The 1,153,433-nt window shown below is 46.4% G+C and overlaps 2 protein-coding genes across 6 annotated transcripts in view; one reads left to right on the forward strand and one right to left on the reverse strand.

Moving 5' to 3' along the window:
* Window positions 1-190,064: 190,064 nt before the first annotated feature.
* On the reverse strand, window positions 190,065-764,835 carry LOC147732746 (ficolin-1-like). 2 transcript variants are annotated; one of them, XM_086957312.1, is made up of 8 exons: window positions 764,526-764,835; window positions 752,870-753,010; window positions 717,955-718,026; window positions 634,257-634,295; window positions 550,527-550,654; window positions 474,104-474,233; window positions 473,357-473,491; window positions 190,065-190,822 (listed from the first exon to the last, which is right to left on the reverse strand). In XM_086957312.1, the coding sequence occupies exons 1-8, from the start codon at window positions 764,614-764,616 to the stop codon at window positions 190,683-190,685; spliced, it is 876 nt and encodes a 291-aa protein (XP_086813438.1). In that variant the 5' UTR covers window positions 764,617-764,835; the 3' UTR covers window positions 190,065-190,682. The 2 variants fall into 2 exon arrangements, with proteins under 2 accessions (XP_086813438.1, XP_086813437.1); XM_086957311.1 differs by lacking the exon at window positions 190,065-190,822 and adding an exon at window positions 281,407-282,858.
* A 280,404-nt stretch (window positions 764,836-1,045,239) lies between these two features.
* Window positions 1,045,240-1,153,433, forward strand: part of LOC147732747 (ATP-dependent RNA helicase DDX25-like) — a 1,983,894-nt gene continuing 1,875,700 nt past the window's right edge. The window contains exon 1 of one of the 4 annotated variants that reach the window (XM_086957315.1): window positions 1,045,240-1,045,493. In XM_086957315.1, coding sequence (XP_086813441.1) covers window positions 1,045,419-1,045,493 — 75 coding nt within the window. In that variant the 5' untranslated portion in view covers window positions 1,045,240-1,045,418. The remainder of the gene's footprint in view (window positions 1,045,494-1,153,433) is intronic. The other 3 variants (XM_086957316.1, XM_086957313.1, XM_086957317.1) reach the window with 3 other exon arrangements.

The following is a 1,153,433-nucleotide window of genomic DNA, read 5'->3' on the forward strand; positions in this document are numbered from 1 at the left end:
TCAGGCAAATTTCACTTCTAGATGCAACTGGAAAACTATTTGCAAAAAGCATCTTGGTACACCTACAAGAGTGGGTTTTTGGAAATAATTTAATTCCTCTTGAACAATCAGGGTTCCGGAAGAACAGTGGTACGCTAGACAATATATCTGTCCTGCAGACCCTGATCGATAAATATCCTGTGGGTCGGAGGTCCCCATTGTATACTGCATTTATTGATTTCTCCACAGCGTTTGATAGGGTGGACCGAGGGACGCTGTGGAGGAAATTGCTTGCTATGGGAATACCCGGTAACTTGTTAAGAGTAATAATAGCACTCCACTCATCAACATGGACTCAAGTCTTGTTAGGAGGGACTCAGGGCCTTTCAAAGAAAATTCCCACTAATAATGGCCTGAAGCAAGGGTGCCTATTAGCCCCATTGCTTTTTTCAATTTATATAAATGATCTACCAAGCCGGTTAGGGGAATGTAAGGGGGATCCTCCACAAGTGGGTGATCTAAAAATAAGCTGTCTGCTATATGCGGATGACGCAATATTAATGGATCTAACCCCAATTGGACTCCAGAGGCGTTTAACGGAATTGGTCAGGTATACTAAGGATTATTTTTTAAAGATAAACATTTCGAAGAGCAAAGTGATGATTTTTAGTCATAGTGGCTGTAAGGTTAGACCAAACTTGAAATGGTTTTTAGGAGATGAAAGAATGGAAATAGTAAAATTTTATCAGTACTTAGGAATTTTTTTACAAATAGGTGCTCTGCTAAGAGACATTTGGACCATTGCAAAAGTAAAGCCATCTCGCAAGCATCTGGTATTAATCGCCTTTACTTGCAATGTGGAAAAAGACATTTTTCTCACACTATTGCAGTATATAAAATAAAGATTCCTCCGACTCTAAACTATGCAATTGAAACAATAGATGAAGGTGAGTGGGCAATGTTTGAGAAGGTGGAAGGAAAAATCTGGCGCCAAATATGTAATCTAAATTATTCCGCGCCCATTGCAGCTCTTAGACTTGAATTTGGCCTTCTTTCTACATATGTGCTTTCGATGGCAGCGTGTTTGCGGTGGTGTAAGGCTCTGCTGAATGGGCAGGAGAATCTATTAAGGGCTGCATTGTATAAGGAAATTTTTGTTAATCTGCTAAAGAAAAGTGTAATTTTTAGAAATTATTTAAAATCTTCAAGTATTTTTGATCTTGATTCTGAAGAAGTACTCCGTTTAGATAAATCAGCTCTAGAGCTTATTATTAAAAAATCTATATATATGATCTCAAGTAGAAGAGATCAGCAAACATGTAATGCGAATGGAAGGCTAGATTGCATTATGGGGAGCTTTATTGTCAAAAAACCTCAGCCATATATACTTTGGAACCTGCATCATGGAGCACGCCGAGTGCTCTTATTACTGAGATTGAACATGCTTCCTTTGAGGATTGTGACAGGTGCTTGGGAGGGTATCCCCAAAAATGAAAGACGCTGTAATCTATGCAATGGCGGTGTACAAGACCTTAATCACGTCCTGATAGTGTGTCCAGCACTCCATCTAATTTGCCGTAAATATTTAAGGCATGGTTTTTTACAGCATAACATTGCAAAGGCAGAACAGGCCCGCAATTTTCTTATGTTTCCCCCATCCGAACTGATGTGTTTTAAAATTTTCTGCTTTTTTAAAGAATTTTTAAATGTTTATTAAAAGAAAAATGAATGGGTTTGGGTGAATTGTAGATATTTAAAAAAATATTGTGTGTAATAATTTTTTGTATCAGTATTTTATTGAAGCACTATTGGCACTTTGATAGACCGTTAAAAATAATAATACCATTCAACACTTACTGCTTCAGATCATATTTGTAGGAATGTTAATTAACTATGTATGTTGCATTACAAAGTACTAGTAAAGCATTTGCACTTTAATTAATGCATTAGCACTTTAGTTAGTACTGTTGAAAATAATTGCTGCTATTTTCGATTTTCTTCTTGACAAGATCTCCTAACAATAAAAAAAAAAAAACTTTTTTAACACCCTTTGTCTCTAGAAATGTTTGTCTTTGCTGATAACCGATGATTTTTAGACTAAAAGCCGATTGAAATGATACTTTGCCCTGCAATGTGACGTTTTAGATTACTTACCCTCGCAGTTGAAATTTAGTGAAAATGAGGTATTAATCTTTGTATTTTAACAACTGATGTTTTTAGTAAACCAGATTTAAGAGGCTAACTATATTGTATCGATAGGTGTAATTGTGAAATTGTTTTTTATTTCTTTAATTTGTATGGAAAATCTGTTTTTATTCTGTATTTTATGTGGAATTCCATGGAATTCCAAATCATAATAAAAATAATTGACAATTGACAGAACCATTCCTGGTACACATTCGAAGACAGTTAACCTGCATTGGAAAGTAAAGCATGGTGCAGGTCCCCAGTTAACAGTGAAGATCAACATGCGGTTATGACACCAGTATCCAAACCAAACTAACTTCAGACAAAAGATAGTCATTGTTCTTGCTTATAAAGGAAAAGTGGTCCACGGCTTTCCCACATCATGATAGTGACGGGAGCCCAGGGAACAGGGGCATAAGGCGGTCCAAAGTTAAGTTCACGGGCAGAAGCAGGGTACTATCCGCCTCCACGGGTTGCCCCTAAAGATGCCTACTCAGCAGTAAATGTTCATGATTCTATGAAACCCAGGCCAGGAATAGATTAGAGACAGTGCAGTTCCCATGGTGCGATCTTTGGGATTTCATCTGCGGCCCCTATGAGAGCCTACAGACCAGGCAGAAGTTGACGGTGGGCCCCGGAGAGGCTCTCTATTTTTATGTTACGTGGGGCCATTTTCCTGACTGACTGAATTATTTTTAGAGCGCTCTTATGCCGAGGCGTCTTGGCGCTGTAAGACGGAGAGATATGAGTGGAAGTTAGGGCAGCACAAAGAGCCAGGTCTTCAGCGCCTTTCTAAACTTAGCTATGCTCTTTTCCGAACGTAGTGAGGATGGTAAACTGTTCCAGAGCTTTGGAACTTGATGGGAGAAGGATCTGCCGCCCCAATGGACTCTTAGTCCTAGGGATGTGCAGTAGATTTTGGGAACTGGATCTGAGTAAGCGCTCAGGTACATAGGGGGAGAGAAGATTGGAGAGCTGTTTAGAGGTCTGCCCATAGAGGGATTTGTGTGCCAGGCACATGACCTTGAATTGAATTCTTCTCCTGAGCCAATGGAGTTCGCTTATTGCTTTAGAGGTGGGATGTCGTTTGGGGAGATTAAGCAGTACTCTGGCGCTGCGTTTTGGATAGACTGAAGTTGGTTAAGTTGTTTTTCGCCGTCACCTATGTACAGGGCATTACGGTAGTCTACCCTAGACATAATCAGTGCTCCCACTACGGTTTTCCTCAAGGCGAAAGGGATGTAGGGCAGGACTTTTCGAAGGACCTTCAGTGTAAAGAAACAGGACAAAGTGACCTGGTTGATTTGGGCTGTACAGGAAAGGTCCTTGTCCATTATGAAACCTACGTTTCTGAACTTGTTGGCCGGGGTCGGGCAGACGCCGGCTTCTGAAGGCCACCAGAGATCGTTCCAAATGGAGGGTTTTTGGCCAAACTCGATCACCTCCGGTTTTTTGGTGTTAAGTTTGAGGAAGTGAGCGTTCATCCATAACTTTACGTCTGATAGACAGTTTCTGAAACTGGTGGCAGTGGCTTCTACTGTCTGTGCCAGTGAGACCACCAGTTGGGTGTTGTCGGCGTAAGAGACTAAATGCAGGCCGTGGGATTTTATCAGTGCAGCTAGGGGTGTAACATAAAGATTAAAAAGGGTTGGTGACAGAGCCGACCCCTGAGGGACTCCGCATGGTAGAAGGAACTCCTCTGAGAGGAGACCATCCCAGTGGATTTGGTGAATGCGTGTCTGCAGAAAGGACTGATGCAGTTTTAGGGCGGTGTGGGTGATGCCCAACGTTGTTAATCTACTTAAAGAGGACATCATGGTTAAGAGTGTCAAACGCCGTTGTCAAATCCAATAAGATCAGAGCGCTCTGCCTCCTTTGTCCATGGATTGACGAATGTCATCAGATGCAATGATCAGAGCAGTTTCCGTTGAGTGACAGGCCCTGAAGCCATGTTGCGTGGGATCTAATAGGTAGTTGTCCTCAAGGTGTTTGTTAGCTCCTTATTCATTGCACTTTCAAGAATTTTGGCAGGGAGGGGCAGACATGATATAGGGCGGTAATGCTTAGCTTCCTTGGGGTCGAGGGTCTCCTTTTTGAGGATGGGCCTGATACACGCCTTCCTCCAGCTGCTGGGGAATTGTCCGGAGTTAATTGCAGTATTAAGGAGGGGGGGTTAGGGCTTGACTGATGATTTCGGGGACCAGATGTAGGACATGAGGGGGGCATAGGTCCAGCGGCGAACCAGACTTAGTATGTAGGAGCAGCGTGGTGACCTGATCACAGCTAAGCTGGGAGAATCTGGGGAGCTCCGGAATTGGCACCTGTAGATGTGTTTCATGGGGGACCGCTTCACACGGGGGTAGCGATCGAAGGTCATTATAGACTGTCTGAACTTTCTGCTGAAAGAATTGTGCTATGTTTTCCACAAATTCTTGGTGAGGCTTGAATGTGGTTTCTCTGGGACTTTTAGCTAAATGAGTGATGGTCTTAAACAATTCCTTTGAGGAGTTTGAGGACTCTTGAATTTTCTTTGTATAGAATATGGTCTTGGCTTGCTCTATGGCGAGCTTGTATTCATGTAGGGCAGCCGTATACTCCTTTCTAGACTGGGGGCTGTAATCATTTCGCCAGAGCCTCTCGGCCCTCCTGCATTTCAATTTTATCAGTTTGACCTCAGGAGTGTACCATTGTGAGGTTGCTGAACGAATCTTGGATTTTTTTACTTCTTCCGGGGCTAACTTGTCCATTGCCTGTGAGAGCCAGGTGTTAAATTTGTGGGCTCCATCATTGCTGTCTGTACTGAAGACGGTAGGTACGTCCCTGCTAAGAATGTTTGCTAGGGAAGTTGCTTCTAGTTTTTTCCATGGGCGGGATTTGGTCGAGAGTACAAGGTCCTTTCTCCTTGCATTTGTCAACGTGATTGCAAGGGTGAAATTGATGGCAGCGTGATCGGACCAGGGGAGAGGCGTAGTGGAGGTGACCTTGATGTGGTGGTTATTAGTAAAAATGGAATCTAGAGTATGACCAGCTGTGGGAGTGGATCCAGTCCTTAGTTGGGTTAGTCCGTAACTACGGAAGTCATCTATTAGGGTGGTAGTATCATTCGAATTATTATCTTCGAGGTGGAAATTAAAATCTCCCAGTACCGTGAAGGTGGATGGTCAGAGGTAGACTCCAAGAAGGTTAAAAGGGCGTTGGTAAATTGACCTCTGGGTCCTGGGGGTCGATATAGCAGAAGGCCAGTGAATATTAGTTGGTTGTTATATTTGACCGAGAAGGATATGGCCTCTGATTCTAGTCCTGGCTGATGGAGATGTAATTTAAAAATAGATCGGTGAATGATAGCTACACCCCCACCAGTGGTTCCTTGTCTGTCCACATGTGCTACGGAGTAGTCTGTGGGTACTGTGGTGTTCCAGTCTGGCCCAGAAGAGTTAGTAGCCCACGTTTCAGTCAGAAAGGCCAGATCGACCTCGTTGTCCACAATGAAGGATTCGATTTCATGTTTGTGCTTAGGCATTGACCTGACATTTAGGAGTATGTTTTTTAGAGATTTGCTGTTAGGTTTAGAGCGGCAGTGCGCGGGCTGAACGTAGGGGTAAGGAGAGGTAGCCATGGGTAAAGAATTGAGCCCGCTGAGTGAGGGGTAAGGTATTGTGTAGCCGCAAGATCGACATTTGCTAATGTACGGCATACTTCTCTCTGAGGGTTGTGTCACGTGTTGGCATTCGTTGCATCTTGGGTTCAGAAGAGTTTCTCTAGAGTAACCATATTGCAGGTGAGCTGGTGGGAATTGGGCAGGGGTTGTGGCCCTGGGCGCTGGTCTTGCGCGGAAGGACGCAGACGGGCTTGCCTTAGGCGCGATGTCGCTGCGCTCGTCCGCTGCGCGTCCGGAAGAGCATAGGGCTGAATAGGCTCGTGGGGCTCGTAGGGCGGAAGTCGCGACAACTAGAGCGCGTTTCACCAGTCACGCCACACCTAAGATGGCGGCTAAGTGACCTGATCGAATATTGAGCAACTCTAATTATCCCTCCGCTTCAAACAGTACTTCTCTGAGGGGAGGCCCAGAAGTTCCAAGCCTTCCTGTAAATCAGTGATGTGACGTTGTTTGTTATTAAATTCAAAACTGAGTCCAAACGGGTAGGCCCAACGGTATCTGATATCATCTCGCAATATGGAAGTGACTGGTCTAAACCACTGTCTCCGTGCCAGGATAGTCTGCTCTAAATCTTGGAATATGGGGCAAGAGTGATCTTGGAAGTGATGGATCTCTTTGTCCTGGCCGCCTGGAGCACTGCCTCTTTAACGTTATAGGAGTGGAATTTTGCCAGTATGTCGCGGGGTCTCTTCTCGCCGTTCTGTAAACTCCCCACACGATGCACCCTGTCCAGTTTTATATTTGGGGGTTAGGGACCGAAGACCTTCTCCATGAAGGCTCCAGGTTTGGCCCCTCCGCGCTCTAGGTCCCTGACAAGTATGTTCTCCCTCCGTGCTCTATTTTCGAGGTCCTTTGCCTTGAGCTGTTTCCGGCGCAGTTGAACCTGGAGAGCGCCGACATCTTCACGCAGTTCAGTGGAAATTCGCACTTGTTCCTGTTGTTGCGCCTCCAGGTCCAACACTCTAGTGCCCACCGAGTCCACGTCGTGTTGGAGGGAGGTCAAACGTTCCGTTAAGTCTGCCTGCAATTGTTCCATGGAAGATTTGATGTCTTGTCTGAGATCGCTGCGTAGTTCACTTTTAAAGTCCTGAGGCATATTCAGTAAATCCGTGACATCAGGGCCATTGGCTAGCTCAATAAGGGCAAACTCCAGCAGCACGTTGGAAGCTCGAGGGGAAGAGAGCCCATGCTGGGTTATGCGAGCCTGATTTAGCGGGGTATTCGTATCGTTTTCTGGAGATTTGGAAGAGTAAAGAGCACCTGAAACTAATACTGCATCTCAACTTCAGGATGAAACTATGCTACTGATTGCTGCGGGCGAAACTTTTCTCCTTACTGCTCCGACTTCCACGCCAGCTGGGGCCCTTCCAGCAGCCTTTGTCTTTTTCTGGATCCTGCTGGTTCCTGTGCGGGGCAGAATGTGCTTGTGTTGCCCCTGCCTCTGCTGCCCCGGACGGGAATCAGAGCCACGGCTCTCCGCCCTCGCTGAAACTCGAGGGCTGCGCAGGACCAGAATAGCTCCCGAGTGTCCCAAACGCCCCGGACCAGCCCCTCCGCAGCGGCGACGGCCGCCATAAACTCCGCTGAACCTGCCACCGCCATAGCAGAGGGAGAACACCCCGAACACAGAGGAGTCCTCTCAATGTAAGCCTTTTCTATCGAGATTTGTTTTCTAACCTAACACGGCCCACGTACAACAACCATTTAGAGCATTTTCAGGCTTATTTAGAGCATATTTAGAGAGAGAAGACTCCTGGAGCCTCTGAGACCTGTAATTCACGGGACGCTCTCTCACTTTGTGCCTGCTTTACCTGCCATTGTTGGGGGCTCTGTGCTGGGGACTAATGTGCTGCTCCAAGCCCTGCTTTAGCCGCATCAACGCATTGCCAGTTCCGCCGAACACAGACTACAGTTGCCAGTGCGCCTGAGGGTCGCGCACACCACACGTCACTACTAAGCGCCCGGAGACGCTCAAAAGAACGCGGCGCTTCCTGTGCGCGGGAGAAGCCCGGGCAAAGGGCCGGAGGAGGCCAGGTTGGGCCAGGTCTCCTGGCTCCACTATTCGCTGCGGATCGGATCGAAATGAACACTTGAAACCCTGGTAATTGACATTACTGTGTACAATCTTTGCTGCATGTTACAACCCTCAACTGACTCGGGCCTGTATTTCTATATACTCTTCGGGTCTGCTAAACAATCAAGTGGGTCAATAATGGACTGTGAAAGAATGTTTGTGGCAATTATCAATTGCCTTGTAAAAAAACCCCATGCAGTTTGATCAATTCCTTGTAAACCCGGAATAATTTTCACACGAAGGCTGGGAGGGTGTGCTGGGTTTTTTGCATATTAATACCTATCTACAAAACCTCTTGTGAATTAAAGGCAAGGGCATAGTTCCATCAACTGATTAGGGTATAATTGCAACTAATTAGGCCCCTAATAAATGGGGAAAAGAAAGCTACGCACTAGCCTATCGGGCAAGAGAACGTCCAACGTTAAAGAGTCAAGTACGACCCTAATGAAATATCTGACGGGGGCAGTAGGAGCTATAGAGAAACAAATTTCTAACGTAAAGGAAAAACTTATTAAAGGGTCGTCTGGCTTGTCCGCCACTAGATTAACGACCCTGCTTGCAATGAATCGAATGATGTACCTGCCATTTTCACAGTAAATGTATCCCCCCTTGATCTATATAATGGGTGTGTGCAGTAGGGCAGTGATGAGATCTCCGCAATTGACCTAGAGGCCTCCGATCTTCTGCCCCAAAAAAGAGTATGTGTGTCTAAGAACCCCCCCCCCCCTTACTATTTTATTGCCCCAGATCCATGATGTTCCAGCAACCCCAAATGGCCTAAAGTCCAAATGTAAAATCCAGACAGGGAAAGAGGCAAAAAATGTAGCAAGGGGAAAAAAAAGTGTGTCCCAAACCCAACAGTGATCAATGTCTAAGCAAGGGTAATAATAACACAGAACATGGAGACATTATGAAATCAATTGCCGATCTCACTAGGTTCGTGGAAGAAGCCATAGCCTTGATTGGGAACAGATTGGGACAGATAGAGTCCACTCTGTCATCTCTTACAGCGCAAGTGAAAGATGTATATGGTAAACAGGATGTTCCTGGTAGGGATAGTAACATTCAACCTAGCCAGCCTAGCATCCGGCTTAAAGATAGCTTCACTGTACCTGCCATTCACAAAAATAGCGGGCAACGTATTTCCTCGCCCGCGGCACCTGGACCTAGAAAATCGGTTAGTAGAACACTTTCCCACCAAGATAAAGATAATATCTTGCCAAACCTGAATCTCCCCCTTACGGCAGTTCATTACACGTTGGTTTTGGCCAACGTTCCCACAGTGGTGGACGGTGAGAGGGAAGACTGGGTAACGCTGAGAAAAAAAGCTATACACTTCCTGGGACAGAAAACGGGACTAACACAAATGTTTCATTCATTTAAAATGGTGAGACGAGTAAGGTGGATTGGTCCAAGCAGAAAGTCCTTTGACGTAGATTGCATAGTTTTATCACTTGCCTCTCTACCCTTAGTACAAGAAATTTTGAACCGGGTTGGAGATTATAGAAGGAGGGTGGTGGGTATGAACGTGTTCCCACTTGGTTTCTTCTACCAACCCAAAATGATAAACAAGCTTAACATTCCCCCCTTTGGTCACCCTCTTAATAATCCACCGAGGTATAACCTGGAAGTTACAAATAGGTTTGGCCCTCTATTCTCGCTAGACTAATTGGACTGACCTACACTAGCCAGGGCCTACACTAGCCAGGGCTTCCTGGGAATGACAAACCCCATCCAGCTGCCCAGCCCCCCCCCCCCCCAATTTTAGATGACTCGGGACTTGAGGGCGAAATTAATCATAAGGATAGGAATGTTCTTGACCAAGTCCTAAAAATTGCCGCTCCCCATTTCTTACATCCTATGGATGTTAAAACGGGCAAGGCCACATTAGACCAGGCTCAAAAAGCACCTCCGAACGTACTCTCGCAATCGGACTCTAGAACACCTGGTTGTGACGTAGGTAACATCCTGGTCCCCAGAGAAACAAGCGGGGAGGAATATGGGATGGGGAGCATGGCTACTCATGGAACTCAAGAGTCGTTCATACAGGGATGGGCGAGGGTTGTATTTTGGAATATATCCGGGCTTCAATCCAAGATTAATAATGCAATCTGGGTAGATTTTATTAGAAACGTTGATATCCTATGCCTCCAGGAGACATGGTCCTTGGAGGAAATTAATCTTGATGGTTTTAAAATGTTCCATGTTCCAGCGGGTCACTCGAGTCATGGGAGGCATAAAGAGGGGGGATCTGCGTGTATGTTGCAAATCTTTTGGGGGCTGCAGGGATAAAAAGGGTGAAATTGTGCAGTTATTACCAAATTATTGCCATCACAGTGTCCTCACTAGTTGAGCTTATAATCATTAATATGTATAATAACTTGGACAAGGGCCTAGTTTGTGATCTGTTACATGACCTTAAGGAGGATCTTTAAAGTGCAAGCAATAACTCAGGGGAAGGACTCTATCCTCATATGAGGAGGCGATTTTAATCGCAACCTCTGCGACCGGTTCTTGTGCGGATGTGGCGATTGTGAGGCTGATGATAATGATCCCCAGCCCCACTTTGCTCACTCCAAGGGGGGTGACCGTTTCAACAACGTCATGGCAACACATAACCTAGGTTTAGTAAATTTGTTGTGCTCACCTACTCTTGATTTTAGTTCCACATTTGTAGGAAGAGGACACAGTACCCTGATTAATTTTATCGTTTCTTCTAACCGCTACGCAACCTGGGAAGCGGATTTCAGGGGTGTGGAATTTAATTAAATATCTGCTTGTCCATGGGGCAGGCTGCTTAATAATTCTACTTGTCCTGTAACAAAATCCACTTGTCCCCTTTGTGCCATGTAATGCGCAACAAATTACGCAGCAATCTCATTATATAAGAGTTTTGATATAGCCTCTCTGATTAGGTCAGGGTTCATACCATAGTAGTGTTTGAATACTAGAAATTCCCTTTCGCTGCTATGTTTCTGCAGGTCTACATACTGGGGCTGAAGGTAGTGGTAAACAATAGTTCCAGGGTTGGAATACCCTTTTTAGTCTGTGCAAACCTACTAACGTGCATGTTTTAAGGGATTTCACCAATTCTTCTCTAATCATTTCCCATACTGAGAATGGATGGAAATTTACTACTGACAGTGGCAGACTTAAAACTTCTTCCAGGGTTGGGAAAAAAGTAGTTGGAGGAAAAGTGAACTTGAAAACATTCAGATTTTCACATAAGCAAATCTACACCTGCATATTTGCTCATGCTAAAATGCAGTTCACAAATATTTGCTGGGAGTACTATTTCTTGGCCTATTTCTGTAAATTCTTGTGAATCCATGTAAACTGTACATATGCACTTAATGCAAGGATATATATATATATATACTTCCTTTAATAATTGGGCCTCTAATTAGGCCTGGTGTTAACCTTGACCTTTTTGTTTTGTTTTTTATTCTGTCTCTCTTAGTCTATCAGCTGGCACCCTTGTAAGTGACAGTATTTTGCTCTTTTAGAAGAAGCATATTGGCACACAAAGTAGTTTTGTTCAGTGCCCAGAACCGCTGTGGCTAAGTGTGCTGAGACCAACATTTTTTTTCTTTTGCTTTTTCCAATGCTTGTTAGAATGGTGAGGACCCAGCAGCTCCCACACTGTTAAGGTTTTACAAAAACCATGCCTAAAAAAGTCACGCCTTGACAAAACCAAAAGGCTGACCACCAATTTCAGACCCACTAGCTTTGCCATTGCTTGTTTGTTCTTGTTTTAGATATTCGTATTTAAACTGATTACACTGATTTTCCATTCTGAATATTTTTGGGAAATACTAACCTACATCAACATGTTACTAAATGATGCTGCAAAGATATGGTACCTAAAATCTTACAGTAGTTTAGCTAAATGTTTTCTTTTCTTACATGCATTTTTTTTTTTCACAACCAATTTTATTGAGCAGAAGAGTATCAAGAATGTGGTATCTTCACACACCAAGATCCCCACAACAGTATCAATGTAATGGTGACATACATAGTAATCCATGAAGCAAGTGTCAATGAAGCTCAGCTTTAAAAATGCCCTAACAGCCCACCCCAACCCCAACTACACCCCCACCCGTACCCAACACCCCCCCCCGCCACACACGTACAGAAGCAACACAAAGACGATATACATAGAAGAAGCAGGTATAATGCAACCAGGGTTTTGCCATTCGGGCCAGAAGAGTCACTGCGATCAAATGTCCTCCTCCTGCTCTGCCGGGGGTTCCAAGGACAGGCCACGGTAGTCGGCCCACCGCTTCCAGATCTTGAAATGTTTGCGTGGGCAGCCCCGCGCCTCAAAGACCGGTTTTTCAAGACCCATAAAGTAGTCCAGCCCAGCCTTCCATGCAGACAGGGGGGGGGCCCTCACAGATTTCCAGGCCCGAGCCAGGTCACGCTTAGCAACCACCAGGCCCAGGAGCAACAGATGGCGCTTATACATGTTGCCCCCAACCCCTTCCATAATATGCAGCAGGCCTAGCCGGTGGGTTCGAGGAAGATCCCAGCCCAGGACCTCAGCCAGGCAACTCCATACGCCCCTCCAGAATCCAGCCAGGCGACCACACGACCACACCGTATGTAGCAGGGAGCCAGGCACTTCCCCACAGCGCAGGCACTCCGATGATGCAATCAAACCAGCCTTCCACAGACGTTCACGTGTATAATAGGCACGATGCAGGTATTTGAATTGTATCAGGCGGAGCCGAACCGCAATAGCGGTGCCGCGCGGGGACTCCAGCGCCTCCCTCCAATCGTCTTCATCCAGGGCGCCCACGTCTATCTCCCACGCCTCCCGAAGGGAGCTGAGAGTGGATGAGCAGTGAGTAACAAGTGACTGATAGATCCTAGAGACCTTCTTGTCTCCCAAGTCTCCCATAAACACTTTCGCCTCAATCGGGCTGAACTCCGGCAGGGAGTCGAGGCCGGCAATGCTCGGGGCAAGGGCATGCCTCAGCTGAAGGTAACGGAAGAACTGGGACTGAGGCATCTGGAACTCCACACGGAGTTCCTCAAAGGACTTGAGGGTGGCGCCTGATACGACCTGGCCCAGTTGTGTAATTCCAATAGTCTCCCAACCCTCGAACCCGGCCAGGGCCGCCAGTTCCGGGAGCATGCCATTGTGCCACAGCGGCGTTTCAGCCGTTAATTTGCCCCACCAACCCATGCGGCGCAGAGACTGCCGCCATACTGCAAAGACCACTTTAGTTACCGACGGCAACCCACGGCGTATACGGGCCGAATAAAGAATGGTGTGGAGCGTACGATCTCCCATGAGATGTCTCTCCAGGGCATAGGCCGGGTCACTCCTATCCCCGTACCACCAGTCATTGAGGACAAGTAGGTGTGACGCCTGGTAGTAGGAGAGGAGGTCGGATGTGGCCAAACCACCACAGTATGTGGACAGAAAGCACGTCCTCAGGGCCACCCTGGCTGCACCGCCATCCCACAGGAAGCGGCTCAGCACAGAGTTCACTTGGCGGAACCACTCCATGCCAATAGGGTGCGGGAAGTGTTGGAGTTGGTACAACAGCCTCAGCAGCGCCACCATCTTAAAGATGGCCGACCTCCCAAAGATTGTAAGGGGCATCCTGGACCATGTTTTGACATCTGTCTGGACCCGTTCCCACACCGGCAAGACACTGCGTGTCCAGGCCACGGCTCGCGAGGTCGAGAGGAAGACACCCAGATACTTCAGGCCGTCCGTCGCCACGCGCAGGTCGGCGGCCCAAGGGTCGGCAACCACTCCGCCATGTAAAATCCACAGGGTCGATTTAGACAGATTAAGGTGAAGCCCCGAGACTTCGCCAAACCCCCGCATGATCTCCAAAACTCGAGGGCCCGAGCGCCGCAGATTGGTAAGGAACAGGAGGACGTCGTCCGCATAGAGTGCAATCCTATCTGTTAGGGTATCGTTCCAGACAAAGCCACGTAGATGGGCATCCACTCGTATCCGCGACGCCAGGGGCTCCATGGCCAGGGCGAACAGGTAGGGGGACAGCGGGCAACCCTGCCGAGTACCACGTCCGATTTGGAAGCGCCCAGAGACCGCACCGGCTACACGGACCGACGCCGTAACATTGGTGTATAGGAGACGGATATAGGACAAGAAGACAGGCCCTAGATTGAGGCGGGCCAACAAGGTGAACAAATACGCCCAACTCACCGAATCAAAGGCTCGGTCCATGTCCGCAAGGAGGAGTGCGGCCTGTTCATCCCTAGCACCCATGGCGTCGATCGCTGCCTGTGCCCGCCGGATATTATGCCGGGTGGCCCTGCGCGGCATGAACCCGGCCTGGTCGGGGTGGACCAGGTCGGCGATGTGGGGCAGAAGGCGGTTCGCCAGGGCTTTCGCCAAAATCTTGGCCTCGATGTTGAGAAGGGAGATCGGCCTGTAAGAGTCGTGCCGGTCCGGCGCCCTGCCTGGCTTCAAAAAGACTACAATCTCGGCATGACGCCAGTCAGGTGGCAGCTCGCCTCTAGTCCGCGCTGCCTCCAGGGCGTTGCGAAAGTGGGGTCCCAGCTGGACATGGAACTTTTTATAAAATTCGGCAGGATAACCGCTCGGGCCGGGCGCCTTCCCAGTATTCAACTGGCCAAGGGCCTCCCCAAGTTCCTCGGACGTAAGCGGGGCCTTCAAGGCCGTTCTAGTCTCATCCGGGACTGCCTGTGGGAGTAGGTCGTCCAAGTATGAGGCAATCTCGCCCTCCACCAAGGGGTCACGAGGACCGTATTGTGCCTCGTAGTAGCGGGCAAAGCTAGCCGCCAACAGACCCGGGTCGGTCATGACCGAGCCGTCCTCCGCCGTAAGGCCGGGCAGCTCTAGGGGCTGGAAAGTCGCCTGGCAAAGCCTATGCAACATGGTGCAGGACTTATCGCCCCACTGGTACACCCTGCTGCGCGTGGCGAGCCATGCCTGTCGGGCCTCCTCGTACAGGACCGAGGCATACGTCTGCTGGGCCTGCAGGAGCTGTCGCACGACGCCCTCGTCACCCCCGAGTCGACCACGCTGCTCCAGCTCCTCCACGCGGGCCGCGGCAGTCACAATGGCCTCCCGACGCTCCCGCCGAGCGGCCGCACACCAAGTTATATCAATGCCCCGGATCGTAGGCTTCAGCGCCTCCCACACAACAATGGCATCGACTCCCCCCACTAAGTTCTCGCGCCAGAAGTGATCGATCTCTTCGCGTAAATGCGTCACGTACTCCGGCCGCTGCAGCTGCCAGGCGGACATACGCCAGCGAAAGGGTTGCCGTTTAGAGGGGAGGGTCACGGTGGCCAGGACAGGGGAATGATCCGAGAGGCCCCTGGGGAGTATCGCGGCATCCCTGACACGGCTCAGACAGGCACCCGGTACAAACAGATAGTAGAGTCTCGAGAAGGACCCATGCACCGCCGATACATACGTGAAGGCCTGCACTGCGGGATGAAAATGCCGCCACACATCAATCCAGCCCAGACTACGCACAGTCGCACACAATCGGGTGGGAGCAGCCGCGGGGGGGGGGGGTCAGACACTACATGTGCTCGCCTCAGGCGGTCCAGGCCCACATCCATGACCTCATTCCAATCACCCCCCACCACGGTCAGAACCTCGGGGATTTCGTCCCACAGCGCAAACAGCCGCTCAGACAATGCCCATTGCAGGGGGGGAGGGGCGTAAACACTTCCAAAGACCACCGGCTCGGAACCCAGTAGGCCTTTAATAAAGACAAACCTGCCCTGAGGATCAATCCATTGCTTCTCATGAACATAGGCCACCCTACGATGTATCAATATGGCCACCCCCCGTGATCCCCTCGTAAAGCCAGCATGATAGACCTGTTGATAACCGAACCTCTGAAGGCTAAGGGCCTTGGAGCCCAGCATGTGAGTTTCCTGGAGCAGGAGTACATCCACCATCTCCCTCTTCCCCCACCGCAGCACAGCCCCACGCTTGATCTTATCCAGGATACCCCGCACATTCCATGTCACCACCCGCAGGGTCTTCGAAGGAGACATAAGCGCAGTATCAGCCATTGTCAATACACAGTCCAGAATCCGGCCCTCCCTCCCACCCTGGTGCAACCCGCAAATCGACAAGAATCAAAGCCTCAGACATGTGTGGACCCACCCCCCCAGCCCGCAAACTCAGCGCCCCCATCCCAACCCAGAACCCCCCCAACAAGCGCAACACCAGAACTCCCCCCCACGCCCCACACCCACCACCCCAATACCTCAGAAAACATTGAAGTATCTGTCGCGGCATGGAGAGACCCGGGTCCAAAACAGAGGACCCAGGGCCCGCCATACCAATGGATCCCAACAATCCCACAATGACACACACACACCACCCCCCCAACAACACTCACATCCGTGAGGGTCTGAGGCCCACAAACGGTACCCCCCGAGCCCCACTGCGTCCCCATGGCAATAACTGAAGTCTTCACACGTGAACCGACTGGCACATCAAGGACAGAATGAAACCGTCTCACCAGCCAAAGCAGAGCAGTTCAGTATGCAGCATACAAAGTGCGTGCAGGCCCAGCAATGTTCAGCTGCCCGCATCGGAGTGTTCCGAGTCCCTGGCACCACCCGATTGCGATGCACTGGCGGAAGCCGATCTTTTCTTGGAGCGAGACCTCCGATGGCGGCCCTTCCTGTTCGGGCGATCCGTCCGCTCCGGCGACGATCCCTGGGACCTGCCCGGGTCCAGCCCCGGCTGGGCATGGGGCCTGAGTCGCACCGCCTCATCGGTCCAGCGGAACACCTCCTCCGGCGAATCGAAGAAATGGGTCCGAGATTGATATATTACTCGCAGGCGAGCCGGATACAGGAGCGAGTATTGGAGCTTGAGGCCCCTAAGCTTAGCCTTAGCGTCCATGAAGGATTGCCTCTGTTGCTGCACCATCTTCGTGTAGTCCGGGAAAATCATGATAGTATGATTCTCGAAGGCGAGTGAGCCCTTGTTCCTCGCCTCCCGCAGGATAACATCCCGGTCATGATAGTTCAGCAGGCGAGCGATAACTGGCCGTGGGCGCTCACCCTCCGGCGGCCGCTGGGTCAGAGCCCTGTGGGCCCTCTCAATCACAAAGCACGTAGACAGTGCCCCTTCGGGGAGCCAGCTTTCCAGCCACCCGGTTAGGAACCGCTCCATGTTGTCCTTCTCGCACCGCTCTGGAAAGCCAATGAAGCGGAGGTTGTTGCGCCGCGCGCGCCCTTCTGCATCTTCCACGCGGGCCGCCAGTGTCTTTTGGATGCTCTCCACCTCCGCCAGTCGCTTCTTTAGGCCACCAATGTCCGCCTCAGTCTCCGTGATACGGGTCTCAGCCCCAGCAATCCGCTCCACCGCGTTGCGGAGGTCCTGGAGCAGGAGCGTGACATCCGCCCCAACCGCTCCAATCTTGGCATCGAGCATGTCTCGGGATTGGGTGATGGCCGCCAGTATAGCTGCATTGTCCGGCCCAGGGCCACCGCTGCCACCGGCCGCCCCGGCGCCACCACTAGGCCCGGTGAATTTATCGATGGGGCCATGTTTAGGCGGGCCACCTCCTCTGTCCCTGGTCATGGCAAACGCTGGGCAGGGCGGACACCACCCCCGAACCTTCGGGCACTGTCACAAGTCCTGAGCGGGACGGCCCAGATGAGGCCCCAGAGAGGAATGCGGGCCGGCCGCCGTGATCGGGTGTCGCGAAAATCGAGGTCCCGGCGTCACCCAGGCGGGACAGGCCGCACCCGCACTCGTCCCCACAAGCAGCCGTCCAAGGTACAAAAGGAAGAATCTATGGGTCCGTGGTCTGTGGGCAGCCGCATCCAGCGGGCCGGGCCAGGAGAGGCAGATCGGATGCCACTACCGTCCGCCAGTCCGTCACCGGCCGCCTCGGGGCTCAAGGAACCCCGTCTCCAGACTGTCGCGGGGCCACGCCTCACCGCCACCGCTCGTTGGTCACACAGGGGGTGAGCCGATGGGTAGGAGCTGTTGGCACCGTCCCGATCTCCAGACGATCGCGGCCAAAGAAATGAGCCAAGGCGGCGTAGCGGATGCCACCCGCACCCGCCAGATCGCGACTGCCACCAGGCGTCGCGAAACTCGAGGACCCCGGTCTCCGGCCGGCCACCAGGCCGCACTCCGCCGCCGCCTCCCTCCGATCGCAGGAAGGGAAGAAATGCAGGATCGACACACCAAAGTAGACAGGAGACTTCACTAGATCGAAAGCAATCACTGGGTACCAACAGTGGGCTCGGGGGTCAGGATAAATGATCGAATTAAGTCCGGGCCGGCGGGAGCTCTACAAGGCTGCGACCGCCATCTTCGCCCGCCAAGCCACGCCCCCCTTACATGCATTTTTTTTTGTGAACGTTTTATTTTGAAAGCAAAGAATCATCACTCTTGCATTATACAGAGCCTCATATTATTAAACTTTGAAAATGTGTGTACACTTTTATACTGGAACCACCGTCAGTAGTGCAGGCTGAGCTTAAACATTTACTTTTAGTGCTCACCCTAATAATAAAGGCTTTGCGTTAATGAACCATATATACAAGTTTGAACAGCATTAACACACACATTATCTTAATTGTAGAGAATGCCCTTCCCTGAGCCACATTGTGGTACTGTAAACTGGCAGCCAAAGGGTTTGTGCTGCAGGGGGCTGGGCCTACTTGTCCCAAGGACAAAATGCACATAAAAACTTGTTGCCCTTGACCCCAAACAATATGTCCCTGGCGTCAGGCTATAGTAATTCCACATCCCTGGGATTTTGTCACACACACAGTTGGGTTTAGTGATCACCTCCCTCTTAGTATTAACATCCTGTTCCCCCATAAAAAGGTAAGCTCGCTCGTAGAGAGCCTAGCATGGACTCAAGGGTGCGTTCTACACAGACAAAATTGGTATTCCCTTCGATGGACCAAGAATAACACTAATAAGAAAATAATTATGCAGGCAATAACTCCAATTTTAAAGTGCCTACAGGAAGAGGTATCATATACAGACATATTGGGTGCCTTTGCTGACATTACAAGGATAATCCAAGAAAATCTGCACCTCCGTAATAGAGATCTGAAACCCGACAAAAACGGTTGGTTTGACTCTAATTGTACAAAGGCAAAAGGCCCTACAAAGTTCGAGGAAGGATACTGAAGAAGTTAAAAGGTGCAGGAAGGAATACAACTTAGCTAGAAACAGACGTAAGCGGGAAATTAAAGATCAAGCCTGGACCAATTTATTTGAAGTCTCGCAAAAGAGGGACAGCTCACTCTTCTGGGGAGCTGTCAAGGCACCGTTTTTTAGCTCGGGGGATGGAGCAAGAATCGAGGTGGCTATATCAGAAGATTTATGGATTGACCTCTTTTCAGAAGTATATAATCCTGTGGGGACAGATAAAATAGCAGATACGGGGACCGAAATCCAGGAGGGACCAAAAAAAATTGTACAAATTAATATTAACATCATTAACGAAGAACTATTTGCAGCCATAAAACAAAGCAAGGGAGGCAAAGCGCCGGGCCCCAACAGTATCCCAATCGACTTATTTAAATACTCGTTCGAGCTTTGGTCCCCATTATTAACCCGAGTTCTTGAAGCCAGTTGCGAGAAGGGGTTTATTAAAACCTGGTCCGAATCGGTAATTATCCCTATATTTAAAAAAGGGGACCGGAATAACCCCTCCTGTTATCGTCCAATATCCCTGCTTGATTCGTTCATGAAAGTCACAGGCAGGGTTATTTTGAATCGGCTCCAACAATGTGCGGAAGATACTAATGTATTAAGCCCAGTACAATATGGGTTCACGGAGGGGCGGGGCACTGTAGAGCAGGTGCTAAATTTTTCCATCTTACATGGAAAATACACTCCGGTCAAGGGAGGTAAATTATATGCAGCGTTTGTCGACCTTAGCGCAGCTTTTGACTGCGTAATTCACACCCGGTTATGGCGGATTTTATCAGACTTAAAGATAGATGAGGTACTTATATCATTTTTAAGACAACTCTCCGCGGGTGCAAAAGCCAAGGTGAGATTCGGTCTAAAAAGTGAATGCACCAAGACTTTTCATGTAAGGAGAGGAGTCAGACAAGGCTGCGTCCTTGCCCCTTTTCTTTGTACTTTATATATACTAACGATCTGGAAAAGGAATTGGTGGCTAAAGTACGAGACTCACCCCAGGTTAATCATAATCCGATTGTATCGCTCCTGTACGCAGACGATGCCGTCTTAATGGCGAGAACACAAATTGGTCTTCAGACGGCACTTGCTACTTATATAAATTTTATGGACAACAGGGGCCTGAAACCTAATGTTAAGAAATCTTTCGTTATGACCTGTGGGAGAGGCAAAATTAGATCCTGTCCCCTGTTTGCTGGGAATGATAAAATTGCACCCACCAAATTATTCTCCTATTAGGCATTGTACTAGAAGAATCCGGATACTGGGGACCAGCTATAAAAAGTAGGATATTAATGTTCAAAAGAGCAACGGCAGCACTCATGATATCCGCTAAAGAAATGTGGAAAATGCCCCCAGAAATCCTGCTAAAGATTTATCAGGCCAAGTGTATGAGTACAGCTATTTACGGAGCAGGCGTTTGGGGAGCCTATGATACTTCATCTATTCAAAAGGTAGAAAATGCTTTTTTTTAATTTATTTTAGCCATTCCTCAAACTACTTCTGTTTTTAACTGTCACACTTAATTGGGTATTCGCTTTATTAGCGATCTGATAAGCATGCAACCCTTACTTTTATGGCACAAAGCCTGGACCTCGCCTGACTTAGTTCTAAATAGAGAAATAATCAAAGATTCTTTGGGATTGGATCAGGCCACTAAGATCCCATGGTTGAGTTATATACGCAATTTTACAAATGACTTGGGGAGACCAGAGTTGTATCATAAGCCAGACTCCCTACTTAACATAACAAGGAAAGACTTAAAGTCACTTTGTTGGAATCATCTCAAAACTCTAATAATAGGAGTGGAACTAAACAAAAGAAACGTATTACAACATCAACTCGCCCTGGTCTCGGCCTCAATTCAACCCTACTTGGTCTGGTGTCAGGAGGGGTACGATAGGTACATCCTGACAAGATTCAGATTTGACTATTTCTTTCGCCTAATTACCTTCCCTAAAGTAAACGATTGGTCCAGAATGCTCTGTAAATGCCCGTGCGACAATCTATCAGATCAATCTACATTGCACGTAATATTTTTTGGTAAATTTTATTCAGCAGAAAAGACCAGATGGATTAAACCATTTTTGAAACAAGGTTCTTGGCGCCGATGTCGCCCGGCTCTATTGTCCCTACAACTTTTAAATGATGTATATTGTGTTGGTATAATGATAGGCTTTTTAAAAAGTATCTTGAGGAAAAGGAAAAGTTTATTCTGTGCTTAGAAATTTTAATGGATGTATTCATTGTTCTCCTCTGTAATTCATTGGATTGTATGCTTTAATGGATGAACTGTTGCTTTTATGATTTTATATACTTGTGAAATCAAAGCTTTCCTACTACTACTACTACTTTTACTACAGTAAATCCGCCGTCGTGAGGGCCATAGCTTCAGGTCCGGCGTCTCCTCGCAGCGTCAGGCGTTTATCTGAGGGTGTGAAGAAGTCCGATACTTTACTTGGCGTCTTGCTCTTCGCCTTCTTCGGCGGCATATGGAGTGGACCAAGATAACCCCTGGAGAGCTGTCGAGAGAGGCGCAAGGCACAATGCGGAGAGATTCATGTGTGAAGAGTTTGTTTAAGGTAGAACGGCAGGACACCAAGCAGCGGCACAGTGAGACCAGCGGTGGTTCCACAGCAGTTGACTTACGCAGTCTGTTTCACAGTGTCCGGATAGAGGTGATGTCGCTATGCGAGAGCGTGATCGCCACTTGAGAGGTAATGAGCACATAGATAAATGGGGCTGCAATCCACACCCTGCACAGCCAGGAGCTGGGAAGGAAAGAGCTCTAGGGGCAGTAGATAGTTACCAGCACAAGGCCGCCAGTCGCTAATGCGGTCAGCAGGCGCGGGGTTCACAGGCAGTGATGTTCGCTGTGCGTGCCCTTCCCAGTGCGGGGGAAGGATGGGCACCATTTCATGTGGGCAGATACATAGCGAAGCGATCACATGGATCTCCAGTTCGGCTGTGTAATGTCGCCAGCCCCGTATCTGTGGCAGAAGGAGAAGCTGCGACCCCTGCCACCAGGCGCGGCGTCCGCTGTGGAGAACTTGTAAGGCTCCGGGCCCAGTAGATCAAGCGGTGGCGCCGACCGATGCTTGTGGGTAATATTAGGCTGCCATTTTGAAGTCAGGCAGGCGCATGGGGGAATACTTCAACTGGGGCCGCTCTCTGGATCATCCCGCTGCAAGTGCCTCCGGGGCTATCGTGCCTCAGGGACAAGCACTGCGCCCCAGAAAGTCTATCCGGTGACCATACCTCCGCCATTGACCTGAGATCCTCTCCGATCGCGGTAGGTTGCTGCCGCCATTTTAGCTGATGCTGACTTCCTCCTGCGAGGCTGGTTAAGGCCGTTTCAGCAGTGCCTGGAGCAAATGGAAGTGCTCCACTGATACCCTACATCTTCCGCTTAGTGTAGGGGTCGTTTGCGGCGATCAGGGCTTTGGTATAGCTGCCAGTAGCTGGTCCGGGACAGAGCGTGGACCGGAAGCCGAGACGGTCTACGTACGATTGGCCGTCTTGCCCGGCCACGCCCGATCCATTTTTTAAAATATTATTTTGTTCCACAGTGTGCAATACATTATGAAAGAAATACCATATTTAATGTACATAAACCTATTAAGTGCCCATCAAGGGGAGCCAGCTGAGAACTTTTAAATCCATATTGGTACCACCAAGACAGCAACACATTCTACGAAGTGCTAGGAGCAGGCATGCCAAAAATATTACAATGCCGTGTAATATTATAATCAAAGCGTATTTATCCTGAGAATAATCCAAAAGTAGAGAATCTCCTCATTACCTGCCTTTATTTGCTGCAGCAAACAAACAAACCAAAATCTTGGCCAAGCTATTCTAAAACCAGAGTGTCGCATTGCGACTTTACCAAACAAAAATCTCCAGCTTCCAACTGGCAAACTCTGAATCGACCTAATAGTCACTGTGAGACCAACGCCAAAGGGATCTCAGTCGGGGACCAGTCATCACCTGGAGGGTCAAATCGGGAAAACCGGAAAAGCACATTGGTCTGCATAGACCAGGGTCTCAGTGTACATCCTCAGCGAGATTCCAATCCTCCGAGACCACTCTTTTGGGCGACAGCGTCTCCGATGAGCCCCACAACTGGCGCCAATTTGTGGGGGCGAGCCTTTTCAGGTGCCCACTAGTGCAGGGGTTCGCCTGTCTTTGTATTTAAGTCCTTCGACTAACAAAATAGAGATCGGCATGGAAGCTGTAATATCAAGGAAAATAGATTTATTAACCTCTCATGAGGGAGACTGTTAACATGGTATCCTCGGGCCACTGTAGGAGGTAGTCCAAGGAGTACAGAAACCATGGACCTTTTATTGCCAGTTTATAGCTGAGTAAGCATGAAGACTGAAAAAGAGGCGGTACACGTGTACACAAGAATTGCTATTTCCCATATAAGGACAACTGGAAACTTAGTCAACAGAGTGGGAGGAGTAACAAAAACCCTTACATCGGTTGGAATAGCCTGACAGTTGTACACTAAGACAAATTAATTCTGGCAGCTACAGGCCTTTCTGAGCATGCACAAGGCTCTGTCTCAGTGCTGAAAGAGTTAACTGTAACTGATGACTCAAACGAAATATCAGGGCAGGCAACAGTGAAGACTGGAAAAGCACATGGCTAACTAAAATGGCTGTAGCAAAAAGGTTCCGTGGATGACTGATCAAAAGAACCTTGCCAAGGACATACGGGTGGTTCACCAATTGGGTGGAAACCAACCTCTGTTAGCCGAAAAGAAAAATGTATTTTCTTAAGTTCCCTCACACACCCAGGGTTGCCCCTAGGTGACCTGCTTCATCATTGGGGCCATCCCAAGCATCTACTGCTTGGGGCATGCTGTGACTTGCGGAGTTACGTAGGAGCACATATTTTGTGAGGATGTGTAGTGCAGTGTAGGGGTAGTGATGCAAGTGATTTTAAATATTTACCTAACTAGTGAGCCAGAGATTTATTCCTGCTCCCAATTGGCAAGGATAAAAAGGGGTTAATAAATAGGAAAATAACTTATGTAATTATAATCCCTAGTATTGTGTCGACCTGTTTCGAGGTATCCGCTAAACCTCTTCTTCAGGACAACAAAGGGACCAGCCCCTTGTGTACCACTCCGTGCAGGACCTATACTAAAGTGAAAATAAAGATAATGAACGCACACTTATTGTGGGAGCATTAAAAAAAATACATACAGTTGATTCTGAATATGTAATATTTATTTCATGGCCAAATGCGCCTCATGGTCTGTCCGGGTGGAGGGGCCTGTAGAACCTGTGCTCAGCAATCCTCCGCCAATACGACCTACTCATTCCCAGGGTGTTCCGCACCCTGGGAACAAGTAGGTCGTATTGACGGAGGGTCTCCCTACACTGTACTACAGTTTACTTTTAAAGTCCCCTTCAGACAGTTTTTAGCAGACAGCTCATGAAAGACCTTATGTAGGCCATAATAAAAACTAAGTGGGCTTGGAACCAGCTCACTGCTTACAGCTGGTTGGCTCCATCATTATTGGAGTACTTATTCAATGACTTGCTTCCTCTTCTTGTGTTTGTCCCTCACCTGAAGCTTGCTTGCTTTACCATCTGTTTGACTGACTCTCTTGTATCCTTCTACTGCTCACATTTCAGAAACGTTTTTTTCCTTTTCTTGAAAACCTCAATGAGGACATGCGAGCTCCTGTTCCCTTTCATGTACATGTATTTCTGCACCAAATACCTGCCTCTCATGCTTCCTATTTCTTGGCTTTAACTTTAAGTATTATTATTAAATAAATCTTCCACCCACCCAACCTCCCTCCATAGGAACATTATAGTTGTGTTCAGATTATACACACACAAAACCATAGACATTCAGCAGTTCTATTTGTCAAGTAACTATAACTCTTCACCTAATGTGAATATAACTAGTGCCCCTGCCATGCACAGATTTCTCGTCCATAATTTCACTGCAAATGTTGCAGTGATATTTTCAATGATGTCATAGAAGATGTCATGACTGATGTGATATAGGGTGCATGAGGTTATCAGTGCATGTCGATGGCACGAGTTGTACTTCCCTTAGTGCACAAGTTAGTTACTTGAGAACTAAAACTGCTGAATTTTATGAGTTTGTGCTTGTAAAATCTGAACCCAACTAGAATGTTCCTGTAACCTTATTTAAAAAAAAAATGTTAAGCATTTTTTCCGTTAAAATTGTTTTTTTTAAATTCTATTTCCTAAATGCTATGTCCCCGTAACCTCTGCGTTTTTCATTTAATCTCTGGCTTTTTACTACTAGTTCCCAACTATAACATTTCTGTAACCTTTGATTTGTTAATGAATTGAACCTTTTTATGAATTCAATTTACTAAACTACATTTTCACAAGTATATAAATACATTTTATTAGCATGTTATTCTTATTACATAGTCTAAAACCAAAAAATGAAGGTAAGGTAAATTACGTAGTCGTTCAATAGATCAATGCACCAAGTCTGTTTTTTTAAATTCATGTTATGGATCCATTGCGAATCCTCAGACAAATAAGGGCTGCAGGTTATATTGCACACATTCAATACTAAAACAGCAACACATTGAGTACAAACATAAGTTATTGCAATTTCGATAATTGCAGCACTGGTTGTGTTGGAGTGGCTGTCTAGGTGGGTGTGGGAGTGGCAGTGAGCAGTTTAGTGGGTCTGCGAGTGGGTTCTCGGTTCTCAGTTCTCTTTTTACGGTGTTCGGTTTCTTTGCGCCACATGCCGAGACTATCAAGCATAGTGGGCGTTGTCTTGTGTTTACCAAGGGCTGTTTCTAGCGCGCTTATTTTATCCTCATCGAAGGATCCTATCAGTGGCCACTGACTTTCTCGATCCTTTTTCGTATATTTATGCCACCGCTTGCTATAAGCTATAGCGATCAATCCATGCTTCATGAACATGTCCTTATTAGGGGTACCTTCCAGAGGAGCCGGGTGGTTCATCTCTAATAAGCGGTCCGGGCTAAACAGGCTACCAATCAGTGGGGAGAAGACAGGCATGACGGATTACAACGGGGTCAAAAGTCTGCACTACCTATCTTATCACTGCGTGCAAAGACTAGACACAATATTTCTATTCTTCGTTGTTTGCAGGCGGTGAATACCTCAAAAAGAACCAATATCGAACAGTCAATGTTCGGTCAATCAAACAATCAATGGGGAGAATAAGTAGGCACGACGGGTTACAACGGGGACAAAAGTCTGCGTTACCTACCCTTTCACTACCTGCAAAGAGAGAACCTGTTCTTCCCTGTTTGCAGACAGAGAATCTCCAGAGAACAATCCACGAACAGCAGTTCGGGCCAAACAATCAATCAGTGGGGGAGGAAGATAGGCACGACGGATTACAACGGGGACAAAAGTCTGCGTTACCTATCCTTTACTGCTTGCAAAGAGAGAGCCTGTTGTTTCTCCGTTTGCAGACAGCGAATCTCCAGACAAATCAACAAAAGAGTAATACTAGTATTTTCCAAACAATCAAACAATCATTTCGCAATTCGTCGTGTTTACACGACCTTACCCGGACCGCATGAACAGTTTCTTGTCTTCCGAATCCAGCGCCCGATCGTCCTCTATTCTTCGTGATCCTCGCGGCACTCCTGATGGTTCCCAGTCAGGACCGTAGATCACTCGAGAGAGGTCTGTTCGGAACCAGTGAAGTTCGGATGATCGGCTGTCAGACGAGGGTCTATCGGACAGGAGCTCTCCCGATCGTTGCAGTCGTTCACTCTGTCGTCAGGACCTCTCCCACTGGATCCACGAGTCGCTGATGGGCCCCACGTTTGGGACGCCAATTGTGGAAAAAGGTAGGGCCGATGACCTTTTTCTAAGTTGCCCTGCGTTAACCGCCTCTTTACCCACTCAAGTTACCAAACAAAGAGGCAGGCGCTGGAGACTGGAAGGCAGGAAACAGAAGTTTTTTTCCGACGGAGCAGAACACATCAAATCAGACAACAGGGTATCTTCTCGAGGTGCTCTAACCGCATCTCTGAGGCCTGGCCTCTTATACACGAGTTTATTGCTTTATTGTATGAAACACATCTCTGTCAATACTTTGATGTGCGGAAAGACATCCTCGGAATCCCTCCTTCAGGCCCGTTCCCACACACATTTACAGTTGGAGTCCCCACCCCGGTCACAACAGGTGATGATTATCGCGCAGCTGGATATTCCGCCGATTCACGGAATGTGTGTGGTTGATCGGATCTCATAGGGTGGGGGCTTTGATCAACTCGAGGGTCCTTTGATGGGGGAAGCTTCCTACTGTACAGGGGGGCAATAAACAGTATCCGCAGGGCCAGGTGGCGGCCTGGGAACGAGGAAGACAAACGGGCACACAGGAAAAGGGGTTTTTATCAAAGGACCCGGGACCATGAAAGGAATGAAGGGAGGTGTCGCGCTGGGAACAGGATGGGGTTCCGAGGCAGGGCTGCACTGAAGAGGGGTTTATGACCCAAGGCATGTGAGAGTGGGGGTTGTCAGCGTGCGGGGGATGCTTGCGAGGTTAGGAGGGAGAGAGAGAGACGCGCTGGCTATCAGCGAGGGGCAGAGAGGCCATGGTACTCAAAATGGCTGCCGCTTACGCGCACGAATGGGCTCGAAAGGGGGGCAAGATGGCGCCGATAATGTTGACGTTGCAGCCTAAGTTTTAACAGCGCTGCCGCGGCCCTCTTCATCGTGAAACCATCTTCGAAGCCTGCTGGCGCTGCCGCGGCCCTCCTCATCGTGAAACCATCTACGTAGCCTGCTGACGCTGCCGCGGCCCTCTTCACCGTGAACCTTCGTCGAAGCCTGCTGGCGCTGCCGCGGCCTATCCTTACGAACTCTCCAGCTCGAGGATTGTGAGCTCCACCTCCTACTGCTCCCGTACCGGACCGGAACTAAGACTGTCCCGCTACCCCTTTTCCTCAAAGAGACTAGAATTGGCAGGATCCTCGTATCCTGGTCCCGCTGTATCGTTTATCACCTTACCTCAAGATTTCTATATAAAGTGTGCAGAACTCATCTTTGTGTGGTGTCCATCTGTGGGGGGGAAGTTACTTGTCTGTACGATCACCAGAGAAGGTCCTCACCAGAGGCCTCTCCCCCCTGTACTCGGCCGACCCTCCAGGTCCCCGTCTAACACAGGGGCGAGGAGGTTCTAACTTCCTTTGAAGGTGTCTGTCGGACAGTGGCCATAAACTTAACAGCTAAAGGCCAGGGAGGTAAAAATAGACCGGTAATGGGCTGGTTTGATAGCAACTGCAGTAAAGCCCATAACCTCCTTAAAAAAGCACTTAATACCGGTCCGAGGGACAAAGCCCTAGTGGTGCAGCTTAGAAAGGATTATACCAGGGCAATTAAAACACGTAAAAATGAATTAAAGAGTGATGCCTGGGCCGAGCTCATGGATAAAGCCACCTTAAAAAACAGTGCTAAGTTTTGGTCAATTATTAATACCCCTTTGTTTTCTTGTGACCAAAATACCGTGTTGGAGCTTAACATCTCCGAGGAAGACTGGCTTAGCCATTTTGAAAAAATCTACGGTAGCAACATAGAGCAGGAATCCTTTGTAGTTCCTGTGTCCGAACTCCCCTTGGCGCCTGTTAGTTTTGATACAGTCGAAGTCATTAAAGCAATCGAGGGCACTGCGGGCCGAAAGGCCCCGGGCCCTGATGGGGTTCCAGCTGATATGTTTAAGGCAAATCCGTTGTATTGGGCTAATATTTTAACCAAAGTTTTTAATGCCTCAGCCACTGTGGGATTTCCTAATTCTTGGTCCTCAGCAGAGGGGAGACCCTAGATGCTATAGGCCTATATCACTGTTGGACTCCTCGGTTAAAATCTTAGGGAAGGTTGTCCTGGCGAGAATAGCATCTTGGGCCAAAGGGAATAACATTCTGACAGAGGTACAATACGGCTTTAGGTCGGGGAGGAGTACGGAGGATCAATGCCTCAATCTTCACCTCATAATTTCCAAATATACGAGGGCAAAAAGGGGATCGATATTTTTAGGCTTCATGGACCTATCCACAGCCTTTGATCTAGTCAATAGATCAAGGCTGTGGACTATGCTCCTGAAGTTGGGCCTTGACTGCTCCTTGGTACATTTCCTAGCGGAGCTCCATAAAGATCTGAAAGCCTGCATTAGGAAGACAACAGAGGGGAAATGTACGGCAAGTTTTAGATCAAGCAGAGGGGTGCGCCAAGGCTGCATCTTGACCCCAATGTTATTCACGTTACACGTGAATTTATTGGAGGCTGACCTAACAGCTGTGACTCAGGATATTCCGTGCATGGGGGGGGTACACCAATTCCGGTGCTCCTCTATGCCGATGATGCGGTGCTGATAGCCAGGACCCCAATTGCCCTGCAAAAGCTGCTTGATTCTTTTGGAAATTTTATGTCAAGTCTAGATCTGGTGATCAATAGCGGTAAATCCCACACAATGTCAGTAGGCTGCTCTAAAAATAAAGAAAAAACCTTCTTCTGTGACGGCGAGGTTATCTCTAGCGTTAAGGGTTTCACCTAATTGGGTGTAATTTTCGATCATAGGGGTACTTGGACACCACAGTTAACATCTAAAGTGAATGCGGTGAGAAGTTCAGCCTCCGCAGTCTTGTAGTTCGCTAAAAGACTAGGGGGGAAACCCACAGAGGCTATCTTGGCCATTTACAAAGCCAAGACAGCCGCTATTGCAAGATATGGGGCTGCAATTTGGGGCATTGCAAAACCTGACCGCATCCAAACAGAGGAAAACAAATTCCTGCGGTCATTGCTGGGCCTACCTCAGTCAACAGGAACTTACTCCCTACACCTTGAGCTAGATCTAGGTTATAGTATAGACACGTTAAAACTAGGCCCATTCCTGATGTGGATCAAGCTCTGGCTAAATCCGAACCTTAGCCTTAATCACAAGATCATAAAAGATTGTCTTAAACTAGACCACAGGAGGGATATCCAGTGGCTGTCCTATGTAAAGTCTCTGGCTGTGAAGCTAGGACGCCCTGAGATTTTTGATAGTCCAGAATCCCTGTGAAAAGCAGATCTAGTGTGGGTGAAGACTAATTTTATTAGGCTTTGTGTTGCCGAGCGTGAAACGGATGAGCTATGTAAACCATCTGTGAGGGCGCATGTAATGATAACTACATCCCTTGAGTTGGCTCCTTATTTGTCAGTGGTGACAAACTTCTTCCATAGATGGCTACCGACTTAATTCCGTTTCAATCAAATCCATATGGTCCTTTGGGATGAGAAAGATTGGTGTAGGCCTGAGGAGTCGACCCCATGCAAATGTGACAACCATTCCACCAAGGACACTGCGCACTTTCTGTTTTTTTGCTCCTTGTATTGTGAACCCCCGAATCGATTTTAAAACCAATACTGAAGGAGATGAGATTTACGCAGTATAAGCCCGCATTGTTATATTTGCAAATGATGGAATCTCCCGTAATTATGTATTGTATCGCCAGTTTCCTGGCTGCATCTGTAAGAAGTAGGAGATTAAGATTAAGATTGGATCTTTAATGCTGAAAGTTAACCATTTCTGTATTACGTATTTGATTAATGGACTGTTGGGCTCAAATGGAAATGAAATTGTGTAACTATCTTTTTAATATGCGTTTTAACTATTGCCATGTCTAATAATGTATTAATTGATTTTTAAAAATGTTTTAACAGTTTTATAAATGTCTAGAATACTTTTAGGATTTTAACTAATCGAATAAAGTGGTTTTGACTTGACTTGACTACCAGCAGAGGCCAGACATATGAGTGGTGGGTTGCACAGGTATCCCAGCAGAGGCCAGACATATGAGGGGTGGGTGCAGAGGACTCCCAGCAGAGGCCAACATTATGGGGGCGGGTGGATATGACTCCCAGCAGAGGCCAGACATATGAGGGGTGGGTGCAGAGGACTCTCAGCAGAGGGCAGACATATGAGGGGTGGATGCAGAGGACTCCCAGCAGAGGCCAGACATATGAGGGGTGGGTGCAGAGGACTCCCAGCACAGGCCAACAGTATGGGGGTGGTTAGATATGACTCCCAGCAGAGGCCAGACATATGAGGGGTGGGTGGATATGACTCCAAGCAGAGGCCAACAGTGTGAAGTGGGTGGCTATGACTTCCAGCATAGGCCAGCCATATGAGGGGTGGGTGCAGAGGACTCCCAGCGTAGGCAAACAGTATGGGGGTGGGTGGATATGACTCCCAGCAGAGGCCAGACTTATGAGGGGTGGGTGGATATGGCTCCCAGCAGAGGCCAACAGTATGGGGGTGGGTGGATATGACTCCCAGCAGAGGCCAGCCATACGAGGGGTGGGTGGATAGGACTCCCAGCAGGCGCTAGACATATGAGGGTTGGTGGATATGACTACCAGCAGTGCTCAGATATATGTGGGGTACATCATCATCAGCATACCACTACTACATGGGTGTATGTGCACATCCCTAACATGTGACTATAATGATAGTGCCAGAGCAACACATCTCTTACAGCAGTGTTCGACTCCCTGGAGGATGTATTACTGTCACACACTATGTGACACACCACATGTGGGTGTGAAGTCAAATTCCACATGCATACCCACCCCTGAAGGCTGTATGCGAAATACACACCCTACCATCATGACACAATATTGTATAGTGACTCCCAGTTTCGGCCAGACATATGAGGGGTGGGTGCAGAGAACTCCCTGCAGAGGCCAACAGTACGGGGGTGGGTGGATAGGACTCCCAGCAGAGGCCAGACATATGAGGGGTGGGTGGAATAGACTCCCAGCAGAGGCCAGACATATGAGGGGTGGTAACAGATGACTCCCAGTAGAGGCCAGACATAAGAGGGGTGGTTGCAGAGGACTCCCAGCAGAGGCCAGTCATATGAGGGGTGGATGCAGAGGACTCCCAGCAGAGGCCAGTCATATGAGGGGTGGGTGCAGAGGACTCCCAGCAGAGGCCAGACATATGAGGGGTGGGTGCAGAGGACTCCCAGAAGAGGCCAGACATATGAGGGGTGGGTGCAGAGGACTCCCAGCAGAGGCCAACATTATGGGGGCGGGTGGATATGACTCCCAGCAGAGGCCAGACATATGAGGGGTGGGTGGATATGACTCCCAGCAGAGGCCAGACATATGAGGGGTGGGTGCAGAGGACTCCCAGCAGATGCCAGACTTATGAGGGGTGGGTGCAGAGAACTCCCAGCAGAGGCCAGACATGTGAGGGGTGGGTGCCGAGGACTTCCAGCAGAGGCCAACAGTATGGGGGTGGGTGGATATGACTCCCAGCAGAGGCCAGACATATGAGGGTTGGGTGGATATTATTCCCAGCAGAGGCCTACAGCATTGGGGTGGGTGGATATGACTCCCAGCTGTGGCCAGACATATGAGGGTTGGGTGGATATGACTACCAGTAGAGGCCAGACATATGAGGGGTGGGTGCAGAGTAAGCATGGGCGGATTTTGTGGATCCACGATACGCGGATTTTGCGGACTTGCGGATCGTGGATCCGCAAAATCCGCGGATTTTGCGGATCCGCGGATTTGGGGCGGGGCTTCTATGCGAGTGCACATGCCTCTTGTGTGCATAAAAGGTCAGAGAAAGATCAGTTCAGCAGATGAAGAGAAAGACGCCCCTGGTCACAAGAACAGCACGGGTATTGTGCTCGTGAAAGTCAAGGATGCAAAGGCCTCTATACAGCATCACAGCTGATTTTCCACGGTAGAGTTGGGAAAAAAGGCACACCTGTCCAGCCTCAACGACGCTCATGATTGTTTTTGGGCTAATGAATGAGTCACTGAATTTGAGCATCAACTAGTTCGAGCGACCATGTGTGTGTTACCATGCAATCGCCCCGAAGGGCGCAGGGGTCCCTTGAGTGAGCTGTCCATCATAGTGGGTGAATGGCGGGAAGACGGTGCAAACCGCGAGTGTGTGCGCGGGGCCAAACGTGCGGGGCTTCCATGCGAGTTCACATGCCTCGTGTGTGCATAAAAGGTCAGAGAAAGATCAGTTCAGCAGATGAAGAGAAAAAGCTCCTGGTCACAGGAACAGCACGGGTATTGCGCTCGTGAAAGTCAAGGATGCAAAAGCCTCTATCCAGCATCACATCTGATTTTCCACGGTACATTTGGGAAAAAAAGCACACCAGCCTGGCCTGTTGTAACTATTTTACGATGGCGCCGGCAAGCTGCCAGCGCCATCCTAAAATAGTTACTAAATTAGCTTCAACAAGAAGCTCTAATAGATAAAATCGAGCACCTGCTTTATTTTATCTATTAGAGCTTCCTGTTGAAGCTAACTTAGTAACTATTTTAGGAAGGCGCTGGCAGCTTGCCGGCGCCATCGTAAAATAGTTACAACAGGCCAGGCTTCAACTTTTGCCCCCGGATCCGCCGCTCGCGGATTTGCGAATTCTTGGTAAATTTGCGGGAGTTCGCGGATCGCGAATTTACTGAAAATTCGCAAAATCCGCGAGCGGAACGGATTTTAAGCTCATACTTAGTGCAGAGGACTCCCAGCAGAGGCCAGACATATGAGGGGTGAGTGGATAAGACTACCAGCAGAGGCCAGACATATGAGGGGTGGGTGCAAAGGACTCCCAGCAGAGGCCAGACATATGAGGGGTGGGTGCAGAGGACTACCAGCTGAGGCCAGACATATGAGGGGTGGGCGCAGAGGACTCCCAACAGAGGCCAGACATATGAGGGGTGGTTGCAGAGGACTCCAAGCAGAGGCCAGACATATGAGGGGTGGGTGCAGAGGACTCCCAGCAGAGGCCAGACATATGAGGGGTGGGTGCAGAGGACTCCCAGCAGAGGCCAACAGTATATGGGTGGGTGGATATGACTCCCAGCAGAGGCCAACAGTATGGGGGTGGGTGCACAGGACTCCCAGCAGAGGCCAAAAGTATGGGAGTGGGTGGACAGGACTCCCAGCAGAGGCCAGACATATTAGGGGTTGGTGGATAAGACTACCAGTAGAGGCCAGACATATGAGGGGTGGGTGCAGAGAACTCCCAGCAGAGGCCAACAGTATGAGGGCTGGTGGATATGAGTCCCAGCAGAGGCCAGACATATGAGGGGTGGGGGGATATGACTCCCAGCAGAGGCCAGACATATGAGGGGTGGGTGCAGAGGACTCCAGCAGAGGCCAACAGTATGGGGGTGGGTGGATATGACTCCCAGCAGAGGCCAGACATATGAGGGGTGGGTGGATATGACTACCAGTAGAGGCCAGATATATGAGGGATGGGTGCAGAAACTTCCAGCAGAAGCCAACAGTATGGGGGCTGATGGATATGACTCCCAGCAGAGGCCAACAGTTTGGGGGTGGGTGGATATGACTCCCTGCAGACGCTAGACATATGAGGGTTGGGTGGATATGACTACCAGCAGAGGCCAGACATATGAGGGGTGGGTGCAGAGGACTCCCAGCATAGTCCAGACATATGAGGGGTGGGTGCAGAGGACTCCCAGCAGAGGCCAGACATATGAGGGGTGGGTGGATATGACTCCAAGCAGAGGCCAACAATGTGAGGTGGGTGGCTATGACTTCCAGCAGAGGCCAGACATATGAGGGGTGGGTGCAGAGGACTCCCAGCAGAGGCCAGACTTATGAGGGGTGGGTGGATATGACTCCCAGCAGATGCCAACAGTATGGGGGTGGGTGGATATAACTCCCAGCAGAGGCCAGACATATGAGGGGTGGGTGGGTATGACTCCCAGCAGGCGCTAGACATATGAGGGATGGTGGATATGACTACCAGCAGTGCTCAGATATATGTGGGGTACATCATCATCAGCATACCACAACTACATGGGTGTATGTGCACATCCCTAACATGTGACTATAATGATAGTGCCAGAGCAACACATCACTTACAGCAGTGTTCGACTCCCTGGAGGATATATTACTGTCACACACTATGTGACACACCACATGTGGGTGTGAAGTCAAATTCCACATGCATACCCACCCATGAAGGCTGTATGCGAAATACACACCCTACCATCATGACACAATATTGTATAGTGACTCCCAGTTTCGGCCAGACATATGAGGGGTGGGTGCAGAGAACTCCCTGCAGAGGCCAACAGTACGGGGGTGGGTGGATATGACTCCCAGCAGAGGCCATACGTATAAGAGGTGGGTGGAATGACTCCCAGCAGATGCCAGACATATGAGGGGTAGGTGGATATGACTCCTGGCAGAGGCCAGACATATGAGGGGTGGGTGGATTAGACTACCAGCAGAGGCCAGCCTTATGATGGGTGGGTGCACAGGAGTCCCAGCAGAGGGCAGACATATGAGGGGTGGTAACAGATGACTCCCAATAGAGGCCAGACATAGGAGGGTTGGTTGCAGAGGACTCCCAGCAGAGGCCAGTCATATGAGGGGTGGATGCAGAGGACTCTTAGCAGAGGCCAGACATTTTAGTGGTGGGTGGATATGCCTCCCAGCAGAGGCCAACAGTTTGGGTGTGGGTGGATATGACTCCCAGCAAAGGCCCAACATATGAGGGGTGGGTGGATATGACTCCCAGCAGAGGCCAGACTTATGAGGGGTGGGTGCAGAGGACTCCCAGCAGAGGCCAACATTATGGGGGTGGGTGGATATGACTCCCAGCAGAGGACAGACATATGAGGGGTGGGTGGATAGGACTCCCAGCAGAGGCCAGACTTATGAGGGGTGGGTGCAGAGAACTCCCAGCAGAGGCCAGACATGTGAGGGGTGGGTGCCGAGGACTTCCAGCAGAGGCCAACAGTATGGGGGTGGGTGGATATGACTCCCAGCAGAGGCCAGACATATGAGGGTTGGGTGGAAATTATTCCCAGCAGAGGCCTACAGCATTGGGGTGGGTGGATATGACTCCCAGCAGTGGCCAGACATATGAGGGTTGGGTGGATATGACTACCACTAGAGGCCAGACATATGAGGGGTGGGTGCAGAGGACTCCCAGCAGAGTCCAGACATATGAGGGGTGGGTGCAGAGGACTCCCAGCAGAGGCCAGATATATGAGGTGTGGGTGCAGAGGACTCCCAGCAGAGGCCAGACATATGAGGGGTGGGTGGATATGACTCCCACCAGAGGCCAGACATATGAGGGGTGAGTGGATAAGACTACCAGCAGAGGCCAGACCTATGAGGGGTGGGTGCAAAGGACTCCCAGCAGAGGCCAGACATATGAGGGGTGGGTGCAGAGGACTCCCAGCAGAGGCCAGACATATGAGGGGTGGGTGCAGAGGACTCCCAGCAGAGGCCAACGGTATGTGGGTGTGTGGATATGACTCCCAGCAGAGGCCAGACATATGAGAGGTGTGTGGATATGACTCCCAGCAGAGGCCAACAGTATGGTGGTGGGTGCACAGGACTCCCAGCAGAGGCCAAAAGTATGGGAGTGGGTGGACAGGACTCCCAGCAGAGGCCAGACATATTAGGGGTTGGTGGATAAGACTACCAGCAGAGGCCAGACATATTAGGGATGGGTGCAGAGAACTCCCAGCAGAGGCCAACAGTATGGGGGCTGGTGGATATGACTCCCAGCAGAGGCCAACAGTTTGAGGTGGGTGGATATGACTCCCAGCAGAGGCCAGACATATGAGGGTTGGGTGGATAGGACTCCCAGCTGAGGCCAGACATATGAGGGGTGGGCACAGAGGACTCCCAGCAGAGGCCAACAGTTTGGGTGTGGGTGGATATGACTCCCAGCAGAGGCCAGACATATGAGGGGTGGGTGGATATGACTCCCAGCAGAGGCCAACATTATGGGGGTGGGTGCACAGGACTCCCAGCAGAGGCCAACTTTATGGGGGTAGGTGGATATGACTCCCAGCAGAGGCCAGATATATGAGAGTTGGGTGGATATGACTACCAGCAGAGGCCAGACATATGAGGGGTGGGTGCAGAGGACTCCCAGCATAGTCCAGATATATGAGGGTGGGTGCAGAGGACTCCCAGCATAGGCCAACAGTATGGCGGTGGGTGGATATGACTTCCAGCAGAGGCCAGACCTATGAGGGGTGGGTGGATATGACTCCCAGCAGAGGCCAACAGTATGGGGGTGGGTGGATATGACTCCCAGCAGAGGCCAGACATATGAGGGGTGGGTGGATATGACTCCCAGCAGGCGCTAGACCTATGAGGGATGGTGGATATGACTACCAGCAGTGCTCAGATATATGTGGGGTACATCATCATCAGCATACCACAACTACATGGGTGTATGTGCACATCCCTAACATGTGACTATAATGATAGTGCCAGAGCAACACATCACTTACAGCAGTGTTCGACTCCCTGGAGGATGTATTACTGTCACACACTATGTGACACACCACATGTGGGTGTGAAGTCAAATTCCACATGCATACCCACCCATGAAGGCTGTATGCGAAATACACACCATACCATCATGACACAATATTGTATAGTGACTCCCAGTTTCGGCCAGACATATGAGGGGTGGGTGCAGAGAACTCCCTGCAGAGGCCAACAGTACGGGGGTGGGTGGATATGACTCCCAGCAGAGGCCATACGTATAAGGGGTGGGTGGAATGACTCCCAGCAGATGCCAGACATATGAGGGGTAGGTGGATATGACTCCTGGCAGAGGCCAGATATGAGAGTTGGGTGGGTATGACTACCAGCAGAGGCCAGCCTTATGAGGGGTGGGTGCACAGGAGTCCCAGCAGAGGGCAGACATATGAGGGGTGGTAACAGATGACTCCCAGTAGAGGCCAGACTTAGGAGGGTTGGTTGCAGAGGACTCCCAGCAGAGGCCAGTCATATGAGGGGTGGATGCAGAGGACTCTTAGCAGAGGCCAGACATTTTAGGGGTGGGTGGATATGATTCCCAGCAGAGGCCAACATTATGGGGGTGGGTGGATATGACTCCCAGCAAAGGCCCGACATATGAGGGGTGGGTGGATATGACTCCCAGCAGAGGCCAGACATATGAGGGGTGGGTGCAGAGGACTCCCAGCAGAGGCCAGACATGTGAGGTGTGGGTGCCGAGGACTTCCAGCAGAGGCCAACAGTATGGGGGTGGGTGGATATGACTCCAAGCAGAGGCCAGCCATATGAGGGTTGGGTGGAAATTATTCCCAGCAGAGGCCTACAGCATTGGGGTGGGTGGATATGACTCCCAGCAGTGGCCAGACATATGAGGGTTGGGTGGATATGACTACCAGTAGAGGCCAGACATATGAGGGGTGGGTGCAGAGGACTCCCAGCAGAGTCCAGACATATGAGGGGTGGGTGCAGAGGACTCCCAGCAGAGGCCAGATATATGAGGTGTGGGTGCAGAGGACTCCCAGCAGAGGCCAGACATATGAGGGGTGGGTGGATATGACTCCCACCAGAGGCCAGACATATGAGGGGTGAGTGGATAAGACTAGCAGCAGAGGCCAGACATATGAGGGGTGGGTGCAAAGGACTCCCAGCAGAGGCCAGACATATGAGGGGTGGGTGCAGAGGACTCCCAGCAGAGGCCAGACATATGAGGGGTGGGTGCAGAGGACTCCCAGCAGAGGCCAACGGTATGTGGGTGGGTGGATATGACTCCCAGCAGAGGCCAGACATATGAGAGGTGTGTGGATATGACTCCCAGCAGAGGCCAACAGTATGGTGGTGGGTGCACAGGACTCCCAGCAGAGGCCAAAAGTATGGGAGTGGGTGGACAGGACTCCCAGCAGAGGCCAGACATATTAGGGGTTGGTGGATAAGACTACCAGCAGAGGCCAGACATATTAGGGGTGGGTGCAGAGAACTCCCAGCAGAGGCCAACAGTATGGGGGCTGGTGGATATGACTCCCAGCAGAGGACAACAGTTTGAGGTGGGTGGATATGACTCCCAGCAGAGGCCAACAGTTTGAGGTGGGTGGATATGACTCCCAGCAGAGGCCAGACATATGAGGGGTGGGTGGATATGACTCCCAGCTGAGGCCAGACATATGAGGGGTGGGTGCAGAGGACTCCAGCAGAGGCCAACAGTATGGGGGTGGGTGGATATGACTCCCAGCAGAGGCCAGACATATGAGGGGTGGGTGGATATGACTCCCAGCAGAGGCCAGACATATGAGGGGTGGGTGGATATGACTCCCAGCAGAGGCCAACAGTATGGTGGTGGGCGGATATGACTCCCAGCAGAGGCCAGACATATGAGGGGTGGGTGGATATGACTACCAGTAGAGGCCAGATATATGAGGGATGGGTGCAGAAAACTTCCAGCAGAGGCCAACAGTATGGGGGCTGATGGATATGACTCCCAGCAGAGGCCAACAGTTTGGGGGTGGGTGGATATGACTCCCAGCAGAGGCCAGACATATGAGGGTTGGGTGGATAGGACTACCTGCAGAGGCCAGACATATGAGGGGAGGGTGCAGAGGACTCCCAGCATAGTCCAGACATATGAGGGGTGGGTGCAGAGGACTCCCAGCAGAGGCCAGACATATGAGGGGTGGGTGGATACGACTCCCACCAGAGGCCAAAAGTAAGGGGGTGGGTGCACAGGACTCCCAGCAGAGGCCAGACATATGAGGGGTGGGTGGATATGACTCACAGCAGAGGCCAGACATATGAGGGGTGGGTGGATATGACTCACAGCAGAGGCCAGACATATGAGGGGTGAGTGGATATGACTACCAGCAGAGGCCAGACATATGAGGGGTGGGTGCAAAGGACTCCCAGCAGAGGCCAGACATATGAGGGGTGGGTGTAGAGGACTACCAGCAGAGGCCAGACATATGAGGGGTGTGCGCAGAGGACTCCCAGCAGAGGCCTACAGTTTGGGTGTGGGTGGATATGACTCCCAGCAAAGGCCAGACATATGAGGGGTGGGTGGATATGACTCCCAGCAGAGGCCAGACATATGAGGGGTGGGGGCAGAGCACTCCCAGCAGAGGCCAACAGTATGGGGGTGGATGGATATGACTCCCAGAACAGGCCGAACATATGAGGGGTGGGGGGATATGACTCCCAGCAGAGGCCAACTTGTGTGGGGGTGGGTGGCTATGACTTCTAGCAGAGGCCAGACATATGAGGGGTGGGTGCAGAGGACTCCCATCAGAGGCCGGACATATTAGAGGTGGGTGCAGAGAACTCCCAGCAGAGGCAAACAGTATGGGGGCTGGAGGTTATGACTCCCGGCAGAGGCCAAACATTTGAGGGGTGGGTGGATATGACTTCCAGCAGAGGCGAACAGTATGGGGATGGGTGGATATGACTCCCAGCAGAGGCCAGACATATGAGGGGTGGGTGGATATGATTCCCAGCAGAGGCCAGACATATGAGGGGTGGGTGCAGAGGACTCCCAGCAGAGGCCAGGCTTATGAGGATGCAGAGGACTTCCAGCAGAGGCCAGACACATGAGGGGTGGGTGCAGAGAACTCCCAGCAGAGGCCAACAGTATGGGGTGGGTGGATATGACTCCCAGCAGAGGCTAGACATATGAGGGTTGGGTGGATATTATTCCCAGCAGAGGCCAGACATATGAGGGGTGGGTGCAGAGGACTCCCAGCAGAGGCCAGGCTTATGAGGATGCAGAGGACTTCCAGCAGAGGCCAGACACATGAGGGGTGGGTGCAGAGAACTCCCAGCAGAGGCCAACAGTATGGGGTGGGTGGATATGACTCCCAGCAAAGGTCAGACATATGAGGGGTGGGTGGATATGACTAAGCATGGGCGAATTTTGCGAATTTGCGATCCGCGAATTTGCGGATTTGCGAATTCGCGATCTGCAAAATTCGCGAATTTTTGCGAATTTGCGGATTTTTGTTTTTTTGCGTGTTCGCAGGGTTTTTTGAGTGTTCGCGGGTTTTTTTGCGTGTTCACGGGGCTTTTTGCGTCTTCGCGAGCCGCCTGCATAGCGAAGTTACCCATGCAGTCGTTTATGGGAGAGGGAGAGGGAGAGAGATAGATAGATAGATAGATAGTGAAAGAGAGGGAAAGAGAGAGGGAGAGAGAGAACGAGAGAAAGAAAGAGAGGCCGGATCCCTGAAGGGCCAGATTCCTGAGTTGCCCCTACAGAACATACAGCTTTTTATTTTTAGCAAAATGCATATGAAAATTGTGCTGTAAAGGTCTCTTTTAGTTTAACCGTTCCTGACAACTCAAAATGGGTGTATTTGCCATCCACTCCCTTCTTCCTGTTTTTTATATCTGTAAGTGCTTCCTGATGAGGTTTAATTCCTTGGACAGGTGCCTCGTTGCCTACTTGTAACTATTCTCTGACCGTGCTTCAAGGGTCAGAGCAGGGTCAGAGAATAGTTGCAAGTAGCAACGAGGCGCCAGGAAGCAATTGGCAGCAGGTGTCCAAGTTGAAGTTAATTTGTTTGTAACCCTTTTGTAAAAGGTTACAAAGAAATTAGGTTCAACTTTTGCACCTGCTGCTGTAACCCTTGCTTGAATTTCGTCCCTGCTGATTCGCGGATTTTACCGCGATTTCGCGAGATTTGCGGATCGCGAAATCGCAGAAAATCCGCAAATTCGCCAGCAAAACTGAGTTTACGCCCACTCTTAGATATGACTCCCAGAAGAGGCCAGACATAATAGGGGTAGGTGGATATGACTACCAATAGAGGCCGTACATATGAGGGGTGGGCGCAGAGGACTCCCAGCAGAGGCCAGACATATGAGGTGTGGGTGCAAAAGACTCTCAGCAGAGGCCAGACATATGAGGGGTGGATGCAGAGGACTCCCAGCACAGGCCAGACATATGAGGGGTGGGTGCATAGGACTCCCAGCACAGGCCAACAGTATGGGGGTGGGTGGATTTGACTCCCAGCAGAGGTCAGACATATGAGGGGTGGGTGGATATGACTCCCACCAGAGGCCAACAGTATGGGGGTGGGTGCACAGGACTCCCAGCAGAGGCCAGACATATGAGGGGTGGGTGGATATGACTCCCAGAAGAGGCCAGACATATGAGGGGTGGGTGGATATGACTACCAGCAGAGGCCAGACATATGAGTGGTGGGTTGCACAGGTATCCCAGCAGAGGCCAGACATATGAGGGGTGGGTGCAGAAGACTCTCAGCAGAGGCCAGACATATGAGAGGTAGATGCAGAGGACTCCCAGCAGAGGGCAGACATATGAGGGGTGGGTGCAGAGGACTCCCAGCACAGGCCAACAGTATGGGGGTGGTTGGATATGACTCCCAACAGAGGCCAGACATATGAGGGGTGAGTGGATATGACTCCCAGCAGATGCTAAACATATGAGGGGTGGGTGGATATGACTACCAGCAGTGCTCAGATATATGTGGGGTACATCATCATCAGCATACAACAACTACATGGGTGTATGTGCACATCCCTAACATGTGACTATAATGATAGTGCCAGAGCAACACATCACTTACAGCAGTGTTCGACTCCCTGGAGGATGTATTACTGTTACACACTATGTGACGCACCACATGTGGGTGTGAAGTCAAATTCCACATGCATACCCACCCATGAAGGCTGTATGCGAAATACACACCCTACCATCATGACACAATATTGTATAGTGACTCCCAGTTTCGGCCAGACATATGAGGGGTGGGTGCAGAGAACTCCCTGCAGAGGCCAACAGTACAGGGGTGGGTGGATATGACTCCCAGCAGAGGCCAGACATATAAGGGGTGGGTGGATATGACTCCCAGCAGAGGCCAACAGTATGGGGGTGGGTGGATATAACTCCCAGCAGAGGCCAGACATATGAGGGGTAGGTGGATATGACTCCCGGCAGAGGCCAGACATATGAGGGTTGGGTGGATATGACTACCAGTAGAGGCCAACTTGTGGGGGGGTGGGTGGCTATGACTTCTAGCAGAGGCCAGACATATGAGGGGTGGGTGCAGAGGACTCACATCAGAGGCCGGACATATGAGAGGTGGGTGCAGAGAACTCCCAGCAGAGGCAAACAGTATGGGGGCTGGAGGATATGACTCCCGGTGTGGTACTGGGTTCTCCAGGCCTACATACTCCGCAAAACCCGCTACACCATTAAAAGATGTTGGCACGGAAACTGGAAAATGCAAAAGACAAGTTTATTAAGACCCCATGAGGTGGTGGTACATTCCTACAGCACCCTTCGGTAATGCAAGAAGTATCACACCGAACATCGGTGCGAGCCTTCTTTTATACAGTTTTACAGTAATAAAAATGTAGGCGGAACACATTAACAGAGTTTTAGGTACATATCTGTTCATTTTTGGAACACAGCCAACTCATGGGAGGAGTTACAACACCACTGGTCAGTTCGGAGGGACATTCCTAAGTGATGACTGTCCACTAATACAGAGGGTTTAACTGCGCATGTGCGAGCTTGACCAGTACTAAAAATAGCCTGTTGCTGGGCAAATTCAAGTGGTCAGTGGTACAGAGGAAGGACAAAGAGTATGCTGGCCACGAGGCGACGCATTCATATAAAATGGCCTCCAGCGTATTCAAAATGGCTCCTGAACACCATAGTCAAGTTAAGGGTTAATACTAGTAGCAAAGCTTAATGCTAACCCGATCACTGCCAAATTACGACAGAAATCTCTTTTAGCGTTTAGCTGAAGCTACCTCATAGTGGACATAATCAGGATATTCGTCTTCAATATCAATGGACATAATTTTCGCTACTTCTCTATGAATCATTTGTTCATTCTTGACAATAGCTCGCCTGGATGGAATACAAGCAGAAAGGGACATGGAACATAGCATAGGGCCACATTGAATACAGAGACATAGAAAGAATAATATCACAATTATTACACATAGAATTGTCAGCAACTTCCAACCCCATGTACTAAGTAACGTCCAAAACCACCCCGAAAACGTCCAAGTACCATTATCAGGATGTATCTCAGCAGCAATTTTATGTAATTTAGATATTGCATCATATACAGAAGGTGAATTCTCTGGCACGTAAACACAACAACTACTTCCGATAATGCGACATGCACCTCTACGATCAGCTAATATTACATCTAACACCATACGATTTTGGAGCGTTACAATTCTAGCAATCTGAAGTTCCTCAGTTAAGTTTCCTAAGGCGAAAACTGTCTCATTAGCGACAGCTTCTACAACACGTGTCAGTCGTCTTATTTTCCGACTATTTAGAGCAGCCCCAACAAATGAGAAGAGGCCTAAATTAAAATCAACATACTGTTGCAGAGAAGTGTCAGTTTGATCTATCTACTCGAGAACTAATGTTCTCTTCACTCTATTAAATATAAAATCGTGGTACAACACGTAATCATTATGATACATAGGTGGAGCGATAAACACAGGAGGTAATACAAAAGATATATAACATGTTCCTAACCATCCTATAGGGAGACGGTGATAGCCTTTATTTCCACAAATAAAGTATGTGCTTCGTGAGGCCACAAATGTGATACCATTTGAAGTGTCAAAGGTCAGAGTGGTGTTGCATTCACTTCTTCCTACTGGGATTGTACCTTTATTACGAACACACAGATCGGCTTTTGTATCAATAACAGTAATCACATGCAAATTTGACATATTTATACTTCTTTGATTGCTATAAATTCGTGGCGAGGATACGTTGTCCGGTCTGTACTCTTCCCATTCAAACTTAGTTCCTTCAGCTTGTGGATAACCATCTCGATCATTAAAGCAAATTTTATTGAGTCGGAAGAGTAGTCCACCTTTTGTTGGCCATCGCAAAGTAAACAAGAGTGTATACCAGGCATTACAAGAACCATTATGAGAAAACGGAAGTGGAATAAGTGGTGTGCCTCCTTTCTTTTGATGTCCAGGCAACATCCCACATACCCAGCAGTTCGAAGTGTTTTTCATATTGTGGGTGTGATGCAGAATCTGGATGAAGCTGTTGTCCAAATAAGTCTGTCTGTGTCGTTCTTCATGATAAGGCAAAGTAAAATGAAAATGTTCAGCTGGAATTGGGGTAGTTGGCAATAAATGTTCTCTTGCCGGCACCAGAAGTTCTACTACCCAAGCTATCACTGCAATCGCCACAATTGTCATAACAAAAAATACTACACCAAGAATTCTCTTATTTCGCATTGTAGTGGATGCCATAGTTCAATGTTCAAAATGTCTTCAAAAGCAACTAAAAAATAAAAATATGAGTGCTGAGCTCCGAGGTAGCCATTGGTTTCTTCTCCGAGATTCAAGACGGGTGTCGCTACACTTGGCAGAACAGATCCCCCCCCTTGATATTCCCGGCTTCGGTTTCACAAACCTGGAGCGGTAACTCAACCAGTCTCACACAAAATAACTGCTTCTCTTGGCCGTAGGTTGTATCTCTCTCTTCCAGAGACGGTGTGGTCCGGGAAGGCTCCATCCGATTCCAGTAGACGTAACAGCTGGGCTCTTCTCTTCGTCCAAGATGTCTCGATAATCAGACAGCACAGTGGGGTTCACCAGATCCGGAGAGACACGACGACAATGAGTAGAATGCACCCAGCGCTTCTTGTTCGTTACTCGCACAGACGTTCGAGTCGCCAGCAACACCTGTTCGGGGCCACGCCACCTCGGCTCCAAGCTGCTTGTTCTCTCAAAGGACCGGATCATGACATGATCGCCAGGACGAAGATTGTGAGCCTCTCCAATGGAATTGTCAGGGAGCGCTTCTCGAACCTGTTGATGAATGGAAAGTAAATCATTTGTTAACCGTGCCAAATAATCGTTCATCATTATACAAGGCACATGATGTAACAACCGAGGCTTAGGAACTCCCCATATATTCATAGGCCTCCCAAACACCACTTCATAAGGTGTGAGGCCAGTTCGGGAATGGGGCACTGATCTGATAGATAGCAATGCCAGAGGCAGAGCATCCGGCCATTTCAAAGACGTAGATGCCACGATCTTTGCTAGCTTTAATTTCAGAGTAGCATTATATCTTTCAACAAGACCTGCTGACTGCGGATGAAATACAGCATGAAATTTCTGCTGAATTCCCAATCCCTTCATCAAGTATTCCACAATTTTCCCAACAAAATGAGGACCGTTATCGCTCCACAAAAATTTACAAACACCGTAGCGGGGGAAGTACTCCTTGAGCAAAACCTTAGCTGTTGTCAGCGCTGTATTATCCTTCGTGGGGAAGGCCTCAATCCATTTACTGAAAGCGCACACCACCACTAAGACATACTTAAGGTTATTGCAACGCTCAAGCTGGATGTAATCCATTTGTAGTACTTCGAATGGTGCAGTAGGTGGAACAAACCCTCCTTTCGGAGTATACGTCCCTTTTGCAGGATTGTGCTACAAGCATATCAGACAGGTCTGCACTACTCTTTTGGCCGTATTGGCAATCTCAGGATGCTCCCAAACTTGCGTTAGCAATCGAGTAATTGCAAGAGCTCCAACATGTGCCAATCCATGTGTCATTTGGACCATCGCTTGCAAGTAAGCTGCAGGCAATTTCCATCGTTCCATATCTTTGCTTCTCCAACAACCCTCGTCATCCAGCACTCCCTCCGCTGCCCAGGTTGCAAGTTCTGCTTCAGACGCTGATTTCTGAATGTCTAGTATCTCCCCTCTAGCATTATGCCATCTCTCAGCCTGTGATATCACTACATACATTGGCGAGGCATTTTCGTAACATAGCAGTCTCTCTCGCTATGCTATCCGCAAAAGCGTTTCCTTGTCCCACTTTGTCAGTCACTTTTTTATGTGCGCTGCATTTAATTATCGCCACTTTCTTTGGACAAAGTAACGCATTCAAAAGATCACGCACTAGTTCTCCGTGCATGATGTGTACTCCGTGTGAAGTCAAAAACCCTCTCTCTCTCTCCAGAGTAGGCCAAAATCATGCGCTACTCCAAAGGCGTACCGGCTATCAGTGTAGATGTTCACACATAAGCCAGCACTCAATTCACATGCTCTTGTTAAGGCTATCAGTTCCGCTGCTTGGGCCGATTTCTGTGGTATTCGTGCTGCTTCTACCACTGTCTTAAGTGTCGTGATCGCATATGCTGCAGAAGTTGTACCATCTGGCAGCCTCGAACACGATCCATCAACCCACAGTTCCCCATCCACATCTGGAAGTGGCGTATCCTGTAAGTCAACACGACCCTTTGTTTGTTCTTCAGTCAGGAAAACACAATCATGGTGTTCTTCCTCCTGGCCGTCAGCAACTGGATACAGTAATAAAGTAGTGGGGTTCAGGGTAGCACATCTCTTTAGTGTGATGTGTGGCGCCAACAGTGTGAGCTCATATCCTGTTAGACGTGCACTCGTAAGATACTGGGTCTTTGTTTGGTTTAACAGAGCATCTACCGCATGGGTAACTAACACCAGCAATTTGTGTGACAAAACTATTCCCTCACTCTGCTGTATAGCCACTGCTGTTGCTGCGACTGCTCGAAAGCACCCAGGTAACCCTCGTGCTACAGGGTCAAGTATTGCCGAAAAATACGCGCACGGTCTCTGCTTATCCCCGTGTGTCTGCACTAAAACAGACAATGCACACCCATCTTTCTCGTGTACATACAACATGAAAATCTTCGTGTAATCTGGTGTACCTAACACTGGTGCAGAACAAAGGGCTTGTCTCAATTGCTCAAAAGCATTCTGGCATTCATCTGTCCAATCAAGGGGCATTGGTGTAGTTTTGGACAGTAGCGCTAACAAAGGTTTTATAATGTGTGAAAACCCCATTATCCACTGCCTACAAAAAGTACTTAAGCCTATGAAAGCGCGCACATCTCTCTGAGTACGGGGGACTGGTGTATCTAAAATTGCTTGAATTCGATCAGATGTTAATGCACGCCCCTCCTTAGACAAAAGATGACCGAGGTAGGTCACCTTTGGTCTACAATATTGCAGTTTCTTCCTAGATACTTTGATTGTTCTGAGCAAGAAAGGGGAGCAAAGCAAGAGTACTCTCTTCACACTGTGCATGCGTGTCTGCAGCAAGCAAAATATCATCGACATACTGAATGAGAGCCACTCCTGACTGCAAATCAAAAGAATCGAGTTGTCTTTTTAAGGCCTGGCTATAGATGCTAGGACTTTCTGTACAGCCTTGAGGAACTCGACAAAATCTATACGATTTATTATTTAATGTGAAGCCAAATAGATATCTGCTATCGGGATGTATGGGAATGGAAAAGAAGGCATTTTTGAGGTCAATCATGGTAAACATGGTAGCAGTGGGCGGAATCAGAGTAAGTAAGGTGGTGATGTCAGACACCACCGGGTACTGGGGCACTACAATCTTGTTAATTACTCTCAAAACAATAATAAATCAATAGATCTTGTCATCAGTATCTTTCTTTAAAATCGGAAGAATCGGGCTGTTACAGACGTTATAGGGAACTTCCTCCACTACTCCTGCAATAATCAAATCGTGTACAATGTGAGTTAAGGCAATTTCACCTTCCTTCGAGATTTTGTATTGTGGTACACGTGGTAGAGACACACCCTCCTTAACAGTTATTCGAATAGGGGGAATAAGCATCTGTCCCACATCCGTGTCCGAAGTAGCCCATAACGTTTGTGGGAGAGAGGCTAACGCTTCAATTTCTTGCATAGTACACAGTCTCTCTACATCTGGGTAATTGTCATTCAAGATGACCCGCACTCCTTCAGGAGCGCAGCGTATTGTCGCTCGGAAGTATTTAAGCAAATCTATGCCCATAATATTGTCTGGAGTATTCGGTGGCAATAAAAATGGGCACGGACCAAAGAACCTGTCAATGTAAAATGTAAGGGGTTGTGACAATGGGCTAAGAGAGGGTGTTCCATCAAACCCTATAGATGTAATCGTTTCGCCAGACAGGGGAGCCCTTGGAACCAAGTTTTTAGATAGAGCACTACGAGTAGCTCCTGTATCAACCAGGAACTGATCAATAGAACCCAAAATGCCCGCTGATATATATGGACCTCTTTGATCCACTGGTACTTTAACCGATTCCACACCCCACCCTACGCAATCCTATGCATGCACATAGTCCTGAGACTCCACATTCTCACCCTCCAATATCTGATACTGATTCCGTCGATCAAAAGTATTATGATCATCCTGACCACAACCCCTCGCCTCAAACCTGCCACGATCACTTGCTCCGCCCCTCGCTCCTGAATAACTATTCCGTGTCCTTCCACCTCCTCGACCACGCTGATTACGTTGTTCACGCAGTACCGGACAATCTGAAGCCCAATGCCCAAACTCTTTACAGTATGCACACTGATCCTCAGCAATGCCGGTACGACCAGAAGACGCACCATACCCTCCACACCTGCCTCTATCGTTCCCTCTCGGCTGTGTAGCACGAACCTGAGCCAACATCACTTTCGTCTTTAATTCCTTCACTTTCTTATCCGTACTTTCTTTAGCCTCTAATTCCTGTCGCTCATAATACTGAGCCATAGTCAATAAGGACGCAGGGGTCGCCGTGGTCCAGGAACTTTCGCTAGTCTTTAAACGCTTTGCAATATCCGGCAGGAGATTAGCCACATACTTATCAACAAACAAATGCCTACCCGTATCATCTGTTAATAATTGCCCACTATAATCATGGAATGCTTCTTCGAAAAGTGAGAAGAAGTCAGACACCGACTCATCCGCCTTCTGTTTGCAAGACGCTAACATAGTCCAGTCAATCTTTTTAGGGGGGAAAAGCGTTTTTAATTTATTCAAAATAGCTGTTGGAAGATCTAAAATTAATTGACACGGCTTACATGCAGGCTCCCTATCTAAATCAGCTTGGACTAAAGCTTTCCAATCCGCTCCCAAAATCGCTTGATCATCGAACTTACGAATCGCTCTCCACATATCAGGGGGCAATATTAACCCAAAGAAAAGATCAATATCAACTAATGTCATAACACATGAGGAAATAGCCCCTTCCACTCCTTCATAGAAAGCTGCTTGATTTTTACGGGGGTCAGGCAGAGCATTTTTTAGTGCCATAACATCTGCTCTATTCCAAGGTGTATAAACCCAATTATATACAAAATAACCCTTTGCATCCCCAGACAATTTATCGTCACTTGTACCTTGCCCTTTAGGAGGGACATACAAAGGTGCAGCTTCACGCATAGGCATAACATGAACTGTAGAACGCTTATCTGCTCCAAAGATAGAACACTCTTTGGATATCTCCGTCGACCCCGGCACAGGCACGTCTGATGCTTTTCGTGCTTCCCGCAATCTCGACGCCTCATCCCGTAGCTGGACCAACCGTCGGAAAAACTCATCCGCATCTGCAATAACAAATAAACCTTTACGCATATTCTCACAATTAGCTGATATATCCTTAGGCTCTAGATCAGTCGAATGTTTCCTAAATCGATCTACAACTTCATCTCCAAACTGGTTCAAGAAATACAATTGTTCTCGTTTGGACCACTTACTCATTTCATCATTAATCTCTGACATAGTTATTTTGCTCAAATTAAGTTTATGGGCAAAACTGCGCAACTCCGCAATTACACTAGCACTTAGCCTGACACGACTACTCTCTTGATCATCTCTGTCCGATTCCTCGTCTGGGGCCGTAGGCAGAACATACGGAGGCGGGCACCGATCTAATAATGAAAAATCATCAACTTCATTAGTAAGGACAGGATAAAGCGGACGCCGAATAGGAAATTGACCATTCGTTTGCAAATTACGTTCCCGTGCCTCCCTCTCCTTCTTCTCCTGCAACTCTTTCTCCTCCAGCTGTAAAGCCTTATCCCGAGCAGCCTTTCGCTGTGCTTTGTCCGCCAAGGCTAATTCACGCTTCATTCGCTCACGCACTGCTTTCTCCCACATTCGTACACAATCAAACATATCTTGTCTAGACCTGCGCTGAAACAAACATTGCTCCACATACTGAACCTTTCGTAAATCAAACGACCCATGTAGTGGCCATTGCAATTCAGGATCATGTTTTGTGTATTTGTGCCATAATTTACTATATAAAATAGGGGGAAGGCCGAATTTGATATACATTTCCCGATTAGGAGCCGGCTGAGATTCATTTAATCGATAAGTGGTACCATTTCCAAAACAGCACATTCCTCGGAGTGTGCTTAAAACAGGCATGTCAAAATATCACAGAAACGCGATCTCACAAAAATGGCACTTAATATACTTCACACAAATGTGCCGTTCGATCAAAGACAAATTTAGAGAAATATCTCTACATGCCTGCCTATGTGAAGTGCACTGCACATATGACTCAAATCATAGACCCAATGTTAGCTAACTCCAAAACATATTCAAAGAGCCACAGTAAGCGTCCGTAGACTATCTTACCAATCACAAGCTTACCAAATTCTCAGATATCCAGGTTCCAACTGCCAAGGTCTTTGATCGAATCGGCCAAACCGGCACTGTACGACAACTCGAACGAGCAGAATCTCAGTCGAGGACCGGCGCCACCTGGAAGGTCAGATCAGAAGGAAAGGAAGAAAACACGGTGGGTGCCAAGACTCGGGTCACTCAGTGGCAGCGTACGCGTCCATGGCGAGTTTCCAATCCTTAGTCACGACCTCTCCTTCGGGCATCCGAGTCGCCGATGAGTCCCTTCGTGGTCGTCAATTTGTTGTACTGGGTTCTCCAGGCCTACATACTCCGCAAAACCCGCTACACCATTAAAAGATGTTGGCACGGAAACTGGAAAATGCAAAAGACAAGTTTATTAAGACTCCATGGGGTGGTGGTACATTCCTACAGCACCCTTCGGTAATGCAAGAAGTATCACACCGAACATCGGTGCGAGCCTTCTTTTATACAGTTTTACAGTAATAAAAATATAGGCGGAACACATTAACAGAGTTTTAGGGTCATATATGGTCATTTTTGGAACACAGCCAACTCATGGGAGGAGTTACAACACCACTGGTCAGTTCGGAGGGACATTCCTAAGTGATGACTGTCCACTAATACAGACGGTTTAACTGCGAATGTGCGAGCTTGACCAGTACTAAAAATAGCCTGTTGCTGGGCAAATTCAAGTGGTCAGTGGTACAGAGGAAGGACAAAGAGTATGCTGGCCACGAGGCGACGTATTCATATAAAATAGCCGCCAGCGTATTCAAAATGGCTCCTGAACACCACAGTCAAGTTAAGGGGGAATAGGTGTAGCAAAGCTTAATGCTAACCCGATCACTGCCAAAATACGACACCGGCAGAGGCCAAACATATGAGGGGTGGGTGGATATGACTCCCAGCAGAGGCCAACTGTTAGTCGGGAATCGTGAGGGTCGGCCGAGCAAGGGGGAGAGGCCTCCTGGTGAGGGTCCTCTCCTTAGATTGTACGGACGAGCAACCACCCCCCTACAGATGGACACTACACAAAGATAGGTTCTTAACTCTTTTATCAGTATTCTTTGGCAGGTTATCGTACGATACAGTGGAAACGGGATTCGAGGATCCCCTTGAACTTAGCCTCTGTGGGAAGAGGGTAGCGGGACAGTCTTGGTACCGGTTTGGTACAGGGATATCTTGCGGACAGCTCTCAATCCTCGAGCTGGAGGGTTCTTCGGTAGGGGCCGCGGCAGCTCCAGCAGGACTCCCAAGATGGTTCAAGAGGATGGGCCGCTGCAGCGCCAGCAGGAGCCCAAGATGGTTCACGAAGATGAGCCGCGGCAGCGCCAGCAGGACTCCAAGGATGGTTCACGAAGATGAGCCGCAGCAGCGCCAGCAGGCCTCCAAGGATGGTTCACGAAGATGAGCCGCGGCAGTGCCAGCAGGTCTCCAAGGATGGTTCACGAAGATGAGCCGCGGCAGCGCCAGCAGGACTCCAAGGATGGTTCACGAAGATGAGCCGCGGCAGCGCCAGCAGGACTCCAAGGATGAGTTTGTCTCGGTGTCTCTCGACTCCAGGATACAACTGCCTTCCTGCTCCGGAGCTGCCCCAGTTATAGGTCTGGTGCCCTTTGATGTCCGGACCCTCGCACTTGGAGGTCGGGGGGTCCGGGATGTGCGAGTCCAGACACCCAGCAGGGGGGTGGAGCCAGCGCCCAGGGAGGCTGTGGGCGATCGAAACTAGGCGGATGGGGGACCATCGAAACTCCTTCCCCCATTGACTCGCCAAGTAGTCTCTTTACCCCCTGGTCAGATCGTGGTGCCTCGATGTCGGGGCTTTGCTGGGCCTGCGGCTGGGGTCGGGCAGAGGCCACGAGGCCTGGTCGCGGAGGGTCCAAGATGGCGGCTGGGCCGGAGACGATGGTCCGGGAAATGGTCCGAGCCAGCCGGGAGAGTTGAGGAGATGAGGTCGAGTTCCGTCGGGGGAGAGCTGGGGGCGGCCCGGAGGGGCGGTACTTTTGAAAGGTGGAAGGTGCCGCTCTTGGTCGTAGAACAGGGGTCGAGGTAGTCCGGGACTCGCCATGCGGGAGGAGTGGGGCCACGCCACGAGGCCCTGTCCAACACCAACAGTATGGGGATGGGTGGATATGACTACCAACAGAGGCCAGACATATGAGGAGTGGGTGGATATGATTCCCAGCAGAGGCCAGACATATGAGGGGTGGGTGCAGAGGACTCCCAGCAGAAGTCAGACTTATGAGGGTGCAGAGGACTTCCAGCAGAGGCCAGACATATGAGGGGTGGATGCAGAGAACTCCCAGCAGAGGCCAACATTATGGGGTGGGTGGATTTGACTCCCAGCAGAGGCCAGACATATGAGGGTTGGGTGGATATTATTCCCAGCAGATGCCAACAGTATGGGTGTGAGTTGATATGACTCCCAGCAGAGGCCAGAAATTTGAGGGGTGGGTGGATATGTGTAGGAAATGGGACCCCCGGCCGGCCAGGGCTTGCGCCACAGCCAGTCAGAGACCGCCACCCCTATGTCAAGACAACCCCTGCTCACCCTCTAGGTAACGCGGCGCGAGCAGTCAGGCCTATCTCGGAGGTCATGTGTGAAGCATTTGCGCAAGCACCCACCAACAACAACGTCCAGGGCCTCCCACAAAAGGACTCCACACAAAGTATATATAAAAATAGTCTTTGTATTAAGAAGGACACATAGGAACACACACTTTACAAGGTGCCAAAGGTACGGGCAGGGTTTACAAGGGAAAAGGTACAGGGCAGGGCCAAGGGACCCCTGCCAGGGGTATGCACATGATGGAACTGGCATTGGAACATATATCAACTGGGAGCTTCCTAGAACTAGCAGTAGAACTCACTCTGACCAGGAATCACATACAGGGGACATTAGATATTCAGGAGGGACGGAAGGACAAGGTATATAACACCACAGAGGCCCCATCAGCAGGGCAACATGTAATAACTCTCAGAATCACAATAATGTTACTCAATAGCGTTCCACAGGCCAGCTGGCCTTTCTGGGGCTAGGACGCCAAATGTCACGATGTTCAGGGTAGGCTGCAGGTAGCCAGGGACAAATCTACACGTGGCAGCTGCCCACGAAGTGCTGGGCAGCTGAGGGGCATCGATGGAGCCTCACAGGCTCGGGGGAATGATTGCACCCTGAGGGAGCCTCTAGGACTCCAGAGAAAAGATGCTGGGCGGAGCCTTGCCGGCTCGAGAAGACCAGGGGCAATGGTGGAGCCTCTCGGGGCTCAGGGACACGTTGGAGCCTCTCGGGGCTCGGGTCAAATGGACCAAGGTGGAGCCTCTCCGGGCTCGAGGAGACAAGGGGCAATGGTGGAGCCTCTCGGGTCTCAGGGGCATGTTGGAGCCTCTCGGGGCTCAGGGACACGTTGGAGCCTCTCGGGGCTTGGGTCAAATGGACTGAGGTGGAGCCTCTCCGGGCTCGAGGAGACAAGGGGCAATGGTGGAGCCTCTCGGGTCTCAGGGGCATGTTGGAGCCTCTCGGGGCTCAGGGACACGTTGGAGCCTCTCGGGGCTTGGGTCAAATGGACTGAGGTGGAGCCTCTCCGGGCTCGAGGAGACAAGGGGTAATGGTGGAGCCTCTCGTGGGCTCAGGGGCATCGTTGGAGTCCATCCAGGGCTCAAGAACAAAGGGAGGGGCCCTCGGGAACTTCGCAGACACACGGCACTCCCCTGGCAGAGGAGCGACCCGGAGCCCGCCCGCACTCACCGGCTGTCAGAGGCGGCGGCTCCTCGTGGCATCAGCTCCTTTCGGCTGGGCTCCTCGGCATGACGGTGGTGGGGCTCTCTCCTCGTGGGGGAGCCTTGCCCAAGGACAGCACTCTTCCCTCGGTAGGCAGTGCCGGGTTCCCCGGCCAGGCGGTAGAGCTTCCAGGACTTCCGGGGCGCGTGGGGAAGCCCTCAGATTCGGGCCAATCCCTGCGCGGCCCAGCGATGACATCACAGGAGTTCCGGCGGCCCGGGACAATGGGCGTGCGGCAATGCTCTCTCCGTGGCCGCCAATGACAGCGCGGCCCTAGATGGGAAGGCGGGTGCAGCGCCTCACAGGCTAACTCCGGGCTGTGGCGGTGACGATCTCAGGCAATGCCGGGTGGGCACCGGTTTGTGGAATATAGCGCTTCCAGCGCTAGTACATGAATGAAGCGCCCCAAAGCGTTTAGAGGGCAGGAATCAGCGCTTCAAGGAGCTGGGCAGAAGGGACAGCGCTCCCCAAGCGCCGGGGGTCAAAAGAAAGCACTCCCAAGCGCTAGATGAAAAACAGCAAAGTCCATAGGTAGTCCAGGACCTCAGGTGGAGCACAGCAGCTCCTGGAAGGGAAAAGACCCTCAGCAGTCCAGGAGTAGGGCAGGGCCCAGGGAGGCAAGCCAACCCTGAGCCCAAGCAGCAGCAGCCCCTGTTAGGTTCAAGTTGAGAACAAGAACATTTCCAGAGTGTCACAGCACCCTTTTTATACACACATCCTTGGTCTGAAGGGGCAAGCAGGGAGAGAACCAGCTGGAACTGGTTATGGGGGATTCTTTTCACTGGCCAGGCTAGGGACATCAAACACACCCCAGGGGGTGGAGCCATCATTGTGTGGGGAAAACCCAGCCTCATTCAGGACACTCAAACCAGACAGTCAATCCACAAGCAGACCCAGGCTCACTCCTCCCCTCACATCAGCATGATAAACACTCCATTCACCACCGGGGCAGACCCTCCCAGATTCTGGGAAACAGGCTCAACAGCCAGCCTCAGCCAATCATATGCCAGGCACACATTCCACAAATATGCCGACTTCTAAAAGGGGGACTTCTACAATAGACACACTCATGCCGCATATACCGTTGCGCAGCATTCAATCTCACGAGTTCATACATACCAGACTTGACCCTGCACACCCTACGCATCGGGAACTACCAGCGACACATACATTCCCCATGCATTCCTATGGAAGGGCAGGTCTCTCTCTTCACATGCACTCAGAGTGGGAATCACCATCCCCAGGTTACATATAACAACAAAAACTTCAGGGGTGGACCTGCCAGAAGGGCCAAGTCCAACAATATGACTACCAGCAGAGGCCAGACATATGAGGGGTGGGTGCAGAGGACTCCCAGCAGAGGCCGGACATATGAGGGGTGGGCGCAGAGGACTCCCAGCAGAGGCCAGACATATGAGGGGTGGGTGCAGAAGACTCTCAGCAGAGGCCAGATATATGAGGGGTGGATGCAGAGGACTCCCAGCAGAGGCCAGACATATGAGGGGTGGGTGCAGAGGACTCCCAGCACAGGCCAACAGTATGGGGGTGGGTGGGTGGATATGACTCCCAGCAGAGGTCAGACATATGAGGGTTGGGTGGATATGACTCCCACCAGAGGCCAACAGTATGGGGGTGGGTGCACAGGACTCCCAGCAGAGGCCAGACATATGAGGGGTGGGTGGATATGACTCCCAGAAGAGGCCAGACATATGAGGGGTGGGTGGATATGACTACCAGCAGAGGCCAGACATATGAGTGGTGGGTTGCACAGGTATCCCAGCAGAGGCCAGACATATGAGGGGTGGGTGCAGAGGACTCCCAGCATAGGCCAACAGTATGGGGTGGGTGATATGACTCACAGCAGAGGCCAGACTTATGAGGGGTGGGTGGATATGACTCCCAGCAGAGGCCAACAGTATGGGGGTGGGTGGATATGACTCCCAGCAGAGGCCAGACATATGAGGGGTGGGTGGATATGACTCCCAGCAGGCGCTAGACATATGAGGGATGGGTGGATATGACTACCAGCAGTGCTCAGATATATGTGGGGTACATCATCATCAGCATAAAACAACTACATTGGTGTATGTGCACATCCGTAACATGTGACTATAATGATAGTGCCAGAGCAACACATCACTTACAGCAGTGTTCGACTCCCTGGAGGATGTATTACTGTCACACACTATGTGACACACCACATGTGGGTGTGAAGTCAAATTCCACATGCATACCCACCCATGAAGGCTGTATGCGAAATACACACCCTACCATCATGACACAATATTGTATAGTGACTCCCAGTTTCGGCCGGACATATGAGGGGTGGGTGCAGAGAACTCCCTGCAGAGGCCAACAGTACGGGGTGGGTGGACATGACTCCCAGCAGAGGCCAGACATATAAGGGGTGGGTGGATATGACTCCCAGCAGAGGCCAACAGTATGGGGGTGGGTGGATATGACTCCCAGCAGAGGCCAGACATATGAGGGGTAGGTGGATATGACTCCCGGCAGAGGCCAGACATATGAGGGGAGGGTGGATTAGACTCCCAGCAGAGGCCAGACATATGAGGGGTGGGTGGATATGACTACCAGCAGAGGCCAGCCTTATGATGTGTGGGTGCACAGGAGTCCCAGCAGAGGCCAGACATATGAGGGGTGGTAACAGATGACTCCCAGTAGAGGCCAGACATAAGAGGGGTGGTTGCAGGGGACTCCCAGCAGATGCCAGTCAAATGAGGGGTGGATGCAGAGGACTCCCAGCAGAGGCCAGACATTTGAGGGGTGGGTGGATATGACTCCCAGCAGAGGCCAGACATATGAGGGGTGGGTGGATATGACTCCCAGCAGAGGCCAGACATATGTTGGGTGGGTGCAGAGGACTCCCAGCAGAGGCCAGACTTATGAGGGGTGGGTGCAGAGGACTCCCAGAAGAGGCCAGACATATGAGGGGTGGGTGCAGAGGACTCCCAGCAGAGGCCAACATTATGGGGGTGGGTGGATATGACTCCCAGCAGAGGCCAGACATATGAGGGGTGGGTGGATATGACTCCTAGCAGAGGCCAGACATATGATGGGTGGGTGCAGAGGACTCCCAGCAGATGCCAGACTTATGAGGGGTGGGTGCAGAGGACTCCCAGCAGAGGCCAGACATGTGAGGGGTGGGTGCCGAGGACTTCCAGCAGAGGCCAACAGTATGGGGGTGGGTGGATATGACTCCCAGCAGAGGCCAGACATATGAGGGTTGGGTGGATATTATTCCCAGCAGAGGCCTACAGTATGGGGGTGGGTGGATATGACTCCTAGCAGAGGCCAGACATATGAGGGGTGGGTGCAGAGGACTCCCAGCAGATGCCAGACTTATGAGGGGTGGGTGCTGAGGACTCCCAGCAGAGGCCAGACATGTGAGGGGTGGGTGCCGAGGACTTCCAGCAGAGGCCAACAGTATGGGGGTGGGTGGATATGACTCCCAGCAGAGGCCAGACATATGAGGGGTGGGTGGATATGACTCTAAGCAGAGGCCAAAAGTGTGTTGGTGGGTGGCTAAGACTCCTAGCAGAGGCCAGACATATGAGGGGTGGGTGAATATGATTCCCAGCAGAGGCCAACAGTATGGGGGTGGGTGGATATGACTCCAAACAGAGGCCAGACATATGAGGGGTGGGTGGATATGACTCCCAGCAGAGGACAGACATATGAGGGGTGGGTGTATATGACTCCCAGCAGAGGCCAGACATATGAGGGGTGGGTGCAGAGGACTCCCAGCATAGGCCAGATGTTGGACAGGGCCTTGTGGTGTGGCCCCACTCCTCCCGCATGGCGAGTCCAGGACTACCTCAACCCCTGTTCTACGACCACGAGCGGCACCTTCCACCTTCCACGAGTGTCTCCTCTCCGGGCCGCCCCCAGCTCTCCCCCGACGGAACTCGACCTCATCTCCTCAACTCTCCCGGCTGGCCCGGACCATTTCCCGGACCACCGTCTCCGGCCCAGCCGCCATCTTGGACCCTCCATGACCAGGCCTTGTGGCCTCAGCCCGACCCCAGCCGCAGGCCCAGCAAAGCCCCGACATCGAGGCACCACGATCTGACCAGGGGGTAAAGAGACCACTTGGCGAGTCAATGGGGGAAGGAGTTTCGATGGTCCCCCATCCGCCTAGTTTCGATCACCCACAGCCTCCCTGGGCGCTGGCTCCACCCCCCTGCTGAGTGTCTGGACTCGTACATCCCGGACCCCCCGACCTCCAAGTGCGAGGGTCCGGACATCAAAGGGCACCAGACCTATAACTGGGGCAGCTCCAGAGCAGGAAGGCAGTTGTATCCTTGAGTCGAGAGACACCGAGACAAACTCATCCTTGGAGACTTGCTGGCGCTGGCGCGGCTCATCTTCACGAACCATCCTTGGAGTCCTGCTGGCGCTGCCGCGGCTCATCTTCGTGAACCATCCTTGGAGTCCTGCTGGTGTTGCCGCGGCTCATCTTCGTGAACCATCCTTGGAGTGCTGCTGGCGCTGCCGCGCCTCATCTTCGTGAACCATCCTTGGAGTCCTGCTGGCGCTGCCGCGGCTCATGTTCGTGAACCATCCTTGGAGTCCTGCTGGCGCTGCCGCGGCTCATGTTCGTGAACCATCCTTGGAGTCCTGCTGGTGCTGCCGCTGCTCATCTTCATGAACCATGTTGGGGTCCTGCTGGCGCTGCCGGGGCCCATCCTCTTGAACCATCTTGGGAGTCCTGCTGGCGCTGCCGCGGCCCCTACCGATGAACCCTCCAGCTCGAGGATTGAGAGCTGTCCGCCAGATATCCCTGTACCAAACCGGTACCAAGACTGTCCCGCTATCCCCTTCCCACAGAGACTAAATTCAAGGGGATCCTCGAATCCCGTTTCTATTGTATCATATGATAACCTGCCAAAGAATACTGATAAAAGAGTTAAGAACCTATCTTTGTGTGGTGTCCATCTGTAGGGGGGTGGTTGCTCGCCCGTACGATCTAAGGAGAGGACCCTCGCCAGGAGGCCTCTCCCCCTTACTCGGCCGACCCTCAGGTTTCCCGTCTAACATTAATGGCAGCGGTGGGATTCGAGCCGACGCAAATCGTACGGAGAGTAGCTCGCCCCACTACCAACGAAAAACACACAGCGACCATGACGACGAAAGAAACCGGAACAACCGCGAAATTCCAGATGGAACGACTGGAAGATTATAGTCACAAAGAATTGAAGCAATTCTGCATAGACTTGGGTATCGCTACCACGGGACTAAGCACCAAAGACGATCTCAAGCATGCCCTGCAGACTTGGGTGGAGACGGGAGCGTCGCCACCCCAAAACGAAAACATTGCAACCACGGAAACCATTGCAACCCCCGAGGAGGAGAGAAGCATGGGCCTCTCTCACGAGGAGGCCCGAGAACGAGAGAGGAGCCGGCTCCACGAGTTGGAACTGGCGAGACTCCGCTTAGATGGAGAACTGAAACTAGCGGAAAAAAAGATAGCCCTTGAACAACTACGATTACAGGGAGAACGGGAAGAGAAAAAAAGCCAGAGGGAGCTGGAGGAGAAGAAGCTCGCGTACGAACACGAGCGCGGCTTGAAGGAACTAGAAATTAGGAAACAAAACAGGGACCTCGGCGTCTCCGAGAACCAGAGCTCCACTCCCCCTGCGGACACCAAGGTCCACATCCCCAAAGATGTAGTCCGAGAGTACTACATGAATGACGACTTTCAGCAATGGTTTAAGGCCTACGAGGTAGCCATGACCTCCCGCCGGGTTCCGCGAAAAGACTGGGGGGCCGGGTTGTGGGGGAGATTCGTCAACGAAGGGAGAGATGAACTGCTACAGCTCCCCGACGCTGAGATGACCTCCTACGAGCATATGAAAGCCGCTCTCCTCACTCGCTATGGGCTCACCCCCGAGATGTACCGGCAGCGATTCCGAGACTGTAAAAGGATCCCCGGTACCACCTGGGTAGAATATGTGAACTTTTTTAGCCGAGCCCTAGAAGGATGGATCAAGGGCAGCCAGGTCACCACCTATGAGCAATTGTTCAATCTTATCGTATGGGAACACCTCTCCAATAACTGTTTCGTCGAACTAAGGCAGCATCTCCTCGACAGTAAACTGACCGAGCCCCAGAAACTCGCCATTGAAGCAGATCGATGGGAGAGCACCCGGGTCCCCGGGAACTGGGCGGGAGACCAAGGCCGAACCTCCCAGGGGTCCCACCGTCCTCGAGGAGGAGGAGGAGGCCGGGGCCGGGACACCGCCACGGTGCCTCTAACCAGCACTCCCCCGTCCCTGGCCGGGAGAGGAAGCCCTCCAGTACGGCCGGGACCCCGCCCCAACGTTATCTGCCACAAATGCCGGCGACCCGGTCATTACGCCAATGACCCAAACTGCCAGAGAAACCAACTATCCACCCCCACAGAACCGCTAAACCACCAGATCACCGCCGTCTCCCTAGGGGAGGAACAAGGCGAAGAAGAGGTCGAATACGATGAACAGTACCAGCCCGAGTGGGAACCTGCAGCCATGTCCCTGGTATGTCTGGGCGAAAGAGACATGGTCCCACGGGCCCCCATCCCGGCAAATACGCAGAAGTACAGCCAGTGGGTCACCATTAATGGACACCGGGCCGAAGCCCTCCGCGACATTGGAGCCAGCGTAACGGCCGTCCGTTGCCATCTGGTGACCCCGGATCAAATCCTGCCCAATGTGCTATGCCCAGTACGGTCAGCGGATAACTCCGAAAGCCTGTGCCAGATGGCCCGCGTCCCCTTTGAATGGGGGGGGGAGTGTCGGGCATGCTGAAAGTGACCATCCGAGACGATGCCCCCGTAGACTGCCTCCTGGGGAACGACCTCGAGAGCTCCCCCTGGACTGCCATTGAGAGGAGGGAGCACCTGGGGATGCTTGGCCTCCCTGAATGGGCCTGTGCGACAACCCGATCCATGGCCGCCCGCGCCATCCCCTCCACTGAAGAACCCGAATGGCCCGAACCTCCACCGCCCGTAGTCACTGAAGACACCGACCCTGATCCCGGTCCACCGGGGCCTAACGACGAAGAACCTGACCCACTCCGCGACCTTCCGGAGCTGGCCCAGTGGCGACAAGAAGGTGGCCCTACTCTAGAACAGTTCCGCCAAGAACAAAAAACGTGTCCCTCCCTCGAGGGGATCCGACTGCAAGCCGCAGCCCAGAGCGCAGGGAATGCCTCGGGGGCTCACTGGGTCTATTGGGACAATGAGCTCCTCTACAGTGAGCAGAAGATTGCCGAGCTCGGGGCAAGCCGGGTGCTGGTAGTCCCCCTCCGATTCAGAGATTTCCTCCTGAACCTGGCTCATGATGTACCTCTCGCCGGGCACCTGGGGCAGGACAAAACTTACAGCTGCCTGGTGACCCACTTCTACTGGCCCAAGATGAGGAACGACGTGATCAATCACTGCCGAACCTGCCCCACCTGCCAGGCCAGCGGGAAGAGCAGCAGAAAAATAAAAGTCCCTCTGCAGCCCTTCCCGGTCGTCAACACTCCCTTTGAGCGGGTAGGGATTGACATTGTGTGGCCCCTGGAGCCCCGGACATCACAAGGTCACCGGTTCATACTCGTCCTGGTGGACCATGCCACCCGCTATCCCGAAGCCATACCTCTCCGGACCGTGTCAGCACCCGTGGTGGGCCGAGCCCTGATGGGGATCTTCTCACGGGTGGGCTTCCCCCGAGAAGTCGTCAGTGATCGGGGCACGAACTTCATCTCCCGATACATGAAGTCCCTCTGGCAACAGTACGGGGTCACCTACAAATTCACGACCCCCTCCCACCCGCAAGGGAACGGACTGGTAGAACGTTTCAATCGCACCCTCAAGGGTATGATCATGGGCTTGGCGGAGCCCTTACGTCGCCAATGGGACGTGTTGCTGTCCTGCCTCCTATTTGCCTACTGGGAGGTCCCACAGAAGTCCCTGGGATTCAGCCCCTTCGAACTATTGTATGGGCACCCCGTCCGGGGTCCCCTGAGTCTTATCAAAGAAGGATGGGAGGTGACCACCCAGAACGCTCCTCCTGATGTGTACCGGTACCTCCTGACCCTCCAGAACCAGACTCGCGGTTCAGGGAACTTGCCAAGGCCAACCTCAAAGCCAGCCAAGAAGACATGAAGATGTGGTATGATCAAAACGCCTCGTCCATCGAGTTCGAGCCGGGACAACAGGTCTGGGTCATGTCCCCGGTCGAACCATGCGCCCTCCAGGACAAATGGACGGGGCCCTTAAAAGTGGTGGAGCGCAAGTGGCCTGTCACCTACCTGGTGGACATGGCGTCCCCCAGGAACCCCCTCCGGGTCCTCCATGCCAACCGACTCAAGCCTCACTTTGTTCGCTCAGAACTTAGCCTCCTAATGGCTACCGACAGCGGGGCTGAAGAAGACTCCGAGCCACTGCCCGACCTCCTGAAGACCCCCGAGAAAGACGGCTCCGTGGAAGGCGTCAACCTCTCTTCCACCCTGACCCCCGCACAACGCCAAAGCTGCCAAGACCTATTAGGACAATTTGCAGATCTATTCTCTCTCACCCCCGGGGTCACCCCATGGTGCCTCCACGATGTCGACACCGGGGATAGCCCACCTATACGGCACATGGCCTACTGCATTCATGATCGGGTACGCGCCTGCATCCAGTCGGAAGTATCCAAAATGCTGGCTCTTGGAGTGATCGAGCCCTCCGACAGCCCATGGGCCAGCCCAGTCGTGCTGGTCCCCAAGGCCGCCGCCCCTGGCGTCGCCCCCGAACTCAGATTTTGTGTGGACTACCGGGGTTTGAACGCCGTCACCCGAACCGACGCTCACCCCATCCCTCGGGCTGATGAACTGATCGACCGCCTGGGGGCCGCCCGCTACCTGAGCACCTTCGACCTAACTGCGGGCTACTGGCAGATCGGCCTCAATCCGGGCGCCCAGGAGCGATCCGCCTTCTCCACCCTGGACGGCCACTATCACTTCAAGGTGATGCCCTTCGGGATGAAAACCGCCCCGCCACGTTTATTTATTTTATTTATTTATTAGGAAGCTTATAGAGCGCACAGCTACCCCCGAAGGGGGTGTCCCGGCGCTACAGATTTTTCCAGAGACTAGAGAATAAGGTGCTGGCGGGGCTTGAGGAATTCAGCGCTGCCTACCTAGACGATATTGCGGTGTACAGTCTTCACTGGGCCGAACACCTCCAACACCTCCATGAGGTCTTGGCCTCCCTCCGACGGGCAGGACTGACAATAAAAGCCAGCAAGTGCCAAATCGGCCAAGGGTCCATGACCTACCTGGGGCACCAAGTGGGAAGTGGCCAGGTGGCCCCCCTCCAACCAAAGATCGCCGCCATCCGGGCCTGGGAACCCCCGGTCACCCAAACAGAGGTACGAGCCTTCCTGGGGCTCACAGGATATTACCGGCACTTCGTGAAGGACTACGGCAGCATTGTGGGCCCCCTTACAGAACTCACGTCCAAAAAACACCCACGAAGGTACACTGGACACCGGAGTGTCAGGCCGCCTTTGAGACCCTCAAGACAGCAATGTGCACCGCCCCGTGCTCCAAGCCCCCGACTACAGCCGGGAATTCATAGTACAGACCGATGCCTCCGATCACGGCCTCGGAGCAGTCCTCTCCCAAATCAACGCAGAGGGGATTGACCAGCCAGTAGCCTTCATTAGCCGACGTCTGCTGGCCCGAGAACCGCGCTGGAGCACCATTGAGCGGGAGACCTTCGCCGTGGTGTGGGCCCTCAAGAAGGTCCGTCCCTATCTCTTCGGCACCCACTTCTGGGTCCAAACCGACCACCGACCTCTGCAATGGCTGATGCAGATGCGAGGGGAGAATCCGAAACTGTTGCGTTGGTCCATCTCCCTGCAAGGGATGGACTTCACTGTGGAGCATCGCCCAGGCAACGACCACACCAAAGCAGACAGCCTGTCCCGCTTCTTCCGCCTCGGGGAGGAGAATACCCAAGAAGATAGATGACTCTCCCTGCCTTCAGCTGGGAGGACGCGTGTTGGACAGGGCCTCGTGGCGTGGCCCCACAACATAACATGTGTATTTGTAAAGCGCACGTTCACCACTACGGGTATCTTGGCGCTGAATAACAGATGTTTGTTGTTACCCAACTCAATGGTACTCATTTTATCGACCTCAAGTGGATGAAAGGCTGAGTGGACCCGCCGGGATTTGAACCTGTGACCATGAGGTCGAACACAGGCCCCTGCAGTAGATGCATTAGTCCACTGAGCCACCAGACCCCACTCCTCCCGCATGGCGAGTCCCGGACTACCTCGACCCCTGTTCTACGACCAAGAGCGGCACCTTCCACCTTTCACGAGTGCCGCCCCTCCGGGACGCCCCCAGCTCTCCCCCGACGGAACTCTACCTCATCTCCTCAACTCTCCCGGCTGGCCCGGACCATATACCGGACCATCGTCTCCGGCCCAGCCGCCATCTTGGACCCTCCACGACCAGGCCTCGTAGCCTCGGCCCGACCCCAGCCGCAGGCCCAGCAAAGCCCCGACATCGAGGCACCACGATCTGACCAGGGGGTAAAGAGACCACTTGGCGAGTCAATGGGGGAAGGAGTTTCGATGGTCCCCCATCCGCCTAGTTTCGATCGCCCACAGCCTCCCTGGGCGCTGGCTCCACCTCCCTGCTGGGTGTCTGGACTCGCACATCCCGGACCCCCCGACCTCCAAGTGCGAGGGTCCAGACATCAAAGGGCACCAGACCTATAACTGGGGCAGCTCCAGAGCAGGAAGGCAGTTGTATCCTGGAGTCGAGAGACACCGAGACAAACTCATCCTTGGAGACCTGCTGGCGCCACCGCGGCTCATCTTCGTGAACCATCTTGGGGTCCTGCTGGCGCTGCCGCGGCCCATCGTCTTGAACCATCTTGGGAGTCCTGCTGGCGCTGCCGCGGCCCCTACCGAAGAACCCTCCAGCTCGAGGATTGAGAGCTGTCCGCCAGATATCCCTGTACCAAACCGGTACCAAGACTGTCCCGCTACCCCCTTCCCACAGAGACTAAATTCAAGGGGATCCTCGAATCCCGTTTCTACTGTATCATACGATAACCTGCCAAAGAATACTGATAAGAGTTAAGAACCTATCTTTGTGTGGTGTCCATCTGTAGGGGGGTGGTTGCTCGCCCGTATGATATAAGGAGAGGACCCTCGCCAGGAGGCCTCTCCCCCTTACTCGGCCGACCCTCAGGTTTCCCTTCTAACACCAGATATATGAGGATTGGGTTCAGAGGACTCCCATCAGAGGGCAGACATATGAGGTGTGGGTTGATATGACTCGCACCCGAGGCCAACAGTATGGGGGTGGGTGCACAGGACTCCCAGCAGAGGCCAGACATATGAGGGGTGGGTGGATATGACTCCCAGCAGAGGCCAGACATATGAGGGGTGGATGCAGAGGACTCCCAGCAGAGGCCAGACATATGAGGGGTGGGTGCAGAGGACTCCCAGCACAGGCCAACAGTATGGGAGTGGGTGGATATGACTCCCAGCAGAGGCCAGACATATATGAGGGGTGGGTGGATATGATTCCAAGCAGAGACTAGACCTATGAGGGGTGGGTGCAGAGGACTCCCAGCAGAGGCCAACAGTGTGGGGGTGGGTGGCTATGACTCCCAGTTTCGGCCAGACATATGAGGGGTGTGTGCAGAGAACTCCCTGCAGAGGCCAACAGTATGGGGGTGGGTGGATATGACTCCCAGCAGAGGCCAGACATATGAGGGGTGGGTGGATATGATTCCAAGCAGAGACTAGACCTATGAGGGGTGGGTGCAGAGGACTCCCAGCAGAGGCCAACAGTATGGGGGTGGGTGGATATGACTCCCAGCAGAGGCCAGACATATGGGTGTCTGGCCTTATGTGGATATTATTCCCAGCAGAGGCCAAAGGTATGGGGGTGGGTGGATATGGCTCCCAGCAGAGGCCAGACATTTGAGGGTTAGGTGGATATGACTCCCAGCAGAGGCCAGACATATGAGGGTTGGGTGGATATTATTCCCAGAAGAGGCCTACAGTATGGGGGTGGGTGAATATGACTCCCAGCAGATGGCAGACATATGAGGGTTGGGTGGATATGACTACCAGCAGAGGCCAGACATATGAGGGGTGGGTGCAGAGGACTCCTAGCAGAGGCCAGACATATGAGGATGCAGAAGACTCCCAGGAGAGGCCAGACATATGAGGGGTGGGTGCAGGGAACTCCCAGCAGAGGCCAACAGTATGGGGGTGGGTGGATATGACTCCCAGCAGAGGCCAGACATATGAGGGGTGGGTGGATATGATTCCCCGCAGAGAAAAGACATATGAGGGGTGGGTGCAGAGGACTCCCAGCAGAGGCCAGACTTAGGAGGATGCAGAGGACACCCAGCAGAGGCCAGACATATGAGGGGTGGGTGAAGGGAACTCCCAGCAGAGGCCAACAGTATGGGGGTGGGAGGATATGACTCCCAGCAGAGGCCAGACATATGGGTGTCTGGCCTTATGTGGATATTATTCCCAGCAGAGGCCAACAGTATGGGGGTGGGTGGATATGGCTCCCGGCAGAGGCCAGACATTTGAGGGGTGGGTGGATATGACTCCCAGCAGAGGCCATACATATGAGGGGTGGGTGGATATGATTCTCAGCAGAGGCCAGACATATGAGGGTTGGGTGGTGGGTGGATATTATTCCCAGCAGAGGCCTACAGTATGGGGGTGGGTGGATATGGCTCCCGGGAGAGGCCAGACATATGAGGGGTGGGTGGATCTGACTCCCACCAGAGGCCAAAAGTATGGGGGTGGGTGCACAGGACTCCCATCAGAGGCCAGACATATATGGGGTGGGTGGATATGACTCCCAGCAGAGGCCAGACATATGAGGGGTGAGTGGATATGACTACCAGCAGAGGCCAGACATATGAGGGGTGGGTGCTAAGGACTCCCAGCAGAGGCCAGACATATGAGGGGTGGGTGCCAAGGACTACCAGCAGAGGCCAGACATATGAGGGGTGGGTGCAGAGGACTCCCAACAGAGGCCAGACATATGAGGGGTGGGTGCAGAGGACTCCAAGCAGAGGCCAGACATATGAAGGATGGGGGCAGAGGACTCCCAGCAGAGGCCAACAGTATGGGGGTGGGTGGATATGACTCCCAGCATAGGCCGGACATAGGAGGGGTGGGGGGATATGACTCCCAGCAGAGTCCAACTTGTGTGGGGGTGGGTGGCTATGACTCATAGCAGAGGCCAGACATATGAGGGGTGGGTGCAGAGGACTCCCAGCAGAGGCCAGACATATTGAGAGGTTGGTGCATAGAACTCCCAGCAGAGGCAAACAGTATGGGGGCTGGTGGATATGACTCCCAGCAGAGGCCAAACATAGGAGGGGTGGGTGGATATGACTCCCAGCAGAGGCCAACAGTATGGGGATGGGTGGATATGACTCCCAGCAGAGGCCAGACATAGGAGGGGTGGGTGGACATGATTCTCAGCAGAGGCCAGACATATGAGGACTGGGTGCAGAGGACTCCCAGCAGAGGCCAGACTTATGAGGGTGCAGAGGACTCCCAGCAGAGGCCAGACATATGAGGGGTGGGTGCAGAAAAAACCCAGCAGAGGCCAACAGTATCGGTGTGGGTGGATATGACTCCCAGCAGAGGCCAGACATATGAGGGTTGGGTGGATATTATTACCAGCAGAGGCCAACAGTATGGGGGTGGGTGGATATGACTCCCAGCAGAGGCCAGACATTTGAGGGGTGGGTGGATATGACTACCAGCAGAGGCCAGACATATGAGGGGTGAGTGTAGAGGACTCCCATCAAAGGCCAGACATATGAGGGGTGGGTGCAGAGAACTCCCAGCAGAGGCCAACAGTATGGGGGTGGGTGGATATGACTCCCAGCAGAGGTCAGACATATATGGGGTGGGTGGATATGACTCCCGCCAGATGCCAACAGTATGGGGATGGGTGCAAGGGACTCCCAGCAGAGGCCAGACATATGAGGGGTGGGTGGATATGACTCCCAGAAGAGGCCAGACATATGAGGGGTGGGTGGATATGACTCCCAGAAGAGGCCAGACATATGAGGGGTGGGTGGATATGACTGCCAGCAGAGGCCAGACATATGAGGGGTGAGTTGCACAGGACTCCCAGCAGAGGCCAGACATATGAGGGGTGGGTGCAGAGGACTCCCAGCAGAGGCCAGACATATGAGTGGTGGGCGCAGAGGACTCCCAGCAGAGGGCAGACATATGAGGGGTGGGTGCAGAAGATTCTCAGCAGAGGCCAGACATATGAGGGGTGGATGCAGAGGACTCCCAGCAGAGGCCAGACATATGAGGGGTGGGTGGATATGATTCTCAGCAGAGGCCAGACATATGAGGGTTGGGTGGATATTCTTCCCAGCAGAGGCCTACAGTATGGGGGTGGGTGGATATGGCTCCCGGCAGAGGCCAGACATATGAGGGGTGGGTGGATATGACTCCCACCAGAGGCCAAAAGTATGGGGGTGGGTGCACAGGACTCCCATCAGAGGCCAGACATATATGGGGTGGGTGGATATGACTCCCAGCCGAGGCCAGACATATGAGGGGTGAGTGGATATGACTACCAGCAGAGGCCAGACATATGAGTGGTGGGCGCAGAGGACTCCCAGCAGAGGGCAGACATATGAGGGGTGGGTGCAGAAGATTCTCAGCAGAGGCCAGACATATGAGGGGTGGATGCAGAGGACTCCCAGCAGAGGCCAGACATATGAGTGGTGGGCGCAGAGGACTCCCAGCAGAGGCCAGACATATGAGGGGTGGGTGCAGAGGACTCCCAGCAGAGGCCAGACATATGAGTGGTGGGCGCAGAGGACTCCCATCAGAGGCCAGACATATATGGGGTGGGTGGATATGACTCCCAGCAGAGGCCAGACATATGAGGGGTGGGTGCAGAGGACTCCCAGCACAAGCCAACAGTTTGGGGGTGGGTGGATATGACTCCCAGCAGAGGCCAGACAAATGAGGGGTGGGTGGATATGACTCCAAGCAGAGGCCAACAGTGTGGGGGTCGGTGCTATGACTCCTAGCAGAGGCAAGACATGTGAGGGGTGGGTGCAGAGGACTCCCAGCAAAGGCCAACAGTATGGGGGTGGGTGGATATGACTCCCAGCAGAGGCCAACCGTATGGGGGTGGGTGGATATGATTCCCAGCAGAGGGCAGACATATGAGGGGTGGGTGGATATGACTCCCAGCAGAGGCCAGACATATGAGGGGTAGGTGGATATGACTCCCAGCAGAGGCCAGACATATGAGGGGTGGGTGCAGAGGAGTACCAGCATAGGCCAGATATATGAGGATTGGGTTCAGAGGACTCCCATCAGAGGGCAGACATTTGAGGTGTGGGTGGATATGACTCCCACCAGAAGCCAACAGTATGGGGGTGGGTGCACAGGACTCCCATCAGAGGCCAGACATATATGGGGTGGGTGGATATGACTCCCAGCAGAGGCCAGACATATGAGGGGTGAGTGGATATGACTACCAGCAGAGGCCAGACATATGAGGGGTGGGTGCATAGGACTCCCAGCAGAGGCCAGACATATGAGGGGTGGGTGCCAAGGACTACCAGCAGAGGCCAGACATATGAGGGGTGGGTGCAGAGGACTCCCAACAGAGGCCAGACATATGAGGGGTGGGTGCAGAGGACTCCAAGCAGAGGCCAGAAATATGAAGGATGGGGGCAGAGGACTCCCAGCAGAGGCCAACAGTATGGGGGTGGGTGGATATGACTCCCAGCACAGGCCGGACATAGGAGGGGTGGGGAGATATGACTCCCAGCAGAGGCCAACTTGTGTCGGGGTGGGTGGCTATGACTCATAGCAGAGGCCAGACATATGAGGGGCGGGTGCAGAGGACTCCCAGCAGAGGCCAGACATATGAGAGGTTGGTGCATAGAACTCCCAGCAGAGGCAAACAGTATGGGGGCTGGTGGATAGGACTCCCAGCAGAGGCCAAACATAGGAGGGGTGGGTGGATATGACTCCCAGCAGAGGCCAACAGTATGGGGATGGGTGGATATGACTCCCAGCAGAGGCCAGACATAGGAGGGGTGGGTGGATATGATTCTCAGCAGAGGCCAGACATATGAGGGGTGGGTGCAGAGGACTCCCAGCAGAGGCCAGACTTATGAGGGTGCAGAGGACTCCCAGCAGAGGCCAGACATATGAGGGGTGGGTGCAGAAAAAACCCAGCAGAGGCCAACAGTATCGGTGTGGGTGGATATGACTCCCAGCAGAGGCCAGACATATGAGGGTTGGGTGGATATTATTCCCAGCAGAGGCCAACAGTATGGGGGTGAGTGGATATGACTCCCAGCAGAGGCCAGACATTTGAGGGGTGGGTGGATATGACTACCAGCAGAGGCCAGACATATGAGGGGTGGGTGTAGAGGACTCCCATCAAAGGCCAGACATATGAGGGGTGGGTGCAGAGAACTCCCAGCAGAGGCCAACAGTATGGGGGTGGGTGGATATGACTCCCAGCAGAGGTCAGACATATGAGGGGTGGGTGGATATGACTCCCGCCAGAGGCCAACAGTATGGGGATGGGTGCACGGGACTCCCAGCAGAGGCCAGACATATGAGGGGTGGGTGGATACGACTCCCAGAAGAGGCCAGACATATGAGGGGTGGGTGGATATGACACCCAGAAGAGGCCAGACATATGAGTGGTGGGCGCAGAGGACTCCCAGCAGAGGGCAGACATTTGAGGGGTGGGTGCAGAAGATTCTCAGCAGAGGCCAGACATATGAGGGGTGGGTGGATATGACTCCCAGAAGAGGCCAGACATATGAGGGGTGGGTGCAAAGGACTCCCAGCAGAGGCCAGACATATGAGGGGTGGGTGCCAAGGACTACCAGCAGAGGCCAGACATATGAAGGATGGGGGCAGAGGACTCCCACCAGAGGCCAACAGTATGGGGGTGGGTGGATATGACTCCCAGCAGAGGCCAGACATATGAGGGGTGGGTGGATATGACTCCAAGCAGAGGCCAACAGTGTGGGGGTCGGTGCTATGACTCCTAGCAGAGGCCAGACATGTGAGGGCTGGGTGCAGAGGACTCCCAGCAGAGGCCAGACATATGAGAGGTTGGTGCATAGAACTCCCAGCAGAGGCAAACAGTATGGGGGCTGGTGGATATGACTCCCAGCAGAGGCCAAACATAGGAGGGGTGGGTGGATATGACTCCCAGCAGAGGCCAACAGTATGGGGATGGGTGGATATGACTCCCAGCAGAGGCCAGACATAGGAGGGGTGGGTGGATATGATTCTCAGCAGAGGCCAGACATATGAGGGGTGGGTGCAGAGGATTCCCAGCAGAGGCCAGACATATGAGGGGTGGGTGGATATGACTCCCGCCAGAGGCCAACAGTATGGGGATGGGTGCACGGGACTCCCAGCAGAGGCCAGACATATGAGGGGTGGGTGGATATGACTCCCAGAAGAGGCCAGACATATGAGGGGTGGGTGGATATGACTCCCAGAAGAGGCCAGACATATGAGGGGTGGGTGCAAAGGACTCCCAGCAGAGGCTAGACATATGAGGGGTGGGTGCCAAGGACTACCAGCAGAGGCCAGACATATGAAGGATGGGGGCAGAGGACTCCCACCAGAGGCCAGACATATGAGTGGTGGGCGCAGAGGACTCCCAGCAGAGGGCAGACATATGAGGGGTGGGTGCAGAAGATTCTCCGCGGAGGCCAGACATATGAGGGGTGGCTGCAGAGGACTCCCAGCACAGGCCAACAGTATGGGGGTGGGTGGATATGACTCCCAGCAGAGGCCAGACATATGAGGGGTGGGTGGATATGACTCCAAGCAGAGGCCAACAGTGTGGGGGTCAGTGCTATGACTCCTAACAGAGGCCAGACATATGAGGGGTGGGTGCAGAGGACTCCCAGCATAGGGCAACAGTATGGGGGTGGGTGGATATGACTCCCAGCAGAGGCCAGACTTATGAGGGGTGGGTCGATATGACTCCCAGCAGAGGCCAACCGTATGGGGGGGGGGGGTGGATATGATTCCCAGCAGAGGCCAGACATATGAGGGGTGGGTGGATATGACTCCCAGCAGAGGCCAGACATATGAGGGGTAGGTGGATATGACTCCCAGCAGAGGCCAGACATATGAGGGGTGGGTGCAGAGGAGTTCCAGCATAGGCCAGATATATGAGGATTGGGTTCAGTGGACTCCCATCAGAGGGCAGACATTTGAGGTGTGGGTGGATATGACTCCCACCAGAAGCCAACAGTATGGGGGTGGGTGCACAGGACTCCCAGCAGAGTCCAGACATATGAGGGGTGGGTGGATATGACTCCCAGCAGAAGCCAGACATATGAGGGGTGGGTGGATACGACTCCCAGCAGAGGCCAGACATATGAGGGGTGGGTGGAAATGACTCCCAGCAGAGGCCAGACATATGAGGGGTGGGTGTACAGGACTCCCAGCAGAGGCCAGACATATGAGGAGTTGGTGCAGAGGACTCCCAGCAGAGGCCAGACATATGAGGGGTGGGTGCAGAGGACTCCCAGCAGAGGCCAGACATATGAGGGGTGGGTGCACAGGACTCCCAGCAGAGGCCAGACATATGAGGGGTTGGTGCAGAGGACGCCCAGGAGAGGCCAGACATATGAGGGGTAGGTGGATATGACTTCCAGCAGAGGCCAGACATATGAGGGGTGGGTGCAGAGGACTCCAAGCAGAGGCCAGAAATATGAAGGATGGGGGCAGAGGACTCCCAGAAGAGGCCAGGCATACACCTGCAATAAAAAGATCTTTTGCAGATGGCATGAGAGCCATTGCAGAATGGATGTCATCAAATTGTCTGCAGTGTAACATAGGGAAAACTGAGGTCATGCTGTTCGGGCAAGCGGCAACCCACTGGTCATCTGACTGGTGGCCCTTAGAGTTAGGCCCTGTCCCCATCCCCAAGAGTACGGTCAGGAACTTGGGAGTGCTACTTGATCAGCAACTTACATTTAAAGATCATGTAAATCAAGTTGCTGGTACCTGCTTTCGGGCTATTGGGATGTTAAGACGAGTCTTTCCCTACTTACCGGACCATCACTGGAAAACGCCTGTGCAGGCTCTTGTCATCAGCAGGGTGGATTACTGTAACGGTTTGCTCCTTGGAGCAAACGAGGGACAACTTAACAAACTACAGGTAATCCAGAATACAGCAGCAAGGATTGTCCTGAACGCTCCACCGAGGACTCCCTCCTGCCCCCTGCTGATTAGACTCCACTGGCTCCCAGTGAGGAAACGAGTCCAGTTTAAAACCCTATGCACCATCCACAAGAGTATGATAGGGGAAGGCCCTAAATATCTGACTGAAATCTTCCAGCCCTATATCCCCGGGCGTTCTTTACGCTCCAGTAACCAGCAGTTACTGCAGGTACCTAGAGTAAGGAAGACCAGACAAGGTGGCCATGCGCTGGCCCATGCTGGACCAGTACTCTGGAATTCTTTGCCCCCCGAACTAAGATCACTTACCAGTCACCTGATTTTTCGGAAAACCTTAAAAACATACCTGTATCCCAGTAATTAATGCCTCTCTTGCTTGCGTACCACCATCGTGACATATCTATCCAGAACACTCCCTTTGCAGCAACAGCGCGGAGATACCCCTTCGGGGGTCGATTCAGGCGCTTTACAAGAACATAAAATAAATAAATAAATAAATGAGGGGTGGGTGCAGAGGACTCCCAGCAGAGGCCAACAGTATTGGGGTGGGTGGATATGACTCCCAGCAGAGGCCAGACATATGAGGGGTGGGTGATTATGACTACCAGCAGTGCTCAGATATATGTGGGGTATATCATCATCAGCATACCACAACTACATGGGTGTATGTGCACATTCCTAACTTGTGACTATATTGATAGTGCCAGAGCAACACATCACTTACAGCAATGTCCGACTCCCTGGAGGATGTATTACTGTCACACACTGTGTGACACTCCACATGTGGGTGTGAAGTCAAATTCCACATGCATACCCACCCATGGAGGCTGCATGCGAAATACATACCCTACCATCATGACACAATATTGTATAGTGTTGTACCAGCCCACCAAACAAAGAGTAACCATTAATGAAATGGGGCAACCCAAAAGGTATGGACCTGGGTATATGGCGATATAAATAAACAGTGGTCCAGAACCTATTTCTTTATAATCTGATCCAATCAGTATATATTCATGTAGTCAATTATTCATGAGCATTCCTATTGAATCTGCTCCAACACACATATGTACTGAGTTACTTAAAAAAAAAAACTACCACTACCACAACAGTACATCCAAAACGAGTACAATATTTAATTCATTGTCTCTGGTCAAGCAATTGACAATCCACAGAGTTTCTCATTAATTTAGAATTGGAGGTTGCCCAAAGGAGCGTGCAAAAAGGAAATGATCAGAACGTGTGCAGTGAGTGAAAAGAAGGTAAAGAAATTCATAATAATAATCATAAAATATTCACATTGATATTATACAATAACTGTTTCACAGTTTTCCCTATCCAAGCTACCTGGCCACCCAAAATAATGATTAATGACCACTGGTATCAGAATATTATAGACAAGGACATCTATGTCAATTGTGTGCACTTTTTATATAACAACAATGGGTCCAAGGTAGGAGTAATAGCGTCGACGTTTCCACTTGACTTAAGGCCAGCCGGTGAGTTAGACATTGGCCATGCGGGTCTTCATCAGGACAAACATTAGCAGGGCAACCAAGGGTTGTAGATGACCCTTCAAAAGATAGAAGGGAATTACCCTGTTGTAGTGGTATATTGCAAACAGAATATTAAAAGCCCAAATGGGCAGTGTGCTTACCCTAGGGCGAAGGGCAAACAAGGTATATATCCTCAATAAGCCAAGTAGAATTCACTCCTGCAAAACATAATTATGCAGAATATGGACACGTTTCCTCTATTGACCCGTGTGTTAATCACCCTCACATGGGTTTGTCCATAATGTTTTTATCTTTTCAAAGATGATTGAATCATCTCCGGAAATAACAGTCACAATATTCGTCAGAACATCCTAAGCTGGAGTTACCTAAAAATCAACAACAAAGGGCATAAGACTGTTGCGATCAAAATTTATTAGGCATGGAGAAATATCTCAACCAATTTGACCATTTACCTCAAATTAGTCGTATGTAGGAATCAACTCAAGCTCCTGTCCCAATCGATCAGGAAGCTGTATATAGAAAGGGAATCTCCATTAAGAATTAACACTTAAAAATTACAGCTCTACGAGCAGTTACAATTACTCAGGCACAAAGAAATAGCTTTTTACCTCTAATTGGTTGTTTGTTTGATTCAAATCTCGCTCCTGGCCCAATCAATAAGGAGGCTGTGTAAAAGAGAGGGGGAGCTCTATTAAAAATATATATACCGCTCATGGAATCTAGCGGCTGCAAACTACACGGAAGAAATACATAAACCTCTTAAGAGGGAGGAGTTGCTTACCGTGCTGCCGTAGTTGCAGGCTTCTAAGTTCCCGAAGAGTTCTGAAAGTTTTCGCGGCTAACAGAGCATTGCGCCTGTACCCGTGCACTTTATCCCTATTCTCTCGATCAAAACAAACGAGCGACTATCTGAGCAATCGGAAGTTAAATCCAGAGGGCCCGATTCACAGAATGAACTTAAGACTCAATCCTAAACTTACTACTGTTTTGGCATTCACAGATTGCATTTACTACTTTTGGTATTCACAGAATGAACTTACTACTTTTGGCATTCACAGAATGCACTTACTACTTTTGGTATTCACAGAATGAACTTACTCATTTCGGGATTCACAGAAGTTAGGACTCCTAACTTTAGGACTCCTAAATGCCTTCGGGGAATACCGAAAGTCTTAAAATTACGATTTTTCTCAATTTAGTAGTAGTAAAGTTAGGACTACTAACTTTAGGACGCCTAAATGCCTTCTGTGAATTCCAAAAGTCTTAAAATTAGGATTTTTCTTAATTTAGTAGTAGTAAAGTTAGGAGTCCTAACTTTACTACTACTAAATTGAGAAAAATCCTAATTTTAAGACTTTCGGTATTCACAGAAGGCATTTAGGAGTCCTAAAGTTAGAAGTCCTAACTTCTGTGAATACCGAAATGAGTAAGTTCATTCTGTGAATACCAAAAGTAGTAAGTGCATTCTGTGAATGCCAAAAGTAGTAAGTTCATTCTGTGAATACCAAAAGTAGTAGGTGCTATCTGTGAATAGGAACACAGTAGTAAGTTTAGGATTGAGTCTTAAGTTCATTCTCTGAATCGGGCCCTGTGTCAGCCATGATAAGTATAAATGAATCAGGAAGCCGTGTAAAAGAGAGAGGGAGCTCTATTAAAAAATATATATACCGGATTAACCATTGCGCCCCAAATCGTATAATTATCGGATTCCAAATCCCATCGGCAAATCTATGGTTCAATTGCCGCAATTTTGGTTTGAGAACCCTCAGTGTAGAACAGCTAATGTAAGTTGGAGTTACTTCACAGTAAAATACTGACGACCCCAATAAAACAGATCGGTGTCTGATGACATATTGGTACTTCTTTTATCATTCGGAAGTAACTCCAACTTACATTAGCTGTTCTACACTGAGGGTTCCCAAACCAAAATTGGGGCATTTGAACCATAGATTTGCCGATGGGATTTGGAATCCGATAATTATACGATTTGGGGCGCAATGGTTAATCCTATTTCCACGTATTGTGCCTTAGTCAAATTAATAACCGGTCATTTATACATATAATGGCTGACTCTGTATTTAACTTCCGATTGCTCGGATAGTCCCTCGTTTGTTTTGATCATCGAGAGAATAGGGTTAAAGTGCACGGGTACAGGCGCAATTCTCTATTAGCCGCAAAAACTTTCAGAACTCTTCGGGAACTTAGAAGCCTGCAACTACGGCAGCACGGTAAGCAACTCCTCTCTCTTAAGAGGTTTATGTAGTTCTTCCATGTAGTTTGCAGCCGCAGGATTCCATGAGCGGTATATATATTTTTTAATAGAGCTCCCTCTCTCTTTTACACGGCTTCCTGATTGATTGGGTTAGGAGCGCAATTTGAATCAAACAATGACCGATTAGAAGTAAAAGGCTATTTCTTTGTGCCTGAGTAATTGTGACTGCTTCGAATTCAATAGCGTGGGGACTAAACACGTTGGAAAACCTAACAGGGTGGAGGACTACACAAAGTGAAAAAGAAAACGAACTCAGAGGGGCAGGAGCGGAGAAGCTAATTTTTGAACATAGGGAGAAAGTGGCAAAAGTGAAAGTGACGGATAACATCCTAAGTTTAAAAATTGAAAACATCAAAAATATTCAGATTTTTGATAAATTGTTTTACAAAGCTGGCAAACCACAGCAAGCCCAACAATCAAACACCCAACAAGTAAACACCTGTGATAAAACACGCTATAATCTTAAAAGTGTTAATTATCAGTCCTGTCAACCATTACAACATTTTTGGCTGGGCCAAACATACAAATATATACAACCTTGTCAGTTTACAAGGATTGAAGAGAAAACCTCTACAAACAATCAGCACATGAGTAGTACCACTGAAATTCCACAGGAGGTTTCAAAAGAGGTCTCAAAAAAGGCTTCAGAAGAGAAAAAACCTCAGGATTTAAATGATTTGAAAGATCTCCCAAAAAAACAAGTCGGGACTAATTTCGAAACAGGGTCTGAGCCTTGGCAACAAGGAGTTCAGCCCAGCACTGGGAGATCCTTTTACAGTCTACGCAATAGAAAATTTCTGAGTCAGGAGCAGTTTCCAAAAGGTATCACTCCGAGAGTAAGCAGAAAAAAACAGAAGACAATACTCAGAGATTTGTTACAAACCGACATAGAGAAAGAGGAAAGATCAAAAGTAAAAGTGAAGGTTACCCCCTCTCTCAGGTCCTACTTCAAAATACAGCAACAAGAGCTGAACTCGGGTTCTCCGAGCCACATAAAACCACAAAAACTACTAGTAGCTGGGGGAAGTGAGAAGGAGAAGGAAGGAAAAACCAAATTCACAGAAACTCACTTCCAAAGAAAAGATAACCAGCAAGGAATCCCCCTACTGGTTGGAAAACTGAGCCCCAGTAAGACAAAGAAGGGGAGAAAAACTAGAACAAAGAAAAAGAATTTGGTGGAAAACAAGAGTCTAGAGGAGCTTTGGAAAAAAAGAGAAATCAGCACATAAGAAGGAACGGAAATCTACATGGCTGAAGGAGGCGCTGATCCTGCTGCAACAGCAGCAGTAAACGAAATCGTAAATACGACGGAAGAGGTTGGAGAGGTTGGAGAGAAGGAAGACGATGATCCAAGGTTCACAGAGTATAACAAAAACCCAGCTAAAACTCAAACAGACGAATTACTTGAAAAAATATGGATAGAAATGAAAGAGAAATTCACCATCTCTGAATCAAAACAAAACAAAATACAAGAGGTCTGCGAGAAATTGGATACCAAGCTAAATACTCTAGCAGACAGAGTTACGGCAATCGAAAAGGAAGTCACTGGCTTGGATAAGAAGGTGGAGAAAAACAGAAAGGAAATAAATTCCCTTAGACTGGAGAGTAAAAATACAAATGATAAACTGGAATCTTTAGAAAATCAGGCCAGGAAAAACAACATAAGGATCTTAAATGTACCAGAGAACCAAGAGGGTAAAGACGTAAAAGCATTTGTAGTGGCACTCTTGGCGGAGCACTTCCCATGGGCGGACAAAGAGGTCTTAAACGAGGACATACAGAGGGTGCACAGAGATCCTTACGGAAAAAGCAAAGAAAGGAAAACCCCCAGGAAAATTCTAGTAAACTTTAAAACGTATATGCTGAAGGATAAAATCTTGGGGGAGGCATTGAAAAAAGGAACATTTAACAAAGATAGTTGGAACTTTAAAATAAGATCAGACATGTCAAAAGCCTCGCAGACCAGACAATGGGAATTGGGAAATTTGATGTCCGAATTGCAACAATTAGGTGCCACAGTGCAAATGAAATTTCCACCCTCACTACGCATTATGTGGAGAAACAAAATGCGTAATTTAAGAGAGCCGGAAGAAGTTAAGAACTTAATAGAACAAATCAAAGATCAAGTATTATCAGAGGAACCATTGAGTTAAAAGCTAAACGCTAAATGCTAAAATGCTCACTTAAAAAGGGAGAAAAGGAAGGAGGGAAAAAAAAAAAATAATAAATAAATAAATAAACACAATAGATAAAAGATAAAAAAAATAAAAAACTCATACTTAAGGATAGGAATATGTAGGAGCTATAATCCATCTAAAACTTTTTTTTTTTTTTTTTTCCCTCTTAAATGTATATAGATAAGAATCACGGGGGGGGGGACGGGAAGCCAAAAGGGTTACAAAGATAACCAAAGGAGAAGAAGATGGAGGCTTCCCCGGGGAGGGTAACTATAATACACAAATCAGAAAGTACGAAAATACACAAAAAAGGGTGGGGAGCAAAATAGGGAAAAAAAACCAAAAAATACCTCATTTGCGAAAATTCAGGAAATCAAAACATCAGGGAGTGAAATATAGAAAGAAAATCACAACAAATGAACATAATAAATGGGGAATGAAAGTAGAGAGGTGAAAATTTTATCCTGGAATGTGAATGGGTTAAGAACAAAAAGCAGGAGAAATAAAATCTTAGAATATATCAGAACAGAGGAAAGTGAGATAATAATATTACAAGAAACTCACTTGTTAAAGGAAGAATGGGATCAAATAATTAAGAACTTATGGTGGGTAGACTCTTTAATTTGTACAACACAACAAGTCAATATTAAGGGGATAGCAATAATATTTAAAAAGTCCCTAAATGCAACTATAATCAGCTCAGAAATAGATTGCAAAGGAAGATGGGCAATAGTCAATACAAAAATAGGAAATTCCCCCATTACAGTTGCTGGGTACTATGGTCCTAACCTAGATGATGCTGATCCGCTGCGAAATTTATACTCGCAGCTACTTTTAGTAACTTCTCCCATAATATTAGGGGGTGACTTTAATCTAGTAATCGATTTAAAACTTGATAGATTTCCTCCAGGTAGACATACTAATCTAAAAAAAAAGAGACAATGGATTGGGACTTACAAAAAAGATCTTAATCTGGTAGATATTTGGAAGGATAAAGGAGAAAAATCACAACCTTTCACTTTGCACAACAAAAAACTGGGTCATAAATCCAGGATTGACTTTTTTCTGATCAGTAATGAAATAGCAAGGAAAGTAAAAAAAAATATCTCACCTGCCAGCTCACCTGTCAGATCACTCGGCAGTAAAATTGGAATTACAAATTACAGAAAATAAAACCGAAAGGAGATTCACAGTTGAAAGAGCCCTGCTGGAAGACGAACAAGTCATAAAAGAACTAGAAATAGAAACAAACATCTTCTTCGAACTAAATGTGTCAGACACCACAGAACAAATAACGTGGGACACTTATAAAGCAGTCTTAAGGGGTAAACTCTTGAGCTTAGGGGCTCGCAAAAATAAACAAGGTAAGCGAGAGATATCAGATTTAGAAACAGAGATCAATACTCTTGATATCGCTATATCCGAAGAACATGATGAGGTCAAGAAGCAAGATCTTATTAACAAAAAACAAACGCATAAAGATAAAATTAATCAAATCCTGGAGGAAAGATTACAGAAAAAATGGGACTCCAGCAAACTGGCGAAACATGAATATGGTGAGGGATGCGGAAAATGGCTAGCATGGAAACTCAAAACAGATCTAGCTAAAAACAAGGTAAAAAGCATCATCCCGGATGGTCAGAATAATCCTATTTCCGATGAAATCACCATCAAGCAAGAATTTTGGAAATTTTTTAAAGACCTGTATACGGAAGACTTAAATCCCTCAGAGCAAAGGATTGACTCCTACCTAGAAGATGCAGAGCTCCTAAAACTGACAGAAAACGACAGAGAAACACTAGATAAAGAAGTCAGTGAAGAAGAAGTGGCAGATGCAATAAAAGGTCTGAAAAAAGGAAAGGCAGCAGGACCTGATGCTATTCCAAATGAACTATATATGAAACTAAAAAACTCCATACTTCCGCACATAACCAAACTGATCAATTTAATCCTAATACAACAGAAACCAATACCTAATTCATGGAATGATGCTATAATCTCAATTATTTTGAAACCCGGAAAAAACCCACTCAAGTGTGAATCATATCGTCCAATATCTTTATTGAACACTGATTACAAAATATTTACAAAAATAATGGCAGCCAGACTAGGGAGAGTACTGTTTAACTTACTACATCAAGATCAAAAAGGTTTTATTAAAGGGAGGTACTTACATGAAGTAACGCAAGAACTCCTAACTGCAGTAGACGTTGCTACAAGCGAGAAAACTCCGCTTACTATACTCGCTGTTGATGCCGCAAAGGCATTTGATCGAGTCAACTGGACTTTTCTCGAGAAAGTTATGATCAAAAACAATTTTGGACCACACTTTACAGGTATGATAAACCTGATTTATAAAGACCCAAAATCAAAGGTCCTAATAAATGGGAGTTTGACTGAAAACATAAAAATAACCAGAGGAACGAGACAGGGGTGTCCACTCTCCCCCTTACTTTTCAATTTATATATTGAACCTCTGGCAAACAAGTTAAGAAACAACAGCGAAATAACACCTTTCAAGGCTGGCAGTTGGGAGAAAAAAATTGCTCTTTATGCAGACGATTTAATGATCTTTACTGATGATTACCCAAAAGCTAAAGCAAGTATCGAGAAAACTCTAACTACATTCGGTAAACTTTCAGGATATTTGGTGAATCAATCAAAGACAGAAATTATGACATGGAACACGGCTTTTCAAAACAACTTCATAAAAAATGAAATCAGGTACTTAGGAATCTTAATAAACCATGACATAGAGAAGATCGCAAACAGGAATTTGAATAAAGTTGCCGGAGATGTAAGAAAGTTACTTGAGACATGGTCCTCTCTACCATTGAGTTTGATTGGGAGATCAAATATAATCAAGATGACCATTTTGCCAAAGTTTACTTTTTTATTTAACACAATTCCAATGGCGTTCGGGAAAGCAGAACTAGCTCGGGCACAAAGAGATATAACAAGCTTCATTTGGGCAGCAAAGGGCACGAGGATCGCATGGAAAAAAATCAGGAGGAGCAAGAAGGAGGGCGGGCTGGCTAGTCCAGACCTGGTGGAATATTGCAGAGCCTTTCAGTTTAAAAACATCAAACCTTTACTGAAAAACCATGAACATTACTCAGTATATTTACAAGTAATCGCAAATTCAGAGGATCATGCACTGTTCAAGTATGGACATCCCAAATATTTCAAAAAAATAAAGCTAAAGATACTGAGAGATGCAGCAAAGGTGTGGACACAAATTAGAAGCATACTACATATACCATACTACAGTAAGTGGGCTCCTATTTGGGAATCCCCCGGAACTCCTGAATGCTTAAAAGATACTCTTGCACTAGCATTAAAAAGAGCCGACATCAAATACTGAGGGCAAATACTAGATGGCCCAAATATAAAAACCTGGTTAGAACTTCAAGAACTGTCGAACAACACATTATCCAAATTTAAGTACTATCAAATGTCAAGTTGGTCCAAAACTTTACCTAACATACAAGGCAATGAAAACTTAGAGGATGACATGATTTCAACAACGCGATTACCAAAAGAAGTAGCCAAGTGGTATTGGGCACTGATAACGGCCAACGAAGACAGTGCTAATATGGAAGCCCAAATATGGAAAGACACTGTAATAACAGATCTAGATCTAATATGGGAAAAATCTGTAGCTAAATGCTGGTCAACCCTCAAATCCGCGGCCCTAAAGAGGAATCATCTGTATACAATTCACCGGGCATATTGGACCCCCAAAAAACTGTCCAAATTTAAAAACGCAGGAATACGAAAATGCCCTAAATGTGGAGAAGAGAAGTCAAATGATATCCATATGTTTAAAAGCTGTCCGCATTTGGAAGAATTTTGGAATCAAGTCGGTAAGACCTTGAGTACTATCCTGGCCAAACAACTTACTGTAAGTACAACTCTTACTCTTTTTGGGATTTTGAGCTCAGATAATGAAAGGGGTCTTACTAAAGAGCAGGAAAATCTCCTTTTTGTACTTATAGCTCTAGCAAGGAGAGAAATATGTATTAAATGGATAGGACCCTCTTGCCCAACCCACGCAGAATGGCTAAACTCGGCAATAAGAATTAACAAACTTGATAAGCTAGGAAGAGTAAACAAAAGATTTAAGTTTTGGGATATTTTTGAGTCGTATTTAAATCCCGAATAAGAACAAACTTAAGTCCTATGATTAAAGCGATCTATCTTCTGGTGGACAAGTAAAGTACTTGCCGAGTAGCCAAGCTGGCTAGCTCCCTCCCGATCCAACTTAAGCCAGAGGCATTGTGATATGTGACGAGCAAAGGAATCTCCTCAAATGGAAAATGGTCAAAACTCCCCAACCAAGAGAGAACAAGGGGCAGTGTCGGTTAAGAACAACGAGGCAGAACCCTGGTACTCCACATACATAAGGATAATCGCAAGATGAGGACAAAGAAAAAAAAAAAAAAATTTGAATCAAACAAATGACCGATTAGAAGTAAAAGGCTATTTCTTTGTGCCTGAGTAATTGTGACTGCTCGTAGAGCTGTCATATTTAAGTGTGAATTCTTAATGGAGATTCCCCTTCTATATACAGCTTCCTGATCGGTTGGGACAGGATCTTGAGTTGATTCCTACATACGACTAATTTGAGGTAAATTGTCAAATTGGTTGAGATATTTCTCCATGCCTAATAAATTTTGATTGCAACAGTCTTATGCCCTTTGTTGTTGATTTTTAGGTAACTCCAGCGTAGGATGTTCTGACGAATATTGTGACTGTTATGTACGGGGATGATTCAATCGTCTTTGAAAAGGTAAAAACATTATGGACAAACCCACGTGAGAGTGATTAACACACGGGTCAATAGAGGAAACGTGTCCATATTCTGCATAATTATGTTTTGCAAGAGTGAATTTTACTCGGCTTATTGAGGATATTTACCTTGTTTGCCCTTCGCCCTAGGGTAAGCACACTGCCCATTTGGGCTTTTAATATTCTGTTTGCAATATACCACTACAACAGGGTAATTCCCTTCTATCTTTTGTAGGGTCATCCACAACCCTTGGTTGCCCTGCTAATGTTTGTCCTGATGAAGACTCGCATGGCCCAGGTCTAACTCACAGGCTGGCCTTAAGGCGAGTCAAAACGTCGAAGCTATTACTCCTACCTTGGACCCATTGTTGTTATATAAAAAGTGCACACAATTGACATAGATGTCCTTGTCTATATTATTCTGATACCAGTGGTCATTAACACCTTCGACGCTCATGACAAGCTCAGCTCGTCATGAGGTACACCTCTCGTACACTCATGCCGAACTGAGCTCGTCATGGTTAATGGGATTTACAGATTTTCAGCGCAGGGGGGGAAAACCATAAGCGTTGATGGTGTTAATCATTATTTTGTGTGGCCAGGTAGCTTTGATACGGAAAACTGTGAAACCGTTATTGTATAATATCAATGTGAATATTTTATGATTATTCTGAATTTTTTTTCCTCCTTTTCACTCACTGTACACGTTCTGATCACTTCCTTTTTTCACGCTCCTTTGGGCAACCTCCAATTCTAAATTAATGAGAAACTCTGTGGATTGTCCATTGCTTTACCAGAGACAATGAATTAAATATTGTACTCATTTTGGATGTACTGTTGTGGTAGTTTTTTCTTTGAAGTAACTCAGTACATATGTGTGTTGGAGCAGATTCAATAGAAATGCTCATGAATAATTGACTACATGAATATATACTGATTGGATCAGATTATAAAGAAATAGGTTCTGGACCACTGTTTATTTATATCACCAAACAAAGAGAGCGAAAGGGAACACACACTGTCACGTACATCCCAGGGCTGATATGAATGTCCAGGTGATGGTCAGACCACCAAGATGTAGTCTCTCATGGAAGGAATATGATTGAAACCCATTAGATACAATGCACAAAATTGTGAGTCATGTGCCCAAATACCCTGCATAACAATTCCCAACCTAGGTGTAGGCTGTGATATCACACATGCATAGTGGTAAAAAGGGTGAATGTGTCCATGAAGGCATTTGTGCATACTCAAAACACAAGCACAGTGAGTTTTAAGCATGGCACAGACAAACGAGCAGTAGACATCTGTGAGCAGGCATGGCCATTGTTGCAGGGAACAGTCACCAAAAAAGGAAATGTGCACACATGTCAGCACAACAATTGTGCAACTGTCTGCAGTGAAGATCTCAGGTGTCACAGAGGAATGAACATTCCTTGGGACAATGTCTGTAGCCAAACTGAACCCACACAACCAATGATTAATTGCAGGGACATTGTGATGGCACACAGATACCATGGTCCACCTCATGACCATCAACCCAAAACATCTTTCAGAACCCCAAAACATTACCATGACACCAACTCCAGGGCCCTCATCACCAACATCAAGTACCTGAAATGCAATAGTGTTGAACGGAAAATAAAAGGCTTTATTCAGCTTTAAATGATCTGAAGTGCAAAAATGAGTCCCAGCTCAAATAAGGCCAATGGCCAGTGCACAAAAATGTCTTGTAGGGGGACGTTGGGTAGGCTGTCTACCCCAAACTTGCATGCACATGGAGTGTTTAATGGGATGGAGTCCCTTGGGGGGCATCATCCAGGGCAGGACCAGGCACCGCAGGGAGAGGAGTGGGAAGGGTAGGTGTGGTGGGTGCAAAGATGGACGTATCCTCCTCAGTGGCTTGTGCAGCACCAAAGGTGGACAGATACTCAGCGCTGCACACTGCTGCCAGTTCGTCCATACCAACACCTGCACCCGAGGACACTATGGGAGTGGAGGTAGAGGGCAGTGAGGGTTGCGGACTGTGCTTCCGGCTGCGTGTATGCTGTCTTACCCCAGTTCCTGTGGGTATACCTGCATCCCCCTGAGTGTGCTTGACAGGAGGTGTGCACTTTGCCTTATGTGAGGGTGTGCTGCTGGTGTCTGTTGGGGTGTGTGATGGTGTCTTCCTGCATGTGCGTCGGACAGGTTTGGTAGAGGGGAGTGTGGATGGGTCCAAAGTAGGGGGGCGGACCGCTGCAGGAGGAAAACTGCTGCCATCAGTCAGGAGTCAATGGACTGCATAATCCGATGTTGGTGACATGCCCTCCATGAACGACAACAACTGTGTCAGTATTCAAGTGTGGCCATGGAGGACATTCAGCATTGATGTCTGACCAACCTGAATCTGGCGGAGTAAGTCCACAGACTCTGCACTGAGGGCTGCAGGGGAGACAGGGGCAGGGGCTGCGGTGCCGAGGCCGAAGGAGATATGGAGGCTGCACAGACAGAAGGGACCGGAGCAACTGGGAGGGTGGAGATGGTTCTGGAGGAGGCGGGACAGACACAGTGATGCTGCCTGGTGTTGTCTCATATTCCACCTACTCCTTGGAGTCAGAAGAGAATCCATCTGTGTGGTAGGATGTGTCACCTTCCAAGAGGTCCGCAGGCTGACTCCCCTCACCTTCCATGCCACTGGCTCCCTCTGACTCCTCAGCGTTGGTGGCACTGTGTCTGGGTCTCTCCTCTTGGTCCGTGCAGCTGTCTCCTCTTGTCTCTGTTGATGATGATGTGGGCAAGGAGAAGAAACAGAAATGCATCAGTCACCTGTACACATCTGACACATGAATACAAAATCAGTAGGTCACACTGCAAATCATGGCTTGCATCATGAGTAAAAGCCAGATAACTGCACATATGTGAGCCTTATACTGCCCAGTTGGTATAGACACAATGCTACTTGGACACAATGATTCAAAGAACACACCAGGCCGCAACTTGAATGAGAATTACACAGAGAAGCTAGTGTTTGTTTACAGGAGAGCAGATCAATACAAAGAAGTGATGCCACCTCAAGTTTGCAAAGAAATAAACAGTAGTGGTGCCCCTCAGGGCAAACTAACGCACCTCATTCCCCAAGGTGACACCACACTCCGAACCGTGTAGTACATTGGGCAGAAAATAAATGTAAATAAATGTTGGCATCTTGAGACTCACCATACTTTACACACTCGACATGGATTGAATGCGGTAATTTGCCTCTTGTGAAGAGAACATGTATGTGCCTGTATGAAAGATGTCTCACAATGAAATTCACACAAAAACATTTACACATTCATTGAAACAGCTGGCACCCTTTAAGATAAAACACTGTTAGAAACAAATGGCGTTGCAGATTTCACATATACATGGTCCAACGGAGGTCTTGATGTCTTGACACTCATTAGTTTGTACAATTGACAACAAAGGAGTTTCAAGACCTTAAGACCACTGTGGGGACATGTATATGGAATCAAGGCACACCATTAATCACTAACACTGGCCTCTTTGAAAAGGTGCCAGCTTGTTTAAAAAAAAGTGGAAATGTCGTTTTGTGTGCACTACCTTTTGAGACAACTATCATGCAGGCACATAAGTGTCCTTTACACAATTTGTCAGATTAACATATTCAAAACATGAACAACTTTTAACAAGTGTTGTGAGTGCCAAGGTACAATCATTTATGTGACACAACTTGAAATATGTCAGTCTTCACATGGGCATCCATTCCCTGATGACACAGTTGTTTGAACACAAAACCTACTGGCTGTAATGTGGAGTGTAACACATGTCCCAACTCAGGACAACGCTGAAGCTAATGTGCCTGCAAGTGTGATGAACAACGTCATTGATGCATTGTGGACACACCCTAACCACTAGGCAAAATGTTAACACAGAAGTGTACACACTAAGACAAAACAGCGTTGCATCTGAACTGCATACATGTGGCAAAAATGTATGAGCCTGAATCATGTCTGGAACCAAATGACATAGACTGCCAAGCCACAACTGAAATCACTGGCCACCATCAGAGGGGCAGTGCATGGTGAATTAATTGTTCAGCCAATTCTCCCCCACATGTAGACATCTCCTGCACAACACCCCCATCCCTCAGTCAATGTGATTGATACAGCTCAAGAAGTGAGACCTCAGAATCAGCGTAACACAAACTGTGCAGCAACAATTCCAAAAGTAACCCAAGCTCACCGCGTGGGGCTGGCAATACATATTTGTGACAAACAACTAACAACAGATTGTTGTGAATAGGCACACAGGCACTGCCCAGTGTGGGTACGCACAAGCCAAATCTTGTATCCCTGTCCAGTGGACACATGTACCAGACACAGGAAAAATACAAACTAGGCCAGGGACCAATGCCACAGAGGCAGACCCATGCTGAACCCAAAAAGAATGGGCACAGTGTTGGATGACACACATGATTAGGAGGCCAGGGTGTCTCAGGGGACTGTAGTGGGCACACTGATCCGTGGTTCTGGAATGAGCTGACTGTACCATGAGTAACCATCATGGCACTATGCATATCTCCCACTGATGTACATCATGTCTAAGAACACAACATGGATCATGCATGCTGCAAGGGTGTGCAGTTGAAACCTCACACTCCTATGTTAAGACTCATCATCAGTGCAAACAAATATGAAGCCCAAACACAGTGCACAGGTCATGGCACAGGCAAGTGTCCAACACATGTCACAGACCACCCTCCCACATGATGCGGAAATCAATGTGCAGTCTTATTTTCTTGCACCCTAGATGAACATGTGCAAATGTGATTACACAAAGACCAGGGGATAAATGTTAAGGAGGGGAAGGGATGAAAATGAGCACCAGGTGACTCTGGGGACCGAAAAGACACTTCACATATAACCTGTCTGACCAGACACCCCAACTGTGGGAGTGTAGCCAGGCTTCAGAGCACCTCTAAAAGCAGGTGATACACAACACAACAAACAGCCATGTACCTACCCCCTCCTTGCTGCTGTCTCTCCTGCAACTGCCTATCAAGGTTTGGAAACACCACTGCCAGGACCCGGAGCATGTAGGGGGGCAGGTGACGGCCTCCATCCAGATGTCCCCCTTCTCGTAGGCAGTTACCTGTCAGGAAGACAAAGTGAAACAACATCACTACACCTGCTCCATGTCCCAGAGGCACACACTTGCACACCATTGATAATGTGAACAGGGCATAGGATGCTGACAGGACTTGCATCATTGTCCATGTGAATTAGGCCTATGGGCAAGCTCCAATGCACTACATGGCATTGAAAGGCAGCAGATGGTGTAACAGGTGCAACACACTCACTGATCATGGCACACACTGGGCAACACATGCAACTGCAGGGTGTGGGAGAGCACGTGCCAAGCGGACACATATCCCACTCCACTTAAGAACCCTCAGCAGACCAGACAGATACATCCTGGCATAGATCACTCGCCTGTCACTGACAACAGCGGATACAACCCTCACTTTGCACATGTGCTACTTTACAATGGGGTGTCACAGGTGTCATGCTAGCTTTGCAAGTCAGGTACACAGCACTGCTTACTTGTCACATCAGATGGCTAGAGCTGCTGCATACACCATGCAGCAGTGGTGCAACACATCATATACACACTCACCCAGATGACAAGGCACATTCACACACTTCAATGTCCATGAGGTTAAACACATCATTTTGACAATGTCACCACAGGTCCCCTCAAGTCATAAACATCTGTGAGTACAGTCACCTGTCACTCCGGGGGAACACTATTCGACCTAGGGACATTTGGGAATAAAGCCACCAAGGTCTGGTACGGCTGAATGTGTCTTTCACTATGCAGTGAATGTCACAGTAAGCACAATGAAAGTGAGGAGTAAACACACATGAATTACATCATGCTCTGTGTTGGACAGGGCCTCGTGGCGTGGCCCCACTCCTCCCGCATGGCGGGTCCCGGACTACCTCGACCCCTGTTCTACGACCAAGAGCGGCACATTCCACCCTCCACGAGTGCTGCCCCTCCGGGCCGCCCCCCATCTCTTCCCCGACGGAACGACCTCAACTCTCCCGGCTGGCCCGGACCATTTCCCGGACCATCGTCTCCGGCCCAGCCGCCATGTTGGACCCTCCACAACCAGGCCTCGTGGCCTCGGCCCGACCCCAGCCGCAGGCCCAGCAAAGCCCCGACATCGAGGCACCACGATCTGACCAGGGGGTAAAGAGACCACTTGGCGAGTCAATGGGGGAAGGAGTTTCGATGGTCCCCCATCCGCCTAGTTTCGATCGCCCACAGCCTCCCTGGGCGCTGGCTCCACCCCCCTGCTGGGTGTCTGGACTCGCACATCCCGGACCCCCGACCTCCAAGTGCGAGGGTCCGGACATCAAAGAGCTCCAGACCTATAACTGGGGCCGCTCCAGAGAAGGAAGGCAGTTGTATCCTGGAGTCCAGAGACACAGAGACTAACTCATCCTTGGAGTCCTGCTGGCGCTGCCGCGGCTCATCTTCGTGAACCATCCTTTGAGTCCTGCTGGCGCTGCCGCGGCTCATCTTCGTGAACCATCTTGGGGTCCTGCTGGCGCTGCCGCGGCCCATCCTCTTGAACCATCTTGGGAGTCCTGCTGGCGCTGCCGCGGCCCCTACCAAAGAACCCTCCAGCTCGAGGATTGAGAGCTGTCCGCCAGATATCCCTGTACCAAACCGGTACCAAGACTGTCCCGCTACCCCCTTCCCACAGAGACTAAATTCAAGGGGATCCTCAAATCCCGGTTCTACTGTATCGTACGATAACCTGCCAAAGAATACTGATAAAAGAGTTAAGAACCTATCTTTGTGTGGTGTCCATCTGTAGGGGGGTGGTTGCTCGTCCGTACGATCTAAGGAGAGGACCCTCGCCAGGAGGCCTCTCCCCCTTACTCGGCCGACCCTCAGGTTTCCCGTCTAACATTGGTGGCCAGCGGCGCGATTCGAGCCGACGTAAATCGTTTGAGAGTAACTCGCCCCACTGCCAACGAAAAACGCACAGCGACCATGACGACGAAAGAAACCGGAACAACTGCGAAATTCCAGATGGAACGAAAGGAAGATTACAGTCACAAAGAATTGAAGCAATTCTGCATAGACTTGGGTATCGCTACCACGGGACTAAGCACCAAAGACGATCTCAAGCATGCCCTGCAGACTTGGGTGGGGACGGGAGCGTCGCCACCCCAAAACGAAAACATAGCAACCACAGAAACCATTGCAACCCCCGAGGAGGAGAGAAGCACGGGCCTCTCTCACGAGGAGGCCCAAGAACGAGAAAGGAGCCGGCTCCACGAGTTGGAACTGGCTAGACTTCGCTTAGATGGAGAACTGAAACTATCGGAAAAAAGATAGCCCTTGAACACCTCCGATTACAGGGAGAACGGGAAGAGAAAAAAAGTCAGAGGGAGCTGGAGGAGAAGAAGCTCGCGTACGAACACGAGCGCGGTTTGAAGGAACTAGAAATTAGGAAACAGAACAGGGACCTCGGCGTATCCGAGAACCAGAGCTCCACTCCCCCTGCAGACACCAAGGTCCACATCCCCAAAGATGTCGTCCGAGAACGACGACATCCAGCAATGGTTTAAGGCCTACGAGGTAGCCATGACCTCCCACTGGGTCCCGCGAAAAGACTGGGGGGCCGGGTTGTGAGGGAGATTCGTCAACGAAGAGAGAGATGCCCTGCCACAGCTCCCCGACACTGAGATGACCTCCTACGAGCATATGAAAGCCGCCCTCCTCACTCGCTATGGGCTCACCCTCGAGATGTACCAGCAGCGATTCCGAGACTGTAAAAGGATCCCCGGTACCACCTGGGTAGAATATGTGAACTTTTTTAGCCGAGCCCTAGAAGGATGGATCAAGGGCAGCAGGTCACCACCTATGAGCAATTGGTCGATCTTATCGTATGGGAACACCTCTCCAATAACTGTTTCGTTGAACTAAGGCAACATCTCCTCGACAGTAAACTGACCGAGCCCCGGAAACTTGCCATTGAAGCAGATCGATGGGAGAGCACCCGGGTCCCCGGGAACTGGGCAGAGACCAAGGCCGAACCTCCCAGGGGTCCCACCGTCCTCGAGGAGGAGGAGGAGGCCAGGGCCGGGGCCGGGACACAGCCACGGTGCCTCTCACCAGCACGCCCCCGTCCCTGGCTGGGAGAGGAAGCCCTCCAGTCCGGCCGGGACCCCGCCCCAACATTATCTGCCACAAATGCCAGCGGCCCGGTCATTACGCCAATGACCCCAACTGCCCGAGAAACCAACCATCCACCCCCACAGGACTGCTAAACCGCCAGACCACCGCCGTCTCCCTAGGGGAGGAACAAGGCGAAGAAGAGGTCGAATATGATGAACAGTACCAGCACGAATGGGAACCCGCAGCCATGTCTTTGGTATGTTTGGGCGAAAGAGACATGGTCCCACGGGCCCCCATCCCGGCCAATACGCAGAAGTACAGCCAGTGGGTCACCATTAATGGACACCGGGCCAAAGCCCTCCGCGACACGGGAGCCAGCGTCACGGCCGTCCGTTGCCATCTGGGGACCCCAGATCAAATCCTGCCCAATGTGCTATGCCCAGTACGGTCAGCGAATAACTCCGAAAGCCTGTGCCAGATGGCCCGCGTCCCCTTTGAATAAGGGGGGAGTATCGGGCATGCTGAAAGTGACCATCCGAGACGATGCCCCCGTAGACTGCCTCCTGGGGAACGACCTCGAGAACTCCCCCTGGACTGCTGTTGAGCAGAGAGAGCACCTGGGGATGCTTGGCCTCCCTGAATGTGTCTGTGCAACGACCCGATCCATGGCCGCCTGCACCATCCCCTCCACGGAAGAACCCGAATGGCCCGAACCTCCACCGCCCATAGTCACTGAAGACACCGACCCTGAACCCGGTCCACCGGGGCCCAACGACGAAGAACCTGACCCACTCCGCGACCTCCCGGAGCTGGCCCAGTGGCGACAAGAAGGTGGCCCTGTAGGAGAGTAGGGTCTGCAATCCTATGATCACCCAGATTTTTTTGCTTGTGTTTTACTGGTTTACGACTTTCTCTGGCTGTGGGCCTGCCAATCAGACCCACAGCCTGGCTGTTCTCTTTCTAAATTACAAAGTGTACTATAGGTGCATTAACCAATTGGTACTGGGCCACCTTATCAGACCCTGTAACTCAGGGCATAGGTGTACCCAGGGCCTACCAGGGGCTGAAGCATGTATTATGCCACCCCTGGCTGGCCTCCTAAATTTGACAACTGGCTGCATGATAGCTGGGGCAAAGTCGTGTAATCACCCTTTGCTGTAGATATAGTATACCTATATCTAACCCTAAAAATGGACACACAGATTCCTATCAGTCACTCCTATGGCAGGCCTTGACAATCCTGAAGGCAGAGTGCTTGGAATCGTGTGAGATGGTGCTCTGGCATGAGCTGAGCCTGTCTGCAGCTTGCGGAACCAAGTCCTAATAGCTGTTCCATGATAACGCATACCATATACTCTTAAGTGCATTATAATCCTCGCGGTTAAATGCTATCTTTGGTATTGCTTTATCAAAACATGTCGAGTAAGGTGTCATACGAATTGGAATACTAACCCCTCGCCAATTCTGGCGACGGGGTTAGCATTCCACCCTTCTAGAGGGACACAACATGTATGTAACTGTGAACCCCGGTTAAAGTTAAACGAAGTCTCAGCTCCACAAAATGGATGCTGCCACCACAGACACGAGTCTGACCTCCTGCTGCTGGGAGTCCTTCCAGCGAGGAGAGCTTGGACAAAGGGATTCCTGTCCGGGGCGGTGCTAGCACCATCCCAGACAGGGTTTTGTGTATCCTGGGTAGGCAGGGCTTTACAGGAAGGTGACTGCTGAGTGGCACCCCGGTGCTCACTACGCATAGGCCGGCCAGAACCAGTTCCAGGGGCACACCAGCCCCTGGCCTGGGGAAAGTCCGGCAGGGGAGAGGGGTGTAACCACCCCCCTCCTAGTCCCACCCATAGGCAGGACCTAGTCACCGGGTCAGCCCCTTTTCTTAGTATAAAGATAGGAGCGGGCCCCCTGTTCAAATTAGATCATCTTTGGAATGAAGACACGACTTTCTGCGAAAGGACTTAAAGATTTCTTCTTCAAGATTCTCCCTTGTGACTAAGGAGTAGTCACCCTGCATCCGCAGGCACCATCCTAAGAACACTGCGGTCTGCTGCAAGTCCTTCATCCGGAATCCGACTGCCCAGCTCGACGAGAACCGGCTTCCCTGGCACCTCTGACCTCTACAGCAAAGCTGAGAACCGTGAGTGCGACGAGACCTCGAGGGACCGGCCATCTTCAAGACTGCACGACTTCTTTCCAGCACGACCGCCGAGGGATCCTCTGGTGAGTGCTTTGGGGTCCGAGAAGCCCCGACCCTGAGCAGCTCCAGCACCGAAGTTCAGCCTCCCAGCATCTCCACGATCTGCGTGGGGCCCTTCTGCTTTTTGCTGCTCACCGCGTTGTTTGGCTACTAGCCCGCTGGCTTGTGGCCTTCTTAACGACGCCCGACGACATCACAGCTGCTGGTCTGGTTGCTCCAGACTGGCCCTTGCTCCCTTCCAAAAGAGGACACCCCGGACCCTCCTGGTCCACTCAAGACGCCATTTTAGGTCCACCGCGTGGGCTTGAATTAGCCAAGGCTTTGTTGCCCAATCCTGGGTCCAGCGACGCCGACAGCTTCATCCATCGTGGGACAGCTCGCTCCTCCATCCTGGTCGCCGACAACGCCTCCTGGTCCGTGAGATCTGCAGAGCACAGCGTCGCCCACTCACCTAGTCGAGGTGACTACCATCCGGTGCCCTCCTGGTGCCACCTGACTACTGGCTAGTAGTCACGAACTTGGTCCCCTCTGCTTTCAGGTGTCATCTCTCTTCAAGATCCAGGCTTGGATCACTTCGAACTCTCTTCACTGGTCGCCTGCCAGCATCTTTCTTCCAGGCTCCTGGTCCGTCTACGAGGATTCCCGACGTCTTTTGAGACATATGCAGCTGCAGCCCCTGGGCTAGGTAACTTCGGCATTTCGGTGCCCCAGCATAGCCTCACTATCCAAGGGTCAGAATCCACTTTCGTTTTCCTCCAACCAGGTCGGGTTCGCCCGAGAACACTAACTTTGCATTTACTAGCTACCATAGACTTTGTCCCGCATCACGCGTGAGAGTGCACACTCTGCACCCGATTCCCCTGGGCCTCCTAAAAGTAATATCACGATTCTATAGTCAAGTCCTAGCGATTCCAAAGCCTATTAGTACTGTACTTACCTGCTAGTAATTTCGCATTCCACTTTCAGAGTATATGGTTTTCCGTGCCCCTCGGGCATTTGTATATACTGTGCGAACTTAAGTATTTTCGTAAGAGTTTTGTTTTGTGCTAAGTACCCTGTCCTCATAAAGAGTACAGGGCTGTTGTGATTCTAATAAATACACTGTTTATTTTCATAACACTTGTTTGGTGTCCTTTCACTTGGTGTTCAAGGGGTATATGTGTGGTATAACAGCTGGCTTAACACGCCCTCTCGAGTCTTTAGCCTTAGACTGCTCGTATCCACGCTACTAGGATAGCTGGTCTATAAGGTTGACTTACAACCAATCATCAATAAGGGTTGTCTGGACTGATACATAGTGTTCACTAGAATAGTGAGCACTGCATATCAGGCCAACTTCTCACATTGGTGAGCAGCGGTTGGGATTTGAGCTTGCTGTTGTTTTACCACACGTATCCTAAGAATATCTTGTTGAAAGATCACATAAGTACTTCAGGTACATATAACTTAGCTTAGAATACTCTGAGTTCTACTGAACCAGCTGTTGTAGCTCCTCAAGGCTTAGCACACCTTGGCTGCAACTCTTAGCAAGGGATCAGTAGGCAGACAAATAGTGTAGGTAGGTGCATCACTTACACCACACTAGAAGCATGTCTAACCACGGAGAGTCTTCAGAGACCCCTCTTGTGGTTGTGGACCTTCCACAGGCCACTTCCAGATATGCTGCTCTTAGCTTCCAGGAGATGAGGCAAATCTGCACATCCAGGAAGTTAAAACAGGGTTCTAACCCTACAATTCCCTTTCTGATTGGTCTCTTGGAGACCTATGATGCCAGGAGGGCTGGTAACCCAGACCCTTCTAATCCAGATGGGAACATGCCTCCCCTAGAGGGAACCCGAGGTGATCCTGACCTAATCCACCTCACAGTTGAGACTGATGAAGGGGATGAGGATGAGGATCTCTCAGGGGATGAGGCAGACAAGGGACAGGTAGAAGTCAGCAGACTAACCAGGTCCAACTTAAGCAGGCATGAGAATGGTACTAGGGGACCCCTGGGACCCCTCTCAGGCCAGCTTAACATTGGGAATGGACGAGTTAGGTCCCTATCCAGAGGCTCTAACAGATCCATTCGAACCAATGGCTCTCAACACTCTTCCCACAGAGGGATGACATCCCCTCAGAGGAGAGTGTATGAAGCTAAAGAAAGGGAAGTCAATCTGAGGATTGAAAGGGAAGAACTTGCCCTGGCCAAAGAAAGGCTTGCCTTTGCTAGAGAGCAAGAATTGAGTGGGACAGTTCCCACTGGTGGCAGCATTATACCTAGCAACAGGGAAAGGAGTTTTGATACAAGATACCTAAGTAAGATAGTGCCCCCCTTTAAACAAGGGGATGACATCCACAAATGGATTACTGCTTTGGAGAGAGCCTGCACTGTGCAGGGTGTTCCCCCAAGTCAGTGGGCAGCTATCTTGTGGCTCTCCTTTGAAGGTAAAGGTAGAGATAAGCTCCTCACCACAAGGGCTGAGGATGCTAACAATTACCAAATCCTGAAGAGCACACTAATTGATGGGTTTGGCCTAACCACTGAGCAGTACAGGGTGCTGTTCAGGGATACCCAGAAAACTCAGTCTCAGGATTGGTCTGATTTTGTAGATTGTGCCACGAAGGCTTTGGAGGGCTGGTTGCTGGGCAGTAAGGTTACTGATTATACAGGATTGTACAGTTTGATCATGAGAGAACAAATTTTAAACAATTGTCAGAACCAGTTGTTGCATCAGCATCTTGTTGACTCGGATCTGACCTCTCCCCAAGAATTGGGAAAGAAGGCAGACAGATGGGTCAGAACAAGAGTTAAGCAAAACCAGGGCCAGAACCAGGGTGGTCAGAAGAAAGCAGACCAGAAGGGTAAAGATTCTAAAGGTGAAAATGACCAGAAGTCTTCAACAGGTCCCCAACAACCCAAAGAGGGGGGAGGGGGGAGAGGGGGAGGTCAGGCTTCCCAGAAAAAGAAGAATCAAGAAGGCCAATCTAAAAGGTGGTGCCAATACTGCAAAAGTAAAACTCACTGGTTTAGTGAGTGCACCAAGAAAGGAGGAGGGCAGACTCCTGCCACTGCAGCCCCTAAGGCACCTGTGCCCCCTAGTACAGTCAGCAGTGGTAGTGCACCTCCCAAGGGTTTAGTTGGGTTAACCTTGGGTTCTGAGGGGTATGACAACTTAGTTGGCACACTCACTCAGGCTGTCCTTGTCTGTACAGGGGATGTGGATATATCCCCTGATGTCAGTCCCAATACTTTGGGCAAATACAGACAGACACCTTTCATTAATGGAAAAATGGCTCAGGCCTATAGGGACACTTGTGCCAGTGTCACAATGGTGACACCTAACTTTGTGGACCCTGGACAGATCATGCCAGGTACAGATTTCCTGGTGACCAATGCAAGCAATGTCACTACCAGTCATAGTATGGCAATTGTAGCTTTCTCCTGGGGAGGGGTAACTGGCCAAAAGAAGGTTGTAGTTAGTTCAGACCTCCCAGTGGATTGTTTGTTGGGCAATGATTTGGAGTCATCATAGTGGACAGAAGTGGAGCACAGGACTCACATGGAGATGTTAGGCTTGCTAGCACATGTCCTTGCTGTGACTAGGTCACAGGCCAGAAGATGCCCCACTGAACAGGTGCTGGATCCTGGAACAATGGACCAGACACCTTCCAAGAAGAAGAGCAGTAGGGTTAAGGCATTGCCTTCCCCCTTGCCCCAGGTTGTGGATCAAGTCTCAGAGGAGTCTGACCTACAGGAATTGAGGGAAACTGAGCCGAGAGAGTTCGAACTTGATCAAGTTGAATTTCTGGGTTCAGGTGGCCCCTCAAGGGAAGACCTGGGGAAGGACCAGTTAGACTGCCCTTCCCTTGAACCCCTCAGACAGCAGGCTGCTGCTGAGGCTGCTGGGAACGCCACAGGTACCCACAAGGTATACTGGGAAGATGGACTCCTGTACACTAAGGCAAGAGACCCCAAGCCTGGCATGACCAGGAGGCTGGTTATCCCCTTGTCTCAGAGAGGTTTCCTCCTTACCTTGGCCCATGAGATTCCCTTAGCAGGTCACTTAGGCCAGACAAAGACTTGGGACAGGCTTGTCTCACACTTTCACTGGCCTCACATGAATGAGGATACCAAGGAGTTTTGTCGCTCCTGTGTCACTTGCCAAGCCAGTGGTAAGTCAGGTGGCACAACAAAGGCCCCCCTTATACCAATGCCTGTGGTGGGGGTGCCCTTTGAAAGAGCTTGGATTGACATTGTTGGTCCAATGGAACCCCAGACAGCATCAGGGCACAAGTTTATACTGGTGGTAGTGGATCATGCCACCAGGTATCCTGAAGCTATTCCACTTAGCACCACTACAGCACCTGTAGTGGCAAGGGCCCTAGTTGGAGTGTTCTCCAGAGTGGGCTTCCCTAAGGAGGTTGTCTCTGACAGAGGTGCAAACTTCATGTCAAGCTACTTAACTGCTATGTGGAAGGAATGTGGTGTCAACTACAAGTTCACCACACCCTATCTCCCACAATGCAATGGGCTTGTTGAAAGGTTCAACAGGACCCTAAAAGGGATGATTCATGGACTACCTGAAAAGCTCAGGCGTAGATTCCTGATTCCCTGCCTTCTGTTTGCTTACAGAGAGGTCCCACAGAAGGGGGTTGGCTACAGCCCTTTTGAACTTTTGTATGGGCATCCTGTAAGAGGACCCCTGTGCTTGGTGAAGGAAGGATGGGAGAGACCTCTCAAAAAGCTTGCAACCAGCATAGTGGACTATGTACTTGGTCTCCGCTCCAGGATGGCTGAGTATATGGAGAAGGCATCTGAAAACCTTAAGGCAAGTCAAGAACTCCAAAAAGCTTGGCATGACCAAAAGGCTGTTCTGACTGTTTATCAGCCTGGGCAGAAGGTGTGGGTGTTGGAGCCAGTGGCCCCAGCAGCACTCAAAGACAAATGGTCTGGGCCCCACACAATACTTGAGCAGAAGGGAGAGGTCACCTACCTGGTGGACCTTGGAACTCCCAGGAGCCCCCACAGGGTGCTCCATGTCAACAGGCTCAAAGCATATGTCGACAGGAAGGACATGAACTTGCTCATGGCCATAGATGAGGGACAGGAGGAAGAGAGTGACCCTCTCCCAGACCTGCTCACTCAGAATCCTGACGATGGGTCAGTAGATGGTGTTGTCTTTTGTGGCAGCCTCTCTGAACATCAACAGAAAGACTGTAAACAGGTTCTTCAGTCTTTCAGACATATGTTCTCTCTGACACCCAGTCAGACCAATTGGTGCACCCATGAGGTTGACACTGGTGACAGCCTGCCAGTCAAGAGTAAAATCTACAGGCAGCCTGATCATGTTAGAGACTGCATCAAAACTGAAGTGCAGAAAATGTTGGAGTTGGGAGTCATTGAACCCTCAGATAGCCCTTTGGCTAGTCCAGTAGTTCTAGTGCCAAAACCTCACACCCAGGGTGGTAAGAAAGAGAGGAGGTTCTGCGTAGACTACAGGGGTCTCAATGCAGTCACTAAGACTGATGCCCACCCAATAGCAAGGGCAGATGAGCTTATAGATAGATTGGCTTCTGCCAACTACTTAAGCACATTTGACCTGACAGCTGGGTATTGGCAACGCAGGTTAGCTGAGGATGCCAAGCCCAAGACAGCATTTTCAACCCCTGGTGGGCATTATCAATTTGTGGTAATGCCCTTTGGTCTGAAAAATGCACCTGCCACCTTCCAAAGGTTGGTGAATCATGTCCTCACTGGGCTGGATGACTTCTGTGCAGCATATCTTGATGATATTGCTGTCTTTAGCTCCACCTGGGAGGATCACCTGGTCCACCTGAGGAAAGTGTTAGAGGCTCTGCAAGCAGCAGGCCTCACTATCAAGGCCACCAAGTGCCAGATAGGGCAGACACAGGTTGTATACCTGGGCCACCTTGTAGGTGGAGGCCAGGTTCAGCCACTGGAGAGCAAAATACAGTCAATCAGGGACTGGGCTCCTCCAACCACCCAGACTCAGGTTCGAGCTTTCTTGGGCCTGACTGGTTACTACAGAAAGTTTGTCAGGAACTATGGATCAATTGTGACTCCATTAAATGAACTGACAAGTAAGAAAATGCCAAAAAAGGTTCAGTGGACAGCAGGCTGTCAAAAAGCATTCGATGACCTAAAGCAGGCCATGTGCACAGCACCTATCCTCAAGAGTCCAGACTACTTCAAACCATTCATTGTCCAAACAGATGCTTCTGAGTTGGGTGTGGGAGCTGTTCTATCTCAACTGAATTTTGATGGTCAAGACCAGCCCATTGCTTTTATAAGCAGAAGGCTGACCCCCAGAGAGAAGAATTGGTCAGCTATTGAGAGGGAGGCCTTTGCTGTGGTTTGGGCCCTGAAGAAGCTGAGGCCATACTTGTTTGGCACTCACTTCAAGATTCAGACCGACCATAAGCCCCTCTTGTGGCTAAATCAGATGAAGGGTGAAAACCCCAAACTGCTTAGGTGGTCCATTTCCCTACAGGGGATGGACTTTACAGTGGAACATAGACCTAGTACTGATCATGGCAATGCCGATGGGCTAGTCCAGATATTTCCACTTAGAACAAGAAGACTCACCTGGTCAAGGTTAGCTTATTGTCCCAAAGTTTGGGGGGTGGGTCCATGTAGGAGAGTAGGGTCTGCAATCCTATGATCACCCAGATTTTTTTTGCTTGTGTTTCACTGGTTTACGACTTTCTCTGGCTGTGGGCCTGCCAATCAGACCCACAGCCTGGCTGTTCTCTTTCTAAATTACAACGTGTACCCTAGGTGCATTTACCAATTGGTACTGGGCCACCTTATCAGACCCTGTAACTCGGGGCATAGGTGTACCCAGGGCCTACCAGGGGCTGAAGCATGTATTATGCCACCCCTGGCTGGCCTCCTAAATTTGACAACTGGCTGCATGATAGCTGGGGCAAAGTCGTGTAATCACCCTTTGCTGTAGATATAGTATACCTATATCTAACCCTAAAAATGGACACACAGATTCCTATCAGTCACTCCTATGGCAGGCCTTGACAATCCTGAAGGCAGAGTGCTTGGAATCGTGTGAGATGGTGCTCTGGCATGAGCTGAGCCTGTCTGCAGCTTGCGGAACCAAGTCCTAATAGCTGTTCCATGATAACGCATACCATATACTCTTAAGTGCATTATAATCCTCGCGGTTAAATGCTATCTTTGGTATTGCTTTATCAAAACATGTCGAGTAAGGTGTCATACGAATTGGAATACTAACCCCTCGCCAATTCTGGCGACGGGGTTAGCATTCCACCCTTCTAGAGGGACACGACATGTATGTAACTGTGAACCCCGGTTAAAGTTAAACCAAGCCTCAGCTCCACAAAATGGATGCTGCCACCACAGACACGAGTCTGACCTCCTGCTGCTGGGAGTCCTTCCAGCGAGGAGAGCTTGGACAAAGGGTTTCCTGTCCGGGGCGGTGCTAGCACCATCCCAGACAGGGTTTTGTGTATCCTGGGTAGGCAGGGCTTTACAGGAAGGTGCTCACTACGCATAGGCCGGCCAGAACCAGTTCCAGGGGCACACCAGCCCCTGGCCTGGGGAAAGTCCGGCAGGGGAGAGGGGTGTAACCACCCCCCTCCTAGTCCCACCCATAGGCAGGACCTAGTCACCGGGTCAGCCCCTTTTCTTAGTATAAAGATAGGAGCGGGCCCCCTGTTCAAATTAGATCATCTTTGGAATCAAGACACGACTTTCTGCGAAAGGACTTCAAGATTTCTTCTTCAAGGTTCTCCCTTGTGACTAAGGAGTAGTCACCCTGCATCCGCAGGCACCATCTTAAGAACACTGCGGTCTGCTGCAAGTCCTTCCTCCGGAATCCGACTGCCCAGCTCGACGAGAACCCGCTTCCCTGGCACCTCTGACCTCTACTCACCTCTACAGCAAAGCTGAGAACCGTGAGTGCGACGAGACCTTGAGGGACCGGCCATCTTCAAGACTGCACGACTTCTTTCCAGCACGACCGCTGAGGGATCCTCTGGTGAGTGCTTTGGGGCCCGAGAAGCCCCGACCCTGAGCAGCTCCAGCACCAAAGTTCAGCATCCCAGCATCTCCACGATCTGCGTGGGGCCCTTCTGCTTTTTGCTGCTCACCGCGTTGTTTGGCTACTAGCCCGCTGGCTTGTGGCCTTCTTAACGACGCCCGACGACATCACAGCTGCTGGTCTTGTTGCTCCAGACTGGCCCTTGCTCCCTTCCAAAAGAGGAGCACCCCGGACCCTCCTGGTCCACTCAAGACGCCATTTTAGGTCCACCGCGTGGGCTTGAATTAGCCACGGCTTTGTTGCCCAATCCTGGGTCCAGCGACGCCGAAAGCTTCATCCATCGTGGGACAGCTCGCTCCTCCATCCTGGTCGCCGACAACGCCTCCTGGTCCGTGAGATCTGCAGAGCACAGCGTCGCCCACTCACCTAGCCGAGGTGACTACCATCCGGTGCCCTCCTGGTGCCACCTGACTACTGGCTAGTAGTCACGAACTTGGTCCCCTCTGCTTTCAGGTGTTATCTCTCTTCAAGATCCAGGCTTGGATCACTTCGAACTCTCTTCACTGGTCGCCTGCCAGCATCTTTCTTCCAGGCTCCTGGTCCGTCTACGAGGATTCCCGACGTCTTTTGAGACATATGCAGCTGCAGCCCCTGGGCTAGGTAACTTCGGCATTTCGGTGCCCCAGCATAGCCTCACTATCCAAGGGTCAGAATCCACTTTCGTTTTCCTCCTACCAGGTCGGGTTCGCCCGAGAACACTAACTTTGCATTTACTAGCTACCATAGACTTTGTGCCGCATCACGCGTGAGAGTGCACACTCTGCACCCGATTCCCCTGGGCCTCCTAGAAGTAATCTAACGATTCTATAGTCAAGTCCTAGCGATTCCAAAGCCTATTAGTACTGTACTTACCTGCTAGTAATTTTGCATTCCACTTTCAGAGTATATGGTTTTCCGTGCCCCTCTGGCATTTGTATATACTGTGCGAACTTAAGTATTTTCGTAAGAGTTTTGTTTTGTGCTAAGTACCCTGTCCTCATAAAGAGTACAGGGCTGTTGTGATTCTAATAAATACACTGTTTATTTTCATAACACTTGTTTGGTGTCCTTTCACTTGGTGTTCAAGGGGTATATGTGTGGTATAACAGCTGGCTTAACACGCCCTCTCGAGTCTTTAGCCTTAGACTGCTCGTATCCACGCTACTAGGATAGCTGGTCTATAAGGTTGACTTACAACCAATCATCAATAAGGGTTGTCTGGACTGATACACAGTGTTCACTAGAATAGTGAGCACTGCATATCAGGCCAACTTCTCACAGGCCCCACTCAAGAACAGTTCCGCCAAGAACAAAAAACGTGTCCCTCCCTCGAGGGGCTCCGACAGCAAGCCGCAGCCCAGAGCACAGGGGATGCCTCGGGGGCTCACTGGGTCTATTGGGACAATGAGCTTCTCTACAGTGAACAGAAGATTGCCGAGCTCGGGGCAAGCCGGGTGCTGGTAGTCCCCCTCCGATTCAGAGACTTCCTCCTGAACCTGGCTCATGATGTACCTCTCGCCGGGCACCTGGGGCAGGACAAAACTTACAGTTGCCTGGTGACCCACTTCTACAGGCCCAAGATGAGGAACGACGTGATCAATCACTGCCGAGCCTGCACCACCTGCCAGGCCAGCGGGAAGAGCGGCAGAAAAATAAAAGTCCCTCTGCAGCCCTTCCCAGTCGTCCACACTCCCTTTGAGCGGGTAGGGATTGACATTGTGGGGCCCCTGGAGCCCCGGACATCACAAGGTCACTGGTTCATACTCGTCCTGGCGGACCATGCCACCCTCTATCCCGAGGCCATACCTCTCCGGACTGTGACAGCGCCCGTGGTGGGCCGAGCCCTGATGGGGATCTTCTCACGGGTGGGCTTCCCCCGAGAAGTCGTCAGTGATCGGGGCACGAACTTTATCTCCCGATACATGAAGTCCCTCTGGCAACAGTGGGGGTCACCTACAAATTCACGACCCCCTACCACCCGCAAGGGAACGGACTGGTAGAACGTTTCAATCGCACCCTCAAGGGCATGATCATGGGCTTGGCGGAGCCCTTACGACGCCAATGGGACGTGTTGCTGCCCTGCCTCCTATTTGCCTACCGGGAGGTCCCACAGAAGTCCCTGGGATTCAGCCCCTTCAAACTATTGTATGGGCACCCCGTCCGGGGTCCCCTGAGTCTGATCAAAGAAGGATGGGAGGTAACCCCCCCAGAATGCTCCTCCTGATGTGTACAACCTCGAAGCCAGCCAAGAAGACATGAAGAGGTGGTATGATCAAAACGCCTCGTCCATCGAGTTCGAGCCGGGACAACAGGTCTGGGTCATGTCCCCAGTCGAACCATGCGCCCTCCAGGACAAATGGACGGGGCCCTTCAAAGTGGTGGAGCGCAAGGGGCCTGTCACCTACCTGGTGGACATGGAGTCCCTCAGGAACCCCCTCCGGGTCCTCCATGCCAACTGACTCAAGCCTCACTTTGTTCGCTCAGAACTTAGCCTCCTGATGACTACCGACAGCGGGGCTGAAGAGGACTCTGAGCCACTGCCCAACCTCCTGAAGACCCTCGAGAAAGACGGCTCCGTGGAATGCGTCAACCTCTCCTCCACCCTGACCCCAGCACAGCGCCAAAGCTGCCAAGACCTATTACAACAATTTGCCGATCTATTCTCTCACCCCCGGGGTCACCCCATGGTGCCTCCACGATGTCGACACCGGGGATAGCTCACCTATACGGCACCGGGCCTACCGCGTTCCAGATCGGGTATGCGCTTGCATCCAGTCGGAAGTATCCAAGATGCTGGCTCTGGGAGTGATCGAGCCCTCCGACAGCCCATGGGCCAGCCCGGTCGCGCTGGTCCCCAAGGCCGTCGCCCCCGAGCTCAGATTTTGTGTGGACTACCGGGGTTTGAACGCAGTCACCCGAACCGACGCTCACCCCATCCCTCGGGCTGATGAACTGATCGACCGCCTGGGGGCTGCCCGCTACCTGAGCACCTTCGACCTAACTGCAGGCTACTGGCAGATCGGCCTCACCCCGGGCACCCAGGAACGATCCGCCTTCTCCACCCCAGACGGCCACTATCACTTCAAGGTGATGCCCTTCGGGATGAAAAACGCCCCAGCCACGTTCCAGAGACTAGTGAATAAGGTGCTGGCGGGGCTCGAGGAATTCAGCGCTGCCTACCTAGACGATATTGCGGTGTACAGTCTCCACTGGGCCGAACACCTCCAACACCTCCATGAGGTCTTGGCCGCCCTCCAACGGGCAGGACTGACAATAAAAGCCAGCAAGTGCCAAATCGGCCAAGGGTCCGTGACCTACCTGGGGCACCAGGTGGGAAGTGGCCAGGTGGCCCCCCTCCAACCAAAGATCGCCGCCATCCGGGCCTGGGAACCCCCGGTCACCCAAACCGAGGTCCGAGCCTTCCTGGGGCTCACAGGATATTACCGGCGCTTCGTGAAGGACTACAGCAGCATTATGGGCCCCCTTACAGAACTCACGTCCAAAAAACACCCACCGAAGGTACACTGGACACAGGAGTGTCAGGCCGCCTTTGAGACCCTCAAGACAGCAATGTGCACCGCCCCCGTGCTCCAAGCCCCCGACTACAGCCGGGAATTCATAGTACAGACCGATGCCTCCGATCACGGCCTCGGAGCAGTCCTCTCCCAAATCAACGCAGAGGGGATTGACCAGCCAGTAGCCTTCATTAGCCGACGTCTGCTGGCCCGAGAACAGCGCTGGAGCACCATTGAGCGAGAGGCCTTCGCCATGGTGTGGGCCCTCAAGAAGCTCCGACCCTATCTCTTCGGCACCCACTTCCGGGTCCAATTCGACCACCGACCTCTGCAATGGCTGATGCAGATGCGAGGAGAGAATCCCAAGCTGTTGCGTTGGTCCATCTCCCTGCAAGGGATGGACTTCACTGTGGAGCATCGCCCAGGCAACGACCACGCCAACGCAGACGGCCTGTCCCGCTTCTTCCGCCTCGGCGAGGAGAATACCCAAGAAGATGGGTGACTCTCCCTGCCTTCAGCTGGGGGGACGCGTGTTGGACAGGGCCTCGTGGTGTGGCCCCACTCCTCCCGCATGGCGGGTCCCAGACTACCTCGACCCCTGTTCTACGACCAAGAGCGGCACCTTCCACCCTCCACGAGTACCGCCCCTCCGGGCCGCCCCCAGCTCTTCCCCGACGGAACGACCTCATCTCCTCAACTCTCCCGGCTGGCCCGGGCCATTTCCCGGACCATCGTCTCCGGCCCAGACGCCATCTTGGACCCTCCACAACCAGGCCTCGTGGCCTCGGCCCGACCCCAGCCGCAGGCCCAGCAAAGCCCCGACATCGAGGCACCACGATCTGACCAGGGGGTAAAGAGACCATGTTAGACGGGGAACCCGGAGGGTCGGCCGAGCAAGAGGGAGAGGCCTCCTGGCGAGGCCCTCTCCTCCAATCGTACGGACGAGCAACTACCCCCCCACAGATGGATGCCACACAAAGATAGGTTCTATACACTTTTATCGGTATTCTTAGGCAGGTTAAACTTGACGATACAGCAGGACCAGGATACGATGATCCCTTCAATTCTAGTCTCTTGGGAAAGGGGGTAGCGGGACAGTCTCAGTACCGGTCCGGTACAGGGGTAGCTGGTGTATAGCTCTCAATCCTCGAGCTGGAGGGTTCGCAAGTAGGGGCCGCGGCAGTGCCAGCAGGCCTTCAAGGATGGTTGCAAGGAGGGGCCGCGGCAGCGCCAGCAGGCTTACGAAGATGGTTCACGAGGATGGGCCGCAGCAGCTCCAGCAGGCTTACGAAGATGGTGCACGAGGATGAGCCGCGGCAGCGACAGCAGGCCTACGAAGATGGTTCACGAGGATGAGCCGCGGCAGGGCCAGCAGGCTTATGAAGATGGTTCACGAGGATGAGCCGTGGCAGCGCCAGCAGGCCTCCAAGGATGAGTTTGTCTCGGTGTCTCTCGACTCCAGGATAAAACTGGTTTCCTGCTCTGAAGCTACCCCAGTTATAGGTCTGGCGCCCTTTGATGTCCGGACCCTCGCACTTGGAGGTCGGGGGTTCCGGGATGAGGGAGTCCAGACACCCAGCAGGGGGGTGGAGCCAGCGCCCAGGGAGGCTGTGGGCGATCGAAACTAGGCGGATGGGGGACCATCGAAACAATCTTTACCCCCTGGGTGGATGGTGGTGCCTCAATGTCGGGGCTCGGCTGGGCCTGAGGCTGAGGTCGACCCTCGGCCACGAGGCCTGGTCATGGCGGGTCCAAGATGGCGGCTGGGCCGGGAACGGTGGTTCAGGAAGGGACCCGGGCCAGCCGAGAATGTTGTGGTTATGAGCCGGGGTTCCGTCGGGGAAGAGCTGGGGGTTGACCCGGCGGGCTGCAGGTGTGGTTCTTGTCCGGGGAACAGGGGTAGCAGTAGTCCGAGACCCGCCATGCGGGGAGGGGTCGGGCATGCCACGGGGCCTGTCCAACATGCGTCCCCCGCAGTTGAAGGCAGGGAGAGTCACCCACCCTCTTGGGTAATCTCCTCGCCGAGGCAGAAGAAGCGGGACAGGCCGTCTGCGTTGGCGTGGTCTTGGCCTGGGCGATGCTCCACAGTGAAATCCATCCCTTGCAGGGAGATGGACCAACGCAACAGCTTCGGATTCTCTCCCCGCATCTGCATCAGCCATTGCAGAGGACGGTGGTCTGTTTGTACCCCGAAGTGGGTACCGAAGAGATGGGGCCGGAGCTTCTTGAGGGCCCACACCACAGCGAAGGCCTCTCGCTCTATGGTGCTCCAGCGTTGTTCTCAGGCCAGCAGGCGTCGGCTGATGAAGGCCACTGGCTGGTCAATTCCCTCAGTGTTGATTTGGGAGAGGACGGCCCCCACGCTGTGATCGGAGGCATCTGTTTGTACTATAAATTCCCGGCTGTAGTCGGGGGCTTGGAGCACGGGGGCGGTGCACATGGCGGATTTGAGGTTCTCAAAGGCGGCCTGACACTCAGGAGTCCAGTGTACTTTCGGGGGGTTCTTCTTGGACGTGAGTTCTGTGAGGGGCCCCACAATGCTGCCATAGACTTTTACAAAGCGCCGGTAGTATCCGGTGAGCCCCAGGATGGCTCGGACCTCTGTTTGGGTGACCGGGGGCTCCCAAGTCTGAATGGCAGCGATATTGAGTTGGAGAGGGGCCACCTGGCCACTTCCCACCTGGTGCCCCAGGTAGGTCACGGACCCTTGGCCGATTTGGCATTTGCTGGCCTTGATTGTTAGTCCTGCCCGCCGGAGGGCGGTCAGGACCTCCCGGAGGTGTTGGGGGTGTTGTGCCCAGTGGCGACTGTACACGGCAATATCGTCCAGATAGGCGGCGCTGAACTCCTCTAGCCCCGCCAATACTTTGTTTACGAGCCTCTGGAAGGTGGCGGGGGCGTTTTTCATTCCGAAGGGCATCACTTTGAAGTGGTAGTGGCAATCCGGGGTGGAGAAGGCGGATCGCTCCTGGGCACCTGGGGTGAGGCCGATCTGCCAATAGCCCGCAGTCAGGTCAAAGATGCTCAGGTAGCGGGCGGCACCCAGGCGGTCGATCAGCTCATCAGCCCGAGGGATGGGGTGAGCGTCTGTTCGGGTGACGGCGTTCAAGCCCCGGTAGTCTACACAAAATCTGAGTTCTGGGGCGACGCCAGGGGCAGCGGCCTTGGGGACCAGCACGTTTGGGCTGGCCCAGGGACTGTCGGAGGGCACGATTACTCCTAGGGCCAGCATCTTGGATACTTCTGACTGGATGCAGGCGCGTACTCGATCAGGTACCCTGTAGGCCCTGTGCCGGATAGGGGGGCTATCCCCGGTGTCGACATCGTGGAGGCACCAGGGGGTGACCCCAGGGATGAGGGAGAACAGGTCGGCAAATTGCTGTAGCAAGTCTTGGCAGTCTTGGCGTTGTGCAGGGGACAGGGCAGCGGAGAGGTGGACTCCTTCCACGGAGCCGTCTTTTTCGAGGGTCCTGAGGAGGTCGGGGAGGGGCTCGAAGTCCTCTTCAGCCCCACTGTCGGTAGCCATCAGGAGGCTAAGTCCAGAGCGTACAAAGTGAGGCTTAAGTCTGTTGGCATGGAGGACCCGGAGAGGGTTCCGGGGGGACTCCAGGTCCACCAGGTAGGTGACGGGGCCCTTGCGTTCCACCACCTTGAAGGGTCCTGTCCATTTGTCCTGGAGGGCGCAAGGTTCGACCGGGGACATGACCCAGACCTGTTGTCCCGGCTCGAACTCAATGGATGAGGCATTTTGATCGTACCAACGTTTCATGTCTTATTGACTGGCTTCAAGGTTGGCCTTGGCGAGTTCCCTGAACCGCCGAGTCTGGTTCCGGAGGGTCAAGAGGTACTTGTACACATCAGGGGGAGTCTTCTGGGGGGTCACCTCCCACCCTTTCTTGACCAGGCTGAGGGGACCCCGGACGGGGTGCCCATACAGGAGCCCGAAGGGGCTGAATCCCAGGGACTTCTGTGGGACCTCCCGGTAGGCAAACAGGAGGCATGGTAGCAGCACGTCCCATTGGCAGCGTAGGGGCTCTTCCAGGCCCATGATCATACCCTTGAGGGTGCGATTGAATCGTTCCACTAGTCCGTTTCCTTGGGGGTGGTCGGGGGTTGTAAATTTGTAGGTGACCCCACACTGTTGCCATAGGGACTTCATGTATCTGGAGATAAAGTTTGTGCCCCGATCACTGACGACCTCTCGGGGGAAGCCCACCCGCGAGAAGATCCCCATCAGGGCTCGGCCCACCACGGGCGCTGTCACGGTCCGGAGTGGGATGGCCTCGGGATAGCGGGTGGCATGTCCCACCAGGACGAGTATGAACCGGTGACCTTGCGCTGTCCGGGGCTCCAGGGGCCCCACAATGTCGATCCCCACTCGCTCAAAGGGAGTGGTGACGATGGGAAAGGGTTGCAGTGGGACTTTTAGTTTCCGGCCGCTCTTCCCGCTGGCCTGGCAGGTGGGGCAGGCCCGGCAGTGGTTTATTATATCGTTCCACATTTTAGGCCAGTAGAAATGTAGTCTTGTCCTGCCCCAGGTGCTCGGCGAGAGGCACATCGTGTGCCAGGTTCAAGAGGAAGTCTCTGAATCGGAGGGGGACCACCAGCACCCGGCTGGCCCCTAGTTCAGCAATCTTTTGCTCACTGTAGAGGAGCCTGTTGTCCCAATAGATCCAGTAGGCCCCCGAGGCATCCCCTGCGCTCTGGGCTATGGCTTGCTGTCGGAGCCGCTGGAGGGAGGGACACGCTCTTTGTTCCTGGCGGAACTGTTCCTGAGTGGGGCCACCTTCTTGGCGCCACTGGGCCAGCTCCGGGAGGTCTTGGAGTGGGTCAGGGTCTTCGTTGTTGGGCCCCAGTGGACCCGGCTCAGGGGTGGTCTCTTCTGTGACGACCGGCGGTGGAGGTTCGGGCCACTCAGGTTCTTCCGTGGTGGGGATGGCGCGGGCGGCCATGGATCGGGTCGTGGCGCAGACCCATTCAGGGAGACCAAGCATCCCCAGGTGCTCTCTTCACTCAACGGCTGCCCAGGGGGAGCTCTCGAGATCGTTCCCCAGGAGGCAGTCCACGGGGGCATCGTCTCGGACGGTCACTTTCAGCATGCCCGACACCCCCCCCCACTCGAAGGGGACGCGGGCCATCTGGCACAGGCTTTCGGAGTTGTCCGCAGACCGTACTGGACAAAGTACGTTGGGCAGGATTTGATCGGGGGTCACCAGATGGCAACGGACTGCGGTCACACTGGCCCCTGTGTCGCGGAGGGCTTCAGCCCAGTGTCCATTAATGGTGACCCACTGGCTGTACTTCTGCGTGTTGGCTGGGATGGGGGCCCGCGGGACCATGTCCCTCTCCCCTAGACATACCAGGGACATGGCTGCGGGTTCCCACTCGGTCTGGTAGTGTTCGCACTCTTCGGCTTCTTCTTCGCCTTGCTCCTCTCCGAGGGCGACGGCGGTGATCTGGCGGGTCACTGGACCCGGGGTCTGGACTGACTGGTTCATCGGACAGTTTGGGTCATTGGCGTAATGGCCGGGCCATTGACATTTGTGGCAGACCAGGTTGGAGCGGAATCCCGGTCGCGTCGGAGGGCTTTCTCTTCCGGACGGAGACGGGGGGTTGCTAGTGGGGGGCATCGTGATGGTGTCCCTGCCCCAACCCTGGCCTCCTCCTCCCCCTCGTGGACGGTGGGACCCCTGGGAGGCTCTGTTTTGTTCGCCCGGCCAACTCCGGGGGACCCGGGTGCTCTCCCATCGATCCGCTCCGATGCTGCCTTAGTTCCACGAAACAATTATTGGAGAGATGCTCCCACACGATGAGATCAAATAATTGTTCATAGGTGGTGACCTGGCTGCCTTTGATCCATCCCTCTAAGGCTCGGCTAAAAAAGTTCACATATTCCACCCAGGTGGTACCGGGGATTCTTTTACAGTCTCGAAATCGCTGCCGGTACATCTCGGGGGTGAGCCCATAGCGAGTGAGAAGGGCGGCTTTCATGTGTTCGTAGGAGGTCATCTCTGCGTCGGGGAGTTGTAGCAGGGCATCTCTTCCTTCGTTGACGAATCTCCCCCACAACCCGGCTCCCCTGTCTTTTCGCTGAATCCGGTGGGAGATCATGGCTACCTCATAGGCCTTGAACCATTGCTGGATATCGTCGTTCCGATAGTACTCTCGGACGACGTCTTTGGGAATGTGGACCTTGGTGTCTGTAGGGGGAGTGGAGTTCTGACTCTCGGGGACGCCGAGGTCCTTGTTTTGTCGTCGAATTTCTAGCTCTTTTAAACTGCGCTCGTGTTCGTACGCTAGTTTCTTCTCTTCCAGCTCCCTCTGGATTTTTTTCTCTTCCCGTTCTTCCCGTAGCTCTAAGTGTTTGAGGGCTATCTTTTGTTCTGCTAGTTTTAGTTCTGCATCTAAGCGGAGTCGAGCCAGTTCCAACTCGTGGAGCCGGCTCCTTTCCCGTTCTCGGGCCTCCTCGGAAGAGAGGCCCGCTCTTCTTTCTTCTTCGGGGGTTGCAATGGTTTCTGTGGTCTCAATGCTTTCGTTTTGGTATCTCTCATGCAGAGTGTTAGACGGGAAACCTGAGGGTCGGCCGAGTAAGGGGGAGAGGCCTCGCACTTGGAGGTAGGGGGCGTCCGGGATGTGCGAGTCCAGTCACCCAGCAGGGGGGTGGAGCCAGCGCCCAGGGAGGCTGTGGGCGATCGAAACTAGGCGGATGGGGGACCATCGAAACTCCTTCCCCCATTGACTCGCCAAGTGGTCTGTTGGACAGGCCCCGTGGCATGCCCGACCCCTCCCCGCATGGCGGGTCTCGGACTACTGCTACCCCTGTTCCCCGGACAAGAACCACACCTGCAGCCCGCCGGGTCAACCCCTAGCTCTTCCCCGACTGAACCCCGGCTCATAACCACAACATTCTCGGCTGGCCCGGGTCCCTTCCCGAACCACCGTTCCCGGCCCAGCCGCCATCTTGGACCCGCCACGACCAGGCCTCGTGGCCGCTGGTCGACCTCAGCCTCAGGCCCAGCCAAGCCCCGACATTGAGGCACCACCATCCACCCAGGGGGTAAAGATTGTTTCGATGGTCCCCCATCCGCCTAGTTTCGATCGCCCACAGCCTCCCTGGGCGCTGGCTCCACCCCCCTGCTGGGTGTCTGGACTCGCACATCCCAGACCCCCCGACCTCCAAGTGCGAGGGTCCGGACATCAAAGAGCTCCAGACCTATAACTGGGGCAGCTCCAGAGCAGGAAGGCAGTTGTATCCTGGAGTCGAGAGACACCGAGACAAACTCATCCTTGGAGACCTGCTGGCGCTGCCGCGGCTCATCTTCGTGAACCATCCTTGGAGTCCTGCTGGCGCTGCCGTGGCTCATCTTCGTGAACCATCCTTGGAGTCCTGCTGGCGCTGCCGCGGCTCATCTTCGTGAACCATCCTTGGAGTCCTACTGGCGCTGCCGCGGCTCATCTTCGTGAACCATCTTGGGGTCCTGCTGGCGCTGCCGCGGCCCATCCTCTTGAACCATCTTGGGAGTCCTGCTGGCGCTGCCGCGGCCCCTACCGAAGAACCCTCCAGCTCGAGGATTGAGAGCTGTCCGCCAGATATCCTTGTACCAAACCGGTACCAAGACTGTCCCGCTACCCCCTTCCCACAGAGACTAAATTCAAGGGGATCCTCGAATCCCGGTTCTCCTGTATCGTATGATAACCTGCCAAAGAATACTGATAAAAGAGTTAAGAACCTATCTTTGTGTGGTGTCCATCTGTAGGGGGGTGGTTGCTCGTCCGTACGATCTAAGGAGAGGACCCTCGCCAGGAGGCCTCTCCCCCTTACTCGGCCGACCCTCAGGTTTCCCGTCTAACACTCTGCATGAGAGATACCACCATGTACACCCCCTGGGACTCACTCCAAACCCCATTGCATGTCTGTCCCACCAATACATAATGCCTGTTGTGACACTCACACAACAGGTGCACAGTCAATAGTAGTGGAGTCAGCACTCACCTGCTCCCCTGGTCTCCCAAACAGCTTGCTGTACTGTGGTAGGAGGCTATCCAGCAGGGCCTGGTTTTCCTCCTCAGTGAAGACTGGGGCCCTCTCCATAGTACGAGCCATGAAATGTCAGAGAATGCAGAGACAGCAGCAGTATGGTCCACTCCAATGTTGTGCAGGCAAGTGCCCTCTCAGGAGTTCTTGCTGCCTTAAATCAGTGCTGATGAGGGGCTTTTGGTTCGAGGAGTACAGAGTGATAGGTCAGATTCATTCATATCGTACGTTTCCTTCAATCCCTTTAAACATACAGCTCTGACACGCATTTGCATCGTACAAAATTTGAGCTTCAGCTCCACAATTATTTTGCAACATTGCATTTTTTTGCCCAACTGACTCTTGCAGGGCACCTGTAGCACATACTCAAATCTCAATATCCGTGACACCCAGGATGCATTCAGGCCCCACTTCTCGTCCCCTATGTGTCCCCTAACTGTTTTTGAGATCCACACATGTGTAAGGTCCGTTTCACGCGCTCGCGTATGGCACGATTTCAATAGTGAGACAATGCGCACACACGCCCGGAATGTAGGAGTACGGTGCGCTCACGTATGGCACGATTACAATAGTGAGATGATGCGCACTCACGCCCGGAATGTAGGGGTACGGTACGGTACGCTCGCGTATGGCACGATTTCAATAGTGAGACCATGCGCACACACGCCCGGAATCTAGGGGTACGATGCGCTCACATATGGCACGATTACAATAGCGAGACGATGGGCACACACGCCCGGAATGTAGGGGTACGGTGCGCTCGCATACGGCACGATTACAATAGTGAGACGATGCGCACACACGGCCGAAAAGTAGGGGTACGGTGCTTTCCAAATGCTGATGTGAATGTCGTGGTACGGTGCGTTTCACCCGCTGATGACAATGCAGGGGTACTGTGCATTTCACATGGTGCGTTTCACACGCTGATGCCAATGCAGGGGTACGTGCATTTCACACGCTGATGTGAATGCAGCCGTACGGTGTATTACACACGCTGATGACAATGCAGGGGTATGGTGTGTGAGAAGTTGGCCCGATATGCAGTGTTCACTATTCTAGTGACCACTATGTATCGTTCCAAACGACCCTTATGGTGATTGGTTGTAAGTCAACCTTGGACCAGCTATCCTAGTAGCGTGGATACGAGCAGTCTTCGGGCTAAACTCTAGAGGGCGTGTTAAGCCAGCTGTTATACCATCACAAACCCCTTGAACACCAAGTGAAAGGACACCACACAAGTGTTATGAAAATAAACAGTATATTTATTAGAATCACAACAGCCCTGTACTCTTTATGAGGACAAGGTACTAAGCACAGAACAAAACTCTTAGGAAAATACTTCAAGTGCACAATCAATACAAGTGCCCGAGGGCCCGGAAAGTTTAGTGGTCTCGGGCGGACCCGATAAGGCAAGTCGGAAGCGAGGGACTCAGGACCCTTAAGTAAGGAGGCTATGCGGGCACCGAAATGCCGGAGTTACCTAGCCACAAGGGCTGCGGCTGCACAAGTCTTACAGGCGTCGGGAGTCTTCGCTGAGGAGCCAGGAGCCGGAAGGAAGGAGTTGCTGGCCGGCGACCAGTGAAGAATAGTTCATAGAGATCCAAGCCTGGATCAGAGATCAATGATACCTGAAAGCAGAGGGGACCAAGTTCGTACTACTAGCCAGTAGTCAGAGGGTCCAGGAAGGCACCGGATGGCCGTCACCTCGACTAGGTGAGTGGGCGACGCTAGGCTCTGCAGTCTCACGGACCAGGAGGCGTTGTCGGTGACCAGGATGGAGGTGCGAGCGGTCCCACGAAGGTTGATGCTGTCGGCGTCGCTGAGCCCAGGATTGGGGCAACAGGCCTTGGCAGATTTCAGGGCCACGTGGTGGGCCTAAAATGGCGTCTTGAGTGGACCAGGAGGGTCCGGGGTGCTCCTCTCGGAAAAGGGGAGCAAAGGCCGGTCTGGAGAAACCAGACCAGAAGCGTTGGTTGTCGGATGTTGTCAAGGAGATCACAAGCCAGCGGCTAGTGATCGGACAACGTGCTGAGCGGCGAGCAGAAGGGCCCCACGCAGATCGTGGAGATGCTGGGAGGCTGCACTTCGGTGCTGGAGCTGCTCAGACTCGGGGCTTCTCGGACCCCAGAGCACTCACCAGAGGATTCCTTCGGTGGCCGTGCTGGATTAAGAAAGTTAGCAGGTTTTGATGATGGCCGGTCCCTCGAGGTCTCGTCGCACCCACAGATCTCAGCTGAGCTGACGATGTGGGTAGAGGTCAGAGGTGCCAGGGAAGCCGGTTCTCGTCGAGCTGGGTCGTCGGATTCCTGAGGAAGGACTTGCAGCAAACCGCAGAGTTCTTAGATGGTGCCTGCGGATGCAGGGTGACTACTCCTTAGCCACAAGGGAGAAATCTTGAAGAGTCTCGAATGTCCTTTCGTAGAAAGTAGTTCTTGATTCAAAGATCTAATTTGGAAGGGTCCCCGCTCCGGCCTTTATCCTAAAGAAAGGGGTGGGTACATGACTAGGTCCTGCCCTAGGGGTGGGACCAGGGAGGGGGGTAGTTACACCCCTCTCCCCCTGATGGACTTTCCCCAGGTCAGGGGCTGCGCGCCCCTGGAACTGGTTCTAGCCGGCAGATGCGTAGTGAGCACCGGGGTGCCACTCCGCAGTCACCTTCTTGCAAAGCCCTACCTACCCAGAATACACAAACCCTGTCTGGGACGGTGCAAACACCGCCCCTGACAGGAAACCCTTTGTCCAAGCTCTCCTCGCTGGAAGGACTCCCAGCAGCAGGAGGTCAGACTCGTGTCTGTGGTGGCAGCGTCCATTTTGTGGAGCTGAGGCTTCAGTTAACTTTAACCGGGGTTCACAGTTACGTACATGTCGTGTCCCTCTGGAAGGGCGGAATGCTAACCTCGTCGCCAGAATTGGTGAGGGGGCAGCATCCCGATTCGTATGACACCTTACTCGACATGTCTTGATAACGCGATACCGAAGTTACCGATATGATGCGCGTTATCATGGAACAGCCATTGGGTCTTGGTTCCGCAAGCTGCAACCGGGCTCGGCTCGTGCCAGAGCCCAATTCACACGGTTCCATGCACTCTGCCTTCAGGATTGTCAAGGCCTGCCATAGGAGTGACTGATAGGAACTCGGGTGTCCATTTTAAGGTTAGATATAGGGATACTATACCTACAGCAACGGGCGAGTACGCCACGTTGCCCCAGCTGTCGTGCAGCCAGTTGTGTCAGATTTAGATGGCCATCCAGGGGTGGCATAATACATGCTTCAGCACCTGGTAGGCCCTCGGTACACCGATGCCCTGAGTTACAGGGTCTGACAGGGTGGCCCAGTTCCAATTGGGTAATGCACCTAGGGTACACACAGCAATTTAGCGAGAGAACAGCTAGGCTGTGGGTCTGATTAGCAGGCCCACAGCCCGAGAAAGTCGTAAACCAGTGAAACAAAAGCAAAAAGTCCGGGTGATCATAGGATTGCAGACCCTACTCTCCTACATGACCCCCCCCCCCCCCCCCAAACGTTGGGACAATAAGCTAACCTTGACCAGGTGAGTCTTCTTGTTCTAAGTGGAAATACCTGGAGAGCCCATCTGCATTGCCATGATCAGTGCCAGGTCTATGCTCCACTGTGAAGTCCATCCCCTGTAGGGAAATGGACCACCTAAGCAGTTTGGGGTTTTCACCCTTCATCTGATTTAGCCATAGGAGGGGCTTATGGTCGGTCTGAATCTTGAAATGAGTGCCAAACAAGTATGGCCTCAGTTTCTTCAGGGCCCACACCACAGCGAAGGCCTCCCTCTCTATAGCTGACCAATTCTTCTCTCTGGGGGTCAGCCGCCTGCTTATAAAAGCAATGGGCTGGTCATTACCATCAAAATTCAGTTGAGATAGAACAGCTCCCACACCCAACTCAGAAGCATCTGTTTGGACAATGAATGGTTTGGAGTAGTCTGGACTCTTGAGGATAGGTGCCGTGCACATGGCCTGTTTTAGGTCATCGAATGCTTTTTGACAGCTCGCTGTCCACTGAACCTTTTTTGGCAGTTTCTTACTCGTCAGTTCATTGACAGTCACAATCGATCCGTACTTCCTGATGAACTTCCGGTAGTAACCAGTCAGGCCCAAGAAAGCTCGAACCTGAGTCTGGGTGGTTGGAGGAGCCCAGTCCCTGATTGACTGTATCTTGCTCTCCAGTGGTTGAACTTGGCCTCCACCGACAAGGTGGCCCAAGTACACAAGCTGTGTCTGCCCTATCTGGCACTTGGTAGCCTTGATAGTGAGACCTGCTGCTTGCAGAGCCTCTAACACTTTCCGCAGGTGGACCAGGTGATCCTCCCAGGTGGAGATAAAGACAGCGATATCGTCAAGATACGCCGCACAGAAGTCATCGAGCCCAGTGAGAACGTGATTCACCAACTGATGGAAGGTGGCAGGTGCATTTTTCAAACCAAAGGGCATCACCACGAACTGATAATGCCCACCAGGGGTAGAAAATGCGGTCTTAGGCTTGGCGTCCTCAGCTAACCTGATTTGCCAATACCCAGCTGTCAGGTCAAACGTACTTAAGTAGTTGGCCGAAGCCAATCTATCGATAAGCTCGTCTGCCCTTGGTATTGGATGGGCATCAGTCTTAGTGACTGCATTGAGACCCCGGTAGTCTACGCAGAACCTCATCTCTTTCTTACCGCCCGGGGTGTGAGGTTTCGGCACTAGAACTACGGGACTAGCCCAAGGGCTATCCGAGGGTTCAATGACTCCCAGCTCCCAACATTTTCTGCACTTCACTCTTGATGCAGTCTCTAACGTGATCGGGCTGCCTGTAGATTTTACTCTTGACGGGCAAGCTGTCACCAGTGTCAACCTCATGGGTGCACCAAGTGGTCTGACTGGGTGTTAGAGAGAACATATGCCGGAAGGATTGAAGAACTTGTTTGCAATCCTCCTGTTGATGTTCGGAGAGGCTCCCACAAAAGACAACACCGTCTACCGATCCATCGTCAGGATTCTGAGTGAGCAGGTCGGGGAGAGGGTCGCTCTCCTCCTCCTGTCCCTCATCTATGGCCATGAGCAAACTCATGTCCTTCCTGTCGACATATGCTTTGAGCCTGTTGACATGGAGCACCCTGTGGGGGCTCCGGGGAGTTCCAAGGTCTACCAGGTAGGTGACCTCTCCCTTTTTCTCCAGGATGGTGTAGGGCCCGGACCATTTGTCCTTGAGTACTGCTGGGGCCACTGGCTCCAACACCCACACCTTCTGTCCTGGCTGATACAGTCAAGACAGCCTTTTGGTCATGCCAAGCTTTTTGGAGTTCTTGGCTGGCCTTAAGGTTTTCGGATGCCTTCTCCATGTACTCAGCCATCCGCGAGCGGAGGCCAAGCACATAGTCCACTATGCTGGTTGCAGGCTTTTTGAGAGGTCTCTCCCATCCTTCCTTCACCAAACACAGGGGTCCTCTTACAGGATGCCCGTACAAAAATTCAAAAGGGCTATAGCCAACCCCCTTCTGTGGGACTTCTCTGTAAGCGAATAAAAGGCAGGGGATCAGGACGTCCCATCTACGCCGAAGCTTTTCAGGTAGTCCATGAATCATCCCTTTCAGGGTCCTGTTGAATCTCTCAACAAGCCCATTGCATTGTGGGTGATAGGGTGTAGTGAACTTGTAGTTAACACCACATTCCTTCCACATAGCAGTTAAGTAGCTCGACATGAAGTTTGCACCTCTGTCGGAGACGACCTCCTTAGGGAAGCCCACTCTGGAGAATACTCCAACTAGGGCTCTTGCCACCACAGGGGCTGTAGTGGTCCTCAGGGGAATAGCTTCAGGATACCTGGTGGCATGATCCACTACCACCAGTATAAACTTGTGCCCTGATGCTGTTGGTGGTTCCATGGGACCGACGATGTCAATCCCCACCCGTTCAAAGGGCACCCCCACCACAGGCATTGGTATAAGGGGGGCCTTTGTCGTGCCACCTGACTTACCACTGGCTTGGCAAGTGACACAGGAGCGGCAAAACTCCTTGGTATCTTCGTTCATGTGAGGCCAGTGAAAGTGTGAGACAAGCCTGTCCCACGCCTTAGTCTGGCCTAAGTGTCCTGCTAAGGGAATCTCGTGGGCCAAGGTAAGGAGGAAACCACGCTGAGACAAGGGGATAACCAGCCTCCTGGTCATGCCAGGCTTGGGGTCTCTTGCCTCAGTATACAGGAGTCCATCTTCCCAGTATACCTTGTGGGTACCTGTGGCGTTCCCAGCAGCCTCAGCAGCAGCCTGCTGTCTGAGGGGTTCAAGGGAAGGGCAGTCTAACTGGTCCTTCCCCAGGTCCTCTCGTGTGGGTCCCCCTGAGCCCAGAAACTCAACTTGATCAAGTTCGAGTTCTTTAGCTTCAGTTTCCCGCAATTCCTGGAGATCAGCCTCCTCTGAGACCTGATCCCCGACCTGGGGCAAGGGGGAAGGCGAGGCCTTAACCCGACTGCTCTTCTTCTTGGGAGGTGTCTGGTCCGTTGTTCCAGGATCCAGCACCTGTTCAGTGGGGCATCGTCTGACCTGTGACCTGGTCACAGCAAACACGTGTGCTGGCAAGCCTAACATCCCCATGTGAGTCCGTTGCTCCACTTCTGACCATTGCGATGACTCCAAATCATTGCCCAACAAACAATCCACTGGGAGGTCTGAACTAACAACAACCTTTTTCTGGCCATTTACCCCTCCCCAGGAGAAAGCAACAATCGCCATACTATGACTGGTAGTGACGTTGCTGGCATTGGTCACCAGGAAATCTGTACCTGGCATGATCTGTCCAGGGTCCACAAAGTTAGGCGTCACCATGGTGACGCTGGCACAAGTGTCCCTGTAGGCCTGAGCCATTCTTCCATTTATTAAAGGCGTCTGTCGGTATTTGCCCAAAGTATTGGGACTGACATCGGGGGATATATCCACATCCCCTGTACAGACAAGGACAGCCTGAGTGAGCGTACCAACTAAGTTGTCACACCCCTCAGAACCCAAGGTTAACCCAACTAGTCCCTTGGGAGGCGCACTACTACTGCTGGCTGTACTAGGGGGCACAGGTGCCTTAGGTGCTGCAGTAGCAGGAGTCTGCCCTCTTTTCTTGGTGCACTCACTAAACCAGTGAGTTTTACTTTTACAGTATTGGCACCACCTTTTCGATTGGCCTTCTTGATTCTTCTTTTTCTGGGAAGCCTGACCCCCCCCCCCCCCTCTTTGGGTTGTTGGGGACCTGTCGAAGACTTCTGGACAGTTTGTTCCCCTTTCGAATCTTTACCCTTCTGGTCTGCTTTCTTCTGACCACCCTGGTTCTGGCCCTGGTTTTGCTTAACCCTTGTCCTGACCCATCTGTCTGCCTTCTTTCCCAATTCTTGGGGAGAGGTCAGATCCGAGTCGACAAGGTGCTGATGCAACAACTGGTTCTGACAATTGTTTAAAATTTGTTCTCGCATGATCAAATTGTACAATCCTGTATAATCGGTAACCTTACCGCCCAGCAACCAGCCCTCCAAAGCCTTAGTGGCACAATCAACGAAATCAGACCAGTCCTGAGACTGAGTTTTCTGGGTATCCCTGAACAGCAACCTGTACTGCTCAGTGGTTAGGCCGAACCCATCAATCAGTGTGTTCTTCAGGACCTGGTAATTGTTAGCGTCCTCTACTCTAGTAGTGAGGAGCTTATCTCTACCTTTACCATCAAAGGAGAGCCACAAGATAGCTGCCCACTGACTCTGGGGGATGCACTGTACAGTGCAGGCCCGCTCCAAAGCAGTAATCCATTTGTGGATGTCGTCCCCTTGCTTAAAGGGGGGCACTATCTTATTCAGGTGCTTAGTGTCTAAACTCCTGGGTTCCCGTGGGGGAATGCTGCCACCAGTGGGAATTGTCCCACTCAATTCTTGCTCCCGAGCAAAGGCGAGTCTTTCTTTGGCTAGGGCAAGTTCTTCTCTTTCGATCCGCAGATTGACTTCCCGCTCCTTTGCTTCGTACACTCTCCTCTGAGGGGATGTCATCCCTCTTCGAGCAGAGCCTCGAGAGCCATTGGTTCGAACGGATCTATTAGAGCCTCTCGACAGAGACCTAACTCGTCCGTTCCCAATGTTAAGCTGACCCGAGAGAGGCCCCAGGGGTCTCCTAGTACCATTCTCGTGCCGGCTTAAGTTGTCCTGTGTTAGCTGACTAACTATGACTGGACCTTTGTCTGCCTCGTCCCCAGATGTCTCTGGCTCCTCGTCCTCCTCTTCACCTTCTGCGGAGAGATGGATAAGGTCAGGGTCACCTCCGGTTCCCTCGAGGGGGGGCATACTCTCTTCTGGATGAGAAGGGTCGGTGTTACCCGCCCTCCTAGCATCATAGGTCTCCAAGAGACCAATCAGAAATGGAGTTGTAGGGTTTGAACCCTGTTTTAGTTTCCGAGATGTACAGAGTTGTCGCATCTCTTGAAAGCTAAGCGCAGCATATCTGGAGGTGACCTGTGGAAGGTCGACTGACACAAGGGGAGACTCAGAGTTTCCTCCTTTGTCTGACATGCTGCTTCTAGTGTGGTGTAAGTGATGCACCTACCTACACTATATGTTTACCTACTGATCCCTTGCTAAGAGTTGTAGCCAAGGTGTGCTAAGCCTTGAGGAGCTACAACAGCTGGTTCAGTAGAACTCAGAGTATTCTAAGCTAAGTTATATGTACCTGGAGTACTTATGCGATCTTTCACAAGATATTCTTAGGATACGCATGGTAAAACAACAGCAAGCTCAAATCCCAACCGCTGCTCACCAATGTGAGAAGTTGGCCCGATATGCAGTGTTCACTATTCTAGTGACCACTATGTATCGTTCCAAACGACCCTTATGGTGATTGGTTGTAAGTCAACCTTGGACCGGCTATCCTAGTAGCGTGGATACGAGCAGTCTTCGGGCTAAACTCTAGAGGGCGTGTTAAGCAAGCTGTTATACCATCACATACCCCTTGAACACCAAGTGAAAGGACACCACACAAGTGTTATGAAAATAAACAGTATATTTATTAGAATCACAACAGCCCTGTACTCTTTATGAGGACAGGGTACTAAGCACAGAACAAAACTCTTAGGAAAATACTTCAAGTGCACAATCAATACAAGTGCCCGAGGGCACGGAAAGTTTAGTGGTCTCGGGCGGACCCGATAAGGCAAGTCTGAAGCGAGGGACTCAGGACCCTTAAGTAAGGAGGCTATGCGGGCACCGAAATGCCGGAGTTACCTAGCCACAAGGGCTGCGGCTGCACAAGTCTTACAGGCGTCGGGGGTCTTCGCTGACGAGCAAGGAGCCGGAAGGAAGGAGTTGCTGGCCGGCGACCAGTGAAGAATAGTTCGTAGAGATCCAAGCCTGGATCAGAGATCAATGATACCTGAAAGCAGAGGGGACCAAGTTCGTACTACTAGCCAGTAGTCAGAGGGTACCAGGAAGGCACCGGATGGCCGTCACCTCGACTAGGTGAGTGGGCGACACTAGGCTCTGCAGTCTAACGGACCAGGAGGCGTTGTCGGCGACCAGGATGGAGGTGTGAGCTGTCCCACGAAGGTTGATGCTGTCGGCGTCGCTGGGCCCAGGATTGGGGCAACAGGCCTTGGCAGATTTCAGGGCCACGTGGTGGGCCTAAAATGGCGTCTTGAGTGGACCAGGAGGGTCCGGGGTGCTCCTCTCGGAAAAGGGGAGCAAAGGCCGGTCTGGAGCAACCAGACCAGCAACGTTGGTTGTCGGATGTCGTCATGGAGATCACAAGCCAGCGGCTAGTGATCGGACAACGTGCTGAGCGGCGAGCAGAAGGGCCCCACGCAGATTGTGGAGATGCTGGGAGGCTGCACTTCGGTGCTGGAGCTGCTCAGGGTTGGGGCTTCTCGGACCCCAGAGCACTCACCAGAGGATTCCTTCGGTGGTCGTGCTGGATTAAGAAAGCGTGCAGGTTTTGATGATGGCCGGTCCCTCGAGGTCTCGTCGCACCCACAGATCTCAGCTGAGCTGACGATGTGGGTAGAGGTCAGAGGTGCCAGGGAAGCCGGTTCTCGTCGAGCTGGGTCGTCGGATTCCTGAGGAAGGACTTGCAGCAAACCGCAGAGTTCTTAGATGGTGCCTGCGGATGCAGAGTGACTACTCCTTAGCCACAAGGGAGAAATCTTGAGAAGAGTCTCGAACGTCCTTTCGTAGAAAGTAGTTCTTGATTCAAAGATGATCTAATTTGGAAGGGTCCCCGCTCCGGCCTTTATCCTAAAGAAAGGGGTGGGTACATGACTAGGTCCTGCCCTAGGGGTGGGACCAGGAAGGGGGGTAGTTACACCCCTCTCCCCCTGCTGGACTTTCCCCAGGTCAGGGGCTGCGCGCCCCTGGAACTGGTTCTAGCCGGCAGATGCGTAGTGAGCACCGGGGTGCCACTCCGCAGTCACCTTCTTGCAAAGCCCTACCTACCCAGAATACACAAACCCTGTCTGGGACGGTGCGAACACCGCCCCTGACAGGAAACCCTTTGTCCAAGCTCTCCTCGCTGGAAGGACTCCCAGCAGCAGGAGGTCAGACTCGTGTCTGTGGTGGCAGCGTCCATTTTGTGGAGCTGAGGCTTCAGTTAACTTTAACCGGGGCTTCAAGGTACCCCTTGCTATCCAGTCTACATTATAAGGGTTTAATCCATTTTAGGCGTGGGACACGATAGGCTGGGCAGGCAAAAAAAAAGTGATCAATGCTCTCTAGATGACCCGGAGACCAAGGACAGCAATTATTTGAATTCACATTCCACTTAGCGGTAAAAGAGTTGATAGGGAGCGTCCCGACACGGAATTGATGATATAATTTCCGGTCGAGGGTTTTACAAATCACGTCCCAATATGGCTCAATGGAAGGTGTCAGTTTATAAGTCAAAAAAAGACCTGTTAAATTAGTAACTTCCGATTGGATGACTGTAGTTAATTTAACAGATGCCCAAAACTGGTCTTTAAAATCTTGTTTGGAGGGAAAGATGGAACCCCCCGGATTGATCCAAAGCTGATGGAGACCCATTTCAAGCAAAACCTTTTTCACTTCCCTAAGCCATGGGATTCTAGAAGCTCCCCACAAAGATTTAACCTCGTCTAATTCTTTGGCAAAAAGGCTAAGCCCTGGAGTCGTCCAGATCCGTCGCCATAATGCCACCAAGCTGAACCAGGCCATCTCATTTAAGGGTTTACAACCTAAGTCTAGCAACAGCGGTTTTATGGGTGTAGACTGAGGAAGGCCTACTAAATTTCGCAAGAACTTATTCTGTGCTTTGACCAGGAGGGATAAATCTTTAAAACCCCAGATATCCGCACCGTACAAAGTGGCTGCGTTTATCTTAGCTTCATAGATTTTTAATACAGGGGTGATTCGTTTAGTCAGGGATTTCTTTTGTTCCAGAAGCAAACAACCCGTGAGTTGTACAAATTTGAGGTATAATGCCTCAATCTGGGGTTTCCAACTTAGATGATAATCCAGAGTCACACCCAGATAAGTCATTGTCTTCACCTGTTATATCAGAACACCATTCAAGCTAACAGAGCTAGTGATTGGATTTTTATTACTGAAGACCATAAATTTGGTTTTATCAACATTAATCTGTAGGTCATTTACCCTGCAAAACTCTGCAAACCTATTCAGGGCTGTTTGTAACCCACTGCGAGTTTTAGAGAGAAGCAGGGTGTCGTCAGCAAAAATTAACATCGGGTATTTAGACCCGCCCAGAGATGGTGCATCTGTCTGGGATGTGGATAAAAAATTGACTACCTGGTTGATGAACAGGAGAAAAAGAGTAGGGGCCAACACACATCCCTGGCGCACCCCACGTGTCACCGGGAAGCTGTCGGTCACCTGTCCTTGTTTACCCCACCTAACTCTGGCAAAGTTGTCCTCGTGTAATCTCATAACTATGTCCAGAAGTTCTACGGGTAGGCCCATAAGTCTCAGTGAGTCCCACAATTTAGCTCTTGGAACCAAGTCAAAAGCCGACTTAAGGTCCACAAAAGCGGCAGAAATCACCCCTCCACCCAACAGAACCACCTTCCAATATAACATTGTAAGTCTAAAGACCTGGTCTATGGTGCTAGTGCCCAGTCTGAACCCAGCGTGCATGGGGGACAATATGTTTTCCAACTCGATCCACCCCTGTATTCTTGCCAGTACCATCCTAGCAACTATTTTTTGAAGTGAGTCTATCAGACTTATAGGGCGGTAATTTCCTGGGATTGAACGGTCCCCTTTTTTAAAAACAGGTAAGATCTCCGCCCCTTTCCAGGAGTCGGGGATCCTAGCCCCTGTTGTAATGGCGTTGGCCAACTTGGTTATGTACGGGACCCATACATCAAAATTCAATTTAAAAAGATCAGCTGGGGGGCGTGGCCAAGATGGCGGGGTGAGCGGACGCTTCTTCCCGCAGCTCCTCTGACCCGACTAGGCCCGAGCCCTTTTTCGTCAGCTTCTCTCCCCCCGCTGAAGCTCAGCGGCTGAGGGACAGGCGGCGGAGACCCTGGGGCACACATTGATGCTACTTTGACCCCAATCGCTCCGGCAGAAGCACGCCAAGAGACCGATAGCCGGACGGTGGTGCGCCTTGGAGGCGGAGCGGAGCGGGGCGCTGTCCGGAAGCCTCGGCTGGGGCCTGGTGCTGATGTCTAGCGCTCTGGAGTAGAGTTCGCCCCGGTATTCGATGGGGATCATCAGAGGGACAACTGCCGTGCGACATCGCTGTGAGTGGGCCCTGCTGTGTGATCGTGGTGGTGCTTGGACTTGCGGTGGTGGCCTCTCACGTTGTGCGGGCCTCGGCCCCGTCGCCAGTTGGCGACTGTGCTTAGGATTGGAGCCAGGTCTACTGTTTCTCCTCTCTGGCTGGACGGCCCTGGGTAGAACTTTCCTCTGTATGCCTGACTCTTAGAGTGGCCCTGGTGGCATCGCCGGGCCTGGACGATCGGCCCGGCCCCGCCCAACCGCCATCTTGTCTTCACGGCGACTGTGACGCAGCCCTCCTCCAGTGTCGCCTGGGGTCGTCTCCTGCACCTCCACCCTTGCACAGCTCTTCTTTCCTGTGGGACGCGGCAGCCTGGGTTCCCCCTGCGGGGGCCTATGTTGGAATTTTGGCTGGGCCCCGAACGGCCCTCTGCGACTAGACTGGCCCGCCATTTTGTCATCTGTGGCGCAGGGCCCTGGTGTCCCTACCTTAGCGGGCGTTCCCCCTGGAGGTGCTCTGCCGAATGTTGGAGACTCATCGAGGGCCGAGCCTACTGCTAGTGGCCAGAGCCAGTGTTCCTGCCTCAGTTGAGTGCGGCAGCTTACGGGGCACGAATGTCCGGAAACCAGGGATCGAGGAAGGGGGACCGCACCCTGCCGGACATGCTTGGCAGGGCCCAGCAACAGCGAGACAGGGCGCAACCATCTCCGAGCTCTTCCCGGGCTGCTGTGGACCCGACCGGGGGTGAGCCCCCTGTCACGAGGTCCTTCATGGAGGAACTGTTCAGCTCGCTTAAGGCTGACTTCCAGACGCTGAAGCAGGAGGTGGCCAGTGAAGTACGCGAGGTCCGCAGGGAGGTGGAGGGCCTTCGGCGAACGGATGGAGACGGTGGAGGCGGCGGCCCAACGTCGGGACGACGAGATTGTCCATTTGCAACAGGACGTTCTCCGTCTCAGGGAGCAACATGTTGAACTCCAAGCCCATAACGAGGACCTGGAGAACAGGTCGAGGAGGAATAACATACGAGTACGGGGTGTGCCGTCCGCAGATGAGGGGACAGACCTGATGGGCTACCTACAGGACTTGTTCCGGGAGGTTCTGGGAGAGCCTGCGGACTTCCCGATCCGCATCGACAGGGCCCACAGAGTTGGCCGACAGCGACAGTCGGCGGCACCTCCGCCGGACATCTTGGCCTACCTCCCTGACTTCCCGGTGAAGGAGCGCATCATGTCCGAGGCCCGCAGAAAACAGCCATTGACATTCCGAGACCGACCTGTGGCGCTGTATCAGGACCTGTCTGCCATCACACTACAGAAGCGTAGGTCCTTCAAGATTGCAACCGATTTCCTGCGAGAGCACGAGACGCCGTACTCCTGGGGACATCCCTTTCGTTTGATATTCTGTTGGAATGGGGTACTGCACCAGCTGCGCTCCTTGCAGGATGTCTGCGGTGTCTTGGGTCTCACGGCTACTGAGGAGGATGGAGCAACACCGACCTGGAGGCGCTCGGATAGAGGAGGACGACGACGGCGGTCGGCGAGGAGGAGATCGGTGGCGAGCGCTGGGCGACCTGACTCGCCCAACATTAGAGCGGACATGGCCAGCGCTCTGCGAGAAGCGGCCAGGGACTCGGCCGCCACGAACGGTGTGGCCTTGACGGCGTAGACTCACTCCGGGGGGAGATGGACATAGCTTCTTCGGTGCCAGGTTTGGGGGTCGGAGGGAGGGCCGGGGGAGGGCGGGGAGAGCGAGTGGCCGGACGTCCACTTTTGGTACTTTCTGCAGACTTGTCCGTTTTGGGACTTGGCTGGGACAATGGGTTGTTTGTGTATGAGTAGGAATTTGGCTAGTTGCCACTGGTTAGTTAGGGGTGGGGTTGGGAGTTGTTCAGGGGTTGGGAAGGAACCGTCCAGTATTTCATTTGTTAACGCTTGGTCCTATTTTGCTTGTCCTGCGCTGCTGCCCTGCGCCCCTCCCCCGCTTGTTGCCTGCCCGCGGCATAGCGTCTTCGGACCCTGGGAGGTATGTCGTCCCTGAAGGTGGTGACCCTTAATGTTAAGGGTCTGAATAACCCTGTGAAGCGCAGGGCCATTTTATCTCTGCTGGAGGGGACACAAGCTGACATATGCCTCCTGCAAGAAACCCACTTATTGTCCCGTGATTGTCACAGAATGCGCTCTGCCAAATTTCCCACTCAGTTTTTCTCCTCTGCTACGTCCAAGACCGCGGGGGTGGCTATTCTGCTTTCGAGCTCCTTCAGGGGGGAGGTGTTGTACAAATTTGCCGAACAGAAGGGGAGGCTTTTGGCATACCGCATCCGCCTGGGGGACACGTCGTTTACCATTGGTTCCTTATATAGCCCGAATGACCATCAAGAACGCTTTCTAGATTCGGTGCTGGTGGACGTGACTGCCTCCCCTGATCGTCATGTCATACTAGGGGGTGACTTAAATACAGTCTTTGATTCTGCATTAGATAGATCAGCGCAGCGATTCCCGCAGACTGGGGAACTTTCCCAGGCCGGGAAGGCCCGAATCACTGACATGGATTTGCATGATCTTTGGCGCCCCCTCCACCCTACTGATAGGGACTATTCCTATTACTCGCATGCGCACCGGACCTACGCACGGTTGGACTACTTTTTGGTTAGTGGACCGATGCGCGCCGCTGCTACGGCAGCGGGCATTGGGGTCCTGACACTGTCTGATCATGCGCCGGTCGTGGGCACGTTTGCGTGGCCGACGGCCTCCCACTCTCGGGGGGTGTGGCGCCTTAGGGACACCCTTCTGCACCAAAAAACGGTTGTAAAGCATATTGAGGGGGCGATCCGGGAATACCAAGCACACAACGATAACTCGGACACTTCACTGGCGACACAGTGGGCGGCGCTGAAGGCGGTTCTCAGGGGGGAGTTCATCTCCATCTCCTCGGCAGAAAACAGAGAGCGGCAGCGCAAGAGGGAGGAGCTGACTTCCCAGGTCCAGGAACTGGAGCAGGTCCACCGCCGTATGGGAGCTCCGAGGGTGTGGAGGCAGTTGAAGGCTGCCAGGAAGCTCCTGTCGGCGCTGGACATGGACAGGGCGGAATACGCAGCGTTGCGTCTGAAACATGCATTCTACACAGGGGGGGATAGGTGTGGCAAACTCTTAGCAAATAGGCTTCGTGTCGTGCACCAGCGTAACGTGGTGAAGGAAATATTGGGTGCTGACGGGGTGGCGGTTTCTGGTGATGCTGAGGTTGCGGAAACTTTTTAGTTTCAAAAGTGTTTTTATTGAAATTCTTAACAGGCATATAGTAAGACATCTCTGTGAGAAAAGTAAACTCAGAGCATACATTGCGGGCGGGACAGACAAGCATGTCTTCCCTTGTGCAGCAGAATAAGCAATGAAGGTATGCCCAATGAGCGATGCGACGTCATGCTTGGAAGGGCAAAAGATTGACATAAGGAAAACAACACGAACCAAAAACCCCCACCCCTCCCCCACAAAATCCCCCCTCCCTCCACCCCGACCAGTGTGCCCAGGAAGGTCAGTGACACCTGCATTGTGTCGCGGGAGTGTGACGAGGCCATGAGTAGTAGAGTCACCGGGAGTCATCGGTGGTGCTAGTGAGACGCAAAACCCTAAGATACTTGGGGCAGGTGATTTCATTGAACTCCTTGGATAAGAGGGTCAGCAAAGGGAGCCATGTCTTGCGAAAGGCGTCTGTGGAGCTGGTGAGAGTGGCATGGATACGCTCCATCCCAAGGGTGAACCACAGTTTGTGGAGCCATCCCGTGTGTGTAGGTTTAGTCGTAGTGCCCCGTAGTGACAAGATGTGTTGTGTGGCTGCCTGCATAGCGATGCCCATCTGTCGGCCTCGTAGTGATTTGAGGGGAAACATTAAGGCATTGGGCAGGCCCAACACGGTGTACGCAGGGAATCTCGGGACTTCAGTTTCGAAAGTGGAGTCTATGTCATCCAGGACCTGTTTCCAAAAGTCTCCCAGCTCGGGGCACTCCCAGAGGATGTGAGTCAAGGTACCATGTTCCCCGCACCCTCTCCAGCAAAGGTCGCTGCGCTTCGGGTTTCCTTGGTGTAATCGGGCTGGAGTAAGGTGCCAATATATGGCGAGTTTGACTGCAGTTTCTCTCGCTTTGGTGTTTCGTGTAGTGTGTGAGGCTCTATGGTAGATGTATCCCCATTCTTTGGATGACAAGGTCCTCCCAAGTTCAGCCTCCCAGCGCCGTTGACCGGGTGATTTAGCCTGGGAGGGTGAAGGGGCAAGCATTTTATAGAGTTCGGAGATGAGGCGCTTGTCTGTGGTCTTAGTAAGCAGCCACTTCTCGAAGTCCGTCATGGGGCGGCCCACTAGGGTAATGACGTTCGGGTCAGTGAGCCAGTGTCGGAGCTGGAGGTATTGGAAGAAGTGGGGGTGTTCTATCCCGTATCCTTGTTTAATGTCGTCGAAGGAAAGAAATCCGTTCAGGTCAAAAAGATGACCCGCAGCTCGGCACGCCGAGCCCCGCCATTGAGAAAATGCACCTGGGCCCTCACCTGGGGGGAAGTCAGGGTTGTCCAGAAGGGGAGTGAAAGGGGAAGGGAAAGTAGTCAGTCCGCGTTTGAGCGCCACCCGATTCCACACCTGTAGGGTCGTGCGAGTGATTGGGGACCGTGACATATATTTGGGCCTGTGGTGTTTGGCCAGGAATGGAACCCGCCACAGCGGCGTCTGAGCCATAGCTCTATCTTGGAAGAGCCATCTCTTCTCCGATTCGAGTCTGTACCACTCCACCAGGTACCGGAGTTGGGATGCCTGGAAGTACCGCGCCAAGTCCGGGATTCCGAGACCGCCCTCATCCATGCTCCTGTATGCAAGCAGTTTGTGGAGTCGGGCTCTCTTCCCCTCCCAAATAAAGCCAGACAGTAAGTCTTGTAAGGTTTTCAACGTGCCCGCTGGGGGCACAATGGGAATTGTTTGAAACAAATATAAAATCCGCGGCAGGACTGACATTTTTATAGCCGCCACCCTCCCCAGCAGAGAAAGAGGTTGTTTGGACCATCTCGCCAGGTCTGAGCGTATCCGGGTGATGAGAGCTGCGTAATTAGTGGAGACCGTGAGGTCGGTTGAGGGAGTCAGGGTGATACCTAGGTATGGTATCCGGTCGGCCACCTGTAGGCCGCTGTGGTGACCCATTGCCGGGGCCTGCGGGCGCGCATTTTTGCCTAGAGGTAAGATGAGGGATTTTGCGATATTAATGCGGAAGCCTGAAACAGCCCCAAACGAGTCAAGTTCCTCCATGAAGGCAGGTATAGAAGTATCAGGGCTGTGTAGAGTGGCTATGACATCGTCCGCGTATAAACTGATAGGATGGGGTTCGCGCCCGAAGTCGATGCCCTCTATCCTCGGGTTGTCGTGGACTCTCTGTGCTAGAGGCTCGATATACATCGCGAATAGGAGGGGGGAGAGGGGGCACCCCTGCCTGGTACCTCGTTGGATCTCAAACGGGGGCGAGCGCAGGCTCCCCAGGCGAACCGTGGCCTGTGGGTGATGATAGCAGCCCGCTATGCGCGAGCAAAAACGGTCACTGAAGCGCAGAGTCCGAAGCTCGAGAATGTGTCTTGTCAATAAGGTGGAGCACCCGTTTAGTATTGTCTGCACACTGGCGGCCTGGAACAAAGCCAGATTGGTCTGGTTCCAAAAGACCAGGAAGGCACGGGCCAAGGCGGGCAGCAAGGATACCTGTAAAAAGCTTCAGGTCTAGGTTCAGTAACGAGATTGGGCGGAACGCAGAGCAGTGCGTGGGTTTTTTCCCGGGTTTAGGAAGCACCACCACTTCAGCGGCTAGCATGTCCGGAGGTATGGCTGCCGCCCCCTCGAAAGAGTTGAAGAGGCGAGCAAGCACCGGGGCCAAACGCCGATTGAAGAGCTTATAGAAGCCCGCTGAGAAGCCGTCTGGTCCTCGGGATTTAAGTGGGCGCAGTCGAGAGATGGCAGCTAAGACTTCTTCCTGGCTTATGGGGGCATCGAGAGCTTCTGCGGTAGATTCAGGGATCGCGGTGATAGCCACAGTATTTAGGTATGCCTCAATATCCCTGGATGGGACTTCCTCCCCCCGTACAGGGAAGTGTAGTATGAACGAAACGCCTCGGCCACTTGGGCATCGTCTGTGAGCACTTCACCGTTGGTGCCAACTAAAGTGGTGATTTTGGCCCGTTGGGTCTTGGCCCTTAGAGCACTGGCCAGTAGACGCCCCGTTTTGTTCCCTCCGACATAGTAAGTATGCCGTAGGCGGAGAGCTGCAAATTCCGCCCTGTCTGTATCCAGACTGGCGAGTTGGGCCCGAGCAGCTTTTAGCTGTTTCCACACTCGAGGGGCACACGTGCGACTGTGTACCCGTTCCAGCTCCGCCACCTGCGCCGTAAGTTCCTCTCTCTTGCTTTTGCGGTCTTTAGCTTCCGCAGCCGAAATAGCTATGAGTTCGCCCCGCACGACCGATTTCAGAGCCCCCCAAAGAGCCGTCGCTGAGATGCCCGGTGTATCGTTGGTAGATAGGTAAGTGTCTCTGCAGTCCCCAATACGTTTAGTGACATCAGGGCGCTGTAGCAAGGGTTCGCGGAGGCGCCATGGGCCTCGGGGGCGGCGGGGTGCGCGGAGAGCGAGGGAGAGTTCCACCGCGTCATGGTCAGAGAGGGCTGCGGGTGTGATGGTAATGTCCTCAAGGGTTGTAAGGAGGTCTGAAGAACCCAGGAAGTGGTCAAGCCTGGCGTAGGTGTGGTGCACATGCGAGTAAAACGTGAATTGTGAGGCAGTCGGATGACAGGCCCTCCAGAGGTCTACCAAGCCCCTTTCGGATAGCCAATCCTGTCCGGCAGATGACAAGGCCCCAGCGTCTCCGTAGCGGTGGCCAGACCGATCGGCATGTGTATCCATAACAATGTTAATGTCCCCGCCCAGGAGTAGGGGTGTGTGTGGGGTCTGGAGGGCTTCGGAAATGGCGCCTTTTAAGAAGGCTTCCTGACCTGTGTTTGGAGCGTACAGGGAGCCGATTGTGAGCGCTGTCACCCACGGTGAGAGTGTATGCCAGGAGGCGGCCTTTGATTTCCCCCACCTTGCTACCCACCCTCCCTCTAAAGGAGCTAGAGATTAGGATCCCAACCCCGACATTCTTTGTTGGAAGGGAGGAAAAGAATTGTTGTGGGCAGGCTCGCGAGCGCATTCTGTGCCAGTCCTTCTGGAGGAGATGCGTCTCCTGTAGCAGGCAAATAGCGGCTTCAGAGTTTTCCAAGTAAGAGAGAACAGGTCTCCTCTTGATCGGGTTGTTGAGCCACTTCACATTAAGCGTTATAATCTTAAGGGTGTCATCGCGCAAGGGGTGTGTGATGCAGCGCTGATTGGGCCATAGGCACGTCAAGGGAGCACGTGGCGGATCTTGGCGAATAGTGTATGGTATGGTCTCTATTTGTGTCTGGGTGTGAGCCATTTGTGTGAGTGAATACTCCAAGTCGGCATATGCATCTTGGTGAGGGGGGGGGGGGGATCGTTTGCGGATCGTTTGCGGTGTACCTTCTGCCAACCCCCTCTGGAGGAGCCCTGCGAGCTCCTGAAAACCGGTTCAGTATCCACTTGGTCAAGACCCAGGAGATCACAAGTGTCTTTAAGAGATCGTAGCTGCTGTAGCCGTCCGTTCCATTTGAATATGATTCGAAAGGGATGCCCCCAAGAATATGAGATTTATTTTCCCCGCAGGAAGTCTGTGACTGGCTTGAATTCCTTCCTTTTCTGGAGAGTCGTGGCGGAAAGATCTTGGTATAGGGCAATGGGACGGCCTTGAAACTGGATGGGCTGAGCTCTCCGGGCTTCCCGGAGGATTCGTTCTTTGAGCGGGAAGTCCGGAAGGAAGGCCAATATGTCCGGCGGTGGGGCTGTGGCTCTGCGAGGCAGTCCTACGCGATGTGCCCTGTCAATGCGGATGTGGAAGTCGTCTGTCTCTCCCAGAATGCTCCTGAAGAGGGTCTGCAGGTACGCGGTGACATCAGCCCCCTCGTCTTTCTGAGGGACCCCCCGGACCCGTATGTTGTTCCGTCTGGAACGGTTTTCCAGGTCCTCCGTATGGGCCTGTAGGTCAAGGTGCTGGTCCGTGAGTCGCAGGACTTCTTGCTGGAGCAGTTCGATCTCGGAGCTCCTGGCTTGATCAGCCTCCTCGACTGCGACCACCCGTTCGCCGAGGTCCTCCACATCCCGCCGGAGTTCCTTCACTTCCCCCGCCACCACCTGTTGCAGGGATTTGAAATCTTCCCGTAGTGAGTTGAAGAGCGTCTCCAGAAAGGCTTTGGTGATGGGCACTTGGTCATCCGTGGTCGCCGGTGATGCCTTCCCGGTCCCAGGGGACGGCGGGTCTTTGCCAAGCTTGGGCTGCGATTTAGCCAACAGTTCAGGGAGAGTTTGCGATCCCTTCTTGCCTCTTTGTCCCGTCATGGCGTGTGAGGGGATAGGGCCCCGACAGGCAGTTGGACAGTGGAGCGCGTGTCCTAAGAGGGACCAGTGAGGAGGCAGACAGGGAGTGGGGGGTATGGCCGTGTCCAGGCGGCTGTATACGTCTGTGCACGGGCAGGGACCGATGTCTTCAGATGACCGCAAGCCCAGGGGGGGGGGGGAGGGGGCAAGGTGGTGGCCTCCGCCCGACCGGCGAGAGACCGCAATGAGTGGAGTGCGGCTTACCCCCCCGGAGAGGTGCTCCAAAGGTATCAGTTAGGGTTCTGCGGTGGGGGCCCACAGGGATGTCCGTACGCCGGGGACTCGGTTGCGCCCCCCGAGCTCTCCCACTCCCTTCTCCACTCTCCTCACCTGTGGTAGGTCGGTGTGCTCAGGGACTCTGTTCGCCAGGCCAGGTCAGCTGTGTTGCCACGGGTTGCTGGGGGCCAACTGGAAATCCAGGGGGCAGTGTCCAGGGCCCCTCCGGTTGCGGGGCCTGTCGGGGCTCAGGTCGGTTCTCGGCAGGAATCCGAGGTAGGTGGGGGAGTGAGCTAGGCCCGAAGCCGGGGCCTCGATTTGCACGGCCGCCGGGCCCCTCGCCGGGTTGCTTGGGCGGCAGCCTCCGCCTCAGGTGACATGCGTGGCAGCCCGGAATGCAGTCTAGGAGGTCCGCTGCAGAAGGGGCGGGCCGGCGCCTTGCCGGACTCGCCGCCGGCCCGATGCACAGGCCCTCTCGCGGTACGCGAGTAGGCCAGAAGCCGGGCTCTTGCGTGTTCCGCCGCCGGATCAGGGCGGCCCGGGCAGAAGTGTTGGTGCAGCGGCAAGCCCCCAGGGCCCGAGCGGGCGGCAGCGGGGCTCAGCGAAGCCTCGCCGGGTGTCCAGGAGTGCCCCCACCTCACAGGGGGACAGCGGGCCGCTGGTGGCTGCCAAGGGGACCCCCTCCGGTCCGGCGGCGCAGCCGTTGCACGATGGCGCCAAGTCCGGGTCCCCGGCGGCTCCCTCGCAGCAGGCGCAATGGGCGTCCGTCTCTCGGTTGGTCGTGCACCGGCGGTTGATTCCTCTGACCTCCGGGTGCCGATGAACGGAGAATTGCGGCTATTTTAGGCGAAGTGGCGGGATCGGGCAGGGAGCTCCGGAGACCTGCGTCCGATCACGCCGCCATCCTAGACACGCCCCCCGCGGAAACTTTTTGTAGTTTCTATGAAGCGCTATACGCCGGGGAGCCCCCTTCGTCGCGGGATGCCACGGAATATCTGGAGTCCGTGACCCTTCCGGCGCTGGACCCCGCTCAGGCGGAATACCTTGAGCGTGACATCCACGTAGAGGAGGTGATTTCTGCGATAGCCAGACTTAAGCACGGGAAAGCTCCGGGCCCAGACGGTTACACGTCCCTGTTTTATAAAACCTTCTGCCCGGTTGTGGCCCCTATCCTCGCCCTGCTGTTTAACTCCTTCTCCGAATCAGGAGCCATCCCACCAGACCTCCTGAGAGCGACGGTCTCAGTGATCCCGAAGCCTGGGACGGACCGGGACTTATGCGGCTCATATAGGCCCATCTCTCTCCTGAATGTCGACCTCAAATTGTACACGGGGATTCTGGCGTCCAGGCTGGCCCTGCACCTCCCGGGTCTGGTTGAGGCCGACCAGGCTGGCTTTGTGCCTGGTAGACAAACTGTCGACAATACTAAACGAGTGGCGCACATTCTGGAGAAGGCTTCGCGGATCCAGGGCGAGCGGATGCTGTTGGCGGTGGATGCTGAGAAAGCTTTCGACAGGGTTCACTGGCCTTACCTAGAGCCGGTGCTCAGGAAACTGGGCATCGGTGACAAATTCTGCTTGATGGTCTTCAATTGCTACAAGTACCCTTCGGCGACGGTGAGAGTCAATGGGTGCAGCTCCCGTAGCTTTGCAATCGAACGGGGCACTAGGCAGGGGTGCACACTTTCCCCACTCCTCTTTGCTCTTTACATGGAGCCGTTTGCCCAGAGAATCCGCCAAAACCCGGATGAGATCGGGATCAAGATGGGGCAGTATGTCCACACGGTCAGTCTTTATGCGGATGATGTCCTGTTGACCCTGGACGATCCCAGGAGGTCCCTTCCCGCCTGTATTCATGAGCTGGACGCTTTTTCGCGAGTGGCCGGTTTTAAAATGAACATGGGCAAGTCAGTGGCTCTAGATGTGTCTCTGGCCGCGGATACTAGACGGGACCTCCAGCGGCTCATTCCCATGCAGTGGTCATCATCCCTGGTGCCATACCTGGGGATTCTACTGGCGCCGACGTTGCCAGAGATGGTAACGGCCAATTACGCCTCTCTTAGCAAGAAAATCAAGGAGGAGCTTGGCCGCTGGAGCAAAAGCCTGTTGTCCTGGCTCGGCAGGATTGCTGCGGTCAAGATGACGGTTCTGCCCCAGATTCTATACCTTTTCCGAGCCTTGCCGCTCCAGCCTCCAGTGGGTTGGATCAGGCAGACGCAAGCTGACATCGCACGCTTTGTCTGGCAAGGCCGCAAGCCGCGGATGAAGAGGGTTCTCTCCACGCTCGCCCCGGAGGCGGGGGGCCTTGGTATCCCGGACCTCTGGAAATATTTTCAGGCGGCGCAGTTGCGCTACCTTGTGGAGTGGAGCAGGTGGGAATCCGATAAGCACTGGCTCTTTCAAGACTAGGCGGTGGCGGAGCGTACCCTCCAGGAGGTTCCATTCTTGCGCCGGGTTCACCGCCCCCCAACCTCGATGCTTCCTTTGTCACGCGGGTCCCCCTGAGGGTGTGGGACACAGTTTGTGAGGTTCGGGAACTCACCACGTTCCCTTCGCCTTTTACACCGCTAACGGATAACCCTGATTTCTCCCCTGGGATGGAGCCAGGCGCTTTTTCCCGCTGGAGGTCGGCGGGCTGCCGAGCGCTCTTTCAGATTTACGGGTCGGAGGGGGTGGTCCCCTTTCAGCAACTTCGACAGGAGTTCCAACTGCCGGAGTCAGATAGACTGCGATATATGCAGGTCCGGCACTGGGCGCTTCAACCCCAGGTGCGGGACACCGCTGATCGTCAGATAACACCATATGAGCGGTGGTTGGTGACCCGCGCCTCCGATGCTAAACTGATCACCGATCTATATAAATTCTTGCAGCCCCCTCCGTTTCACTACTATAACCCAGGCAGGGAACGATGGAAGAGGGAATTGGGTAGGACGCTTAGCCATAAGGAATGGGACCAAATTGCACACCGTGCGAGACATTCGGCTTATCACACTGGCCTCACCGAAACATTCACCAAGGTGTCCACATATTGGTACTACACCCCGGAGAGACTGCACAAGATGAACAGGCATATCGAGAGGGAGTGCTGGAGAGGTTGTGGTCAGGTGGGGACCCTTTCGCATATTCTTTGGGATTGTCCCTTGCTGGCAGCTTATTGGAAGGAAGTTCTTGATGAGATTGATGTGCATTTTGAAATCGAATTGCCGCGCTTCCCGGCGTATGTATTGCTGGGCCTTCCTAATGGTCTGATGTACCCGCTGAAGTCCCGCAGGGGCAGGCAAATCGCGATAGCACTGGGCTCAGCGGTTCGGAACATCCTGATTCACTGGCGCACCACCACGGTCCCCTCCATCACAGGCTGGTTGCATAGGCTTTGGCATGTGCTGGGTATGGAAAAATTATCACTCATGGTGGCGGGGGATGTGGACCAATTTGATGAGCTATGGCAACCCTTTCACGCGCTTTTAACTACGGAATTTAGGGAACTCACCTGTCCGAGGTACCTCAGGCTTCTAAGATTGACATCGCCGGTGATTTCAGCTGACTAGGGGGACAGCAGGGCTGGGCTCATGGGGGGGGGGGGGGGCGTAGTGGGAGGGCAGGTAGTGTCCTTAGCGGAACATTGGACGGGGAGGGGTGGGGGGGAAGTTGGGGTGTTCGGGGGGGGTTCTAGGGGATGGTGGGTTGGTTTTCTTTGTGTTATTGCTTTTCTTTTTCTGCTCAGATTGATGGTGTTGCTTATATTTGGCCTTTCTCATTTGCCGTTGCTTCCTTTTCCACAGCGGACTACTCCACCATCGCACTCATAGTATCATGTTCAACTTCTTTCACTTGAATGTATGTACCCCTAACCTCCTGTTCCCTCCCCCTATGTTTTTTTGTCTTAATAAAATGCTTTAAACCTAAAAAGATCAGCTGGGATTGCATCCAGTCCAGGTGCTTTCCCTGACTGTACCGAACCAAGGGCATGCTCTGTCTCAGTACATGAAAAGGTAAGCACGGCCCCATCAAAGGGAGTCAGATCTGCTGTAAGCACCTGCTGTGTTTCATGTACTGCACTCATGTCTTTAAATTGGGCAGAATAGAAGACCACCCAATCTACTGCAGAAACATGGTTCACAGGTATTTGGGAATCCGGATTCCTGCCCCACTTTACAGTCTCCCAAAACTTTGTTTGGTTGGATGATTGGCACGCCACAAGGAGTTCTGCCCAATATTTATCATCCCACTCCCTCTTAGCTGCCCACAATATTTGTTTATATTATGACCTGGCAATTTTAATGTCATTAATGTCCCTGGTTTTAAGTGCAGAAAGTAATTTACTATGTGCTACCCTACAACTCTTATTATACCACCTTTTGCGAGCATTATCTTTCTTTAACCTTAGTGGCTTAGTGAGCAAAATTTTTAGTTCCCTAAAGCATTTCTCATGTAAATCGATTATTTGGGAGTTAACACCAGTATGAGATGACGCCCATTGTTTGCTTTGCTACCTCCTCTATGTCTTTGATAAGGGGTGGGTCTGCAATGACCTTAGTCCATTTTACCCGTCTTCTGTCACTACACAGGATGACATCAGATTTTAAAACTGCTGTTGCAGAGGGTCCAACCCCCGCACCGGGTATTCTGAGTCCCAATGAGAGAGGGTTATGATCACTCTCTGGCCGAACCACAACCTCCATATCAACCACGAAAGGCCAAAGATCTAGTTTGACTAGTACATAGTCTATCCGACTCATACTAACCCCATTATTAAAGGTAGATTGACCAGACTTATCAGAGGGTGTGCGCCCATTCGCTGCCCTCAACCCCCACTCCAAACAAAATCCTGTCCAGAGAAGTGCCGCCTCGGTTCCCCTGACACCCTTGCTTATGGTCAATGGCGGGATGTTCCAAACAGAATCCTCATCGACACCCACATTCTCCACTAAATTAAGGATAGGTTCGAATGAACAATTTAAATCCCCTGCCACTAGGATAAAATTGTCACTACCTAATTCCCTCAAAAGCAAATCGAGGTCATTCAAGACTGGCGGTTTAAGACCTCCTTGGCAGCCAGGGCATAAATATTTATCAACACTAGACTCCGATCATTTCCCCTGTTGAGTTTGATACATAAGAGGTCCGGGTTGTTCACCAGAATTTCGGATGGTCGGTATCCCAGAGAGTGTCTAATCCACACCACCAATCCTCCAGAGGCTCTTCCCTTTAGGCCCTGGATAGCAGGTTTATAGTAATTTAAGTATCCTGCTCTAAATAACGGGGCTGTTGCCCAGCTCTCCTGCAGCACAACAATGTCAAAGGTGTTGATGTATTCGGCCCAACCTTCATTATCCAAACGACCCCTTAACCCTGCTATGTTCCAGGAGACCACTTTGAGCAACCCCACTTGGTTACAGGCAGGGTTAGTCTCTAGTAAGTTAACATCCGCCGCCCTGGTTTCGGTAATCTTAAGGACAGGGCTCAAACTCAGGCTCTGACTGGGACCTTCGGACAGACGTACAGTGTCTTCACAATGTTCAGGTGAAATAGAGACAGAACTCACAGAAAGGGGAATATGTTCGGGGTCATAAGCAGGTGCCTTTATCCTCGTAAGTCAGTCGACCTCATCTAAACATCCATACCGATTGAAAGTTGGGGCCCCTTCCCAACAACCATTGCGACCTTGCCATCCATCCAGTCGCCCACCCCGCACTGGGTTTCAAGCTAATGACCAATTCCCATCTTGATTTAAACTTGGCTTCGGGGGGTAGAAGAAAGTAAGTGGTCTAACAACAATTGTTGAATTTTCACCTCGTGCATCCCAAGAGCATAAATGTTGTGCCGTGTGAGGATCTGCAAAGGAGACAACAATACAGTCACCAGGTATGGATTTAGAAGTTGGGCCTATCCAAGGGACCCTACGCACCATTAGGACATTACTTCCTAAATGATTAGGTAATTGTCTATTTGTATTAAGCCAGTGAATTACCTTATTTTTTAAAGACCAGAAGTTCTCCTGGGATTGTGTCTCCAATACAGGCACTCCAGCCAAGATCACGACATAGGGCCTAGCATCCGGGGGTAGATCTATAAAACCCCCGCGAAAATTATGTACATTTCGGGATCCCTGTGGGTATGTACGATGAGTCACAGTGTTATTTGGTCTAGGGGCAGCAACCTGCTTGGTAGGTGGCATACATTGAACGGGGCGGGGAGCGGGGTCAGTAGTTTGGGAAATAGTGGCTGTGGGATTATAAGCCTTTGTACGTGGTTTGGGTATTGGTTTGGGTGGGGACTGAACTGGTGGAGCTGCTACTGGTACCTGCGCAATATTCTCTTCTCCCAGTAAAATTTTTGGTTCCATTTGCTTAAGGCTAAGGCTAGCTAGTGTGACAATAGTCTTGTACATTTCTAGCAGATGATTTTCTATGCGTGAGAGTCTGAGTTCAAGGGGAGATGAAAGCTTTTTCAGGGTCTCCCATACTATTCTTAAAAAGTTTTCATCACTCCCCTCTAACTCGCACACGGGTCCTCCATTAATCCCTGCGACGAGATGTGAGTGAGCCTCATTGGCTAATATATCTAATTCAACTTTATCTGTGCTTGTACAGGGCTCTACATCACTGAGACTTAGGTCAGCTTGGGGCACATCTTCATCCACCCTGCTTAATACAGGGGGTCTTCTATTAATAAAGAATTGTGCCCTAGCGATTTTGGCCTTCTTTTTAGCATAGGATGATCTAGCAACGCGTTTTCTTTTTTGATTAGCAACCCTATGATGATTGGGACTCACAACCACATGATTCTTCTCAGAATTTCTGTTGGGGATATTTAAATCTAGTACAGGGGGAAGAGACTTTGGCTCAGGCTTGGGAGAAGTCGGGCCAGAGGTAATAGCTTGCACAGTTGGAAAAGTGACTGTAGGATGATGAATAACTGCCTCTGTTGTTAATAACGGGCGCTCAGGGGTTTTGGCGGAGGCAATTTTACCGAAGGATGACCTTTTTGACATGGCTAGATCCTGGGATAGTTTTCTAGCCGCGTCTAACTCGATAAAAACTCTATGTTGCATTTTAGTAATTTCATTATCAATGGCCATGTTGGTCTTTGTTAAAAAGTCATCAAGTATTCCGTTCACCATTTTCCCTCCCTTAGCGGTCTTACTGCGACTTCCTCGTGAACACATGGTATGTCTCTGACCCGATTGCAAGCAGGATATAATGGGCGACGAGAAAAGTTAAAAGGGAAAGGGCCCAGTCCAGTCTTTAACGTCCTCGAACGGCCTCAAACGGCCCGGTCTTCGCCCCGAGCTGTGTCCCGGGCTGCGGGAGACCAGCCCCAATATATGGGGGTGGTTACGGCCAGAGGGCGGAGCAACAGGGAGAGCGGACCGGAAGTTGGGTGTCAGTCAGGCAGGGACTCCTGGGTAATGGAGTCCCTGCAATGCTCGCAGCCCCGTTACCTGCCTCTGCCTGTGACCAATAGTTCAGAACACCCTCGATGACAGCCTCAATCTCCACGAGGCGAAGCGGCACCCGCGAAGCGGGTGCGGCATGGTCTGATGTGCAAAGCTGTGCGATGTGCAAAGAAAGCAAGCAAGTCCTCCTCCCCTCAGCAAACGCTGTCCTCAGGTAGGGTCCACAGAGACGCGCCCGCCAAATAGCATCAAGCAGGGGATTTTAAAGCTCCTCAGGTGGCAGAGCAACAGGGAGAGCAGACCGGAAGTTGGGTGTCGGTCAGGCAGGGACTCCTGGGTAATGGAGTCCCTGCAACGCTCGCAGCCCCGTTACCTGCCTCTGCCCGGGACCAATAGTTCAGAACACCCTCGATGACAGCCTCAATCTCCACGAGGCGAGGTCCGATGTGCAAAGCTGTGCGATGTGCAAAGAAAGCAAGCAAGTCCTCCTCCCCTCAGCAAACGCTCTCCTCAGGTAGGGTCCACAGAGACGCGCCCGCCAAATAGCAGCAAGCAGGGGATTTTAATGCTCCTCAGGTGGCCAGAGGGCGGAGCAACAGGGAGAGTGGACGGGAAGTTGGGTGTCGGTCAGGCAGGGACTCCTGGGTAATGGAGTCCCTGCAACGCTCGCAGCCCCGTTACCTGCCTCTGCCTGGGACCAATAGTTCAGAACACCCTCGATGACAGCTTCAATCTCCACGAGGCGAGGTCCGATGTGCAAAGCTGTGCAATGTGTAAAGAAAGCAAGCAAGTCCTCCTCCCCTCAGCAAACGCTCTCCTCAGGTAGGGTCCACAGAGACGCGCCAAAGACTGTGTGTTTCTCATACTGATGCAAATGCAGGAGTATGGTGCGTTTCACACGGTGCGTTTCACACGCTGATGTGAATGCAAGGCAACGGTGCGTTTCACACGCTGATGACAATGCAGGGGTACAGTGCATTTCACACGGTGCGTTTCACATGCTGATGCGAATGCAGGGGTACGGTGCATTTCACATGCTGATGACAATGCAGGGATACGGTGCGTTTCACACGGTGCGTTTAACACGCTGATGCCAATGCTGGGTTATGGTGCCTTTCACATACTGATGCCAATGCAGGTGTACGGTGCGTTTCACAAGCTGATGTGAATGCAAGGGTACTGTGCATTTCACATGGTGCGTTTTACATGCTGATGCCAATGCAGGGGTAAGGTCTGTTTCACACGCTGATGACAATACATGGGTATGGTGCATTTCACACGGTGCGTTTCACACCCTGATGCGAATGCAGGGGTATAGTGCATAATTTCACACGCTCACGTATGGCACCATTACAATAGTGATACGAGGCGCAAACATGGCAGGGATGTTGGGGTACGGTTCAAACAAGGATGTCTAACAAGTTCTTGTCATTGCATACTTTCATGTGCCGGCCCTAGGTGTGGCAGCCAGTGATATAGCACAGGGCATCTAATCTTGTTGCACAATGTGTGATGACCTGTTGACACATGTCATGTGTGATGAAGCACAATATGGCACACATCAACTTGACACTTGTCGCATGTGTACCATTATGCAGATTCTGTCATGCACAGCAACACTGGGATGGCACAGTCATCACTACCGGCACCTGTCTGCTGATGCCAGGGACCGGGGCACTTTGTCACTTGAAATTTCACGCTCAGCATGACCCTATGCGATTATGTCCGGTGTGTGTCATGTTTAACATTGAGCTTGCTGTTTGTGTTCCATAAACTTCATCTGCTGTTGGTGCATCTAACATGGGTCTGTGTTGAGATGGGAATGGTTTCACATCTACGCACATCATGCCACATGTGCATTCCCACGGCTTTTGGGTCTGATGGCATCAGACATCACTTTTCCCCAGGCATACATCGTGACATTGGCTGTGTTGTTTTGTTGTCAGATGCACACCTCAATCGAAATGTGTTTGCTATGTACATTTGACATTCCATGTGACCTGTGCGTGTGCCTTGCAGTCAGCTGTCTGGATAAGATGACAAGCTTCCACTGGAGGTATCGTGACATGTGTCACTCCAGTGATATCTCAGGCTGTTCACTCAGACTAGCCCAGCAGCTCATTTCAGGGCATGTCATGTTAATTTGTCGAACAACAGGTGTATCTGGGTTTTCGTAGCAGTGCCAGCAAGCTGGCATATGTGTCCTGGATTTATTGCACATGCCACACTCCATAGTGACCTGATGTGTAGTAGCAGTTTTTCATGTGCTATGTACATTGCCATTGATGTTTGCTTCCTGTTAATCTGTATAGAAACAAGGACCCCCTGATAAGGATAGAGTTCCTGGGTCAGGGCAATTAATGTGTGGAAAATAAAACACCCAGGCAACATGTAAATACTGGCATAGTTCAGGTAACAAATTAGTGATGAATGAAAAATAAAAATAACGTACTAAGTTAGCACAGAAAATTCAATTGAATAAATTGTATAAAAATATCACAAGATGAATCATTGATGTATTGATTAAAAAACAGTAAAAAAAGGTTTCTTTCAGTAAATAATTGACAAATGCATATTGTTTAAATAATACAATGAAGAGATGGTTTCCGTCTACGCATTTCGACACGTTCAAAGTGTCTTCCTCAGGACACTACCATCTTGTTACTGAAAATAGATAGACAATATTTTAAAAATCTGTCTCTGTGCTGGCCAGTGCATAAAAGTAAATACATTTTACTTGAACAAAGGAGACAGTAAATTGATAAAATATCATGATATACCGCATTACATCAGTTCATTATTTTTTCTTTTATAATACAAAGACAATTGTCAGGACACGGTCCAATTACAACAAACATTTATCATTTCATCACATAAAAAAACATAATAGGAAACAGAAGGATCAAAAAAGGTTGAAAGAGGGAAATTAAAGTAGTACCTGGGTACTTATCAGAAAGAAAAATAGTCTACGTTTTCTACAAAGAGAGAACTAGTGTATTACCGGTCGCTAAAATAAGCTGACATTTTTCTAAGATAAACAGGAAAACATTTATATTTTTTGTCTATATAGCTGTACCTAAATAAACCACTCTGAAACAGCTAAGGGGCTATGAAAGTTGAAATAGATTAGAATTATCATGAATGTTGGGAATATTATTTATTCTAACAAGTTATACAAAGTTACTGTTTACTATATATCTAAGGATAATGTTGGAGAAAATTAAATGGAGTAAGTCTGATCAAGATCCAAAAACAGGATTCCTATATTTATTTAGACCAAGAAGATAACCTGAGAAAACAGCTATAACAGTTAAGACTAAGTTGTTATAAGAGCTATTATTTAGGGCAAATACCTGAAATGCGACTGGTCCGTAATGTTAAACCTCCTTGTATTAGGACGTGACGTCAGCGGTGAGTCAAATAAACAAAGGAACGTCTTCAGAAACTAGAGAGTTAGAGACATGTATCACTTGGTTAGTTCCCTCGATAATGCCCAATATACATGTCGGGTAATTTAATAGAGATATAATTTGCGCATGACTGGGTTTAAATTGACTACGCAAATCTGTCTAATGTCCTGAAGGTAGGATAAATCAATGCATCTTTATTAATGTGGGCGTGTAAAGCAGAAAACCTATATCTAAGGATAGCTATTACTATTGGTTTAGTACTAATAAGTGAGGAGGGTCAAGCTAGCTAAGAGAGATCAGATTACCAGCTTGTCTAAAGATAAGGACAAAACAAATATAGGACATTATTACAAGCTAGTATTACGAGTTTCTGTTGTTATGTAATATGAAAGTAAGAATAAGCAGCTAATGCCTGTATTAAACGCCGCATAGTCTCAAGCATGGGCAAATTTTGCGAATGTGGCGTTCACGAATTTTGCGAATTTGCGAACTCGCAATCCGCAAAATCCGCGGATTGCCGCGGATTTGCAGATTTTTTTTTTTAGAACCTGTTCGCACCAGTTCGCGAGGATTTTTGTGCAATTTTGCAAACGCGAACTTACTTATCGGGTTGCACGTTTCGCGAACTTGTTGTTTGTACATGTCCAGCCTGTTTCTTCATCACTGCCACCCTCTGTCACCACTGCCACTCTCTGGTTCACCCATGCTACCCTCTGGCTCACCCATGGCACCCTCTGTTTCATCACAGCACCCTCTGGTTGACCAGTGTACATTATTGTGGCAAACCATAGCACACCTTCCCTGCCTCAAGTGACCTGAATGAATTTGGGGCTGATTAATGTGTCACATAATTTTAGCTGGCACCTGCTTCCTTAGTGCTTCCTGATTAATGATGTGCTTGAACTTTTGCACCTGCTAAGTGCTTTAAGCTTTGCAAAATTAGTAAACAACACCTGCCCTGCCCCAACTGACAATAATGAATTAGGGGCTAATTAATGTGTCACTGCATTTGAAGTTCCAGCCTGGCACCTGCTTGTCTGCTCCCTTAGCTGTAAATCAGGACCTTTGTGGCATACAGTAAGGGTCAGAGCAGGGTCACACAATAGTTGCAAGTAGGCAACCGAATTCTGGAGGGCCCCCTCAGGAAGCACTACAGGGAATTGTTACAAATCATGAGATTGACCTTTTGCACCTGCTCATTGGTTTTGCTTTTGCAAAAATCTTTTTTTGGTAATTTCGCGCTATTCGCGAGGCTCGGCGTCGTGCGAAACCGACCGCGGAAGCCGCCAATTCGTGCAAATGAGCTTTATATTTTTTTGCGGCGTTATTTCACGATGTTTTTTGCAGTATTCTCGAGCCGCTTGCAGCGCAACACGCGAATTTACCCCAAGGTCCAGTATGGGCGCGGCCATTTTGTTTGCGTGACGTATTTCCGTTTCCGCCCGCTATGTATAATCTCGCGAAGTAAGCGCATTGCGAGTACAAGTTCGCAAGGAAAATCGCGTGCGAACTTACTTTCGCGCTCGTGAACGGGCGGCCATCTTGTTTTTCATTCATTTCTTGTGTCTGGGCATGGTGTTTATCCTCTTGCTATCTTTGCCATCCTTTGCTTGTTTTCAGTTTTTTTTCAAACGATTTTGCTTCTTATCTATCCCTCTATTTTCCTAGCTGTATATTTTTGTCTTTTCTGTTATTTTTGTTTACTTTTAAACTACTTTTTTAAACTCTTTTCTTTTCTTCTTCCCTATCCTATTCTTTCTTAATTTTCTACTTCATACCTTACCTGCCCAGACCATGGTGAAGCCAGGCGCCGTGAAGCTGCCCAGGCACTTGAGGGCCGCAGCGGCGGCGGGGAGGACGGGAGATCTTCAGCCCGGAGGAAGTGGGCGCGCTGGTCTTCTTCGTCCAGCGCCGCCTGCCCAGGACCATTGCGGGAGGCTGCAGGATCGCGGCCGGCTACAACATCCGGGAGCGCCGGAAGCGGTGGCAGAAGGTGTGCTGGGCCATGTCCCAACCCTCCGGGGTCCAGCGCACCTACAGCCAGGCCACCCACCGCTGGACGGACCTCCTGGATCGGGAGCGCGACCTGCTGGACCAGCTCGGCTTGGAGATCCCCGGGCTTGGTGAGTAGTAGTAGCTATTTCATCACTCACTACTATGTTTTCTCCTGCTCTGTGTTGTTGTATTGCAAATATTTGTTTTTTACATGGAGCAAGCCAATAATGCTGCTGACGATTACATTGTAGTTAAATTATATTTCAAAATCTTCTGTGCATTTCAGGTGCACTGCTCTCCTTCTCAGTGGCGTTGCTACTATGCTTATTTGCTTTCTATTTTGTGGTCTCATTGGCCTGAGTAACTATTATGTATGAGTGTACTTTACAGAACTGCGTAATGCTAGACACTAGGGGGCAGATTACATTTACAAGCCCCTTGCGCCACGTTTACGTTGCCTTGCGTGACGCAACAGCGGCGTAAACGTGGCGCATCCCTGCGAGTCATTTACAGCGTGACGCATCTAGGGAGATGCGTCACGTTATAAAGCCATGGGCCTGCGCCACAATGGGTGCGTTCCTAGTACGCAGGGTGGGCGGTCCGGCGGCTGTGCGCCTCGCAAAAGTGCCTGCGTGAAATCTACAAGACACTTCTGCGACGCTGCTACGTCAATTCAATTCCTTATGCCTGCTTGAAGCAGGCGTAAGGACTGACACAGCATGTTAAGTATTGGGTGGCCCTGAGCATTACTGGAGTTGCATTGCGTTGGCAACGTGACTCCAGCGATGCGCCGCTCTTACGTGACGAGATGCGTCACGCAAGTGCCTACCCTTGCGCCAGGGCGCGCCGCATTGTAAATGAGGCACATCTGCCGTGTCGCAAGGGTAGTTTTGCATGACGCATTTGATCTGGCGCATCTCTGGAGAGGCGCCAGAACGCGTAAGTAAGTATGCCCCTAAGGGGCAGAATTGCAATTACCGTCGCATCACTGCAAAGTAGCAGGGATGCGCCAGTAATTGTGCGGCCCGCTACCACCACCAAACATGGTGCGCCGTATTTGCAATGCGGCGCACCATGGGCCCAAAACGTCACCGAAGCTTCACTGCTGGAGTTGCGTCGCAACGATGGCGCAGCTCCAGCAATGCTCTGGGGTACCCTATCTCCCCAATGCTGGGTCAAGCCGTACGTCTGCTTCAAGCAGGTGCAGGGTTTGTATGACGCATCATTGTCCTAAAGGTGACTGATTGAAATTTTGTAGATTTCCCTCCGCCACTTTTAGGATGTGTTCCAGCGCAGGAATGCCCTCCCTTGCGCCGGAACGCCCCCTGATGGCGCAGGGCTTTATAACGGGATGCATCTCTTAAATGTGTCACGTTGTTATAATATTATTCGCCGCACCATGGCGCCTCTTTTGTTCAGCTGCTGCGTCACAAAAGTCACGCAAGAACGGAGCAAAAGAGCCGCAAGGGGCTTAAATCTGCCCCTTCCTTTGTACCCCTGACAATAAGAAAAATAGTGGCGGTGGATTGATAGTTTGACTATTTAAATGACTGGTTATGTAGCAGGCAACTGTTAGTGTTGTCACTGATCTGAATGAAATCACAATGGAGTTTGTCTGTCACTTTGTGTCTTGCCTGCGGACTGCTGCCTGCCAGTCCTAGGTGAACCTTTCAGTACTTTGTTTAGTGAGTTACGTGACTTTCGAAGTCGCAGGTCCGCAAATCAATGAAAACTAACCCTAATCAATATAATTTCGCGGAAATATTTTGTTATTGTTGTTTTGAAATGTTTGATTTGGTTGACATTGACAAGCAACAATCATCCATGTTTTCTGCTCTTTCTTTCATGTTGTACGTCAGCTCCCCCCAGGGGCGAGGGGACACAGGAGCAGCAAGCGGCGGCGGATGCTGTTGAACAGGGCCAGGATCGGGCAGGCGAGGGCTCCTTTGCTGGCCCCAGTAAGTTTTCATTTTAGACTAGTACCTATTTTTCCTAGCGTTCCTAATTTGTTTTTTTCAAAATCGTCTTTGATCTTCTTGTAGACTGTATCTAAATTCTTATCCTGCCTCTACTATGACTCCCTGTGGTATTACTAGATTATTCTTATTAGTCTGTCTTTGTAGCTAACTAAGATTGCACGGTTGGCGAAACTCCCATTCTAGTCAGCAATAGCTCTATCAACTTAGTGCAGTCCTCTGGGATTGTCCATAATGTCTTTTGAAGTGTTCTATCTGCTTTGAAAATTCCCAACTATAAAATGTGAATGACCACCAAGAAAGAATAAGATACTACCTTTTGGTTTGGATAGGAGGACAATCCATACCACTACTGTTGCGGGGACAATTCTTCTGCAGAAACAGAACTATGGACAATAAATAGTGCATTGCTTATCAATTATAATAGGCGCTGTTAGAGTTTCCACATACCTCTGTGATAACAGACTTTGAACCCCCAATGTCCTTACTGACTGACTACATAGTGTGGCACAGTCATTTACCTCCTGAATTCATTGATGATTGATCCCCAATGATGATTATCCAACGCAGCTCAAGAGTACGGAGTCAGAGTCAAGAAGTGTCAGAGGCACGGACTCATGCTTGCAAAAATTGCAAAACCTTTCGCTCAGTCACTCTAGTCTGGACCAAAAAACACAGAGTTTATTTAAGTTTAAAAGCTTTATTAAAAGTAAACACATTTATTAAAATGAAGTCATAATAAAACTAAACGTTTAACTGATAATGGAAAAGTGGTTAGTGCTGACGATTGATTGAAGACATTTCTTGTGGTCGAGCCGAGCTCTCACCTGGTTTCAACTTGATCTTGTTGTTAGAAGTCCATCTTCTGTCTTTGTGGAGAAAAATGGTGCGTGTTAAAAAGCCAGCCTTCATCAGTTGTGCCAAAAAGTGCAGCAAGACAACACCCTTCCCTGGAAAAAGGGACATTTTTTTTAACTTTAGAGTAGACAGTCACAAATTACATTGTTTTCACATGTCTTCATTCCTAGACCAAATACTAGTGAGTGGTTTATTCTAACATTCTTAAATGTACTTTGTAGGTGGAACATCTGGTGGCAGGGCCAGCGCAGAGGTGGTGGTGCTCGACACGGAGGCGGAGGGCACTTCTTCAGGGGAGGAGGCGGCGGCTGTAGTGCCGGCTGTGAGAGTTGAGACGGTGGTGGTGGCGGGCAGAGGTAAGCTCTTATATATTCCTTACTTATCGAGATTGAAGACGTGGCTGGGAAGGAAAGAATATGAGATGCATGGCTGAATGATGAAGCAATGATGGGTGGAAGGACAACAGCCTGGGTGGGTGACACAGAAACTGTATGTGTCCATATACTTTGAATAGATGGATGCCTGGATCATGCTACTATCTGACTCTTAGATAGCATATGTGTATCTAGAGCAGGGGTACTCGTAGTACGGCCCGCGGGCCGGTGGCGGCCCGGCAAGCCTTCCTTGGTGGTGCGCAGACCTTGCAGACAATCACTGCTCCCCTGGCCCCCACAGAGCAGAGACTTTGTTGTATTTCACCTGTTAGCGCCCCTGCATCTCCACTCTGACAATCACTGCTCCCCTGGCCCCCACAGAGCAGAGTGGAGATGCAGGGCCACAAAGAGGTGAAATAGAACAAAGCCTCTGCTCTGTGGGGCCGGGCAAGCAGTGATTGTCAGGGTGGAGATGCAGGGGCGCTACAACAAACAAAGACTCAATAATATGTTAATGGTCTTTTAAAGACCTGTTAAGTACTTTGGTGTGGCTGTCTGTGTGTGCGCGTTGAGGAAGCTGTCTCAGCCCGGGCTGAAGGCTGACACAGACAGACACACACACAGTGAGATGACAGAGGGGGAGGGAGAGGGAGGGCAGGAGGGAGAGAGAGATGGAGAGGGAGGGCAGGAGGGAGAGCAGGAGGGAGAGAGATGTATGTAAATGCTGGGTCTGGTGGCTCAGTGGATGAAGGCATCTGCTGCAGGGACCTGTGTGCAACCTCATGGTCACAAGTTTTCGTTTTGCTTTAGCCCCGCCCCCTCTGACTCCGCCCCCACCAGTGCGGCCCTCGGCCACAAACTACACTGTAAATTTAGCCCATGAGAGAAAGTTTGTGAGTACCCATGATCTAGAGAGAGTAGACGGTCAGTGGATGAACTAAGTGTAACTTTGAAGAGCATGTAACACTGCACCCGCACGTCCGTTCCAGTGTACGAAAGGCAAGGAAAAGAAGTTGTAATTTTGTCCAAATACTACCATCAATAGTAGCAGTAGTTTGTATTGCAAGCACAGCATAGATCCGGTTATTACGGTGGCCACTCCCTACCTCTCTTAATAAGTTTAGTAGTACTCAGTCATTCATGTGTGGATGTATCACTGGTCACTCAATATAAAGCAAAGCACCTAAAGTCATCCCATATGTAAGCAAAAACATCCCATGTGAAGTGATAGATAATCAGATTATTTATCTTCTTCATTTTCCATTTCTAGTACTCATTTGCACTGTAGGGTGAAAGTTAAATTAATTAAGCAGTAGCCCTTGTAACACAGTATTCTCAGTGCCACCCGTAATAGAAAAGTAAGAGCTTCACCACCTGCATGTACTGGACCGGTACAGTAACGCAAGTCTAGGTCACTCATCATGGCGTGCGTCTCTTTTTCTCGGGTGCAAGTTCACTGCGCTGGCATTATGCCGGCTTGCAGAAGATAACGTACCAATTTTCCTAAACAAGAGACAAGAAGAAGAATAAGACTGGTGTACTTTCAAAGTCGACTCCAATGGAAGTCCATAGTGCTCGTAGAATTTGTTCCTTAAACTCCCACTAATGTTAGAGCAAGGATGAAGAAGTGGGAGGTTAGATAGATACTGGCCTCAATAGTTATGTAATGCGCTTGCAAGTTGCTAGTTGTACTGTAACACAAATTTCTGCTGAATGATTGAGTTAATCTTAAAGAGCATTGGTTACAGACTATGTCTTTCTTTCTTCATATTGATGCTCCTTCCAAACCAACAAGGAGGAAGGAGCTGGCTAGAGCGGCCCGGCAACGGAGGATCGATGCCACTGTTGCTGAATATCGGCGGCTGGTGGCCCTGGAGGACGACGAAAGTGCGCAGTCGACCACGACAACAACGTCGGCTGCATCGGCCTCCGTGCCCCCACGGGCTGCCACCCAGCACAGTGCTCCAGCCAGACCGAGCCGGGCTGCCAAAGCCAAACGCCGACGCCGAGCAGCAAGGACAACAGCTGCCTCTCACAGCCATTGCAACTGCAAGGCACGCCTGCGCCGCAGTACCCTGAGGGTGTCCCGCCTTCAGCAGGAGCTCCACCACTTTACCAACGTGTTGGAGGGGCTCCGCTTAGAGCACGCCTTGCTCCGCGAGGAGTTTGATGCCGTGGCCCAAAAAGTCAACAGCATCCACCCATAGTGTCCCTTGCCCCTTTTTTAGAGACTTTTGGGGGGTGGGAATCGGGAGTTGGGTTTGGGACTTTTAAAGGACGACCGTTGGGGTTAGGGAGGGTCTTGCGGGAGATTATTTTGTTAGGGATATAAATATACTTTTTCAAACTTTATCTGAGCATACCTGTTTTTTACTGCTTGCCTGGTGGGTGGGGGTTTAACAGTAACTTTGTTTTCCTGAAAGTTTAGTTCCATTTTCTTCCTTTAAGTGTAAATGCCCAAATGTTTTCAACACTAAGTGCCTCTCACAGAGTAAGTGAAGTGAATTCAAGTGTCCTAGGACTTTAGTAGTACTACCGTCAGTCTCTCGTCTCTCCTAATACTCCATTATACTCCCTCCCACCAAACGCTTATCTTACCTGTAATTTGTGTTTCAAAGTAGGGCTAGGCACAGGGCTGGCTCCACGGGAAATGGCGATTAAGGTTGGCAATCCTGGGCGGATGAAATGTCCTCATTGAGGTGGTACTAGTGGTGTGACACAGTGGCAGTTGCATGCCTATGAAAAAAAAGAAAATGAAATCTGGTTTGTCCTGAGCATTACAACGGTACAATAGAGAATATAGCAGGTGACAGTACACTAGAACAGTGCCACATTGTAGCCTAACAAATGGTGAAGTATAACTACTAATTCGGTTGAAGTTCTTTGACATTAGCCATGGGTCTTTGTCAAGCAGAGTAAGAATATATCCTCGGATTTCTTCACCAGCCTGTTGCTATCACCTTATCCTCCCCAGCAAGTGTGTGGATTTATTGCTGTTATTTAGTCACACATCAATCAAAACCACACAGCCCGGGGGAAGAGGGTTAGGGTTTGAAAAATGGATGGGTACGGGGTTTTTTGGGAAAGGTTTTGGGAGACAATAAAAAATAGCACAGCATGGACAAACAATTGAACATAAACAAATCTTTGGGTACAAACCTATCCATCAATCTTTGAAAGTGCATGCACTACTGCATGCATGTCAGTGAAAAGTAAGTAGTACTTTCGACAACTGTGGAAGAAAGAATGCGACAGTACAGGGCTGCATTAATTGTTATGCTTTTTAACTTGCATATCTCTGCAGTCTGAGAAACACTTTGTACATTAATTTAGCTTGGAAAATAGCAGAAGTAAAACCTATACAATGGCTGGAGGGATGAATTTAGAAGCAGAGATCAAAGAAATGCAGAGTCACACTCCTAGAAGTTCACGGTCATAACCATTACATAAAAATTAGAAAAGAAGCGATACTACTGTATGTATGTTGTTGTAGTTGTCCTGTTGAATTTGGGAAGTTGCATCCATCCAACCATTCCTCTTATTAGCGGGACTCCTCCATTCCATCTGACGCTCAGTCCATCAATGTTGGTGACCAGAAGACACCCTATCCACTGCCTGTCTGGCAAAAAAAGGCAGTGAGCAAAATCTCCCAGGGATTGTGAAAATCACTGAAAAATCAGAACAATCTCAAGCCATCCAGCCCCTCCATGATGTTTAAATTTAAGACACCCCACAGAAAGACTCAGTCCACCCACCACTGAGTACCCCTGGGCAAAAGGCCCCAAAACAGCCCAAAAATCGAAAGTCCCAAAACTGTAGTTGCAGCAACTGTAATGCCTCTAACAAACTTACTTGTGAAATTTCTAATCCAAAAGTGATCCAAAGAAAGTCAAAAAGGCCTCAAATCCAAATATCCAGCAGCATCCACAAAAAGTAATCCTTCCAGCTCCAGATCCAAATGAAAAGTGACCAGGAGATGGACAAAGCACTGGGAGGAGCCTGCTGGACAGGAACAGGAAGTTGAAGACTGTGGGGCACTTCCTCCCCCCCCCCCCTCCCCAAAATGGACTCCTCGCAAAAAAAAAGTGCAGGCAAATGTCAACCTGAGGAGTTATTCAGATAAAATCATAATTTCCAGAAGGTTTATGCTGCTTGCTGGTGGATTTCTTGTGCAGAATTGCAAATTTTGTATTTTCGCGAGTGCGAGATTGTTGCTGCTCGCTGCATCTAAAAGGTCGCAATTGCGAAGTGCCGCGATACGTGATCACGGCGTACTCGCATTGACAAACTCTCGCTGTGCAAGTTGGCAAACCGCGATGACATAATCGCGCACGCCAAATTCCCGCAGGATTTGCAAGGCACGCCGGCGCCGCTTAAACCTCAGAGTTTCGTACCTGGAGCAGGAGGTCCATAACTATAAGAATTTGGTGGAGGGCCTCCACTTCGAACATGCCACCCTCCGCATGGAGCATGATGCCCTGGCTGCTAAAGTCAACAGCACCCTGCCTTAGTGTCCCTTGCCCCTTTTTTAGAGACTTTTGGGGGGTGGGAATTGGGAGTTGGGTTTTTGGGGGACTTTTGAAGGATAATCGTTGGGGTTAGGGAGGGTCTTGCGGGAGATTATTTTGTTAGGGCTATAAAAATATACTTTTTTAAACTTTATCTGACCATACCTGTTTTTTACTGCTTTTGAGTCTGGTGGGTGGGGGTTTAACAGTAAGTTTGTTTTCCTGAATAGTCCTAGGACTTTAGTAGTACTACCGTCAATCTCTCGTCTCTCCTAATACTCCATTATACTACCTCCAACCAAACGCTTATCTTACCTGTAATTTGTGTTTGAAAGTAGGGCTAGGCCCAGTTCTTGCTCCACGGGAAACAGCGAATAAGGTTGGCAATCCAGGGCGGATGAAATTTCCTCCTCATTGCGGTGGTACTAGTGGTGTGACACAGTGGCAGTTGCATGCCTATGGCAAAAAAGAAAATGAAACCTGGTTTGTCCTTACTGTAGCATTACAACGGTACGATAGAGAATATAGCAGGTGACAGTACACTAGACTACAACAGTGCCACAATGTAGCCTAACAAATGATAAAGTATTTATAGTATAACTTGTACTTGCGTAGGATTTCTTTGACATTGGCTAATGCTACAAGAAATAATACTGAAGCTGAGTAAGTCTAGAATATATCCTCGGATTCCTTCACCAGCCTGTTGCTATGACCTTATCCTCCCCAGCAAGTGTGTGGAATTATTGATGTCAGTTAGTCACACATCAAGCAAAACCACACAACCCGGGGGAAGAGGGTTAGGGTTTGTAAAATGGATAGGAATGAGGGTTTCTTTTTGGGTAGGTTTTGGGGGGGAAACTTCAATCTTCACTTATGTATGAACAGTAAAAATACCAAATGTGGCAATACCGATGAGGAGGACATCCGCATAACCCATTTCTCACATTCCGTTGAAGGTGAGAAAATGAACGAGGTCATGGCTGAACTACAGCTAGGTTTTCTAAATGAAAAAAAAAATCCTCCTGCTCCCTTTTCACCAACGTTCAACGGAAGAGGATTAACAAGTCTGATAGATTACATACTAATTTCTCCCTTGAATGGGACAGCTATCTATTTGTTTGAAGTAGTAAAAAACCCACTGAGTGACCATTTTCCAATAGTTGCATCCTTTGCGGAAAATAGACCACACAAACCCATTAACATAATGACCGTTCTAGACCAACAAGAACTTGCAATTGGTTCCATGAACGGTTATACACTTAAATGGGGGAAAATTGATAAGGAAGCCACAACTAATAAAATAGTCAAAAATTGTAGTGCCGAAATTAGGAACTGTCTAGATCTGAATCTACAACCAAAGGTGGTCATTAACAGTTTTAACGCCGTTTTGAAAAATATACATAAAGAGTTAACTAGGACTTGTAAGCAAAAGTCAGAAATAAATCAAAATAACAGCTGGTTTAATTCGGCATGTACAAAGGCACACACAAAACTAAAAGAGGCCTTGAATAAGGATAAGAGGGACAGAGCTGAGATTGGCAGACTAAGGAAAGAGTACGCTGTCGCGATCAGGTTAAGAAAACAAGAGTTAAAAGTCGATCTATGGAATCGCCTCAGCAAAAGCACAGAGTTGAAGGATAGTGCAATGTTCTGGCACATAGTAAGGTCACCATTTTTAACAAATAAAAATGAAACACCCTCCATCGACGTCGCTATAAGCGAAGATGAATGGGTGGCTTATTTTTCAAAAGTTTTTAGTAAAGACACCTCGATAGACATTGACCACCCAGTCCCTCTAACGCAGGTTACATACCCAATAAACCTACAATTCTCCCACAAGGAGGTTCAACTGGCAATAAAAAACTCAAACTGGCAAAGCCCCTGGTCCAGATGGGGTCCCAGCTGATGCGTTTAAACATCTACCAGATCTCTGGTCCCCCATACTGACCAATGTTTTAAATGCAACACTAAAGGTAGGGCTATTAGATTCTTGGAAGTCATCAATATTGGTCCCGATCTATAAGAAAGGGGATCGAAATACTCCGTCCTGTTATAGGCCTATCTCCCTCCTGGACTCGCTTGGGAAGATGGCAGGGCGGATCCTTCTCAATCGACTTCAGGAGTGGGCAACTGACCCAGGAGTAATATCCGATATACAATACGGCTTCCGTGAAGGCCTAGGAACAGTCGACCAAGCACTTAACCTTTCCCTCCTAGCGGGTAAATACATGGAGGCTAAGGGGTCCACACTTTACATGGTCTACGTCTACCTATCAGCGGCGTTTGACTGTGTCGCTCATTCAGCATTATGGAATATAGTGCTGAAAATGGGCGTTGACCCAGCGATTGTTGATTTCCTGCGTGAAATGTACACAGGAATTACAGATAGGGTAAGATTTGGGACTAAGGGGGAACTTACAGGAAGCTTCAGGGTGGAAAAGGGGGTCAGACAGGGCTGCGTGCTGGCCCCCTTTCTATTTACTGTCTACACTAACGGACTGGAAGCCGCGATGCTTCAAGGCAGTAAAGATTTACCTACAATAGCTCGTCGGCAAATACCTGCATTATTATATGCCGACGATGCCGTCATTTTAGCAAGAACCCCAAATGAACTCCAATGTGCAGTAAACAGATATTGTGCGTTCATGGCCACCTTGAACTTAAAACTAAATGTTAAGAAAACTTACACTATGCAAGCCGGGAAGGGGTCCGGGAAGCACCGAAGGTTGTTTGTAAAAGGTGAATCACTAGATAGAACGGCAACCTACCCATACCTGGGGATAGTAATAGACGAGAAGTTCAAGTGGATCCCAGCGGTCAATGCCAGGAAAATTGCCTTCTTGAGGGAAACTGTCTCATTAAAAGCATTTTCACAAAAGCTGGGCCAACGTCCAATACAAGCAATGAGAAAAATATATAATGCAAAATGCATATCGACGGCAATATATGGGGCAGGAATATGGGGATATGTAAATGTGGAAGCCATTCAAAAAATTGAGAATTCCTTTTTACGATATTTACTTGCGGTCCCAAGGAATACCTCCACAAACGCATGTCACACAGAATTGGGACTAGACTATATAACAGACATCATAAAACTACAGCCAGTAATGCTGTGGCGTAGAATATGGGTTACAGATCTATGCCATTTAACGAGATCCATCATTGAAGACAATTTGAGTCTCGATCAGTGTAAAAAAATCAAATGGCTAACTTACGTCAAAGCAATTCTTGAGGACTTGGGCTACAAGAAATATTTTGATTATCCCTCTAGGATAAATGAAATTTCTAAGGCGGATCTAAAAAAAGAATGCCTTGCACATCTGAGGCAGATACGCCTAGTAACCGAGATCCACAAACAATCTGTTCAGAAAGCCATACTAGTGCAGACTGTCTTTGAATCGGAACCCTATTTGTCTTATAATCTAACCCAATACGAAAAAATGCTGCTAACTCGCTTAAGGTTTGACATGTTTCATTTGCTAGTTTCCTTTCCAACCCAAAACGACTGGGCGTCCACACGGACATGCTGTCCATGTGATTTGGTATCTACACAATCAACCATACATACTATCCTATTCTGCAAATTCTTTGTAGAACCCCGTAGACGTTGGTTACTCCCCATCCTAAAACTTTGGGGGCTTCGCCAATGCAGTCCTGCATTCTTGGCACTACAATATTTAGAAAATGAAAAATATGCTAAAGCAATTGTACGTTTTCTTAAATTTTGTATTCAACATCGTCGCAACCTATGAATTGATCTGATTAGGAGAGATACAATGAAGGCGCACAAATTTCTAGGTTCTAAGATGAATATAAATTGTATGATATATCTTGCTGCTTCCTTTTTATCTGACCTGCTTTTTTAAATGAATTCTATTTAAAAAAAAAATTGTTTTTAGCATTTTAAAATTGTGATCTTAAAACATGATCAACTTTGTAAATTGTATTTTATGAACTTTTATGGTGTTCTTATCAAATGAACTACCGAATAAAGTATTTTTGAATTGAATTGAATTGAATGGGTAGGTTTTGTTGAGAGAAAAAAAAAAAAGCACAGCATGGACAAACAATAATTGAACATAAAGAAATTTTTAGTTACAAAGCTAACCATAAATCTTTTACGTGACAAAGGAAATGCATGCACTACTGAATGCATTGTTACAGAAAAGTAAGTAGTACTTTCGACAACCGTGAATGCCAGAATGCGACAGTACAGGGCTACATTAAATTAGGTTAAAAAAATAGCCGAAGTAAAACATATAGAATGGCTGTAGGGATCAATTTAGAAGCAGAGAGAGATCCAAGAAATGCAGTCACACACACTCATTGAATAAAATAATGGATACTGTATCTGTATTGTTGTAGTTGTCCTGTTGAATTTGGTAAGTAAGTTGCATGCAGCAAACAATTCCTCTTATTAGCGGCACTCCTCCATTCAGCTGACGCTTCGTCCAACAATGTTGGTGACCAGAAGACACCCTGTACACTGCCTGCCTGGCGGATGCTGAATTGCGGCTCGCTAATGTGAAGCCTGACTCCATCCTTTTTTCCCCATTGCAGACTGAAACCCGGCCTGTAATTATTGAACGAAAAACAACACTGATAAATAAATATAAGGTATGAACGCTGTGTAGTGCAAAAAGTCACACTTTGATTTTCCTAATAGACAGTACAACATTTTTGAAAGTGCGTACTCTGTCTGAGTCACCTTTTCAAGGATAAATAAGTATGGGCGAATTAATTTAGCGGATCTTTCCCCTCAAGCTAGGTGTACTGTAAACTGTGTTTTAGAGCAAAATTAGACCTTACCAGCAGTGCTTCCACCCAGACCCTTACTAAAGCCAGTTGCAAAAATGTAGAAGGCCCCCAATCAGATCTCAAAAAACGAGGCCTAGCAGAAAACTGGTGACAAAACGTACTTCGAAAGTAAAAGTAGGCCAAAATACCCCCTTACCCACCGTGGATTGTATTCAAACCACTTGCAAGCAAGCAAAAGTATCCATAGCCAGCATCGCTCCAAGACTCGAAACCCCCCCCCACCCAAACACATGCAATAGAAATACTGCAAACCCTAACGAGCCCTAAGTTAAGAATAGTGGCAGAGGCTTTGTTTAACTATGCCAAATCCCCCCTTTCCTACCATGGATTTTCTTCAAATGACTTGCAACCAAAATTACACATTCTCATGAGTGCTCTAAGACCCCAGAACTCAGTTGCAAAAGTCTAGAACACCCCAAAACACATGCAATCCTGCTGCTAGGGCTAACCCTAACGAACTCTAAGTTACAAAAAGTGCCAAAAGGCTTTTCCTTATGGATTTTGTCCCAACCACTTCTATCCGGTATTAGACCTTCCCAGGAATGCCTCAAGACCCGCCAACCCACCCGCCAAAAAGCACAACACCCCCAAACAGCCCAAAAGTAAAATCTCATACTTACAATATTTCTCGGCCTTTGGTCCAAACGCGCTGTGTAGCTAGGCCATAACTCCAGTTTACCACCACGGATTTCCTGAAAAGCAAATGCAATCAAGATTAGAGCGTCCCAGCAGTGCTCCCAGACCCCGAAACCCACCCACAAACAGCCAGACCCCCCCAAAGAGCTCCTCAAAGGCAAGCAAGTCAGCAAAAACACCAAAAAATTTCCGCCTCAGATTTGGTCCAAACCGCTTTTATCCGGTATTAGAGCTTCCCAGCAATGGCCCCAGAGCCGTCAACCCAGGAGAAAACGAGCAGAAGACCCCCAAACAGCCAAAGAGCAAAAGTACAAAAATGGGGACTTAGTCATTTTTTTGTCAATTTCCCAAATCACTCCGCACGCGCTCTGCAGCTAGGCCCTAACTCCCCTCTGCCACCATGGATTTGTTCAAACCTCTTGCAAAGTAAAGTATCCATAGCCAGCAGTGCTCCCAGACCCCGAAACCCACCCACAAACACCAGGAAGCCCCTCAAACAGGCCCCCGAAAACGCTACATTGAGCAAAATGTCAGAAATAGCAACAAAAAAAATCAGCGTGGATTTTGTCCCAACCACTTCTATCCGGTATTAGACCTTACCAGGAATGCCCCAAGACCCGCCAAAAAGCACAACACCCCCAAACAGCCCAAAAGCAAAATCTCATACTTACAATATTTCTCTGCCTTCGGTCCAAACGCGCTGTGTAGCTAGGCCATAACTCCAGTTTACCACCACGGATTTCCTGAAAAGCAAATGCAATCAAGATTAGAGTGTCCCAGCAGTGCTCCCAGACCCCGAAACCCACCCACAAACAGCCGGAACCCCCCCAAAGAGCACCTCAAAGGCAAGCAAGTCAGCAAAAACACAAAAAAAATTCCGCCTCCGATTTGGTCCAAACCACTTTTATCCGGTATTGGAGCTTCCCAGCAATGGCCCCAGAGCCGTCAACTCACCGGCAAAGAAGTAGAACACCCCCACAAGTGCTGAGACTTTCTTCATTGGGCGTAATCCAGCCCTCTGCTTTGATGGAAATAGGAGTCTGGAGGAGGAGGATAGAGGAGCATGTTCTTCTGAACCTGAGGAATGCAGACTGCGGCACCTTCAAATCAATAAGCAAACAAGTGAAGACAGTTCTGCTGATGGGCTTGTTTTTGTGATTAGGTGATTAAAGTTTGAATTATATTAACTGTGTACAACAAAGAAAGACAGACACACAGGAATGAAAGTGAATAAGGACGAAAAAGAAAGTTATTGATTCATTGTCTCATTTTCAGGGCTCGGTGTTAAGGTCCAGGAATAAGAATAAGGCTTCGTCTTCATACTCTGCGAATTCAGGCAGGGTGAGCTCAGTGTCACCTGACAGAGCAGAAATTCCCTCTTCTACGTTGCCTTCCACCTCGTCTTCATCCGGCGTGCTTTCTCGTACTTTGTAATCTGGTGGTATGAGGTGCTGATTCATCTTGATCATTGTTAACCTCTCCACATTTTTGGACGAGAGGCGGCTCCGTTTGGGAGTTACAATGGCACCAGCAGCACTGAAAACACGTTCAGAAGACACGCTTGCGAGTGGGCAAGACAAGTAGTTTAAAGCCAGGTTGGAGAGCTGTGGCCACAATTCTTTTTTCCCATGCCAATACGCCAATGGGTCAGCATTAACATAGACCTCTGTTGAGTCATTCAGATAGTCCTTCACCATCGACTCAAGGTCCTCATCCAAGGTTCCTCCACTTTGCTTAGCTGTTGCTGTGCCTGTGACCTTTTGAGAACCAAACCCAAGCCGAGCCAGCCAATCCTCTTCAGCCTCCAATGTTTCTGTTTTGTCTGGTGCAGATGATCCGGTTGCCGGTGTCTTTAACGGCTGAGAGGTCACTTGTGCCACAGGTGCAGAAGTGGATTGTTTTGACTGGGGATGGCCTGCTGATGCTGATGTACTGCCTTTTCCTTCAATTTTCTGCCGTTCTCTTTCAAACCTCTTGGCTGACAAGGCTAGCCAACGTTTGTACTTTGGAACATGTTCATCATCAAAAGGAAAGAATGCTTTGCCTGCCAGCGCCTTTTTGTAGCGTGGATCCAGAATAGTAGCACAAATGTAATGCTGTTCTGAGTGGATCATTTTAAGACGTTCATCACCACGTAGGCGCTCTAATAATTTCTCCGCCAAAACAAAAGGGTCTTTGTTTTTTTCATCTTTTTGAAACGCAGAACACACCTCCTTCAGTTGGGCCTCCAGCATGTACAACAATGGGATAGCTTTTCCCAAATTACAGTCCTCCTTGCTGACTGCACGCGTGAAGACCTCAAAAGGACGAAGCATGCGTGTCAGGCTTTTAACTATGTGCCATTGCTCCGCACCCATCCTCGGGTCCTTCTGAGCTGTACCCTGTGTTAAGAAATATTGATCGAGTACCGTATACTGCTCATACAGACGCTCAAGCATGTAGAAGGTTGAGTTCCAACGTGTTACCACCTCCTGGATGAGTGCTTTCACTGGCATTCGACGGTCATGTAGCAGGCTCCTCAGATGCTTCCGGGCCTTAAAAGAATGGCTGAAATGGTTGCACATTTTTCGGCAGGTCTCCACTACCTCGTACGCTGGACTCTCTTTATCACTCAAGAATTTTTTGACTACCAGGTTTATACAGTGCGCCAAACACGGCACTCTGAAATAGTGACCCAGCTCCATGGCCTTAACTACATTGGCTCCATTATCCGTGGAAACATAACCAATCTGGCATTTTTTTGGGGACAGCCAGTCAAGGACCTTTGTGTTAAACTCATCCAAAATGTTTTGTGCTGTGTGACGTTTCTCCAAACCAAACATGGCTCGTGTTGCATGTTTCCGAGCAGCTTTGAAAACTTGGTCCGGGTCAACACCTGCGTTTAGCTTTGCTTTAACCCCTGAAAAAGAGACCCAGTGTGCAGTGATGCACATGTAATCAGCCCCTGCGCCACTGGTCCACGTGTCTGTTGTCAGATGTATAGTGTGAACAGCACTCTTCTGCAAAGCTGCCCCAATCACCTCCAGCACATCTTCATGTAGTGCTGGAACCGCAACTCTGGCAAAATAGAACCGGATAGGAACCTTCCATTTAGGGCAGAGCGCTGCCACTAATTCTAGAAAACCAACCCCTTCTACAAAAGAAAAAGGGAGAAGGTCCAGAGGTAGCATTTTAGCCAGCTTAGTGTTATACAGACGCGTCAGTTGGTGGTTGCGTTCATATTGCGCTTCTGTAAACAACATCTTTTTAATGTTGCCCTGGACCAAGCATTTACGGGATGATGATGATATCTTCGACCCAGTTACGCTCGCTGATGAACTTTTGCGCATTGGTGTCTCACTCTCTCCCACACTCTTAGTGTGGCTCACATGGGGTGTGCTGCTGACAGGGGTACTGGGTGTAAGTGAAGTGTTTGACACGTCTTCTTCCTCCTCGTCATCATCAGATGAAACAGCATTACATGCAATTCGGGCTTCCTTGATCGCCTGTAGGTGCGCAAACCATTGGACAGCGTGCTTTCTTTCAAGATGACCTCTCTGGCCTCCGGTACCATAGTTGGAACCAAACTTACCACGACTAACTGCAAACTTACAAATGCTACAAATGGCGAGGTTTTCCTTTTTTGTGGAAACACTAAAGAAGTCCCAAACTGCAGACTTGAAATGTCTTTGGGGGCCAGAGGAGGCGGCGATACTGGTGGTGGTGGTCCTGCTGCTAATGCCAGATGAAGTGGAGGATGTGGATTGCCGAACTTCAGTACGTTTTGCACTTTCACCACCACTAATTGAGGTCGAGGTGGATGGAGGTCCCTTCTGGCGACTAAGAAATATGGAAGCGGTAGGTGTTGGTGTACTAGTTAACTCCAATGATTGTGGTGTTTCTTCCATTGCCTCCTCGTCGACAACATCATCACGCGCCGCAGCTTCTCGGGCTAGGGTCAATATGTCTTTTTGCTGCATGCCCGCTGGGGCTGCAGTGACCTTTATGATGACTGGCTCGTCGTCGTGAGAGGCTTCATCAGCAGCAGTATCCGTCACTTCTTGTTGAGCCTCATCACACTCCATAGCTATGAGTTTTTCGACGACCTTCCTTTTACGCTTAGGTACCTTTGTCAGATCATGGTGTGCCTCACTCTCAGACCGCAGTGGTGGTTCCCAAGTTTGATCCATATCATCAGAAGGAGGTGGGCTTGAAGAAGATGTAGACACCCCCTTGATCTTTTCCTTGCTAGGGATGTGGAAGACAATGAATGATCATCAGGAGGAGTGGCTTCCTCAAATGATACCTCGGTTTGATTGTCGATTTCCTGATGTGCCCCTACTTCGGGAGGAACAACTATTGTGGGCACTTGTGACCCTCCATGCACCTCTACTTGCGCATCTCCTCGCGCTGCCTCTCCTTCCACATGTACTTGGGCTTGTACTTGCACATGTGGTTGTTGTTGCGGCTGTGGTTGTTCAACACTTGTCAGATGAGTTACAACAACCTGTGTTGATTCAGGGACATTGCTGCTACTTTCTTGCGATGAGCCAACATCACTGGTCGATGGTGATTGAAGAAGTACACTGACTGCCTGTGCAGCACTCAAGAGCTTTGACTTAAGTTGGCGGGGTGGTGGAGGCACTGAGCCAAATGGAGCGGGGGTGCTGCTCCCAGCTTGGTCCCCAGCAGATCCCGCTGCTGCTGCAGGCGTACTTTTTTTTTTACTCCTAAAAAACACAGCGGCCGGCACACCAGCCTCCTTGGTAACTTGCTTCTTCTGCTCCTTACTGGCAACTTTCTTGCTAGAGGAGCTACGGAGAAATTTTTTTGGGGCCATCTTCTTCAGAGCAGGTCAGAACAGCAGGCCGCAGTTGCACGAGTTGCAGAGTTGTCTGTGGCCAAACGTGACGTCGCGTGACGTTATGCTGCACACACACACCGCTGCAGGACTTCTTCCTGGCACTGGTGGTTCTCTTGAGTCTTGTGCACCTAAAAGCAATGGAAGACAGAGGAACATCAGTTCAGTTATACTCCCCCAAAAAATCGGAAAAAAACAGAAAAATCAGCACAATCCCATGCCCTCCATGATGTTTAAATTCAAGACACCCCACAGAAAGACTAGGCACATGCACCACTCACTACCCCTGGTGAAAAGGCCACAACAGGCCAAAGAAAACGAAAATCACAGAAAAATCAGCACAATCCCAAGCCATCCAGCCCCTCCATGATGTTTAAATTCAAGACAACCCACAGAAAGACTAGGCCCATGCACCACTCACTACCCCTGGGCATAATGGATGAAAGCTAGGCAAAATGGGTGCAGGCCTGAGAACACTGCCTGCATTCAAAATGACCCCCTCCCTCCCAGCACATGGCCAGGGCCTGTAGCAGTACTCAAAATGGCCCCCAACCACATGGCCTGTCCACAACAAGCCAAAAAAACGAAAATCACATAAAAATCAGCACAATCCCAAGCCATCCAGCCCCTCCATGATGTTTAAATTCAAGACAACCCACAGAAAGACTAGGCACATGCACCACTCACTACCTCTGGTGAAAAGGCCACAACAGGCCAAAAAAACGAAAATCACAGAAAAATCAGCACAATCCCAAGCCATCCAGCCCCTCCATGATGTTTAAATTCAAGACAACCCACAGAAAGACTAGGCCCATGCACCACTCACTACCCCGGGGCATAATGGATGAAAGCTAGGCAAAATGGGTGCAGGCCTGAGAACACTGCCTGCATTCAAAATGGCCCCCTCCCTCACAGCACATGGCCAGGGCCTGTAGCAGCACTCAAAATGGCCCCCAACCACATGGCCTGTCCACAACAGGCCAAAAACCCGAAAATCACAGAAAAATCAGCACAATCCCAAGCCATCCAGCCCCTCCATGATGTTTAAATTCAAGACAACCCACAGAAAGACTAGGCCCATGCACCACTCACTACCCCGGGGCATAATGGATGAAAGCTAGGCAAAATGGGTGCAGGCCTGAGAACACTGCCTGCATTCAAAATGGCCCCCTCCCTCACAGCACATGGCCAGGGCCTGAAGCATCACTCAAAATGGCCCCCAACCACATGGCCTGTCCACAACAGGCCAAAAAAACGAAAATCACAGAAAAATCAGCACAATCCCAAGCCATCCAGCCCCTCCATGATGTTTAAATTCAAGACAACCCACAGAAAGACTAGGCACATGCACCACTCACTACCCCTGGTGAAAAGGCCACAACAGGCCAAAAAAACGAAAATCACAGAAAAATCAGCACAATCCCAAGTCATCCAGCCCCTCCATGATGTTTAAATTCTAGACAACCCACAGAAAGACTAGGCCCATGCACCACTCACTACCCCTGGGCATAATGGATGAAAGCAAGGACAAATGGGTGCAGGCCTGAGAACACTGCCTGCATTCAAAATGGCCCTCTCCCTCACAGCACATGGCCAGGGCCTGAAGCAGCACTCAAAATGGCCCCCAACCACATGGCCTGTCCACAACAGGCCAAAAAAAACGAAAATCACAGAAAAATCAGCACAATCCAAAGCCATCCAGCCCCTCCATGATGTTTAAATTCAAGACAACCCACAGAAAGACTAGGCCCATGCACCACTCACTACCCCTGGGCATAATGGATGAAAGCTAGGCAAAATGGGTGCAGGCCTGAGAACACTGCCTGCATTCAAAATGGCCCCTCCCTCACAGCACATGGCCAGGGCCTGTAGCAGCACTCAAAATGGCCCCCAACCACATGGCCTGTCCACAACAGGCCAAAAAAACGAAAATCACAGAAAAATCAGCACAATCCCAAGCCATCCAGCCCCTCCATGATGTTTAAATTCAAGACAACCCGCAGAAAGACTAGGCCCATGCACCACTCACTACCCCTGGGCATAATGGATGAAAGATAGGCAAAATGGGTGCAGGCCCGAGAACACTGTCTGCATTCAAAATGGCCCCCTCCCTCACAGCACATGGCCAGGGCCTGTAGCAGCACTCAAAATGCCCCCCAACCACATGGCCTGACCACAACAGGCCAAAAAAACGAAAATCACAGAAAAATCAGCACAATCCTAAGCCATCCAGCCCCTCCATGATGTCTTAAATTCAAGACAACCCACAGAAAGACTAGGCACATGCACCACTCACTACCCCTGGTGAAAAGGCCACAACAGGCCAAAAAAAAGAAAATCACAGAAACATCAGCACAATCCCAAGCCATCCAGCCCCTTCATGATGCTTAAATTCTAGACAACCCACAGAAAGACTAGGCCCAAGCACCACTCACTACCCCTGGGCATAATGGATGAAAGCTAGGCAAAATGGTTGCAGGCCTGAGAACACTGCCTGCATTCAAAATGGCCCCCTCCCTCACAGCACATGGCCAGGGCCTGTAGCAGCACTCAAAATGGCCCCCAACCACGTGGCCTGTCCACAACAGGCCAAAAAAAACGAAAATCACAGAAAAATCAGCACAATCCCAAGCCATCCAGCCCCTCCATGATGTTTAAATTCAAGACAACCCACAGAAAGACTAGGCCCATGCACCACTCACTACCCCTGGGAATAATGGATGAAAGCTAGGCAAAATGGGTGCAGGCGGCCTGAGAACACTGTCTGCATTCAAAATGGCCCCCTCCCTCACAGCACATGGCCAGGGCCTGTAGCAGCACTCAAAATGGCCCCCAACTACATGGCCTGTCCACAACAGGCCAAAAAAAACCGAAAATCACAGAAAAATCAGCACAATCCCAAGCCATCCAGCCCCTCCATGATGTTTACATTCAAAACACCCCACAGAAAGACTCAGTGCACCCACCACTGAGTACCCCTGGGCGAAAGGCCCCTAAACAGCCCAAAAATCGAAAATTCCAAAATTGTAGTTGCAGCAACTGTAATGCCCCAAACAAACTTACTTGTGAAATTTCTAATCCAAAAGTGATCCAAAGAAAGTCAAAAAGGCCTCAAATCCAAATATCCAGCAGCATCCACAAAAAGTAATCCTTCCAGCTCCAGATCCAAATGAAAAGTGACCAGGATATGGACAAAGCACTGGGAGGAGCCTGCTGGACAGGAACAGGAAGTTGAAGACTGTGGGGCACTTCCTTCCTCCCACCCCCCCCCCTCCCCAAAATGGACTCCTCGCAAAAAAAGTGAAGGCAAATGTCAACCTGAGGAGTTATTCAGATAAAAATCATCATTTCTAGAAGGTTTATGCTGCTTGCTGGTGGATTTCTTGTGCAGAATTGCAAATTTTGTATTTTCGCGAGTGTGAGATTGTTGGTGCTCACCGCATCTCCAAGCTCGCAATTGCGAAGTACCGCGATACGTGATCACGGCGTACTCGCGTTGACAAACTCTCGCTGTACAAGTTGGCAAGCCGCGATTACGTAATCGCGCTTGCCAAATTCCCGCGGGATCCAGCAGCAAGATCCAAAATGGCGCAGCACTCGCAAAATATCAAGAAAAATAACTCGGCAAACGATGAATGACGGTAAGTAAACGCCGCGCGCCGCAAAATTGTATCACCAAGAAAAAAAAAATCCGCTGCGTGCGAATTTGCGGATTTTGCGGGAAATTCACGAATCTCGCGGATTGCGAATTTACCGAAAATCCGCAAAATCCGCGAGCGGAACGGATTTTACGCCCATGCTTAGTCTCAATCCTAATTGATGTCATGGAAAGGTTTAAATTACCCGCTATCAAAAGATAAGAATAAATGTTGTGGACTCGTATTACGGGATACTACAGTTTTAATATGCAGGAAAAAAACGGGGTGGGCGGCTTTTACCTGTATTGTATGCCACGTTATGAGCCAGAAAAGCAAAACTTGATGAGCGATATCTCATGAGATCCGTCAAGATAAATATAACTGATTTTCTTTAAATACTCCGCATTATGAGAGTTGCTGGGCCATTGCTCAAATGCTGTTGGCAAATGCTGTTGGTAAATACATATATTGTATAAGTATTAACAAACTATACTGGAGAGACGTTGGGGATGTTTTGATTCAAATGAGAAAAAACATCCTAATTGCCAAATGATAAAAAATACTACCATATCAATATGGACGCGCAAATGAAAAGAAATGTCCATTACCTGAAAGAAATGTGTGGCACTGCTCTGCTCTCGGTATAGAACTGATCGGTTAATGATGTCAAAATCCGTGAATATCACATCCGATTAGGGAGGGTGTAATTACTGGTTGTCTGCAGAAAAAAACATAACAAGTATGTGATAGTACTTCAGGCTAGTGCTATAAGCTACTAAACGTTGTAACAGTGGCGCTGAACGATTTATCAGGGGATGGAAAGGTTAAACGGTTATTACCGGTTTTAAAAAAACGTGCGGTTAACCAGAGCAGCGTAGTATGGCATCTACTGTCTAAAGGAAAGAGTCGAATTTGGTACAGACTTTCTGATTCGCTTATATAATCTGCATTCACATTGGCAGCAAAAGGCACCGGACACGCCTCTTAAAGATATATCCTTCAGTTACGTCCTAAAGAGTGAGGGCATTATGACGATTTTTCTAAAGGTGCATCGCTAAAAAGCACGTAAGGGAATGAAAATACTTTTATATATAGATCTTTAATATTAATATTTGTGACGGCCATATTTGACAAAAAGGTGTTTCATTTTAATTCAGTATCTATTGTTCATGAATATCTTTTAGGTGAACCAATCAAGGGCATAGTTGATCAATGCAGGGAGATAAGGGAAAGAAGCGATCGAGGGGGCACGTAAGGATTATAAATTTAATATCCATGGATGAAGGATATTTGTGTGGGACTGTAATACTGTAATACTGTATAGTGTATCTGTTAATAGTAGTTCTATATGATGTCGTTTTCCCAGGGCAACTCATTATTCAATCCCTGGGTAAAAGTACCTAATGAGGAAATCCAGAATACTTCCATTTTATACAATTTATTAAATTGAATTTTCTGTGCTAACTTAGTGCGTTATTTTTATTTTTCATTCATCACTAATTTGTTACCTGAACTATGCCAGTATTTACATGTTGCCTGGGTGTTTTTTTTCCACAAAGGCTGACTGTTAATCTCCATTATTACCAAATATGTTGGGCAGGGCACCGCCTCTACCAAGGCCATTCCCAGACTTGGCTAACATTAGGGAACGTGCCTGCATCCGACGTTACAGATTCACTCAACAGTTGATTCTGGACTTGACGAACAAGCTGGCACCACATCTCCAACCGTAACACAGGTGTCCTACTGCGCTGACCCCCAAGATAAAGTGATGGCAGCCCTCCATTTTTTTACTACAGGTACGTTTCAATTAACCATAGCTGATGTGGGTGGAATGTCACAGACGATGTTTAGCCGTGTCCTGTTTTGGCAGCCATGTTGGACCACATTGATGAATTCATCAAATTTCCAACTCCTGAAGAGTTGAGAGATGTCAAGGGTGATTTCTATGCGCTGGGAGGGATGCCACATGTCATTGAGTCCATTGATGGGACACATGTGGCTTTGGTGCCACCACAGGCTCAGAAGCAGGCTTACCACAACCGTAAACATTATCATTCAATAAATGCCCTGTTGGTGTGTCTTGCTAACATGCTGATTTTCCACGTTTGTGCAGGTTTTCCAGGATCAGCACAAGATGCATTTGCATTCATCATGAGGCGTAGCAGGGTGCCACAAATGATGCTGCAGCTGCGCAACGATCGGGCATGTCTTGTTGGTGGGTAAACTCTGTTTGTCCTGTGTGTTTCAGTATTGTTAACTCTGACGGCATCTCCTGACCCACTCATTTACATGATGTATCTTTGTAGGTGACTCGGGATATCCCAACATGACATGGCTAATGACACCTCTCCGCAACCCAAGAACAGCTGCAGATCAGCAATACAATAATGCACACGGGCAGACCAGGCGAGTGATTGAGAGGACGTTTGGCCTCCTGAAGAGCCGATTCCGGTGCCTTGATAAGACGGGCGGATCCCTCCCATATGCACCGGACAAGGTCTGTAAGATCTTCATTGTGTGCTGCATGCTGCACAACATGGCAGTTGAGAAGGCAGTGCCACTCATACTGGATCCTGAGGAGCAGGAACATCCACCTGTTGAGGATCAAGGGTTTGGTCACGATGCAAGTGATGAGGAGCAGGAGGATAATTGTGAGTCACTGGGAATGAGTGAGCAAGCTTGTAGCATTGAGTGGCATGTGTTGCAATGTGTGTGTCCAGCTGACTGTATGCAAAGTAACTTTGACGTGTGTTCTGATGTGACACGCCAGTGCTGATGTCATGCCATACAGTAATGCACAATGACTTAGCTTGAAATTTGCACGTGTCCTACATTGTTCCTGTTTCGTACATGCCCATGTCTTTTGCAAAGATATTTACCGGTGACCCCTTGTGTGTCTGTCATTCCCAGGTTGCTGTGCCTGTTGTCTGTTTGTGTCATCTTAGTCCTCCTGCTATTCCTCATGATGATTGCAACGTGGCCGAATCAGCGTTCCATGCACGGACATGTGTGAATGTCAGTTTGGGTAAGAGATCCAAACAGGCTGTTTGGGGTTGGTATGGTTTGTGAATGTGTGGGGACTGTTTCTGAGCATGTTGTAGTGCCATCCATACATGTCTCATCACCATGGATCAAATTACATGTTGCACCATTCCCATGACAGTACAGTCACCCTTCTTGACAGTCATGAATAGTGGAGTGTTGACTCTGGCTAAGGCATCAATGTTTGTAAACCTTGCCCCTGACACATTGCAGATACCACAGGGTTACATTGTGTGGCACATCACAACCACAGGCTCTATGGGGAATTGCAGCCTCGCTGTGTGCAGCAGAATGTGTTTGGCTCATCCACTTAATCTTGTGTGCCAGTACATTTGGATTTCCATCAACCATGTTGTGAAGGTGTGGGCCAGAGCATGTCCCACATGTTCTCTCAACTATCCTGCGCGTCTGTTCGTATGGATACATTACCCCTTGTGCCAGTATGTCATGTCATATCGCTTCCTCAGGGCCGGTGGAGAACACAGCTTTGCAAGGCTTCTTGGTAAGTTGATGTTAATTTTCTATTCGTCATCTATGGCATAGTTGTGCTGCAGCAAATGTAAACGCTTCCGTGGCACCTGTCGGGTGCCGTTAATCCCAGGATTCTCTTGTGGCATGCTGCATATCCTGGTCACGGTAGGGGTGGTTTTGTGTCATTGCTCCTCATTACTCCCTGTTGACTTCCGGCCCAGCAGCTTGTTCTGTTTGGCATTTCAAAGCCCAGTAGGCAAGCCAATGACTGGCTCTTGTGGGGCTTCCTTGTGTTTACCTAATTCCCTCCCTCGTTGGATGAGCTTTTAAGGCTCTTGCAGGGGATGTGCAATTACCCTTCTTCACCCTCACTGATTCCCAGAGGTAACTATGGATTGTTGGCTTTGTGTGAGTTGCACTGCAGTGCATTGGAATTTGTTTATTGGAGCCTTATTCATACACTGTAATTTTCTGGATTACCGCTTGGCTCTAATTGCATTGAAGCAGCCTGCAGAGCGTTATACCCCGTTCATATAGCTGCAATACTCTGCTACTTTTTATGTGTCTTCTGTGAACCCTGTGCTAGTTGCACACTCCTTGGAATAGGATCATAATATTGGGAAGTTCTTTAGCAACTGGTACAACATAATCTTTGGTGTGTTATGGTGTTTCATCACATTTCCACGTGCTATGAATCCATGAGGATTGTTCAACTCTGTTTTCACAGCAAGGGCTTCTAGAGCTCGTCCTGAAGTAAGCTCAAATTTCCCAGTTACGTGGCAGTTAAGCCTTTTTGGTGTATGTTGATACTGCTGGATAAATACATGTAAATGTATGGAACAGCCTTCTTTGTAACTGTGTAGTAATGTCCTCGTTCGATCCTCAGATCAAGAATCACTTTTATTACTGTGATCCCAACTAGGATACAGTGGCTGTTGCTTTCCTTTACAGGTGTAACTATTACAGTATAGGTCCTGAGGTATTCTGTGATTCTGTGACAAGAAGTGTTGAATCCTTATGCTTGTTTACCTTTGTTTCAGATCTCCCTCCCTGCTGTTCCCTTCCCTTCCTTCCCTCGCATGATCACCCTTTTGAGTCTGTCATTTCTACTCGGACCAAGGGGCTGTAAGAGATGGACCACTTTGAGCATCACACGTTTCTGAGTATTCAAGGATCTGACAGTCCCAGGCAGTCCTGTGCACATTGTTTCACCAGCAGTACAGGTAAACTCATTACATGACTGTTATTTTCTTCAGAGCAATGGCACCGGTCATTGACATTGGCTAAATCATATGGCCTCAACACATACTTGATCCGTTTGTGTAGAAAATATGTTCACCCCAGTACAATGTGCCTCATCACTGTCACCGCAGATCTCTTGCCACTTTGCATGCGTCGTCTATGGCATAACTGACAAAGATTGTGCATATTGGAGTATGTGTACTGTGGCAACATGTATGCAGTTTATCATGGCTAATGATCCCTATTGTGCATGAAGTACACGGTTGTGTATGTATTTGTGCAGGTTGCTACCCACAATGGGCAGGCAACACCTGCTGACGCTGTGTGTCCTGGGCGCAGCTTGGCCTTTTGATGCCTGATCCTGTGCCCCTCATTTTTGGTGATTGTTCCATTATCTTTCAGTGACCCATGAGTAACCAGACACTCCTTCCATTCCATACACCTGTTACATTGTGCCTTTTTAACCTCTTTGTCTTTGTCTGCTAGTTTTTGCATGGTGTCTCACCCTTTCCGCCATCAGGTGTTCACTCATTCCTGCTGCTGCCTCCGGTCCAGGGAAGGCATGGCTTGGCAGTTCGGGCTGGACTGTTTCCATGAGGCAAAGGGTCAGACTGATTTGCATATGGCCATGTCTGAACTGGGGTGGCAAAGTGGGCTAAAGAACGGTGATGGATTAAACCCAGATCTGTTGACTGGGTGTGAGTGTTTGATTGGTTCAGATGCTCCGTCCATCACCACCCCCTTTTTTACCGCTTTGTTCACCATAAGTTGGCAGGGTTTGCTCAGACGTGAGTCCCTTGCTCACTTTGCCACTGGATTCAAGCAAGCCTGGCTGAAGACGGATGTATTGCCAGAAACCGGTCCTAGGAAGCTTGTTTCCGGTCCAGGGAAGGCAGATCTGTTGACTGGGTGTGAATGTTTGATTGGTTCAGATGCTCTGTCCATCACCACCCTCTTTTGTACCGCCCTGCCTCCCCTGTGGCACCGCACCATTGAGCGCACTGATTCTGCAACCCACATGCCTCCCAGATGCTCCTCCCTCCCTCTACCCACTCTTAATGCAGGCAACAGCTTGTCTGTGCCACTGTTGTGCCACCTCCGTTCCAAAGGCAGGACCGTCAGCGGCTGCAACGTGCACAGTGCAAGACCCTCTGGTCCTTGCATGAACCACGTAACACAACAGACTCATGCTCCAGCCACCCTCCAAACAATGAACACTAGACATTCAACCACCTGCTATCAGGCAACCCCTAAGCACACACACAACCGCTTCGCATGCTGTGTGTGGAACTCCTACTGCCAACACCACGCTGCCCCGCCTAATAGACCATGTCCGTACAACCAGGTCATGTGCCTCCTACTGCACACCCGCTCCATCCACCAGCACGCCATTGGACCCTGTTACCTCTTCAAGCCTCACACATCACCTTCATTACAGTAACCTGGTTGAACGCATCCTCAGCACACTACTTCAACATTGCCATCACAGACTGATACGAGATCACCTGCAGGGACCGCTCCAACAATCCAGGAGGATGAATTGCAATTCCTTCTGAAGTACACCCTCAGGGTCACATACAACACCAAGGACACACTCAGCATTGTCAAGCATCTCCACTTCAGGTTTCACACCAACCCCCTGACCACCCTCAGTCTAAATATCATCTACAGATCTCCAGGCTTACACCCACAATTCTGCAAAGCCATCTAAAATAATAATAATAAGCATTTATTGAGCATACAGCTACCCCAACGGGGTGTCCCCGCGCTGTAGTGGGCAGAAAATGAGGCAGCATACGGAAAAGCAACTGATCAAGCCGGCTAAATAGCCAGGTCTTAAGGGCTTTGTGAAACTCAAATTCAGACTGAATCAGATGCAGCGGAAGAGGTAGCTTAGTCCAACATTGGGTGTTTCCTACCTGAAAGGTTTAATCTCCTGGTCTAGATTTTGCGAACCGAGGAGTAATGAGCAAGCGCTTGTCATTGGACCGTAGAGATCACGATTGACAATAGGGACGGAGTCTCCTCCTAAGGTAGACCGGACCACGGCCTTGTCCTGCCCTGAAGGCGGGTGTCAGCGCCTTGAATTCTATTTGTTTAGCCACGGGCAGCCAATGGAGTAGTCCAAGATACGGGGAGATATCTTGTCAAAGTGAGACTCCACATACCAGGCGTGAAGCCGAGTTTTGGACCATCTGCAGTATACGAGCAAGTCTAATGAGAGACCCACGTATGAGCCATTCGCGTAGTCTAAATGGGAGGTAATCAGTGCGTGAACCACCGTTTTCCGGTTTGCATTGGGCAGATAGTTAATAAATCTCTTGATGATTTTAATCTTGCCAAAACAAGCGGCAGCCACCGCTTGTACCTGTGTGGCAAGGGATAGCTGATTGTCCCATCTAATTCCCAAATTCCTGACCAAGTCCTTGGGTGCCGGAGCAATGCCCAGTTCCTCTGGCCACCACACATTGAAAGAGAGGGGAGAAGGTTGCTCGAAAGATAGGATCTCGGTCTTATCTGGATTAAGTTTCAAGAAATTGCGGTCCATCCAGGCCGCAATATTCTTGAGACAATTTTTCAGTGGGTCAAAAGTCGCGGCAGACACAGCGTTAAAGGTGAATAGAAGCTGACTATGATCAGCATATGAAATGATTTTGACTTCAGACATGGCAATCGATTCAGCCACCGGGGTTAAGTAAATATTAAACAGCAGAGGGCTCAGAGCAGAGCCCGGCGGTAGGCCCCACTTCAGTGGTTTGACTGGGGAGATGAACGGATAGGTCCGGACCAGCTGTGTGCGGTCAGATAGAAAGGACAATATCCAGTTCAGCAGTGTGCACCCCACGCCTATGGTCTTAAGGCGGTTCAGAAGAATGGGATGGCAGAGGGTGTCAAATGCTGCAGACAAATCTAACAGCACCAATACCGCCTTGGAACCTCCGTCGACTGCCCAGCGTATTTCAATGAAGGCCGACTCCGTACTATAGCCGGGACGGAAGCTGGATTGAGAGTTGTGAAGGAGGCTATTATCTTCAACAATGGCCATTAGTTGCTGACAGATACATTTGTCTAAAATCTTGGCAGGAGCTGGTAAAAGAGAGATAGGTCTATAATTGCACGGAGATTCAGGATCTGCATTGGCTTTCTTTAAGATGGGCAGGTGGAACACGTGTTTACACACATCCGGATAAGAGCCCAATCTGAGGGAAAGTTTCCAGATGGCGTTTAAATGGTGATTGAGGATTTTAGCAAGGATGTTGTATTGCTTGATGGGCAATGGGTCACTGGGGGAACCGGATTTACACTTCTGCAATTCGAGAAGAGAGGCTGCCTCAGAAATTGTGGCAAAATCTGAGAGCACAGAGCTGGGAACCGGCTTTACTGAATGGTCCTCAGACATTGGACAACTACATCAGCATGCAGGCCCTCAACTACACAGACTACATGGGGCAGAGGGACAGCAACTTCTGGCTGGAGGACAACCACACCACCATCTTTCATTGGTACATCAACATTTGCATCCAGTTGTCCGACAAGCAGCACACTGCACCAAACTCCTCTACAGATCCACCAAAGATGCTTGACCTAAGTCAACACAGGCAAGCTGTGTGGCACCCTCACCCAGGACACTCCAACCAACGCCACCGCCACACTCTGCAACCGCACACACTGGATCAGCGACTAATCCAACACTCTTGCCACATTGGCGGACTTTCCTGTGAAGCACAGCAACAGTTAAGCCACCTGGGACAAGGCAGACCTACTGGACTCATACAGGTGTAGTCGGACTCTTGTGCAAACCTTGTTAAAAAACAACCATTAGTTACCTTTCAGTCCTGGAATCCGCAATAACCAGATATCACCATATCATCAGCACGGACAAGAGGAAATCCTTCAGGCATGGCCTAGGCACCAACACACACAACATGAAGGACCTCATCGGCATCGTGAGTGAACTATCTGACCCTAGCTCTCTATCCAAAGGACATCCCACCCTTGCAAGGCCAAGGGGATACCTTGCAACATTCTACCACTGCAAGCTCATGGACATACACGCCACACAGAGGCAGACAGCGCTATTCTCCACAGCAGATACCCCCCTCAGGTCCTGGACTCCCGTCAGCAGCAAAGACACCTCCTGGCTCATGTTCACCATCCACTCTGGCTCTCCAACAGGACCCTTCCCACACAACATCTCAATCACCGCATACACCATCCTTGAAGTCCACCTCTGGCACGTCATGAATGTCTCCTTTGAGTATGCCACTTTCCATGGGAGCTGGAGGCATGAAGAGACCCAGGCCCTTCTTTAACAAAAGGACGGCAGTACCCCAGGATCTCCTATAACATCACCCTGCTTTCCTACCCGGCAAATGTCATCAAGAAGACAGTCAACAAGAAACTGACCATCTCCCTCTAAGCAAACCCCTCCAGGCAACCCGCCCCAGTCCATCTTTCACAGTAATCACCCCACTGCAACAGCCCTCATTGCCTCCAACAACATTTTGGACCCTGCTCAACAATGGTGAGACCACCACCCTCACCCCATCGGCCTCTCAACGGCCTACTACACCATGTGCTACCACACTATCAGATCAGACATCTCCAATACTGGGATCCAGGGGAAGGCCCAGGATGGAATCGCCAAGGACCTCACCAGCAAAGCCCAGGGAGTCCGCCTCCCCCTTCAGCACGTAGTACACTGGGGTCATCGGGCCCATGCCCCAGGGCTCATCTCTCAGCATGACAATCTACAATGTCTCTATGACCCCCCTCTCCACAATCACATGCGCAAATGACCTCATCATCATTAACTATGCCATTGACACCCAGCTGCTACTCACCCTCACCAAAGACCCTGCCACTCCCAGATCAAACCTTCAAGAAGGCATGAGGTGCATTAACAAATGGATTAACATCAGCCACCTGAGGCTGACTTAGACAAGATTCAGCTCATCATCTGAGAAATGTCCCCTTACGGCTGGGACAACTCCTTGTATCACACCGGCCTGGGCAGCGCACAGGCACACAGTGGCCATGCACGCAAGCAGGTGTTCATCGTACACTCCTTGCTCACAATAACCATGCAACTCAATACCATCTCTACCTCATGCTGCAGGTCCCTCCGCATGCTGCAAATGATCTTCAGATAGATCCAATCCTAGTCAAGACAGACAGTCATCCAGGTCCACAACACCAGCCAGCTCAACTACGGCAACACCCTCCACGCAGGAACAACAGCCAGACTCCAGGAGGACTTGTGCACATCCTGGGTGCATCTGCACACCTCATCCTCAACATTCCCTGCCACAGCCATATGACCATCCAACTGAGATACCTACAATAGGCTCACTATCAACTGCTGGATCTCCTTCAGACTCCTCAGCCACACTCAGGAGGCACTCCACAACCCCAGCCCCAAAGACTAGCATGGACGTCTCCCATCCAACACCCCATTGCCCCAACTCGTCCAGCCAACCTTGCCCTGGGCACCATTCATCACATCCACAGTACAACTGCATGCGGGAGATAGTTCTCCCACATCACCAAACAGACGTGGCACTCCCTCCCTGGGCACCTCCACATGACCCATAAACTCTACACCTTCATAAAAGTCTTCCAAAACTGTCTGTCCGAGCAGTATGGCAAGCACCCCCTCCTCAGCAGATTGAAACCATCACAGGTGAGTATTGTGCTCCATGCATGTATTTGATGATACTCCTTTGCCCTTGTTGTTGCCTGACACTGCCAAAGTTACATTTCTTTCACTGACCTTCTGTGCCTCCCGCGGACCTGCCCGCCTGCCTCCCGCTGCCCTGCCGCTCTTTGTCCATCTTGAGCGGGGCCGCCGAGCGGAGACCGGCAAGGGGCGGACCACAACACCCAGAAGCCCTAGCGGTGAGCCGCGTCATTCGCAAGTGCCAGGAGGCGCTTAAAAGCAACATCAGCACCATCAAGAGGGGGAACTCCTTTGCCCTTGTTGTTGCCTGACACTACCAAAGCTACAAATCTTTCACTGACCTTCTGTGCCTCCCGCGGACCTGCCCGCCTGCCTCCCGCTGCCCTCCCGCTCTCTGTCCATTTTGAGCGGGCCCGCTGAGCGGAAACCGGCGAGGGGCGGACCACAACACCCGGAAGCCCGAGCGGTGAGCCGCGTCATTCGCAAGCACCAGGAGGCGCTTAAAAGCAACACCAGTACCATCGAGAGGGGGAACTCCTTTGCCCTTGTTGTTGCCTGACACTGCCAAAGCTACAAATCTTTCACTGACCTTCTGTGCCTCCAGCGGACCTGCCCGCCTGCCTCCCGCTGCCCTCCCGCTCTCTGTCCATCTTGAGCGGGGCCGCCGAGCGGAGACCGGCGAGGGGCGGACCACAACACCCAGAAGCCCTAGCGGTGAGCCGTGTCATTCGCAAGCGCCTGGAGGCGTTTAAAAGCAACATCAACACCGTCTCACGGGATGCCAGGCGTAGCCCGGGCCAAGGGCCGGCCCGTCCTATCCCGTCACAGACCGGACAAGACTGGACTGGGCTCCCCCTCTAACGTTTCGTACAACATACTTCCCCTATGCTGGTCTGTATATTGATATTATATCCATCTTGTTTAGACCTGCTAACATAACATACTTAAGACTAAAACTGCTTATTTGCTGTCTTACTATTAAGGCTAGACCACCTTGCCACACAATAAATGTCGCCGAGAGGCAGCAGAAGCAAAACGCTCCAAAATTTGGCCAAAACCGTTGGTCCAATTGACCAATTTATCACCAAAGCCAACCAAGCTACTGATGAGGGCATAACATTACTAGATCGTCGAGTATCACACTATCTGGCACAAGCAAGACGCTCCTCGTTGGGATCCCTGATATTAGCGTAAACACCCCTAAGTCATCTGGAGAAGGTAGTTGCTCCGGAAATACGCGCTGATATCCATGGTATCCCAAATCTGGTTGATCTGTCTGCGTCCCTATCATTGCTGGACTCGCAATTGACTCAGGCGCTTGAAAAAACGCCCGACATTTTTTCTAGTCCCCCTCCACAGGACCCTGACCAGAACGAACAAAGGGGGATAAGGAAGGGAGCAATTCCGAAACAAAAAAGGTACAAGTAAAAAAAAAACAGAAAGACACTATAGCCTCAAAAACAAGCAAGTTACAACAAACGTTACGGCCTAAGAATCAGAGGGCGGGAAATAAAACAAAAGAGCAAAGGCAGAAAAATAATACTACTAATGAATCCAAAGCAGATAATAGTGCAAGTAATCTCCATCCCATTGTTGTGGATCTCAGCTTGAACGATAATAACGTTCACGATGAAGATCTAGGCCCAGATTTGGATGATGGCTGCAAAACATGCGAGACAGATCAGCATCTGATGGCTCGACTAGCTGAACTAATAAAACTCCAGTTACAGCCTATCCAAAGGAGCCTTGCAGTTATAGAGAAGCAAATAGCAGCACTAACCGCTACTCTGAAAAATCCAACTAATGCAAAGAGTCTAGGGCTGGTAAACACGGGGGGAGCAAAAAATAAAATTGCCAATATCACGTCAGGACAACCCTCCAAAAACATCACTACTACTAGTAACACTCCTACCGTTAAGACAGGAGAAATGGCCAAAAATCCAAGTAGGGGTCCCACAACCCCAAAAACTAAGTCCCTCCAAGAGCTGCCCAAGAAAGTTTCAGATTCACAGAAAAATCCACCCTCAATACACATTCTTCCGAAGACGTTCCCAATAAATGCTGCACAACATGAACATGTGCAGAGACACAACCCACAGGGAGAACGGACAAAGAGAGGGTGGACTCAGCCCATAAACCTCCCCCCGGAAGCAAGCTCGTTCGTAGTGATTTTGACAGGGGTGCTCGAGCTGAGTCACGACACAGAGGAACCAACTTGGTCCCTACTGATAAAGTTCGGCATTGGCTGAACGTTAATAGACCAATGCCACAAAATCATGTTACCAGGATCATTACAGCACGTAGGGTTTCATGGATAGGACACCAACAAAAAAGAATCCCATGTGATTATGTCATAGTTAACTTTGAAAACCCCCGTGCAGTGGATCACATCTGCTCTTGGGTCACCGCGGACAAGAATGGTGGTATAAACACCAAACGTTTATCCTTCTTCTATCCGCCGATATGTCACTATCCTGAAGGCCCAAATTGGTCCTGGCATCAGTCAGATAACTGGCAAAGGGGTTGGAATCAAGGAGGTTTGGGGCATGGAAGTAGGGATTGGGCTGATTGGAAAGGAAAAGACAGGAGAGTACAATCACGAAGGGAACTCTGGGGCGGAATACCAACTTTTAATAGATATAGCTGTCTAGAGATGGTCGAATGACCATCACTACAAAGGCAGCACGATATGATCAGCCCAATAAATAGTGGAGATGTAGTTATACAATCAATAGAAAGCTCCACAAGCAACTGTCCCCATGAGGCACGCTGTACATCAGCTCAAAGACCAATCGGATTAAATAATTCATTTACTCATTTAAATATGGCAGATCCAACGCATGAGCTCCTTGCCCCTTCTGAGGATCCCAGCGGTACTATTTTTCCCATAAAAAATAACTCAGAGGTGCTGGAAAATACCTTCAAACCGGGAAGCGAAGCACAGCCAAACTATCTCGGAGAAAACAGCACCCAGAGCAGCCCGCAGGATCAACACAGGGTATTAATTGCCACAAGTCCGAACTCTCAAGTAAGGTTACTGTTCTGGAATGTGGCGGGTTTAGCCTCCAAACATTCTGAAAACAGTTTCCTTCACTTGGCAAATTCAAGCAATTTAATTTGCCTCCAGGAAACCTGGCTTAATGATCCAATTCACCTCCTGGGCTATAAAACATACTTTTCCGCAGCTATAAGATCCAATGCAGGTAGGAGCAAGGGTGGGCTAGTAACATATGTCTCAAATCTCCGGCCCTGTTATGAAAAAATTCCCTTAAAGCTTGAGCAGAACTACCAGCTTATCACTTTCCGAAGAAATAGACAAGAGGTATACACGATTATCAATTTTTACAATAACTTGACTTTATTTGAGTTAACCCGGGTGATAAGTGAGATTTCCCACCTGGTGCAGGATCTTGTAATAAAGTATGTAAAGGAATCTCACACATTAGTCTGGGGTGGAGATTCTAACCTGCACTTATGCAATAAGAGCAATACCCCCAAATGTGGGATCATTGACGAAGATGAAAACTGTTTAACCCACTTCACACATACACCGGAGGGCAATAAAATGCAGATGACGATGGTCGAATTAGACACCTGTAGTTGAATTTATGCCAACTTTTCACGGCAGGGGCCTTAAAAGCCTGATTGACTATGTTTTAGTGTCCACAAATAAAGCTTCATGCATTAAGACCTTTGAAGTTATCAACAACGCACTTAGCGACCATTCCCCCATTAAACTGGCTCTCCAGGAACCCAAATCACAGAACAGAGGAGATACTGTGCAATTAAACTTGTTAGAACAACAGGCACTGACATTGCACAGGGTAAATGGTTTTACACTAAAATGGGGCACATTAGATCAGGAAGCCATAACTACTAAAATAGAAAAATCAAGTAGAAATGCGATGGAAAGATGTCTAGATCCTTCTACAACCTCAACTGAGGTCTTGGCCAGTTATAGTGACATCGTCGAAATTATTAGAAAAGAACTAACCAGGGATTGCAAACAAAATAAGAGCACTAGAAAGGGATGGTTTAGTACAGAATGCACGAAAGCATACACTAACTTAAAAAAGGCCCTAGCTAAAGTAGAGAGAGACAGAGAGGAGATCATAAGACTAAGGAAGGCTTATGCACTCGCACTACGAACTAGTAAAAAGGAACTACAATCCAACTTATGGGTCCAACTCCAGAGAAGCAGCACCCTAAAGGACAGCTCAGCCTTTTGGCAGATAGTGAAGTCTCCTTTTTTAGCAGATAAAGTAGATGTACTATCTCCAGACGTCGCTATCGACGCAGGAGAATGGGTGCAACACTTCTCTAAGGTTTTTAGCGAGAAAGAAGCCCCTGAACTAGAACATGCAGAACCTCTGACTCAAGTGCAATATACACTAGCCCTTCACTTCACATTAAACGAGGTAGAGAAGGCAATAAAAACTGCTAAACCCGGAAAGGCACCAGGACCGGATTCGGTCCCTGTGGACCTCTTTAAACGTAACTCAGACTTGTGGTCCCCGCTACTCACCAACGTACTGAACGCAGCTAAAGAGGTTGGCTTGATCGATTCCTGGTCGTCCTCGATATTGGTCCCCATCTTCAAAAAGGGAGACAGGAACAGTCCCGCCTGTTACCGACCCATCTCACTCCTGGATTCGCTCCGGAAGGTCGCTGGGCGCATTCTTCTTGACCGTCTCCAGGAGTGGACGAATGATCAAGAAGTAATCTCTGATCTGCAATACCGGTTCAGGGCTGGGTTGACTACGGTGGATCAGGCCCTAAACTTGACCTTACTGGCCGGAAAGTATGTGGAGGCGAAGGGCACTTCTCTACATATGGTGTATGTGGATTTAACAGCAGCATTCGACTGCGTTGTCCACTCAAGGTTGTGGTCAATCATGCTGCAAATGGGAATTAACCCCCCCAATAGTTAATTTTCTCCATGAACTTTATTCAAGGGCCATCGGGAAGAGTAAGATATGGGATTGGAGGTCAACTAACTGATGGCTTTGTGGTAGAGAAGGGGGTCAGACAAGGGTGTGTGCTGGCCCCTTTCCTATTTACCCTGTACACCAACGGGCTAGAGGTTGCTATGTTAGAGGGTGCAGAAGATCTCCCAACAGTCGGTCGTCGGCAGATACCAGCCTTACTATACGCCGACGACGTGGTGATCCTTGCCAGAACCCCAATCCAGCTTCAACGGGTTCGGAATATGTACTGCTCATTCATGGCCAGCTTGAATCTTAGAGTAAACATAAAAAAGACCTACGTGATGCATGCTGGCATAAAACGGAATAAACCAAAGAAAATTTATGTGGATAAATCCCCCCTTGAACGAACGGAAAAATATCCCTATTTAGGGATTTTAATTGATGAGGATTTTAAATGGAGGGAAGTCGTCAACTCGCGTAAATTGGCTCTTTTAAGGGCTGTTGCTGCATTGAAGGCCTTTGCACTTCAGCTGGGCAAGAGACCCCCGACTGAAATGCTTAAAATATATAATGCAAAATGTCTTAGCAATGCGATCTAGGGAGCAGGGATCTGGGGTGGGGCGAATGTAGACCAGCTCCAGAAAATCAAAAATTCATTCCTAAGGTTTTTGTTGGCAGTCCCAAAAAGCACCACAACATACGGTTGTCATCTTGAACTTGGTATGGACTATATATCGGATATCATTAAAATCCAACCAGTTATGTTGTGGCAGAGGATTTTGGCGACTGAACAATGTCACCTTACAAGATCAATTGTCCAAGACTGCATGAAGCTCGACAATATGGGGAAGATCAGGTGGCTGGTTTATGTTAAGTCATTCCTAACTGACATTGGACTCGCAAGATTTTTCTTTGATCCTCCATCAGTATTGAACCTCTCAAAAAAAGATTTAAAAACAGCCTGTTTGTCGCATTTGTCCCAAATGCGTCTGTTAAATGAGATAGGGAAACCTTCTGTACAACAATGCCTTCTAATGCAACTTGTTTCTACCATTCAGCAGTACCTACGGTACAATCGAAATCAGTATGGCAAATTTCTGTTGAACCGTTTTAGGTTCAATGTGTTCCATCGTATGATTTCCTTTCCTTCCCAAAACGACTGGTCTACAAATCTTTCCTCCTGTCCTTGTGATTCTATTTCTTTACAATCCACTATTCATGTACTCTTTTTTTATAAATTCTATGTTCCACCACGCAGGCGGTGGATAGTACCACTCTTGAAGGTTTTGAGGATGCGTCAGTGTCGTTCAGCCTATTTGGCCTTACAGTTTTTGGAAACTGAACCCATGACAAAATCCATAGTTAACTTTCTTAAATTTTGTATTAGACATCGCTCTAATCTCTGATAAATGGATTTCTAAGATGATAACATAGGCCCTAGACTAAGTTGGAGAAGTTACAAGTTATTCAGGCACAACTGACACTTTGCTGTTTATACGGTTTTTTAAATTGTTTAATGTCAATGTAAATACTGGCAAAATCAGTTTTTTAATATTTGGAATTCAAACTGCGAATTTTTATGCTCTTACTGGGTTCTAAAAATGACTATGAAATTGATGTATTTTTATGAACTTTTATGGTATTTAAAAACCAATGGAAAACCGAATAAAGACAATTTGATTTGATTTGATACATTGTGACCTACGTGTGTGCTCGACCGGACTCAAATCCCAGAGTATGGATGGCTTGAGTTTGTTCCACACTCTGGCATACTTTGACATAACCCCAAACATATGTTGTTGACTCATGGTAATTGACTGCAACATCAATTTCACTTGTGTTTGTTTTGTTTATTTATTTGTCTTGTGCGGGAAACGTGAGTAAGTGATAGGTGTTGTACAGAAATGACGGGAATCCAAAGTTCACAGAGGGAGATGTGATACCTTGCAGTTTGAGTCAACAGAGTCCAGGCCTCAGTGCTTGGCATCATTGTTCAGACTGCAACCAGCAAATCCATGTGGGAGAGTAGGACAGTCATGGAGGTGATTCTGTTGCACACAAAGTCACAATGCCAGACCAGGTGACCTGGGAGATGCGCATGGCCCACTGATTCTCACTTTCTTTTCTGTGGATGACCCACCTTCCTTGGGGGACCCTCATGTGCAGCCCTTGACGATGCATGGGACGCTCCATCGGACGATTCCTCCTCCTCCTCCCTCCCTGTGCCTGTTGGCGGTCTTCGCCTAGATGTTTCTTGCCTAGTGACAAAGGGAGGGTGCTCCATGTTGTCTGCGATCCGACGAAGTGAATGGCTTATGTCCTTTTGCACCGCCAGGAGCTCAACCAGTCTTGCCTTCATCCGTCCTTGGTGTTCTTGTTGACTGGCGTGTTGCTTGTCCTGCAGGTTTTTGATCTCAGTGAGGGCCCCCACTACCTGGCTGAAGTCCCTGGTGTCCCGCCGGTATGCCTCCATGATGTTTTGCAGTTCAGACATACCGGGCCCTGACGCTGGCTGGTCAGGTTCTCGCCTCCGCCTGGTGCCACTCCCATCACCCCTGCCCACACAAGCCTGGCCTGCCGTTGTGAGCACATCAGCTCGACAGGACCCCTGAGGAATGGCAGTGGTGGTGTTGTCTGCCACCTCCTGGGTGCCCGGCGAACCTTGTCCCTCATTGTCAGACTGGCTCAGTTGTTGAGTGTGAGCAGGGCTCCGAGATGTCTGCTGGGATGTGGCAGGAATGGTGGTGGTGGTTGGCGCAGATGTCCCTGATCCAGGTGCTGCAAGGGTTTGGGCACCAGAGGTGCCAGGTTGGTCGGGGTCATCCGTGGAGTGGTGGCCATGAGCTACACTTTGGATCGAAATAGTGGCCCAGTGAGACGCGGAGTGAAAACGCGCTTATATTTAACGGTGGGCGGCCAGCTACCCTCCGTGCACGGAGTGTGCGTAGTGCCGCCTACTCCGCATTTTGCGGAGCTGGTGTAGCCAGGCGGCACTACGCACGCTCCGCAGACGGAGCGTAGCTGGCCGCCACCCGCCTCCCTCCCGCCCTCCCTAAATACTTTCAAATAAAGGAATGAAATAATTTAAAAAGCACTTACCTTGCCCGCCGCTGCCTGCCGCGTCCCCGAGGCTCGCTATCTTCCGTCTTCGTTACTAATGCGCATGCGCGGGCGGCCGCGCATGCGCATTTTCTCGTGAAAATGCGCATGCGCGGCCGCCCGCGCATGCGCATTAGTAAAGAAGACGGAAGACGGAAGATAGCGAGCCCCGGGGACGCGGCGGGCAGCGGCGGGCAAGGTAAGTGCTTTTTAAATTATTTCATTCCTTTATTTGAAAGTATTTAGGGAGGGCGGAGGGAGGCGGGTGGCGGGGCTGGCGGCCAGTGGTGTTTGCGGAGTGGGGCTACGCGGAGTGCAGAGGTGGGCGTAGTTTCTCGCCCACTTCGCGTAGCTCCGCGAAGCCCCACTCCGCCAACTCCGCCCAGGGTTACTTATATTAAAGACGTAATTGAGGCATTTACGAGTAGCACTTGGATTTATAACAAAGGAGGCGATCTCTACGATATAGAAGCAGGCAGTAACGATTGGAGAGAGACTTGCTGAAAATAATACATAGACTTGGAGCTGAAGGAATTGCTGGAAGAGGTGTAGGACTCTATACGAAGATGGCGGAACCTTGATCTCCCTAGTCCTGATGAGGCCTGGAATTTAATAAGGCTGAAACGCGTCGACACTTTCATGGAAGGCACAATGTTTAAATTTGAATAAGTGAATTTTATTCAAAACGGAGCATAAGACTATTAGGACCTAACGATTGTACCTTCTATGCTTCTCTCCGTTTTCCGTATGGTGACCTGTGTCAAAGAAAGTCTTTTGGTTACATGTTTTAGAAGCATCCTTTAGTTAAAATAACAAGGGTGTTGAATCTAAAAAAGTTCAACAATATATTTGTTGTATGTGTCTGATATATTGTTTGTTTATTGTATGATATGTGTATGTATATCTGTACACTTGTTAAAAATCAGTACAAAAAACATTTTCAAAATTGAAAAAGAAAAGGAGGGTTTAATAAATAGAAAAGAAACCTCGACCCTTTTCCGTTGGTCACCATTTTTTGAAGAGACTCAAATAAATGTTAATTTGTTCTAGAAAAGTGTAAACTTATATAGATAGAGATAATTATTTGTACCTGTATGTTTTATACCTACACTATTTGTCCCTAGGCACCATTTTTTCAGTAATTTGTGCAGTTGTTGAGTGTGGGAAGGGCTCCGAGATGTCTGCTGGGATGTGGCAGGAATGGTGGTGGTGGTTGGTGCAAATGTCCCTGATCCAGGTGCTGTAGGGGTTAGGGCACCAGAGGTGCCAGGTTGGTCGGGGTCATCCGTGGAGTGGTGAGAGGCACCGCTGTCGGTGGGATCAGGGTCCTGCGTAGCCTGGGACTGTGATTCATCTCTCCATTGTTGGGGGTAGATTCTGCACGTTGCCCTGTGGGTGTGAGAGACAGACAATGTTAATGCCATATAATGCAACATTCATTTTTCATACATATTGTTGTTGGCACTGTTCCACCTGGTAGTTGTCTATGCTTTTGATTCTTCTCAATGTTCACTCGTGGATGGGTATGTTGTGGGCTCAGATTGATCTGTGCTCAGGAGTCATTGACATGTGGGTGTATATTTACAGTGATTGGCACAGCTCTGCATATCAGCAAGGATTCGCCAGTCATTGTGTACCACAGATATGCCAGCATGGATGCGACACATTTACAATGCGGAGCACCATGTTGGAAAAACGGCACAGCTGTGTCACGCATCTGTGCCGTAGAAGTGGCACATCGCTGGAGTTGTGTCGCCGGCGGGACGCAGCTCCATCAATGCTCTGTGGGGCCCTATCTGCACAATGCTGCGCCAATCCTTACGCCTGCTTCAAGCATACGCAGGGTTTTGACGCAGCATGTGCTTAAAAGTGACTGAGTGAAATCTTGAAGATTTCACTTAGCCACTTTTGGGAGGTGATGCCCACCCACCCCAACCCAGCCCCTGCTCCAGTACACCTACTACCGGTGCAAGGCTTTAGAACGTGACACATCTACCCAGATGAGTCACCTTGTAAATACCCAGCACCATGGCGCCACTTTTGTGCGGCCGCTGCGTCACAAAGGTGACGCAATGGCGTCATGAAAGAAGCGCAAAGGGCTTGTAAATCTTCACCGTGCATTTTCTGCTTGTATGCTTCAGCAGATCTGTATTGGTTTTGTTTTGTTACATGACGATTGAGACAGTGGGGCACACCATTGCCTGTCCCAGAAGGCTATGTTTGTGTAGGGTGTGTGTGTGACAGGCCGTGCTGGTAGTTGGAGTCTGATTTGAAACTGGGCCTCCCTCGTGGTGTGGATGTCCCTCCATGGAGCATGCTGCCATGACAGTGGTTGTGAATTCCTGTCCAAGATATCTGATTTTGTTCTCCTGGTGTTTGTGTTTGCACTAGTCACAGGAGAGCCTTGTGCTGCTACACCAGGGCCCAGTGTCTGCTATCTTGTCAATACATTATCACTCCCTGTGAATTGAGCATGGTGCATGGGTGTGTACCTGGGCCTTATGGGATGAGGGAGATAGGGCATGGGCGTCCACAGAAATGTTTTTGTGGTGGGCATATTTTTAGCTTCATCACCACCCCCCTTGCACCCTTCTTGCCCTCCCCTTTGCACCCTTCTCCCCACTGCCTTGGATCCTTCGCCCCTCTGCCTTGCACCCTTCTGGCCCTCTTCCTTGCACATTTATACCCGACTGCCTTGCACACTTCTCCCCACTGCCTTGCACCCTTCTCGCCCTCTGCCTTGCAGCCTTCTTGCACTCCCCCTTGCACCCTCCTAGCCCTCCCCCTTGCATCCTTTTCCCCACAGCCTTGCACCATTCTCCTCTCTGCTATCTACCCTTCTGGCCCTCTGTCTAGCACCCTGGTCCCCAACTGCCTTGCATACTTCTCCCCACTGCCTTGCACCCTTCTCGCCCTCCCCCTTGCACCCTCCTGGCCCTCCCCCTTGCACCCTTCTCCCCACTGCCCTGCACCTTTCTTGCCCTCTGCCTTGCACCCTTCTCGCACTCTACCTTGCACCCTTCTGGCCCTCCCCCTTGCATCCTTCTCCCCACTGCCTTGCACCCTTCTCCCCTCTCCCTTGCAAACTTCTTGGCAACCCCCATGCACCCTTCCCACCCAATGGAAGGTTCTGCCACCTGGAACAATGGCACCATTTCGAAAGCATGGTGGACTAGGGCCGGCCCTGACTGGGCCCACACCAGTCACTCTGGCGGTCCAGTGGGGCCAAAGTCTCCCTTGCCCCCCCTCTGCAGATGCCCATGCAATTGGGTCTGATTTGGAGTCTCACGATGCATTTTGTGACACACACCCTCCCAGCATACCGGACGTCCATTCTTGGGTCTGTGCTTCCTGTAGCATGGGACATAGCATGGCCTTGGTTTGTCAATGGGGAATACACATGTTAGTGGCATTAGCGTTGTTTTTGCCTGTAGTTGTGGGCGGCGGGCGCCTGGGGGTTGTTGCGGGCATTTTATCAGTACTTGGGGTGTGGATGCCATTATCCCCATGTTACATGAGTTGTTTGTGTACTCACCAGGCTCTATGGCTCCTTCTATGCCATGTATTCCCACCGGTAGTAACAGGGCCATCACCCTCTCCTCCCAGGGATGGTACTGTACTGGTCTGCGGGGACCACCACCTCCAGCGTGGTGGCTCTGTGCATAGTCTTCGTCCATCTTCTGCTTGATCATCCTCCGCAGATCGTAACACCTGGCCTGGTACTTCTTCCTTGTGCGTCTGATGGGTGCAACAGGATTCTCTCTATTGACTATCCTCTCCCACAGGCGGGTTTTCGCAGCTATGCTGGTCCGTCTGACCAATGCGCCAAACAGCTGTGGCTCGACTCTGATAACTTCATCTTCATGTAGAGTGGTGTGGCTCACTGGTTAGAGGCGGCAGACCCGGAAGCAGAGGTTGACCCGGGACCAGGGTACGATTCCCGATGCGGCAGGGTCTTGGGCCATGGTCAGCGGACTTGATAATTTTGGCCTCAGTGCCTACTCCAACCATGGGTCCCACTCAGCAACTCTGGGCAATAGCTTGCTTAATCTCTACTAACGGCCCCATCAGCGCCGGGGATGCTTGTCTTCACCTTGGAGATGCCCAGGAGGGACCATCTCACAGGGAAAGCCAGGATGGGTTCCTGTGCTGACATGGTTTTTGGCTCTATTTCTGAGTGATGGTGACTTTAAGCTTGCTACCATCTTGAATCTCTATTCTTGCCTTGTGTTGGTCCTTTTAAGGCCCTTTTCCAGACCTAGAAGCATAAACTAGAGGATAGCTGCTTTATATGATGATAGATCCCTTATTCTTGACTCTAATCCATCTATTGCCTATTGGCTTTGACGTAATTATGTGTCCTTTCATCATCCTACCTATAGTAGAGGGTGGATCCTGTAGTCCTGACTTTATATTACATATTGGTATGGTTTGTGTAGGTACTCTGACAGAGCTAAGTGATATTTCATCCTTCTTAGGCCTGCATGGCCCAGAACTAGAGAGACTCCATTTTGCTTTCTGTCCCTGCAGACTGAGATGCTTGCAGCGTAAAGGTAATGTTTTAGTTATAAGGTGTTGTTCGCTAGGGGAAAACCAGCCGAGACTGGTTCTTATCAGAAGAATGTGTTTGTCTCTTGGGCCCAGACGTAACATGCAGATGCGCACTGCGGTTGCGCGGGGAGCCCTGGAGCTGGCACAGGAATTCGGTGGGAGGCGGCCCTCTGTTGGAAATTTCCATGAGGGAAGTACATTCTATATTAGCGAAGTGCAGGAGAGGAGGTGTGTCAGTTTGGTTCTTGGAGAGAGAGAAGTAAGATGGTTTTTGGAGCTGAAGAGAACAGTTCAGTTCAATTGGTTTTCTGGAATGGAGAGAGAAGGCAGATAATTGATGAAGCTGGAGAGAGCAGTCAGATGAACGAAGTTGGAACTGTCAGCTGGAGCTGCCAGTTTATCAGAATGCATTAAAGCAGTTACCAGTCAGATGGAGGAGTTGAAGCTGCCAGCTGGAGCAGTTGAGCCAGAGGAGTGAAGCTGTGGTGACGGAGGGAGAGAGAGAGCCCTGATTCCACCAGAGAGAGAGAGAAACATTCCTTCTAATAGGGTGAGGTATTCTAAACTAGTTTGCTTTACACTTACACCTTAATCTTGTCTTTTATTTCCTAGGCTAAATTCCCCTACTGTATTGCTAATCCTTTTCCTTTCAGCGGTGTGCAGTCTATTTACAGTCCCTGTTAGTTACATGTGGGTGTGCAGTCTATTTACAGTCCCTGTTAGTTACATGTGGATGTGGTATAGTAATAAAGCTTTACAGAGACCCCGCAGATCTGTGTATGTGTCTATTCCCCTTTTACTCTTCAGGCTATGTGTTATAGTATTGTTATTGTTATTGTAATAAAGATACCCCAGTTCTTAGTGAACCAGCGTATGCCTTGTTCTTATATAGTGCAGGTAACCTTTTCTTCTAGTCAGGTGTCAGTGCACGACCGGAAGCGACCCCCGATCAGGTAAGTGACCTCTGAATAATTAGGGAGAGAGGAGCCCTTGAGCTAAGAGAATAAGTTATACACTGTGTAATTCGGCCATTCCATAATATTATTGTACCTCTTGTTCTTGTATAGGAAAGGTAACCTTGTCTTCTAGTCAGGTATTACTGCTGGAACAGATGCTACCCCTGATCAGGCAGGCAAGAACTGAATAATTAGGGAGAGAGGAGCCCTTGAACTGAAAGATAAGTTGTACACCGTGTAATTCGGCCATTCCATAATATTATTGTAGTAGTGATCCCCTAGTGAATAGTGAGAGAAACTTCCCAACATAGAGAGAGAGAGAGAGCGAGAGCTGAAGGTATTCATAGGAAACTGATCGTCGTTGGGATGCGGCGTTCTACCCACTGGATTGTGGCTTGTAAGTAAGAGAACACCAGGAGGGACACTGGTGCATATACCCGCAAGATTGTGGCTTGTAATGTAAGTAAGTGAGCACCAGGGGGGACACTGGTGTGTATATGAAATAGAGAGAGTACCAGGGAGGATACTGGTATCTATACCCACTAGATTGTGGCTTGAGTGAGCACTGGTTGTGGCCAGTGTGTAATGGTATATAATCAGAAATGCCCCAGGGTAGATTAGTCTGGGCCCATGTGGTCGTGAGACTATGAGGTATGAGTGTGGTGTAGGGCATGGACGTCCTTAGTAATCAGTGAGTATTCCTAGTAATCCCTATAGATTTAGTGGTGTTTCTGATGATATGAGCTTGTATATTGCGAGTTCCCCATCCTCAGGTAGGTACCCAGGTGCCTGGATAGATGGGTCCTGAGGAGGGAGGTGGTTGCGTTTCGGCTGGGTTGGTGGTGCTCTGGTTAGCTGATTCTATCTGGTCTGAAAATCCGGTCATCACAGTTCCCCAGCGGTATACTGCGCCGGGACGCCCCTTTGCTGGGGCAGCTGTGCACTTTACAAGTATACGACATTTGACATTTAACATCTACAAGGAACTCCATCTCCTCCTTTGTGAACTTTGGATTCTTCTGTGCGGACATGGTGTGGGGTCACGGGGTGTAGGGATGTGGGTGTGGGTCTGAATGTGATTGGGGGGTATGTGTGAAGGTGGATGTGTGAAGTTGTTGGTGTGTTGTCAGTGCCTGTTGCTAATTGTGTATATTGCAAAAGATCATGGTTTGTGTGTGAGGGTCCTTTTTATTGGTGCATTTGTGGGAGGGGCTTAGTTTGAATTTTTGGTGGGTGTGTTATAAGGGGTGGTTCTGAGTTAAGTCCTCTGTTTGCCTGTTTGGATCTGGCCAGGACATTCATTTCCATGGTTTGCACATAGGAGGCATGTTTAGTACTGTAGTGTGTCGTTTTCACTCTCCTTGTGCTGTTTTTCAGTGTCCGCGTGGTTTTTTACGGCTCGTTTACTGGTATTTGCTTCTGTTTATTTGTGTGCGCAATGCGAAGTTCACGCGGTACAAGTCGTTTTCTACCTCCTTGTGCTGTTTTTAGGGGTTCGCGTGCGCTTCGTTCAGGGGTGTTCATCTTGTATTTGATTTTGTGGCTCGCTCATACACGACGTGTTTACGGGGTTCGTGTGCGCTTCGTTCAGGGGGGGTTCGTCTCGTATTTGATTTTGTGGCTCGCTTATATGCAACATGTTTACGGGATTCGCTTGCGCTTTGTTCAGGGGGGTTCTTCTCGTATTTGATTTTGTGGTTCGCTCATACGCGAGGTTTTCCATACAACTCAAAAGCGACGTTTCCCTGTACGAATCGCATTCGGATTCACAGGTCTGGATCGTACTTGTCGGGTCGAACAGCATGTTTACGATTCGTACGGTTCACTTTCAGGTTCCGTATCGTACCGATTTTTTCTTAATTTTCGTACGGTTCGCAAAGATTCGGACGTATTTTTTAACTACTGATTGTACTACGCGATTCAGATGGATTTGTACGATTCGTACGAAAACGGCTACGAATCGTCATATGGATTTCTTTCTCGAATCGGAATCGACCCCTAGGTGTTTCTGTCAATGGTCTGTTATAGCCAGAGTAAATGGAATTCTGTGGCAGGGTTAAATAAATTATGCTGCCACAATAGGCCAATCAAGAATTGCTTAATTATTTGGTCATTTTTAAACTTGGTAGCACTCTCAGGGGCATTTGTTGCACCTCATTAATACAAATTTAATACTTCTATTGTGTTGCAACACTCATTGTCACATTTTTAGTAACTTTTGAACCATTTGAGCTAGAAACACATTTTCTGTTCAAATCTGCAGATTATGCGACAAATTATTGATTATATGGCAAATGCGGCAAATCTACAATTATGCAGAAATCTCAGCTGCCGCACAATCACATAATTTCAGTGGCCCTGGTTATAGCACAAATTGTGTGCTTGCATTCATGTTTGAAGAGAGGACACTTTGCTTGCTAATTACATGGTGCAAAAAACAGAAGGACTACAAACAGAAGCCACTAGAGTTCTGGTTGTTCATATTGTTCTCAGCTACACATTTGCTATGCATGATGCTTAATTATGCGACACAAGATATTACATTTATTCTGGAAAATTGCTTAACAAGCGAATTGTAAAAAATAGAGAAATTATGCAAGGTTACGTTCAAGTAATGGACATTTCATTAGGGCCTAAAGTTTACCTAGGTGATAATTTTTTGTACATTACATGGTGTTGTCAATTCCATCCAGTCCTTCCAAACTAGTAGGATCCATAATCTCCAACACTTTTAATTCAGTATTACTAAGGTTAGACTCTAAGGGACAATTGTCCCTTTAGTGTGCTGTTTTGCCTCGCAATAATCTTCACACACTCTCTTGCGCAGTTCATGCCACCTCTTTTTAATATCAGTTACATGGCGTTTGGTAGTGAAGATGGCATTTATCTTTTGGCAGGATACTGTCCCAGATACCATTAACTTTTAATGTGTAGAGATGTACGATGTGACTGTGCACCAAATAAAACATCATAGTTTCCAGGACAGAGTTAACAAGCAGTTCCAAAGATTGTTCAGAAAATGTAGCCTACTTTTTTCTGCATAGATTTGCATTGGCCATGTTTGCAAATAGATGACCTTCAGCGGAGTAGCCTGTATTTTGATGACTGATCCGCCCAACTATCCTCAGAACAGAAAAATATTTCTGTTATCTTCCTGAACTAGGCTGTATCTGTCAGCATACTAAAATCTGTGACACGCTTTGTTTTTAACTCCACAAATCTGACACATTTTCTGACTATTTCTAATGGTTGCTAGTCAAGCCTTTCTAAAATAGTGACAGAGCACCAAATCCCTACCCAGTACTTATTTGAAACCTTTAAAATAGGTTCATGAATACAATTACACTTCAGATGCTAAACTGTAGAAAGAGAAATGGAGATAATTAATTGCACTTCTCTTTGAACAAAATCGGTACCCAAGTGAGAGAAAATACTTGACACATTGTGCTGTGCACTACATGCCTTTAAACTCAAGTACTGTTCATACCTTCATCAAATGTTCTTTTAAAATGTTCCAGGTAAATATTGTGTTTTGCAATTTGTCCTATGCAATTCCTGGCTTCATTATTTACGAACTTGCGTGGTCCTTTTTAAAATGGAAGAGTGTTACGTTTGTCACCTTCTACTCAACATGGTGTACTTTTTTCGGAATAAGAAAGGTCTAGATCATTCCTGAGTTCTGATATTGTATCAAAGTATAAGTATCCAGCTTATGCTTAACTTCAAAATCTTTTATAGTGTCCTCCAGCCGGGTAGCGGTGCAGTATACCCGCGCTTGGAGGACGCTGTTTAGCGCCGGCGTGTGTCGTCACACGCCGGCTATAAAATAAAGAGGCGTGGTCCGGCCACGGCAGTCGGGACCACGCGAGTGAAAGCAAAATCTGTGTCCCTCGCCTAATTGCAGCTGTGGCGCTAATAATAATCACGCGCTGGCAGCCCCCATCACACTGGCGACGAGGCGGAAAAGAGCCTACGTGCACTGCTGCATGCACTCGAACCCCAGCAGTGGTGCAGAGCCCTTGATGAGGGCCATATCACCAGAGGGGTGCTAGTAAATCTACAGAGGCCTACCGTGGTGCTCCTGAGACCTGTCCCAGGCTGTTGGAGACCCCAACCCCGTGGGGTGCCTGGAGGAGAATGGAGGTGTCCCTAGTTGCCCTGCCTGGACCCTAACTTGAGCTTTTCACACTCCTCTGGAGGGAAGAACATCACGATGAAGCCTGCCACCCAGAGTGCAGAGGCGAGATTACTGAGCCAAGAAGGTAAGCCGAGCACGTGCCACGAAGAGTGTCTGCGACTGCGCGGAAATGGCGTTGATCCCGGCCATTGAGCCATTCAGTTGATGGCGCCCCATCTTCCCTTGCCCCTTGGTGGAAAGACTGGACTGACCGGCTCCAGATATGCTTTGAAGGGGCAGACATAGCCCGAGAAAGGCGCAGGGCCCTACTGCTCCATCTGGAAAGCAAGGACATCCACTGCATCTACAAAACCTTAGTGGAGGCCACACCCAAAACCTACATGACGCTGCTAAACGCCTTAAATGCACATTTTGAACCAATGGCGAACAGAGACTATGAGAAATTCATCTTTCGCCAGGCCAAACAAGAAGCGGAGGAGTCGTTAGACGCATTCCATGGGGGGTTAAAGGAACTGCCATGTACATGCAGATTTAGGGACAAACAGGAAGAAATCCGAGGGCAGATAATCCAAGGATGCTACTCATCTAAACTCAGGGTGAACATCCTACAGGAAGATGGGAAACCCTTGGCTGATATCCTCACCCTGGGCCAATCGAAGGAGCTATCACAGGCCAGGGCGTCCCACATGGAAGCAGCCCTCCACCGACCCATCAAGACAGAGCAGGTGAATGCGGTAGAAGCAATAAATGTAGGGAGGCCCAAGGCGCGCCAAGCCTCAGTGAGGAGACCACAGCAGAAGAAAAAGGAGTGCGGATACTGCGGAGGCACGCCCCACCACATGCAGCATTGCCCAGCGAGAGGGAAGAAGTGCAGCTCCTGCGGATGGATGAACTACTTCGTGGTGGTATGCCGATCCATGAAATCGCGGAAGGAAGCAGCACTAGCGGTAGCGGAAGCACAAGACAGTGAGGACATTGACGATGACACAGGGGACTACCCAGTCCACTACGTTTTTGCGATAGACCAGCCACGAAGGAAAGGGGGCGACTTCTAAAGTGCAGGATCAAAATCCACCAGCAGGACGTGAGAGCCACCATAGACACTGGAGCCTCCATTGAACTTATTGCTGCAAATGTATACAATCAGTTAAGCCCACGCCCACCATTGCAGGAAGCTCAGAGGATGCTTCAAGACTGAACTAAAGCACCGGGACCTCAAGATCCAAACCACAGTGTATGTGACCCAGGAGGGAAGCGGAATGCTGCTGAACGGGCAGTCAGCAGAGGAGCTGAAGCTAATTTTGTTCACCATGGCAGTATAGGAAAAAGAACTTGAGGTCATCATGGAGGAGTTTGAAGACATCTCCAAAGGCATTGGATGGTTAAAAGGGAAGGAAGTCTCTCTCCACATCGAAACGTCAGTTCAACCAGTGGTGCTGAGTCACCGGCGGATTGCGTTCCATCTGCGGAAAAAGGTGGAAGAAGTACTGGAGGTACTAGAGAGACAAGGGATTATCGACAAGGTCAGTGGGCCCACCCCCTGGGTGTCCCCGATCATAGTGGCATGGAAGCCGAAACAACCAGGAAAGGTCCGCATCTGCGTTGATATGCGCCTCCCGAACGCCGCGGTGAAGAGAGAACGTCACCTAACCCCCACCATCGATGACATCTTGGAGGAGCTGAACGGGGCAAAATGGTTTTCGAAGATGGACCTACGGTCTGGTTACCACCAACTGCCATTACACCCAGACTCTCGATACATCACCACTTTTTCGACGCACGTCGGTCTCCGAAGATACCGACGCTCGAACTTCGGAATATCAAGTGCCACGGAGGCGTTCCAAAACACCATCCGCGAAGATCTCAATGGAATTACGGGAGTCCTGAACGTGAGTGAAGACCTGTTAATATATGCTTTGTCGGTGAAAGAACACCACCGCCGACTTCGCAAATTCCTACAAAGGATCAAGGAATCCGGATTGACCCTGCACCGAGAAAAGTGTCAGTTCTTGAGGAACAAGATCAGTTTTTTCAGCTACACCTTCTCCGATAAAGGAGTAGCCCCGGACCGCGACAAGGTGAAGGATGTCCAAGAAGCCCCAGCACCGTCTCGGAAATAAGAAGCTTCCTAGGAATGGTGAACTTCTGCGGGCGGTTCGTCTCAGACTTGTCCAACCTTGCTAAGCCCTTCAGGGAACTGACAAAATCTACAACCACGTGGCAATGGGGCCGAGAACAGGAGCAAGCCTTCAGCTGGCAATACCCTATCGTATTTTGACACAGCCAGACTTTTGTTTCCCCCAACTGCTTAACAGTTGAGATCTCCTCTGAGACTGACGGGAAAACCATGTTAATAACCTTTTATAACTTAGGGGAGAGTGGCTACCGCAACGAACACTTGTGTTTTTTAGAACAATTTATTGCAAGCTATAAAGCTCAACAAACCACTTTAATCGTATCATCCTTATGGGAGATTTTAATATTCACCTTTGTAATTTTAATTGTCAACTTAATGAAGGATATAGCCCTTCCTTTGCGTCACCCCCACATTTTTAACATACTTAGAGGGGAGTGGCTCCTGGGGATCTTTTATCATGTGTCGATCTCTACGAGCCTTCTTTCTTTGATAGACGCGAGAGGGTAGCAACCTTCTAATCCAGAGAAAGCGAGTCGATTATTGACTACATATTTTTAACTCCTGCCCTGATGGGTCATGTAATTTTTTACGACGCAGTTAGCTCTTCATATAGTGACCATAACCCGGTCAAACTGCTGTTGAACGCAGGATTCTCCCGTTCTGTTAAACTAAATACCACCAGACCCCAAATAAGTGTGACTACTAGTGACCAAGGGCGAAGGTTGAAATGGTCAAAAATAGTACCAGACCAGTTCTTAGACACCCTCCGTGAAAAGAAGAGTGTTAAGTTTTGGAAATGTGTGGATGGTGCCACCCCGGCAGGGGAGAGCATCGTAGCTTTTGAAGCAATTTGTAGTAAATTGCTATTGATCTAACTGCCCCTGCTAAACCTATAAGGAAAATAATGAAAAGATGGTTCGACACCAAATGTTCCAGGGCTCATCGTAATTTAATGGAATCAGTGAAGGGTTTACCCAGAGACAGAATCCTGATAGCTAATTGTAGAAAGGAATACAAATCATGTATACAAACATGCACAAATGAAATTAAATCAGAGGCCTGGGACAGTCTCATGTTTGATGCAGTCTTAAAGAAAAGCTCTAAGTTCTGGGCCACTGTTAACAGTCCGCTGTTAACAATTGAGGATAATGAAAAGCTTGAAACAAATATTTCGGAGGAAAAATGGGTGAGACATTTTGAACTAATTTATGCAAGTAATGAAGTATTTGATTCCTTCATTCCACCTGCTGGTATCCCACCCATATCTAACCTCTTGTTCATAGAGGCGAATGTGGAAAAAGCAATAATTAACACCGCTACAAATAAGGCCCCTGGCCCAGACGGTGTCCCTGCAGATTTATATAAGGGAAATGTTAAACTTTGGCTGCAATTTTAACGAATGTTTTTAACTCAACTGTTACTCATGGTTTCCCTGCCTCATGGGCTCTTTCCACCATTATCCCTATTTTTAAAAAAGGTCAGAGAGGGAACCCGAGATGTTACAGGCCCATTTCCCTTATAGATTCCTCTGTTAAAATTCTAGGAAAAGTTATCTGTTCTAAAGTGTCTGAGTGGGTTACACAAAAAAGTATCCTAATAGAATCCCAATATGGTTTTAGTCAGGGCAGAAGCACTGTGGATCAGTGTCTCAACCTGTACTTATTAATTAATAAATACACAGTGGCCGGTAGGGGGGCTGTCTATCTGGGTTTTATGGACCTGTCCACAGCCTTCGATCTAGTCAATAGGCTGAAGATGTGGACAATTTTATTGGACTTGGGGATTGACCCCAGTTTGGTCTATTTTATAGCAGATCTTCACCAGGATTTATACACAACTGTTAGGATGAACCAATATGGTATTTGCACTAGGCACTTTAAATCAGGGAGAGGGGTTAGGCAAGGGTGCATCCTGGCCCCTCTTCTTTTTACATTATATATTAATGCACTAGATAAAACCCTGGAAATTGCTACCCTGGACGTCCCGCGTATAGGAGGAAGTTCCATCCCGGTTCTCCTATACGCGGATGATGCCATCCTAAAAGCACGCACCCCGATAGGACTACAGAGATTGCTGAACTCCTTCGGGGAATTCATGGCATCGCTGGACTTGGTGGTTAATTCTGCTAAGTCTCATGTTATGGCCATGGGCCCCCGAAGGAGTAAAGCAAAAACATTCTACTGTGGAGGGGTTGAGGTCCAAGGTGTGAGAGCTTTCACATATCTGGGGTTCCTGTTTGACAATTGTTGTACTTGGATGCCCCAGAGGTTAGCAAAAAAGAATGCTCTGGTGCGAGCAGGATCAGCCCTGTTAAATTTGATACAGCGCCTCTGGGGAAGGCCTTTTGAGGCAATCCTGGTGATTTATAAAGCTAAATGTCTTGCATTGACACTTTATGGTGCGGCAATATGGGGATATATCCCGATGGACGATGTGCAAAGGGCCGAAAACAAACTGTTTCGGTGTCTTTTATCTGTCCCCCAGTCGACTCCAACATTTGCTGTGCATCAGGAGTTGGGGATGGGGTTCGTTTGTGATTTGATTGGTATGGCCGCCCTTATTTGTTGGATGAAAACATGGCTTAACCCAGAGCTAAAGTTAAATCATCGTATTTTAAAAGACTGTATTAGTTTAGATCGGGGAGATGAAATACAGTGGCTCTCATACGTCAAAAGAATGTTTCTGAAACTAGGGCACCAAAAAATCTATGAATTCCCTGAAAACATTGTTAAAGGTGAGATATTGTGGGTTAAAAAGCATTTCTTGTCCTCAAGGCTTCAGGAGCGGGAGTCGGAGGAACTGCTAAAGCCCACGGTGAGATCTCACTTCCTATTAGTTACCTCTCCTTCTATTGAACCGTATTTAAAAGTGGTAACAAAGCCTTACCATCGCTGGCTGCTAACTAAATTTCGGTTCAATCAGATCCACCTTTTATTGGGAATATATCAGGGATGGTCTGTACCTGAAAAGGCAGCATTTTGTGACTGTGATAATTGTTCAATCCAAGATTCTACGCATTTTATGTTCTTTTGCAAACATTATTCTACCATCAGGAAAAGGTTTATTATCCCACTTCTAAGAGGCATAGGGTTCCATCAGGTTAAACCTGCCTTAATGTATTTGTAATTGCTAAACAATACTTGGAACATTTTTAATATTGCTAGTTACCTTGTTGCAGCCATTAGATGTAAGAAACTAAGAGGCCGGAGTATAAGTGAACCATGAATTTTATTGTAGCCCTTTGCATCTGTATATACATGAAATACATTAGCAACCACCACATGGATTCTTTATAACTATTTTACTGTTTTATATTGTACATATTGAATGTGATTTGTTTGTGTACTTTTATGATTTTAATTAATCGAAATAAAGTGATGATGATGATGATGATGACCCAGCCAGACCCACCAATGTTGCGGTGGACGCCAGCCCCTACGGGCTAGGAGCAGTGTTCACTCAACTGCGGAGTAATGGAGAATGGGCCCGATCGCCTATGCGAGCCGCTCACTGACGGACACAGAACAGAGATACTCGCAAATCGAGCAAGAGGCGATCGCCATCCATTGGGCCTGCAGGCATTTTCATGTATACGTGTATGGCCACCCATTCACCATATCCACAGACCACAAACCACTCATTCCCCTGTTCTAGGGGTCAGTATCCAAGCTTCCCCCGAGGATTGAAAAATGATCCTTCCAAGTGGAATACAAGTCAGGGTGCTCCAATCCAGCGGACTACTTATCACGACATCCCAGAGCCGCCACTAGAGCAGAAGAAGAGGATGCAGAGGACACGGAAGAGTATGTCCGGTTTGTGTCCGAGAGATCACGGCCGCTCCCCATGAGCCTGGAAACCATCATAGAAGCCACCCGGACAGACGAATGTCTGCAACTAGCCATTGGAGCAGTCCAATCAAACAACTGGTGCCACATTCAATCCACCATGACTAGGCAGACGCCACAATCGAAAACTGTCCTGGAAGCCGTCATGAGAGTGAGAGACGAACTGTCGATGGAAAGCACTTGTTGTCTACTCAGAGGCCCTCGACTGGTGATCCCCACAAGTCTTGCTCAACAAGCGGTGGATCTCGTGCATCGAGGACACCAAGGCATGGTGAAGACGAAGAGCAGGCTAAGGGCAAAAGTGTGGTTCCCTGGAATGGACTCCCTAGTGGAACTCGCAGTCAAGACGAGCACGTGGTGCCAAGCGTCAGGCCAGCCAGATTGACCCCACCCCATGTTCACGGAGGACAACCCGGAGCGGCCATGGGAATGTGTCAGCATAGACTTCAGACACCTCCCAGATGGACGTTCTGCCCTGGTGATCATTGATGACTATACGAAATATCCAGAAGTCGAGATCGTGGGGAGCCAGACAGCCATGGAGGTGATCACTAAATTGGAGAAAACCATAGCGACACATGGCATATTCAAAGTGGTAGAAACGGACAACGGCTCACCGTTCCATGGACAAGACTTTGCGGATTACCTGAATGCATGGGGTATACAACACCGAAAAGTGACCCCTAGCTGGCCCCAAGCGAATGGGGAAGTGGAAAGGTTTATGCGCACCCTTAACAAGGTAATACGCATTGCACATGCGGACGAAGCACCTCTGGAAAGAGCCATATACATTTTCCTGCGAGAGTATCGGCTGACAACCCATCTCACGACTGAAGCCGCTCCGGGGCCGGCAAGCATGGGCCGAGTAGTAGTAGATACTATCCCACATCACCCAAGCTGGACCCCATCTCGGATTGACGCCAGAAAAACATTAGCCAACATGACCAACTCCAATGACCAGGCCAGCTCCAGCCGACGAGCCAGAGTATCGGACATTCAAAGGGGGTACAGAGTCTGCGTTAAGGACAGGTACCCTGGGAGCAAGTTCCGGCTTCCATTCGAGCATCAACCTAGGACAGTCACCCGCCGCACTGGTACCTTAATATCAGCCCGAAGAGGAGCTGAAGAAATCACCGGCAACATCTCCTTCTTCAAGAGGGTGCATGCTGGAACTCGAGGGCCACCGTCAGTGGACGACCTGGAGGCCAGACCTAATCATCAACCGGAGGAAGTAGAGCTGAATGGTGACCAGGGGATGACCCTAGAAAGGACACTCGACGTGTCAGGCCAGAGTACTCCTGAGCTGTGGGGGACGCCAGACAGAACCCAGCCAAGATCTCCGGAGGGGGAAGACCCACAAGAAGTGACCCCATTGTTGCCCTCCTCCCGGGGTGAATACTCCGGGTATGACCTGAGACGCAACCCGGTACCATCCTCCCGCCTGGCAGGGTTCCTGGTCTGATGAACCACAGAATAGACTCTTCTAAGAACTGGTAACAGATCTACGCTGTCATTTCATTGTTAACTGTTTATTGTTTAATAAAGGTTGGAAGGAATGTAGTGTCCTCCGGCTAGGTAGCGGTGCAGTCTACCCGCGCTGGGAGGACGCTGTTTAGCGCCGACGTGTGTCGTCACACGCCGGCTATAAAATATAGAGGCGTGGCCCGGCTCCGGCAGTCGGTACCACGCGAGTGAAAGTAAAAGCTGTGTCCCTCGCCTAATTGCGGCTGCGGCACTAATAATAATCACGCGCTGGCAGCTCCCATCACAGTCTTTTGCAATCAACATTAATCGTGTTCTTTAAGATTCCAGTTTGTTATTCCTTGTTACTTGTGTTTTGTGGTAATTCCTTCACAACACTACACCTTTGCTAAAATAATACTCTGACCTGAAATCAAAAATTTTATTTGGTTTGCAAAGATACGAGAATAAAAACAAATCACTTATCTTTTTCTGTTTTCTTTTCTTGCAGGTTCCGTCTACGTTCTACATGGCCAAATAGGAGCGCAAGAAGAAGTGTTGCCACAGATCTCTGTGTCCGCCAGGTAAGTTCCAAATGTAGTCGGGTCTGTTGGTCAAACACTGTTTTGCCTAGCAAAGGTGTGGCATTGGGGGCACAGTATTGATATTTTCTGATTTAAGATGGTCGCAAAGATTCTAAGATCTCGAGTGAGCCATGCTAGAATGTTCTTTCCATTGAAAATTATTTCAGTGTAATGGCATGGGTGCACCACATATTTCCTTATAAAACATCCGAGTGGCTTCCCCTATCAGCGATTGTATTCACCATAATGTCTGGGAATGTGACAATATAACACATGATTTCTTGTCCTAAAATATGTTCAATATTTCCTCTGTTTTTGGACGTTTGGCCTACGTAACTTTATTATGGAGATATATTAGGAGTGTTTCGGAGAGCCAACCGATTTGTCCACTGGCCCACATTTTCTGTCCAAACATTGTGGAGGGTATATGAATGACAAAACTTGACTCACACAATGGACAGTCATGACAGTTCCTCCCCGTCATGGACCGCCATTCTGGCTGTCTCATGTGTTTTGAAAATATATTGCTAATGGATTTTTTTAAGTTTGTGAGCATGGAAATGATTTGCTAGTTCCAAAGACCGCTCCTCTGGTCTGAATCCTAGCCAATTAGTCAAGTAACAAACTTGCCCATGTACTAAATTACAGTCCAATATTTGCTTAATCTGATACTCTTTTTCACTATTGATTTCAATAGATGTAGCTAATCTTTCGAAATACATCTCCGGATGGCACAACTTGAGGAGTGAAACATAAAACACTGGGTGTATTTTTCTTATTGAGTGAACTTAGTTTCCCAGTTACTGGATTTATGATTTTACTTATTGAATATCGCTATAAACCTGAGTTTTAGTTTTCGGTCTCCTCATTAAGATAAATGGTTTGTAGCCAACCAAAGTTTGGGGCTGATTCATATTTGACCAGTAGACCCATCCTCTACCAGGGTGACTGAGGTAATTAAACTGACCCACTGATGTATGTGCTAACCAGCAAATGTTTAACTGTCCGTCTGCCCAGTAGACATTATAAGCATTGACAGGAACTGCCCTTAAGGCAGTTCCTGTCAATGCATTATAACTTTGCAGGATACTTCCATCAAATATGAAGAAGCTGTCCAGCAAACTTAATTTTGTTTTGTTATTTTCATAAAGAAAATCCCAAAGAAGGATTCTTATTTTGAAAATTAAAAATAAGTCCCACCTTACGTTGAGAGTTTCCTTCATTAAGGAACAGGGCAGGGGTCATTAACCAATTTTCAGTGCTCATTACCACCAGGTATTTCCTGGCAGTAACAGGCACTGCAAACCTGCTATATGTCTGCCCATCTAAATTAGGTGGGTGTACATATACCCAATTCTACAATGACCCATACTCCGTCAGGTCATTGAGAAGTTTGACCATGGAGGAGATGCAGTAGTCGTCGTCACGCTATGATCTGCCCACATTTAAATTGAGAGGGAAACAATAAGGGTTTTGGCTAAAGCGCAGTAGGCTGCGCCAATACTAGATTCAACAAACAAAATGCTAGTACTGCGTATTTAATTCAAACTAACAGTAATTGAGTTGAAATTCCTCAATTACAAAGACCACTCTTTCAGTCTGATTTATCAAACCTATTTCATTTATTTTGTATTTTCTTTTTCCTATTTTTTCTTTTTGATTTTTCAACTTTATCAAAATAGTTTAAGGGTTTTTTTTACCAAAAACCTAGCAACATACAGATGACTCCGACTGGGTCAAATATCTTTTCACAGTTCAAATACAATATGACCAAATTATTGCTCAAAACATTGGTGAGGGGACACATAACATTAAATGGACAACACGAAGTGCACTGTTTAGACATACACAAGACAAGACTACACAATTCATTGGGTAGTGAGCATAATCATAATACTCACATAGGTGCAATATAGTAGAAATATTCTTCAAAAGTCCTCAGTTGATATTATTCCAACCGGTGATGAACAGTTCTTTATACAATGTTTTTTGTTCTGCAAGAAAGCAATGAAGTAGGATGATCGGTATGAAAGTATACTATATGACTCATTGTGTTTAATCCACAAGTTTGGTCCCATAGATCTATAGATCTGAGAATTTGAAATTCGTCTAAAAAAAATTAGATCTAGATTACCTTCCCAAAACTAGCACTGTTATGGAACAGTACCATTTTGGTAAACGAGGGCAGAAGGAAGGGGAATCGATGGAAGACTTCGTCTCAGATCTACGTAAACTGGCTGCCACGTGCAAGTTTTGGGTTGCGTGTGAGGAAAGGATCAGAGATCAGTTTGTACTAGCATGCAGGAATGTACGTATGCGGGAGGAGTTGTGGTTAAAAGACGATCCACCACTAAGAGAGGTGCTCATAGTGGCCAAGCAAGTAGAACACATGATGCAGTGTGTTACTGAAATCAAACAAGACAACGAAAGCAAGGTCAGCGAGAGCAAGGTTAAAGTGAGTGAAGTGGCGGCTGAAGGAGAAGGATTGTTGGCTGTTAAAGAGCAGAAGAATGTGAAGAAATAGACGAAGGAGAACAAAGGGGGTTGGATTTTCAAGGGCAACTGCTATAGGTGCGGCAAGCAAGGACACATGGCGAGTGACAAAGATTGTCCTGCGTTGAAATACATGTGCAGTAAGTGTGGCAGGAAAGGTCATTTCAGACAGTACTGCAGGAGTGGTCAGGTCTACAAGAAGCAGGGGAAAGATACTGCAAGGGTGTGTGACGAAATAGTCTTGCATGTGCAAAGCGAACAGGTTAGCAATCCTAAAGACACGATAAAGGTTGAAGAGACGGGGTTGGAGGCTATGTTTGACTCTTGTTCTAAGATAACAATTATTAATGCTGAAGAATTTGAAAGGGTGGCCAAAGGTAAACTCAAATTGAGCAAAATAGATTTCAGGCCGGGGGCTATGGAGGTCAACCTAGCAACATGAAAGGTTATTTCTGGGGCACTGTTGGACAGGCCTCGTGGCAGGCCCGACCCCTCCCCGCATGGCGGGTCGCGGACTACTGCTACCCCTGTTCCCCGGACAAGAACCACACCTGCAACCCGCCGGGTCAACCCCCAGCTCTTCCCCGACGGAACCCCTGCTCATAATCATAACCTTCTCGGCTGGCCCGGGTCCCTTCCCGAACCACCGTCTCCGGCCCAGCCGCCATCTTGGACCCTCCACGACCAGGCCTCGTGGCCTAGGGTCGACCTCAGCCTCAGGCCCAGCCAAGCCCCGATATCGAGGCACCACCATCCACCCAGGGGGTAAAGAGACCACTTGGCGAGTCAATGGAAGAAGGAGTGTCGATGGCTCCCCTCCACCAGGTTTCGATCACCCCCAGCCTTCCTGGGCGCTGGCTCCACCCCCCTGCTGGGTGTCTGGACTCCCTCATCCCGGACCTCCCGATCTCCAAGTGCGAGGGTCCGGTTATCAAAGGGCGCCAGACCTATAACTGGGGAAGCTCCAGAGCAGGAAGGCAGTTGTATCCTGGAGTCGAGAGACACCGAGACAAACTCATCCTTGGAGGCCTGCTGGCGCAGGCGCGGCTCCTCTTCGTGAACTATCTTTGAAGGCCCGCTGGCGCTGCCGCGGCTCATCCTCTTCGTGAACCATCTTTGAAGGCCTGCTGGCGCTGCCGGGGCTCATCCTCTTCGTGAACTATCGTGAAAGCCTGCTGGCGCTGGCGCAGCTCATCCTCTTCGTGAACCATCGTGAAGCCCTGCTGGCGCTGCCGCGGCTCATCCTCTTCGTGAACTATCTTTGAAGGCCTGCTGGCGCTGCCGCGGCTCATCCTCTTCGTGAACCATTGTGAATGCCTGCTGGCGCTGCCGCGGCTCATCCTCTTCGTGAACCATCTTTGAAGGCCTGCTGGCGCTGCCGCGGCTCATCCTCTTCGTGAACCATCTTGAAGGCCTGCTGGCGCTGCTGCGGCCCCCACTTGCGAACCCTCTAGCTCGAGGATTGAGAGCTATACACCAGCTACCCCTGTACCAGACCGGTACCGAGACTGTCCCGCTACCCCCTTTCCTAAGAGACTAGAATTGAAGGGATCATCGTATCCCGGTCCTGCTGTATCGTCAAGTTAACCTGCCTAAGAATACCGATAAAAGTGTACAGAACCTATCTTTGTGTGGCGTCCATCTGTGGGGGGGTAGTTGCTCGTCCGTACGATTGAAGGAGAGTGCCCTCGCCAGGAGGCCTCTCCCCCTTGCTCGGCCGACCCTCCGGGTCCCTGTCTAACATTGGTGGCCAGCGGCGCGATCCGAGCCGACGCATAATTGTACGGAGAGTAACTCGCCCCACGACGCACAGCAACAATGACGATGAAAGAGAGTGGAACAATCGCAAAATTCCAGATGGAACGGCTGGAAGAATACAGCCACAAAGAATTGAAACAATTCTGCATAGACTTGGGCATCGCTACCACGGGACTGAGCACCAAAGATGACCTCAAGCACGCCTTGGAATCTTGGGTGGAGACGGGAGCGTCCCCACCCCAAAACAAAAGCATTGAGACCATAGAGACAATTATCACCCCCGTAGAAGAAAGAATAGCGGGCCTCTCGTCCGAGGAGGCCTGAGAACGGGAGAGGAGCCGGCTCCACGAGTTGGAGCTGGCTCGACTCCGCTTAGATGGAGAACTAAAACTGGCAGAACAAAAGATAACCTTTGAACACTTACGGCTCCGGGAAGAACGAGAAGAGAAAAAGAGCCAGAGGGAGCTGGAAGAAAAGAAACTAGCGTACGAGCACGAGCGCAATTTAAAAGAGCTAGAAATTTGACGTCAAAACAAAGACCTCGGCGTCCCCGAGAACCAGAGCTCCGCTCCCCCTACGGACACCAAGGTCCACATTCCCAAAGACGTTGTCCGAGAATACTACCGGAACGACGATATCCAGCAATGGTTCAAGGCCTACAAGGTAGCCATGATCTCCCACCGAATTCCGCGGAAAGACTGGGGAGCCGGGTTGTGGGGGAGATTCGTCAACGAAGGAAGAGATGCCCTGCTACAACTCCCCGACCACGAAATGACATCCTACGAACACATGAAAGCCGCCCTTCTCACTCGCTATGGGCTCACGCCCGAGATGTACCGGCAGCGATTTCGAGACTGTAAAAGAATCCCCGGTACCACCTGGGTGGAATACGTGAACTTTTTTAGACGAGCCTAAGAGGGATGGATCAAAGGCAGCCAGGTCACCACCTACGAACAATTATTCGACCTCATCGTGTGGGAGCACCTCTCCAATAATTGTTTCGTAAAACTAAGGCAGCATCTCCTCGATAGCAAGCTGACCGAACCCCGGAAACTCGCCATCGAAGCAGATCGATGGGAGAGCACCCGGGTCCCCCGGAGTTGGCCGGGCGAACAGAACAGAGCCTCCCAAGGGCCCCACCGTCCACGAGGGGGAGGAGGAGGCCAGGGTCGGGGCCGGGACACCGTCACGGTGCCCCCCACTAGCAACCCCCCGCCCCCGGCCGGAAGAGGAAGCCATCCGACGCGACCGGGATTCCGCTCCAACCTGGTCTGCCACAAATGCCAGCGACCCGGCCATTACGCCAATGATCCAAACTGTCCGAGAAACCAGAGTCCAGTGAACCGCCAGATCACCGGCATCGCCCTCTGAGAGGAGCAAGGCGAAGAAGAAGCCGAAGAGTGCGAACAATACCAGCCAGAGTGGGAACCCGCCGCCATGTCCTTGGTATGTCTAGGGGAAAGGGACATGGTCCCGCGGGCCCCCATCCCAGCCAACATGCAGAAGTACAGCCAGTGGGTCACCATTAATGGACACCGCAGTGTGACCGCAGTCCGCTGCCATCTAGTGACCCCCGATCAAATCCTACCCAACGTACTTTGTCCAGTGCGGTCTGCGGACAACTCCGAAAGCCTGTGCCAGATGGCCCGCGTCCCCTTCGAGTGAGGGGGAGTGTCGGGCATGCTGAAAGTGACCGTCCGAGACGATGCCCCCGTGGACTGCCTCCTGGGGAACGATCTCGAGAGCTCCCTCTGGGCAGCCCTTGAGCGAAGAGAGCACCTGGGGATGCTTGGCCTCCCTGAATGGGTCTGCGCCACAACCCGATCCATGGCCGCCCGCGCCATCCCCACCACGGAAGAACCTGAGTGGCCCGAACCTCCACCGCCGATCGTCACAGAAGAGACCACCCCTGAGCCTGGTCCACCGGGGCCCAACAACGAAGACCCTGACCCCCTCCAAGACCTCCCGGAGCTGGCCCAGTGGCGCCAAGAAGGTGGCCCCACTCAGGAACAGTTCCGCCAGGAACAAAGAGCGTGTCCCTCCCTCGAGGGGCTCCGACAGCAAGCCATAGCCCAGAGCGCAGGGTATGCCTCAGGGGCCCACTGGATCTATTGGGACAACGGGCTCCTCTACAGTGAGCAAAAGATTGCCGAACTGGGAGCCAGCCGGGTGCTGGTGGTCCCCCTCCGATTCAGAGACTTCCTCTTGAACCTGGCACACGATGTGCCTCTTGCCGGGTTTAGGAAGGTAGATACTTGACTATGGTTACCCCCGACTTTTTGCCTGGTGTTTGCTGGTTTTCCGACTTAGTTGACCTGGGGCCCTGCCAATCAGGACCCCATGCCTACCGCTCTCTCTCTAAAATGGATTCCATGTACCTTAGGTACATTTCCAATTGGAACTGGGCCACCTTGTCAGACCCTGTAACTCAGGGCATCGGTGTACCCAGGGCCTACCAGGGACTGAAGCATGTATTATGCCACCCCTGGATGGCCATCTAAATCTGACACAACTGGCTGCGCGACAGCTGGGGCAACGTGGCGTACTCGCCCCTTGCTATAGGTATAGTATCCCTATATCTAAACCTAAAATGGACACCCGAGTTCCTATCAGTCACTCCTATGGCAGGCCTTGACAATCCTGAAGGCAGAGTGCGTGGAATCGTGTGAATTGGGCTCTGGCACGAGCCAAGCCGGTTGCAGCTTGCGGAACCAAGACCCAATGGCTGTTCCATGATAACGCGTACCATATTGGTAACTTCGGTATCGCGTTATCAAGACATGTCGAGTAAGGTGTCATACGAATCGGGATGCGGCCCCTTCACCAATGCTGGCGACGAGGTTAGCATTCCGCCCTTCTAGAGGGACACGACATGTACGGAACTGTGAACCCCGGTTAAAGTTAACTGAAGCCTCAGCTCCACAAAATGGATGCTGCCACCACAGACACGAGTCTGACCTCCTGCTGCTGGGAGTCCTTCCAGCGGGGAGAGCTTGGACAAAGGGTTTCCTGTCCGGGGCAGTGTTCGCACCATCCCAGACAGGGTTTTGTGTATCCTGGGTAGGCAGGGCTTTACAAGAAGGTGACTGCGGAGTGGCACCCCGGTGCTCACTACGCATCTGCCGGTTAGAACCAGTTCCAGGGGCGCGCAGCCCCTGACCTGGGGAAAGTCCGGCAGGGGAGAGGGGTGTAACTACCCCCCTTCCTGGTCCCACCCCTAAGGCAGGACCTAGTCATGTACCCACCCCTTTCTTTAGGGTAAAGGCCAGAGCGGGGAGCCTTCCAAATTAGATCATCTTTGAATCAAGAATACTTTCTACGAAAGGACTTCGAGACTCTTCTTAAGATTTCTCCCTTGTGGCTAAGGAGTAGTCACCCTGCATCCGCAGGCACCATCTAAGAACTCTGCGGTTTGCTGCAAGTCCTTCCTCAGGAATCCGACTGCCCAGCTCGACGAGAACCAGCTTCCCTGGCACCTCTGACCTCTACCCACATCGTCAGCTCAGCTGAGATCCGTGGGTGCGACGAGACCTCGAGGGACCGGCCATCATCAAAACCTGCACGATTTCTTAACCAGCACGACTGCCGAGGGATCCTCTGGTGAGTGCTCTGGGGTCCGAGAAGTCCCGACCCTGAGCAGCTCCAGCACCGAAGTGCAGCCTCCCAGCATCTCCACGATCTGCGTGGGGCCCTTCTGCTTTTGCGCTCAGCACGTTGTCTGGTTACTAGCCGCTGGCTTGTGACCTTCTTGACGACGCCCGACAACCAACGCTGCTGGTCCGGTTGCTCCAGACCGGCATTTGCTCCCTTCTGCGAGAGGAGCACCCCGGACTCTCCTGGTCCACTCCAGACGCCATTTTAGGCCCACCACGTGGCCCTGAAATTTGCCAAGCCTTGTTGCCCCAATCCTGGGCCCAGCGACGCCGACAGCATCAACCTTCGTGGGACAGCTCGCACCTCCATCCTGGTCGCCAACAACGCCTCCTGGTCCGTGAGACTGCAGAGCCTAGCGTCGCCCACTCACCTAGTCGAGGTGACGATCATCCGGTGCCATCCTGGTACCCTCTGACTACTGGCTAGTAGTACGAACTTGGTCCCCTCTGCTTTCAGGTGTCATCCATCTCTGATCCAGGCTTGGATCTCTACGAACTATCTTCAACTGGTCGCCGGCCAGCAACTCCTTCCTTCCGGCTCCTGGCTCGTCAGCGAAGACTCCCGACGTCTGTAAAGACTTGTGCAGCAGCAGCCCTTGGGGCTAGGTAACTTCGGCATTTCAGTGCCCCAAGAACCTCCTTAATTAAGGGTCCCGAGTCCCTATCGCTTCAGACTTGCCTTATCGGATCCGCCCGAAACCTCCAAACTTTACGTGCCCTCGGGCACTTGTATTGATTGTGCACTTGAAGTATTTTCCTAAGAGTTTTGTTCTGTGCTTAGTACCCTGTCCTCATAAAGAGTCCAGGGCTGTTGTGATTCTAATAAATATACTGTTTATTTTCATAACACTTGTGTGGTGTCCTTTCACTTGGTGTTCAAGGGGTATGTGATGGTATAACAGCTGGCTTAACACGCCCTCTAGAGTTTAGCCCGAAGACTGCTCGTATCCACGCTACTAGGATAGCTGGTCTAAGGTTGACTTACAACCAATCACCATAAGGGTCGTTTGGACCGATGCATAGTGGTCGCTAGAATAGTGAACACTGCATATCGGGCCAACTTCTCACATTGGTGAGCAGCGGTTGGGATTTGAGCTTGCTGTTGTTTTACCACGCGTATCCTAAGAATATCTTGTGAAAGATCGCATAAGTACTCCAGGTACATATAACTTAGCTTAGAATACTCTGAGTTCTACTGAACCAGCTGTTGTAGCTCCTCAAGGCTTAGCACACCCTGGCTACAACTCTTAGCAAGGGATCAGTAGGTAAACATATAGTGTAGGTAGGTGCATCACTTACACCACACTAGAAGCAGCATGTCAGACAAAGGAGGAAACTCTGAGTCTCCCCTTGTGTCAGTCGACCTTCCACAGGTCACCTCCAGATATGCTGCGCTTAGCTTTCAAGAGATGCGACAACTCTGTACATCTCGGAAGCTAAAACAGGGTTCAAACCCTACAACTCCGTTTCTGATTGGTCTCTTGGAGACTTATGATGCTAGGAGGGCGGGTAACACCGACCCTTCTCATCCAGAAGAGAGTATGCCCCCCCTCGAGGGAACCGCAGGTGACCCTGACCTTATCCATCTCTCCGCAGAAGGTGAAGAGGAGGATGAGGATCTAGAGACATCTGGGGACGAGGCAGACAAAGGTCCAGTAGTGGTTAGCCAGCTAACTAGGGACAACTTAAGCCGGCACGAGAATGGTACTAGGAGACCCCTGGGGCCCCTCTCAGGCCAGCTTAACATTGGGAGTGGACGAGTTAGGTCTCTGTCGAGAGGCTCTAACAGATCCGCTCGAACCAATGGCTCTCGAGGCTCTGCTCGAAGAGGGATGACATCCCCTCAGAGGAGAGTGTACGAAGCGAAGGAGCGGGAAGTCAATCTGCGGATCGAAAGGGAAGAACTTGCCCTAGCCAAAGAAAGACTCGCCTTCGCTAGAGAGCAAGAATTGAGTGGGACAATTCCCACTGGTGGCAGCATTCCCCCACGGGAAAACAGGAGTTTAGACACTAGGCACCTGAGTAAGATAGTGCCCCCCTTTAAGCAAGGGGACGACATCCACAAATGGATTGCTGCTTTGGAGCGGGCCTGCACTGTACAGTGCGTCCCCCAGAGTCAGTGGGCAGCTATCTTGTGGCTCTCCTTTGAAGGTAAAGGGAGAGATAAGCTCCTCACTACTAGAACTGAGGATGCTAACAATTACCAGGTCCTGAAGAACACACTGATTGATGGGTTCGGCCTAACCACTGAGCAGTACAGGGTACTGGTCAGGGATACCCAGAAAACTCAGTCTCAGGACTGGTCTGACTTTGTCGATTGTGCCACTAAGGCTTTTGAAGGCTGGCTACTGGGAAGTAAGTTTACTGATTTCAAAGGATTGTATAATCTAATTATGAGAGAGCAACTCTTAAGTAATTGTCAGAACCAGTTATTACACCAGCACCTGGTAGACTCTGATCTGACCTCTCCACAAGAATTGGGTAAGAGGGCGGACAAATGGGTCAGAACTAGGGTCAGGCCTAAGAACCAGGGTGGTGACCAAAAGAAGGAATCGACCAAGCCTCAAGAGAAGGGTGGGAATAAATCTTCTGATCAAACCACAGGGCCCCAAAATTCCTCTGAAAAGGGTGGGTCCCCAACTTCTCCCAAAACCCAAAAGAAACCTTATTGTCACACCTGCAAGCAGGTGGGCCATTACAAAACTGACAGCAGTTGTCCCAAGGCCAAAAACAATAAGGAGAACATACCCCCAAATAAAGCTTCCCAGCCCCCTGTTACTACTAGTAGTAATCCCCCAGGTGGTGGGAGTGCCCCCAAGAATCTGGGTGCATTTTCTTTGGGAGCGCCTGGGGACTCTGGCCTAACCAGGTCCCCGGACTTAGATACTCTTGTCTGTGAGACTGGCATGGGGTTTGCCAACTTCACCGCCTGTCCCAACACTTTGGGCAGGTACAGACAGGAGCCCCTCATCAATGGTTCAAAAGTTGAGGCCTACCGAGACACAGGGGCTAGCATCACCATGGTGGCTGAGAGCCTAGTCCCCTCAAGGCAACTTATGCCTGATGCCACATACCAGGTAGTGAACATTGATGAAGTGCAGAGAGATCATCCCATAGCAGTGGTAAATCTCAGCTGGGGAGGTGTCACTGGCCACAAGAGAGTGGCAGTGTCCCCAAACTTGCCTGTAGATTGCCTACTGGGGAATGATTTAGAGACCTCAGCCTGGGCTGAGGTAGAACAAGAAACCCATTTTAGAATGGTAAACCTCCATGGTAAGGGTAGTGGGGCAGTGATAGCCACAGCCCCAGTCCCAGAAGTTCTCCCTGAACAGGTCAGGAGGGCTGTGCCAGTCACAGCCCTATCCCAGAAAGATGCCTTTCCTGAACAGGTTGGCAAGGCTGTGATGGTCACAGCCCAAACCCAAACTGAGTCCCTTCCTGAAAAGGTTGGTGGAGTTGTGATGGCCACAGCTCAAACTCAGACCGATAACAGTGTTGTGAAGCCTGAAACTATGGATCACTCCACTCAGACAGAGAGCGTTGAGGAGGAAGAAAAGTCTTCCCCCTCCCAGACACTAGGTGAGAGCCAGCCTCCTCAGGGAACTGACTCTACCCCTGGTGAAGGAACTGCCCCAGAGGTAGTTGGCCTAGCCTGGCAGAGCCCATGATGACAGTGGAACCTTCCCAGGCGGGACCCAGTCTGGAGCAGGTAACCTGCCCCTCTCTACCCTGCCTCCATCATCCCAGGGCTGTCGAGGTCAGGGAGGCCAGTGGTGGACCCCAAAGGGCCCCCTGTCCAAAAGAATTTCCCAATCAGCGGATTAGGATCACTGAAGCTAGTACCCCTAGCCAAGTGAAAATAAAACACACTCCTGAGGGATCCCCCTTAAACTTAGTTAGGGAACTCCCACAGCTGGACACTGTTGGGCACAGCCAAACCTGGGGCCTAAAAACCCCAAACCTGACCTGTCCCTCCAGTAAGCCAAACAGAGGGACTCAGCCTCCAGCTTTAGGTAGCCGGAGGTTAACCCTGAGAGCTCATAGCAACTCAGTACTGGAAAGAAAGGCACATATGGTGGATAGTGATTGGAGGAAATTGAGCCCAACAGTAGTGGAGTCTCACTTCAGTACCCTATTCCCACACCAGCCTTTTACTTTGCCAAAGCACGCCACAGGTAGCGATTCCCTATGGTGGAGACCCTCAGATACCCTTAGGGTGAGGAGTTGCTTAGTGGACCATGATACAGGGGGTAACCATGCCAGTGCATGTACCACCTCATATGGCCACTCAGGCAATATAGGCTTACCTGGACAAGGATAGCCTTATCTCCTTTCGTTTGGGGGGGGGGGGGTTGTGTAGAAAGGTAGATACCTGACTATGGTTACCCCCGACTTTTTGCCTGGTGTTTTGCTGGTTTTCCGACTTAGTTGACCTGGGGCCCTGCCAATCAGGACCCCATGCCTACCGCTCTCTCTCTAAAATGAATTCCATGTACCTTAGGTACATTTCCAATTGGAACTGGGCCACCTTGTCAGACCCTGTAACTCAGGGCATCGGTGTACCCAGGGCCTACCAGGGACTGAAGCATGTATTATGCCACCCCTGGATGGCCATCTAAATCTGACACAACTGGCTGCGCGACAGCTGGGGCAACGTGGCGTACTCGCCCGTTGCTATAGGTATAGTATCCCTATATCTAAACCTAAAATGGACACCCGAGTTCCTATCAGTCACTCCTATGGCAGGCCTTGACAATCCTGAAGGCAGAGTGCGTGGAATCGTGTGAATTGGGCTCTGGCACGAGCCGAGCCGGTTGCAGCTTGCGGAACCAAGACCCAATGGCTGTTCCATGATAACGCGTACCATATTGGTAACTTCGGTATCGCGTTATCAAGACATGTCGAGTAAGGTGTCATACGAATCGGGATGCGGCCCCCTCACCAATGCTGGCGACGAGGTTAGCATTCCGCCCTTCTAGAGGGACACGACATGTACGTAACTGTGAACCCCGGTTAAAGTTAACTGAAGCCTCAGCTCCACAAAATGGATGCTGCCACCACAGACACGAGTCTGACCTCCTGCTGCTGGGAGTCCTTCCAGCGGGGAGAGCTTGGACAAAGGGTTTCCTGTCCGGGGCAGTGTTCGCACCATCCCAGACAGGGTTTTGTGTATCCTGGGTAGGCAGGGCTTTACAAGAAGGTGACTGCGGAGTGGCACCCCGGTGCTCACTACGCATCTGCCGGTTAGAACCAGTTCCAGGGGCGCGCAGCCCCTGACCTGGGGAAAGTCCGGCAGGGGAGAGGGGTGTAACTACCCCCCTTCCTGGCCCCACCCCTAGGGCAGGACCTAGTCATGTACCCACCCCTTTCTTTAGGATAAAGGCCGAAGCGGGGAGCCTTCCAAATTAGATCATCTTTGAATCAAGAAGACTTTCTACGAAAGGACTTCGAGACTCTTCTTAAGATTTCTCCCTTGTGGCTAAGGAGTAGTCACCCTGCATCCGCAGGCACCATCTAAGAACTCTGCGGTTTGCTGCAAGTCCTTCCTCAGGAATCCGACTGCCCAGCTTGACGAGAACCGGCTTCCCTGGCACCTCTGACCTCTACCCACATCGTCAGCTCAGCTGAGATCCGTGGGTGCGACGAGACCTCGAGGGACCGGCCATCATCAAAACCTGCACAATTTCTTAACCAGCACGACCGCCGAGGGATCCTCTGGTGAGTGCTCTGGGGTCCGAGAAGCCCCGACCCTGAGCAGCTCCAGCACCGAAGTGCAGCCTCCCAGCATCTCCACGATCTACGTGGGGCCCTTCTGCTTTTGCCGCTCAGCACGTTGTCTGGTTACTAGCCGCTGGCTTGTGACCTTCTTGACGACGCCCGACAACCAACGCTGCTGGTCCGGTTGCTCCAGACAGGCCTTTGCTCCCTTCTGCGAGAGGAGCACCCCGGACCCTCCTGGTCCACTCCAGACGCCATTTTAGGCCCACCACGTGGCCCTGAAATTTGCCAAGGCTTGTTGCCCCAATCCTGGGCCCAGCAACGCCGACAGCATCAACCTTCGTGGGACAGCTCGCACCTCCATCCTGGTCGCCGACAACGCCTCCTGGTCCGTGAGACTGCAGAGCCTAGCGTCGCCCACTCACCTAGTCGAGGTGACGATCATCCGGTGCCATCCTGGTACCCTCTGACTACTGGCTAGTAGTACGAACTTGGTCCCCTCTGCTTTCAGGTGTCATCCATCTCTGATCCAGGCTTGGATCTCTACGAACTATCTTCAACTGGTCGCCGGCCAGCAACTCCTTCCTTCCGGCTCCTGGCTCGTCAGCGAAGACTCCCGACGTCTGTAAAGACTTGTGCAGCCGCAGCCCTTGGGGCTAGGTAACTTCGGCATTTCAGTGCCCCAAGAACCTCCTTATTTAAGGGTCCCGAGTCCCTATCGCTTCAGACTTGCCTTATCGGGTCCGCCCGAAACCTCCAAACTTTACGTGCCCTCGGGCACTTGTATTGATTGTGCACTTGAAGTATTTTCCTAAGAGTTTTGTTCTGTGCTTAGTACCCTGTCCTCATAAAGAGTCCAGGGCTGTTGTGATTCTAATAAATATACTGTTTATTTTCATAACACTTGTGTGGTGTCCTTTCACTTGGTGTTCAAGGGGTATGTGATGGTATAACAGCTGGCTTAACACGCCCTCTAGAGTTTAGCCCGAAGACTGCTCGTATCCACGCTACTAGGATAGCTGGTCTAAGGTTGACTTACAACCAATCACCATAAGGGTCGTTTGGACCGATGCATAGTGGTCGCTAGAATAGTGAACACTGCATATCGGGCCAACTTCTCACACCGGGCACCTGGGGCAGGACAAGACTTACAGCCGCCTGGTGACCCATTTCTACTGGCCGAAAATGCGGAACGATGTAATGAACCACTGCCGGGCCTGCCCCACCTGCCAGGCCAGCGGGAAGAGCGGCCGAAAACTAAAAGTCCCCCTGCAACCCTTTCCCATCGTCACCACCCCCTTTGAGCGGGTGGGAATCAACATTGTCTGGCCCCTGGAGCCCCGGACAGTTCATACTCATCCTGGTGGACCATGCCACCCGCTATCCCGAAGCCATCCCTCTCCGGACCGTGACAGCGCCCGTGGTGAGCCGAGCCCTGATGGGGATCTTCTCGCGGGTGGGCTTCCCCCGAGAGGTCGTCAGTGATCGGGGCACGAACTTTATCTCCAGATACATGAAGTCCCTATGGCAACAGTGTGGGGTCACCTACAAATTTACGACCCCCTATCACCCGCAAGGAAACGGACTAGTGGAACGATTCAATCGCACCCTCAAGGGTATGATCATGGGCCTGGAGGAGCCCCTACGCCGCCAATGGGACGTGCTGCTACCCTGCCCCCTGTTTGCCTACCGGGAGGTCCCCCAGAAGTCCCTGGGGTTCAGCCCCTTCGAGCTCCTGTATGGGCACCCCGTCCGGGCCCCCTCCGCCTGGTCAAAGAAGGGTGGGAGGTGACCCCCCAGAAAACTCCTCCTGATGTGTACAAGTACCTCTTGACCCTCCGGAACCAGACTCAGCGGTTCAGGGAACACGCCAATGCCAACCTCGAAGCCAGCCAAGAAGACATGAAACGTTGGTACGATCAAAATGCCTCATCCATTGAGTTCGAGCCGGGACAACAGGTCTGGGTCATGTCCCCGGTCGAACCTTGCGCCCTCCAGGACAAATGGACAGGACCCTTCAAGGTGGTGGAGCAAGGGCCCCGTCACCTACCTGGTGGACCTGGAGTCCCCCCGGAACCCTCTCCGTGTCCTCCATGCCAACAGACTTAAGCCTCACTTTGTACGCTCTGAACTTAGCCTCCTGATGGCTACCGACAGTGGGGCTGAAGAGGACTCCGAGCCCCTCCCCGACCTCCTGAGGACCCTCGAAAAAGACGGCTCCGTGGAAGGAGTCCACCTCTCCGATGCCTGTCCCCAGCACAACGCAAAGACTGCCAAGACTTGCTACAGCAATTTTCCGACCTATTCTCCCTCATCCCTGGGGTCACCCCCTGGTGCCTCCACGATGTCGACACCGGGGATAGCCCCCCTATCCGGCACAGGGCTTACAGAGTACCTGATCGAGTACGCGCCTGCATCCAGTCAGAAGTATCCAAGATGCTGGCCCTAAGAGCAATCGAGCCCTCCGACAGTCAATGGGCCAGCCCAGTCGTGCTGGTCCCCAAGGCCGCCGCCCCTGGAGTCGCCCCAGAGCTCAGATTTTGTGTGGACTACCGGGGCTTGAACGCCGTCACCCGGACAGACGCTCACCCCATCCCCCGAGCGGATGAACTGATCGACCGCATGGGGGCCGCCCGCCACCTGAGCATCTTTGATTTGAGCGCGGGCTATTGGCAGATCGGCCTCACCCCCGGTGCCCAGGAGCGATCCGCCTTCTCCACCCCGGATGGCCACTACCACTTCAAAGTAATGCCCTTCGGAATGAAAAACGCCCCCGCCACCTTCCAGAGGCTCGTAAACAAAGTATTGGCGGGACTGGAGGAGTTCAGCGCCGCCTATCTGGACGATATTGCCGTGTACAGCCGCCAATGGGCAGAACACCTCCAACACCTCCGGGAGGTACTGACCGCCCTCCGACGGGCAGGACTAACAATCAAGGCCAGCAAGTGCCAAATCGGCCAAGGGTCCGTGACCTACCTGGGGCACCAGGTGGGAAGTGGCCAGGTGGCCCCTCTCCAGCTCAAGATCGCTGCCATTCAGGCTTGGGAGCCCCCGGTAACCCAAACAGAGGTCCGCGCCTTCCTGGGGCTCACCGGATACTACCGGCGCTTCGTAAAAGACTATGGCAGCATTGTGGGGCCCCTCACAGAACTCACGTCCAAAAAGAACCCCCCGAAAGTACACTGGACACCTGAGTGTCAGGTTGCCTTTGAAAACCTCAAATCCGCCATGTGCACCGCCCCCGTGCTCCAAGCCCCCGACTACAGCCGGGAATTTATAGTACAAACAGATGCCTCCGATCATGGCAATGGGGCCGTCCTCTCCCAAATCAACACAGAGGGAGTTGACCAGCCAGTGGCCTTCATCAGCCACCGCCTGCTGGCCCGAGAGCAGCGCTGGAGCACCATAGAGCGAAAGGCCTTCGCCGTGGTGTGGGCCCTCAAGAAGCTCCGGCCTTATCTCTTCGGCACCCACTTCCGGGTACAAACAGACCACCGTCCTCTGCAATGGCTGGTGCAGATGCGGGGAGAGAAACTGAAGCTGTTGCGTTGGTTCATCTCCCTGCAAGGGATGGACTTCACTGTGGAGCATCGCCCAGGCCAAGATCACGCTAACGCAGGCGGCCTGTCCCGCTTCTTCCGCCTCGGCGAGGAGATTACCCAAGAGGATGGGTGACTCTCCCTGCCTTCAGCTGGGGGGGGGGACGCATGTTGGACAGGCCTCGTGGCAGGCCTGACCCCTCCCCGCATGGCGGGTCGCGGACTACTGCTACCCCTGTTCCCCGGACAAGAACCACACCTGCAACCCGCCGGGTCAACCCCCAGCTCTTCCCCGACGGAACCCCGGCTCATAATCATAACCTTCTCGGCTGGCCCGGGTCCCTTCCCGAACCACCGTCTCCGGCCCAGCCGCCATCTTGGACCCTCCACGACCAGGCCTCGTGGCCTAGGGTCGACCTCAGCCTCAGGCCCAGCCAAGCCCCGATATCGAGGCACCACCATCCACCCAGGGCGTAAAGAGACCACTTGGCGAGTCAATGGAAGAAGGAGTGTCGATGGCTCCCCTCAGCCAGGTTTCGATCACCCCCAGCCTCCCTAGGCGCTGGCTCCACCCCCCTGCTGGGTGTCTGGACTCCCTCATCCCGGACCTCCCGACCTCCAAGTGCGAGGGTCCGGACATCAAAGGGCGCCAGACCTATAACTGGGGAAGCTCCAGAGCAGGAAGGCAGTTGTATCCTGGAGTCGAGAGACACCGAGACGAACTCATCCTTGGAGGCCTGCTGGTGCTGCCGTGGCTCCTCTTCGTGAACTACCTTTAAAGGCCTGCTGGCGCTGCCGCGGCTCATCCTCTTCGTGAACCATCTTTGAAGGCCTGCTGGCGCTGCCGCGGCTCATCCTCTACGTGAACTATCGTGAAGGCCTGCTGGCGCTGCCGCGGCTCATCCTCTTCGTGAACCATCGTGAAGGCCTGCTGGCACTGCCGCGGCTCATCCTCTTCGTGAACTATCTTTGAAGGCCTGCTGGCGCTGCCGCGGCTCATCCTCTTCGTGAACCATCTTTGAAGGCCTGCTGGCGCTGCCGCGGCTCATCCTCTTCGTGAACCATCTTGAAGGCCTGCTGGCGCTGCCGCGGCCCCCACTTGCGAACCCTCCAGCTCGAGGATTGAGAGCTATACACCAGCTACCCCTGTACCGGACCGGTACCGAGACTGTCCCGCTACCCCCTTTCCTAAGAGACTAGCATTGAAAGGATCATCGTATCCCGGTCCTGCTGTATCGTCAAGTTAACCTGCCTAAGAATACCGATAAAAGTGTACAGAACCTATCTTTGTGTGGCGTCCATCTGTGGGGGGGTAGTTGCTCGTCCGTACGATTGAAGGAGAGGGCCCTCGCCAGGAGGCCTCTCCCCATTGCTCGGCGGACCCTCTGGGTCCCCGTCTAACAGGCACAATAGGCTACAAGGACAGATTGATGGTCTCCAAGATTTATGTATTGATTAAGGGGGACAACATACTGGGGTTGTAAGCAAAAAAAGAACTAGGTGTATACCTCAACCCCAACAAAACTCCACAGATTTTGGTGAAAGAGGTAGGTGAGGCTTTGGGAAGCATAGAAGAAGAGTTCAAGGAAGTGTTCAGTGGGGGGCTAGGGTGCCTAAAAAACTATTTCGACAAAATAAAGTTGAAGGAGAATGCAGTGCCAGTAGTAGCAAGAGTTGGAAACCTCCCCATAGCGATCCAAGAGTCAGTCAGAGCTGAACTAGAGAAACTGTGCAACCTAGGAGTAATAGAACCTGAGTGGCTGGCGCCGATCATCGCAGCAAGAAAGAAAGCTGGCTCGGTCTGTCTATGCATTGATCTCAGGGCACTGAACAAAGAGGTTGTGGTCGACAAATTCCCGCTGCCCAACATTACGCAGATGATGAGCATGTTGGAAGGAGCGAAAGTGTTCTTGACATTAGATCTAACCTCAGCCTACTTTCAAATAAGGCTTCATGAAGATTCGCAAGAACTCACGACGTTCGTTACACCAATGGGAGTTTTCAAATTCAAGAGAATGCCGTTCGGTCTAGTCTCGGCTGCAGCGGTATTTCAAAGAATTATGGGCAGTATTCTTAGAGGCATCTCTGGTGTATTATGTTATCAAGACGACGTGCTGGTCTTTGGCGCGGACAACAGGCAACACGATACAAGATTGAGGCAGGTGCTGGCGAGATTCAGAGAGCAGGGCCTCAGAGTGAAGAGAGAAAAATGCAGGATTGGATGTAGAGAGTTAGACTTCTTGGGTGACACCGAGCAGAATTCGTCCTAGAGCTGAACTCCAGAACACCATAGTCAGCTTGGTTTCGCCAAAGAACAAGGAGGAAATAAAATCGTTTATGGGAATGTTGGAGTTCGTGCAGAATTTCGCAGGCAGGACCTATGCCATACTCCAATTGCTCAAGAAGGACGTGATATTCGTTTGGGATGAGGAATGCCAAAAAGAATTCGAAGATGTGAAGTAAGCACTGGCGGAGGCCCCAAGCCTCAGAGCGTTCATACCCAACAGGAAGACGGTAGTGACAACAGATGCAAGTTCTAAAGGACTCGGGGCAGTTCTCACACAACTGGGAGAGAGGGGTGAGGAAACCATAGCTTTCGCATCGAGATCCCTTCCGAAGTCAGAGGTCAACTACTTGGTAATATAGGAGGCCTTGGCGGTACACTGGGCCATGAACATGTTCCGGGACTTCGTCTGGGGGACAAAGTTCAACCTGAGAACTGGTATAAAAAACCAATTCCCTTGAACAAAGTCATATACATAAACACGATAAATGAGAAAAAATAAATTTTAAGGAACTATGACAATTAGATCTGGAGTAAAAAATTTAGCAAAATTTATTGTATACAGTAAAGTTAAAAAAGCAGAAAATATAATAAACTGCTTGACACAGGTTAAAATAGGAATTATTTAAAAAAAGTACATAAACAATATTGACCCGCAATATTGCTAGAAACAGACAGAAAAACAGTAAGACATATGATTTGTACAATACAAGGCGTGTGTTCTGATGCTCTTTTGGGACAACGTAATGTACATATGTGGTAATACTGTATCAACAACGATGTTTGAGCCACGAATCACACTGTATTAAGGCGTCAACGCATTTCGGTGGTCTTTTGGAATTCTATCCACCTTTATCAAGACAAAAAATCAATTTCTGTCGTGGTGTACATATGGTCCTCTTTGGTATGAGAGACCGATCTGTATGGTTAGAATGATCTTCCTCTATGATGGCGTGGTTGATTGGGCCGAGAGTGTCTTAGAGCAACGTTCGGGCTTTGTCTTTGTAATTGTCCCTTATCCGTAACGTGTTGAAAGTTTATGGTAAGGTGATTCAGGTCTGGACACAAAAATGATTCCTTGTATAATAGCTTTTATTCTGGCCTTGTGGTTCAGAGTACCTGCGATCTGTTAGGTTGGATGGCAGTGTACCGTCAAATTAATTTTGTTGCACAGCGTTTTAATTTTCAAATGCGCTGCGTTAGTTCCTCACATTGGAGAACTAGGACCAGAGAAGCGTGCAGCCGCCAGCAGACGTAGAGGGAACAAAGACTCATGCTACTGGGGCAAGACTTATGCGCCTCTGGTCTAACGAATCATTTTTGTGTCCAGACCTGAATCACCTTACCATAAACTTTCAACACGCATTTATAGTGTTTATGAATATGACTTTGTTCAAGGGAATTGCTTTTTTATACTGGTTGGTGAACCCTATTTCCCTTGACTCTCGTTAAGGGGTACCTCTCCTATTTTAACCAACCTGAGAACTGACCATTAGCCTCTGGTTGAGGTATTCAACAAAAAAGGACTTGACGCGATCGCACGTAGAATCAGTCGTTGGGTCATAAACCTCCAGGAGTATACGTTCAGAGTTGAATATGTACCTGGGACAAGGAATCTTGCTGCAGACTGCCTCTCGTGCCTTGTGTGGGAAATGAAGGAAGATGAAACAGGCAAAGAGAACGATGATGATAAGAATGAGACGCTGGCAAAAAAGGTCTGTGTGATTACCCAAGGGGCCGTTGGAGAAGAAAGTTGGAAAGAAGCACTGAGAGGAGATAGCCAGTTGATGGAGGTGTGCGTGAGGGTAAAAGAGAAGTGGAAGCACAAAGACAAACAAGACGAGACCCTACGCCCGTTCTGGATGATAAGAAATGAACTGTCCCTCACCGACGACTGTCTGTTCCGTGGAACAAGGTTGATCCCGCTCAATACTTTAAGAGAATACCTAGTAGATCTGGCCCATGAAGGACACCTGGGTATCACCAAGACAAAACAGAGGATGCAGGAAGACTACTGGTGGCCCAGCATGGACAATATTGATTGAAAGGAAAGTAAGAGACTGCGTAACATGCACCATCAGTGACAAGGTTCGGAAACAGCACATGCCTCCCATGCAATGTAGATCACCCCCGTCGGGGCCTTGAGAAGAATTGGCATTGGACATAATAGGCCTACTGACGGGTGAAATTTGCACTCCTTACATCTTAGAGCTCGTGGATCTATACTCTATATGGCCAGAAGTGAAGATAGTATCTGAGATCACCACCAAAGTGGTCATCGAGTTCCTGCAAGAACTGTTGCTCAGGGAAGGGCTAGCCAGTAGCCTGTTGACGGACAATGGAGTGCAATTATGCTCAAAAGAAATGAAGGATTTTCTCAAGAGAAATGGAATCGAACACAAACGCTGCACATTGTACCATCCCGAGACTAACGGGATAGTCGAGCGGTTCAACAAAATGCTCAAGGAGAGCATCCAGCTAGCAAAAACAAATGGATTGAATTGGAAGGAAGAGATAGGGAAACGTCTAGAAGCCTACCACCTGACCCCCTTCAGACTACTGGGATCAGCCCCTTCGAACTGTTCCGAGCTAGGAGGCCCAACACGAAATTTTCACGGGGATGGATGGGGTGGCACAAGGGGTGGACGGGACACTCCAGGGAATCACAAGGGTTGGACAGGCAGCACAAAGCTGTGTTAGAGAGGAAAGACAGGTTTGACAAACTACACTCCGTAAAAGAGGTAGGGTTCAAAGTAGGTGACGCAGTAAAAATCAGAGCACCAACAGGCAGAGCGAGCTGGTTTGAGTTTACCAAACCCACAAGAATTGTCAAACTGTTTAAAAATGCTGTGAAAACCCAGGAGGGGAAGATCTGGAACCTGGGAAGACTTGTAAGATACCACTCCCCTCCTGAGAACGGTAACAATGAGACCAGGAGGGGAGGAGATCCCCAGATGTTGGGTGGCCTGCCCGCAAGGAAGCGTCTTAGGGAATCCCACGCTCCACGCAGATTTAGCTAAAGGGTGGTTAGTCGCCCTAAACACCTGGAGGAATATGTTACCATGTAGAGTGATTAATTGTTAATTTATCTCATGCTTCTCATATGTGTGTGTTCTTGAGTTTTGCAGGGAAGGGGGATGTGTAGTATCTTCCACTTTAGGGGGAGACTTAACAAACCTGTGACACCTCTGTCCCTACTATCCCTTGGTATGCGCCGCGGTGACATCACTTAGAATGTCACCGTCCTGAGCGTTCTAAGGCGAGCGCCCCTGAGCTACCTGGGGGGGCGTGTTTAGAGACAGTCAGCTGTGGCTGGGGTCTGCTGTTGACTTCTTTGAAACTGACTTAATAAAGCTGGTTTGTCAATTATTACATCAGCGTCTTCTTCGATTATCAAGATGTTACAACCGTAAATGTTGAGCTAAGACATTCGGTTATCCCATCTGTTTCTGGATAGTCGCAGTAAACATATGAGCATCTTTTTTCATGTTTTCACACATTTTTACCAACATTTAGAGGCGAATTGTGAAATTTGATCAGTGTGATAACTCTGGGAATGCTATGCAATCTGACAATGTGTTGTGTGAATATGTGTGCTAGCCCAGAAGCTGTTGGTAATTTAGTCAAAGCTATAAATTATCCTATCTAAGTGAGATGATCAATGACAACTATGATGACAGTGTTCTGTTTACTAGGGTACATTTTGAATACAAAGTCCATTGAAATATTATGTTAGTGAGTTGGTGTAATGGGATCATGGCTGAGCAAACCAACAGTTTTTTGTGTACAGATGTGACTTGTGCACAAACTATGCAAGTGATGACATATGTAACTATATCTTCACTTAAAGTTTGCCACCAGAACAACTGCTATGGTCTTTAGTATGCCCATATGGCGAGCCATGTCAAGGTTGTGTGCCCATTTTAGAACCTGTTGCTGAAAAGTGTTGAAAGAAAACCATGACTTTTGACCCAAAAATACAAGTCAATGACTTTCTATAACTGAGTGTACACTGACAGCAATATATTTTACAGAATAAAATGGAGGAGAGCGAGGTAGACGTTTCTTTAAATAGTTGAAAAGAAAACACTTGCCAATCAATAAGAATGAAGTCATCTTTGCTGGTCAGTGGAACTCTTTGCAATTGATCAGCCCATAGAAAAATCACATGGCCATTGATACATCCAGACTCAAAAACCTAACCATCAGAGGTAGCATCTATGCCTTAAGCATTAGTCCACAAGTGATTCTTTATTATGTCACCTCAAAAAACATCCCTGGGAAAAGTGGATAGTTAGTTTGGGTGGTTATGAGACCTCACCAAGTACTAATGTTACTAATCCATATCAGGTCCAGTTAGCGTTCTCTAAATTAAACCTTAGCTCAATCCTGGGTAGCTGTGACACAGAGCAGGCAGGCTTAACTCAAAGTAAAAAAAGTGTAAAGTATTTATCAGTACCAAAATATTCAGTAAGTAGGAAACATGACAAAACAAAAATGTAAACCATTGTTTTTTACTCTTAGCTGTAGTCTATGAGCCTCCTGCGTGAGGATCTGGGACAAAGTCAAAGTTTCAGGTCAACCACGATGGAAGTCGATGCTGTATGCAGCTGTTGGGTTGGTCACGGTAAACATTTTACCTTTGCACTTAGAAACCTTTCTGGCTCTTTTTCTCATAGACAGTGAAGGTGCAGCTTGCGGCTGGGGTGTGCTCGACATTGATGGATAGGCGTTTTTCAGCATTCCTGTGATGAGCCTTGGTTTATGAGCTTTGGACTCTATGGTCAAAAAACATTGGAGGTCATTACTATGGAACCATGATCACGGTGATTGGGACCAACCCCCTTTATGGTGCCGGTCCTGCAAGTGCAATTACAATGCTTAGTGCATGCTTACCATTGTCGTGGGTGCTGCTGGCTGCAGCACACGCCACTATGGTAAAAATGCACGTTTTGCATTTACCTGCACTACGTGGCAGGCACCACGCAGTACCTGCCACATGGTGTGGGGAAATGTTGGGGGGCACAACCAACATGCCCCTACTTAATAGGGGCCGCTATGGGCCCCCAAATTACATCCCTGCCAGCCTGTGAATGGCAGTTGAACAGCTATTTAAGCCTGGCAGGAATGCAGCATCCCAATGTGGAGGACGGTGCCTCCTAGACACAGCCACCATTCTGTGTATGCTTTCTGGATCCGACAGGCAATTGTAACCATTGCCTGTGGTGGACCCGTGGCGGACGGCATTTCTGTCCACCATTACTCCACCCATCATCGCAATCTGGCAGGCAGAATTTGGCTGCACGATCACAGTGAATTCGCCACCAGCAGGCTGGCGGTGGAGGAATAATCGCAATCATAATCAACCCCATAATCTTTTGGATTTGGCTTGCCAACTGCAGTTCTGTGGAGAGATAGTGTACACCCTAGCAGTGGCCAAGGGTTTAGGTTCCAGGAGGCACCACTTGAGTTTAGGTCTCAATTTCACAGGCTACACCTGCAGAGCACAGAAATAGTACTGTGGCTACTAGTCAGCTGGGCACTCTGAAGATTCAAGCTTCTTTATATTTTGTGTCCATAAAGCTTAGCAGAAGGCTAGCCGGCTAATTTTTGGAGCCGATCACCAGTCCTTGGTACAAGTGGGAGCAGGTCCTGCCCTTGGGGTCTTTCACCACATGTTCAACAGCCGTAGCAGCCCTTCATTTTCTGAAGTCCTGTCGTGGTTCAGTAGGTGCAGTCCTTGTTCTGTTCTGTCCGAGTCCAGCAGTGTTCTGAAGCTGGTAGTCAGGGGTGCCACTTTTAAGCCAATTTTTAAATTGGGGTTGTGGAGGAACTCTAGCCAGTGGGGCAGCAATTCCAATTGGGCAACCCTATCCACTCATACATCACTTCCTTGGTGTCATGATGTCCCTGGCCCCGAGGGGGATATTGTTATTATAACTGAGTAGTCGCATGTACCTTTACGAAGAAGGTCTCCTTTTTTCACAACAAAAGGATCCTTCAGATTGACGGGACTTCAAGATTGCACTCCTTCCCTCCATACTCCTTTCTTGCAATGTTACGACTTTAATGCAGAATCCTCTTGCAAAGGCCCCGCCCCAGGACCCTACGTCACTCCACTGGAGCCAATGGGTGAGACAGACGAAACAGCCTCCTGACGTGAAACGTCAAACCCAGGATGACGCGGAGTTTTGGCTGAAGCCAGTTAGAGACCAAATCCCAAGGAGGAAGCTGTGTTCCTGACGGTGACATTGGTCAAGACCAGTGCTTTAAATGGAAAACAAATAAGTGCAGGTACTCATCAATTTAAGCAGTGAATGGAGGTAGGGCATTTGTGGGCGGGGCTAGAGGCGGAGCTTGGAGGCAGGCATTTAATGGGAGCCACATTTTCTTAGTGCCAATTGTGCTTGATAATACAGAAATATTTCTGCTATCTGTAGAGTATTTGGTTTTTCCTCCCATGTGCAAAAGGATAAATTTATTATTGTGGGAATGTCATACCAATGCAGATTGTCTCTGAGCCTAGGCACATATGAAACATAAAAGTGATTTGCCCAGAATCACAGGATGTTGAGCTGAAGCTGGGACTCCAACCTATTTCCATAGTTCCTTATTAGGCAGCTCTGACCCTAACACTACATCCTCACAATTTTCCTATCTGGGAAAGATGCCTCACAGTCAATGCAAACATAACCCCCCCCCCCCCCCCCCACCTCCTCCCCCGCACCAAGGCCTGAAAGACACTGTAAACTTTGATTGCTTTAGGTTAATTAAAACCATTACAAAGACACTGGAGCGAAGGTGAAAACAACAGGCACACAGTAAAGCCAATTCACTAATTCTCCCCCTTTGCCGGCAAACTATAGCTTCAGGGCGCTAGCCTGGACAAGCAGGGAAGAAAAGCAAAGAGACCCTTAGGCACCATCTCATCGCCCAATGCCTGCCTTCCCAAACTGATGCTGGGTAGTGTGTGAAATCTACCCCACCCTCACCCCTCCTCCCAGACTTGTGCTGAGAGGTGCATTCATCTTGGGTGTCACGCTGTAATTAGAGTTAAGGGTCCAATCAGACGCTGCCGAGTCAATCACACTGTAGGTGTAGGACTAGGAGCGAGTTCTACACCTACAGTGTGATTGACTCGGCAGCGTCTGATTGGACCCTTAACTCTTATTCAGGGAGGGGCGATGGGCATCCACAGCCCTAAACGAGACCTTAATTGATGCAAATGAGCCGCTGCGGGAGGCTCAGCAGCGGCTCCATTCAGAGGTGTACACTGCCCCTCCCTCCATTCTGCCTTCTCTTTTTTCAGCAGCAGCTGAGCAGAGCACTTTCTGGGCAGCAGCACAGCCCCAATGCCATTGAGTCTCTTGCCTGACTTTCCCCTAAGAGTACCGGTACTGTCCTTGAGCGAAGGAAAAGTGCCGGTACTCAAAGGGAGAAAAATAAAAAGTGCCGGTACTCCGTGCCGGTGAGTACCGGCCCATTTAAAGCACTGGTCAAGACAGGACAACAGGGAGAGCCAGGAGGCTAACGTTTCCGTGCTGCATCCAGCTCTGCTCCTCGATGAGCGTGGCTACCAAGGTACATGAGCGTCTCACGGCTGGGTTGGGAGAAGGGAGGAAGCTGGCAAGTAGTTGGTCCTGCTTGTTATATTACCCCCCTCCCTTACCTCACGGCCTCACATCGCTAGAACCGAGATGGAGCATTTGGTGGTCCTTCTCTCCCTTTTCCCCGCACGATCGGATAGAACTCACCCACTGACCAATACACTCTTTCTCTTCTTTTATGTACATGAGAACATCCCAAGGAAGAAATCTGGAAAATGGAAGAGTAACCCGGAGGACGAGACCAGGGTTGTCGAAAACATAAGAGGCATTATTCGACAGAGGAACACTGGCTCATGTTAAAACGTTGTGTTAGCAAAGCAATACATTTTAACCCAAACACCTCCCTTGTGAACCTCTATCCGTTCCAAAAGATTACATTTGGTGGAGAATGCGGGCAAACTGCCAAAAGTACTGATAATAATGGATGCCCTAATACAGCACTTAATCAAAGGACAGGAAAAACTAGACTAGGCGGTGGAACACCAGATGGCCTCGGCCCAGGCTGACGGGACATATTTAAAAACACAATGACCGCCCAAATGGAAGGACTACAGAAATGTTATCTTATATATCCTTTTCTCCCGTAGCCCTGGAAATACCCTTGTGACGTATGGTCACACTCTGAAATAATTGCAATATCGCGCATACTGTCATTGAGGCTGAATTTAGCATTGGTCTCTTTACTTTGGACAATAGGTATAAATATAACATTGTATATCTGAATTGGAAGCATGATATAAACCTCACTAATTACAATTGCCCATCCATAATTCTTGCAAAGCTTAATTTCCAGTACATCCTTATTGATATTTTGCGATGATTCATACCTTATTTCTCTATTAATGACACCGCTTGTCCTTTGTGCATCTCTGGCACCTAAGGTAACTACCAGCCAGACATCTAATAACACACAAAATATATCTTATACGCCTTATGTAAAGAAATGTTTTCATATATGGTTTAGATATATTCCAGACTTGCAATAACTCAGATGACCAGTTGAACTGACTGGTCCTCATTCTTGCTACATATAGGTATATCCTAAAATCCACTTTTCTTTAGGAAGCATGCTAATAAGAACACAAGCATGGGTCACCCCTAAATGCACTGTTATATATATGCATAAATTGCAGGTGATTCTCTTCATTCTGTTTTATTCTTTTCTTCTATACCTCACGATTGGCTTATCTTCATCATCACCAGATTCTATATCTTTCTCATATGAAGTATATTCTTTAGTTAACGTTTCTCCTCTACCTTTATGATGTCTTTTCATTTTGTTCATTGCATACTATTGTATATCCCTTGTCCTAAATTAGTCAGTACAGAACCTTTTTCATTGATTAGACTAATTTTATTTTACAGATTCAACAACGTTATCCTCTGTGGCCCCTTTTTCCTGACGAAGGCACAGGTGTGCCAAACGCGTGTAGAACACCCCCTGTCAACATAATTTGTGCCACATTGCTTTTAATTGAAACTGTTCTACATATAAATTGTATACTTACCAACACTAAGAAATTTGTCATTATAACGAATTATGGGCCAGATGTATGTAGGCTGACCGGTAAAAGCCTTTTCCTACATCTAGCCCTATGTTTCTTTATATAGTCTTTAGTAAGCCTGTGAGTGTGCATGATGGATATGCAAGTGAATGAATCAGTGTTATGTTTTTCTCAACTATTCTATATTTAATAAAATGTTCATTTTGTACTTTTTGATAAATAAGTTGTTGTTATTGGTTCTTTCTGACAGTACATTATCCATTGATTAATATTACATCATTGTGCTTGTGTCTGGTTGCTTTAAATCTGTGCATTCAGGACTACAGAAAGTCGCAGAAGACCAAGCCAAAGTGTCTTCTAGAGGACCAGAATCCAAAAGCAGTCCCCAGGGCCTGCCAGGCATTCCTTTACAGAAGTACATGGTGGGAGAGGATCCGGACGTTTTCCTCCTCAATTTTAAGCATGCTGCCCGAGCCTGTGGCTGGCCTATTGCATAATGGCCCTTCTTTGTGGCACCTCTCTTTGCTGGTGAAGCCCAGGGCGCCTATCAGGTGGTGAACCCTAACAGTGACACCCCATATGAGGACATCAAAAACATTATCTTGGATCATTTGGGGTTGGACGCCAAAGCATACCGGGTGCGCTTCCGTATAGAAAAAGGAGCCCGCAGGGAGAATACCAAAACCTTTTTTTATTGCTTAAAAGCTGCTGTGGATAAGTGGCTGAAACCCACTGAAAGCAGTAAGGAGGAAATCATAGACCGCATCTATTTAGAGCAGTACTTGGAGGCCCTTCCTTACAACACCCAAAGGGGGTTACGCCAGCACTCCCACCTCACTACTGGAAAGGCGATAGAGATGGCCACCACATTTTCTCAGGGACAGCCTTGTAACCCTCTTTGGGAACCAGAAAGAAGAAATTGTCCTGTTCCAACGAGAGGTGAGAAGAAAGGCAACTCCTGGTCGGTACCAGACCCACCAAAGCACCGACCCCATCGGCCCGAATCCCCCATGCATCATACCCCTCAGTGTTTTGAGTGCGGTGACTGGGACCACATTGCCCGTGTATGTCCCAACAAAAAGACCACCGAGGAGCCCATGGAGGTCGGCTATATTCCAAAGTCGATCTTATATACTGCAGAGCTCGGGAGCAACTTTTGTGTAAGTGCCCGAGTGAGTGGACGATGTGTTAGCTCCTTGTTAGACTCGGGATGTCTGCAATCTGTCATTAATGGAGAACTAGTCAAGGCCTCTCAAATTATACCCAAGGCCTTGGTGCACATATGGTGCATACACAGGGACATAAAACCATAGTAAGTAGCTAAAGTGCTCCTTACCTCTATTAGTGGGTCTCCCTTTCTCATTAGGGTGGGGGTAATGGCCGATCTCCCTGAAGAGCTAATCATAGGGACCGATAAAGCTGGGTTTTGGGGATGTTTCTAAATACTTTACATATACAAGGGAGGAGGAAAGAACGGGACACCCTGGGTAAAACACCTCAACCAGCCCTTGTCTCCCTAGAATCCTGGCCCCCAGACAGGAATTTTAGGTTTGCCCAGAGTAACAATCTGACTCTCCAAAATGCTTGGCAGGATGCCCAAACCAACAATAATGACTCCCACACCACCTACCCAAAGTTTCGTACTAGAAACGGGTTGTTGTACTGAAAATGCTCAGGTGAAGACACCACTCAACTGATAGTACTGTTACCCTTTAGAGAGCAGATATTCTTCTTTGCACATACCCACCTACTGCTGGCCATACAGGTGCAAAGAAAACATTTTTACTGGCCTGGGGTGTATGGTGACATAAAAAAGCACTGTTGAGAGTGCGTAATCTGCCAGAATCGAAACCCTTGCAAACCTCACCCGATACCCTTGCAACTTTTACCTGTTATATGGAACCCCTTCAAACGGGTGGGGATGGACCTAATCGGTCCTCTACCAAAGATTAGAAAAGGGCATCAATATGCCCTGGTTGTCATAGATTATTCCACCCGAGGCTTTTCCCTTGAGAGATCCAACCACACAAAACATAGCTGATAGACTCATTCAGCTGCTCTCTAGAGTTGGGTTCCCCCAGGAGATTCTAACGGATCAGGGTACCCCTTTCGTTTCCCGACTTATGAAGGAAATATGCAAGACCTTAGGGCTCAGCCACATTAAAAGATCAGTCTACCACCCACAAACGGATGACCTTGTAGAAAGGTACACCGGTACACTGAAAGTGACCCTAAAGGAAATGCTACAAAGTGAAAGGAAGGAATGGGATTAGCTCCTGCCCCTCACTTTATTCATCATCCGTAGCCAGGTACAGAGCATCCTCGGTTGTTCCCCCTTTGAGATGCTGTATGGACGACAACCGAGGACTCTTCTGGAGATGACAAGGGAGGCCTGGGAAAAAGAAGAAGCCGACTAGGCCAGAGGATTTCTTGAATATACCCAGAACCTGAAATCCCAAATTGGGAAGCTATGAGACCTGGTTTATTCCAATTTCGAGACAGAAGAAAGAAAAACAGAAATACTTCTATGACAAGGGAAAGAAGTGGAAGCAGTTGGCTATTAACAACTGGGTTTTGGTCCTGCTACCCTCCTCTTCCAGTAAATTAAAGACAGAGTGGCTAGGACCCTACAAGGTAGTGTGTACTGGTGGGAAGGCCGCCTATAAGGTCCAATTAAAACCTTTGCGCACTCAAACATACCATATAAACCTGCTGAAGAAATGGCTAGGACCAGTACCTAAGACAAATCATCTAATACTACCACTTCCAACAGAGATGCCCAGCACACTTGAACAGTTAGTCATAATTGATACACTCACAACTCCCAAAAGGCAGGTCTTGGACTCTCTCTTAGACTCCTATTCTCCCCTGTTTTTGAATGCTCCAGGGAAAACGAACCTTGTGGAGCATACCATTGCAACAACTACGGGTAAGAGCATTAACCAACGGCAATATCGCATAGCAGCCGCTCGGAGACAGGCCATCCGAGCTGAGATCAAGTGCATGTTAGAGATGGGAGTAATCTGCCCTTCCTGAAGCGAGTGGTCATCCCCTATTGTCCTGGTCCCCAAACCGGATGGCTCCATCCGTTTCTGGATGGACTTCAGGGCCCGTAATACCATCTCTAAACTCACATCCTCTACCAAGAGTTGATGAATTGATGGAGAAACTAGGTGACGCACAGTATATCACAATAATAGACCTCAATAAAGATACTGGCAGGTCCCCCTTAAGGATACGGACCAACAGAAGACAGCCTTTTCGACTCCTGACGGTCTCTACAAATTCAACATCCTCCCGTTTGGTCTTCACAGAGCACCTGCCACATTCCAACGGTTGATGAACACAGTGCTGATTATCAGACTTTCTCGTCGGCCTATCTCGACGATATTGTGATCCTTAGTCCCACATGGAAGGACCATCTAAAACACTGTCAGACGAGGCTCCAGGCCCTTCAACAAGCAGATCTTCACATTAACTCAAATACATCTAGGGTGGGGTTTCAGAAGGTTCGTTATTTGTGCTATGTGTTAGGGAATGGGGTGATAGCTCCACAGGAGGAGAAAGTGAGGGCCATCGTACACACTCCTTTCCCCTCGTCGAAGAGAAAAGTAAGGGCCTTTATGGTTTTGTTAGGGTATTACAGGAGATTTATACCCCAGTATTCAGCAATAGCAGGACCCCTCACAGACCTCCTCCGCAAGGACGTGTAACCAAAAGATCTTCCAGCCCCCTCTGAGGCCTCAACCATGGCCTTTCGACAGCTAAAAGAAGCCATCACTAGCAGTCCAGTTCTGGTTTCCCCTGACTTGTCTAAACCCTTCATCTTACATACAGATGCTTCCGATTCTGGGCGGGGAGCCATTCTGTCTCAACTCTCTTCTGACGGCCTCGAACATCCCATCCTGTTTGTGAGCAGGAAGCTATTCCCCCGCGAAAAGTGATGCCCCACCATCGAGAAAGAGTGCCTCTCTCTGTAATGGGCTGTTGACAAGCTCCGCTATTTTATATGGAAGGAGCCCTCTTTACAAAACTTACTGATCATGCCCCCCTCCAATGTATGTGTAGAAACAAGGGTTATAACTCCCATGTCCTCAGATGTTTACTGTCCCTCCAGACATTCTCATTTGATGTAAAACATAGGAACGGGGTTGACAACGGGAATGCCTCAGATATTCTCTCTCTCCGATCAGGAGAACCCTAGGGGAGGGATGTGTCATGATGTCCCTGGCTCGAGGAGGATATTGAGAGTATGACTGAGTGGTGACAGTATGACTGGGGGGTGGTGTGTACATCACAAAGAAGGTCTCCTTTTTTCACAACAGGAGGAGCCTTTGTATTGGACAGGACTTCCAGATTGCACTCCTTCCCTCCATACTCCTTTCTTGCAACAATTCGACTTTAACGCAGAACCCTCTTGCAAAGGCCCCACCCAGGGACCCTATGTCATTCCTCTGGAGCCAATGGCTGAGATGGATGGAACAGCCTCCGGACATGAAACGTCGGACCCAGGAAGGCCCGGAGAGTTGGTTGAAGCCTTGGGAAGGGTCAAGAGACCCAATCCCGAGGAGTGTTCCTGACTGCGACATCGGTCGAGACGGGACAACAGGGAGGTTAACCTGTGTGCCGTTTGTTTTCGCGCTTGCACAACGTTAATGGACTGCTGTATTCTCTGACCTTTCAGGTACAGATTTGAAGAACCAAACCGTCTCGCCATACAGAATATTCCCCTTACGAAACACACAGCTTTTACCAGATTTCAATATTATGGATACACTTCTGAGGAGTACGTGATCAGCTTTCCTCGTTTCCCCTTTGTTGAACTGAAACACACGTTGTAGGCTGACCCGTCAACTCTGGAGTGGCTGACCCCCAACTGGCAGAGTTACCAGATTCTGATTTTGCCCTAGCTGGTTTCTGAGTGACGAGTCTAAAGGTGGTAAATGTCTGAAACCGACGGGGACTTATGACCCTGAACCCCGGCCCTGAGATAGCGACACCGGTCCTACTCGGTGGATTGTATGCGGTATCCTTCTCTTCCCCCTGCCCCTACTCTGATTGCCCTCATAAAGGTGTGGCCTTAGAACTGGCCTGGCACCGAAACGCGCGTTGGCGTTTTGCTGTCTGTCCTGCCTCCTGGCCATCTTGTTTCCTATTTCACGCCGGAGAAACCCTTCGGGACAGAGTAATAGTGCGACATCTGACTCTTGAAGTTTGATGAGTTTTGAATGTATTTAGATTGTTTGGGTATGATTGTGAGTACGAAACGTGTGATCCTCTTGAATGAGTGTGTTGGCTGTGTTTGTAGATTGAAGCTGTAGGCTGCCGGGGTTGTATGTATTTAATTATTGTTTGTGCCACTTTATCTATGTAATGGCATTATGTTTCTAATGAAATGATATATTTCCACTGAAGAAAATTAATAACATTATCTGTATATTTTTCTAACATGGTGTGGCCTTGATTATGTGATTTGTCTTTTCTGGTGACAGTGAGCGTATCTCTGTTTTTTTTCTGTATATTGGACTCTAGTTGAGCCATTTAAATTAATTTCCGGGGGCAGTCTCATTTTTGTGTTTTTAGTAACTGTTATTACCCCTGTGTATCTGCCCTGTATCAGTTCCTTCAGGGAGCCCTTTTGCGTATTGGGACAACAGGGAGAGCCAAGAGGCCAACATTTCTGTGCTGCACCCAGCCATGCTCCTGGAGGAGAGTGGCTTACCAAGGTACGGAGCCGCTCACGGGAGGGAGGTAGCTGACAAGTAGTGGGCAGATTCTAGTGCAGAGGTCTTCAAACTTTTTGATGCCGAGACCCCCTTGTAAAACCTTTTTAGTCGTAAGGACCCCCTTACGACAAAAGATTCTAGAAACTGGTACTCCTCATCATCAACAACTATCGATAACCATAAATGCGCCTGTTAGACCTCATCACATCCATCCATCCATCATTCATCCACCCACACTTTCACACATCCATCCACCCTTTCATCCTTCCATCCATACGTCCATCCTTTACCTATCCACCCATCTATTCATCCACCCACCTTTTCACACATCCATCCATCCATCATTCATCCATGCAACCTTTTACCCATCCATCCATCCATCCATCCTTCATCCATCCACCCTTTCATCCTTCCATCCATACATCCACCATTTCACCTATCCATCCTTCATCCATCCACCCTTTCATTATTCCATCCATACATCCATCCACCCTTTCATCCATACATCCATCCTTCATCCACCCACCCTTTCATCCATCCATCCACCCATCATTCATCCCCCCACCTTTTCACACATCCATCCATGCATCCATCATTCATCCATGCAACCTTTTATCCACCCATACATCCATCCTTCATCCATCTACCTTTTTGTCCTTCCATCCATACATACATCCTTCATCCATCCACCCTTTCATCCATCCATCCTTCATCCATCCACCTACCCTTTCATCCATCCATCCATCCATCCACCCATCATTCATCCCCCACCTTTTCACACATCCATCCATACATACATCCTTCATCCATCCATCCACCCACCTTTTCACACATCCATCCATCCTTCATCCATCCATCCACCCTTTCATCTTTACATCCATCCACTCATCATTCATCCACCCACCCTTTCATCCATCCATCCACCCACCTTTTCACACATCCATCCATCCTTCATCCATCCATCCACCCTTTCATCTTTACATCCATCCACTCATCATTCATCCACCCACCTTTTCACACATCCATCCATTCATCCTTCATCCATCCATCTACCCTTTCATCTTTACATCCATCCACTCATCATTCATCCACCCACCTTTTCACACATCCATCTATTCATCCTTACATCCACCCATCCATCCTTCATCCTTCCTTCCATCTATCCATCCATCCACCCACCCTTCATCCTTCCATCCACCCATACATCCATCCTTCATCCATCTACCTTTTTGTCCTTCCATCCATACATACATCCTTCATCCATCCACCCTTTCATCCATCCATCCTTCATCCATCCACCTACCCTTTCATCCATCCATCCACCCCATCCACCCATCATTCATCCCCCACCTTTTCACACATCCATCCATACATACATCCTTCATCCATCCACCCTTTCATCCATCCATCCACCCACCTTTTCACACATCCATCCATCCTTCATCCATCCATCCACCCTTTCATCTTTACATCCATCCACTCATCATTCATCCACCCACCTTTTCACACATCCATCCATTCATCCTTCATCCATCCATCTACCCTTTCATCTTTACATCCATCCACTCATCATTCATCCACCCACCTTTTCACACATCCATCTATTCATCCTTACATCCACCCATCCATCCTTCATCCTTCCTTCCATCCATCCATCCATCCACCCACCCTTCATCCTTCCATCCACACATACATTCATCCTTCATCCACCCACCTTTTCTGTGCCTCTCTCATGGGGGTGGGGTCAGTATCTCTCTGTGTCTTCTTCCTTCTTCCTCTCTCATGGGAGGGCATCTCTGTGCTTCCCTGCTTGGAGGGGGGGGGGGGGGCAGACAGGCTGTATAAACACCTCACGGTGAAAACCAGTTTCTTGCACATTTCTCCTGCACAGGCGCCAGGTATGTGGGACTTGAACCAATGACTGTAATGTCCTTCTGCTGTTTGCTATGTGTGTTTGTAAAGCGCTCTGATACCTACGGGTTAAGCTAGCGCTATATAAAACGTTAAAAATAAAAATAAACCCCACAGCTAAGTCCATTGATTGAACTCAAAGGGCTACAGCCTCCTCCCCCAGACACCCCCCCCCCCCCCACTCCCCAGCACGTGTAAGTGAGCCCGGCTGAAACAGCTTCGGGACACACAGAAAGGCACACCCGAGTACTTCACAGGTCGTCAGAAGACCTTTACTTGTTAATGAGGCGTGAATTAGGCCTCCACCGTGATCACCCGGCCTCAATCAGCCTGACGCCAGGAACTGCTGCACGCTCCAACAGAATCTGCGACCCCCTTCCCAGGACTCCACGACCCCCCTGGGGGTCGCGCCCCACAGATTGAAGACCTCTGTTCTAGTGTCTCCTGCTTGTTCAATTACCCCCTCCCTTAACTCACGGTCTCACGTTGCTAGGACCGGGATAGAGCACTTGGTGGTCCTTCACTCCCTTTTCCCCATGGGATCGTATAGAACTCACCCACTGACCAATACTCTCCTTCTCCTCTTTTATTTACATGAGAATATCCCAGGGAAAAAATCCGGAAAAGAGAAGAGGAACCCATAGGACAAGACCAAGGTTGTTGAAACCGGATAAGAGGCATTATTCAACAGAGGAACACTGGCTCATGTTAAAACGCCGTGTTAGCAAAGCAATAAAAGTTAACCCAAACACCTCCCTTATGGACCTCGATCCTTGCCAAAAGATTACACTTGGGCTTGCACTAAAGAATCTCACAGTGCATCTCACTGAGCTGTGGGCGCAACCCTGAGTGGAGACCAGTATAATAAGGCACCCCTTCTGGAACACTGGTGCTGCTATGGGTTTTCCCCTTCTGCATAAGATGCCAGTCTGTCTACCTCCACAAAGGAGCAAGCAAGCTAAGGTGTGACTTGCATTTGCCTATGAGAGGGAGCCTCTTTGAAGCTGTGCCATCTGTGGCCTCAGCCCTCTGCCCGTGACCATCCCTTCAGGGTGAAGTCACACCTCCTCCCTCCAGCAGACATTTTGTTCACCTTTTCTAAGAGGCATTCACACTTCGTAGCAGGAGGGTATCAGGTTGTCTCAGGTGGCAACTGCTGTAGGGAATCCAAAATGGCTACTAGAAGTTTGGAGCAAGAAAGTGGTGACTTTTCAAAGTCAACTTTATATTAAAATTTACTTTCAATCCAACTTCAGCATTAAGTTAGGTTTAATGTAGCAATTCATTTGATACCTTAAACTACTATATTTGGTGGCCCCAAATGGAAGGTAGCACTCAGTGGATGAGCTAGTGTAATCCAATGTTAGCACCATGCCATCCCCTGAGGGGGACTTAAAAATATTAAACAGGAAGGTCTTAAATTGGCAAAACGGTTTATTTTGCAATGTCACCTCAGCAGATTAAAAGCTGCCAGACTAGGCTGCAGTGGTAGACCTAGAGGTATGTTTTTACTTTGTCCCTGACATGCTGGCATAACTAAGTGGTGCAGTTCACTGGGGACACTTTGTACCATATTCTAGCAATTTACAAGTAAGTTAAATATGCTATCCGGTATTAGCCAATTGCACATCCACTTTGAGGGGTCAGAGCACATGCATTGGACCCTGCTCAGCTAGGCCCAGTACTTTTTGGAGTCGAAAAAACAGCAGCGCCAGTCCAAAAAGTTGGGGAGGATAATGCAAAAGGAGGCACATTATTTCAGGACCTTCCTCCATATAAAAGGTGATAAGCAACGGACCTACTGTATTGTTTTTCTCATCATCTAGATGTAAAATCCTGGAAATGCATCTGCATTTGCATACTCACTCCCTTCTCTCTGTTTCACTGTAGAGTCTGTACCATGTAGGGAGGGAGCACCTCTACAGTTGAGGGGTTTCCCCTCTCATGTTCATAGGCCACCTGAGAGGCCTGTGGTCGATTTGAACACTGAAGTGAGTCCTAACAGTTGGGGTCTCAGCTTCTTCAAGGACCATACCACAACAAATGTTATGTTATGTTAAAATATTTGTGGAGAACATGGCTGCCCCAGCAATGGGGCAACCCAGTGCTAGTCTTCGGGAGGTTGGCAAAGGAAAGACAAACGAATTAGGTGGAGAATATCCAGGTCTTCAAAGCTTTTCAAAAGGCTCAGTGACTCTGGGTGATCCTAATGGACAGAGGAAGTGCGCTCCAGAGGGCAGGTGCTCTGGAACAGAAAGAACATCCTGTGACTTTCACTCTTTGTACCCATGGGACACAGGCCAAATGCAGGTTGGCTGAGCGCTGTGCTCACACAGGAATATATGTGTGGAGCAAATTAGAAAGAATTGAAGGCCTCTGAAAACTCAGGATTTTGTATTCCGTGCATAGAACCTTAAAATGGATTCTCTTGTCCACAGTTAGCCAGTGTAGCCTGTTGATAAAGCTGGAAACCAAGAAAAACGTAGGGATGGCAAATAGTATCCATGCTGCAGCATTTCGGACCATATGCAGTCATTTGATTGCTGTCTTGTTGGATCCTAGATACAGCACATTGCACTAGTCCAGCCTAGAGAGTTGATAATAACCTGGCCAGTCTGGGAATCAAAGAATCCCTGCATGGGTTTTAGCAGTTGTAGGAGTCCAAAACATACAACTGCAACCCATTTTGCCTGTGCTTCATAAGTGAGAGCGCTATCAATCAAGATGCCCACTTTTGTTACCACTCCTATGAGCTGGGGGGCACCCTAAAGAGGAAGCCCCAGAATGGTCACCCCATACTTGAGTATCTCGCCCTCAGAGAAGAATTTCTGATTTGCCTGCATTTAACTGTAGGCAGTTGGCCATCATCCACTCAGCGATAGCCACAATATCATCTTGGAATTGGACCAATTTCTGAGTGGACTTGTTGGAAAAAGAGATCACCAGTGAGGTATCATCTGCAAAGGCTTCCCTCTCAATGGCAACCTATTGCTGCTCTCTGGGGCGTAGTTAACTACTAATAAAGGCAACTGGTTGATCCTAACGCTCATCATTTGCCTGACCAATGCTGCCCCAATCCCATTTTCAGAAGCAGTTGTCTGGACAATAAACTCTGCTCTATAGTCAGGTGCCTTTAGAAAAGATGCTGAGTACATCGCTTCTTTCAGGGTTTCAGAGGCCTCTTACACTCTGCAGTTCAAATACATTTCTTTTGTCTGTTTCATAGAGTTGAGTTCTGTCAAGGATACTACAATAGGGCCAAAGCCTTTTAGAAATGAAACCTCCTATAATACTCAGTCAGGCCAGGAAGCGCTCTGACCAGGGTTTGGGTTTTTGGACATTCTCTAGCCAGAATTGTGTGGATCATGGCCTGGATGGGTTGTACATCTCTCTACCTACAAGGTGACCCAGATACACAACAGTCCCTTGCTCTATTTGGCACTTGCTTTCCATAATATCCAGGCCTGCCTGCAGCAGTTCCAGAAGCTCTTACTTGAGATGGGGCAGGCAATCCTGTCTGGCTGTACTAAATACAGCCATATCATCCAGATATGCTGCACTAAGTGCTTCCAGTCCAGAAAGAACTATGTTCACCAGCATTTGGTATGTGACAGGGTCATTATTTAAATGCAGGGCATTGCCTTAAACCTAAAGTGGCCCTGTGAAGTGGATAATGCAGACATTCTCCTTGGCTCCCTCGTTTAGGGCAATCTGCCACTATCCTGAGATGAGGTCAAATGTACTCAGGTATTTCGGTGCCCCAAGGTTATCCATATGCCCAACCGCTCCTGGCATGGGTGAGCACAAGTCTTGGTTACTGGATTGAGTTCCCTGTAGTCGAAACAAAATCTTAGCTCTGATTTCCTGCCATTTGGGTTGGGTTGGACCATGGACTACTGGAGAGATCAATAATCATCAACTCCAGCATCATAGCAGCCTCAATCTTTATGCTGGCCTTTACCTGGTCAAATAGCCAGTAGATTTTTCTTTTGACAGGTAAACTGTTATCAGTATCCACATCATTAATACACCACTGGATTTTAACTGGTGTTGAAGGGAACACTCCAGCCAACTATTCTAACAAGTTCTGACTGTCCTTCTGCTGTTGCTCTGTCATTGTGGTGAAGAACACCACTGCATTCACTGAGCTATCCTTGGCATTGTGTGACAGGAGGTCTGGGAGAGGCTCACTTCCATCTTCCTCTCCATAAGCATTGTCATGTCAGCCCTGTCATTGTGGGGCTCTACCCTGTTTACACGGCTCACCTTATGTTGGTGCCTTGGGTGCTTACTAAGTAGGGGAACCCGCTTCTTTTCCAGGATTGGGTAGAGCCTAGTTCACATGTCCCGGAGGGCCTTGGGATCTATAGGCTCCACCACCCACAGCTTCTGATATGGCTGGTACTCAACCATGGTCCTAGACAAAGATTAATTGTATCAATGAATGAAAGAAACATTAAATATTCCTGTGCAATTAAATCCTGCAATAAAAAGGGGGAGAGAAAAGACAAGCCAAATGCATACACAATAAAACAGTACCCACTGATATGGTTCTACCAAAAGCACAGTAAGTCCACTTAATGGAAATTAATTCACATTTTACTTCAGAACAAGAACTCTCAATTGAAGTGTGGAGAGTAGGGGTTACTGCCAGGCGCACTGTGGGAAAGTGAAAAGATTGGCGCTCGTGCAGAAAGGCAAGAAGAGAAAATGAAAATAAAGAAATTATTCTGTTACGTTATATCGTGCTAAGGTCAACTATCCTTAGCGATGAGAAAAGAATGCTCCTAAAGTCATTCAAAACATATTCATTCTCGTTCTTTCTTCTTTTCACAGTGATACTGCATCTGTGAATATGGTCAAGGGGTGGGGGATCAAAAGGAAGCAAGCCCCAAAAAGGGGGGGAGGGGTTTGTCGATGTTTTGATGCAGACGCGATAAGGGTAGGTAAACTCCTCAGCTATGGGTGTTCCTCAGGACGGGGTGGGAGGGAACCCGGGGGATAACCATACGATCAAAATCTATTTTATAGACCATAGACTCATTAAAACTTCATTAAAAAAAAGGGGAGGGTACTGAACTAAGTAGAAGCATATAGAGCCCCCAGCGATACGGTGGGCAACCTAAAAAGGAAGAATGCATTAGGCTTAGTGTCTTCATGAGTCAGACCATGAAGAAAAAGAACCACATAGGTTCCATCAGAGATAGCACTCACCCGTCAGTGGTGTGCCATGTCACTCAAAAACCAATTCAAAAGAGGCCATAAATAAACAACGTCCATACGCAGAAGTGAATTCCTTTTCAAGTATAAAAGTAAACATGTAAGGACACAATGTTACATCTACTATCTAAAAAGTCACAACCGTTGAGACAAACACAGAAAATATAAACAACCAAAACAATGCCCGGATCCACTCACCCGCTGTGTGTGAAGTGGTGAGAAAAAGTAGGGGGATCTAAATTCACCACAGATCGGCATGGTTAAATTTTAGTTCGAAGGGGAAACAGAAAGCTGTCCAAGTACAGCGTCAGTCACAGTACGCTGATCACCAAGAAACAATAACTACGTGAATCGACCCTAATGTACGCATCCTAGCGTCCACATACCTGCATTTCAACTGATCACAGGACCTTCGGTGGGTTCCGTCGTTAAGACAGCCTGAGAGTCGAATGACTAGGTTGTTAAATACGAGGAGCGCCGCGTGCACGCAGCTCCCGGTTCAGTGTTACGGTGCCGATATGGCGGAACACCGAGCACAAATCTATTTGACATAGACAAAAGACTAAGGATTTTAACAGGCAAAACGTGTCGCATAGGCTGAAAGTATACTGGTTAACTAATCTATCCAAGAGTGACACAGGAAAAAAAGAAAATAGAAAATAAGCACATACAACCATATGTAGGTAGCTAAATACCGGTCAGTAACGGCAGAAAAACTGTACTTATCCCGTTACCGAACGGTATTTAGCCTTTTATGATGCATGAGGCAGGTTTTAAGGAATTAGTGACATGCAGAATCCTTATTTTAAGGAATCGGTAAATTACTGAATCCTTAAAAGCTATGTAGGTGGCCCTCAAGTGAGTGCATTTTTCCTATCAGGATTCGTTACTTACCACCAACTACAAGTTGGTGGTAAATACCAGGCCCATAGGAATGAATGGGAAGGTGATTCCTTATTACCGAATCGGTATTACCGGCTCAGTATTTTTTACCGAATTATTAGCTACATATGAAATACCGATTCCTAAATACCGAATCGGTAAAATTCAGTATTTAGGAATCAATATTTTCAAATAACCTACATCGGGCCCATAGTGAGGTGCTAAATCACATTACTCGGGAGATGGAGCATAGACAACAAAGTCACAGCATAATATGAAAAAAAATATGCATGTTTACCACGTATAAGATAATTAACACTTGGGGAAGAAAAACATGTACAGTAATCCACACAGTATCGACAGCGTGGAGCACAGCAAATTGTGATAGCAATACATGACAATAGAGGATCTGTCACTCGTGATGAAATGTTCTGAACATATTTACAATCAGATAGATAAAATATATACAGCATGTTAGTGACGGTTATATACATCTGTATGGTTTCTGTACATTATTTACATTAGTGTATTAGACTGAACACCAACGGTCACAGGCCTCATTCGTATTCGAGACAGCGGGTCTGATAACGAACAAGATAGACCTGGGCTCAGTACCACTACCCATCCAGACTACCAAACTAGTTTTTTAGAGGAAGTCCAATGGGTGGAATATCAAGGCAGGGGCAGTCCCTGCGGACGACCCAGTGGGCGGGGACAACCTATGTGGAATCAGGGCAGAGGCAGCTCAAAGAAACAGGTCCAGTTCTGCCAGGAAGTGCACAGGGATATTCAGACCCGGCATCAGCACTACAGGTGGTGAATCCCCAAAAGTCCATTAAGCCAGACAGCCCATTGTTTATTCTATTCTCCTATGTCCTGACACCTGAGGAAGTAGGAATTTTGGAGAAAGGTCTCTCATTTGTGCCCACCAACTTACCCAACACATTCAATCTAAAAATTGAACTACACAAGTTCTTCCACAGGTTCGGTTAAAACAGTATTTCAATAGAGTCCCGTACCAACCAACCTTCAGAAACACACAGCTCCGACCACCTTCGACCTTCACTCACCCACCCAAAATGATGTCACACAGGGTACTAGCATATGAACAGGTGGTGATGAGAGATGTTAATAAACTATTATCTAAAAGGAAGTACACCAAATACAATATCTTGAGGCAGGAACGGAGGGCCCTTGAATCACTTAAGCATAACACAGACATAGTGATAAAACCCGCAGATAAGGGGGGAGCCATTGTGATCCAAAACAGGGAGGATTACAAATCTGAGATCACCTCACCACTAGGGGTTGAAAAGAACTACAAGAAATTACAGGCAGACCCCACTAAGGAGATTGCCGCTACCATCAAATCCATTACTGAAGATGCATTACATGAAGGGTATATAACTAAACATGAATACGAATATCTGAATATTAGTCACCCTAGATTACCCACTATTTACACGCTGCCTAAGGTGCACAATCAACTCAACAATACCCCTGGAAGACCCATCATATCCGGGTGTGCGGATCAGTCCTTGAGCCTTTATGTGAATTCATCAACATATTCATCAAACCCTTTGCCGAAAGCATCATGAGCTACTTGAGGGACACCATGCAGGCTATACAACTGGTAGACGGGCAACCTTTCAATCAACAAGAAGATCGTTCGGTAACTATGGATATAACGTCCCATTATACCAATATCCCCCAGGTGGCTGCCCTTGAGGTTATCACAAAAGGGCTGGATGATAGACCTAGACTTCACCAGGTTCCTACCAGCTTCATAACAGAACTCCTTGAGATTGCAATGAAAAAGAACTTCTTCTATTTTGAGGGGGACTATTATTTCCAGACAAAAGGTGTGGCCATGAGGGCAATTTTTGCCCCAGATTTGGCCATAATCTTCATGGGCGCATATGAGTATGATTTCATCCTAAACCAGTGTAACCCACACAGAGAGTGTATCAAAATTTGGCGTTGATATATCGACGATGTGCTGTTGATATGGAATGGGACTGATCAACATCTCAAAAATTTCCATACGTGGCTTAATACTAGAACTGAGGACATTCAGTTCTCCCAAGATTTCATCATTAACAATACAATCAGCTTTCTAGGTATCACCATAAAAGAAGAGGAAGGCAAACTTCACACTACACTCTATAGGAATCCCAGTGAAAAAAACATGTTACTGCGGTATTCCAGCCATCATCCATGCAACCTCGGGGACAACCTCCCTTACGGGCAGTTTCTGAGGCTGCGGAAGAATTGCAGCCGTAGGGTGGACTTTTTTGAGGAATCAGCTGTATTGATGGAACGGCTTATTGATAGGGGGTACCCCAGGAGCCTCTTTAAGAAAGCACGTAAGAGAGCATGGTTCTGTCACAGAGAGCATCTCCTGGAAACCAAACTTGACAAAACCAAAGAAAAAGACAGGATAACATGTGTCACTACCTTTGACACCCGCAGTACTGACATTAAAAAGATTGTCAACAGTCATTGGCATTTAGGTGCTGATGAGATTGGTATAACTGAACTTCCGATGCATGCATTCAGAAAAGGAAGGAGTGTTAGCAACTATGTGGTCTAATTATTGCTCCCCAAAATGGCTAAGGACAGCCAGACTACACTTTGGAACATCCTGCCTGTGCTGGGTCATTTTAAGTGTGGTTAATGTAAGGCATGCTCTATGACCTTAGACCTTAAACAATGTACGAACAATGACGACACACACACTATGCATCAACACACAAATTGCAACTTGATGGGCGTCATTTACGCAAGCCTTTGCCCATGTGGGTTTATGTATGTGGGTCAAAATGTACAAAGAATAAAAGCCAGTATCCTACGGCATTGCAGTAGGATACGTTGCAAAGTCCAGGGGGCACCCCTGGTGGAACATTTTGAGAAATTTGGTCACCCCGGAAAGCCTGAGATGGTGGGTGATCCAAAAAGTCACTATGAACCCACGGGGAGGATATTTCCCGAGCATCCTTAGCACTAGGGAGTGCAAATGGATGCATATCTTTGATACTGTTAACAAGGGCCTCAACGAGTATGAAGAAATCACCAAACAAATGGCCACATTGAATAATGGTTAGCATAGGTGTTTTTTCCCAATCCGAATGAGGCCTGTGACCTTTGGTGTTCAGTCTATTACACTAATGTAAATAATGTACAGCAACCTTACAGATGTATCTAACTGTCACTAACATGCCGTATATATTTTAACTATCTGATTGTAAATATGTTCAGAACATTTCATCACGAGTGACAGATCTTCTATTGTCATGTATTGCTATCACAATTTACTGTGCTCCATGCTGTGTATATTGTGTGGATTACTGTACACGTTTTTCTTCCCTAAGTGTTAATCATCTTATACGTGGTAAACATGCATATTTGTTTTCACATTATGCTGTGACTTTGTTGTCTATGCTCCGTCTCCCGAGTAATGTGATTTAGCACCTCACTATGTGCTTAATTTAAATTTTCTTTTTTCCCTGTATCACTTTTGGATAGATTAGTTAACCAGTATACTTTCAGCCTATGCGACACATTTTGCCCATTAAAATCCTTAGTCTTTTGTCTATGTCAAATAGATTTGCGCTCACTGTTCCGCCACGTCGGCACGGTAACACCAGACCGAGAGCTGCGTGCACGTGGCGCTCCTCGTATTTAACAACCTACTCTCAGGCTGTCTCACCTACGGAATCCGCCGAAGGTCCTGTGATCAGTTGAAAAGCAGGTATGTGGACGCTAGGATGCCTACATTAGGGTCGATTCACGTAGTTATTGTTTCTTGGTGATCAGCGTACTGTGACTGACGCCGTACTTGGAGATCTTTCTGTTTCCCCTTAGAACTAAAGTTTAACCGTGCTGATCTGTGGCGCATTTAGATCCCCCTACATTTTCTCACCGCTTCACACACAGCGGGTGAGTGGATCCTGGCATTGTTTTGATTGTGTATATGTTCTGTGTTTGTCTCAAAGGTTGTGACTTTTCAGACCATGGATATAACGTTGTGTCCTTATATGTTTACTTTTGTACTTGAAAAGGAATTCACTTCTGCGTATGGACGTTGTTTATTTCGGTCTCTTTTGAGTTAATTTTTGAGTGACATGGCACACAATTGACAGGTGAGTGCTATCTATGATGGAACCTATGTGATTCTTTTTCTCCATTGTCTGACTCATGCGGACACTAAGACTTATGCATTCTTCTTTTTTAGGTTGCCCACCATATTGCTGGGGGCTCTACATGCTTCTTCTTGGGTCAGTACCCTCCCCTTTTAGTTTTTTAGTTTTTATTAGGTTTTAATGAGTCTATGTACTATACAAATTAGATTTTGATCGTATGGTTACCCCCCAGGTTCCCTCCCACCCTGTCCTGAGGAAGACCCGTAGCTGAGAGGTTTACCTACCCATATCGCGTCTGGATCGAAACATCGACCAACCCCCCCCCTTTTTGGGGCCTGCACCCTTTTGATCCCCCGCCTTTTGACCACATTCACAGATGAAGTATCACTGTGAAAAGAAGAAACAGCAAGAATGAATATCTTCTGAATGACTTTAGGGGCAGGCTTTCCTCATTTCTAAGGACAGTTGACCTTAGTACGATATAACCTAACAGAATCATTTCTTTATTTATATTTTCTCTTCTTGCCTTTCCACACGACCACCAATCTTTGCACTTTCCCACACTGTGCCTGGCAGTAATCCCTACTCTCCACACTTCAAGTGAGAGTTCTAATTCTGAAGTAAAATGGGAATAAATTGCCATTAAGTTAACTTACTGTGCTTTTTTGTAGAACCATATGTGGGTACTGTTTTATTATGTACGCATTTGGCTTTTCTTTTCTCTCGCCCTTTTTTTTGCAGGATTTAATCGCACGCGAATATTTAATGTTTCTTTCATTCATTGTTATAATTAATCTTTGTCTAGGACTATTTAGTCTCCTATACCAATTGATACCCAGTCCTTCAACTTGTTTTGGGTCACCCCATTATAATAATGGTACTCAACCATGGCAGCCTTCTGGTCATACCAGTGCTTCACAAGCTAAGGTCCTAGCTGGCCTCCAATTTCTTAAATGCCTTTTTCATGTACCTTGCCATTTGTGACCTCAGGCCCAGTACTTATTCCACAATGTCCTGCTTTGGTTCTCTGGGAGACTTCTCTCAATTCTATCCCTCCAGGGTACTGGGACCTCCAACTGGGTGCCCAAACAAAAGTTTAAAGGGGCTGAAGCCCACTCCTTTTTTTTGATGGGGGAGTTTTATATAGAGTGAACTAGACCCGGAGTTGTCAGAGCAGTTTACATGAGCACCAGTTATGTTACAGAAGGGCTCATTCATTTTTGTTAGGCACAGAGACTCTAAGTGATTGGCCCAGAATCACAGAATGTTGAGCGTCCCTGCCAAGACTCGAACCCCAATCCCCATTCCGAGGTCGACCGCCCTAGCCATTAGGCCACATTCTCTCTTTTGTTTTACCTACCTGTTTGCACACAACAGGCAAGTCAGTAGGACATACCACCTTCTTCGGAGTATGTCAGGCAAACAATCATTCTTTTCATGGTTTTGTTGAATCTCTCAACTAAACAATTTGTCTGGGGGTAAAAAGAGGTGATAAACATATAACTTGCCCCACATATCTCCCACGTAACCTTCAAGTACGCATACATGATGTTTGATACCCTGTCTGATACCACCGCCTTAGGAAACCCTACTCTGATGAAGACACCTGTCACTATCCTGAGGGATATTGCCACTGGATATCTTGTAGCATTGCCCACCACCACTAGGATGAAACTATTGCCTTGAGCAGTTGAACGGTCTAGGGGACAAACAACATTGATCCCCAACCTATTAAAAGGTGTCCCAACCACAGATAGTGGAACTTAGGGAGCTTTGAGTTTTCCCCCTATCTTGTCACTGACTTGGCAGGTTGGGCAGGAGTGATAGAAATCATTGATTTTTTCTTTTCTTTAAACCAGTAAAAATGGTTGATCAACCAACCCATCCCAGGTCTTGGGGGGGCTCCAGGTCTGCCTTGTTTTGCACTCTGCCTAGAAATTTCTTTCGGTGCACATCATTTTCTATTTTTAACTGTCATATGTAAGCCATGGATTTTCACAATCATTATAAAGTGGATCATGCAATTTTTGAACATGAGCAAACTGCCTGAATTTATTTGTTATCAATTCCAGTTTCCTCTCCTCCATGAAAATACTGCACACTTGAGCTGCTAAATCATTATCATATAATCAGAACTGCTAGTCTTCGAGTGATTTTCTTTATTTTTAGTTCTCGTAAAATGTATTTTGCCTTTTTCTTTATATTTGTAATTTGCCATGGGCTCTGTGATCATAAGAACTCCTCCTCTTGTTGTGGGTATGTGAGAATGGCAAAAAAATTGATATTTATAATAAACCCAGTTCTGAATATACATCATTTAATGACAGCCTGAGGAATTCTTACATGTGATTCTGCTACAATGAATGTCACATCTTTATATTAAGAAGATTTTTTGTCCTTGATAATCACCAAGTTTACAAGCCAACTATAAGTTCGGGTGCTACTAATAAAATACCAAAAATAGTCCACCTTTTCAGATACGACCCCCACATATATATCTATGTAGTTACTACTGAAACAAATAATTAGGGCCTTTACCTTTTATGGAGGAACGTAAGATATTACAAAATAAGGATGACAAATGGGCCTCTAAAGACAAAAAAGCTGCTGAGATACACTAGAGTGCTAGGTATACTGAAGACGCAAAGCAGATATTTTGAAAAAAATGGAAGGGCCCGATGTAGGTAATTTATTTTTACCGGTTCATAAATACCGAATGATACCGAATCGGTATTTATGAACAGGAAAACCACATGTAGGTAAATAATAAATCATCGGTAAAAAAAAACGATTCGGTAACAATCGGTATCCACACTCGGTGAATACCAATTCGGTAATCACCGAATCGGAAATCTCCGAATAGGTAACACCCATTCACCCCTATGGGCCTCAAGTCCCATAGGAATGAATGGGAGACACCGATTCGGAGATTACCGAATCGGTATTTACCGTATCGGTATTTACCGAATCGGAAAAATCCGATCTCGAAAATTCGAATACATGACATGTGACCCATTGAACCAATCAGGGAGACACACCACACCCCACAACAAAGCCTCAGAGAAACCAACCAATCAGATGCAAGTACCACACCCCAGTATCTGGAGGTGGCCACACCCATGCAGGTGCAGAGCAACAGAACTGCAGAGAGAGCTGGAGGTGAGACAGAGGAGCAGGCTGCACTGAGACCAGCATAGCTATACCATGGAGTCCCAGGAGGCACAAAAGGATGGAGGTGACAGAAAGAGGAAAGTAAAATTCAGCCCAACGGAGCCCCTGGTGCTGGTGGAGGAGGTTGTGCAGCACTACAGTCTGCTGTTTGGGAGACAGTCCCTGCAAGTAGCAGAGTCTGTAAAGAGGAACACCTGGCTGGCAATACAGAGCAAACTCAATGCCCTGGGAGTGACTCACCGTGAAATCGACGACATGAAGAAAAGGTGGTATGATCTGAGGATCACCACCAAAAAGAAACTTGCCACCCATAGGAAGGAATCAGCAGCCACAGGTGGGGGGGAAGAACCGTGCTCCAAGCCTCACAGAACTGGAGCAGCTTGTGGAATCCACCATGGAGCCTGAGAGCATACACGGGATTGGGGATGCTGATAGCTCAGCCAGAGCTGCAAGGAAGAAAGGTAAGATGCATGGACATGTACCCCACCCATTCCCTGGCCCCTTCCCCAATGTGGGTGACTCACTCACAATCCAGCACACATGACAGTGGTCACCAGCAATGCATCATGGTAGTCGTAGTCATAGGTACATACATCAAAGCTGCCAACACTGCATGCCATTCCACACTCCCCATACACAACCAGTTGATGCATATGAAAATGTGTAGTAGGATTATGTGATGAAAACTCACAGCTGATCATTGTCCACGTCTCTCCACAGGAGTCATCGCGCAGAGCAGCACAGGGAAGGGAGTCAAGTGCACCAACAACGGCACAGAGGGAGAAGCCAACAGACACAGCAGGACTTAGCACTGTCCCTGAGGACACAACCACAACCCACGCACCCGCAGCTACGGAGCAAGACACCACTGCACAGCCACTGTCGCCCCTGATGTTCGAGACACAGACTCCGGCAGCACCTGCAGGTGCAACAACACCAAGCTCTGGGTCCCCCGTGCATATGAGACCAAGGAGGCAGGACGTACCACCATTACGAATTTTGGAAAGCTCTGATGAGGAAGTGGTGGAGGCACCCAGACCGACCACACCACCACTGGCTGGCGACGCAGGCCAACAGAGGTCAATGGGATCTGGCCATGCAAGTGGCCGTAGGGCAAGTGAGCAGGATGAGAGGCATAATGTGCAGGGGGTATTTGCAGGGCTGGAAGCCACAATGGTGAGGGTGCAGCGCATGCAGGCCAAAGGAATCCTGGCAGTGCAAAGACAGGTGCGCATCCTGAACAGCAGGATGTTAGACATCGATCAGGGGATAAGTGGCATGGCAAAGGGAATGGAGTCCATGGCAGAGCCGGTGAGGGACATGGGTGTGCGCATGGGTTCCCTCTGTGACAGGCTGGAGAGTGACCCCCAAGAAAGGTGCAGGTATAGGCGCGAGTTACAGCAGCTGAATCAGTCAATCAACCATCTGGCTACTTCTACCACACTGCTATGCCGCCGATCAGTGACCATGCAGACTGAAATTGTGCACTGCTGCAGTGACTTGTCTAGGGAGATGGGGAGGGTGACCTCTGCTATGGAGGTAATTCTGACACAGCAGACAGCCACTGCTGGCAACACGTGTGTAGGGGACACGCCTGTACGGGACATTCGTCGGAGCAGCAGACTCCATGCAGATGACACCGCTTCCACTGCGCAGGTTGACCCCCAGCCCCGTGGCTCCCACAACATCACGCGTAAGCGCAAACATTAAGCGATCATAATGAACACAGGAGAGGTCAGAGTGATTTTAACTTTGCCCACCCAGTGTGCAAAGTGAATTTAATTTGATTTTTTTTGGTCTTGAATAGTGCAGTTGTGCAAATTAAAGTGAGTGTTTCAAGACATGAACATGCCTGTGTGTCATCACTCTATTAAAAGTATCTGTTGGTGATTTCTGTGCGTCGCAGTCTACCATCTGTTGCAGGTGCTGCTCCTGCTGCAGTGTGATCGCCTTGTACAGTCCCATCATCTATGTCCTGATGATATGTTAGTTCAATCTCTGTGCCCTCCTTGGTGGCAAGATTGTGCAGCATGGCGCAAGTAGCCATTATCTTGCAACAGATAATTGTTGTGTATTGCCGTGCACCTCCACTCTTATGGAGGCACCTAAATCTACTTTTCAGCAGTCCAAAAGTGCGTTCCACCATGCAACGTGTTGTTCTGTGTGCCATGTTATACCACCTTTCGCTCATGGTGGATGGGTTCAGGTAGGGGGTGAGCACAAATGACCGCAGGGCATATGCACTGTCACCTGGGTAGAAAATGGAATTTTGATTAGTCAAGTTCTCTTTATGTTTCCTTATGCATGGAATATCAGGGTGTCTCACACATACTTACCCAGCAGGTATCCATCCCCAAAATCACCAGCCACAAGGCGTCTGTATATCCCACTGTTGGTGAATTTGTAGGAGTTGTGGGTACTCCCTGGATATTTGGCTACAATGTCCGTAATTATGTTGCCAGCGTTGCAGATCACCTGCACATTTATAGAATATGTGGACTTCCCGGTTTCTATATATGTGTTCAGTTGCTGCAGGTGGGCATAGTGGGATGTGCGTCCCATCGATACAGCCTATTATGTGCGGAAACTGGGCAAGTTGATAGAAATCGGTTTTCGCCCTTGCAAGTTCTGCAGGTGTGTCAGGGAACTCGATGTAGTGTTCCATCCTCTGCATCATGGCGTCTGGGAATTTTCTGAAAAACCGTGACAGGCAGCTCTGAGACACCCCACCTACTGTGGCTATCAGGTGCTGGTAGCTACCTGAGGCAAGAAGGTGTAGGCAGCACAGCTCCTGCACATGGGGTGGGATGGCGTGTGCTCTTGGGGTTGGGTGTTATAGATATGGGTGGAGGTCCCCAACCAAGTCCAGGATGGTTCTGGGGTGGAGTCGGTACCTTTGCAGGATCTCAGCTTCAGTCAGTTGGAAGAGGGTGATCCTCTGCCTATACACCTGCTCCTCCCTTAGCCAGACCCTCTCTCCTGCTGCCTGTATCCGTAGCCACCTTGCAATAACGTAAAAAGCCGCCATTGTGGTTGCACTGTTGCATTTTGAGGCCTTCTTATATATCCTGTTCCTGGTTACCACCTGATCCCAATCCATGGTAAATACCGATTCTTAAATACGGATTTTCATGAAATTCGGTATTTTTAGAATTTGCTACATCTCAACAGGCCATTTTTACCATTTCTTATTTACCGACTCGGTAAATATGTATTCTGTATTTTCCGAATCGGAGATATACCATTTCTTAATTTCCGATTCGGTAAATATGATTTCGATAAATTCCGATTCGTTTAATACCGAATCGTTTTTTTACCGACTGGTATTTAACGAATCGGTACGTTTTTGGTCACACACATCTCGATTATCATATACCGGTCGGTAATGGCCGTAATTACTGAATTTCGGCCGTTACCGACCGGTATTTGGCTACCTACATCGGGCCCGAAATCTTTTAAAAAATGCTGGCAATTTAAAAAGTAAAAACAGACACAAAGAATTGAGAATTGATGGTCTACCAGATAAGGTGCAAAGGATGATGGATAACATTTTTCAAATCCCTTATCAATATACTATTAGAGATGCCAAATTATGGGCCTTAGTACGATGGTGGACTGACTTCTAATTTTCCACCATTGTCCCAGGAATGCGGATCGCATGCCTATAAGGCGGCAGTCCTACATATGGCATTGCAATGCAGCCGCCACCATGGCGGCCGCAAGTGACATGTTTTCCAATGCAGCAGGTGCTGCTGGCTGCAGCACCCGCCGCAATGGAAAAAAATGCACGTTTTGCATTTCCCTGCACTACATGGCAGGCACCACGCGGTGCCTGCCATATGGTGCAGTAAAAAGTATGGGGCACCCTAGATACACCCCAGGGCAAAAGCAAACTGCCCCAGGTTAAGGGGGGCCCGTAATGGGAACCCAAAGTCCATCCCCACCAACCTTTCCATGGCGGGTGAACCGCCATGGGAAGGCTGGCAGGGATCAGCATCATATTCACACTGGCGGTGCCTGCTAGGCACCCCTGTCATGCATTTTGTGCTGAGGGCCTCCCCTGCCCCGGTGGGCTCAAGTAGCCCATCAGATTTGTGGCAGTCTGAGTACCCGACCGCCACAAAACCACCTGCCATCAAAATATGGCAGGCGGGAAAAGGCTTCAAGATCGCAGTGAACCCGCCACCGGCAGCCAGTCGATGGCAGGTTCACCGCGATCATATTCAGGCCTTATGTTTCTATTAAATATCCAAAGGGAGCACACACTTGGTCAGAAAGAAAAATTTGCTTCCTCTCATGCCAAACCCAATAGAGTAATAATTTTCTTTTTAGAATTCAATGACTTACTCAAAATCATTAACGCAGCAAAAATAAAAAAATTCATATCCTGGTCAGGAAGTAAACTATATTTCTCAAAGAAATTGCCAAGGCTATAATATATAGATTAAAGATATGTGATGACATCTTAGAGCCCTTAATACAATACGTGGTTTGGTTCATCTGTGCTAGTTTATAGTGGCATATAACTTAAAGACAACCATTTATGATAATCCTGATAAACTTAGAAACGTATGTCTGACTGCCAGGAAAAGGATTTTGAAACCATCAGAAACTTTGGTTCTCTGAAATGTGTCCTCATTATGATTCCTGTTATTTGAGTTTTTTTGCTGTAATATTTGCTTAACAGTTATGTGCATTTTGACTAATTTTCTTTTGTTCCAGGTCTTCAATATGTGTCCTTTCCATCTTACGTATTGTTGCACCTTGTGAATTTAATTGCCTGATTTGCCTTTAGTGAGGATGTGTCATCTTCATTTTATGCTTTCTCCATTAAGATTTTAAATTTAGTCTCCAAGGTATGGTTCCCAGTCACCATATCTATGGCATGGACTGTCTGTGTTTATTTGTTTCTCTTATATTTGCTCTTTGTTTTATCCTCTTTTCCCTATTTCTTGAGTTATAACTTCATAATCTTACTATGTTCTTCCTTTAACCTGCTTATTCTGGTGTTGCATTAGTCTCTCCGGTGTTTGATATTAATGCGTGTACACATGCTCCTATATGTATATATATTAATCTAAATACAATTCAGAGTTCTGTTGTGGATAGTTAAATGTTTAAATAATCCGATCAAAAGACACAGAGATTTTTCACATTTTGCTTGGCTTACTAAAGGATTGGTTTTGTTACAAGAAATGAGTGTCCCAGAATCTGTGGCACTGAAACTTCATAAATGTTGAATGGGGGTAGCTTTTGTATCTCCTGCTTTGAATAAGAAAATGATACAATTATTCTTTGTAATAAACACTTGAATGTGCAAGTTATCCCTCATGAATCAGACAATGAACGTAGATGTATAGTCACTGGATTCATTATTAACAAAATCCATATTACAAATATAAACTTTTATGCACGCACTCAAGCAGATCACAAATTCTGAAGTTGCCAGAAAATCTTTAGAGTTCTATAGCCCATACTTTATTCTCAGTGTGAATTGCAATAAAATTATAGATCCTTTTATTGATAGCAATTTCAAAGTAAAGTTTATTTCTAGTAAGATGCAGAAGCAATTTAGATTTGCTGTTTCTCAGAAACCTTTGGTTGACTTCTAGAGATAATGTAATCCCACTTTGAAATAATATATTTTCTATTTAGCGCCATCACATTTCACTCAGTCCACAGTGGATCAGATATTTCTCTGTAAAACAATTATTTTAGAGTTTGATAAATTCTGAGACAACATCTATTTAAATCTCCAATCACACTCCAGTCATCACAGATATAGATATTATTCCTTCTCATAGACACCTCAATAGGTAAAGTTTCAACAAATCACTTCTAACTGATTTTTTAATAAAAATCTATCTGTAGTTTCATTTATATAAAACAATTGATATGTTATTTCAGATAGTCTGGAATACTATTAATATAGCAGATTGCGGGTTCATAATAAATTGTGTGTCCAATAAAACAAAAAAAGAAACTAGACCATCAATTTTATTCCTCAAAATCTAAGGGATCTTTGGGGAAAATTGGTCAAACCAAATTGTAATGCAACACAATTTCCACAGGCAGTACTTCAGAATATTAACAAAAATGTAGTACAGGGCATAACATAGTAATGAAGGAAAATGGTCTTACAATGACGAAAGAACAATCTAAGGTGGAAATGCTTGTCAATGAATATGAATTCATAAAAAGGTAGAATTCCAAAGACAATGATGTTTTACATACTGAAATTCATTCCATAAACCCACAGACTTTACAGATGATCTTCGGGCATTAGAAAAAGACATTACTCTTCATGAAATAATTAATGCTGTTAAGTTTCTAAAAACTGATGAAGTGCTGGGACCTGATGATTTTTTTACAGAATTGATTTTCACATTTCCAAGATGTTAATTCCCTTTGATCCTCCAAAGCAGCACAATATCCTTACCAAGAGGTTATAGTTTTCCTTATTCATAAAGACGAAAAGACCCGCAATCATATAAGACATGCACAGCCACATGCATCAAGCTAGGAATTTGCTAGTCCTTAATTGCGATTATTTCGGGAATCGCAATATTGGACTCGCAAAAGCTTATGCATGTAGGAATCGCTATAAAAATAGCGATTTCTACACATTCCTTATTTGTAAGTCGCAAATTGCCATGTGCAAATAAGGAATGGCTTCCCATTTATTCCTATGGGCCTACAGGCCCATAAGAATGAATGGGAAATTGCATGCACAATTTGCGAGTACCATTTGGTACTTTCAAATTGCGCATGCAATGTCAAGGGTGCAAGGGTGTCAAAAGGACACCCTGTTGCACCCCTGAAATTGATCTGTGCACAAATGTTGCGCACACACATGTCCCAAGGACATGTGTTTGTGTAACCTACAACTTTGAAAAATGCACTTTAGTGCATTTTTAAAAGTTCTTGTAAATTACCATGAAGTTCAACTTCATGGTAATTTGCGACCACTAGTAGCTAAATCGCTACTTCAAAGTGGTTCTGCATTACGTTTATTGAATCGCAAAATGCGATTCCTTAAATGCAATCGCAATTTGGGACCTCGCAATTAATTGCGAATTCTCAAATTGCGAGGGTCTTCACCCTTGATGCATTGCAAAAGCTAGTTTTGCAATTGCAAACGGACGATTTTAGCAAATCGCACTATTTCCAAACGCAAAAAGCTTTGACGCATGTGCCTGACAGTCTTATAACCTTGGATAAAATAAACTGCCATTTTTGCTACAATAGTAGCCTTATGTATAGACCTTTTTTGTCTAACATTACTCAATATGAGCAGTCCCATTTAGTTGAAGGTAGACTATCCTGAGATAATGTTAGAGCAGTTTAATCTGATAAGAAAGCCATGCAAATTTAATTATCCATTAGCAGATATCGCCAATAATAATTTTTATGAATGTAAAGGAAATGTATATTTAAGTCACTGGTGTGGCATGGTTTTGCCCCCATAATAATTAATTTGTTATCTCTGTTACAAGGTAGTAGACAGAAAATACAAAATACCCACACTTTGAACTGAGGTTCTGATGGCACCAAGCAAGTGAAGAAATTAACCTGTACCTCCGAGAAGAGTGATCTTGTCTCCTCCATACAAGCATCTGTCCAGTCATCCTTTCATTCATCCATCTGCCTGCTGAAATCTACCTTCACATTCTTCATTCTTTAATTATCAATCAATCTTTCACCATTCCAACCATCCAGTAGACATCTCATCCAACTATAATTCACACAATAATAATCTATGTATGCATCCACACCTATCTATCCATCCACCTTCCAGCCATCCATCCACACTCTCAGATTCACCTGTACAGTGCCACCATTTGATCTGTTTATCCACCTATCGATTCACTCATCCTTTCACCCATTCATCCATCCTTCCTATCACCTTTCCTACCTTGCTTTCATCCTTACTTGTTTTCACCTTTTTTTCTTTTCAACCTGTCATCCTCCTTTCTCTTTTCTATCATCTTTCTTCTATGAGCCTTTCCACAGTTATACAAACTGAAAAGGGTAACCCATCTACAGCTGTAGCTGCTTTATTATTGAGTTTCCTCAAATGATCTATTTTTGTTTAAAAATTGTCTTCAAACTATTTATCATTATCTCAAGGTATAAAACAAGAATGACGACTTTCACCACAGCTCTATATCTTGCATTAGATCCCTCTCTTGATAAAATCAAACAAAATATATGCGCATACAGTTTTAATTAGGGAGATAAACATTACAATAATTTCTTTATGTTGATGACATTCTCCTTTATATATCCAATGCAGAGATATATTTACCATCTTTCTCTAAGGAAGCATATTCCTTTTTGGCTCCCAGGTTTTCAAAATTAATCTGACTGAGATAGTAAACATATCTAAGAATGTTATCTCTAGATGGAAACCTATATTTCTTTCATGGCGGGGTCGCTTAAGCGTGATTAAAATAATGTTAGTCCTAATTGACAAGATTATGATTAATATACTGATTAACTTTTCCAAAAGGTTTTCCTCATTTTTATGGAATTAGAAAAGATCAAGATTATTATTTTATGTCTGTAGGTGTTAATGTTGCTAATCTTCTCTTCTCTAATAACTCCTTTTTCTCAAAAATCAAGTGGTCTTTTTTGGTACCTTTTGAACCAAAATGGAATAACTTGAATGCATAAAATTTTTGAAAAATTTAATTTAGTTTCCTTTTCTAAGATTCAATAATAATTAAATTGTCTTATGTACTTAGACAAGAAATATGAATGTTTAATAGAAACTCTATGTGAAGTTTACTTTAGTTGTCCTATTTATTGTGTTACAAAAAAATCACATTAGTCACATACTAAATATCCAATTCGAAAGCTTCATTTTAAAATAAATATTTAGATAGCAGGGAAATTACTAGGCCTAAATCTAAAACTGAGCTTCTCTTGGAAAAATATTTTAATATGTTTTGGTCTTTTGAGATATGGAACACAATCTGGTTGAAAATACACAAATCTTTTGACGCTAATAATATCATTCAAATGCAAAAAGAACGATCGAGAATGTTGAACAATGTCAAACATTCACCCTAATACAGTGATCTGGGACTAAATCCATTGATTTTTATGTTTCCCGTGCCATTCCTGTTTAAAACCAGACATATGCAAATCAGTCTTGACCCTGCTCCCCATGGGAACAGTCAAGCCCAAGCTGCCGGGCCAGGTCATCCTTGGACCGGATAAAGCATCCAGGGACAGGTTTCGGGTTTTTGCTACTCATCTGCAAGGCTAGCTTGACTCCAGTGGCATTTGGAGCTCTGAACCCACATCTAGGTATCTCTCGGGGTGAAAAAATCAAGAAGAACAATTGATGAACAGAATGTTGAACAATGCCAAACATTCACTCCATAACAGAGCTCTGCTCCGCCATACCATTCCAGTATAATATAATATATTATAATATAATATAATATAATATAATATCATTCAGACTGTCTTTTTTATCTACAAAAGGGGATCATTAGCTACTGCATCAATAGCAACATTTTCTAGTAATGGAAATACTAACTGTTATACTCAATCAGTTCGATATGCTCTATTTATGTCCACATATTTATATGTTTTGGCAATAAACATGGAAACAAATGAATGCCATTTTCCAGATATATCAGCCAGCTCTGGCTCATCCGAAGAGCCAGATCTTGAGGCTCTTCCTGAATGCTTGCATTGTGGGGGACTTCATTCCAGGTTTTGGCTACAATGTAGGAGAAGGGTGTCTCTCCCATTCTGGCTCTGTAAATGCAAGGGTTTTGGCCAGTGCAAGGTCGTCGGAGCGAAGTTCTTGCTTGGAGGCATGGAAGGAGATTCTTTCGTTGAGATATTGGGGTCCAATGTTGTGGAGTGCCTTGTTGGCATGGGTGAGTAGCTTGAAAGTTACTATATTTTTTTAAAGGGGAGCCAATGGAGGTCTTGTAGGTGCTGGGTGATGTGGTATTGTCTTGGGATGATTAGGACGAGTCTGGCTGCGGCGTTCTGGATGGTCTGGAATAGAGTCTTTCTGGATTCGGGGGGATCCATTTGAAGGTTTTGCAGAGTATGCAGAGGGTGATAAAGCATGTGGAGGATACAGCGTTGATCTGTTGGCTTATGGTGAGGGAGGAGTTGAGTATGATGCCAAGGTTGCAGGCATGGTCCATGGGTGTGGGAGGGTTGTTGAGGACGGGCGGCCACCACGTATCATCCCACTTGGAGGGTGTGGATCTAAGGACTTCTGTTTTCTCTGAGTTGAGCTTCAGGTAGCAGGATGTGACGTCCTTCATTCCTTATTAGAAACTGTGTCTGGTGATGTCAGGTTCCTTGGTAAGGGAGAGGATGAGCTGGGTGTCATCGGCATAGGATGCTGAGTCCATGTTTTCTAACGATGGTTGCGAGTGGGGCTATGTAGATGTTGAAGAGTTTGGAGCTGTAGAGGATCCTTGGGATAGTCCACATCTGTTGTCTGTGGTTTCAGAGAGGAAAGGCGAGAGTCTGATTGTTTGAGTTCAGCCGACGAGAAAGGAGCGAATCTAGGCTAGGTTAGTTCCCTGTACGCCGGCGTCAAGGAGTCTGGTGGCTACGGTGCGGTACGAGATGGTGTTGAAGGCTGCTGAGAGGTGTAGTATAATGAGGGCTGCCATATGGCCTTGGTCGAGGAAAGTGCAGATGTTTTCCATGGCAGCTAGGAGGGCGGTCTCTGTGCTGTGATTGCTGTGGAATACGAATTGAGAAGTGTCGAGGATCGAGCTAGTTGTTGATGATCTTCTCAGTGCCTTTGGTGGCGAAGGAGAGGAGAGAGATGGTTCTGTAGTTCTTGAGGTCTGTCAGGTCTGCAGAGGGCTTCTTGAGGAGGGGTTTGACTTCTGTATGTTTCCAGTCATCGGGGAAAGTGCCTGTTTTGAGAGTGCAGTTGATTGTACATCATAGTTCAGGTGCCATGGCGGAGGCGGCTCTGTGGAAGATGTGCAGTGGATAGTGGTCGGTGGGAGCTCCGGAGTGTTTGCTCCTCATGGTCTTTTGAGGTGTCTTCTGTGGTGCTAGAGGTCCAGGTGGTGATGGTCGGCTGGGTGGTGTTACTGGTGGCCAGTGTTGGGTCGGTGCATTGGTTCTGTTCGTCGAAGTTGTCGTAGAGAGTCCTGATCTTGTGATGGATGAAGGAGTTTGTTGCCGAGGTCCTGGGGCGGCAACAGTGGTTTCACAGAGGCTTTGATGACTTCTTGTATAATGCTAAAGAGTTGGAGAGGATTCTGTCCTGGATGAATTCTCTTCATGGATCTAATGAGTTGATGGTGTTCTGTCATTGCAGTCCTGTAGGCAGTGTGTGCTTCCGAGGTTTCGCTGTTCCTACATGCTTTCTCGAGTCATCAGCACATACTCTTGGATTCTTGGAGGTTCATGGTGAAGCAGGTGGCTTTTGTGATGCATTGTAGGTAGGAGTTCTGGAGGGATGCAAGCGTGTTTGGTAAGTCGGCGATCCATCTGTGGAGTTTGTTGGCTGCAAAGTTGGCGTATGTGCTGTAGGGTGGAGGAGAGGAGTGTGACTGGCTGAGGGCGGCTTTGTGGTGCTCCAGTTTCTGTGCCGTGGGGCGCGCTGTAGGCTTGTGTGCTGTGGTTTTCGAGAAGAAGAAGTGGACACAGTAGTGCTCTGACAAGAGGGGCTGCATGGTGTAACTGAAGCAATTGTTGTTTCCTCCTGCAAAGATGGGGTTGAGGGTGTGTCCTGCCTTGTGGGTGGGGGTGGTGATGAGCTGCTTCAGTACACTGTTGGTGAGGTTGTCCAGGAGGGCAGTAGAGTTGGGGTCGCTGAGGTTGTCGAGATATAAATTCAGGTCTACGAGCAGTGCGTAGTTCATGAAGGTGAGGGCGTGGGGCTAATGAGGTCTGCGATGGTGTTAGTGAACAGGCATGGGGTCCAGGAGGTCTGTAGGTGAGAATTCCACGTAGAGTCATCCTGGGGTTGATCTGGAAGTGGATTTGTCAGATGGGGGCAAGGGTTCATGCGAGATGGTGGTTGTGAGTCGGAGAGGGCTTTTCTGTATGATGGGGAGGCCGCCTCCAGGGTGATTGGGGCGGGCCTACCTTCTGGATCTTGTACCCATCGGTGATGGCGGTTGCAGTGGTGGGTGCGGAACTGGCATTGGTCCAAGTATATGTGAGGAAGGCGACATCGGGACCAAGGGTGTTAAGGAGGTTCAAGATTACTACTGCGTGTCAATGCAGGGAGCGTACGCTGAGGAGGATGCAGCTCAGGGGTTTGAGTGTGCCGGCGTCCGATGGGTTGGCGGTAGCTGTCGAGGTCCAGAGGTGGGTGAAGGTACAGCAGCAGTGTAGGCAGGAGAACTGGACTTGTGTGGTGTTTAGCATCGATAGCTGGCAGTTGTTTCTTCCAGGGTTTAGTGCGCGGAGGGTTGATGACTCATGTCAGTGGGGGGGTAGGAGGACCAGGGTCCCTGACGCTGGTCACAGTCGGGTCGCTGATGGGCACAGACAGGCATGCCTTTGGCACGCAAGCTGCATGGCCACTATAAAGTAGGGGGAGGGAGAGCAGCTGGGAGGCGGGAACACGCAGGGGGGGGCACGGGGGCAGCAGCATCAGGAATGGGGGCAATAACGGCTACCGAGCAACAGAGAAAACAGGCCAAAAAGGCACAGATACAAAAAGCCACAAAAAGACAATGAGACAAAAAGGCACAAAACTACACAAACAGTCAACAAGACACAGTCAGACAGACCAGGCACAGACAGACAAAAGTAGGGGAAATAAACAGAAGCTGGCAAAGCAGACCAGCAAAAGAGCAAGGCTCTCCCACTGGATCACCGGGAATGTGGCACAGGCAGGAGCCTGTGGGTGGAGAAGAGCCTGGAACACTTTACCTGGAGACGAGAAGGCACAGGGGGCAGAAGCATGACGACGGAGCTGTGCGAGGGGAGAGCAGTATCCCTGACCAAGAGGTCAGATGTCTTGCTCACCCTTTCCCTCGCATTACATGTATATAGTGCTTTCTACCCCAGACGACGTGTTGAAGTGCTTTTTCGGCGAGTAGCACGGAACTCCGGGACCCATAGAGGATTAGTATTGAATTATTATAGTGAAACATGCAAGTACATTCTAAGTGGTGGATAGGTTAGTCAGTTATTTGGATTTGAAGTGATAGCAGAAGGATAGAGGAGGAAAAAAGATTTGTATTTATATAGCGCTTGTTACCCCTGATGGGGTGTTGAAGCACGTTACTCCGGAAGCCCATAAAGGATTAGTGGTGAATTAGTATGGTGAAATATGAAAGTAATCTCAGTGGTGGATATTAGTCAGTTATTTGGAGTGAGAAGGATAGCGGAAGGATAAAAGGGGAAGAAAGGTTTGCATTCATATAGCACTTGTTAACCCTGATGGGGTGTTGAAGCACGCCACTCCGGAACCCATTAAGGATTAGTGGTGAATTAGTAAAGATGAATATAGAATTTGAGAAGTGAACATGTTAGTCTGTTAATTGTGATTGAAAAGGATAGTGGAGGGATAAAAGAGTGAAGGATTTTTTTGTTTTTTTGTTTTTAGGTCTTAGCAGTAGGTGGAGGCTTTTGGATGAGTAAACTGGAGTTTTGGAGGGAAAGAGTCAGAGGGAAGAGTTTAGAAAGGTTTGTTTTGGGGGATAGGTATAGTAGAATGATGTGTCAGATAATATAATACAAGGAGGGGTAGAGTAGGAGAGAGTCGAGAAAGGGTTATTTTGGGGATCATAGTAGCATGGGATTTGGGATAAATGAGTGGATCTAGAGGATATATTGATAGATGTATAGGCTGAGAAATAGGGTAATGCATTGGAAATGCTAAATTAGAAGAAAGTGATAGATATATAGATCCATAACTACCTTACGTTTGTGGATGTGGATGGTGTGTGCTGGGTTTTGCTAAATAGGAAAATGGGCAGCATTTCTGGCCCTGGCCCTGGACAGTCGCGAACAGGCTCAAACAGGCAGCAGCCCTTGTTCTCTCCGCCCTTAGCCATGACGCCCGGGCTGAGACGCCCTAACCCTGGCCTTTTATAGCCCTAGTAATCAGGTGACCCCTTCAGCCAAATGGAACCCTAGCCCTAACAGTATCCAAGCATACAACTAGCCCTAAAATCTAGAATCAAGGACCAGGACTTTATAGCCAATCTAAGCCCTAGTCAAGTCAAGTCAGTACTAAAGCCCTGATCTCTAGGCCCAATAGAGGTCCTAGCCCTACCAGTAGTCCCAACCCAAGTCCAAGCAACCAATGGTACAGAAGCCCTAGTCCCTACTTCTAATAGAAAGCCTAACCCTACTCTTAGTCCCACAACTAGTCCCGCAATCTACCACACCAGAAGCCCTAATCGCTACTTCCAATTAAAGGTCTAACCCTAGCCCTAGTCACACCCTACTCCCAACAACCAATAACATAGGAAGCCCTAGTCCCTACTTCCAATAGAAATCCTAACACTAGCCCTAATCCCAACCCTATATTGATTGAATCACAGACCTAGAAACCAATCAGAACCCTCAAATACCCAACCAATGAGGACACTAACCCTAATCAAATAGAAACACCAGATAAAACCACCAATCAGTGTACACATGTACCAATGACGAGCAGACCATATAACGTCCAGGCGACTTCAGACAAGGTTTGCTGGCCAGGGAGTTGGAAGCTGATTCTCCTATTCAGAATCTCCTAGGAGACAGACAGGCTCAATCCACACTTTGGACTTCTGCAAGTAAAGGCCTTACTAACTTGAAATCTAACAATACTGTTTGAATAAAACATTACTCCTTCACCTGGCCAAAAAACAAAGTGCCCAGTCCATAGTAAACACAGTTTAAACAGCTCACGTAAGCACCCTCCGATGTAGAATATCCTTCTTGCTATGGAGGGGCTGGTTTAATTGGCTTATGAACATAAAATGGTGGCTGGGGGGGGGCATTGTTTTATCATACAGGTCTCAGCACAGAGCAGAGAAGAAATTTGGAGGGAAAACTGAATTGTCAAAAGTAAAGAGAGGGATAAACTACAGCGTTTGGACTGCAAATCCCGCAATTCAACAAGTTAAATGGAAGCAATCATGGAAAGGGAAAACTACAAGTTTAAAACACAATACAGGTGATAAAATGTGTAATTGCAGGCAGGTTAACAACTTTTGTTTTTGTTTGCACTAGTCCGTCTCCTTACCACTTCCTGTACTCTGCTCACTGCAATCTGGGGAACAGGAAGGCTGCAACTCACAAGATGGAGGAGAATGATTTGGGGTGCACCTAGCAAAGCCTTAAGGGGACTGGGCAAGTGCGAGGGGAGGACTAAGATTTGCCTGATAGCCGAACAGCCAGTAGTCTGTTGGCCTGGGGGTGGGGGCTGGGGAGCTGCTTCTCCTGTTCAGAATCTGCTAAGTGACAGACAGGCTCAATCCATACTTTGTACTTCTGCAGGTAAAGGACTCACTAACTTGAAATCTAACAATACTGTTTGAATACAACTTTATCCCCTCTCCTGGCCAAAAAATAAAGTGCACAGTCCATAGTAAACACAGGTTAAACGGCTCACAGAAGCACCCTCTGATGTAGAATATCCCTGTTGCTGGGAGAGGGGGCTGGTTTCACTGGCTTGTGAATAAAAAATGGTGGCTGCAGGTGCACTGTTTTAACATGCAGGTCTCAGCACAGAGCAGAGGATAAATTTGGAGGGAAAACTGAATTGTCAACATGAATGAGAGGGACTACAAATCACACAATTCAACACGTTAAATGGAAGCAATCATGGGGAGGGAAAACCACAAGTTTAAAATACAAACCAGGGTATAAAATATGCAATCACGTTCAGGTTAAAACTACAATTTTGAACTGTAACAACCACAGGCAAAGACAGTACTCACAGAAAGGGAAAATTGTTTTTTAACAACTTTTGTTTCGGGGAAGAGACAGCACTAGTCTGTTTCCTTGCCACTTCCTGGACTCTGCTCACTACAATCTGGGGCACAGGAAGGCTGCAACTTACAAGATGGAGGAGAATGATTTGGGTTGTAACCAGCAAAGCCTTAAGGGGCCTGGGCAAGTGTGAGGGAAGGACTCAGAGTTGCCTGGTAGCTGAATAGCCAATAGTCTGCTGGCAAGGGGGTGCAGGCTGGGGAGCTGCTTCTCCTGTTCAGAATCTCCAAGGAGCACAACAGGCTCAATCCACACTTTGGACTTCTGCAGGTAAAGGCCTCACTAACTTGAAATCTAACAATATTGTTTGAATAAGACGTTACTCCCTCTCCTGGCCAAAAAACGAAGTGCACAGTCCCTAGTAAACAAAGTTTAAACATCTAACAGAAGCACCCTCTGATGTAGAATATCCCTGTTGCTGGGGGAGGGGGCTGGTTTCACTGGCTTGTGAACACAAAATGGTGGCTGGTGGTGCACTATTTTAACATAAAGGTCCCAGCACAAATCAGAGGAGACATTTCAAGGGAAAACTGAATTGTCAATGGGAATGATAGGGATAAATTACAAAGTTTGGACTGCAAATCCTATAATTCAACACGTTAAATGGAAGCAATAAAATATGCAATCAGAGGCAAGTTAAAACTAAGTATGAGTGAAATTTGCGAATTCGCATTCCGGGAATTCACGCGAAATCGAATTTGCAATCCGCAAAATCCGCGAATTCGTGCGAATTTGCGGATTTTTGTTTTTTTGTGTGGTCGCAGAGGGTTTTGCATGTTCGCAGGTTTTTTGCGTGTTCGCGGGGCTTTTTGCGTGTTCGCGGGCCGCTTACATGGCGTAGTTACCCATGCGGTCGTGTATGGGCACAGCACCCTCTGGTTCACCACTTCCACCCTCTGGTTCATCGCTGCCAACCTCTGGGTCACCACTGCCACCCTCTGGTTCACCCCTGCCACCCTCTGGTTCTCCACTGCCACCCTCTGGTTCAGCACTGCCACTCTCTGGTTCACCCCTGCCACCTTCTGGTTCACCACTGCCACCCTCTGGTTCACCACTGCCACCCTCTGGTTCACGACTGCCACCATCTGGTTCATCACAGCACCTCTGGTTCAGCACTGCAACCCTCTGGTTCACCCGTGCCACCCTCTGGTTCACCCGTGCCACCCTCTGGTTCACCACTGCCACCCTCTGGTTCATCACAGCACCCTCTGGTTCACCTCTGCCACCCTCTGGTACAGCACTGGCACCCTCCGGTTCACCACTACCATCCTCTGGTTCATGACTGCCACCCTCTAGTTCATCACAACACCTCTGGTTCACCCCTGCCACACTCTGGTACAGCACTGACACCCTCTAGTTCACCACTACCACCCTCTGGTTTATGACTGCCACCCTCTGGTTCATCACAGCACCTCTGGTTCACCACTGCCACCCTCTGGTTCAGCACTGGGTGGCGGAGCTGCGGCGCACAATAACTGGTGCATCCCTGGGGATGCGCCGGTTATTGTAAATCTGCCCCTATACATTTAGTCAACGTGGGAGCACTTACTGATTAGACTGTAGAAAGTACTCCAGTTGAGTAGAGGTATTGCACAAAATGGTGGCATCTTCGTGGACAAACACGCAGGGCGGGATTCATTCTGCCCCCTGTTAGACTCATTTTTTGTGCCCTTCTGCCCTCTGTTAGACTCATTTTTCCCTTGTTTTTCTGCCCTCCTGCCCTCTGTTAGACTCATTTTTCCCTTGTTTTTCTGCCCTTCTGCCCCCTGTTAGACTCGTTTTTTGTGCCCTTCTGCCCTCTGTTAGACTCATTTTTCCCTTGTTTTTATGTCCTTCTGCCCCCTGTTAGACTCGTTTTTTGTGCCCTTTTGCCCTCTGTTATTCCCTTGTTTTTGTGCCCTCGTGCCCTCTGTTAGACTCGTTTTTTGTGCCTTTCTGCCCTCTGTTGGACTCATTTTTGTGCCTTTCTGCTACGTTAGACTAGTTTTTTGTGCCCATCTGCCCTCTGTTTGACTCGTTTTTCCTTGTTTTTCTGACCTTCTGCCATTTGTTAGACTGCTTTTTCTGCCTTTCTGCCCTCTGCATCCCCACATCATCACTCAGCGCTACCCAGCATCACTCAGCACCACCACAGCATCACTCAGCACCACCACAGCACCACTCAGCGCCACCACAGCATCACTCAGCGCCACCACAGTATCACTCAGTGCCCCCACATTATCACTCAGCACCATCGCAGCATCACTCACCACCATCGCAGCATCACTCAGCACCACCACAGCACCACCACAGCATCACTCAGCACCATCACAGCACCAATCAGCACCACCACCACACCACTCAGCGCCACCACAGCATCACTCAGCACCACCACAGCATCACTCAGCACCACCACAGCATCCCTCAGCACCACCACATTATCACTCAGCACCACCACAGCACCACTCAGCACCACCTCAGCATCACTCAGCACCACCACACCATCACTCAGCATCACCACAGCACCACCACAGCATCACTCAGCACCATCCCAGTATCACTCAGCACCACCACAGCACCACTCAGCATCACAACAGCACCACTCAGCACCACCACAGCACCACTCAGCGCCACTCCAGCATCAATCTGCGCAACCATTCAACAACAACTGGTTCAAATATGTTCTCTCAATGTTTCAAACTTTATTACAAATGTCACAAAAAGATGTTAATATTTCAATTCTGTTCTTGGATTTTCGTCACAATAAAATACACTGAACATAATCTTCACAAAAGTTATTTACAAAAGTTTAAGCTATTGCCATTATAAATTAAAATCACTTTTATTTAAGTATTAATTATTTAAAAAAATAAAAGCCATTGTAATTTGTAATATCAATACAGCTAAGTCACGTAAATACAAAACATGTTGCATTACAAATGCTATAGGTGTCACATTTGCAAAAGTTATAACTATTGGCATTGTAAATGACAAAGCTATTAATTTAGCTATTTTCAAAACCAACACATAAATAAAAAAAATTGTCATTTACAAGACCAATAGCGCAAACTTTCCTAATGCGAGACCTATTGCATTGCAAATGCTTGTTTTTATATCTGTCAGTGCTTCCTGTTGAGGTTTAACTTTCGTGACAGGTGCCTTATTGCCTACTTGTAACTATTCTCTGACCCTGCTTCAAGGGTCAGAGCAGGGTCAGAGAATAGTTGCAAGTAGACAACGAGTCACCAGGAAGCACTTACAGGCTTACAGCAGCAGGTGCCCAAGTTGAAGTTAATTTCTTTGTAACCCTTTTGTAAAAGGTTACAAAAAAATAGCTTCAACTTTTGCACCTGCTGCTGTAACCCTGTAAGTGCTTGGCTGAAAATTCGTCCCCGCTGATTCGCGGATTTTACCGCGAGTTCGCGAGATTCGCGGATCGTGAAATCGTGGAAAATCCGCAAATTCCGCGAGTGGAACAAATTTTCAGCCCATGCTTAGTTAAAACTACAATTTTAAACTGTAACAACCACAGGCAAAGACAGTAATCACATAAAGGGAAAATTGTTTTTTTAACAACTTTTGTTATTTGGAAGAAACAGCACTAGTCTGTCTCCTTACCACTTCCTGGACTCTGCTCGCTGCAATCTGCGGCACAGGAAGGTTGCAACTCACAAGATGGAGGAAAATGGTTTGGGGTGCACCCAGCAAAGCCTTAAGGGGCCTAGGCAAGTGTGAGGGGAAGACTCAGAGTTGCCTGGTAACTGATTAGTCAATAGTCTGCTGGCCTGGGGGTGGGGGCTGGGGAGCTGCTTCACCTGTTCAGAATCTCCTAGGAGACAGACAGGCTCAATCCACACTTTGGACTTCTGCAGGTAAAGGCCTTACTAACTTGAAATCCAACATTGCTGTTTGAATACAACTTTAATCCCTCTCCTGGCCAAAAAACAAAGTGCACAGTCCCTAGTAAACGCTGTTTAAACAGCCCACAGAAGCACCCTCTGAAGTAGAATATCCCTGTTGCTAAGGGGGGGCTGGTTTCACTGACTTGTGAACACAAAATGGTGGCTGTTTTAACTTACAGGTCTCAGAGCAGAGGAGAAATTTGGAGGGAAAACTGAATTGTCAACAGGAATGAGGGGGATAAACTACAGAGTTTGGACTGCAAATCTCACAATTCAACATGTTAAATGGAAACAATCATGGGCAGGGAAACCACAAGTTTAAAACACACAACAGGTGATAACATATGCATTCACAGTCAGGTTAAAAATACAGTTTTAAACTGTAACAACCACAGGCAAAGACAGTAATCACAGAAAAGGAAACTCATTTTTAATAACTTTTTTGGGGGGGAAGAGACAGCACTAGTCTGTCTCCTTACCACTTCCTGGACTCTGCTCGCTGCAATCTGGGGCTCAGAGAGGCTGCAATGCACAAGATGGAGGAGAATGATTTGGGGTGCACCCATCAAAGCCTTAATGGGCCTGGGCAAGTTTGAAGGAAGTAGTCAGAGTTGCCTGGTAGGTGAATAGCCAATAGTCTGGTGGTCTGGGGTGGGGGCTTTGGCACTGCTTCTCCTTTTCAGAATCTCCTTTGAGACAGACAGGCTCAATCCACACTTTGGACTTCTGCAGGTAAAGGCCTCACTAACTTGAAATCTAACAATGCTGTTTGAATAAAACTTTACCCCATCTCCTGGCCAAAAAAATAAGTGCACAGTCCCCAGTAAACACAGTTTAATGAGCTCACAGAAGCACCCACTGATGTAGAATATCCCTGTTTCCGGTGGTAGTGGGCTGGTTTCACTGGATTGTGTACACAAAATGGTTGCTGGGGGAGAACTGTTTTAATCTACAGGTCTCAGCGCAGAGGAGAATTTGGAGGGAAACTGAATTGTAAACAGGAATGAGAGGGATAAACTACAGAGTTTGGACTGCAAATCCCACAATTCAACACGATAAATGCAAGCAATCATGGGCAGGGAAAACACAAATTTAAAACTTAAAACAGGTGATAAAATATGGAATCACAGGCAGATTAAAACTACAATTTTAAACTGTAACAACCACAGGCAAAAACAGTAATCGCAGAAAGGAAAAATCATTTTTTTAACAACTTTTGTTTTGGGGAAGAGACAGCACTAGTCTCTCTCCTTACCACTTCCTGGACTCTGCTCACTGCAATCTGGGGCACAGGAAGGTTGCAACTCACAAGATGGAGGACAATGATTTGAGGTGCACCCAGCAAAGCCTTAAGGGGCCTGAGCAAGTGTAAGGAGAGGAGTCAGAGTTGCGTGGTAGCTGAATAGTCAATAGCCTGTTGGGCTGGGGTGGAGGCTGTGGAGCTGCTTCTCCTGTTCAGAATCTCCTAGGAGACAGACCGGCTCAATCCACACTTTGGACTTCTGCAAGTAAAGGCCTCACTAACTTGAAATCTAACAATACTGTTTGAATAAAACATTACTCCTCCTGGCCAAAAAACAAAGTGCACAGTCCTTAGTAAACACAGTTTAAACAGCTCACTTAAGCACCCTCTGATGTAGAATATCCTTGTTGCTATGGAGGGGCTGGTTTAATTGGCATATGAACACAAAATGGTGGCTGGGGGGCACTGTTTCATCATACAGGTCTCAGCACAGAGCAGAGGAGAAATTTGGAGGGAAAACTGAATTTTCAAAAGGAAAGAGAGGGATAAACTACAGTGTTTGGACTGCAAATCCCACAATTCAACTAGTTAAATGGAAGCAATCATGGGCAGGGAAAACTACAAGCTTAAAACACAATACAGGTGTTAAAATATGTAATCAAAGGCAGGTTAAAACTACAATTTAAACTGTAACAACCACAGGAAAAGACAGTAATCACAGAAAGGTAACATTGCTTTTTTAACAAATTTTGTTTTTGTTTGCACTAGTCTGTCTCCTTACCACTTTCTGTACTCTGCTCACTACAATCAGGGAAACAGGAAGGCTGCAACTCACAAGATGGAGGAGAATGATTTGGGGTGCACCTAGCAAAGCCTTAAGGGGACTGGGCAAGTGTGAGGGGAGGACTAAGAATTGCCTGATAGGCGAACAGCCAGTAGTCTGTTGGCCTGGGGGTGGGGGCTGGGGAGCTGCTTCTCCTGTTCAGAATCTGCTAGGTGACAGACAGGCTCAATCCATACTTTGTACTTCTGCAGGTAAAGGACTCACTAACTTGAAATCTAACAATACTGTTTGAATACAACTTTATCCCCTCTCCTGGCCAAAAAATGAAGTGCACAGTCCCTAGTAAACACAGTGTAAACAGCTCACAGAAGCACCCTCTGATGTAGAATATCCGTGTTGCTGGATAGGAGGGGGCTGGTTTCACTGGCTTGTGAATACAAAATGGTGGCTGCTAGTGCACTGTTTTAACATACAGGTCTCAGCACAGAGCAGAGGAGAAATTTAGAGGGAAAACTGAATTGTCAACATGAATGAGAGGGACTACAAATCACACAATTCAACACGTTAAATGGAAGCAATCATGGGGACAGGTTTAAAACACAAACCAGGTGATAAAATATGCAATCACAGTCTGGTTAAAACTACAATTTTGAACTGTAACAACCGCAGGCAAAGACAGTACTTACAGAAAGGGAAAATAGTTTTTTTAACAACTTTTGTTTTGGGGAAGAGACAGCACTAGTCTGTCTCCTTGCCACTACCTGGACTCTGCTCACTGCAATCTGGGGCACAGGAAGGCTGCAACTTACAATGTGGAGGAGAATGATTTGGGGTGTAACCAGCAAAGCCTTAAGGGGCCTGGGCAAGTGTGAGGGAAGGACTCAGGGTTGCCTGGCAGGTGAATAGCCAATAGTCTGCTGGCGTGGGGGTGCAGGCTGGGGAGCTGCTTTTCCTGTTCAGAATCTCCAAGGAGCACGACAGGCTCAATCCACACTTTAGACTTCTGCAGATAAAGGCCTCACTAACTTGAAATCTAACAATACTGTTTGAATACAACTTTACTCCCTCTCCTCACCAAAACACGAAGTGCACAGAATCTAGTAAACACAGTGTAAACAGCTCACAGAAGCTTCTCTGCTGTAGAATATCCCTGTTGCTGGGAGGGGGGCTGGTTTCACTGATTGTGATCTCAAAAATTGTAGCTGGGGGTGCACTGTTCTAACATACAGGTCTCAGCACAGAGCAGAAGAGAAATTTTGGGGGAAACTGAATTGTCAACAGGAATGAGAGGGATAAACTACAGAGTTTGGACTGCAATTCCCACAATTCAACACAATACATGGAAGCAATCATGGGCAGGGAAAACCACAAATGTAAAACTTAAAACAGGTGATAAAATATGCAATCACAGGCAGGTTAAAACTACAATTTTAAACTGTAACAACCACAGGCAAAGACAGTAATCACAGAAAGGAAAAATCTTTTTTTAACAACTTTCGCTTTGGAAAAGAGACCGCACTAGTCTTTCCCCTTTTCACTTCCTGGACTCTGCTCCCTGCAATCTGGGGCACAGGAAGGTTGCAACTCACAAGTTAGAGGAGAATGATTTGAGGTGCACCCAGCAAAACCTTAAGAGGCCTGAGCAAGTGTGAGGGGAGGAGATAGAGTTGTGTGGTAGCTGAATAGCCAATAGACTGTTAGCCTGAGGTGGGGGCTGTGGAGCTGCTTCTCCTGTTTAGAATCTCCGAGGAGACAGACAGTCTCAATCCACACTTTACCTCACTAACTTGAAATCTAACAATACTGTTTGAATACAAGTTTACTCCCTCTCCTGGCCAAGAAATGAAGTGCACAATCCTTATTAAAGACAGTTTATCAGCTCGCAGAAACACCCTCTGATGTAGAATATCCCTGTTGCTGGAGGGACTGGTTTCACTGGCTGCAGAACACAAAATGGTGGCTGGAGGAGCACTGTTTTAACATACAGGTCTTAGAGCAGAGGAGAAATCTGGAGGGAAAACTGACTGGAAGGACAGGGATGAACTACAGAGTTTGGACTGCAAATCCCACAATTCAACATATTAAATGGAAGCAATCATGGGCAGAGAAAACCACAAGTTTAAAACACAAAACAGGTGATAAAATATGCAATTACATGTAGGTTCAAACTACAATTCTAAACTGTAGCAACCACAGACAAAGACAGTAATCAAAGAAAGGGAACATCGTCTTTTTTAACAACTTTTGTTATGGGGAAAGGACAGCACTAGTCTGTCTCCTTACCACTTCCTGGACTCTGCTCACTGCAATCTGGGGCACAGGAAGTCTGCAACTCACAAATTGGAGGAGAATGATTTGGGGTGCTCCCAGCAAAGCCTTCAGGGGTCTGGGCAAGTGTCAGGGGAGGACTCAGAGTTGCCTGGTAGCTGAATAGCCAATAGTCTGCTGGCCTGGGGTGGGGGCGGGGGAGCTGCTTCACTTGTTCAGAATCTCCTAGGAGACAGACAGGCTCAATCCACACTTTGGACTTCTGCAGGTAAAGGCCTCACTAACTTGAAATCTAACAATACTGTTTGAATAAAACTTTACTCCCTTTCCTGGCCCAAAAATGAAGAGCACAGTCCCAAGTAACACAATTTAAACAGCTCACAGAAGCACCCTCTGATGTAGCATATCCCTGTTGCTGGGGGGAGAGCAGCTGGGAGGCAAGATTGGTAACACACCGGGGGGAGGGGCCGTGGGAGCAACAACAGTGGAAAAGGGGGCAAAACGGCAACTGAGAAAAAGACACAGAGACAAAAAGGTACAAAAAGACAAAAAGACACAAAGAGACAAAAAGGGACAAAACTGCACAAATAACTCTGAATGGGAAGAATGCTTTATATGTTAATTTTAAACCATGGTGGTGCGGCATTTGTTATACCTAAAATTGGATACAGACTTTGTAACAACTGTACTGTTAGATGTTAAAGAACAAATAGTATGGTCTCCAATTACAACATATTTTTGGAAATCAAATCCCAACTTGATGTTTAAACAAGTAATCCTTTCACATTCCCGTGAATGCCTACACTCTCTTAATATTGATTGTGACAGTATATTATGAACCTGATTGATCTGTCCAATCTGTTTAATTTACATGATATTCTCCCTCTATCTTTCTCTCTTGCTATCCTTCTCATATCTTTTCACAGTTACCATCGGGTATTGATTTTGTTATTTGCATATTTGCCTTATCTCATATCCTAATTTGTTGATTATTATTTCTATTCTTTCCTTTATTGACATCTGTATTTTTTCTGGGAGTATTATATTTTACTGTGTCAAGCTAAAATATATTGATGATTAAAGTTAAAAAAGTTTTCAAATTTCAAAAAAGGTTTGTGCGGATGAGTAGGAGACTGCTACATTTCTGAGGTAGAGTTAGTTGAGCTGGTGATGTTCTGTATACAATCCTAGTAGGGCTGTGGCAGACTCCGCCTTACTATTTTTGGGAGGAACTGGCCGAGGAAACACCTCAGCCATCCCAGAAGCCATTCTACTGAAGGCCAGGAGTTCAGAATTATATAGTTTAATCCACCAATACCTCAAAATGAAACCAGTATAATCTCCTAGAAAGATAGGAGATGGGAAGACGTGTGGCCTAATAGCCAGAGCTGCTGACGTTGGAACTGGGTAAACAGGTGTGTGTCCCCGTGGCGCCTGAACATCCTATAATTCTTTTCATATCAATAAATCTCCCTGAGACTAAAAAATTATAATTTTGTCCTTGGCTAATGTAGAATCTGGTGGGCCTGTAAAATGCTCTAATGCACTGGACCGCATTTGTGCTATCAAAACATTTCAAACAATTTTTAAAAAATATCTTTTATTTTTCATACAAGGGGCAACCTTCTAACCCTCAGATCAGTTGATAATATTAGCTGAAGCAGCTTAAATGAGCAAGAGAGGTATTACATAAACTAAGTTGCTATCAGCTGTTTCCAGCGATTCACAATCTAGAAAGAAATGACATAGATATGATCAACAGATCCCGAAGTCTGTCAGCTTCCATTCTAGCGGAGCTTCATCTCTGTGCGCTTGTACGACTTGCCGATTCCATTGCCTGTGGACCAGTCAACACCGTATCGGTGGGCTTCTTTGCCATTGACCGCATAGCGAGCATTCAGATTGGAACTATAGCATCCGTGATACCACCAGGCACCCTGCACAACCCTGGCACAGTCTTTACTGTCACGGTCATATGTGGAAAAGGGTTTTCCACTGTGTGACGAAAGGGCGTCCCCTGTTAAAAAGAATCACAGAGAGTTAGACAATATCAGGTACCTTACAAAAAAACGTGTTACAGCAGATTCAGACAGTCAGAGGAAATGCATTAGTAGTGTGTTCAAGATTTCTCCTTCTCATGGATTTAAGAATTGCACGCATATCAAGACAACATCTGAACCCATTACCAAACCACCACTATTCTGTGTAGTGAAGCAGCAGGGAATGTAGATTAAAGCATGAAAATGGCTCTGAAAAAGGTCACTAAAATTAAGAAAATTGAGTACCAGAAAGAAGGGGGCACTGGAATGGTGCTTATACATCTGCCTACCAATGCGTGTATATACATATGTGTCTAGATATATATATATATGTGTGTGTCTGTTTGGAGCATACCAGGCATTTTGATGTATCAGGGTCTTAACAGATATCTTATGGATCTCCATGACATGCAGTAGGCATACCTGACATTTGCTGGGCTTATGGGAGAACACCATGACATATGAACACCATCCCTAGCATATGGCTCAATCATTGTTATATGGAGCTATCTATTGCATACAATGGGCATCCCTGAAAATTGTTGGTTACCACTTGTAAATGGTGGACACATTTAACATACAGTAGTCATAAAGGGCATATTAAGGACCTCCCAGTTGCATGGCAATCCTCCTGAGTGGCATATGGTGTCAACCTGTCATATTGTGGTCATCATCTATGTATGGTGGGCATTACAGTCATCTCGTTGACATCTCAGGTACCTTATCTGCGCACCTGGTGCACGTTGTGGGTAGCTCTCTACTTGGGAGTAGCTTTAAAAACATTTTGAGTATACGTCATGCACCTAAAATCAGCAAGATCTTAAGCCACTATTACATGTCTTAGAAACTGTAATCCTATCTTCAAATGGGCCTTGATCTACCTACATACATACATAACAGGAAAACTTTATTGCAACATCTTCAATTATTAAGTTATTCAGGTTAATGTAGGGACACATCCGACTCCTGCTTGTGCATGCTATGTGAGTTAAACAATAAACACAAATACGTGTGCATTCTAATGTTATGTCTGCGTCTCCTTCATTTGCAATTACTCTATTTGTGAGTATGAGGGAGGACAACCCTGGAATATGGAGGTAGGTGATGGTCAGGGGTGGAGGGGACAACTCTGACAAATGTTGGCCCTGAAAAACTAGAGAAAATTATGATTTAAAGGTCATGCACAGTATATTGATGGCTCTAATAGCAACATTTTATCACAGGCAAATTGTGCGTACTTTTTCCCTAAGGGGGCATAAAAAAAAATATCAACTTCTGGGGTGCATCATGTTTCCTTGGATTGGCACGCAGGAAAGGACTTGATTATTTAATCCGTGTCCTTTCAGAGTCAATGGCTTTTGAGCAAATTGATGTGAAAATTGTGCTTTAAAACACGCTTTTTTACTCAATTGTTTTCAAAATTTCCACTAGAGGAGAATCGCTTCAAAGTTTCCCCAGATGAGATTGTGCACAGTGTGGTGTCTTCCACTCAAATGAAATAATAAATCAGGAACAGATATACTTGAAGAGAAGGCTTTAATTAAAACCTCAGCCACAGGATCAATCATCAACTGACTGGTGGAACCTTCAAATATTCCAGAATCTCACATGAGACTAGAATACCAGGAGAAGGAAGTTCCAACAAATTAAAGATACATAACAAGTAAAGATAGCATCATCACACATCTCCCTTCTTAAGGAAAAACATTAAGCAATGAATTTTAACAAAAGAACAAGTAGAGAAAAGAACAATAAATGAATAATTTCACAAATAAACAGAAGATCAAGAAAAGACTTATAGAGAATAATCCCTCAAATAAATAGGAGGCCTACGTACTCTTTGACTCCTAAGGGAAGAAGAAGATAAATTAGCATCATTGAAAATTGGATGATGTAGCCCTACTCTTCCCCCCGAAACTTCTTGAGAAGGAAATCTTGACTTAATTACAACTACTCTACTCCTATTCCATATTCTTCCATCCTCTGTTTTAATTGCATTCTTAAAAACGTTCACCATTGCTCTCACATTGGTATACTTTGACCAGGTTCTGCAACCAACAGGAGCTTTTATCCGAACAAAATCACCCACAAAAATCTTCTGAGCAACCACACACTTTCTTTTATCGAAATACTGCTTTCTTTCATCTAATTTTCTTTCTTCCTTCGAACGCCACTCACCAATTCCATTATCAACCATCCACCCAGGACACAACCAAGTGTTGGGAGCCCTCCCTTTAAACAATTCAAAAGGTGATCTCCCAGTTGTTGAATGAGGTGCAAAACGGTAGGCATTAATTCTTTCTTGTAGAATAGTTTTCCAATTTAATCCTTATGATCTAGCTAGCTGTATAGCCTCTTTCAAAGTTTTATTGACTCTCTCAACTGCACCATTCGTTTCGGGATGATATAATGAACATCTCTTATGTATTATTCCACACTTACTCATATACTCCTCAAATTGCCTTGAACAAAATTGAGGCCCTTTATCTGAAAGAAGACTATTTGGAAAACTCTCCTTCTTAAAAATGGCATCTAGAAATTTGATTACCTCCTCCGAAGTAATCTCCCTAACAGCACATACCTCAATCCACCTAGAATATAAATCCATTAACACCAAAAGATAAAGCGTATCACTTACACCTGATAAGGGACCAACTATGTCCATAGCCAACTCGTCCCAAGGATGTTTTGGTAGTAATCTCTTCACCATAGGCATCTGTTTCGTCTTCAATATTTTATCACTAGCACAGCACTCAGGACAATCTCTCACCAGTCTCTCAATCTCCAGATCCATTCCTGGCCACCAAAACTGCATACGTAAAATCTCTTTAGTTTTGACAATACCAAGATGTCCTGAATGTGCATGGGATAATAACTTATTTCTAATACCTAAAGGTGGAACTAGCTTTGTACCACGAGTTAAAAATCCAGAATTCATTGAAAGCTCATCTGAAATTAACGCCCAAGGTTTGTCTAAGCGAGAGTTATTACTTAGAGAAAGCATAACTTTTTTAATTTCTTCAACTTTTTCCAACTCTTCTCTCCATTCTTTCTCTTAAACAGCTCCCTCTGTTATCTCACGAACACTTAAGGAATCATGAGACACACCAAAATCATCTTCATCGTCAAAATTTTCCTTACCCACCATTCTTGACAAACAATCAGCTGATTTGTTTGAACTTCCCAGAATGTAATCAACAACAAAGTTAAACTCCTGTAAAGAAACAATCCATCTCCTGATTCTCGAGGAAATAGAATCTAGGCCTTTTTTATCAAAAATTTCTTTCAAAGGTTTATGATCTGAATAAATAAGTACCTTCGTGCCCCAAATTAAATTTTTCAACTTCCTCAATGCCCAATATATAGCAAGAGATTCTTTTTCTATTACAGAATAATTGAATTCGGAACCTCTTAAACACCTTGAAGAACAACACATTAAAAAATCTTTTCCATTCCTCCTCTGAACCAGAACAGCACCAAGTCCTTTTTCACTCGCATCTGTAAATAAAATTGTAGGTAAACCTGGCACAAATGCTTGAAGAGAGGGTGCTTTATTCAACTCACTCTTAATACCATCATATTCCTTTTTACACTCATCGGTCCATTTATACTCAACACTTCTTGACGTCAACCTTCTCAAAGATTGGGTTTTATCTGCAAAATTACAAATAAATTGGCCATAAAACTCCACAATGCCAAGAAAGGAAATTAATTCCTCCTTGTTCTCTGGTTCTTTTACCTTGTTAATGGTGTCTACAAGTTCCTTTTTCGGAAAAATTCCTTGACCAGTTATTGTATGACCCAAGTAATTTACTTCTTTTACTCCAAACTTACACTTACCTTTCTTAAGTGTCATGCCTGCATCTTCCAAACGTTTCAAAACTGCACACACACGCATATAATGTTCTTGAACACTGTTCCCATAAATCATCCTGATAACATCTCACTCCAGATAACCCTTTCAGAATTTTTGCCATTATCCTTTGAAATACAGAAGCTGCAGACACAAGACCAAAAGGCATTCGCTAAAGAATGTGGTGTCTTCCACTCAAATGAAATAATAAATTAGGAACAGATATACTTGAAGATAAGGCTTTAATTAAAACCTTAGCCACAGGATCAATCATCAACTGACTGGTGGAACCATCAAATATTCCAGAATCTCGCATAAGACTAGAATACCAGGAGAAGGAAGTTCCAACAAATTAAAGATACATAACAAGTAAAGATAGCATCATCACACAGAGTGCTTCACTTGCTTGCTACAATTCAGGGCAAGTACTACCCTTTACCACTTACCGCGATTTGAAAGATCACCACTGCAAGAATAGAGGGAGAACAGTAATTTGATGACCACTTGTTACTTTGTATAGCATCCAAAGATGGTTGGCCATTAAGCTTTAGGGTTTTAAAAACAAATTTGAAAGTGCAATGCACACTCTCCTCTGTACTTTGTGTTGTATTCTTGATGCTCACAGTAGACTCAGACACCATGGAGATAGGTCAGCACATATTTAATTTTGTTTCTTAAAGAGACCATGTCTCCATGCTTCTACTTCCCTTCTCTCATAAACCCTATCCGTCTTAATCCCTCCCATTTCGGTTCCTAGCTTTCCTTGTTCTGTCCTCCCTTCTGTTTGTCTGCTGGGTCCTGGTGCCCCACACATTACCTGCTACCACAACATTACATCTTGTAAGAGTGATAGTACTTGGCAAATTATCATATATCATTTGTATAAACAATATAAAATAAAAAAAAGCAAGTATCTTAGTTCATATTCAAGATATTGTCCACATCAATACATACACATTGACATAACTACTAATTATTTTAACTCTCATTATTTCCTCTCCCTTTGATTTATCAATATATTTATTTTTATGTATACACTAAGGAAGCTATTAAACCATGACAGTTTGTGGTGTCAATCATCTAGGCTCCCACTGTTGTTCTGTGGATTGTGGTACTATATCCCCTTCAAACGAACATATCATTTACATACAATACAAATAGAAATGATTAATCTTCCAGTAGTCATGTTAGCTCCCTAATAAAGGTAGTATCTAAAATAAACAATCAGCTGTGTTGTTTTGTTATACTAATCATGCTGTAAATATGGAACTACAATGTGATGTTATCAGAGTGAGTTCATGTGAAATCCTTTCCTGAGAGATTCATTGTTAAAGGTCACATGATGTTACTTCCCATGATATCATTAATGTCAAACGATTTGTGATGTCACTTCTGCTCCCATGATATTTTGTTGAATCACCTATAGGAGGCTCTGTCCCTCCCAAGACCCAGGTGTACTAAATGAGGCGATACATTTGTATATGTGGGATTATGTAGGAAGGAGAGTCCAGCATCACCTACAAACAGGTTGTGAGGTCTTAACGTGATTCGAACTGAGAAAAAGTATACTGCGTGTGTTTGCTATTTAATGGTTTTTAAATGATTGAGCAGGTTTGGAAAATTTACTTCAAAGAAAAGGCACAGAAGTAGGATGCCTTACGGGTTTCCTAAATTACTGTCTCTTGTGAAGTATGGTTAGTAACTCTTTGCACTGAGGCTGAAGCTCAGAATGGACAGGTCCCAAGCCTTGTTGTCATCTTTGAGAGATCTAGGCGATTAAAATATGAAAGAGTGCCATTCATGAATAAGAAGGAGAAGGCTGGGGAACATCAAGACAATGCCCTGTCCCTTCTGCTGCAAACTGAACCCATACACCCATGTTGTAAGGGCTGTCACCAAATGAAAAAAGATTAAGGAATTACTATGAATGCTAACACCCATAAACATTATAAAAAAAACATGAACCCATCAATTATTGTCATTAGGGGCCTGATTTATTTTTGGACGGGTGACCCACCGATATCAGGGCGACAGAGGACATTATGTCTGCCAGCATGATGGACTACCACCTACCAAATTTGAAGATCACCAGCCTACCCAGTGGTGATCTCTGCGCCTTCAGACGAACTGCTGGCCCTGCAGATCCTCTGTAGGCACTACAAGTTTGGTGGGCATCTGGCATATTTAACGAGGTCGTTCACTAAATTAGTTTTTTTTTAAGAAAGATACTCCCAAAGCAGCAGTTTGTTTCTGAAAAAAAATTACACCAACAGCCTGGAAGACTTCTCACAGAGTGGGGTCATGTTTATTTTCTTTCCCTAAATGCAATATTTACCCAGACGATGATGGATAGAAAAACAAGGGGGAGTATTTATGAGAGGCTTGTGTCACGTTTGCACCACTCAGATTGATACATGAGTGACACAAGCCTCTAAGCCAGATATATGAAGCCACGCAAAGCCACTTTATATATCGTCTGAGATCAGTGATAGTATTTGGAAAACAGTTTCATTTTCCCTAATAACTACAAGTAGGCTTCACCATTCTCCTTGCTCTCTCTGAGTACTCATTCGAAGATATGTTTAAATGTCCAACTTACTAAACATTTGCCTTTGACATTAATTAACCTGCCAACAGTTGCTTCCTAATTTACTCACAATCCCCGTATGAGGTGGTCTTTGGCCGACCACCAAATATGTGGGGGACGCCCATGCCTAAGAAAATAACCGATGTTGATTGTAATATGCTGACAGATTACCTTGCCTCCTTGATGTCTGCACTCCAATCATGTCGTTCACAGGTTGCCGCAGCCTTTCCCGACAACACTGATGTGAAGCCACACGATGTCCGTCCTGGCGACACTGTGTTGATTCGCAACTTCGACAGGAAAAGCCCGCTGGAGCCCCGCTGGAAGGAGCCGAAGATCGTCCTTCTGACCACGAAGACGGCAATTAAAGTTGAAGGCCGAAAAGGGTGGATCCACACGAGTCATATTAAAAAATGTAATGAACTGTTGCCAGAGACTGACTCTTTCACCCCCTCAAAGGACTGCCTCGATACTAGTGACTTTAAAGTTCCCAAGAGAGAGAAAACTCCCCAAGAGGAGTATAAAGCGAAACTACGGTCTAGCAAGTCAGACAGTTTAATTGTTTAAGTCCTCCCCTAGGTGAATCGGTTGAATAGTTTCTGACATGTATCCCCTAGACCGAGATAGAGAGAGAGAGAGACAACTCAAGAAACGTGCATATTGTAAATCACTCCGTAGTCACTGCATAGTGACATTATTGGTTATGTTTTGTCTAAGTCTTTTGATTATTGTTACCAGTATATTGCTGCCTATATATTACCCTATCTTCAAGCGTGAACAATCTGCTTATAATATTACTGCCGAACATTCTTTTAGCGAATTACCCCCTCATGAATTATCTTACAGACTTGCGCTGCGCAACAACACATTCATTAGTATGTTACATCACTCCCATCAGACTAATAATGCTACAAACTGTTGGATATGTGGCCGACTCCCTCCCTATCAGAAATACAAGGGAGTTCTGCCCCTCTTTCCGTACCCGTTCACACACAATGGCTCATGTGGAGCATGGTTTAGAATAATTAATTCCTTAGATCCTGATATTGCTGTTTTCGAAGGAAATTGGGTTTGGGGAAACCTGAACTTAGTTCTGCTTAACGCCTGTTATCCCGACAAGAAGGGACTTCCCACTAGGATAGGAACTGATCTAGAAAATGAAGTATATGGATTAGGTAATTATACAATTAACCTTATGATTCTTACTGTCGAATCCGAAGCTGCACCAGTTTTGCCTGCTATGTCAGTATTACCAGTCACAGGTGACTTATGTGTCAGAAAGAAGGGTTCAGTACACTTAGGTCATAGTAAATGTACTACTGTGGTCGAATTCAGTGATCAAGGCAAGTCTTCATTTAGAGCTACTCGTCATTCCTACTTTGTTTGTGGCCATACCGCATACATACGTTTACCTCCAGATTGGGATGGTACCTGTTACATTGCATTCCTTCTACCACCTGTTTTCCTAGCCCCTCCTGATTATCACAGAAATACAAATCTAGTAACGAATAGACTCCGAAGAGATCTCCCGATTGTCGACTATACTGAAACGGCATGGGAGCAATACACAGACTTCAATAAAGGTTTCTTCCCCTACTTAGGTACTGTCTTTATTAGTAAACTGATACGAAGATTAACTAGAACCCTCGAAGCAGTAGTGAATGAAACTACCTCCGCTCTAGGCAACTTAACAGAGGAGCAATCTGCCACGCGGGTTGTTGTTCTCCAAAATCGTCTTGTTATTGACGTCATCCTAGCAGATAGGGGCGGAGCTTGTAAGGTCATCGGGTCGAGTTGCTGTGTTTTCATTCCAGAAAACGCGCCAACAGTATATAAAGCTATCACACGTCTTCATAAAATTGCAAGTTTGATACATCAGAATCCAGGCACCTGGACTTGGTCCGGTTGGTTCTGGACAACGTTGACCGCTTGGGGATGGAAGATCCTATCCTTCCTAGGCATTGCCCTTCTCATAGTATTCAGTTGCTGCCTGTGCCTACAGTGTGGGCCAGCGATTTGTGGTCTGTGCGCCACATCTTGTATTCCACATTCCAGTTTTCACTCAAAACGCGAAAAGAAGAAAGAAGAGCAAATGATGTTACAAGAACAGACTGATCGGTTCATGAGGATCGATATATCATGAAGGGTCCGTAGGGAACAAGGAGAGAATGAGGAAATATAAATTTTATGGTCAAGAAATGTTCCCTAACGTGTACCCCACCGTCTCCATGTACGAGCTTAAAGTGCATGTAACTTCCCTCCTGTGCCAGCTATGAAGACGCAAATACATTTGCGTCCAACGTAAACATGTCCTCTTTCAGATCCACCCTGAACGGGTTGAATATTCCGTTCCTAAGTATGCCATGCCAACGTCTTTTTGTGGTGTACTTTACACGTTTTTCAGCTCTGGCGAAGTAGGCCTCTGAATTCTGCCATCGAGCCTTTTCCTGCCTTCTGACTCTGAACGCCTCAGCCTGGGCTGCCTCTGTACCCGTGACCTCTGCCTTACTCCCTGCGCGGCTAACGGCGCTTAGCTCAGCCTGCTGCCTGCCAAGACTGTATTCAACCTTCGAATTATCTGCTCCGCTCCTCAAACATACATTCCTGCCTACTAGTTCAAGTAAACATCCTTCCAGCTGCAGAGCAAAGGGCCCGGCCTCACTGTCTCCGTGCAAGTAATTTATAGCTTCTGTTACCATGGTAGGCCCATGCCCCCTTGCATCTCATGCAGACACGTAGACGCTTATACACGCACTCACAGTCAGTATAGAATAGCCTCTGCCCAAGAGACCTTTCCCTCTAGATAATATGGTTCCCAAACATCAGATATCAGATATGATATAGGTACGAGTTGATCTGACATGCCAGACTTCTGTCTCTTTCCGCTAGTGTAAATGTCAAGTCCCCTGCACCCTCCAGCTCCACGTCAATCACACGTCATGCAGCTGCGCGCGCATCCAGGCTTCAGATTTCTGCTGACATTGCAAAATTCTGCTTTGTACCCACCTACTTGTGACACTTACATGTGACGTTTCTAGCACACACCTCTATGTTCACGCCTAGTTCACGCCTTTTGATTACGTATTGCTAACACGTGTGTGTTTTTATCTTGTTTCTCTCAGCTGTTACGCCTACTGTATTGGTATTCATTATATGGTTTAAGTATAAAAGTTATGTCTTGTCAATAAAGTACGCTCTATCCCTTCCTGCACCCCAGTGGTGTCAGGAACCCGATATCCGGTACCAGAACCATTCCTTTTTAAGGAATAAAACCCCTAAGAACTCTAACACCACGGACTCTGCGTCTTTCTTTCCGATTGAGTTATTTTTGTTTAAGTACTTACCTGCATAGAAATTAGGACGGTAAATCAAATATTTACCACAGGTGGACGTCTCTCCGTGAGGCTCTGGCTGCCGGCTGGCGACCGCGGCCTCTAGTGCCCATTTTAGGTGTCCTCACACATCACAGTGTCCACCATCGGATCCCAGAAGTGGCAGCGATTATGCCGGTGTGCCTCGATTGCGGATGTGTGGCACAGCTGGGTCGAAAACACTCCCCCTGAAGCCTTGGCGAGCGACCTCCCCAAAATGGGGGACCAGCGCCGGAGTATCGCGGATCTCTAACGGCCGGCTAACCCCAGTGTCGCCCGGGCAGGTTAAGCAAGGCTGAGTGGGAGGTGGCTGTTGGGATCGGCTGACCGGTCCTTGAGAAAACAAACCCCCTGGATTGTCGAGCTGCGCCACAGCAACAGTGCGGAGGTGGGCCCCTCCCCCCCATCCCCCTGTCTAGCCCACTCACGAAAAGGATCCCGAGCTAGCACCCTGGGATATAACGGGACAGCAGCGCATGAAAAGCGGAGCGGAGGGAGTCAGAGACCGGCACCACAGGGACGTGGGCCCTACAATCACCAGGTGAGGTGGCGGCCCGAGCCCAGCAGCCCAGAGACAGCGCGCAATTTACGGGGCAAGCAGCCACACCACGCCGCGCTCAGTGACTGCCATCGATGCCCCTACGAGGCCCCAGCGAGGACAGGCATGGGTAGCCCTTCAGGAGGAGGCATCCTGGAAAAGAACTGCCTAGGCGTCATGCCCGCAGCGCAATAGAAGATTACGAGCACGCTTGGGCTCGCCCTCCCTAACCGCCGGCAAAGCCGTGGTTGCGCAGGTCAGGCCGGGGGTGTGGGCCTGCTGCCCGGGTGCACCGAGAGCAGCTGGGCGACCCCGAACACCATCGCCGTCTGCAGCCGAGGCATCCACAAACCTGCTGGGGGGGCATAAACAGAGAACCCTGTTGACCAACATCACCATCCCCCCCGCTCACAGTTGGTGAGGTGCCAGACTACATCAGCGCAAAACACAGCGACCAGCACCCGGTGCCAAGCGGCCACCCTGGCACTCCCTGCAAGATAAGAGTCCCTTGTCGCCCCAATCGCATCCTCGGCACTGTGAGGGAGTGGGACCCTGTTACACCATCGGCCTGGACTGCCACTGGAGAGCGCACCAACACCTCTCTGCGAATACAGCTCCACGCCCGAGAGGCGGAGCCAACGAGCTGCCACTGGTGATCCTTCAAACGGCGAGACCAGGGTGGGCCGCCAGCTACCGCCGGCTCCAGAAAGACACACCGGGAAGTCGACCCCCTTCATCATGGGCCGCCCACAGAAGACGCCCGCCCAGACGCCAGCCATTACGAGGTCACGAGACAAACCATCCAGAGAGGACGCTATGTCTAGAAAACTGGACCAAGTCTTAGCGGCCATAGAACACTGCAGAGTGGCGATGGAAAACAATTTCGACACCCTGGCCACAGACCTCAACATCTTGCGGGACGACCACAGGAAGCTCGCTGACAGGGTGAACCAGGGCACAGCGACAATACAAACAATGGAGCCGCAGGTGCAACAACATCACCAAACTTTAAAAGACCTCCAAACCCAGATCCATATCTTTGAGCAAAAGACGGATGACTTAGAGGGGCACTCCCGTAGAAGCAACATCCGCGTCATGAATCTTTCAGAGGGGTGGAGGGGGCCGACCCTGTCAAGTACATCACGGACTGGATCACAACATTCACACCCGCTGAGGACCTGACCCCCACTTCTCCATCGAACGGGTGCACAGAGTAACAGCGTGGAAGCCCAAGCCGGGCCTCCCCCCCAGACCCTTACTGATGAAACTACTACACTTCCGGGATCAGGACACTATTCTCCGCGTGGCCAGAGTTCTAGGTCGTCTGCAGGTAGAAGACAAGCAAGTGATGTTGTGTCCCGATTACTCCCAAGCAGTACAGCGTCAAAGAGCCACCTTCCAAACAATCAAGCGTACCCTGCACCAACAGAATATTCAATATGCTCTTCTGTTCCCAGCTCACCTCAGGATTGTCAACGACGGGAGCACACAATTCTTCTCTGACCCGAAGGAAGCGAACACCTGGATGAAACAACATCTACCGTGCCGAGCTAACACCTCACCCACATGAAACAACTCTGGAGCGTGCAGGGGGGGATGACGACCTCGAAAACTCACCCTAACACAACTGGAGGCATGGTCCAGCCCCTTGGGAACAGTTCCCCGGATCTGACGCAAATTATCACTGAGCGGCAGAAGGCGCTGCGAGCGGTGGCCGCCCTGGACCCTGGGAGGGGAGGCGCGGACATAGAGGAGGGCCCCCACCTATTCAGCTCGGAGGATGAGGGCAGTGATGCGCCCGAGTCCCGGGAGGGCTCTGTGACACCTCCCATGGTGACTCCCCAAACAACGGACACTTTGATCTAACAAGGCAGCGGCAAGCACAGGATACTCAGCAAGATTAACGAATTCTGAAGCCGGACCATGGTCTGAGGCGAACCCTCCCCGCTCGTCAAGTTCAGAGACTTGCTGACTGTTGGCCTACATTGCGGAGACCATCATGACCAGAGGCTTCCCAACCCAGCTGACCCCGGAGATAGATTGCAACACCTCGCGAGAACACTCCACTGAAGCTTTCAATGACCGCGGAGCCGGGCCGGCGGTGGCCGGACAGATGTCCTTCCACGACCCCACGATAATGAACTAAAGCTTTATGCAAACCAGTTTGGACGCTTTGCTTTGTGCAACGGGTCCCCGATGTTGAAAATGTATCCCAAAGTTGCAGTTTTTTATTCCCTTTTACATCCTACTTTACTCAGTTATTCCCGAGCGAGCAAGGGACGCACAGAGTGAACAGCTTAGACTTCTGGACGGCAGGGGGTGGCGGGAGGTGGGCGGGAGCAGGCCGAGCAGGGGGCACACCCGAGACAGACACTCGGATCGCACGGACGCCGCATGACACACAAAATGTCAAACACAGACTTCACTATCCTCACGCTCAACGTCAGGGGCATGCACACGGCCAGCAATATAAAACTTCAACAAGACCAGGTGGCCCTCCTACAGGAGACACACTTGACGGCACACGAGGTAGACCGATTGGAGTAGCGTGGCTCACTGGTTAGAGGCGGCAGACCCGAGAGCAGAAGTCGGCCTGGGACCAGGGTTCAATTCCCGACGCCGCAGGGTTGTGGACTTTGGTCAGCGGACTCGATAATTCTCGCTTCGGTGCTTACTCTAATCAGGGGTTCCACTCGGCAACTCTGGGCATTAGCTTGCCTCATCTCCACAACAGCCCCATCAATTCCGGGGATGCCTGGCTCCACCTTGGGGACTCCCGGCAGGGACCATTCCACAGGGAAAGCCAGGACGGGTTCCCCAGAGTTACACAGCGCCAGGAGACCTATGGACGGGTAGAAGTGCGCTTTACAAGCTCAAATACATTTACATTTACATTGCATAAAAAATGGCGTGGCGTGATATGCACCACTGGGTATTCCGCTTTCGCCAGAGGCACACTCTTATGGATTAGGCCGGGGGTCCCCTTTAAAGAGCACACCAGAATCATCGACAGGGAGGGCCGTTATGCAATACTGATAGGCCTGATAGAAGGCCAATCTATCCTTGTGGGGTGTGTGTGTATGCCCCCAATACAGATAAGGAACAATACTGGAACACCCTTACTGGTGTCTTGGGCCACTATGCAGGCATACCTTGGCTCCTGGGAGGGGATTACAATTGTGCTCTAGACTTACACCTCGACAGATCACACCCCCACCACTCCACTCGCCAGCACAAAAACAAACGGAGCGCTTCCGCTGGTGGCTGGATCCCTGGTCCTTGGTAGATGCATGGAGAGCGCTGAACCCGACCGAGCAGCTCTACTCTTTCCATTCCATCCCACACAACCTGCGAGTGAGACTAGACAGGTTCCTATGTACCACAAACCGAATACCCAAGATAAGGCATGCAGATTACATTGGGCGAATACTATCAACCATAACGCACACATAGTGATCCTTCGCTGGCGGCCACCTCACCCCCCCGGTCCCAACATGGAAACTCCCCCAGGAGTGCCTCACTGATCAAGCCTTACGCCACACGCACGGTGAGTTCATCAGGGAACACTTTCTACACAACGCTGGCACAGCCACTTCCAGGGCAATAGAGTGGGACGCATACCAAGTTAGTGCCAGGGGTCATTGCATTCAGCAGGTTGTGGGAATGCGGCGCACACTAGAGCAGACACTGTGCAGCACAGAGAAATCGCTGGCGGATCTCTCCCGGGACACGGATCAAGGGAAAGCCACACTTATGCAACTCTCAGCAGCAAAATTCGGACACGCGGAGGCTATGAGGGACCTGCGCAAATATAACTTCCGCGCCTATGCAACTTGAGCACATAGGGAGGGCAATAGAACAGGCGCGCTCCTAGCTTGGCTGACCAAACAGGACACAATGGCTCACCCCATCATGGAACTTATGGATTCACACGGCCACCTTAAACACTCCCAACTTGACATCTTACACATATTCCACGACCACTACGCCGCGGTATACCGCACCCCGGTGCCGAAGACACTGCGCGAATTACCCCAATTCTTAAGCACGTCATGCATGCCTGTCATAACTCCGGCAGATAGGAAAGATCTAGACAGTACAATTACACCCCCGACATAAAGCGCGTCATAAATTTGTTAGCAAAGAAGAAAGCTCCTGGCCTGGATGGCTTCCCCCTGGAATACCTCAAAACATTTGCGGCTGACCTAGCACCCCACTTGGCGTCCATATACGGGGAAGCTCTGACTAAGGGCAAACTACCAGCCTCATTCAGCGAGTCGCTAGTCGTAACGTTCCCAAAACCGCACAGTAACCCCACCCTTCCGGCCTCTTATAGGCCAATTACACTACTAAACGCGGACTGTAAACTCCTGGGGAAGCTGTTAGCCTACCGCTACAGTCAAATCCTCCCAGCTCTGTTCCCCGCCGCAACACCTCCCACAATTTATGCCGGATATTCCACATACAACATGAAAGTACGGACTGTTTCCCGTGAGTAGCTGGATAAGGCGTGTGACACCCTGACCTGGCCCCACCTTTTCGCTGTCCTGCGGGCCATCCAGATAGGTTCCACTCTGATGGCATACACCCAACTTCTGTATAGAGGCCTAACCTCCAGGATTAGAGTCGGAAAATTAATTTCAACCCCGTTTCCAGTGGAGAAGGGAACCAGACAGGGGTGTCCCCTCTCCCCCCTTCTGTTCGCGCTGGCTGTGGAGCCCCTGGCCATTCAGTTGCGGCAGGAGGGAGAGGGTTGGGGCATCCCGTTTGCGGGCACGTTTCACTGCGTTTCCCTATACGCAGACGACCTGCTAGTATATGTTCGGGACGTAACAGGCGATCTCACCCCAATCTGGCGTACTCTGCAGGAGTTCGGGGATATGTCAGGCCTTAAAGTAAACTGGGACAAGTCAGCAATATACCCACTTAGTCCAGACCTGGCACCCCACGATCTGCAGATAGGCGCACAGACCTTAAAATGGAGTACAGAGGGCCCCAGATATCTGGGTGTGCGGTTATCCCAGTCTCCGGAAGACCTTTACGAGGGTAACCACCGCAGCGCACTAGCGGGCCTTCGTTCTGCAATAGGCTTCTGGAAGACACTGCCCCTGGCGCCTATAGGGAAGATAGCCATTGCTAAAATGATAATGGTACTTAGACTACTGTATCATTTCACTAACCTCCCGATGAATTCACCTATATCCTTCTTCCGCAAGCTGGACAGGCTCCTTACAACATTGATCTGGGGGGATGGGCGACGCAGAGTAGCCCTACGCACTGTGCAGCTACCCACTACGAGTGGAGGTCTGGGCGCCCCATCCTTCTAATCATATTTTCAAGCTGCGCAACTCCAGTGTCTGTCTCATTGGATAGCAGAGAGGCAGATGGGAGAGAAGGTCACCGAAAACGGGGGGCTGCCTCTACCCCTCATTCGGCGAATCTTGATGCCAGGATCCAAACCAGACCACACGTACCCGGTGCAAGTCGCCATAGCCCGCAAATGCATGATGCGCATCCACAGACTATCAAAAGAGCGACCGATATACTCCCCGCTGCTCCCCCTAGTAGGCTTCCCCCGGAATTAGGGATATTACACCGACAGGGACCTGCAGACGTGGAAAGATAGTGGGGTATCAGAGATGGAAGCTCTGTTCCAGGAGGGACAATTTAAGACATTCGAACAACTGATCGAGTGGTACGATCTCCCTCCAGGGCAATTTCTAACGCATAGACAAATGATAGACAGCAGCCGAGCATACTGGGACACCCAGTGTTGCACACAATACTGCGGATGGGAGCAGGCAGGCACCTGGGGACATGGCACTACAAGGCCATTCGGGAACTCACTGAGAATCCCCTAGACAGGCTGCTTCAATCCTGGGAGGATGACATAGGACGAGTCCTCTATGACACAGAGTGGACACGGGCACTAGAGTACCCCAAAAAAGTTTCCCGGAACGCCTGCTTCAAAAATATACAGTTCAACATTTTACACTGAGCTTATCTAACGCCCGACAAGCTGCATAAATATTATCCCGACACGGAATTCCGTTGCCCCCAATTCCAGTTACTGAACGCAACCTTCCAACATATGTTTTGGGACTAACCGTCCCTACAACCATATTGGAACAGAGTACACCGCACGCTGCACACGCTGGTACACTTACAACACATCACCACATGGGAGGCTTGCGCCCTAGGTATATATAAGAAGAAGAAGTCAGGGAAACTGCAGTGGCAAATCGCATCCTTAGCTGTCCTTAGCTGTCCTCCTGGCCAAACGGAATATAGCCATGCACTGGAGGGCCCCTACGGGACCGCCAGAAGCGGCCTGAGTCAGAGCCGTAAATAAGTGGGGAGCGGCGGAGGAAGAGAACCTGAGAGAGGAAGAGGTAAAAGGTACATGCAAACACCTTATCTCTATGGAGCGGGCACACCTGCTGATACAATTTAAGCATGAGACGACAGCTCAAGACACCCCAGAGCCAACGCAATCCCAAACTGGCAACCCCCCTAGGGACCCCAGCCCACGAGCCCCACCACTATTGCATACATAGCACCCCTGGAGGGAAGTCGATGCACCGCCATGGCCGACCATGAAAATATGGTCATTTGATACGGCCGCAGGTTTTTCCCCCCTCCCCCTGTTCTGCTTGCCCCCCATGACACGCATTGCCAGTTCCCACCGGGTGGTGTCTGCCAGGGCACCGCCCGGAAGCGCCACGCCCCCTCTGATCGCCGTTATCCCATCCTCACGCTACCTTCCTCCCCCTCCTACCCTCTCACCTCCTCGGGGGGTACTTCCCCCCACTGGATCCCAGTTTAGCTTCAGTCGGCAGGTTGAAGTCTGACACGTTTACATACAACATTACTGTTAGCACAAGTCAAGTAGGGTAGAAAACTGACAGAGGGGTAGCAGCTCCATTCGACCCCACAATCATATCGTCCAAGGGATCAGGTACACTAAGACATGGCATTCTGCAACAAGATAGCCCACTGATGAGTTCAGGGGACTTCAACCTGTTGCCCTTGAACCACGATTATAATCATCATGTAATGATGGCATCTATGTTGATTGTTATGTGACCTCTCTTGGAAATGCAAAAAACCCTAATAAAAAAATTCAAACCAAAAAAACATTGCGCACTGACGTTTTGGGAATGTACTATCATTTTGAGAACCAGCCTTTAAAGAAGTTGATCCAGGCAAAAAATGCCAAATTATAGGGCATAACAGAATGACCTGCCTGCTTAATATTATTTAGGCGAAACATTGCAAATGGTGGACCTCTATAATTGACTACAATCACAGAGATGGTGGCCTGCAAGGAACAGCTGACCACCATTTCAGTGATTATTTTCAAAAAAAGACCTGTTTTTAAAGCAGCCCAAGTTTCTTGAAGGAACCCGGACTGCTTTAAAAAAAAATGTTTTCCATTATGTGCTATCTTTAAAAAAAAGTCAATGAGAGCATGGCACTGGTTCCCTGAACAATTGCCTACTTCTCTTGAAGCTGCAGCATAAATTTCCTATGGGAAAAGGGTACAAGTGTCCCCTTTTTTCTATGTAAACAGTTACCAGAGCATTTGCGTAGCTAAGATGGTGCGGGGGCTGTTTATCCTTAGGGCAGCACTTTTTTGGGGACGGCAGGTAAAGTGAGCAAATTCGTCCTGCACTGGCCATCACTGGGCGGCAAACTCAGGGACCGTTCTGGGCATACCAGAGCAGCTTGGGAGTCGATAACAGATCAATGATTTGAAGCGCTAATTACAGTCTCAAACCATTGATACATACCTCATCAAATTACAATTTGGATAAAACGTCCTCAACAAGCCCACTGCAAATTGAAATTCAAAATGGATTTCTAAATCTATTTTGCAATTCGGAAAATATTTTCCAAATCACAAGACGGGGTTCTTAGAACTGAATACAGTGATTTGCTGATACACCAAGTTGTACATCAGGTCCAACCTTCCACATTTCAGACAAATTCACTGAGCCATTTCCTGGATTCATCCGAAGAGGTTGAACAACAATGTGTTGTCATAAGAGCACATTTTCCAGGATTATGTCAACTGACTAGCATTGAATGTTCGGATACCCTTCCCTTTAATAGCTTTATGTATAGGGTCCATCCTCAAGACTACAATAGCTCTCTTGAGAGTTCAAATAAGGAAGTCCATGAATGTTTCTTCCATTTTCCAAGTGCTTCCTAAACTGTTGGATGTAAACTTGTGAAATAATGTGATTTCTGCCAAATTCACAACAGAGCATTAAGATTCCTCCATTCACAGTTGAAAAATAATCCATGCCCTCAACTAAAGTCAGAAAGCACCTGCTGCCTGATGACCGGATGCTAGCAAGCAAGCCGGGCTGAAGACGGCTGAAATGCCAGAAACCGGTCCTCGGAAGCTTGTTTCCGGTCCAGGGAAGGCATGGCTTGGCAGTTCGGGCTGGACTGTTCCCATGAGGCACAGGGTCAGACTGATTTGCATATGGCCATGTCTGAACTGGGGTGGCAGAGTGGGCCAAAGAACAGTGATGGATTAAACCCGATCTGTTGACTGGGTGTTTGATTGGTTCAGATGCTCCGTCCATCACCACCCCCTTTTGTACCGCTTTGTTCGCCATAAGTTGGCAGGGTATGCTCAGACGTGAGTCCCTTGCTCACTTTGCCACTGGATTCAAGCAAGCCGGGCTGAAGACGGCTGAAATTCCAGAAACCTACCTTAGAAGCTTGTTTCCGGTCCAGGGAAGGCATGGCTTGGCAGTTCGGGCTGGACTGTTCCCATGAGGCACAGGGTCAGACTGATTTGCATATGGCCATCTCTGAACTGGGGTGGCAGAGTGGGCTAAAGAACGGTGATTGATTAAACACAGATCTGTTGAATGGGTGTGAGTGTTTGATTGGTTCAGATGCTCCGTCCATCACCACTCCCTTTTGTACCGCTTTGTTCGCCATAAGTTGGCAGGGTATGCTCAGACGTGAGTCCCTTGCTCACTTTGCCACTGGATTCAAGCAAGCCGGGCTGAAGACGGCTGAAATGCCAGACACCGGTCCTCAGAAGCTTGTTTCCGGTCCAGGGAAGGCATGGCTTGGCAGTTCGGGCTGGACTGTTCCCATGAGGCACAGGGTCAGACTGATTTGCATATGGCCATCTCTGAACTGGGGTGGCAGAGTGGGCTAAAGAACGGTGATTGATTAAACACAGATCTGTTGAATGGGTGTGAGTGTTTGATTGGTTCAGATGCTCCGTCCATCACCACTCCCTTTTGTACCGCTTTGTTCACCATAAGTTGGCAGGGTATGCTCAGACGTGAGTCCCTTGCTCACTTTGCCACTGGATTCAAGCAAGCCGGGCTGAAGACGGCTGAAATGCCAGAAACCAGTCCTCGGAAGCTTGTTTCTGGTCCAAGGAAGGCATGGCTTGGCAGTTCGGGCTTGACTGTTCCCATGAGGCACAGGGTCAGACTGATTTGCACATGGCCATGTCTGAGCTAGGGTGGCAGAGTGGGCCAAAGAACGGTGATGCATTAAACCCAGATCTGTTGACTAGGTGTGAGTGTTTGAGTGGTTCAGATGCTCAGTCCATTACCACCCCCTTTTGTACAGCTTTGTTCGCCATAAGTTGGCAGGGTATGCTCAGACGTGATTCGCTTGCTCACTTTGCCACTGGATTCAAGCAAGCCAGGCTGAAGATGGCTGAAATGCCAGAAACCGGTCCTCGGAAGCTTGTTTCCGGTCCAGCATGGCCTGGCAGTTCGGGCTGGACTGTTCCCATGAGGCACAGGGTCAGACTGATTTGCATATGGCCATGTCTAAACTGGGGTGGCAGAGTGGGCTAAAGAACGGCGATGGATTAAACCTATATCTGTTGACTGGGTGTGAGTGTTTGATTGGTTCAGATGCTCCGTCCATCACCACCCCCTTTTGTACAGCTTTGTTCGCCATAATTCGGCAGGGTATGCTCAGACGTGAGTCCCTTGCTCACTTTGGCGGCACTTGCAGGTGTGGTGGCAGCACTCCCGAAGGACCGCTGAGCGCTGGGGGCAGACTGCGAGCCAGAGTGGTCGTATTGAGCTCATCTGCTACCCGCTTTCTCCTTTGGCATTCTACTCTTAATTGCGCTTCCCGCCCGAATATTTTTAACACTCCTTCCCTTACCCTCCTGACCTGATTTTAATCTACCAGGCTGCGGGTGATTTGATACCCGTTCCTCCCGTAAGGTGTGCCTCCCTGCCCCGGTCCATGGCGGCTGACGTGCCGCTTGTTGTGGAGGGCAGGCGCCATCTTTGGTGAGGACCTGGACCTCGACGGTGATGTGTGCAGCGTTCTAGTTGGGGGTGGGGTTTCGCTTCAAATTGGCCATTGACGAGGGGCACATTGCGGCGACTGAAGGTGTGGTGGCAGCACTCCCGAAGGACCACTGAGCGCTGGGGGCAGACTGCGAGCCAGAGTGGTCATGTTGAGCTCTTCTGCTACCCGCTTTCTCCTATGGCATTCTACTTTTAATTGCGCTTCCCGCCCGAATATTTTTAACACTCCTTCCCTTACCCTCCTGACCTGATTTTAATCTGCCAGGCTGCGGGTGATTTGATACCCGTTCCTCCCGTAAGGTGTGCCTCCCTGCCCCGGTCCATCACGGCTGAGGTGCCGCTTGTTGTGGAGGGTAGGCGCCATCTTTGGTGAGGACTTGGACCTCGGTGGTGACGTGTGCAGCGTTCTAGTTGGGGGTGGGGTTTCGCTTCAAATTGCAATGCCCCCCCGGAAGCGCAGCGGGAGCGACAATTGCGCGCCGAAGGTGCGCCTAAGGTAAGCTCATCTGCGCCCGTCCTCGGCCGGCCAGGGCAAGGGGCATGTCCCCCTGTCCATCCCATTGGATATTCTTCCTCGTGTCTCACCCACGTACATGCTAATTGGCCTCTTTCGCCACCTATTTGCTCAAAACTTGAGTCACTGGGTTTATTTTACGCAAGGTACTTGTTCCCTGAGATTTCGCCGCTTCCCGCACAAGTCCCCACTGTTCCTCCCCTCCCGTCCTCCCTCTCAGGCACTAACATTCCCCCTTCCAAAGGGTCTTCACCATCGAAGCTTACAGTGAGCTATCTTAACACCCGCTCGCTGGTAAGACATCAGTTGGAGATTTTTATTTACTTAGACTCTGTAAAACCTGACATACTGCTGCTAACCGAGACTTGGCTCAATGTATGTACAAGTATTTATATAGCGCAAACCACCCACATCGCAGGCATCTAAGCGCTTGCTTAGGGAACCCGTCCTGGTATTCCCCTGTGAGATAACCCCGGCAGGGTATCCACAAGGTGAAAGCCAGGCATCCCGCCGCGAGGGGCCGTTGTGGAGATTAAGCAAGCTATTGCCCAGAGTCGCAGAGTGTGAACCTGTGAGTCGAGTAGGCACCGGAGCGAGAATTATCGAGTCCGTGGAATTATTGAGCCCAAGCCCCGTCAAGTTGATTGTGCCTCTGGCAGGCCGGGCGGAAGAGTGACAGCCATTATTGCGTCTTCTATCAGATTTTCTTCTTTAAGTATGGCCTGCATCCCATTGGTGGATTATCTTGTGCTAAGACTGGACTCTTCTACCACACCCCTTATCTGTGTGTTAGCTTATCGCCCCCCTCAACCAATGCCTAACTTCCCGACGCTGTTCGGCAATATGCTTTCCCAACTAATTATCAACAACTTCAACATTTTAATCTTAGGAGATTTTAATTACTGGCCCTCTGACGAGAAAGAGAGCGCTTGCTCCACTATGTTCTCGGATCTTCTATCCGGTATGAACTGCTGTCAACATATAAATGCCCCTACCCACACTAAAGGCCATATCCTGGACCAGGTCTGGACATCCAACATGGAGATCTCGGCTCCCCTCATCTCCCCCTGTTTATGGTCAGATCATTTTTTAATTTATTTTTCCCTTATAGTCCCCTCCCATTCCAGAAGAGTTTTGGAGAGTAACGTTCGAGCCCGGAATTGGAATAAGGCTGACATTGGTAAATTTGTTGATTTACTTAAAGCTTCCCCCCCCCCCCATAGCCAATTCCATTGATACCCAAGCCTCAGCTCTTACGTATTGGCTAGAAACAGCCAGTAACACTGTAGCCCCGCTTAAAGACATCAAGCTTAAGCGTCTCCACGACGCACAAAAGTGGTTTACCGAAGATCTTAAAGGCTTAAAGCTCGAACTTAGGCAGGCTGAGTGCCGTTGGCGACGAGGCTATACCGCGGACACAAAGTTGTGGTATACGTCTCTGCTTAAAGAATATAAGATAGCGATTTTATCTGCAAAAACTTTATATTTCCTACAAAAAATCGTTAACTCTACCACAAAATCTAAAGACATATTCTCCATTGTGGAGGAGCTGTCACATCCAGACAGAGTTACTATTAAGCCTCTACCTTCCCAAGTGCTTTGCGACTCCCTTAATCAGTTCTTTGTGGACAAGATTGTCAATATCAAAAAGAGTATTTCCCTCGCTGGCTCCTCTCCCCTTTTTAGCCCGATCCCTCCCTGTTCTCTCCTAATCCACAGCAAATCACCCAGATCCCCCCAATTTTGGAGGATGAGTTTTCAGCCTGCTTGCTCAAGGTTACCTCAGTGTCCCCCACTGATTGCTGCCCTCCCCTGATTCTTCGCAAGGTTTTTAGAGCCTGTCCGCTCCCACCTCTGGGACTCTTGAACGTGTCCCTGTCCTCTGGCTTGGTTCCTAGCTCTTTCAAGATTGCCGAGGTGGTGCCCATCTTAAAGAAACCCACGGCGGACCCCACGGTCATGAGCAATTTTTGCCCCATTTCCCTTCTCTCCTACCTCAGTAAGGTGCTGGAGTCTCATGTTACTAATACGTTGAGCTCTTTCATTGAACACTCCCAATATCTTGACTCCCAACAGGCCAGTTTTAGACCCGCTCACTCTACGGAGTCAGTTATACTTTCAGTTATGGAGGAACTGCGGAGAGGGGCGGACTCTAACATCAGCCAGGTTTTGGTGCTCTTGGATTTGTCGGCCGCCTTTGACACGGTCGGCCATGATATATTGGTCGGCCGTGTCAGGGATGCTGGCATCCGGTGCACCGCTCTGGATTGGGTTCGTTCCTTTTTGTCCAACCGTCATCAGGCGGTCCGGCTCTCTCAGTTTACCGCTGACAGGGTCGGCCTAACATGTGGCGTCCCGCAGAGCTCCTCCTTATCCCCCCTTCTTTTAAATGTATATTTGACCCCCCTCATTCGGTCTCTACGCGGCAACCATGTCACCGCGTTTAATTACGCGGATGACATTCAGTTGATTTTTAATATTGATGGTTCTGCAGAGTCCATTCTTAATTTCCAGACCACCCTCTGCCATATTAGCGACTGGATGGGGGTTAATCACCTCAAGCTCAACCCCGACAAGACAGAATTGGTGCTTTTTGGGGGAGCTATTAACCCATGGAAATCTACCTTTTGGCCTGCGAGCCTAGGCATTCCCCCGAGCCCCGTCGACTCAGCAAAAAGTCTGGGGGTCATCGTTAGCAACGATCTCACGATGAGGCCCCAGATCAATGCTGTAGTCTCGTCGAGCTTCTTCCAGCTTCGCAAAATTCGGAAGATTGCCCACTTTGTGACCACTGAGGCCCTCACCCTGGCCCTGTTAGCCATAGTCATTTCAAGGATTGACTATGCCAATTCTCTATACACTGGCATCCCGTCCTATTTATTGAAGAGGCTGTCGCTTTTTCAGAACCAGGCTGCACGCCTCATTTACCATCAACCTAGGCACCAACATGTGAGCCCTTTGTTAAAATCCCTCCATTGGCTCCCTGTGGCCGAGCGGTGTAAATTTAAGTTAGGCTGTATCATCTTTAAGTCTCTTGCCTGCACCAGCCCCCTCTTTATTTCTTCATTACTAAACTCTTATGTTCCCACCCGTAATCTTCGTTCTGCCCACCTGGCCCTACTTAAGGTCCCGGTTTTTAAACGCAAGAAACACGGTGGACTTAGATTTTCTTTTCTTGCTCCTTCCTTTTGGAACTCACTTCCTTTAAGTGTCAGAATCACCTCTCCCTTTGCACGTTTTAGGTCCCTCCTCAAAACTCACTTGTTCTGTATTGCTTACCACTAATACCCTTGCTTTGCGGTTGGTTTTTTCCCCTGTTGCTCGAGCGCCAAGAAACCGCTAGGTGTTAGTTGCGCTTTAAAAGTAATTTTTACATTACATTACATTACTTTGCCACTGGATTCAAGCAAGCCGGGCTGAAGACGGCTGAAATGCCAGAAACCGGTCATCGGAAGCTTGTTTGCGGTTCAGATAAGGCATCGCTTGGCAGTTCGAGCTGGACTGTTCCCATGAGGCACAGGGTCTGACTGATTTGCATGTGGCCATGTCTGAACTGGGGTGGCAGAGTGGGCTATAGAACGGTGATGGATTAAACCCAGATCTGTTGACTCGGTGTAAGTGTTTGATATGTTCAGATGCTCCGTCCATCACCACCCCCTTTTGTACCGCTTTGTTCGCCATAAGTTGGCAGGGTATGCTCAGACGTGAGTCCCTTGCTCACTTTGCCACTGGATTCAAGCAAGCCGGGCTGAAGACGGCTGCAATGCCTGAAACTGGTCCTCGGAAGTCTGTTTCCGGCCCAGGGAAGGCATGGCTTGGCAGTTCGGGCTGGACTGTTCCCATGAGGCACAGGGTCAGAGTGATTTGCATATGGCCATATCTGAACTGGGGTGGCAGAGTGGGCTAAAGAACGGTGATGGATTAAACCCAGATCTGTTGACTGGGTGTAAGTGTTTGATTGGTTCAGATGCTCCGTCCATCACCACCCCCTTTTGTACCGCTTTGTTCGCCATAAGTTGGCAGGGTATGCTCAGACGTGAGTCCCTTGCTCACTTTGCCACTGGATTCAAGCAAGCCGGGCTGAAGACGGCTGAAATGCCAGAAACCGGTCTTCGGAAGCCTGTTTCTGGCCCAGGGAAGGCATGGCTTGGCAGTTCGGGTTGGACTGTTCCCATGAGGCTCAGGGTCAGACTGATTTGCATATGGCCATGTCTAAACTGGGGTGGCAGAGTGGGCTAAAGAACAGTGATGGATTACAGCCAGATCTGTTGACTGGGTGTGAGTGTTTGATTGGTTCAGATCCTCCATCCATCACCACCCCCTTTTGTACCGCTAGGATGCTAGTAAAGCAGCAACAGTGGAAGTTACACGGCTATTCCCCTGCTATTCTGATTCTTGCAAAAGCTGTCAGTGGGCTCTGCCCAAGCAGGAACCCTCCTTCTGGATCAGTTACTGCAGGCAATGACTGCAGGGCCTGCTCCTTCCATTGTATAGTTTACAGCATGAGCTGGTTGGCTGAATATGTGGTTCTATGTATGCAGATGGGGTCGTTGGCATGCCAAATGGAGCACAAAGATACTGTGCCGGCTGCTCACTCCTAAGTCAATTATCCACTTGCAGTAACATTACTTACCTGGAGCTTTTTGGTAAATATAGGAGCCACTATAACTTCTCACACAAAAATTAATTACTATAACATTTCATGCTGTTATATGCTAGATACTGGTGTATTGCTCTGATTGTCAGGTGCCCCATCCTAATCAAACACTGATTCACCTCCTGTGCACATGGGTTCAAGTGGCCTCCTGGGCAAAGTGAATAACTACATAGTATCTGTTAGCATAATTCTACACCCTGCGAGAGATATAAACGTAGGGTGCACCTCTGGATGGCCAAGGACTGGACTGGCTATTGCTATGGTGGTATTGAATGTTTGTTTAGCATATCCCTTAACAAACCTCTTATGATATCCAGTTAGGCCCGGGAACGTCCTCACCTCAGTCTATGTTTTAGGGGGTTGACAGACCAGGATAGTTTAATTCTTGGCATGGAGGGGCTACACCATGCCCCCTCCCACCATGTAGCCCAGAATCACCCCGAACCACTGCCCTATCAGGCACTTACTGGCCTTAATAGTCAGGTCCACCTGCTACAGGGCCCCAAAGTACCTCCTGGAGGTGTTATGGTCTAGTAGTTCCTCCCAGCTGGAGCTGTAGACAGCTATGTTCTCCAGGTAGGCGGACATAGCTGTCCACTAGGACCCAGTTCATCAACCTCTGCAAGGTAGCTGGGGCATTCTTTAAGCCAAAAAGGCATCACCCTAAAATGGATGTGGTTCTCTGGGGTCAAGAATGCAGACTTCTTTTTTACCCCCTCAGCCAGAGCGATCTGCCAGTACCGTGATGTGAGATCAAAGGTAGTCAGGAACTTGGCAGCACCCAGCCTTTCAATGACCTCAACAGCGTCAGTCTCCATGACTGAATTGAGTCCTCTGCAGTACACGCAGAACTTAAGTTCTGGAGTGGCAACCAGTGGAGCCGCCTTAGGTACCATCTCCACGGGGCTGGGCCCAGGACTGTTGGAGGGCTCAATCACCCCTAACACCAGCATCCTGGAGACCTCCATCTTGAAACTGGCCCTCACTTTGTCTGACGGCTTGTAAATTTTATTTTTAACAGGTGCACTGTCTCCAGTGTCAATGTCATGGATGCACAGGTGTGTGAGTCAAAGGGATAGGGAGAACAGAGAGAAAAACTGCCTTAGCACCTGGCAAAAGTCACTCTGTTTTTATGGGTTCAGAGTAGGGGAGAGACTGACACCTTCCACTGACCCATCATGTTCTTGAGCAGACAGGAGGTAAGGGAGATGCTTGCTCCCCTTTTCTACTCCTTCATTTGTCACCAGGACCATGCTGACTTTACACCTCTCAAAGTGTGGTTTGGGGCAGTTCATGTGTAGCACCCTCAAGAGGTTTCTAGGGCCCTAGAGATCCGCCAGGTAGGTGGACTCCCTATTCTGCTCATCACCTTGTCTAAGGCCTGTCCAGCAATCTTGGAGAACTCTGGACTCCACAGGCTTCATAACCTACACCCTCTGGCCTAGTTGAAACTTTACCAGAGTGGCGTCTGTTCATACCAGAGTTCCATAACTTCCTGACTGTCCTCAAGATTGTTTCCCACCTTTTTCGAGAAGCAATGTATCTGGTTCTGAAGAACCAGCATGTAGCTGACCACATCCTGAGGAGTTTCCTGGGAGCTTGCTCCCGCCCCTCTCTGACAAGGGTAAGCGGTCCCCTAACAGGGTGGCAGGAGAGGAGTTTGAAGGGGCTGAACCCAATCCCATTCTGTGGCACTTCCCTGTAGGCAAAGAGAAAGCATGGCAGGATGATGTCCCACTTACTCCTCATGTGCTAAGGTAGGTCCATTATAATGCCTTTGGGGGTATTGCTGAATCTCTTCACAAGCCCATTTGTTTGAGGGTGATAGGGTATGGAAAGCTTATAAGTTCCTCCATACTCACCCAATTGAATTTCATGTACACCAATATAAAGTTTGTGCCTCTGTCAGACACTACAGCTTTGGGGAACCCCAAACGGGTAAAAATCCCCATCAGGGCCCTGGCCTTCACAGGTGTAATCCCTGACCTCTAAGGGATGGCCTCTGGGTGGCAAGTGGCGTTGCCCACCAATACCAGGATGACTCAGGTCAAATCAGGGCTCTACCTCCCTTCAGAAATTATGTTACAGGTCGTTTCCCAACAGACAATCTGCAGTAATGAAAGGGCTCCAATCTACTTTTACCAAACTGAAACCCCTCCACTCAAAGGGAACCAAAGCCACCGGTAGGTGGCTCTCACATTTGTCGGCAACTATGACTTGGTGGCATGTGTTAGGGAGGTCGTGCTCTGAGGAGACCAGCTGACACCCCACAGTAGTCATGCAGGCTCCTGTGTCTCTCAGAGCCTCCACCTGTTGCCCATTGACGGTGACCCACTACGTATACTTGGAATAAAAGATCTTTTTCTTCTCTTTTGCTAACATTGTACAAAGTTACTGAGGCGCTTACCTCTCTCACTCTCTCTCTTCAATCTGAGGGTCTTTTGGTGAATGTTGCAGTTGGTTGCTCTTTCTCTCTCTTTGTGCTTCCCTCTTTCATAAATATAACTATGAAAACACTCCATTGTCTATTGTAAGGAAATGCCTCTTTTAACACAATACCCAACAACGTTTTGGAATAATGTTGCAGTATTTTTACTCTGAGAGTGCACTGAGGCCTATTAATTAGACCTCAGTGCCAATGCCTTGACCCTTGCAAGTGCATGCTTAATTGGTCTCTACCCAATTGGCCTAAGTTAACTTCTTATATGTCCCTAGTAAGTCATAACGGGAACCCAGGGCCTCCAAATTAAGGTATCCCTCATGGTCTGTAGTAATTGTTGTGCCACCAATGACTGTAAGTAAAAGCAGGTTTCCCGGCCTGCCACTGTAGAACGGTAGAGCAAAGTCAAACTGCAACCTTGACTTTGTTTGTAATTTAAAGTTATAGAAAAGCAAAAAAAACTCTTTTTAATATGTCACTCCTAAGATAGGCCTATTGAGCCTTTAGACAGGGTGCTGTATATCAAAAAGTAGGGCATGTGTTTTTACCCTATTAGGGGTGGTCTGTAAACTCTGCTTCACCGGCAGAGTTCACTGAGTTTTGCAAAACTCAAGTTGAATAGAGTAGGGAGAGGTATTGAAAATAAAAGTCTTTCTTGTTTCCCCCTGGTGCATACTGGAGGTTCCTGGTGGGCTAGGTGGCCCCTAGGGACCAGCAGTATGCAAGGGGAATTAGTTCCCCCTCTGCAAACGCGCCAGGGGGCTGTGTTGCAGAGAGGTGTAAAAAGGGGTGTGCCCTCTTTACACGTCACTGTAAGGCAGCCCCCTGGCGCATTTGCATTTGGGGAACTAATTCCCCTTGAATACTGGGGGTCCCTGGTGGCCAACTAACCCACCAGGAACCTCCAGTATGCACCAGGGGGCTGTGTTGCAGAGAGGTGTAAAAAGGGGCGTGGCTTCTTTACAACACTCTGCAAATCCGCCCCCTGGCGCATCTGCAGAGAGGGAAATAATTCCCCTTGAATACTGGGGGTCCCTGGGGGCCAAGTAACTCACCACGAACCACCAGTATGCGCCAGGGGGCTGCCTTGCAGGGAGGTGTAAAGAGGCCACACCCATTTTTACACCTCTCTGCAAGTCAGCCCCCTGGCGCACACTGGAGGTTCCTGGGGGGCTAGTTGGCCGCCAGGGACCCCCAGTATTCAAGGGGAATTAGTTCCCCAAATGCAAATGTGCCAGGGGGCTGCCTTACAGTGACATGTAAAGAGGCCACACCCCTTTTTACACCTCTCTGCAACACAGCCCCCTGGCGCGTTTGCAGAGGGGGAACTAATTCCCCTTGCATACTGCTGGTCCCTAGGGGCCACCTAGCCCACCAGGAACCTCCAGTATGCGCCAGGGGGCTGCTTTGCTGAGAGGTGTAATGAGGCCCTGCCTCTTTTTACACCTCTCTGCAACGCAACCCCCTGGCGCATACTGGAGGTTCCAGGTGTGCTAGTTGGCCCCCTGGTACCCCCAGTATGCAAGGGGACTTAATCCCCCAACTTAGAACGCGTAACGGGGCATGTTTGCACAGTGGTGATGGTAGGGGGCAGGGCTTGAGATGACATGTGTGCAAACACGCCCTGTGGCGCGTTTTAATTTGGGAAATATATTCCTCTTCAATCCAGAGGTCCCTAGGGGCAAACTAGTCCAATGGGTACCTCTAGTAAGTGCCACGGAGCTGTGTTGCAGAGTGTTGTAAAAAGGGGGCGTGCCCTCTGAACACCCCTCTACAACGCAGCTCCCTGGTGCAAACTGGAGTTACGTGAGGGGCTAGTTGGCTCACGGGTGACCTCAGGATTGAAGAGGAATACATTCCCCAACCTAAAACTCGCCACAGGGCGTGTTTTTCACAAATGTGTCCTCAGGCCCACCCCCTTCCTTCACTATTGAGCGAAATATTCCTCTAAAATCAGCCGAAGTATGAAATCCAATTTACTCCCCTGTTATCACGAGAGACGTCAGTGCTGCATCTTTGAGCCCAGGACCGACCCTGAAAAGTAAATGTAACCATACTTACAGTAACTTGAATTTCCTTCCACAGGCAAACATTGAATGGTTTCACATGGAAATTTTTCTAAGCGTGGAGTTTTGGATCTTTAAAAAATTCCTCTAAAATCAGCCGAACTACGAATTCCGATTTACTCACCTGTTATCAAGAGAGACCTCAGTGCTGCATCTTTCAGCCCACTACTGATCCTTAAAAGTAATTCTAATCGTAGTTACAGTAACTTGAATTTCCTTCTATAGGCTAACATTGGAATATTTTACTTGGAAATTCTTCTAAATGTGGAGTTTTGGAACTTTAAAAAATTCCACTAAAATCAGTCGAACTACGAATTGCGATTTACTCACCTGTTATCAGGAGAGACCTCAGTGCTGCATCTTTCAGCCCACTACTGATCCTGAAAAAAGATTCTAATCGTAGTTACAGTAACTTTAATTTCCTTCCATAGGCTAACATTGACTGGTTTCGCATGGACATTTTTCTGAGTGTGGAGTTTTGGAAGGTTAAAAAATTCCTGTAAAATCAGCAAAACTGCGAATTCCGATTTACTCACCTGTTATTACGAGAGACGTCAGTGATGTATCTTTGAGCCCAGGACGGACCCTGAAAAGTAAATGTAACCATACTTACAGTAACTTGAATTTCCTTCCATAGGCTAACATTGACATGTTTTACTTGTAAATTCTTCTAATTTTGTAGTTTTGGAACTTAAAAAAATTCCTCAAAAATCAGCCGTACCGCAAATTCTGATTTACTCAGCTGTTTTCAGGAGAGACCTCAGTGCTGCATCTTTCAGCTCACTACTGTTCCTGAAAAGTAAATTTAACTGTACTTACCAGTAGCTTGAATTTTCTTCCATAGGATATTATTGCTTGCTATATAAAATATATATAAATTAAAACAATATAAAAAAAATAAAAATATTACTATTTCGATATTTTGAAAAACATGTATTTTTCAATTTATATAAAAAATATGTAATGTAATTTAAAAAATAAAATATCTAAAAATAAATAATTTAAAATAATGTAGTAAATCAGTATAAAAAAAATAACAATGAATACATTTAAAAATTATCATTTACAAAACTTTGAAATTCACTTAAAAAAACATAGGTTTCAGCCACGTTATAGTTCAAAATTAGCATTTAAAAAACCTTAGAAATTTACTGAAAAAACCATAGGTTTCACCCGCGGTATAGTTACAAATTACCATTTAAAAAACCTTATAAACTCACTGAAAAAAACATAGGTTTCACACAAGTTATAGTTAAAAATTAGCATTCAAAAAACCTTAGAAATTCACTGAAAAACCATAGGTTTCACACATTTTATAGTTAGCTGGACATTTCACTCATATAAAATCATTGAAATTTCCCTGTTATAGTTAACTATAACTCGCGCGCCCGCAATGCACTGTTGATGACGTCACATATTACATCACTCATGACATGGTCAGTGACATCACTCATGAGATCACTGATGACATCTCAAATGACATCACTGATGACATCACTGAAGACATCTTCCTTGTGAAAGAGTTCATGACCTCCTCTCAGCGTAATAGCGTAATATAACCCTTGATACACACATTCAAAAATAGAAACGAAAATAAAAAAAAATGGAAATACCAATTACAGTTAGAACAACCTATTCAGAAATTCTAAAATCTACATACACATACAGTCATTCACTAAAAGTTCTATATAGGCACTCATACATGTACTCACTCATCATATGTACTCATACACCTATACATCTTGTTACACAACAACACTCATCTATAGAGTTACTCACACACAAACTCACACATGCAAATAAACTATCAAACATCCATTTACTTGTATATACAGCTATACACCCACCACTACACTTACTTCTACAGAATAGTACACATACTTACTCTCTTGAACAACCACTTATAGAAACACATACTTATTTATACAGGAACTCTTACAATCTCTCGCTCTCACATATACTCACTTATATACATCCCTTATATACATCAATACTCACATATACTAGTTTAAAACATATGTAGTTACTCAGAAAGATACTATTGAGACAGTGATTCACTCACAAACACACCCATACACACACTCATCCACCCATACATTCCTGCACACATGCTGTCTTCAAAACACATACAAACAGTGAGTCACCCATTCATGCATCTATGCAGTAAGTAATACCCCCACCAAACCATACAGACACTTATAGTGATACTCTAAAAACCAACTAATAACCCATATCTACACTCATGTAGGTAGTCCCCAACCCATGCAGCCACTTATACACAAAGTGAGACACTGATACAGATATTTACATATTTAAACATTACTCGCTAATACATGTATTCACTAAGATACACTTAATAAGTGAGTTATACAATCATTTTTACAAAAAAAACATCCATTTAGACACTTATTTTCACATTTATTCTTCCATCGACCTTTAGATATACATATATAAAGCATATTTATTTTTCAGAAAGCCACTCTTCCACAAGAATTATGTCATCAGTGATGTCATTTGAGATGTCATCAGTGATGTCATGAGTGATGTCACTGACCATGTCATGAGTGATGTAATATGTGACGTCATCAGCAGTGCATTGCGGGCGCACAAGATAATTATAACGGGGGAATTTGAATGGTTTTGTATGAGTGAAATGTCCAGGTAACTATAACATGTGTGAAACCTATGGTTTTTCTGTGAATTTCTAAGGATTTTTAAATGCTAATTTTTAACTATAACGTACGTGAAACCTATGGTTTTTTCTGTGAAAAAACCTATATACATATATATATTCACTGAAAAAAACATAGGTTTCACACCAGTTATAGTTCGGAATTAGCATTTAAAAAACCAATTAAATTCACTGAAAAAACCATAGGTTTCACACCAGTTATAGTTAGGAATTAGCATTTAAAAAACCTATTAAATTCACTGAAAAAACCATAGGTTTCACACCAGTTCTAGTTACCTGGAAATTTTACTGACATAAAACCATTGAAATTCCACGTTATAGTTAGTTGGACTCACTATAACTTGCGCGTGTAATGCACTGCTGATGACGTCACATATTACATCACTCATGACATGGTCAGTGACATCACTCATGACATCACTGATGACACCATCCAGTGAATGTGTGTCTTTCTAAAAATAAATATGTTTTATATATGTATATGTAAAGGTCGATGGAAGAATAAATGTTTGGATGTTTTTAAAAAAAAAAAATGATTGGTTAACTGGCTTATTAAGTGTATCTTAGTGAATACATATATTAGCGAGTATTGTTTAAATATTTAAATGTTTGTATCAGTGTTTCACTTTGTGTATAAGTGGCTGCATGGGTTGGTGAGTAGCTACATGTGTGTGTATATGTGTTATTAGATGTTTTTTTTAGTATCAGTATGAGTGTCTGTATGGCTTGGTGGGAGTGTTACTTAGCACATAGATGCATCAATGACTAACTCACTGTTTGTATGTGTTTTGAAGACAGCATATGTGCAGGACTGTATGGGTGGAAGAGTGTGTATATGTGTGTGTTAGTGAGCGAATGACTGTCTCACTAGTGTCTTTATGAGTAACTACATATGTTTTAATCTAGTATTTGTGAGTATTGATGTATATAAGTGAGTATATATGAGAGTGAGAGATTGAAAGAGTTCCCGTTTAAAAAAGTATGTGTTTCTATAAGTGATTGTTTAAGAGAGTAAGTATGTATAAGTTTCCTTAGAAGTAATGTGCTAGTGTGTGTATAGCTGTATATGCAAATAAATGGATGTTCAATAGTTTATTTGCATGTGTGAGTATGTGTGTGAGTAACTTTTGGAAGACTGTCGGTGTGTTAACGGATGTAAAGGTGTCTCATTACATATGATAAGTGAGTATATGTAAGAATGACTATATAGAACTGTTAGTGAATGAGTGGATGTGTATATAAATGGTGGAATTACTGAATTGGTTGTTGTAACTGGTATAGGTATCTCCACTTTTTTGTAAATGTTAGTTTCTATTTTTGAATATGTGTTTCAAGGGTTACATTACACTGAAAGGAGGTCTGTCACTCTGTCACACGGACGGAGTCATCAGTGATGTCATGAGTGATGTCACTGACCATGTCATGAGTGATGTAATATGTGACGTCATCAGCAGTGCATTACACGTGCAAGTTATAGTGAGTCCAACTAACTATAACGTGGAATTTCAATGGTTTTATGTCAGTAAAATTTCCAGGTAACTATAACTGGTGTGAAACCTACGTTTTTTTCAGTGAATTTAATAGGTTTTTTAAATGCTAATTCCTAACTATAACTGGTGTGAAACCTATGTTTTTTTCAGTGAATTTCATAGGTTTTTTTAAATGCTAATTCCTAACTATAAGTCTCACTTTATAAGTAAGACTGTTAACGCTCTAGTTGTTCTTTAGAACACTCTGGTACATTCTATCATTGGGCTATAGTTGGGCTACATATGGCTGATATTTGGGCTACATTTGTATTTTTTTGTCTTTGGTGGCCATCTTTGGGCTACATTGGGCTACATTTGGCCACATTTGGGCTCTAACATATATATAGCCCAATGTAGCACAATATATATTTTTTTCAAAGTAAATTTTCGTAAAAACCACTTGAGTATAGCAAAGGCACATCGGGCTACCAGTCCCTACAATTTTTCCCATTTTTTTTTAAAAAAATTTTTTGCCTTGGAGCGCTCCCGGTGCGCGCCCCGGTGAGCGCCCCGGAGAGCGTACTCGTTTGAAGCGCCCCGGGGCGTGCACCGGGGAGTGTCCCGTAAGCGCCAATATCGCAAACGAAAACATGATCGTGACGTATTGCGTAGCCGCGTCCGCGTGATACGCACGGAATGAACGCACCCGGAAGCATTCGACGCGCTTACGCGACGCTCCCCTGGGCGCGCCCCGGGACGCGTAGCGTAAGCGCGTCGGGTTATGTGACCTGAAAATAACACTTTTGATTGGTTCACAACAGTTTTGTTTTCCAAATGATGAAAGACCCCACCTTTTTTCCTCATTTTCACTTTGTTGTTTGAGTGAAGAAGACCTGCATTCTGTAAGAAATGGCTTCACTGGTAGCAGCTGCAGGTGCATCTACACCACCACCACCTCTACCACCACCACAAGGACCATCACAAGACCACATTGGTGGTCATGAAGAAGAGGAGGACGAAGAGGAGCAGGAGGAGAGGCAATATCTGCCTGAGGACAATCCTCCATACAAACCCAAAGAACATTTTATTTGGGAGTTTTTCAAAATGCCAAGGGGTGCCAAAAAAGTAAATGCAGCAAAGGTCACTTGCCTCATCTGTGACCAAGAACTGTCAAGAGGGAACCCAAACAGGAAATATTAGTTTGGGAACCACACGATGATAAGACATATGCAGAGGAAGCACCCAAACAATTATTCAAGAGCAGAAGTCAGGCAAATGACCAAGAACCCTCCCCATCCTTCAACTTCAGGCACCTCCAACCAACCCACTCCATCGGGTGCAGAGGCTAGGGAGATGGTCCATAATGTCCAAACCAAATTTTCAAAATTTAAATTTGTTTGCATATATTGCAACAAAACTATATCATATGGTGAGCAGAGCATCACTTTACTTAATCGAGCTGCAGACAACCATCACTGCAGCAAGCAACCTTATTTTTTTTCTATTTTTTTGCTCCAGTTGAGCTGTTTGCAATTCCCTGTCTTTTGTTTCACCCCAGAAAAACTACAAAAAAATATAAAATTGTTCAGAAAATCCCCCCCAAAAAATGTTCCAAAAATCAAAAAAAAATATAAAACTACAAAAAGAAAAAAAAACAGTTCTTTTCAGAACTACCTCCCATTTATATAAAATGACTTACATTTTTAAACTCTGCCATTCTCTTTTCTCCCCGGTGCGCTCCCCGGTGCGTGTACCAGGCGCTCCCCCCGCGCAAATCGTTTTTTTTTCCCAGCGGGACCCTTTTATAGCCTCCACATCAAACCTAGGGGGTCAGGGGGGTCTACCCTGCCCCCTTATGGTCAATTCCCCCTTTGTTTTGGCCACCTCTTGTGTCTCGATCCTACCAAGACACAAGATGGCGGCCGCTCCGGACTGTTTCGAATGTTTACAGACACCCAAGAACCAATCGGCTTTCTGCGCGCAAGTCGCGTGGCGCGCCCGGAGCGCTCCCCGGAGCGCGTACCGGGGTGCGCTTATAGATATATATATTTTTTTTAACCTAAATTACTCAAAATCCACTGTAGCACATATCTTGAGACATAGCAAAGGCAGATCGGGCTACCAATCCCTACAATTTTGCCAAATTTGGTGTAAATCCATTCAGCCGTTCGGGCTGAGGTCGACCGCCCTATGGAAATTACCATGGGGAAAACGCGTTTTGGGACCCCCCTTTTATCTCGGCCCCCGCTTGATGCATCCCCCCCAAACTTTCAGAGAAGGACCGGAGCTCGACGAGGCCATTTTGAGAATATTTTCAGGCAAATTCGTCAACCGGCGCCAAAGTTATTCCAAATAGAATTTTGAGATTTAACATTGAAAAAAATCCTAACTATAACTACCTACTGGCGACCGCCAGTAGGTAATATATATATATATATATATATATATATATATATATATATATATATATTCACTGAAAAAAACATGTTTTACACACGTTATAGTTAGGAAGTAGCATTTAAAAAACCTATGAAATTCACTGAAAAAACCATAGGTTTGACACGTTATAGTTAGCTGGAAATTTTACTGACGCGCAAGTTATAGTGAGTCCAACTAACTATAATGTGGAATTTCATTGGTTTTATGTCAGTAAAATTTCCAGCTAACTATAACTGGTGTCAAACCTATGGTTTTTTTCAGTGAATTTCTTAGGTTTTTTGAATGCTAGTTCCTAAGTATGAAATCACGTTCGTAACTAGATAGTGTCACCGCCTACACGTCCTAAGAAGCGCATGTAAAGTCATGTGACTTGAAAACAACACTTGCAATTGGTTCTTAGTAGTTTCTGTTCTGGAATTTACACGAAGCACTCCACCCACTTTCCTCACAATCTTTTCTACTCTCAAGAGACAACAACGTCGAGCATCTTCCGGAAAACTTTGCTGAAATGGCTGCCCTTCCGCATTCATCTTCCGAATCTGAAGGAAATGAGCGACCACCGTTAAGAAGAAAAAAGGAATCTTTCATTTGGCAATTTTTTACTTATCCTGAAGATCAAAAGAAAGTGAATGCGCCAAAAGTAACCTACACGATATGCAATTCGGAGCTCTCAAGGGGAAATCCAAATAGAAAATATTCCTTTTCTATACACACCATGCAGCGGCATGTTAAACAAAGGCACCCTGAGCATTATGCAAAAGCATCGACAAGAGCCCTGGCCACGCTATTACCATCAGAGGTGGCCAGCACATCTTCTGGTGGACGACCTGTATCTCCATCGAGTGCTGAAATGGACTTGAGACCATATCTTGCGAAGGTGCATGTGAAATGCAACGAGTGTGGAGAAATTCTTTTGTATGGAGAGCAGAGCCTCGTTCTTATTAAACTCAAAATTGAAAGTCACAAATGCCCCAAGAAAAGATAAATTTCTTCACTTCATTTTCATAGTATTACATACTGAAAAATGTAGTAGCAACTTTAAGAAATCGAAAGCATCATAACACTTGTTTTAAAAAAAAAAAAGTTCTTTTCAGAACTAACTCTTTCTACCAAAACGTGCTCCAAGAGCATATTATGAGATGTTTTTTGCCACTTTATTTTAGTGCGAGACCGGGTGCGCGCACCCTCCTATCGCGTACAGGACCTGACACTTGCATGTGAAGTCATGTGACTTCAAAACAACACTTCTAATTGGTTCTTGGTAGTTTCTATTCTGGAATTTACACGCAGCACTCCACCCACTTCCATCACTTTCTTTTCTACTCTCAAGAGAGAACAACGTCGGACATCTTCCCGGAGACTTTGCTGCAATGGCTACCGTTCCGCATTCATCTTCCGAATCTGAAGGAAATGAGCGACCACCTTTGACAAGAAAAACGGAGGCCATGCTATTACCATCAGAAGTAATCAGCACATCTTCCGGTGGACGACCTGTATCTCCATCGAGTGCTGAAATGGACTTGAGACCATATCTTGCGAACGTGCACATGAAATGCCCGAACTGTGGAAAACTTCTTGTATACGGAGAGCAAAGCTTTACTCTAATTAAACACAAAATTGAGAGTCATAAATGCTCCAAGAAAAGTTCAATTTCTTCACTTTATTTGGATAGTATGACATACTGAAAAATGTCGTAGCAACTTTAAGAAATCAAAAGCTTCATAACACTTGTTTCCAAAAAAAAAAAAAAGTTCTTTTCAGAACTAACTCTTTCTACCAAAACGAGCTCCAAGAGCATATTATGAAATGTTTTTTCGCCCGCTTTCATTTAGTGCGCGACCGGGTGCGCGCACCCACATATCGCGTACAGGCTTTGAGACACGCATGTACAGTCATGTGACTTTAAAACAACACTTCCAGTTGGTTCTTACTAGTTTCTATTCTGCAATTTACACGGAACACTCCACCCACTTCCCTAGAAAACCAGTTTATCGAAAAACTTTTAAAGCCTCCTCTTATGAAATATTCAACATCAATCACATAACAGAGTACTAAATAGCACTATATACACTCCGTCCCTTAATTATAAGAGACTTATTGCTATGTAAGAGCAACTTTTGTTTTCACGCGATAATGTGAAATGCTGAGCCTGTTACAGAATTTGCTTTCACATATATGTTACTATTCTCCTTCGAGCACTAACACCGTAGAAAATACCACCAATAGCGGTGATATTTTTTACACCGAGAACGGGCGATTTGTATCGCTTAGAGCCCTTACAATTATAAAGTTTTATTTCCTAAGTCTCTGATCTCCAACTGTGCAACGTGGCTCCCCTGTGTGTCGTAATAAGGTCCATAAACAAAAACTACAGGGCCAGCATTATAAACATGCACAGAACCACAAAACGACAAGAGCCACCATGTTGATATATATCCTTAATATAATAAACCTCTGAGAATAAATACATATTTCCGTGGCACCCCATAACAGAAATGTGGCGTCCTCTGACTCTGCTCCATTACCAAACACCCTAACTCCCCGCCCCCCTCACTCTTCACTAAACTCCGCACTCCACCCCACCCGGACCCCCTATTACAAACCCCCAACCTACCCTCCCTGCCCAAACCCACCATGAACCTCAAACCGGCCCTGGAAAACTTATAAGACACAGGATTACTAAAACTCAAAGAATACGCAAGAGGCAGATAATGTAAATAGTACATAAAGGCACATATTTTTTCCATAATACTATTTAAAAACATGTTCTATTTTTTATAAATCTATCATGCATCTGACCCTCTAGAACTGCTTTCAAAACGTGAACTATAAACCTCTACTTTTCATTTTCAAACCATACACTTTCATCTGACCCTCTAGAACTGCTTTCAAAACGTGAACTATAAACCTCTACTTTTCATTTTCAAACCATACACTTTCAATTACATTATTTTTTTTCACAATTCATGTAATGTTACACACCTTTTCTAAAATACACCAGTCCCTATTATTTATAAGGATTTATTTTCAGTCTTCATCAGTGACACTTTCTTAACATATAATGGAAATCACTGTAACTTTTTAAACGATAATGCTAACGCGGTAAAAATAACCCTTCATTTGCTTTCCTTTAAGAATGCAGACTATGTACCCCACGCATGCGTTTCTTGATCTTTGTATTTGGCAGCGAATACCGACCTTGAATCGGAAGACATGAACAAGACCGCCATTGTCACATTTAAAACTGAACGTTGCATCTGCTCACACACATATCTTTCACTAAGCTAACATTCACAGAAAACAGCATTGATGTCAAAAAAAAATTGACCTTGCTTTACAACTCCCTCAGATCACTCCCTTATTTTTTAACGCATCCTCCAGTTCAAGAAAAGCTACTTTTTTGGTAACTACTAAGCAATATATAAGTGACTAGACTCCTAGAAAATTTATCAAGTCATTCTGCTCCTCTCCACTGCATAGCCGGCGACCTAATTCTGTGGAGTTGCTATACAACCAGCAGTGCTGCGCCGTTTCCTTTACCATCTTGGGAAATTCAAAATGGATGTCCCTCCTGCCTTCGCAAACGAGCCGGGCCACTTAGAACTATTTCGACAGAGAATGCTTCTGTACTACGGCACCTTACCACTCTCAACTTTGAATACTTCATATCGATTATCATTTCGATATTCGTATTTCACCTGTGTGCAGCCTGTATTTCATTGCCTGAGCTGTGATTTCACGTGGGCCCTGGATTTATGTCTCTGCAATTTGGTACCTCCTGAACCGAATTACAATCACCTCATGAATCCGTTACTTGATCATGAACAGCTTTGTTACAACGGAGGGTTTATGGCCTTTGCAGCGATACAAGGAGTTCTGGGTCATTGGAATATATTTGCAGCGGCGCAAGATTTCCTAACAGAGAGCTACATCGAAAACCCACCGAGCTGCCCTATGATGGTAAAAGACGCTCCAATAATGACAGATCATGAATGCTCCTTTCATCTTCTCAATTGGATGGCTGACATGTTTTCAGATGATAACAGTGATTTCATGTTAGAGGCACTTGCTGCATACTTTGCCTACACAATGGACGGTTAACTCTTTCCTAACAGCGAGCTACATCGAAAACCCACCGAGCTGCCCTCTGATGGTAAAAGAGGCTCCGATTATAACAGATCATCAGTACTGCTTTACTCTTTTCCATTGGATAGCTGACATACTTTCAAATGATAAAACTGATTTCCTGTTACAAGCAGAAGCTACCTATTTTGCCTAAACAATGCTTCAATAACTCTTATACAAGCCATTGACGTCCTCATTTCTTTTTTGGTTTTCTATATTCTTCACGTTCTTTTCCATATTTTCTTTTGAAGAACAGACCTATTGGCTTTACTAACAGTGGACATGATGATTTTGTGTTGTTTGACAGCTGATTCATAAAGTAATGATGTATAACCACTTGCATTTTCATATATCGTTCCTAAACTGAAAGGCCAGAGACCTTCTTCCATTTATTAAAATATAATATACTTCCTTATAAGAGTGTACAATCTTTTTTTCCAACTATATTCATTTTTCTTCAACTATAGCGTTTGTATTCCATGTACTACTGACAATACCAATTACTGTGTTTTTTGCAATTTCTGTACTCATATTACATAATGATTTGCCTTTAAAACAGTACATTTCTAAATAAACATTTCAAATATTCACGGTTTCTCTTTTAATCCATAATCTCAACTGAAATGATTTCATATTGAAAAACTATTCATGGGTTCCACATAACCTTAACTGTAGACACTGAGGACCTTATTTATAAAGACCTTCCGCCGCCAGTGCCTCATTTTTTAAAATGTGAAAAAGTGACGCACCGGTGGCGCAAGGCCTTCATAAATAAACTCCTGAATGTTTTCTTTTCTCGACCTCACTTACTGATACTAGAACCTGCAAGCCAATTACGGCCCGTGAACTCTTTCTTAGTAGGTCGCGCACCGTAAAGACAGTTATACCACTGTTAACATTTTTTTTTTACTGTTACCAAGCACCGACACAGTTCCGCTTCACTCAGAGTTAATCACTGCTCCCACGCTTCTACAGGCCAGACGCTATGTCGTATTTCTCTCCTTATCACCCTTTCATCTCCACAATAACAAACAGTTCTCCGCCTGCCACCACAGAACAGAGTCAGATGCAGAGGCACCAAAGAGTGAACCCATCACCAACTGCCATCTCCGGCTGTTTCCATGGTTACACCTCATTCTGCACCTTGCTGAAGGCACAGGTCAAAAGTTCATGTCTTAACGTTCTACAACAAACTAAGAACACTATTTTCCCTCCAGAAACACCTGCCAATACACAGCTCTGTTACATGTCTTGTTTTTTCACACCCAATAGTACTTTTCGTTTAACATAAACATTAACATGCAACGTACTGTTCAATCTCCACTTGTTACAATCAACCAATCATTTTTATTTTTTAAACCACACCCAGCCTCTTCCTTTTTCTTTATTTAGAATTTCAACTTCTAACTACCATTCCACTTCCAGAACCGATCGGAGGACGACTACAAATCCCTTGAAAATGAAGGTCTGGCTAATAGGACACAGTTATATTCACTGGAGTGAAAAATATGCAGTAAGCAGACGAATTTGCAACCTCCGCTTACCAAATGTACACATAACATGGATTGCCAAAAGAGGATTGAAATGTCACCAATTGATTCCATTGGTGAAAACTTTTATGCATCTCCCAGAACCAGACCTTATAATTGTGCACTGTGGTGGGAACGATCTAGGCACAATCACTGGGGTAGGTCTGGAAATGCTTCTAAAAGACACCTTTCGACAATTGATGACACTTTTTCCTCGATCTGCCTTGGTATATTCCAATATATGCCAAAGACAGAAATGGAATTGGTCCAATGAACATTGTGCACAATTTGAGAAAGCAAGGAGACATGTAAATAAATCTGTTTCTGCGTTCCTCAGAGATTATAGCATGGGTTCTATTTACCACAACAACTTGCGATACCACATGCAAGACGTCTATAGGAGAGACGGTGTTCATTTCACGAATGAGGGAAACAGAATCTTCCTCTGCAACATCAGGCTCTGCATCGGTACTTACTTATAAATGCAGAAAACACTCAATTAACACAAGGGCTCTTTTCAGAGCCACCTTATATCTAAGCACTCAAACTTCTGATTTATCTCCATTTTCACACTCTTGTGAATAGGTGTGCGCGACCGGGTGCGCGCACCCCGTTATTTTTTTTCCGAAAAAAAATATATCTTTTCGCGTTTAAGGGCCTTACTACACACCCCGAGAAAACCTACGCAGCAAGACAATCTCTACCTTCTCCCCTTTCCATGTTTCAACGCTTTGAAATGAACAATATATTTACTCGCAGTGACAAAATGGCGGACAAAACTTCCTGATTTCCTTCGAATCGAACGTTAACAGACGTCACGCAGCAAAAAAAAATTCCGCTCACGCGCAGCCGCTTGGGTGCGCGCACGTGTGCGCGCCTATAGATATATAATTGACTTTAACTTTAATTTTCTCAACAACTACTGAACGGATTTACACCATTCCAAAAAAAGCGTAATCTGCGAACAGGACTCTACAGTTTTGGCAAATTTCTTATAAATCCATTCAGCCGTTCGACCTGTAGCCGAGTCTAAAGGTCCTATGGAAAATAACATGGAGAAAACACGTTTTGGGACCCCCCTTATATCTCAGCCCCCACTTGACCAATCCCCCCCCAAACTTTCAGGGAAGGAGCGCAGCGGACCGAGCCATCTTCTTTGAGAAATTCGCAAAGACTCATCCACCAGGGCCAAAGTTATTCCAAATAGAATGTTGAGGATTTCCTATGGAAACTAGGTCCTAACTATAACTATAACTATAAATATATATATATTACCTACTGGCGGTCGCCAGTAGGTATATATAGTTAGGATTTTTTCCCTATGGGATTTCTGAAAATTCTATGTCTAATAACTTTGGCGTTTGTGGACGGAATTGGCTGAAATTTTCTGGAAAATGGCACATTTTGTTTCTGAGCAGCTCCTGGAAATATGGGGGGGTTTCGGCAAGGGGGGGCTGAGATAAAAGGGGGGTCCCAAAACGCGTTTTTCCCATGTTAATTTCCATAGGGCGGTTGGCCTCACTTTTAGCCCGAACGGCTGAATGGATTTCCACGAAACTTGGGAAAATTGTAGGGACTGTTAGCCCGATGTGCCTTTGCTAGGTCTCAATATATGTGCTTCAGTGGATTTTGAGAAATTAACGTTTAAAGCAAGATATATATCTGTAACAGCGCTCCGGGCAGCGATCCGGTTAACGAACTTTTCACGTATCGGAACTTTGCGAAGCGAAGCTGATTGGCTCTCCGGTGTCTGTCAACATTCTAAACAGTCCGGAGCGGCCGCCATCTTGTCTCTCGGTAGGATCGAGAGACAAGAGGAGGCCAAAACAAAGGGGGAAATTACCATAAGGGGGCATAGTAGATCCTCGTTGACCCCCTAGGTTTTATGTGGAGGTTTTAAAAGGGCCCAGGAGGGTCAAAAAAAATATATATTTTTTTTTTATCGTGGTGAGCGCCAGGTTCGCGAACCGGAAAGCGTTCTGGGCAGCGTACTATAAGGATAAAAGAATGATAGACTTTTCTAATACTGTATGTTAATTGTTTGTTGTTTTTGTTGTTTTTTTTTTGTTTTCTTTATTTTAAAAGTATTTTTTTTTAAATTTTGATTGTGTGTCATAATTCATTAAACTTTTAACATTCAATAAACATATAAAAATAAATAATGTGTCAAACAATTTTTGAATTAAGAAATTAAAATTTATTTTTCATTTTGTTTTTCAAAATTTAAAAGAAAATCTAAAAAATCGTGATCATTTTTTTCTTCATTTTTTAGTAGAAAATCTACTGCATCTACGCATTGCACAATTTCATTATTTATTGTGTCGTCGTAGAAATCCATGTCATCTTGTGTCTCAATTTTTTCTTCTGTTTCAGTTTTCATGTTGTTTTGTTGTTCTTCCATTTTCAATTCTGAAAAATGAATTTTTAAAAAATATATCAGTACAGAAAGGGCATTGTTGGGTTTCAGTACAGATTGGCAGTTTGGTTATTTATATAGTGTTTTTTTCACAAAGAAAGGTGTCGCCTGCAATTAAGGTCTATTGCAGGGGGCCCCCTCCTTGGGCCTCCCATGGATGGTGTCAGGAGGTATAGGGGAGGGAGAAGGAGACGCTCCCTCAATTGCAAGGAGACCATTCACAGGCACTGAGGGGGCCCATTGTCCAGCATTTTTGCGCCCCCACAGTTTTAACTTTTAGACCACAATCAATTCTCACACCTATGAAGGTGTGAGATATGCGTGTGGATTTAAAGTTAAAACTGTGGGGGCGTCAAAATGCTGGACAATGGGGCCCCCTCAGTGCCTGTGAATGGTCTCCTTGCAAGGGGCCACTTATGTAAATTGGAGGGGGCTTCGCGCACGTTCCTTTTTAGCCTATGGTCTTGCAAATTCTTGGAATGGCTCTGCCATAACTAAAACAGAGTAGTCTATTTTTTTCTATAAGTATTACAGAGTGATAGAATATAATTCTCAGAAAATGTTTTTCTAATTAGGTTTCAGTACAGAACATACTTAAGTTTTATAAATAATATCTTACCTTTTAAATATAAGTTGAAGTTATCAGTTGATTTTTTGTTGTGCACTTCACGAAGTAGCAGTCAAAATGGCTGTGTTTCCTTCTCTTCCTTTATATAGATTCATGTATATAACCAATCAAATGTCAGGTAATAAAAGTTGAAAATGAAAGTAACATTTTCATTGGTTGTCAATTCCAACACTTCAGATGTGTTATGTGAAGTAATTTACCTCACGGTACTTAGAGAGGTCTACAGGCTAAATGGCTAAATGAAATTTCAATCAAATTTGTGAAAATGAAAGGGATTGTTATGTAGTATGAGCTAATCTATATTTGGTGAGCGTGTCTCTAGTCGTTTTTCTGTAAATTACTTTCCAACCTTTTTTTAGGACCGCTTCCCGGAAAGCGGCTCGGTTCGCGAACCTTAAGCGTCACGGGAGTCCACCATTTTGTGTTTCGGTCGCATTAAGATACAAGATGGAGGGCAAATAATGTTTAGAATGGGTAGAAGGGGTCATGGTAGACTTATCTTGACCCCCTAGGTTTTCTGAGGGTGGCTGAGGAGGCTTATATGTGCGGAAAAAAAAACATTTTTTTAAAAAATTCCGCGAGGTTAGCTTTCGGTTCGCGAACCGGGTAGCGCCCCGGGGAGCGTATTTTGTGGAAAATTAGTGAAAAAAGTTAGAAAAAAATAATAATTGTGAGTGATCAGATGAAGGGTAGCTCTGAGAAGAGCTTTTGGGTTTATGGTACATTTAGGTACTTATAAGTAGGTACCAATGCACAGTCTTAAATTCAGAATGAAAATTCTGTTGCCCTCATCTGAGAAGTGAACTCCATCTCCTCTGTAGATATCTTGCATGTAGTAACGCAAGTTATTGTTGTACAAGGAGCCCATTCCATGGTCTCTCATGAAAGCTGAAACAGATTTGTTTACATGCTTCCTCGCTTTCTCAATTTGTGGACAAAATTGGTTGGACCACCTCCATTTCTGTCTTTGGCATATATTGGAATATACCAAGGCAGTTTGAGGAAAAAGTGCCATTAATTGCTCAAAGGTGTCCTTTAAAAGCATTTCCAGACCTACCCCAGTCAAAGTGCCCAAATCATTACCTCCACAGTGCACAATTAACAGGTCAGGTTTTGGCAAATGCATAAAGGTTTTCACCAATGGTATCAATTGGTGACATTTTAATCCTCTTTGGCCCAACCACTTAATTTCCACATCTTGTAAATTGAGGTTAGGTAAATTTCTGTTCTCAGCATACCTTTGAGCCCAGTGGATGTAACTATGTCCAACAATCCAGACATTAAACATGGTGGGAGAAGGTTGTGCTGCAGTCAGATGAAGTGTGGTAATGAAAGGGCAGTTGAAACAGTAGGAGTTTGTAAAGAAAAAAAACTGTGGATTTCCAATGCTAATGATTCATTAGCAGTGATTGGTGCATTTCCATTTCTGAAAACAGAAAGTTAGGGTGCATGGATGTGTTCTTTGAAAGATGTAATTTGAATGGTCAAGGAAGAAACATTTAATGAAAGATTGCACTGGATACACAGGTGCACTGAGAGTTCAGAGTTCAATTGAAACATTGTTGTGTGAATTTGCAAACATGAGAGGTCTTCCAGGAGGTGGTTGCTATGGGAAAAAGGCAGAGAGGGCAGAGGGGGGAAGGGTTTTGATTTGAAAAAAGTGAGTGAAGAGTTATGATTGGCTAATATGAGAGATATGTGAAATGAATATCTGTATTTCTGTGCTTTCAATAGCTGCAGCCTCTGGAGTGCATCCTTTTTCTTCTGCTGAAGACAATTTGGTGTATTTCTGAGACTGTTTTCAAAACTCAAAAAGTATTTGCTAAGGTGAGAAAAGATTTATTTAATTTAGATAGAGAATAGTATGATTTAAGGAGAAAATGATGAAGAAAGCTGTGTTTTTAAAATGTGGCTTTATCTCTAGTGATATACAAATAGATTTTGTTTCTTTGAGAAATTGTAATTGCATATTCGGTGTAGCATTCTGGCATGCAGTAACACAAGTTATTGTTGTACAAGGAGCCCATTCCATGGTCTCTTATGTAAGCTGAAACAGATATGTTGTTTTTAAAAACGATTTTTGAAATCAATTACATTTCTGGATATGTACTGCTAGAGCTTCATAGGTTGTTTTGGGTCATATTTATAAGGCATTTGAGTGTCTTTGATGTTATTTTTTCCTTTTTAAATGGAAAGCATTCCTCATGGGGCAAGTGTCTTGTAAATACGCTCCCACCTGTGCTTGGCAAATTTAGATTTTGATTATGGGAGTTACATAGCCATGTTAATAATGTCCAAAAAATGGTGCTAGGGCATTCCAGAAAACGCTTTCATGTGTCTCAAGGACATTTTCAGTCATTTCCTCTTGAATGCAGGTATACAATTGATTTATATGCTGTGTTTAAAAACGATTTTTTGAAATCAATTACATTTCTGGATATGTACTGCTAGAGCTTCATAGGTTGTTTTGGGTCATATTTATAAGGCATATGAGTGTCTATGATGTTATTTTTCCTTTTTAAATGGAAAGCGTTCTTCATGGTGCAAGTTTCTTGTAAATACGCTCCCACCTGTGCTTGGCAAATTTAGATTTTGATTATGGGAGTTACATAGCCATGTTAATAATGTCCAAAAAATGGTGCTAGGGCATTCCAGAAAACGCTTTCATGTGTCTCAGGGACATTTTCAGTCATTTCCTCTTGAATGCAGGTATACAATTGATTTATATGCTGTGTTTAAAAACGATTTTTTGAAATCAATTACATTTCTGGATATGTACTGCTAGAGCTTCATAGGTTGTTTTGGGTCATATTTATAAGGCATATGAGTGTCTATGATGTTATTTTTCCTTTTTAAATGGAAAGCGTTCTTCATGGTGCAAGTTTCTTGTAAATACGCTCCCACTTGCGGTTGGCAAATTTAGATTTTGATTATGGGAGTTACATAGCCATGTTAATAATGTCAAAAAAATGGTGTTAGGGCATTCCAAAAAACGCTTTCATGTGTCTCAAGGACATTTTCAGTCATTTCCTCTTGAATGCAGGTATACAATTGATTTATATGCTGTGTTTAAAAACGATTTTTTGAAATCAATTACATTTCTGGATATGTCCTGCTAGAGCTTCATAGGTTGTTTTGGGTCATATTTATAAGGCATTTGAGTGTCTATTATGTTATTTTACCCTTTTTAAATGGAAAGCGTACCTCATGGGGCAAGTTTCTTGTAAATACGCTCCCACTTGCGGTTGGCAAATTTAGATTTTGATTATGGGAGTTACATAGGCATGTTAATAATGTCCCAAAAATGGTGTAAGGGCATAATCAAAATCTAAATTTGCCAACCGCAGGTGGGAGCGTATTTACAAGAAACTTGCCCCATGAGGTACGCTTTCCATTTAAAAAGGGTAAAATAACATAATAGACACTCAAATGCCTTATAAATATGACCCAAAACAACCTATGAAGCTCTAGCAGTACATATCCAGAAATGTAATTGATTTCAAATAATCGTTTTTAAACACAGCATATAAATCAATTGTATACCTGCATTCAAGAGGAAATGACTGAAAATGTCCTTGAGACACATGAAAGCGTTTTTTGGAATGCCCTAACACCATTGTTTGGACATTATTAACATGGCTATGTAACTCCCATAATCAAAATCTAAATTTGCCAAACGCAAGTGGGAGCGTATTTACAAGAAACTTGCACCATGAAGAACGCTTTCCATTTAAAAAGGAAAAATAACATCATAGACACTCATATGCCTTATAAATATGACCCAAAACAACCTATGAAGCTCTAGCAGTACATATCCAGAAATGTAATTGATTTCAAAAAATCGTTTTTAAACACAGCATATAAATCAATTGTATACCTGCATTCAAGAGGAAATGACTGAAAATGTCCTTGAGACACATGAAAGCGTTTTTTGGAATGCCCTAGCACCATTGTTTGGACATTATTAACATGGCTATGTAACTCCCATAATCAAAATCTAAATTTGCCAAGCGCAAGTGGGAGCGTATTTACAAGAAACTTGCACCATGAAGAACGCTTTCCATTTAAAAAGGAAAAATAACATCATAGACACTCATATGCCTTATAAATATGACCCAAAACAACCTATGAAGCTCTAGCAGTACATATCCAGAAATGTAATTGATTTCAAATAATGACTTACTTCATTGGTAGGCCTTCACATGTATTATCTCCTTTGTTTTCTTCAGTGAAAATCTTATCTGCAACCATGTGTTGGCCTCACCTCAAACAAACAAAACAGGTGATGGACCGAATGTTGATCAATGACACACATTCACCCCAGTCCAAAGATCTGGGCCTAAACAAACCTTTAGATAGGCCACACCTTATCGTCATCCTAAATTAATCATTTAAAATATTAGGGAGAGATTTATGATTGTTGTATGCCTGTTTTGTACCACTGTGTGTCATTTTTGTGATGCAGTGCTGGTGCAAAAGATTTGCTATGTTAAATAATAAGTAGGGCATTAAGTTTTTGATGACTGTTATTCATTTACTGTTTGGTAATAGTGGTTAATAACATTTTTTATTATATTTTTCCACAGATTCAACTGCAGATCTTTTCTTAATTTGAAAAATGCCAACGAAAAATCGAATTAGAAAGGCTAGAAAACGTCAAAGACAGCAGGATGATCTTTTATTGCAGCAGTCCTCTTCCCCAAATACTTTTCAAAACACCAAGAAAGCTCCGGGTAAGAGCACAAAATCATTCTTAAGAAATATTTTGAGTAAAAAAAGTATTTATCCAAAAAATGTTTCAGTTCAGAAACAGAAAAGCAATTTAAATGGAAAGGAAAGACCCATCAAAAATGTTACTGGTAGAGGAAGAGATAACTCTGTGCATGATAGTAGAAGGAAACAACAGTTTAGGGACATTCGAAAACGAATGTTCCGTAACAGGATAATAGTTAATTTATTAAAAAATATTAAGAAAGGCCAACAGAAAGTGGCATTTTATAAGAAGAAGAAAAATGTAGAGAAAATTATTGATCATGCTTTTGAAATTAAGCGAAAGTTGTTTATTTTGGTAATCAATAGAATTAGGAAACTAAGCAAGGTAATTTCTGATTTCAAAACAAAAAGTAGATGGAAGAGAGTAGTAAATCGTAGTAACTTTTGTGAAGTTTTTTCCGGAGAATGGATAGATAGTTCAAGTTGTGAGGCATTTTTTAATGAGGAGAGTTATTTTCAGGATAATGATTTGGTGTTTGCAGTTGACACCAGTGGTCGAGCTTATGAAGTGAAGGATGGTTGTCCAATTGAAAAAGAAAAACTTGTGACAACAGAGACAGAAGAGGCGCTAAGTGATGAGGTTTTTGGAAGACGTCCTAAGGGTCCTGTGTACATTTGGAAGTGTAGTTCTATTTGCAGTGTGCGACAGGTTTCTATCAATTTGCTTTGTGATTTTATACGGACATTTAATAAGAAAAGTTTGAAGCAGAAAATGAAGTTGTTGCAAGATTTAGATCCTTGCAGAGTGAGACAAATGACAGGTTTGCGTGGTCATTCACTGGCTTGTCTTTCCAGGAGAGTATGCCAGAGTGTTTTTCATCATTTCAGGATGCTAGCAGTGCATCATAATAAAGTGAGAAAATTAGTGAGAATGTTGTATTATGCTAAGAGTCCAGCAATTATGCTTAAACAATTATGTGTTGCTCTTTTGCATGGTTCTGAAATAGATGTGAAGAATATTTGTGAAGAAATTGAGTTTTGTTACTTTGGTAGTAAAGATGAGAATGTTTAAATTGACCCAGAAGTAGAGGGTAATGTTGAAGATAATGTACAGGTTTCCAGTACAGATAATTTTCAGAAGGAAATTGCCATGTTTCAGATGAAATCAAGTGAGAGGCCGAATTTTACTTGTGTATGTTGTCGACGCACTTATTATAAGAATCAGACTAAGTTAGTGGATTTATATGCAAAAAGTGAAAGGGAAAATAATAGTGAATGGAAGGATTTTGCCACATACTTGATGGTAGAAAATTATTTTGATTTGGGATCGGATCAACGTGTGTGTACTTATTGTTGTAATAAATTAAACCAAAACCAGATGCCTGCTAGGGCAGTTCATAATAATCTGGAATTGGTTGAGATTCCTTCTGAATTGAAGGATTTAAATACTTATGAATCTATTTTGATTCAAAGTATCCATCCCTTTCAGGCTATTGTAAGAATGGAGCCAAAGACAGGGAAGTTGCCTCCAGCAGATTTACAGAGAGGATTAAAGGGAAGACTTGTTTATTTGCCTCTAGATTTGAACAAAAACATTAACACAATTGGAGTAGAAAAAGTGGAAGAGGAACCTCTGGTTATCTTGGTTAATGGGGTTCCGACAAAGAATAAGAAAATATGGCAAGATTTAGTGGATGTTAGGAAAGTCAAAAAGGCAACATTGTATTTGAAGAAAAATAATAAGTACTATAAGAATGTATATGTTGCAGAAGAGGAAGTAAGTGATGAAGAGGATAGCGATTTGTGTGCTGGCCAAATTGAGAAAGTAGAGGCCTCTAAAAGTGAAGAAATATATGAACATTATAGTGTTCATCCTTTGCATTCCAAGGAAGTCATGGGGAATGCTATTGAGTTGTTTCAAATGAAACAATCCAAAGGGAGTCCCATTAGTGTTTGGGAGGAAAGTTTGGAAGCTCGGTGTTTCCCACAGCTATTTCCCACAGGTCGAGGAGGAAGATATGATGAGCGACCTCATCAAATTCCTGCGTCTGAATACCGGACTTTACGATTGTATGCAGAAGATCCTAGGTTTCGTCAATGCATTCCCTATTTGTTTCATCTCCTGTTTGAAAGCGATCTGTCTGGACTGTCATATGCAGTGAACCACATCTTAAAAAGTGGTATACAAATGCGAAACATCTCGGCAAGTGATTTTATGCATAAAGTCAATGTCCAAGACAGTATTTTGGATTCTCACCTAATTAATCTCATGGCGTGTCAGCGTGGTACTAATGAGTACTGGTACCGTCGTCATGGTGATTTAAAATGTATGCTGAGGAACTTAGGAACTCCGACATGGTTCCTCACTCTGAGCTGTGCCGAGTATGGCTGGGAAGACTTACTTGAATTTCTACGAGAGGCAAATGGAAATATTGAAAACATTGAATTCAAGACACCTGGAGAACTGTGTTCTTTGGATCCAGTGAATGTATGCAGGTACTTCAATCATAGATTTGAAGCTATGATTTTTTTATCACAAATAAGAAGAATCCACCTCTTGGAGAGGTGTTGGATTTCTTCTGGAGAAAGAAGTACCAAGCAAGAGGTGCTCCTCATATACATATGTTGTTGTGGATCAAGGATGCACCTAAATTTGGAACAGATCCGGATGACTTAGTGATGAATTTCATAGAACAGTATTCTACGTGTGCTGTTCCAAACGCAACGGAGAAGAAAAGCCTAAGAGAACAAGTTCTACGTTTCCAAAGCCATCGTTGTGGAAAGTACTGTCGTCGTAAATTCAGAAACAAAGACAAGTTCTACACCAAATGTCGTTTCAACTTTCCACGACCGGTGATTTCTAAAGGAAGAGTGAACAGTTTGATGTCTTCACTGCGACATAATGTGACGAGGAAATCACCCAAAAATACATACAATTTGAAAAGGAACGAAGAGTCCAAGTACATCAACGACTACAACCCAGTGATTTTGTCCATGTGGAATGCTAACATGGATATACAGTTTGTGGCTGACAACTGTATGGCTGTTGCTCGGTATGTGACATCTTACATCACCAAAAAAGAAAAGACAGAACTGAAGGATATGTGGGAGGACATTTCCCATGAAAAGAGCCTCAGCAAGAAGTTGTACAGTTTCAGTCTGAAGATGTTGTCGCATCGAGAAATCGGAGCTTACGAATGTTCTGATCGATTGTCTTCAGCAAGTCTCTATGCCAAATCCAGGAGTATCGTTTGGGCGAGTCTTGGTCTTGCTGCAACGCGAAATCGAGTTCTAAAACCTGTCCGGGAAATTGAGTATTTGGCAGAAAAGGAACCAAACAGTACCGACATTTTGAAGACCAACATGTTGGATACATATTATCCAAATCGAAGCAGTCACCTTGAGAATGTTTGTCTATATGAGGTTCTACAAAATTATATATTCAAGAGGAACATCAAAGAAGATATTGAGAAAGGAGTGTATGCTGTAATTGGAAGTGAGGGATGCCTGGTCAAGCAAAGAAAATGCCAATTAGTAAACCATCGAAAATTGAGTGGCGAATCTCCAGAAAAAAAGGAGTTTTTCTATTTAGCACTTTTGCAACTTTTCAAGCCTTGGCGTGCAGAAGAGGAACTGCTTGGAGATTTCCTCTGTTACGAAGACTCTTTCACTGCTGCTAAGGGAGACCATAGAATGTCCTTCTTTTCCCAAATATCAAGAAATGCTAACTTTGGAAATTGAGCAGGAAGCAACGATTGCAGCCGAGATTGCCATAGACAGTTCTCAGGACAGTCAGAGTTCTGTTTCATTGAGTCAAGATCCACTTGGAGGACCTATTATCGAAAATGAAGCTGCCACTGCTATGAATGAAGTGGAAAGAGCCATGGCACATGCTCAGGAGGATTCAGTTAACTTAGAAGACTTGGAAAAACAACTCAACATTGAGCAGAGGAAAATATATGATGAAGTTACCAAGCAAATTGAGCATGGATTAAGTCATGAGAAGAAAGAGTGCTCATGTACATCGTTGAAGCCTGTCCGACTGTACGTGAGTGGAGAAGCGGGAACTGGAAAAAGTTTCCTCATTAAAGCAATTTCTTGTTATTTGCAGGAAAGGACTGAGTCATCGCTGTCTTGTGTTGTCACCGCTCCTACTGGACTGGCAGCACATAACATTAAACGTATTACTTTGCATCGTCTACTGATGCTGCCAGTGGAGCATGACAACAAATTACAATACCACAAGTTATCTGGGGATGCTTGCTGTGAAGTTTCAAGAGTCTTGAGGAAAATGAAACTACTTATCATTGACGAAGTAAGCATGGTTTCCAATGTCATGCTTGCCTTTGTGCATTTGAGAATGCAAGAAGTACTTAAAACTGAATATGATGTGTTATTTGGTGGCAAACACATCATTGTTTTCGGAGATCTTCTGCAGCTGACACCAGTAAAAGGTCAACCTGTGTTCAAAATACTCACGCATGAAGATACCAGGAAGTGCCTAGGGAGCATTGGCAACGTCAATATATGGTTAAACTTCAATTATGCTGAACTGCATGAAAATATGCGTCAGGCGAAGGATGAAGATTACAAGAATATTCTACAAGATATTAGAATTGGAAAAGTGACCGAGCATGGAAAAGAAGCTTTAAATGCACGATTACTTTCAAATTTATATCCCGAACAAGAGATTGTGCCTGAGAATATTTTTCAGAAAATTACTGAGAAGAAATCCGGAATATGTTTGATGCCAACTCTTGCAGAATGTGCCATCTTCAACAACAAAATGTTGAATTTAGAAAAGCAAGAGATTGTGAAACTTGAAGCTATTGACAAAATAGAGCATATGGGATCAACAATTATTTTGTCAGAGAATTTGAAATCAAAATTGGATTCATTAGAGAAGACTATATCTAAAACAGCGGGTTTTGAAAAGACTTTGAATGTGTGTTTAAATTGCCGAATCATTTTGAGAAGGAATTTACATGTTGAAAGAGGTCTGGTAAATGAATCAATGGGTAATGTTGTTGATTTTGAGAAATACAGAAATAGAGATGGAATAGAATTTTTAAAAATTAAATTTGATGGCATTGAGGAAGTACAGCTAATTGGTCGTTGTTCTGCTAGGTTTTTGCTTGTTAAAGACTTATATGTTCGCCGTAAACAGTTTCCTGTTTGCTTGGCATATGCGGTGACAATCCATAAATCGCAAGGTTTAAGTGTAGATAGTGCATTGGTGAATATTGGCAGTTCTGTGTTCAAGGAGGGTATGGCATATGTGGCATTGTCACGAGTTAGAACTTTATCGGGATTGTACTTGATTGACTGTGATGTCACAAACATTTGTGCGGATCTAGATTGTGTTAAGGAATACAATAGGTTAAGAAGAGAGTATGCGCCACATTTGCCTCCATATCCTTTGTTTGAGAAACGTGTGGTAGGCCGGAAACGTAGAAATATCAGTAATAGTAGGGAGGTTGTAGCAAAAAGACCAAAAGTCAATGAACCGAAAATTGTTAGCAGAAAGAAAGTGGATTCTGTTGAAGAGGTTGTCGGTTTTCAATTTGAAAACAGTTCTGGTGTCAACTGCTATGCAAATGTAGTGGTTAATGTTCTCTTTTCACTAGAGAGTTTAAAAGAACAGATTCTGTTGAATTCAGAACAAATTTTATGCTGTTTGTTGAATTCTGTGTTAGAGAAATGTAGCACTGATCGAACTAAAGTAGAAAGTGTGTCTGAAGTTTGTTATCTGTTAGATGAATGTTCAGGTCAAACAGACTTCTCTGAAAATAATCAGCAAGATTGTCAGGAGTTTTTAATGTATATGCTTGATGTATTGCAAGATGAGGGTGTAGATGTAGATCACCTGTTTGGGCTTTCTTATCAATGGCAGCATGACTGCGAGAACTGTATGGTATCAAGTACTACTAGTGTAGACTCAGAAAGATTTATATATTTAACTTGGCCAGACAGTAAATCAGTCTCCTTTAATAAGCTAGTAAATGCAGCGGATCACAACATGGAGTGTAGCCAATGTAAATCTGAAATGATGTCAACATTATTTATACGTAGATATGGCCAGTATGTCATTTTAATGATCCAACGATGTAGGCCTGATGGATCAAAATTGTCAACTTTAATAAAAAAATTTGTGGCTTCTCAGCTGTCAATATCAGGAAGGACTTTTGTAACTGTAGCAATTATCTATCACGATGGTCCTTCAACAACATCAGGACATTATACAGCTTATTTAAAGTCTCGAAACGGCTGGTCATTCTGCAATGATTCCGTTGTAACTTTCAAAAAAAAATTGCCGTTTGACCTTAAAAATTCTTACCTGGTGTTTTTAAAACCAAAATTTTAAAGAAAGAATCTCGGGATTTCCTGTGAGGAATTGCAAAAGGTTCATCAAGTAGAGGGAATTTAAGTCTGCATCGCTGTCTAGATTATTGGTCCAAAACTTTTAATTATAATGTCAATTTAAAAATCCAACTATATAAACCTGATGCAAGTAAGTCTGCTTCATAGTAAGCAGTATCAGTGTCATAGGAAAAGGAGAACATGAGTGACAAAGAAGGGTAAGATATTAGTAGTCCAGGATTGTGAAAATAATCTTAAATGTTTTCTTTTTGAAAGTTGCGAAAATAGAAAATGACGGGATTTGATTGGAAGAATTACAAGAGTTGTGAATCACTGCAACATGATTTGGCCTAGTGGAAACATGTGGTAGAATGTGAGAAGTCTTTTCTTGTATGTAACATATTTTTCAAAACGATGGAGGTTTTCTTTCAGAAAGTGGCGGGCTGAAAATATTTATAGCACAACAGAGTGGACGCTGTTCATAGGAGATCCTTCGACGTCATTGAAAGTAAGTTAATTTTAAGGAGTTTTGAATTCAGATTTCTTAGGTTGTATGGGTTTTTTAAACACAATCATTTTGATTGTGTTTTTTTTTCCCCGCTGTTACATGATGAATACCTTCAAGTCACTGATTTAAGTGAAATTTGATACATTCTGAGAACAGCAAAAATAAACTATTTAACATGTATAATTAATGTTCTGCTTTTTGTACTTATGATATACATTTAGAAATGTGAGGTAGATATGGAGAAACTGAGTCTTCTGTAAGTGTCAATTTTAATGCTTACAGTGCTGTACTTCTAGGTACTGTTTTTTTTTTTAAAAAAAGGAATAGGCCTCACCTCAAAGAAAGCTCTTGAAAGCACACATCTTATTTGCATCCTGAAACAATCATTTAAAATGTTAGACACAATTTTATGATGGCTTTACATCTTTTTTGCGCTGCTATTGCATCACTATTGTGAGACATCAGCAGTGCAAAAGAAGCACCATGTTCCAAAATAGGCCTCAGTTCATCAGCATGAAGATACTGTTTGTTTAAAATATATATCTTTAGGATTGTGTAGGGGACGTAGAGAAGCAGAGGCTTCTGTAAATGTCAAAGTTGTTGAAAAACTGTTTCTTCTTGAACCTTTTCCCTTTTCTTTTCTAATTTTTAAATACATGTTTTAATATTTTTGGAAATGTTTGTTCTCTCTTTTACAGATTGAAAGTATGAAAAAATATTTTAAAAAGTTAACAAGAATTATAAGGTAAATGTTTTCTACTCTTTTTACCCGCAATGCACTGCTGATGATGTCACTGACCATGTCATGAATGATATAATAAGAGGACATGACTTACTTCATTGGTAGGCCTTCACATGCATTATCTGCTCTGTATTCTTCAACAAGTGTAAAATTGATCTGTAACCCTGAGTAGGTCTCACCTTAAACAAACCTCAGGAGAGATCACACCTTATCGTCATCCTGAATTAATAAATAGATCTATTAAACAGTATCTCTGGTTTACTCCCTATAGCTGTCTTTCTTTTAACATTACTCTCTGTTTACTTCCCTTATACTAACTCTTCTTTTTTTTAAAAAAATATTTTTTTGGTTCGCTTCAAGTTCGCGAACCGGGCAGCGAACCGGAAAGTGAACCAAAAGAAATAGAGCTTGCCAGAGTGCTAAACATTCTAGCAATTTTATTTGAAAGGGGAGGTAGTTCTGAAAAGAACTTTTTTTTATGTTTTTGTTGTTTTATTTATTTTTTATTTTTTTCTGAACATTTTTTGTTTTTTTTGTATTTTTAGAACAGTTTTATGTTTTTTTTGTGTTTTTCATGGAGGGGAAACAACAAAAAACAGGCATTGAAAAGGGCTCAACAGGAGCAAAAAAAAAAATTACTGTTTGGGTGGGTTAGGGCAATTGTGGTTTTCGTACGCAATGTTGATTAATTTCACGCTCATGTTCCCACATGAGAGCAGAGCACCACAATATATGCAGATTAGCTTTATGTGTTTGAAGTTTTGCTGTATGTTTGGCACGGTTTCCTGTGCCTCTCTTCCTGTCAAAGAGATATTTGACGTTGACCTGGCCACAGGAGTTGTTGGGGGATTATCTTGCAGGTCACGCAACTCTGCCCGGCTGTAGTTTAGTGGATGCCACCTGGCCATATGGCGATGCATAGTATAGTTTCCCATACTATACTTTTTTTCAGTGCCTCTAGATAATCTGTATTTGCAAATGAGGCAGGTGGCATACTTCGCATTGACCTTCTTCTCCCCTCGAGGGATTGAAAAAAACTGCCATATGAAACTTGTTTTCCGTCGGGAAACACGGGGCAACTCCTGTATAAACTGTGGTTCATCTGTCTCCTCTTCCTCTAGGTCATCCTCTTCCTCCTCTCTGTTGGAGATGAATTGAGATGGTGGTTCTCTCTTCTCATGAGGAGGTGGAGGTGGTGGTGGGGGTCCACCAGCTGAAGCAAGGATAGAAGCCATTGCTGAACTACAGGAAAATGGTCTTTCTCTCACCAAGATGAAAGTCAGAGTGAGGAAAGAAGGAGGGGTTTTCATGATTTGGGAAAAGCAAAAGTTCTGAACCAATGAAAAGTGTTATTTTTAGGTCACATGACCTAGTCATACATCATTTGGAAACCAAAAGTGAAATGAACCAATGAAAAGTTTGATAAACAAGTCACATGACCTGTTCCGCTTACGTTACGCGGTGCGCGCCGCGTCCCGGATCGTTTCCGGTTCGCGGTCCGGAACACTTCCGGGAGCGCTAACGCGGCGCGTCATAAGACGCATTACGCGACAATGATACGTCGCGCTTCCGCGACGCGTCACAGTTGCGCTAACGAAACGTTTACCGGTTCGCGGACTAGGTCGCGGCATCAAGATGAGCTAACGGAAAGCTTCCCGGTACGCTTACCGGAAGCGAAGAAAAAAAATATTAAAAAAAAAATTATCAATAAACATCTAAAATATATTTTGGGATTTAAAGAAGAATACATTTTACAGCTACAGATGTTAGCTTTTAAAAAACCAATGAAATTCACAGAAAAAACCATAGGTTATAGACCATATATAGTTAGGAATTTGCATTTACAAAACCTTGAAAATTCACTGAAAAAACCATAGGTTATAGACCATATATAGTTAGGGATTAGCATTTACAAAACCTTATTTTACTCGCATAAAACCATTGAAATTTCATATATAGTTAGTTGCGCTAACTATATATCGCGCACCCGCAATCCACTGCTGATGATGTCACATATTACATCATTCATGACATGGTCAGTGACATCACTGATGACATCAGTGATGACATTATCCAGTGACTGTATGTTTCTGTAAAGTTAAAATATGTCTTACATATTGAAGAATGAGTGGATGTATAAGTGTCTGGATGAAGGATTTAGTAGGTGCATGACTGACTGTATGAGTGAGTGATTAAATGTGTCTCACTGAGTGCATGAGTTAGTGACTAAACTGTCTTAATTTGTGCATCATTATGTCTGTTGTTCTGTAAACTGCTGCATGTGTTGATCAGTAGCTATATGAGGAACTATATGGGTTATTGATTGGTTGCCCAAGTATTTGTATGGGACACTGAGTGTGTGTGTGGGTGGCTGGGAGGTGTATGACTCTGTGCATAGATGTGTGAGCAGTGGATTCACTAGATGTATGGGTTCAAAAGTGCATGTGGAAACAGCTGTATGGGCGGTTGACTGTGTGCATGAGTCTATTGGTGAGTGAATGGATATCTTAGTGCTACATGTCAAAGTAAGTACATATGTAAAACACAGTACATGTGAGAGTTGACATATATAAATAACTGTGCATGAGAGCCAGTGAATGTGTGAGTGGCTGTATGGATCATTGTGAACTTGTATCAGGGATTGTATAAGAGAGTAAATGTGTGTTAGTATATGTTTGAATAAGTAAGGTGTGTATAACTGTATAGTTGAGGAAATGGAGGTGTGATTGATTCTTTGCATGACTGACTAGGTGTGTGAGTAACTCCATGGATGAGTGACAGTCTGTGAGTGTCTGTTTACACTGATTGTATCTAAGGTTATATTAGAGTCTGAAGAGGTTCATCGTATTATCACATGAATGATATCATCAGTGATGTGATCAGTAATATCAAATGAGATGTCATCAGTGATGTCATTTGAGATGTCATCAGTGATGTCATTTGAGATGTCATCAGTGATGTCATCAGTGATGTCATTTGAGATGTCATCAGTGATGTCATCAGTGATGTCACTGACCATGTCATGAATGATGTAATATGTGACATCATCAGCAGTGGATTGCGGGTGCACGATATATAGTTAGCGCAACTAACTATATATGAAATTTCAATGGTTTTATGCGAGTAAAATAAGGTTTTGTAAATGCTAATCCCTAACTATATATGGTCTATAACCTATGGTTTTTTCAGTGAATATATATATATATATATATATATATATATATATATATATATATATATATATATATATATATATATATTTATTCACTGAAAAAACCATGGGTTATAGACCATATATAGTTAGGAATTAGCATTTACAAAACCTTATTTTACTCACACAAAACCATTGAAATTTCATATATAGTTAGTTGCACTAACTATATATCGCGCACCCGCAATCCACTGCTGATCATGTCACATATTACATCATTCATGACATGATCAGTGACATCACTGATGACATCTCAAATGACATCACTGATGACATCACTGATGACAACATCCAGTGACTGTGTGTTTCTGTAAAGTCAAAATATGTCTTACATATTGAGGAATGAGTGGATGTATAAGTGTCTGGATGAAGGATTTAGTAGGTGCATGACTGACTGTATGAGTGAGTGATTAAATGTGTCTCACTGAGTGCATGGGTTAGTGACTAAACTGTCTTAATTTGTGCATCATTATGTCTGTTGTACTGTAAACTGCTGCATGTGTTGATCAGTAGCTTTATGATTAAGTATATGGGTTATTGATTGGTTGCCCAAGTATTTGTATGGGAGACTGAGTGTGTGTGTGGGTGGCTGGGAGGTGTATGACTCTGTGCATAGATGTGTGAGCAGTTGATTCACTAGATGTATGGGTTCAAAAGTGCATGTGGAAACAGCTGTATGGGCGGTTGACTGTGTGCATGAGTGTATTGGTGAGTGAATGGATATCTCAGTGCTACATGTGAAAGTAAGTACATATGTAAAACACAGTACATGTGAGAGTTGACATATATAAATAACTGTGCATAAGAGCCTGTGAATTTGTGAGTGGCTGTATGGATCATTGTGAACTTGTATCAGGGATTGTATAAGAGAGTAAATATGTGTTAGTATATGTTTGAATAAGTAAGGTGTGTATAACTGTATAGTTGAGGAAATGGAAGTGTGATTGATTCTTTGCATGACTGACTAGGTGTGTGAGTAACTCCATGGATGAGTGACAGTCTGTGAGTGTCTATTTACTCTGGGTGTATCTAAGAATATATTAGAGTCTGAAGAGGTTCACCGTATTATCACATTAATGATGTCATCAGTGATGTGATCAGTAATGTCAAATGAGATGTCATCAGTGATGTCATCAGTGATGTCATTTGAGATGCCATCAGTGATGTCATCAGTGATGTCATCAGTGATGTCACTGATCATGTCATGAATGATGTAATATGTGACATGATCAGCAGTGGATTGCGGGTGCGCGATATATAGTTAGTGCAACTAACTATATATGAAATTTCAATGGTTTTGTGTGAGTAAAATAAAGTTTTGTAAATGCTAATTCCTAACTATATATGGTCTATAACCCATGGTTTTTTCAGTGAATTTTCAAGGTTTTGTAAATGCTAATTCCTAACTATATATGGTCTATAACCTATGGTTTTTTCAGTGAATTTCAATGTTTTTTTAATAGCAAATATCAAAAGCTGTAAAATGTCAAGTACGTGGTAGGTAAAAACATTTTCGTGTTTATGCACGCTGATGTGCTTTGAACGCTGCCCCCCCCCCCTCTTTTCTTTTAGGAGTATTCTCTCTTTGCAGATGGTGAAAGGTAGGTAACACAGGCCTTTGCCCCCGTTGTAATCCGTCGTGCCTGCTTCCCTCTCCATTTGATTGATTGTTATCCTAGCCTTTATTGTTTTGGAATTGGTTCTCTTTGGTTCATTCTCTATTTACAAACAAGCACAGAGTCGCAATACTCTGTTTAGTCTTTGCAGATAGTGAAAAATCGTTAAAAAAACAAAAGGAATCAAGCAAAATCAATAGGCCACTAATGGGATCTCTTTTTGACCTCGCTAAAATAGAAACATTATGAACAACCCCTCATGAGAAATACGAAACTAGTGAGAGGAACTGAGCTCGACACCATGATGGCTGTTAGATGACAACAGAGGGGACAGGCAACAAGAACCATCAGTCAAAAGAGGGGAGGGCAAGTTCTTCCCTACCGGGTCACGTTGGGGCTCCACCGGAAGTCATCGAATTGATAGTCTACAGTGTTTCTGGATGTTTCAGACTGAAGCTGGCGTCAGCATGAGAGCACCACCATCTCGTAGCTCCGTCGTGGCCATTCCGCAAGCAATCATGGCAGCCGCTCCCCACCGGAAGCCTGCGGGAGTCGGGGGCCCCGATGACTTTTGTAGAATCTTCAAGGCTGAGGGGACGCTTTCGAGAATGGGGCCCAAGCCCTAGCAGGCAAATGTCCGAGTTCAAATGTGTCCCAGGGCCATTTTAGTGGACCAGGCCCAAATCCGAAGAGCCGGCCGCCAGAGTCCTGTGGCAGCCGCCTATCGCTGCACCGCAAGAGTGGGCGCAATTCAACTGGATGGTGGGCGAGACGCTGTAGCCGCAAGAACGGGCGCAATTCAACTGGATGGTGGGTGAGACGCTGTAGCCGCAAGAGCGGGCGCAACTCAGCTGAATGGCGGATGAGGCACAGTGCAGCAAAAGCGGGCGGTAAACAGCTGAATGGCGACTGAAACGCTAAAGGGGCGCCCCACTGCAGCAGAGGAGCCTCCACCTGGGGTGGCGGGGGAGGCCCGTTCGCGCCACCTCAACCCCCCCCCGGGGCGCCCCACGCCGTTTTTCGGCGCAGCATTGTAGGATGCCAAGACCAGTGCGGCAACTTACTGGACATCACCTGGGTGCCGTGCGGACCTCGGCGCGTTGTGCTACCTTCGGCCTATTCGCACAACAGACCGCTACTGACGCCACCTCACGGGCAGACGGATTTTGCCGACTAAAAGACAGACCAATGCAGCCCATTGTTGCTTTGTTTAAAAACATTTTTTAACGTGTTTACTTTGTTGGAGCGTTGTATATATTTATAAGTTATTAAAGTGTTATAATCCTACTACTTTGTTGGAGTGCTATATATTTTTAATGTGACACATAATTGTGAAGACTTTGATGTACAAAAAGGCATCCCTGGAATCTTCCGCTTCAGGCTCGGAACCACACACCCTCACAGTGAGAATCCCCTCCCCAATCACAATACAGGATCGTTATCAGATAGTAGGAACGCGTGTGGTGTGACGAATCTCATGGGGTGGGGGCCTTGATCTACTGTAACTCCTTTGAAGAGGGGTGATTCTTTACAGTTGGGGCCATAAACTACATCCACAGGGCTAGGTGATAGCCTGGGACCGGCCTGGACAATCAGACACAGAGGAAGAGGAGTGTCAGAGGGTGCAGTAGTGAATAGGGTGAAAGGGAGGTGTCGGGCGGGCACAGGGTGTGATTCTCAGGGAAGAGCACCGCAGATGGGGGGAGGTTTATGGCCCATACATGAGAGAGAGAGCGGGGGTGACCAGTGCGTGGGGGAGATGCTTGCGAGGGTGGGGAGCCATGCTGAGGATCGGCGACGTGCAGAGAGTGGGTGTGGTCAAGGCATCTAAAATGGCTGCCGTGCATGACAAAAGTGTGGCATTGGAAAAAAGGCAAGATGGCGCAGACAATGTTTATCAATACGGATTAATTTATAACAATTATTTTTAACAATATATTTACTCGCAGTGTCAAAATGACGGTCAACACTTCCTGATTTCCTTCGAATCGAACGTTAACAGACGTCACGCAGCAAAAAAAAAAAACGCTCACCCGCAGCCGCTGGAAGACATGTATCAACATATATGAGCATCCTCAGCCACCCTCAGAAAACATAGGGGGTCAGGATACGTCTCCCGAACCCCCTTATACCCATTTCTCACATTGTTTTTCCTCCATCTTGTAATTTAATTAAAACGAAACACAAAATGGCGAATTCCCGTTTCGCTACCGGTTCGCGACCCGGTTCGCGAACCGGAAAGCGCTTCTACCGCGAAAAATCAAATTTTTTTTATTTGCCCCACGGGACCCTTTAATAACCCCAACATCATTCCTAGTGGGTCAAGAAGGGTCTACCTTGCCCCCTTTCATTATATTCCCCCTTCGTTTTTCTCCTCCTCTTGTCTCTCGATCCTACCGAGAGACAAGATGGCGGCCGTTCCGGACTGTTTAGAATGTTGACAGACACCGGAGAGCCAATCAGCTTCGTTTCGCAAAGTTCCGTAACGCGAAAAGTACGCGAACCGGAGCGCTACCCGTGACGCTGTCACAGATATATCTGTTGTTTAAAACGTTAATTTCTCAAAATCCACTGGAGCACATATATTGAGACCTAGCAAAGGCACATCGGGCTAACAGTCCCTACAATGTTGCCAAGTTTCGTGCAAATCCATTCAGCGGTTCGAGCTAAAAGTGAGGCCAAACGCCCTGAGGAAAAAATGAATGGGAAAATCGCGTTTTGGGACCCCCATTTTTTCTCGGCCCCCCCTTGATGAAACCCCCCCAAATTTTCAGGGGCTGCTCAGAAACAAAATGTGTCATTTTCCTGAAAATTACAGCTTATTCCGTCAACAAACGCCAAAGTTATTAGACATAGAATTTTCAAAAGTCCCATAGAGAAGAAATCCTAACTATATATACCTACTGGCGACCGCCAGTAGGTAATATATATATATATATATATATATTCACTGAAAAAAACATAGGCTCAGGCCTGATATAGTTAGGAATTAGCATTTAAAAAACCTTAGAAATTCACTGAAAAAACTATAGGTTTTAGGGGTGTTATAGTTAGCTGTACATTTCACTCATACAAAACCAATTGAAATTCCTCCGATATAGTTAGTTGTACTAACTATATCTCGCGCACCCACAATCCACTGCTGATGATGTCATATATTACATCATTTATGACATGGTCAGTGACATCACTGATGACATCTCAAATGACATCTCAAATGACATCACTGATGACATCATCCAGTGAATGTGGTTTGCTTCATTTTTTAAATATGTATTATATATATAGAAATTTGAATTGAAAAATGAGTAGATATATAAATATAAATATGTGGATGGAGGATTTAGTAGCAGTGTAATTGACTGTTTACTTGACTAATTTATAGTGTCTCACTAAATAGCGTGGATAGTGATTAAACTGTGAGAATATTTGTATCTCTTTGTCAGTTGTTGTGTAAACTGGTTGTCCAGTTGGTTACTAGCTATGTGAAAGTCTATATTAGTTATTTATTAGTTAGCTGAGTATTTGTATGGGAGAGTGAATGTGTGTGTAGTTCGGTGGGGGGTGTGTGACTGCCCAAAGATGTGTGAATAGTTGATTCAGTAGGTATATGAAGTTAAAACTACATGTTCTAACAGTTGTTTGGGTGAGTGAATATCTTTATGGGTGTGGTGATGAGCAAATATATTTCGCAATGGTACATGTCCAACAAACTAGAAAAATGAAAGGCAGTGCATGTGTCAGTTGTTGTATATAACTAAGTATACATGAGACTCAATGATTGTATGAGTGACTGTATGGATAACTGTATACTTGTAATAGTGATTTTATAATACACTAAGTATGAGTTACTATCTAAATGAATAGATGAAGTGGTGTTTGTATAAGTTTGTAGCTAAGTAAGTATGTAAGTATGATCCATTGTTTGCATAAGTGAGTAGAATGACTTCATAAGTGAATAGGATGTGTGCTGGTGTGTATTGTCAATATAGGTGTATAAGTATTTTTGATAGTGTTCTATTGTTCATTGACAGCATGTATGAGTGAATCTACAGGTAAGTGATTAAATGTGTGTATACATCTAGGAATCACTGAGTGGGTTTTTCGATACCTGTATTGCTGTGTCAATGGATTCAAATATGATACTCTGTATTTTACAATGAGTGATGAAAAATTTTACTAGTGTATGAAGAGGTGTATGTGATTGTCATGTGGATGATGTCATTAATGATGTCATCAATTATGTCATTTGAGATGTCATCAGTGATGCCACTGACCATGTCATGGATGATGTAATATGTGACATCATCAGCAGTGGATTACGGGTGGGCGAGATATAGTTAGTACAACTAACTATATCGGAGAAATTTCAATGGTTTTGTATGAGTGAAATGTCCAGCTAACTATAACACCCCTAAAACCTATAGTTTTTTCAGTGAATGTCTAAGGGTTTTTAAATGCTAATTTCTAACTATAACGTGCCTGAAACCTATGGCTTTTTCAGTGAAATTCTAAGGTTTTGTAAATGATAATTTTAAAATATACTAATTATTATATTTCTTTCTTTTTATAGTAATTTAATACATTTTTATTATAAATACTTATATCAGGCCTGAAACGTATGTTTTTTTAGTGAATTTCGAAGGTTTTTTAAATGCTAATTCCTAACTATATCAGGTCTGAAACCTATGGTTTTTTCAGTGAATTTCGAAGCTTTTGTAAATGACAATTTTTAAATGTATTCATTGTTATTTTTTTTAATACTGATTTGCTACATTTTTTAAACTATTTATTTTTAAATATTTTATTTTTTCAATTACATTACCTATTTTTAATATAAATTGAAAAAAAAATGGTTTTAAAAAATATTGAAATTGTAATATTTGTTTTTTATTTTATATATTTTTTAATTTATATATATTTTATATTGCAGGCAATGATATCCTATAGAAGGAAATTCAAGTTACTGTAACTACGAATAGAATTTCTTTTCAGGATCAGTAGTGGGCTAAAAGGTACAGCACTGAGATCTCTCATGATAACAGGTGAGTAAATCAGAATTCGTAGTTCGGCTGATTTTTGAGGAATTTTTTTAAGTTCCAAAACTCCACACTTACAAAAATTTCCAAGTGAAACCAGTCAATGTTAGCCTATGGAAGGAAATTCAAGTTACTTTAACTATGATTAGAATTACTTTTCAGGATCAGTAGTGGCTGAGAAATGCAGCACTGAGGTCTCTCCTGATAACAGGTGAGTGAATCGGAATTCGTAGTTCGGCTGATTATTGAGGAATTTTTTTAACTTCCAAAACTCTACACTTAGAAATATTTCTAAGTGAAACCAGTCAATGTTAGCCTATGAAAGGAAATTCAAGTTACTGTAAGTATGGTACATTTACTTTTCAGGGTTCGTTGGGGCTCAAAGATGCAGCACTGACATCTCTCGTGATAACAAGTGAGTAAATCGGAATTCGTACTTCGGCTGATTTTAGAGGAATATTTCGCTCAATTGTGAAAGAAGGGGGCGGGGCCTGAGGTGACATGTGTGCAAACACGCCCTGTGGCGCGTTTTAGGTTGGGGAATATATTTTCCTCTTCAATCCTGAGGTCACCTGTGAGCCAACTAGCCCACCAGGTACCTCCAGTATGCGCCAGCGAGCTGCGTTGCAGAGAGGTGTTCAGGGGGCACGCCCCCTTTTTACAACACTCTGCAACGTAGCTCCGTGGCACTTACTGGAGGTTCATGTTGGACTAGTTGGCCCTAGGGGACCTCTGTATTGAAGAGGAATATATTCCTCAACCTAAAATGCGCCACAGGGCGTGTTTGCACACATGTCACCTCAAGCCCCGCCCTCTACCTTCACCACTGTGCAAACATGCCCCGTAACGCGTTCTAATTTGTGAGATTAAGTCCCCTTGCATACTGGGGGTCCCTGGCGGCCAACTTGCTCACCAGGCTCCTCCAGTATGCGCCAGGGGGCTGCGTTCCAGAGAGGTGTAAAAAGGGCGTGGCCTCAGAACACCTCTCTGCAACACAACAGCCTGGTGCTTTTTCAGAGGGGGAACTAATTCCCCTTGCATACTGAGGGTCCCTGGGGTCAACTAGTCCAACAGCAACCTCCAGTATGCGCCAGGGGGCTGCGTTCCAGAGAGGTGTAAAAAGGGGCGTGGCATCATTACACCTCCCCGGAAAGGAGCCCCCTGGACCATACTGGAGGCTCCTGGTGGGCTAGTTAGCCCCCAGGGACCCCCAGTATGCAAGTGGAATTAGTTCCACCTCTGCAAACATGCCAGGGGGCGCGTTTGCAGAGAGGTGCAGGGAGGGGGCGTGGCCTCCACCCAATCCCGTTTTAAAACAAATACATATTTTTAAGAAGGGGGGCGGTGTAGCCCCCCTTCTTTTTCTTATTTTTGGCTCAGGGGACCCCATCCCCCAGGGCCTGCCGCCAATTTTTTTAAAAAAAATACATTTTTACGGAAGGGGCCTGCGTGGCCCCCCTCCCATGGCCAATTCTGGCCCCAGGGACCCCATCCCCCAGGGCATGGCCAACTTTTTTTTGTGGAGGGGGCTGCATTGCCCTCCTCCTATGCCCCTTAAGGCCCCTGGGACCCCATCCCCTGGGGCCTGCCTTTTTTTATGCTGGAGGGGGCCGCATGGCCCCCCTCCTGGTCACCTTATGGTCGTGGTGACCCCATCCCCCAGGGCCTGCTCTCTCCGTTGGGGACAGTGGGGGGGTCCCCAAGCACCCCACGGTCCCTGCTGGCTCCCCGCATCCTGCGGGAGCCGGCATTGCTTTTCTGCTCGGGGAGCAGCTAACATGCTGCTCCCCATGCAGAAAAGCAATACGCTTAGATTTTGAAAGAGAGAGCAGGTTTCCTGCTTTCTCTTTCAAAAATCAAAGCAGTTTGCTGTGTTAGGGCAGGAGCCGCGAAGCTCCCGCCCTACCATATCAAACAGCAGTGTCCCGGGGGTGGGTACCCCGGGACACTGCAGGAGCCGGCCCTGTTGGGTGGCAGTTCCCAGGGCCATCAAGGGCTCCTGGAGGGGAGCCGCGTGGCCCCCCTCCCACCTGTTAAATGCCCCAGGAGGTGGTGGTCCCTGGGGCTGAGGGCTCCGTCACAGACCCCCCTATATCACTTATTAGAGCCCCGGGGAGGTGGTGGTCCCCGGGGCATGTGGGGGGGGCTTGAGCCCCCCACACAGGATTTTATTTTAAAAAACAAAGTACTGGTGGGTGGCGGTCCCTGGGGCTGCAGGGGGCCTTGAGCCCCTGCATACTACATGATAAAGCCCTGGGGAGTGGCAGTCCCCGGGCCCAACATACATATAAAGGCCCTGGGGGGATGGTGGTCCATGCAGCTGCGGGGGGCCCGTAAGCCCCCGCTATTATAATTACTTTGCCCTGGGGGTGGCGGTCCCTGGGGCAGTGTGGGGGATTGGGCCCCCCCCACACTTTTTTTCACTATGCTCCCCGGATTTGGTCCCCACGGGGGTTAATTTGAAAAAAAGCAGACCGGGTATTTTTTTTGTTTTTCACGGGGTATGCATACCTACGTGTATCCTGTGATAAAAAAAAAACATTTTTCTGGGCCATGGGGGTCCTTGTGGGACCCCCTGAGCAGGCCTAGGGGGCCAGGGTGTTTCTACCCTGCCCCCTTTGCAAGTTTTGCACGTTTGTTTCACTGCTTTCTTGTGACTCGGATCTACAGAGGCACCAGATGGCTGCCAACACTTCCTGGTTTGAAGTGTTGACGGCCAATTAGCATGCAGCTCGTGCTCTGGAAGGTACAGAGTACACTACAAAGTACAGTACAGAGTACGGCACTTCATCTATAGATATATCTATGATTTTACTTTTGATTTTCTTAGGAACTACTGAACGGATTTACACCATTTAACCAAAAAGGGTAATCTGCGAACAGAACTCTACCTTTTTGCCAAATTTGGTGCAATTCCGTTCAGCCATTCGGGCTGCAGCTCTGGCTAAAGGTCCTATGGAAAATTGCATGGGGAAAACACGTTTTTTGACCCCCCCTTTTTTCTCAGCCCCCGCTTCATGAATCACCCCCAAACTTTCAGAATAGAATAGAATTTAGCGGATTGCCTATGGAAACTAGGTCCTAACTATATCTACCTACTGGCGACCACCAGTAGGTGATATATATATATATATATATATTCACTGAAAAAACCATAGGTTTCACACATGTTATAGTTAGCTGGACATTTCACTCATACAAAACCATTAAAATTCCCCCGTTATAGTTAACTATAACTCGCGCGCCCGCAATGCACTGCTGATGACGTCGCATATTACATCACTCATGGCATGGTCAGTGACATCACTCAAGACATCACTGATGACATCTCAAATGACATCACTGATGACATCAGCACATTGGCGCTACCACTTGACATCATTTTCGTACGACGCCCCGTGTGCATACCCCCGAAAGTTTTATAATGTCAAAAGCGATATATTTATGCATTTATTGTTAATTTTAAAGGTTTACATTATCTGGGATAATATAGAAAATGGTTTATTTTATCTTTTAAGAACCGTATATTACTTTTTAAAGTAATTACGAATCCTACGACCGTACCGTAAGCGCACCGTAAGAGTCTGTACAGTCATGTGACATGAAAAGAAGAGATTTCATTGGTTCATAATACTTCCTACTGCAATTGTCGAAGGACCCCTCCGATTTTGTTCATTCTACTTTTGGAGGAGTATGACCCTTTCTTTGTAGCTCCACTAATCTGAAAGTTTATTTGAGTATTATGGCTGCACAATCTCCACATTCTTCTGAAGATTCTTCAGATGACAACACCTTTCTGGAAGAACCTCCTCCCAAGAAAAAGAAGGAGGCATTTATTTGGAAATGTTTCACTTTTCCTGAACACCAAAAAAAAGTGAACGCACCAGTGGTGACCTGCAAAATTTGCAGTACAACTCTGTCTTGCGGGGAACCAAATAAAAAATATTCTTTTGGGATAGCCAGTATGGACCGACACGTAAAAAATCTACATCCTCACAACTACGCAAGAGAGAAGACTCGCAATCTGCAGCATTTTCCACCACCTGCAGTTCCGAGCACCTCAAGTGCACCGCCACCACCATCAGGAAGCACTCCTACTAAAATGATAGTTCCTCAATTTGCCAACATCATGTTCCTCTGCAAGTTTTGCAATGAACTTTTATGTTATGGGGCGTAGTCATTGGACCTTATTGTTAAGAGGAGCAGCACAAATGCCCCAAAAAATGATAATTTTTTTTAATTTTGTGTTCCAGGTCTACTGTTTTTTATGTTAAAAATTCAATTTTTCTAGTTTTTGTTGCTACAAAAAAACAAACAAAATTGTTTGAAAAACTAAAAAAAATACCAAAACAAAAAAGAAAAAAAACAGTTCTTTTCAGAACTACATCTACTGGTCAAAGAAAGAACTATATTTCTATGTTTGTGTGTAAAAGTTTCTCAGAGTGAATGTCTAATTCATAAATGAATGAATGAATATGAAAGTGCAAAACTATAAGGATCTGGTACAGCATAAATCTATACGGTGTTTACCTATAGTATACTGTACTACCCCCGAAGCACTGAAATGTAACATATGTATATAAATATATTACAAGTCTAAGCTTCAATTTGCACTATCAGTGAAACTGCGTGAATGTATTTGTATGTATTAGGGGGGTTATAAAACCCCCTTGTCTCTCTTTCACACAACCGTTGCGTCACATTTGTGATGCAGCAGTGGTGCAAAAGTTGCACCATGTTGTATGCTATTTACAATCTGAAGTACTTGGAAAGTGCATCATATTGTAAAGCTGTGGGCCAAAGGGAGGTTTTCCTGCATACATGGGGAATGTTCTGGTGCAGGAACGTCTCCTAAAAGTGACTAAGTAAAATTTATAATATTTCATTCAGTCACTTTTCGGTTTATACTGTGTCAAAACCCTGCACCTGTTTGAAACAGGTGTAAGGATTGACAGAGCATTATAAGTATAGGGCCCACATTTTTCTGTACTGTAAATGTAGGACAGTGTCAAAAGGCCATGGTTGTTGCTAGTAACACCCCCACCAACAACCATTGCACACCCCTTCAACGCATAACATCGTATTAAAGGGTCTCATATTTATCAGGCAACAGTACACCAAAAAATGTGCCATAGAGCTACCTTAAAAATAATATGCTGACAGCTGTGCCACAGAACATCACAAAAAGTGACGTTCTAATGGCGCAAGAAATCTCTTAAATGAGGCCGTGAATGATTACAATTCTGCAAGCAGACTGTCTAAAAGGGTTTGAAACAGTCGATGATCTAAGCCCACTTTACCTCATAAGTACTTTGGTACTGCCTCAATTATTAGAAACCTACAAGGAAACTATCTGGTTGAATGTATAGCAGCTTCACTTTTTGAGTATAACCTTATAGTCCACCATAGAGGGCTATACCGGCTATTAAAAGCTCTCTTCACCGTTGTAGGCCAAGAGCCGAAGGTGATGGCCTTTAACAAGGGAGAGAGACTTTAATGGTGGTATACCGATCTACGAAGGGCTATAAGGCTATTAGAACATTCTGTCACTAAAGGACAGAATGTTCTAACAAAAAAAAACAAAGCCTTTTGGGAGCGAGAAGGGAATTGGGATTGGATGCTGACTGGGGAATTGAAGGTGTGATATACAAGTGTGTAGGTGGTTAGATGACTGTATCCGTAGTGGATAGGAGTTTTAAGCAATCAATGTGCTAAGGCCTGGGTCACTGCATGAGTACTTGGGTACTGACTGTAGTATTAGAGTACTGCAAGGAGAGTGCCTGGGTGAATTTATAAGCGGTTGGGTTGTGGCACAGTGAATGGATTAGTGTACATGGTGCCGAATGGGTCACTAGAGGAGTGCAAGAGGAGTGACAGGTTGTTTGCTGGAGTGTTTGAATACTGACTGGGGAATTGAAGGCGTGAAAGACAAATGTGTAGCTGCTTAGAGGACTGCATGCGTATTGGAGAGGGGTTTGTAGCAGTCTATGTGTTAATGCCTGGGTCACCGCATGAGTACTTGGGTACTGACTGAATGATTAGAGTACTGCAAGTGCCTGGCTAAATTTATAAGTGAATGGGTTTTGGCGCAATGAATGGAATAGTACATGGTGCTGAATGGGTCACTTGAGGATTGCAAAGAGAGTAACAGGGTGTTTGCTGGAGTGTATGGATATTAATTGGGGAATTGAGAGTGTGAAATACAAGTGTGTAGGTGGTTAGAGGACTGCACGCATAGTGTATAGGGGTTTGAAGCAGTATATGTACTAAGGCCTGGGTCACTGCATGAGTACTTGGGTACTGACTGAATGATTAGAGTACTGCAAGAAGAGTACCTGGGTGAATTTATAAGTGGTTGGGTTTTGGCGCAGTGAATGGATTTGTACATGGTGCTGAATGGGTCACTAGAGGAGTGCAAGAGGAGTGACAGGTTGTTTGCTGGAGTGTTTGGATACTGACTGGGGAATTGAAAGTGTGAAAGACAAGTGTGTAGGTGGTTAGAGGACTGCATGCATATTGGAGAGGGGTTTGTACCAGTCTATGTGTTAAGTCCTGGGTCACTGCATGACTACTTGGGTACTGACTGAAAGATTAAAGTACTGCAAGGAGAGTGCCTCCCGAATTTTAAATAGCTTCATTTTTACCACAGTGCAAACAAAAAGACATTATGTTGAATAGCTCTGTACAATACAAAATCAGCAATCAGTTCAGTTCAGTTTCAATCTTTATTTCGACCATTTGGTCATAAAAGATACACAATACAAAGAAGGAAAAACACATATTCAAACAACATTACATTTAAAATATGGATACGCAGAAAGAGTTCAGTACAGGGATAAACAACTTTATAGTGAATTTAAAAAAAAGTTCAGTCACTACCCAACATTCTTTAAAAAACGGTTTCGTGTAAACCACACATTGGTAAAAAATTTAGAAAGTGCAAAAACAGTTGGGCCAGTAACATCAGTTTTTAAAACCCTGTACATTGGTGCGTATTCCCTGCCACCCATGTCCCTTATCAACGGAAGCAGCCAATACTTTCTAGCTGCCCTATAGGCTGGGCAAAAAAAGACCACATGCAGGTCGTTCTCCTCCCTATCCTCACACACAGGGCAATACTTGCTGGGGGCAGCCGGCGACCATCGACTAGTAAAAGACCGGAGGGGTAGTGTGCCATACCGCCACTGGAGATACAGTCTTCTTGCCAGTAAGGGAAAAATAGGGTCCAGAACCTTTTCAAACTTATAAGTGTCCTTGCTTTGCAGGAACACGGCTGACAAAGACCCGTCTGGTTGGGCAGCTATAGCCCCTGCCAATTTATGTTCGTGGTATAAATTCGACAGAGACTTCTTAGAAATATTGGGTGCTGCCGTGGCCGGGTCTGTCCATAGATCAGGAAGCCCCAAATCCATGCAGATGGCTTGGATATTTTTAACCCAGGGGACACTAAGCACCTTGGGGTGTTTCAGTATTTCGACCAATTCTGCCCTGTAATCCGTAAGATCGTTACTACTCCATAGCCTGCGCCAGAAGGCTATGGGTCTCAGGCCTATCTCATCCGCTAGAGGCCGTAATCCTAAATCAAGCCTCAGTGGAAGAAGCGGAGTGCTCGGGGGGAGAGCAGCCACCCTTCTTATAAACTTGTTTTCTGTTACAGAAAGGCTATGACAAGGCATGTGCCCCCACAGTTCAGCCCCATACATAATTGCTCCCCTCGCCTGGGCCTTATATATCTGAACTAAGGCGCCCAACGGCCGATACGTCGAGCCGGTCATAATTCGTGCAATGCCCCCAGTAGTTTGCACGAGTTTGAGATTTGCCCTGCTCTGGTGGGATCCCCAAGTCATAGTTTCATTGAGGGTTACACCCAGGTATTCGAAGGTGGCCACTCTCTCGAGCCGCGCAGTTCCCAGTAACGGGCTCTGGCGCAATTTGTGACTCGGGTTTAAAACCATATATTTGGTTTTAGTGGCGTTAATTTCTAACCCTCTATCCAGGCAGAATGCGGAAAAGGAGTCAAGTATCCTTTGAATACCCATAGGGGTTTTTGAAAGCAGCAGGGTGTCGTCCGCAAACATGATTGCGGGCACCCTGCGGCCATTTAGTTTAGGGGCGTCGGTATGCTCAGTGGCGTTGAGATGGGCGATTACCCCGTTGACAAAGAGGCAAAACAGGGTCGGCGCCAGCACACAGCCCTGTCTTACCCCTCGGTCAACGGGGAACCTATCAGTAAGCTCCCCAGACCTCCCGCACCTCACTCGGGCATAGTTCCCATGATGCAGCCTCTGTAAGATTGACAGGATGTCCGGGGGGACGCCCATCTCAGCAAGGACGCTCCATAATTTCCCCCTGGGGACCAGGTCGAAAGCGGCCCGTAAGTCCACAAAAATTGTGTACAAACTGCCGCCATCGAACTTTGCTGTCTTCCAGTATATCAGATTTAGTCTAAAAACCTGGTCCACTGTGGATACCCCCTTCCTAAACCCCGCCTGATAGGGACTAAGGGCATCCACCTCCTCTATCCAGTCCTGAAGCCTATTCAGCAAGACCCTGCCGAACAGCTTCTGCGGTACAGCGATCAGGCTGATTGGCCTGTAGTTGGCTGGGAGAAGAGGGGAGCCCTTTTTAAAGATAGGGACCACCTCTGCCCCCAGCCAAGTACCAGGGATTTCCATCCCACCGAGAACACTGTTAAAAAGGGCCGTGAGATAGGGTGCCCAGACAGTGGGCTCCTGTTTAAACAGGTCCCCCGGTAAGCTATCCAGACCTGGCGCCTTTGCGGAAGCCAGGCCCGAGATAGCGGCAGTGACCTCCCCCAACGTTATTGCCTCCCCTTGGTGGCCCGGCCCCTCCACCTCGATAGATTCAGGGACTTCACCTGGTTCAGAGCTATAGAGCGATTGGAAATGGTCCTTCCAAACCCCAGGTGCTATATTTGGCTCCAATGCCGATTGTAGATTCCCTGACCCCCCATTCACTATCCTCCAAAATAACCGTTGGTTTTGGAGTGCTAGGGCCTTTGTGAGATCTTCCCACTGATTTTCTTCCCATTCTATTTTGGCCTGCTCCAGTATTCTTTTATGGACTTGCCTGCTATGTTTCAGGTGTTCTCCTCCCACCCCTTCCTTTACTACTTTGAGCAGTTCTAATTTAGCCCGTCTACAAGTTTGATTATACCAGCGTGCTTTACCTCGGGGCCTCTCTCTGGTCTTACGTGCGCTACTAGTAAAATGTAGTGCCGCAATTTTTGTGAGATCCTCATGGGCATTGAATACTCTGGTCTGGGAGTCTATATTATTATTCCTCATGTCTTCACTCCCCACAGCTTCCAAAATGGGGACAATCTCAGCATACAGCAGAGGAAGTTTGTCCTTGGTTGCAACCATATTTTCCCACCTAATTCTTCTCCTGCTGTTATCTAGGAGGAGCGCGGGTTTATTCCCTTCCACTATAGTCCCCGAAACTGGCCTGGGTCACTGCATGAGTACTTGGGTACTGACTGAATGATTAGAGTACTGCAAGAAGAGTACCTGGGTGAATTTATAAGTGGTTGGGTTTTGGCGCAGTGAATGGATTTGTACATGGTGCTGAATGGGTCACTAGAGGAGTGCAAGAGGAGTGACAGGTTGTTTGCTGGAGTGTTTGGATACTGACTGGGGAATTGAAAGTGTGAAAGACAAGTGTGTAGGTGGTTAGAGGACTGCATGCATATTGGAGAGGGGTTTGTACCAGTCTATGTGTTAAGTCCTGGGTCACTGCATGACTACTTGGGTACTGACTGAAAGATTAAAGTACTGCAAGGAGAGTGCCTCCCGAATTTTAAATAGCTTCATTTTTACCACAGTGCAAACAAAAAGACATTATGTTGAATAGCTCTGTACAATACAAAATCAGCAATCACAGAGACTTTGCCAGAAGTCAAAGGATGTACACCTGGAAATAAAAACTATAAAACACACTTTTGAAGCACTCCATGCTGTAAGACTCAGTTTATACCATAATAACTTCGCTAGAAGCTGAGAGATTACAATTGTACTTGAAGACTCTCTCAAACCATTTTAAATTTTTAATCATAAATTTCTTCTTGTAACATTTCATAATGTAATAGAACATCTAGCATGATTTCATCAGGAATTTCATTTGCTTCTTTATCAATTTCAAAACTTGTGACATTAAAGTCAATATCATCTAATGCTTGTTATGTCATTGTCCAAACTTTCATCCAAAAAATCGCAGGTTATATCTTCTGCACCAATAGGTTGTTCTTCATTGCTACTGTCCACAAAAGGTACATTTAAGTCCTCTATCAGACTGTTAGAAATTTGAAAAGTGTCTTCGATGTTCTTCTCAAGTTGATCCATAGTAAATTTTATTATGTTGCTGTACCTTGCAGGAAAATATAAACATTTCATTTTAACATTTTCCCTAATAGATAATACAAAACTAGCTTTATCAACTATTTTGCCCTTTAAAAACTATTATGCAGAAACCTTTTCCCAAGTACTTTATATGATTATATCAATTACATTTGTTTATAAGAATTTGTACTTATAACATTTCCTTACATTTGTAAACCAATCATTGTTTATCATTTTAGAAATAAACTAAGGCTATTATAATAAAATGCAGTACTAAATAAAATAAAAAATATCTATTCAGCTTACCAATGCCAAAGCAGTTGATGTGCTGTAGTTAAATACAAAAACAAGTACACTCACTATATATGTTTTTTAAATCTCTTCAAATGTGTTTCAAAGATACAAACCATCTTTACAAACTTTTGTGCACCAAAGACGTCGTGTTACTTCTCTTTTGTTGAAGTACATCCCATCGATCATTTTTGAGAGTTAGTTATACTTACCTTCGAAATAATAAACAAAAGAAATTATGCAAATTTACCATCTGTAGAAGACAAAAAAATACAGTTACAATGTATCTTATACAACACAATATCATTTCTAAGGCATTTAATTTGCCTTTTTTGCCGTTCTCAGAATATATTGAATTTCACTACAAACAGTGAGTTCAATAGTACTCATCACATAACAGTGGGCAAAAAAAACGACAATCAAGAAGATTATCTTAAAAACAAACAAACAACAATCTCAATAAATATTTCAAAAATAGAAATAAAATATATCTTAAATGTTTTTTTCTAAGACCAATTTCTTACGTAACTATGAGGTATGTCAAACAGGCTAGAAATAACAAAACACCATCATTACTTTTATTCCATGATAAAATTTGAAGAAAAGTAGTTAAAGGTTTCACAAACTTTTCCTCATGGCCAAATAGAATGTCTGTAATTCTTACTTTGAAAGATGATCAAAGGTAACTCTGAACATTTGCCTTCCAGTATTCTGATCCAAAACCATTGATATAATTTGCACCGCCCACCAGTGCTGATCCATCAACCCAATTCTATTAAACATCTTCATAGCCACCGTTACAGAAGTGGCTCGCCATCTCAACCACAACATCATCTCTTACGTCGACGATACCCAGCTCATCCTGTTCCTCACCAAGGAACCACATAACGTAACAAAAAACCTCCACAACATAATTAAAGATGTCACCAAGTGGATAAGGAGCAGCTCTGTAAATCTGAATTTGCACAACATGAAGATACTCATCCTCAAACCCACCTATTCACCTTCAGATGACTTCTGCTGGCCAACTACACTGTGAACAGTACCAACACCTACTAAACATGTACACAACTTATGATTCATCCTTAACTCCTTGCTCTGCATGTGAAAGCAAGTCTACAGCATCTCCTCATATTGCTATAACACCATAAACATGCTCTGCAACATTTACAAATGAAGTCTAACCAAGAGAAGAAGAACAGTGACACAGGCCCTCATTAACAACAGACTACACACTTGAAATACTCTACACAGGAATTTCAAGCAAACACCTACAACGACTATTACAAATCCAAATCACCTCCAACTGACTGATCTTCAATATCCCCTGCTGCAGCCACATCACCTCGACCTCATACACCTACACTACTTCAATATCAACATAAGGAATATCCTTCAAATTCGTCACCCTCCCTTAGAAAATACTCTACAACACCAAATTAATGTACCTTAACAGCAGTAATCATGAAAGGCCAAAATGTAGCTCTTAACATTTAGGCTTTAAAAATAGTAGTGTCCAGATGTTGTAGAAGGTCCATCACGAAAAATAATTGTAACATCTACAAAAGTTCTTCTTGATATTGATACTTGAGTAGCTACAACATTTTTAAATTAAGTTTCCAATTTTCTTCCATCAGCTCTACAACGTTGCAGCATTAAAATTACTTACTGTCCATAGATTTGTATAAATAATGTTGATAACATTTCTAACTTACATTGCCTACACTGCCTTGAGTAGCTCCTTTAACTAATTTATTAAAGGACACTGATTCACAGTCTGGTAAAGTCAAATATATAAATCTTTCAGTGTTTATGTTAGTGGTACATGTAAACAAACAATTTTGACACTCATGTTCCCATTTATAAGAAAGGCCAAAAAGGGTTTCAATATCTCTACCTTCATCTTCCAATACACCAAGCATAAACATTAAAAATTCCTGACAATCTTGCTGTATATTTTGTGTAAATTGAGTAGAACCAGAACATATGTCCAAAACATTTCGAATATCAGAAACACTTTGTATTTTAGTTCTATCACTACTACATTTCTCATAAACAGAATACAACAATGATGAGAATCTTTTGTCCCTATTTTCAGCAATTTGCTGTTGCAAACTTTCAAGAAGAAAAACAACATTAACAACTACATTAGAATAACAGTTGACACCACAACTATTTTTAAACCGATATCCAACATTTTCTTCAACACTATCCTTTTCCTTTTTGCTTGCAGGTGCAACTTCATCTGTTTTTTTCCTTTCTCTACAGTACAGTACAGTTTCATTACAGATAGTCTCAAATCTTCTTTTTCTACCTCCTAAATTTGTTTCAAACACTGGATATTGATTTAAATTGGGTGTATATTTTTTTCTTAATCTATTATACTCTTTCACACAATTTACATCTGCACTTACCTTTGTCTCATCAAAATCAATCAAATACAATCCAGATAAAGTTCTCACTCGGGACAAAGCAACATATGCCATACCCTCTTTCAACAAGGTACTTCCAATATTAACTAAAGCACCATCTACACTTAAACCTTGAGATTTATGAATTGTCACCGCATATGCCTAACAAATTGGAAACTGTTTTCTGTGTTCATACAAGTCTTTTACAAGGAAAAAACGGGCTGGACAATGACTAAGTTGTTGTACTTCATCAATTTCATCAAATTTGATTTTCAAAAATTCAATTCCCTCACTATTTACATAATTAACAAAATCAACAATTTTACCCATTGCTCCATTTACTAAACCTTTTTCCACATTCAAATTATGGTGTAAAATGGTCCTACAGTTTTTACATGCATATAGATTCTTTTCTAACCCAGCAGTTTTACTTATCGATTTCTCTAAAGAATCCAATTTCCTCTTTACATTTTCAGTCAACATGATAGTGATCCTTTCATGTTCTATTTTATCAATTGCTTCCAATTTTATAAATTCTGCATTTTCTAACTTTAACATTTCTTCATTGAATATAGAACATTCACGAAGTGAGGCATTAAACAGATTACAGACTTATTTTTTGCAATTTCCATATATATTTTCTCAGGAACAATATTTTCATTTGGAAAGTAATTGTTTCTGTAATGCTTGTTTGCCATGTTCTGTCAGTTTTCCAATCCTTATATCTTGGAGAATGTTTCCATAATCTGCATCATTTTCCTGATGCATATTTGTAATAAGATCCTTATATTGAAAATATGACCAAATATTAACATTTCCAATACTCCCCAAGGACTTTTTGGTATCTTCATGTGTCAGTGTTTTAAACACTGGTTGTCCATTTACTGGAGTAAGTTGTAGTAGATCTCCAAAAACTATGACATGTTTTCCACCAAATAACACGTCATACTCTGTTTTAAGAACTTGCTGCATTCTTGAATGCACAAAGGCAAGCATTAAGTTTGATACCATGCTTACCTCATCAATAACAAGAAGTTTAATTTTCTTCAAGACTCTTTAAACTTCAAAACAAGCTTCCCAAGATAGCTTGTGGTATTCCAATTTGTTTTCATGCTCTACTGGTAGCATTAATAAACGATGTAAAGTAATTCCTTTAATATTGTGGGTCGCCAACCCAGTTGGATCAGTGACAACACAAGACAAATGCGACTCAGTTCTTTTGTGTAGATAAGTTGGAATTACTTTTATTAGAAAACTTTTTCCTCTTCCAGCTTGTCCACTCACGTACAATTGGATAGGTTCAAATGATGAGCAACAGCACTCTTTCTTCTCATGAAGTAAACCCTGGTTAATCTGCTCTCTCACTTGCTCATATATTTCTTTCTGCTCAACATTTAGTTGTTCTTCCAAGTTTCCTAAGTGTCTTATATCTTCTAGAGCTTGATACATTACTGTTTCCACCTCTTCCATAGCAGTGCTGCTTCATTTTGAATAATTGGTTCTCATAATGGATCCTGACTTAATGAAGCAGAAGTTTGACTATCCTGAGAACTGTCTCTAGCAATCTCGGCTGCAATTGCAGCTTCTTGCTCAATTTCATCATTCAACATCTTCACATAATTAGCAAAAACAGGATATTTTTATAGTGTCTTTAGTAGCATTGAAGGAATCTTCATAGCTCTCGAAATCTCCAAGTAATTCTAATTCTGAACGCCATGGCTTGAAAAGTTGCAAAAGAGCTAAATAGTAAAATTCCCTTTTGTCAGGTGTTTCACAACTCAGTTTACGGTGATTAATCAAATGTCCTTTTCTTTGTTTTACCAGACATCCTTCAGAACCAATCATGGCATACATACCATATTGATGTTTTCTGTAATATTCCGTTTAAAAATATAGTTTTGCAGCACTTCATACAGACAAATGTTCTCAAGATTTTGAATTCGATTTGGATAATATGTATCCAACATATTTGTTTTCACAATATCTGTACAGATTTAAGTACTCTGTTTCGTGTTGCAGCAAGACCTAGACTCACCCAAATGATTCTTCTAGATTTGGAGTAAAGACTTGCAGATGATAAGCGTCCGAGCATTCATACGCTCCAATTTCTCGATGACATAACATCTTCAAACTGTAAGTATATAATTCCTTACTTAGACTCCTCTCATGAGAAATCTCTTCCCACATTTCCTTCAATTCTGTCTTTTCTGATTTGGTTATGTAAGATGTTACATATCGAGCAGCAGCTATTGAATTGTCCGCAGCATATTGAATATCCATGTTAGCATTCCACATGGACAAAATTACTGGGTTGTAATCATTTATATATTTTGACTCTTCATTTCTTCTTAAGTTGTAGGTATTTTTTGTAGACTTTCTTCTGATACTATGTCATAGAGATGACATAAAATTGTTCACTCTTCCTTTCGATATTACAGGACATGGGAATGCAAAACGACATTTGGTATAGAATTTATCCTTTGATTTGTACTTTCGTCAACAGTATTTGCCGCAACGATGGCTTTGAAATCGTAAGACTTTTTCTCTTAAGTCCTTATCTTTTGTACTTTTTGGTATATCACATGTTGCATATTCTTCAATGAAAGACAATACAGTGTCATCTGAGTCTGTTCCAAATTTGGGAGCATCTTTAATCCATATTACATATGTATGTGAGGAGCCCTCTTGCTTGATACTCCTTTCTCCAAAAGAAATCCAAAACCTCTCCAAAAGGTGGATTTTTGTTATTGATGATACAAGACATCATAGCTTCAAATCTTTGATTTAAATACCTGCATACATTAACTTGATCCAAAGAACACAATTCTCCAGGTGTCTTGTATTCAATATTTTCTATATTTCCATTTGCTTCTTGAAGAAATCGAAGTAAATCATCCCAAGCATATTCAGCACAGCTTAGAGTAAGGAACCATGTAGGAGTTCCTAAGTTCCTTAGCATACATTTAAGTTCTCCATGACGATGGTACCAGTACTCATTAGTACCACGCTGACATGCCATGAGATTAATCAGATGAGATTCCAAAACATTATCTTTCAAGTGTACTTTATCCATAAATTCCTTTGCTGAAACATTTTGCAGATGTACACCTGTTTTCAATATATGATTTACTGCATAAGAAAGTCCAGACAAATCACTCTCAAACAACAGGTGAAACAAATATGGAATACATTGCCAAAATCTTGGATCTTTAGCATACAATCTTGATGTTCGGTATTCAAATGCAGGAATCTGCACAGGTCGGTCATCATATCGTCCACATTTTCCTGTGGGAAACAACTGAGGAAAGCAGCGACCTTCCAAGCTTTTTTACCATACACTAATGGGACTTCCCTTTGCTTCTTTCATTTGGAACAGTTCTATAGTATCCCCCATCACATCTTTAGAATGAAGTGGATAAACACTATAATGTTCATAGATTTCTTCTGTTCTGGACACATCCACTTTTTCAATTTGTCCAGATGGCAAGTCACTGTCTTCTTTTACAGTTATTTCTTCTTCTCTCAGAAACATATTTTCTTAATATTGAGTGTTTCTTATCAGATACAACGTTGCCTTTTTAACTTTCCTAACATCCACTAATTCCTGCCAGATTTTCTTACTCTTAGTAGGAACACCATTACCTAAAATAACTAAAGGTTCATCTTCAACATTTTCTACACCAATTGTTTCAATATTTTTCTTTAAATCTAGAGGCAAATATACAACGTTTCCCTTTAACCCTCTCTGTAAATCTGAAGGAGGCAATTTCCCCATCTTCGGCTCCATTCGAACAATAGCTTGAAATGGATGAACACATTGAACAAGAATAGACTCATAGGTATTTAAATCCATCAATTCAGAAGGAATATTTACCAACTCAAGATTATTATGCACAGCTCTAGCGGGCATTTTATTCTCATCTAATTTATTATAATAATATTTACAAATACACTGATCAGAACCCAAATTAAAATAATTCTCTACCAACAAATAAGTTGCAAAATCCTTCCACTAATTATTATTTTCCTTTTCACTTTTTAAAAACAGATCAACAGTCCTGGTCTGATTTTTATAATGAGTACGTCGACAACAGATACAAGAATAATTTGGCCTTCCACCAGAAATCACCTCAAACTTTGTAATTTCTTGCTCAAAATTTTCGGTACTACAATCTTGTACATTCTCTTCTACATTTCCTTCTAATTATGTATCAATTTCTACACTGTCTTCCTCAGGACCAAAGTAACTAACCTGAATTTCATCACAAACCTTTATTACATCTGATACAGATCCTTGCAAAAGAGCATGGTTCAACTTTTTTAACATTAGTGCTGGACTTTTTGCATAATACAATCTTCTCACTAATTTCCTCATTTGAGTATGATGAACTGCTAACATCCTGAAATGGTGAAAAATATTCTACATACTTCTTTAGTAAGACAATCCATAGAATTTCCTTGCATACCAGTATTTTCCCGAACTCTACAAGGGTCTAATCCTTGCAACACCTTAATCTTTTGTTTAACACTTTTCTTAGTATAGTTACGTAAGACATTGCGTAAAAAATCTATAGATTCCTACACTACAAATACTACTGCAATTCCAAGTGTACACTGGAGCTTTAGGACGTCTCCCTAAAACTTCATCAGCTAACAACTGTTCCTCATTTCTAGGAACAATTTTCTCTTTCTCAATAGGACAACCATTTTTAACCTCATAAGCACAACGTGTTGTGTCAACTGCATGCAAAAACTCATTACTCTAAAAATAACTTGCCTCATTAAAAAAAGGCTCAGAACTTGAACTATGTTTCCATTCACTCAAAAAAACCTCTGAAAAATTACTTTTGTTAATAACACTTTTCCACTTACTTTTGGGCTTCATTAAATGGATTGTCTTATCTAATGATCGAATTCTATTGATTACTAAAACAAAAACTTTTTTTTCAATTCAAAAGCTTTCTTAACAACATGTTCAATATATTTCTTCTTTTTGTAAAATGCTCTTTCTTTTACAATTCTTTACAATCTTAGTCAAATTTAAAACAACTCGATTATAATACATCTTCTTCAGTATCTCCTTGTATTGTTTTTTTCTCCTTGTACTGGAAATATCAGAATAGGGAGCACAGTATAATCATAGAGAGGTAAATAGTGAGTAGAGGCAGGTGAGATTATAGAAAAAGGTGCAAATATAATTCTTTAATTTACACAGACACTCAGTGTGATTCTGTACAGACATGTTAAAACTATACATTTCACCAAAACACATTTACCTCAGTAAAAGGTTCATGTGACAGAACACAGCCCATGTATATGAGCACTACAATACAGTGCAGAAACCTGACTCATTTTCAAAATACATTTCCAATTTGCAGCATTACTTTTTGCCAGCATTACATCCAAACATGAGACATAACACAACAAGAAAGAGGCCCAAGGTGCTTGTAAATCTCCCCAAGACTGTATGCTACACTCTATCTATATTGACTGGGGCATTGTTAAGAGGAGGTATGATAAAACTGAGAGGATTAAGAGGGCAGAAGCGGGAGTTAAAAACAAGGGGGAACATTAGGGGACAGGAAAGACAATGACGATAGAGGGAGACTAAAAAAACAGAAGGCAGTTTGAAAAGAAGCAGCACTATCAAGAAAGACAAGTGAAAATATGGTAAGAGTGGAAATATCAGAAGAGAGAGGACAGTATAAGCAGAGATAGGTAGACATTGAGGAGAGACAGATGAGATTATAGAAAAGGGTGCAAATATAATTCTTTAATTTACACAGACACTCAGTGTGAGTCTGGACAGAAATTATAAAAACATACATTTTACCAAAACACATTTACCTCAGTAAAAGGTTCAAGTAACATAACAAAGCCCATGTATATGATCACTACATTACAGTGCAGAAACCTGACTCATTTTCAAAATACATTTCCAAAGTGCAGCATTACTTTTTTGCCAGCATTACATCCAAACATGAGACAGAATACAACAAGAAAGAGGCCCAAGGAGCTTGTAAATCTCCCCAAGAGTGTATGCAGGACTCTATCTAAATTGACTGGGGCATTGTTAAGAGGAGGTATGATAAAAAAGAGAGGATTAAGAGGGCAGACGAGGGAGTATAAAAGGAAGGGGGAACATTAGGGGACAGGAAAGACAAAGACGATAGAGGGAGACTAAAAAACAGAAGGCAGTTTGAAAAGAAGCAGCACTATCAAGAAAGACAAGTGAAAATATGGAAAGAGTGGAAATATCAGAAGAGAGAGGACAGTATAAGCAGAGAGAGGTAGACAGTGAGGAGAGACAGGTGAAATTATAGAACAAGGTGCAACTATATTTTTTTTAATTTACGCAGACACTCAGTGTGATTCTGGACAGAAATTTTAAAACCATACATTTTACCAAAACACATTTACCTCAGTAAAAGTTTCAAGTGACAGATCACAGCCCATGTATATGAGCACTACATTACAGTGCAGAAACCTGACTCATTTTCAAAATACATTTCCAATTTGCAGCATTACTTTTTGCCAGCATTATATACAAACATGAGACAGAATACAACAAGAAAGAGGCCCAAGGTGCTTGTAAATCTCCCCAAGACTGTATGCTGCACTCTGTCTATATTGACTGGGGCATTGTTAAGAGGAGGTATGATAAAACAGAGAGGTTTAAGAGGGCAGAAGGGGGAGTATAAAAAGAAGGGGGAACATTAGGGGACAGGAATGACAATGACGATAGAGGGAGACTAAAAAAACAGAAGGCAGTTTCCAAGAAGCAGCACTATCAAGAAAGACAAGTGAAGATAAGGAAAGAGTGGAAATATCAGAAGAGAGAGGACAGTATAAGCAGAGAGACGTAGACAGTGAGGAGAGACAGGTGAGATTATAGAAAAAAGTGCAAATATAATTCTTTAACTTACAGAGACACCCAGTGTGATTCTGGACAGAAATTTTAAAACCATACATTTTACCAAAACACATTTACCTCAGTAAAAGGTTTAAGTGACAGAACACAGCCCATGTATATGAGCACTACATTACAGTGCAGAAACCTGAATCATTTTCAAAATACAATTCCAATTTGCCACATTACTTTTTTGCCAGCATTACATCCAAACAAGAGACACAATACAAGAAGAAAGAGGCCCAAAAAGGTTTTAAATCTGTCCAAGAGTGTAAGCAGCACTCTATCTATAGTACCTGCCGCTTTGTACAAGTGACTGTACATATTCTACATTTTGTAGTACTGCACTTTATTCAACAAAGCTAACTAACTAAATACATTAACTTACCAAATGATTTACCACAAAAGTTATCCCAAACCAAACAAACTGCAAATATGAATCAGCAAACTTTTTCAGATTAAACACTTTAAACACTTTAAACAGATTAAACAGATTAAACACTTTAAAAAAAAATAAAATGCACCATATACATTCCCTTACAACTTTTCAACTCAACTCTCAAACAGATTAGTAGATTACAAAGAATGCCACTCACACAGCAGATAGCCTTATACAGAATCTCTCTGCTCCAGTGCTTGCAGCAGAACCAAAGAAATTGCACATTTTCCCTCTCAATTTACACATATATAAACATTACTAACACATCAAATTCCTTTACACAATAATTGAAAACCAAACACACATTTCTATTGGTTCACTATTTCAAACCTTTCCAACTGACATATCTTTCCACCCTACCCCCAACACATCATGCAAAAGTCTACTGTAAACAGAGGTCAAAAGTTCAGCACACTGTAAAACACTAGTCCGCATCAAGTTTAGACTATGCATAAGTACTTTCTTATAATTGATTTTAAAATGATTTTTTTCATGCTAGGGTACGCTTCCCGGACGACTTGCGAAATTTGCACCGTACGCGTACGGTGCATCTATCTAAAATAAAAAAATAGCGTCTATTACAAATTTTCATAAGCCCCGGGGACCTCATCCCCGGGGCTAAAAAATAAACGTTGGGGACCATGGGGGGAGCCCCAATGCCCCCACGGTCCCAGCCGGCTCCCCACGTCCTTTGGGAGCCGGCATTGCTTTTCGTCAGAGAGAGCAGCTAACAAGCTGCTCTCTGACGAAAAGCAGTTTGCTGTGGTAGGGTGGGAGTCTTGAGGTTCTGCCCTACCACAGCAAACAGCAGTGTCCTTGGGGTAGGCACTCTGGGACCCTGCAGGAGCCGGCCCTTGGGAGGTGGTAGTCCCCAGGGCCATCAATGGCTCCAGGAGGGGGGCCGCGCGGCCCCCCTCCCAACAAAGAAAAGCCCCGGGGGGTCGTGGTCCCAGGGGCTAGGGGGTCCATCACGAACCCCCCTATTTTTAATATTACAGCCCCGGGGAGGAGGTGGTCCCCGGGGCTAGTGGGGGGCAAAGAGTCCCCCACACAAATATATATATATATTTTTTTTAAATGAAGCCCAGGGGGCTGGTGGTCCCCGGGGCTGTGGGGGGCAGAGAGCACCCTGCAAACAAATGACTTAAGCCCTGGGGGATGGGGTCCCCATGGATTATAAAAAATTAGTCATACAAACCCATTTTTATTACAATAGATGCACCGTACGTGTACTGTGCAAATTTCGTAAGTCGTTCCGGGAGCCCACCCTAGCATGAAAAAAATCATTTAAAAAATATATTTTACATATATCTTTAAAATGTATTTGTTTATGTGTTGGTTGGTTCATTGTAAAACCCCGTAATTAACCCAAGGCAGTCTAAAAATCCTATAGCAAATAGCAAACAATTCTTCTCAATCTACACATTCAAACCACACACATATACAAATAAATAACAAATCACATTTATTCACACATTAAGAATGAAACACACTTTCAAATGCTTGAACTTTTCAACCCTTTCCAACTCACACAACTTGAAACACTTCCCCCAACCACATTCTGCCTGTTACCATAGAAACACTTCAGGGAACACCTAACTGACAACACAAGTGAAAAATTCCTCATACATTGTTGCAAATCAAAACAGCAAGTGTGCTTGACTTGTCAATATACCAGCCTTTCTTAAGTTATGTTCCTTTCTAGCACTTTTTCTTAACCAATAAATAACAGGCTTTTAAAAAACTGAAAATTGCACCCTACGTTTGTAGCTAGTAACATTCCAAACAACCAATCACTTCTTTGCTTTTTCCAAAACTCCACTTATCCACCATTTAAAAAAAAAAACATCTTTTAACTAGCCTTTCATTTACAGACACCATCTCAGTGCATCCAGACTTCTCTTCATGATGTTTAAGGTGCGGATTGTGGGACACAGCTATATTTTCTGGAGTGAAAGGTATGCACAACAGAAAGTAACTCACAAAGACCTAGGTTTACAAAATGTGGACATTAAATGGATTGGACAGAGAGGGTTAAAGTGGCACCAATTGATGCCATTAGTGAAATCCTTTATGCATCTCAAACACCCTGACCTCATACTTGTGCACAGTGGTGGCAATGACCTAGGCACTTTGATTGGGGTAGGTCTGGAAATGTTTATGAAGGACACCTTTCAAAAACTGATGACACTTTCCCCCAAACTCTCTTTGTCTATTCTAATATATGCCAAAGGCAGAAATGGAACTGGTCCAACCAATATTGTCCACAGATTCAAAAAGCTTGGAAACATGTGAATACAACTGTTTCTGCCTTTCTCCAAGACTATAGAATGGGTTCCATTTACAATAACAATCTACGCTTTAATATGCATGACATCTATAGGAGAGATTATGTACATTTTACAGATGAGGGAAACAGAGTCTTTCTCATGAACTTAAGACTCTGCATCAGTACTTACTTGTAGGTACTAACATCTCACAATAAACACAAGGGCTCTTTTTAGAGCCACACACCACATAAATACATACACTTCATAAATATCTAAAAATATTCTTATTTTTCTTGCTTATGTACGCTTACGGGACAACTTACGTGATTTAAACAGTACGCGTACGGTGCATCTATCGTAAAAAAAATAGCGTCTACAACAAATTTTTTATAACCCCCGGCGATCCCATCCCCCGGGGTAAAAAAAACATGGGAGACCGTGGGGGAAGCCCCAATGCCCCCTCAGTCCCAACCGGCTCCCCAAGTCCTTGGGGAGCCGGCATTGCTTTTTATCAGAGAGAGCAGCTAACATGCTGCTCTCTCTGACGAAAAGCAGTTTGCTGTGGTAGGGTGGGAGCCACAAGGCTCTGCCCTACCACAGCAAACAGCAGTGTCCTGGGGGGTAGGCACCCCAGGACACTGCAGGAACCGGCCCTGGGGGGTGGCGGTCCCCAGGGCCATCAAGGGCTCAAAGGGAGGGGTGCCGCGCAGCACCCCTCCCAACATCAACAAGGCCCCGGGGTGGTGGTCCCCGGGGCTGGGGGGTCTGTCACAGACCCCCTTCTTTGCATATTAGTGCGCCGGGAAGGTGGTGGTCCCCGGGGCATGTGGGGGGGGCTTGAGCCCCCCTCACAGGTTTTTTTATTAAAAAGAAAGCCCCAGGGGGTGGCGGTCCCCGGGGCTGAGGGGGGCCGTGAGTCCCGCATATTTTTGAACAAAGCCCCAGGGGGTGGCAGTCCCCATGGTAGCCTGAGGGACATGTTCCCCCCGCTACCATAATAACTTTACCACGGGGGTGGCGGTCCCCGGGTTTTGGTCCCCCGGGGGCTAATAAAAAAAAATAACACCGTTTTTTTTTTTTCACGGGGTTCGCCTATGTACGCGTACCCCGTGAATGCCCTTTTGAATTCCCATAGAAGCCCAGGTTAACACCATAACCTGGGCTTCTATGGGAATTCACAAGGGCAAATTATCAAGCCCATTATCGCCGCTTTACCGGCAGTTTCCTGACGATAAAAGCGGCAATAATGTATCGCCGTTGCTTGATAATATGGCTCATGGGTTTTTTTTAGAACTAGGGGGCATATTATCAAGGACCAGTGATAAAATTATCGCCGTTTTATCGGCATGAAACTGCCGATAAAACGGCGATAATGGGCTTGATAACATGTCCTTGTTAATTCCCATAGAAGCTTGTATTCTGGTGTTAACATGGGCTTCTATGGGAAATAACAAGGCGGTAATATTAAGCTCAGTATCGCCATTTTATCAGCAGATTCCTGAAACTCCAGAAAATATAGCTGTGTCCCACAATCCACACTGTAAGCATTTTGAAGAGAGGTCTGGATGCACTCTGATGGTCTCTGTAAATAAAATGGCAGTTTGTAAAGTAACATTTTCTCTAAAATGGTGGACAACATGCAGTTTTCAAAAAAGAAAAGAAATGATTGGTTGTTTGACAACATTTTACAGAAAACTAGGGTGCATGTGAGGTTCCGTGACGATTGTAAGTGGTGTTTTCGACTCGCACGAATATGGTCGAGTCTGGTATCTATGAACCGCAAATGACGAGTTTAGTGGGTGTGCGCAGTTTCGCTGTGCTAACCTAAACCGTTCGTTTGTTTCGTGGGTTTATCTATCTGTACCCACGGGTTCCATCTTAGATATGGCATCCATTTTGTCTCTTGCCCTCAAGTAGCCAGCGAACGGACGCTGTCCGCTTCGCGACCCTGGGATTCCCAAGACTTTTGCGGAAGACACGTTTCCTTTGAAAGTGTCTTTATGATGAGGGGGATGATACTGTAAGGCAGATGTCCCCGCTCGAGGCACATCTTGCCGTGCCGGTCTATTGTCCCAGCCGTGCATCTCATTAGGCACGTCCCTTTGATGCCTGTAGCTCGTGTTTCCTGATACCACCCCTTTTACACCCTTTCCGATCTCCCCACTGTTTCTGCCTTCCTCTGCACCTGTCCTTGTTCCTTCTTCGATCTGTTTACTGCCGATTGGAATGTACTAATGGTGGGAAGATGGGTTTTTACAGTTGGGAACCACCGAATGTTTCTGTACTTATGTTCCGGACCTTGAATACATCAAGCGACCCCTCTTGGGGATAACGATGGGAACCAAGTTGTAAACCTTTGTGTATCATGTTAACGTATGGGAGAAAACTGTATAAAAAGGAGCGATCCACAGTAGCAAATTGAATCAGATCCCGCGAACTTACATGTTGTGTACTTCACGTGACTTCTGTGTTCCCTGCAGTAAATAAACCTCGAATCTTTGACGCCGAAGGAAGTGTCCCGTGTCTCTGTCATTTGTACGCCAGAACAGGTTACCCACGAAGGTTTCAGGTGTTGTCCCCTGGCACCGCTGGGTCTTAAATAACCCAGTCCTTCAGTTGGCGCCCCTCGTTGGGCTGCATCAGTGGTACCGGTCCAAGCCCGACGATCGTGAGGAACTTCGTGTGAAATCTCCGAGGGAAGGTGCACCCCGCTTCATCGATCCTGTTGTCGAAATAAGTGGCCCGGCGACTTTTCCCGCGAAGATTCCCGCCTCCTGACGGCTGCGACGGACTGCTGCCCTGACTGTAGACCTGTTTTGGCGCGAGACGATTGACGGGCCTTCCTGGTGACGCCATCGATCTTTGAGTTAAGTATTTGTGGGTCGCTCCCAGAGTCCTTGGTTGTGGTTGCTTAGTTGTTGCATGGTTCCATTGCATTTGTGGTTCTTCGTACTTGGTTCTTTGTTGTGATATTTGACGACTGCAGCCGCCAAAAACCGAGGGTTTTTGCTCTTTGCAGGGACTTGGTAAATCCCGTAACCCTTGAAGTTTGTGAAACTCGGCTAGTGTGCAAGATGCCTGGTCGTAGTACTTTGTTCAGTTGTTTCAGACGTTGTGGTACGGATTCCCGACTGGAGGACTCGTGTCCGATACCTCCGGTTGGAACTCCCACTTATGAGCTTTACAGCAAACATGGGTTAGGTCCGATTACCTTTAATGAATATTGGATTCGCTACACCAAAAAGGATGGTGTCCTTAGTTGGCCACCTCATGGTAGTTTTGAGACCCCGATTTTAGATAACCTCGAGGCTAAATTGTTTAAGAAAAAGTCAAGGCCGGCCATGTTTGATGCCTTTCGGTTATGGCGCAAAGAAGCCAGACAGAAAGAGATCAGACAGACAAAACGTAATCATAGAGATGGTGTTGCTACCATTGTAAAGAAAGCAGAGCAGTTTCAGCGTGATAAGGAGGAAAAGGAAAAGGAAGTTTTTGATAGGCTTCAACGTATGACTATAGATAAATGTTATCCCGCTTTGCCAACGGAGTCGGATAAGAAGGAGGAATTAGTTGAGGATCCTTTAATGTCCTATCTTATGAAGTCACCACCTCCGTATGCACAGGGTACCACAGCTCCCGTGGTTCCTCCTGTACCTGCTCCTCAACCTGCTCCTCCGACTGTTCCTATTCCTTTGCCTACTTCTGTTCCTACTGCCCCTCCGCTTGTACTTCCTCATACTCCTGCTCCCGCTACTGCTCCTGTTCTACTTACTCCTGTTGTTTCTTCTGTTCCTGATTCTTCTCTTGTTCCTACTCTATCGTATACTTCATCTACTCGACGTCGTACTCCTTTAGTTGCTGCTAATTTTGCTAATTCTCTTGGACCTATTCCTGAGTCCGCTGGTTCGGACGGTCCACAAAGACGTAGTCAGCTTCCTGGTAATAGGGAACGTGCTGCGCTGTACAATATGGCGATGGCATGGATGCTGCACCCCTATAGGAATCCTCCACGTTCAGTACTGAATACGTTTAGTCAATTCAACATACCGACACAAAGATATGTTTTTGAAGAAATGTGCAAGGTTTTGCGTGATCAAATATCGGCTGATGCATCGGACGATGTATTAACTGCCTTGACCAATCTACAGCTCCAGTTTTCGAGCGGAATGGTAGTGGGTACTAATGTTCGACGTGCTGTTGAGCAATTATTGGCTCTTCGCCCCTCTATGATGCCTCAAGCATTGTTCGTTGAGGATGTTGAGAGACAGTTAGATGCGTCTGCTCAGTACCCCATGCGCGAAGTTCCACCAGTGCGGATGCCAGGTGATGCCAATGCTAACCCCATTATTTTACCGTATTTCCAGAGAGTATGGATACATCTCCCATGGAAACGATCGGAGGTTTTGCAGGTGAAGCAATCTTTGCCTGACCCTCGCAAAAATCCTGCAGGGTATTATAAGGAATTGTCGCAGCTCGTAGATGCGACGATAATGAATCTTGCCGATATCGATATGCTGTTTGGCAATGTCGTACCGCAACCGGTATGGGCCAAGATTCGTCAGGAAGATCATGCAAATGAATTAGGTGGTGATTGGGCTGCTCTTACTGCAGCAGATGCACAGCAAACTGGTGGGGCTAAGCCTGAACAGATTATTGCCGCTCTCCCTCAGAGAATTATTACCTTGATGAAAACGCTTATGCCAGCTATGAGGGTGAACTGGGACAAATTGTCAGCTTGTAGACAGAAGAAGGACGAGAGTGTCTCTGATTTCTTTACGAGATTTGAGGAGGCATTCATCGATCACTGTGGTCAGGATATGAGTACTGAGGGTGGTCAGCGGTTGTTTGTGGATAAATTTGTCTCTAACCTATTGCCCGACTTGAGCACCAAATTGAAAAATTCTGAGAGTGCGTGGGCTGTCTCTACATCTGCTCAAATATTGGCTACGGCACAATATTATGAGAATAGGGAGAAAGAAGAGAATGACCGCGCTGATAAAAAGACGAAAGAGCTCAAAACTAAAGTGTTGTTGCAGCAGGCGTATCCTCCGCGTTCGAATCAGAATGATTCGCAACAACGTAATCGAACGCAGTCGCAATCTAATAGGTCGCAATCGCGAAATGACTCCTCTTCGCAGAGATCATCGTTAGGGTACAATCAGTGTGCCTATTGTAGACAGGAGGGTCATTTAAAATTCAACTGTCCAGTCCTAAATGAGCGTAACAGTGGTAACATATCTAGAGGAGGTGGTGGTGGTGCTCAGCAGACATCACGTGGTAGGGGTCGTGGTGCTCCAAATGATCGTTCAGACAATTCGTCAAATTCAATTAATTGTTTTGATCAACGTGGATCATCGCAAGGACGATCTGCGCAGTACAATGTTGATGACTATTACGTCGATCAGGGAACTGACGACGGTAATTACTAGGACAGCCATAGACAAGGAGAGGGAGTAGTATCAGTTCCGGTTGATCAGAGAGGGCCTTACGTCGCAGTTGCCACATCGGGCGTCGTTGAGCCTTTTCTGTTGGACACTGGTGCAGCGAAAAGTTCCATCATGCAGTCGAAACTCCCTGGCGCACCTTTGTCTGGCTTAACAAATGTTTCCGTTGGATTCTCTGGCGCCCCTGTTAGCAATCCGGTTTCGTGCCCTTTACCACTTACAATTGGGCCTCGCGAGCTGAAAGCTCGGTTGATTTTGACCACTGGTTGTGGTGAAAATCTTTTGGGCCTGGATTTGCTAAAACCTTTGTACGCGACTTTGTATTGTTCTCCTGCGGGAGTGAAGCTTACTTTAGGTGAGAGAGTTATCTCTCCAATGTACTTGTCTCTTGATAAGCTTCCACCGGAATTGAGTTCTCTCCCTGCATCTTTGTGGGCAACAGGTCCAAATGACGTGGGCCTGCTTGACATCTCCCCTTATGTTGTTCATTTGAAATCTAATGTGCGATTGCCACGTATTCCCCAGTATCGAATTTCTCTTGACGGTGAACGGGCGCTGTTGGCGATCATCTATGATTTGATCGAGAAAGATGTTATTGAGGAGACTCGGGGAAACGTGTGCAACAGCCATGTACTGCCTATTTTGAAACGTACTGATCCTTCCAAACCACCTGTTTATCGTTTTGTTATCGATTTACGGGAGGTAAACAAAATTGTGATTCCTCAGTTCCCTGTTGTGCCTGACATCACGGCGCTACTGACTCTGATTCTAGCCTCGGCGTCATGGTTTTCAGTGATCGATCTGAAGAATGCGTTCTTCAGTATTCCGATTGCTGAAGAAAGCAGAGACCTTTTCGGTTTCTCTCTTGGTGGTCGTAGCTTCCGGTTTAAACGTGCTCCTCAGGGCTACTGTGAGAGCCCATCGATATACAGTCAAGCCTTGAAGGGCCAACTAGATGCATTTGTGTTGCCGGCTGGTGCAGCCTTAATCCAATACGTCGATGACTTATTGGTGGCCGCAGACACTCAGGACATCTGTAAAATTGCTACGGTTTCATTGTTGCAACATCTTTGTGAATTGCATCACAAGGTGTCACCTTCTAAACTTCAATATTGTTGTCAAGAAGTAACCTATCTAGGTCACTTATTGTCAAAGGAGGGAAGAAGGTTGACCCCAGAGAGAATTGCAGTGATTGCCCGAATGACTGTGCCACCGACTCAGAGAGATGTGCGTGCCTTTCTAGGTATCACGTCATACTGCAGACAGTGGATTCCAAATTTTTCATTGTAAGCGAAACCCTTAGTAGCTCTTACGTGCAAGGATGTTCCAACTCCTTTACCATGGACGGAGGAATGTCAGAAAAGTTTTTCTGAACTGCGTGACGCATTGTGTTTGGCTCCTGTGTTAGGTACTCCTGACTACAGCAAGCCGTTTACATTATACGTTCACGAGAGGGAAGGTTGTGCATTGAGTGTTTTAACGCAACCCTTCGGTGATAAGCAGCGTCCATGTGCATATTTTTCCTCGACCTTGGACCCGGTAGCTAGAGCATTGCCGAGTTGTTTGAGAGCAACAGCGGCAGCTGCGGTGTCCATCCGACAATCAGCAGGATTGGTCATGGATAATATGCTTACGGTGATGGTTCCACATGCAGTTGACACTCTTTTAAATCGCACTAAAACCCAACACTTGACGAGTGCGAGGTTGTCTGGGTACGAGTTGACGCTGTTGGCAAGTCATATTCAGATAAAACGTTGTAATGTTCTAAACCCGGCGACCTTATTGCCAATTAGTGCAGAGTCAGACGAAGTAGCAGCGCATGACTGTTACTTAAGGAGTGAGGAGGAAACAAAAGGTCAAGTGGACCTTAAAAACACTCCTTTGGAAGATCCCGATGGAACTTTGTATGTGGATGGTTCATGTTTTTAATTGCCAAATGGTGATGTGACTACTGCGTATGCTGTGGTAACGTTGAATACTGTTGTGGAAGCTGCGAGATTGAATCAGAACTCTGCCCAGGCTGCAGAGCTGATCGCTTTAACTAGAGTGTGTGTGTTGGCGAAAGGGAAACGAGTGAATGTGTTTACCGACAGCCAACACGCTTTTGGCGTCGCGCATAGTTTCGGACGGTTGTGGAGAGAGAGAGGTTTTATGACGTCGCATGGTACAAAGATTCAGCATGGACAGCTTGTGAGTGATCTTTTGGATGCACTTACGTTGCCTAAGCAGGTAGCGATTGTTAAATGTAGTGCGCATCGTAAGGTGACGGATGATGTTGGTCGTGGTAATGCGTTTGCGGATGAGACTGCTAAGGAGACTGCCCGGAACCTTAGCACTAGAATGTATGTGACGAGTTCGGTTAGGTGGCCTACAGAGACTAGTATGTGTGAGGATACTATCCAACGTGTGAAAGCGATTCAGAATGAGGCCACTGATACTGAAAAGACGAAGTGGAAAGAGAGTACGGGAAAGTTGGATGCGAATGGTTGTTGGGTCGATTTGTCGGAGCACAAGAGATGGATGTTGCCAGATGCGTATGTACTGGCTGTTGTGACGATGGCACACGGGTTAGCACATATTAGTGCAAAAGGTATCTGTAAGTTGTTGTCTCCTGTGTGGAAGAATGATGGTATTACGAAATGTGCTGAGAGATTGGTCAAGAATTGCATGATATGTATGTTGTACAATCCTGGTAAGGGAACCCCTACACCTCCTGGCCATTTTGCCCCCCCTTCCTATCCCTTTGAAGTGATCCAGCTAGACTTCATCCATATGGAGAGATGCAACAACCTGAAATACGTCTTAGTTGTGGTTTGCGCATTCTCCCGATGGATTGAAGCCTACCCTCTCAAAGACAATACTGCCCTGTCTACTGCGAAAATCCTACTGAAGGAGTACTTTCCTCGGTATGGAATGCCCCGAATTGTATGGTCTGATAACGGAAGTGAGTTTGTGGGGAGTGTGATGAAGAGTGTGTGTAAGGGCCTTGGAATCAATCAAAAATTCCATAGCGCCAATCATCCCCAGTCAGCAGGTTTGGTTGAAGGGTATAATGGCACCCTTAAACTCAAACTAGCGAAGATTCAGGCTACGACTGGTCTTTCGTGGCCTGACGCTTTGCCCCTTGCCTTGTTGTCAACAAGGGCGACCGTACACTCCCGAGTAGGGCTCAGTCCCTATGAAATAGTGTTCGGCCGTCCTGCGAATGTTTGGGGGGTCCCTAGACCAAGTGTGTTTTCTAATCTTGAGTACCCAATGTTGATTGACTATCTTCATGATCTGACTGCTAAACTGAGGTTAATTCACCAACAGGTTTACGAAGCACTGCCGACGCAGACTGAGGGTCCAGGCCACCAGCTCCAACCAGGAGATTGGGTGGTTACTCGCAATTTTGCTCGCAAGAAGAATCTTGAACCTCGTTTTACTGGACCTTTTCAAGTCCTCCTTGCCACGAGAACCGCTGTCCGTTTGGAAGGACGCAAGAACTGGGTGCACGCCACCCATACGAAGAAGGTACCTATACCTTTACCGGCGGACTCGTGGGTGAGGAAAGGCATTGCTTCATCTGAAACGGAGAAATTCCAGACTTTTGTACCTTTTAGCGACGCTGAACCTGCTGGAGAATCCTCAGTGCAGCAGAAAGACATTATTGAACATTCGTCATTAAAAGACTCAAGATCTGAACAATCGACTGATCAACAGAACTCTGTTCCCTCATCGGATCCATTGTTTGATGAACAGACACGTCCTGGGAAAACTCGATACTTTTTGCGATCCAGCACCAAAGACTAATAAATTCTTGTTCTGTCCCTCGACATCTGCATTATCCTATTTGCCACGATCAGTCTAAACACCCGTATAATTGTGATTTTTTGTAAATATTGAGTTTCGTTCCATATATATGTGTTTTTACTTCCACAGCTAAGAGACTTTATAAATATTTGTGAATAAGATACCTTGCATCCAGGTGTACCGTAGGGCCGCGCGTGTACTTCCTTCTGGTTAGTAGGTCTTGACACTAGGTCAAAGACCGTCGGTTCCTGGGAACTCCTAGGAATTGACTACTGCTACACAGAACGAAGTCCGTCAAGAAACGTTGCGGACGGTCTTAGGGGATGGCGTTTTCGAAGCTGATGGATTTGGAAGAAGCTCAGGCGCAAAGATTCGAACTACAGCAGATCAATCGTACCAAATGCTTTATGTTTCAAGTGTTCCTTCTGTTTCTGGTTCTTTCTTCGTTATTGGCGGGTGGGGTGTATTACATGATACCGTACTTCCTACCCTCTGCCATACCTACTCCTACTTCTGAACCTAAATCTACCTCCACTGCATCCCGTCATTCTTTCCATATCTTACCCGAACACGAACAGGCTAGACGTGCGGAATTCAGAAATAATTCCTTTATTCAGCTCCTTCATCAGCATCAGTTAGTGGTTAATACTACAAATTGTTGGGTGTGCGGGTTAATGCCACATACCACGGATAAGGGAATTCCATATCTGGTTCTTCCTTATAGTTCCCAGGGTTCAGCTCGAGCATTCCAAACAATGTTTCGAAGCGCACTAGATTCCTACCCCAATCGAGAGCCACGTTCTTCCTACTCTGGTCCTGGTTCGTACCACAAGCCTTTGGCTATAGCAATAGATGATTTAGATAGGGATATCTATGACCCGTCGCTCATTCCAGAGGAAGAGGTACAAGCCTATAGGGTCCTGAGTAAGGTCGAGTATAGTGCGCTCACTGATGAAAAACAGCTTAGAAGCTCGCCTCCGATATGGGTCGTACCCCACCTTGGTAATTTCTGTTTATTGGGTCGTGGCCGAAGATCGAGAGCTCGTCTTGGGGAGAGTGCCTGCTCCGAGACTTACATCCTGCCGATGCTCTCTTCCCCTGTGTTTCTGGCTGCCAAGGGTACATACTTTGTCTGCCATGATCGTGCATATACATGGTTGCCCTCCAACTTTGTGGGCTCATGTTATATCGCAAATCTGTTGCCTCCAACGTTCACTGTTGATGCAGACTATCACAAGACTAGAGTTGTGAGAGGCGTGATTAGCCAAGAGGACACTGCCGGTCAAGAGGCAGGAGACTTTCAAGGGATTCCTCCCGTTTTGGGGACCTATGGTCAATAGTAGGAACTTGAGACAATTGACTCGAGTGGTGGAATCGACAGCTAACATCACTGCCAGTGCCCTTGGTAATATCACCACAGAACTTCAGGCGGATAGGCTTATGACGTTACAAAACCGTATGGTTTTAGACGTGGTCTTAGCAGATCGAGGTGGAGTATGTAAGGTGATCCATTCGAGCTGCTGCATTTTCATTCCAGATAACGCTCCGACTGTCTATCAAGCCATCTCAAAGTTGCATAAGATCTCTGCGTCCATACACGTGGACGTAGGGGATTGGACGCTACTTGGGTGGTTTTGGGGCCTGATGTCGACCTGGGGTTGGAAGATTCTGATGATCATCGGAGTTGTTGTGGCGTTTCTGTTCACGTGTTGCCTTTGTGTGCAGTGTGGTCCTGCCTTATGTGGCCTCTGTGCTACGACGTGTATAAGACAGCCACCTGTTACCAAAGGAGCTCAGTTGGACAGAGTTATGTTGCAGCAACATCTAGATGGTCTGATGAATATCGAATACGATTCTGACTAGTGCTTGCCTACATGAGGGCAAAAGGAGCGTCTGAGGTTCCGTGACGATTGTAAGTGGTGTTTTCGACTCGCACGAATATGGTCGAGTCTGGTATCTATGAACCGCAAATGATGAGTTTTGTGGGTGTGCGCAGTTTCACTGTGGTAACCTGAACCGTTCGTTTGTTTCGTGGGTTTATCTATCTGTACCCACGGGTTCCATCTTAGATATGGCATCCATTTTGTCTCTTGCCCTCAAGTAGCCAGCGAACGGACGCTGTCCGCTTCGCGACCCTGGGATTCCCAAGACTTTTGCGGAAGACACGTTTCCTTTGAAAGTGTCTTTATGATGAGGGGGATGATACTGTAAGGCAGATGTCCCCGCTCGAGGCACATCTTGCCGTGCCGGTCTATTGTCCCAGCCGTGCATCTCATTAGGCACGTCCCTTTGATGCCTGTAGCTCGTGTTTCCCGATACCACCCCTTTTACACCCTTTCCGATCTCCCCACTGTTTCTGCCTTCCTCTGCACCTGTCCTTGTTCCTTCTTTGATCTGTTTACTGCCGATTGGAATGTACTAATGGTGGGAAGATGGGTTTTTACAGTTGGGAACCACCGAATGTTTCTGTACTTATGTTCCGGACCTTGAATACATCAAGCGACCCCTCTTGGGGATAACGATGGGAACCAAGTTGTAAACCTTTGTGTATCATGTTAACGTATGGGAGAAAACTGTATAAAAAGGAGCGATCCACAGTAGCAAATTGAATCAGATCCCGCGAACTTACATGTTGTGTACTTCACGTGACTTATGTGTTCCCTGCAGTAAATAAACCTTGAATCTTTGACGCCGAAGGAAGTGTCCCGTGTCTCTGTCATTTGTACGCCGGAACAGGTTACCCACGAAGGTTTCAGGTGTTGTCCCCTGGCACCGCTGGGTGTTAACCCCTTCGAGGCTATTGACGAGCTGGGCTCGTCATCGCGCTTACCTGTCCTGCGCGGATGACAAGGCCAGCTCGTCACGTAACGCGGTAATTTCGAATCTGCCGCGCACAGCGGGAAAAGCCGCTGCAGCGATGCGGCTAAATAACCCAGTCCTTCACATGTTTCTGTTATTTAAAACCCTTATTTTAATTGGTTAAGAAAAACTGATAGAACAGATCATTACATAAGATAAGCTGGTATATTCTCAAGTCAAGCATACTTGCTGTTTTAATTTGCAACAATGTATGATGAACTTTTCACCTGTGTGCTGAGTTAGGTGTTCCCTGAAGTGTTTCTATGGTAACTGGCAGATTGTGGAATGGGGAAAGGGTTGAAAGTTGTGTCAGTTGGAAAGGGTGCAAAAGTTCAAGCAATATAAAAGTGTGTTTCTTTTTTAATTTAATGTGGGAATAAATGTGATTTTATATTTATTTGTATGTGTGTGTAGATTGAGTGTGTAGATTGATCGGAAAAGTTTGCTATTTGCTATAGGACTTCCTGATCCCGTAGGACTGCTTAGGGGGATTAACAATGATCCCCAAGGTCAAAATCTTTGATGGCCTTTGTTGAGCCTTTGATGCAGGGCACGGAACGAAATTAGTTGTATTAATTTAATTATTTACTTACCTGCAATCATCCAGATTCCGTTGTTTATCACCCCCCACCCTGCCCCTCCCCCGCCCCGCCTGCCTGCCCCACCGCAACTCCCTCCCCGGGCCGCGGCTGAAAGACGCGGTAGCGATCTAGTCATTTACTACAGACTTGTGGGGAATCCTTGGTGAGGCGCGTGCTCACTAACAAACCAAAATGTCCTGTCCAACTTCCGTCCCATCTCTCTTTTGCCAGCCTTTTCCAAGATTCTCGAGAGGCACATTCATTTCCACCTTGCCCAATTCATTGAGGCCAATTTGATTCTTCACCCTTCACAATCTGGATTCCGTCCTGGTTTCTCCACCGAAACAACGCTGTTGGGAGTTACGGAGAACTTACGCCAGCTCTTAGACGGGGGAGACACAGTGGCACTGATTTTACTTGACCTCAGTGCTGCATTTGATACAATCTCTCACACCATACTCATGGAGACACTAACCTCTATGGGTATAGGCGGCTCTGCTCTGAGTTGGTTGGCTTCCTTCCTCACTCACCGTACATTTCAAATCTTTTCCAACACAGCAACCTCCAAAATTCATGCATCTCCCTATGCAGTACCCCAGGGCTCTGTACTCAGTCCCCTTCTTTTTAATCTTTACGTCAAACCTTTGGCTTACATAGCAGAGCAAGAAGGTCTTACTCTTTTCACATATGCCGATAACTCCCAGATCGCATTCTCCCTCTGGAACCCTGACCAGGGCTCCACATCTCTCCTGCAGTCGGGTCTGAGGAAAATTGCCGACTGGATGAACCAAAATCTATTGAAATTGAACGGAGGCAAAACCAAAGTTTTAATTCTGGGTCAAAAACATGACCTCTGGTGCTCCAAGCACAGGCCTTCGGAGATGGGTCCCCTTCCTCTCCCATCGATCATGTCCGTAACCTTGGTTTTACCATTGACAATGCACCGACTAGGCAGCATCAGGTAAGCAAGGTTTCGGCCATCTGCTTTGCCATACTGCGATGGCATAAGAAAACTATCTGGATGCTGCCTTGTGACACCCAATAATCCATAGTCCATGCCCTCATAACCTCTCGGCTGGACTACGGAAATGTTCTCTACCTTGGGGCTAACAAGGCGGTGACAAGATGTCTACAACTAGTTCAAAATGCTGCCGCAAGACTGCTGTGTAAAATCCCCAGATCAAGCCACATTTCAGAACGCCCCTCCGTGACCTACACTGGCTCAGGGTTGAGAGTCGGATTAAATTCAAAACCCTGAGTTACATGTTCAAGATCAAAGCTGGCTCAGCTCCCCTATACCTGCAATCACTTGTCCATACTTACACTCCTTCATGCAACCTTCGATCCTCGACCCTAGCCTACTTTACAGTGCCCAGAATTAGGCTCGCTAGAATGGGAGGCAGGTCCTTTGCCTACTTAGGCTCTATTCTTTGGAACTCCGTGCCCCTGACTATCCGTACTGAAACCAACTACGTCCACTTTTGCAGAGCCATTAAGACCTGGCTTTTCAATCAATAATCCCCAGTAACTGCTGAAATGGTGGCTTCCATGCACCTCGCCTTTCTAGTCCCGGGAAACCCTTTTTGGTTAGCTGTTCGCGCTTAATAAGCTTAAATAATAAATAAATAAATAACGAGTGCGCACTTCACCGAAGACATTCCGGAGTTCAGACTCGTTTTCAATTGCTCCTTAGACATTCCTGAAGAGAAAGTGCAAATATTTCTGAGAGAGTTAAAGAACGCTGTATGACGAGTTAGTGAGTAAGTAAACTTACCTGACATTATAGACAATATTGAATGTATTCAGTCAATGTATTTTCTATAACTTAAAACAAGAAACGATAACATTCGTGTTAAGCAAGTTCTTAAGGGAAAAGAACACATTGAGTAAGGAATACTAGACAGACTTTTGAATTAAGAAGGAACATTAGTGAAAAAAACACAAGATATTCAAGGATTGATAGAAGAGATAACAAGCAACTGCATAAAGAAAGGTTAGTAGAATAACACAAGGAAATTAATAGTATAAAAATTAGACAATAAACTGAGAGGGCTAGGGTAATGAATGTTAGGTAATTATAGTTTATAAGCAGTGAGTAAAATAAGGAACCACAAGCTACAAGTTTGCACATAAATACTAGAGGGGAGGCTAGTTCGAAAGTCGAAGGGGTAGGTAATTAGTAGGGTTAGACTAAGTTATAGATGAGGAATAGAGATAGAGTAAACACATGAAGTATTCACAAAGTATTGTGATAATGAAGTCTAAATATACACAAACACACTGTGGTATTCTGGACAATGAATAGTATCTTTTGCATTTTAGTAAAACATATTTAGTATTTTGGAATGGGCAAGGTGAAAAGACATATTCTACATTTTTTAGCTGTGTGTTTTAATATAACAGCCTGAGTCTTTTCCTATAGTCATAAGGAGTGACTTGTTTCAAAATTTAAGAAAAGCTAAGAACAGGATATCCTTATAAGTAATTATATTTATATAACTTTGCAAAGGACTAAAACTCAACTAATGGAATGTTATTAGATAATAGTATTTATATAGTATTTTTTGGAGGCTAAAATAGGTGAAAACTGTAGTTTTGTATTATATATTACGAAAAGTGATAACATTAAATATTTATATTTTTATACAAGGAGCGAGAACATAAAGGAAAAATAATGGAAAGAGAACAGCCTCATACTGAGGACATTTTGGATATTTCCTTGAGTATAATTGAAGAACTAATCGTATCTGTCACAGACAATGAGAGTGAAGAAGGGGAAATTAGTGCTGGAGACATGAGGTGTGATTTCGAAGAGGAAAGCTTGGATGGAGAACTTCTGGAAGTATTAAATTATATTGAAAGTTTAGAACAAATTAATTCAGAAACTGCTAACGAGGGAATTGATCTGTATGACATATCTGATGAACTTCTATTGGAATGTGTGTTAAATTAATGAAATGGTAATAGAATACATTTATTGTTTAAAAATATTAAAGGTTTGAGCACTATCTATTTATGTATTTATTGTACTAAAAGTGAAGCACTTATAGATTCAGTTGTATATTCTTTAAATGTTTGTATTGATTTAAAATATGCAAAGTGGGTCTGAGGGTATGGATGGCTTAAAATCTGTATGGAGTATACATGCAGTCTTGTGTGCACCTGTAAACTTGTGTTTTATGCCTTCAATTCCCCGGTCTGTATCCTTAGAATTCCTCCAAACACTCTGACACTGCTGTTTTAGTATTGTAGTGAGCCAGTCAGCAGTATGTTCTTTTCCATTGTACTGTGGTAAAACTGAAGCTGTAATAAATTTAGTGAGGAACTTTCTTTGCAGAAGTGTAATGATCCAGTCAGTATCTAGATACTTGTGGATTAAAAGAGGCCTTAGTCCATGTTTCAAACCTCTATAGATTGTGCATGCACTGTTCTATGCACCAGCAAACTTATGTTTTATACGTTCAATTCCTCAATGTGTATCCTTATACTTCCAGCAAACATTCCCACACTAGTGTTTTAACATTGTAGTGAGCCATTCAGCAGTATGTGTTTATCTGTATACTGTCGTAAAACTAAGGCTGTTATAAATTCAATCAGGTTCTTTCCTTGCAGAACTGTAATCATCCAGTCACTACCTAAGAACTCATGCATTAAAATAGGCCTTAGGGCATAGACTGCTTCGAACGCTTATAGACGATGTATGCAGTCTTCTATGTACTTGAAAATTTGTCTTTTATGAGTTCAATTTACCAGTTTGTATCCTTACACTTCCACCAAACACTCTGTCACTGTTGTTTTAGTTTTGTAGAGACTCATTCATCGGTATGTAGTAATCCATTCACTACATTAAAACACTAATGGGCACATATACAATAACTGGCATATCCCCAGGAATATGTCAGTTATTGTGCTCCGTGACACCACCCCCATGGATGTGCAGTATTTACAATGCGGAGTACCATGGGGCAAAATGGCATATATATGTGATGTATCTGCGCTGTAAAGGTAGTGCTTTGTTTGAGTTATGTTGCAAGTGGAACGTATCTCCAGCAATGCTCTGGGGGCCCGATGCTCAGACTGCGGTGTCAATCCTTACACCTGCTTCAAGGTAGTGCAGGGTTTTGACACAGCATGAGCCCAAAAGTGACAAAGTGAAATCTTGAATATTTCAGTCAGCCACTTTTAGGAGGTGTTCCTGCGCCGGAACGCCCCCCCCCCCCCCCCACCCCCCCATGTAGGAATGTCTCCTTCTGGTACAGGGTTTTACAATGTGACGCACCTCCCAGATACGTCACATTCTAAATACCACATACCACGGCGCATCTTTTGCAGCACCGCTTCATCAGAAAAGTGATGCAACGGCGGTGTAAAAGAGGCACAAGGGTGTTGTAAATCTGCCTCTAACAAACACTTAAAATTCACTCAGGCAGTTTCAGTAGCACTGCATTCTTTTTTAATTTACTTTTGTTATTATTTTACATTAAAAATATTAAATGCAACTTTAAAAATAAAATAAATATAAGTATTTATAATAAAAATGTAGACAATTACTATAAAAAGAAAGAAATATAATAATTAGTATATTTTAAAATTATCATTTACAAAATCTTAGAAATTCATTGAAAAAACCATAGGTTTCAGGCATGTTATAGTTAGGAATTAGCATTTAAAAAACCTTAGAAATTCACTGAAAAAAATGTAGGTTTCAGGCACGTTATAGTTAGGAATTAGCATTTCAAAAACCTTAGAAATTCACAGAAAAAACCATAGGTTTCAGCCACGTTATAGTTAGGAATTAGCATTAAAAAAAACTTAGAAATTCACTGAAAAAAACATGGGTTTCACCCATGTTAACATTAGCTGGACATTTCTCTCATACAAAACCATTGAAATTCCTCCGTTATAGTTAGTTCAGCTAACTATAACTTGCGCGCCCGCAATGCACTGCTGATGACGTCACATATACATCCCTCATGACATGGTCAGTGACATCACTCATGACATCACCGATGACATCTCAAATGATATCACTGATGACATCACTGATGACATTATCCTTGTGAAAGAGTGGCAGATCTCCTCTCAGCGTAATATAACCTTTGATACACACATTGAAAAATAGAAACTAAAAATTTCAAAACAATGGAGATACCAATACCAGTTACAACAACCTGTTCAGTAATTATAACATCTACATACACATCCACTCATTCACCAACAGTTCTATATAGTCACACATACATGTACTCACTCATCATATGTACTCATACACCTATACATCCTGCTAAACACGATACTCATCCATGGAGTTACTCACACACATACTCACACATTAAAAACATCCATTTACTTGCATATCTAGCTATACACACACCACTACACTTACTTCTACAGAAACATACACATACTTATTCTCCTAAACAATCACATATAGAAACACATACTTATTTATATAGGAACTCTTCCAATCTCACACTCTCACACATACTCACTTATATAAATCAATACTCACATATACTAGTTTAAAACATATGTAGTTAATTACAAAGATACTATTGAGACAGCCGTTCACTCACTAACATACCCATACACACACTCATCTACCCATACAGTGCTGCACACATGCTGTCTTCAAAACATATACAAACAGTGAGTCAGTCATTCATGCATATGTGCGCAAGTAATACCCCCACCTAACCATACAGAAACTCATTCTCATACTCAAAAAAACAATAAATAACCCATATAGACACTCATATATCTACTCACCAACCCATGCAGCCACTTATACACAAAGTGAGACACTGATACAGATATTTACAGATTTAAACATTACTCGCTAATACATGTATTGACTAAAATATACTTATTAAGTCAGTTATACAATCAATTTTACAAAAAAACTTCCATTTAGACCCTTATTTGCCTATTCATTCTTCCCTTCACCTTTAGATATTCATATATATAAAACATATTTATTTTTCAGAAATACACACATTCACTGGATGATGTCCTCAGTGATGTCATCAGTGATGTCATGAATGATGTCACTGACCATCTCATGAGTGATGTAATATGTGTCATCATCAGCAGTGCATTGCGGGCGCACGAGTTATAGTTGGCTGAACTGACTATAACGGAGGAATTTCAATGGTTTTGTATGAGAAATGTTCAGCTATAACATGGGTGAAAGCTAAGGTTTTTTCTGTGAATTTCTAAGGTTTTTTAAATGCTAATTCCTTTGGCTGAAACCTATGTTTTTTTCAGTAAAGATATATATATATATATATATATATATATATATATATATATATATATATATATATATATATACAGAACATCCAACTTCAACAGGAAAATCCAATTGAAAAGGGCACGGACTTCAGGTTGATGGTATACGGCTTCTTTTATTGTATCAGGTCCCCCTCGACCCCAAGACCAAAGAGACGCGTTTCGGCTTCTGCGAAGCCTTTGTCAATCTGTTTGGCACCAGTTCATTTTCAAAATATATAGTCACTCCCACTTGTGGCACTAGTAAAAATAAACAACATACTACGTGCCTCACTTCTGACCCTCCCAATTATACAAGAACTATGTCTAACACTTTGCACAATTCTAATGCAAACAATATCGCATAAAACATATATAGTGGGGGTACAGAATCTTTAAAGAAAACCTTAATGTGGCCAAACTAAGTGGGAAATTTCGTAGATTCCAAATGGGCGCCAAATGCTCTAAATCTGTTGACTGTATATCTACCATTAAATTAAATATAAAATATATTTATACGTATAGGTGGGGGTAGTAATAGTCCCAACATTGGAAATTACCGCTCAATCCAAGAATATCAAGTATCAAAGTATTCCAGTCTTGTGTAAATCAATAAGTTATAACTATGTAATTTCATGGGGTGCTATTGCGGCTCATTTCACATACTACCAAAGGTGTTATTTACACATTAGATCCTAAGAGTATACATAAATGAAAACATAGAGCTACGTTCAGCACTGCCCTTAACAATTCTAATAATCCAAAGTATACTGGATAAATTTAACCAACATAAGTTTTATATTGCATCACAATTATTATCTTCAAACAATATTCCAGAAAAGGCCAATGATATGTTAATACAAAATACAAGAATCACAGAAGGTCCAAAGAATTGGTATTCCACTTGTTGGTTTATTCTTTTTGGTATTCCCAGCAAGGAATTTGACATTTACCAACACGTGTTTCATCTACTCATAGACTTTTTCATGGCTGGAAAAGTAAATACCATACATTGATGTTTGTTGTTCATACAAAAAAGTTTTTACAAACAAAGTTTCTCTGACCACATTTTGGCCCAAGAGTGTGCTAAAAGTTGAATAAGAATAAAGAAAGTGAAAAGATCCAAAGACAACCAATGTTACCAAAGTAGACCTTAAGTTGGTTGTGATATAGGTAAAGAAGCTAAAGTTATTAACCCTATTCGAGCATTAATATAATAGAATAGGATACAGTGATTACCACCTTATAGAGTGATGATTGAGGAAAAATATGAGTATAGAAATATACTATACCAAATGTGAATTGTGCCTGACCGATTTATAGCCCCTGTACTATCATATCAAACCCACCGATTCTATGTAAATGATCAAGATGTTCCTGGAATATACCTTCACATTGCAGGGTCCTGTAGAATCCCGAAAAGATAGAAATGTCCAGAGAAATCTGTTTTGGATAAATAGGGATTCAATTAATGGGCTTACCTATTCGCACATAGTGAGCCATGCCAATGATTAATGCTCATTCAATATTGAGCTTAAAAAATTGTGAACCCTGTTACAGTCCCCAGATCTACCGATATGCCTAGATGCAAATGCTAAGATATAAGCTAGACATACTTGTTATTTAATAAAGACTTGTCCAAGAAAGGGTATATCTTCCACGAGTAAGCTCCCAAATGATAATGCCTCGGTCCAATCAGCATAGTCCTATATTTATGAGGGAACATAGAAGCCGTAGATATAATAGTGGTTACAGCACAAATACTGTATAAAAGTGGAGTACATATGGCATGATTCCAAAAACTAGCATTACAAAAGCGAGTGAGGTAGGCTTTTCAATCAAATTATCTATAATTGCTGGAGTCCACGTACCCGCGTTGGTATATGCAGATGATGCGGTCCTACTGACGCATACAACTAAAGCTTTATGTGAGCTAGTAAACCGCTTCATACACTAATCTAGATCTCACAGATCTCGGTAAGTATTGGCCTATCTCTAGATTACCCCTCCCTGCCATATAATCGAAAAAGCCATCAACTTTCAGTTTACAGGGAGGCACTAGGGGGCATGCAACCAAGATGGCCTCACGGAGGTGAGGCTCTGGTAGCCTGGACCAAATATGGAGCAATAATCTGTGTCAATCGCTAACATGTGGGGAACAAAACTTATGTGATCGGCAGCTGAAATCACCGGAAGACTTACGGTGACGCGCAAGGGCTCTTAGGACCTCTGGAGAAGCGTGGCTGCCGGTCCTGAGCTGTGACGGCTGAGATGGAGGGAGGAGCAAAAAGGCGTCACAGGCACAGCTATAAATAGAGGTTGGTGCTACACATGAGGCATAGGCTGCATTTGCTGAGTGCTTACAAGCCCAGGCCTAGAGGATATGCCCGTGGACAGAGTTGGACTGAAATCACTCATCAGGCCTACTGGGCAGATCATAGGATGGAGGTGAGGGGTTAAATTAAAGCACTGGGGGAGATTTGTACAGGCTAGGCAAGCACCCTTTCCAGTGACGGTGGCAAGCAGGAAACAAAGGCTGTGCCCTTATCTCCCCCTGCCACCTGTGTAATTGCCTACACTGTGCAACGTTCCTATTGCTGGCAAAGCTAGAAACTGGCATCCACGGACCTCAAGCGCTGGTGTGGGGATGAAAAACCTGTTCTCGGTGCCGGCACTGCCTGCTGTGGGGCAAAGGTGGACCCTAGGATGTCCGGGGAGTGCAGGTTAGTGCTCCAAATCAAAACTTTGGCGTACAATATCTGAATTGTGCTGGTAGAAGGGGACAAGATAAGGACTGAACGCAGAAACATGAAGCTAGTCACAGAGGCCCAGAACTATGAGAAAATGCCCCAACCTCAAGTGCACACGCTACTGGTACTCTAAATCAAAGTTAACTACTATGGGGCACCCGCGTGTTTCTGGGCAAACTCGCTACAGGCCCGGAGATTTAAAAAAAGGTTCACTGAGGCCTAAGAGGGCCACTAAAACAGAAACAGACAGGCTTGAGGAGTAAGTGCTAGCCCCTGTTTCCATAAACGCACCTAGCTCCTGCAGCCGGGGCAAGACCCCCTGAATCTCCATGTTTATACTGCTCAACAGACCAGTGCGAATGGCCTACCACTGACAGAGGGCCCGGAACAGTTCCTAATGGAAATACAGAAGGAACACGACTCAATAACATTGGGTCAGACTATCACTCAGTGGAGAAGTGTGGCTCAGGGGTTAGAGGCGGCAGACCCGGAAGCTGAGATCGGTCCTGGACCAGGGTTCAATTCCCCGCCTCGGCGGGTCTTGGGCTCAAAAATTCCACGGACTCGATAATTCTCGTTCTGGTGCCTACTCGACTCACGGGTTCACACTCTGCATATCTGGGCAATAGCTTGCTTAATCTCCACTATGGCCCCTCGCGGTGGGATGCCTGGCTTTCACCTTGTGGATACCCTGCTGGGGTTATCTCACAGGGGAATACCAGGATGGGTTCCCAAGGCAAGCGCCTTGATGCCTTCGGGTGATACGTGCGCTATATAAATTGCAATACATTTACATTTACTCTACAAAATCAATAAAGGTGAGAACAAGTCATACAGAATTGGCGGTCAGGGCTGACCAACAGAAAGGATAAGATTGGAAGAACAGATGGAAAGCAGTCAGATTTGTCATTCGAGGCACGAAAATCAACCTGCATGCAGCCAGAAGAGCAAACTGATGCAGAGGCCCCCCTGAATAACCAGGAAGAGGATTGGAGCTCCCTGCTCCTGACCATAAAAAATAGGCTAACGTTCATCGAGTCAAAAACGGACACCATGTCTGCACGCATGGACACTATTAGTCATAAGATTGAAAAACACGACCACAGAGGTAGGTACAGAATCTCAGATCTGGAGGACAATGCAGCAGGTATTAAAGAACAACTTTCTCAAATAGATTGCCTGTTGAAGGTAATAGCAGCAAAAAATGAAGATTTAGAAGCTGGCTCATGCCGTAATATTGTGCGAGTACTTGGATTAGCCGAAATGACGAACACATGCCACATGGAGGATTTTATAGAATGCCTACTTTGCGAGGTGTTTGGTGCTGAAACCTTCTCAAAACACCTGGTGATCGAAAGGGCACACAGATCACTGGGAGCGCCACCACGACCTATCATCGATTTCTTAACTACCGTGATAGGGATACAGTGCTATGCCTAGCATGTGAGAAAAAAAATAGAACATGAAAACACTGTCCTCACATTTTATCCAGATTTCACGCTGACAGTGCAAGAAGCAAGGAGAAAGTTCATTGCTGTTAAACTGAAACTTTAGCAAGCCCATATGGACTATGCTATGTTATACCCAGTGCAACTCCGTGTTACCCACCAAGGGAAACATATTTCTTCCAGAATCCACAGCCAGTGGAGGACTTTTTGAAAAGGAACCAATGCGCAACGTCTAGGGTGAACTCCAGCAGGTCCAGATCTAGATCTTCCTCACTGGTGTCAAAACTGGATTGACAGCCCTACAGCTAATAAAATGAAAGATTGAAGACTCAGCAACATTGCACCCAAACTAAAATGACTCTCAGACTACAATGGGGAACCTGACGAGGCGGGACACCCCTGCCGGTGTGGCCCAGGAGATATAGCTGGGCTCAGAACTTTCAAGGCCACATGAGGAGCCCTTTCTGTTATTAAAACATGTTTTCCCATATGTGATAGCAAACTGTAAATATAGGTCTGGGTGCCCCCCTCCACATCGTTCCATTGGTTAGGAGTTCCCCTGCTAGCAAGTCACAATGGGGTGGAGTGGATGGCGCAAACCTCTTAGCAGCATCTCCATGGCAGAACCCCTTATTTACTTTTTTCTACATGTTATGATAGCCAGGATGTTTACAAGCAGGACGTTTTGTTTGTTGTTCTTTTATTTCAAATTTGTGGTGCGAGGGGAATGCACACATGACAAGTTGGGGAAGTCTGCGTGGGAGGTGGAGGGAATGCGGCATCAGTCACAGTATCATGTCTTTCTCCGGCAGCCTTTTATATTAGTGCATGTCAGCAAGTTTGAACATCGAAGTAAAAGTGTTAGACTCATCTTCATCAAGATCATTAGATAATGACAAGCTTGAAGCCGCAAGTTAAACTCCACTGTATGCTATGGAATATCCGAGGGTTAAATAGGCCATGTAACAGAAGGCACATTTTGGGATATTTGGATAGACACAAAATTCAAATTGCTCTGCTACAGGAGACGCACCTTGACCCATCCATACACCTACCTTTTCTGCCTGCTGGGCATCATACCACTATTTCTCATCTTACTCCACATATGCAATGGGCTAGGGATCCTTATCAAAAAGAATACGCCATTTGTGGTGAGAGGTACTCTTCCTGGCCCACAAGGACAGTATTGCATCATATGGGGCTGCCTGTGGTTCCATGTGGTTACTTTCACGAATTGTTATAGCCCCAGCACACATGATCCCCACTTCTTTTTTTACATTATGGGGAAAAATACTCGCTATAGGGTAGAAATGTGTCCTCTGGGGGGGGATGGGATTTCAATACAGTGTAACGCCTGCACTAGATCGATCTCATCCGTCAGCACAGCAATATACCACAGCACAGGGATAGCTTGCAGGGATCATCACAGATAACTATTTCCTAGAAGCATGGAGACAATTACACCCTACTGTCAAAGAGGGCACACATCACTCTGCAGTGCATTCAACTTGGTCCAGGCTTGACTACTGGATAATCTCAAGGGGAATAGGACACTGGATAGATCAAATTGAACACCTAGCAAGGACACATTCCAACCACTCCCCTGTGAAAACGATACTCTCCATTCCAGGCTGAGAGTTGCCATATAACAAATGGCAATTAAACACATGGCTCTGCTGGACACAGTCTTTAAGGATGAGATAGACAAGAAATCAAGACTCCTTTGAGCGTAATATTGATACTGTCCCAAATATCACCACGGTGTGTAAAGCATTTAAGGTCACCATGAGGGGATTTTACATTGCAAAAGGTGGGGGTATATTAAGGATATCTGAGCGCAGCTCAGCAAGCTAGATATTGAGATAAAAGGACTAGAACAGGAAGTGAGTAAGCCAACCACAGAGGGAAGCATAAAAGCTACCCTTCTGGATAAAATAACAGATTACGAAGACACAGCGGAAAGAGAATGCAAATTCAAAAGTAAATATTACAAAGTGAGGATTTATGGTGAGGGAGACAGCCCAGGGAAAGCCGTAGCTGATTACATCCGACAACCTAGGTACTCCAACTATGTAACGGAACCATATGATCCAGAGGGAACTATCTATAGAAATACCACCAACCTATTACATACCTTCAAAACATATAATTCTACCCTGTATACCTCACAGAGGAAAAAAACCCTAAACCTCCGACAATAGCTAAAAAACTCTGCACTAGCTTGGCTAGGAGACCCCGACAGAGAGTTTTAAGCAGTGGACCTCAAGGAGGACGAAATCACTGCAGCCATCATGCAAATGAAATCTGGACGTGCTCTGGGATCAGATGGGCTGCCAGTGAAGTTTTACTAAGCCTATGCCATACAACTAGTTCCCATTTTAAAAAAGGTGTTTGAAGAGGCAGGCGAAGATGGTATACTTCCATTGACAATGAGAGATGCCATGATAACCAATCTGGATAGACTGGGCACAAGCTCAATTGTATCAAAGGTGAAGGTTGTTGTGTGCCACGGAGGTATCACCTGGTCGAACAGTAGGTGTGATTCACAACTAAAAGAAAAGCATCCCCTATCTAGGGAACGACCCTCTGGGCACAGCTTAAAGGATCATCAGATCTTCTAGTTTATCAACATAATATTTAAATCATGAATTTTTAAACTGAATTTGTGAAGTTCATCAGGTTTGATTTTTAATGCTTCTTTAACATGAATCTTGATGTTTAATTTCACATCCAAGATATATCAGTATTCATAAATGTTATACATCCATAGAAACACTTGAAATGGCATATTCCCAATGCATTTCGTGCCCATAACAGGCACTTTGTCAGGGGAATTTGTTAATATACAAAGGAATCACAATGAGGGTCCATTAAATTACCTAACTGTTGTGCAACATTACAGTCTTTAACAAACAGTTCCATATCATTATCGTCATAAAGAAGATCTCAACAAAGAAATTTCACAAACCAAGGGTGAGCTACAGGAAATGTTAGATAATGAAGATTGGGAAAAGGTTATCACGGACATCAATCAACAACTTGACAAGTACACGGATGAAATTAATGAACGGAAGGTCCGCAAATATAAGAGAGACACTATAGACTACAAGTTGGGGGAGGTGTACTCCTGGGCTGAGGTCTACGCGCAAAGACGTCAAAATAAACCTCAAACTAATACCACTGAGACAGAAACGTCATCTTCAGAAGGAGATAATAGACCACCCCAACAAAGAGAGAGAGGGGTTCAACCTCGCAACAATTCACAACCTCCTTCCAATGCTCCTTTTTTAGAAAAGGGCCCAACAGACCACGGAGACCCCGGCGGGGTAAAAGAAAGCGGACATTCAACGTCGGCTCTGAAAGTTCCTATACAGAGCAGCAGAACCAACAAGGAAGAGGAAGTAAACAAACTACTGGTGATCAACATTTCTACTTATCAGCTCAACAAAAGTGAGATTAATGTGTTACAAAAGGGAACATTATATGTTCCGACACATCACACAGACAAATTGGAACTGAACATCAGCTTGTACAAGTTTATGCGTAATCTAAGGCTACGTCATTTTTTTGAGAATGTTGTTGTTGCAGATACGAACAAAGAACCTGATCCTCAATTGAAACATTTGAAATCAAAAAGTACATTCCAAGCACCAACTAGCCACAAATCCTTAGATACGTTTGAATCGCTGGTTTTACATGACATTAACAAAATGGAGTTTAGACATCGTTCTAAATTGCTAAACCTGTCCAAAAAGGAATTCAACATTTTGAAAAAATTATCAGAGAACTCAGAGATTACGATTCAGAAAGCGGACAAAGGGGGAGGCCTGGTGGTGATGGACACCAGCTTTTACATCGCCCAAGTGAACGCACATGTGAATGATACTGAAACTTATGCCCTTCTGGCTAACGATCCCACCAAAGAGTTTCAAAACAATCTCACAGAGATCTTACAAAGAGCATTAGATGAAGGCACGATTACTCTCAAAACCAAGAACTTTCTAACCAAACAATTTCCATCTATTCCATCCATACAAATGCTCCCCAAAATTCACAAAGATCTACACCGACCGCCAATGCGTCCTTTTTTTAAAAAAAAATATATTTTATTATTTTTCATACAGCACAAAATTTTAAACAAAAAGCCTACATTTCAGAAACCATAGATTGATAAGCGCAAACCTAAACATAGTCATGATAATCCTTCATCTCTGACACATACATAAAAAAAGGAGATAAAAAAAAGGAGAAATAGAGCAAGATATTCTATTTACAAACATTTTCCTACTCGTCCCCAGAATACTATCCCAACTCCGCTCTCCAATTACTAACCGGTTCCCAAATTCGAATTCCCAGCTGCCTTTTTTTCCTACCTTTCCTTGCATAGATAGGTTTTTCTAAGTTATATGCTGCTAGCAAATTAGACAACCATATTTGCAGCCCTGGGAGATTCTTATCCAACCAAGCCCTGGCAATGCATAGCCTATACACTGCCATGGCAACAAAAATAAATTCCCGCTGTGGGATACCATCCTCGGGAACAACTCCTAACAATATATGTACAGGTCTAAGACTTATCTTAATACTCAGAGAAGCCTCGAAGAAGGTCCTTTAAGAGTGTATGAAGCTGTGGGCATAGTGCAAACATATGTATTATATCTGCTTCTCCTGAGTTGCACCGCGGGCAGGTAGTGCCTGTAGTCCCACCCCATTTCGCTATCCTAGCCGGGGTATAGTAGAGTGAGTAAAGGGTTTTATAGTGTTGCGACTGCAGCGACGCAGAGCATAAAACTGTCTGTCCTAGCTCTAATGAGTCCTGAAACCACCCTAATTCGCCCTCCAGTTTCTCTGCCCATTTCTCGCTGTGCTTATCAACATCATCCTGCTTTGTATCCAAGAGGCTGGCATAGAAGTTTCGTATAGAACAATCCCCCCCTAGCCTTATTTTCTCAATGATCTCAATTGTGTTAAACCCCACCTGCCCCGTGCTTATTCCCTAGATAACTCCTTATCTGTAGGTACTTAAAAAAGTCCTGCCTATCCAATCCGTACCTATCCCTTAAGTCTGAGAATAATACAAATCCCTCCGAGTACCTAACATCTCCAATCTGAGCAATTCCCTTCGCCGCCCATCTTTCCATTGTTATATCTCCAAATATCTCTACCGGAAAAGATCTATTTTTAACCAACTTTGTATACCGGTTAAATCTCCCTATGCCCAATTTTTTCATAAAAGCACTCCATACCTTAATACCTGCCTTGACTGTCTTAAACCTGGTTCTTTTATAATATCCATACTCTGTATATTTAAAAAAAAAAAATTCCACATCCTCCCCCAGAACAGCTGCATAAATTCTAGAAGAGCAATCTACTATTCTTTGATCTAACCCCCCTCCTCCTATAAGTCCTTGCATATACTGGATTGCTGCAGCCCAATAATATAATCTGAAATCCGGTGCCCCCCATCCACCTCTTTCTCTCGGTAGTGTCATGAACCTATATGCCCTGCGGGTCTTGCCCTGTGCCCAAATAAATGTATTGAGGATACCTTCCAGGATGTTGAACCATTTTCCTTCGAAAAAGAGAAGGATTGCCCTAAAATGATACAAAAATGTAGGCAGTATAAGCATCTTAATTATATTCATGCACCCCATTAGAGAAAGATTGAGGTTATTTAGCCGTTCCAAATCCATTTTTACACTAGCCATCAATGGAGCCATATTGTTCTGTACGACAACTCCAACATCAGCCGATATTGCCACTCCCAAGTATACTGCTGAGGCTACAACTCTTGGATCCATCCCCCCTTGGACATGCTGATTACAAATTATCTGGGTCTTAGATTTATTCAGGCTGTAACCAGAAACCTGGCCAAAATTCTGAGCCTCTATCTCCACCTCCCTAATAGCACCCTCCGGACTAGATGTTAAAATGGCTACATCGTCTGCATAAGCCAGCGTTTTTACTTCGCAGCCATTCAAACACAATCTGGGGATCCCTTGGTTACCTTCCAATTTGCGCAAAAAGGGATCTAAATATAACGCAAATAGGAGAGGAGATGATGGACAGCCCTGTCTGGTTCCTCTTTCTATTTTGACCGCTGCTGAGTGCCCTCTATTGACCCTAATTCTAGCCGATGGATTTTTATATAAGGTTTTCATTGCTTTAATAAACCCTTCACCAATTCCGCTCCACCTTAGGGTACCCCATAAATATTCCCAGGAGACCCTATCGAATGCCTTCTCGGCGTCGAGAAATAGTGCCGCCATAGGGTCTCCCAGAATACCTGCTGCGTCAAACATTGTGATCACCTGTCTGGTGTGTTGTGTGGTCCCTTTACCCGGTATAAATCCATGTTGTGAACAGATTACCAAGCTCTCGATTATCCCTGCAAGTCTCTTGGCCAATATTTTCGAATAAACTTTAACATCTGCGTTCATGAGGGTGATTGGTCTATAAGAGCCAGGCTGCTTTGACGGTTTCCCTTTCTTAAGAATCACTACTATATCTGCTCCTCCCCATGAATCAGGAATTGCTTCTCCCAGTTGTGCTTGCCTCATCATATTGAACATATCCGCCCCTATTACTCCCTGAAATGTTTTATAGAATTCCGCCGGCAGTTGGTCGGGACTGGCGGCTTTACCTAGGGTAGGGTAGGGTAGGGTACTTAAAGCCCATAGAAATTCCTCCACCTTAAAGGGTGCTTCTAGTTCCCCCTTACATTCCACGGTAATGAGCGGCGGTGTGACACCCCTTAAGTACCCCTCAATCTCTGAGAGCCCTCCCACCCTATCAGCCCAGTATAGGGATGCGTAAAACTGCCTAAGGACTTCCCTCACTTCCTCCACCCCTACCACCCTATGCCCTTGAGCATCTGTGATCTCCGAGATATCTGTTGCTGCGAGCCTCTGCCTAGTTCGAACCACCAACAGATGTCCTACCTTTTCACTAAGCTCATATACCCCTTCCTTTCTAATTAAGTAATACTCTGCTGCCTTCTTGGATATATGCTCTGTGGCTGCTGCTTTAAGGGATACAATTCTAAGTAAGTGTGTTTCTAGCGATAACCGCTGTCTGATGGCTATCACCAACTCCTCTTCAGCTTCCATCAGTTTTTTATTTATTTCCTCTATCCTGGCTTTCTCTCTTTTTTGCGCTGAGAGTACATAGCTCATAGTTTCCCCCGGACACTGGCCTTAAACAAATCCCAGACCGCCCCTGGAGCAGCTGTTCCTCTGTTAATGTCCAGAAAACTCCTGATCCAACCTTCCATATACTCCCTATATCCCTCATCCTTAAGGAGAGCTCTTTCAAAGGTCCATTGTCTTTCCTTCCTCTGCTCTTGACCTATTACAATAGTTAAAACTAAAGGGCTATGATCAGATACCACACGGGGATGTTTTTCCATATTTGCTCCCTTCAGCAAGGACCCAGAAACCAAAATATAATATAATCTGACCAAAGCTCTGTGGGGGGCAGAATAAAATGTCCTACCATCTCTATTTGGATAGATCTTAACCCAAGGATCAATCAGAGAATTGCGGATAACCAGATCAGATAATGCTCTATACACTCTCCTTTTCCTACCTGGAAAATATCCGCCCACCTGTGAAAATGTACTTTTAGGATCGTGTAGATTAAAATCCCCACAAATAACAATTGGCTCTACCCAGTGTGCCAATTCCATATCCAAATACTGAAGCATCTCAGGATCATCCTCTGTTGATCCGTAAACCGTAGCGAGGGTGAATTTCTCCCTTTTCAAGGCTAATTCCAGAATCACCCATCGACCACCCTCGTCCTCCTTTTTCCTGATCACGACAACATCCCCAGTCCTCCCCAATATAGCCACTCCCTTATTCCTCTAGCCTTGCTTAGAGTTTGCAAAAAGAGCAAATCCCAATTGTCCCAGAAGATAGCTTTTTGATACCTCAGTATGCGTTTCTTGCAAGCATGCTAAATCCAAACAAAGAATTTTCAATAGTGCCGCCACCCTGAGTCTTTTATTTACATAATTTAAACCACAGATATTTATGGTAGCAATCCTACAACACATTAAGATTTTATGATCATTTCCCCATGGGCTGAAGTCCCTTCCATACCTGATAGTAACCAACCCCTCATGTATTTTCTCAAATTAAGACCGTCCCTTGTTTGCATATATTGTATTTCCATGACCAAATAGTGTGTTTGCTGTTTTACTTGTGAACTACTCTGTCCTCTCTTGTGCTGAACCAACCAGTGCCACCCAATTCTTATCAACAATTTCTTCCCCCCTTGACCCCCTAACCCCCCATGTCCTTCCCTACCCCCCCTTCCTGATCCTACCCCCTCCCCCCCTCTACGGGCAAATAGGTCAAATAGACCTATATGTGGTTGCTACAGTGTGTGGAAGTCGCTAACCTCCCTCTCTGACCCCCCCCACAAAAACCTTATAATCCCTGTGCTCCCCCCTTAGACAAAATACCCAAGCCTTGGCGTCCTATTTCATATCCTTAGGCACTTCAGCCAAGCGCCTCCTTTTTAGCCTCCTTTCTATGACTTTACTTGCTCCAAAAACTTTTGAGCTTTAATTTCTGACCAAAACATTTCTACATTCCCTCTTGTTACCACCTTTAGTCTTGCTGGAAATAACAGGTAAGCCTCAGAGCCCAGTGCTTGAAACGGCTTAATAAGCTGCCTCAACCTCCACCTCCTCTCTACGGTGACATGGCAAAAGTCCGGCCTGGCAAAAAAGGAGGTGCCCTCGAATGATCGTTTGCTATCTGGCCTTGCCTTATCCATAATCTCTTCTCTAAGGAGATAATTCCCGACATATATCAGAATTGCTCTGGGAAGAGGTGGTTTACCTGTCTAGCCCCCTCCCCGTCCTTTCCTGATTGCAAAGGGAAACCTGTGTGCTCGTTGTATCTGCCTTTCCCACTGCCAGTCTGATTCCGGGAAAGCCCCACGGAGCAAATTTACAACAAATTTCATAATGTTCTGACCCTCTGTCCCTTCTTCCACACCCAAGAGGCAAATGTTATTCCGCAGCTGGCGGTTTTCAAACTCCTCCATCTTCCAAAGCATATCATCGGTCACCTTTTCCTGGTTGACTTTAAACTCCTGCCAAGCTCCCATATTGTCCTCCAGTCTTCCAGTTCTCTCCTCAACCTCAGTACCCTGTTTGCCATACCCTCATACAATTTATTGACCTCCTTCAGAGTATTATGCAGTTTCTTCGTGGCATGTCTGGCCCTTCGAATTTCGGCCCTGGCCTCCCCTTGGATCTGTTTCAGTGTGTTAGTTATTGCATCCAAAGGGGCCTGAAGCTGTAATGAATTAGTCTCATCGTATGTCTGCGAGGTGGCCGAGTAGTCCCATACAAGCTTTTTACCCTCTCTGGTAGGAGACCCTGAACCCGAGGTCTGTTTTTTCCCTTTGGTCCATCTCTTTTTCTGTGTACTTTCTTTTCCTGATAAGCTGGAATCCGATAGTGAGCCATCATCCTCCCCCTCTGTCCCAGTCTCACTTGTAGCTGAGACATCCGTATCCTCGTTCACAGAGTAAAAGCGGTCCCCCTCTGCTGAGCCTCCTTCTGCGCCATCCACCACCTCCAAACTATTAGGTAACAAAGACTTCTTCCTAACCAGGCTGACGTTACTGCCCCACGAACCCCCTGCCTTCAGCTCAGCTTCAACCTGCATTAGGGCGTCCAGCCTATCAGTGTTCCCTGCTATAGCCTCATTCACGCCCTTATCAACAAGTGTCAAGGCTCCTCCAGTGTGGGTAGTCTTACCCGAGTTCCTGCCAGTCTCAGGGGTTGCGGGGAGCGCCATTGTCCTGCTTATCCTTCACGGGCTACCTGCGAGCTCACCGCCATCGCCGCCGCCGCCTCCTCCGCCTCCATGCAATTCTGGGGCCGAGTCTGTATGCGAGCGTTGCCTAGCAACGCCCATAGCCGCGCTCGTGTCCACAGTAGCGTCCTTTGCAGCGTCCTTGAGGACGCCTTCAGTACGGGAGAGACTTTCCTCTAGCCTCTGCCCGCTTTTCGGAGTAAATGCTTCCGTCAGAGTGGGCTGTCGGAGCGCGCCATCCTTGCCTCGTAACAGCGATCCCGCCTTCTGTTTCTCTGCGTCTGATGCAGCTGTGGGTGTCCCATCCTCGCGCTGCTCTCCCCTTGCCGGCGCTTTGCCTCGGACATCTGCTTTTTTCCCTTTGACTGCAGGGAACGGAACAGCAGTCTTCCGTGTTGCACCCGTTTTCAAGGTCACTGGTACTGGTGTAACCTCCTTTCTTCCAACATCTTGAGGTTGTTTACTTGTGTCCTTCCCCGATCGCTGTGGTCGCGGAGGCATCCTCCTAAGACACCTCGTCTCCTGAGCAACTCCAAGGATTCTGAGGATTCCAAAGCCCCTTTCCGCGTTCGGATGTAAGTCCCTGAATTTAAGTCTTTTGAAGATGGCTTTTTTCAGAGCCTCATAGCAACGAAGGCTTTCCTTGATCAAGCGTCCAAACATCAGTGGGGAGCACACATCCTCAGGTAAGAACCATCAGGGGGGATGCAGAAGAGAGAGGTCTAGCAGTGACTGCTCACCACAGCCTGTCGGCAGCCATCTTGCCTCCCCAAGACCTCGCCAATGCGTCCTATTGTCAACACAAGAGGCAGCATACATGAACCAGTGGGTCAATTATTTGACTTACACCTCATAGATTTTGTGTTCAACGCTCAAACATACATTAAGGATACCACAGACTTTTTGATCAAGTTGAAAGAAATTACTATTCAAGAGCCCCAGACGTCGCCTTCTTCACGGAAACCTGGATGAACGCCTCCTCAGCGCCCGACATCGCCATCGCCATCCCAGACGGCTACAAGATCATCCAAAGGGACCGCATCAACCACACCGGAGGAGGCATCGCCATCGTCCACAGGAACACCATCCGCATCACGACCAACACCGACGACACCCTCGCAACCGCCGAGCACCTGCACTTTCAGGTCCACATCAACCCCAAGACCACCCTCAGAGGCACCCTCATCTACAGACCCCCGGGACAACGCACACAATTCAGCGAAGACATTGCCGACTTCATCAGCCCGCACGCCCTCTGCTCTGCTGACTACATCCTCCTAGGGGACCTCAACTTCCACCTGGAGAACAACAACGACCGCAACACCACCACCCTGCTGGACAACCTCGCCAACCTGGGACTCAAGCAGCTGGTCACCACTCCCACCCACTACACCGGACACACACTCTACCCCGTCTTCTCATCCAGCAAGGACATCGCCTTCAGCCACGCCACCGGACTCCACTGGACGGACCACAGCTGCGTCCACTTCAGCTTCGGAAGGACCACGATCCACCACCACCAGCAACAGGTTGCACGCAGGAGCTGGAACAAGATCACAGCCGACCAGCTCGCGACCTCCCTGAGCATGAACCCTCCTACCAGCACAACGAACCCTAGCCAGGCGGCCACCAACCTCACAAAGTGGATCAGCGACTGCGCAGACGAGCTCGCCCCCCTGAGGACCCCGCCTCGCAGACCCGGTAGCAAGAAAGCCCCATGGTTCTCCGACGAACTCAAGAGCTCCAAGAAGAACTGCCAAGCCTTCGAGAGAACCTGGCGCAGAGACCCAACACCGGACAACATGACTGCCCTCAAGCTCGCCACCCGAAAACACCACCAACTCATCCACGCCACCAAGAAAACTGCATTCAAGGAACAACTGGACAACAACGCACACAACAGCAAGGAACTCTTCAACATTGTCAAAGAGCTCTCCAACCCCAACGCCGGAAACAACTACATCACCCCTTCGCAAGACCTCTGCAATTCCCTCGCCTCCTACTTCCACAACAAGATCGCGGACATACACAACAGCTTCCGCACTCAACCGACGAACGCCACGACCGAACCACCGCCCCCCACCACCACCCTCCGCGCCTGGACTCCGATCAGCACCGAAGACACCGTCCGCACGATGAACTCCATCCACTCCGGATCTCTGACCGACCCCTGCCCTCACCACGTCTTCAACAAGGCCGACGCTGTCATCGCACCCCACCTGCGGGACATCATCAACACCTCCTTCGACACCGCTACCTTCCCGGAGAGTGGAAGCACGCCGAACTCAGCGCCCTACTCAAGAAGCCATCGGCCGACCCCACCGACCTCAAGAACTACCGCCCCATCTCGCTGCTACCGTTTCCTGCAAAAGTCATCGAGAAGACCGTCAACAAGCAGCTGGCCGCCTTCCTTGAGACGAACGGATCCCTCGACCCCTCGCAGTCTGGCTTCCGGGCCAACCACAACACCGAGACCGCCCTGATCGCAGCCACCGATGACATCCGAGCGCTGCTCGACAATGGAGAAACAGCGGCCCTCATCCTCCTCGACCTCTCCGCGGCCTTCGACACTGTCTGCCACCGTACACTAGTACAACGCCTCAGCAACGTCGGAGTCCAGGAGAAGGCACTGGAGTGGATCATCTCCTTCCTCGCCGGAAGGACACAGAGAGTCCGCCTCCCTCCATTCAGATCTGAAGCCACCGAAGTCATCTGCAGCGTTCCTCAAGGCTCCTCGCTCAGTCCAACCCTCTTTAACGTCTACATGAGCCCCCTCGCAGACATCGCACGCCAGCAGAACCTCAACATCATCTCCTACGCCGACGACACCCAGCTGATCCTCTCCCTCACCAACGACCCCGCCACCGCCAGAGCCATCCTTCACGAAGGGATGAAAGAGGTAGCCGAATGGATAAAGAACAGCCGCCTGAAACTGAACTCGGACAAGACGGAAGTCCTCATCCTGGGATCCTCACCCGCCGCTTGGGACGACTCCTGGTGGCCCTAGGCAGCGCACCCAAACCAACAGACCACGCACGCAACCTGGGCTTCATCCTGGACTCCTCCCTCTCCATGACCAGACAAGTCAACGCCGTCTCCTCATCGTGCTTCAACATCCTGCGCATGCTACGTAAGATCTTCCGGTGGATCCCCACTGAGACCAGGAAGACGGTCACCCAGGCCCTCGTCACCAGCCGTCTGGACTACGGCAACTCCCTCTATGCCGGAACCACCGCCAAACTTCAGAAGAGACTCCAGCGGATCCAGAACGCCTCAGCACGACTCATCCTGGACATCCCCCGTCGCAGCCACATCTCCGGACACCTGAGAGACCTGCACTGGCTCCCGGTCAACAAGAGAATCACCTTCCGTCTCCTCACCCACGCACACAAAGCCCTACACAACCAAGGCCCAGGATACCTCAACAGCCGCCTCAACTTCTATGCTCCCAAACGCCAGCTTCGATCGACCAGCCACGCCCTCGCCGCCGTCCCCCGCATCCGAAGAGCCACCACAGGGGGACGGTCCTTCTCCTACCTCGCCGCCAAGACATGGAACTCCCTCCCCACCCACCTCTGCCTGACCCAGGACCACCTCGCCTTCAGGACGCAACTCAAGACCTGGCTGTTCGAGCAGTAGCGGACCCCCCCTCCCCCAGCGCCTTGAGACCCTCTGGGTGAGTAGTGCGCTATATAAATGCGATGATTGATTGAGACATGGCTATGTACCATTGACGGTCAGTCGTTATATACGTCCATTCCCCATAATCTTGGGATAGAAGCAGCGGAAACGATACTACTCCAATCATCGTTGGATCAAAAATTCCTAGTCTTTATAATGGAATTGCTGAATTTTACATTGTACCAAAGTTACTTCAAATGGCAAGAACACCACTATTTGCAACTCACAGGAACTAGCATGGGAAATTGCGCAGCACCGTGCTACGCGAATATCTTCATGATAAACATTGAAACAAACCATATTCTTAACAGAGAGCAATGGAAGAAACATGCTACAGCATTCTACAGATACATAGATGACATCTTTGTTCTGTGGCAGGATCCCAAACAAGTATTACTACAACAACTAGAGGATTTGAATAAAATCAATGACCGGATTCAATTCACATACCAGATAGACCAAAAGACTATTGCATTCCTTGATGTACTAATCCAAATTGATCAGAACGAAATCTGGACAACCTTGTACAAGAAATCCACTGATCGGAACAATCTGCTGCACTATGGTAGCTTCCATCAGAACTCTCTCAAGAATAACCTACCTACATCTCAACTTTATAGAGTGAAAAGGAATGTATCAGAACCTGAGGAATCTCAACTACAAATACATAACATGATTCAACGATTCAAAGAGAGAGGATATCCTCCCAAAGTCTTGGAGATTGCAGAAAATAAATGCAGGATGAAAACACGTTCAGAGCTACTTACAACTTCATCTAAATCCGCAGAGAAACGTTCAGTTGTAGTATCGACATTTTCCACCAAAAGTCATGCGTACAAACAATCTATTCTGAGACATTGGTTGATTCTATCAGGAGAACCTGATTTCAAGGGCATTTTTTGAAACAATCCAAGATTTGCATATACCCACAGCAGAAACATTCAAGATCTGATAAAGAAACGTACTATGACAGTTAATCAAGAAACTTTCAAGGGTACAATACCATGCCACAATTGTAACAATTGCCACGCTATTTTCAAAAGGACTACGATCAACCATCCTAGACGTGGAACTCCTATACGACTGAAAGTAACAGCCACTTGCGATTCTATGAACTTAATAAATTTGCTCAAATGCCCATGTGGATTGGTCTACGTGGGAAAAACTACAAGAAAGATAAAAACCCGAATAACTGAACATAAGAGTAATATAAGACGAGGAACGAAAAATCAACCGTTGCTGCACATTTCAATGACCAGAGACACAATGTTTCACAACTAAATTTTATGGTGCTTGAAACCATACATAACACTGATAACCAAGATGTAAATAGAAGACTATTGCAAAAAGAGACTCAATGGATTTATAGACTTGATTCTTTGAGGCCCCATGGGCTAAATGACGGTTTGGAACTCTCATGTTACCTGTGAACCCCACCAACGATAGTGATATACTGTGATATTACATATTGATTCAGATATGTTGATTATTATTTCAACGTTTTTTATGATTTTATCTATAAGTATAACGTGTTTCCTAATTTCATCGATTCTATCACCTTTTAATTCCATCACTTGATTTTAGATAACTTTGGAGCACTTTCTATAAAATCAACACTTTGGAGAGTAATTTTAACCCATTACAAAATGGCTGAACCTTTTTTCCATGCCGTTTTCCACAAGTCCGCCTACACTTTCCATTATACGTGGTCACCTGGTATACATCCGGTATATCCCTAGGTTCGACACATTGCACACGCTAACCTGTCCTGAAGACACTCGAGAGATCGAACAACTCGTTGAGCGGTAAGAAACGCATACCGTAGCTGGGTAGTTAACATTTAACTTCGTTCCGTTTGAAAGGGTAATTGACACACAAACCGGAACGCATTAACATGTAGCATGGGCTAAATCACTCATCGCGAACAGCGGGTTGCTTGTTTATGTTGTTCACGTCAGTTCACCATTGCAGGAACCAAGCACCTCAATAATCACGACACGCCACACTGCATGAAACTCCTTATGATTTTTCTAATTAGATGAGTAATACGCGGTAAAACTCGTTATACTTTACTTTATTTTTGGCATTGAGAGTAAAGAGTTACACGTGGTGTTTTTCACTTTATAGATCCTATAATTTTCCCTATTATCTCTATGTAGGAATATTCTTTATGACGATAATGATATGGAACTGTTTGTTAAAGACTGTAATGTTGCATAACAGTTAGGTAATTTAATGGACCCTCATTGTGATTCCTTTGTATATTAACAGATTCCCCTGACGAAGTGCCTGTTATGGGCACGAAATGTATTGGGAATATGCCATTTCAAGTGTTTCTATGGATGTATAACATTTATGAATACTGAAATATCGTGGATGTGACATTAAACATCAAGATTCATGTTAAAGAAGCATTAAAAATCAAACCTGATAAACTTCACAAATTCAGTTTGAAAATTCATAATTTAAATATGTTGATAAACTAGAAGATCTGATGATCCTTTAAGCTGTGCCCAGAGGGTCGTTCCCTAGATAGGGGACGCTTTTCTTTTAGATGCCATGATAACCTCATCGCTCAAACCTGGTAAGCCAGCGGAATATTGTGAGTCTTACAGACCACTTTTGCTGATAAATTGTGACACCAAAAGCCTCTGCAAGACCCTTTCGAATAGGTTAAACTTGTTAATGCATGGATTGGTACTGCCCGGTCAGTCTGGGTTCATAGCAGGTCGAGCTACATCACTTAACCTCTGTACGTTGTTCTCGGTTCTTATGGATATAGACCCAGACACAGCCGCGGTGGCAACGTTTCTTGATGCCACCAAGGCATTTGACTCCGTAGAATGGGATTACCTTAATGGAATCCTTCGACATATGGCAATGCCCCCTGGCTTCCATAAGTGGATAGAGCTTCTTTACCGGCTGCCTCTGGCTACTGTCTTCCTTAATGGATCCCGCTCCTCCCCGTTTGCAATCACAAGGGGAACGAGGCAGGGCTGCCCATTATCTCCGATAGTATTTGCTCTAGCAATCGAGCTGCTTGCGGCAAAATTGAGACAGCACCATAAAGAGCGGGCACTTGCGTATCCCACCAGGCACATCCTCATATCACTGTATGTGGATGATATAACCCTATATGTTAAAGACCCACAAGACAATTTAAATACTCTATTACGAGATATTACTAAGTATGAGGGCTACTAGGGCATTCATATTAATTGGAGTAAATCAAGCATATTTCCCCTCACTGATAAAGTTACAGACTATGCTGTGGATTACCCCCTAGAGTGGAGTGAGACGGAAACCAAATACCTAGGGATTAGGATTACAAGAGACAGAAGTGAACTGCTGCGCCAAAATGATGCTAAAACAGATTCTATAACTCGCTGGATAGCTATGCCACTGTCCATGTCAGGGAGGATATCATTAATAAAATTGGTCATATTGCTTAATGATTTATTCAATCATGAATATCCCATATAAGACAGGGAAAGCATATTTTAAGGCTCTGAAAACACAAATGATCCGATTGACATTGGGGCAACCAGCCAAGACTAAAGTGCGAGGTATTGACTCTCCCATTTTCGCAAGGTGTATTTGAGATACCTGATCTCGAGCTATATTATTACTTCGCACAAGCACACTATGCAACGTATTGGTTACACCCACCCCATTTCATGCCACATCTAGCAGTCGAGATGGGATATATGGAACCCACCCCCTTATCAGGGTTTATCTCCAAAGAGCCAAAAAAGAGAGATTCTAACCCCTCGACAGTTTCATGCACCAATACTGCGAGGAGGAAAATAGCCATCAGATTGGATATGCAGTTGCTGTAATCTTCCCGCCTGACTATAAAGAACCACCCAGACCTACAGGTCACTTATGAAGGGTTATGTAGACAATTCTCAGATAAAGTCCAGAGGAATTCTTAACAAAAGAACAGTTCTTTTATGACAATAGGCCTACCGCAATGGAGTTATTCATGTTCGTGAGACTTAGACAAAGTGTTTGAGCAATTACTCCGGAGTTCCCACCTGAACCACATACTCTCTCACCACTAAAGGCGGTACTGCAATCAGAACCACCCTACATGTGACCTCGCTTATCTACCACAGCACACAAAAAGCAATCAAAATGCCTAAGTTATCATCGCGAACAGCATGGGAGAAGGAGCTGGGCACGACAGTATCGGATAAGCAATGGGAATGTAATGTAATGTAATGTAAAATGTAATGTAAAAAGGATTTGTATAGCGCTGCGTTCACCGGACGGTTTCTTGGCGCTGCAAACAGATAGGGAACATCTCAGCTAACAGTAGACTAAGAATGATACATTATAAATTCCTACATCGCCTCTACTATACCCCGGCCAGACTGCACAAGATCAATAATGACAGCTGTATGCGGTGTGGAAGGGACAGGGCAGATTTTTACACCTGGCATTGGAGTGCCCTGTAATCTATGATTAGATGGCGTTCGCAGCAATGTCACAAATTGTGGGCTCCCCACTCCAGGTAACCCCGATTACAGCCATAGTGGGCTATCCTGAAGAAGTTGAAACCGCACACAAGAAATTCATGGGGCTGGGATGTTTGATAGCAAAACGCAAAGTTGTTGGCAAATGAGGAAGAGGAAGGGCCCCTACATTTAAAGATTGGCTGCAGGATATCATAATATGGCAAGAAAAAGCATTTACATAAGCAGAATTACTCCCATCTACTTCTAGGCCGAGAGATATATGGGACCCCCTGAAGACTTACTTCCTGTCCACATCAGATACTACACCAGCCACTGCGGAGGGGAGGGATGAATGGTACAATGAGGAAACGGGGGTAAGGATAGATGTACCGACCCACTGAAAAGCTAAGAGTAACTATGCTTCGTGCGGAGATAAATGTCGGCGAATATAGTTTTGTAGAATTCAGTTGGCAAATACCTTGTGTAAAATCACTAAGTTGTAATACGCTCGAAACATGTGTAAGAACCAATGTATAGGCTAACCAGAAAGGAATTTATCTGCAATGCCTACCACTAAAATATAACAAGGATGGGCGAAATTTGAATAGTCGCATTTCGCAAAATTCAGCGAAACAGTAAAAAAATCTCTGCGAGGTTCGCAGAATTCCGCAAGCATGCGGAATTGCTTGTTCTACCCATTCTCGATACGTTTTTCCTGTTTGGGGATGCTCTTTGCATACTCTGGGGAAATATCTTGTGAACTTACCCATCCGGTCGCCAATTGGCATGGCCATCTTGTTTCACTTGTCCCACCCGCTCACGATGCGTGTTTCCTGTTCACGAATGCGGATGTCCAGTGGCGCGTCTGAATGGCGTTTTCGCAATCGCACACTTTTGCAGCGCACGCAAACCGATAGGAAAACTCGTCGGCGGATGCAAGGATCCCGGTAAGTCATTTCTCCATGTGCGAACATGCATTTTGAAAGCGTGAACAAGGAAAAAATGCTGCTACGCCACGGATCGCAAAAGTTTCGTCAATCCCACGTTCTCCGCAGAACATGGAAATGCCTAAATTCCACAAATTTCACAGAGCGGAACGGAATTTACTGCCCCGGGCCAAGTCTGAACTGGGGTGGCGGAGTGAGCTAAAAAATGATGATGGATTAAACCCAGATCAGTTGACTGGGGGTCAGTGCTTGCATTGTTCAACACTCCGTCCATCATCCCCTTTGGTTTTGCTTTGTTCGCCCTAAGTTAGCAGGGTATGCCAAGACGTGGGTCCCTTGCTCACTTTGCAACTGGATTCAAGGTAGCTGGCTGATGATGGCTGATTAGACATAAACCTGTCTAAGGATGCTTGTTTCCGGTCCAGGGAAGACATGGCCTGGCAGTTCGGGCTGGACTGTTCCCATGAGGCACAGGGTCAGACTGATTTTCATTTGGCCATGTCTGAACTGGGGTGGCAGAGTGAGCTAAAGAATGATGAAGGATTAAAACCAGATAAGTTGACTGGGGGTGAGTGCTTGCATTGTTCATCACTCCGTCCATCCTGCCCTTTGGTTTTGCTTAATGTATAATGTAACACTAAGATGTAGGAATGTGATGACTGCTCTATAAAACACTGTAACTGATGTGTTTTTTTCTTTTTTTCTTTGCTCCCTGAAAAATGTTTAATAAAAACAAATTTCTTTTTTTAGAAACTATCAGTTGACAGCTTTTATAGAGAACCAAAGCCTTCTAGACCCCTACCAAGTCGGTTTCAGGAAACAAGGCACAGAAATTGGCTCTGGTAAGTGTGTCGGAACAGGTAAGACTCACTCTGGATGGCGGCGGAAGTGCAGTGCTGATCCTATTAGACCTATCAGCAGCATTCAACACTGTAAACCACAACATCCTATTAAACAGGCTTGCAGATATTGGGTTAAGGGACAAAGACCACACTTTTCTTAAATTCAGACAGAATACAGTGTGTCGCAGATGACAATAATTAAACAACAAGGGGTGGTGATCGACAGAGTTTCTGAATTAAGCAGAACACTCTCACCCAGTCAAGGGATCAGGGCTAGATCCAACACCGTTTTTTAGCTCACTGCACCATCCCAGCTCAGAATCTGGCTATATGCAAATCAGTCTGTTCCTGTCCCAGTGCATGATGGGAACAGGGCAAACCAAACTACCAAGCCAATTCTTTCACTGGGAAGGAAACAAGCTTCCGGGGACCGGTTTCTGGCATTACAGCCGTCTTCTTCCCGGCTTGCTTGTATCCTGATGGTGCAATGAGCAAGGGACTCGCATCTGAGTATACCCTTCCACGCTTATGGTGGACAAAATAATTAAACAACAAGGGGTGGTTATGGACAGAGTTTCTGAATTAAGCAGAATACTCTCACCCAGTCAAGGGATCATGGCTAGATCCAACACCGTTTTTTAGCTCACTGCACCATCCCAGCTCAGAACCTGGCTATATGCAAATCAATCTGTTCCTGTCCCAGTGCATGATGCAAAAGGGCAAACCAAACTACCAAGCCAATTCTTTCACTGGGAAGGAAACAAGCTTCCGGGGACTGGTTTCTGGCATTACAGCCGTCTTCGGCCCGGCTTGCTTGAATCCTGATGGTGCAATGAGCAAGGGACTCACATCTGAGTATAGACAATCTAAGCATTTTCATTGCTGCATGCAGGAGATTGGGAAATGGATGGCCCAAAACTGTCTAAAGTTGAAATCAGGTAAAAAAAAGGTACTGCTGGTTGGAAAAAATCTCTCCTTTTGGTCTCAAGACTGGTGGCCTCTTGAACTTGGCCACCTTCCTTCCACGGTTATGAAGATAAAAAATCTTGGAGTAATATTTGACCGGAAACTGACCTTTAAAGGGCATGTTAACTCAATGACCTCTGCCTCATTTTTCACCATGCAACTATTAAGAAAAATATTTCCCTTAATACCTAAAGATTTGCAAAAAACTGTAATCTCCACATTGGTACTTTCAAAAATTTACTACGCAAAAGCACTATTTGCGAATAATAGGAGAAAAAACCCTCAACAAGCTGCCGATTCTGCAAAACTCAGCTGCAAACCTACTGTTAGGCATACCAAAGGAATATTCAGTATCAGCCGCCATCCCGCTTCTCCACTGGTTACCTATCGAGAATCGCATACACTTTAAAGCTCTCTGTATTGCTTTCTGGGTTCTTCATGGGGAAGGTTCCTAATTTTTTAGGCTACGCTTATGCTGATACATTTCTCCCAGATCTCAGCATTTAATGTGATTGTTCGAAGAGCAAAGAGAGCACAGTGGGTGGGAGAAGGTTCCTAGGCACTACTTTCCATCTCTGGAACCATCTCCCTTTATTTTTAAAAAGGGAAACGGACCTCCTCTTTTTCAGATTTTTTTTATTACATGGCTTTTTAAACTATAAGGATCTTTCAGTTTCGGCCAGCCACCTCTTTGAGTCTCCGACCCCAGTGACCCTCGGGTAGTAGATTAGTATCTAGGTAAATCCTCATGCCAAGCAATGCTGGGATATTATTTTGGTACATATAAAGGGGTCCTAGTTGCAAAATTGGTTAGCACATAAATAAATCACAAAATCAAAATCAATGAAGCTATATTTCAAGAGTGATGTTATCTATTCACAAACTCGGTCATAAACATATTATGCATTTTTTGTAGAGAATAGCGTATAAATGCCCAAAGAGAGGCATTGGTGAGAAGGAAAGGGGGTAAGTGCTTGGTGCGGGTTTGAAGTGATAGATAAAAGTCACATGTGGTCACATCAGTACATTTACAGGGTTGACATCACATGAGCACACTGCTGTTGCCAAAGAGCACTTTCATACATATATGTTAAGACCTATCCCATTAGTGCAAAACAGTCAAGAATGTTGTGTTATGTTCAGGTAGGACAGGTGAAAGATAAGTCGAAGTTTCAACCCCTGTTGGTGAAGGTCCACTTGCACCTTACTGCGGGGTCTTTATCAGGACTGGTGAGGTGGGGGAGTCAAGGGAGCTGAGGAAGGGCACCAAAAAGAGCCACTGTCAATCGTGTGGCATGAATGGAAGAAAAGAGATAGACCACCTACTCTACAGACTATGCTGAAATTACTAGTGACCATGGGACACTATAAATGTGGGAACTGTAAGGCTTGCCTCACATGCAATCAAACCAAACAGTTTAGTTACAGACACCACATTTTAGACCTTAAAACATTTACTAATTGCAATACTAATTGCGTTATCTACTGTATCATCTGTCCATGTGGCCTGGCCTACATAGGCCAAACTCAACAAAAGATTAAAGCACGCATTCTGCAACACCAGAGCAGAATACGCTGTGAGGTCCTAGGAGCACCCCTAGTTGAACACTGGCAGAGCGCAAGTCATGGAATAGATGACTTGAAGTGTGTGGTCCCTGAAAGAGTATCCCTAGGCCCTAGGGGCGGGAATATTGGTTCAATCCTCAATTTACGCGAAAGCAAATGGATGACTCGCTTTGACTCTATTGTTAATGAACTTAATGAACAGGATACTAGCTATGCACAACTAGCATGCCTCCATTGAAATGTGTAGATTAGGTTATCAATCTACATTTGGTAAATACTGTTATTTGCTTTTGTTCTGAGGTTTTTTTGTTCTCCATCTCTCTCTCCAACCTACAGGTGAATCCCAGATGAACCAATAAGCTTCACCTAAGAGATGTCTCATGTATTTGGTTTGTGTAACCGTAATTCAAAATTGTCTGTAACTATACTATACTGTAAGTACCATTGTGGTCTGTAACACACTCGCCCATCCCATGTCACCCTGATTTATTCAACCAATACCCTATTTTGGCTTCAAATATCTGTCCCTTATCTCTAATAAATATTAGAATCGTTAATCACTTTTAATACTCTCAGTGTCATCAACGGGACTGAGATGGCCCCATCTAGACGCTTTCTGTAAATCAAGTCTTTTCTCTATGGTCTCCTTGCATCTATATTTACGTTATATAGATGATATTTTCATCTTGTGGAAAGGTACAGAAGATCACTTGAGAGAAAACATTATGGATCTTAATAAGGTGGATGAGCTAATACAATTCACCCATGAAATTCAACAAAATACCATAAAATTTCTGGATGTAACTATTCAAAAAACAAAAATGGGATTTGTAACAAACTTATTTACAAAAAAAACTGACCGCAACAACATGCTAGCATATCAGAGTTTTCATCCTCAGGCATTAAAACAGCACTTACCATATTCACAACTTTTACGATTTAAAAAAATTTGTCTTGGACCCCGAGGAATGCACAACCCAATCATTGAAACTACTTAAACACTCGCTCTATGGTTAAGCACCAAATTGATATTCTGCACCTCCTCATGTCTGAAAGCCCTGACGTCTTATTACTATCAGAGACCTGGCTTACCGATGACTCTCTCCCAGACATCTTGGCCACGCTACCCCCCGGCTACTTTCTGCTAAACAACAACCGAGCAGGGGGCCGTACTGGGGGAGGGGTGGCGGCTGTTATACGCAAGGACCTGAAGATCATTGCCTCTGCGCCCATGACCTTCCCGGATGTAGACACCCTGGTCCTCAGCCTAGGGACCGAGGTTGGTGCAGTTACTCTTGTGCTTCTATACCGTCCTCCCCATGCCATGCCATCTTTCCCCTCATCCTTTATCGATCAGCTCACCAACATCGCTACCTGCTCCCCCCGTATTATCATCATCGGGGACTTTAACTTCTCTCTCCAACCTACAGGTGAATCCCAGATGAACCAATAAGCTTCACCTAAGAGATGTCTCATGTATTTGGTTTGTGTAACCGTAATTCAAAATTGTCTGTAACTATACTATACTGTAAGTACCATTGTGGTCTGTAACACACTCGCCCATCCCATGTCACCCTGATTTATTCAACCAATACCCTATTTTGGCTTCAAATATCTGTCCCTTATCTCTAATAAATATTAGAATCGTTAATCACTTTTAATACTCTCAGTGTCATCAACGGGACTGAGATGGCCCCATCTAGACGCTTTCTGTAAATCAAGTCTTTTCTCTATGGTCTCCTTGCATCTATATTTACGTTATATAGATGATATTTTCATCTTGTGGAAAGGTACAGAAGATCACTTGAGAGAAAACATTATGGATCTTAATAAGGTGGATGAGCTAATACAATTCACCCATGAAATTCAACAAAATACCATAAAATTTCTGGATGTAACTATTCAAAAAACAAAAATGGGATTTGTAACAAACTTATTTACAAAAAAAACTGACCGCAACAACATGCTAGCATATCAGAGTTTTCATCCTCAGGCATTAAAACAGCACTTACCATATTCACAACTTTTACGATTTAAAAAAATTTGTCTTGGACCCCGAGGAATGCACAACCCAATCATTGAAACTACTTAAACACTCGCTCTATGGTTAAGCACCAAATTGATATTCTGCACCTCCTCATGTCTGAAAGCCCTGACGTCTTATTACTATCAGAGACCTGGCTTACCGATGACTCTCTCCCAGACATCTTGGCCACGCTACCCCCCGGCTACTTTCTGCTAAACAACAACCGAGCAGGGGGCCGTACTGGGGGAGGGGTGGCGGCTGTTATACGCAAGGACCTGAAGATCATTGCCTCTGCGCCCATGACCTTCCCGGATGTAGACACCCTGGTCCTCAGCCTAGGGACCGAGGTTGGTGCAGTTACTCTTGTGCTTCTATACCGTCCTCCCCATGCCATGCCATCTTTCCCCTCATCCTTTATCGATCAGCTCACCAACATCGCTACCTGCTCCCCCCGTATTATCATCATCGGGGACTTTAACTACTGGTTTCAACACGAGGACGCCGGCCCACATGCTTCCGAACTGTTCGAGGGTCTCTCAAGCCTTAACTTTACCCAACTAGTCAGGTCTGCCACCCATAAGGGCGGCCACATCCTCGACCATGTTTGGATCCACGGAGTCACGTCCTCCTGCCCTTTAATAACACCTTGTATGTGGTCGGACCATTGCCTGATTGATACCACCTTTTCAGCGGTCGGCCACATCAAGGCCCCCTTACGGGAGGGGGGCACGGCTCGCAAGTGGAAGGCTGTCGACCCCCCTAAATTTCTGGCTCATCTGTCCCAAACTTACTCCCCGGTACCCAACGACATTGGTACCGACGAGCTCCACGGTTGTGTGGCAGACTGGCTTACCACAGCCAGTGACATCTTTGCTCCCCTTACTAAGTTCCCTCAATCCCGGCACAATCACTCCCATAAATGGTTTACCCCCCACCTAAAAGTTCTCCATTTACAACTCCGCCAGTCTGAGCGGATGTGGAGGAGAGACTACAGCCCTGCAAGCAGAGACGCATACGTGGCTGCCCGCAATGGGTATAAACTCGCTATTCTGGCTGCCAAAAAAAGCTATGCCTCTGGGAAAATTCTATCTGCCCCTTGCCAGACTACGGAAATTTTTAAAATTCTTAATGAATTTACTTCCGACCCCAGGACGCTCCCTACCCAGGCCCCTACACAGGAAGCATGTAACACCCTCAGCACTTTCTTCATCGAAAAAATCGTATCGATCAAGAACACCATTCCTACTACACCTCCTGGCGCTGGACCTGTTTCCCCCCCTCACAACACTTCTTCTCTCACACAATTCCCTCTTCTTGATTCTTCCTCTCTGGCTATTCTTGCCACCCGTATTAAGTCGGGATCTCCAGATGACTGCTGCCCCCCGTCTATTCTTAGGGACATCTGTCACGCTTTACCCGACTGCATTCTTCCCCTGTTAAACTCTTCCCTTTCTTCTGGGACGGTGCCGGCCCCCTTCAAGGAGGCCGTGCTGGTACCTCTTCTGAAGAAACCGGGGGCTGACCCCGCCGTCCCGGCTAACTACCGCCCCATCTCTCTCTTACCTTTCTTCTCCAAAATCCTGGAAGCCCACGTCACCACCTGTCTCTCACAGTTTATCGAGAGTTCCAACTTTCTCGAGGGCAACCAAGCAGGCTTTAGACCCGGCCACTCTACGGAGACAGTGATCTTGGCCGTGCTGGATGCCCTGAGAGACGGTGTTGACAAAGGTACCCCCCAGGCCCTGGTATTATTAGATCTGTCAGCCGCCTTCGACACAGTGGATCACAACATCCTTCTCCGCCGTGTCGAGCAGGCTGGCATCCAGGGCCTGGCTTTGGCCTGGGTCAGATCCTTCCTGACGGGCAGGTCCCAGACCCTTAGCCTGGGTACCTTCAGGGCCCCTAAAGAGCAGTCGCTCTGTGGGGTCCCCCAGGGTTCTTCTCTGTCCCCTCTTCTCTTTAATCTTTATCTTCGCCCTCTTCTACTTTCTCTGAGGCTGTGGGACGTCACCGTGTTTAATTACGCGGACGACCTGCAGCTCATCTTCTCTCTCAATTCCCCTTCTGCTATTCCTAATTTTCAGTCAGCCATGTCCCACATCCTCCAGTGGATGGGCCATAACCAGCTAAAACTGAACCCCAGTAAGACGGAGCTCCTCCTTCCTGGCAGGAGCCCCACCTTCTGGGGGCCACACTTCTGGCCGGCGGAACTGGGTCCGTCTCCCACCCCCGTGGCCTCGGTGAAGAGCTTAGGGGTCACTATTGACTCCGCTCTATCCCTAGGGCCGCAGGTGGGGACAGTGGTCTCATCCTGCACTTACCAACTGCGCAGGATCAGGAAAGTGGCATACCTCCTTACACCTGAAGCCCTCTTGCAAGTCATCATGGCCCTTGTCCTCTCCCGCCTAGATTTTTCCAACTCGATCTACCATGGTCTGCCCAAAACATCGATGGGCAGACTACAGGTGGTCCAAAATCAGGCAGCGAGGCTGGCCCTAGGGATCCCGAAGTGGCAATCTGCCAGGCCCCTTCTCGCCAAACTCCACTGGCTCCCTGTTGCTTCTAGGGCAGCCTTTAAGATCGGCTGCCTCATCTTCAAATCCTTGGCTGGCTCTTGTCCCACCTTTGTAAAATCTCTTATCTTACCCTACTGCCCTTCCCGCTACTTGAGATCCTCCTATCTTCATCTCTTAACCGTCCCCTCTTACAAGCTCTGCAGATCTGGAGGCCGGAGATTTGCTTACCTGGCCCCCAAGTTCTGGAATTCTCTCCCTCTTTCTCTTAAAACTTCGAATTCTCTGATTCTTTTTCGTAAATCTCTGAAAACTTGGCTTTTCCCTCATTCTGGCTAGTCCTTCTGTCCTCTCTATTTCCAACCAGCGCCAGGAAACCCATGGTGTCAGTGCGCTATACAAGCACCCCTTACGATACGATACGATACGATACGAAAATGATACAGCGATTTCGTGATAGAGGATATCCGGAAGTCACAGTCCTGGAACGTGCTAATTCTAAAGATCGTAAGCAACTTCTATTAACTCAAAGCACTTCTCAAGAACCTAAAATAAAATGTGTCAGTACATTTTCTACTGTTAGCACTCAATACAAGAAAATCGTCAAAAAGCATTGGACTCTTCTCCAAACTGAACCGGATTTTAACAACATTTTTCGCGAGAATCCAGTTTTTGCATTCAGCAGGGCTGAAAATATTGGTGAAATCATTAAGCAACCGTCTACTGGTACAGTCATTCAAACCTATAAAGGAACAGTCCCATGTTGGAACTGTAATAACGGCAATAATATACTGCAGGATAACAGTATTACACACCCCATGAGGGGGCACAAGATACAGTTACATGTGAATGCCACCTGCGAAACCACCAACGCCATATATATGCTATAGTGCCCGTGTGGAATGGTATATATTGGTCAAACTGAACGAAAGTTTAAAGTATGTTTGAATGAGCACAAAAGTAATATCAGGACTAAGGCTCTTAAATCTGTTGTAGCAGCACATTTCATTGAAGCAAATCACCAAGTTAGCCAGAATAAAGCATGTATTTTAGAAATCATTGAAAGATCGTTGAAAGATCTGAAGGAAGAGACAATAAGAAAACACTTTTGAAGCGTGAAAACCATTGGATTTATCATCTCCAAATCTTAAAACCGAATTGGATGAATGAAAGGACTGAATTCACATGTTATCTGTAATAGACATTTTTCGGATATTTCATCAGCTTTTTACATGATTAACGCTGGTTTTGCTATTTAATGTGTTCATTGAATATTTGGGATTTTATTTTCTCAATTGTTAGTTTCATGCTTTTAGTTAGTTTGGCCAACCATCGTTATTATCGCACATACTATTTTTTTAACTTTATTTGTCACGAACACTGGTGTATTTTGGTACATATACCTTTAACCCGCTTATGGTAGGCACGTACTTATCCACACACTCCCCGCCCATACACGTCACACGTTCCAGTTACGGAACACGGAAGTATCTGTGTCGTCCTGGCCGACGATATCCCAGAAAGATCTCTGCAGCGTTTTCATATGCAGTAAGCTTATTTCCTTGTAGCAGCCCATATTTACTGCATGTTTAATGCACGTTATAACATCTCTAAACAAGTTTTACCACAAAGTGATCATTTATATGGCCGCACATATTCAGTCACCCAACTGCACGCCCCGAGCACGCCTTAACTAGCCACATCCAACTATTCAAAGTCGACGCGCACTTTTTTGAGTAATTTTTTGAACACCACTCGAAGCACGTTTTTTAAAGCTTATCTCTAATTTTGTTAGTTTCTATTGATTTTTTTCAAACCACTTGGTGGTCATCCCTTCTCATTGATCAGTTATTATATATACTAGCACTTTTATGGTGGTGGATACAATTTAGTGGCGTGTTCGCATCAGTGAATTAGTTTATGTTCATTTTTTCAATATATATTCCCCTGATGAAGGCAATGCCCAAATGCATTGGGAATAAGCAATTTTACGTTGTTATCGATTGATCAACATCAAACTGTATAATATACAATACAGAGAGTCAAGAAGTATTGTTACTCTTTTGGATGTATTAAATGAAGATTAAAAACATCTACTGAAACTTTTGTCACACATCTTATCATTGAAACAGAGCTGTAAAAACACAGCACCTATACATCTGTGCCCAAGGAGACACCCACATGTATGTGTTAGTGCTACCACTGTAACACACTTTCCCATCCCATGTCACATTGATTGATTCAACCAATACCGTATTTTGGCTTCAAATATCTTTCCCTTATCTTTAATAAATATTAAAATTGTTAATCACTTTTAATACTCTCAGTGTCATCATCGGGACTGAGACGGCCCCATCTAGACACTCTCTGTAAATCGAGTCTTTTCTCTATGGTCTCCTTTCCGAATTGACGTTACCATAGTAACAATGACCCGCGGGCATCTAGCTGCTGCCTGCACACGCACTGATGGCGCAGATGCTTCTCTACTTTAGAGGCCTAAATCTGCCCCGCTCTTACTCGCATTTACCGGAGCACTCGAGACAATGCTGAATGCTACTTCTGCGATTGATACATGGAGTAGGCCTGATTATTAGTGATTGACCGTACGATTCACCAAAGTTTTCCTTTAGCGCACTGAGGTTGCTGCTTTCTTAATGTCAGGAGCCTAAGGGCCCGGCTATCTCTTTTCTTCCATTCATGCCACACGATTGACAGTGGCTCTTTATGGTGCCCTTCCCCAGCTCCCTTGACTCCCTCACCTCACCAGTCCTGATGAAGACCCCACAGTAAGGTGCAAGTGGACCTACACTAACAGGGGTCGAAACGTCGACTTACCTTTCACCTGTCCTACCTGAACATAACAGAACATTTTTGACTGTTTTGCACTAATGGGATCGGATTTAACATATATGTATAAAAGTGCTCTTTGGCAACAGCAGTGTGCTCATGTGATGTCAACCCTGTAAATGTACTGATGTGACCACATGTGACTTTTATCTATCACTTCAAACCCTCACCAAGCACTTACCCTCTTTCTTTCTCACCCACGCCTCTGTTTGGGCATTAATACGCTTTTCTCTACAAAAAATGCATAATACGTTTATGACCGAGGATGTGAATAAATAACATCACTCTTGAAATATAGCTTCATTGATTTTGATTTTGTGATTTATTTATGTGCTAACCAATTTTGCAACTGGGACCCCTTTATAAGTACCATTGAACTACCCAGGTCCCAGTACCGTTGGGTGAACCCTTATTCTGTAACGGGATATTATTTTGGATTGTCTCGGTCTAGATAAAGGATGCGCTATACAGTGGCTGAGTTATATATCTAACTCTTTGAAGTCCTTTGGGTTGTTTTCTCTCTTTTCTCTACCTACAGCTATAAAGAAAAACGATAAATTAATGGCTACGCATTTATATCTTCAATTCTGTGAAGAAAGGAGATTTGCACTGGAGAGAACGAAAAGCACAATGTAACTTTATTATAGGCTGCTTGCTTCCCCTGAGCCAGTTTTTTTTATCTTGGACTTGAATTAACTCATTGGGAGAGATCCTTGCTTTTTCAGGTTAGATCTAACATTCTATAGCATTATTTGGTGTTTTGCTGGTTCTTATGCCAACTTGGGGAACTCTGCAACATTTATGCTCTTTTTCACAAGCGCTATCAGAGCAATGAAAGAAAGATGGTGGGTTAACACATCACTTAAGTTTGTGATTGACTTATTTTATGGGATTGGCACACTTGTTTCATGCGATTTTCCTATATTCTTTTTATTCTTGTTTTTAGCGGTTTCACTATTGACAATTTGCACATGTAATCACTTGTATGAGCACCTTATGTACTTACTTATTTTTGGTTGCTGAAATTCATTGATTGAGATATTTGTGGTTTCAAGGAATTTTATTCATTTGATGTTTCAATTATGGAACTATCTTTTAATGATGTTGTATTACTGTGCTGTGCTATGTTGTTTTTTGTCTTTTATGGCCTGCCTGGACGATGATTATTTTATTTGTTGATTAATTAAAACCATTACAAAAAGAAAACCATAGGTACAAACCAAACACAATAACTAATTGAACAAACAGGAGTACAGTGCAAAGATAAAAAATGACCATAATTGATTAACTGTTTCCAGTTAAGGATTATAGAGCTACCAATATTTTCACGGATTGGGTAGCAATCTACAGGTTCAAAAATAAAGTGCAACGTGCTTACAGAGCAGAAAATAAAATACAGTGTGCTAGCCAAAAATGGTCGGTGGCATTTTTACAAAATATCTATTACTGTCATATTGCTAAGACAATGCTAAAGTGACTTATGCTAACATCATAAAGTGAACAGTGCATTAAGTGCAATTAGTTAGCAGCAAAGGTTCAATTGTCAAAAACGTCAGTGCTTTAAGTACGATAGGCTAGCAGCAAATATTCGATAATAATTAGCCACAAAGCAAAAGAACAGTATCACAAATATCTAAAACTAAAACCAACTAAAATACACTTGTAAGACAGAGTCAATACTAAAATGGGGATAGAGTGCATATATGCCATTCAATAAAAATAGTAAACATAATAAGCGGAACATTCTTCAGAAAAGTAATCTAAAAACAGCTAATGTAACATGGATAAAAAGTGCCATAAAAATAATCCATCGACCCCTTAAAAACTACAACATCTCATTTCAAAGGCATAACAAAATGTAACATTTACTTTGGTTGTCAACCTTGCATAATTTCTTTTCCACTCTAAAAAGGAATTAAACAAATTGCTGAATAATATAAACGCCAACACCGCTCAGGCAGAATATTAGAGCTGATCTACAAGTTCTGAGTCCCATTTCTTTAAAAATAGGTTTTAAAATTGTTTTCCGTTCCTGCAATGTTTTTGGGCATAAGGTTACCATATGCAGCAAGGTTTCATCGTACTGCCCACAAAGCCTAAAAATATTTGATGCCCATTTGGACTCTCATTTAGGGGTTCCATCTTTTGTTGGATAAATTCGAAACCTTAATAACAAAAATTTCTTTTTAATTAGGGGTTTTTGATGAAAGAGTAAATAAGGTTGAGCCAACATTTTATCAAAAGAATTGGCAATAGACCAAAAGATTTTTTTTTTCCTCAACTCATCTTTATCCAACACTTCTGACAACAAAGCAACGGTTTAATTAATTAATTTTTTATAAACCTGTGTATTCCTTATTTCATCTTCCAATTTAGGGCATTCAACTTTTAAGAGGCATTCAGCTAAATAATCTTGCCACTTTCAAGAATATTCACCATTCGAAATTTCGCACCAGCACATGTGGGCCAACGTGTCCTCATCGGATCGAGATAATGCCAATAATGTTTTTTAAAAAGTTGCTTGACGCACCAAGAGCTGATTCCTTAAGCCGAATTCCAATCTTAAATTAGCACGTGGAATCTGTCTAGGAATCCTAGAAACTGATTTATATGTCCTTGCCACTATACCCTCCAGCACATTCACATCTTTACCCTTAAAAATTATGGACCCATAGTCCAGGGAGGGAATAAGTTTTGCTTTCATAACTTTAAGCAAGTGGTCATAATTAGGACATAATAACTTATCCCTCAGTTTTCGAAAAGCAAAGGCATAAGTTATTGAAATGCCGCCTAAATGACAGTCCGTCATCAAATGTAATTCCCAAATATTTATAAGCCTTTACACATTCAATAGACAAACCATTGATATTCAAGACCTTTACCCCTAGTTTAACTTTCCCTATTAACATAATTTTTTTTTTCATGTATTAATTGTTAATCCGTTTTGGGTTACATATATATTAAATGAATGTATTAATCTTTTTAATCCTATCATGGTTTGGCTAAGCAAAATGGTATCATCGGCATACTGTAGGTATTTAATTTCTTTACGCTTTATAGCAGGGGAATGTGAGTTTACATCAATAAAATGGGATGGGAGATCAGACATAAATAGATTAAAAAGACAAGGAGCGAGCACACATCCTTGTTTTAGGCCTACATTTGTTTCAAAGCGGCGGGTAGTATATCTACCCTCGCAAATTTTGACCTGCACCCAGATATTGGAGTACAATAACTTAATCATTTTTAAAAGAGTTTCTGATATACCCCAATTCATTAACTTAGTCCAAAAAATATTTCTGGGTACAGAGTCAAACGCGGCTTTTGAAGGATTATCCTGGGGCCCACTTTTGTAAATCGACTGTATAATACTTCTCTTCCATGAATCCGGGATACAACCTAAGTTAAGAATATCATTAAAAATAGCATTGGGAATTCCATTGGGGCCAGGTGATCCATTAGATTTAATTTTAAGTAAAACTTTTTTGATTTTGTCTACCGACCATAACTTAGTATTAATAGATCCTGGTGAATCCTTAGACCCGAAAGGGTCAGACCCTTCTACTGGATCCATTTTACATTGATGGGGATACCATTCAAACTCCTCGTTTTGTTGGCTTAGGTAATTTATTTTCATATTAAAAAAATGTATCCAGCCTAATTCATCAATATTGGCACTAGTACTTCTAAAATTTCCATTTTCTAAATTATTAATAAAACCCCAAAACAGTTGCAGATCCTTAGATTTACATGCATAATGGAGTTTGGCCCAAGTTTCTTCATAGTACAATTGTTTAGCCCTCCAAATTTCATTCTTGTAGCCCCTCTTTAAGTCTCTGATTTTAAGTAACCTTAGAAAATAAGAAGTCCCATTTGCTTTTCTATACAATGATCTTATTGTTTTGTTAAGAGACCATTTCAAGTATAATAAGCGATAGGAAAACCAACCTGGGTTCTTAGGATTCAAAATTACAGCCCCGGATGGTTCCCTATTAGGGAATTTATTCAATAAAGAGTCACATAAGGTGGGCCATAGAGCAACCATTGAGATTCCTTCAGAGTATGCGTCCCGAGCATCATGAATTAAAAGCGAGAGAAAATCAGTAAAATCTTTCTCTGTTTTCTCACTCCATACTAATCTTTTTAGACTAAAAGCTGTCGGAGCAGTTCTTAATATTTTAGTTTCTGAAAAATACTCGAAGGGTAAACTAATAGCAATGACTTGCAGATTATGGTCACTCTCGATCCTGGGAACAACCTCATAACTCTGAACTAAATCTGAGAGTTTATCTGACAAGATCGTATAGTCAATTATAGAGGGGCAGTCACTTTTATTAAAAGTTGGGGAATGCTCTCTATCATACAGAATCTTTAGATTGTATTTAATAAATTCACAATTTGACCATTGGACTAAAAGATCTGATTGGGTATCCCGCTTTTTTATACAATACAAGGTGAGAGTTAAAAACCTCAGAAATGATCATCTGTGCATCCCTATGATCATAATATAGCACCCTCACCATTTCCCATAACTGGATAAGTTGAGATGATCGAATCTTTTTTTTCGAACTCAAATAAACATTTAAAATGATCAACGATTGGCTGGCTACTAATTTAACGCACTGAATCCATTTAACTTGAAGGTCTATCTCGTAATGTTCACTATTAAGACTTAAAGAAACATATATTGAAAGTCCCCCGCTTGGACGGCCATAAGCGGCGTCCCTACATGCCACGTTCAAATATTCATAATAGCCGATCAGCGGTGTACTACCTAGATTCCATGTTTCTTGCAAAATTAACATATCAAACAATTTTAAAAAACCTACAACATTTGCATCTTCTATAAGTGTGTTAAAACCATTTGTATTCCAAGAACAGAATTTAAATGCTGTTTTACATTATATGAGGTACCCCAACTTCAATCAGACTTTACTGAATTTTTTCTAGATAGAATGGGCAGAAGCCAAGTCCAATCATCAGCCGCCTCGGCAAACCCTTTTAATTCCTCTGACACACGTGATCCGGGCTGACAGCATTTGATTTTAATGCCACCTAACCTTTTTAAGGCTAAAGATGTCTGGACGAATAAAGGATTATTGACTGATTGAATATGTACATAAAATATTTCCTTTGCATTTCTTTACAGTTTTGATTATTGCTAAACATTCATCAATGAACACATCAAACTAAATTGATGCAATTTAATTACTAGTTTGGTTTGTGCCTCAGAACATCAATCAAAACCTCTTTCTAGATGGCCATCTCCTGTGCTAGTGCAATGAAAATGTTTTGTCACCATTTTCTCTGTCTGTATTAACCAGAGTTCAGCACAAAGGTCAGCAATAATCAACTTGCTTCCAAAATGCCAGGATCACATTGGATGCTTCAGATTACAACCCGTAACTGATTAGCTGGCTGAACTGTGGGAACGAAAAATGGCAATGGCGGGTATTGACTTGGCAATTTCATTGTACAATATAAGATAAGGATCCGTCATGTGCTCTGCAGTGTTTTCTGTGCCGCAGCAGTCTCTTAGCCACCCTTCCAGTCGAGAACAGTTGACTTGGGGTCTTTTACACTGGTGTCATTATCTGAATGTACAGTTAGCGGTTGCACCATTCGTTTAGGCTGGGAGGGTTACCTGAATCCAGGTACTAAACATGATTTGCCCACTTTGCTTTAACATTGTAAATTGTAAATGTTTAGCTATTGTTACCACTTGCTTCTTGGGGTTAAATGACTGCTTGCAATTTTAGGTTTTTCAAATATAATTGCGTGAAATCTCTTTTTTTTATTGGACCGTGCCGATAAGAATGAAATGAAATTTTACCTAGTGCCAAAGTTCTTTTTTATTTCTGATCTCATAGCACAATTTATCCCAAAGAAATACCAGCTTAATTAAGTCCCTGTATGTTATGTACTGATGGTTGAAAATCCGTGACCGGTTTACTTGGATCATGCTAGGGGTGGACTGAACTCAGTGGAAACTCTAATATTTTATGTAACCCCGCAGAATTCCACAGAGTAAAAATTGGCGAGTTCTGCCCACCCCTAGTTTCTATATGTCCTAGCAAAACCCCAAATTTTCCTTTTTGCTGTAAAAAGGCTAGTAACAGGCTGACAACTCAGCTGTACTAAGTCCTGCATGGGCCTACTAAAGTTCATACTTCAAGGTATCAAAAAAATTATTACATTAAAATTGGTTTGATGCTCAAATAGAATTTAATGTAACTTTTGAACAAATGGAACTTTAGACAGCTGCCACTCTATTGCCCAAGTTTTCCAGTGGCCATTTACGGTTGCTGACCTGTGACAGCCTTATAAAGAGGTATGAACAACTCCAAGAAAAGGACGAAATAGGAACCTCTAGTTGGAAGAGATGTTACTTCTGCCTGGCATTACTCCAAGAGTTAGTTGACTGACTTCATATTAAATTCCGGGGCCATAAGCACTGAAGAAACCTGCCTTGATGAGTTATTAGGCCCAATCACTGACCACTGAAGCGCAGCCTTGGAGACCAAGTCCCAATGCTCAAAAGCTGAATCCGAGTGTGCTAGACCTGTGAGATTTGTGGGAGAGCAATTTGGTCACCCATGATGGACACCAACCTCAGTTAAAGGGTCCTGCTGGTTTCGTAGTAACCAGAAACCAGAGGCAACTATTTTTTCCTGCACTTAGACTTTGAGGGGCATTAACATTTGTGGCTAAAGTTGCCCCACAGTGTTCGTGAACAGAGGGTTGATCCCTCATCAACCCCCATCGACAAGATCAGCATCCACAAAATCCTTCAGCATCTTCCGCATCCTGTATCCCTTAGATCAGGATCACTACATTAATGTCCATGGCTTTTTGCCCATAAAGCCTGGAACAGGGCTGGAGACTACTTTGATCGCAAGGTTACTGCAAAGCGAAGCCCTATTTTATTCCTTAAATTGTCTTTCCTGAAAATTAGTTTTCCATGATTTGCTTTCCTCCGATGTGGCTTTCTGGTTTTCTTTTTCCATTAATTCTCACATATCATTATTGCCCTTGTGACTAACCCCTGCCGGAGTTGGTCTCCCAAAGCGGGCCGTAGTAATTAAACACAACTTTACAAACATTTTCAAAGTAACCAGTAACGGGTAGTTGCCAAGGCTCATTTGTGATTGGAGTGAAAAGCAGTGATTTAATATTTTTTAGATAATTTTTATCTCTGGAGCCCTCTGGTGAATTTTTTTATTGTGGTGTCTAGAAATGCATAAGATTATGATGTATTTTTTTTAATTAGTTTTGGATTTTCTGTGTATGGTGTTTCTTTCTTAATCAGCCGTTGTGGTACTTTTAAATGCTTTACACTTGTTCCTCAGACAAAGTTTGACTGCTTAAAGCCAGAATGACCCAGTGTTGAACAAAGGTCTTGAAAATTAATCTGACTGGACCCAAAACAAGTCTGAGATTTTTTTACAGGATGAGGTCACACAACCACACCACATAAGGAAACACATTTCCTCACGTCCACATACAGGAAAAGAATATTCATTCTCTCAAATGTGAACCAGAAGCCATCCTAAAATGTCCTTTAATTTGATTTTGTCTGGAAAATGCCACAGAGATTACCTAGCTCTACTGGTCAAATTTTCTTAAGAATGATAAAATCGTTGTAGCCAATAATCTCGTTGAATGCAGGAAATAATCCTTGTTATGGTACTTGCCTTTGAGGCTTATTTTCCAGCAGTGCTTCATAATGGGTAATAAAGAACAAGCATTGGCATAGCCAATTGGTCTTGCCTTTGGGAACTTGTAAGTGTTAAGCTAGAGCTACTGGCTATGCCAATGTTTTTAAGCTATGTTATAGAGCATTGTGACTGCTGTGCAGCATGTTGAAAAGTTAAAATAAAAAAGTGTCATAGTATTTTTGTTATCTTTTATATAACCAAGAAGACATTATGTACAACTGAACTACGATCCGCTCAGTTCCGTGTCCTCATTGTGGTCAAGGGAGAGCTACTTATTTACACATGGTATGGCTTTGCAACAAAGTACAGGTGTACTGGCTAGAAGTAGTTGAACAGATCCGTGGATAGACAGGGTTAAAGCAGGTTTCTACCTTAAAGCAGTGCCTGCTGGGTATCTTAGGGTGTACTAAACAATGGAAAATGCAACACATATTCATCCAACTGGCACTCCTCCTGGAGAAGCAGCATATCCGTTTGGAATGGTTGGGTGCACTGGGGCCCATAGAAGAATGATGGGTAAAGTACACCATTGAATGGTCACTGGCAGAGGAGACACACATTAGGCTCTCAGGTAGAGATGACAAGGTATCTGAAGATTTAGGGTTCTGGGGAGAGATATTGGAGACCCTTGAGGAGGTGGGGACACAACAAGGGGACCAGAGAACTGTCCCGGGTGCATCAGGGGAGGTTCCCCTGTCACCTCAAGATGCTGCAGAACTGGAGCAATAGGGCATGAATGGACGCAGGGGGATTACAAGGTATTTCTACTGTGCAACAAAATAATATGGTATGGAATATACAGTAGTTAAAGGGGTTGGAGGAAAAATTATATGATATAATCAAAAAGGGGGCATGTACAGGAAGACTGAGTTACTATAACAACTCTAAAATGTTGGCAGGATTGAAATGTAACTGTCACAGTCTTTATGTTTTGAGTTCATAATGCAATGTTTGAGCATAAATAAAGACAAAAAAAGACTGTGTGCACATTGAAGAGGCGTGAACATTGGGAAACATTGCAGTCTGCATCCAGCTAAATTACAAAACATTGTGATTTGAGGCACACATAAACCTGTCTGCCCCCGCAGGAGTGTGGTGGTGATTACATTCACCTGTGTCAATCCGTAATTTAACATCTCCTTTTAAGACGAGGAGGTAAGGCCCAAGTTTGGCAAACTGAAACCTGATTGCATACTTGAAATGTACAAATGATGGTTATTCAAGGGCAGTCGTAGTGTGCTTTTAAACCAATATAATAATCCGTTACAGTTCTCAGTTTACCAATAACGATCAAATCTGGCAGCAAAAAGCCAAACAAGAGACGATTGGATGAAATGCATGCTGCAAGCATTCCATTAACCTGGATCAAAACAACGGATCATTTAAGTGCCTAGAGGTGATTATCTTTTATTTATTTATGAACTGTGCGATTACTTAAAATCATTACAGTATAGAAAAATACAGTTTGGTTCAATAAAATACAGTAAAATGCAGTAAAATGCCCCCCCCGCTCGATATACACTGGTCTGGCCCCTTAGTACCGATATTTGTTCTCGGTGCGGACTATGTTCACTGGTGCTATACATTATTAAAAGAATTAAAAATTTAGAGTCTTCGTGAGACCTCGCTTACTAGAGTCTGGAAGGCGTATATAAGTTCGACATCCTCAGTTGCACTGTGGACTATATCGGACCCTGGGTCGGCCCCGGTTGGATACCTCTGACCGATGGAACCCTTTTCTTTTCGGCGGCTCCCTGTATTATCTATGGATTGCCAACTTTGGGACGGCGGGTCACAGGGCTCTTCGGGATGGTATCCTTTAATTGGTTTTCGAGTGCCATTTTAATTTGATGGATGACCTTGCCTATCCTAGCTAGTAAACATGTTGTGGTTTCAGAGAAACACCAATTCGAAGCCTCTTTGCAAGTTCTGTGGCCCAAGATGCGTAGTGCCGGACGTAGTAGACGCTGTCGGTCGCTGGCCAGCTTGGTGCAGCAACATAGCAAGTGTAGCCAGGATTCTCTGCGATAATTGCAAAGTCGGCAGGCAGTGGCTCCGTCCGAGCGTGCCCAGCGTGGATTGAATATGCAAACACAACAGGTGATGGACGGTATGTGGATAAATGTCACACACTCACCCCAGTCCAAAGGTCTGGGCCCAAATCCATCGTTTTTTTGCACTCCACACCACCCTCGGTTAGACAATGGCGATATGCAAATCAGCTCTGACCCTGTGCCCCATGGGAACAGTCCAGTCCGAACTACAAAAGCCATGTCCTTCCCAGAACGGAATCAAGCATCCGAGGACCGGACCGGTTTCGAGGTAACACCTCTCATCAGCCCGGCTAGCTTGACTCCAGTGGTGTGGAGTGCCTGGGACCCACGTCTGGGCATCCCCAGCGCACTTAGGGCGGAATATGCAAACACAACAGGTGATGGACCGAATGTGGATCAATGTCACACACTCACCCCAGTCCAAAGATCTGGGCCCAAATCCATCGTTTTTTTGCACTCCACACCACCCTGGGTTAGACAATGGCGATATGCAAATCAACTCTGACCCTGTGCCCCATGGGAACAGTCCAGTCCGAACTACAAAAGCCATGTCCTTCCCAGAACGGAATCAAGCATCCGAGGACCGGACCGGTTTCGAGGTAACACCTCTCATCAGCCCGGCTAGCTTGACTCCAGTGGTGTGGAGTGCATGGGACCCACGTCTGGGCATCCCCAGCGCACTTAGGGCGGAATATGCAAACACAACAGGTGATGGACCGAATGTGGATCAATGTCACACACTCACCCCAGTCCAAAGATCTGGGCCCAAATCCATCGTTTTGTTTCACTCCACACCACCCTGGGTTAGACAATGGCGATATGCAAATCAGCTCTAACCCTGTGCCCCATGGGAACAGTCCAGTCCGAACTACAAAAGCCATGTCCTTCCCAGAACGGAATCAAGCATCTGAGGACCGGACCGGTTTCGAGGTAACACCTCTCATCAGCCCGGCTAGCTTGACTCCAGTGGTGTGGAGTGCCTGGGACCCACGTCTGGGCATCCCCAGCGCACTTAGGGCGGAATATGCAAACACAACAGGTGATGGACCGAATGTGGATCAATGTCACACACTCACCCCAGTCCAAAGATCTGGGCCCAGATCCATCGTTTTTTTGCACTCCACACCACCCTGGGTTAGACAATGGCGATATGCAAATCAGCTCTGACCCTGTGCCCCATGGGAACAGTCCAGTCCGAACTACAAAAGCCATGTCCTTCCCAGAACGGAATCAAGCATCCGAGGACCGGACCGGTTTCGAGGTAACACCTCTCATCAGCCCGGCTAGCTTGACTCCAGTGGTGTGGAGTGCCTGGGACCCACGTCTGGGCATCCCCAGCGCACTTAGGGCGGAATATGCAAACACAACAGGTGATGGATTGAAGTCCGTTATCCTGAGGGCCAAGAGGCGCATAAACAGAATTTTCTGTCTTGCTTCGGTTGTTAGTGAGTCTTGTAAGTAAGTAAGGTTGAGGTTTACCGGGAGTGTAGGACTTGTCCAGGGCCAACGTTAGTGGGTTGGGCCGGAGCGAGGAAATAGACTGGACTTGGCGCTTGACGGCTTTTGCCCAGGCGGAATATGGGATTTCGTGTAAGTGCAGACTCCGCCCCTCGATCTTCAGAAGTTCAATGGCTAGTTCCACCTTGGCTTGCCATGGGGAGCCTGCTTCGCCAAAGATGGTTTTTAGCACGTGCTTTAAGGTGTTTTTCGGGCGACTTCAGAACTCTGATGTAGTATTTTAGCAATTCCCCCAATAGTATCAGTTCAGGACGTTTCAGGCCTATTTCCAGTCTCACCCTGTTATTCCTAGCCTGTTTGGGGGCCCGTAGCACCATCTTGTATGCTTTCACCTGTGCCGCTTGGACCACTTTCTCAAAAGCCCCTGGGTAGGCTATATGGCCGTATGTGATAGCGGGGATCAATTTGGCCCTGAGTACTGTCAGCATCGGATATGCAGAGGGACTGTCCAGGCTGTGGCTTAGACGTCTTAGAGATGTAATTATTTTGTCGATTTTTGGTTTAAGCGCCTTCAGATGTTTGACTGCGGTGGCCCTCTCTGATACCCATGTGCCCAGATAGTTGTAGGATGGGGCCGTGGTGATTCGGTGTTCCCCCAGAGACCATGAAAATTTAGTTTTGTGTGGATATTTACCAAAGATTATTATCTTGGTCTTGCTCACATTAATATGTAACTCGTTCTCCTTGTTGTACGTCGCAAGACTGTTTAAGGCTCTTTAGAGGCCTACCCTGGTGTGGTCCATAATTACTGTGTCATCTGCGTACTGGAGCGAACCCAGAACCAGCTTCCCCAGTCTGGGCGGTGCTAGGTTGGCATCTTTCAGGGCGTGCCCCATGTCTGCAGTGTACAGGTTGAAAAGCAGGGGGGCCAGAACACACCCCTGCTTTAATCCAGAGTCAGTGGCAATTCTTGTGGTTACAGATGTGGCGCTTAGTTTCACCTGAACCCAGGTCCCCTCGTAAAGTGCTTTTATGGCCTTTAGAAGATCTCTAGGGATCCCCCAAGACTCTAGTTTTGCCCAGATCCGGCATCTGTTCACACAGTCGAAGGCCGTTGAATAGTCTATAAAGCTACAGAACAGGGGCAGCTTATTCCGCATGTTGGCCTTCTTAGCGAGGTACGAGATCGCTATGATGTTGTCCAGCATGGAACAGTTAGCCCTGAAGCCGGTCTGTGAGGGCGGGAGTATGCCGTTCTTATCCACCTAAGTTTCCAGGTCCTTAAGTAGCAGGCGGGCATAGATCTTGGCTTCAATGTCAAGGAGGGCTATCAGTCTGTAATTAGCCGGATTCGAGTGGTCTCCTTTTTTGTGGATAGGAAAGAGAATTGAGCCTTTCCAGGAGAATGGCAGGGTTGCAGTTGCGAATGCGTGGTTAAATAGAGGAGTACGTTTGGAAGCGAAGAATGCAGGATCTTTCTTAAAAACCTGTACGGGGATTCCGTTAGGGCCTGGGGCACCGTCGGTTCGGATGGCTTTGATGTATTTTGCTATCTTCGCCTCTGAGAATTTTCCAGGTACGGGCGGACTTGAGACATCGTTCAAGGCACTTTCAGGGCTGATGGTAGCTGCCGCCGCCTTGGGCCACCCGGTTGTACCGTGAGACGTTCGATTTGACTCACAAGTATACAGCCCCTTTGCATATTGTTCCCATACTTTTCCTCCAACACTGTTAACCTTATGTACGCCACCTGATGACAGGCTGTTGATGTAGCGCCAGAGCTTGCTATTATCTTTGCCTTTAATTATGGAAAACACTGTCAGCCAATTCTGTTCGATCCGTTTTCTTTTCAGATCCCAGATGTTCTTTTTGTACTTGGCTCGCAAAACAGCAATGGGGAGCCCCCCTGGCAGGTAGAGACCTTTCTTTTTTGCTCTCACTGCCTTGTTGAGTGCATGCTTGGCAAGCTTAAGACTGTGGGTTTTTTGGTGACCTGGGATGATATTTTTTTGTTCGTTTCTTGATTGGTGGGTATTGCCCAGGCACTTCAGTAGGTCATTGGTCAGTGTTTCCCATAGGTGTAATATACATTCTCTTTCTTGTGGCCGTGGTACTGTCGCCCTATTAGCTATGAATGTATTAAGACTGTGGCTAAGATTGGTCGACCATTTTATTCTTTTAAGGACTAAATGGTGTTCTTCGCCTGTTGTCATACCAATTACGGCGTAGGAGTCCGCCTGTTCTCGTGTCAGGTTGAATGAGACACGAAGGGGTCTATGGTCGCTTTCGACTCTGTCGTCCACAGTGAAGTTGCAAAGTTTGTTAGCCAGTCCTGCATTGATGAAGATATAGTCTATAGTGGAGACATTTCTGAAGGTCGGATAGGCAGACCATGCGGGGTAGCGCATTTTTTGTATCCCGTGGGTGGATTGCAAGTTGTAATTTGCTAAAAGTTCAATCAGTTGGGCTGACTTCCTGCTAGGTGGTTTCATGGGTAGCAGATCCAGGCCTCTCAGGTTAAAGTCACCGACTATGATTACATCATGGTGATTCGGTCTTTGGTGCGCTTTGGCTAATTATATGTATCCAAAAACAGTATAATAATATGTAATCCTAAACCAAAACATGCCTTTTTGGAAACAGAGGAGGAACGTGAACTGACATGTGTCCTCCCTCTAACAGTCTCCTGAGTTCACTTTCAAATGATGCCTAGGCGGTGGGAAACAGAGTATTGTTGACAACAAGAGAGGGGCTGAGAAAGACGCTTCTGCTTGGGGAATAGCAGCAAACACAATGTGAGTTTAATGGCTCCGCCAGCAGCAGGCACTGACTCAGCACCTTGGAATCCAGTCTGGGTGCTTTCAATATTTCTGGGGCTCGTGGCTGCCGGTAGGGGTGGGGCTCTGTCAACTCATGCAGGAACCTACGCTATGCACAGGCAATCCTAATTAATTGGTTTACCCCTCGCTGGTTGGTAAATTAGGGGGAACAGCAGGCATGCTGGGATTTGCATCCTGTGCCACCTGGCATTTAATGAGTGCATTCCCCTGTACCTGGGGTCCAAGACTCTGACTTTTTACCTGGCCTAAAGGCTGACAGCCCTTTCCAGTCCCTCTGATGCCCCATATACCTATTGTTTTAGATTTTTGTGTGACCCCCAAGGCCCCTACCCTTTGGGATCTTGTCTGAGCTCAGCCCTGGTCACAGCCCCCGTGCCCGGACTCGCAGTAGACCTCAGGCTCACACCATCCTCTTGTGGCAGGCCACACTGCTTCTGACCCGAGTCTTGTGCCAGGCCCACGGCTCCTGCCTTGCGCCAGACTTGCGCCTTGTACAAGCTCAAAGGTGTCGGTTGATCTGCATCTCGTGCCAGCCCTCTGATCCGCGACTCGTGCCCACCCTCTGACCCGCTGTGACTGGTGGGAGTGGGGCTTCCGCCCCGCGCGGCCTCCTCTGAAGCAGGCAGTTCACATTTGAAAATCTCAGGGAAGTTGATGCTTTAGAGAAAGGCCGCGAAGAGTCCATGTCAATGGCCCCTGCTGAGGGAGAGTCCCAGTCCGTCCTGTCAATTGACCAGCACCAGTGAGGATTGGCGCGAGCGGGCAGGGTACGGTGGCGGGAGGGAGGGCGGGAGCCTTCTTATGTTACAGAATTGGGGAACTGAAGGAGCGATGACGGACATGATATTGGAGCAGGACACAGTGGAAGGAAGCGGAGAGCCACAGTTGAAAGGCGGCTTATCAGAGCAGGGAAGGGTAGAGCGTGTCTGTTTAATAGGGAGATCCTGTTACATAAATAGAAAAGTGTGCGCACCTCGCGCTAAGAGTTTCAAAAAAAGACGAGGAGAGGAGGAGGCAGCAGGGGGAGGGGAGAGAGGAGGGGGGCTGCGCCGGTTTCCCTTGTGGGAGTGAGCAGGAACCATCTGATAATTACAAACAGATGGTTTCAAAGCTCACTCACACAAGGGAATGGCCAAACCAATGCAACGCGTGCACGTTTTTGGCAGAAAAAGGGAATTGATTGCTAAAGGTCTTTTTCCTAAGCAGCGCATGAGCGTGCGTAGCAGAGACCTAAAAAGGAAGACTATGTAAAGGATCCTGTTCTGTTTGGATCTCACTTTGTTTAAGTAGAAGTATACGGTATGGCTTACATTCAGCAAATTTAGTATCTGCTTAGCTGAGGAAACGTTTGGATTAGGGAAGGACATATGTCATTATTTAAGTCACAGTCTGACCAGATCATGGTAAGGAGTAATGGGTTGGTGGCACATAATAAGCCTCCAGAATGTAGAGAGTTCTGAGCAGTCTTTAGATAGAGAAGTGGCACCAGATTCGACTTTACGCACATTTTCTTACATTGAATGAGTATGGGTGGAAGTTGTTCCAGGAGCTTCAAATTAAATATATGGCTTAACATCTGTGTTACTCCCCTAGAGTTGCATTCAGGGCAGGATGCCTAGGTGCTCTTAGCCCCCAGCCTGGAAGCAGCCCCTGCGTCCTCTCTACTAGGGAGTTCCCTTATTTTGTGTAGGACAAGAATGACCCTGGGTCTTGCTTGCTGCCTTGCCTGAAAGGGCCGGTGGTCTTTAAAGAATGTGAAAATCAGACCTGATTAGAAGGAACATAGAGGTGCAGCTACTGTTAACTGGATGACACGTTGCAGTTCATTTTATGGCTTTCAACTGCTGTGTGACTGTGTCCCTGCAACAGGGTGCACAGCTTCTTGCTATCAAAATATACTGCTTCAGATCAAAAGTTGGGAGATAAGACTGAGAGCTCGCTGAGTTATCAATTGCTATTATTGACCATGTTTGTCGTGTCCTTTACCCAAAAGCCTGCTTCCTTCCAAAGTTCACCATACCCATACACTCTTACCATAGCTCTTAGCATAGCATATTCACCACTGTTGAGCTAGGTATGGCAGCTTTAGGTAGCAACGCTTCTGCTCACATTTATCTGCCAGAAGGCAGGAAAGAGGATTGAATAAATGGCGTGTTGTGGGCTTCCAGGCATTTAAAATCTTTCCGCTTGCGAGAGGGAGGGGGTATTCCTCATGAAAAGGACAGGCCCATATGTGCGTGAGTTTTATTTCCCATTTACTACCTTTAAGAGGCAAAGGTACGGGGATGACTCTTTCTGTATTTCCCTAGCCTGCAGGTGATCAGGTTAATAATGGTGAAGTGAAGGCCTCAAAGAGATATCGAAAAGGTCCCTTCATTCTATGCCAGTGGGAACAATGTCTATACGTGGAGGGCCTCAAATGCCTTTGAGAACTTTCATGTACTTTTCGCTTGGTGCAGCTGGCTGTTTTAGTCAACATGACCATCTTTATCAGTATATATGTCTGTGTTACCAACATTCAGCCTTTTTCTCGAGTTGTAGTGCACGAAAATGATGCATGTGTTGATGGGTCTGCTGTCATTAGCATTGGCGCTCCTCGGGGGTTCCAAAGTCTCTCTGACAGAAACCAGCCGTGAGTGTGTACAAAGTACCGCCAAACTCATTAAGTCACTTATATTGCCCTTTCAGAAACTTATTTTAGATCAGAGAGTCAGAAGAAAGTGCTCTGAAGTGACCAATGGGAAGCATAGTGGTCAAAGTCTTCAAAATAGCCTTTCAATCATCAGATGATTATTACATAAGTTCAACAACAACTCAACAGTTGGTAAAATTTTCATTTGTGGCTCACAGTTTATGACGACTAGTGCTGCAGGAATGAAGCAGAATGGCTGTGTTCTTTGTTGACTCAAAGGCCCCCTGGCCTGTAATGTTATCTACTTTAGGAAAGCCTGTGTCATAATTCCATTCTTGATCCTCCATGTTCAAAGTTTGATTTGATTTGATTTGATGTGGATTTGTAAAGCGCGAATTGCTGCCCTGAAGCGTCCAAGCACTAGCAATAACCAAAACCTACCAGAGAGCCAGATGGGGAGGGGGAAGGGTCTAAAGCATTGAGTTAAAAAGGAAGGTTTTAAGCTGTTTGCGAAACGCAGTGAGATTGGAATTGGCCCTGAGGTGCAGTGGAAGGGTATTCCAAATTCTGGAGGCGTTATGGGCAAAGGACCTGCCGCCGGATCTGGATTTTTTTATTCTGGGAGTCACTGCTAGAAAGGTCTGGCTAGAGCGAAGACTTCTGTTGGGGATGTAGTGAGTGACTAGGTCACGAGTAATACTCGGACCAGTGTCCCAGAAGGCTTGATGGGCAATGCACATTGCCTTAAATAGAATTCTTTGGTGGACCGGTAGCCAATGAAGGCTAACTAGTCCGGCCCTCACTGATTGTCTGCGAGGGATCTCCAGCAGTAGATGGGCTGCGCAGGTCAGCACTCTTTGTAGCCTGCGTAGAGAGTACTCTGGGGCGCCGAGATAGAGCACATTATTAAAATCAAGGCGAGATTGTATAAGCCCTTGTATAGCCACCTGTTTGGCTTCCATGGGAAGGAGAGGGAAGATTTTCTTTAGCATCCTCATGATGCCAAAACAGGTGGCAGACAGTTTTGTGGCCTGCACGTTGAAGGAAAGGGAGCTGTCCAACCAAACTCCCAGGCTTTTGATATTATCTTTAGGAGTTGGTGGAGGGCCCAAACACGGGGCCATAGGGCGTCGGGGAGGCGAAGATCTGGGGGGCCTAGGAGCATCAGCTCCGTTTTGTCCCCGTTCAGCTTGAGGGATGAGGAGGACATCCAGGTCTTCACTTCTTCTAGGCATTCTCTGAGCCCACCTGACGCAGGTCGGTTGTCCTCCTGCGCCAGTGAGACCACCAGCTGTGTGTCGTCCGCATACGAGATGATCTTAATCCCGAAAGGGCGGACGACTTCAGCCAGTGGCTTCATGTACAGGTTGAAGAGTGGGGGGCTCAGGGAGGAGCCCTGGGGGACTCCACACTTCAGGGGTCTGCTGGAGGAGACAGACTCACCTTCAAAGACTCTGAAAGATCTGTCTTCTAAAAAGGATTTGAACCATAGCCAGGCTTTGTCCTTGATCCGGGCACAGGACATACGGTGTAGCAGGGTGTCATGGCTAACCGTATCGAACGCTGCGCTTAGGTCAAGGAGGATCACTGCCACTGACCCTCCTTGATCCAGGATTTTCCTAGCTTCCTCGGTGACCATGAGGAGGGCGGTCTCGGTCCCGTGTTTAAGTTTGAAACCCGTCTGCGTGGGATCTAGTAAGTTGAAGCTTTCCAGAAAGTTAACTAGATGATGATTTACATGTCTTTCTAGGATCTTGCTCACCCAGGGGAGCAGAGATATGGGTCGATAATTGCCCAGGTCAGTTGGATCTAGACTGGGCTTTTTTTAGGAGCGCTCTGACCATGGCCTGCTTCCAGACGACCGGAACGGTACCGGAGGTGATTGAGGTGTTTAATACCTCCTTAATTATAGGCAGGGTGATCTGTGAGGCGGCCATTATTATGTCTGGGGGGGCGGGGTCGTCAGGGGATCCAGATTTGACTCTCTTCGCTAAGGATTCAAGGGTAGTGAGGTCCAATAGGGGAAAGTGAGCCAAGATGGATTGGGGTAGTAGGAGGGGGTATGATGCTGGGGATTTATTCGGTTAGATAGACGAGGTGATATGTTTCGAGGGGGGGGAAGGCTGAATAGATGGTGTTTACTTTTTGGAAGAAGAATTCCGCAACATTATTGCAATGGGTGGTGGTTTTTCCGACCTGCAAGGTGGGGGGAGGCCTCGTTAGCTGTTTCACTATGTGAAAGATCTCCTTCGGTTTTGACTTGGCCATCACTATTCTATCAGAGAAATATGTGGCCTGAGCTGATTTAACTTGCGTTTTGTATTCGCTGATAGATTCTCTGTAGCGAGTTTTATTGACAGCCGAGTAATCTGAGCGCCAGTGCCTTTCCAGCCTCCTGCATAGACGTTTCTTGTCCCTGAGGGAGTCCGTGTACCAGGGGGCAGTTTTGTGGGGGCGTTTCAGCGTAGTCTTACTTGTTGGGAGAGTAGTGTCTTGAGTTTGTGTGATTCAGTTGACGTAGGCCTGGTTGGCTAGGCCAGGGTCCTCGTGAACACGGGGTTGAGTGCTGGCAAGTTTAGTGGACCAATTATCCACAGCGAGACGGGACCAGGCTCGCATGGGCTTGATAGTGAGTACAGTGGATGGGGGTTTATACGAGGTCCAGTTAATGGGAACCATGAAGTGGTCTGTCCACGGCCGGGGAATAGGTGCACCGACTAGGAGATCGGGGCAGTTGCTGAAGACAGGGTCCAGCAGGTGGCCCTTAACGTGGGTAGAGGTTGTGACACGTTGGGTGAGTTGTAGGGCAGCTAGGTCGTCTGCTAGGGAGGCGGCTATGTGGTCTAGTGAGGAGTCAAAATACAGGTTGAGGTCGCCCAGCAGGGTAAAGTTGGCTGTGGTACTGACTCGTTCGGCCACCCTTGAAGGTAGGTTTCCATGGAACTGCTTCGGGGAGCCCGGAGGGCGCGGTAGACAAGAGCGCCTGAGAAGCAGCTGTTGGGTGAGAGTTCGATATTAAAGGCAAGACTCTCATAGTCCGGGATGGTTTCAGGGACAGCTCTACAATGATACTGTTCTTTATAGACAATTGCCAGACCTCCTCCTCCTGGGTTTAGTTCCCAATTTGAAGGCCCTCTGCTCCAATGGGAACAGAACCTAGCTGACTCCTACTATTGGAGGACCTAAGGATCTTGAGGTGATACTCCATTAGTAGTTGTGTGGTTATGGGGCATGGGAGAATCTGCTTCACCAAAATACCTTGTAATGCATATGAATATTTTCAGAGTACAGGAAACTCAGGAATTGCTAGCACTGAAGCATTAAAGGGCAGCAGGGACTTTTGTGTGAGCATTTTCTTCTGCTTCTTTCGAGGAGAAGCTCTAGACTCTATCTTCTTGGATGTATTATGTATATGGCGCAATCAAGAAAAATGTGCCATATTAAGATGAATGCGCTGCCCCGGGGCAGCTGCACACTCATGCTGCCCCAAGGGCAGCGCATTCATGTGAAGAACGGAGCGGCTGCTTTGAAGCCTCCCAGGGTTTTCACAGTGCAGGTGGCAACCCGCCTGCACTTTTAAAGGGGATTAGAGATCCTCTCCCAGGCGGGTGCGGTAAGTGGCTACCATCAGGGGGAATACAGTCAGTGCACCTCCTGACAGCTTCTTGCCTCTTCGCCCGTTTCTGTAAAATGGCACGGACACAGAGGCAAACGGATTCCCTCATTTGCGTGGAAAAAGAAGGAACATCTTGAGAAAGCGCTGGCCCTGTTTGTGCACCAGTGCTTTCAGTATTACAGAAGGGGACGCACAAGCATTTGGGGCCACTTCTGTGATACCATAGTGCCCGAGGGGTGAGCAAAGAGGGCGCAAACGCCTGTTGCAGCCTCGGCGCACTTCTGTAATATGGCCCTTGCTCTCTTACTCCAGCCACAGTATAATTATAAGATACGCTTCTACCCAGTATAAATGGCTGTGAGCAATAGAACTCAGCTAAACAGAAGTCATATGCCCCTTGTCCCAATGAGTTCAATAACTCTCAGGAATATGAGGAGGCAACTGTTAGGCCTTGGTCCTAGAAATGGGGCTATGCTTGACACTTTCCTATGATTGTGCTAAAGAAAGCTTGCTAAACTTGTAAATGCCCCCCAATGCACCCGCACAAATCAACAATGATCATCGGATCAGGTTTTTGTTCATGCTTCTGCCATTTTTTAACGTTTCGTTCCCATGATTGAGACTCTTTTGCTGAAGGAGGGCCCACAAATCAGGTAGTGCTTTGAGCTACCCAGTGTTACTTTAGGGGTCCACTTACAAATATTCTTACCCTTTGATAAATACTTTTGGATAATGTTTCTAACCTAGGTTGAAACTGATTATTTTCTTTTTGGCAAGTCCAGCTGTTGGGTCAAAAATTTTGGGTGAAGTAGCTCTTTGTCAACCAGTTCTTTATGCCAACATTTCCAGCTCTGTAGATATTAATGCAGAGGAGGCCTGTGAGTCTATGTATCTTGTGAAACAAGTTACTGCCCAACAGGGTAATAAACTCTCCTGAGATTGGATTCACCAGTGTGAACCACTATTTTAAAACAACTGACTACTAGACCCATGACTAGGCAATGACACAGATTATGGTTGGTGGTTGCTGATTAAAAGTAGAGGGCATTTAACCTACACCCCTGTGCTGACATGGTTTTTGGCTCTATTTCTGAGTGATGATGACTTTAAGCTTGCTAACATCTTGAATCTCTATTCTTGCTTTGTGTTGGTCCTTTTAAGGCCTTTTTCCAGACCTAGAAGCATAAACTAGAGGATAGCTGCTTAATATGATGATAGATCCCTTATTCTTGACTCTAATCCATCTATTGCCTATTGGCTTTGACATAATTATGTGTCCTTTCATCATCCTACCTATAGTAGAGGGTGGATCCTGTAGTCCTGACTTTATATTACATATTGGTATGGTTTGTGTAGGTACTCTGACAGAGCTAAGTGTTATTTCATCCTTCTTAGGCCTACAAGGCCCAGAACTAGAGAGACTCCATTTTGCTTTCTGTCCCTGCAGAACTGAGATGCTTGCAGGGTAAAGGTAATGTTTTAGTTATAAGGTGTTGTTCGCCCTAAGCGAACTGGAGAGAACAGGCCAGAGCTGAATCTAATCAAGAAGTGTCCCTGGGCTCAGGTCTCTAGACGAAACAAGCAGCTGATCACTGCGGGAGCGTCTAGAGCAAGGAGCCTGGTGCATGGACCTGGTGGGAGGAGGCTACTGGCTGGAACTTTCCACTAGAGGAGAGGATTCCATATTAGCGAAGTGCAGGAGAGGAGGTGTGTCAGTTTTGGTTCTTGAAGAGAGAGAAGTAAGATGGTTTTTTGGAGCTGAAGAGTACAGTTCAGTTCAATTGGTTTTCTGGAATGGAGAGAGAAGCCAGATAATTGCTGAAGCTGGAGAGAGCAGTCATATGAACAAAGTTAGAACTGTCAGCTGGAGCTGCCAGTTTATCAGAATGCATTAAAGCAGTTAGCAGTCAGATGGAGGAGTTGAAGCTGCCAGCTGGAGCAGTTGAGCCAGAGGAGTGAAGCTGTGGTGACGGAGGGAGAGAGAGAGCCCTGATTCCACCAGAGAGAGAGAGAAACATTCATTCTAATAGGGTGAGGTATTCTTAACTAGTTTGCTTTACACTTACACCTTAATCTTGTCTTTTATTTCCTAGGCTAGTGCCCCCTATTGTATTGCTAATCCTTTTCTTTCAGCGGTGTGCAGTCTATTTACAGTCCCTGTTAGTTACATGTGGATGTGGTATAGCAATAGAGCTTTACAGAGACCCCCAGATCTGTGTATGTGTCTATTCCCATTTTACTTTTCAGGCTATGTGTTATAGTATAGTGTTATATTGTAATAAAGATACCCCAGTTCTTAGTGAACCAGTGTGCATGTGTTGTTCTTATGATACGGTAAACTTTCTTCTAACCAGATGCTGTATAGTAACTGATGGATCAAAAGGAAATAGGAGCGCTTAAATCAGGGAATAACTTTTGCATACAGTGTGTGCCTCTTGTTCTAATAGTGCAGGTAACCTTTTCTTCTAGTCAGGTGTCAGTGCACGAACGGAAGCGACCCCCGATCAGGTAAGTGACAACTGAATAATTAGGGAGAGAGGAGCCCTTGAGCTAAGAGAATAAGTTATACACTAAGTAATTCGGCCATTCCATAATATTATTGTACCCCTAGTGAATAGTGAGAGAAACTTCCCAACATAGAGAGAGAGAGAGCTGAAGGTATTCATAGGAAAGTGATCGTTGTTGGGATGCGGCGTTATACCCACCGGATTGTGGCTTGTAAGTAAGTGAGCACCAGGGGGGACACTGGGGTGTAATGAGATCGTCTCTAGAGAAAGAGGCGTTAATGAGAGCACTGACTGAGGTTAGTGCGTATACCCACAGGATTGTGGCTTGTGTCTTGAGCGAGCACTGGTTGTGGCCAGTGTGTAATGGTATATAATTAGGACTGCCCCAGGGTAGAATGGTCTGGGCCCATGTGGTCACGAGACTATATTGTGTGAGTGTGGTGTAGGGCATGGATGTCCTTAGTAATCAGTGAGTATTCCTAGTAATCCCTATAGATTTAGTGGTGTTTCTGATAATATGAGCTGGTATATTGCGAGTTCCCCATCCTCAGGTAGGTACCCAGGTGCCTGGATAGATGGGTCCTGAGGAGGGAGGTGGTTGCGTTTCGGCTGGGTTGGTGGTGCTCTGATGAGCTGATTCTATCTGGTCCGAAAATCCGGTCGTTACAACCCCAAGGTAGGGAGCCCACTTACAGGTCCTTTCTCAAAAGTCTACGCATCTTCTCATGAATGAGATCCCTCATTTTCATCTGAAAGTGAGATATATGTCTGTAGTAATCAGTGGCCTATGTGAGGATATGAGGAGTTGTGGTACTGAAGCTGGTGGGCGCGAAAGTATGTGCTGCCACAATAGGTTGGTAGGGCATGTTAGAGAGGCCCTGTAGCTGCTTTACATATGCCCCTGTATTTCTACGCAGTTTTCACTGGCACACCCCTAAACTACATCAAGTTGCACACATGTGCATTCCTTGTGCCTAGTATAAACTTCAATATCGATTGCTACCACATAGAAGAAGCCAGAGCATCCCGTGATTTTGTAGAATAGTTTTTAAAAAAATTTTTATGTACTATGCAACTTAGATAACACAAACAAATAAAAAGAAGCAATACGAATACAAATCCTAAATTTTACAAAAGAATTGCATACAGTCATATTAACATATCAAACATTCCATATACTTATTATAGACCTGCTAAGAGAAATTAATTACAATGAAAACTGATTTAATTCAAACATTCATAATAGACTCTCTCCATCTATCTATAGGGGACCAAATTCTAGCACCTGACTTCTAGCCCGCCTACCTCTAGAAGCATATATAGCTTTTTCCTGGTTGTACACACCTAGAAAACGGCATAATCACATTTGGAACGTGGGTCGATCAACCTCTTTCCACCTGGCTGCTAGTATAGTTCTATATACTGCTGTTCCTATAAATAAGCAAGATTCTTCTGCACTTAATTCTAGAGAGCTGTCCTGCCCTAGTAGATATAATGTGGAAGATTCTGCAAGTCTATGTCCAAACACTTCTTCCCAGAATTCAGACAGCATCCTCTTAAACGATGCTAGTTTGTTACATTCATAAAACATATGAATTAGTGTAGCCGGGCCTCTTCCACATCTAGGGCACTTATCATTCAATGTTTCGCCCCAGGCATAGAGTTTAGCGGGGGTATAATAAAGGTTCTAAATAGTCTTATAGATCTGAGCCCTGAGATTAGAGCCAAGTAGGAGCTGCAATGATAATAACAGACTCATATCTATATCTACATCAGAGTTGTCTAGTTTATCGACCCATGTGGCTTCAGTTTGGTCAAGATCGTCTTGAAGCTTCCCTAAAAGCATACTATTAAAAGCTCGAATACTAGTCGTGTCGAACGTAAGTATTTCTAGGAGAGGAATCTTATCTAACTTAATCGCAGGTCTTTTCAGAGTCAAAATTGTATTGAGTTGAATATATTTTAAAAAATCACAGTTAGAGATTTTAAAGTTTTTTTTAAGGTTCATAAGTCTAGTACTGGATTCCCCAATGAGAAAATCTCCAACTGTAATAATTCCCAGATTTTCCCATTTTTTTGCAACAACATCATTGACTTGTTTAGGTAAAAGTGAAGACCGCCATAAAGGCGTATATCTAGTGAATTTAGGGATTTCCATATATTTCGATATTCTTGCCCATATTTTACCTGCATTGTTGATCACTTTAAATTTCGTTTTTTTTAAATAGCTAGGTTCCAGTTGTCTAAGTAACAGTCCTCGGGCTTCCACCCCTATTGACAATTCATAAATCGATGGTATTCTTGTGCCTTCTAGATTCTTCTTCTAGGTGGAGCATGATATTTGAAGTGGCTAACCCTCCCCTTTCCTGAGGTAATGATAAATATCTCATTATTTATTTAATTTATTTTATTTAAAACATTTATATAGCGCATCTGTCACCTAGCAGGTATCCTGGCGCTGGGAGATTACTCCTAAGGTGGTAAGTAATGGGAAACTGAGAGCGGGTTGCCAGAGAAGTAGTTAAGGGAAAAGCCAGGTTTTAATCCGCTTTCTGAATGGAAGGAGTTGCATTGACCTCCTGATTTTACCATACTGCCACATAAATTTAGCCATTTGTGATTCGAAATTTCTTAATAATGTATCCTCAATAAGTAGGGGGATAGCACGAAAAAAATATAATATTTTGGGAAGTATGTTTATTTTAAGATATTTAGCTCTACCAATTATTGACAAGTGTTCGCCATTAACCCAAGTTAAATCTTGTTTTATTGTGGTTAGTAAAGGTTTGTAGTTTATTTTACATATATCATGAACCTTTGTGCTTATACAGACCCCAAGATAAACTGCTGTTTCTGCCTTTCTGGAATCATTAAAATCTATATTCTCGGTGCACAGTATGATGGTTTTATCTTTATTGAGAGAGTACCCTAGTACCGCCACATCATCCTCATATGCGAGTATTTTAGTATCAAAAGTGCCCAAGGTGATTGGTTTAATCAAGGGGGTCTGCATGAGTTTAACAATCAGAGGGTTGATGTATAATGCAAACATAACGGCGAGCATGGGCACCCTTACCTTGTGCCTCTTGTTATCCTAACTATCCCAGACTCAATACCCATGACCTGAATCTTAGCTACTGGTTCTTTAAACATAGTTTTAATAGCTTTAATGAACATAGGCCCACAGTTATTTCGACCCAATGTACTCCTAAGAAACCCCATTAAACACCCTATCAAAGGCTTTCTCGGCGTCGAGAAGGAATATCGACATCTGGCCTCCGGTCCCGGCCATGGCATCAAGGAGTGAAATCACTCTACGAGTGTGATCGGTAGTAGACCTGCCAGGAATAAAGCCATGCTGCCAGGGGGAGAACAGATGTTCAATGACCCCTCCCCGCCGATTAGCCAGAATCTTTGCATATAGTTTGGAGTCAGAGTTTATCAAGGAGATTAGGCGGTAGGATGATGGGAGGTCCGCTGGTTTAACTTTTTGGGGAAATACAATTATGTTGGTCTCTTTCCATGAATTTGGCGGACGGCCACTCCACAGTATACCCACAAAGAGGTCATGCAGGAGTGGAGCAATTATATTACCCAAAATCTTATATAGTTCTAAGGGGACTTTATCTGGGCCGGCTGCCTTTCCAGAGGGAAGATCAAAAAGGGCTCTCTGTACTTCTGCTAGGGTTATCTCTTTTTCCAAATCTTTCCTTGTTACATTATCTAAGATCTTATCCCATCCTGTATCAGCTAGGAATTCAGTAAGAAATAATCCTATTTCACCACTGTCAATTAGTTCGTCTTCATGATACAATTTTTGATAATATAATTGAAAAACCTCAGCTGTATCTGTTGGAATAGTATAAACCAGGCCCTCTGATTTTATAGCTTTAATAGTGTTATAGGAGATCTTTTGCCTAGTACGTAAGGCAAGCTGCCTCCCAGTCCTTTCTCCGTTCTCATACACATTTCTCCTATGGGCTTGATATGTTTCTGCTGCTCTCTGTGTAAGACCACTATTCAGCTCCGTTTTTAATAACAGCATCTGTCTCATTGTATCTGCCCCATCCTCTCCCCGAGCTATTGACACTACATGATCCTCCTCAATTTTGGCTAATTCTGTCATTAGCAATTGGTTTTTATTATCCAGTTGTTTTTTATCCTAGCCACATAACTAATTGTTTCCCCCCTCAATGCAGCTTTAAAACAATCCCACACCACCCCCCTTGAAGCGCTATATCGATTTATTTCAAAATACTCTTGCACCCATTTAATGATAAACATAATATAGTCATTATTGACCAAGAGTTTCCGGTCAAATGTCCAATTAGACCGGCGTTTATTAAACCCAGTTAGATTGACAGAGCAGATTAGTGCATTATGATCTGAAATTAATTTTGGGCATTTATAAATCTCCACTTGATTAGGTAAATCTCTAGTAGCTAATACATAGTCTAGTATGACATATTTATTGTGGGGATGTGAATAATATGTATACCCTGGGTCACCCTGATTTTTAAGATCCCATAGATCCAAAAGATCAAGGCTATCTCTGAGTTGGCTGACTGCTTTAAATACTCTTGGTTTTCGACCTGCATACCTTTGTTGTTTCCTAAAGGCAGGGCCCACTGAGATATTAAAATCACCACATATTACCAGTGCACCCGGCTAAGATGCAAGTTCTAATTTAAGTGTTTCAAAAACAGAGGGATCATCCTGGTTAGACCCACATACCGTGCATATAATTAACCCTATAGCCAACTTAGCAATTGCCCATCTCCCTTGTGTATCTGCTACTTTAAATTTAGGATCCCCCAGGGCTATCTTAGCTAATATAGCTACACCGCGGGTATTAGATGTTTGCGAGGAACAGACCAGTAACTTATAACCTGTAAAGTTAAGCAGATCTCTCTTGTCCCAGGGTAGATGGGTTTCTTGAAAGCAGATTATATCAACTTTATTCTGCTTAATTATTTCGCCTAGCCTAGCTCGTTTATAACTATCATGTAGTCCAGCCACATTCCAAGTACAGATTGTTAATTTCCCCATTTTGCTTTTGTAAAAGTTTTACTTAGAACATAAGAATCTGCCATGACCTTCTCACACCTTTGAATATGCTTTATAGATTTAACCATAATAATCACATTTTGTTGCAATCTTATTGTCAGATTAAAGTAGTTGCTTTTTTAATGTTTTCTCCCCCCCTGCCTTCCCCCCATCCTCCACCCCCCTCCCACACTATTCCCCCTAGTGTCCCTTTAAAAAACATACTGCCTCTTCCCCTTGGGCTATCCCACCCCTCACTACCCCTTACTGAGGCTATCTGGTTCAAATTGAACCAGGTTATGGGCACCAGTGTGATTGATAGCTTTAAGCGGCCACTCACCTAAAACCCCTGTCTACCTGAAAGAATAGGGTTATTCATCATAATCATGGTGTGTTTGGTTTTCATCAATCATTACTCAAGTTAGTGACAGTATGAATCAGTGCAACGATTTTATTTGTTACAATTACTAAATAATCTAATTATTATTCTTAGTTTTGTCTGATGTGGTGATTTCTTTTAAGTACACTTCTGCCTGTACTTCACTGGAGAAAATTCTCATAGTACCATTAAATATGATTTTTAACCGTGCCAGGTTTTGTAGATTAACGGTGGCACCCTTTAATTTAAATGGAGAAATTAGTTGTCTCAGCCTCCACCTTCTTTCCACCATTGCATGTGCAAAATCAGGTCTACAAAAAAAAGAGAAACATTTATATTCTCTTTTGCTAGTAGGGCGGGCTAATTCAAAAATTGATTCACGAAGTTGGAAGTTACCAAAATTGACCAAGAGCGCCCGAGGATACTATGCAGTTGTCTGAGATTTTTTAGAAAGGGACATGGGAAGCAAACGGGCCCTTTGTATTTCTTTAGCAAAGTCCCACATGTGTAAATCTGGAAATGATTCTTTCAAAAGTGCTATCATGTAACCCCTGGGATCATTCACCTCTGCATTCTACGGTATCCCCAAAAAACATAAATTATTCCGTCTCGCTCTGTTCTCCTAGTCTTCCACCTTCTGCATTAAGTCTTTAACAATACCATCCTGTCCTTTCCCCAATGTTTGTAGAGCCGATACATCTTGTTCAATATTTTCCATTCGTGTTTCAACTGAGGACATCCTATCCGAAATTTCAAGACATGTAGCTCCCACTTTTGTACTGCCCCTTGAAGTTTCTGAATGGCAGTATGAACGACAGTGTGTTTTTTTTTGTTATCTTGCTTCACGTCTTCTTTAAGATTCTTGATTGATTTTAAGATGTCACACAAAGAAGGTTCTGATTGTGACCTCCTACCATCCCATAGTTCGGGTTGTGAAATCATAAATGTTTTAGGTTCTCCAGAAGGAGATGGTTTCGAGGCCGAGCCAGTAACGTCTTGTAGTGGGATAGTCCTGGGTCTGTGTCTAGTCTGTTCAGTATTGCTCCCTTGATCCGTAGTATCCTCATAGGTTAGTTTCTCTTGTCTTTTTTGCCTTCTTTTTCTTCTTCCTGGTTCTTTCTAGACACACTATCCTTTGAAGCAGTATTCATTTTCTTTAATTCAGACTCTTGTATTTGTTCTAATTCTGGCTCTGAATCTAGTTCGGGCTCTGGTTCTGATAAATCAAGTTCATAATCTGCTGCTTCCGGGGTCCCACCACTTATCCCCTCTAGACCTTCTACCTGCTGCAATTCACTAGAGGTAGAGGCACCACTTTCGTAAATTTCAGAACCCGAATCGGATTCGGCAGATATTACAGGACCATCATTGTCCAGACCTTGTTTGTGCTTGACTTTCTTTTGGCCTAGGTTGACATATTCCCGAACACCAGTTAACTCCGGCAAGTCGTGTATTGTTTGTGTCAGTTGTACCTGAGGTGCCGCTCTTTAATCCTGACCCAAGATCTGGGTTGTTTCTACGCTTGGTATCACTGAGGCATGATCAGTATTAGAGTCTATTTTTGTAATCATCTTATACTCCACCATTCTATCCGTAACTGTGTTTTTCCCCACCCTAGCTGGTGTCTTTATATGTTCTAGTTCTGTTATTGAGTTAACCGTTTTGATGGGTTCGCTTGTTTTATTCGTCAAATTATTTGCGAGTTTTGTATTCATAACAGTGGGGTCTTCGTTTCCAACAGATCCCGGCAAAGCTTTGGCTACAGGATTAAATATACTTGAGATCAATGGTTGGGCTTCTACTGTTTGAGTTGCTTGACCTGTCGTTTTTGCAGCAGTTTTTAAAATCTTCTTGCATTTTTTGCCTGCAGGTCTGTCTTATCTGTGGCACTGTTCGAATTATCTACTTTATCTTCTCCATTTCCATCACGGTCAGTACTTCTGTCTCTCCCCCTTTCTCCAGTTATAGCTTTGCTTTTATCTCTGTTTTTATCTTTCATCTTCTCTTTATCTTTTTCTTTCTCCGCCTTGCTCTTTAAGCCTCTTGTCTCTGGTCGGTTCACAGTATTCATGATATTCATAGTACTCTGCACATTCTCCCCACCGGTAGAGCCTATAGAGCCTGCGACCTCTGGCTCCTCTAATTCCGTTAATGCTAATGCAGCAGCTGTATTAATTCCCGAGATGTGGGTTCCTGCAGACTTCTCCATATTACTCCTTCTATTTTTTGCCCAGACAATTTAAAAAAATAGATTACCTCTACACAACTCCCTAGATTTTGCCCTCCTGAGCAGGCCTAGAGACCCACTAAATAATCTGTATGGTTTAAGTGATCTTGATCTGAATCCCTTCTCAAAAATCAGCACGGGCAAAACATGCCCGAGTTGATTACAGAGATCAGGAATGGCGAGCATCAGTAAACATCACCTCTCACAGCATACACAATAAACATGAGTAAGCATCGATAAGCATCAACACCCAGCCCTCACGGTCCACAATCCCACAATCCCTCCGGAGCTTTCCTGGGAGTTGGAGTTTTTTTTTTTTTCAGGAGATGCAGCCCCCAGGTTCAAGTTCAGGAGCAATCCATACTCTGGTTGTGCGTCATGCAGTCCAATCCTATCATACTTGATGATTAATTCGATAATAGTTAGGAGTCACTCCCGCTGGTACCCAACCAGCATCAACCAGCATCAACGTAATGCGAGAGTTACACAAGCTCCATGCAACTCTTCAAGAACACTTCTAAGCCACTTCACAAACGTTAGCACAGCCGAAACACAGTTAAACACTAGGTCAATAGAGAGGTGAACCAGCACAACAGCTCATCAGCGTTTTTCACCAGCTAAAAAGGATTTTCTTGCTGTTGTCCTCAGTGTGAAAGTATTAGGTATTAAGTCACTGAAGTTACTGAGTGAACGTTACTGGGGAAAAAAGAGTTTTTCTTTTTTTTTATAACCCCCTCCCCAATTGCTGCACTCAGTCAGTCAGCCACCTCGCTTAGACCTAAACTTCGCCTGCTCTTTGCCCGCTGTTCGCCTGTTTCTCACTGCGTTTCCAGGGCCTTCTCCTTATCCTGCCGCTTGTCATCTGCAGACTTCAATGAAGCCGACAGCTCTCTTCAAGCTCTCCTGGCTTTGCGCTCCAGCTGTCTCCTGCGCGGCGGCCAATCCGAAGGCTCCAACCCCCTCAGGCTCTCGAGCCTTCTGGGAGTTGTAGTCCAGCCTTTTGGGGAGATGTGGCCCCTGAGTTCAAAAGCAATCCTCACTCGAGTGGTGTACTATCCTTGTAGAATAGTTTTTAACCTCAAAGCTATTGCACTGCTACTAAACCGTTGATCGCAAAGGAAAGTTAAAGTCATATTTCGTTTTCTAAATAACAGAACTGAATGAACCAGCAGTTTTTTTTACTATGTATAGATTTTCTATATCTGAGTTTCTGACACCTCAAGGATCAAACCTTGATTGCCTGCCTACTTACCATCTAAGAGTCAATGGCTATACAGGAGATGATGGTATTACCATAAGCTTGCAGCAGTTTCTGGTTCCTGATAAACCAATGAGTGCTGGCACTATTGGTAAAGATGATTGTTTAGTTCTGAAGGCCCTGTAGATCTAGCCTGACCATGCATCGTATATAAAGTAACAGCGTCATAAGTGACCTGTGAGCTATAAGCCATAAAGTGCAGGTATACATTGAACCAGTCAGGTGCAAACTACTAGTGGCAGAAGAAACTTTTCCTGCAGCATCCTAGCTTATGCTACTTCTAAAGAAGACAAGAAGGGAAGGATATCTAAAAATGCGTTAGAATAAGCAAGTTTCTCCCGAAGCTAGCAAAGCTGAGAAACAAAATCAAAGGCATAAGTGCTCCATTCTGCAGAAGAAGGTGCTCAGCTGCATAGAGGACAGATGCCACATAATTTAAAATTAATATGTGGGTTGTACCGAGTCAGGCACAGCTTGTTATGTCTCACCTAAAGAATCTCAGTGGCCAACTTAATTTACGTTTTGTTTTTTAGGGAGTGTTTATATAGCGCGAACTCGACCCGAAGATATCAAAGCGCTTTACCTGAACACCAGTTGCTTTACAGACAGATAAATTACAGGCTCTACAAAAGAAGTTAGCAAGGATAGAAGCACATAGGGAGTTAATGGTTAATTATCTAAAAGCAGGCATAATTCCACTAGGACTTAGAGTCCGCAATATTCCAGGCTTATTTGTAGATATTAAAGCCTCCCTTACCAAAAGGAGCATGTTAGAAAAAAGGGAAGAAATAGAAAACTTAGAAGTAAAAATCAAAAAAGCGACAACTCTAGAAGAAGCAGAGAGACAACTAGAAACAGTAAAGAAAGATGTCATGTCCTTCATAGATTATTAAAAAAAAGGAAGAATGATAAGTTTATAAAAGATAAAAGATTTTATACCTTAGAACGTGCATACCCCTATATCGGAGATAACTTTTACAAATCTGATTATCAGCAGGGAGAATCCAATTATATTTCCCATCAAAAAGTTAACACCTTTTCAGACTCCTCTGACCCTGACTCAGATGGAGATGGCGATATAGGTTATCAAGATGAGGGACCATATAATCCCCAAAATGGCCAAAGAAATATCCGCCAGCCTTTTTTAGGCCAGCGCGGTGCACGACGGGGACGTCAAAGAGTGAGATTCCAAAATCAATCGAGGGGCCACTATCAAAACCATCAATATCCTCAGGAACCTCATCAATACCTGGAGACTCGCAGCAAGCAGTATTGGAGGCAAGGGATGTAATACCTATTTTTAACCTGTCTTCACACAACTTGACAGCCAATGACGTCCATATTGACAAAGGGTCTTTCTTTTGTCCCCCACTCCAATGTTAATCTTTTCGAACTATATCAGGACATCCACTCTTTCTTTCGAAAGATTAGATTAAAAAAGTTTTTCGCAGAAAGTGATCAACCGGAAGTTGACAATAGAATAACAAATACAGTGTCCCTTCCTTCGACCTTTACTGCAACTTTGGACCAAATAGGCCCAGAAACTGCCATATTTGAGAAAGTTGTGATGAACCGTTTAGAACAAGCGCTTCGTTTCATTCCCAAACCAAGGTACAATATCACTAAAGAAGAACATACTTCTATGAATGAACTTAAAAACAACAAATCTATTGTTGTCAAGAGCAGCGATAAAGGGGATGGTATTGTCCTTTTGGACTCCACCAGGTATGGAACCAATATGATGAATATGCTAAACAATGTCTCTTTCTACAAGAAAATTAAATTAAATCCTACAGAAAGAATTGTTAAAACAATACAGAGGATAACTATGAAAGCCCATGAAACGGGCATTATCAACGAAAAAGAATATGCATTCCTGAACAAATCCGAAATGAAAGTATCTTGCATATATGGATTACCCAAGATCCACAAGAACGAGCATGACCCCCCTTATCGACCTATCGTTTCTACAATAGGAACTCCCCTTGAAGCTGTATCGAAATATCTAGATACAATCTTAAGCCCTTACATCCCCTTGACACCATCCTATATTAAGGATACAGGGGACATAATCTCTAAAGTAGAGAATCTCCCTTTTAACAAACATACAGATGTCTTATTCACCTTAGACATCGAATCCCTATATAGTAACATTCCACAAACTGAAGCCATTGATGCGACGATGTGGTTTATTGACAAATACAACATACCATGCTCGAAACCTTTTATTAAAGAATGTCTTTCACTAACCCTGAAAGAAAATTTCTTTGAAATTGGAGACAATATGTATTTACAAGTAAAGGGTGTAAGCATGGGGGCTTCCATGGCACCTTCGATAGCGAATATATATATGTCGCTATTCGAGTCCAAATTCATATATAACGAAATTGCCCCCTACTTTGAGTCTGTTTCCCATTGGTATCAATACATCGATGACATCTTTTTTGTATGGACCCATGGGGAACAGACTGGGAGATTTCCTAGCATGGCTAAATCTTACTGATGCTAATCTCCGTTTTACCGCCCACATAAACAAATGGAGAGTCGAATTTCTGGATATTTACATCAGACACAACAATGATGGGTGTCTAGAAGTTGATCTGTACACAAAACCAACTGCTAGAAATACTCTGTTACATTTCAAGAGTTACCACCCTAGATGCCAAAAAGATAGCATCCCCTTTTCCCAATTTCTCAGGGTGAGACTCAATTGTACAAATCTGAAAGATTACGACACTCAATCAATTGCAATGAAGCAGAAGTTTCTAGAGCGAGGTTATCCCCACCGTTTGGTGAGGGAAGCCTACAAAAGGGCGCGATTTTACGACCGTGACTCTTTATTTAACACCCAGAAACAAAAGCAAGATCAAAAACTAGTCTGTATCACCAGGCATTCCACTTTAGATGCCACTGTAAGGCAGGTGATTAATTCAAATTGGCACCTTTTCAATGTAAACCAGACTGAAAACAAACTCGCCAAACCCATGTTTGCCCACCGGCGGAATAAAAATTTGAAAGATCTCATAGTTCGATCACGTTTCACAAAATCTACAAATAATCATCCTTATGTGCAGAAATCTATTGATGGCACCAATGGAGTCAGAGGCACATCCCGCTGTGGCTCTTGCCAATCATGTGATTTGATTATTCCTGGTGAAACCATAACACTCAATGATGTTACCATCCATGCGAAGGAACTCTGCACATGCAACACGTGGAATGCAGTTTACCTCATTGTATGCCTGAGCAATTTGGGCTACGTGGGAGAGACTGCACGCGCAATAAAAACTTGCATGACAGAACACAGATCTGCAATTAAAACAGGAAAATACACGGCACAGCTGGTAAGCTATTTTGTGGAATATAAATATTCACCCATAGAGGCCAAATGGTGTGTTTTAGAGAAAATCCATAGAACCAATGACAGAGGTGGAGAAAAAATTAGAAAGAAAAAAGAAGTCTACTGGATATTCACTCTTGGCACCTTTAACCGAGGGTTAAATAATGAACTCCCGTGGGAGAATGCAATTACATAAACTACCCTATATAGGAAATCTTAATGACCCTGTGACCTTTCTATAACCTTGTTTGGTTTTTCTTTTACTTCCCTCTTTTCCCAGCTTTTTATCCTATAGCTCCTTAGTAGAATCTAAGATCACACAGTGACATTTACTGTGGTTTCAAATACAAATTCTTGCCGTCCCTCGCTGGATGACATGAAAATAATAAATTAGTAAGGAAGGTTCCACACGATGCAACCAATGTGACATCTTTCCCTTTTAAGTGGCGTCGAGTTTTTCTTTTCTTTTTTTGGGACCTCGCGTAAAATACAATGACCTCTCAATGATATGAGAACAATAAATTAACAAGAAATAACATGGTTCTCTGCGATGCAACCAATGCTGACACCTTCCCCTTTAAGTGACGCTGGGATTTCCCTATCCTAACCTCACGTAAAATATAATGATCTCTCACTTTAAGAGAGGGTGTTGCCATATTTCTTTGCCAATCAGGAGATCTCATATATATATGTGCTGGGTTTGAATATACAAACCTTTCCTTTCGGACGACGCATTAGACGCCATTGACGACGCCGGTTTAGAACTTTGAATAAAGGTACGTGTGCCGCATAAAGATTTCTCTGTCTCTATAAGAGATTCTAATAACTCCGTCAATACCGTCTGTTTAGATGGACCAAAATAAACAGATGCGGGCGAAATTCCGCTGTTTTTTCGGCATCGATATATTACAAAGCCATTTATCAACATTGTGTTTGTTTACTTTTGCACGTTAGAAAAGAAATATTGCCTGTCTCTTGTTAAATAGAAGCAGACTGTCTCTGAAAACACCTCATTTACGAAGCAACCATTAATATTTACATGAAATTTTTGTTGACAGTTCTCGTGCAATTCGAATAAGCGGCCGTTGATGCTGGTGGAATTTTCCTGTTTTCACGAATTAACAGGATATATACACGTGAACGGACAACGCACTCAATCTTGTCTTTGCTATCAGGTAAAATCCTGTTGACACATGCCAATATATAGAACGACACAATACATTAAACTCGCTATTAAATAACTGCTTATTCATTACCTGCAGAACAGCAAATTTGTGAATCCTGCTGTCCGATCTGCTTCCATGTGACCGTTTTAATTGAAAGTTGTGCCGTACCTTCACTGAATGAGCAAATTGTATTTTTTAACGGTAAGATTATTTGCTTCAAGGGTAAGTAAAATTGAATTTCGAGCCACTTTGATCGACATCTATACATATACGTTTTTCTAGAATCTTTTAAACAAGATGGGTGTCTTCTACCAGTAAAGTACTTTGTACTTGAAAACTAGGCATACGTCTTCACCGACTTAAAGGTAAATCCAATGATAATTAATAGATGCCTTAGTAGGAAACCTATGACATTACAAATAACTGATGGAATTATTATTATTATCCTTATGACAGGTTGCAAGATAGCAAGTTGTCCATATTTGAGGATACCGTGCACAACTAATTCACTTTCCGAATAAAGACAAATTTGTGAAGCACACGAAAGGCGACAGTAGGTATGCTCCAATGCTAGAAATCCTAGATTGAACTTTAGTAACCAGGAATTTTTTTAAAAAAAGCCTTTTGTGTCCAGATTTTATTGTAATTTAGCATTATTTCTGATAAATAAGTGGATGGTTGCCGAATAGAATCCCTGTATTCAATGTTCAATTCTAAATCTGCCATTACTGGTCTAGCACAAATAATAGACGGAATGAAAAACCTAATGGTAAGGCCCTACTAGTGGCATGGTTCAAATAGATGAATAGGTGTTTTTTGAAGGGATCTAGCAATATACAATTTTATATATAGCCATGTGGACTCAAAATTCTTGTAGCATTATCTGACCGTTAACTTTTTCTTTCCTCTTTTCCATTTTTATCTATCTTTAAATTCAATAGGTAACATCTAAACCCACGAATTTGAATTTCAAATAATCAATTCTTTCTTATATATATTTAAAGGTAAGTAACCTCATCTAAAAGTGGATATGAGATAGGTAGTCACAGTAGTCTAGGCTAACTATGACCTTATTGACAGCTAAACAAAAAGTTTCCAGTATGATCTAAAATAACTAGAATATGGAATAATATGAAGAATTTAAACTTTAAAATTAATTAGGATATTAGCACCAGGAACCTTCTATCTTCACTGTCTGTAATCATGATTCTATTTTTTCTGTATGAGTTTTTTACCTCATATGTTGATTCTGGTTTGTACAATGCTTAATATGTTTAAAAATTAGTGTAAATAGCTCCTGAGTTAGTAATTATGTGTCCTTATCTAGCGGTATATCATGGTGTTGTATCAATTATCTGGCAAAATGTTATAGTAGAATTATTATAATCTACTACAATTGTATTTTATTTAAACACAAGAATGAGTGATCTACAACAGTATTATATCAATTTTAGAATTATGCTGAAATTGTCCTGATGAAGACACATTGTATGTGTCGAAACGCGTTGACAGACATCAGCTTCTTCAATCAGCTCTGGGAATTATCAATGCTCTAATCTTCCCCCGAACATTATATATTATTGTGATTGAATATTTAATTTCTTTTAATGTATCTTAAACATAATTCTTCTGTAAGATTGAACATGTCCATATCATCTTTTATAAATATAATTACATTTTTTATGTCATCATAGCACATTGTTGTTCTATTTCCCTTCTTGTGTTTGCCTTATTTTATTGTATTGTATTTTTTGCCAGATATTTACGTTGTTTTTGCCTGGGTATTTACCTTTGTCATTAACAGACAGACACATTCATTTTTGTTATGCGCATGGAGATTACGTGATTTGCCCAGAATCACAGAACGTTGAGCGTTCCTACCGAGACTCGAACCCTGTTCCCAGGGTCGAGCTCGTTGTTTCCATCCAACATATTATCAGCCTGGGAAAATGTGCCAGCACCCTTCAGCAATTGCCTCTCCAGCACATAGGGCCTCATTTATGAAAAGTGACGCATCGCTGCGTGAAAACAGCGATGCGTCACTTTTCACTATGCTCTCCTTGCGACACTAGCGATGCGTCATATTTACAGTATGACGCATCATGTCGCAAGGAGTTACTGATATGTCAGTATTTCTGAAGTATCTGTATGGCACAAAAATGTACGCATTGCTGGAGTGTGTCACAAAAGTGACGCAACTCCAGCAATGTGTCCTTTCACATGGGGCAGGCCCCATGTGAAAGGGCCTGCATCAGTCTTACGCCTGCTGTGAGGCAGGCGTAAGAAATTGACGCATTTGCGTCCTAGAAGTGGCACAGTGAAATCTTATAGATTTCACTGCATCACTTCTATGACTTTTTCCTGCGTCAGAACACCCCCCTGCATACATTATACCTGGCGCAGGTATAATGTAGCGCAGGGGTTTACAAAGTGACGCATCTACCTAGATGTGTCACTTTGTAAATTTGGTGCAACAAGGCACATTTTTTACGCTGCTGGTGCGTCATAAAAAGTGACGCACCAGCTGCGTAAAAGTGCCGCACGGCCTCATAAATTAGGCCCTTTAGGTGCTGGTATTTTTTTTATTTGCATGTGCACATCCACCAAAAAAGAAGAACACTTCACTGCCAGAGCTAGTGGGCAAATACTTTACTTTACAAGTGATTTTCTTTCCATTCTTTATGCTTATGTCAATTTTGTGTGTTTAAATTATGTCTTCCATGAGCAGTAATTCGAAGCTGTATAAAAGTGCCCCTTTTTTGCAACGTCAACCCTAGTATTTGCTAGATTTCATTACTGGGTTTTGGACTTTGCACACTGAGACATTACTGTCCGTTGCCCATTGTATGTGCTGTAAATCTGCTAGTCTCCTGATTGGCATATTTAACTTACTTATAAGTGCTTAATATACAGTTTAAAATGTACCCCGGTCCTGGGAGTTAAACATCTCTAGTGAACTGCAGGAAACACTGTGCCACCACTAAATTGACAATGCAGCAGGCCTGCCGTCAGTACCCTGGCCTTGCCAGTTTAAACCAATTAATCTGACCTGTCAAAATAACCCCTATTGACATGTCTAAATGGCAGGTCGAAGCGTGATGGAACTTTGGGGTCACAGGCCCCCACAGTCCAAGGGCACACCAGGGGACTTCATCTCCCAAACAACCTGTGTCAGGAGGGGCGCTTGAAGAGGTTCCCCAGGAGGGGGTGGAGCCAACCACCAAAGCACTGAGAAGGGCAGGCAGCAATCCCACAGTGCGGGTCAAAGCTTGAAGGAACTTTGGGGTCACTGGCCCCCACAGCCCAAGAGCATACAAGGGAATTCATCCCCCACGTTAACTCCTGCCAGGAGGTTCACCAGGCATGGGTTTGGTGGGCCAATCGGACCAAGGGCGGGCTCGCCTGTGCCCCTCCACGGCTGGATGAGGCCGGGCTGTGACTACCCTCTTGGCTCCCGATCTCTTCTGCTTTACTGCCATATCTGTATTTGGGTCCTCTTATCATCTGAAGACTCAATCATCACCTAATTGAGGTTTCTCCAACAATGAAGTAAGTGGAATGTCCTCTAAACGTTATTTAACGCCCAGTGTTATTCCTCTTTTCCTCTTTTGTCTATTGTGGGTGATTTGGTGTATAATTTGGGCATTTTTACTGCCTAAGGTCTTAACTTCCTGCTCATTTTTAAGTTATTTTGGAGTCATTGGCCAACACAGGGAAAAGAAAGATTGGAGTACAAAAGTCAGCGATGGATATGAACTGTACCACTATTGACTCAATTCTTGCACGTTCTGTGGGTGTGAATTTGAAGGAGATTGACTTGGTGGAAAGATGGCTGTCCATGGATAAGGATGGGCTAATAGGACCAAAGGCTGGGGTAGTGGTTAATCTTGGTAGGGAGCAGGAAGTGCTCGAGAATCACAGTATTAGTGACACCCTGGGTGACTCTACCTACCTTCACCCCTCTCCTTCTGTGTAAGTGGCAGCCCCTTTTTCTACAATGGCCCTCCCTCTTTAATTAGTTCCCCATGAACATAGAATAAATGAAGATCCAAAGGGTCTGTTGTTACTTGTCCTCCAAATCTTTGTGTTCCTTCTGGCCTGGGCAGTAATGGAGCTATTAACCATTCTGCTCCTTTGGTGATGCCCTTTGGACCCCTAGGGCAAATTGGTGGATTCTGTAAAGGATTTGCCATCACCACTTCAGGAAAAACTAAATATGATGGGAAGGAAAATTAAAAAGTTAACCTCCCTTTGTCAGAATACTCTGCGCACACCAAATTTTGTTAAACAGAAGGGTGGGATGGATTGGGCCGCTGAAGAAAAATGTTAAGAGGGACTGTATTATTATTAACTTTCACCAACTGAGCTTTGCTGGAAAAACACTGACAAGGTCAATACCATCTTCTCCTTTCACTAGAAACATGACTTTTTTCCCCTTGGGTTTTTCCTATTGTGTTTTATGTAACTCTGAGTCTGGGTTTAAGGACAAGTGTAACCAGCGAAAGGAGACTGTGTGTGATCATCCTTTGTATTGCCCTTTGGTGATGTTCATTACGTTCCAGGTACTGAACTCACTACAAGATATTGACTGACTTAATTATGGGGGCTTGGATCATTGATGTATCATGATGAATACACTGGAGACAACTTTGTAGCTTCAGTTGTAGATCCACTTAATCAAGATCCATGGGTATTACCAGGTTGGAAATTGTCTATGTAAGTGTTAATCCTAGTTTTATTACTACCAACATTGAATATCTCTCCAGCCCAAATGATTTGCTTATTAATGCGCCAGGTCTGAGTATTATAAATCACAGACTAGACAGGTGTCATAATCTAGATACATGGAATATGAGTGGGCTACAGAATAATGGGCAATTCCTGATTGGGCAAAAACAATTTCTAGTTTTGATATTGTTTGTATCCAAGAAACTTGGTGTGTGAACCTGATACATATAGAAGGTTTTTCCTCACATTATTTAGGCTCTATACTATTCCCAAGCTGGGGGGGCTAAAGGAGGGCTTCAGGTATTATTATCCAACAAGCTCCTGGTAATAGTTAAACTGCTTTCATCTGTTGGACAATACATCAAGTTGATGTGGGTAAGTATTAACGGGGGTTCCCAATTTGGAATTATTTAATTTGTATACCATCTTTGACTCCTTCGTTGTAAGTTGGTCTATCCACTGATACAGGCCTGAAAGCCTTTCTACCTCCTATTCATAGTAATTCTGCATTAATATCGGCAGGCGATTTTAACATTCAGGCATGCCCCCTATCAGAGAAGTATGTGTGTGGTTTTGCCAATTTGGATGGGGTGGTGCTGGCACACTTCAGCCACAATGAGTATGGGGAAGCGCTAAATTCAATCATTTTTAAACACAATCTCTATATGTTGAAGTGCAACCGTGATACTAGGGGGGAACAACTTGTGTCTTTTACTGCCAGAAATGCCTCTACTGTCATTAACCACATTCTGGTGTCTGCTTTCATAAGTTGTATGATTTGAACACCTAGAATTGTACAATGTGTATTAAGTGACCATGATCCACTTGTCCTACCCTTTTTTTCTGGGGTAAAAGAAGAGAAGTCTTCCCTTTAGCTACTAATATTATCCCAGCTGGGTACTCCAGTGTATGAATGAAATGGTCAGCAATTAATCCGATAATATTCTCACAGAACTAGTAACCATATCTTTTAACGAAATGAAGAGGTGGCTCCTAATAAGTTACTATCTAATTTTAACTATATCATCTGTTCCAGTAATTCCTTTTTGACCCAGAATTTGAATCCCGGCTGAGCTAGAAATATGGAATGGTTTGATCAGGAATGTACCTAGACTTCATGACACCGGAAAGTGGCCTTCCATAGTTCCTCAAGAGATAACCTGAAAATTTAGACCCTTCGCTTTGATTATAGACAGACGCTTGCAGTAAGTAAGAAGACGCTCCAGAAGGAAGCATGGATAGAAATGCCCCGTGCAGCAGAAACAAACGAAAATAAATTGCTTCTGAGATACAGTTAATGCTGCTTTCCTTTAAAAAAAAAAATCAATTAATTCGTTTTCTGAGAAACAGGGGTGGCATAATTTTCTGAAATGTTGAAACAGAATCAGGATCTCAGTGGACAAGGTGTATATGAGGTGACTTGGAGGGGAAATATTCTCCCACTGGATATCTCTATTGATGAGGTTACCCTTGCTTTACAGGAAAGCATAGGGGGAAGGGCCCCTGGCCCAGATGATTTACCTGTAGATGCCTTTAAAGCAGTCAGGAATTATGGACCCCCATCCTGACTAGGGTGTTCAATGTGGCAGTAGTATGTACGATTTCGCTCTCTTGGGCTAGTTCAACAGTTACACCCATCTACACGAAGGGTGATAAGTCAGATCCCAAAAACTATCGCCCTATGTTGTTCATAAACTCCTCTATAAAACTAACAAGTAGGATTTTGCTGAAGAGGATACAGGAATCCTTTATTTTGCTTCAGCTCCTATGTTGTTCTATCTTTTTATCAAATGATAATGCCTTACAGTCTTTACAGGCTGATGCCCCCTGCATTGCCGGGCGTTCTATACCAATATTATTATATGCCACCGACACCATATTCCTATCCAGGACCCCTGCAGTTCTACAGAAATTGATGGACGCTTTTTGGGGATTTCATGGTAACTAAAAAATGTTTTCTATTGGTGATATCCCAATCACCAGAGTAAACTCCTTTTGTTACCTAGGAGTCCTATTTGCCAGTAATGGCTCCTGGGTGCAACAGATTTTAAATGCCAAAGCCAAATTGAGTAGGAACTCACATGGGACTTTTAGGTTCTCATCAAAATTGGGTAGCCAGCCAATCAAGGAAATGGTTGAAATATATAAGGGCAGAGGGGTGTCGACAACTACCTATGGAGTAGGTTTGTGAGGGTTTTACCTCCAGCACATATTTACAAGTTGAAGAAAATAGATTTTTTTAAATATTTGAACTGTTTACCTGCTTATGCTTCATCTTGGATTGTAAATCGGGAGGTTGGGCTGCAATATCTGGAGGACCTGCTTATGGTAAGACCCCTGCTATTATAGTCTTCTATATGGTCTAAAGAGGAAACTAGTTTCACTAAATCAATTATTTTAGATTGTTAAACTCTAGATAATGCCTCTCGCCTTCCTTGGTTAGTCTATAGAAATGAATCTTTTAGCACTATATGTAATTTGTCAGTGTGGTCAGATCTAGCCAGGTGTTAACACTTACCTAGAAATCTATTTATGATTTTTTTTATCAATATAGATCTGAATGACGAACAAGAATGGAAAGGAAGAGGTGGACTGTTGCTTTTTACATGACCTTTCCCCTTGAGGAGGGTTGTCAATACTATTTATCATGTACTAACAATACCTAACATCGATATGTTGAGAGTCAATTTAGATGTGATACAGTCGATCACCTGTTTGCCTTCCCCACTTTGAGATCTTGTCCCCAAGACACAACTCCTTGCCCTTGTGACAGTCTGAATAAACAAAGCATTTCACAATGTATGCTGCTGTGCAACTTATATATCAGCTATCTTAGACCCATTCTTGTTGCACAGAACATTAGGTCTCATAAGAATACTTTGAAATTCCTGATTGCATTAAATAAGCCTGCATTAAATAAGCCTATGTGCGTTTTAATGTTGCCCTTTTTATTACAAAGGCTATTAGCATAGGGAAAGTGCTATTTATTAGATATCATTGTGATGTGGAATGTTTTGATGACTGGAAGGTGCTTATGGTTTGTTTACTATGTGTTATATTGGATTTGTTTTTAGCACAGTGTATTTTATACTAGTCTATGTACTTTTATGGCTGTTTTAAACTTGCTGAATGAAGTAATGGGAGATAAAATACAAATTATATATTGTTATCCTCCTTAGGAACATACGTAAAAGTTTGCACTTGAAGTTTTGAAACAATTTGTTACAAAAACAATTAATTGGCAAAGTATAATTTGTACATAATATGTTAGAAAAGGTACTTTTAAAATGTCACCTTTTACCTGCCTAAAGTCTCTCGCTGAATAGCTCCTTGATGAGGTGTGAACTTACTCCCAGAGGTGAGCTAAAAATGTTGGGTGTGGAGAAGGGTTTCATTCCACTGACAGCATGACCACTCAGAACTAAACATGAAGCAAATCTTGTATTCCAAGGTAATCAATTATCTAAAGTAAAAATACATCCCTCGGATGAAGCCACAGACCTAAGATACCTTGACATCAACAGTCAACATGCCCTCAGATGTACGAATCTAATAGAATGTAAATGCACAAAGTGAAATGCTACAAATCAAAGTGTAAATCCCAATATATATACAACAGGTGCTCCAGTGAATGGCACAGTGAATGTGGCATATGTAAATGATAGTGTACTAAGTCTAGTTAAAAATCACACACTGATCTTCCTGACGGCGACTTTATCCTAGGAGATAGGAGCATTTCTCATACTGACTACTAAAAAGAGGAATTTAAAATTGATCAGTTTGGTGGAGGTCCCCATAGGACTCTTTGATTACCCTGAGCGGTACTAACACAAGTGCTCCTTACAAGGAGGAAACATTTCTATGATATGAAGACCGTACCACCATTACATGAAAAAAATGTTCGATTTTGTTTCATTGTGCTGCCATCTAGTCCTGATGAACATTTCCTTTGATACAGTCTATAGGGGTTGAAACGTCAATGCTATGACATGTACACTAACATTTATTGTTATTCACTCAAATTGTACTCTAAATAAGAACCAGGACTGAAACTTGTATTTTGAATGTGTTTACATTATTTCCTTTTTGCAAATGTTTTAACTACGCTTAGCACACTATCATTCACATACATCACAGTCACTGCACCATTCACTGGAGCACTTGTATAAATATGAGATCTAAATGTCACTATGTTTAATTATATTCTGATGGGTTCATAAATATGTGTGCATGTTGACTAAGGATGAACATTTGGGCAGTGGCCATGAATGTAATTCTCTTCAAAGAGTTTACCCTGTCACAGGCAGATGTAGTTAATATCAGGGCCTGCACCCTTCCTTTGTCCCCCTAGCCAGTCCCAGTGGGAGAGGATCTCCCCCCAGAACTGGTTTTGAGCGACCACAGAGGAGGGGTTGCATGCCCCAAGATTCAGAGAACGACTCAGGGCGGTGGCTGGTTGGATGACGTCCAACTGTCTCCAACTAAACGCCAAAAAAACGGAGGTGATGATCTTTGGGAAGCGGACGGACCTATGGGGAGATACTTTGTGGCCCTCTGAGCTGGGGCCGGCCCCCACTCCGGTTGCGGAGATCAAAAACCTTGGTGTTTGGCTGGACCCTTCCCTCAACTTCGTTGGCCACACCAAAAGGACGGCGGCTTGCTGCTTCGGCATCCTGCGCAATCTGCGCCCTGCCCTTAAATACTTCGATGCCGCAACTCGTCAATTGGTGGTGCAAGCAACGGTTTTGGCGCGGTTGGACTATGCCAGCTCCCTTTTTATAGGATTAAACCAGGCTGAGTTAACTCGACTTCAAAGAGTGCAGAACGCTGCGGCCAGAGCGATCGTAGGTCTTCCTAGGTTTTGCTCGGCCGGTCCATCTTTGCGAGCCTTGCATTGGTTACCCGTTAGGCAGCGGATCCACTTTAAAGTTTTGTGCCTTTCCTTCAAAATTCTGAAGGGCCTATCACCTCCCTTACTGCACCAACTCTTGCGCCCTTACATCCTGGGCCGCTCTCTGCGCTCGCTAGACCAAGAATTAGCGGTAGCCCCTCGGTTCAAACTCAGTCGGGTGGGGGGTCGCTCTTTTAAGGTGCGGGCAGCCGCACTCTGGAACGCTCTCCCTTTGAAACTCCGGACCTTTGGTGACCTGCTCTCCTTCCGCAAGGCAGCTAAAACTCATTTATTTTCTGAGCTTTGTTAAATCCTTCACTCCCCATTTTCTTAATAATTATTTCTGTTCCCAGTTGTGTTGTGTTCTCCACCTTGTCGGTGCGCCGGGACGCTCCTTCGCTGGAGCAGCCGTGCGCAATACAAATAGCACTAACATAACATAACATAACATTTTCTGACCAAAACAAATCCGACTTCTACATCTGACTCACACTCCATTATGGTTGGCCTTAAACGTTACCCTTGTCCTGAATATTGTGAATAGTTGGTTGGTGCTTTGTGTTTTGGCACTATTTTTATTTCAAAATAAACATTTGCATTCCTGGTTCCCCTTATTGGATATTTGTCATTTTGGTGGTGTCATTTTGTTCATGAACATATTCTTAATTTATAGAAATTAGAGTGGGGTTTATAGAGTGTAGCGTTTCTAACTTTTTAACAGTTTTGTTACTTCTAAAATCTTTGCACGGTTTCTTACTTTAAGCCTGTGTGCTCTGTACCACAGCTAGCAGAAACTGAGCTTAGGTTTAAATTACTTAAACCTTTTCTGGGGCTAATAAGAAATGTGCCCGTTATCACTTGTGGTGGACTAACATCTACCATAACTACTAATCCACTTTCTCTCAAAAGCCAGTGATACCATTTGTTTGCAGCAATCTAAATCCTATTTTCCTATATGTACATTAACACTAAAACGGTTTATATGCCTGTTATAAGTACCCTTGTATAGTGGCTAATTTTTCTTTTTAATATAGATTTTTGACAGAAAGCAAACGACTGCCATATTTAGACGCCTTATTGCATAAATAACTTTTAGGAGCAGTTTCTCCTCCCGCACAGAGTGGCAGGAAGACCATGGATTGAAATAAAATAGCCCGCTCATAGTAATAATATTACATTCTTCTTTTATGTTGCCGTGTCCTGCAATAAGGAGATCTTACTTGCAAAAAGTAGCTTTCACTGCTTTGTGCTCAGGAACTGACAGTCCAGAGGGATGTCCTCACCTGCTGTTCCTCCCATAAATGTCCCCAAGAGAAGCTGGTAATTGTCATCTTCACTTTGGAGTTTGAAAGTCTCGTACGTCGCAAAGGAAGAGATGCCTTTGAAGTCCTCCAGATCTACACGCAAGCGCATGCTTCCTATAACAAAAAAAACACCAGCTGCTACATAAATAATTAAAAGTAATCACATTTTTTGTGGGTTGTATGCCACTGTCACAAGAACATTCTCCAAAAATTCCAGCACAAAAACGTTCACCTTACTAAAACATAATTCATTTGAACATTGCTCTTCCAAGATCACCAAGCACCTGAGCATTCCGTTGTAAATGACTTACAGCAAAAGCACATTACATCACACATCTGAGTATTTCTATTCAAACAACTCACAGCATCAAAACAAACTCGCATTGTCAGAGCATTCCTGCTGAAAAAACCTATGTCAACAGAACATTCTCCCTCCAAATACTTCCACCTTCATAAAATTACACTTCCAACAAATCTGTCATTAGACCATTCCCTTGAAACAACACGTTAGGAGAAAATGCCATTTCCTGTAATTCCCATCCTGAGGAACATTTCAGTTTCATACAAAAACATTCACATGAGGTGAGGATGAAGATGTGATTCTTCAAATATTAGGAATGGCTGTGATGCACTGTGTTGCAAAAGGTGTAAAGGATGGTGTTAGAATGTGTGAGACACTGTTTGGCTTCTGGTTCCGGCCAAGAGAGTTGTAAAGAGATATCCTACCAGCTTTTGTGAGTTGGTGGATATTGTCATTGCCAAGCCAGAATTCGGACTCCTGTCTCCCGAAGCCTTTCTTGTAAGAGTTCCAATCAAGGTAGAACTCCACAGACCCATCCCTTCGTCTCTGGAACACCTAGTCAGATGAGAACAAAAACCTTTATTGCCGTCATATGCCCAACAGCAGAACCCACTATAAACAAATACGACTTTGCATTGGAAATAAGAAGGACATGAAAGCATGGGGATCTTGAATGCTCCACCTAATGCCGCCTGTCATTATAATCACAGATTGGAACCCACCAACATTCAAGACAAAGGAATCAGGGAACACCACAACTGCATGCTTTCTTTGGGCCTCACAAGTAGCTAGACTCAACACCAGTACAAATCTCAATATGACAACATTTAATAAGGAAATTGCTATATAGCTTTTATGTGGTCTCTATTTTAGGTTTTCCTTTTTAACTTAGCATCTCTTTTAGATGGTAGTTTTTCCATGTTTTTCATTAACACAAGAATGCGCTATGTATGCATTTACTTTTAGTAGACGTTGTTCTATAGTCTGCACTGTTAGTTTCAGGGCCACACATATCTGAACTTGATGTCCTTGCTTTATTATGTGCTCATAGGAGACAACTCTCCCCCCAAGACTAAGTAACGTTATTATTCTGCATCTCTAGCAGAACGTGATAAGACTGGTGTTTAATTATTTAAACCATATCTGTGTGGAAGTCGATGAGAGTCACTGCTCACCAGAGTAATCATGAATGCTGCAGAGAGCTGTGAATGAGATTCAGCCCCGCAGGCATCGACATTTATTAAGAAGGAAGTTAGCAATGCAAGCAGAGATATGTGCAGGCTTGCACATTCAGACAGTGTGCATTCTTTGTGCACTGAGACTGGCTTCCTGAGACATTACACCAAGGTATGGGGTAAGGTCATTCCACTGTGTCTGGCACAAGGTTACTTCCATTATGCTCTTGTTAGAGTAGACGTAATATTGATAGATAGGAATAATATTAGAAACAATACACCATTCTAGAAATGTTTATAACAAAGATGTTTTTCATCTGTCTAAAACTCACATTTCACATATTATTTACAAGGATTAGAGCCCTTAAATAAATATTTCAAAATGTATTGTTGGCTCTTTTCTTTGTAATACTTTGGGCATGTAAAAGTGATAAACAAAAGGGTTACATCAGTTTCTACGAATTCCTTGACAATCAGAGTGGCCATGTTCGAGATTACTGACAAGCATTTACAACACTGGAGGTTTAGGAGTTTAGATGTGGTACTATGAGCTAGTCAAACCAAGATTTACTGAGGATATGATTAGACTGAGGGCCTGATTACGAGTAGGCCTGGGAGGAGTTCGTGGAGTTTTACTCCGCGGAACAATGCAAAGTGCCGGATAAACTCCCCTGCAATCTGCGGAGTTCCGCCAGTGGCGGAGTATGTTAATTTGTGCTGCTTGCACTGGTGTTTAGCACCAGGAGTTTGTCCCGCACTGTAAAATCAGTGTGAACGGCACTATGTTTTGTGCCGCACGAGTAGACATTTACCTCGAGCTGCAGCTTCCTCAACACAAATGGCAGATTTCTCAATGCGAGGTCTAGCGCTTGCCAGTTTACAGATGGCGAGCCACTCGAGAGAAAAAAACTCTGCTCCGTGTCACTTAGCAGAGTTTTTCAGTGCTCCGTGCGGAGTAGGCAGAACTAATTACGAGTTTGGCTGTCCACGGACTACCAGACTCGCGGGGCACGGCCGTGGCGATCTTCTGACCACCCTATTACAATTATGGCAGTCAGACCGCCATTACACTGCCCCAACCACTAGGGATCAGATATCTGTGGCGGTGGTGCAGCGGTCTTTAGTACCTTAACTACTGCCCCAGCAAGGGCTTCTCAAGATAATTAGGTGGAGTTAGCTGTGCCTACAAATAGCCCAATTACTATTACTGCCATTATGGGTAGGATCCCAACCAAAGTGATGAAATTGCGTTTTGGACAGCACAAAAAACAAATCAGCTTCAGGTAGTGTTTCCCCATACGGGACATCAAGATAAAGTCAGAATTCTCACAGTGTGTCTTCCACATGGTATGGTTTCCTCAGTTAAGGAGCGTAATATGTAGGGAACTGTATTTTCTTCCCTCTACACCATTGCTCATGGTACTCCTTCAATTGCTGTTTTTCCATAAGTGTATTGAAACGGAACATGGAGCAGCCCCTGCCCTAGATCTAGGGATGAAACTAATTGGCAACTTTTGCAAAATGTCCTCAATTATTTTAAGCAATATCAAATGGAAGGCGGCTTCTGTGGTGATACGCCAACAGCTCGCTTTGGTTCCCACTGGGGATCATCAAACTGAGCTACGTAAAATAATAGTTGAGACCTATACTTCTATAGGTCGAGATAGTCTGGGAACCAGGCCTATTAAGCAACAAATTAAAAGCAAGGCAGAAGCTGACACTACCGAGCAGACACCTAAGTCTTCTAAAAAGCACTGGGATAAAATCAAAGGCAAAACTAGAACAAAAACTCAGCCTTGATCTCTGCAATTGGAGGCTCCTGGAAACTGTTATAATTCACATCACCGTTTAAAGTTAGGCAGCCTAATAGGTGCCAGTATTCTTATTCAACGCCTTCTCATTCCTAGCAGGACTCTCCATACAAGCTGCCAGAGAGAGAGGGGATCAAGGTGATTACAGGCAGGAGTAGTATGTGAAACCAAAGACAGACTCAGTGCTCTTTTGGCATCCTTATAAAAAAGGAAGAGGAACTTCCACAACAAAAAGCACAGTTTAAAAAGAAGAAAGTGGCAGGTATGTCAAAAAAATGCCACAAATGCTCACAACTCTTCTTGAGAACAAGACATGGGTGAGAACTCTTTTCTATGGCGCAACAAAGGTCACAATAGTTCACCATATACTTCAGGAGTTTCTGGTGGTAATACCGACTGATGCATATGTGCAGGTTGAAGCTCCATATCAGTAGCTCAGTCCTACAGATAGAATTTATGATTTGGACAGAAAAATTGAGGGTGAAATACTGCATTCTGGTAGAATTTGACCACTGAATACAACATTCTCTTGGTTGAGATTGATTGGCTGGTGGAGTTTGTTAGAAATGTTTTACAAGGGGAGGATGTAAATATACCTCCCTTTCTATTTTTTTCTCTGGAGCAGGTGAAAGCAGCATATGCTACAAAATGTGGTCCGGTGCAAGCCCCAGCTTTATATCGTAACCAAGCAGTTTGGGATAAAAACTCACCTTATCATGTCAGACCAGCAGCAGTTTAGGCATATTATCATATTTAACATGAAACTAAATGCGCAGTTAGGGACATTCTATCTCAATTAGAATATCAAGGTTTGATTGAGCCCTATGTACTCCTATGAATAATCCATTGTTTCTTGTGTTTAAACCTGATAATACGTATTGTGTAGTCTTAGACTATCACCATTTAAATAGTCACACAGCCCAAACTTTGGCCTCATTCTCAGCGCTAGTGGATCAACAATGATTTTGTAGGCTCCCACAAGGGTATAAGAACAGTCCAGGTCAGTTGGCAGCCAGAGTTATGTCAATTTTACAAGAAATAAACTCCGAAGCTTTGTCTTCCGTTAATGATATTTACATCAAAGATGATGATTTAAGCATATATTTGGACACAGTGGATTGTATTATTCTGGGATCAGATGATCATACCTATAAATGTAATTTTTCAAAATCTAAAATTCCCTAAGTGTTATATGCTTTTGGTATGAAATATTGATTGAAAGCAAAAATCTGGTACCACATTTCTTAGGTAAATGTGCTTTACTGCAACCAACAAATACCTTAAAAAACTATTTGCTTTTAGGATTTCAAAATGATGGTAGAACATACATATCAGATTATACACAACAGGTTAGACCGTTGTACAATTTAATTTGTTCAGATTTTTCTAAACATTGGACTTCTAAACACACTAATATTCTTATAAATTTACAGGTGGACATACTTCAATTTTTACACTTACATACTCGTGTTAACTCCACTGATTTAGTAACCCACACAATTGTGGGCTCTAATAGTTACACATATGTTTTATGTAATGAACTGGTAACAGTGCTGATTGCTTAAAATTCACATTTATATTACAACGCAGAAATTCCTTTTACATTGACAGAATTGTTTTTGATTGCAGTTCTTGTAAGAACGATTTTTGACACAAAGGGGAACGTATAATTACGGTGTCTCCTGTGCTGACCTTATAGGCCGGCACCAATGCCGGTGTCCCAAATGCGAAAGCCTTGCATCCTAGATAGATCTAATGGATCACTTCTTTAGCAGTTACTGATGTTGATTCATTTTTTAACCTAAATTGAGAACTCAGGAATATCTCCAGTATGAACAAGAACACCCGATTCTCCTGAAACATTGCCACTAGATCAGCAGGTTTTCATAATCTATATTAATGGTTCAGCCTAGCCACAAGTACTCGGCTGCATGTGCTACAGTCAAAGGTGTCATAAAAGAAGGTGCATTTTAGCCATACAAAACATATACAGAAACATCATGTGACTGTACCGCTTAGCTGGCTGAATTGAATGCTTTGGGTCTGGCTTTGCAGAATACAGATTCAGTGATGTAGCAAGGTGGGGGTGGGGGGGTGGACCGCCCCTGAAGATTTGAGTTTTGAGGCCTACCCCACTTACATGACACCATGGGCGGCCAAAGGTTTAGCTACACCACTGGAAGGGTAGGCAGGTGCAAATCGTCTCGAGCAAGTTAATGTTTGTGTTCTTGCAGTCCTGAATTTTGAAACTCAATCATGAATTTTAAAGAAGCAAAATCCAAGTTGCGCCCATGAGCCTGTGAAGAGGGCTGGAGTGTTTCTGTGATAACAAATTAAGGAGGGATTGATGGTGAATGACAGCCGTATCTCTTGTTTGTTTTCTTGTTACTGTGCTGAGCAGAAGCGATCCTTCGCACCGCAAGATGCCACGCTGACAAAAGTCAAACTGATCACACACATTCATTTGTCAATATCATTGCTACGGCAATTGCCACATAGTACAATGAAATGACAAAGCATTTATGGCTGATGCTTTCCTATTAGTCGCATTATAGCAAACATTAGTGAAGTCTGGTATGCGTCAACCACAGAGGAAATAGCTTTCTCTGCGACTGGCACAGCGGCGTGGCCCTGGTATTTAATCTGGTGGAACCACTTTTTATTTGATTTTAAAATAACTTAAGAAACAAACTTTAGAATGCAGCTCTATAACCCTGTGTTCGCCGGATGACCGCTCCCCCTTCCTGTCATCCTCCACCAACCCTGTTTAAAAGATAGTTACACATATTTTTGTCACCCCATTTAGTGACATTTTGTCACCCCCTCAGTGCTGACACTGGGGGCGGCCTGCACCCACTGCACCCCCCCTTCCTACGCCATTGTACGGGTTCTGAATTCCCCACACTTATAGTGGGTGATTCCTATTACTGCATCTAGGCCTTTAATGATAATTTGCCTTATTGATGTTTGAATGAATTCAGAGATTCTAAAGGAAATTCTATAAAGCATAAACTTCTTTAGGTAAAGGTGTCACCTCTAAAAGATGATTTATCATGGGCTCATTCATTGAGCCACCAATGTGTTGGTATACACTATGCAGGTATGTTCAGACTGTATATGTGGCTGCGATTACTCATTCACATACAAGGATAGATGGTGACATGAGGGATGCAGTCACTGCTTAGGCTAGTGGCAAAACCTTATCTAAAGACTATTCAGATAAAAACTCTTATCTAATGTTCCCTTAGCCGTCACACCCAGAGTGGGTTAACAATTGATGCCCAACAGGCCCCACAGGTTAGAGTTTATAATAGCAATTCATGAGGTTTTGGTATCTTCTCATGCAGATATGGCGGCTACAGTTTCTTTATTATAGAAATAATATTGGAAGCAAAGACTTTATCAGCAGACCAGGAAGTTTGTGAATTGTTGTGACATTTGGCAACAAGCTAAATGTTCCACCATTGCTCGCCCACTGCAGACACCATCTTAATAAAAAACTTTACAATATATAAATTTAGATCATTGCGGACCACTTCATATGGATGGTACCTTTACATATATCTCGGTGGCTTTTGATTCTTTTTCTCAATTTCTATTAGTGGCTCCACAGCGATCGGCTGATGCTCAAACTGCTATTAAAGATTTGCAAGTCCTTATTGGTACATATGCAGTGGTAGTGCAATGCAGTGGAGAGGTGTGGTGCAGGGGCCAGGGCAGCTGACTTCGGAGCACAAGGCTCACAGTTTGATCCCCAGCTCCGGCGGCAGATCAGCTCAGCACCATGTGACTCTGGGCAATAGCTCACTTAATTTCCATGATGGCCCCCAGTGCCTTGAGACCCGTAAGGGTGAGTAGTTTGTGCTTTACAACTACTGGAATTTACGATTTACTTAGACCAGGGTCCGCCTTTCACCTCTAAGGTATAATGGGACACTATGGGTTCCCTGGGTGTTGCTATGCAATATTCCACCCTCTGTCATCCTAAGGGAAATTCAATAGTGGAATGGAATAAGTGTAATTTAAAGAAGTTGTTAACAACTAGGATGTTAGGTTCAGGTTGTAGTTGGATTCATCACCTGTATGGTGTTCATAGAGCTTTAAATATTCTACTTAGACTAATGTTGGATGGACAAACTCCATATGAAATTCTTTTGGGGTTCTAATGTTTGCTCCAGATCTTGCTACCTCTGGCACAGTGGCAGAGGATACATGCTTTGACATCAATGAACATTTTACTGTCTTGTCGGAATCACTGGACTTCTGAGATGAACAATTGAATTTAAGTTCTAAACAATCCGTCACTGACAAACTGATTGTGCAACCAGCAGTTTCTGTCTGGATTCCTAAAGCTGAGGATCTAGTCCAAGAGAAGATTGCAGATAAAAAAATGTTTGGCCCGTCACATTGTGCACCGGTGCCTGTCCTTGCTGTCCAAGGTACTCAAACTAGGATTTTGCCACCTCTGGCTGGTTGGAAAAAAACACGACAAGCTTCAATTGATTTGATCAAGTTACACCATGTGGCTAGTGCTTGATAGTAGGCCACAAGGGTTTCTGGGTAGTTCCTTGCTACCTCCCTCTAACCTGTGAGAGATCCCCCTACAAGCAATATCTTGCTACTCCCCAGCTAGAGTCTTCAGATGCTGAAGTATTGATTCTTCCCATTGATGATGGAAACACAGACTGTGCTTCCGACTTGAGTTTGCTGTTTTCTGCTGCTGCTACTGACATGTTATAAATCGATTTTAGAGGCATCTGCCATATCTACTTCCAATGCTGATGTCCCAATTTTTTTCAGACTGCCTCTGGTTCTTTTGTCAACATTAATGATTTTCACATAACTCCTTGCATGGTGTCTGTAGACAATTTCCTTGGTTGAAAGCTACTTACCTGACTCTTCCTTGGTCCTATTGTTGAATTTTCTTTCACTATTTTTTCTGCTCCTTTGGATTGGATTTATTACGGTTTTCTTTCTACTATTGATGGTCAGTATGTCCCGAATCGTGCTTCTCCATGACTGGTAGCTGAGGTCCTTATTCCCCATTCCTCATTACATAAGGTCTGAATAGACTTGTCCCTTATGAACATTACTGCTTTTCCTGTCCTTGATAATATTGCATATGATTAGGTTTCCCATGAGATTTTTGGTCCTATAAAGACATTGCAAATGTTGTTTGTTTTTAAAGTTGTTATGGATGACATTCTTACCCCAGGTTCCATTTCTGATGAATGGGATGTTATGATTTTAACTAATATGTTAACTGAATTAGAATCATACACTGTATTTGAAAATGAGGAGTTATACTTGGGTTTTGGTGAAATGTTTTGTTGCAATCATTATGCATATTAGGCCTGGGTAGAGCTTGCGGAGTGCCAAAAAAACTCTGCAGAGCACCGTGGAGTTCATCAAGCAGCAGAGTGTGGTAAATAACGCTGCTTGTGCTGATTTTTAGCACAGGAAGTTTGTTCTGCTCTGTAAAATCAGCACGAACAGCACCATGCACATTGCCAGAGGGCTGTGCGTCTTTCTGTTGTCCGAGTATACAACTTCCTTAAAGCGAGCGGCAGGTTTCTCAACAGGTCTATGTACGACAGGGGAAACCCATTAAACCAAACGGTACCTGGGTAATATAGACTCAAATAAAAAAATTGGTACCTCGGTATACAATATGTATTCTATTTTGCAATCATAAGGAATAAAAATGAAGTACTCCCTATATTAGTGTTTGTATCACTATCACCACACTAAAGTTTATATTATCTCTTTGTGTTAGTCTCCTATCTCATCATGACCCATGGACACATTGACTGTTGTTACTGAATACTTTTTATTTTTTCTTTTCTTCTTTCTGTCAAATAAACAAGTTTATATATCTCTCATTTTTCATTTTCAAAACACATTTGTATATATACACATTTTTTACATATATACAATAGAATATAAGCCCTTCGTTTCCAATTAGGATGTCACATCAAATCGTTAAACAGACATTCCTATTGAGATCAAGCAGATTCAATTTAGTGTCGCCCAATTAAAGAGGGAGTCGCGAATCAACACTGCAGAGAGACGACCGGTTAGGAAAGTGAGAAAGTCGCCACAAAACACCTCGGAGTGAGAAGAGGCTTATATTCTATTGTATATATGTAAAAAATGTGTATATATACAAATGTGTTTTGAAAATGAAAAATGAGAGATATATAAACTTGTTTATTTGACAGAAAGAAGAAAAGAAAAAATAAAAAGTATTCAGTAACAACAGTCAATGTGTCCATGGGTCATGATGAGATAGGAGACTAACACAAAAGAGATAATATAAACTTTAGTGTGGTGATAGTGATACAAACACTAATATAGGGAGTACTTCATTTTTATTCCTTATGATTGCAAAATAGAATACATATTGTATACCGAGGTTTCTCAACAGGAGCACTAGTGATCTGCTGCAACCACCCGTATTGAGAGATCCCACCGGAAGGTGGTCTGGCGTATGATTTTCCTCGCTCACGCTCACCAACTTGACAAAAATGCAAAAAATAATGCCTAAAAAAGAAGCCACCTACATTGTGCTTCATATTGAATGTTTAAAAAAAAGTCCTGTTTTTGGTTGATTGAAACTCCAGCTGCCATTTGGTCGATCCATGGTTTAATTTCTCATCCAATTACCACATTTCATTTCACTTCATGTCTTTGGCATTTTCAAGTAGACAGATATGAAGGGATTGGTATACATTTTTTATACAAGGCTTGGTTTTTCCCTTTCCAGTACGGATGCATGCACGAGAACGAAGAGGACTTTGTTAGTCTACGTGATTGTGTAACTTCCTGAGGTTACTCATTGGTATGCAGAAAGATTACATTTCATGGATTGTGTAATGCTTCCATACCGAACTCTGCATGTTATTTGAAGGATATCCCCACAAAACTGATCAGTATTAATGTTTGTTGCTTTCTAATAGAATCTATCAAATTTCAAATGATCAAGGTTGTTGCAGGATGAAACCAGATGTAGTCACTGTTTCCAGGTTAGTCACATGCGTTATGCATGTTCTGTATCCTTCCACATATATTATCAGAAAAGTTACTTTGTGGCCCAAGGTCCCAGTAACTCAAATAAGCTTTGATCTGTTGAGCAGACTCAAAGCCTTGTTGTTTCAAACTGATGTGACTCTCACATCATATTTTAGATGCTTTTGATACAGTTAGAGTGACCCACCTTTTTTAAGTGAGTGGGACCGGACTGGTTTCCATGTTTCAGACTATAATTGAGGTTATTCTGTCCCTTTCATGCTCCTTGTTTTCAAGCATTTATGGAGGCACTCCAATTGTGCTGTTGCTCCTTGTTGCTATTTTGGCTCTATTTTGGTTGCTCCCCAATGGATTTCCTACAATGTGGCCAAATGAAAATGGAAGTAGCACACGTCCTTCTGTGTCATGAATGCATGATACAGTATTTTGGAGAGTTACTGTTACTGGAACTGAACGAGAATTGGTCTCTTGCATTCCAGGACATAAGGTTTCAGAGAGTGCAGCCTTTGTTTTGCTGTCTATATTGCTCATTGAACTGTGAGCTTTACTTATTTCTTGCTACGCAATTGTTGCAGTCTCTAGATATGGATCTGCATTTGCCTCCTTTGCAGTTACATTGGCTGTGTTGGCAAGTGAGGCTGCTTCCTTTGCTACTATATGCCTATTATGAGATGCCTTTGCCAATGCCTGCTGCTCCTTTAACTTCAGGTTTTCTGGCATCTGGGCACTTGTCTAACGCTGCACTCCTGGCTCTATCACCTTTGGCACCTGCTGAACGGGTTGGGTATGACTCCCTTTGTGACTTGAATCTTGCTTTACAGGCCTGTTTCCATGTGATCTCTGTGGACACTTCCTGGGCCCTATTGACACTTTGGACATGGAATTTGTGGCTGTTTAGATGCCTAAAAAATATACAATAAAGCCATAGGCTTGCATGGATGAATGTGATATCAGTTTAATAATATGCTTGAAGATCATAGTAATATATGTATATTAAGAATATGATTTCGATGAACAGTGCTTATATGTTACATGCATTTTTTTATTTTGTACCTACTTGCCTCACAATAGGTTTCTTCTTATCCTCCCATACAAACATCAGCAATTATTGATTTTCTTTATCTTAATTTTGTAATTTAAAAAAATAAAAATTACTTTTTTATGTATATTTTTTTACATGTTTTAAAAAGTTTAAATTGAAAAAAGTTGATTGATTTATTTACATTGTTTTGTATTTTACTTTGGTCCATCCATGCATCCATTCATCCATCCATCCACCATAGGTGCACAGCCGTGCAACAGCATTCATTTGTTTTTAGGTATAATTCCATTTCCTCCTGGACACCCTGGCTGTGGTGCACTGCAGATACATCAGTATCATTATTTTTTTGTAATTATTCCATTTCCCCATGAACCCCATTGCCTGCACACTAACCTTCAAAAAAGATTATTATTCCATTTACCCATGCAGTTCACTGAGTACCACAGGTGTCTCCTTTAGAATAGATATGGACATAATGGAAAGAGCTCTATCTGAATGTTATGCTATCCTGTTTTGAATTTAAATTGAATGGTACAATTGTGTGGTTTGAATTGAAAGTGGCTAATTTATTATTACCTAAGTAGCTAACCACACTAATATTGCCTTAGTCTGTACTAATTCAAACTGCAACAGTGCCATGTTTTACAAAAAGCATTTTTGCTTTTTGGTGCACAAGAGAAGAAGAGACATCTCTAGCAGTACTGCCAAACAGAAGGCTTGTACAGTGACGTCAACCCTCTATTCTTTTCAAGTTGTGCAGCTTAGTGCCACTGCAAACTTACAGCTTTAACATGGCCCCACAGAAAGTTTCTTCCAAGAAATTGGTCAGTGAGAAGAAGCAGTTTTCCACCAGTGGCGTGCAGATCACAACCTTTTTCGGAAGTGTGCATGCCAGACCGGCCTCTGGAGAGGCACCTTGGAGTAGCACTCCTGTATCAACAGCACCTCCCCACCTAAGCCAAGATCATGTCTGTCAGTGAGACAGTCACTGCAATCATGGCGCCGCCGATGACCAATGAGGCTGAATCGGATGTGTCCCTTTCACAAAGTAGTACCCAGTAATTTCTGGAAAAAGTTGACAGCAGCCTCAGTCAGCAATAGTACATCTTCCTGATATTGAAGCAGAACAGGAGGTTGTGCTTCCTGTGGAGCAAAAACTATCTCTTTGAGAATCTCTGGCGTCCAGATGTCCAGCAAGGAAAAGGAAGGCTTCCATCTTCTCCAAGCACCACTTTTGATGATGATTCTAGATGCATGGAGTAGACCCCGGCAGAGTCTGAGAGATGCCAGGAGAAGCAAAGGAAAATAAACGTTCCTGAAAGCCTTAGAATTATGGAAGGGTATGATGAGGAGGATGATATTGTGGAAGGTGGCACAGAGGAGTCTGACATTACTATTTAACCTGCTCCAAGGGATGTGGCACAAGTAGCACCGCCGGATCCCATATTTCCAAAGCCCCAGCTGAGATCTGCACCAACCCCTACATCAGTAGAAATATGCACCACAGAGAGGCAATCGACAACACGCCCACCTACCTCCATCTCTTCTTTAGGCATTGACCCAGGAAAAAAGTACTTCTCCCCAGTTTGAGAACATTTTACAGTTAGCACACAGGAGGACCACGTTGCAGTATGCACCATTTGCCACACGAAACTTCATCAAGGTAAGCCTGATTCACATTATGGTACTGGAGGCCAAACCACCCATCTGAAAAAACATCATGCAATCTATGTGAGGTGTACCTTTAAAAAAATTGATGAACGGGGTCATGGTGGGGAAGGTGAGGAGAGCTGGGGAACATCAGCTACAAGTCCAGTCATAGTGGGAGGTGATGATGAGGAAGAAGAGGGTGACATCCTCACCCGAAGCAGCCCTGTCTCCAACAGTGTGCCAACAGACTCACCCGCCTCAGCTACTTCACAATGACACAAGAAGACGCAGAGTCAGATGGAGACATCACAGCATTAAGTGACTACCCCACCATGACACACACTGAGTCTATCAACACCTACTTCTCAAAAGTAGCCTGCATCAGTGGCTCTAGAAAAGAAGATGATACAGGCTACTATTACGGGCATGTTTAGGCAGGAGGGGCCTTATGAACGCAACCACCCAATAGCACGTTTGCACAATGGGAAGATGGCAAAAATGTTAGCGCTGGACCTCCTCTCTTTTTCTATCGTGGATGGAGTGGGATTCCTAGATTTTGTGGCAACCATCTGCCCAAAATGGAAGGTTCCAAGTCAGACCTAGTTTGGCAAAATTGCTTTTACGGTGCTGCGCCACGATGTGCTGCAATTGGTTTGCAGCAAAGTTTTGTTCACACTGTCCACCTGACGACAGACATGTAGACTAGTTGTCAGGTAACTGATTACATGTGCATCACTGCACATTGGATCTCTATTACAGGGATAAAGCAAAAGCGATCTACAGGTCTTCACAATGAAAATGTAAGTTTTAAGAGCGTTCAGTGGTATGCAACAGTAGCCATGCTCGCCATGGAGAAATCACATACAGCTGCAAACTTCTTAAACAAACTTCATAAACAAATTTAACAACAAGATGTCTGAATGGTTGCAACACAGAGGTCTCAGAATTGGCCTTGTTGTAACAGACAATGGCAGTAACATAGTCAAGGCCATGGCAGATGTTGACTATTTCAGGGTCCCGTGTTTGGGCAATTGCTTCAACCTGGCGGTGCAAGACTTTCTAAAAAAAGAACACATAGTCAGCAACAAACTGACCACCTGCAGAAGAATCTGTACTCATTTCAGCCATTCTTTTAAAGCCTAGAAGCAGTTGTGGATCATTTTGTGTGCCGACACGTTGAAACTCAATGTATTGCATGTTGCAATGTCTGTTTGAGCGGTACAAACAGATTAATGACTATGTCATTCAAAGAGGGAATGCACTTGGGAAAGCTATGACCATGGATTCAGATAATAAAAAAGGCTTGGTTAAATGCCTTACACAGATTCTACTCCTTTTTCAGGTTTTCACACTGGAAGTTAGCAAGGAGGACAATACGATGGCTGAAGGTTTTGCACTCGCAGCTCTGAATGAAAACACAAAAACACATGCCTGGGTTGAGAACGTAATCCTTTTCTTGGCTTGTTAAACAAGGCTGCAACATGACATCATCTTTTCCACAGCGTCCAACTGTGCCACACTACTTGACCCATGATACAAAAAACTTCTTCCCACTTTCATTCCTTTTTCTGAATGGGATGTTTCAAAATACAAGAGGTGGATTGTAGAGCATGCCAGAGACCTGGAAGAATAACGGCTGTAACTTAGAGTCCCACTCTGCAGTTCAGGGGTGCCTCCTTCAACTTCCAGAGAGGGCAGTCTTGTCTCACAGCAGCCAACACCATCAGCCAGAATACCGGCAACAATAGCAACAGAAGTATCGGACCTAACCTCTGCATTGGATTGGTATCAAATGGCAGGGTTTAAGTTCAGTGCAGAGGTGATGGCAAAAGAGGTTGAACAAGTGGCAGCACCAATGACCATTCATATGATGTCTCTGGATGATACAAAAGACGTCTATATGGATCAAAGCTCATTGATGTATTGGTATGGGAAGCTCTGTTAATGGCCACAACTCAGCAGGCTGACAATAACTCATCTGGCTTGTCCTATGGCCAGTGCATCTGCTGAGCATGTTTTCCCTGCAGCTGGTGCAGTTCTTACAGTGAGAAGGACCAGTCTTTCTCCTCCAAACATGGAGAGATTGGCCATGATCAAAATGAACCACATTTCATTCCACACAAATACACCATCCCAGAAACAGTGCAAGAGGAGGAGGATGATTGGTCAGAATCATTTGTGTTAGCTGACCAACTTCTAGGTGAACTACTTGAGTTTGAGGACCAACTCTACTTCCTGGACTGAGTATGCCATTGTCAACAGAGAGCTTTTTAATTATTTTTTGTTGAATGTCTTTCTTTGCAAAAAACTAAAAAGAAAATAAGCAGCTAGTGGCATATTATTTTTGTGCCAGATTTATACTGCCCCACCTTTTTTAGTCACATAGATGGCAGAATAACAGTTAGATCAGTGTGCAGTGAAGAAGCCTTTACAATGCCTTCATGACTTTGGAGACAATGTCTGCCTTAATCAAATGCCTATCCTTTTTTGCATCACTTACCAGGGCTGTCCCAGGAAAGTGTTGATTTACAAGAGTGCCAATACCAAATTCTGATGTATTGCCTGTGTCAAAGATACAATTGTGTACCTACTACCTAACTTACCCCGGTTTGGATTTGAAGAAGTAACTACAACTATTGCAACAATGAGTGAGTGATGATTGATGATTGATGATTTATTGGGTGGCAGGCATTGATGAAGGGTTTTCACTTAATAGTAAACTTGATTTTGATGAATTGCAATATTTGATATCTGATGGGTGATCATTTTTTCAGAAGGTGATTGGCCATTACAAACTTACTAAGTAAAAAATGTACCTGTACGGTCCACTCTCCTTCTAGAAGGGCTGCCCCTGAAGATCAATGATTTACAGGACTGCCAAATTCCAATGTGTTGCTTGCATCACAGGTGAGATACAATTGTGTACCTACCACTCTGGTTGGACTGGAACAGGTAGCTATTGCACCAATGAATGATATATAATATTGAGTGATTGTGAGCGATGATTGATGAATCATGTAGTGGCAGACAGTGAGGGAGGGTGTTCAACTAATTTTTAAACATGATTTTATGATTTGCAATGTTTGGGGCCTGATGGGTGATCATTTTCCTGAAGGTGATTAACCTTTTCACACTTAGCGAGAATTACTTGCAGGGTCCACTCCTTTTTTCTGGTTCTTCAGAGACCAGACCAGTCACTTCAGTTACCAAACACAAACCTAAAGAAAATACTGAAATTCTGTTTCTCTACTTGTTCTTCAACAACAGTGCACTAAACGTCTATCTTACTCGGATCGGGACTGGATGGAGTTACAGAGAGTCAGGAAGAGGATGTAAGGACTAAGACCGGGGCTATCTCATCAACAGCTAGAAGGAAGAAGTTATCAACTTCAAAAGAAAACCATAACTCTGAGGCCTTGCACTCAGCTATGTGGAATGGAGAGAAGTGTGTTGATTTGGAAATGCTGCTGAGTGTTTATGTTGTACTGGTGGCAAAAGTGAAACTCCGAGCCCTCTTGCTTTTTGCTCTACCTCTGAGTCTTCTTTGTATATTCCCCATTAAGCTTACCTTCCTTATGTCTTTCTCCTTGACTCTACAATATAGTTTCTGCTTTACAATCCGCAGGCCTTCTTGTCTTCTGCATGAACAAAAGGCGAAAGCGGAGCTCAACACTCCTGCTTACTGACCGGACCGGTCTAGATAGACAGCCAAGAGTGACGGCGATTACCAAGGAGAACATAGATGCACCACCCAAGTTGGCAATACAGTATCAATTTTCTTTTAACAACCATATTTTTTTAAATGGGTGGGTTCACTTCTCCATAATTTGATTTTTCAAACCTAGAAGACAGAATATCTAGATATCTGATAACTTTCGCTTCTGGGGCAGAAGGGCTGTGTGCAATGCATTCAACTGTACTGTGTCATACTAATTCCTTTGTTTCCTTCTACAATAGATTGATGATGATGATGTGCTGCTCCTCTCCCAGATGAATATTGTCCTTGTGTAGTGTTTGTCTTTGTCACACCTTTCCCAAATCCCCCTTCCAATCCATTCATCAAATCCCTAAGCCTCTTCCCCCATGCTGTGTGATGTATTGCGTTGTGACTTAATTTACGCCATAAATGGATCACAGACTTGGTTGGGCAGTTGTGGTGAAAGCGACACCAACTCACTGTATGATCTTATTTTACATAAACAATAGCCCACAATGGCCTCATTTACCCACACACACATTAAAGTGTTCCATATTTTAGATGTAGAAGAACATCATTCGTCAGCATCATCATTCAGGCCTTGTGTTTCATAAATGACTAACCTTGCCCACTCCAGACTTTGAGTCCACTTTTTATGACACAATGATTTCATAACTTTAGTTTTAATTAAATGCTAGCTCCCCATTCATCAGAAGAAGTCACTATTGCTAATTTTTTATATCACCTCTATTAGGTATTCTTTGTGGTGTCATGTAGAAGTCTGGTCTAAATTATTTGTAAAGCTATGATATAACATATAACCCACTAAATCAGTGTTTAATCTCAAATTAGTTGCCTGCGATGGATACTCCTTACAATTAAACAGTTGGAGCTCACCTGGGTGGGAGTAGGACCTCGCTTGTGAACTTGTGATGCCTTTCTTGGTATTGCTTCATCTATATTCAGGTAACAGAACTATGGAGTGAAGTGAACTAGTTAAGTTAATATGTAAGCAACTAACTTCTACTGAAGATAAGTAACCATTTATCAAGGTTGTTGTAGGCAATATAGGTCATGGCTGCAAGATAGTTGCAGAGGGTAATAAGACAAGTGCTTATAACTAACTATAGCTAACCAGTATACACTTTTATAAACAGAATAAGAAAACAGGCTGCACAAAAACGCAGCAGTGTAAAGTAAAGGTAAAACACAAATAAACTACTTCAGGCATAAAGTGTGGTAACATAATTTTTTCCTTTACATTTTTACAAAAAAAAACCTCCTTCTCTGTCAACAATAACCTCACACCTCTCCTCAAACAAATTGACATATCCCCAACCAATGTTCAAGAAGAAGTCCAAGAAAAAACTCAGTCCCAACTCTCCACCTACACCATGTCCCTCCCACAAAACAAAAGAGGGCATTGCCCATTTGGGTCTGGACTCGGCTGATCCAGGCTCTGTTCTTTACTCCCTAGTTGGCTGTCAATGTGGTCGAGCCGCTGCAGGGGGCAACGCTGGAATTGCCTTTCCAAGCGGGAGGGGTTGCAGCAGTGGCAGTAAGGGCCCCCGACAGCTTGCGGGTGTGCCAACAATGTAAGAGCTGGGAAGCTGGAGGCTGGGGCTGGCTTGCTGAACTGGGGCCTGAGTCAGAGGCAGCTACTACCGCCTCTTTATCCTCAAGGGCCACAAGCCACAAGTTTTCGGACTGGATGGTCTCTAGTTTCTGCAGCCGCCACTGGGCTGCTGTCCCCTGCCTGGTGAGTGGTGCTGGTAAACCAGCAGGAGTAGCTATATCGAGAATAACAAAAAGAAAAAAGACACATTGTAAACAATGCTCTAGGCAAACACTTGTTTAAACTCAAGCAGTGGGTGACACAGTAGCTGAATATTGCTGATCTCCTAGGGCCATTGGAATTTGATGTGAAAATGGTTAGGTGAGTCATAAGGCCAATTTTATTTTTATCCACATCTGCCTCACATAAAAAGCACTGACTGTCTGGCAGAAAAGAATCAAGGCAGAATAACACCCAAAAACTGTGATTTCTTTTGAAGGCTTTTCTAGTGACTGAGCAGGCACTTTGAGTGGAAAAATACAAATAAATTACCTCTCATTATTGAGTAAGGCATTATGCACTATGGAGTACAATTTGTTGTGCTAAATTAATGGAGGCATGCCGGCCAGTGCATCAGGTACTTTTTTATTATCTGCAGCTGGAGCAGCTGTAGTTGACAATGATCTATCTTTAATTCCAATGGCCCTGTTCTTCTCCAAATGCCTTTCACTTTCTAACCTGACTCCAAAGAGGCTGTTGAATAATAAATAAGATACTATGTCACATATGTCACATATAAAAAACAGATATTATATCATGTCTGCCCTAAGTAGACAGGGGGGAAAATGATGCAACACACTACAGGGAAAGAATGGGCTATATAGATTGTATTTCGCATGTTCGTCACAGATTATCCCATATTTTTATATATTTTGGTAGACTAGGATCAAAGAAATTAGGAAAGAATAAAGGAATGAAGCACTAAGAGGCAACTGAATGGGCGAAGGGAAACATACCTTGTGTGTTCAGTTTGCAATGCATTGAAAAATGTGTAAATGCTGCATTAACTGAAGCAGACACACATTGCACAGCAACCGCTGCAGTCACGAATTGAAACATACTGCACTTCAGTCATGGGTGGCGAAATGCCATGGGCAGGGAGGGGGTGATGAATGATGATGGGTGGGATACATATCTGCCTCACTTAATAAATACACTGAGTCAAGGGATTAAAACAAAAATGTTCATATCCTCCATTTTGAACCATAGCTTTGATAACCATAAAACAAAGAAAAAAAAGAAGCGAGCAGCATGCACCTTTTTCAGAAGACTTCCTTTGTTTATTCATCCAAGTAAGTATTCATTCATATTTTCATTCTTCCATATTCACCCATAGCCATCACGATTTAAGCTTTACTTTCTCTCATCCAGTTTTTCATTAAAGATGTCCAATCCATTATCCATCCATTCAATATCCACCCTTTCTTTCAGCCATCCTTTCGCCCATCCATCCATTTGCCCAATACACATCCATGCATCCAGTCAGTCAATATTTTTTTATTGCATGATTAATTCAAATCATTACAATGTGTGTACAAAAGCTTAAATATAAATCTGGTTTTATCAAGTGTGAAGACTGTCAAAGTTGCTATCACTGGCATAAACAGGCTCAAGGACGTAGCACATGCTAAGCCACATTTAAATAGGTGCCATAAAAATTGCAAGTTTGTGGACTTTGTCGAGGCTAAAATCAGATCATTGGTGTGGAGAAGTGGCATGGCTCTGCAAACTGTACATTTAATGCATGTTGTGATAGTTGCAAGTGTGGATAAAATCAGTTTAAAATAATTCTCAAGGAAAGTTGGGAGTCATAAATAATACCTGAGGATAGATATCCACTCAATCCAGTGCAAGATAGTTTAAGTGTGCGAAACAATGCTTCAAGTGCATTCGATCTAAAAGCCATAAAGCAGATTGTTATCTAATCATGTGCTGGGAGAGCGGCTATTAAAAAGCATTTAAAAGATCTATCTTGAACGATATTAAAAGCCAATAATACAAAATTATCAAAATCAGTTGTTTTCAGTGATCTTAGTTAGAACGGAGATCAGTCTTGTTAGTATATTCAAATAATACTTGTAACAGCCTCATGTATTTGGCAATTTTTTTCAGGTCACATGGCTCCACTATGTTAAAAACCAATTTTGTAACCTCTTTGCAGGTCTGTGTCCCGTGTGTGAGGAACAAAGGTTTTAGCAAGGTGCAGTGGGCATGCAAGGGTGCAGGACAGCAGCACAAAAGGTGGTTAAACATTTCCTTTTGATATCTGCAGTCTCATGACTTGACTATCATGGAAAGGGAATACCATTTTGGGTTCATCTCTTTAGTCTGTAGGTGCATCAACCTTGCAGCCATGATTTGTTTTAAGCATGTCTTTCCAATCGAGCACCAGAGGTATAGCTGTGGTCTCAGATAAGGATGTTCGTGGGAGTCGTATCATGTGACCACTGCATTAAATACCAGAGAGCTCTTTCACTTTCATTTTGGCAAATCAGACAGCATTGACTGCATTTTTATCTGCCTTTTTAAAAAGAATTAAAGGCTGAATGTGAAAACAGTTTGTTGTTTAGCACTGACAAAAACTTTTGGGACTGTGTCTACTGATTTGTTTAATTAATTCGACCAAGGGTTCATCTTTAGGGTGAAAATCTGATGTAGGGTTGAGTTCAAGGTGATCTGTGGCACTTTAACAATCCCAGAGTAATATTTTAAGGAAGCACCAATGTTAGACCACATTTGCACCTTCAAACCCGATTTTAATGTGATCATGTAAACTCTTGTGTGGTTTGGGAGTCTAAAAATTCCCTTATATGCTTGGAGTTGAAACTTGTCAAGTGTTTTGTCAGGAAAGGCTTCGTGGCCTTAGCTGAGCGCTGGTAAAAGGGAGGCCTGGAGAACCCATCGAATTGGTGATATTGATGGGCTCTCTAAAATTGTATTGAATTGACCTATTCTCATGGTGATCAGTGCAGACTTGGTTTTAATGTGGCCCAAATGAGTTTTAGTTCCTCCATTTGCTGACAAACAAACGCCCAGATAGTTGTAGGTGGTTATCCTTTGGACTTTTAAAGAGTGCAGACTCGAAACAGTGTTTGCTTTCTTGTTTGTTCGTTCAATTTTTGTCTTTGCCTCGTTGACAATATTTATATTTGCTTCATTATAGTTATGAAGAGCGTACAGGGTTTTTTTTTGTAACCCCATTTGCGAATGGTCTAGTAAACCTTGTCATGGCATATTGTAGTAATGTGATCTTAGATGTCCAGATTTTTGCTGGAATCAAATTCGCTTGTTTTAAGGCCAAAACAAGAGGTGTCAGAACACATCCTTCCTTTAATCCTCTGTCTGTCGGTGTTTTCCCTGTTGTGTATGTTTCATAAATCCTAATCATCACCCCAGTCGAGGTGTATAATGACATTACTGCCTACAGCTGAATATTTGGAATGTCCCAATTCTATAGTTTCTGCCACAATTTGTTCTTGTCCACTAAATCAAAAGCAGATGAATAATCATTAAAACATGTGAATAAAGGATGAAAATTGTAGTTTAGGATTTTTTGAATTAAAAAGGATATGTCCACAATTGTGTCAGTAGTTAATGAGTTTGCCCTAAGCCAGTATGACAAAACGGGATCAGTTTGTTTTCTTCCGCCCAGATCTTCAGATCTTTCAGAAGGAGTGAGACATAACCCTTGGCTTTGATATCAAGAATAGCGATAAGGAGGTAGTTTCCTGGATTCATTCTGTCACCCTTCTTAAATATTGGGTGTAATATAGATCCTCTCCAACTTTCGGGAATGTGCCCAGTAACTAAACATGTGGTATAATGGGAGATGCATAGAAGTCCATTTATCTATGTCATTCTTAAAAAGTTGGGCTTGGATCCCATTTAGGCCTGGAGCTCCCCAGTTCAGATTTTTGTCAAGTTGTTAGAGGTTAGTTTTGCTGTAAAACATTGCTATAAACCTCAGGGTCCATACGAAGATGGCAGTAAAGTGGAGCACTAAGAATTTTAGCTACATACAATTTGTTTATGTGCTGTGTCCACTGCATATCTTCTATTGCGTTGGTACGTGAGCTGTCTTTGAATATTTTATTTTTGATGTAGGTCCACAATTCGGCATGGCAGTGTTTGCCTAGAGGAAAGTATACGTGTAGCCATTCTGTCACCCTTTTTCTTGCATATTGGACCAAACTAGCCGCTTGTGTGATTTTAGTTGTTCCTTCCATTTTTGATGCAAGTCCATTTTAAGGTGATAATTATGCATCTTGTTAATCTTCTGCTTGCTTACTATTGCAGAATACTTTTGATTAAGGTGTCTTGCCTTGCACCTGTGAAGCAGATTTGTCGGGTCTATTTTAAAATGGGTATTGTTAATGATGGTGTCCCAGTGTTCTAGTAGAATCTTTCATTTTGCGTCTTTAACGTTAAGCCACTGGTGGATTTTCAGGTTTTTAATTTTTCCAAGGGGGCTGAGCCCAATTTGATATGGTTAAATAATCATGTTTTTTCGTCTCCTTTTTAGGTGCCAATTATCTTTTGGTGGTCCTGCTTCACTGTCTTATATTGTTGCTCCAAGCAGAGTGGGAGATGGTCGCTTTCTTGAAGTAAGGGAATTTTGAAACTCTTCAACTGCTCCATGACATTGCCCATGGTGAACGCATAGTCCAGTGTGCTTACTCCTCTAAAAGTTTTGGGAAATTGTAAATTTGCTGTACTATGTTCTAGTGTATGTTGGATATATTTCAGAATGTATCAATTGAACAGGCTCTGTAACTGGTTTAGCAGCATACTCACTAGAGTGTGTTTGGGCATTGGAGCCCCAAGGTGATGGAAGTTAAAGTAACTACAGATTATTATCTTGAGGTTAGCATGGTGACAGAGAGCACCATCTAGTGAGCTGCATAGATATGTCAACTTTGTTGCCCGTTCTGAACCAAAGCTGTTAAAATGTAGGTTGATAAGAGTCTTGTCTTGTGATCTGTAATTTGTGTGCCTTCTAATGTGTTGGCTTGTATTAGGTCATTCTCGGCTGGGAGTTATTTTACTTTTAACTCTAAACTGATGTTAAGGTATATTGAGAGGCCACAGGATGGGCTTCCAAATATGTTACTTTTTGTTTGCTGGAGGATGGATTTCATGGAAGTCTGGTATAATTGTTGGACTTAATGACCAGGGGCTAGATGTAGGCAATAGGAAATTATTGATTCTAAAATAACGAATTTTAACCGATTCAGTATTTTAGAATCGGTAACTCCTATGTAGATAGAAATTTGGTAAAAAATACCGAATCAGTAAGATTCGGTATTTACCGATTCAGTATTTGCCATTGATTCCTATGGGCCTGGAGGCCCATAGGAATGAATGTCAATTACCAAATCGGTAATTACCGATTCGATAAATACCGAAAAAGTCAAGTTAGTGCTTGTGTGCCATGTAGCATACATACATGCCCTAAGGGCATGTATGTGTGCCACATGGCACAGGTGTCAATGCACATTTATGCATTTACAAAGGAATTCCTTCTTTACCACCAACTAATAGTTGGTGGTAAATAACGAATCCTTAAAGCCCTGTAGCACTGTTTACAGTGCTACCTAAATGTCAAAATACAGATTCGGTAATTTTACCAAATCGGTAATTTTACCGATTCGGTAAAATTACCGATTCGGTAAAATTACCGAATCTGTATTTTGAGATGCCCTACATCTCAGTATCCAAATACCGGTCGTTAACGGCCGAAAATCAGTATTTTCGGCCGTTACCGACCGGTATTTGGATACCTACTTCTAGCCCCAGGTTTCCTATAGACAGAGTAAGTTATAAGTTGCAACCAAAGGTCTTTTGATGGGTGATTTGAATATTCTAGACAATCCAGCTATGTTCCATGAAAGTATCTTTAGTTCAGTATTACAGTCAGCGGGGTGTTTGCTAATCCTAGGAGCAATTTTGTGCGTTGCTAGATAGAATAGGAGCTAGCTCCAGTCCAATTTGCTGTTTCCCTCTGCGTGTTCCATGGTGACTTTTCTAATTGGGCCCCATATGTTTATGTACTGTAGTGATATACTAGGTTTGGCCTGAGTTGGGTTAGATTGGGAGTGCCCTGCATCCCTTAAAATATTGTAAGTGGTTGTGTGTGAGTTTGGTAGCTCTTTTTGGAGTTCCAGAGGAAACGGATATTTGGGAGTCGTAAGTCTGAAAATCCCTAAACCCCAGTCTTCAAAGTTGGTTTTATTGCTCAGGATTTTTTACACCAGTGGGAGTGATTTCTATTGGGATTATTGTAGACTCTCTTCTCTTAGTGCACTCCAACAGCGTTTTGAATTCTATACTCAAATTGTCCTCTGGGATAACTTTAAATAGACCAAATAGGTTAGAGAGGTTTAATCTGTCATGATTACCCTCTGAACTGCATTGTGCTGTTAGTACCAGTTTGGTAGTACTGGGTACACTACCGGTTCCACTGCGATGTATATTGGTACATGTTTGGAATGCAGTTGCTTCTTCATTTAAGGGGATTCTAGGAGTGGGGGCACAACTGAGTTAACTGTCACTATCCTGTTTTAAACTGTTTTATTTAAAGGTCATATTGACTCTGATCGAAAGATGCTTTGTTTGCGGGCTCTTAATATTAGTTCCCTCACGATGCCTGTTGGCTCTATTAGGGTGGCCTCCAGCATGCTAGTGCCTGCTTTCCAATAATAAGTCATTATGGATTTGAGCAGTGGTTGTGAGTGACGGCTTCACGTGCATTAAGGAGTTAGATTGGTCTTGATGCTGTAAGGCTTTAACCTGTAATGCTTTAATACTAGCACCAGATGTGCTGCCTTCTAAATTTGATGTAAAGTTAAGTTTGGCGAGGATACTCTCTGATGGGCTTTGAAAGGAAATTTCAACTATGGAAGTGGCCTCTCTTTGAACCTTCAGGTTGGATTACTTTGAGGGGCTATTTTGACTGAGCATGGGTGATGTGTCAATCTCAAGCATCTTGTTTAGTGCATCTCTTGTAGCCCCACGGATTTGTGCTGGGGATACATTCGGGGGATGGTATGGTGGCATTCTTTTAATGAAGAAGTCATTGATCAGTGGCTTCTTGTTGGTTGTGTCTTTCCTGCAGTTCTGCTTGAAACTTGGACCAGGTGTGGCTATTGCCTTCGAGCCATCAGGGGGCTCTATATTAATGTCTCCTGGGGCTCATCCCAAGCTGGGCTAGACATTGGACCTGCGCAAACTAATTGATGAGCTGTGTAGGCCCGGAAATAATTTTGTAAATGATTATGTCTTTAGTTGAATTGGTGGTGAGGCTTGCTGTGCTAGTTGGGCCGGAACTTTCTTATTTTCCGTTTTGGGATATGGTAGAGTGACAGCAAGTGATTTTTAATGGCCCTTAAGCTGCCCTTAAGCTGCTGAATATATATATATTTGTGGCCAGGCTTCTGATTGCTCTGTCTATGGTAGAGTGATGGCAGATGATTTATGATATGCCACAAGATGGCCGCCTGGTAGGAGCTCCCGTGGGGAGCTCCCAGTGCTGGGGATCCCATACCGGGCTTTATCCCTGTTAGCACCCACCAGCTCGTCGGAAAGAAAGCAGAAAAAGTAACTGGAGTAAAAGTAACTGGAACAACAAGTAACTGGATTGCCCGGGCGGCCCGCTGACCTGATTCACGGAGGTTGGAGCCCGAAGCTGCGGGAGCCTGCTGAGCCGCCACTGGACGCTCGCCTTTATGCATCCACATCGCGCCGCCGAGACCGAGACTGAGCGGTACCACATGCAACCGATCGCCCGGATTGCCCACTGACCCGATTGAAGGAGGTTGGAGCCTGCTGAGCCGGCACTCTTGATCAGTGACTGACGCCTGCGGAGCCCGGAAACCTGCCACTGAATCCGTGTCTGTGGCTGGGCAGCTGAAGCTCCGGGAGCCTCCGCGGATCTTCCTGCGTGCGGCTAGCACCACGGCAGAGGAGTCACAGCGGCATCGGGGGCTGAGTGAGCCCCTCCCCTCCCCCCTGCGGGGTGCTGCACTGGCGGTGAATAGCAGAAGAGCAGATCAGCCGGCTCCACAGCGGTGAGTCACGGCAGCATCAGAGGGCAGAGAGAGCCCCCCCCGCCCGCTCCACGGCAGAGACGGGGGCTGCTGTCTACGGTTGCCGCGACCAGCCCACATCATGCCGCGGCCATGACAGCGGGCCCCTCCCCACCCCCTGCCGCTAGCTTTGCTGCAGTTTGTGGGGCACCGCTGCTCAGAGGTGTGAGAGCTGAGGCTAACGGGACCGGGAGGGTCAAGGAGGGTCGTCAGATCAGTGGAGGCTGGAGGTGACAGCGATATCTGAGGGCTGAAAGAGGCCCCCATCCAGACCTGTACACGCTTTGATTAAGGTCTACAACTGCAAAGCTTTGCTGGCACACTCAACATGCTCACAGTGCAGCTTGCACATAAGGTATTTATTTCACCCCACCCGCCTGCTCACATTTTCTAAGCTATCTCCTTTGTTCAAAATGGCTGGGGCCATAAAACTGTAGCAATAAATCCCCCTCATGCCTCTGATGTCCACGAGGCTCCCAGCTCAACGCCCCACACAAGTCTACCAGAAGTAGAGATAAGCCTCCTTCCCATCATGCTATGAACAGCTCTAATGGAAAGTGAAACTGCCATTCCCTGTGTCCAAAGCAATAGCAGCAGAGGACTAATTCCCCTATCTCCCATATTGGTTCAGCTGAGAGAGCGCAATTTGAATGTAAAGTATATCGTAGCCATATTTAGACGTATATGTTATAAACGTAGGAATGAAACGCATATCGTAATGTAAAGTTGACAATTATAGCATAAAGGCCAACTAACGTGATAATATGGTATAGGAAATGTAAATGTATTCACATGTTAAATATGCATTAGATTTAGAAGGCCCGTATACATGATGGGTAAATATAGGAATGTGTAGAAGTGTTTAAGAAATGTAGAACGTGCACAGTAGAATTCGTGTACGTGTGTAACTTTAAATGGAGAAGCGGCGAGAAATGTAACGTGGAAAGACATAAACGTGGAGGAATATAACGTGGAGTAATGTAGAGAACTTACATGACAATGTAACCAAGGAGAATGCATAAGTTATACTCTATGCAGTCGTATTCTATGTATTATATATTTGATGTAGAATGTATTCAAGTATAACTAGGGCTTTTGCTAAAGTACGAATATATAAATGTATGCCAAAGGTTATACTGTGTAGAGGGTTTCTGTAGGAATGCTGGAAGAGTTTAGGTCATTTGTGATTGTAACCTAACTGACCAAGAGTTCGCAGGAGCATAGTCAAATGTATGTAATTTAGAGGGCTTGTAAAAGTCGTAAATAGCTTGATGTGGACGTGAGAGCCAAGAAGTCTAGCACTTGTTAGATTTAAGGTGACAATGCCGGACGGAGCTTATTGCTCGAACGTGAGGAGAGACACTTTTGAGGTGGACTATGTTTTGACAAGACCATTCACAGGATCTAGAAGGTTAAAGAGTTGTAGAGATAAGTTAAAGCCTTGTCTAAGTTCATATGACATTCGATCTGAAAGAGCCAGTAAAAGTCGACGATGAGATGATGAAGATGACATCTAAGGAGAAGGGTCAACTTAACGAACGACGCAAGAAGTGGACCAATGGAAGAAGCAGGAAGTTGACATCATCGGGGAAAGTCCGTGGTGGGCGTCAAGGGGCGTTCCACCCACACTGTGATTGTGTATTTTAGGGACAGCACCCCGGGGATAAGATGGGCGAAGGCGAGCGAATAGCCCAGCAGGGAGCTCAGAGAGAGAAGGGCGAAGGGTAGATGCCTTGAGCAGATGCGCTGAGACATCAGAGCGCAAGGGAGCAGTAGGCCGAGGACCCTTAGAGAGAGCGGATGGGTAGGCAGATAGGGGACTGCTTCTGAAACTTAAGAATTCCTTTAGAGGCTAAGAGAGTTTGAACTTCTTTGGAAGTCAAACTGCTGACACCTTTTTAGGGAAGAAACTTGCGAAGTAGGGTTGTCACGTAGCATAGAGTAGGGACAGTTTTAACTTGATGATTTTTATCTTACTGCAGATGACGCAGGAGGAACCACTTCACACCGAAGCTTAAGCGGCTGATATTGTAACTGATTTTGTATTTTGTATACTTTGAGATTTTATCCTGAGTGGATTGTATCGCATTCGAATTAACTTTATATAAAACTCTTAAAACGTTATCAGTTGTAAGTGGTTCTTCAGAGTGGCGTCAGTTAATGGGGTTTGTCTAACCTATGTGGGGTTGTCTTTTACTCAATGACAGATATAAAAACGGTCCAAAAGTGACGAATGAGATAAATTATTAAATTGATCATAATCATAAATTGATATCAAAATCTCATTCCCCGCAGTTGGTAGCAGAGGATGGTTATCTTCTTGAGGAAGACGACCTAGGCCAGGTTAGCTTACCCCAAGGTCCCTAGTCATCGTCGACCAGAAGAAGAATTGCAGCCGAAGACGGTGCTGACGGTGCGTCGAGAGAAAAGCAGCAGAGTCGGTCGAGAGTGAGTATAAGGGTCATGCGTTGTAAGATTGCGGTGTTTCATGTTGTTCCTGTGTTGTAATGTCAAGCGGAGTTGAATGCCTGTAGTGTGATTGGGGGAAGGTTGTGAGCGCGCGCAACCGGATGAAATCTTATGTCCAGAGGACTTAAGTGGTTCGGGTGTATCGAACACCCAGAGTAATTTGTCTACCATTGAAAGGGGGTCATGAGGTACCATTGATTTCCCGACAGACCGATGATAGGGGGAGCGTATGTGTGAGTGAATGAGTAGCGGATGCTGGTCGTACGTTTACTGTGTGTAAGTAACCTATCAGTTGAGGCAAGTGTCCGACCGTAAGAGGAAAGACGCTGTGCCAGTTGAGGTAGCAATTACTGTTAGACTGTGGCCGTACAGTCAGAGAAAAGTGATCGCTTGGACGGAAGTAGTCATTTTTCGGTGTATGAATGAAAACGCATGTGAGATCGTGAAACGAGCTGAGAAACGAGGGAAGCTGCTGAAGAAAGGGACAAGTGACGTCAGCGTAGAGCCGCGCTGAGATTGGTCGGTCGGCGTAGAACCGTGCAGGGATAGGCTGATTAGCGAGAGTCGTACAGGGATTGGTGGTTGTTATCAAGACGCAAATAAGGAAAAGAATTAGCAAGGATCAAAATGAAGTGTTTCAAGGGTTTAGGAAAAATCTTTAAAAGAAAAAGGAGAAATTTATATGCCGGAGAAGAAGCTCCACCAGAAGGCACACCAGCATATCATATGGCAGCCAATGTAGGCTTACATTCGATATTATGGATCTCCGAGTGGCATAGGCTAACTGAAGGGCAAAAAGAACTGGCGTTTCCAAGATTTGGAACGTTTAAATTAGAAGTGTTGAACCAACTGAAGGCGACGATGCTTTCAATGAGACCTCTACCGAGGCCAACACAATTTGAAGCTCTTGGTGTGTGGTTTAGAACAGCACACGAAAGGGGCGTAAAGAGGCGCCAAGAAAGAGTGAGAAGATCGGTAAAGGCAGTGCAGGATGCTAAATGGGACGATGAAACTAAGAAATGGAGGGTGCAGAAGATAGAAGCGGACAAACTGTTCACCATGATAGAGGCCACGGGAGAGAGGAAACCTCTAGAACAAGAAGATGAGGAAAGCGAGCAGGAGGAGGATCTAATAGAAAGGTTGTTAACAGATAGACCACCTCCATACAGCGGTGAACTTGCGAGTCCCATATTACCGCAAACGGACGGAGCTAGGTGGGGGGAATATAAGTCGATCCCAGTAACAGAGTGGGACGCTACTAAGGCTGAGGAGATACCCCAAACTAGTCCTGAACAGAGAGTAGTGGGAAGATTTGTGGTCCAGAAGGTGCCAGAGACGCAATGCGCTAGGGCGTACCAAATGCCAGACGCTTTGCAAGTTCCGGTCACCATAGGCCCTATTGTGTCAATCTACAACCCGGAAGGGGTCCAGCAGGATGAACAGGCACGATGGGACAGTGAAAGAGCAGAAGTGGAGAATAGGAATGCCACAATGAATCCCCAAAGGCAAATACTAGCACCGATGAGAAGGAGTACCCCATTAGATTCTGCAACGGGTCCCAGAGTAGAACAGGGAGGTCGAAGAGGGCCAATGGATTTGAGGGGTCCTAAACCGAAAACCCATAAGGAATTAAGGGAATACCTGAGAGAATGGGACGCTGCCGAAGAGGCTCGGAATAGAAGTTTAGAAACGGGATCCGAGTGGAGAGAGCAGGATAACAGGATTCTCTCTCATTGTGGAGCTGGCGAAAGCAGCCCCGAGTGGGAGAGAGGAAGCCAAGAGAGCAGAAGAGATACTTATCCTACTGATAACAGCAATAGGCTAATGTGCGAAGACAGAAGTGCAGGGTGTGGCGAAGTGCCTCGCGTCACCTTCAGTGAAGGGGAACGTAGGACACAGGAGTACCGGAATACCTTTAGGTGCACACACCATGCCCCAGGTGAGGATGTGAGACATTGGAATCGCGGAAACGTGGAGAGTCGCGAAGCGTCTCGACATGCATCCGGTGATAGTGGAAAGAGTCATGAGAATCTAGGGAGTCGCGAAACGTCTCGCCATGCATCCAGTGATCACGAAAGAGATCACGGGAACACGGAAGACCGGCGAGGGCCTTACATTGTATTAAGCGACACCAGACAACAAGCAAGTTATAATGGGTTAGAACCGAACGGTGGATCCTATCTCCCATCTGGAGAAACCGAGCCGAAAAATCGGAACATAGGGTTGGGGGACGGAGCATTATTCCACCATACCCCACGCGAAGATGGAAAGGCTTGGGATCTAGAGGGGTGGGAACGAAGAGAAGAAAGGAAGACTCCTCATAACTCACCTGTGCTCAGGCGTAGGGCGCATAGTGGAGGTGAGAGGGATATGAGAGAAGAACACAGAGCTGAGATGCTGAAAGCGGAAATAAAAGCAAAACGACTTGACGTAATGAGTTTGAAGGCAGATTTGGATGAATTGATTGATGGTACAGTGTCACTAGAGAGATTAGCCTTGTATACACCAGATGAGATACTGTTCCTATCCAAGGATATTACTCGAAGAGCGAGGTCAGCTCATGAGAACTTATCTAATTTGGCAAACAGGTACATGGTAGACCTGTCACGAACTAAGGCTTTACAGAGTAACCATAGGCTAACTTGCACAGACCAGGATTTGGATGACCGTAGAACGATCGCGCTGAAGGTACACATAAGGGAATTGATCGTAAGTATCAGAATATGGAGAGATCTGGATAGATGGGAGGAAAGATGGTCCAGGAAGGGCTCCGTTAGACGGAGTGTGCTTGAGAAGTCCCAGGACGCAGACTTGATGCGAATGGAAGCCTTCCCTTTGCGAGAAATCGCGAATGGAAGCTACGTTCATGTGCCCTGGAGTAGGGGGGATTTGGCGGCATTCACCAATTCCTTCCCAAAGCTTAGAGATAATCCCGTCGAGTGGTATAAGCAGGTAGAAAGATTCGTGAAGATCTCGAAGGTACTGTGGATCGATTTGAACACACTGTTCGATATCGTAGTACCCGGAGATTTGTGGACGGCATGCAAGCTCAGTGTTGAATGGCCTACTTGCGAGCCACCGAGAGATATTCGGACAAATGGTCCATCAGTTAGAGTCATGGAAAAATACGAGAGGGTAATAACATGGCTAAAAGAGAAAGTGCCGGTGCAAGACATAGACTGGGTAAAGATAGATCGAACTACTCAGGAGCCGAAGGAAACAGTTCATGAGTTCTATGAGCGATTGCTGAAAGCATTCAAGCAGTACAGCGGGTTAGATGTGATGGATCCCAAGGACATAGGACAGTTTGTTTCAAAGTTTGTCCTCGGATTGAGACCAGAAATATGCCTAATGATCCAACAGCATCTGATCTGTTGGCAGAACAAACCTTTAGATGAGATTCTGAGGTACGCAAGGTACTGTAGTGACGAGATAGACTCTAAGGCAAAGAAGCTTAAAGAAAAGTTAATGCTAGTGCAAATGCAAGCTGCTGGAAAGGATAAACAGCGGCAACAGGGAACAGGAACGCAAGCAAGGAAACAGAACAATCAGAGCAGAGATGAGGAAGAAAGACCGAGACCGAGAATGGATATCGCGACACTGAAAAAGACGACGAGATGCCATCAGTGTAATGAGGTGGGACACTGGCGACGCGAGTGTCCTTACAATGTTGAGTCAGGGGAATTAGAGCAGGAGGAGGAGGAGGTTCAGAACAACGTGGTTAAGGGAGCCACAGTCCCGAAGGGCAAGTTTGTCAAAGGGGGGACTCAGACTCCGCGAGCCCCGTTTCCTCAACCACCTCGCATCTCAAACGGAGGGAAAACCTACAGACAGATGCCATTGTTTGTAGGAGGAGAGGAATGCTACTACGTTGATCCTCTTACAGGGCAGCGGGCGAGTAGGGAAGAAGATTGTACTCTAGGAGCCGCCTTGGAAGTAGATCAGAGAGGACCATACGTAGAGGCTGAAATAGCGGGATGTCCTACAACCTTTTTGGTGGATACGGGGGCCACTCGATCCACGTTGAGATCTGCGGTAGTCCCGGGTCTGCCAATATCAGGAGAAACGGTACAGGTGGTAGGAGTTGCGAACAAAAGGATGACAAATCCCTTGACCGAACCAGTGTCAGTAAGGATAGGGAATTACAGTGACGAACATCAGTTCGTGATCTGCGATTCTAGTCCTGTGTGCTTACTAGGGAGAGATTTGCTGTGCAAACTGAATTGCACGATACATTGCACACCAGAAGGAGTAGAAGTGCAGACCAATGATGAGGATGCAGATTTTAAAGTCGTAAACTCAAGGGAGTGTGTGGAACTATATCCTACCTTAACAGTGGAGGAGCTTCCGCAGGACTTGAGGGAGAAAGTCTCAGCTGAGGTATGGGATTTTACTGGAGAAGAAATAGGATTGATCAAAGGAGTAGAACCGGTAAAAATCTTGGTAAGACCCCATGCTGAGTATCCAAGAACACCACAGTATAAGCTAACGCCAGAGACGATTGCAGGAATAAAGCCTGTGATCGAATCCATGATTAAGCAGGGAATACTGAAGGAGATCGTGGGTAGTCCATGTAACTCCCCGATCATGGGTTTGCAGAAACCTAGTGGAAAATACAGGATAGTGCAGGATCTTCGAAAGATTAATAACATTGTTGTCTCATGTTGTCCAGTGGTACCGAATCCATCAGTGATATTATTTCAGATACCGTTCCAAGCTGAATGGTTTACCGTGATAGATTTGTGCCAGGCTTTCTTTTCGATACCTTTGGATGAAGAGAGCCAGTATCTTTTCGCTTTCAAACTGGAAGATCGCGTCTTAACATGGTGTCGTATCCCTCAGGGGTATACAGAAAGCCCGTCGATCTTTAACCAGTTATTGAAACGAAATCTTGAGAGTCTAGTACTGCCCAAGAAGTCAGTTCTGGTCCAGTACATAGACGACCTCCTAGTTGCGTCAGAAACTGAGGAAGCTTGCAGAGAAGACACCATCACCTTGTTAAATCACTTGGCAGAGAACGGACACAAGGTGTCTCCAAGTAAATTGCAATATCGCAAGACTGAGGTGCAATACTTGGGCCATAGGATTGAAAAGGGAAAGCGAAAGGTGTCTCCAGACAGAATAGAGGCGATTATGAAAATGAACGCGCCTACGACACAAAGAGAAGTCAGGATGTTTCTAGGCATGGTTGGTTATTGTCGACAGTGGATAGCAAACTTTTCACTGAAGGCCAAACCGTTATTGCAACTGACGCACAAAGGAGTAAGCGATCCGGTACCATGGGACAAAGAGTGTTTGATGGCATTTTTGCAGCTGAGGGAGGACTTGTGTCGCGCCCCGGCTTTAGGAATGCCTGATTATACGAAGCCATTTTTGCTTTACTGCTGCGAAAGAGAGGGATGCGCTTTAGCGGTATTAGCTCAGGTCCACGGAGATGCGCGCAGGCCAGTGGCGTACTTTTCGGCTACATTAGATCCAGTAGCCGCAGCGTTGCCCGGATGTCTCAAATCCGTAGCTGCAACGGGTGTCAGCATTGAACGATCTGAAAGCGTAGTTATGGGTCACCAGTTAGTGGTGTATGTACCACATTCTGTAGAATTGTTAATGACCAGGACGAAGACTCAGCATCTGACGAATAGCAGGCTCACACGCTACGAGCAAGTCATACTGGCTGCCGAGAATGTGACCCTAAAGAGATGCTCTGTCTTGAATCCTGCAACTTTGATGCCACTTCCGAATGAAGTGGACGATGAAAATTGTACAGATCATGACTGCCTCGATGTGACTGAACTATGTGCCAAACCAAGACCTGATATCGTAGATGAGCCATTGACAGACCCAGACGAAATTTTCTTCGTCGATGGTTCATGCGTAAGAAGCGATGTCGGTCAGCTGAGAGCAGCTTATGCAGTATGCACGATTACCAGAGTAATAGAAGCCGCTTGCCTGGAAGGAGTACACTCCGCACAGGTAGCTGAAATTGTGGCTTTGACTCGTGCTTGCTTAGCAGGCGACAGACTTCGAGTCACCATATACACCGATAGCCAGTATGGTTTTGGGGTAGTTCACGATTATGGGCAGTTATGGTCTCAAAGAGGTTACATGACCTCCTCGGGTTCTCCTATTAGGAATGGAGAATTCGTGAAACTACTGTTAGAGGCTTTGCAAAAACCTATGGCCATAGCCGTGGTCAAATGTGTAGCGCATACAAAAAATGTGGATTTTGTATCACTGGGAAACAGATACGCAGATGAAGTAGCGCGTTACTGCGCAGAGCAGGGATATTCTCACACTGATGTAAAAGTAGGGGGAATCCAGGAAAGAACTGAATTGACTATGTTACTAGATACTGTAGATACATGGGATGAATTGAGAGCAGTACAGGAAAATGCACCAGATGATGAGAAAAGGAGCTGGGAAACAGCAGGTTGCGGGAAAAGTGAGATGAACTTTTGGGTTTCTGCCGACGGAAGGGCAGTTTTACCAAATGAACTCATTAGTCCAATGGCAAGGAAATTGCATGGATCAGCACACATAGGAAGAGATGCTATGGTGAGAGTATTCAGACAAACGTGGTTCAATCCTAAGTTTAGAGTAGCGGCAGAAGCAGTGTGTCAGCGATGTACGATCTGTCAGCAACTAAATGTGGGAAAGAGAACACCAGTTACCTTGAGTCACATTGGGAGGTCTGGGGGGCCTTTCAATAGGATGCAGATTGACTTCATAGAAATGCCTCCATGCAACAGACTCAGATACGTTTTAGTGATTGTCTGCATATTTTCTAGATGGGCTGAGGCTTACCCTACACGTAGGTGCGATACACTTACAGTAGCAAAATTGTTGCTTAGAGAGTTGATACCGAGGTTTGGGGGGCCATCCTCTTTGGAATCGGACAGAGGAACTCATTTTAATAGCGAAGTGGTGAAGATGCTGTGTTCAGCTTTGAATATCGATCAGAAGTTACACTGCAGCTATCGACCAGAAGCTTCAGGGATTGTAGAACAAATTAACAGTACCATCAAGTCCAGACTGGCTAAAGTTTGTTCATCGACATCCCTGAGTTGGCCAGACGCACTTCCAGTAGTTCTTATGAGCATACGTAGCACACCTGATAGAAGAACAGGCCTCTCTCCACACGAAGTGCTAATGGGGAGAGCTATGAGATTGCCATCGGTTCCGACTGCAGCGCTAGTGAACATCACAGACGATTTGATCTTGGACTACTGCAAGGGACTATCTGATGCCGTTAATTCTGTGTCCCTCCAGGTCCAGGCTGCAGAGGTTCCGTCAGTACAAGACTTGTGCCATGACCTGAGTCCAGGAGACTGGGTCCTGGTGAAGAAGCATGTCAGGAAGAACTGCTTAGACGTGCGTTGGCGAGGACCGTTTCAAGTCATACTTGTAACGAATACTGCAGTGAAGTGTGGAGGTCTGCCAAACTGGATACATGCCTCACACACCCGAAGAGTGCCAACACCTCCAGAAGGAACAGCTCCTCTCTCGGATGAAAATCCGACGGGAAGCGGAGAAGCCATAGAGGGGGAAAGCCAAGCTGTAGAGGTGATCGAAGAAACTGAAACTGTGTTGGAACAGGACGACGAAGGTCAGGACACTAGTGGGACCGAAGTCGCCTCAGGAGAAGAAAGTAATTGGGAGTCCGACACAGATATCGAGCAAACTGAGAGTGACCAAGAGACGGGTCCTAGAACAAGGAGCGGAAAGACGAAGAGTAACGAAGCCAGTTGGCCGGAGAGAAGGAAAAGGCCAAGTTCGGAAAGGAAAAAGGAAAAAACTCTTGCCCCGATAGCTGAAGAATCGGATCAGGAGGAAGAGACGACAGATTCAGGAGCGGAGAGTCCACGAAGATCGAGAAGGGTACGTGTGCCCTGCAGAAGGTACGCCACCCCAGAGTGGACTTATCTAGCAGATGTATTGGGGACAGAAATCTGGGAGAGTGAAGAGTGTGAAAGTAATCGATCTCGATCCATTTGTGGCAGTGGAGATATGGATGTTGGCGCCTGGACTCGAGACTGAGGGGTTACTGACTTTCACGCTTCCCATACCCCCACGTTTGAGTAAAATTCAAGATCTAGTGCTAAAAAGATTACAATTTCCAACAGCTGGTCAGCAAATGTCAGAAGAAGAAGAAAAAGTTATTCGCTTTGAACTGTTAATAATTGTTGTGAAAGCTGCAGGTCCGAAAATAATTGTTGATGCATAAAAGACTTTTGTACGTATGTTATAAAGAAGAAGATAACCTAGCACCGAGTGGAAAGAAGAATAAAATTAGGGATTACATTTAGAGGACGGAGAAGGGCTAGGGTTGTCTGCTGCTAAGAAGAGAAAAGACATTGTAGTGAAAGAGATACCTGTTGATAAAAAGCACTTTAAAGACTGAGAAAGCAAACAAGCAACCAAAGACTGGAAAAGAGAATTTTCGCTGGAGAACGAGGTACGCTGTTTGATAACATGGAGAACGGCAACCCAAACAGAAAAGCTAGATGTATAGTAGGTACACTTATAGCAATAGTGATATTTCTCATAATCATAGTAGTAACGATATCTTACATGACAGGACATGAGAACGATAAAGGAATAGCGAATGTAAAAACTGTAACGACTTTGAAACCTGCTCTTGTGGGAAAGAAGGAGGAGAGCACTGTTATAAGTGAAAAGGCATTACTTACAGATGAAGCTCGTAGATTACACGTAGACGAGTCACAGGGAAACTTTAGGTCAAATGCATATGCTAAATTATTGTACGAATATATCGATGCCATGGAGGCCAAAGATTGTTACGTTTGTATGCAATTGCCGGCTTCTGTAGACGAAGGCATTAGATATCACCACCTCCCATTAACTTATGGGATAACATGTAGTTTACTGCTTAGTATATTTTATGGTAGAGAAGGATTTGAGTACTACTTTTCAAATTATGATTCGGTACTGCCTGAAGTTCCGAATTATAAGCAAATAAATAAGTGGGACTATTACAAAAAGGAGGATAGACTAGCTAAATTCTTTCTTCCTTGGGACACACTAGATACATCATATGCACGTAGAAATAATCTGACTTGCAAAGTATCAGAAGTAGAGAAAAGGTTTATAGCACAAGTAGATGACCGATGCAGACGGCAGAAGATTCTAAAAATGTCAGGACAATGGAAAATAGACTGGACAGAAGAAGAGAAGGCACATAAAAAGAAAGGTAGCAATGGTCCAATAGCATTGGATAGAACGCAGAAAGGAAAGCTATGTTTAGCTCGAAGCAAAACGTATTATGAGAGTGAATTTGTAGGTGAAGTTAGTTGCGAGCACTCTTTTAAACTAGAGTACTACACGAAAGATTTTATGAAAGGGATGCAAGCTATTCCGAATGTGTATTTTGTATGTGGGAGAAATGCCTATGTAAAACTGCCAGACAATTGGTATGGTTCGTGTTACTTGGCAATTGTCTTCCCCAAAATATATCATGCAAAGGATTTGGCGATAATAGAAGGAAAGGCTTCGAGGAGAACGAAAAGGGAAGTAGGAGATGCAGAAGTAGTAGGAGATGTATTTGGAGCGATGTTTCCATTGTTAGGTTTGATTCTTAACGATGTTAAGATTAGAAGGTTAGCGACAGTCGTGGATAGATTGTCTGCCAGTACTGCAAGATCATTAATGTTAGTAGAGGGTGAGATGCAGTCGATTAGAGCAATGGTTTTACAGAACAGACTTGCTTTAGATGTGATATTAGCAAAGGAAGGCGGAGTTTGTAAGGCTTTGAAAGTTCAGGAATGTTGTACTTATATTCCTGATAATTCAAAACCACTTGAGAAAGTCATACGGAACATTACACAGATTCATCAAGAAATTGAAGATTTATCAAAAGTAAATGTTTGGGAAAAAGTTGGAAATGGAGTAGGAAAGGTTGGAAGTTGGTTTGCTAATCTTGGCAAAAATATAATATGGTACATATTAAAGCCTGTATTAATAGTATTAATTTGCATAATTACATTATTAGGATTAGTAAAATTGTATAAATGGTATAGGTCGAACAAGTTACAAAGATCGATGAGAGACCAGGAAAGGACACTAGCTGTTCTACAAGATCAACAGTATAAAAGTTTGAGAACACTTGAAACGATGAAAAGAGGAGCTGATGTAACGAGTTCTGTATAAAAAGATGTATTCAAATTGCTTTTAGTGATGACTCCTAAAAGTCATCAAAGGGGGGAACTGAGAGAGCGCAATTTGAATGTAAAGTATATCGTAGCCATATTTAGACGTATATGTTATAAACGTAGGAATGAAACGCATATCGTAATGTAAAGTTGACAATTATAGCATAAAGGCCAACTAACGTGATAATATGGTATAGGAAATGTAAATGTATTCACATGTTAAATATGCATTAGATTTAGAAGGCCCGTATACATGATGGGTAAATATAGGAATGTGTAGAAGTGTTTAAGAAATGTAGAACGTGCACAGTAGAATTCGTGTACGTGTGTAACTTTAAATGGAGAAGCGGCGAGAAATGTAACGTGGAAAGACATAAACGTGGAGGAATATAACGTGGAGTAATGTAGAGAACTTACATGACAATGTAACCAAGGAGAATGCATAAGTTATACTCTATGCAGTCGTATTCTATGTATTATATATTTGATGTAGAATGTATTCAAGTATAACTAGGGCTTTTGCTAAAGTACGAATATATAAATGTATGCCAAAGGTTATACTGTGTAGAGGGTTTCTGTAGGAATGCTGGAAGAGTTTAGGTCATTTGTGATTGTAACCTAACTGACCAAGAGTTCGCAGGAGCATAGTCAAATGTATGTAATTTAGAGGGCTTGTAAAAGTCGTAAATAGCTTGATGTGGACGTGAGAGCCAAGAAGTCTAGCACTTGTTAGATTTAAGGTGACAATGCCGGACGGAGCTTATTGCTCGAACGTGAGGAGAGACACTTTTGAGGTGGACTATGTTTTGACAAGACCATTCACAGGATCTAGAAGGTTAAAGAGTTGTAGAGATAAGTTAAAGCCTTGTCTAAGTTCATATGACATTCGATCTGAAAGAGCCAGTAAAAGTCGACGATGAGATGATGAAGATGACATCTAAGGAGAAGGGTCAACTTAACGAACGACGCAAGAAGTGGACCAATGGAAGAAGCAGGAAGTTGACATCATCGGGGAAAGTCCGTGGTGGGCGTCAAGGGGCGTTCCACCCACACTGTGATTGTGTATTTTAGGGACAGCACCCCGGGGATAAGATGGGCGAAGGCGAGCGAATAGCCCAGCAGGGAGCTCAGAGAGAGAAGGGCGAAGGGTAGATGCCTTGAGCAGATGCGCTGAGACATCAGAGCGCAAGGGAGCAGTAGGCCGAGGACCCTTAGAGAGAGCGGATGGGTAGGCAGATAGGGGACTGCTTCTGAAACTTAAGAATTCCTTTAGAGGCTAAGAGAGTTTGAACTTCTTTGGAAGTCAAACTGCTGACACCTTTTTAGGGAAGAAACTTGCGAAGTAGGGTTGTCACGTAGCATAGAGTAGGGACAGTTTTAACTTGATGATTTTTATCTTACTGCAGATGACGCAGGAGGAACCACTTCACACCGAAGCTTAAGCGGCTGATATTGTAACTGATTTTGTATTTTGTATACTTTGAGATTTTATCCTGAGTGGATTGTATCGCATTCGAATTAACTTTATATAAAACTCTTAAAACGTTATCAGTTGTAAGTGGTTCTTCAGAGTGGCGTCAGTTAATGGGGTTTGTCTAACCTATGTGGGGTTGTCTTTTACTCAATGACAGATATAAAAACGGTCCAAAAGTGACGAATGAGATAAATTATTAAATTGATCATAATCATAAATTGATATCAAAATCTCATTCCCCGCAGTTCAGCCATCTTAGACTGTCTATCCGGAGCGACCATCATGGACTTGTCATTACTCAGGACTGAGTATCTGCCTCTCTACAGTGGTATTATATGTTACTATACAATATGTTATTATATTACATGTTTACAGTGGTATTTTATTTACGACCATCATGGTCTAGTCATTCCTCATGACTGAGTGTCTGCCTTTCTACAGTGGTTTGATATGTTACTATACTATATGCTATTATATTATATGTTTACAAGGGTATTTTATTTACAGGGGCATTATATTCCTAGTTGGATCTTGCACATCTCACTCTTTCCTCACCTATAAAATGCACCGATGTTACCTCATATATTTACATCATATATTTACACGCCAGACGAAGATTGGGTGTCTGCATTTTACAGCGGTATTTTTATATGTATATATTCCTAATTGTATCCTGCACATTCCACTTTTTCTTCACCTGTATGCACCGATTGCTACCTCATATATTTACACGCCAGACGAAGATAGGGTGTCTGCATTTTGCAGTGGTATTATTATACGTATATATTCCTAATTGTATCACTATTGATGTATCTGTCTGATCTGACTAAGCTGTTGAGTCTAACTATGCTCCCACATGTACCTTCCCCACCCCAATTGTTATGTACTCACATGCTATAACCTTCATCTGTAAAGCGCTCTGATATCTGCAAAGATCTTGTTCGCGCTATATAAAACTTTCAAAATAAATAAATAAATAAATGATGGTCCATAAGCTGCCCTTGAGCTGCTGAATTTGTGGTCTTGTGCCCTTGGCTTCAGGTTGCTGGGTCTCAGGACGGCAGGGGCAAGAGAGGCGCACAAGCGACCTCCCGCAAGCCGCATCCAGCTCTAGCCGGGCAATTTCTGCCGTGGATCGTGATACACACTTAGCCTCAGCCAACTACAGCTGTCGTGCTCGTCCCCTGGTGCAAGTGCAGTACAGGCTAGGTGGTTAGAGCTCACTGGGGGACCGCGGAGGTTGTTGTGGCCACAGTAACTGATTCAGGCAGCAGGGAATCACCGTCTATACAGAGACGGCAGGGGCAGTGAGGCATGAGTGAAGATCATCACAAGAGGCTCGTGAGAGAGGCAGTGGGGCGGGAGTGCGTCTCTGCCTCTGCAAAGCTGACGTACCTCCCCTCGATGTTCCGCCACACTACTCTGCTCAGCCATGGCCTCTCCACCTCCTCTACACCACCTCTACACCACGGCTCCTCACCGCTACCACCTTGTCACTTCCTTGCTGCTTTCTGCACTGCACCGAGGCAGCCAAACCAACACCCTACCAGTAAACTGGAATGCTAAGCCATATCGTTACTACGGCCTGCCTAAACATTTAATGATTGCACTGCTCTCCACATTCCATGCATCCTTTCACCCACTCATGCATCCTTTCACTCAAATGCGAAACAAAAGGGGATGATGGACGGAGCGTTTGAGCAAATCAAAAATTCACCCCCAGTCAACTGATCTGGGTTTAATCCATCACCATTCTTTAGCTCACTCAGCCACCCCAGTTCAAACATGGCCATATGCAAATCAGTCTGACCCTGTGCCTCATGGGAACAGTCCAGCCCGAACTGCCAGGCCATGTCTTTCCTGGACCGGAAACGGCTGATGAGGATTATGAATCCGAAACCGGTCCCAGGATGTTTGTTTCCGGTCCAGGGAAGACATGGCTTGGCAGTTCGGGCTGGACTATTCCCATGAGACACAGGGTCAGACTGATTTGCATATGGCCATGTCTGAACTGGGGTGGCTGAATGAGCTAAACAATGATGATGGATTAAACCCAGATCAGTTGACTGGGGGTGAGGTTTTGATTTGCTCAAACGCTCTGTCCATCATCCCCTTTTGTTTTGCTCCTTTCACTCATATACCATTTCACTCATCTTTTCTTTTAACCTTCCGTTCTTGCCTGTTTCTATCAAGCGATAATTTATAGCATTCATTATGTGATCTTTTGCTGAGTTCCAGATAGAAGGGTCCATGACTCACTCACCACTGTAGCTGGTAAAGTGGGGGTTCACTATCACGAGTCACAATGAAGCTCTTGTAGGTAGTGAGTATAATAGTAAGTGTCAATAAGCAAGCAATGAGACTTACAACTACCCATCCCTGTAGCTGCTTCTCCCCCTTTAACTGAATCTCATCCTGCTCTGCCTGCAGTGGCACTTGAGCCAGCGGCACTGGTTGTTTGTGTGGCTAGAACAAAACATTATACATTCATTAGATGTCAGATACGCCACCCCTTAATTTTTCTAATGGAAAAAAATACAACTGCAATACATCACTATAGTTCAGTTAGCACTTCAGTATCTTCTATCGAAAATATCACTCTGGGCATTTTGTTGGTTTACAATGTTAGAACAGGCCGGTAGTCAAGCCAATCAAAAATGTTTCGTAATGGATTAAGATGATGATGATTATTGAATTTGAGTTACTTGAAGTGGAGTTGCTGAAAAACTCTGTGGAATTCCGCCGAGTTCCACACGTGATGGAGTTTCACTTTTTGCAGAGACTCAGACCGCTATGAAGGGCAATGTCTTTTGCCCTTGTATAATTCCCTTAGTCTGTTTTATAATAGCTCGCCTAGCATTAGCTTGTTGAAGATTGGTTTTGCGGAACTCCAAACTGCAACCTTCCAGAGGGCATGCATACTTCAGCCCTATCAATTATCAGCTCATCCATCACTGTAACCTTCACACAGGTACACTAACCCGCTGAGCTATAATGCACGTTCGTACACTTTTGCGGCAAAGCCATTAACCCCTAGTGTGCTCCTTACCGACTTGAAATGACAGCTACATCATCCGGTCTCTGGTACTGGCTTACTTCACAGAGTTGGGTGCACACTGACCAGCCAACAGCAGGGCTACGCCACCATCACTAATTCCCTACAGGCTGAGAGAGCGTCATGATATTCTGAAATTTGTAGAGGTGCATCATAATCACAGATAGTCCACACCCACACATATTCTGCGTTAAACTCAGTATAATCATTACAAAATGTCAACGTAATAATGAAAATGTATGTGTAATGCTGGGAAATTGGTTCGTACTAGCTGAAGGGGTAAAACAACATTTAAATAACCATGTATTGCAAAATGCTTAATGAATTAGCTCATGTGCAAATTAGTGCATTAGATTTAAACGTGCACCATAAAAGACTGCACGTGTAGAGTCACCTAAATGTGCCTTAAAGGTGAAGAAATTGAATGCTTATAGATGTAATGTTTATTAATGTGTTTATTAATGTGTGACGGTAGAATCTCATGTAAATACCATCCTTTCTGAGTTTATTGAGAGAAATTATATTCTAGACTCCTCTCAAAACGGTTTTAGGTCCCGCCACAGTACCGAATCAGCTCTGCTGGCAGTAACGGAAGAAATTGGTGGTAACCTTGATGTCGGAAACCCTGCAGCCTTGGTTCTTTTGGACTTAAGTGCCGCCTTCCACACTGTCTCCCTCGTGATACTTTTAAATTGCCTCCAGGAAATAGGAATCAGGGGATCGTCCTTGGCCTGGTTGTGTTCCTTTTTGGAGGGTAGATCTTTCCAGGTCCTGGTGCCCCCCCTTTCGCTCTCGGGCTTATGCCTTGCAACAGTGGGTGCCACAAGGCTCAATTTCGAGCCCCTTACTTTTTAATATATATGTTCAACCCCTAGCTGGGGTGGCTAAAAGCAGAGGGCTGCCGTTGGTGTTGTACGCCGATGACACCCAATCGGTTATTGCCTTTTCAAAGAAATGTAAGCACAACCTTTTGATATTTAAGGAGGGCTTGATGGTGATTGCGGACTGGATAGCTTGAAATTATTTACAGCTGAATACCAGTAGGTCGGAAATTCTGCTGTTTGGGAGGGACCATGATATGTGGTCTGAGCAATATTGGCCAGATCAATTAAAACCAGCACCCTCGCCGAAAGAGGAAGTTAAGAATCTCGGTGTGTGGTTTGACAGTGGTCTCTCTTTTGATACACAATCAAAGTCAGTAGCAGGGACCTGATATAGGCTCCTGCGAGGACTAAAACCTCTACTTGGCTTCTTTGATTCTAAAATTTTTCAGACCATTGTGCAGGCTACAATCGTATCTAGATTGGACTACGGCAACTCTCTTTATTTAGGCGCCAATAATCCAGCACTCGACGTTTGCAGAGAATACAGAATGCAGCAGCCCGTATTCTCTTGGCACTCCCTAAATACTGTTCTGTGTCTAAATTTCTACACAAACTCCACTGTTTGCCAGTGGAGAAAATAGTTATGACACTATGCAGCCCATTAGGACGGTGAAAGGGACTGCCCGCTGTAAGGGCAGGGGTCCCGTGGCCAGCATTAGGATGTGCCCGCCACAGTGGCGGGCGCATCCAGCATTCCTACCATTGTAGCAGGTGGTGCACTCAGCACCGCCCGCCACAATGGCAGGAAGGCAGGCTGTGCACTTCCATGCACAGCATAGCAGGCACCGCGCGGTACCTACCATGTTGTGCATGGAACTGCTGATGGGTACCATAGGTACCCCCATATGCGCCCCCCAACCCACGGAGTCCATGGGGGCCCGCATCAGGCCCCCAAAGCAGACTCTGCATGCCTTTCCGTGGCGGCATTGCCGCCAAGGAAAGGCATCTGTCAAAGCCCATTGTAATATGGCTTGCAGCGTCTGATAGACACCGCCACCATTTGAACCCTTTTCCGCCCCGGTCGCAAGGCGACTGGGCGGAAAAGAGACGGACGGTCTATTCATCCGGCGTGGACCCCCCAGCCGTGCTAATATGATGGGGGTCATTCTGGCATGGATGGCGGGCAGATCGCTGCCTGGCTGGGGCGATCGGCACGCCATCCTAATGGGCCCCTGTGTGTGGCCCACAGGATTCTAACTCAGCATGCACCTCCGAGGTTGGCTGACCTATTGGCTGTCTATGTTCCTGGACGTTCTTTACACTCAGCTGATCAAGGGCTGGCGTGTGTTCCCCGATTTTTAAGAGCAAGAACTTGTAGCCGCTCTTTTAGAGTGCTTGCGACCAGACTATGGAATTCACTTCCTGCCTCAATCAAAGGGATTCAGAATCATCTTCCTTTCGCAAAGATATAAAGACTTGGCTTTTCCCGGCCTAAATCCCCTTCAACCTGTTACAGTCTTGGGTCTTTGGTTGCGCTGGGACGCCCCGTTGCTGGGGCAGCCATGCGCATTACAAATCCGACAATAATAATATTAATAATTCTTTGGCGAGCAAAGGCCTGAATGAGAATTCACGTTGTGCAATGGAAAGGCCTGTTCATGATTTCTTATGTTAACTAAATTGAGTAGGCCTGAAATTTATTTTCCATGGGAAGGCTCCCATTTGAAGGCAGTCAGCAGATTTGTTTGTGCAAGGTTAATTTGTTCACATCCTTGTCGTTGCAGGTGCAAGGTCATTTTTCTCGTTAGCTAGACTGATGTTCTTTGTTTTAGGAGTTAGGTATGGAGGAGACCTGTTATAGTGTTTCATGGAAGGCTGATAATTAGGAGCTCGCTGAAGAAGCCAGGGACTCAATGACATCTCAACTGTTCTTGGACTAAGTGTAAGTTTGTGGAAAATTACCTGTAAAAGAGGCCTAGCCAAAGGAGGTGTTTCGGGGCGTTATCTTTGAGTTGATGGTTTTGTATTAGGGACAGTGCCCCGAAGGAGGGAAGGCAGATGAGAGCAGAGAGCCATTAGGAAGGTAAGAAAAGGGATCGATTCTTAGAATGAAGGCTTAGCTTTGGCTTCTGACCCATGCAACTTGAGTGTACTTCTTAGGAAGTCTTCACAAGCTGACACCCTTGCTCAACTTGGCGTGGGAAATGCTAAGTAGGGATAGCACCTTAGTGTTAGTGTAGGGACAGAATTAACTGATTAATTTTCCTTTCTGCAACTGATGATGACTAATTTGGATATCGGAGCAATTGTTGCTTGTTTAATTTTTCTAGAACTGCTTAGTCTTTTCATGTTACACCGAATTAGGTTGAATCGTAGAATGAATTTTGTGTTACTGCTCATGTATCTTTTCAACCTCGCCATTAGGTGTTTGTATGTTCAGTTATTACTGGCTTTGTAATAAAACCCTTAAAATTGTAAGTCAGAGTTAGTGGTCCTTCCGAGTCTAAATTGGTTAGTTCATATTGATGGTAGTGAATGTATTGGTTTTCACCCCTTTGCACTTCCAGCAGATAAAAAGATCCAGTCGACCGAGGATTCGTAATAGATAGTAAGATAAGATAAGAATCTGTCGAAATCCAGAAACACCCCCCCCCAACCCCCCGCCCCCACCTTCATGTGTTAGAAACGCTCGGAGTTGTGGTGTGGGAGGAAACAGGAAAATGGTTGAGTGACGGGAAGCAATCCCAATCAAATCATGTCATCCACCTCCTGTAGTATGGCAGCTTCCTGTGGCAGAGGTTGCGCTCTGTCCATTCTTCACTGCCCAGTTCACTGCCCTTGGTTCCATGTGTTTAAGTTCAACACCCATCCCCAGAACCAACAGACGTCCCACCAACTCCCAGGCAGGATTTGGCATCCAGTTTCTGCCTTCATCTCCTCCCCAGGCACAGTGAGTCTCAGTGAGAAGCTACCTCCCCTTGATGCTCACACTCACATTCCCCTTCAGTACCTCTGCGAGTGCGAGCAAGGGTAACTAATTGACACATTTATAAATGCCCCTATGTGAGAAATGGAAATACATTAATTATCCCTGGCCTATAAACTATGCCAGTTTTTTGTTTCCAACACACAAAAATTCAATCACAACAATTTAGTACACATAAAAGACGACACCCTCGCAGGAATCCCTGCACAAGGAAACTGTTATAGAACAGGGGTAGACCCAATATAGTCCAAGGACCTGGGTATTCAGCAGTATAGACAACAATTGGTCCTCGACATAATTTTACTTGATGAGAATAATCATAATATTTGGTCAATTTTATTAACTCCACACCCAGACTGAATCTATAGTCTTGCTGACATGGATGATGCTAGCCCACAGCCTCAAAAAACATTTACAGTAGGTGCCAATAAACCAATGAAACCAAAAAAAGGGGGTCCAATTAGGATGATTAATTTAATATATCATATATTGACGTATGAAAATCAATGTATCTATATACATATATTTACACAAATCATAAGGCAAAATACATTTTTCTAAAAAAGAGAACGTGCACAGAGAAAGATAAAGTGTGTGCTCAAGTGAATGATCAAGAAGATCAGAAAAACAGTGTAGATCATTTATATACAAAGAAACATTGAGCCTGTCCTAGGTAATGCTTGTAAAAAATACTTCTTTTTTACTCGCTAAGTGCTATCTACAATTCCTTGGTCCTTAAATTGCACCGTTGGCAATAAGATTGCCAGGGAGAAGGGGATGGAGGGTGGACTGGGGACAGGGGTCAGTAGGTACAGGCTCCCAAAGGGGAATGTCGTCGACGTTTTGACCCAACCATATAGTGGGTGGTTCAAGTCCTCAACAACGGGTCTTCATCAGGACGGAGTAACAGGGGAATATCTCTCAAAATGTCCAACATGCATATCAGCATCCTATCTGTGTCACACTGAGTTAGTATGACACAAATAGGATGCTGCGATACATAGTCATGTGTGTCTTCTAGTTGTGGTGCATTGCCCACTTGGGAGGCAGACTATCCCAGGACAATTGCAAACTTAAGAGAAATACCCCTACTTCATTAAGTTGACAACTTGCTTTGGTGCCTGCTCCAGAAGACTAATTTTACATTGTCCCTTGTTACTAAAATGTTTCATACATAGATTCTAAAGCTGAGAACAAGGTCACAAAGCGTCAAAGATTGATGGAAAGACTTCACCTCAGTTACTCACACCACAGGCAGTAACCAAACAAAATTATGCACCACATTCAGGGTAGTACATTACGTTTTCACAAGCACCATAGTTTTACGAGAGCCAGTAGCATGATAATGTAATCTCTACCCCAAAAATAATGATATTACCCAAAATAACTTATCCATAAAAGTCCATACACTCTTTCGAGGATCTATGATCTTTCCTAGATCTCTAATAGATAATATAATAACTATCTTTAATGCCCCTGACAACACCAAGCTCAAAGGAGCACCACTTGTCTCTTTCATATCAATTAAGAACCAATGGGGACCTTAATTTGCCCCTTAATTAGCTACAACTGGTGAGTAGGATAGTAGTGGCTTTCCCGTGAAGTCAAATACACCTTCCTGTTAACATGACACATCAACATGTTTTTTGGTGAAAATGGCATTAAAAACTAGACAAAACAAAACCAACAACTTTTTTATGTGAAGACACACATCTAATAAAATGTAAATGTAAATGTGTTTGTATTTATATAGCGCACTTCTACCCTGAGGTCTTGTAGTGCTGTATTCATACCGCTGTGGAACCCTTTCTGGATTTCCTTTGAGATGTCCACTCCTGGGCACCCCCAAGGTGAAGCCAGGCATTCAAGCGCTGCTGGGGCCGTTGTGGAGATTATGCAAGCTATTGCCCAGAGTCACATTGTGGGACCCATGATTAGACTAGGCACCAAGGCGAGAATTATCAGGTCCGGGGAGATTGAGTCCCAGAGCCGCCGAGGTAGGAATTGAACCCTGGTCCCGGGCCAGACCTCTGCATCAGGGTCTGCCGCTCTAACCTTTGAGCCACGCTTCTCCACAAATATAATATCAATATAAAAATATTAAGGGGAGAAATCAAAACTGCACATTTTGGAGGTAGGCAATAACATCTCAAAGTAGAAACCCATCAGCAGAAAGCAAAAGACCCTTTTAGCCTCTTTGCTAACATCACAACACAACAATAAACACCCCGCTAACATGAGGAAATATGAATTATTAGCACCACAAACTTATGTGGCATACAAGCATCATTTAATTTCAAGTACCGCTTCTACCCATGACCAGTGTTCCCTGTAACGCGCGCACCTTGCTTACCCCCGAGTGCGCAGAGTCCCGAGGGAAGCGCGCACACATCCTGTGAGTGCTTTTACGCCACCGCTTTTAAAACGCAATTGGCGCGAAAACAATAATTCCGGCTGTGGCTGCGGGCTGTTTGTGGCCCTTTGTGAAAACATTTGTCAATTGAAGCCCCGTCATGCGCTGCAATTAACAAACATTTTCACAATGGCTCACAATCAGCCCCCGACCGTGCTCCCTTAAGAGAAGACATTTAACAAGTCCGTGATTTTGGACTTGCTAAATGTCTTCTCTTAAGGGAGCGCGGTTGGGGGCTTGTTGTGAGCCATTGTGAAAATGTTTGTTAATTGCAGCGCATGACGGGCTGCAATTGACAAATGTTTTCACAAAGGGCGACATGCCACATGGTTTTTGATGCGAGAGGGGAGGGTTGAGGATGAGGTCAGGAGACAGGTCCCAGTGAACTGTTCAGACATTATTCACATTTATTTAAACCAACAATAGCAAAAGAATTAAAGCAAACACACTGTAAATTAATCACAATGGGCATGGTCTACAATATATAAATGATAATAACAGTGCACCAAGAGAAAAGGAAAGAGTGAGGTAGCGTGATGCTGTGAAGAAGAAAAGGAATAGATAAGGAATGATAATAATTGTGACAAGCAGCTATATCAAATTCCTAAATTATTTACACACTAAATCGGCTTCAGATCCCTGAGCCAAAGAAAGGAATGACAAATTTTCCAAATATTTATCAAAAGAGCATCTATTTAACGCTGGTATGTTATATCCAAGGAAATGAGGGCGGCGTCAACTGAGAAGGAAGGGAGGTAGCCATCGACGTTTCGACCCTACGCTACAGCAGTAGGCGTACTTGAGGCCTTACATTGGGGTCTTCATCAGGACAAGGGTGTAACCAAGGGTGCACTACAATTTCTGGAAGAGTATAAATAAATAATGCGACATAAGTAAAAATTCCCCATAAAAATGGGAGGAATGGATATGGTATCATCCACAACGCAAAGGAATTAGGAAATTTACCATGGTACGTGGAGATATTAATTTAGTTTCACACGGTGATCAGTTGAGGTATTCAATTCTTTCACAATTCGTCAATATCTGAAAATATAGAACGGCTATATCATGCCACTTTATAATGAAACAAATTAGTACTTCTTTTTGCTGTGACTCTTATCAATTAATTCCAAAGGGTCGCTAGTCTATCTCTCAAAAACTCATAAAAACACTCCTAAAACAGACCAAAACAGACCAAACTCTCCGGATATGGATCTGCATTTGCCTCCTTTGCAGTTACATTGGCTGTGTTGGCAAGTGAGGTTGCTTCCTTTGCTACCATATGCCTATTATGAGATGCCTTTGCCAATGCCTGCTGCTCCTTTAACTTCAGGTTTTCTGGCATCTGGGCACTTGTCTAACGCTGCACTCCTGACTCTATCACCTTTGGCACCTGCTGAATGGGCTGGGTATGACTCCTTTGTGACTTGAATCTTGCTTTACAGGCCTTTTTCCATGTGATCTCTGTGGCTACTTTCTGGGCCCTATTGACACTTCGGACATGGAATTTGTGGCTGTTTAGATGCCTAAAAAAAATATAATAAAGCCATAGGTTTGCATGGATGAATGTTATATCAGTTTATTAATATGCTTGAAGATCATAGTAATATATGTATATTAAGAATATGATTTCGATGAACAATGCTTATATGTTACATGCATTTTTTAAATTTTGTACCTACTTGCCTCACAATAGGGTTCTTCTTATCCTCCCATACAAACATCAGCACTTATTGACTTTTTTTATCTTAATTAGTATCAAAAAAGGTTATATATTCTTCCTATATTTCATCTAGGTTTTAGGTATAATGATAAGGTCAGGATGGTCTTACTTACAAAAGCATATATCTTTAATTCTTCTAGTTATCCTTAAACTTGGACTGATTATTGCCTTTGGGTCCTTCTTTCAGAGTATTCAACGGGACATGGACCTGTATCGGGAGATGGTATAAATACTATTCTAAGTATAGATCTTTGCACTTATGCATACCAAAGATCTATACTTAGAATAGCATTTATACCATCCTGACCTTATCATTATACCTAAAACCTAGATGAAATATAGGAAGAATATATAACCTTTTTTGATACTAATTGTATGTATTTGTTTGCAGATTTGAAGTGTTTTTATATTTTATTTACCTGTCCTGAGAAAGGTGTTCACAAAATAAGATCAAGACACCGAAACGCGTCAACAAAAGGACTACTTTGCCATTGTTTGATATGTATATTTTATATTGTATGCAACAAGAAAAATCTTTTTAACATTGTATTTTGTACTATATGTGTATAAGGATCATGACATGTTGGCATCAAACTGCCAGTTTTTTATAAAATTGAAACAAATATTTTACAATTTTTGTGTTGAGGTATATATTTCAGGTTTCATTCCAACTGTATGATAAGGTTTAGAGTCTAACAGTAGTGGTTTGCACAGAAAGGAAAATCTTTTGTATACTGTCCAACAGTGTACCAACAGACTCACCCGCCTCAGCTACTTCACAATGGCACAAGAAGATGTAGAGTCAGATGAAGACATCACAGCATTAAGTGACTGCCCCACCACGACACACACTGAGTCTACCAACACCTACTTCTCAAAAGTAGCCTGCAGCAGTGGCTCTAGAAAAGAATATGACACAGGCTACTATTACGGGCATGTTTAGGCATAAGGGGCCTTATGAACGCAACCACCCAATAGCACGTTTGCACAATGGGAAGATGGCAAAAATGTTAGCGCTGGACCTCCTCTCTTTTTCTACAGTGGAAGGAGTGGGATTTCTAGATTTTGTGGCAACCATCTGCCCAAAATGGAAGGTTCCAAGTCAGACCTATTTTGCCAAAATTGCTTTTAAGGTGCTGCGCCACGATGTGCTGCAATTGGTTTGCAGCAAAGTTTTGTTTACACTGTCCACCTGACGACAGACATGTGGACCAGTTTTCAAGTAACTGATTACATGTGCATCACTGCTCATTGGATCTCTATTGCAGGGATAAAGCAAACGCTATCTACAGGTCTTCACAATGAAAAAGTAAGTTTTAAGAGCGTTCAGTGGTATGCAACAGTAGCCATCCTCGCCATGGAGAAATCACATACAGCTGCAAACGTCTTAAACAAATTTAACAACAAGGTGTCTGAATGGTTGCAGCCCAGAGGTCTCAGAATTGGCCTTGTTGTAACAGACAATGGCAGTGACATAGTCAAGGCCATGGCAGATGTTGACTATTTCAGGGTCCCGTGTTTGGGCAATTGCATCAACCTGGCGGTGCAAGACTTCCTCAAAAAAGAACACATAGTCAGCAACAAACTGACCACCTGCAGAAGAATCTGCACTCATTTCAGCCATTCTTTTAAAGCCCAGAAGCAGTTGTGGGTCATTTAGCATGCTAATAGAGTACCAGTTAAAGCCTTGATACAAGAGATGCCAACACGTTGAAACTCAACCTATTGCATGTTGCAATGTCTGTTTGAGCGGTACAAACATATTAATGACTATGTCATTCAAAGAGGGAATGCACTTGGGAAAACTATGACCATGGATTCAGATAATAAAAAAAGGCTTGCTTGAATGCCTGACACAGATTCTACTCCTTTTTCAGGTTTTCACGTGGGAAGTTAGCAAGGAGGACAATACGATGCCTGAAGGTTTTGCACTCGCAGCTCTGAATGAAAACACAGAAGCACATGCCTGGGTTGAGAACGTAATCCTTTTCTTGGCTTGTTAAACAAGGCTGCAACATGACATCATCTTTTCCACAGAGTCCAACTGTGCCACACTACTTGACCCATGATACAAAAAACTTCTTCCCACTTTCATTCCTTTTTCTGAATGGGATGTTTCAAAATACAAGAGGTTGATTGTAGAGCATGCCAGAGACCTAGAAGAAAAACGGCTATAACTTAGAGTCCCACTCTGCAGTTCTGGGGTGCCTCCTTTAACTTCTAGAGAGGGCAGTCTTGTCTCACAGCAGCCAACACCATCAGCCAGAATACCGGCAACAATAGCAACAGAAGTATCGGACCTAACCTCTGCATTTGATTGGTATCAAATGGCAGGGTTTAAGTTCAGTGCAGAGGTGATGGCAAAAGAGGTTGAACAAGTGGCAGCACCAATGACCATTCATATGATGTCTCTGGATGATACAAAAGACGTCTATGTGGATCAAAACTCATTGATGTATTGGTATGGGAAGTTCTGTCAATGGCCACAACTCAGCAGGCTGACAATAACTCATCTGGCTTGTCCTATTGCCAGTGCATCTGCTGAGCATGTTTTCCTTGCAGCTGGTGCAGTTCTTACAGTGGGAAGGACCAGTCTTTCTCCTCAAAACATGGAGAGATTGGCCATGAGCAAAATGAACCACATTTCATTCCACACAAATACCCCATCCCAGAAACAGCGCAAGAGGAGGAGGAGGATTGGTTAGAATCATTTGTGTTAGCTGACCAACTTCTGGGTGAACCACCTGAGTTTGAGGACCAACTCAACTTCCTGGACTGCGTATGCCATTGTCAACAGAGAGCTTTTTAATTATTTTTCGTTGAATGTCTTTCTTTGCAAAAAAGAAAACAGAAAAAAAGCAGCTAGTGGAACATTCTTTTTGTGCCAGATTTATACTGCCCCACCTTTTTTTGTCACATAGATGGCAGAATAGCAGTTAGATCAGTGTGCAGTGAAGAAGCCTCTACAATGCCTTCATGACTTTGGAGACAATGTCCGCCTTCCTCAAATGCCTATCCTTTTTTGCATCACTTTCCAGGGCTGCCCCAGGAAAGTGTTGATTTACAAGAGTGCCAATTCCAAATTCTGATGTATTGCCTGTGTCAAAGATACAATTCTGTACCTACTACCTAACTTACCCCGGTTTGGATTTGAAGAAGTAACTACAACTATTGCAACAAGGAGTGAGTGATGATTGATGATATATTGGGTGGCAGGCATTGATGAAGGGTGTTCACTTAATAGTAAACTTGATTTTGATGAATTGCAATATTTGATGTCTGATGGGTGATCATTTTTTCAGAAGGTGATTGGCCATTACAAACTTACTAAGTAAAAAATGTACCTGTACGGTCCACTCCCCTTCTAGAAGGGCTGCCCCTGAAGATCATTTGATTTACAGGACTGCCAAATTCCAATGTGTTGCTTGCATCACAGGTGAGATACAATAGTGTACCTACCACTGTGGTTAACTGGAACAGGTAGCTATTGCACCAATGAGTGATATATAATATTGAGTGATTGTGAGCGATGATTGATGAATCATGTCGTGGCAAACAGCAAGGGAGGGTGTTCAACTAATTTGTAAACATGATTTTAATGATTTGCAATGTTTGGGGCCTGATGGGTGATCATTTTCCTGAAGGTGATTAACCTTTTCACATTTAGCGAGAATTACTTGCAGGGCCACTCCTTTTTTCTGGTTCTTCATAGACCAGACCAGTCACTTCGGTTACCAAACACAAACCTAAACAAAATACTGCAATTCTGTTTCTCTACTTCTTCTTCAACAACAGTGCACTAAACGTCCATCTTACTCGGATCAGGACTGGATGGAGTTACAGAGAGTCAGGAAGAGGATGTAAGGACTAAGACTGGGGCTATCTCATCAACAGCTAGAAGAAGGAAGTTATCAAATTCAAAGGAAAACCATGACTCTGAGGCCTTGCACTCGGCTATGTGGAATGGAGAGAAGTGTGTTGATTTGGAAATGCTGCTGAGTGTTTGTGTTGTACTGGTGGCAAAGTGAAACTCCGAGCCCTCTTGCTTTTTGCTCTACCTCTGAGTCTTCTTGGTACATTCCTCATTAAGCTTACCTTCTTTCTGTCTTTCTCCTTGACTCTACAATATAGTTTCTGCTTTACAATCCGCAGGTCTTCTTGTCTTCTGCATGAACAAAAGGCGAAAACGGAGCTCAACTCTCCTGCTTACCTACCGGACCGGTCTAGATAGACAGCCTAGAGTGATGGCCATTACCAAGGAGAATACAGATGCACCCCCCAATTTGGCAATACAGTATCAATTTTCTTTTAACAACCATATTTTTTTAAATGGGTGGGTTCACTTCTCCATAATTTGATTTTTCAAACCTAGAAGACAGAATATCTAGATATCTGGGGCAGAAGGGCTGTGTGCAATGCATTCAACTGTACTGTGTCATACTAATTCCTTTGTTTCCTTCCACAATAGATTGATGATGATGATGTGCTGCTCCTCTCCCAGATGAATATTGTCCTTGTGTAGTGTTTGTCTTTGTCACACCTTTCCCAAATCCCCTTTCCAATCCATTTATCAAATCCCTAAGCCTCTTCCCCCATGCTGTGTCATTTATTGGGTTGTGACTTAATTTACGCCATAAATGGATCACATACTTGGTGGGGTAGATGTAATGTAATATAATGATGTCTTGTAAAGCGCCTGAATCCCCCCACATGGGGTATCTCCGCGCTGTGGACCGCTGGGGAACCCGTCCTGGCTTTCCCTGTGAGATGGTCCCTACTGGGTATCTCCAAGGTGAAACCAGGTATCCCCGGCGTATGTGGGGTCCGTTGTGGAGATGAGGCAAGCTAATGCCCAGAGTTGCCGAGTGTGATCCCTGGTTAGAGTAGGCACCGAGGCGAGAATTATCGAGTCTGCTGACCCTGGTCCATGACCCTGCCACGTCGGGAATTGAACCCTGGTCCCGGGCCGTCCTCTGCTTCCGGGTCTGCCGCCTCTAACCAGTGAGCCACACCACTCCATGTGTTGAAAGCGACACCAACTCACTGTATGATCTTCTTTTACATAAACAAAAGCCCACAATCGCCTCTTTTACCCACACACACATTAAAGTGTTCCATATTTTAGATGTAGAAGAACATCATTCGTCAGCATCATCATTCAGGCCTTGTGTTTCATAAATGAGTAACCTTGTCCACTCCAGACTTTGAGTCCACTTTTTATGACTTAAGGATTTCATAACTTTAGTTTTAATTAAATGCTAGCTCCCCATTCTTCAGAAGAAGTCACTATTGCAAATTTTTTATATCACCTCTGTCAGGTATTCTTTGTGGTGTCATGTAGAAGTCCGGTCTAAATTCTTTGTAAAGCTATGATATAACATATAACCCCCTAAATCAGTGTTTAATCTCAAATTAGTTGCCTGCGATGGATACTCCTTACAATTAAACATTTGGAGCTCACCTGGGTGGGAGTATGACCTCGCTTGTGAACTTGTGATGCCTTTTTTGTTATTGCTTCATCTATATTCAGGTAACATAACTATGGAGTGAAGTGAACTAGTTAAGTTAGTATGTAAGCAACTAACTTCTTCTGAAGATAAGTAACCATTTATCAAGGTTGTTGTAGGCAATATAGGTCATGGCTGCAATATAGTTGCAGAGGGTAATAAGACAAGTGCTTATAACTAACTGTAACTAACCAGTATACACTTTCATAAACAGAATAAGAAAACAGGCTGCACAAAAACGCAGCAGTGTAAAGTAAAGGTAAAACACAAATAAACTACTTCAGGCATAAAGTGTGGTAACATAATTTTTTCCTTTAATATTTTATTAAAAAAACCACCTTCTCTATCAACAATAACCCCACACCTCTCCTCAAACAAATTGACCTATCCCCAACCAAGGTTCAAGAAGAAGTCCAAGAAAAAAACCCAGTCCCAGCTCCCTTCCCAACTCTCCACCTACACCATGTCCCTCCCACAAAACAAATATAAAAAGGACTTAGAAGAGGGCATTGCCCATTTGGGTCTGGACTCGGCTGATCCAGGCTCTGTTCTTTACTCCCTAGCTGGCTGTCAATGTGGTCGAGCCGCTGCAGGGGGCAACGCTGGAATTGCCTTTCCAAGCGGGAGGGTTGGCAGCAGTGGCAGTAAGGGCCCCTGACAGCTTGCGGGTGTGCCATCAATGTAAAAGCCGGGAAGCTGGAGGCTGGGGCTGGCTTGCTGAACTGGGGCCTGAGTCAGAGGCGGCTACTTCCACCTCTTTATCCTCAAGGGCCACAAGCCACAAGTTTTCAAACTGGATGTCTCTAGCTTCTGCAGCCGCCACTGGGCTGCTGTCCCCTGCCTGGTGAGTGGTGCTGGTAAACCAGCAGGAGTAGCTATATCGAGAAAAACAAAAAGAAAAAAGACACATTGTAAACAATGCTCTATGCAAACACTTGTTTAAACTCAAGCAGTGGGTGACACAGTAGCAGAATATTGCTGATCCCCTAGGGCCATTGGAATTTGATGTGAAAATGGTTACGAGAGTGATAAGGCCAATTTTATTTTTATCCACACCTGCCTCACATAAAAAGCACTGACTGTCTGGCAGAAAAGAATTAAGGCAGAATAACACCCAAAAACTGTGATTTCCCTTATTTCTTTTAAAGGCTTTTCTAGTGACTGAGCAGGCACTTTGAGTGGAAAAATAAAAATAAAGGATCTCTCATTATTGAGTAAGGCATTATGCACTATGGAGTACAATTTGTTGTGCTAAATTAATGGAGGCATGCCGGCCAGTGCATCAGGTACTTTTCTATTATCTGCAGCTGGATCAGCTGTTATTGATAATGATCTATCTTTAATTCCAATGGCCCTGTTCTTCTCCAAATGCCTTTCGCTGTCTAACCTGACTCCAAAGAGGCTGTTGAATAATAAATAAGATACTATATCACATATGTCACATATAAAAAACAGATTCTATATCATGTCTGCCCTAAGTAGACAGTGGGGAAAATGATGCAACACACTATTGGGAAAGAATGAGCTATATAGATTGTATTTCACATGTTCGTCACAGATTATCCCATATTTTTATATTTTTTTGGTAGACTGGGATCGAAGAACTTAGGAAAGAATAAAGGAGTGAGACACTAAGAGGCAACTGAATGGGCGAAGGGAAACATACCTTGTGTGTTCAGTTTGCAATGCATTGAAAAATGTGTAAATGCTGCATTAACTGAAGCAGACACACATTGCACAGCAACCGCTGCAGTCACAAATTGAACTATACTTCGCTTCCGTCATGGGTGGTGAAATGCCATGGGCAGGGAGGGGGTGATGAATGATGATGGGTGGGATACATATCTGCCTCACTTAATAAATACACTGAGTCAAGGGATTAAAACAAAAATGTTCATATCCTCCATTTTGAACCATAGCTTTGATAACCATAAAACAAAGCAAACAAAGAAGCGAGCAGCATGCACCTTTTCAGAAGACCTCCTTTGTTTATTCATCCAAGTAAGTATTCATTCATATTTTCATTCTTCCATATTCACCCATAGCCATCATGATTTAAGCTTTACTTTCTCTCATCCAGTCTTTCATTAAAGATGTCCAATCCATTATCCATCCATTCAATATCCACCCTTTCTTGCAGCCATCCTTTCGCCCATCCATCCATTTGCCCAATACACATCCATGCATCCAGTCAGTCAATATTCTTTTATTGTACCCATTAATTCAAATAATTACAATGTGTGTACAAAAGCTTAAATATAAATCTGGTTTTATCAAGTGAGAAAACTGTCAAAGTTGCTATCACTGACATAAACAGGCTCAAGGATGTAGCACATGCTAAGCCACATTTAAATAGGTGCCATAAAAATTGCAAGTTTGTGGACATAGTCGAGGCTAAAATCAGATCATTGGTGTGGAAAAGTGGCATGGCTCTTCAAACTATACATGTAATGCATGTTCTGATAGTTGCAAGTGTGGATAAAATCAGTTTAAAATAATTCCCAAGGAAAGTTGGGAGTCATAAATAATACCTGAGGATAGATATAAATGTAAATTGATACTTGTATAGCGCACTACTCACCCGCAAGGGTCTCAAGGAGCTTGTACGAATACTGCTGTGGAACCTATCCTGGCGCTCCCTGTGAGGCGTCCACTCCTGGGCACCCCCAAGGTGGAGGCCAGGCATCCTTAGCGTTGTGGGGGCCGTTGTGGAGATTAAGCAAGCTATTTCCCAGAGTTGCAGAGTGGGACTCCATGATTGGAATAGGCACCGAGGCGAGAATTATCAGGTCCATAGAATTTTTTAGCCTGAGACCCGCCAAGGTGGAGAATTGAACCCTGGTCCCGGGCTAGACCTCTGCATCAGGGTCTGCCACTCTAATCATTGAGCCACACTTCTCCACTCAATCCAGTGCAAGATAGTTTAAGGTTGTGAAGACATGGCTTGGCTTGGCTTGTCAGTTCGGGCTGGACTATTCCCATGAGGCACAGGGTCAGACTGATTTGCATATGGCCATGTCTGAACAGGTGCCTTTTGGGTTTTTTAGAATCCAACTCCCTCCTGGGCGACTCCCAAACGGGTTTTCGCCCCGGCCAGGGGACGGACACTGCCCTGCTGGCAGTCATGGACAATGCCAGGAGCATTTTGGATTCAGGGGGATCGGTGGCAGTGATCCTCCTGGACCTTAGTGCGGCATTTCACACCGTAGACCACCAGGTGTTACTCCAGCGGCTGTCGGGGTGGGGGTCTCCGGGATGGCCCTGAAATGGCTCGCGTCCTTTCTGGAAGACCGGACGTTTGAGGTCTGGGAAGGCCATGAGAAATCAACATCGGTCCCTCTCCAGTGTGGTGTGCCACAGGGCTCATCGTTGAGCCCTACACTGTTCAACGTTTATATGGCCCCACTGGAGAGTGTGGTACTACCACTGGGTATCAAAATCATCAGCTACGCCGATGATACCCAGCTGGTGGTAGGGCTCCCCCAGTCGGTGAACAAACCCGACGTGCTGCACACATGCCTAGTTAAGATCTTCACTTGGATGTGTAACTCAGCACTTAAGCTCAACATCTCAAAAACTGAGCTGATGATGTTGGGGAACTCCCTGCCCTCCCTGTCCCCGAGCAGCTGGCCTAGTTGTCTTTGAGCGTCACCCACCCCAAAACAGGAGATTAAGAGCTTGGGGGTGTGGCTGGAGCAGGACCTTTCCTTTAAGTCACACGCTAGAAAGACTGCAGGCGTGTGCTTCGGCCTGCTCCGGTCATTCCGAAAGATCCTACCCCTCCTTCCGATGGCCACCAGGAGATTACTAATCCAGGGGCTCATCATTTCACGGCTTGATTACAGCAATGCGCTGTTTCTGGGGGCCCCAGAATCCACCTTAAACAAATTGCAGCAAGTGCAAAATGCGGCTGCAAGGCTGTTGACGGACATTCCCAGGCGACAATCAGCCCGTCCCGCGCTGAAGGTGCTCCACTGGCTCCCTGTCAGGGAGAGGGGGAAGTTTAAGTCACTCTGCATGGCCCATAAAATCTTACAGGGGAAAGGGCCACCTATCCTCCGGGATATGGTTCAACCTTACAAAGCTCCCCCCGCCCTTCGCTCGGACCACCAATATCTTCTGCAGGTCGCGAGAGTTAGAAAGGCAAGGTCCGGCGGGAGAAGGTTTTCCGTCAATGTGGCAACGCTATGGAATTCTCTCCCACTGGCCCTGTGCTCTGAAACTGGCACTCTGCGATTTCGCAAACTTTTAAAGACCCATCTGTTCCCTGCTTAATGCTCTCCCTGTTATGGTGCGCACTCTAGATGAGCGCTGGGATGCCCAAGGGTAACCACGCGCTATATAAAACTCAGTAATAATAATAATAATAATAATAACTGGGGTGGCTGAATGAGCTAAAGAATGATGATGGATTAAACCCAGATCAGTTGACTGGGGGTGAGTGTTTGATTTGCTCAAACGCTCTGTCCATCATCCCCCTTTTTTTTTGCTCCTTTCACTCATATACCATTTCACTCATCTTTTCTTTTAACCTTCCGTTCTTGCCTGTTTCTATCAAGCGATAATTTATAGCATTTATTATGTGATCTTTTGCTGAGTTCCAGATAGAAGGGTCCATGACTCACTCACCACTGTAGCTGGTAAAGTGGGGGGTTCACTATCACGAGTCACAATGAAGCTCTTGTAGGTAGTGAGTATAATAGTAAGTGTCAATAAGCAAGCAATGAGTCTTACAACTACCCATCCCTGTAGCTGCTTCTCCCCCTTTAACTGAATCTCATCCTGCTCTGCCTGCAGTGGCACTTGAGCCAGCGGCACTGGTTGTTTGTGTGGCTAGAACAAAACATTATACATTCATTAGATGTCAGATACGCCACCCCTTAATTTTTCTAATGGAAAAAAATACAACTGCAATACATCACTATAGTTCAGTTAGCACTTCAGTATCTTCTATCGAAAACATCACTCTGGGCATTTTGTTGGTTTACAATGTTAGAACAGGCCGGTAGTCAAGCCAATCAAAAATGTTTCGTAATGGATTAAGATGATGATGATTATTGAATTTGAGTTACTTGAAGTGGAGTTGCTGAAAAACTCTGTGGAATTCCGCGGAGTTCCACACGTGATGGAGTTTCACTTTTTGCAGAGACTCAGACCGCTATGAAGGGCAATGTCTTTTGCCCTTGTATAATTCCCTTAGTCTGTTTTATAATAGCTCGCCTAGCATTAGCTTGTTGAAGATTGGTTTGGCGGAACTCCAAACTGCAACCTTCCAGAGGGCATGCATACTTCAGCCCTATCAATTATCAGCTCATCCATCACTGTAACCTTCACACAGGTACACTAACCCGCTGAGCTATAATGCATGTTCGTACACTTTTGCGGCAAAGCCATTAACCCCTAGTGTGCTCCTTACCGACTTGAAATGACAGCTACATCATCCGGTCTCTGGTACTGGCTTACTTCACAGATTTGGGTGCACACTGACCAGCCAACAGCAGGGCTACGCCACCATCACTAATTCCCTACAGGCTGATAGAGCGTCATGATATTCTGAAAATTGTAGAGGTGCATCATAATCACAGATAGTCCGCACCCACACATATTCTGCGTTAAACTCAGTATAATCATTACAAAATGTCAACGTAATAATGAAAATTTATGTGTAATGCTGGGAAATTGGTTCGTACTAGCTGAAGGGGTAAAACGACATTTAAATAACCATGTATTGCAAAATGCTTAATGAATTAGCTCATGTGCAAATTAGTGCATTAGATTTAAACGTGCACCATAAAAGACGGCACGTGTAGAGTCGCCTAAATGTGCCTTAAAGGTGAAGAAATTTAATGCTTATAGATGTAATGTTTATTAATGTGTGTATTAATGTGTGATGGTAGAATCTCACGTAAATACCATCCTTTCTTAGTTTATTGAGAGAAATTATATTCTAGACTCCTCTCAAAACGGTTTTAGGTCCCGCCACAGTACCGAATCAGCTCTGCTGGCAGTAACGGAAGAAATTGGTGGTAACCTTGATGTCGGAAACCCTGCAGCCTTGGTTCTTTTGGACTTAAGTGCCGCCTTCCACACTGTCTCCCTCGTGATACTTTTAAATTGCCTACAGGAAATAGGAATCGGGGGATCTTCCTTGGCCTGGTTGTGTTCCTTTTTGGAGGGTAGATCTTTCCAGGTCCTGGTGTCCCCTCTTTCGCTCTCGGGTTTATGACTTGCAACAGTGGGTGCCACAAGGCTCAATTTTGAGCCCCTTACTTTTTAATATATAAGTTCAACCCCTAGCTGGGGTGGCTAAAAGCAGAGGGCTGCCGTTGGTGTTGTACGCCGATGACACCCAATTGGTTATCGCCTTTTCAAAGAAACGTAAGCACAACCTTTTGAAATTTAAGGAGGACTTGATGGTGATTGCGGACTGGATAGCTTCAAATTATTTACAGCTGAATGCCAGTAGGTCGTAAATTCTGCTGTTTGGGAGAGACCATGATATGTGGTCTGAGCAATATTGGCCAGATCAATTAAAACCAGCACCCTCGCCGAAAGAGGCAGTTAAGAATCTCGGTGTGTGGTTTGACAGTGGTCTCTCTTTTGATACCCAATCAAAGTCAGTAGCAGGGACCTGATTTGGGCTCCTGCGAGGACTAAAACCTCTACTTGGCTTCTTTGATTCTAAAATTTTTCAGACAATTGTGCAGGCTACAATCGTATCTAGATTGGACTACGGCAACTCTCTTTATTTAGGCGCCAATAATCCAGCACTCGACGTTTGCAGAGAATACAGAATGCAGCAGCCCGTATTCTCTTGGCACTCCCTAAATCCTGTTCTGTGTCTAAATTTCTACATAAACTCCACTGTTTGCCAATGGAGAAAATAGTTATGACACTATGCAGCCCATTAGGACGGTGAAAGGGACCGCCCGCTGTAAGGGTAGGGGTCCCGTGGCCAGCATTAGGATGTGCCCGCCACAGTGGCGGGCGCATCCAGCATTCCTACCATTGTAGCAGGTGGTGCACTCAGCATCGCCCGCCACAATGGCAGGAAGGCAGGCTGTGCACTTCCATGCACAGCATAGCAGGCACCGCGCTGTACCTACCATGTTGTGCATGGAACTGCTGATGGGTACCATAGGTACCCCCATATGCACCCCCCAACCCACGGAGTCCATGGGGGCCCGCATCAGGCCCCCAAAGCAGACTCTGCATGCCTTTCCGTGGCGGCATTGCCGCCAAGGAAAGGCATCTGTCAAAGCCCATTGTAATATGGCTTGCGGTGTCTGAAAGACACCGCCACCATTTGAACCCTTTTCCGCCCCGGTCGCAAGGCGACTGGGCGGAAAAGCGACGGACGGTCTATTCGTCCGGCGTGGACCCCCCAGCCGTACTAATATGGCGGGGGTCATTCTGGCATGGATGGCAGGCAGATCGCTGCCTGGCTGGGGCGATCGGCACGCCATCCTAATGGGCCCCTGTGTGTGGACCACATGATTCTAACTCAGCAAGCACCTCCGGGGCTGGCTGACCTATTGGCTCTCTATGTTCCTGGACGTTCTTTACGCTCAGCTGATCAAGGGCTGGCGTGTGTTCCCCGATTTTTAAGAGCCAGAACTTGTGGCCGCTCTTTTAGAGTGCTTGCGACCAGACTATGGAATTCACTTCCTGCCTCAATCAATGGGATTCAGAATCATCTTCCTTTCGCAAAGATATAAAGACATGGCTTTTCCCGGCCTAAATCCCCTTCAACCGTCTTGGGTCTTTGGTTGCGCTGGGACGCCCCGTTGCTGGGGCAGCCATGCGCATTACAAATCCGACAATAATAATATTAATAATTCTTTGGAGAGCAAAGGCCTGAATGAGAATTCACGTTTTGCAATGGAAAGGCCTGTTCATGATTTCTTATGTTAACTAAATTGAGTAGGCCTGAAATGTATTTTCCATGGGAAGGCTCCCATTTGAAGGCAGTCAGCAGATTTGTTTGTGCAAGGTTAATTCGTTCACATCCTTGTCGTTGCAGGTGCAAGGTCATTTTTCTCGTTAGCTAGACTGATGTTCTTTGTTTTAGGAGTTAGGTATGGAGGATACCTGTTATAGTGTTTCATGGAATGCTGATAATTAGGAGCTCGCTGAAGAAGCCAGGGACTCAATGACATCTCAACTGTTCTTGGACTAAGTGTAAGTTTGTAAAAAATTACCTGTAAAAGAGGCCTAGCCAAAGGAGGTGTTTCGGGGCGTGATCTTTGAGTTGATGGTTTTGTATTAGGGACAGTGCCCCGAAGGAGGGAAGGCAGATGAGAGCAGAGAGCCATTAGGAGGGTAAGAAAAGGGATCGATTCTTAGAATGAAGGCTTAGCTTTGGCTTCTGACCCATGCAACGTGAGTGTACTTCTTAGGAAGTCTTCACAAGCTGACACCTTTGCTCAACTTGGCGTGGGAAATGCTAAGTAGGGATAGCACCTTAGTGTTAGTGTAGGGACAGAATTAACTGATTAATTTTCCTTTCTGCAACTGATGGTGACTAATTTGGATATCGGAGCAATTGTTGCTTGTTTAATTTTTCTAGAACTGCTTATTCTTTTCATGTTACACCGAATTAGGTTGATCCGTAGAATGAATTTTGTGTTAGTGCTCATGTATCTTTTCAACCTCGCCATTAGGTGTTTGTATGTTCAGTTATTACTGGCTTTGTAATAAAACCCTTAAAATTGTAAGTCAGAGTTAGTGGTCCTTCCGAGTCTAAATTGGTTAGTTCATATTGATGGTAGTGAATGTATTGGTTTTCACCCCTTTGCACTTCCAGCAGATAAAAAGATCCAGTCGACCGAGGATTCGTAATAGATAGTAAGATAAGATAAGAATCTGGTGATATCCAGAAACACCCCCCCCCCCCACACCTTTATGTGTTAGAAACGCTGGGAGTTGTGGTGTGGGAGGAAACAGGAAAATGGTTGAGTGACAGGAAGCAATCCCAATCAAATCATGTCATCCACCTCCTGTAGTAAGGCAGCTTCCTGTGGCAGAGGATGCGCTCTGTCCATTCTTCACTGCCCAATTCACTGCCCCTGGTTCCATGTGTTTAAGTTCAACACCCATCCCCAGAACCAACAGACGTCCCACCAACTCCCAGGCAGGATTTGGCATCCAGTTTCTGCCTTCATCTCCTCCCCAGGCACAGTGAGTCTCAGTGAGAAGCTACCTCCCCTTGATGCTCACACTCACATTCCCCTTCAGTACCTCTGCGAGTGCGAGCAAGGGTAACTAATTGACACATTTATAAATGCCCCTATGTGAGAAATGGAAATACATTAATTATCCCTGGCCTATCAACTATGCCAAGCAGAGTAAGTGGAGTGTTTGCTGAACTCCATGCACCAAGTGGGGCTTAGAGTAGCAAAAACTCAACAAACTCCGCCAGCGGAGTGGAGTTTACCACCCAGGGCTAAAAATGGTAATGCAGGGATAGCAGGAACTAAATAAAAAATGGATAGGAGAGTTGGGAAAAAAAGGAGACAGTATGAAAAAGAAAACAAGGCAACATTTAAAATTGTATAATAGTGGGCAGAGGTAAAAATTTGAGAAATAATATTAATAAATATTAGGGCATACTGGGCTGAGCAGAGCCTTCAGCATTGGCCATGGTGGTCAGTGCCTCCTTCCCAGCTCTTCCCGGACCCACCTTTCTTCTTGTCCTTGGGTGCTGATTAAGAAAATAAAAAATAGATGAGTGGTTCAGTTCATCTCCACAAAATTATTATGACAGGCAAATGGAGTAACATTGTACTTATCTAAATAAGATTGCCTATAGTAATAGTATCGACTATCGTTGAGTTGGCCTTAGTAATCTTAAAATCCCAATTCCAAATTTTCTTAACAAAAACTACACTTGGAACTAATGCATTGCAATGAATGATCTTTTATTGTATTCTCATTTGTCAACCCCCTTGATGGACCAACTCAGTCTCCCTCTTTTTCAATGCATAGATGCATACTAGTACTATAAATCATTGTGAAATTACTTAGGGCTATATGAGTTACATAAAGAAAGTCACAGAGAACGCTAATTCAATGATTTTACTAATACAACTAGGTAGCACTGAACACCTGTCTAGCTCAAATTGGAACAATAAATAATATTCTTATTTTAAACTAAACATAACTTACCTCTGAGAGTGAGCAGCATGCTATTTAGATTTTTTTTAGCTACTAGAACACAACCATAACAAATAATTAATACTCACCATGCCCTGCAATCTCAACTACTAGCTGGTCGAGCAGGTCTTGCTCCCGTTCGAGGATATCCACCCAGCAGTGCGTCAGCTTCTGGGCAGTGCGGTGGATTTTGTTGGCACGCCACATACACCCTCCCCCAATGCAGCAGCCACTCCCACAGAGGGCACCCTCTGCCTGGCCTGCTGTCAGCATGGAAGAGAGGTGGCCCTGCACAATAAAACAATAGCTGCCACCCCCACCTCACAAAAGATTGCCCGGGTTTCACCACATGGTGGTGGTGCCATCTGCAGGATAGGCAGCTGCTTCCAGTTTGAGGGGGCTTGGTGCCCCCGCTCCACTGTTGGCCCAGCTCTGACATGGCACTGGGTGGGCAGAAAAAAAGAAAAACGAAGGAAAGAAGGAAGGAAGGGTAATACAAATAATAAGGAAGTAAATGAGAAATAGTACAAAAATTCATGAAAAAATTAAAACAAAACATAAAATACACAGACGAAAAAACACATACTAATACAATAAATGAAAATGAGGGGTAGATTATTTAGGAGGGTGGAGGATTGAGAAGATTAAAAAGGGATTCAAAAAAGGCCCATCACCATGAACAGAACTGAGAAAACAAGATACCGGCGCCCAAGCATGGTGCCATTCATGTGCGATTTCCAACACGAGGAGGCACTCCAAGTTGTGTATGACATAAAGAGGCATTGCGGACGGGTGGGCCTTGAAACTTCGCCCACCCACGGAACTCCACGTAGCATGGCGGAGTTGTTTAACCACTTAGCGGAGTTCCACGTAGCACAAATTTGTGAATTCTGCTCAGGAATTGTGTAAGGCGTTTCAAGCTTAGGAGTTGCTAATCCAAGAGCTTCACAAAGTGCCTCCCGTTGCTTGAATTCAGTGCTACTACATGATGCCCAGATTACCATCGACAGCTGGTACTTCCGTACTTCTTACAAATGTGCCACAAAGTTGCTGTTATCCTGAACAAAGTATCTTTATTTGCCTTTTCAGACTGGGACAGTAATTATTTTTGCCTGAGTCTTTGGGGGTCGCCAATTAAGAATTTCTTCCATTTTTATCTTTCAGTATCTTCAACTTTCTGTTGTCTGCAATATGTCCGATTGCCCATCGTGCCTGGACCAAACTGACATTCTGAACCCTATTAGTAAAACAAATCCTGAGGACCCTCAGGAGTCCCAGAGCATGTGCTCTTAATTTGAAAGCCATTCAGGGCCACCAATAACAACATCATAACCGTATAAATTGTTCAGCTCCCTGTAACAGAGCCTGATTTATCAGTCACTGGAAGCATGCTGGGCCCTTTTTCATGACAAAGTGAGTGACAATAAACTTGAATGAGTCCACATAGCAAACAAAGGTTAATATTTCCCTCACTCTAGACCGCAGGGTCACTTGCCACTACGAACCATAGTGTATAAATGAGGACTCTATTTAAGGGACAGAGACCAGCTCACTATGTCCAACATGCATCTCAGCATCCTATCTGTGTCACACTGAGTTAGTATGACACAAATAGGATGCTGCGATACTTAGTCATGTGTGTCTTCTAGTTGTGGTGCATTGCCCACTTGGGAGGCAGACTATCCCAGGACAATTGCAAACTTAAGAGAAATACCCCTACTTCATTAAGTTGACACCTTGCTTTGGTGCCTGCTCCAGAAGACTAATTTTACATTGTCCCTTGTTACTAAAATGTTTCATACATAGATTCTAAAGCTGAGAACAAGGTCACAAAGCATCAAAGATTGATGGAAAGACTTCACCTCAGTTACTCACACCACAGGCAGTAACCAAACAAAATTATGCACCACATTCAGGGTAGTACCTTACGTTTTCACAAGCACCATAGTTTTACGAGAGCCAGTAGCATGATAATGTAATCTCTACCCCAAAAATAATGATATTACCCAAAATAACTTATCAATAAAAGTCCATACACTCTTCCGAGGATCTAAGATCCTTCATAGAACTCTAATAGATAATATAATAACTATCTTTAATGTCCCTGACAACACCAAGCTCAAAGGAGCACCACTTGTCTCTTTCATATCAATTAAGAACCAATGGGGACCTTAATTTTCCCCTTAATTAGCTACAACTGGTGAGTAGGATAGTAGTGGCTTTCCCGTGAAGTCAAATACACCTTCCTGTTAACATGACACATCAACATGTTTTTTGGTGAAAATGGCATTAAAAACTAGACAAAACAAAACCAACAACTTTTTTATGTGAAGACACACATCTAATAAAATGTAAATGTAAATGTGTTTGTATTTATATAGCGCACTTCTACCCTGAGGTCTTGTAGTGCTGTATTCATACCGCTGTGGAACCCTTTCTGGCTTTCCTTTGAGATGTCCACTCCTGGGCACCCCCAAGGTGAAGCCAGGCATTCAAGCACTGCTGGGGCTGTTGTGGAGATTAGGCAAGCTATTGCACAGAGTCACAGAGTGGGACCCATGATTAGACTAGGCACCAAGGCGAGAATTATCAGGTCTGGGGAGATTGAGTCCCAGAGCCGCCGAGGCAGGAATTGAACCCTGGTCCCGGGCCAGACCTCTGCATCAGGGTCTGCCGCTCTATCCATTGAGCCACGCTTCTCCACAAATATAATATCAATATAAAAATATTAAGGGGAGAAATCAAAAAATTCTGTAGAGAACTCCAACTGCACATTTTGGAGGTAGGCAATAACATCTCAAAGTAGAAACCCATCAGCAGAAAGCAAAAGACCCTTTTAGCCTCTTTGCTAACATCACAACACAACAATAAACACCCCGCTAACATGAGGAAATATGAATTATTAGCACCACAAACTTATGTGGCATACAAGCATCATTTAATTTCAAGTACCGCTTCTACCCATGACCAGTGTTCCCTGTAACGCTCGCACCTTGCTTACCCCCGAGCGCGCAGAGTCCCGAGGGAAGCTTGCACTCATCCTGTGAGTGCTTTTACGCCGCCACTGTTAAAACGCAATTGGCGCGAAAAACGGTAATTCCGGCTGTGGCTGCGGGCTGTTTGTGGTCCTTTGTGAAAACATTTGTCAATTGCAGCCCCGTCATGCGCTGCAATTAACAAACATTTTCACAATGGCTCACAATCAGCCCCCAACTGTGCTCCCTTAAGAGAAGACATTTAACAAGTCCGTGATTTAGGACTGGCTAAATGTCTTCTCTTAAGCGAGCGTGGTTGGGGGCTTGTTGTGAGCCATTGTGAAAATGTTTGTTAATTGCAGCGCATGACAGGCTGCAATTGACAAATGTTTTCACAAAGGGCGACATGCCACATGGTTTTTGATGCGAGAGGGGAGGGTTGAGGATGAGGTCAGGAGACAGGTCCCAGTGAACTGTTCAGACATTATTCACATTTATTTAAACCAACAATAGCAAAAGAATAAAAGCAAACACACTGTAAATTAATCACAATGGGCAAGGTCTACAATATATAAATTATAATAACAGTGCCCCAAGAGAAAAGGAAAGAGTGAGGTAGCGTGATGCTGTGAAGAAGAAAAGGAATAGATAAGGAATGATAATAATTGTGACAAGCAGCTATATCAAATTCCTAAATTATTTACACACTAAATCGGCTTCAGATCCCTGAGCCAAAGAAAGGAATCACGAATTTTCCAAATATTTATCAAAAGAGCATCTATTTAACGCTGGTATGTTATATCCAAGGAAATGAGGGCGGCGTCAACTGAGAAGGTAGCCATCAACGTTTCGACCCCACGCTACAGCAGTAGGCGTACTTGAGGCCTTACATCGGGGTCTTCATCAGGACAAGGGTGTAACCAAGGGTGCACTACAATTTCTGTAAGAGTATAAATAAATAATGCGACATAAGTAAAAATTCCCCATAAAAATGGGAGGAATGGAGATGGTATCATCCACAACGCAAAGGAATTAGGAAAATTACCATGGTATGTGGAGATATTAATTTAGTTTCACACAGTGATCAGTTGAGGTATTCCCTTCTTTCGCAATTTGTCAATATCTGAAAAGATAGAACGGCTATATCATGCCACTTTATAATGAAACAAATTAGTACTTCTTTTTGCTGCGACTCTTATCAATTAATTCCAAAGGGTCGCTAGTCTATCTCTCAAAAACTCATAAAAACACTCCTAAAACAGACCAAAACAGACCAAACTCTACCTAGAGCTGTTATACTGACAGGTTATATCATTCTTTTAATATACTAGTCAATCAGAGACCAGTATGATAAAGTAATCTCTAGATACTCATACACACTGTGATATCAGACATAATTACAACATGGCCCATCAGCATAGTACTGATGAAGACCCCGATGTAAGGCCTCAAGTACGCCTACTGCTGTAGCGTGGGGTCGAAACGTCAATGGCTACCTTCTCAGTTGACGACGCCCTCATTTCCTTGGATATAACATACCAGCGTTAAATAGATGCTCTTTTGATAAATATTTGGAAAATTCGTGATTCCTTTCTTTGGCTCACGGATCTGAAGCTGATTTAGTGTGTAAATAATTTAGGAATTTGATATATCTGCTTGTCACAATTATTATCATTCCTTATCTATTATCTATCTATTATATATTGTAGACCTGGCCCATTGTGATTAATTTACAGTGTGTTTGCTTTAATTCTTTTGCTATTGTTGGTTTAAATAAATGTGAATAATGACTGAACAGTTCACTGGGACCCTCATTTCATATACCATATAGCACCCAGGTCCCTAGTGACTTATGTGGGTAACCCCCTCCCTTCCCTCACCCCCCAGAGGTCAGGAGACAGACATAGGCAGATAGCAAGAGGGAAACATACAAGCGATTTCGCAAGAACTGTGCAGGTGAAAACTAAAAAACAATAACAATGAGATGACATCTATTTCCAGTAGGTGGTGATTACGTACTGTTTAATGTTTTTAGCGGTTATTTTCCCAGTCTAAAAAAGTGTCGGACTACTTCGCTCAGTCAGGAAGCTAAAGAAAAATACAAATTAGGAAGTAGAGTAGGTAGTCTCCTGATTGCATTGCCAGCTCGTACACTGAATAAAAGCCCATGACTTGTCACAGCACATGGCAGCGGAGAAGCCCCTTTCTGGAGGTAAAGTTATAATACTTGTTGTTCGTGCCTTGCTTTTAGATAACTTGTATGGGGGCTTTCCAGGAGTTATTGTTTTCACAATTTAGATTGCGCTTCCAACCAAATGTTGCTCCTGCTAAGAGGTTCTAGGTGTAACAGGATGCATAAGATTACCTCAAGATATGCCTAAAGGTTATTCCTTTATTAGTGAGTAGCAGTACCACAGACACTCATGCATGCTCTGTGTACCACAGACACCTACGCATACATAGCATGCCACAGACACCTATTCATGCACTGTGTACCACAGACATTCGTGCATGCACTGCGTACCACAGATACTTATGCATGCACCGTGTACCACAGACACTTATGCATGCACTGCATGCCACAGACACTTATGCATGCACCATGTACCACAGACACTCATGCACACACTGTGTACCACAGACACTTGTGTTTGCACCGTGTACCACAGACACCTGTGCTTGCACCGCGCGCCAGAGACACTTATGCAGGCACCGTGTGCCACCGGCACCCATGCTTTCGGCTTCTGCTATTGTTTGATACTTATGCACCATCCTCGGCAGGCACAAGGCATCTGTCCCCAGGAGGAAGGAGAGCGCACTCTGGAAGCATTTTCCTTTTCTAATAAAGTGAGATTTTCTTGTCAACCAGAGGTAAACATCCAAAGCCACAGAGAAAAGATGTATGAAGGCTTGTATGCTTGTCGAAGAGTTCACGTTTCTGTTCCAACCTCTGGGGCTGATGTGTGCATCTGTTCTATGTCCGCGTGGACCAACGTGGGCCCCTTGCACCCTTGGCTGTTGCCAGCCAGGACTCTTCTGCAGGAGGGTGAGAGGGTGAACCATGCCCCCTGGCACTCTTGGCTGGTGCCAGCCAGGACTCTTCTGCAGTAGCGGGAGAGGGTGAACCATGCCCCTTGGCTGTTCTATGTCTGCTGTGCGGCCTGAGCCCACGTGGGCCCCTATCACCCTTGGCTGGTGCCAGCCAGGGCTCTCATGCAGGAGGGTGAGAGGGTGAACCATGCCTCCTGGCACACTTGGCTGGTGACAGCCAGGGCTCTTCTGCAGGAGGGTGAGAGGGTGACAGGCCTATGCCCCCTGGCTGTTCTATGTCTGCTGTGCGGCTAGTAGTCAGTTTCCAAACACAGTGTGTGCTAAAGTACACGCTGTGTTTGGAAACTGTCTCTACGCTTTTGTTAGTAAAGCACGGGCAGACTAGGGCCTTTTGTTTAAGTATTGCTGTTAATCGGAGCCTGTGAAGGGGCTCTGATTAACAGTGATACTTAAACAAAAGGCCACTGCGGCTGGGGAAACGAGCGGAACAGAAGGCAAAAAGGGCACAAAAACGAGTGGCACCGAGGGCAGAAAGGCACAAAAAACGAGGGAAAAACCAGTGGTACACAGGACAGAAAGGCACAAAAACGAGTGGGACAGAGGGCAGAAAGGCAGAAAAAAACGAGTGGGACAGAGGGCATATGGCCACAAAAAACGAGTGGGACAGAGGGCAGAAAGGCACAAAAAACGAGTGGAACAGCAGAAAGGCACAAAAAACAAGTTGAACAGAGGGCAGAAGGGCACAAAAAACGATTGTAACAGAGGGCAGAAAGGCACAAGAAACGAATGGAACAGAGGGCAGAAGGGCACAAAAAAACAATTGGAACAGAGAGTAGAAGGTCACAAAAAACAAGGGGAAAATGAAGTGGAACAGAGGGCAGAAAGGCACAAAAAATGAGTGGAACACAGGGCAGAAAGGCACAAAAAACGATTGGAACAGAAGGCAGAAAGGCACAAGAAACGAGTGGGACAGAGGGCAGAAGGGCGCAAAAAAACGAGTTGAGCAGAGGGCAGAAGGGCACAAAAAGCGAATGGAACAGAGGGCAGAAAGGCACCAGAAATGAGTGGAACAGAGGGCAGAAGGGCACAAAAAATGATTGGAACAGAGGGCAGAAGGGCACAAAAAACAAGGGGAAAACGAAGTGGAACAGAGGGCAGAAAGGCACAAAAACCGAGTGAAATATAGGGCAGAAAGGCACAAGAAACGAGTGGAACAGAGTGCAGAAAGGCACAAAAAACGATTGGAACAGAGGGCAGAAGGGCACAAACAACGAGGGGAAAACGAAGTGGAACAGAGGGCAGAAAGGCATAAAAAATGTGTGGAACATAGGGCAGATGGGCACAAAAAACAAGGGAAACCGAGTGGAACAGAGGGCAGAAAGGCACAAAAAACGAGTGGAACAGAGGGCAGAAAGGCATAAAAACTATTGGACCAGAGAGGGCAGAGGGGCACAAAAAACGAGGGGAAATGAAGTGGAACAGAGGGCAGAACAGCACAAAAAACAATTGGAACAGAGGGCAGAAGGACACAAAAAAGGAGGGAGAAACAAAGTGGAACAGAGGGCAGAAAGGCACAAAAAACGAGTGGAACAGAGGGCAGAAAGGCACAAAAAAGGAGGGAAAACGAGTGGAACAGAGGGCAGAAAGGCACAAAAAATGAGTGGAACAGAGGGCAGAAAGGTACAAAAAAGGAGGGAGAAACAAGTGGAACAGAAGGCAAAAGGGGCACAAAAACGAGGGAAAAACGAGTGGCATAGAGGGCAGACGGGCACAAAAAACCGAATGGCACAGAGGTAAAATACAGAATACAGCTAAGAACAGAAGGCAGAACGGGCAGAGAGGCACGGGGGCAGCGAGGGGAACAGAAGGGAAAACCGGGCAGAGACACAGGGCAGCGAGGGGTACAGAAGAAAAGACCGGGCAGAGAGAGCACAGGGACATTTCTCCACCCAATGAACTGTGCTCCAGTTAAGAATATTTATTAAAATCTTATGATGGTACCACCATTGAAGTATTGTGCTTTTCTAAACTTGAAGTGTACTTGCCAGTGTAACCAATCCATGTCATGACATGCTTATCCAATTTGCAAACTGCCCTTAAGACCCTTATTGTGGCGCTGTATGGGTGAAAATGCACCATCTTTTCACTATTCAAAGTAAACTTTTTGAGTGCCATTTGGCGCCGCAGACACGTGCGGTTTGGTTCCTGGGGCACATAGCCATGGTTGCAGCGCACAGAGACCCTCCACAGAGGGAACATTGCCCATGACCTGCCACAGAACCTTACTGCGACCATCACTTAGCACTCGAGAGACTCAAACTATCATCCTGACAACACTCAGACTCTGATACAGAGTACTTTTGCTCTCTGGCTGATTTCTGGATTTCTTTTTCTGAATATGTTGCATAACGTTATCTAGTCTAGGTTTAATGAAAAACTGTTGACCAACTATCCTCCTTGTATCATGACATCTGGTAAAGCTGTGAGTCATACATTGTGTTTATTACCCATGCTATAAAAATGCAGTGAAATTAAGAAAGAAATTCCTTATCAGAGTAGGACTCAACAACAGTGAGATTCCTCTGTATAATTCGGGACAACAAACTCATCATAAAATGACAAGTCAACGCCTTCTCCTCAGCCTGCTTCCACGCTCTCTGCATGCTCCACAGAACCTTCAAATGACTCCCCATCAGCACCAAAAAACCAGTGACGCAGGCCTTCATCACCATCCATCTGCACAACGGCAATGCACTCTATACAGGCACCACCAGCGATCTCATGAGACTTCAGACGATACAGAATGCAGCTGCCACACTGACCCTCAACCTGACCAAAAGGACCCACATCACCCAGCAGCTGAGAGACCTCCACCGGCACCCCATCCAGAAAAGATGCCTTTTCAAACTCCTGACCCCACGCCTACAAAGCCTGCATACATGAACCAAGGGTTGAACTTCCTCGAACCTCAGCTCCACCCATCTCGCTGTCACACAGAAAGCATGCATCTGCCACTGCTGCACTGGAGGACACTCCTTATCCCACCTCACAGTGAAGTCCTAGAACGCCCTCCCCCTACACCTTCAAATATCAACCTCGCTAACAGACTTCAGGAAAAAGCTCAGCACCTGGATCTTCGACTGAAAACCGTAGTCCAGCACTTGGATACCCTCATGGGTGATAAGATGCGCTCTACAAGTACAGCATGATTGATTGATTGATTAAAGAAGGCTCAGCAGCCACCCCCTCCACTCACTAAATACCCCCTTAAGCACTCATAAGCCTTCTCCAATACTTAGCCAGTCCTGTCAATTCTCAGCACCACTTAACTAAAGTCCTCTCCAGTACTTACCTACAACTCCAATACTCTCCAATCTCTCTCCAATCCTCCCCAGCCCTCCCTCCAGGTTTGTCCAGCACCATCCACTACTTATTAGCCTTACATTTTTGCACAACACCCAGCCCTCTTGTCTCCTGTACATACAAGCCTCACTCATTGGACCTCCCTTCAATACTCATCTATACTCAGTTGGTACTGACTAGCTTCCTTAAGGAGCGCAATAATCCTCCATTCCTCATCAGCTCTCCCTCCAGTGCTCCGCAACTCCCTCCATCATTCACCATCTCATTTTCTCCAGTACCATACCCTCTGTGCAGTACTCAAGAGTCACACTCCAGTGCTTGCCAGTTCTTCATCTCCATTACTCGCCACGCCTCTGATACTGTGAAGCCCGCACTGAGTAGTCAAGAGCCCACTCATTCAGCATTTACTAGCTCTCCCTCTAGTACTCAAAGCTCTCCCGCCATTTTTAACTGTATACTCCTCTGCAATTCTCCCCATTTACTCCTTCTGTATCCACTTACTCCTATCCCTCATGTACTCACTAATGCCCTCAGGTAATCGCCAGCCTCATTCCCTTTCTCACCACCCTCCTTCCAGTACTCACCAGCCAACCACCTCCGTCGGTCTCCATGTCACAGTAGACCTGCAGTGTTCGGCAATCAGGCAGGTAAATGGTGTACCATCCGCTTAGAGAGTCCCCTCTGTGTAGAACATCAACACAGCTTTGAGGGCCTGAAAACCAGAAAGAGAGTGTCATGATAAACACATGCATCACTCAACGTCCTTCCTGTCATGCTCAGCTCCTGCAAGATACCAGGTATCCTTCAACAACCTCTCCTCTAACACAAGTATTCCTCCAAGTACCCCTGTAATATCACACACCTGGCATACGAGGCATCACCCCACAATCTTTCCTTTTACAAATCTGACACATCAGGTATCACTCTGCAGATAACCCTTCACTCACCTCACATACCATGTATCATTTAACAACTCCTCTCACATACGTTCTACTGCATGTACCACCCATACTGTCCCTCAACGGGCACACCAAGTATCAACCAACTACTTCTATCGCTCACCTGGCACACCAGGTATCATCTTACTCATTATATTGCACACTTGGAATAACTGGAACTTTCCCAGAACCCTTTTTCTCACTCACCTAACATACAAGGCATCACAAACCCTCCACTCAGTCACTGATCACAGCCCCTTCTTTCACTGACCAGCCACACCATGTATGAGCCATTAGCTCCTCCTTCCATACACCAGAAAGACCAGATATCACCACACCTTATGTGTCCCCCAGAGACAATAAACTCAAAACACTATGAGAGATAAGTTTATTAAATAAATATTAGCCTAGTTTAGGATTGCTTTAGGTGGCATTGACTAGGCTGCATTAGATGAATTACAGAAGAGTGTGTACGTATTTTGTTGTGCATAAGCCACACATGTTCATGCTCTTGTTCTCTTTCAGTTAGTCTTTGAAATTCAGATGCAATGTATGGTCTGTGTTTGCTGAGCTTGTTAAATAACCATTTTTAGCTTCTTAGTTGCAGGAAAGAATAAGTAACATTAAATGTTCATGTCCGCAGTTATGATTGTGCAGAAGCAGCTTATTGGGCAGAAAAATAAATACATCCCATCACAGCTCAGGAAGACAGTGGTCCATTCTCTGCTCACCTCTCAACTAGATTATGGGAACTCACTATTCTTGGGGGCCCCTAAATATTTCTCACGCGCAGACTGCAGGTAACACGGAATATAGCCGCCATGTTGCTTTGTAAGATTCTCACAGGGGAATCAGTGAAAAAGCACCTATTGGACCTCCACTGATTGCCGATAGAAGCAAGAATAAAATTCAAAGTCATGATCATAATCCACGGAGCATGCCATAATAAAGGTCCATAAGAAATCAGGAAGTTAATATCTCCTTATATCCCAAACAGACGGCTACGGTCCAGCACAGAGTAACACCTAATACAATCAAGGGCCAGCGGGGAAAGATGGGGAGGAAGCTCTTTCTCCTATCTGGATCCCAAACTCTAGAACTCTCTGCCGTTGGAATACAGACTGATAGATAGAGAACTAGAGTTTTGAAAAGAGATCAAAACACGGCTGTTCAACCAATATCTCTAAGTCACAGGCAACCCACTCAATTCTCGATCTTACAACGCTGGGAAGCCTCAGGGCAACCATGCACTTTACAAATTCACTAATATTAATAATAATAATAATAATAATCATGCAATGAGTCTAACAGAAATTTTACATGAGCCTTTTCAACAAACCATAATGGAAAAAACAAATTAAGCAATGTACCCATCCAGTAAATGCTATGGCATTGTTGCATTCCCTATCCAAGCAATGGCAAGCCTTGAAAAACACATAAATAGCAATGGCTGAAGTTGCAGAAGGGGCTGACTCTAAGCCTTCTCTCTCAAGATGTCTTTGTACTTCTTTCTTCCTTTTTATGAAGACTCAATGACACAAGGTATTCCAGACACCTAAAGCTATATGTAGTCCAATCCAATGATAATAAGGGTATTTTACTTCCAAGGGGCTTATTCTGCGAGTTGGAAATGCTCCCCGACCGAATCGGGTTGTAAATGGTTTCCGACCCACTGGGATCGGGAGAGTCCGACCGACCAAGTACGATGCATCCGAATGCTTCCAGATACTATTTGGTTGGACTCCCATTGACTTAAATGGGAGCACATGTTCCTAATCGCATCATAATTGGGCACTGGGTTGCTCCGGATCCTATTTGGAAGGAGCAAATTCCATTAGGAGGCCTTCCTAACCGGATCAGAATCAGGCCCTGGGTGGGAATGCCCGCCATAAGGGCGGGGGTCCCGTGGGGGGTATTAGGATGCGCCCACCACAGTGGCGGGCGCATCCTGAATTTTTAACATTGTGGCCGGCGGTGCTCTCAGCACCGTCCGCCACAATGCTAAAAATGCATTTTGTGCATGTGCATGCACAACGTGACAGGCACCTCGCGGTGCCTGTCATGTTGTTCATGCACATGTAGGGGGGTACCATAGGTACCCCTCATGTGCCTCCCCCACCCCCCATCATCCTGAGGGCCCACAACGGGCCCCCAAACTGAAAGACCGCATGTCTTTCAAGGCACCCTCCCGGCAGCATCCTAATATGGATGGCGGTGTCTAGCAGACACCGCCACCATATAAACCCTTTTCCGCCCTGGCCACAAGGCGACCGGGCGGAAAAGCAGTGGAGGTGTTTCCGTCCGCCGCGTTCCCCCCACCATATTACTATGGCGGGGGAAATGGGTGGCAGGCGGGCAAGGATGTTGGGCGGATCGCCACTGCCCGCATGGCGGTGGCGATTCACCCAACATCCTAATGTGCCCCTTGGTGCCTGACTTTAAGCGGGGTTTTATGTAGAAAGGTTATTTCTGCCATAAAAAGTTGTTTAAGTTTACAGAGCATGTCTGAGAACGATCATAGAGGTGCCTTTGGAATCATACTCATGGAGATGGGAGGAATAACATACTAGCTACAGAGAAAGGGTACATGTTGAGCTATCCCACTACAAAGGAGGTCTTTGTCAGTAAGAATGAATTAACCCCAGAGGAGTGCAGAATAAAGTTCAGGATTAGTCAGAAACTGTCTCAATACTGCTGGGAGGATTTTGTGGGGTAGTTTTGAAATTATTGTGAAAATTACTATTGTTTTTTAAGAAGGTGTTTCTAAGAATTTTATACTTTTTCTTTTTTTTCAAAGAGAACTGAGAAGAAGCAACTCGAAAAAACTTTCCTTCAGACACACATTGCAGTTCTTTTAGCTTGTATTATCTGATACAATTAAATGGCATTTCCCAAAACATTTTTTGAATGTAGGGGGTGAATACTGTAATGCTCATATATTTCTTCAAACGTACTTCTATTAACTTTTTGAAACTGTCTACTCGAATGCAACATTTCTTCCTCCATGCAACTTCAATGTTAGACAATATCTACATCTTTACAGTGCACATTGTTGTATTTAAGATATAGGGGTCGATTCTGAATGGGGAAACAAATCCTTACGACGATTCGTATTTGTAGCCGTTTCCGTATGAATCGTACGAATCTGTCCGAATCAAGTAGTACGATCGGTTGAGAGAAAATACGTCCGAATCATTGTGAACCATACAAAAATGAAGGGTAAATCCGCTCGACATCGACCCGCACAGTGAACCATACAATTCGTAAAAATGCCGTACGACCCACCAAGTATGATCCGGACTGGGGGAATCAGTACGCGATTCGTACGGTAAAAGTCGCGTATGAGCAATTCGTACGGAGGGCAAGACTATCACATACGCAAGACTATCACATACGCACGTATCAGAATCAGGCCCTGGGTGGGAATGCCCGCCATAAGGGCGGGGGTCCCGTGGGGGGTATTAGGATGCGCCCACCACAGTGGCGGGCGCATCCTGAATTTTTAACATTGTGGCCGGCGGTGCTCTCAGAACCGTCCGCCACAATGCTAAAAATGCATTTTGTACATGTGCATGCACAACGTGGCAGGCACCTCGCGGTGCCTGTCATGTTGTTCATGCACATGTAGGGGGGTACCATAGGTACCCCTCATGTGCCTCCCCCACCCCCCATCATCCTGAGGGCCCACAACGGGCCCCCAAACTGAAAGACCGCATGTCTTTCAAGGCACCCTCCCGGCAGCATCCTAATATGGATGGCGGTGTCTAGCAGACACCGCCACCATATAAACCCTTTTCCGCCCTGGCCACAAGGCGACCGGGCGGAAAAGCAGTGGAGGTGTTTCCGTCCGCCGCGTTCCCCCCACCATATTACTATGGCGGGGGAAATGGGTGGCAGGCGGGCAAGGATGTTGGGCGGATCGCCACTGCCCGCATGGCGGTGGCGATTCACCCAACATCCTAATGTGCCCCTTGGTGCCTGACTTTAAGCGGGGTTTTATGTAGAAAGGTTATTTCTGCCATAAAAAGTTGTTTAAGTTTACAGAGCATGTCTGAGAACGATCATAGAGGTGCCTTTGGAATCATACTCATGGGGATGGGAGGAATAACATACTAGCTACAGAGAAAGGGTACATGTTGAGCTATCCCACTACAAAGGAGGTCTTTGTCAGTAAGAATGAATTAACCCCAGAGGAGTGCAGAATAAAATTCAGGATTAGTCAGAAACTGTCTCAATACTGCTGGGAGGATTTTGTGGGGTAGTTTTGAAATTATTGTGAAAATTACTATTGTTTTTTAAGAAGGTGTTTCTAAGAATTTTATACTTTTTCTTTTTTTTCAAAGAGAACTGAGAAGAAGCAACTCGAAAAAACTTTCCTTCAGACACACATTGCAGTTCTTTTAGCTTGTATTATCTGATACAATTAAATGGCATTTCCCAAAACATTTTTTGAATGTAGGGGGTGAATACTGTAATGCTCATATATTTCTTCAAACGTACTTCTATTAACTTTTTGAAACTGTCTACTCGAATGCAACATTTCTTCCACCATGCAACTTCAATGTTAGACAATATCTACATCTTTACAGTGCACATTGTTGTATTTAAGATATAGGGGTCGATTCTGAATGGGGAAACAAATCCTTACGACGATTCGTATTTGTAGCCGTTTCCGTATGAATCGTACGAATCTGTCCGAATCAAGTAGTACGATCGGTTGAGAGAAAATACGTCCGAATCATTGTGAACCATACAAAAATGAAGGGTAAATCCGCTCGACATCGACCCGCACAGTGAACCATACAATTCGTAAAAATGCCGTACGACCCACCAAGTATGATCCGGACTGGGGGAATCAGTACGCGATTCGTACGGTAAAAGTCGCGTATGAGCAATTCGTACGGAGGGCAAGACTATCACATACGCACGTACCCCTAAAATCAAGGGGTGTACGCATGGGGTGTACGCACCGTACACCTACGACCTTGGGGTGTACGAACTGTACCCCTACGGTCTGTATACCTACGATCATGGGGTGTACGCACAGGGACATACGCACCTGAAATCCAGGGGTGTGCGCTCTGTACCCCGATGTACCATACCCCCTGCAGTCATGGAGTGTTCGCACCGTACCAGGGAGGTCCGTTTCGTATGCATTTAGAGGTGAAACCTGCTTTTACTGACTTTTTCAGCTCCCGTAGAAAGAGAGTCATACGGAGTGTTGTTGATACGATTCGTACTTGCTGGGTCAGAAAATGCAGCTTTGATCCTTGAGGACATTGCGTACTGCACGTGCCGAATGCGATTCGTACGGATTAGTGAGTTTTACGGTCTTCGGTACGATTCCTATGGAGAACTGCTTTGGGTACACATCTTACTACATGGTACTTCCGGGTACAGTTCTGCATATGATTCGTACAGGAAAAAAACTCCGTACGGCTATTCGGAGGGCATTTTACCGAATCGGAATCGACCCCATAATGTAGCTTTCATCACATTTTTTGCATCCACTAGTTCCTGCCGGATATTTTCTTTCTTCGTGGGAACATCATTCACTAGGATAACAAATGTTTCTGCCCAATCACTCTCTACACCTACAATTTCAATATTATGTTTGACATCTAAAGGAAAATACACAACTGTACCTTTAAGACCTTTCTGAAGCTCAGTGGATGGCACCTTTAATGTTAGAGTTTGCTTCTCTCAGAAAGTAATGTAAGTGATCCAATGGATGTTCTGCACAACTCAAGGTTGAAAACCAAGGGGCCCATAAGGATGGCGGGCGGATCTCCCCCCAGGCCGGCGGTAGCCACTGCCGGCCTGGCAGGGGCTGCCCGCCATCCGTGCCGGAATGACCCTCGACATATTAGTATGACTGGGGTGTCCGCAGCAGATGGAAAGGCTGCCTGCCGCTTTTCCACCGTGGTCGCCTTGTGACCGGGGCAGGAAAGGGTTCATATGGTGGCGGTGTCTATCAGACACGGCCAGCCATATTACAATGGGCTTTGACAGATGCCTTTCCACCACGGAAAGGCATGCAGAGTCTGCTTTGGGGGCCCGTTGCGGGCCCCATGGACTCCGGGGGGGGTCGGGGTGCACATGGGGGGTACCTATGGTACCCCCAGCAGTTCCATGCACAGAATGGCAGGCACTGCGTGGGGCCTGCCATGCTGTGCATGGAAGTAAACAGCATGCCTTCCTGCCATTGTGGCGGGAGGTGCTGAGTGCACTGCCCGCCATAATGGTAGGAATACTGGATGCGCCCACCACTGTGGTGGGCGTATCCTAATGCTGGCCACGAGACCCTCTCCCTTATGGTGGGTGGTCCCTTTCACTGGCAGGATGACTGGCGGATAAAGTCCGCCCGTCATCCTAATGGGCCCCCAAGTTAGTGTTCCTAAATTTCACAACATGGACTTCAGCTCAACATGACTATGATACCAGTACTCATTCAGCCCAATATTTGCAAAGGTAAAGTAAATAGACAGCAACACTGCAAGTTCATGGGTGGGCTTCTACTGTATAAAGTTATTCCTAACAAACAATACAAATACTACGGTGAATGGACTTAATATAGAATTCATAATATCGTAATGACATAATATCGAATTTTAAATATCAATAGGTCCAAAATATCTAATGCTAGAATATAATAAACCAAAATATCTACTTTTTTAAATACTGAATGTGAAAATATTGAGTACAATATATCGTAATGACAAAATATAGTTATTTTGTAAAGGTAAGTTATATTGAAAATTGTAATATAGAATGTTCAAAATATCGAATATTATAAATATTGAAATTTAATGAGTGTAAAAATTATAAATGTAAAAATGTCATAATTAGTAGTTGTAAAAAATGTATAAATCAAAATATTTGTAATATAAATTTTAGGAGTGGGATGTTGGCTTATTAGGGGATAAGGGTAGGGAGTGTTTTAAAAATGTTGTAATCATTTGTATTTATATTCTAAATACATTTTGTTGAGAGTAAAAATATTTTTATGAGATTTTAATAATTTTAAAATTTATAAAAATAAATATTTGTAATATAAATTTTCGGAGTGGGATGTTGGGTTATTAGGGGATAAGGGTGGGGAGTGTTTTAACCCCTTGGGCGTGGCTGCGATTCTGCGCCTGTGCGGTAGGATCGCGAGTGGGCGGGTTTATGACGGCCCCCAGCCGTCATGAGCACACGCTCACTGTAGTGCATGATGGCTGGGGCCCGTCATCAGCATCAAAGGGGTTAAAAATGTAATAATTTTTATTTATATTCTAAATAAATTTTGTTGAGAGTAAAAATTATTTAATGAGATTTTAATAATTTTAAACTTTATAAAAATAAATCTTTGTAATCTAAATTTTAGGAGCGGGATGTTGGGTTATTAGAAGAAAAGGTGGGGAGTGTTTTAAAAACGTTGTAATAAATTTTATTTATATGGTACAAAAAATTGTTGAGAGTAAAAATATTTTAATGACATAATATTATTTTTAAAATGTATAGAAATAAATATTTCTTACATGAATTTCAGGAGTGGGATGTTGGTTTGTTAGGGGATAAGGGTGGGGAGTGTTTTAAAAATGTTGAAATATAATTAATGTTATTCAAATAATATTTTGGTGAGAGTGAATATATTGTTATGAGAAATTCAATTTTTTAAATTGTATAAAATACATTTTTTTAATGTAATATTTTAATAAGTTTCTTTAATATCTGGCACCTTCCCAGATTTAATACGGACTGGAGTTGGAGTAGTAAATTATATTTATTTACTATCCAGCACCTTCCCTGATTTAATACTGACTAGAGTTGAAATAGTAAATTATATTTATTTACTATCCAGCACCTTCCCTGATTTAATCTTGACTGGAGTTGGAATAGTAAATTATATTTATTTACTATCCAGCACCTTCCCTTATTTAATGCTCACTGGAGTTGGAATAGTGAATTATGTTTATTTATTAGCCAGAACTTTCCACATTAAGGGGCTGATTCTTATGTGGGTTTGAAATGCTTCCTGCCCCAGCTGGGTTGGAAATTGTTTCCGACCCACTTGGATCAGGAGAGTCCGACCGACCAAGTACGATGCATCCAGATGCTTCCAGATACAATTTGGAACTCCCATTAACTTCAATGGGAGCACATGTTCCTAACCGCATCATAATTGGGCACTGGCTCGCTCCCGATCCTATTTGGAAGGAGCAAATGCCATTAGGAGACCTTCCTAACCGCATCGGAATCAGGCCCTGGGTTGGAATGTTTTTCAACCCTCATCAGAATCGGGCCTTATATATTGACTGGAGTTGGAGTTCTGAATGTATTTGATTTATATATTATTTAGAGGAATAGTAGTTTTAAGGGTGTATTTGTTTTTGATGTGTGATAGTATTTGTGTTAAAAGTTTGTGTTTTTATTAACAGTTAATAAAAGTACAAGTATTGTGAAATAATCAGAAATAGAAGTTTGATGAACAAAGTTTTTATTTTTCTTACAATATAGTTAGTTGAAGTAGTTGTTTTAAATTACATTTGTGAGACATATTACAATGTTTACAATATATATTTTTATTCATATATCATTTATACATTTTGAGAGTTTTAAATAGTGCTGGCTAGACCCGGAGATATCAGAGCGCTTTACATAAGGTTCCAGAGGAATTACAAAATTACATCATACCCCTGCAGTAATCACCGCATGCCTTTCCGTGGCGGCATTGCCGCCGTGGAAAGGCCTCTGCTTTTTGCCATTGTAATATGGCTGGCGGTGTCCATTGGACACCGCCACCATATTAATCTATTACCGCCGCGGTCGCAAGCCGACCGCGACGGTAAAGTGGCGGACGGTCTTTCCGCCCGCCGCTGTCCCCTCCGCCATCCTAATCAGACGGAGGGGAACACAAGAGTGGTTGTCGGGCGGATTGCCTCCGCCTGGGTGGCGGTGGCCACCGCCACCCTGGCGGAGGCAATCCGCCCGATATCGTAATGGGGCCCATAAATATTTAGTACTACAATATTGCATTATTATATTTTTGTAATTTCCAAAGCATACTCATATTGTTACATAACTTTTTAACATATTTACAGTATTAAATGTTTTATTAATATTATTAATATGTGTATTGTTACTAATATTAATAATTATATTGTTGGTATTTTCATTATTATTGTAAAAGGAATATAGCATTTTAAGACATGTACATGTAACAAAACATAATAATTCTTTAAAAGTACATTTTTTATACATACATGACATATTTACAATGTTGATTTTTTAATAAAATTATTAATATGTGTATTATTAATAATATTAATAATTACATTGTTGGTATTTTTATTATAATTGTAAAAGGTATATTGCATTTTAAGACATGTACATTTAACAAAACATAGTACATTTTTTATATATACACAACATATTTATTATTAATATTATCAATATATTTTTTTATTAATAATATTAATAATTCCCTTATTTAACTTACAATGTTTTATCTGTAAATGTAGGTATTTATTTAACATTTTGTTATATTCTATTCTTATTTTTGGGATGTTGAGGTAGTAATGTAATTATTTTTTAATTATAATAAATAATATATGTGGTATATTATTTATTATTATTAATAAACAATGTTGTACAAATCTTACAGTATTTTTTGAATATTTATAAATATATTTGTTCACATTTTTGGTAAGTTTACTGCATGATTTATTATATTTAATGTTTACAAATATATTTATTCAGCCATTTTTGTTTAGGGGGACTACTTTTCTTACCGCTTACTGTTGTTTTAGGTTATTTCTCAGGATATCTGATCGCGGTTGAAAGCTGTGTCCCTTAGAGCCAGGTAAGAGTTATTTATTTTATTTTAAACTAAGGGCCCCAATAGGATAGCGGGCAGAAAATCACCTCGACCGCCATGGAGGCGGAAAACAACCGTCGCCGGGTCCACGGATAAACCGGCAGTCAAATTAGGATCAACTGCCAAAAAAGACTGACCGCGGCGGTACGGGCTAACAAAAACCGCCCGACACGGGCGGTGCCGTCCAACCACTGACCGTGGCGGACAGAAACGCAGCGGAAAAGCTACACCCCGCCGCAAGCAAAGCGGAGACACCGCACGGGAAATTAGGATTTCCCCGATGGTCCCGCGGTACGAACCGCTGTTTCCGACCGCTGTTGTCGCACACTGGAGTGAATGGGAGAGTTAGCAGAAGAGCTGCAGCATAGCCACCGCAGCGGACGGTACATGAAAAACATGCAATACACAGTGTTCCTTAATTGTAATGACATAGTGTGTTGTTTTCTTCAACAATCTTTAGTATTTTTTCTCACTGTTCAATGATGACTGCTTAAAAAGTATCTTTTACAGTGCATGAGAAAAGAAGCCGAGAACAGTAAAAAGGTTAGCATGAAAGGTTTATTTATATTAATACATACCTTTACAGTATGAGAATTGTCTAGTTATTTCTTAGAATTATGTCTTTATGAATTGTTGAAATTGTAAATTACTTTTGTAATTATATTAACTGTAATAATAAGTTCAATGTTCTTCTTTTTATGCAGATCATTGGGGTAATGTACTTTACTAATTCGTTCTTGCAGTGTTGTCCCTAACATTTGATGTTGAGGATGCACACCCAAGGACAGATTGCTACAGTTACTAACATGCCTCTGTACACATTAGTACAGCAACTCACATGCCCAGCTACATACCGATAGAGGCACTCACACACACAGGCTCATGCTGATACAGCCACTGACAAACCTAGATACACATGGATACAGTTACTGACACACCCAACTGCACACTCATAAAGTCACTGACATTTGCAGACAAACACTAATGCATCCAATAACACACCCGGGTACACTGTGATATGCCTAGGGACTTACCAATGCAGACACTCACACACCCAGGCATATAGCAATGCAGACACTGACACAGCCAGTCAAACACTAATGAATATAATACCACACCCAGGCACAAACTGATGCACACATCAAGACACTCCAATACTTACCAATGGAGGCACTGACAAACCCAGCCAAACAGTAATCCATATAATAACACAGCCAGGCGCACACTGATGCATACACTGACATATCCAGTCTCACACTAGTGCATATGCTGACACATCCAGGCACATACTGATGTGTACACCAACACACTCAGACACACACTGATGCATACACTGACATACCCTGAGGCTTACAATGCAGACACTGACATACCCGGCCAAACACTGATGCATCCAATAACATATCCAGGCACTCACTGAGACACCCAGAGACTTTTCAATGCATCCAATAACAAATCCAGGCATATACTGACACACAAACTGGGACACCCAGAGACTTATCAGTGCAGACACTGACACACCCAGGCGTATATCAATGCAGACACTGACAATCCCAGCCAAACATCAATGCATCTAATAATACATCCAGGCACACACTGATGCACAAACTGACACACCCAGGGACTTATTAATACAGACACTGACACAACCAGGCATACAGCAATGCAGACATAGACACACCCATTCAAACACTAATGCATCTCTTAGGACCCAGGCAAACAGCGACACGTACGTGGACACACCAAGGCATACACCAAAGCAGACTTTGATATACCCAGGCATACACCAATACAGACACTGACACATATAACCTAACTCCAATGCAGCCAATAAAACATGCAGACACTCACTCATGCACACACTGACCCACCCAATCTCACACAGATATAGTGACAGTTGGGCATAGATTAATGCAGATACAGATACACCAGGAGTACACCAAAGCAGACACTAACACATCCAGCTGAACATGAATGCATCCAATAACACATCCAGGCATACACTCATGCACACACTGACTACCCCACTCTTACACCAAAACAGTCACTGGCACATTAAAAAACACAGAGTTAGCTCTTGGAGTAGATGGTGGTTATAACAAAAACTTTTTTTATCCATAAATGATTTTGAACAAAACTAATTTTTTTTAACAAAAAGGGTAAGGATGGGGAAATGCAAAGAAGCAACTGGCTTCAGTCTTTAAAAATCATTATGTAGCCACTGGAAGCACTGGGTGCAAACAAAAACAAAAACTAACTGCGATGATTCTTAATTGTACCCAAGAATGCACCCACAGAAGACATTTTTATGGCGGAAAGCATGTGGCATTTCACGCACAGTGAATACCCATTTCATTCAATTCCTCACAGGCAGCTGGTTTTGTAATTACTGCAGCTGATGATGGTTGTCCCAAGGCTCCTGTAGAGTTCAACTCTCTTGCTGCACCTGCTTTCTCTTACAACATCTGATTGTAGAGCCTTCCATGAATTGTTTTTAGGTGCTTTAACATGGAACAGGTCCCATGTGAATCCTTCTTTGCAGTTCCTCTGTGTAACTGCTTGCTGCAAATATTTCGCTGTTCACTATACCTTCTAGGGAAAAAAATTAAGTGCTTCCACATGTGAATGCTCATTTGGGATGGACAATGTAGCTTCAGTAGCCTTGTAAAAGCAGAGCAGCACTGGTTCTCAACCTCTTTCTAGAGACTTCACTGAATAAGCAACTGCTATTTGGGTGCGATTTTCTATGTACGAGGGTGGGGGGTCTTAATGTATTCAATCAGAAGTCAAGGTTTTTGTATCTTGCAAGTAAATTCGTGAATTCAGCCCATAAATTGGTGGATTCGCTTAACAGGTACAATGGGTAACTTTTTTGAAAAACAGATAAAAGGTAGTTTACATATACTTGTAAATATGTTCACACTGATATCATAATAACAATGGAGGGGTGTACATACATGCAGTAATTGATCAATTTGCAGAAAATCTGTAAATTCAGTGTCTCAGATTCACTGCGATTATGTGATCGAGAGAAAAAACCATTGAGTAGTAGTCCATCTGTGTTTGCTGACCTGCGGAGGTAAAGCGGTACCCCAAAAACATATATTTATATAAAAGGCATATTTATAAAATAGAATGTCTACAGCACAAAAAAAACTAAATTAAAAATAGAAATAAACTATAATACACTTAAGGTGTCAGGAACCGCTCCGGTGATCACGCTAGCTGCGTGAGAAACAGAAGGGAGAAACAAGGGAAAGACTACATTTCCCATGATTCTCGGCGGTGGCGCGTTGCGTGAGAGCAACTCTGCTGGTGTACTTGAACCTGTACCATCGGCGGCTGGAAAAGGATGGAGTTTGTCTTCCTACCGCATCATAACAGAGACCACAGGTATCGTGGGGCAATACCCCGTCTCCTCTGTTGGATGAGACGCATTTTCAGCGTTCTTGTGCAGAGAAGATGGTGCACACTTAGAGGCGCTTGGGCAGCGTGATCTCCCTGTTGGAGACACCTCTAGCAGGTTTCGTGCAGGGAGGTAGTGGCGCCCACGATTGACCACATAGAAACACATTGGCATTTCTTTCATGGCCACGAGACTTTGCTTATGATTAAATGCGTGTGCTTAAGAGGCCATTAAGCAGCACTTCTTTGTTTACCTATTGGAACATTGCATGCTTTGGAGTGATTAAGCAGCAGAATCATGCCTAAATAATTGGAATTTATTACATGCTTCATACTCTTGTGGTACTTGATTTGTACTGTAATTTTGTTTGCTCTGCTGATTTCAAGGAAAGCTACACATTTTTTTTTTATATTAACATTGTGTGGAAGGGGAAAAGAGAGCAAGTCAGAATCGAATGGACTTTCTCATCTCTCTTCTATTAGGATTAAGGAGCAGTTATTTTCCTTTACAGGTATGAGCAATATTCATAGGAAAGAGAGAGAATAATAGAGGGAAAGAAAGAGAATCTAAAAGTCTTGATTTTTATTGTATGTTCTTGTCACCCTTACAGGTCTCCCTCCCCGCAGTTCCCTTCCTTTCCTTTCCCCCGCTCAATTGCTCCAAAAAGTCTGTGCTTGATTTCAAACCAGACTTGTGTCGATTCAGAGGTGGGCCCCCATTGAACAGCACACAGCCCTGAGGAACTGGGATTCGGACGGCCTTGACAGAATTATCGGCCTAAGAATTGATTCCCTCCTGGTTGTGTGGTTCAAACATGGCTACGATAGAGGATGTGGTGGCAGCCCTGGCGCTTGTACAAGTGGAGTTAACCGCCTCGCGTCAGGAAACAGCAGCCCTACATGCCCGTGTAGATCAGTTACAAAGAAACCCCTTTGATTTTGGAGGCTCAACCCGACGCACCCCAGTTGTAGTAGAAATGCCAACACAGGTCCCATTAGCTCCTCCTGAAAGGTTTCACAGGCATATAAAGAAGGTACAGGTCTTCCTAACACAAGTGCTCTTACACTTCACATGCAAGCCTAAGTTGTTCACCACCAACCAGGCTAGGGTAGCATTTCTTATCTCTTATCTGGGTGGAGAAGCGGCGCAATGGGCTGTTCCCATAGTCCGCAACGATGATCAGTTATTATACGATTGGGATGAGTTTAGAGCAAGCTTCGAAAGCATGTTCGACAGAAGAGAAGACACTTTTTCATCCAATAGGGACCTCCTGGAGCTGCGTCAAGGAACGACGGACTTAGTGACGTATTTGAACAATTTACGAAGGCCAGAGGTGGGCCCCCATTGAGCATCACACAGCCCTGAGGAACTGGGATTCGGACGGCCTTGACATAGGGGCCAATTCTGATGCGGTCGGAAAAAAGCTCTCACCTTCGGTCTGAGCCGTTCAAACCGCATCGGAATTGCCAGTTCGGATTCCTTTCGGATTTACCCATTTTGATGGGGTCGGTTGGAAAGGAAACAAAGCTAAATTGTGAATGGGCTCTGATGGGCCCTGAGAGCCTGGCTCTCATTCGGAAATCAGCCATCAATCCGTCGGGCAGCTTTTTCCAGTCCAGTGATTCCGATGGACGATTCCCACAGACTTTCTGAGCTGGCCTTTCCGACATAGAAAGGCTGTGGGAATCATACTTTAGGGGACCTAGCAGGGTCCCATCAGTGCTAGCCCTCTGAATGGCAGCCTAGTGCACACCTATGGTGCCCCCCTGTTGATCCCTGCACCCAGTGGCAGGCAGCTTGAATTGCCTGCCACTGGGTGCAGGGATGAACTGCACCTCTGCTCTTTGCAATGAGAGCATGCATTCCATTCAGAATGTATGCTCCCATTGTGAAGAATAGGGTTGTTGGGCTGGAACCGACGACAGGAGGTCGTTCGGTTCCAGTTCCCAACCGATGTCAGACATACTCCAACCCGTCCAACATCAGAATCAGGCCCTTAGTATTACAAATAAACCCCACAAATTAACTAACAAAACTAAACATTAGAAGGATATAAAATTTTAGGAATTGAATTTGAAAAACCATAGACATTTACTGAGAAAAACAAAGGTTACATGGAGGTTATAACTAGGAAATAGAATTGAAAAAAACGTAGAAACTCCAACAGAGTCTATTGAAGCACTTACAGAGATTCAAATTCCAGCCTAGGACTGCAACTCCCTTAATGCTCACCACAGAATCACACAGATCAGCCCATCAGAGGGCACGCTATCGTACATCAATGGAGACCTTACCTGGGCTGTGCTGACTTCCTGCCATCAACTGAGATGTTTCACTCAGGTCGAGTACTGCTTGAAAGCTGCTGATCCATTAAAGATGACATGAACTTCACTTTGCTTCCTGTGGCCTCTCTCTGCCTGGTGCTACCTGTTGTGTGGTTATTCTACGGCCTGGCACGGCCGTTGAGAGGGGCTTACTGCTGGGTTTGCAGGCTCGTTCCAGCCTCAATTGGGAGCTGGAGACAACGAGAGGAAGAGATGCAAGGTCACAGTTCAGGGCGGTGATTTGCATCAAGTTCGATCTTCGGCTATAAAGCAGGGCAGTTACATCGCCTTGAAAGAAGCATCTACCCAAATGGGATTAATAATTTTGCAAGATTGGGGAAATGAGCAGCGCACCCACTGTGGGACATTGAATGGAACTACAAACACCAGGAGGCTGTGTTGACAGCCACACCTACCAGGGCGGGTGTTTGGATTAATTAGAAATGCGTGAGCAGCGCAGCTGAACAATTTTCTCTGCTGAGCCACTGATAAAAGGATAGGAATCCTGAAACGCGTCTGGCCATTAACTGAGATGCTTCACTCAGGTCGAGTACTGCTTGTAAGCTGCTGATCCATTAAAGATGACATGAACTTCACTTTGCTTCCTTGCTTCCTGTGGCCTCTCTCTGCCTGGTGATACCTGTTGTGTGGATATTTTATGGCCTGGCACGGCCCTTGAGAGGGGCTCACTGCTGGGTTTGCAGGCTCGTTCCAGCCTCAATTGGGAGCAGGAGCCACAGAGAGGAAGAGATGCAAGGTCACAGTTCAGGGCTGTGATTTGCATCAAGTTCGTCTTCGGCTGTAAAGCAGGGCAGTTACAGCGCCTTGAAAGAAGCATCTACCCACATGGGATTCATAATTTTGCAAGATTGGGGAAATGAGCAGCGCACCCACTGTGGGACATTGAATGGAACTACAAACACCAGGAGGCTGTGTTGACAGCCACGCCTACCAGGGCGGGTGTTTGGACTAATTAGAAATGCGTGAGCAGCGCGGCTGAACATTTTCTCTGCTGAGCCACTGATGAAAGGATAGGAATCCTGAAACGCGTCTGGCCATGAACTGAGATGCTTCACTCAGGTCGAGTACTGCTTGTAAGCTGCTGATCCATTAAAGATGACATGAACTTCACTTTGCTTCCTGTGGCCTCTCTCTGCCTGGTGCTAACTGTTGTGTGGATATTTTACGGCCTGGCACGGCCGTTGAGAAGGGCTCACTGCTGGGTTTGCAGGCTCGTACCAGCCTCAATTGGGAGCTGGAGCCACAGAGAGGAGGAGATGCAAGGTCACAGTTCAGGGCTGTGATTTGCATCAAGTTCGATCTTCGGCTGTAAAGCAGGGCAGTTACAGCGCCTTGAAAGAAGCATCTACCCACATGGGATTCATAATTTTGCAAGATTGGGGAAATGAGCAGCGCACCCACTGTAGGACATTGAATGGAACTACAAACACCAGGAGGCTGTGTTGACAGCCACGCCTACCAGGGCGGGTGTTTGGATTAATTAGAAATGCGTGAGCAGCGCGGCTGAACATTTTCTCTGCTGAGCCACTGATGAAAGGATAGGAATCCTGAAACGCGTCTGGCCATGAACTGAGATGCTTCACTCAGGTCGAGTACTGCTTGTAAGCTGCTGATCCATTAAAGATGACATGAACTTCACTTTGCTTCCTGTGGCCTCTCTCTGCCTTCTGCTACCTGTTGTGTGGATATTTTACGGCCTGGCACGGCCATTGAGAGGGGCTCACTGCTATGTTTGCAGGCTCGTTCCAGCCTCAACTGGGAGCTGGAGTCACCGAGAGGAAGAGATGCAAGGTCACAGTTCAGGGCTGTGATTTGCATCAAGTTCGATCTTCGGCTGTAAAGCAGGGCAGTTACATCGCCTTGAAAGAAGCATCTACCCACATGGGATTAATAATTTTGCAAGATTGGGGAAATGAGCAGCGCACCCACTGTGGGACATTGAATGGAACTACAAACACCAGGAGGCTGTGTTGACAGCCACGCCTACCAGGGCGGATGTTTGGATTAATTACAAATGCGTGAGCAGCGCGGCTGAACAATTTTCTCTGCTGAGCCACTGATAAAAGGATAGGAATCCTGAAACGCGTCTGGCCATGAACTGAGATGCTTCACTCAGGTCGAGTACTGCTTGTAAGCTGCTGATCCATTAAAGATGACATGAACTTCACTTTGCTTCCTGTGGCCTCTCTCTGCCTGGTGCTTCCTGTTGTGTGGATATTTTACGGCCTGGCACGGCCGTTGAGAAGGGCTCACTGCTGGGTTTGCAGGCTCGTTCCAGCCTCAATTGGGAGCTGGAGCCACCGAGAGGAAGAGATGCAAGGTCACAGTTCAGGGCTGTGATTTGCATTAAGTTCGATCTTCGGCTGTAAAGCAGGGCAGTTACAGCGCCTTGAAAGAAGCATCTACCCACATGGGATTCATAATTTTGCAAGATTGGGGAAATAAGCAGCGCACCCACTGTGGGACATTGAATTGAACTACAAACACCAGGAGGCTGTGTTGACAGCCACACCTACCAGGGCGGGTGTTTGGATTAATTAGAAATGCGTGAGCAGTGCGGCTGAACATTTTCTCTGCCGAGCCACTGATGAAAGGATAGGAATCCTGAAACGCGTCTGGCCATGAACTGAGATGCTTCACTCAGGTCGAGTACTGCTTGTAAGCTGCTGATCCGTTAAAGATGACATGAACTTCACTTTGCATCCTGTGGCCTCTCTCTGCCTGGTGCTACCTGTTGTGTGGATATTTTACGGCCTGGCACGGCCGTTGAGAGGGGCTCACTGCTGGGTTTGCAGGCTCGTTCCAGCCTCAATTGGGAGCTGGAGCCACCGAGAGGAAGAGATGCAAGGTCACAGTTCAGGGCTGTGATTTGCATCAAGTTCGATCTTCGGCTGGAAAGCAGGGCAGTTACAGCGCCTTGAAAGAAGCATCTACCCAGATGGGATTCATAATTTTGCAAGATTGGGGAAATGAGCAGCGCACCCACTGCGGGACATTGAATGGAACTACAAACACCAGGAGGCTGTGTTGACAGCCACGCCTACCAGGGCGGGTATTTGGATTAATTAGAAATGCGTGAGCAGCGCGGCTGATCATTTTCTCTGCTGAGCCACTGATGAAAGGATAGGAATCCTGAAACGCGTCTGGCCATGAACTGAGATGCTTCACTCAGGTCGAGTACTGCTTGTAAGCTGCTGATCCATTAAAGATGACATGAACTTCACTTTGCTTCCTGTGGCCTCTCTCTGCCTGGTGTTACCTGTTGTGTGGATATTTTACGGCCTGGCACGGCCGTTGAGAGGGGCTCACTGCTGGGTTTGCAGGCTCGTTCCAGCCTCATTTGGGAGCTGGAGCCACAGAGAAGAAGAGATGCAAGGTCACAGTTCAGGGCTGTGATTTGCATCAAGTTCGATCTTCGGCTGTAAAGCAGGGCAGTTACAGCGCCTTGAAAGAAGCATCTACCCACATGGGATTCATAATTTTGCAAGATTGGGGAAATGAGCAGCGCACCCACTGTGGGACATTGAATGGAACTACAAACACTAGGAGGCTGTGTTGACAGCCACGCCTACCAGGGCGGGTGTTTGGATTAATTAGAAATGCGTGAGCAGCGCGGCTGAACATTTTCTCTGCTGAGCCACTGATGAAAGGATAGGAATCCTGAAACGCGTCTGGCCATGAACTGAGATGCTTCACTCAGGTCGAGTACTGCTTGTAAGCTGCTGATCCATTAAAGATGACATGAACTTCACTTTGCTTCCTGTGGTCTCTCTATGCCTGGTGCTACCTGTTGTGGTGATATTTTACGGCCTGGCATGGCCGTTGAGAGGGGCTCACTGCTGGGTTTGCAGGCTCGTACTAGCTTCAATTGGGAGCTGGAGCCACCGAGAGGAGGAGATGCAAGGTCACAGTTCAGGGCTATATATATATATATTCACTGAAAAAACCATAGGTTTCACACCAGTTATAGTTAGCTGGAAATTTTACTGATATAAAACCATTGAAATTCCCACGTTATAGTTAGTCGGACTCACTATAACTTGCGCGTGCAATGCACTGCTGATGACATCACATATTACATCACTCATGACATGGTCAGTGACATCACTCATGACACCATCCTTGTGACATAGTGACAGACCTCCTTTCACTATAATGTAACCCTTGAGACACATATTCAAAAATAGAAACTGAAATTTTTTAAAAAATGGAGATACCTATATCAGTTACAACAAGCAATTCAGTAATTCCACTATCTATATACACATCCACTCATTCACCAATAGTTCTATATAGTCACTCATACATATACTCACTCATCATATGAAGTGATACACCTATACATCCTGTTACACACCGACATTCATCCAAAAGTTACTCACACACATATTCACACGTGCAAATAAACTATTGGACATCCATTTATTTGAATATAGAGTTATACACACACTTCCACCTTACTTCTATTTAAAATTACACATATTTATTCTCTTAAACAATCACTTATAGAAACACATACTTATTTAAACAGGAACTCTTACAATCTCTTACTCTCACATATACTCACTTATATACATCAATATTCATATATACTAGATTAAAACATATGTAGTTACTGATAAAGACACTAGTGAGACAGTCATTCACTCACTAACAAACACATATAGACACTCATCCACCCATACAGTCCTGTACATATGTTGTCTTCAAAACACATACAAACAAAGAGTCAGTCACTCATGCATCTATGTGCTAAGTAATACCCCCACCAAACCATATAGACACTCATACTGATACTAATAAAAATATCTAATAACCCATATACATACACATGAGTGGATGTGTATTAGATGGTGATATTACTGAATTGGTTGTTGTAACTGGTATGGGTATATCCACTTTTTTGAAAATATTAGTTTCTATTTTTGAATATGTGTTTCATGGGTTACATTACACTGAAAGGAGGTCTGTCACTGTGTCACAAGGATGGTGTCATCAGTGATGTCATGAGTGATGTCACTGACCATGTCATGAGTGATGTAATATGTGATGTCATCAGCAGTGCATTGCACGCGCAAGTTATAGTGAGTCCGACTAACTATAACGTGGGAATTTCAATGGTTTTATATCAGTAAAATTTCCAGCTAACTATAACTGGTGTGAAACCTATGGTTTTTTCAGTGAATTTAATAGGTTTTTTAAATGCTAATTCCTAACTATAACTGGTGTGAAACCTATGGTTTTTTCAGTGAATTTCATAGGTTTTTTAAATGCTAATTCCTAACTATAACTGGTGTGAAACCTATGGTTTTTTCAGTGAATTTCATAGGTTTTTTAAATGCTAATTCCTTTGTATATCGAGTTTCTAACCTTTTTTTTTTTTACAATTTGCTGTTTTTTTTTAAGTATTCATTTTTTCTTATAATTTTTTTCTTTTGCGCTCTGGGTGCGCGCTCCGGGAAGCTTTCAGCTAAGCTCTCCTGTAAGCTTCTCCGAGAGCTCATCTGAAAGCGCACCCAGAGCGCAACTGTCGTTCGTGAAAAAAAAATATGAATGAAAAGTTAATAATAATGCAAAACATTTCGTACCATACAAATAAAATTAGTTTTTTTTAATATGGAAAATGATTATGCATTTCTATAAAAGATTGATGACGTCACTTCGGCGCGCAACGTAAGTGCCCTCGGAAGCGCATACGTGCGCGGCGCATAAACGCACGGAAAAGCGCCTACGATCGCGCCACGTTTGCGCCCCGGAAGCGCCTACGATCGCGCTGCGTAAACGCACCCGGAAGTGCTCCGGAGCGCGCAGCGTAAACGCATCGGGTCATGTGACCCTCAAATAACACTTTTCATTGGTTGCTAACAGTTTTTTTTTACAATGAATGAAATCCCCACCCATTTCCTTCACTTCTTCTTTCACTTTTGTGACTGAAAGACCTGCCTTTTTTGCTGCTCCATATTCCTGGATTCATCATGGCTGCCAGACCATCCAGCAGTGAAGATGACTTCATTGATGAAGAGCCTCCTACCCCAAAGGTGAAGGAACATTTCATTTGGAAATTTTTTAAGTTTCCAGAAGGCCAGAAGAAGGTGAATGCACCAAAAGTAGAGTGCAGGATCTGCAAACAGGTCCTGTCACGGGGTAACCCCCAAAAAAAATACTCTTTTGGGAACTTTACGATGATCCGACATGTGGAGAGGAGGCACCCCCAGAATTTTGCCCGGGAAAGTGTCAGGGCTCTGGCACAGGAGGTTCCCAGAGATGGGGCCTCTACATCAACAGGAGGAGCAACTTCTTCTGGAAGAGAACAATCTCAGGGGCAGGTAGCAAACATTCAACCTGCATTCAACCATGGGGTCGTCAAATGCAGATACTGCAATCAACTCCTCACCTATGGGGAGCAAAGTGTCCTGCTCATGGTTCGGGCATTGGAGAACCATCACTGCCCTTCCCACCCCTAATTTTTTTCTTTTCTTTTTGCTCCTGTTGAGCAGTTTCTATTCCCTGTTTTTGTTCCTCTTCAGTTAAAAGAAGAAAACCAAAAGTTCTTTTCAGAACTACCTCCAATTCTCATCAAAGAGCTATAATCTTAAAAAATGAAGAGTAAGTGAAATATAGTGCATTGATAATTGAAAGGAGAATGAGTAAGAAAGAACAGAAAGGTATGAGAGGTGAAAGGAAGTGAAGTAGGAGGAATGAAAGAAGGTGAGTGTTAGAAAAGAAAGTTATGACACAGTGAATAAACTGGAGTATTTCTGACATATCTGTAAACACAAAAGTAACGCATTGCAGGAGTGCGTCACAAAAGTGACGCAACTCCAGTAATGTGTCCTTTCACATGGAAAAAGCACCATGTGAAAGGTTTGCTGTGAAGCAGGCGCAAGATTTTGGCGCAACTGCATCCTAAAAGTGACGCACTGCGTCATTATTACCAAGCTTTTTGCAAGGAACACCCCCTCTGCATGCATTATACCTGACACTATTTTTTAAAAAGTGACGCATCTAGGTACATGGGTCACTTTTTAAAACTCTGCGCCATATTGTATCTGCATCAGGTATATTGTATGCAGAGGGGCAATCCCGCGCAAAAAGCTTGGTAATAACAACGTACTGAAATCTATGAGATTTCCCTGCGTCACTTTTAGGATGCTATTGCGTCAAAATTTTGCGCCGGCCTCGCATCACTTTTATGTTTACACATATGTCAGAAATACTGACGTATCTGTAGCTCCTTGCAACATGATTCGTCATACATTAAATATGACACATCTGGAATGTCATAAGGACTGTGGACAGAAAAGTGACGCATCACACCAGCAGTGTAATAAAATGTGCCTCGTTGCACTATATTTAAAGGATGCAACAGCATCCTAAAAGTGACGCAGTGAAATCTCAAACATTTCACTGCGTCGCTATTACAAAGCTTTTAGTGGGAGAACACCCCCTCTGCATGCATTATACCTCACGCAGATATAATGTGGCGCTTGATTTTAAAAAGTGACCCATCTACCTAGATACCTCACTTTTTAAATATAACGCAACGCGGCACATTTTTTTACACTACTGGTGCAATGCGTCACTTTTCTGTGCGCACTCCTTATGACATTCCAAGTAACGCATTGCTGGAGTGCGTCACAAAAGTGACGCAACTCCAGTAATGTGTCCTTTCAAATGGGGAAAGCAGCATATGAAAGGTCTTGCCTCAGTCTAACACCTGCTGTAAAGCAGGCACAAGATTTTGACGCAACAGCATCCTAAAACTGACGCAGTGAAATCTGAAAGATTTCACTGCGTCGCTATTACAAAGCTTTTTGCGGGAGAACACCCCCTCTGCATGCATTATACCTGACGCTATTTTTAAAAAGTGACGCATCTAGGTACATGGGTCACTTTTTAAAACTCTGCGCCATATTGTATCTGCAACATGATTCGTCATACATTAAATATGACACATCTGGAATGTCATAAGGAGTGCGCACAGAAAAGTGACGCATAACACCAGCAGTGTAATAAAATGTACCTCGTTGCACTATATTTAAAAAGTGACGCATCTAGATAGATGCGTCACTTTTTAAATATTGCATAACAATGCGCATTTTTTTACACCGCTGGTGCGTCACAAAAATTGACGCACAGGAAGCGCAAAACTAACAGCGCAAGGCCTTCATAAATATAATCCTGGATTTTCCCCGTGCTTCGCCGGTGCGCGTACCATGCGCTTCCCCCGCGCAAAACGAAAAAAAAATTTTAATGCCCTGCAGGACCCTATTTTAGTCCCTACATCAAACCTAGGGGGTCAGAGGGGGTCTACTCTTCCCCCTTATGGTCATTTGCCCCTTTTTTTTTCAAACCCCTTGTGTCTCGATTTTACCGAGACACAAGATGGCGGCCGCTCCGGACTGTTTAGAATGTTTACAGACAACTGAGAGCCAATCAGCTTCCTGCGCGCAAGTCGCGTGCCGCGCCTGGAGCGCACTCGGGTGCGCGCACGGGAGAGCGCCTATAGATATATATATTTTTTTGAACCTAAATTACTCAAAATCCACTGGAGCACATATCTTGAGACATAGCAAAGGCACATCGGGCTACCAGTCCCTACAATTTTGCCAAGTTTGGTGGAAATCCATTCAGCCGTTCGGGCTAAAAGTGAAATCGACCGCCCTATGGAAATTAACATGGGGAAAACGCGTTTTGGGACCCCCCTTTTATCTCGGCCCCCGCTTGACGAATCCCCCCCAAACTTTCAGGGAAGGACCGGACCGCCATGAGACCATTTTCCTGAAAATTTCAGGCAGATTCGTCAACCGGCGCCAAAGTTATTCAAAATAGAATGTTGAGATTTAACATTGAAAATTATCCTAACTATAACTACCTACTGGCGACCGCCAGTAGGTAATATATATATATATATATATATATATATATATATATATATATATATATATATATATATATATATTACCTACTGGCGGTCGCCAGTAGGTAGTTATAGTTAGGATTTTTTTCAATGTTAAATCTCAAAATTCTATTTGGAATAACTTTGGCACCGGTTGACGAATCTGCCTGAAAATTTCCTGAAAATGGCCTCGTCGAGCTCCGGTCCTTCCTTGAAAGTTTGGGGGGGATACGTCAAGCGGGGGCCGAGATAAAAGGGGGGTCCCAAAACGCGTTTTCCCCATGTTAATTTCCATAGGGCGGTCGATTTCACTTTTAACCCGAACGGCTGAATGGATTTCCACCAAATTTGGCAAAATTGTAGGGATTGGTAGCCTGATGTGCCTTTGCTATGTCTCAAGATATGTGCTGCAGTGGATTTTGAGTAATTTAGGTTACAAAAAATATATATATCTATAGCAGCGCAGCGGTGCGCGCACCAGGGAGCGCTCCGGGCGCGTGACGCGAGGTGCGCATGGAAAGCTGATTGGCTCTCGGGTGTCTGCAAACATTCGAAACAGTCCAGAGCGGCCGCCATCTTGTGTCTCGGTAAAATCGAGACATAAGAGGTGGCTAAAACAAAGGGGGAACTGACCATAAGGCGTCAGGGATAGACCCCTTTGACCCCCTAGGTTTGATGTGGGGGCTATAAAAGGGCCCCGCAGGGCATTTAAAATATTTTTATTTTTTTTCGTTTTGCGCGGGGGAAGCGCCCGGTGCGCGCACCAGGTAGCGCACCGGGGAGCGTAAAATGAGGGAAAAAGATGACAGAGTTTTTAAAAAAATGAAGTTTTTTTTTAGAAATTGGAGGTAGTTCTAAAAAGAACTTTCTTTTTTCTTCTTTTTGTTGTTTTATATTTTTTTTGTGTTTTTTGAACTTTTTGAACTTTTTTTGGCTTTTCAAAACAGTTTTATATTTTTTTTGTATTTTTTTAGGGGGAGAAACAAAAAAAGGGAATTGAAACTGGCTCAACTGGAGCAAAAAAACAAAAAACCCAAAAAATTACTTCTTTTTGGGGCACTTGTGATTATCACCTGCAAGGACGATGAGCTTAACGCTTTTTTCGCCATAGGCGATAAGCTTGCCACATGCAGAACAAGTGATTTTAAAATCAGCAAATCTCGGCTGAATGCAAGGCATCACCTCGGATGTTTCTGGTTCTGATGAGGTGGGTTGGTTTCTTTGGGAGGGGGTCCTTGATGACTGGGGGAGGTTACTGGCCAGTTCCCTGAACTCTGCTCGAGAGTAGTTGTTTGGGTGCTTTCTGGTCATGTGCCGAATCATGGTATAGTTACCAAAAGAATATTTTTTGTTTGGGTTGCCCCGTGAAAGTTCATCATTGCAGATGAGGCAAGTCACCTTGGGCGCATTCACCTTTTTTTGCCCCTCTGGGATTGAAAAAAACTGCCATACAATGTGTGGTTTGGGTTTGTAAGGTGTATTTTCTTCTGGCAGCCATCTTCTTCTCCCCTCCTCCTCTTCCTCTTCCTCCTCCTCCTGTTCTTGACCACCAATATAATTTGGAGCTGGTCCTCTTGGTGGTTGTGGTGGTGGTGGTGGGGCAGATGCACCAGCTGATGCTACTACTGAAGCCATTATTTGGAGCAAAAAAGTAGAGAGCAACAAACAGGTCTTCCTCAGTCAAAGGACAAAGTCAGAATAAGGAAAAAAGGTGGGGTCTTTCATCATTTAGAAAAAAAAACTGTCCTGAACCAATGAGAAGTGTTATTTTCAGGTCACAAGACCAGGGGCTTCATCATTATGAAACTAAAACTGTTATGAACCAATGAAAAGTGTTATTTTCTGCTCACATGACCCGACGCGCTTACGCTACGCGCACGGGGGCGCGCAGCGTAAGCGCGTCGGAAGTTTACGTTGTGCGATCGTATTCGCTCGAGTACTTCCGGGTGCGCTTACGCCGTGCGTATCACGCGGTCGCGGCTACGCGATACGTCACGATCATGTTTTCGTTTGCGATATTGGCGCTCACGAGACGCTCCCCGGAGCGCGCCCGGGGGCGCTTTTCAGAAATACGCTTTTCGGGGCGCACTCCGGGGCGCGCTCTGGGAGCGCTCCCCCCAAAAATTAAAAAAAAAAAATGGGATAATTGTAGGGACAGGTAGCCCTATTCTGAAGTGGTTTGTAAAAAAATTTACTTTATAAAAATATGTATTGTGCTACATTGGGCTTAATATATGTTAGAGCCAAAATGTAGCCCAAATGTAGCCCAAAGTAGCCCAATGTAGCCCAAAGATGGCCACCAGAGACCAAAAATTGTAAATGTAGCCCAAATTTCAACTAGATGTAGCCCAACTGTAGCCCAATGACAGAATGTACCAGAGTGTTAAAAAGAACAACTAGAGTGCTAACAGTCTTATTTATAAAGTGAAACTTATAGTTAGGAATTAGCATTAACAAAACCTATGAAATTCACTGAAAAAACCATAGGTTTCACACCAGTTATAGTTAGGAATTAGCATTTAAAAAACCTATGAAATTCACTGAAAAAACCATAGGTTTCACACCGGTTATAGTTAGGAATTATCATTTAAAAAACCTATTAAATTCACTGAAAAAACCATAGGTTTCACACCAGTTATAGTTAGCTGGAAATTTTACTGATATAAAACCATTGAAATTCCCACGTTATAGTTAGTCGGACTCACTATAACTTGCGCGTGCAATGCACTGCTGATGACATCACATATTACATCACTCATGACATGGTGAGTGACATCACTCATGACATCACTGATGACACCATCCAGTGAATATGTGTCTTTCTGAAAAATAAATATTAGTGAGTTATGTTTAAATATTTAAATACATATATTAGTGTTTCACTTTGTGTATAAGTGGCTACATGTGTTGATAAGTAGCTACATGCGTATGTATATGGGTTATTTGATATTTTTATTAGTATCAGTTTGAGTGTCTATATGGTTTGGTGGGGTATTACTTAGCACATAGATGCATGAGTGACTGACTCTTTGTTTGTATGTGTTTTGAAGACAGCATATGTACAGGACTGTATGGGTGGATGAGTGTCTATATGTGTTTGTTAGTGAGTGAATGACTGTCTCACTAGTGTCTTTATCAGTAACTACATATGTTTTAATCTAGTATATATGAATATTGATGTATATAAGTGAGTATATGTGAGAGTAAGAGATTGTAAGAGTTCCTGTTTAAATAAGTATGTGTTTCTATAAGTGATTGTTTAAGAGAATAAATATGTGTAATTTTCAATAGAAGTAAGGTGGAAGTGTGTGTATAACTCTATATTCAAATAAATGGTTGTTCAATAGTTTATTTGCACGTGTGAATATGTGTGTGAATAACTTTTGGATGAATGTCGGTGTGTAACAGGATGTATAGGTGTATCTCTTCATATGATGAGTGAGTATATGTATGAGTGACTATATAGAACTGTTGGTGAATGAGTGGATGTGTATATAGATAGTGGAAGTACAGAATTGCTTGTTGTAACTGATATAGGTATGTCCATTTTTTAAAAATTTCAGTTTCTATTTTTGAATATGTGTCTCAAGGGTTACTTTACACTGAGAGGAGGTCTGTCACTGTGTCACAAGGATGGTGTCATCAGTGATGTCATGAGTGATGTCACTCACCATGTCATGAGTGATGTAATATGTGATGTCATCAGCAGTGCATTGCACGCGCAAGTTATAGTGAGTCCGACTAACTATAACGTGGGAATTTCAATGGTTTTATATCAGTAAAATTTCCAGCTAACTATAACTGGTGTGAAACCTATGGTTTTTTCAGTGAATATATATATATATATATATATATATATATATATATATATATATATATATATATATATATATATATATATATATATATATATATATATATTACCTACTGGCGTTCGCCAGTAGGTATATATAGTTAGGATAAATTCCCTATGGGACTTTTGAAAATTCTATGTCTAATAACTTTGGCGTTTGTGGACGGAATCGGCTGAAATTTTCAGGAAAATGGCACATTTTGTTTCTGAGCAGTTCCTGAAAATTTGGTGGGGTTTCGTCAAGGGGGGGCTGAGAAAAAAGGGGGGTCCCAAAACGCGTTTTTTGCATTGAGTTTTCCATAGGGCGGTTGGACTCACTTTTAGCTCGAACGGCTGAATGGATTTGCACGAAACTTGGCAAAATTGTAGGGACTGTTAGCCCGATGTGCCTTTGCTAGGTCTCAATATATGTGCTCCAGTAGTTTTTGAGAAATTAACGTTTAAATCAAGATATATATCTGTAACAGCGCTCCGGGCAGCGATCCGGTCCGCTTACTTTTCGCTTATCGGAACTTTGCGCGCAGAAAGCTGATTGGCTCTCCGGTGTCTGTCAACATTCTAAACAGTCCGGAGCGGCCGCCATCTTGTCTCTCGGTAGGATCGAGAGAGAAGAAGAGGTGAAAAACGAAGGGTGAATTTAATGAAAGGGGGCAAGGTATCCCCCTCTTGACCCCCTAGGAATGTTGTTGGGGTTATTAAAGGGACCCGTGGGGAAAAGAAAAAAAAAAAGATTTTTCACGGTAGAAGCGCTTCACGGGCCGCGAACTGGGCCGCAAACTGGTAGCGAAACGGGAATTCGCCATTTTGTGCTTCGTAAATTAAATTACTAGTTATAAGTGGGTACGGGAGACGTATCCTAATCCCCTATGTTTCCTGAGGGTGGGTGAGGAGGCTGATATATGTTGATACATCTCTTCCAGCGGCTGTGCGTGAGCTTTTTTTTTTTTTTTGCTGCGTGACAGTCCGGAGCGGCCGCCATCTTGTCTCTCGGTAGGATCGAGAGAGAAGAAAAGGTGAAAAACTAAGGGGGAATTTAATGAAAGGGGGCAAGGTATCCCCCTCTTGACCCCCTAGGAATGTTGTTGGGGTTATTAAAGGGTCCCGTGGGGAAAATAAAAAAAAAATGATTTTTCACGGTAGAAGCGCTTCACGGGCCGCGAACTGGGCCGCAAACTGGTAGCGAAACGGGAATTCGCCATTTTGTGCTTCGTTAATTAAAGTACTAGGTATAAGGGGGTGCGGGAGACATATCCTAATCCCCTATGTTTCCTGAGGGTGGCTGAGGAGGCTGATATATGTTGATATATCTCTTCCAGCGGCTGCGCCATCTTGCCTTTTTTCGAATGCCACAATTTTGTCGTGCACGGCAGCCATTTTAGATGCCAGGCTGGTCCCAGGCTATCACCTACCCCTGCGGATGTAGTTTATGGCCCCAGCTGTAGAGAATTCAGACATGCCAATCCTCCTGATTCAGGCGTGTGAGTACTGATTTCAGTGCTAGTCTCCCGCCTCCCGATTTCTGCAAGCAAAAACCCGGGGGCATATTACTAACAACTAGCGATAATTTTTGTCTATAACTTGTTTAGAGACAAAAATTATCGCCGCACATCGGCGATTTTTATCGCAGATAAACCTTGCTATTATCGCAGAAAAGTCAGCGATATTCATGTATTATCGACCTAATGCTCTTAGCCATGTTATCCACCTCCCATTGGATAACATGGCTAAAACCTGCTCAGGGCAGGTGTTAGCTTTTGGAGATATTCGCGCTTAGTGCGAATATCTCCAAAAGTTGGTAATAGAAGGTAGCGATGTTAGGGACTGTTTCCAGTCGTTAACATCTTGGCACGCCACTTTGCATGTCATTAGTGATAAGTATCACTGACATGCAAAGCCGGGCCCAAGATGGTCGCTATCTCCTTTTAGGTGTCACTAACTGGTGTTAGCGACAGCTTGATAATAGGGAAATAATTTTATCTCCGCTTTCATGGTTTTTAAAGCCAAAAAAGCGGAGATAAACCCCCTTGCTAATATGCCCCACGATTCCTTGGGGGTTTCAGCTGATAGGGCTTGGTATTGTGTTACATGGTAATTTTTCCATGAAACGTCAGAGGGTCGATGTAGGGGTTCTAGAAGAGGTGATAAACCATTTAAGCCTCATGAACAAGCGCATGGTCTTTTAAAGATTTCTGAAGTACTCGGGGCGGCGGTGTGTGTGTGCCCTCTTTCAGGAGCGGGCGGGGGGGCACTGCCAGCAACTTGCCAGGTCAGGTAGTGTTCAACACGTGCATCACCCTTTCTCTGCTTGCTATTGCGCTCCATGCTTCGGAAAGGTAAGAAAAAGAACGTGCATTTGAGTTTGAAATGTCCGATCCTGCAGCAGCACACTTCCAAAGCCCACACATGACAATAACCCGATTCAAGGCCCCATTCACCCGTTTTTCAAAAAATAGATAACACTCCAACAAAGTAAGGTTATAAAACTTTATTAACTTTTAACGATAATGAACAGAACAAAAACTAAAAACATTTAAACATTTATTAACACAAAAAGCAACAATGGTTAGAAGCTGTCTTTTGTGCGAATAGTCCCAAGGCAGCACAACGTGCAGAGTTCTGGACGGCACCCAGGTGATGTCGCCTGGGTGCCGCACTGGTTTAGGGATCCTACAATGCTGCTCCGAAAATTGGCGTGGGGCGTCCCGGGTGGGGCGGGGGGAGGCCTCGTCAGTAGCGGTCTGTTGTGCGAATAGTCCCAAGGCAGCACAACGTGCAGAGTTCTGGACGGCACCCAGGTGATGTCGCCTGGGTGCCGCACTGGTTTAGGGATCCTACAATGCAGCACAGAAAAACAGCGTGGGGCGTCCCGGGTGGTGCGGGGGGAGGCCTCGTCAGTAGCGGTCTGTGTCCAGTGTCACATGGCTGACACAACATGTACGACAGGCACCCAGGTGATGTCCAGTAAACTGCCGCACTGGTTTTGGTATCCTACAATGCTGCTCCAAAAATTGGCGTGCGGCGGCCCGGGGGGGGGGGGGGAGGCGGCGTGAACGGGCCTCCCCAGGTGGCGGCCATTCAGCTGTTTACCGCCCGCTCTTGCGACTACAGCGTCTCGCTCACCATGTAGTTGAGTTGTTCCCACTCTTGCGGTGCAGCGATAGGCGGCTGCCACATGACTCTTAAAATGGCGGACGGCTCTTCGGTTTTGGGCCTGGTCCACTGAAATGGCCCTGGGACACCTTGGAAGTCGGATGCTTGCCTGCTAGGGCTTGGGCTCCATTCTCGAAAAGCGTCCCCTCAGCCGTGAAGATTGTATAAAAGTCTTGGGGGCCCCCGACTCCCGCAGGCTTTCGGTGGGGAGCGGCTGCCATGATTGCTCGCGGAATGACCACGACGGAGCCACGAGATGGTGGTGCTCTCATGCTGACGCCAGCTTCAGTCTGAATGATCCAGAAACAAGGTGGGGCTTTCATCGTTTGGGAAAAAAAAATGTTCTAAACCAATGAAAAGTGTTATTTTTAGGTCATATGACCAAGCCTTCCATCTTTAGGAAACCAAAAGTAAAATGAACCAATGAAAAGTTTTATAAACAAGTCACATGACCTGTTATGCGACATAGGGCTACAAAAAGCGTAGAAAATCCGTTGGCACGTGAGGCGGCGTCAGTAGCGGACCGATGTGCGAATAGGCCGAAGGCAGCACAACGCGCCGAGATCCGGATGGCACCGAGGTGGTGTCCAGCAAATTGCCGCACTGGTGTGGCCATCCTACAATGCTGCGCCGAAAGACGGCGTGTCCAGCTGAATTGCGGTCACTGTTGCGGTACAGTGACTCGAACGCGCCGAGATCCGGATGGCGCCGAGGTGGTGTCCAGCAAATTGCCGTACTGGTGTGGCCATCCTACAATGCTGCGCCGAAAGACGGCGTGTTTAGCTGAGTTCCGGTCACTCTTCCGGCACAGTGACTCGAACGCGCTGAGATCCGGATGGCACCGAGGTGGTGTCCAGCAAGTGGCTGCACTGGTGTGGCCATCCTACAATGCTGCGCCGGAAGTCGGCGTGGGGTGCCCCGTTGGCTTATGAGGTGATGTCAGTAGTGGACTGATGTGTGAATAGGTCGGAACCAGCACAAGGCGCCAAGATCCGAATGGCAAGTCCTGGATGTTGAGTGCCTCAGTTGAGATTTCTGAGCAGTGCTTGTAGAACTGTCTGAAGCTTATTTGCACCTGCTGCAGCTTCACTAGGTCCGGCGGAACTTTTTGCCTTTTCCTTTCTGCTTCTTTTCCTACAATGCGTTTCATCTGAAGACACGACCAGGTCCCTGAATGTGTGCAGGGGGACGCTATTGATTGAATGAACGCGCCGAGATCTGGATGGCACCGAGGTGGTGTCCATCAAATTGCCGCACTGGTGTGTCCATCCTACAATGCTGCGCCGAAAGTCGGCGTGGGGTGCCTCGTTGGTTTATGAGGTGATGTCAGTAGCGGACCGATGTGTGAATAGGTCGGAACCAGCACAAGGCGCCCTGCACTGTTGAGCCTTTTTCAATGTCTGTTTTTTGTTCTTTCCCTTCCATCAAAAACAAAACAAAAATACAAGGCGCCAAGATCCGAATGGCAAGTCCTGGATGTTGAGTGCCTCAGTTGAGAGTTCTGAGCAGTGCTTGTAAGACTGTCTGAAGCTTATTTGCACCTGCTGCAGCTTCACTAGGTCCGGCGGAACTTTTTTCCTTTTCCTTTCTGCTTCTTTTCCTACAATGCGTTTCATCTGAAGACACGACCAGGTCCCTGAATGTGTGCAGGGGGACGCTATTGATTGAATGAAAATGGCGGCTTGACACAAAGCTGACTCAAGCGTTACTGTTGGTGCTATACAGACAAAAATTGGTTTTCAGTTTGTACATTCTTCAGGTTTTTTTTTCCATCCAAGTCTGATTGAGAGTTTGTAGAAAAATGGCTTCAGATTTTCCACATACTACTCTTCAACATTCTTCCTAAATGTAACAATGTGAAACTCACTAGGAGAACGGCTGTTTCTGTTTCCTTTCAAAATGCTGCCAGCAATATTTTCTGAATGGAAGACATCATCTTGTAACATAAAGGGCCGAAAGGGGTTCTGGTCTGGCCGATGGTTGGTGGAGACATTTTGACTATATCTTGGACCTGCCCGGCCTCGCCCAAAATGGCGCCGGTATAAATGGGACTCGTAACTCTTTGCCCGCAAATGTATATCTAGAAAATGTTATTGTAAGTGGCCCTGTCGTATTTTAATTACAAAATGTACGTCCACCGATACCGCAACTGATAGACACCTTTGTTCTTGTCACCTAATGGCCCGCTCGTTACGTTCTTCTACAGTGTAAATGTCTCCTCATCATATACGATTTGAGTTTGCTCCGTGGCCGGCCCACGTGGTTATAGGCCCGTATTTGTATACTGACATTTTCACAATAAAGGTTTTTAAAACAAAACACGGTAGTAGTATTTTCATTTGTTAAGTTTTTACTTTTAGTGACTGTTTTCGAATCAGTAAAAGGCAAGTGAAATAAAGCAGTCCAATTACATGACGGATAAAAGGTATAATATGTAGGAACGCAGTAAAGATAAATGGTCAAGGGCAGTTGTGTTTTTCATGTCTGCAACATAAAGTGATCGATAAGAATCTGATAATCAGGCGCATCGGCGACTAAGACAGCAGGCCGAATCTCTTTTACTCAACGGCTCCGTCATGGAAGGAAGAAACGCCCTTTTTCTCGAAAAAGGAATATATTTTACTTGCCAGACAGTTGTAAATTTTCCGGGAAAGTACATTAGCCTGGAATATTATAACATATGTTTGAAAAAAAAATATTGTTCGAAAATAATAAAAAGCGTAATTTTTAGGTCATATGACCAAGCTTTTCATCATTAAATTAACAAAAGTAAAATGAACCAATGAAAAGTTTTATTAACAAGTCACATGACCTGTTATGCTTACGTTACGCGCTGCGCGCCGCGCCTCGGATCACTTCCGGGTGCGCTAACGCGGCGTGTCATAAAACGCATTACGCGACAACGTAGGTCAAGAATATAGTCTAAATGTCTCCACCAACCAGCGTTCAGAACACAACCCCTTTCAGCAGTCCAAAAAGTTCTGTTAAATGACAACAGAGGGGACAGGCAACAAGAACCATCAGTCAAAGAGGGGAGGGCAAGTTCTTCTCTTCCGGGTCATGTTGGGGCGCTACCGGAACTGATCGAATTGGTAGTCTACAGTGTTTCTGGATGTTTCAGACTAAAGCTGGCGTCAGCATGAGACCACTACCATCTCGTAGCTCCGTCGTGGCCATTCCACGAGCAATCATGGCAGCCGCTCCCCACCAGAAGCCTGCGGGAGTCGGAGGCCCCCATGACTTTTGTAGAATCTTCACGGCTGAGGGGACGCTTTTCGAGAATGGGATCCAAGCCCTAGCAGACAAGCGTCCGAGTTCCAAGGTGTCCCAGGGCCATTTTAGTGGACCAGGCCCAAAACCGAAGAGCCGGCCGCCATTTTGAGAGTCCTGTGGCAGCCGCCTATCGCTGCACCGCTAGAGCGGGCGCATCTCAACTACATGGTGAGCGAGACACTGTAGTCGCAAGAGCGGGCGGAAAACAGCTGAATGGCGGAAGAGGCACAGTGTAGCAAAAGCGGGCGGAATGGCAACTAAAACGATAAAGGGGCGCCTCACTACAGCTTGTCTTCAGGTCAAACGGATTGTGGGACAAGGTCCAGAATTGAAGAGTCATCAAAAGGCAAAAAGTACCGCCGGACCCCGGGAGCCGGCCGCCTATGTCGGGGGCGATCTCAGGCTACACCAGTGCTATAAGACTTGGGGAGGGTGTCGGAGCCAAGCGTCTTCTCCGAGTCCATGGCCATCACAGCGCCCCTCAGGGGCCTCCGTCAAGCTGTTTAGGAAGGTAACATATCATATTGTTTTCTAATGCAGTCAGGTCCACAAACGACACTCACTTACTTTGAGAATAGTGAAGCTGCAGTAGGAGGAAATAAGCTTCAGACAGTGTTACAAGCGCTGCTCAGAACTCTTAACTATGGCACCCAACATCCAGAACTTATGCTATTTGAGAATGGTAGTGACATTGAAGCATCTCGGGGACCAAAACCATTAACGTACTTTCACGTATGAAAATCTTACTTGGGGAGGGGGCAGGAGCGAAGCGCCCCCTCCCAGTCAGCGCCACCACACCGTATGTTGAAAATCTGAAGCCATCGTTCTACAAAGTCAACCAAACTTGGATTGAAAAATCTAGAAAAATGTACAAACTGAAAACCAGTTTTGGTCTGCATAGCATCAGTAACAACGCTTGAGTCAGCTTTGTGTCAAGCCGCCATTTTGATTCAACAAAGCACAGGCATTGAAAAAGGCTGAAATTCAGAACTCTAAACTATGGCACCCAACATCCAGGAGCTTGCTATCCGGATCTTGGAGCCTTGTGCTGTTTTCGATCTATTCACACATCGGTCCACTACTGACATCATCTTATAAACCAACGTTATGTAAATAGTTTTTTAATAAAATGTTTTACCCTATTTCTTTGCTGGTGTGTTGTCTATATTTTTAATATTTGCATAGGGTTTGTCATTATTTTGTGCGGGATGGGTGATGGAGCCGAGCTGTCTTGCAGCCCTCATGGTGTGGAGCTCAGTTCATCTCACTATTTTCGTATTTCTCAAGAAGGGTTGTTCCTAATATTTCTATTTTAGCGAGGTCAAAAAGAGATCCAATTAGTGGCCTACTGATTTTGCTCGATTACTTTTATTTTTTTACACGATTTTTCACTATCTGCAAAGACTAAACAGAGTATTGCGACTTTGTGCTTGTTTGTAAATAGAGAATGATCCAAAGAGAACCAATTCTAAAACAGTAAATGCTTGGACAACAATCAATCAAATGGAGAGACAAGGAGGTACGACGGATTACAACGGGGGTAAAGGCCTGCGTTAACTACCCTTCTGTATCTGCAAAGAGAGAGTACTAACAAAGGCAAAAGAGGGGAGGGGGGGGGCAGCGTTCAAAGCACATCAGCGTGCATAAATATGAAAATGTTTTTATCTATCACGTACTTGACATTTTAAAGCTTTTCATATTTGCTATTAAAAAACCAATGAAATTCACAGAAAAAACCATAGGTTATAGTGGATATATAGTTAGGAATTTGCATTTACAAAACCTTGAAAATTCAATGAAAAAACCATAGGTTATAGGCCATATATAGTTAGGAATTAGCATTTACAAAACCTTATTTTACTCGCATAAAACCATTGAAATTCCATATATAGTTAGCTAACTATAAGCGCTAACTATATATCGCGCACCCGCAATCCACTGCTGATGATGTCACATATTACATCATTCATGACATGGTCAGTGACATCACTGATGACATCACTGATGACATCTCAAATGACATCACTGATGACAACTCAAATGATATCAATGATGACATCTCAAATGACATCACTGATGACAACTCAAATGACATCACTGATGACATCTCATTTGTTATCACTGATCACATCACTCATGTGATAATACAATGAACCTCTTCAGACTCTAATATAACCTTACATACACTCAGTATAAACAGACACTCACAGACTGTCACTCATCCATGGACTTACTCACACACCTAGTCAGTCATGCAAAGAATCAATCACACCTCCATTTCCTCAACTATACAGTTATACACATCTTACTTATTCAAACATATAATAACACATATTTACTCTCTTATATAATCCCTGATACAAGCTCACAGTGATCGATACAGCCACTCACACATTCACTGGCTCTTATGTTCAGTTATTTATATATCTCAACTCTCACATGTATTGTGTTTTACATACGTACTTACTTGCACATGTAGCAATGAGAAATCCATTCACTCACCAACACACCCATGCACAGTCAACCGCTCATATAGCTGTTTCCACATGCACTCTTGAACTCATACTCCTAGTGAATCAACTGCTTACACATCTATGCACAGAGTCACGCACCTCCCAGCCACCCACACACACACTCAGCCTCCCATTCAAATATTTGGGCAACCAATCAATAACCCATATGGCTACTCTTATAGCTACTGATCAACACATGCAGCAGCTTACACAACAACAAACATACTGATGCACGAATTAAGACAGTTTAGTCACTAACCCATGTACTCAGTGAGACACATTTAATCACTCACTCATACAGTCAGTCATGCACCTACTAAATTCTTCATCCAGACACTTATACATCCACTCATTCTTCAATATGTGAAACATATTTTAACTTTACAGAAACATACAGTCACTGGATGTTGTAATCAGTGATGTCATCAGTGATGTCACTGACCATGTCATGAATGATGTAATATGTGACATCATCAGCAGTGGATTGCGGGTGCGCGATATATAGTTAGCGCTTATAGTTAGCTAACTATATATGGAATTTCAATGGTTTTATGCGAGTAAAATAAGGTTTTGTAAATGCTAATTCCTAACTATATATGGCCTATAACCTATGGTTTTTTCATTGAATATATATATATATGTATTTTTATTCATAGTAATATATTATAAGTATTTTAAAAAATCATATAATGGAAAATAAATATTTGTATTAATTATGTTACACTATGTATATGTGTGTGTATATCTAATTAGAGCAAAACACTGTGTCAGGGGTTGCTTTTATACATTTCAGGTTGGCTTGGTTGGTATTTTACCAAATCAAAGCTGTAATATTGTGCCTGGAGTGATAAATGGCTTTTGTCATTTTACAGCTCGGCCCACACAGCACTGTGCTAGTCCTATGCTTAAAAACTTTGCTGTAGAAATGGCAAAAGACTTTGTCCATTTCTATCTCGGCGTGGATAGCACTGTGCTAATCCTATGCTTAAAGACCTTGATAGAAAAGCAGACATTTGAGGTTAGCAGATCTAGGGGACTATTAGGATGTCAGGCAGATCGCCACCGCCATGCAGGCAGTGGTAATCCGCTCGACATCCATGTCCGCCTGCCACCCATTTCCCCCCGCCATATTACTATGGCAGGGGGGCCGGGGCGGGCGGAAACACCATCCACCGCTTTTTCGCACTGGTCGCCTTGCGGCCGGGGCAGAAAAGGTTGTATATGGTGGCGGTGTCGATTAGACACCGCCAACCATATTAGCCTGGGCTTTGGGAGGGTTGTATGACGCGATATGGTGGACATCGATATCGCGCGCATCTCCATCGTGGCTTTTAAATCGCAACGGCGATGACATCGGCAATTTAAACATCGCGTGTTGTTGCGCCGCTAATGCGGCCTTTTAATTGGATCGCGTGTTACATCGCCGACATTACATCGTGCGACATAACAACGCGATGTTTGTGCCCTACAGCTGTCCCAGATAGACACATCTTTGGATCATGCATGCAAATTACAGAGCAGCGTTTGCAGAGAAGTAGGAACATTCTTTTCCCTGTGACCTGAAAGTATGATTTTCTTTTTCTTTTAGATGGCTAAATAAGCAGAATGAATTTAAATGATCCAAGAAGTATGTACTCAACTTTTGTAAATAATCAAAACAGCCTCTGTATTTCTCGCATCATTTAAATTTATTCTGATAGTTTAGTCATTTAAAAGAAAAACAAAATCATACTTTCACACGTCACCGAGAGGCTGTTTTGATTATGAGCAAAAGCTGCATAGGCAATCTGGGTGGTTTGTATGTGACATGAGTTTGCATTAACACCTAAAATTGATGCACCGTTTTAATTTAGTCAAGGCTGCTTGAGCCTTTATTTTGTTGACCTCACTGGGCGATGTGTTTACATCGATGTCATTGGTGTTCCCCGTGTGGCCGGGTAAATGCAGCACATTTCGGCTGGGGCGGAGTGTGGTTCCAGGGCCGTGACGCAGCGTAAGATCAGCACTGCAGTGCGGAGTGAGGGCCCGGAGCTGTAACATTGCAGGAACAGCAAGACGTGTAATGGCACAGTGGTGCAGCATATCATAAGCGGAAGGTCGGTGGGGAAACCGGGACGTTCTGTCTGGGCAGACTTGAATGATGAACATAGAATGGCACCGGCAGTGAACAGTTAGGAAAGTTGAACTCTGATGTCCACAGCAGGGCAGAAAAGTGGATTGCTTATGTAATATATTAAAAAAGAGGCATATCTACAAGACGGCTCAGAGTGTAACACAGCCGGATTTGTCAGGAAACACATGTTCCGACTTTAGAGAGAGATCAGGTTTATAGTCAATGTGCATTTTTTGTTCTGCTGACGTAAATAATTAATTTACTCTCTTAATTTCTATGCAGGTAAGTACTTAATCAATAATAACTCAATCAGAATGAAAAAAAGACAGAGTCCGTGGTGTTAGAGTTTCTAAGGGTTTTATTCCTCATAAAGGAATGGTCTTGATCAGGATATCATGTTCTGACCACCACAGGGGTGTCAGAAGGGATAGAGCGCTATATTTTATTGACAGTACATAGCTTATATACTTAATTCATATCATAAAGAATAATGCAAGAGGCGTAACAGCTGAGAGAAGACAAGATAACAGTATACACGTGATACTAATACGTAATCAAGAGGCGTGAACTAGAGGTGTGTGCTAGAAACGTCACTGATAGGTGACGCAAGTGGGTGGCACCAAGGGGTGGTGCTAACAGAATTGTTGCGATGTCAGCAAAAATCGGAAGCTTGGATGCGCGCGCAGCTGCATGACGTGTGATTGACGGGGTGCAGGGGACTTGACATTTACACTGACGGAAAGAGACAGAAGTCTGGCATGTCAGATCAACTTGTACTTCTATCATATCTGATATCTGATGTTTAGGAACTATACTATCTGGGCGAAAAGGTCTCTAGGGCAGAAGCTATTCTATGCTAACTGTGGATGCGTGTATAAGCGCCTAAGTGTCTACATGTGAAGCGTGGGGCACGGGGCCTTCCATGGAAGCATGGCAACAGAGGCTATGAATTACTTGCATTGAGACAGGTCGGCCCTTTGGCTCTGCAGCTGGGGAGGATGTTTACAGAATCTAGTAGGCAGGAATGTATTCTCGGGGAGCGGAACAGATAACTCGAAGGTTATAGTCAGTCTTGGCAGAAAGCAGGCTTGAGCTGAGCGCGAGGGGCCGCGCTGAAAGTAAGTCAGAGTTCACGGGTACAGAGGTAGCCTGGGCAGAGGCTGCCAGAGTCAGGAGCCACAAAAGAGGTTCGATGGCAGAAATTCAGGGCCTACTCTGCTAGAGCAGGAAAACATGTAAAGTGTACTACAAAAAGACGGTGGCATAGCATACTTAGGAACGGACTATATAATCCATTCAGGGTGGATCTGAAAGAGGACAAGTTAACGGTGGACGCAAATGTATTTGCGTCTTCATAGCTGGCAAAGGAGGGAAGTTACATGCACTTTAAGCCGGTACATGGAGTCGGTGGGGTACGCGCTAGGGAACATAACATGACCAAAAATTTAATTTTCCTCATTCCCTCCTTGTTCCCTACGGACCCTTCATGAAATATCGATCCTCATGAATCGATCAGTTTGTTCATGTAGCATCATTTGTTCTTCTTTCTTTCGTTTACGTTTTGAGAGAAAACTGGAGTGTTCAATACAAGAAGTGGCACACAGTCCACAAATCGCTGGCCCACACTGCAGGCACAGGCAGCAACTGAATACTAGGACTAGGCCAATGCCTAGGAAGGATAGGATCTTCCATCCCCAAGCTGTTAATGTTGTCCAGAACCAACCGGACCAAGTCCAGGTGCCTGGATTCTGATGTATCTGATTTGCAATTTTATGAAGACGGGTGATAGCTTGATATACAGATGGTGCGTTTTGTGGTATGAAAACACAGCAACTTGACCCGATGACCTTACAGGCTCCACCTCTATCTGCCAAGATGACGTCAATTACAAGACGATTCTGAAGGACAACAACCCGCATGGCGGACTGCTCTTCTGTTAGGTTACCTAAGGCGGAGGCAGTTTCATTCACTACTGCTTCAAGTGTTCTAGTTAATCTGCGTATTAATTTACTATTCTGGACAGGGCCTAAAAAGAAAAAGAATCCTTTATTAAAATCGGTGTACTGTTCCCATGCCGTTTCTGTGTAGTCGACAAGTGCGATATCTCTTCTGGGTCTATTCTTTACTATATTGGTATTTCTATGGTAATCAGGAGGAGCTAGAAAAACAGGTGGCAGAAGGAATGCAATATAACAGGTACCATCCCAATCTGGAGGTAGACGAATGTATGCGGTATGACCACAAACAAAGTAAGAGTGACTGATAGCTTTAAAGGACGATTTTCCATGATCACTGAATTCTACCACAGTAGTGCATTTACTATGACCTAAGTGTACTGAACCTTTCTTCTTGATACATAATTCACCAGTGACTGGCAGTACTGACATAATGGGTAGAACTGGGGTGGCTTCGGATTCGACAGTGAGAATCATAAGGCTAATTGTATAATTACCTAATCCATATACTTCATTTTCTAGATCAGTTTCTATTCTAGTGGGGAGTCCCTCCTTATCTGGGTAACAGGCGTCGAGCAGGACTAAGTTCAGGTTTCCCCAAACCCAACCTCCATCGAAAACAGCAATGTCGGGATCTAAAGAATTAATTATTTTAAACCATGCTCCGCAGGAGCCATTGTGAGTGAACGGGTACGGAAAGAGAGGCAGAGCTCCCTTGTAATTCTGGTAGGGAGGGAGTCGGCCACATATCCAGCAATTTGTAGCATTGTTAGTTTGATGAGAATGATGTAACATACTAATGAATGTGTTGTTGCGCAGCGCAAGTCTGTAGGAAAGCTCGTGAGGAGGTAACTCACTAAAAGTGTGTTCAGCAGATACATTGTAAGCCGATTGTTCACGCTTGAAAATAGGGTAATAGATAGGCAATAGGATGCTAGTGATGATAATTAAAACACTGAGAATAAACATGATTATTAGTGTCACTATGCAGTGACTACGAAGTGATTTACAATATGTACGTTTCTTTGCTTCTCTCTCTCTATCTCGATCTAGGGGATACATGTCAGAAACTATTTAACCGATTCACCTAGGGGAGGACTTAAACAATTAAACTGTCTGACTTGCTAGATCGTAATTTCATGCGATAATTTTCTTGAGGAGTTTTGTCTCGTTCAGATTCTGTAAAGTCTTTTTGTTCGACACAGTCTTTGGTGGGGGTGGACGAGTCTCGGTCAGATTTCAGTCCAGAAAATTTTTTTATATGACTCGTGTGGACCCACCCCTTTCTTCCTTCGATTTTCACGGGCGTCCTTGTTGTAAGCAGTACGGTCTTCGGAGACTTCCAGCGGGGCTCCAGCGGACTTTTTCTGTCGAAATTTCGGACGAGCACCGTATCACCAGGACGGCGTCGTGTGGCTTTACATCAGTGTTGTCAGGGAAGGCTGCGGCAACCTGTGAACGACATGATTGGAGTGCAGACATCAAGGAGGCAAGGTAATCTGTCAACATGTTAGAATCAACATCAGTAATCTTTTTTGGAATGGGCGTCCCCCACATATTCGGTGGTCTTCCAAAGACCACCTCGTACGGGGATAGCCCTGATCTCGAATGGGCAACCATTCTCATGTAGAATAGTGCCACTGGCAGGGCGACTATCCAGTCGACCCCTTTCTCCTGACATATTTTGGCAAGGCGGATCTTTAGTGTCTGGTTATGCCTCTCAACAAGGCCTGCGGCTTCTGGATGTCGGACACAATGGAACTTCCACTGGTATCCCAGTAATAAAGAAACTTCTTTCATTAAGGCAGATGAGAATGGCTGGCCGTTATCTGAGTACACGACACGAGGCAGGCCGTATCGTGGGAAGAATTCACGAACCAACTGCTTGGCAGTGGTCGGAGCAGTGTAATCTGAGACTGGGTATGCTTCGGTCCAGCGGGACAGAGCACAGACAACTACGAGAACATATTTAAATCCTCGACAACGGTCCATCTGGATATAATCCATCTGGAGGACTTCAAAAGGGTGATCGGGAGGATGAAATCCACCTTGCTCTACAGGGACGCTTTTACCTGGATTGAACTGACAACAGATCATGCAAGTACGCACTTTCTGTTTTGCGGCTGCTCGTAAGTGTTTATTGTTCCAGAGATTTTGCAAACTGTCTAACATTGCTTTCTCTCCTAGATGTGCAGGACTATGTGCTGTATTTATCATGACTTGAACCATAGAGTCAGGGAGAAACCATGTAGATTTTCCCTTCGTCATCCAACCTTGATCTGTCTGGATCCCTCCTAGTTCAATCCATTTCTTTATTTCTTCTGGAGTAGCATGTGTCTGAATGTCAATAACATCTAGTGTGGGATCCCTGACTGTCATACAGTTTGTCGGATCTGTTGTCTTTGTCGTATCATTTGTCTGAGTGTGAGTCAGTGCTGTATGTTTTGCTGTCTGATCTGCCAGGTCGTTACCCTGGGAAACAGAATCTGTGACTTTAGTATGTGCTTTACACTTCATGACGGATATGGCTGAAGGCAGATGTATTGCTTCTAACAGTGCTTGAATGAGAGGACCGTGTTGTATCTTGGCACCATGAGAGGTCAAAAAACCTCGTTCTTGCCACAGCACTCCGAAGTCGTGAACAACTCCGAATGCATAACGGAAATCAGTGTATATGTTGACATTCCTGTTCTTGGCTAGAATACAGGCTCGGGTCAGAGCGATGAGCTCTGCCGCTTGAGCAGACAGTGTATCAATACGATGTGTTTCTTTAACTTCAGTTTCAGTGGTCACTGCATACGCGGCCACTAACTCTCCTGTATTTGTTCTCATGCATGAACCATCTACATAAAGTGTCAGGTCTGGGTTTGTCAATGGAACATCTGTTAAATCTCGTCGGGGCTTTGTTACTGCATTAATGATCTCTATGCAATCATGCGGAGCTGGATCTGTCATAACTGTAGGTAACAGTGTTGCTGGGTTCAGGATACTGCAGCGTCTGATTTCTATGTGTGGCTGGAATAATGTCAACTCGTAACCTGTCAGTCGTGCTATAGTCAAGTGTTGAGTCTGGGTTCTGTTTAACAGAACCTCTACAGAATGTGGGACTTGTACTGTTAACTGATGACCTAGAACAATTGAATCGCTTTGTCTGATTGCTAACGCTGTTGCTGCTACTGACTTTAAGCACGCAGGGAGTGCCTGGGCTACTGAATCCAATGTACTTGAAAAATAAGCGCAAGGCTTATGTGAACCTGCTTGATCTTGAGTGAGGACAGACAATGCTGTACCATCACGTTCTGAAACAAAAAGTGTAAACGGTTTGCTGTAACATGGTGTCGCTAAAACTGGTGCTTGGCATAAAGCTTTCTTTAATTCCTCAAAGGCTTGTGTGTGTTCCTGAGTCCAAGGGAGGGCAATGGAAGTTGCTACCTCCTGCGTCGTTAACTGGATGAGTGGTTTAGCTAGAAATGCATATTGAGGAATCCATTGTCTGCAGTACGAGGTGAGGCCTATGAAGGCCCGCACTTCCTTTTGTGTCTGGGGTCGTGGCATATTTACAATTAACTGAATGCGATCGGGAGTGAGCTGTCTCCCCTCTTTGGACAGCAAGTGACCCAAGTACACAACTTGCTGAACACAGAATTGTAGCTTCGAAGGAGACACCTTGTGTCCCTTGTCGGCCAGGAAATGCAAAACTGTTAACGATGCTTGTTCACATTCGGGCTCACTTCGTGCGGTGATCAGCAGATCATCGACGTATTGCAGTAAAGCGGTATTAACTGGCATTTGAATACAATCTAGTTGTCTTTTCAGTGCTTGACTATAGATGCTGGGGCTTTCTGTAAATCCTTGAGGTGCGCGGGAAAATTTGAAACTTCGTCCATTTAAACTGAATCCGAAGAGATATTGGCTCTCCGGATCAATAGGTACACTGAAGAAAGCGTTCTTGAGGTCAATTACAGTAAAGAACGTTGCTTCTGAATCAATAGCCGTCAATAGGGAAGAGATATCGGGGACCACAGGATACTGTGGTACAATGCATTTGTTCAGCTCTCGAAGATCAATCACCAGCCGATATACTGGCGGTGCATTGCGGTCTGTACGTTTAAGAATTGGAATGATGGGTGAATTACAGATATTGGAGTCGGTCTCTACGACCACCCCCTGGGCAATAAGCTCTTCAATGATTTTCAGTAAAGCCACTACAGCATCGGGTGGTAACTTGTATTGTCTGATTCTGGGTAGGACAACTCCTGTCTTGAGTATAACACGATATGGAGTGATATGCATACAACCTACATCAGCTGGGCCTTTTGCCCATAAGTGATCTGGTACATTTTTCAATCTGACATCAAAATCACGTAAAACATAATGACCCTTGAAATCCCGTAGAAAGAGTCTAACTCCCTCTGGGGAACAGCATATTATAGCTCCTAGAGCCTTCAGTGTTTTAATTCCTAACAGATTTTCTGGACATGATTTCGTAAGTAACAAATCTGTAACTCGGGATAATGGACCCACAGCTAATGGTACTGGTTCTGATACTTCATTTACAATAGGCTGTCCTGAAAAACCAAGGGAAACATTCTGTGAGCCTGAGAGGGGTGCCCCTGGGACTTCATTGTGACTGATTGTAGTGCGACTTGCCCCTGTGTCAATTAAACACTTTCTGTCTTTTCCCAATACGTGACTGTGTACATAAGGACCTTCTTGATCTACAGGAATTTCAATAAGAGGCAAACCACCTTCCCTCTCTAGGCTGTTTCATGTGTATCGGGGGTAATCTGGATATGCAGATTGGGCATACTGGTACATCTGTTGTGAGACTTGCTGAGTCGCGGCAATGGGCTGTGGCTGCGGTACCGCTACTGTCTGTGCTGGGTGGGGTGGAGCATGCATAGGCTGTGTATTCTGCATTGGCTGTTCGTTCTGTGAGGTCTGTTGATGACCATGTTCATGTCTAGGCGGATGCGGTCTTTCTTTAGTTTTACCTGTCGCGATGTTGTGTTTCAGGACTGGACATTCATGTACGTAATGACCTGGCTGCTTGCAGTAATTACATGTCCCTTTAACGGGAGCTGCAGAATGATTAGTCTGGGCCCCACCTTTTCTTTGACCGTCGGCTGGGACTGTCTGAGCTACTAGCATTTTCATTTTCGTGTCTTTCATACGTTTCTGTTCCTGATCTTGTTCTTCCCTAATTCTGTTCTGGTGATATTGTAACATTTGTAACATCTGGGATGGCGTATTTGCCTGCCAAGTACTTTCAACTTTGTACACTCTATTTTTGACTAATGGTAGGGAATTCTCTACTAATTTTGATACAAAAAGGTGTGGATATGACTCGCTACTAGGTTGTAGGCCACTATTTATAATGAAACATTTCTCGAATCTGGAATAGAAGTCACTAGTATCTTCATCTTGTTTCTGTTTACAGGACGAGATTGCGTCCCAGTCTTCCTTTCTAGTTGTCAATAATCTTGGCAAAACCTGTACTATCAAACCTGGTAATGCTTTAGTCTTATCCCCAAGGCCTAACCCTGGGATTCGTTTGCTTTCTTCGTCTTCTATTTCTGCCCATGCTATCTTTGACTCTCCCACCTCCCAATCCTTTTCCTTTAATTTCTCGTAAATGCCCGTGGGCAACAGTACTTTTAACATTTTTATAATATCATCATACGTGTAATCTCCCATCAGTAACATGTCCTTGAGCTCTCTGTGAAAACCTGCAGGGTCTTTATCATGACACGGGACCAATTTCTTCATTTCTAACAGTTCTAACTTAGTCAGTGGTGTGTGAACATACACACGCTTCAAGACTTGATCCGCACCCATAACTGGGTGTACTTCTCGTAAGGGGTTCTGACTTTCAATGCCACTACCGCATTGCATGTGATACGTTTTCCTTTCTGGAGGCGGCGGGGGTACATATTCAGAGCTTATGAAGGTGTTATACTTAAGTCGTTGTTCTAGAATTATTTGTATTAATTTGGTACTGAAACCTCTCCATCTATCCATGAGTAGTGCTTCTAAAGTTTCGTGTAAGGGCCCTGGATCGGAATGATTATTTCTGAACTTGATGAGGAGGTGCTGAATCATGTATACACCTGCTATTTTCTGCTCTTCTGGGGAAAGGTTCAAGAATGTCTGCACTAATGTATCATCATTATATATGTCTGGGTTTTCGGCCCATAACACGGCTGACCGGGCTAGTTCCTGTTCATCCATAGAATTGAGTACATGGTACCCCATTCGGTCTCGAAGCCTTTTATCAGTTTCCTGGAACTGATGTTCAGAAGAATTCGGATTTGTTAAAGCAGAGAAAAGAACTCTCTTGCTTTCCGGACGAATACCTTTCCTAAGGTAGTTTCCCTTACCTACATACGCTATAGTATCTGTAGACCTTCCTGGTGCTTCATGTTCTTCTTCCTCCTCGGAGGAAGCTTTATCATTCTCTTCCCGGTGTGCAGTTAATACTGCCTTTCTAATTTTCTGGGACATACTGGCTATGCAAGCCCCCCTATCATGTTTTCCTTCGGCTATATTTTGACCCCACTTGTTTAGTCCGTCTAATTCACTTTGATCTGTCTCGGGCCTGTCTCGTTCTCTTATTAGACAATTTATGAAAAATCGTAATATCTGGGCTTGAATGTCAACTTTCTGTTTATGCATGGCATCTTTGACACTGTCAGGGTCTTTCCCTGTCTGTATAAACTCATATAGTCTGTCGAGACGTTCCTTCATTCCTACATAGCATAGCAAGCTATCGGTGGCAGATCTTAATCGTAGTGATGCCAATATCATTAGATCGTTTTTTCCGGGGACTGGATCATATCTGCAAACTGACATGTTTTCCTTTAATGCGTCAAGACGCGACAAGTGGGGAGACTGTACTAAATGGGGAGACTGGAAAGGATTCTGTGTGTCCCTTAAATTGAATCTGTGTATCAATGGCGGGGTCTGAGGACCCGCAGTCGCACCTCCTGAGGCGGATGCTTGGGCATTATCTCTCCGCGGAGTCTGTATCTGAACTTGAATTTGTCGTTTAGTAGGATCAGGTAGGACTTGTTTTGGTAGGTCAATCTTGAGTGCGGGAAGTGGCGGAGCTGGCGGAACAGGGGAGGTCTGTCGCGGTACCGGCGGAACATGATCTGGGGGCGTAATGCCACCCCCATCCCTGTCAGTAGGCGGGGCACGAACAGGCAGATTGGTGTAAGCTGGTGCTACATCCTCTAAATATGAATTTAGGAATATGTCTTTAGTAGTTTTATGCATTACTTTAGTTGGAACTAATGGTGTCGGTAAGTTTTTCGGTATTTCTGATAGGGCTTCAGATGTGCCATCTGCTGCAAGATACATACCGTTTACAAGATTATTTCGGGCACGGTCTATTTGTTCTGTTTTTACTCGGATCCCTTCAGTAACTAATTCATTTTCTTGGTCTTTCTCTGATTCTTTAAGTCTGTCTTCTCTACGGAGTGCTTTGTCAGCACGCTTACGTGATTCCTTACGCCAAAATTCTATGGCGTCCTTCTGAGATTTTCTAGCTTTCTTTTTCCATAATGCTTCTTCTACCCTCATGATGCACTCGGCATCCCATGTTCCGGTAACAGGCCATCTGTGTCTTTCGTCTAGGTGTTTGGTGTAATCGGCCCATAAATCTAGATATAATATGGCATCTATGCCATGCTTGTTGTACATAAAATTTCCGGGAGTGTCCCTAGGGGGAATAGGAATTTCTTCCTCCAGTATCCCTTTCCTAGTTCCTATCTGCTTTAACTTGTTGAAAAACGGCATTTTGCTTACTTATTACTGAATGTTCAATCCCTATTCCTTTAATACTCTTGACAGCTAGGTTATACGAGAAACACAATAATACACATTTAAACAGTCACATTCATACCACAACATTAATCACATAAGGACATTGAAGACATAGATGACTACCCCCCTATACTGGATGTACTGCTCAACAGTACAGATACACTGGTGTAACAGTGCAGAAATTCGGAATACTAGATATACTGCTAAACAGTACAGATACACTGCCTAAAAACAGTGCAGACCGGACTTGCGTACCCAAACCCGTCTAGATACGACCCAGCAATGGTACTCACCGGGAAGCACGGAAACAGAAGGCCTCGGAAAACTCGACTGGACTCGACTCGGTACTTCGGAAAACTTCGGAAAACTTCGGAAAACTTCGGAAAACTTCGGAAACCTGGTGGGCCTCTTGACACCTCGGACCTTGCTTCTTTCGGCTAGGCTCTGGTCGGGATCCTCTGCACTCCTCACCGCCTCGTCTGGGCACTGATCGCAGTCTTCGTCACCTCCGTGGGTCAGAGGGAGATGCAGGAAATCCTGCCAGTACGCGTATGTTCCATCTAACTGATGGCAGGGGACATAGCTTGCAACGCACCAACCGGCGCGTGAGGTGGGGGAGGAGTCCCTGTTCGGGCGCCAAAATGACGTAAATAATTAATTTACTCTCTTAATTTCTATGCAGGTAAGTACTTAATCAATAATAACTCAATCAGAATGAAAAAAAGACAGAGTCCGTGGTGTTAGAGTTTCTAAGGGTTTTATTCCTCATAAAGGAATGGTCTTGATCAGGATATCATGTTCTGACCACCACAGGGGTGTCAGAAGGGATAGAGCGCTATATTTTATTGACAGTACATAGCTTATATACTTAATTCATATCATAAAGAATAATGCAAGAGGCGTAACAGCTGAGAGAAGACAAGATAACAGTATACACGTGATACTAATACGTAATCAAGAGGCGTGAACTAGAGGTGTGTGCTAGAAACGTCACTGATAGGTGACGCAAGTGGGTGGCACCAAGGGGTGGTGCTAACAGAATTGTTGCGATGTCAGCAAAAATCGGAAGCTTGGATGCGCGCGCAGCTGCATGACGTGTGATTGACGGGGTGCAGGGGACTTGACATTTACACTGACGGAAAGAGACAGAAGTCTGGCATGTCAGATCAACTTGTACTTCTATCATATCTGATATCTGATGTTTAGGAACTATACTATCTGGGCGAAAAGGTCTCTAGGGCAGAAGCTATTCTATGCTAACTGTGGATGCGTGTATAAGCGCCTAAGTGTCTACATGTGAAGCGTGGGGCACGGGGCCTTCCATGGAAGCATGGCAACAGAGGCTATGAATTACTTGCATTGAGACAGGTCGGCCCTTTGGCTCTGCAGCTGGGGAGGATGTTTACAGAATCTAGTAGGCAGGAATGTATTCTCGGGGAGCGGAACAGATAACTCGAAGGTTATAGTCAGTCTTGGCAGAAAGCAGGCTTGAGCTGAGCGCGAGGGGCCACGCTGAAAGTAAGTCAGAGTTCACGGGTACAGAGGTAGCCTGGGCAGAGGCTGCCAGAGTCAGGAGCCACAAAAGAGGTTCGATGGCAGAAATTCAGGGCCTACTCTGCTAGAGCAGGAAAACATGTAAAGTGTACTACAAAAAGACGGTGGCATAGCATACTTAGGAACGGACTATATAATCCATTCAGGGTGGATCTGAAAGAGGACAAGTTAACGGTGGACGCAAATGTATTTGCGTCTTCATAGCTGGCAAAGGAGGGAAGTTACATGCACTTTAAGCCGGTACATGGAGTCGGTGGGGTACGCGCTAGGGAACATAACATGACCAAAAATTTAATTTTCCTCACTGCAGGTGACCTCTACCCCGTGTTATAGTGGGCAGACAGGGGTACGGAATCAGGCCCTGACCATAATATATCGCGGATTCACTGGAGTCATTGAGGTCAAGCACTATGGTGAAGGATAAAGGAAATTGTTCAGCCCAAATCAACAAAATACCTAATTATGCACAGCCCCTGCCTGTGAACCAGGACATGGTGGAAGAGAGTGCCAGTTTGTGTGCTGATGGGCCACAACAGCAGACGGACCAAACCCCCCTCAAAAGCAGATGTATTAGCAGCTATAGACACCACCTGGGATAACATTATCCATAAAATTAAGTCTAAACTATTGATGTGAATCTGCTCTGTTGTGATTTGGGCATGATCTCTGACAGAGTAACAACTACTGAGCAAATGACGAACAGTCTGCAAGCAGAGGTGCGAACTCTACAAGATATGGACATGTCCCTCCAAAAACGGGTGCTTCCCTTGAACATACGGAAGATGCTGAAGGGAGATTTAGGGGAAAGAGGAAAATACACTAAGGGTTAAATAAATATTGGAAATGTTTCCAAAAACAGAACGTGTGTTTTTGTATGTGGCCTATTTTTTTCATATGTCAAGGGTATTTCTCAAAATGCATGTTATAAAGCCATGCGCGCACGCTCACACCACATATGCCTGCTCCCCCTCCCCGTTCCCATCTGCGAGGCTGAGCATTCATTCATCCATCCATCCATTCATCCATCCATCCATCCGCCAGCACCTATCCACGCATCCATCCATACACCCATACACATATGATTTGGCACCTGCTTCTTACATATTTAGATCTGCGAGGCTGAGCAATTTCTTGTCGACACATCTCATGTCGACACTTCTCATTAATATTAATTAATTTTCACCTGTCTCTTATAAATACTTACATCTGCGCCATTCTAACATATCTTTTAATATCACTGTAAATACATAAAAAGTAAATATAGCGCTGAACTTGTAAGTGTGGTGACTAGATAGGAGGCTCGAACCTTGGTTAACAGCACTAAAGTCGGCAGAGCTAGCAGTCAGACCACACGTCCTGCTTTCATGAAATCATTGTTTCTTAAGTATTGGCATGTGCTTCTTGGCACCTGTTTCTTCTTAAATCTTGCACACCTTTCATGAAATCATTGTTTCTTAAATATTGTCATGTCCTTCTGCCCTCTGTTTCATGCTTTCATGAAATCTTCGTCGTCCTTATATGTTATATGTTATGCATGTTATATGACATGGTCAACCCCCCCCCCCCAAAAAAACGCTCACAAAAAAGCTCACGAGGTAATAAAAATAAATTGGAAACAGACAAAAAAAGCCGATTACAAAACGGGCTAACAAAGTAACAAAAATAAAGGGAAAGGAGTTGACAGAAACGCTCACATTTTCCGTGCGTTGTAATGGCATTTTAACATCGCATGCCTTGTAATTGCATGCGATGTTAATGCCATCGCGCCGTTGTTGCATGCGCACTAAAAGACTCCGATGTGAACGACCATGCGATGTAAACATCGCGGTGCAACAGCACCGCGATGTATTTACATCGATGTAATTGGTGTTTCCCCTTTGGGAGATGCTTTTCCATGGCGGCAATGTCGCCACAGAAAGAGAGGCGGTCTTCACTTTGGGGGCCCCCTGTGGGCCCCCATGGTGAAGGCGAGGTCGGGATGCACATGGGGGGTACCTGTGGTGCCCCCCTGCATTTGCATACACAATGCAGCAGGCACCACTCGGTGCCTGCCGCTTTGTGTATGCAAATGCATGCCATGCATTTATAGCATTGCCGCGGGTGCTGGTGTAAACACCGCCCGCAGCAATGTTATAAATGCATGATGCGCCCGCCACTGTGGCGAGCTCATCATAATATGCAAGGTGGGACTGCCGCACAGCTTGCGGGCGGTCCCTTTTTCCGTGCGGATGGCGGGCTGGCAAAGTCCGACCGCCATCCTAATGGGGGCCCTAGAGTGTCGCTGGTGTTGAGAGTGCTCTAAACAGAACCTGCTTTCCACCTAAACTGTAGAACTACCCAGAGTTATCTGCTTCTTTTTTGCATATATATACATTATAAATAGTTGAACATTTCACTAGTACAAAACCTGAGAAATTCTGCCGTTATTGTTAGATGAGCTAACTATAACTCTTCCCCCCGCAATGCACTGCTGATGACGTCACATATTACATCACTCATGAAATGGTCAGTGACATCACTGATGAAATCTCAAATTAGTTACATCACTGATGATATCACTGATGACATCATCCAGTGACTGTGTGTTTCAGTAAAGTTTATATATATATATATATTCAATGAAAAAACCATAGGTTATAGACCATATATAGTTAGGAATTAGCATTTCCACTGCTGATGATGTCACATATTACATCATTCATGACATGGTCAGTGACATCACTGATGACATCACTGATGACATCTCAAATGACATCACTGATGACATCACTGATGACATCTCAAATGACATCACTGATGACATCTCAAATTACATCACTGATGACATCTCATTTGACATTACTGATCACATCACTGATGATATCATTCATGTGATAATACGATGAACCTCTTCAGACTCTAATATAACCTTAGATACAATCAGTGTAAACAGACACTCACAGACTGTCACTCATCCATGGAGTTACTCACACACCTAGTCAGTCATGCAAAGAATCAATCACACCTCCATTTCCTCAACTATACAGTTATAGAAACTTTACTTATTCAAACATATACTAACACATATTTACTCTCTTATACAATCCCTGATACAAGTTCACAATGATCCATACAGCCACTCACACATTCACTGGCTCTTATGCACAGTTATTTATATATGTCAACTCTCACATGTACTGTGTTTTAAATATGTACTTACTTTGACATGTAGCACTGAGATATCCATTCACTCACCAATACACTCATGCACACAGTCAACCGCCCATACAGCTGTTTCCACATGCACTTTTGAACCCATACATCTAGTGAATCAACTGCTCACACATCTATGCACAGAGTCATACACCTCCCAGCCACCCACACACACACTCAGTCTCCCATACAAATACTTGGGCAACCAATCAATAACCCATATAGTTACTCATATAGCTACTTATCAACACATGCAACAGTTTACAGAACAACAGACATAATGATGCACAAATTAAGACAGTTTAGTCACTAACCCATGCACTCAGTGAGACACATTTAATCACTCACTCATACAGTCAGTCATGCACCTACTAAATCCTTCATCCAGACACTTATACATCCACTCATTCTTCAATATGTAAGACATATTTTAACTTTACAGAAACATACAGTCACTGGATGTTGTCATCAGTGATGTCATCAGTGATGTCATTTGAGATGTCATCAGTGATGTCATCAGTGATGTCACTGACCATGTCATGAATGATGTAATATGTGACATCATCAGCAGTGGATTGCGGGTGCGCGATATATAGTTAGGGCAACTAACTATATATGGAATTTCAATGGTTTTATGCGAGTAAAATATGGTTTTGAAAATGCTAATTCCTAACTATATATGGTCTATAACCTATGGTTTTTTCATTGAATTTCAATGGTTTTTTAAAGCTAATATCTGTAGCTGTATAATGTCTTTTTCTTTATATCCCAAATTATATTTTATATGTTTATGATTATTTTTTTTAAAAATATTTTTCGGGTTCGCTCCTTTTTCGCGTACCGGAAAGCTTTCCGTTAGCTCAATTTGATGCCCCGACCCGGTCCGCTAACCGGTAAACGTTCCGTTCACGCAACTACCGCATCAGAAATCAACATCGTGACGCGTCGCGGAAACGCGACATATCACGTTGTCGCGTAATACGTCTTATGACGCGCCGCGTTAGCGCTCCCGGAAGTGCTCCGGAACGCGAACCGGAAGCGATTCGAAGCGCGGCGCGCTCCGCGTAACGTGAGCGGAACAGGTCATGTGACTTATTCATTAAAGTTTTCATTGGTTCATTTCACTTTTGGTTTCCTAATGATGTAACACTAGGTCATGTGACCTAAAAATAACACTTTTCATTGGTTTAGAACTATTTCTTTTCCCAAATGATGAAAGCCCCCACCTTTTTTCTCACTCTGACTTTCAACTTTGAGAAAGGAAGACCTGAAAATTTTCTCTGATGGCTTCAATAGTAGCTTCAGCTTCTCACCCCCACCACCACCACCCCCATCTCCTAATAGGAAAAGAGGACCCCCTCCTCAATTTATTGGAAACATAGAGGAGGAAGAGGAAGAAGAAGACGGAGAGGAAGAAGAGGGACCACAATTTCTCCAAGAGTTACCCCGGGTATCTCACCGGAAAGAAAGCTTCATCTGGCAATTTTTTAGCATTCCTTCTGGAGAAAAAAAAGTCAATGCACGGTATGCTACGTGCCTTATCTGCAAAGAGAAGTTATCCAGGGGAACAAATAAAAAATACAGTTTTGGAAATCACACAATGCACCGACATATGCAGAGGTGGCATCCAATTAACTATAGTCGTGCAGAGATGCGCGAACTACAACAAAACCCCCCAACTTCAGTGGCTAGAACATCTTCTGATCTCTCTTTGACAGTGGCAGAGGCGAACGAAACAGTGCCAAACATACAAAAAAATGTTGTGCATATGAAGCTGACATGCTTGTATTGTGGAACACTAATTTCATGCGCTAACATGAGTGTGAAATTGATTAATCTGGCTTTTGAGAAACACCAATGTTCCAAACGCAAGAAGTTTAAATTTTTTTTTTTGCTCCTGTTGAGCCATTTTCAATGCCTCTTTCTGTTCTTTCCCTTTAAAAAAACAACAAAAAAACAAAAAAGTGTTCAAAAAATACAAAAAAATGAAATAATGTTCAAAAAAGTAAAAAAAAATATAAAAGAAAAAAAAAAAAGTTCTTTTCAGAACTACCTCCCCTTTTTACAAAAAATGCTAGAAAGTGTAACACTCTGGCAAGCTGTTTTTTTTTAGTTCGCTTTCCGGTTAGCTCGCCGGTACGCGAACCGGGAGCTAACCCCAAATTTTCTTCTCAGAGCTACCCTTCATCTGATCACTCACAATTATTATTTTTTTCTAACTTTTTTCTGTAATTTTCAACAAACTACGCTCAAAGAGCGCTACCCGGTACGCGAACTGGAAGCTAATCGCGCAAAATTTCTAAAAAAAAGTTTTTTCTTTGCACATATGGTCCTCCTCAGCCACCCTCAGAAAACATAGGGGGTCAAAATACTTGTACCGTGCCCCCTTCTACCCATTCAGAACATTATTTACCCTCCATTTTATATCTTAATTCGACCGAAACACAAAATGGTGGACTCCCGTTACGCTCCTAGTTCGCGGACCGGACCGCTTCCCGGGAAGCGGTCCAAAAAAAAGGTGGGAAAGTAATTTACAGAAAAACGACTAGAGACACTCTCACCAAATATAGATTAGCTCATACTACATAACAATCCCTTTCATTTTCACAAATTTGATTGAAATTCCATTTAGCCATTTAGCCTGTAGACCTCTCTAAATACCGTGAGGTAAATTACTTCACAAAACACATCTGAAGTGTTGGAATTGACAACCAATGAAAATGTTACTTTCATTTTCTACTTTTATTACCTGACATTTGATTGGTTATATACCTGAATATATATAAAGGAAGAGAAGGAAACACAGCCATTTTGACTACTACTTCTTGTTGTATATGTCATTTGGAATATCACTAATCACTTCAACTTGTTTCTAAAGGTAAGTTGTTATTTTTAAAACTGAAGTATATTGTGCACTATAAGTAAATATGGTAAACTTTTACAAATAGTTATATACTATCCCTCTGTAGTAGTTATACATTTAGATAGACTTCTCTGTTATAGTTATGGATGGACTTAGACTTCTCTTGTATAATTATACATTTTCTTACATTAAATCACATACACTTTTTTATATTCCTACTTCCACTCTGATACTATACACTGCCCAAAGATAAATTCACTGATAAAAAATGCCTATCTAAAATTAATCCCAACAGTGCCCTATCTCTACTAATATATATTTTTTAAATCCAAATTTCAGGCAAAATGGAAGGCGAAAACCAAGTTTCTTTTGAAATGGACCTGCAAGAGAGCAGCCAAGAATTGATTGATCCAATTGATCAAATTGACATTGAATTTATGGACGAAACTTTGGACAAAGAACTACTGCAATGTGTCCAAGCAGTAGATGACCTCCTTGAAAATGAGGACATTTTACAACCTCACAGATTGCAAACAATATTCCAAGAAAATAATGACATTTCAGACACTGAAATGTTAGAAAGTTTAATAAATTATGAAACACAAACAAAATAAAAAAAAGCTTTAAAAATAAAGAAAACAAAAAAAACAACAAACAATTAACATACAGTATTTGAAAAGTCTATCATTCTATTATCCTTATATTACGCTGCCCAGAACGCTTTCCGGTTTGCGTACTAGGCGCTCACCACGCAAAAAAAAAATATATTTTTTTTTTTGACCCTGCTGGGCCCTTTTAAAACCTCCACATAAAACCTAGGGGGTCAACGAGGATCTACTATGCCCCCTTATGGTAATTTCCCCCTTTGTTTTGGCCTCCTCTTGTCTCTCGATCCTACCGAGAGACAAGATGGCGGCCGCTCCGGACTATTTAGAATGTTGACAGACACTGGAGAGCCAATCAGCTTCTCATCGCAAAGTTCCGTTACGCGAAAAGTACGCGAACCGGATCGCTGCCCGGAGCGCTGTTACAGATATATATCTTACTTTGAACGTTAATTTCTCAAAATCCACTGAAGCACATATATTGAGACCTAGCAAAGGCACATCGGGCTAACAGTCCCTACAATTTTGCCAAGTTTCGTGCAAATCCATTCAGCCGATCGAGCTAAAAGTGAGTCCAACCGTCCTATGGAAATTAACATAGGAAAAATGCGTTTTGGGACCCCCCTTTTTTCTCGGCCCCCCCTCGACGAACACCCCCCAAATTTCCAGGAGCTGCTCAGAAACAAAATGTGCCATTTTCCTGAAAATTTCAGCCGATTCCGTCCTCAAACGCCAAAGTTTTTAGACATAGAATTTTCAAAAATCCCATAGGGAAAAAATCCTAACTATATATACCTACTGGCGACCGCCAGTAGGTAATATATATATATATATATGCCAAGGCGTATTGAATAATGAGTGGGCATATGAGTGTCTAAATGGACTATTTAGTAGGTGTGTGACTGACTGTATAAGTGAGTGATTAAACGTGTCTTACTGAATGCAAGGGTTAGTGACTAAACTGTGTGAGTATCTGTATCCGTCTGTCTGTTGGTGTGTAAGCGGTTGCATGGGTTGGTGAGTAGCAACATGAGTGTTTATATGGGTTATTGATTGCTTGTCTGAGTATCTGTATGGGTGCCTGAGTGTCTGTGTGGGTGTGTGGGGTGTGTGTGACTCACTGCATGGATGTGTGAGTGGTTGATTCACTGGGTATATGGGTTCAAGAGTGTGTCTCTGAGGGACTGTATGGGTGGGTGAGTAAGTGTATGGGTGTGTTGGTGAGTGAATGTATATGTTAGTGATACATGTGTGAATAACTACATATGTGAAAGGCAGTATATGTGAGTGTTGGGGTATATAAATGACTATACGTGAGAGTGAGTGATTGTGAGAGTGGCTGTATGGATGAGTGTATGCTTGTATCAGTGATTGTAAAAGAGAATAAGTATGTGTTAGTATCTATATGAATAAGTGAGGTGTTGTGTGTATAACTGTAAAGGTGAGTAAATGGGAGTGTGAATGATTCTTGGCATGATTGACTAGGTGTGTGAGTAACTCTATGCATCAATGGTGATGTGTGAGTGTCTGTATAGGCGTATGAGTGCAAATGAAAGTGCTGTATTGATAAGTGTCTGAATGTATGAATGACTGTATGGGTGAATGAGTTGCCATATGCGTAGACCTAGGAATTAGTGAGTGGGTATGTAGTAACTGGTATTGGTGTGTTTATGGTTTCAAAAATGGCAGTCTATATTTTAGAATGGGCGTATCAACGGTTATATTAGGGTATGAGGAGGTACATCAGATTATCATGTGGATAATGTCATCAGTGATGTCATCAGTGATGTCATTTGAGATGTCATCAGTGCATCGCGGAGGCGCGAGTCATAGTTAGCTCAACTAACTATAACGGCCGAATATCTCAGGATTTGTACGAGTGAAATGTCCAACTAACTATAACATCCCTGAAACCTATGTTTTTTTCAGTGAATTTCTATGTTTTTTTAAAATGCTAATTTCTAACTATAATGCCCCTAAAACCTATGGTTTTCTCAGTCAATTTAAAAGGTTTTTTAAATGATAATTTCTAACTATAAAGTCCATGAAACCTATGGATTTTTCAGTGAATTTGAAAGGTTTTTTAAATGATAATTTCTAACCTATGGTTTTTTCAGTGAATTTGAAAGGTTTTTTTTAAATGATCATTTCTAACTATGCCTACAGAGGTAGAACATGTGAAGAAAGAAGATGAAGGCACAGAAAGAAGCAAGAGAAATGCAGAAAGAGGCAACAGAAGTCCAGAAAGATGAAGAAAAGTGCAGGAAAAAGCAAGAGATATGCAGAAAGAACCAACAGAGGCCTTGTTACAATGTCATCCTGTGCCCCAAACTTTTTACTGACTGCTACTGGAGGTAACTGACTCTGACTAACCAGGCCCAGAGCCAGTGCTATGCTGAAAGACACTTAGAATACAGTGAAAACGGGGGGCATGGCTTGGACGCCGGGAAGAATGGCGGCGTGAGATTTTGCTCCTCCGTAGCGAACAACGTTTTATGAAGCTGGGAAGAGTTTGAAAAGCCGAAAACCCAGTTTTTAGAAGATATTCGGAAATCAGAAAACTGTCTCTCTCTGAGGAGACCTTCTAAGCGCATACAAGCCCGGGACGAGTGAAAATTTGACCCTGTCCTATACTCCTGTGCACGGGTGCGAGAAACCCGACGCTGCACACATCATCGGTTCGGGGTTCTGGATTGTGCCATCTACTATTGCGCTTCACTCCCTGGAGGTTCCCATAACTGTGGGGTGAGTACACGTATCGTAACGGATCCCTGATAAGCAGACACCCCTGCTGGGACTCTATTGTCATTAGGCGCGGCGCTAACAAAATGGCGGGACACCCGATGTGAAATGAAATTCATCACGGATAGGCACACATTGAAAGCGGCACCCCGCACATCGGCACCATACTGCTCTTAATGACTGTGTACATGTGATTATCATAAGCGGCACCGCGGACATCGGCATCAAACTACTTTATTGACTGTATACTTCTGACTACCGTAAGCCTGGTCACATCTGATTCTACTGGCCTTAGACACGGCGAAAACAAAATGGCGGGTTTCCTGATATGAAATGAAATCCTCCACGAGCAGGCACACAGTAAAAGCGGCACCCCACACTTCAGCAGCATACTACTTTTAATGCTTGTGTACTTATGATTACCGAAAGCCTGGTCACATCTGAAGCCCTATATTCAGTGCTGTCGCAACACATACGCTCTCGCGCTGATAAGATGGCGGATGAGCGCGCAAGGGCGAATGCCGAGATGGCCTGATCAAACTCAAACCTAATGATCCTGCTAATGCGAATACCCACAGATTCACTGCGCACAGGGTCCCTGCTGTGGTCTGAAGATAATAATTGATTAAAAAGTTGAATGCGATGGAAAGCTGTGGGATGCTATACATTAAAGGTGCAAAAAGGTGGTGCTAAAAGTGGAAAATAAAGCTGTGAATTGCGAAGAAACGTAGGTTCTAAAGTGCGATGGAAAGCTGTGAAAATGCAGTACATCAAAGGTGCAAGTTGTGAAAAGTGGTGCTAAACAGTAGAAAACAGCGCTGTGGTCTGCTATGGAAAGTAGGTGCTAAAAATGTAGAAGCGCTGAGGGGCTGCCACGATCACTTGTGGGAGGAATAGGAGGAGGAGCACAATCCTGACGGTCAGGCTCAATCAACTCTGATATGATCTGATGTTTATAATATGTAAATGATCCCAGGATCCCTGAGTGAACTAACACTGTGCTAACCAACCTCACAAGAAACCTCTAACCACATTGGCACCAATAAAAATAAGATTTTTCAAGTCTTGAAAGAGCGAACCGGAGCATGTTTGCTGCCACAGGGTGCTGATGCACTGGAATACTGAAACGCTGATGCTGGTGCTGATGCGCTGAAGTGCTGCTGTGATTTTTACAGCCTCTGGTTAAAATTCTATCTTAAGTATACCCTGCAGTTGATGGCGACAATCAATTGATGATAATTTCAGGCCTACCCACAAGCTCTAGGTGTAAACCTTGGTGATACCCGGGTTTAATTTATAACAAATCATAATAACGCCTGACTGTGCCTTGGTTGCGTCAGTACCATTTAAACTAGGCCTAGCCAGATTTAACTATACCCACCAACGCAGAACCTAATCCCACAGCAGAACAAGTCCTTTCTTCTCCTTCCTGTCCAGGACGGAATCAACATGGGGGATAAAGAGACTGCTAAGGCCTTCAAACGTCTAAAGGCTGAACCACCAAACCCGATATCGCCCCTCAAAGGCAAGAAAAACTTCAATGAGGCTATGGATATCATTTTGAGTAGGCTGGAAGAAGTACGGGATTTAGCTAAGTCTACAAAAGAGGAAGTAGTAGCTGTCCAGCAAGATATAAAAGATATTAACTCCAGGCTTAACGAAACCGAAACAAGGATTAGTCACCTTAAAGATTCAGACACCAAGACCTGTGGGTCCCTCAGAAATCTCACTATAAGCTCTGACCACATCACGAGGAGACTCTCCGAGTTAGAGGACAGAAACCGGAGAGGAAATCTCAGAATCTTTGGCAAATTCCGAAGAATCCCATGGTTCATGTATTGCCTTCTTAGAGTCATGGTTCTCGCAAGCTACCAACCTCACTTTTGCCCAGCCATTGGAATTTGACAGAGCGCACAGAGTCTCAGGCAGAATAACAAAAAATCAGAGAGGCCCAAGGCCTATCATCTGCAAACCCCTGAGGTTTCAACATGTGGAACAGATTCTTGCCTTCGTACGTAAAAACAACCATATCTTGTGGAAAAGCAATAAGATTTACATATCTCAGGACTATAGTAAAGAAACTGTGGACATAAGGAAAGCTTTTCTCGCACTATGCCCACAGTTGCGGTCACTGGATCACCAATATGGGTTTGTCGGCCTGACTAAATTTAAAGTGACCATACAAGGATTTTCACGCATATTTACAGACCCACAAAGCCTCAAGCGTCTACTACATAACCCACAAGAATCGTCCATGGATATAACATCGCCTGAACTGGCGGGGGCGTATCCCACCGGTTATAAATGAGTATCTTTTATCTGTACTACAGATTCATTTTCAGTCCCATTAAGTTGTAATCTTTGCGGTATCACACTGTGGCCTACACAGTTCTAAGCTTATACGGTGACATAATGAGTACCATCACATAGTCGAGATGATATACCTGCTCACTGGTGTACTACATGTATATTGCACTTGGAATGTTGAATGTTGATGCATATCCCTGTTTTCAACTTTTGTTCTAATTGTTCATCAATTTACACCTAAAACCTCAGACTGGCTTTATAGGCGCTGTTATATCTTATGTCCACAAGCAACGAAATGAGACAAGATGCATAACGCCAGGTATCGCTAGTCTTTAATATGGATGTCTGTTCAATGCTGGACGAGGTTTCTATTTGATACGTAAAGTTGATATAGTTCCCAACCTGTGTTAAGTTACGCATGTTGCTATGGAGGCGATTACGCTGTTATTTTCCCTAATCGCCATGCCCTGTACCTACTTTTGGGGAGGGAGGGGAGGGTTGAGGGAGAGGGAGGGGGGAGGTGGGAGGGGATGGGATAAGGGTTTGGAACTGGGTTTTTTCTTTCTGTTGTTGTTTTTGCTGATCCTTGCTATTATTTTTGTCCTCATTGGTACACAAGCTCACAACTCATATTGGGTATTTATATTACCTAGAGAATACATGTCGTTACTAAAATGCTCGCAATACGTAGCCTTCAGTGTTAAAATCAGCTACTCCACACTCATTATAGCTTTCAAAATAGGAAAGGCTCATTCGGGGCTAGTAGAGGTACTAATCAAGAAACCTGTTACGAACTTGCACAGGGACGCTCCAGTGCCAAACATATTCATGCACTTATGTTAATTTTCTGAGCTTAGATGTTTTAATGCACGGACATGAGGATGCCAACAATTGATACACCCATGGGGACGGCGAGAATAGGCAACTTAAAAATCCTCTCGCTTAATGTGAAAGGCCTCAACCAACCTGTTCAGCGCCAGAAAATCCTAGACTATTTACGTAGGCAGAAAGGGGATATTGCCTTGTTGCAGGAGTCGAAATTAGAAGCCAAACAATTCCATACGCTCAGGAATACATTTTTTACAGAGGTTGTAGGGTCCGAAGCGATCGCTAAAAAGAATGGGGTGGTATTACTGATTGCTAGGAAGGCCAACGTAGACTTAATTTTATCCACAACAGACTCTAAAGGGAGATGGGTCACAGCTAAATTGCTTAAAGATGACACTGAATTCCATATTACAAATGTTTATGCCCCCAACACATGAGAAATGTCATTCAGGGCAGATCTTACAAAGCAGCTGGACACTATCCACGACACAGCTGTGCACATTCTGGCGGGTGACTTTAACTTACCAGCTGACCCCACCCTTGACAGGGATTCTAAGTGCCCCTTCCGTAGTAACAAAGCGCATAAGGCCTTCACTAAACTCTGTAACAGATTTCATATGACAGACTCATGGCGTCTACAAAACCCGGATGGTAGGGACTATACGTTCTACTGCCCTCCACATGACTCATTCTCCCGAATTGATTATTTATTTATCACAAAAAATGCCATAGCCAGAATTGAAGATACGAGCATAGAACCAAGGGTCATTTCAGATCATTCCTGCATTTCACTCACTGTCTCCAATATAAAGCCGACACTCCGCCAATCATTATGACGCCTCAACAAGGAAATACTTGGAGATGAGAAACACAGGAGTACTATTGATACTGCAATAAAAGACTATCTAACAGATAACAAAAGGGGTGACACCACTGATTCTACTCGCTGGGAGGCTTTAAAGAGCACTATACGGGGGGTCATTATTAAACTTAAATCCGCCATAAACAAAAACTACAACGCGGCCTTAGAGAAACTAGAGGGTGAAATTTCCGCCTTGGAGACTAGTTATTTAAGGGATAGGGCAGAAGAGACTCTGTATAAACTAAATAACCAAAAATACGCATACAATAAAATAATAAGTGAGAGAGCTGGGGTGTGGTTGGACAGGAGGAAGCGCTTTAAAATATGTGAATCAAATAAAGCGGGGAAGAGCCTAGTGGCCTATCTTAAATTCAAGATACAGAAAAGCACAATCAGTTCAATATTAGACAAAACAGGAGTGGCTTGGTCTGATTCCCTCAAAATTGCGGAAATATTTAAAGAGTTTTATGAGCGTTTATATGCCAAGAACCAAAATGTAACAGAAGATAAGGTTAAAAATTACTTAGACAAATGTGCTTTACCAATCCTCCCGATGGAGGACCGTGAAATGCTAAACAACCCGATATCACAATCCGAAATTGTAGAAGCCATTAAATCGCTTGAAAGCGGGAAAGCCCCTGGACCTGATGGGTTTACTGCTAGATTTTACACATGCTTTTCCTCCACACTGTCCTCACCGCTACTTTACATGTTCCGTGAATTTAATGAGACGGTCGGGGTAAAAGGCACATTGGCGGAAGCTGTTATAGCAGTCTTACCAAAGGAAGGTAATGATCCAAAGCTTCCAAAAAACTACAGGCCTATTTCGCTCATCAACTTAGATTCCAAGCTTTTAGCCTCAATCCTGGCAAAACGCATACAGAAAGTCCTACCGAAACTAATCCACCCCTCCCAAGCTGGCTTCCTGAAACATAGACTGTACAGCGACAACACCAGAATCCTAGCTCACGTCCTTGAGAAAGCTAAACTCCTCTCCACCCCCACTGCAGTGATAACACTTGATTCAGAAAAAGCCTTCGATAAAGTAGATTGGACATATTTGGAGGCTGTTTTACATAAATTCAATCTAGGACCGTCTTTCATAAAACTGGTCATTCCCTTTATTCCTGTCCCTCAGCCAAGGTTAGAGCTGGAGGGGCCTTCTCCTCTTCTTTCAAATTACAACAGGGGACCAGACAGGGGTGCCCCCTCTCTCCCTCGCTATTCCTGCTAGCCATAGAACCCTTTCTGTATCAAATCCGTAATCATAACAAAATTCCTGGAATCGCTTTTAAAGACTGCGTCATAAAGCTTACAGCGTACGCAGCTGATGTTCTAGTCATGTCAGAAAGAGCAGATGAGGCAATACCAGCTCTTATGTCCACTATAGAGGAGTTTTCAGAAGTATCCGGATATTCAATAAATAAAGACAAAACTGAGGTGAAGCTACTGAATAATAAAGGCAATAAGGAGATTTTAGGGGAATCAGGCTGAACTTGGCAACCGGAATGCTTTAAATATCTAGGATTAGATTTCGACAAAGACCTCATTACTACCCTATGAACCAATGAAGAACAACTCTTAAAGAAAATAACAAAATTACTGGAGGGTTGGTCTCCTAAGTTGTTATCATTGTGGGGGAGAGCTGAAACCCTAAAAATGATGGTAACACCCCTGGTAAACTATCTGGCGAGTATGCTCCCTATGACGTTTTCGGAGGACTTCCTACACAAGGTGGATAAACTGTCGGTACATTTTTATGGCAGGGGAAGAAGCCCAGGGTATCAATGAAAAAGCTGCAGCTAGCTAAGGAAAAAGGCGGGCTGGGGCTTCCCAATTTTAGGAATTACCAGACAGCATTCTTGTGCAAACAGGGGGCATACTGGTTTGTCGAAGACCCACTGTATGTTCCACTGTGGATAGAGATAGAGAAATCCATCATTGGTGATGCTCCCTCACTGCACTAGACGAGCACTTCTAAGGTTGGATCAAGCACACACGACCGGGCTAAAGATAAAAAACACCACCTCAATAGCCTTGTGGCATAATCCTGCTATTCGAATTAATGGGGTATCCCTTCACTGGGAACACTGGTCGGCGAAGGGTATCAATACGGTGAGTGACCTATATGACGGGCGCCTTCCACTTCCTTATTCTGCGGTCCAGGCAGCACACTGCCTTACACCAATGGACTTTTATGCCTTCCTGAAATTGAAAACAATCCTATCTACACGCTCTCTCAAACTCCTAGAACCATGGCTTAAACCACAACTAACACGTCTCCAAGCAACAGGTCATTTCGTGTCGAAAGTTTACAAACTACTACTACCAATGGCCGGGAAAGCACAAAAACGCAATGAGCTAAGATGGGAGGGGGAACCCAACAATACGGGAATTGAACTCGATTGGAGCAGAATCCACGCTACAGCTCTTGTGAACAAAGTATCTCTGATTATATCACAAACTAAGTATATGTTGCTTAATAGGGGGTTCTGGACGCCCCAAATACTGTTTAAACTCAACTTAAGGGATAGCCCTAATTGCTGGAATTGTAATCAGGCTGAAGTTGACTTGTCACATATGTTTTTCCATTGCCCATCACTAGACAACTATTGGGATAGAATCTTTAATTGCATAGAACATATTTTTAAGATCAAACCGCTGAGAGAATTTATTTATGTCATTTTGGGTGCTATAGATCCAACTGTGATTAACGATAATGTCCGACAGTTGCTAGACCTACTACCCAACCTTAGCATGTAAGGTGATTTTGTGTAAATGGAAGAACACCTCGGAAGTCTCCTTTACGATGTGGCGGAATGGGTGTCTTGCATCAGAGGGGTAGATAAAAGTGTCTTACATTCCTCCCCCTGGCGTGCTTCCACCAAGAAACTTCAGAAAATCCCTTGATGCTTCCTCCTTTTCATTCGACCCCCCGTAGAGGCAGTGCTAAGTTTTCTTACTTGCATGTATATTGAACGGTGCATGTACTAGGAAGTATAATTGAAGGCTTATTACCTCCTACATTGTATTATCGCGACATTACCAAGATTTTGGATGTGGACTGTAATCGACATTTTGGCGTTAGGTACCATAATATGTGTTTTACACTTGTATTTCTCCATCTTATCTTCTTTTATTCATCCATGTATTTTATGTATTTTATTTAGTCTTTGTATATTTTATTTGAATTTAAAAAAAGAATACAGTGAAAACACCTACATACACTAGGGTATAATATGAGTTGGGGTACCCCTGTGATTGGCATGACCTCCCCTGTAAGGCCCTAGTACATAATAGGGCAGGGGGATTCTAACTACCTCTAACTCAGAGGTGCAGAAAGAGGCAAGAGAAGTGCATAAACAGACAGGAAAGGTGCAGAAACAGGGAACAGGGGTGCAGAAAGAAGTAAGAGCATTGTAGAAAGAACCAAAAGAGGTGCAAAAAGAGGCAAGAGGGTTGCAGAAAAAGGTGAGAGGGGTGCACAAAGAGGCAGCGGGGGTACAGCAAGAGGAAGGAGGGGTACAGAAATAAAGGAGAGAAGTGCAGAAAGAGACAACAAAAATGCTGAAAGAAGCAACAAAGGTTTAAAAAGAAGCAAGATACTTGCAGAAAGAGGCAAACGAGGTACAGAATGAAGCAAGAGCAGTGCAGAAAGAAGCAAGAGGGGTAAAGAAAGAGGTAGGAGAGGTACACAAAAAGGTAAAAGAGGTACAGAAAAAGGCAGGAGGGGTGAAAAAAGAAGGAAGAGAAGAACAGAAATAGGAAAGAGAATTGCAGAAAGAAACAACAGATCTGTAGTAAGAAGCAAGAGAAGTGCAGAAATGGGCAAGTGAGGTGGTGCAAGAACCAAGAGCAGTGTAGAAAGAACCAAAAGAGGTACAGAAGGAGTCACAAGGGGTGCAGGAAGAAGGAAGAACAGTGCAGAAAGAAGCAACAGTGGAGCAGAAGGAGTCATGAGGGATGCAGAAAGAAGGAAGGGGAGTGCAGAAAGAAGCAACAGCGGTGCTGAAAGAGGCATGAGGGATACAGAAAGAAGGAAGAGAAGTGCAGAAAGAAGTAACAGGTGCTGACAGAGGCACAAAGGGTGCAGAAGAGCAAGAGAAGTGCAGAAAGAGGCAACAAAGGTGCAGAAAGAGTCAAGAGATCTGCAGAAAAAAGCAACAGAGGGGCTGAAAGATGCAAGTCAGCTGCAGAAAGAAGGAATAGAAGTGCAGAAAGATGCATCAGAGGTGCACAAAGTGGCAAGAGGTATGCAGAAAAAGGAGAGAGAAGTGAAGAAAGAAGCAAAAGTGGTGCTCTAAGAGGTAAGAAGAAGACAGAAAAAGGCAAAAGCAATGTAAAAAGAACCAAGAGAAGTACAGAAAGAAGCAACAGAGGTGCAGAAGGGGGCATGAGCAGTGCAGAAAGAAGGACGAGAAGTGCAGAAAGAAGCAACAGAGGTGCTGAAAGAGGCAAAAAGGGTGCAGAAAGAGGCAAGAGAAATGAAGAAGCAACAGAGGTACAAAAAAGAGGCAAGAGTGGTGCAGAAAGAAGGAAGAGAAGTATAGAAAGAGGCTAGAGAGTTGCACAAAGAGGGAAGAGACGGGTCAGGAAGAGGCCAGAGGGGTGCTGAAACAGGCAAGATAACTTCAGAAAGAGGCAAGAGAATTGCTGAAAGAAGCCACAGAGGTGTAGGAAGAAGCAAGAAAAGTGTAGAAAGAGGCAATTGAGATGCAGAAACAGGCAAGAAAGGTACAGAAAGAGGGAAGACGAGTGTATAAAGAGCAACAGGGGTGCAGAAAGAAGCAAAACAAGTGTAGCAGGAGGCAAGAGAACTCCAGAAAGAGGCAAGAGTGTTGCAGAAACACACAAAAGAGGTACCGAAAGAGGGAACAGAGATGCAGAAGGAGGCAAGAGAACTCAAGAAAGAGGCAGGAGAGTTGCAGAAACAGGCAAGATAGGTACAGAAAGAGGCAACAGAGGTGCAGACAGAGGTAAGAGAGGCAAAGAAGCAGGTAAAAGGGATGCAGAACGAGGCAAGAGGGCTGCAGAAAGAGGCAAGAAAAGTGCAAAAAGAAGTGACAGAGGTGCAAAAGGAGGCAAGAGAACTCCAGAAAGAGGCAAGAGAATTTAAGAAACAGGCAAAAGAGATACAGAAAGAGGGAACAGAGGTGCCGACAGAGGCAAGAGAGGTGCAGAAACAGGTTAAAGGGGTGCAGAATGAGGCAAGAGGGGTGCTGAAATTTGTAAAACAGGTGCAGAAAGAACTAGAGCAGTGCAAAAGAACCAACAGAGGTGCAAAAAGAGGTAAGTGAGGTACAGCAAGAGCAAGGAAGTGCAGAAAAAGGCAAGAGAGTTGTAGAAACAGGCAAAAGAGGTACAGGAAGAGGGAACAGGTGGGCAGACTTAGGTAAGAGAGGTGCAGAAAGAAGGAAGAGGGGTGCAGAAAGGCAAGAGGGATAAATACATTTGGGACAGAGGTGAAAGTACCAACTTAGGTGCCGAAATAGGCAAGAGGGGTACAGAAAGAGGCAAGTAAATTGCACAACAAAGCAAAAGAGGCACAGAAAGAACCAACAGAGGTAGAAAAAGCGGCAAGAGGGGTGCAGAAACGGGTAAGAGAGGTGTACAAGGAGGCAGGAGGGATACCGAAAGAGGCACGAATGGTGCAGAAAGAGAGAAGACAGGTGAAGAAAAAAGAAACAGAGGTACAGAAAAAGGGAAGAGAGGTGCAGAAAGAGGGAAGAGAGGTGTAGAAAGAGGCAAGAGAGTTGCATAAAGAGGGAAGAGGGGTGCAGAAACAGGCAAAAGGGCTACAGAAAGAATCTAGTGAGGTGCAGAAAGAGGCAAGAGAGTTACAGAAAGAGGCAAGTGAAGTGCAGAAGAAGGCAAGAGAACTTCAGAAAGGCAATAGAGGTGTAGAAAGAGACAAGTGAGGTGCAGAAAGAAGCACGAGAAGTGCAGAAAAAAGCAACAGAAGTGCAGAAAGAGGGGTGGAGAGAGAGAAAAGAGGGGTGCAGAAAGAAGCAAGACAGGAGCAGAAATAAACAAAAGAAGTGCAGAAAGAAGGAATCGAGGTGCAGAAAGAGGCAAAAAGGGTGCAGAAAGACATAAGCCGGGTACAGAAAGAAGTAAATGAAGTGCATAAAGAGGCAACAGACTGCAGAAAGAGGGAAAAGAGGTGCAGAAAGTACAAGAGATTTGGAGAATGAGGTCAAGAGACGTGCAGAAAAAGAAAGAAACCTGCAGAAAGAAGCAACAGCAATGCAGAAAGAGGCAAGAGAGGCACAGAGGGAAGCAAGAGTGGCGTGCACACCATTAGTACCAATTTAACACCCACATTTAGCAATAAGTAAAAGGTGACCATTCTAGGTTTGCAAAGGGCCTTCCACCACGCTGTAACACTTGTCGCTGCTTTTTTGGTAAAGTTTGAGCTGTTTGAGCTAAAAACAAGGCTTTTCTTGTTCAAATCTGCCGATTAGGGTGCCGATGATGAATTATGTAGCTAATGCAGAAAATTTATAATTTTGCAAACGACGGTGCAGCCAAACAGTCACATAATTCCAGTGGCCCTGCTCATACCTCTGACTAGGTCCACAAGTGCTCCTCTGTGATTCCATCTTTTTTTGTCTCACTAAGTTCATAGTTGAGCTTCTATGGAAATGAGGAAGACTAAACCTGAGGTTATCACTACACAACACAGACTACCATACCACATAATTACTCTCCATAACACATAATCCCACTCTACATAATTCCTATACACTGAATACCACATACTTTCTATCCACATTATTTCACTGCGCAACATACCACATAATTCCGCTACACACAATGTACATCCACCCCACTCCAAAAAACATTAGTAAAAACTTTTGAATTTACTACAGCAATAGCTCTAATTCTTGCAAATGCGAAACCTATTACATTGCAAACACTTCTTTAACTAGTAGTCACGTTTGCAGAGTGGTGTAGAAAGGGTGCTGGGTCTTTGACCAGCGCTCAGGAATTCCACTGCGCAGGGTTTACAGGAGGTACCAGTACGGCTTCTTGGCCCCCAAAGTCCCTCAGTAGTCAATTGGGCTTCATCCCCCTTCCCGTAGTCTGCCAGGAGGTATATTTGCAGAGTGGTGGAGAAAGGGGAGCATGGCTTCCGAAGACGTTTTAGCAATCCCACTTCGTGGGACTTACTGGATGTAAAAAGCGGAGTAGTTGGCCCCCAAGGACAACCTTGGGGGCCAACTACCCCTCCTATTACCTCCAATAAGTCCCACACAGCAGGGTTGCTAAGTTCTCATAGCAGGCCATGCCCCCTTTGCCCACCACACTGCAAAACCACTCCCTGGTACGCTCATGGATAGGGATTGAAGTCCCCTTTGCTGCTGGGGGTCCTTTAGGGGCCAACTAGCCTACCTCTTACCTCCAGTAAGCCCCACACAGTGGGATAGCTTAGAGGTGGACAAAGGCCATGCACCCTTTCCACACCACTCTGCAAACACACCTCCTGGCACATTCTAAGTTGGGGTATTAAGTCCCCTTCATTCCTTAGGGTCCCTGGGGGCCAACTAGCTCTTCAGGGACCTCCAGTATGCAACACAGAGCTGCGCTGCAGAGAGGTGGTCCGAGCCCACACCTCTTTTTACACCACTCTGCAAACGCAGTTCCTGGCAAAATGGTGCTCGGGGTATGAAGTCCACTTGTGTCCTGAGATCCTCAGGACACAAAAGGACCTTATGGCCCCACCAACAGTGTACCAAGAGGCACGTTTGCAGAGTGGTGTAAAAAGGGGCATGGCCTTGGACCCACTCTTTGTATCACAGCTCTGTGGTGCACACTGGATGTACCTGGTGGGCTAGTTGGCTCCCAGCGACCCTCAGTATTCAGGGGGAATACATTCCCCAACTTACAAGGCACCACAGGGCACATTTGCAGAGTGGTGCAGGGAGGGGGCATGCCTCCAGCCAGATGCTAGCTTTTTTTTCATCTTTTTTTAAGGGGGTCTGTGTGGCCCCTCCTTCTTTAACCATTTTTGGGGCCCTGGGGACCTCACACCCATGGCCTGACCCCTATTCATAATTTTTCTTTTTACAGGAAGGGGGCCGCGTGGCCCCCTCCCAAGGTTAATTTCGGCCCCGGGGACCCCATCACCCGGGGCATGGCCAGTCTTTTTATTCATTTTTTATTTAATTCTTTAGAGGGGGATCCGGTGGCCCCCCTCCCCAGGCCAATTATGGCCCCAGGTACCCCATCCCCTGGGCCCGGGCCTCATTGGTGGGGACAGTGGGGGGAGCCCCAATGCCCACACGGTCCCGCAGGCTCCCCGTGTCCTGCGGGAGCTGGCATTGATTTTGCTCAAGGGGAGCTGCTGACAAGCAGCTCCCCTTGTGCAAAAGCAATTCTACTTTGGTTTTAGGAAGCAATAGCAGGGTTTCTTCTCTCGCTTCCAAAAACCAAAGCAGAGTTTGCTATGGCAGGGCGGGAGGCGTACTCCCGCCCTGCCATAGCAAACAGCAATGTCCCGGGTGTGGGCACCCTTTGGCCATCTAGGGCACCTGGAGGGGGGCCTCACGGCCCCTTTCCCAACATTTGCAAAGCCCTGAGGAGGTCTTTTTCCCCAGAGCCAGGGAGTCCATAATGGACCTCAGTATTCACAGACAGAGTGCCCCAGGGAGGTGGTGGTCCCCGGGGCAGTGTAGGGGGATTAAGCCCCTCACACAATTATTTATTACAGCCCGGGGAGGTTGCAGTCCCCGGGGCTTGGAGGGCCTGTGAGACCCCGCCCTCATTTAAATGAAGCCCCGGGAAGGAGGCTGTCCCTGGGGCTGTGGGAGGGCCATGTACCCCCTGCGAACAAATTATAAATCCCTGGGAAGGTGGCAGTCTCTGGTGTTGTGGGGGCCCCAACGGGACCCTGCAAATCAATTTGGCATTGACCCCGGGACCTGGCTCACCCGGGGGCTTTCAGAAACAAAGCACGGAAACCTGCGCTTCATTTAAATGAGCAGATCTAGGGGGTCAGGGTGTTTCTACCCTGCTCCTTTTTCTTGTTTTTATCATTGTTTTACTGTTTTCTTGTGTTTCAGTTAGCGAGTCACAAGATGGCTGCCAACACTTCCTGGTTTGGAGCGTTGGCAGCAATTTAGAATAAAGCTCGTGCTTGGGAGGAGTCACAACTTCGCCTCGGTGCTAAGACATATTGAACGTTTTCTTTTTTAATTTCTCAGGAACCACCAAACAAATTTACACCATTTTTAAAAGGTCACTTTCTGAACCAAGTGCAACCTTATTGCCAAATTTGGTGTAGTTCCGTTCAGCAGTTTGGGCTGTGGATGTGTCTAAAGTTCCTATGGAAATTAACATGGGAAAAACGGGTTTTGAGACCCCCCTTTTTTCCCGGCCAATGCTTGACGATTCACCCCGCAACTTTTAAGACAGGAGCTGACCATAGCGGGCCATTAGTTTTGAGAATTTATCAAATGTTGCCAAAAATATTGGCAAAAGAAAAAACACGTTTTGAATAGAAACAAGGTCCTAACTATAACTACCTACAGGCGACCACCAGTAGGTGATATATATGTATATCACAAACAAATATATATGGGTTTTTGTGTTTATATAACTGTATGTTTAATTATAATGGTGAGTTTATTTCATTAAAATATATTAAATGTATATGTATATAATAAAATATTCTATATTTATTACTTAAAAAATCTATTTATATTAAAAGTCAATCATTTTGTACATTTATGGATGATATTATTGTCAACAATATTTTTTACACTATCTTGGTCCTCACCATTATAAGATATAAGATATACGCACACAATAGTGTGTTAAACACTATTTTTGACACTATATTATTGTCAACAATATTTCTTATCACAATATTGTGTCAGTGATCCCTCAGGCTTTATACACCAGCTATTAATTAATACTAATATTAATACTGTAATTTGTAAAGAGCGAACAGCTACCTCCTAGGAGGTGTCCCGGCGCTACAACAACATGTGGCATGCAGTATGACCTACTAGCAGCAGAAAGTACAGCAGGTTAATCCAAATTAAAAAGCCAAGTATTAATTGATTTCCTGAAAATAGTTTCAGAGGTGATTTGTAGCATGGCATTGGGAAGAGAATTCCAAAACATGACTGACCGTAAAGGATCTGCTACCCAGTCGAGCTTTCCTAACTCGGGGGATGCATAGCAGATTCTGGGAGCTAGATCTAGGGAAGCGAGGCTGTTTGCACGCACCAAGCCTCTGCTTCAGATAATTGGGGCAGGCTCCATGGAATGCCCGAAAGGCTAAGGTAAGGGCCTTGAACATTATTCTGTTGGTGACCGGCAACCAATGCAATTCTTTGAGGTGCGGAAAGATATGTTGCTTGAATGGGACATGTTTGAGCAATCTAGCGGCCGCATTTTGGACCAGCTGCAGTTTCTTTATCTGGTAGGCTCGAAGTCCTAGATAAAGGGCATTTGCGTAATCCAGGCGAGAGGTCATTGTGGCATGAACTATGGAGCGACTGCAGTTTTCTGGGAAAAGGTGAAAGACTTTGCGCAGATTCTTCATACTACCAAAGCAAGCACCTGTCACCTGCTGAATTTGTTCAGAGAGAGATAGATCCACCTGCCATTTTAAGCCCAGGTTTTTTGCGCATCCTGTGGGGGCAGGGGGACAACCCATTTCCTCCGGCCACCAAAGATCCGCAGAGGGAGGTTGGTTGTTGCCGAAGAACAAAACCTCAGTTTTTTTCAGCATTTAACTTGAGTTTGTTGTTATTCTTCCATTGTGCTATGTCTTTTAAGCAACTCTTAAAATTCAGGAAAGAGGCACTTGAAAAATCTTTAAAAGGAAATACCAGCTGGGTGTCGTCGGTGTACGAGATCGCCTTCACTCCCCAGTTGGTATTCACTGAAAATAAAGGTGCCAAATAAATGTTAAAAGCAGTGGGCTCAGGGCTGACTCTTGAGGGACCCCATACCATAGGGGTTTGTGTTTGGACTGATGGGGTTGAAGCGCCACCCTCTGCATACGTCCAGAGAGGAAAGATTTAAGCAACCTCAGGGCTGTGCTCTCAATCCCCAGATCCTGAAGGCGCTGGGCCAGGATGGAGTGGTCCACCATATCAAATGCTGTAGAGAGGATGCTTGATTCCGGTCCAGGGAAGTCATGGCTTGGCAGTTCGGGCTGGACTGTTCCCATGAGGCACAGGGTCAAGACAGATTTGCATATGGCCATGTCTGAACTGGGGTGGTGTGGTGAGCAAAATAACAATGGATTAAACCCAGATCTGTGACTGGGTGTGAATGTTTTGCCATTGTGCAACATTCCGTCCATCAATTGTTGTTTTTGCAGAGAGATCCAGGAGCACCAGCATAGCTGATGCCCCTGAATCCAACTCCATCCTGACTGAATCCGCCACCTCTATTAGTGCGGTTTCCGTGCTGAATCCTGTGCGGACCCATGATTGTGTTATGTATCATGCAGGATGTTGTGGCTCTCAATAATGCTAGCCAGCTGTTTCTGCACTATTTTTTCCGGCATTTTTGCAGGTGCCGCCAATAGAGAAATTGGTCTATAACTATTGAGCTCACTCGAGTCAACATTAGATTTCTTCTTGAGGGATAGTAGCGTTGCATGCTTCCATAAATCTGGAAAAATGCCTTCGGACAAGGAGGTGTTCCAAATTTCTGAACTAGCCTGAGAGGATGAGTTAGCTAGCTCCTTCCACAATTTTGGAGGGCATGGGTCCTCCGGTGATCCTGACTTACAGTTCTGAATGGCTGCCAGGGCTTCCTTCTGCGTTGTCAGAGTGAAATTAGAGAGGAGAGTTCTGGGATTTTTCCTTATCAGTAAATCAGGTTTAACCTTTTCAACTGCGGCCGAAAATAAGTTGTAAATCTTCCGGATTTTATTATCGAAGAACTCTGATAATTCCTCACATAGTTCAGCTGAGGGTTGAATTGTTGTTTCATCCCTTTGCCTACAAAGCCTGCAAATACTTGATGACTATTCGATGATTTAAATGATATGCCAAATAGGGTTGAGGCGACAGCCTACCAAAGGAATTAGCAATTGTCCAGATATGATTTCTTTTCCTTAATTCCTCCTTGTCAGCTATAATTGTTAGCAGTGCGGCCATTTGATTCATTTCTTTTTTAAAAACTACTTTACTCCTCATTTCATCTTCTAAATTAGAGCAATCAAAATTACATAAGCATTCATTTAGGTACAGCTGCCAGTTTTTTAAGTATTCCCCCTCTGAAATTTCTAGCCAACATAGCTTTGCTAAAGATCCTTCCTCCGAGCGGGCTAATGATATTAAGGACTTCAAAAATGCTGATTGACGCGCCACAAATTGGTTTTTCAGTCCAAATTCCAGTCTTATGTTTGCTCGACTGATATATTTAGGGATTTTAAAAACAGCTTTATAAGTTCTAATTTCTATTTCGTTGAGCACATTCACGTCTTTGCCCCGAAAGATGATTGAGCAATAGTCCAAAGATGGGATTAACTTTGCTCTCATCACCTTCATTAAATGATCATAATTAGGGCATATTAATTTGTCTCTTAATTTCCTAAAAGCAAATGCAAGAGAGAAAACCCTGGCTTCAAGATTGTTAAAATGTTGTCTAAATATCAGTGCATCATCGAACATGATCCCAAGGTATTTATATGATTTCACATTTTCGATTACCAGGCCGTTGATATTCCACTCTTTAATCCTTGGTCACCCTTTTCCTATAGTCATTATTTTTGTCTTTTTTATATTAATTGTTAGTCCATTTTGTGTGACATAGCCATTAAAAGAGTCAAGTAACTTCTTTAACCCTATTTCTGTTTGGCTCAATAAAATGGTGTCATCTACATATTGCAGGTATTTAATTTCTTGACCATGAATCAAAGGCGAATGTGAATTAATATTTTTAAAATGAGCTGGCAAATGAGCCATAAAAAGATTAAAAAGGCAAGGAGCCAAATCACAGCCTTATTTCAATCCCACATTCGTATCCAAACGACGGGTCATAGGTTTTCCATCGCCAATTTTGATCTGCACCCAGGTATAGGATTATAAAAGTATAATCATCTTTAATAGTAATTCCGGAATACCCCAATTCCTTAACTTACCCCAGAGAGTATTTCGTGGCACAGAATCAAAAGCGGCTTTTAGATCAATAAAACAAACATATAATCTTTGCATCCTGGTTTTGTCTCTCTCTCCTAATAATGTTAATAAAATCAAATTGGTATGGGTAAATTCTCCCTTTCTAAACCCTGTTTGAAAATTAGGGATCAGCTCTTCCTTTGAGGCCCAAGCCTCTAGCTCTTCCAACAGGCAACTAGCGAACATTTTTGCCTCTACATCAGTAAGCGTAATTAAACAATAATTAGCCGGATTATCCTGCGGGCTACACTTATATATTGGTTGTATAATACTCCCTTGCCAAGATAACGGTATAAGACCTGATTTAAGGACTTCATTAAAGAGAAGCATTAGTAACTCCAGCCAGTTACTTAATTCAGCTTTGAATATTTCGTTCGGGATACCCTTTTGACCTGGTGCTCCGTTGGATCTAATCCTATTTATCGCTTTTTTTACTTTATCAAGCAACCAGGGCTCCATATCCACTCTACATTGAGGAGGGGCAATACAACCCTCACTCCCTCTATCTATTACTTTATGCATATCAATTAGACTTTTATTAAAACATGTATCATTATCTAGATTTTGGGAATCGATTTTTTTATTGAAAAAGCTCACCCAACTCACTTCATCAACATTAGCACTATTGCTTCTATTATTACCATTCTCAATGTCATTAATAATGCACCAGAATAACCGTAGATCTTTCGATTTACAAGCATGATGGACTTTTGCCCATATTGATTCATAATATGCTTGCTTAGCCATCCAGATTTCCCTCTTGTATCTCTGTTTTAACTCTCTGATTTTAAGCGATGCAATTTGAAGCGATAGCCTGTTTTTATTCTGGTGCAATAATCTTATTTCTTTATTAAGCTTTCTTTTTTGATAAAGTAGGTGGGAAGAATACCATCCTGATTTCCTAGGATTTAACATTATACCTTTGGAGGGCTCATTTCTAACAGATTTAGCCAATAGTTCGTCACACAAGTGTGCCCACAGGTCAACCATAGGTTTCCCTTCCCCATAAGCAGCATGCGCATCCTGAATTAAACAGTCAAGCACTATCAAAATGTTATCCTCAATTTTTTCATTCCATGTTAACCTTTTAAGATTAAAGGATGTTGGAGCTTTTACCAGAGTCCTGGTTTCTGGTAGATAGTCCAGATCTATATCAAAATTAATCACTTGTGGGTTGTGATCGCTTTCAATCCTTGGGGCAATCACGTAGCTTTTTACTAACTTATATAATTTCTCAGACATTATAGTATAGTCTATTACAGAGGAGCTATCTGCTTTGTTATAGGTCAGGATGTTATCAGGGTCATGCATAATCTTTAAATTGTATTTTTTAAACTCACAATCTGTCCATTGAGCTAACCATTTTAGGTCAAGTGTCTGCTTTTTAGACGAAACAAAGTGCATATTAAAGTCACCCGAAATAATAAATACTGAATCCAAATGCTCATAATATAAGGTTTTTACCATCCCCCATAGCTGAGTAATTTGGGTGGATCTAACCTTCTTTTTTCAGCTTAAATACACATTTATTAAAATAATCGAATGACTTGCTATTAGTTTAACACACTGTAGCCACTTTACATGAAGGTCAATTTCAAAATGGGAAGCTTTTAGATTTAAAGAAATATATATAGAAAGATCACCCCATGGGCGACCTGAGTAGGCTTCTCGTGTTGTGACATTACAGTATTCAATATAACCTATAAAAGGTTCTTTTAACGTGGTCCAAGTTTCCTGAAACATTATTATACTGAAAGCCTTCAAAAATCAATTACATATTGGTCTTCAATTAGTGATTTTAAGTCATTGGAGTTCCAGGAACAAAGAGTCAAAGGATTTGATCGACATCAATCCTTCTTTTCAAGATTTCGATTTGTTAATATTCCTGGAAGCCAACTCCAATCATCTACTAACTCTGGGACTTTCTTCAACGCCTCACAAGTTCGCAAACCAGACTGGCTGCTCCTTATCTTGATGCCGTATGCTAAGTTTAATTCCTTAGATGCGCCTGGCGCATTTTTTAAAACTCTAACCTGTTCTACTATGGCTCTTTTTTTGTCATCAATTTTTGGAGTAGCCGTAGCTAACTTTTTATCATCCCCTTTCGGTTCATTTGGAATCAGCAGCATTGGATAGCAAGATGCTTGAGCTCGCCAAACTTTAATGCCCCATTTCTCAAATACGCTACCATTCACCATTAGTTTATCAACAATTTCCATATTTAACCAAGTTGTAATTGTTATCTCCTTGTCAAGATATTCACTTTCTTTCTTAAACTCCCCGGCTTCCAAATCCGTGGTTACCACATCTTTAAGATCTGTAATAGCATGTAGTAATTTTAGGATGTTACCGCGGTTTAAAATATCGTGTGGGCCTCTGGCAACGTATTGGGGACTGAAGGCTACTTTCCTAATATCAGTCGACAAATTTAAATGCTCAATATTATCTTTCTCAATAATAACAGGCGGGCATAAATTATCCTTAACAGACACAACAACCTTTTCAGTTGGCAAATTGACCTTTTTAACTTGCTTTATTAATCGCTCTTGTGTCCCACAGTGGACCAGTTGATTGGCTCTATTAACACCTTGCTGATGACTGTGATTTACTAAATTCTGATTTCCAATATTATTTTGTGCACCTTGGTCGACCACTACTTCATTACATTGTTTCCGGCCTAATTCAGTCCCCAATTCATTACTCATACTGCCCTCTTGACCATTAGAGTCAACTAATTTCTCAGTATGACTACATTGCGCACTATGGACTTCTGCCCTTACATTAATCGATTGATCAGATGCTTTTTCTTTTATTATTATTGGAACTTCACCTATGAGGCCAGAACTAAATTTGGGATCGACGTCCCCTAGGTTTTTTAATGTCACACTCCATTATTTGATTTACCTTTACCTTAAATCCTGATTTCCTATTGGGCCCAAAAACTCGGGAAATATGATTTCATTTCAGATTCCTTTATTTTCAAGAATTTAGGATCTTCACTCACTTTCTTACCAATAGATTTTAATTCATATGCTTTCTTGTTGTGAGTTTTCCTTAACCTTTTCCTAGCCCTTTTCGAAAGATTTGTTGATTTTTAATGGGGCGCTTGAATCTTGGCGTTGTTTTGAGCATGAATTTTTTCATACCACTTGAATCATCGGTTAGCCTTGAAAAATCACTACTCACACCTTCTATTACCAAGCTATCATTAATTATGTCGCATTCGGATTTCGAATAAAGGATCTCAGTAACTTGTGTATTGCTATCATCAGACAAGGAGACAAATCACACACTCGAGCCGACCCTTTATAATCCAACACTTGACTGGTAATTTGGAGATCATCAACCGGACAAATCACCACCTGAGTTGCAGGGTCACAGACGTGAATTTGCGCCTGAGCCTGTAGCAGCCCTGCTACAATTAAAGGATGGGGTGAGGGTGTTGGAACAAGTTCCAATACTTTATCTGTTACAACTTCTTTGCCTATTGCCCTCCTGTCCTGATTAACCACTACAGCATCCGATTTTTCAGGCAACTTAGGTTGGGTCAGATCACTAACAGAGCAACTTTTTTTCTCTTTTTTACACAGTGGGGAAAGCAAAGGAGAGAGTAATGAACATTCACTAACACTCCCACTAGGTTTTTCTTTTTTGGAGGACTTTCTTTTATGATTATCTTTATGATTATCTTTGTCAGACTGAATTTGGTGATACTTAAAAAAGTAGCTCTTTATAGACGACTGCGCCACACATGGAGACTTCATATGACCACAGTCTTTACTAACAGAAACGGAAAAAGCTTTTTCCTCGGCTGGGGTACAGAGTTTCTCCTATGAACAGGCCCTTCTTCTATTAATTAGCCTGTTTCCCTCCTGTTCTCCATTTCCCTTGTCCCTGCTCAGTCGGGTTGGAGTTTTTTTAGGAGCTTCTGTTATCTTTGTTATCTCTTCTGACTTCTGGTTTTGCTTAATGTTTTGTGGAGCCCCACTCTGGTGACCAGACCTTATCATTAGACACACCAAATCCACCTCGCACAAAATCCACTTCGCACAAACACCTCCTCCTCCTCTCTCTTGAGATCGTGAGCTTAGTATCTTAGACTCGTTCGTCTAAGTTTGACAAATTCACCACCAATTACAGGGAGGGTGAGATAGATCAAGTTTCCCAATAATCGGTCCCACGGAAACACCACTACCATTCCACAGGTGCTTCCTTACTGATCTGGTGACGGGGGGTCAGAGCACCTCTCAGAGCACTCACACCGCCAACCCCGGGACATGGGCGTTTCGGCAGCACGCCGACCCCCGTCTGGCCACCAGGACTTCACGGTGCACTGCTCTGACAGCTCCTATTTTCAGCTCCTGGTAGACCGCTGCTGGGGCTAAGGCAGCGGAGCTCAAGAGCCACGAGCTTTCATGAACCTTCACCCTCACCTGCTGGCTTCCGCAGTGCTTCAACGGGCAGCAGGGGGTATGGCAGCACGGGATAAGGCAGGGGGCAGAGGGTACTGGATATTATGGCAACGGAACTCAAGGGCCACGTATCTCCACCCTCACCTTGTCTGCCTGCCTGCTTTCCGTGGTTGTTCAAACGGACATCAGCGTTTTTTTCCAACATTTCTTTTTTGAGGCTTATGAGGGCTTCCATGGCTAGCCGGGGCTGGAGCTTGTTCCTGCCCAGCTCAGCTCAGTTCAGTTCAGCTCCACTGCCTCCACAGCCGCAGCCGCTGATAGCTGGTAGCCGGTAACCGGTAGCTAGTTCCTGCTAGTTCCTGCTTCCGCAGCAGCCTCCGCAGCCTCCACAGCAGCAACCGCACAGCTCGGCGTTCTGGTTTTTTCTGATGTCCTGGTGCTTGCAGCTCTCTGACAGCTCTCTAGCACCCTCTAGATCGCAATAGGGAACACCAAAATGCACTCGCCAACTAGCCCTTCTGGAGTCGCGTGTGAGGAAAGATTGGCAGAATTTGGCCAGAACTCTGCATTACAAGAGCAATGCAGATTGGCTAAAATTCCACCAGTGGAACGGAATATTTCGCTAACCCCTATATTCCTAGTCATTTGGTTGGTCAAAAATTGCAGCTTACTTTTGATTGCCAAAATCACAGGGATGGTGGCCTGCAAGGGTCAGCAGACCACTATCCCTGGGATTGCTTTTAAAAAATTAAACTCCTTAAGGAAATAGAACATTTTTTTAAAGTTTTCTTTTTTTTTAAGCTTTAGTGAGAATTGGCAGTGGTCCCATGGAGTGTCTTTCATTAGGGGTTTGCCTGCTTGTATGACGGAGCATTTAAACAGCCCATGCAAACTCCCTCTAAGAGTTCTAAGTAGGTTATACCATGCCATGGCCTCCCACTATGATGCTTCATTAAGGCCACCATGGAATAGTATTATGTAAAGTGTATGATTGCTTTACTGTGCTAAGAAGGCCGGCAGTTTGCTATAACCATGTCCGTCATATTGGAACTTTAAAACTATGATATACTATGGAAAATACTATTCCAAGATGGCCAGCCGCAGCCGTGTTGAATTATTTTGTTATTTTTTTATTTGATGCATATGCTCGCCAAATTGAGATGGCAGAATCTTTTCTTTGTATTGTTTTACTGTATCTTGCATGAGCTTGTTGACTTTGTTTGGGTTTTGTTGTATATGGGTATGTAAATGAATGCAAGAATGAGTCAAGGGGTGGATATATAGATGTATGTGTGGGGGCAAACTTGATAAATAGAGCGCGTGTAAGATGCTTTATTGTAAGTCCAAATCCACCAGTAACTGAAGAGGTACTTACAGTTATAAGACACAGTTACCAGTGTCAGTTCTCATCTTGTGAGCTAATTTTGAATTTTGAAACACTCTTCTCCTTTTTATTCACAACACTTCTAACCAAAGCTACTGAAAATCTGACAATTCACTCATAAACATCTTGTCTTTTTTGGTACCCTCTCTTGTTCCTAGCGCCAAGACTTGCTAACGGGTATTTGCACACTTTACCCATTACTATTTTACATGTATATGTATATGTATAGCCACATATTTGTAAAATACATATTGTTGAAGGTAAAAAGGTAAATGCTTACCCATCTGACACAGGATGGATGCCACATCAGGGGTGTCACCTGAGGAGGAAATAAAAAATAGGTTTCATTCTGAATAAAAGAACAAAAGACATCTTTGGGAACAGAAACCCCATTTGTGTATGTTTGCAATGGCCCTCCAGCAATGAAAAACCAAAAAATGGAGACTGTTTGAGTCATGTGTGTGTGTGGGTGTGTGTTTGTGTGTGCCTGTGTGTGTATGGGGGTGTGTTTGTGCAGTATGTGTGCTTCCCTCTTTGCATGTGTTTAACTAGCTTTGTATTTACAGGTGTGTGAATGGGTCAATTTATTTGTGTTTGTTTTGGTTGTACTACTGAAAATAGAGCGCATGGAAGCATTGGTTTTCCATTCCTAACTCCACATCTACATACCTTGAAAGTACATGCACACACACACACACACACATATATATATTTATTTATTTTTTCCAACAATGGCCCAAAAGCGCACTCAACAGCCGATGATAATTAAAAGTGGAAACCAGCGTCTGCATTCGGTTGTCTTTCTGCATTTTGCCTGACACGTTCGAGGCTTGACCCCTCTTATTCTTAGGCAGCTTTAATGCAAGTGTTCACTGAAGGGCTTTAATTACTGATTTGCTGCATGCAATTTCAATTTGTCTTGACCCCCAGTGGGTCACACTGAGTGGATATACTGTATACATGCTGGGACTTGTAGTCCTTAAAGCCATAGTTATACTTATATACATAGCAAATGATGACATGTGGTGTGGACGTCTCACCTCACAAGTCAGGGCTGGTTCAGTGGTCGCCACCGCTCAATATGGCAACAATAAACCTTTTCCACCATGAAAAGAGAAATCCACAAGCCCAAGACCGAAGCAGGTCGAAACACGTATGTTTGCATTTGCCTAATAAATATCGATTTTCAAAAATACAAGCCTGCTGGTGAGGCTGGATTTCTCTTTTCATGGTGGATATGGATTATAGTTGATATATATATATATATATATATATATATATATATATATATATATATATATATATATATATATATATATATATATATATATATATATATATATATTACCTACTGGCAATAGCCAGTAGGTATATATAGTTAGGATTAATTCCCTATGGGATTTCTGAAAATTCTATGCCTAATAACTTTGGCGTTTGAGGACGGAATCGGCTGAAATTTTCAGGAAAATGGCACATTTTGTTTCTGAGCAGCCCCTGAAAATTTGGTGGAGTTTCGTCAAGGGGGGGCTGAGAAAAAAGGGGGGTCCCAAAACGCGTTTTTTCCATTCATTTTTCCATAGGGCGGTTGGACTCACTTTTAGCTCGAACGGCTGAATGGATTTGCACGAAACTTGGCAAAATTGTAGGGACTGTTAGCCCGATGTGCCTTTGCTAGGTCTCAATATATGTGCTCCAGTAGTTTTTGAGAAATTAACGTTCAAACCAAGATATATATCTGTAACAGCGCTCCGGGCAGCGATCCGGTCCGCTTACTTTTCGCGAAACGGAACTTTGCGCGCAGAAAGCTGATTGGCTCTCCGGTGTCTGTCAACATTCTAAACAGTCCGGAGCGGCCGCCATCTTATCTCTCGGTAGGATCGAGAGAGAAGAGGTGAAAAACGAAGGGGGAATTTATTGAAAGGGTGCAAGGTATACCCCTCTTGACCCCCTAGGATTGTTGTTGGGGTTATTAAAGGGTCCCGTGGGGAAAATAAAAAAGAATGATTTTTCACGGTAGAAGCGTTTCCCGGGCCGCGAACTGGGCCGCAAACTGGTAGCGAAACGGGAATTCGCCATTTTGTGCTTCGTTTTAATTGTTTAGAGACAAAAATTATCGCCGCACATCGGCCACAATGCATGAATATCGTTGAAAAGTCAGCGATATTCATGCATTATCGAGCAAATGCTCTTAGCCATGTTATCCACCTTCCATTGGATAACAGAAAGCTGATTGGCTCTCCGGTGTCTGTCAACATTCTAAATAGTCCGGAGCGGCCGCCATCTTATCTCTCGGTAGGATCGAGAGAGAAGAAGAGGTGAAAAACGAAGGGGGAATTTATTGAAAGGGGGCAAGGTATACCCCTCTTGACCCCCTAGGAATGTTGTTGAGGTTATTAAAGGGTCCCGTGGGGAAAATAAAAAAAAAATTATTTTTCACGGTAGAAGCGCTTCTCGGGCCGCGAACTGGGCCGCAAACTGGTAGCGAAACGGGAATTCGCCATTTTGTGCTTCGTTTTAATTGTTTAGAGTCAAAAATTATCGCCGCACATCGGCCACAATGCATGAATATCGCTGAAAAGTCAGCGATATTCATGCATTATCCAGCAAATGCTCTTAGCCATGTTATCCACCTTCCATTGGATAACATGGCTAAAAACCGCTCTGTGCGTGGTTTTTTTTTTTTTTTTTTTTTTTTTTGCTGCGTGACGTTTGTTAACGTTCGATTCGATGGAAATCAGGAAGTGTTGAACACCATTTTGTCACTGCGAGTAAATATTTTGTTATAAATGAATCCTTATTGATAAACATTGTCTGCGCCATCTTGCGTTTTTGTCCAATGCCACAATTTTGTCGTGCACGGCAGCTATTTTAGATGCCTTGACCAGACCCACTCTCTGCACGCCGTCGATTCTCAGCATGGCTCCCCACCCTCGCACGCATCTCCCCCACGCAATGGTCACCCCCGCTCTCTCTCTCTCATGCATGGGCCATATACTTCCCCCATCTGCGCTGCTCTTCTCTGAGAATCACACCCTGTGCCCGTTCGACACCTCCCTTTCACCCTATTCACTACCGCACCCTCTGACACTTCTCTTCCTCTGTGTCCGATTGTCCAGGCCGGACCTAGGCTATCACCTAGCCCTGCGGATGTAGTGTATGGCTCCAGCTGTAGAGTATCCAGACATGCCAACCCTCCCGATTCAGGTGTGAGACTACTGATTTCAGTGCTAGTCTTTCGCTTCTCGATTCCTGCAAGGAAAAATGCGGGGGCATATTACCAACAACTAGCGGTAATTTTTGTCTCTAACTTGTTTAGAGACAATAATTATCGCCGCACTTCGGCGAATTTTATCGCACATAAACCTTGCTATTAGCAAGGTTTATCGCAAATGCGATAAAAAACGGCCGCAATGCATGAATATCGCTGAGAAGTCAGCGATATTCATGCATTAGTCAGCAAATGCTCTTAGCCATGTTATCCACTTCCCATTGAACAAGCGCATGGTCTTTTAAAGATTTGTGAAGTACTCGGGGCGGGGGGGGGCACTGGCACAATTTGCAGGCCAGGCAGTGTTCAACACGTGCATCACCCTTTCTCTGCCTGCTATTGCGCTCCATGTTTCGGAAAGGTAAGAAAATGAACGTGCATTTGAGTTTGAAATGTCCGATCTTGTAGCAGTACACTTGCAAAGCCCACACATGACAATAACCCGATTCAAGGCCCCATTCACCCGATTTTTAAAAAAAATATAGTACTCCAAGACAGTTACATTTTAAAACTTTATTAATATTTAAATATAACGAACGCAACAAAAACTGTAAATATATTTAACCATTTTTTTAAATTAACCAGAACTATAACGATAACAACAACAACAACAATAATATAACTTTTATGTCTAAATTACGCAAACATTTAGCTAATCTGCTAAAGGGGGGAGTCGCCATTTCTTTACAATAATCAATAATGAAAAATCCACATCAATAGGGTTGCCCGTTTTGTCGATGCAGCACTATAGTGCAATATACACAGCACCTGGGGTGTCAAGAGTGAACAGGTCTTTCTTTGTTCCTTAAGATGTTATCTCCGAGAATGCTGATGCATTGGTGTCTGTACACTTCTTTGTCAATTCTGTCAAGATGATAACTGCTTTATAAACAGACGATATCTTTGTTTCGTCATTAGTGTTAAGTGTGTCTGAAACTACAGTGCCCTTCTGGTTTTTTTTCTTCAGGCTCTACAGAGTTTTGTGTGTTGTTCTTTTGAGCGACAATTATTCCAGAGGTTTCAGGTTCACTTGTTTTGTTCTGCAGTGAGTTAACAGCTTTAGAGAGTTCATGTTTATTTGCTATGTCCTGCTGTTCGTGAACTGCTTCAGAGACGTCAGCCTCATTTTTTATGTTTCAGTAGATCCTGGACCTGCCCGGCCGCGCCCAAAATGGCGCCGGTGTAAATGGGACTCGTAACTGCTTGTTGTGTACTGGTTGCCCAACCTTGATATCACGAGATACATATGCAGTTTTGAAGCACATGGCGGAGGCTTGTCTGCTGTAGTGGGGCGCCCCTTTATCGTTTCAGTCGCCATTCCGCCCGCTTTTGCTACACTGTGCCTCATCCGCCATTCAGCTGTTTACCGCCCGCTCTTACGGCTACAGCGTCTCGCTCACCATGTAGTTGAGTTGCTCCCACTCTTGCGGTGCAGCGGTAGGCGGCTTCCACAGGACTCTTAAAATGGCGGCCGGCTCTTCGGATTTGGGCCTGGTCCAGTAAAATGGCCCTGGGACACCTTGGAACTCGGACGCTTGTCTGCCAGGGCTTGGGTTCCATTCTCGAAAGCGTCCCCTCAGCCTTGAAGATTGTACAAAAGTCTTGGGGGCCCTCGACTCCCGCAGGCTTCCGGTGGGGAGCGGCTGCCATGATTGCTTGCGGAATGGCCACGACGGAGCTACGAGATGGTGGTGCTCTCATGGTGACGCCAGCTTCAGTCTGAAACATCCAGAAACAAGGTGGGGCTTTTATCGTTTGGGGAAAAAAAATGTTTTAATCCAATGAAAAGTGTTATTTTTAGGTCACATGACCTAGTCTTACATAATTAGGAAAAGAAAAGTAAAATGAACCAATGAAAAGTTTTATTAACAAGTCACATGACCTGTTATGCTTGTTACGCGCTGCGCGGCGCGCTCTGGATCGTTTCCGGGAAGCTGCGCCTTGCGCACCGGAGCACATCCGGGTGCGCTAACGCGTCGCGTCATATGACGCATTACGCGACAATGCAGGTGCAGAATATAGTCAAAATGTCTCCACCAACCAGCGGTCGGAATTCCACCGCTTTCAGCAGTCCAAAAAGTTCGGTCAAATCTTAAGAGCGGGAGCACCTCAACTACATGGTGAGCGAGACGTTGTAGTCGCAAGAGCGAGCGGTAAACAGCTGAATGGCGGAAGAGGCACAGAGTACCAAAAGCGGGCGGAATGGCAACTAAAACGGTAAAGGGGCGCCCTGCGACAGCGTGTCTTCAGGTGAAACGGATTGTGGGACAAGGTCCAGAATGAAAGATTCTTCAAAAGGGAAAAAATTCCGCCGGACCCCGGGAGCCGGCCACCTATGCCGGGGGCGATCTCAGGCCTCACCAGGGCAACACGACTTGGGGAGGGGGCAGGAGCCAAGCGCCCCCTCTCAGTCCGCGCCATCTCACCGCCCCTCGGGAGCCTCCGTCAAGCGGTTTAGGGAGGCACCGTATCACATTGTTTTCCAATGCAGTCAGGTCCACAAATGGACCCCACTACTTTGAATAGTGAAGCTGCAGCAGGTGCAAATAAGGTTTAAACAGTGTTACAAGAACTGCTTAGAACTCTGAAGTATGGCACTCAATAACCAGGACTTATGCCATTTATGTAAGGCAGTGACATGGAAGCAACTCTGGGACAAAAAGCATGAACGAACATTCACGTATGAAAATCTTATTTGGAGAAGGGGTAGAATCCAAACGCCCCCTGCCAGTTCGCGCCACTACACTGTATGTGGAAAATCTGAAGACATCATTCTACAAACTCTCAACGCTTGTTATCAGTGCATGACTTTCATGCTCGATCGATTGAGCTAGCCGGATCGGGCAATAAAAAGTATAAAATAGTTATGTAAATAGTTATTTAATAAAATGTTTTATTCTGTTTCTTTGGTGGTGTGTTGTGTATATTTATAATATTTGCATAGGGTTTGCCGTTATTTTTGGCGGTGTGGGTGGCGGAGTCGAGCTGTTTTGCAGCCCTCATGGTGTGGAGCTCAATTCATTTCACTATTTTCGTATTTCTCATGAAGGGTTATTCCTAATGTTTGTATTTTACCGAGGTTAAAAAGAGATCGAATTAGTGGTCTACTGATTTTGCTCGATTACTTTTATTTTTTTACACGATTTTTCACTATCTGCAAAGACTAAACAGAGTATTGCGACTTTGTGCTTGTTTGTAAATAGAGAATGATCCAAAGAGAACCAATTGTAAAACAGTAAATGCTTGGATAATAATCAATCAAATGGAGAGACAAGCAGGTACGACGGATTACAACAGGGGTAAAGGTCTGCGTTAACTACCGTTCACTATCTGCAAAGAGAGAGTACTACTAAGAGAAAAGAGGGGAGTGGGGGGAGGGGCAGCGTTCAAAGCACATCAGCGTGCATAAACACGAAAACGTTTTTACCTATCACGTACTTGACATTTGACAGCTTTTGATGTTTGCTATTAAAAAACCATTGAAATTCACAGAAAAAACCATAGGTTATACTCCATATATAGTTAGGAATTTGCATTTACAAAACCTTGAATATTCAATGAAAAAACCATTGGTTTTAGGCCATATATAGTTAGGGATTTGCATTTAGAAAACCTTATTTTACTCGCATAAAACCATTGAAATTCCATATATAGTTATAAGCGCTAACTATATATCGCGCACCCGCAATCCACTGCTGATGATGTCACATATTACATCATTCATGACATGGTTAGTGACATCACTGATGACATCACTGATGACATCTCAAATGACATCACTGATGACATCACTGATAACATCTCATTTGACATGACTGATCACATCACTGATGATATCATTCATGTGATAATACCATGAACCTCTTCAGACTCTAATATAACCTTAGATACAATCAGTGTAAACAGACAGTCACTCATCCATGGAGTTACTCACACACCTAGTCAGTTATGCCAAAATCAATCACACCTCCATTTTCTCAACTATACAGTTATACACACCTTACTTATTCAAACATATACTAACACATATTTACTTTACTCTCTTATACAATCTCTGATACATGTTCACAATGATCCATACAGCCACTCACACATTCACTAGCTCTTATGCACAGTTATTTATAGATGTCAACTCTCACATGTACTGTGTTTTACATATGTACTTAATTTGACATGTAGCACTGAGATATCCATTCACTCACTAATACACTCATGCACAGTCAACCGCCCATACAGCTGTTTCCACATGCAGTTTTGAATCTATACATATAGTGAATCAACTACTCACACATCTATGTACAGAGTCACACACCTTCCAGCCACCCATACACACACACTCAGTTTCCCATACAAATACTTGGGCAACCAATCAACCCATACAGTTACTCATATAGCTACTGATCAACATATGCAGCAGTTTGTAGAACAACAGATATAATGATGCACAAATTAAAACAGTTTAGTCACTAACCCATGCACTCAGTGAGACACATTTAATCACTCACTCAATCAGTCAGTCATGCACCTAGTAAATCCTTCATCCAGACACTTATATATCCACACATTCATCAATATGTAAAACATATTTTAACTTTACAGAAACATACAGTCACTGGATGTTGTAATCAGTGATGTCATCAGTGATGTCATTTGAGATGTCATCAGTGATGTCATCAGTGATGTCACTAACCATGTCATGAATGATGTAATATGTGACATCATCAGCAGTGGATTGCGGGTGCGCGATATATAGTTAGCGCTTATAACTATATATGGAATTTCAATGGTTTTATGCGAGTAAAATAAGGTTTTCTAAATGCAAATCCCTAACTATATATGGCCTAAAACCAATGGTTTTTTCATTGAATATTCAAGGTTTTGTAAATGCAAATTCCTAACTATATATGGAGTATAACCTATGTTTTTTTCTGTGATATATATATATATATATATATATATATATATATATATATATATATATATATATATATGTACGCTCATGGGGAGGTCCAACTAGAGAACTGCAGCCGAACACAGGTGAGCTGTTCCCCAAACAGATTTTTATTAAAGGTACAGGCAGTCACGCTCTCCGGTACATTAAAAGCATATGTCCACAGTCCCAACGCGTTTCGAGTTTGCCTCTTCTTCCTGGGGCACTGCAGTCATCACACGCATATTTCGCTCCATCTCCAAATTAAAGCCATGATGAATGCCATGAATTAGCGAATCTGCTGCTTTCTGGGAGATGAAGTTTCAGTTTATATCCTGGATGGATGCGTGCTGAAATAAATGCCAGATAAAGCCCCTCTTGGGCCCCAGAGTGCCGGCTGCCTTTATCCAACACCTGTGCTCCACAACGTGGCCCCCTATTCTTTGTGGGGTGGTGCTAGTTCGGCGGCAGGACAACCGCCAAATGTGTACGCTCATGGGGAGGTCCAACTAGAGAACTGCAGCCGAACACAGGTAAGCTGTTCCCCAAACAGATTTTTATTAAAGGTACAGGCAGTCACGCTCTCCGGTACATTAAAAGCATATGTCCACAGTCCCAACGCGTTTCGAGTTTGCCTCTTCTTCCTGGGGCACTGCAGTCATCACACGCATATTTCGCTCCATCTCCAAATTAAAGCCATGATGAATGCCATGAATTAGCGAATCTGCTGCTTTCTGGGAGATGAAGTTTCAGTTTATATCCTGGATGGATGCGTGCTGAAATAAATGCCAGATAAAGCCCCTCTTGGGCCCCAGAGTGCCGGCTGCCTTTATCCAACACCTGTGCTCCACAACGTGGCCCCCTATTCTTTGTGGGGTGGTGCTAGTTCGGCGGCAGGACAACCGCCAAATGTGTACGCTCATGGGGAGGTCCAACTAGAGAACTGCAGCCGAACACAGGTGAGCTGTTCCCCAAAAAGATTTTTATTAAAGGTACAGGCAGTCACGCTCTCCGGTACATTAAAAGCATATGTCCACAGTCCCAACGCGTTTCGAGTTTGCCTCTTCTTCCTGGGGCACTGCAGTCATCACACGCATATTTCGCTCCATCTCCAAATTAAAGCCATGATGAATGCCATGAATTAGCGAATCTGCTGCTTTCTGGGAGATGAAGTTTCAGTTTATATCCTGGATGGATGTGTGCTGAAATAAATGCCAGATAAAGCCCCTCTTGGGCCCCAGAGTGCCGGCTGCCTTTATCCAACACCTGTGCTCCACAACGTGGCCCCCTATTCTTTGTGGGGTGGTGCTAGTTCGGCGGCAGGACAACCGCCAAATGTGTACGCTCATGGGGAGGTCCAACTAGAGAACTGCAGCCGAACACAGGTGAGCTGTTCCCCAAACAGATTTTTATTAAAGGTACAGGCAGTCACGCTCTCCGGTACATTAAAAGCATATGTCCACAGTCCCAACGCGTTTCGAGTTTGCCTCTTCTTCCTGGGGCACTGCAGTCATCACACGCATATTTCGCTCCATCTCCAAATTAAAGCCATGATGAATGCCATGAATTAGCGAATCTGCTGCTTTCTGGGAGATGAAGTTTCAGTTTATATCCTGGATGGATGCGTGCTGAAATAAATGCCAGATAAAGCCCCTCTTGGGCCCCAGAGTGCCGGCTGCCTTTATCCAACACCTGTGCTCCACAACGTGGCCCCCTATTCTTTGTGGGGTGGTGCTAGTTCGGCGGCAGGACAACCGCCAAATGTGTACGCTCATGGGGAGGTCCAACTAGAGAACTGCAGCCGAACACAGGTGAGCAGCCGGCACTCTGGGGCCCAAGAGGGGCTTTATCTGGCATTTATTTCAGCACGCATCCATCCAGGATATAAACTGAAACTTAATCTCCCAGAAAGCAGCAGATTCGCTAATTCATGGCATTCATCATGGCTTTAATTTGGAGATGGAGCGAAATATGCGTGCGATGACTGCAGTGCCCCAGGAAGAAGAGGCAAACTCGAAACGCGTTGGGACTGTGGACATATGCTTTTAATGTACCGGAGAGCGTGACTGCCTGTACCTTTAATAAAAATCTGTTTGGGGAACAGCTCACCTGTGTTCGGCTGCAGTTCTCTAGTTGGACCTCCCCATGAGCGTACACATTTGGCGGTTGTCCTGCCGCCGAACTAGCACCACCCCACAAAGAATAGGGGGCCACGTTGTGGAGCACAGGTGTTGGATAAAGGCAGCCGGCACTCTGGGGCCCAAGAGGGGCTTTATCTGGCATTTATTTCAGCACGCATCCATCCAGGATATAAACTGAAACTTCATCTCCCAGAAAGCAGCAGATTCGCTAATTCATGGCATTCATCATGGCTTTAATTTGGAGATGGAGCGAAATATGCGTGTGATGACTGCAGTGCCCCAGGAAGAAGAGGCAAACTCGAAACGCGTTGGGACTGTGGACATATGCTTTTAATGTACCGGAGAGCGTGACTGCCTGTACCTTTAATAAAAATCTGTTTGGGGAACAGCTCACCTGTGTTCGGCTGCAGTTCTCTAGTTGGACCTCCCCATGAGCGTACACATTTGGCGGTTGTCCTGCCGCCGAACTAGCACCACCCCACAAAGAATAGGGGGCCACGTTGTGGAGCACAGGTGTTGGATAAAGGCAGCCGGCACTCTGGGGCCCAAGAGGGGCTTTATCTGGCATTTATTTCAGCACGCATCCATCCAGGATATAAACTGAAACTTCATCTCCCAGAAAGCAGCAGATTCGCTAATTCATGGCATTCATCATGGCTTTAATTTGGAGATGGAGCGAAATATGCGTGTGATGACTGCAGTGCCCCAGGAAGAAGAGGCAAACTCGAAACGCGTTGGGACTGTGGACATATGCTTTTAATGTACCGGAGAGCGTGACTGCCTGTACCTTTAATAAAAATCTGTTTGGGGAACAGCTCACCTGTGTTCGGCTGCAGTTCTCTAGTTGGACCTCCCCATGAGCGTACACATTTGGCGGTTGTCCTGCCGCCGAACTAGCACCACCCCACAAAGAATAGGGGGCCACGTTGTGGAGCACAGGTGTTGGATAAAGGCAGCCGGCACTCTGGGGCCCAAGAGGGGCTTTATCTGGCATTTATTTCAGCACGCATCCATCCAGGATATAAACTGAAACTTCATCTCCCAGAAAGCAGCAGATTCGCTAATTCATGGCATTCATCATGGCTTTAATTTGGAGATGGAGCGAAATATGCGTGTGATGACTGCAGTGCCCCAGGAAGAAGAGGCAAACTCGAAACGCGTTGGGACTGTGGACATATGCTTTTAATGTACCGGAGAGCGTGACTGCCTGTACCTTTAATAAAAATCTGTTTGGGGAACAGCTCACCTGTGTTCGGCTGCAGTTCTCTAGTTGGACCTCCCCATGAGCGTACACATTTGGCGGTTGTCCTGCCGCCGAACTAGCACCACCCCACAAAGAATAGGGGGCCACGTTGTGGAGCACAGGTGTTGGATAAAGGCAGCCGGCACTCTGGGGCCCAAGAGGGGCTTTATCTGGCATTTATTTCAGCACGCATCCATCCAGGATATAAACTGAAACTTCATCTCCCAGAAAGCAGCAGATTCGCTAATTCATGGCATTCATCATGGCTTTAATTTGGAGATGGAGCGAAATATGCGTGTGATGACTGCAGTGCCCCAGGAAGAAGAGGCAAACTCGAAACGCGTTGGGACTGTGGACATATGCTTTTAATGTACCGGAGAGCGTGACTGTCTGTACCTTTAATAAAAATCTGTTTGGGGAACAGCTCACCTGTGTTCGGCTGCAGTTCTCTAGTTGGACCTCCCCATGAGCGTACACATTTGGCGGTTGTCCTGCCGCTGAACTAGCACCACCCCACAAAGAATAGGGGGCCACGTTGTGGAGCACAGGTGTTGGATAAAGGCAGCCGGCACTCTGGGGCCCAAGAGGGGCTTTATCTGGCATTTATTTCAGCACGCATCCATCCAGGATATAAACTGAAACTTCATCTCCCAGAAAGCAGCAGATTCGCTAATTCATGGCATTCATCATGGCTTTAATTTGGAGATGGAGCGAAATATGCGTGTGATGACTGCAGTGCCCCAGGAAGAAGAGGCAAACTCGAAACGCGTTGGGACTGTGGACATATGCTTTTAATGTACCGGAGAGCGTGACTGCCTGTACCTTTAATAAAAATCTGTTTGGGGAACAGCTCACCTGTGTTCGGCTGCAGTTCTCTAGTTGGACCTCCCCATGAGCGTACACATTTGGCGGTTGTCCTGCCGCCGAACTAGCACCACCCCACAAAGAATAGGGGGCCACGTTGTGGAGCACAGGTGTTGGATAAAGGCAGCCGGCACTCTGGGGCCCAAGAGGGGCTTTATCTGGCATTTATTTCAGCACGCATCCATCCAGGATATAAACTGAAACTTCATCTCCCAGAAAGCAGCAGATTCGCTAATTCATGGCATTCATCATGGCTTTAATTTGGAGATGGAGCGAAATATGCGTGTGATGACTGCAGTGCCCCAGGAAGAAGAGGCAAACTGGAAACGCGTTGGGACTGTGGACATATGCTTTTAATGTACCGGAGAGCGTGACTGCCTGTACCTTTAATAAAAATCTGTTTGGGGAACAGCTCACCTGTGTTTGGCTGCAGTTCTCTAGTTGGACCTCCCCATGAGCGTACACATTTGGCGGTTGTCCTGCCGCCGAACTAGCACCACCCCACAAAGAATAGGGGGCCACGTTGTGGAGCACAGGTGTTGGATAAAGGCAGCCGGCACTCTGGGGCCCAAGAGGGGCTTTATCTGGCATTTATTTCAGCACGCATCCATCCAGGATATAAACTGAAACTTCATCTCCCAGAAAGCAGCAGATTCGCTAATTCATGGCATTCATCATGGCTTTAATTTGGAGATGGAGCGAAATATGCGTGTGATGACTGCAGTGCCCCAGGAAGAAGAGGCAAACTCGAAACGCGTTGGGACTGTGGACATATGCTTTTAATGTACCGGAGAGCGTGACTGCCTGTACCTTTAATAAAAATCTGTTTGGGGAACAGCTCACCTGTGTTCGGCTGCAGTTCTCTAGTTGGACCTCCCCATGAGCGTACATATATATATATATATATATATATATATATATATATATATATATATATATATATATATATATATATATATATTTGCAGCAGCAGCAAAGAGCCCGGTATGCAGTGAGCACACCCACTTGGGATTTTAATGCACACTTTTGTTGAATTGGAATCTGGCAACTCACTTGAGTAATAAAGCAAGGACTTCATTTACCATCAGGCCATAGGCGGTGGCCACACCCATTGGGGTGGAGACATTTGGTTCAAATGCAGTAAGCAGACTTTGCCGGTTTCAATAAGCAGTATCCCAGCACCCCATGATGAAGTGCTATTTCAAACACGAAACGCGTTGGGAGGGATTTGAACTTTTTGCCGCGATGCCTGTTCTCTTTGACTGCTTTCGCTGAATAAAGGGTGCTTAATATCGAACTCACCTGTGAGGAGTCCTCTTTCAGCAGGCAAACTTCTGTGTGGATTTGTTGCGGCTTCGCCGCAGTCGCGAGAGTGACCCCGCTGCGCTCGACGCAGTCCTGTTGAGATGCCACATGACATCTCAGCGTGAAGGTCGGGAGAGAGCGTTTCAACGAACTGAGCAGCAGCAAAGAGCCCGGTATGCAGTGAGCACACCCACTTGGGATTTTAATGCGCACTTTTGTTGAATTGGAATCTGGCAACTCACTTGAGTAATAAAGCAAGGACTTCATTTACCATCAGGCCATAGGCGGTGGCCACACCCATTAGGGTGGAGACATTTGGTTCAAATGCAGTAAGCAGACTTTGCCGGTTTCAATCAGCAGTATCCCAGCACCCTATGATGAAGTGCTATTTCGAGCACGAAACGGGTTGAGAGGGATTTGAACTTTTTGCCGCGATGCCTGTTCTCTTTGACTGCTTTCGCTGAATAAAGGGTGCTTAATATCGAACTCACCTGTGAGGAGTCCTCTTTCAGCAGGCAAACTTCTGTGTGGATTTGTTGCGGCTTCGCCTGAGTCGCGAGAGTGACCCCGCTGTGCTCAATGCTGTCCTGTTGAGATGCCACATGACATCTCAGCGTGAAGGTCGGGTGAGAGCGTTTCAACGAACTGAGCAGCAGCAAAGAGCCCGGTATGCAGTGAGCACACCCACTTGGGATTTTAATGCACACTTTTGTTGAATTGGAATCTGGCAACTCACTTGAGTAATAAAGCAAGGACTTCATTTACCATCAGGCCATAGGCGGTGGCCACACCCATTGGGGTGGAGACATTTGGTTCAAATGCAGTAAGCAGACTTTGCCGGTTTCAATCAGCAGTATCCCAGCACCCCATGATGAAGTGCTATTTCGAGCACGAAACAAGTTGGGAGGGATTTGAAATTTTTGCCGCGATGTCTGTTCTCTTTGACTGCTTTCGCTGAATAAAGGGTGCTTAATATCGAACTCACCTGTGAGGAGTCCTCTTTCAGCAGGCAAACTTCTGTTTGTATATATATATATACATCACCCAGATCCTTCGTCCGTTCGCAGCGCCAGTCCACATCGCTTCAGCTACAAAGGAGTCACGAACCACCGAAACTGCAGGCAAATCAAAATTGTATTCTTGTTTCCTGGTTACGCTTTTCGGCCACCACTTGCCCTTGTTCACTCAATCAGAAAGTTAGAAACGCCATTTTTTTATGTGCAGTGCTAACACCACGTGATAGAACAACATGAATAGAAATAGAAAAAATATATATATGTGAGTATACATCTAAAAAAACACCCAGTCTTTCTTTTTTATCAAGCACCTTCACTTCCTTTTTTTCTTTTCATGTTATTTTCATATCCTTTTCAAGCTATTGTTTTTTCCTGTTTTTTTGGTTGCTGCTGTGTCCATTTTTAGATTAGTGCTGTGGTACTCATGAATTTCATAATCCATATTTCGGTGATAGATCCCAGATAAAATCCCATCTTTCCGTGTAAATACATCGGTTATTTAATTTCTTATAAAGTGCCAGAAGGTCTAAATACAATATAAATACATAGATAAATAAATATATAAATATATTAAAATATCATATTTAATTCATTATAACATGTGCAAAATATTGCTACTGCACTATTGATTCAGACCTTCCACTTGCTAAAGAATTCCTGCTTAAATGCATTATTCAATATAGTCTCTCCTGGTTTCTACTCCACCATTCTTTTCTAAGTATTGGAGGACCCCACAGCATCTTACATTAAAGTATATCTCACAACAATACCAAGGTGCCAAATGCATAATAAAGTGCAATAAATACTAAAGTGCTAATGCCAAAGTGTTATAACCTACTCAGAATTTTAAAAAAATTTAAAAAACGTTTACATTATATAGGTCACCAGTAATAGAGTGTACACAAGCATGAATAAAATCCAAACCTGACTGTACCTCCATACTGAAGGCCACTTCTCAGACAAATTCCTATTTACATATGGGTACAACATTTTTAGCACCAGGGGGGTCATCATATCTATCATATCTTGGAATAAGAAGAGATGGGTCAACTATAAAAATGTGTGCAAATCTTCGGTGTTATTCAACCCATGTGATATCAAGCTCTAAAATCATTCTTGATTCCAACTGCCTAAGGGCTTTTTCACGATCCCTCTGCATCTAGGTTTAGGAATGGCAGCTGCCACAAAGTAACTCAAACAACTTAATTCAATGTTATATGCGTGTTTGAAATGGCTGGCTATGGGACACATGGGGTCGTTGTTAACTATGGCATGCAGGTGTTGCAATATCCTGACATGCACCTGCAGCTTAGTGCTGCCCACATATTGGAGTCTGCAGGTGCGTGTCAGGATATATACTGCAAATTCTGTTCTACAGGAGAAGTTGCCCTTGATGGCTATTTCATTTGGACTAAATGGTGATGTGTAATGTGTGGTGTTTTTGCCAAACTTGCAGGCTCTGCAAGTATTACACTTCAGTTAATAATAATTTATTTATTTAGATATATAAAAACATATCTTTAAAAGATTCTTCCAACACATTAAGTACAGTTTTACAGATTAAAAGAATAGAAAACACAAAATAAAATTCGGCCTTTCTTATCAGTGCTTACTGCAACGTGTCAATTTAAAAATTAACACTCCCGGACAATGCAGATGAAGTTAAAGTACATATCATTCTACACAGTTATCAGCGAAGCCTTTGCCGTTTCCAATTTTTCTAAAATACTGTAAACTTGCTGAACGAATTTGGCCAATTTTAAATTTAAAACAGTGTTCTCTAAAGACAGAGCAGCAATAAGGGCATGCCTACAAGTCCGAACTCCCAGCCTATTCCATTCTGGCCTGAGAAGGCGTCTGCATTGAAGAATAAAGAAATGGCATGTACAAAGCACGTGCAGAATAGTTTCATTTGCTGCCGCACACCCTCTGCATATTAGATCGTCCCTTTTTCGACGCCATACTGGGAGATTTTGAAGGAAACGCCAGTTTTCCAATCTAAGGGCGATAAGGCATTGCTTTAGATAATGAGAAAATGTTGTCGAAAGGTAATTGGCCGGGGATAATCGTTTATAAGAGTTGGCTACTGCCCAAGCATGACTGCGTTTCGCAAGAAGAGCTTTGTCCATGATCAGGGATTTCAATCTTATACCTTTTTCAATTGTGTTTTTAAAGACAGTCTGGCTTTGATTAAGAGCCCAGAGATCCGCAGCAGACATTTGTTGAATGTGGTCATTTAGGAGGCGGCCAAATGATCCCCCCGGGTTGTTCACACTGATTTCCTTCCAGACTAGGAATTCCAGGGTTCCTGCTTCTGCCTGTCTTAATTTGTGGATCAGCTTAAGATATGAGCCAACGTTGGAGGCTTCATAATTAATTAAGCCCAGCTCTAGTCTGACCTGTGCTGGCGAGGAAGAACTCGGCAAGTGAAGCAATTTCTTGTAGAGTTTAGTTGTAAGTTTATTTAAGGTATTATTCATTTTACCCTTAAAAATCTCTATGCCATACGAAAGTGTGGGCCCGATCTTTGCTCTATTATAGTGAACAAGTGGTCCTTGACATAGATTCAACATATAACAAAATTCATGAATTCTAATTCAATTATTTTTTGCTCAGCTGTAGAATCAATCTATATAGTTGGAGGAATAAGTACATTAGCCCAAAATAACAAGCTTATACATAAAGAGTTACCCGACACTCAACAATTCAATTGAATCCAACTGGATTCTCTGGTTTAATATATAATTTTTGAAAAAGAGAATACAAATATTTACATGTTATAATCAACAAAGATCTTATTTAGTATAAAAAATGACCGTGCACAGAGAAAGATAAAGATTGGTGCTCAAGTGATTGATCAAAGAGATCAGGAAAACAAAGTGTGAAATTTGCTATATACAGAGTAATGAGCCTGCCCTAATTCACGCTTGTAAAAAATAGATTCTTTTTACTCGCTTCTAATTATCAAACATAACCTCCATTGTCCTTAATTTGCACTCTTGGCAAGGGGATTCGGAGGAAGAAGGGAAGGGGGGGGGCAAAAAATATTAGATGCAGGCTCCAAAGGGAGAAGTGTCGACGTTTCGACCCACGTATATTCCGGGTGATTAGATTCCTCAACTTAGGGTCTTCATCAGGACGGGATCTGGGAGGGATAGGGAATGTTTCCAAGTGCACGTCGGTTAAAAACCAATGTCAATGGGCACCTGTAATAGCAAGTGGAAGAAGGGCTAAGTATCATTCAAACATAATTAAGTTTCAATATGTACCATGGATGGCACCAAGTTGCACTCACCCTTTTGTGGTGAAATACCATGAGTGCGACGATTAGTCCGCACCAGAGGTTTGTTTTAAATTGGGCGCTGAAACAAATGAAGAAATTGAAAGGTAGCCATTAGTGCTACTCATATTCACAGTGCAATTAAGGATATATACATAGAGAGCATTCTACTATATTTCCTTTTATAAATGACTCCTGCAGATCTTGTTCCAGACATTCTGTAAATGATCTTAGGGCAGCATATCAAGCCCTTTACTTAATTAACCATTGTCTTAGGCTCGAATCCATGGTTGAGCCACACTTAGTCATATCGGTCCATGAGTAACAATTAATCATACTCACCACCGAAGCTTTCGGGGCGATGTTGTTCGAGAAATGAATTGGTAACCTCTCTAAAGAAAATCAATAAAACGGTATCTCAATTAAAAACTGAAACGTACTAAATGTGGCTTCAGTTTAGGTATGCCATAGTCAGACCTTCAAAATAAGCCTACCTCTACTTTTTCTTGAAAGCGCGATGTATTCAATGTCCGCTTTCTTTCTCATTCCGTCGTCTTCACAAAGTGGAAGCGAGCGTGATTGCCGTGTATACCTGGTTGCTAAGTAACCGGCGTCACTGAGTCACGGGGTTATAATCTATACAAAAAAAAATACAAAGTCGTCTCAATTAAAAAACTCCAGCATGCTGGATTGAACCTAGGTCTAAGTGTCGCATGGCCGGACCTTCAAGGGTAAACCTACCTCTAATTGTTTTCGAAAGAAAAACGCGGAGAGGTCCAAACGCTGCCTTTCTCCTTCCTCACGTCTGCAGAATGCGGAAGTGAGCGTGAACGCCGTGTGAGATCGGTTGCTAAGTAACCGGGGTCACTACGTCACGTTTCAGTTTTTAATTGAGATACCGTTTTATTGATTTTCTTTAGAGAGGTTACCAATTCATTTCTCGAACAACATCGCCCCGAAAGCTTCGGTGGTGAGTATGATTAATTGTTACTCATGGACCGATATGACTAAGTGTGGCTCAACCATTGATTCGAGCCTAAGACAATGGTTAATTAAGTAAAGGGCTTGATATGCTGCCCTAAGATCATTTACAGAATGTCTGGAACAAGATCTGCAGGAGTCATTTATAAAAGGAAATATAGTAGAATGCTCTCTATGTATATATCCTTAATTGCACTGTGAATATGAGTAGCACTAATGGCTACCTTTCAATTTCTTCATTTGTTTCAGCGCCCAATTTAAAACAAACCTCTGGTGCGGACTAATCGTCGCACTCATGGTATTTCACCACAAAAGGGTGAGTGCAACTTGGTGCCATCCATGGTACATATTGAAACTTAATTATGTTTGAATGATACTTAGCCCTTCTTCCACTTGCTATTACAGGTGCCCATTGACATTGGTTTTTAACCGACGTGCACTTGGAAACATTCCCTATCCCTCCCAGATCCCGTCCTGATGAAGACCCTAAGTTGAGGAATCTAATCACCCGGAATATACGTGGGTCGAAACGTCGACACTTCTCCCCTTGGAGCCTGCATCTAATATTTTTTGCCCCCCACCCCCTTCCCTTCTTCCTCCGAATCCCCTTGCCAAGAGTGCAAATTAAGGTCAATGGAGGTTATGTTTGATAATTAGAAGCGAGTAAAAAGAATCTATTTTTTACAAGCGTGAATTAGGGCAGGCTCATTACTCTGTATATAGCAAATTTCACACTTTGTTTTCCTGATCTCTTTGATCAATCACTTGAGCACCAATCTTTATCTTTCTCTGTGCACGGTCATTTTTTATACTAAATAAGATCTTTGTTGATTATAACATGTAAATATTTGTATTCTCTTTTTCAAAAATTATATATTAAACCAGAGAATCCAGTTGGATTCAATTGAATTGTTGAGTGTCGGGTAACTCTTTATGTATAAGCTTGTTATTTTGGGCTAATGTACTTATTCCTCCAACTATATAGATTGATTCTACAGCTGAACAAAAAATAATTGAATTAGAATTCATGAATTTTGTTATATGTTGAATCTATGTCAAGGACCACTTGTTCACTATAATAGAGCAAAGATCGGGCCCACACTTTCGTATGTGTGGGCCCAGGTACCCAGGTCCTTTGACTTAATTGGGTCACCCCCTGTTTTATAACAACGATCTTTGCTCTAAGCACTTCCAGTAAGGGTAAGACAGTGGGGCCTGAGAGTCTCCTCGATAGCTTAGCCAAGGATACCAATAAAGCTGTAGCCTTGGCTGCAATCACAGTGTTCTGTTTGGTGAAACTGCCCCTGGAGTCCAAATGGACCCCTAAGTATTTGTATTGACCAGCCTCCACCGCCGTAGCGTTTTTTGCCAAACGGGACAATCATGTTTTTTTTCATGTTAATTTCTAACTGGTTGTTGGCCGTGTATTGCATTAAGGCATCAAGGAGTCTTTGTAGCCCCACTCTGGTGAGACTGAACAGTGCCAGGTCGTCGGCATATAAGAGATTGCATAATGCCGTACCTCCTACTTTGGGTGGATGGCTGATTACCTTCTCTAGAGTGCTTGACAAGTCAGCAATGAATAGGTTGAAGAGGAGGGGGGCCAGCACGCATCCCTGTTTGACACCATGAAAGGTGGAGATTTTCCGGGAGAAATGCGAGCCAGACCCTAACTTCACTCGAACCCATGTGTTGGAATACAGCAGGATGATTGGATTCAGGATGTTGTCTGGAATTCCCCACTGCCTCAGTTTTTGCCAGAGTGCAGCCCTGGGCACCCTGTCAAATGCTGCTTTGAAGTCGACAAAGCAGAAAAAAATCGACCTGGAGTTTGAAAGAGCTTTGGCAATGATGGTAGTGATTGTCAATAGATTTGTCATTGTACCTGATTTGGCAACAAACCTTGTTTGATTCAGGGGAATCAGATTGTTGTCCTTTGCCCATTGTCTAAGATCCTCCAAAATGAGGCCTGCAAAGTGCTTTGCCTCTATATCCAGCAGGGCGATTAATCTGTAAATGTTCGGGTTGCCTCGTGCTCCAGCTTTATAAATGGGATGAATGATAGCACCTCTCCAAGAATCCTGAATTATTTGAGAGCTCAGGGTGTAGTTATTCGGGCCCGGTGCTCCGTCTTGTCTCCCTTTTGTCAGTGCTTTAGCTACTCTTTCTTCAGACAATTCATCAAGTGAGGTAAGCCCCTGCATTGAATCGGGTGGGGTATTCGGTGCTACGCCCGTGCCAGTGTCAAAAACCCATGTTAATCCAGGGTGGTCACGGTGGTCTTGTACCTGGAAATGCTCTGTTAAGTATGAGATCCAGTCTGCTTCCTGAATGTTCGCTGATCCAAACAATGTTATGTTTGGATCGGTGCAGTTGACAAGTGACCAGAATTTCCTTGAGTTCTTTTGCTTGCTTTCCCATACCAGTTTGACCCAGAATTGAGATTCCTGGGCCTTTTTCTCTTGGGTGACTGCCCTCCTAAGTGTCGTGACGGTATGTAACGAAAAAGCTGCTGTTCCCTGGAAATTTTGATAGCAACCTCAGTGCATTGTTTCTCGTTCTTTTTAGTGTTTTTATGATGGGGAGGGCTGTTGCTCATACTAGTGGGGTGTGATTTGGGCCCTGCCTTGTCACTGGGTAAGTACTGATCAGATGTGTGCATAACTGCGACCATATTACTGTTGGGGAAGCCGCTTGGTCTGGAACACACATGATAAAATCCATTACTTGTTCTTAAGATGCTCTGACAATTGGACTCACTCCATTTCAGGTGTTTTAAATTATCGGAATGTATTCCTTTGTAGGTAAATGGTGCCTTTTTATGGAGAACTAAATTTGTGGTGAAGGAGATAACCAACGGCCTGTGGTCGCTTTCGGACCTTGGCAGGACGGAGAAGCTATCCTGATTAAACAGGAATTCCGAATTGCAAATAGTAAAGTCCAGGTAGGACTTTGTTCTTCCATTTGACCAGGTCCAGTTTGGAGGGGAGTCGCTGGCCGATCTTCCATTCACCACCAGGGAACCTGCGTTGTAGAGTCTCATCACGGTGACCTCGCCTAATATATTGGAAACTTGCACAGGAGGTTTGGATTGGGGGACAGCCTCAATAATGCTGGTCATGTTGGGTCCTTCTGAGTGTGCTGTGTTTACCTGAAATAGGTTTGTGTTAAAGTCCCCTGTGATAATGCGGTCCGAGTTAGGATATTCTGTAGCTATATCATTCATAATTTCGCAGAGTCTGTCCAGGTGGTCTTTTTTTGTGCGGGTGTTGGGGTTAATGTACACATTTATAAGTAAGAGCAATCGCTGACTGCTCCGCAGATTATTTTGACCCCCAGTAGCCAGTCGTCTTTCAAGTAAAATTGACTGAATTCGCCTTTTAGGTTATTGGATATGTATGTGGACAGCCCGCCTTTGGGGTGGCCGAAGCGGCTGTCCCTAAGTGCCGGTTTCCGATTTTCGATAAATCCTTCTATAGGGCGGCCCTCTGGTTCCCAGGTTTCCTGTAGGGCAATTGCCACGTGTTCCCCCAGGAAAGCCATGGTGTCTTCGTTTAAGGTTTTTTGATGTGGGCTGCTGATATTCCATGAGCACAGTGAAAAGAGTAGCCCCCCTTTGCTATTATCCTCATTGTGCTGTGGTGCCCCTGCCGGGAGGAGTGATTTGGATGCATTGTGTGTTTCTGTGGGTGTCCCAGCCGCCGATGGTCAGTTTGGGTGTTTTGAGGCCAATACTGCTGGCAGCCATCCCCAGACATGGTCTAGTTCTTCGTTTCTCGCCGCTATTTTGGGACATTTAAGTTCTGTATCCGACCCTGAGGCATTTTTTAAAACAGAGAACGGCCTCCCATGGTCTGTGTTGTGGTGGGGGCCGACTTGCTGGGTGTGGTCGCTCTGAATAGCAGCGTGATTGGATACCCTGGCGTTGAGTAAGGGTACACTCTAATTCCCCAGTTCCGCAGTATGGCCTTGTGTTCGAGAAAGGCTCCTGCCCAGCCTACCTGTACAAAAGTTACAACGGTGACCTCGGAGGGTTGGTTACCTCGTGGGGGGAGGATTTCAATGGATTCGATGCTGTTCGTGTCCAGACCTGCTAGCCCCGGTATGCCTTCCACTAATTTCAACAGATTTGATCTGTTAAGAATATCGTGCCGCCCCTTGGATTTGTATTCAGGGGCTAGTAAAATCCGATGACACGATAGGTCATCGCTTCGCGGCTCTGGTGCACTTGTGGGTCTGAAGACCAGTTTTTCGATTTTTGCATCTGATCTGTTTTTATGTAACTGCTGTGGTGGTCGGAGGGGGGGCCCGTTTTAATTGTGAGGTGTGACTAATCCGGGTAGCTGTGTCATTACAGATAGTTTTAGTAAAACTTAGTTTTAGCGTTGTGTTTTCGTTCCCAGAAAGGGGGAGAGCCGTTATAGGCTGAAATTTTCCTGCCGCTGTCTCGTGCCCGGTGTTACTTGACCTGGCTGGGCTCACCCTTGTGCTTATTGCGGGATTGCTGCCCTCTACTATCGCTGCCGGGGCAATTGTTAGTGTTCTTTGACTCTGAGGACTCCTCGCCAGTTCTTGAGTGGGTAAATCCGGTGCGGCTCCATTCGGGGTTATTGTTAGATTTTTTTCGTTGGTTCTACTGTGCTGGTTTCTATAGAAGATTTTTTATTTTCGGCTATCGAAAAAATGGGAAAGAAATCCTGATGGGCCAAGTTGGAATTAGCCCTGAGTTTGTTTCTGGCTTTGCGTGAAGTTTGCGCTCTCTCTTGCTGCAAGGAGGAATTGGCCCCGGGGGGGCCGGGACTGATGGAGCGGGCGAAGAAGCAGAGCTGTTGTTTCGCCCATCCTCAAATTGGGCATGCTGGATTGTTAGCCCAGTTGGTGACGGGAGGGGGCCGTTTTCAACCGTCAGAGTTGATTTTAATGAAGCGCTCTGAGGAGGACCGTTCATCGATGGAGGGCGGTTAATTGTTCCTGTAATGTCCACTTCTTCTTCCTTTGTTTTTGTACTTTTGTTTCCAAAGTCCTCCGGGGGTTTGTCCAGTTCTTGATGTTTGGGGAGTTGCGGTTTGGCTAACACGTTTCCTCCCCTCAGCTGCTTAACTTCCCTGATGACGGTGGAAAGGCAATCTGGAAGCAGGGAGAGGGAGTCAATGATTGGGGAGCAGCAGCACGTTGGTTGGACAAAGTTTGAGGATGCTTGCGCCCTTTAAATTAGCGAGTTCAGTTTCTCTAATTTGCCGTCAATCCCTGACGTGAAAAGTGCCAGGGTATTCAGTAAGTCTACCTGCACCTCTAGTTTTACTGAATGGTAGTTGAGTGCGGTCACAGTTTGTTGGAGAGTCTGTAATAATTGTGGCCAGACACTAGTCAAAGTGTCCTCTTCTGTATTAGGTTTTTCATTCGGAGTGAGGCTCGGGCTTGGGGAACTTGGGGTGGTCTTAAAGAAGAGGGACAAATCCGACATGGGTTGGTCGTTTGCTGCCAGCTGCGCTGATTGACTCTGACATGGAGTCCTTGTTTGGCCAGGAGGCGAGAATAACTTGTGTAGAGGACTCAAGTCTGTTGATGCTATTGGTATTTTTGTTATAGGTGGGGTTAACGAGGTTGAAAGTGGGTGACTACCATTGGGTTGCACAGGCCCAGCTTGCCCGTGGATTTGCACCATCGTTATTTGCTGGGGAAGGCCCGTAGATGGCTTAGACGGGGTCAAGGACACCGGTCCAGTGACGGAAAGTTGTGAGAGTTGTAGCGCCACAGGGGAAGCCTCTGTTGAGCACATGTCTTCCAGCTGTAATTGCGGTAGGTGGGCGAGCCCATTGTCATCTGCCAGAGACGTGAAGGGCCTGCCTGATTGAAAAGGAACAATTTGGGTGTTTTCCCGGTTATGGTTAGTCCAAGTAGACCCAAAGATATAGACCTCTGGCGGCTCTTTTGCTGGCATCGTCTCAAATACCCAATTTTGCGCTGGTACTAGGCGGTCGAACCCTGAATGGTCCGAGATTGTAGAAATGGTTACCTCCAATGTTTGCGGGTGTTGCTCTAATGATTGTATTAGTTCCGCGGTTTTTGATGGAGTCTTTCTAAAAAAGTCCTATAGGGTTAGGCTTTTGGGTTTTTGAGGTTTTAGTCTATGCTTGGCGTGGACTTGTACCCCAGCTGCGTCTGGTTGCTTGGACTTCCTTTGCTTGGGTGCAGTGTAATTTCTTTCTTTTCCAGATCTCATTGCACCGGAGTGGTCTTGGCTTAGGGCTATTTTGACTGATCGCAGATCCGGCTCCGCTGATGCTTTGGTACAGGAACAGGATTGTTGGAGGACGGTTTTCTAGGTTCACACTTCAGGGGTGACTGCGATGGCATACACTACGTGGTTGCAGTCTGTGTGGCTATGTCAATCTGTAGCAGATGGCACCCCCCTGCTCACTTTATCCTGCCCAACCAAACCACCACCCTCTCCTGCCCGTGCCCATAGACACCACTCCGATCCACCACTCCTCTCTAGGTCGCTCAGGCCCTGGGACACTGGAGGTTGCGTGCAGTGCGGCCCCCTGAGAGAGGGCACGCACACCTCGAGACCTAGAGACGGGGTAGACCGGCAGCGGTAAGCAGGCGAGCGCCGGGCAAGGGGGTCGTGGGGAAGCCGGCTCAGGACAAGTGCAAGGGGAGCAAGTCAAATAAGCGGCCGGCAGATGGAGGGGCGGCTGCGGGCAGAGGTTGCGGGACAGACAAGGCACCGCCGGCACCAGACCGGAGGTCAGGGAGCACCCAAAAAGCCAAAAGCCAAAAGCACGGAATGCCTCGAGGACCAAGGGAGCACAGCCGGCGGAGCTAGCAAGCTAGAGAACTCAGTGAGCTCTCAGCATAAGGCGACTGCATCAACGCTGTCTCGGGGGGGAGGGACAGGAGGGAAGCCGCCCGCATACCCGATCGAAAGGAGGGCGGCGGTGCGCGAGACTGCCTCCTCCCGGTTGACCCGGTCGACCCCTACACCCCTAAGCCCCCTTGCGTGAGCTTGTGCCGCCCTAGCGGCCGTACCGGAATCCACCGCTCTCCGTTCGATGCTCCACTCGGCTCCTGCCTCACCCTGGTTGACTCGGGCTCCGGCACTGGCACTGGCACTGGATCGAACCTCTCGCCGCACGACCTCGGCAGCCTGCCTGCTCCTCGTGTAGCCTCTGCACACAAGCTGCGCCTCACTCCTCCACTGACACGCCCACTGATGAGCTTTGTGAGTCACACTGGTGGGGCGCGGCCAAAAGTATTACACTTCATAAAGCCATTCTTAGGTTGCAACCACATTTTAGCTGGTGCTAATTCTGGGCAAGCCTTCCCTATCTGTGTGCGCATTGAAATGCCCTTTCAGTAAGTGACCATGGGTTGAGGTGGTAACCTTGTGGACAGGACACCATCTGTCAGAATGATTGGCCAATGACGTTTGACAATGGCACGCACTTTCCTCTCTTGTTTACTGAAGGCAGTAATCAATCTCGGGGAAGAATCATCACTACTAGTTTTATCTGTGTTGTTAATAAGCAATGATTCCCTTGATCTCTCATTGGTCTTATTTATAGCTGACTTGAGGATCTTTTTACTATAGCCTCTTTGTCTAAATCTGTGATACACCTCCTCTGTGCATCTGTTCAGATCCTCATTGTTGTTACATATCCTTTTCAGACGTAAGAATTCTCCATACGGGATATTGTCAATCATATGTTTAGGATGAGCACTGATGGCATGTAAAGTTAGATTGCCAGCAGTGTCCTTTCTATATAAGGTGGTACACAATTTCCCTTCCTTTTGGTACACCTTGAGGTCCAAAAAATCAATACTGCTTTTACTGATGTTAGAAGTAAATCTAAGATTAGCAGTATTGGTATTGATCTGTTTGATAAATTCAGATGTGCTTGATTCATTGCCTTACCACACAATAAAAATGTCATCAATGTACCTTCACCAATACAAAACATGTTCATTAAAAGCGGTAGCATATATCACCTTGAGGACCTGCTCCTCCCACCAGTCAACATGCAACCATGCATACCTGGGGGAGAAGCAAGCCCACATGGCAACACCATGTTTCGGCAAATAAATATTGCCAAATAAAAAATAATTGTTGTGCAGACACCATGAGATTAAACTTAAAAGCATCTTATTATGCTGATAAAATCCCATCGGTCTAAAATCGAAAAAGGACTGTATGGCCTTTATGCCAGTGGAATGCTCAATACTGGTGTATAAGGATTCAGTGTACAACCTAGTAAAAAGTAAATTGTCCGACCATTCAATCCCTTGAACCTTTCTTAAAAAATCACTAGTGTCTCTCACATAACTAGGCAATCCTTTGACAAAATCTTGAAGGAAAAAGTCCACATATTGTGTAATGGTTTCACCTACACTGTTTATGGTCGATATGATGGGCCTACCTGGAACCGGTGTAGTCTTTTTATGAACTTTAGGGATGAAATATAATTTGGCTACCACCCGGATATTCTATGTTCATAAATTTGAATTCTTCCATTGAAATCACCCTTTCTCTCTTCCAGGCCATCAACTCCTTTTTTAGATTCTGTCTTGTCATGTTGTATTTGGTATGTGTGGACTTCTCATAGCATTCTGTTATAATCTACTGTTGCATTTCCCCTTGGCTATGTTTCTCTTCTCTACTGCTCAGCCAGTTTGAGTGTTGGTGTGCCTGAAGATGTCTAGAATGTTGGATGAATGATGATGTCATGGAATGATGGGTGCTTGGTGAGCTGTGGAGTGTCAGTTGGAGTGTGCAGGCTGAGCAGGATAGAGGCTGCTCCTGGTGGGGCATCACTTGGACTTACCATCTTCCAGTGACTTACTGATGTTATTATCTTATCAATAAATCTATAATATTTATCTACTCATCATTTGGCTACTGAGGACTACTTATTTACAATACATTCACTATCTTGCAAATGTCTATTAGCTTCCACAATGTAATCCTTTTGGGGCCAGATGACCATATTTCCCCCTTTATCTGATTTTGTTACAATAATCTCATGTTTGGTGCCCAATCTTTTAATCAACTTGGCATATTCAATCTTTCTTCTTACTCTTATACCGCTTTTTATGCCTAGTACCGTGGTACAATTTTTTAATATCTTCAATAACAACCTCACTATAAATGTCTATTGCGTCTTTTGGCATAATGGGTATGAATTTGGATTTGGATTTGAAAGGACTGACCCCAGCTCCCAACTCGGTGATATTTTCAGTCCGCAGCCCTTCCTGCGTGGAGCAAAGCTCTCTTTCCAACTCCATCCTCATAGTGGTTTCCTTATTCATGTGTTGTAGGTCACGCGAAAGTGTTGCATCTGAAGGGTCCAATTGGATGGTAGTCCCCCTTCCCCTGACTCCACTTTCCTCATTTGTCGTTTCCATCTCTTTCAGCCCCTCTTTAATAACAAAAAACCTTTTTAGTTTTAACTCTGATAAAAAAGAAGACGTCCACCCTGGTTTGAGAATAATTAAAATTGCTTACCGGGCAAAATGAAAGTCCCAAGCTGAGTAGTTGTTCCTCCGCTTGTGATAATGTAAAATTGGACATGTTGATAATGGTATTGTCTGTATTGTTCATTTATTCCGCCAATACGTTTTTTTTCAATGGCGCTCTTTTGTTTCTTGCGCCGCTCCCTTCTCCTTGCCTTTTTAACCCTGCTCTGGTCTGTAGTGTTGATTCCACGGCCTCAGGGTTGTGCCGCAGGTCGAATGCTAAAAAATCGACCTCTTCTCCTCAACTCAATACTTTCTTTTTCTGACCGGTGATTCCCATGCTGGCTATGCTGTCGCAATCAGATGACACCTCACTGGTTAGGGAGTCACTGTCTGCTGACAGGTTTCCTATCATTGTTCCCCCTGACGTTTGAGGTAAACTTGTGCCCTAGGAGCCCTGGGAACTCTTTTCAAATATAGCTTTTTTGCGGTTTCATGTTAGAGGACGAAAGTAAAAATGCGACCCTCTTACTAGTCGCATTTGTCCCTTGAAAATGTATACGCTTTTTGAGTTTTAATTTTCTCCTCTTGTTTAGCCAGTTTGTCTTGAATATCTTGCTTAGTTTTAGTGTTGAAATCACTCGGTTCCAGTTTGTTTAAAGATTCATTAATTTGTGCAATCTCTTCAAGCAAGGCTTGCACGTCTATCTCAGCATATTTCACTAAAATATGCACTAAATTCATCGATGCGGCCAGATTACTCCCTCCCCATTATCGTAACATACTCAGATTAGGGCTCTCAAAACTCTGGGCTAAAAGGATTCGTAAGCCCCTCGAAATACGGCTCACTTCAGTGTATTTTGACAGCGATTTATGTGCCTATCATTTAGTGGTTTCCGACTTCATACCTTTTTCCAGCCTCTTTAGTAAGTTTCTTGCATCCATTTCATTGTTGGTGCCTGTGCTCTTTGTACCTTCCCGTTCAGTTGTTTTTACGGGCAAATCATTAAATAATTCTTCTGCAGCAGCCTCTCTATTCCGCACCACCTCTGCTGTCATTTTACAAGGAAACAGTCGTGTTGTTATTCCAATCCAGCGGCGCAAGCCAAATCCACCCACTTAGATCGGATCCTCCCCAAAGCATCTGTTGTATTATTTAAAATCTTTCTATAAATCAAAGAGATTACTTTTTCTTTCAAATACTCATCGAGGCGTCTGTCTTCCAGTGGCGAAGTGGCCGGGAGATCCGTACCCTTGGGCACAGCTTTATACAACGCATTCCGGACTTGGAGGAATTTGAAAGGCTCCCCATGCTTAGTTCGTAGTCTCATTGCAGGTCACTGAACGGGGCCACTGTACCTCCCGTCCACATATCTCCGACCTTCAAAAGCCCAATGAGGTCCCATTTATGAAATCCAGGACTAAGTGCTAGGAGCCCAAAGTGAACAGTCACAAAAAGGGCGGTGGCCAGCAGGGCCGGACTGGGAACCAGAACCGGCCCTGGCAAAGTGCTCGGCCGGCCCCCTCTCCCCCTCCGGAGGAGAGGGGAGGGGGGGGGGGGGGGGGAGAGGTGCGACCGCGCACTGTGACAGGGCCGGTTTTCGGCCGTTTTTGTTACAGGGCCGTTTTTGCAGCATAACGGCCCTGTAACAAAAACGGCCCCAGGGGCCCAAAACCGGCCCCCAACCATGCGGCCCACCGGGGAATTGCCCGGTGCCCTCAACGGCCAGTCCGGGCCTGGTGGCCAGTGTAATCTTGTGCTTCCAACCAGGGCCGGACTGGCTACCGGGCAGTTTGGAATGCTGCCGAGCTGCTGCCTGTTTTTACTGCAGTGGGGGCTGATTTCGTCCATGGGGAACTGCATGTGCTTCGAAATACTAAAAGCAAAACTAATTTCGTTTAGCTCACACAGGTCCCCATTAACAAAATCAGCCCCCAGCTCAGTAGCATTCCAAACTGCCCGTTAGCCAGTCCGGCCTTGCTTCCAACCCAAGGCGGATGTTGCTGTGTGCCTTAATGTAAACGTGATACAAAAGGGGATGATGGACTGAGCGTTTCAGCCAATCAAACACTCACCCCCAGTCAACTGATCTGGGTTTAATCCATCACCTTTCTTTAGCTCACTCAGCCACCCCAGTTCAGACATGGCCATATGCAAATCAGTCTGACCCTGTGCCTCATGGGAACAGTCCAGCCCGAACTGCCAAGCCATGTCTTCCCTGGACCGGAAACAAGCATCCTGGGACCGGTTTCGGATTCATAATCCTCATCAGCCAGGCTATCTTGAATCCAGTGGCCAAGTGAACAAGGGACTCACGTCTGAGCATACCCTGCCAAATTAGGGCGAACAAAGCGATACAAAAGGGCATGATGGACGAGCGTTTGAGCCAATCAAACACTCACCCCCAGTCAACTGATCTGGGTTTAATCCATCACCTTTCTTTAGCTCACTCAGCCACCCCAGTTCAGACATGGCCATATGCAAATCAGTCTGACCCCGTGCCTCATGGGAACAGTCCAGCCCAAACTCCCAAGCCATGTCTTCCCTGGACCGGAAACAAGCATCCTTCGACCGGTTTCGGATTCATGACCCTCATCAGCCAGGCTATCATGAATCCAGTGGCCAAGTGAGCAAGGGACTCACGTCTGAGCATACCCTGCCAATTTAGGGCGAACAAAGCGTTACAAAAGGGGATGATGGATGGAGCGTTTGAGCCAATAAATCACTCACCCCCAGTCAACTGATCTGGATTTAATCCATCACCTTCCTTTAACTCACTCAGCCACCCCAGTTCAGACATGGCCATATGCAAATCAGTCTGACCCTGTGCCTCATGGGAACAGTCCAGCCCGAACTGCCAAGCCATGTCTTCCCTGGACCGGAAACAAGCATCCTGGGACCGGTTTCGGATTCATAATCCTCATCAGCCAGGCTATCTTGAATCCAGTGGCCAAGTGAGCAAGGGACTCACGTCTGAGCATACCCTGCCAACTTAGGGCGAACAAAGCGATACAAAAGGGGATGATGGACGAAGCGTTTGAGCCAATCAAACACTCACGCCCAGTCAACTGATCTGGGTTTAATCCATCACCTTTCTTTAGCTCAATCGGCCACCCCAGTTCAGACATGGCCATATGCAAATCAGTCTGACCCTGTGCCTCATGGGAACAGTCCAGCCTGAACTGCCAAGCCATGTCTTCCCCGGAAGAAACCGGTCCCAGGATGCTTGTTTCACGTCAATGGAAAAAATGGCTTGGCAGTTCGGGCTGTACTGTTCCCATGAGGCACAGGGTCAGACTGATTTGCATATGGCCATGTCTAAACTGGGGTGGTTGAGTGAGCTAAAGAATGGTGATGGATTAAACCCAGATCAGTTGACTGGGGGTGAGTGTTTGATTTGCTCAAACGCTCCATCCATCATCCCCTTTTGTATCGCATTGTAAACGTGGTCGCAGTTGGAGTAAATATCAGGACATTTTTATATCCTCCATATAATGGCCGTTGATAAGACCCTGCTATCATATTCATTCTGTAAGTAGGTTCGGCTACTGGCCAGTGTGCCCAGTGGTTTATGAAAGCTAACTGGGAGGCTCAGTAGTAATTTTTAATTGCTGGAAGAGCAATTCCACCATCATACCAGCCTTTTGTGAGCTTTGTCATTGAGATGTGGGGGATTCCATTGCTCCAGAGAATGGTCCTGACTTCTGACTCCACAGCTTGGAAACTTGGGTGGAACAGGAAAGGGTGTATTTTGTAGGGCGTAAACGAATCGAAGCAGAGCCATCATTTTTGATAATGCTGCTCTACCCAGTAATGTGAGTGGCAAAGACTTCGAATGCTGTACGTCGTTCAGTAATTGACAGAGTGGGGGGGCCTAATTGTTTTCATAGAATGCCACTGGATCCGTCGTGACATAGATCCCCAGGTAGCAAAAGCCTTCAGTGACAAATCTAGCTCTGCAGCGTAGAGGAAACCTAGGATCCCTCCCAGAAAGTATGTAAATAAGAGAATTATCCCAATTTATAGTATAACTGGAGTGTTTTTCAAAAAGGATAAATATATGTAGTATTCTGTGAATAGAAAAATACGGTTTGGCCAAATAAAGTAAAATACCATCAGCATAAAGGGAAATAATGTCCTCCCATTCGATCGTCCAATTTAATCCTCTAATAAGGGGGTCTCCTCTAATCCAGATTACCAATGATTTGAGGACTAAAGCAAATATCAGTGGGGAAAGTGGGGATCCCTGCCGCGTCCTCTTCTTTAAGGAGAAGGTTACCGATCGGCCCCCATTCACCGTTACTCTTGCCAAGGACTCTGAGTAAAGGAGCCGCACCCATGAGAGGAATTTCAGGCCAAAGCCATAACGTTCTAATGTCATAAACAGGTAGGGCCCTTCTAACAAATCATAAGCCATTTTGGCATCTAGGGACATTATCATTGCATCTTCCTATATAGTCCTTGCCCAAGACCCCATTAAGCCGTCGAAGATTGAGCGCCGTATTTCTGTCCGGCATGAAGCCGGACTGATCAGGATGAATCAATTTATGGAGCAGGGACGATAGTCTTGTGGCCAAGATTTGTGCAAGGATCTTTACCTCTGCATTTAACAACGAAATTAGCCGATACGATCCGCATCACTCAGGAGATTTCCCTTCTTATGGATCACTATCACATTGGCCAGTCTTTGTGTTTCAGGGAGGATACCCTTCACAACACTTTCTTCATACATATCTATGAAGTAAGGGGCTATAGTTGATGCATTCGTTTAAATGGCTCGAGGAGGACCACTCGGTCCTATTGCTTTTCCCGATTGTAAAGCACTAATCGCCTTGGTCACTTCTTCTTTGGATAGGTTGAGATCAAGTTCCTCCACCTCTGTGTCATCCAACACAGGGAGCCAAAGGGTAGACAACAAATCTTTTGCCTCGTCCCCAGTAGCAGTACAGGAGGGCTCGTAGATCAATTTAAAGTGTTCTGGAAAGGCATCCGCTGTACTTTTCCGTTCTTTAAGTCAGTCCCCACCCTCTGTCACACTCTCAAATACCCACCTGGAGGCATGCTCACGTTTGTCCAGACATGTCAGCAGCTTGCTCGCTTTGTCCACTATCTCATATATCCAACATTGTGTAGCCCAGTAGTGAGCCTTAGCCGCCTCTTTTATAATATCCCTATATTCTTTCTGTTTTAGGAGGAATCTGTGTTTAACTTCAGGGGATGCTGATTTCGCTTGTTAGCTTTCCAATTGAGATATTTCTTCTTCTAATTTAAGTAGCTATTTTTGCTTTTCTTTTTTATATTCCGCAACCATTGATACTCCCTGCCCCCTTATCACTATTTTATACGCCTCTGACAACGTGGAGGCTGGATCGACTGACCCATTCATTTCTTTAAAGTAATTTCCTGTCGTTTCAATAAGCCTCTTCCATATCGTCAGTAATCATAAGTTCCAGGGGTTGAGTGTCATCTCGTATCTTTTGGCAGAGGGGTTACCTGCATATGTAACTACAACTGGAGAATGGTCTGAAATACCTCTAGATAGATGTGCCACTTTTTCAAACAGGGTGAGCTGCTCTACTCTACCAAATACATAATCTATTCTTGACAAACTCCCATGTACACTTAAGTGAAAGGTACACTGGAGGGATGACGAATTATACGCTCTCCAAACATCCAGCAAACTCTTGCTTTTAAAAATCTCTCAAAACTCTCCCAGCCGGCTCTCCTGGTTTTGGTAGCCTCCTATCGAAATCCCCACTCAAGGCTGCGTTACAATACCCCCCAAGTGGCAACTCCCCCTCAGGCAAGTTAAGCAGATGTGTTCCTAGTTCAGCCAGGTTAGGGGAGTGGAGTCGGGGTGGAATGTAAATAGATGTAATATTGAGTAATCTGCCCTACCATGTGCCTGACAAGATGACGAATCTTCCCATCTTGTCATGTGTCATTGATTGGATGTGAAAGAGGAATGAATTATAAAGAAGAATCCCCACCCCTCTCGGAGCTTTGGTGTATCCTGCATGTGCCACCAGCTTATACCCCCATCTGTCCAGAGCACAGTAAGAGGAACCTGTGTGTGAGTTTCCTGCAGTAACACCACGTCAGGGGCCTGTCTCTTTAAATATTGCAGAACAATTCCCTCTTTTTTCTATCCCCCAACCCATTGACATTCCACAAAAGGAGTTTATTGCAGCCCGGTGGTGGAGTCTGTCTGGGGTTTTTGATCAATGGTGAAGTGTATTAAACGCCGTGGGTCCCAGCAAGAGCACACATCCGGGCCCTCTTTGTCCCTCACTCCATGTGAAAATATCAGCCAAGCAGTCGAATATCTGGGCTGACCACAAATTGGTTGTTCTACTGTTGGGTAGTGTAGTCCCCATGCACTGTTAATTATCATTATTTCACACCATATTAAACATTCAACAATACTACAACAATCCCCTAGGGATCTACCCAGACCTGCCCCGCCTCCCTTCCTCCCTGCAACATGGACTCCAAACTGCCCACCCCCCACTTTGCAGAGTGCCTGTATGCCAAGCCCTATCAAACCTGGCATAGGGGAACGTGGCCCAGTCAAACCCAAACGAAGGATGCTTTTTCACCGCAGTTCAAAGCCATTATGTTTGTGTCTGCGATAATACCAGTAATATCCAGCATTCCTCTCATGATTTACCTGGTAGTCAGCTGCACGTTAATAACAAAAAGCCCACGAGTCTGGCAGTCCACGTTTTACCCTCCCCCCAACAATCATGTTACTTAACAATGTACGACTTCTCCAATGAATCTCAGGAGGTTTCTTACATCTCTCGGCAATGCACTCAACGATCAGCAACTTTCAAGGGACCCTCCTCTCTGTCTGTTGACTTTAATTGACAAGTGTCTCACCGAGGCCTGTCCCGAAGTTCGCGGGCATCTTGTCGACTGTCTTGCCCCTGCGCCCGCCGTTGTGAGTTGTTTTTTTGGGTTCCATGCGGTTGCCACCCCTCCAAACTGTCCTATGTTTCTTCTGGAGTCAAAAAGAACCAAACTTTCTCATCCGTTGTTATTCGCAGTTTTGCAGGAAAGAGCATTGCATATTTAATATTTTTTCCACGAAGCGCCTCTTTTCCTCCAAGAAGGAACTTCTCATATTCTGGACCTTAATGGTAAAGTCCATACAGAATATGATCGTGTGGTTCTCAAGCCTTGTTGGAGGGGCAGTGCTTATGTTTTGTAGAATTATGTCTCTATCCCTATAGTTGAATGTTCTGGCTAGAATAGAACATGGGGGTGCGCCGGGTTTTGGGGGACCCCCCTGGCACTCTATGGGTATGTTTCACAGAGAAGTATTGGGAGAGAGCGGGTTGCAGGTGTTTTGTATTAGCTCTTCCACAAATAGATTCATGGTTTGGCCCTCCGCCTGCTCCGGAACTCCCAAAAATCGAATGTTGTTCCTGCACGCCCTTCCCTCATAATCTTCAAGCTTGGCTTCCAGGTCCGTTGTTGCAGCTTAGAGTTTCTGCACCGTCCGTTCTAATGTTTCAGTGGAGGATTGAAGCTTGACGGCAGAGTCTTTGACTGTCTTCATCCTCTCCCCCAGCGTACGTAGGTCTGCATAAATTAAAGTAATTTCTGTTGTGTCCGAGTTGATATTCTGTTCCAGAGTTGTGCAGACCCCATGTATAGCCTCCATAATGTCTTGGAGTGCAGGGGCACCTTCATCCGACTGTTTCTTCACTCCTTGTGTTTCATTTTCCTCATCCATGGTTTCAGATTTAATAAGTGCATATTTGTCAAGCTTGGTCTGATATGTTTGTTTGGATCCCTTTATTGTCACCATGGTATAGTTCTCCCGATTGGGCCTCACTTCCACTTTTGTTGGACCTCCTTCGTCAGGCCGGTGTAAGTTGTGGGTGTTGAAAATGCAACAATAGTGCTCAACAAACAGGGAAGGGGAAATCTATATAGCGACCACCCATACAGCCACCTCCGATCAACCTCAATGTTTTTTCTAACCTCGCACCTCAGATTGTGTCTTGGGCATTGGGGGACTTAAGTTTGAATGTGGCAAGGCCAGTGACCCTCGCTGCCTCACCAGTCTCCTTCTTCCAATGCAGCCAGACTGTTAATATACCTTAATCTATCACATTTTGTCACAAACCATCCTTATGACCCTCTGTGTGGCCTATGATGGTCTCTTAACACCAGCCTGCCACACCTTTTCAAACCCGGCCTGGGATCTGCCCCGTGATACAGGGCTTAATAGGACTGGCGAGAAGGAGGAAAGAGGGGAAATGTCACATTTTCCAACAAAGATGCTGCTGTCTTTACCTTTGTCTTTAAGTAGGATTCAGTCTCTCAATAACAGAATTACCAACTGGGAATAACTCAATGCACACCTTATCTCCTGGAAAAAAATCCACATCGCAGCAGCCCCCGTGTGTCTGGCCGGGCAGTCTTGATATCAAATATGAGCCCAAGCTGTTGACTCATCAAAATGGACAGATTAATGTATGCAGACAGGCTACCTTAAATAGGTAAAGTCACTGCTCTCTTCCATGCCCCAACTTCTGTGAGATGCCGATTCTCCTAGCATTGCAGTCAGCAGCTTTGTGTCTGATCTGCATTCCCCCATGCCTGTTCAGCACCTTCGTTAGAGTCCTTCAGTTTCGTTTGTCTGCTGCACAGCTGCTGAATTGAATTCCATCTCGATAAGACAGCCTATCCCCTCTCTGCCCAGATTCCGGCCGCCAGCTCCTCACTATATCTGGGGGGGAGGCAAAGGGGGGGGGCAGACAGATGCAGCACCTGGGATCTCATTGCCCCAGCTGTCCATCTTGTGGGAGCTGCTGAGAACATCGGCTGCTCCTGGAAAGGCCAGGGGAAGCTGCATGGAGGACGTCTCCGCTGTTCGTCGTCCATCCCGGCGTCACTGCTACCCAGGGTTCTGCCGCAACAAGAACTCATGCGATCCCCGGGCTTAGCAGGCCTCTGTAGTCAATCACAGTCCCCAGGTCACCTCACCACTCAAAGGGGTCACAGGAGCACTGCATCATGATCGAATCTGTCAAAGGTGCTGGGAATCACCAGAGCGTTTTTAGTTTGGGGCTTAAGCGGATATATTTGACAGATTTAATGGGTTTTTGGATAGTGTGTTGCGGAGCTCCACTCCAACACGTCCATCTTGGTTGCCAGCAGGCCACGTCCCCCATCAGTTTCAGTTATTTAAGTTTAAAAAATATAGATATCTGGGGCACGAGTCCTTGCACTAGACTCACACATCCTACTGAAATTTGATTGGCTGTCAGAACTGCAACAAGGAAGTATTGGCAGCCATCTTGGGACTGGGCTTGAAGCTGAGTCCCACAAAAAAGTAAAAAAATAAAGAAAAGGGGGCAGGGTAGGAATACCCAGATCCCCCAGATATGGTGGGGGGATCCCCAGGGGGACCCCGCCATGCATTAAAAAGAAACAAGTATAATGTGGTGACAGGTAAAGAACAGGTGCTCAACAAGAATATGGCAATAGGTAAATCTTCCCCATACAAAATTTGTACTACAAAGAAAAGGAAGGTCACCTCACTTCCTTCCAACTCCAGAGTAAATACTCCGGTTACAACATACAAGAGATTCTTTGCTGAGCAATAAATAGTCAATATAATACAATCTATCACAGTCAAGAATTAGTGTCGCAAGGATCAACAGTATTATCAATTAATGAAAAGTCCAACTGTGTTTCCAAAGTAATGTATCCGCCTTATTAACAACCAAGGTATGTTGTTACAACATCGTGTCCATTTTTTTCAATTCTTGATCAAAGAAAGCAGCCAAGCAGCCAAGCAGCCAACACGTGTTTCGTCGGGCATTCAAATCATGCCTTTCGACTTCTTCAGGGTGCAAGCCAAGAAGATAGTAGTGTTTACAATCAAAATATAACATACTATATGTAATCACTACAGTAATATAGAAAGGAATACACCCATATGTAAGATCAAATTCATAGAAATCCATGTGAATAGTTATTTGCTTAATAAAAAGTCACCTAAATATAAAAGTGCATACCCTGGTGAGATGAAAAACAAGAAAAAGTCCCACAGATACCAAACTAGTCAGAATATGAATAAAGAAATCTATTACCAAAATGAAATTTCTCCAAGTTAAGTTTCCACAGCTACAACCATAAGTAACACCCTAAAAAACGACATAGGACAATCCTCAGCTCCACATTTGAAAAAGATAAACCTCTATTGTACAGAGTAAAGGTGAACTGATACTTACTCTATTAATCATACAATCCACTGAAAAAATTCCTTAATTTTGGTATTCCACATATAAATTTTTACATAAGTTCAACCTTCATAGACTACCTGTAACATCAAATAAAAAGAAAGCTCTCACTAATGCATCCCGGTTTTACATATTAAATAAGTAACGGACCACTGTCATGTCACTCACCTCAACTCAGAGGGATTCTTTCCAAAGTAAATAACACCATGTATTTTGCAAAGTATGCGTTTGTCCTGTTATCTCCAAGTTTGAGTCATAGAAACACCATATGCATTAATATTCTGTTCTAAAGAGGAGAAATTATAAAACATACAAGTCTTAATGTAAATCTACAACCACTAGTAATATACCTTTGTTCTCGTATACAGATCACCATTCAAACACTCACCTCAGTTATAAATGAATGCCTCCAAAATTATAATCAATCCTTCTTATTTTGCGCAAAGTCACAAAATGCCGTATATTATCCACAATCTCAGCAACACGGGTACGTGGCGAGCAGGCATTCTGTTGCGTAAAATAAAAGAACATAAAGTTCTTGATTATCCGGTTAAACCGTATACTATTAACAGGGCAACATATTCCAAAAGTAACAGAGCTGCTGTTTAAGGTCGCGATACCATAATTATACGGTGAACAAAGTATGAAAAGTAAACACGGGTACTTGGCGGGCAGGCAATCTGTCGCGTCAAATAAAGGAACATAAGTTATTAGTATCTAGCTAAGACGTATACTGTCTGCAGGGCAACTTATTCCCAAAAGTTACAAGGCTGTCTTTAAAAATCACGGCACCATAATTATGAAAGTAAACGGACATCGAATTATGCAGTGAACAACTAAAACGTGCACTGAAAAGATAACTGGTGTTCAAAATTCACGATGGGCAAAACCGGGCTGCAAGAGTTCTGATTAGTAAAATATACGAACAAGAGGTTCAAAAAAATATATCCCTAAGAAATTAACTAACTTGTTTAAAAATAATGAGCTGTTTACCTTCAGTCACCAACGAGTACGCCTATCCCGAATCACAGTAGGCAGCGGGCGTTCTACACCAGCGCCATTTTATAAGTATAGTATAAGTGAAACAAACTCAGTCGTCATCTTGTAATGGGAAATTTCACTATAAATACATTTGCAACTATAATTATTAGTATCTAAACCTCCAAATGTCTAGTAGAAACATATCAAAATTAGAATAAACAACAGGTACTTGTAGTCTAACACTATTGAAAGTAATTAATTGAAATAAATGCGTAATATATACAATTTCAGTTACCCTTGTATGAACTGAGAAAACGCTGATTATTTAATCTGTTGTCCGCGTAATAGTCTCTTAAATCAAACCTAAGGTATTCCGGCAATACTATCAGTATAAACATCAGCTAAATGTAAAAACTAATCACACCGGCATAAGCGGTATTCGAACCCCTTGTTGCAAAAGATTCCAATGCGCTCAAAAGGTCAGAGTTAAATAAATGGTGGGATGCAGCAACCCTTAAACAATACTTGACTTTGAAACGTATCCCTCGTGGCCTTAGGTCTCAGATTATTCGGACCTATGAGGATTTAGAACCGGACCTCTTAGATAGATGGGAACAAGAACTTACCAATAGTTCTAGCAATTTAATTAGAATTCTGATTGATAATGCAGAGAGGAAAATTGCTAAACTGCTTATTGAAATCCAAACCTGTGAGGATGAGATTAAATTACTGAACCTACCAGAAGCTACAATGAAAAATTATAATTTACTGGATGAGATACTCACAAATTTACAAATAGACATCAAGCGTAGGAAGGCTCGTAAACTTAAGAGAGACGAACAGGATTACAGAATGGGACGAGTATTCACTTTTGCACGAAAATTTGACCACTTAATCGCCAAAGGGCAGACTACCAAAAGGGGATTAACACCAACAAGCCCGGAACTTAATACATCCTCTAGTAATGTTTCTACTAGTGATAATGAGGACAACACTGATCCTGGCGCAGCGCCCGGTCCAATCCAAACTCCTTTTTTAGAAGGGGTCTGGCAAATCAGAATGGGAAACCGAGATCCTGGGGGCAGATATGGCAACAACCAGGGAGAAAGACAAGGAGAGGGAGCAGAGGCAAAGGCAGAAGAAACAAGACCAGGAATGAGACTACGATCCTGGAGGAAGTGAATACAGATACTAAGGAAATTGAGATTGTGAACCTCTCATCAGCTGTACTATCAGAAAATATGATGTCAATATTAAAGAGAGGTTTCGGATACTGTCCAACTGTATGTATTGATTGGTATTCAGTTAAAATTGATTTGTACAAATTTGCCAGACTTTTGAAATTGAAAAAACATTTTTCCAAACACAGTAGTAGTGAGGCCAAAGTGGCTAATAAACCAATATTTAGCAATATCACTATACAAGAAGTTTATGATACAAAACTATTACTGGATCCCCGACGAGGAGCAACGCCGATGATGAAGCATGACACTCGCAAGGGTGTGTGAGGCAAATATTTCCAACAAAATGGATACCCAAAGGTATCACATCCTCACCTCCGGTCACGCCAGATACACACACTCTCTTATCTAAGGAACAGTTCCGCAACCCATTTTTGTTGATCCATACTTGAGGGCACAAGCTGACACTGGACCTTCCACTTTCCTCAGTGGTAAATGGTGCCTAATTGATCTACCGATCGCTCTCCCTCCTCTTGATAAACAACAAAACTATTACTATCATTGACTGAAAATGAAGAGGATCCGGTGACTGTGAGTTCACTATTGGGGGGCCTAGAGATTAACTCTGGTTACGCCTCCTCTAGAGGACTTAAAATTAGATCAAAATGGACACCAAAATTGTCGGCTGGCAATGTGGTTGATGTATTTTATAAATCTGTGACTGCTGATATAGACGAATTGATTAAAAGAGAACGGAATAATAAGAAGAAACACATTGTTGTCAATCTGAAGCAAGATGAGAGGTTAGCGCTCAAAGATCTAGCATTACAACCAGATATTATAATACGTAAGGCTGACAAGGGTGGCAATATCGTGGTTATGGATAAAAAAGAATATGACTCTGAAATTTTATTGCAACTAGGTGATTCTAGGTATTATGAGAAAATCAGTACTAATCCTTTACCTATGACTATGAATATGATTAACAAGAAATTGAAGCAATGGTATGAATGTACATTACTTGATCATGAGGAATACCTTTACTTGAGAGTTGAATGTCCAAAGGCCCCATGCCTATATACTCTACCAAAAATTCATAAGGATCAACAGAAACCACCAGGTAGGCCCATCATATCTTGAATAGGTGGGCCGACTGAAAGACTATCACAATTTGTAGATGTGTATTTGATACCTTTTGTACACAATCTTCCCTCACATATTGAGGATACCAAACATGTTCTCAATATTATGAGTGATGTTAATTGGGGATCAGATATGATTTTAGCAACCTTAGATGTTGTTTCCCTGTATTCCAATATTGACCATGCATTGGGCATACAGGCTCTTGAGTATTTTCTAAACCGTAGACCTGCTGAATACCTAGATCACACAATGATGATTCTGGAAATGACTAAGATGGTACTGGAAAACAACTTTTTCCTTTATGAGGAAACTTGGTATAGACAGAAACTTGGAACTGCTATGGGTTCCAGATTCGCTCCGTCCTTCGCGAACCTTTTCATGGGTCGCTTAGAGGCGGAGTGGATCTGGGGCCCAAAAGGGCAGAATTGGATTGATCACATTTATTTTTGGGGGAGATTTATTGATGACTGTTTGTTGATTTGGAGAGGTACCCCTGATGAATTGAATTCATTCTTTTCCTACCTTAATTCTAATGATTTAAATATGACATTTACTACACATTTTGATTATGAACACATTACTTTTTTGGACATCGAATTATTCGTGAAGGATAATAAATTGTGTAGTAAAATGTTTCGAAAGGAAACCAGTTGTAATGCACTTTTACGTGCAGATAGTTGCCATCATAGAAGTCAAATAGAAGCAATTCCCTTTGGTGAGATGTTGAGAGCCAGTAGGAATTGTTCTGATGATGGTGACTTTAGGAAGAATCTTACTGATATGACTGGCAGATTCAGAAACAGAGGTTATAAGGAGAAAGTTATTCAAAAAGCCTATGATAGAGCATTAAAACTCAAGAGAGAAGATACACTGAAACCTAGAAACAAAAGTGGATTGTCTCAGGATTCTCAGAAGGTGAGGATGATTACCAATTTTGGAACAGGGAGCAACAAATTGTATACCATATTAAATAAATACTGGCATTTACTAAAGACAGATGGCGATATAGCACCATATCCATCAGAAAGGCCAAGTATAACCTTTCGTAAGGGTACAACCATTGCTAATATGGTGAGTCCAAGCTATCCCAGAATTAATAAACCTACACAGCCAGGTCAATGGTTGCGTTCTAAACTGACAGGTTTTCATTGCTGCGGCCTATGTAGTTGTTGTAGATGGGCCACTAAGAAGATTGTTTCTTTTGAATATAATAACACTGGTACCTTCAAAATTCAAACATTTATCAACTGTGAGACTACCTACGTTATTTACGTAATAGCATGTACATGTGGAAAAATTTACGTTGGGAGCACAGTGACACGACTGAAAGATCGAATGATGGAACATTTCCGTGCTCTCAAGAATGGGGATACACGTTACCCAATTGCTTCCCATGCTATCCAAAATCAGAATGATGCCAATAAACATTCATTCACATATCATGGAATAGAACATGTGAATCTTGATAAAAGAGGTGGGAATAGAACGCTAAAATTAAGACGTAGAGAAGCTAGATGGATTATGATTTTGAGAGCTGTAGAGGAAGGATTAAATTTGGATTCTGAATTCCAATTTTTTCTAGGAGACTGATACTATAACAATTTGGTAGTAATAATGTTATACTAAACCTGAATGATATACTTTATGGAAGATTGTTTATCATGTATTATTGTGAACATTAGTTGTCATTTTTCTTGTCCTCTGTTTTTGAATTGAGAAAGAACTATGCTCGGATAAGAGAGATTAGTAATACAAACTAATCAATGAACCTAATGTGATAACATTATGTACAATTCTTAATGCTGTTTGATGAACTATAAGTGTATGAATATTGTTGAATGTTTTACTCTCACTGCCAATCATCTGCACCCTCGACTTGCCATTTACTTTTTTCTTTTCTTGCCTCCTTGCTTTTCTAATTTACCACTTACTATATGAATATTCCCAGATATGCTCGGGGTTGCCACTCGGGAGCGGTAGTGGACAATCCAAAGCTCCTACAACTAAATTACGATATTAATATTTACGGTTGGTTACTTTGTATTGGGTACCTCGTATATTGCGATTATACTCGACTGCAGTGGCACTATTCATTGGAGCGCATTGGAATCTTTTGCAACAAGGGGTTCGAATACCGCTTATGCCGGTGTGATTAGTTTTTACATTTAGCAGATGTTTATACTGATAGTGTTGCCGGAATACCTTAGGTTTGATTTAAGAGACTATTACGCGGACAAGAGATTAAATAATCAGCGTTTTCTCAGTTCATACAAGGGTAACTGAAATTGTATATATTACGCATTTATTTTAATTAATTACTTTCAATAGTGTTAGACTACAAGTACCTGTTGTTTATTCTAATTTTGATATGTTTCTACTAGACATTTGGAGGTTTAGATACTAATAATTATAGTTGCAGATACATTTATAGTGAAATTTCCCATTACAAGATGGCGACTGAGTTTGTTTCACTTATACTATACTTATAAAATGGCGCTTGTGTAGAACGCCCGCTGCCTACTGTGATTCGGGATAGGCGTACTCGCTGGTGACTGAAGGTAAACAGCTCGTTATTTTTAAACAAGTTAGTTCATTTCTTAGGGATATATTTTTTTGAACCTCTTGTTCGTATATTTTACTAATCAGAACTCTTGCAGCCCGGTTTTGCCCATCGTGAATTATGAACACCAGTTATCTTTTCAGTGCACGTTTTAGTTGTTCACTGCATAATTCGATGTCCGTTTACTTTCATAATTATGGTGCCGTGATTTTTAAAGACAGCCTTGTAACTTTTGGGAATAAGTTGCCCTGTAGACAGTATACGTCTTAGCTAGATACTAATAACTTATGTTCCTTTATTTGACGCGACAGAATGCCTGCTCGCCAAGTACCCGTGTTTACTTTTCATACTTTGTTCACTGTATAATTATGGTATCGCGACCTTAAACGGCAGCTCTGTTACTTTTGGAATATGTTGCCCTGTTAATAGTATACGGTTTAACCGGATAATCAAGAACTTTGTTCTTTTATTTTACGCAACAGAAAGTCTGCTCGCCACGTACCCGTGTTGCTGAGATTGTGGATAATATACGGCACTTTGTGACTTTGCGCAAAATAAGAAGGATTGATTATAATTTTGGAGGCATTCATTTATAACTGAGGTGAGTGTTTGAATGGTGATCTGTATACGAGAACAAAGGTATATTACTAGTGGTTGTAGATTGACATTAAGACTTGTATGTTTTATAATTTCTCCTCTTTAGAACAGAATATTAAAGCATATGGTGTTTCTATGACTCAAACTTGGAGATAACAGGACAAACGCATACTTTGCAAAATACATGGTGTTATTTACTTTGGAAAAAATCCCTCTGAGTTGAGGTGAGTGACATGACAGTGGTCCGTTACTTATTTAATATGTGAAACCGGGATGCATTAGTGAGAACTTTCTTTTTATTTGATGTTACTGGTAGTCTATGAAGGTTGAACTTATGTAAAAATGTATTATTTGGAATACCAAAATTAAGGAATTTTTTCAGTGGATTGTATGATTAATAGAGTAAGTATCAGTTCACCTTTACTCTGTACAATACAGGTTTATCTTTTTCAAATGTGGAGCTGAATATTGTCCTCTGTCGTTTTTTAGGGTGTGACTTACGGTTGTAGCTGTGGAAACTTAACTTGGAGAAATTTCATTTTGGTAATAGATTTCTTTATTCATATTCTGACTAGTTTGGTATCTGTGGGACTTTTTCTTGTTTTTCATCTCACCAGGGTATGCACTTTTATATTTAGGTGACTTTTTATTAGGCAAATAACTAATCACATGGATTTCTATGAATTTGATCTTACATATGGGTGTATTCCTTTCTATATTACTCTAGTGATTATATATAGTATGTTATATTTTGATTGTAAACACTACTATCTTCTTGGCTTGCAGCCCTGAAGAAGTCGAAAGGCATGATTTGAATGCCAGACGAAACACGTGTTGGCTGCTTGGCTGCTTTCTTTGATCAAGAACTGAAATAAATGGACACAATGTTATAACAACATACCTTGGTTGTTAATAAGGCGGATACATTACTTTGGAAACAAAGTTGGACTTTTCATTAATTGATAATACTGTTGATCCTTGCGACACTAATCTTGACTGGTGATAGATTGTATTATATTGACTATTTATTGCTCAGCAAAGAATCTCTTGTGTGCATTAAAAAGAGATTTTGTTTTCAATTTTTGCAGCACATTCGCTAGTGGAACCGGGGAATTGAAGCAAAAATTGAAAAAAGTAATAGTGTGTGCCCATGTGCTACTTTTAAAAGGAAGCCCTTGTGGGGTTGGCCAAGATGGCGGAGTAGGAAGACGCTTCTGCCCGGAGCTCCCGAACCCGTCCAGGCCCCGGGCCTTAAAAATAGCTTGTTCTCCCCCCACTGGCGCTAGATAGTGTCAAGAGAGGTGACGGAAACTGCTGGGCGGAACCCCGACCTGGGGTCGGCCCTGAAAACTCCCCGGACGCAACGGACCAGGTGCGGTGCGGGAAGGGCTCCGGAGTCGGTGGCGGCGGCGGCCTGCGGCCGAGACACGGCCTAGAGTGAAGCTGGTCCCGGAGACTGAGGGATCCTCCGGCTGCAACGCACTGCTTGGTGAAGTGGTCCGGGAGCCGCGGCTATAGCTGAAGGTACCTGCGGGACACTGGTCGACCCTTCGGGAGGCCCTCCTCCTGAAGGTCGGCCACATCCCAACTCGAGGCCGCGGCTGAGGCCTGCATCGGAGGAACCTCTGCGGAACAGCAAGGAGGCAACGCCAGTGGTAGAGGCAAGACCGGGGGCCGTTGCCGCCGGGAACCGGATCCGGTGCTGCCTCAGGACTCACGCCGGATACGTCTATCCGGGTGCGGTGTATGGCGGGCCCCGAAGTCAGGAGTGGAGAAGGCCCAGAACCGAGAGGAGGCCGAGAGCAACGAGGGAGCTTGCAGTGGTGTCGACCTCTGCCAGGGGTGCCCCGAGAGGTGAGGAGGAGGCCATCGAGAGACGGAGGAGCACCGGGACCCCGGGAGACGCTTTGCAGGCCAGCGGGACGTGCTACACAAGGGGACGGGCAGCTGGCTAAATCGAGGCCGCGGCTGCGGCCTGCAGCAGGAGTTCGGCGGGGGAGCAGGGATTTGACGGAGGGGGGCCGAGTCGCACAGCCTGTAGAGAGCATCTAGAACTCCCTTAAGAGCTGCAGCGGTGCCGGAGGGGGGTGAGGGCACCTAGGCAACGGACAGCACTGCCCGGAGACTTGGGGGCCCGCTGGGGGGAGCACTACCCGCGGAGCCCGGGAGAGGACTTTGCACCGGAGGGCCGCTACTGCCTACCCCCCGCAGTGGACAGAGCCTGAAAGTTCGGCAGCAGCCCCCCTGAGAGCGGAGACCGGGGGTGGTCGAAGGGGCCTGTGAGCGATGCTGCCTGGGTGGGCCGCCTGAGACAGGAAGGGTACACTTGGTGATTTAGCACAGGGGACCACGCAGTTCGTCCTGAGGAATAACTCCAGTGGACCCACGCACTGAAAGGGCCCGGGGGAACAAGAAACTGGAAAGACCCCTACCGGACGTAGCGAGGGGGTGGAGGATACCCGGCGACCCTTCCGCGCCCGGGGCTCACGGCGCAGATGGTCAGGCACTCTCGGGGCACTGAACCAGCCAGAGCAATTGGTGACAACGGCAAAGACTGAAGTGCGACCGCAGCTGCGGCCTGGCTGAGTGGAGAATAAACCGGATCTGCACATTGGGAGCACGCCGGCCTCCGCCGAGACGTGGGGTGTAGAGTAGGCACCTTCGGGGGAGCATCTGCCCTGTGAACTGACTCAATAAGTGGCACAAGAGAGGAGTGGTAGCCCCGCAGTCGTGATGGCGGGTCAAAAAGGCAGTAAGAGGATGCTTGGCAGGACCCAAGCCAGAGGGGAAAGGAATCTGCCTTCGCCGGGCTCTGCGGGAGGCTCCCAATCAGCGGGTAGCGGGCAACCTCCGGTCACCAGGTCCTTTTTGGAATCCCTTTTTGGCACACTGCGGGACGATTTTCAGGCGCTGAAACAGGAGGTGGCAGGAGAAGTATGCGAAGTGCGGAGAGAGGTGGACGGCCTGAGGGAGAGAGTGGCCACTGTGGAAAGCTCTACGCAGCGGCAGGACGAGGAAATTGTGCAATTACAGCAAGAAGTGCTGCGCCTCAGGGACCAGCAACTGGACCTTCAAGCACACAATGAGGACTTGGAAATAGGTCTCGACGGAACAACATAAGGGTTCGAGGAATACCATCAACGGAAGAGGGCACAGATGTGGCGGGCTATCTGCGGGAACTCTTCAGAGACATACTGGGAGAAGCTGCGGACTTTCCCATACGTATAGACAGGGCGCACAGAGTGGGGCCCGAGGCGCGCATCGGCCCCACCACCGGACGTTTTAGCCTTTCTCCCGGACTTCCCGTTGAAGGAACGGATCATGGCTGAGGCACGAAAGAAGCAACCGCTGACTTTTCATGGTCATCCTGTGGCCCTATATCAGGACCTGTCCGCTATCACTCTACAGAAACGTAAAGCATTTAAAATAGCGACGGATTTTCTGAGACAGCACGAGACGACCTACTCATGGGGCCATCCTTTCCGCCTCATCTTCAAATGGAACGGCGAGATGCACCAACTGCGGTCCCTGCAGGACGCGTGTGAAGTATTGGGGATCACCGTGGAGGAGGAGGAGTCCGCCACACCGCGACGGAGGCGCGCCACCGGCGACGGCTGGCACAGGGTGTCGAGGCGCAGGCTGTCAGCTGCATTCCGGAGGCCGGGCTCGCCCACCATCAGAGCCGTCATGGGGAGCGCCATTCAGGCAGCATCCAGAGACTCAGCTGCTAATGGTGACATCGCATTGACAGCGTAAGATTGCTCCGAGGGGGGAACACATAGCATTGCTGTTGTTGCAGGCCTTGGGACATGAGGGGGGGGGAGGGAGCTGAGGGGGGGAAAGTACGTGGCCGGACGTCCACCTAGGTACTATACCACAGACTTGCCCGCCTGGGACATGACTGGGACAATACATTCAGAAGTTCTGGGGGGTTGGGAGAGGGGGTGGGAAGGGGTAGTTGGGAGGGGTGGTTGGGAGTGAGGAGAGGGGGAGTTGAGGAGTTGCGGGATGGTGGGGTTGGAAGTTGGTTGCGGGAAGGGGAGGGGGGGTCCATCCAGTGCTCTTGGTGCATTCGACCCGAGGGGTCACCCTTGTCCGCTTGGCCCATGGCCTGTCACTCATTGACTCTGATCCACTGCTTTTACCACACTGCTTTAATCACCCATGGCGACCCTTAAAGTAGTCACCCTGAATGTCAAGGGGCTCAACAACCCCATTAAGAGGAGAGCGGTCCTGTCTCTATTGGAGGATACGCAAGCAGACATCTGTCTTCTACAGGAGACTCACTTGCTGACGCGGGATTGCCATAGGCTGCGTTCACGCAAGTTCCCCACACAGTTCTTTTCCTTGAACACTACCAAAACAGCTGGAGTGGCAATACTGGTATCTAGGTCCTTCAAGGGAGAGATTCTACACAAATTCGCAGAGCAAAAAGGGAGGCTTTTGGCGTATAGGCTCAAGCTGGGGGCCCTGGCGTTTACGATTGGGACGATATATAGCCCGAACGAGCATCAGGAACGCTTTCTTCACTCTGCACTGGTGGATATAACAGCGTCCCCAGACAGACACATCATACTGGGGTGGGATCTGAACATGGTGTTCGACTCATCCGTAGATAGGTCGACTCAGCATTCTCCGCAGACTGGGGAACTGCCGCAGGCAGGAAAGCCCAACTGGCAGACCTGGATCTTCACGATCTTTGGCGCCGACTTCACTCCACAGATAGGGACTACTCTTACTATTCACATGCACACAAGACATACGCAAGACTAGACCATATTATAGTTACCGGACCGGTCCGCGACCTAGCCACGGCGTCTGAGATTGGGGTCCTTTCTCTGTCGGACCATGCGCCGGTCTCAGGGATCTTCGCCCTGCCGTCGGATCGGGCTCCTCGCGGAGTATGACACCTCAGGGACACTCTCCTGCACAAGAAAACAGTGGTGAAACACATTATAGAGTCGATCGGGGAATACCAGTCTCGCAATGATAATGCTGACACCTCGCTGGCGACTCAGTGGGCAGCACTCAAGGCGGTACTGAGGGGAGAATTCATTGCAATTTCCTCGGCAGAGAACAGGGAACGGCGTCAAAAACGAGATGAACTCACGCAAAAAGTCCGGGAACTTGAACAGGTGCATCGCGACACTGGGGCCCCCAGGATCTGGAGGCAGCTGAAGGCAGCGAGGAAACTCCTGTCGGCCTTGGACATGGACAGGGCGGAATATGCGGCGCTGCGTCTGAAGCATGCGTATTACACAGGAGGTGATAGATGTGGTCGTTTCTTAGCGAACAAACTCAGGGTGGCGCACCAGTGTCACCGGGTAAAGGAGATTGTGGTTGACGACGGCTTGACAGTTACCGACGATGCCCAGATAGCTGAGGCCTTCCGTCGATTCTATGCTGAGCTATTGTAGCGATCGCTACCATCGACAAGGTACAAGGTAAAGGATTTCGTATATCCAGTCCGTGGCGGAAGCACTACAAGTCCCAGAAGGCCATCCGGCGCTGGGGGTTGGCTCAGTGGGAGGACATTATATAAGCTCCACCTCCGGAACAAAACGGGGCTTGTCAATCGTGTTCTGTATTCGCTCATAGTGGATGAGCCTTCCCTCGCTTCAAGTAAGGATTCTGGAGGACGACGCCGATCAAAAGCCAGCGTGGTCATTGGAAATCCTATCTGCACGATGCCGACCAACAGCCAGCGTGGTCAGATATCCTGTTTTGCACGACGCCGAGCAACAGCCAGCGTGGTCAGATATCCTGGTGGAGAATCTCTGTTCCACAGTCATATCCAGTCGTGCAAGTACCCAGAGGAGTGCGGGCTCGCCTCCTCTTCTTTGTATATCTTTGCTGTTTAAAGCGGTATCTCAGCCGCCGCCATTTCTTGTTTACTTTCCGGGGAAAACCTTTGTGCTCGTTGTCAGTGGCTACTGACGTTATCTGATAACTGTTATACTTGTAACCACAAGGAGAAAAGTGGGTCTATTACGTGGTGTTTCCATGTTTTGGTAGTTCGTAATTCAAAGGAGCATTTGAGATTACGAACTGATAGATAGCGGAGTGACGTTAACTCCTCTGTACTTCTGGTTTACCTATTACTATGGTTCTTTGTTGAGAATTCCTTTAAGGATACATGGGGTGGAGAAACTGGTGAGTAGAGAGAAGAGGGAAGGGGATACTGGATTCCTGTAAGTCTTACTGCAGAAATAATCCTTTGTTCTCTGTCTCCCCTGCCTGCAGTGTCCCTGTACCAGTCACCTCATGGTAACAAGACCAGACGATACTTGACGTGCCATTCCCCGATGTCAATCTACCTCCCGGCCCCTATTCCTACAGGCTCAAACAGTGGGTATATTCCATTGTAGGGGTTTGTGCGGAGCGGAGTTGGAAGGACTATCGTCTATCGTCTCTGCTGGCCTTCAGGGTAAGGTTAGTGGCGCTTGCGTACTCTTGCGCTACTCTCAATCCTGACAGATTGACAAGCCCAAGAATACAGCCCAGCCTAGACGATGGATACTAATGCCACTCTCACAGCCCTGTTGGAGAGCTTTACAGGTCTTCAGCAGGAGGTCCAGAATTCCCGGATAGAGAACCAGGCATTATATAAAGAGATCTCTGATTTACGTAAAGACGTATCAGATCTGGCCATGAGAGAGCCGGTGGTAAAACCATTGATTCGACCGGCCACTCTGCAGCCGCCTCCTTCCTTTCAAACCGGGGGTTCACTAGCAGCCCCTTCCACTTCTGCTGAGGCCACACCGACTGTACATATCATCCAAAATCATGGTATACCCCTGGCTCCTCCCGAAAGGTTTTATGGGGATCCACGAAAATTTGAAACCTTTTTGAACCAATGCCGTCTGCATTTTTTATGCAAACCTATGGTCTTCCAGGACGAAGCATCCAAAACGGCTTTTCTGATGTCCTATATGGGGGGGAACGCGTCCAGCTGGACTATCCCTTTATTGGAAAAAGATGATCCTGTTTTACATGATTTCGCTGCCTTTTGCATAGAACTCAGGAAATTGTTTGACAGGAAGTCTCACATGTTGTCCTTGGATCATGAATTAATGACCTTGAGACAAGGGTCCCAAGATCTGTTGTCCTACATCACGACATTTAACTGTCTCATCATGGAAACAGACTGGCCGGCCCAGAAACGGATCTCCTTGTTTTACCAAGGACTCAGGGGTGAACTAAAAGATGTCTTAGCTCAGGTGGTGCAATTACCTACTACCTGTGAGGAGTTAATAGATCTGACAGTCCAACTAGATCACCGGCTGCTGGAAGGAAAGGGGGATAGAAGAGGGGGGGATTATCGATACTCTTATCCCTTATTTAAATCCCGACAGGGGGTAGAAGAAAAAGCTAAAACACCAGAAGGACCGGAACCCATGCAAATAGGGGGAATACGTGGGCCCCTTACCCGGGAAGAAAGAGACAGGAGACGGAGGCTGAAACTCTGCCTCTACTGTGGTAAAGGAGGGCATTTCATCAATGACTGTCGAGCTAGGAATTACGTCCCAGGAAAAAAAAACCTTCCCCGAGGGCAGGCTGTTCTTAGTTCTAGTGAACCAGCGGAAAACTGTCGGTCTTGAATCAGATCGAGACCTCTGATTTGAGACGACCTCATGATCCGGTCTCTCCTTTTGTAGCCAATACCTTACACCCTGCAGTCACCCATATGAATGTGAATGTTGCTCTATGGGTTACCAATCAGAAACCTGTAAAGGTAGATGCTTTGTTAGATTCGGGGGCGACAGGAAATTACATAGACCAGACCTATGCCTTTCGTATGGGTATCCCCTGTGAAAAGAAATCGATACCTGAAACAGTTAAAACAGTGGATGGTACAGTACTAACGTCAGGCCCAGTCACTTACCATACGTTGGCCCTATTAATGAGATTCGGTGAGGATCACTGTGAATACATTCAGTTTGACTTGATCGATGCCCCTCAGTTCCGGCTCATTCTAGGCATGCCCTGGTTGACACTACATAATCCGTTGGTGAGTTGGGCTTCCCGTACCGTGAGCATGACCTCCGAGTATTGTAAGGAACATTGTCGAGAAGGCATGCATCAAGACTTTCCCCTTGTTCCTTCGATCGCGACCTTCTTGGCTCACGAATGTGTGGTAGATGCCTATTGTTGTGCCATCACTCTTCCTGAAGAATACATATCCTTTCAGGCTTTGTTCGATAAACAGACCGCTCCCCAATTACCTCCGCATCGTACATACGATTGTCGGATTGACCTCGTTCCAGGCGCGGATATCCCCTGTAGTAGGGTGTATGCCCTAACTGAGAAAGAAACATTGTACCTCAAAACCTATCTAGAGGACAATATAGCATCTGGGTTCATCAGACACTCCACCTCCCCGGCCTCGTCGCCCATGTTCTTCATACCAAAGAAGGATTGCGAGGAATTGAGACCATGTATAGACTACCGCGCCATTAACAGGGTGACCATAAAGAATCGCTATCCTCTCCCCTTAATTCCGGTGTTGATGGATCAGCTGAAAGGTGCACGCTATTTTACGAAACTTGATCTCCGCGGGGCTTATCATCTGGTCCGCGTGATGAAAGGAGACAAGTGGAAGACTGCTTTTCGAACAAAGTTCGGTCTCTACGAATACCGAGTGATGCCCTTTGGCCTCTGCAACGCCCCAGCCGCCTTCCAGTTTTTTATGGATGAAGTGTTAAGGGGGTGTTTGGAGACATTTTGTGTGGTCTATATTGACGACATTTTGATCTATTCCGTGTCTCTAGCTGATCACATCACCCATGTGAAAATCGTACTGGAAAGGCTCCAACAGAACTCCCTGTACGCCAAACTGGAGAAATGCCTTTTTCATGTCCAGCAGGTAGCCTTCTTGGGGTATGTTATTGACGCTCACGGATTTCGTATGGACATGAGTAAGGTGGAGGCCATCATTACCTGGAAAACGCCACGGAACGTTAAATCTGTGCAAAGCTTTCTCGGATTTGCCAATTACTATCGGCGTTTTATACAGGATTTCTCCAGAATCATCCATCCCATCACAGCCCTCTTGCGAAAGAATGTTCCTTTCAAATGGGGAGAGGAGGCTGAATCCTCCTTCCAACTCCTAAAAGAGAAATTCACACAAGCCCCCATCCTTCGACATCCAGACCCCAAGATTCCGTTTGTGCTGGAAACTGATGCTTCTCAGTTTGCTCTAGGGGGAGTCCTGTCTCAACGCCATCCTACCTCTGGTCAACTCCACCCGGTGGCTTACTACTCTAAGAAGCTCTCTCCGTGTGAAATAAACTACTCAATCACCGACAAAGAGCTTTTGGCCATCAAAAGAGCATGCGAAGAATGGAGGCATTACCTTTTGGGAGCGTTACATACTGTGGAAATCATCACAGACCACCGCAATCTACTGTTCTTAAAGACGGCGAAGACCTTGACTCCTCGACAATTGAGGTGGACACTCTTCTTTTCAGACTTTGATTTTGTGATCAAATATAGACCGGGAACTCGTAACGGAAAAGCAGATGCGCTCTCCAGGTTGGGTGAGGAAGAAGCAACAACCTCTACGGATCCCCCTTTTATTTTAAAAGGAGCCGAACCAACGGAAAGAGCTATCGCCTTGATCACCTCTGAAGATTTTCTGGACGACGTTCGGGTTGCCCTAACGGATCAGGATATTACTGCTTGGGTACAGAAAGAGCCCGATAATCGATGTGAAAAAGATCAATTGGCCTATCATTTCCATGCCTTATATGTCCCCAACCCTGCATTGCAACGCAAAGTCCTGGAATGGTCTCACGATTCTGTTCTAGGGGGACACATGGGCATCTACAAGACTATCGCTAACGTGGAACGCTCCTTCTGGTGGCCTGGGGTCAGAATGGATACCAAGGAATACGTGAAGAACTGTGCGGTCTGTGCCCAGGGGAAAGCCAGTCACATCAAACCACCGGGACTGTTACAACCTTTGCCAATTCCACCCAAACCGTGGCACACGTTGTCCATGGACTTTATCGTAGAGATGCCCCCGTGTGAGAAACAAACTGTGGTACTGGTGGTAGTGGACCATCTCACGAAAATGGGACACTTCATTTCCTTGCCTGGACTGCCTTCCTCCAGTGAATTAGCCAAAGTCTTCCTCCAACACATCGTCCGTCCACATGGATTACCGAGGGTGGTGATCACAGATAGGGGGACACAATTCACCTCCCGTTTCTGGAAGGCTCTATGTGCCATATTACAGATTGATGCGCGACTCTCTACAAGCTATCATCCGCAAACGGATGGTAAAACGGAACGTCTGAATCAGACGTTGGAGCAATACCTGCGTTGTTTTTCGCTACAGAACGCCACGGATTGGACCATTCTCTTGTGGTTGGCAGAGTTCGCCTACAATAACACGGTACATACCACCTTGGGATGTTCCCCATTCTTTTGCCTCTATGGATTCCATCCTAACATGTTCCCTTTTGAATGGCCTGCTGAATCCTTGGTCCCTGCCATTCATGAACACCATGCTCATCTTCAAGCTATTCTGATTGAGGCTCGGAACAATCTCGAACATGCCCAAGAAACCCAGAAAACCTACGCTGATAGGAGGCGTACTCCTGAGCCTGAATATAAGGTGGGGGACAAGGTATGGCTTTCTACGCGTAATCTACATATTAAAGGACTTACGAAACTGAAACCGAAGTATGTGGGTCCCTATGGCATTAGTGAGAGGATAAACGCTGTGGCCATGAAGCTCTCATTGCCTGTATCTTGGACGATTCATCCTGTTTTTCATGTGTCACTCCTGCGTCCGTGCCTTCCGAGTGTGAGATTGCCCGATCGTCCCCTTCCAGTGGAAATTGAGGGCCACGAAGAGTATGAAGTGAGTTCTGTTCTGGACTCTTGTTTGGTCCGAGGTCGCATACAGTACCTGGTGGATTGGAAAGGGTTTGGTCCCGAGGACAGAACCTGGGAACCCTTGGACCATCTGCATTGTCCCGAGTTGGTGGAACAATTCCATGAGCGATATCCAGGGAAGCCGGGACGTCCGCCGGGACGGCGGTCCACGAGAGGGGGTTCTGTAGCGATCGCTACCATCGACAAGGTACAAGGTAAAGGATTTCGTATATCCAGTCCGTGGCGGAAGCACTACAAGTCCCAGAAGGCCATCCGGCGCTGGGGGTTGGCTCAGTGGGAGGACATTATATAAGCTCCACCTCCGGAACACAACGGGGCTTGTCAATCGTGTTCTGTATTCGCTCATAGTGGATGAGCCTTCCCTCGCTTCAAGTAAGGATTCTGGAGGACGCCGCCGATCAAAAGCCAGCGTGGTCATTGGAAATCCTATCTGCACGACGCCGATCAACAGCCAGCGTGGTCAGATATCCTGTTTTGCACGACGCCGAGCAACAGCCAGCGTGGTCAGATATCCTGGTGGAGAATCTCTGTTCCACAGTCATATCCAGTCGTGCAAGTACCCGGAGGAGTGCGGGCTCGCCTCCTCTTCTTTGTATATCTTTGCTGTTTAAAGCGGTATCTCAGCCGCCGCCATTTCTTGTTTACTTTCCGGGGAAAACCTTTGTGCTCGTTGTCAGTGGCTACTGACATTATCTGATAACTGTTATACTTGTAACCACAAGGAGAAAAGTGGGTCTATTACGTGGTGTTTCCATGTTTTGGTAGTTCGTAATGCAAAGGAGCATTTGAGATTACGAACTGATAGATAGCGGAGTGACGTTAACTCCTCTGTACTTCTGGTTTACCTATTACTATGGTTCTTTGTTGAGAATTCCTTTAAGGATACATGGGGTGGAGAAACTGGTGAGTAGAGAGAAGAGGGAAGGGGATACTGGATTCCTGTAAGTCTTACTTCAGAAATAATCCTTTGTTCTCTGTCTCCCCTGCCTGCAGTGTCCCTGTACCAGTCACCTCATGGTAACAAGACCAGACGATACTTGACGTGGCATTCCCTGATGTCAATCTACCTCCCGGCCCCTATTCGTACAGGCTCAAACAATGGGTATATTCCATTGTAGGGGTTTGTGCGGAGCGGAGTTGGAAGGACTATCGTCTATCGTCTCTGCTGGCCTTCAGAGTAAGGTTAGTGGTGCTTGCGTACTCTTGCGCTACTCTCAATCCTGACAGCTATACACAGGGGACCGTCCGACGACACGGGAATCGGAGGACTATTTGAATACGATACCCTCTCATCTCTAGCACCGCCGCAAGCAGAGTATCTAGAACTAGAGATTCGGGTCGAAGAGGTGATTGCGGCCATCTCCAGACTCAAACATGGGAAGGCCCCAGGCCCTGATGGCTATACCGCACTTTTTTATAGAACGTTCAGTACCACGCTGGCACCCATCCTTGCTAGAATTTTTAACTCATTTTCCACCCCGGGGGCAATCCCACCTGATCTCTTACAAGCCACGGTGTCGGTCATACCCAAGCCCGGAAAAGACCGGACCCAATGCAGTTCGTACCGACCGATCTCCCTCCTAAATGTTGACCTCAAACTGTACACAGGGATTCTTGCGGCTAGACTGGCGCTTCATCTGCCGGGACTGGTGGAGCCGGACCAGGCCGGCTTTGTGCCCAGGAGACAGACAGTAGATAACACCAAGAGAGTGGTACATATCTTGGAAAAGGCCTCCCAAATCCCTGGGGAAAGAATGCTGCTGTCGGTCGATGCTGAGAAAGCGTTCGATCGGGTGCACTGGCCTTATTTAGAATGGGTAATGGAGAAAATGGGCATAGGCGAGAAGTATTGTTCCTTAGTGTTCAACTGCTACAGGTTCCCATCAGCGGTGATGCGGGTGAACGGTTGTAGCTCCCAGAGGTTCACTATTGAGAGAGGCACAAGACAGGGCTGCCCACTGTCCCCACTGCTCTTCGCTCTGTATATGGAGCCGTTCGCCCAGAGAATACGCCAGAATCAGAGAGCGACCGGTGTAAAGATTGGAGGGTATATCCACACGGTCAGCCTTTATGCGGACGATGTGATACTGACCCTAGAAGACCCGAGACGTGCTCTTCCTGCGTGCATTGGCAAATTAGAGGCCTTTTCGAAGGTGGCGGGATTTAGAATGAATATGGGAAAGTCAGTTGCACTGGACATCTCCCTGACGGCTGCCACGAGATCGGCATTACAGGGACTCTTCCCCATGCCCTGGTCGACGCGCCAAGTACAGTACCTGGGTATCCTGCTGGCACCCACACTGCCGGCAATGGTGACCGCTAATTACGCGGCTCTGGGTAAGAAGATCACAGAGGAATTGGGGAGATGGGGTAAGGGCATGATATCCTGGCTTGGCAGAGTGGCGGCGGTCAAGATGACAATCCTACCCCAGATTCTGTATCTGTTCCGGGCACTGCCGCTCCAGCCACCCAAGGGATGGATCCAGCAGACACAGGCGGAATTATCTCGCTTCGTCTGGCAGGGCCGCAAACCAAGGATGAAGAGGGTTCTCTCCACGTTGGCTCCTGAGTCGGGGGGACTGGGTATTCCGGATTTACGCAAATATTTCCAAGCAGCGCAGCTGCGGTACCTGGTGGAGTGGAGCAGGTGGGAGTCAGACAAACACTGGCTATTCCAGGACCAGGCGGTTGCGGGCCGTCCATTACAGGAGGTACCCTTCCTGCGTAGGGCGCACCGCCCTCCTAATCTCTACGCGTCCTTTGTCACAAGGGTCCCGTTGAGGGTATGTGATGCTACCAACAAGGTCCATGACCTCACCACGTTCCCCTCACCGTTCATGCCAATTGTGGACAACCTGGACTTTACACCAGGTACAGAACCGGGAGCCTTCACGCACTGGCGAACAGCCGGATGCAGGGCGCTCTTCCAATTGTATGATGCGGATGGGGTCCATCCCTTTCAGAGTCTCAAAGAGGACTATCGGCTGTCCGAGACGGACAGGATGCGCTACTGGCAGGTGCGACACTGGGCTCTACAGCCACAGGTGAGAGAGTCGGCGGACAGGAAGTTGCTGCCATACGAGAAATGGTTGGTAACTCGCACTTCAGACGCGAAACTCATCACGGATCTCTATAGACTGTTACAGCCTCCCCCCTTCCACTTTCATAACCCTGGCAGAGAACGATGGAACAGGGAGCTGGGCAGGACACTAAGCCATAAAGAGTGGGACCAGATTTTGTATCGAGCAAGGCATTCTGCATATCATGTAGGACTCACCGAAACATTTACCTCGGTGTCCACATATTGGTATTATACCCCAGAACGGCTGCACAAGATGAATCGACATGTCGAGAACACCTGCTGGTGGGAGTGTGGGGAAATAGGCACACTTACACATGTTTTATGGGACTGCCCGTTGCTACACTCTTACTGGAAAGAGGTGATTGACGAGATCGACACTCACTTCGAAATAGAGATGCCCCGCCTCCCAGCATACGTCCTGTTGGGTCTTCCTAACAGTTTAATGTACCCACTGAAATCCCGTAGAGGTAGGCAAATTGCCATAGCACTCGGCTCAGCAGTCCAAAACATCCTAATACACTGGCGAACAACCACTACCCCCTCCACTACGGGTTGGCTACACAGATTGTGGCATGTCTGGGCATGGAAAAATTATCACTCACGGTGGCCGGGGAGGTGGAACAATTTGAGGAGCTGTGGCAGCCATTCCACGCACTACTAGCCACGGAATTCAAAGAACTTACCTGTCCAAGGTACCTGAGATTACTGAGACTTACACCACTGATAGATCACACTGCTTAACGGCCAACTGACCGGACAGGGTTGGTGAAGATGAGCGGGGGCAGGGACACGAGCAACGAGACGAGCAAGGCACTGGATGGGGAAGGGAGGGGGTTGGGGGGGGTTGGGGTGGGTGTGGGAGTTGGGGGGTAGTTTTATTAAAATAGAAGGGGTACAGAGGGTTAGCTCCTATTGTTATGTTTTGATATCTGACTGAGCGTACAGGAGCGAAGCCGAAGGGGCCCCTGTTACAAGAACTGGGGATATTATGCACTACTTTAGGATGGGCCCCACGGCACATAGCACTGACACCATTGCATGTATGTTTTCTCTTTCTTTGTACTCTTTCAATAAAATACTTTAAACATAAAAGGAAGCCCTTGGCTAGCCAAATCCTGGGGGCATATGAAAAATAAAGGAGGGGCATTGGGACCCCCTTCTATGTTTGAATCAAACCCTGAGGACCACCACCTCCCCGGGGTTGTTGATTGAAATTATACGGGGGTGCCGTATGTGCTTCTTTAATTATTAAATGGGGAAGGGCTCTTGGACCCTCCCACACTGGAGACCGCCTCCTTCTCGTGGCTTTACAAGTAAAAATGAAGGAGGATGCACGGACCTCCACACAGCCCAGGTGGGACGCAACCTCCCAAGAGGTTTAACTTTAATTAATGGGAGATCACACAGACCCCCCAGTCCCGGGGACTGTCATTTGCACAAGGCTTTTGTGGGGGGCAGGGCAGATGGCCTGCCAGTACCCGGGGCTTTAAACTTAATGAATGTGGGGGGCCTCTAGACCCCCAGCAGCCACATCCCCGGGGCATTTGACAAATTGAATGCAGGGAGCAATTCAGCCCTCCCACAGCCCTGGGGACCACCACCTCACCTGGGTAAATTCAAAGAAAGGAGGGGGCCGCCTCATCTTGGAGCCCTAGATGACCATGGGAACCGCCATTCCCCAGGGCGGGAATCAGCTATGTCGCAGGATAACCACCACAGGACACTTTTTGCTATGGCTTGGCAGGAGCTTTACCGCTCCCACTATGCCATAGCATACGGTGAGCAGCTTTGAGCAAGCGAGAGCATTGAAAATGCTCTCACCTGCTCAAAGCTGGGCACAATTGCTTTGACACAAATGGAGCTGCATGTTAGCAGGGGGAGAGCTGGCAGGGAATGTGGGGGATCCCCCGTGGCCCCCAACACAGCTAAGTGGGCACCCTGGGTGGGACCAGGGAACCCACAACAAAGGCAGGGCACTGGGGGAAGGGGTCCCCAGGGCCGAAACTGGCCCATGGTGGGGGCTGCTTGGCCTGCCTCTCCACTGAAAATGGGCTGGCCCTGGGGGATTGGGTCCCCGGGGCCGAAAACTGCCTAGGGAAGTATGACCACACGGCCCCCCTCCCTAAAAAATAAATAAATAACTGGAAAATCACCAGAGGCCCTGCCACCTTTTCCCACCACTCTGAAAATGCACCTCCTGGCACACTGCTGGTGGAGGGATGAAGTTCCCTTAGCTCCTTGTGACTGGTTGTATTAGTAGTTGTATTGGTGAGTGAATGGTTGTGTGAGTGGCTGTATAAGTGAATGAGTGGGTGTATGATTGCCTCTGTGGAGGAGTGGGTGGTTATGTAAGTAGAGGTATGGGTCTGTGAGTGGGTATGCAAGTGGTTGTAAGGGTGTGTGAGTAGGGGTACGAGATTTTGTATGGGGGTATGAGTCGGTGCATCAGATATTTTGTGAATGCACACATGCAAGTGCAAAAAGAGCTGCTGGCCTCTAAACTGCCATGCCATAGGGAACTAGGGACTTGTAGGTAGTTACACTCCCACTGCCCTATTATAGGGGTCTATAGGGTAGGTCATGCCACTCACAGGGGTACCCCACCATACCATTGTGTACACTTGTGTATGTAGGTGTTTTAACTGTATTCTAATGTGTCTCTTCCAGAATAGCACTGGCCCTGGGCCTGGTCAGGCTGAGCCCAGGGTCAGTCAGAGTCAGTTACCACCAGTGTCAACCTGTCAACCCGTAAAATGTTGGGGGGTACCCAGGGCCCAGGATGACTTTGCAACATAGCCACCCCATCAAACGAAAGGTGATGGGTTACTAACCTACATCCTGGTAGTCCTCATCAGCTAAGTGAAAAAACCAGGAAAGTCCATCTGCATTTGCATTGGCAACCTCAGGTCTGTGTTCCAGTGTAAAGTCCATTCTCTGAAGGGAAATGGACCACCTTAACAGCTTGGAATTCTTCCCTCCCATTTGCATTAGCCACCTGAGAGGTATGTGGTCAGTTTGAACATGAAAGCGAGTCACAAACAAATATGGTCCCAACTTTTTCAAGGACAATACCACAGCAAAAGCCTCTCTCTCAATGGAAGTCCACCTCTGCTCTCTGGGAAGAAGCCTCCTACTAATAAAGGCAACTGGCTGATCAAGAACCTCTTCATTTAGCTGTAACAATACTGCCCCAGTCCCTTGCTCTAAAGCATGTATGAACCACAAATTTGTTTGTGTAGTCAGGGGCCAGCAGTACTGGTGCTGAACACATAGCAACTTTCTAAGTGGCAAAAGCCTTCTGACACTCTGGGGTCAAAATCACCTATTTGTGCCTCTTTTTAGAAGTGAGTTCTGTTATGGGCCACACAATGTTCCCATAATTTTGAACAAACATTCTATAGAACCCTGTAGGTCCAAGGAATGCCCTGACCTAAGTCTGGGTAACAGGAACTGTCCAATCCAAAATAGGTTTGGATTTTCACTTGGAGAGGCTGTACATGACCCCCACCTACCAGGTGGCCCAGGTATACCACAAAACTCTGCCCTATTTGGCACTTACTTGCCTTAATAGTCAGGCCTGCTTGCTGCATGACCTGAAGCACTTCCCTTAGGTGGCTTAAGTGATCCCCCCAGGTAGAACAGTATTCAGCTATATTATCTAGGTAAGCTGCACTGAACTGTTCCAACCCAGACAAGAACCTGTTCACCAACATTTGGAAGGTGGCAGCGGCATTCTTTAATCCAAAGGGCATTACCTTGAACTGATAATGTCCCTCTGGTGTGGAGAATGCTGACCTCTCCTTTGCTCCATCAGTGAAGGCAATCTACCAGTAACCTGAAGTCAAATCAAATGTACTCAGGTACTTAGAAACCCCTAACCTATCAATAAGCTCATCAGCTCTAGGTATAGGGTAAACGTCAGTCTTTGTGACTGCATTCAATCCTCTGTAGTCCACACAGAACCTTTTCTCCTTGGGTCCCCCTGAGTATTAGGTTTAGGTACCAGCACCACTGGACTGGCACATGGACTCTTAGAAGGTTCAATTATCCCCAGTTCTAGGATCTTAGCAACCTCAACTTAAATGCTGGCTCTGACATGTTCAAACAACCTGTAACGTTTATTTTTGACAGGTAGGCCTTCACCAGTGTCAATATGGTGCACATCCCACTCAGGGATGCCTGGGGTAAAAGAGAACAAGCCAGAAAACTGATCCAGCACTTGCTTACAGTCTCTGTGCTGCTGGTCTGTCAATTTGGGAGAGAGTACAACTCCCTCCACTGACCCATATTTTACATTAGTGGAGAGGAGGTTGGGCACAGACTCTGTTTCCTCATCTACATCCTCATCAGTGACCAGTAACATGGTCATGTCTGCCCTGTCATGGTGGGGTTTCAATCTATTCACATGCAGAACCCTATGAGGGTTCCTGAGGGTGCAAAGGTCAACCAAATAGGTAACCTCACATTTATTTTCTAAGATTGGATAGGGCCCACTCCACTTGTCATGCAGGGCCCTGGATGCAACAGGCTCCAACACCCACACCAATTGTCCTCCTGGGATATACTCAGGTATAGTAGCCTTTTGATCATAATAGTGCTTCATGAGCTCCTGGCTGGCCTCATGTTTCCTGTATGCCTTGTACATGTATTCTTCCATTCTAGATCTCAGGCCTAAAACATAGTCAATCACATTGTCCTTTGCTTCTTTAAGAGGCTTCTCTAACGACTCCCTCAGCAGGCTCAATGGCCCCCTCACAGGGTGTCCAAACACCAACTCAAATGGACTGAAACCAACCCCTTTCTGTGGCACCTCCCTGTAGGCAAACAGTAAGCATGGGAGGAGAACAACCCATCTCTTCCTGAGTTTCTCTGATAACCCATTTATCATGACATTCAGGGTTTTGTTGAATCTCTCAACAAGACCATTAGGTTGTGGGTGATAGAGGGTGGTGAACTTGTAGGTAACACCACACTCATCCCACATAGTAGTCAGATAGCTGGACAGGAAGTTCGTGCCCCTATCCGACACCACCCTTTTTGGAAAACCCCACTCTGGTGAACACCCCAAGCAGCGCTCTAGCTACAGCAGGAGCATCAATGGTTCTAAGAGGTATGGCTTCAGGGTACCTAGTGTTTTTTAGAAACAAGGGGAACCCAGAGGATAGCTAAGGACCATGGGTATAACTGCGTTATAGAAAACAAAGGTTCCTAGCTCATTCAAAGTCATCACAATACAGTATAGGACACAATGGAATACTATACGTTACGGCTTCCTTGCCCAGCCGGGCAAGGAATTTATTTCCAAGAAACAATGTCAAATATACATTATATTATTACAAAGAATAGCATGACACAAGCCTGTGCCGTACCAAAAAGGATCCCATTTATTTAATTGAGCAATAGGGATCGAAACGTCGACACCCATGAGTGGGGATACATTCACGATATTGTTAATAAGATTATGTATGTTCTACTCCAGGCGATACTGTCATTACTCTCTAATTTGCTCACAGTGCCCTGTTTTGCTCCTTTCTTTTGCCTGAAGAACACCCCTTTCACTCTACTATCATTCTTCCTTCTCCTTTTTGGTACGGCACAGCCTTGTGTCATGCTATTCTTTGTAATAATATAATGTATATTTGACATTGTTTCTTGGAAATAAATTCCTTGCCCGGCTGGGCAAGGAAACCGTAACGTATAGTATTCCATTGTGTCCTATACTGTATTGTGATGACTTTGAATGAGCTAGGAACCTTTGTTTTCTATAATTCAGGGTACCTAGTGGCATGGTCAACTACTACTAAGATATACCTATTCCCTCATGCAGTAGGAGGGTCCAGGGGACCAACAATGTCTATCCCCACCCTTTTAAAAGGAACCCCAACCACTGGCAGTGCTTTTAGGGGAGCCTTTGTCTTTCCCCCTGCCTTGCCACTGGCCTGACAGGTGACACAGGAGCTGCAAAACTCCTTTACCTTTTCAGACATATGGGGCCAGTAAAAATGGTTCCCCAACTGGTTCCAGGTCTTTGTCTGTCTCAAATGTCCTGCCAAGGGGATATCATGACCCAAAATCAGGGTGAACTCTCTGTACTTGTGGGGTACCGCCAACCTCCCGTTGGACCCCTCCTTGAGGTTTCTGGCCTCAGTATAAAGCAGTTCACCTTCCCAGTAGAGTTTGTGAAACCCACTGTCATCCCCCTCCTCTTGCTTGGAAGCAATCCGCCTCAAGCCCTCATGGGTGGGGCAGTCACGCTGTCCCTGACTGAACTCGTCTCTGAAGGGTCCACCTGCTCTTGTCAGTTCTGCCAAATCTGACAGCTCTGGCAAGGAAGTCGTCCTTCCCTCAGAGGCCAGATCCACCCCATCAGGGTTAGATTCTTCCTGCACCTCTGGAGTTCCCTGGGCTGTCTCACCAGACAAAGTCTTTGAATATTTGGCTTTGCTCCTGGATCCAAGTGTCCAGCCCCTCCCTTCTGGCTAGTCTGTGACCTAGTCACAGCACATACCCACTTAGGAAGCTCCAATATTTTCATATGGAGTCCTCTTTCCACCTCTGACCACACAGAGGCTTCAAGATCATTTCCCAGTAAACACTGGACTGGGAGCACCTTTGACACACCTACCTTCATAGGGCCTGTCACACCCCCCCATTCCAAATCCACTACAGCCATAGGATGGAGTTTGGTAGTGCTGTCTGCATAAGTCAGCTGGTGAAACACACCAGATAACAACCACTCTGGAGGCACCAGCTCATCCAGGGCCATAGTTACACTAGTCTCTGTGTCTCTGATAGTCTCAAACTCAGTCCCATTCACTTTAGGCCTCTGCCTGCACTTGTCCATGTTTGGACTTAAGGCAGTAAGGGTGGCAATATTCACCCCACCCAGGGACACTATGGTCGCTTCCACCACCTGACTAGCCATCTCTGGGGCACCACTCTCCACCCCTGCACTGACACTGGCAATCCCTGTGGATGGCCCCTTAGGGGGGAGCTTCTTGGCGCAGACAGCACCTCCCTGCTTATGCCCTGGCTGGTTACAGTCAAAGCACTTACGCACCTTTGAGGGATCAAAGAACCTACCAGGCTTTCCCTGAAACCTCCTTCCTTTGAATTTGGGTTGGCTCAGGCCCCCCCTCCTTGTGTGGGTCTTTGCAGGAATCCTTAGGTTTTTGACCTTCATTTTCCTGGGCTTTCTTGAGAAGGGACCTGTCCTCCAATATATGACCAGATCCTGTAGAGTGTGGCATTATTTTGTCCCAGAGTGCATCAAATCTTCCAAATCCATAATGGCTGATTTTCCAGCAAGGAGGTAAGAGCTGGCTAATTACACCCCTAGGATGGCTAATTTACTTAGACTGTCCCCCTGCATCTGCTCATAACTTCCTTAATCCTACCATCTGCCTAATGTGGGAAGTTCAGAGCTGTAGATGACACTGGTCTCCACTATCCTCTTTGAAGAACTTAGTTTACGACTCCTCCCCCAGGCCTGGCATTCCAATGGAACAGCACACTGCCCTGCCAGCAGAGCTGGTTCAATCAATCAATCAATCAATCAATCAATCAATCAATCAATCAATCACAGGCATTTATATAGCGCACTACTTACCCGGAGGGTCTCAAGGCGCTAGGGGGGGGGAGTGCTGCTACTGCTCGAATAGCCAGGTCTTGAGCTTTTTCCTGAAGGAGAGGTGGTCTTGGGTCAGGCGCAGGTCGGTCGGTAGGGAGTTCCAGGTCTTGGCGGCCAGGTAGGAGAAGGACCTTCCTCCTGTTGTCGTTCTTCGGATGCGGGGGACGGCGGCGAGGGCGTGGCTGGCTGATCGGAGATGTCGTTTGGGAGCGTAGAAGTTGATGCGGTTGTTGAGGTAGCTCGGGCCTTGATCGTGTAGGGCTTTGTGTGTGTGGGTGAGGAGGCGGAAGGTGATTCTTTTGTTGACGGGGAGCCAATGCAGGTCTCTCAGATGTCCGGAGATGTGGCTGTGTCGTGGGATGTCGAGGATGAGTCTGGCTGAGGCGTTCTGGATCCGCTGGAGTCTTTTCTGGAGCTTGGCGGTGGTTCCGGCGTAGAGGGCGTTGCCGTAGTCCAGTCGGCTGGTGACGAGGGCCTGGGTGACCATCTTCCTGGTCTCGGTGGGGATCCACGGAAGATCTTCCGTAGCATGCGCAGGATGTTGAAGCATGATGAGGAGACAGCGTTGACTTGACTAACCCCAGGGGCTCTTTATCACCTCATCAAGGTAGCCTGGCTAATCCACTTAACCCTGACCGATCAGGGCAGACTACTGGAAGGCTGAATTTTGATTTACAAACACGAAAGTCTTATAACTTCTTGTATGTACACTTTAGGAAAAATTCAACAATATGATATTGTTGGATTTATTAATACCATACTGGGAAGTCTTTGAATGGCATTTCTGGCCCTCTCCTATCAATAGTTATAAATCAAAAACTTCCTACCATGTTACCCTATGTAACAGGGCATTTGCAATGGGAAAAATGACTTGAGCTATTTTTCCAGCACCACGACTTACAAAAACATGTTTTATAAGTACTTGTCTTATATCTACAGGAACCCCATCTCATGTGCAACTAGGGGAGACTTTAGGGATTCTGAATCTGTAGAAATATTGCAGATTCACCCTCACACAGTGCTCCTAGCATCAAAGTCAAATTTGAGCAGCACTTTACCACAATATGGAGAGTGAAATGTGATATTTCACTTTACCAAGGCATATAAAAACTCATTTTATAAGGGTATACCTTATAAATACCTGACCCCCCCCCCCCACCCTGAGAAACCTAGGGAAGACCCTGGGGCTCCCTAATATGCAAAAGCCTTGTAGGTTATCCATTTTTAAGTGTCCCAAACACCAAAGTTTGGGCACAGTTTACTTTTTAAAAGCAGTCACGGCACCCACGGCTGTCTTTAAACTGACCTCAGGCTTCACAAGTGCACACATGCAAGTGCAAAAAGAGCTGCTGGCCTCTACTCTGCCATGCCCTAGGGTACTATGGACTTCTAGGTAGTTTCAATCCCCCTGCCCTATTATATACTAGGGACCTATAGTGTACGTTATACCAATCACAAGGGTACCCACCAGACCATTGTGTATCCTAGTGTATGTAGGTGTTTTAACTGTATTCTAATGTGTCTCTTTCAACATAGCACTGGTCCTGGGCTTGGTTAGGCAGAGCCCAGGGCCAGTCAGAGTCAGTTACCACCAGTATCAGTCAATAAAAAGTTGGGTGGTGCCCTGGGCACAGGATGACTTTGCAACAGATGTCATGAGTGATTTCATTTGAGTTGTGATCAGTGATGTCATGAGTGATGTCACTGACCATGTCATGATTGATGTAATATGTGAGGTCATAAGCAGTGCTTGCAGGGGTGTAAGTTATAGTTAGCTCAGTTAACTATAACTGTTGAATTTTACTGGTTTTGTATGATGGAAATCTAAGCCGAACCATAGTTTCCCTGTAACCTTTGTTTTTTTCAGTGATTTTCTAAGGCTTTTTTAATTCTATTTCCAAACTATAATGCCCCTCGTGTAACCTTTAGTGGAAGTACCTTGTGGCACTACAAGACCCAAAAGGCTACGGGAGTGGCCACGCCTACATAGGAGGGACATGATTGTTAAAATGTGGACAAGAAATGCGGCTTTGACACTAATTGCCTGACAGCCACTGACGAAGGGATGAGGTTTTTTGAAACGCGTTTGGCCAAGCAATATGATGGAGTTTGTTTGCTCGTGGGAGCCTGTTTGCAAGCTGCTGTAATAAATTGAATTACTGTAATGCCCGTGGCTTCTCTCTTTTCGGGGCTAAACTTTGATGGTTATATTTTGTAACCTCGATTAATGACAATGCCATGAATCTACAGTTTACTGCTACTATTAGTTCTCAGAGGGATGAATTTTTGGATGTGGAGGTGTACATTCTAGACAATCAAAACTAAACTCCTTCCAAAGTCCACTGCGGGCAACTCAATGTTCCATGCGAGCAGTGCCCATCCTCCTCATCTGATTCGCAGTATACCGTATGGCGAATTCCTTCGTTTACGGCGCATTTGCAGCCGTGAACAGGATTTAGAAAATTGTCAAAATGAATCTTTAAATCGTTTACTAGCCCGTGGTTACAAACTGTCCGATTCAGAGAAAGCCTTAAAAAGAGCCAATGCCCGTTCCCGTGAGTTATGCCTAGTGACTAAACAGCAACTCAATTTAGCGAACTCTAGTGAGATCACAACAGAAGATTCACAACCTATTACATTCATCACTACCTATTGCAGACAGGACAAAATTATTTGCAAGATGATTTATAAATATTGGCCTATTATCCTAACTGATGTTACTTTAACATTTTTGTTACCTGCTCTTCCAACCATATCCTTTAGGAGAGCACCCTCCAGGAGGGACGCCCTAGTGAAATCTAGCCCAGAGCTTACCTTTAAGCCTACTAGGTTATCCAGATCTGGCTTGTTTAAATGCTCATCCTGTTGAGCTTGTAAATTTGGGATGAATGTATCTGAGTACTGTACTGCGTTTTGTGACATTCCAGTTCCTATCAAAAGTCACTTCACATGTCGCACAGATTTTGCAGTGTACGTTCTTGAGTGCACTTGCCATCTCAAATACATCAGCAGCACTAAGTTGCCAGTTTTTAATCGCAACTTGCAACACCTGCTTGCGATCATAAATTCTGATTCAAACTACCCAGTCGCCCGGCACTTTAAAGCCATCCATTCCAACAGAGTCTGTGACTCAAAATACTTTGTAATAGGGGCAGTTCCTCCTTCTGTTCGAAGGGGTAACTGTGAAAGACAGTTACGTCAGTTGGAGTCCTCTTTCATTATTTTACTTGACACCAGAATACAGAATGGACTCACCACCAGTGAGTATCTCCACAACTTTTTATGAATATCTTTTTAGTGAAAGTTATCAGACTTCCTCCTTTTTGTGAAAGTATCCTCTGCAATTCGTAGTATGATAACTACCAATGAACAACAATGGTATAGATTTTTCCACAATGTGACTATCATTGGATGTAATTTTTGTCAAATTACTACAATTTGCCCATTTGATATCAATCATGTTATAGTACTTTGGACACTTTTTTGCACTTCATATTGGCAACTTCATTATAAATATTGGCACTTTATTGCAAATTGTTTACACAATTCAGCTACTTTTTTCACTAGCCCCACCACTTGTATGCATTTTTTATCTCTATTTATTGGGGTGTTTTTATGTATCGCTATTTGCACAGTACTTGACACTTGTCTTTTAGGAGCATTTTTTGAACTTATTTATTTATTAGCTGCCCTATATATTTCTATGTTTAAATGTTTTTGTAGTTGGCCATTATTGGTATCAGTTTATACTATTGCTTAATCTAAATATTTATATTTATACAAGCCAAGGGTGAACCGTCATATGGTTTAATTAGGCACTTGCCATTATTGTTAGCCATGACTAACTAATATACATTAGTCTTGTAACATCTTTACTGTTACCAACCTGCCAATTGAGAGGGAGGACAAAAAAAACCATACCCATATTGATCTATTTGCCTACTTTCTCAAAACTAAATTTAGGGGCTGCTTTTTAGACAAACATTCAATTTTGTTTGTTTTATATAAGTCTGTTTTATAACTAAGTGCTCTCTTGATGATATGTGTTTATTTTATGTCTATTGTACACAATTAGCAGAACATACCGATGAGGGAAGGGTCTGAGGGAATTTTTAAGACCAAGCCTAGGTTAACACCCCCTAAACAGTATATAAACAACAAAGAAACCTAGGGGTCTAGAAAAGGAGATAAACAAATGATCTCAAGGCGTCAACATTAGTATACAATACATTGATGATAACAATAAGTTGTAGTGACAATTACAGGACAATATTTACCAAACACTATGTCTACAGTAATTTCTGAATAGAACACAAGAGGCATTCGTAGGATTCCCATCAAAGGACTTGCGATGATCAATGTTATCATTTGGTCATCCAACCAAGGCAATTAAGTTTCTTGATCATTGAGACCATGATCTTGCCTTATACCACGGTAGGGTCACTGCCCACAAATACTTCTTAGGCCAAGTGATAACCAGATGATGGGAAAAAAATGCAGTGCAAAAATTATAAAAGTGGTGAATTAAAAAAGGATAGAGGATTAGAAAAGTGTCGCTGGTGTTGAGAGTGCTCTAACAGGAGCTGCTTTCCACCTAAACTAGAGAACTACCCAAAGTTCTCCCCTTCTTTTTTGCATAATGTATGCATCACTCTATGCCTGAAAGGGTTTTGTTTTGACTTATACTGGGTGCTCCCTTGTGTCAGGGCAAAGCTATACCTCTCTGAAGAGCTCTAATTAGAGCGAAACACTGTGTCAGGGTTGCTTTTACTCATTTCAGGTTGGCTTGAGTTGGTATTTCACCAATTCAAAGCTGTAATACTGTGCCTGGAGTGATAAATGGCTTTTGTCATTTTACAGCTAGTCAAGGACAGCACTGTTCTAGTCCTATGCTTAAAGACTTTGCTGTAGAAATGGCAAAAGACTTTGTCCTTTTCTATCTCAGCGTGGATGGCACTTTGCTAATCCTATGCTTAAGGACTTTGATAGAAAAACAGACATTTGAGGTGAGCAGATGTAGAGTGCCGCTGGTGTTGAGAGTGCTCTAACAGGAGCTGCTTTCCACCTAAACTAGAGAACTACCCAAGGTTCTCTCCTTCTTTTTTGCATAATTTATGCATCACTCTATGCCTGAAAGGGTTTTGTTTTGACTTACACTTGGTGCTCCCTTGTGTCTGGACAAAGCTATACCGCTCTGAAGAGCTCTAATTAGAGCGAAACACTGTGTCAGGGGTTGCTGTTACTCATTACAGGTTGGCTTGAGTTGGTATTTCATCAATTCAAAGCTGTAATACTGTGCCTGCAGTGATAAATGGCTTTTGTCATTGAATAGCTGGGCAAGGACAGCACTGTGCTAGTCCTATGCTTAAAGACTATGCTGTTGGAATGGCAAAAGACGTTGTCCTTTTCTATTTCGGTGTGGATGGCACTTTGCAAATCCTAAGTTTAAAGACTTTGATAGAAAAACAGACATTTGAGGTGAGCAGATGTAAAGTGTCGTTGGTGTTGAGAGTGCTCTAACAGGAGCTGCTTTCCACCTAAACTAGAGAACTACCCAGAGCCCAGAGCTCTATCCTTCTTCTTTGCACATATATATATATATATATATATATATATATATATATATATATATATATATATATATATATATATATATATATATATATATATATATATATATATATATATATATTTATATATGTATATATATATATATATATATATATATATATATATATATATATATATATATATATATATATATATATATATATATATATATATATATATATATATATATATATATATATATATATATATATATATATATATGGTTCCAATCCTGGTTCTGCAATATTCAAAACAGGCACCGACTCCGTGGGTTAAAGATCAAAGATTAATTTATTCCAAAATGACCAGACGCGTTTCGGCGGAAAAGTCCACCTTGTTCACTACATATATATCTCTCTATATATATCTATATATATAACAAATCTTTTTTGAAGCATGTTTGGTGTGGCCCGTGCTGCGTTTTTGAAGGAACGCTTTTGTTTGTTTGGATTACATGGAAGTGTCTGACACACTTCCGGATGGGCCCTGATTCGCGGGTAAGTGGCATTCTGTTTGTCAGGAGGATGTAACGGAAGCTTGGAGCTTGTGTAAAGAGTGCCCCCCCGGCTGCAATACTTTTCAGGACGAAGATTTCGATGGAAGTGGCCCCAAGAAAGAACTATCTGCATTAAGAATTGATTTAGATAAAATAAAAACTAAAAAAACTGTGATCGAATTTTTAAAATCATTACCAGCAAAGCTTAGAGAATAAGAGGAGACAATTAAATTAAAGAAACAGCTAAAGTTTTCACGAGATAAACTTGATTACGCTAAAGCGTGTATTCTTACTTACACCAAATTTTTTGATTTGGCGCAAAGAAACTTAAGGTCGACTCTAAATCAACGACAGGAACAGGAAGTTTCAACTGGATCCAGTTCTGATCTTACCTCCAACTCAGAGGCATGCAATTCAGTAGTCCCTTTAGGGGTGCGCCCCCTGACCTTTCTGCACAACATGATTGGAGTGTCCTCATGATTTTTCTGCCAATCTATATGGGGCTACATATCTGTGTTATCAAGGTTGTGCATGTGTGTGTGTAAAACTCTCTACTCTACTTTCTGTTGTGGGAGTGGTCTGTCTATGTCTCTAGTGAAGGCTATCTGAAGCTGCCTGACTGCTTGTGAGTGAAAAAGAAGGTGCATCTTTGTGCATCAGGCTACATTGCTGGGTAACTGAGGTGTGCGCTTGCAAGCAACATTCTGTAAACTGTGCTTACGGTGGTGTGTTTGTGGATATTGTAACTGCAGGGACTGCGCCTCCGTTAAGGCAGAGGAATTTCGCCCCACTAAACAAAATGCCCTGAGCTATGGAAAAATAAAATGGTAATAAACTACATTTATTGCCATTTACTTTTCCAAACATCGTCCTGAGTTGATCGTCAGGCAGCAGCAGAAAGCAGTGATTGGTAGGGCACTTAGGTTTAAACTGTGCATGTCTTTTTGGCCAGTCATCTTGCAATGGCCAGCCAGACATGAGCAGTTTAAACCTCTCTAAACCAGCTGGCTTAAGACAGACGATTTAGACATAGCATGGGGCTCCAGCGCCCTGTGGAGCAGCAAAAGAGGCCACTCCCTCTAATCTTGGCTCTGCATGAAAGCAGCGTCAAGATTGGTTACTCCAGCTTCCTGGTTCCGCTGCATTCAAGCCTGCCTGCCTGGACCCAAGCGAGGAGGACATGGCACCAGGATCAAAGGTAAGTGTTTTTTTTATTAATAACTGTTATTTTTTCCCTCTCGCCCCACTACCCTCCTTACATGCCAGCCGCCACTGGGTAACTGTGACTGTACAAGTGTGTGCGTGCCTTTAAGGCAGCTTCCATCTGTGTGTCTGGGCACCCAAGCCAGCAGTTGCTCGACAGAGACTTATAAGAGATTAGAGACAAACCAAGCAAGAACCTCAATGCCTTCAGACACATAGAGTGAGTCAAAACTGTAGAGAGAGATGACGAGAGGGATTGCTGAGGTAAAGAGAGAGATGAATCTGAAAGTAAGGTCACCTTCCAGAGTGTCTCTTCCATTTATGCCACTGAGCGTTCATCCTCATCTTGCTCTTTACCTCACCAATCCCTCTCTTCATTTCTCTCTATCTCACCTTTCTAAAACTCTCAGTCCTCGCTCTGCTTCATATCTCTCTACCTCACTTCTCTCCCACTACCTCATCTTTCCTATCCCACTTTTTTCTCTCTGACTGCATAAACTCTCAACTTACCTCACCTTTCATTTGGTACCTCACATTTCCACCCCCTCTCTTTCTTCTCAAGTCTCTCTCAACACTATTCACTTCTCACTGCTGTATTTCTCATTTTTAGTCTCTTTTCTCTATCTTCTTTGCACCTCCTTCCCATATTTCAAGTCATTGTTTCAACTTCCCCTTTCTGCATTGAGCTCTGTCTCTCTACATGACAATTCTCTGCACCTCACACTACCTGGTGGAACCTCTGCATCAACTTCTCCTCTATTTTCCTAACTCAATTTGTGTTTCATTCTACCCATCAGCATTATCCTCCTTTCTCTCTGCCTCACTACTCTCTTTACCCGACCTGCCTTTCTACACCTCTTCTCAGTTTACTACTCTCCCTACCATACCACTTTCTCTCTATCTTGCAACTTTCTATACTTCTCTCACTAGCTTTACCCCTCTACCTCTAAATCTCTCCGATCTACCTCTCTCTTAAAAAACTCTCCTTCTACCTTACCCTCTCTCTACCCCACCACTTGGTGTACCCCACCCCTCTTGCATTATCTACATTCCTTTTTACCTATCGCTCCCTACCCCTTTAACTCACTACAAACCCATATCTATTTCTTTACTGCTGTTTTCTACGCAATTCTCCTGTTCTTTAACTTTCTGCCTAGCTCTCTCACCTTTCTCTTTTTACTTTATGTCTCTCCCTTCCTCACCCACCTCTCAGCCTCAGCGTTAGGCCTACCTCCCTTCTCCCTTTACTTCACCTCTCTCACTGTACCATTCCTTTTTATTCTGTTCTTCTACTGTCTCCCTCCCCCTCAAATTCCTCGTAGGAGAATTGGAGATTACTCCACATCCAGAGTAGTATACATGCAGAAAGATAAGAGGAGGAACAAGCCAAGGGGAGAGAATTAAGAAGAACATTGTCAGTTTTCACCTAATGGAGTAGCATAGTGTTTTGATTTTCCCTAACACAATAAAAATTCTTGTGCAGGGAGATTTATTTACAATTACCAATCTCTGGCAATTGGGTGCTGTGTGCACGTGTGCAGCTGTCGTATTTTAATATTATAAACAAATACACTAAACATCCACCAAGCCATCATTGATGTTGCAAGTTGAAAAATGGCTCTAGATCAAAGCGCAAAAAATTGGCTTTATCAATTCTTAGCCAAGCTTTCTATTGGTATTATTTGGCTTGCAGCTTGAGATTTCATCTATTTATGCATGCTCATTTTAAAAAAATGTTTCCTGTTTAATGTAATGTTGACATCTCAAGAGCTTGAATTGGCTGAAATGCATAATAAATTCATTTCTTTCTAAAAAGTGGGCCCCAAATTGTATAGAGCAGAGAGGCAACAATTTAGAATACAGTACACAGATCAAGTTAATGTTAAAAAAAGTTTTCATATGTGTTCAAAGAAGATTAGCGGTCCTTCAGGTTGTTCTTCAAATATATTTTTATTGCAGTCTTCAAATATTATCTGGACAGAAATGACAGCCAACGCGTTTCGCCCAGAATTGGGCTTCCTCAGGGCAAAAATATATTTGAACGTCAAAGGCACTGATAAAATTCAAGTGTGCATGGAACGCGGAAACGGTCCTGACGCTGGAATATGAATTCCAATGGATCTTTCTCAAAAACGTATAATGGTCAAGTCTCAGTGAGTCATGCGCTAAATTTGGGTAGACACTATGATAGGTGTCACAGGATGTCACAAATTATGAGGCAGAACGAGGTAACGCCATCCAGCACCCGGTCCGAAGTCTCCGTTCGTTTCAGTTTTTCAAAAACGCTGCAGCGTTTTTGAAAAACGGACACACTTGAATTGTATATATCTAAATAGAAAGCGGGCGGACTGCACCACTTATAGACAGCTTTAATTCTTTTATCAACGATTCTGAGTCCTCCATTTTTGGGACATCACATTGCAGTGCCGTTGACGTTCAAATATATTTTTGCCCTGAGGAAGCCCAATTCTGGGCGAAACGCGTTGGCTGTCATTTCTGTCAAGCTATTATTTGAAGACTGCAATAAAAATATATTTGAAGAACAACCTGAAGGACCGCTACTCTTTTGGTGAACACAAATGAATACTTTTTTTTAAAACTAACTTGATCTGTGTACTGTATTCTAAATTGTTGCCTCTCTGCTCTCTATTTTTGTTTGTATAATTAGGGTTCTTTAGCAGTGGACCTAAGAGGTGGGCAACTATGGTAAATAAGGTTTTGCCTTTACTAATTGTGTATATACCAGAGTGGTGCAACTGTCGATTCCTACTGCTATTTGCTGTTTGTTTGGGCACCAAATTGTATCTTGCTACGGGTGGCAAACATCCTTAGGATGCTTGTGTCCTTTTAGGTATTGAAGTTGATCTTACAGGCTGCAATTTGGGATCCCTGGAGCACCAGATAGAGGGGAGTCAAGGGTCACTGATGCACTAGCAAGTGACAGGCACAGTTTAGTCTCAGAATTCAACCATACAATGCAGTTCAGTCTAACTTTGATGCAACATGCCTTGGGGCTTCAACAGTACCAAAATATGTGATAGGTGGGTTATAAACACAAGGCTTCGTGCAGTTCACACCCACCAATCACCCATAGGCTAAGGATGAAGCCTGGGGCAATCTCAAAGCCAAGAGGGAAGCCAGACTGGCTGTTGACTCATTAGCAGCTAGTGTAAAGAAAATGTGGTAAGGCAGCGTAACGGTGGGGCAGCATGAGGAAACAACGAAAGGGGGCTGAAACAATAAAAAAAATGCCTGCTGGTGTTCTGCTCGCCACTCTGCTTGTCAATCTTCTTCTCTGAGCACAGGCTCAAGCTCCCAACTTCCCCTGCAGCCAATCCCGAGGCTTCACTCACGATGAGTGCAGTGTTGGGACTGGGTGGAGCGGGCTTGTTTTGCGCTCCATTTAGAGTTGGGAGCCTGTGCTTGCTGGTCTCTCCATCCAGCAACACAGCTGGGTTGGAGAGATGTCATTGCGCATAACGGTTTGGCCGTCCTAAGATGGTCTGCCAAACCATCATGGGCACTGACAGCCGGGATCACCACTCCTCCTCCCCCTGCTGCAGTGCGGTGTCCCCGCCCAAAGACTCGGCCACAGGGCAAAAAATAAAATAATCTGCATTAAGATCTCTGTGGGCTATAGCGGAGGAGCAGTCCCTGTGTTGAATATTGGACAGGGGTGCAGGACTCCCCACACTGTCTGGCAGCTCCTCCCCTCCCCAAGACACCACAGTCTGGTCAGTGTCACTGGCTGTCTTATTTAGTGTTCTTCCTTCTGGGCATCTCCACCACCAGAGCTAACGCTGGGCTCTCCTATGGGAAGACTACTTTAGCAGAAACACCTCCACAGCACCTCTCAGCCAGCAGGATGACTCCTCATCCAAGGTAAGACTCCAGAAGCATGTTGCAGACATTTCAGGTGATGTCCCATCACCAGCAGGGTATTTGGCTAACAAGGACACTCAGAGAGTCCCCCAGCACAATTTAGGTAGTGCCTCCAATAGCCAAGGAGAAAGCCTGGAACCATAACTGCATGATTCAGTCTTTCTCTTATTTTGTATTAAACATCTGGACTTTGGAACTAGATCAGGCCAGATCTGCCATTTTATTTATCCATTTTTACCTAAGCCAGACACTTTCTTTGTCTTCAAGTAATGGGCATCAGAAGGGGTGTTGCTAGGAGCCATCTACTACCAGAAACCAAAACAAGCCATATAGAAGAGAAACATTTTCACTGATTGCATCTGTCAAACATTTCAGGGCGACACCTTAGAAGGAACAAAAGAGAATCCCTGGGACAAGGATGGCCTTGTACTTCTGAAGAGGCTGCTGCCTCTAAGTCTCACACACATTACCCATATCTAATGAGAGGGTTGACAAGGAAGGACAAAACACAGGCCATGACCAAGGAATATCCCTGCATTTCTAATGAATTTAGGGACCGATTTATCAAAGAGTCATGCAATTCAGCAAGACAACTTGCTGTTCTCATTGCATGACAGGGAGAGAGCAGAAATGTACTAAGATATGATGCATTCCTGCTCTCTGCCTGCACTGGTGCGCTGAGTTGTACCTAGCGCCAATGCAGACACCCTTCTGCCATGATACAAGGATGCCTGCATTCCAGGCAGGATTGTTGTTGTATAGGAAGGGGCACAATCCTTTGTGCAGAATACAGCACACATACAAAGAAGAAATAAAAAGGAGAAATAAAGATATTTCTCCTTGTTACTCCTATGTTTGGAAGGCGTACTATTTTACCTTAATACCAGGTTTACTAACCTCATCAATCTGGGATTCTGTCAAAATCCATAGAGGGATACATTGATTGCCCATGCTCCACCTATGGAACGCCTTCCCAACGCAGAGTAATACAAGGCAGCGATTTTCCCTACCTTCCATTACTTTGGATTTACTAAGCCATGCAGAGCCACACAAGGTGGCTTTGCATGACTTAGTAAACCCCACGGAAGGGCTTGCGTTGCTTTGTGTCACCTCTCGTGATTCAAGGGCAATGCAAACCCCTTGTAAATCTGGGCCCTACTGTCTCTATAGCTCTATAGGTATGCAATAATTTCACTAAAAGGGTCTGACAGGCTCCTTCATTTTGTACAGCGTTTCTAGTGGCAATCACAAATAGATCTCACCATTTCTACAGTCAAATAGGTCCTACATGATCCTGTAAACACTATCACACATAAAAATTAATAATCCTTATTTGTAAAGCGCAAACATAACACCCCTTAAGATTTCCAGGAATTGGGGGTCGTCGGGGAGATTATGAGAGCTATTGCCCAAAGACACATGATGTTGAGCTGCCGCCAGCAATCGAACCATGAGCCCCGCGTTCTGGAGTCTGGCTGCTGCGCCACACCTTTCCCCAAATCCCAGTACTACATACACATACTGCATAAACACTGAAGGCAGCCAATGCCTGGGTACATGAAATGTGGCAGATCTTTACCATGGCAAAGCCAGTAGGCTGGTCAGCCATCAGAAGGCACAGGTAAAAAGGCATGGGTGCACACTTACGGATCTTTCAGGGGACCACCCTGTTATAACAAGGAGTGATCCACTTGAAATGGAACTTGAATTTCACCCCAGCATCAACAGTGTAACAAAATCATTAAGTGATAAGTGCAAGAGGCTTTTATATCTCCCACTTTGCACAGATGTCGTCACTCCACCGTTGTGTGCTTGTGGGTCTTGAAATCTCTCAACTAGTGTAATCTGATTTACTTATTTACAAAATATCAAGCTGCACAGAGCAATACACTATGCGGCCATTCTCACTTTTGCCTGAATAGATCTGGGGTCAGATGTATGAACGTAATTTTTAGTCGCAAACGCTGAGATTCACAAAATAGCAACGTTTGCGACTAAAAATTCGCTAAACGGTATGTATGGAGGAAATTGCATAGCAAAATTAAGGAATCGCAAAATTTGCGATTCCTTAATTTTGCGTAAGTATTTAAGGAATCGCAAATTGAGAATAACTTCACATTCATTCCTATGGGCCTCCTGGCCCGTAGAAATGAATGGGACATTATTCCTTAATTGCGATTAGCAATTTGCTAATCGCAATTAAGGAATTGTAAGAAATTGCTAAAAAATTGCGATTTTTTATATACATACCATTTTGCAATTCTCAAATAACGATTCTCAAAAAATCGCTATTTGAGAATCGCAAATAGGTATTTTGATACATCTGCCCCATGGTCACATCACCAAAGGCATGATTGCTTTGTATAGGCTTCCAATTAAGGAACAGTCGAACTTCACAGCTCTCTGCAGAGTACAGACTACAGAGCATACTTCATAGATGTGCCAAGGGTTACTTGGCCACACTGCTTTCAACCTACCAACACACCAGAGACCCTAGGTTGGCCTCCAAAAGCAAACTATGAATGCACCCAGTGAGGTACAAATGTTTGGGGAAGAAGTTTGCATACAAGTGAATTCGTCTGCTAGAAAAGCCCCCGTCACCTCCACTTGGAACAAGACTTCATGGCAGGCCGAGATGACCCCATACTCACTGTCATACAGAGCAGAAATGTTTGTGCACTCCTGCATGATCTCTCGATGTACCCACCCCTTCCTGCAAAAAAGTGATTAGAAATGGCTTTATGGTGGTATGTGGGACACATAAATAATAAAATAAAGAAAAAACACATGCTTCAGTCTTTCTGTCTTTCAACCTCTATCATCCCATTTAACTTTAGTCATCCAGTAGCAGCCCACATGTGCGTGTGATATGTGGTGCCTTTAAGTATGTTCTCTGGTGAGGCCTCCATGCTGACTACATGTGACTATCTTTCTTCTGGGTGACCAACCTTCCATAAATTTCACGGACTGCCCATTATTTGGGCCTCTTGCCCTTTGTCTGTGAGGAATTCTTTCACGGACGCATTTTGACCGTAATTTCGACCATTAGAGCGAGCTGTAGCCGTGTAATAGGCCTGAGAGTGCTTTAACTCTCACTGCAGGGGCCAGCTCGCGCACCTGCTGTGAACTTAAGGGCCTGCAGTAGCCCCACATCCAATCAGTGCAACCAAATCTCACCCCTTACAGCAGGGTCAGAATGGCACCAATCACCATAAAGACATTTTATTAAAGTCTCACTCTCGTTTAACTATATGTTCTTTAGGTAGTACGGTGTCACATTTCAGATAATGTGGTAGACAGTGCATTTTATGGCAAACTGTGACAGCAGAAATGGGGAAAATTGAATATAATTTTTAAAGGGACCTTTACATGAATATGCAGGTTTTTTACGATGATTTTGTGACATGAGTGGCAAATCGCTCATTTTAAAACACATTCGGCCTATATATCATTGGTGAATACAAGGGAATACATTGGTGATAAATAGTGCATTTGAAAATACACACGACTGCTAATTAATAGCCAAAACTTGATAGGATTTACCAAGATAATTTTACAGAGGGTTGGGGAGGGCTAGGGGTTCACTTCCTGTTAGAAATAAGGTAAGCGTGTAATGAGTGGTCCATTTAATTGGATGAATTTTTGTCCAGAATTTTGACCTTCTTCCTGAATTTTTGTCCTGAATTTTGACCCTTTGTCCTGAATTTGTACACTCACCATCCTGAATTTGCATCCAGGCCAGCTGGCCACTCTACATCTGTCTCCGACTTTGTGCACCTGAACTGCAGCATTACAGAGGCAGGTAAAGTAGTTAGGGTTTCATTACGAGGAGGATGGTAACTGGGAGAGGGGCTACAGGGCTGAAATTACTAATATTAGCAACTCTTGCCCCCTCCTCCCCCCAGTTCCCACACCTGTTAAAACTTGTAATCAGATGAAGCGGTATCCCCCAGTAATACCATACTGCCTGCAGCGCTAACTTTGTAAAATTAGTAGTGTTGGTGCCCATAGCACCACTCAGAAGCTCAGCAGGTGCTAATAAATTTCATAGCTGCGAGTACCAAGGTTCCGTAGTCCTGAATCCACCTCAGGCTTCTTTAGTCCACTGCAAGACACTCCCTGTCCCAGGTGACAGGGCTTTATCTTTCACTTTCTCTTTCTTCCCGTTTGTATGCATTTTCCCCTCTCACTCTGCAAAATGTCCCATCAGAAAAAGTATATGCCAATCCCCAAAAGTGAGTGTTGATCACCTTCATCGGTACATATTAAGCACTGACTGGCTGACTCCAATTCAGAGCCAAAGACAGATGGTTAAGAGTGCCACCCGGCCTCTACATTACAATGTATCAAGCACTCAGTTGGAGGTCCAGGTGCCGCCGGAATGTATAAATAAAACACAGAGTGACTGGGTACACTCTGCCGCTGCACTGCCAAACCCACGGTGAAGCCGCCCACCCGATTAAGATTTTCCTCCTATCTGGCAGGCTTTTTTGGGGTGTTCCACCACAGTAAGAATGCCAAAAACTGCTCCTGCTTGGCATTTCATTTCATTCACTTCATTTCATTTCATGGACTAAAACGTCCATGCTTTGCAGGAATTGATATGCATGCTCACAGGGGAAACATGTTGTGCCCCCCCCCCCCCCCTGGGTGCATCGACAGGGTGCAGATGCACCAGGGGGCCCTATAGGGCTCCCTTTGTTTCCTCTCTGCCGGAGTTTAGATGGAGGAGCACCGCCATATAATCCTTGGGGGAGAGGAAACTCCTAATATGTTTGGCGGGACCGCAGCGGGCCTGCAAAGCATATAGATGCCCCCTGAATGTGGCAACACCACAGGGAACGATGGTTAACTGGTGGCTGCCACTGGGTTGTGGTGGTCCCACTGCCCATCTCATAATAGGGTAGTGGGGAGACCACCGTGCCTCACCAATCTGGTGGCCCTAGGACTGCCAGACTTGTAATCAACCCCTAGTGTCCTGTCGTCCCATTACCGCGCTGCATTGTGCAGTTATAGTAGGCCCTACCAAGTTCCCGTATTACTAATTTACAGATGACGTGTTGAAGTAATGTCAAAGCGCTTCACAGTCACTCACAGGGTCCTGCAAATTGATATATGTTTCAGCACTACGTAACAATGATAAATCCTATAATGACGAAGTTGTCTTTAGCAATTTTTTCCAAGTAATTTATTGAAAATGACTAAGGCCCCGATTACGTTACTGGTCAGACATAAGTCCAACCAACATTGTTTCGGAATGGAAACCGACTGATTAGTAGCCGGCGGTTCCATCCGACAAATTAGGATGCAACCACCCATGAGGAAGTCAGAAACATCCATTTTTCCATTGCAGCTTGTGCTGTGGCCGGAACAGGGCTGCAACATAAGCCGCATTGGAAAAATGGATGTTTGCAAACATTTATGCACTGTGTGCCAGGCACCACAAAGTGCCTGGCACACGGGGTATGGATGTTTGAGGGGCACCACAGGTGCCCCCCAAGCCTCATAGAGGAAGCCGCACTGGGACGGGGCCCTGCTAGGGACCCCAAAGTCCATTTCCAACAACCTTTCAATGGCGATTGGACCACCATTGAAAGGCTGTATGAAACCGACATCGTAATCCCTACGGCAGTGCCTGAGCAGGCACTACCCGATTGCAGAGGATTACATTCCGACTGACAGTCAGACTGGCTTCTTGAACCCGTCAGAAGCATTGATTAGTCCCTCCACCCGCTCCCTCTGACTGCCGTGCATATAATGCTGCAGTCGGACTGCGACCCCAGATGTTGGTCTGAGTGCAACCGACGGCCTGTCGGTTGCGATCTGACTGACATCATAATGAGGCCCTAAATATTTTCTCTTAAATACATTTATATTACTGTGTTTGAGGTACTGTGTTTTTTCGATCTGAATTCAACAGGATAGTTTTGTCTCTTAGCAATTTTCCTATGGCTCTCTCACCCTTGGGACCTGCTGCTCCTGGATCTCCCTTGGGTCCTGCTTTACCGGTATTTCCAGGATCCCCCTTCAGCCCTGAAAGGCGAAACAGACAAGAAAGAATCTTAGATCTGTGAGCAAATTGGAATTATGGGATACAAGACATAGAAATCATGATATAAAAATTAACAAGTGCAGAATTCCCTACAGAAACAAATAAATTAGGCATGGGCAAAATGTTGCCAAGTTTGTGAATGTTTTTTTCGATTTGTGCCAACTCAATGAAGCTAGCAACGTTTAAACACAATTGACTGTTCATAACTGTAGTAGCGCGCACTAGTGTACGCACGTCACGTAAGCCACGTGACGTGCCGCGCCCGCGCAGGGCTATGCGGCTGCGTAGTGGGTTGGCGCAGAAGACCGTTACATCAGTTGAGGCGCGGCGCTCTTCAGAGGTAGACGTGTTTAAATAAAGACTGTTAACTCTACCTGATTGCAGCGTCATCATTGCTGGGTACAACACAACATTACAATGGCGACGAGGGTGGAATAACTATCCCTACCCCGCAGTGAACCGACGACAACCAAGCAACCACCCTGAAGAGCGCGGCAGGGCCGAACAACCACAACCTCCTCCAGAGCCCAGAACAGGGGAACGAGGAAGACACGTGGAGCAGCTAGCCACGAGGTATCGTCCATCAATCAAGGAACGAGCTGAATACCTTGGTAAAGATCGAGGGGGCTCACACAGGTGGTCCCCAGAACCACGCGAACAAAGCAGAAAGTGATAGTGCCCCGGGAAGACCCAAAGGACAAATAAGCCATCAGCCCATGATCAAGAGTGAAAGAATGAGCATCCAAACTGGATACGCGATGGTGCCGGTGCAATTCCTGCCCAGGCCAGGAGAGCCGCTAATGAAGTGGGACGACTGGAGGGAGTACATCGATAACTTCATTGGCGTGCTAGAAGACGAGAGCGAAGAGACGTTCAAACCATCAAGAAAAAAACGTATCCTGCTGTTGAACCTAGGCCCGGAAGGATTGAGAGTGTACAAAAGTCTGGTGCCGAAGCAAAGGGACGACACGGATGACGATGTATACGCCCAGGCAATCGAGGACCTGAATGAACATTTCAAACCGGCGGTGTGTGTATCGGTGGACAGGTTCAACTTTCAGCAAAGAAAACAGTGGCCAGGAGAGACGGTAGAGGAGTACGTGGCGGCGCTGAAACGGCTGGCAGCCGCATGCAAGTACAACAACTGGGAGGAGGAATTCATAAAGGACCAAGTGATAATGCACACCACGTGCGTTTCCGTGCAGGACAAGTTGTGGGCCAGCGGAGAAACCACCCTGAAGGATGTAATGGTCATTGTCAAAAGAGCTGAGCTGGCGAGGAGATGTGCGGATGCAACTAAGGAGACGGCAACCAGCACTATGGTGAACAAGATTGACGAAGACATAACCCGTAAGGACCAATCGACGAAAAAGTCCACGAAAAGGAATGGCGCCAAATGGAACAGCAATGGCGGGCCTTCAGGAAGGCACGCGGGCGCCAACCGGAAACCATGCTACAGGTGCGGTAACTGGACGCACGAGGCGCATGATAGGAAATGTCCGGCGTTCCGGGCCAAGTGCATGTACTGTGGTATAATTGGACACTTCGAGAAGGTGTGCAGAAAGAAAGCCTCCAAGAACACGGTGAGACTCGTCGGCCAGGACAGTGACACGCAGAAAGACACACCGGAAGAGGAAGTAACCACGGTACTGGGCATATACGATCAGGTACTGGGAGCGGATGTACAAGTCATGAGTGTGGATGGGAAAAGGTCTACGAAGCCGGAGCTGGAGATGGCCATGGGAGGAGTCACGATCAGTGTAATAGCGGACACCGGTTCGCCGTATACTATCGTCCAGAGGGCTGTGTGGGAGGAGAAGTTTGCACCACGACTAGGCCCGGAACTGGAGAAGCTAGATATCCGTCCGGTCACCTACAACGGGCACCGCATACCCATGGTGGGGTTCCGACCACTGAAGTTTGAATTCCGAGGCCGATCGGCCCACTGCAAGCTCTACATAGCGGAAAAGGGACCATCGGTGTTGGGATGGCTGGACCAGGGTGACCTGGGCATCAAGTTGGATCCAGGGGGAGTGGAACAGATCTTATTAACGGAACATGAAGAGTGGCCTGACCAAGACAGGTGGAGGAAGACATTCCCCAAAGTGTTCGGAGGCACAGTGGGGAAGCTGGAGAAGTTCGCACATAGGATCATCTTAAAGGACAGGGCAGTACCTGTGGCCCACCGAGTCAGAAACATCCCCATAGCAGTACGTGAGGCCGTGCGAGAGGAGCTCCAAGAGCTGGAGAGGAAGGGGATCATTCAACCCATCACATGTGCGGAATGGCTATCGCCATTGGTGGTGGTCAAGAAGCCCAACGGGAAGGTCCGGCTGTGCGTGGACCTCGGGGAGCTGAACAAGAATATAGTTGTGGAAAGATTCCCCCTGCCAAGGATAGAAGAGATGCTGGCCAACACCCGAGGCATCAAATGGTATTCCACCATCGACCTGACTTCCGCCTACCACCAAATTGCCCTGCATCCGGAAAGCCGCCGGCTCACATCCTTTATCACCCCGTTCGGGTGTTACCAGTTTCTCCGCATGCCATTCGGACTGGCGTCTGCAGCAGCAGTCTTCCAAAAACTGATGCACCAGCTATTCCATAAGAGCACCGACGTTCAGTACTTTCAAGACGACATCTTGATAATGGGCCGAGACAAGCTGGATCATGATGCAAAACTAGGAAACGTGCTGCGGATTTTGGAAGGAAAGGGTCTCACCGCGGAATGGTCAAAGTGCCGCATCGGAATGTCGTCAGTGACATATCTGGGACATGAAATAGGCGTGGATGGAGTGACCCCCAAGACGGAAAATGTCAAGGCGATCCGTGAAGCACCTCCTCCAATCAGCTAGGAGGAAATAAGATCATTTCTCGGCATGGCCGAGTACTATGGAAAATTCGTGCAAAATTTTGCCTCCAGAACCCATCACATGAGGCAACTCACGAAGGAAAACACTGAGTTCCGGTGGTCAGCAGAGACACAAAGTGAGTTCGATGACATCAAGAAGGCGATCACGGAAGCCGTTCCCCTTCAAGGGTATGACCCCCAAGGCAGAACTGTCCTAACTACGGATGCCAGCGATAAGGGCTTGGGGGCAGTCCTGATGTAGGACAAAGGGCAAGAACAGATGGAAACTATAAGCTTTGCCTCGCGCACGCTGTCGGACACAGAGAAACGATACAGCGTAATAGAGAAGGAGATGCTGGCAGTAGTGTGGGCCACCGCGAGGTTCCGGCAATTTCTGTGGGGCATACGGTTCCTATTGAGAACAGACCATAAACCTCTGCTCAAGGTGCTGACGTCAATTGGGCACGCTGAAGCCACACCAAGAATATCAAATATGTCATTGAAACTACTAGAGTTCCGGTACGACGTGGAACATGTACGCGGGAACAGGAATCGTGTAGCCGACTACCTAAGCAGAGCTGCTGCGATGGAATCCAGTGATGGAGATACGGCAGGAACAGAGGAATGGGTGGCACTCACAGAGGACCAAGAAAATTCTATCAGCCTCACGGAATGGAGAAAGGCATACGACGAGGACGCAGTGCTACGGTAAGTGAAGCAGTTTGTGACACAAGGCTGGCCTGAGAAGAGAGCGCTGGTGAGGGAACTCAGACCCTACTATGAAGTTAGAGAGGAACTATCGATAGGAGACAAAGGAACATTTGTGCACAGGGGGAAGAGAGTGATACCACCCGCCGACCTCATAGACCGGTTACTGGACACACTCCACGAGGGACACCTCGGGATTTGCAAATTGAGGCTGAGGACCAGGCAAAATTACTGGTGGCCGGGAATGGACCTGAAAGCAGAAAGACACGTCAGGAACTGCACCAGGTGTCAAGGAGCAGATAAAACCTTAAAACTTCTCCGACCTGAGATGGGGAAGTTTGAGATACTAAAGAACCCTTGGGAAGAACTGAGCGTGGACATACTGGGCCCGGTTCTGGACATACAAGGAGTGCAAAAGTACGTGTGTGTCATGGTGGACAGGTATTCGAAATGGCCAGAGATTATGATAAGAGAGACCATGGACACAGATGCAATTATCAAGTTCCTAGCAGACACGTTTGTGAGAGAAGGCATCCCCAAGGTGGTGCTTAGCGACAATGGGCCCCAGTTTAAATCAGAGAAGTGGAACAGATTCATGGAAAGGAATGGCATAGGTGCCAGGCACACGGCTATTTACCACCCAGCCGGCAACGGTTTAGTGGAACGCTTTAACAGAGTGGTGATGGGGTCAATCCAAGCTGCCATAGCCGATGACAAAGACTGGGAGGCGGAGATTTGGCACATGATCTGGGCGTACAGGATAACACCTACCAGTACAGGATACCGCCCGTTGCAAATACTCCGAGGCAGAGAACCCTTCACACAGGACAATCGAGTGTGGAAAGAAAAGACAATCACCAGTGAATGGTCGCCCGCGGTGGTGCGAGCCAATCTTGAGAAAGCCCAAGCAACCTACACTGAACACTATGATCGCAGACGGAATGTACGAGACACTGGATTAGAGAAAGGAGAGTGGGAGCAAGTGAAGTTGGCTAATGTACAGAGGAAGGGTGCGAGTAAATACAGCAAGCCTATACAAGTGAGAGAAGTAAGAGGCAGAGCGGCCCTACTTAGTGATGGCAACGTCTGGTCACAAGACCGCATGGCAAGATGTAACAAGGTTTTGAACTGGAATCAGAGAACCACGGACTGGGAGGATGAAGGAACAGAGTTGGCAGAGCAGGAGGCTCCGGAAGGAGTGCCCGAGGAGGAAGGAGAAGACGCACAGGATCTAGAGACAAGAGAGCACGAGTTGGAGTGGATGGCCCGAGGAAGTAGGAGAGAAGGAGAAGCAGGCGCGGCTGCGCAGGAGTCGGAAGGAAGTAACGAATGTGAGAACACCAGCACCCCGGTAAGACTGACCCGAAGTGGCAGGGTGGTGGTTAAACCAGCAAGATACAAAGACTATGAGTTGAACAGTGGACAATGAGGAACTATCTCCATGTTGGGTAAAAGGGGGAGATATGTAGTAGCGCGCACTAGTGTACGCACGTCACGTAAGCCACGTGACGTGCCGCGCCCGTACAGGGCTACGCGGCTGCGTAGTGGGTTGGCGCGGAAGACCGTTAGATCAGTTGAGGCGCGGCGCTCTTCAGAGGTAGACGTGTTTAAATAAAGACTGTTAACTCAACCTGATTGCAGCGTCATCATTGCTGGGTACAACACAACATTACAATGGCGACGAGGGTGGGATAACTATCCCTACCCCGCAGTGAACCGACGACAACCAAGCAACCACCCTGAAGAGCGCGGCAGGGCCGAACAACCACAACCTCCTCCAGAGCCCAGAACAGGGGAACGAGGAAGACACGTGGAGCAGCTAGCCACGAGGTATCGTCCATCAATCAAGGAACGAGCTGAATACCTTGGTAAAGATCGAGGGGGCTGACACAGGTGGTCCCCAGAACCACGCGAACAAAGCAGAAAGTGATAGTGCCCCGGGGAGACCCAAAGGACAAATAAGCCATCAGCCCACGATCAAGAGTGAAAGAATGAGCATCCAAACTGGACATTACAATAACCCCTGAATTTAGAAAGAAAAAATCCAGCCAAATCTATTTATCTGCAGAAAAGTTGTCCAGCTGAAACGATTGACAAATTCGCACACATGCTAAATGTGTTCCCCGTACCATACAAAACGTGGCTAATAAAATTATAGTTCAACCTGAAAAGAAATCATTGGTCAATTATCTGAAGCATTAGAACACAGCAGTACCCAAATTAAACAATAACAATGCTTACCTTTCCATGTTTACCTCTTTCCCCCCCCTTTCCAGTTTTAATCTGAGTAGCACAGTTTTTCAGCCAAGTCCTGCTAAATTTGATTTGTTGCAGTTCCATGCAGATTCACGGCCAAAGGTGAGACCCTTCGTTGTCACACAACCGTCACCTGGAAATGCAGTGAACAATACCACTAATCCAGCAAGTTTTATCAGCTCTAAAATTGACTTTTGTATCTAAAAAGTAATCTGTTCATAGTGTGTGCCAAACAAAATGAATCACCCCGTTTTTACTGGAGCAGTCTTTAATCTGTGGAAATGTGAATAAATCTATTTGAAACTCCCTTCTGTGGACGATCCGCCATCTTGGTTCACTGGCCAAGTCCCCCTCCCTGGGAGCTATGTCTGGAGCTGGTGAACGGTGGGTGGGGCTTCTATCCCACTGTGACCTGTGAGTCACAAAAACAGATTTACTATAGAAAAACATGCAGACAATGTTAAATGGGAGAGGATCTGTTATTTAATGTCTTTAATCTACCACACTGCAAATATTTAGACATTAATCTCTTCTGCCTAGCTGGGAACACTGGCTTAAATCAAAAATATTCATCCATTTTTGTTTTTCAAAGACAAAACGGATTTTCATGAATCAGAGCATTTGTTTTGTTCCTGCAGTTCAGTGGAGCTGAACGGTAGACCGCGGCTTCCATGTCCTAACTCCTTTTCGTTGGAATGGGGTGTCCAAGGCTCTTTGAAATAAACTTTCCTTTGCTATTTATTGAAAATATCTGCGCACCCGCCCATATTCCTGGTTAGAGTGGGCTATCCTTAGATGTTCTCCTAATGTTGTTATGCCTGCAGCGAGAGTGCTCTATGTAAGTTATGCAATGTAATACCATAATTGTCACCTGTTGAGTGGGCATTTAATCCATTCACTACTATGTGAATCCTTGTAATGCCTGGTTGGATCCTGCGACCAAACAAACCATAAAATGTCATTTATGAAATCATCTACTAGGCTGTTTGCATACAGCATTCCATAACGGCTGCATACAAATTAAAATCCCTTAAAGAAACGATTTACTTCAATGCATAGAAAATTGAAACGTGGCTTTCCATATCTGTTGTATACTTTCAAAAAATTAACTCATTTTGAAGTTTAAGATTCCAGTGGCCTCATTTATGAAAAGTGACGCATCGCTGCGTGAAAGCAGCGATGCATCACTTCTCAGTGCGCACTCCTTGCGACATACCTGATGCGTCATATTTAATGTATAATGCATCATGTCGCAAGGAGTTACAGATACGTCAGTATTTCTCACGCATCTGTAAGCGCAAAAGTGACGCATTGCTGGAGTGTGTTACAAAAGTGACGTAAATCCAGCAATGCGTCCTTTCACATGGGGCAAGCCCCATGTTAAAGGACCTGCGTCAGTCTTACGCATGCCGTGAGGCAGCCGCAAGATTTTGACGCAACGGCGTCCTAGAAGTGACGTCACTTCTACGAGGCTTTTTGCGGGGGAAGGCCCCGCCTGCATACATTATATATGACGCAGGTATAATGTAGCGCAGGGGTTTACAAAGTGACGCATCTGCTTAGATGCGTCACTTTGTAAATAGTGCGCAACAGGAGGCATGTTTTACGCCGCCGATGCGTCACAAAAAGTGATGCATCGGAAGCACAAAACTGACGCAAGGCCTCATAAATGAGGCCCCAGTTGCTATCTTTGCGAATAAGCCACTTGAATAGCATAAGTTACTGCCTTTCCTTATGCCAAGCTAGGAAAATCAAACCAGAGGAGGTTGCAGCAGCGCAAATGTGGGTAGGAGTTTCACGATCCAAGCACACAACTGCCATTGTGATGGGACCTGTTTCGTGAGAGAGCTCATTTTCAGACCAAGGTCGTCTTTAAAGTAAAGCCTTGGTTCGTGGAGCCCAAACACTGATTGATTGAAATGTGAGGAATGTGGTTGCATAGCTGCCGAGGTTTCAGATTGGTTAGGTGTGACATTTTGTGAATTTCACTGCAATGATGAGTGACAGTCAATGACTATGAGTGACACTTTCGTGCGAGAAAAATCAAGCAATGAACACGAGAAAAACATATAAATACAAACAATTACACCCAGCTGTCAAGTTTTCAGATTGATAAATGTGACATTTCTAAGGAATAATTGCATTTATGAGTGACATTGTAGTTCAACATTTGTGACACCTTGAGTAACAGTCACAAATGTAACCGAGGAATAAAGTCCATGTAAATAAATAAATATTTAAACTACCCATTTCTGAGCCGCGAGAGGGCTTACAAAAGACGGTTGTGATGTCCTCCAAGAATAACTGCCCTCTCAAACCCTGGGTATACTAGTCAATACTGGATAGACAAGCTTTTATAAATGGACCACCGTATGTCCCAAATGCATTCCTTCTGGACTTTAGACAATCAGCTTGCAATTTCTGGAGTTTTGTTTTGGTTATTTTCTCCAATTTTCATGGTAATGCTGCATCTCCACTCAGTACAAAGTTAACTGAATCCCCCAAACCTTCCTGCTAGTAGCCAATGCAGCCAGTGGTCCAGGTCAATCTCAGTATCAGTGGGCAGAGAAACAATGGAGGTGTGAAGAGGAAGACAGGACTCAGAGTAAAGCACATTATCAGTAATTAAATGGGCTTCTACCAACTCCCCATCTCCATTCTTGCTGACTATGATCAATGAGGATACATGAAGCATGATCCACCCTTACTTCAAACGTGTGCCCTAAGTGGAGACCAGTCAACAGGAGTGGTTTTCAGAACAGCACATATGACACAAACTTACAAAGCAACCGTGCCAGAATGCTGGGGCTAGAAAAGCATAGACCGTGAGACATCCGAACAGCAGCTCATATTGACGGATAAAAGTACCCATGGAAGCGTAAGTCGCTGTCTATAAACTACACTCTTTCTAACACTACCCATGAGGCTTTTATACCTGCAGTGAGAGGGCCTGGCTATGCCATGGATACCACAACCCGTCGCCTCCTTATTTATCGTGCTAATAGCAAGATGAGTCTCTCGGCCCAATGTGGATTAAGAGGCTTTTTTTTCAAAAGCGGAAGTAAACTTTAGACCTTTAATTCTTTAATCCGTTTTCTTTGTTCATTGTTCCGTATTTCTTGTTCCTTGTTCCTTGTTCCTTATTCCTTGTTCCTTAATCCTGGTTCCTTAATCCTTTCATGCATTTTATTTCCTGAAAGCTTACACATCACAGAGAGTGTGCAGGAATCGTTAAATATGACACAGACTTTGGGCGCTCTACCATATTCCCTTCCTTTAGACAAACATATTATATCCACCTTAGTTACCGGTGCCAGCATGTTCCTCTTCCCAAAGGACTGTACAGACACTGCACGTTTAGTGAAAAGGCCTTAGTTCTCTGAGCCACTCGGGGAGAGAAGGGAGAGCTACCATAGGACGTCTCACCACTTTTGAAGCTAAATATCCACGTACAGCCGGAATGTGAAAGACAGTGCTGCTGTTAGAGAGAGAGCCTTTCTTCACAAGGAGCCCACCCATTATCCAGGCCAGAACAGTCTCTCCAGAATTCATTCCAACACTGACTCAGTTTTCCCAGAGCTCAGTGCATGCATGAGTGACTCTTTCTGGAGGTCACTCAGCACGTGGTGAGCTTGTCCAGTGTTCAGCTTGGTACCTGGTGACTCAGCCACGAGCCATATCCAGGGCTGGCTGCTAGGGAGGAGTTTAGGCCGTAAAGTAAAATCAAGGGAACCCTACTCACAAGGGAGCCTGGGTGATTAAGTATTATAAGAAACAACAGTGGCTCCAGTGGGAAGATACTTAAATGCTGATTCAAGAATTGGCGAAAGGTTCGCGTATATATGCAGGGATTGGGATGAGATGTCAGATAAAGAAAGACAGAAAAAAACACTGATTCCGTTCTTCAATGTTCGCATTGAAAATACATTTTTCAGTGAAAAACAAGTTTTAACGATTTACAAGAAATATTTACAGATGTGTAGTGTGTCCCAAGTGAAATTATGAACCCCAAAAAACATTAATATAACAATATGTGTGAGGTTTCAGATACACTTAGTTTACATAAAGCGACCACTATCTTTTTTCATTTTTCAAGTACATAACATCTATATGATGATAGAAAGCCAGTTGCAATGGTTCGCTTTTTCTCAATTGTTGACGGCGTTTCAACCCTAGTATGGATGTAGGGTCTCTTCAGGACCTACCGTGTGGGGGTGTCAAGACCACTCTAGCTGCTGTTTACATGGACCGATATTTCAAGAAGAAAAGCCTTCTAAAACACAACCCTTCAAAACGTAGACATTGGAAGAAACGTCATGTGGTGTCAGGTTCTTTCCTGCGGCGGTGCTTACTCAGCATCAGAGCACTGGGTCGGGAAATGGCGAGTGCGTGGCGCCGTGGTAAACACTAGGGTTGCCGCTCTAGCGTTTGTGGTCACGCGACTCGCAGCTGCATGAAGCGCGCGTTCTGATTTTTATCTGCGCACTTCAACTGTACCTTGACCGGAGTAACAGCGTTTCCTGAGTTCAGCGTTCATCAGCGTTTCCAGAGTTCTACGTTCAAAGAAATTCTTCAGCAAGCCAAGTAATTGAAAACTATCGCATGCGCAACGAGGGATTCAAGTAAGGACAGCGTGTAAATTAAAAGACTGAGAACTTTAGTCAGGAATATTTCCTCACGGAACGGAAAGCCTAGGCAGCATCTGTTTTTGTCAATACCTTTGAAAACCCAGAGACAGTTATTTATTGAACAATTAGTGGTTCTTTTTCTCTTCCTCAAGAACGACTACTTTATCCTTCCCATTTATTTTCGAGTGAACAGAACTCTTTAACCCTACTTTCCCGGTTGTTTAAACAAGGAACTTCTTATACTCCTTAGTGAAGTCTAACTAGGAGAGGTCATAGAAGTCTAACAGTAGAAGATAATTATAAGAGGCGTCTGAATCTGTGACAGGTAATTGGAAGCCAACACTCTTGTTATAAACCCTAATTATAAAACGCATGAAAAGGTTCTAATGTATGATATCGTTTAATTGCAGTACTACAGATTCAGAGAGGCAAACCCATTCTGAGAGAACTGCAATAATCTATGGTTCTGGGGTAAGATTAGTTCACGAGTGATAATAGAGTATTATAAGTTGACATGCAGTATACAGTTTAGTACATATATTTCTTTCCCTGCAGGACACAACTCGAGATCCAAACCGAATCAGAAGAGGTGTCATATTCATTGTCATAGATTGTCTCTCTCTCTCAATTTTTTGTTTTATCCACTTCCCCTTTCCCTTCTACGTCAGGGGTTGCTACAATTTTTAATGTTGAGCGACAACTGAGGTGGAGGGGCGTTGGGATCAGCGTCGACTCCTGTGGACCTTGGACTTCTTGACAGATTGAAGTGCCAGTACGTCCACCTGGGTCGATATGGCTGAGGGGTTGGATTTAAAATCCTTAGCAGGAATATTAGAGGGGTTGCAAAATCAATTATCCCAGTCAGCTGAAGAGAATAGAGCCCTTAGAGATGAAATAAAACGTTCTCAACAGGAAACCCATCAGGTAAAATTACAAATGGAAAGATTCATGGCGGAAGCTACCCCTCTGCCTAGATTAAGTTCTGCTAACACTTCTGCGGCAGAAGCTACTACACAGGTTATACATTCAGTGGCTCCGGTAGTTCCCTTAGCCAATCCAGAAAGGTTCAGTGGGGATCCCAATAAGGCCCAAATCTTCCTTACTCAGTGCTCACTGCATTTCTTATGCAGGTCGGTGGTGTTTAAGGAGGATCATGTTAGGGTAGCCTTCATGTTGTCATATATGAGTGGTGATGCCGCAGCCTGGTCCATGCCCTTGATCACTCGCAACGATCCTGCCTTGTATGATTTTGAGCGATTTAAGAAGGAGTTATATTTTATCGTGGCCTCAAGGATGACTTAAAAGACGCTCTCGCGCAAATTCCCAAAAGACCACAAGAGATTTCTGAGCTAATTGATCTGGTTCTCCAAATTGATCATCGGCTGTATGAAAGACGATCTGAGAAAAGAAAAGATTTCAAGCCATTCATACCCCGATTAGATCGCATGAAACCTGAAGGTAACAAAACTGATGCAACCTCAAGTGAAGAACCTATGCAAATTGGGTCTATAAGGGGGCCCTTGTCCAAAGAGGAGAAAGAAAAGCGGAGGAATAATCAATTATGTCTTTATTGTGGAGCTTCCGGGCATTTTGTGAAGGAATGTCCTAAAAAACCAAAATTCAACCAAGGGTTAAAAGACAGATCCCATCAGTAGAGGGAGTTGCCCTGGTGGGATGTAGCAGTGAGTCAACTCAGGAACCTCAACAGTTGATCAACACTTTGCAGTCGTCAGCCCCACATCTTACAGTCTCTTTCACAGTGAAATTCGGCGTGCATGAGATTAGAGGAGTATCTGTGATGATAGATTCGGGAGCTACGGGCAATTTTTGTGATTTGAATTACGCCAAGGAAATGGGCATTAACTCTATTAAGAAGAAAAACCCTAAAGTCGTGAAAGCAGTTGATGGTACCAACCTCACCTCAGGACCTATCGTGGAAGAAACTGAGACATTGGAGTTGGTGGGATTGCAGGGCCATCGGGAATTTATAAGATTTAATCTTATTGACGCTCCCCAATTTCAATTAATTCTGGGGTTACCATGGTTGTCTGAGCACAACCCCACCATCGATTGGGAATGTCGTACTGTGAAAATGAATTCTGAACATTGTCGGTTGAACTGTTCCTCTGGAGTTAGACCGAAAGTAGTGGAATCCCCAGCTTCCACACTGGCAGAGCTCAGCGCCAGCGCATGTACTATAGGAACCCAGTCAATACCTAAAGAATATCATGATTTAATTGCTGTGTTCGACAAAAGTAATGCCGAGAAGTTACCTCCTCATAGAGAGTACGACTGCAAAATTGAACTGGAGCCGGGGGCGATCCTACCCTGCAGTCGCATCTATGCGTTAACTGAAAATGAGAACCTCTACCTCAAAGAATATTTGGATGAATATTTAAAATTAGGATTCATCAGACCATCTCAGTCACCGGTGTCTTCGCCTTTGTTTTTCCGGCCTAAAAAGGATGGGACTCTTCGAACGTGTATCGATTATAGAGCCTTGAATCAAGTCACGGTGAAGAACAGATATCCCCTGCCTCTAATTTCTCAACTATTAGATCAAGTGAAAGGAGCTAAGATCTATACCAAGTTAGACCTGAGAGGAGCTTATCATCTGGTAAGAGTTGCAGAAGGTGATGAATGGAAGACTGCGTTCAGGACGAAGTATGGATTATACGAATACCAGGTGATGCCTTATGGTTTGAGCAATGCTCCCGCAGCTTTTCAGCACTTGGTCAACGATGTCCTACGAGAATTCTTGGATCGTGTGGCAGTTGTATACATTGATGACATCTTGATTTTTTCCAACTGTATTGAGGAACATGTGATACATGTACGAGCAGTCCTGCAAAGATTGTTGGAAAATCAATTATACGTGAAGCTGGAAAAGTGCTTGTTTCATGCAGAACGTGTGGAATTTTTGGGATTTGTCCTATCGGCAGATGGCGTGGAGATGGACGATTCCAAGGTTCAAGCCATTCAAGATTGGGCTTCGCCTAAAAGTGTGAAAGAAATACAAAGCTTCATTGGGTTCGCTAATTTCTATCGAAGGTTCATTCCCAACTTCTCAGATAAGGTTTCACCAATAACTCAATTGCTGAAAAAAGGGAAGAAATTTGAATGGTCCGATGAAGCGGAAGTGGCTTTTCGAACTTTAAAAAAGGCTTTTGTGACCGCCCCGGTCTTAATGCATCCAGATCCTGATCAAGAGTATTATGTAGAAACGGATGCTTCGGATTTCGCTACAGGCGGTATTTTGTCACAAAGAGATAAATGCACCGGACAACTTCATCCAGTGGCATATCGCTCCAGGAAGTTATCAGAGCCAGAAAGCAATTACTCTATTGCAGACAAAGAGTTGTTGGCAGTCAAAGAGGCGTTTCAGGATTGGCGACACTATTTACTAGGAGCCAAACATCGTGTGACAGTGTTCACTGACCACAGAAACTTACAATTCCTCAAATCTGCAAAAACTCTCACCCCTCGTCAACTAAGGTGGTCCTTGTACTTTTCAGAGTTTGATTTCGTGATCACGTACAAGCCTGGAGCTCAAAATGGTAAAGCCGATGCTCTATCTAGAATGAATGTTGCGGCGGAAACCAAACCTTCACTTCCAGAACCCATCATTCCAATGAGCAAGATTATTGGAGCGATCCATTTACAAGAATTCACTGAGGATATCTTAAAAAATCACTCTGATGAACTAAACAACTGGGCAGATTCCGATGTCAAGAAATCGGTGGATGGTGGTCTACCATTTTATGAAAATAAGTTGTACTTGCCTACTGAGGAAATGCAAGAAAAGGCCATGAAAAGCTGTCATGATGATCGTCTAGCAGGGCATCGTGGTGTTAAGAAAACGTTGGAGTTGGTCAAGAGGCATTTTTGGTGGCCAGGCATGGCAGCTCAGATAGGACAGTATGTATCAACTTGTGAGTTATGCATTAAGGGTAAACCAAGTAGAAGAGCTCCTCAGGGTCTATTACAGCCCTTGCCCAATGCACCATATCCCTGGCACACAGTGACATTAGATCTAATTGTAGACCTTCCAGCTAGCCAAGGTTACACAGTCATTTTAGTGCTGGTCGATTCATTTTCCAAAATGGGACATTTCATTCCTTTAAAATCTGTACCCACAGCCCCGCAGTTAGTGCAGATCTTTAACCAACACATAGTCAGAGTTCATGGAATTCCAAAGATTATTATTTCTGACAGAGGGTCACAGTTTATATCAAAATTTTGGAAAAAATGTATGCACAATCTGGGAGTAGACACACGATATTCCACCAGCTTCCATCCTGAAACTGATGGCCAAACAGAGAGAGTAAACCAGGAATTGGAACAATATCTTAGACTCTACCTGTTAGAACAGGAAGGCAACTGGTCAGAATTGCTGTGGACCGCAGAATTTGCTTACAATAATGCGGTTCATGATTCTACTGGTTATTCACCCTTCTACCTTAACTCAGGCAGACATCCTAATCTGATTGTAGGTAAAACTGATGAGGATGTACCCGAACTCACTAAAGTTATGGCAGATTTAAAGACATCTTACGCTAGGGCTCAAAAGAATCTGAGTAAGGCCAAGGCGTCATATAAAAAGCAAGCTGACAAGAAAAGAAGAGTAGGGCCTAGTTTTGAGGTGGGTGATCAGGTGTGGTTATCCACTAAGCATTTAAGGCTAAAAGGGAATAGGAAGTTTCAGCCAAGGTTTATAGGTCCTTTTAAAGTGTCCAAAGTCATAAATCCTGTGGTAGTGAAACTTATGCTTCCAAAAACCTTAAGAGTTCATTCAACCTTCCATGTGTCCCTCTTGAAGAAGAACCCAGAAAATGCTAGACTCAAAGAAACTCCTTCTCCCATAAGATTGGAGTCTGGTGAAGAATTTGAAGTTAGTAGGATTTTGGACTCTAAAATAGTTAAAAAGAGACTGTATTACTTGGTGGAATGGAAGGGTTTCGGACCAGAGGAAAGATCTTGGGAGCCCTCCACTAATGTACATGCTCCAAGATTAGTAAAAAATTATCACAGGGCATATCCACAGAAACCCAATTTGGGGGAACCCATTTTGGAGGGAGGTACTGTCAAGACCACTCTAGCTGCTGTTTACATGGACCGATATTTCAAGAAGAAAAGCCTTCTAAAACACAACCCTTCAAAACGTAGACATTGGAAGAAACGTCATGTGGTGTCAGGTTCTTTCCTGCGGCGGTGCTTACTCAGCATCAGAGCACTGGGTCGGGAAATGGCGAGTGCGTGGCGCCGTGGTAAACACTAGGGTTGCCGCTCTAGCGTTTGTGGTCACGCGACTCGCAGCTGCATGAAGCGCGCGTTCTGATTTTTATCTGCGCACTTCAACTGTACCTTGACCGGAGTAACAGCGTTTCCTGAGTTCAGCATTCATCAGCGTTTCCAGAGTTCTACGTTCAAAGAAATTCTTCAGCAAGCCAAGTAATTGAAAACTATCGCATGCGCAACGAGGGATTCAAGTAAGGACAGCGTGTAAATTAAAAGACTGAGAACTTTAGTCAGGAATATTTCCTCACGGAACGGAAAGCCTAGGCAGCATCTGTTTTTGTCAATACCTTTGAAAACCCAGAGACAGTTATTTATTGAACAATTAGTGGTTCTTTTTCTCTTCCTCAAGAACGACTACTTTATCCTTCCCATTTATTTTCGAGTGAACAGAACTCTTTAACCCTACTTTCCCGGTTGTTTAAACAAGGAACTTCTTATACTCCTTAGTGAAGTCTAACTAGGAGAGGTCATAGAAGTCTAACAGTAGAAGATAATTATAAGAGGCGTCTGAATCTGTGACAGGTAATTGGAAGCCAACACTCTTGTTATAAACCCTAATTATAAAACGCATGAAAAGGTTCTAATGTATGATATCGTTTAATTGCAGTACTACAGATTCAGAGAGGCAAACCCATTCTGAGAGAACTGCAATAATCTATGGTTCTGGGGTAAGATTAGTTCACGAGTGATAATAGAGTATTATAAGTTGACATGCAGTATACAGTTTAGTACATATATTTCTTTCCCTGCAGGACACAACTCGAGATCCAAACCGAATCAGAAGAGGTGTCATATTCATTGTCATAGATTGTCTCTCTCTCTCAATTTTTTGTTTTATCCACTTCCCCTTTCCCTTCTACGTCAGGGGTTGCTACAATTTTTAATGTTGAGCGACAACTGAGGTGGAGGGGCGTTGGGATCAGCGTCGACTCCTGTGGACCTTGGACTTCTTGACAGGGGGACATCTGATTTCGAATTGACTAGAGTATATGTTGTGCATGTGATCAACCGTGTGCAGGTGAAGTAAATTACTTACTAGGGAAGAAGGGAGAGCTACCATAGGACGTTTCACCACTTTTTAAGCTAAATATCCACGTACAGCCGTAATGTGAGAAACAGTGCTGCTGTTAGAGAGGGACCCTTTCGTGAGGCGTGGATTAAGACAGAAAATTCAGCTGTTATTTTAATACAAGAAACCCCTATACCAGCAGGGAAGCTGCCAGATTTCTCTATGTTTCGGTCCTGGGCAGCCTATAGGGGATTTTCCCCATCTTCGCCATCCCATCAGGGCATGGCGATTTTTTTTTGTAAAAGACTACAGGCTGAAGTTGTTAATTTTGTAAATGATCAGAGTGAAAGGTGGTGTTGGGCCACCTGCAACTTAGGGCACAGACATTTAACTTTCGCCAGTATATGTGCCCCAGTCGAGGGCAATCCAACGCGGTATGAGGAATTCTTTCAATCTCTAATTCAAATACCTGGCAAATTGATCATAGGGGGGGGATTTAAATTTTTGGATGAATCCTAAAATGGACTCCTCTGCTCTGCCAAAAAACAGCTGAAACCTAAAACTTTAAGAGTTATACAAAACTATGGCTCCACTCTGGACATATTGGATCCTTGGAGGGCGGTATTTCCAACTAAGATTCAGTGGCGGCTGGTGACATTTGAAAGTGGGGAGGTGAAAATTTCAGTCAGAGGGCACCGTGGTGAGTGAGCGTAGCGAGCGAGCTTGACCATCTTAAGGAGGGTTCGGGGGGGATATTCCCCCGAGAATTTTTTAAAAATAAGAGTGGGTAAATGGTGCATTTTCAAGCGAATTTGAGAAGCAAGAAGTGCAGTTATTACATAAAGAAAAGGGATGTCATATTTCCTGCTGCCTTTACACTAAGTCTGTAAAGAATTATCACTGAGGTGAGTTTGAGTCCTTCCCTTTTTTACTTTTATCAGTCTCCTACTACAAAGGCAGCGATTTACATTTTACTAAATATTAAAACTTTCCATCCCTAAACTCCCTCCTTTTCATTCCTACCCTATTTGCATAAATCCTCGGAAAGGGGAATTTCTATTAGTGCAACAGTCTACTGTCAAGCAAGCTTTCAAACCACAAGCAATTTAAAGATATATGAAAGGTCTGGATCTAGCAAAACCAGAATACAGTTGTCAGGAAACAATGCACCAAAGAGCAGGAAGCCTTGTGGAGCAAACAAGTGTGAGGTGTGCTTGAATAGGAAATGAGTAACTTCCTGCCATGCTGTGAATAGATTTCAAATATATGTGCCTTTTAGAAATGTAGTTGACCACTGCGAAGGCCTAAGTTCCTGTAATGCTCATTATATCTGCACATGATTGGAAAAGGTGCTTTGGCAAATCTGGAGACCCAATAGTTTCATTGTACTGAAACCTCTCCAACAAATGTCTCTTTTACAGTGAAGGAAAACATTATGATACATTGGTGCCAAAGCAACAAACACCATCAAATCAGGCAAAGCTATAGAAATGCAGAGATTAAAGTGCGCTGGTGAAAATTATGCTTGCAAGCAGTGACTGTGAGCTATAATCCCACCTTCAAAAGCTTGTTTGCGCTTCCTGCCACTGGGATAGAACACAAACTGGCATGAACTGCAAAGGTTCAAAAACTGTTGTAGGTGGACGTTATCTGAACAGTGTACTGGAATAGAAGGCCCTCCTATGCATGTTGCTATATAGTCCTTTGCTTTTTCAGAGGAATACCTACAAATGAAGTGGGATACATCTGATTATCAGAGGCTATTAGAAAGGAAGGATCTGGCCAGAGACCGTGGGGGGGAGATGTGGTGAACAGCAAAAACTGCCAACTTTGAAACTAAGACCCCAGTTTCGAGTGTCAGGTCAGATTCTGGGTGAGTCACTTGAAATATGTCATGTAACTGGTTCTCATGTTCAGCGCTCTAATGCTTTTGGACCAAGTTTGCTTAATGACAGTGTGTGAAGTCTAAAACACTTTTCTTAAACCTATAATTTGTGCTGCAGGCCCGCAGGTTTGTGGGCACAGCTGCAGTTGAGTGTGTATCCTTTCGGGGTATATACTGGTCACTTTCCCCCAGCACAGCAGTGGCACAAACAGATTTGGAAAATGCTTGGGCGAGAATAAGGGAATATATTTGGATAAAGTGTAGTTAAATATTGTGGTGATGTGAGAAGAAAACAAATAAACTACTATTTAAAGAATAGAATACTGCAGGAACCCCAGTAGGACCAACACAAGGTTGACCTCTGCATTTCTCTGACAAATACTATTAAAAGTAGAGCAAAGCCTGTGATTGGATTTGTAGTCAAACCCCAAAAGTAAACAAATAGTTATTTCTTTCCCACAAGATTTTGTCAAAGAAAATGCAAGTGCACATGTTATTTGTCATGCACCGAGCTGAAAATAATTGATATGAAAGAGTAACTTAATCCAGTTAACTCATACAGCGAGAAACAAAAGCCTGTTCACCTTTGTAGAGACAAGAAACCCCAGAGCAGGTTCAAGTGTGTATTGCTTCCATGAAAGCAGTGCTTTGAGAAGTTGTGGAATGTGTGTTAGGCAGTGGCTTGAGTAACCAACTCCAAACAAATCTCGAGGGCCCGAAGGAGGGCGACAGCGTCCATGAAAAAAAAATAAAACGTACCTCCTGCCTCGACGTCTCAGTGCTCTGCTCCTCTGCCGTGCACACGCTCCCAGACAACTCCTGACCCGTAGGCCAATCCATACGCTACTCTGCCAGACTCGAATCCTCGGCTTTCGGCCTGCCACACCCCTTTCCCAATTCGTCACAGGGGCCACGCCCTGTAATGAGTTGGGAAAGGGTTGGGTGACAGTCTCCACTCCCTGACTGATGTGGAGGGTTAGCGATTCCGGGCTTGGATTTAAAACACCATGGGCTAACTTCACCTCCACACCATCAGGGGGTGGAGACTGGGCCCTGAAGCTAGGTCTTTGCCAAGCTGATGACATCACAGCCTTCAGGGCTGTGAGGTTCTCAGCCAGCAAACACTTAGGCTTCTTTGCGCCCGCAAGGGGTCAGTCACGTCACTTGACATGCCTGCGTCTAGTCACGGCGGCAGTATCAGTGATTGGGGCTGCTCGGGCAGACAGTGCCTGGCTGTTTTCACTAATGGTCATGAAGACAAAATTGTTATATTATTTAGAAGGAAAAAAAGGGATATTTTTTTTTAATAAATAAAATATGATCGAGCACTTTTGTCAACGGGGGCGGAGCCCCGATGCCCACAGGCAGAAACCGCCACTGCTAAGATTGCCTATACATGTTTGTCAGGCAGATTTCATAATTCATCATGCATTGATTGTTTTCTTATTTCTAGGAGACTGAGTTTCAGCCAGCAGAGAATCCTTCAGAATGGAATGGAATGGAATGGAATGAGATTTTTAAAGCGCATGGCTGCCCAAGAGCGTCCCAGCGCTGACAGAAAATCCAGGAAGTCAGGTCAGGCGGAAACGAGAAGAAGGTCAAGGGAACAGCCACGTCTTCAAGGATTTACGGAAGGACAGAAGGTTGGGTTGGGCACGGTGGTCCAGTGGGAGAACATTCCACATCTTGGACTCCTGATAGGAAAACAGCCGGCCTCCGGAGCGTGCTTTCTTAATCCTGGGTATTTGAGTGAGGTGTACATTAGAGGATCGGAGGGTTCTGGATGTGATATAAGGAATCACGAGATCTTTAAGGATAGGCGGGGCGTTTCCATGGAGGATTTTATGAGTTAGGCACATGGCCTTAAACTGCACCCTTTACTCCACAGGAAGCCACTGGATTGCTCTGATCGCCGGTTTGGCAGAGCAACGATTTTTTGTGCCCGTGAGAATCCGGGCGGCCGCATTTTGCACCACCTGCAGCCTGGTTATAACTTTTTTAGGTGAACCGAGATATAGGGCATTGCCGTAATCCAGTCTAGACAGGATGAGGCCCTGTTGGAGTAGTTTTTTTGACTGGAAAGGAAGCAGGGGAGGATCTTGCGGGTGGTACGTAGTAGGCCAAAGCATGTTCCAGCTGTTTTTCTGGCCTGGGTGTTAAGGGTTAGGTTATGATCCAACCAGATCCCCAAACTTTTGATGTCAGTTTTGGGGATTGGGGGGGAGCCCATACTCGGGGGCCATAGAGACTCCGGACGATAATGGGACTGATTGCCCATTACCATTATCTCCGTTTTATACCCATTGAGTTTTAAATGGGAGGCGTTCATCCAACTGACTATGTCCCCCAGGCAGGAGTGCAGATCAATGGTGGGGTTATCTGGCTGGCTGAGGGAAACAACCAGCTGAGTGTCGTCCGCGTAGGTCATAAGTTTAATACCATACGGAACAACAATTTTTCCAGGGGCGGCATATACACGTTGAAGAGCGTTGGGCTCAACGACGAGCCCTGGGGCACTCTGCAACGTATAGGGATCTCCCTGGAGATGAAATCACCCTCCGCTACCTGGAAAGAGCGGTTGTGGAGATAGGATTTGAGCCAAGAGAGGGCAGATCCTGAAATACCAAGATTTTCAAGCTGCTGCGCCAGGATGCTGTGGTTGACGGTGTTGAATGCCGCGCTAAGATCCAGGAGGATCACTGCCACTGATCCTCCTGCATCAATGATCTTCCTAGCCTCTTCGACAACTGCCACCATCGCTGTTTCTGTGCCCTGGCCCGGGCGGAAACCGGTCTGTGATGTTTTGAGCAGATCACTGGATACCAAATAATTTGATAGCTGCAAATTGATGTATTTTTCCGCCATCTTGCTGATGCCAGGGAGGAGGGAGATTGGCCTGAAGTTAGCCAGATTGCCAGGGTCAAGGTTGGGCTTTTTGATTAGGGCTTTCACCACCGCCTTCTTCCAGCTAGTGGGAACTGTTCCATTTTCAATGGAGGCATTTATTAGGTTCACCATTGGTGCTAGGATAGTAGGGGCGACCTGTTTTAGATGTCTGACTGGTGCTGGGTCATGCGGAGATCCGATTTTGAGGGACTGAAGAATGGGCCCTAGAGTTTCCGCGCTGATTGAGGAAAACACGATTAATTCTATATCCCTGTTCTGGCACTGCAGAGAATAAGAGGGAGAGGTGTCCACAGGGAGAAGAGGGGGGAGGTGTTGGAGAATGTTTTGTATTTTCAGATCGAAGAATGTAGCTAGCTCGTTACAATGATCGTCCGAGAGATTGTGCGTAACTGAAGGTACTGGAGTCTTTAAAAGTTTTTTCGCAATTAAAAACGTTTCTCTGGACGAACAGGCTGCCTCGCTAATTTTTTCATTGAAAAAGGATATTTGAGCATTATTTAGAGCCTTTTTATAATTGAGGATAGTCCGCCTGTAATCATTTTTGCTATTAAGATCGAAGTCTTTCCTCCATACTCTTTCCCCTCTCTTACAGATTTTTTTTAAGAGGGGTACCTCATGGGTAAACCATGGGGATGTGGCTTTTTTCCTCGGCTTCCGATGAGGTTTTTTGGGGAGAACTGGATCTAAAGATTTAGTGACCCAGAATGAAAACTCCACGTCTGCCAGATAAGGGTTCGAACTGGGATGTCGTCTGGTGTCCTCAAGAGCTTTTTTCCATTTGTCATAATCTAGTTTCGCCCACGGACGGGATGGTCTACCAGATGCTTGGGTGGGAGGAGAAGTGGACTGAATACGCCAACTAAAGGGGATGAGCAGATGGTCAGACCATGGCACAGGGATTGGCGTTCCCACCACAAGGTCAGGAAAGTTGCAAAAGATGGGATCAAGCAAATGTCCACGATTGTGTGTGGGCAGGGTGTTCTGTAAGTGCAGTTGATGGGCTGCTAGGTCTAGAATCAGTTCTGTAGCTAGTTAGTCTTTACTATTTTCCATATGGACATTGAAGTCCCCTAAGATAAGGATATTAGGCCGTGTACTGGCCAAGGCCAAGGAGCATTCCAGAAGAGAGTTATGGAATTGCCCCATGGCTCCTGGTTGACGGTAAATAAGGACTCCTGAAAGGGAGATGCAAGGGGACATTTGAATAGTGAAATGAACATTTTCACAGTCCGACAGGGGGCTGTCAAGGAATCTACACGGGAACAATTCTTTAAAAATGACGGCAATTCTTCCTACCCTGCCCTTGGGACGGTTCAGATGTTGAATAAGGAATCCGTGGGAAAGAGCCTGAACTATGTCGGCGTCTGAATCAGGCGCTAGCCATGCTTCTGTAAGAAACAAGATTTCTAGATGGTGTTCCTCGATAAGTAAGTGTATTTCAAGGGCATGTTTGGGCAGAGACCTGCAATTGATCAGGGCCATATTAACACCTTGGCTGCTATGGGTTTTCCCCTCCTGTGCTTCTTTGTGAGCTTTCCCATTATACATGACGAGCTCAGCTCGTCATAAGCACAGCTCAACCGTGCCTCATGACGAGCTGAGCTCGTCATGAGCATCGAAGGGGTTAATAATCGTCTGAGTAGGGTCCTTGTTAATAGAGGGGGTGCATTTGAAAGAACAGTGGGGGCAATGGGTGAAACAAGAATCTCCTCTCAATACCTGGGAACATGGCGGTGGAACAGGCCGGTTAAGGTGGAATAAGGCATCCCTTGGGTATAGTGTCCTCATCTCAGCCCCCGTGCCTGGCTCCTGGCTTGTACTGGCGCGGACGGGCGCAGACGGGCTTGCCTTAGGCATACCTTTGGCGCGCCATCGTCGCGCCTGCTGCGCTCGTCCGCTGCGCGTCCTAGGAATGCACATGTTTTGTAGGAGTGAACTGCTGGCTGGGGGCGTGGCCTCGCGATAGTGGGCGTGTCCCAGTATGCTCGGCAATGGCGGCAATCTTACACGGAGCCCGTGACAGTGCTAGAATCCGCTGTTAGGGGAGCTCAAGTGAGTCTGCTTTCCAAACTGAAATGCTCAGGGGAGAACGTGCCAAATAAAAACACAGTGAATTTACGATTTTTAAATCTATGGATGGATTCTCAGATCCTGCGATGTTGATTCTTGAGTTACAGTTAGGGGATTACATCAGGACCCCTAAATGATGGATGCTAAATAGGCAAATCTATCAGAAGAGAATTGGGTGCTCTTTATTGAAACTGAGATTAAAGAATTTCTCACACAAAACCATAGCTCTGCATCTTTACATGTGGTTTGGGACTCTCTCAAGGCATTTATTAGGGGACTGGCCATCGGAAAAGATGCTGATAATCTTAGGAAAGCCAAGGAAGAAAAGTGATCCCTAGAGTAGATAGTAAAAGGGTCTCTTGACACATTTCTTAGCAGCCCCTCAGTTTTTAACCAACAGCAGCTTGGTCAGGCTAATCTGGATCTTAGCTAAAGATATTATCTTAAGAGTGAATTCTTTTACCAGCCCCATAGACAAAATATGTATGAAGAAAGTAATTATACTGGTAAGTTCCTTGCTTGGCAGGCAAGGGAACAGGCTGATACTAACCAGATAACTGCATAATGTCCTTCAACTGCTTCCTGTACTGATGACCCAGTAAAAATAGGGAATAAATTGTTACTACATTATAGGTCCATATGCGGCAAATAACAAACTATTGATATCGCATCCCTGAGAGTTTTCCTCCAGAGAAATGAATTGCCGGTACTCTCGGATATGGAGAAAATGAGCAAGGCAAGGCCTTTTACAAAAGATGAGCTGGAGGGTGTCATAAAAAATCTTCAGAGCGGCAAAGCCTGCGACCCGGAGGGCTTCCCGGCAGAATTTTTTTAAATCTTCCATAGTGCCATCTCGGTTTATTTTTTATAGTTAGCTAACTCAATCTTAGAAGGTGAGGAAATACCATTGTTATTCCGAGATTGGAATATAGTCAATTTTTTGGAAAAGGGAAAGCATAGCGAAGATCCTAATTCTTACCGCCCCATCACGTTATTAAATTCTGACTATAAAATAATCACTAAACTTTTAGCTAATATTTTTGATCAAAATGCTTCGCATTTGATACACCCTGACCAAAATGGTTTTATTGCTGTTAGGCAGCTCAGCACAAATACACACTATTTAACGGAAGCATTGGACTACTTTGAGATTCGGAGGATACCTGCTCTAGTCCTCCTTTAGACACCAAAATGGCATTTGACCTAGTTGTCTGGGAGACACTATTTTTTATTCTGCATAATTTTGGCATACCTCCTAAAATTATGGGGTTGGTTCAGAATCTATACCTGAATGCAGGAGCCAAACGTAATCATTAACAACTCGGAGGCTGACCAGGTTAAGGTTAAGGTTAAACGGGGGACCAGACAAGGATGCCCTCTGCCTCTGGTACTATTCTCTTTTTTTATTGAGCCATTAGCGATTGCAATTAGGAACAGTATTGATATCTGCCCTCCACTGCCAACTATGGTGAAATTGAAACTATACGGCAATGATATCATGCTTATTATGAAGCCTGAGAAGGTGGTACAAGCAAAAACTTTTGAGATCTTCGAGGAATTTGAGGCACTAGGTGGATATAAAATACATTTAAAAAAAGACAGAAATCATGCAGTATAGCGGAGCATGTTTGGATTTACACCCCAATATCCTTTCCTGTTTAAATACAAAACTAAAGAGGTATCTTGGTGTTTATTTTTCGGTACAAATAGTTGATTTATACGATTTGAATTTTGCTCTACTTCTACGAAAAGTTCAGGATTTATTCCTCCGATGAAGCTCTCTTCCATTAACCATCTTGGGTAGGGTCGCTTTTATTAAAATGTCTGTCCTTCCGCTATTCAATTTCCTCTTCGCAGTGATTCCTTGTATTTTGCCGTTTACAGTGGTGTCAGCTTCTGCCTTCCCTTACCGTGCCTGACTCGTGGAGGACATCTGAGGGACTTTGAAAGAACTTTTCGCTGCCCCCAGGGGTTACAGCTTTCCCGGTTGCCTGGAGTGTTTCCTGAGGGACTGCAAGGACCAGCAGGCCTTACTATACACAGCTGTAGCCTCTTCCCTCAGTGTCCACGCCCCTTGCCTGACAGGTTATTACTGTCTTCACTCTCCCGTGACGAGGGACCTGCGCGGGTGGGCGCCTGGCAAAACCCGGGCAAAGGGCGGGCCGTCTGAGGCCGTCCGAGGACTTCTGAGACTGGGCTGGGCCCCCCCCCTTAATCCTGGGTTTGTACTGAGCACTTATGATTATATCTTTGGCTTTTAATTTATTCATATCGCTGTATTCTTTCTTGTGTTAAAGCTCTTGGAATCCTGTTATTATGGCACTATGATCTGGGAAAGATAGAAAAATACATCTTTCAACTACGAGCGGGGTGGTAACTGGAATCCTGGACCAATTCTTTAATCGGGCAACAGTAATCTTAGAAAAAGAAATAGCCCTCACTGAGAAGCGCCTGTCCCTAGATGTTATAAGGGGGAAGCGCTCGTCTCCAGGTCAAATGGGGTCAGCAGTTTCCCCCGATCCACCAAGATTAATAGACCCCTTAGTTAATCGGGGTTCTTGTCCTAGCCCCACGTTGGTGGTACCTGATGACAAAGTGGTTTGTTCTACTCTAAACTCATCTACAATTAGCACGGTTTCTAGTGGTTCAAATTGCAGAGCTTATAATTCTCCCCTGCCACATAGACCCCCTTTAAAAGTTCAAAATATGGGTCCATCGACTAATACTAAATCCAGTAAAAGGAAAAGAGGGGGTGGTTCCCAGAAGGGCGGCTCAGCCAAAATTCCCACGAAAAATAGCAAAATCCCGACTTCACATGTTGCCATCCATCCCCCCAGCCCACATATGGCCCCCTCTGACTTTATCCAACAATCTCCCATATGTAGTACAGATGATGGGTTTTTGGGTAAAATCGAAATTTTAGTTAAATCTCTCATGTTACCCTTATTGGAGAGAACGAGGATGATTAATTCTAAATTAGATCAGTTGGAGAAGCTAGTTATAGCAAATTCTAGTACGTTGGATAAATTAGCAAACGGTATGGAAAACCCAAAGGACCTAGCCATTATTCCCCAATCCTTAGGGACTGGTGGTGGAAAAAGGGTGGCTCATCCAGTTACTATTGACAAACTTAATATCCAGCCAGAACGACCATTCACAGAGAAGCTCCCTGTATGTAAGAACCCCTTAGGTATCACCAGGGCCAGGGACTCGGTGGCAGGCTCGGTGCCTAGAACACAGACCGCACTGTGTGTACCAGCTGCAGGCAGCCAGTTAAATGGGCACTGCTCACTTGGGAAGGAGGTAATCAAACAGCGACTCCCTCGTGTTAACCTTCCCCCAGAGTCTGCACCCTATCCGATCATATTGGTGGGAGTTCCAGCAATTGGGGAGGAGAAATTGGAATCATATAGGGAGCTGAAAAACAAAGTAATTTTTTGGCTTAATAAGAATCAAACTCTCCCTCCCTCTTCCAATACTGAGATACTAGGTGTCAGAAGGGTGAGCTGGGTGGGCCATTGCCCTAAAGATTTAGAGGGAGACTGCATCATTGTAAACTTCAGGGATTTTTGGGTGGTTGACTTCATTTGCAGAGAACCAAGGTTTGGGAGCGTGGGAGATGTTCAATCACTAGGCCTCAATTATTTTTATCCACACAATTGTGGTCCTCTCTATCCCCCACCTAATCCCAGAAGGAGAAGATCTTATGGTGGAAACCCCTTAGATCGGGTGATGCATTACCCTCCTTTGTTAAATTGGTTTGCGCCTCTCACAGGTCTTGAGGGGGTTGATTGACTCTCGAATATGTCTGGTGGTAATATCTTGTCCAAGCGATCTGGAAGGGATTCTCAGGGGGTATGCATACCGGATGTTGAAGTGGTTGTTGGTATTGATTCAGCACTTTGTAGATCTAGAGGGGTGGCCAGGGTGTGCCAGGAGGTCGGCCATGGAGTGAGATGGTTCCCCCGGGTTCCCCAGTCAAAGAGCCCCCAGTCAGAGAACTCCCGATAGAGGGTGGGTGGTCATTAGGATCTAATCTGGGGGTGCTAGAACAAAGACAATCAACCACCCAGGACACTTTGCTCAAAATAGTTTTGTGGAATATTTCAGGGCTAAAAAGTAAAATAGTCATAGGAGAGTGGGCGGACTTTGTGGATGACCACGACATCCTAATATTTCAAGAAAGTTGGGCCCCCGACCCCATTTACCGTTTTGGGTACCTCAATTTCCATAAACCCGCTATTAGGGGTAGAATGGGCAGAGCGTCTGGTGGCTTAACCATTTGGGTGAGGCAGTCTCTTAGCTATAGGCCCTCAGAAGTGATAGTGTACAACTCAGATATTCTTGGGATTAAGCTCACTAGCCCAAATCATCAGGAGATTTTTATTGTTAATATTTATGCACGTGGCCTCCCTGGAGGGCGGAGTCTGAAGATTATTAACGAATTAGATCTCTTTCTTAATTTTATTGGGAGGGACAAGTTTGTAGTCGTGGCAGGAGACCTCAACTGCACTTTTGAACCCCTTTTACGTGAGGGAGAGGACATCTATGCAGAAGAAGATGCGCTATGGAAAGTCCCACACCTTGATTTAAAACCAATCCAGAAGGGGACTGAGGCAGCACTTCACTGGTTGGGATTGTGCCTCGAGTGGGGGCTAAGAGTGGTTAATGGTCGATCGCATTCTGTTAACATAGGCCGGGCAACTTTCAACAATGGTATTAGAATGATTCAAATTGATTATATTCTAATTAAAGTTGAGTATTGGTCGCTACTTAATTTCCGCCCGTCCGGATAGTGACCACAATCCGTTGGTTCTTAGTTTAAATCTTGAGGATAGCCTGTGGAGCATTAGAGCCTCCGAGCGTGTTACAGCAGAGGCTATCCTAACCAATGATAGACGTAGGGTTCGGTGGGGTAGGGTAGTAGAAGACCCCGCTACTCTAGATAGGATCTCCCATGAAGTTTCATGTACCTTGCGTGCCTTGGACCAATTGGCGCATGTAAGTGCACTCCATGAGCAGCTTTTTGGTACCCTGAAAGCCCTTTTCTCTAAAAGCTTCAAACCCAGGAAAGTTCCGGTAATAAAACAAGGGAACAAATGGTATACCAAATCATGCCGACAGGCTCATAGTTTCCTGGTTAAAGCCTTAAAATCTCGAGTGATTGTAGATATTATGACAGCATGGTTAGAGTACAAAAAGGTCCCAAAGGGAGGATAGGAGAGAATGGGACAATCAACACTGGCAGGACTTATATGAGGCAAGTAGGTCTACAAACCAGATTAAGTTCTGGCAGGTTGTTAAATGGGGTAGAACCCGGATTTGTAAGTCCAGGTGAACCATGTTTCTGCGGAGGATTGGGTTGAACATTTCGAGTCTCAGTTTAGGGGCTTGAATTAGAAACTGCGTATGCTTCAGTTATTTCCCCTCCAATGTTACCGATGCCGTGTTCTCCCCTAGTGTTTGAGAACAAAGATGCATAGATTGTCCTGGGTTTGGTACAAGCCGGTAAAGCTCCAGGTATGGACTGCATCCCGGCCGACTTATTCAAGTATGATTTGTTGAACTGGGTGCCTTACATTACCTTACTAGCCAATGCCATCGCGATTGGGGCTCCGATCCCGAACTCTTGGAGGGGGGCCAAAATATTACCTATATTTAAAAAGGGGGACCGTTCGGCCCCGGGGAACTATCGCCCCATTAGCTTAATAGACGTAATATAGAAAATAGTAGCTAGGATGGTGTTAGCCAAAATCCAGGTTTGGATGGATTATGAGAACATTCTATCCCCCTTGCAGGCTGGTTTTAGATCCTGTGTCAGTACAATTGACCAAGTGTTCAGATTCATGCTTATTTATTTGAAGGTGGTGTCCTTGGGTGGAGGAATTATTTATGCAGCGTTTGTAGATCTAAAGTCTGCTTTTGATCTCGTCCCAAGAGACAAGTTATGGGTTGCTCTAGGAAATATGGGAATGCCGCGCAAACCTTTGGATTTAGTAATAAGATTACATGAGGCAAACTATGCGCAGGTTAGATGGGGTAGGCAGGGGGAGGTTACTGAGAGATTCCCTGTTACCCGTGGGGTCCATCAGGGGTGTGTTCTTGCACCAACTCTGTTTTTGTTATTTATCAACAGAGTTGTGCAGTATTTTGCAGATACACCAACAGACGCCCTTGCCCTAGGTGACACAAAGTTTCCACTCCTTATCTTCGCAGATGACACCCTTATTTTATCTAAAACACAGAAGGGACTTCAAATAGCATTAAACAAGTTTGAGGAATTCTGCAAACACAATGACCTTCAGGTCAATGTGAGCAAGACCAAGTTCATGGTACTAACTAAAAACAGGCCGTTGATGGGTCATGTTAGTATGAATGGCATCGAGCTAGAGCAGGTGGAAGTCATGACCTATTTGGGGGTCGTTTGAGAAAACAGGCTTAGATGGAAATCGCAGCTTGATGTACTTTCCTTGAAATTTGCCCAACTGACTGGGTGCCTAATCAAGGAACAAAGAACATCACTAACAAAAAGGATAGCTCCCACATTAAAAATATATAAGGCTAAAATAAGTTCAGCAATCCTGTACGGTGCGACTTATGGGGCTTTTCGGACCTATCCTCGTTGGTTAGAGTTCAAAATAAATTCCTTTGCAACCTGGTTGGCCTTCCCCAATCTAGCCCGATGAAACCCCTGTTGCTTGATTTGGGTTGTCATTCCATTGATGATGTTGCAGGGTTTAGGACGGTAGCACTGTGGAGGAGGATATGGTCAACCCCGGAACTGGCACCCTTTGCCAATGAAATTTTAGATCTTAGATAAATTGTGGGATCAGGTAATCTCCCCCGGTTCAGAAATGTAAAATCTATATTGGGAAAAATGGGCCTTAGTCAGCTGTGGTTGGCCCCTGGAGATAACGCTCTTCCTTCTAAAAATGATTTTAAAGCACTTTATTGGGCAACTGTTAGACACCAACTCATTGTCCAGTCAGATTCCACTTCTCTGACTGGTAGGTTTTTGGACCACAAGCTCGACCCCTTACTGGAGGATTATTGGGATGTCATCACTATGAGTAGCAATAGAAAGCTATATCACCAGTTTAGGGGTGGGACGCTACCATTGAGATCTTTTACAAATTAATTGGGTGGTCAGTCTTCAGAGTATTGCCCTTGGTGTAGGTACCAAAAGGAGTCAATAGGCCATGTCTTCTTTGCCTGCCCAGTTTACCTAGCCCCCCGGAGAAAATGGTTAAAACCAATTTGTAGCATTCTGAGAACACGGGTAGGTCTGGAGGCTTTATGACTTCTGAGGACTAATACATCAGATCCTGTGGCCATAGCGGTAGCAACCTTTTTGGGGTGGGCGTGGATAATTAGAGCCAAGCTCCCACACAATAGTTGACAAATTGATTGTTTTTATTGGTAATATATATTTAGTACGTCTTTCATTGTAAATTTAATCATGTTTTATGTATTTTATCCATTTAGCTTTTACGATCTGTTTAACACATTACCTAATGGATAATTGTGTGTTGAATTCAATATATGTATACAAGGTTTTACTAACCAAGCTTTAATGCTTTTATTATCATTACTATTATGTAGGGTATATGTTGTATATAGTTAAGAGTAGAGTGTTTTTATTAATGTCTTTTATGATGGAATATCTCGAAATAAAGACGTATGAACTGAACTGATTCCTTGTATTTTAATGAACTCATTTTTTTATCAAAATAGAGTCTATGTTTACAGCCTTCCTCTGGGCAAAGAAGGTCCCCTGAATTGCACTCAGCACTTTATATGAAGAACTTGAAAATGGAGGATTAGCTCTCCCTAATTTGAGGGATTAATATTTTGCATATTTTGCACAGTATATGTCCAGATTTAAGCTGGAACTACAATCAAGTCTTTTATTAACTAGTTTATGAATTTAATTTGCAAGGAAAATCAGATCCATTGCCCATTAACAATTGTTAAATCACCTAAATTAGTATGGTATAAGTGTGTACAATGGTTTTTCCATAAACTGCAGGCTTTTTATAGAAGATATTCTATCCCAGCAATCAACTCCTCAACCCTGTTATCTGGCCCTATCTTACTATCTGGGATCAGTGAATCTTCAATTATAACACAAAAATGGGCCAATGCTGGATTCCAGAACATTTCAGATTTTTTAAGGAATGATAGATGGCCGAACATAGCTGAAATGTCTCATTTAATCGTAAACTACTTCCTTCTTCTTGGGTCATATAATATTTTTAGCAAGTTCCTGAGTAAACTTGATTTGGTCCAGATCAGTGAACGGAAATGCTTAGTATAAGAATTATTAGAAGATACAGCATTTAAGAAACCTGGGGAATGGAAAAAGTGTTTAGCCTCCATCAAGGGTATTGATCTGGAGGGGAAGGTAATTACAAAATGGGATAAACATGAGGAGATGGAAATTATAGTGAGTATGTGGTCAGCAGTTAACAATCTCAATTTCAGCACTTTAAGGGGAGCTAATTGGAGAAGGAAGTCATTTTTCAGTAAATGGCTACTTTATAGAACTCCACTTTTTCATCTAAGATTTATACCAACCAATCAGCGCAGTGTTTCCATTGCCTTCCATTGCCTTAACCATCCTTCAGCCAATTGGGCACACATTATACTATAATGCCCCTTAATTCAGAGTTTCTGGATTGATATTTTTTATTATCTGGAAAGTGAATGTGGTATTTCAATAGGATTGAATACTTGGCTAATTATACTTGGCATTGACCCAGACCTTCTTCTTTCAGACAAGCTTATCAAACTATTATATATTGCAATGGCTGTAGCTAGATCACTTCTGCTTCAGAGATGGCGTTCAGATCTTATACCATCTAAGTAAGTTAAAAAGAGTGAACAAATCTATACATTGCAAATTGGGGGACTTAAGAAGTTTGAGAGGGTCTGGGCAGCTTATTTTGATTAAGATTTCAAAATTTAGTTTATCTTTTAGAAGGTAGTCCCACTTTGTCCGACATCTATGCCTGGCAATACCAGGATCTCAATGTATTTTGCAACATTTGATATTCTCTTGTAAATCAGTCACATCATTGAATATAGGATGATTTAGTATTTTCCACATATTCACACATTTTAGGTATATGCTTAGGTACCCATGGTTTAATCAATTGTCAATTGCTTAGTTTATATTCATGACAGGCAGTGGATACTGTTTTCTTTGTCTTTTGTACACTGGCTTAAATGTTTATATTGTTTTTCTCTATGCATTTCAGGATTTACTCCCTCTCGGTAAATCGATGCAATTTAAGAACTCTGTATTACTATTGACATATTTAATTAATTTTACGGATGTATTTATGGATATAAAAATTGTTATATTGATTTCATTAAAAAATATATTTTTTTAAAAAGACAATGTTTTAGATGAATTATTTTCAGGTGAATTTACGACAATGAAATTGGGACACAAACTTTGGCAGCTGATTAAAAGGCAATATTTCATATTGCGCCTAAGTTGTATAATATATGAAATGTTATAAAACAAAGCCTCTTGCTTGCAGGTGGTTGATCATAACTGGCTTTTTCTCTTCATAGTTGTTAACAACCACATGAATGTTAAACAATCTGTGTCAAATCTAATTGGCCATAAATGATAACAAATATATATAAATGTTGTCTCAGTAAATGGTACCCAATTTAAATAAATAAAGAAATTATAATTATGGTGGAACATATGTTTCTCACATTGAAGCAACAGACAAAGAAATTATTATCAACACTAAATGGAAACTAAAATCAAGTAGAAATGTGCACAATTGCATTGGTGAGAGGAATAAAAAACAATGAGATTTGGACATGTATATTCAACTAGCAGCAAATATAGGTGCTTCAGAAGTATTATTTATATATGTTATTTGAAGACTAGGTAATCATTAAATTGGAGACAATGAAAGAGAAAGGATGTAATAGAGAATTAATGTGCTTAATGGGTGGGTGCTTTCTCCTCCCTTGTTCTAGTTATGAATGTTACTCAAAGTACGGCCTGAGGGCTGCATGTGGTCCGCTCAGTGGGGTTACATGGGCCCGTGGTGCAGGGGTCCCTCAAACCTCCAGGGGGCCCACTCAGCACAGTACTCTGGCCGGATAGCCCTTGATTATGTCCGAAGGGAGGCCCTCCAGATACCTTGCAGGGATATTCATTATGCCACTTGGTCTGCCTGACCTTTACATGGACCCCCGGTGAACAGCAGTACTGGGCTACTGTTTACAGTGTACTAACAGTCATAAAGATGTTCAATAAACAGCAAGCATTTATTTTATTTGCAGGCAAACTGAAGTAAAAAAAAAAGAAGCACAGAAGGTGTCCTGCACAACTTAGAGAACATTTTCATTTTTAAAGACATCTTGCAACAAACGTGTAAATAGATGACAAGTCCCTTCAAAACTCAAAAAAGTGTATTTCATTAACATGCAGAAGCGTTTCACCACAGTACATCAGATTATATCAGTGCATTGAGAAGTTTTGTTTAAAAAAAATAAATGTTTTCAAACATGAATTTAGAAACATTTATGCTTCACCCACCCTGCCAAAAACGGGAATAGTGAAGTAAGAGGCAAGTCAGTTTTGAACACCCTCTGGCTGGCCTGAGTTGCTGTTATACATGGATAACATTATAGTCTATAGAGAAGATTTTGAACAGTGCATGTCTTGAAGTCATGTATTTTGAGGCCCTCTTATATGCGATAATGAAGAAAAAGGAGGCAACGTGAAATAAAACAATTGCTTAGGATCACTCAATTTGCTCAAGTGGGGAAGCTGGGATTGATGCCAGGTGTTCTGGTTTCACATTGTGGAATTGAGCCACTAAATGTATATGTGTTGCTTCTTCTACTTCCACCTTACATCACCCATCGGCACCGACCGGCACCCTGTGGCTTCAATGCGGCCCTCAGTCACACAACAGACCAAAGTTTTGGCCCAAGGGAAAATCTTTGTAAGTACCCATGATTTAGATCATCTTTATGCAGTGATCATGTGAGGCGGAAAGGGTGACACACTACATTTTCACTTTAAGAGAGAGTCCAGAACCCCAGATTGTTAGAAAATACAGTTCAGTTCATTTTACACTTATTTCTGCAGACCCTGCCGTAATTTACTCGCTGGAGAGGAGGTTCTACCCTGGAATGCTGTGGCATACAAGAGACCCCAATTCCTGCTTCTTACCTCTCAGGCCTGGTTCTCCAGCAGGTCCTCTCTCTCCAGGGACTCCTGCTGCCCCAGGGGGTCCAACGGGCCCTTGCGCCCCAGGGCACCCCTGCAGGATGGCAAGGCGATCAGAGCCAGTGAGACCCACCAGCTGCACCCCTGTAATGAGAGGAAAGGTGGACAGAATGAGTTTAGAGTGACAAAGGGAAGAGTGAGGAGAAGGCAAAAGGGGAAAGTGGGCAAGGGGAAGCATTGATAAAGGTGAGTGGGAAGAGTGAAGTAAAGGTGAGGAGGGTCAACTATAATGATTTAGAAAGGGGTGACGTAAGAGAGCTACAGGAAGGAAAGGGATACAAAGAGGTACATAAGGAAAGAAGGGATGCAGTGGGCATTTAAAGAAAGAAGGGATGGGGTCGGAGAGTGGAAAAGGTCGCACAAGAGAAAAAGATACTGCTAGGGAGAGGTTCAGGAGACACGGGTGCAAGGAGAGAAAAGTAGATATTGGATTCAGTAAGAGATGGTACAAAGCAGAATAGGCACTTGGGACAGTCGAGGCTTTTAGAGATGGGGTGCATGAAGTGTGGGCTCAGAAAAATGTATAGAGGAGGAACATAGGTAGACGGCCTCTGAAGGAAAGAGACCTACATCAAAACCAAACAACTGTCGAGATCAGATCTGAAGACTCTGTCAATCATGCTCAAAAGTCTCAGGAACCCAATGATTTGATGCTACCAAAGCCCGCTGAAATCAGTGCAGGCCAATGTCAATCCTTGACCATCCTGATAAGATACCTCTAACCCAGTTGGCTATTGAGATGGCAGGGTAGGACTACCTCTTACTGCCAGAGATGCACCATCAATCTATCTAAGCTAGGCCACTCTACACCAGAGGACATGCATTAGCACCCAAAGCATGCAGAGACCTGCTGCATACGGCTGGTATCCTAGAGGACTTTGATATGACTCATGCCTACAGTTTCCCACTCATGTCCCTCAGCTCTACCGCTTAACTCATGTGATGGATGACTCTAATTCAGACTTTCTAGCTGGACCTGTGTCATCTCTTTCTCAGATTGACATGGTTTACTCAGAGACTGGCCTAATTGCTGTATGCAGCTCAGGCCAAGGGTTGGAACCATTTCGTGATTATCATAGGCTCAAGATGAGACCTGCGGAGTAGACTATAGCAGTCAGCTGATGTAACATTAGAGCCCCAATCTCCCCTTTTTCCATGTTTATGCTCCACCTCCAGTCAGTACAAAGTTAACTGAATCCCCAAAACCTTCCTGCGTGTAGCCAATGCAGCCAGTGGTCCAAGTCAACCTCAGAGGGAGAGTGCAGAGAAACAATGGAGGTGTGAAGAGGAAGATAGGACTCGGAGTGAAGCACATGATCAGAAATTAAACTGGCTGCTGCCAACTCCCCATCTTCCTTCTTGGGGTCTATGCTCAATGAGGATATTTCAAGCATGATCCACCCTTACTTGAAACTTGTGCACTAACTAGAGCCAGTCAATAGAAGTGGTTTTCAGCACAGTACATATGACACAAACATACAAAACAACCGTGCCAGAATGCTGGGACTAAGAAGCATAGACGGAGAGCCACCCCACAGAAGCTTATATTGACGGATAAAGGTATCCATGGAAGCGTAAGTCGCTGTCTATTAACAACATTCTTTCCGACACTACCCATGAAGCTTTCATACCTGCAGTGAGAGGACCTGGCTAGGCCTTGAATTTGAATGTGTCAAAATGCCGGGGAAAAAAAGCATAGACCACGAGACAGTCACAGCAGCTTCTTTCACCTTTCTTCCTTCACACTAGTAGGTGCTGCGACCCAAGACACGATAAGAGCACCACTCTTGCCACTCACGCACAACACCAAAACTCTTCCCACACATGCCCACAGCAAGCAGAACTTCCAATGAAGCACGCCTACGTGGTATAATCCTCTGCCCCTCTGATAATGTACACTGGTACCTCACCATGGGGAATAAAGCAGACCTGCCACCTCAAGTGGTGCTACAGTGGGGCACACAATATCGGGTACTTTCAAACATCACCCAGAGAGGAGCCGATGTCACACAATGTGTTGTAACTTGCCCTTTAATAGTGATGCACTTGATGGAGAGTTGGGTGTATCATAGGAACAAAGAGGGTGCGGTGGCAACCCTGAGTCAGTTGGGTTGTAGCTGGCTCAGTGGATGCTGAGCTCCTGAGGTGGATGAAACAAAGATAACGCTTTCATACATGTAGCATCTGTCTTGTTTTAAAACAAGAGGCGTTGGAAGCCCCTGTAGAGCGCGTGGCCAACTCCCATTGTGTGGAGGCTGAGCACAGCTGATGCCCATTAAGGTTTGCGACTTCCACAGGACATTAGAAGCAGCCGTTGGAGCCTGGGTTTGGTTACTTGGGAGGGATAGAGTAGCTCTAGGACAGTGATCTGCACAAAGCCCCACCCATCTCTCAATGTCCACCCCCCCTCTGGAGCACATTTATGGCTAGGGAAGTAACAAGCTCAAGGTCCCACCCCCTCCCCAGGCCTGCATCCTCACAGTTTACTTCCCTCACACTGTGCGTTTTTTGGAGGTTATAGGTCTGATAATGTAATTATAAATGCAATTACAGAACAATACAGCAAGATCGCTGGCACATTAGTGTAGACATTTGGCCTTAGCCAGGGCAATCTTCAGGCTGTATGGAAGTTTAAATTCAGCATGCTCCATGATTAGGCATTACAGGTAGCGTACTCGTGCCGCAGCGAGCAGAGGGTGAGCCTGGGCAGGATTTATCTTACAGTGCTGCAGGTGAGACACCGGGAGAACAAGAGTGGTTTATTAATGGGCTACTGAAGTGTGGAAACAAATGTTCAAGGTACAAGAGGGCAGTGTACAAACCTAACCGTTTCACAAAATGCCAGTGAATGTCATCATCATCATCATAAGCTTTTATTCGATATGCAGAGATATCTTATAAGCACATTTATAATACAATCAATACAATGTACAAAAAAATCATTGCCACAAGAAGTCAGTATGAAATATTAAAAGAGATAAAAGGATATAAAAGACCGTTAATGAATTAACTAAAAAGAGAATTAAACAGCTACTGACAATCTCTTACATCGAATGAGCCAAAACTGCTTTAAAAATTTAGCTATTCCGCACACAATGGGGGGGGGGGAGTGTCCGTGCTTAGGATACGCAAAGCTACTGAATGGCTGCGTGTGCCCATATTTCGACAGAGTGGTTTCAGCCAGAGGCTCCTAGGCCTTGCGTAATCCGGGCATTCAAATAAAACATGCGCAATGGACTCAACCTTACTCGGGCAACATGCACAATTGGGAGAAGTACGGGCCGCTAATGGCCATTTCGATACCAGAGCACCTAGCGGGAGGGAACCAACTCTAAATTTAAAATAAAGAGATCGGTCAAAGGGGAGAGTGATCAAGTCCAGGTAGGGTTCAATGGCCACAGTGTCTTTAATTTGTAGAAAGGCGGCAATGGACCTGCAGTGGTTGGGGCTTGTGATTAGACGCTCAGCAGTCCATTTCCAATAAAGCGCCTTGACAACTTCTTTTGGGGGGGCTGAACGGGATGACCAGCAATCTCCTAGTCCGATATTCTCCAAAAGCTTTTTGGTGTCATTTAACCATCTTATCTTAGCCCAACCCTCCTGGCTCATTATATCTCCCAGGGCATCAGCATAGGATTTTAATTCTTCGCTCCTCCAAATCCGTGTCCACAACAGGAGCGGGCGAAGCTGAGCCTGATCTTTGATGTTTTTACATCCCGTGTCCATCCACACTGGTACTGATGGTGTGCTCAGTGGAACAGAGATGAAGGATTTTAAAAGCTTGCTCTCTGCTGTGACTAGGGCATCCAGTCGGCAGTGGCCCCACAGTTCTGCCCCGTACAAGGCTGATGTTGCTACTTTGGCCTTGTAGATGTCGAGTACTGGGGTAAGTGATCTCCTAGTTGAGATGTATTCTGTATTCCCTCATGAGAGCTCCTCCTACTCTCCTGTGGTTAAGAACCATTTTTTCAATGTGGTTTGCCCAAGTCATCCTGTCCGTAATCCGGATACCAAAGTAGTCGAATTCGGCTACTTTCTCTAGGGGGATAGAGTTGAGTGTAGGTGGGCGGCCCAATTTTTTAGGTGGATTAACAACTAAGTATTTCGTTTTGTCCACATTTATTATTAGCCCTTTTGCATCACAGAACTCCTGGAATCGTGTTAATAGTTTCTGCAGGCCTTGTGGGGTCTTCGAGATCAGGAGCGTGTCATCTGCAAAAAGCAGGGTTGGGATGCGGACACCTCCAAGACAGGGGGCGTCGGCTGGTTCTTGTTGAAGATGTTTTACCACCCCATTCAGATATAACGAGAATAGGGTGGGTGCCAAGACGCAGCCCTGTCTTACGCCCCTAGACACTGGTATCTTCTCAGTGAGCTCTCCGTTTTTACCCCAGCGGACCTGTGCAAAGGTGTGGGCATGAAGGCTTATGAGAAGGGACAAGATGTAAGGTGGTAATCCCAACTCATGAAGGACCCTCCAGAGCTCTTCCCGGGGAACTAGGTCAAAGGCAGTCTTCAGGTCTATAAAGGCTAAGTAAAGACTACCCTTGCCTAGTTCCACCACCTTCCACCCCAAAAGGGACAGCCTAAACACCTGCTCTATAGTCCTCATACCAGCCCGGAAACCTGCCTGAAAGTCTGATAGGATTTTATTCTCCTCCACCCAATGGAGAATCCTACCAAGGATAGCTTTACCAGCTATCTTTTGGGTGGAGTCTATCAGACTTATGGGGCGATAGTTGCCCGGGGTTTCCCTACACCCTTTTTTATAAATAGGGATAACCACCGCCCCTTTCCAGGATTCTGGCACTACTCCTCCCCTCATAATATCATTTAGGAGAGCAGCTATGATCCTTCCCCATTCCGCTGGGTAAGCCCTCATGAGATCACCCGGAAGGCCGTCCGGGCCCGGTGCCTTGCGTGGTGCTACCCAGCCTATAACCCCCTCGATCTCTAAGGGAGTGAAGAGGTCGTAGGCATGAGGTTCAATTGCCAGTGTGAGGTCCCTCCCCACAGACAGATCCCCATCTGGTGGGAGGTATAGGGACCCAAAGTGTTTTACCCAGTTTTGAGGCGGGATGTTGCAGGGTCTCATGGCTGCGTCGGATTTGCTCCGTTTACTTATAAGATTCCAAAAGACCCCTGAATCCCTGTTTTTATTAGCCTGGAGTAGGTCTTCCCAATATTTATCTTCCCACTCCCTTTTAGCCAAATTAAGGGACTTTTTATAGGCCTTCCTTGCTTCCTGGATCACACTTTGGGATTTGGATTTGACTGCCTCAACTAACTTTGCCTTATGGTCCCTACATGCTTGGGTGTACCACCCCTCAAATGGTTTTTTAGTTCCTGTATTGCCCGGCTTTTTAGAGTACAGGGTAAAGGCTTCAATCAGGGAGACAAATAACCCACTCGCTTTACCCACCCCTTCTAGGGAGGTTCCGAGAGATGTTACCGCACGGTTTAGATGGGATTGAATTTCCCCAACCTTTGCCTCGGATAAAACCAGTTTTGCCCATTTAATTCTTCTACCACATTGGGTGACTTCCGATTCATCTAGTGGTACGGGTGCCAGATTGATGTTGGCCCTCCTTAAGGGTTGCCACCATTGTTCCATTTTTAGGGAGAGTGAGTTGTGATCACTTTCTGTCGAAGGGACCACCTGCATGTCCCTTACATAAGACCATAAGCACACGTCTATTAGAATATAATCCAGCCTAGAGGTGTGCCCTGGTCTATTGTAGGTATGGGCACCCCCCCTATCCGAGGAAGTCCTCCCATTCACTGCCCTTAGGTTAAATTCAAGACTCAGGGAGTATATCTGGAGCGCCACTTCTGTCCACCTTTTGATCGGTGGGATGTCCAGTGCCGGGATCCCCACCTAGCATCCTCCTCATCTTGGTCGAGGGAAACGTCCGAGCCCAAGGGCTCGAACGTGCAGTTCAAATCACCTGCAACCAAGGTGCGTGTCTTATGGGGGGTGTTGTTTAACAGGGTCTCGAGGAGAGCTATTACTGGAGACTTTCTCCCACCCTTTGTACCCCGTGCATACACATTATAGATATTTAGAACAATTCTTCCCCTTTGATCTATAAGGGTGATATTTTGTATGTCCGGGGAACCTGTGGGAGAGTCCACTACTCTACAGTTTAGAGAAGCTGCGACCCAGATAAGAAGGCCGCCCGAAGGTCGGCCTCTCCCAGATTCTGAGACTCGCGCAGGAGAGGAATATGAGGAAAATCCCACCCTATGGACCGGCACCAGACTCCATGTTTCCTGGAAGAGGCACAAGGAGTGCTCATCAACCATGCAGTAACATCTGGAAGAACCAGTTTTCCTGCAATCCCTGCGACATTCCAGCTGAAAACCTTAAAGACTAGGTCCGTCACAGCTGGAAGGTCGCTGGGCGCCTGGAAGCCCCTATCTGTAGGACTCCTCCTAAATATCCGAGGAGAGCAGGGATCTTGTGGAATTGCTATAGAGTCTCCCATTCCACTTGCAAGGTTTGTTTGGGTGGGTGGTGCTCCTACTGGGTCTACTCTGCTCGCTGTTTCCAGTCAGCAGGGGCCAATTGCCCACATTTGATTCTCCCTATTGCCCCCTACAACCCCAACCCAATTTTGGCCAGAATTAGGGGAACTTACACTTCCTCCATTAGGGCTAACAAGGTGCCTAAGATAAAAATATGAAAGATCTACTAGTTTAACCCCGGGGGCCCCCATATTTTTGATAGGGGTACAGATGGATGGTACTACTCTGGGGTCTTGGAAGTTTATGATTACACAATCCCCCTCCTGCATTTTTTTCCCTTGCCCCACCCATCCCACTCTGCGGACACTTAGGATAATGCCGTCCACACCCAGGGGGATTGGCTTGTTTGCCTTCAGCCAGTGGATACACTTGTTCTTGAGTGATTGATGGTTTTCCATCTGGCCATCCTTTAGGGGAGGCACATTAACCATGACAGCAACAAAAGGTTGACAGTCTGGTGGGAGATTAATCGGGGGGATCGGTCTTGGTGGATTACTGGGGGCCGATGGGGAGGTAGTTGGGGCAGAATGTTGGGTTACAGACCTAGGGGCTTTCCCTGTCGTTAACCCGCTGGGTTTGCTGCTCCCCTCTGTTTTTTGTTGGACTTCCTTTTTACCACTAGTTGTCTGTTGCTGTTTTTGTGGAAGAGGCTTTGACTTATTTTTCTCAGGCTCTGTATGTGTTAAAAGTCCCTTGTGACTTGGGCCTGCTTTGGGCTGGGGAGGAGATTTAGGAGTTGGGATTACTGGACTATTAGGAATAGCTTTGTTTTGAGATGTTAGGGGCTTGGGGCCACTATGAGCTAGTAGTTCATTCCCCTTTGCACCCACGTCCTTATTTCCAGTCACTCTAGTTGTTTGTTTGATTGTTGTTTTGAGTGAGTGAAACCCGTCCAGGGTTGACTGCTCTAGTTTGTCAATCCTCTCTCCTAGGCCCTTGACTTGTGTTAGTAACGGTTTTAAGAGGGTATATACCTTCTCCAGAATATTTTCAACTGCTACTAAGTCAGTTGGCTTTGAGACCTTGGCTGAGTGTGACCCCTTGGGAGAGATCAGTACATCCCCTTCTATATCTGTTTCGTTCAGCATTGGGGCACCCCTTGTAGTTCTCGTACTAGATACAGGAGACTTCCTTACTCTTTGGTAGAGGGCGGCCTGTCTCACTAGCCTACCCTTCTTGCGTTTACGCGACTTTTTACCTAAGGGTAGAAACTCCTGCCTAATATCAGGAGTCACGGTGATAGGTGAAGCCCCAACTAACTTCCCGTCTGATGTAACTATGGGGGGTACAAGCGATTTTGGGGACTCAGGATCTCTGATGACATCACTTGTCGGAATAGGTGGTGATGATGTGGACAGGTTACTAGGGCCACCGTCTTCCATTGTAACTATAGGTAGAAGAGCGGCCAGATTTTCCAGCCTATCTATATTTTGCTCTATACCAGTCAAATGGGGGGGTTCTGAGGGAACGCCGACCACACTAGGGGGGGTACCCGCTTGAACCCGGACGATGGCAGGTGTGAGCGACTGGGCGACTGCCCCCAAGGATGAGCGTCTTGAGGGGAGGTATACTTCAGATAGACGCCGCTCAGACATGGCGATCTCCTTTTCAATCACCGCCGCTACCCTGGTGATAAAGCGGTCCATTGTTCCTATGACAGGGCTCGCAGCAATTGATCCCCTGTCAACTTCGCCCCTGAGAGGCTTTCCTGAACGGGTAGACATGGTTTGGGCAACAGAACGGGGACAGGCACCGGGCGTATGTCCTCACGGCTGGTGGAAAAGAAAAGAAAGGGACGTGGCCCAGCCCAGCCTCTGTCGGCCCCTGACGGCCACAGACGGCCCGCCCTCTGCCCGGGCTCCGCCCGGCGTCGCCCGCGCGCGTCCCGCGACGCGGAGGTCAAGGCTCCGCTTTGTAGCGCCTCCGGGCGCGAAGACAGCGGGGACAGGAAGTCCGCGCAAAGCCCACTGGGAGCTGTAGTCTCCAGCCGCTCCTGGATGTCGATGGCGGCGAGACTTACAGCGTTGGCAACCCAGGGGCAGAGGCAGAGTGCTGGCGTGTGGTCAGGTAGGCTGTGTGCGCTTCAAATGACCCCCGCTCCACCGAGGTCAAGGCTCCGCTTTGTAGCGCCTCCGGGCGCGAAGACAGCGGGGACAGGAAGTCCGCGCAAAGCCCACTGGGAGCTGTAGTCTCCAGCCGCTCCTGGATGTCGATGGCGGCGAGACGTACAGCGTTGGCAACCCAGGGGCAGAGGCAGAGTGCTGGCGTGTGGTCAGGTAGGCTGTGTGCGCTTCAAATGACCCCCAGTGAATGTGATAATGCACCAGTGGCGGCCCTCGTGGGGCAGCACTTGCAACACGTGCTGCACTTGTTTAATGCCTTACTGAGAGCTCTGGAATTAAGGCTATAGGCAATGCGAGTTTCTCACAGTGCCTGTCAGTGGGCGAAAAAGGTAAAAATAAAATAAAACACAAACATACCTTTTTCGTCATCTTGATCACAGTCAGCGCAAGTTCTCCTCGAGCCTCAGCCAGCTCCCCTCTCCAAATCCTGATGCTGCTGATGAGCAGCATGAGAGTAGCGCCAGGAATGGCTGGAGCGGGCTGCCTCGATGCTCCAGCAGGTACAGGGGGGCCATGCCTGCTCTCCTCCCAGCTGTCTAAGACTGCTGGGTGAAGAGGTTTAAACTGCGCATGTCATGCTGGCCGTCGCAAGACAGCCGGTAAAAGAGGAGAAGTTGGGGAGAGATTGTGGCCATACAACCAGAGCTGCTGACTTTGGAGCTGGGGAACCAGGTTCGAGCCTCGGCTCAGCTTCCTGTGATTCTGGGTAAATCATTCAATCTCCCTGTACCTACAAAAACATTAATGTGTCCTTGTGTAACGTAACTTGTGCTCATGTAAAGTGCTCCAATACCTTCAGGTCAAGTTTGCGCTATATAAATCTGCAAAAAAAGAGGCAGGCGCTGAGTAAACTGGTGGGAGCTCCACTCCCATGCTGGCAGTCAGCAGCAGCCTGCCCTCAAATTCTGCTAAGGCTGGGAGTAGTGAAAAATATAATGCCAATTCGTTTTATTACTATTTTATTTTTCATTTTTACTGCACTGGTAGCAGGGGGTGACACTCCTCTGCCCTAATGGGGGTAGGGGGGAGGCACCGCTATCTATACCACACCAACCTCTAAGTGGGGGCGATGTGCTTGAAAAGAGGGGGGACATGTCATTATTTTTCCTTTCTCTTTGTCTCCAGACACTCAAAACTGCAGCTTTAGGCATTGTTCTGGTAAATAAGAGACTTGTTTTCCAGGAAGTGTTAATGTTAACCCGTTAAAAGTGAGATGCTGACATTTTCATTTGATTGGCTACCTCTGCCTCCTCATCCACTAGTTTGTTAACCTGTATTTGTCTTCAAGAAAGAAGGCAAAATGCTAGCATCTACATTTAATGTTGCTTTTCACAACTCTACGGTTTCTCATCATAACATAGGAAACAATTACCTATTGTTTTTTTTTACCACCTGCATGTTGGATCGTGGGGCCTGTAGCTTTGCTTTTATTAACAATGGCTCGAAATCCTAGTATAGAAAGAGTTGTTGGCTAAAATTACTGAATTAGCTGGATATGTTATGCAATCCAGCCAGTAGTCAGCTATGTTTTAAAATTTTGCAAAGTCATCTACTTCATTTCAAAACCTGCTTGTTTCATGCGTAAAACCTGAGGGTTCACCCTTACATGTAACATGGATTAAAACAAGCATTGGCAATGTGAATTGTTTGTGATTATGTGTAGTGGATAGTTCTAAACCCAGCATCCCAACAAAATAACATAGACATCAGCAGTGCAGCCTTCCCTAACACAAATATGTTAAGGGCTGGTGGCGGTAGCAGAAGGAATATCACACAATTCTCTTGCACATACAGGAATTGGTACACCTTTGGCAGAAACCGTGCAAGCTTCCCAATTACAGAGGACAGGTACAGCTAGGGTGGCATATGACAGCAATGCAAGCGTCCATCTCCCACAGAAGGTAATCATGAAATCCTACATTTCCCAAATACAGAAGGGCAGAGTTGTGCAAGCCTTGACCTCTCACAGAACTTGAACAGCTAAGGGATGAGTGACCGGTAGGTTACAGACAACGCTCTGGAATGGACGTTTAAAGCACTCAGATGAATGGATAAATGGATGAGTTAGCGCATATGAAAGTTCGGACAACATTCTCCCTTAAGTGACATTCCAAGTCTGCATCTGATAAAATCCTGCTGATGTCATTTGGAGATCTGCAGTTTGAGCAGACTTCATGAAGTATTGAGAAGCAGCCGTCAGCCGATAGGTCATATTTTTTTTTTAAGCAGCCTCCCCCAGTGTTACTAATTTTGCTCTACGCAGGAAGACTGGTTCCAACCACTTAGAAATGGGTTTGAATGCACGTGCCCCAGGCGCTGTGCAATCCAAGGCTCGGCGCTGCACCTGTTCAAAATATCGAAGTCTGACAGTGATTTACACCAATCTTCCGGAGAGGGTAGTGGGGTCGCGTTGTCCCCTCTCTCTCCTGAGTAAGAGCCTTGATGGATCTATTTCAGCACTGTAAGCCTGAATGAAACGAACCCTGGCAATTAAATACGTTCTCAGAGGGGATCTAGTTCACAGTGTGCACTGCACTGAGCAGCTCCAACCCACTCGCCCACATTGGTCCTCTCCTCAACTTCTGATACGAAACTTATGAACGCTGAAGTTCGAGCGAGAGACATACCAGCCAGGCACAGAAATCGTACATGGTGTTTTTATCTTAATATTGGCAATGCAGCTTTTGAAATAGAGCCAGCAAAATTGTTTAGCGGCTTGGCAACAGGCTACGTAGCTCTGTGCGTAAATTTGCATGCGGCAAAATCGAATCCTGAAAATGGCATCCTCCTGTAAAACAAAAAAACCCACATTAATAAAATAAGCATCGTACCCGTATTAATGTGGATGATAATACCAGACTAGTTATTTAAAGGCTATAAGAAATTCCAGTGTTGGGTTGGTGGCACGAGCGCCCGCAGTCATAAAACGACGGCAGATATGAACTTACCTGGACAGGTACTGCTCTCCTCGGCTCTGACGCAGGTGCCTCGCAGCAGCAGCACTGCCAAAAACACAGAGAGAAAAGGCACGACACACATCCTCACAGCGGTGTCCAGCTCGCAGTCTGTTCCTTTCTGTACTTCTTGACACACTCTCCTTTCTTCTCCTCTGACGTCTTGCTTTAAACAACAACATCTCGTGGAAACATTTCCTACGGCTAGAGAGCAGTTTCCCTCAATTGTGCGAGGCTAAGGAAATGTCGAAAGCAACCGTTACACCACCCAAGAGAGGCTTAGGATGTTGACACGTTTCCAGCATGTTGTAAATCTGGGAATGTGTCAAATGCCATGGGTGTTGTATGGGAACACCCACCGTAACGCCCATGGCACGCCTCCCCAAGTCAGTGTGAGGCAACCAGCAGCTTGCACTGCATTGCCTTACACTATATCTACAAGTCCATGAATCGACACACAGGGTGGCTTTCCGTGGCCTCTGGATATGGCTCAGCCCTGTGCGCCAGCGGAACGTAAAGATAAATTATGTTCCGGTGGTGCAAAGGGCTTGTGAAAAAGCCCCACAGCATTTTTAAATGCAAGCAGCAGCAGTGTTGGCACACAAGGCAACGCCCCTCAGCCTTTTTTGCCTCTGGAAGTGGGTACAGTGGAGAAGTGTGGCTCAATGGGTAGAGCGGCAGACCCTGATGCAGAGGTCTGGCCCGGGACCAGGGTTCAATTCCCGCCTCAGCGGGTCTTGTGCTCAATTTCCTCTGACCTGATAATTCTCGCCTTGGTGCCTATTCTAATCATGGGTCCAAATCTGGGCAAAAGCTTGCTTAATCTCCACAACGGCCCCAAAAGTGCTGAGATGCCTGGCTTCACCTTGGGGGTGCCCTGGAGTGGACATTTCACAGGGAAAACCAGGAAGGGTTCCACAGCGGTATGCGTTACAGCGCCAGGACACCCCAGTTAGGGTATTAGTGCGCTTTACAAGTACAAATTACATTACATTACAGAGTTCCCTCATGGAGGATGCAATACACCTGTGTCCACCCCGACCTGTGCCTTGTAAAGACCAGCTATTCATACTTTCACATGGTCTGAAGTGCAGTGATGCTGGCCCAACATTGGCAGATCAGCTCCTTCAGCTAGACGCCAGTCCGCTCTGAGTTAGTCAGAGAGGACGAAAAAACTGTACACAAGCCCAGTCTGTTTTGCATGCCTAATCACTTAACATGGACTTAGCTGCAGTGACGAAAGTCCAATATCAGTTATATGTCAAAATATCAACCACCACAATATCAAATTAGCATCATAGCACCAAAAAATATAATTTATCAAAATATTGTAACCATATACATGAACAAGACAGATGCAAATATCACTGACAGAAATATTACCGTACAAAAATATTTTAAAAACCGTAATATCAAACACAAAAATATAGTGAATACATATTGATATAACAGTACATAAATAGAAAAATTAAAAAAAAGGAAAACAATATCAACAAGAAAAATGTTAAAATAAATTAAACAAATAATAAGCATGTTCATTTGGTGAAATTAAGAATTACCTGTATCACCTTCGGTGCTCATGACGAGCTCAGCTCGTCATAACCGCAGCGGCGCTCCCACGCGGGGATAATTCCCCTGCTGTGCTGAGCGTTCTAAAGAAACGGGCGTGGTCATGGCGAGCTTAGCTCGTCATGAGCACAGCGCCACAGTGCAGTGTGACGAGCTGAGCTTGTCACAGGCACCGCAGCGCCGCGCGCTGGCCCCCTCCCCCTCCCACAATGCAGGGTAATTAGCCCCGCGGCGAAGGGGTTAAAGGCCCAAAAATTATCCAAACACAAATAAAGCATTTGAAAATATTTCACTAATCACACAAACACCAAATAAAGTATTATAATTTATTTATAAAATAATATGTACTAACAAAACAACTAAGATATAAATACAACAAATTTAACCCATTCAGCAAAAAAAATATAGGATCAAATAAATTAACATACATACAGAAATTATCAACTAATAAAATATGGTATAAAATGTGACACATTTTAAAACTAATCTTGATTCACACATGTATACATATAATACGTCAATGTATGTATGTGTGTGTTTATATATATATTCACTGAAAAAAACATAGGTTTCAGGGGTGTTATAGTTAGCCGCACATTTTAATTGTACAAAACCATTGAAATTCCTCCGTTATAGTTATTCGACTAACTGTAACTCTCGCGCTCGCAATCCACTGGTGATGATGTCACATATTACATAATTCATGACATGGTCAGTGACTTCACTAATGACATCACTGATGACATCATCCAGTGAATCTGGTTTGGTTCCACATTTAAATATGTATTATATATATAGCATTCAGCATTAAAGAATGAGTGGATGTATAAGTGTCTGGATGGAGGATTTAGTAGCAGTGTGATTCACTATTTTCTTGACTAATTTATAGTGTCTCGCTAAATATATTGGATAGTGACTAAACTGTGTGAGTATCTGTATCACTTTCTCAGTTGTTGTGTAAACTGCTGCACCATTTGGTTACTAGCTATGTGAAAGTCTATATTAGTTATTGATTAGGTAACTGATTATTTGTATCGGAGAGTGAATGTGTGTGTTGTTCAGTGGGAGGTGTGTGACTGCCCAAAGACGTGTCATGTCCAACAAACTAGAATAATAAAAGGCATTATATGTGACATTTCTTGTATATAAATAAGTATAATTGCATCAGTGACTGTCTGGATAACTGTATACTTGTAATAGTGCTTTTATAACATGCTAAGGGGCCCAATAGGATGTCGGGCGGATTGCTGTCCCCAGGCTGGCAGGAGCCACCGCCTGCCTGGTGGGGGCAATCCGCCCGACATCCTCTTCAGTATTCCCCCCTGCCGAATTATAATGGGGGGGGGACCGCGGCGGACGGAAAGACCGTCTGCCGCTTTTCCACCCCATTCGCAAGGCGACCGGAGTGGAAAAGGGTTTCTATGGTGGCGGTGTCTGTCAGACACCGCCTGCCATATTAGGATGCCTTATTTCTAATGCCTTTTCGTGGCGGCAAGGCATGCAGTCTTCACTCTGGGGGCCCCCTGTGGGCCCCCAGAGTGAAGGAGGGGTGGGGGTTGCACACGGGGGTACCTGTGGTACCCCCTTTCATTTACATAAACAAAGCGGCAGGCACCGCGCGGTGCCTGCCGCTTTGTTTATGCAAATGCATTTATGCATTTATAGCATTGTGGCTGGCAGTGCAGAGAGCAACTTTGGAAAAGGTGATGGACAGAGTTTCTGAATGATGCAGAATACTCCTACCCAGTCAAGAGATCAGGGCTTGATCCATCACCGTTTTTTAGCTCACTGCACCATCCCAGCTTCAGAACCTGGCCATATGCAAATTAGTCTGTTCCTGTCCCAGTGCATGATGGGAACAGGGCAGACCAAACTACCAAGCCAATTCTTATACTGGTAAGGAGACAAGCTACCGGGGACCGGTTTCTGGCATTTCAGCCTCGTCGGCCCGGCTTGCTTGAATCCTGATGGTGCAATGAGCTAGGGACTCACGTCTGAGTATACCCTCCCACACATAGTGTGGATAAAATCAATTTTGGAAAAGGTGATGGACAGAGTTTCTGAATGATGCAGAATACTCCTACCCAGTCAAGAGATCAGGGCTTGATCCATCACCGTTTTTTAGCTCACTGCACCATCCCAGCTTCAGAACCTGGCCATATGCAAATTAGTCTGTTCCTGTCCCAGTGCATGATGGGAACAGGGCAGACCAAACTACCAAGCCAATTCTTATACTGGTAAGGAGACAAGCTACCGGGGACCGGTTTCTGGCATTTCAGCCTCGTCGGCCCGGCTTGCTTGAATCCTGATGGTGCAATGAGCTAGGGACTCACGTCTGAGTATACCCTCCCACACATAGTGTGGATAAAATCAATTTTGGAAAAGGTGATGGACAGAGTTTCTGAATGATGCAGAATACTCCTACCCAGTCAAGAGATCAGGGCTTGATCCATCACCGTTTTTTAGCTCACTGCACCATCCCAGCTTCAGAACCTGGCCATATGCAAATTAGTCTGTTCCTGTCCCAGTGCATGATGGGAACAGGGCAGACCAAACTACCAAGCCAATTCTTATACTGGTAAGGAGACAAGCTACCGGGGACCGGTTTCTGGCATTTCGCCTCGTGCAGAGAGCAACGCCCACCGCAATGCTATAAATGAAGGATGTGCCCGCCACTGTGGCGGGCAACTCCTAATACCCCCACAGAACCCCCGCCCTAATGGCGGGCGTTCCCGAATTCCGACAGGATGGCGGGCGGACAAAGTCCACCCGTCATCGTAATGAGCCCCTAAGTATGAGTTACTATCTATATGAATAAATATAGTGGTGTTGGTATAAGTGTTTAACTAAGTATATGTAAGTATGATCCATTTTTTGCATAAGTGAGTAGGATGACTGCATAAGTAAATTGGATGTGTGCTGGTGTGTAATGTCGATATAGGAGTATAAGTATATTTGATTGTTTTCTATTGAACATTGACAGCATGTATGAGTGAATCTATAGGTAAGTGATTAGATGTGTATGTAGATCTAGGAATCACTGAGTGCGTTTTTAAATACTGCTATTGGTGTGTCAATGGATTCAAATATGGTACTTTGTATTTTACAGTGAATGATGAAAGTTTATACTAGTGTATGATAATAATGATAATATTAATAATAATAATAATAATAATAATAATAATAATAATAATAATAATAATAATCCATGTTCGTATAGCGCACAATCACCCCTTAAGGGTCTCTAGGCACTGGGGGCCGTCGGGAAGATTAAGTAAGCTATTGCCCAGAGTCACATGGTGCTGGGCTAATCTGCCGCCGGTGCCAGGGCTCTAACCGTGATCCCCAGATTCCGGAGTCAGTTGCCCTAGCCGCGGCGCCACACCTCTTCCTGATGACGTGTATCTAATTGCCACGTGGATGATGTCATCAGTGAAGTCATCAGTGATGTCATTTGAGATGTCACTGACTATGTCATGAATGATGTAATATGTGACATCATCACCAGTGGATGGCGGGTGCGAGAGTTACAGTTAGTACAGCTAACTATAATGGAGGAATTTCAATGGTTTTGTACAAGTGAAATGTCCAGCTAACTGTAACACCCTTGAAACCTATGTTTTTTTCATTGAATTTCTAAGTTTTTTTAAAACATAATTCCTAACTATAAACTGCTTGAAACCTATGTTTTTTTTCAGTGAATTTCAAAGGTTTTTTAAATGCTAATTCCTAACTATAACCTGCTTGAAACCTATGTTTTTTTCAGTGAGTTTAAAGGATTTTTAAATGATAATTCCAAAGCATTGCCTGGCTGAAACCCAAGATTTTTTTCAGTGATTTTAAAAAATGTATTCAATAACAATTTTTAAATCTATTAATTGTTATATTGATTTATTTGAGATTGATTTACAATTTGTTTTCAAATATATGTATTTTAGATACCTTTTTTAGATTACATTACACATTATTAATATATATTTAAAAAAACAATATAATATATATATATATATTTTATATTTATTAAACTATCTGTATATTTTCTTTTTTTTTTTTTTACAATTTTTTGAGCATTCCCGCACCCATAGCACACCTCTCTCGATTGCTGCACAGAACGTAGCCACCATTTTACATTTGTTCTGTAGGATACGTGTAGGGTGTGCATTAGGTGCGTATTTTCATGCGCGATTGCTATGCGACCCGTACGTGACTTCAAGCGCATACGCAACATATACGTATCACACCACACCGCACGCGCGTTTCCACATGACGTCATGTACGTGTTCACCGCGGTGGGCCCACAGCTTCCGCGAAAATATTCGGTAGAAAAAAGATATATATATGTATTCAATATAAATATTAAGGAGAAAAAATAATATTCTTTTAGTTTTAATAAACTTATATTACTTTTAAATGCAATTTAGAGAAGTTGCGCTAGATGCGCGCTGCGTGTACGCACCCAGCACGCATCCCATGTGACCAAAAAAAAGAGATTTCTTTGGTTTATAACACTTACTGTTCGAACTATTGAAGAACCCCACCTATTATATTCACTCTTCTTAGACCTTCCATAAGAGAAGACCTGTTCTGAGAAATAACTCACTTTTCCGTCATTGGAAACTTGAACTTCTTTTTTGGATTCAAAAATGGCTACACCACTGCAAGAATCATCTGATTCTGATACACATCCATTGTATGGAAATTTTTCACTTTTCCTGAGGGTCAAAAGAAATGTAATGCCGCCAAAGTAACATGCAAGATTTGCCAGGCAGTACTGTCCAGAGGAGATCCTAATAAAAATTACTCCTGTGGCACTGCTAGTGTGGGCAAGCACCTCTAATACCAGGATCCTGTGAACTATGCTCACGAAAAATGTAGAAGACTGCGCCAAACTGCACCTCCACCACCGGCAATACCGAGTACCTCTGTGTCATCCCCTTCAACTTCACCACCAGACATAGTCCCCAATTTGTGAAAGTTAGAATGCACTGCGTGAAGTGCTTTAGTTTAATTTGTTATGGGGCGCAATCAGTAGACCTAGTTTGCAGAGCAATTGATGACCATCAATGCTAGTTTTTTTTTATTTTCTCAAAGTTCATGGTTTTGTTTGTCCTGTTCACTTTTTTCTTTTAAAAAAAACAAAAAACTATCTAAAAATCAACACAAAAAATATAAAAGTACAAAAAAAAACAAAAAAAAGTTATTTTCAGAACTAACTACTCTGGTTAAAGAAAGAGCTAATTGTATATGCTAGTGTGTGAAAGTTTTCATAAATGTATACGTACTGCATAATTGACTAAAGATTGCATTTGTCATATATGATGAATGTATAACTGCAGAACTATAAGGAAGTGTTGCACCATGACACTGTAAGCTCTTTAGCTACAGAGTGCTCAGCTATTTTCGAAGGACACAGATGCAACATATATATGTATTGGAAGTCTGTCCTTCCCGCTTACACTGCACGCACGTGGTGGGTGATACAGGCACCCTTGCACCATGGTGCAAGAATATCTGTCTCGTGTGGAGTTTCGTTTTGTGCAGGGAGACACACCTTCCTGCACAAAAACAATCAGTAAAGGCATTATTCTTCGACAATGTATGCTGAGCATTGTAGCGTATATTTGAATACAAAAATGAGGAAAAATGCTCAAAATATCGAAGTCTGCCAGTGATTTACACCAATCTTCCGGAGAGGGTATTGGGGTCGCGTTGTCCCCTCGCTCTCCTGAGTAAGAGCCTTGATGGATCTATTTCAGCACTGTAAGCCTGAATGAAACGAACCCTGGCAATTAAATAAGTTCTCTGAGGGGATCTAGTTCACAGTGTGCACTGCACTGAGCAGCTCCAACCGACTCGTCCACATTGGTCCACTCCTCAACTTCTGATGCGAAACTTATGAACGCTGAAGTTCAAGGGAGAGACATACCAGCGAGGCACAGGAATCGTAAATGGTGTTTTTATCTTAATATTGGCAATGCAGCTTTTGAAATAGAGCCAGCAACATAATTTAGAGGATTGGCAACAGGCTATGTAGGTCTGTGCGTAAATTTGCATGCGGCAAAATCGAATCCTGAAAAAGACAGCCTCCTGTAAAAAAATAATCCAAATTAATAAAATAAGCATCGTACCGGTATTAATGTGGATGATAATACCAGACTTGTTATTTAAAGGCTATGAGAAATTCCAGTGTTGGGTTGGTGGCACGAGCGCCCCGCAGTCTTAAAATGACGGCAGAGATGATCTTACCTGGACAGGTGCTGCTCTCCTCAGCTCTGACCAGGTGCCTCGCAGCAGCAGTACCGCCAAAAACACAGAGAGAAAAGGCACGACACACATCCTCACAGCGGTGTCCAGCTCGCAGTCTGTTCTTTTCTGTGCTTCTTGACACACTCTCCTTTCTTCTCCTCTGACGTCTTGGTTTAAACAACAACATCAAGTGGAAACATTTCCTATAGCTAGAGAGCAGTTTCCCTCAATTGTGCGAGGCTAAGGAAATGTCGAAAACAACTGTTACGCCACCCAGGGGAGGGTTAGGATGTTGACACGTTTCCAGCATGTTGTAAATATGGGAACGTGTCAAATGCCATGTTTGTTGTATGGGAACACCCACTGTAACGCCCATGGCACACCTCCCCAAGTCAGTGTGAGGCATCCAGCAACTTGCACTGCATTGCCTTACACTATATCTACATTCCATGAACAGACACACAGGGTGGCTTTCCGTGGCCTCGTGGATATGGCTAAGCCCTGTGCGCCAGGGGAGCGTAAAAATAAATTATTTTCCGGTGGTGTAAAGGCTTGTGAAAACGCCCCACAGCATTTTTAAATGCAAGCAGTAGCAGTGTTGGCACACAAGGCAACGCCCCTCAGCCTTTTTTACCTCTGGAAGTGGGTACGGAGTGCCCTCATGGAGGATGCAATACACCCGTGTCCACCCCGACCTGTGCCTTGTACAGACCAGCTATTCATATTTTCACATGGTCTGAACTGCAGTGATGCTGGACCAACATGGGCAGATCAGATCCTTCAGCGAGACGCCAGTCAGCTCTGAGTTAGTCAGAGAGGACGAGAAAACTGTACACAAGCCCAGTCTGCTATGCATGCCTAATCACTTAACATGGAATAGCTGCAGTGCTGAAGGTCCAATATCAAGTATGTGTCAAAATATCAACCACCACAATATCAAATTACCATCATAGCACCAAAAAAATATAATTTATCGAAATATTGTCACCATATACATGAACAAGACAGACGCAAATATCACTGACAGAAATATTACCGTACAAAAATAGTTAATAAAACTTAATATCAAACACAAAAATATTGTAAAAATATATTGTTATAACAGTACATAAATAGAAAAATAAAAAAAGATGGAAAACAATATCAACAACAAAAATATTGTTAAAATAAATTAAACAAATATTAATCATATTCATTTGGTGAAATTAAGAATTACCTTTATCACCTTCGGTGCTCATGGCGAGCTCAGCTCTTCACGAGGCACAGTGGCACTGTGCTCATGACGAGCTGAGCTCGTCATGCCGCAGCTGTGGTCCCACGCGGGGATAATTCCCTTGCTGTGCTGAGCCTTCTAAAGAAACGATCGTGGTCATGAAGAGCTCAGCTCGTCATGAGCACAGCTCCACCGTGCAGTGTGACGAGCCAAGCTCATCACAAGCACCGCGGCGCCGTGCGCTGACCCCCCTCCCCCCGCACCGCAGGGGAATTAGCCCCGCGGCGAAGGGGTTAAAGGCCCAAAAATTATCCAAACACAAATAAAGCATTTCAAAATATTTCACTAATCACAAAAACACCAAATAAAGTATTATAAGTTATTCATAAAACAATATGTACTAACAAAACAACTAAGATATAAATACAACAAATGTAACCCATTCAGCAAAAAAAAAATAGGATCAAACAAATTAACATACATACAGAAATTATCAACTAATAAAATATGATATAAAATGTTACACATTTTATAACTTTTCTTGATTCACACATGCATACATATAATACATCAATGTATGTATGTGTGTGTTTATATATATATCCACTGAAAAAAACATAGGTTTCAGGGGTGTTATAGTTAGCTGGACATTTTAATTGTACAAAACCATTGAAATTCCTCCGTTATAGTTATTTGCACTAACTGTAACTCTCGTGCCCGCAATCCACTGGTGATGATGTCACATATCACATTATTCATGACATGGTCAGTGACATCACTAATGACATCACTGATGAGATCTCAAATGACATCACTGATGACATCATTCAGTGAATGTGGGTTGGTTCCATATTTAAATATGTATTATATATATAGCATTCAGCATTAAAGAATGAGCGGATGTATAAGTGTCTGGATGGAGGATTTAGTAGCAGAGTGATTCACTATTTACTTTACTAATTTATAGTGTCTCACTAAATATATTGGATAGTGACTAAACTGTGTGAATATCTGCATTACTTTCTCAGTTGGTAGCAGGTTGATTGACTGTTTACTTGAATAATTTATAGTGTCTCGCTAAATATATTGGATAGTGACTAAACTGTGTGAGTATCTGTATTACTTTCTCAGTTGTTGTGTAAACTGCTGCGCCATTTGGTTACTAGCTATGTGAAAGTCTATATTAGTTATTGATTAGTTAACTGATTATTTGTATGGGAAAGTGAATGTGTGTGTGGTTCAGTGGGAGGTGTGTGACTGCCCAAAGATGTGTCATGTCCAAGAAACTAGAATAATAAAAGGCATTGTATGTGACATTTCTTGTATATAAATAAGTATACATAAGACTCAATAATTGCATTATTGACTGTCTGAATAACTTAATACTTGTATTAGTGCTTTTATAACATACTAAGTATGAGTTACTATCTATATGAATAAATAAAGTGGTTTTGGTATATGTGTGTAGCTAAGTAAATGTAAGTATGGTTCATTTTTTCCATAAGTTGGTAGGATGACTGCATAAGTAAATAGGATGTTTGCTGGTGTGTAAAGTCGATATAGGAGTATAAGTATATTTGATTGTTTTCTATTGATCATTAACAGCATGTATGAGTGAATCTATAGGTAAGTGACTAGATGTGTATGTAGATCTAGGAATCACTGAGTGCATTTTTAGATACTGGTATTATTGTGTCAGTGGATTCAAATAAGGTACTTTGTATTTTACAGTGAGTGATGAAAGATTATACTAGTGTATGATGAGGTGCATCTAATTGTCACATGGATGATGTCATCATTGATGTCATTTGAGATGTCAATGACCATATTATGAATGATGTAATATGTGACGTCATCACCAGTGGATTGCGTGCGCGAGAGTTACAGTTAATACAGCTAACTATAACTGAGGAATGGGGGGCGGAGCTAGCCGGCGTCGATGGCGGACGCGTGAACTCTCGGCTCCTCGCCTTAGCCCCGGAATAATCCTGATAATTTATCCTAAAAAGTGTCCTGTATGCCATAGCGGGCTCTCCTACACCCGCCGACACCCCTAGATTCTTTTTGGGGCCTTTTTGGACATTGGCTGGCGAGCCTCTCCGAGTTGTTTGAAGAGCGGCTCCTTGCGACTCGGCCGAGGAGGACTGGGCCTGAAGCTGCGTGCTATCCTGGAGAGGTGGCCGGGTGACGTCGCCTGACGTGCAGCCTCAGAGTCGGGAGTGGACGGACTAACCTCCGGCTGGACTAACACTTGGATTTTTCCCTTGCCGGAGCGTCCCCCCCCTTTGTCTGCGATTGCCCTACATCAGAACGACTTGTCCTCCCAAGCGGAGGGACACCGGCAGAGAGGACACTGAGCACCCGAACCACGAGGTGGGGCGGTCGCCATATCGGTGCGATCACTGGTTCGGATCCCCACTGCGGCGACCTGCTATCCCCGTGCCCCCACACCACGGTGGTGCGACGTTGACTGGTGCTGGCATTGTAGACCTAATAATACCCTGTGTCTAGCGAGTGTGGGTCTTGCCGAAGTGTTTGGAGGCGGTTCGTCCGCCATAAGGGACGCCATCTTGGCTGCATCGGGCCTCTGGCTCAGACTTAATATCTAGTGGCAGTGGATCGCTGGCTGGTGTATCTCCTGTATTGCACCAGCGGCCTGCTGATTGCGAGCGGCTTCTTTGTTCTGGGTCCCACCGCAACGGGGGCAGAAGATGGGGAAAAACGACGCTGCCCAGGCGAAGCTCTCCTTTGAACGGCGCCGACCGAAAGGGCCTGATGCGACGGCCCCGGAGACATCCCCGAAGGGGGCCACTGCAACCGCCCCAGCGTCCACGGAGCTCCGGGACATGCTGGCCGCCATGGAGAAGGGCATCCAGGACAGCATTGCGTCTGTGGGCACTAAGATAGATGCTCTGTCATACCGCATGGACCGCATGGCGGAGCGAGTGGATAAACACGCGGAGCGCCTGGACATGGCGGAACGTCGACTCACCGAAGCCGAAGAAGCCCAGACCGAGTGGGATAAAGATAGAAAGCAGTTTGATAGACTTTTGCAAGTTATTCGTGATAAAACGGAGGACTTGGAGGCGCGCTCACGCAGATCCAACATCCGTATTACAGGTGTGGCGGAAACAACGCAAACTGGGAAGATGGAACTCTTCGTAGAAAAATTGCTGAAGCTGCTACTCGGGGAGGAGGCCTTTTCCCCCATGTTCATAGTGGAACGGGCCCACCGCACGTTGGGCCCACAACCGCAGCCGGGCGCGCCGCCTCGCCCCATCATTGCGAAGCTCCTTAATTACCGCGACAGGGACACTGCTTTGCGCTTGGCGAGGGAGAAGGGCAAGCTTCAACTTGAGGGTATGGACATCTCCCTCTACCCGGACTTTGCGGCCAAAGTGCAGGAGGAGAGACGACAGTTCGCACCGTATAAAAAACAACTGCGTACTCTGGGCCTTGACTACGCGATGCTGTACCCTGCCAAGCTTCGCATTAACACAGGAGGGCGATCGTATTTCTTTACGGATCCGAAAGAACTCCAGAAATCCCTAAAGACATGGACACGGGAGCGAAAGGAGGCTAGGCATAGTCAGGAAGACGACGCTGGCTCAGCATCAAACCTGGATGAACAGGACTAGAGGGCTCTGCCGTGATATTTGGAACCTCTCAACGAGTGTGGGACACTGCAACCTGGTACCGCTGTGCCACCCCAAGAGGGGCGGTAAGTCTGGTCTACATGAGCGCTGACGGTACTATCTGGAGGGGCGGCGGCCACACTGTTCGGACATATGCCTTATGGATTGCTGGTGAGGAGGTCGTTTACCACTGATAGGGGGGGATCTGAACACTGCTGAATCGTTGGGGGGGTGGTAGGGTTGTGGGGGGGCAGTTATACTTGCTACTCGAAGGGCACTGGCACACAAGTGGGACAGGATCGAGGTGCCGATCTGGACTTTTCATTGGGACAGTTTGCGGTGTTGTACTATTTTGGCGCGCTTCGCCCCGGTGCCTTTGGTTGTGCGACTCTCCAGGGAGTTGGTATCGAACTGACGAATACTCTGCTACTTGAGGGTTGATGGGGGGGATTTTTGGGACCTGTCTGACCTGGTTGGGGGTGGTCGGCTGTGGGTGGGCTGGGGAATGGGGGGTGGGGTCGGGGGACTGGACAGTTGGGGGGGGTTGTTGCCTTGGGTTGATTGGGGGGTTTGTACGTTTTGAGTGTGGACTGCTTTGTGGAACTGTACCTGTTTGGAAATGCCGGCTGGCGACTATGGGATCAAATGTACTGCTGTGTCCTGTCTTGCCCATCCCTGCTGCTAATGCAACTCATGAGCTCATGCAATGTCTAATGCTACACTGACTGTACCCACAAGTATCCCGAATAAGCTGAAATTGATGACCTGGAATGTTCGGGGCCTGAACGACTTTCGTAAGCTGAGGAAGGTCCTCGGCTATCTCCATAGACATCATGTCGACCTGGCCTTGTTGCAGGAAACGCACTTGCCACTCACCAGCAGGATGTTGCAATTTAGAGGGTTGGCTGGGAATATAGTGGCTGCAGGCTTCACAACACACGCCCGGGGGGTGTTAATCTGGGCCAATCCTACATCACAACTGAAATTGATCCCGGTACACGCAGACACGGAGGGCAGGTACGTCCTGGCTAGGTGTGTGGGTAAGGGTCTTGATCTGCTGGTAGTAAATGTTTATGGCCCCAATTATGATCACCCTGAATTCTATGCGACTCTGTCTGCCCTTTGCAGGTCACATGCTCAGCCTCGGATGTTGTGGGGGGGGGGATTTTAATTTTGTGTTCGACCCATCCAGGGACCGCTCCGCGGGCCCTACTCGACGCCCGGTGGCTTCGGCCACACATATGAAAGCCGAGATGACTAAATTAGACCTAGTGGATGTCTGGAGAGACAAACACCCCACGAAGGGCGTCTTCACGCACTATTCGGCCTTTCACAATGTGCATACTAGGATAGATTACTGGTTAGCATCTCCCTCGGTCCTGGGTGGTATCAGCGCATGCAAGGTTCTCCCACGCAGACTCTCTCGGACCACTCCCCCATTCTATTACACCTTTCCACTGCCAGAAAGGGGATACCAGCCTTCACTTGGAGGTTCCCTCCTTTCGCTCTGCTAGATGATGCCTTCCGGGGGGAGCTTGCGGAAGATATAGAACAATATTTCGCTACTAACCAAGGCTCGGTCGAATACTTTTTTACAGTTTGGGAGGCTTTTAAGGTATACATCAGGGGGATGGCTATGTCTAAGCATTCCAGTGTGCTACGTTCCATCAGGCGGGAACTCACTGCTCTGGAGACTAGGATAGCGGAGCTGGAGGCTCAACAATTGTCGGCGCTTAGTACTGCAGAAAGCCCGGCGCTCACCCAACTCCTGTCCGAATTTCAGGCTCTGGCGGATAGAGAGATTCTTTATATGGGCAAGTACGCCACTGCCCGAGTGTATGGTGAGGGGGATAGGCCAGGTGCCTTGCTGGCTCGCATGGTTCGGGGCTCTCGACGGCCTCTGGTGGTTGAGGAGCTAAGGACCCCGGGGGGTGCCACGGTTTTAGACGAGGAGCAGATAATAGGGACCTTTAGACGATATTATGCTGAACTATATCAGTCCAAGACGCAGGGAGTGGAGAGCGAAATGGACGATTATTTGGACCACATTGCCATGCCGTTCCTCAAGAACTCGGATAGGGAATTTTTGATGGCCCCCTTTCACCAGGACGAAATACTAGAGGCTATTGCGAGCATGAAATCGGGGAGTGCACCGGGTTCCGACAGACTCACGGTTGGCTTTTATAAAGCCTTCAAAGACATTCTGCTCCCGCACTTGGTTGCCCTCTTTGATGCTATCTGCGAGGATGGCGAGATGCCGCCCACCATGAGTGAGGCGTTGCTGATCACTATACCTAAGCCAGGGAAACCACCGGACCTTTGCGGCTCGTACAGGCCACTCAGCCTGTTGAACGTTGATGCAAAGATCTATGCCAAAGTCCTAGCCAATCGGCTGGCCTTGTTGGTCCCAGAGCTTGTCGCCCCGGAGAAGTCCGGATTTGTCCCATGCAGGAATTTAACTTACAACATACGCACGGTGCTGGGCACAATGCAACATGTCAAGCAGGAGAACAGCGCGCTGGCGATCTTCCCTGACATGGAAAAGGCGTTCGACTCTGTTGAGTGGCCTTTCATGGTTAGAGTACTGCGAATGCTGGGCCTCGGCGAACCGTTCCTGCAGAGGATTGGGGCGCTGTACCATCGGCCTTCGGCCAGACTACGGTTGGGAGACAGAGTGTCGGAGCCGGTATACATTGGTAGGGGCACTCGGCAGGGCTGCCCCCTGTCGCCGTTGCTCTATGCGCTGGTCGCGGAGCCTCTCGCTTGCGCTATACGGGAGTACCACAGTCTGGAGGGTATAAGTTTTCCCACTTACAAAATCGGGATTTCGACGTACGCTGATGACACTCTACTGTATGTCCGGAACCCGGAATCTAACCTGTCCGCGGTTCTTTGGGAGGTGGTCCGTTTTGGATCGCTCTCGGGCTTGAGGGTGAACTGGGACAAGTCCATCGCTTTTCCTCTCACCCCGGTGACACAACCCTTTGCTATGGAGTACCCACTACAGTGGTCCACTGACTCGGCCCGTTATTTGGGTATCCGCCTGCATACTGATCCTGAGGTCCTGGTTAGGGACAACTACGGAGTTGCGTACAATGAATTGGTTGATGATGTCGATGCCTGGGTCAGACTCCCGCTCTCCCTTCTGGTCAGGATCGCTATTATGAAAATGATAGTGCTTCCCCGATTCCTGTTCCTTTTCCTTAACTTACCTGTGGTTCTGTCGAGAGCATTTTTTAAACAACTTACCCAAGTCATGATCCGACTGGCCTGGGGCGACAAGCAACCAAGAGTACGGTGGACGATCCTGACTCTCCCCTGTGAGATGGGGGGCTTGGGAGCTCCGGATCTAGAGCGCTACTACCGAGTTGCGCAGGCTTCGCACCTGCACCCGTGGATTCATGGTGACGCACGCACGCCGCACCTCATACTGGAGCGGTTGTTTGCGGACCCACTCCCCCTGCCTGCCACTATTTGCCTTCCCACGGATCGATCGATCGGCCGGATGGACTCCCTTAAAGCGACCAATCATGCCTGGAACTCCCTGATGCGCTCCCGCGGCTGCGCCCTTTTGTACTCCCCATTGATGCCTGTTGAATGGGCCCTCTAGCTGGACCCGTTGGGCGAGAGAGGAGTAGTCGAGGCCTTGCATGCCCTCGGCATAGCGAGGATGGAGGATTTGTTCTCCGAGGGCACTTTGAAAACCTGGGATCAACTTACTGCCACGGAATCGGGCCCTTCCTTGTTACAGAAATTTCAATTTCACAGACTTTGCTCTGCGTTCCGGGAGGTCCTGGGCTCTACCATGGAGGAGCCTGAGGAGATCCCGGAACTGACCTATATTATTAAATCCACATCACCTGCAAAGCTTATTTCACAGGTCAACAAGTTGGGAGTGGCGCATCAGCGCCCACAACCCTCTAAAGCTAGAGCGGCCTGGCAGGACGATTTGCAAACCCCCATAGACGGCGTTATGTGGCGATACTGCTGCTCCAGCACGCGCAAGATTTCCCTGAATGGCAGGCACAGGCTGGTGCATTTCAAATTCCTTCAGCGGGTGTACTATACCCCCAAACGACTGCACCGCTATGGCCTTCGCCCCACTGCGGAGTGTGAGCGTTGCCGAACATTAGTGGCAGACTTCTTCCATTTAGCTTGGCTTTGTCCCGGTGTACGAGCATTCTGGGGGGAAGTATTTGCGGAACTTGACCAGATTCTAGGGGAGACCCTGCCGCGCACTCCGGCGCTTGCGCTCCTTGGTTATTCTAAGCCGTTGGCCCCTTCTCTGCGCCGGCTGGTCGATATGGCCCTGCTGTTAGCCAGGAGGGTGGTTGCGGCCTGTTGGATGCGTGGACCCCTACCTGCCAAAACGAGATGGTTGCGGGACCTACAGTACTGCTGCACTCAAACAGAACTGTACAGCGACCTGTTACCGCCCAGGAGTAGGCCCAAGAATTTCTGGGATCTTTACAAAGAACATCTGCATAAGGGGGAGGATGGCGACTCTGACACTTCTGAAACAGCTGAACTCCAGGACCGGGTGGTGGAATAGTGGTTTGAACGCATGCATTTCCTTCCCCGAGGGGAGTGGGTTGGGGTGAGTTACGGGACGGGAGGGGGCTACACTGAGGTTCCTGATTCTGGGGCACGATTGGGGGGGACACTGGGGGGGGCATTCATTTACGGTGGGACGACACGGGGCACATGGCAGGTACACCTTGAGGTACACATGACTGGGTGGGGTTTGCAGTTCCACAGCCGCACTCTGGGGGGAGGGGTAGGGGTTTAGTTGGGGTAGTTCTATTGACCTTATTTCAATACTAGACCTTTTTGCCGCGATCGTAGTTGGGGATTGCCAGTTGACACACTGCTCTAATAAGCTACCTATGGAGAGACATTGCACTTGGTTATACTAGAATAACGACACTTCACCACGCCGCCGGGCCTCCGGGATGCCGACAAACAGGCTGTGTACTGTTCTTCTCGATCATCGCTCGCATGCCTTTTGTGGTGTATGATACTGTGCAATGTGAAAATGTAAAGACTTGGTGATGTCGATGGCTTTGCTTTCAATAAAGGTCTTTAAAAAAAAAAACTATAACTGAGGAATTTCAATGGTTTTGTACAAGTGAAATGTCCAGCTAACTATAACACCCCTGAAACCTATGTTTTTTTTCAGTGAATTTCTAAGGTTTTTAAATGGTAATTCCTAACTATAACTTGCTTGAAACCTATGTTTTTTTCAGTGAATTTCAAAGGCTTTTTAAATGCTAATTCCTAACTATACCCTACTTGAAACCTAAGGTTTTTTCAGTGAATTTGAAAGGTTTTTTAAACGATAATTTTTTAAAGCATAACCTGCCTGAAACTCAAGATTTGTTTCAGTGATTTTGAAAGATTTATTCAATAACAATTTTTAAATCTATTAATTGTTATATGTATTTATTTGATACTGATTTACAATTTATTTTCAAATATATTTATTTTAGATATCTTTTTTAGATTACATTACACATTTTAATATATATATTTAAAAAATGTAATATATATATTTTTTTATATTTAGTAAAATATTTATATATTTTCTTTTTCTTTAAAAAAAAAAAAGATTTTTAGCAGTCCCGCACCCATAGCTCACCTCTCTCGATTGCTCCGCAGAACGTAGCCACCATTGTACATTTGTTCTGTAGGATGCGTATAGGGTGTGCGTTAGGTGCATATTTTCATGCGCGATTGCTATGCGACCCGTACGTGACTTGAAGCGCATGCGCAACATATACGTATCACGCTACAACGCACGTGCGCATTTCCGCATGACGTCATGTGCGTGTTCAAAGCGGTGGGGGCACGACTTCCGCGAAATTATTCGGTAGAAAAAAAGATAGATATATATATGAATATAAATATTTAGGAGAAAAAAATAATATTCTATTAGTTTTAATAAACTTATATTACTTTTAAATGCAATTTAGAGAAGTCGCGCTAGATGCGTGCTGCGTGTATGCACCCAGCACGCATCCCATGTGACCAAAAAAAAGAAATTTCATTGGTTTATAACACTTACTGTTCTAACTATTGAAGAACCCCACCTATCATAATCACTCTTCTTAGACCTTCCTTAAGAGAAGACCTGTTCTGAGAAAAAACTCACTTTTTTGTCATTGGAAACCTAAACTTCTATTTTTGATTCAAAAATGGCTACACCACTGCAAGAATCATCTGATTCTGATGATTTTGTTACTGAACAATTTCTACCAGAACCTCACCCTCCCAAAAGATACACATTAAGGGGCTCATTATGATTGCGGACGGACTTGAGTCCGCCCGCGACCATAGAGGAGGAGGGAACCTCCGCATGGCCTGCGGAGTTCACTCCTGTCAAATTAGGATGTGACCGCCACCCTGGCGGTCACATCCTCTATTTTTACCATTCCTGCGGGTGTGGCTTCAAGCTGCACCCGCCGCAATGGTAAAAATGCATACATTGCATTTGTATGCAGAAAGCGGCAGGCACCGTACACCATACAAATGCAGGGGGGTACCCTAGGTACCCCCCATGTGCACCCCCAGCTCCCCTTCACCCAGGGGGCCCGCAACGGGCCCCCGCAGTGAAGTTACACATGCTTTTCCACGGCAGAAAAGCAGCCGTGGAAAGTCATCTCTTTTACACCATCCTAATGTGGCTGGCGGTGTCTGATAGACACCGCCAGCCACGTTACAGCTTTTCCGCCACGGTTGTAAGTCAACCACGGCGGAAAAGCGGCGGACTGAAACCAGGGCCCACCAGCCATCCTAATGTGGCGGTGGGTCTTTGGTGGGTCCACAGAGGATTTTCCGCATCCTCCAGGCCGGCGGTGGCTTCCGCCGGCCCGGAGGATGCGGAAAATCCTCCATCATAATCAGCCCCTTAGTATGGGCAAAATGCGCGAATTCGCGATCCGCAAAACTGATTTTTTTTGCATGTTCGCGGGATGCTTGCAGCGCATGGACCGCGAAGTTACCCATGCGGTCGTACGTGGGCACGGCCATCTTGTTCGCGTTGCGCATTTCCTTTTCCGGGTGCTAGTTGCATGCTCGCGTTGCGCCAGGGGCGCAATTACGTGGTCGCGTGCGTTTTTGCGTGCTTGCGGGGGAAATATTGTGCGAACTTACCCACGTGGTCCTCAATGGGAGTGGCCATCTTGTTTTTCAGTCATTGCTATGGTTCTGGGCATGCTTTTTCAATCCTACCCTAATCGTTGCAATCCTTTGTTTCTTTGAACTTTTTTTCGATCTTTTTTACTCATTATCTATCCCTCTCTATTTCTACATCTATATTTTGTGTTTTTTTCTACTTTTGGTTACTTTTAAAGCTACTTTTTTTAACTCTTTTCTTTTCTTTACTTTTTCCCTATTCTTTCCTACTTTTATTTTTTAGCTGTCCAGGACCATGGCAAAGGGAGCCGGGAAGAGCAAGGGGAAGGGTCCCTCCCATCCGGGCGCTTAAGGGGAGAAGCAGCAATAGTCCAGGAGATTTTCAGCGCGGTGTAGGTGGCCGCACTGATGTTCTTTATTTAGCGCCACCTCCCCAAAACCATTGCGGCAGGTGGCAGGCTCGGTACCGGGTGCGGGCTCCGGGAGCGTCAAAGGCTATGGGCGAAGGTGGGTCGGGCCATGTATCGTGAGTCTGGGGTCCGGCGCACCTACATTAGTGACCATTTGGAAGATGTCCCGTATACATGCAAGATCTTGATACAACATGATGCACCAATACACGGATACCGATTGAAATTATAGAGACCCAGAAGAATTCTCTACACAAATCAAGACGCAACATTTAATTAAGCACAGCTTTCTGGCACCAGCGGGCGAAGAATATCTTCCACAGCACTTTACTCAATGCAATTAATCATGAATTGCAAATATATAAAGAAAAGTTTCTCAAAATTTTCCTTCACGTACTTGTCCTCTGGGAGCAACACACATGAGAGACTGTGAGAAATAACATTTCAACAATACCCCCTTAGTACAGCCAGTCTATTCGGACTCTATTACAGTAATCGCTATTGTGAAAGAAATACAGAATTCCTGAAGAAGGCTTACGCCGAAACGCGTTGAATGGGAATGTGGTTCTGTATTCGATAAATTGTTGTATATAATCCTTGTATATTGTTTTGTATCATTTGTTCATATAATCAATGTTGCATGGACATTCACCCATTTTATATATGTAAAAAAAAGGTTAAAAACAACAGATAAAAAAGATGAAATAATATTTATAAACTTTATTGTCATTATAATAAAACATTAGAATATATCAGGAACACATACAGTGTCAATTAGTTTATTTGTACAACGTCGTAGTTTGTTCTTGTGTACTATGCACAAAACCCGGTGCTGCATGTTCTCTTTTTCTAAAGTCGGGCGCACCTACAGCCAGGCGACGCACAGGTGGTCCGACGTCCTGGACCAGAAACACGACCTGCTCGACCTGCTAGGCGTCGAGATCCCTGGGCTTGGTGAGTAGTAGTAGCTATTTAATCACTACTCTGTTTTCTCCTGCTCTATGTTATCATATTGCAAATGTTTTGTTTTTTCCAAAGAGCAAGAATGCTGCCGATTACATTGCAGGTAAATTATGTTTCAAAAGCTTCTGTGATTGCAGGTGCTGGCCTGCTCACTGGCGGTGCTACTATGCTTACTTGTTTTGAATTTTGTGTCATTTGGCCTGGGTGATGATCATTTATCAGTGTACTTTACAGATCTGCGTAATGCTAGACATTAGAGACTCAAGTCCAGTCCTTCCTTTGTACTCCTGCCACTAAGAAGAGATAGTGGTGGTGATCATGACAAACTATGTCTGTCACTTTGCGTGCTGCGGAGTGCAGCCTGCCAGTCCTAGTAGAACCTTTTTATAGTTGGTTTAGTGAGTAACATAACTTTCTAAGTAGACAGTCCGCGAATCTAGCGATATCCTAGTAGACCACATCAGATAGGTCAATAAATGTAGTGCAATTGTATATTTCCCCGAAATAATTTGTTATTGTTTTTTTGAAATGTTTGATGTGGTTGACAACAATAATCCATGTTTGTGTCTTTCTTTCATGTTGTACATCAGCTTCCCCCAGGGGAAAGGGGACACATGAGGATGTAGCGGCACTGGCAGAGCAGGGACAATAGCAGGAAGGCCAGGATCGGTCCGGCGAGGGCTCCTCTGCTGGCCCCAGTAAGTTTTCCTGTTAATATTAATAATTATACTTCCCTATCTTTTACAGCACTTGTATTTTTTCCAAACGTTCCTCATTCTATTTTTTCCTAAATCGTCTTTGATCTTCTTGTAGACTGTTTCTAAATTCTTATCCTGCCTCTAGTATGACTCCCTGTGGTACTACTAGATTATTATTAGTCTGTCTGTGTAGCTAACTAAGCTTGCACAGTTAGCAAAAGGTGTTAAACAAAACTCCTATTCTATTTAGCAATAGCTCTATGCACTGAGTGCAGTCCTCTGGGTTGTCCTTAATGTCTATTGAAGTCTTCTAAATGTTTATGCTTTGACAATTCCCAACAATAAAATGTCAATGGCCACCAAGAATAAGATACTAGTTTACGTTTTGATTGGATAGGAGGACAATCCATACTACTATTGTTGCAGAGACTATTCTGCACAAACAGAACTATGGACAAGAAATAGGGCATTGGTTAGAAATTATAATAGGCGCAGTTAGACTTTCCACATACCTCAGTGCTAACAGAAGTTGAATCCCCAATCTCCTTACTGACTAGCTAGTGTGTCAGAGTCCTATTTAGCTCCCGAATGCAGCGATGATTGATCCCCAATGATTATACAACCCAGAACATAAGACTACGGAGTCAGAGTCCCGACCTCTCTGAGCCAAATTGCAAACCCTTTCGCTCAGTCACTCTTGAACAAAAACCAGTCTATGTAAGTTTTAAAGCTTTATTAAAAGTAAAAACATTTATTAAAATCAACTTCATCATATAAGATAAACGGTGAAGGATTCAAAACTGAAAAGTGGCTGATTTCACACATTAATTGTGGGAGGGCCCTCACCTGGTTGTAACTTCAAGTCTTCTTTGTGGGGATGAATCGTTGCCGACTCCGTCCAAGTGATGATGATCTGATCTTGCTCTTGTTCTTAGAAGGGAAGCTTCTGTCTGTTATGAGAAAAATGGTGTGTGTTAAAAAGCAAGCATTCATCAGTTGTGCCAAAAAGTGTAGCAAGACATGTTACGGCTAAGCATAAATAAAAAACACCCTTCCCTGAAGAAAGGTAAATTTGTAGTTTACAGACTAGAGAGTCACAATTATTAAATTTGTTTAGGTAGTACTAGTAGCATTTCTTCATTCCTAGACAAAATAGGGAGGGGTGTATATGGCATCTAAGATTATGAAATGTATTTTCCAGATGGAACATCGGCACAGCCATCCACCGGTGACAGGGCCACCGCGGAGGTGGGTACTCCTGGGGTAGAGGCGGTGCAACAGCCATCTGGAACTGCTGTGGGGGATGCCACTGGAATGGCGGGCAGTGGTAAGCTATTATATTCCTTACTTATTGAGATTACAGACTGCAGAGTGTGCTCTCTGCACATGTGTATATGTTGTACAGTACAAGTACACTTTACTGTTAAGAAGAATTACAAATTTAGAACTAAGTTTTTGTCAACCAGGTGGAAGACATTCACCCTTGACTTCGCATTAGCAATAGCATTAGTGGCGGGAGTTGATGAGTAACCAATGGCCTCCTCTAAATTTGACTTCAACTTAGCTGTGAAAGTTTTATCAAGAAGCCAAGTTAGATCAGAGATGACCTTGATGGATGGGATGAACAAAAACGGAATGAAGGGTGTAAGGAAGGACGAGCGAGGTAAAAGTAATGACTGGCAAAGAATGATATGTGTTTTTGAATGCTACCCGAGGTGGCTGGGAATATAATGCAAGGCTGGTTGAAGGCTGAAGCAAGGATGGGTGGAAGTAGAAAGGGAAGAGAGGACTGCCTGGGTGGGTGAAACAGAAACTGTATGTGTGCGCAATATATCCTTTTCTTCAAATTCAAATGCAAGTCAAGCACGGATGCATGGCTGGCGGGTTCCAAAATAAAATAAAAAGGTCGGTTTCCCGTGAGAAAAACTAAGGTTTGTCCAGTTGAGACATTAAGAAGAATGATTGAATTTTACTTTGAATGGATGGATGCCTGGATGATGGTACTATCTTACTCATAGATAGCATAGGTGTATGTAGACGGAGTAAATGGTGACTGGATGAAGTAAGTGTTACTTTGAAGAGCATGTAACACCGCACCCGCACGTCCGTTCCAGTGTAGCAAAAGCGAGGGAAAAGAAGTTGTAATTTTTCAGAATACTACCATGACTAGAAACAGTAGTTTGCAAGCACAGCATATATCCTGCGATTACGGTGGGCACTCACTACCTCTGTTAATATTACAACTCTGTCATTCATGTGTAGCCTATCAGTGTTCACTCAATAAAAAACAAAGCACCTAAAGTCATCCCATATGTAAGCAAATATCCTGTGAAGGGATAGATAATCATACATTTATTTATCTTCTTCATTTTCCTTTTCTAGTAGTCAATGGCACTGCAGGGTGAAAGTTTAATTAATGAAGCAGTATCACTTGTAACAGAGTATGGCCAGTGCCACCTGTAATAGAAAAGTAAGAGCTTCACCACCTGCATGTACTAGAGTGGTACAGTAACGCAAGTCTGTGTCATCATGGCTTGCGTCTGTTTCTCTCGGGTGCAAGTTGACTGCGCTGCCATTATGCTGGCTTCCATAAGTTTACGTACCAATTTCGCTAAACAAGAGAGAAGAAGAAGAAGACTGGTGTACTGTCTGAGTCTAATGTAGTGAGTCCATATAGTGCTACTAGAATTGATTCCTGCAACTCCCACTAATGTTAGAGCAGAGGCCAACGAAGTGGGAGGTTAGATAGATACAGGCCAAAATTTTATGTACTGTGCTTGCAAGTTGCTAGTTCTACTGTGACACAACTTTCTGCTGAATTATTTTGTGTTAATCTTAAAGAGCATTGGTTACAGTATGTTTTTCCTTCTTCATATAAATGCTCCTTCCAAACTAACACGGAAGGAGCTGGCTAGATGGGCCTGGCAAAGAAAGCTGGAGGCGATTGTCGCCGAATATTGGCGGCTGGTGGCCCGGGAGGAAGAGGACACACAGTCTCAGTCCACAACATCCACCACGACAGCTGCATCCTCCTCTGCTCACCCTGGGTCAGCCAGTCAGCGCAAGCCTACAGCCGTACGGAGCCATGGTACCGCAGTCACCTGCCACCGCCATGCAGCCCAAAAATCAGCTGCCCCCCACAGCAGGTGCAAGGCACGCATATACTGCCTAACCCTCAGGGTGTCCAACCTTGAGCAGGAGATAAAGAGAGTTAAAACCATGCTCAAGAAGAACCTCCGCAAGGAGCAACCGGACCACCTGGCCAAAGGACACCACCGGCGGCAGTAGAGGAGGAGAGACTGTCCCTTGCCCCTTTTTTAAAGACTTTTGGGGGGGTGGGAATTGGGAGTTGGGTTTTTTGGAGTTTGGGGACTTTTTATTTCACAGACATTCTTTGGGGTTGGGGGGTGGCTTGGGTACTTGCAGGATAGTTTATTTTTGTTAGGGATAAAAATAATTATTTACTTTCAACTTAAACATAGCATACGCGTTTTCACTGTTTTGCGGGGGAGGCGGGAGGGAGGAGTTAACTGTACGTTTGTTTTCCAGAAACTTAACTGGCTGCTTGATTCAAATTGTGTAAGTAATCGCCCAAATGTTTACAAAAGTAAGTGCCACTCACAGAGTTAGTGAATTCAATTGTCCTACTACTTTACTAGTACTACCGTCAGTCTCTCCTATCTCCTCCTACTCCATTATTCTTCCTCCCCCCAAAAGCTTATCTTACCTGTGATTCGTGTTTTCAGATGAAATGGCATCGTTGTGGTGGTGGTAGTAGTGGTGATACACAGTGGCAGCAGCAGCATATGAAAAAAAAGAAAATGAAACCTTGAGTGACCTGAGCGTAGCATTAGAACAGTATTATAGATAGCACAGTACACAAGAACAGTGCCATAATTTAGCCTAACAAATGCTAAATTATTCAAAGTATAAGTACTACTTGCGTGGAGTTTGGCTTTGGCTACTACAAGAAATAGTACTGAAGGTGAAGAACACAGCAGCGTAATCATTCGCCACGTGTAGGAGGAGGATGTTCTTGATGATCAATCCAGTTGATGGCGCCTATGAAAATCAGATTTGATTAGCAAATAGTCATGGGTCAGTGTCAAGCTGAGTAAGAATATATCCTTGGATTCCTTTACCAGCCTTGACATTTAATTCATTTTCTGTTGCTATGACCTTATCCTCTCCAGCAATTGTGTGGAATTATTGTTGTCATTTACTCACACCTCAATGTAAACCACACAGCCCGGGGAAGAGGGTTAGGGTTTGGATATTGGATGGGAATGGGGTTTTTTGGGAAAGTTGTGTTGAGAGAGGAAAAAAAAGCAACAAATGAAGATAAATACATCTTTGGATACAAAGCTATCCATAAATCTTTTGAAGGACATAAAGGAAGTGCATGCACTACTGCATGCATGAAGTTGTTTGCTAAATGGATAGGTTACTGAAAAGTAAGTAGTACTTTCTACAATGTACTAACTATGAAGAAACAATGTGACAGTACAGGGCTGCAGCATTTACGCAATTTCACTTGCCTATCTGCCCTCAGAGAGAATAACCACTTAGTACATTAAATTAGTTAAAAAAATAGCACAGAAAAATGTATACAATGGCTGGAGGGATGAATTGAAGCAGAGAGCAAACAAATGCACAGAGTCACACTCATAGAAGTTCACAGCAATAACATTACTTAAAAGATAAGTAGAAATTAAGATGGATACTGTAACTGTATGTTGTAGTTGTCCTGTTGAATTTGGGAAGTTGCATGCATCCAGCCATTTCTCTTATTCGCGGTACTCCTCCATTCTATCTGACGCTCCGTTGATCAATGTTGGTGACCAGAAGACACACTGTCCACTGCCTGCCTGGTGGATGCGGAATTGCGGATCGCTAATAGTAAGCCTCAGTAAATCGTTTTTCCAATCGCACAGGGTAAAAGCCGGCCTGTAATTGTTGATGGAAAAACAGGAAGTGATATTAAAACACCAAGGAGAAAAAAATATAAGGTACGCTGTGTAGTGCAAAAAGAACACTTTCAGTTTCACAGAGGCAACAGTATTACATACAAGCATCATTTCGAAAGTGCATACTCTGAGTCTCCTTTTCAAGGATAGTAACTGTATGGGCAAATTGTGCGGATCTGCGGTCCGTGAATTTGCATGAAAGTGCATAAAAAACCACAAATTTGTGGATTTTCTCGCAAACTCGCGTATTGTTTTGCGATTTGCATAACTATTACTGGAACATTTTCTACTGGCTAATCCAGTAAGTGCTACCTTGTTGGGTAAATGTATAGTGCTTTTCCTACACTACAGCTGCGTAAAGTGCCATAAGAGTTGTCTCTAGTGACATCTGCAATAAATCATTACCGGCAATGTTAGCCTATGGGCCGAAATGCCCTTTCAAACAGGGCCAAATCACCTTTCCCCTCAACTTACAGACAAACTACTATTTTTCCCCTAAACGAGACTTGAACACCATGCCTCCCAAACCCCTAAACCCACTCCCAAAAATCTAGACCACCCCCAAATACCCCCCAAAAACATGCAATACTGCTACCTGCATGAGCCCTAACTTGAAATCGTGCCAAAACGCACCTTGGAACTAGGCCAAATACACCCCTTTTCCACATGGATTTTTTTCAAACCACTTGCAATCAAAATTAGACCTTCCCAGCAATGCTCCCAGAACCCTATCCCACTCCCAAAAATGTAGAACACCCCACAGTACCCTACAAAAAACATGCAATACTGCTACCTGGCATGAGCCCTAACTTAAAATTGTGCCCAAACGCTCTCTGCAACTAGGCCCACACCCCCCTTTTCCACCATGGATTTTCTTCAAACCACTTGCAATCAAAATAAGACCTTCCCAGCAGTGCTCCCAGACCCCTCAACAATCCCCCAAAAATCTAGAACACCCCCAAGCAGCCCCCCAAAAACATTCAATTCTGCTTGGTCTAAGTTTAAATCGTGCGAAAACACTCTCTGCAAGGAGGCCCAAACCCCCGTTTTCCACCATGAATTTTCTTCAAACTGTTGGAGGAAGAATTTTTAGCTGCACAGCTATCCAAGGACACACATGACACCTGCACAACATGACCCCTTTGTAGGCGCTGCTGTTTAGAAGTTACAGGCCTCAGTTACGTTGCCCTGAGCACTGCCATTTTCTCTTTGCTTAAGCAGAAGCAGAAAGCAGGTCTGACCCAAGCTTCACCCAGCTGCTCTTGTCTGCAAGGACCCGCACCCCTACCAGGCCCCACCTCATTGTATATTTCGCACACACTGTAGAAGTCAAGTTCCTCTATAAATCTTGCAACATGCCCCACGTCCCCCACCTAAGCCATGAATAGAATAAGGGAAGTTCCCACCACAGCTACGCCAAGCAAGATATCCGATAAACTGAGGATAACTGTGGCGAAATATTATCGCAGACTGCCTGATTGACACATGAATAGAACCCTTCAAAGCAATAATAACACATTTCTGATTAATGACAAACTTCCAGTCAGAATGGCAGGAACTCAGTCTAGGCTAGCGTACGTGCCACACAATTACGAGAAGGTAGTCACATCTACACTAATGATGGGAAAGTCACCAGGCAGGGGCGTGAGGGGCGATAGAAGGATATGTGGTTCGAGGTGACGTAATATAGTGTGACCATAGGCCCCTCACCCCTGAACAAGTATAAAAGGGTGGTCCGCCCGATTATCGTGGAACTACTCCCCGTCAGCACATGGGTGGCGGACAAGAGTTTTTCCCAGGGGTTACTCGAGATAGCCCTTGTTTCATGTACTTAGGTTTCATGTACTTAGATTCTGCTCCATTGTATATTCTGCTGTAATGAAATGCTTTTTCCTTGTTGCATTTAAAGTTGTATTCCATTATTTGAAATGTTATGCTTTCTCTGACTTTGTTTTATCTCCACTGCATTTGAAGGTTTTTAAACTTATACTTTCAGGACATCATACATGCAGTGGTGAGTGTGCCCAATAATATGTGCTTAACCTCTTCTATGCAATATGCCTCATGCCTCACCAGTGTTCTTAAAGTATAGTCTCTCTCTCTCTCATAGCAGCTGTAAACTGTACTTTGTAAACTCAAACTGGTCCATGTGACTTTCAAGAGAATGCTGGGTACAGGACCAAGTACTATGTGGATTTTATGCTATCACTGATTATTTCTAGAAGCTGTGTCTTCAAATAAATTGTACAACTCTCAAAGCTTCAGTCTCCAAAGCTCATATGTATGCTTTTTTCCTGTTTTACTGCAAGAGGTCCAGGACTGCCCCGGTGCAATTTAAGCCGTCCTATTCCCCTTATTTCTCACTCACGGTCTCGCCAGCGCGGCTTCTGAAAGCTGCTGCACTGAGTCCCCCTGGCCCCTCCTGCCCCTAATAAATCATCCCCTCCAACAAGTGGTGACCTCGAGACGTGATAATAAGGAGTTAAACTGACAGGATGCAGCTGGTTCCTAAGGAGGAAGTATTAAACTGCTAAACGACTCTGCAGCTGTCCTGCTGGACCATTGAGTGGGGAGCGCAGCGCTGAAGGGTAAGCATAATACATAATATTGTGTCTGCCCGCCGCTGCGCTATCTCTTTCTTGGGTGCGGCCGAATGGTGTGCTTGTTGTGATGCAGCAGTACATCTGCCAATGGTCCAGGCTTCCTGTCTGTTAACCTTGTTATTTGATTCCGCGCAGAGGAAGGGATTGTGTGCTATGTGGAGACTGAACCTGACAATTGGGTAATTACTGAGATACATGTGTTTTTTGTTGCTAAAAGTGGCTTCATGTTTTTGCTGTTTCTTCTGTGATTGCTAAGAAGGATTGTAGCAGTCGAATTGTCAAGGCTTATTTACTCTTAAGCGCGGTGCCTCTCTAGAGGGAGGGGACCTTTAATACATCTTTTAGGCTTTTTTAAGTGACCCTCTGAAGTTTCAGGGAAGGAGGACCGCACGTGGCAGGTCTCTCAGCTTATTGTGGAGCCTCTCCACAGGGGGAGGGCCTTTGATACATCTGCAACAGGGTGTCAAGGAAGGAAAGGGTTGCGTCTAGCATCTTTTTCAGTATATTCGTGCAAGTGATCCTCTGTTTGATAGGAGTGACAGAGACGAGGTAATCTCTCATGTCAGTAGTCCATGAGAAAGAAGGAGTTTTAGCAGGTCCGATTAGCTACCGTGACCTTTGATCTTTCCTTAATTTAGCGGTGATATCCCCTGCTGTATGTCAAGGGAAGAGTTCTGTGCGGGACTAAGAAGTTTATTTACTCATATTGTAGGCATTATATTTTCGCCAAGCTAAACGTGATTTATTAATTATTGTTGGTACGCCTCACATGTATAAAGAACACTCTAGCACTCTAATGGCCATAGAGCGTGATTTATGAAAAATAATTGTTAAAGTGTTTACATTTTACTTTCCTCTTTTTAGATACCTGTTTAGGCACAGACCTGCATGTTAGCGCCTAGTGTTTAATGGTGAATGTATTTTTAGGTTCAGAGAACAAACTGGTGTGATTCTTACTGTTTTCATGGTCTCTTGTTGTTGGGAGTCACTGGCTGGCACAGAGGCTGACCGTAGCGAGACTATACTATACTATTGATATATAAGCACATTGTGATTGTTCATCTTTCCTTGACTAATTATAAACTGTGAACATCGAATTTCTGTTTATCACTGTGGTGTCTGGCCCCGTACCAATACTATCACTTAGGGGGGGGCTCGCTGAGAAGGGACTGCTGTGCACAACTGTGATGTCTGGCCCCGTACCATCATTATCATTTAGGGTGGGGGCCCGCTAAGTAGAAGCTGCTAATATATTTTGTGACCATCATTTGAAGACTGTTCTTTTAGCGAGATTCAATAACTAGGGAGATTGTAAATGCATTTTTGTGTATCCCATGTATGTTGATCTGCCACTGGCTAGCTGAAGAGAGTCTATAAGCTACAGCATTTCGAGTTGTCACACAGATATATATTGTATTCCTTTTTTCTTGCTGCTGCTCCCCTGTGTACACCTGGCATTCAGGATTTCCCCTTCCCTCTACAAGCAACTACAGGCTTCACGAGGGAAGTCTCAGGGAAGTGCTCTGTGTTATTTTTAAACTACAGATCGTTTAGAATAAATAAGAAATGTTTCTTTTTTTAACTGCATTCCACACAAATGAATAGAATACATGACTATAGGACACACAAAACGACACACGCCATACACGTGCAGGTTTTTATGACAATACCGGGATTAGAGATACCAGTTATTGTGACATCATTGTGGCCTCGTCACCCTCTGCGTAGCAAGATCCTTGAGGCTTGTTTTGGTAACCACCCTACTGCCCTGCACTTTCCAGACAATTGCCCAGAAGGTATTTACAACGGTCCAGAAAAGGAAGAAGTTAGAGAAGCATTTTATTCTGTCCTTACAGAAGCATTGGGTGATGAGCTTGTGGTAAACAGCCCCACCCCAGAAAGCAACTGACAGGAGGTCAGCCAGATGTCCGGTACATATATATACATATAACAAAAGAAAGTACAGATGAGCTATAGTGGACAACAAGTTGAGGTAGTCCTACACATATTGAACAATAAAATTGTATCAGTGCAGAACGTGAGCGCACAAACTCATAGAGAATTTAACAGAAAGGAAATTTCCTTAATATCTAGGGCATGGGACTTGTTGGGAATCCCACTCACACAGGGTACTGAGATAAGGGCATCCACATTGCATCTAGTGAAACTGTGCCTCCCAGTGCCAACGTATACATCCCCCACTGATGACACACAACTCACACTCCAGTCAGTAGGTAGTGTAGTAAGTAGCGAAAGCCCTGATACTGCTCACCAGTGTTCACTCACACCGCCTCCTCCAAGCACCAGCTGCCCGGAGGGGCAGGGAGATTCACAGGATACCCTCACTCCACTAGGCTGTGAGCATCACGCCCACGAGCTGCATGACCAGCTGCAGCAGCAGCCATCACCAAGACTCACAGAACTATTACAAAGACACCCTTCTACGACGCATTATCCAGAAATGTGGGCATATTTACAAAGCCGCATGTTGAAAGGAGATTAGTTTCGCCACATTCACTGCCACAGATAGCCTACATCAAAGATAACTCGACTCTAGGAGATGAGCAGACAGCCCACACAAGATCCAAGACTACAGATTACGGTACACATAGTGAACGGCTGTGTTGTTGCCCTTTCTGAGGATACAGCAACATCCCCTGAGTCTGTCTCACCCCTGACATGTACAGTCATTTTGACGCTAATCTCAGCCCTAGGAATTGACATAACATACTTACAGCAGGTAAGGCTGACAATAATACCCGGTGGCGTTGCACACTTACGCCAGCCTACACACAACACAGAAGGATAATGTCAACACCCAAAGTACATCCACCAGCCTATGACGCAGATGACATTAATTTAGGACAGGGTATAAAGACTGACATAGAACTCTTATCAGATGTCCAGGCAGCCAGAGGCCATGACGATGCCTCAGCCCCAGACATCTCAGATAATTCACAAGATAGTACATCAGAGAGTACATTAGGCCAGCTATCCCTAAGTTCGCAAAGTCCAGCACTGCAGGATGCAGCTTCAGTAATGCCAGGTCAAAGTGACACGCTATTGATAATAAAAATGAGACGTGTCCAACTCTGCAGCCCCCAGCAGGAAGAAAATAAAGAGAGCCATGAGGCCTCTGGTGCTTCACAGCACAGCTCCTACATGACATTCCCCAGACTCGACAGCCCAGCACCCACTTCCCTCACTGAGGATCACGATACCCCAAGAACAAGAACAAGACATTATGGCCCATTCCGATTCCCGAGCCACCAGCATTGCAATACACAGAGTCAGTATAATGAGTGGCAGCCCCTTAACACAGGTCCTAAAAGAGAGGAAGAACACCTGCTACAATTCGATGAAGTAAAGAAAGACAGCGAACAGTATCCCTCTGAGGTAGTAACTGAGGGAGACATTAGCAGGAATAGGACAGAAAGTGACCTATGCCAAAGAACAGGTAAAGAAGTAGGGGACGTGTCACACACACAGTACTCAAGAAGCCCCACCGAAAATACAGCAGCACACCAGCAACTGTCATTATACCTAGCCAGTATAGGGGATAGAATGACTGAACAGATGGGAGCAAAGAAAAAACAGGCACCAAATGAAGTAGCTAGTAGTGTGAAGGAGGTAGAGCCACACAGTGGTGGAGTCCAATCTATCATGCCACAGCAAGGGCCATGGATAGACTTACATCAGGAAGCACAAAGTGTAGCCCCACCACAGATCAACATAGCAGCTTCTCTCACAGCCAACTTAAGTGTGCCCCAAGCTCCGTCTACAGTCATTACCTATAGCACTCGACCACCTACGCCTATGCCTCAGGCATCACCTCCAGTAGTTACACCACGTAGGCTAGAGAGACCACAGCTAGACCGATACAATTTGGATCTGCCAAAAACGTTCGAACAGGCAGAAGAGAGGAGAAGGCAGAGAAGAAGAGAGATAGAAAGAATTGCAGTACTAGGTGACTATGGGCGACTGGATGACGTCCAACAGGAATATGATGCATCAGGTACAGCAGGTCTGCACACCGTCAGATTTGGTGTACTGCACCATATGACCCTTGACAGGCCAAGACCGCCACTGATCAATGGTCTGACGCCAAATGAGACAGTGATACTTGGAGAAGGGAGTGACCTTTATGTCAATCCATTCTCAGATAAATTGGCAGACTGGACAGAAACAAATGCATCTCAAATGAAGGTTTTGCCCCGAGAGGGTTCCTTTGAGCCAGATGAAATGGCCACTGCTGAAGAATGTATATTGCAGGGAAAAGGAAATGACGATTGGAACTATACCTACATGCACCAAGGCCTAAGGGTCTGGAAGAAATACGCACGCAGGTATTGTCACACAAGACCCACAGGGGTAACACACCAGCTGCCCCTGCTGTCCAAGGAGGTCAATGACCCCCCTACCTCAGTAACTTGGTCCCTAACGGACAAAGAAAATTTGAAGAGAGAACTCCCACCCCTCATGGAGGGTGCGGGAAAGTGGATAGAAGCCTTTGAAAATGACACTTCAAGTGTGTCATTGGCTATTTGGGATATGAAAAGTCTTCTCACATCCCTGATTGGAAAGGATGCAGAGGATATGTTTTCACGCATCAACACAAGGCTTTGCACCACTAATTCAGAATTAGATGGTGATCCTTTCAATAAAATAAGATCAGCGCTATGGAACGAACTGCGCCAGAAGTTTCCAGATGTCTCAGACATCGGATCTCTAATGTCACAAATAAGGCAATTAGCTATTGAGAACACAACTGCTGAATCAGACCAGCAGAAATTAAAGAAAAGAAAGACTCTTGATGCAGTTAGGCTAGATACACCAGTGAGTCAAGTGACTACTGTCACCAATGTTTCACAAAGTGCCTTAAAAGTGCCAGGAGGTAACACACAGGTAACAACATATCAGATACAACATTTACCTCAGCAACACATGCCTGTGTACAAAATGGTGCCCCTGACACAAGCCCCTGTATCACAAGGAGCTTCAGTTCTGCCCCCCATTGATTTGGTTTCACAGGGCACCATCCAGCAGCACAAGGCTGGAGGCAATTCAAGTCAGGATAAGCCCACAGACAACTCTAGTGTGTCCCTTGTTGTCATGTCTCACAAAGATTAGAGAGGACCCAGTTGTGAATGTCATGATTAACAACAACACGTATAGTTTTTTGATTGACACAGGTGCCATATTCTCCTGTATCAAGGGGAGGGCACTGCCCACTTTCAACTAGAGCGCAAACACACTAGATTTCTCTGAAAAGATATTAGTCCCTTTCACAGAACAAGTACGAATAGAAATAGGAGATAAAGTTATTGAGGAGCGTCTACTTCATGCACCACAGTCCACGTGATCTGATGGCCAAATTAAATATGAAAGATAAGAATATGTTTCAATGAAAAAGGCACAATGCCCTTTTCGGTTCCCAAGTGCACGCAGACTGTCAGTTCTATGTTTGCATTTTTGTTCAGAAATAGATAGTTATGTTATGTGAATGGTCAAATATAATTCACACTGTATATTTCGCCAAGTATTGCGAAATTGAGCAACTAAATAAAATTATTTATTCTTACGTCCCAAAATTCAGCAGCAGCTGACACAGGCACAAGAAAGATAAAATGATGGAATGGAATGCACACTAGTTGCATCGCATTTCTTTTCAGATATAGACACGAGATCATGTGCTGCTAGGCCTATTGAGCATTTCATCCTTCTAAGGTGGATTCAAGAAATACCTTGGGTTGGGGACAATAGAGATCTGCTGTTTATCATAAATATACCATTCTGAGTGAACATGTGCATTACAAATAAGACATCTTTATTTCTATAATACGATACATATATTTTACATATTGCAAATAGAGACAGCACATGTTTTCAGATATTAAAAAGAACTGAAAAGACTACGGGGTTGTTTTTTTATTTTCGGACCGCGTTCACAAGTAGCTTTCCTGGCCAAGTGCATATTCTGGGCGTAGAGCCAAACAGGAAAAAGGCTTCCTGTAGTCAACAGTTAACAATAAGATTGATGAGAAAGGGAAAAGTATTGTGTAATAATACGTTGGTCTATGGAAATGAGCAAGAGAAATGAGTGGCCCAAGATCACACAGTTAGGTGAAATAAATAGTAAGGAATATGTATGTTAAGATGAATGAGAGGAGATAAGGAACACGTTTTCAGATATGCACAGCTGTACAGTAGTTACTTCACACAGGCCCAGTGCTGGGAAAGCAAAAGTGAATACAGATATAAAGTAGATTTCAATGTTAAGAGGACGTATGCAGGGAGAAAGCAATGCTCAGTATTAAAATATTGTCAGACTGAAATGTGCGGATTTTAGAGGTGGTCGTATATCTGAATTATGAATATGAAAGCAGTAGCCAGAAGGCCCGGATATGCACCATCTCTATCCCCAGCACAAACTGACTGTGCCCCCCATTCTGCTTGCCCAAAATACACCCTCAACAGTGCAAGAAGATACATCATGCCCATACACTATTGGTTATACACAGCACTATGATTGTATTGCACAGCTGCACCTTAGAGAGACACAGAGAAGTGCCCCACCTGAAGAAAAAAGTTGAGGAAAGAGAGGGGAGTACGACAGGATATTTCATATTTTATTTTGCTGACAGACAATGACAGGAAAGCCTGTCATGCCACAGGCCCTTCTGCAAATAGCACTCAGTCAGTTGCACCTTCCTACACAGGCCTCTCGTGATATCATGTCCACAACTTTGCAGACAGAGTGGTTCATCCCCAGTGCACATGAACAGATACAACCCTTTCTATCCTTTTTAGGGTCCTTTTTAGAGCTCCACATTAACTATGTAGACATGATTGACAGATGCCTAATAATAAGCCACATCATGTTAGTGGTGTGCCCCCTTTTTCACGGTGGATTTAAGTTGGACCATGTGTCCATTATGACGCAAAGGCCGCAGCTAACTTCCTACTTCATGAGGTCATATGTCACTGAGGATTACTGGATGCCGTTGCAGTGACCCGCAGTGACAGTGACAGTCATTTTTCAGACATCTTTCTTTTGAATAACTGCGACAAATGTTAGGCCTGTTCAAGGCCAAGATCAGTAAGATAAGTGCCACGATTGGGAAGGAATGGCTATATTGCCTTCTCGTTGCTCTGTCTACACTTAGAAACACTCTCAGCTCTGATCATCACATCACATCTCATCGGCTTGTCACTGACAGATCAATGAATATGGTTGTTCTCTCCACCAGACTTAAATTAAGATACTGGGCCCTCTTCTGATATTATAAACGATGAATAGTTGTTCATTTATGTGCACTAATGCGTGCTCCAAAGTTCCTTTCCATCCAGATATCGAAGAAAAGAACAAGGGTCCTAACTCTGATGAACTTCCGCCTATCTGCTTTGGGACACACATCTTTGTAAAGGAGCAGTCCGGAAGTGGAGAGACTTTAAATTCAACGAACACTTGCAAATGAACTTTTTGAGGGTCCACTCGTCACCATCCAAGATCTGAACATTGAAGACATCATGGACCCACAGACTTTACAAGAATGCGAAGATCGTATGATGGCCTACGGACTGAGACGCAGCAACAGAACCACCCTCCATGTCAAGATTTTAATTAAAAAGATATGTACAGCAATTATTTTCTTTATTATGTTTGTAGTTTCATTAACAGCATTTCACTGGTTAGCAGGGCAATCTGAGAGAGAGAGAGAAGTTACTAGCAATATTAAATTTGTAACGACCATAAAGCTTCCCATACACAAGACACTTCCTGCTAAACAAGCAAACTGGGATAAGCACCAGTAGTAACTATGACACCTCCGTGCCTGTCTTGACACCTTCTGTACCCCATGCTGACCCTACAGGAAGGGACTTGACACTCGATATCATCTTGATCCCTACTGTGCCAGGTACCCCAAGACGATCCCGCCAAAATAAAAGAAGTCTTAGACATAGAATGAGTAGTGAGATAGTGCCAGTTAGATATACATCGCATACCCGATTTATGGCAGACTGGATTAGTAATCTCCAAGACACAATTGTTTACACATTCGACCAGCACTCTATGCCTGATTTTTCCTCCCAGCGCCCTGGTGTGTCAGTACAGAATGATGGTACCCATAACGCATTGTTAGATAACATGTGGTGCAGAGACATGAGGGAGGTGGGAAGAAAAGCCACAAATGAGTCATGCTTTGTATGTTCTCACATTCCACACGCTGTAGCCACAGATGAATTGATCTTTCCTAAAGAAGTCCCACCACCCACAGCCAAATGTCTTTTACACTTGTTTCTTTGCCGCATACATGGTCAGATACAGCTCCACTCAGCAAAAGTGGATGATGCATTTGTAAATACAACAGAGTGGGATGACAAGTATGAGAACATTTAGGGACATCACCAATACCTTGGAAATAGAAAGGAGAATGGAGGTTTACCGTGATATGAAAGTACCTGCCGACATAATGCAGGATTGGGAACATCACTATAAGAAAATAGGGTACTTCACCTTCCCAACACCCCAATCCAAATGCCACTCACCTGAACATCACCGATGTAACTACACCCATGACACATGCCCTTGTCAGTGGAGACATATTCTGCACCTGAAGGCCAACATTTATTTCGACAATAAGTGGAATGGTCCACATGACATAATATGTAAGGCAGCCTCCTTAGGTAGCACAGCTATAGGACAAGAGCACAAACATAATTTAAATGTAGAGATAGAAAGAGAGTGTGATGAGATATGGGGTAGGGAAACTAGAAGATACACGTCCAGTGAGGGTACACCATACACACAGGAAAATGAATACAAGCTAAAGTCTCCTCTCCTTTGCTTCCTAGGTAATGGGACGGTACCTGTGGGCAGGAATGCCAATTACAAGAGCACTAGTACTAATTCGGACTCGAAGTACAGCACGTCCATCCTCATTGGCATCTATTGGATATGCAGAGAAAATCTGTATCTGCAGCTGCCTCCCCAATGGCAAGGACTTTGTTCTATCTTGACGATGCATGAATGGCATCTCGTCGTCCCAGCAGTGAACATTTCCCGCATCCACACACACCCAATGGCAGGTAATGTCACCCTGCCCCACCACCGAAAAAGAGAAGTCAATAAGTACTCCTCAGATGACTCATTCCATGAGATTCCGGAAGATTTCAACGATGCTGAACTTTTCTTTGGGGGAGTTATCCCCATGTTCCAGACCAAAGACAATGCTCAATGGCTCCAAGTAACGAGATATGAACTGATGCAGCTTGTTAACAACACCCGTGATGGGTTCAACGCTGTGGAAGAAGAACTACGACATTTGAGACTAATGGTTCTGGAACAACGCTATGTTCTAGACCAGTTAATTGCGATGAATAGTGGTGGATGCGACAGAATGGGAAAATAGTCCTGCTGTGTCTTCATTTTGGCCGATGATGCTGATAATGGAACACTTACAAAGGCCATTGAGGACTTGGACAATTTGGGGAGACAGATGCCTGAGGATGGAAGTGCAAAAGCGGATGTTTTAAGTAATCGGTCCAATTTGGACTGGATGCCTTCATGGCTATCTGCAGTACTAAAATTTATAATGCCTATATTATGTGTGCTTGTAGTTGTGTAATTTTGAACACAGATTATGTTGCATTATGTTAGAAGATTAAGGTCTAAGATAGTTGAGATGAACTACACAGGTACACACAGGGGACAAGGGGAAGATGTAGAGATAACAATGTTGAACATAGAGTACCATCCCTGACCCTCATTTAGCGCAGGTCCCCTCTGAAAGTCAGTACATCCCTATGAGACCATGTGTAAGAGATTGGACCAGAAGAGGATTTAGGAACAAATTCTTCATAAAATCGCCCTGGCCACCCCCCATCTCCAGCTAAGTATGCAGTTCGAATGGTGTTTAGAGATGTTTGATTAAAGTTCGAATTTCGAACTTGAGGGGGGAATGTTGGAGGGAGAATTTTTAGCTGCACAGCTATCCAAGGACACACCTGACACCTGCACAACATGACCCCTTTGTAGGCGCTGCTGTTTAGAAGTTACAGGCCTCAGTTACCTTGCCCTGAGCACTGCCATTTTCTCTTAGCTTAAGCAGAAGCAGAAAGCAGGTCTGACCCAAGCTTCACCCAGCTGCTCTTGTCTGCAAGGACCCGCACCCCTACCAGGCCCAACCTCATTGTATATTTCGCACACACTGTAGAAGTCAAGTTCCTCTATAAATCTTGCAACATGCCCCACGTCCCCCACCTAAGCCATGAATAGAATAAGGGAAGTTCCCACCACAGCTACGCCAAGCAAGATATCCGATAAACTGAGGATAACTGTGGCGAAATATTATCGCAGACTGCCTGATTGACACATGAATAGAACCCTTCAAAGCAATAATAACACATTTCTGATTAATGACAAACTTCCAGTCAGAATGGCAGGAACTCAGTCTAGGCTAGCGTACGTGCCACACAATTACGAGAAGGTAGTCACATCTACACTAATGATGGGAAAGTCACCAGGCAGGGGCGTGAGGGGCGATAGAAGGATATGTGGTTCGAGGTGACGTAATATAGCGTGACCACAGGCCCCTCACCCCTGAACAAGTATAAAAGGGTGGTCCGCCCGATTATCGTGGAACTACTCCCCGTCAGCAAATGGGTGGCGGACAAGAGTTTTTCCCAGGGGTTACTCGAGATAGCCCTTGTTTCATGTACTTAGGTTTCATGTACTTAGATTCTGCTCCATTGTATATTCTGCTGTAATGAAATGCTTTTTCCTTGTTGCATTTAAAGTTGTATTCCATTATTTGAAATGTTATGCTTTCTCTGACTTTGTTTTATCTCCACTGCATTTGAAGGTTTTTAAACTTATACTTTCAGGACATCATACATGCAGTGGTGAGTGTACCCAATAATATGTGCTTAACCTCTTCTATGCAATATGCCTCATGCCTCACCAGTGTTCTTAAAGTATAGTCTCTCTCTCTCTCATAGCAGCTGTAAACTGTACTTTGTAAACTCAAACTGGTCCATGTGACTTTCAAGAGAATGCTGGGTACAGGACCAAGTACTATGTGGATTTTATGCTATCACTGATTATTTCTAGAAGCTGTGTCTTCAAATAAATTGTACAACTCTCAAAGCTTCAGTCTCCAAAGCTCATATGTATGCTTTTTTCCTGTTTTAGTGCAAGAGGTCCAGGACTGCCCCGGTGCAATTTAAGCCGTCCTATTCCCCTTAGTTCTCACTCACGGTCTCGCCAGCGCGGCTTCTGAAAGCTGCTACACTGAGTCCCCCTGGCCCCTCCTGCCCCTAATAAATCATCCCCTCCAACAAAACTACTTGCAATCAAAATTAGACCCTCCGAGCAGTGCTACCAGACCCCTCAACCCATCCCCAAAAATATAGAACACCCCCAAGCAGCCCCCCAAAAACATGCAATACTCCTAGGCCTAAGTTTAAATCGTGCCAAAACGCTCTCTGCAACTAGGCCCAAACCCCCCTTTTCCACGATGGATTTTCTTTAAACCACTTGCAATCAAAATTAGACCTTCCCCGCAGTGCTACTAGACCCCTCAACCCACCCCCAAAAATCTAGAACACCCCAAAGCAACCCCCCAAAAACATGCAATACTCCTAGGCATAAGTTTAAATCGTGCCAAAACGCTCTCTGCAACTAGGCCCAAACCCCCCTTTTCCACCATGGATTTTCTTCAAACCACTTGCAATCAAAATTAGACCTTCCCAGCAGTGCTTCAAGACCCCACAACCCACCCTCAAAAATCTAGAACACCCCCAAGCAGCCCCTCAAAAACATGCAATAATGCTAGGCCTAAGTTTAAATCATGCAAAAACGCTCTCTGCAACTAGGCCCAAACCCCCCTTTTCCTCGATGGATTTTCTTCAAACCACTTGCAATCAAAATTAGACCTTCCCAGCAGTGCTCCCAAACCCCTCAACCCACCTCCAAAAATCTAGAACACCCCCAAGCAGCCCCCCAAAAACATGCAATACTCCTAGTCCTAAGTTTAAATTGTGCCAAAACGCTCTCTGCAACTAGGCCCAAACCCCATTTCCACCATGGATTTCTTCAAACCACTTGGAATAAAAATTAGACCTTCCCAGCAGTGCTCCCAGATCCCTAAACCCACTCCCAAAAATCTAGAACACCCCACAGTACCTTCCCAAAAACATGCAATACTGCTACCTGGCATGAGCCCTAACTTAAAATTGTGCCAAAACGCACCCTGAAACTAGGCCCAAAAAACCCTTTTCCACCATTGATTTTCTTCAAACCACTTGCAATCAAAATTAGATCTTCCCAGCAGTGCTGCCAGACCCCTCAACCCACCTCCAAAAATCTAGAACACCCCAATCAGGCCTCCAAAAAACATGCAATACTGCTAGGCCTAAGTTTAAACCGTGCAAAAACGCTCTCTGCAATTAGGACCAAACCACCCTTTTCCACTATGGATTTTCTTCAAACCACCTGCAATCAAAATTGGACCTTCCCAGCAGTGCTCCCAGACCCTTCAACCCACCCCCAAAAATGTAGAACACCCCCAAGCAGCCCCCCAAAAACATGCAATAATCCTAGGCCTAAGTTTAGATCGTGCAAAAACGCTCTCTGCAACTAGGCCCAAACCCCCCTTTTCCACCATGGATTTTCTTCATCTATTTGCAATCAAAATTAGACCTTGCCAGCAGTGCTCCCAGACCCCTCAACTCACCCCCAAAAATCAAGAACACCCCAAAGCTGGCCCCCAAAAACATGCAATATTCCTAGTCCTAATTTTATATCGTGCCAAATCGCTCTCTGCAACTAGGCCCAAACCCCATTTCCCACCATGGATTTCTTCAAACCACTTACTCCCAGACCCCTAAACCCACTCACAAAAATCTAGAACACCCCACAGTAGCTTCCCAAAAACATGCAATACTGCTACCTGGCATGAGCCCTAACTTAAAATTGTGCCAAAACGCATCCTGAAACTAGGCCCAAAACACCCCTTTTCGGCCATGAATTTTCTTCAAACCACTTGCAATCAAAATTAGACCTTCCGAGAAGTGCTCCCAGACCCCTCAACCCACCCCCAAAAATCTAGAACACCCCTAAGCAGGCCCCCAAAAACATGCAATACTGCTAGGCCTAAGTTTAAACCGTGCCAAAACGCTCTCTGCAACTAGGACCAAACCCCCCTTTTCCACCATGGATTTTCTTCAAACCAACTGCAATCAAAATTAAACCTTCCCAGCAGTGCTCCCAGACCCCTCAACCCACCCCCAAAAATCTAAAACACCCGCAAACAGCCCCCCAAAAACATGCAATACTGCTAAAAAAAAACTTTTCCACCATGGATTAACTTCAAACCACATGCAATCAAAATTAGACCTTCCCAGCAGTGCTCCTAGACCCCTCAACCCACCCCCAAAAATCTAGAACACCCCCAAGCAGGCCCCCAAAAACATGCAATACTGCTAGGCCTAAGTTTAAACCGTGCCAAAACGCTCTCTGCAACTAGGCTCAAACCCCCCTTTTCCACCCTGGATTTTCTTCAAACCACTTACAATCAAAATTATACCTTCCCAGCAGTGCTCCCAGACCCCTCAACCCACTCCCAAAAATTTAGAACACCCCCAAGCAGCCCCCCAAAAACATGCAATACTCCTAGGCCTAAGTTTAAATCGTGCAAAAACGCTCTCTGCAAGTAGGCCCAAACCCCCTTTCCACCATGGATTATTTCAAACCACTTGCAATCAAAATTAGACATTCCCAGCAGTGCTCCCAGACAACTCAACCCACGCTCAAAAATCTAGAACACCCCCAAGCAGCCCCCCAAAAACATGCATAACTCCTAGGCTCCAGTTTAAATAGTGCCAAATCGCTCTATGCAACTAGGCCCAAACCCTCCTTTTCCACCATGGATTTTCTACATCCACTTGCAATCAAAATTAGACCTTCCCAGCAGTGCTCCCAGACCCCTCAACTCACCCCCAAAAATCTAGAACACCCCCAAGCAGCCCCCCAAAAACATGCAATACTCCTAGGCCTAAGTTTAAATCATGCCACATCGCTCTCTGCAACTAGGCCCAACCCCCCCTTTTCCACCATGGATTTTCTTCAAACCACTTACAATCAAAATTATACCTTCCCAGCAGTGCTCCCAGACCCCTCAACCCACTCCCAAAAATTTAGAACACCCCCAAGCAGCCCCCCAAAAACATGCAATACTCCTAGGCCTAAGTTTAAATCGTGCAAAAACGCTCTCTGCAAGTAGGCCCAAACCCCCTTTCCACCATGGATTATTTCAAACCACTTGCAATCAAAATTAGACATTCCCAGCAGTGCTCCCAGACAACTCAACCCACGCTCAAAAATCTAGAACACCCCCAAGCAGCCCCCCAAAAACATGCATAACTCCTAGGCTCCAGTTTAAATAGTGCCAAATCGCTCTATGCAACTAGGCCCAAACCCTCCTTTTCCACCATGGATTTTCTACATCCACTTGCAATCAAAATTAGACCTTCCCAGCAGTGCTCCCAGACCCCTCAACTCACCCCCAAAAATCTAGAACACCCCCAAGCAGCCCCCCAAAAACATGCAATACTCCTAGGCCTAAGTTTAAATCATGCCACATCGCTCTCTGCAACTAGGCCCAACCCCCCCTTTTCCACCATGGATTTTCTTCAAACCACTTGCAATCAAAATTAGACCTTCCCAGCAGTGCTCCCAGACCCCTCAACCCACCCCCAAAAATCTAGAACACCCCCAAGCAGCACCCCAAAAACATGCAATCTTCCTAGGCCTTAGTTTAAATTGTGCAAAAACGCTCTCTGCAACTAGGCCCAAACCCCTTTTTCCACCATGGATTATTTAAACCACTTGCAATCAAAATTAGACCTTCCCAGTAGTGCTCCCAGACCCCTCAACCCACTCCCAAAAATTTAGAACACCCCCAAGCAGCCCCCCAAAAACATGCAATACTCCTAGGCCTAAGTTTAAATCGTGCAAAAACGCTCTCTGCAAGTAGGCCCAAACCCCCTTTCCACCATGGATTATTTCAAACCACTTGCAATCAAAATTAGACATTCCCAGCAGTGCTCCCAGACAACTCAACCCACGCTCAAAAAGCTAGAACACCCCCAAGCAGCCCCCCAAAAACATGCATAACTCCTAGGCTCCAGTTTAAATAGTGCCAAATCGCTCTATGCAACTAGGCCCAAACCCTCCTTTTCCACCATGGATTTTCTACATCCACTTGCAATCAAAATTAGACCTTCCCAGCAGTGCTCCCAGACCCCTCAACTCACCCCCAAAAATCTAGAACACCCCCAAGCAGCCCCCCAAAAACATGCAATACTCCTAGGCCTAAGTTTAAATCATGCCACATCGCTCTCTGCAACTAGGCCCAACCCCCCCTTTTCCACCATGGATTTTCTTCAAACCACTTGCAATCAAAATTAGACCTTCCCAGCAGTGCTCCCAGACCCCTCAACCCACCCCCAAAAATCTAGAACACCCCCAAGCAGCACCCCAAAAACATGCAATCTTCCTAGGCCTTAGTTTAAATTGTGCAAAAACGCTCTCTGCAACTAGGCCCAAACCCCTTTTTCCACCATGGATTATTTAAACCACTTGCAATCAAAATTAGACCTTCCCAGTAGTGCTCCCAGACCCCTCAACCCACTCCAAAACATCTAGAACACCCCAAGCAGCCTCCCAAAAACATGCCATACTCATAGGCCTAAGTTTAAATCGTGCCAAAACGCTCTCTGCAACTAGGCTCAAACCCCCCTTTTCCAACATGGAATTTTTTTCAAACCACTTGCAATCAAAATTAGTCCTTACCAGCAGTGCTCCCAGACCCCTAAACCCACCCCAAAAATCTAGAAAACCCCCAAGCAGCCACCCAAAAACATGCAATACTCCTAGGCTCAAGTTTAAATAGTGCCAAAACGCTCTCTGCAACTAGGCCTAAACCCCCCTTTTCCACCATGGATTTTCTTCAAACCCCTTGCAATCAAAATTAGACCTTCTCAGCAGTGCTCCCAGACCCCTCAACCCACTCCAAAAAATCAATAACACCCCAAGCAGCCTCCCAAAAACATGCAATACTCCTAGGCCTAAGTTTAAATCATGCCAAAACGCTCTCTGCAACTAGGCTCAAACCCTCCTTTTCCAACATGGATTTTCTACAAACCACTTGCAATCAAAATTAGACCTTCAAAGCAGTGCTCCCAGACCCCTCAACCCTCCCCCAAAATTCTAGAACACCCCAAAGCAGCCCCCCAAACACATGCAATACTCCTAGGCCTAAGTTTAAATCGTGCCAAAACGCTATTTGTAACTAGGCCCAAACCCCCTTTTTCCACCATGGATTTTCTTCATCCACTTGAAATCAAAATTAGACCTTCCCAGCAGTACTCCCAGACCCCTCAACTCACCCCCAAAAATCTAGAACACCCCCAAGCAGCCCCCCAAAAACATGCAATACTTCTAGGCCTAAGTTTAAATCGTGCCACATCGCTCTCTGGAACTAGGCCCACCCCCCCCCTTTTCCATCATGCATTTTCTTCAAACCACTGGCAATCAAAATTAGACCTTCCCAGCAGTGCTCCCAGATCCCTCAACCCACCCCCAAAAATCTAGAACACCCCCAAGCAGCCCCCCAAAAACATGCAATACTCCTAGGCTCAAGTTTAAATAGTGCCAAATCACTCCATGCAGCTAGGCCCAAACGCCCCTTTTCCACCATGGATTTTCTTCAAACCACTTGCAATCAAAATTAGAACTTGCCAGCAGTGCTCCCAGACCCCTCAACCCACCCCCAAGAATCTAGAAAACCCCCAAGCAGCCCCCCAAAAACATGCAATCCTCCTAGGCCTAAGTTTAAATCGTGCCAAAACGCTCTCTGCAACTAGGCCCAACCCCCCCTTTTCCACCATGCATTTACTTCAAACCACTTGCAATCAAAATTAGACCTTCCCAGTAGTGCTCCCAGACCCCTCAACCCACCCCCAAAAATTTATAACACCCCCAGGCAGCCCCCCAAAAACAAGCAATACTCCTAGGCTCAAGGTTAAATAGTGCCGAAACGCTCTCTGCAACTAGCCCAAACCCCCCTTTTTCAGCATGGATTTTCTTCATCCACTTGTAATCAAAATTAGACCTTCCCAGCAGTGCTCCCAGATCCCTCAACTCACCCCAAAAAATCTAGAACACCATCAAGCAGCCCCCCAAAAATATGCAATACTCCTTCGCCTAAGTTTAAATCGTGCCAAATCGCTCTCTGCAACTAGGCCCAAACCCTCCTTTTCCACCATGCATTTTCTTCAAACCACTTGCAATCAAAATGAGACCTTCCCAGCAGTGCTACCAGACCCGTCAACCCACCCCTAAAAATCAAGAACACCTCCAAGCAGCCACCCAAAAACATGCAAAACTCACAGGCCTATGTCAGAAGGCTCAGGAATCACTGGAGCCGACGTAGGTCCCTATGCCCCACCACCTCTGGGAAGAACAACTTAATGCATTCACTCACTAAAACATATTATGTATATTTACTTTTGTTATAAACAATTGAAGTCTCTTACCCCAATGTGACCTGGACTATGCCTCTCTCATGTAGGTAGCTGTTGTGTATTCTTCACAGTTCCTGCACATAAACTAATATTAGTGCGCTGTTCTTTTCTGAATTTCAATTGATAAATCTTCGGATATTTGAGGGAATTACCTGAATATAAATTAGTCCCACGTATAAGTTCACTGGAAGTCTGCACTGTAATGATTTTAGAAAACGAACTAATTCTCGCTATGAGTAAGCTAAATTCTACCCTAAAATACTATGCGAACTTCTAAGAAGAGTAACTAACCCTACTCTAAGTCTACCGAGTTCCTAACTTGAGTTCTATGAAGTGGCACTAAACGAATGCTTAATTCTACAAAGTCTCTCACAAAAGTCACTTGCCAGAATCCCACGTTGCGCATGCGAATGAAATCAACCAAGAATCAAGAAGCGCTGACAGGAATTTTCAGGACAAGAGCTTCACTCGAGAGCCGCGCTATGTCTCCGGTGAAGAAGTCAGTTGAAGTGCGCAGATTCCAGAGCAGACGTGCGCTTCATTACCACAGCTGCTCGCGCGCTCTAGAAGACTAGAACGGTCACTCAGCACTGTTTGTGGCTCTCCTCTGCGGCCATGTTGAAGTACTCGCTCTCCAAGGTTCTGGAAGCAGTGCTGCAGGAATAGGGTAGTCACTCTGTGCTGTCTTCTCCAATGTGGATATTTTGAGGTTTGCTTTAGTGACCGCTGAGTTTTCGCTTGAACTGACCTAATGCTAGCTATCGTGCCTGAAGTCGTGACAGTACCCCCCTTCAAGAAAGGTCCCCCCAGAGTGGGTTTGTTGGGGAACGTTTTATGAAAAGCTTCAACTAGTAGTGGGGCATGTACATTGACAGATGGTTCCCATGACCGCTCTTCAGGTCCGTAACCCTTCCATTCTATCAAGTAAAACAGTTTATTCTTAGTGATTTTAGAATCTAAGATCCTGCTGACCTCATATTCTTCGCTGGACTCAACTACGATAGATGGCGGAGAGTCTTTTAATCTGACCTGGTCTGGACTCTTCTTTAGTAGGGAAATGTGGAAAGTAGGATGAATTTTCAATGGTTTGGGTAGTTGTAGCTTAACCACTACAGGAATGATGATTTTCATGATTTTGAATGGTCCTATGAATCTAGGCTGAAACTTCCGATTACCCTTCAATCTCAAATGTTTTGTGGATAGCCATACCTGTTCACCTACTTCAAACTGGGGACCCTGTCTTCTCTTTTTATCTGCCTGTTTCTTATAGGATTGTTTTGCCTTTTTTAAATTCCTCAACGCACTTTTGTAAGAACCCTGTAGCTCTTTCATTACGCTAGTAATGGCTGGGACATCTCCATTCTGTTTCCCTAGTGTGATTGTCGGATGTCTGCCTGTATTCAAATAAAATGGAGTAAACCCCGTGGAGTCATGGATTGCATTATTGTATGCAAATTCTGCGGTCCACAATAATTCAGACCATTCAACATCCTGTTCCAACAGATAGAGGCGCAAATATTGCTCCAAATCTTGGTTCAACCTCTCGGTCTGACCGTCTGTTTTCAGGATGATAACTAGTCGAATAACGTGTATCAATGCCTAAATTGTGCATAAAGGCCTTCCAAAATCTAGACATGAACTGTGAACCTCTATCTGATATGATTACCTGAGGAATCCCGTGTGCCCGAATTATGTGTTGGTTAAAGGTCTGCACTAATTGAAAAGCTGTGGGTACTGCCTTAAAAGGAATGAAGTGTCCCATTTTGGTAAAAGAGTCCACCACCACCAAAATTACCTTGACTAGAGGGCAGATCCACAATCAGATCTAGTTTCACTGTGTGCCATGGGTATGGTGCATTAGGTAAGGGTTGCAGTAAACCCTGTGGGGCCTGTCGACTTGGTTTCCCCTTTATGCAAATCTCACAGGTCGAAACATATTGTCTTACTTGAGCTGCCAAGCCAGGCCACAAAAAGTGTCGCCTGACCAATTCTTCAGTCTTCTTAACTCCTTTTGACCCGCCAACCGATCATCGTGGCAACCCTTCATGGCCTCTTCCTGAAGTTTTCTGGTTGGAAGATATATTCTGCCTTCATGATAAGGAAGTCCACTGACGAGAGTTGTTTTCACATCTGACTCTACCCATTTGCGGAGATCCTCCTCTGAGCAGACTTGCTGAATTTGTTCATCGAATTCTTTCAAGTGCATGGCGCCAATGATTTGTTTCAACGGAACTATTGGTTCCTCGACTGAGGGTTTTTCTTCGGCAGCAGGGTTCATGCGCGAAAGGGCATCGGCCTTCCTATTTTTCGCACCAGGTTTGTAAGTGATCACAAAGTCGAACTCTGAGAAATACAGGGACCATCTCAATTGACGTGGCGAAAGTGTTTTTGCAGACTTAAGAAATTGAAGATTACGATGGTCTGTAAATACCGTGACAGTATGCTTGGCCCCCAGTAGATAGTGACGCCAGTCTTGGAATGCCTCTCTGACAGCCAACAACTCCTTGTCGGCGATGGAGTAATTACGCTCGGTGTCAGACAGTTTCCTGGAACGGTAGGCAACCGGATGTAGTTGCCCCGTAGTTTTGTTTCTCTGCGATAATATTCCACCAGTTGCAAAGTCTGACGCATCTGTCTCTACAAAAAATGCTTGTTCCGGGTCTGGGTGCATTAGAATAGGAGCGCTAATGAATGCAGTCTTCAAGTCTTGGAAGGCTTGTTCCGCATTTGCTGTCCACTCAAATTTCTGCCCCTTCTTTAGCAGATGAGTGATGGGAGTGCCTTTAGACGAGAAATTTGGAATAAACCTCCGGTAAAAATTGGCAAAGCCAATAAAACTTTGGATTTCTTTCACACTCCCCGGTGATGACCACTCCTGAATTGTTCGAACTTTTGAATTGTCCATCTCGACACCAGCTGCAGACAACATGAATCCCAAGAACTCCACCTTCTCTGCATGAAGTGAACACTTTTCCAACTTCACATACAAGTGGTTATCCAAAAGATTTTGGAGAATGGCACGCACGTGCCTGACGTGATCCTCCATATTGTTGGAAAAAATCAGTATGTCATCAATATATACTACAGCCACTCGATCCAGGGATTCCCGTAGGACGTCGTTTACGAAGTTTTGAAATGCTGCCGGGGCATTGCTCAACCCATAAGGCATTACTTGATATTCAAATAATCCATACTTGGTCCGGAAGGCTGTTTTCCGTTCATCACCCTCGGCAACTCTCACCAAATGGTAAGCCCCACGTAGATCAAGCTTGGTGTAAATTTTAGCACCTTTAACTTGGTCCAATAGCTGATTGATAAGGGGTAATGGATACCGGTTTTTCACAGTGACTTGATTCAGGGCTCTATAATCAATACACACGCGGAGGGTCCCATCTTTTTTTGGCCGGAAGAAAAGCGGAGAAGAAACAGGAGATTGAGATGGCCTTATGAATCCCATTTTAGTGTATTCTTCCAAATATTCTTTGAGATAAATGTTTTCCTTTTCTGTGAGCGCATAAACTCGGCTACAGGGTAGGTTGGCACCGGCTTCCAACTCAATTTTACAATCGTAGCTCCTGTGTGGCGGTAGTTTTTCTGCATTTCTTTTGTCGAACACACTTGCCAATTCTTGATATTCCTTAGGTATCTCTTCAACACTGACGGTGCAAATGTGAGGCGACAGTTGAGCCAACTCTGTGGCCGGTGATCCTTCGCATTCCTCCAGGTTTTTAGCAAGACAATTCTTCTGACAATATTCCGAGTTCATCTTGACCGTCCTTCTCTCCCAATCAATAATCGGGTTATGTGCAGTCAACCACGGCAGACCTAAGATCAGTGGAAACTGGGGTACGTCTATAAGGTTAAATCTGATAAATTCTCGATGACCCTGTAACCCCTCCAATTCCAAGGTCTCAGTTTCTTCTACTATAGGACCTGAGGTTAAATTGGTACCGTCGACCGCTTTCACCACTTCAAGGTTCTTCTTCTTAATCGCCTTAATACCCATCTCTTGTGCATATTTCTGATCGCAGAAGTTTCCGGTAGCCCCCGAATCAATCATAACTGAAACTTCTTTCAACTTCTGAAGTCCGAATTTGACTGTAAAAGACACTGTGAGGTGAGGGGCTGCTGACTGTAATGTGTTAATCAATTGCTGATGGAATGGTGATTCCCCTTCTGAGTGTGTGTGTGGTGAGAGAGACCTGCCTTCCATAGGAATGCATGGGGAATGTATGTGGCTCGGGTAGTTCCTGGTGCGTGGGGCATGCCGGGTCGTGTTTGGTATGTATGCGCTCTTGAGGTTGAATGCTACAAGATGATGTATGCGGCATGTGTGTGACTAGAAGGGAAGTGCCACTTCTAGACTTTGGTGTGTGTGCAGTAGGTGTGCTGGCGCCTGAGTGGCTGAAGCTGGCCGGGCCTTCCCCCACCAGGCTGGCTCCACCCCCCTGGGGTGCGTCCAGTGTCCCTGGCCTGGCCAGTAACCTGAAACTCCTCATAACCAGTTCTGTCTGGTTCTCTCCCTGCCTGCCCCTTTGGGAGACAAAGGAAGCTCCTGTATAAAAGGAGGGTGGGCCCTCTTCTCTCTCTCTTCTTCTTCCTGCTTGGGACCCTGCCAGGGTCGTGCTGCTGCTTGGGGCTCAGGGAAGGGCGTGCCTCCCTGGGCCCTGCTCTGCTCTTGAACTACAGACTCCCTGGACTTCCTATGGACTCTGCTCTCCATGCCACTAGCCTTGGGAGCGTTTTTCTGCTGTCCTAGCGCCTTGGGCGCCTCATCTATGCTTCTGGCGCTCGTGAGCGCTCTCCTGCTGGACTAGCGCCTTGGGGCGCTTCATGTCTGTTCCTAGCGCTGGGAGCGCTATCGTGCACCAGCCAGCGCCACCCGGCCTTTGCCCCGTTCGTGTGAGGGGCCCGAGCCCCCAGCGAGTGCCTACCTCGCTTGCCCCGTCTATACTACAATTATCGAGGGAGCCTACTCCTCTTATCTCCCCCGAGTTCACCGCCGCAGCCCGGGACCCCTCGTGAGGCCCTCCTTCGGGCCGCGCTGGGATTGGCGGCCGAGCTGATGACGTCTCCCCGGGCCGCGCTCTGATTGGCCGGCGGCCCGGGGAGCCTACAGAGACGACCGGAGAGAGCAGAGAAGGCAGGGGTCGGCGGGAGCCTACTCTGCGCCCCTGCGTCCCCCAAGACGACTGCCGCTTCCCCCCCGGGGCCCCCCAGGAGCGAGAGGGCGCCCCGGGGAGCGAGAGAGACCGGCGCGCTCTCCGACCGGTGAGTGATGCAGGAGGGGAGGCGGGGCATCGGGCCACATTGCCGGTGGCCGCCCCTTTCCTCCCGCGTGTGCAGCCATGTGTGCAGAGGCCCGCGGGCCCTCCAGTGATGCCGGGTCCCCCGGGGGGACCCCGCCTGGCCATACTTTGCCCCCCCCCTGAGCCCCGAGAGGCTCCCTCTACAGCTTTGGCCCTCCGAGCCCGCAAGGCTCCGTCACGTCCCCCGGGGGCGTCCATTGATGCCGGGTCCCCCGAGGGGGGGCCCCGCCTGCCCACAGTCCTGGTCCTGAGCCCCGAGGAGGCTCCAACGTGTCCTGGCCCCTGAGCCCCGAGGCGGCTCCAACGTGTCCTTAAGCCTGGGCCCCGAGTGGCCCCACCATGTGTCCCTGGCCTTGCCTGGGCCCCGAGTGGCCCCACCACATGTCCCTGGCCCTGCCTGGGCCCCGAGTGGCCCCCGAGTGGACCCACCACGTGTCCCTGGCCTTGCCTGGGCCCCGAGTGGCCCCACCATGTGTCCCTGGCCTTGCCTGGGCCCCGAGTGGCCCCACCACGTGTCCCTGGCCCTGCCTGGGCCCCGAGTGGCCCCACCACGTGTCCCTGGCCCTGCCTGGGCCCCGAGTGGCCCCACCACGTGTCCCTGACCCTGCGAGAGGCTCCACCATTGCCCCCGGTCCCCCCAAGCCTCCAGGGCTATGTCCAAGCCCCCCAGCGGCCCAGCACTTAGTGGGCCTCTGCCACGTTTAGGTTTGCCCCGGGCCCCTTGCAGCCCACACTGGACATCGAGACTCTAAGGCCCCCCCTGCCTCAGGAAGGCCATCTGGCCTTGGGGGTGCTACTGACTAACATCAAAGTGATACTGAGAACTCTTAAGTGTTGCCCTGCTGATAGGGGCCTCTGTTGTGTTGTGTACCTTGCCTCATGTATGTCTATGCTGGTTAGAGTGAGTTCTATTGCTAGTCCTATGAGACCCCGGGGCATGACGTGTTCTAATGCTAAGCTCCTGGTGATTATGTGTTCTAGTCCTAGTCCGAGGAAGCTCCCAGTGGTTATATGTTCTACAATACCAATACCATCATGTGCACCTTCCTGGCAGTGGCCCCTTGGCCCTGCTCTGTACCTTTCCCCTGGTAACCCCTGCTGTGCCTCGAGCACATTGTAAAGTGTATGTTCCTGTGTGTCCTTCCTAATATAAAGACTATTTTCATATATACTTGGTGTGGAGTTCCTTTTGTGGGAGGCCGGGGATGTTGCCGTTGTTGGGTGCGTGCGCAAATGCTTCACACATGTCCTCCGAGATAGGCCTGACTGCCCGCGCCGCGTTACCTAGAGGGCGAGCAGGGGTCGACTTTACATAGGAGTGGTGGTCTCTGACTGGCTGTGGCGCAAGCCCTGGCCGGCCGGGGGTCCCATTTCCTACACTCTCAACCTAAATTCAGCCAGGGCGACACCTGACGCCTTAAACACATTCAGCGGGGTAAGGAAGACATGATGAGTCAAACACATTTAGCGGGGAAAAGGGGACACATGATGCATCCAACACATTCAGCGGGGCAAGGAAGGACACTACTAACGTTGATTCAGCAAGTTCCCCATCCCAGAGAACTCACACTCCATTACTCAGCACACCTCAACATTCATCCACACCCCATCCCCTAGACTGGTAAGACAGTTTTCCACCGCCCCTGATTCCTCAACCTGACCCTTGAGGCACAGGTACCATTACTCTAGGGAAGGGACAAGGACCATACACATTTGAACCCAACTACGCAGTCACCACTGGATCCCACCCTTCTGGTGAATCCAGAAAACCATATTGTGCTAGGGAGATGATTTACCCTCCCAAGCTAGGGGCACCTAACTAACAGTGTACCCGCACACTTTTTCCACAGAACAGACATTTAAGCAACCTTTAAAACTTTCCACAGAACAGGTATTTCTAATAATCATTAAACATTTCCACAGAACAGACATTTTTAGCAACTTGACCATACACATTGAAAACAATTACACTACTACTACTGGATCCCACCCTTCTGGTGAATTCAGAAAACCATATTGTACCAGGGAGATTATTTACCCTCCCGAGCTAGGGACGCCTAACTCACAGTGTATACGCACACATTTTTCCACAGAACGGACATTTCTATTAATCATTAAACATTTCCACCGAACAGACATTTTTAGCAACCTGACCTGACCCATGTGGCGCAGGTATCATTACTCCAGGGAAGGGACAGGGACCGTACACATTGAACACAATTACGCTGCCACCACTGGATCCCACCCTTCTGGTGAATCCAGAAAACCCACTGCACTAGGGAGTTGATCTACCCTCCCGAGCTAGGGCCACCTAACTCATAGCGTATCAGAATACATTTTTCACAGAATCGGACATTTAAGTAACCTCTTAAAAACAATAATCTCCTTTCTTTGCGACCATTTACAATGCAGAGTTTTGTAGGGAGGCCAGTTATCGTTGTGGTACTGCGCAAACACAAGTCCGGATCCCACCGCTAGCCACCAGTGTAGGAAATGGGACCCCCGGCCGGCCAGGGCTTGCGCCACAGGCAGTCAGAGACCACCACTCCTATGTAAAGTCGACCCCTGCTCGCCCTCTAGGTAACGCGGCGCGGGCAGTCAGGCCTATCTCGGAGGACATGTGTGAAGCATTTGCGCACGCACCCAACAACGGCAACATCCCCGGCCTCCCACAAAAGGAACTCCACACCAAGTATATATGAAAATAGTCTTTGTATTAGGAAGGACACACAGGAACATACACTTTACAATGTGCTCGAGGCACAGCAGGGGTTACCAGGGGAAAGGTACAGAGCAGGGCCAAGGGGCCACTGCCAGGAAGGTGCACATGATGGTATTGGTATTGTAGAACATATAACCACTGGGAGCTTCCTCGGACTAGGACTAGAACACATAATCACCAGGAGCTTAGCATTAGAACACGTCATGCCCCGGGGTCTCATAGGACTAGCAATAGAACTCACTCTAACCAGCATAGACATACATGAGGCAAGGTACACAACACAACAGAGGCCCCTATCAGCAGGGCAACACTTAAGAGTCCTCAGTATCACTTTGATGTTAGTCAGTAGCACCCCCAAGGCCAGATGGCCTTCCTGAGGCAGGGGGCGCCTTAGAGTCTCGATGTCCAGTGTGGGCTGCAAGGGGCCCGGGGCAAACCTAAACGTGGCAGCGGCCCACTAAGTGCTGGGCCGCTGGGGGACTTGGACATAGCCCTGGAGGCTTGGGGGGACCGGGGGCAATGGTGGAGCCTCTCGCAGGGTTAGGGACACGTGGTGGGGCCACTCGGGGCCCAGGCAGGGCCAGGGACACGTGGTGGGGCCACTCGGGGCCCAGGCAGGGCCAGGGACACGTGGTGGGGCCACTCGGGGCCCAGGCAAGGCCAGGGACACGTGGTGGGGCCACTCGGGGCCCAATCAGGGGCAGGGACACGTGGTGGGGCCACTCGGGGCCCAGGCAAGGCCAGGGACACGTGGTGGGGCCACTCGGGGCCCAGGCGTAAGGACACATTGGAGCCGCCTCGGGGCTCGGGGGCCAGGACACGTTGGAGCCTCCTCGGGGCTCAGGACCAGGACTGTGGGCAGGTGGGGCCCCATCTCGGGGGACCCGGCATCAATGGACGCCCCCGGGGGACGTGACGGAGCCTCGCGGGCTCGGAGGGCCAAAGCTGTAGAGGGAGCCTCTCGGGGCTCAGGGGGGGGCAAAGTATAGCCAGGCGGGGTCCCCCTCGGGGGACCCGGCATCACTGGAGGGCCCGCGGGCCTCTGCACACATGGCTGCACACGCAGGAGGAAAGGGGCGGCCACCGTCAATGTGGCCCGATGCCCCGCCTCCCCTCCTGCATCACTCACCGGTCGGCGAGCGCGCCGGTCTCTCTCGCTCCCCGGGGCGCCCTCTCGCTCCTGGGGGGCCCCGGGGGGGAAGCGGCAGTCGTCTTGGGGGACGCAGGGGCGCGGAGTAGGCTCCCGCCGACCCCTGCCTTCTCGGCTCTCTCCGGTCGTCTCTGTAGGCTCCCCGGGCCGCCGGCCAATCAGAGCGCGGCCCGGGGAGACGTCATCAGCTCGGCCGCCAATCCCAGCGCGGCCCGAGGGAGGGCCTCACGAGGGGTCCCGGGCTGCGGCGGTGAACTCGGGGGAGATAAGAGGAGTAGGCTCCCTCGATAATTGTAGTATAGACGGGGCAAGCGAGGTAGGCACTCGCTGGGGGCTCGGGCCCCTCACACGAACGGGGCAAAGGCCGGGTGGCGCTGGCTGGTGCAAGATAGCGCTCCCAGCGCTAGGAACAGACATGAAGCGCCCCAAGGCGCTAGTCCAGCAGGAGAGCGCTCACGAGCGCCAGAAGCATAGATGAGGCGCCCAAAGCGCTAGGACAGCAGAAAAACGCTCCCAAGGCTAGTGGCATGGAGAGCAGAGTCCATAGGAAGTCCAGGGAGTCTGTAGTTCAGGAGCAGAGCAGGGCCCAGGGAGGCACGCCCTTCCCTGAGCCCCAAGCAGCAGCACGACCCTGGCAGGGTCCCAAGCAGGAAGAAGAAGAGAGAGAGAAGAGGGCCCACCCTCCTTTTATACAGGAGCTTCCTTTGTCTCCCAAAGGGGCAGGCAGGGAGAGAACCAGCCAGAACTGGTTATAAGGAGTTTCAGGTTACTGGCCAGGCCAGGGACACTGGACGCACCCCAGGGGGGTGGAGCCAGCCTGGTGGGGGAAGGCCCGGCCAGCTTCAGCCACTCAGGCGCCAGCACACCTACTGCACACACACACACCAAAGTCTAGAAGTGGTACTTTCCTTCTAGTCACACACATGCCACATACATCATCTTGTAGCATTCAACCTCACGAGCGCATACATACCAAACACGACCCGGCTCGCCCCACGCACCAGGAACTACCCGAGCCACATACATTCCCCATGCATTCCTATGGGAGGCAGGTCTCTCTCACCACACACACACTCAGAAGGGGAATCACCATTCCCCGGACACATATAATGAGCACAAAACTTCAGGGGTGGACCTGCCAGACGGGCCAAGTCCAACACTGATGTTCATGAGTTGACTGTTCGGAACATCCCACCAGGGCAACTCCCTTTACTGGTGGGATCGGTCTTTTAACCCCTGGTTATTTTTGTTTTTCTTCGGACATTCCCTCACAAAATGCCCTGAGGTTCCACAATACAGACACAACTGATTTGCTCGTCTCTTGTCTTTTTCCTCCTGCGAGAGAGGTCCTCTAATGGAACCTATTTGCATTGGTTCTTCTCCGGTACCTGCATCGGGTTTTGAGGGTTCGGATTTCATACGGTCTAGACGTGGCACAAATGACTTGTAATCTCGCTTATTTTCTGACTTTCTTTCAAACAATCGATGTTCAATTTGAAGAACTAAATCTATCAGTTCTGATATTTCCTGAGGACGTTTAGGGATCTGAGCTAAGGCATCTTTTAATTCATCCTTAAGACCTCGATAGAATATCGCCGCACGTTTACTGTCGGGCCAATCTGTTTCGACGATCAGTTTGTTGAACTGGGCTATGTACGCTACCAATTCTCGATTGCCTTGCTTGAGATCTAGGAGTTCATTGTCTGTAGCTTGGTTTGCAGTTCTTCTATCGAATATTCGTAAGAATTCTTTCTTGAAACGGTCAAAATCATATAATGCTGCGTCATTTCGAGCAACCAACGGCATGGACCAGGCAGCGGCGTCACCGCTCAAATAAGACAACATGAATGCAACCTTGGCTTGATCCTCTTTGAAAACTACTGATCTGCACAGGAAATGCAGGGAACATTGAGTGAGGAAAATTTGGGCCTTATGGGGGTCCCCACTAAAGCGTTCAGGGTTAGCTAAAGGAACAATTGGAGCCACTGAATGAATCACTTGTGTGGCCACTTCCGAACCGGAGTTGTGTGAGGAATTGAAACTAGGCAAAGGGGTAGTTCCCGCTATGAGTTCCTCTAATTTCTGTTGAACATGACGAGTTTCTTGTTGGGACCTTTTTACCTCATCCCTAAGGACCCTATTCTCTTCTGTAGAGCGTGTAAGCTGAGCCTGTAACCCTTCTAAGATTCCCGCCAAAGAATTCAAATCAAATCCCTCAGCCATGTCGACTCGAGTGAAAAAGTTTGCACTTCAATCTGTCAGAAGGCTCAGGAATCACTGGAGCCGACGTAGGTCCCTATGCCCCACCACCTCTGGGAAGAACAACTTAATGCATTCACTCACTAAAACATATTATGTATATTTACTTTTGTTATAAACAATTGAAGTCTCTTACCCCAATGTGACCTGGACTATGCCTCTCTCATGTAGGTAGCTGTTGTGTATTCTTCACAGTTCCTGCACATAAACTAATATTAGTGCGCTGTTCTTTTCTGAATTTCAATTGATAAATCTTCGGATATTTGAGGGAATTACCTGAATATAAATTAGTTCCACGTATAAGTTCACTGGAAGTCTGCACTGTAATGATTTTAGAAAACGAACTAATTCTCGCTATGAGTAAGCTAAATTCTACCCTAAAATACTATGCGAACTTCTAAGAAGAGTAACTAACCCTACTCTAAGTCTACCGAGTTCCTAACTTGAGTTCTATGAAGTGGCACTAAACGAATGCTTAATTCTACAAAGTCTCTCACAAAAGTCACTTGCCAGAATCCCACGTTGCGCATGCGAATGAAATCAACCAACAATCAAGAAGCGCTGACAGGAATTTTCAGGACAAGAGCTTCACTCGAGAGCCGCGCTATGTCTCCGGTGAAGAAGTCAGTTGAAGTGCACAGATTCCAGAGCAGACGTGCGCTTCATTACCACAGCTGCTCGCGAGCTCTAGAAGACTAGAACGGTCACTCAGCACTGTTTGTGGCTCTCCTCTGCGGCCATGTTGAAGTACTCGCTCTCCAAGGTTCTGGAAGCAGTGCTGCAGGAATAGGGTAGTCACTCTGTGCTGTCTTCTCCAATGTGGATATTTTGAGGTTTGCTTTAGTGACCGCTGAGTTTTCGCTTGAACTGACCTAATGCTAGCTATTGTGCCTGAAGTCGTGACAGCCTAAGTTTAAATCGTGCAAAAACGCTCTCTGCAAGTAGGCCCAAACCCCCTTTTCCACCATGGATTATTTCAAACCACTTGCAATCAAAATTAGACATTCCCAGCAGTGCTCCCAGACAACTCAACCCAAGCGCAAAAATCTAGAACACCCCCAAGCAGCCCCCCAAAAACATGCATAACTCCTAGGCTCCAGTTTAAATAGTGCCAAATCGCTCTATGCAACTAGGCCCAAACCCTCCTTTTCCACCATGGATTTTCTACATCCACTTGCAATCGAAATTAGACCTTCCCAGCAGTGCTCCCAGACCCCTCAACTCACCCCCAAAAATCTAGAACACCCCCAAGCAGCCCCCCAAAAACATGCAATACTCCTAGGCCTAAGTATAAATCATGCCACATCGCTCTCTGCAACTAGGCCCAACCCCCCCTTTTCCACCATGGATTTTCTTCAAACCACTTGCAATCAAAATTAGGCCTTCCCAGCAGTGCTCCCAGACCCCTCAACCCACCCCCAAAAATCTAGAACACCCCCAAGCAGCACCTCCAAACACATGCAATACTCCTAGGCCTAAGTTTAAATCGTGCCAAAACGCTATTTGTAACTAGGCCCAAACCCCCCTTTTCCACCATGGATTTTCTTCATCCACTTGCAATCAAAATTAGACCTTCCCAGCAGTACTCCCAGATCCCTCAACTCACCCCCAAAAATCTAGAACACCCCCAAGCAGCCTCCCAAAAACATGCAATACTTCTAGGCCTAAGTTTAAATCGTGCCAAATCGCTCTCTGGAACTAGGCCCAACCCCCCCTTTTCCATCATGCATTTTCTTCAAACCACTGGCAATCGAAATTAGACCTTCCCAGCAGTGCTCCCAGATCCCTCAACCCACCCCCAAAAATCTAGAACACCCCCAAGCAGCCCCCCAAAAACTGGTAATACTCCTAGGCTCAAGTTTAAATAGTGCCAAATCACTCCATGCAGCTAGGCCCAAACCCCCCTTTTCCACCATGCATTTACTTCAAACCACTTGCAATCAAAATTAGACCTTCCCAGTAGTGCTCCCAGACCCCTCATCCCACCCCCAAAAATTTATAACACCCCCAGGCAGCCCCCCAAAAACAAGCAATACTCCTAGGCTCAAGGTTAAATAGTGCCAAAACGCTCTCTGCAACTAGCCCAAACCCCCCTTTATCATCATGGATTTTCTTCATCCACTTGCAATCAAAATTAGACCTTCCCAGCAGTGCTCCCAGATCCCTCAACTCACCCCCAAAAATCTAGAATACCATCAAGCAGCCCCCCAAAAATATGCAATACTCCTTCGCCTAAGTTTAAATCGTGCCAAATCGCTATCTGCAACTAGGCCCAAACCCTCCTTTTCCACCATGCATTTTCTTCAAACCACTTGCAATCAAAATGAGACCTTCCCAGCAGTGCTACCAGACCCGTCAACCCACCCCCAAAAATCAAGAACACCTCCAAGCAGCCACCCAAAAACATGCAAAACTCATAGGCCTAAGTTTAAATCGTGCAAAAACGCTCTCTGCAAGTAGGCCCAAACCCCCTTTTCCACCATGGATTATTTCAAACCACTTGCAATCATAATTATACATTCCCAGCAGTGCTCCCAGAGAACTCAACCCACGCGCAAAAATCTAGGACACCCCCAAGCAGCCCCCCAAAAACATACATAACTCCTAGGCTCCAGTTTAAATAGTGCCAAATCGCTCTATGCAACTAGGCCCAAACCCTCCTTTTCCACCATGGATTTTCTACATCCACTTGCAATCAAAATTAGACCTTCCCAGAAGTGCGTCAGGTGTCGCCCTGGCTGAATTTAGGTTGAGAGTGTAGGAAATGGGACCCCCGGCCGGCCAGGGCTTGCGCCACAGCCAGTCAGAGACCACCACTCCTATGTAAAGTCGACCCCTGCTCGCCCTCTAGGTAACGCGGCGCGGGCAGTCAGGCCTATCTCGGAGGACATGTGTGAAGCATTTGCGCACGCACCCAACAACGGCAACATCCCCGGCCTCCCACAAAAGGAACTCCACACCAAGTATATATGAAAATAGTCTTTGTATTAGGAAGGACACACAGGAACATACACTTTACAATGTGCTCGAGGCACAGCAGGGGTTACCAGGGGAAAGGTACAGAGCAGGGCCAAGGGGCCACTGCCAGGAAGGTGCACATGATGGTATTGGTATTGTAGAACATATAACCACTGGGAGCTTCCTCGGACTAGGACTAGAACACATAATCACCAGGAGCTTAGCATTAGAACACGTCATGCCCCGGGGTCTCATAGGACTAGCAATAGAACTCACTCTAACCAGCATAGACATACATGAGGCAAGGTACACTACACAACAGAGGCCCCTATCAGCAGGGCAACACTTAAGAGTCCTCAGTATCACTTTGATGTTAGTCAGTAGCACCCCCAAGGCCAGATGGCCTTCCTGAGGCAGGGGGCGCCTTAGAGTCTCGATGTCCAGTGTGGGCTGCAAGGGGCCCGGGGCAAACCTAAACGTGGCAGCGGCCCACTAAGTGCTGGGCCGCTGGGGGACTTGGACATAGCCCTGGAGGCTTGGGGGGACCGGGGGCAATGGTGGAGCCTCTCGCAGGGTTAGGGACACGTGGTGGGGCCACTCGGGGCCCAGGCAGGGCCAGGGACACGTGGTGGGGCCACTCGGGGCCCAGGCAGGGCCAGGGACACGTGGTGGGGCCACTCGGGGCCCAGGCAAGGCCAGGGACACGTGGTGGGGCCACTCGGGGCCCAATCAGGGGCAGGGACACGTGGTGGGGCCACTCCGGGACCAGGCAAGGCCAGGGACACGTGGTGGGGCCACTCGGGGCCCAGGCGTAAGGACACGTTGGAGCCGCCTCGGGGCTCGGGGGCCAGGACACGTTGGAGCCTCCTCGGGGCTCAGGACCAGGACTGTGGGCAGGTGGGGCCCCATCTCGGGGGACCCGGCATCAATGGACGCCCCCGGGGGACGTGACGAAGCCTCGCGGGCTCGGAGGGCCAAAGCTGTAGAGGGAGCCTCTCGGGGCTCAGGGGGGGCAAAGTATAGCCAGGCGGGGTCCCCCTCGGGGGACCCGGCATCACTGGAGGGCCCGCGGGCCTCTGCACACATGGCTGCACACGCAGGAGGAAAGGGGCGGCCACCGGCAATGTGGCCCGATGCCCCGCCTCCCCTCCTGCATCACTCACCGGTCGGCGAGCGCGCCGGTCTCTCTCGCTCCCCGGGGTGCCCTCTCGCTCCTGGGGGGCCCCGGGGGGGAAGCGGCAGTCGTCTTGGGGGACGCAGGGGCGCGGAGTAGGCTCCCGCCGACCCCTGCCTTCTCGGCTCTCTCCGGTCGTCTCTGTAGGCTCCCCGGGCCGCCGGCCAATCAGAGCGCGGCCCGGGGAGACGTCATCAGCTCGGCCGCCAATCCCAGCGCGGCCCGAGGGAGGGCCTCACGAGGGGTCCCGGGCTGTGGCGGTGAACTCGGGGGAGATAAGAGGAGTAGGCTCCCTCGATAATTGTAGTATAGACGGGGCAAGCGAGGTAGGCACTCGCTGGGGGCTCGGGCCCCTCACACGAACGGGGCAAAGGCCGGGTGGCGCTGGCTGGTGCAAGATAGCGCTCCCAGCGCTAGGAACAGACATGAAGCGCCCCAAGGCGCTAGTCCAGCAGGAGAGCGCTCACGAGCGCCAGAAGCATAGATGAGGTGCCCAAAGCACTAGGACAGCAGAAAAACGCTCCCAAGGCTAGTGGCATGGAGAGCAGAGTCCATAGGAAGTCCAGGGAGTCTGTAGTTCAGGAGCAGAGCAGGGCCCAGGGAGGCACGCCCTTCCCTGAGCCCCAAGCAGCAGCACAACCCTGGCAGGGTCCCAAGCAGGAAGAAGAAGAGAGAGAGAAGAGGGCCCACCCTCCTTTTATACAGGAGCTTCCTTTGTCTCCCAAAGGGGCAGGCAGGGAGAGAACCAGCCAGAACTGGTTATAAGGAGTTTCAGGTTACTGGCCAGGCCAGGGACACTGGACGCACCCCAGGAGGGTGGAGCCAGCCTGGTCGGGGAAGGCCCGGCCAGCTTCAGCCACTCAGGCACCAGCACACCTACTGCACACACACACCAAAGTCTAGAAGTGGTACTTTCCTTCTAGTCACACACATGCCGCATACATCATCTTGTAGCATTGAACCTCACGAGCGCATACATACCAAACACGACCCGGCTCGCCCCACGCACCTGGAACTACCCGAGCCACATACATTCCCCATGCATTCCTATGGGAGGCAGGTCTCTCTCACCACACACACACTCAGAAGGGGAATCACCATTCCCCGGACACATATAATGAGCACAAAACTTCAGGGGTGGACCTGCCAGACGGGCCAAGTCCAACACTGATGTTCATGAGTTGACTGTTCGGAACATCCCACCAGGGCAACTCCCTTTACTGGTGGGATCGGTCTTTTAACCCCTGGTTATTTTTGTTTTTCTTCGGACATTCCCTCACAAAATGCCCTGAGGTTCCACAATACAGACACAACTGATTTGCTCGTCTCTTGTCTTTTTCCTCCTGCGAGAGAGGTCCTCTAATGGAACCTATTTGCATTGGTTCTTCTCCGGTACCTGCATCGGGTTTTGAGGGTTCGGATTTCATACGGTCTAGACGTGGCACAAATGACTTGTAATCTCGTTTATTTTCTGACCTTCTTTCAAACAATCGATGTTCAATTTGAAGAACTAAATCTATCAGTTCTGATATTTCCTGAGGACGTTTAGGGATCTGAGCTAAGGCATCTTTTAATTCATCCTTAAGACCTCGATAGAATATCGCCGCACGTTTACTGTCGGGCCAATCTGTTTCGACGATCAGTTTGTTGAACTGGGCTATGTACGCTACCAATTCTCGATTGCCTTGCTTGAGATCTAGGAGTTCATTGTCTGTAGCTTGGTTTGCAGTTCTTCTATCGAATATTCGTAAGAATTCTTTCTTGAAACGGTCAAAATCATATAATGCTGCGTCATTTCGAGCAACCAACGGCATGGACCAGGCAGCGGCGTCACCGCTCAAATAAGACAACATGAATGCAACCTTGGCTTGATCCTCTTTGAAAACTACTGATCTGCACAGGAAATGCAAGGAACATTGAGTGAGGAAAATTTGGGCCTTATGGGGGTCCCCACTAAAGCGTTCAGGGTTAGCTAAAGGAACAATTGGAGCCACTGAATGAATCACTTGTGTGGCCACTTCCGAACCGGAGTTGTGTGAGGAATTGAAACTAGGCAAAGGGGTAGTTCCCGCTATGAGTTCCTCTAATTTCTGTTGAACATGACGAGTTTCTTGTTGGGACCTTTTTAACTCATCCCTAAGGACCCTATTCTCTTCTGTAGAGCGTGTAAGCTGAGCCTGTAACCCTTCTAAGATTCCCGCCAAAGAATTCAAATCAAATCCCTCAGCCATGTCGACTCGAGTGAAAAAGTTCGCACTTCAATCTGTCAGAAGGCTCAGGAATCACTGGAGCCGACGTAGGTCCCTATGCCCCACCACCTCTGGGAAGAACAACTTAATGCATTCACTCACTAAAACATATTATGTATATTTACTTTTGTTATAAACAATTGAAGTCTCTTACCCCAATGTGACCTGGACTATGCCTCTCTCATGTAGGTAGCTGTTGTGTATTCTTCACAGTTCCTGCACATAAACTAATATTAGTGCGCTGTTCTTTTCTGAATTTCAATTGATAAATCTTCGGATATTTGAGGGAATTACCTGAATATAAATTAGTCCCACGTATAAGTTCACTGGAAGTCTGCACTGTAATGATTTTAGAAAACGAACTAATTCTCGCTATGAGTAAGCTAAATTCTACCCTAAAATACTATGCGAACTTCTAAGAAGAGTAACTAACCCTACTCTAAGTCTACCGAGTTCCTAACTTGAGTTCTATGAAGTGGCACTAAACGAATGCTTAATTCTACAAAGTCTCTCACAAAAGTCACTTGCCAGAATCCCACGTTGCGAATGAAATCAACCAAGAATCAAGAAGCGCTGATAGGAATTTTCAGGACAAGAGCTTCACTCGAGAGCCGCGCTATGTCTCCGGTGAAGAAGTCAGTTGAAGTGCGCAGATTCCAGAGCAGACGTGCGCTTCATTACCACAGCTGCTCGCGCGCTCTAGAAGACTAGAACGGTCACTCAGCACTGTTTGTGGCTCTCCTCTGCGGCCATGTTGAAGTACTCGCTCTCCAAGGTTCTGGAAGCAGTGCTGCAGGAATAGGGTAGTCACTCTGTGCTGTCTTCTCCAATGTGGATATTTTGAGGTTTGCTTTAGTGACCGCTGAGTTTTCGCTTGAACTGACCTAATGCTAGCTATCGTGCCTGAAGTCGTGACAGCCTAAGTTTAAATCGTGCAAAAACGCTCTCTGCAAGTAGGCCCAAACCCCCTTTTCCACCATGGATTATTTCAAACCACTTGCAATCAAAATTAGACATTCCCAGTAGTGCTCCCAGACAACTCAACCCAAGCGCAAAAATCTAGAACCCCCCAAGCAGCCCCCCAAAAACATGCATAACTCCTAGGCTCCAGTTTAAATAGTGCCAAATCGCTCTATGCAACTAGGCCCAAACCCTCCTTTTCCACCATGGATTTTCTACATCCACTTGCAATCGAAATTAGACCTTCCCAGCAGTGCTCCCAGACCCCTCAACTCACCCCCAAAAATCTAGAACACCCCCAAGCAGCCCCCCAAAAACATGCAATACTCCTAGGCCTAAGTATAATTCATGCCACATCGCTCTCTGCAACTAGGCCCAACCCCCCCTTTTCCACCATGGATTTTCTTCAAACCACTTGCAATCAAAATTAGGCCTTCCCAGCAGTGCTCCCAGACCCCTCAACCCACCCCCAAAAATCTAGAACACCCCCAAGCAGCACCTCCAAACACATGCAATACTCCTAGGCCTAAGTTTAAATCGTGCCAAAACGCTATTTGTAACTAGGCCCAAACCCCCCTTTTCCACCATGGATTTTCTTCATCCACTTGCAATCAAAATTAGACCTTCCCAGCAGTACTCCCAGATCCCTCAACTCACCCCCAAAAATCTAGAACACCCCCAAGCAGCCCCCCAAAAACATGCAATACTTCTAGGCCTAAGTTTAAATCGTGCCAAATCGCTCTCTGGAACTAGGCCCAACCCCCCCTTTTCCATCATGCATTTTCTTCAAACCACTGGCAATCGAAATTAGACCTTCCCAGCAGTGCTCCCAGATCCCTCAACCCACCCCCAAAAATCTAGAACACCCCCAAGCAGCCCCCCAAAAACATGTAATACTCCTAGGCTCAAGTTTAAATAGTGCCAAATCACTCCATGCAGCTAGGCCCAAACCCCCCTTTTCCACCATGCATTTACTTTAAACCACTTGCAATCAAAATTAGACCTTCCCAGTAGTGCTCCCAGACCCCTCATCCCACCCCCAAAAATGTATAACACCCCCAGGCAGCCCCCCAAAAACAAGCAATACTCCTAGGCTCAAGGTTAAATAGTGCCAAAACGCTCTCTGCAACTAGCCCAAACCCCCCTTTATCATCATGGATTTTCTTCATCCACTTGCAATCAAAATTAGACCTTCCCAGCAGTGCTCCCAGATCCCTCAACTCACCCCCAAAAATCTAGAATACCATCAAGCAGCCCCCCAAAAATATGCAATACTCCTTCGCCTAAGTTTAAATCGTGCCAAATCGCTCTCTGCAACTAGGCCCAAACCCTCCTTTTCCACCATGCATTTTCTTCAAACCACTTGCAATCAAAATGAGACCTTCCCAGCAGTGCTACCAGACCCGTCAACCCACCCCCAAAAATCAAGAACACCTCCAAGCAGCCACCCAAAAACATGCAAAACTCATAGGCCTAAGTTTAAATCGTGCAAAAACGCTCTCTGCAAGTAGGCCCAAACCCCCTTTTCCACCATGGATTATTTCAAAGCACTTGCAATCATAATTATACATTCCCAGCAGTGCTCCCAGAGAACTCAACCCACGCGCAAAAATCTAGAACACCCCCAAGCAGCCCCCCAAAAACATACATAACTCCTAGGCTCCAGTTTAAATAGTGCCAAATCGCTCTATGCAACTAGGCCCAAACCCTCCTTTTCCACCATGGATTTTCTACATCCACTTGCAATCAAAATTAGACCTTCCCAGCAGTGCTCCCAGACCCCTCAACTCACCCCCAAAAATCTAGAACACCCCCAAGCAGCCCCCCAAAAACATGCAATACTCCTAGGCCTAAGTTTAAATCATGCCACATCGCTCTCTGCAACTAGGCCCAACCCCCCCTTTTCCACCATGGATTTTCTTCAAACCACTTGCAATCAAAATTAGACCTTCCCAGCAGTGCTCCCAGACCCCTCAACCCACCCCCAAAAATCTAGAACACCCCCAAGCAGCACCCCAAAAACATGCAATCCTCCTAGGCCTTAGTTTAAATCGTGCAAAAACGCTCTCTGCAACTAGGCCCAAACCCCTTTTTCCACCATGGATTATTTCAAACCACTTGCAACAAAAATTAGACCTTCCCAGTAGTGCTCCCAGACCCCTCAACCCACTCCAAAACATCTAGAACACCCCAAGCAGCCTCCTAAAAACATGCCATACTCATAGGCCTAAGTTTAAATCGTGCCAAAACGCTCTCTGCAACTAGGCCCAAACCCCCCTTTTCCAACATGGATTTTCTTCAAACCACTTGCAATCAAAATTAGACCTTCCCAGCAGTGCTCCCAGACCCCTCAACTCATCCCCAAAAATCTAGACCACCCCTAAGCAGCCCCCAAAAAACATGCAATACTCCTAGGCCTAAGTTTAAATCGTGCCAAATCGCTCTCTGCAACTAGGCCCAAACCCCCCTTTTCCGTCATGCATTTTCTTCAAACCACTTGCAATCAAAATTGGACCTTCCCAGCAGGGCTCTCAGTCCCCTAAACCCACCCCCAAAAATATAGAACACCCCCAAACAGCCCCCCAAAATTATGCAATACTCCTAGGCTTAAGTTTAAATCGTGCCAAAACGCTCTCTGCAACTAGGGCTAAACCCCACTTTTCCACCATGCATTTACTTCAAACCACTTGCAATCAAAATTAGACCTACCCAGCAGTGCTCCCACTCCCCTCAACCCACCCCCAAAAATCTAGAACACCCCCAAGCAGCCCCCTAAAAACATGCAATACTCCTAGGCTCAAGTTTAAATAGTGCCAAAACGCTCTCTGCAACTAGGCCCAAACCCCCCTTTTTCACAATGGATTTTCTTCATCCACTTGCAATTAAAATTAGACCTTCCCAGCAGTGCTCCCAGACCCCTCAACCCACCCCCAAAAATCTAGAACACCCCCAAGCAGCCCCCCAAAAATATGCAAAACTCCTAGGCCTAAGTTTAAATCGTGCAAAAATGCTCTCTGCAAGTAGGCCCAAACCCCCTTTTCCACCATGGATTATTTCAAACCACTTGCAACCAAAATTACACAACCCCAGCAGTGCTCCCCGACCCCTCAACCCACTCCCAAACATCTAGAACACCCTCAAGCAGCCCCCCAAAAACATGCAATACTCCTAGGCTCAAGTTTAAATAGTGCCAAATCGCTCTATGCAACTAGGCCTAAACCCTCCTTTTCCACCATGGATTTTCTACATCCACTTGCAATCAAAATTAGACCTTGCCAGCAGTGCTCCCAGACCCCTCAACTCACCCCCAAAAATCTAGCACCCCACCAAGCAGCCCCCCAAAAACATGCATTCCTCCTGGGCCTTAGTTTAAATCGTGCAAAAACGCTCTCTGCAACTAGGCCCAAACCCCCTTTTCAACCATGGATTATTTCAAACCACTTGCAATCAAAATTACACCGTCCCAGGAGTGCTCCCCGACCCCTCAACCCACCCCTAAACATCTAGAGCACCCCCAAGCAGCCCCCCCAAAAATATACAATACTCCTAGGCATTTTCTTCAAACCACTTGCAATCAAAATTAGACCTTCCCAGTAGTGCTCCCAGATCCCTCAACTCACCCCCAAAAATCTAGAACACCCTCAAGCAGCCCCCCAAAAACATGCAATACTCCTAGTCCTAAGTTTAAATCGTGCCAAAATGCTCTCTGCAACTAGGCCTAAACCCACCTTTTCCACCATGGATTTTCTTCAAACCACTTGCAATCAAAATTAGACCTTCCCGGTAGTGCTCCCAGACCCCTCAACCCACTCCCAAACATCTAGAACACCCCAAGCAGCCTCCCAAAAACATGCAATTCTCATAGGCCTAAGTTTAAATCGTGCCAAAACCCCCCTTATCCAACATGGATTTTCTTCAAACCACTTGCAATCAAAATTAGACCTTCCCAGCAGTGCTCCCAGACCCCTCAACCCTCCCTCAAAAATCTAGAACACCCCCAAGCAGCCCCCCAAAAACATGCAATACTCCTAGGCCTAAGTTTAAATCGTGCCAAAACGCTCTCTGCAGCAAGGCCCAAAGCCCCCTTTTCCACCATGGATTTTCTTCATCCACTTGCAATCAAAATTAGACCTTCCCAGTAGTGCTCCCAGACCCTTCAACTCATCCCCAAAAATCTAGACCACCCCCAAGCAGCCCCCCAAAAACATGCAATACTCCTAGGCCTAAGTTTAAATCGTGCCAAATCGCTCTCTGCAACTAGGCCCAAACCCCCCATTTCCATCAGGCATTTTCTTCAAACCACTTGCAATCAAAATTAGACCTCCCCAGCAGGGCCCTCAGACCCCTAACCCACCCCCAAAAATATAGAACACCCCCAAGCAGCCCCCCAAAATTATGCAATACTCCTAGGCTTAAGTTTAAATCATGCCAAAATGCTCTCTGCAACTAGGCCCAAACCCCCCTTTTCCACCATGCATTTACTTCAAACCACTTGCAATCAAAATTAGACCTACCCAGCAGTGCTCCCACTCCCCTCAACCCACCCACAAAAATCTAGAACACCCCCAAGCAGCCCCCCAAAAACATGCAATACTCCTAGGCTCAAGTTTAAATCGTGCCAAAACGCTCTCTGCAACGAGGCCCAAACCCTCCTTTTCCACCATGGATTTTCTACCTCCACGTGCAATCAAAATTAGACCTTCCCAGCAGTGCTCCCAGACCCCTCAAATCACCCCCAAAAATCTAGAACACCCCCAAGCAGCCCCCCCAAAAACATGCATAACTCCTAGGCCTTAGTTTAAATCGTGCAAAAACGCTCTCTGCAACTAGGCCCAAACCCCCTTTTCCACTATGGATTATTTCAAACCACTTGCAATCAAAATTACACCGCCCCAGGAGTGCTCCCTGACCCCTCAAACAACCCCCAAACATCTAGAGCACCCCCAAGCAGCCCCCCCAAAAATATACAATACTCCTAGGCCTAAGTTTAAATCGTGCCAAATCGCTCTCTGCAACTAGGCCCAAACCCCCCTTTTCCACCATGCATTTTCTTCTAACCACTTGCAATCAAAATTAGACCTTCACAGCAGTGCTCCCAGATCCCTCAACTCACCCCCAAAAATCTAAAACACCCTCAAGCAGCCCCCCAAAAACATGCAAAACTCCAAGTCCTAAGTTTAAATCGTGCCAAAACGCTCTCTGCAACTAGGACTAAACCCTCCTTTTCCACCATGGATATTCTTCAAACCACTTGCAATCAAAATTAGACCTTCCGAGTAGTGCTCCCAGACCCCTCAATCCACTCCAAAACATCTACAACACCCCAAGCAGCCTCCCAAAAACATGCAATCCTCCTAGGCCTTAGTTTAAATCGTGCAAAAACGCTCTCTGCAACTAGGCTCAAACCCCCTTTTTCCAACATGGATTTTCTTCAAACCACTTGCAATCAAAATTAGACCTTCCCAGCAGTGCTCCCAGACCCCTCAACCCTCCCCCAAAAATGTAGAACACCCCCAAGCATCCCCCCAAAAATATGCAATACTCCTAGGCCTTAGTTTAAATCGTGCCAAATCGCTCTCTGCAACTAGGCCCAAACCCCCCTTTTCCACCATGCATTTTCTTCAAACCACTTGCAATCAAAATTAGACCTTCCCAGCAGTGCTCCCAGATCCCTCAACTCACCCCCAAAAATCTAGAACACCCTCAAGCAGCCCCCCAAAAACATGCAAAACTCCAAGTCCTAAGTTTAAATCGTGCCAAAATGCTCTCTGCAACTAGGCCTAAACCCACCTTTTCCACCATGGATTTTCTTCAAACCACTTGCAATCAAAATTAGACCTTCCCGGTAGTGCTCCCAGACCCCTCAACCCACTCCAAAACATCTATAACACCTCAAGCAGCCTCCCAAAAACATGCAATACTCATAGGCCTAAGTTTAAATCGTGCCGAAACCCCCTTTTCCAACATGGATTTTCTTCAAACCACTTGCAATCAAAATTAGACCTTCCCAGCAGTGCTCCCAGACCCCTCAACCCTCCCTCAAAAATCTAGAACACCCCCAAGCAGCCCCCCAAAAACATGCAATACTCCTAGGCCTAAGTTTAAATCGTGCCAAAACGCTGTCTGCAACAAGGCCCAAAGCCCCCTTTTCCAGCATGGATTTTCTTCATCCACTTGCAATCAAAATTAGACCTTCCCAGCTGTGCTCCCAGACCCTTCCACTCATCCCCAAAAATCTAGACCACCCCCAAGCAGCCCCCCAAAAACATTGAATACTCCTAGACCTAAGTTTAAACCGTGCCAAATCGCTCTCTGCAACTAGGCCCAAACCCCCCATTTTCATCATGCATTTTCTTCAAACCACTTGCAATCAAACTTAGACCTCCCCAGCAGGGCCCTCAGACCCCTAACCCACCCCCAAAAATATAGAACACCCCCAAGCAGCCCCCCAAAATTATGCAATACTCCTAGGCTTAAGTTTAAATCGTGCCAAAACGCTCTCTGCAACTAGGCCCAAACCCCCCTTTTCCACCATGCATTTACTTCAAACCACTTGCAATCAAAATTAGACCTACCCAGCAGTGCTCCCACTCCCCTCAACCCACCCCCAAAAATCTAGAACCCCCCCAAGCAGCCCCCGAAAAACATGCAATACTCCTAGGCTCAAGTTTAAATAGTGCCAAAACGCTCTCTGCAACTAGGCCCAAACCCTCCTTTTCCACCATGGATTTTCTACCTCCATGTGCAATCAAAATTAGACCTTCCCAGCAGTGTTCCCAGACCCCCCCAGACCCTTCCACTCATCCCCAAAAATCTAGACCACCCCCAAGCAGCCCCCCAAAAACATTGAATACTCCTAGGCCTAAGTTTAAATCGTGCCAAATCGCTCTCTGCAACTAGGCCCAAACCCCCCATTTCCATCATGCATTTTCTTCAAACCACTTGCAATCAAAATTAGACCTCCCCAGCAGGGTCCTCAGACCCCTAACCCACCCCCAAAAATATAGAACACCCCCAAGCAGCCCCCCAAAATTATGCAATACTCCTAGGCTTAAGTTTAAATCGTGCCAAAACGCTCTCTGCAACTAGGCCCAAACCCCCCTTTTCCACCATGCATTTACTTCAAACCACTTGCAATCAAAATTAGACCTACCCAGCAGTGCTCCCACTCCCCTCAACCCACCCCCAAAAGTCTAGAACACCCCCAAGAAGCCCCCCAAAAACATGCAATACTCCTAGGCTCCAGTTTAAATAGTGCCAAAACGCTCTCTGCAACTAGGCCCAAACCCTCCTTTTCCACCATGGATTTTCTACCTCCACGTGCAATCAAAATTAGACCTTCCCAGCAGTGCTCCCAGACCCCTCAAATCACCCCCAAAAATCTAGAACACCCCCAAGCAGCCCCCCAAAAACATGCGATACCCCTAGGCCTAAGTTTAAATCGTGCCACATCGCTCTCTGCAACTAGGCCCAAACCCCCCTTTTCCACCATGGATTTTCTTTAAACCACTTGCAATCAAAATTAGACCTTCCCAGCAGTGCTCCCAGACCCCTCAACCCACCCCCAAAAATCTAGAACACCCCCAAGCAGCACCCCAAAAACATGCAATCCTCCTAGGCCTTAGTTTAAATCGTGCAAAAACGCTCTCTGCAACTAGGCCAAACCCCCTTTTCCACTATGCATTATATCAAACCACTTGCAATCAAAATTACACCGCCCCAGGAGTGCTCCATGACCCCTCAAACCACCCCCACACATCTAGAGCACCCCCAAGCAGCCCCCCCAAAAATATACAATACTCCTAGGCCTAAGTTTAAATCGTGAAAATCGCTCTCTGCAACTAGGCCCAAACCCCCCTTTTCCACCATGCATTTTCTTCAAACCACTTGCAATAAAAATTAGACCTTCCCAGCAGTGCTCCCAGATCCCTCAACTCACCCCCAAAAATCTAGAACACCCTCAAGCAGCCCCCCAAAAACATGCCAGACTCCAAGTCCTAAGTTTAAATCGTGCCAAAACGCTCTCTGCAACTAGGACTAAACCCTCCTTTTCCACCATGGATTTTCTTCAAACCACTTGCAATCAAAATTAGACCTTCCGAGTAGTGCTCCCAGACCCCTCAACCCACTCCAAAACATCTAGAACACCCCAAGCAGCCTCCCAAAAACATGCAATACTCCTAGGCCTAAGTTTAAATCGTGCCAAAACGCTCTCTGCAACTAGGACTAAACCCTCCTTTTCCACCATGGATTTTCTTCAAACCACTTGCAATCAAAATTAGACCTTCCGAGTAGTGCTCCCAGACCCCTCAACCCACTCCCAAACATCTAGAACACCCTCAAGCAGCCCCCCAAAAACATGCAATACTCCTAGGCTCAAGTTTAAATAGTGCCAAATCGCTCTATGCAACTAGGCCTAAACCTTCCTTTTCCACCATGGATTTTCTACATCCACTTGCAATCAAAATTAGACCTTGCCAGCAGTGCTCCCAGACCCCTCAACTCACCCCCAAAAATCTAGCACCCCACCAAGCAGCCCCCCAAAAACATGCATTCCTCCTGGGCCTTAGTTTAAATCGTGCAAAAACGCTCTCTGCAACTAGGCCCAAACCCCCTTTTCAACCATGGATTATTTCAAACCACTTGCAATCAAAATTACACCGTCCCAGGAGTGCTCCCCGACCCCTCAACCCACCCCTAAACATCTAGAGCACCCCCAAGCAGCCCCCCCAAAAATATACAATACTCCTAGGCATACGTTTATATCGTGCCAAATCGCTCTCTGCAACTAGGCCCAAACCCCCCTTTTCCACCATGCATTTTCTTCAAACCACTTGCAATCAAAATTAGACCTTCCCAGTAGTGCTCCCAGATCCCTCAACTCACCCCCAAAAATCTAGAACACCCTCAAGCAGCCCCCCAAAAACATGCAATACTCCTAGTCCTAAGTTTAAATCGTGCCAAAATGCTCTCTGCAACTAGGCCTAAACCCACCTTTTCCACCATGGATTTTCTTCAAACCACTTGCAATCAAAATTAGACCTTCCCAGTAGTGCTCCCAGACCCCTCAACCCACTCCAAAACATCTAGAACACCCCAAGCAGCCTCCCAAAAACATGCAATTCTCATAGGCCTAAGTTTAAATCGTGCCAAAACCCCCCTTATCCAACATGGATTTTCTTCAAACCATTTGCAATCAAAATTAGACCTTCCCAGCAGTGCTCCCAGACCCCTCAACCCTCCCTCAAAAATCTAGAACACCCCCAAGCAGCCCCCCAAAAACATGCAATACTCCTAGGCCTAAGTTTAAATCGTGCCAAAACGCTCTCTGCAGCAAGGCCCAAAGCCCCCTTTTCCACCATGGATTTTCTTCATCCACTTGCAATCAAAATTAGACCTTCCCAGTAGTGCTCCCAGACCCTTCAACTCATCCCCAAAAATCTAGACCACCCCCAAGCAGCCCCCCAAAAACATGCAATACTCCTAGGCCTAAGTTTAAATCGTGCCAAATCGCTCTCTGCAACTAGGCCCAAACCCCCCATTTCCATCAGGCATTTTCTTCAAACCACTTGCAATCAAAATTAGACCTCCCCAGCAGGGCCCTCAGACCCCTAACCCACCCCCAAAAATATAGAACACCCCCAAGCAGCCCCCCAAAATTATGCAATACTCCTAGGCTTAAGTTTAAATCATGCCAAAATGCTCTCTGCAACTAGGCCCAAACCCCCCTTTTCCACCATGCATTTACTTCAAACCACTTGCAATCAAAATTAGACCTACCCAGCAGTGCTCCCACTCCCCTCAACCCACCCACAAAAATCTAGAACACCCCCAAGCAGCCCCCCAAAAACATGCAATACTCCTAGGCTCAAGTTTAAATCGTGCCAAAACGCTCTCTGCAACGAGGCCCAAACCCTCCTTTTCCACCATGGATTTTCTACCTCCACGTGCAATCAAAATTAGACCTTCCCAGCAGTGCTCCCAGACCCCTCAAATCACCCCCAAAAATCTAGAACACCCCCAAGCAGCCCCCCCAAAAACATGCAAAACTCCTAGGCCTTAGTTTAAATCGTGCAAAAACGCTCTCTGCAACTAGGCCCAAACCCCCTTTTCCACTATGGATTATTTCAAACCACTTGCAATCAAAATTACACCACCCCAGGAGTGCTCCCTGACCCCTCAAACAACCCCCAAACATCTAGAGCACCCCCAAGCAGCCCCCCCAAAAATATACAATACTCCTAGGCCTAAGTTTAAATCGTGCCAAATCGCTCTCTGCAACTAGGCCCAAACCCCCCTTTTCCACCATGCATTTTCTTCAAACCACTTGCAATCAAAATTAGACCTTCACAGCAGTGCTCCCAGATCCCTCAACTCACCCCCAAAAATCTAAAACACCCTCAAGCAGCCCCCCAAAAACATGCAAAACTCCAAGTCCTAAGTTTAAATCGTGCCAAAACGCTCTCTGCAACTAGGACTAAACCCTCCTTTTCCACCATGGATATTCTTCAAACCACTTGCAATCAAAATTAGACCTTCCGAGTAGTGCTCCCAGACCCCTCAATCCACTCCAAAACATCTACAACACCCCAAGCAGCCTCCCAAAAACATGCAATCCTCCTAGGCCTTAGTTTAAATCGTGCAAAAACGCTCTCTGCAACTAGGCTCAAACCCCCTTTTTCCAACATGGATTTTCTTCAAACCACTTGCAATCAAAATTAGACCTTCCCAGCAGTGCTCCCAGACCCCTCAACCCTCCCCCAAAAATGTAGAACACCCCCAAGCATCCCCCCAAAAATATGCAATACTCCTAGGCCTAAGTTTAAATCGTGCCAAATCGCTCTCTGCAACTAGGCCCAAACCCCCCTTTTCCACCATGCATTTTCTTCAAACCACTTGCAATCAAAATTAGACCTTCCCAGCAGTGCTCCCAGATCCCTCAACTCACCCCCAAAAATCTAGAACACCCTCAAGCAGCCCCCCAAAAACATGCAAAACTCCAAGTCCTAAGTTTAAATTGTGCCAAAATGCTCTCTGCAACTAGGCCTAAACCCACCTTTTCCACCATGGATTTTCTTCAAACCACTTGCAATCAAAATTAGACCTTCCCGGTAGTGCTCCCAGACCCCTCAACCCACTCCAAAACATCTATAACACCTCAAGCAGCCTCCCAAAAACATGCAATACTCATAGGCCTAAGTTTAAATCGTGCCAAAACCCCCTTTTCCAACATGGATTTTCTTCAAACCACTTGCAATCAAAATTAGACCTTCCCAGCAGTGCTCCCAGACCCCTCAACCCTCCCTCAAAAATCTAGAACACCCCCAAGCAGCCCCCCAAAAACATGCAATACTCCTAGGCCTAAGTTTAAATCGTGCCAAAACGCTCTCTGCAACAAGGCCCAAAGCCCCCTTTTCCAGCATGGATTTTCTTCATCCACTTGCAATCAAAATTAGACCTTCCCAGCTGTGCTCCCAGACCCTTCCACTCATCCCCAAAAATCTAGACCACCCCCAAGCAGCCCCCCAAAAACATTGAATACTCCTAGACCTAAGTTTAAACCGTGCCAAATCGCTCTCTGCAACTAGGCCCAAACCCCCCATTTTCATCATGCATTTTCTTCAAACCACTTGCAATCAAACTTAGACCTCCCCAGCAGGGCCCTCAGACCCCTAACCCACCCCCAAAAATATAGAACACCCCCAAGCAGCCCCCCAAAATTATGCAATACTCCTAGGCTTAAGTTTAAATCGTGCCAAAACGCTCTCTGCAACTAGGCCCAAACCCCCCTTTTCCACCATGCATTTACTTCAAACCACTTGCAATCAAAATTAGACCTACCCAGCAGTGCTCCCACTCCCCTCAACCCACCCCCAAAAATCTAGAACCCCCCCAAGCAGCCCCCGAAAAACATGCAATACTCCTAGGCTCAAGTTTAAATAGTGCCAAAACGCTCTCTGCAACTAGGCCCAAACCCTCCTTTTCCACCATGGATTTTCTACCTCCATGTGCAATCAAAATTAGACCTTCCCAGCAGTGTTCCCAGACCCCCCCAGACCCTTCCACTCATCCCCAAAAATCTAGACCACCCCCAAGCAGCCCCCCAAAAACATTGAATACTCCTAGGCCTAAGTTTAAATCGTGCCAAATCGCTCTCTGCAACTAGGCCCAAACCCCCCATTTCCATCATGCATTTTCTTCAAACCACTTGCAATCAAAATTAGACCTCCCCAGCAGGGTCCTCAGACCCCTAACCCACCCCCAAAAATATAGAACACCCCCAAGCAGCCCCCCAAAATTATGCAATACTCCTAGGCTTAAGTTTAAATCGTGCCAAAACGCTCTCTGCAACTTGGCCCAAACCCCCCTTTTCCACCATGCATTTACTTCAAACCACTTGCAATCAAAATTAGACCTACCCAGCAGTGCTCCCACTCCCCTCAACCCACCCCCAAAAGTCTAGAACACCCCCAAGAAGCCCCCCAAAAACATGCAATACTCCTAGGCTCCAGTTTAAATAGTGCCAAAACGCTCTCTGCAACTAGGCCCAAACCCTCCTTTTCCACCATGGATTTTCTACCTCCACGTGCAATCAAAATTAGACCTTCCCAGCAGTGCTCCCAGACCCCTCAAATCACCCCCAAAAATCTAGAACACCCCCAAGCAGCTCCCCAAAAACATGCGATACCCCTAGGCCTAAGTTTAAATCGTGCCACATCGCTCTCTGCAACTAGGCCCAAACCCCCCTTTTCCACCATGGATTTTCTTTAAACCACTTGCAATCAAAATTAGACCTTCCCAGCAGTGCTCCCAGACCCCTCAACCCACCCCCAAAAATCTAGAACACCCCCAAGCAGCACCCCAAAAACATGCAATCCTCCTAGGCCTTAGTTTAAATCGTGCAAAAACGCTCTCTGCAACTAGGCCAAACCCCCTTTTCCACTATGCATTATATCAAACCACTTGCAATCAAAATTACACCGCCCCAGGAGTGCTCCATGACCCCTCAAACCACCCCCACACATCTAGAGCACCCCCAAGCAGCCCCCCCAAAAATATACAATACTCCTAGGCCTAAGTTTAAATCGTGAAAATCGCTCTCTGCAACTAGGCCCAAACCCCCCTTTTCCACCATGCATTTTCTTCAAACCACTTGCAATAAAAATTAGACCTTCCCAGCAGTGCTCCCAGATCCCTCAACTCACCCCCAAAAATCTAGAACACCCTCAAGCAGCCCCCCAAAAACATGCCAGACTCCAAGTCCTAAGTTTAAATCGTGCCAAAACGCTCTCTGCAACTAGGACTAAACCCTCCTTTTCCACCATGGATTTTCTTCAAACCACTTGCAATCAAAATTAGACCTTCCGCGTAGTGCTCCCAGACCCCTCAACCCACTCCAAAACATCTAGAACACCCCAAGCAGCCTCCCAAAAACATGCAATACTCCTAGGCCTAAGTTTAAATCGTGCAAAAACGCTCTCTGCAACAAGGCCCAAAGCCCCCTTTTCCCCCATGGATTTTCTTCATCCACTTGCAATCAAAATTAGACCTTCCCAGCAGTGCTCCCAGACCCTTCAACTCATCCCCAAAAATTTAGACCACCCCCAAGCAGCCCCCCAAAAACATGCAATACTCCTAGGCCTAAGTTTAAATCGTGCCAAAACCCCCCTTATTCAACATGGATTTTCTTCAAACCACTTGCAATCAAAATTAGACCTTCCCAGCAGTGCTCCCAGACCCCTCAACACTCCCTCAAAAATCTAGAACACCCCCAAGCAGCCACCCAAAAACATGCAATACTCCTAGGCCTAAGTTTAAATCGTGCAAAAACGCTCTCTGCAACAAGGCCCAAAGCCCCCTTTTCCCCCATGGATTTTCTTCATACACTTGCAAATTAGACCTTCCCAGGAGTGCTCCCAGACCCTTCAACTCATCCCCAAAAATTTAGACCACCCCCAAGCAGCCCCCCAAAAACATGCAATACTCCTAGGCCTAAGTTTAAATCGTGCCAAATCGCTCTCTGCAACTAGGCCCAAACCCCCCATTTCCATCATGCATTTTCTTCAAACCACTTGCAATCAAAATTAGACCTCCCCAGCAGGGCCCTCAGACCCCTAACCCACCCCACAAAAATATAGAACACCCCCAAGCAGCCCCCCAAAAACATGCAATACTCCTAGGCTCAAGTTTAAATCGTACCAAAACGCTCTCTGCAACTAGGCCCAAACCCTCCTTTTCCACTATGGATTTTCTACCTCCACGTGCAATCAAAATTAGACCTTCCCAGCAGTGCTCCCAGACCCCTCAACCCTCCCCCCAAAAATGTAGAACACCCCCAAGCATCCCCCCAAAAATATGCAATACTCCTAGGCCTAAGTTTAAATCGTGCCAAATCGCTCTCTGCAACTAGGCCTAAACCCCCCTTTTCCACCATGCATTTTCTTCAAACCACTTGCAATCAAAATTAGACCTTCCCAGCAGTGCTCCCAGATGCCTCAACTCACCCCCAAAAATCTAGAACACCCTCAAGCAGCCCCCCAAAAACATGCAAAACTCCAAGTCCTAAGTTTAAATCGTGCCAAAATGCTATCTGCAACTAGGCCTAAACCCACCTTTTCCACCATGGATTTTCTTCAAACCACTTGCAATCAAAATTAGACCTTCCCAGTAGTGCTCCCAGACCCCTCAACCCACTCCAAAACATCTAGAACACCCCAAGCAGCCTCCCAAAAACATGCAATACTCATAGGCCTAAGTTTAAATCGTGCCAAAACCCCCCTTTTCCAACATGGATTTTCTTCAAACCACTTGCAATCAAAATTAGACCTTCCCAGCAGTGCTCCCAGACCCCTCAACCCTCCCTCAAAAATCTAGAACACCCCCAAGCAGCCCCCCAAAAACACGCAATACTCCTAGGCCTAAGTTTAAATCGTGCCAAAACGCTCTCTGCAACAAGGCCCAAAGCCCCCTTTTCCAGCATGGATTTTCTTCATCCACTTGCAATCAAAATTAGACCTTCCCAGCAGTGCTCCCAGACCCTTCAACTCATCCCCAAAAATCTAGACCACCCCCAAGCAGCCCCCCAAAAACATGCAATACTCCTAGGCCTAAGTTTAAATCGTGCCAAATCGCTCTCTGCAACTAGGCCCAAACCCCCCATTTCCATCAGGCATTTTCTTCAAACCACTTGCAATCAAAATTAGACCTCCCCAGCAGGGCCCTCAGACCCCTAACCCACCCCCAAAATTATAGAACACCCCCAAGCAGCCCCCCAAAATTATGCAATACTCCTAGGCTTAAGTTTAAATCATGCCAAAATGCTCTCTGCAACTAGGCCCAAACCCCCCTTTTCCACCATGCATTTACTTCAAACCACTTGCAATCAAAATTAGACCTACCCAGCAGTGCTCCCACTCCCCTCAACCCACCCACAAAAATCTAGAACACCCCCAAGCAGCCCCCCAAAAACATGCAATACTCCTAGGCTCAAGTTTAAATCGTGCCAAAACGCTCTCTGCAACGAGGCCCAAACCCTCCTTTTCCACCATGGATTTTCTACCTCCACGTGCAATCAAAATTAGACCTTCCCAGCAGTGCTCCCAGACCCCTCAAATCACCCCCAAAAATCTAGAACACCCCCAAGCAGCCCCCCAAAAACATGCAAAACTCCTAGGCCTTAGTTTAAATCGTGCAAAAACGCTCTCTGCAACTAGGCCCAAACCCCCTTTTCCACTATGGATTATTTCAAACCACTTGCAATCAAAATTACACCGCCCCAGGAGTGCTCCCTGACCCCTCAAACAACCCCCAAACATCTAGAGCACCCCCAAGCAGCCCCCCCAAAAATATACAATACTCCTAGGCCTAAGTTTAAATCGTGCCAAATCGCTCTCTGCAACTAGGCCCAAACCCCCCTTTTCCCCAATGCATTTTCTTCAAACCACTTGCAATCAAAATTAGACCTTCACAGCAGTGCTCCCAGATCCCTCAACTCACCCCCAAAAATCTAGAACACCCTCAAGCAGCCCCCCAAAAACATGCAAAACTCCAAGTCCTAAGTTTAAATCGTGCCAAAACGCTCTCTGCAACTAGGACTAAACCCTCCTTTTCCACCATGGATATTCTTCAAACCACTTGCAATCAAAATTAGACCTTCCGAGTAGTGCTCCCAGACCCCTCAATCCACTCCAAAACATCTACAACACCCCAAGCAGCCTCCCAAAAACATGCAATCCTCCTAGGCCTTAGTTTAAATCGTGCAAAAACGCTCTCTGCAACTAGGCTCAAACCCCCTTTTTCCAACATGGATTTTCTTCAAACCACTTGCAATCAAAATTAGACCTTCCCAGCAGTGCTCCCAGACCCCTCAACCCTCCCCCAAAAATGTAGAACACCCCCAAGCATCCCCCCAAAAATATGCAATACTCCTAGGCCTAAGTTTAAATCGTGCCAAATCGCTCTCTGCAACTAGGCCCAAACCCCCCTTTTCCACCATGCATTTTCTTCAAACCACTTGCAATCAAAATTAGACCTTCCCAGCAGTGCTCCCAGATCCCTCAACTCACCCCCAAAAATCTAGAACACCCTCAAGCAGCCCCCCAAAAACATGCAAAACTCCAAGTCCTAAGTTTAAATCGTGCCAAAATGCTCTCTGCAACTAGGCCTAAACCCACCTTTCCACCATGGATTTTCTTCAAACCACTTGCAATCAAAATTAGACCTTCCCGGTAGTGCTCCCAGACCCCTCAACCCACTCCAAAACATCTATAACACCCCAAGCAGCCTCCCAAAAACATGCAATACTCATAGGCCTAAGTTTAAATCGTGCCAAAACCCCCTTTTCCAACATGGATTTTCTTCAAACCACTTGCAATCAAAATTAGACCTTCCCAGCAGTGCTCCCAGACCCCTCAACCCTCCCTCAAAAATCTAGAACACCCCCAAGCAGCCCCCCAAAAACATGCAATACTCCTAGGCCTAAGTTTAAATCGTGCCAAAACGCTCTCTGCAACAAGGCCCAAAGCCCCCTTTTCCAGCATGGATTTTCTTCATCCACTTGCAATCAAAATTAGACCTTCCCAGCTGTGCTCCCAGACCCTTCCACTCATCCCCAAAAATCTAGACCACCCCTAAGCAGCCCCCCAAAAACATTGAATACTCCTAGGCCTAAGTTTAAACCGTGCCAAATCGCTCTCTGCAACTAGGCCCAAACCCCCCTTTTCCACCATGCATTTTCTTCAAACCACTTGCAATCAAAATTAGACCTTCCCAGCAGTGCTCCCAGATCCCTCAACTCACCCCCAAAAATCTAGAACACCCTCAAGCAGCCCCCCAAAAACATGCAAAACTCCAAGTCCTAAGTTTAAATCGTGCCAAAATGCTCTCTGCAACTAGGCCTAAACCCACCTTTTCCACCATGGATTTTCTTCAAACCACTTGCAATCAAAATTAGACCTTCCCGGTAGTGCTCCCAGACCCCTCAACCCACTCCAAAACATCTATAACACCCCAAGCAGCCTCCCAAAAACATGCAATACTCATAGGCCTAAGTTTAAATCGTGCCAAAACCCCCTTTTCCAACATGGATTTTCTTCAAACCACTTGCAATCAAAATTAGACCTACCCAGCAGTGCTCCCACTCCCCTCAACCCACCCCCAAAGATCTAGAACCCCCCCAGGCAGCACCCCAAAAACATGCAATACTCCTAGGCTCAAGTTTAAATAGTGCCAAAACGCTCTCTGCAACTAGGCCCAAACCCTCCTTTTCCACCATGGATTTTCTACCTCCACGTGCAATCAAAATTAGACCTTCCCAGCAGTGTTCCCAGACCCCCCCCAGACCCTTCCACTCATCCCCAAAAATCTAGACCACCCCCAAGCAGCCCCCCAAAAACATTGAATACTCCTAGGCCTAAGTTTAAATCGTGCCAAATCGCTCTCTGCAACTAGGCCCAAACCCCCCATTTCCATCATGCATTTTCTTCAAACCACTTGCAATCAAAATTAGACCTCCCCAGCAGGGTCTTCAGACCCCTAACCCACCCCCAAAAATATAGAACACCCCCAAGCAGCCCCCCAAAATTATGCAATACTCCTAGGCTTAAGTTTAAATCGTGCCAAAACGCTCTCTGCAACTAGGCCCAAACCCCCCTTTTCCACCATGCATTTACTTCAAACCACTTGCAATCAAAATTAGACCTACCCAGCAGTGCTCCCACTCCCCTCAACCCACCCCCAAAAGTCTAGAACACCCCCAAGAAGCCCCCCAAAAACATGCAATACTCCTAGGCTCAAGTTTAAATAGTGCCAAAACGCTCTCTGCAACTAGGCCCAAACCCTCCTTTTCCACCATGGATTTTCTACCTCCACGTGCAATCAAAATTAGACCTTCCCAGCAGTGCTCCCAGACCCCTCAAATCACCCCCAAAAATCTAGAACACCCCCAAGCAGCCCCCCAAAAACATGCGATACCCCTAGGCCTAAGTTTAAATCGTGCCACATCGCTCTCTGCAACTAGGCCCAAACCCCCCTTTTCCACCATGGATTTTCTTTAAACCACTTGCAATCAAAATTAGACCTTCCCAGCAGTGCTCCCAGACCCCTCAACCCACCCCCAAAAATCTAGAACACCCCCAAGCAGCACCCCAAAAACATGCAATCCTCCTAGGCCTTAGTTTAAATCGTGCAAAAACGCTCTCTGCAACTAGGCCCAAACCCCCTTTTCCACTATGCATTATTTCAAACCACTTGCAATCAAAATTACACCGCCCCAGGAGTGCTCCATGACCCCTCAAACCACCCCCAAACATCTAGAGCACCCCCAAGCAGCCCCCCCAAAAATATACAATACTCCTAGGCCTAAGTTTAAATCGTGAAAATCGCTCTCTGCAACTAGGCCCAAACCCCCCTTTTCCACCATGCATTTTCTTCAAACCACTTGCAATAAAAATTAGACCTTCACAGCAGTGCTCCCATATCCCTCAACTCACCCCCAAAAATCTAGAACACCCTCAAGCAGCCCCCCAAAAACATGCAAAACTCCAAGTCCTAAGTTTAAATCGTGCCAAAACGCTCTCTGCAACTAGGACTAAACCCTCCTTTTCCACCATGGACTTTCTTCAAACCACTTGCAATAAAAATTAGACCTTCCGAGTAGTGCTCCCAGACCCCTCAACCTACTCCAAAACATCTAGAACACCCCAAGCAGCCTCCCAAAAGCATGCAATCCTCCTAGGCCTTAGTTTAAATCGTGCAAAAACGCTCTCTGCAACTAGGCCCAAACCCCCTTTTCCACTATGCATTATTTCAAACCACTTGCAATCAAAATTACACCGCCCCAGGAGTGCTCCATGACCCCTCAAACCACCCCCAAACATCTAGAGCACCCCCAAGCAGCCCCCCCAAAAATATACAATACTCCTAGGCCTAAGTTTAAATCGTGAAAATCGCTCTCTGCAACTAGGCCCAAACCCCCCTTTTCCACCATGCATTTTCTTCAAACCACTTGCAATAAAAATTAGACCTTCCCAGCAGTGCTCCCAGACCCCTCAACCCTCCCCCAAAAATGTAGAACACCCCCAAGCATCCCCCCAAAAATATGCAATACTCCTAGGCCTAAGTTTAAATCGTGCCAAATCGCTCTATGCAACTAGGACCAAACCCCCCTTTTCCACCATGCATTTTCTTCAAACGACTTGCAATCAAAATTAGACCTTCCCAGCAGTGCTCCCAGATCCCTCAACTCACCCCCAAAAATCTAGAACACCCTCAAGCAGCCCCCCAAAAACATGCCAGACTCCAAGTCCTAAGTTTAAATCGTGCCAAAACGCTCTCTGCAACTAGGACTAAACCCTCCTTTTCCACCATGGATTTTATCCAAACCACTTGCAATCAAAATTAGACCTTCCGAGTAGTGCTCCCAGACCCCTCAACCCACTCCAAAACATCTAGAACACCCCAAGCAGCCTCCCAAAAACATGCAATACTCATAGGCCTAAGTTTAAATCGTGCCAAAACCCCCCTTATCCAACATGGATTTTCTTCAAACCACTTGCAATCAAAATTAGACCTTCCCAGCAGTGCTCCCAGACCCCTCAACACTCCCTCAAAAATCTAGAACACCCCCAAGCAGCCCCCCAAAAACATGCAATACTCCTAGGCCTAAGTTTAAATCGTGCAAAAACGCTCTCTGCAACAAGGCCCAAAGCCCCCTTTTCCCCCATGGATTTTCTTCATCCACTTGCAATCAAAATTAGACCTTCCCAGCAGTGCTCCCAGACCCTTCAACTCATCCCCAAAAATTTAGACCACCCCCAAGCAGCCCCCCAAAAACATGCAATACTCCTAGGCCTAAGTTTAAATCGTGCCAAATCGCTCTCTGCAACTAGGCCCAAACCCCCCATTTCCATCATGCATTTTCTTCAAACCACTTGCAATCAAAATTAGACCTCCCCAGCAGGGCCCTCAGACCCCTAACCCACCCCACAAAAATATAGAACACCCCCAAGCAGCCCCCCAAAATTTTGCAATACTTCTAGGCTTAAGTTTAAATCATGCCAAAACGCTCTCTGCAACTAGGCCCAAACCCCCCTTTTACACCATGCATTTACTTCAAACCACTTGCAATCAAAATTAGACCTACCCAGCAGTGCTCCCACTCCCCTCAACCCACCCCCAAAAATCTAGAACACCCCCAAGCAGCCCCCCAAAAACATGCAATACTCCTAGGCTCAAGTTTAAATCGTACCAAAACGCTCTCTGCAACTAGGCCCAAACCCTCCTTTTCCACTATGGATTTTCTACCTCCACGTGCAATCAAAATAAGACCTTCCCAGCAGTGCTCCCAGACCCCTCAAATCACCCCCAAAAATCTAGAACACCCCCAAGCAGCCCCCCAAAAACATGCAAAACTCCTAGGCCTTAGTTTAAATCGTGCAAAAACGCTCTCTGCAACTAGTCCCAAACCCCCTTTTCCACTATGGATTATTTCAAACCACTTGCAGTCAAAATTACACCGCCCCAGGAGTGCTCCCTGACCCCTCAAACAACCCCCACACATCTAGAGCACCCCCAAGCAGCCCCCCCAAAAATATACATTACTCCTAGGCCTAAGTTTAAATCTCGCCAAATCGCTCTCTGCAACTAGGCCCAAACCCCCCTTTTCCACCATGAATTTTCTTCAAACCACTTGCAATCAAAATTAGACCTTCACAGCAGTGCTCCCAGATCCCTCAACTCACCCCCAAAAATCTAGAACACCCTCAAGCAGCCCCCAAAAAACATGCAAAACTCCAAGTCCTAAGTTTAAATCGTGCCAAAACGCTCTCTGCAACTAGGACTAAACCCTCCTTTTCCACCATGGATTTTCTTCAAACCACTTGCAATCAAAATTAGACCTTCCGAGTAGTGCTCCCAGACCCCTCAACCCACTCCAAAACATCTAGAACACCCCAAGCAGCCTCCCAAAAACATGCAATCCTCCTAGGCCTTAGTTTAAATTGTGCAAAAACGCTCTCTGCAAGTAGGCTCAAACCCCCTTTTTCCAACATGGATTTTCTTCAAACCACTTGCAATCAAAATTAGACCTTCCCAGCAGTGCTCCCAGACCCCTCAACCCTCCCCCCAAAAATGTAGAACACCCCCAAGCATCCCCCCAAAAATATGCAATACTCCTAGGCCTAAGTTTAAATCGTGCCAAATCGCTCTCTGCAACTAGGCCTAAACCCCCCTTTTCCACCATGCATTTTCTTCAAACCACTTGCAATCAAAATTAGACCTTCCCAGCAGTGCTCCCAGATGCCTCAACTCACCCCCAAAAATCTAGAACACCCTCAAGCAGCCCCCCAAAAACATGCAAAACTCCAAGTCCTAAGTTTAAATCGTGCCAAAATGCTCTCTGCAACTAGGCCTAAACCCACCTTTTCCACCATGGATTTTCTTCAAACCACTTGCAATCAAAATTAGACCTTCCCAGTAGTGCTCCCAGACCCCTCAACCCACTCCAAAACATCTAGAACACCCCAAGCAGCCTCCCAAAAACATGCAATACTCATAGGCCTAAGTTTAAATCGTGCCAAAACCCCCCTTTTCCAACATGGATTTTCTTCAAACCACTTGCAATCAAAATTAGACCTTCCCAGCAGTGCTCCCAGACCCCTCAACCCTCCCTCAAAAATCTAGAACACCCCCAAGCAGCCCCCCAAAAACATGCAATACTCCTAGGCCTAAGTTTAAATCGTGCCAAAACGCTCTCTGCAACAAGGCCCAAAGCCCCCTTTTCCAGCATGGATTTTCTTCATCCACTTGCAATCAAAATTAGACTTTCCCAGCTGTGCTCCCAGACCCTTCCACTCATCCCCAAAAATCTAGACCACCCCCAAGCAGCCCCCCAAAAACATTGAATACTCCTAGGCCTAAGTTTAAACCGTGCCAAATCGCTCTCTGCAACTAGGCCCAAACCCCCCTTTTCCACCATGCATTTACTTCAAACCACTTGCAATCAAAATTAGACCTACCCAGCAGTGCTCCCACTCCCCTCAACCCACCCCCAAAAATCTAGAACCCCCCCAAGCAGCCCCCCAAAAACATGCAATACTCCTAGGCTCAAGTTTAAATAGTGCCAAAACGCTCTCTGCAACTAGGCCCAAACCCTCCTTTTCCACCATGGATTTTCTACCTCCACGTGCAATCAAAATTAGACCTTCCCAGCAGTGTTCCCAGACCCCCCCCAGACCCTTCCACTCATCCCCAAAAATCTAGACCACCCCCAAGCAGCCCCCCAAAAACATTGAATACTCCTAGGCCTAATTTTAAATCGTGCCAAATCGCTCACCCCCCATTTCCATCATGCATTTTCTTCAAACCACTTGCAATCAAAATTAGACCTCCCCAGCAGGGTCCTCAGACCCCTAACCCACCCCCAAAAATATAGAACACCCCCAAGCAGCCCCCCAAAATTATGCAATACTCCTAGGCTTAAGTTTAAATCGTGCCAAAACGCTCTCTGCAACTAGGCCCAAACCCCCCTTTTCCACCATGCATTTACTTCAAACCACTTGCAATCAAAATTAGACCTACCCAGCAGTGCTCCCACTCCCCTCAACCCACCCCCAAAAGTCTAGAACACCCCCAAGAAGCCCCCCAAAAACAGGCAATACTCCTAGGCTCAAGTTTAAATAGTGCCAAAACGCTCTCTGCAACTAGGCCCAAACCCTCCTTTTCCACCATGGATTTTCTACCTCCACGTGCAATCAAAATTAGACCTTCCCAGCAGTGCTCCCAGACCCCTCAAATCACCCCCAAAAATCTAGAACACCCCAAAGCAGCCCCCCAAAAACACGCGATACCCCTAGGCCTAAGTTTAAATCGTGCCACATCGCTCTCTGCAACTAGGCCCAAACCCCCCTTTTCCACCATGGATTTTCTTTAAACCACTTACAATAAAAATTAGACCTTCCCAGCAGTGCTCCCAGACCCCTCAACCCACCCCCAAAAATCTAGAACACCCCCAAGCAGCACCCCAAAAACATGCAATCCTCCTAGGCCTTAGTTTAAATCGTGCAAAAACGCTCTCTGCAACTAGGCCCAAACCCCCTTTTCCACTATGCATTATTTCAAACCACTTGCAATCAAAATTACACCGCCCCAGGAGTGCTCCATGACCCCTCAAACCACCCCCAAACATCTGGAGCACCCCCAAGCAGCCCCCCCAAAAATATACAATACTCCTAGGCCTAAGTTTAAATCGTGAATCGCTCTCTACAACTAGGCCCAAACCCCCCTTTTCCACCATGCATTTTCTTCAAACCACTTGCAATAAAAATTAGACCTTCACAGCAGTGCTCCCATATCCCTCAACTCACCCCCAAAAATCTAGAACACCCTCAAGCAGCCCCCCAAAAACATGCAAAACTCCAAGTCCTAAGTTTAAATCGTGCCAAAACGCTCTCTGCAACTAGGACTAAACCCTCCTTTTCCACCATGGATTTTCTTCAAACCACTTGCAATCAAAATTAGACCTTCCGAGTAGTGCTCCCAGACCCCTCAACCTACTCCAAAACATCTAGAACACCCCAAGCAGCCTCCCAAAAGCATGCAATCCTCCTAGGCCTTAGTTTAAATCGTGCAAAAACGCTCTCTGCAACTAGGCTCAAACCCCCTTTTTCCAACATGGATTTTCTTCAACCCACTTGCAATCAAAATTAGACCTTCCGAGTAGTGCTCCCAGACCCCTCAACCCACTCCAAAACATCTAGAACACCCCAAGCAGCCTCCCAAAAACATGCAATACTCATAGGCCTAAGTTTAAATCGTGCCAAAACCCCCCTTATCCAACATGGATTTTCTTCAAACCACTTGCAATCAAAATTAGACCTTTCCAGCAGTGCTCCCAGACCCCTCAACACTCCCTCAAAAATCTAGAACACCCCCAAGCAGCCCCCCAAAAACATGCAATACTCCTAGGCCTAAGTTTAAATCGTGCAAAAACGCTCTCTGCAACAAGGCCCTAAGCCCCCTTTTCCCCCATGGATTTTCTTCATCCACTTGCAATCAAAATTAGACCTTCCCAGCAGTGCTCCCAGACCCTTCAACTCATCCCCAAAAATTTAGACCACCCCCAAGCAGCCCCCCAAAAACATGCAATACTCCTAGGCCTAAGTTTAAATCGTGCCAAATCGCTCTCTGCAACTAGGCCCAAACCCCCCATTTCCATCATGCATTTTCTTCAAACCACTTGCAATCAAAATTAGACCTCCCCAGCAGGGCCCTCAGACCCCTAACCCACCCCCAAAAATATAGAACACCCCCAAGCAGCCCCCCAAAATTATGCAATACTCTTAGGCTTAAGTTTAAATCGTGCAAAAACGCTCTCTGCAACTAGGCCCAAACCCCCCTTTTCCACCATGCATTTACTTCAAACCACTTGCAATCAAAATTGGACCTACCCAGCAGTGCTCCCACTCCCCTCAACCCACCCCCAAAAATCTAGAACACCCCCAAGCAGCCCCCCAAAAACATGCAATACTCCTAGGCTCAAGTTTAAATAGTGCCAAAACGCTCTCTGCAACTAGGACCAAACCCTCCTGTTCCACCATGGATTTTCTACCTCCACGTCCAATCAAAATGAGACCTTCCCAGCAGTGCTCCCAGACCCCTCCCAGACCCTTCCACTCATCCCCAAAAATCTAGACCACCCCCAAGCAGCCCCCCAAAATTATGCAATACTCCTAGGCTTAAGTTTAAATCGTGCCAAAAAGCTCTCTGCAACTAGGCCCAAACCCCCCTTTTCCACCATGCATTTACTTCAAACCACTTGCAATCAAAATTAGACCTACCCAGCAGTGCTCCCACTCCCCTTAACCCACCCCCAAAAATCTAGAACACCCCCAAGCAGCCCCCCAAAAACATGCAATACTCCTAGGCTCAAGTTTAAATAGTGCCAAAACGCTCTCTGCAACTAGGCCCAAACCCTCCTTTTCCACCATGGATTTTCTACCTCCATGTGCAATCAAAATTAGACCTTCCTAGCAGTGCTCCCAGACCCCTCAAATCACCCCCAAAAATCTAGAACACCCCCAAGCAGCCCCCCAAAAACATGCGATACCCCTAGGCCTAAGTTTAAATCGTGCCACATCGCTCTCTGCAACTAGGCTCAAACCCCCCTTTTCCACCATGGATTTTCTTTAAACCACTTGCAATCAAAATTAGACCTTCCCAGCAGTGCTCCCAGACCCCTCAACCCACCCCCAAAAATCTAGAACACCCCCAAGCAGCACCCCAAAAACATGCAATCCTCCTAGGCCTTAGTTTAAATCGTGCAAAAACGCTCTCTGCAACTAGGCCCAAACCCCCTTTTCCACTATGCATTATTTCAAACCACTTGCAATCAAAATTACACCGCCCCAGGAGTGCTCCATGACCCCTCAAACCATCCCCAAACATCTAGAGCACCCCCAAGCAGCCCCCCGAAAAATATACAATACTCCTAGGCCTAAGTTTAAAACGTGCCAAATCGCTCTCTGCAACTAGGCCCATACCCCCTTTTCCACCATGGATTATTTCAATCCACTTGCAATCAAAATTACACCACCCCAGGAGTGCTCCCTGACCCCTCAAACCAACCCCAAACATCTAGAGCACCCCCAAGTAGCCCCCCCAAAAATATACAATACTCCTAGGCCTAATTTTAAATCGTGCCAAATCGCTCTCTGCAACTAGGCCCAAACCACCCTTTTCCACCATGCATTTTCTTCAAACCACTTGCAATCAAAATTAGACCTTCCCAGCCGTGCTCCCAGATCCCTCAACTCACCCCCAAAAATCTAGAACACCCTCAAGCAGCCCCCCAAAAACATGCAAAACTCCAAGTCCTAGGTTTAAATCGTGCCAAAACGCTCTCTGCAACTAGGACTAAACCCTCCTTTTCCACCATGGATTTTCTTCAAACAACTTGCAATCAAAATTAGACCTTCTGAGTAGTGCTCCCAGACCCCTCAACCCACTCCAAAACATCTAGAACACCCCAAGCAGCCTCCCAAAAACATGCAATCCTCCTAGGCCTTAGTTTAAATCGTGCAAAAACGCTCTCTGCAACTAGGCTCAAACCCCCTTTTTCCAACATGGATTTTCTTCAAACAACTTGCAATCAAAATAAGACCTTCCCAGCAGTGCTCCCAGACCCCTCAACCCTCCCCCAAAAATGTAGAACACCCCCAAGCATCCCCCCAAAAACATGCAATACTCCTAGGCCTAAGTTTAAAACGTGCCAAATCGCTCTCTGCAACAAGGCCCAAACCCCCCTTTTCCACCATGCATTTTCTTCAAACCACTTGCAATCAAAATTAGACCTTCCCAGCAGTGCTCCCAGACCCCTCAACTCACCCCCAAAAATGTAGAACACCCCCAAGCATCCCCCCAAAAACATGCAATACTCCTAGGCCTAAGTTTAAATCGTGCCAAATCGCTCTCTGCAACAAGGCCCAAACCCCCCTTTTCCACCATGCATTTTCTTCAAACCACTTGCAATCAAAATTAGACCTTCCCAGCAGTGCTCCCAGGCCCCTCAACTCATCCCCAAAAATCTAGACCACCCCCAAGCAGCCCCCCAAAAACATGCAATACTCCTAGGCCTAAGTTTAAATCGTGCCAAATCGCTCTCTGCAACTAGGCCCAAACCCCCCTTTTCCGTCATGCATTTTCTTCAAACCACTTGCAATCAAAATTGGACCTTCCCAGCAGGGCTCTCAGTCCCCTAAACCCACCCCCAAAAATATAGAACACCCCCAAACAGCCCCCCAAAATTATGCAATACTCCTAGGCTTAAGTTTAAATCGTGCCAAAACGCTCTCTGCAACTAGGGCTAAACCCCACTTTTCCACCATGCATTTACTTCAAACCACTTGCAATCAAAATTAGACCTACCCGGCAGTGCTCCCACTCCCCTCAACCCACCCCCAAAAATCTAGAACACCCCCAAGCAGCCCCCTAAAAACATGCAATACTCCTAGGCTCAAGTTTAAATAGTGCCAAAACGCTCTCTGCAACTAGGCCCAAACCCCCCTTTTTCACAATGGATTTTCTTCATCCACTTGCAATTAAAATTAGACCTTCCCAGCAGTGCTCCCAGACCCCTCAACCCACCCCCAAAAATCTAGAACACCCCCAAGCAGCCCCCCAAAAATATGCAAAACTCCTAGGCCCAAGTTTAAATCGTGCAAAAACGCTCTCTGCAAGTAAGCCCAAACCCCCTTTTCCACCATGGATTATTTCAAACCACTTGCAATCAAAATTACACCACCCTAGCAGTGCTCCCTGACCCCTCAACCCACTCCCAAACATCTAGAACACCCTCAAGAAGCCCCCAAAAATATGCAATACTCCTAGGCCTAAGTTTAAATCGCGCCAAATCGCTCTCTGCAACTAGGCCCAGCCCCCCTTTTCCATCATGCATTTTCTTCAAACCACTTGAAATCAAAATTAGACATTCCCAGCAGTGCTCCCAGACCCCTCAACCCACCCGCTAAAATCTAGAACACCCCCAAGCAGCCCCCCAAAAACATGCAATACTCCTAGGCTCAAGTTTAAATAGTGCCAAATCGCTCTATGCAACAAGGCCTAAACCCTCCTTTTCCACCATGGATTTTCTACATCCACTTGCAATCAAAATTAGACCTTGCCAGCAGTGCTCCCAGACCCCTCAACTCACCCCCAAAAATCTAGCACCCCCCCAAGCAGCCCCCCAAAAACATGCATTCCTCCTAGGCCTTAGTTTAAATCGTGCAAAAACGCTCTCTGCAACTAGGCCCAAACCCCCTTTTCCACCATGGATTATTTCAAACCACTTGCAATCAAAATTACACCGTCCCAGGAGTGCTCCCCGACCCCTCAACCCACCCCTAAACATCTAGAGCACCCCCAAGCAGCCCCCCCAAAAATATACAATACTCCTAGGCATACGTTTATATCGTGCCAAATCGCTCTCTGCAACTAGGCCCAAACCCCCCTTTTCCACCATGCATTTTCTTCAAACCACTTGCAATCAAAATTAGACCTTCCCAGTGGTGCTCCCAGATCCCTCAACTCACCCCCAAAAATCTAGAACACCCTCAAGCAGCCCCCCAAAAACATGCAATACTCCTAGTCCTAAGTTTAAATCGTGCCAAAATGCTCTCTGCAACTAGGCCTAAACCCACCTTTTCCACCATGGATTTTCTTCAAACCACTTGCAATCAAAATTAGACCTTCCCAGTAGTGCTCCCAGACCCCTCAACCCACTCCAAAACATCTAGAACACCCCAAGCAGCCTCCCAAAAACATGCAATACTCATAGGCCTAAGTTTAAATCGTGCCAAAACCCCCCTTATCCAACATGGATTTTCTTCAAACCACTTGCAATCAAAATTAGACCTTCCCAGCGGTGCTCCCCGGCCCCTCAACCCTCCCTCAAAAATCTAGAACACCCCCAAGCAGCCCCCCAAAAACATGCAATACTCCTAGGCCTAAGTTTAAATCGTGCCAAAACGCTCTCTGCAGCAAGGCCCAAAGCCCCCTTTTCCACCATGGATTTTCTTCATCCACTTGCAATCAAAATTAGACCTTCCCAGCAGTGCTCCCAGACCCTTCAACTCATCCCCAAAAATCTAGACCACCCCCAAGCAGCCCCCCAAAAACATGCAATACTCCTAGGCCTAAGTTTAAATCGTGCCAAATCGCTCTCTGCAACTAGGCCCAAACCCCCCATTTCCATCAGGCATTTTCTTCAAACCACTTGCAATCAAAATTAGACCTCCCCAGCAGGGCCCTCAGACCCCTAACCCACCCCCAAAAATATAGAACACCCCCAAGCAGCCCCCCAAAATTATGCAATACTCCTAGGCTTAAGTTTAAATCATGCCAAAATGCTCTCTGCAACTAGGCCCAAACCCCCCTTTTCCACCATGCATTTACTTCAAACCACTTGCAATCAAAATTAGACCTACCCAGCAGTGCTCCCACTCCCCTCAACCCACCCACAAAAATCTAGAACACCCCCAAGCAGCCCCCCAAAAACATGCAATACTCCTAGGCTCAAGTTTAAATCGTGCCAAAACGCTCTCTGCAACGAGGCCCAAACCCTCCTTTTCCATCATGGATTTTCTACCTCCACGTGCAATCAAAATTAGACCTTCCCAGCAGTGCTCCCAGACCCCTCAAATCACCCCCAAAAATCTAGAACACCCCCAAGCAGCCCCCCAAAAACATGCAAAACTCCTAGGCCTTAGTTTAAATCGTGCAAAAACGCTCTCTGCAACTAGGCCCAAACCCCCTTTTCCACTATGGATTATTTCAAACCACTTGCAATCAAAATTACACCGCCCCAGGAGTGCTCCCTGACCCCTCAAACAACCCCCAAACATCTAGAGCACCCCCAAGCAGCCCCCCCAAAAATATACAATACTCCTAGGCCTTAGTTTAAATCGTGCCAAATCGCTCTCTGCAACTAGGCCCAAACCCCCCTTTTCCACCATGCATTTTCTTCAAACCACTTGCAATCAAAATTAGACCTTCCGAGTAGTGCTCCCAGACCCCTCAATCCACTCCAAAACATCTACAACACCCCAAGCAGCCTCCCAAAAACATGCAATCCTCCTAGGCCTTAGTTTAAATCGTGCAAAAACGCTCTCTGCAACTAGGCTCAAACCCCCTTTTTCCAACATGGATTTTCTTCAAACCACTTGCAATCAAAATTAGACCTTCCCAGCAGTACTCCCAGACCCCTCAACCCTCCCCCAAAAATGTAGAACACCCCCAAGCATCCCCCCAAAAATATGCAATACTCCTAGGCCTAAGTTTAAATCGTGCCAAATCGCTCTCTGCAACTAGGCCCAAACCCCTTTTTCCACCATGCATTTTCTTCAAACCACTTGCAATCAAATTTAGACCTTCCCAGCAGTGCTCCCAGATCCCTCAACTCACCCCCAAAAATCTAGAACACCCTCAAGCAGCCCCCCAAAAACATGCAAAACTCCAAGTCCTAAGTTTAAATCGTGCCAAAATGCTCTCTGCAACTAGGCCTAAACCCACCTTTTCCACCATGGATTTTCTTCAAACCACTTGCAATCAAAATTAGACCTTCCCAGTAGTGCTCCCAGACCCCTCAACCCACTCCAAAACATCTATAACACCCCAAGCAGCCTCCCAAAAACATGCAATACTCATAGGCCTAAGTTTAAATCGTGCCAAAACCCCCTTTTCCAACATGCATTTTCTTCAAACCACTTGCAGTCAAAATTACACCGCCCCAGGAGTGCTCCCTGACCCCTCAATCCACCCCCAAACATCTAGAGCACCCCCAAGCAGCCCCCCCAAAAATATACATTACTCCTAGGCCTAAGTTTAAATCGTGCCAAATCGCTCTCTGCAACTAGGCCCAAACCCCCCTTTTCCACCATGAATTTTCTTCAAACCACTTGCAATCAAAATTAGACCTTCACAGCAGTGCTCCCAGATCCCTCAACTCACCCCCAAAAATCTAGAACACCCTCAAGCAGCCCCCAAAAAACATGCAAAACTCCAAGTCCTAAGTTTAAATCGTGCCAAAACGCTCTCTGCAACTAGGACTAAACCCTCCTTTTCCACCATGGATTTTCTTCAAACCACTTGCAATCAAAATTAGACCTTCCCAGCAGTGCTACCAGACCCCTCAACCCTCCCTCAAAAATCTAGAACACCCCCAAGCAGCCCCCCAAAAACATGCAATACTCCTAGGCCTAAGTTTAAATCGTGCCAAAACGCTCTCTGCAACAAGGCCCAAAGCCCCCTTTTCCAGCATGGATTTTCTTCATCCACTTGCAATCAAAATTAGACCTTCCCAGCTGTGCTCCCAGACCCTTCCACTCATCCCCAAAAATCTAGACCACCCCCAAGCAGCCCCCCAAAAACATTGAATACTCCTAGGCCTAAGTTTAAACCGTGCCAAATCGCTCTCTGCACCTAGGCCCAAACCCACCATTTCCATCATGCATTTTCTTCAAACCACTTGCAATCAAAATTAGACCTCCCCAGCAGGGCCCTCAGACCCCTAACCCACCCCCAAAAATATAGAACACCCCCAAGCAGCCCCCCAAAATTATGCAATACTCCTAGGCTTAAGTTTAAATCGTGCCAAAACGCTCTCTGCAACTAGGCCCAAACCCCCCTTTTCCACCATGCATTTACTTCAAACCACTTGCAATCAAAATTAGACCTACCCAGCAGTGCTCCCACTCCCCTCAACCCACCCCCAAAAATCTAGAACACCCCCAAGCAGCCCCCCAAAAACATGCAATACTCCTAGGCTCAAGTTTAAATAGTGCCAAAACGCTCTCTGCAACTAGGCCCAAACCCTCCTTTTCCACCATGGATTTTCTACCTCCACGTGCAATCAAAATTAGACCTTCCCAGCAGTGTTCCCAGACCCCCCCCCAGACCCTTCCACTCATCCCCAAAAATCTAGACCACCCCCAAGCAGCCCCCCAAAAACATTGAATACTCCTAGGCCTAAGTTTAAATCGTGCCAAATCGCTCTCTGCAACTAGGCCCAAACCCCCCATTTCCATCATGCATTTTCTTCAAACCACTTGCAATCAAAATTAGACCTCCCCAGCAGGGTCCTCAGACCCCTAACCCACCCCCAAAAATATAGAACACCCCCAACCAGCCCCCCAGAATTATGCAATACTCCTAGGCTTAAGTTTAAATCGTGCCAAAACGCTCTCTGCAACTAGGCCCAAACCCCCCTTTTCCACTATGCATTATTTCAAACCACTTGCAATCAAAATTACACCGCCCCAGGAGTGCTCCATGACCCCTCAAACCACCCCCAAACATCTAGAGCACCCCCAAGCAGCCCCCCCAAAAATATACAATACTCCTAGGCCTAAGTTTAAATCGTGAAAATCGCTCTCTGCAACTAGGCCCAAACCCCCCTTTTCCACCATGCATTTTCTTCAAACCACTTGCAATAAAAATTAGACCTTCACAGCAGTGCTCCCATATCCCTCAACTCACCCCCAAAAATCTAGAACACCCTCAAGCAGCCCCCCAAAAACATGCAAAACTCCAAGTCAAGTTTAAATCGTGCCAAAACGCTCTCTGCAACTAGGACTAAACCCTCCTTTTCCACCATGGATTTTCTTCAAACCACTTGCAATCAAAATTAGACCTTCCGAGTAGTGCTCCCAGACCCCTCAACCTACTCCAAAACATCTAGAACACCCCAAGCAGCCTCCCAAAAGCATGCAATCCTCCTAGGCCTTAGTTTAAATCGTGCAAAAACGCTCTCTGCAACTAGGCTCAAACCCCCTTTTTCCAACATGGATTTTCTTCAACCCACTTGCAATCAAACTTAGACCTTCCTAGCAGTGCTCCCAGACCCCTCAACCCTCCCCCAAAAATGTAGAACACCCCCAAGCATCCCCCCAAAAATATGCAATACTCCTAGGCCTAAGTTTAAATCGTGCCAAATCGCTCTATGCAACTAGGACCAAACCCCCCTTTTCCACCATGCATTTTCTTCAAACCACTTGCAATCAAAATTAGACCTTCCCAGCAGTGCTCCCAGATCCCTCAACTCACCCCCAAAAATCTAGAACACCCTCAAGCAGCCCCCCAAAAACATGCCAGACTCCAAGTCCTAAGTTTAAATCGTGCCAAAACGCTGTCTGCAACTAGGACTAAACCCTCCTTTTCCACCATGGATTTTCTTCAAACCACTTGCAATCAAAATTAGACCTTCCGAGTAGTGCTCCCCGACCCCTCAACCCACTCCAAAACATCTAGAACACCCCAAGCAGCCTCCCAAAAACATGCAATACTCATAGGCCTAAGTTTAAATCGTGCCAAACCCCCCCTTATCCAACATGGATTTTCTTCAAACCACTTGCAATCAAAATTAGACCTTCCCAGCAGTGCTCCCAGACCCCTCAACACTCCCTCAAAAATCTAAAACACCCCCAAGCAGCCCCCCAAAAACATGCAATACTCCTAGGCCTAAGTTTAAATCGTGCAAAAAACGCTCTCTGCAACAAGGCCCAAAGCCCCCTTTTCCCCCATGGATTTTCTTCATCCACTTGCAATCAAAATTAGACCTTCCCAGCAGTGCTCCCAGACCCTTCAACTCATCCCCAAAAATTTAGACCACCCCCAAGCAGCCCCCCAAAAACATGCAATACTCCTAGGCCTAATTTTAAATCGTGCCAAATCGCTCTCTGCAACTAGGCCCAAACCCCCCATTTCCATCATGCATTTTCTTCAAACCACTTGCAATCAAAATTAGACCTCCCCAGCAGGGCCCTCAGACCCCTAACCCACCCCACAAAAATATAGAACACCCCCAAGCAGCCCCCCAAAATTTTGCAATACTCCTAGGCTTAAGTTTAAAACATGCCAAAACGCTCTCTGCAACTAGGCCCAAACCCCCCTTTTACACCATGCATTTACTTCAAACCACTTGCAATCAAAATAAGACCTACCCAGCAGTGCTCCCACTCCCCTCAACCCACCCCCAAAAATCTAGAACACCCCCAAGCAGCCCCCCAAAAACATGCAATACTCCTAGGCTCAAGTTTAAATCGTACCAAAACGCTCTCTGCAACTAGGCCCAAACCCTCCTTTTCCACTATGGATTTTCTACCTCCACGTGCAATCAAAATTAGACCTTCCCAGCAGTGCTCCCAGACCCCTCAAATCACCCCAAAAATCTAGAACACCCCCAAGCAGCCCCCCAAAAACATGCAAAACTCCTAGGCCTTAGTTTAAATCGTGCAAAAACGCTCTCTGCAACTAGGCCCAAACCCCCTTTTCCACTATGGATTATTTCAAACTACTTGCAATCAAAATTACACCGCCCCAGGAGTGCTCCCTGACCCCTCAAACCACCCCAAACATCTAGAGCACCCCCAAGCAGCCCCCCCAAAAATATACAATACTCCTAGGCCTAAGTTTAAATCGTGCCAAATCGCTCTCTGCAACTAGGCCCAAACCCCCCTTTTCCACCATGCATTTTCTTCAAACCACTTGCAATCAAAATTAGACCTTCACAGAAGTGCTCCCAGATCCCTCAACTCACCACCAAAAATCTGGAACACCCTCAAGCAGCCCCCCAAAAACATGCAAAACTCCAAGTCCTAAGTATAAATCGTGCCAAAACGCTCTCTGCAACTAGGACTAAACCCTCCTTTTCCACCATGGAATTTCTTCAAACCACTTGCAATCAAAATTAGACCTTCCGAGTAGTGCTCCCAGACCCCTCAACCCACTCCAAAACATCTAGAACACCCCAAGCAGCCTCCCAAAAACATGCAATCCTCCTAGGCCTTAGTTTAAATTGTGCAAAAACGCTCTCTGCAACTAGGCTCAAACCCCCTTTTTCCAACATGGATTTTCTTCAAACTACTTGCAATCAAAATTAGACCTTCCCAGCAGTGCTCCCAGACCCCTCAACCCTCCCCCCAAAAATGTAGAACACCCCCAAGCATCCCCCCAAAAATATGCAATACTCCTAGGCCTAAGTTTAAATCGTGCCAAATCGCTCTCTGCAACTAGGCCTAAACCCCCCTTTTCCACCATGCATTTTCTTCAAACCACTTGCAATCAAAATTAGACCTTCCCAGTAGTGCTCCCAGACCCCTCAACCCACTCCAAAACATCTAGAACACCCCAAGCAGCCTCCCAAAAACATGCAATACTCATAGGCCTAAGTTTAAATCGTGCCAAAACCCCCCTTTTCCAACATGGATTTTCTTCAAACCACTTGCAATCAAAATTAGACCTTCCCAGCAGTGCTCCCAGACCCCTCAACCCTCCCTCAAAAATCTAGAACACCCCCAAGCAGCCCCCCAAAAACATGCAATACTCCTAGGCCTAAGTTTAAATCGTGCCAAAACGCTCTCTGCAACAAGGCCCAAAGCCCCCTTTTCCAGCATGGATTTTCTTCATCCACTTGCAATCAAAATTAGACCTTCCCAGCAGTGCTCCCAGACCCTTCCACTCATCCCCAAAAATCTAGACCACCCCCAAGCAGCCCCCCAAAAACATTGAATACTCCTAGGCCTAAGTTTAAATCGTGCCAAATCGCTCTCTGCAACTAGGCCCAAACCCCCCATTTCCATCATGCATTTTCTTCAAACCACTTGCAATCAAAATTAGACCTCCCCAGCAGGGCCCTCAGACCCCTAACCCACCCCCAAAAATATAGAACACCCCCAAGCAGCCCCCCAAAATTATGCAATACTCCTAGGCTTAAGTTTAAATCGTGCCAAAACGCTCTCTGCAACTAGGCCCAAACCCCCCTTTTCCACCATGCATTTACTTCAAACCACTTGCAATCAAAATTGGACCTACCCAGCAGTGCTCCCACTCCACTCAACCCACCCCAAAAATCTAGAACACCCCCAAGCAGCCCCCCAAAACATGCAATACTCCTAGGCTCAAGTTTAAATAGTGCCAAAACGCTCTCTGCAACTAGGCCCAAACCCTCCTTTTCCACCATGGATTTTCTACCTCCACGTCCAATCAAAATTAGACCTTCCCAGCAGTGCTCCCAGACCCCTCCCAGACCCTTCCACTCATCCCCAAAAATATAGACCACCCCCAAGCAGCCCCCCAAAATTATGCAATACTCCTAGGCTTAAGTTTAAATCGTGCCAAAAAGCTCTCTGCAACTAGGCCCAAACCCCCCTTTTCCACCATGCATTTACTTCAAACCACTTGCAATCAAAATTAGACCTACCCAGCAGTGCTCCCACTCCCCTCAACCCACCCCCAAAAATCTAGAACACCCCCAAGCAGCCCCCCAAAAACATGCAATACTCCTAGGCTCAAGTTTAAATAGTGCCAAAACGCTCTCTGCAACTAGGCCCAAACCCTCCTTTTCCACCATGGATTTTCTACCTCCACGTGCAATCAAAATTAGACCTTCCTAGCAGTGCTCCCAGACCCCTCAAATCACCCCCAAAAATCTAGAACACCCCCAAGCAGCCCCCCAAAAACATGCGATACCCCTAGGCCTAAGTTTAAATCGTGCCACATCGCTCTCTGCAACTAGGCTCAAACTCCCCTTTTCCACCATGGATTTTCTTTAAACCACTTGCAATCAAAATTAGACCTTCCCAGCAGTGCTCCCAGACCCCTCAACCCACCCCCAAAAATCTAGAACACCCCCAAGCAGCACCCCAAAAACATGCAATCCTCCTAGGCCTTAGTTTAAATCGTGCAAAAACGCTCCCTGACACTAGGCCCAAACCCCCTTTTCCACTATGCATTATTTCAAACCACTTGCAATCAAAATTACACCGCCCCAGGAGTGCTCCATGACCCCTCAAACCATCCCCAAACATCTAGAGCACCCCCAAGCAGCCCCCCCAAAAATATACAATACTCCTAGGCCTAAGTTTAAAACGTGCCAAATCGCTCTCTGCAACTAGGCCCAAACCCCCTTTTCCACCATGGATTATTTCAATCCACTTGCAATCAAAATTACACCACCCCAGGAGTGCTCCCTGACCCCTCAAACCAACCCCAAACATCTAGAGCACCCCCAAGTAGCCCCCCCAAAAATATACAATACTCCTAGGCCTAATTTTAAATCGTGCCAAATCGGTCTCTGCAACTAGGCCCAAACCCCCCTTTTCCACCATGCATTTTCTTCAAACCACTTGCAATCAGAATTAGACCTTCCCAGCAGTGCTCCCAGACCCCTCAACCCTCCCCCCAAAAATGTAGAACACCCCCAAGCATCCCCCCAAAAATATGCAATACTCCTAGGCCTAAGTTTAAATCGTGCCAAATCGCTCTCTGCAACTAGGCCTAAACCCCCCTTTTCCACCATGCATTTTCTTCAAACCACTTGCAATCAAAATTAGACCTTCCCAGTAGTGCTCCCAGACCCCTCAACCCACTCCAAAACATCTAGAACACCCCAAGCAGCCTCCCAAAAACATGCAATACTCATAGGCCTAAGTTTAAATCGTGCCAAAACCCCCCTTTTCCAACATGGATTTTCTTCAAACCACTTGCAATCAAAATTAGACCTTCCCAGCAGTGCTCCCAGACCCCTCAACCCTCCCTCAAAAATCTAGAACACCCCCAAGCAGCCCCCCAAAAACATGCAATACTCCTAGGCCTAAGTTTAAATCGTGCCAAAACGCTCTCTGCAACAAGGCCCAAAGCCCCCTTTTCCAGCATGGATTTTCTTCATCCACTTGCAATCAAAATTAGACCTTCCCAGCAGTGCTCCCAGACCCTTCCACTCATCCCCAAAAATCTAGACCACCCCCAAGCAGCCCCCCAAAAACATTGAATACTCCTAGGCCTAAGTTTAAATCGTGCCAAATCGCTCTCTGCAACTAGGCCCAAACCCCCCATTTCCATCATGCATTTTCTTCAAACCACTTGCAATCAAAATTAGACCTCCCCAGCAGGGCCCTCAGACCCCTAACCCACCCCCAAAAATATAGAACACCCCCAAGCAGCCCCCCAAAATTATGCAATACTCCTAGGCTTAAGTTTAAATCGTGCCAAAACGCTCTCTGCAACTAGGCCCAAACCCCCCTTTTCCACCATGCATTTACTTCAAACCACTTGCAATCAAAATTGGACCTACCCAGCAGTGCTCCCACTCCCCTCAACCCACCCCAAAAATCTAGAACACCCCCAAGCAGCCCCCCAAAACATGCAATACTCCTAGGCTCAAGTTTAAATAGTGCCAAAACGCTCTCTGCAACTAGGCCCAAACCCTCCTTTTCCACCATGGATTTTCTACCTCCACGTCCAATCAAAATTAGACCTTCCCAGCAGTGCTCCCAGACCCCTCCCAGACCCTTCCACTCATCCCCAAAAATATAGACCACCCCCAAGCAGCCCCCCAAAATTATGCAATACTCCTAGGCTTAAGTTTAAATCGTGCCAAAAAGCTCTCTGCAACTAGGCCCAAACCCCCCTTTTCCACCATGCATTTACTTCAAACCACTTGCAATCAAAATTAGACCTACCCAGCAGTGCTCCCACTCCCCTCAACCCACCCCCAAAAATCTAGAACACCCCCAAGCAGCCCCCCAAAAACATGCAATACTCCTAGGCTCAAGTTTAAATAGTGCCAAAACGCTCTCTGCAACTAGGCCCAAACCCTCCTTTTCCACCATGGATTTTCTACCTCCACGTGCAATCAAAATTAGACCTTCCTAGCAGTGCTCCCAGACCCCTCAAATCACCCCCAAAAATCTAGAACACCCCCAAGCAGCCCCCCAAAAACATGCGATACCCCTAGGCCTAAGTTTAAATCGTGCCACATCGCTCTCTGCAACTAGGCTCAAACTCCCCTTTTCCACCATGGATTTTCTTTAAACCACTTGCAATCAAAATTAGACCTTCCCAGCAGTGCTCCCAGACCCCTCAACCCACCCCCAAAAATCTAGAACACCCCCAAGCAGCACCCCAAAAACATGCAATCCTCCTAGGCCTTAGTTTAAATCGTGCAAAAACGCTCTCTGACACTAGGCCCAAACCCCCTTTTCCACTATGCATTATTTCAAACCACTTGCAATCAAAATTACACCGCCCCAGGAGTGCTCCATGACCCCTCAAACCATCCCCAAACATCTAGAGCACCCCCAAGCAGCCCCCCCAAAAATATACAATACTCCTAGGCCTAAGTTTAAAACGTGCCAAATCGCTCTCTGCAACTAGGCCCAAACCCCCTTTTCCACCATGGATTATTTCAATCCACTTGCAATCAAAATTACACCACCCCAGGAGTGCTCCCTGACCCCTCAAACCAACCCCAAACATCTAGAGCACCCCCAAGTAGCCCCCCCAAAAATATACAATACTCCTAGGCCTAATTTTAAATCGTGCCAAATCGGTCTCTGCAACTAGGCCCAAACCCCCCTTTTCCACCATGCATTTTCTTCAAACCACTTGCAATCAGAATTAGACCTTCCCAGCAGTGCTCCCAGACCCCTCAACCCTCCCCCCAAAAATGTAGAACACCCCCAAGCATCCCCCCAAAAATATGCAATACTCCTAGGCCTAAGTTTAAATCGTGCCAAATCGCTCTCTGCAACTAGGCCTAAACCCCCCTTTTCCACCATGCATTTTCTTCAAACCACTTGCAATCAAAATTAGACCTTCCCAGTAGTGCTCCCAGACCCCTCAACCCACTCCAAAACATCTAGAACACCCCAAGCAGCCTCCCAAAAACATGCAATACTCATAGGCCTAAGTTTAAATCGTGCCAAAACCCCCCTTTTCCAACATGGATTTTCTTCAAACCACTTGCAATCAAAATTAGACCTTCCCAGCAGTGCTCCCAGACCCCTCAACCCTCCCTCAAAAATCTAGAACACCCCCAAGCAGCCCCCCAAAAACATGCAATACTCCTAGGCCTAAGTTTAAATCGTGCCAAAACGCTCTCTGCAACAAGGCCCAAAGCCCCCTTTTCCAGCATGGATTTTCTTCATCCACTTGCAATCAAAATTAGACCTTCCCAGCAGTGCTCCCAGACCCTTCCACTCATCCCCAAAAATCTAGACCACCCCCAAGCAGCCCCCCAAAAACATTGAATACTCCTAGGCCTAAGTTTAAATCGTGCCAAATGGCTCTCTGCAACTAGGCCCAAACCCCCCATTTCCATCATGCATTTTCTTCAAACCACTTGCAATCAAAATTAGACCTCCCCAGCAGGGCCCTCAGACCCCTAACCCACCCCCAAAAATATAGAACACCCCCAAGCAGCCCCCCAAAATTATGCAATACTCCTAGGCTTAAGTTTAAATCGTGCCAAAACGCTCTCTGCAACTAGGCCCAAACCCCCCTTTTCCACCATGCATTTACTTCAAACCACTTGCAATCAAAATTGGACCTACCCAGCAGTGCTCCCACTCCCCTCAACCCACCCCCAAAAATCTAGAACACCCCCAAGCAGCCCCCCAAAACATGCAATACTCCTAGGCTCAAGTTTAAATAGTGCCAAAACGCTCTCTGCAACTAGGCCCAAACCCTCCTTTTCCACCATGGATTTTCTACCTCCACGTCCAATCAAAATTAGACCTTCCCAGCAGTGCTCCCAGACCCCTCCCAGACCCTTCCACTCATCCCCAAAAATCTAGACCACCCCCAAGCAGCCCCCCAAAATTATGCAATACTCCTAGGCTTAAGTTTAAATCGTGCCAAAAAGCTCTCTGCAACTAGGCCCAAACCCCCCTTTTCCACCATGCATTTACTTCAAACCACTTGCAATCAAAATTAGACCTACCCAGCAGTGCTCCCACTCCCCTCAACCCACCCCCAAAAATCTAGAACACCCCCAAGCAGCCCCCCAAAAACATGCAATACTCCTAGGCTCAAGTTTAAATAGTGCCAAAACGCTCTCTGCAACTAGGCCCAAACCCTCCTTTTCCACCATGGATTTTCTACCTCCACGTGCAATCAAAATTAGACCTTCCTAGCAGTGCTCCCAGACCCCTCAAATCACCCCCAAAAATCTAGAACACCCCCAAGCAGCCCCCCAAAAACATGCAATACCCCTAGGCCTAAGTTTAAATCGTGCCACATCGCTCTGCAACTAGGCTCAAACTCCCCTTTTCCACCATGGATTTTCTTTAAACCACTTGCAATCAAAATTAGACCTTCCCAGCAGTGCTCCCAGACCCCTCAACCCACCCGCCAAAAATCTAGAACACCCCCAAGCAGCACCCCAAAAACATGCAATCCTCCTAGGCCTTAGTTTAAATCGTGCAAAAACGCTCTCTGCAACTAGGCCCAAACCCCCTTTTCCACTATGCATTATTTCAAACCACTTGCAATCAAAATTACACCGCCCCAGGAGTGCTCCATGACCCCTCAAACCATCCCCAAACATCTAGAGCACCCCCAAGCAGCCCCCCCAAAAATATACAATACTCCTAGGCCTAAGTTTAAAACGTGCCAAATCGCTCTCTGCAACTAGGCCCAAACCCCCTTTTCCACCATGGATTATTTCAATCCACTTGCAATCAAAATTACACCACCCCAGGAGTGCTCCCTGACCCCTCAAACCAACCCCAAACATCTAGTGCACCCCCAAGTAGCCCCCCCAAAAATATACAATACTCCTAGGCCTAATTTTAAATCGTGCCAAATCGCTCTCTGCAACTAGGCCCAAACCCCCCTTTTCCACCATGCATTTTCTTCAAACCACTTGCAATCAAAATTAGACCTTCCCAGCCGTGCTCCCAGATCCCTCAACTCACCCCCAAAAATCTAGAACACCCTCAAGCAGCCCCCCAAAAACATGCAAAACTCCAAGTCCTAGGTTTATATCGTGCCAAAACGCTCTCTGCAACTAGGACTAAACCCTCCTTTTCCACCATGGATTTTCTTCAAACAACTTGCAATCAAAATTAGACCTTCTGAGTAGTGCTCCCAGAACCCTCAACCCACTCCAAAACATCTAGAACACCCCAAGCAGCCTCCCAACAACATGCAATCCTCCTAGGCCTTAGTTTAAATCGTGCAAAAACGCTCTCTGCAACTAGGCTCAAACCCCCTTTTTCCAACATGGATTTTCTTCAAACCACTTGCAATCAAAATAAGACCTTCCCAGCAGTGCTCCCAGACCCCCTCAACCCTCCCCAAAAATGTAGAACACCCCCAAGCATCCCCCCAAAAACATGCAATACTCCTAGGCCTAAGTTTAAATCGTGCCAAATCGCTCTCTGCAACAAGGCCCAAACCCCCCTTTTCCACCATGCATTTTCTTCAAACCACTTGCAATCAAAATTAGACCTTCCCAGCAGTGCTCCCAGATCCCTCAACTCACCCCCAAAAATCTAGAACACCCTCAAGCAGCCCCCCAAAAACATGCAAAACTCCAAGTCCTAAGTTTAAATCGTGCCAAAACGCTCTCTGCAACTAGGACTAAACCCTCCTTTTCCACCATGGATTTTCTTCAAACTACTTGCAATCAAAATTAGACCTTCCGAGTAGTGATCCCAGACCCCTCAACCCACTCCAAAACATCTAGAACACCCCAAGCAGCCTCCCAAAAACATGCAATACTCATAGGCCTAAGTTTAAATCGTGCCAAAACGCTCTCTGCAACTAGGCTCAAACCCCCTTTTACCAACGTGGATTTTCTTCAAACCACTTGCAATCAAAATTAGACCTTCCCAGCAGTGCTCCCAGACCCCTCAACCCTCCCCCAAAAATGTAGAACACCCGCAAGCATCCCCCCAAAATCATGCAATACTCCTAGGCCTAAGTTTAAATCGTGCCAAATCGCTCTCTGCAACTAGGCCCAAACCGCCCTTTTCCCCCATGCATTTACTTCAAACCACTTGCAATCAAAATTAGACCTACCCAGCAGTGCTCCCACACCCCTCAACCCACCCCCAATAATCTAGAACACCCCCAAGCAGCCCCCCAAAAGCATGCGATACTCCTAGGCTCAAGTTTAAATAGTGCCAAAACGCTCTCTGCAACTAGGCCCAAACCCCCCTTTTTCACAATGGATTTTCTTCATCCACTTGCAATCAAAATTAGACCTTCCCAGCAGTGCTCAGAGACCCCTGAACCCACCCCCAAAAATCTAGAACACCCCCAAGCAGCCCCCCAAAAATATGCAAAACTCCTAGGCCTAAGTTTAAATCGTGCCAAATCGCTCTCTGCAACTAGGCCCAAACCGCCCTTTTCCCCCATGCATTTACTTCAAACCACTTGCAATCAAAATTAGACCTACCCAGCAGTGCTCCCACACCCCTCAACCCACCCCCAATAATCTAGAACACCCCCAAGCAGCCCCCCAAAAGCATGCGATACTCCTAGGCTCAAGTTTAAATAGTGCCAAAACGCTCTCTGCACCTAGGCCCAAACCCCCCTTTTTCACAATGGATTTTCTTCATCCACTTGCAATCAAAATTAGACCTTCCCAGCAGTGCTCCCAGACCCTTCAACTCATCCCCAAAAATCTAGACCACCCCCAAGCAGCCCCCCAAAAACATGCAATACTCCTAGGCCTAAGTTTAAATCATGCCAAATCGCTCTCTGCAACTAGGCCCAAACTCCCCATTTCCATCATGCATTTTTTTCAAACCACTTGCAATCAAAATTAGACCTTCCCAGCAGGGCTCTCAGACCCCTACCCCACCCCCAAAAATATAGAACACCCCCAAGCAGCCCCCCAAAATTATGCAATACTCCTAGGCTTAAGTTTAAATCGTGCCAAAACGCTCTCTGCAACTAGGCCCAAACCCCCCTTTTCCACCATGCATTTACTTCAAGCCACTTGCAATCAAAATTAGACCTACCCAGCAGTGCTCCCACTCCCCTCAACCCACCCCCAAAAATCTAGAACACCCCCAAGCAGCCCCCCAAAAACATGCAATACTCCTAGGCTCAAGTTTAAATAGTGCCAAAACGCTCTCTGCAACTAGGCCCAAACCCTCCTTTTCCACCATGGTTTTTTCTACCTCCACGTGCAATCAAAATTAGACCTTCCCAGCAGTGCTCCCAGACCCCTCAACCCACCCCCAAAAATCTAGAACACCCCCAAGCAGCCCCCCAAAAATATGCAAAACTCCTAGGCCTAAGTTTAAATCGTGCAAAAACGTTCTCTGCAAGTAGGCCCAAACCCCCTTTTCCACCATGGATTATTTCAAACCACTTGCAATCAAAATTAGACCTTCCCAGCAGTGCTACCAGACCCATCAACCCTCCCTCAAAAATCTAGAACACCCCCAAGCAGCCCCCAAAATCATGCATTGCTCCTAGGCCTAAGTTTAAATCGTGCCAAAACGCTCTCTGCAACTAGGCCCAAACCCCGCTTTTCCACCATGCATTTACTTCAAACCACTTGCAATCAAAATTAGACCTACCCAGCAGTGCTCCCACTCCCCTCAACCTATGCCCAAAAATCTAGAACACCCCCAAGCAGCCCCCCAAAAACATGCAATACTCCTAGGCTCAAGTTTAAATAGTGCCAAAACGCTCTCTGCAACTAGGCCCAAACCGCCCTTTTCCCCCATGCATTTACTTCAAACCACTTGCAATCAAAATTAGACCTACCCAGCAGTGCTCCCACACCCCTCAACCCAACCTCAACAATCTAGAACACCCCCAAGCAGCCCCCCAAAAGCATGCAATACTCCTAGGCTCAAGTTTAAATAGTGCCAAAACGCTCTCTGCAACTAGGCCCAAACCCCCCTTTTTCACAATGGATTTTCTTCATCCACTTGCAATCAAAATTAGACCTTCCCAGCAGTGCTCCCAGACCCCTCAACCCACCCCCAAAAATCTAGAACACCCCCAAGCAGCCCCCCAAAAATATGCAAAACTCCTAGGCCTAAGTTTAAATCGTGCAAAAACGCTCTCTGCAAGTAGGCCCAAACCCCCTTTTCCACCATGGATTATTTCAAACCACTTGCAATCAAAATTAGACCTTCCCAGCTTTGCTCCCAGACCCCTCAACCCTCCCTCAAAAATCTAGAACACCCCCAAGCAGCCCCCAAAAACATGCATTACTCCTAGGCCTAAGTTTAAATCGTGCCAAAACGCTTTCTGCAACAAGGCCCAAAGCCCCCTTTTCCACCATGGATTTTCTTCATCCACTTGCAATCAAAATTAGACCTTCCCAGCAGTGCTCCCAGACCCTTCAACTCATCCCCAAAAATCTAGACCACCCCCAAGCAGCCCCCCAAAAACATGCAATACTCCTAGGCCTAAGTTTAAATCGTGCCAAATCGCTCTCTGCAACTAGGCCCAAACCCCCCATTTCCATCATGCATTTTCTTCAAACCACTTGCAATCAAAATTAGACCTTCCCAGCAGGGCTCTCAGACCCCTAACCCACCCCCAAAAATATAGAACACCCCCAAGCAGCCCCCCAAAATTATGCAATACTCCTAGGCTTAAGTTTAAATCGTGCCAAAACGCTCTCTGCAACTAGGCCCAAACCGCCCTTTTCCACCATGCATTTACTTCAAACCACTTGCAATCAAAATTAGACCTACCCAGCAGTGCTCCCACTCCCCTCAACCCACCCCCAAAAATCTAGAACACCCCCAAGCAGCCCCCCAAAAACATGTAATACTCCTAGGCTCAAGTTTAAATAGTGCCAAAACGCTCTCTGCAACTAGGCCCAAACCCTCCTTTTCCACCATGGTTTTTTCTACCTCCACGTGCAATCAAAATTAGACCTTCCCAGCAGTGCTCCCAGACCCCTCAAATCACCCCCAAAAATCTAGAACACCCCCAAGCAGCCCCCCAAAAACATGCGATACTCCTAGGCCTAAGTTTAAATCGTGCCACATCGCTCTCTGCAACTAGGCCCAAACCCCCCTTTTCCACCATGGATTTTCTTCAAACCGCTTGCAATCAAAATTAGACCTTCCCAGCAGTGCTCCCAGACCCCTCAACCCACCCCCAAAAATCTAGAACACCCCCAAGCAGCCCCCCAAAAATATGCAAAACTCCTAGGCCTAAGTTTAAATCGTGCAAAAACGCTCTCTGCAAGTAGGCCCAAACCCCCTTTCCACCATGGATTATTTCAAACCACTTGCAATCAAAATTAGACCTTCCCAGCAGTGCTCCCAGACCCCTCAACCCTCCCTCAAAAATCTAGAACACCCCCAAGCAGCCCCCAAAAACATGCATTACTCCTAGGCCTAAGTTTAAATCGTGCCAAAACGCTTTCTGCAACAAGGCCCAAAGCCCCCTTTTCCACCATGGATTTTCTTCATCCACTTGCAATCAAAATTAGACCTTCCCAGCAGTGCTCCCAGACCCTTCAACTCATCCCCAAAAATCTAGACCACCCCCAAGCAGCCCCCCAAAAACATGCAATACTCCTAGGCCTAAGTTTAAATCGTGCCAAATCGCTCTCTGCAACTAGGCCCAAACCCCCCATTTCCATCATGCATTTTCTTCAAACCACTTGCAATCAAAATTAGACCTTCCCAGCAGGGCTCTCAGACCCCTAACCCACCCCCAAAAATATAGAACACCCCCAAGCAGCCCCCCAAAATTATGCAATACTCCTAGGCTTAAGTTTAAATCGTGCCAAAACGCTCTCTGCAACTAGGCCCAAACCCCCCTTTTCCACCATGCATTTACTTCAAACCACTTGCAATCAAAATTAGACCTACCCAGCAGTGCTCCCACTCCCCTCAACCCACCCCCAAAAATCTAGAACACCCCCAAGCAGCCCCCCAAAAACATGCAATACTCCTAGGCTCAAGTTTAAATAGTGTCAAAACGCTCTCTGGAACTAGGCCCAAACCCTCCTTTTCCACCATGGTTTTTTCTACCTCCACGTGCAATCAAAATTAGACCTTCCCAGCAGTGCTCCCAGACCCTTCAACTCATCCCCAAAAATCTAGACCACCCCCAAGCAGCCCCCCAAAAACATGCAATACTCCTAGGCCTAAGTTTAAATCGTGCCAAATCGCTCTCTGCAACTAGGCCCAAACCCCCCATTTCCATCATGCATTTTCTTCAAACCACTTGCAATCAAAATTAGACCTTCCCAGCAGGGCTCTCAGACCCCTAACCCACCCCCAAAAATATAGAACACCCCCAAGCAGCCCCCCAAAATTATGCAATACTCCTAGGCTTAAGTTTAAATCGTGCCAAAACGCTCTCTGCAACTAGGCCCGAACCCCCCTTTTCCACCATGCATTTACTTCAAACCACTTGCAATCAAAATTAGACCTACCCAGCAGTGCTCCCACTCCCCTCAACCCACCCCCAAAAATCTAGAACACCCCCAAGCAGCCCCCCAAAAACATGCAATACTCCTAGGCTCAAGTTTAAATAGTGCCAAAACGCTCTCTGCAACTAGGCCCAAACCCTCCTTTTCCACCATGGTTTTTTCTACCTCCACGTGCAATCAAAATTAGACCTTCCCAGCAGTGCTCCCAGACCCCTCAAATCACCCCCAAAAATCGAGAACACCCCCAAGCAGCCCCCCAAAAACATGCGGTACTCCTAGGCCTAAGTTTAAATCGTGCCACATCGTTCTCTGCAACTAGGCCCAAACCCCCCTTTTCCACCATGGATTTTCTTCAAACCGCTTGCAATCAAAATTAGACCTTCCCAGCAGTGCTCCCAGACCCCTCAACCCACCCCCAAAAATCTAGAACACCCCCAAGCAGCCCCCCAAAAATATGCAAAACTCCTAGGCCTAAGTTTAAATCGTGCAAAAAGGCTCTCTGCAAGTAGGCCCAAACCCCCTTTCCACCATAGATTATTTCAAACCACTTGCAATCAAAATTAGACCTTCCCAGCAGTGCTCCCAGACCCTTCAACTCATCCCCAAAAATCTAGACCACCCCCAAGCAGCCCCCCAAAAACATGCAATACTCCTAGGCCTAAGTTTAAATCGTGCCAAATCGCTCTCTGCAACTAGGCCCAAACCCCCCATTTCCATCATGCATTTTCTTCAAACCACTTGCAATCAAAATTAGACCTTCCCAGCAGGGCTCTCAGACCCCTAACCCACCCCCAAAAATATAGAACACCCCCAAGCAGCCCCCCAAAATTATGCAATACTCCTAGGCTTAAGTTTAAATCGTGCCAAAACGCTCTCTGCAACTAGGCCCAAACCCCCCTTTTCCACCATGCATTTACTTCAAACCACTTGCAATCAAAATTAGACCTACCCAGCAGTGCTCCCACTCCCCTCATCCCACCCCCAAAAATCTAGAACACCCCCAAGCAGCCCCCCAAAAACATGCAATACTCCTAGGCTCAAGTTTAAATAGTGTCAAAACGCTCTCTGGAACTAGGCCCAAACCCTCCTTTTCCACCATGGTTTTTTCTACCTCCACGTGCAATCAAAATTAGACCTTCCCAGTAGTGCTCCCAGACCCCTCAAATCACCCGCAAAAATCTAGAACACCCCCAAGCAGCCCCACAAAAACATGCGATACTCCTAGGCCTAAGTTTAAATCGAGCCACATCGCTCTCTGCAACTAGGCCCAAACCCTCCTTTTCCACCATGGATTTTCTTCAAACCACTTGCAATCAAAATTAGACCTTCCCAGCAGTGCTCCCAGACCCCTCAACCCACCCCCAGAAATCTAGAACACCCCCAAGCAGCACCCCAAAAAACATGCAATCCTCCTGGGCCTTAGTTTAAATCGTGCAAAAACGCTCTCTGCAACTAGGCCCAAACCCCCTTTTCCACCATGGATTATTTCAAACCATTTGCAATCAAAATTACACCGCCCCAGGAGTGCTCCCTGACCCCCCAAACCACCACCAAACATCTAGAGCACCCCCAAGCAGCCCCCCGAAAATATACAATACTCCTAGGCCTAAGTTTAAATGGTGCCAAATCGCTCTCTGCAACTAGGCCCAAACCCCCCTTTTCCACCATGCATTTTCTTCAAACCACTTGCAATCAAAATTAGACCTTCATAGCAGTGCTCCCAGATCCCTCAACTCACCCCCAAAAATCTAGAACACCGTCAAGCAGCCCCCCAAAAACATGCAAAACTCCAAGTCCTAAGTTTAAATCGTGCCAAAACGCTCTCTGCAACTAGGACTAAACCCTCCTTTTCCACCATGGATTTTCTTCAAACCACTTGCAATCAAAATTAGACCTTCCGAGTAGTGCTCCCAGACCCCTCAACCCACTCCAAAAGATCTAGAACACCCCAAGCAGCCTCCCAAAAACATGCAATCCTCCTAGGACTTAGTTTAAATCGTGCAAAAACGCTCTCTGCAACTAGGCTCAAACCCCCTTTTTCCAACATGGATTTTCTTCAAACCACTTGCAATCAAAATTAGACCTTCCCAGCAGTGCTCCCAGACCCCTCAACCCTCCCCCAAGAATGTAGAACACCCCCAAGCATCCCCCCAAAAACATGCAATAATCCTAGGCCTAAGTTTAAATCGTGCCAAAACGCTCTCTCCAACTAGGCCCAAACCCCCCTTTTCCACCATGCATTTTCTTCAAACCACTTGCAATCAAAATTAGACCTTCCCAGCAGTGCTCCCAGATTCCTCAACTCACCCCCAAAAATCTAAAACACCCCCAAGCAGCCCCCCAAAAATATGCAAAACTCCTAGGCCTAAGTTTAAATCGTGCAAAAACGCTCTCTGCAAGTAGGCCCAAACCCCCTTTCCACCATGGATTATTTCAAACCACTTGCAATCAAAATTAGACCTTCCCAGCAGTGCTCCCAGACCCCTCAACCCTCCCTCAAAAATCTAGAACACCCTTAAGCAGCCCCCAAAAACATGCATTACTCCTAGGCCTAAGTTTAAATCGTGCCAAAACGCTTTCTGCAACAAGGCCCAAAGCCCCCTTTTCCACCATGGATTTTCTTCATCCACTTGCAATCAAAATTAGACCTTCCCAGCAGTGCTCCCAGACCCTTCAACTCATCCCCAAAAATCTAGACCACCCCCAAGCAGCCCCCCAAAAACATGCAATACTCCTAGGCCTAAGTTTAAATCGTGCCAAATCGCTCTCTGCAACTAGGCCCAAACCCCCCATTTCCATCATGCATTTTCTTCAAACCACTTGCAATCAAAATTAGACCTTCCCAGCAGGGCTCTCAGACCCCTAACCCACCCCCAAAAATATAGAACACCCCCAAGCAGCCCCCCAAAATTATGCAATACTCCTAGGCTTAAGTTTAAATCGTGCCAAAACGCTCTCTGCAACTAGGCCCAAACCCCCCTTTTCCACCATGCATTTACTTCAAACCACTTGCAATCAAAATTAGACCTACCCAGCAGTGCTCCCACTCCCCTCAACCCACCCCCAAAAATCTAGAACACCCCCAAGCAGCCCCCCAAAAACATGCAATACTCCTAGGCTCAAGTTTAAATAGTGTCAAAACGCTCTCTGGAACTAGGCCCAAACCCTCCTTTTCCACCATGGTTTTTTCTACCTCCACGTGCAATCAAAATTAGACCTTCCCAGTAGTGCTCCCAGACCCCTCAAATCACCCCCAAAAATCTAGAACACCCCCAAGCAGCCCCACAAAAACATGCGATACTCCTAGGCCTAAGTTTAAATCGTGCCACATCGCTCTCTGCAACTAGGCCCAAACCCCCCTTTTCCACCATGGATTTTTTTCAAACCACTTGCAATCAAAATTAGACCTTCCCAGCAATGCTCCCAGACCCCTCAACCCACCCCCAAAAATATAGAACACCCCCAAGCAGCACCCCAAAAACATGCAATCCTCCTAGGCCTTAGTTTAAATCGTGCAAAAACGCTCTCTGCAACTAGGCCCAAACCCCCTTTTCCACCATGGATTATTTCAAACGACTTGCAATCAAAATTACACCGCCCCAGGAGTGCTCCCTGACCCCTCAAACCACCACCAAACATCTAAGGCACCCCCAAGCAGCCCCCCCAAAAATATACAATACTCCTAGGCCTAAGTTTAAATGGTGCCAAATCGCTCTCTGCAACTAGGCCCAAACCCCCCTTTTCCACCATGCATTTTCTTCAAACCACTTGCAATCAAAATTAGACCTTCGGAGTAGTGCTCCCAGACCCCTCAACCCACTCCAAAAGATCTAGAACACCCCAAGCAGCCTCCCAAAAACATGCAATCCTCCTAGGCCTTAGTTTAAATCGTGCAAAAACGCTCTCTGCAACTAGGCTCAAACCCCCTTTTTCCAACATGGATTTTCTTCAAACCACTTGCAATCAAAATTAGACCTTCCCAGCAGTGCTCCCAGACCCCTCAACCCTCCCCCAAAAATGTAGAACACCCCCAAGCATCCCCCCAAAAACATGCAATAATCCTAGGCCTTAGTTTAAATCGTGCAAAAACGCTCTCTGCAACTAGGCCCAAACCCCCCTTTTCCACCATGCATTTTCTTCAAACCACTTGCAATCAAAATTAGACCTACCCAGCAGTGCACCCACACCCCTCAACCCACCCCCAATAATCTAGAACACCCCCAAGCAGCCCCCCAAAAGCATGCGATACTCCTAGGCTCAAGTTTTAATAGTGCCAAAACGCTCTCTGCAACTAGGCCCAAACCCCCCTTTTTCACAATGGATTACCTTCATCCACTTGCAATCAAAATTAGACCTTCCCAGTAGTGCTCAGAGACCCCTCAACCCACCCCCAAAAATCTAGAACACCCCCAAGCAGCCCCCCAAAAATATGCAAAACTCCTAGGCCTAAGTTTAAATCGTGCCAAATCGCTCTCTGCAACTAGGCCCAAACCGCCCTTTTCCCCCATGCATTTACTTCAAACCACTTGCAATCAAAATTAGACCTACCCAGCAGTGCTCCCACACCCCTCAACCCACCCCCAATAATCTAGAACACCCCCAAGCAGCGCCCCAAAAGCATGCGATACTCCTAGGCTCAAGTTTAAATAGTGCCAAAACGCTCTCTGCAACTAGGCCCAAACCCCCCTTTTTCACAATGGATTTTCTTCATCCACTTGCAATCAAAATTAGACCTTCCCAGCAGTGCTCAGAGACCCCTCAACCCACCCCCAAAAATCTAGAACACCCCCAAGCAGCCCCCCAAAAATATGCAAAACTCCTAGGCCTAAGTTTAAATCGTGCAAAAACGCTCTCTGCAAGTAGGCCCAAACCCCCTTTTCCACCATGGATTATTTCAAACCACTTGCAATCAAAATTAGACCTTCCCAGCAGTGCTCCCATACCCCTCAACCCTCCCTCAAAAATCTAGAACACCCCAAGCAGCCCCCAAAAACATGCATTACTGCTAGGCCTAAGTTTAAATCGTGCCAAAACGCTTTCTGCAACAAGGCCCAAAGCCCCCTTTTCCACCATGGATTTTCTTCATCCACTTGCAATCAAAATTAGACCTTCCCAGCAGTGCTCCCAGACCCTTCAACTCATCCCCAAAAATCTAGACCACCCCCAAGCAGCCCCCCAAAAACATGCAATACTCCTAGGCCTAAGTTTAAATCATGCCAAATCGCTCTCTGCAACTAGGCCCAAACCCCCCATTTCCATCATGCATTTTTTTCAAACCACTTGCAATCAAAATTAGACCTTCCCAGCAGGGCTCTCAGACCCCTAACCCACCCCCAAAAATATAGAACACCCCCAAGCAGCCCCCCAAAAACATGCAATACTCCTAGGCCTAAGTTTAAATCATGCCAAAACGCTCTCTGCAACTAGGCCCAAACCCTCCTTTTCCACCATGGTTTTTTCTACCTCCACGTGCAATCAAAATTAGACCTTCCCAGCAGTGCTCCCATACCCCTCAAATCACCCCCAAAAATCTAGAACACCCCCAAGCAGCCCCCCCAAAACATGCGATACTCCTAGGCCTAAGTTTAAATCGTGCCAAATCGCTCTCTGCAACTAGGCCCAAACCGCCCTTTTCCCCCATGCATTTACTTCAAACCACTTGCAATCAAAATTAGACCTACCCAGCAATGCTCCCACACCCCTCAACCCACCCCCAATAATCTAGAACACCCCCAAGCAGCGCCCCAAAAGCATGCGATACTCCTAGGCTCAAGTTTAAATAGTGTCAAAACGCTCTCTGCAACTAGGCCCAAACCCCCCTTTTTCACAATGGATTTTCTTCATCCACTTGCAATCAAAATTAGACCTTCCCAGCAGTGCTCAGAGACCCCTCAACCCACCCCCAAAAATCTAGAACACCCCCAAGCAGACCCCCAAAAATATGCAAAACTCCTAGGCCTAAGTTTAAATCGTGCAAAAACGATCTCTGCAAGTAGGCCCAAACCGCCCTTTTCCCCCATGCATTTTCTTCAAACCACTTGCAATCAAAATTAGACCTACCCAGCAGTGCACCCACACCCCTCAACCCACCCCCAATAATCTAGAACACCCCCAAGCAGCCCCCCAAAAGCATGCGATACTCCTAGGCTCAAGTTTTAATAGTGCCAAAACGCTCTCTGCAACTAGGCCCAAACCCCCCTTTTTCACAATGGATTACCTTCATCCACTTGCAATCAAAATTAGACCTTCCCAGTAGTGCTCAGAGACCCCTCAACCCACCCCCAAAAATCTAGAACACCCCCAAGCAGCCCCCCAAAAATATGCAAAACTCCTAGGCCTAAGTTTAAATCGTGCCAAATCGCTCTCTGCAACTAGGCCCAAACCGCCCTTTTCCCCCATGCATTTACTTCAAACCACTTGCAATCAAAATTAGACCTACCCAGCAGTGCTCCCACACCCCTCAACCCACCCGCAAAAATCTAGAACACCCCCAAGCAGCTCCCCAAAAACATGCAATACTCCTAGGCTCAAGTTTAAATCGTGCCAAATCGCTCTCTGCAAGTAGGCCCAAACCGCCCTTTTCCCCCATGCATTTACTTCAAACCACTAGCAATCAAAATTAGACCTACCCAGCAGTGCTCCCACACCCCTCAACCCACCCCCAAAAATCTAGAACACCCCCAAGCAGACCCCCAAAAATATGTAAAACTCCTAGGCCTAAGTTTAAATCGTGCAAAAACGCTCTCTGCAAGTAGGCCCAAACCCCCTTTTCCACCATGGATTATTTCAAACCACTTGCAATCAAAATTAGACCTTCCCAGCAGTGCTCCCAGACCCCTCAACCCTCCCTCAAAAATCTAGAACACCCCAAGCAGCCCCCAAAAACATGCATTACTCCTAGGCCTAAGTTTAAATCGTGCCAAAACGCTTTCTGCAACAAGGCCCAAAGCCCCCTTTTCCACCATGGATTTTCTTCATCCACTTGCAATCAAAATTAGACCTTCCCAGCAGTGCTCCCAGACCCTTCAACTCATCCCCAAAAATCTAGACCACCCCCAAGCAGCCCCCCAAAAACATGCAATACTCCTAGGCCTAAGTTTAAATCATGCCAAATTGCTCTCTGCAACTAGGCCCAAACCCCCCATTTCCATCATGCATTTTTTTCAAACCACTTGCAATCAAAATTAGACCTTCCCAGCAGGGCTCTCAGACCCCTAACCCACCCCCAAAAATATAGAACACCCCCAAGCAGCCCCCCAAAATTATGCAATACTCCTAGGCTTAAGTTTAAATCGTGCCAAAACGCTCTCTGCAACTAGGCCCAAACCCCCCTTTTCCACCATGCATTTACTTCAAGCCACTTGCAATCAAAATTAGACCTACCCAGCAGTGCTCCCACTCCCCTCAACCCACCCCCAAAAATCTAGAACACCCCCAAGCAGCCCCCCAAAAACATGCAATACTCCTAGGCTCAAGTTTAAATAGTGCCAAAACGCTCTCTGCAACTAGGCCCAAACCCTCCTTTTCCACCATGGTTTTTTCTTCCTCCACGTGCAATCAAAATTAGACCTTCCCAGCAGTGCTCCCAGACCCCTCAACCCACCCCCAAAAATCTAGAACACCCCCAAGCAGCCCCCCAAAAATATGCAAAACTCCTAGGCCTAAGTTTAAATCGTGCAAAAACGTTCTCTGCAAGTAGGCCCAAACCCCCTTTTCCACCATGGATTATTTCAAACCACTTGCAATCAAAATTAGACCTTCCCAACAGTGCTACCAGACCCATCAACCCTCCCTCAAAAATCTAGAACACCCCCAAGCAGCCCCCAAAATCATGCATTGCTCCTAGGCCTAAGTTTAAATCGTGCCAAAACGCTTTCTGCAACAAGGCCCAAAGCCCCCTTTTCCACCATGGATTTTCTTCATCCACTTGCAATCAAAATTAGACCTTCCCAGCAGTGCTCCCAGACCCTTCAACTCATCCCCAAAAATCTAGACCACCCCCAAGCAGCCCCCCAAAAACATGCAATACTCCTAGGCCTAAGTTTAAATCGTGCCAAATCGCTCTCTGCAACTAGGCCCAAACCCCCCATTTCCATCATGCATTTTCTTCAAACCACTTGCAATCAAAATTAGACCTTCCCAGCAGGGCTCTCAAACCCCTAACCCACCCCCAAAAATATAGAACACCCCCAAGCAGCCCCCCAAAATTATGCAATACTCCTAGGCTTAAGTTTAAATCGTGCCAAAACGCTCTCTGCAACTAGGCCCAAACCCCCCTTTTCCACCATGCATTTACTTCAAACCACTTGCAATCAAAATTAGACCTACCCAGCAGTGCTCCCACTCCCCTCATCCCACCCCCAAAAATCTAGAACACCCCCAAGCAGCCCCCCAAAAACATGCAATACTCCTAGGCTCAAGTTTAAATAGTGTCAAAACGCTCCCTGGAACTAGGCCCAAACCCTCCTTTTCCACCATGGTTTTTTCTACCTCCACGTGCAATCAAAATTAGACCTTCCCAGTAGTGCTCCCAGACCCCTCAAATCACCCGCAAAAATCTAGAACACCCCCAAGCAGCCCCACAAAAACATGCGATACTCCTAGGCCTAAGTTTAAATCGAGCCACATCGCTCTCTGCAACTAGGCCCAAACCCCCCTTTTCCACCATGGATTTTCTTCAAACCACTTGCAATCAAAATTAGACCTTCCCAGCAGTGCTCCCAGACCCCTCAACCCACCCCCAGAAATCTAGAACACCCCCAAGCAGCACCCCAAAAAACATGCAATCCTCCTGGGCCTTAGTTTAAATCGTGCAAAAACGCTCTCTGCAACTAGGCCCAAACCCCCTTTTCCACCATGGATTATTTCAAACCACTTGCAATCAAAATTACACCGCCCCAGGAGTGCTCCCTGACCCCCCAAACCACCACCAAACATCTAGAGCACCCCCAAGCAGCCCCCCCGAAAATATACAATACTCCTAGGCCTAAGTTTAAATGGTGCCAAATCGCTCTCTGCAACTAGGCCCAAACCCCCCTTTTCCACCATGCATTTTCTTCAAACCACTTGCAATCAAAATTAGACCTTCATAGCAGTGCTCCCAGATCCCTCAACTCACCCCCAAAAATCTAGAACACCGTCAAGCAGCCCCCCAAAAACATGCAAAACTCCAAGTCCTAAGTTTAAATCGTGCCAAAACGCTCTCTGCAACTAGGACTAAACCCTCCTTTTCCACCATGGATTTTCTTCAAACCACTTGCAATCAAAATTAGACCTTCCGAGTAGTGCTCCCAGACCCCTCAACCCACTCCAAAAGATCTAGAACACCCCAAGCAGCCTCCCAAAAACATGCAATCCTCCTAGGACTTAGTTTAAATCGTGCAAAAACGCTCTCTGCAACTAGGCTCAAACCCCCTTTTTCCAACATGGATTTTCTTCAAACCACTTGCAATCAAAATTAGACCTTCCCAGCAGTGCTCCCAGACCCCTCCACCCTCCCCCAAAAATGTAGAACACCCCCAAGCATCCCCCCAAAAACATGCAATAATCCTAGGCCTAAGTTTAAATCGTGCCAAAACGCTCTCTCCAACTAGGCCCAAACCCCCCTTTTCCACCATGCATTTTCTTCAAACCACTTGCAATCAAAATTAGACCTTCCCAGCAGTGCTCCCAGATTCCTCAACTCACCCCCAAAAATCTAAAACACCCCCAAGCAGCCCCCCAAAAATATGCAAAACTCCTAGGCCTAAGTTTAAATCGTGCAAAAACGCTCTCTGCAAGTAGGCCCAAACCCCCTTTCCACCATGGATTATTTCAAACCACTTGCAATCAAAATTAGACCTTCCCAGCAGTGCTCCCAGACCCCTCAACCCTCCCTCAAAAATCTAGAACACCCTTAAGCAGCCCCCAAAAACATGCATTACTCCTAGGCCTAAGTTTAAATCGTGCCAAAACGCTTTCTGCAACAAGGCCCAAAGCCCCCTTTTCCACCATGGATTTTCTTCATCCACTTGCAATCAAAATTAGACCTTCCCAGCAGTGCTCCCAGACCCTTCAACTCATCCCCAAAAATCTAGACCACCCCCAAGCAGCCCCCCAAAAACATGCAATACTCCTAGGCCTAAGTTTAAATCGTGCCAAATCGCTCTCTGCAACTAGGCCCAAACCCCCCATTTCCATCATGCATTTTCTTCAAACCACTTGCAATCAAAATTAGACCTTCCCAGCAGGGCTCTCAGACCCCTAACCCACCCCCAAAAATATAGAACACCCCCAAGCAGCCCCCCAAAATTATGCAATACTCCTAGGCTTAAGTTTAAATCGTGCCAAAACGCTCTCTGCAACTAGGCCCAAACCCCCCTTTTCCACCATGCATTTACTTCAAACCACTTGCAATCAAAATTAGACCTACCCAGCAGTGCTCCCACTCCCCTCAACCCACCCCCAAAAATCTAGAACACCCCCAAGCAGCCCCCCAAAAACATGCAATACTCCTAGGCTCAAGTTTAAATAGTGTCAAAACGCTCTCTGGAACTAGGCCCAAACCCTCCTTTTCCACCATGGTTTTTTCTACCTCCACGTGCAATCAAAATTAGACCTTCCCAGTAGTGCTCCCAGACCCCTCAAATCACCCCCAAAAATCTAGAACACCCCCAAGCAGCCCCACAAAAACATGCGATACTCCTAGGCCTAAGTTTAAATCGTGCCACATCGCTCTCTGCAACTAGGCCCAAACCCCCCTTTTCCACCATGGATTTTTTTCAAACCACTTGCAATCAAAATTAGACCTTCCCAGCAATGCTCCCAGACCCCTCAACCCACCCCCAAAAATATAGAACACCCCCAAGCAGCACCCCAAAAACATGCAATCCTCCTAGGCCTTAGTTTAAATCGTGCAAAAACGCTCTCTGCAACTAGGCCCAAACCCCCTTTTCCACCATGGATTATTTCAAACGACTTGCAATCAAAATTACACCGCCCCAGGAGTGCTCCCTGACCCCTCAAACCACCACCAAACATCTAGAGCACCCCCAAGCAGCCCCCCCGAAAATATACAATACTCCTAGGCCTAAGTTTAAATGGTGCCAAATCGCTCTCTGCAACTAGGCCCAAACCCCCCTTTTCCACCATGCATTTTCTTCAAACCACTTGCAATCAAAATTAGACCTTCCGAGTAGTGCTCCCAGACCCCTCAACCCACTCCAAAAGATCTAGAACACCCCAAGCAGCCTCCCAAAAACATGCAATCCTCCTAGGCCTTAGTTTAAATCGTGCAAAAACGCTCTCTGCAACTAGGCTCAAACCCCCTTTTTCCAACATGGATTTTCTTCAAACCACTTGCAATCAAAATTAGACCTTCCCAGCAGTGCTCCCAGACCCCTCAACCCTCCCCCAAAAATGTAGAACACCCCCAAGCATCCCCCCAAAAACATGCAATAATCCTAGGCCTTAGTTTAAATCGTACAAAAACGCTCTCTGCAACTAGGCCCAAACCCCCCTTTTCCACCATGCATTTTCTTCAAACCACTTGCAATCAAAATTAGACCTACCCAGCAGTGCACCCACACCCCTCAACCCACCCCCAATAATCTAGAACACCCCCAAGCAGCCCCCCAAAAGCATGCGATACTCCTAGGCTCAAGTTTTAATAGTGCCAAAACGCTCTCTGCAACTAGGCCCAAACCCCCCTTTTTCACAATGGATTACCTTCATCCACTTGCAATCAAAATTAGACCTTCCCAGTAGTGCTCAGAGACCCCTCAACCCACCCCCAAAAATCTAGAACACCCCCAAGCAGCCCCCCAAAAATATGCAAAACTCCTAGGCCTAAGTTTAAATCGTGCCAAATCGCTCTCTGCAACTAGGCCCAAACCGCCCTTTTCCCCCATGCATTTACTTCAAACCACTTGCAATCAAAATTAGACCTACCCAGCAGTGCTCCCACACCCCTCAACCCACCCCCAATAATCTAGAACACCCCCAAGCAGCGCCCCAAAAGCATGCGATACTCCTAGGCTCAAGTTTAAATAGTGCCAAAACGCTCTCTGCAACTAGGCCCAAACCCCCCTTTTTCACAATGGATTTTCTTCATCCACTTGCAATCAAAATTAGACCTTCCCAGCAGTGCTCAGAGACCCCTCAACCCACCCCCAAAAATCTAGAACACCCCCAAGCAGCCCCCCAAAAATATGCAAAACTCCTAGGCCTAAGTTTAAATCGTGCAAAAACGCTCTCTGCAAGTAGGCCCAAACCCCCTTTTCCACCATGGATTATTTCAAACCACTTGCAATCAAAATTAGACCTTCCCAGCAGTGCTCCCATACCCCTCAACCCTCCCTCAAAAATCTAGAACACCCCAAGCAGCCCCCAAAAACATGCATTACTCCTAGGCCTAAGTTTAAATCGTGCCAAAACGCTTTCTGCAACAAGGCCCAAAGCCCCCTTTTCCACCATGGATTTTCTTCATCCACTTGCAATCAAAATTAGACCTTCCCAGCAGTGCTCCCAGACCCTTCAACTCATCCCCAAAAATCTAGACCACCCCCAAGCAGCCCCCCAAAAACATGCAATACTCCTAGGCCTAAGTTTAAATCATGCCAAATCGCTCTCTGCAACTAGGCCCAAACCCCCCATTTCCATCATGCATTTTTTTCAAACCACTTGCAATCAAAATTAGACCTTCCCAGCAGGGCTCTCAGACCCCTAACCCACCCCCAAAAATATAGAACACCCCCAAGCAGCCCCCCAAAAACATGCAATACTCCTAGGCCTAAGTTTAAATCATGCCAAAACGCTCTCTGCAACTAGGCCCAAACCCTCCTTTTCCACCATGGTTTTTTCTACCTCCACGCGCAATCAAAATTAGACCTTCCCAGCAGTGCTCCCATACCCCTCAAATCACCCCCAAAAATCTAGAACACCCCCAAGCAGCCCCCCAAAAACATGCGATACTCCTAGGCCTAAGTTTAAATCGTGCCAAATCGCTCTCTGCAACTAGGCCCAAACCGCCCTTTTCCCCCATGCATTTACTTCAAACCACTTGCAATCAAAATTAGACCTACCCAGCAGTGCTCCCACACCCCTCAACCCACCCCCAATAATCTAGAACACCCCCAAGCAACGCCCCAAAAGCATGCGATACTCCTAGGCTCAAGTTTAAATAGTGTCAAAACGCTCTCTGCAACTAGGCCCAAACCCCCCTTTTTCACAATGGATTTTCTTCATCCACTTGCAATCAAAATTAGACCTTCCCAGCAGTGCTCAGAGACCCCTCAACCCACCCCCAAAAATCTAGAACACCCCCAAGCAGACCCCCAAAAATATGCAAAACTCCTAGGCCTAAGTTTAAATCGTGCAAAAACGATCTCTGCAAGTAGGCCCAAACCGCCCTTTTCCCCCATGCATTTTCTTCAAACCACTTGCAATCAAAATTAGACCTACCCAGCAGTGCACCCACACCCCTCAACCCACCCCCAATAATCTAGAACACCCCCAAGCAGCCCCCCAAAAGCATGCGATACTCCTAGGCTCAAGTTTTAATAGTGCCAAAACGCTCTCTGCAACTAGGCCCAAACCCCCCTTTTTCACAATGGATTACCTTCATCCACTTGCAATCAAAATTAGACCTTCCCAGTAGTGCTCAGAGACCCCTCAACCCACCCCCAAAAATCTAGAACACCCCCAAGCAGCCCCCCAAAAATATGCAAAACTCCTAGGCCTAAGTTTAAATCGTGCCAAATCGCTCTCTGCAACTAGGCCCAAACCGCCCTTTTCCCCCATGCATTTACTTCAAACCACTTGCAATCAAAATTAGACCTACCCAGCAGTGCTCCCACACCCCTCAACCCACCCGCAAAAATCTAGAACACCCCCAAGCAGCTCCCCAAAAACATGCAATACTCCTAGGCTCAAGTTTAAATCGTGCCAAATCGCTCTCTGCAAGTAGGCCCAAACCGCCCTTTTCCCCCATGCATTTACTTCAAACCACTAGCAATCAAAATTAGACCTACCCAGCAGTGCTCCCACACCCCTCAACCCACCCCCAAAAATCTAGAACACCCCCAAGCAGACCCCCAAAAATATGCAAAACTCCTAGGCCTAAGTTTAAATCGTGCAAAAACGCTCTCTGCAAGTAGGCCCAAACCCCCTTTTCCACCATGGATTATTTCAAACCACTTGCAATCAAAATTAGACCTTCCCAGCAGTGCTCCCAGACCCCTCAACCCTCCCTCAAAAATCTAGAACACCCCAAGCAGCCCCCAAAAACATGCATTTCTCCTAGGCCCAAGTTTAAATCGTGCCAAAACGCTTTCTGCAACAAGGCCCAAAGCCCCCTTTTCCACCATGGATTTTCTTCATCCACTTGCAATCAAAATTAGACCTTCCCAGCAGTGCTCCCAGACCCTTCAACTCATCCCCAAAAATCTAGACCACCCCCAAGCAGCCCCCCAAAAACATGCAATACTCCTAGGCCTAAGTTTAAATCATGCCAAATTGCTCTCTGCAACTAGGCCCAAACCCCCCATTTCCATCATGCATTTTTTTCAAACCACTTGCAATCAAAATTAGACCTTCCCAGCAGGGCTCTCAGACCCCTAACCCACCCCCAAAAATATAGAACACCCCCAAGCAGCCCCCCAAAATTATGCAATACTCCTAGGCTTAAGTTTAAATCGTGCCAAAACGCTCTCTGCAACTAGGCCCAAACCCCCCTTTTCCACCATGCATTTACTTCAAGCCACTTGCAATCAAAATTAGACCTACCCAGCAGTGCTCCCACTCCCCTCAACCCACCCCCAAAAATCTAGAACACCCCCAAGCAGCCCCCCAAAAACATGCAATACTCCTAGGCTCAAGTTTAAATAGTGCCAAAACGCTCTCTGCAACTAGGCCCAAACCCTCCTTTTCCACCATGGTTTTTTCTACCTCCACGTGCAATCAAAATTAGACCTTCCCAGCAGTGCTCCCAGACCCCTCAACCCACCCCCAAAAATCTAGAACACCCCCAAGCAGCCCCCCAAAAATATGCAAAACTCCTAGGCCTAAGTTTAAATCGTGCAAAAACGTTCTCTGCAAGTAGGCCCAAACCCCCTTTTCCACCATGGATTATTTCAAACCACTTGCAATCAAAATTAGACCTTCCCAGCAGTGCTACCAGACCCATCAACCCTCCCTCAAAAATCTAGAACACCCCCAAGCAGCCCCCAAAATCATGCATTGCTCCTAGGCCTAAGTTTAAATCGTGCCAAAACGCTTTCTGCAACAAGGCCCAAAGCCCCCTTTTCCACCATGGATTTTCTTCATCCACTTGCAATCAAAATTAGACCTTCCCAGCAGTGCTCCCAGACCCTTCAACTCATCCCCAAAAATCTAGACCACCCCCAAGCAGCCCCCCAAAAACATGCAATACTCCTAGGCCTAAGTTTAAATCGTGCCAAATCGCTCTCTGCAACTAGGCCCAAACCCCCCATTTCCATCATGCATTTTCTTCAAACCACTTGCAATCAAAATTAGACCTTCCCAGCAGGGCTCTCAAACCCCTAACCCACCCCCAAAAATATAGAACACCCCCAAGCAGCCCCCCAAAATTATGCAATACTCCTAGGCTTAAGTTTAAATCGTGCCAAAACGCTCTCTGCAACTAGGCCCAAACCCCCCTTTTCCACCATGCATTTACTTCAAACCACTTGCAATCAAAATTAGACCTACCCAGCAGTGCTCCCACTCCCCTCAACCTATGCCCAAAAATCTAGAACACCCCCAAGCAGCCCCCCAAAAACATGCAATACTCCTAGGCTCAAGTTTAAATAGTGCCAAAACGCTCTCTGCAACTAGGCCCAAACCGCCCTTTTCCCCCATGCATTTACTTCAAACCACTTGCAATCAAAATTAGACCTACCCAGCAGTGCTCCCACACCCCTCAACCCAACCTCAACAATCTAGAACACCCCCAAGCAGCCCCCCAAAAGCATGCAATACTCCTAGGCTCAAGTTTAAATAGTGCCAAAACGCTCTCTGCAACTAGGCCCAAACCCCCCTTTTTCACAATGGATTTTCTTCATCCACTTGCAATCAAAATTAGACCTTCCCAGCAGTGCTCCCAGACCCCTCAACCCACCCCCAAAAATCTAGAACACCCCCAAGCAGCCCCCCAAAAATATGCAAAACTCCTAGGCCTAAGTTTAAATCGTGCAAAAACGCTCTCTGCAAGTAGGCCCAAACCCCCTTTTCCACCATGGATTATTTCAAACCACTTGCAATCAAAATTAGACCTTCCCAGCTTTGCTCCCAGACCCCTCAACCCTCCCTCAAAAATCTAGAACACCCCCAAGCAGCCCCCAAAAACATGCATTACTCCTAGGCCTAAGTTTAAATCGTGCCAAAACGCTTTCTGCAACAAGGCCCAAAGCCCCCTTTTCCACCATGGATTTTCTTCATCCACTTGCAATCAAAATTAGACCTTCCCAGCAGTGCTCCCAGACCCTTCAACTCATCCCCAAAAATCTAGACCACCCCCAAGCAGCCCCCCAAAAACATGCAATACTCCTAGGCCTAAGTTTAAATCGTGCCAAATCGCTCTCTGCAACTAGGCCCAAACCCCCCATTTCCATCATGCATTTTCTTCAAACCACTTGCAATCAAAATTAGACCTTCCCAGCAGGGCTCTCAGACCCCTAACCCACCCCCAAAAATATAGAACACCCCCAAGCAGCCCCCCAAAATTATGCAATACTCCTAGGCTTAAGTTTAAATCGTGCCAAAACGCTCTCTGCAACTAGGCCCAAACCGCCCTTTTCCACCATGCATTTACTTCAAACCACTTGCAATCAAAATTAGACCTACCCAGCAGTGCTCCCACTCCCCTCAACCCACCCCCAAAAATCTAGAACACCCCCAAGCAGCCCCCCAAAAACATGTAATACTCCTAGGCTCAAGTTTAAATAGTGCCAAAACGCTCTCTGCAACTAGGCCCAAACCCTCCTTTTCCACCATGGTTTTTTCTACCTCCACGTGCAATCAAAATTAGACCTTCCCAGCAGTGCTCCCAGACCCCTCAAATCACCCCCAAAAATCTAGAACACCCCCAAGCAGCCCCCCAAAAACATGCGATACTCCTAGGCCTAAGTTTAAATCGTGCCACATCGCTCTCTGCAACTAGGCCCAAACCCCCCTTTTCCACCATGGATTTTCTTCAAACCGCTTGCAATCAAAATTAGACCTTCCCAGCAGTGCTCCCAGACCCCTCAACCCACCCCCAAAAATCTAGAACACCCCCAAGCAGCCCCCCAAAAATATGCAAAACTCCTAGGCCTAAGTTTAAATCGTGCAAAAACGCTCTCTGCAAGTAGGCCCAAACCCCCTTTCCACCATGGATTATTTCAAACCACTTGCAATCAAAATTAGACCTTCCCAGCAGTGCTCCCAGACCCCTCAACCCTCCCTCAAAAATCTAGAACACCCCCAAGCAGCCCCCAAAAACATGCATTACTCCTAGGCCTAAGTTTAAATCGTGCCAAAACGCTTTCTGCAACAAGGCCCAAAGCCCCCTTTTCCACCATGGATTTTCTTCATCCACTTGCAATCAAAATTAGACCTTCCCAGCAGTGCTCCCAGACCCTTCAACTCATCCCCAAAAATCTAGACCACCCCCAAGCAGCCCCCCAAAAACATGCAATACTCCTAGGCCTAAGTTTAAATCGTGCCAAATCGCTCTCTGCAACTAGGCCCAAACCCCCCATTTCCATCATGCATTTTCTTCAAACCACTTGCAATCAAAATTAGACCTTCCCAGCAGGGCTCTCAGACCCCTAACCCACCCCCAAAAATATAGAACACCCCCAAGCAGCCCCCCAAAATTATGCAATACTCCTAGGCTTAAGTTTAAATCGTGCCAAAACGCTCTCTGCAACTAGGCCCAAACCCCCCTTTTCCACCATGCATATACTTCAAACCACTTGCAATCAAAATTAGACCTACCCAGCAGTGCTCCCACTCCCCTCAACCCACCCCCAAAAATCTAGAACACCCCCAAGCAGCCCCCCAAAAACATGCAATACTCCTAGGCTCAAGTTTAAATAGTGTCAAAACGCTCTCTGGAACTAGGCCCAAACCCTCCTTTTCCACCATGGTTTTTTCTACCTCCACGTGCAATCAAAATTAGACCTTCCCAGCAGTGCTCCCAGACCCTTCAACTCATCCCCAAAAATCTAGACCACCCCCAAGCAGCCCCCCAAAAACATGCAATACTCCTAGGCCTAAGTTTAAATCGTGCCAAATCGCTCTCTGCAACTAGGCCCAAACCCCCCATTTCCATCATGCATTTTCTTCAAACCACTTGCAATCAAAATTAGACCTTCCCAGCAGGGCTCTCAGACCCTTAACCCACCCCCAAAAATATAGAACACCCCCAAGCAGCCCCCCAAAATTATGCAATACTCCTAGGCTTAAGTTTAAATCGTGCCAAAACGCTCTCTGCAACTAGGCCCGAACCCCCCTTTTCCACCATGCATTTACTTCAAACCACTTGCAATCAAAATTAGACCTACCCAGCAGTGCTCCCACTCCCCTCAACCCACCCCCAAAAATCTAGAACACCCCCAAGCAGCCCCCCAAAAACATGCAATACTCCTAGGCTCAAGTTTAAATAGTGCCAAAACGCTCTCTGCAACTAGGCCCAAACCCTCCTTTTCCACCATGGTTTTTTCTACCTCCACGTGCAATCAAAATTAGACCTTCCCAGCAGTGCTCCCAGACCCCTCAAATCACCCCCAAAAATCGAGAACACCCCCAAGCAGCCCCCCAAAAACATGCGGTACTCCTAGGCCTAAGTTTAAATCGTGCCACATCGTTCTCTGCAACTAGGCCCAAACCCCCCTTTTCCACCATGGATTTTCTTCAAACCGCTTGCAATCAAAATTAGACCTTCCCAGAAGTGCTCCCAGACCCCTCAACCCACCCCCAAAAATCTAGAACACCCCCAAGCAGCCCCCCAAAAATATGCAAAACTCCTAGGCCTAAGTTTAAATCGTGCAAAAACGCTCTCTGCAAGTAGGCCCAAACCCCCTTTCCACCATAGATTATTTCAAACCACTTGCAATCAAAATTAGACCTTCCCAGCAGTGCTCCCAGACCCCTCAACCCTCCCTCAAAAATCTAGAACACCCCCAAGCAGCCCCCAAAAACATGCATTACTCCTAGGCCTAAGTTTAAATCGTGCCAAAACGCTTTCTGCAACAAGGCCCAAAGCCCCCTTTTCCACCATGGATTTTCTTCATCCACTTGCAATCAAAATTAGACCTTCCCAGCAGTGCTCCCAGACCCTTCAACTCATCCCCAAAAATCTAGACCACCCCCAAGCAGCCCCCCAAAAACATGCAATACTCCTAGGCCTAAGTTTAAATCGTGCCAAATCGCTCTCTGCAACTAGGCCCAAACCCCCCATTTCCATCATGCATTTTCTTCAAACCACTTGCAATCAAAATTAGACCTTCCCAGCAGGGCTCTCAGACCCCTAACCCACCCCCAAAAATATAGAACACCCCCAAGCAGCCCCCCAAAATTATGCAATACTCCTAGGCTTAAGTTTAAATCGTGCCAAAACGCTCTCTGCAACTAGGCCCAAACCCCCCTTTTCCACCATGCATTTACTTCAAACCACTTGCAATCAAAATTAGACCTACCCAGCAGTGCTCCCACTCCCCTCATCCCACCCCCAAAAATCTAGAACACCCCCAAGCAGCCCCCCAAAAACATGCAATACTCCTAGGCTCAAGTTTAAATAGTGTCAAAACGCTCTCTGGAACTAGGCCCAAACCCTCCTTTTCCACCATGGTTTTTTCTACCTCCACGTGCAATCAAAATTAGACCTTCCCAGTAGTGCTCCCAGACCCCTCAAATCACCCGCAAAAATCTAGAACACCCCCAAGCAGCCCCACAAAAACATGCGATACTCCTAGGCCTAAGTTTAAATCGAGCCACATCGCTCTCTGCAACTAGGCCCAAACCCCCCTTTTCCACCATGGATTTTCTTCAAACCACTTGCAATCAAAATTAGACCTTCCCAGCAGTGCTCCCAGACCCCTCAACCCACCCCCAGAAATCTAGAACACCCCCAAGCAGCACCCCAAAAAACATGCAATCCTCCTGGGCCTTAGTTTAAATCGTGCAAAAACGCTCTCTGCAACTAGGCCCAAACCCCCTTTTCCACCATGGATTATTTCAAACCACTTGCAATCAAAATTACACCGCCCCAGGAGTGCTCCCTGACCCCCCAAACCACCACCAAACATCTAGAGCACCCCCAAGCAGCCCCCCCGAAAATATACAATACTCCTAGGCCTAAGTTTAAATGGTGCCAAATCGCTCTCTGCAACTAGGCCCAAACCCCCCTTTTTCACCATGCATTTTCTTCAAACCACTTGCAATCAAAATTAGACCTTCCGAGTAGTGCTCCCAGACCCCTCAACCCACTCCAAAAGATCTAGAACACCCCAAGCAGCCTCCCAAAAACATGCAATCCTCCTAGGCCTTAGTTTAAATCGTGCAAAAACGCTCTCTGCAACTAGGCTCAAACCCCCTTTTTCCAACATGGATTTTCTTCAAACCACTTGCAATCAAAATTAGACCTTCCCAGCAGTGCTCCCAGACCCCTCAACCCTCCCCCAAAAATGTAGAACACCCCCAAGCATCCCCCCAAAAACATGCAATAATCCTAGGCCTTAGTTTAAATCGTGCAAAAACGCTCTCTGCAACTAGGCCCAAACCCCCCTTTTCCACCATGCATTTTCTTCAAACCACTTGCAATCAAAATTAGACCTACCCAGCAGTGCACCCACACCCCTCAACCCACCCCCAATAATCTAGAACACCCCCAAGCAGCCCCCCAAAAGCATGCGATACTCCTAGGCTCAAGTTTTAATAGTGCCAAAACGCTCTCTGCAACTAGGCCCAAACCCCCCTTTCTCACAATGGATTACCTTCATCCACTTGCAATCAAAATTAGACCTTCCCAGTAGTGCTCAGAGACCCCTCAACCCACCCCCAAAAATCTAGAACACCCCCAAGCAGCCCCCCAAAAATATGCAAAACTCCTAGGCCTAAGTTTAAATCGTGCCAAATCGCTCTCTGCAACTAGGCCCAAACCGCCCTTTTCCCCCATGCATTTACTTCAAACCACTTGCAATCAAAATTAGACCTACCCAGCAGTGCTCCCACACCCCTCAACCCACCCCCAATAATCTAGAACACCCCCAAGCAGCGCCCCAAAAGCATGCGATACTCCTAGGCTCAAGTTTAAATAGTGCCAAAACGCTCTCTGCAACTAGGCCCAAACCCCCCTTTTTCACAATGGATTTTCTTCATCCACTTGCAATCAAAATTAGACCTTCCCAGCAGTGCTCAGAGACCCCTCAACCCACCCCCAAAAATCTAGAACACCCCCAAGCAGCCCCCCAAAAATATGCAAAACTCCTAGGCCTAAGTTTAAATCGTGCAAAAACGCTCTCTGCAAGTAGGCCCAAACCCCCTTTTCCACCATGGATTATTTCAAACCACTTGCAATCAAAATTAGACCTTCCCAGCAGTGCTCCCAGACCCCTCAACCCTCCCTCAAAAATCTAGAACACCCCAAGCAGCCCCCAAAAACATGCATTACTCCTAGGCCTAAGTTTAAATCGTGCCAAAACGCTTTCTGCAACAAGGCCCAAAGCCCCCTTTTCCACCATGGATTTTCTTCATCCACTTGCAATCAAAATTAGACCTTCCCAGCAGTGCTCCCAGACCCTTCAACTCATCCCCAAAAATCTAGACCACCCCCAAGCAGCCCCCCAAAAACATGCAATACTCCTAGGCCTAAGTTTAAATCATGCCAAATCGCTCTCTGCAACTAGGCCCAAACCCCCCATTTCCATCATGCATTTTTTTCAAACCACTTGCAATCAAAATTAGACCTTCCCAGCAGGGCTCTCAGACCCCTAACCCACCCCCAAAAATATAGAACACCCCCAAGCAGCCCCCCAAAAACATGCAATACTCCTAGGCCTAAGTTTAAATCATGCCAAAACGCTCTCTGCAACTAGGCCCAAACCCTCCTTTTCCACCATGGTTTTTTCTACCTCCACGTGCAATCAAAATTAGACCTTCCCAGCAGTGCTCCCATACCCCTCAAATCACCCCCAAAAATCTAGAACACCCCCAAGCAGCCCCCCAAAAACATGCGATACTCCTAGGCCTAAGTTTAAATCGTGCCAAATCGCTCTCTGCAACTAGGCCCAAACCGCCCTTTTCCCCCATGCATTTACTTCAAACCACTTGCAATCAAAATTAGACCTACCCAGCAGTGCTCCCACACCCCTCAACCCACCCCCAATAATCTAGAACACCCCCAAGCAGCGCCCCAAAAGCATGCGATACTCCTAGGCTCAAGTTTAAATAGTGTCAAAACGCTCTCTGCAACTAGGCCCAAACCCCCCTTTTTCACAATGGATTTTCTTCATCCACTTGCAATCAAAATTAGACCTTCCCAGCAGTGCTCAGAGACCCCTCAACCCACCCCCAAAAATCTAGAACACCCCCAAGCAGACCCCCAAAAATATGCAAAACTCCTAGGCCTAAGTTTAAATCGTGCAAAAACGATCTCTGCAAGTAGGCCCAAACCGCCCTTTTCCCCCATGCATTTTCTTCAAACCACTTGCAATCAAAATTAGACCTACCCAGCAGTGCACCCACACCCCTCAACCCACCCCCAATAATCTAGAACACCCCCAAGCAGCCCCCCAAAAGCATGCGATACTCCTAGGCTCAAGTTTTAATAGTGCCAAAACGCTCTCTGCAACTAGGCCCAAACCCCCCTTTTTCACAATGGATTACCTTCATCCACTTGCAATCAAAATTAGACCTTCCCAGTAGTGCTCAGAGACCCCTCAACCCACCCCCAAAAATCTAGAACACCCCCAAGCAGCCCCCCAAAAATATGCAAAACTCCTAGGCCTAAGTTTAAATCGTGCCAAATCGCTCTCTGCAACTAGGCCCAAACCGCCCTTTTCCCCCATGCATTTACTTCAAACCACTTGCAATCAAAATAAGACCTACCCAGCAGTGCTCCCACACCCCTCAACCCACCCGCAAAAATCTAGAACACCCCCAAGCAGCTCCCCAAAAACATGCAATACTCCTAGGCTCAAGTTTAAATCGTGCCAAATCGCTCTCTGCAAGTAGGCCCAAACCGCCCTTTTCCCCCATGCATTTACTTCAAACCACTAGCAATCAAAATTAGACCTACCCAGCAGTGCTCCCACACCCCTCAACCCACCCCCAAAAATCTAGAACACCCCCAAGCAGACCCCCAAAAATATGCAAAACTCCTAGGCCTAAGTTTAAATCGTGCAAAAACGCTCTCTGCAAGTAGGCCCAAACCCCCTTTTCCACCATGGATTTATTCAAACCACTTGCAATCAAAATTAGACCTTCCCAGCAGTGCTCCCAGACCCCTCAACCCTCCCTCAAAAATCTAGAACACCCCAAGCAGCCCCCAAAAACATGCATTACTCCTAGGCCTAAGTTTAAATCGTGCCAAAACGCTTTCTGCAACAAGGCCCAAAGCCCCCTTTTCCACCATGGATTTTCTTCATCCACTTGCAATCAAAATTAGACCTTCCCAGCAGTGCTCCCAGACCCTTCAACTCATCCCCAAAAATCTAGACCACCCCCAAGCAGCACCCCAAAAACATGCAATACTCCTAGGCCTAAGTTTAAATCATGCCAAATTGCTCTCTGCAACTAGGCCCAAACCCCCCATTTCCATCATGCATTTTTTTCAAACCACTTTCAATCAAAATTAGACCTTCCCAGCAGGGCTCTCAGACCCCTAACCCACCCCCAAAAATATAGAACACCCCCAAGCAGCCCCCCAAAATTATGCAATACTCCTAGGCTTAAGTTTAAATCGTGCCAAAACGCTCTCTGCAACTAGGCCCAAACCCCCCTTTTCCACCATGCATTTACTTCAAACCACTTGCAATCAAAATTAGACCTACCCAGCAGTGCTCCCACTCCCCTCAACCCACCCCCAAAAATCTAGAACACCCCCAAGCAGCCCCCCAAAAACATGCAATACTCCTAGGCTCAAGTTTAAATAGTGCCAAAACGCTCTCTGCAACTAGGCCCAAACCCTCCTTTTCCACCATGGTTTTTTCTACCTCCACGTGCAATCAAAATTAGACCTTCCCAGCAGTGCTCCCATACCCCTCAAATCACCCCCAAAAATCTAGAACACCCCCAAGCAGCCCCCCAAAAACATGCGATACTCCTAGGCCTAAGTTTAAATCGTGCCAAATCGCTCTCTGCAACTAGGCCCAAACCGCCCTTTTCCCCCATGCATTTACTTCAAACCACTTGCAATCAAAATTAGACCTACCCAGCAGTGCTCCCACACCCCTCAACCCACCCCCAATAATCTAGAACACCCCCAAGCAGCGCCCCAAAAGCATGCGATACTCCTAGGCTCAATTTAAATAGTGCCAAAACGCTCTCTGCAACTAGGCCCAAACCCCCCTTTTTCACAATGGATTTTCTTCATCCACTTGCAATCAAAATTAGACCTTCCCAGCAGTGCTCAGAGACCCCTCAACCCACCCCCAAAAATCTAGAACACCCCCAAGAAGCCCCCCAAAAATATGCAAAACTCCTAGGCCTAAGTTTAAATCGTGCAAAAACGCTCTCTGCAAGTAGGCCCAAACCCCCTTTTCCACCATGGATTATTTCAAACCACTTGCAATCAAAATTAGACCTTCCCAGCAGTGCTCCCAGACCCCTAAACCCTCCCTCAAAAATCTAGAACACCCCAAGCAGCCCCCAAAAACATGCATTACTCCTAGGCCTAAGTTTAAATCGTGCCAAAACGCTTTCTGCAACAAGGCCCAAAGCCCCCTTTTCCACCATGGATTTTCTTCATCCACTTGCAATCAAAATTAGACCTTCCCAGCAGTGCTCCCAGACCCTTCAACTCATCCCCAAAAATCTAGCCCACCCCCAAGCAGCCCCCCAAAAACATGCAATACTCCTAGGCCTAAGTTTAAATCATGCCAAATCGCTCTCTGCAACTAGGCCCAAACCCCCCATTTCCATCATGCATTTTTTTCAAACCACTTGCAATCAAAATTAGACCTTCCCAGCAGGGCTCTCAGACCCCTAACCCACCCCCAAAAATATAGAACACCCCCAAGCAGCCCCCCAAAATTATGCAATACTCCTAGGCTTTAGTTTAAATCGTGCCAAAACGCTCTCTGCAACTAGGCCCAAACCCCCCTTTTCCACCATGCATTTACTTCAAACCACTTGCAATCAAAATTAGACCTACCCAGCAGTGCTCCCACTCCCCTCAACCCACCCCCAAAAATCTAGAACACCCCCAAGCAGCCCCCCAAAAACATGCAATACTCCTAGGCTCAAGTTTAAATAGTGCCAAAACGCTCTCTGCAACTAGGCCCAAACCCCCTTTTCCACCATGGATTATTTCAAACGACTTGCAATCAAAATTACACCGCCCCAGGAGTGCTCCCTGACCCCTCAAACCACCACCAAACATCTAGAGCACCCCCAAGCAGCCCCCCGAAAATATACAATACTCCTAGGCCTAAGTTTAAATGGTGCCAAATCGCTCTCTGCAACTAGGCCCAAACCCCCCTTTTCCACCATGCATTTTCTTCAAACCACTTGCAATCAAAATTAGACCTTCCGAGTAGTGCTCCCAGACCCCTCAACCCACTCCAAAAGATCTAGAACACCCCAAGCAGCCTCCCAAAAACATGCAATCCTCCTAGGCCTTAGTTTAAATCGTGCAAAAACGCTCTCTGCAACTAGGCTCAAACCCCCTTTTTCCAACATGGATTTTCTTCAAACCACTTGCAATCAAAATTAGACCTTCCCAGCAGTGCTCCCAGACCCCTCAACCCTCCCCCAAAAATGTAGAACACCCCCAAGCATCCCCCCAAAAACATGCAATAATCCTAGGCCTTAGTTTAAATCGTGCAAAAACGCTCTCTGCAACTAGGCCCAAACCCCCCTTTTCCACCATGCATTTTCTTCAAACCACTTGCAATCAAAATTAGACCTACCCAGCAGTGCACCCACACCCCTCAACCCACCCCCAATAATCTAGAACACCCCCAAGCAGCCCCCCAAAAGCATGCGATACTCCTAGGCTCAAGTTTTAATAGTGCCAAAACGCTCTCTGCAACTAGGCCCAAACCCCCCTTTTCCACCATGCATTTACTTCAAACCACTTGCAATCAAAATTAGACCTACCCAGCAGTGCTCCCACTCCCCTCAACCCACCCCCAAAAATCTAGAACACCCCCAAGCAGCCCCCCAAAAACATGCAATACTCCTAGGCTCAAGTTTAAATAGTGCCAAAACGCTCTCTGCAACTAGGCCCAAACCCCCTTTTCCACCATGGATTATTTCAAACGACTTGCAATCAAAATTACACCGCCCCAGGAGTGCTCCCTGACCCCTCAAACCACCACCAAACATCTAGAGCACCCCCAAGCAGCCCCCCGAAAATATACAATACTCCTAGGCCTAAGTTTAAATGGTGCCAAATCGCTCTCTGCAACTAGGCCCAAACCCCCCTTTTCCACCATGCATTTTCTTCAAACCACTTGCAATCAAAATTAGACCTTCCGAGTAGTGCTCCCAGACCCCTCAACCCACTCCAAAAGATCTAGAACACCCCAAGCAGCCTCCCAAAAACATGCAATCCTCCTAGGCCTTAGTTTAAATCGTGCAAAAACGCTCTCTGCAACTAGGCTCAAACCCCCTTTTTCCAACATGGATTTTCTTCAAACCACTTGCAATCAAAATTAGACCTTCCCAGCAGTGCTCCCAGACCCCTCAACCCTCCCCCAAAAATGTAGAACACCCCCAAGCATCCCCCCAAAAACATGCAATAATCCTAGGCCTTAGTTTAAATCGTGCAAAAACGCTCTCTGCAACTAGGCCCAAACCCCCCTTTTCCACCATGCATTTTCTTCAAACCACTTGCAATCAAAATTAGACCTACCCAGCAGTGCACCCACACCCCTCAACCCACCCCCAATAATCTAGAACACCCCCAAGCAGCCCCCCAAAAGCATGCGATACTCCTAGGCTCAAGTTTTAATAGTGCCAAAACGCTCTCTGCAACTAGGCCCAAACCCCCCTTTTTCACAATGGATTACCTTCATCCACTTGCAATCAAAATTAGACCTTCCCAGTAGTGCTCAGAGACCCCTCAACCCACCCCCAAAAATCTAGAACACCCCCAAGCAGCCCCCCAAAAATATGCAAAACTCCTAGGCCTAAGTTTAAATCGTGCCAAATCGCTCTCTGCAACTAGGCCCAAACCGCCCTTTTCCCCCATGCATTTACTTCAAACCACTTGCAATCAAAATTATACCTACCCAGCAGTGCTCCCACACCCCTCAACCCACCCCCAATAATCTAGAACACCCCCAAGCAGCGCCCCAAAAGCATGCGATACTCCTAGGCTCAATTTAAATAGTGCCAAAACGCTCTCTGCAACTAGGCCCAAACCCCCCTTTTTCACAATGGATTTTCTTCATCCACTTGCAATCAAAATTAGACCTTCCCAGCAGTGCTCAGAGACCCCTCAACCCACCCCCAAAAATCTAGAACACCCCCAAGCAGACCCCCAAAAATATGCAAAACTCCTAGGCCTAAGTTTAAATCGTGCAAAAACGATCTCTGCAAGTAGGCCCAAACCGCCCTTTTCCCCCATGCATTTTCTTCAAACCACTTGCAATCAAAATTAGACCTACCCAGCAGTGCACCCACACCCCTCAACCCACCCCCAATAATCTAGAACACCCCCAAGCAGCCCCCCAAAAGCATGCGATACTCCTAGGCTCAAGTTTTAATAGTGCCAAAACGCTCTCTGCAACTAGGCCCAAACCCCCCTTTTTCACAATGGATTACCTTCATCCACTTGCAATCAAAATTAGACCTTCCCAGTAGTGCTCAGAGACCCCTCAACCCACCCCCAAAAATCTAGAACACCCCCAAGCAGCCCCCCAAAAATATGCAAAACTCCTAGGCCTAAGTTTAAATCGTGCCAAATCGCTCTCTGCAACTAGGCCCAAACCGCCCTTTTCCCCCATGCATTTACTTCAAACCACTTGCAATCAAAATTAGACCTACCCAGCAGTGCTCCCACACCCCTCAACCCACCCGCAAAAATCTAGAACACCCCCAAGCAGCTCCCCAAAAACATGCAATACTCCTAGGCTCAAGTTTAAATCGTGCCAAATCGCTCTCTGCAAGTAGGCCCAAACCGCCCTTTTCCCCCATGCATTTACTTCAAACCACTAGCAATCAAAATTAGACCTACCCAGCAGTGCTCCCACACCCCTCAACCCACCCCCAAAAATCTAGAACACCCCCAAGCAGACCCCCAAAAATATGCAAAACTCCTAGGCCTAAGTTTAAATCGTGCAAAAACGCTCTCTGCAAGTAGGCCCAAACCCCCTTTTCCACCATGGATTTATTCAAACCACTTGCAATCAAAATTAGACCTTCCCAGCAGTGCTCCCAGACCCCTCAACCCTCCCTCAAAAATCTAGAACACCCCAAGCAGCCCCCAAAAACATGCATTACTCCTAGGCCTAAGTTTAAATCGTGCCAAAACGCTTTCTGCAACAAGGCCCAAAGCCCCCTTTTCCACCATGGATTTTCTTCATCCACTTGCAATCAAAATTAGACCTTCCCAGCAGTGCTCCCAGACCCTTCAACTCATCCCCAAAAATCTAGACCACCCCCAAGCAGCACCCCAAAAACATGCAATACTCCTAGGCCTAAGTTTAAATCATGCCAAATTGCTCTCTGCAACTAGGCCCAAACCCCCCATTTCCATCATGCATTTTTTTCAAACCACTTTCAATCAAAATTAGACCTTCCCAGCAGGGCTCTCAGACCCCTAACCCACCCCCAAAAATATAGAACACCCCCAAGCAGCCCCCCAAAATTATGCAATACTCCTAGGCTTAAGTTTAAATCGTGCCAAAACGCTCTCTGCAACTAGGCCCAAACCCCCCTTTTCCACCATGCATTTACTTCAAACCACTTGCAATCAAAATTAGACCTACCCAGCAGTGCTCCCACTCCCCTCAACCCACCCCCAAAAATCTAGAACACCCCCAAGCAGCCCCCCAAAAACATGCAATACTCCTAGGCTCAAGTTTAAATAGTGCCAAAACGCTCTCTGCAACTAGGCCCAAACCCTCCTTTTCCACCATGGTTTTTTCTACCTCCACGTGCAATCAAAATTAGACCTTCCCAGCAGTGCTCCCATACCCCTCAAATCACCCCCAAAAATCTAGAACACCCCCAAGCAGCCCCCCAAAAACATGCGATACTCCTAGGCCTAAGTTTAAATCGTGCCAAATCGCTCTCTGCAACTAGGCCCAAACCGCCCTTTTCCCCCATGCATTTACTTCAAACCACTTGCAATCAAAATTAGACCTACCCAGCAGTGCTCCCACACCCCTCAACCCACCCCCAATAATCTAGAACACCCCCAAGCAGCGCCCCAAAAGCATGCGATACTCCTAGGCTCAATTTAAATAGTGCCAAAACGCTCTCTGCAACTAGGCCCAAACCCCCCTTTTTCACAATGGATTTTCTTCATCCACTTGCAATCAAAATTAGACCTTCCCAGCAGTGCTCAGAGACCCCTCAACCCACCCCCAAAAATCTAGAACACCCCCAAGAAGCCCCCCAAAAATATGCAAAACTCCTAGGCCTAAGTTTAAATCGTGCAAAAACGCTCTCTGCAAGTAGGCCCAAACCCCCTTTTCCACCATGGATTATTTCAAACCACTTGCAATCAAAATTAGACCTTCCCAGCAGTGCTCCCAGACCCCTAAACCCTCCCTCAAAAATCTAGAACACCCCAAGCAGCCCCCAAAAACATGCATTACTCCTAGGCCTAAGTTTAAATCGTGCCAAAACGCTTTCTGCAACAAGGCCCAAAGCCCCCTTTTCCACCATGGATTTTCTTCATCCACTTGCAATCAAAATTAGACCTTCCCAGCAGTGCTCCCAGACCCTTCAACTCATCCCCAAAAATCTAGCCCACCCCCAAGCAGCCCCCCAAAAACATGCAATACTCCTAGGCCTAAGTTTAAATCATGCCAAATCGCTCTCTGCAACTAGGCCCAAACCCCCCATTTCCATCATGCATTTTTTTCAAACCACTTGCAATCAAAATTAGACCTTCCCAGCAGGGCTCTCAGACCCCTAACCCACCCCCAAAAATATAGAACACCCCCAAGCAGCCCCCCAAAATTATGCAATACTCCTAGGCTTTAGTTTAAATCGTGCCAAAACGCTCTCTGCAACTAGGCCCAAACCCCCCTTTTCCACCATGCATTTACTTCAAACCACTTGCAATCAAAATTAGACCTACCCAGCAGTGCTCCCACTCCCCTCAACCCACCCCCAAAAATCTAGAACACCCCCAAGCAGCCCCCCAAAAACATGCAATACTCCTAGGCTCAAGTTTAAATAGTGCCAAAACGCTCTCTGCAACTAGGCCCAAACCCCCTTTTCCACCATGGATTATTTCAAACGACTTGCAATCAAAATTACACCGCCCCAGGAGTGCTCCCTGACCCCTCAAACCACCACCAAACATCTAGAGCACCCCCAAGCAGCCCCCCCGAAAATATACAATACTCCTAGGCCTAAGTTTAAATGGTGCCAAATCGCTCTCTGCAACTAGGCCCAAACCCCCCTTTTCCACCATGCATTTTCTTCAAACCACTTGCAATCAAAATTAGACCTTCCGAGTAGTGCTCCCAGACCCCTCAACCCACTCCAAAAGATCTAGAACACCCCAAGCAGCCTCCCAAAAACATGCAATCCTCCTAGGCCTTAGTTTAAATCGTGCAAAAACGCTCTCTGCAACTAGGCTCAAACCCCCTTTTTCCAACATGGATTTTCTTCAAACCACTTGCAATCAAAATTAGACCTTCCCAGCAGTGCTCCCAGACCCCTCAACCCTCCCCCAAAAATGTAGAACACCCCCAAGCATCCCCCCAAAAACATGCAATAATCCTAGGCCTTAGTTTAAATCGTGCAAAAACGCTCTCTGCAACTAGGCCCAAACCCCCCTTTTCCACCATGCATTTTCTTCAAACCACTTGCAATCAAAATTAGACCTACCCAGCAGTGCACCCACACCCCTCAACCCACCCCCAATAATCTAGAACACCCCCAAGCAGCCCCCCAAAAGCATGCGATACTCCTAGGCTCAAGTTTTAATAGTGCCAAAACGCTCTCTGCAACTAGGCCCAAACCCCCCTTTTTCACAATGGATTACCTTCATCCACTTGCAATCAAAATTAGACCTTCCCAGTAGTGCTCAGAGACCCCTCAACCCACCCCCAAAAATCTAGAACACCCCCAAGCAGCCCCCCAAAAATATGCAAAACTCCTAGGCCTAAGTTTAAATCGTGCCAAATCGCTCTCTGCAACTAGGCCCAAACCGCCCTTTTCCCCCATGCATTTACTTCAAACCACTTGCAATCAAAATTAGACCTACCCAGCAGTGCTCCCACACCCCTCAACCCACCCCCAATAATCTAGAACACCCCCAAGCAGCGCCCCAAAAGCATGCGATACTCCTAGGCTCAAGTTTAAATAGTGCCAAAACGCTCTCTGCAACTAGGCCCAAACCCCCCTTTTTCACAATGGATTTTCTTCATCCACTTGCAATCAAAATTAGACCTTCCCAGCAGTGCTCAGAGACCCCTCAACCCACCCCCAAAAATCTAGAACACCCCCAAGCAGCCCCCCAAAAATATGCAAAACTCCTAGGCCTAAGTTTAAATCGTGCAAAAACGCTCTCTGCAAGTAGGCCCAAACCCCCTTTTCCACCATGGATTATTTCAAACCACTTGCAATCAAAATTAGACCTTCCCAGCAGTGCTCCCAGACCCCTCAACCCTCCCTCAAAAATCTAGAACACCCCAAGCAGCCCCCAAAAACATGCATTACTCCTAGGCCTAAGTTTAAATCGTGCCAAAACGCTTTCTGCAACAAGGCCCAAAGCCCCCTTTTCCACCATGGATTTTCTTCATCCACTTGCAATCAAAATTAGACCTTCCCAGCAGTGCTCCCAGACCCTTCAACTCATCCCCAAAAATCTAGACCACCCCCAAGCAGCCCCCCAAAAACATGCAATACTCCTAGGCCTAAGTTTAAATCATGCCAAATCGCTCTCTGCAACTAGGCCCAAACCCCCCATTTCCATCATGCATTTTTTTCAAACCACTTGCAATCAAAATTAGACCTTCCCAGCAGGGCTCTCAGACCCCTAACCCACCCCCAAAAATATAGAACACCCCCAAGCAGCCCCCCAAAAACATGCAATACTCCTAGGCCTAAGTTTAAATCATGCCAAAACGCTCTCTGCAACTAGGCCCAAACCCTCCTTTTCCACCATGGTTTTTTCTACCTCCACGTGCAATCAAAATTAGACCTTCCCAGCAGTGCTCCCATACCCCTCAAATCACCCCCAAAAATCTAGAACACCCCCAAGCAGCCCCCCAAAAACATGCGATACTCCTAGGCCTAAGTTTAAATCGTGCCAAATCGCTCTCTGCAACTAGGCCCAAACCGCCCTTTTACCCCATGCATTTACTTCAAACCACTTGCAATCAAAATTAGACCTACCCAGCAGTGCTCCCACACCCCTCAACCCACCCCCAATAATCTAGAACACCCCCAAGCAGCGCCCCAAAAGCATGCGATACTCCTAGGCTCAAGTTTAAATAGTGTCAAAACGCTCTCTGCAACTAGGCCCAAACCCCCCTTTTTCACAATGGATTTTCTTCATCCACTTGCAATCAAAATTAGACCTTCCCAGCAGTGCTCAGAGACCCCTCAACCCACCCCCAAAAATCTAGAACACCCCCAAGCAGACCCCCAAAAATATGCAAAACTCCTAGGCCTAAGTTTAAATCGTGCAAAAACGCTCTCTGCAAGTAGGCCCAAACCGCCCTTTTCCCCCATGCATTTTCTTCAAACCACTTGCAATCAAAATTAGACCTACCCAGCAGTGCACCCACACTCCTCAACCCACCCCCAATAATCTATAACACCCCCAAGCAGCCCCCCAAAAGCATGCGATACTCCCAGGCTCAAGTTTTAATAGTGCCAAAACGCTCTCTGCAACTAGGCCCAAACCCCCCTTTTTCACAATGGATTACCTTCATCCACTTGCAATCAAAATTAGACCTTCCCAGTAGTGCTCAGAGACCCCTCAACCCACCCCCAAAAATCTAGAACACCCCCAAGCAGCCCCCCAAAAATATGCAAAACTCCTAGGCCTAAGTTTAAATCGTGCCAAATCGCTCTCTGCAACTAGGCCCAAACCGCCCTTTTCCCCCATGCATTTACTTCAAACCACTTGCAATCAAAATTAGACCTACCCAGCAGTGCTCCCACACCCCTCAACCCACCCGCAAAAATCTAGAACACCCCCAAGCAGCTCCCCAAAAACATGCAATACTCCTAGGCTCAAGTTTAAATCGTGCCAAATCGCTCTCTGCAAGTAGGCCCAAACCGCCCTTTTCCCCCATGCATTTACTTCAAACCACTTGCAATCAAAATTAGACCTACCCAGCAGTGCTCCCACACCCCTCAACCCACCCCCAAAAATCTAGAACACCCCCAAGCAGACCCCCAAAAATATGCAAAACTCCTAGGCCTAAGTTTAAATCGTGCAAAAACGCTCTCTGCAAGTAGGCCCAAACCCCCTTTTCCACATGGATTATTTCAAACCACTTGCAATCAAAATTAGACCTTCCCAGCAGTGCTCCCAGACCCCTCAACCCTCCCTCAAAAATCTAGAACACCCCAATCAGCCCCCAAAAACATGCATTACTCCTAGGCCTAAGTTTAAATCGTGCCAAAACGCTTTCTGCAACAAGGCCCAAAGCCCCCTTTTCCACCATGGATTTTCTTCATCCACTTGCAATCAAAATTAGACCTTCCCAGCAGTGCTCCCAGACCCTTCAACTCATCCCCAAAAATCTAGACCACCCCCAAGCAGCCCCCCAAAAACATGCAATACTCCTAGGCCTAAGTTTAAATCATGCCAAATTGCTCTCTGCAACTAGGCCCAAACCCCCCATTTCCATCATGCATTTTTTTCAAACCACTTGCAATCAAAATTAGACCTTCCCAGCAGGGCTCTCAGACCCCTAACCCACCCCCAAAAATATAGAACACCCCCAAGCAGCCCCCCAAAATTATGCAATACTCCTAGGCTTAAGTTTAAATCGTGCCAAAACGCTCTCTGCAACTAGGCCCAAACCCCCCTTTTCCACCATGCATTTACTTCAAACCACTTGCAATCAAAATTAGACCTACCCAGCAGTGCTCCCACTCCCCTCAACCCACCCCCAAAAATCTAGAACACCCCCAAGCAGCCCCCCAAAAACATGCAATACTCCTAGGCCTAAGTTTAAATTGTGCCACATCGCTCTCTGCAACTAGGCCCAAACCCCCCTTTTCCACCATGGATTTTCTTCAAACCACTTGCAATCAAAATTAGACCTTCCCAGCAGTGCTCCCAGACCCCTCAACCCACCCCCAAAAATCTAGAACACCCCCAAGCAGCCCCCCAAAAATATGCAAAACTCCTAGGCCTAAGTTTAAATCGTGCAAAAACGCTCTCTGCAAGTAGGCCCAAACCCCCTTTTCCACCATGGATTATTTCAAACCACTTGCAATCAAAATTAGACCTTCCCAGCAGTGCTACCAGACCCATCAACCCTCCCTCAAAAATCTAGAACACCCCCAAGCAGCCCCCAAAAACATGCATTACTCCTAGGCCTAAGTTTAAATCGTGCCAAAACGCTTTCTGCAACAAGGCCCAAAGCCCCCTTTTCCACCATGGATTTTCTTCATCCACTTGCAATCAAAATTAGACCTTCCCAGCAGTGCTCCCAGACCCTTTAACTCATCCCCAAAAATCTAGACCACCCCCAAGCAGCCCCCCAAAAACATGCAATACTCCTAGGCCTAAGTTTAAATCGTGCCAAATCGCTCTCTGCAACTAGGCCCAAACCCCCCATTTCCATCATGCATTTTCTTCAAACCACTTGCAATCAAAATTAGACCTTCCCAGCAGGGCTCTCAGACCCCTAACCCACCCCCAAAAATATAGAACACCCCCAAGCAGCCCCCCAAAATTATGCAATACTCCTAGGCTTAAGTTTAAATCGTGCCAAAACGCTCTCTGCAACTAGGCCCAAACCCCCCTTTTCCACCATGCATTTACTTCAAACCACTTGCAATCAAAATTAGACCTACCCAGCAGTGCTCCCACTCCCCTCAACCCACCCCCAAAAATCTAGAACACCCCCAAGCAGCCCCCCAAAAACATGCAATACTCCTAGGCTCAAGTTTAAATAGTGCCAAAACGCTCTCTGCAACAGGGCCAAACCCTCCTTTTCCACCATGGTTTTTTCTACCTCCACGTGCAATCAAAATTAGACCTTCCCAGCAGTGCTCCCATACCCCTCAAATCACTCCCAAAAATCTAGAACACCCCCAAGCAGCCCCCCAAAAACATGCGATACTCCTAGGCCTAAGTTTAAATCGTGCCAAATCGCTCTCTGCAACTAGGCCCAAACCGCCCTTTTCCCCCATGCATTTACTTCAAACCACTTGCAATCAAAATTAGACCTACCCAGCAGTGCTCCCACACCCCTCAACCCACCCCCAATAATCTAGAACACCCCCAAGCAGCGCCCCAAAAGCATGCGATACTCCTAGGCTCAATTTAAATAGTGCCAAAACGCTCTCTGCAACTAGGCCCAAACCCCCCTTTTTCACAATGGATTTTCTTCATCCACTTGCAATCAAAATTAGACCTTCCCAGCAGTGCTCAGAGACCCCTCAACCCACCCCCAAAAATCTAGAACACCCCCAAGCAGCCCCCCAAAAATATGCAAAACTCCTAGGCCTAAGTTTAAATCGTGCAAAAACGCTCTCTGCAAGTAGGCCCAAACCCCCTTTTCCACCATGGATTATTTCAAACCACTTGCAATCAAAATTAGACCTTCCCAGCAGTGCTCCCAGACCCCTCAACCCTCCCTCAAAAATCTAGAACACCCCAAGCAGCCCCCAAAAACATGCATTACTCCTAGGCCTAAGTTTAAATCGTGCCAAAACGCTTTCTGCAACAAGGCCCAAAGACCCCTTTTCCACAATGGATTTTCTTCATCCACTTGCAATCAAAATTAGACCTTCCCAGCAGTGCTCCCAGACCCTTCAACTCATCCCCAAAAATCTAGACCACCCCCAAGCAGCCCCCCAAAAACATGCAATACTCCTAGGCCTAACTTTAAATCATGCCAAATCGCTCTCTGCAACTAGGCCCAAACCCCCCATTTCCATCATGCATTTTTTTCAAACCACTTGCAATCAAAATTAGACCTTCCCAGCAGGGCTCTCAGACCCCTAACCCACCCCCAAAAATATAGAACACCCCCAATCAGCCCCCCAAAAACATGCAATACTCCTAGGCCTAAGTTTAAATCATGCCAAAACGCTCTCTGCAACTAGGCCCAAACCCTCCTTTTCCACCATGGTTTTTTCTACCTCCACGTGCAATCAAAATTAGACCTTCCCAGCAGTGCTCCCATACCCCTCAAATCACCCCCAAAAATCTAGAACACCCCCAAGCAGCCCCCCAAAAACATGCGATACTCCTAGGCCTAAGTTTAAATCGTGCCAAATCGCTCTCTGCAACTAGGCCCAAACCGCCCTTTTCCCCCATGCATTTACTTCAAACCACTTGCAATCAAAATTAGACCTACCCAGCAGTGCTCCCACACCCCTCAACCCACCCCCAATAATCTAGAACACCCCCAAGCAGCGCCCCAAAAGCATGCGATACTCCTAGGCTCAAGTTTAAATAGTGTCAAAACGCTCTCTGCAACTAGGCCCAAACCCCCCTTTTTCACAATGGATTTTCTTCATCCACTTGCAATCAAAATTAGACCTTCCCAGCAGTGCTCAGAGACCCCTCAACCCACCCCCAAAAATCTAGAACACCCCCAAGCAGACCCCCAAAAATATGCAAAACTCCTAGGCCTAAGTTTAAATCGTGCAAAAACGCTCTCTGCAAGTAGGCCCAAACCGCCCTTTTCCCCCATGCATTTTCTTCAAACCACTTGCAATCAAAATTAGACCTACCCAGCAGTGCACCCACACCCCTCAACCCACCCCCAATAATCTATAACACCCCCAAGCAGCCCCCCAAAAGCATGCGATACTCCCAGGCTCAAGTTTTAATAGTGCCAAAACGCTCTCTGCAACTAGGCCCAAACCCCCCTTTTTCACAATGGATTACCTTCATCCACTTGCAATCAAAATTAGACCTTCCCAGTAGTGCTCAGAGACCCCTCAACCCACCCCCAAAAATCTAGAACACCCCCAAGCAGCCCCCCAAAAATATGCAAAACTCCTAGGCCTAAGTTTAAATCGTGCCAAATCGCTCTCTGCAACTAGGCCCAAACCGCCCTTTTCCCCCATGCATTTACTTCAAACCACTTGCAATCAAAATTAGACCTACCCAGCAGTGCTCCCACTCCCCTCATCCCACCCCCAAAAATCTAGAACACCCCCAAGCAGCCCCCCAAAAACATGCAATACTCCTAGGCTCAAGTTTAAATAGTGTCAAAACGCTCTCTGGAACTAGGCCCAAACCCTCCTTTTCCACCATGGTTTTTTCTACCTCCACGTGCAATCAAAATTAGACCTTCCCAGTAGTGCTCCCAGACCCCTCAAATCACCCGCAAAAATCTAGAACACCCCCAAGCAGCCCCACAAAAACATGCGATACTCCTAGGCCTAAGTTTAAATCGAGCCACATCGCTCTCTGCAACTAGGCCCAAACCCCCCTTTTCCACCATGGATTTTCTTCAAACCACTTGCAATCAAAATTAGACCTTCCCAGCAGTGCTCCCAGACCCCTCAACCCACCCCCAGAAATCTAGAACACCCCCAAGCAGCACCCCAAAAAACATGCAATCCTCCTGGGCCTTAGTTTAAATCGTGCAAAAACGCTCTCTGCAACTAGGCCCAAACCCCCTTTTCCACCATGGATTATTTCAAACCATTTGCAATCAAAATTACACCGCCCCAGGAGTGCTCCCTGACCCCCCAAACCACCACCAAACATCTAGAGCACCCCCAAGCAGCCCCCCGAAAATATACAATACTCCTAGGCCTAAGTTTAAATGGTGCCAAATCGCTCTCTGCAACTAGGCCCAAACCCCCCTTTTCCACCATGCATTTTCTTTAAACCACTTGCAATCAAAATTAGACCTTCATAGCAGTGCTCCCAGATCCCTCAACTCACCCCCAAAAATCTAGAACACCGTCAAGCAGCCCCCCAAAAACATGCAAAACTCCAAGTCCTAAGTTTAAATCGTGCCAAAACGCTCTCTGCAACTAGGACTAAACCCTCCTTTTCCACCATGGATTTTCTTCAAACCACTTGCAATCAAAATTAGACCTTCCGAGTAGTGCTCCCAGACCCCTCAACCCACTCCAAAAGATCTAGAACACCCCAAGCAGCCTCCCAAAAACATGCAATCCTCCTAGGACTTAGTTTAAATCGTGCAAAAACGCTCTCTGCAACTAGGCTCAAACCCCCTTTTTCCAACATGGATTTTCTTCAAACCACTTGCAATCAAAATTAGACCTTCCCAGCAGTGCTCCCAGACCCCTCAACCCTCCCCCAAAAATGTAGAACACCCCCAAGCATCCCCCCAAAAACATGCAATAATCCTAGGCCTAAGTTTAAATCGTGCCAAAACGCTCTCTCCAACTAGGCCCAAACCCCCCTTTTCCACCATGCATTTTCTTCAAACCACTTGCAATCAAAATTAGACCTTCCCAGCAGTGCTCCCAGATTCCTCAACTCACCCCCAAAAATCTAAAACACCCCCAAGCAGCCCCCCAAAAATATGCAAAACTCCTAGGCCTAAGTTTAAATCGTGCAAAAACGCTCTCTGCAAGTAGGCCCAAACCCCCTTTCCACCATGGATTATTTCAAACCACTTGCAATCAAAATTAGACCTTCCCAGCAGTGCTCCCAGACCCCTCAACCCTCCCTCAAAAATCTAGAACACCCTTAAGCAGCCCCCAAAAACATGCATTACTCCTAGGCCTAAGTTTAAATCGTGCCAAAACGCTTTCTGCAACAAGGCCCAAAGCCCCCTTTTCCACCATGGATTTTCTTCATCCACTTGCAATCAAAATTAGACCTTCCCAGCAGTGCTCCCAGACCCTTCAACTCATCCCCAAAAATCTAGACCACCCCCAAGCAGCCCCCCAAAAACATGCAATACTCCTAGGCCTAAGTTTAAATCGTGCCAAATCGCTCTCTGCAACTAGGCCCAAACCCCCCATTTCCATCATGCATTTTCTTCAAACCACTTGCAATCAAAATTAGACCTTCCCAGCAGGGCTCTCAGACCCCTAACCCACCCCCAAAAATATAGAACACCCCCAAGCAGCCCCCCAAAATTATGCAATACTCCTAGGCTTAAGTTTAAATCGTGCCAAAACGCTCTCTGCAACTAGGCCCAAACCCCCCTTTTCCACCATGCATTTACTTCAAACCACTTGCAATCAAAATTAGACCTACCCAGCAGTGCTCCCACTCCCCTCAACCCACCCCCAAAAATCTAGAACACCCCCAAGCAGCCCCCCAAAAACATGCAATACTCCTAGGCTCAAGTTTAAATAGTGTCAAAACGCTCTCTGGAACTAGGCCCAAACCCTCCTTTTCCACCATGGTTTTTTCTACCTCCACGTGCAATCAAAATTAGACCTTCCCAGTAGTGCTCCCAGACCCCTCAAATCACCCCCAAAAATCTAGAACACCCCCAAGCAGCCCCACAAAAACATGCGATACTCCTAGGCCTAAGTTTAAATCGTGCCACATCGCTCTCTGCAACTAGGCCCAAACCCCCCTTTTCCACCATGGATTTTTTTCAAACCACTTGCAATCAAAATTAGACCTTCCCAGCAATGCTCCCAGACCCCTCAACCCACCCCCAAAAATATAGAACACCCCCAAGCAGCACCCCAAAAACATGCAATCCTCCTAGGCCTTAGTTTAAATCGTGCAAAAACGCTCTCTGCAACTAGGCCCAAACCCCCTTTTCCACCATGGATTATTTCAAACGACTTGCAATCAAAATTACACCGCCCCAGGAGTGCTCCCTGACCCCTCAAACCACCACCAAACATCTAAGGCACCCCCAAGCAGCCCCCCCAAAAATATACAATACTCCTAGGCCTAAGTTTAAATGGTGCCAAATCGCTCTCTGCAACTAGGCCCAAACCCCCCTTTTCCACCATGCATTTTCTTCAAACCACTTGCAATCAAAATTAGACCTTCGGAGTAGTGCTCCCAGACCCCTCAACCCACTCCAAAAGATCTAGAACACCCCAAGCAGCCTCCCAAAAACATGCAATCCTCCTAGGCCTTAGTTTAAATCGTGCAAAAACGCTCTCTGCAACTAGGCTCAAACCCCCTTTTTCCAACATGGATTTTCTTCAAACCACTTGCAATCAAAATTAGACCTTCCCAGCAGTGCTCCCAGACCCCTCAACCCTCCCCCAAAAATGTAGAACACCCCCAAGCATCCCCCCAAAAACATGCAATAATCCTAGGCCTTAGTTTAAATCGTGCAAAAACGCTCTCTGCAACTAGGCCCAAACCCCCCTTTTCCACCATGCATTTTCTTCAAACCACTTGCAATCAAAATTAGACCTACCCAGCAGTGCACCCACACCCCTCAACCCACCCCCAATAATCTAGAACACCCCCAAGCAGCCCCCCAAAAGCATGCGATACTCCTAGGCTCAAGTTTTAATAGTGCCAAAACGCTCTCTGCAACTAGGCCCAAACCCCCCTTTTTCACAATGGATTACCTTCATCCACTTGCAATCAAAATTAGACCTTCCCAGTAGTGCTCAGAGACCCCTCAACCCACCCCCAAAAATCTAGAACACCCCCAAGCAGCCCCCCAAAAATATGCAAAACTCCTAGGCCTAAGTTTAAATCGTGCCAAATCGCTCTCTGCAACTAGGCCCAAACCGCCCTTTTCCCCCATGCATTTACTTCAAACCACTTGCAATCAAAATTAGACCTACCCAGCAGTGCTCCCACACCCCTCAACACACCCCCAATAATCTAGAACACCCCCAAGCAGCGCCCCAAAAGCATGCGATACTCCTAGGCTCAAGTTTAAATAGTGCCAAAACGCTCTCTGCAACTAGGCCCAAACCCCCCTTTTTCACAATGGATTTTCTTCATCCACTTGCAATCAAAATTAGACCTTCCCAGCAGTGCTCAGAGACCCCTCAACCCACCCCCAAAAATCTAGAACACCCCCAAGCAGCCCCCCAAAAATATGCAAAACTCCTAGGCCTAAGTTTAAATCGTGCAAAAACGCTCTCTGCAAGTAGGCCCAAACCCCCTTTTCCACCATGGATTATTTCAAACCACTTGCAATCAAAATTAGACCTTCCCAGCAGTGCTCCCATACCCCTCAACCCTCCCTCAAAAATCTAGAACACCCCAAGCAGCCCCCAAAAACATGCATTACTGCTAGGCCTAAGTTTAAATCGTGCCAAAACGCTTTCTGCAACAAGGCCCAAAGCCCCCTTTTCCACCATGGATTTTCTTCATCCACTTGCAATCAAAATTAGACCTTCCCAGCAGTGCTCCCAGACCCTTCAACTCATCCCCAAAAATCTAGACCACCCCCAAGCAGCCCCCCAAAAACATGCAATACTCCTAGGCCTAAGTTTAAATCATGCCAAATCGCTCTCTGCAACTAGGCCCAAACCCCCCATTTCCATCATGCATTTTTTTCAAACCACTTGCAATCAAAATTAGACCTTCCCAGCAGGGCTCTCAGACCCCTAACCCACCCCCAAAAATATAGAACACCCCCAAGCAGCCCCCCAAAAACATGCAATACTCCTAGGCCTAAGTTTAAATCATGCCAAAACGCTCTCTGCAACTAGGCCCAAACCCTCCTTTTCCACCATGGTTTTTTCTACCTCCACGTGCAATCAAAATTAGACCTTCCCAGCAGTGCTCCCATACCCCTCAAATCACCCCCAAAAATCTAGAACACCCCCAAGCAGCCCCCCCAAAACATGCGATACTCCTAGGCCTAAGTTTAAATCGTGCCAAATCGCTCTCTGCAACTAGGCCCAAACCGCCCTTTTCCCCCATGCATTTACTTCAAACCACTTGCAATCAAAATTAGACCTACCCAGCAATGCTCCCACACCCCTCAACCCACCCCCAATAATCTAGAACACCCCCAAGCAGCGCCCCAAAAGCATGCGATACTCCTAGGCTCAAGTTTAAATAGTGTCAAAACGCTCTCTGCAACTAGGCCCAAACCCCCCTTTTTCACAATGGATTTTCTTCATCCACTTGCAATCAAAATTAGACCTTCCCAGCAGTGCTCAGAGACCCCTCAACCCACCCCCAAAAATCTAGAACACCCCCAAGCAGACCCCCAAAAATATGCAAAACTCCTAGGCCTAAGTTTAAATCGTGCAAAAACGATCTCTGCAAGTAGGCCCAAACCGCCCTTTTCCCCCATGCATTTTCTTCAAACCACTTGCAATCAAAATTAGACCTACCCAGCAGTGCACCCACACCCCTCAACCCACCCCCAATAATCTAGAACACCCCCAAGCAGCCCCCCAAAAGCATGCGATACTCCTAGGCTCAAGTTTTAATAGTGCCAAAACGCTCTCTGCAACTAGGCCCAAACCCCCCTTTTTCACAATGGATTACCTTCATCCACTTGCAATCAAAATTAGACCTTCCCAGTAGTGCTCAGAGACCCCTCAACCCACCCCCAAAAATCTAGAACACCCCCAAGCAGCCCCCCAAAAATATGCAAAACTCCTAGGCCTAAGTTTAAATCGTGCCAAATCGCTCTCTGCAACTAGGCCCAAACCGCCCTTTTCCCCCATGCATTTACTTCAAACCACTTGCAATCAAAATTAGACCTACCCAGCAGTGCTCCCACACCCCTCAACCCACCCGCAAAAATCTAGAACACCCCCAAGCAGCTCCCCAAAAACATGCAATACTCCTAGGCTCAAGTTTAAATCGTGCCAAATCGCTCTCTGCAAGTAGGCCCAAACCGCCCTTTTCCCCCATGCATTTACTTCAAACCACTAGCAATCAAAATTAGACCTACCCAGCAGTGCTCCCACACCCCTCAACCCACCCCCAAAAATCTAGAACACCCCCAAGCAGACCCCCAAAAATATGTAAAACTCCTAGGCCTAAGTTTAAATCGTGCAAAAACGCTCTCTGCAAGTAGGCCCAAACCCCCTTTTCCACCATGGATTATTTCAAACCACTTGCAATCAAAATTAGACCTTCCCAGCAGTGCTCCCAGACCCCTCAACCCTCCCTCAAAAATCTAGAACACCCCAAGCAGCCCCCAAAAACATGCATTACTCCTAGGCCTAAGTTTAAATCGTGCCAAAACGCTTTCTGCAACAAGGCCCAAAGCCCCCTTTTCCACCATGGATTTTCTTCATCCACTTGCAATCAAAATTAGACCTTCCCAGCAGTGCTCCCAGACCCTTCAACTCATCCCCAAAAATCTAGACCACCCCCAAGCAGCCCCCCAAAAACATGCAATACTCCTAGGCCTAAGTTTAAATCATGCCAAATTGCTCTCTGCAACTAGGCCCAAACCCCCCATTTCCATCATGCATTTTTTTCAAACCACTTGCAATCAAAATTAGACCTTCCCAGCAGGGCTCTCAGACCCCTAACCCACCCCCAAAAATATAGAACACCCCCAAGCAGCCCCCCAAAATTATGCAATACTCCTAGGCTTAAGTTTAAATCGTGCCAAAACGCTCTCTGCAACTAGGCCCAAACCCCCCTTTTCCACCATGCATTTACTTCAAGCCACTTGCAATCAAAATTAGACCTACCCAGCAGTGCTCCCACTCCCCTCAACCCACCCCCAAAAATCTAGAACACCCCCAAGCAGCCCCCCAAAAACATGCAATACTCCTAGGCTCAAGTTTAAATAGTGCCAAAACGCTCTCTGCAACTAGGCCCAAACCCTCCTTTTCCACCATGGTTTTTTCTTCCTCCACGTGCAATCAAAATTAGACCTTCCCAGCAGTGCTCCCAGACCCCTCAACCCACCCCCAAAAATCTAGAACACCCCCAAGCAGCCCCCCAAAAATATGCAAAACTCCTAGGCCTAAGTTTAAATCGTGCAAAAACGTTCTCTGCAAGTAGGCCCAAACCCCCTTTTCCACCATGGATTATTTCAAACCACTTGCAATCAAAATTAGACCTTCCCAACAGTGCTACCAGACCCATCAACCCTCCCTCAAAAATCTAGAACACCCCCAAGCAGCCCCCAAAATCATGCATTGCTCCTAGGCCTAAGTTTAAATCGTGCCAAAACGCTTTCTGCAACAAGGCCCAAAGCCCCCTTTTCCACCATGGATTTTCTTCATCCACTTGCAATCAAAATTAGACCTTCCCAGCAGTGCTCCCAGACCCTTCAACTCATCCCCAAAAATCTAGACCACCCCCAAGCAGCCCCCCAAAAACATGCAATACTCCTAGGCCTAAGTTTAAATCGTGCCAAATCGCTCTCTGCAACTAGGCCCAAACCCCCCATTTCCATCATGCATTTTCTTCAAACCACTTGCAATCAAAATTAGACCTTCCCAGCAGGGCTCTCAAACCCCTAACCCACCCCCAAAAATATAGAACACCCCCAAGCAGCCCCCCAAAATTATGCAATACTCCTAGGCTTAAGTTTAAATCGTGCCAAAACGCTCTCTGCAACTAGGCCCAAACCCCCCTTTTCCACCATGCATTTACTTCAAACCACTTGCAATCAAAATTAGACCTACCCAGCAGTGCTCCCACTCCCCTCATCCCACCCCCAAAAATCTAGAACACCCCCAAGCAGCCCCCCAAAAACATGCAATACTCCTAGGCTCAAGTTTAAATAGTGTCAAAACGCTCTCTGGAACTAGGCCCAAACCCTCCTTTTCCACCATGGTTTTTTCTACCTCCACGTGCAATCAAAATTAGACCTTCCCAGTAGTGCTCCCAGACCCCTCAAATCACCCGCAAAAATCTAGAACACCCCCAAGCAGCCCCACAAAAACATGCGATACTCCTAGGCCTAAGTTTAAATCGAGCCACATCGCTCTCTGCAACTAGGCCCAAACCCCCCTTTTCCACCATGGATTTTCTTCAAACCACTTGCAATCAAAATTAGACCTTCCCAGCAGTGCTCCCAGACCCCTCGACCCACCCCCAGAAATCTAGAACACCCCCAAGCAGCACCCCAAAAAACATGCAATCCTCCTGGGCCTTAGTTTAAATCGTGCAAAAACGCTCTCTGCAACTAGGCCCAAACCCCCTTTTCCACCATGGATTATTTCAAACCACTTGCAATCAAAATTACACCGCCCCAGGAGTGCTCCCTGACCCCCCAAACCACCACCAAACATCTAGAGCACCCCCAAGCAGCCCCCCCGAAAATATACAATACTCCTAGGCCTAAGTTTAAATGGTGCCAAATCGCTCTCTGCAACTAGGCCCAAACCCCCCTTTTCCACCATGCATTTTCTTCAAACCACTTGCAATCAAAATTAGACCTTCATAGCAGTGCTCCCAGATCCCTCAACTCACCCCCAAAAATCTAGAACACCGTCAAGCAGCCCCCCAAAAACATGCAAAACTCCAAGTCCTAAGTTTAAATCGTGCCAAAACGCTCTCTGCAACTAGGACTAAACCCTCCTTTTCCACCATGGATTTTCTTCAAACCACTTGCAATCAAAATTAGACCTTCCGAGTAGTGCTCCCAGACCCCTCAACCCACTCCAAAAGATCTAGAACACCCCAAGCAGCCTCCCAAAAACATGCAATCCTCCTAGGACTTAGTTTAAATCGTGCAAAAACGCTCTCTGCAACTAGGCTCAAACCCCCTTTTTCCAACATGGATTTTCTTCAAACCACTTGCAATCAAAATTAGACCTTCCCAGCAGTGCTCCCAGACCCCTCAACCCTCCCCCAAAAATGTAGAACACCCCCAAGCATCCCCCCAAAAACATGCAATAATCCTAGGCCTAAGTTTAAATCGTGCCAAAACGCTCTCTCCAACTAGGCCCAAACCCCCCTTTTCCACCATGCATTTTCTTCAAACCACTTGCAATCAAAATTAGACCTTCCCAGCAGTGCTCCCAGATTCCTCAACTCACCCCCAAAAATCTAAAACACCCCCAAGCAGCCCCCCAAAAATATGCAAAACTCCTAGGCCTAAGTTTAAATCGTGCAAAAACGCTCTCTGCAAGTAGGCCCAAACCCCCTTTCCACCATGGATTATTTCAAACCACTTGCAATCAAAATTAGACCTTCCCAGCAGTGCTCCCAGACCCCTCAACCCTCCCTCAAAAATCTAGAACACCCTTAAGCAGCCCCCAAAAACATGCATTACTCCTAGGCCTAAGTTTAAATCGTGCCAAAACGCTTTCTGCAACAAGGCCCAAAGCCCCCTTTTCCACCATGGATTTTCTTCATCCACTTGCAATCAAAATTAGACCTTCCCAGCAGTGCTCCCAGACCCTTCAACTCATCCCCAAAAATCTAGACCACCCCCAAGCAGCCCCCCAAAAACATGCAATACTCCTAGGCCTAAGTTTAAATCGTGCCAAATCGCTCTCTGCAACTAGGCCCAAACCCCCCATTTCCATCATGCATTTTCTTCAAACCACTTGCAATCAAAATTAGACCTTCCCAGCAGGGCTCTCAGACCCCTAACCCACCCCCAAAAATATAGAACACCCCCAAGCAGCCCCCCAAAATTATGCAATACTCCTAGGCTTAAGTTTAAATCGTGCCAAAACGCTCTCTGCAACTAGGCCCAAACCCCCCTTTTCCACCATGCATTTACTTCAAACCACTTGCAATCAAAATTAGACCTACCCAGCAGTGCTCCCACTCCCCTCAACCCACCCCCAAAAATCTAGAACACCCCCAAGCAGCCCCCCAAAAACATGCAATACTCCTAGGCTCAAGTTTAAATAGTGTCAAAACGCTCTCTGGAACTAGGCCCAAACCCTCCTTTTCCACCATGGTTTTTTCTACCTCCACGTGCAATCAAAATTAGACCTTCCCAGTAGTGCTCCCAGACCCCTCAAATCACCCCCAAAAATCTAGAACACCCCCACAAAAACATGCGATACTCCTAGGCCTAAGTTTAAATCGTGCCACATCGCTCTCTGCAACTAGGCCCAAACCCCCCTTTTCCACCATGGATTTTTTTCAAACCACTTGCAATCAAAATTAGACCTTCCCAGCAATGCTCCCAGACCCCTCAACCCACCCCCAAAAATATAGAACACCCCCAAGCAGCACCCCAAAAACATGCAATCCTCCTAGGCCTTAGTTTAAATCGTGCAAAAACGCTCTCTGCAACTAGGCCCAAACCCCCTTTTCCACCATGGATTATTTCAAACGACTTGCAATCAAAATTACACCGCCCCAGGAGTGCTCCCTGACCCCTCAAACCACCACCAAACATCTAGAGCACCCCCAAGCAGCCCCCCCGAAAATATACAATACTCCTAGGCCTAAGTTTAAATGGTGCCAAATCGCTCTCTGCAACTAGGCCCAAACCCCCCTTTTCCACCATGCATTTTCTTCAAACCACTTGCAATCAAAATTAGACCTTCCGAGTAGTGCTCCCAGACCCCTCAACCCACTCCAAAAGATCTAGAACACCCCAAGCAGCCTCCCAAAAACATGCAATCCTCCTAGGCCTTAGTTTAAATCGTGCAAAAACGCTCTCTGCAACTAGGCTCAAACCCCCTTTTTCCAACATGGATTTTCTTCAAACCACTTGCAATCAAAATTAGACCTTCCCAGCAGTGCTCCCAGACCCCTCAACCCTCCCCCAAAAATGTAGAACACCCCCAAGCATCCCCCCAAAAACATGCAATAATCCTAGGCCTTAGTTTAAATCGTGCAAAAACGCTCTCTGCAACTAGGCCCAAACCCCCCTTTTCCACCATGCATTTTCTTCAAACCACTTGCAATCAAAATTAGACCTACCCAGCAGTGCACCCACACCCCTCAACCCACCCCCAATAATCTAGAACACCCCCAAGCAGCCCCCCAAAAGCATGCGATACTCCTAGGCTCAAGTTTTAATAGTGCCAAAACGCTCTCTGCAACTAGGCCCAAACCCCCCTTTTTCACAATGGATTACCTTCATCCACTTGCAATCAAAATTAGACCTTCCCAGTAGTGCTCAGAGACCCCTCAACCCACCCCCAAAAATCTAGAACACCCCCAAGCAGCCCCCCAAAAATATGCAAAACTCCTAGGCCTAAGTTTAAATCGTGCCAAATCGCTCTCTGCAACTAGGCCCAAACCGCCCTTTTCCCCCATGCATTTACTTCAAACCACTTGCAATCAAAATTAGACCTACCCAGCAGTGCTCCCACACCCCTCAACCCACCCCCAATAATCTAGAACACCCCCAAGCAGCGCCCCAAAAGCATGCGATACTCCTAGGCTCAAGTTTAAATAGTGCCAAAACGCTCTCTGCAACTAGGCCCAAACCCCCCTTTTTCACAATGGATTTTCTTCATCCACTTGCAATCAAAATTAGACCTTCCCAGCAGTGCTCAGAGACCCCTCAACCCACCCCCAAAAATCTAGAACACCCCCAAGCAGCCCCCCAAAAATATGCAAAACTCCTAGGCCTAAGTTTAAATCGTGCAAAAACGCTCTCTGCAAGTAGGCCCAAACCCCCTTTTCCACCATGGATTATTTCAAACCAATTGCAATCAAAATTAGACCTTCCCAGCAGTGCTCCCATACCCCTCAACCCTCCCTCAAAAATCTAGAACACCCCAAGCAGCCCCCAAAAACATGCATTACTCCTAGGCCTAAGTTTAAATCGTGCCAAAACGCTTTCTGCAACAAGGCCCAAAGCCCCCTTTTCCACCATGGATTTTCTTCATCCACTTGCAATCAAAATTAGACCTTCCCAGCAGTGCTCCCAGACCCTTCAACTCATCCCCAAAAATCTAGACCACCCCCAAGCAGCCCCCCAAAAACATGCAATACTCCTAGGCCTAAGTTTAAATCATGCCAAATCGCTCTCTGCAACTAGGCCCAAACCCCCCATTTCCATCATGCATTTTTTTCAAACCACTTGCAATCAAAATTAGACCTTCCCAGCAGGGCTCTCAGACCCCTAACCCACCCCCAAAAATATAGAACACCCCCAAGCAGCCCCCCAAAAACATGCAATACTCCTAGGCCTAAGTTTAAATCATGCCAAAACGCTCTCTGCAACTAGGCCCAAACCCTCCTTTTCCACCATGGTTTTTTCTACCTCCACGCGCAATCAAAATTAGACCTTCCCAGCAGTGCTCCCATACCCCTCAAATCACCCCCAAAAATCTAGAACACCCCCAAGCAGCCCCCCAAAAACATGCGATACTCCTAGGCCTAAGTTTAAATCGTGCCAAATCGCTCTCTGCAACTAGGCCCAAACCGCCCTTTTCCCCCATGCATTTACTTCAAACCACTTGCAATCAAAATTAGACCTACCCAGCAGTGCTCCCACACCCCTCAACCCACCCCCAATAATCTAGAACACCCCCAAGCAGCGCCCCAAAAGCATGCGATACTCCTAGGCTCAAGTTTAAATAGTGTCAAAACGCTCTCTGCAACTAGGCCCAAACCCCCCTTTTTCACAATGGATTTTCTTCATCCACTTGCAATCAAAATTAGACCTTCCCAGCAGTGCTCAGAGACCCCTCAACCCACCCCCAAAAATCTAGAACACCCCCAAGCAGACCCCCAAAAATATGCAAAACTCCTAGGCCTAAGTTTAAATCGTGCAAAAACGATCTCTGCAAGTAGGCCCAAACCGCCCTTTTCCCCCATGCATTTTCTTCAAACCACTTGCAATCAAAATTAGACCTACCCAGCAGTGTACCCACACCCCTCAACCCACCCCCAATAATCTAGAACACCCCCAAGCAGCCCCCCAAAAGCATGCGATACTCCTAGGCTCAAGTTTTAATAGTGCCAAAACGCTCTCTGCAACTAGGCCCAAACCCCCCTTTTTCACAATGGATTACCTTCATCCACTTGCAATCAAAATTAGACCTTCCCAGTAGTGCTCAGAGACCCCTCAACCCACCCCCAAAAATCTAGAACACCCCCAAGCAGCCCCCCAAAAATATGCAAAACTCCTAGGCCTAAGTTTAAATCGTGCCAAATCGCTCTCTGCAACTAGGCCCAAACCGCCCTTTTCCCCCATGCATTTACTTCAAACCACTTGCAATCAAAATTAGACCTACCCAGCAGTGCTCCCACACCCCTCAACCCACCCGCAAAAATCTAGAACACCCCCAAGCAGCTCCCCAAAAACATGCAATACTCCTAGGCTCAAGTTTAAATCGTGCCAAATCGCTCTCTGCAAGTAGGCCCAAACCGCCCTTTTCCCCCATGCATTTACTTCAAACCACTAGCAATCAAAATTAGACCTACCCAGCAGTGCTCCCACACCCCTCAACCCACCCCCAAAAATCTAGAACACCCCCAAGCAGACCCCCAAAAATATGCAAAACTCCTAGGCCTAAGTTTAAATCGTGCAAAAACGCTCTCTGCAAGTAGGCCCAAACCCCCTTTTCCACCATGGATTATTTCAAACCACTTGCAATCAAAATTAGACCTTCCCAGCAGTGCTCCCAGACCCCTCAACCCTCCCTCAAAAATCTAGAACACCCCAAGCAGCCCCCAAAAACATGCATTACTCCTAGGCCCAAGTTTAAATCGTGCCAAAACGCTTTCTGCAACAAGGCCCAAAGCCCCCTTTTCCACCATGGATTTTCTTCATCCACTTGCAATCAAAATTAGACCTTCCCAGCAGTGCTCCCAGACCCTTCAACTCATCCCCAAAAATCTAGACCACCCCCAAGCAGCCCCCCAAAAACATGCAATACTCCTAGGCCTAAGTTTAAATCATGCCAAATTGCTCTCTGCAACTAGGCCCAAACCCCCCATTTCCATCATGCATTTTTTTCAAACCACTTGCAATCAAAATTAGACCTTCCCAGCAGGGCTCTCAGACCCCTAACCCACCCCCAAAAATATAGAACACCCCCAAGCAGCCCCCCAAAATTATGCAATACTCCTAGGCTTAAGTTTAAATCGTGCCAAAACGCTCTCTGCAACTAGGCCCAAACCCCCCTTTTCCACCATGCATTTACTTCAAGCCACTTGCAATCAAAATTAGACCTACCCAGCAGTGCTCCCACTCCCCTCAACCCACCCCCAAAAATCTAGAACACCCCCAAGCAGCCCCCCAAAAACATGCAATACTCCTAGGCTCAAGTTTAAATAGTGCCAAAACGCTCTCTGCAACTAGGCCCAAACCCTCCTTTTCCACCATGGTTTTTTCTACCTCCACGTGCAATCAAAATTAGACCTTCCCAGCAGTGCTTCCAGACCCCTCAACCCACCCCCAAAAATCTAGAACACCCCCAAGCAGCCCCCCAAAAATATGCAAAACTCCTAGGCCTAAGTTTAAATCGTGCAAAAACGTTCTCTGCAAGTAGGCCCAAACCCCCTTTTCCACCATGGATTATTTCAAACCACTTGCAATCAAAATTAGACCTTCCCAGCAGTGCTACCAGACCCATCAACCCTCCCTCAAAAATCTAGAACACCCCCAAGCAGCCCCCAAAATCATGCATTGCTCCTAGGCCTAAGTTTAAATCGTGCCAAAACGCTTTCTGCAACAAGGCCCAAAGCCCCCTTTTCCACCATGGATTTTCTTCATCCACTTGCAATCAAAATTAGACCTTCCCAGCAGTGCTCCCAGACCCTTCAACTCATCCCCAAAAATCTAGACCACCCCCAAGCAGCCCCCCAAAAACATGCAATACTCCTAGGCCTAAGTTTAAATCGTGCCAAATCGCTCTCTGCAACTAGGCCCAAACCCCCCATTTCCATCATGCATTTTCTTCAAACCACTTGCAATCAAAATTAGACCTTCCCAGCAGGGCTCTCAAACCCCTAACCCACCCCCAAAAATATAGAACACCCCCAAGCAGCCCCCCAAAATTATGCAATACTCCTAGGCTTAAGTTTAAATCGTGCCAAAACGCTCTCTGCAACTAGGCCCAAACCCCCCTTTTCCACCATGCATTTACTTCAAACCACTTGCAATCAAAATTAGACCTACCCAGCAGTGCTCCCACTCCCCTCAACCTATGCCCAAAAATCTAGAACACCCCCAAGCAGCCCCCCAAAAACATGCAATACTCCTAGGCTCAAGTTTAAATAGTGCCAAAACGCTCTCTGCAACTAGGCCCAAACCGCCCTTTTCCCCCATGCATTTACTTCAAACCACTTGCAATCAAAATTAGACCTACCCAGCAGTGCTCCCACACCCCTCAACCCAACCTCAACAATCTAGAACACCCCCAAGCAGCCCCCCAAAAGCATGCAATACTCCTAGGCTCAAGTTTAAATAGTGCCAAAACGCTCTCTGCAACTAGGCCCAAACCCCCCTTTTTCACAATGGATTTTCTTCATCCACTTGCAATCAAAATTAGACCTTCCCAGCAGTGCTCCCAGACCCCTCAACCCACCCCCAAAAATCTAGAACACCCCCAAGCAGCCCCCCAAAAATATGCAAAACTCCTAGGCCTAAGTTTAAATCGTGCAAAAACGCTCTCTGCAAGTAGGCCCAAACCCCCTTTTCCACCATGGATTATTTCAAACCACTTGCAATCAAAATTAGACCTTCCCAGCTTTGCTCCCAGACCCCTCAACCCTCCCTCAAAAATCTAGAACACCCCCAAGCAGCCCCCAAAAACATGCATTACTCCTAGGCCTAAGTTTAAATCGTGCCAAAACGCTTTCTGCAACAAGGCCCAAAGCCCCCTTTTCCACCATGGATTTTCTTCATCCACTTGCAATCAAAATTAGACCTTCCCAGCAGTGCTCCCAGACCCTTCAACTCATCCCCAAAAATCTAGACCACCCCCAAGCAGCCCCCCAAAAACATGCAATACTCCTAGGCCTAAGTTTAAATCGTGCCAAATCGCTCTCTGCAACTAGGCCCAAACCCCCCATTTCCATCATGCATTTTCTTCAAACCACTTGCAATCAAAATTAGACCTTCCCAGCAGGGCTCTCAGACCCCTAACCCACCCCCAAAAATATAGAACACCCCCAAGCAGCCCCCCAAAATTATGCAATACTCCTAGGCTTAAGTTTAAATCGTGCCAAAACGCTCTCTGCAACTAGGCCCAAACCGCCCTTTTCCACCATGCATTTACTTCAAACCACTTGCAATCAAAATTAGACCTACCCAGCAGTGCTCCCACTCCCCTCAACCCACCCCCAAAAATCTAGAACACCCCCAAGCAGCCCCCCAAAAACATGTAATACTCCTAGGCTCAAGTTTAAATAGTGCCAAAACGCTCTCTGCAACTAGGCCCAAACCCTCCTTTTCCACCATGGTTTTTTCTACCTCCACGTGCAATCAAAATTAGACCTTCCCAGCAGTGCTCCCAGACCCCTCAAATCACCCCCAAAAATCTAGAACACCCCCAAGCAGCCCCCCAAAAACATGCGATACTCCTAGGCCTAAGTTTAAATCGTGCCACATCGCTCTCTGCAACTAGGCCCAAACCCCCCTTTTCCACCATGGATTTTCTTCAAACCGCTTGCAATCAAAATTAGACCTTCCCAGCAGTGCTCCCAGACCCCTCAACCCACCCCCAAAAATCTAGAACACCCCCAAGCAGCCCCCCAAAAATATGCAAAACTCCTAGGCCTAAGTTTAAATCGTGCAAAAACGCTCTCTGCAAGTAGGCCCAAACCCCCTTTCCACCATGGATTATTTCAAACCACTTGCAATCAAAATTAGACCTTCCCAGCAGTGCTCCCAGACCCCTCAACCCTCCCTCAAAAATCTAGAACACCCCCAAGCAGCCCCCAAAAACATGCATTACTCCTAGGCCTAAGTTTAAATCGTGCCAAAACGCTTTCTGCAACAAGGCCCAAAGCCCCCTTTTCCACCATGGATTTTCTTCATCCACTTGCAATCAAAATTAGACCTTCCCAGCAGTGCTCCCAGACCCTTCAACTCATCCCCAAAAATCTAGACCACCCCCAAGCAGCCCCCCAAAAACATGCAATACTCCTAGGCCTAAGTTTAAATCGTGCCAAATCGCTCTCTGCAACTAGGCCCAAACCCCCCATTTCCATCATGCATTTTCTTCAAACCACTTGCAATCAAAATTAGACCTTCCCAGCAGGGCTCTCAGACCCCTAACCCACCCCCAAAAATATAGAACACCCCCAAGCAGCCCCCCAAAATTATGCAATACTCCTAGGCTTAAGTTTAAATCGTGCCAAAACGCTCTCTGCAACTAGGCCCAAACCCCCCTTTTCCACCATGCATTTACTTCAAACCACTTGCAATCAAAATTAGACCTACCCAGCAGTGCTCCCACTCCCCTCAACCCACCCCCAAAAATCTAGAACACCCCCAAGCAGCCCCCCAAAAACATGCAATACTCCTAGGCTCAAGTTTAAATAGTGTCAAAACGCTCTCTGGAACTAGGCCCAAACCCTCCTTTTCCACCATGGTTTTTTCTACCTCCACGTGCAATCAAAATTAGACCTTCCCAGCAGTGCTCCCAGACCCTTCAACTCATCCCCAAAAATCTAGACCACCCCCAAGCAGCCCCCCAAAAACATGCAATACTCCTAGGCCTAAGTTTAAATCGTGCCAAATCGCTCTCTGCAACTAGGCCCAAACCCCCCATTTCCATCATGCATTTTCTTCAAACCACTTGCAATCAAAATTAGACCTTCCCAGCAGGGCTCTCAGACCCTTAACCCACCCCCAAAAATATAGAACACCCCCAAGCAGCCCCCCAAAATTATGCAATACTCCTAGGCTTAAGTTTAAATCGTGCCAAAACGCTCTCTGCAACTAGGCCCGAACCCCCCTTTTCCACCATGCATTTACTTCAAACCACTTGCAATCAAAATTAGACCTACCCAGCAGTGCTCCCACTCCCCTCAACCCACCCCCAAAAATCTAGAACACCCCCAAGCAGCCCCCCAAAAACATGCAATACTCCTAGGCTCAAGTTTAAATAGTGCCAAAACGCTCTCTGCAACTAGGCCCAAACCCTCCTTTTCCACCATGGTTTTTTCTACCTCCACGTGCAATCAAAATTAGACCTTCCCAGCAGTGCTCCCAGACCCCTCAAATCACCCCCAAAAATCGAGAACACCCCCAAGCAGCCCCCCAAAAACATGCGGTACTCCTAGGCCTAAGTTTAAATCGTGCCACATCGTTCTCTGCAACTAGGCCCAAACCCCCCTTTTCCACCATGGATTTTCTTCAAACCGCTTGCAATCAAAATTAGACCTTCCCAGAAGTGCTCCCAGACCCCTCAACCCACCCCCAAAAATCTAGAACACCCCCAAGCAGCCCCCCAAAAATATGCAAAACTCCTAGGCCTAAGTTTAAATCGTGCAAAAACGCTCTCTGCAAGTAGGCCCAAACCCCCTTTCCACCATAGATTATTTCAAACCACTTGCAATCAAAATTAGACCTTCCCAGCAGTGCTCCCAGACCCCTCAACCCTCCCTCAAAAATCTAGAACACCCCCAAGCAGCCCCCAAAAACATGCATTACTCCTAGGCCTAAGTTTAAATCGTGCCAAAACGCTTTCTGCAACAAGGCCCAAAGCCCCCTTTTCCACCATGGATTTTCTTCATCCACTTGCAATCAAAATTAGACCTTCCCAGCAGTGCTCCCAGACCCTTCAACTCATCCCCAAAAATCTAGACCACCCCCAAGCAGCCCCCCAAAAACATGCAATACTCCTAGGCCTAAGTTTAAATCGTGCCAAATCGCTCTCTGCAACTAGGCCCAAACCCCCCATTTCCATCATGCATTTTCTTCAAACCACTTGCAATCAAAATTAGACCTTCCCAGCAGGGCTCTCAGACCCCTAACCCACCCCCAAAAATATAGAACACCCCCAAGCAGCCCCCCAAAATTATGCAATACTCCTAGGCTTAAGTTTAAATCGTGCCAAAACGCTCTCTGCAACTAGGCCCAAACCCCCCTTTTCCACCATGCATTTACTTCAAACCACTTGCAATCAAAATTAGACCTACCCAGCAGTGCTCCCACTCCCCTCATCCCACCCCCAAAAATCTAGAACACCCCCAAGCAGCCCCCCAAAAACATGCAATACTCCTAGGCTCAAGTTTAAATAGTGTCAAAACGCTCTCTGGAACTAGGCCCAAACCCTCCTTTTCCACCATGGTTTTTTCTACCTCCACGTGCAATCAAAATTAGACCTTCCCAGTAGTGCTCCCAGACCCCTCAAATCACCCGCAAAAATCTAGAACACCCCCAAGCAGCCCCACAAAAACATGCGATACTCCTAGGCCTAAGTTTAAATCGAGCCACATCGCTCTCTGCAACTAGGCCCAAACCCCCCTTTTCCACCATGGATTTTCTTCAAACCACTTGCAATCAAAATTAGACCTTCCCAGCAGTGCTCCCAGACCCCTCAACCCACCCCAGAAATCTAGAACACCCCCAAGCAGCACCCCAAAAAACATGCAATCCTCCTGGGCCTTAGTTTAAATCGTGCAAAAACGCTCTCTGCAACTAGGCCCAAACCCCCTTTTCCACCATGGATTATTTCAAACCACTTGCAATCAAAATTACACCGCCCCAGGAGTGCTCCCTGACCCCCCAAACCACCACCAAACATCTAGAGCACCCCCAAGCAGCCCCCCCGAAAATATACAATACTCCTAGGCCTAAGTTTAAATGGTGCCAAATCGCTCTCTGCAACTAGGCCCAAACCCCCCTTTTTCACCATGCATTTTCTTCAAACCACTTGCAATCAAAATTAGACCTTCATAGCAGTGCTCCCAGATCCCTCAACTCACCCCCAAAAATCTAGAACACCGTCAAGCAGCCCCCCAAAAACATGCAAAACTCCAAGTCCTAAGTTTAAATCGTGCCAAAACGCTCTCTGCAACTAGGACTAAACCCTCCTTTTCCACCATGGATTTTCTTCAAACCACTTGCAATCAAAATTAGACCTTCCGAGTAGTGCTCCCAGACCCCTCAACCCACTCCAAAAGATCTAGAACACCCCAAGCAGCCTCCCAAAAACATGCAATCCTCCTAGGACTTAGTTTAAATCGTGCAAAAACGCTCTCTGCAACTAGGCTCAAACCCCCTTTTTCCAACATGGATTTTCTTCAAACCACTTGCAATCAAAATTAGACCTTCCCAGCAGTGCTCCCAGACCCCTCAACCCTCCCCCAAAAATGTAGAACACCCCCAAGCATCCCCCCAAAAACATGCAATAATCCTAGGCCTAAGTTTAAATCGTGCCAAAACGCTCTCTCCAACTAGGCCCAAACCCCCCTTTTCCACCATGCATTTTCTTCAAACCACTTGCAATCAAAATTAGACCTTCCCAGCAGTGCTCCCAGATTCCTCAACTCACCCCCAAAAATCTAAAACACCCCCAAGCAGCCCCCCAAAAATATGCAAAACTCCTAGGCCTAAGTTTAAATCGTGCAAAAACGCTCTCTGCAAGTAGGCCCAAACCCCCTTTCCACCATGGATTATTTCAAACCACTTGCAATCAAAATTAGACCTTCCCAGCAGTGCTCCCAGACCCCTCAACCCTCCCTCAAAAATCTAGAACACCCTTAAGCAGCCCCCAAAAACATGCATTACTCCTAGGCCTGAGTTTAAATCGTGCCAAAACGCTTTCTGCAACAAGGCCCAAAGCCCCCTTTTCCACCATGGATTTTCTTCATCCACTTGCAATCAAAATTAGACCTTCCCAGCAGTGCTCCCAGACCCTTCAACTCATCCCCAAAAATCTAGACCACCCCCAAGCAGCCCCCCAAAAACATGCAATACTCCTAGGCCTAAGTTTAAATCGTGCCAAATCGCTCTCTGCAACTAGGCCCAAACCCCCCATTTCCATCATGCATTTTCTTCAAACCACTTGCAATCAAAATTAGACCTTCCCAGCAGGGCTCTCAGACCCCTAACCCACCCCCAAAAATATAGAACACCCCCAAGCAGCCCCCCAAAATTATGCAATACTCCTAGGCTTAAGTTTAAATCGTGCCAAAACGCTCTCTGCAACTAGGCCCAAACCCCCCTTTTCCACCATGCATTTACTTCAAACCACTTGCAATCAAAATTAGACCTACCCAGCAGTGCTCCCACTCCCCTCAACCCACCCCCAAAAATCTAGAACACCCCCAAGCAGCCCCCCAAAAACATGCAATACTCCTAGGCTCAAGTTTAAATAGTGTCAAAACGCTCTCTGGAACTAGGCCCAAACCCTCCTTTTCCACCATGGTTTTTTCTACCTCCACGTGCAATCAAAATTAGACCTTCCCAGTAGTGCTCCCAGACCCCTCAAATCACCCCCAAAAATCTAGAACACCCCCAAGCAGCCCCACAAAAACATGCGATACTCCTAGGCCTAAGTTTAAATCGTGCCACATCGCTCTCTGCAACTAGGCCCAAACCCCCCTTTTCCACCATGGATTTTTTTCAAACCACTTGCAATCAAAATTAGACCTTCCCAGCAATGCTCCCAGACCCCTCAACCCACCCCCAAAAATATAGAACACCCCCAAGCAGCACCCCAAAAACATGCAATCCTCCTAGGCCTTAGTTTAAATCGTGCAAAAACGCTCTCTGCAACTAGGCCCAAACCCCCTTTTCCACCATGGATTATTTCAAACGACTTGCAATCAAAATTACACCGCCCCAGGAGTGCTCCCTGACCCCTCAAACCACCACCAAACATCTAGAGCACCCCCAAGCAGCCCCCCCGAAAATATACAATACTCCTAGGCCTAAGTTTAAATGGTGCCAAATCGCTCTCTGCAACTAGGCCCAAACCCCCCTTTTCCACCATGCATTTTCTTCAAACCACTTGCAATCAAAATTAGACCTTCCGAGTAGTGCTCCCAGACCCCTCAACCCACTCCAAAAGATCTAGAACACCCCAAGCAGCCTCCCAAAAACATGCAATCCTCCTAGGCCTTAGTTTAAATCGTGCAAAAACGCTCTCTGCAACTAGGCTCAAACCCCCTTTTTCCAACATGGATTTTCTTCAAACCACTTGCAATCAAAATTAGACCTTCCCAGCAGTGCTCCCAGACCCCTCAACCCTCCCCCAAAAATGTAGAACACCCCCAAGCATCCCCCCAAAAACATGCAATAATCCTAGGCCTTAGTTTAAATCGTGCAAAAACGCTCTCTGCAACTAGGCCCAAACCCCCCTTTTCCACCATGCATTTTCTTCAAACCACTTGCAATCAAAATTAGACCTACCCAGCAGTGCACCCACACCCCTCAACCCACCCCCAATAATCTAGAACACCCCCAAGCAGCCCCCCAAAAGCATGCGATACTCCTAGGCTCAAGTTTTAATAGTGCCAAAACGCTCTCTGCAACTAGGCCCAAACCCCCCTTTCTCACAATGGATTACCTTCATCCACTTGCAATCAAAATTAGACCTTCCCAGTAGTGCTCAGAGACCCCTCAACCCACCCCCAAAAATCTAGAACACCCCCAAGCAGCCCCCCAAAAATATGCAAAACTCCTAGGCCTAAGTTTAAATCGTGCCAAATCGCTCTCTGCAACTAGGCCCAAACCGCCCTTTTCCCCCATGCATTTACTTCAAACCACTTGCAATCAAAATTAGACCTACCCAGCAGTGCTCCCACACCCCTCAACCCACCCCCAATAATCTAGAACACCCCCAAGCAGCGCCCCAAAAGCATGCGATACTCCTAGGCTCAAGTTTAAATAGTGCCAAAACGCTCTCTGCAACTAGGCCCAAACCCCCCTTTTTCACAATGGATTTTCTTCATCCACTTGCAATCAAAATTAGACCTTCCCAGCAGTGCTCAGAGACCCCTCAACCCACCCCCAAAAATCTAGAACACCCCCAAGCAGCCCCCCAAAAATATGCAAAACTCCTAGGCCTAAGTTTAAATCGTGCAAAAACGCTCTCTGCAAGTAGGCCCAAACCCCCTTTTCCACCATGGATTATTTCAAACCACTTGCAATCAAAATTAGACCTTCCCAGCAGTGCTCCCAGACCCCTCAACCCTCCCTCAAAAATCTAGAACACCCCAAGCAGCCCCCAAAAACATGCATTACTCCTAGGCCTAAGTTTAAATCGTGCCAAAACGCTTTCTGCAACAAGGCCCAAAGCCCCCTTTTCCACCATGGATTTTCTTCATCCACTTGCAATCAAAATTAGACCTTCCCAGCAGTGCTCCCAGACCCTTCAACTCATCCCCAAAAATCTAGACCACCCCCAAGCAGCCCCCCAAAAACATGCAATACTCCTAGGCCTAAGTTTAAATCATGCCAAATCGCTCTCTGCAACTAGGCGCAAACCCCCCATTTCCATCATGCATTTTTTTCAAACCACTTGCAATCAAAATTAGACCTTCCCAGCAGGGCTCTCAGACCCCTAACCCACCCCCAAAAATATAGAACACCCCCAAGCAGCCCCCCAAAAACATGCAATACTCCTAGGCCTAAGTTTAAATCATGCCAAAACGCTCTCTGCAACTAGGCCCAAACCCTCCTTTTCCACCATGGTTTTTTCTACCTCCACGTGCAATCAAAATTAGACCTTCCCAGCAGTGCTCCCATACCCCTCAAATCACCCCCAAAAATCTAGAACACCCCCAAGCAGCCCCCCAAAAACATGCGATACTCCTAGGCCTAAGTTTAAATCGTGCCAAATCGCTCTCTGCAACTAGGCCCAAACCGCCCTTTTCCCCCATGCATTTACTTCAAACCACTTGCAATCAAAATTAGACCTACCCAGCAGTGCTCCCACACCCCTCAACCCACCCCCAATAATCTAGAACACCCCCAAGCAGCGCCCCAAAAGCATGCGATACTCCTAGGCTCAAGTTTAAATAGTGTCAAAACGCTCTCTGCAACTAGGCCCAAACCCCCCTTTTTCACAATGGATTTTCTTCATCCACTTGCAATCAAAATTAGACCTTCCCAGCAGTGCTCAGAGACCCCTCAACCCACCCCCAAAAATCTAGAACACCCCCAAGCAGACCCCCAAAAATATGCAAAACTCCTAGGCCTAAGTTTAAATCGTGCAAAAACGATCTCTGCAAGTAGGCCCAAACCGCCCTTTTCCCCCATGCATTTTCTTCAAACCACTTGCAATCAAAATTAGACCTACCCAGCAGTGCACCCACACCCCTCAACCCACCCCCAATAATCTAGAACACCCCCAAGCAGCCCCCCAAAAGCATGCGATACTCCTAGGCTCAAGTTTTAATAGTGCCAAAACGCTCTCTGCAACTAGGCCCAAACCCCCCTTTTTCACAATGGATTACCTTCATCCCCTTGCAATCAAAATTAGACCTTCCCAGTAGTGCTCAGAGACCCCTCAACCCACCCCCAAAAATCTAGAACACCCCCAAGCAGCCCCCCAAAAATATGCAAAACTCCTAGGCCTAAGTTTAAATCGTGCCAAATCGCTCTCTGCAACTAGGCCCAAACCGCCCTTTTCCCCCATGCATTTACTTCAAACCACTTGCAATCAAAATTAGACCTACCCAGCAGTGCTCCCACACCCCTCAACCCACCCGCAAAAATCTAGAACACCCCCAAGCAGCTCCCCAAAAACATGCAATACTCCTAGGCTCAAGTTTAAATCGTGCCAAATCGCTCTCTGCAAGTAGGCCCAAACCGCCCTTTTCCCCCATGCATTTACTTCAAACCACTAGCAATCAAAATTAGACCTACCCAGCAGTGCTCCCACACCCCTCAACCCACCCCCAAAAATCTAGAACACCCCCAAGCAGACCCCCAAAAATATGCAAAACTCCTAGGCCTAAGTTTAAATCGTGCAAAAACGCTCTCTGCAAGTAGGCCCAAACCCCCTTTTCCACCATGGATTTATTCAAACCACTTGCAATCAAAATTAGACCTTCCCAGCAGTGCTCCCAGACCCCTCAACCCTCCCTCAAAAATCTAGAACACCCCAAGCAGCCCCCAAAAACATGCATTACTCCTAGGCCTAAGTTTAAATCGTGCCAAAACGCTTTCTGCAACAAGGCCCAAAGCCCCCTTTTCCACCATGGATTTTCTTCATCCACTTGCAATCAAAATTAGACCTTCCCAGCAGTGCTCCCAGACCCTTCAACTCATCCCCAAAAATCTAGACCACCCCCAAGCAGCACCCCAAAAACATGCAATACTCCTAGGCCTAAGTTTAAATCATGCCAAATTGCTCTCTGCAACTAGGCCCAAACCCCCCATTTCCATCATGCATTTTTTTCAAACCACTTTCAATCAAAATTAGACCTTCCCAGCAGGGCTCTCAGACCCCTAACCCACCCCCAAAAATATAGAACACCCCCAAGCAGCCCCCCAAAATTATGCAATACTCCTAGGCTTAAGTTTAAATCGTGCCAAAACGCTCTCTGCAACTAGGCCCAAACCCCCCTTTTCCACCATGCATTTACTTCAAACCACTTGCAATCAAAATTAGACCTACCCAGCAGTGCTCCCACTCCCCTCAACCCACCCCCAAAAATCTAGAACACCCCCAAGCAGCCCCCCAAAAACATGCAATACTCCTAGGCTCAAGTTTAAATAGTGCCAAAACGCTCTCTGCAACTAGGCCCAAACCCTCCTTTTCCACCATGGTTTTTTCTACCTCCACGTGCAATCAAAATTAGACCTTCCCAGCAGTGCTCCCATACCCCTCAAATCACCCCCAAAAATCTAGAACACCCCCAAGCAGCCCCCCAAAAACATGCGATACTCCTAGGCCTAAGTTTAAATCGTGCCAAATCGCTCTCTGCAACTAGGCCCAAACCGCCCTTTTCCCCCATGCATTTACTTCAAACCACTTGCAATCAAAATTAGACCTACCCAGCAGTGCTCCCACACCCCTCAACCCACCCCCAATAATCTAGAACACCCCCAAGCAGCGCCCCAAAAGCATGCGATACTCCTAGGCTCAATTTAAATAGTGCCAAAACGCTCTCTGCAACTAGGCCCAAACCCCCCTTTTTCACAATGGATTTTCTTCATCCACTTGCAATCAAAATTAGACCTTCCCAGCAGTGCTCAGAGACCCCTCAACCCACCCCCAAAAATCTAGAACACCCCCAAGAAGCCCCCCAAAAATATGCAAAACTCCTAGGCCTAAGTTTAAATCGTGCAAAAACGCTCTCTGCAAGTAGGCCCAAACCCCCTTTTCCACCATGGATTATTTCAAACCACTTGCAATCAAAATTAGACCTTCCCAGCAGTGCTCCCAGACCCCTAAACCCTCCCTCAAAAATCTAGAACACCCCAAGCAGCCCCCAAAAACATGCATTACTCCTAGGCCTAAGTTTAAATCGTGCCAAAACGCTTTCTGCAACAAGGACCAAAGCCCCCTTTTCCACCATGGATTTTCTTCATCCACTTGCAATCAAAATTAGACCTTCCCAGCAGTGCTCCCAGACCCTTCAACTCATCCCCAAAAATCTAGCCCACCCCCAAGCAGCCCCCCAAAAACATGCAATACTCCTAGGCCTAAGTTTAAATCATGCCAAATCGCTCTCTGCAACTAGGCCCAAACCCCCCATTTCCATCATGCATTTTTTTCAAACCACTTGCAATCAAAATTAGACCTTCCCAGCAGGGCTCTCAGACCCCTAACCCACCCCCAAAAATATAGAACACCCCCAAGCAGCCCCCCAAAATTATGCAATACTCCTAGGCTTTAGTTTAAATCGTGCCAAAACGCTCTCTGCAACTAGGCCCAAACCCCCCTTTTCCACCATGCATTTACTTCAAACCACTTGCAATCAAAATTAGACCTACCCAGCAGTGCTCCCACTCCCCTCAACCCACCCCCAAAAATCTAGAACACCCCCAAGCAGCCCCCCAAAAACATGCAATACTCCTAGGCTCAAGTTTAAATAGTGCCAAAACGCTCTCTGCAACTAGGCCCAAACCCCCTTTTCCACCATGGATTATTTCAAACGACTTGCAATCAAAATTACACCGCCCCAGGAGTGCTCCCTGACCCCTCAAACCACCACCAAACATCTAGAGCACCCCCAAGCAGCCCCCCCGAAAATATACAATACTCCTAGGCCTAAGTTTAAATGGTGCCAAATCGCTCTCTGCAACTAGGCCCAAACCCCCCTTTTCCACCATGCATTTTCTTCAAACCACTTGCAATCAAAATTAGACCTTCCGAGTAGTGCTCCCAGACCCCTCAACCCACTCCAAAAGATCTAGAACACCCCAAGCAGCCTCCCAAAAACATGCAATCCTCCTAGGCCTTAGTTTAAATCGTGCAAAAACGCTCTCTGCAACTAGGCTCAAACCCCCTTTTTCCAACATGGATTTTCTTCAAACCACTTGCAATCAAAATTAGACCTTCCCAGCAGTGCTCCCAGACCCCTCAACCCTCCCCCAAAAATGTAGAACACCCCCAAGCATCCCCCCAAAAACATGCAATAATCCTAGGCCTTAGTTTAAATCGTGCAAAAACGCTCTCTGCAACTAGGCCCAAACCCCCCTTTTCCACCATGCATTTTCTTCAAACCACTTGCAATCAAAATTAGACCTACCCAGCAGTGCACCCACACCCCTCAACCCACCCCCAATAATCTAGAACACCCCCAAGCAGCCCCCCAAAAGCATGCGATACTCCTAGGCTCAAGTTTTAATAGTGCCAAAACGCTCTCTGCAACTAGGCCCAAACCCCCCTTTTTCACAATGGATTACCTTCATCCACTTGCAATCAAAATTAGACCTTCCCAGTAGTGCTCAGAGACCCCTCAACCCACCCCCAAAAATCTAGAACACCCCCAAGCAGCCCCCCAAAAATATGCAAAACTCCTAGGCCTAAGTTTAAATCGTGCCAAATCGCTCTCTGCAACTAGGCCCAAACCGCCCTTTTCCCCCATGCATTTACTTCAAACCACTTGCAATCAAAATTAGACCTACCCAGCAGTGCTCCCACACCCCTCAACCCACCCCCAATAATCTAGAACACCCCCAAGCAGCGCCCCAAAAGCATGCGATACTCCTAGGCTCAAGTTTAAATAGTGCCAAAACGCTCTCTGCAACTAGGCCCAAACCCCCCTTTTTCACAATGGATTTTCTTCATCCACTTGCAATCAAAATTAGACCTTCCCAGCAGTGCTCAGAGACCCCTCAACCCACCCCCAAAAATCTAGAACACCCCCAAGCAGCCCCCCAAAAATATGCAAAACTCCTAGGCCTAAGTTTAAATCGTGCAAAAACGCTCTCTGCAAGTAGGCCCAAACCCCCTTTTCCACCATGGATTATTTCAAACCACTTGCAATCAAAATTAGACCTTCCCAGCAGTGCTCCCAGACCCCTCAACCCTCCCTCAAAAATCTAGAACACCCCAAGCAGCCCCCAAAAACATGCATTACTCCTAGGCCTAAGTTTAAATCGTGCCAAAACGCTTTCTGCAACAAGGCCCAAAGCCCCCTTTTCCACCATGGATTTTCTTCATCCACTTGCAATCAAAATTAGACCTTCCCAGCAGTGCTCCCAGACCCTTCAACTCATCCCCAAAAATCTAGACCACCCCCAAGCAGCCCCCCAAAAACATGCAATACTCCTAGGCCTAAGTTTAAATCATGCCAAATCGCTCTCTGCAACTAGGCCCAAACCCCCCATTTCCATCATGCATTTTTTTCAAACCACTTGCAATCAAAATTAGACCTTCCCAGCAGGGCTCTCAGACCCCTAACCCACCCCCAAAAATATAGAACACCCCCAAGCAGCCCCCCAAAAACATGCAATACTCCTAGGCCTAAGTTTAAATCATGCCAAAACGCTCTCTGCAACTAGGCCCAAACCCTCCTTTTCCACCATGGTTTTTTCTACCTCCACGTGCAATCAAAATTAGACCTTCCCAGCAGTGCTCCCATACCCCTCAAATCACCCCCAAAAATCTAGAACACCCCCAAGCAGCCCCCCAAAAACATGCGATACTCCTAGGCCTAAGTTTAAATCGTGCCAAATCGCTCTCTGCAACTAGGCCCAAACCGCCCTTTTCCCCCATGCATTTACTTCAAACCACTTGCAATCAAAATTAGACCTACCCAGCAGTGCTCCCACACCCCTCAACCCACCCCCAATAATCTAGAACACCCCCAAGCAGCGCCCCAAAAGCATGCGATACTCCTAGGCTCAAGTTTAAATAGTGTCAAAACGCTCTCTGCAACTAGGCCCAAACCCCCCTTTTTCACAATGGATTTTCTTCATCCACTTGCAATCAAAATTAGACCTTCCCAGCAGTGCTCAGAGACCCCTCAACCCACCCCCAAAAATCTAGAACACCCCCAAGCAGACCCCCAAAAATATGCAAAACTCCTAGGCCTAAGTTTAAATCGTGCAAAAACGCTCTCTGCAAGTAGGCCCAAACCGCCCTTTTCCCCCATGCATTTTCTTCAAACCACTTGCAATCAAAATTAGACCTACCCAGCAGTGCACCCACACTCCTCAACCCACCCCCAATAATCTATAACACCCCCAAGCAGCCCCCCAAAAGCATGCGATACTCCCAGGCTCAAGTTTTAATAGTGCCAAAACGCTCTCTGCAACTAGGCCCAAACCCCCCTTTTTCACAATGGATTACCTTCATCCACTTGCAATCAAAATTAGACCTTCCCAGTAGTGCTCAGAGACCCCTCAACCCACCCCCAAAAATCTAGAACACCCCCAAGCAGCCCCCCAAAAATATGCAAAACTCCTAGGCCTAAGTTTAAATCGTGCCAAATCGCTCTCTGCAACTAGGCCCAAACCGCCCTTTTCCCCCATGCATTTACTTCAAACCACTTGCAATCAAAATTAGACCTACCCAGCAGTGCTCCCACACCCCTCAACCCACCCGCAAAAATCTAGAACACCCCCAAGCAGCTCCCCAAAAACATGCAATACTCCTAGGCTCAAGTTTAAATCGTGCCAAATCGCTCTCTGCAAGTAGGCCCAAACCGCCCTTTTCCCCCATGCATTTACTTCAAACCACTTGCAATCAAAATTAGACCTACCCAGCAGTGCTCCCACACCCCTCAACCCACCCCCAAAAATCTAGAACACCCCCAAGCAGACCCCCAAAAATATGCAAAACTCCTAGGCCTAAGTTTAAATCGTGCAAAAACGCTCTCTGCAAGTAGGCCCAAACCCCCTTTTCCACATGGATTATTTCAAACCACTTGCAATCAAAATTAGACCTTCCCAGCAGTGCTCCCAGACCCCTCAACCCTCCCTCAAAAATCTAGAACACCCCAATCAGCCCCCAAAAACATGCATTACTCCTAGGCCTAAGTTTAAATCGTGCCAAAACGCTTTCTGCAACAAGGCCCAAAGCCCCCTTTTCCACCATGGATTTTCTTCATCCACTTGCAATCAAAATTAGACCTTCCCAGCAGTGCTCCCAGACCCTTTAAATCATCCCCAAAAATCTAGACCACCCCCAAGCAGCCCCCCAAAAACATGCAATACTCCTAGGCCTAAGTTTAAATCATGCCAAATTGCTCTCTGCAACTAGGCCCAAACCCCCCATTTCCATCATGCATTTTTTTCAAACCACTTGCAATCAAAATTAGACCTTCCCAGCAGGGCTCTCAGACCCCTAACCCACCCCCAAAAATATAGAACACCCCCAAGCAGCCCCCCAAAATTATGCAATACTCCTAGGCTTAAGTTTAAATCGTGCCAAAACGCTCTCTGCAACTAGGCCCAAACCCCCCTTTTCCACCATGCATTTACTTCAAACCACTTGCAATCAAAATTAGACCTACCCAGCAGTGCTCCCACTCCCCTCAACCCACCCCCAAAAATCTAGAACACCCCCAAGCAGCCCCCCAAAAACATGCAATACTCCTAGGCCTAAGTTTAAATTGTGCCACATCGCTCTCTGCAACTAGGCCCAAACCCCCCTTTTCCACCATGGATTTTCTTCAAACCACTTGCAATCAAAATTAGACCTTCCCAGCAGTGCTCCCAGACCCCTCAACCCACCCCCAAAAATCTAGAACACCCCCAAGCAGCCCCCCAAAAATATGCAAAACTCCTAGGCCTAAGTTTAAATCGTGCAAAAACGCTCTCTGCAAGTAGGCCCAAACCCCCTTTTCCACCATGGATTATTTCAAACCACTTGCAATCAAAATTAGACCTTCCCAGCAGTGCTACCAGACCCATCAACCCTCCCTCAAAAATCTAGAACACCCCCAAGCAGCCCCCAAAAACATGCATTACTCCTAGGCCTAAGTTTAAATCGTGCCAAAACGCTTTCTGCAACAAGGCCCAAAGCCCCCTTTTCCACCATGGATTTTCTTCATCCACTTGCAATCAAAATTAGACCTTCCCAGCAGTGCTCCCAGACCCTTTAACTCATCCCCAAAAATCTAGACCACCCCCAAGCAGCCCCCCAAAAACATGCAATACTCCTAGGCCTAAGTTTAAATCGTGCCAAATCGCTCTCTGCAACTAGGCCCAAACCCCCCATTTCCATCATGCATTTTCTTCAAACCACTTGCAATCAAAATTAGACCTTCCCAGCAGGGCTCTCAGACCCCTAACCCACCCCCAAAAATATAGAACACCCCCAAGCAGCCCCCCAAAATTATGCAATACTCCTAGGCTTAAGTTTAAATCGTGCCAAAACGCTCTCTGCAACTAGGCCCAAACCCCCCTTTTCCACCATGCATTTACTTCAAACCACTTGCAATCAAAATTAGACCTACCCAGCAGTGCTCCCACTCCCCTCAACCCACCCCCAAAAATCTAGAACACCCCCAAGCAGCCCCCCAAAAACATGCAATACTCCTAGGCTCAAGTTTAAATAGTGCCAAAACGCTCTCTGCAACTAGGCCCAAACCCTCCTTTTCCACCATGGTTTTTTCTACCTCCACGTGCAATCAAAATTAGACCTTCCCAGCAGTGCTCCCATACCCCTCAAATCACTCCCAAAAATCTAGAACACCCCCAAGCAGCCCCCCAAAAACATGCGATACTCCTAGGCCTAAGTTTAAATCGTGCCAAATCGCTCTCTGCAACTAGGCCCAAACCGCCCTTTTCCCCCATGCATTTACTTCAAACCACTTGCAATCAAAATTAGACCTACCCAGCAGTGCTCCCACACCCCTCAACCCACCCCCAATAATCTAGAACACCCCCAAGCAGCGCCCCAAAAGCATGCGATACTCCTAGGCTCAATTAAAATAGTGCCAAAACGCTCTCTGCAACTAGGCCCAAACCCCCCTTTTTCACAATGGATTTTCTTCATCCACTTGCAATCAAAATTAGACCTTCCCAGCAGTGCTCAGAGACCCCTCAACCCACCCCCAAAAATCTAGAACACCCCCAAGCAGCCCCCCAAAAATATGCAAAACTCCTAGGCCTAAGTTTAAATCGTGCAAAAACGCTCTCTGCAAGTAGGCCCAAACCCCCTTTTCCACCATGGATTATTTCAAACCACTTGCAATCAAAATTAGACCTTCCCAGCAGTGCTCCCAGACCCCTCAACCCTCCCTCAAAAATCTAGAACACCCCAAGCAGCCCCCAAAAACATGCATTACTCCTAGGCCTAAGTTTAAATCGTGCCAAAACGCTTTCTGCAACAAGGCCCAAAGACCCCTTTTCCACAATGGATTTTCTTCATCCACTTGCAATCAAAATTAGACCTTCCCAGCAGTGCTCCCAGACCCTTCAACTCATCCCCAAAAATCTAGACCACCCCCAAGCAGCCCCCCAAAAACATGCAATACTCCTAGGCCTAACTTTAAATCATGCCAAATCGCTCTCTGCAACTAGGCCCAAACCCCCCATTTCCATCATGCATTTTTTTCAAACCACTTGCAATCAAAATTAGACCTTCCCAGCAGGGCTCTCAGACCCCTAACCCACCCCCAAAAATATAGAACACCCCCAATCAGCCCCCCAAAAACATGCAATACTCCTAGGCCTAAGTTTAAATCATGCCAAAACGCTCTCTGCAACTAGGCCCAAACCCTCCTTTTCCACCATGGTTTTTTCTACCTCCACGTGCAATCAAAATTAGACCTTCCCAGCAGTGCTCCCATACCCCTCAAATCACCCCCAAAAATCTAGAACACCCCCAAGCAGCCCCCCAAAAACATGCGATACTCCTAGGCCTAAGTTTAAATCGTGCCAAATCGCTCTCTGCAACTAGGCCCAAACCGCCCTTTTCCCCCATGCATTTACTTCAAACCACTTGCAATCAAAATTAGACCTACCCAGCAGTGCTCCCACACCCCTCAACCCACCCCCAATAATCTAGAACACCCCCAAGCAGCGCCCCAAAAGCATGCGATACTCCTAGGCTCAAGTTTAAATAGTGTCAAAACGCTCTCTGCAACTAGGCCCAAACCCCCCTTTTTCACAATGGATTTTCTTCATCCACTTGCAATCAAAATTAGACCTTCCCAGCAGTGCTCAGAGACCCCTCAACCCACCCCCAAAAATCTAGAACACCCCCAAGCAGACCCCCAAAAATATGCAAAACTCCTAGGCCTAAGTTTAAATCGTGCAAAAACGCTCTCTGCAAGTAGGCCCAAACCGCCCTTTTCCCCCATGCATTTTCTTCAAACCACTTGCAATCAAAATTAGACCTACCCAGCAGTGCACCCACACCCCTCAACCCACCCCCAATAATCTATAACACCCCCAAGCAGCCCCCCAAAAGCATGCGATACTCCCAGGCTCAAGTTTTAATAGTGCCAAAACGCTCTCTGCAACTAGGCCCAAACCCCCCTTTTTCACAATGGATTACCTTCATCCACTTGCAATCAAAATTAGACCTTCCCAGTAGTGCTCAGAGACCCCTCAACCCACCCCCAAAAATCTAGAACACCCCCAAGCAGCCCCCCAAAAATATGCAAAACTCCTAGGCCTAAGTTTAAATCGTGCCAAATCGCTCTCTGCAACTAGGCCCAAACCGCCCTTTTCCCCCATGCATTTACTTCAAACCACTTGCAATCAAAATTAGACCTACCCAGCAGTGCTCCCACACCCCTCAACCCACCCGCAAAAATCTAGAACACCCCCAAGCAGCTCCCCAAAAACATGCAATACTCCTAGGCTCAAGTTTAAATCGTGCCAAATCGCTCTCTGCAAGTAGGCCCAAACCGCCCTTTTCCCCCATGCATTTACTTCAAACCACTTGCAATCAAAATTAGACCTACCCAGCAGTGCTCCCACACCCCTCAACCCACCCCCAAAAATCTAGAACACCCCCAAGCAGACCCCCAAAAATATGCAAAACTCCTAGGCCTAAGTTTAAATCGTGCAAAAACGCTCTCTGCAAGTAGGCCCAAACCCCCTTTTCCACCATGGATTATTTCAAACCACTTGCAATCAAAATTAGACCTTCCCAGCAGTGCTCCCAGACCCCTCAACCCTCCCTCAAAAATCTAGAACACCCCAATCAGCCCCCAAAAACATGCATTACTCCTAGGCCTAAGTTTAAATCGTGCCAAAACGCTTTCTGCAACAAGGCCCAAAGCCCCCTTTTCCACCATGGATTTTCTTCATCCACTTGCAATCAAAATTAGACCTTCCCAGCAGTGCTCCCAGACCCTTCAACTCATCCCTAAAAATCTAGACCACCCCCAAGCAGCCCCCCAAAAACATGCAATACTCCTAGGCCTAAGTTTAAATCATGCCAAATTGCTCTCTGCAACTAGGCCCAAACCCCCCATTTCCATCATGCATTTTTTTCAAACCACTTGCAATCAAAATTAGACCTTCCCAGCAGGGCTCTCAGACCCCTAACCCACCCCCAAAAATATAGAACACCCCCAAGCAGCCCCCCAAAATTATGCAATACTCCTAGGCTTAAGTTTAAATCGTGCCAAAACGCTCTCTGCAACTAGGCCCAAACCCCCCTTTTCCACCATGCATTTACTTCAAACCACTTGCAATCAAAATTAGACCTACCCAGCAGTGCTCCCACTCCCCTCAACCCACCCCCAAAAATCTAGAACACCCCCAAGCAGCCCCCCAAAAACATGCAATACTCCTAGGCCTAAGTTTAAATCGTGCCACATCGCTCTCTGCAACTAGGCCCAAACCCCCCTTTTCCACCATGGATTTTCTTCAAACCACTTGCAATCAAAATTAGACCTTCCCAGCAGTGCTCCCAGACCCCTCAACCCACCCCCAAAAATCTAGAACACCCCCAAGCAGCCCCCCAAAAATATGCAAAACTCCTAGGCCTAAGTTTAAATCGTGCAAAAACGCTCTCTGCAAGTAGGCCCAAACCCCCTTTTCCACCATGGATTATTTCAAACCACTTGCAATCAAAATTAGACCTTCCCAGCAGTGCTACCAGACCCATCAACCCTCCCTCAAAAATCTAGAACACCCCCAAGCAGCCCCCAAAAACATGCATTACTCCTAGGCCTAAGTTTAAATCGTGCCAAAACGCTTTCTGCAACAAGGCCCAAAGCCCCCTTTTCCACCATGGATTTTCTTCATCCACTTGCAATCAAAATTAGACCTTCCCAGCAGTGCTCCCAGACCCTTTAACTCATCCCCAAAAATCTAGACCACCCCCAAGCAGCCCCCCAAAAACATGCAATACTCCTAGGCCTAAGTTTAAATCGTGCCAAATCGCTCTCTGCAACTAGGCCCAAACCCCCCATTTCCATCATGCATTTTCTTCAAACCACTTGCAATCAAAATTAGACCTTCCCAGCAGGGCTCTCAGACCCCTAACCCACCCCCAAAAATATAGAACACCCCCAAGCAGCCCCCCAAAATTATGCAATACTCCTAGGCTTAAGTTTAAATCGTGCCAAAACGCTCTCTGCAACTAGGCCCAAACCCCCCTTTTCCACCATGCATTTACTTCAAACCACTTGCAATCAAAATTAGACCTACCCAGCAGTGCTCCCACTCCCCTCAACCCACCCCCAAAAATCTAGAACACCCCCAAGCAGCCCCCCAAAAACATGCAATACTCCTAGGCTCAAGTTTAAATAGTGCCAAAACGCTCTCTGCAACTAGGCCCAAACCCTCCTTTTCCACCATGGTTTTTTCTACCTCCACGTGCAATCAAAATTAGACCTTCCCAGCAGTGCTCCCATACCCCTCAAATCACCCCCAAAAATCTAGAACACCCCCAAGCAGCCCCCCAAAAACATGCGATACTCCTAGGCCTAAGTTTAAATCGTGCCAAATCGCTCTCTGCAACTAGGCCCAAACCGCCCTTTTCCCCCATGCATTTACTTCAAACCACTTGCAATCAAAATTAGACCTACCCAGCAGTGCTCCCACACCCCTCAACCCACCCCCAATAATCTAGAACACCCCCAAGCAGCGCCCCAAAAGCATGCGATACTCCTAGGCTCAATTTAAATAGTGCCAAAACGCTCTCTGCAACTAGGCCCAAACCCCCCTTTTTCACAATGGATTTTCTTCATCCACTTGCAATCAAAATTAGACCTTCCCAGCAGTGCTCAGAGACCCCTCAACCCACCCCCAAAAATCTAGAACACCCCCAAGCAGCCCCCCAAAAATATGCAAAACTCCTAGGCCTAAGTTTAAATCGTGCAAAAACGCTCTCTGCAAGTAGGCCCAAACCCCCTTTTCCACCATGGATTATTTCAAACCACTTGCAATCAAAATTAGACCTTCCCAGCAGTGCTCCCAGACCTCTCAACCCTCCCTCAAAAATCTAGAACACCCCAAGCAGCCCCCAAAAACATGCATTACTCCTAGGCCTAAGTTTAAATCGTGCCAAAACGCTTTCTGCAACAAGGCCCAAAGCCCCCTTTTCCACCATGGATTTTCTTCATCCACTTGCAATCAAAATTAGACCTTCCCAGCAGTGCTCCCAGACCCTTCAACTCATCCCCAAAAATCTAGACCACCCCCAAGCAGCCCCCCAAAAACATGCAATACTCCTAGGCCTAAGTTTAAATCATGCCAAATCGCTCTCTGCAACTAGGCCCAAACCCCCCATTTCCATCATGCATTTTTTTCAAACCACTTGCAATCAAAATTAGACCTTCCCAGCAGGGCTCTCAGACCCCTAACCCACCCCCAAAAATATAGAACACCCCCAAGCAGCCCCCCAAAATTATGCAATACTCCTAGGCTTTAGTTTAAATCGTGCCAAAACGCTCTCTGCAACTAGGCCCAAACCCCCCTTTTCCACCATGCATTTACTTCAAACCACTTGCAATCAAAATTAGACCTACCCAGCAGTGCTCCCACTCCCCTCAACCCACCCCCAAAAATCTAGAACACCCCCAAGCAGCCCCCCAAAAACATGCAATACTCCTAGGCTCAAGTTTAAATAGTGCCAAAACGCTCTCTGCAACTAGGCCCAAACCCTCCTTTTCCACCATGGTTTTTTCTACCTCCACATGCAATCAAAATTAGACCTTCCCAGCAGTGCTCCCATACCCCTCAAATCACCCCCAAAAATCTAGAACACCCCCAAGCAGCCCCCCAAATACATGCGATACTCCTAGGCCTAAGTTTAAATCGTGCCACATCGCTCTCTGCAACTAGGCCCAAACCCCCCTTTTCCACCATGGATTTTCTTCAAACCACTTGCAATCAAAATTAGACCTTCCCAGCAGTGCTCCCAGACCCCTCAACCCACCCCCAAAAATCTAGAACACCCCCAAGCAGCCCCCCAAAAATATGCAAAACTCCTAGGCCTAAGTTTAAATCGTGCAAAAACGCTCTCTGCAAGTAGGCCCAAACCCTCTTTTCCACCATGGATTATTTCAAACCACTTGCAATCAAAATTAGACCTTCCCAGCAGTGCTACCAGACCCATCAACCCTCCCTCAAAAATCTAGAACACCCCCAAGCAGCCCCCAAAAACATGCATTACTCCTAGGCCTAAGTTTAAATCGTGCCAAAACGCTTTCTGCAACAAGGCCCAAAGCCCCCTTTTCCACCATGGATTTTCTTCATCCACTTGCAATCAAAATTAGACCTTCCCAGCAGTGCTCCCAGACCCTTCAACTCATCCCCAAAAATCTAGACCACCCCCAAGCAGCCCCCCAAAAACATGCAATACTCCTAGGCCTAAGTTTAAATCGTGCCAAATCGCTCTCTGCAACTAGGCCCAAACCCCCCATTTCCATCATGCATTTTCTTCAAACCACTTGCAATCAAAATTAGACCTTCCCAGCAGGGCTCTCAGACCCCTAACCCACCCCCAAAAATATAGAACACCCCCAAGCAGCCCCCCAAAATTATGCAATACTCCTAGGCTTAAGTTTAAATCGTGCCAAAACGCTCTCTGCAACTAGGCCCAAACCCCCCTTTTCCACCATGCATTTACTTCAAACCACTTGCAATCAAAATTAGTCCTACCCAGCAGTGCTCCCACTCCCCTCAACCCACCCCCAAAAATCTAGAACACCCCCAAGCAGCCCCCCAAAAACATGCAATACTCCTAGGCTCAAGTTTAAATAGTGCCAAAACGCTCTCTGCAACTAGGCCCAAACCGCCCTTTTCCCCCATGCATTTACTTCAAACCACTTGCAATCAAAATTAGACCTACCCAGCAGTGCTCCCACACCCCTCAACCCAACCTCAACAATCTAGAACACCCCCAAGCAGCCCCCCAAAAGCATGCAATACTCCTAGGCTCAAGTTTAAATAGTGCCAAAACGCTCTCTGCAACTAGGCCCAAACCCCCCTTTTTCACAATGGATTTTCTTCATCCACTTGCAATCAAAATTAGACCTTCCCAGCAGTGCTCCCAGACCCCTCAACCCACCCCCAAAAATCTAGAACACCCCCAAGCAGCCCCCCAAAAATATACAAAACTCCTAGGCCTAAGTTTAAATCGTGCAAAAACGCTCTCTGCAAGTAGGCCCAAACCCCCTTTTCCACCATGGATTATTTCAAACCACTTGCAATCAAAATTAGACCTACCCAGCAGTGCTCCCACACCCCTCAACCCAACCTCAACAATCTAGAACACCCCCAAGCAGCCCCCCAAAAGCATGCAATACTCCTAGGCTCAAGTTTAATTAGTGCCAAAACGCTCTCTGCAACTAGGCCCAAACCCCCCTTTTTCACAATGGATTTTCTTCATCCACTTGCAATCAAAATTAGACCTTCCCAGCAGTGCTCCCAGACCCCTCAACCCACCCCCAAAAATCTAGAACACCCCCAAGCAGCCCCCCAAAAATATGCAAAACTCCTAGGCCTAAGTTTAAATCGTGCAAAAACGCTCTCTGCAAGTAGGCCCAAACCCCCTTTTCCACCATGGATTATTTCAAACCACTTGCAATCAAAATTAGACCTTCCCAGCAGTGCTCCCAGACCCCTCAACCCTCCCTCAAAAATCTAGAACACCCCCAAGCAGCCCCCAAAAACATGCATTACTCCTAGGCCTAAGTTTAAATCGTGCCAAAACGCTTTCTGCAACAAGGCCCAAAGCCCCCTTTTCCACCATGGATTTTCTTCATCCACTTGCAATCAAAATTAGACCTTCCCAGCAGTGCTCCCAGACCCTTCAACTCATCCCCAAAAATCTAGACCACCCCCAAGCAGCCCCCCAAAAACATGCAATACTCCTAGGCCTAAGTTTAAATCGTGCCAAATCGCTCTCTGCAACTAGGCCCAAACCCCCCATTTCCATCATGCATTTTCTTCAAACCCTTTGCAATCAAAATTAGACCTTCCCAGCAGGGCTCTCAGACCCCTAACCCACCCCCAAAAATATAGAACACCCCCAATCAGCCCCCCAAAATTATGCAATACTCCTAGGCTTAAGTTTAAATCGTGCCAAAACGCTCTCTGCAACTAGGCCCAAACCCCCCTTTTCCACCATGCATTTACTTCAAACCACTTGCAATCAAAATTAGACCTACCCAGCAGTGCTCCCACTCCCCTCAACCCACCCCCAAAAATCTAGAACACCCCCAAGCAGCCCCCCAAAAACATGCAATACTCCTAGGCTCAAGTTTAAATAGTGCCAAAACGCTCTCTGCAACTAGGCCCAAACCCTCCTTTTCCACCATGGTTTTTTCTACCTCCACGTGCAATCAAAATTAGACCTTCCCAGCAGTGCTCCCAGACCCCTCAAATCACCCCCAAAAATCTAGAACACCCCCAAGCAGCCCCCCAAAAACATGCGGTACTCCTAGGCCTAAGTTTAAATCGTGCCACATCGTTCTCTGCAACTAGGCCCAAACCCCCCTTTTCCACCATGGATTTTCTTCAACCCGCTTGCAATCAAAATTAGACCTTCCCAGCAGTGCTCCCAGACCCCTCAACCCACCCCCAAAAATCTAGAACACCCCCAAGCAGCCCCCCAAAAATATGCAAAACTCCTAGGCCTAAGTTTAAATCGTGCAAAAACGCTCTCTGCAAGTAGGCCCAAACCCCCTTTCCACCATAGATTATTTCAAACCACTTGCAATCAAAATTAGACCTTCCCAGCAGTGCTCCCAGACCCCTCAACCCTCCCTCAAAAATCTAGAACACCCCCAAGCAGCCCCCAAAAGCATGCATTACTCCTAGGCCTAAGTTTAAATCGTGCCAAAACGCTTTCTGCAACAAGGCCCAAAGCCCCCTTTTCCACCATGGATTTTCTTCATCCACTTGCAATCAAAATTAGACCTTCCCAGCAGTGCTCCCAGACCCTTCAACTCATCCCCAAAAATCTAGACCACCCCCAAGCAGCCCCCCAAAAACATGCAATACTCCTAGGCCTAAGTTTAAATCGTGCCAAATCGCTCTCTGCAACTAGGCCCAAACCCCCCATTTCCATCATGCATTTTCTTCAAACCACTTGCAATCAAAATTAGACCTTCCCAGCAGGGCTCTCAGACCCCTAACCCACCCCCAAAAATATAGAACACCCCCAAGCAGCCCCCCAAAATTATGCAATACTCCTAGGCTTAAGTTTAAATCGTGCCAAAACGCTCTCTGCAACTAGGCCCAAACCCCCCTTTTCCACCATGCATTTACTTAAAACCACTTGCAATCAAAATTAGACCTACCCAGCAGTGCTCCCACTCCCCTCATCCCACCCCCAAAAATCTAGAACACCCCCAAGCAGCCCCCCAAAAACATGCAATACTCCTAGGCTCAAGTTTAAATAGTGTCAAAACGCTCTCTGGAACTAGGCCCAAACCCTCCTTTTCCACCATGGTTTTTTCTACCTCCACGTGCAATCAAAATTAGACCTTCCCAGTAGTGCTCCCAGACCCCTCAAATCACCCCCAAAAATCTAGAACACCCCCAAGCAGCCCCACAAAAACATGCGATACTCCTAGGCCTAAGTTTAAATCGTGCCACATCGCTCTCTGCAACTAGGCCCAAACCCCCCTTTTCCACCATGGATTTTCTTCAAACCACTTGCAATCAAAATTAGACCTTCCCAGCAGTGCTCCCAGACCCCTCAACCCACCCCCAGAAATCTAGAACACCCCCAAGCAGCACCCCAAAAACATGCAATCCTCCTGGGCCTTAGTTTAAATCGTGCAAAAACGCTCTCTGCAACTAGGCCCAAACCCCCTTTTCCACCATGGATTATTTCAAACCACTTGCAATCAAAATTACACCGCCCCAGGAGTGCTCCCTGACCCCCCAAACCACCACCAAACATCTAGAGCACCCCCAAGCAGCCCCCCCGAAAATATACAATACTCCTAGGCCTAAGTTTAAATGGTGCCAAATCGCTCTCTGCAACTAGGCCCAAACCCCCCTTTTCCACCATGCATTTTCTTCAAACCACTTGCAATCAAAATTAGACCTTCATAGCAGTGCTCCCAGATCCCTCAACTCACCCCCAAAAATCTAGAACACCGTCAAGCAGCCCCCCAAAAACATGCAAAACTCCAAGTCCTAAGTTTAAATCGTGCCAAAACGCTCTCTGCAACTAGGACTAAACCCTCCTTTTCCACCATGGATTTTCTTCAAACCACTTGCAATCAAAATTAGACCTTCCGAGTAGTGCTCCCAGACCCCTCAACCCACTCCAAAAGATCTAGAACACCCCAAGCAGCCTCCCAAAAACATGCAATCCTCCTAGGACTTAGTTTAAATCGTGCAAAAACGCTCTCTGCAACTAGGCTCAAACCCCCTTTTTCCAACATGGATTTTCTTCAAACCACTTGCAATCAAAATTAGACCTTCCCAGCAGTGCTCCCAGACCCCTCAACCCTCCGCCAAAAATGTAGAACACCCCCAAGCATCCCCCCAAAAACATGCAATAATCCTAGGCCTAAGTTTAAATCGTGCCAAAACGCTCTCTCCAACTAGGCCCAAACCCCCCTTTTCCACCATGCATTTTCTTCAAACCACTTGCAATCAAAATTAGACCTTCCCAGCAGTGCTCCCAGATCCCTCAACTCACCCCCAAAAATCTAAAACACCCCCAAGCAGCCCCCCAAAAATATGCAAAACTCCTAGGCCTAAGTTTAAATCGTGCAAAAACGCTCTCTGCAAGTAGGCCCAAACCCCCTTTCCACCATGGATTATTTCAAACCACTTGCAATCAAAATTAGACCTTCCCAGCAGTGCTCCCAGACCCCTCAACCCACCCCCAAAAATGTAGAACACCCCCAAGCAGCCTCCCCAAAACATGCAATACTCCTAGGCCTAAGTTTAAATTGTGCCAAATCGCTCTCTGCAACTAGGCCCAAACCCCCCTTTTCCACCATGGATTTTCTTCAAACCACTTGCAATCAAAATTAGACCTTTGCAGCAGTGCTCCCAGACCCCTCAACCCACCCCGAAAAAATCTAGAACACCCCAAGCAGCCCCCCAAAATTATGCAATATTCCTAGGCTTAAGTTTAAATCGTCCCAAACGCTCTCTGCAACTAGGCCCAAACCCCCCTTTTTCACCATGGATTTTCTTCATCCACTTGCAATCAAAATTAGACCTTCCCAGCAGTGCTCCCAGACCCCTCAACCCATCCCCAAAAATCTAGACCACTCTCTGCAACTAGGCCCAAACCCCCCTTTTCCACCATGGATTTTCTTCAAACCACTTGCAATCAAAATTAGACCTTCCCAGCAGTGCTCCCAGACCCCTCAACCCACCCCCAAAAATCTAGAACACCCCCAAGCAGCACCCCAAAAACATGCAATCCTCCTAGGCCTTAGTTTAAATCGTGCAAAAACGCTCTCTGCAACTAGGCCCAAACCCCCTTTTCCACCATGGATTATTTCAAACCACTTGCAATCAAAATTACACCGCCCCAGGAGTGCTCCCTGACCCCTCAAACCACCACCAAACATCTAGAGCACCCCCAAGCAGCCCCCCCCGAAAATATACAATACTCCTAGGCCTAAGTTTAAATGGTGCCAAATCGCTCTCTGCAACTAGGCCCAAACCCCCCTTTTCCACCATGCATTTTCTTCAAACCACTTGCAATCAAAATTAGACCTTCATAGCAGTGCTCCCAGATCCCTCAACTCACCCCCAAAAATCTAGAACACCCTCAAGCAGCCCCCCAAAAACATGCAAAACTCCAAGTCCTAAGTTTAAATCGTGCCAAAACGCTCTCTGCAACTAGGACTAAACCCTCCTTTTCCACCATGGATTTTCTTCAAACCACTTGCAATCAAAATTAGACCTTCCGAGTAGTGCTCCCAGACCCCTCAACCCACTCCAAAAGATCTAGAACACCCCAAGCAGCCTCCCAAAAACATGCAATCCTCCTAAGCCTTAGTTTAAATCGTGCAAAAACGCTCTCTGCAACTAGGCTCAAACCCCCTTTTTCCTACATGGATTTTCTTCAAACCACTTGCAATCAAAATTAGACCTTCCCAGCAGTGCTCCCAGACCCCTCAACCCTCCCCCAAAAATGTAGAACACCCCCAAGCATCCCCCCAAAAACATGCAATAATCCTAGACCTAAGTTTAAATCGTGCCAAATCGCTCTCTGCAACTAGGCCCAACCCCCCTTTTCCACCATGCATTTTCTTCAAACCACTTGCAATCAAAATTAGACCTTCCCAGCAGTGCTCCCAGATCCCTCAACTCTCCCCCAAAAATCTAGAACACCCTCAAGCAGCCCCCCAAAAACATGCAAAACTCCAAGTCCTAAGTTTAAATCGTGCCAAAACGCTCTCTGCAACTAGGACTAAACCCTCCTTTTCCACCATGGATTTTCTTCAAACCACTTGCAATCAAAATTAGACCTTCCGAATAGTGCTCCCAGACCTCTCAACCCAGTCTAAAACATCTAGAACACCCCAAGCAGCCTCCCAAAAACATGCAATACTCATAGGCCTAAGTTTAAATCGTGCCAAAACGCTCTCTGCAACTAGGCTCAACCCCCTTTTCCCAACATGGATTTTCTTCAAACCACTTGCAATCAAAATTAGACCTTCCCAGCAGGGCTCCCAGACCCCTAAACCCACCCCCAAAAATATAGAACACCCCCAAGCAGCCCATCAAAATTATGCAATACTCCTAGGCTTAAGTTTAAATCGTGCCAAAACGCTCTCTGCAACTAGGCCCAAACCCCCCTTTTCCACCATGCATTTACTTCAAACCACTTGCAATCAAAATTAGACCTACCCAGCAGTGCTCCCACACCCCTCAACCCACCCCCAATAATCTAGAACACCCCCAAGCAGCCCCCCAAAAACATGCAATACTCCTAGGCTCAAGTTTAAATAGTGCAAAAACGCTTTCTGCAACTAGGCCCAAACCCCCCTTTTTCACCATGGATTTTCTTCATCCACTTGCAATCAAAATTAGACCTTCCCAGAAGTGCTCCCAGATCCCTCAACTCACTCCCAAAAATCTAAAACACCATCAAGCAGCCCCCCAAAAACATGCAATACTCCTAGTCCTAAGTTTAAATCGTGCCAAAACGCTCTCTGCAACTAGGCTTAACCCGCCCCCCTTGTCCACCATGGATTTTCTTCAAACCACTTACAATCAAACTTAGACCTTCCCAGCAGTGCTCCCAGACCCCTCAACCCCACTCCAAAAAATCTAGAACACCCCCAAGCAGCCTCCCAAAAGCATGCAATACTCCTAGGCCTAAGTTTAAATCGTGCCAATTGCTCTCTGCAACTAGGCCTAAACCCACCTTTTCCACCATGGATTTTCTTCAAACCACTTGCAATCAAAATTAGACCTTCCCGGTAGTGCTCCCAGACCCCTCAACCCACTCCAAAACATCTAGAACACCCCAAGCAGCCTCCCAAAAACATGCAATACTCATAGGCCTAAGTTTATATCATGCCAAAACGCTCTCTGCAACTAGGCTCAAACCCCCCTTTTCCAACATGGATTTTCTTCAAACCACTTGCGATCAAAATTAGACCTTCCCAGCAGTGCTCCCAGACCCCTCAACCCTCCCTCAAAAATCTAGAACACCCCCAAGCAACCCCCAAAAACATGCAATACTCCTAGGCCTAAGTTTAAATCGTGCCAAAACGCTCTCTGCAACAAGGCCCAAACCCCCCTTTTCCACCATGGATTTTCTTCATCCACTTGCAATCAAAATTAGACCTTCCCAGCAGTGCTCCCAGACCCCTCAACTCATCCCCAAAAATCTAGACCACCCCCAAGCAGCCCCCCAAAAACATGCAATACTCCTAGGCCTAAGTTTAAATCGTGCCAAATCTCTCTCTGCAACTAGGCCCAAACCCCCCTTTTCCATCATGCATTTTCTTCAAACCACTTGCAATCAAAATTAGACCTTCCCAGCAGGGCTCTCAGACCCCTAAACCCACCCCCAAAAATATAGAACACCCCCAAGCAGCCCCCCACAATTATGCAATACTCCTAGGCTTAAGTTTAAATCGTGCCAAAACGCTCTCTACAACTAGGCCCAAACCCCCCTTTTCCATCATGCATTTTCTTCACACCACTTGCAATCAAAATTAGACCTTCCCAGCAGTGCTCCCAGACCCCTCAACTCATCCCCAAAAATCTAGAACACCCCCAAGCAGCCCCCCAAAAATATGCAATACTCCTAGGCCTAAGTTTAGATCGTGCCAAATCGCTCTCTGCAACTAGCCCCAAACACCCTTGTCCATCATGCATTTTCTTCAAACCACTTGCAATCAAAATTGACCTTTGCAGCAGGGCTCCCAGACCCCTAAACCCACCCCCAAAAATCTACAACACCCCCAAGCAGCCCCCCAAAAACATGCAATACCCCTAGGCTCAAGTTTAAATAGTGCCAAAACGCTCTCTGCAACTAGGCCCTAACCCCCCCTTTCCACCATGGATTTTCTTCATCAACTTGCAATCAAAATTAGACTTTCCCAGCAGTGCTCCTAGACACCTCAACCCACCCCCAAATATCTAGAACACCCCCAAGCATCCCCCCAAAAATATGCAATACTCCTAGGCCTAAGTTTAAATCGTGCAAAATCGCTCTCTGCAAGTAGGCCCAAACCCCCCTTTTCAACCTTGCATTTTCTTCAAACCACTTGCAATCAAATTTAGACCTTCCCAGCAGTGCTCCCAGACCCCTCAACCCACCCCCAAAAATCTAGAACACCCCAAGCAGCCCCTCAAAAACATGCAATACTCCTAGGCTCTAGTTTAAATAGTGCCGAATCGCTCTCTGCAACTAGGCCCAAACCCCCCTTTTCCACCATGGATTTTCTACATTCACTTGCAATCAAAATTAGACCTTCCCAGCAGTGCTCCCAGACCCCTCAACCCACCCTCAAAAATTTAGAACACCCCCAAGCAGCCTCCCCAAAACATGCAATACTCCTAGGCCTAAGTTTAAATCGTGCCAAATCGCTCTCTGCAACTAGGCCCAAACCCCCTTTCCCACCATGGATTTTCTTCAAACCACTTGCAATCAAAATTAGACCTTTGCAGCAGTGTTCCCAGACCCCTCAACCCACCCCGAAAAAATCTAGAACACCCCAAGCAGCCCCCCAAAATTATGCAATATTCCTAGGCTTAAGTTTAAATCGTCCCAAACGCTCTCTGCAACTAGGCCCAAACCCCCCTTTTTCACCATGGATTTTCTTCATCCACTTGCAATCAAAATTAGACCTTCCCAGCAGTGCTCCCAGACCCCTCAACCCATCCCCAAAAATCTAGACCACCCCCAAGCAGCCCCCCAAAAACATGCAATACTCCTAGGCCTAAGTTTAAATCGTGCCAAATCGCTCTCTGCAACTAGGCTCAAACCCCCTTTTTCCAACATGGATTTTCTTCAAACCACTTGCAATCAAAATTAGACCTTCCCAGCATTTCTCCCAGACCCCTCAACCCTCCCCCAAAAATCTAGAACTCCCCAAGCATCCCCCAAAAACATGCAATACTCCTAGGCCTAAGTTTAAATCATGCCAAAACGCTCTCTGCAACTAGGCCCAAACCCCCCTTTTCCACCATGGATTTTCTTCATCCACTTGCAATCAAAATTAGACCCTCCCAGCAGTACTCCCAGACCCCTCAACTCATCCCCAAAAATCTAGACCAACCCCAAGCAGCCCCCCAAAAACATGCAATACTCCTAGGCCTAAGTTTAAATCGTGCCAAATCGCTCTCTGCAACTAGGCCCAAACCCCCTTTTCCATCATGCATTTACTTCAAACCACTTGCAATCAAAATTACACATTCCCAAAAGTGCTCCCAGACCCCTCAACCCACCCCCAAAAATCTAGAACACCCCCAAGCAGCCCCCCAAAAACATGCAATACTCCTAGGCTCAAGTTTAAATAGTGCCAAATCGCTCTCTGCAACTAGGCCCAAACCCCCCTTTTTCACCATGGATTTTCGACATCCACTTGCAATCAAAATTAGACCTTCCCAGCAGTGCTCCCAGACACCTCAACCCACCCCCAAAAATCTAGAACACCCCCAAGCAGCCCCCCAAAAACATGAAATCCTCCTAGGCCTAAGTTTAAATATCGCAAAAACCCTCTCTGCAAAAAGGCCCAAACCCCCTTTTCCAACATGGATTATTTCAAACCACTTGCAATCAAATTTACACCACCCCAGCAGTTCTCCCATCCCCCTCAACCCACCCCCAAACATCTAGGACACCCCCAAGCAGCCCCCCAAAAATATGCAATACTCCTAGGCAATGTTCCCTCTAATTTTTTTCCTCTCTGTGCGGCAGTATAAGGTCTTTGTGCGCCGCAACTAAGGCTATGTGCACCGGGAACCAGACTGCGTATGTGGTTGCAGAGCCAAATATCACTACAAACCTTTGCTTAAAAATGTGAAAAGAGAGTGCATTTCCACAGATGTAGCGCCACATGAAGTGTCTTATTTCAGGTTTTCAATTTAGAAATACACGCAATTACATGGTTACACAGGGGAGTACACTTTGAGTTTGGAAAAGCACAGGACTCCAATGGTGGTATCAAAATAAGATTTTACTGAAGATCCTCGGCTCAAGGACTGTTCATAGGGTGGGGAATGTTGGAAGTCTATACAAGATCACATATATGCACAATTACATAACATATTTACAATTAAACGTGCAATCTATGGAGTAATGTCTGCATATCCCATCAGAGATAGTTTGTCACCAGTCCAAAAACGAGTCCCCTACAGCAAATCATCGTAACAACTTCTGGATTAAAGTAACTTGTGGTAAAGTCGCAGCCTGGGTAGTGAATGCTTTGCAAAGGCTGGTCGTTGTTGAGACTGCGAGGTAAAGGAGGTTTCCCGTGACTATTATTTCTGCTGGAGAGATGTTTGTCTGGTTGCAGTTTTGACTCATCATAAAGTAGTACAGAAGGTTAATATGCCTGTTACAAAAATGTGTACCATACACATAACAGAACTGTATTTTATGTTGATAGCTCAGTAGGTTACTGCTTTTGTTGTAGAGAACCTTTTGTTACTTGCAGTTCATGAGTTACAATTATGATATAGGACAGTAACCTATGAAGTGTCAAAGAGCTGCATGCAAACTGCATGGTATAGGTTAAAGAGTTATATATGTTTTCCTTATCTTTCACTATACTAATGATGGTAAAAAGGGTTGCTTTGGGTAGAAATACATTCTTATTAGTAAAGACAACAGTACGTGGGGTCTTTATTTTCCTAATTGCGTTCAACAAAGGGCCATCAAATGTATTTCCGTTGATGTCTTCTGACTGTGGCAGAGTTAATGTTACTCAGTCGCTAAATGCAGACTTATATTCATTAATTAGCTCTTCTTGGGTTAATTGCTCAGATGAATCTGAGATTTAAGTAGCAGATTGCTCATGCTCTACAGGATCATCAACCAGATTGATGGTCTTAAATTTCCGTTGCCTGTACTAGATCTACATGGTTTGCTAGTAAAATTGAGTGCAGCCAGGAGTTCTCCACTTCCTCTACAGACTCAATGATGGAGTTATTTGTATGCGGATAGTGCTTGCTTGGGTGAGGTCTTGGCATTGAATAAGAATAGCTTGGTACGTGAACCTGGGCCTGTATCATGATAACTTTATCCACTGACATGTCACTGTTTCCAGGTGCGGTTACTTTTAAATTCATAGATGGACTTATGCTGAACCTCTGATCTGGATTCAATAGGGAATCTGACTTTTGAGGAATGAGTGGACTGGCAGTTCTGCAATATTTTCTGTCGTTGAATAAATGACTGCTGCAGTCTTTTAAAAACATAAATTTACAGCAATGGTTCATTTTCCCAAATATCTGTATTGGCGATATCAAAGGATTGCCATGGCCTTCACTTGCTTTAGTTGTGTTATCTGGCACAATGTCTGTCTGGGGTTTTCATGCAATCTTTTTTTGATTCAATCATTTCTGCGTAGCCTGTTGTCCGATCTTACCGGATTTCATTTTTCCTGTAGACGCCATGGTTTCCTTGATTAGTCAAGCCTGTATTGCAATCTTAACAATAACAGGAGGCGTAAATGTTTTTGGTATGTTTGATGTGCCATGGGGGAGCAAGCACTGAGCTCACTGACCTTGTGGGGCCATCTCAACGAGGTTGCACTCAACTCAATATGGCTACACTAGCATCCACCCTACCGCAGTCCCTTTTCATGATTCTTGAGTTCTGAACTTCAATTTCAATTTGGTTCAAGACTGTGCACTGAGACACAATCATCTCAGGGCATTTCATGGCAGAACGCTTCAGTAATTCAGCCTCAAGTGATTGAGGGTTGAGCACCCTGCTCCAACCCTGAGCACTCCCCGGCTTCCCACAGATGTAGACCTCCGTACCTCTGTGTCTTCACCCACTGCACGCCGCTCTCCCAAGATAAACCAAGCAAAAGCAGGCGAGGGAGGGAGGCTTAGGAGGAGAACTTCATAGCTTCACAGCCCCGTAAAAACCTCACTGTATGCCTCTGTTCTCTCCTCTTAATGATGCTCTCCGGGGTTGATATGAGTGGGAATTGGGCATAAGAAGGAGGCCCATAAGATCAGAGGGAGAGTTTAGCCCTCTGAAAGACATCTGGGGACTGCTGAGAACCGCTATGTAGCTCTGCTCTGTTGCTGAACCACACCCAGTCTCCAAGATTTTAAAAACTTTTTTTTCACTTTTCCCATTTGCAAGAGTATCATTTACAACAAAAATGTTTAATAAATTGACCCAAACATATTTTTTCAGAAAATGAAATAATTGTCATTGATTCATGGAATCTTAGATTGTTTGCGTACTTTTAAAGCCTACGATGTCCAAATCTGACTTTGCATGTGCAAAACAAAATTCCCAACACTGAAAAGGCATATGTTGAGCAGAAGAACCCAAGGAAAGAGAAACCTGTTTGTCTTGGATATCACTTCCTGTTGAGGAAGTATAGAAAGTCAATGCTTAATTTGTAAATAGAAGAACGCCGGTGCCCGAAGCTCTGGCTCTGAAGTCCTCTTTTATTTATTTATTTATTTAATGCGATTTTATATAGCGCGAACATTACCCGAAAGTGTCAGAGCGCTTTACAAAAGAACAAGTTGCGTTACATAAGGACTTTGGATTACATGAGTCACAATAAAAAATACAAACCGAAAAAAATTCAAATGTACAAGTTGTAAAGTTACTCAAAGAAGAGATACAAACAGAAAAAATTGCAAATGTACAAGTTGTAAAGTCACTCAAGGAAGAGATATAAACGGATAAACTCTAAAATCACATAGGAATGGTAGTAAATACAAAGGTCTACTACATATACTAGTGGTTAGAGTTATATATATACAAATAGTAAATTCACTCAGGTTTACATTTTTACAGTAATAATCACACCTTAGCAATCTAAGGGGCAGGGGAAGGAAGAGGGGGGAGAACAGAAAGAAAGGGAAAGGAAGGCAGAATAAGGAGAGGAAGGTGAAAGTGAAACAAAACAGGCAAGGGACCAGAGGTATGAACAAGATCGACAACGAGGAGTAGGTCCATGGCACAGGAGAGACGATAGAAAGGTTGCCCGGCTGGGACAGGGAAGAGGTCAAAGATCATTAAGATGGCGGATCAGTGACAGGGGAGTCAAAGAAGAAAGTCACAAAATGGCAGGAGCATAAGAGTCCAAATCAGAAAGTCAGGGGAGCACATTCCAAAAGCAACAGGAGCAAATTTTGTGGAAGGTAACTAGAGGGGGAAAAGAGCCAGAGAGCCAGGAGGGAGGAGGGCAGTCGGTTTCAAAGTCATAGCCATACTGTCCATGAGAAAAATTTCAAGGCAGCGGGGGCAGTAGTTTCCGATCCGGTGTCCATAGGTCAAGGAAGCATGTTGCAGGCGCCAAAGCAGCAGTCCATAGAGCGGGAGGCAACAAAGAGCGGTGCCGAGACTTCATGCCTCCGCTATGTCCCCAAATCGGGCCAGATGTCTTGCGAGGAGGCGAAACAGTCAGCAGCAACGCGGGCATTCAGTAGGCGGCCCCAACCCCCACCCCCTGGCTGTGTCTGCCTCGTACCGATGTTGGAGGCAGGACAGGGGGTAAACCGGCAGAGCTGTACCTTGGGGGTGGGGACGGCGAGAGGGCTCCGCAAATCGTCAAAGCTAGATGCAGCAGAATCAGGCTCCCATCTTATGGCCTCCCGGGTGCAAGCTCGGTATTCTGCAAACGCCATCTTAGTTCACGGTTGCTGCAGCTCCTTCTAAAACCCTTGGCCGCTGCGTGTTTTCCCTGCGAGTCCTTCGATTCCTACGTTCCATAGGTGCCAACGAGCAAGATTCATAGCTGCCAAGGTTTCAGATTGCTAATGTGTGACATTTTCCTAATTTCACTGTAATTATGAGTGACATTCAAAGACAATGAGTGACACTTTCTCGCGAGCTAAATCAAGCAATGAAGAGGAGGGAAACATATAACTAGCAGAAATGACACTTATTTGAGCCAGGAGTAACTATGAGATCATCTTAAAACTGGTGCATAGTACCAGAAATGGAAGGGCACTGTCAGGCCTAACTGTCCCAAACAGGATGTGAGAGGCTCCAGCACGCATGCTCTCAGTTGCCTGCAAATCAATGATCATAATTACTCAGTCTTGCTTTCAATCTGCAGCTGCCTGGTGTTCTGGAGGGCACCAAAATGGTCTGCACATGGAAGCCTCTTCACTCAACTCTGGAAGAAAAGCGAAGAAGTGTCCTGATTAAGTGCACCCCAGAAGCCCCGACTAAATGCACTCCTAGCAGTGTCGGCATCCAGTGCTGTGCTGCCAACATAGTGAGGTCAGCAAGAGGCTGTGCCTGCTGCACCGATCACGCATGAGCCTAGCAGTTCCCAGCTCCTACTGGCCTATTCTATTGTCTTGTGATTGCTGAAGTGCTTAATGGACAGACATGGAAGCACTTCAGCAATCAAAAGAAAATAGAACAGGCCACAAGGTTGTTGATGAAACCAGCAGGAGGTGTGAACTGCTTGGCTCATGTGCTCACACTATATACAATAATATAATTAAATCTAAGATTATTTAAACTCACCTGACCTCGATGGATCAGAGTCTTCCATGGCCAAGCTTTGTTCCTGTGCCAGCTATACCACGTGGTTGTGGCTGGCATCCTGCTGGGAGCAAACCCCTTCGAAGCTTGTGTTTTCAGATTTTCGTGACTTCCTTTAAAACCCGGACTAAAAACGTCACTGTTCATGTTTGTTATCACCTCTGGATTCATCACCGTCCCCAATAAAACCAAATATACACCGACTCTCATCTCCACAGCTTCCACTCTGGTGCGGCTGAGGAGAGGCGGGAAATGTACGGGTGCATACCGGAAGTGTCCTTTGAAGTTGTATCTGCGTGCGCCTCTGGGTTAGAAGGGATGCTTCAATGCACACTCCATGTATACTGCGCGCAATATGTAACACAGCCGCTGCTTTCTCAAGCAGACCTAACCATGGACTGGAGGCAGCCCTGACGAATTTCAACTGACTTAGATTAATGTAGCCACCTGTTACTTTTATGCTCTTTAAAGTATTTTAAATATACAATACAGTAACTGTGTCAATCAGGAAGCCATTGAACTCTCTGAGGAGTGTTAATACTCACTCTTTCGGACGTCTGGAAAGGCATTTCCTTCCTGCTCTTTCCTGTAATTTCACGTGTGCAAATGAGGCAGGGGGGGGGGGGTGAAGTGACAGCTGATGAGCGGAACAACTGAGGGCGCCCGACCTCTTTACAGAACCTTGATAACCACATTAATTGATCTGATGCGATAGATCTCCGAAGAGTTTAATAAGAAGGACACTGGCCAGGACTCCTCTCACTGCCAGATACTCCTTGCAATTTTATTTGCCTCTTGCATGTTCGTGCTTTCTCCCTTATGCCAGTAGGAAGTGTGGAGATGCAGGGGCTAAGAAGGGGTAAAAAAAAGAAAGCTCATTAACCTACAAATGGTCTTTTAACGACCTGTGAAGTACTCGGGCAGCTGTTGTGTGCCCGCGAAGCTGTCACAGCCCGGGGTTTCACACACAGACGGTGGGGGTGTCGAGGGGGGCCGAAGCTGAAGCAATTTGAGCACATTGGGCTTTGCATGCCTGCAACACTCTGCCTCCCGCCTGGATTTCGCGCCGCACGCGTTTTAAAAGCGGCGGTGCGGCCTGTCTCGTAGAGATGTCAGTGAGCTGTGTGCGCGCTAAATCCAGGACACTGCGCACTCCGGGTGACCATCGTGCGCTCGCGCCCACGCGCGCAGGTTAGTGGGAACAGTGCTCCTAGGCCTAAGTTTAAATCGTGCCAAATCGCTCTCTGCAACTAGGCCCAAACCCCCATTTTCCACCATGCATTTTCTTCAATCCACTTGCAATCAAAATGAGACCTTACCAGCAGTGCTCCCAGACCCCTCAACCCACCCCAAAAATCTAGAAAATCCCCAAGCAGCCCCCCAAAAACATGCAATACTCCAAGGCTCAAGTTTAAATAGTGCCAAAACGCTCTCTGCAACTAGGCCCAAACCCCCCTTTTTCACCATGGATTTTCTTCATCCACTTGCAATCAAAATTAAACCTTCCCAGCAGTGCTCCCAGATCCCTCAACTCACACCCAAAAATCTAGAACACCATCAGGCAGCCCCCCAAAAACAAGCAATACTCCTAGTCCTAAGTTTAAATCGTGCCAAAACGCTATCTGTAACTAGGCCCAAACCCCCCTTTTCCACCATGGATTTTCTTCATCCACTTGCAATCAAAATTAGACCTTCCCAGCAGTCCTCCCAGACCCCTCAACTCACCCCCAAATATCTAGACCACCCCCAAGCAGCCCCCCAAAAACATGCAATACTTCTAGGCCCAAGTTTAAATCGTGCCAAATCGCTCTCTGGAACTAGGCCCAAACCCCCCTTTTCCATCATGCATTTTCTTCAAACCACTTGCAATCAAACCTAGACCTTCCCAGCAGTGCTCCCAGACCCCTCAACCCACCCCCAAAAATCTAGAACACCCCCAAGCAGCCCCCCAAAAACATGCAATACTCCTAGGCTCAAGTTTAAATAGTGCAAAATCACTCCATGCAGCTAGGCCCAAACCCCCCTTTTCCACCATGGATTTTCTACATCCACTTGCAATCAAAATTAGACCTTCCCAGCAGTGCCCCCAGACCCCTAAACTCACGCCTAAAAATCTAAAACCCCCCCCCAAGCAGCCCCCCAAAAACATGCAATACTCCTAGGCCTAAGTTTAAATCGTGCCAAATCACTCTCTGCAACTAGGCCCAAATCCCCCTTTTCCACCACGGATTTTCTTCAAACCACTTGCAATCAAAGTTAGACCTTCCCAGCAGTGCTCCCAGATCCCTCAACCCACCCCCAAAAATCTAGAACACCCCCAAGCAGCCCCCCAAAAACATGCAACACTCCTAGGCCTATGTTTAAAACGTGCCAAATCGCTCTCTGCAACTAGGCCCAAAACCCCCTTTTCCATCATGCATTTTATTCAAACCACTTGCAATCAAAATTATACATTCCCAGCAGTGATCCCAGACCCCTCAACCCACCCCCAAAAATCTAGAACACCCCCAAGCAGCCCCCCAAAAACATGCAATACTCCTAGGCTCAAGTTTAAATAGTGCCAAATCGCTCTCTGCAACTAGGCCCAAACCCCCCTTTTTCACCATGGATTTTCGACATCCACTTTCAATCAAAATTAGACCTTCCCAGCAGTGCTCCCAGACCCCTCAACCCACCCCCAAAAATCTAGAACACCCCCAAGCAGCCCCCCAAAAACATGAAATCCTCCTAGGCCTAGGTTTAAATCGCGCAAAAACGCTCTCTGCAACTAGGCCCAAACCCCCTTTTCCACCATGGATTATTTCAAACCACTTGCAATCAAATTTACACCGCCCCAGCAGTTCTCCCAGCCCCCTCAACCCACCCCCAAACATCTAGAACACCCCCAAGCAGCCCCCCAAAAATATGCAATACTGCTAGGCCTAAGTTTAAATCGTGCCAAATCGCTCTCTGCAACTAGGCCCAAACCCCCATTTTCCACCATGCATTTTCTTCAATCCATTTGCAATCAAAATTAGACCTTACCAGCAGTGCTCCCAGACCCCTCAACCCACCCCAAAAATCTAGAAAACCCCCAAGCAGACCCCCAAAAACATGCAATACTCCTAGGCTCAAGTTTAAATAGTGCCAAAATGCTCTCTGCAACTAGGCCCAAACCCCCCTTTTTTCACCATGGATTTTCTTCATCCACTTGCAATCAAAATTAGACCTTCCCAGCAGTGCTCCCAGATCCCTCAACTCACCCCCAAAAATCTAGAACACCCTCAAGCAGCCCCCCAAAAACATGCAAAACTCCAAGTCCTAAGTTTAAATCGTGCCAAAACGCTCTCTGCAACTAGGACTAAACCCTCCTTTTCCACCATGGATTTTCTTCAAACCACTTGCAATCAAAATTAGACCTTCCGAGTAGTGCTCCCAGACCTCTCAACCCACTCCAAAACATCTAGAACACCCCAAGCAGCCTCCCAAATACATGCAATACTCATAGGCCTAAGTTTAAATCGTGCCAAAACGCTCTCTGCAACTAGGCTCAACCCCCCTTTTTCCAACATGGATTTTCTTCAAACCACTTGCAATCAAAATTAGACCTTCCCAGCAGGGCTCCCAGACCCCTAAACCGACCCCCAAAAATATAGAACACCCCCAAGCAGCCCCCCAAAATTATGCAATACTCCTAGGCTTAAGTTTAAATCGTGCCAAAACGCTCTCTGCAACTAGGCCCAAACCCCCCTTTTCCACCATGCATTTACTTCAAACGACTTGCAATCAAAATTAGACCTACCTAGCAGTGCTCCCACACCCCTCAACCCACCCCAATAATCTAGAACACCCCCAAGCAGCCCCCCAAAAACATGCAATACTCCTAGGCTCAAGTTTAAATAGTGCAAAAACGCTTTCTGCAACTAGGCTCAAACCCCCCTTTTTCACCATGGATTTTCTTCATCCACTTGCAATCAAAATTAGACCTTCCCAGAAGTGCTCCCAGATCCCTCAACTCACTCCCAAAAATCTAAAACACCATCAAGCAGCCCCCCAAAAACATTCAATACTCCTAGTCCTAAGTTTAAATCGTGCCAAAACGCTCTCTGCAACTAGGCTTAACCCCCCCCCCCTTGTCCACCATGGATTTTCTTCAAACTACTTACAATCAAACTTAGACCTTCCCAGCAGTGCTCCCAGACCCCTCAACCCACTCCAAAAAATCTAGAACACCCCCAAGCAGCCTCCCAAAAGCATGCAATACTCCTAGGCCTAAGTTTAAATCGTGCCAAAATGCTCTCTGCAACTAGGCCTAAACCAACCTTTTCCACCATGGATTTTCTTCAAACCACTTGCAATCAAAATTAGACCTTCCCGGTAGTGCTCCCAGACCCCTCAACCCACTCCAAAACATCTAGAACACCCCAAGCAGCCTCCCAAAAACATGCAATACTCATAGGCCTAAGATTAAATCGTGCCAAAACGCTCTCTGCAACTAGGCTCAAACCCCCCTTTTCCAACATGGATTTTCTTCAAACTACTTGCAATCAAAATTAGACCTTCCCAGCAGTGCTCCCAGACCCCTCAACCCTCCCTCAAAAATCTAGTACACCCCCAAGCAACCCCCAAAAACATGCAATACTCCTAGGCCTAAGTTTAAATCGTGCCAAAACGCTCTCTGCAACAAGGCCCAAACCCCCCTTTTCCACCATGGATTTTCTTCATCCACTTGCAATCAAAATTAGACCTTCCCAGCAGTGCTCCCAGACCCCTCAACTCATCCCCAAAAATCTAGACCACCCCCAAGCAGCCCCCCAAAAACATGCAATACTCCTAGGCTTAAGTTTAAATCGTGCCAAAACGCTCTCTACAACTAGGCCCAAACCCCCCTTTTCCATCATGCATTTTCTTCAAACCACTTGCAATCAAAATTAGACCTTCCCAGCAGTGCTCCCAGACCCCTCAACTCATCCCCAAAAATCTAGAACACCCCCAAGCAGCCCCCCAAAATATGCAATACTCCTAGGCCTAAGTTTAGATCGTGCCAAATCGCTCTCTGCAACTAGGCCCAAACACCCTTGTCCATGATGCATTTTCTTCAAACCACTTGCAATCAAAATTGACCTTTGCAGCAGGGCTCCCAGACCCCTAAACCCACCCCCAAAAATCTACAACACCCCCAAGCAGCCCCCCAAAAACATGCAATACCCCTAGGCTCAAGTTTAAATAGTGCCAAAACGCTCTCTGCAACTAGGCCCTAACCCCCCCTTTCCACCATGGATTTTCTTCATCAACTTGCAATCAAAATTAGACTTTCCCAGCAGTGCTCCTAGACACCTCAACTCACCCCCAAATATCTAGAACACCCCCAAGCAGCCCCCCAAAAATATGCAATACTCCTAGGCCTAAGTTTAAATCGTGCAAAATCGCTCTCTGCAAGTAGGCCCAAACCCCCCTTTTCAACCTTGCATTTTCTTCAAACCACTTGCAATCAAATTTAGACCTTCCCAGCAGTGCTCCCAGACCCCTCAACCCACCCCCAAAAATCTAGAACACCCCAAGCAGCCCCTCAAAAACATGCAATACTCCTAGGCTCAAGTTTAAATAGTGCTGAATCGCTCTCTGCAACTAGGCCCAAACCCCCCTTTTCCACCATGGATTTTCTACATTCACTTGCAATCAAAATTAGACCTTCCCAGCAGTGCTCCCAGACCCCTCAACCCACCCCCAAAAATTTAGAACACCCCCAAGCAGCCCCCCCAAAACAAGCAATACTCCTAGGCCTAAGTTTAAATCCTGCCAAATCGCTCTCTGCAACTAGGCCCAAACCCCCCTTTTCCACCATGGATTTTCTTCAAACCACTTGCAATCGAAATTAGACCTTTGCAGCAGTGCTCCCAGACCCCTCAACCCACCCCGAAAAAATCTAGAACACCCCAAGCAGCCCCCCAAAATTATGAAATATTCCTAGGCTTAAGTTTAAATCGTCCCAAACGCTCTCTGCAACTAGGCCCAAACCCCCCTTTTTCACCATGGATTTTCTTCATCCACTTGCAATCAAAATTAGACCTTCCCAGCAGTGCTCCCAGACCCCTCAACCCATCCCCAAAAACTCTAGACCACCCCCAAGCAGCCCCCCAAAAACATGCAATACTCCTAGGCCTAAGTTTAAATCGTGCCAAATCGCTCTCTGCAACTAGGCTCAAACCCCTTTTTTCCAACATGGATTTTCTTCAAACCACTTGCAATCAAAATTAGACCTTCCCAGCATTTCTCCCAGACCCCTCAACCCTCCCCCAAAAATCTAGAACCCCCAAGCATCCCCCAAAAACATGCAATACTCCTAGGCCTAAGTTTAAATCTTGCCAAAACGCTCTCTGCAACTAGGCCCAAACCCCCCTTTTCCACCATGGATTTTCTTCATCCACTTGCAATCAAAATTAGACCTTCCCAGCAGTACTCCCAGACCCCTCAACTCATCCCCAAAAATCTAGACCAACCCCAAGCAGCCCCCCAAAAACATGCAATACTCCTAGGCCTAAGTTTAAATCGTGCCAAATCGCTCTCTGCAACTAGGCCCAAACCCCCTTTTCCATCATGCATTTTCTTCAAACCACTTGCAATCAAAGTTATACATTCCCAGAAGTGCTCCCAGACCCCTCAACCCACCCCCAAAAATTTAGAACACCCCCAAGCAGCCCCCCAAAAACATGCAATACTCCTAGGCTCAAGTTTAAATAGTGCCAAATCGCTCTCTGCAACTAGGCCCATACCCCCCTTTTTCACCATGGATTTTCGACATCCACTTGCAATCAAAATTAGACCTTCCCAGCAGTGCTCCCAGACCCCTCAACCCACCCCCAAAAATCTAGAACACCCCCAAGCAGCCCCCCAAAAACATGAAATCCTCCTAGGCCTAAGTTTAAATATCGCAAAAACGCTCTCTGCAAAAAGGCCCAAACCCCCTTTTCCAACATGGATTATTTCAAACCACTTGCAATCAAATTTACACCACCCCAGCAGTTCTCCCATCCCCCTCAACCCACCCCCAAACATCTAGGACACCCCCAAGCAGCCCCCCAAAAATATGCAATACTCCGAGGCCTAAGTTTAAATCGTGCCAAATCGCTCTCTGCAACTAGGCCCAAACCCCCATTTTCCACCATGCATTTTCTTCAATCCACTTGCAATCAAAATGAGACCTTACCAGCAGTGCTCCCAGACCCCTCAACCCACCCAAAAATCTAGAAAATCCCCAAGCAGCCCCCCAAAAACATGCAATACTCCAAGGCTCAAGTTTAAATAGTGCCAAAACGCTCTCTGCAACTAGGCCCAAACCCCCTTTTTTCACCATGGATTTTCTTCATCCACTTGCAATCAAAATTAGACCTTCCCAGCAGTGCTCCCAGATCCCTCAACTCACCCCCAAAAATCTAGAACACCATCAAGCAGCCCCCCAAAAACAAGCAATACTCCTAGTCCTAAGTTTAAATCGTGCCAAAACGCTATCTGTAACTAGGCCCAAACCCCCCTTTTCCACCATGGATTTTCTTCATCCACTTGCAATCAAAATTAGACCTTCCCAGCAGTACTCCCAGACCCCTCAACTCACCCCCAAATATCTAGAACACCCCCAAGCAGCCCCCCAAAAACATGCAATACTTCTAGGCCTAAGTTTAAATCGTGCCAAATCGCTCTCTGGAACTAGGCCCAAACCCCCCTTTTCCATCATGCATTTTCTTCAAACCACTTGCAATCAAAATTAGACCTTCCCAGCAGTGCTCCCAGACCCCTCAACCCACCCCCAAACATCTAGAACACCCCCAAGCAGCCCCCCAAAAATATGCAATACTCCTAGGCCTAAGTTTAAATCGTGCCAAATCGCTCTCTGCAACTAGGCCCAAACCCCCATTTTCCACCATGCATTTTCTTCAATCCATTTGCAATCAAAATTAGACCTTACCAGCAGTGCTCCCAGATCCCTCACCCCACCCCAAAAATCTAGAAAACCCCCAAGCAGCCCCCCAAAAACATGCAATACTCCTAGGCTCAAGTTTAAATAGTGCCAAAATGCTCTCTGCAACTAGGCCCAAACCCCCCTTTTTTCACCATGGATTTTCTTCATCCACTTGCAATCAAAATTAGACCTTCCCAGCAGTGCTCCCAGATCCCTCAACTCACCCCCAAAAATCTAGAATACCCTCAAGCAGCCTCCCAAAAACATGCAATACTCCTAGTCCTAAGTTTAAATCGTGCCAAAACGCTCTCTGCAACTAGGCCTAAACCCTCCTTTTCCACCATGGATTTTCTTCAAACCACTTGCAATCAAACTTAGACCTTCCCAGTAGTGCTCCCAGACCCCTCAACCCACTCCAAAACATCTAGAACACCCCAAGCAGCCTCCCAAAAACATGCAATACTCATAGGCCTAAGTTTAAATCGTGCCAAAACGCTCTCTGCAACTAGGCTCAAACCCCCCTTTTCCAACATGGATTTTCTTCAAACCACTTGCAATCAAAATTAGACCTTCCCAGCAGTGCTCCCAGACCCCTCAACCCTCCCTCAAAAATTTAGAACACCCCCAAGCAGCCCCCCAAAAACATGCAATACTCCTAGGCCTAAGTTTAAATCGTGCCAAAACGCTCTCTGCAACTAGGCCCAAACCCCCCTTTTCCACCATGGATTTTCTTCATCCACTTGCAATCAAAATTAGACCTTCCCAGCAGTGCTCCCAGACCCCTCAACTCATCCCCAAAAATCTAGACCACCCCCAACCAGCCCCCCAAAAACATGCAATACTCCTAGGCCTCAGTTTAAATCGTGCCAAATCGCTCTCTGCAAATAGGCCCAAACCCCCCTTTTCCATCATGCATTTTCTTCAAACCACTTGCAATCAAAGTTAGACCTTCCCAGTAGGGTTCTCAGACCCCTAAACCCACCCCCAAAAATATAGAACACCCCCAAGCAGCCCCCCAAAATTATGCAATACTCCTAGGCTTAAGTTTGAATCATGCCAAAACGCTCTCTGCAACTAGGCACAAACCCCCCTTTTCCACCATTCATTTACTTCAAACTACTTGCAATCAAAATTAGACCTACCCAGCAGTGCTCCCACACCCCTCAACCCACCCCCAAAAATCTAGAACACCCCCAAGCAGCCCCCCAAAAACATGCAATACTCCTAGGCTCAAGTTTAAATAGTGCCAAAACGCTCTCTGCAACTAGGTCCAAACCCCCCTTTTTCACCATGGATTTTCTTCATCCACTTGCAATCAAAATTAGACCTTCCCAGCAGTGCACCCAGACCCCTCAAGCCACCCCCAAAAATCTAGAACACCCCCAGGCAGCCCCCCCAAAAACAAGCAATACTCCTAGGTTCAAGGTCAAATAGTGCCAAAACGCTCTCTGCAACTAGGCCCAAACCCCCCTTTGTCAGCATGGATTTTCTTGATCCACTTGCAATCAAAATTAGACCTTCCCAGCAGTGCTCCCAGATCCCTCAACTCACCCCCAAAAGTCTAGAACACCATCAAGCAGCCCCCCAAAAATATGCAATACTCCTAGGCCTAAGTTTAAATCGTGCCAAATCGCTCTCTGCAACTAGGCCCAAACCCCCCTTTTCCACCATGCATTTCTTCAAACCACTTGCAATCAAAATGGGACCTTCCCAGCAGTGCTACCAGACCCGTCAACCCACCCTAAAAAATCAAGAACACCTCCAAGCAGCCCCCCAAAAACATGCAAAACTCCTAGGCCTAAGTTTAAATCGTGCAAAAACGCTCTCTGCAACTGGGCCCAAACTCCTTTTTCCACCATGGATAATTTCAAACCACTTGCAATCAAAATTACACCACCCCAGCAGTGCTCCCCGCCCCCTCAACCAACTCCCAAACATTTAGAACACCCCCAAGCCGCCCCCCAAAAAATATGCAATACTCCTAGGCCTAAGTTTAAATCGTGCCAAATCGCTCTCTGCAACCAGGCCCAAATTCACCTTTTCCACCATGGATTTTCTTCAAACCACTTGCAATCAAAATTAGACCTTCCCAGCAGTGCTCCCAGACCCCTCGAACCCACCCCTAAGAATCTAGAAAAACCCCAAGCAGCCCCCCAAAAACATGCAATCCTCCTAGGCCTAAGTTTAAATATTGCCAAAACGCTCTCTGCAACTAGGCCCAAACCCCCCTTTTCCACCATGCATTTACTTCAAACCACTTGCAATCAAAATTAGACCCTCCCAGAAGTGCTCCCAGACCCCTTAACCCACCCCCAAACATCTAGAACACTACCAGGCAGCCCCCCAAAAACAAGCAATACTCCTGGCTTAGTGCCAAAACGCTCTCTGCAACTAGGCCCAAACCCCCCTTTTTCTGCATGGATTTTCTTCATCCACTTGCAATCAAAAATAGACCTTCCCAGCAGTGCTCCCAGATCCCTCAACTCACCCCCAAAAATCTAGAACACTATCAAGCAGCCCCCCAAAAATATGCAATACTCCTAGGCCTAAATTTAAATCGTGCCAAATCGCTCTATGCAACTAGGACTAAATCCCCCTTTTCCACCATGGATTTTCATCAAACCACTTGCAATCAAAATTAGACATTCCCAGCAGTGCTCCCAGACTCCTCAACCCACCCCAAAAAATCTAGAACACCCCCAATAAGCCTCTCAAAAACATGCAATACTCCAAGGCCTAATTTTAAACCTTGCCAAAACGCTCTCTGCAACTAGGCTTAAAACCCCCTTTTCCACCATGGATTTCTTCAAACAACTTGCAATCAAAATTACACCACCCCAGCGGTGCTCCCCGACCCCTCAACCGACCCCAAACATCTAGAACACCCCCAAGCAGCCCCACAAAAATATGCAATACTCCTAGGCCTACGTTTAAATCGTGTCAAATCGCTCTCTGCAACTAGGCCCAAACCCCCCTTTTCCATCTTGGATTTTCTTCAAACCACTTGCAATCAAAATTAGACCTTCCCAGCAGTGTTCCCAGACCCCTCAACTCACCCCCAAAAATCTAGAACACCCCCAAGCAGCCCCACAAAAACATGCAATACTGCTAGTCCTGAGTTTAAATCGTGCCAAAACGCTCTCTGCAACTAGGCGCAAACCCCCTTTTCTACCATGGATTTTCTTCAAACCACTTGTAATCAAAATTAGACCTTCCCAGCAGTGCCCCCAGACCCCTAAACCCACTCCCAAAAATCTAGAACACCCCACAGTACCCTCCCAAAAACATGCAATACTGCTACCTGCCATGAGCCCTAACTTAAAATGGTGCCAAAACGCACCCTGAAACTTGGCCCAAATCAACCCTTTTCCACCATGGATTTTCTTCAAACCACTTGCAATCAAAATTAGACCTTCCCAGCATTCCTCCCAGACCCCTCAACCCACCCCAAAAATCTAGAGCACCCCCAAGCAGCCCCCCAAAAACATGCAATACTCCTAGGCTCAAGTTTAAATAGTGCCAAAATGCTCTCTGCAACTAGGCCCAACCCCCCTTTTCCACCATGGATTTTTTTCATCCACTTGCAATCAAAATTAGACCTTCCCAGCAGTGCTCCCAGATCCCTCAACTCACTGCCAAAAATCTAGAACACCCCCAAGCAGCCCCCAAAAAATATGCAATTCTCCTAGTCCTAAATTTAAATTCTGCCAAAACGCTCTCTGCAACTAGGCCCAAACCCCATTTTCCACCATGGATTTCTTCAAACCACTTGCAATAAAAATTAGACCTTCCCAGCAGTGCCCCCAGAACCCTAAACCCACTCCCAAAAATCTAGAACACCCCACAGTACCTTCCCAAAAAACATGCAATACTGCTACCTGGCATGAGCCCTAACTTAAAATTGTGCCAAAACACACCCTGAAAGTAGGCCCAAAACACCCCTTTTCCACCATGGATTTTCTTCAAACCACTTGAAATCAAAATAAGACATTCCCAGCAGTGCTCCGAGACCCCTCAACCCACCCCCAAAAATCTAGAATACCCATAAGCAGGCCCCCAAAAACATGCAATACTGCTAGGCATAAGTTTAAACTGTGCCAAAACGCTCTCTGCAACTAGGACCAACCCCACCTTTTCCACCATGGAGTTTCTTCAAACCACTTGCAATCAAAATTAGACCTTGCCAGCAGTGCTCCCAGACCCCTCAACCCACCCCCAAAAATCTAGAACACCCCCAAACAGCCCCCCAAAAACATGCAATACTGCTAAAAAAACACTTTTCCACCATGGATTTTCTTCAAACCACTTGCAATCAAAATTAGACCTTCCCAGCAGTGCTCCCAGAACCCTCAACCCACCCAACGGAAATCTAGAACACCCCTAAGCAGCCGCCCAAAAACAGGAAATACTCCTAGGCATAAGTTTAAATCGTGCCAAAACGCTCTCTGCAACAAGGCTCAAACCACCCTTTTCCACCCTTGAGTTTCTTCAAACTATTTGCAAACAAAATTAGACCTTCCCAGCAGTGCTCCCAGACCCCTCAACCCACCCCCAAAAGTCTAGAACACCTCCAAGCAGCCCCCCAACAACAAGCAATACTCCTAGGCCTAAGTTCAAATCGTGCCAAATTGATCTCTGCAACTAGGCCCAAACCCCACTTTTCCACCATGGATTTTCTTCAAACCTCTTGCAATCAAAATTAGACCTTCCCAGCAGTGCTCCCAGACCCCTCAACCCTCCCCCAAAAATCTAAAACACCCCCAAGCAGCCCCCCAAAAACATGCAATACTCCTAGGCTTAAGTTTAAATTGTGCCAAAATGCTCTATGCAACTAGGCCTAAATCCCCCTTATCCACCATGGATTTTCTTCAAACCACTTGCAATCAAAATTAGACCCTCCCAGCAGTGCTCCCAGACCCCTCAACCCACACCAGAAAATCTAGAACACCCCCAAGTAGCCTCTCAAAAACATGCAATACTCCTAGGCCTAAGTTTAAATCGTGCCAAAACGCTCTCTGCAACTAGGCCCAAACCCCCCTTTTCCACCATGCATTTTCTTCTATGCACTTGCAATCAAAATTAGACCTTCCCAGCAGTGCTCCCAGATCCCTCAACTCACCGCCAAAAATCTAGAACACCCCCAAGCAGCCCCCAAAAAATATGCAATTCTCCTAGTCCTAAATTTAAATTCTGCAAAAACGCTCTCTGCAACTAGGCCCAAACCCCATTTTCCACCATGGATTTCTTCAAACCACTTGCAATAAAAATTAGACCTTCCCAGCAGTGCCCCCAGAACCCTAAACCCACTCCCAAAAATCTAGTACACCCCACAGTACCTTCCCAAAAAACATGCAATACTGCTACCTGGCATGAGCCCTAACTTAAAATTGTGCCAAAACACACCGTGAAAGTAGGCCCAAAACACCCCTTTTCCACCATGGATTTTCTTCAAACCACTTGAAATCAAAATAAGACATTCCCAGCAGTGCTCCGAGACCCCTCAACCCACCCCCAAAAATCTAGAATACCCACAAGCAGGCCCCCAAAAACATGCAATACTGCTAGGCCTAAGTTTAAACCGTGCCAAAACGCTCTCTGCAACTAGGACCAACCCCACCTTTTCCACCATGGAGTTTCTTCAAACTACTTTCAATCAAAATTAGACCTTGCCAGCAGTACTCCCAGACCCCTCAACCCACCCCCAAAAATCTAGAACACCCCCAAACAGCCCCCCAAAAACATGCAATACTGCTAAAAAACACTTTTCCACCATGGATTTTCTTCAAACCACTTGCAATCAAAATTAGACCTTCCCAGCAGTACTTCCAGAACCCTCAACCCACCCAACGGAAATCTAGAACACCCCTAAGCAGCCGCCCAAAAACAGGAAATACTCCTAGGCATACGTTTAAATCGTGCCAAAACGCTCTCTGCAACAAGGCTCAAACCACCCTTTTCCACCCTGGATTTTCTTCAAACTATTTGCAAACAAAATTAGACCTTCCCAGCAGTGCTCCCAGACCCCTCAACCCACCCCCAAAAGTCTAGAACACCTCCAAGCAGCCCCCCAAAAACAAGCAATACTCCTAGGCCTAAGTTCAAATCATGCCAAATTGATCTCTGCAACTAGGCCCAAACCCCACTTTTCCACCATGGATTTTTTTCATCCACTTGCAATCAAAATTAGACCTTCCCAGCAGTGCTCCCAGACCCCTCAACCCTCCCCCAAAAATCTAAAACACCCCCAAGCAGCCCCCCAAAAACATGCATTACTCCTAGGCTTAAGTTTAAATTGTGCCAAAATGCTCTATGCAACTAGGCCTAAATCCCCCTTATCCACCATGGATTTTCTTCAAACCACTTGCAATCAAAATTAGACCCTCCCAGCAGTGCTCCCAGACCCCTCAACCCACACCAAAAAATCTAGAACACCCCCAAGTAGCCCCCCAAAAACATGCAATACTCCTAGGCTCAAGTTTAAATAGTGCCAAAATGCTCTCTGCAACTAGGCCCAACCCCCCCTTTTCCACCATGGATTTTTTTCATCCACTTGCAATCAAAATTAGACCTTCCCAGCAGTGCTCCCAGATCCCTCAACTCACCGCCAAAAATCTAGAACACCCCCAAGCAGCCCCCAAAAAATATGCAATTCTCCTAGTCCTAAATTTAAATTCTGCCAAAACGCTCTCTGCAACTAGGCCCAAACCCCATTTTCCACCATGGATTTCTTCAAACCACTTGCAATAAAAATTAGACCTTCCCAGCAGTGCCCCCAGAACCCTAAACCCACTCCCAAAAATCTAGAACACCCCACAGTACCTTCCCAAAAAACATGCAAAACTGCTACCTGGCATGAGCCCTAACTTAAAATTGTGCCAAAACACACCCTGAAAGTAGGCCCAAAACACCCCTTTTCCACCATGGATTTTCTTCAAACCACTTGAAATCAAAATAAGACATTCCCAGCAGTGCTCCGAGACCCCTCAACCCACCCCCAAAAATCTAGAATACCCACAAGCAGGCCCCCAAAAACATGCAATACTGCTAGGCATACGTTTAAACCGTGCCAAAACGCTCTCTGCAACTAGGACCAACCCCACCTTTTCCACCATGGAGTTTCTTCAAACCACTTGCAATCAAAATTAGACCTTGCCAGCAGTGCTCCCAGACCCCTCAACCCACCCCCAAAAATCTAGAACACCCCCAAACAGCTCCCCAAAAACATGCAATACTGCTAAAAAAACACTTTTCCACCATGGATTTTCTTCAAACCACTTGCAATCAAAATTAGACCTTCCCAGCAGTGCTCCCAGAACCCTCAACCCACCCAACGGAAATCTAGAACACCCCTAAGCAGCCGCCCAAAAACAGGAAATACTCCTAGGCATAAGTTTAAATCGTGCCAAAACGCTCTCTGCAACAAGGCTCAAACCACCCTTTTCCACCCTGGATTTTCTTCAAACTATTTGCAAACAAAATTAGACCTTCCCAGCAGTGCTCCCAGACCCCTCAACCCACCCCCAAAAGTCTAGAACACCTCCAAGCAGCCCCCCAAAAACAAGCAATACTCCTAGGCCTAAGTTCAAATCGTGCCAAATTGATCTCTGCAACTAGGCCCAAACCCCACTTTTCCACCATGGATTTTTTTCATCCACTTGCAATCAAAATTAGACCTTCCCAGCAGTGCTCCCAGACCCCTCAACCCTCCCCCAAAAATCTAAAACACCCCCAAGCAGCCCCCCAAAAACATGCATTACTCCTAGGCTTAAGTTTAAATTGTGCCAAAATGCTCTATGCAACTAGGCCTAAATCCCCCTTATCCACCATGGATTTTCTTCAAACCACTTGCAATCAAAATTAGACCCTCCCAGCAGTGCTCCCAGACCCCTCAACCCACACCAAAAAATCTAGAACACCCCCAAGTAGCCCCCCAAAAACATGCAATACTCCTAGGCTCAAGTTTAAATAGTGCCAAAATGCTCTCTGCAACTAGGCCCAACCCCCCCTTTTCCACCATGGATTTTTTCAAACCACTTGCAATCAAAATTACACCACCCCAGCAGTGCTCCCCGCCCCCTCAACCAACTCCCAAACATTTAGAACACCCCCAAGCCGCCCCCCAAAAAATATGCAATACTCCTAGGCCTAAGTTTAAATCGTGCCAAATCGCTCTCTGCAACCAGGCCCAAATTCACCTTTTCCACCATGGATTTTCTTCAAACCACTTGCAATCAAAATTAGACCTTCCCAGCAGTGCTCCCAGACCCCTCGAACCCACCCCTAAGAATCTAGAAAAACCCCAAGCAGCCCCCCAAAAACATGCAATCCTCCTAGGCCTAAGTTTAAATATTGCCAAAACGCTCTCTGCAACTAGGCCCAAACCCCCCTTTTCCACCATGCATTTACTTCAAACCACTTGCAATCAAAATTAGACCCTCCCAGAAGTGCTCCCAGACCCCTTAACCCACCCCCAAACATCTAGAACACTACCAGGCAGCCCCCCAAAAACAAGCAATACTCCTGGCTTAGTGCCAAAACGCTCTCTGCAACTAGGCCCAAACCCCCCTTTTTCTGCATGGATTTTCTTCATCCACTTGCAATCAAAAATAGACCTTCCCAGCAGTGCTCCCAGATCCCTCAACTCACCCCAAAAATCTTAGAACACTATCAAGCAGCCCCCCAAAAATATGCAATACTCCTAGGCCTAAATTTAAATCGTGCCAAATCGCTCTATGCAACTAGGACTAAATCCCCCTTTTCCACCATGGATTTTCATCAAACCACTTGCAATCAAAATTAGACATTCCCAGCAGTGCTCCCAGACTCCTCAACCCACCCCAAAAAATCTAGAACACCCCCAATAAGCCTCTCAAAAACATGCAATACTCCAAGGCCTAATTTTAAACCTTGCCAAAACGCTCTCTGCAACTAGGCTTAAAACCCCCTTTTCCACCATGGATTTCTTCAAACAACTTGCAATCAAAATTACACCACCCCAGCGGTGCTCCCCGACCCCTCAACCGACCCCAAACATCTAGAACACCCCCAAGCAGCCCCACAAAAATATGCAATACTCCTAGGCCTACGTTTAAATCGTGTCAAATCGCTCTCTGCAACTAGGCCCAAACCCCCCTTTTCCATCTTGGATTTTCTTCAAACCACTTGCAATCAAAATTAGACCTTCCCAGCAGTGTTCCCAGACCCCTCAACTCACCCCCAAAAATCTAGAACACCCCCAAGCAGCCCCACAAAAACATGCAATACTGCTAGTCCTGAGTTTAAATCGTGCCAAAACGCTCTCTGCAACTAGGCGCAAACCCCCTTTTCTACCATGGATTTTCTTCAAACCACTTGTAATCAAAATTAGACCTTCCCAGCAGTGCCCCCAGACCCCTAAACCCACTCCCAAAAATCTAGAACACCCCACAGTACCCTCCCAAAAACATGCAATACTGCTACCTGCCATGAGCCCTAACTTAAAATGGTGCCAAAACGCACCCTGAAACTTGGCCCAAATCAACCCTTTTCCACCATGGATTTTCTTCAAACCACTTGCAATCAAAATTAGACCTTCCCAGCATTCCTCCCAGACCCCTCAACCCACCCCAAAAATCTAGAGCACCCCCAAGCAGCCCCCCAAAAACATGCAATACTCCTAGGCTCAAGTTTAAATAGTGCCAAAATGCTCTCTGCAACTAGGCCCAACCCCCCTTTTCCACCATGGATTTTTTTCATCCACTTGCAATCAAAATTAGACCTTCCCAGCAGTGCTCCCAGATCCCTCAACTCACTGCCAAAAATCTAGAACACCCCCAAGCAGCCCCCAAAAAATATGCAATTCTCCTAGTCCTAAATTTAAATTCTGCCAAAACGCTCTCTGCAACTAGGCCCAAACCCCATTTTCCACCATGGATTTCTTCAAACCACTTGCAATAAAAATTAGACCTTCCCAGCAGTGCCCCCAGAACCCTAAACCCACTCCCAAAAATCTAGAACACCCCACAGTACCTTCCCAAAAAACATGCAATACTGCTACCTGGCATGAGCCCTAACTTAAAATTGTGCCAAAACACACCCTGAAAGTAGGCCCAAAACACCCCTTTTCCACCATGGATTTTCTTCAAACCACTTGAAATCAAAATAAGACATTCCCAGCAGTGCTCCGAGACCCCTCAACCCACCCCCAAAAATCTAGAATACCCATAAGCAGGCCCCCAAAAACATGCAATACTGCTAGGCATAAGTTTAAACTGTGCCAAAACGCTCTCTGCAACTAGGACCAACCCCACCTTTTCCACCATGGAGTTTCTTCAAACCACTTGCAATCAAAATTAGACCTTGCCAGCAGTGCTCCCAGACCCCTCAACCCACCCCCAAAAATCTAGAACACCCCCAAACAGCCCCCCAAAAACATGCAATACTGCTAAAAAAACACTTTTCCACCATGGATTTTCTTCAAACCACTTGCAATCAAAATTAGACCTTCCCAGCAGTGCTCCCAGAACCCTCAACCCACCCAACGGAAATCTAGAACACCCCTAAGCAGCCGCCCAAAAACAGGAAATACTCCTAGGCATAAGTTTAAATCGTGCCAAAACGCTCTCTGCAACAAGGCTCAAACCACCCTTTTCCACCCTTGAGTTTCTTCAAACTATTTGCAAACAAAATTAGACCTTCCCAGCAGTGCTCCCAGACCCCTCAACCCACCCCCAAAAGTCTAGAACACCTCCAAGCAGCCCCCCAACAACAAGCAATACTCCTAGGCCTAAGTTCAAATCGTGCCAAATTGATCTCTGCAACTAGGCCCAAACCCCACTTTTCCACCATGGATTTTCTTCAAACCTCTTGCAATCAAAATTAGACCTTCCCAGCAGTGCTCCCAGACCCCTCAACCCTCCCCCAAAAATCTAAAACACCCCCAAGCAGCCCCCCAAAAACATGCAATACTCCTAGGCTTAAGTTTAAATTGTGCCAAAATGCTCTATGCAACTAGGCCTAAATCCCCCTTATCCACCATGGATTTTCTTCAAACCACTTGCAATCAAAATTAGACCCTCCCAGCAGTGCTCCCAGACCCCTCAACCCACACCAGAAAATCTAGAACACCCCCAAGTAGCCTCTCAAAAACATGCAATACTCCTAGGCCTAAGTTTAAATCGTGCCAAAACGCTCTCTGCAACTAGGCCCAAACCCCCCTTTTCCACCATGCATTTTCTTCTATGCACTTGCAATCAAAATTAGACCTTCCCAGCAGTGCTCCCAGATCCCTCAACTCACCGCCAAAAATCTAGAACACCCCCAAGCAGCCCCCAAAAAATATGCAATTCTCCTAGTCCTAAATTTAAATTCTGCAAAAACGCTCTCTGCAACTAGGCCCAAACCCCATTTTCCACCATGGATTTCTTCAAACCACTTGCAATAAAAATTAGACCTTCCCAGCAGTGCCCCCAGAACCCTAAACCCACTCCCAAAAATCTAGTACACCCCACAGTACCTTCCCAAAAAACATGCAATACTGCTACCTGGCATGAGCCCTAACTTAAAATTGTGCCAAAACACACCGTGAAAGTAGGCCCAAAACACCCCTTTTCCACCATGGATTTTCTTCAAACCACTTGAAATCAAAATAAGACATTCCCAGCAGTGCTCCGAGACCCCTCAACCCACCCCCAAAAATCTAGAATACCCACAAGCAGGCCCCCAAAAACATGCAATACTGCTAGGCCTAAGTTTAAACCGTGCCAAAACGCTCTCTGCAACTAGGACCAACCCCACCTTTTCCACCATGGAGTTTCTTCAAACTACTTTCAATCAAAATTAGACCTTGCCAGCAGTACTCCCAGACCCCTCAACCCACCCCCAAAAATCTAGAACACCCCCAAACAGCCCCCCAAAAACATGCAATACTGCTAAAAAACACTTTTCCACCATGGATTTTCTTCAAACCACTTGCAATCAAAATTAGACCTTCCCAGCAGTACTTCCAGAACCCTCAACCCACCCAACGGAAATCTAGAACACCCCTAAGCAGCCGCCCAAAAACAGGAAATACTCCTAGGCATACGTTTAAATCGTGCCAAAACGCTCTCTGCAACAAGGCTCAAACCACCCTTTTCCACCCTGGATTTTCTTCAAACTATTTGCAAACAAAATTAGACCTTCCCAGCAGTGCTCCCAGACCCCTCAACCCACCCCCAAAAGTCTAGAACACCTCCAAGCAGCCCCCCAAAAACAAGCAATACTCCTAGGCCTAAGTTCAAATCATGCCAAATTGATCTCTGCAACTAGGCCCAAACCCCACTTTTCCACCATGGATTTTTTTCATCCACTTGCAATCAAAATTAGACCTTCCCAGCAGTGCTCCCAGACCCCTCAACCCTCCCCCAAAAATCTAAAACACCCCCAAGCAGCCCCCCAAAAACATGCATTACTCCTAGGCTTAAGTTTAAATTGTGCCAAAATGCTCTATGCAACTAGGCCTAAATCCCCCTTATCCACCATGGATTTTCTTCAAACCACTTGCAATCAAAATTAGACCCTCCCAGCAGTGCTCCCAGACCCCTCAACCCACACCAAAAAATCTAGAACACCCCCAAGTAGCCCCCCAAAAACATGCAATACTCCTAGGCTCAAGTTTAAATAGTGCCAAAATGCTCTCTGCAACTAGGCCCAACCCCCCCTTTTCCACCATGGATTTTTTTCATCCACTTGCAATCAAAATTAGACCTTCCCAGCAGTGCTCCCAGATCCCTCAACTCACCGCCAAAAATCTAGAACACCCCCAAGCAGCCCCCAAAAAATATGCAATTCTCCTAGTCCTAAATTTAAATTCTGCCAAAACGCTCTCTGCAACTAGGCCCAAACCCCATTTTCCACCATGGATTTCTTCAAACCACTTGCAATAAAAATTAGACCTTCCCAGCAGTGCCCCCAGAACCCTAAACCCACTCCCAAAAATCTAGAACACCCCACAGTACCTTCCCAAAAAACATGCAAAACTGCTACCTGGCATGAGCCCTAACTTAAAATTGTGCCAAAACACACCCTGAAAGTAGGCCCAAAACACCCCTTTTCCACCATGGATTTTCTTCAAACCACTTGAAATCAAAATAAGACATTCCCAGCAGTGCTCCGAGACCCCTCAACCCACCCCCAAAAATCTAGAATACCCACAAGCAGGCCCCCAAAAACATGCAATACTGCTAGGCATACGTTTAAACCGTGCCAAAACGCTCTCTGCAACTAGGACCAACCCCACCTTTTCCACCATGGAGTTTCTTCAAACCACTTGCAATCAAAATTAGACCTTGCCAGCAGTGCTCCCAGACCCCTCAACCCACCCCCAAAAATCTAGAACACCCCCAAACAGCTCCCCAAAAACATGCAATACTGCTAAAAAAACACTTTTCCACCATGGATTTTCTTCAAACCACTTGCAATCAAAATTAGACCTTCCCAGCAGTGCTCCCAGAACCCTCAACCCACCCAACGGAAATCTAGAACACCCCTAAGCAGCCGCCCAAAAACAGGAAATACTCCTAGGCATAAGTTTAAATCGTGCCAAAACGCTCTCTGCAACAAGGCTCAAACCACCCTTTTCCACCCTGGATTTTCTTCAAACTATTTGCAAACAAAATTAGACCTTCCCAGCAGTGCTCCCAGACCCCTCAACCCACCCCCAAAAGTCTAGAACACCTCCAAGCAGCCCCCCAAAAACAAGCAATACTCCTAGGCCTAAGTTCAAATCGTGCCAAATTGATCTCTGCAACTAGGCCCAAACCCCACTTTTCCACCATGGATTTTTTTCATCCACTTGCAATCAAAATTAGACCTTCCCAGCAGTGCTCCCAGACCCCTCAACCCTCCCCCAAAAATCTAAAACACCCCCAAGCAGCCCCCCAAAAACATGCATTACTCCTAGGCTTAAGTTTAAATTGTGCCAAAATGCTCTATGCAACTAGGCCTAAATCCCCCTTATCCACCATGGATTTTCTTCAAACCACTTGCAATCAAAATTAGACCCTCCCAGCAGTGCTCCCAGACCCCTCAACCCACACCAAAAAATCTAGAACACCCCCAAGTAGCCCCCCAAAAACATGCAATACTCCTAGGCTCAAGTTTAAATAGTGCCAAAATGCTCTCTGCAACTAGGCCCAACCCCCCCTTTTCCACCATGGATTTTTTTCATCCACTTGCAATCAAAATTAGACCTTCCCAGCAGTGCTCCCAGATCCCTCAACTCACCGCCAAAAATCTAGAACACCCCCAAGCAGCCCCCAAAAAATATGCAATTCTCCTAGTCCTAAATTTAAATTCTGCCAAAACGCTCTCTGCAACTAGGCCCAAACCCCATTTTCCACCATGGATTTCTTCAAACCACTTGCAATAAAAATTAGACCTTCCCAGCAGTGCCCCCAGAACCCTAAACCCACTCCCAAAAATCTAGAACACCCCACAGTACCTTCCCAAAAAACATGCAAAACTGCTACCTGGCATGAGCCCTAACTTAAGATTGTGCCAAAACACACCCTGAAAGTAGGCCCAAAACACCCCTTTTCCACCATGGATTTTCTTCAAACCACTTGAAATCAAAATAAGACATTCCCAGCAGTGCTCCGAGACCCCTCAACCCACCCCCAAAAATCTAGAATACCCACAAGCAGGCCCCCAAAAACATGCAATACTGCTAGGCATACGTTTAAACCGTGCCAAAACGCTCTCTGCAACTAGGACCAACCCCACCTTTTCCACCATGGAGTTTCTTCAAACCACTTGCAATCAAAATTAGACCTTGCCAGCAGTGCTCCCAGACCCCTCAACCCACCCCCAAAAATCTAGAACACCCCCAAACAGCCCCCCAAAAACATGCAATACTGCTAAAAAAACACTTTTCCACCATGGATTTTCTTCAAACCACTTGCAATCAAAATTAGACCTTCCCAGCAGTGCTCCCAGAACCCTCAACCCACCCAACGGAAATCTAGAACACCCCTAAGCAGCCGCCCAAAAACAGGAAATACTCCTAGGCATAAGTTTAAATCGTGCCAAAACGCTCTCTGCAACAAGGCTCAAACCACCCTTTTCCACCCTGGATTTTCTTCAAACTATTTGCAAACAAAATTAGACCTTCCCAGCAGTGCTCCCAGACCCCTCAACCCACCCCCAAAAGTCTAGAACACCTCCAAGCAGCCCCCCAAAAACAAGCAATACTCCTAGGCCTAAGTTCAAATCGTGCCAAATTGATCTCTGCAACTAGGCCCAAACCCCACTTTTCCACCATGGATTTTTTTCATCCACTTGCAATCAAAATTAGACCTTCCCAGCAGTGCTCCCAGACCCCTCAACCCTCCCCCAAAAATCTAAAACACCCCCAAGCAGCCCCCCAAAAACATGCATTACTCCTAGGCTTAAGTTTAAATTGTGCCAAAATGCTCTATGCAACTAGGCCTAAATCCCCCTTATCCACCATGGATTTTCTTCCAAACCACTTGCAATCAAAATTAGACCCTCCCAGCAGTGCTCCCAGACCCCTCAACCCACACCAAAAAATCTAGAACACCCCCAAGTAGCCCCCCAAAAACATGCAATACTCCTAGGCTCAAGTTTAAATAGTGCCAAAATGCTCTCTGCAACTAGGCCCAACCCCCCCTTTTCCACCATGGATTTTTTTCATCCACTTGCAATCAAAATTAGACCTTCCCAGCAGTGCTCCCAGATCCCTCAACTCACCGCCAAAAATCTAGAACACCCCCAAGCAGCCCCCAAAAAATATGCAATTCTCCTAATCCTAAATTTAAATTCTGCCAAAACGCTCTCTGCAACTAGGCCCAAACCCCATTTTCCACCATGGATTTCTTCAAACCACGTGCAATAAAAATTAGACCTTCCCAGCAGTGCCCCCAGAACCCTAAACCCACTCCCAAAAATCTAGAACACCCCACAGTACCTTCCCAAAAAACATGCAATACTGCTACCTGGCATGAGCCCTAACTTAAAATTGTGCCAAAACACACCCTGAAAGTAGGCCCAAAACACCCCTTTTCCACCATGGATTTTCTTCAAACCACTTGAAATCAAAATAAGGCATTCCCAGCAGTGCTCCGAGACCCCTCAACCCACCCCCAAAAATCTAGAATACCCACAAGCAGGCCCCCAAAAACATGCAATACTGCTAGGCATACGTTTAAACCGTGCCAAAACGCTCTCTGCAACTAGGACCAACCCCACCTTTTCCACCATGGAGTTTCTTCAAACCACTTGCAATCAAAATTAGACCTTGCCAGCAGTGCTCCCAGACCCCTCAACCCACCCCCAAAAATCCAGAACACCCCCAAACAGCCCCCCAAAAACATGCAATACTGCTAAAAAAACACTTTTCCACCATGGATTTTCTTCAAACCACTTGCAATCAAAATTAGACCTTCCCAGCAGTGCTCCCAGAACCCTCAACCCACCCAACGGAAATCTAGAACACCCCTAAGCAGCCGCCCAAAAACAGGAAATACATCCTAGGCATAAGTTTAAATCGTGCCAAAACGCTCTCTGCAACAAGGCTCAAACCACCCTTTTCCACCCTGGATTTTCTTCAAACTATTTGCAAACAAAATTAGACCTTCCCAGCAGTGCTCCCAGACCCCTCAACCCACCCCCAAAAGTCTAGAACACCTCCAAGCAGCCCCCCAAAAACAAGCAATACTCCTAGGCCTAAGTTCAAATCGTGCCAAATTGATCTCTGCAACTAGGCCCAAACCCCACTTTTCCACCATGGATTTTCTTCAAACCTCTTGCAATCAAAATTAGACCTTCCCAGCAGTGCTCCCAGACCCCTCAACCCTCCCCCAAAAATCTAAAACATACCCAAGCAGCCCCCCAAAAACATGCAATACTCCTAGGCTTAAGTTTAGATTGTGCCAAAATGCTCTATGCAACTAGGCCTAAATCCCCCTTATCCACCATGGATTTTCTTCAAACCACTTGCAATCAAAATTAGACCCTCCCAGCAGTGCTCCCAGACCCCTCAACCCACACCAAAAAATCTAGAACACCCCCAAGTAGCCTCTCAAAAACATACAATACTCCTAGGCCTAAGTTTAAATCGTGCCAAAACGCTCTCTGCAACTAGGCCCAAACCCCCCTTTTCCACCATGCATTTTCTTCTATGCACTTGCAATCAAAATTAGACCTTCCCAGCAGTGCTCCCAGACCCCTCAACCCACCCCCAAAAATCTAGAATACCCCCAAGCAGCCCCCCAAAAACATGAAATACTCCTAGGCTCAGGTTTAAATAGTGCCAAATCTCTCTCTGCAACTAGGCCCAAACCCCCCTTTTCCACCATGGATTTTCTACATCCACTTGCAATCAAAATTAGACCTTCCCAGCAGTGCTCCCAGACCCCTCAACCCACCCCCAAAAATTTAGAACACCCCCAAGCAGCCCCCCCAAAACATGCAATACTCCTAGGCCTAAGTTTAAATCGTGTCAAATCGCTCTCTGCAACTAGGCCCAAACCCCCCTTTTCCACCATGGATTTTCTTCAAACCACTTGCAATCAAAATTAGATCTTCGCAGCATTGCTCCCAGACCCCTCAACCCACCCCAAAAATCTAGAACACCCCCAAGCAGCCCCCCAAAAACATGCAATACTCCCAGGCTTAAGTTTAAATCCTCCCAAACGCTCTCTGCAACTAGGCCCAAACCCCCCTTTTCCACCATGGATTTTCTTCATCCACTTGCAATCAAAATTAGACCTTCCCAGCAGTGCTTCCAGACCCCTCAACTCACCCCCAAAAGTCTAGAACACCCCCAAGCAGCCCCCCAAAAACATGCAACACTCCTAGGCCTATGTTTAAATCGTGCCAAATCGCTCTCTGCAACTAGGCCCAAAACCCCCTTTTCCATCATGCATTTTCTTCAAACCACTTGCAATCAAAGTTATACATTCCCAGCAGTGCTCCCAGACCCCTCAACCCACCCCCAAAAATCTAGAACACCCCCAAGCAGCCCCCCAAATACATGCAATACACCTAGGCTCAAGTTTAAATAGTGCCAAATCGCTCTCTGCAATTAGGCCCAAACCCCCCTTTTTCACCATGGATGTTCGACATCCACTTGCAATCAAAATTAGACCTTCCCAGCAGTGCTCCCAGACCCCTCAACCCACCCCCAAAAATCTAGAACACCCCCAAGCAGCCCCCCAAAAACATGAACTCCTCCTAGGCCTAAGTTTAAATCGCGCAAAAACGATCTCTGCAACTAGGCCCAAACCCCCTTTTCCACCATGGATTATTTCAAACCACTTGCAATCAAATTTACACCGCCCCAGCAGTTCTCCCAGCCCCCTCAACCCACCCCCAAACATCTAGAACACTCCCAAGCAGCCCCCCAAAAATATGCAATACTCCTAGGCCTAAGTTTAAATCGTGCCAAATCGCTCTCTGCAACTAGGCCCAAACCCCCATTTTTCACCATGCATTTTCTTCAATCCACTTGCAATCCAAATTAGACCTTCCCAGCAGTGCTCCCAGATCCCTCAACTCACCCCCAAAAATCTAGAACACCATCAAGCAGCCCCCCAAAAACAAGCAATACTCCTAGGCCTAAGTTTAAATTATGCCAAAAACGCTCTCTGCAACTAGGCTCAGACCCCCCTTTTCCAACATGGATTGTCTTCAAACCACTTGCAATCAAAATTAGACCTTCAAAGCAGTTCTCCCAGACCCCTCAACCCTCCCCCAAAAATCTAGAACACCCCCAACCAGCCCCCCAAACACATGCAATACTCCTAGGCCTAAGTTTAAATCGTGCCAAAACGCTATTTGTAACTAGGCCCAAACCCCCCTTTTCCAAAATGGATTTTCTTCATCCACTTGCAATCAAAATTAGACCTTCCCAGCAGTACTCCCAGACCCCTCAACTCACCCCCAAAAATCTAGAACACCCCCAAGCAGCCCCCCAAAAACATGCAATACTTCTAGGCCTAAGTTTAAATCGTGCCAAATCACTCTCTGGAACTAGGCCCAAACCCCCCTTTTCCATCATGCATTTTCTTCAAACCACTGGCAATCAAAATTAGACCTTCCCAGCAGTGCTCCCAGACCCCTCAACCCACCCCCAAAAATCTAGAACACCCCCAAGCAGCCCCCCAAAAACATGCAATCCTCCTAGACCTAAGTTTAAATTGTGCCAAAACGAACTCTGCAACTAGGCCCAAACCCCCCTTTTCCACCATGCATTTACTTCAAACCACTTGCAATCAAAATTAGACCTTCCCAGCAGTGCTCCCAGACCCCTCAACCCACCCAACCCCAAAAATTTAGAACACCCCCAGGCAGCCCCCCAAAAACAACTAAAACTCCTAGGCTCAAGGTTAAATAGTGCCAAAACGCTCTCTGCAACTAGGCCCAAACCCCCCTTTTCCACCATGCATTTTATTCAAACCACTTGCAATCAAAATTACACCGCCCCAGGAGTGCTCCCCGACCCCTCAACCCACCCCCAAACATCTAGAGCACCCCCATACAGCCCAGCTCCAAAAATATACAATAGTCCTAGGCCTAAGTTTAAATCGTGCAAAAACGCTCCCTGCCAGTAGGCCCAAACCCCCTTTTCCACCATGGATTATTTCAAACCACTTGCAATCAAAATTAGACCACCCCAGCAGTGCTCCCCGACCCCTCAACCCACTCCCAAACATCTAGAACACCCCCAAGCAGCCCCCCCAAAATATGCAATACTCCTAGGCCTAAGTTTAAATCGCGCCAAATCGCTCTCTGCAACTAGGCCCAAACCCCCCTTTTCCATCATGCATTTTCATCAAACCACTTGCAATCAAAATTAGACATTCCCAGCAGTGCTCCCAGACCCCTCAACCCACCCGCAAAAATCTAGAACACCCCCAAGCAGCTCCCCAAAAACATGCAATACTCCTAGGCTCAAGTTTAAATCGTGCCAAATCGCTCTATGCAACTAGGCCCAAACCCTCCTTTTCCACCATGGATTTTCTACATCTACTTGCAATCAAAATTAGACCTTCCCAGCAGTGCTCCCAGACCCCTCAACTCACCCCCAAAAATCTAGAACACCCCCAAGCAGCCCCCAAAAACATGCAATACTCCTAGGCCTAAGTTTAAATCATGCCACATCGCTCTCTGCAACTAGGCCCAACCCCCCTTTTTCCACCATGGATTTTCTTCAAACGACTTGCAATCAAAATTAGACCTTCCCAGCAGTGCTCCCAGACCCCTCAACCCACCCCCAAAAATCTAGAACACCCCCAAGCAGCACCCCAAAAACATGCAATCCTCCAAGGCCTTAGTTTAAATCGTGCAAAAACGCTCTCTGCAACTAGGCCCAAACCCCCTTTTCCACCATGGATTATTTCAAACCACTTGCAATCAAAATTACACCGCCCCAGGAGTGCTCCCCGACCCCTCAACCCACCCCCAAACATCTAGAGCACCCCCAAACAGCCCCCCCCAAAAATATACAATAGTCCTAGGCCTAAGTTTAAATCGTGCCAAATCGCTCTCTGCAACTAGGCCCAAACCCCCCTTTTCCACCATGCATTTTCTTCAAACCACTTGCAATCAAAATTAGACCTTCCCAGCAGTGCTCCCAGATCCCTCAACTCACCCCCAAAAATCTAGAACACCCTCAAGCAGCCCCCCAAAAACATGCAATACTCCTAGTCCTAAGTTTAAATCGTGCCAAAATGCTCTCCGCAACTAGGCCTAAAGCCACCTTTTCCACCATGGATTTTCTTCAAACCACTTGCAATCAAAATTAGACCTTCCCAGTAGTGCTCCCAGACCCCTCAACCCACTCCAAAACATCTAGAACACCCCAAGCAGCCTCCCAAAAACATGCAATACTCATAGGCCTAAGTTTAAATCATGCCAAAACGCGCCAGACAGGGGAGCCCTAGGAACCAATTCTTTAGACATAGCACTACGAGTAGCTCTTGTATCAACCAATAAATGATCAGTAGAACCCAAGACGTTTCCATCGACATAGGGACCCCTCAGATCTACTGGGACTTCAATCGGTTCCTTACCCCATCCTTGGCATTCCTATGTATAACTGGAAACCTTTGGGCCGTCAGCCAAATAATCAGACATTTGGTATTGATTTCGTCTGTCAAAAGGATTAAAAGAACTTGGATTAGCTCCAGCTGGCTCATATCTGGGACGATTATCCATGCCTCCTCTATTTCTTGTGTTCCCTGGGCTGCCTCTCATACTGCCTCTACTTCGCTAAAACTGCAGACCTCGCAAAAGGGGGCTCAAACTCCTTACAATACGCACATTGATCAGAAGACAAAGTTCTTTGAGGGAAAGGGGGTATACCAGGGTGATACATCGCATGTCTACCTCTCGCATTACCTCTAAATGGTGGACCATAGACTTGAGCCAACATAACTTTTGTTTTCAAATCCTTAACCTTTTTATCCTCCTTGCCTTTTGCTTCCAATTCCTGACGCTCATAATACTGGGCCATAGTTAAAAGAGAGATGGGGAGGACATAGTCCATGAACTCTCACTATCCTTTAGGCAATTAGCTATTTCTGGTCACATGTTAGCGACAAATTTGTCAACGAAGAGATGCTTACCCGTGTCATCTGTCAATGACTGCCCACTAATGTCATGGAATGTCTCTTCGAATCGTGTAAAGAAATCAGAAACGGATTCATTTGCTTTCTGCTTACAAGACACTAATGTAGTCCAATCTATTTTCTTAGGTGGTATAAGAGTTGGTAACTTAGTTGCAATAGCTTTGGGAAGATCTAATCTCACTTGTTGTGGTTTCTGCGCAGGCTCTCTAGCAGTATCTATTCCTTCTAAATTCACCCAATTATCACCATAAGCTACATTATCATCTATCTTCCGAATTGATCTCCACATGTCAGGGGGGTAAAATAAGTCCAAAGAACATATCAATATCAGGCAATGTCATAGTACAAGAACTAATAGCTCCTTCTAAAGTGGCTGGATTTTTGCATGGATCAGGCAAAGCAGCTTTAAGAGCCATAACATCTGCTCTACTCCAAGTGTATAGACCCAATTATGAATAAAATATCCTTTTGCATTCTCTGAAGTTTTATCGTCACTCGTTCCCGGGCCCTTTGGAGGGACATACAAAGGTGCAGCTTCACGCATCGGTTTTACAGTGACTACAGGATTACTAGTATCTGTTTCTGTTCCTGTAGCTCCTTCTTGATGTACTGGGATCTGAACTGCTTGCTCAGCTGCTGCTTTCTCAGTTGCCTTTTTCTCCCCTCGTAATCGAAATACCTCAGCGCGTAACTTAACCACTCGCCTAATTAGATCTCTGACACTTGTGACGGAAGAAAGGTGCCATCATATAACTGTTTATAATCTGCAGCTATGTCAACAGGCTCCAGAGTATCAGATTATTTTGTATATCTAGTTACTATCTCACAAGTAAATGTCTCTGAAAAATATACCTGCTCTAGGTCGGACCATTGCTGAATCATTACAAGAATCTCTGGAGCGGAATTATGCCCATAAGCTGCTTTACAGGCAGCGGATCTAAAAGTGGCCTTACGATCAGTGGTCAAAGAAGAGAGAATTTTCTGTCCATCTAATTTATCCTTAACGCAGACAATTACTCTTTATCAGAAACTTCATTCTCAGGGGCACTAGGGAATTTATATGGAGGCGGAGGTCTATCTTACAAAATGGAATCATCTTGTGGTCTATTAAGCATGGAATAAAGGGGGCGCCAAATAGGGTACTGGCCAGTTACCTCTAAATGACGCTCCCTTTCTTCTTTCTCTTTAGTTTCCCTCATGTCTTTATTTTTCAATTCCAAGGCCTCCTGGAAGATTGTCCTGCGCTGTCCTTTTTCTGCTATAGCTTTTTCTCTCCTCACTCTCTCATTCACCTCTTTCACCCACAATTGTACACAATCAAACATAGCCCGACAGCTATTCTTCTTTAACAAACACTGCTCAACATACTGAATCTTCTTAAGGTCGAATGACCCATTTACTGGCCATTGTAGATCAGGATCCTTTTTGGTGTATTTGTTCCAGAGTGTTCTATACATTATTTGAATTTGAATTTGAATTTTTAAAAACTTATAAAGCGCTCGTATACAATGCAGTTTCATGGTGCTAGAGGAATTACCTGGGCATGAAGAAAAGGGGAGGGTTATGGGCCGAAAGCCTGTTGCAACAAAAGGGTCTTGAGGGCTCTACGAAACTCCATGTAGGAGGGAGAGATTCTGATGTGGAGCGGGAGGGAGTTCCATAAAGTGGGCGCGAGGACCGTAAATTTCTGGCCTCCTGATCTAGATTTCTTGAAGCGGGGGATGACTAGTAGAGATTTGGTAGAAGAACGAAGGTCTCTGGAAGGGCAATAGTTAGTAATGGCGGAATTGATGAATGCAGGGGCCGTGCCCATTCAAGCTTGAAAGGTGAGGCAGCCAAGTTTGAATAGGGCCCTTTGTTTGATGGGGAGCCAGTGGAGGGAGATGAGAAGGGGTGACGAGTGATGAAATTTGGAAAGGCCATGTACCAGGCGAGCTGCCTGGTTCTGCACTAGCTGGAGGCATTGTAGTGCGTAGGCGGGGGCACCATTGTAGATGATGTTCCCATAGTCAATTTTGGATAAGACCATGGCCATTACAATTAGTTTAAGTGCAGAAAGGGAGAAAAACCGTGAGACTTTCCTAATGGTGCGAAGGGTAAAAAAACAAGAAGATACTACAGAACTAATATGGGAGTGCAAGGTCAATTGATGATTGAGAATGATGCCGAGAGACTTAACAGAATGGGAGGGGGTGGGAGGTGGGCCAAGGGAGGGGGGCCAGAAGGAGGGGGACCATGGATTGCCACTGCCTCCAGTCAGAACAGCTCAGTTTTTTTCCGGGTTGAGTTTCAGGTGGTTGGCATGCATCCAATCCCGGATAAAAAGCATGACCGACTGGAAGGCAGTGACGCCAGATGAGGGAGAGGCAAAATTAAAAATAAGTTGGAGGTCATCAGCATAATTGTAGACTGTGACCTCCATCTGCTGAAGTGCGAAAATAAGAGGGAAAATGTAAAGATTGAATAAAAGAGGGGAGAGAGAGGAGCCTTGGGGGACACCACATTGTACCCTGCGGGCAGTGAATTTGGTCAGATGGACGGCCTGGGTACAGTCAGCTAGTAAGGAACCTATCCAGGTCAATGCTTGCCCTCCTATGCCCGCCGCCTCAACACGGGACAGAAGAATGGAATGGTCCACCGTGTCGAAAGCGGCGGACAGGTCTAGGAGAACAAGGGCCTGGGGGGTATTAATGTCAAGCCCCTCCCTAAGTTGTTCCATGACCGAAATGACCACCTTCTCGGTGGAGTGGCGGGGGCGAAAGCCCAACTGGCAGGGTGCAAGGTAGTTGCTGTCCTCAATGAAGGTGCTGAGTGCCTGGGTGGCATGGGACTCAGCTACCTTACCCAAATAGGGAAGAAGGGAGATCGGACGATAGTTTGCCGGGGAGGAGGGGTCAGCCCCTGGTTTTTTAAGATGGGGAGGATAATGGCCGTCTTAAAAATATCAGGGACGGAGCTGTTCGTATAGCAATCATTGAGGAGAGTGAGAGCAGGGGAGGGGCATTCAAGGAAGATCTAGCGAAGGATACGTGCCGGGCAGATGTCGGCTGGAGAGCCCGACTTGACGCGACTGAGTAAAGGGGGCAAAGATTCACTGATGAGGGCAGGGATGGTAATAAGGGACGCAGTATTAACGGGGGGCTGGGGGTGGGAAAAAGTGGGCGGAGGGGGGGGAATATTGGCTTTAATGCGAGCTATTTTATCAATAAAAAATTCATTGAGTGAGTCGCATAAAGCCTGAGAGGGTAGGATCTTGGGCTGAGTTCTGTCCGAGGATGTCAACTCGTGGATGGTGGCGAAGATCTCACGCGGCTGACTTTCTGCGGCAAGGATGCGCTTCGAGAAATAGTCTGATTTGGCTGCCAAGATGGCTTGTTTGTAATCGTTAAGGGTGGAAATGTAGTGTTTTTTTCAAATTGGGCAGTATGCGCTTCGCCAAGCTCGTTCAGCCTGGCGGAGCACAAGTTTCTTAGCTTTGAGAGCAGGGTTGAACCACTTGTTGGCATTGTGAGTGCGGTTGATGGTGATCCGCCTCAAGGGAGCCACTGGGTCGCAGGCTATAATGAGCCAGTGATCAAGGGTGGCGGCCTGAGAGTGTGTGGTCAGCCCTGATAGATCCGGGCAGGTGGCAACTAGCGAGTTGCACAAGGATGGAATATCAACTCGGTTCCAATTTCTTGCCCGGGTGTTCTTGTGTCGGGGAGGAGTGATTTTTTGACTCCGAACGAAGGAGAAAGCGAGTATGTACTGATCTGACCAGCAGGGCCGGACTGAGAACCAGAACCGGCCCTGGCAAAGTGCTCGGCCGGCCCCCCTCCCCCCTCCGGGAGGAGAGGGGAGGGGGGAGAGGTGTAACCGCGCTCTGTGACAGGGCCGTTTTTCGGCCGTTTTTGTTACAGGGCCGTTTTTGCAGCATAACGGCCCTGTAACAAAAACGGCCCCAGGGGCCCAAAACCGGCCCCCAAGATTGCGGCCCACCGGGGAATTGCCCGGTGCCCTCAACGGCCAGTCCGGGCCTGCTGACCAGGAGCATGGCGAGATGATTGGAGTGGAAATCGGGATGTTTAAAGTCCAGATCTGGTCCAGAATGTGGCCCCGGTTGTGGGTGGGACCTTGGACATGCTGGGTAAATTGAGGCTGAGCAGTAATTCCGTGAAGTCCTTGGATTTCGTATCCTCGGCAGGGTCGTGGGCCAGAAGTTAAAGTCACCCAGCACGAGAACGGAAGCGCTATTGACTGCAAGAGTCGCAAGGGAGTCCTGGAGGGCGGAAAGAAAGCCTGATGATGATTGAGATGGTCGATAGATCAATACACAAGTGATTGGGGTGTTGAAAGAGATGGAACAAACTACAAGGCAATCAGCTGCAGGTAGCGTGGGCGACACAAGTGTCTGGAAGTGGAGTCTCTTACGGGCGATCAGAGCGACCCCGCCGCCTGCTCTCTCCTCAGGTCGATCTACGTTGAACATGGAGTAGAGAGGAGGGAGGGCTGCCAGGATGCTTTGAAGGGAATCAGGTCTATACCACGTTTCAGTTAGAAACAATAAATCCGGAGATTCGGAGTCAAGGAGATCAAATATTTCGTATTGGTGCTTAACAGCTGACCTCGTGTTCAGGAGGAGAGCGGTGATGGGGGGCGGTGCGGGTGCTGGTGTAGAAGGCTTAGCTGAAGCTATGCCGAGATGTTGGGCATAGGAGAGTGTAGCGGAATCTAGTGGCCGGTAGTTGTTTAGGGCATGGAGTTGTGCAGGAGAGTATGTGAGGGATTGTGCATAGTGGCATGCCCCTAGCCCCGGTCGGTCGCGGACGGGCGCAGACGGGCTTGCCTTAGGCGCGCCTTCGGCGCGCAAACAGCCCGCCCGCTGCGCTCGTCCGCTGCGCGTCCGGTAAATGCACATTTTTTATAGTGTGAGGGGAACGTGGCCTGAGGATGGTGGGCGTGGCCTCAGTGTTCCACGAAAATGGCGGCAATTTTGAAGAGTTTCCCACGTCATCGCTAAGGTTCGCTGCGCGGGGGTGCGTGGGGAGAGTGGCAGGTAGAATTAAAATACACAGTATCACACAAAGGTTAAAAAACAACAAGCGATTCTCCCGGCTTCCGCCTCAGGAGATTACAGTCCTCTGGACGCGCTCGCAATCAGCGCACCTTAAGTACTGGATGTGGGGGGCGTGGCCTGAGGATGGTGGGCGTGGCCTCAGTGTTCCACGAAAATGGCGGCAATTTAGAAGAGTTTCCCACGTCAGCGCTAAGGTCCGCTGCGCGGGGGTGCGCGGGGAGAGTGGCAGGTAGAATTAAAATACACAGTATCACACAAAGGTTAAAAAACAACAAGCGATTCTCCCGGCTTCCGCCCTAGGAGATTACAGCCTTCTGGACGCGCTCTCAATCAGCGCGCCTTAAGTACTGGATGCGGGGCGTGGCCTGAGGATGGTGGGCGTGGCCTCAGTGTTCCACGAAAATGGCGGCAATTTTGAAGAGTTTCTCACGTCAGCGCTAAGGTCCGCTGCGCGGGGGTGCGCGGGGAGAGTGGAAGGTAGAATTAAAATACACAGTATCACACAAAGGTTAAAAAACAACAAGCGATTCTCCCGGCTTCCGCCTCAGGAGATTACAGTCCTCAGGAAGATCGAAGAAATACCGTATTTAATGTACATGAACCTATCAGGTGTCCCCTCTAGGGGAGCCGACTGAGTACTTTCTAAATACATATTGGTACCACCTTCAGCAACACATTCTACGAAGTGTGCTAGGAGCAAGCATGCCAAAAATATTACGATGCAATATAATATTATAGTCAAAGCGTATTTATCCTGAGAATTATCAAAAAGTAGAGAAAAATCTCCTCATTACCTGCCTTTATTTGCTGCAGCAAACAAACAAACAAACCAGAATCTTGGCCAAGCTAATCCAAAACAAGAGTGTTGCTATAGCGACCTTACCAAACCAAAGTCTCCAACCTCCTCCTGCCAAGCTCTGGGTCGACCTAACGGTCTGCTCAAGATATTCATGCTATATCATCCTTCATGCAAGACTCATCATTTGGAGCAAGACGAGATAATGCGCCAGCAACCTTATTTTCAATCCCTGGGAGATACTTCACTTCAAAATTGTAGTCTTGTAACCCTACGACCCACCTTGTGGTTCTGCCTGACACTGCATCAATGCCTTTCTTCTTCAAAATCTTACAGAGTGGCTTGGGATCGGTCCTTATTTCAAAAGTACTACACCATAACACATTTTTAAGTTTCCATACAGACAAATACACAGCCAGAGCTTCTCTTTCAACCACAGAGTAGCGCGTCTCAGCGCCTCTTAAGCTCCTTGACAAAAATAGGATTACTTCTTCATGACGACCAACTTTCTGAACAAGCACCGCGCCTAAACCTTTCAGGCTAGCGTCAGTTATTAAAATAGACTTTTCTCCAGGATCAAAACTATTTAATTTTGGGGTACAATTCAACTTTTCCTTTAGAATGCAAAATTCTTCTTCACATTTGTCATTCCAAATAAATTCACATCCTTTCTTCAGTAAAGACCTCATATTTACACACATGGAAACAAATCCCTTTATGAACTTACTGTAGTATTCGGCCATTCCTAAAAAAACTCATTAACTCCTCCTTGTTAGTTGGAGAAGACATTTTCGAAATTGTAGTGATTAGACTTTCTTTTGGTAAGATTCCCCCTTTTGAAATAGTGTGATCTAGGTAATCAATGGAATCCTTCTTAAATTTGCACTTCTCAATTTTAACTGTTAGTTCTGACTCAATTAAATGATTTAAGACATCTGAAAGTCTATTATCATGCTCTTCATCATCAGACCCAAAAATTAGAATGTCATCTTGATACACTCTGACTCCTTCTAAACCCTTCAGAACATTTTCCAAAGCCCTTTGAAAAATGGAAGCGGCCGACACCAAATCAAATGGTAGCCTCACAAAATGAAAAGTGCCATACGGGGTTACAAAAGCTGTCAAATCTACTGACTCTTCATCAAGTCTGATCTGGTGGTAAGCGGATCTCAAGTCGACCGTGCTAAAAACCTTAGCCCCCTTCAATAACATCAACATGTCTGCGATTTTGGGCAGAGGATAGCGGTCCACAACTACACTTTTATTTAATTCTCTTAGATCAACACAGAGACGAAGAGAACCGTCCGATTTCTTCGCTGCGACAATCGGAGCGACCCATTCAGTGCCTTCGACTGCTTCTATAATACCATCTTTAACAAGTCTTTCCAGCTCATTTTTTACTTGGTCGCTAACAGCATCAGGCACACTTCGTACCTTGTAACAAACAGGCATTGCATCTTCTTTCAATCTTATGTGATAACAGTAATTCTTCAAACACCCTAACTTCTCAGAAAAAAACATTGGAAATTTCACTTTTAACACCATCGCTGCTGGTCTTATTCTTCTCCTGTGCTGGGCCATAATAAAAATGGGTGTGGTCATGACGAGCTCAGGTCATCATGAGCACAGGAGCACTGTACTGCATGACGAGCTGAGCTCGTCATGAGCACCGAAGGGGTTAAACTACTGCTAAAGTCCTGACATACAGTAGAAACAGCTTTATGTTCAGACACGAAAGGTTCTTTCAATATTATAGGAGGAGAAGAATTTGGGTCTAGCATTACCCCTAGATCTCTTTGAGCAAACCAGCTTATAATTCTGTCCCCCCTCTGTGACACATACATTTTAGTGCTGGTCAATCTCTTCTTGTAGTTGATTAGCCCCACAAAATAGCCAAGCAGCTTTATGGGTTCACTCCCATAAGCAAATGGTTTGATATCAGGGCAAAATCATTTGGTTTTATCTTTTAATTTTCTTAGGTAAAATTATTTTGCAACAATGGTGATTTTCGCACCTGAATCAAATAGTACCTTAGTCGGATGACCATCCACTAGAATCTCATCAGAAGGGCAGTTTCCACTTTGTTGATTGTGTATGGCTTGTACTAAAATCTGTTCAGAAAAGGGGGTGGTGATGAACAGAGTGTCTGAATTAAGCAGACCACTCTTACCCAGTCCAAAGATCAGGGCTTGATCCATCACCGTTATTTATCTCACTGCACCATCCCAGCTCAGAACCTGGCTATATGCAAATCAGTCTGTCCCTGGCCCAGTGCATCATGGGAACAGGGCAGACTAAACTACCAAGCCAATTCTTCACCAGAAAGGAGACAAGCTACCGGGGACCGGTTTCTGGCATTTCAGCCGTCTTCGGCCCGGCTTGCTTGAATCCTGATGGTGCAGTGAGAAAGGGACTCATGTCTGAGTATACCCTGCCACACCTATAGTGGCCAAAAACGATTCAGAAAAGGGGGTGGTGATGAACAGAGTGTCTGAATTAAGCAGACCACTCTTACCCAGTCCAAAGATCAGGGCTTGATCCATCACCGTTATTTATCTCACTGCACCATCCCAGCTCAGAACCTGGCTATATGCAAATCAGTCTGTCCCTGGCCCAGTGCATCATGGGAACAGGGCAGACTAAACTACCAAGCCAATTCTTCACCAGAAAGGAGACAAGCTACCGGGGACCGGTTTCTGGCATTTCAGCCGTCTTCGGCCCGGCTTGCTTGAATCCTGATGGTGCAGTGAGAAAGGGACTCATGTCTGAGTATACCCTGCCACACCTATAGTGGCCAAAAACGATTCAGAAAAGGGGGTGGTGATGAACAGAGTGTCTGAATTAAGCAGACCACTCTTACCCAGTCCAAAGATCAGGGCTTGATCCATCACCGTTATTTATCTCACTGCACCATCCCAGCTCAGAACCTGGCTATATGCAAATCAGTCTGTCCCTGGCCCAGTGCATCATGGGAACAGGGCAGACTAAACTACCAAGCCAATTCTTCACCAGAAAGGAGACAAGCTACCGGGGACCGGTTTCTGGCATTTCAGCCGTCTTCGGCCCGGCTTGCTTGAATCCTGATGGTGCAGTGAGAAAGGGACTCATGTCTGAGTATACCCTGCCACACCTATAGTGGCCAAAAACGATTCAGAAAAGGGGGTGGTGATGAACAGAGTGTCTGAATTAAGCAGACCACTCTTACCCAGTCCAAAGATCAGGGCTTGATCCATCACCGTTATTTATCTCACTGCACCATCCCAGCTCAGAACCTGGCTATATGCAAATCAGTCTGTCCCTGGCCCAGTGCATCATGGGAACAGGGCAGACTAAACTACCAAGCCAATTCTTCACCAGAAAGGAGACAAGCTACCGGGGACCGGTTTCTGGCATTTCAGCCGTCTTCGGCCCGGCTTGCTTGAATCCTGATGGTGCAGTGAGAAAGGGACTCATGTCTGAGTATACCCTGCCACACCTATAGTGGCCAAAAACGATTCAGAAAAGGGGGTGGTGATGAACAGAGTGTCTGAATTAAGCAGACCACTCTTACCCAGTCCAAAGATCAGGGCTTGATCCATCACCGTTATTTATCTCACTGCACCATCCCAGCTCAGAACCTGGCTATATGCAAATCAGTCTGTCCCTGGCCCAGTGCATCATGGGAACAGGGCAGACTAAACTACCAAGCCAATTCTTCACCAGAAAGGAGACAAGCTACCGGGGACCGGTTTCTGGCATTTCAGCCGTCTTCGGCCCGGCTTGCTTGAATCCTGATGGTGCAGTGAGAAAGGGACTCATGTCTGAGTATACCCTGCCACACCTATAGTGGCCAAAAACGATTCAGAAAAGGGGGTGGTGATGAACAGAGTGTCTGAATTAAGCAGACCACTCTTACCCAGTCCAAAGATCAGGGCTTGATCCATCACCGTTATTTATCTCACTGCACCATCCCAGCTCAGAACCTGGCTATATGCAAATCAGTCTGTCCCTGGCCCAGTGCATCATGGGAACAGGGCAGACTAAACTACCAAGCCAATTCTTCACCAGAAAGGAGACAAGCTACCGGGGACCGGTTTCTGGCATTTCAGCCGTCTTCGGCCCGGCTTGCTTGAATCCTGATGGTGCAGTGAGAAAGGGACTCATGTCTGAGTATACCCTGCCACACCTATAGTGGCCAAAAACGATACAGAAAAGGGGGTGGTGATGAACAGAGTGTCTGAATTAAGCAGACCACTCTTACCCAGTCCAAAGATCAGGGCTTGATCCATCACCGTTATTTATCTCACTGCACCATCCCAGCTCAGAACCTGGCTATATGCAAATCAGTCTGTCCCTGGCCCAGTGCATCATGGGAACAGGGCAGACTAAACTACCAAGCCAATTCTTCACCAGAAAGGAGACAAGCTACCGGGGACCGGTTTCTGGCATTTCAGCCGTCTTCGGCCCGGCTTGCTTGAATCCTGATGGTGCAGTGAGAAAGGGACTCATGTCTGAGTATACCCTGCCACACCTATAGTGGCCAAAAACGATTCAGAAAAGGGGGTGGTGATGAACAGAGTGTCTGAATTAAGCAGACCACTCTTACCCAGTCCAAAGATCAGGGCTTGATCCATCACCGTTATTTATCTCACTGCACCATCCCAGCTCAGAACCTGGCTATATGCAAATCAGTCTGTCCCTGGCCCAGTGCATCATGGGAACAGGGCAGACTAAACTACCAAGCCAATTCTTCACCAGAAAGGAGACAAGCTACCGGGGACCGGTTTCTGGCATTTCAGCCGTCTTCGGCCCGGCTTGCTTGAATCCTGATGGTGCAGTGAGAAAGGGACTCATGTCTGAGTATACCCTGCCACACCTATAGTGGCCAAAAACGATTCAGAAAAGGGGGTGGTGATGAACAGAGTGTCTGAATTAAGCAGACCACTCTTACCCAGTCCAAAGATCAGGGCTTGATCCATCACCGTTATTTATCTCACTGCACCATCCCAGCTCAGAACCTGGCTATATGCAAATCAGTCTGTCCCTGGCCCAGTGCATCATGGGAACAGGGCAGACTAAACTACCAAGCCAATTCTTCACCAGAAAGGAGACAAGCTACCGGGGACCGGTTTCTGGCATTTCAGCCGTCTTCGGCCCGGCTTGCTTGAATCCTGATGGTGCAGTGAGAAAGGGACTCATGTCTGAGTATACCCTGCCACACCTATAGTGGCCAAAAACGATTCAGAAAAGGGGGTGGTGATGAACAGAGTGTCTGAATTAAGCAGACCACTCTTACCCAGTCCAAAGATCAGGGCTTGATCCATCACCGTTATTTATCTCACTGCACCATCCCAGCTCAGAACCTGGCTATATGCAAATCAGTCTGTCCCTGGCCCAGTGCATCATGGGAACAGGGCAGACTAAACTACCAAGCCAATTCTTCACCAGAAAGGAGACAAGCTACCGGGGACCGGTTTCTGGCATTTCAGCCGTCTTCGGCCCGGCTTGCTTGAATCCTGATGGTGCAGTGAGAAAGGGACTCATGTCTGAGTATACCCTGCCACACCTATAGTGGCCAAAAACGATTCAGAAAAGGGGGTGGTGATGAACAGAGTGTCTGAATTAAGCAGACCACTCTTACCCAGTCCAAAGATCAGGGCTTGATCCATCACCGTTATTTATCTCACTGCACCATCCCAGCTCAGAACCTGGCTATATGCAAATCAGTCTGTCCCTGGCCCAGTGCATCATGGGAACAGGGCAGACTAAACTACCAAGCCAATTCTTCACCAGAAAGGAGACAAGCTACCGGGGACCGGTTTCTGGCATTTCAGCCGTCTTCGGCCCGGCTTGCTTGAATCCTGATGGTGCAGTGAGAAAGGGACTCATGTCTGAGTATACCCTGCCACACCTATAGTGGCCAAAAACGATTCAGAAAAGGGGGTGGTGATGAACAGAGTGTCTGAATTAAGCAGACCACTCTTACCCAGTCCAAAGATCAGGGCTTGATCCATCACCGTTATTTATCTCACTGCACCATCCCAGCTCAGAACCTGGCTATATGCAAATCAGTCTGTCCCTGGCCCAGTGCATCATGGGAACAGGGCAGACTAAACTACCAAGCCAATTCTTCACCAGAAAGGAGACAAGCTACCGGGGACCGGTTTCTGGCATTTCAGCCGTCTTCGGCCCGGCTTGCTTGAATCCTGATGGTGCAGTGAGAAAGGGACTCATGTCTGAGTATACCCTGCCACACCTATAGTGGCCAAAAACGATACAGAAAAGGGGGTGGTGATGAACAGAGTGTCTGAATTAAGCAGACCACTCTTACCCAGTCCAAAGATCAGGGCTTGATCCATCACCGTTATTTATCTCACTGCACCATCCCAGCTCAGAACCTGGCTATATGCAAATCAGTCTGTCCCTGGCCCAGTGCATCATGGGAACAGGGCAGACTAAACTACCAAGCCAATTCTTCACCAGAAAGGAGACAAGCTACCGGGGACCGGTTTCTGGCATTTCAGCCGTCTTCGGCCCGGCTTGCTTGAATCCTGATGGTGCAGTGAGAAAGGGACTCATGTCTGAGTATACCCTGCCACACCTATAGTGGCCAAAAACGATTCAGAAAAGGGGGTGGTGATGAACAGAGTGTCTGAATTAAGCAGACCACTCTTACCCAGTCCAAAGATCAGGGCTTGATCCATCACCGTTATTTATCTCACTGCACCATCCCAGCTCAGAACCTGGCTATATGCAAATCAGTCTGTCCCTGGCCCAGTGCATCATGGGAACAGGGCAGACTAAACTACCAAGCCAATTCTTCACCAGAAAGGAGACAAGCTACCGGGGACCGGTTTCTGGCATTTCAGCCGTCTTCGGCCCGGCTTGCTTGAATCCTGATGGTGCAGTGAGAAAGGGACTCATGTCTGAGTATACCCTGCCACACCTATAGTGGCCAAAAACGATTCAGAAAAGGGGGTGGTGATGAACAGAGTGTCTGAATTAAGCAGACCACTCTTACCCAGTCCAAAGATCAGGGCTTGATCCATCACCGTTATTTATCTCACTGCACCATCCCAGCTCAGAACCTGGCTATATGCAAATCAGTCTGTCCCTGGCCCAGTGCATCATGGGAACAGGGCAGACTAAACTACCAAGCCAATTCTTCACCAGAAAGGAGACAAGCTACCGGGGACCGGTTTCTGGCATTTCAGCCGTCTTCGGCCCGGCTTGCTTGAATCCTGATGGTGCAGTGAGAAAGGGACTCATGTCTGAGTATACCCTGCCACACCTATAGTGGCCAAAAACGAAAATCTGACCACAATCAACTTCATCAACACTTTCAGTTTGCTCATCACATTCATAAAATATTTCCTTAACCTTTCCCTTCATAGTTTTTACCTTTGCAAACAAGAGAAAAATGTCCCTTCCTTTTACACTTGCTACAGGATGCTTTCCAACCTGGACACTGTCTGTCATTAGCGAAGTGTCCCATCTTTCCGCACCGAAAACATTTCACCTGTGAAAAATCAAATTTACTTTGCTGTTTTTTGTTCAACATTCCGTTAGATGGAGTGTCACCTTTAACCTCTTTTTGAGAACTCTCACTTTTAAGCGTTGTTTTAACAGCATGAACTGAGTCTTTTTCTTTACTTTCCCCATTTTTCTTAATAACCTCAACACATTTAATGGAGTGCTCTATTCTCTTTGCAATTGTGATAACATCGTCTAGACAAGGTTCATCTTTTTGCTATAACTCCTCCCTAACACGTTCAATTTTACAACTAAGCATAAACTGATCCCTTATTCGTTCATCAACAGACGCACCAAATGTACATGTAGAAGCAACTTTCCTTAGAGACATAATGTAATTTTCGATGCTTTCTTCTTCTAATTGAGCTCTAAGACCAAAATGGAACCTTTCTAATATAGCGCTAATCTTTGGGAGATAATTTTTGTCGAGTTTAACTATACAAATTTCATACTAATTTGGACTACTATCATCTAGTTCGGGAAGATGATCGAAAACTTCCTGACCCTCTGAACCCAGGCAGTGTTACAGCAATGCAGTTTTCCTTTCTACACTTAGACTAGAACCGCAAACTTTGCATATCTCTCAAAGACTTTGCGCCATTTTTGCCATCTGATGGGGAGATCCCCAGGAGAGGACAAAAAACGGTGGTGCTATGTTTTGCATTTTGAACACTTCCTCCTCTTTTGAGATCCTAAAATTAATCACTGAATCCCTTAAACAAGCTTTAGGTACAATGAGTCAGGGTGAGTGGAGTATACAAACCTTAAACTTTGTCTATTAAAAATATCATATACGAAATTCCCACCGTAGCACATTAGTTTTACCATGACCGGATGAAAATTCTTTAACAATTAGGAATAAAAACACATAATAAAATAAATTATAAATTATTGTCACTGTTTTTCTCTTTTTTAAAAAAAATTGCAAACCTTTACTGTGTGTATCACTGTCATAACACGCAAAGCAAGAGCCTTATTATTCCAAGGTAATTTCACTTACTAGTGTGCGTGTCACTGCTGTAACACGCAAAATAAAATTACACCAAGTTGATGTCTTGTTTGTTTCTTCGAGTGTGCGTTGTCACTGTTGTGTGTTGTGACACGCTAAATAAATATTCCACATCAGTTTAGTGTTTGAACTCAGTGTGCGTGTCACTGTTTCCACACGCGATACTTCCAACTCATAAACACTCCCAATATGGCTCCCACGTCGACGTAATGCGTGGTGACGCGCAACGCAGTGTTGCCCACAATCCTTTGAGGTCATAGGGCGTTGTGACGCACTGCGCGCTGCTGGGGCCGGACGAGATGCCGGTGCGTGTCACCTGGGCTCCGTGGACGATGCCGAGAATGTGATGACGTTCGCTTCTTTCCCTCTACTGCAGCGCAGACCAAGCACTCGAGCCCAAGCAGTCTGACAATTTCAAAAGATGCCTTTTACTTTCCGATCCGAGTGCCTAAACGCGGTAAGTTCTTACAACGCTTACTTTCCGTTCAAAGCACTCAGGGATGACGAACAAAGGAATTTCCACCTAATGGAGCAATTCATTTAAAATTCTACGCTCCATTTTCCGGTGAAATCAGACTATATATAAAAAAAAAAACTATGCAGCATGAAAGTTCATGTACACTGTAAAGCTCTTCTTCTGTCACACGAACACCATTCTACTTTAATACGTTTTAAATACACTAAAGTCCACACGCTGTGATATGGTTATGATGGAGCAAGGATTCGCACGTAAAGCGACTTGCTCTTAATCAAGAACCTCGCCTAACTTGTAATAATATTAATTCAACCTGTCCGTCATTTATTTAGCATTTTCCCCAACACGCGGGTGTCCCCAGGAGGCTTGCCTGTGTGTCTTTTCATCCTAACCATGCTTGCACTACGGAAATGGCTGCTTCACAGAAATCCAATCTGCGCATGCGTCGGTCATACCCATGTGATGTGACGCACTCGCATTTTGGAGGGATACTGTTGCACATGCGCATTGTTGCAAACATGTCCGCTTGTCTCTAACCATGCTCTCTGCTTGCCACCGCTGCTTCTGCCTATCTGTCTTTTTGCACTAAAACCTTAATGCTATAGATATTATAAAGTAAGGGGTGCAGTGAAGCTTTTAACGGTATACAGTGTAATCATTTTTACGTATGATTCTAATTTGTTTTCGCTTACTTTTCATGTACCGCGTATCTATGGGCCTGGGGACGGGGAGCCGCTCCATATTGAAGCTCTTCTAAAGCCTGTCACGTGACATGGGAGAAACCCCACTGCGCAGAAGCTGAAACCAGCCAGCTGGCTCCCGAAGCTCGATGCGCCTGGGAACCCACCTAGAAGATGCTGCAGTCCACCTTGACTATGAAACATTGTTTCTATATACTGTACACTCTCATTGTTTTCTATATTCCTATGCCTGGGAACGTGAACCCAAGGGGCGGGTATGAAAAATTATATATTCATGATGGGAACACTGAATTATAGGTGGTGACAATGACAAAGTCACCTCTCCTGACCAATCATAACGTGGGAATTTTGTCACTTGCAACATTTGTGGGTGGTCTAGGGGTCCCAAAACAGTATAACTAGCTTAGTATAGCTTAGAGAAATTGTCCGACTTGTCCGAGTAGCAGACCTGTCACTGACCCTACGAACTCTATAGGTGATTGATACAGAGTGCTGCGGAGCACTCTGCCCGTATTTTCCACAAAACTAGAAGGGGTGGAAATAGTCTTAAGTGCTGGCGGAGCACTTTGCTGGGAAATTCGAAAACCCAATCGGGGTTACTGGCGGATTACTTGCAGAGAGGGGGTAACGCTGGCGTTGCATCCGAAGCTGTGGGTGTTGGTCGTACCTTGGTGAGCCCAGTCCTGATCCAAACCTGAGGGGTATCCTGTCCTGACTGTCCACGAGCTGTACCTGCTCGCTTTCTGGTATTCCAATCCTTGAGGGTCCTTGTCCCCGTCTTGTCCCAACTGACCCGTGGCCAGGTTTAGTCATCATTTTCGTTCTAGGTAAATATCCTCTGTGGGTGTCTGACTGACTATACTCTTTCTTCTCTTCTTAATAAAGCTCTCTTGACTGTGATATTGCTCTATCACCTCTGAAAGCAATTTATATGCAATTGTTTATTAGTGATGTTCCACTTTTCTCCGTACCTATAGGATAATATTGAACTGTCATAATATTTTAGTGTGTTCCATTTTACCCTTCCCTTTAGCATGATTGCCGTGAACTTAGTAAGAATAGCATAAGATCTAGGGATTAGGTTAAGAATATTAGTGCACATATTAGGTCCTCCTCATGTCCCTTTCCTTAGTTTAAACTCGTGCTAAATAGCTTGTTCCTCAATGCTCATACCCTGTAGTGTTCCCAACTACTCTAATGGTACTTGCCCTGATCCATAGTTACATTGTGGCTTTAATATTAATAATTGATGTATTGATTTGTATTTGCCTCATGATTCTGGCATATTCTTTTTGACATCTTCTTTATATAAAACTTTAAAACCCATCAGGTGTCTGTGGTCATTTTACAAAGTAAATGCCATTAAAGTATTAAATGTGAAAGGTATTCTACTCTTTTAGGAATCTTGATTACCTGTCCACTGCTAGCTCCTGATCCATCAGGAGTAATGTGCCTGGGGTAAGTCAGGTACATGTATAGTAAGTGGTGTAAATGACACCCCCAAATTACTCATAGTAGCGTGGTAAAGGTTTCACCTGGTTCATAAAAAATTCTGTCATTACATGCACACCAGGGCCCAGTGCGTGGAAATTGGTAAGCTAATGACCCGGGTGACCTACGCGCTCTATCAGTAATTTTCTGGTAGCCAGAGGATGGTTAGGACTAGTTAAGATAGGTAGACAAGATAGTTAATAAACAAACCGTGAAAATAAAAATGTGCTGCTAAAAACTTTTTATTGATTGTATTGCTTCAAAAAAATTGTGCGAATGTTTTAAAGGGGTTTGATATATATATATATGATTTTTTTGCATTGCTGCTATAAGTTTTCTATGTTACATTAACAGAAATTGTTTGTAAGTGTTCAGTGTAGTCCGAATCCCCGGGGAAGTCTATAGCTAACGGTGAGCAGAATCCGGTTAGCTGATGAGGTCGCATGTCTTGAGTCATTAGTGCATGGTTAGGAAGGACCGGAAGCACTAATTAGGGTCTTTTATATCTGAATCAATGATAGCCACGAGTCCTTTAGTGAAACTTTCATTGTGATATCTCCTAACAAAGGGCACATACGGAAGGAGTAATAGGGTCTCCGAGGCTTGACTGGTAAGCAAGGTAGTCCGCTGGTGAAAGCCTGACTTAGTATATATCCCGAAAGAAGTGGATGAGTCAGAGGAGTAGAAGGGTCTATATTGCTCATGTGGGAGGGTAGACAGAGAAGTCTATCCGGAGTGAATGAAAAGTAGACAGAAGAGGTTTACTTGTAGTGAGACCGATTTTCTTTCTATTTAGAACACTCAGACACTGCGGCGAACGTTGCGTGTTGTTCACTAAAATTTGCACTCGCACTTTAGGAAAATTTCAAAGTTTCCGTTACCTTGTGAAGGAGGGAGTCAGTCGGAAGACTGCCCTGACGTCACTTCGTGCCGCGCTGGTATTGGTCGAGACAGCGGGCGTGTAGTGGAGCTGAAATTGTAAGGGAGGGGTGAGTGCCGGAGCGTGAGACCTCGTCTTCCGAAAGGCCGCGCACCCATTTGACAAGGATTTTTGTAGTCACAGCGTTGATTGGTTACAGCAAGATAGAAGTCGCGTTAGCATTGGAAGCACAAAGGTAAGCAAAATTAATCAACAGGAGCTTGAGAAGAGTTTGGAAAGGTGTATGTGGTATCCTGAGTTTATACCTAATCCACAGCACTTAGGCTTCTATAAGGAACAGATTTTACGAGGTAGACCAAACAAAATGTACGGAGTTAAGAGGAAGATGTCTCTTGCTGACAAAATTAAGAATTATTTCAAGAAAGACCAGCCTATTAGGACTAGGGAGGGTGTGATCATTCCTCCACCAGATACGCCCGCCTCTTTCATGATGTTTGATAAGGGGTATCATACTTGCGTATGGTTAGAAAATTGGGTAAAGTATACTGCAGATGACGGAGTCCTAGCCTTTCCTATTAATGGTTCCTTTAATGGCAGAATCCTGTTTAACCTGAGGAATCGAATGAATGAATTACACCCCAGACCCAGATTAACACAGTACGAGGCACTAGAGGAATGGGAGATTGAGGCTCTGGAAAGAGACAGGCCCAGAATGGATAAGGGTTTGAGTAGATGGTATCCAAAATTGCCAAAAGAAACCAAAGAGCAGAAAATGAAACAGTGGAGGCAGAATATGATGGTTGAGGGGTTGTTTCCAATGATGGGGGTACTGGAACAAGGGAAAGGAAAATGTACTGAGAAAACCCGCCACTTAATGACCGTGGGGGACTCTGAAGATGAACACCTAGAAGATTTGTTGATGAAAAACCCCCCTCCCTATGTTGCAGAGTCAGAGCCTTTGAGTTCAACAAACCCGTTTTCTAAATATACTAGATGCCGGAGGGATAGTAAAACAGATGGAATGGGTACGGATAGTAAAACCAGTGATGGGGACGGGTTTTGCAGACCTAGTTCTACAGTCCCGAATTACCGTCCGTTTGGAGAAGACCCACCTCGGTTGGTTACTCCAACAGCCCCAAATATTTACCCTCCCTTGGTACCCCAAGTGGTGCATGACAATTCTGCAGAAAGGGCTTTGCGTGAGAGAGAGAAGGAAGCCCTATCCAGACAGCGAGATGATTTAATTCGGACCATAGCCCAGATACATCCTCATCCAGATTCACTGACTATCCCAGTAACTATAGGTCCAGCCATTCCTCTTTACGGGGCTAGACTGGCCAGTCCACGGACTCCTGTTATAACCCCGAATACGCCAACTCCTAGTATTCCGCTCCCGAGAAAAGAGACGCTCATAGATGATGATCAAGAGAGCGAATGTGAGTCAGTGGTCTTAATGGATCTGCCCATAAGGGAACCTAGAACCAGTGTGCCAAGGGCAAGAAGTCAGAGTAGGGTAAAAGAGGTAATGATCGAAAGCACCTCTGGGGTCAGGAGTGCCACAGTAGTATCTCCAGAGGAATTGGACAGATGGACCAAAGAGTTGAAAAAAGAGACCACACCCCAACCGAAACCCTTAGAAATCTATAGACTAAGGATAGAAATAGAGGAACTGGTGGCTGGTAATGTAGGATTAGACCGGTTAAACTCCTTTGGTGAATATGAGTTACTGTTTATCAGCAAAAACCTTACCCGAAGCACTAGATTGCTACATGAGAGACTGATGGACACAGCCACTGACATGGGAATCGATATTAGTCGATCCAAAGTCCTTAAGAAACCTTACAGAGCAGATTTTTCTGACAAAGACTTAGAGAATATGAATATGGCAGGAAAACAGACCCAGATAAAAGAATTACTGAAAGTCCTCCAGAATTGGGGAAATGTAGAAAAATGGAAAACCCAATGGGCGAAAAAGAAAGAAGAGAGTAAGGCAAATCCAAAGGGATCAGAATACTTACTGAAAGAGGTAGAGCCAGCAGAAAAATTGTGTCCCATGAGAGAGGTACCGGGGGGAAAATATGTCCATGTCCCTTGGTCCCGACAAGACATTGTGTCATTTACAAATGACTTTCCAAAATTGCGGGAGAAACCAGTTGACTGGTACAGACAGGTTGAACGCTTCATAAAGGTTCAGAAATGCCTTCTGAAAGACCTGGATGGGTTTTTCGACATTGTGGTGCCTGTAGATTTGTGGACCGATTGCAAAATTGAAATTAATTGGCCCAATGATGAATATGCGAGAGACCCTAGAACCGGAGCTCCCTCACCTGAGGTAATGAGGAAGTATGAGCAAGTCATACAATACCTGAAGAAAAAGGTGCCCGCAAAAGAAACTGATTGGACCCGGATAGATAGAACTACCCAAGAGCGCGATGAAACTGTTCATTCCTTTTATGAAAGGTTACTGCAGGTGTTCAAAACTTACAGTGAAATTGATAATGTGGACATGAAAGACATGACCCATTTCAGTTACAGATTCGTGTTAGGATTAAGGCCTGAAATATCCCAGTGGATTCGAGATAATAAAATCAGTTGGCATGGCAAGCCCATAGATGATGTCCTCAAATATGCCAAGTACTGTGAGGATGAGATAGAAAATAAGAAGAAAGCCCTAAAGGAGAAGGTGATGTGGGCACAAGTGAAATTGGCTGAACAGCAAGAAAAACAGTTAAGTAAAATGAATAATGCTTATAATGCCCAAAATCCCAATGCTGAGTTGGGGGGGCGGGCAGTTCTGAGTCCGTTGAGCAGGGGGGCAGGGAGGGGGGAGTTGGGGGTAGAGGGGGGTTTTGGTTTTCAGTTTCTACACAGGGGCAGGTTAGCTACGATGGGGCACACGAGTATAGGATGGTATTGTCACAATGCAACACACAGAGGCACTACACGGACCTCCTGGTCGTCCCCGAGCGTAAATTCACAGGCCATACACCAACACAGAATGGGGGAGGACACTAATGTAGGGCAGACGTCCCCGCTACTCCTCATGTCCTGGAATGTAAGGGGCCTGGGCGACAAGATTAAACGGGGGCTGGTCCTGCAGAGTATAAAGAGGCTGCACCCCGCCCTGGTCCTACTACAAGAAACACACCTCACCGGCACAGCTACGAAGGCCCTAGACAGAAAAGGCTATAGCATGATAGTACACTCTGGATTCACAAAGGGGTCCCGGGGATCCGGGATATTAATTCATCGCTCATCCAGGTTCATAGCCCAATCAACGGCGACAGACACACAGGGGCGCTTTGCAGCGATACACGGGCAATGGGAGGGGAAGCCACTGAATGTGGTCTCGGTCTACATCCCACCGGCACTACACAACATAGCTTTTCCGGAACTAGGGAAATTCTTGTTAGATCTTCCTGAAGGGGATCTTGTTATGGGGGGGGATTTCAATGCAGTGGCACAAGACTCCCTAGACCGCCACCCGACGCGCATGCGTACACCAGGGCCCTCCAAACTGCATGACTTCATGGAAGCGCAGGGTTTAGTGGATGTGTGGAGGCGGCTACACCCAGATGATAGGCAATATACATATCATTCAACAGTCCACGACAGCCTGTCGCGGATAGACTGCTTCCTGACGTTGGGGGGGGGCCTCCTCACTTTCACTGACTCCCAAATTAGGCCGAGAGGGATCTCTGACCACTCCCCGCTTACACTGACTCTGTCCAGTCAGAGAAAATCCCGCAGACGACTTTATCCTATTTACCCGGGTTACCTTAAAGAACCGGGCGTCACCAGGGCATTGAGGAAAAGCACTCAGTCCTACTTTGCAGAAAACGTGGGATCGGTGGAGTCGCCCACTGTTCTATGGGAGGCCTACAAGACAGTCCTCCGAGGACAGGCGATATCGGTGATCGCACAGCACAGACGCACACAACGTCAGGAACTGACGGACCTAGAGGAACAACTAGATAAGGCTACACGAGACCACGAGGGGAACCCGACTGGAGACACCCAGCACACACTCCGACTAGCCCAGCAGGGTCACACCGACTTTCTGCGTCGCCGAGTGCGAGACAATATGTCCGCAACAGCGAGCAGGATATACGACATAGGCGATAAGGCGGGGAAGCTTCTGGCATGGTTGGAAAGAGCGCGGGGTGGCCAGCGGGCGATATTACAACTGAGGGACTCTCAGGGTGAGGTACAAACCAGTCCGGCACAAATAGTGGAACTCCTAGCTGACCATTTCCACTCCGTATACTCCCCTGACTATGAGGTCACACGGGAAATGGCAGAAAGCTCCCTTGTGGGAGTGCCGACCCGCACTCTCTCCCCAGACCAACGGGACGAGCTCGACACCGACCTGACAGAGGAAGAACTACAGGCAGCCATAGCAGCGATACACCCCGGGAAAGCACTGGGCCCCAATGGTGTGCCAATAGAATGGTACAAACTCATGTCCGAGACACTGTCCGCACCATTGCGCGATATGTTTCAGGAGTGCCGGGGACGGGGACGACTCCCCCCTGACCAGCGCACGGCCACAATAGTCGCAATACCTAAGCCCGGCAAACCCCCTGAGGAGTGCGAATCCTATCGCCCGATCTCCCTCCTTAACGCCGAGAGTAAGATCCTGGCGAAACTGTTGGCCACCAGGCTACTGCCCCATCTGGCGCACCTTATACACCCGGACCAATCGGGCTTTATGCCACACCGCAGTACGGCGCTGAACCTGCGACGGCTGCATGGGGTATTGGCCCGAGCCCCGCAGTTGGAGGAAGCGGCAGCGGTACTATCGCTTGATGCCAAAATGGCATTTGATATGGTGGAGTGGCGCTATCTCTTTGCAGTCCTGGAACACATTGGTATCGGCCCAACGTTCATATCGTGGGTCAGACTGCTTTACACCGAACCCATGGCTAGAGTAACTGCAAACGGACACATATCGAGGGAGTTCCCGTTGGCAAGGGGCACGAGACAGGGGTGCCCACTCTCGCCACTACTGTTTGCCTTAGTGCTAGAACCCCTGGCCACGATCCTCAGGACCACCCAGCTGCTGAAAGGTATACAATGGAAAGATGGAGGCGAGGATAGGGTATCCCTATACGCCGACGACATGCTCGTTTACCTCACGGACCTCACGACCGGTATCCCGGTCCTGCTGGCAATATGTGAAAGACACGGAACGGCCTCGGGCTATAAACTCAACTGGGCCAAGTCCGTGATATATATGATAAAGGGCGACCTTCCAATACTACCTACAGATTGCCATTTACTCGTAGAACGCGTCGCCTTCAAATACCTAGGGATACGGATTACAAGGGAGCACTCGACCTTCCTTGACCTGAATCTTAAGCCCCAGCTGGACAAATTGAAGACTGATGTGCGCCTTTGGAAAAATCTCCCCCTAACACTGCTAGGTAGAGCGGCACTCTTTAAGATGCTGGCGCTCCCTCGCTTCCTTTATGTTCTGGAAAACACGCCGGCAGTGGTTCCCGTGTCGTTCTTCCGTCACGTCTCAGCCCAACTGTCCACTCTCCTGTGGGGAGACAAACCGGCCCGGGTCGCGCAGTTGAAATTGACCAGAGACTGGTATAGCGGTGGGATAGCCCTCCCCAACCTTGAACTTTATTACTGGGCGGCTCACCTTAAGGTGATTAACCAGTGGATCCACGCACCGCAAGACGACCCAGCGTACAGGGCAGATAGACACCAACTGGGCTTGTCCACTCTGCTAGCCCCACTCTATAATAAAGGGATGGTGGAGAAACTAGAGGGGCCTACCAAACACACTGTAGCCTTATGGCACAGAGCTCAGAGACGGCTGGGATGGGAGGGAGTGATCACCAGGCTCACGCCACTATGGGACGCCAAAGCCCTCGGTAACCTGCGCAGCTCCAAGGGGTTCGACCAATGGGACACCATCGGGATCTCCACGGTGGGCGATCTGTGGACCAGGGAGGGTGTGCTCTCCTTCACGGCACTCAGGGAACAATACAACCTGGCGGAGACCGAAACATACAGGTACATACAAATCAGGCACGCACTCCTGTCGGTGCTAGAAACTGGTGCGGCACTTCCGGAGTCGGCTCCGTTAGAGGACCGATTGCTTACAGACTACATGGAGGCCGGGGCAACCTCCCTCACTTATCGAAAACTCATGAATAACCTGCCGGACCCCCTGGGGAAACTAAAGGAGTACTGGGAGGACGAGATAGGGGACCTAGATGAGGCAGACTGGAACGCAGCCCTGGCCTCGCCCAGGGAGGCGGGTATTTCCACTCGATTCAGACTGATCCAGTTCAAAGTGCTACACAGGGTCTACTACACCCGCACGACACTGTATAAAATACATAGAGCGGAACACCCACACTGCCTGAGAAGCTGCGGGGAGGAGGGTACACTATACCACACTTTATGGACATGTCCACATATACAGGACTACTGGCGGCGTGTCACGCGCACGATCGGTCAGACCCTACAGAACCCATTTGCACCAGACCCCAGGATCTGTCTCCTTAATGTTTGGGGCCCAACAGACCTTTCACTGCATGCGAAGAGGTGGGTGGTCATAGGTGTAATGATGGCGAAACGTGACATCGCGAAAAACTGGGGGGCACAGGAAACACCGACACTAGCGCAATGGTGCAGAAATATGGATGTGACTATGCTAACCGAGCGGGCGGTGTATCAGCAGAGACATAATCCTCGGAAATGGAACGGGATTTGGTCACCCTGGAACAAGTATAGGGGAGAACTCTCTGAGCCCCTGCCCGAGGAGGGAGATGGGGATAGCTCAGAGGACGACGAAGGTCTGGATTGATGGGAGGGAGGGGGGAGTGAAATGTGGAGACAATAAAAGCTACAGGACCATGGGAACATGCCCGCAGATGACCTTACCGAAATGTGTATCTGAACCGAGACCGGATAGTTGCATTTGGGCACTCTAATGCTGATATTGACCATTGCTAGAAAACGTGGACTTAACCCTGAAAGTAGCAAGTTTAAGTTGGGGGGGTTAAAATACTAAAAAGTTGCTTTAATAAATGTGGCAGCTGAATGTTGACGCTGCACTGAAGAATTACTGTACGTTACTGTATACCATGTGACAGCAACAACAAAAATAAAATACTAAACAAAAAAAAAAATCCCAATGCTGGGGGAGGAGGGAAACCCCGGGTAAAAATGAGTCGGGAGGAGGCTATGAAGAAGTTTCCCTGCCACGGGTGCGGTCAGATAGGGCATTGGAGAGACGAGTGTCCACATCTGCAGGCTGGTAATGCCCCTGTAAATGGTTTAAATCCACAGGTGCAGAAAGAGGGGATACGAAAGAACCAGCAACAGGTAAAGCTACCTCCAGTGCCTCGCGCTCCTAGACCGAATTATAAGAATCAGGGTCAGCAGAATGAAAGGGCCGAGATATGGGAGGGAGAGAGTGAAAGAAATGCATCGATTCCACAGTATTTGTTAAATGATTCCTTCCTCTGTGAAGATCAAGATTGACGGGGCCTGAGAGGGGAGGACAAGGAGTGCGTGCTTGGCACCTCCTTACCGGTAGACCAGACTGGACCATATATTGAAGGAAAGGTTGAGGGAAAAGACGTCACCTTTCTGTTGGACACTGGTGTTACCCGTTCTACTGTGAGAACAGTGGATGTTCCTAACCTACCCCTCGCGGGAGATGCAATCCAAGTAGTGGGTGTTTCAAATCAGATAATCAGTACTTCAGTAAATGAACCAATGGAGATTTCTATAGGGAACTTCAAGGAAATACACAGATTTGTGGTCTGTGACTCCAGTCCCGTGAACCTGTTAGGACGAGATTTGCTGTGCAAAATGAATTGCACCATATTTTGCACACCAAATGGCGTCGAAATTCAGACCCCTGAGGAAGATGGCCTGTACAAATTGATGTTGCTAAGGCCAGATACAGAAGTTAGACCCCTGTCCATTGAAGACCTTCCTGAAGAATTACAGTCAAAAGTGGTACCTGAAGTTTGGGATTTCACTGGAAGAGATGTCGGCTTAATGGCGAATGTAGACCCAGTTAAAATAGCTATAAAAACAAATGCTGTTTATCCAAAAACCCGGCAGTACAAGATGAGTGCAGAAGTGAAGGCTGGAGTCGCAACAGAAGTAAAACAGTTGCTCGAAGCAAACATAATACAGGAAGTAATGAGCAGTCCCTGTAATTCACCCATAATTGGAATTAAAAAGCCTAGCGGAAAGTACCGGGTAGTGCAGGATCTGCGCAAGGTAAACCAAATTGTTGTACCTTGCTGTCCCATTGTGCCCAACCCCGCAGTGATACTATACCAAATTCCTTGGGATGCGGAATGGTTCACTGTCATTGACCTGTACCATGCATTCTTTTCCATCCCATTGCATCCAGAAAGCAAGTTCCTTTTTAGTTTTGAATTTGACAGCCATATCTATGTCTGGAATCGTGTCCCCCAGGGGTACACCGAAAGTCCATCGATTTTCAACCAGATCCTAAAAAGATGCCTTGAGTCGTTAGTACTGCCAAGAGAGTCTGTTCTGGTACAATACATAGATGACCTTCTGGTGGCGTCTAAAAGTCAAACTGACTGTGTCACTGATACTATTGCCTTGTTAAATCACCTAGGAAAGGGAGGACATAAGGTCTCGCCTGACAAATTGCAGTTCTGCAGAAACTCAGTAAAATATCTGGGGCACCAGATAGAGAAAGGAATTCGAAAAGTCACTACAGAAAGGATCAAGATAATTCAAAATATGGGCCTACCCGTGACCCAGAAAGAAGTGAGAATGTTCCTAGGAGTTGTAGGATACTGCAGACAATGGATTGTAGGATTCGCAGCTCTAGCAAAACCTTTGATAAACATGACCAAGAAGGGAGTGGAAGATCCAGTGAAGTGGAATGATGAAAGCATGTCCGCTTGGGTAAAATTGCGAAATTGTCTGTGCTCAGCTCCTGCATTAGGAATGCCTGACTATTCCAAGAACTTCGAATTGTTCTGTGACACAAGAGACAATTGTGCGCTCTCAGTCCTAACCCAGGAACATGGGCTGATCAGGCGTCCCGTGGCCTATTTTTCGGCCACTTTAGATCCAGTGGCTGCTGGATTACCAGGATGTCTGAAAGCAGTAGCTGCTACTTGTGTAAGTCTAGAACAGAGTGAGAACATTGTCATGGGACATCCTGTCACTGTATATGTTCCTCATTCTGTTGTGATCTTACTGACCCGAACAAAGACCCAGTATCTCACCCCTAGTCGGCTGACTAAATATGAGAGAATCCTAGTGGGTGCCGAGAATGTAATTATTTCCCGGTGCAATGTCCTGAACCCTGCAACCCTGTTGCCTATTCCTCTGGATGTAGAAGCCGAGGATGAAATGGAGCATAACTGCGTAGATTTAACAGAGTTTAGCACCAAGCCACGTCCTGATATCAGAGAAATAGCCTTACTTGATGAGGATATTATGATGTTTGTGGATGGCTCATGTTTAAGACATGAGGATGGAGGTCTGAGTGCTGCCTATGCCGTAGTCACATTGACCACAACCCTGGAAGCATCTTACCTATGCGAAGTGAAATCTGCCCAAGTAGCAGAACTAATCGCATTGACAAGAGCTTGTAAACGGGGGGAAAACAAAAGAGTAACTGTTTATACCGACAGCCAGTACTGTTATGGGGTTGTTCATGACTTCGGCCAACTATGGTTACAAAGAGAATTCATGACTTCCTCAGGTACCCCTATCAGAAATGGAAAGGTGGTACAGAACTTACTGGAAGCAATTCAATTGCCCAAAGAATTTGCTGTGGTCAAGTATGCGGCTCACAGATCTGGAAATGATGATGTGACAGCCGGAAACCGATACGCTGACCAAATTGCCCAGTTTTGTGCCCGACACAAAATGTCCCTCCAAATTGGATTATGGGGTGGTGGAAGCAGCTGCCAACTGATGTTGTTTGAAAGTGTGTCTACATGGGAGGAATTGAGAAACTTACAACAGGCAACAGACAGGGAAGAAAAGGGCAGATGGAGGGCGAACGAATGCAGAATAAGGAATGATGGTGTGGTGGTGAGCCAAACTGGTATGCCTGTACTGCCAGACAGCCTGGTAGACCCCATGGTCAGAATGATACATGAACCAACACATATGGGAAGAGATGCGATGTGTCGTGTGTTTGACAAAGTGTTCTATAATTCAAAATTCAGGAACCAAGCGGAAAGGCTTTGCCAGAGGTGCCTAGTGTGCCAGCAATTCAACGCAGGAAAGAGGACTGTAGTAGAGCAAAGTACCATTGGTAAGGCAGAAGGTCCCTTTGTCAGGATGCAGGCGGACTTTATAACATTGCCCAAGTGCAAGGGATATAGATATGTCCTGGTCATAGTTTGCCTGTTTTCCAGGTGGGTGGAGGCTTACCCAGCAAAGAAAAATGATGCCACAACTGTAGCCAAACTATTACTGAGGGAACTGATACCTAGATATGGAATTCCAGAGACTATTGAAACAGACCAAGGTGGGCATTTCTCAAACGAAATCCTAAAAGAACTCTGTACAACATTTAAAATGGAGCAAAGGCTGCACTGTGCCTATCATCCAGAGGCTTCTGGAATAGTTGAACAGATAAATGGTACGATCAAGTCCAGACTGGCGAAGATGTGTGATTCCACCAAAATGAACTGGATAGAAGCTTTGCCCCTAGTGCTGATGAGTCTGAGAAGCATTCCAAACCGAAAAACAGGCCTGAGCCCCCATGAAGTGCTAATGGGGAGAGTGATGCGACAGGCATGGGTACCTGGACACAAACTGCTAAGTATTTCTGATGATTTGGTACTAGAATACTGCAAGCAGCTGGGTGACCAAGTGCGTTCTATCTCTCACCAGATTGGAGAGACTGCTGACGATTGGCCCAAGACTCCAACACATAAACTGCAACCAGGTGATTGGGTGGTGTTAAAGAAACACACCCGGACGAGTTGCCTTGGACCAAAGTGGGGAAAGCCAAGACAAGTGATCCTTGTCACCACAACTGCTGTAAAGTGTGCTGGTGTACCGAAGTGGATCCATGCAAGCCACACGAAGCGGGTAACCGGAGAAAACGCGACTGAAGCTGAAGGTAGTCCAGCTGAGGAGACTCCCGAGGAGAGTCCGGATCTCGCTGACATCGAACTGCCGAGCACAAGTCAAAACATTGATTGGTTCCCTGCTGATGAACAGGTTCTTGATCCAATACGAACCAGAAAGTATTCCTACCTAGATAGCGAGTGGGATAGTGAGGGTGAGACAGAACTAGAGGACAAAGGTCAGGTCAACGAGACTCACATCATACCTGATCAGGAAGTAGGCCAAGTAGGGACAGATCAAGTCATCGACACTCCTCCTGAAACTCCGGAGTCTGGAAAGGGACAGATAGTGGTCAAAGTTGAAGTTCATGCGGAAGAAAATCAAGGGAACGAAGTGCACGAACAGGAGCAGATAGATATAGACGAACGTGTTCAGGAAACAGAATCCAGTTCGCCTGAAAGTAAAGAACAAATACAAAGCCAACCTGAAGAAGGCCAGCTTAGAAACCAGGCAGAAGAAATAGATGAAAGACCTGGAACTAGTCAGACAGGAAGGGAAATAGACACTGCCAGACCAAAGGTGCCACAAAAAAGCGAAATAAAAAGAGTGCACGAGGAAGGCCAAGTTTCCTCGACCACTGAAAGCCACAAAAGTAAGGGTGAACCCCGATACATCAAAAGACTGAGACTCCGAATAAAGACAGTTGAAGAAAAACTAAAAGACCGAAAAAGGGCTGAAAGTGAAAGGAAAGAAGCCCGAGGCAAGTCTCTCAGAAAAGGCGACAGAGTAAAGAAACAGAACAGATTGTATCGGAGCCCTGAATGGACTTACTTGGTGTTGGAAGAAATTGACGAGCCCAACCACAGTGGCAAAAGTGACGAAGAGTCCATTGCTGATCGGAGCTCTGACGAAGACCCTCCCTGAAACACACCTAAGTGAGCCTCTGGTGTAAAGAAACAAAGAGGGGTTGAAAAGCCACCTGTAAGCTATAATGTCTGATTCAAGTGTCAATGGAAGATCCAAATTTAGGTGTTGCAAAACTTGCTGTAAAATATGCTTATGTAGTGTAGCCATGTTGATAATGATATGGAAAGGAGTCCTCTATTGCGACCAGAGCACAGCGCGAGGAGAAGTACACAGGGGCCATTACCTGCAGAGACGCTGCCCAGGAGGAAATCACTGCGAAGACCGCGAGCACCAGGCACGCCACCGCCGCCTCGGGACTACAGGTCCCGGCAGCCTTTGCGGCGGAGGCGCGTTCCCTGACGCCGATCCTAGGCGCCAGGAGGGGCTACAAAAGCATCTAGCCCTCGGTGAAGCGGGGGGAGTCCTCTATTGCGACCAGAGCACAGCGCGAGGAGAAGTACACAGGGGCCATTACCTGCAGAGACGCTGCCCAGGAGGAAATCACTGCGAAGACCGCGAGCACCAGGCACGCCACCGCCGCCTCGGGACTACAGGTCCCGGCAGCCTTTGCGGCGGAGGCGCGTTCCCTGACGCCGATCCTAGGCGCCAGGAGGGGCTACAAAAGCATCTAGCCCTCGGTGAAGCGGGGGGAGTCCTCTATTGCGACCAGAGCACAGCGCGAGGAGAAGTACACAGGGGCCATTACCTGCAGAGACGCTGCCCAGGAGGAAATCACTGCGAAGACCGCGAGCACCAGGCATGCCACCGCCGCCTCGGGACTACAGGTCCCGGCAGCCTTTGCGGCGGAGGCGCGTTCCCTGACGCCGATCCTAGGCGCCAGGAGGGGCTACAAAAGCATCTAGCCCTCGGTGAAGCGGGGGGAGTCCTCTATTGCGACCAGAGCACAGCGCGAGGAGAAGTACACAGGGGCCATTACCTGCAGAGACGCTGCCCAGGAGGAAATCACTGCGAAGACCGCGAGCACCAGGCACGCCACCGCCGCCTCGGGACTACAGGTCCCGGCAGCCTTTGCGGCGGAGGCGCGTTCCCTGATGCCGATCCTAGGCGCCAGGAGGGGCTACAAAAGCATCTAGCCCTCAGCTCAGCGGGACGCGAGCGGGACGCCCGGGGCGAAGCCCGGGCAAAGGGCGGGCCCTCTGAGGCCCTCCGAGGCGCGACTAGGCCAGGCTAGGCCACCCCCCTGAAGACGTCTACGCGGGCTTGAGGTACGGCTGTTTGGTACCTTAATGTGGGAGTAAACTTCGGCCACTAACATAGGGTTTTGTCAATTTCTGCGAGTCGGCCACCTTATACAGCATTACCCGTCAAGACCAGCAAGTTATTCAGCTAAAGTTTAGCCGATAGTGTGAGTTTATGACTCTACAAACATTATCGTAAAATATGGGAAAAAAATTGGTTCCTCAACCTTCCGAGGCTGTGAATACCCTTGATTCATACCTAGTTCAAGTGGTAACCAGCATCAACAGCAAGAGAAGGCAATCTCTGGGCCTAAGTCAATCACCAGTGCTGCTTGCAGATAGCCCGTCCACAAGCACAGCTATGTCCGATTCCCTGATAGGAAACGCACAGTCTATTGCTGTAGATTCTGGCCCTAACTCTCCGATCAATCACATTGAAGCCACTGAAAACTCGACTTCTGACAAGGACAGAGCTGATCTCATAGATTTAGCTGATGACGCCTCCACCGAGACAAGTATCCAGACAGACGTCATTGATGAGGTCCCTCAGCTCCAGTCTCCCCCTAATCGTGCTGTAAGAGCATGTAGGAAAATGGCAGCCAAGAGAGGGGGGAAACAGCAGGGGAGGAAGAAGCCAGCCACCCCACCCTCCAGAAGGACGGGTAACCTCACAGACCATGAGTTAGATCTCGAGTCTAAGCGCATATCTGATGATGATCTCTTCAACAGGATCCAAGAAATGATGGATATCAAGATCAAAACTATCATAAAGCCCCTGATCGGGAAAGTGGACAAATTGACCGCTGAAGTTAAGAAATTGGGAGGGGTTCACGGTAACTTGGCTAAGGAACTAGAGAACCTTTCAACCCTCGTCGCAGATCTAATATCTACGGATGAGGATGTTCCCTCTACTGACAGTAGTGTGCAGCTCACTCAATCAGACTTGCCACACCCACCCCATCCTTAACATCAATAGCCCCGAATCAGAGTGCGGCAACTGTGGGCCCTCAAGTCACCACCACTGACGCAACAGTGGCACGTAATCAAGAGACCAGCCCAGTTCAGTTTATAGCGGAAGCCTTACCGCTAGTCTTGGTATTAGCCAACGTACCTGTCTTGTCACAAGATAAAACAGAGTCCAACCAGGATCTCAAGGACAAAGCCCTACATTGGCTTTCTAACAACATTTACATGGCGCAAGAAGGGTTGGATAAATTGGCTGGTGCTATAGTTTCGACCAGGAGGGTACCTTGGATTGGCAACAAGCAGAAAAAGTTTCAGGGAGACTGCGTCATCATAAACTTCACTAACGCAGATGTTCTCCCCGAAATCTTGATCAATCTTTTTCCGCCTCAACGACGTAATGGATCCATAGTCCCGTTAACACTCAGATTTTTTAATAACGAGACCCAATCTGCTACTTTAGCCAACACCAACAGGCCAACTAAGTTTAGGAACAATAGCAGCTGGGGAGGGGCAATGGGCTCCCGATTCACTAGCCATCGGCCTCTGCCTGCATCGCAGCAAATGCCAGGAAGAACCAACTACCCATATGAGCGGATCATCCCCCCGGCTCACCCGCAAGTGCTGGGACTTAACGGGTGGGTGAACGGCGAACCCGGTCTTGAATACAGCGCACGGGGTATCAGGCCAACACGGTGGCAGAGAATGGACCCGGCCATGGGCCACCCAATCACACCACATCATCAGTGGAATCTAGCCCATGCTGGTCAGATCCACCCAGGCACCCCTTCTGCATGGGGCTTCACCACAGGCAATAGGTTTGGCCCCTTATCGGACCTCAACACCTGTGATTGACTTGCATTAAGATCTAACCCAAACAATTCTGGACAAATTAATTCGAACCCACGCAAAGAGGGCCAAAACATCGACGATCTCCAAAGTTCTTATAAGTTTAATGCAGTCATAGAGCCACATATATCCATCACTCGTGGCCAGCAAATACTTTCATTTGGGTCAGATGCTGGTCCTGATATGGGCACTATTAGAGGGATGACACAGCATCGCTGTCATGTGAATTCTACTAGGGCCACATTAGCGCAAGTTTCAGAGGAAGGCGACTCTGAGAGTGGCAGTGAATCTACGACCATTAGGGAGTCATGTAGGATTTTAAGCTGGAATGTGGCAGGCCTAAGCACTAAACGCCAGGATCCAGAATGGTGCAGCTTTATTTCAAAGTATCACATCATTGCACTGCAAGAAACATGGGACACTTCCAGCAATATCTGGTGGGATGGGTACACCAGTTTTGCAAGTCCTGCTATCCCTAGTAGAATGGGCAGAGCCAAAGGTGGTCTGGTGCTCTTATTCTCCGTGGATCTAAAAGGAAGTTATAGACAGATCAGGTCTGAATCTGATAACATATTGATCGTAGAAAGGACTATCAATAAAACCAGCAGGACCTTATATGTCAACTTCTATAATTCAAGTAACTGTGCTTATAATGGTCGAAATATCGCTAATTTAGATAGCATTTTAAACTCAGTCCTACAGAATATCTCTTTTGTATTTGAGTTAGTTTTACTAGGTGATTTTAACATTCATTTATGTAATTTAGCCTGTAAGGGAAGAGTAGCATGTGATGGTGAGGACGATGCCCTGGTTGCGCCCCACTTTGAACATACCACAGAGGGACAGGAGCTTGAAGACCTACTGGCTAATCATAATCTTTATGAACCCAATTTTGGTGCTAGAACGCCAACTTTCAATGGCAGTCTGAATGGTTCTGTGATAGACTATATTTTCGTTTCTCTTGGTATTCTATCTTTTATTACGGCATATAGGACGGTGGCAACCCACTTCAGTGACCACAACCCAGTGCTACTTGAAGTGGCGTGGGGCAGCAAGATGGGTACAGCACCATCAACCGTAAACTCAGCCTCCTCTCTGAGGACTACAGATCAAGATAGAAGAATTAAATGGGCAAAGGTGATCCCGGAAAACTTTTACAAAAAATGCTTCCCTAAGATTAAATTGCAGACTGAGTTGTGTCAGAATCCAGATACTCAAGGGAGCATATTGGTTTCAGCCTACGAGGAAATATGTGCACAGGTCTCGAAAGATCTTATAGCTAAACCTTTTTCGGGAACTCAAGTTCACAAGCGTTGGTTTGACACTGCATGTTCGAAGGCCCACAGAGATCTGTTGGCGGCTCTTAAAACCGTTCCAAGACCAAAAGAGGAAATTGCGAGGCTAAGGAAAATCTATAAGTCAGCAGTAAAGAGTCGCAAGGACTCCATTAAGCGCGAAACATGGGAGGAACTCCTCTCAGCGGCGGTGCTTAAGGACAGCAGAAGATTCTGGGAAATTATCAAGCACCCTCTTTTTTCGGAAGACGACAATCTACCAACGGACTGCGTGATTTCTGAGGAAAAATGGCTATCCTTTTTTAAAAACGTGTATGGGGGCAATGCAGCCGTAGAGGACATTAAAAGTCGATTACCTTCTAACGGGAATGTTAACCCTATTGTTTTTAATCCCCAAGAAGTTGAAAAGGCGCTTATGGAAACCTCCAAACATAAGGCTCCGGGCCCGGACGGAGTCCCGGCCGACTTTTTTATGTTCTCTCCTAAAATGTGGTCGAGAGTGTTGTCTAACGTGTTTAATGCAGTAAACTTTAACGCAGCACCCGCCTCATGGGCTAATTCCACTATCGTTCCCATTTATAAAAACAAAGGCCAGAGGGACGACCCAGCATTTTATAGGCCTATATCTCTGTTGGACTCCACTGTAAAAATTTTGGGGAAAGTTCTTTTAGTAAGATTGAGGGAGAACGTTGAGGGATGTGGCGGGCTGTGCGATCTACAATACGGCTTTAGAGAGAGTAAAGGTACGATCGAGCAATGCATTAATTTGTATCTACTCATCTCTAAGTATACAATGGCTAAGGAGGGCTCAGTTTTTCTGGCCTTCATGGACCTGTCGTCGGCCTTCGACCTCGTCAATAGGTCTAAATTATGGTCGATTTTGTTAGATATGGGAATTGACGAAGCCCTAGTCATGTATATGGCCTCATTACATCAGGAGCTTTTTGCAGCTGTCCGAGTGTCCAACAATGGTAGGTGTACCTCCTCATTTAAATCCCTCAAAGGAGTACGTCAAGGCTGCATCCTGGCCCCCACGCTTTTTACCATTTATATTAACGGCTTGGGGGCACACCTGAGGGGCAGGGGCACGGACGTACCGCGCGCAGGAGACACCCACATTCCGGCACTCCTGTACGCGGACGATGCCGTGTTGATAGCCCGCACGGGTGTTGGCCTGCAGATTCTTCTCGATGCCTTTGGTTCCTTCATGGAAAATCTGGACCTAAAGGTCAACGCATCTAAATCCCATACCATGGTCATGGGTATAGAGGGTGCAAAGAGAAGACACAAATCATTCTTCTGCAGTGGGACTCCTGTGTCCGAGGTAACCACATTTCCCTATCTGGGAGTGCTGTTCGATCAAAAATGTACTTGGGGCCCACAGATAAACGCAAAGAGGTTGGCAGTAACTAGATCTTCCTCCGCACTCCTGGGCTTTGCCGGCAAATTGGGTGCCAGGCCCATGGAAGCGATGTTGAAGATATACAAAAGTAAGCCTGTTGCCATCGCATCTTATGGATCATCTCTGTGGGGTTATGTAAACCTCGACCCCATTCAGAGAGCAGAAAATAGATTCATAAGATCCCTTCTCTCTGTCCCCCAATCAACCCCCACCTATTCCATTCACAAGGAGGTTGGGTTGCCATATCTGTCGGACCTATTAAGTGTTGCACCACTGACCTTGTGGCTGAAAATGTGGTTAAATGCTGATTTACCTCTGAACCATAAAATCCTGAGGGACGTCCTATCACTGGACAATCAGAACAAAATTCCTTGGCTGGCCTACCTAAGTAAATCATTCTCAGACCTGGGTCGCCCAGAACTTTTTCGCTCCCCAGAGAAAATTATGACCCGTGACATAGTCCAAACAAAAAAAGCCTTTATAGAAAGGAAGGAAGCAAGCCGTGAGGCAGTCGAGCTTCAGAAGCCGGCAGTAAGGGCTCACTTTCTATTGATGAGCGATTCTCAATTGGCCCCTTACCTCCGTTTCGTAACTATCCCTTACCATAGGTTTTTATTAACTAAACTAAGGTTCAAAATTATTCATTTTCACCTAGGTTCTTTCAAGGGTTGGCAGAAGCCAGAACTAGCCGCCCCTTGCAGCTGCGATCATTTTTCTGTGCAGGACACTATGCATTTCGTTATGTTTTGTAGCCTATTCCATGAGCAGAGGAAAAAACACTTGCTCCCCTTACTCAAAAATGCTGGGTTCACACAGGTGAGACCCGCACTGCTCTACCTACAGCTTATGACCAATCCATGCACAGCATTTGGTCTTGTAAATTTTTTAGTCGCGGCAGCTAGGGCGAAAGTTGCTGGCCAACCTCCGTCCTAAAAGTTTACTAAATGTATGAAATTATATCATAGGCACTGTTTTATATATATACATACCTTTTAATCATGTGTAAATAGTATTTAAAATGTGTATTGAGTTAGGTGTTTTTAAATGTCATGATCGCAATGTATACTTTTTAAACGTGCTGTTTTAATGTTTTCTTTCTTTGTATGACTTTAATTAAGTCGAATAAAGATATTCTGACTGACTGACTGACTGACTAACAGTCTTTATACCGTTTATGATAAGTAAAGATCCTAACTTGTCACCTACTGAACCAGAGACGCTAGACACAAACGTTGTACAGACTGAAGAAACACCACGAAGTTTAGAAAAACGTGACAATACAGTTAGTATGAGACACACACGACCTAAATTAGAAGCATCAGATGAGGGTGGACTACATTTTCACAAAATGAGAAACAGGACACATTTAAATGATTTCGCTAACCTTTTAGTGCATTATGTGGAGGCTATGGAAATAGAAGATTGTTATGTCTGCATGAAGCTACCCACTTCTGTAGCTGAAGGTGTGACCTATCACCATTTACCCCTAACCTATGGAATTTCCTGTAGTATATTAGCCAGCTTGTTTTATAGAAGCACTTTACAGTACTACTACTCAAACACTGACGTAATCTTTTCAGAGCTCCCTATTCGAGGAAACCTGAACCTTGTACATATTAGAAGTGAGGTGACCCGCTACATGGGAGAATATTTCCTGACTATAGGTGAAATAGACTTAAATGAAGCAAGACAAGCTAATCTGACCTGTTCCTTACAAGCGCAGGAAAAGATGTTTATAAAAATGGCAGATAGAAGGAGGGAAAAGTTTCAGAAAAAGGCAAATGATGAAAAGGATAGAATCCCTAGGTGGGCAGAACATATGGACAACACCTCACAAGGCGAAGCCACTCCTGCATTGTTGCTGGATTTTGAACGGAAAGGGAAACTTTGTCTCCATTGAGAAAGGACAGATTATTATAACAATGTATTCATCGGTTCCAGTGAGTGTGAACATAATTATAAGGTAATTGGAGGTTGGGGTTTCAAAAATGGGTCAGAACCTGTGTTTCCCGGAATTTATTATATATGTGGGAACAAGGCTTATTTCAAATTGCCGGATCACTGGTATGGGAGCTGCTACTTTGGCATTGTTTTCCCGAAAGTAAACCACGTGAATAACGCTGCTGGAAGCAATGAAAAAACTAATGGCTTAGCGCGTAGAAAAAGAGAAAGTGTAGGAGAAATTATAGGTGATATTTTTAGTGCACTGATACCTGGAATGGGGGTAGTTCTGAATACTCACAGAATCTGCAAATTGTCTACAGTGGTGGATCGGTTATCAACTGACACTGCTGCCGGATTTCTGCTGGTCAATACTGAAATGGTTGCGATCAGATCAATGGTTTTACAAAATCGCCTTGCTCTTGACACCTTATTGGCAAAAGAGGGCGGAGTCTGTAGAATGCTGAAGGCGCAACATTGTTGCACCTACATACCTGACAAAAGTATTGAACTTAAGAAATATGTAAGAAACATAACTAATTTGGAAAAAGAACTCAAACCATTGGAGGTTGACAGTGCCTGGACGAGACTGACTGGAGGTCTCTCCTCCATAGGTAGTTGGTTTTCTAACTTAGGTAAAAGTCTTCTGTGGAAAATATTGATGCCAATAGCGGGAATAGGTGTGGTTGTACTGATCATCTTTATCTGTTGTAAATGTCAAAAATGCAAAAAGTACACTGTGAATAAGAGAGGAGTGAAGCGAAATATTGATGAGTTAGAATTAGAAGAATTGAGGAATCAAATCTATAAAAAGGCTAAGAATCACCACTCTCATAGAGAAGCCGAAAGAAAATTAAACAATAAGTCTGTTGAAATTGAGATGGAAGATATGGAAGAATGAAGTTGGCATCTGTTTCCTTTTTAGTGATGATAGTAAATATCATCAAAGAGGGGATTGATGGAGCAAGGATTCGCACGTAAAGCGACTTGCTCTTAATCAAGAACCTCGCCTAACTTGTAATAATATTAATTCAACCTGTCCGCCATTTATTTAGCATTTTCCCCGACACGCGGGTGTCCCCAGGAGGCTTGCCTGTGTGTCTTTTCATCCTAACCATGCTTACACTACGGAAATGGCTGCTTCGCAGAAATCCAATCTGCACATGCGTCGGTCATACCCATGTGATGTGACGCACTCGCATTTTGGAGGGATACTGTTGCACATGCGCATTGTTGCAAACATGTCCGCTTGTCTCTAACCATGCTCTCTGCTTGCCACCGCTGCTTCTGCCTATCTGTCTTTTTGCACTAAAACCTTAATGCTATAGATATTATAAAGTAAGGGGTGCAGTGAAGCTTTTAACGGTATACAGTGTAATCATTTTTACATATGATTCTAATTTGTTTTCGCTTACTTTTCATGTACCGCGTATCTATGGGCCTGGGGACGGGGAGCCGCTCCATATTGAAGCTCTTCTAAACCCTGTCACGTGACATGGGAGAAACCCCACTGCGCAGAAGCTGAAACCAGCCAGCTGGCTCCCGAAGCTCGATGCGCCTGGGAACCCACCTAGAAGATGCTGCAGTCCACCTTGACTATGAAACATTGTTTCTATATACTGTACACTCTCATTGTTTTCTATATTCCTATGCCTGGGAACGTGAACCCAAGGGGCGGGTATGAAAAATTATATATTCATGATGGGAACACTGAATTATAGGTGGTGACAATGACAAAGTCACCTCTCCTGACCAATCATAACGTGGGAATTTTGTCACTTGCAACATTTGTGGGTGGTCTAGGGGTCCCAAAACAGTATAACTAGCTTAGTATAGCTTAGAGAAATTGTCCGACTTGTCCGAGTAGCAGACCTGTCACTGACCCTACGAACTCTATAGGTGATTGATACAGAGTGCTGCGGAGCACTCTGCCCGTATTTTCCACAAAACTAGAAGGGGTGGAAATAGTCTTAAGTGCTGGCGGAGCACTTTGCTGGGAAATTCGAAAACCCAATCGGGGTTACTGGCGGATTACTTGCAGAGAGGAGGTAACGCTGGCGTTGCATCCGAAGCTGTGGGTGTTGGTCGTACCTTGGTGAGACCAGTCCTGATCCAAACCTGAGGGGTATCCTGTCCTGACTGTCCACGATCTGTACCTGCTCGCTTTCTGGTATTCCAATCCTTGAGGGTCCTTGTCCCCGTCTTGTCCCAACTGACCCGTGGCCAGGGTTAGTCATCATTTTCGTTCTAGGTAAATATCCTCTGTGGGTGTCTGACTGACTATACTCTTTCTTCTCTTCTTAATAAAGCTCTCTTGCCTGTGATATTGCTCTATCACCCCTGAAAGCAATTTATATGCAATTGTTTATTAGTGATGTTCCACTTTTCTCCCTACCTATAGGATATTATTGAACTGTCATAATATTTTAGTGTGTTCCATTTTACCCTTCCCTTTAGCATGATTGCCGTGAACTTAGTAAGAATAGCATAAGATCTAGGGATTAGGTTAAGAATATTAGTGCACATATTAGGTCCTCCTCATGTCCCTTTCCTTAGTTTAAACTCGTGCTAAATAGCTTGTTCCTCAATGCTCATACCCTGTAGTGTTCCCAACTACTCTAATGGTACTTGCCCTGATCCATAGTTACATTGTGGCTTTAATATTAATAATTGATGTATTGATTTGTATTTGCCTCATGATTCTGGCATATTCTTTTTGACATCTTCTTTATATAAAACTTTAAAACCCATCAGGTGTCTGTGGTCATTTTACAAAGTAAATGCCATTAAAGTATTAAATGTGAAAGGTATTCTACTCTTTTAGGAATCTTGATTACCAGTCCACTGCTAGCTCCTGATCCATCAGGAGTAATGTGCCTGGGGTAAGTCAGGTACATGTATAGTAAGTGGTGTAAGTGACACCCCCGAATTACTCATAGTAGCGTGGTAAAGGTTTCACCTGGTTCATAAAAAATTCTGTCATTACATGCACACCAGGGCCCAGTGCGTGGAAATTGGTAAGCTAATGACCCGGGTGACCTACGCGCTCTATCAGTTACACCTCTCCACAAATGTTATTCCTCTTTGATAAAAGTTTAAATTGATGAGAAATCCATTCAATATACTGAAAACTCCTTCAAAAATTAGTTACTGCTTATTTTAAATTGGCAATATTAGTAGATTGCACAAAGTTATAATTACAGTACCTTGAAAGCCTTTAGAGTCCAGCTCGTTTTCCAAAGTTCATACAAAAAAATGATGAGTGTTGAGATCCTTCCCTTCTCTTTATCTCATCCTCGTTGCCAAATGTAATGAAGTGCAGGACAAAATGGTGAAGTTTAGATGAGTTTATTCTGGTAAAAGGATCCCATCCACAGGAGAGCTGTCTACAGTACATTCACCAAGCTCTAACTGAACTCTTTCTAAACATAACATTCTCAGCTGGTGCACATAGCATTCTAAGACTACTAGCAACAGCATCAAGATGCCACAGGTACAATACGACAACTCCTCGGGCATTCGCGCGCTCTATAAATCACTAAATCAAATCAAATCAAGGCAACCACTGCAGGCCAATCCCCTAAGCAGCACTACAGCTTAGGAATAGTCTCTCGCCAGTTTCTTCAGGTTCCTCTCCTCAGCAGAGGTTTCTTCTTGTAGTCAAACAGTGATCTAATTTCTTGGGATCAGGGACCCAATATTTATACCCCAAAATCCTTTGTCCTCTGAGGGCAGAGGGGCCTTTGCCCAGTTCAAACCAGTTCTGGAGCACTCTGTGTACATGACTCTTTCTTTCATTTCACAGTGCAGGGCAGAAAGATCAGACGGCCCACAGGAGGTGGAGCCTGCATTGTGGAGGGAAAGCACAGCCCTGGAGCACTTTGTTGACAGGATTCCTCCTCTCCTTTCACAGTGCAGGGCAGAGACATCAGACGCACCACAGGGGGTGGAGCCAGCACTGTGGGGGCAGGCACAGTCCTATTCAGGTCTCAGGTGAAACTCCTACCTCCCATCTAGATGCAGATCTCTCTATTCACCACTGGGTGGACTCACCCTGTCTCCTGGAATCCCCCAGCCTTGTCGCTCAAACTCCAGACAAGGAATACACAACCTAGAAGAGGCAGGCCTGGATAGTTAGACAAGAAAATACCTACTTTCTAAAAGTGGTATTTTCAAACACAGAATGTTAAAACTAACTTCACTAAAATATGTATTTTATCATTCTGAGTTCAGGCATACTAAACTCGAATGTCTACCATGTTTCCTGAGTCAGTTAGGATTATAAGATGTAATAATGTAACTGCCCATTCTGGCCTATGAAGAACAGGTAGCCTTGCAATAGTGAAAAACGAAAATGGCTGTAATTCACTATTAGGACATGCCACACACACCAGGGCATGTGCTTCCTTATACTTATAATGCACCCTGCCCTTGGGCCTACCATAGGGGTGTCTGATTTGAAGAAAAGGGAAGGTTTAGGGACTGGTAAGTGGGTGTGCTTGCCCAATCGGCATGGCAGTACCAGACTTCACGCAGGCTCTGCAATGGCAGACCTCAGTCACACTTTTACAGGCTGCTTCTGCGGGTTCACAACCTGTGCTGCAAGCCCACTAGCAGCATTTGGATTTACAAGCCCTGGGCACACTCAGTGCACTGTACTAGGGTCTGACAAGTAAACCAAATCAGCCAATCATGGAGTCACTAATCCATACATCAATTTACAATAGGGAAAGCATATGCACTTTAGCACTGATCAGCAGTGGTAAAGTGCCCAGTCATAAAACAGCCAACAACGGGTCAGAAAAAATAGAGGAGGAAGGCAAAAAGTTCAGGGATAACCCTGCAAAAGGGCCAGGTCCAACAACCATCCAAGGTTGCTGATGGATACTTTCCTGAGAACCGGAACAACAGTCCACTGTAATGGATGGGAACCTGCAGACTTTTTATAATTTGTGACAATTACATTGTGAATGCGGGTGGGAAATAGAGTTTGAATAAAGAATTAAGGGGATGGGTTTATTAACAAAGGGCTAACTGAAAAGAGTAATAAGTAGACATGGTATGATGATCAACTCCCCTTGCCTGTCCAATCAGAGTTAGTATTTTTATAAGTTTGAAAAGTTAATGGGTGGTACCAGCATACAGAAAAGTATAATTAAGGAAGCATTAGTTAGTTAGTTAGACTGGAGATAGAGATGCTGAAGCATGAGACCGGGATGCTATCGGAGTGACCAGTGATGCTGAAGAAGAATCGAAATGCTGAACCAATTATCTTAAGCAAATTCATTTAAAAGAAGATCGCGGAACAATCTCGAGGAGGAAGAGAGTGTCAGAGAGGTGTGTTATGCAAGCGTTGGCTATCCTGAAGCCTTTGTTCGCCAGATCTTTCCTGCGGGGCCCTTACCAATTCCTAGGCCTGGGAGTTGGTTTTCACACCATTCTAGGTAATTACAAATATGTCTGTGTATGCGCTTATGTGCTTTTCTCTCTATCCTCTCCCTTTCATGCAGTGTCATTGCAAAGTATAAATGAATGCATCTTGATTGATTATTTGAAATCTTCCTTCCTGTGAGAAACAAAGTTAGTTCTGTACCGTGTAAGTGCTTCACATGAATTAATCTGAGATAAAATTTAAAATACATCCCGAACCTGTGATAATTTCCAAGGTGTAAGTATATTTGAAAACTTATGTCAGTTTACCATCAACTAGTTCAACTAATAGTCCATTGACCAGAGGAAATAACTATTTGATCAGTGAAAGATTAGTTAGGGAGTAGAAATAACTAATCCAGAGAATTACAAAAACATGACCCCAGCGGTTATTACCAGTGTGTTGTGAATGAATTTATGGGCCCAGGTGAGTATGTGGTGTTCGATTACCTGTTGCTGGGAACCCGCTGGATCAATACTTATTGGCTGTTATAAGACGCAGGAAGCAGCCGTAGAAAAGTATTGTTTCAGGGGAAGTCTATGCTTGTTTTTACCCATGTGATTTTATTTTCTCATTTTTGTGACCTGTTTTTTATTATATGTTTTTACTTCAGAGATTGTTATTTTATGTAGCTTTTTTGATACACTAGGTGTTTTCTAATAAAGCTTATTTGACTTGACTTGACTACTTTGAACAATGAGAAGCTCTAAAACAGCCTTGGCCTGCTGCAAACCGCCTGATAGCAAGAATAATTGACACTAAACTACTTGATGGTCAGTGCACTAGCCGGAGAAATCTCTGTGCAGTCTAGTCACAGGTCTGCCACATCATATAGCATGGAGCCTTCTGCAAAGCACAATGTGTAACACGCAGGTCACAGATTTGTATTTTGTGTAGACAACTCATTTGGCTACTGCTTATGTTTGAGAGATCCTTTTGTTACCCACAGATCACAATTTACTCTTCTTGAATTATAGCTCAGTGAGTTACGTACCAACACCAAAAAGATGCATGTAGATGGCAGTGCATAGGTTTGGCATCTTAATATTTTTTGTTCAGTTTTTACTTATTCTATGGTTAGTGAAAAGAGTTTTTGGTAGTAAGACTTTTTCATACTGTATACATTCTTATTTGTGAACTATTCATTTAGACAGATTAAATGTGTAACCTTTTTTACAATGCATAGACATCTCTTATGATGAACAAATTATTGAAACTCAAAACCTTGCTTCAAAATTATAGTTTAAGAACTTGTAAAGTGACAAGTTTAATTTATTTGACAGCACTGGCATCAGAGTTTTAAACTGCGTGTAGCAGGTAGGATGCCCCTTGAACAAAAGCGGTGCTGATAGCCTGATGCATTGATTCACCTACTAACTGTACACACACACATAAATGAACATGAGGCCCAGGTTCACAGTTTTAAGAAACAAAACTTACTTGAAGTCTAGCTGGCTGGAGCACTTAGTCACACTGGTACCTGTGAGCCTCTTAGGGCTTTAATACTGCTGCAGTTGAGACTCCAATCCACTGGATGTGAGCTCACTGCTGTCCTACAGTCTACAATCACTGGCTGGCCAGCAGAACTGCATCTTTTTGAGCTCGGGTGGCTCATCTGCACTGAACAGTATATCTGCGCCCGACTACCAAAACACATCAAGGGCAGTAGGTAAGTTATTTTCACTCAACCGTCATCTGGTGGGTGAGGAAAACATGATCTTGTCTGGGGCCAGAGAGCAACTTCTTTTGCATCATTAAGCAGCACGGAGCCCATGTGTAGTTCACAGAGCTATCAGCTCACACAGTACCACTGTGTGTCACACAATTTCAGCTCCCTTCATTTAGTCACTCTGTGAGGAGCTGAAATCACACTGTTGCGGGTAAGGCAAGTTGAAAACCACAGTATAAAGAAGCTTTCCAGCTTGTCTTTTCGAGTCTGTGAGAAGCCAATGTCTATTAAGTGGTATGACAACACCCCAGAACATCGGTGACAGCCTCAGTGACCCTTTTGTTGCCTTTTAGGGAGCTCTCTGTACGGGCAGGGCCCCTCCAAGGCTCCGCCTCCACCTCAAAAGGTAAATTTTATTTTTAAGTTAGCAGGTATGGTATCATATGAGGTGCCACGTGTGAAGGTAGTGTAAAATGAAGTGGCCAGCAAGGGATTTTATTTATGTGAAGTTTCAGCACTAGTTAGGACTTGTTAAGGGGCAATCAAAGTACCTAAATCTGAATTCAATCAGCGGCTGTTCAATTGAATTAAAACTCAAAAGGTTCTAACAATGAGAAACAGAAGATGTTACCACACTAACATCATGGGTACAATAAATGAATAATAAAACATGAAACCAGGATAATTTGTTTGTCTGAAAAGTTATTATTTTGAATTCAAGACAAAATATATTTCTGTACAAAAAATGAACAATAACATAAGACAGGGTACATACAAAGATATACTGTGGATATTTAAGGTATTGGTTGCTTTTCCTATAATATATCCAAGAAAATAGTCCAGACTGCTAGGAAAAGGTGATAAATTGATTTCCACTATCAATCAGGAGAAAATCAAAAGTCGATACAAATCATACTGTGCAGAATTGGACTAGGTAAGTCGACGTTTCGGTCTTATCTTGATCATTTACAAGACCATCATCAGGACGGAGTGATAATATATACAATGGTTGACCCTTTTTTTAATTCCGAATCACGACACTTTAAAACTTAAGTGACGGCATCCGCTTATTTCTTTTGTGGCGGGCAATGTGCACTAGCAGATTTGAATATCAAGCACTTGTGCATACAGCGGTATTACAATGAACAGGTTCTGGTAGTTTGTCCAATTCGTATCACTGTTCCAAGGCGTTCACATTTATTTGTCGGCTACCATCACAGGACGTCAATTACGAGCAGTGCCTTGTGCCGGGGGCAGAGTCAGCACAAGGCACTAAAACTGCGCCGCATGGTAAATATCCAGAAGCGACTCCCAGTCCCCGTTGAAGCCAAAACATTGAATGCAAAAGCTTGGAAATTCCATTTTGCTATTTTTGCAACACACACAAAAGGTGTGCGTGTTATCTTTATGTATGTCTGTTTTTTGTTACTGTCCTGACGAAAGCTCCCCCGACCCCTGTGGGCCCTGAGAGCTGAAACATGTCGACACTTTTTCAAAATGATATGGTAGCCCAATAACTCGACCACCTACATATCACAACGGATCTTAATGATAGTGACTAGTTTACTCTTTTTGTTATTAAAAATTTTCCTTTTTGACTAAGTCATTATTTTTTATTTCTGGACACTTCTGCATACACCAGAAGTAGCCTCGGGTGAGGCAGGCATCCTGCACGTTAATCGTTGACCCAATGACTATGCCAGGACTCCTGATGGGGCGGAAAAAAGATATACTGCTACGATAATTCCAGGAAGTCTATGAGGGTTCTCGATAAAAAACTAATGGTTTTTTGCAGAAACTAGTGTCCATTCTCTTTTTGATTATTGGTAAGCAAGAAAATACCTACTTTCTAAAAATGTTATTTTCAAACACAGAACATAAAAATCATCTTTACTAAAAGATGCATTTCTACATTCTGAGTTCAGGCATACTAAACTCCATTTCTCTATCTTGTCGCAAGGGAAGATATGCTTGTAAAATGTTACAGGGTATTCCCCATTCTATCCTATGGGACGGATAGCTATTCAACAGTGAAAAACAAATTACACTGAAGTTCACTATCAGGACATGTTGCACGCACCAGGACATGTCCTACCTTTCACATACACTGCACCCTGCCCACAGGGGTACCGTATGTCTATTTTAGGGGTGACTCACATGTAAGAAAAGGGAAGGTTAGGGCTTAGCAAGTGGATGCAAGTGCCAAGTCAACATGGCAGTCAAAACTGCGCGCAGACATTGCAGTGGCAGGTCTGGGAACCCTTTGAACAGCTGCTTGTGTGGGTGACACAATCAGTGCTGCAGGCCCACTAGCAGCATTTGATGTACAGGCCCTGGAACTCTCAGTGCACTTTACAAGGGACTTAATAGTAAATCAAATATACCAATCATGAAAACACCAAGCCATAATAAAATTTACACTAGGAGCACTTGCACTACAGCAGTGAGAAAGTGTGTAGAGACACTAAACCAGCAAAAACAGTGTCAAAACCGGGAGGTCAAAAATCAAAAAGACAGGGGAAACAAGCCAAAAGATGCCAGGTCTAATATTCATACTGTTCTTACAGCGCATATTTTGTGAATAAATATTTTATTTAAAAGGTCTGGCACTGTATCCAGACAGCAGGCAGGCAGTAAAGAGCACACTTGCAGGAAGCGCTGTGCTCTAAGCTTAAACATAGCCCTTTGTTTAGCGTGCCGCACTCCCCAAGGTGGTGCGGGTGTTATAAATGCATGACTAATGCATTTTAGTGCCTGTGATGTGGAAGCTACATGGGCGGACTGGTCGTAGTGGGCATTAGGCATTTCCTTGGGATGGTGGAAGCGTGGGGGCCGGTTTTGCAGTGGTGGGTGGCGATTTTGTTTCTGAGGGTGGTTTTGCAGCAGTGCTGTAGTTGCGATTCCCATCAACAAAAGCAGTGCTTCACATCTGCCCCCCAGGGAGGGGGGGCTGGTCCGACAAAATTGTCAGGGCAACATTGGGCTCCCAGTCTGGGGCCTGGACAATACACTCAAATGTACGTCTAACCCCTGATGCGTGGTTCTTGGCCGATCTGTCAATCAACGGTACTTCCAGTAACGTAATTTCCTGGCATTTCACATTGTATGCAAATTAGGTAGGCCTCACATAATTATTTTCCGCACAATGTGTAGAAACACACAAAAAGAAAACAACGCATAGAACTATTTTGATTTACTCTTTTTTGACCTCGGCGAATATCATGGAGAAAGCGCGCTTATTTTAAATCTCGGTAAAAAGTGGATAATCTTAGAGAAGTTTTTAATGCTTAATATTTCCGTAATTCACATATCATCGGGCAAGGCCGCTCGCTCCCGTTGTTAACTCTATAAACATTCACTATACACAAAACTGCGTGAGTACGTAAATGGCTACTGACTGAGCAAGGGCGGGGCATAAGCAAGGTATTTGGCTGTGGTGCTTGGTGGGAGCGCGCGTTTGCGTAATTAGAAGATGGCGACGCTGAGACTTTTGAACTAGTAGGGAGTAGGGAAGGAAGTTCAAACGAGGGCTCTGGAAGTGTTTGTGTCAGGACCATGGCATCCACTCTTTGGAAAATTAGGCTTAATAGCACGGAGCCCAGCGACTTACAAAACGACAACGTGCTTCCGGTGAGTACTTGAAGCTGGGTATGGACAAAGCTTCCTCCAGAGATAGCGTGTTTCCACTTCTACTTGTGAGTAGCTCAGCCACGGTAGAAGTTTGAGGAATTCTATGATTTTTAGTCTTGGTTACATAACGGTCTAATCAGGATTAAACATCTCTGCATACAATGAGAATCTGTACTTGATCAGCTACTTGCGCAAAGAACTGGGGAACGTGAGAAAGAGTATTTGTAGGACTCCTAACGCCAAGCTGAGACCTGTGTCCGGAGGCTGAAGTGGATCTGAAAAGGTAGTGGAGTTATGATGGATTGGTGGAGGATGGGGTGACTGGGGTGGATTTTTGGTGTGGATAAGTTGGTTTATAACCCGAGCATGAGTTAAACAAATGTTTTTGACTTGTTAGTAAGGACCACTTGCAGGGCCGTAGGAGACACTAAAATTCTGGGGGGGACAGGGACAACCTTGTGGACTTTCCAGCGACCCTATACAAATCGCCGCCCGTTAAACATATACAATCGCATACTTTCGAAGTGAAATATTAAGAAAAGCAGGCATGTTGTAACAATTTTCATTTATCCTTTATTGTTATTTACATCCATATAGTAATCAGACCAAATGTTAAAAAAACATGTATATGAATCATCTTGATGCACCAAGCAAACATAGGTGGCTGACTTAGGGTGGGGGCGTCGTGTTTGCAAGTGCATTATGATTTGAGAAGTACCTGCTGCTGCATTCCTGGTCTCCAGCAATTTTCAGGCAACAATAAAAATGTGAAGATAACTTTTGGTGATTAATTTTCTTTATTGAGAGAGATCGAAGGTTTGTCTAGTGGAAGTTTTGACTCTTGGTAAGGTAGACACAGTGGGTTAATATGCATGCTGCAAAGAATGTGTACCACGCAGATCACAAAATGCATATCATGTAAATTGGTCAGTGAGTTACTGCCTTTGTCTGAGAGATTCTGTTGGTATTTGCAGTCTATAAGTTAAAATCCTAACATTGAACAGTGAGCTATTAACCGTCATCAAAGAGCTGCATGAAAACTTCAAGGTATAGATTAGAACCTTATGATTTTTCCCCAATATTTCCTTATCCTAATGTTGGAAAATGGGTTCATTAGGATAGAAATCAATTCTGATTATTAAAGAGACCCCCCCCAACCCTGGTGTTATGTTTTAAATTCTGAGTGTGTGCTTCTTTAGTGTTGCAAAGCCATCCCGTGCCCTGGGCACTCCCCAACGTTTTGCTGACTGGTACTGGTGGTACCTGACTCTGACTGACCCTGTCCTCTGCCCGAAAAGGCACAGGGCCAGTACTATTCTGAAAGAGACACTTAAAGATACTGTGAAAACACCTACATACACTAGGGTGCACTATGGGTTAGGGTACCCCTATGATTGGCATGACCTCTCCTATAAGGCCCTAGTTCATAATAGGGCAGGGAGATTAGAACTACCTTTAAGGGGAATATTACCAAGCAATAGCGATAATTATCGCTATTGCTTGGTTAGAGACACAAATTTACCGCTGAGCTGCGGCGATTTTTACAGCAAATAAACCTTGGTATTACCAAGGTTTATCGCAAATGCGATAAAAATCGCCGCAATGCATGAATATCGCCGAAAAGTCAGCGATATTCATGCATTACCGAGCGAATGCTCTTAGCCATGTTATCCACCTCCCATTGGATAACATGGCTAAGAACTGCTCAGGGCAGGTGTTAGCTTTTGGAGATATTCGCGCTTAGCGCGAATATCTCCAAAAGTTGGTAATAGGAGATAGCGATGTTAGCTACGGTTTTCAGTCGCTAACATCTTGGCACGCCCACTTTGCATGTCATTAGTGATAAATATCACTGACATGCAAAGTGGGGCCCAAGATGGTCGCTATCTCCTACTATCTGTCGCTAACTGATGTTGGCGACAGCTAGGTAATAGGGAGATAATTTCATCTCCGCTTTCTTGGCTTTTAAAGCCAAAAAAGCGGAGATAAACCCCCTTGATAATATGCCCCTAAGTCCCTAGAATATATTAGGGCATGGCAGTTTAGAGGCCAGCAGCCCTTTCTGCGTTTGCATGTGTGCACTGCTAAAGCCTGAGGTCAGTTTAAAAGTCGCCCTGTGTTGTAGGACTGCTTTTAAAATGCAAATTGTGCCCAAACTCGACTTATGGGTTTGGGGAACTTATAAATTGATCAACTACAATACTGGGGCAAAATTAAGTTAAGTGGAAAAAACAATTCCACTTAACTCTGGCTGTATCATATTTGCCACATAATACATCATCTGCTGCAATAATCTAACGATTTGACCCAAAACAATTTTGTAGCTTAAACGGTTCAAAAATTACTAAAAGAAATGTGACTTATGCTGCTGTGAAGTGTAGGGCCCCTTGCAAAAGTTAACTGGTCACCTTTCCATGTGCTGCATTTGTATGTTACACAGGTACTGATGAGGCAAAAGCTTTGCAGAGGCTGTTAGTATGTATACATATGTTAAAATAATAAAGTATCTTAAAATGCACTGCATTACGCTGCAGCCTTTTTATTGTTGCATCCTTTAGTCAACACTGCAACATAATTTTGGCCTCCATTGTTGCATCACTCCAATGGCCCGAAAGAAGGCTGCACATGTTAAAAGTGTTTGTGCATGAAGCAGAGACCATGAAGTTTGCAAACTTGGGGGGCTGATTACGAAGGCAGGCGGACTTCAGTCCGTCTGCCATCGAATCGGGGAATGGGACCGCTGGCCTTCAAGGTGGCGGCCCGACGATAGGCATTACAATACAACCGCCACTATGGCGTTCGCAGTGCCTATATTTTACATTGCAGCAGGTGCTGCTGGCTGAATCATCTGCCGCAATGTAAAAACTGACATGTCAATCAACCAATCATAGCATTTGTAAAGCGGACTACATACCTGTGAGGGGGCTGCTACTGTTCAAAGAGCCAGGTCTTGAGGAGTCTCTTGAAGGTTAGAAGATCTTCGGTTTGTCGAAGGCCGATGGGGAGGGTGTTCCATGTCTTGGTGGCGATGTGGGAGAATGATCTGCCACCGGTGGTCTCTCTTCGGGTGCGGGGGACAATGGCGAGGGCGTGGTCTGTAGAGCGGAGCTGGCGGGCGGGGGTGTAGAAGCCGAGTCGTCTGTTGAGGTACGCAGGTCCGGTGTGGTGGAGTGCTTTGTGTGCATGGGTGAGGAGCTTGAAGGTTATCCTCTTGTTGATGGGGAGCGAGTGCAGGTCTTTCAGGTGGGGTGTGATGTGGCTGCGGCGGGGTATGTTGAGGATCAGTCGTGCGGAGGATTTCTGGATGCGTTGCAGTCGTGACAGGAGTTTGGCCGGGACTCCTGCGTAGAGTGCGTTGCCATAGCCCAGTCTACTGCTGACTAGGGCTTGGGTGACCGTCCTTCTAGTTTCGGTGGGGATCCACATGAAGATCCTGCGAAGCATGCGGAGGTTGTTGAAGCAGGTGGAGGAGACGGTGGTGACCTGCTTTGTCATGGAGAGTGTGGGGTCGAGGATAATCTCTAGGTTTCGAGCGTGGTTGGTGGGTGCTCCTAGTGCTGTTGGCCACCAGGAGTCGTCCCAGGCAGATAGGGTTGAGCCGAAGATGAGGATCTGTCTTGTCCGAGTTCAGCTTTAGTCGGCTGTCCCTCATCCAGTCGGCGACAGTCTTCATTCCTTCGTGGAGGTTGGTTTTGGCAGTGTGGGGGTCCTTAGTGAGCGAGAGGATCAGCTGGGTGTCGTCGGTGTAGGAGATGATGTTTAGGTCGTGCTGTCAGGCGACGTGGGCGAGTGGTGCCATGTAGACGTTGAACAGCGTTGGGATGAGCCTTTGGGTATGCCGCAGATTATCTTGGTGGTTTTGGAGCGGAAGTGGGGAGGCGGACGCTCCGTCAGGTCCCATGTCTGGGGGCTTAGGGGAAAGGGGCCCGCTATGGGTCTCCAATGTCCCTTTCCACCAACTTTTCCATGGCGGGTGAACTGCCATGGATAGGCTGGCGGGTAAGGGCTTTCGTAAGCCCTACTGTGGTGCCTGGTAGGCACCACCAGCATTGTAGGAACCAAGAGCCCCTCCGCTGCACTGTCGGGCTCAAGTAGCCAGTAGGGTGCGTGGCATTTTGTCTTTCCGACCGCCAGGAATGCACCCGCCATTGTGATATGGTTGGCGTTAATGCAGTCACCGATGGCAGTGGGACCGCCATTGACGGGGTGACGTGGCGGTTCCACCTTCATTATAATCACCCCCAAGTTTGGTGTGCATGCAAATCCTACATTGCCAACCCCTGGTAAGTTGCACCACTACTGCTGAAAAAGGTCAATGGAGGTACCAATGGGTGCAGTGGACTGGCCTCAAGAATCTTGTGACTTCAGTGACAGTCACTGTCGATCTAGGGTGTGCTTCTTTGAATGCCTACTCGCAAGACTGGAGGTGAACTGCAGTATGGATTGTGGTGGACAGGCCTTCCAGGTTAACTCGCACTTGCCACCGTTGGGGTCCACCTACGGGTGCTAAGACACCAGGGCTTCTAAGGTCTATTGGGCCCTCTAAGGTGTAGCATCGGAATGAGCTCTGTCAGGAGTGGGGTCTGGTGGACTGGTCATGAAGGCTGAAAATGGTGCTCCAGTTCCAAATTCAGCATCTCTGGCCAGAGTGCCACATCCTCTCCCACACTGAACACCATAGTGCCCCACTGAGAGAAACTTGCACTGCCTTCAGCTACAACTCAATTATGCTGCAACTAAATTCAAATTATGCACTAGACAACAGTAAAATGCTGCCTGAAAAAAAAATAACACCCTGAAAAAAGCAAACACTCAGAAGGAATGCAAGAATAAGCAAATCATGTGAAATGTATTCAGGAACAACATAGTTACCGTAACAGTTTTAAACTCATTATTCATAAATCAGTAAGTGATTTTGCCTGAAAAATTCAGGACATGGCTACAGGACCAGGAAGGAACCCGTTTCAATGTCCATCGCTTATATCCTTTAAAATGTAAGCAGTTCGGTTAAAAAAAAAATTACATCCCCGAACATAGAGCTGCAGTACACATTTTATAAGCTAAAATAATTAAAACAGTTGAAAACGATCATATTAAACATTTTCACTCCACTCATCAACCAGGTATTGCAGTCCCTTTAGAAATGGTGCCCTTCCCGTGGGAAAACAATGTTGTTCAAAGAAAGAAGAAAAAAATAAAGTAGCTCTTTCACTGGCAAACTCTGTAAGTGGTTCTAATGTGTGTGGGTGTAAATAACAATCTGGCCTGTCTGCTGACTACTCTGTATTGCTTAATTTAGGTATTTCATTTTTTTTCTCTCCGTCCCGAGGTTTTTCTTTGGAATTATAAAACGGTCAGTAAATGAGGAAATATCCAGCCAGTGTCCGCCTATTCTGGATCCATTTCACAGAGAAACAAATGAAGAAAAGGAGATGCAAGAGAGAGTAATAAGAGCCCTTGAAATCAGAACTTAAGGAGGAGCGGAAAAGAGACAGAAATGTGTATGATGGAAAAGAGGCAGTTTTTTTCCCCTTCTCTGCTCTTCCTAGGACTCCGAGCCTTCCTGCAGCATAACAAAGGGCAGAGGGCGGGTGGCCTCTTTGACTCCAGGCAGGTCAAGTGCAGGGCCATTAGGTAGCGCTTTCGCGTGCTAATGGCCCTGCTGAATAACAGAAGGGAGAGGGGAAATTCTCTTGTCCCCTTGTCCCCCAAACCCTTGTCCCCTCCCCACCCCCCACTTCAAAATCTGGGGGGGGGGACAAATCCCCCGCGTCCCCCACACTTCCTACGCCCATGGCCACTTGTATTGACGTAAAAGTAATTAATGACTCGCCCCTCACTTTAAAGGTTATGGGTCCTAGTTCGATGTCTAAGTTAAGTTGCAGTCTTAGAGATGAACCATTCGTGCATGTCCATTTATTTGTTGCGAGTTTACATTCAAAGCATAACCTGTATAATAATTGTAATCTGGAGCATAGAATGAAATAGGAACACACATAGAAGCCTACTATGAAGTTCTATATCAAGGAGTGGGGATATTGCTTTAGAATATTTACACCTAAAGTTAGTTTATAATAGGAAATCATAAAGCAGCGGCTCTTAACATGTGGGCCGCACCCATTGCGGTCTGCGATCCCTACTGGGAATCATTGACTGCTTAAACAATTGAATAATATTAACAGATTATTAAAGTGTCTTTCAATATAGCAGCACAATATAAAACGGAACATTTTCAAATGTTCTGTAAATGTCAAGTAATTTGAAATTGTAGGCTAAAAATTAAGTTGGTGTACTCCTATTTTTGTGGAAGTAGTGCAGATGCTTTAAACAGAATATAGTTTGGATATTGGTTGGCCTCACTTGAATGAAGAAAAGGTCCAACCCTCCCATTAATGTTATGATTTTTTTAAATATATGTGTTGTGTATTTAATGAAATACTGCATTTTTTAAGTATTTGATGAATTCTTATTTTGTGGTTCCAATCATTAAATTTCTTTTGGTAGAGAACCCTGGATCCCAATAGTGGCTCAGCGTGGTGTCCCAGGGTACCAATAATGATTAAATGATGGTCCAGTGAAGTGAAACAAGAACCACTGTCATAATATATATGCCTGGATTGACCCTTGCAGGCAAAGACAACTGTCTATTACACAAAAAATGACATTGTGGCTATATTTATGGCGGTTTATTTATTTTTAATTGATTATTTTATTTTAGTTTTGTCCGCATGCCCAAGTGACCTGAGAGTGTGCTTTACAAAATAAACCGATGCAGGTGACAAAATCTGTTCAATAGACTTTTTGAAGACCACGTCTTATGCTTTTTTGTCTAGAGTAGAAAGGGATGATTAAGCTTAGAAATGACTCCAAACAGTATTTTAAAACCATTTTTGGTTTTTAATATCTAATTGTGAAGCAAAGAGAAACCCAATTCAAGTAGTCACAGGTTTCCCATTTCACTAAATGCAAGCAATACTGTCGCATAACATAATTGAGGCCTACATGTTGTAACACCATAGTGTTTAGTCAGTTACTGCTTATTTCATCATTATACACCTCCCAATAAGTTTACCTCAAGTACACTCCCTGTCCAGCGCTCACTTTGTATGTATCATTGTTGGGTGAACTTCTGTCACGGCTCATATACCCAAAGTTGGCAAAGGCAATAGTAATGAAATTTGTTTGTTGTCCGAATTGGGTGTGCATAGGTAGTGCAACGTCATATATGGTGTAATAAAGCACAGACAGGCATCTAAAATAAGACCTATTTTGTTTTCTGTAGTTTTCCGGATACTTTTCACAGTGCTCACTCCCTAATCCTGCTGGGCTGCTTTTTGTCTGCTGGTTAACAAGGCCACCAGGGCATATTGGTATCATAAAAAAGAATTTAGAATACAGCTCCAAGATGGCCATTATGGTTATAATCAGTTGGCAAGTGGTGCAGTATACAACAGAGGACAGGGTTTTAGGTTTGTGGGAAATACTGGGCGCACTGCTCAGGTAACGCGCAGGAGAAATGCTGTAAGGCAGAAGGTGCATGCAGGTAAGGGGCAAATCCCTGTAACCCCTCATAATGTGCTTTGAGGACACACTAAATGCAATGAAAGCAAAACCTGCTGCACACTTATACAAAAGTCCAAGCACAACAGATATCTCAATGGACATAAAAGTTCAGATTTCCATGGGCGAAGAAGGGGACCACCAGTGTTTCGGTTCCTCTTTTATTGTTCATAGATAGCCAGCCGACACGTGTTTCGTCGCAAGAAAACACACTATTTCCGCGACTCCTCAGGGCTGGGGAGGATACAAAATAACGGATGGAGTACATGGTAATTTGACAATAAAAAGGCTTTAAATGGTGACTGTATATGATGAAAGGGTGAAAGGTGGGTGAATTGTGAATTGGTAAACAGTAACAAAGTAGTGGATGCACACAACACCAACCCTGGTACCGGTGTGATTGTCGTCATAATAGGTGCAGGAAGGGAGGTGGGTCGACGGTGGATATATATTTGTGGTATCTTCAACAATTATTAAATTCACATATTAATAATACGTTATTAAAGTGACGCAAAGAAGGATGGATTTGTAAAGGCATCGGAATCCTAGAAGCTAGTGGAGGTCACAGTTTGGGAGAACAAAATATAGAAGTGGAATAGAAAACAAGTCCATGGGATTTAACTGGGAGTGTGCATCCTACCTGTAGGTAATGGATGTAAAACCACAGGTCTGTAATGCCACAAAGGAGAGAAAAGGAAACCGAGACGAAAGGAAACATGAGGATGTGTTCTACAGGCGGTAGTTGGGGAAAACACACACACTAGAAAATGCGCCCCAATTGGGAGCACGGTAATTGCGGTGTAATTTTAAGAGAAAGAATCTCACCGCGGTGCCGGTGATAATTCCGACCCGGCTCCGCTCGAGACCGGGTTTTTGAATCCGTTAGATTACGAGTTGCGTAATTCAGGAGTACTGTTCTCCAGCGGGTATGTGGAGATACTGTGAATACAATTAGACCGTGTGAGGTTCTAGTTCGTGGAGTATAAGGTTAGCATTTTTTATTATTCTAGATCCTCATAAAGCCAAAAGTGGGTTATTGTGTGACTCACCTTTGATCAACGGTGTTGCTAAGTTATGCAATCCTCAGGGTGAGTAACTCAGGAGTGTGTCTTTGTCCACGTATGTAAAGCGCGGGCAGTGTGGAGACTTTTAAGTCAAATAGTCCCTGAGGCGGTAATCAATATGCCACAAAGAAAGTCCACGCAGAAAATAAATGTAAAGGAAAAAAAGGGAAAGGGGGCGGGGGGGGAGAAGGAAGAAGAAAGCCGAAATGTAAATTAGGCGGCTGTTGTTACTTCTCATCCCTATATAATAGGTGGGTTAACATGTAGTCACTTATTTTGTCTTGGGTTTCAAATACATTCTAGTGAAGTTGTAAATATTAAATAAAGAATATAATACGACAGTGCCAGTGCATTATTGGTTGGCATCTCTTGCTGATGGCCAGATTAAAACTTAACGTATAGGTATCATCCTAACTGATGAGGTAAAGTGATCCCTGACATGTCTCTGTTCATTATATTGTGATACTGGGGATAACTCAGTATTTGTGGATCTATGTCACATGAAGGGAAGTTTTTTTCTCTCTTTCTCACCCGTAGACCCTGAAAAAATATATAATGTAATGCGCCAACAGTGAATTGCCGTGGGCGCTCCTGATCGGTGAGAACGTGCATTATACATGCCACTTCCTGGCTAGCACGTTGCTTACCTAAAGTCTACCTCGATTAATTGTTTCCCTCTGTCATAGCCCTAGCCCAGTATTTAAGGATCTATGTGGCACTGCGGGAACTTAATTTTTCACCCGTAGTGCGTAAGAAACAAAACGCCAACAGTGCATTGCTCTGGGCGGTCCTGCTCGGTAAACGCGTGCGTTTCACATGCTCTTTCCTGGCTAGCACGATAATTTCATACAGTCTACCTTGACTAAATATTTCCGTCTGTCATAGTACGAAACCGACTTTGCTAGGCAGTGTATCTTACCCGTAGTGCGGGGAGTATGCCAGCGGCGATGTCGCTCGGGTTTCGGTTCCCGGTGCGATCACGTGTCAAAGCACCCGGAAGTGATCTAAATACACCTTGTGAAAGACCCAGATTGAAATATCTAGAGCGTTAACTTGCATTGTATTATTCCAATGGTGCTTGGTGACATGGGTTAGGAAGGGAATTACGGAAAAGTGAAACTTAGTGTGAACACACAGCGAGGGGATGCACAGGCATCGTAGGATATACACAATTCTATTGCATGCACAGTAATATGTAATTCTTGTACAGTATATACGATCAGGTTGAATATAGAACGAAGACAAATGGGATCATGCAGAAAAACGGTTCTCAATGTGTATATATACAAAATTCTAAGGCTAAAAAGAACAACAATATCACAACATTATTATCATTGAGCAAATCAACATTACGACAACATTGTTGCCATTAAACATTTCTTTACTGTGGACAGTCTTCACCGGGTGAAGCGAATAAATGAGGATCTAGAAATGTTTATCATCAGAACATGTACAATTTATGCTTTAGCATTGCCTCATATGAGTCTCATATTGAGTCCTCATACGTTAAAATACTTCTGGATAGGGACCTCTCCATTTCTTACTGATCTCAGTGGAGCAACGAGATATACAGTTGTCAATTCTGTAGTAATTGGATTCATACTCAGTTACACTCGGGTTGAGGGAAAAGGGGACCTGAATAGAAGACTTATTTAATTAGTCACCTAGAAAATATTGCATCTCCTGATCAAAGTTCAAGCCGTGGTCTACACTCCACCCTTCTTTGCGTCACTTTAATAACGTATTATTAATATGTGAATTTAATAATTGTTGAAGATACCGCAAATATATATCCACCGTCGACCCACCTCCCTTCCTTCACCTATTATGACGACAATCACACCGGTACCAGGGTTGGTGTTGTGTGCATGCACTACTGTGTTACTGTTTACCAATTCACAATTCACCCACCTTTCACCCTTTCACCATATACAGTCACCATTTAAAGCCTTTTTATTGTCAAATTACCATGTACTGCATCCGTTATTTTGTATCCTCCCCAGCCCTGAGGGGTCACGGAAATAGTGTGTTTTCTTGCGACGAAACACGTGCCGGCTGGCTATCTATGAACAATAAAAGAGGAACCGAAACACTGGTGGTCCCCTTCTTTGCCCATGGGAATTTGAACTTTTATGTCCATTGAGACATCTGTTGTGCTTGGACTTTTGTATAAGTGTGCAGCAGGTTTTGCTTTCATGGCAAGTGGTGCAGCACCCCTTGAGGAGCGAACATTGAAATAGGCATCAGAAAAATGGATGTACAGAAAATAACGCACCACCTTTTAACCCCTTCACTGCGGCGGCTATTTCGCCGCAGTGCTAAGGGGGGGGGGCCCAGTGGCCGCATGCTGATGACGGAAGCGCTCCATCATCAGCCGCGGTTGGGCTGTGCTCATGACGGAGCGGTACCGTCATGGCCCCGCCCGCTCAATAGAACGTCCAGCGCAGGCGCGGAATCAGCGCCGCGCAGGCGCGGCGGCAGGGCCATGACGGAACCGCTCCGTCATGAGCACAGCCCAACCGTGGCTGATGACGGAGCGCTTCCGTCATCAGCATACAAAGGGTTAAATCCCACATACAAACGGGTGTCTATTGTTCAAAACCAGTGTTGGACAGGCCACATGGAGGGCTCACTCCCTCCCCGCACGACAGGGCCCGGGCACCGGCTCTCCAGGTGCTACCCACAGAAGCAACTCGCAAACCGACCCCTGCGGGACCCCTGCTCCCGGACATCTCTGTATTACCGGCCCGGGCCACCGTCAGCACCATTGCCCGGCCCGGCCACCATCTTGGACACTGCACCACGAGGCCGCGTGGCCTCAGCTCGACCCCAACCCTGGGCCTGGCCAGGCCCCGACAGCCCGGCACCACCATCCACCCAGGAGGTGAACGGACCACTTGGCAGGTCAATGGGAGGAAGAAGTGTCGATGGCTCTCCCCCGCCAGGTGCCGATCGCCCCCAGCCTCCCCGGGCGCTGGCTCCACCCCCCTGCTGGGTGTCTGGACTCCCTCATCCCGGACCTCCGGACCTCCAAGTGCGAGGGTCCGGACATCAAAGGGCGCCATACCTATAACTGGGGCAGCTCCAGAGCAGGAAGGCAGTTGTATCCTGGAGTCGAGAGACGCCTTGAAGAACTCATCCTTGACGGACTGCTGGCGCTGCCGCAGCCCTACCTTGTGAACTGTCGTCCTGCCGCTGGCGCTGCCGCGGCCCTCTGCAATCTATCGTCTTCGTTGGGACCTGCTGGCGCTGCCGCGATCCGTTGTAACTACCATCTTCGTTGGGACCTGCTGGCGCTGCCGCGATCCGTTGTAACTACCATCTTCGTCGGGACCTGCCGGCGCTGCCGCGGACCGGTGCCACCTTCGACCACTCCGGGATCTGCTGGCGCTGCCGCAGCCCGTCCTTCAAGAACGCCGAGCTCGAGGATTGAGAGCTATCCACCATCTCATCGTAACTACCAGATTGGTAATAAGACTGTCCCGCTACCCCTTTCCTATCCGAGAGACTAGAATCGAGGGGACCCCTGAGTCCAGACCTCCTTGTACCATCCTACCGTACTTCAAGATTACTTATAAAGAACGTTAAATGTTATCCTTGTGTGGTGCCTATTCTGTGGGGGGGAAGTTACTTGTCTGTACGATCGCTGGAGACGGCTCTCCCCGGAGACCTCTCCCCTTGTCCTCGGCCGACCCTCCAGGTCCCGTCTAACAACCAGTGCTTAATTCCACTAGAGGCCACTACAGCTTGCACTGCCCACTGACACTGAGGTTGCTACAAAAGGCCAGTGCCAGTGTTACCTACTAACCATTGCATGCCAATATATTGTGTCAATTTCGACTGACACCACTTTCCCTTCCTGGGATCATAAACCTGCTGTAGTACTGCTTCTGTTGGTGCTAAATATTTGATTGTTTGTGCATCAACGTAGGTAATCACATCTATTCCTCATAGTACTCAATGTTAATTGGTTTTTATTCCATTTTGACTAATCCATGTCACCCAAGTCCTGAGGAAGGCTTGGAGGAGGTATTGATTTAAAGTATATTGAATTTTTAAACCCTCTGCTGATGTGTTCTAAAACCTAGTGTCACTGTGTGGTGGACTATCGGAAATAAGTGACTGGTGCTGAGCACCAGCAGACACAAGACACATTAAGGAGGGTCTGCTGTAGACAAGACCAATTCTTGCAGTGGGTTTTGAATCAGTCCATTGCTTACAATTGACTGGCTTTCTTGTCCTTTTTATTTTGTTGCATCTAATTTATTTCCCTCTTATTCTTGTGTTGGTCCCTCCACTGTACCTTCTTTGCCATCCTTGTAATTGGATGACTTCTATCATTCTGTGGAGTACATGGGTTTTCTTGTTTCCTTCTTCCTGTGCAGCTTCCCCTTGCAACCACCCCACACATTTTATGTTCATTATGGCACTTGTGTGTTGTTTCTCCTGCCTGCTATTTTTCTTTTTTTTTTTTTCCTTTTTCCATCTTTGTTTATTAAACTTAGGTAGTCGTATAGCAGATGTTGATAATAGCCACAATAAGAAAAGCAAACCAATTTTTGAATTCTTGTGCAACCAATTTTTTAATTATTTTTCAACATTCAGTTTTAATAATCATTGACCCATTACAGTTCTTCATCATTTTCATCCATAATACTCCCATCCCAGCTGGATCTGTTGCCTTGACTAGAACGCGAGATGCAAATACTGCCACTATGAGCATTCCATTTTCCACATATCCGGTCCCCCTTTCAGGGCCACCCCCTGCTTTCATAGACAACCCTTTTCTGCTAAAATACACCAGTCCATATCTCGTTCCCACTCCTCTAACGTTGGCATCTCCACTTCCAGGCTATGTCTTGTTTCGCAATTATCGGTCCCAGGGTGATCCAGAGTTGCTTCATGCAAGTCGTATCTGTTGCCTCCCACACAATGAGAAGACCTAGTTTAGGCAGCGGATGAAGTACTCCACGAAACACACCTCACATCAGACACCACCTCCTCCCAGTAAAGTTTGATAGCCGGTCATTCCCCTTTGTGTATGGTAAAATGTACCCTCCTGCTTGCAAAGCCTTTTACACATTGCTTCATCCCTTCTTATCATTTTGACCAGGGTGCCACAGGAAAAATATGATCTATGTAGTAATTTAAGTAGTATCGGTCTCAGCCACGATGTTATGGCTACTTCCCGTGGGGAGGGGAGCGCTGTCTGCCAGTCCTTGTCTTCTAGGTTCCCTAAGTTTACCTGCCAAAGTTCACAAAGTCGTGAAAGGGGGTCGGATAGGTTATTGATTATTTCTTGGTTTTCCATAGAGCTGGCCCTTCGGTTCATGTAGTCTATTAGGAGCCTATCTTCCAGCGGAGAGCCCACTTTATGTTCTTTTTAAACCCCAATCCCTACTTCTCCTGTCTCAGCTTAAACTTGACCCCTCCCCCCCCCCCCCCCCCACCTGCTAATTCCAGTCACCTTTTGGATAAACATTTTATTTTTTAGTTTCTGGCAGCTTCAGTTTGCTATCTGTCCAGGGAGAATTAATGTCGACAACTGCAGCCGCTTAAGCTCCTACTTATGGAGGTATACATTTTGCAGGCCTGGGTGCAAGACCATGCCCTGCTACTGCAAAAGATTATCCTCTAAGCAGCAGCCTGATCAGAGGACCAATGATTATACCCAGAAGTTCTGGATAGCTCACTCTCCTGGCCCAAACTAGAGACACTAGGATGATGTGGGCCTGATCATTCCCAATGTACTTCAGAACATACAGGAGTCTGTACTCCACTCTAGGTAGAATGTGTCCCTGTGAGACAGCCTTTTTTTGTTGTTGTAATTTTAACTCCTAAAACTGATGACATTGTGCGTTCTCAGCAGTGATGAAAATGTTGAGCCAGGGTTCTCCCTATTGCTGAAAGACTTAGTATGCCACCTCTGGGTGTGACTGCCATTCGTGGTCCTCTAGGCGTCGTTGGCGGAGTTCATCCATTGTGGTGTTTAAAAATCCCACCATGTGATGTTTGATCATAGAAATGACCTGATGATTTAAATAGTTCCCAAGCTACAGAGACTTCTAGCACAGAATATAGTACTAAACCCAAGATGCCAAAATGAATCACATTCAAATACACATAGAGATATATATAAAATAATAACACACTTGATAAATGCAACGGTTAAATGAATGAATAATACTAGAATAAACAAGCAGCAAATAATATGAGAAGTCTCGAGCAATATATACTGGACGTCCTGCAGAAAGAAATATACATTGAATTCTTCAAAAGATTACTTTGGACTTGCAATCTGACTCATTTACACATCACAAAGAAAACAACTCAAATGATCAAAGCCACTGGCCACACGTCACAATGGCAATAATCAAAACTCAAATGCCTCAAATGAATACAGCCACTAGAACCACACATCACAATGGCACTAGTCAGAAACATGTCACCTCACCCGATCGTTCACTTGACATCCTTGCCAATTCAAGCTGGAGGAACCCATTCACAGCTGGGCATGGACTCTCTGTTCCGTTTATCTTACAGCAGTACATCTACTCTGTAAGTGAGCTCCCAACTCAGCTGTCAACAATATAACACACACTGTAAGGTTTGAGAGTCTTCATCCCTGCACTAGTAAACTTGTTGGAACTGGCCAATTCCAGACAAGCATTCCAGAGCAGGAAGGAGTTCCCATGTTCCCTCTACATTCTCGCATGTTCCAGCCTGTATCTTAACTAAGCTCATGAAAGCCTTCCAGGGTAGATTAAACAATCTCTCACAAAACAATCCTTGAACGTGATTAACCCAAACAACTTTCAAGCATGTCTGTGCGCGCAGAAAAAGCTCAAGCCAGGCAGTCAAAATTCAGGATGACACGAGGCCATGTCAAAGCCAATAGAAAGAACCTAATGATTCTTCCCCCCGTGTACTACAACACACTGCACATTTGTGCACCACTGCTTATAGCATCACATACTTTATCTCTCAGTGTACAACACAGTGCACATTTGTGCACCACTGCTCATAAAACTGCACTTCAAAACCTAAAAGTATTATCTCGATCCATAGTTCAGAGTGTGCCGCTGTTCTATTCTCCACTGTGAGAGACATTCTCTCCATAGCCAGAGAGAACCATCGTTAGTGAAGCCCTGAGGTGTGGTCTGGGAAGGTCTCAGATCCCCAGAGTACGAGCATCACTTGGTGTGCAGCATTTAATGCTAGAGCTATCTGCTGACCCCGTAGTGAATGCAGTAGAAAAGTTGGGGGCGTTCAGCAGCCCCAGAATAGTGTATGCTGTGAAGCACAGAAGAGTAGTGTCAGATGCCAAGTCAACGTCATTTAATGTCTGCTTCCAGAATGTGGACAGCTGTGACAGTGAAATATCAGAAGAAGATAGCCGTTTTCCCGCAACCCCTCCAGCATTTCTCTAAGCGCCCCTTGTTCCTCCTGTGTATTCGAGCAGGCTTAAGAGACTATTTTGTAGGCTGCCTCTGTCCCTGCCATATTGTGCGCTTTGTGATGTCCTATAAAAAATGTCAGCCCACTCCTTGGAGGAGAGAGAGCGCCCCAGCGCCCTCTCAGTGCAGCTGGCTCTTGGCTTTAGAAGTAGCACCACCTTCTGTCAGCGTAGCATAGATTTCAGAGCTCAGGCGTTTATTTTATTTATTTATTTTTATTTTTAGGTTTTTGTAGAGCGCGTAGTCACCCTCGAGTATCCCAGCGCTGAAACCTCGGACTCCTAAGGGGGGGGCAAAGGGAAACTTCGAATGCCTCAGGAGAAAAGGAGGGTTTTGAGGAAATTCCTAAATCGTAGGAGGTTTGGTTCAGCTCTGAGGTTCGGGGGGAGAGCGTTCCATTTTCTGGCCGTGTTTACCGAAAATCTGCGGCCGCCGATGCGGGTTTTCTTCACCCTAGGGACAACGATGAAGTTTCCCTGTTCAGACCGGAGCGCTCTCGGTGGTCTGTATGGGGTGATCCAGGTGCTCAGAATGGGGGGACCGGCGTTGTGCAGGGCCTTGTGTGCCAGGCAGAGGGCCTTGAATGCGACTCTTTCCCTCACGGGGAGCCAGTGAAGTTTTCTCAGAGCCGGTTTGGCTGATGTTCTTGATGGGGTGTTAGTGAGCATACGAGCCGCGGCATTTTGGGTCTTTTGTAGAATCTGGAAGGTGGCTTCCGGCGCTCCGAGATAAATAGCGTTGCTGTAATCTAGCCTTGCCAGCACTAAACCTTGAATTAGCAGGAGACGGGACTGGAATGGTAGTAGTGGAAGCACCTTTCTGCATGATCTAAGAAGCCCATAGCAGATGCCGGCTGTTTTCCTGGCCTGAGTCCTAAAGGTGAGATCTGTCTCCAGCCACACTCCCAGACTCTTAACCTCTGTCTTAGGGGAGGGGGGGTCACCCATACAGGCGGGCCAGATGTTAGGGGGGAGACTCGGGGTTTGGTGACCGAGGAGCAGGATCTCTGTTTTTGACCCGTTGAGCTTTAGGTCAGAGTCGCCCATCCATTGATGGACGGTGGAGAGGCAGTCTCGCAGGTTGGAGGGCTTTAGCTTGGGGTGTGAGAGGGTCACCACCAGCTGAGTGTCGTCAGCGTAGCTGACGATCGTGACTCCGAATGGGGCGACCAGCTCCTCCAGTGGGGCCATATACACGTTGAAAAGCGTGGGGCTCAGTGAGGAGCCCTGGGGCACTCCACACCGGAGGGGGATTGAGGGGGAGCGGCTTTCTCCTTCCCAAACTTGGAAGGAGCGTCGGGAGAGGAAGGATGTGAGCCATCTCAGCGCACTGTCTTGTACGCCTGTGTTATCTAGGCGCTGGGCTAGGACCTGATTTTTTTTTTTTTTTTTTTTTAATATATTTTTATTGCAGGAATCAGTAAATCAGTACAGTAGCGACCAGCATTGTATTATAAGCAACATATATAGAATAAAGCCCTCTGGCCCCCCTCCGTAAAGTCTGTACACAGCCAACTGGCCCGCAACCCTAGGGTCGGGCGGCGAAATGCAACAGGGGTCAGAAGAATGCTGGAGCTGGTCCGGATAACACACTGTCCGTCATCTGCTTTTCCAAACAAACCCAAAACGCCCAAAATAAACCCCCCCCTCAAAATACCTACTAACTGTGAAACCCCCCCCCCCCCCCCCCCCACCACCAGCGCCAGGGAGCTTATCAACATAGGATCTACTGTGTGACCCACGGGGAAGGTAATAGGATTGTCAGTGCTGACGTTCATCGGGACTCGGGGCGAGTCGCTTCTTCACTTTCGGAGTCGCTGGGGGCACAATAATCCCTGAGGGCCTGTACTAGCATTTCCCACTCCAACGCGGCCTCCTGCGCCTTCTCATTACCCTGCCTCCAAGCCAGCTGATATCTTAGCGCGCTCTCTCCCGCCGCCCATTTCAAAAGCTCACTGTGCCATCTGCTGCCTGCCGGACCAGCTCGTGCCTTCCAGTTCCTGGTCACCTCTCGCTTAGCAAGGAGGAGCCCCAGGTCGATAAATTTACTGGAAATTTTATTCCGGGGGGTATGGGGGAACCAGTGCAAGAGCCCCACCGCCGCATCGAATGATAAGCGCCTCCCCGTCACCTCCTCCAGAGTCGTCGCTACCTCCTGCCAGTAGGACGTCAGTCCTGGACAGGCCCATAACATGTGTAGGAGGTCCGCCTCCTGAGCCGGGCACCTAGGGCATTCCGCTGAAGCCGTGGCAAAATAACGCCTGATCTTTACCGGGGTCAGGTACGCTCTATGGAGAACATAATAGTGGACCAGTTGGAAACGGGCGCTACGTGTGCCCTTCCAGGCACGTCTCACCAACTGGGCCCAGGTCGTCTCCGGGATCTCCCTACCAATGTCCTCCTCCCAGCGGGTCCTCAATGTGGTGAGAGGAACCAATCCCTCGGCAATCAACCTGCCGTAGAGGCAAGTGACCGCCTTCACCGTGCCCGCCGACATCATTACGTACTGGCACACCTGAGACAAGTGGGGTTCCTCCATCCCGTTCTGCCAGTGCGCCTGGATCGCTCGCACAATGGCCGAGTGCAGCAGAAAGTCGCCCCGGGGGATCCCGAAGCGGTCAATGAGATCCTGAAAGGACAGGAGCGCTCCGTCCTCGTACAGATCACCGACGAGCTGTAAACCGGAATCCTCCCAGACCGCCAATCGTGACCAATCCCCTCCGTGGGGGAGGGCCGTCAGCATCCCCAACGGTATTTCAGGCGCGTACGGTATTCTTAGTTGGCCTCTGGCGTGAGCCCGATTCCAACACAGTCGGATAGTCCGCTCCTCCATCGACAAGTCCCGCAGGACCAAGCGCTGTCGCAGCGCTATAAAGGAGAGAACGTGCCTGGCCATACCCGTCCCTCTACCGTCTTCCGGGCCCCTGAATTCCCTGGCTATCTCCTGGGCGAAGGTCTGGAGCTGCGCCGCCAGATAGTACTTCTCGAAATCCGGCACAGCGAGCCCCCCCTCGTCTTTCGGCCTCATCAAGGTATTGAGGGCCACCCGTCGCCGGCCCGTTCCCCAGAGGAACCCAACCACCATAGAGCGCAAGCGACGAAACGTGGCCGGTGGGACCCAGATCGGCAAAGTCCGGAAGTAATACAATAACCGGGGAAGCGCCACCATTTTGAGCAGGGCGATGCGACCTGCCACTGAGAGCGGCAGCGTGGCCCAAAAGTCCATGCAACCTCGGAGTGCTCGAATGCAGCGGGCAATGTTCCCATCTAGGAGGTCGGGTTGGTCGTGGTAAACGAACACCCCAAGGTACTTAAAGCAGTCGGGCTCCCATCTGATCTCCCTACGTACCGCAGGGGTGGGGGTACCCCTGCGTACCGGAAAGAGACAGGTCTTAGACCAATTCACTTGGAGTCCTGAGACCGCTCCGAACTCCGTAAGCGCCAATTCCGCTCCCCGCAGCGCGTCGACCGGGTCCTCCAGGAAGAGCAGCAGGTCGTCCGCATATAGCGAGACATAATGCGGGCCCGCAGCCGTCCATAAGCCCGTATAGTGGGCTCCCGAGCGAAGGTGCATCGCCAGTGGTTCCACCGCTAGCGCAAAAAGAAGCGGGGATAAGGAGCACCCCTGCCGCGTGCCTCGTTCCACCGGATACCGCGATGAAATCAATGGGCCCGATCGGACCCTGGCCGAAGCAGAAGCATATAGAACCGCGGTCCATCGAACAAATCCCTCCCCGAGGCCGAATCTCCGTAACACCGTGCAGAGGTAGTCCCACTCTAGGCTATCAAAAGCCTTCTCCAGGTCCACCGACAAGACTACCGGGGATGGGGCATCCATAAATGGTTTCCCAAGCAAGCGGAACAATCTTCGAATATTCATAGTCGTGTTCCGCCGTGGGATGAAACCGGCCTGGTCCTCATGCACCAGGGAACTCACATGTCCCAGCAGCCTCGAGGCCAAGATGCTGCTAAATATTTTGTAGTCCACCGTCAACATTGATAGGGGACGGTAGGACCCCGGGTCAGATGAGTCTCGGCCCGGTTTGAGGAGAGGAACCACCAGCGCTTCACACATCTAGCTCGGGAGTCGCCCCAACCTCTTCGCCTCCCTGTAGACCACCAGTAACCGAGGGGCTAAGAGGTCAGCGTAAGCTGCATAGAACTCTACTGGTAGGCCATCTAGGCCCGGGGTCTTGTTCCTCGCCATCCTTTTGATGGCCCCGCGGATCTCCCCCAAGTCGATATCGGAACCCAGAGTTTCCGCCACCTCCTGTCCTACTGTGCGGAGCTCCAGTGGGCGAAGATAATTATCAAGCCGGTCTGGGTCAGGTGCGGAGCGACTGCGGTATAGACATTCATAATAATGCCGGAAGCAACTAAGAATCTCCGGTTGGGTGTAGACCTCGGTCCCATCTGCCCCACGCATATTTGTCGTCGTCTGGGACTGGCGCGCAGGGTTGGCCAACCAGGCCAGCAACGCACTCGCCCTGTCTCCCTCCGCGATAGACCGGACCGTATAGGCCTTATAATCAAAACAGCGGAGCCGTTCGACCTCCACCGCTACCCTCTCCCTCGCCTCCATCGTTTGTGTTTGCAATTCCGGGTGTCCGGGGCGGTTAACTTCAAGCTCGCGGAGTGCCCGGTCCGCTGTGTCTAAATCAGCCAGGATAACGCGCCTCATGCCCACCTTCTTAGAGATACAGTAGCCCCTCACCACTACATTAAAAGCGTCCCATTCGAACGCCCTAGTACTCGCGGAGCCGCCGTTGGACGCAAAATAATCCGATATTCTCCCCCCCAGGTCCGCCTTGAAGACACTGTCCTCGAGGATCTCGGGTCGCATCTTCCAGGTGGGTACCGCCGGCGTCCCAGGAAACCAGCGAATGTCCAGCAGGAGGGGGTTATGGTCCGAGATGGTCCTCGATAAGTACTCTGATCGGACCGCTGCCGAAACCAGTTCGGGCGAACCAAGAAAACCATCTAGCCTGACATGCAACTCATGGACGCTCGAGAAATAGGAATAATCCCTAGATGCGGGGTGATGCGCCCTCCAAATGTCCGTCAAACCCCAGCGGGTCTGCCAATCCTGACGACCCTTAGCCGTGCGACGGACCGGGGAGTCGGGGAGCGGGGGATGCGAGCGGTCCATGTCCACATCCACTACGGAGTTGAAGTCTCCCCCCAACAGGAGGGGCCCGGCGAAAAAATGGGCCAACGAGCCCGATAACCTGGAAAGGAAGGCAGTCTGGTCTACATTAGGAGCATACACACAGCAAACGTTCAGTTCCCTCCCTCCTAGAGTGCCTGAGATGGCCACAAAACGCCCCTCTGGGTCCAACACTGTCCTCGTGACCTGGAAGGGTACCCCTGCCCTGATCCATATTAGCGCCCCCCTGGCATAAGCAGAGTACGACGTGGAAAAGACCTGCCCCCGCCATCTACGCTGAAGCGCCGCCCCTTCCGCCTTGTTCAGGTGCGTTTCCTGCAGCAGCGCCATTTGCACTCCCCTATGCACTAAATAAGCATGGACCTTGTGGCGCCTGGACATAGTATGAAGCCCCCTCATGTTCCAAGTAACACATTTCAAGTTAGCAACATCAGCCATTGTCCCAGATTGTTCTTGCACAGTCCCCCCATCCGGGTCCCCACAAAGAAAAAGCATCAATCCTCCCAGCGCTGATGGCGGCCATTTTCCCCAACCAAAACCAAACCACCCAAGAACCAACAAAGCCCCCCTCCACCCACCCCAGAACAGGACCCAAACTGCACCATCTAGATCCCATCCAAACCTCGTCGTACATTAACCACAGAACCCCCACTAGTCCTACGGTCGCCACCGTAGGAAGGCCTTAAGGGCCAGGTGCGGGCTGGGCGGAGGCAGTGGGCCCTCGTCGCCCAGGCCACCAGGACTATAACAAGCCCCAACCAGTGTCACACCTTCCGGGGCAAAAGCAGAGGCCCCCCAACCCTCACTCCCTCGTTGTCAGCAATAAAGGACGGCAACCGCCACCCCCCTGCCGGGCCCCCACCCAAAACAAGGCAGTATACCCCTTTACCCTTGTCCATCTAGAAGGTCCTCCACCGATTTCGGTGTGATCACCGGTGTATGGGTACTATCTGCCACTGAATCCTCCGAGTCCGACGGTGCCCCCTGAGCACCCGGATTTTCTTCCTCCTCGATGGTTTCGTCTCTAGCTCCCGACAGTTCCGACAGTACTTCCAACACTCCCCTCCTTTCCGATGATGTCTCCGCAGTCGAGGGCCCTCCGGTGCGGCCGCGGCGATTCCTGACCCTCTTGGATCGCCTCCTTTGTTCCGGCTCATCTGCCTGTTGGGACGAGGAGCCAAAACCATCTTTCCCCGCCCGGTACAGTTCGAGCCAGTCACAGACCTCCTCCGGGGTGTCGAAGAACTGGGTTTTGTCGTCGACAATGATGCGGAGCCTTGCAGGATATAGGAGTGAATATTGAATGCCCTCGCTCCTGAGTTCGCGCTTAACCGCTAGGAAGGAGAACCGCTTGCGCTGCGTCTCGTAGGTGTAATCAGGGAAGATGTTCACCTGACTGTTCGCAACTTGGAACGGGCCATTGTGCCTGGCGGCATTGAGGATCAAGTCCCTGTCCCTGAAATGCAGTAACCGCGCCACCACCGGCCTCGGGGCACGTCCCTGCTGTGGGGGCCGTGCTGGGACTCTGTGGGCCCGTTCTAGAGTGTAGAAGGAGGACAGACCCTCCGGGACCACCGTGTCTCGGAGCCAGGTCTCCAAGTATCGCACCATGTCTCCATCCTCGATCTTTTCCGGCAGGCCCACCACTCGGATGTTGTTCCTCCTGTTGCGGCCTTCCGCGTCCTCCGCCCTCCGTTCGAGGGTCTCGATACGGGATAAGGCGTCCTTTATCGTCGCCGCTAAGGTTCGCTGCGCCGGCTCCAAAGTTTTCACCGTGCCCTCCACCTCCTTGACCCGGTCTGAGAGTTTGCCGTGGTCCGCCCTGAGGAGACCCAGGCTCGTCGCCACCTGAGCAATGTCCTGTTGGAGGGCCGACCTCGTAGCCTCTATCGCCTGCAGGACACGGTCGAACTGCTGCTGTAGTGGCGCACTACCAGAACTTTTCGGGTCCCCATGCTCCTCCTTGTCCTGGGCTTCAGAGTCCGAGGTGGTCTGGGTAATCCCTTGGCTCCTTTAGGTTTCCCCATGCTGCCAGGGGCACTCCGTGAGGGTCCCGGAGGAAGTGTCTCCGTGTACAGGTGTCGATCACGACCTTCCCGGACACTTGTCCTCAATTCGGGTATGGGCGATCTCCTTCTCCAGTGCCTGTGGAGACTCCGCCGCTTCGGCTCACGCCACCGCCACGGCGTCAGAGGGCACCGATGAGGGGGCGGAGACAGCCGTCGCCGAGTCGGGCAGATCCGTTCACCCACAGTAGCCCCGGGGTGAGGGCCACCAACTCCCTCGGATGATCTGTGGCGCCAGAGTGTCGCGCCTCCCATGTAGTTGGACTGGCCAGGAAGACGTAGCTAGTTGCGGAGTCGCGAGGCGGGCCACCGCTTGGATCATAGGGCGTCCGCTCCCGGTGCCCTCCCGTGCGCGGGCACCCGTCCGGCCGTCCAACCGAGTGCAAATCCGTTGCAAAAGGTCCAATCCTGTAAAGTCCAATGTCCAAAACAACCGAGGATGGCGAAGCTGGGCGCCAGTCGACACCCGCGACACCTCTTCAACTCAGTAGTTTCGATCAAGGGGACAAAGGAGTCCGGGCGCCATGTTGGGTCGCACTCCGCAAACTTCGGTATTTCTTCGGAGCAACCCTCGTCCAAACTCCACCAGGGCCCCGGGCAGGTTGCCGTCAGCACGCTCAGCAGAATGCGGGGTCTGGGGTGCCCCGCAGCCTCCGAATTTCAGGATAATCTCGGGCTTAGTCCCGGAGCCGAGCTCTCAGGCGACCATCGCCATCGGCGCCCAAGCCACGCCGGGCTAGGACCTGATGGCTGACAGTGTCGAATGCCGCGCTCAGGTCCAGGAGGACCACTGCCACTGATCCTCCTGTGTCAATGATTTCCCTCGCTTTTTCTACGGCCGCTAGGAGGGCGGTGTCTGTGCCCTGACCTGGTCTGAAGCCTGTTTGGGAGTTTTTTAAGAGGTGGTTTGCCTCTAAGAAGTGGGACAGCTTTTTATTTGCAAGCTTCTCCGCGACCTTCCCTATCCAGGGGAGGAGCGAGATGGGTCTATAGTTGGATAAGTCCGCGGGGTCTAGCGACGGCTTCTTCAGAAGACCTTTAACCACGGCCTCCTTCCAGCTTTGTGGGACTTCTCCTTGGGCAAACGAGGTATTAATGAGGGCCGTGAGTCTAGCTGTAATGGTCCGAGCGATGTTTTTTGTGAACCGTACGGGAACTGAGTCGCTGGGGGCGCCACTTTTCGTGGCTGCTAGAGTAGTAGCCACTTCTTCTTCTGTGAATGGTCCGAATGAAGTTAAACGGGGGGGTTCGGGTTTGTCCGTGGGGTTTCTTGACGTGAGGGCACAATCCTTGGCTGTTCCAGGGGTGGCCTGATTGGTAGCAGGTAGGGAGGAAAGGATTTTCTTAATTTTATTATCGAAGAAATTAGCCAGGTTGACGCATTTCTCCTCGGCTGCTTTGGGATCCAAGGGTATCTGCGGGGGGGCTGGGACATGGAGGAGCTCTTTGAGGATGGAAAAGGTCTCTTTGGCAGAGCACGATGAATTCTTTATTCTTTCCTCAAAGAAGGAGCTTTTTGCGCTGTGGAGGGCTTGTTTGTATGCCTTCATGGCTGTTTGATAGGCGTTTTTGTCCGTCGCCGATTTATTTTTTCTCCAAGTCCGCTCCGTCTTTTTGCACTCCTTCCTAAGGATGTTCAGGGGCGGAGTGTACCAAGGAGCATGGTTAATCCTTTTTACATGCTTGAGAGAGCATGTTAATGGGATGAGGCTGTCTAGGAGGTTGGTGAGCCATCTGTTAAATTCTCTATCGGCGGTGTTAGGGTCAGTGGGGAGAGGGCCAACAGATTCCCTGAGCTTCACTTCCCATTCTTCTGGTCTTAGCTTGTGCCAACGTCTGGTTAGTATCCTGGTTTTCTGTTTAGGAGCCGCAGCGGGCTGATAGGACCAGTGCATAGGGACTAGGAAGTGGTCAGTCCATGGAAGGGGGGTAGGGTCTTCTATATTTATACTCTGTTCAGAGATGAGGTGCTTATCAGCCTGTAGGAGAGTAGGGTCTGCTATCCTATGGTCACCCCAAATTTTTGCTTTTTGCTTCACTGGTTTATGACTTAATGTGGCTGTGGGCCTGCTAATCAGACCCACAGCCTGCTGTTCTCTCTCTAAATTAATGCCAATGCACTTTAGGTGCATTACGAATTGGAACTGGTTCACCTTATGAGCCCCTGTACCAGTGCACCCTAGGTGCCCAGGGCATAGGTGTATCCAAGGCCTACCAGGGGCTGCAGCACGTATTGTGCCACCCCTGGCCTGGCCTCCATATTTGACACAACTGGCTGATCACTCAGCTGGGGTAAGTCGGTGTAACCACCTCTTACTTAGGTACAGTATGTCTGTGCCTAACCCTAAACTGGACACATATGTTCCTATCAGCCACTCCTATGGAAGGCCTCATCAATCCTGGAGGCAGAGTGCTTGGAAATATGTGAGATGGTGCTCTGGCATGAGCTGAGCCTGTCTGCAGCTGTCGGGAACAACTCCCTAAGCCGTTCCGGGATATTGCCATACCATATACTCTTAAGTGCATTATAATCCTCGCGGTTAAATGCTATCTTTGGTTTGGCTTTATCAAAACATGTCGAGTAAGGTGTCATACGAATTGGAATACTATCCCCTCGCCAATTCTGGCGACGGGGATAGCATTCCACCCTTCTAGAGGGACACGACATGTGCGTAGCCTTAACCCCGGTTAAAGTTAAACAGAGCCTCAGCTTCACAAAATGGACGCTGCCACCACAGACACAAGTCTGGCCTCCTGCTGCTGACCGAAACTCGGCAGATGGTGGCCTGGACAAAGGGTTTCCTGCCTTGGGAGGTGCGAGCACCACCCCAGACAGGATTTTGTGTATTAGGTAGGACAGGGCTGAAAAGAATCAGACATGCCCGGGGCACACAAGGTGTCCCCGTGCATAGGCCAGTCCAAACCGGTTCTGGGGCCTTCCAGCCCCAGTCCTGGCGCGGAGCTGGACAAAGGAAAGGGGGTGTAACCGCCCCCCTTCCTGGTTCCACCCAGAGGAGGGACCTAGTAGGTGATCCACCCCCAGTTTGGGAATAAGAGGGGGAGCAGTGCCATTGCACAGCAGATCATCCCGAAATCAACTTAAAACTAAGAAGAAGACTGGACTTCGACATTCTGCTGCACAGAAGACTGAAGAAGAATCTCCCTTGTGGCCAAGGAGTGACCACCCTGTGAACACAGGTACCAACCAGCAACTCGACGTCTGCTTTGCCGCCGCCTCCCGCCGGAGACCGAGCCCAGAGCCCGACAAGAACCAGACTCCCAGACCTCTCAGAGCCCGATCCACAGTCCCTGCGAAGAAGGGACCCGTGGAGGCACTGAGTGACGTGGGACCGGACCTCTTGGAAGACACTCGAAAAGCTGACTGCGCAGCTTCTGAGGCATCCTCGACGTTGTGCTTTGGGGATTGAGAACCCCCACCACCGAGCAGCCCTTGCACCGAAGATCAGCCCCCCAGCATCTCCACGATCTGCGTGGGGCCCTTTTGCACTGTGCCACTCGACGCGCCATCCCGGCCACTAGCCACGTGGTCAGCGGCCATCTTGGCGACGAACCCGAAGATTTAAACAGCAGGTCTGGTTGCTCCAGACCTACCCAAGCTCCTGTGAAAAGGAGCCCTCGCTCTGACCTTGCTGGTCCGAGTGAACCGCATCTTTCAACTTCTGCGTGGCTTGCATTTGCCAAGGCCTGTTTGCTCCGATCAGGTCGCCGACACCGCCAACAGCGAGAAGCCTACGTGGGACAGCTCGTGACCGACTCCTGGACGTCCTCGACCCCGGGTATCCACGTGGCTGCAGAAAGAAGCTACCCGACAACGCCTGTTTGCACCCGACATCGCCTGGTTCCACTCTGGTTCCAGGGCAGTCACTGGCTAGTGACTTTGAACACTGTCCCCTCTGCTTTCAGGTCTTCAACTCTTCCGATCCACCCTTGGATCCACCGGAACTCTTCTCATCGAGCCGCCTGCAGCATCTTCAGCTCCAAGCACCATCGACCAGCGTGACGAAACCCGACACATCTTCGACCCTGTGCACCCGCTTCCTGTGGGTGAGGTAACTCAGCTCCGCCGGTGCTCCTGCACTGGTACACATCCCAAGGGCCTGTGTTTTAAGTTTCAGCTCCGTAGGTCACTCGGAAGGTTCCTAACTTTCTAACTTTGTGCTTTTTACGCACCATAGACTTTGTATTGAGAAGTGCGTGCACTTTGAACACTGCACCCGAGTCCCGTGGGCCTTTCCCGACTTAGTTAACTCCAGTCTCGAATAGCTCCAGCGATTCCCAAGGCCCTAGGCCTCTTCACTTTCCTTTAGGTATCTCTTATACCACTTATTTAGTATATGGTTTAGGTGGCCCCTAGGGCTCATCCATATTGTGCAACTTTTGTGTATTTTAAACTGTCTTGTGATTTAACGCTTGTGCTTCTGTGCTCATAAAGAGTCCAGGGGATTTTAATAGTTAATAAATCAATATATATTTTCAATATATATCTGTGTGGTGTCCCTTTCATTTGGTATTCAAGGGGGTTGTGTATGGTATAACAGCTGGCTTCACATGCCTTTCAGAGTTTAGCCTAAGACTGCTTTGTCCACGTTACCACTAGGATAACTGGTCTACAAGGTTGAATTACAACCATCATCATAAGGGTTGCTTGGCATGGTACAAAGTGATCACTAGAATTAGTGAGCATTATATACCAGGCCAACTTCTCACATTGGTGAGCAGCGGATTGGGATCTGAGCTTGCTGTTGTTTTACCATTACAATCTTTGAGATTATCATTTGAAAGATCATACAGGTACCTGCTAGGTACATATAAAACAAGACTAGTATACTTAAGTTCTACTGAACTTAGTTGTTGTAGAGTAAAGGGAGTAGCACACCCTAGCTACAACTACTAGATAGGTTTAGTAGGTAAACACCAGTGTAGGTAGATTGCAACACATCCACCCACACTAGAGCAATGTCTGGAACAGAGGGGTCCAGTGGACTTACTCCTGTTGAGAGTGACCCTCCAAGGGCACCATCCCAGTTTGCTATTTTTCCCTTTAAGGAATTAAGACAGCTTTGTGTCTTAAGGGGTCTGAAGACAGGGCCTTCCCCTACTGCAGACCACCTAAGAGAGCTCTTGGATCAGTCTGAAGCTCTAAAGACCTCTAAAGCAAACCCCACAGGGAATGCTGAAGGAGGCCATCCTTCAGAGGATGACACTGTAGACACCCCTGCCCCTATCATCCTAGTAGATGAGGAAGCCTCCACCACTGGAGCTCCTCAAGTAGATGTAGAGGAAGAGGAAGAAGAAGAGGAGGAGGAGGTGGAAAGCAGTGAGTCAGATGATGACAGAGATAGTCAGGTGCTGGTCAGTAGACTGAACCAGGCTAACTTAAGTCAACTTGGGAATGAATCAGGTAACAACCCATTCAGACCCCCAGGTGGACTTAACCAGGGCCATAGGAGGAGAAGGCATCACTCAGGTGAATCCAATACCTCCCATGTCTCTAGAGGCTCTCATGGTCACTCCAGAAAGGAGATGACTAGCCCTCAGAGAAGGGAACATGAGGCCAAGATGAGAGAGGCTGAGCTTAGGATCCAGAGGCAAGAATTAGAGGTTGCCCTGGCTAAGGAGAAACTTGCTAGAGCAAGACAGCCTAGAGAGAGTGGGGTAATAGAACCCACTGGTGGCAGCAATATCCACAAGGATAAAGACAGGTCTTTTGATAATAGAAACCTGAGTAAGATTGTGCCCCCCTACAAAGCTGGGGATGATATCCATAAATGGATTACTGCAATGGAGAGAGCCTGCAGAGTACAGCAGATCCCTCAGGAGCAGTGGGCAGCAATCTTGTGGCTCTCCTTTGAAGGTAGAGGCCGAGACAGACTCCTCACAGTTAGTGATGGGGATTCTAGAAACTACCTGGTCCTGAAGAGTGCTCTGATTGATGGGTTAGGCTTAACCACTGAACAGTACAGGTTAATGTTCAGAGATACCCAGAAGACACAGACTCAGGACTGGTCTGAATTTGTTGAATGTGCCACTAAGGCTCTGGAGGGATGGTTGCTGGGAAGCAAGGTTACAGACTATGAAGGATTGTACAATTTGCTGATGAGAGAACAAATTTTAAATAATTGTCAGAACCAGCAGTTGCATCAACATTTGGTTGACTCAGATTTGACCTCTCCCCAAGAATTGGGAAAGAGGGCAGATAAGTGGGTAAGAACCAGAGTTAAGCAAAAGAACCAGAACCAGAACCAGGGTGGTGACCAGAAGAAAACAGACCAGAAGGGTGGGGAGCAGAAAGCTAAAGACCAGAAGTCTTCAACAGGGCCCCAAACTGAGACAGAGGGTGGGTCCCAAACTTCCAAGAAGAAGAAGAAAGAAGGTCAGAAGAAACCCTGGTGTAAAACTTGTAAGAACACCTCTCACTGGACAAGTGAGTGTAAAAAGGGTGGAGCCCCCAGCACTGCAGCCCCTAAGGCACCTGCACCCACTAGTACAGTTAGCAGTGTTGGTCCTCAAGCCAAGGGTTTAGTGGGAATCACTTTGGGAACTGAAGGAGATTCTGACCTAGTCAGAACCCTTACACAGGCTGTTCTGGTTTGTGAAGGGGACATAGATTTGACCCCTGACATAAGTCCCAGTAACCTGGGCAAATACAGACAGACACCTTTGATTAACAACAAAGTGGCTCAAGCTTACAGGGACACATGTGCCAGTGTCACTATGGTGACACCTAACTTTGTGGACCCTGGACAATACATGCCAGGCGATGATTACCTGGTGACCAATGCCAGCAATGTCACTACTACACATAGTGTGGCACTTGTTAACTTTTCCTGGGGAGGGGTAACTGGCCTAAAGAAAGTTGTGGTTAGTGCTGATCTCCCAGTAGAATGTTTGTTGGGCAATGACCTGGAGAACTCTCTATGGTCAGAAGTTGAGTACAGGACTCATGCAGAGATGTTAGGGATATCATCACATGTCCTTGCTGTGACCAGGTCACAGGCCAAAAAGTGCCTCTCTGAACCTCAGGTCTTGGATCCTGGAACAATGGACCAAGTACCTCCCAAGAAGAAGAACAGGAGGGTTAAGGCTGCGCCTTCCCAATTGCCTACAAGTGAGGATCAGGCTTCACAGGAAACTGATCTTGAGACCCCTGAAGGAACTGTCCCTGAAGAACTTGAACCTGATCAGGTTGAGTTTCTGGGGACAGGGGGACCTTCTAGGGCAGACTTGGGGCAGGCTCAGTTAACCTGTCCTTCTCTTGAACCCCTCAGACAGCAGGCTGCTGCTGAGGCTGCTGGGAATGCTCAAGGTGCCCATAAAGTATATTGGGACGATGGACTCCTTTATTCAGAGGCTAGAGACCCCAAGCCTGGTGCTACCAGGAGGTTGGTTATACCTCTGCAATTTAGGGGCTTCCTACTCACCTTGGCCCATGATATTCCTTTAGCAGGACACCTAGGCCAGAACAAGACTTGGGACAGGCTTGTCCCTCACTTTCACTGGCCTCACATGTCTGAAGACACCAAGGAGTTTTGTCGCTCCTGTGAAACCTGCCAAGCCAGTGGTAAAGCAGGTGGAACAACAAAGGCCCCCCTGATACCACTACCTGTGGTGGGGGTTCCCTTTGAGAGAGTGGGGATTGATATTGTTGGTCCAATGGATCCCCCTACAGCATCTGGGCACAGATTCATACTGGTGGTAGTGGATCATGCCACCAGGTACCCAGAGGCAATTCCCCTTAGGACCACAACAGCTCCTGTTGTGGCCAGGGCCTTACTTGGAGTTTTCTCCAGAGTGGGGTTTCCTAAGGAGGTAATATCAGATAGAGGTACCAACTTCATGTCTGGATATTTGACAGCTATGTGGAAGGAATGTGGTGTAAACTACAAGTTCACCACTCCTTATCACCCACAATGCAATGGGCTTGTTGAGAGATTTAACAAGACCCTAAAGGGCATGATTAAAGGATTACCTGAAAAGCTCAGGCGAAGATGGGACATCCTTCTGCCCTGCCTTTTGTTCGCTTACAGAGAGGTCCCTCAAAAGGGGGTTGGCATCAGCCCCTTTGAATTGTTGTTTGGGCACCCTGTAAGAGGACCCCTGTGTCTTGTGAAGGAAGGATGGGAGTTACCTCTCAAAAAGCCTAAACAGGACATAGTGGACTATGTACTTGGTCTCCGCTCCAGGATGGCAGAGTACATGGAAAAGGCATCCAAAAACCTTGAGGCTAGCCAAGAATTACAGAAAGCTTGGCATGACCAAAAGGCTGTCCTTGTTGAGTTTCAGCCTGGACAGAAGGTATGGGTGTTGGAGCCAGTGGCCCCAGCAGCACTCCAAGACAAATGGTCTGGACCCCATACAATTCTGGAAAAGAAGGGAGAGGTTACCTACTTGGTGGACCTAGGAACTCCCAGGAGCCCCCACAGGGTGCTCCATGTGAACAGATTGAAGGCATATGTCAGCAGGGCAGACATGGGCTTGCTCATGGCTACAGATGAGGGACAGGAGGAAGAGAGTGACCCTCTCCCAGACCTGCTCACTCAGAACCCTGAGGATGGCTCAGTTGATGGTGTGGCCTTAGGTGGCAGCCTCACTGAACATCAGCAACATGACTGCAGACAAGTTCTACAGGCATACGGGCATATGTTCTCATTGACACCCAGTCAGACTAACTGGTGTACACATGTGGTGGACACTGGTGACAGTCTTCCTGTGAAGAGCAAGATTTACAGGCAACCTGACCACGTCAGGGACTGTATAAAGACTGAGGTGCAAAAGATGCTGGAATTAGGTGTCATTGAGCCTTCAGAGAGCCCCTGGGCTAGCCCAGTGGTTCTGGTCCCCAAACCTCACACCAAAGATGGCAAGAGAGAGATGAGGTTCTGTGTGGATTACAGAGGACTCAATGCTGTCACCAGGACAGATGCACACCCTATTCCAAGGGCAGATGAGCTCATTGACAAGTTGGCTTCTGCCAAATATTTGAGCACATTTGACTTGACAGCTGGCTACTGGCAAATCAGGTTAGCTGAGGAGTCTAAAGCCAAGACAGCATTTTCTACCCCTAGTGGGCATTATCAGTTTGTGGTGATGCCCTTTGGTTTGAAAAATGCACCTGCCACCTTCCAAAGGTTGGTGAACCAAGTCCTCACTGGGTTGGATGACTTTTGTGCAGCTTATCTGGACGATATTGCTGTCTTTAGCTCCACCTGGGAGGATCACCTGATCCACCTGAAGGAAGTGCTTGAGGCTCTGCAGAAGGCAGGCCTCACTATCAAGGCAACAAAGTGCCAGATAGGGCAGAGCAAGGTTGTATACCTGGGCCACCTTGTAGGTGGAGGCCAAGTTCAACCCCTGGAGAGTAAGATCCAGACCATCAAGGACTGGTCCCCTCCAACTACCCAGACTCAGGTCAGAGCTTTCTTGGGCCTGACTGGGTACTACAGGAAGTTTGTTAAGAACTATGGGTCCATTGTGACTCCTCTTAATGATCTGACATCCAAGAAGATGCCCAAAAAGGTTCAGTGGACAGAAATCTGTCAAAAGGCATTTGATGACCTGAAGAAGGCCATGTGCTCTGCACCTATCCTGAAGAGTCCTGACTACTCAAGAGAGTTCATTGTCCAAACAGATGCTTCTGAGTTGGGAGTGGGAGCAGTGCTTTCACAGCTTAATGTAGATGGCCAGGACCAGCCCATTGCTTTCATTAGCAGAAGGCTGACCCCCAGAGAGAAACGTTGGTCAGCTATAGAGAGGGAGGCCTTTGCTGTGGTGTGGGCCCTGAAGAAGCTGAGACCATACTTATTTGGCACTCACTTCAAGATTCAGACCGACCATAAGCCCCTCCTATGGCTTAATCAGATGAAGGGTGAAAACCCCAAACTACTCAGGTGGTCCATTTCCCTACAGGGGATGGACTTTACAGTGGAGCACCGCCCAGGGACTGACCATGGCAACGCAGATGGTCTCTCCAGGTACTTCCACTTAGAACATGAAGACACAACTGGTCAAGGTTAGTCTAATGTCCCTGCGTTTGGGGGGGGGTTATGTAGGAGAGTAGGGTCTGCTATCCTATGGTCACCCCAAATTTTTGCTTTTTGCTTCACTGGTTTCTGACTTAATGTGGCTGTGGGCCTGCTAATCAGACCCACAGCCTGCTGTTCTCTCTCTAAATTAATGCCAATGCACTTTAGGTGCATTACGAATTGGAACTGGTTCACCTTATGAGCCCCTGTACCAGTGCAGTACTAGGTGCCCAGGGCATAGGTGTATCCAAGGCCTACCAGGGGCTGCAGCACGTATTGTGCCACCCCTGGCCTGGCCTCCATATTTGACACAACTGGCTGATCACTCAGCTGGGGTAAGTCGGTGTAACCACCTCTTACTTAGGTACAGTATGTCTGTGCCTAACCCTAAACTGGACACATATGTTCCTATCAGCCACTCCTATGGAAGGCCTCATCAATCCTGGAGGCAGAGTGCTTGGAAATATGTGAGATGGTGCTCTGGCATGAGCTGAGCCTGTCTGCAGCTGTCGGGAACAACTCCCTAAGCCGTTCCGGGATATTGCCATACCATATACTCTTAAGTGCATTATAATCCTCGCGGTTAAATGCTATCTTTGGTTTGGCTTTATCAAAACATGTCGAGTAAGGTGTCATACGAATTGGAATACTATCCCCTCGCCAATTCTGGCGACGGGGATAGCATTCCACCCTTCTAGAGGGACACGACATGTGCGTAGCCTTAACCCCGGTTAAAGTTAAACAGAGCCTCAGCTTCACAAAATGGACGCTGCCACCACAGACACAAGTCTGGCCTCCTGCTGCTGACCGAAACTCGGCAGATGGTGGCCTGGACAAAGGGTTTCCTGCCTTGGGAGGTGCGAGCACCACCCCAGACAGGATTTTGTGTATTAGGTAGGACAGGGCTGAAAAGAATCAGACATGCCCGGGGCACACAAGGTGTCCCCGTGCATAGGCCAGTCCAAACCGGTTCTGGGGCCTTCCAGCCCCAGTCCTGGCGCGGAGCTGGACAAAGGAAAGGGGGTGTAACCGCCCCCCTTCCTGGTTCCACCCAGAGGAGGGACCTAGTAGGTGATCCACCCCCAGTTTGGGAATAAGAGGGGGAGCAGTGCCATTGCACAGCAGATCATCCCGAAATCAACTTAAAACTAAGAAGAAGACTGGACTTCGACATTCTGCTGCACAGAAGACTGAAGAAGAATCTCCCTTGTGGCCAAGGAGTGACCACCCTGTGAACACAGGTACCAACCAGCAACTCGACGTCTGCTTTGCCGCCGCCTCCCGCCGGAGACCGAGCCCAGAGCCCGACAAGAACCAGACTCCCAGACCTCTCAGAGCCCGATCCACAGTCCCTGCGAAGAAGGGACCCGTGGAGGCACTGAGTGACGTGGGACCGGACCTCTTGGAAGACACTCGAAAAGCTGACTGCGCAGCTTCTGAGGCATCCTCGACGTTGTGCTTTGGGGATTGAGAACCCCCACCACCGAGCAGCCCTTGCACCGAAGATCAGCCCCCCAGCATCTCCACGATCTGCGTGGGGCCCTTTTGCACTGTGCCACTCGACGCGCCATCCCGGCCACTAGCCACGTGGTCAGCGGCCATCTTGGCGACGAACCCGAAGATTTAAACAGCAGGTCTGGTTGCTCCAGACCTACCCAAGCTCCTGTGAAAAGGAGCCCTCGCTCTGACCTTGCTGGTCCGAGTGAACCGCATCTTTCAACTTCTGCGTGGCTTGCATTTGCCAAGGCCTGTTTGCTCCGATCAGGTCGCCGACACCGCCAACAGCGAGAAGCCTACGTGGGACAGCTCGTGACCGACTCCTGGACGTCCTCGACCCCGGGTATCCACGTGGCTGCAGAAAGAAGCTACCCGACAACGCCTGTTTGCACCCGACATCGCCTGGTTCCACTCTGGTTCCAGGGCAGTCACTGGCTAGTGACTTTGAACACTGTCCCCTCTGCTTTCAGGTCTTCAACTCTTCCGATCCACCCTTGGATCCACCGGAACTCTTCTCATCGAGCCGCCTGCAGCATCTTCAGCTCCAAGCACCATCGACCAGCGTGACGAAACCCGACACATCTTCGACCCTGTGCACCCGCTTCCTGTGGGTGAGGTAACTCAGCTCCGCCGGTGCTCCTGCACTGGTACACATCCCAAGGGCCTGTGTTTTAAGTTTCAGCTCCGTAGGTCACTCGGAAGGTTCCTAACTTTCTAACTTTGTGCTTTTTACGCACCATAGACTTTGTATTGAGAAGTGCGTGCACTTTGAACACTGCACCCGAGTCCCGTGGGCCTTTCCCGACTTAGTTAACTCCAGTCTCGAATAGCTCCAGCGATTCCCAAGGCCCTAGGCCTCTTCACTTTCCTTTAGGTATCTCTTATACCACTTATTTAGTATATGGTTTAGGTGGCCCCTAGGGCTCATCCATATTGTGCAACTTTTGTGTATTTTAAACTGTCTTGTGATTTAACGCTTGTGCTTCTGTGCTCATAAAGAGTCCAGGGGATTTTAATAGTTAATAAATCAATATATATTTTCAATATATATCTGTGTGGTGTCCCTTTCATTTGGTATTCAAGGGGGTTGTGTATGGTATAACAGCTGGCTTCACATGCCTTTCAGAGTTTAGCCTAAGACTGCTTTGTCCACGTTACCACTAGGATAACTGGTCTACAAGGTTGAATTACAACCATCATCATAAGGGTTGCTTGGCATGGTACAAAGTGATCACTAGAATTAGTGAGCATTATATACCAGGCCAACTTCTCACACAGCCTTTTTGTGGACTAGCCACTTCTCGGACACAGTAAGGGTTCAGGAGGCAGACATCTTATACCCTGAAGAGGTACCCCAGTGCCTCCGCTGCAAATAGTGGAACGCATCTGAAGCTGGGAGAGAGTAGTCCTGTTGAAATTGCTCGACGGGGATAATCCCAGCGGGTTTGAAGAGGTAGCCCACCTGTTTACATTCTTGCTCCAGCCATCGCCTAAACGCCTCCGAGCTGAGCCCAGGGGGGGAATTCAGGGTTATTGACAATCTGCAACATTAGGGAGGGAGAACGACGTCTGGCCCCTTTGGAGGGCAACGCTGTCCCATACATCATCGTCTGAGCTGTCATCGGGGAAGAATGCAAACGCCAAGCCCTGAGTTTGCAAGGGAGCCAAGCTTCCTGCTAGGTATTCACACCTGCAACAGTCTGGTCCATGGGTGACTAGTGCTTTTCGGGGATGAGGTCTATTCCTCTCTACAGAATATCAGTTAGCAGCTTGGTAATACCGGTGGATCAGGGGGAGCTCTAAGCCACCTTCGCCGTTAGGGCCTGCCAGTTGATTAACCTGGAGACTTGCTTTCTTCCCACCCTAGATGATTTGTTGATATTGAGTTGTAAAGAACTTCATGCGGTGTGTGTGTGTGTGTGGGCGGGTTCAATGTTAATGTCTGAAAGATGTAAAGGATGCGTGGAAGTACAGTTGTTTTAAATGCCAAAATACATCGCCAACCTTAGGCGACTCCATAAGGATAGTGATTTATTCGTCTGATCAAGGAAGGCCCGTACTTTGTCGCTAGAGTCTTAGCTATAGTGGAAGCGAGCTGTATGCCCAGATATCGAATGGCCTCTGACGTCTATGTCGAGAGGAACTAGGCTCGCAGAGCCGGCTCATGGGGAGGGGTTCAAGATCTGGGGCGTAATAAGGTTAATTTTGAACCCCGAGACTTTGCTGAAAAGCTGCATTTCATCCAGTAGGGATAGCAAGGAATCCATTGGGTCCGCAGGCGAGAGAATGACATTATCGGCGTACAGGCTGATTGTATGAATATCCGTGCCAAACCGAATGCCCAAAATCTGTAGATTGTCTCGAATGCGCTGCGCCATGGGCTCTATATGGAGAGCAGACTGAAGTTGGGAGAGAGGGCACTCCTGGCAGGTGCCACAGTTATTGGGACCATAGCCAATGATTCCTATTGATCCAGACTGAAGCTTTGGGGCGCTATAAATGCATCCTATCCATCTAATAAATGTATCCACAAAACCGAAGTGGCGTAACGTTTTGGACGGGTATGACCATTGGACGCGCTGAGACGCTTTCTCTGCGTCAAAGGAGAGGAAAAATGCCTCTGCGGGATCTGAGTGATATCCAAGAGGTGTAAAAGCCATTTAGTATGGTCTCTGCCCTATCTCGGGACAAAACAGTCCTGGTGAGTGTCAACTAGATATGGCATGACCGTGTTAAGATGAGATGCCAGAATGTCAGCGAAGAACTTTGTGTCAATGTTGAGAAGGGAAATTGGTCTATATGACTCCAAGTCCCTGGGTCTTTCAATAGTTTGAGTATTACTGATATGGGTCCCTCCATCATAGTCTCTCAGCGTACAGAAGTCAAGAAAATAGTTAAAACATCGGGTAAGGTCCTGGCAAAAGGATTTATAAAATTGAGCTGTCGAGCCATCCATTCCCCTTGCTTTAGGGGGCTTAATGCGTGTGATTGCCACAACCACTTCCTCGACCAATATCTGTTGATCCAATTGGGACATGAGCGCAGCCGGGAAGCAAGTTGGGGGAATTCCTTACAACTAAGGTCTCTAGTAACCCCAGGAGCCGTCTGAGCTGGATTACAGAGTATGGTAAAACTCTTTAAACGTTTCAGTGATTTCCTCCTCTATGGGCACCTCCTCCCCCCCTAGCCTGCCTAAGTGAGATGACAGATTCAGACAATTTTAGTGCTGAGCCTATGGGCCAGCATGTGCCTGTGTTGGCCACTGCTCAGGTACAATTTGTGCCTGTTTCAGAGAAGGGCGTACTCCACCCTATCCGGTTCCTAGCACTTTAATAGAAACCTCTTGCGCTCCAGGTCTCGCCAAACCCTGGGTCCCCATGCATTTGTGAATGGCCACCATCTCAGTGACAACCTGCTCCAGCTGTTTACTCTTCTCCTGGCGCATTTGGTTTTCTGCCATCTATATAGCAATAAATTCACCCCTAACTACCAGCTTCAGTGCTTTCCACACTGACGCCAGGAGAGTGCCCCCTAAGGCGGTGTGGAGATACTCCGCCAGCACTCTGCGCACTGCTGACATTGTGGTAGCAACCCATCGCATAGTCCCCATCTAGAGGTGCGGGCTGAAACTTGTCTGTTCTCAGCGTCCAAGATCATTGCATTGTCCGAAAGATCTTGGTCCTTTGCTGGTGTGTTGAACCCTAGCTGTGAGCGCTGGGTAGGTAAGAATATTGTCCATGCACTCCTATGACTTAGGTGTTGCTGAACAAAATGTGTAGTACCTTGCCAAAGGGTGCAGAGACCCAAGACATCGCAGAGCCCACCCTCCATCAGCCAACGAAAGCCTTTAAGCGTGAAGGACCGCTTGCAAGGAGCGCTGGCAGGAGTGATCAAGAGCAGGATCCATGACCATGTTGACCCTCCCTACCAACACTGTCGAATCTTGACTTGCAAGTACAATTGCAAGCATGTTAAGGATAAAGGGTTCCTGCCGTTCGTTTGGGGCATAATTATTGGCCAGGGTAAAGGAAACCGAGCCCCACTGTACTCGCGCTGCCTAGAGGTGCCCCTTTCTTACAACTATTGTTGAAAGTATTTTGCCATTAAACTTCTGGGCTAAGAGGATAGATATTCCATTCGTCTTCGCAGGACCGAAGAACTTTGTTGGTGAGGAAACTAGTGGAAGCGCCTCCAGGCTGTGTCTCTTGAGAGCAGGTGTTTCTCTTGCAGTAAGCATATGCCAATCCTCCCCACCCCCTGAACTGCTGCATGCTTTACTGGGTGATTTAACCCCCTGAAATTGAGACTGAGTACCTTTAGCTCCTTCGGCATGGCTCCAGGAGAAAGCATGTCGCACAGCACGGCAGAAGGGGGCGTTGTGGTAATGTGAACTGAATGAGCAGCCAGAGCATAAAAAAGTACATCTGCAGTAACACACTATAAGGAACTGGGAGAGGGGGGAGAGGGGGGGCATAATAAACACAGATCAACAACAAGCAGTAGAACAAGAAGTGACCTCAGTTTGTCACAATGAGGGAACTTGTGCAGGGGGTTGGCCAGCCTCGACTTATATAGGCGATTGAGTCTCCTTTATCTCAGGATCCCAGCTCCTAGATGTAAATGTTGTGCAAGAGTATCTGTGTAGTGAGCTCGTCCCCCCGAGTCCGCCCTCCTTCCAGGATTTCTACAACCGTTCCGGGAGGTCCTTGCAACCCTGGTGAACCAGATGAAATAGTGAGCATTGCCTGCCATTCTTAGGCATAGTGGCTGTGTAAAGTTTGTGGCTTCCAGAGTATTCCCCAGTTTTGAGAAAACAGTGAGCTTGCATCTTTTGTCATCTGGGCATCAGGCCTCCTCTCTATTGCTTTCTTTTCCTGAAGGCCCAGGACATCAAGGGCCTCTCCAAGGGATTTAGGTTGCTGCAGTTTTCCCTCGTGTCCGAAAATGAGGCAGAAGTGGTGCCCCCATGAGTACGATATCCTTTTCTCCTTAAGATGGGCTGTGACCTGGGCGAAATCCCCTGTGTTTATGGATGGTGATCAGACAAATCCTGATACAATGTCGGAGTGTGACCTCTGAACTGGACCTGGTGGACCTCCCTTGCCTGCCAAAAGATACTTTTCTTAATTGGAAAGTCGTGTACACATGCTAGTATGTCCCCGAGAGGTGTGTTCCCCTCTCTTGGTAAACCAACTCTATGGACTCTGCCAATGTGGATATCTGTTTCTTCGTTGGATCCAAAGATGTGACAAAGAAAAAACCCTCAGGTCTTCCCCCTGAGCCAGTACCTCTCAGATACGGATGTTATTCCGGCGGGACCGGTTTTCTAAATCCCCTGCGTGTGCCTGAAGCTCGCTCTATTGCTCCTCTAATCGGAGGATCTCTTGCTTAATCATCTCCATCTCCTCACCCCTTCTGGATTCGCGGTCCTCCAGTGCAGCTGCTGTCTCCCACCTCCTCCAGGTCCTGCCACAGTATGTCAGCCCCTGTGCACAACTACCAGGGGCCACTCTGGGCCAAGCAGCTAGGACCCTGGCGGTGAGCTCCCAGGTGCTCGCACATCCCCTGGGGTGTTCAGTCAGCTCCAAAGTATCCCATGGGTTCTCTACCTGCTCAGCCCCTGTTCCTGATCCGCCCGCTGGGCCCCTGAGTAATTTGGGTCACAATCAGGCTGGCCCCTCCTCCACTGCCTCGTGCTAACCAGTGGACCCTCCACTCTAGGTCCGGCTTGATTCGACCTGGCTGCAGGCCTTTCAGGAATGTGGGGGGTGCTCTTGCTGCCTCACAGTTTTCACTCAAGCCACCTGGCTGTGCTGGCACTACTGAAGTGCAACCTACCTCTGTGTCCTCTCCCAAGGCCTGCCCGCCACCTCCCAGTCACTGCCTCACCTGAGGCCCGCTTCACCATGTGGCTGCAGCCGGGCCTCGGTCAGTGTTGTCTCCAACCATTCACCAAGCAGCCGACTGCCCTTTTTCGCTCCACTGCTTCACAGGCTCTATCAGCCGACTCTGGCTGGCGAGACCACCGCCGGCTCCACCTGGCCCCGGTCACAGAACTCTCCTCTCCCCTAGGGCTGCTCCTCGCCCCAGCAACATCAGCCGGTTGCCGTATCCCCTGCAGTGCCACACACGCAGCAGCGGTGCTCGTCGGGTCTACCACCTCTGCGTTCCTTTGCGCCAGGCGGCTGCCTCCTGCCACCACCGTCCTACCAAGCTGCCTGCAGGCCTCTGCCTCAGGACATCCAATCAGGCTACTCCGTGCGCTATCAGGCTGTCACCAGGAAGGTAAGGGGGGACTTCCCAAGGTTCTCCTGTGCTCTACCCTCGCGATGGGGAGTCGGCAGGACGGCACTATCTGTAGCAAATGCCTGGCAGAGTCTGTGAGACACCAAAGCACGGATCACCTGACTGCCATGTTGGCCACACACTCTTCTGGCCCATTTTGAACTGCAAGTAACCATTGTGGGCCTGCATGATGGGGTCATAATTGGTATGATGGAGGATCATTGCTACCATCTATTTTTCTTGATGCAGGACAGATAGAGCCTGGGCTCGAGCGAGTATCTTCAGTTTGTCCGGCCAGGAAGAAATTGAGAGGTTGGAGATCTAAAATAATTACCCATTTCAGCACGAGGAAATAGCGAGAATAACCTCTTGTTCCAATTTTTTGAGGCTGGGATTCTTTGACTCCACTCCTTTTGCCAAAAAAGCTGTTACTTTGTGCTGCAAAAGGCAAGAGCGACCCTTTAGGTTTAAAGGATTTTATTCAGCACAACATACTGGGACAAACACACATCTCCAAAAAGCGGTATAGCAGGGCTGGAAAGCCCAGATCTCGGCAACAAAATGAGCAGGTGCAGTCTCTATGGGCTATGCCATCACAGTGATATATGGTATGCGTTGTCGCAGCATGAAATTACATTTTCTTTGCAAACCGCAACATCCCAACTCCCCATGCCCAATCTCCCCCTCCCCTACCCTACGTCCAGTGCACAGTCCTTAACCCAAAAGTACATCTAAGCTACGTCCTACAGGGAGAGTGAGTCCACCACCAAATCAATGGGTAGAAGTTACTGTGTCGAAAGCCGCAGGAGGCGGAGGTACTTGGGGCAGGTGAGCTCCCTGAATTCCGTGAGCAATAAGGAATGAAATGGTTGCCAGAGCTCATGAAATTGCCCTATATCACCCGCCACCGTGAGAGACAATTTCTCCATGCCCAACACATGCCACAGCCTATGGAGCCAACCTGTGATAGATGGTATCGTAGCGGTGTGCCAGTGTATCAAAATGATTAGGATTGCGGATCCTAGAGCTATGGCTATCTACCTGCCCCTACGGGATCTGAGGGGGTACATCAGCCCATTTGGAAGCCCCAACAAGGTATAAGCGGGAAAGCGTGGCAGTTCAATGCTAAAATGAGTCAATTTCTCCAACACTTCCTTCCAGTAAGGTTCCAGGAACGGGCAATCCCATACAAGGTGTGTGAGCGAACCCCGGTGTCCGCACCCACGCCAACATGTGTCCTCCTTGCTATGATCAAACTCGTGGACTCGTTCAGGTGTGTAATACCAATAGGTGGAGATCTTGGTCAGTGTATCAGTGAGACCCATGTGGTATGCTAAGTGCCTCGCTCTATAAGATATGTGCTCCCATTCCTTAGGGCTCAATGTCCTCCCCAACTCCCGTTCCCAGCGCTCCCTCCCGGGGTGATAAAGGTGTGTCGAGGGCGATTGTAGTAGCTTGTAAAGATCAGTTTGGAGTCCGACGTCCGCGACAGGAGCCACTTTTCATAAGGAAGAAAGAGCCGATCGGCCGTCTCCCTCACCTGTGGTTGAAGGGCCCAATGGCGAGCTTGCATATAGCGGTGCCGCTCGGTCTCCGGGAGTGAGAACTCCTGGCGGAACTGTAGAAAGGGGATAACCCCCTCAGGGCCATACAAGTGACACAGGGCTCTACACCCCGCCTGTCTCCAGTGCGTGAACGCCCCCCTCTCCATTCCCGGGGTAAAGTCAGGATTGTCCACCAACGGGGTGAGCGGTGACGGGAACGTAGTGAGGCCATATGGAGTGCTAGTAGCATCCCACACCCGTAGGGGCACTCTTGTAATAAAGGAGGTGTATAGGTTCTTGGGCTGGTGAGGTCGACACAAGAAAGGGATTTACTGCAAGGGTCTCCCTGCCACCGCCTGATCTTGGAAGAGCCAGTGCTTGTCGGACTCCCACCTACTCCATTCCACAAGATAACGCAACTGCGCCGCCTGGAAGTACTTGCGGAAATCAGGTATTCCCAAACCACCCGCCTCAGGGGCCAACAGCGAGAGGGCTCTGCACATTCTAGGCTTCTTCCCTTGCCAGACAAAGCGCGAGACGTCTGCATGCAGTTGCGGGATCCACCCGACCGGCAGTTGGAGCGGCAAGGCCCGAAACAGGTAAAGTACCTGGGGCAAGACCGTCATTTTGATAGCAGCTATCCTGCCCAGCCAGGAGAAGGTTCCGCGGTTCCACCGGCCCAGTTCCTCTCTAATCTTTGCACCCAGGGCCTGATAGTTGGCCGACACCATAGCTGGTAAAGTGGGAGCAATCTGGATCCCCAGATAGGGTACCGCCCTCGACGACCAAAGCATGGGAAGCTGGTGTTGCAAATAGGTTCTAGTAGCCGGCTCAAGGGAGATATCTAAAGCCACCGACTTCCCCATGTTCATTTTGAACCCCGCAACCGCGCCAAAGGAGTCCACCTCCTCTATACAAGCCGGTAGAGCCGTCTGGGGTCCGTCAATTGACAAGATCAAATTGTCAGCATAAAGGCTGATAGTGTGCGTAAAGCCTCCCATCCGGATTCCGGTCACCGCCGGATTGACGCACACCTGCTGGGCGAACGGCTCCATGTAAAGAGCAAAAAGCAGGGGCGAGAGCGGGCAGCCCTGCCGAGTGCCTCGTTCGATGTCAAAGGCCCCAGAGGCGAACCCGTTAACACGGACCACCGCCAACGGCCGTTTGTAACAGTTAAAAATCATGGATCGGAACTTTTCCCCTATACCTGCCTTCATTAGAACCCGTTCCAAATAAGGCCAGTGCACCCGGTCAAATGCCTTCTCCGCGTCCACCGCCAGCATCATTCGTTCTCCCGGGATCCGGGAGGCCTCTCCAGCAGGTGGACGATCCGTTTCGTATTGTCCACAGTCTGTCTCCCCGGGACAAAACCCGCTTGGTCAGGATCGATGAGACCGGGCAAGTGAGGAGCCAATCGGGCAGCCAGAATCCCTGTTTACAACTTCAAATCAATATTCAGAAGGGAGATCGGCCTGTAAGACCCACAATGCTTCAGGTCCTTTCCAGGCTTAGGGATGACTGTGATAGAGGCCCGGAGAAGATCAGGTGGAATGGCTCCGGGTTCAGCAAATGAGTTGAAGAGGTGCGTAAGGATAGGGGCTAACGTCGTGCAAAACGTTTTATAATAGAGCGCGGTGTATCCATCCGGGCCCGGCGCTTTGCCATGTTTAAGTCTTGCAATAGCAGAAACCACCTCCTCTATCCGGATATCTCGGTCTAAATGTTCCGCCTGCAAAGGATCCAGAGAAGGCAGGGTGACCGAATCCAAGTAAGCGGCCATGGCTATCTCATCCGGGGGCTCTCCCGCGTAAAGATCCTCGTAAAAACCGCGGAAGACGGCCGCTATATGAGCGTCCTCTGTCTCCATCGTCCCTGCCTGGCTAGAGATCTCCTTAACCAGGTGGTTCTGACGTGTCACTCGGAGCCTATTGGCTACCAGTTTGCCACAACGGTCCCCTCTAGTGTAAAAGGTGTGGCGCAGCCGGAGTGCAGCATACTCCGCCCGGTCGAGGTCCAGAGCCGCCAGGAGCTTTCTCGCTTCCTTGAGCTGCCGCCAAATCCTGGGAGCCCCCGTCCTACGATGTATCTGCTCAAGCTCTCGGACCCTATCCGTAAGTTCATCTCTCTTGGCCTGTGGCTCCTTATTGTCAGCCGAGGAGATCGCTAAAAATTCCCCTCGAATAACAGCCTTCACTGTGTGGCCCGGCTGGTGTCAGAATTATCATTGTGGGATAGATATTCCCGAATCGCCCTCTCGATGCGGGCCACCACCTCCTTCCTATGCAGCAGCGTGTCACGGAGGCGCCACGTCCTGGGACAGGGAACCGCCGGAGGCATACACAACGTGGCCTCGACTGGGGCATGGTCCGAAAGGGATAGCACACCCATTTCCGACCCTGAGGCCAGCGCCCGCACCGGGGAGGTAACTAAAAGGTGGTCCAGCCTCGCATACGTCTTGTGTGCGTGGGAATAGTACGAGTAGTCCTTATCCGCGGGGTGCATGTGTCGCCACAGATCAAGGAGGTCCACCTCCTCCAACTGAGCCCTACGGTCAGCGGCGAATTCCCCGACTTGCGGAGAGCGTTGCGCCGACCTGTCCAATGTGGAATCAAAGACCATGTTAAAATCCCCCCCGAGTATGATATGCCTATCCTGTGAAGAGGTAATGTCCTCGATCGCAACCTGCAAGAAACGATCTTGCCGTTCATTAGGGCTATACAGGGACCCGATCGTAAATGGAAGACCCCCTATCTTGAACCGATATGCTAGCAACCTACCCTTCTGTTCGGTAAATTTGTGGAGGATTTCCCCTTTGAAGTGTCGGGCCACCAGTATCGCCACCCCAGCTGTTTTAGTGGTACAAGAGGAAAAGAACTGTGACGGGAACTTATGAGAGCGTAGCCTATGCGTGTCCTGCGGCAATAAATGCGTCTCCTGGAGAAGACAGATATCCGCTCGGGTATTCTCCAGAAGCGAAAGCACTTCCCGTCTCTTAACAGGATTATTCAAATCCCGGACATTCAGGGTCACGACCTTACAAGTGTCAGGGGGCATATGAAAAAGTGTAGTGGAAAGCATCAAGACCCCACCCCAGCAGGGCGGAAAGTGCAGGGGTTCTGCACTGTACTAGAGGCAGCAGAGCAAAGATGGAAGCGCAAATGTGCGTGCAGCATGTATGTCCGGGCAAACCAAGAAGCATGCATAGTGCCTGTAAATCTAGGGACCACATTGTGCACTGGACGACCCTCCCCCCCCCCCCCCTCCCTCCCCCAACTCCCAGACCCCATTCTCATCCCAACTCCCATTTCCTCCCCCCGCACACCCAACTGTTCAGAAAACTCCATTGTCCCAGTCTGGTCCGTATCGGACAAGTCCGTGGAAAGTTACTTAAGTGGACGTCCAGCCACAACACACTCCCTACCGCCGCCCCCCCCTCCCCGGAACCCTCGTACCTGCAATGATGATGAGGCCAAGACTATCTCCCCCCTGAGTTTGCTCAGGCCGTCAAGGCCACGTCACCAGCTGTCATATCTCTGGTCACCTCCCGTATGGCACCATCCATCTCCGCTCTGATAGTGGGTGAGTCGGTTCTCGTAGTTGGAGGTGGTGATCGCCGCCCCTGAAGCGTCTGCCAATCATCCCTGGTGCTGCGCCGACGGCGAGGCGTGGGAGCGTCTTCATCCGTCGCAGTGATTCACAATACTCCGCACACGTCCTGGAGGGACCGGAGTTGATGCAGAGTCCCGTTCCTGCGAAAGATGAGCCAAAAGGGGTGGCCCCAGTATTACTTTGTGCCGTGTTCTCGCAGAAAATCTGTGGCTATTTTGAATGCCTTACGCTTCTGCAGCGTAATTGTGGACAAGTCCTGATATAGGGCCACCTGATGACCCCGAAAGCGCAGGGATTGTTGTCGCCGTGCCTCGCGGAGGATCCGTTCTTTCAAAGGATAGTCCGGTAGGAAGGCCAGTATATCCGGGGGCGGCGCGGAGGCCCGTCGTGGCATGCCCACTCTGTGCGCCCTATCAATTCTAATCGGGAAGTCTCCAGGTTCGCCTAAGACCTCTCGAAACATGTCCCTCATGTAGGCGGCTATGTCCTCTCCCTCCTCTTTAGATGGAATTCCGCGAACCCGAATGTTATTGCGCCGAGACCTGTTTTCGAGGTCCTCGGCATGGGCCTGGAGGTCGATCTGTTGATCCCGGAGCCGCAAGACCTCCTGCTGCAGTTGCGTGATTTCCTCATCACGGGAGTGGCCGGCTTTTTCCATAGTGTTCACTCTCTCTCCCAGGGAGTCCACTTCCCGCCTCACCTCACGGACCTCCCCGGCCGCTTCCTGTTTTAATGTCTGGAAATCCTCCCTGAGGGAGCTGAACAAGGACTCCAGGAAAGACCTGGTCACCGGAGGTTCTCCTCCTTCTGCGCCTCGCGAAGTGGTTGAAGGGCTCGGGGCTGGCTGGTCCCTATCCTGTCTCGGGGCACCCCTGCCCAGCATCTCCGGCAGGGTGCGGCCGCTCTTTTTGCTCCCTCTGTTGCCTGCCATCGTGGGGGCAGAGAAGCGCGACAGGAGGGATTGCGCTCGCCAAGGTCTGCCCAGTGTAGCTACTCCAGAGGCCAAAGTGACTGACGAGGTCCGGGCACCACAGCTCCCCCACGGGTGGCATCGTCTAGTCGCACCCCGAGCTGCAGGACCCCAGGATAACAGGTGCGTCAGTGCAGGGAAAGCAATTACAGTCCGCCTAGCACATCAGGTCCCCTCAGCCATGATGCAGGAGTAAAACAGAGGTTGGATGGCGATGGCAGCCGAGCAGGCCACTCCTCCCAGCGGGCGAGCCTCAGCGGGATCAGGGCAGCAGACACAAGCCCAGGCTGTAACCCCCGCTGAAGCTGAGCTCGTTCTCCACAGTTCGGAAGCGAGGGGCTCCACCTCCGCCCCCCCCCCACAGTCCCGGTCGGCCAAGTCTTTCCCCGTGCTGTGTAGCGCTGATGTCAATAACACTTCTCAACCCGGATGGAGCCGCCAGTAGGGTGCCTGTCTCAATGGCCGGGCGGCGACTCCGTGTGGGAAGGGTGCGCAAGCCGGGGCCTACTTCCGGGCAAAGCCGCGGGTTTGCGTAGGCTCAATTGGAAGGGCCGCCCCCGAGCCGGGCCAAGGCGATAGCCGTGCACCGTGCTTCCGCTCCCCCGAGCACCCCCTGGCCTCCCCAACTCACACGCGACCTCTCCTCCTGGGCAGGATCTCTGATGAGGGGGGCCCGGGAGCGGCGCACAAAGATAGGCCTACCAGGCTGCTCGATCTCCAGGCCAGTGCAGCGGCCCTCCGCCGGCTCCTCCTCTGGCTCGCTCCGACCGTGGTGCTGCCCGGTCCGACCAGCGTCCCTGCCACTGCAATCTTCGAGCGGATCGCGCCGGGTCCGCAACTCTCTCTCTGGTTTCTGCTGCGGCACCAAGGGCGTCCCGGGCCTTCCAGTTGTCGGCAGGCCCAGGCCTTTCGGGATTCCGACCTCTCCCCCGCCGGCCTTCACCTCGGGGACACTTTAGCGCCACACCACTGTTTCCGCCTGGCACCTCCGGGGTCCGGGCAGTGCCGCTGCGTGTACGGCAGCGCCAGTCGTCTGGGGCCGCTCGATCCAGGGGGGATCAGCGACTTAGAACGGTGCAAGGGCCCTCGGGTCGCGGGAGCTCACAGAGAGAGCGTCTTCTCAACCCGCCATCTTGGCCACGCCCCCCAAGAGCGACCCTTTAAAAGCCACTGTGATTTGTGGAAGATGCAGCAAGTTGTAAAGGAAAGGCAGGGCTTGGCTTAAGCGAGTAACCTGCAGATTCCGTGGGGGTGAGCCTTTTCAGGGCCCGACTGGTCCAGGGGTTTGCCCTTCTTTGTACTGAAGTCCTTAGACTAACAAAATAGAGATTGGCACGGGAGCTGTAATATCAAGGAAAATAGATTTATTAACCTCTCATTAGGGAGACTGTCAATACGGTATACCCTCGGGCCACTGTAGGAGGTAGTCCAAGGAGTACATAAACCATGGGCCTTTTATGAACAGTTTATATTTGAGTAAGCATGAAGACTCAAAAGAGGCGGTACAAATATACACAAGAATAGCTATTTCACATATATGGACAACTGGAAACTGCTTAGTCAACAGAGTGGGAGGAGCAACAAAAACCCTTACATCAGTTGGAATAGCCTGAACGTTCTACACTAAGACGGATGCATTCTGGCAGCTACAGGCCTTTCCGAGCATGTGCCAGGCTCTGGCACAGTGCTGAAAGAGTTAACTGTAACTGATGACTCCAGCGAAATACAGGGGCAGGCAACAGTGAAGACGGGAGAAGCACATGGCGAGCACATGGCTAACTAAAATGGCTGCCATAACCAAAATGGCTTCAGCTCATGCTAACAGCGATTTCTGCTAGTTTCCACAGATGACCCTTTTAGCATTAGCTGAAGACATCTCTATGATCTAGAATGAATATAGAAAATATCTTGCACATCTATTCTCATCATATTGCTAACTTCTTGGTCTAATACATATTGGGCGTTCACATTCTTAAGGTTGCGCTTGGTAGGTATACAAGTAGAGACGCAAAGGGAACAAAGTATCTGGTCACATTGTATGCATAGATAGCATGACCATAGGATCGCAAAGAATATACATACAATTGTCAACAGTTTCCAGCGCCAAGTAACAATGTCCCTAACCAGCCAATAAAAGTCCAAGTTCCTATATCGGGATGAATTTCAGTGGTTGTTTTAGGCTGATTGAAAATAGCCAACAGCACATTTTGGCTGCAATGTTTCTCCATAAAAACATTTTTAATAAGCCTTCCAGTGTTCTTCTTTATGAGTGCTAGGGTACCAATGATATGTTCAGGAGGAGGGCAGAGAAGTATTTATCAAAGTGTGCACAAAACAGTTCCTTAGCAGAATGAACATCACTCCAAATACTAGTATTAAAGAGAATATACAGATTATTACAAAAACACTTTTCACTTCAGGGTACCAGGAGGACCAAACGGGGCCATGGGAAATAGGACGAGGAGCCGCAAAGGGCTGCTCCTCCTAAAAAATGGGACGAGCAAAGGGTACATTGCTAAAAAAGTACTTGAAGAATAGAAGTTGCTGCACAACCAGTCAGAGGGGAGTATTCTCCCTGTGTCTGTCTGAGCCTCACAGGCAGACTTATTGTTTTCTCCCACGGTGCAGCTGCACGACTTGCAACACTGGAAAAACAATCACGGCCCAGGTTGAAAAAGAAAACCTACTTCTTTCAGGATAGGGAAATCGCCTTCCAGGGCAAACACCCTCAACGATTCAGTCCAGTGGCTCAGGCAGTGCACCAGTATTCGTCACTTTAATCTAACAGGCACCAAAGGCACAGCAATGTACCCTGAACTCAAGTCCTTTCCTAACTCCTGTGTTGCTCTGCTGGCGCACTGCTCTTTTGTCGGGGCCACAGATTGTACCCTGTGTGCCTAGGCAACTCTTGATCAACAAACAGAGGTCCAGACTTGCATTCACTTGGGGACCAGGACTCAGAGGCCTGAAGCTGGAGTATCTGAAGCAACCCTTGTTTCAAAGGGGGTCACCTCAACCAAAGCCTCCTTGCCGTCCTTGACACTCTGTGACTCTCTCAGCTGGGCATCAAAAACTGGACCAACGCAAAGAATTCTCTGTCCGGATTTGTGTCCCTGTCTTTCCCCCAAGACAGTGGCAGCGGTACACACTTCACGTCGTTCCATAGGCCCAGTGCTTCCGGCCATCTACCTTCACAGCGGTCCTAGTTGCCAGCAATACCTGTGCTGGTTCCCTTTACCTCGGCTCCAAGTTGGATCGGCTCTGACTCCCTAGGCTGGATCTGATGTTCAGGCCCCTCTGGCAATGGTTGTAGGACAGCAGACATCTATTGGTGGACAGAACAAAATATCTTTAGACAAGGCATACAAATAATCTATCAACAGAGAGGATACTCTATTTCAGAAAACTTCTTTAGTCTCTGGGCGCCCCATACATTAGCAGGGCACTCAAGAAACACTTCATCTATCTGAGAGTAAAATAAAACCACCCTGGACCTATTAACGAGTATAAAAGGAACTTTTGGTGAACTGACCAGAGTAAAACGTTACACGACTTCATTTGTTTCTCCCAATCCCAAGCAGCCTAGGAAGTCTACTTATGAATCTTCCACTACTTGTATTGGACTGCAGACACTTCTAAAACTATTTTTCTTATGTAAAAACACCTACATTTTACGCTTAGGACCATGCTCTCATGTTATAGACGCGGTGGAAAAATGTAAAAACTGCTAATTTAACAGGGATCCTTACTACATAAAAAACTAACAAAACCTCAACATAGTGGTACATGAATTTCTCCAGCAGAACCTGTTGTGGCAAACAAACTCCTATAACGCAATATTTTCCTTTTAAATGTTGGCTGAGGATCACACGGGCGTCTTTCCTAACATTGTGAACCCTTGTGCATTCTTCCTTTCACGATCTGAACTATGTAAGATCATTTTCAGAAAAAAACTATTCACCAGCTCTGATAAGGGCGGTCAGCTCAATTACACAGACTAACTATTAAGAGACTAGTGATGCCTTTACAAAACTGTATATAGCATGAGAATAACATAAACAATAAAGGTTTTATCACTATTAATTCTAGCCATTTAAAAACCGTATTACAGAATAGCCAATTAGACGTGCACTGGTGAGGTGCAGCATCCTGTGGAATAAATGAGTAAAGCGAGCCCAACCAATTATTTCATGGCCATTCCTAGACCGCTTAGACAGGCTCGAGAGAGTGAGGGAGAGCACATCAAGAAAAAGGACAATGTGTTACTTAATTTTGCTTATCATTTATTTTGCCAAGGAGCTAGTCTCCTTTCCCTCATCCGACAGTGGGTAACCTAAACGGGTGACCGCCTGTCGACAATGTTTACCCCCTTTTTTGGCAGCTGGGCCCAAACAGACTTTTAGGAGGCAAAGAGCACATTAAGCTAACTAGAAAACATTAATAACCAACTACCAATTCCTTTAGCTTATTGAGCTGGGTAACATAATAGCACATTAATAAAAACTTTATTCCATAGCCCTTTTCATCTGGCCCTAGCACAACAAATTTGAGCGAAAACCAGTATTTCTGTATGCATGGCAGACCTATTCTCTGCACATGGCCTACAGACGCTGCTACCCCTTGATTTATTTATTTATTTATTTGTGATATTTGTAGAGCGCATACAATGGCCCAAGGGCGTCTCGGCGCTAAGTGTCTGAGTGTTTACCCTAGAAAATGAATGATTTATTGACTAAAGAGCCAGGTCTTAAGTTGTTTCCGAAAGGACCATAAAGATGGACTGGCTTTAATCGTTGGTGGCAGAGTGTTCCATAGCTTGGGGGCTGAAACCAGGAATCTTCTATCGCCCCATGAGACCGTTTTTGTCCGGGGTATAACAAGATCTCCTGAGCAAGATGACCGTAGCGTTCTGAGCGGGCGATAAGGGGTCAGATTACGGACAAGATGTGCTGGTCCTTGGTTGTGCAACGCCTTATACACAATACACAGGGTCTTGAACTTTATCCTGTTTCTGGGATATTTCCCAAAAGCCTCGCTGCAGAGTTTTGTATGGATTGTAGTTTATTCAAGACTCCTTCCTGTGCACTGAGAAACAGAGCATTGCAGTAGTCCAAGGTGGACAGCACAAGGGATGTGACAAGAGTTTTTCCGGCTTTATCAGGGAGGAAAGGGAGGATTTTTTTGATTAGCTTCAGCTTATAAAAAGCTGAGGAGGTAATCTGGTTGGCATGTGGATGGAACGTGAGTCGGTCATCAAAGATGACTCCCAGATTCCTTACTTTGCTGACAGGCTCAGGGGGGGGGCCTAAAGAGGAAGGCCACCAATTAGATGACCACTCCGGTGTTAATTGTCCAAAGATAACTACCTCTGTTTTATCTGAGTTTAACTTTAAACAATTGGAGGCCATCCAATTTCCTATTGCCGTCATGCCAGCCCTAAGGTCACCTGCCACTTTATGGCCATTGTTCTTAATGGCTAGAACCAGCTGGGTATCGTCAGCATAGGATGTGAGGCTCATCCCATAAGCCCGAATGACATTGGCTAAGCCCGACACATAGATGTTAAAAAGTGTCGGGCTTAGGGATGAGCCTTGAGGTACTCCACATGGCAGTGACATAGTGGACGATTGAAATGGTCCCGTTGTAACCACCTGAGTTCTGTCAGCTAGAAAGGAGGCCAGAAGTTTACTGGACATCCCTTGTACACCCAGGCCCTCGACACGGTCAATCAGGGTGGTATGATCGACCGTGTCGAAGGCTGCAGACAGATCAAGTAATATCAGAACTGCTGTACCCCCAGTGTCACGGATGAGACTGATGTCATCAGCTGCTTTAATTAGAGCTGTCTCAGTCCCATGACATTGGCGGAACCCAAACTGAGTTTCGTCAAGTAGCTGGTGTTGTTCCAGAAACGCGGATAGTTGTTTATTCATAGCTTTTTCAGCTATTTTGGCCAGGACCGGTAGGTTGGCTATAGGTCGGTAGCTTTTGGGTTCAGCCTTGTCCAAATATGATTTCTTTAACAGAGGTTTTATGATGGTTCTTTTTAAACTTTTGGGGTAGATACCCGTTTTAAACATGGCGTTGCATATGGAGGTTATGGCCGGAGTAATTTCCTCTAGGACTGGCATTAGAACTTTAACAGGACAGGGATCAAGTGCTGAACCTGATCTGATTGTGATAATTATGTCCCTTGCCTGAGCTTCTGAAATTTCGACAAATTGAGTGAGCATAGGACCAGCCTGTGTTTTGAGTGTACTTTCAGAAGATTTTTTGGTGGCAAATGCAGCATATATGTCATTAACTTTACTAAAGAAAAACTTGGCCAATGTGTCACAAAGGAGTTGCGATGGAGGTGGGGTCAAGTTAGGAGATTGACCGGCTAGTTGTTTTGCAGTCTCATACAAGATTTTATGTGAATTTTTTGCGGTTTCAATTTTATGACTAAAAAATGATTTCTTGGCTTCGTCAATCATTTGTTTGTATTTAGCCACCGTTATCTTATATTTGGTTTTAGCATCTTCGGCATAATCTTTCCGCCAGAGCCTTTCATTTTGTCTACATCGTTGTTTCTGCTGTCTTAAGGCAGCTGAGTACCAGGGGGCTGAGGGAGTAGATCTATTCCGGGATATTTGCTTAGTGGGAACCAGCGAGGATGCAGCTGTATCAACCCAGTCATAAAATTGAGAAGTAGCTGTATTTGGGTCCTGTGACAGGGAAGGCATGGAAGCTACTAAAGAGGTTTTAAAGTTAAGGCTATCTATATCGTTCCATGCCTTGAAAGTTTGATCAGTATTGATGAGTTTCGCGGGGACAGCTGATTGATACGGGTTGAGTGATGCCATGATGACATAATGGTCTGACCAAGTGACCGGAAAGGTTTGGGTTATAAAGAGGTCATTGGAATTGGAAAATATGCCATCCAGAGTATGGCCCCTATCATGCGTGGGAGATTTAACCATAAGAGATAGACCAAACGTAGTCATATCCCCAAGGAACATGGCAGTATCCTTGTCATCTGGGTTATCAAAATGGAAATTAAAATCTCCAAGGACAGTAAAGGAGCTGTCAAGAGCATATGATTCCAGAATGGATCTTAGCTCAGTAATAAATCCTGTTCTTAATCCCGGAGGACGATACAGAAGGATCCCTTTGAAGTTGTCAGATGGAGTCAATTTGACAGAGAATTGCAAAGCTTCGCATGATGGCAAGGGGATGGTGCTGGTTGCAACCGTGAAGGAGTCACGTTCAACAAAAGCTATTCCCCCACCTCTCCCTCGTGGCCTATCCAATCTGTGGATAGAGAATCCCTTTGGGACCGCGATAGCAATATCTGGGTCAGATGAATTGTCCATCCATGTTTCTGTCATGAACAGCATATCTAGGTTGTTATCTTCCATTAGATCGAATATGTCCTGGCGATGTTTGCCCAGCGAACGGACATTTATGAGTGCCAATTGAAAAGGTTTTGAGGGCCGAGTCTTAGGTTTGTTAGGGCGGGGTATTTGAGGACTAAGTATCTGCAGTTGGCAACATGGGCAGGTTAGGGGTGAGGCCGTATCAAGATGTGTCGGATCTAGCATAATACAAGACTGCTGTATTGAAGGCCGTAGACCCTTAAGTGTACTTGGCGTGTATGGACCTGGGCGGACAGAATCATACGGGTCCAAAGGTCCAGGGGGACTGGCCCTCGGCCCGGGCCAGGCGCGAACGGGCGCAGACGGGCCCGCCTTTGGCGCGCCGCCGGCGCGCCCGCTGCGCCCGCCTGCTGGGCGGACGGTGGAGCCTCTTGTTTATATCCGCCATTTAGAATGGGAGGAGAGAGGGCGGTACCAGCGAGCAGCTAGACCGCCACCTTCCCCATTCCAAGATGGCGCCTGAAATGCGGCTGGAATCGGCGTGGCGATGTCCACAAGGCGATGGTGAAGGAGCCTTGGGCGACGCTAGTCTCGCGCCAAGGTGGGGGCTAATGTTAGGTAATTTAGCTTTTAAAAAAGCTGAAATATTAAAATATCGCTATTTTTAAATGTAATAACGAAATGCTCTGCAAAGTGAATTAAAAGCGCGCAGGTAGCGCAGAGAACCCCCGGCTTCCGCCTCAAGGGTGAAAATACTATCAACAAACAAACACCTCGAGGGTGGAGGCAAGAACCCTTTTGTATCCGGGGAGGGCGGGACCAGCGAGCAGCTAGACCGCCACCTTCCCCATTCCAAGATGGCGCCTGAAATGCGGCTGGAATCGGCGTGGCGATGTCCACAAGGCGATGGTGAAGGAGCCTTGGTCGACGCTAGTCTCGCGCCAAGGTGGGGGCTAATGTTAGGTAATTTAGCTTTTAAAAAAGCTGAAATATTAAAATATCGCTATTTTTAAATGTAATAACGAAATGCTCTGCAAAGTGAATTAAAAGCGCGCAGGTAGCGCAGAGAACCCCCGGCTTCCGCCTCAAGGGTGAAAATACTATCAACAAACAAACACCTCGAGGGTGGAGGCAAGAACCCTTTTGTATCCGGGGAGGGCGGGACCAGCGAGCAGCTAGACCGCCACCTTCCCCATTCCAAGATGGCGCCTGAAATGCGGCTGGAATCGGCGTGGCGATGTCCACAAGGCGATGGTGAAGGAGCCTTGGGCGACGCTAGTCTCGCGCCAAGGTGGGGGCCAATGTTAGGTAATTTAGCTTTTAAAAAAGCTGAAATATTAAAATATCGCTATTTTTAAATGTAATAACGAAATGCTCTGCAAAGTGAATTAAAAGCGCGCAGGTAGCGCAGAGAACCCCCGGCTTCCGCCTCAAGGGTGAAAATACTATCAACAAACAAACACCTCGAGGGTGGAGGCAAGCACCCTTTTGTATCCGGGGAGGGCGGGGCCAGCGAGCAGCTAGACCGCCACCTTCCCCATTCCAAGATGGCGCCTGAAATGCGGCTGGAATCGGCGTGGCGATGTCCACAAGGCGATGGTGAAGGAGCCTTGGGCGACGCTAGTCTCGCGCCAAGGTGGGGGCCAATGTTAGGTAATTTAGCTTTTAAAAAAGCTGAAATATTAAAATATCGCTATTTTTAAATGTAATAACGAAATGCTCTGCAAAGTGAATTAAAAGCGCGCAGGTAGCGCAGAGAACCCCCGGCTTCCGCCTCAAGGGTGAAAATACTATCAACAAACAAACATATTGGTATTCAGTAGAATAAACCGCACCTGCATTATCTCCTACACTTGTATTATTTCTCATGTGCTCCTAACAGAATATGCAATATTTCCTTTAACCCCTTGCATGCTGATGACGGCCCCCATCCATCATGCACTACGGCGCTTGTGTGCTGATGACAGCTGGGGGCCGTCATAAACCTGCCCACTCGCGATTTTGCCGCACAGGCGCAGAATCGCGGCAGCATGCAAGGGGTTAACTAATGTTACCTTAAACAGATCTGTGATGTCCGATCTTGTTCCAGGAAGGCTCAATGAAGGCCATAAGTTCATTGAAACAGCTAAGTACATTCTTCCATTTCTTAAATGTGGTTAAATTACTAATGTCGATAGCCTAAATATTAACATGAATTGAGAATTAATTTGACCCCAATTTCCCTAGGCACATTATAGCCTCAGACATCATTGGAGCAAAATTTACATTACCTGTAGTGTTTTATCCTACAATGTTAATATCGGTAAATTTAATGAATTCAAAGAAATTAGTTTATTAAACTACTCTTTAACATTACAAGCTTTCATAGTGTAATTTAGAAATCACACACTGTCACAGTGGCTCCCTGCATGGACATTTGGAGATTTTGCGTTCAGTAGTGCTGGTCAGTTCTAAATACAGAACTTGGCCTCTGACCCTTAAACCGGTTGTCTCCTGTCTGAGCAAGGCTATCCCCTGCTTACAATTCAAAGTAACTTTGGAGAAGCACAGCTGAAAAGCATTCCTGCTCTGTGTTGTGTGCTGATAATCTATAGGATGCACTCTGTGTTCTTTATTATTTCGTTCTTTCTTGTGTACTGCGCAATCTAGCAGCTAAAAAAGTGGCTAAAAATTTCAGTTTTCAGAATGACCTAATTAGCTCAGAAGTATCGTGCATTAAGGCGCGCAATGTAATTCTCATGTCTATACAGCTACTCTAGGCATAACTTGTAAGTGCATTTCTAACTGCAGCCAGTAAGCCATACTAGGAATCATACATGAAGTTAGTCCCCAAGATTCATTAATATTGCCATTGCTAGAGAAACTAATATTCTCCTTTTTAATTTTGTGCAACAACATATTTGAACTAGTTGGAGTGTAGCTTGTGAGCCAAGTGTTATTTACTCAGCTGTGTTTCACAACCAGCAGGTTTGAACTTGTACGCTCTTTCAGGAGATAAAGGCCTTGCTGTATTCTAATGTCCTCACAGAAACTCCAAAAAGTTGATAAACCTTTCATTACCTCAGTCTGTTCTGACAGACTGCTTCCTTCGGACAGACCGCTTTGAACCGCTGTTAAAAGCTCTCTTTCTGGCGCCAGGAATGGAGCACAGTTCAGTCTATTTAAAACCCAGGCATTGCAAGGCACTCAAACTATAGTTTTGCAATGTAGTAAAAGAGGCGCTTTTTATTTTGGCACCAACCAAATACTCCGACAATGTGAATGCCTTTTAATATTTAATATAATGTATCGAAGGAAAATGCTGTAACATTTTGTATTGAGTCCTAGTTGTGTAAAGCACACAAATTAATTTTTTTTTCTTTCTGCGAGGCCTATTTTTTTCCCTATCGAGTGGTAATTCTAATATTTTTTTGATCATTGTGGCAATATTCACACATCTATACTTTTTTTTTTTTTTTGGTGTAAAACTTTTATTGACAGTCATCATCCAAGTAACAGCAGTACATTTATACAATAAGCATGGTGTGAGACAAGAGAACAGCATGTACTTTTACAAAGCTATTCAGCCGCCAACCCTCCGGTCCGGCAGCGCATGATGAGGATGATATGGCAAATCTTCAGGATGCAGTTTTCGGAGCCATGAAGTTTTACTTTTTAAGTCCATTTTTGTTTTGTTCCTTTTTATGACAATAGAAACCAAACCAAACGTAGTGGCTCATTTGTAGTGAATAGACATAAAGCAATATGGAAAAAGAGTTGCTAGTAGAACACGCCGACCCCCAACCCCAGGCCATCCCCCTTCACCCCCAAGCACAGCGTGAGCCGAATTCTCAACGACAAGATTACATTTCTAATCTCACCCCATGGCATCCTACAGGTTAATCAATCATTTCCTCCTCATCATCAGAGTCCTCTTCTTCATCCTCCTGCAGCGGGTCGCACAGGTCCCCTCTGTATCTATTCCATGCCTCCCATACCTTATTCCAGTTCATAAGCTTTTATTCGATATGCAAGATATCTTGTAAGCACATATAAAAAAGCAGACATTACAATTTCAAAACAGAAGAACAATGCTACAAGAAGCCAGTAGAAAAGTTGTTTAAAAAAGATAAAAGGACAATAAATTAGCTAAAAATGGATTAAACAGCTACTGACAATCTCTTACAACGAATAAGCCAAAACTGTTTTAAAAATTTTGCTATACCGCACACTATTGGGGGGGAAGTGTCCGTAGTTAAAATACGCAAAGCTTCTAGGTGGTTACGTGTGCCCATGTTCCGACAAAGAGGTTTTAGCCAAAAACTCCTGGGCCTTGCATAGTCAGGGCATTCAAATAAGACATGCGCAATAGACTCAACCCTGTTCGAGCAACATGCACAATTGGGGGAAGTACGAGCCAATGATGACCATTTTGATACCACAGCACCTACGGGGAGGGATCCAACTCTAAATTTAAAATAAAGTGCTCGGTCAAAGGGGATGGTAATCATGTCCAGGTAGGGTTCAAAGGCCACAGAATCTTTAATTTGTAAAAAAGCAACAGTAGATTTGCAATGGTTAGAGTTGGTGATTAGACGCTCCGAAGTCCATTTCCAATAAAGGGCCTTAACGACTTCTTTTGGAGGGGCTGAGCGTGATGACCAGCAGTCCCCTAGCCCGATGTTCTCCAGGAGCTTTTTGGTTTCTCTTAACCATTTTATCTTGGCCCAACCCCCCAGACACATAATTTCCCCCAAGGCATCGGCATAGGATTTTAGTTCTTCACCCCTCCAAATTCGTGTCCATAGGAGGAGCGGTCGGAGCTGGGCCTGGTCTTTAATGTTTTTACAGCCCGTGTCCAACCACACTGGTACAGATGGGGTGCTCAGTGGGATGGAGATAATAGATTTCAATAACTTGCTCTCCGCTGTCACTAGGGCGTCCATTCGGCAGTGGCCCCACAGTTCTGCCCCATACAAGGCAGATGACACTACTTTGGCCTTGTAGATATCAATTACTGGGGTGAGTGATCTCCTGGGTGAGGCCCTGAACTCCCTCATGAGAGCTCCTCCTACTCTCTTGTGGTTGAGAACCATTTTACCAATGTGATTTCCCCAGGACATCCTATCTGTAATCCGAATACCGAGGTAGTCGAATTCGGCTACTTTCTCTAAGGGGGTCGAGTTAAGGGTAGGAGGGCGGCCCAGTTTCTTAGGGGGATTTAGGACTAGGTATTTTGTTTTGTCCACGTTTATTGTTAACCCCTTTGCGGTACAGAACTCCTGGAACCGTGTTAGCAATTTCTGCAGGCCTTGTGGGGTTTTTGAAATCAGGAGCGTATCGTCCGCAAATAGTAGGGTGGGGATGCGGACTCCTCCGAGACAGGGGGCGTCGGCTGGCTCTTGCTGAAGATGTTTTACCACCCCGTTCACATATAATGAGAAAAGGGTGGGAGCCAAGACACAGCCCTGTCTTACGCCCCTGGAGACTGGTATCTTCTCGGTGAGCTCACCGTTTTTACCCCAGCGGACCTGTGCGTAGGTATGGGTGTGGAGGCTAATGAGGAGGGATAAAATGTAAGGAGGTAGTCCTAACTCATAAAGAGCCCTCCAAAGCTCTTCCCGGGGAACCAGGTCAAAGGCAGTCTTCAGGTCTATAAAGGCCAAATAAAGACTACCCTTGCCTAGTTCCACCACCTTCCACCCCAATAGTGCCAGCCTAAACACCTGCTCGATTGTCCCCATACCAGCCCGAAAACCTGCCTGGAAGTCTGATAAGATTTTGTTCTCCTCCACCCAGTGGAGAATCCTTCCAAGGATAGCTTTACCAGCTATCTTTTGGGTGGAGTCTATCAGACTTATAGGGCGGTAATTCCCCGGTGTTTCCCTACACCCTTTTTTGTAGATCGGGACCACCACTGCCCCTTTCCAGGATTCTGGCACTGCCCCTCCCATCATGATATCATTTAAAAGAGCTGCTATAACCCTCGCCCACTCCGCAGGGAAAGCTCTCATAAGGTCCCCCGGAAGGCCATCCGGGCCCGCTGCCTTACGGGGCGCTACCCAGCCTATAACCCCCTCAATCTCGAGGGGAGTGAAGAGATCATAGGCATGAGGTTCAATTTCACGTATAAGGTCGAATCCCTCGTTCAGTTCCCCATTGGGAGGGAGGTAAAGGGCCCCAAAGTGTTTTACCCAATTTTGGGGCGGGATGTTACAGGGTCTCACAAGTGCATCGGGTTTATTACGTGTGCTTATGAGATTCCAGAAGGCCCTTGAATCCCTGCTTTTACTAGCCTGGAGCAGGTCGTCCCAAAATTTTTCTTCCCACTCCCTTCTAGCAAGTTTAAGGGATTTGTTATAGGCCTTCCTTGCTTCCTGTATCACACTTTGGGACTTAAGTTTTACCGCCTCAACTAGCCTTGTCTTGTGGGCCCTACAAGTTTGGGTATACCAACCCTCTCCTGTTTTTTTAAGAACTTTATTTCCCGTCTTGTGTGGGTGCGTAGTGAACACGTTGGATAAGGCTTCTACCAGGGAGACGAAAAGCCCACTAGCTCTACCCACCCCTTCCGGGGAGTTTCCTAGGGTTGTTATTGCTTGGATTAAGAGGGATTGAATTTCCCCTACCTTTGCCTCGGATAAGACCAGTCTCGCCCATTTTATTCGCCTACCACAGGGGGAGACTTCAGACTCATCCGGGGGTACGGCTACCTGGGTAACATTGTCCTTTTTTAAACTGCACCACCACTGAGCCATGGCTAGGGAGAGTGGATTGTGGTCACTTTCGGATGATGGAACCACCTGCATATCCCTTACATAGGGCCATAAGAGTACATCTATTAGTAGATAATCTAGCCTCGAGGTGTGACCTGGCCTATTGTATGTGTGGGCACCCCCCCTATCCGAGGGTGTCCTCCCATTAACTGCCCTTAGGTTGAATTCGAGGCTCAGTGAATATAACTGGAGCGCCACTTCTGTCCACCTTCTGATTGGTGGGATTTCTAGTACCGGTATCCCCATCCTGGAGTCCTCCTCATCCTGATCGAGGGAAACGTCCGAGCCCAAGGGCTCGAACGTACAGTTCATGTCACCTGCAACCAATGTACATGATTTATGGGGGGTATTATTTAACAAGGTCTCAAGGAGAGATATTACCGGGGACTTTCTCCCACCCTTGGTTCCCCGGGCATAGACATTATAAACATTTAAGACAGTTCTTCCCCTTTGGTCTCTTAGGGTTATGTTTTGGATGTCCGGGGAACCTGTAGGGAACTCCACTACCCTACAGTCTAGAGAAGCCGCAACCCAGATAAGAAGTCCGCCCGAAGGTCGCCCTCTCCCTGTTTCCGAGACTTGTGCGGGGGCGGAGTAGGAAGAAAAACCCACCCTGTGGACTGGGACCCGGCTCCAAGTTTCTTGGAAAAGGCACACGGAATGCTCATCCATCCAGGCTGTAACTTCCGGGAGGGCAAATTTTCTTGCAATCCCTGCGACATTCCAGCTGAAAACCTTAAAGACTAGGTCCGTCACAGCTGGGTTGCCGTTGGGAGCTATACTGCCCCTATCTGTGGACCTCCTCGGAGACATCTGGAGGGGTGGGGGACCTTTTGGGGAGGCGGAGGAAACTTCTATTTCACTTATGGGGTTTGTTTGAGTGAGTGGTACTCCTGCTGGCTCTACTCTGCTACCAGTTTCCAGTCAATGAGACCCCGATGTCCACAATTGGTTCTCCCTGGTACCCCCCGAGACCCCAGCCCAATTTTGAGTAATAAAAGGGGAACAAGAACTTGCTTCAATTGGGCTAACAATTTGCCTGGGGTAAAAATAAGAAAGATCTACCACCTTAACCCCCGGGGCCCCCATATTCTTAATAGGGGTACAAATCGATGGGACTACTCTTGGGTCTTGAAAGTTTATAATTATACAATCCCCCTCCTGTGTTTTTTTCCCCTGTCCTACCCAACCCACTCTTCGGACACTTAAAATAATACCATCCACACCCAACGGGATTGGCTTGTTTGCCTTCAGCCAATGAATACACTTATTCTTAAGTGACGAATGATTTTCCACCTGGCCATCCTTTAAAGGAGGCACGTTAACCATGACAGCAACGTAAGGTTGGCAGTCCGGAGGGAGGTTTACTGGTGGGATTCGTCGCACTGGATTACTGAGGACCGTTGGGGGGGTAATGGGAGCAGTAGGTTGGGATACAGACCTAGGGGCTTTCCCTGTCGCTTGCCCTTGTGGTATGCTTCGCGCCCCTCGTTTTTGGGAGTCTTCCGCTTTATCACTAACTGACTGTGTCTGCTTTTGTATAATCGGCTTAGTCTTATTTTTGTCAGGCTCTGAGTTTGTTAGTGGTCCCTTGTGGTTTTGCCCTGATTTGGGGAGGGGAGGGGATTTAGGAGCTGGACTTGGAGGCTTGTTAGGGACAACTTTTTTTTGGCCTACCGGTGGCTTATGATCTCTCTGAGCTGGTATATCGATCCCCTTTGCGCCCAGGTCCTTATTTTCAGTCACTCTGGTTATATGCTTAATAGTAGTCTTGAGTGAGTGAAACCCATCAAGGGTTGATTGCTCTAGTTTATCTATCCTCTCTCCTAAACCCGTGACTTGCATTAGTAACGGTTTCAAAACACTGTATACCTTCTCAAGGATGTTTTCCACCGTTACTAGGTCAGCGAGCTTAGGGGCATTAGCAATGATATCGTCTGGGAGCAGCCCATTGGAAAAGATCTGAACATCCCTGTCTATATCATTTTCATTCTCTGGAGGCGTACCCTTAGTGTATCTTGCACCTACTCCAGAGCTATTTTTTGCTCTTTGATAAAGAGCGGCTTGTCTTACTAGCCTACCCTTTTTGCGTTTCCGTAATTTTTTGCTTAAAGGCCTAATCTCCTGCCTATTGTCAGGGGTTTGAATGGTGGGGGACACCCTAACTGACTCCCCTTCAGATATAACTATGGAGGGAGGAAGCCGGAATGGGGACTCAGGATTAGTAATTGCTTCGCTTGGGAGATTGGGTGATAATGGAGTTGACAACCCACTGAGAACGCCATCTTCTACACACACTACAGGGAGAAGAGCGGCCAGATTTTCCAGCCTATCTATATTTTGCTCTATGCCAGCCAACTGTGGAGGGTCTGAGGAAACACCAGGCACACACGGTGGGGAAACATCCTGGCCCCGGATACTGGTTGGTGTAAGCGACTGGGCAGCAACCCCCAAAGATGAACGTCTTGAGGGGAGGTAAACCTCGGATAAACGTCGCTCCGACATGGCAATTTCCTTCTCGATCACTGCCGCCACCCTGGTGATGAACCGGTCCATTGTTCCTATGACAGGGCTCGCGGCATTTGTACCTTTTTCGATTTCACTCCTAAGGGGTTTCCCAGATCGAGTAGACATGGTTTAGTGCGGACACACCAGGCGATAGTACTCACTTTTAGCGAAAGCAAAGGGACGTGGCCCAGCCCAGCCTTGTCAGCCCCTGACTGCCACAGACTGCCCGCCCTTTGCTCGGGCTTCGCTCGGCGTCCCGCTCGCGTCCCGCTGAGCGACAGGCTGTTTGTTATGTAGTGGGCGTTGCAGGCGGGGGGCGTGTCTCAAGGTGGGCGCGTCCGCTCTCAGGGCAGGGGAAGCAGGGACTCCTGGTCTACAGAGTCCCTGCGAGCGCCTGTTAGTTGGTCCTTCCTGGCGCCTCCCAGTCCTGGCGTGCAGCTCTCACCTCTCCCTCCTCTGAGCCTCCAAGCCGCGAAGCGGCACCCGCGGAGCGGGTGCGGCGAGAGGCAGCGGCAGAACAAGCGGAACAGGCACACCCCGGCGAGAGGCCAGAATCCAGCACAGGATCGACAGCAACCTTCCAGAGCACAGTCCAGGTGGGTCCCAGCGGCTTGTGGGAACACCCGCCTTTTCACCTGGTCAGGCGGGGGGCGTGTCTCAAGGTGGGCGCGTCCGCTCTCAGGGCAGGGGAAGCAGGGACTCCTGGTCTACAGAGTCCCTGCGAGCGCCTGTTAGTTGGTCCTTCCTGGCGCCTTCCAGTCCTGGCGTGCAGCTCTCACCTCTCCCTCCTCTGAGCCTCCAAGCCGCGAAGCGGCACCCGCAGAGCGGGTGCGGCGAGAGGCAGCGGCAGAACAAGCGGAACAGGCACACCCCGGCGAGAGGCCAGAATCCAGCACAGGATCGACAGCAACCTTCCAGAGCACAGTCCAGGTGGGTCCCCCATACCTTATTCCATTTCTTTGGGTTCGCTCTGAGTTTATATACAGTTCTTTCAGTTGGCATCAATTTGTCCATGGTCTTGCACCATAACGCCAAAGTAGGTAACTCCGCCACGCCCCATCTCTGCGCCACATCGCGCTTTGCCACCATTGTGCCAATTGTGACCCACTGCTGTTGTCAGAGGTTAAGATCAGTGCCCTCCCATATATTCAGGAGACAAAGGCGTGGCTCTGGTGTGAGGGAGGTATCAAGGGCCTGTGAGATTGTGCGCATGACCTGTTGCCAATATCCGGCGATGAGAGGGCAACCCCACAGCGTATGTAACAATGTGCCGTCCTCCCCACATCCCCTGAGACAGTGAGGGGAATCAGCCCTGTGCATTTTGTGTAAGGTGGTCCTTGTATAGTACACTCTGTGCAGCACTTTTAACTGTATGAGCCTGAACCTGGCCGACACCTCAGCCTCTCTCGGAGACGCCATAGCAGCATTCCACTCCGTCTCATCCATAGCACCCAACTCATCCTCCCACTTTTCTCGCAGTTTCTGTAGGGGGTCTGGAAGATTATTCAACAGTTTGCGGTATGTGAGCGAGGTGACCCGTGATTGCAAAAAATCTGTAAGAAGCCGGTCTTCCAGGGGTGAGGACTCCGGGACCGTAGTTCCTGGTTCCAACACCGCCAGGAGAGCGTGTCTGATTTGGATGTATCTGTATGTTTCAGTGGGGCCTAGGGCATATTGCTGTTGAAGTTGCTCGAATGGAATCACCCCTGTGGACGACCAGAGATCCCCCACCGTAGAGATGCCTATATTATCCCACTGGGTGAACCCCTTACTGGTCCTGAGGCAGCCCAGTTTCTTGGTATCCCAAAGCGGGGTAAGCTTCGTGATGATTCCCTTCCATTGTAGCCTGGTGAGCGCCTTGTCCCATGAGGTGACTGTATGTTTAGTAGGGCCAATCAGGTCTTTGAGGAGGCTTGGGTTGTATAGGGGGGCCAATAGACTTTGCGTTCCCAGTTGGGCCTTGTCAGCCAGATATGCCGGGTCATTGTGCGATGCATGGAGCCACTGGTTGAGTACCTTGAGTTGAGATGCCCAGTAGTATAGCTGCACATTCGGTAGTGCTATCCCTCCATCGTACCAGCCGCGGTTAAGTTTGAGGTGAGCTATTCTCGGAGGACGCTCACCCCATAGCAAGGTGGTGACAACTGCGGTGATTCTTTGAAAGTAGGAGGGCGGGATCACATCTGGGGTATTTTCCAAAACGTACAGGAGGCGCGGAAGCGCCATCATTTTAAATTTAGACGGAGGAGGGGGGGTGCCAAGTTCCGGTCGTAGAATACGGCCGTATCGTTGGTGACATGAATGCCCAAATACTTGAAGGAGACATCGGTCAACACCAAAGGACAGTGTTCAGGGAGGACTGGCCAGGGGCCCTTCAGAACATAAAGGACCGATTTCGTCCAGTTGATCGTATAGCCAGAGGCCGAGCCATGTTTATCGCAGAGTGCCAGTAAAATCGGAACACTCGATTCGGGGGCAGACCAGTAGACCAACATATCATCGGCATATAATGATATTCTATCTTCCCATGTCTCCGTCCATCTAATACCCTTCAGTAGTGGTGTCTTTCTGATAACAATCGCGAGAGGTTCAAGGACCAGTGCGAATAATAACGGGGATACATCTATACTTTGTTTCTGCTTTACTTTTAATGGTAGCGTGCAACAATTTAGCATATTGTTGTAACCGCTCTTTCCATTATCCCCTTCGCCCACCCCTCTCCCCCCTCCCCACTTGGTACTGTCCGCTCTGCCTCCGGGAGCTCGTGTTAGAATGTTGGCTGTGAGAGCTTACCGCCAAGCTGGGAACACCTGTTTGCTCATGACTAATAAATTGATATCAAGAACCCTTTTGGAGTAGTGATTCTTTACTACATTTTGGCGACGGGGCGTGGAGCTGAGCCAGGGTCAGTGTGGTGTATCCCCCCTGGATAAATTTGATGCTTGTGCGGAGTTTTGAAGTGATAAGGAAGACTCACCCAGTTGATAAAAGAAGTACTCAGGACAACGGACAGGAATCGGAGCTGAGCCAGGAGCAGTGAGGGTCGAAGGCAAGAAATCTGGTTTCTGTACTCTCGAATCCAAGCAGACTTCAGCCTAACGTGTGGCCGTTTAGAAACGTGAGGCAGGAGTGTAGCTGTCGTAGTGATTGGACTGGCGACCTACGTGGGAATTGGTTTCGCTCCTGGCACCGTGTGGGCGCCCTTTCGCACCTTGCAGTGTCCCCTCCGTGGTTTGTGAGGACTGGTGTGCGGGCCGTGTGAAACAGTCGACACTCGTGAGGAAGAAGACTTAGCTGGTCTTGCTCTGAGGAACCACGGGGTGTCGACGGGAAGTTCCTGTTCTGCGTTCGTGAAAGAAGAAAGAGGACTTTGCAGCCAACGTTACTTCCTGCATTTACACTGGAGTAAAGGAAGAAAGGTGAAGGCATACTGAGACCACCTCCGGTGTTCCAGCGTAAATGATTTAGTGCAGAGAAGCAAGACTTAAGTCGAATACAGAGGGATTCGCACCAGTCTATGAGGTGAGCCTACAAAGCTGCGTGAGGTGAAGGGCGGAGCAGGTAAAGAGCCGCGTTACTGTCACTGAATAAGAAACTAACCCGAGGCAGAGTGTTTGGCGCTCGAGACAAGAGTGAATGACAGTATCGGCAGGCTGGACTTGCTTATCTCAAGGAAAGTCGAGTGAAAAAATAGTATCTGTGAACTCTGAACTAGGTTAATATAATTGAGAGGAAGATGAACCAAAGGGGACCCAAACGGGATAAATATGAATTGCAGTGAGCCTGTAATACACTGTTATGAGCGGTGAGCGGAGCATAGTGTGCAGTAATCCTTCGAAACTGATCGGTGGCAGTGAGTTGTTACTGCGTGAGGAAAGTGCAGAGGAACAGGGGGTGTAGCGAACCCGGGTTCCCACAATTGAAAATTCTCTGAGGCAGCATTTGTGAGCTGTTTGAAATGTCTGAGAGGGTCAGGGAAGGCGTTTAACCCCTGATGCCACGTGAAAAACTGATCTGAGGCAGTGTTTTGAAGCTGCGTGTTAAGACTGCAAAGGAACAGACAGTGAATCTGATCCCTGTGTCCGAGTATATAACGGTACCAAGGCAGCGGGGGTTGAAGCTGCGTGACACATGAGGAAAACTCAGAGGGGCAGGGAACCAAGAGAACCCCTGGTAGGGTGTGTGACATAGATGTTGAGGAAGCGCGCCTAGTGAGTGATACGTGATTTCCAGTGAACTTTGACCTGTGTTTTACAAGGATCATTAATCTATAGGCATCCGAGCTAAGCATATTGAGTGATATAAGTGACATTCAGGAAAATAAACTTACACAATAAGAACCCAGACGGCCTGAACTTAAGAGGCAAAGTAAACAGAAATTTATTAGAAGTAGCAAAGGAAGAAAAAAAAAAAAGTATTAAAGGGTGATTTATCGCTTCCTGAGCCTATGATGAAAGGAAAAGGTGCCAGCTATGCAGATAAGGTAGAGATGAAGGTTAGGTTCAAAAAAACGCTTACAGCCACCCATGCTGTTTATGGAGAGGGACGAAAGAAGCATTGCAAAATGGAGTCAGCGAAAAGAACATTGTGAGAATAATATATCTGTTAGTGAGGAAGAGGAAGTACCTCTTATACCTGAGAAAAAGGCTGAAATATTACTTAGCTGTTTGGGCAATGGAGGAAGGGAAATGTACCACGAAAGGGAAAGAGTGTTCAGGAAAGAAACTGACAGAAATGGTTACGAGAACAGTGTGAATGTGTTGGATGAACATGTTGAACAAGCCTCGTCTGTAAAGATACGAAGGGATGAAGAGGTGAAGGAAAGAAGGGATAGCAAAGTGGAAGTTAAACCAAGCGAAATAATCCCGATGTGTACTATCGTCATAGGCGAAGTAGAGACTGAGATAATTTCAGATTTTGGATCACGTCATAGTGTGGTAAGCAAGAGTGAAGGGAACAGGAAATCGGCTAAAATATATGGAGATGAGCTGAAAGAAGTCAACATATCCCTAAAAATGTACACTGGGGAGGGCAACAAAGTATTAGGACACAAAGTCGTGGATTTAAAGTACAAGGGAAATAATACTAGGAGTGCCATATACATAACGGAAAGTGGACCCTCTCTGCTAGGGTGGAAAGATCAAAAGAAATTGAGAATATCTCCCAAAGGAAAAAATGAAGGGCTCATCAGTGAGCCGGCAAGGATCCAGAGCATGTTAGCAACAAAGGGTGAAACATTGATCGCTCGAACGCAGCCATGTAAGGTCGTGGCAGTTTTGGAAGGAGCTGCTAGGAATAGAGAATGTGGAAAAGAAGGAGCTAAGGACAAATTTAAGGATAAACTAGAAACTTTCCAAAGTTGGATGGATGAAAGAGAAATACGTAAGAAACAAGTGAGAAAAGGCAGTGAAGGCAACTTTGGAAAAAACAGAGTTCGAAAGAGAGGGTGTTTTGGGTTGAAACTCTTTGGGGTCCTTAGTATATTAACCCCATGTGAGAAAGGTCTGGACATAGATGGGACCTAGCGGATCTATTCAACCTTCCGTCTGGAGCCTTTCTAGTTAGTTGTTACAGGGGTCCACCTGTAGGTTACACTGTCAAATTGTTATTGTTGCATAGGACCTTGCTCCATCCTTTGGTTTCTTTTCTCCGTTCCTACCCCCCACTTCTCTTTCCTGCTCCCACGCCTTCTCTCGTCTCACTCCTCTCTCCTCTCCTTTCTCCCCTTTACGGTTTCCCCCTCCACCCCTCCTTGGGACCACCTCCCCATTCTTCCCTTTGTTCTCCTTAGGGGGGTAGGTGTGTTGTAACCGCTCTTTCCATTATCCCCTTCGCCCACCCCTCTCCCCCTCCCCACTTGGTACTGTCCGCTCTGCCTCCGGGAGCTCGTGTTAGAATGTTGGCTGTGAGAGCTTACCGCCAAGCTGGGAACACCTGTTTGCTCATGACTAATAAATTGATATCAAGAACCCTTTTGGAGTAGTGATTCTTTACTACACATATATTCTACAATTTATTCTTTGGATATTAAAGTGGAATTCTTCCAATGACATCTGCAAAACACGACGACGACAAGACCAAATTGAGCTCATTCCAGACATTTTCAAGAAGGGGGCCACACACTCTAACACCTAGCACTGCTTGCTAAGGCAAGCAATTCTTACACAAAAAACTGTGGCTACTCACTCAAACAAGTACTCCACAAGCATCACCACCGGTGTCAGTCCACAAACCACATACACTAAAAAAAAAAACAATCAACACTTAGGACAAAAGCAAGAGGCAGTCCACAGAATGTACTCAAACCAAACTTTGTAAATACCAATTGTAAATCGTATATACAAACGAAAGGACTCTCAAAAAAATAGTACAGAGACTACACCAAGACAAGTAGATGGCCAAAAGACTGCCATGTTAAAAAAAAAAACAGGTTCTAGCCCCAGACCTTTTCCCAAAACACACCGAATTACCATTGGCGGAACACTCAATCACTCCGTATCACCATTTACGAATTTTACTACATTTTTTTTCTTTTTTTTTGTCAAACATATTTTTATTAAATTTTTCCAAAGTACATCTTAGATCAGTACCATCATGTTACCCCTCACAGGGGGTGTTACAGAATGTGACAGGACTATAATTGAATAGAGTTACACAGTGCCAAGTATGGACCCGACTCTGTTATCGTTGAACTGATTAAATGAAGGTTACAGATTCTGACAGCAATGTGGCTTAGGGCAAATCCTTGCTATCATTAAATGATAGCAAACGATTCAAGCATGTGTCCCATCTTCTTTTGTGCTGGTAATTTTCCAAAGCCTTCCACTCGGAAGGTGCCACGTAGAGTAAACAAAAGTCATATAAAGACAACCGCAAACCGAGAGGCAAGAGAAACAGGACGAATAAGCACCCGCCCCCCCATAATGGTGGCGGTGACATACATACAGTTTATATAACTTGTGATACTAGAAGGCAACTCAAAATTGAAAGAGATGAAGGGCTCTTATGGTGGAAGGACAAACAGCCAATGGAAGGTGACTAAGGGGCCCCATTTAAGTTCAAAGTTCTTATAATTGTCCCTAAAAATATCTGACATTCGTTCCAGGCTAAGCAGCTTCCATAGTCGAGAATGCCAAAGGGAGGTTTCTGGAGCTTCATTACTCTTCCAGGCGGCTGCCAGGGTAACCTTCGCTGCTCCTATACAGAGCCACATAATTGTCTTCTCTGCTCGGGTCTGGTGCTCTAGGGAGGGGTCACGCAGCCCCAAAAGAACCCCTTCCATGGTGGTTGGGATGGGGTATCCTAGCATGTCTTTGATATGTGCAAGTATTTCTTCCCAAAAAGGGCGTATAGTCGGGCAGTCCCACCATATGTGTTGAAAGTCCCCTAGTAGCCCGCACCCTCCCCAGCATCTATCTGGAGTGGTGGGAAAGATCTGCCTAAGCCTGGATGGGTGGAGATTCCAGTCCATCATGGTCTTGAGGTGAACTTCCCGAAGCTCTGTGGAATGATTGAATCTTATGATGTCTGCCCATAGGTGCGCCCATTCGTCATCAGAAATACCGCGCTGTAGTATTCCTTCCCATATGGACATATAACGTGGTCGCGGGGAGAGTGTGGTAGTGAGTAGGAAGTTGTATATAAACGAAATCACCCCTTTCATAGAAGTGGTCTTGGTAAGCAAGGACTCCAATTTTGTGGGAGGACGGGTGGCTGCCTCTCACACCTGAGGTGTAAGGGCCCAGTGCATTAACTGATTGTAGTGGTATCTTTCTTTGTTCTCTAGGCCATAATCCTGCTTGCAGTTGTCAAAGGTGAGGGGGTCAAAATTTTGAAAAATGTGTGTCAAAGCAAGGCACCCTACCTCCCAAGCGACAAAAGGTCCTTCTTGTAGGCCCAGGGTGAAAGCGGGGTTAAAATGAAGGGGTTTGAATGGCGATGGGAAAGAGGTCCATCTGTCATCACCTGTTACTAAATCCCATACTTTCAGGGTGGCGTGTGTAGGAGTGCTAATGTAAGTATTCTTGGGTCTGCCCTTTTTAGGGCGCCAAGCCAGGTCCCAGATAGTTCTCCTCATTCATGTTTTGACCACTCAGTCAATACTCTCAGCTGTGCAGCTTATAATTAAGCATTATATCTGGGAGGCCGACTCCACCGCTTGCTCAGGAGCGACACAGCAGGGAGAAAGAGAAACGGGCGCACCCCCCTTGCCAAATAAAGTAAAGTACATGATCATCGTTTTGATTTGTTGAAAAAAGTCTCTTCAGTTCTATGGGCAGGGCCTGAAAAAGGTAGAGGAGCTTAGGAAGGAGTGTAATTTTCACAGCGTGTATTCGGCCCTGCCATGATAGAAAGAGGTTTCCACTTCGCAAGCTCTGCTTGAATGGGAGTAAGAATGGGGGGGGGGGGAGTTAGCAGAGTAGAGCCTCTTTAATCTTGGCGTCAATTGGACTCCCAGTATTGTATGGAGGAAGTGGTCCATTGGAGAGAAGAAAGAGGCTGGAACCTGCGGAGTTCCGCTTGTGGGATTATGAGATTAAGGATGTACGATTTACCTAGATTTATTTTAAAACCTGCTACCCCTTCAAACTACTAAAGTTCTGCCTGTAAAGGTGGAAGAGACGTGGCAGGTTCGGAAAGTGACGAGAGGACGTCGTCCACGAAAAGGGAAATGTTGTGCGAGTCCCCACTAAATGGTGTATCCCCTGTATATCTGGATTAGCTCTAACCGCCATCCCAAAGGCTCGGTGCTATGGGCAAAAAGTAGGAGTGAAAGGGGACACCCCTGTCTGGTGCCTCTAGAGTGGAAGGAGGATGAGTGTACCCCATTGACCGCCACCTTAGAACGAGGTTGAAGATAACTGGCTTGAATCATAGTAAGAAATTTAGGTGCAAATCTGAATACCGTGAGGGTGTGGAATAGGAATGTCCAGTCTACCCTGTCGATGGCTTTCTCAGCATCCAGCCCTACCAGTACAGCGGGGATTTGACGTCTGTTGGTCTACTCTATTCTGTGTATAAATCGGCGGGCGTCATCATGTGTTTGATGACCTTTAATAAATCCTGATTGGTGTGGGTGTATGAGGTCAGGCATGAGATTGTTCAATGGTTTAGCTATAATGGAGGAATACAGTTTTGCGTCAAGATTTAGCAGAGCAATAGACCGTTAGGAGGCGCATATATGAGGATCTTTCCCTGGTTTGTGTATAACGGAGATCATGGCTTCAGACCTGGAGCCAGTGGTCTTGCCCTCTTCCGCCATCTTAATAAAGAGCCGCGTGAGGTGAGGGCTGATGTCCGGAGTAAAAGTTTTATAGAAGATGGCGGTATATCCGTCCGGTCCCGGAGCTTTATGGGGTTTAAAAGCTTTAATAGCAGTGTTGACGTCGTCTGGCGTGATTGGGCGGGTGAGTAACTCGTTCCATTCCGAAGAGACCTGAGGGAAGTGTAGTGTCCGAAGATAATCTCGTTGGGTGTCTGAATCTAAGCCATCCCTAGAATAAAGGGTTCTGTAAAAGGAACCAAAGATCTCTGCTTGATCCTCATCTCTGTGTAAGCTCCCCTGAGGGCCCTGAATGCCACCTATGTACTCTCCCTCTCGTTTATCTTGTAGCTGTCTAACAAGGTGTTTACCATTCTTGTTGCCCTGGAAATAAGATCAGTGTCGTAGTTTGAGGAGCGTGAATTCTGCCCTATTGGTATAAATAGCTTGAAGTTTACCCCGGAGCGCTGTCTGGTTGCGAAGGGTTTGCCTTGTGGGATTCAGTTTGTGAGCGTTTTCAATAGAAGCCAACTCTTCCTCTGGCTGCTCCCTCTCTCTAGTGCGTTGCGCATTTAGCGCCGAAATAAGGGCAATACATTTCCCCCGGAAGACTGCTTTAAACGTGTCCCAAGTGGTAAAATCAGACGTATCCTCTGGTTTATTAATATCAAAGAATTCAGTGATTTTTCTTTTCTTTGTTTGGTGCAGGATTCCTTGTCCCACGTAACCGAGGTCGGGAAGTACCACCTGGGAGTAGCTGAAGCGTTCCCACACCAAGACAGACGTTGAAAGTAGGCCATGATCTGATACTGAAAGAGGGAATAACTTGGCCTCTTGATGGGCACCCAGTAGGGATTGGCTAATAAAAATATAATCAAGTCTGAAATATGTACGATGGACATGAGAGTAAAAGGTGTAGTCTCGGGAGTGTGGATAGAGAGTGCGCCAGACGTCCAAAAGGCCCATGTCATGGATGCGCTGTTGAGTGTCAACGGAAAAGGAGCCCATGTCCGAGCGATGTGAGTGTGTGCTATCCAGCTCTTTCTGCCAGGTCAGGTTGAAGTCGCCCATGAGAACCATCGGCACGTCCACAAAATCCAGTAGCCTCCCCAGTAGTGTTTGTAAGAAAACCGTCTGACCAGTGTTTGGGGCGTATACCGCTATGAAAGTGCAAATTTTCCCCCTCCGATTACCCTTGACCATAACCCAGCGGCCATCCTTATCACTGCACTGTGGACATCTAATGGTTGGAATTTTATGGAAGAATGGAATAGTATCACCACTCCCAACAAAAGTGTTTTCTCCCAAAACATCATAAAGGACATCTTTTGGACCCAGTCTTTAGCAATCTAGACAACCTTAGTTCTGGGACCCCTATCCCCCTCCCTTGGTCGGATCATTTTTAATTCCTCTACTGTGGGTCACGAAGATCGCCCCATCCGTTCAGAATCCAACGGTATCTTGGAGTAGGAAATGGTCCAGACTCCCCCTGGCAGAATGGAAACTGGCCCTAGAGGCCTCAAAACCTTTAAAGGGAAATAATGTTGATGGGGCAAATAATAACTTTAATAACTGGATCCAGGACTCTTTTGATGGGATCCTTCCCAACACCTTCATTCTAATAAAAACTAGGAAAACCACCGCCCCATGGTTTTGCCCCAAATTAATGGTATTAAAACAATCGTATCGGAAACTAGAAAGGGTCTGGAGACAGGATTCCTCACAACATAGGAAGGAAGCTTATAGGAAGGCCATTAGGCTGTATAAAACTGAAATCAAAATTGCACAAGCCCATTTTTATGAAATTAAAATCAGCACTGCCGTTAACTCTCCTAAAGAGATCTTTCGGATAGCGAAATAACTAATTACCCCTCCTCAAACACCTTCATCGAGGGAAGGGGCTTTGACACGCTGAAACAATCTAGTGGTATTTTTTCAACAAAATATCCAAGCTATCTATACAGCCTTCCCCCTCAATCCACCTGAGTTAGTGGGAACCGGGGTAAGTGGCCTGGTTCCTGTGCTGGAACAATTTCATTTTCTGGACACAGTTACACTAGATCAGGTAATAGCTAAGGTGTCCTCAGGTTCCCTGTTGGACCCTGCTCCACCTCAACATCTCGTGGCGGTTCTTGAATCCGTCTGTGCAACGATCCTTGAGGTGTTGAATTTCTCTATTACAACTAGCACAGTTCCCTCCCATTGGAAGTGCGCGATGGTCAGGGCCCTTTTGAAGAAGCCTAGTCTGGATCAATTAAACCTATCCAATTACCGCCCAATCTCGCTCCTGCCCTGGTTGAGCTAACTGTTGGAAAAACATATCAATAATATCATGGTCAATCATCTAGAATCCAACAGCCTGCTGGATGCCACACAAACCGGCTTCTGTCCTCAACAAGGGACGGAGACCGCTCTGCTGATAGTAACAGAGAAGGCAAGGAGGCTGGTGGAAGAGGGGGGAGTGGCTGCCATCATTCTTTTAGACCTCAGTGCAGCGTTTGACACAGTCAATCATACCATCTTGACCGACTGACTCAAGAGTGTTGGAGTGACCGGCCCTGCACTGGAATGGTTTTCATCCTTCCTCAGCGACCGCTACTTCCAGGTCTTCGAGGGAGATGTGGTTTCCTCCAGACGACCTCTGGGTTGCGGGGTCCCACAGGACTCGGCCCTAAGTCAGACGCTCTTTAATATTTATATGAGGCCGTTGGCAGGGATTATCCACCCATTTGGCATCAAGATCGTCAGCTATGCAGACGATACCCAGTTAGTGGTATCACTTCACCACGACAAGGGTTCGCCCAGCGCCCTAGCTCCCTGCCTTGAAGCAGTGGCCAGATGGATGGAGCGCTCCTACCTTCGCCTCAACGGGGACAAAACAGATTATGCTGTTGGGGAATTAATCACCCACTATCTCTGTCCCCATGTGGCCGTCCTGCCTAGGACCTGCACCATCCCCAAAGCCACAAATAAAGAGCCTTGGTATGTGGCTTGACAGCTCCCTCAACTTTGTGCATCAGGCTACTGCGCTCTCATCAATCTGTTGTGGATTGATGAGAATGCTTCACAAAATTATTCCCAAAAAGAGGCAAAAAAGATAATGGTCCAAACTCTTATATTGTCTCGCCTGGACTTAATATTCTGTACTTGGGAGCCCCCCAGGCCGCAATAAATAAATTACAAGTAGTTCAGAATTGTGCTGCACGGATGATCCTGAAGGTCCCACGTCTGCTATCAGCAAGGCCAGCATTGCGACAGCTACACTGGCTACCAATTGCCGCCAGGATACAATTCAAAGCTATGTGCCTGGCACACAAAGCTATCTGGAAGACCGGTCCACCCATTCTACACCCAGTATTAACACCTTATCTTCCGCACAGGACTCTACGATCTAGTTCCATATATTTGGCCACTGTGAAAAGTTGGCCTGGTATATGATGCTCACTAGTTCTAGTGATCACCTTGTACCATGCCAAGCAACCCTTATGATGATTGGTTGTAAGTCAACCTTATAGACCAGCTATCCTAGTAGCGTGGACAAAGCAGTCTTAGGCTAAACTCTGTAAAGGCATGTGAAGCAAGCTGTTTTACCATACACAATCCCCTTGAATACCAAATGAAAGGACACCACACAGATATATATTGAAAATATGTATATATTTATTTACTACAAATATCCCCTATACTCTTTATGAGCACAGAAGCAAATGCGTTAAAACAAAACACAGTTTAAATACACAAAAGCTGCACAATATGGATTAGCCCTAGGGGCCACCTAAACCATAGACTAAAATAGTGGTATAAGAACCACCTAGCTGAAAGGAAGTAGGCCTAGGGCCTTGGGAATCGCTGGATATGTTCGGGACTAACAGTGCAGAAGTCCGGAAAGGCCCGCGGGACTCGGGTGCAGCGCTTAAAGTGCACGCATACACCAATGCAATGTCAATGGTGTGTAAAAGTTACAAAGTTAGTGTTTAAGGAACCTTCCGAGTGACCTATAAGGATAAAACTTAAGACCTAGACTCTAGAGGTGTATACCAGTGTAGGAACACCGGCGTTGCTGAGTTACCTCACCCACAGGAAGCGGGTGCACAGGTGCAAAGTAGTGTCTGGTTTCGTCACGCAGGTCGATGGTGCCTGAAGATGAAGATGCTGCAGGCGGGTCGTCGAGGAGAGTTCCGGTGGATCCAAGGGTGGACCTGAAGTGGTGAAGACCTGAAAGCAGAGGGGACAATGTTCAAAGTCACTAGCCAGTGACTACCGTGAAACCAGGATGGAACCAGGCGATGTCGGGTGCAAACAGGCGATGAGGTGTAGCTTGTCTCTGCAGCCACGTGGACACAAAGAGGTCGAGGACGTCCAGGAGTCGATCACAAGCTGTCCCACGAAGGCTCTAGCTGATGGCAGTGTCGGCAACTTGATTGGAGCAAACAGGCCTTGGCTAATGCAAGCCACGCAGGAAGTGAAGAAAGCTTATCATTCGGACCAGCAAGGTCAGAGCGGGTGCTCCTTTTTACAAGAGCAAGGGCAAGTCTGGAGCAACCAGACCCGCAGTGTTGATTTCGGATTTAGTCGCCAAGATGGCCGCTAGCCATGTGGCAAGTGACTGGAATGGCGCGTCGAGTGGCAAGATGCAAAAGGGCCCCACGCAGATCGTGGAGATGCTGGGGGGCTGATTTTTGGTGCAAATGCTGCTCGGTGGTGGGGCTTCTCAAACCCCAAAGCACAGCATCGAGGGTGCCTCGGTGCTGCGTAGTCAGCTTCTCAGGGGTCTTTCGAGATGTCCGGTCCCACGTCTCTCGGTGCCTTCTTTGCAGGGACTGTGGATCGGGCTCTGAGATGTCTGGGAGTCTGGGTCTCGTCGGGCTCTGGGCTCGGGCTCCGGCAGGCGGCGGCAAAACAGACGTCTAGTTGCTGGATGGTGCCTGTGTTCACAGGGTGGCCACTCCTAGGCCACATGGGAGATACTCTTCAGTCTTCTGTGCAGCAGAATGTCAAAGTCCAGTCTTCTTTGTTTCAAGTTGATTTCAGGATGATCTGAGGTGCTATGGCACTGCTCCCACTCTTATTCCCAATCTGAGGGGTGGATCACCTTCTAGGTCCCTCCTCTGGGTGGGACCAGGAAGGGGGGCAGTTACACCCGCTTTCCTTTGTCCAGCACCGGTTTGGACTGGCTTATGCACGAGGACACCTTGTGTGCCCCAGGCATGTCTGATTCTATTCAGTCCTGTCCTACCCAATACACAAAATCCTGTCTAGGGTGGTGCTCCCACCTCCCAAGGCAGGAAACCCTTTGTCCAAGCCTCCCTCGCTGGAAGGACTCCCAGCAGCAGGAGGTCAGACTTGTGTCTGTGGTGGCAGCATCCATTTTGTAATGCTGAGGCTCTGGTTAACTTTAACCGGGGTTCAGGTTATGTACATGCCGTGTCCCTGTAGAAGGGTGGAATGCTAACCCCGTCGCCAGAACTGACGAGGGGGGTAGTATTCCAATTCGTATGACACCTTACTCGACATGTTTTGATAAAGCCAAACCAAAGTTAGCAAGTAACCGCGAGGATTATAATGCACTTTAGAGTATATGGTATGGCACTATCCTAGAACAGCTAAAGGACGTGGTTCCGAAAGCTGCAGACAGGCTCCGCTCATGCTAGAGCCCCATCTCACATATTTCCAAGCACTCTGCCTCCAGGATTGATGAGGCCTTCCATAGGAGTGGCTGATAGGAACATATGTGTCCATTTTAGGTTAGGTATAGGCATACTACACCTAAGCAAGAGGTGTTTACACCAACCTACCCCAGCTGAGTGATCAGCCAGTTGTGTCAAATATGGAGGCCGGGCCAGGGGTGGCCCATTGCATGCTGCAGCCCCTGGTAGGCCTTGGATACACCTATGCCCTGGGTACCTAGGGTACACTGTTACAGAGGCCAATAAGGTGAACCAGTTCCAATTGTGTATGTACCTAGGGTACATGGAGTCCATTTTAAGGAGAGAGCAATTAGCCTGGGGCCCTGGATAGCAGGATCCCAGGCCAACTAAGTCAAAAATCAGCTAAACACTAGGCAAAAAGTTTGGGGGTAACCATAGTCAGATATCCACCATCCCACAGCCACCATTAAGAAAATAAGGAAGGTGAGATGGGGTGGACGCTCTTTCTCATTTACTGCTGCCAAGCTGTGGAACTCCCTTCCCCAAGTTATGCGGGGGAACAACAATCTGCTGACCTTTCGCAAGCTCTTAAAAACACACCTGTTAGGAATGCTTCCCTAGCTTTGTGGACTGATGCGGTACTGCTTTTCTTTTCCATAATCGCTACGAGGCCTCCAGGTAGTTGGGCGCTATAGAAATACTCTTCTCTTCTATTCTATTCTATTCGTGTGGGCTGAGGATCTGTAAATCAACGGGTAGTGTTTGTGGTTGAGGTTTCATGTCCTCAGCTCTGGCTAAGTGTGTCTCCTGCAAGGCAACTACATCGAGATGGTGATAACTATGTACTTCCATACCTTTTGGCGATTTCGGGGGAATTAAGACTTTTACCGTTCCAGGTTAAACCCTTCTTGGGTAGCTGTTGCGCCCTATAAATTGACAAAATAAATAAAATAAATAGGTTCCAATAGTGATCGTCATTGTGCTAGAGGGAAAAAGAACATCTCTTTGAAAGCCCCGTCGGCCCAACCGACTCCTGTGTCCCCACATGTCTTCAGAGGTGTGTGTACCGCCATCTCGCCTCAACTGTAAATACATAGATGTCAGAGAACCCATCAGAACAAATTGTTAAAAAGCCGGGACTAGGGGGGACAACAGTCCGAGGACCCCATCCACGCCCATCCCGGTGTAAAGCGAAAAAGAAAAAGCATCTTTGTGCAGCTGAAGAATAGCCAATAGGACAGAACCATTCCTGGTACACATACGAAGACAGTTAACCTGCATTGGAAAGTAAAGCATGGTGCAGGTCCCCAGTTAACAGTGAAGATCAACATACGGTTATGACACCAGTATCCAAACCAAACTAACTTCAGACAAAAGATAGTCATTGTTCTTGCATTTAAAGGAAAAGTGGTCCACGGCTTTCCCACATCATGATAGTGACGGGAGCCCAGGGAACAGGGGCATAAGGCGGTCCAAAGTTAAGTTCACAGGCAGAAGCAGTCTACTATCCGCCTCCACGGGTTGCCCCTAAAGAGTCCTACTCAGCAATAAATGTTCTTGATTCTATGAAACCCAGGCCAGGAAAAGATTAGAGTCCGTGCAGTTCCCATGGTGGGATCTTTGGGATTTCATCTGCGGCCCCTATGAGAGCCTACAGACCAGGCAGAAGTTGACGGTGGGCCCCGGAGAGGCTCTCTATTTTTATCTTATGTGGGGCCATTTTCCTGACTGACTCACTGACTGAATTATTTTTAGAGCGCTCTTATGCCGAGGCGTCTTGGCGCTGTAAGACGGAGAGATAGGAGTGGGAGTTTGGGCAGCACAAAGAGCCAGGTCTTCGGCGCCTTTCTAAACTTAGCTATGCTCTTTTCCGAACGTAGTGAGGATGGTCAACTGTTCCAGAGCTTTGGAACTTGATGGGAGAAGGATCTGCCGCCTCAATGGACTCTCTTAGTCCTAGGGATGTGCAGTAGATTTTGGGAACTGGATCTGAGTAAGCGCTCAGGTACACAGGGGGAGAGAAGATTGGAGAGCTGTTTAGAGGTCTGCCCATAGAGGGATTTGTGTGCCAGGCACATGACCTTGAATTGAATTCTTCTCCTGAGCCAATGGAGTTCGCTTATTTCTTTAGAGGTGGGATGTCATTTGGGGAGATTAAGCAGTACTCTGGCCGCTGCGTTTTGGATAGACTGAAGTCGGTTAAGTTGTTTTTCGCCGGCACCTATGTACAGGGCATTACAGTAGTTTACCCTAGACATAATCAGTGCTCCCACTACTGTTTTCCTCAAGGCGAAAGGGATGTAGGGCAGGATTTTTCGAAGAACCTTCAGTGTAAAGAAAGAGGACAAAGTGACCTGGTTGATTTCGGCTGTACAGGAAAGGTCCTTGGCCATTATGAAACCTACGTTTCTGACCTTGTTGGCCGGGGTCGGGAAGACGCCGGCTTCTGAAGGCCACCAGAGATCGTTCCAAATGGAGAGTTTTTGGCCAAACTCGATCACCTCCGTTTTTTCTGTGTTAAGTTTGAGGAAGTGAGCGTTCATCCATGACTTTACGTCTGATAGAAAGTTTCTGAAACTGGTGGCAGTGGCTTCTACTGTCTGCCCCAGTGAGACCACCAGTTGGGTCTCGTCGTCGTAAGAGACTAAATGCAGGCCGTGGGATTTTATCAGTGCAGCTAGGGGTGTAACATAAAGATTAAAAAGGGTTGGTGACAAAGCCGACCCCTGAGGGACTCCGCATGGTAGAAGGAACTCCTCTGAAAGGAGACCATCCCAGTGGATTTGGTGAATGCGTGCCTGCAGAAAGGACTGATGCAGTTTTAGGGCGGTGTGGGTGATGCCCAACGTTGTTAATCTATTTAAAGAGGACATCATGTTTAAGAGTGTCAAACGCCGCTGTCAAATCCAATAAGATCAGAGCGGCTCTGCCTCCTTTGTCCATGGATTGACGAATGTCATCAGATGCAATGATCAGAGCAGTTTCCGTTGAGTGACAGGCCCTGAAGCCATGTTGCGTGGGATCTAATAGGTGGTTGTCCTCAAGGTGTTTGTTAGCTCCTGATTCATTGCACTTTCAAGAATTTTGGCAGGGAGGGGCAGACATGATATAGGACGGTAATGCTTAGCTTCCTTGGGGTCGAGAGTCTCCTTTTTGAGGATGGGCCTGATACACGCCTTCCTCCAGCTGCTGGGGAATTGTCCGGAGTTAATTGCAGTATTAAGGATGGGGGGGTTAGGGCTTGACTGATGATTTCGGGGACCAGATATAGGGCATGAGGGGGGCATAGGTCCAGCGGCGAACCAGACTTAGTCTGTAGGAGCAGCGTGGTGACCTGGTCACAGCTAAGCTGGGAGAATCTGGGGGAGCTCCGGAATTGGCACCTGTAGATGTGTTTCATGGGGGACCGCTTCACACGGGAGTAGCTATCGAAGGTCATTATAGACTGTCTGAACTTTCTGCTGAAAGAATTGTGCTATGTTTTCCACAAATTCTTGGTGAGGCTTGAATGTGGTTTCTCTGGGACTTTTAGCTAAATGAGTGATGGTCTTAAACAATTCCTTTGAAGAGTTTGAGGACTCTTGAATTTTCTTTGTATAGAATATGGTCTTGGCTTGCTCTATGGTGAGCTTGTATTCATGTAGGGCAGCCGTATACTCCTTTCTAGACTGGGGGCTGTAATCATTTCGCCAGAGCCTCTCGGCCCTCCTGCATTTCAATTTTATCAGTTTGACCTCAGGAGTGTACCATTGTGATGTTGCTGAACGAATCTTGGTTTTTTTTACTTCTTCCGGGGCTAACTTGTCCACTGCCTGTGAGAGCCAGGTGTTAAATTTGTGGGCTCCATCATTGCTGTGTACTGAAGACGGTAAGTATGTCCCTGCTAAGAATGTTTGCTAGGGAAGTTGCTTCTAGTTTTTTCCATGGGCGGGATTTGGTCGAGAGTACAAGGTCCTTTCTCCTTGCATTTGTCAACGTGATTGCAAGGGTGAAATTGATGGCAGCGTGATCGGACCAGGGGAGAGGCGTAGTGGAGGTGACCTTGATGTGGTGGTTATTAGTAAAAATGGAATCTAGAGTATGACCAGCTGTGTGAGTGGATCCAGTCCTTAGTTGGGTTAGTCCATAACTATGAAGTCATCTATTAGGGTGGTAGTATCATTCGAATTATTATCTTCGAGGTGGAAATTAAAATCTCCCAGTACCGTGAAGGTGGATGGTCAGAGGTAGACTCCAAGAAGGTTAAAAGGGTGTTGGTAAAAGGACCTCAGGGTCCTGGGGGTCGATATAGCAGAAGGCCAGTGAATATTAGTTGGTTGTTATATTTGACCGAGAAGGATATGGCTTCTGATTCTAGTCCTGGCTGATGTAGAATATGTAATTTAAAAATAGATCGATGAATGATAGCTACACCCCCACCAGTGGTTCCTTGTCTGTCCACATGTGGCTACGGAGTAGTCTGTGGGTACTGCGGTGTTCCTGTCTGGCCCAGAAGAGTTAGTAGCCCACGTTTCAGTCAGAAAGGCCAGATCGACCTCGTTGTCCACAATGAAGGATTCAATTTCATGTTTGTGCTTAGGCATTGACCTGACATTTAGGAGTATGTTTTTTAGAGATTTGCTGTTAGGTTTAGAGCGGCAGTGCGCGGGCTGAACGTGGGGGTAAGGAGAGGTAGCCATGGGTAAAGAATTGAGCCCGCTGAGTGAGGGGTAAGGTATTGTGTAGCCGCAAGATCGACATTTGCTAATGTACGGCATACCTCTCTCTGAGGGTTGTTACACGTGTTGGCATTCGTTGCATCTTAGGTTCAGAAGAGTTTCTCTAGAGTAACCATATTGCAGGTGAGCTGGTGGGAATTGGGCAGGGGTTGTGGCCCTGGGCGCTGGTCTTGCGCGGACGGACGCAGACGGGCTTGCCTTAGGCGCGCTGTCGGCGCGCCCGCTGCGCTTGTCCGCTGCCCGTCCGGAAGAGCATAGGGCTAAATAGGCTCGTGGGGCTCGTAGGGCGGAAGTCGCGACAACTAGAGCGCATCTCACCAGTCACGCCACACCTAAGATGGCGGCTAAGTGACCTGATCGAATGTTGAGCAACCCTAATTATCCCTCCGCTTAAAGGGACTTCTCTGAGGGGAGGCCCAGAAGGTCCAAGCCTTCCTGTAAATCAGTGATGTGACGTTGTGTGTTATTAAATTCAAAACTGAGTCCAAACGGGTAGGCCCAACGGTATCTGATATCATCTCGCAATTTGGATGTGACTGGTCTAAACCACTGTCTCCGTGCCAGGATAGTCTGCTCTAAATCTTGGAATATGGGGCAAGAGTGATCTTGGAAGGAGATGGATATCTTTGTCCTGGCCGCCTGGAGCACTGCCTCTTTAACTTTATAGGAGTGGAATTTTGCCAGTATGTCGCGGGGTCTCTTCTCGCCGTTCTGTAAACTCCCCACTCGATGGACCCTGTCCAGTTTTATATTTGGGGTTAGGGACCCAAGACCTCCTCCATGAAGGCTCCAGGTTTGGCCCCTCCGCGCTCCAGGTCCCTGACTCGTATCTTCTCCCTCCGTGCTCTATTTTCGAGGTCCTTTGCCTTGAGCTGTTTCCGGCGCAGTTGAACCTGGAGAGCGCCGACATCTTCACGCAGTTCAGTGGAAATTCGCACTTGTTCCTGTTGTTGCGCCTCCAGGTCCAACACTCTAGTGCCCACCGAGTCCACGTCGTGTTGGAGGGAGGTCAAACGTTACGTTAAGTCTGCCCGCAATTGTTCCATGGAAGATTTGATGTCTTGGCTGAGATCGCTGCGTAGTTCACTTTTAAAGTCCTTAGGCATATTCAGTAAACCTGTGACATCAGGGCCATTGGCTAGCTCAATAAGGGCAAACTCCAGCAGCACGTTGGAAGCTCGAGGGGAAGAGAGCCCATGCTGGGTTATGCGAGCCTGATTTAGCGGGGTATTCGTATCGTTTTCTGGAGATTTGGAAGAGTAAAGAGCTCCTGAAAGTAATACTGCTTCTCAACTTCAGGATGAAACTATGCTACTGATTGCTGCGGGCGGAACTTTTCTCCTTACCTGCTCCGACTTCCACACCAGCTGGGGCCCTTCCTGCAGCCTTTGTCTTTCTCTGGATCCTGCTGGTTCCTGTGCGGGGCTGAACGTGCTTGTGTTGCCCCTGCTGCCCCGGACGGGAATCAGAGCCACGGCTCTCCGCCCTCGCTGAAACTCGAGGGCTGCGCAGGACCAGAATAGCTCCTGAGTGTCCCAAACGCCCCGGACCAGCCCCTCAGCAGCTGCGACGGCCGCCATAAACTCCGCTGAACCTGCCACCGCCATAGCAGAGGGAGAACACCCCGAACACAGAGGAGTCCTCTCAATGTAAGCCTTTTCTATCGAGATTTGTTTTCTAACCTAACCTAACACGGCCCACGTACAACAACTATTTAGAGCATTTTCAGGCTTATTTAGAGCATATTTAGAGAGATAAGACTCCTGACTCCTGGAGCCTCTGAGACCTGTAATTCACGGGACACTCTCTCACTTTGTGCCTGCTTTACCTGCCATTGTTGGGGGCTCTGTGCTGGGGACTACTGTGCTGCTCCAAGCCCTGCTTTAGCCGCATCGACGCATTGCCAGTTCTGCCGAACACAGACTACAGTTCTCAGTGCGCCTGAGGGTCGCGCACACCACACGTCACTACTAAGCGCCCGGAGATGCTCAAAAGAACGCGGCGCTTCCTGCGGCGCGGGAGAAGCCCGGGCAAAGGGCCGGAGGAGGCCAGGTTGGGCCAGGTCTCCTGGCTCCACTATTCGCTGCGGATCGGATCGAAATGAACACTTGAAACCCTGGTAATTGACATTACTGTGTACAATCTTTGCTGCATGTTACAACCCTCAACTGACTCGGGCCTGTATTTCTATATACTCTTCGGGTCTGCTAAACAATCAAGTGGGTCAATAATGGACTGTGAAAGAATGTTTGTGGCAATTATCAATTGCCTTGTAAAATAACCCCCATGCAGTTTGATCAATTCCTTGTAAACCCAGGATAATTTTCACACGAAGGCTGGGAGGGTGTGCTGGTTTTTTTGCATATTAGTACCTATCTACAAAACCTCCTTGTGAATTAAAGGCAAGGGCATAGTTCCATCAACTGATTAGGGTATAATTGCAACTAATTAGGCCCCTAATAAATGGGGAAAAGAAAGCTACGCACTAGCCTATCGGGCAAGAGAGCGTCCAACGTTAGAGTCCAGTACGACCCTAATGAAATATCTGACGGGGCAGTAGGAGCTATAGAGAAACAAATTTCTAACGTAAAGGAAAAACTTATTAAAGGGTCGTCTGGCTTGTCCGCCACTAGATTAACGACCCTGCTTGCAATGAATCGAATGATGTACCTGCCATTTTCACAGTAAATGTATCCCCCCTTGATCTATATAATGGGTGTGTGCAGTAGGGCAGTGTTGAGATCTCCGCCAATGACCTAGAGGCCTCAGATCTTCTCCCCCAAAAAAGAGTATGTGTGTCCAAGAACCCCCCCTTACTATTTTATCGCCCCAGATCCATGATGTTCCATCAACCCCAAATGGCCTAAAGACCAAATGTAAAATCCATACAGGGAAAGAGGCAAAAAAGGTAGCAAGGGAAAAAAAGTGTGTCCCAAACCCAACAGTGATCAATGTCTAAGCAAGGGTAATAATAACACAGAACATGGAGACATTATAAAATCAATTGCCGATCTCGTTTGTGGAAGAAGCCATAGCCTTGATTGGGAACAGATTGGGACAGATAGAGTCAACTCTGTCATCTCTTACAGCGCAAGTGAAAGATGTATATGGTAAACAGGATGTTCCTGGTAGGGATAGTAACATTCAGCCTAGCCAGCCTAGCATCCGGCTTAAAGATAGCTTCCCTGTACCTGCCATTCACAAAAATAGCGGGCAACGTATTTCCTCGCCCGCGGCACCTGGACCTAGAAAATCTGTTAGTAGAACACTTTCCCATAAAGATAATATCTTGCCAAACCTGAATCTCCCCCCTGCGGCAGTTCATTACACGTTGGTTTTGGCCAACGTTCCCACAGTGGTGGACGGTGAGAGGGAAGACTGGGTAACGCTGAGAAAAAAAGCTATACACTTCCTGGGACAGAAAACGGGACTAACACACAAGAAATGTTTCATTCATTTAAAATGGTGAGACGAGTAAGGTGGATTGGTCCAAGCAGAAAATCCTTTGACGTGGATTGCATAGTTTTATCACTTGCCTCTCTACCCTTAGTACAAGAAATTTTGGACCGGGTTGGAGATTATAGAAGGAGGGTGGTGGGTATAAGTGTGTTCCCACTTGGTTTCTTCTACCAACCCAAAATGATAAAATAGCTTAACATTCCCCCCTTTGGTCACCCTCCTAATAATCCACCGAGGTATAACCTGGAAGTTACAAATAGGTTTGGCCCTCTATTCTCGCTAGACGAAGTGGACTGGCCTACACTAGCCAGGGCTTCCTGGGAATGACGAACCCCATCCAGCTGCCCAGCCCCCCCCCCCACCCCCCCCACCCAATTTTAGATGACTCGGGACTTGAGGCCGAAATTAATCATAAGGATAGGAATGTTCTTGACCAAGTCCTAAAAATTGCCGCTCCCCATTTCTTACATCCTATGGATGTTAAAACAGGCATGGCCACATGAGAAAAGGCTCAAAAAGCACCTCCGAACGTACTCCTGCAATCAGACTCTAGAACACCTGGTAGTGACGTAGGTAACATCCTGGTCCCCAGAGAAACAAGCGGGGAGGAATATGGGATGGGGAGCATGGCTACTCATGGAACCCAAGAGTCGTTCATACAGGGATGGGCGAGGGTTGTATTTTGGAATATATCCGGGCTTCAATACAAGATTAATAATGCAACCTGGGTAGATTTTATTAGAAACGTTGATATCCTATGCCTCCAGGAGACATGGTCCTTGGAGGAAATTAATCTTGATGGTTTTAAAATGTTCCATGTTCCAGCGGGTCACTCGAGTCATGGGAGGCATAAAGGGGGGGGATCTGAGTATATGTTACAAATCTCTTGGGGGCTGCAGGGATAAAAATGGTGAAATTGTGCAGTTATTACCAAATTATTGCCATCAGTGTCCTCACTAGTTGAGCTAATAATCATTAATATGTATAATAACTTGGACAAGGGCCTAGTTTGTGATCTGTTACATGACCTTAAGGAGGATCTTAAAAGTGCAAGCGATAACTCAGGGGAAGGACTCTATCCTCATATGGGGTGGCGATTTTAATCGCAACCTCTGCCAACAGTTCTTGTGCGGATGTGGCGATTGTGAGGCTGATGATCATGATCGCCAGCCCCACTTTGCTCACTCCAAGGGGGGTGACCGTTTCAACAACGTCATGGCAACACATAACCTAGGTTTTGTAAATTTGTTGTGCTCACCTACTCTTGATTTTAGTTCCACATTTGTAGGAAGAGGACACAGTACCCTGATTGATTTTATCGTTTCTTCTAACCGCTACGCAACCTGGGAAGCAGATTTCAGGGGTGTGGAATTTAATAAAATATCTGCTTGTCCATGGGGCAGGCTGCGTAATAAATCTACTTGTCCTGTAACAAAATTCACTTGTCCCCTTTGTGCCATGTAATGTGGCAACAAATTACGCAGCAATCTCATTATATAAGAGTTTTGATATAGCCTCTCTGATTATGCCAGGGTTCATACCATAGTAGTGTTTGAATACTAGAAATTCCCTTTCGCTGCTATGTTTCAGCAGGTCTACATACTGGGGCTGAAGGTAGTGGTAAACAATAGTTCCAGGGTTGGAATGCCCTTTTTAGTCTGTGCAAACCTACTAACGTGCATGTTTTAAGGGATTTCACCAATTCTTCTCTAATCATTTCCCATACTGAGAATGGTTGGAAATTTACTACTGACAGTGGCAGACTTAAAACTTCTTCCAGGGTTGGGAAAAAAGTAGTTGGCGGAAAAATGAACTTGAAAACATTCAGATTTTCACATAAGCAAATCTACACATGCATATTTGCTCATGCTAAAATGCAGTTCACAAATATTTGCTGGGAGCAGCGTTAGAAGTGGGCGGGGACGGAAGGGCACGGCGTGCCCTTACTTCTTAAAATTATGTTAGTCTGTTCCCCTACTTCTTAGTTTTGAAAGAGCGTACCGGGGTCTGTAAAATTGCCATACTTTAAAGTACTCCTTTTTTTCTTTTTCACGCATGAGTGGTGCAACGTGAATATTCAGAAGGCCTCTGCACTGCGCCCGGCCTCCTCCCCTTCCCCGCTGGGTCTAATGGGCCTGCAAAGTGAGACTGAAAGAGCCATCAGTGTAGCATAGTGCGAAAACGGCTACTCTGATGGCCCTGCGGCTGCTGTGAGCCCGTGATCACACCTCATTTGTGAGGACGCTGCCAGCAAGTTTACATGCCAATTTAAAGCTGCTATTAGTTGGGTTTTGTGGCAGTGATATTCACAGTGTTTACCTGCTGAAGCAACGTTCATCAATGCCTACCAGACTGTTTCCCGGCAATCTCGGCCCGGAGGTGCACCGGGGCCGTTTTCACGCCACTTCTAGTTCTGTTGACAGTTGTCCTCCCCATACAGGCCCCGGTGTAACACACACCATTCCCAAGATGTTTGAGAAACCCAAGAGCAAGAGTGGTTTTGCACCCTTAACCAAACGATTAAGCTCATATTTGGAAGCAGTATTTACACCAACTCCTGACCCATGTGCACATGATTTGGCAGATTTAATAATTGCATGTACTAACAGATTCGCCCCCCTGCACAGCCCCATTGATAATGACGCCATCTGTGCAGACAAATCTTTTCCAACTCAAGCAATGACAGCCCCGGCGTTTGACCCCAGTATTTAGGAGTCTGTTAGTGATTTAAGAAAATATTCAAATGTTCTGAAGTCTATGATTGGTGACCTTATGGGGATGATGAAGGGCAGGAGCAGTGATGGGGCAGGAGCAGTGATGGGGCAGGAGCAGTGATGGGGCAGGAGCAGTGATGGGGCAGGAACAGTGAACGGGGCAGGAGCAGTGAACGGGGCAGGAGCAGTGAACGGGGCAGGAGCAGTGAACGGGGCAGGAGCCGTGAACGGGGCAGGAGCAGTGAATGGGGCAGGAGCAGTGAATGGGGCAGGAGCAGTGAACGGGGCAGGAGCAGTGAACGGGGCAGGAGCGGTGAACGGGGCAGGAGCGGTGAACGGGGCAGGAGCGGTGAACGGGGCAGGAGCGGTGAACGGGGCAGGAGCAGTGATGGGGCAGGAGCAGTGAATGGGGCAGGAGCAGTGAATGGGGCAGGAGCAGTGAACGGGGCAGGAGCGGTGAACGGGGCAGGAGCGGTGAACGGGGCAGGAGCGGTGAACGGGGCAGGAGCGGTGAACGGGGCAGGAGCGGTGAACGGGGCAGGAGCGGTGAACGGGGCAGGAGCGGTGAACGGGGCAGGAGCGGTGAACGGGGCAGGAGCGGTGAACGGGGCAGGAGCGGTGAACGGGGCAGGAGCGGTGAACGGGGCAGGAGCGGTGAACGGGGCAGGAGCGGTGAACGGGGCAGGAGCGGTGAACGGGGCAGGAGCGGTGAACGGGGCAGGAGCGGTGAACGGGGCAGGAGCGGTGAACGGGGCAGGAGCGGTGAACGGGGCAGGAGCGGTGAACGGGGCAGGAGCGGTGAACGGGGCAGGAGCGGTGAACGGGGCAGGAGCGGTGAACGGGGCAGGAGCGGTGAACGGGGCAGGAGAGGTGACGGGGCAGGAGAGGTGACGGGGCAGGAGAGGTGACGGGGCAGGAGAGGTGACGGGGCAGGAGAGGTGAACAGGGCAGGAGCAGTGACGAAGCAGGAGTGTTGATCGAGCATGTGACATGAAAGGCAGGTGAGGTGACGGGGCAGGAGAGGTGACGGGGCAGGAGAGGTGACGGGGCAGGAGAGGTGACGGGGCATGAGCTAGAGCAGTAACCGGATGTGAGCGGTGAAAGGACAGGAGCGGTGAAAGGGCAGGAGCGGTGAAAGGGCAGGAGCGGTGAAAGGGCAGGAGCGGTGAAAGGGCAGGAGCGGTGAAAGGGCAGGAGCGGTGAAAGGGCAGGAGCGGTGAAAGGGCAGGAGCGGTGAAAGGGCAGGAGCGGTGAAAGGGCAGGAGCGGTGAAAGGGCAGGAGCAGTGATGGGGCAGGAGAGGAGACTTGGAAGGAGAGGCAACAGAGCAGGAGAGGTGACAGGCAGGTGAGGTGTCGGGGCAGGAGAGGTGACAGGCAGGTGAGGTGTCGGGGCAGGAGAGGTGAAAGGGCAGGAGAGGTGAAAGGGCAGGAGAGGTGATAGGCAGGTGAGGTGTCAGGGCAGGAGCGGTGAAAGGGCAGGAGCGGTGAAAGGGCAGGAGCGGTGAAAGGGCAGGAGCGTGTGGTAAATATTTGATTTACCGTCCTAATTTCTATGCAGGTAAGTACTTAATCAATAATAACTCAATCGGAAAGAAAGAGGCAGAGTCCGTGGTGTTAGAGTTTTTAGGGGTTTTATTCCTTAAAAAGGAATGGTCAGACCGGATATCATGTTCCTACCACCACTAGGGTGTAGGAAGGGATAGAGCAATATTTTATTGACAATACATAGCTTATATACTTAAGTCACATTATAGAAACCAATACAGTAGGCGTAACAGCTGAGAGAAACCAGATAAAACACACACGTGGGAGTGATACGTAATTAGAAGGCGTGAACTAGGCGTGAACATAGAGGTGTGTGCTAGAAACGTCACAGGTAGGTGTCACAAGTGGGTGGCAACAAAGCAGAATCTTGTAATGTCAGCAGAAATCTGAGGCCTGGATGCGCGCGCAGCTGCATGACGTGTGATTGACGTGGAACCGGAGGGTGCAGGGGACTTGACATTTGCACTGGCGGAAAGAGACAGAAGTCTAGCATGTCAGATCAACTCGTACCTCTATCATATCTGATATCTGATGTTTGGGAACCATATTATCTAAACGGAAAAGGTCTCCGGGGCAGAAGCTATTCTATACTGACTGTGAGTGCGTGTATAAGCGTCTAAGTGTCTGCATGAGATGCGAGGGGCATGGGCCTACCATGGTAACAGAGGCTATGAATTACTTGCACGGAGACAGTGAGGCCGGGCCCTTTGCTCTGCAGCTGGGGGAATGTTTACTTAAACTAGTAGGCAGGAATGCATTTTCGAGGAGCGGAACAGATAATTCGAAGGTTGAATTCAGTCTTGGCAGGCAGCAGGCTGAGCTAAGCGCCGTGAGCCGCACAGGGAGTAAGGCAGAGGTCACGGGTACAGAGACAGCCTGGGCTGAGGCTTTCAGAGTCAGAAGGCAGAAAAAAGATGCTCGATGGCAGAATTCAGGGCCTACTTCGCCAGAGCTGAAAAACGTGTAAAGTACACCACAAAAAGACGTTGGCAAGGCATACTTAGAAACGGACTATTCAACCCATTCAGGGTGGGTCTGAAAGAGGACATGTTAACGTTGGACGCAAATGTATTTGCGTCTTCATAGCTGGCACAGGAGGGAAGTTACATGCACTTTAAGCTGGTACATGGAGACGGTGGGGTACACGTTAGGGAACATTACTTGACCATAAAATGTATATTTCCTCATTCCCTCCTTGTTCCCTACGGACCCTTCATGATATATCGATCCTCATGAATCGATCAGTCTGTTCTTGTAACATCATTTGCTCTTCCTTCTTCCTCTCACGTTTTGAGAGAGAACTGGAATGTTCAATACATGATGTGGCACACAGTCCACAAATCGCTGGCCCACACTGTAGGCACAGGCAGCAACTGAATACTACGACAAGGGCAATGCCTAGGAAGGATAGGATCTTCCATCCCCAAGCGGTCAACGTTGTCCAGAACCAACCGGACCAAGTCCAGGTGCCTGGATTCTGATGTATCAGGTTTGCAATTTTATGAAGACGTGTAATAGCTTGGTATACCGTTGGAGCGTTTTCTGGAATGAAAACACAGCAACTTGACCCGATGACCTTACAAGCTCCGCCTCTATCTGCCAAGATGACGTCAATAACAAGACGATTCTGAAGAACAACAACCCGTATGGCGGACTGCTCCTCTGTTAAGTTACCTAAAGCGGAGGCAGTTTCATTCACGACTGCTTCAAGTGTTCTAGTTAATCTGCGTATTAGTTTACTGTTTTGGACGGGGCCTGTGAAGAAAAAGAATCCTTTATTGAAATCTGTGTATTGCTCCCATGCCGTTTCAGTATAGTCGACAATCGGGAGATCTCTTCTGAGTCTATTCTTTACTAGATTTGTATTTCTGTGATAATCAGGAGGGGCTAGAAAAACAGGTGGCAGAAGGAATGCAATGTAACAGGTACCATCCCAATCTGGAGGTAAGCGTATGTATGCGGTATGGCCACAAACAAAGTAGGAATGACGGGTAGCTCTAAAGGAAGACTTGCCTTGATCACTGAATTCGACCACAGTAGTACATTTACTATGACCCAAGTGTACTGAACCCTTCTTACTGACACATAGATCACCAGTGACTGGTAATACTGACATAGCCGGGAGAACTGGTGCAGCTTCGGATTCGACAGTAAGAATCATAAGGTTAATTGTATAATTACCTAATCCATATACTTCATTTTCTAGATCAGTTCCTATTCTAATGGGAAGTCCCTTCTTGTCAGGGTAACAGGCATTAAGCAGAACTAAGTTCAAGTTTCCCCAAACCCAGCTCCCTTTAAAAACAGCAATATCAGAATCTAAGGAGTTAATTATTCTTAACCATGCACCACAGGAGCCATTGTGAGTGAACGGATACGGAAAGAGGGGCAGAACTCCCTTGTATTTCTGATAGGGAGGGAGTCGGCCACATATCCAGCAATTTGTAGCATTGTTAGTCTGATGGGAGTGATGTAACATACTAATGAATGTGTTGTTGCGCAGCGCGAGTCTGTAAGATAGTTCGTGGGGAGGTAATTCACTAAAAGAGTGTTCGGCAGTGACATTGTAAGCAGATTGTTCACGCTTGAAGATAGGGTAATATATGGGAAGCAATATACTTGCAACAATATTCAGAAGACTTAGAAAAAACATAATCAATAATGTCACTATACAGTGACTGCGGAGTGATTTACAATATGTACGTTTCTTGAGTTGTCTCTCTCTCTATCTCGATCTAGGGGATACATGTCAGAAACTATTTAACCGATTCACCTAGGGGAGGACTTAAACAATTAAACTGTCTGACTTGCTAGATCGAAGTTTCATTCGGAACTCCTCTTGGGGAGTTTTCTCTTGTTTAGTAACTTTAAAGTCTTTAGCATCGAGGCAGTCCTTGGAGGGGGTGGACGAGTCGGTTTCTGGCAGCAGTTCGTTACATTTCTTAATATGACTCGTATGGATCCACCCCTTTCGGCCTTCCACCTTGATCTGTCTGGATCCCTCCTAGTTCAGTCCATTTCTTTATTTCATCTGTAGTAGCATGTGTCTGAATATCGATTACATCTAGTGTGGGATCCCTAACTGTCATACAATATGTTGGTACTTTTGTCTTTGTCACGTCAGTTGTCTGGGTGTGAGTCAATGCTGTATGTTTTGCTGTTTGATCTGCCAGGTCGTTACCCTGGGAAACGGAATCTGTAACTTTAGTATGTGCTTTACACTTCATGATAGATATGCCTGAAGGCAGATGTATTGCTTCTAACAGTGCTTGAATGAGGGGACCGTGTTGGATCTTGGCACCGTGAGAGGTCAAGAAACCTCGTTCTTGCCATAACACTCCGAAGTCGTGTACAACTCCGAACGCATAACGGGAATCAGTGTATATGTTAACATTTCTGTTCTTGGCTAGTATACAGGCTCGGGTCAGAGCGATGAGCTCTGCTGCTTGAGCGGACAGTGTGTCTATACGATGTGTTTCTTTGACTTCAGTTTCAGTGGTCACTGCATACGCGGCCACTAATTCTCCTGTACTTGTTCTCATACATGAACCATCCACGTAAAGTGTCAGGTCTGGATTTGTCAATGGAACATCGGTTAAGTCTCGTCGGGGCTTTGTTACTGCATTAATGATCTCTATACAATCATGCGGGCTGGATCTGTCATAATCGAAGGTAACAATGTTGCGGGATTTAGAATGCTGCAGCGTCTGATTTCTATGTGTGGCTGGAATAGCGTCAATTCATAACCTGTCAGTCGTGCTATAGTCAAGTGTTGAGTCTGAGTTCTGTTTAAAAGAACCTCTACAGAATGTGGAACTTGAACTGTTAATTGATGTCCTAAAACAATTGAGTCGCTCTGTCTGATTGCTAGTGCTGTTGCTGCTACTGACTTTAAGCACGCAGGGAGTGCCTGGGCTACTGAATCCAATGTACTTGAAAAATAAGCGCAAGGCTTATGTGAACCTGCTTGGTCTTGAGTGAGGACAGACAACGCTGTACCATCACGTTCTGTAACAAAAAGTGTAAAAGGTTTGCTGTAACATGGTGTCGCTAAAACTGGTGCTTTGCATAAAGCTTTCTTTAACTCCTCAAAAGCCTGTGTATGTTCCTGAGTCCAAGGAAGGACAGTCGAAGTCGCTGCCTCCTGTGTTGTCAACTGAATGAGTGGTTTAGCTAGAAATGCATACTGAGGAATCCATTGTCTGCAGTACGAGGTGAGGCCTATAAAGGCCCGCACTTCCTTTTGTGTCTGGGGTTGTGGCATATTTATAATTAACTGGATGCGATCGGGAGTAAGCTGTCTCCCCACTTTGGACAGCAAGTGACCCAAGTACACAACTTGCTGAACACAGAATTGTAGCTTCGAAGGAGACACCTTGTGTCCCTTGTCAGCCAGAAAATGTAAAACTGTCAGTGATGCTTGTTCACATTCGGGTTCACTTCGTGCGGTGATCAGCAGATCATCGACGTATTGCAGTAAAGCGGTGTTAACTGGCATTTGAATACAATCTAGTTGTCTTTTCAGTGCTTGGCTATAGATGCTGGGGCTTTCTGTGAATCCTTGAGGTGCGCGTGAAAATTTGAAACTTCGTCCATTTAAACTGAATCCGAAGAGATATTGGCTCTCTGGATCAATGGGTACACTGAAGAAGGCGTTCTTGAGGTCTATTACAGTAAAGAACGTTGCTTCTGAATCAATAGCAGTCAATAGGGAAGAGATGTCGGGGATCACAGGGTACTGTGGTACAATGCATTTATTCAGTTCTCGTAAATCAATCACCAGCCGATATACTGGCGGTGCATTGGGATCAGTGCGTTTAAGAATCGGAATGATAGGGGAATTACAGATATTGGAGTCGGTCTCTACGACCACTCCTTGGGCAATGAGCTCTTCAATGATTTCCAGTAAAGCCACTACAGCATCGGGCGGTAACTTGTATTGTCTGATTCGGGGTAAAACAACACCTGGTTTAAGTGTAACACGGTATGGTGTAATATGCATGCAGCCTACATCAGTTGGGCCTTGTGCCCACAAGTGATCCGGTACATTTTTCAATCTGACATCAAACTCTCGTAATACATAGTGACCCTTAAAATCTTGCAAAAAAAGTCTAACTCCTTCCGGAGAACAACATATCACTGCTCCTAGAGCCTTCAATGTGTTGATACCTAACAGATTTTCTGGACATGATTTCGTAAGTAATAAGTCTGTAACACGTGATAATGGACCCACAGCCAGGGGGACGGGTTTCGATACCTCATTTACAATAGGTTGTCCTGAAAAACCAAGGGAAACATTCTGTGAGCCTGAGAGGGGTGCCCCTGGGACTTCATCATGGCTTATTGTTGTGCGACTTGCCCCTGTGTCAATTAAAAACTTTCTGTCTTTTCCTAATACTTGACTGTGTACATAAGGACCCTCTTGATCTACAGGAATCTCAATAAGAGGCAAGCCACCTTCCCTCTCTAGGCTGTTTCATGTGTATCGGGGATAATCGGGGTAATCAGATTGGGTATACTGGTACATCTGTTGTGAGACTTGCTGCGTCGCGGCAATGGGCTGTGGCTGTGACTGTCTCTGTGGTACCGCTACTGTCTGTGCTGTATGTGGTGAAACATGCATAGGCTGTGTATTCTGCATGGGCTGTATATTCTGTGAAGTCTGCTGCTGAACCTGGTCTTGTCTAGGCGGACGCGGTCTTTCTTTAGTTTTACCTGTTGATATATTATGTTTCAGGACTGGGCATTCGTGTACGTAGTGACCTGGCTGCTTGCAATAGTTGCATGTCCCCTTAACGGGAGCTGCTGAATTCTGGATCTGGGTCGTACCCTTTCTCTGGCCGTCGGCTGGAACCGACTGGGCCACTAACATTTTCATTTTCGTGTCTTTCATGCGTTTCTGTTCCTGATCCTGTTCTTCTCTAATTCTGTTCTGATGGTACTGTAACATCTGTAACATCTGGGATGGCGTATTTGCTTGCCATGTACTCTCAACCTTATATACACGGTTCTTAACTGCTATCAAGGAATTCTCTCCTAACTTTGATACAAAAAGATGCGGGTACGACTCGCTACTTGGTTTAAGGCCACTATTAATAATGAAACATTTCTCGAATCTTGAATAGAAGTCACTAGTATCTTCATCGTGTTTCTGTTTACAAGCCGAAATTGCATCCCAGTCTTCCTTTCTAGTTGTCAGTAATCTTGGCAGAACCTGTACTATCAAACCTGGTAATGCTTTAGTTTTCTCCCCAAGGCCTAGCCCTGGGGTACGAAGTTTCTCCTCGTCTTCTATTTCTGTCCATATAATCTTTTTGTCTCCCACCTCCCATTCTCTTTCCTTGAGTTTCTCGTAGATGCCGGTGGGCAGCAGTACCTTTAACATTTTCATGATATCTGCATATGTGTAATCTCCCATCAGTAACATGTCTTTAAGTTCTCTATGAAAACCTGCAGGGTCTTTATCGTGACAGGGTACTAGTTTCTTCATTTCCAATAGTTCTAACTTGGTCAGAGGTGTGTGTACATACACACGTTTCAAAGTATTATCGGTACCCATAACTGGATGTACTTCTCGTAAAGGGTTCTGTCTTTCAAGACGCTCCATATGATACATGTTTCTTTCTGGGGGCGGAGCGGGAACATATTGTGAGCTTAAGAAAGTGTTATATCTGTGCCGTTGTTCTAGAATTATTTGTATTAACTGGGTACTTAGACCTCTCCATCTATCCATGAGTAGCGCTTCTAATGTATCGTGTAAGGGACCTGGATCAGAATGTTGATTTCTGTATAACCTGAGGAGATGCTGAATCATATAGGTACCTGCTAATTTCTGCTCGTCTGGGGATAGGTTCAGGAATGTCTGCGCTACTGTGTCATCATTGTATATGTTAGGATTGTCAGCCCATAGTACTGCTGACCGGGCTAGTTCTTGTTCGTCCATAGAATTGAGTACATGGTACCCCATTCGTTCTCGAAGCATTTTATCAGTGTCTTGGAACTGATGTTCAGGAGAATTCGGTTTTGATATGCCAGAGAGAAAAACTCTCTTGCTTTCTGGACGAATGCCTTTCCTAAGGTAAGTTCCCTTACCTACATACGCTATCGTATCTGTAGTCTTTTCTTGTTCTTCAGGTTCTTCCTCCTCCTCGGAGGAAGCTTTTTCCTTTATTGGCTATACAATTCACTTTATCATGTTTTCCTTCGGATATATTTTGACCCCACTTGTTTAGTGCTTCCATTTCATCCTGTTCTGTCTCAGGCCTGTCTCGTTCTCTTATTAAGCAATTTATGAAAAAGCGTAATATATATGCTTGAGTGTCAACCTTCTTATGTGCCAGGGCCTCCTTAATACTTTCAGGATTTTCCCCAGTCTGGACAAAATGATATATCTTATCTAGGTGATCTTTCATTCCTGAGAATAACACTAGGTAATCTGTAGCTTTTCGCAAGCGTAGTGATGCTATCAACATTCTATCGTCTTTACCGGGTACTGGATCGTATCTGCAAACTGGAAGCGGTTCTTTGAGTATGTCGAGACGGGGTGACTGTAGTGTAAGGTGGTTCTGCATGTCCCTAAGGTGTAATCTGTGTGTTGCTGGCGGGGTCTGGTAACCCCCGGTCGCACCTCCTGAGGCGGAGGCTTGGGCATTCTCTCTCTGTGGAGTCTGTATGTGTACTTGAACTCGTCTCTTAGTAGGATCAGGCAAAAACGGATTTGATATATCAATTTTAGGTGCGGGAAGTGGTGGAGGTGGAGGAACGACAGGCTGTCGGACGGGGGAACCTTGTTGCGGTAATAACGGGATATGGTCTGGAGGCGGGTTGCCATCTCCGTCACCGTCAGTAGGCGGGACGTGGGCACGTGGATTGGTGTAAGCGGGTGCTACATAGTTTAGATAGGAATTCAAAAATATGTCCTTAGTAGTCCTGTGATTTACTTTAGTTGGAACCAATGGTGGCGGCAGATTTTTCGGTATTTCTGAAGTGGCTTCAGGCGAACCCTCGGCCACAAGATACATGCCATTTACGAGATGGTTTCGTGCGCGGTCTACTTGTTCTGATTTTACTCGGATCCCTTCAGTAACTAATTCGTTTTCTCGGGCTTTATCTGACTCTTCTCTATGTCTGTCTTCTCTACGGAGTGCTTTTTCAGCACGTTTATGTGATTCTTTACGCCAAAATTCTATGGCATCTTTCTGCGATTGTCTGGCTTTCTTTTTCCATAGTGCTTCTTCTACCTTCATGATGCACTCGGCATCCCATGTTTCGGTAACAGGCCATCTGTGTCTCTCGTCTAGATGCTTAGTATAATCGGCCCATAAATCTAGATACAATATGGCATCTAAGCCATGCTTGTGGTACATGAAATTTCCAGGAGTGTCCCTAGGGGGGATAGGAATTTCTTCCTCTAGTATCCCTTTCCTAGTTCCTATCTGCTTTAACTTATTGAAAAACGGCATCTTGTTTACTTAGTACTGAATGCTACTTAACTCTGAACACCACTAGTTATACAGAAACACAATAATGCACATTAAAAAAACAGTCACTCATACCACGACATTAATCACATGAAAGACATTTGAGACATATATGACTACCCCTATACTGGATGTACTGCTAAACAGCACAGATACACTGCTGAGAACAGTGCAAGAACTTGACTAACGGATATACTGCTAAACAGTACAGATACACTGTCTAAAACAGTGCAGACCGAATTTGTGTACCCAAACCCGTCTTTACCGGATACATAATAATGCACCCGTCTAGATACGTCCCAGTAATGGTACTCACCGGGAAGCACGGAAACAGAAGGCCTCGGAAAACTCGACTGGACTGGACCGGACTCGACTCGACACGTGGATACTTCGGAAACTGGTGGGCCTCTTGACACCTCGGACCTTGCTTCTTTCGGCTAGGCTCTGGTCGGGATCCTCCGCACTCCTCACCGCCTCGTCTGGGTGCTAATCGCAGTCTTCGTCACCTCCGTGGGCCAGAGGGAGATACAGGAAATCCTGCCAGTACGAGTAGTTCCGTCTAACTGATGGCAGGGGACAGAGCTTGCAACGCACCAACCGGCGCGTGGGGTGGTGGAGGGGTCCCTATTCGGGCGCCAAAATAATGTGGTAAATATTTGATTTACCGTCCTAATTTCTATGCAGGTAAGTACTTAATCAATAATAACTCAATCGGAAAGAAAGAGGCAGAGTCCGTGGTGTTAGAGTTCTTAGGGGTTTTATTCCTTAAAAAGGAATGGTCAGACCGGATATCATGTTCCTACCACCACTAGGGTGTAGGAAGGGATAGAGCAATATTTTATTGACAATACATAGCTTATATACTTAAGTCACATTATAGAAACCAATACAGTAGGCGTAACAGCTGAGAGAAACAAGATAAAACACACACGTGGGAGTGATACGTAATTAGAAGGCGTGAACTAGGCGTGAACATAGAGGTGTGTGCTAGAAACGTCACAGGTAGGTGTCACAAGTGGGTGGCAACAAAGCAGAATCTTGTAATGTCAGCAGAAATCTGAGGCCTGGATGCGCGCGCAGCTGCATGACGTGTGATTGACGTGGAACCGGAGGGTGCAGGGGACTTGACATTTGCACTGGCGGAAAGAGACAGAAGTCTAGCATGTCAGATCAACTCGTACCTCTATCATATCTGATATCTGATGTTTGGGAACCATATTATCTAAACGGAAAAGGTCTCCGGGGCAGAAGCTATTCTATACTGACTGTGAGTGCGTGTATAAGCGTCTAAGAGTCTGCATGAGATGCGAGGGGCATGGGCCTACCATGGTAACAGAGGCTATGAATTACTTGCACGGAGACAGTGAGGCCGGGCCCTTTGCTCTGCAGCTGGGGGAATGTTTACTTAAACTAGTAGGCAGGAATGCATTTTCGAGGAGCGGAACAGATAATTCGAAGGTTGAATTCAGTCTTGGCAGGCTGAGCTAAGCGCCGTGAGCCGCACAGGGAGTAAGGCAGAGGTCACGGGTACAGAGACAGCCTGGGCTGAGGCTTTCAGAGTCAGAAGGCAGAAAAAAGATGCTCGATGACAGAATTCAGGGCCTACTTCGCCAGAGCTGAAAAACGTGTAAAGTACACCACAAAAAGACGTTGGCATGGCATACTTAGAAACGGACTATTCAACCCATTCAGGGTGGGTCTGAAAGAGGACATGTTAACGTTGGACGCAAATGTATTTGCGTCTTCATAGCTGGCACAGGAGGGAAGTTACATGCACTTTAAGCTGGTACATGGAGACGGTGGGGTACACGTTAGGGAACATTACTTGACCATAAAATGTATATTTCCTCGAGCGGTGAAAGGGCAGGAGCGGTGAAAGGGCAGGAGCGGTGAAAGGGCAGGAGCGGTGAAAGGGCAGGAGCGGTGAAAGGGCAGGAGCGGTGAAAGGGCAGGAGCGGTGAAAGGGCAGGAGCGGTGAAAGGGCAGGAGCGGTGAAAGGGCAGGAGCGGTGAACGGGGCAGGAGCAGTGATGGGGCAGGAGAGGAGACTTGGAAGGAGAGGCAACAGAGCAGGAGAGGTGACAGGCAGGTGAGGTGTCGGGGCAGGAGAGGTGTCGGGGCAGGAGAGGTGTCGGGCAGGAGAGGTGTCGGGGCAGGAGAGGTGTCGGGGCAGGAGAGGTGTCGGGGCAGGAGAGGTGTCGGGGCAGGAGAGGTGTCGGGGCAGGAGAGGTGTCGGGGCAGGAGAGGTGTCGGGGCAGGAGAGGTGTCGGGGCAGGAGAGGTGTCGGGGCAGGAGAGGTGTCGGGGCAGGAGAGGTGTCGGGGCAGGAGAGGTGACGGGGCAGGAGAGGTGACGGGGCAGGAGAGGTGACTGGGCAGGAGAGGTGACTGGGCAGGAGAGGTGACTGGGCAGGAGAGGTGACTGGGCAGGAGAGGTGACTGGGCAGGAGAGGTGACTGGGCAGGAGAGGTGACTGGGCAGGAGAGGTGACTGGGCAGGAGCGGTGAAAGGGCAGGAGAGCGGTGAAAGGGCAGGAGCGGTGAAAGGGCAGGAGCGGTGAAAGGGCAGGAGCGGTGAAAGGGCAGGAGCGGTGAAAGGGCAGGAGCGGTGAAAGGGCAGGAGCGGTGAAAGGGCAGGAGCGGTGAAAGGGCAGGAGCGGTGAAAGGGCAGGAGCGGTGAAAGGGCAGGAGCGGTGACAGGGCAGGAGCGGTGAACAGGGCAGGAGCAGTGAAAGGGCAGGAGCAGTGATGGAGCAGGAGAGGAGACGTGGAAGGAGAGGCAACAGAGCAGGGGAGGTGACAGGCAGGTGACATGACAGGCAGGTGACATGACAGGCAGGTGACATGACAGGCAGGTGACGTGACGGGGCAGGAGAGGTGAGCGGGGCAGGAGCGGTGAACAGGGCAGGAGCGGTGAACAGGGCAGGAGCGGTGAACAGGGCAGGAGCAGTGACGGGAAGGAGAAGTGACGGGCCAGTAGAAGTGACGGGAAGGAGAAGTGACGGGCCAGTAGAAGTGACGGGCCAGGAGAAGGGAGGGGTCGGGGGAATTGACGAAGCAGGAGTGTTGATCGAGCATGAGCAGGAGTACTGACTGGACAGGAGCAGTGAAAGGGCAGGAGTAGGCGTTTCCCAGGGCGACTGGAAGGGTAGGGGGCCAGTTTAGTTTGGGGGGACCGGTTTTGTACAAGTGTAGGAGTTTTAAAAACACTGCAAAGTTATTTGTATTTTCAGCAGGTTTCGGTCAACAATACAAGTGCCAAGATAACTTTGGTGATCAATGTACCTGCTGGAGGGAGATGGGAGCATGTTTTGCCTAGTGGCTATTTTACTCATCTAAGGTAGTGCAGAGGGGTAATATGCCTGCTGCAAAGAACATGTACCATGCATATCAAAGAGCAATGTGTATAGTTCAGTGGGTACTGCTTTGTGTTCACTTCCCGAATGAAAGGACACTTGAATACATATGGCCTGGCAGTTTGGGCTGGACTGTTCACATTGGGCGCAGGATCAAGACTGATTTGCATATGGCTGGGTCCAAACTGGAATGGCATGGTGAGCAAAAAACGATGGATTTAAGCCCCGATCTCTGAACTGGGGTGAATGTATGACCTTGTTCTGCATTCTGTCCATCAATTGTTCTTTTTGCATTTGTCACCCCGAGTGGGACAGGTATGCTCAGACATGAATCCTGTGCTCTCCATGCCAATGGAATCAAGCTATCCTGGCTGATGAGGGCTGAAAGCCCGAAACCGGTCCTAGGATGCTTGTTTCCAGTCCAGGGAGGACCTGGCCTGGCAGTTCGGGCTACACTGTTCTCATTGGGCACAGGATCAAGACTGATTTGCATATGGCTAGGTCCAAACTGAAATCGCATGTGAGCAAATAAACAATGGATTTAGGCCCATCTCTCTGCACTGGGGTGAATGTATGATATTGCTCTGCATTCTGTCCACCAGTTGTTCTTTTTGCTATATTATGATTGAGCAGCCAGCTGGCTGACATGAATATGAAGGAGCCTTTGTGGGTTTCTGTGAGTCTAGATTCTCCTGAAGAGTCCCTTTCTCTTCTGAGCCCTGCTTAACACATGTGTATAGGAGGAGCCCTGCATTCATGACCTCAATGTTTGAGACAAAAAATAATCATGGATTTCTGAACAATGAGAGTAAAAGCATTAAGGTAACATGTTGTTCCTGCTTATATTTCACATGCTTTACATAAACCTGTATTCCCTATGAGTGTTTGCTTTTTCCTGAATTAAACCTCAAATAAACATATCCATTCTTTTAATTAAATAACGTCATAAGCTGTAACTGGTCAGTGAAATGCTAAACGTACAAAAAATTGGTATGTTTTGCTATTTCTAGCCACACCCCTGACTCCGCCCACTGATTCAATCTTTGGTTGTTCCCGCCCCCTGATTCTCCACCCACAGTTCCCCTACTTTTTTTTCCCCACTTCGACCACTGCCCTATCCATTATGTGAATATGTACTGACAGACAAATGCTCACCGCCACCCCACGCACACAGTAGGTGTGTCCCAGGCACTGTGCAGTCCAAACGAGCTTCCCGAACTCTGCACCCGCCGCTCCTCTGGCTCTTAGAACTAAGTCTGTGCTATGTGATAACTCGAATTGATAGAAATGCAACCCCATTTTAGCCTGGTGAAGATATTTGAGGGTTATGCTTGGTCAATAATACAAATATAAAGAGAGCAACTGTCGGTTTATGGAGCGGAGTTGAAACGGTGAACACATGTCTGAGGCTGCAGAGGCCTCGGAACGTGTGCTGCCAGGTCTGACAAGAGGGAGTGGTCACAGCGTGCGAATAATGTCAGCCGGATAAAGGCAGGGTCGGATTGGGATCACAATTCGGCCCGGGCACTGACGCAAAAAGTGGCCCACATTCAGGAGGCGTGGCCCATATTTAAGGGGCGTGGCCCACATTCAAGGGGCGTACCCTTTCATGAAACACCATTTGCACAGACAAGGAATGAAAGTGGGAGGATACTGTTCTTGCACGCGACACAGGGCCAAGGTGACAATGGCCTACATGCGGAGCAACTAAAAAAAATAGCAAGGCCCCTTTTTGTCACAAAATTATTCCAGCCCTCCAGCACAGGAGCACCTGAAAAGCAGCAAAGCCCCTGCTATTACTAACCTACTCAGCCCTCCCCAAACCTTCAGCTCAGGAGCACATGAACAGAGGTAAGGCCCCTGCAATTAGTAAATTAATCAACCCTCCAGGCCTTGGGAAAATGTCCTGGCAGGGGAGCACAAAACACAGCTTTCTGGGTCATCCAAGGTAGCCAGGTAGCCAGGGGGGAGGCTGAGGTGAAGCTGGTGCATGGGAAGTGCCTTCCCAGTGTGTTCTGGCAGTTTGAGTGTTTACCATTTACTGTAGTATTACCCTTGTACCTGTGTATGGTACCCTTTTGTAACTTGCACAAGTCACTTTTCTCTTGTAACACACTGTTTGCTATTCTCACTTTTGTTTGCTTTAGATACTTGCACAAGTGCCACCATTGCCTACATAACGTTTGTTCTTGTGCTGGAGTGTCTGCCATTAATTGCAGTATTATACCTCTACTTGTATTTTGTACGCTTTTGTAACCTGCACACATATCTCTTTTTCCTCCTGTAATGTATCGTTTGCTCCTCTTGTATTTTGGTTGCTCACTATTGTCACTTTTGATTCATGTAACTTAACGTTTGCTTTTGTAATTTGTCCACTTGTAATTTTTCTCCTCGTGTATTATTGCTGTTCCTTGTGTGAAGCGCTCTGACATCTTCGGGTAAAGTCCACGCTATATAAAATCGCATAAATAAATAAAACAAAAAAATTCCAAACATCACCAGGCCCCCACAGCAAGACCCATTCTTCCTCGCCCACTATGCCCTGAATGTGAAGGGCTGTGGGCGAGGTGTTAAGACTATCACCGTTTCTGGGCTGCATGGGCGCCAGGGGGCCGAGGTGCAAATGGCTCAAAGGCCTGAGAAACACCTGGCCCCCAGGGAGGCCGATTATTGCAAACAATCACCCCTCCCCAGCCCAGCCTCAGCTTGATTGCTTGGCAGGGTAGGAGTGAAGGAGAGCCCACAGCTGACAATCGCTGTCTGGCCGCACAGCGAGGCTGCTTTCATTTTCTCAGTATCTGTCTCCGTGCACTCTGTGGGCCGTTTTTTTTCTCCCCTTTCCTAGTCCACTCTCTGTGGACTGGGACAGGGGAGAAAAAAAACGGCCCACAGAGGGCACTGAGGCACCGGCCCTTCGGCCCATTCCCGAATGCCCGCCTTGCCAATCCGCCCCTGGATAAAGGCGCTGTCATTAAATAAACATTTGAGAACTACGTTAAAGGCTGGGTTGGTGCAATGGCCTGTGGAACAGACTGGCATGGGGGTGTATCTACATTCAGCAACTATGTAAAACATGTTTCCTTTGCTTGTACTTTATGAAATGAGCCCCGATGTACGGAGTAATTTCCTTTGTAACGGGGAAGGGCGGGGCACAGAGTGACAGGCTGCGAGTCGCCCCTTTTTTTGGGCGTTGGGTCTGTCTGACTGGAAGCGCTGCATTAAATGGGCCGGTACTGGAGCCTGGGCGCGGGGGTGCCTCCGGAAAGCACACGTGGTACCAAGGCCTCTCTGCAGGCCCCGGATAGCTGTATCTGGACCCTGTGCACCTCATTAGAGACCTGTGACCTTGTGCCTCTCTCTCTCTTCTCTCCCGATGGCCCTCCCTTCCTTCTAGAAGTCCCAAGTCTTCCCTTAGTCCCGTTACCCTCGCGCCCCCCTTTTTTCCCCTCTATGATCTCATTCTTTCCCTCCCCTTTTTCCTTCCACTCAGAGTTCCTCGGAGCCCATCAGCTGGTTCGTTGCCCCCTTACCTCCTCGCCTTTTGATGCCCCTTTGCTTCTTCAAGACCCCGGCACCTGCTTGCGTTACTCTCACCCCCTCTGGAAGATGGACTTGTAGCTGTTGTTTCTTTCATCAAGTTTTCAGTAGTTGTCTGAGGCACTCGCTCTGGCCCCCTCCCTCTGTGCCAGTGCCAGCTACCATGATTTGTATTTGGCAGACTACACGCAAGCTTTCACCCCGCCCCGCACCTAGGCCTGCCCGCGCCCCGCTTCTCGTCTTTTTTCACCTTTCGCAACTGAACCCTCTTTAAAACTCAGATTGACGAGTCATATTCACCCTCCCCACGCAGGTATTTTATATTTATTATCAATACCTCTGTAACGCTAAACCCTTAGCGCCCAAGCACCGGCTCAGCTTCTTCTAGTACTGTGAAGGGTGTGGCGAAACGGTCAGAGCTGCCGTGCTTTGGTACTATGTCGGCTCCACATCCTGTGTTTCCGGGCAAATAACTTCATTTCCACACGCGCTACATATTTTAAAAAAAACTGCAAAAAAGGAGCTTCGTTTCTTTCTGGGCTCTCCAGGCGAGCTGTATAGTAGTCTATCTGCGTTATTGCGCATGAAAGATGCCTTTTTTGGGGGTTTCTGTGGAACGGTGGGAGATTTGCTTCGATCCAGTGACAAAGGCGAGAGGTCTACATGTTGTGCCATATTACCATACTTTCCAACACCCCCTTTGATTGGATGGTATAGTCTGCTGGGTCTGACTCCTCAGCTAGCGCTGCCTGTACTCATCCCACTCTTTACAGTTGGTTTGATCTGAGCTTGACCCGATGTCGAAGCTGGTAGGGTGGGTGTAGGGATCCCCCTTCAGTCAGACCTCCATTTTGTTTGAGAAGGCCATGGCCACTGCCTGCAGGGAGGTTTGAAGGGGTCGAGATTCCAAAGAGCGCCCTATGGTGCAAGATCTCACCTCCACCTCAGGGTGAGGCCAGCCCAGGAGGCTGAAACAAGTGCCACATGCTTGGGTGGGTGATGGGTGGCTGCCGTGCCTTGTGAGTGGGCAGGGTAAAAGATTAGATGTTAAAAACATATTGGGATTTCCATATATTTTCCATTATTAGCGTGAATTTGCTGTTTATGTAACATTGTGTTTCTTGTTGAAGTTGGTTGTTTTAAGATGTCCTCTGTGTAACTCTTTGTGGTGCAGTCTATATTGATCGAAAAATGGTTACTTTTCTGATGTGATGGCACAGAGGAGCTGAAAACAGTGAAATGGAATGTTCCCAAGAGGGGTTCCTGGTGGTCAAGACGTGCTTGCTCAAGCATTTCAACTCCTAACTTTTTGTTGCCCGACTAAAAGGAACCCAGAGGCGTA

The sequence above is a fragment of the Lissotriton vulgaris genome, chromosome 2_1, assembly GCF_964263255.1.
Source record: "Lissotriton vulgaris chromosome 2_1, aLisVul1.2, whole genome shotgun sequence".
NCBI lineage: Eukaryota > Metazoa > Chordata > Amphibia > Caudata > Salamandridae > Lissotriton > Lissotriton vulgaris.

Coding starts and splice junctions, on each gene's coding strand:
- LOC147732746 (XM_086957311.1), bottom strand. CDS start 764,616: ATGTGTGTCGTGCCTTTTCTCTCTGTGTTTTTGGCAGTGCTGCTGCTG. Junction 753,011..764,525: donor GGAGAGCAGTACCTGTCCAG/GTAAGTTCATAT, acceptor CTCTCATTACAG/GGGTGCAGCTGGTGGGTCTC. Junction 473,492..474,103: donor CCACCAACTCACAAAAGCTG/GTAGGATATCTC, acceptor TTTTTGTTATAG/GAAGCATGCGCTTGCGTGTA.